The 1,153,433-nt window shown below is 42.8% G+C and overlaps 1 protein-coding gene and 2 non-coding genes across 7 annotated transcripts; 1 reads left to right on the top strand and 2 right to left on the bottom strand.

Moving 5' to 3' along the window:
* The first annotated feature begins 484,023 nt into the window (after positions 1-484,023).
* On the top strand, positions 484,024-1,105,252 carry LOC126188873 (gamma-aminobutyric acid receptor subunit beta). Of its 5 annotated transcripts, none has more exons than XM_049930533.1 (9): positions 484,024-484,235; positions 791,226-791,323; positions 861,637-861,704; positions 890,312-890,538; positions 978,095-978,177; positions 980,493-980,630; positions 1,001,457-1,001,741; positions 1,087,295-1,087,455; positions 1,101,020-1,105,252. In XM_049930533.1, the coding sequence occupies exons 1-9, from the start codon at positions 484,165-484,167 to the stop codon at positions 1,101,308-1,101,310; spliced, it is 1,422 nt and encodes a 473-aa protein (XP_049786490.1). In that variant the 5' UTR covers positions 484,024-484,164; the 3' UTR covers positions 1,101,311-1,105,252. The 5 variants fall into 5 exon arrangements, with proteins under 5 accessions (XP_049786490.1, XP_049786492.1, XP_049786493.1 ...); XM_049930535.1 differs by lacking the exon at positions 980,493-980,630 and adding an exon at positions 979,881-980,018; XM_049930536.1 differs by lacking the exon at positions 861,637-861,704 and adding an exon at positions 860,343-860,410 and having other exon boundaries at positions 1,101,023-1,105,252.
* On the bottom strand, positions 1,091,692-1,091,766 carry Trnas-cga (transfer RNA serine (anticodon CGA)). Its single transcript has one exon. It is a non-coding gene; the product is annotated as a tRNA-Ser (tRNA).
* On the bottom strand, positions 1,091,993-1,092,067 carry Trnas-cga (transfer RNA serine (anticodon CGA)). Its single transcript has one exon. It is a non-coding gene; the product is annotated as a tRNA-Ser (tRNA).
* Positions 1,105,253-1,153,433: the final 48,181 nt, after the last annotated feature.

Below are 1,153,433 nucleotides of genomic sequence, written 5' to 3'. Positions count from 1 at the left end.
CTCCGGACGATGATTCGCAAGTAAAGCGATGTTCATCGGTATCCAAAAGTTGACAATCTGGGCAATAAGGGGAGTCTGCCAGTCCAATAGTGTGAAGTCGCTGGCGTGTGGCATATTTTTTGTTGGCGATCTGATACCACTTCGAACGCACCGTCGATGACAGAATGTGGTGGTGTATCGTTTTCCACACTCTTGGCCAGTGAACCGTAGGGTACTTGTTTTCCACCACGTTATGGTGAACAGCCCGCAGAAGGTTGGTATAAAAATCTTTCGCCTTTGGTGGACGTGTGGCGGAGAGGTTCGAGCTGACATAGCTGTAATCAAGAATGAAGGTCGACACATGGGAGAGCTGTGGTGCGACGTGCGCAACCGACACCGGCGGGACGTTAGAGGCTGGCATCAGAACCTGTAGTAAACGACCCGTGAGAGAGGTATATTGACTTTTCCATCGTTTCCTCATGTTGCTCATGTAAAGGGCAGCTGCTGTCGCCCTGACGTTGACCAATCCCAGCCCTCCTTTGTGCACTGGGAGGGTAAGAGTGTCGTATCGTACTTTAAAGATATGACCTGCGGAAACGTAGTAACTGAAGGCCGACTGAAGCCGGCGACCTATCTGCAGCGGTAGTGGGAGGACCTGTGCCACGTGGTTGAGTTTGGATGCTACGTAGAGGTTCAGGTATTCAACACGTTGTAGCTGATTCAAGCCCCGGAGCAGGTTCTGTCGCACCATTGCGCGTATGATCTGTAATAACCGTCGGTAGTTCGCTGCAGCTGTTTTACGTACATCTTTCTTGAACGTGATTCCCAAATATCGCAGATCAGAAACTGGTGGGAGGGGAGCGAGGGCTTCCGGTCCGAGACCACGCCCAATGTCCAACGCCGCCGACTTGTTGATGTTCAGAAGACTGTCTGCGGCCTGTCCGTATCGCTCAATCCAGGTTAGTACGCTTTGAACTTCGTCATTGGAACGAACCAGCAGTAGCAGGTCGTCAGCGTATGTCCTATAGCGAAAGGTGACGTCCCGCAGCGTGATGCCAGATAGGCGGTGGTTAAGGCCCCCTAGGAGTGGCTCGAGTGCGATTGCATAAAGGTAGGTAGAAAGGGGACAACCCTGTCGTAGAGACCTCTTAATGGGTACTGGTCCTACCGTCCGTCCATTGACCTGGACGTGTGAGCTGGCTGCGGTCCAAAGACGCCGTAGGGTGTCGATGAGGCCCGGGGGGAATCCCATACAGTCCATCACTCGTAGGAGGAAGTTGTGGTGCACTCTATCAAAGGCGCGGTTGAAATCGACGGAGACGATCGCCGCTCTCAGACGGCACGCAGAAGCGATCGCTATTAAGTCCCTGCAGTCACCGGTGGCCATATGTATGTTGGCTTCTCCCCCCTGAACCATCTGAGCTACCGAAGCACGACTCACGGCCGGTACTCACAGCTTTACTTCTGCCAGTATCTCGTCTCCTACCTTCCAAACTCCGCTGTAGAGTGAAAAATCTCATTCTGGAAACAATTTTTTTTTTTGTTACGAAATTGTCCATTATTATCGGATTGGAATCCGTTTGTGCCAGAAACTGTGGATAATAATAATTCTAGAATGGTGTGCAGCAGATATATCCTTCAGCCTTCCATATCTGCACTATGTGTGTGCCCTAGTGATCCAAGTGGATTGTCGGTTCTGGCCTCTGATTTAATTGTTGAAAAAAAGTGTTGTTCAAACAGTGTGACTGGGATAATTCCCCAGGCCTCCACTCAAGAACAGCTCCTGAGCTCGAGCTCAGGCTACACTGCTATCTTTGTTGTTGTGCTGAGGTTGGCGACTGAAGTAATCTGACGACGCCACAAGAGAGTTGAAATTCATGTCGTATCCCAAAGCATTACCGCTTGGAAATTCGGCTGACCACAACGTATTCAGCCTTCCGGCGACTGTCTCGCCACAATTCGACCACCAGTAATGAACACTAGATACTTCACATCCACTGTCGTTAAACATAATCACATTTACCAACAGATTCATGGCAAGCTCCACCCATTATAATGGCATCAGTATCACCCCAGATTGTGCTACAGTCATGGAACTGTCTTCCTACACTGGTCACGTGCAATCTGGAAACTGACCTTGTGTTCTTCTGCCGGGTGTGAGTGTAGCCTGCTGCTCGATGTCTAAGTGACACAGTTCACGCCCAGATCCTGCCGTGCTACCATCCTGGACATCGGCCATCCCGACGAGCAGCCAAGTAGTCGTCAGCGCCAACCACAGCCTCGAAGAACTCTGCCTGCATCACACTTCCGATTCCCCATACCGCCACCCTGTGTCGTCTTCGCCTGCTATCGATCACAGCCTTGTGGGTCCAGCTACGTACACTCAATAAGCCACTACACTGTTACTGTGCAGGTACCGCTTACCCGTCGACATCGACCTCCCCGTATGCCACCGTCTTACATACTTCGATCTGCTCAGCCGTTACTAGGTGCAGATATTGGCCACTAGTGACCACTGGCTCGTGGGCCTTGGCATTTACGGTCTCTGTGAGAAGGTTCCTTTTTCAGTGATCAAACATCGACCTCCCCGTATGCCACCGTCTTACATACTTCGATCTGCTCAGCCGTTACTAGGTGCAGATATTGGCCACTAGTGACCACTGGCTCGTGGGCCTTGGCATTTACGGTCTCTGTGAGAAGGTTCCTTTTTCAGTGATCAAACATACACTCTTGGAGAACTTGCTATTGATGGATGCAGAGCTAACCTTATTCCTCGTTGTTAAGTAGTAACTCTCATTTTCTTGTCATCAAGCTGCAATTCTTATTTTCTTGTTATTCATGCACCAAATTCAGTGATAAAGTACAGCATTGTTCATCACTACTGGTGATATATCATTGTATTCTACTACTTGTGGGCACTGACAGAAGGCTTGGGTTGTCGTGAAGTAAGTTTTATGAATAGTGGATCTAGAACTAAGCCTTAATTTGATGCTTGTGAAGGGAGGAAGAACAGCTCAAACCTTTATCTCAAGTTGCTTACAATATCTGAGTTGCCACTCGATCCAATCTGTGTTGAAAGTGAGAACGGGGATCAAACAATCTTATTCTTGGGTTACCAAAGAGATGCAAGAAATAAGGAACTCGGTTTTTGAGGAGTTAGCTAATGTGTTACAACGTCATTCACCACTGTATGAAGAACATCCAATTACTCATAAAGGTTTTTTCTTATCAGTTTAAAGTCAAGGAGCTTAGATTTAATGTGAGCTAGGTTGTTTTTATTAGTGGCTTTATCAGCATTTTGTCTGATGATCCAAATCAGGGAATAAGTTTGTTGACGCTGTCTTTATGGCAGACAATAGTTGTAAAAGTTATAACATGGAGCTTCATACGTTGTTGATTATATTTGAAGATTTAGGGGTGATTGTTAATGAAGAGAAATCAGTATTTGGGAGACAACAAGTTAATTTTTGGGGGGGGGGGCGTGCTGTGACTGTGTTAGGTACTCAGTCTGTTCCAGAAAATACTGAAGCTATTTGCGATTTTACTGTCCCTTCAACTAAAAAGCAACTTCGTCCATTTCTACGTCTTTGAAGCCTTTATAAACGTTTCATGAATCAGAACACGTTGGCCATATCACGTCTCTAGACGTATATGGGTAAAATTTTTCGACGGAATTGGGATACCCAAGCACAAAATGAACTGAAGCTGTGAAATAGCCTTCTCCTAATACTGCTATCCTTTTGCAATATGATATAAGTAAAGAGTTATGTATAGGTTTGGGCAGTTCTAAGAATATTCTTGGAGCAAAAGTCTTTCAAGAATTCGAAGAAGATGGTGTTCACTTTTAGAGCAGTATTACTTTACTGCTCTAGGTCGTCATGAAATTAAGCAACACTGTTCTGTCACTGAGTTGGAAGCTGAGGTGACTGAATGCGGATTTACCACATTTGGACAAGCGGCTGAGATCTACAGTGACCACAGACCGTTGTAATTTCTTATGAATGCTTAGCTAATTCATGGACGTTTACCCAGATGGACATACTATTCAAAAGAATTTAATTTCATTTTTCACATTCCTGCGAAGAACAACCTGTTTCTCACACTCTCTCGAGATCACCTTCCAGGATTGTGTAATGGGACCGAAGAAAACCTTAATGAGAATAATTTTAGAATTTTGTCCTTGGTTTAATTAAAACGTTTCAGCTGTGTTTAGTGCTTTACTTTTAGATCACTACACGTTTCATTGCACTAGAAGCCACATCCTCTGTTGAAGATATAACTACAACGTTAGATTTTAAAAGTTCCAATCTTGTTACAAAACATTCGTTGTCCATCAGCTGAAAACTGCTAAAAGGCGGTTTATAGTTGAATAAAAGAGCCGTATTGATGTGTTCTAGTCTATTAAGGTGGATGGGACCGCTTCTTTGGTCTATACGCAATCGCAGAACAGCTGTCTATTAGTGGATCAGTAGGAGACAGCACGCCGTCACGTCCCCTGTTCTGCAAGCGAGTATGAGTGAAGAAGCGACCCCATCCACCATATTGGATTGGAACCCATTTATTCGGCTGTTGTATTCTGTGACCTACCGCCTTCTAGTCTTGTTTTATTCTGACGGACAACGAAAGTGGCGCACCAGGTTCTAAGCTTTTGAACTGCGAAGTTTCAGTTATATGTTCCTTTATTTCTTTTCAGTCATCATACTTGTGACTGGTTTGATGCTGCCCTCCAAGAATTACTCTCCTTTTCCGGCATTTTCATCTCAGAATAACACTTGCAACCTATGTCGTCAATTATTTGCTGGATGTATTCCAATCTCTGTCTTCCTCTACAATTTTTACCCTGTACAGTTTCCTCTAGAACTATATAAGTCATTCCCTGATGTCTTAACAGACGTCTTATCATCATGTCGCTTTTCCTTGTCAGTGTTTCCACGTATTTCTCTCCTCTCCGATTCTGCACTGAAAATCTCCTCATTACTTACCTCATTTGTCCAACTAATTTTCAACATTCGTCCATAGCACCACATCTTAAACCTTCGATTCTCTTCTGTTCCGGTTTCAACCGTGTCCATGTTTCAATACCATACAATGCTGTACTCCAAACGTACATTCTCAGACATCTGTTCCTCAAATGAAGGCCTACGTTTATACTAGTAGACTTCTCGTGGCCGGGAATGCCCTTTTTACCTGTGGTAGTCTGCTCTTGATGTCGTTGCTCCGTCCGTCATTGGTTATTATGCTGCCTATATAGCAGAATTCCTTAACTTCATCTACTTCGTGACCATCAAACCTAATGTTCAGATTCTCACTGTTCTCATTTCTGCTAGTTCTCGTTACCTCCGTCTTTCTTCGATTTACTCTAAACCCATATTCTGTACTCATTAGACTGTCCATTCCATTTAGCAAATATATAATTCTTCTTCACTTTCACTCAGGATGGCAATGCCATCAGTGAATCGTATCATTGATATTCTTTCGCCCTGAATTTTAATTCCACCCCTGAACCTCTCCTTTATTTCCATCATTGCTTCTTCCACGTGCAGACTGAATAGAATGGAGAGAGACTACATCCCTATCTTACACCCTTTCTAATCCGAGCACTTCGTTCTTGCTCATCCACTCTTACCAACTGGTCGTCATCTAACACACACTAAATTTCGTGTTTCTGGAAATATCCCCCAGGCTGTGGCTAAGCCATGTCTCCGCAATATCCTTTCTTTCAAGAGTGCTAGTTCTGCATGGTTCGCAGTAGAGCTTCTGTAAAATCTGGAAGGCAGGAGACGAGATACTGGGAGAAGTAAAGCTGTGAGGACGAGGCGTGAGTCGTGCTTGGGTAGCTCAGATGTTAGAGCATATGCCCGCGAAAGGCATAGCTCCCGAGTTGGAGTCCCGGTCCGGCACACAGTTATAATCTGCCAGGAAGTTTCAAGCCACAATATTATTAAAACGCTAACTGTATAGTGCATATCGTGTAAAAATAGCACACAAACATTGAACTGTTACTGGACTGTGTGTCGTGAACTACTATGCATTATATTATAGCATTTGTACTTCTTACGTTAGTGATGCTCTTTATGTGCTTCCTCGTTTTTGGGAAATACTTTGTATCCTTTTAGTTTGTGTGATGATGTTTTTACCTGTGTTAGCGTGGTATTGAAGATATACTGCAGACCATAACGATGATGTTATGAAATCTGGATCAGTTTGGCTATCTCCAGTATTTCTTTGCTAATTGCGGTGTCTTTTATTGCCAGGTGATGTGAAGGTGTTGTTCTTGAAGAACACTTGGAAAATGGTGATTCTATTTGTGTAAAATGAGATGATGTTCTTCTCATAAGATTAATGAATTATTTGTGTCTTCCAGCCACTATCAGGTGACTCAGGCTTATTAATTAGGTCAAAGGTATGGTCAACAGGAGGTGGTTAGCGTAATGAGTGGTACTTGAGGCGTTCAGGCCGTAACAGTGATCGTGACAGATTGCAGGATCGTGTACTGCAGTCAGTTTTGTGTAATTAGAGAATCTGTGAGTAGATTACCTAACTAGGCTGTTGTTTGGTGTTGCATACGTCTTACCAAGACAATGTTGTAGATGTGTCACATGTATGGTGTGGCCACGAAAGTAAAGCAAAAACAGGCAACCCCTTAGGAGCCCAAGCTATTATTATTATGGTAACATGTCGACTGTTTTGAGAACTCAGGTATTTTCTAAGGATGTTTACATCCAAATGTAATGTTACACTATTTACATAGTATTATTGTCTTATATAATGATTATCACTTGTGTTATCTTCTATAACAATAGTCATGTCCATATATTATACGATTTGCATTGTATGTTCAAATTGTTATATAATGCATACTAGGAAACTAATTTTCTATTCCTTATTTGTTCAAAATCTTTTGTTACTCTTATTGCTGTGAATATGTACTGCACTTGTGCTGTGTTGATGTTTATTCTCATGTATTGAATTTATTGATACTGGAATTACTGGATTTCTTCAACTCTGTATTACTTGCCTCTTTATGTATCTCATGTAACGTAGCTGAGAAAAATACGCTTGTAGATAAAGATTTGAGGATGCACACATGAAAAAGAGCCAAATGATTGAATAAAACCACCAGTCTCCAGTGGATAACAGATGGGCACTATTGGAAGCAGTTCTACCTGGCCTGATGGAGATGTCAAGGATATCAACAGCTTAAGACCTTTTGGAAGATATGGAAGACACCATGGAGGACCAGTACTACATGAAAGTAGTCATGAGAAAAGGTACTTATCCAGGGCTGGCACTGGAACCACGTTTTCACACAGGATGAGGTATTAGCTATTGAAGAGGTGCACCAACACCAGTTACACATGATTATAATGGGTAATGACACTGTATAAGAACAGAAACCATGTACTGTGCCATTAGTCTTCGTCATCCTCATTAAGCTTGACTCTGCTCCACCAAAAGTCATTTATAAGTCTGAAATTAGAGTTGAAGTCATCTCTCGCTACAAGTACACGGTTAAGTCCCATTCCTGTGTGTGTCACTGCCTGTGTTCTTATTAAAACCGTCTGTCATGTGATGAACAGGGCAGTTTCTGCTCTGCAATTACATCTCTTGTAAATTAATTGTAAAAATTATGAATGTGTTGGCCCAATGATACACCGGGCTGCTTCTCAGATACGATTCAATTCTAAAATTCTGAAATTCCTTTGTCAGAAGTGTCAGAGCGCTGATGTACCCTGTATCTAGGAACTTATTTCGTTCATGACACCATTAACTGCAGTTTTTGTTTGTCTTCATGGATGTGCCACATCTATTGGAAGGCATGTGATCAATTTTTGCCTAGTGAGCTTATTTTTCTTGTGAAGAGAGAGAGTCTGAGCCACCAACAAATTATGTTAAGACAGCAGCAAATAGAATGGACACTTGATATTGTTCATAGTACAAAAATACAGCAAGTACCATTGCTGTATGTAATCTGGTGGTGTAGTTTTGTGATATGGGAATCCATGAGCGAGTCCAATTACTCATTTCTTCTAGCTGACGATAATAGTTTTAAAGATTGTTTGGATAATATGTTCAAAGCTGTATACAGCTTTTGTTCCTTTTCAATTATGAGACGCTTCAACAGGTAGTGGGATAAAGATTGCGTTCTGGGACTCTTTTGATGCTAAATTGATATGCAAATTAACTAAATTGCTCAATTAAACCACCCTTTCCCCTCTCCTCACCTTAACCTATTGTTATGCTAACTGATATATTATCCATGATGGTTGATTTATGACCCCTTTGGGATAATCTGCCCTTCTGAGGAACCCCCATCCATCCTCCTCCCACTACTCCTTCTCCACCCTTCCAGGAAAAGGGATTGCTTTTTGTCAGCCCCCCCCCCTCACTTCTGAGCCTCTTTTACTCCTCCTCCCAGGAAATACTCCCGTCCTCCCCTCCCTTGCCTTCCCCCACTTCCCCTCCCCACCACCATCTTGAAATTGATGGGAAAAAGAGTCAGCCTGTGTTAGTGTGGAAGTATATCATGACATGGAATTCAAATCAGTGTCAATAATGTATTGTTCCATTCAATTTGCTTATTCTTTATTTAATCAGTTTGTGGGAAACAGGGCTCCACCACATGAGTAGAGCTCATATCTGCATCTCCTGCCTCAATAACATAATAACTGTAAGCGCTAAAAAACAGAACAAAGTGCAGTATATTAGCCAATGTTTTGGATCATCAGCACTTGGGTATGTTGGCTGGGCACCATCAGGCACTGGACAGAGCACTAAGCGTGTACATCTCCAAGCTGTGAAGATCACACTGTGTCTGCTGGGCAGGCGCCACTGGACACCAGGTGGAATGCCAAGTGCTGACATCTCCATTCGCTGGAAGCCTGCGGGCCAATGGCATATCGTGCTAGCATGTGCATTGCAGCATGTGCATGGCAGCCTGCAGCACTACCACCAAGCTGTACAGGTGAGAGGCATCCCTCCTCCACACGGTATGGAGAAACCCTTATCGCCGGCCGTTGTGGCCGAGCGGTTCTAGGCGCGTCAGTCCAGAACCGCGCTGCTGCTGCTACAGACGCAGGTTCGAATCCCGCCTCAGGCTTGGATGTGTGTGATGTCCTTAGGTTTAAGTAGTTCTAAGTTGACCTCAGATGTTAAGTCCCATAGTGCTCAGAGCCATTTGAACCATTTTTGAAACCCTTATCGGGGGCTTCAGAGAAACTGTTGTTGGAGGCCACACAGCCAGCCGAGGCATGTGCCGATACAGGTCCAAGCAGACACACATACTCACTGACGTGAGGGACCTCCCAATGTTATCACACCCTTAACAAAGCATAAATTTTATTTTTATTTATTTACAAGTCAAGTTCCGTAGGACCAACCTGAGGAGCAAATCTCCAAATTTGTGGAACGTATCAGTACATGAAAGTACAACATAAAAGTAGTAACAGACAAAAATAAATGTTTATGAACCCGAAAAAGTAAGTGCATAAGTTTAAGTACACGCAATCAACAATACAACAAGAATGAGCTTAATCTTTCAAGGAACTCCTCGACAGAATAGAAGGAGTGACCCATGAGGAAACTCTTCAGTTTCGATTTCAAAGCGCGTGGATTACTCCTAAGATTTTTGAATTCGAGAGGTAGATTCTTGAAAATGGATGCAGCAGTATACTGCTCTCCTTTCTGCACAAGTCTGGGAGTCCGATCCAGATGCCGAGTATTAACCAAGTGAAAGTTGCTTTTTTCTGGGAACAAGCTATTATTGTTAACAATAAATGACAGTTATTCTGCACAAGTCTGGGAGTCCAATCCAGATGCCGAGTATTAACCAAGTGAAAGTTGCTTTTTTCTGGGAATAAGCTATTATTGTTAACAATAAATTACAGTTTTATATATATATATATATATATATATATATATATATATATATATATATATATATTGAGAGACCAATGTCAAAATACCCAGACTCGTTAACAGGGGTAGAAGACAAGAGGTTCGTGAACTTACACCACTTATTGTCCGAACCGCCCGTTTCTGAGCCAAATACATCCTTTTAGAATGGGAAGAGTTACCCCAAAATGTAATACCATGTGACATAAGCGAATGAAAATAAGCAAAGTAGACTAAGTTTCGTGTCTAACGATCACTCACTTCAGATACCGTTCGAATAGTAAAAATGGCAGTATTAAGTCTTTGAACAAGACCCTGAACGTAGGCTTTCCCCGACAGCTTACTATCTGTCTAAACACCTAGAAATTTGGACTGTTGAGTTTCACTAATCATATGCCCATTCTGTGAAATTAAAACTTCAGGTTTTGTTGAATTGTGTGTTAGAAACTGTAAAAACTGAGTTTTACTGTGATTTAGCGTTGGTTTATTTTCTACAAACCGTGAACTTAAGTCACGAACTGCACTATTTGAAAGAGAGCCAATGTTGCACACAACATTCCTTACTACCAAGCTAATGTCATCAGCAAAGAGAAATATTTTAGAGTTACCTGTAATACTAGAGGTCATATCATTTATATAAATAAGGAACAGGAATGGCCCCAACACTGATCACTGGAGACCCCTCAAAGTGATGGCATTTCATTGACTGGAAAACTCCAGACTCACTTCCTGCCTCTCTCATTTCCAAATGGTTACTTCCAGTTTGCGTGCTGTTAGCTCCTGGTGAATCAACGAAGATATATAAAGCCTACAGCCAGACCCAGTCGTCCTCATTTTGCTCTAGTCCCTACGTTCGTTGCCGTTATTAGTGTGTCGACTTTTCTGTAGCGCATCTTCCATGAAGTGGTTAGCTGCAGCAAACAGCAGCAGTGCCAGTGGCAAACGTCCTAGTCAAGGAAAATTACTTGGTAAGTACATATTCAAATCGATAACTGTAACTTTTTCTTTTTCTACCATTCATTGACGAAGAATTTTGTAGTTTAAATACATGTCGCCATGTTATTGTTTCAGCATATACCCACTAAATACACTCCTGGAAATTGAAATAAGAACACCGTGAATTCATTGTACCAGGAAGGGGAAACTTTATTGACACATTCCTGGGGTCAGATACATCACATGATAACACTGACAGAACCACAGGCACATAGACACAGGCAACAGAGCATGCACAATGTCGGCACTAGTACAGTGTATATCCACCTTTCGCAGCAATGCAGGCTGCTATTCTCCCATGGAGACGACCGTAGAGACGCTGGATGTAGTCCTGTGGAACGGCTTGCCATGCCATTTCCACCTGGCGCCTCAGTTTGACCAGCGTTCGTGCTGGACGTGCAGACCGCGTGAGACGACGCTTCATCCAGTCCCAAACATGCTCAATGGGGGACAGATCCGGAGATCTTGCTGGCCAGGGTAGTTGACTTACACCTTCTAGAGCACGTTGGGTGGCACGGGATACATGCGGACGTGCATTGTCCTGTTGGAACAGCAAGTTCCCTTGCCGGTCTAGGAATGGTAGAACGATGGGTTCGATGACGGTTTGGATGTACCGTGCACTATTCAGTGTCCCCTCGACGATCACCAGTGGTGTACGGCCAGTGTAGGAGATCGCTCCCCACACCATGATGCCGGGTGTTGGCCCTGTGTGCCTCGGTCGTATGCAGTCCTGATTGTGGCGCTCACCTGCACGGCGCCAAACACGCATACGACCATCATTGGCACCAAGGCAGAAGCGACTCTCATCGCTGAAGACGACACGTCTCCATTCGTCCCTCCATTCACGCCTGTCGCGACACCACTGGAGGCGGGCTGCACGATGTTGGGGCGTGAGCGGAAGACGGCCTAACGGTGTGCGGGACCGTAGCCCAGCTTCATGGAGACGGTTGCGAATGGTCCTCGCCGATACCCCAGGAGCAACAGTGTCCCTAATTTGCTGGGAAGTGGCGGTGCGGTCCCCTACGGCACTGCGTAGGATCCTACGGTCTTGGCGTGCATCCGTGCGTCGCTGCGGTCCGGTCCCAGGTCGACGGGCACGTGCACCTTCCGCCGACCACTGGCGACAACATCGATGTACTGTGGAGACCTCACGTCCCACATGTTGAGCAATTCGGCGGTACGTCCACCCGGCCTCCCGCATGCCCACTATACGCCCTCGCTCAAAGTCCGTCAACTGCACATACGGTTCACGTCCACGCTGTCGCGGCATGCTACCAGTGTTAAAGACTGCGATGGAGCTCCGTATGCCACGGCAAACTGGCTGACACTGACGGCGGCGGTGCACAAATGCTGCGCAGCTAGCGCCATTCGACGGCCAACACCGCGGTTCCTGGTGTGTCCGCTGTGCCGTGCGTGTGATCATTGCTTGTACAGCCCTCTCGCAGTGTCCGGAGCAAGTATGGTGGGTCTGACACACCGGTGTCAATGTGTTCTTTTTTCCATTTCCAGGAGTGTAGTTGATCATCTGGAAGATGAGAGGCAGTAATGGCTATATCAGCAGCAGAATCATAAGTACATATATATTTCTCCTTCATAGTATTGGATATGCGTAATATGTTGATGTTATTTCATGGTTAACGAGTTTGAGACATATTCTTTTCGTCAAAAAATTTCCCACTACATTTCTTTATAGTGTTATGTATATGTAATATGATGCTGTTACTTTGCAGCCAATGAGTTTGCGGCATTTCTCTGTAGTAGATGGTTTCGAGGATTAAGAGCAGGGAGGACACACTCATAGCTTGTGATGCCATTCACATCGCAGCTCTCATGTGGATGAATATTCTAGGCGAGATTAGGGCGAGAATGATGACGTGCTGGAATAGTTGGAGAAGATAGAAAGGGAGCTGTGTCGCCATAAGGAGATCCCATGACTCCCAATGACCTGAGGGATACGTCATGGATGCACGGCAATACAGGTAATTAATATGTGTACTCAGCCTGTTTGCATATAATCAGTATTTATAATTACTTGCAGCAGCAGCAAGCAATGCCTAGAACATTGTAATTAATTTTTTTTCGTTATTCTTCTTCTTTCAGTTACTTTATTCCTCTTTTTCCAGAAGGTGTGTCACCTCAGCACACTGTGGTGTGGGTACAGAGGGTGGCAGAGAAACAACCATCTAGATGAGGTCCTGAGTAGCATGTAGATCCGTGTTGATGCCACTAATCGCTGCATTGGGAAGCCGCAGCCACCCCCATCACTACCAACCACACACAAGCTACGCTCTGGTGGTAATGAGCCAGCCTTCCTTGGGCAACTGGCTCATGGTTGTGGCAACGCTCATCTTCGTAGCAGGCAGGCTACTCACACTGGGGTAATACACCATATTCTCCTCTCCTACCTTCTCACTTGAACCACAAGGTAAGTGCACCTCCCTCTCCTTGTCGCACCCAGCATCATCATCGTCATCAGCTAATTGTAGTTAAAGTAATAGTAGTAATGTTGTGGCTAACAGCATCCTCCCCCCCCCCCCCCCCCCTGTTGAGTTCTTTTAGTGAAGGATATTAGATTAGTAAACCCGTACCGCAATTACAATACTTGGTGATTCTGGATGCCCTTGAGGAGCGAACCTCGTTGACAAGGATCGAGAACCCAGCGGGAGGGTACCATGACCCTTTAGGGTGTCGGAAAGTGTGCCTTCCTGTTCTGGAAATGGAGCACCTCAGGTTTGTTAAATCAAACACAGCACTGTGCTACGCATCGAACTATCACAGCCCCCAAACATGGCGATGATGTTATCGGCGAGATAGATACGCCATCACTATCTTTGAGGGGGGGGGGGGGGGGGATGGCGGGATATCGCGGAGCACATCAGTCACTGTGTGGGTTTGTGTGTCCACTTTAGTGCTATGCTGGATCTGTTTTCCGAGATAGAAGTAAGAGGGACAGCTAAACCACTCAGCCAGATACTAAACCTTGACATCTATTCGTGTGTCTATGATTCAGTAAATGGAGGCTCCAGATGCGTGAAGCTTCCTAAGGTTATAGTTGGTAAGAAGGCATGTATTAACGTCAAAAGTAAAATCGACCAGGCTTGTTTTGCATGGCTAATCCTGACCCATGAGAGAAATATTAAACATAGTCCAGAGCGTCTAGGTAGGTAGATACCTCATGCATAAAGACATCATTCCTGATTCATGAGGGGTGTAACTTAGATGGGATCATGGTCCCTGTCAAGATCCATGTCACTCCTAAATTTGAGGCACAGAATACCGGAACATCAGTTCATATTTATGGCCTGGACAAAAGCAAGTCAGAAGAGCAGAACAAGCAGAATAAACTTGCCAATGAATGGAGCATGCATGTGGATGCGCTGCTATTCTCTAATGAGGAAAATAGGAAGAAAGACAATTATCATTCCTGCTGGATCAGGGAGATGTCCCGACACATTTCCTCAAAAATTAGTAAAGGTAGATGTAAAAACCATATTTGCTTAAAATGTCTTAATGCCATTTACTCAGACAAGTTACTAGCAAAGCATCCAGTCGACTACGCTTCCAAGGAACCGTACATGTTACCACGCCAACTGAAGAAAACAAATTCACGAAGCTTAAGAATGCTCAGCATCAGGAGCGACGCTCACTTGTGGTGTATGCCGACTTTGAATGCCTCCTCGCTCCTGTGTCCCAGTGTGAAGGTGACTCTACTGCCCCACATGCTACCAATACAGAGAAACACATACCATGATCCATACCAAGTAGCATCATCGTATGATTCGAGTCTTAACTGATAGAAATCTTTTGTCTGGGGTGACCCATGCGGTTTGGTTTCTCATTGACCTTGAAAAACTTTCATGGGAGGTTGATAGTCATTACAGTGACAACATTCCCATCACCAGATCGAAGGAGAATGAAGATTTGTACATGAAGGCGGTTGAATGCCATATTTGTAGGCTGCTGTTAGAAAATTCTTCTTAGGGGGAAGCTGTGACGCGCCACCCTCTTTCGTCATAATTTAAACAGGTATGATGCTCTCATTCCTATTGACCACTAGGCTAATCTCCATAGGGAGAAGGATCAGGTCAGTATGCTGCCTGAGGGTGTTGACAAATATATTTGATTCTCCTAACGAAAAAGGCAGAAAATTACGCTCCGCTTCCTTGACTCGCTACGATTAATGCAGGCCGGCCGCGGTGGTCTAGCGGTTCTGGCGCTGCAGTCCGGAACCGCGGGACTGCTACGGTCGCAGGTTCGAATCCTGCCTCGGGCATGGGTGTGTGTGATGTCCTTAGGTTAGTTAGGTTTAAGTAGTTCTAAGTTCTAGGGGACTTATGACCTAAGATGTTGAGTCCCATAGTGCTCAGAGCCATTGGATTAATGCAGGCGTCATTCCAGAAATATTGGGATTTCTGCCTCAGAAAGGATATGCACATCACCCGAGATGCATTCCTTGACAAGGAAAGTTTCAGCTTGTGACTAGGAAACGGGTTTAGTATGGCAAAACTCAACGAAATCAGGCTACTCGACATAAGTGCATTTTCCAGCAGCCTTACAGGTGATGCCGCATCAGGTGCAAAGTACGTGAACGCTGTGAATGTCTGGTGAGAATTCAACATCTCCACTTTAGGAGAGTGGGCACAGCGTTACATTGACACATACGTGCACCTGCTTCAGCATGTATTCGAGAAATTCCAAAGTCTATGTATGAAAACGTATCCTCTGGATACCATCCTTTATTACACAGCACGTGAATTTTCTTGGGACGCTGTGCTCAAGAAAATAAAGTACAGCATCAAACCACTGACCGATGCTGACATGCTTCTTTTCTTTGAGCGAGGGATCCGTCCGAGACTTTGTCAACGTGTCCATAGGCACGTCAAGCCAAATAACACACGTATGTGTGGGAGGTCCTACACATTCCCTGATTCGAGTTACATCATGTACTTGCGTGTCAATAACCTACACGGACACGTCATGCAACAATCACTGAAATTTTGATGAGTGCGTGAAGAAGAATGAAAGGGATTATGTGGAAAAATCGAGGATGTGGTGGCTGAGTCCGATGTGGAGTATATGGTGGAGGCAGGATTTACAAACCCTGTTAGTTTACATGATACGCACGCCGATTTGCTGCTATGTCTGAAGCAACTAGTTCTGCAAGGAGGATTCATCCCCAAGTTGATGACAACGCTAATGAATAAGTGGAGACACATTATTCACTATCGTAACCTCCAGCAGTGTCTCAGCTTGGGAATGAGGCTAGTCACCATTACCCAGGCTATCTTTTTCAAGCAGTTCCCCGGGCTGAAGGAGTCTATTGATTTGAATACGATATTGGGACCTACCATGATGTGCGACTTTAAGATTTTTTAAATTAATGAATAATTCAATTTTCGGCAAAAAATGGAAACTCTGAGGGAACATTGTGGGCGTTGGGGCATAAGAAAATGTATCGCCAGACCAAATTTTAAACGGGTTACAATATTCAGTGAGAAAGTGGAGATGGCGAAAGTTGCAGTACAATTTATGAAACCTATCTGCGTACGGATGTGCATATTAGACCTGTCCAAATTACAGCCGTACCACTTTCATTATGAGCTTGCAAAACCTCATTTCGCTGGTCCTGATTTACGTTATATAGATCAGAAAATTCCACGTGTTGGGTGAGAACTGCGATCCATATGAAGTAATGAGGTGTCAAAGTAGGTGTCAGGCCATGAATTCGACACGTCTTCATATACGGCAGATTATCCTTACGGGGCTCTTCAATAGAACAAGAAGGTTATCGGCCTAATGAAAGGCGAGGTGAATGCGTCACCAATTATGGAATTTGTAGGTCTGCAAACAAAAATGTATGTTTATCGCACATTGAAAGGTGTAACCCAGAATTGAGTTAAGGGTATGCATCATGCAGAAACGAGAGCCCTCTCTATCGAGGCCCATTTGGAGTTACTATACAGCGATGTTCACGGTACTCCATGACAGACACAGCATATAGTGCAGCAAACTGGTATTCCACCGAGAGGAGACAAGGTGTACACTATGCTGCATTCTAAAGCCAATTTGTCGCTTCATGACGATGAAAGGGTCATTTGTGATGATGGGATTGTAACTCCCCCATACACACACCTTGTTCACTTGTTGTGATAGAGAGAGGGTGGGGCGACTCTGAGTGGGAGGGGGAGAATGAGACTGGGTATAAGTTTTGCAAAATAGTATGACTCTTTTATCATAATGTAAGTAAATGTGTGTGTGTGTTGTGTGAATATTTATTTATCTGTGCACACCCTGCATCTAAGGATGTGTACTATGTACACTTACACCTTGTAAAAAAAAGTACCTGCACTCTATGTCTGCACATTATGTGCATAGAAAAAAATTGTACATCAGAAATATTGTACATATAGTACTCACCTTGCACCTCATCTAAATAGAATAGTTTTTAAGTTTCATCTGGACCAACTGTCCAAGTAGATGTTTATACATATGTAGTTCACAGTCCATCAAAACTGTTGTTGTACAACAACCATGTAACTCCTACTATTGGGATGGTGTAATTTAGTCGTAGAGTAAAAATAAAAATATCTCCCCATTAGTTTTTAGAGTGGATTTATGTAAAAAAAATGTAAATATTTCAATCAGTGATTTTTTTGTTAGTGTGTAAAAATAATTACCTCTACATTGAAGGTTACAACCAAATTGTACCTAAAAAGAAACCTCAAGGCTCAAACTGTATCTGTGGGAACTGAATAAACCAAAAAAATCGTTACCATACAGCTTTGTTGTTATTTACAAAAACCTATCCCAACTGTGCAATATAAAATATGTGGAAGATACAACTGAGATTACTTTCTAATATGAAAGTGAAGTTTAATTTGGAAGATAACAAATTATATAGAATGGTCGCATGGGATTACGCCTACTGCGCACCTGGAATTGGCTTATTGGAGCAGGAGGCATGTGACTATATCCACTTCCAAGGAAATATACCAAAAATGTCCAAGATTATATCAGCAGTGCTTCAAGAAAACCACTGATGTAGTATCTGGGCAAAGCTGTGTACTATCAATGTAGGAGCAGGGATGAAGAGAAATGATACACAGATTGTGAGCTAAAAATTCGTTTATTTTTCATCCAAATTAAGTAATTTTACATTTTTATAAGCAGACACAGCACTATTTTCACAAATCTTATTCTTATTGAGTCGATGTAGAGAAGGAGACCCATAGCACTCCAGGTGTCAAATAGCAGAAAACTTGAAGATTCGATGCATCCGCGTATTCTTCTCCTCACCTTTGATATAGATGACGGCATACGTTTGGTCGAGTAATCGAAGGGAAGTCACCATATCTTTATAGAGTACACAAGGATCGTCCAGTGAATACCTTGGTAGAAACATGTTAACCACCTCGCACACCTCCATGTTTGAGTACACGTCACATCCTTGAAAGACTTCAGCGGTACGCTGTTTGCTGAGTAAGTCTCTGTTACACCAGCATCTATGCTATGAATGCAATATGCATGAACTGTCGATGTTCATTATCATATACTGATGTCCAAAATTAAAGCAACAAACGGAAATTTTGCTAGGTTGCGTTTATTTTGCCTCTAAACAACGTAAACAGGCGATAGTGTAGTAGAAACGATATAGATAATGTAGAATGTAGACAACTGCAACACGCATAACGGTAGACAAAAATGTTCTTCGTTTTTTTTCAGCTTATCTTTTCCGGCCATACCGATGTCGGAGATTCGTTGTTTTACCTGATTCGTGATATTCACGGTACACTCGTGAAATGGTCGTACAGGAAAATCCCCACTTCATCGTTACCTCGGAAATGCTGTGTCCCATCGCTAGTGCACCGACTGTAACACCACGTTAAAACTCAATTAATTTTTGATAAGCTGACATTGTAGCAGCAATAACCGATCTAACAACAACAGGGCCAGACACTTGTTGTCTTATAGGTGGGGGGGGGGGGTGGCGTTAGGGAGGGCATCCTGTCATCTATTGTCAGTAACATTGTTTCAGCCCATATAACAATGCTGATCCCGTTCGCCAGGAATGAAGAAGCTTTACATGATCTTAATATAACACGTTTATAAGAAAAAAAATATTGATGTGTGGTCCCACGAAATTTTGTGGCATTCCGTTGTTATTTAAACTGACATTGAATTAATGTGTATTGTACAGTTTGTTGCAGGTACAACATGATCAACTTCACGAGATCTTGACGAGGAAGCAGCCCCACATTTCTGTTATTACCGTCATGCTGTCGCCAATCAGTTGCCATGATCAACTGGTTTTTGTTTCCACCCTGCTGCTGTTGTCAGTCTGATGCGGTTATAAAGATGTCCATCATATACAAGATGTAAATCGAGAGGCACACGTCGGCCTTTCGTCGGTTCTACTAGAGGACATTCTACTTCCCATAATTCCAGGACAAATGCGAGGGGAAATAAATATACAAGTTCGTCCCATTACCACCAAGTAAAAGACACATTAATTGACAAGCAGATTCTGGAAATACATGTATCCCTATTAACAGTAAAAAGAAATATGTCTTTATCAGTGCCTTTAAATAAGTAACAGAAGCAAAAAGAAACTTCTCCAATGCTGTTGTTCAATATTTTCCATGTCATTCTGTGTTGTATGTTTGTGTTATTCCAGTATGTACAAATGATTAATAAATATTTCATATGATTTACCGAACATACGTCGAAAGAAATTCTGTCAGATATTGTGTTTTTAACGTAATCTTACTTGGTGCACCGGACTGTGATATTTTACCTAATTGACTAGCTTCACTTATTTCAAAGTCTGTGTAACAAATATTTTAGAGAAAACATTTAGCACTGACGGAAGATCAATTTGTTGTATACAATGTACTTGTAGTTTGTAGGTATTTACGACCTTTCCCCACTTTGTTTTCCTTTCGCTACTCATATTTCACAGCGTTTTTGTTTTGTTTATTTTTGTCAAAGTGTCTGCTGACTTATGCTATTCCTTGAGGAAAAGAATTTTGTACTGACCGAAGAAAAAATACTCAAAATGAAAAGAATTTATTAAAGGAATTAATTAATCTATGAGTATTAATGTGAACAGTTAAACATTTTGAAAAGCTATTTAAAGGCAGAGATTTTAGTTAACATCTAGCTAGCCTTATGATTTTAAATATTTCTACAGACAACAATTTCGATTTTAGCATACAGCTTATATCATTTCAATTTTCTTTGCCGAGATAGTAAAATATTATTTACTCAGAACACGAAAATAAAGATTAGGCAACAATGACTGAAGCTCGAATAATTCCCCCCAACGTTCGAGGCGATGTACATCTCGCATGCGTTCGATCTTCTGTCGTGAGTAGGAACTGCGTCATAAATTGTTTAGTAAAACATAAAATAGTAATTCAATGAGTAACGTCGTCATGAGATGAAGTAAAGTCACAATAAAAACTGTCTACCTTCTTATGTCTTTTATCCTACTGCAGAGGAAATCGCTGTATACTCATTTTTGGGAAGTTAGTTGATTCCTCCATTAGAGAGAAACGCTGACAGATTGTCTGTATTCGCCATTGTATTGAATATAGAAACAAGTTCACATAATGTGTACAAAATAAGACTGATTAACTTCTGAATTATTGAAATGTGACAGTCAAATTTTTTTGTAAAATATACCCCACATTTAATTGCTTTTCCTGTGGCACTCGGATTGCAAATTCTGCTTAACAGAAAACAGAGGTGGATCATACAGTGTGTGTACATTTGGTGGGATTCCATGAGGAATTTTTCCGTGCTAACGAACGAAAGTACATATAGAGTAATACATACTATAATTATACACAGAAGCCCCAAAGAAACTGGTATAGGTGTGCGTACCCAAATACAGAGATATGTAAATGGGCAGAAAACGGCGCCGCGGTCGGCAACGCCTATATAAAACAGTAAGTGTCTGGCACAGTTGTTTGATCGGTTACTGCTGCTAAAATGGCAGGTTATCAGGATTTAAATGAGTTTGAACGTAGTGTTATAATCTGAGCACGAGCGATGGAGCACAGCATCTCCGAGGTAACGATGAAGTGGGGATCTTCCCGTACGACCACTTCACGAGTATATCGTGAATATCAGGAATCCGGGAAAAAATCAAATCTCCGACATCGCTACGGCCGGTAAAAGGTCCTACAAGAACGGGACCAACGCCGAGTGAAGAGAATCGTTCAACATGACAGAAGTGGATCCCTTCCTCAAATTGCTGCAAATTTCAACGCTAGGCCATCAAAAAGTGTCAGTGTGCGAAGCATTCAACGAAATATGATTAATATGCGCTCTCGGACCCGAAGACCCACACGTGTACCCTTGATGACTGCCCGATACAAAGTTTTACGCCCCGCCTGTGCTCGTCGACACCGAAAATGGTTCAAATGGCTCTGAGCACTATGGGACTTAACATCTATGGTCATGAGTCCCCTAGAACTTAGAACTACTTAAACCTAACTAACCTAAGGACAGCACACAACACCCAGTCATCACGAGGCAGAGAAAATCCCTGACCGCGCCGGGAATCGAACGCGGGAACCCGGGCGTGGGAAGCGAGAACGCTACCGCACAACCACGAGCTGCGTGCGGACTCGTCGACACCGACATTGGACTGTTGATGACTGGAAAAATGTTGCCTGGTCGGACGAGTCTCGTTTCTAATTGCACCGCGCGAATGGACGTGTATGGGTATGGACACAACTTCATGAATCCATAGACGCTAGATGTCAGCAGGGGACTGTTAAAGCCGCTGGAGACACTGTAATGGTGTGCGGTGTGTCCAGTTCGAGTGATACGGTACCCCTGATACGTCTAGATACTACTCTGAGAGATGACACGTACTCAAGCATCCTGTCTGGTCACCTGCATCCATTCATATCCATTGTGCATTCCGACGAACTTGGGAAATCCCAGAAGGACAATGCGACACCCCACATGTCCATAATTGCTACAGAGTGGTTTCAGGAAGACTCTTCTGAGTTTAACACTTCCGCTGGCCACCAGACTCCCCCAGATACGAACGTTATTGAGCATGTCACGGATGCCTTGCAAAGTGCTGTTCAGAAGAGATCTCCATCACTTCTTACTCTTTGGGATGTATGGACAGCCCTGCAGGAATCATGATGTCAGTTTCCGTCGCACTACTTCAGACATTAGTCGAGTCCATGCGACGTCGTGTTGCGGCACTTCTGCATGTGTGCGGGGGCCGTACGTGATATTAAGCAGGTGTACCAGTTTCTTCGGCTCTGCAGTGCGTGTGGGGATGAGTAGACTGAATTTTTGTCGAGCTTTTTGGACTAGAGTGATGCTAGGGCTAATGTGAGTTGCTGAAAGCAGCTGTTAGTTGTTTGTGTCAGTCATGTGTTTTCTCCGTCTTGGTGGTGCTGAGTATCCCTCTGTCCTTCGCAAACAGTCTAATAGCGAGAAAAGAGATCTGCTAAAGCGTGAACTATTGGAGCCAATGAGAAATTAAAGAACGGTAGATGTGAATACAATTTTAGAATTCTTTTAACGCTAAGATACTAGTCTCAACTGTGCTAGTTTACATGTTATTTGTGATAGAAGTAAGCCAACGGATATTTTTAAGCTCCATTCTATGGCATGGACACACAAGTTTGGGGCATGCTGGTTCTGCCACTCGGCCCTTGTGTCTGGAGTGGAAAAGCGTCGCCGGCCGGAGTGGCCGTGCGGTTCTAGGCGCTACAGTCTGGAGCCGAGCGACCGCTTCGGTCGCAGGTTCGAATCCTGCCTCGGGCATGGGTGTGTATGATGTCCTTAGGTTACTCAGGTTTAATTAGTTCTAAGTTCTAGCCTCTGACCTCAGAAGTTAATTCGCATAGTGCTCAGAGCCATTTTTTTTTTTTTTTTGAAAAAGCGTCAGTATTCGTAGTGTACATTGCGCCACAAAATTAAAGAACCAGTCTTTTGAAACACGTCGTTTTCCGACACTGTGACACGTATGTTTAAAATTTAGCTCGACCATGCCTACAGTCTTCCTCCATTATGCTGCAAAAGTAAGGCGCCCTGCAACGGTATTCTCATGCTGGGCAACGCTTCAAATACGAAGATAATTTAATGTAGTGTATAAATTAACTTAATGATATTACATTGGCACGAAATTGAACTACACATTTGCTAAATGTCACCATGGACGTGTTATAACATGGAATTTTGTCGCACTCCATTGACACACGTATCACTCCTCCTCTTGGGGCCTCTGCGAGAAGGGTCAGAACCACAACGCCCAACACTGTAATCACGCGTTTTTCTTACGGGTGGCCAAGACAAACATTTTGCACCAGCCGCTGCTCAGAATCGACTCGGAGAGGCCTTCTTGACAACCCTTGACGCTGCTGAAAGGCACCGGACGATTCAACCACTTTCCAAGGTTAGTATTGGATTGTACCAGACTGAACGCGATATCACTTCTTTGTCTCCTTTGGAATGGATCATGACCTCCAATTTTTGTTTGGCGTACAGTGTGAAACCATTAGAGACCGTTCAAAACCACTGGACGAAATTTGAAAGTGACCTCAAGTAGAAAAGAGTTTTTATGCTTGTTCGCCCTCCTTTTTTCGTGCCCTCCAACAGCAGACGGACGCGGGCGCCGCGTTAGCGACATTGCTACACATGTGAATAAAACGACAAATGTTCCCTGTAAGATCCACCAGTTTCTCAGCCCACTTCATGCATCTGCACACTTTCGTTGCGCACTTTGATTTTTTATTTATTTATTTTTTTTTTAATTTTTTTTTTTTTTTTTTTTTTTTTTTTTTTTTACAGAGATACCCACCTCCAAGTGTGTCAGGCAGCGCTCCCGACACTAGTGTCTGCTAGCCACATGAGAACTCCGTGGCGTGTCGAAAAGGTTCCTTTCCTCCTGGTGGTAGTGACCTTGAAAGGGAGTGTCTGTACAGTATCCTTATGAAAGGCCCAACCAAGGTGCGCATTTGGCACCGAGAGAACTACCTAACTTACGAATTTTAGAGGGACCCTTTGACGTTTTAATTACGTGCGAGTCAATGTCGCATCTCCCTGTGCGCCCTCCACAGGATGGTGTGAAGAAAGAGGGGTGAAAAAAGTGTAAACACGCTTCGCTGCTTCCGATCACATTCAGATTTCGTCGAACGGTCTCTAGTGGTTCCACAATGTATACCAGAAAAACAAAATTACGGTCGTGGTACACTGCAAAAGAGCGAGACACATGCATTTGGTTTGGAGCCCATGATATCCTTAGAGAAGGATTAAACCGTTCCGTGGTGGTCAGCAGTGTCAATGGTTGTCAAAAACATAGCCCTGTTCGCCATCACGTTGCGAACTGTGGTTTTAGACCATGAAATGTGTACAAATGATTGCCCCAACGTAAGGGCTAGTTTCGTTCACGCTTTTTCTGACACCCCATGACGCTTTTCCAAGTCGGTTGTAGTTAGTGGTTTCTTCTAAATGTTTTCGTCGGCCACCCACAAGAACACTGAGTGGTTTCCATGCTGAGCGTCGCGGCTGAGCCCTACCGCAGAGGCGCCAAAGGAAGGGGAGAAGTTTCAGTACGAGCTCCCCATGGTGGGCACGTCTGCGTTGGCAATGAGCAGAATTGTGGTGAAGTGTGGTGTCAACATGACTTCAGCACCCACGCCCAAGGGTGGCGTTACATGGCGGCTCGTGTTTGCACGATTAGAGAGGTAAGTTGTAGGCAAGTTGTAGTGTAACGACGTAAGTTTTGTATAAATAATTTTCTTTTGACAAATGACCATGTGCAGACTTCGTCACCAACGTCAGTTACAAAACACTTCAAAATTATTTAAATCCTTTTTAAAGTTGTCTCTGAATGGTTCTTGAATGAAACTGTAATTAAAACATCATCATTTGAGTCGTATGCGCAGAATTACGTCACTCAGTCCAATTGGTTTACGCAAACTTTTTTTCAATTTAGATGTCGTTTGTTTCTTCTCAGAAATTATATTAATGCAAGTTATCTGCTTTAATAAATATTAAAACCACATTGAATAAACTTTTAAGACTCAAACTAGCGATGAACGTTGTCAAAAATTAAAAATCTTGTCAAATAAAGCAGTACTACTTCTTCCTTAATATAATTCTTCATAAATAAATTCTCGGAACACGTATTTAAACTGTTGTAGTATACACTAGTTTATTATCTTCATATATACTACATATAGACGTGAACATGAGCCTTGACAACATAGGACTGAACATTTACAACATGATTAAACTTTCTATGACGTCATAGTTGTAGATACATTACAAATTCTTATTTTTTCAGTTTTTAGAAGCACGACGCAACAACTCGGTTCCAGGATCTTCTGTTGCTCTTTGGCTGTCGACCCGCGACGTATAGTGGCCAGCAATTTTCTCTCTGGTCCCGGCAGTGAAGATGCTGTCTCCCTTCGTTGCGCCGCCCTCTCAGTGCATGAAACATAAAAATAATACAAAACTTTAGATAATTCACAAACATTATAAATATTACAAAATATATAAACAAATCACTAAATTAAACTTATATTCACCTGCAAACTGGGCTGACACTGGTGGATGGGTGACACTTCAATTTCGCGTCCCAGTACAAAGTCAAACCCGAATTTCGAATTTCTGTGGCGCAATGCGAGGAAATGATGGAGTTTCGAAAGAGAGAGCCCTTCCATTTTGTTGCGCATTTCAGAACTGTGCTGCTAATGCTTTTGATTGCATAGTGATTTTAGGAATACTATGACGACTCAAACTCTTGCAATTTTCCTAATTTTGTGTTTCTCTTACAAATGTAGTTGTGTTAGTGAAATTTAGATAAACTTTCTTTATTTGCTTAATACATCTGTATGTTCTTGTATTGAGGTATATTCCGATACTGACCGATAATTACAATGTTAAGAGCTAGACTGCATCTCAGCGATTTGTTTATCGTCAGCACTAGGCATTGTGACAGGAATGACAACCGTGCCCCTTCCCCCCCCCCCCCCCCCCACACACACACCAAGTGAGCATCATTTTTTACTTTTGCATAAACTGGTACATTTTGAGTGGGAGGAAAAGTTCATGAATGGATGTTTTGTGGTCGATAAATAGAATAAAGGATGTTCTCTGCTATCGACAAATGGAACAAATTTTGTTTGGTGTGAAGTGACGTAGAGCGGATCAGGGTGGGAAGACGAATGGCAGAAGAGCAACTGTTTTCCTCGTACATGACTGCAAAACAATAGATATAGTCAAGTTCGATTCACTCAAATGGGGGTAGCACACAAAATAATAAGGAACGTCAATAAAAAGCAGAAAATGGCCAGACCTGAAAGGGAAAGGAGGAGATGGACAGAGAACATGAAAGGAAATGGATATGAACAAGGAGAAAGAGGATACGGACAGAGAGATGAGGGAGGAGGAGGTATATAGAGAGAGGATACGGACAGAGAGATGCGGGAGGAGGAGGTATATAGAGAGAGGATACGGACAGAGAGATGCGGGAGGAGGAGGTATATAGAGAGAGTGTAGGATAAGAGATGGGGAAGGTGATGGACAGATGTAGAGGGAAAGCAGGAGGAAACAAAGGGAGGGGAAGGAGGAGAGAGATAGAGGCAGGGAGGAGGCGGAGATTAGGACATATATACAGTTCCCATACACTTTTAGCAATTATGAAGTACTGCCGGTTTCGATAGTTTGATTTTCAAAAATTTAATCTCTCTGCAGTCATATATTATTCTGGTAGTTGAACGGCTTTAGAAAGCATCGCTCCTGCCAAACGCATTTTCCCCTTTTTTCACATGATATCTTGCGAGCCATGGATGAAGGGTATCAGACGGATGCCATATTCCTTGACTTCCGGAAAGCGTTTGACTCGGTGTCCCACTGCGGACTTCTAACTAAAGTACGAGCATATGGGATTGGTTCCCAAGTATGTGAGTGGCTCCAAGACTTCCTAAGTAATAGAACCCAGTACGTTGTCCTCGATGGTGAGTGTTCATCGGAGGTGAGGGTATCATCTGGATTGCCCCAGCGAAGTGTGGTAGGTCCGCTGTTGTTTTCTATCTTCATAAATGATCTTTTGGATACGGTGGGATAGCAATGTGCGGCTGTTTGCTGATGATGCTGTGGTGTACGGGAAGGTGTCGTCGTTGAGTGACTGTAGGAATATAGAAGATGACTTGGACAGGATTTGTGATTGGTGTTAAGAATGGCAGCTAACTCTAAATATAGATAAATGTAAATTAATTCAGATGAATAGGAAAAAGAATCCTCTAATGTTTGAATACTCCACTAGTAGTGTAGCGCTTGACACAGTCGCGTCGATTAAATATTCGGGTCTAACATTGCAGAGCGATATGAAGTGGGACAAGCATGTAATGGCAGTTAGGGGAACGCGGATAGTCGTCTTCGGTTCATTGGTAGAATTTTGGGAAGATGTGGTTCATCTGTAAAGGAGACCGCTTATAAAACACCAATACGACCTATTCTTGAGTACTGCTCGAGCGTTTGGGATCCCTATCAGGTCGGATTGAGGGAGGATATAGAAGAAATTCAGAGGCGGGCTGCTAGTTACTGGTAGGTTTGATCATCACGCGAGTGTTACGGAAATGCTTGAGGAACTCGGGTGGAAGTCTCTAGAGGAAAGGAGGCGTTCTTTTCGTGAATCGCTACTGAGGAAATTTAGAGAACCAGCATTTGAGGCTGACTGCAGTACAATTTTACTGCCGCCAACTTACATTTCGCGGAAAGACCGCAAAGATAAGATAAGAGAGATTAGGGCTCGTACAGAGGCATATAGGCAGTCATTTTTCCCTCGTTCTATTTGGGAGTGGAACATGGAGGGAAGATGCTAGTTGTGGTACTCCGCCACGCACCGTATTGTGGATTGCGGAGTATGTGTGTAGATGTAGATGCAGGAATACTTCCAACAGTGATCAAACACTGTACGTAATAAAAAACTTTTACTGACTCTTTCAGTCAACATTATCATCTATTTTGAAAAGGAACTTTTTTTCATTAACTTCAACCACGGAGGAGAGAAGGTAAGTTCATTAAAATGTCACAGAGCAGCGTTTTATTGATGTTCGTAAGGTGTGGAACTTTCGGCGCCACAACGAGGTAATGAAGGTATAATTGTGCTCGTTAAGCTGCTGTAGAACGGAACTCCGACTCGTCAGTGCTGTTCCATTGTACAGCTTCTCGTTTGCCTTTGCTACTTCGCCAACGCCTTGCAAGTCAGGGCGTAGTGTGTGTCGTAGAGCGTCTGCATTTGGAAGAACGACGAGATGTCGGCTATTCTTCTTGCTACTTGCTCTTCCACTCTTCACATTCTGTGTGCCGACAAGCGCTGGTTAATTATTCTTGCTATGAAAGGGGCCGAGCGGCGTCTCTTTTGCGGTGGTGTGCCGGCTTCGCAAGCGGGGCCCGCTTTGGCGCCGCGGCCCCCAGTGAACGAACCGCGTGCGGCCCGCGGTAAACACGGCGGATTGCGAACGCCGGAGCAGCCACCTCAGCCATTAAATTTTCGCACATCGCTGGTTGGCCACGTCACCGCTGACGTCACAGCCACTGTGCAATCAATGCCGCGCGGCGGCCCACGTGACCTTGCCTGGCCGGAAGCGGACCCGCCACACCCCCTACCCCATACCCCCTACCCCACACCTTTCCTCATACCCCTTACATAACCGTGATTAAACGATGTCCAGCGACCTGGTTTTCGAAATTAATCCTACATTCCTAGCAAAGAGAAAACCTACTTCGTTGCTCGGGGCTGACGTACATCAAAGGGACATATTACTGTTCATCATCGTCGAAAATGGACTGCACATAGTTTTTTCTTGCTGTACTTTTATCTGTTACTCACTGGCGGCTGTAATGACATACCACTACAGCGAAAAATCAACAGGGAAATTGTTTCTTTTTGCCTTACACCTTACAGAACGCAGGTGAACTCTTCTGTGGTTTGCTATAACACTCTTCGTTTATGGTCAGGTCTGACATGAAACTGTTTTCAGTGTTACAGAAAGCAGTGTTCACAGTTTTTGAGAAAATATCCGGTTATTACCTCATTATTAACTGAAGCTACAACAATCAGAAAACAGTTATTTTCAAGTAAAAAAATGCACCGATAAACAGAATCTCAATGCTGTGTAATGGAAAATATTTGTTTTGATAAAGTACTAAAATTTTTAGCCTGCCGGGGTGGCCGAGCGGCTCTACGCGCCTCAGTCCCGAACCGCACACTGCTACGGTCGCAGGTTCGAATCCTGCCTCGGGCATGGATGTGTGTGATGTCCTTAGGTTAGTTAGGTTTAAGTAGTTCTAAGTTCTACGGGACTGATGACCTCAGCTGTTAAGTCCCATAGTGCTCAGAGCCATTTGAACCATTTGAACTAAAGTTTTTAGGATGATAATGAACCTATTGTTCGTTTTCAGCTGTAGCGGTAGCATAAAGTAAACAAAATACTGAATATCAAAATTTACTTTGTTGTTCATCTCATTCAGGCTATAATAAAATTGTATGGAACGATGTTTTTGAGGTTAAGTGCACAGAAAAGGAGCAAAACGACCTATTGCCGTGCTGCATTTTTAAACGGTGACTGGAGCGAACTTTGTAGTTCGTAGAAATCTATTAAAGCGAGATGAAATCGTCATGCCATTCATAATACTTATACAGTCAAAAGATTACTTCTGCGTTGTAATACATTTTACAGCAAACAACTTACATACATGATAATGGTTTGAGCTAACACATATTACACAGGTATGTATCGTACATCGTAAGGCATGGGGATCAAACAATGGCAAAACTCTTTCGGTTTTTGGGTCATTAGTACTCTCACTAGTTTTATGCTGCCCGCCACGAATCCCTGTCCTGTGCCATTTTATTCATCTAAAATGAGCATCTATACTCCGCTTCATCTATTATTTGTTGGATTCCTATCTCTGCCCTCCCCTAGAGATTTTGTCCCCTACAGCTCCCACTAGGACCGTGAAATTTATTCCCTGACATCTTAAGACAGTCCTATGATCCTGCTCCTTCTGCTTCACAGTGTTTTCTACATACTCTATGTGATCAAAAAGTATCCGGACACCTGGCTGAAAGTGACTTACAAGTTCATGGCGCCCTCCATTGGTAATGCTGGAACTGAGTATGGTGTTGGCCCAACCTTAGCCCTGATGGCAGCTTCCACTCTCGCAGCTATACGTTCTGTCAGATGTTGGAAGGTTTCTTGGGGAATGGCACCCTATTCTTCACGGAGTGCTGCACTGAGGAGAGGCATCGATGTCTGCCCGTGAGGCCTGGCACGAAGTCGGCGTTCCAAAACATCCCAAAGGTATTCTATAGGATTCACGTCAGGATTCTGTGCAGTCCTGTCCAGTACAGGGATGTTATTGTCGTGTAACCACTCCGCCACAAGCCATGCATTATGAACAGGTGCTCGATCGTGTTGAAAGATGCAATCGCCAACACCGAATTGCTCTTCAACAGTGGAAAGCAACAAGGTGCTTAAAACATCAATGTAGGTCTGTGCTGTTATAGTGCCATGCAAAACAACAAGGGGTGCAAGCCTCCTCCATGAAAAACACGACCACATCATAACATCACCGCCTCCGAATTTTACTGTTGGCAATACACACGCTGGCAGATGACGTTCACCTGGCATTCACCGAACCCATACCCTGACATCGGATGGCCACATTCTGTACCGTGATTCGCCACTCCACAAACATTTTTCCACTGTTAAGTCGTCCAATGCCTACGCTCCTTACACCAAGCGAGGCCTCGTTTGGCATTTACCGGCGTGATGTGTGGCTTATGAGCAGCCATTCTACCATGAAATCCAAGTTTTCTCATCTCCCGCCTAACTGTCATAGTACTTGCAGTGGATCCTGATGCAGTTTGGAATTCCTGTGTGATGGTCTGGATAGATGTCTGCCTATTACACATTACGACCCTCTTAACTGTCGGCGGTCTCTGTCAGTCAACAGACGAGGTCGGCCTGTACGCTTTCGTAATTTACGTGTCCCTTGACGATTCCACTGTATTATCACATCGGTAACAGTGGACATAGGGATGTTTAGGAGTGTGGAAATCTCGCGTATAGGCGTATGACACAAGTAACGCCCAATCACCTGACTACGTTCGAAGTCCGCGAGTTCCGCGGAGCGCCCCATTCTGCTCTCTCACGATGTCTAATGATTACTTAGGTTGCTAATATTGAGTACCTGGCAGTAGGTGGCAGCACAATGCACGTAATATGTAAAACGTATATTTTTGCGGGGGCCCGGATACCTTTGATCACATAACGTACACTCCTGGAAATTGAAATAAGAACACCGTGAATTCATAGTCGCAGGAAGGGGAAACTTTATTGACACATTCCTGGGGTCAGATACATCACATGATCACACTGACAGAACCACAGGCACATAGACACAGGCAACAGAGCATGCACAATGTCGGCACTAGTACAGTGTATATCCACCTTTCGCAGCAATGCAGGCTGCTATTCTCCCATGGAGACGATCGTAGAGATGCTGGATGTAGTCCTGTGGAACGGCTTGCCATGCCATTTCCACCTGGCGCCTCAGTTGGACCAGCGTTCGTGCTGGACGTGCAGACCGCGTGAGACGACGCTTCATCCAGTCCCAAACATGCTCAATGGGGGACACATCCGGAGATCTTGCTGGCCAGGGTAGTTGACTTACACCTTCTAGAGCACGTTGGGTGGCACGGGATACATGCGGACGTGCATTGTCCTGTTGGAACAGCAAGTTCCCTTGCCGGTCTAGGAATGGTAGAACGATGGGTTCGATGACGGTTTGGATGTACCGTGCACTATTCAGTGTCCCTTCGACGATCACCAGTGGTGTACGGCCAGTGTAGGAGATCGCTCCCCACACCATGATGCCGGGTGTTGGCCCTGTGTGCCTCGGTCGTATGCAGTCCTGATTGTGGCGCTCACCTGCACGGCGCCAAACACGCATACGACCATCATTGGCACCAAGGCAGAAGCGACTCTCATCGCTGAAGACGACACGTCTCCATTCGTCCCTCCATTCACGCCTGTCGCGACACCACTGGAGGCGGGCTGCACGATGTTGGGGCGTGAGCGGAAGACGGCCTAACGGTGTGCGGGACCGTAGCCCAGCTTCATGGAGACGGTTGCGAATGGTCCTCGCCGATACCCCAGGAGTAACAGTGTCCCTAATTTGCTGGGAAGTGGCGGTGCGGTCCCCTACGGCACTGCGTAGGATCCTACGGTCTTGGCGTGCATCCGTGCGTCGCTGCGGTCCGGTCCCAGGTCGACGGGCACGTGCACCTTCCGCCGACCACTGGCGACAACATCGATGTACTGTGGAGACCTCACACCCCACGTGTTGAGCAATTCGGCGGTACGTCCACCCGGCCTCCCGCATGCCCACTATACGCCCTCGCTCAAAGTCCGTCAACTGCACATACGGTTCACGTCCACGCTGTCGCGCCATGCTACCAGTGTTAAAGACTGCGATGGAGCTCCGTATGCCACGGCAAACTGGCTGACACTGACGGCGGCGGTGCACAAATGCTGCGCAGCTAGCGCCATTCGACGGCCAACACCGCGGTTCCTGGTGTGTCCGCTGTGCCGTGCGTGTGATCATTGCTTGTACAGCCCTCTCGCAGTGTCCGGAGCAAGTATGGTGGGTCTGACACACCGGTGTCAATGTGTTCTTTTTTCCATTTCCAGGAGTGTATTTCTATCCTCGCCGGTTCTGAGGATAACCTTCTTATTTCTTACCTTGAGTGTCCACTTAATTTTCGACATCCTTATGTAACACCACGTTTCCGACGCTTCAGTTCTCTTTATTTAAGTGTTCTCCACCGTCGGTAAGCACAGCGAAACAATGCTGTGCTTTAGATATACTATCATGCTCAATGTATCCGAACGTTAAGAATTGCGTTCGGTTTGAGTTCCATGCAGCCCACGTGAAGTAAGTTCTTGCAGGCCCTCTAAATGCCTTTTGGTTCAGTAGTTTGACTGTAGTACAAACTGTGTACCGCAAGTGACAACTAAAGGACCCTGCTCTGTATGGCAAAAAGTCCAGATATAGAAATGTACCACGATTATAAAAGCATCAGGAAACACCTCATTACACATCGGATAAGCCTGAACGTCTGTAAACTCAAATTTATTACTATGAGTGAAATTTCTATGATGTTACCTCTTCCTGTAATTCCAGCACATAAATTATTCGGTATTTGTTTCCTGAAACTAAATTATTATGGAATGAGAGAGTTTCCAACAATATTTGGAGTCCAAAAGTTCAATGACAATTGAAGGTATTCTTGCTCTCTAGAAGGTTTCCCAGACACCTATTATCCATTGTTTGCATAGTCTGGTTAATGAACTAACCAGTTAGAAAATCACGATTATCAGCATCTAGTGCGACATGTAAACCTCACCATCAACAACTTATCACTAATAATTTCATTGTATTCATGATGGCAAGTAGCTGCGCGTGCAGTTCGAATGTTACTTTTTGCCGTCGTTATGTAACACAAATTTACATTAATCCTTTCAAGTACCATTTTTATCTTGCATTATAAAACATTAAAACACCATTTTTACACTAAATAATTATAATGAAACTGTAAATATAGTTGATAAATGACACAACCAGCCACAAATACATTTTAAATGTCTTATTTTAGAACCATAACCGGTTTCGTGGTCCCAGCATGAGTCGCTAAATATCTCAGAGCTCTCCACTTCGAGTTTTAGCTAGCTTTCGGTCCCAAGAATAATGGACTTTCCTGGAAGGTAGTAAATTCGGAAACTTTATTACGAATACTTCGACAGTTTACTGATGAAATTATGATGGTCGAAGTGTCTTTATTCTGAAAGCCGTTTGACTTCCCTTGCTGCTTATCGACTGGTGATTGTTCATGAGAGCACCTCAAACTGCTGCCCAGCCTAAAAGACCCTGACATGCACTCAACAAGTAGTCTACTACCTGAGTAACCTCTCTCTTTGCGTAGTGCACCCCTAAACTATCAAGGCGGGTCCTACAAATCCCCAAACGATAACGCATGTCTAGAAATCTGCAGTCAAGACCGTCACAGAGTCGACGAAGCCGTTGCTTGAGACCCTCCAATGGGTTCCAAACCACGGGACCCTGATCAACTCTGGGAACGATGCTGCAAGTTGTGAACTCTGCTTGCACTCCGCGTGCGAGGCGAGCGGTTTCCATGACCCCCGCCAGCCGCCTGTACGAACTGAGGATGGCCTCAGAAACCATGCGACAGGCGTTGTTGGTGCCGGCGTGAGCCACAAGCTGCAGACAACTGCAGCCTGCACGTTCGATAGCCACCGGCAAGGCCGTCTCCACATCTCGGATGAGGCCTCCCGACAGACAAACCGAAAGCACGATGGTTTCACTTCTAGCCCTGAACGCTATCTGCCTAAGGGGCTCCATAATGGGCCTAAAGTTGGAGCTCCCAATAGCTTGTGGACCCTTCCCCCTCTTGTGCCTGCTCGGACCCTGCTGGAGGAGCGGCCACCTGACCACTCACAGGTTTAATGGGCGAGGCCAGGCGATCAGTCTCCACATTGGCCATCCGCTTCGAGCGAAGCGAACGCGTTACCACCCGTCACTCACTCTGCTGTGAGGGCAGATGCACAGCGTCGGTGGCACTAGGCTGTGCCTCGGTAGCAGAGCCAATGGGCAAAACAAGCGACACCTGAGATTATAATGTTACTTAAAATCCGTCTTGATTGCAATTTTTTTTTTATTATTCATATGACCGGTTTCGGTTCATTCAGAACCATCTTCAGATCTGATATGTCACATGTGACGTAGCATGTGAAAGTTGCTGGATTTGGACGGGTTACTCCTGTAACTGAAATATCAGATCTGAAGATGGTTCTGAATGAACCGAAACCGGCCATATGAATAATAAAAAAAAAAAAATTTGCAATCAAGACGGATATTAAGTAACATTATAAAATCAGTGATTGCTGTTATCCCATCAGACATTATGTCTGTTTTTGCAAAGACACCTGAGATGTTGCATGGGACATATCAGTGAAATTAATGTTTCGAAAACTATTCTCATAATTTTATTTATTTACTTATGTCATAATTCATGTAACACTGATGTATATGTTTATTTATATTCTTATGTAAAGCCCATATTACTACAAATGTTATCTGTATTGGTACGTTCTTTAATGATGTATTTTGTACCTTGTAATTGAATTCTCATGTCGTAAGTTTGTAATTGTATAGACACCAGTTCTTCAAATTAAGTTTCATTTCACTACACACGTTTTTGTTGGTCATATTATATGCACAATATGTGAGAAACAAAGGACTGTTAGTGCTTGCACGTGTGTTAATAATTCAGCAAGGGACTTGTTAACGGCATTGCTGGTTCTAAGGACATTTCGAAAAAAAATTTTGTGAGTGCACAATTGGTGGTTCATGAACTTGCTATATTATCCACAAGACACTTCGATGGTGATTGTGCAGCTGCACAGTCGTAACAGATGGCCGCTGGCCATCTCTACAAGGACTACCGTGGGTCTGCACCTCTGGTGGCCCACCAATACCAAAATCTCTACCACGACTACAGTGGGTCTACTCTGTGATGACCTACCTACCAATATTCTCCAAAACGTCAACTGACTCTCCTGTGGGTTTGCTCTGTCGTGGACCATTACCTGTCTACAAGTCAAGAGTCAGCACTGTCTTTCCTTTGGAAGGACAACACTACTTCTTCAACATTGCATGGAAATCCACTACTTCCATGTGCATTTTCTTTTACTGCTCAGACTTTGAGAGAAAAAAACTGCAATTACTACTGTGACGAATAAATCATCAGGACAGTCTTTATGGACTGTGAGAAAATCTTTCCTTTTGACCAACACTATATCAATAAGTGTGTGCATTTGATATCTTTGTTATTGTAATTATGAAAAAAATTTTCAAATCTCTATTGGCCACTGCCCAAAACAATTTGTAAAATTTTTGTGGGGAGCATGGGGGCTATGTAAGTAGGCTGTTTAGGACAAGGAAGCTCTTCAGCTATGTATGAAAATCACTGACTGTGCTGTGTGCAGTCTGTGGCTGGTTGGCATTGTTGCAATATTCGCTATTGTAGTGTTGGGCAGTTGGATGTGAACAGCGCGTAACGGTGCGCAGTTGGAGATGAGCCGCCAGCAGTGGTGGATGTGGGAAGAGAGATGGCAGAGTTTTGAGAGCGGACGATCTGGACGTGTGTCCGTCAGAAAAACGAAATTTGTGAGACTGGATGTCATGAACTGATATGTAAATGACTTTTGAACAGTATTAAGGTAAATACATTGTTTGTTCTCTATCAAAATCTTTCATTTGCTAACTATGCCTATCAGAAATTAGTGCCTTCAGTAGTTAGAATACTTTATTTAGCTGGCAGTATTGGCGCTCGGTGTATTGCAGTAGTTCGAGTAACTAAGATTTTTGAGGTAAGGGATTCATGAAAGGTATAGGTTATTGTTAGTCAGGGCCATTTTTTCTAGGGATTATTGAAAGTCAGATTGCGTTGCGCTAAAAATATTGTGTGTCAGTTTAGTGTTGATCAGAATAAGTAAAGAGAGAAATTATGAGCCGTCACAAGAACATTTAGTTCTTCGAAAACAGACTCTATAATTCTCGGTCGAAACTCTCCATTAGTTTCTTTTACAACTACGAAAAATTAGGAGGGGTGGTCAGTGTGAAAAAATCGTTTTGGGCTTCAGACGTGAGGACAAGGAAGCTCTTCAGCTGGTGATCTACAATGGCTCAACGGACCAGGTACAGCCGTCGGTCACATGGCGTTATCGATGTTGGAAGAACTTTGTGAGTTATCTTATGAAGCACCATATAATGCACTGCATTCATTAGCACATTAGCACATCATCAGTTGTCCTCGCCAAAAGTAGTAAAACATGCCTGGTACTAATCAACCTATTTAGCGGGTTGCCAACCACAATTTGAAATCCTACTGAATTTTGTTTTATATTTTGTTGTTTTAAATTTTACGCGAGTAAATTTAGTTCCTTTTACGCGCTTGGTGTAAGGAGAACGCCATTTTAAAGCAGTTCTTTACAAGTAATTTGTATTGTAATTATTTTGTATGGCAATAATGAGTAAATTTCGCAGCACCAAGAAGGAGTTGTGCGACGTGAACGAAAGTTGGTAGATTTGTTTCTACATGTGAAAGATTATGTCTATTCAGATTTCGCGTCAGTCGCCTAGGGAAGGCACTAGAAGCGCCAATACGAGGGTGCAAATCAGGTTTGATTTCAGTACACACTGCAACGGTCGTGTGCGTTAGTTACCTTTAAGATTAGACGAAGTCAGTTGATGTCAATCAAGAATGCCATTAAGGCGATAAAGGCACCATTGTCAACATCTCACTGAGCTTGAACGAGGTCGTGTAACAGGGCTACGAGAAGCTGCGATACTGCAGAAAATCTTAACACAAATGTACCCACTGTATATGATCGCTGGCAGCGGTGGTCACGGGGAGATACAGTCGTACCAAGACCCGTCTCCGGATGGGCATGTGGTACTGCCGAGGGGAAGTACCACCATGTTCGGCATACGGCTGCATCTGCAGCAGCAATTTGAGCAACAGTTGACACCACATTGACACAACGGACTGTTTCAAGTCGGTTACTTGAAGAACAGCTCCGAGGAAGACGTCCTGTCCAAACCACCGCCATTTGCGACTTCGGTGGTGTCAAGCGAAAGCTCATTGGAGATGGGGTGGAGGTCTGTAGCATTTTATGATAAAATCTGATTCTGCCTCGGTGCCAGTGATGGCCTCGTGTTAACTACACTCCTGGAAATGGAAAAAAGAACACATTGACACCGGTGTGTCAGACCCACCATACTTGTTCCGGACACTGCAAGAGGGCTGTACAAGCAATGATCACACGCACGGCACAGCGGACACACCAGGAACCGCGGTGTTGGCCGTCGAATGGCGCTAGCTGCGCAGCATTTGTGCACCGCCGCCGTCAGTGTCAGCCAGTTTGCCGTGGCATACGGAGCTCCATCGCAGTCTTTAACACTGGTAGTATGCCGCGACAGCGTGGACGTGAACCGTATGTGCAGTTGACGGACTTTCAGCGAGGGCGTATAGTGGGCATGCGGGAGGCCGGGTGGACGTACCGCCGAATTGCTCAACACGTGGGGCGTGAGGTCTCCACAGTACATCGATGTTGTCGCCAGTGGTCGGCAGAAGGTGCACGTGCCCGTCGACCTGGGACCGGACCGCAGCGACGCACGGATGCACGCCAAGACCGTAGGATCCTACGCAGTGCCGTAGGGGACCGCACCGCCACTTCCCAGCAAATTAGGGACACTGTTACTCCTGGGGTATCGGCGAGGACCATTCGCAACCGTCTCCATGAAGCTGGGCTACGGTCCCACACACCGTTAGGCCGTCTTCCGCTCACGCCCCAACATCGTGCAGCCCGCCTCCAGTGGTGTCGCGACAGGCGTGAATGGAGGGACGAATGGAGACGTGTCGTCTTCAGCGATGAGAGTCGCTTCTGCCTTGGTGCCAATGATGGTCGTATGCGTGTTTGGCGCCGTGCAGGTGAGCGCCACAATCAGGACTGCATACGACCGAGGCACACAGGGCCAACACCCGGCATCATGGTGTGGGGAGCGATCTCCTACACTGGCCGTACACCACTGGTAATCGTCGAGGGGACACTGAATAGTGCACGGTACATCCAAACCGTCATCGAACCCATCGTTCTACCATTCCTAGACCGGCAAGGGAACTTGCTGTTCCAACAGGACAATGCACGTCTGCATGTATCCCGTGCCACCCAACGTGCTCTAGAAGGTGTAAGTCAACTATCCTGGCCAGCAAGATCTCCGGATCTGTCCCCCATTGAGCATGTTTGGGACTGGATGAAGCGTCGTCTCACGCGGTCTGCACGTCCAGCACGAACGCTGGTCCAACTGAGGCGCCAGGTGGAAATGGCATGGCAAGCCGTTCCACAGGACTACATCCAGCATCTCTACGATCGTCTCCATGGGAGAATAGCAGCCTGCATTGCTGCGAAAGGTGGATAGACACTGTACTAGTGCCGACATTGTGCATGCTCTGTTGCCTGTGTCTATGTGCCTGTGGTTCTGTCAGTGTGATCATGTGATGTATCTGACCCCAGGAATGTGTCAATAAAGTTTCCCCTTCCTGGGACAATGAATTCACGGTGTTCTTATTTCAATTTCCAGGAGTGTAGAAGGAGTTCAGTTGACGGCCTGTAACTAAGGTGTCTGCATGAAAGACACACTGGACCTACACCTGGAGGTATGGTCTGAGGTGCGATTTCGAATGACAGCAGGAGCAGTCTCGTCGTTTTCCCACGCACCCTGACTACGAATTTGTACGTCAGTATGGATATTTGATCTGTTGTGCTGCCATTGATGAACAGCATCCTAGGGGGCATTTCCCCACAGTATAACGCTCGCCTATATACCGCTGTTGTAATCCAACATTCTCTACAGAGTGTCAACAGGATGCCTCGGCCCGTTCGATAACCAGATCCGTCTCCAATCGAGCAAATATGGGACATCATAGGACGACGACTCCAGCGTCATCCACAACGAGCATCAATCGTTCCTGTACTGACCGACCAAGTGCAACAGGCATGCCGGCCGCTGTGGCCGAGCGGTTCTAAGCGCTACAGTTCGGAACCGCGCTGCTGCTACGGTCGCAGGTTTGAATCCTGCCTCGGGCATGGGTGTGTGTGATGTCCTTAGGTTAGTTAGGTTTAAGTAGTTCTAAGTCTAGGGGACTGATGACCTCAGATGTTAAGTCTCATAGTGCTCAGAGCCATCTGAACCGTTTTTTGCAACAGGCATGGAACTCCATCCCACCAACTGACAACTGACAACTGTGTAACGCAATGCTTCATAGTTTACATGATTGCATTCAAAGCTCTGGTTGTTACACCGGTTATTCAAATGTTCAAATGTGTGTGAAATCTTATGGGACTTAACTGCTAAGGTCATCAGTCCCTAAGCTTACACACTACTTAACCTAAGTTATCCTAAGGACAAACACGCACCAATGCCCGAGGGAGGACTCGAACCTCCGCCGGGACCAGCCGCACAGTCCATGACTGCAGCGCCTTAGACCGCTCGGACACCGATTATTAATGTAGGAGAATTTAACGCCGGCCGGGGTAGCCGAGCGGTTCTAGGCGCTACAGTCTGGAACCTCGCGACCGCTACGGTCGCAAGTTCGACTCCTGCCTCGGGCATGGATGTGTGTGATGTCCTTAGGTTAGTTAGGTTTAAGTAGTTCTAAGTTCTAGGGGACTGATGACCTCCAAAGTTAAGTCCCATAGTGCTCAGAGCCATTTGAGAATTTCACATTTGCAATGGCTGATCCCGCGCTTACGTTAATCTGCGATCTTACAATTTTTATCGCTTAAATATGTTATCTATGCAAATGTATTCCAGAAATGTCATTACTCTGAATTAATTACTTTTTTAATTGAGATTTTTTTCCAGTCAGTATACCATCATTAACAAAATACATGTACCGGTATGTGAAAGGGTAAACTAAAAAACAAAAAACGAAACATACTCTTAAAATGTATAACAACAATTTAAAATAAAAACAGAAATTAGTAAAACAAATAGAATAATAATGACTGTTTAGATTTTTTAAGTAGGCATGTTGCAAATACTCTGACAGCACATTGTGTACAGCTTATTTTCCAGAAATTCGATACCAGAAGTCAGCTTTATTACATATGGATGGAGGTGGTCTGAAACCTCCTTCAATTTAAGTTGTAGCAATAGTCCTCATTTTTCAAAATTAATTAGTGGTGGTGAGGTACTTTGCAACATTTCAGATCATTACAGAATGTGATTATACACTTTTCAGGGTAGTTAATTACATTTAAACGTTTATATGAAACACATTTTTTATATTTCACGGTTTCAAAGATATTCCCTCTAAACCCAATAAGACAAAGTAGTTTTCGGTGTGTGTTTTATTCCTCAAAAGTGAAACTGAGCAAAAACTAAAAAATGCTTATTGCATTATTTTGATCCCTCTACATACGCGCCAAGTTTCATCGCTATAGTTCTTTTACACCTGGTAAGGTTTCCTTGTCGGATGTCCGAACTTGATTCCTCGCAGTCGAGGGACAATGGTTTGTTCTTTTTTTCTGCAGCTGCCACACTCTGACCTTTGACAACGCTCGGCCGGCGGTTTTACTAGATCTTTGCTGCATCTCGTTAAGACCCGACCATCTGATTCAGATGCTAACTTCACAATGAAGTTCTGCATAAAGGAGAAATTCTTAAATCGTGTCTATGACAAGCCTCACAACAGGGAATCTAGCGTCGTCATTCAGAAGACAGAAGTCATTGGATAGCGGTATACACTGACACATGGCAGTAGTATCGCGTACACAAAGTGTAAAAGTGCAGTTTATTGATGGATCTGTCATTTGACTCAGGTGTTTGATATGACTATAGCCGCATGACGGGAATTAACAGACTTAGAACGCGGAGTGATAGTTGGAACTGGACGCATGGGAAATTCAGTTTCGGAAATGGATATGGATTTGAATATTCCGAGATGCGCAGTGTGAAGAGATTACCAAGAACATCAAATTTCCGACGGCCTCCAGTTAACAACCGAGGCAGAGGTGTTTGCGTAGGTTTGTCAGTGTCAACAGACGAGCAACGAAGCGTGGAATAACCACAGAAATCAATGTGGGACATACGATGGACATATCTGTTAATACAGTGCGGCAAACTTTGGCGTTAACGGACTATGGCAGCAGACGACTGACGCGAGTGCCTTTGCTAACAGCCCGACATCGCCTGCATCACATCCCCTGGGCTCGTGACCACATACAGTAGTTGGAGCCTAGACGCCTGGAAAACCGTGCCTGGTCAGATGAGTCCCTTTTTCAGTTGGTAAAAGCTGGTGGCAGGGTTCGAGTGTAGCGCAGACCCTACGGAGACATGGGCCCAGGTTGTCAACAAGGCTCTATGAAAGCTGTTAGTGGCCCCTTAATGATGTGGACTGTGCTTACGAGAGGGGGACCGGGTCCTATCGTTGTTCTGGCGCTGAATGACTTCGCACGTTTTGGTTATGTAAAACTTTTAGGGTTCGTTTCACTATATTGAAACAGTACGGGAAAAATGAAATATGGGAAAAGAACTGTGCAAAAGTTTGTAACATTTTCTATTTAATGTACGTCTTGTGTATTTGTGCAGATAATCGAGTACCTTGAACAGCATGTTCGGGAAGTAGAAGTAAAGATCATCCGTCAGCCCTGATACAACCGCAGAACGCTAGAGCCAGAGACCATCGTGGTCCAGTTGGCTGCTAGAAGAGCGACCGACTGCTATATATTGCCCATCGATAATTGTTGAAGAATAAACAATTGTCAACGATATGGTTCAGCTGTCGTTTTATACCAGAGAAAAGGCAGTTATTATCGAGGAGCAGAGAGGGAGACATAAGCGCGACCAAGTTTGTGTGTAGAGGGTCGGAAGCACTGGATATGTACTTGCTGTTTGTTCACTAACTTGAGCTGATGCGGTTAGCTATCGATATTAATTAATCGGACGGTTGTATCGATTTACGGTCCAGGTTGGGACTTCCCGCAGTTTTAGACGTATGACTGAAAGCGTGAAAGAATGCAGCAATGGATATAGGGATGGATATTAAAGATTGGACATAATTTAATTTTGTTGCGCCCTTGAATTAAATTGAAAAATTTTCGCAATGACGCACTCCTCAGTTAGCTGAGTGGGGGTTTAAGTTTGTACTTGTGACGTGGTTACGAGTTTTCTGAGGATGGTGAATCGTGAATCAAGGAAGTATTGTTTGATTTCAGCGATCGGACTGCAGCTATTTGAGTCGGGGTTCTGGTTGTCTGGTATTCGTAGAACGTCTGTAAAGTGGGTGCTGCGGTTAGTTGTAAAAGTTGTCAAAGGCGGTCTCTGAGGCGTAGACTAACGGCCCAAAATGTATGGACTTGGTATTTGAGGTGATATGTGAGTAGGATTTTGTGGATGCTGAATTATTTTAATGTCGAGAGGAATTCTAAATTTTTGAAGAGATTTAAAGATTGTTACTGTTTTTTTACTTTTTTATTTTTTTTATAAAGCTTACCTCTCTCAGAGTTGCGATAGTAACGTTTCGTGTTGATCCAGACCCTTGATGAACCATATAAAGTGGAACTGCACTGCAGCCATTATTCCTGTAGTTAACAGTGACGATCTCGAACACCTAAAAGGCTGAGAATTTTGCAGTTTGTGTTTTGAACTGAGATGACAAGGGGTGTTAACACCTAGGATTTTTGTTTTTTTTTGTTTTTTTAAATTGATTCACTTCGATTAGATTGGGGATTTAGTTTGTTTGCCACTAGATCACACGTTAACGTTTGTCATTGTACGTATTTAGTAAAGAGAAAGGAACATACTTTTATTTTGTTTAAAACTCAAAACCTAGTCCCCGCGTCCGCATTTAGCTCGAAATTAGTAGACAATAGCTAGTTGAGAGAAATCATTCCTTAACGGCATAAACATACGAGATCTTAAACTGTGGAATATTAGTGAAGTGAAGTGAAGAGCTGTCAAAGTTAGAGATTCTAGAGTGACAAATGAATGCAAGATGGGTAATCCAAAGTATTTACGACTTAAAGAATTTTATTGGAAGCTCAATAGGGAAGTGACTGCATTTAAGGCCTGTGACTTATGTTAACGAGCTGTCTGACGTGTTTACTGCTACTGGTAATTCTTGGCTACTCTTGAAGGTGACAAGTAAGAAATTTAAAGTATTTCTGTTATAGGAACAGTTGTGGAGGCTCCCCCTTACTTATGTGTTTGAGACAAAACAATTTCAGATTGAGTTTGATCAATTTATGGTATTTAATATGTGATATCACTCGAGAGTGTACGATACGCAGTTGCGTTTTTTCGTTAGTGTGTTGACGTCAATATAGATGGAAATACTGTTAAAAGTCATTGCTGTTGACCTTAAAATAATAATAGCACATAATGGAAACGTACTTAAAAATTGTATCGATAAAAATCTATGCAAATCGCTGCCGTTTGTTGGCTCTATTGCAGTTCCCCAGAACCTGGACTTCTGTGTAGCAAGAGTGTTACCGCCGGCCGAAGTGGCCGAGCGGTTCTAGGCGATACAGTCAGGAGCTGCGCGACCACTACGGTCGCAGATTCGAATCCTGCCTCGGGCATGGATGTGTGTGATGTCCTTAGGTTAGTTAGGTTTAAGTAGTTCTAAGTTCTAGGCGATTTATGACCTCAGGAGTTGAGTCCCATAGTGTTCAGAGCCATTTGAACCAGGAGTGTTACCACCGCGTTCCTTCACCTTACAAAACATTATTCTTAAGACTAAAAAAAACTTTTTTCTCAATTTCTCTTCTTATTGGGGCCGGGCTGTGTATTTGTTCGCAGTTGGTCTAAAGAACATCCTGGACACTGAAGTGAATGATTTGGCTACCCAGATTGCCTGACATGAATCCCATCGAACAGCTATGGGACCTAATCGAGAGGTCACTTAGTGCACAAAATCCTGCACCAGCAATACTTTCGCAACTACAGAGTATTTAAAAAATGACCGGTATATTTGAAACGGTAATAAAAACTAAACGAGCAGCGATAGAAATACACCGTTTGTTGCATATGCTTGGGACAACAGTACATTTTCAGGCAGACAAACTTTCGAAATTACAGTAGTTACAATTTTCAACAACAGATGGCGCTGCGGTCTGGGAAACTCTATAGCACGATATTTTCCACATATCCACCATGCGTAGCAATAATATGGCGTAGTCTCTGAATGAAATTACCCGAAACCTTTGACAACGTGTCTGGCGGAATGGCTTCACATGCAGATGATATGTACTGCTTCAGCTGTTCAATTGTTTCTGGATTCTGGCGGTACACCTGGTCTTTCAAGTGTCCCCACAGAAAGAAGTCACAGGGGTTCATGTCTGGCGAATAGGGAGGCCAATCCACGCCGCCTCCTGTATGTTTCGGATAGCCCAAAGCAATCACACGATCATCGAAATATTCATTCAGGAAATTAAAGACGTCGGCCGTGCGATGTGGCCGGGCACCATCTTGCATAAACCACGAGGTGTTCGCAGTGTCGTCTAAGGCAGTTTGTACCGCCACAAATTCACGAAGAATGTCCAGATAGCGTGATGCAGTAATCGTTTCGGATCTGAAAAATGGGCCAATGATTCCTTTGGAAGAAATGGCGGCCCAGACCAGTACTTTTTGAGGATGCAGGGACGATGGGACTGCAACATGGGGCTTTTCGGTTCCCCATATGCGCCAGTTCTGTTTATTGACGAAGCCGTCCAGGTAAAAATAAGCTTCGTCAGTAAACCAAATGCTGCCCACATGCATATCGCCGTCATCAATCCTGTGCACTATATCGTTAGCGAATGTCTCTCGTGCAGCAATGGTAGCGGCGCAGAGGGGTTGCCGCGTTTGAATTTTGTATGGATAGAGGTGTAAACTCTGGCGCACGAGACGATACGTGGACGTTGGCGTCATTTGGACCGCAGCTGCAACACGGCGAACGGAAACCCGAGGCCGCTGTTGGATCACCTGCTGCACTAGCTGCGCGTTGCCCTCTGTGGTTGCCGTACGCGGTCGCCCTACCTTTCCAGCACGTTCATCCGTCACGTCCCCAGTCCGTTGAAATTTTTCAAACAGATCCTTTATTGTATCGCTTTTCGGTCCTTTGGTTACATTAAACCTCCGTTGAAAACTTCGTCTTGTTGCAACAACACTGTGTTCTAGGCGGTGGAATTCCAACACCAGAAAAATCCTCTGTTCTAAGGAATAAACCATGTTGTCCACAGCACACTTGCACGTTGTGAACAGCACATGCTTACAGCAGAAAGACGACGTACAGAATGGCGCACCCACAGACTGCGTTGTCTTCTATATCTTTCACATCACTTGCAGCGCCATCTGTTGTTGAAAATTGTAACTACTGTAATTTCGAAAGTTTGTCCGCCTGAAAATGTACTGTTGTCCCAAGCATATTGCAACAAACGGTGTATTTCTATAGCTGCTCGTTTAGTTTTTATTGCCGTTTCAAATATACCGGTCATTTTTGAGACACCCTGTATGTACGGCTATGGAGGCAGCATGGCTCAGTAGTTCTGCAGGGGACTTCCAACTTGTTAAGTCCGTGACAGATCGAGTTGCTGCAGTACATCGGGTAAAAAGAGGTCCGACACTATATTAGGAGACGTCCCATGACTTTCGTCATCTCAGTGTGTGTCAATCGAAGATAAAGTAGCACATACCGAGTGAAGGAGGACCAGCTTCGTTTACTTTATTACTATGGTGTCATCATATTTTTTTTCGTATTTCAGAAACGCTACTTGCCCCTGAGCAGCCTTTGCTGGTGGCTGACGTTAGGGCGCATGGGGCACCAGAGCATCTGTCACGAAACGCGGTCCCTGCCCAAGAGTTCTCCTCCTGCCGCTAGCACTGCATCCGTTGCCGATCATAGAGACGTCAGTCACGGACATCGAGCCAGCATCAGCCTCGTATTCTTCGGTGACATCAGCAGCATGTATGCTATAGCCATCCCTGTGCCGCTGGATGGTTGTCCTATCTTCGGACATTTGAAAATTTTCACTGTGTTTCGCAGGGTGAGTCTCAGAATGTGCTTTGGTTTTTGCCATCTGCCATCGTGCTGCATGGGGTATCTCCAAATACACTGTCGAGCCTCTTTTTGCCCAGCGTACTGCAACAATTCGACCTGGCATGGACTTACATGTAGTTGGAAGCCTCTGCAGACATAATGAGCCATGCTGTCTCTGTAGCCGTCCATAATTGCGAAAGTGTTGCATGATTCTGTGCACAAACTGATCTCTCGATTATGTCCCATAAATTTTCGGTCGAATTCATATCGGGCAATCTGGGTGGCCAAATCATTCGCTCCTATTGTCTAGGATGTTCTTCAAACCAGTCACGAAGGACTGTCGCCGGTGACATGGCGCAAAGTCATCCAGAAAAATTCCAGCGTTGTTTGGCAACACGAAATCCGTGAATGACTTGAAATAATATGAAAGTGCCGAACGTAACCATTGTCAATGATCGACTAAGTTGGACCAGAGGATCCAGTCCATTCCATGTAAATATAGCCAATGTGGTCATGGAGCCACCACCAACTTGCACAATCCTCGTTGACAAGCTGGGTCCAGGGCTTCGCGGGGTCTGCGACACATTCGAACCCTCCCGTCAGCTCTTACCAAATGAAAAAGAGACTCATCTCCCCAGTTCAAGGTTTTACAGTCATCTAGAGTACTGTACAATCGATATGGTCACGAGCCAAGGAGAGGGGCTGCAGGCGATGTCAAGCTGTTAGCAAAGGCACTGTCGTCGATTGTCTGCTGCCATAGCCCATTAACGGCACATTTCGCCGCACTGTCCTAAATTACAGGTTGTCGTACGTTGCACGTTGATTTCTGCGGTTATTCCATGCAGTGTTGCTTGTCTGTTAGCACTGACAACTCTACGCAAACGCCTCTGCTCTTGGTCGTTGAACGAAGGCCGTCGATCACTGCGTTGCCCTTCGTGCGAGGAATGCCTGAAATGTATTTTCAGCACACTCCTTACAATGCGGATGTCGGAATATTGAATTCCCTAACGATTTCCCAAACAGATTCTGACATACGCTAGCTTCAGCAACCATTCTGCGTTTTAAGTCTGTTAAATCTCGTCGTGCGGTCATAGTCTCCTGCGTACAAACGGCAATTCCATCAACGCACTGCTCTCTTATCCTTTGTGTACACGATACTATCACCATCTGTACGAGAGGCAACCAAAAAGAAACTGGAAATTCGTCAGAACGTCTTCATTTCTTAATATTTTTACACCAAATTTTGATCACTTTCAAAGTATTCTCCACTGATCACAATGCACTTCTTCAAATCACCCTTACAGTGTTCAAAATAGTTTTTAAATTCACTTATCGGGATGTTCTTTATGGCTTCCAGCGATTTTTGTTTTACCTCCTCAACAGTGGCAAAGAGTCTTCAAAATGAAATCACAGGGGGCTAGATGGCTCAAATGGTTCAAATGGCTCTGAGCGCTATGGGACTTAGCTTCTGAAGTCATCAGTCCCCTAGAACGTAGAACTACTTAAACCTAACTAACCTAAGGACATCACACACATCCATGCCAGAGACAGGATTCGGCCCTGCGACCGTTGCGGTCGCGCGGTTCCAGACTGTAGCGCCTAGAACCGCCCGGCCACCCCGGCCGTCCAGGGGGCTAGATTCGGTGAGGAGGTGGGGGGGGGGGGGGTGATGGGTGGACAATCGGTATCATGCCGTTTTTAGTCAAAAACTGGTTTACGGAGAGAGCGATGCAGGCTGGCGCGTTGTCATGATCGAACAACCAGTCGCTTGTGCGCCAAAATCTACCCTTTTCTTCCGGATACTCTTCCTCCCTCTTTCCAAAACCGCCAAGTAGAACTCTTGGTTGACAGTTTGACCCGGGGTAATGAACTCCGCATTCACAACACCTCTGCAATGGAAGAAACAAATGAGCATTGTCTTGATGTTTGACTTCACTTGGAAACCTTTTTTTAGGACGACAAGAGCCACTTCTCTTCCACTGGCTTGATTTCTGTTTCGTTTGGGGGTCGTATCCATAGCACCATGATTCATCACCAGTAATCTTATTGGAAAAAATTCAGGGTCCTCTTTGTGGTGATTTTGAAGCTCAAAACATGCCTGAAATCGACGCTCTCTTTGCTCGTCTGTGAGAAGGCGAGGGACAAATTTGGCTGCAAGCCTTCTCATGTGCAAATTTTCGTATAAAATCCTCTGAAGTGAACTCCATGATATTCCAGACATCTCACAAAGTTGATAAACTGTTCGGCGACGGTCTTCAAGAACGATGGCACTGATTTTGTCGACGTTTTCGTCTCTTCTTGACATCGAGGGGCATCCTGAACGGGGTTGTTCTTCAGTTGACATATCTCCGTTTTTAAAACATGAAAGCCACTCATAGACTCTGGTTTTACTGATAGCAGCATTCCCATAAGTCACATTAAGCATTACAATAGTTAACGCGGTCGATTTCCTCAACAGGACGCGGCTGATCCCGGCGGAGGTTCGAGTCCTCCCTCGGGCATGGGTGTGTGTGTTTGTCCTCAGGATAATTTAGATTACGTAGTGTGTAAGCTTAGGGACTGATGACCTAATCAGTTAAGTCCCATACGATCTCACACACATTTCAACATTTTTTCCTCAACAGGAAAGAAAATTTCACAGCCGCAAGTTGCTGTCGACAATCTGCCATCGCGTTTCGCCGAAATGGAAAAAGTTGTTTTACTAAAACGATTCTCATCGGCGAATCGACGCACTTACAGCGAGACAACTTCGGGGCGTAACCGACACCTGGCCGAACAATGGATTCCCCCACTCTCCCTCCCCACCGCAGCTCAATTCCCATTATTTCTGGGTATCCCCTCGTAAATGTGCATATTGCATCCGTGACTTTTATCACCTCAGTGTATAGCGGAAATAAATACGTTCGTGTTTATCGATATATTGAATGTCTGTAGTATCCACGACACCTCTAACAGCTACAGAGACAACAGGAACTGTACTGCAGGAACAAGTTATCCAGTATTCCGGACACCAGTAATTTCTAGTATTTCTATATTTTTGTAAAACACCAGTTATTCCATCAGTTATTTCCATGGGAGCTCGAATATGTTAAATTCACTGTCATTTATCCATGGTCAGATAGAGCGAGACTTAATTAGAGGTATATTTATCGATAAAGAGATTGGCAGCTACTGCTAGCAACTATTCGTCAGCTATTTGCATGGCAGTACGAACATGAGATGGTAAAGGTATTTTTTATTCGTGGGAAGGCAGATCGAGACCAAATTAGAAGTAGTACACACACTGACAAACAGATGGCCGGCTGCTCTGGCCGAGAGGTTCTAGGTGCTTCAGTCCGGAACCGCGCTGCTGCTATGGTCGCAGGTTAGAATTCTGCCTCGGGCATGGATGTGTGTGATGTCCTTAGGTTAGTCACGTTTAAGTCGTTCTAAGACTGATGACCTTAGATGTTAAGTTCCATAGTGCCTGAACCATTCTGAACAAACAGATGACGTCAACCGGCTACTTCGCTAACTGGGCATACTTAATAATCTGTTTTTCATTCCAGTTAAAATATTTTTTACCACCTGTAGAATACGGGATAGTTAGAAATCAATATCCACAAACATAAGTAATCAGAAGAGCTCCCTATAAACTTTACATGTTAAGAAGGACATTAAGAGAGGTACTCTCCGAGAAATAACTAGCCATAATTTACTAAAAACATAATAATCCTTAGGTGCAACACTGGACTCGCATTCGGGAGGACGACGGTTCAATCCCACGTCCGGCCATCCTGATTTAGATTTTCCGTGATTTCCCTAAATCGCTCAAGGCAAATGCTGGGATGGTTCCTTTGAAAGGGCACGACCGACTTCCTTCCCCGTCCTTCCCTAACCCGATGAGACCGATGACCTCGCTTTTTGGTCTCTTCCCCCAAACAAGCCAACCCCTTAGGTTCAGTAGAATCCAGTAAGAGTGCAGACGGCTAGAGACGCTTTACTCAGCCGCGGGTCGTCGGCCTCTGCCGAGCTGCGAGGCGGCGGCGGCGCCAGTGGGCCGCAACATCTCGCACCAACTTTAATTACTCGACGCAACTTTGATACCGGCTACCTGGCGGCTACGGCGGCGCCTCCCGGCGTTCCTGCTGCTCCTACGTCCGGAAGCCTTTAAAGAGCTGCACAAGTCTCCCCGGTAGAGTGACGAGCTGCTCCGCTGCCACCCGTACTGGCGCCTGTAGCGAAGGTCTTATCCTCATCGACTTCGCGACTTTAGGTAAACTTTTACACTTCCGCATTTGAAAATACACGAAGTTATTCGGCTACGTCCGCCCCTAGTAGCTGAATGGTCAGCGCGACGCAACGGCCTGGGTTCGATTCCCGGCTGGGTCGGAGATTTTCTCCGCTCAGAGACTGGGTGTTGTGTTGTCCTTATATCATCATTTCATCCCCATCGACACTCAAGTCGCTGAAGTGGCGCCAACTCGAAAGACTTGCACCAGGCGAACGGTCGACCCGACGGGAGGCCCTATCAACACGGAATTTCCATTTCCATTCGGCTACGAGCGGCTACGTTGAATGTAGTAAATTTGCAACCCCCAAACAATTTGTAGGTAATTTTATTCAGCAGTTGGTAGGCGCGATTATTATAACAGTTTTGTTCCAACTTTCAAACAGAACCAAAGTGATGTTGGTCAACATTAATCCTATACGATCGGTTTGTCACGTTCTGTAGAAACAGGAACACGATTTAACTTCGTAGGCTTCCACGACGAGAATTATTTCGGATAAAACAGTTTTTGATACTGGACCACGTCACTGAAAACTACACTACTGGCCATTAAAATTGCTATTCCAAGAAGAAATGCAGATGATAAACGGATATTCATTGGACAAATATATTACACTAGAACTGACATGTGATTACATTTTCACGCAATATGGGTGCTTAGATCCTGAGAAATCAGTACCCAGAACAACCATCTCTGGCCATAATAACGGCCTTGATACGCCTGGGCATTGAGTCAAACAACGCTTGGATGGCGTGTACAGGTACAGCTGCCCATACAGCTTCAACACGATACCACAGTTCACCAGGAGTAGTGACTGGCGTATTGTGACAAGCCAGTTGCTCGGCCACCATTGACCAGACGTTTTCAGTTGGTGAGAGGTCTGGAGAATGTGCTGGCCAGGGCAGCAGTCGAATATTTTCTGTATCCAGATAGGCCCGTACAGCACCTGCACATGCGGTCGCGCATTATCCTTCTGAAATGTAGGGTTCCGCAGGGATTGAATTAAGGGTAGAGCCACAGGTCATAACACATTTTAAATGTAACGTCTATTGTTCAAAGCGCCCTCAATGCGAACAAGAGGTGACCGAGACGTGTAACCAATGGCACCCCATACCAACACGCCGGGTGATACGCCAGTATGGCGATGACGAATACACCCTTTCAATGTGTGTTCACCGCGATGTCGCCAAACACGGATGCGACCATCGTGATGCTGTAAACAGAACCAGGATTCATCCGAAAAAATAACGTTTTGCCATTCGTGCAACCAGGTTCGTCGTTGAGTACACCATCACAGGCCCTCCTGTCTGTGATGCAGCGTCAAGGGTAACCGCAGCCATGATCTCCGAGCTGGTAGTCCATGCTGCTGCAAACGTCGTCGAACTGTTCGTGCAGATGGTTGTTGTCTTGCAAACGTCCCCATCTGTTGATTTACGGATCGAGACGTGACTGCACGATCCTTTACAGCCATGCGGATAAGATGCCTGTCATCTCGACTGCTAGTGATACGAGGCCGTTGGGATCCAGCACGGTATTCCGTATTACCCTCCCGAACGCACCGATTCCATATTCTGCTAACAGTCATTGGATATTGACCAACGCGAGCAGCAATGTAGCGATACGATAAATCGCAATCGCGATAGGCTACAACCCGACCTGTATCAAAGTCGGAAACGTGATGGTACGCATTTCTCCTCCTTACACGAGGCATCACAACAACGTTTAACATGGCAACGCCGGTCAACTGCTGTTTGTGTATGAGAAATCGGTTGGAGACTTCCCTCATGTCAGCACGTTGTAGGTGTCGCCACCGGCGCCATACTTGTGTGAATGCTCTGAAAAGATAATCCCTTGCATATCACAGCATCTTCTTCCTGTCGGTTAAATTTCGCGTCTCTAGCACGTCATCTTCGTGGTGTAGCAATTTTAATGGCCAGTAGTGTATTAAAACAGCTTAACTGCCGACACTTCAATTGCCGAGTCATTTGTAATATACTAAAACAGCTAAATATCCAACGCTTCGAATCGCTGCGGTTGTCTTCAGGAAACCGCGCTGAAGAGGATCGCAGCTAATCGGTCGAAACGTCCGTAATTTAGCTGATGCAATAGCTCCATACTTAACGATCATATACAACCGTTCCCTCGACTAAAGATCCGTACCCAAAGACTGGAAAGATGCACAGGTCACACCAATATTCGAGAAAGGTAGTAGGAATAATCCACTAAATTACAGGCCCGCATCATTAACGCCGATATGCAGCAGGATTTTGGAACATATATCGTGTTCGAACATGATGAGTTACCTCGAAGAAAACGGTCTATTGACACACAGTCAACACAGATTTAGAAAACGTCGTTCTTGTGGAACACAGCTAGCTCTTTACTCGCAGAAAGTGATGAATGCTATCGACAAAGGATTTCAAATTAATTCCGTATGTCTGGAATTCCGGAAGGCTTTTGACACTGTAACACACAAGCGGTTTGTAGTGAAATTGCATGCCTATGGAATATCGTCTCAGTTATGTCACTGGATTCGTGTTTCCTGTCAGAGAGGTCACAGTTCGTAGTAACTGACGAAAGTCATCGAGTAAAACAGAAGTGATTTCTGACGTTCCCCAAGATAGTGTTGTAGGCCCTTTGCTGTTCCTTATCTATATAAACGATATGGTAGACTAACTGAGCAGCTGTCAGGTTGTTTGCAGTTGACGCTGTTTATCGACTAGAAAATTCATCAAAAAATCAAAACAAATTTGCAAAACGATTTAGAAAGGATTTGCGTATCGTGCGAAAATTGGCAATTGACCCTAAATAAGGAAAAGTGTAAAGTCATTCACATGAGTGTTAAAAGGAATCCGTTAAACTTCGATTACACGATAAATCAGTCAAATCTATAGGCAGTAAATTCAACTTGCCGTACCGTAGGTGCAATCACAACGGACGGGTATCTGTTGAGAGGCCAGACAAACGTGTGGTTCCTGAAGAGGGGCAGCAGCCTTTTCAGTAGTTGCACGGGCAACAGTCTGGATGATTGACTGACCTGGCCTTGCAACATTAACCAAAACGGCCTTGCTGTGCTGGTACTGCGAACGGCTGAAAGCAAGGGGAAACTATGGCCGTAATTTTTCCCGAGGGCTTGCAGCTTCACTGTATGGCATGGAGAGCTGCATCAAACCAGTCTCAGGACTGAAGACCACAACAACAACAACCAAGGAATACAATTATGAACAACTTAAATTTGAAGGAACACATAGAAAATGTTGTGTGGAAGGGTAATCAAAGACTGCGTTTTATTGGCAGGACACTTAGGTAATGTAACAGGTATGCTAAGGAGACCGCCTACAGTATGCTTGTCCGTCCTCTTTATAATATTGCTGCACGGTGCGGGATCCTTACCAGATAGGATTGACGGAGTAGATCGAAAAAGTTCAATGAAGGGCAGCACGTTTTGTATTATCGAAATAGGGGAGACAGTGTCACTGAAATGATACAGGATTTGGGATGGACATCATTAAAACAAAGGCGTTTTTCATTGTGGAGGAATCTTCTCACGAAATTACAATCACCAACTTTCTCCTCCCAATGTGAAAATATTTTGTTCACACAAACCTACATTGGGAGGAAAGATCACCAGGATAAAATAAGGGAAATCAGAGTGCGTACGGTAAGATATAGGCGTTCTTTCTTTCCGCGCTGTACGAATTGGAATAATAGAGAATTGTGAAGGACCCTCTACCAGGCACTTAAATGGGATTTCCCGAGTATCCATGTAGATGTAGATGTTTTAGTAGTTTACAGTGACGTGGTCCAATATCCAAAATTATTTTATCTGGAAAGAAATACGATTATCATGCACTGATGAAATGTATGTATTTAAGAATGTCGGCTGTCCCAATATTAAACACAGCTGAGAGTTGGTTATGGAAGCTCTCCACTTCCACTCTCGTTTCATCGTGATAATCAAGTCATCATCATTCAAATGTTCAAATGTGTGTGAAATCTTCTGCTAAGGTCATCAGTCCCTAAGCTTGCCCACTACATAACCTAAATTATCCTAAGGACGAAGACACACACTCATGCCCGAGGGAGGACTCGAACCTCCGCCGGGACCAGCCGCACAGCCTATGACTGCAGCGCCTTAGACCACCATCATCACTGTTATCATCCTTAACATCATTTTCATCCCATGTACATTGACTGATAAAGGAATCCTATAACGTTCCGCGTGTATTACTATTTCCGACCACAGACATCCATAATTGGCTCTGAGCACTATGGGACTTAACATCTATGGTCATCAGTCCCCTAGAACTTAGAACTACTTAAACCTAACTAACCTAAGGACATCACACAACACCCAGCCATCACGAGGCAGAGAAAATCCCTGACCCCGCCGGGAATCGAACCCGGGAACCCGACATCCATAATTGGCTGGCATGTTTTCAAATGTCATCTTCCTGTAGGCTATCTTTTCGGTTACTTCGTATACTTTGGAAAATGAAGTTTGTTGGTTAATGTGGAAAGGAAATATGGTAGGACCACTTTTACTATCTGTATGCATAAACGATCTGACACACAGGATGAGCAGCAATTTACGGGTGACTCTGTGGTGTACGTGGAAGTTGTCCTCATTGAGTGACTGTAGGAATATACAAGATGACGTAGACAAACTTTCTAGTTGGTGTGATGAATGGCAGCTTGCTCTAAATGTAAGAAAATGTGAGTTGATGTGGTCGAGAAACAGTCCTATAACGCTCAAATACAGCATTATTAGGGTGTTGCTTGAAGCAGTAACATCGATTAAATATCTAGGCCTAACGGTCCAAAGCGATATGAGATGGAATGAGCACATCATGGTGGTAGTAGGGAAGGCGAATGCTCGACCTCGTTGGACTGCTAGAATTTTGGGCAAGTGTATCTCATCCATCTAGGATACGGCGTGTAGATAGATAGTGCGACCTATTTTTGAGTACTGTTCGAGTATTTGGGGCCCCCACCAGGTTACATACAAAGCAAGTCAGAGGCGCACTGCTAGATTTGTTACAGGTAGGCCCTGTCAGCAGCCAAGTATGCCAGAGAAGCTTCGTAAACTCAAACAGAAACCCCTGTAGGGAAGACGACATTCTTTTCACAAGGCAGAACCAGAATCTGTGACCAAGTAAGGAAAGTTTCTACTACCGCCAAAATGTATTTCGTGTAAGGAGAACGAAGATAAGATGCGAGAAATTTGGGCTCCTATGGTTGTTCACCTCATGTGAGTGTACAATGAAGTACGATGGAAATCTCCTTGAGGTGACGCATTTCCAAATTATCTTTCTAATAGCTAAACCAGAGGACTGAGGACTTATAGCATCATTACATGACCGTAGAATAAAACTATAGTGATGATGATGTTTGTTTTTTCACAGTCCATTCTAGCGACTATCAAGAATGATGAGGATGTTGATGAAACGATGAGGGCAACACAACCATCTAGTCCCCGGAAAGAGAGAAAAATGTCAGCAGCTCGTGGTCGTATGGTAGCGTTCTCGCTTCCCGCGCCCGGGTTCCCGGGTTCGATTCCCGGCGGGGTCAGGGATTTTCTCTGCCTCGTGATGACTGGGTGTTGTGTGATGTCCTTAGGTTAGTTAGGTTTAAGTAGTTCTAAGTTCTAGGGGACTGATGACCATAGATGTTAAGTTCCATAGTGCTCAGAGCCAAAGAGAAAAATCCCGAACCTGGCCGTGAGTCGAACCCGGGACCCCGTGATCCAGAGGCAGCAACCACGAGCTGTGGACGAAAAACTACAGTGAAACGAGTGGGTCGGCAAAGGTAAGGACAATAATCCATTAAATTCCGGGTACGTAACAGTGCAAATCCCAGCTCTTACACATATTTCTGTCGTGTACCAACTGACCGTCTTCAGATTAAGCCCAGAGACTAGTCTCTCCGAGGGTGTAAGATACGTCGCCGAAATCTTTACAACTGCACTTACAAGATACTAATCATTTCCTCACGCGATGAATGGCTGGGAGATACGTCCCCGAAATATCGGCGGACGAGATGGATAATGATTTAAGGAGGGTCCGCTTTTTTGCAAATACACAATTTACTGTTTTTCTTTAACATCCAACCAAGTTTTACCAGAGTTGTGATATCCTCAGTGGGTTTTTTATTTTATTTTCCTGAAACACATACATACAGATTATGTTTAGCTTAGGTCCTCTTAGGAAATATGTTACAGCGGATTCTGTTGTTATTTAAATTTTATATTCGTTTTATCTTGTATTTGGCATTGTGTGTTCTGTTGCTGCCAACCGAAATTACCCATACGTATAGATTATTATACAATGCCATCTTCAATCATGCAAGATTTTAGGATATCATCTGTATTGAATTTTTGTTTACAATCCAAACTTTAAAATATAAGTTCCGGCAAAGACCACACCATTGCAGTATTTGAGTAGCCCTGAGCTGTGGCTAGTTTTTATTTGAGTGCCTAACGTGTTATTGCAGTTTTTGGAAGAGGTGGACTTTGCTTCACAACATGAGAGAAAATCTTGGATTATTTATTACGCTAAAGCGCGTTGGTGGTGTAACTGATCGCCACTGATAAGTGGTCTTGGTGTGTGTCAGGATGGGCTCGTCTCCCACCTAAGGCGTCCTGGACTCATTTTATCGCTTGAAAGATGGGTGTGACATTGTGGAAAGCTGCAGAAAAACAACTGATGAACATAAACCGTTCTTTATTCAACATGGCACTGTTTGGCATAGGCTCGTAATATTTGCATTCGGCGTGGAGGACGATGAAAGCGAAGCAATGAGCTTGTGGTTAGCGTGGAAAAACCGACTGGTTTTAACATCCGACTGGTCAGTCGATAGTTTTTTCCTCAAGCTGATTTTATCAGTAGAACAAAACAACCTAATTAAGTTGATATTGTGACGCATCATCTTGGTTTGAGTGGTTTAACTTGATGTGCGACAAATGACTGACACAAGCCACTGTCAATTACGGCAACTTTGACCATTTGACCGCTGTACATCATAAGCAAGATTTACAGTGGAGGTGGAGGTGAAGGAGGTCGGGAAGCTAGCTTTCCTAGATGTACTGATCGAACGAAAATCAGGTGGACGACGCAGCCATTCTGTGTACGGAAAACCGACGCATGCAGACCTGTATCGCATCGACCGTAGCTTTCATCAGCCAGCTGGGAAGAGAGCTCTGCTGAACAACTTAGTGCACGGAGCCCGCACTATTTTGGACAAGGAGCACGTCGGCTCGAAAATTAGAAATCTGACGGAGGTATTCAGAAGGAACAGGTGTTCTATCCGAGATATTAGATCAAAGCTTTCGAGGAAATCGAGAAACGACGCCAGTCATACAAGCTAGGAAGAACAACACCTAGAGCGGCTACCATTCCGTGCTGCAACTAGTAACATACTCGTAGATAGAGTCCTAAACAGGCAAGAAATCAGACCAGCCTTCCGTCCTCCCAGGAAAGTTGATGAAATTTTGCGACCCGAGAAAGACAGCCATGACCTGCGACTGCCGGGAATGTATAATATTCCTTGCAAATGTGCCAAACGTTATGTGGGCCAGTCTATACGGACTGTGACAGATCGCTGCGCCTAGGATCAGCGTCACCTTAAACACCTGTGTTTGGGAAAATCAGCGGTGACCGAGCCCAGCTTATTAAATAAACGCAATATTTTGTTTGAACAAACGAGAATTCTTGCTTACGCTTCGAGCTATTAGGGCTCTGCATTTAGGGAAGCAGCTGGAATTGGATTATGTGTAAACAGTTTCATCAAAGGCACTGGCTATGCACTTAGCATTGCAGAGAGCGTGCACTTGATAAAGAAAGAGGACAGAGGGAACAATTCGGAGTTTAGCGCCTGATGCGTGGAAATGCGTTGCAAGTAATGCTGGACAGAGAAAGCAAACAAAATCTATAGGTGTACAGTGCGCCGCCTCAGTAGGTGCCATTTCCGTTTTGTTATCAACAGGCAGTCTAGCCAACCAGTTGTCATCCTCTGGGTGCATCCTCACCAGTTTCACGACAGTAAAACGTAACCTCGCACGACGACGATATAGGCAATCACGGAAGTCCTAGAACTACACACATCAAAAAAAGCTTTGCATCACCCCGGTTCCCAGAACTCCTGAAGATAAACGTTGGCTGTGGATATTGTATCACAGACGTAGTCCCTTTGACCGTTCAGAGATGTCACTAAACCAGCCTAAAGATGTAAACAACCATGCATGAGCAGCGCCTATTAGACAGACGGGGTCCGACAGCCGAACAGTTCCAGTCATTCCACCAGGAAGGAGGTACACGGATCGTGTTATCTGTAGTTCAACCATGCCTAGAAGGTCAATATCGCGGTTCGATCGCGTCCGCATTGTTACTTTGTACCAGGAAGGGATCTGAGCAAGGGAAGAGTCCAGCCGTCTCGGAGTGAACCAAAGCGATGTTGTTCGGACATGGAGGAGATACAGAGAGAGAGAGGCTGTCGATGACATGCCTCGCTCAGGCCCCCCAAGGGCTACTACTGCAGTGGATGACCGCTACCTACGGAATATGGCTCGGCGGAATCCTGACAGCAACGCCACCATGTTAAATAATGCTTTTCCTGCAGCTACAGGACATCGTGTTACGACTCAGACTGTGCGCAATAGGCTGCATGATTCGCAACTTCACTCCCGACGTTCATGGCGAAGTCCATCTTTGCAACCAGGAAACCATGCAGCGCGGTACAGATGGACCCAACAACATGCGGAATGGACCGCTCAGGACTGGCATCACGTTCTGTTCACCCATGGTCGCATATGCCTTTAACCAGATAATCGTTGAGTAGTGTGACCATCTAGATCAACAGCGCCTTGATGAACCTGTGGATACTACGCCACGGCTAATATAGGCATGAACCAATGCAAAAGGACGTGATATCAGTGTGTACAGCGATCTGGACGACCTCCTCTGAAGGCCTCGCTGTGTGGTGGTACAACATGCAATGTGTGGTTTTAATGAGAAATAAAAAGGGAGGAAATGATTTTTATGTTGATCTATACTCGAATTTTCTGTACACGATCCGAACTCTCGGAACGAGATGATGGAAAACTTTTTTATGTGTGTATATACGAATTTGACGGGGCAAGTAAATCAAGAACTTTTTATGCCGCGTCAACCATGAACAGGGTTCCCATTTTTCTTAGAGAAAACTAACGAACGTATTTCAAGGAGACGTCACATAAAGTTTATTTTCAAAATTGAAGTATTTTGGAAATCTATGTATCTATTTACTTCAATGCTAATTTTTCGTTTAAATATGGATTTTCCGTTGGTTTTAAAAGGTTAATGACTGGTGCTACATTACGTAATTATGTTTCAATAAACCAACAATTAATTTTTATTAAGATTTATTGGATTTCTGTCATTCTCTTCTCTCTGGATTGTACTCATCATCGATATCTCTGTTTTTATAAATGCTGAAATGAATAGAAAGCGTACGATATCTTTGTGACTTAATCACTTGCATTTTAAGGGTGTACAGTGGCGGATTTACAAACAGATCCGCTAGACACGGGCCTACGGGCGGCACCTTAAGGTTAGCGGCATTTTTTGCTCTGTACTAATTTTAACATTTTGCGTTTTAAAACAACTGCACCTACAAACGACAAAAAATTTTACTATTGTTAAAACAACTTGCTAGTTTAAATAAGCGTTAAGAACGAAATTCGACAATACAAGCTTCGAAATATACGTAGTTTACTTGGTGACTGAATGGAAATTTAACATTGGGTTTCTGTCTGGTATCATCTTCATGATTGTTCAAAATATTTTGAAGTAAGCTGTCAGGAGGGCAATCTACAATACAATGTTTGAAACGTTATTATTCCAAGAATATTGTCGGCTTCTACTTAACTCTACCATATTTTCCCCCGTGAAAATACCGGGACCCCTGAAAGCTGTGATAAACTAATCAGCAGTTCCTTAAATACTGTAACGTGTGTGAGCCTCAGTATGTAAAACCCAACTCTACTTAAATTTCTTGTAGAAATTACGGATAAGTGTCAAGTCAACCCTACATTACTGTGATTAATGTGAAAGATCTGTGGTCTTCAATATATGAGCTTTGATTTAATGACACCCGTTGAACAAAACATGTTGGTACTGGGAATGTTTTACATTTTTAAACACATGTTTATACGAAAAGAACATAAGCAGAATATCCAATAATGTCTGAAATACACTTCACAACAGTTTAAAAATTTTATTTATTTAGTTTATTTTTTGGCGAAAAAAGAAGTAGAAACCAACTTTCGTTTGTCTCATTTATCGTGCTGCAGCCTGCACGATATCAAAGTTCCCACTCTGTGCACTCGAATTCTACGCGGCATTGCTAATTTTATACTGAATTTTTTAACTAAGGCCGGCCAGTGTGGCCGAGCGGTTCTAGGCGCTTCAGTCTGGAACCGTGCGACCGCTACGGTCGCAGGTTCGAATCCTGCCTCGGGCATGGGTGTGTGTGATGTCCTTGACTTCAGGTGTTAAGTCCCATAATGCTCAGAGCCATTTGAACCGTTTTTTCTTAACTAAGCTTTATTTCATCGAGGAAAGATTATTTTTAATTTATGTTGGAACAAAAGGTGCATTTGCGTGTAGACGTAACAGCAGTGTTCACACAAATGACAACACACCACAACAACTACCAACAAGACTACTTAAACTCTGTAGTCTGTCTTCTCTGACAACAGGAAGAGCTAAAATGTTATAAGAATAAGTGGAATAAGAGGTGATGCAGCACACCTCACTGCAAGAAACTACAAAAATTGTTTTCTTTTTAAATTAGAAAGAGAGTGTCAAGAATATTCAAGAACATATTTGCGTCACAGCTAAAATTCCGACGACGCGGGAGACAGAAGCCAAAAAAGGGACTGTCCTGTTTTCTTTACGAGACGAATTTCAGCCAGCAGGTGTGCTTCTACTGTTCACTGACAACATATAAACTGACGACAACGAAATTAAATTATTCTGCATTGTTGTTCTTTCATCGCAGAGTTATGTCGAGTAATCCGAGTTGGTCAGTTCATCGCTCCGTGATTAAAGGAAAAATCTTTGTGCTCGTATGCCGTGTTTAAAGTAAAAAGCTTTGTGCTCGTGTGCGCTGTAGTAGGATTGAAACTCGATACAATCTTACTTTCTTTCCTTTTACAATTTTATTTCTTTTGTTTTGACTGATGGTTGACAATTTTGTAAGTGCCTTAACATGAACAACGGTGAAAAAATCAAACGTGCAAAATTTAGTGGGGCAACATTTCAGAAATTATCGAAATATTGGCGAGAATGAGAAGCCAATGTTCTAAAAACTCTTGCAGAGTAGATAAATTTTTCGCAAAAAATGTTGCTGGTTCGACTTCGAGTTCAAATATTACGGATGATATTTCTGGCACTGCAGCTGTTGTAAAGGAAGTAAACACAGACGAAACAAAAGTTAAAAATGAAGAAAAGCAAACTGTTCCTAATTTAGAGTTTCACAAAAAAACTAAATGTCGAGTCAGACATTACAAAAAGAAATAACCTCGTTAGTGATGATCCTGCAGAAAGGTGTGTCAGTGAATCAACAATCGACATTCTCTTACAACGTGGCATTAATCAAAATTGTAACAGTGATTTTTCTAATTCAAGAAGATCAATAGGCGATAAAACCAGATATTTGAACGAAAATGTATTTTACCGTATACTTTTAAATGGTGAATCAACTCTGCGTGATTTACTAGTATACTCCTGTAGCACCGGTGCTGTTTTTTGTGCACCATGTAAATTGTTCGGAGATATGGACGCGATTGCTACTAATAGTATTGCAGATTGGAAAAGTATTTCTAATATTTTATCTCATCATGAGAAATCACTTGAACACAAAAATTCTGGCCGGCGGATGTGGCCGAGCGGTTCTAGGCCCTTCAGTCTGGAACCACGCGACCGCTACGGTTGCAGGTTCTATTCCTGCCTCGGGCATTGATGTGTGTGCTATCCTTAGGTTAGTTAGGTTTCAGTAGTTCTAAGTTCTAGGGGACTGATGACTTCAGATGTTAAGTCCCATAGTGCTCAGAGCCATTGTTCGAACCATTTGAACAAAACTTCTGAGTTATCACTCTTAATAAGAAAAAAGTCACTTGGAACAATAAATGGCTCTCAGCACTATGGGACTTCACATCGGTGGTCATCAGTCCCCTAGAACGTAGAACTACTTAAACCTAACTAACCTAAGGACATCACACACATCCATGCCCGAGGCAGGATTCGAACCTGCGACCGTAGCGGTCGCGCGATTCCAGACTGTAGCGCCTAGAACCGCTCGGCCACTCCGGCCGGCACGTGGAACAATAGATAACCATTTCGAATCATATGTTGAGACAGAAAAAAATGTACTGGCGTAGTGTGTTGAATAGGGTGTTTGCAGTAGTGAAGAAGTTAACAAGTCGTGAACGTTGAAAGATTCCATTTATTCCATTTATTACATAATGGTCAGTTTATGATGTCTCTTGAACTTATAGCTGAGTTAGATCCTTTTCTCGCAGAACCTATGAACGATATGGAAATCCAAAGCTGGGACATACAAGTTATCTTTCTTCAATAATCTGTGCTGAAATAATAGAGCTTCTTTCTGAACGAATAAAAAGAATTATCATAAGTAAAAAATAAAACAGGCTAAATATTTCTCTATAATGGTAGATTCTACTGCGGACATTTCACGTATTGATCATTTATCTTTCATATTAAGAAATGTGAACGAGAATGGTGAACCTGTTGAACGTTCCTTCTGTTTTACCAGACCCAGGACACAAGTCCGCAAACTTAGCTGAGGCCGTACTAAAAGTACTATCTACAAATCCTTTGGTATTACTGACTCTAGAGGCCAGTCATATGACAACGCAAGCAATATGTCAGGAACCTACACTGTTGTGCAGGCAGGCATTAAAGAACGAAATCCAAAAGCGCATTATGTGCCTTGTGCGGCACAATCTTTGAATTTAGTCGGCACTAGTGCTGCAAGCAGTTGTCGGGAAGCATGTTCATTTTTCAATGTAGTGCAAAACCTGTATAATTTGTTCTCTGCTTGTACACAGCGCTTTCATGAAACCAGGAAGCAAAACGGCAAAAACTTTATCAAAAACACTTTGGTCAGTAAGAGAGGAAGCGTGTGTAAGTCTATATGAAAACTGGCCGGGCGTTACCAATGCCCTGACACATATTGCCGATAATACGTTTGAAAAACCACCTGTGCGAAACGATGCGTCAGCTTTTTTTAATCAACTCAGCAGACTAGAAACAGTATTCATAATGGCAGTTTGAAAGGACATACACCAGAGATTTAATAGTGTAAATCTGAAATTTCAAAGTGTAAATACAGATACTAAAATAGAGCATGAATTATATGAATCACTTGTAGGATTTATTGCATCTATTCGTGGCATATTCGACTATTATGAAAATAAATCCATGGAGATTGTGGCTGATATAGACTATGAATGCACCTATAAAAGATCACGAAAACTCAAACTTCATGATGATGAAGAAGCGGACTCTGAAGAATTTTCTTTTTAACTGGAAGGGAAAAATTTAGAGTCGAAACATTTCTCCCAGTACTCGACAACTTGTAGGCCGATTTAGTGAGGAGGAAAGAAAGTTGTAAAACACTGTTGGACTCCTTCACAGTTTTCAGTAATCTTAAGAACAGTTCACCTAACGATACTGTTGAATGTGCAGCAAAACTCCTAGCGTAATCAGACACAGATTTAGAGCCTTCCTTCGCTGATAAATGTGTACATTTCGCGGAAAATTTGAAGTCTTCTGAGATTAATGTTATACCATTCGAAATGAGTAGATTTTTACGAAAAGAGAGGTTACAGCCTGTGTTTCCGAATGTTGACACTGCTCTTAGAATATTTCTATGTATGGCACCTACAAATTGTTCATCATAACGCTCGTTTTCGGCTCTTAAAGGACTGAAATCGTACCTACGTTCTACTTTGTCTGAGGAGAGACTGAACGCCTTGTCCATTCTTCACAACGAAGCCGACCTCCTAACTGATAATCGTCTAAACTACGAAGATAAAATCAACGAGTTTTCTGCCGTCAAAGCCAGACGCAAACTTTGCTGACTGGTGGGTTTGTTTATTTATTCATATTAGTTTTAAAAATTTGAGATTATAATGTAATTTTTATTGTAACTTAGAGCACATTCATTGTATTTACAAATTACATATTCCCTGTTTATTTTAAAATCGCCGACGGCAGAACGCGGAACTAATCCCCGTTTACGTGCAGACGTGATCGAAGGCGCCCGACAGTACTAAACAATACCCGAATGACCAGGCCGCTCGGCGCTGTACAGTCAAGTCATACGGATACTTTAGTATGTTACAACCGATGCGTTTTCTTGGAGTCTGCTGAAATGTATAGTTATCGCGGAGATATACGTTATCGGAGAGTACGCTCAGATGAAAAAGTGTTAATAAATAACGTAGTTCAGTTCTGTCGATAAATACGTAAAAGCTTTGCTAATACCGTTAGAAAGAGGTACTGTGAGAGCAGTAGCTGCAGTACAAAACTGTTCAGCCCTTACATGGATTAAAGGTATTGTGTACACTTATTATGCAGCATCTAGCTACACAGACCTTGATTCTTTACACTTTAACTCTTAGATTATAAAACAAATTAGATTTTTCCACACTAGTCTGTAAAATTATGTAATAGGAAATCCAGTTCTGTGTTTGTTCGTCTATATTTAGTCATACGTTTGTACAACGAAATCTCTATTTCATTTTCATTCCTTACGATCTCCTATAGATACACGTATTAATACCGAACGTATTTTTTTTATCTGCTACACATTCAAGTTATTGGATCGTAAAACGACACTTTAATGTTGAACGCATCTCTGTAAAAGTACGTACTAGTTCCTAATGTACGACACGTTCGCTTCAGTTTCTAGACCGTAACACTATTTTTTTAATTTCATTTTCGACGGTTTCGTGTATTAGAACATATTAAAACAGAATTTATAACAAAAATCCGTTGCCTCCTACACGCTCTGCTGAATCTTTAGGCCAAAAAATAAAAGTTATTTTCCTTGTGATCGTCTGAGTTGTCTTTCGACAGAAGACTGTGTTAACACAATGCAGTTTTTAGTTTGTCTTATTCGCTGCCGTACACCAGGTATATTTCAGGAACTGTGGTATATTTTCATTCAGCGCGACTAAACCGCTGACGCGTCTTTCAGAACATCGAATAGGAGAGTACGGAAACAGCTCGCAGCGTTCCCACCCAAATGGCAATTGTGAAGTACTTAGGTAATAGTTATTATTTAACACATTTTTTTTGGGTGGGGGAGGGGTTCGCATATAATATGGTGTGCCTATGGGCGCAAAATTTTTAATTCCACCGTTGAGCGTGTGTTGTATTGTAAAGTATTTTTTCTGAGAAATATTTCTCATCTTTAAGTCATATAGTTTCATAATATCATTCATCCTTGCAGATACTCTACATCAGATTGAATTTCTCTTGAAGATCACTTTTTATCCAGTCATACGATTTCTTCCGTTTTCACGCCACTGATCACTTCGGCATTCTGATGCAGACACAAAGTTCACTATTAAAACATGCCTATTCATAAACGTGGATGAAAAACTGAACTGATAGCTGCAGTAATTGGAGAGGCAATAACGGTAACGAAAGGTGATGACAGATTGCAGTCAACAACAATGGTTTAACAATGGTAAAACGATCTAATGCTCTCCCTGAGATCGGAATGTGCTAAACTGCTCCCATTCCGGTTTCACTCAATTAAATGAACGAATGAAGAACTTCAACTGATATGCAGAACTTCAACCGAATGAGTCGATTGTGTTCTATCAACCGACTGAATCGACAGTTTTCCTTAGGTTGTTCCCATCACTATTTGCAGTATACACTAAGGCGACGGCCGGCCGGGGTGGCCGAGCGGTTCTAGGCGCTTCAGTCTGGAACAGCGCGACCGCTACGGTCGCAGGTTCGTATCCTGCCTCGGGCATGGATGTGTGTGATGTCCTAAGGTTAGTTAGGTTTAAGTAGCTCTAAGTTCTAGGGGACTGATGACCTCAGCAGTTGAGTCCCATAGTGCTCAGAGCCATTTGAACTAAGGCGACGAAAGCCATGGAACACCTCCTACTATCGTGCGGGACCTCCTTCTGCCCAATGTGGTGCAGCAACTCGACATCGTATGAACAAGTCATTAGAAGTCCCTTGCAGAAATATTGAGCCACGCTGTTTCTATGGTCCTCCATAATGGGGACAGTCTTGCTGGCGCAGTATTTGGTGCCCAAACTGACCTCTCGATTCTGTCCCACAAAATTTTCGATGGTACTCATGTCGTGCGATCTGGGTGGCCAAATCATTCGCTCCAATTGTCCAGAATTTTCTTTAATAGTGAACAATTGTGGCCCCATGACATGGCGCATTGTCACCGATAAAAATTCCATCGTTGTTTTGGAGAAAGTGGTCTCCAAGTAGTCGAACATAACCGTTGTCAGTCAATGATCAGTTCAATTGGGTCACAGTATCCAGTCCATTCCATGTTAATACAGCCCACACCACTCAGGAGCCACCACAAGCATTCGCGGTGCCTTGAGGACAACTTCGTCGAGTCTGGGCCACACTCGATCCTACCATCAGCTTTCAACATGTAAAATCAGAACACGTCTGATCAGGCCACAGTTTTCCAGTCATCTAGAGTATCAATCGGTGTAGTCAGGAGAGGCGCTGCAGACGATGTCGTTGTGTTAGCAAAGGCACTGGTGCCATTTGTCTGCTGCCATAACCCATCATCGCCAAATTTCACCGCACTGTCCTAACGAATCCGTTCGTCTTACGTCCCATATTGACTTCTGTGGTTACTTCACGCAGTGTTACTTGTCTGTTAGCACAGAAACCTCTACGCCAGGGGCGGGCAAACGTTGCACGCGGCTCATGAGCACACAGCGCTGCACGTGTGCTGCTCGCGTGCAATCGTCGAACGGGACAGTGCTGACAGCCTGCAGGTTGCGGCAGTGTAGTACCAGGCTAAGCTGCGGACGTTGAAGCGAAGCGACCACTACGCAGTGAACGTTGTATTTCAATAACCGGAAAATGCAGAGTGAATCAAGGAAACGGAGAATTGGAGATTTGCTATCTTTTAAAAAGGAATGGGAGAATAATTTGTTCTCTGTGGAAAAACTTGAAAATCGGAAATGTATAATATGTGACAGTATTGTCGCTGGTGAGCGGAAGTTTAATATTGAACGCCATTATAATAAATTTCAGTATGTTGCCGTTCTTAGTACAATAAAAGAGGAATTTCTCAAGCGATTTGGGGATATATCTTACTTATCCCAAGGTTTTGAATAGTTCTCGAGAGAATCTGGTTTCTGTAGATGATATTCATCTCAGTTTGCAAATGGAATTAATAGATCTACAGTGTAATTCACGTCTGAGAGACAAGTGCCTTTTGGCAAGACGTGTAATAGATTTTTATCACGACTTTCCACAGCAAGAGTTTCCTCTCCATCGTGAAGCCATGAAGATAGTCAATGTTGGGCTTGACATACTTTTGTGAGAGATTTTTTTCTGTTATGAAAATTAATAAGTCTCGGTTAAGAGCAAACATCAGTAATGAAAATTTACATAACTGTTTGCGTTTGTCTGTATGTAGAAATTTTGTTCCAGACATTAAACGTATTGTGAACTCCACCTGTGATAATTAAATAAAACGTATCGTAGGTAATAGGTACTCTTTCAAACCATGATTTCTATCAAGCACTCCTACTAACCTTATTCCTTCATTTAATAAAGCAGACCAGGAAACAAAACGCATTACAGGGGAAGAAGCGGAGAGACGGTATGGTGGGGAGTGGAGAGAAGCGGGTGGCCAGCTTGCCCCTGTGTGCACGCAGAACACCTGTTAACTGCACACGTGCATGTGCACCGCACACGTGCAGAATTCCTGCCCGCCCCTGCTCTACGCAAACGCCGCTGCTCCTGGTCGTTATGCGAATGGCGTCGGTCACAGCTCTGTTCGTGATGAGGTGCAATGCCTGAATTTTTGTGTTCTCGGCCACTCTTGACACTGTAGATCTGGGAATACTGAATTCGCTAACGATTTCCGAAATGGAATGTCCCATGTGTCTAGCACGAGCTACCATTCCGCGTTCAAACTCTGTTAATACGCGTCGTGCGGCGATATTGAAACACCCGAGTACAAATGACAGCTCTGCCAATTCACTGCTCGTTTATACCTTGTTAACGCGATACTACCGCCATCTGTATGCGTGAATATCGCTATCCAATGACTTTTGTCACCCTAGTGATAGCGCACTGATCAGGAGGCTGCGCGCTGCCGTGGCAACGCAGACACGCTGGTGGTGAAGAGGAGAACGCGGCAAGTGCCACAACCAGGTTTCAGAGAAGCTCCGCTCTGTGGAAGACGAGTCAAAATACGCGAATACTTATCTCGGCTTATCCGTAGACACTCGACCCTTTCTTTTTTTATTGTTATTTTAATACCTTTACAATAATGGTAGGCCGGCAGCGGCAACCCTTTCTGACAAAACGACAGTCAATGTTTTCGATGAAATTTAGGTGCCTTTTAATTAGTAAACAATCCAACCGAGGTGGTGGTACAGTTGCTACCGTCACAGTTTAACACTTTTGCGCCCTGTATTCGAAACCCGATCATTATTTTTATTTTTGCTTTTCATTTACCTCCATGAATGTCTTCAAATACTTACTGAAATAGCGTTGTCCTCGTTACTCGTGAACTAATTGCATGTCTGGTTAATTAATTTAAAAAAAAGAAAAAATAGGGAAAACATTAAATGAATGGAAAAATTGTTGGAAATTGTTTTCGGTGAAATTGCTGTAGTGTACAGGATGACAATTATTAAACTATATGAAAAAGATGTAAATTAGTTACAAATTACTTGGTGCACACACTTTATTCAACATGTAAACGTCACTAAAGATATTCGGATTTAGGTTAAGACATGTTCGATATGCCGATCGATGTGGCGCAGACGAATAGAGAAATTCTGCATGGCCCGCTGAAGTGTCGGAACGTCGATGCTGTCGATGGCCTCCTGTATTGCTGTTTTCAGCTCAGCAATGGTTTTGGGGTCATTGGTGTACACCTTGTCTTTAATATAGCTCCTCAAAAATGAGTCGCATCTGTTCAGATCCGGAGAATATGGCAACCAATGGAGGCCCATGCCAGTGGCCTCTGGGTACCCCAGAACCAGAGTGCAGCCCCCCAATGTACTCCTCAAACATTCTTCTTCTTCGATGGGGTCGAGCTCCGTCTTCCAAGAACCACATGTTGTTGAAATCACGGTCATCGGCAGTCAGCGTGCCATTGAGTAATATGGCACCGATTGTTCCGTGACTGGACGCTGCACACCACACAGTCACTATTAAGGGTGAACAGACTTCTCGACCGCTAAATGCGGATCTCAGTCCCCCATGCGCGCCAATTCTACTTATAGAAGAAGCCGTCAAATAAAAGTGGGCTTCGTCGCTAAATCAAACCATGCATGTGCGTACTAATACCTTTCATGCCCCACGGCCTACCGTGCAGTTTAAACGTCCTAACACAAACGGTTCAGGAGTTATGACGATTTTATTTCATATAGTTCAATAATTGTCACCCTGATTGCTGATCAGCTGCCACCGCAAGGTTTTGGAAAAGTTATTCTTTGTGGCTGGTTCGTTGCGAAATTATTGCCAATGCGTGAAAACTTTAGCAATGTTAACGACGTTTCTTTACCGAGTGATATTCATACGAACAAATGTTGCTATGGCAAACTTGTCTTCGCACGGTGCTCGTGGTCTTCGGAATTTCTGTGTTTCGAATGTTTCTGTAATTGGCACCATCCAAGGGAAAGCACCTAATCTACCTGAAGAATAAATGTAAGAATAAAATATAAGAATGAAGCGCTGATGCAAGAATAAAATACAAGAATATGAGAATTTAAAAAGATTGTAAACCCTGAAAACTCCATGCACATATATATAATAAACGTCTGACACTTATTGTGAAAGACATTTGTAATTCAGAGTTATTCTAAGTGATGGATCCCTTTCCAAAACTTCGAATTTATTCAAGTACAAATTCAAAATGAACAACTTTATACCAATGAAAAGTGGAAGTTTCAAATGTTTGATATCAATTTAATAAGTTTTTATTAATTAGTTTTTAATAATTATTTAATAATTAGAAATGTGATAAATGTTCAATGTGGCCACCGTTGGCTGCACGGAAAACTTCGACGTGGTAGCCAAACTCGTCCCACACGCGCGAAAGCGTATCAGCTGTTACTGAGTGCACGGGACAAGTGATCCGGTTCCACAGATCGTTCAGAGTGGTTGGTAGAGGCGGGACGTAAATAGCTTCCTTCAAAAAAAACCATAAGGAATAGTCGCAGGGTATGAGATCAGGAGATCTCGTTGGTCAGAAGTGCAGAGCCATGTCCTCAAGTGCCCTGTGACTATTCCAGCGGTGAGGAAGGGAGTCATTGAAAAAGCCTCGTACATCACGGTGCCAATGGGGCGGAACTCCATCCTGTTATAAAATGAAGTCCTGGGAATCTTCCATAACTTGAGAGAACGGCCAGTGCTCCAACATGTCCAGGTACATGATTCCCGTTACGGTTCTTTCCGCAAAGAAAGGTGGTCCATAAACCTTAATACGGGACACGGTGCAGAACACGTTGATCTTCGGTGAGTCTCTTACGTGTTACAATGGTGAATGTGGATTTTCCCATCACCTCCCGCCTGCTGCCACCCGCCAAAAACTTTCAAACTTCCTCTTTTAATTGGTATAAAGCTTCTTCATTTTGGATTTGTACTTGAATACATACGAATTTTGGAAAATGGGTCCATCATTTAAAATAACCCTGTATTACAGTTAACATAACGTCCTTGTATCCCCCAACGTGAGGAACCATTCGAGCAGTAACCGTCTACTGACATGGGTTGACAAATGAATAAAATAAAAAAAAAACAATAACAGCATTTAGAACATGGATGCAAAAGTAAGAGATCGCGACGCTGGTCGCTTTGCCACCAGTTGGGACAAGCTCAGCGGGCGCTAAAAGGCATCTAAACTATGTCGAGAACTTTGTCAGTCGTCTTCTGAGAAACGGTCGAATATCTACGGATAAGCTAAGACAGTTCCGGCTCGTCCTACACTGAGCGGAGTTTCTGGGAAACTAATTTATAGGACTTGGCCTGTTCTCCTCGTGATTCGGCGGCGGTGGCCATTGCACTGGACGCGGCTCTTCTACGGATATGGGGCAGCGGGCGGCGTCTTCACTGTGGAGGCACGTAAGGGCGTCGTCCACACTCCATTTCTGTACCGATGGCTGGGGAGCAACGGAGGGCAGGTGGCGAATTCCAGAAGCACTGAGCTATGTGATAACCCATCGTTCACCGGCCGTGATACGGCATCTGAAGTCCAGTGGCGAAATCTAAAAGGGCAGCAGAGTGCAGAACTGACACGTGCCGGGACAGCCAAGCAGACATCGTACATGTAGAGCCTGGCGGTGTCAGTGGCTGCGACATAATTACGAAGTGAGCAAGGCTGCGTCAGTAGAACTCGTAGCGATTACTGACACACGGCACGCATCGTGCATATCCCTGCTGTGCCGCTGATCCAGTCGGCAGCGCCAGGGGTTTGAATGCAACTGTCCAGGGCTGATTTTGTGGAAGGGACTGCGTTTTTGTGTCATGAGGAAATGTCTGGAACAAAGTCGGTAACATAGGTTTGCTGTTGTCACGCGGTAGTCTGTCAAATCACAGAAGCTTCCCGAGGGTTGTTCCACTCCCATCTCGTTGATATGCGGAAGTAGTGGGTGGATGTAGCTCACTGTTATTGAGTTGTTGAAGTGGCAGGGCATCATCCAGTGACAGTAAGTGGCCAGATACCAGTAACTTTGTTTGCAGCTATGGCTGTGTCTATTCCCACAACACCATGAAAAATAGGAAGAGCACATAGCAGTGCACTAAAAGAGCGAAAAACGTTTTACATTGGGAAAAATAAGCGCTGTTATAGATCCTCACAGAATTTTGTAACGGCTACATACCTTCACAAGCCGAGAAGACAGAGAAATCCCTATTTTACAACACAATAGAGACAAAATGTTTCATTAGCCCTCAAAGTGATTGAGAGAGAAGACTGGACATTTGTTGGAACAGGCGATAGTGTCGCAGCCGAACTGGCCACCACAATAGCGACATTGAGCTATAAATGCTATTATCCTTTCCTCTTCAGAAAACTGTGTGTGTGAAAGCATATTGATGAAGCGTGCTGTCGTAGAACATGACATTTGGGGGGCTGTTGATGACCAAGTGTGGAGCGAGAGGTGAAGCTTGCTAGTGACTAGAAAGCCGCTTCTCACGAAACTGTGGACGCAAGTTAGCTTATTAAATATAACATACACACTGTGTGAGTTATGCGAGAGGTACAAAATAAGAAATATATTTTTGATATATTCTTCTAGAAAGAGTGCAGTTGACATTGGGATTAGGATGAGAACTTTCTGGATTAGATTTGACCTTTGATCATCAGCTTGCCTACACGGTGGGGAAGAGGGAAAAAACATAATGTCATCACACCTGTCCCCTCTCATAAGCCACACCCTAAGCCGCACATCTTGTCAGTAGTAGGCAAAAGACAGCATGGCCGCACTCTGCATTGTTGCCAAATTCATTGAAAATGAAGGATCCAATGTGGCAGCCACAGACATGGCAGCATCACAGTGATGTCATGGCAGGGAGTTCAAATTTTGGCGAGAAAATAGTTAACACCTAAGACCCGTGTCCTCCATCCTCCCTTCCTCCTTCACCTCCCCCTCCCCTCGCCACCCTGTCCCATTTGGAAATTGGCAGGAAAAGGACTCAGTCTGTACTGAGCTGCCAGAGAGGATGGACATAAGTCTATATTCTGTTTGCATCGTTGATTTAAACAGTTTGAGTTGTCATAGACAGTAGTGTTCAGCATGAGGTCCGGAGTTCAGCTGACCTAGTTCACAACACCATCGCCAGAGGACGCTGTTGGCCCTTCCTTCTCTCTTCCCGTGACATAATCCAATATAGCGGTCTAGGGAAAAAAAAGGTGGGAAAAGGACTGAGTATGTGTCTGGCTGCTGGACTGGAAGGACACACTTAATAGTTTACTCTCTTCAATGGATGAGATGTCTCTGCTGGAGAAGGAGTAATGTATTTGCTGTAACCATGCATGTGATGACTGTGTCGATAGCAACAATATTTGGTGAAGATGAGTACGCTTCATGAAATAACGAAGATGCAGCAGGATGGGGCTAAGTTATGCTTTGCAACTCATAATGATAAATGTGTGTGCTGTAACTGTAGATCATTCGATAAAAGTCCAGTCAGTCAGTCTTCCAAAGTGCAAGAGGCAAGATGTCCACCCAATCTAGTGCATGGCCTCTTCCGAGGAGCGTGGAGACTGAGCCAGGTAGCGTGCCAGCTCACAGCATGGCCATGTGGTAGCTGCGGAGCTGCGCTAAGGACTTCCTGCCATGTTGAAAATACTCACCATCTTCCTCCATGTTTCCACCCGTGAGGCACAGATACCCTTTGTCATTGAACACGAACTGCTTCAGGAGTTATTCCATCTGGTGTTGTGGAATATTGTCACATACATAACTTGGTGGCGTCACAGGAACTACGAGGGCAGTTCAATAAGTAATGCAACACATTTTTTTCTGAAACAGGGGTTGTTTTATTCAGCATTGAAATACACCAGGTTATTCCCCAATCTTTTAGCTACACAACACTATTTTTCAACGTAATCTCCATTCAATGCTACGGCCTTACGCCACCTTGAAATGAGGGCCTGCATGCCTGCACGGTACCATTCCACTGGTCGATGTCGGAGCCAACGTCGTACTGCATCAATAACTTCTTCATCATCCGCGTAGTGCCTCCCACGGATTACGTCCTTCATTGGGCCAAACATATGGAAATCCGACGGTGCGAGATCGGGGCTGTAGGGTGCATGAGGAAGAACAGTCCACTGAAGTTTTGTGAGCTCCTCTCGGGTGCGAAGACTTGTGTGAAGTCTTGCGTTGTCATGAAGAAGGAGAAGTTCGTTCAGATTTTTGTGCCTACGAACACGCTGAAGCCGTTTCTTCAATTTCTGAAGAGTAGCACAATACACTTCAAAGTTGATCGTTTGACCATGAGGAAGGACATCGAACAGAAGACTATAACCATGACTTTACCGGCTGAGGGTATGGCTTTAAACTTTTTCTTGGTAGGGGAGTGGGTGTGGCGCCACTCCATTAATTGCCGTTTTGTTTCAGGTTCGAAGTGATGAACCCATGTTTCATCGCCTGTAACAATCTTTGACAAGAAATTGTCACCCTCAGCCACATGACGAGCAAGCAATTCCGCACAGATGGTTCTCCTTTGCTCTTTATGGTGTTCGGTTAGACAACGAGGGACCCAGCGGGAACAAACCTTTGAATATCCCAACTGGTGAACAATTGTGACAGCACTACCAACAGAGATGTCAAGTTGAGCACTGAGTTGTTTGATGGTGATCCGTCGATCATCTCGAACGAGTGTGTTCGCACGCTCCGCCATTGCAGGAGTCACAGCTGTGCACGGCCGGCCCGCACGCGGGAGATCAGACAGTCTTGCTTGACCTTGCGGCGATGATGACACACGCTTTGCCCAACGACTCACCGTGCATTTGTCCACTGCCAGATCACCGTAGACATTCTGCAAGCGCCTATGAATATCTGAGATGCCCTGGTTTTCCGCCAAAAGAAACTCGATCACTGCCCGTTGTTTGCAACGCACATCCGTTACAGACGCCATTTTAACAGCTCCGTACAGCGCTGCCACCTGTCGGAAGTCAATGAAACTATACGAGACGACGCGGGAATGTTTGAAAATATTCCACAAGAAATTTCCGGTTTTTTCAACCAAAATTGGCCGAGAAAAAAAAATGTGTTGCATTACTTATTGAACTGCCCTCGTAAATGTACCACTGCGCAAATAGAGAGAGAGAGACAGCTTGGCAGATGATGCGGGAATATTTAAACAATTAGACGTTTTTTCTGAGGAATACCACCACTGCTACACTTGAACACGGACTCTAAAAAGATCGCAACGCACTTCTGAAACCATCCCAGAGACACTTCGCGCGCTTTATTGGGAAATACCATTGTTCTTGAGCATGAGCTGCTTCAGCAGTTACTAAATCTAACTGAATATGTGTCTGAATACACTTTCAAAAAAGATCACTGCACAGTAGTTTGCTTCAATTTTGCGATGTATACCACTACAAACGAACACTGACTCTAAAAACAGATCGCTGCACGCTTGTGAAACTTCCCTGAGACGCTTCACACGCATATCCCGAAACCGATATCAACTGCAATATCTGATCTTACACGCCAAAATGATGATATTTGGAAGTCGAAAGACGTATCTCTGTAGCTGTAAACAGGACGCTCAACGCTTTTCGAGTTTTAGCTGCTTGTGTGAAGACACTGCCAGTGAGAGAGAAAAATTTTTGAGTCCTACAGTTGCTGTGGTGTTCGTCACTTTTCTGAAACGTTTGTAAGTAGGCTGTTTATGTTTTCTTATTGGCAACGTTACGTAGCGCTCTGTGTGCTAGTTTGCATTGTTGTCTGCCATTGTAGTGTTGGGCAGCGGCAGCTGGATGTTAACAGCGCATAGCGTTGCGCAGTTGGAGGTGAGCCGCCAGCAGTGGTGGATGTGAGGAGAGAGATGGCGGAGTTTTGTAATTTGTCATGAACTGCTATATATATATTATGACTGTTAAGGTAAATACATTGTTTGTTCTCTATTAACATCTTTCAATTGCTAACTATCCCTATCAGTAGTTAGTGCCTTCCGTAGTTTGAATCTGTTATTTAGCTGGCAGTAGTGGCGCTCGCTATATTGTAGTAGTTCGAGTAACGGAGATTTTTGGTGAGGTAAGTGATTTGTGAAAAGTATAAATTAATGTTAGTCAGGGCCATTCTTTTGCAGGGATTTTTGAAAGTCAGATTGCGTTGCGCTAAAAATATTGTGTGTCAGTTTAAGCACAGTCGTATATAATTGTTCTAAGGGGACGTTTCACGTTGAGTGGGTTGGTTTTATATCTGCTGCTGCTGGAGTCAGGCACGTTATTTTCCTCATTCCTCGAAGCACACACTGGTGTTGAAGCACCAGACAAAGACGGGAAAATCAGAAAAATTACACAAACAGAATTCGAAGCACTTTCCTACAGAGAGAAAAATGGCTAGAATTTTCGGTGAATTTTCAGTGTCTGGAGATGCTCTAAAGCCACAATGGCAGGTGAGGAACGGCATCCCGCCAGAGATTGATGGTCTGGTTGGACGAGTCTCTGAACACTCAACCAAGAAAGACATCTTGTGACTCTCAGAACGTTCTGTGTATATCTTTTCCCCATCTCGTTGGAACCAGTCTGTAGAGGCTTCTATGCCCCACACAATGGATGTCTTGAGAATGGAGCACTCTGATTGGCTTTTACTGAATTTATCCGCCAAACTGCTTATACTGCCAGTGTGAGTGCACTGTCCGCCATTTTCTGCAAAGTGACAAATTACACGACTTTCAGCAACAAAGCTGTTTTGTACAAATCGAAAAAAAACACGCATTCATATTGCTTTGTCAGTTAAATCCTGCCGAATTGGTCTCAGATCATGAAATACGGAAACTATCGCCAAAGACACTTCCTCAATTACAATGCTCTGCTACTGACGAGATAAGACTGAATTTTTTAGAGTGAAACTTATCTTCAACCGGACAATATCACCTCATGCCATATCGATGTGGTAAACACAATTCGTATCGTGCACCATACAAAATCATCACTTCTGCATACTGCAGACCACCAGCAGTTGTACATGTACCAGGAAGACAGATACATCGCAAAAAAACATAAATACATACACTGTACATATAGTCACAGCAATATACAACTATAGAATGCATCGCTGTTTCACCCTGTGCAGGACAGATTAGGTGTTTTAAACCTTGACGAACAGTATTTACAACGTGCTTCTCTGTACTCTCCGCCAATCACAACCCTGCAGTGTCAACTAGCAGAAAGTTGCTGTACGGCAACATTCTACTGTATGTCTATTGAGATAACTGTTAGACATGCGAGTTGGTTGCTGATATTGATGCTTTCCTGGAAAAAAGAGAACCATCTGGTTCTAAATTGAATTGTGTCTGCGTTAAAGGATGACAGAAGGTGGATGGATTGATCGGTTGAGATGGGCTTGTAATGAGGTATGATTTAATGGTAGACTGATGATGCATTCTAGAGAGAGTTAGATGTTGCTGCAAGTCATTTACCCACTTTTTCCCGTTGTTCTGTAGGGGTGAATCAGTTGTGTGGCGTAGCCTGCGTTCGACGTGTATACAACCGTGTGTTCTGTGTGTGGCTTATAGTACTATCGACCTGCGACCGTTAACAGCAACATCTGCCATGAGAGGACTTCCAACTTTTGTGTTATATAACGAAAATGTCCATCATGTTTCAACACCCTCCTGTAGATGAACGAAGATTTATGTGACGTACTCCATTCCCTAGTTGCATCCTGGGCATAAAATCGATTCTTCAGTTTTATTACGGTGATTCTAAGTTTGCATTAGGTATTTGTGAGTACTGCAATCCCCATGTATACATCTGCTTGACAAATGTACTGTTTATGGAGTTAGTGGAAGCATGACTCTTGCTATGCATTTGTCTGTTTCCTTCTCAGAGGCATTCTCTGTTACTAATGATTATTTTTTATAGGACTGATGGGAGCATAGAATAATTTCTGAATCGTGATCGGATGTGAACAGTTGGCGCTGTACACCTCTGGAAAGCTACATTGCGTGTGTATCACAAAGAATCGATGTTTTCTTTGGTTTGCAAAGTTTTGCATTTTATAGCTTGTCACCATAGTTTATCGTAGAGAAAACTGCAAGGAGAAATTATGTCATGAGCTGGAAATATGTTTCTTACACTGGAACATTAACAGCACTGCATTCCACATGACCACACTGCTCTAAAGTTATACCAGTTTTAAGTGCAGAACCGTGTAGCCTTAGGAATGCATGTGCTATTTTCTGTCTTACTAATACCTTCTTGGTACTGACTGCAGACACTAGAACGACACTTTAGAATTGATAGGGCAATGGATTTACGTTAATTGCTTGAAACTCCATCCATCTGGTGCTCCATCATGCTTCAAAACGGCAGGTTTCTTCTTCCTAACCGTCTGTTATATCATGACAACACTCATATCTACTATACTCCGATAACCTCTTTGACATGCACGCGTCTGGAGAAATCTTCTGCACTTGCATGGGTGCTATGAGTAAGATTGGCGCTGCACTGCAGTTACAGACTCAGCTCGCTCTGCTCCTTCACATGACGTAGACAGTAGCAGTCTACGTCTGCTCAGCAAATTTAATCAGCGACAATTCTGCAGGGAGAGATGGTCATAGACAATGCGAGGAGGTCTTTCAATCTCTAACTTTATCCTAAGAATGCAAGGATGATCTGTGACTCCCAATTGTATAGGGAAAGACGGGCAATTGTAATCGTAAATTATGCACCTTGACCAAAGTGCTACAAATATGTAGACTGCTGACTGGTATACTTCGGTATGTATATATTCGTGGGTTAACAATGAGTGGATGTACTGCACTGTCATCTATCAACATTCACAATGGTATTCAGAAAGTAGAGGAGGGTTGGTTTTATTGATGGTACAGAAATTGGGAAGCATGCTGCTGTGTCACTGGTAGGCATTGAAAAACTGGTAAAATTGCTAAAATTGATCGCATTGTCACTGTGATGCTTATTATTATAGTACATTGACGGTGTTTTTCCATCCCTTCCAACCACTGGTATGCTGTTGATTACCACATAATGTTTGACCGACATCACCTGTTTGAGATAGAGGAAGAGTCTTGGTGTAGGGGCAACACGTTCCAGGGATGGCTAACACCAAAAAAGTGATTGCATGTATGACTGCAATATGACGAATCAGTTGAAATGGAACACAGAGCTATGTGCTAGCCTGTCACTGTGAAAGATCAGCTTAAACGTAGAGGTCACCAGTCACCGTCAGGCAACTGTTTGGAAATGTTCCACAACTCCACAAAACTCATCCAGTTTCCATATGTTGAGACTGTGTTTTACTTAAAATCATCCTTTATTTGTGTGTGTGTGTGTGTGTGTGTGTGTGTGTGTGTGTGTTTTGTGGGAGCAGCAGTATAATTTACAATGTCTGATGTCTTGCTTTCAGTCAGAGCCAGTGGATCGAAACATTTTAATGTCAGTTTAGAACCTGACACAGACCTCAAAGTTGTGGTGGAAAAAACAAAATGTATTGCAGTCTACAAAACTGTGTATACACTGCTTGGATGTGTTAGAGCAATAAAAAGCGAAGTATCAAAGAACAACAGAGTGAACCTCCGTTGAGGCTGATAGTGTGTGGGATATGGTCCTCCCATAGTGCAAGTGAAGGCGCTTCTCACTGGCCTGTGCAGGCGAGTTCGATCACTCAGTGGTTCAATATTTGTATATTTAATGGGGGTCTGAACATATGCTCGATGCCAGCATGCAGATTGTATTTGAAATATGCTATCTATTTTTATTTACTTAAATTTGGCATATTTCGTGACAGTACCTTTTCCGTGAAATGTTTACAAGATGATATTTGTCTTGGCTTCAGGAATGCTATAAAAACCTTCTCAAGTTTTCTACTAGATAAGAGTAATGGAGTTTTTATAGTTTGTAGTTTTTTATTCGCTGTTGGATGGTACATGACAGAGAGAATATTTGGGTGACAGATGTGAATCCATCCTGATGGACGCAGATCTCCTTCGGACTGCAGTACATGTATGTAGTTTGGAAACGCACTGCACTCCACTGCAGCAGCAAAATCTTCATCCTTCTCCCTGTTCCCATTCTGCCTCTTTCTACTATTACCTCGTGTTACAGGAGAAAGCTTCGTTTGGTGCTGACCTTGTACATCTTACACAGTTGGCAGAGCTACGACAATATGTTCCCATTTCCACCGAGTGGTCAAAAAAAAAAAAAGACTGTCCTGTCGCATTAACTCAGCTTATTCTGTTTCTACACGGGTTGTGGAAGGTAGTAGATATAGCACTCTCCGACTACGCCTCAGTCGCGAATTAAATTACAACGATCACATGCACAAAACTACAGGGATGGCGGGGCAAAGTCTGAGGAACAGTTGCTAGACGCATAGGAACTGTCTAAAACCACTTTGGAGTTTTACTGTAGCAGATAGGTTCGGAAAAGGTTACTAGTTTCGAGATATGTGAGCGCCACAAATATGATTCACTAGTGGCTTTAATCATTAAAAGCCATATCCATGGGTTCCAACAGAGGTATGTGGTTGAACGGAAAGACTTGATTCCAAATTGCAGACGTCACTTCTACCACAAAGCGTAACACTATAGATCTGAAAAGCTCGTATACATTTCTTACAATCTCAATCTTTTAAGTGATGCTGTACATGACCATTCTCAATCAACCATCACCTATAACCCAATGTATAATTCGCAGAACTTCTGACATGGCACTGGGATAGAATGCTTCACAAATACTGGAGAAAAATCTAGTGGTGGCATGAGAGAAGTGCAAATACCGGCTTCATACCACATTCCTTAGGAGAATGACTTCCTAAATTTGGTGATTTTATTATGAACTTATGTCACCAGCGACATTCGATCTGTTGATATACATCCTGCGAACACCGTCTGTATTTAATGTCGCGGTATTCGTGTGGAAAACCATTCGGAAGCAGTACCATAAGTCGATTTATAAAGCTTGTATAGTTTTTAACATGAACATCATTAGCGATACTTGTCTGCACCGGTAGAACCAAGACCGCTTGTGGCAGTAACAAAGCTGTTATGGTCGGTTTTCTGAATAGCTGGTCGCTTATAAGACGATTACGTCTCTGTTCCCAAGACATCTTGGTACCATTTGCAAGACAAACAAATGAGTCATATCCATCCATTGCAGATTTTCACTCAGTATTGTTTGGCACTACAAGTATTCAGTCATTGGCGAAGTATTATACTTAGTAGGGGATGTGTGATAGATTCACTGTGATCAAAAGGCTTATAATGTGTGTGTGTATTCCGACATGTGCAAAGTAAATGACAATGTCCTCTCTTAAGGAACGTATGGATTTGATGTGGAAAACTGCAGTATCTATTAGAGCAAAGATAGATTTTCTTTATGTGAAAAATTATGTCCAGTCATAACAATGAGAGAAGTGATCGAAGCAGACGAAATGAAGTAAACTTTGTGCTGCGACCGGGACTCGAACCCGGGTCTTCTTGCTCGGATTAAAAAGGGTGTAGACAGGAATACAGTCCCTCAGCCCCACTGTTCAATCTATACATCGAAGAAACAATGAAGGAAATAAATGAAAGATTAAGGAGTGGAATTAAATTCAGAATGAAAAGGTGTCAATGATAAGATTCACTGGTATTAGAAAATGAAGAGGAGATATCGGAGGCGTTGAATGAATTGTACGGTCTAATGAGTACAAAACACGGTTTTATAGTAAATCGAAGAAAGACGAAAGTAAAGAGAAGTAGCAGAAATGAGATTAGTGATAACGTAACATCAAAATTGTGGAGCACGAAGAAGTATGTGAAGTGAAGGAATCCTGCTACTTTGGAAGGAAACTAACACACGGCGGATGAAGCAAGGAGGACATAAAAATGAGGTTAGCAGTGGGAACAGGGCATTTCCTGCCAAGACAATTCCGCTGGTATAAAACATTGGCCTCAGTCTCAGGCGGATGCATCTGAGACTATACGTTTGGAGGACAGCATTGTGTGGTTGTGGATTATGGACCGTGGGACAACTAGAAAGGGAGAAAAGTGAAACGTTTCAAAAGGGGTGCTACAGAAGGGTGTCGAAAATTATGTGGACTGATTAGATGCGGAATGAGGAGCTTCTCGACAGAATAAGCAAAGAAAATAACAAATGGAAAACAGTGCAAAGGAGAAGGAATAGGTTGACAGGACATGTATTACAGCAAATAAATAAATTTCACGCTATTCTATTCAGCTATAGGGCGTAATAACTTTAGGGGAAGACAGAGATTGTAGTACTTCCAAGAAATAATTTAATACATATGGTTCCAGTGTTATCCTTATACGAGGTGCATTCAAGTTCTAAGGCCTCCGATTTTTTTTCTAATTAACTACTCACCCGAAATCGATGAAACTGGCGTTGCTTCTCAACCTAATCGCCCTGCAGACGTACACATTTTTCACAACGCTGACGCCATGATTCCATGGCAACGGCGAAGGCTTCTTTAGGAGTCTGTTTTGACCACTGGAAAAACGCTGAGGCAATAGCAGCACGGCTGGTGAATGTGCGGCCACGGAGAGTGTCTTTCATTGTTGGAAAAAGCCACAAGTGACTAGGAGCCAGGTCAGGTGTATAGGGAGCATGAGGAATCACTTCAAAGCTGTTATCACGAAGAAACTGTTGCGTAACGTTAGCTCGATGTGCGGGTGCGTTGTCTTGGTGAAACAGCACACGCACAGCCCTTCCCGGACGTTTTTGTTGCAGTGCAGGAAGGAATTTGTTCTTCAAAACATTTTCGTAGGATGCACCTGTTACCGTAGTGCCCTTTGGAACGCAATGGGTAAGGATTACGCCCTCGCTGTCCCAGAATATGGACACCATCTTTTTTTCAGCACTGGCGGTTACCCGAAATTTTTTTGGTGGCGGTGAATCTGTGTGCTTCCATTGAGCTGACTGGCGCTTTGTTTCTGGATTGAAAAATGGCATCCACGTCTCATCCATTGTCACAACCGACGAAAAGAAAGTCCCATTCATGCTGTCTTTGCGCGTCAACATTGCTTGGCAACATGCCACACAGGCAGCCATGTGGTCGTCCGTCAGCATTCGTGGCACCCACCTGGATGACACTTTTCGCATTTTCAGGTCGTCATGCAGGATTGTGTGCACAGAACCCGCAGAAATGCCAACTCTGGAGGCGATCTGTTCAACAGCCATTCGGCGATCCCCCAAAACAATTCTCTCCACTTTCTCGATCATGTCGTCAGACCGGCTTGTGCGAGCCCGAGGTTGTTTCAGTTTGTTGTCACACGATGTTCTGCCTTCATTAAACTGCGCACCCACGAACGCACTTTCGAGACATCCATAACTCCATCACCACATGTCTCCTTCAACTGTCGATGAATTTCAATTGCTTTCACACCACGCAAATTCAGAAAACGAATGATTGCACGCTGTTCAAGTAAGGAAAACGTCGCCATTTTAAGTATTTAAAACAGTTCTCATTCTCGCCGTGGGCGGTAAAATTCCATCTGCCGTACGGTGCTGCCATCTCTGGGACGTATTAACAATGAACACGGCCTCATTTTAAAACAATGCGCATGATTCTATCTCTTTCCAGTCCGGAGAAAAAATTCGGAGGCCTTAGAACTTGAATGCACCTTGTATGAAGAGGTTGGCACAAGACAGGAGTTCGTGGAGGGTCTCATGAAACCAGTCAGAAAATTAGAAAACTGATGACACCTCCCCCTCCCACAACAAGGATATATTGTCATGTAACTCTCAGACTGTTAACACGGCGGCGGGTTGGGTATCGAATTTACTGCTTATGACTATCTGATCTCTTAGACGACCTGCCGGCCGGAGTAGCCGAGCGGTTCTAGGCGCTTCAGTCTGGAACCGCGCATCCGCTACGGTCGCAGGTTCGAATCCTGCCTCGGGCATGGATGTGTGTGACGTCCTTAGGATAGTTAGGTATTAGTAGTTCTAAGTTCTAGGGGACTGATGCCCTCAGCTGTTAAGTCCCATGGTGCTCAGAGCCATTTGAACCATTTTTTTCTTAGACGACCGTGACTATCGTTTACGTCTTAGTGGGACGCATAAAGAGACATTATGGTACGCCGTTTGAATTTGTAATAATTTTTCCATCGCCAAATATTTTCCAGAAGTTGGCCAAACCACGACGGCTTGAAAATCCAAATACGCAGAACTTACACACTTACTTATGGGTTTCATTGGACAAGAACGGGACAGGTAGTCGGCCGTGACCTTATAGTAAGAACTGTCCCTGCATTAGTCTGGAGTAAGTTGAGAAAATCACAGAAAATCTAAACCAGAATGGCCGGATGTAGATTGCCCCATCCTGTACCAGAAATACAAGGGCAGTTTGTTTAAAATAGTGCTACCTCATTCGGTTTATCCCTAGGGTACTATGCTGGTTTAAAGAGAAGTTGCTCGTCAGTCCTCCTTTGTGGGGCTCGACAGCGTCCCCCCCCCCCCCCCCCCCCCAAGTGCTATTCCATACGAGAAGGCTTCATGCGCTACCATTTTCTGTCTCTCCTCTTCGTCTTCTTCAAAAAAATGGTTCAAATGGCTCTGAGCAGTATGGGACTCAACATCTTAGGTCATAAGTCCCCTAGAACTTAGAACTACTTAAACCTAACTAACCTAAGGACATCACACACACCCATGCCCGAGGCAGGATTCGAACCTGCGACCGTAGCAGCCTCGCGGTTCCGGACTGCAGCGCCAGAACCGCACGGCCTCTTCGTCTTCTTGAACAACACTTGCGTTACCCTGACAAATATTTGCGTTCATCAGTCTCAAATACGTTCACTATGACTTGTACCTTCTCTGATTTTCTGAGTATGCATCCCTGCTTTTCTTATTAAATACGATATGTCCCTTCCCAGTTACTAAACAAGAACTCAGAAACATACAGCCTATGTATCTACATCTACATCCATACTCCGCAAGCCACCTGACACTGTGTGGCGGAGGGTACCTTGAGTACCTCTATCGGTTCTCGCTTTTATTCCAGTCTCGTATTGTTCGTGGAAAGAAAGATTGTCGGTATGCCTCTGTGTGGGCTCTAATCTCTCTGATTTTATCCTCATGGTCTCTTCGCGAGGTATACGCAGGAGGGAGCAATATAATGCTTGACTTCTCGGTGAAGGTATGTTCTCGAAACTTCAACAAAAGCCCGTACCGAGCTACTGAGCGTCTCTCTTGCAATCTTCCACTGGAGTTTATCTATCATCTCCGTAACGCTTTCGCGATTACTAAATGATCCTATAACGAAGCGCGCTGCTCTCCGTTGGATCTTCTCTGTCTCTTCTATCAACTCTATCTGGTACGGATTCCACACCGGTGAGCAGTATTCAAGCAGTGGGCGGACAGGTGTACTGTAACCTGCTCCCTTTGTTTTCGGACTGCATTACCTTAGGATTCTTCCAATGAATCTCAGTCTGGCATCTGCTTTACCGACGATTAATTTTATTTGATCATTCCATTTTAAATCACTCCTAATGCCTATTCCCAGACAATTTATGGAATTAACTGCTTCCAGTTGCTGACCTGCTATATTGTAGCTAAAAGATAAGAGATCTTTCTTTCTATGTATTCGCAGCACATTACACTTGTCTACACTGAGATTCAATTGCCATTCCCTGCACTACGCGTCAATTCGTTGCACATCCTCCTGGATTTCAGTATAATTTTCCATTGTTACAATTCTCGATATACTACGGCATCACCCGCAAAAGCCTCAATGAACTTCCGATGTTATCCCAAAGGTCATTTATATATATTGTGAATAGCAACGGTCCCACGACACTCCCCTGTGGCACACGAAATCACTCTTACTTCGGATGACTTCACTCCATTGATAATTACATGCTGCATTCTGTTATCTACGAACTCTTCAATCCAATCACACAATTGGTCTGGTAGTCCATATGCTCTTACTTTGTTCATTAAACGACTGTATCAAACGCCTTGCGGAAGTCAAGAAACACGGCATCTACCTGGGAACCCGTGTCTATGGCCCTCTAAATCTCGTGGACGAATAGCGCGAGCTGGGTTTCACACGATCGTATTTTTCTAAACCCATGCTGATTCCTATAGAGTAGATTTCTAGTCTCCAGAAAAGTCATTATACTCGAACATAATACGTGTTCCAAAATTCTACAAGTGATCGACGTTAGAGATATAGGTCTATAGTTCTGCACATCTGTTCGACGTCCCTTCTTGAAAACGGGGATGACCTGGGCCCTATTCCAATCTTTTGGAACGCTACGCTCTTCTAGAGACCTGCGGCACATGTGTTGTTTAAAAAATGAAGCCGGCCGAAGTGGCCGTGCGGTTAAAGGCGCTGCAGTCTGGAACCGCAAGACCGCTACGGTCGCAGGTTCGAATCCTGCCTCGGGCATGGATGTTTGTGATGTCCTTAGGTTAGTTAGGTTTAACTAGTTCTCAGTTCTAGGGGACTAATGACCTCAGAAGTTGAGTTCCATAGTGCTCAGAACCCATTAAAAATGAAAGTTATACTAGTAGGAGGAACATAGAAAAGAACAACAGCTTATAACTATGGTAATACGAAGATGAATGAAATTATATTCCTTTAAGTTATAATAAATTCACAATAGCCTCAGATAAATTTATTGCAAAGTGAATTTAGACTGAGCAGCAGACATCTAGCAAATAATACAGACATATTAATAAGTGAAACTATAATATTCTCGCGTGGTTTAAGGTTTTCGGTTGCTGGGACACCTACTGTGATGGTTTGCTTTCGCCTTTGTCTGTCGGTGTCAGCTCCCGTTCTCTGTCGGACGTGGCCTTGCCATCGCTCTGCTTCGTATCCTCTTCCTTGGAGGGCGCCTCTGCCCGCGGCTTAGCCCTGGTCTCTGCTGCGACCTCTCGAGGGGTTTCTGGCGGCAGACGTCCCTCCCGGCAGAGGTAAAGCCGCTTCCTGAACTCGTTCTTGGACATCGTGTTTGGCATGCCGCCCCAGACGCTGTGTTTGCCTTTCTGTAGCTCTGCTGCCTTCAGGAGGTGAGCCACACGCCGACTGAACTCTTCCTTGCTCATGGACTTGGGCTTCTCGCCCCACACAGAGCTCCCGCGGCCAGGGTCTCCCTCTCGCGCTTGCTGAGGCTCCTGTTTCCCTTCTCCACTTTCTGCAGACTCTCCGGAGCTCCTGCAAATGAGTCCCGTGTGGTAGCAACCCGCAGGGTACTGCCACGTGCCCGCTGGTGTCGGCATTCGCCAGACGATGTCACCACAAGCGCTGGCTTTCCGTCCACGCAAGGCTCTCGCAAGGGCCATGGTTGTCTTATCACCACTAAGAAGTCTGCTTGTTGCCAGGATACGAACTATCTCCTGTTTAACGCTTCTGTTTTGTCACTTAAGCTCTTGCTGCTCCACCAACGCATGGTGTATGTGAAGCACGCTCTGTGGTACTTCCGTGTGGCTGATGTCATCAGTTACTCGCGATTTGCAGCAGACCGACATCTGGAGGATTGGAAACCATTCGTAGTTGACATAAAAGTTTTTATAGCTATGGTGCCACGTCATACGATAAGGCAAATGCCACTGAATTAAAGGGTCTAGTGAAGCAGGGGATACAACCCGTCGGCTTTGACCAGTGACGTCATACATTAGTCACAGATAGTAATGTCTTCAATTCCAGGCATAGATAATAAAACTGTTCTGTGTTCCGGATAAGCGCTGTCATTGTACATTAAAATAATTATTCGTAATGATATTGAAGTAATTTGGAGTATTAGTTTGTTATTGTAGAACAATTCTTAGTGTCTTATTTTCGTTTACAGGAATGGATTTGTCTGTTTATGGGTACGTAATTTTTGTTACTGTCTGTATAGATAAGCTTCGGCTATTCCTCGATAATTCCGTGTGGTAAGTTCACTTTTCCATTTGCTTCTTTCACGGTATTTCATTATTTTGTTATTTCACTGTTTTATTCCAATAATATGTGTATTTTCGTGTTGTGAAGTACGTAATAGAAATTTCTCAGCTGTCGATCTTCTTTCGTTTCCCAGGACTAATATCAGGACGACATTTTCAAATGTGTACTTGCTATATAACAGGCAAAACCCCCGATACAACTACAATTTAATCCCGTCCTTCACTTCGCCTTTACACTGACGACACAACTAAAATTTGTATCCCGTCCTTCACTTCTCCTTTACACTGACACTATATATGTCAATTGGCGAGCAAGATACAAATGTTGCGTACAGCTATATAGCTCAAGTAACGAATGGGATACTATTAGCGTCCAAGGCAACAAGAAAACTGTACCCCATAGTGAAGCACGGGATACAAATTGTACATGTGTCGTCTTCTTGTCTCCGTGTAGTTCAACTGAGGTACAAGTTGCAAATGTAACGTACGTCTATTTCCACCTTTTCGTTACCAGTGTACATATATAGAGGTCAACGGAAGTCTGGTATACGTATATTACATACGGAGGTCCTTCTGTCATCAGTATTACTGATATGTACGTAAGAAAAGACTGTTACTAATAGCGGAGATGAAATAAACAACACATCTACAATTTGTATCACGTGCTCCATTTAGGGTTTACTGAAGCGGAGGATACATCGTTCAAGTGAAGAACAGGACAGTGATGCTAGAGAAAACGAAGAAATCGACTTACGACAAACTCGTATTCCGTACTGTAACTAAGCAACATACTTCGAATGGGCTTTTAATTTGTATCCGGTGTTTCATTTACGGTTTAGTGAAGCAGGGAACATATAGTTCTAGTGAACAACAGGACAGCAATGGTAGTTGAAACTAAGAAATCGATGTACGCTGAGCTTGTATCCCGTACTGCACTTGAGCAATACAGTTCGAAAGAGTTTCGAGATACAACTGACATACATGTAACATGATGTATTCTTTGTTAGTAATATATTTCATTAATTTCTTTCCATTGTATTTTGAGGTGAAATACTAAGATACAAACATGCGATATCGTTAACGTGTAAATACTACTGGCCCTCATATATGTGAAGTACAGTTTTTCACTCTTGCATTCCTTTGTTTCTGAACCTTCTTGTCAGCTCTTTCATCTTTGTAGTACATGCCCTCTGACCAATACTGACGTCATTGGTCAAAGCCGACGGGTTGTATCCCCCTGCTAAACTAGACCCGAATTAAACGAAGTTTGTCCGCCGCTCGTGGTCTCGCTGTAGCGTTCTCGCTTCCCGAGCACGGGGTCCCGGGTTCGATTCCCGGCGGGGTCAGGGATTTTCACCTGCCTCGAGATGACTGGGTGTTTGTGTTGTCCTCATCATTTCATCATCATCCAGGAAAGTGGCGAAATTGGACTGAGCAAAGGTTGGGAAATTGTACGGGCGCTGATAACCACGCAGTTGAGCGCCCCACAAACCAAACATCATCATCATAAACGAAGTTTCGGGTTAGGGTTGGAGTGGCCTCCCTCCACGTCTACCACTGACACGGCCTGTGTAATTACATAATCGTTCCTATTGGCGATTCTTGACAAAAAATCATGGAACAGCGATACGCACATATACAGATGACGGTACTATCACGTACATACGGTATAAAGGGGCAGTGCATTGGCGGATATGTCATTTGTACTCAGGTGACTCACGTGAAAATGTTTCCGACGTGATTATGGCCGCACGCCGCCGGGAATTAACACATTTTGAACACTGAGTTGTAGTTGGAGCTAGATGTATTGGACATTCCGTTTGGGAAATCGTTAGGGAATTCAATATTCCGAGATCCACAGGCACAAGAGTGTGCCGGGAATACTAAATTTCAGGCGTTACCCTCACCACGAACAGCGCAGTAGCCCACGGCCTTCACTTAACGACCGAGAGTAGCGGTTTTTGCCACTGTGTGAAATAACAGCAGAAATCAATGTGGTACACACGTTGAGCGTATCCGACGGGACAGTGTGGCGTAATATGTCCTCAATGGGATATGGCAGCAGACAACCGACGCGAGTGCCTTTGCTGACAGCATGACTTCGCTTGGAGCGCCTCTCTTGGGTCTTGACCTACATGTGTCCGCCCCCGGTAGCAGAGTGGTCAGCGTGACAGAATGTCAATCCTAAGGGCCCGCGTTCGATTCCCGGCTGGGTCGACGATTTTCTCCGCTCAGCGACTGGGTGTCGTGTTGTCCTAATATTCATCATTTCATCCCCTTCGACGCGCAAGTCGCCGAAGTGGCGTCATAGCACCCATCGAACTGTCTACCCGGCGGGAGGCCCTAGTCACACGACATTTATTTACTGTATAGGTTGGAACGTAGAGGACTGGTTATATGAGTCTAGATATCAGATGGTAACAGCTGCTGATACGGTTAGAGTATGGCATAGACCACACGAAGCCATGACCCGAGTTGTCCACAAAGCACTGTGCAAGTTGGTGGTGGCCTTTTAATAGTGTGGGCTGTGTTTACATGGAATACACTGTGTCCTCTGGTCCAACTGAACCGATCATTGACTGGAAGCGGTTATGTTCGGCTACCTCGAGACCATTTGCAGCATTTGGGCTTCGTGTTCCCAAGCAACGACAGAAATTTCACGGATGACAGTGCGCCATGTCACCGGTCACAGCTGTTCGAGATTGGTTCAAATGGCTCTAAGCACTGTGGGGCTTAACATCTGAGGTCATCAGTCGCCTAGACTTAGAACTACTTAAACCCAACCAACCTAAGGACATCACACACACATCCATCCCGAGGCAGGATTCGAGCCTGCGACCGTAGCAGCAGCACGGTTCCGGACTGAAGCACCTAGAACCGCTCGACCACAGCAGCCGGCTTGTTCGAGATTGGCTTGAAGAACATTCTGGACAGTTCGAGCGAGTGATTTGCCCACCCAGAATGCTGGAGGTGAAGCCCACCAAACATTTATGTGACATAATCGAGAGGTCAGTTCGTGCACGAAATCCTGCACCGGCTGTAGAGGCAGCGTGGCTCGGCAGTTCTGCAGGGGAATTCCGACGAGTTGCTGAATCCATGCCACGTCGAGTTGCTGCACTACGTCGGGCAAAAAAAGGTCAGACACAATATTAGGAGATATCCCATGACTTTTGTGTACGATGTCGTCGCAGTTGGAACGTCGAGTACTATGTAAGCCATCTCCTCCATTTGTTCTCTTCACTTCATAGGTTTACGCATTGTTACTCCGTAAGTTCCGCCCCTAGTAGCTGAGTGGTCAGCGCGACGGAACGTTATACCTAACGGCCCAAGTTCGATTCCCGGCTGGGTCGAAGATTTTCTCCGCACAGGGACGGGGTCTTGTGATGTCCTTTCTATCATCAGTTCATTCACATCGACACGCAAGTCTCCGAAGTGGCGTCAACTCGAAAGACTCGCACCAGGCGAGCGTTCTACCCTACGGGAGGTCCTAGCCACACGGCATTCCTTAACACTAATTTTAACTAATTGCACAGTCAAAGACCGTTTGTTTTTGTGCTACATAGAGTGGATAACTTTACACTTACCAGGTACATGACAGATTTTCCACAGACATATCTATAGCGTAGTATTACTACAGTGTTCGTGGAATAAAACTTCGTCATTGATCACCGCAACACCTGTGAAAATGTTCCGAATAAAATTAAAATCAACCGCTATGTCAGTACTATACATCAAAATCATTGGATTATGGTTGTCTATAGGTCAGACCAGGGAATGAAGTTAGGGGCTATAGATGTGACGAAGGTAGTGAAATTTCAAACCAGATTCATGAGTAAACTAGGTGATATACTAAGTATAATGATGCAAGCTGACGATATGTACGCTAACCTTCGTTCTCACCAACTAAGTCTTCGAAAACGTGTATTAACCCGAAAACAGTCACCTACTGAATAAACATCTATTTGATTTGCAACCCTGGCTGTCTTTTTGCATACAAATCCAATAAGAGCTGCTGTCCCACTAACATCAAGCACGCTGAAACTATAAGAATTCTAAGGGTAGAAGAAAGTGCAGAATATCGAATGTATAAGTACTCGAAGAAGTTTAATTCTGACAGAGTGCGTCACAATGAATGCATGTGGTGCACAAGCTAATCACTATGTAAGATAACAGTTGGTGTCCCAATATAACAGTGCTTATAATAATTCATAATACAAAATGAATAACACAAAGGATAACACAAAACATATCCCCCATTTCAATAAATCATTTGCCTAAAAACTTACCTCTAGAATCCACCAACGTAATCGAGCGCAGCACCACGACTCCTCAAGGTAACAAAGAAAAGATTAATTTTTTTTATGAGGCCAAGACTGTTCTGCGGACAAACATTAAAATTTTGACTCAGATAACGGCAATAAACAGTAATAATATTATCTTGTCGATTTGTGTTATTGTAACATAATACGTATTTATACTTAACTTACCATCCTAAAATGAACAGAGTTACACTCCTGGAAATGGAAAAAAGAACACATTGACATCGGTGTGTCAGACCCACCATACTTGCTCCGGACACTGCGAGAGGGCTGTACAAGCAATGATCACACGCACGGCACAGCGGACACACCAGGAACCGCGGTGTTGGCCGTCGAATGGCGCTGGCTGCGCAGCACATGTGCACCGCCGCCGTCAGTGTCAGCCAGTTGCCGTGGCATACGGAGCTCCATCGCAGTCTTTAACACTGGTAGCATGCCGCGACAGCGTGGACGTGAACCGTATGTGCAGTTGACGGACTTTGAGCGAGGGCGTATAGTGGGCATGCGGGAGGCCGGGCGGACATACCGCCGAATTGCTCAACACGTGGGGCGTGAGGTCTCCACAGTACATCGATGTTGTCGCCAGTGGTCGGCGGAAGGTGCACGTGCCCGTCGGCCTGGGACCGGACCGCAGCGACGCACGGATGCACGCCAAGACCGTAGGATCCTACGCAGTGCCGTAGGGGACCGCACCGCCACTTCCCAGCAAATTAGGGACACTGTTGCTCCTGGGGTATCGGCGAGGACCATTCGCAACCGTCTCCATGAAGCTGGGCTACGGTCCCGCACACCGTTAGGCCGTCTTCCGCTCACGCCCCAACATCGTGCAGCCCGCCTCCAGTGGTGTCGCGACAGGCGTGAATGGAGGGACGAATGGAGACGTGTCGTCTTCAGCGATGAGAGTCGCTTCTGCCTTTGTGCCAATGATGGTCGTATGCGTGTTTGGCGCCGTGCAGGCGAGCGCCACAATCAGGACTGCATACGACCGAGGCACACAGGGCCAACACCCGGCATCATGGTGTGGAGAGCGATCTCCTACACTGGCCGTACACCACTGGTGATCGTCGAGGGGACACTGAATAGTGCACGGTACATCCAAACCGTCATCGAACCCATCGTTCTACCATTCCTAGACCGGCAAGGGAACTTGCTGTTCCAACAGGACAATGCACGTCCGCATGTATCCCGTGCCACCCAACGTGCTCTAGAAGGTGTAAGTCAACTACCCTGGCCAGCAAGATCTCCGGATCTGTCCCCCATTGAGCATGTTTGGGACTGGATGAAGCGTCGTCTCACGCGGTCTGCACGTCCAGCACGAACGCTGGTCCAACTGAGGCGCCAGGTGGAAATGGCATGGCAAGCCGTTCCACAGGACTACATCCAGCATCTCTACGATCGTCTCCATGGGAGAATAGCAGCCTGCATTGCTGCGAAAGGTGGATATACACTGTACTAGTGCCGACATTGTGCATGCTCTGTTGCCTGTGTCTATGTGCCTGTGGTTCTGTCAGTGTGATCATGTGATGTATCTGACCCCAGGAATGTGTCAATAAAGTTTCCCCTTCCTGGGACAATGAATTCGCGGTGTTCTTATTTCAATTTCCAGGAGTGTATAACGAAAAACCGAAATACATGACTTTCCACAGTGATGGGAGGCTGATTAAGTCAACGTTGGCATGGGACGCTGAAATCTGTCTTGCTGGAAGAGTGACTCTGTCCGTTCTTTCCATTGGCAAGTGCGCGGAAGAATCTCGCAGTCGATAAGCGCTAATATGATTCTGATGGCGGCGCATTAGCCCAGCGGGACCTACAATTAAATACAAGCAATCGCCCAAATTTCTAAGACTCATTCCCCTCTCCCATGGTTTGGTGCGACCAAAAACACTGAAAAGATTCATTAGGGGCAAAGAGATGCTTGTGGCGCATGGGAGGCGCCGTGCGCCGCGGTGGGTGCAGCAACTGGAGCAGCTGTGCAATCGCGCCGACCATGTAGAAGCTCCCCGGCGATGGACCGTCGCAAGGCTGGGAGCGGTACGTTGCAAGGAAGAGCAGCAGCATCTACATCTACATCTACATCCATACTCCACAAGCCACCTGACGGTGTGTGGCGGAGGGTACCTTCAGTACCTCTATCGGTTCTCCCTTCTATTCCAGTCTCGTATTGTTCGTGGAAAGAAGGATTGTCGGTATGCCTCTGTGTGGGCTCTAATCTCTCTGATTTTATCCTCATGGTCTCTTCGCGAGATATACGTAGGAGGGAGCAATATACTGCTTGACTCTTCGGTGAAGGTATGTTCTCGAAACTTTGACAAAAGCCCGTACCGAGCTACTGAGCGTCTCTCCAGCAGAGTCTTCCACTGGAGTTTATCTATCATCTCCGTAACGCTTTCGCGATTACTAAATGATCCTGTAACGAAGCGCGCTGCTCTCCGTTGGATCTTTTCTATGTCTTGTATCAACCCTATCTGGTACGGATCCCACACTGGTGAGCAGTATTAAAGCAGTGGGCGAACAAGCGTACTGTACCCTACTTCCTTTGTTTTCGGATTGCATTTCCTTAGGATTCTTCCAATGAATCTCAGTCTGGCATCTGCTTTACCGACGATCAACATTATATGATCATTCAATTTTAAATCACTCCTAATGCGTACTCCCAGATAATTTATGGTATTAACTGCTTCCAGTTGCTGACCTGCTATTTTGTAGCTACATGATAAAGGATCTATCTTTCTGTGTATTCGCAGCACATTACACTTGTCTACATTGAAATTCAGTTGCCATTCCCTGCACCATGCGTCAATTCGCTGCAGATCCTCCTGCATTTCAGTACAATTTTCCATTGTTACAACCTCTCGATACACCACAGCATCATCTGCAAAAAGCCTCAGTGAACTTCCGATGTCATCCACCAGGTCATTTATGTGTATTGTGAATAGCAACGGTCCTATGACACTCCCCTGCGGCACACCTGAAATCACTCTTACTTCGGAAGACTTCTCTCCATTGCTCTCGTGCGTTGCAGGCACGTAATTTGCTCATCTGTTTCTTGAACGTACTCACATATCGTTCAGCCTCCCCGTGACTGAGGATGAAACGGAGCACTGGTAAGGCGAGTGAATTATTGGCTGTACAAAACTGTTCAATGTCGTGAGCCGTAAACTGTGGTCCGTTGCCTGTAACCAACATTTGCCTGAATGGTACTACGCTACGTAGTCGAGTTCATGGGTACTGCAAACGGATGTTTTCTAAAAGAGTCTACAAAAATAATGTTGCAAAAGGGATTAGCAAGGTCAATACGCACTCGTTGCCACGGCGATTGAGACTTTGGCCAAGCTGAAGACGTTTGCGGCGGGGACGATTTTCAGCATAAGCGTGACACTGTGACGTGATCTCTTCAATGCGGGCAACCATGCCCGGCCAAGTACAGTGCCGACGTGATTACTGCTTTTGTCCGTACTATTTCCCAATTCCTTCCTGGAGTAATCGCAATACATCTTTTTGCAACACTTTAGGAACAAGCACACGCGATTGTCCAGAGTCATTTTGCAATAAAATCACACCGTACTGTACGGAGAGGCTATGATGACGAGCAAAATATCGGCACACAAAGGAATTCTGAATGTTTTTCACTGAACGAGGCCAGGCAGTACGGATGTAATGCAACAAAAGGTTCAAGTCGGGGTCCGCTTCCGTGGCCTGTGCAGTTTTACTACAGCGTAGAGGAAAAGTCTGTAGAAGTTCAGCGTTCTGCGCATCGATCAGAGAACAAGATGCAGCAGAATGAGGACCAACAGGAAGACGAGAAAGGGCGTCAGCATTTTCATGATTCATCGAGCCCCGGTATAATATTTCGTGCTGGTACTGTGACAGTAATTAAGCCCAACGTTGCAGCTTCTGAGCCGTGCTGGCGGAACAGGTTTGGACGGATGTAATAAAGACTGAACTGTCTTATGGTCTATCACTAGGTAAAACCTCGAACCAAACAGAATGCGCTGAAACTTTGTAACGCCATAGATAAAGCGAGCGCTTCCTTCTTGATTTGGGAATAGATACATTGAATCTTGGTCCTGAGAAAGAAAGGCACTGTCGACAGGTAATGTGATTTACCCATATCTCTTTTGTAGACCTCTGCGATGTGTAATGTCCTATAAGTGATGACGTCCCGACTGTTAAAACTTTCAAGCCCTGGCACTTTATCGAATTTAGGTCCACCGACGAGGACTACGGTTAACCATCCGTTACCATGCTGCAGGGTATCACTGTTGCTAATAGTAAAGTTCAAAAGTCCACCACAGAACACTGATGGACCATGCGGGACGACTTGTGCACCTACATAGTTCTCGGTAATAATAGAAATATTTTCTATTGCTTTATAAACTGTAAGGCCGATACACGTTCTTCACCTATAATATCGTGACATCTTCTGTCTGAGCGGTCCAATGCTGTTGCTCGAACGGCTGCACGAAGACTGATAGATAAAGCGAGCGCTTCCTTCTCGATTTGGGAATAGATACATTGGACCTTGGTCAATAACTTGCAAACGAAGCAATCTGCCTATCCTGTGAACGAAATCTTTGTGAGAGAACAACTCTGATCCCGCACAAAGAAGCGTCCACTGCTAAAACCACAGGCTTACGGGGATCGAAATGAAGAAGGCATTTGTCACTGAACAAAACATTTTTAAGTTTCTAGAAGGTATCCTGACACTCTTTGGCAAAAAAGGTACATTCTTCTGGCGCAAATAATGCAATGGAGCAGCGATCTCGGCTGCGCTGGCTATGAACCGGATATAATATGTCATGAAACTTCCTGGCAGATTAAAACTGTGTGCCCGACCGAGACTCGAACTCGGGACCTTTGCCTTTCGCGGGCAAGTGCTCTACCATCTGAGCTACCGAAGCACGACTCACACGCGGTACTCACAGCTTTACTTCTGCCAGTATCTCGTCTCCTACCTTCCAAACTTTACAGAAGCTCTCCTGCGAACCTTGCAGAACTAGCACTCCTGAAAGAAAGGATATTGCGGAGACATGGCTCAGCCACAGCCTGGGGAATGTTTCCAGAATGAGATTTTCACTCTGCAGCGGAGTGTGCGCTGATATGAAACTTCCTGGCAGATTAAAACTGTGTGCCCGACCAAGACTCGAACTCGGGACCTATGCCTTTCGCGGGCAAGTGCTTTACCATCTCAGCTACCGAAGCACGACTCACGCCCGGTACTCACAAGTTTGGAAGGTAGGAGACGAGATACTGGCAGAAGTAAAGCTGTGAGTACCGAGCGTGAGCCGTGCTTCGGTAGCTCAGATGGTAGTGCACTTGCCCGCGAAAGGCATAGGTCCCGAGTTCGAGTCTCGGTCGGTCACACAGTTTTAATCTGCCAGGAAGTTTCATACCAGCGCACACTCCACTGCAGAGTGAAAATCTCATTCTGGAACCATCCCCCAGGCTGTGGCTAAGCCATGTCTCCGCAATATCCTTTCTTTCAGGAGTGCTAGTTCTGCAAGGTTCGCAGGAGAGCTTCTGTAAAGTTTGGAAGGTAGGAGACGAGATACTGGCAGAAGTGAAGCTGTGAGTACCTGGCGTGTGTCGTGCTTCGGTAGCTCAGATGGTAGAGCACTTGCCCGCGAAAGGCAAGGGTCCCGAGTTCGAGTCTCGGTCGGGCACACAGTTTTAATCTGCCAGGAAGTTTCACATCAGCGCACACTCCGCTGCAGAGTGAAAATCTCATTCTCATAATATGTCATCTTCGCGAGAACTGCCCGCAATTCCGTCACTTTCCGCGGAGCTGGTAGGTCCCGGATGGTTAAAAGATGTGATTGAAGGGGATAAATACATTCGCTATTAATAACATGGCCTAAGTACTGAATTTTAGTCTGAAAAAAGGTGCATTTATCCAAGCGTCACTTCAAAACTGCAGCTGAAAGCGAAGATGACAGTGGAGCTTACCGCCTCGCCGTCTAGTAGACCAGTGTTGCTAGATTTTGGAGATTAAGTTTCTACCCTCACTAAGTATTACGAGGGTCAGGTACAGGTTGCTTCAGTTCGTTACAAGTTCCTTCGATTGCGGAAAAAGCCAGAACGGACATAATGTTAATGGATCACTGAACTACAGGGTTGGACACGACAGTGTCGTTTTACACGTGGCGGTGAACAGTACTACAGTGGTGCAATTATGTACAATGTGCCAGACAGTAGGATTCATGAACTAATTCTCAAACATTCTGATCCTACTTTGGAATAGGTGTTACAAATCACTGAACATCAGGAGTTGTGTGACATTCCCGTGGAAACATTGAGGTAGCTCCTTTGCAGTGTACTGTAAAGTGATATAAGATATGGCCTTGCGACCGACTACGCAGGCAAACAGACCACCATACTGTGGACAGAGTGAACAAGTGTCAACGCATATATCTGCTGTGAAATCATCTCCAACCTGCTTTTCCACGTACTGAAGACAAAATTGCCCTTCACAGAACGCCACTTGCTTCCCTTGTGGAAAGCCGGCTGATGTGCAGGCTGTGTGCTTCCAAAAGAAAAGCACTCTACCGAAGTTCGCTCTCATAAGTGCGAAGCTCTTTCTCACTCTGTGAATGTAGATTTTTTCTAAACCAGCTACCAACATTAGTAATGAAAAAATTCAAGATGTGCCTAGACCCCGTCCAAGTGCTGTGCAATGACAGTGAAACTGAAACGTCCCCTTAGAACAATTATAGATGACTGTGCTTAAACTGACACACAATATTTTTTAGCGCAACGCAATCTGACTTTCAGAAATCCCTACAAAGGAATGGCCCTGACTAACATTAACCTGTACCTTTCACAAATCACTTACCTCACAAAATTCTTCGTTACTCAAGCTACAGCAATACAGCGAGCGCCGCTACTGCCAGCTAAATAAAAGTTTCAAACTACGGAAGGCACTAACTACTGATAGGCATAGTTAGCAATTGAAAGATGATAATAGAGAACAAACAATGTATTTACCTTAACAGTCATAACATATATAGTAGTTCATAATATCCAGTATTACAAATTTCAAAATTCCGCCATTTCTCCCCCCACATCCACCACTGCTGGCGGCTCACCTCCAACTGCGCAACGCTACGCGCTGTTCATATCCAGCTGTCCAACACTACAGTGGCAGACAACAATGCAAATTAGCCACAGACTGCACACAGCACAGCCAGTGATTTTCATACAGAGCGCTACGTAACGTTGCCAATAAGAAAACATAAACAGCCTACTTACAAAACAAACTGTTTGTGAACTTAATCACTGGCAGACACGGTGTGCGACTTCAGTTACTTACGGGTGCTTGCGTTACATTGGTTAATCGTGACACTTATGAACTGGACTAGCCACAGTTGACGAAATCTTGCACAAAACTTAGTGTGCATAAGAGTCAGGACATTTCAGTGATTTGTACATGTAGTTTGACTGCCACAGTCAAGTCTTACACCAGAACAGTAACATTTACAATGTTGTGTTCGCGAGACTACGAAAATATTTTTGGGTCAGATTGATTTGATTTGTTTGGTCTTCGTATTCAGGATAATGAACTTTCTGTTCCTGCTTTCAGTACAAAAGAGAATGTTTCTCAATTGATTGAGACGTTTTCTGGTTTATTTCCTGACGAATTTGGGAGAGCAAATAATTTTGTGGTGGACTTTACAATGAAGGACAATGCGCAACCTAAGTAATCTTAAAGAATGACAAGACAATGATGTTATCCTTTCCACGCTAGTCAATGGACTTCTCCCCTAGCAATCTTACCAAAGCTTCTGGAAGACTACGTCTTCGTATTGACATTAAATCCACTGTGAATCCACAAACAAAAGTTGATACTTAGCCGTTGCCTCGCCCCGTGTAATTAATGGGCAGTATCGGTGCAGGCCGCTATTTTTAAAAACTGACTTACGCGGTGCAATTCCGCTAGATGAGGAGTCTCAGAAAGTGTATGTGGTCAACATCCATTTAGGAGTGTTCAAATTTTTGCGCCCACCCGAATGTTGGAGGAAGGATTTTCTCCAAAGGCGTCTAGCGTATCCTCGTCAAGACGGGATATGCCCGGATAAACTCATGAGCCAAACCTGTTGATCACTCCGGCAGTGGAAGTATATAAGCAGAGCGGAGATAAATGGGGAATCATCCTAGCGACGGTGCAGGCCGCGAATGGAAAAATTTACTGACATAGGCGTTATGGACAAACTATCGTATTGGCCTGGTGGCTGAGAACGAATATCTCGGAGAAGGCGAAGCTGGTCAGTTTTCGCGTGATATTGTCGGTCAGCAGCTGTGGAAAGCGGGTGGTGGACTGTGAAACCACGAGCAGGTGATAAAGCGTTGCACGTCCCCGCCTCTTCTCAGAACGTGGGGGCAGGTACAGGTAGCTCTGTACAGCAGGACAGGAAGCGAATCACCATCAATTCTGAAAAGACGCAGGCGATGCTGATTACCCGTAGGCTCGGAAGGCGCGAACCTCCTCAACGCCCCCCCCCCCCTTCACCTTCACCTAAACGGAACCCAACTCCCCTGGCGCAGAACCGCCAAGTATCTTGGCGTAACCTTGGACTCTCGTCTTACGTGGAAACCCCACATAGACGAAGTCCATAGGAAGATCTGTGCCAGAATGTCCATCCTGTACCCAATCCTCAACTCAACCAGCTCCCTTTCCTTCTCAGTAGGAGTGAACGTATACCAGGCCCTGATCCGGCCAGTCATGGAATACGCGTGTCCTGTCTGGGGATACGCGGCGAAGCAGCACCTGGACACTCTCCAGAGGCTGCAGAACCGCGCCCTCAGGAGGGCACTGCGTTTACCCCTTGGATTCCCTATTGACGATTTACATGCCGCTGCGGAAATCCCACTCCTGAGAGAGCGTTTCCAAGACCTGGCAAGGGCCTTCTATGAAGGTACCTCCAGGTCGCGAAACGCCCTCATCCACTCCCTAGGTCGGTATGACATGTCCCGCGATAAACACAATCGCCCCATGACGATCTTCGACGACTAAGTCGAAGAGAAAAATCCCAATACGCATCCCCAAATCCTACTCCTACCCAAAATACTACAATTATCTCGCCAAACCTCAGGCAAGTACCAGACACACACAGAACAAACATCACATCTCACAGACATCAAAAAAGTACAGAAATAATCACACACACAAGTACACAGGGGAGTAAAAGCCGACAGGCTACAAACTCCCCCTCACACTTCCCCAAAGAGGGGAAATATTAGATGTAAGCAGCAGCAGGACAGGAAGCGATCTGTAGCGGATCTGATGACAGAGTACAGTGGTCGTGCACTCACAAGTGTTTTAGGACACACCTTACATTCTTGAAAATGGGGCTCTGCAGAAGACCATGTTGACCCAACGACACCGTCATTTACCATTGCAATAAGCACTGAATCATCGAGACGGAATTATGGATCAATGGAAATGTGACGCCTGATCGGATGAATCGCGTTTGTTGTTTTACCAGGTCGATGGCCATTTCCGTCATAGAGACAAACTGATGCATGACATCGCCCCCGATAGCGATGGAGCTTCCAGCAGTAGCTCTTTGCCTCGAAAGGCCAAATTCGTGGTGCTGCGATTCGAGAAACATAATACTGATCTCAGGCTTATGTCTTGGTCACCAGGCTCGCCTGACTTGAACCCACGTCAGATCCGCTCCCACAAGCCACCGTCCCATAATTTATAGAAAGTGAGTGATCCGTGAGTAGCCAAGCACACAGCACTGGAAACCTACCAACGGTTTGTTGAATCTCTCCCATGTAGAATCGCCACTATTATATTCCAAAGGTGGACCAACACGTAGTAAGACAGCTGTCATCAGTATCCTGAAACCTATACGGAAGATATCAGGTTAATAACAATTTGTCCATTATATTTGGACTGTTGAGCTCCGTGGCTGTGGATAATGATATTTTATTGTAAAAATACAGCAACCAGCCACTTTTTAATGCGTTTTATTTATTTGTATGTAAACAAAAACTGTCAGTCGACAACATGGCGGATAACGCAGTGCGCCTGTGTAAAATACGTGATAAAAAGTGTTTGTGTTGTTGCAAGAAAGAAGAAAAGCCAAGAAAAAACAAGGAGAGGAGAATGTAAGTAAAGTGAACAACTGATAGTGCATAACTTTAAACTCGCGAAATTGAAGTAAATGATTGCAATCGTTGCTTTTGCACAGGCCTGCTGCAGCATCCAAACTGCTGTCGAGATTGTACTACTGTAGTTACTGAAGATCCATGTAATTTGCCAGCTGAAGATGGGTGCAAACCCGAAATGCATATTGGCATAAATAAAACGCATTAAAAAGTGGCTGGTTGCTGTATTTTTACAATAAAATATCAGATATCAGGTTACCGTAGGTAACTGTACAGGTACCTAAAAATATAGTGATGAGGTTTCTTGATGCAGGAACCACTGTTTCTATCGTCGTAAGCGTTCTGCCATTGCATCACACTGCGCCACACGGAAGTACAATCCTAGTCAAGACGGAAGAGCACGTAGTTTACGTCCAGAGCGAAGCGGCAAGAATTCAAATTACTGTGTGGTCCGCAGCACGAACTTTGAGCAACCGGAAACGTTTTGTTTCCATAGAAGAATTATTTCGCGTTATCTGCTTGAACAGGGGCAAGGAAGTATTAAAAAAAAATGGCTCTGAGCACTATGGGACTCAACTGCTGAGGTCATTAGTCCCCTAGAACTTAGAACTAGTTAACCTAACTAACCTACGGACGTCACAAACATCCATGCCCGAGGCAGGATTCGAACCTGCGACCGTAGCGGTCTTGCGGTTCCAGACTGCAGCGCCTTTAACCGCACGGCCACTTCGGCCGGCCAGGAAGTATTCCTTTTACAACAAAATCGCAAAGGTTTCTGCGAACAAATCACTCTGTAACAAGTTAGTGCCGATCATTGAGTCCCTCAATAACAGTATTCAGCGACCATAACAGCACAAAATTGTGAAGGTCTGGCGGTGGAGTCGAAAAGAATACTGTAGAGAGAATTCAGGGCTGAGAACAGCAGCCTTACGGAATTGTAGAAGAGTAAAATGAGGCTGGAATTTAATAGCCTGTTCAAAAATATTCAAGATTTGACAGAAGCTTTTGAATGTGAGAACTATATATAATATATCCGAACTCTCTCATATTGAATCGAATGATATGGAATACATTAGACAGAGAAGTTGAATGAGTTTTAATTTTCTGAAAAGTGTATAGGACACTAATAAGGACGATCACCAAAGAATCGTTACCTCTAGCATGTTGTTGTTACGGTTTTCAGTCAAAAAAATGTTCAAATGTGTGTGAAATCTTACGGGACTTAACTGCTAAGGTCATCAGTCCCTAAGCTTACACACTACTTAACCTAAATTATCCTAAGGACAAACACACACAACCATGCCCGAGGGAGGACTCGAACCTCCGCTTAGGTTTTCAGTCACAAGACACGTTAGATGCAGCTCTTCACGAAAGTCTGTGAGGCTGTTCATCTTCGCATATCTACTCCAACCTACATCCATTTGAACGTGGCCAGATAAGGTCAAGTCTTGGAGTCTAGTTCTAACGGATTTTGTTTATATTAAAACGGACGAGGAAATACACTAAGATTTTTGTCACTCCAGCCATTGAAAGGCCATAGGAGAAGCTCTCTGCAAGTATAAATTGCTGGTATCGAATCAGGAGAGAAGTATTGTGTGGAAGAGAATGTTGTGTCTCGCGAAATACCTATAACGATACGTTCGCTGCATGAAGTGTTACACAAGGATGTCAAAAATTACTTAGGCAAAAAATATGCTTAATGAATGTGAGATCAGCATTAGATGCGAAAGAGATGCAGCAGCAACAAAACATTGAAATTATATAATACTTATTATCCAGTTACTGTGGTGAGCGAGGCTTAAAAATGAGATGAAGCGAGAGATGTAAAAATATCGTATTATATGGTTTAATTACAGTAGGCATGGTCTGAACAGTTCGTAAAAGGGTTATTTCGTTGCATGAATTACTACAGCCTGGAAGAACGTCGTGTTGCTGTTTAGCGAAACATGGATAGACAGGGAAACCGTCGTTATTGAGGCAGAACATTCGATCCAACGACAGGCCTTTTTTCCATTGAGCAGATATGTAAATCTTCGGATGTGACTATGCCCATCTTAAGTAGCAAGCCTTCTGCAGAAATGGGACCTCAAGGCAGTGTATGAAACCGGTATGAAACATTCTGGAAGAACAGAAAACAAATTTAAATACAGCTCTGAACTCTTTCATATTATGTAACGGTATCATGTCTGCGTCAGCATCTTAAGACTATCAGGTACGTCCGCAGTCTATTAAACACATGGTTCTCCCACAACCTACGACAAAAAACAGACAGTCGCAAATAAGTTCAGAAGTGTGTTGCTGAGGCTGTGTCTTGTAAAGCAGCAAGTACGGCACGGTCTGCAGAGGCATCGAGGCGGACTGATTTACCGTTGCCCACACCGTCGTCTGCCATTCCATCTATAACGGCTGTAAGTGGGCTGCATCTGTGTTGGCAGTGCTGTGTAGCGCTTTGCATTGGATCTCTGACTGCGCTTTCTTTGTAAGAGACTCTGTGGCTGGTCGGACTCGTTGTTGGAAGTTAATCGCCACTACTACCGGGCATTTGGAAGTTAGTCGCCAGCAGTGATGGAAGTACTGTTGGGCAGTTGGAGGTGAACAGCCAGCAGTGATGGATGTTATATGTGAGAAGTTAGCATTGATGGAGTGCAGAGGTCTGAAGTGTTAGCGTGGGCTAACGATCTGTACATGTTCGACTTCAAGATTGAGTATTATTCGTGATTATATACCTTTGTACTAGATGTCAATGATGATTTATTTTTTGTGTTTGAACTGGATGTTACATTATTAAGTTAAAAAATACATTTGGTTTGCAACAAAATATTTCCTTTGCTAACCACATGCCTATCAGTAGTTAGTGGCTTTAGTAGTTAGAATCTTTTATTTAGCTGGCAGTACTGACGCTAGCTGTATTGCAGTAGTTCGCGTAATGAAGATTTTTGTAAGGTATGTGGTGTCACCGCCAGACACCACACTTGCTAGGTGGTAGCCTTTAAATCGGCCGCGGTCCGTTAGTATACGTCGGACCCGCGTGTCGCCGCTATCAGTGATTGCAGACCGAGCGCCGCCACACGGCAGGTCTAGAGAGACTTCCTAGCACTCGCCCAGTTGTACAGCCGATTTTGCTAGCGATGGTTCACTGACAAATTACGCTCTCATTTGCCGAGACGATAGTTAGCATAGCCTTCAGCTACGTCATTTGCTACGACCTAGCAAGGCGCCATTACCAGTTACTATTGATGCTGTAAAACATGTACCGTCAAGAGCGATGTTCACCTATTATGGATTAAAGTTAAGTATTCTACCAGTTACCTCCTTTTTTCTGAAGTCTAAAATCCGTGTCCTGTTCCAGACCTCACGCCAGCCTGCGTGAGCTTAAACGCGTGCCTTTCGGCTTCCTCCTAGTGGATTGGCTGTCTTGCCAGTCCACAACAAGGCAAGTGCTTATTGAAATGTATAGGTTATTGTTGAGATTTCTTTTTAGTCAGGGCCATTCTATTGAATTAATTATTTTAAGTCAGGTTATAATTTTTTTGAGCAGTCAGATTGCGTTGCACTAGAATGCTGTGAGTCAGTGTTGACATGATAAGAAAAAGTAAAGAGAAACTTGGCTCAGTGCGTTCAGTTTTACTCAGCTGTTTCAGAATCAAATAACGTAGAAGTTTCATCTTCTCAGTCATTCAGCAATTTAAGTACAGGCACACACATTTACATAAAGAAGTTTCACAGTCACATCCGAAAAAGTTGGCGAAAGTATTACTTAAGTACCATATGAACAGGTGTAACATTTTCACTGTCAGAACTCAGCAAGATGCAACCTAATTAAGAGCCATCTACAAGTTCAGTTCAGTATTTTACAAGAGAATTTCATCTGGAGGGCACATGGAGGAGGAGGAGATTAGTGTTTAACCTCCCATCGACAACGAGGTCACTAGAAGTGGAGCACATGCTCTGACTAGGGTAGGATGGAGAAGGAAATCGGCCATGCAATTTCGAAGGAACCATCCCGCCATTTGCGTTAAGTGATTTACGGAAACCGTGGAAAATCTAAATCAGGATGGTCGGACGAGGTGGTTTGGACCGTCGTCCTCCAGAATGCGAGTCCAGTGTATTAACCAATTCGCTAACCTGCTCGGTCTGGACAGCACAAGAAGGATACCCAATATTGTGTGGATACTGTCTTTGGTGTGAAACGTTCGTAAAATGTTGCTTCCGGCCAGCATATTTCGAGAATTTTAATAACAGAGAATTCTCGAAATATGCTGGCTGGAGGCAACACTTTACAGTTAACGATACCCTTTTATATAGTCCAATATAGGCTGCGCAACACACGGCAACAAACTGCTAATTACAGATGTTAACGCTCTAGAAGTACTTCATGCATTTAACCATGTAGGTTGAAAGGTAATTAACTCTGTGAAATACAGCCATGTTCCCTTTACATGATAAGAGGAAGGAGAAATATGGTACAGCATCTGTCAAAGTCAAACACGACAGAAACTGGAAGAGACTTTGCGGTTACTAAAACCTATGCAGTTCTCTGTAAAACTACCAGAAGAGTACAACACCTTTTCTTTTTTACGTACTATCATGCTGAAAAGTACCCGAACGACCGCAACTGGGTTCTCCCAGATTTGTATGCATCCCAGATAACTAACTGTTTGCAAGTCCTCTGTTCTCTTTTCGGTACAGATTTTTGACTATATAAAATTATTACTACAGATCGCCAGAACACTCTCTATAGCTATCAATCTAAATGTAAATTAATAGCGCGATAATGCAAATACCAAAAAACACGTTATAGACATGACACAGTTTTTAACGCTTGTAAACCTGTATAAAGACATTTCAAAAAGGAAGTTTTAACTTGAAATAACGTCACGAAAGTTTTTGTACTGAACAGGGATCCATGTCTCCGATCCATCACATTCTTTTCCTGTTAACTACCCAGGAAAGATCTTAAATATGGTGTCGGTCGTAAATAACAAAGTGTCCACATGTTTAAACTTGATATGACGTGACATAAAGCTTTGTGTTGGACGGGGACTCGAAACCAACACCAAATCGGATTATCAACTAAGAACAATCAAAAATACACTCCTGGAAATTGAAATAAGAACACCGTGAATTCATTGTCCCAGGAAGGGGAAACTTTATTGACACATTCCTGGGGTCAGATACATCACATGATCACACTGACAGAACCACAGGCACATAGACACAGGCAACAGAGCATGCACAATGTCGGCACTAGTACAGTGTATATCCACCTTTCGCAGCAATGCAGGCTGCTATTCTCCCATGGAGACGATCGTAGAGATGCTGTATGTAGTCCTGTGGAACGGCTTGCCACGCCATTTCCACCTGGCGCCTCAGTTGGACCAGCGTTCGTGCTGGACGTGCAGACCGCGTGAGACGACGCTTCATCCAGTCCCAAACATGCTCAATGGGGGACAGATCCGGAGATCTTGCTGGCCAGGGTAGTTGACTTACACCTTCTAGAGCACGTTGGGTGGCACGGGATACATGCGGACGTGCATTGTCCTGTTGGAACAGCAAGTTCCCTTTCCGGTCTAGGAATGGTAGAACGATGGGTTCGATGACGGTTTGGATGTACCGTTCACTATTCAGTGTCCCCTCGACGATCACCAGTGATGTACGGCCAGTGTAGGAGATCGCTCCCCACACCATGATGCCGGGTGTTGGCCCTGTGTGCCTCGGTCGTATGCAGTCCTGATTGTGGCGCTCACCTGCACGGCGCCAAACACGCATACGACCATCATTGGCACCAAGGCAGAAGCGACTCTCATCGCTGAAGACGACACGTCTCCAATCGTCCCTCCATTCACTCCTGTCGCGACACCACTGGAGGCGGGCTGCACGATGTTGGGGCGTGAGCGGAAGACGGCCTAACGGTGTGCGGGACCGTAGCCCAGCTTCATGGAGACGGTTGCGAATGGTCCTCGCCGATACCCCAGGAGCAACAGTGTCCGTAATTTGCTGGAAAGTGGCGGTGCGGTCCCCTACGGCACTGCGTAGGATCCTACGGTCTTGGCGTGCTGTGGAGACCTCACGCCCCACGTGTTGAGCAATTCGGCGGTACGTCCACCCGGCCTCCCGCATGCCCACTATACGCCCTCGCTCAAAGTCCGTCAACTGCACATACGGTTCACGTCCACGCTGTCGCGGCATGCTACCAGTGTTAAAGACTGCGATGGAGTTCCGTATGCCACGGCAAACTGGCTGACACTGACGGCGGCGGTGCACAAATGCTGCGCAGCTAGCGCCATTCGACGGGGCCAACACCGCGGTTCCTGGTGTGTCCGCTGTGCCGTGCGTGTGATCATTGCTTGTACAGCCCTCTCGCAGTGTCCGGAGCAAGTATGGTGGGTCTGACACACCGGTGTCAATGTGTTCTTTTTTCCATTTCCAGGAGTGTATTTTCCTTGCCGGAGTGATCAACAGGTTTGGCTCATGAGTTTATGCGGGCGTATCCTGTCTTGACGAGAATATGCTATACGCGTTTGATGAAAATCCTTCCTCCAACATTCGGCACTTTGCTGTACGTAATTCCGACTGGACTTTTCAGAAACTACACCAGTACACCAGTATCGTAAACAGAAGTTGCAAGCATTGTACCCAGTGCGCACTTAATGAGTAATCGATTTTTATGTCGTTCCTACAACAGTGTATGTTGTTCTGTTTAGCTGGCTTACAAATAAGTGACGACATATTCAACAGCAGGAATAACAAACATGCACTGGCGTATCAAAAGAAACTGACATTGAATTTGTGGGCTAGTATTTTCAAAGGCCTTCCCCACTTTACGACAGACTGAACAGAGTTGACTGCATAACACTTCTAGAACATTTGTTCCATCATTAGCTAGAAAATATGCCCCCGAGTATTCTAAAGCTTACGTGATTTAAATTCCACAGGGCGCCGACTAACTTGGCTCGATGTGAGCAACTACAGGGTGATTATAATTGAAGTCGAACTTTGAAATCGCCGCAGAAACAACACCACTGGTCAGAATAACGTCAAACTACAGTGGAATACTATCGGAGAAAGGGGAAAACGTTTGTCAGAAGAAAAATAAATAGTTACAAATTGTAGCAATAGATGGCGCTGTAGGTATCATAATTTAATAGTGGTCGATTACAAATGACAAATGAACCATGCAACAATGCCTAAGGTGTACGTTTGACATTAAACACACTGCAAACTGTGCATGGGTGTACAGGTGTGATTCTGTTAGTTACGCAAGCCATTCCATCGCGGGAACGTCATATCACATCGGATGGGAAAAATCGGTTTTTAATTGTCCTGAGGCCAAAAACCGCATAACATGCATCAATCAAAAGCACACCAGTTTATTAATTTTCGTGTGACTCGTGCTAAACATGTTCAATATACTGTCTACCGTTTCTGCAACAAGTTTAAATGGAGAAACAACATGTTCCACAACTGATCGAAGTGTTTCCGGGATCACGTTCAGAATGTGTTGCGCAATGCGTGCCTTCACTGCAGCTAAATTTGCAATCGGAACACTGAACACAACATCTTTCAGATGGCTCCACAGCCAGAAGTCACACGGATTAAGATCAGGTGATCGGGACGGCCAGGCTGTAGGGAAATGGCGGCTGTTAATTCTAGCATTTCCGAAACGGCACATCAGCAGCTGCCTAACTGAATTTGCAATGTGCGGAGGTGCGCCATCTTGCATAAAAATAGTCCCATCCACAAATCCACTCTGTCGGAGAGCTGGAATGACGTGGTTGCGCAAAACACACTCATAGCGCTTAAGTGACGGTGCAGGTAACATGACCGGAAGCACCTGTCTCTTAGAAAAAATAAGGCCCTATGATAAATGATGCCGTAAACACGCACCCCACAGTGACCTTTTCAGGATGATGTGGTACTGATTGATTTGAGTGTGGATTATTTGGAAATTTGTGGTAAGGACTATGGGACCAAACTGCTGAGGTTATCGGTCCCTGGGCTTACACACTACCTAAACTAACTTCAGTTAACTTATGTTAAGGAAAACACAAACACACCCATGCCCGAGGGAGGACTCGAACCTCCGACGGGTGTGTGTCGATTTTCCGTTGCCCATATTCGACAATTCTGTGTATTGACATATCAAGTCAGCTGAAAGTGGGGTTCGTCTGTCCACAATATCTTCCATGCGCGCAAGAAATTCTAAAGGAAAGGTCTCTCTTACTGGCAGGTCAATAGGAAGCAACTCGCGCACCTGGGCAATTTTGAATAGATAGCGATGAAGGCTGATTCATAGGATTTTACGCACTATGCTCATGGGAATGCCCAATGTTCGGGAAATTCTCGGTGCATTGCACGTTTGCACCACTCGTCTCCTCCTGCATTGCTGTAGTTACTGCTTCCACTGACTTCGAATCAATTCGTTTCCTCCCTCTACCAGGTTGCACACCAAAAGAACCCGTCTTTTCGAAATTCCGAATCATTTTCTCCAGACCCACGGCAGTCATCGGACCAACGTCTTTTTTCAAACCCTTCAGTGTTCGGAAGTTCTACAGACCGACATGTGCACAGTCATTATTCTTGTCACGCAGTTTTACAAGCAGAGCGCGATGTTGCATTGAGAAAGTCATGGGGTACGTCGCAGACGCGAAACGAGGAAAAGCCGTGTACCCGGCGTGTTTCTACCAAGGGCCGGCCGGAGTGGCCAAGCGGTTAAAGGCGCTACAGTCTGGAACCGCGAGACCGCTACGGTCGCAAGTTCGAATCCTGCTTCGGCCATGGATGGGTGTGATGTCCTTAGGTTAGTTAGGTTTAAGTAGGTCTACGTTCTAGGGGACCGATGACCTTAGAAGTTAAGTCTCATAGTGCTCAGAGCCATTTGAACCATTTTTCTACCAAGGGTCGTGCGCATACAGGTGTTTTCATTTTCGTATTCTGACACATGCAGTGCCATCTATTGATCAATTTTCACACTTTTTTTTCCTTCTGCCATACGTTTTCCCTCTTCTCCGATAATATTCCGTTGCAATTTGACATCATTATGACCAGTGGTGTTATTTCTATAGCGTTTTGAAAGTTTAACTTTGATTATACTGACCCTGTACATTGACAAACCGTTTGACCAACAGTGAGCTGCTTTCAAATCCGCGGAGAAGGAAATGGAGGATTATTGGCACAAATTCAGTCGCAAAGAAGGAGTGCAGCACGTCTGAAGTTGTACCAGAAACGTTAATGCCATGGAAGATACTGGAGTAAGCGAAGGACATACGACAGTTCAGGAAATATATGACGCTGTTACTACCAAAGCACAGAGAGCTGCACGTGAGACTCAGCCGAAGCTGAACGCTTCTAATAGTTAAAAGCTAAAACGAGTCAAAACAAGACTAAGAACATCGTAAGAGAACCTACGTTTTATTGTGTTCTGGTTGCGTAATCTTTGATGCTTACGTGCTCTTCATCTGCGTTTGTTTTCTAGCTCTAAGGTTTCTAAAATTTTCTGTTGTTTGGTAACCTTGACGTTTATCTGCACTGCTTAATATTTTTTAGTGCCATTTATCATTAAATAGGTCCATGTCTGTGTAAAATTTAAACAGTGGAAAACGCAGATAAGAAAGTAAATAAAACTATTAAAGGGACAGACCACTACTCACTGTAAGGATGACACATTAATTTGCAGACATCCATGCAGAAAAGACTTTTACACATTAGTGCTTTAGGCCGAAAACTTATTCAGAAAGAAAAACTTAATCAGTATCAAATGTACGCTAAGTAGTGACATAACGATTATTAAAACTCTCAAGGCCGCTGATACTTTCAATACCTCCACTGTGAACCATAGTCACTATAAGCGATCCATAACTTTGACATCGAAAAAGATATGATTGTCGGAAGGACAGACTCAGCATATAGGAAAGTCAAAACAACCTTTGGTGACATTAAAAGCAACGGTGGTAACATTAAGAGTGCAACGGGAATTCCACTGTTAAATGCAGAGGAGAGAGCAGATAGGTGGAAAGAATACATTGAAAGCCTCTATGAGGGTGAAGATTTGTCTGATGTGATAGAAGAAGAAACAGGAGTCGATTTAGAAGAGATGGGGGATCCAGTATTGGAATCGGAATTTAAAAGAGGTTTCGAGGACTTACGGTCAAATAAGGCAGAAGGGATAGATAACATTCCATCAGAATTTCTAAAATCATTGGGGGAAGTCGCAACAAAACGACTATTCACGTTGGTTGTGTAGAATATATGAGTCTGGCGATATACCATCTGACTTTCGGAAAAGCATCATCCACACAATTCCGAAGACGGCAAGAGCTGACAAGTATGAGAATTATCGCACAATCAGCTTAACAGCTCATGCATCGAAGCTGCTTACAAGAATAATATACAGAAGAATGGAAAAGAAAATTGAGAATGCGCTAGGTGACGATCAGTTTGGCTTTAGGAAAAGTAAAGGGACGAGAGAGGCAGTTCTGACGTTACGGCTAATAATGGAAGCAAGGCTAAGAAAAATCAAGACACTTTCATAGGATTTGTCGACCTGGAAAAAGCGTTCGACAATATAAAATGGTGCAAGCTGTTCGAGATTCTGAAAAAGGAAGGGGTAAGCTATAGGGAGAGACGGGTCATATACAATATGTACAACAACCAAGAGGGAATAATAAGAGTGGACGATCAAGAACGAAGTGCTCGTATTAAGAAGGGTGTAAGACAAGGCTGTAGCCTTTCGCCCCTACTCTTCAATCTGTACATCGAGGAAGCAATGATGGAAATAAAAGAAAGGTTCAGGAGTGGAATTAAAATACAAGGTGAAGAGATATCAATGATACGATTCGCTGATGACATTGCTACCTGAGTGAAAGTGAAGAAGAATTAAATGATCTGCTGAACGGAATGAACAGTCTAATGAGTACACAGTATGGTTTGAGAGTAAATCGGAGAAAGACGAAGGTAATGAGAAGTAGTAGAAATGAGAGCAGCGAGAAACCTAACATCAGGATTGATGGTCACGAAGTCAATGACGGACGGAGCAAGGAGGACATCAAAAGCAGACTCTCTATGGCAAAAAAGGCATTTCTGGCCAAGAGAAGTCTACTAATATCAAATACCGGCCTTAATTTGAGGAAGAAATTTCTGAGGATGTACGTGTGGAGTACAGCATTGTATGGTAGTGAAACATGGACTGTGGGAAAACCGGAACAGAAAAGAATCGAAGCATTTGAGATGTGGTGCTATAGACGAATGTTGAAAATTAGGTGGACTGATAAGGTAAGGAATGAGGAGGTTCTACGCAGAATCGGAGAGGAAAGGAATATGTGGAAAACACTGATAAGGAGAAGGGACAGGATGATAGGACATCTGCTAAGACATGAGGGAATGACTTCCATGGTACTAGAGGGAGCTGTAGAGGGCAAAAACTGTAGAGGAAGACAGAGATTGGAATACGTCAAGCAAATAATTGAGGAAGTAGGTTGCAAGTGCTACTCTGAGATGAAGAGGTTAGCACAGGAAAGGAATTCGTGGCGGGCCGCATCAAACCAGTCAGTAGACTGATGACAAAAAAAAAAAAAATACTATTTGACTAACTCCAGCCACTATGCCTAGAATACAACTGTGTGACATTGAATGGAAGCAGCAATTGGGAGTGGGGTGGAAAGGGCGAGGGAAGGAGGGTACAGGTGTGGACAGAGAAGTCAGCACAGCCTCGCGAAGCATGCACAGACTAGATTATGGCAGTACAAGGCTGCCTGGTACAGTATCAGGCCGCTTTGGGCGATGGTGGGAGAGGAAAGGCGGAATGGGAAGCACCAAATAGACGGAGTAGAGAAGGGGACTGGTCTGTGCATTGGCAATGTATTGTAATTTATGACATTAAGGTATTTCTCCTCTGTTAACCACAAGTAGTTGTGGGTCAAATGCACTCGGGGGAACCTCTCTTCTTATGTCATATTTGGGGGCCTAAGCTATTTGCCACGTATGTAATGTAAACTGAATTAATATTTCTGTGTGTATGTTTAAGAATCTGTACTGAATCGAGCAACCGTCTGGGGCATCGGCTGAAATAGAGCTGGTTACTGTGTCTCGGCTAAATCACATAGTTCAATCTCAAACTTTGTTTCTTTCAGTCTTAATTACAGCAGTCAACTTCAAGACAGAACCCATAAGAGAAACATCCGTTGTTGATATGTACCATATTGCATGGCTAAAAGGGTGCAAAGCTGTTATCATCCCGGAGGACGTGGGGCATTTGTCAACATCGAGGTTTCAGTTTTCAGTTTTTCAGTTTCAATGTATTGCTACAAATTTTTTACCTGTTATCTGGAAACTTTAAACAGGTTGTATGTATTCAATAATCATGATTTGTGTTTTATATATTACAGTAAATTACGTTAACAGCAACCATTGGTAACATTAATATAGAAATAAAACAGACAATTGAGAATAAGGATCAGTTAAAATAAAAAAAAGAATTTACTCAAGTTACAGGTGAATAACTTTCAGCTTCTATTATTAGATATATTACTGGCAGCCTCGGTATAACTCGATGTTTCCCAACTAACTACAACTGTATCTCCTTCTAAATCTATTTTCGCTTCACTATTCTACATCGCCCACACTGATATACGTGTGGCTCGGCATTCTGCGAGTGTCTGGATGTGTGAGTGGCTGCAGCATTGCTCCTTTCTTTTTTTTTTCTTTTTTTAAATTTTTTGAAAGTGTGCCTTTAGTTTTTCTCAACTACGTTTATATGAACCTATCATTGACTACAGTGGAGGAAATAGTCTTGTGATCTGTTGACGTTTTTTTGATGTGCAGAGAGCTCGTTTGATCTTTTATACTAGAAGTTAAGAAGTAGTAGTTAGAAGTTAAGAAGTTGCCTTTTAGATATTTACGTGCAATCATATATAACTGTAGTCCACAGGTTTTGGTCACTTACAATTGTTTGCAGAGAGCTACTGCATTGTCTGCAGTCTCTGTCTACCCGAAGAAGGGGGACTCTCAAAACGACGTGATCAGTGGAATTTTCCTCTCCACATTCACAAATTTGTCTGTTACCATATCCCACTCGATGCAAATCTTTCGGATATGAAAAGTGCCTTGTTAATCGGTGGACCGTAATTCGAACAGGGGCAATTTCGCGCAGTTGTAGCCTCTTGCTGATGCTTGAGAACATATTGTAAACCCCCCTTGCAGTGTGTCTAATGTCCTAGTCGGACAGCCATTCATCTAATTTCCAGGGTCGAAAATGTCGTTTATCATTAGTATGAGTTCCTGTGAACTCTTACACACAATCATATTGTCCACGCTCCAGCCAGTACAGTGTTACTCTGTAAGTACCTCAATATCCATCGGTAATATCCCGAGAACCACCACTAATCCCTCGACAGGTTGGTTTGAAAGGCACCGGTGAGCGTCAGAAGAGCGCTCCGCTGAAAACTCGCAGTATTGTTCTGTAGCTGCCTAGCTGAAGGCGATGCGCCTAGAAGCTGGTAGCTCCGAGGTATGATGTGGTTTTATGAACAGCTACAGTAAGTCTGTTGCCCTTCCACCCCGTCTAACAGATATAATAGAAGTTCAATACCAAGATCCCAGAACGAGGAACCACTTATGGAGTCTTGAGGACAGCCCTTGACAACAATTTTGATTACCTTGCTCTGTCCCGCAAGTCAATGAAAGCTACGTCCACTACAATAATCTATAAAGCTCTTGATGACACCGAGATCTCGGAGGCGTGCAAACATCGCAAGCCACCAAAGATTATCGAATGCGCCTGTGGTGTCAATCATGAGCGCAGTTGCATACTTCGCTGTCGAATTTTCTACAGTATGACCTGTTCCTGCATCATCTATACACCTTCCTTTTCTGAATTCCATATTGACATTGGTTTAGACCCAAGAGCTTCATGTGCTCCTGCAACCGGTCACAGAGCAGACGCTCCAAAACTTTTTCGAAGGCGTTTAATAAGCAGATGGGTCTATAGCTCTACGGTGGAGACTTTATCTTTTGCCTCTTCAATCACTACTGCTCTAGTTGTTTCCATATCACCGGGATCCTCTCTGTTCGCCACGCCTCGTTTAGTAATTCTATCAAATACGGCACTATCAGTGGACCTACCATGCGCGCGGCCTCAGAGCGAACGCCATCCGTATCAGGTGCTTTCCCAGTTTTGAGTTTGGAAATTTCTGCAGCAACGTCTTCTTGAGTGAAAGGTATCACCAACATCTGATTGTCGTATTCTTTATCTAGTTCACTTCTAAATCGTGCGTGTATTTCAGCATCTACGTTAGAGTTATCATCAGAAAGTAAGACAGTTAGCAGATGTTCTGCTGACTATCCCCATCCAGCCGTCTCTGAGACATCCTATTTACGAATTTTGGACATGACAATAGGTTGAAGCAAAAATATTCTGGGTTATTAGGCCGCGACATATTTCTTCAATTGACGTTTTGACCGCTCTGCTGCGAACTTCAGGATCTTGTGTTGTCCATTGTAGACTGAACACTCATATCTACAGTTGACACCACAAGATCCTGAAGAAGATCCCAGCAAAAGGGTCGTAGAGTCAATATAGCCTCGCGTATTCCTACATTTCCCCAGAACCCAAACTGATATTCCTCGAGATCGGTTTATACCAGTTTTTCCATTCTTTTGTAAGGAATTCGTGGTATTATTTTGCAAACATGAGTTATTAATCTGATAGTTCGGTAACATTTACACCTGTCAGCATCTGATTTCTTTGGAATCGGCATTATTACATTCTTCTTGAAATCTGAGAGTATATCACCTGTCTCATACAAATCACACACCAAATGAAAGAGTTTTGTCGTGGCTGTCTCTCCCAAGACTATCAGTCGTTCTGTTGGAATGTCGTCTACTCCCGAGGCCTTGTTTCGACTTAAGTCTTTCATTGCTCTGTCAAATCCTTCTCGCAGTATCATATCTCCCATTTCATCTTCATCTACGTCCTCTCCAATTTCTGTAACATTTCCTTCAAGTACTCACCCTTGTAGAGAACCATTATATACTCCTTCCACGTTTCAGCTTTCCCTTCTTTTCGTAGGACTGCTTTTCCATCAGAACTCTTGATATTCATACAGTTACGTCTCTTGTCTCCAAAGACCTGTTTAACTTTCCTGTATCCGGAGTACATCTTCCCCCTAGTGATATATGCTTATAGAAGCATATATGTCTTACATATAAAATCTGGTTCCAAAATCCCTGTCTTGTCACTATATAATCAATCTGAAATCTTCCGGTATCTCCAGGTCTCTTTCACGTGTACAGCCCTCTTTCATAATTCTTAAAAAACGTGTTCGCGATGATTAAATTACTCTCTGATCTGAATTCTACCAGTCGGCTTCCTACTTCACTATTTTCCCCCACTCCATACTGACCTACTAGTTTTCCTTCTCTTCCTTTTTCTACTATCGAATTCCAGTCCCCCATCTCTGCTAAATTTTCATATTCTTAACTATCTAAATAATTTCTTTTATCTCACCATACACTTCTTCAATCTCTTCATTATCTGTGGAGCTAGTTAGCATGTAAACTCGTATGACTGTGCTCGGTGTGGACTTAGTGTCTATCTTGGCTACGATAATGCGTTCACTATTCTGTTCATAGTACGTTACCTACTTTCCTGTTTTCTTATTCATTATTAAACGTATTGCTGCATTACCCGTATTTGTTTCCGTATTTATACCCTGTATTCCCCTCACAAGGAGTCCTGTTCCTCCTGCCACATAACTTCACTAATTCCCATTTCTAACTTCAATGTATCCTTTTCCCTTTCTTTTAAATTTTCTATTCTACCTGCCTGACTAAGGGATCTAACATTCTAAGCTCCGATCCGTAGAACGCCAGTTTTTGTTTCTTCTGATGACGGCGTCTTTCTGAGTAGTTCCCGTCCGGGAATCCGGAAAGGGGACTACTTTACTTCTGAAATATTTTACTCAAGCGAAAACCATCATCACTTAACCATGCAGTAGAGCTGCATTACGGCTGTTGTTTCCCCTTGCCTTCAGCCGTTCACAGTACCAGCACAACACGGTCGTTGTAGTTGGTGTTACAAGGGGAGATCAATCAGCCAGACGGTCATACCTGCAACTACTGAAAAGGCTTCTAGCCCTCTTCAGGAACCTCATGCTCGTCTGGGTTCTCAATAGATACTCCTCCTTTGTTGTTGCATCTGCGGTACGGCTATCTGTGTGGCTGAGGCACGCAAGACTCCCCACCAACGGCGAGGTCCGTGTTATTTATCTATTCCGAGATGACTGGAAGCTGTTTTAACTGCCAACAGGTTTTTTGTACCGGATTAGGCACGGTAATAGGTTGTGTCTTTCGCATTTCCATATTTTTGCCCACCCCCTACATCAGTCAGTGATAAGATTTCCTTTTTTAAACAATTTACAAATACTGTAGCACTCCGGGAATTGCAGTGCAATACAGTCCAAGAGGTAAGTGACGTAACTAATCGTACAATTCCTTACGTAACGAAGTGGTCGAATCTGAGGCCTTCTGTTATCAAAACACTCAGCAAATATTCGTTAACAGAAATTCTCTGAGATTGTTGGCAGCACTTGGGCTGACGCTGTACCTACTCATTCTCATGAGTATAACAGCAACGTTTCATTTTAGCTCAGATATATTGTTTGTCTAAAATCAGCTTCAGTTTTCTTGTAAACAACATCACTGTTTCCATTGATCTTGTGTGTTTCAGTGTCCTTAAAAAAATATTATTCCCGTCTACTAAAGTAACTTGAGTTACTTCACTCCGCCTAGAAGTCACTGCCCCTCAGAATTCTGCTAAATCTCCATTTGTCCCCATTTCACTTATGCTCGCTTTTTCTGTTTATCTTTTTGAATACCAATCTGTTATAAATTTGAAGCTAACAGCGTTGTTCTAACGGGTAAATATCAATGTGACGGTTGGTACTTTCGTAGATGGCTTCCTACCATTTTTGTAAAGATATTATTTAACACTAGAAACATATTACAAAACTTCAGACACGTTCTACATTTCACTTCCCTAGATAAATCTCGTTTTAGCTCATTTGAATGTCAACACTTGACATACTTTATCAGGGGGGCCAAATACGTGCAGAGTATGTTCCCAGTAAGGAGCAGACTTGAGCAGTTGCCTCCACAGTGTGTGTGTGTTTTGCCGGCAGTGAGCATGGACGTGGCAGCGGCGGGACGAATCAGCGGCGCAGGGTGCGCCGGGACGGGACGCGCGATGTTTCTGTCTTGATTCGGTGCTGAATTATGCAGGGAGCGCGCCTGGCAGCGACATCAGAGTTTCATTATGGCGCGCCTAGGGACACGGGCGGGCGACGACAGCGCCGCGCTGCGGTGGGGCGCTCAGGTAACAGGTAGCAGGCGGCGAGCGGCTACCAGCTGGCGCCACGGACACATCGTGGCGCTGCACCCGGCCACAGCCGATGTGCAAGCGTCAGTAGGCACAGCAAAACCGAGATCAGCTAAACTTTCCGCCCTACATCTGCAACTACGTAATAATAAGTAACGCAAAGAAATTATAGGTAGAAATTACAGGCGATCCGAGGCATGGAGTCCCTCATCGGATAACATTTGCGTGGGTTGCAGTTTGGGTTATTGTGTGCTGTCGTCTGTATCATTGTCTTCGCACGTCCTGTTTTTAGCTTCTGATCCTACGTCGTTGTTTGCATCGTTTGGCTCACAGTTTCGTCGCCCCCACTCCTCACTGTCAGCTGTACCGACAATTAACGATAGATGAGTCCACCATCAAATCAGAATCCACGCATCTGCTCTTCTACTCCACCACTCCTTCTTTACCTTTGCTACATATTCCCTACCTCTCCTTATCATTCCTACCTCTCTCGCTTCTATGGTGTCTCCTCTTGACGTCGTTCTTCATTTTCACAACTACCCGCATTCAGAGTCTTCTCCTACGTAGTGACTGTAACTCCACTGCACTGTTCACTGTAGCTTCACAAAGAGCACTGACACCAATACGATTACAAATAACTACAACGATAAGTCCGTCCCCTTCATCTACCATATCTTCAAATGTTCAAATGTATATGAATCCCTAAGGGACCAAACTGTTGAGGTCATCGGTCCCTAGACTTACACACTATTTATACTAACTTATGGTAAGAACAACACCCACACCCGAGGGAGGACTCGAACCTCCGGCGGGAGGGGCGGAGGAAACCGTGACATGGCGCCTCAAACCACGTGGTAACTCAACGCGGCACCATATCTTGACCAACGGCGTCTGTAGGGGCATCACTCCCCCCAGGCACATCCTCATCACTAGCAATGTCCTGAATACCAGCCAACAATCAAACAACTGAACAACCTGTGGGGGAGATATCCTACTACCAGTACTATAGTACTGAACCGCACCAGTGGTCTAGAGGTGCAGGCACGGTAGCTCAACATGTTCGGCCTGAGGGCTGGATACCCTCCGTTAAACAATAATAAAAAAATCAAAATATCCACCGGTGTGCTGCCGGTCTATAGTGTCCAACGGGCACAATATTTCGGCGATCATACATGTCGCCATCATCAGGTGAACTGACGGACTGAGCTCCTGTGAACGTGCCGGCACGGAGATCCGTACGCTATGGCTGCTCAGAGGGAACTGGGTTCAGTCGCGGCGGCGGCCGATTTAAATACCCTCCGCCCGCGGCGCGCTCCCTCCGCCGTCCGCGCCCCGCGCCCCGCGCCACGGTCGCGCGGTGGAACAGATTGCGACGGCGTCTGAGATGACGTCGGTGTGATGGCTCTGTCCGCCATGGTCGTCACAACTATACGTCACGCCATGGAGTATGACCGCACGAGGATTCTGGTACAGACGTCTAGATACTGGGACAGCGTTGTTAGAGAGGCCATCGAAATTCGCACCAATGACGACCTCATAAACCGTGACTGTGGCTATAATCTTAGCAAGGCTTGGGAACCAGCGATTGGGTTAATCAAGAGTAAATCGAGCAAACGTATAGTTGTGACGACCACGGCGGACAGAGCCATCACACCGACGTCATCTCAGACGCCGTCGCAATCTGTTCCACCGCGCGACCGTGGCGCGAGGCGCGGACGGCGGAGGGAGTGCGCCGCGGGCGGAGGGTATTTAAATCGGCCGCCGCCGCGACCGAACCCAGTTCCCTCTGAGCAGCCATAGCGTACGGATCTCCGTGCCGGCACGTTCACAGGAGCTCAGTCCGTCAGTTCACCTGATGATGGCGACATGTATGAACGCCGAAATATTGCGACCGTTGGACACTACAGACCGGCAGCACACCCGTGGATATTTTGATCATCAAATACGCCGGGAGAAACTCAAGAATCACAATAATAAAAAAAGACCCTGTGTGAAATAATCAACGACCAGCTTGAAAACCAGACGACCAACGATTAAAAAAAAAAGTACCTTCTGATTACTCATCGAAACGTTCTCCGTCAAGCTTAAGTTTTCAATAAAAATCTTCAGTAGTGGCGGCTGAAGACTTCCTGCATACGAAGACATTCTCATTCTGCCAACAGCCTTATTAGAGAGGGCAGATGAGAGGACAGAGGTTCAGGGCATACGTTTGCCTATGCGGAGGGAAACTACCCCTAAAGGCGGAAGAACGAGCAGTGATCAATGGCATGGGGATGCAGAAGGCTATGGAATCCATTGCGTTAAAGTCACATAATGTGTATCGACAGGACGTGAGGTCTGTAATTGAAAAAATGGTCATGATGATCTATCGAGTGGCAAAACATTCCGGAATAGAACCCTATTCGGATCTCCGGGAGGGTACTGCCAAGGCGGGAGGTGACCATGAGAAAAAGATTGAACAGCCAACGAAAGGATAAAGTCTACGTCTCGGTGCATGGAATGTCAGAAGATTGAACGTGGTAGGGAAGCTAAAAAATTTGAAAATGGAAATGCAGAGATTCAATATGGATATAGTAGGCGTCAGTGAAGTGAAAAAAAGACAATGTTTCTCGGTCAGATGACTATAGGGTAATATCAACAGCAGCAGAAAATTGTGTAATGGGACTAGGATTCGTTATGAATAGCAAAGTAGGGCAAAGAGTGTGTTCCTACGAACAGTTCAACACTATCTCAGTATTGTTCTTATCGGAATCGACAGAAAACGATATTCCGATTATACATACCGACGTTGCAAGCCGGAGTTGAGGAGTTACGGAGAATATACGAGGATATTGAATGGGTAATTCGGTAAATAAAGGAAGATGAAAATCTGTCATGAGTGATTGGAATGCATTATAGGAGAAGGAGCAGAAGAAAGTATTACGGGAAATATGGGCTTGGTACTTGAATGAGAGAGGAGAAAAACTAATTGTGTTCCGCAGTAAATTTCAGCTAGTAATAGCGAATACTCTGTTCGAGAATCACAAGAGGGAGTGATATAATTGGGAAAGGCCAAGAGATACTGAAAGATTTCAATTAGATTTCATCATGGTCAGGCAGAGATTCCGAAATCAGATACTGGATTTTAAGCCGTACCCAGGAGCAGATATAGACCCAGATCACAATTTGGTAGTGATGAAGCGTACACTGAGACCGGTCAGGAAGAATCAATATGCGAAGAAGTGGGATACGAAAGTACTAAAGAATTAAGAGATACGCTTGAAGTTCTCTAAGGATATAGATATTGCGATAAGGAATAGATCAATAGTCAGTTCAGTTGAAGAGGAAAAGAAATTTCTAAAAAGGGCAGTCACTGAAGCTGAAAAGAAAACAACTGTTGCAAAGAAGGTAACTGCGAAGAAATGAAGAGTAACAGAAGAAATACTTCAGTTGATCGCTGAAAGAAGGGAATACAAAAATGTCCAGGGAAATTAAGGAATACTGAAATACAAGTCGCTGAGGAATGAAATAAGTAAGAACTGCAGGGAAGCTAAGACGAAGAAGACTTATGTGATGAGATAGAAGAAGAAACAGGAGTCTGTATAGAGGAGACAGAAAATTCAGTATTAGAATTAATCTTTGGAATACTTAAGATCAAATAAGGCAGAAAGAATACATTGCATTCCATCAGAATTTCTAAAATCATTGTGTGAAGTGGCAACGAAACAACTGTACACGTTGGTGTGTAGAATGTATTAGACTGCTGACGTACCATCTGACTTTAGGTAAATACCACCCACACAATTCCGAAGGCTTCAACTGTGAGAATTATCGCACCATCAAGGTAACAGCTCATCCATCCAACTTGCTGCCAAGTTTAATACACAGAAGAACGGAAAAGTAAACTTTGACCTTAGGAAAGGCAGTTCTGACATTTTAGTTGATAATGGACCGACGAAAACGCCACGTTCATAAGATTTGTGGACCTGGAAAAAGCGTTCGATAATGTGAAATAGTGCAAGATGTTCGAAATTGTGAGGAAAATAGGGTAAGGCACAGGGAGAGCTGTGGAATATGTACGATAGACAAGAGCGAATAATAAGAGTGGAAGATCAAGAACTAAATGCTTGTCCCTACTGTTCAATCTATACATCGAAGAAGCGTTGATGAAACTAAAGAAAGGTTCAAGAGTGGAATAAAGATTCAAGATGAAAGGATATGAATGATAAGATTCGCCGATGCCACTTCTATTCTCAATGAAAATGGAGAAGAATTACAAGATCTTTTGAATGGAATAATCGCTGTAATGAGGACAGTATATGGACTGAGAGTAAATCGAGGAAAGACGAAAGTAATGAAAAATAGCAGAAATGAGAACAGCGAGAAACTTAACATCAGAAATGATCATCAGGAAGTAAACGAAGCTAAGGAAATCAGCTACCTAATCTGTAAAATAACCCATGATGTACGGTGAAACGTCCCCTTAGAACAATTTATACAAGACTGTGCTTAAACTGACACACAATGTTTTTAGCGCAACGCAATCTGACTTTCAATAATCCCTACAAAACAATGGCCCTGACTAACTTTAACCTATACCTTTCAGAAATCACTTACCTCACAAAAATCTTCGTTACTGGAACTACTGCAATACAGCGAGCGCCACTACTGCCAGCTAAATAAAAGATTCAAACTACTGAAGGCACTAACTACTGATAGGAATAGTTAGCAAATGAAAGATATTAATAGAGAACAAACACTGTATTTACCTCAATATTCATAATATATACAGCAGTTCATGACATTTTTCAAAACTAGGTCATCTCTCTCCCCACATCCACCACTGCTGGCGGCTCACCTCCAACTGCGCAACGCTACGCGCTTCTACCAGGACTACAGTAGGTCTACTCTGTGATGACCTATCTACCAATCTTCTTCAAAACGTCGATTGACTCTGCTGTGGGTTTGCTCTGTTGTGGCCCATTACCTGTCTGCATGTCAAGAGTCAGCACTGTCTTTCCGTTGGAAGGACCACACTACTTCTTCAAGACTGCATGGAAATCCACTACTTCTGTGTGCAATTTTTTTACTAATGAGACAATGTGAAAAAAAAACTGTAATTACTATTGTGATGAACGATCAGGACTGTCTTTATGGACTGTGAGAAAATTTTAGCTTTTGCCCAACATTGTTTCAATAAGTGTGTGCATTGGATATCTTTGTTAGTGTAATTATAAAAAATTTTCTCAAATCATTATTGGCCAGTGCCCAACACCATTTGAAAATTTTTTTGTGGGGAGCATGGGGGCTATGTAAGTAGGCTGTTTATATTTTCTTATTGGCAAAGTTACGTAGCGCTCTATATGAAAATCACTGGCTGTGCTGTGTGCAGTCTGTGGCTAGTTTGCATTGTTGCCTGCCATTGATGTCATGAACTGCTATAGCTGGATGTGAACAGCGCGTAGCGTTGCGCAGTTGGAGGTGAGCCGCCAGCAGTGGTGGATGTGGGGAGAGAGATGGCCTAGTTTTGAAAAATGTCATGAACTGCTGTATATATTATGAATATTGAGGTAAATACAGTGTTTGTTCTCTATTAATATCTTTCATTTGCTAACTATCCCTATCAGTAGTTAGTGCCTTCAGTAGTTTGAATCTTTTATTTAGCTGGCAGTAGTGGCGCTCGCTGTATTGCAGTAGTTCCAGTAACGAAGATTTTTGTGAGGTAAGTGATTTCTGAAAGGTATAGGTTAAAGTTAGTCAGGGCCATTGTTTTGTAGGGATTATTGAAAGTCAGATTGCGTTGCGCTAAAAACATTGTGTGTCAGTTTAAGCACAGTCTTGTATAAATTGTTCTAAGGGGACGTTTCAACGGAACAAAGAGGACATCAAAAGCAGACATTTTTTTAAGTTATCAGTCTTCTGACTGGTTTGATGCGGCCCGCCACGAGTTCGTCTCCTGTGCCTACCTCTTCATCACATAGTAGCACTTGCAACCTACGTCATCAATTATTTGTTGGACATATTCCAATCTCTGTCTTCCCCTACAGTTTTTGGACTCTACAGCTCCCTCTATTACTATGGAAGTTATTCGTTGATGTCTTAACAGATGTCCTGTCATCCTGCCCCTTCCCCTTGCCAGTGTTTCAAACGTTTTCCTCTCCTCTCCGATTCTGCGCAGAACCTTCTCATTCCTTACCTTATCAATCCACCTAATATTCAACATTCGTCTGTAGCAACATATCTCAAATGTTTCGATTCTATTCTGTTCTGGTTTTCCAGCAGTCCATGTTTCACATCCATACAATACTGTGCTCCAAATGTACATTCTTAGAAATTTCTTCTTCAAATTAAAGCTTATGTGTGATACTAGTAGACTTCTCTTGACCAGGAATGCTCTTTTTGACAGTGCTAGTCTGCGTTTGATGTCCTCCTTGCTGCGTCCGCCATTGGTTATTTTGCTGCCTAGGCAGCAGAATTCCTTAACTTCATCCGCTTCGTGACCATCAATCCTGTTGTTAAGTTTCTCGCTGTTCTCATTTGTGCTACTTCACGTACTTTCGCCTTTCTTCGATTTACTCTCAATCCATATTCTGTACTCATTAGACTATTCATTCCATACAGTACATCCTGCAGTTCTTCTTCAGTTTCACTCAGGACAGCAAGGTCATCAGCGAATCGTATCACTGCTATCCTCTCACCTTGCACTCTGCTTCCACTCCTGAACCATTCTCTTATTTCCATCATTGCTTCTTCGATGTAAAGGTTGAACAATAGGGGCGAGAGACTACATCCCTGTCTTACACTCTTTTCAATCCGTTCTTGGTCGTCCACTCTTTTTATTCCGTCTTAGTTCCTTTACAAATTGAATATTATCTGTCTTTCCCTATAGTTTACCTCTTTATTTCTCAGAATTCCGAACATCTTGCACCATTTTATATTGCCGAACGCTTTTTCCAGGTCTACAAATCCTAAGAACGTCTGTCGATTATTGTTTAGTCTTGCTTCCATTATCAGCAGCAACGCCAGAATTGACTCCCTCGTGCCTTTGCCTTTCCTAAAATCAAACTAATCGCCATCCAACACAGTCTCAGTTTTCTTTTCCGTTCTTCTGTAAGCCTATATTACTTCTATAAGCAACTTGGATGCATGAGTTGTTACGTTGATTGTGCGATAATTCTCGCACTTGTCTGCTGTTGCAGTTTTCGGAGTTATCTGGATGATATTTTTCCGAAAGGCAGATTGTATGTCGCCAGGCTCATACATTCTAAACAACAACGTGAATAGTTGTTCTGTCTCAGTTTTCTTTTCCGTTCTTCTGTAAGCCTATATTACTTCTATAAGCAACTTGGATGCATGAGTTGTTACGTTGATTGTGCGATAATTCTCGCACTTGTCTGCTGTTGCAGTTTTCGGAGTTATCTGGATGATATTTTTCCGAAAGGCAGATTGTATGTCGCCAGGCTCATACATTCTAAACAACAACGCGAATAGTTGTTCTGTTGCCACTTCCCCCAAAGATTTTAGGAATTCTGTTGGAATGTTTATGTATCCCTTCTGCCTCATTTGATCTTAAGTCCTCCAAAGGTCTCTTAAATTCTGATTCTAATACTGTATCCCCTACAACTTTTAAATCGACTCTTGTTACTTCTTCTATCACAATACACAAATGTACCTCCTAATAGAGGTCTTCTGTATACTCTTTCCACCTATCCGTTCTCACCTGTGGATTTAACAGTGGAATTGCCATTGTACTCTTAACGTTAGTACCCTTGCTTTTAATTTCACCCAAGTTTGTTTTTACTTTCCTGTATGCTGAGTGAGTTCTTCCGACAATTATTCCTGTTTCGTTTTCTTCACATTTTTCATGCAGCCATTCCGTCTTAGCTTCCCTGCACTTCCCATTTATTTCATTCCTCGTTGACTTGTATTTCTGTATTCCTGAATTTCCCTGAACATTTTTCTTCTTCCTTCTTTCATGGATCAACTGAAGTATTTCTTGTGTTACCCATACATAGTGAAACAATTCCCTGACAATTACAAAAGAAATCAATGACAAAAATCAATACTTGATCTATTCGCCTAACAATGGTTTCCCAAGAATTCAGCTCCTATCATTATCAAAATTACCGTCTGCTGCTACGCACATACGCAAACGCTTTTCTTTAAATTAATAAGCGCGCTGCAAATTATAAAAAATATCAACTCAGTACCAAATCCTGTGTCGCTGCTGGCGGACACAGCAGTACGGCAGCTCGGCGACGACCCCTCGCCCAACACACGTGCGCACCACGGCAGGCGGGCTCCTACACTGGCTTCACAACTGCCACTAGTTACTCCTTGCGCTGTGAAGTGCGACAACAATATCTTAGATTCTAGAGCTTGTGTATGCACGCTGTAGCCAACCTTTAAATCCTAAGAGAGTATTGCCAACTCTCATAACCCCCAACTTCATTTTTGAAAATTTTGTCGGGTGATTCATGCCTAACATATTGGCAAGAAACAAACAGCAAAATTTTTTACAAAACGATTAAAAAATTAGGCAAAGAGAAAAAATGTTACAATTTATATCCAATGACTAGAAGCATTTCTTGCTTAGCATCTAAGTAAATTTTTTTTTTTAATAAAACGATGAAAATTTTCTTGCATGGCATATAGGCAAGAGAAAAATGTTAAAATTTTATTCAAAATGGTAGAAATGTTGCTTGCCTAATTGATTGGAAAGGAGAAAACATGACTCCTTTTACAAAAATAGTACGAAAATGTTGCTAGCTTAGTATGTATGTAATAAGAAAACATCAAAGGAAGTATAAGAAGTTTCTTATATAAGTAAATAAAAAAGATCATATAAGTTTTACCAGATGTGTAACAGTAACTACTTAAGCATTGAGTAGTCTTCAATAAGCTAACATAACCTAATAACCAGTAAAAAAGTATATTTTATTTCCTGCATTTGGGCACTTACGTTTCCATGGCAATAATCAGTAGTGATCTGACTCTTCAGGCTTTCCCGGCGATCTAATGACATCTTGGGTTGTCTGGTGTTCTGCCGGATATCGTGCAAGTACGACGCTGATATCCGGCAGAACGCCCGACAACCCAAGATGTCAGTAGTGGTCTGACTACATGATATTTTATGTTTTTATGCTCGCAGTTCCCTCTGGTCAAAAGAAACCAGGTCTACATGTTTTAAGTGCAGCAACTCAGGAACTTCATATCCACTGACAATCACACTAATATTCCAACATCAGTTAATTTACGGTGTAGGCAGACTCAGGGACTCCATATTCACTGACAACCACACCTGAAGTCAAAGTTTCCTCTGGTGAGACAGTTTGACAACGTAGGCAGACTCAGGAACCTTGTGTCCACTGACCGCCATACGTAACGTCCATTCTCCCAGGATGACACAGTCTGACAGTGTTGGCAGACTCAGGGACCTCGTGTCCACTTACAACCACATGTCACTGCGTTATTGCATAAGTACCTCCTCAAACGTATGTAGTACAAGTCTCGGTCGAGTATTTCTGTACACTGGCAATGTCATATTTTATAGAAAATAGATTCTCCCTTTAAAATACGATATCTCTAACCTAATTACAGAAATTAAGCAAGGAATAATATTATATCATATAAACAGGCGTGTGAGCTCTGAGCTCATTTAAATGTTTTCTTTAACTCTATTGCCACAGCAATTACAGATTTGTGGCACATATCTCAAGTCGTGAATAATGTGAGGCTCACCACATGGTGGCAAAGTCAATTTTCTTTAAATTTCTCGCCACAGCAATCACAGATTTGTGGCACGTATTTTTCAATTCAGTCATAATATGAGGCTCGCCACACGTTCGCAAGTTAATTTTCTTACGATTAGTTTGGCCAATAACAGTGGCAAAGTTTTGATTGTGACCACGAATCATTACAAATGTGGCACCACACAAAAAAATATCATTTTAATTTCAAGGCATAAATCCTGTGCTGTCGAACTTTAATTACCTACTATTTTTACATTGCTAGTGATGCTGAAAAGGAATGTTACAATATTTGTTACAATAATTGTTATGTACATTTTGGTTATAAAGTACTTCTATTTTCACATTCATAAAATATGGTAGATACTCTCGCCTCTTGGCGTAAGTCATTTCACTCTGGAAAGAGAAAAGAAATCGTTTAATACACTACATAATTATCTAGGTCATAGCTCAGTGTTTTTTTTTCTAACCATTCCCCAATTTCACAGAGCAAAAAATAATCTTGGCACTCATTCATCATATAATTCAACACTTTTCTGTGTATTTGTATCAGAACTCCTTCTGTGACTCATAGCTATGTCTTAACATTACTGTGACTTAGTTTTTAAGTAAGTGCGTACTCTACCTTAACGTTACTGTGACTTAAATTTTATGCAAATGTGTATAAGCTATAGCTTCCTTCATAGAATACCGTTGTGGGTTTCTTCGTTTAGAAGTTTATCTTTCTTATCTTCACTTGTTCTAAAAATGTGTGCAAAGTGCTTCCCCATTGTGTCACACTATTCATGAGTGGTCCATAAATCCTAATACGCCTTACCTGGCAAACTAATAAACACGAAAAATCCACATAAATCATCACTCTTCAAACTAGCTCATAAATCATAACAAGTTTCAGTTCGAAGGTTTCCTAATTATACTATTGCTCATCAAATACACCTTCTCAATTCAGAGCCACTTATACACTATATTTTAACTAAAGATAATGTCAACAGTTTCTGTTATTTCATATTATTTATTGACACGTAGTTGTAGCAGTCTGAAGAATAAAGGCTATGTGCTGAATGACTAGATGGTGGTCCCTGGTGGGAATAGGCTAGAGACACATTGAACCGATCTGAGTCTCTCCATGAGCGTCTTGAATCTCATGTCATCTGTCACACAACGAAAGTGAAATTCACCCAGACTACTATGGAGTGCTATCTATCGTTGGCTCGTACAGGCAATTTTCCGAATGTGACAAACTAAGAGAAACCTCGAATAGGTGATTCATTGTGTGTGTCGTCATGCACAGAAGTTTGTATCTGGATACACTTGAACATATATATTATTTTCTTTGTGATTGTAATACATGGTTCAACTGGCAGTCTGGCGACATCTCTGCCAACACTGTCAGTGGAGTGATCCTACAGTTATTATTTTATCCTTGTGTAAGTCATTTAATAATTGTAAAGTGTGTATTTTGGTTGCACACTGATGAAATGTTGAGTCTTTCTGCGCAGAGTACAGAATTTATGTTTCGTAACTTTAAAATGTCTTGGGTTAATACTTACTTCTTTTGTTCGCCATTTGTAGTTTGACTGTTTCCGTGCACATCAAACACGTAACTACCTTTACTTCAGGAATATTGTTTGGCAGTCCTTTAAGATTTCTTAATTTCTGGTGATTTTCTATTATAGTTGGTGATGTATTTTATGATTTAATATTTTGTACTTGTCACCTGTTTTAAGGAGCAAATGCAGCTCGAAAAGTATTTCTATGATTCTGAAACTAAATTGTGCAACGATTATTCTTGGTTTCAATTGAATTTGAGCTTTGTGTTTAAATGAAAGTATATGTCCTTAGTATTGCTATGTGCAGCAGGAATGTGTGTGAATGCCGGTAAAGAGAGTAATATTCTTTAATTAAGAGGTGGGTTTGATTTGTTAATAACTTTTTAAGAGAGAATGAATGTGGATAGCGAAGTAAGGCATCATTAGGGTGAGAGTGGCAATGAGTTAGTCAAGATATGTAAATTTGTAAGATTATCTAGGTCCGAACGCGGAAAATCTCGAAAGAATAACGATTGTAAAGTTTTATAAAGAGAATGAATAAGATTTGTAAACTCGTGCATCCCATACTATGCTGTATTATCGAATAAAATTTTCAAACCGTTTATGTTCGCTTTTGAACGAGCGGAAGTGTCGGTTTTCACGATATATCAATGGCGTATTAAGATGTTTCCGCAGCAAAGAACCTTATTACACAATCACAAGTCTCAGTGCAACTAATTGCGCATAACATTTTCCCCAGAGATAGAAGCCTACTGCTGGAGTGGCATGTATCATGTTGTTGTTGTTGTTGTGGTCTTCAGTACAGAGACTGGTCTGATGCCACTCTCCATGCTACTCTATCCTTCGCAAGCCTCTCCAACTCCGAATAACTACTGCAACCTATATCCTTCTGAATCTGCTTATTGTATTCATCTCTTTCGTCTCCCTCTACAGGTTTTTACCCTCCACGCTTCCTTCCAATACTAAATTGGTGATCCCTTGATGCCTCAGAATGTGTACTACCAACCGATCCCTTCTTCTAGTCAAGTTGTGGTACAAATTCCTCTTATACCCAATTCTATTCGCTACCTCCTCATTAGTTACGTGATCTACCCATCTAATCTTCAGCATTCTTCTGTAGCACTACATTTCGAAAACTTCAATTCTCTTCTTGTCTAAGCCATTTATCGTCCATGTTTCACTTCCACATATGACTGCACCCCATACGCATGCTTTCAGAAAAGACTTCCTGACATTTAAATATATTCTTGATGTTAACAAATTTCTCTTCATCAGAAACGCTTTCCTTGCCATTGCCACTCAACATTTTGTATACTCTCTACTTCGACCATCATCAGTTTTTTGCTCCCCAAATAGCAAAACTAATCTAGTACTTCATTTCCTAATCTAATCCCCTCAGCTTCACCTGGTTGAATTCGAATACATACCACTATAGTCGTTTTGCTTTCGTTGATGTTCATATTATATCCTCCTTTCAAGACACTATCCATTCCGTTCAACTGCTCTTTCATCTCTGACAGAATTAAAATGTCATCGGGAAACAACAAAGTTTTTATTTTTTCTCCATGGATTTTAATCCCTGCTCCTAATTTTTCTTTTGTTTCCTTTACTGCTTGTTCAATATACAGATTGAATAACGTCGGGGACGGGCTACAACCCTGTCTCACTCACTTCCCAACCACTGCTTCCCTTTCATGCCCGTCAATGCTTATAACTGCTATATGGTTTCTGTATAAATTGTAAATAGCCTTCCGCTCCCTCTATTTGTCCCCTGCCACCTTCAGAATTTGAAAGAGAGTATTTCAGTTAACATTGTCAACAGCTTTCTCTAGGTCTACAAACTCTAGATATATACGTTTCCCTTTCCTTAATCTATCTTCTAAGATAAGTCGTGGGGTGACCTTCACCGAGGTCACCTTCCACCAGTTTTTCCATTCGGGTTAGTATCTTGCAACCCTGATTTATTAAACTGATAGTTCAGTAATTTTCACATCTGTCATCACCTGCTTTCCTTGGGAGTGGAATTATCATGTGAAAAAAGGCAGCAATGGGATACGCAGCCATGCCTCTAATAAAAATATGGAATGGAAATTGCTTCAATTGTGATGAACAGCCGGCCGCTGTGACCGAGCTGTTCTAGGCGCTTCAGTCCGGAACCACGCTGCTGCTACGGTTGCCGGTTAGAATCCTGCCTCGGGCATGGATGTATGTGATGTCCTTAGGTTAGTTGGGTTTAAGTAATTCTAAGTCTAGGGGACTGATGACCTCAGATGTTAAGTCCCACAGTGCTTAGAGCCATTTGAACCATTTGAATTATATTCTTTTTGAAGTCTGAGTGTATTTCGCCTATCTCATACACTTTGCTCACCAGATGGAAGAGTTTTGTCATGGCTGGCTCTCCCAAGGGTATCAGTAATGGAATGTTGTCTACTCCCGTAGCCGTTTCTTGACATAGGTCTTTCAGTGTTCTGTCAAATTCTTCACGCAGTATAGTATCTCCAATTTCATTTGCATCTACGTCCTCTTCTATTTCCATAATATTGCCCTCAAGTACTTCGTCCTTATATAGACCATCTATATACGCCTTCCACCTTTCTGCTTTCACTTCTTTCCTTAGAACTGGTTTTCCATCGGAGCTCTTGATATTCAAACAGCTGTTCCTCTTTTCTCCAAAGGTCTCTTTAATTTTCCTGTAGGCAGCATTTATCTTACTCCTAATGATACGTGCCTCTACATCCTTAAATTTGTCCCCTAGACATCCATGCGTAGATATTTTGCACTTCCTGTCGATCTAATTTTTGAGACGTTTGTGTTCCTTTTCACCTGCTTCTTTTACTGCATTTTTATATTTTCTCTTTCCATCACATAAATTCAGTATCTCTTCTGCTACCCAAGGATTTCCACTAGCCCTCATCTTTTTACCTACTTGATCCTCTGCTGCCTTCACTATTTCATCTCTCACAGCTACCAATTCTTCTTCTACTGTATTTCTTTCCCCGTTCTTGTCAATCGTTCTTAATGCTCCCTCCGAAACTCTTTACAATCTATGGTTCTTTCAGTTTATCCAGATCCCATCGCCTTAAATTCCCACCTTTTTGCAGTTTATTCAATTTTAATCTACAGTTCATAACCAATATATTGTGGTTAGAGCCCATATCTGCCCCTGGAAATGTCTTACAATTTATAACCTGGTTCCTAAATCTCTGTCTTACAATTATACGAGGGTAAACCCAAAAGTAAAGTCTCAAATTTTTTATATGTACATAGACCTGTTTATTTCTAAAATGGTTTACATCAGTTTACATCTTGAACATTTAGCTATTTTCCGACATAACCACCATTACTGTCGATGCATTTTTGTAGACGCTTTGGCGGTTTTTGTATGCCCATGTCATACCAGCTCGCCGCCGTGCTGTTCAGAAAATTATGAACCTCTTCTTTCACCTCGTCGTCTGAGCTGAATCGCTTTCCGGCCAAATGTTCTTTTAACATAGGGCGCCAAGTCAGAACTATAGGGTGGGTGGGTGATTATGTTGCACTGAAACTGTTGCAGGAGAGCAACGGTTTGTCGAGCGATGTGTGGGCGAGCGTTGTCATGGAGAATGTGTACGCTATTGCTCGACATTCCTCTTCTCCGGTTCTGAATCGCCCGTTTGAGTTTTTTCATAGTCTCACAGTACTTGTCAGCGTTAATTGTGGTTCTAGTGGGCATAAAGTTGACCAACAATACCCATTTCCGATCCCAAAAAAAGGTTGTCATGACTTTACCGGCAGACTGTGTTTGTTTGAATTTCCGCGGCTTTGGCGGAGAAGGATTTCTGACATCTATGCCCGACTCACCGTACACTTCCGTCAATTGGCGATGGATTTCAATCGGCGCAGTGCCCTTTGCGTTCAAAAACCGAATAACTGCGCGCAATTCGCACTTGGCGGCAACATCCAACGGAAGCTCCGTTCTCAACGGCTGCCAAGCCAACACTGAGCGCCTCAGTGCGGCGTGTGCATGTTTACGCACAGCGTGTGAAGCACTCTTCATAACAGTGTGACCAACTGCCACACGAACAGACTTCTGTACTTATAAGAAAATAGGAGACCTTACTTTTGGGATTACCCTAGTATAATCTACCATATAGGTCATTTTAACATTCCCATTGGACACTCAAAGGAACAGCCATAAGTTCACTTGAAGAATTATCGACTCTTGGCCACTCTTGAATTATGTTAAGTTTTGAGATGAGTTTAGACATTTTCTGGCATGGCCTTACCATTGTACATTATTGATGGATATAAACCATTTCCATGTACTGAATGAAGAGTAACTAATATTCTTTGAAAGATAATAACTACATCAAGATTGTTCAAATTGTGGCTTTTCGGCTATTATAGAATTTTAATTATTTGATTAGACGTATCTGATATTTCATTTTTAGAAGTTTTGAAAGCCAGATAAGAAGTAGTCAAATTACCTGTGAAATAATCCTGTGGTATACTACAGATGAAAATTATTACTTCGAAGTGCTCTGAGCATTTAAATTTATATGTCCATTTAATATTATGATACATCGTAGTGTTTGGAAGCAAATACATTATTAATGGGCGTAGTCTATTCATAAATAACTCAATTCCACCAGGTTGTATTACTGTGAACTTCAAATGAATACTTTCTATTTCTATAGTGACAATCACCGCAAAAAGTAATTGCGTCAGTCCTTCATATGAGATACTTGTAATACTTCCCAATACAAATGTGCAAGTCGGGCGTCGGCTTCACTCCTCTGAGTAGTTTGTACTCCCTTAATAACTATACATTCTACCTTAAGGGGCTCCGGAACGCCCTATACTTGCAATGTTAAAATAACGCTTATAAATTACATCTTTCCTCACAAAGTATTTGAGGTAGGAAGTTGAACTTTTTACAGATTATTTATTGGAATATGGGCTACAACTTAACACCGGGATTTTACAAAATTTTAGTTCAGTTATTAAAGATGATTTTTTTTCAATTGTAATGAAAATTCATAACATTTTTTTGCAATTTTTTATTTATATATTCAAAAATATACAGTTTTTTGGAAAAAGGCTGTGTTAAATTATGCAGAAGGTACTGTGTAACATTTACTGAAAGTTTGAGACAAATATGTTTGGAAGATCCTTAGAAAACATGTAATTAGTATGAGAAAATAAAAGTTTTGGGAATCGAGCGACAAAGATTGGATTAACTTTTTAGTGCATTCCAGGTCCATAGGATGGATTATCTTCATCCTCTGCAAACTCCTCGTCCAGCTTCCTCTTGTTCCTCCTCCTGTTTACTCTTGCTTGTATTTCTAGACTCTTTACAGCCCTGTCTGCAGCCCGAAGGCGTTCCTTGTCTAAAGCAAGCATCGCTCGTACCATGTTAGAACCTATCTTCATTCCCATGTTTCTAAATACCTTGCACCTTACAATGTTGCCATCATTGAAAGTCGCAACAGCATCATACACACCAAAGTGAAGTGTTTCTATTCCAACAAATACAGTCTTGGGGATTCTCGACCATATAACACTATTTACACTTTGATTGGGGTTTTGAGTTTTTCCGTGAATACACTTTTTCAACAGTTCAGGTGCTGCTAAGTCTCTGAAAATAGGTTAGCCACAACACATACTTTATCTCACATCACTAAAATGTACCTGATGAACACGGACGTTAATAATAACACCATTTGACAGCAGTTTAACAGCGCCACAGTGGGTCACGCCCATGTAGAACACATTTCAAAAAAAAATTTAAAAATAGTTGTAGTCTTCGGAATTGAATAAATTATATATCTATTAAAAGGTAATAGTCTGCAGATTCAGAAAACGCAAAAAAGTAAAAATTGAACTTTTCATGATTTTGAGCCTTTCCGGAGCCCCTTAAGAACTACAAATTCTAACGTAAGGTAGGTAAAGCGAAGCGAGTCAAAACAACACAACTGCGCCTGAATGCTAGACAAACGTGTCACAGGTAAGCGCCCCCCCCCCCCCCCCCATTAGATCGCATGTGATTCGTCAGCTTGCTTGAGCATCCCGAAAGATCAGTGATTTATCGCTGCGATCTACAACTTGCCCACACTCGTGCAGTATACGGGCAGATTGGACAAGCTGCGACCGCCACTTACAGCCGGTGCCGGTGAGGCGGTCAGCGGGCGCCGTCCGGCCAGGCCGACCGGCAAGTGCTGGAGCCCCACCCTCCGGCGTACAGAGTCCACAGTCAAGCGGCGAGGCGGCCTCCTTTGCCGCAGGAGCGGCAGCCCGCTATTTGCGATATCGATTGGCCGCGAGCCGCGGCGCCGGCCACGCACTCCCAGTGGCTCTGCCCTGTCCTCCGCCACCACCCTCTCTCTCTCTCTCTCTCTCCAACGCTCTCAGCAACACTTTCGCGCCGGCCGTGATTGATGAAGGCGCAGCCAGCCACGGCAGCACACCCCCCCCTCCACCCCCTCCCCTCCTCCGGCATTCTTTTTTCCACCTGCTGCTTCTGCGGATTTCCGGAAGCATTGCCCGCCTGTTATTAACCAAGATCCTACTGCTCCAGCATCCTGATTTACCAGTTGCTTTCCCAATTCGCCTCCGTTTCCCTGCACAACAAAGGGAATTGTCATCAGTACCGCCTGATGTTTTTTCTACGAGCTGAAGTCTAAAACAAGTGGCTCAACATTTTTTTTTTCATTTTGTCTGTTTTCAACATAATCACCCTGCTTTCTAACGCAATTAGACAATTCCTCCAATACTCCCAGAAAAAGTTTTCCGGTTCTGCAGCAAACAACGTAAACACTGAAACTTTCTGGCAGATTAAAACTGTGTGCCCGACCGAGACTCGAACTCGGGACCTTTGCCTTTCGCGGGCAAGTGCTCTACCAACTGAGCTACCGAATCACGACTCACTCCCGAGTTCGAGTCTCGGTCGGGCACACAGTTTTAATCTGCCAGGAAGTTTCATATCAGCGCACACTCCGCTGCAGAGTGAAAATCTCATTCTGGGAACGTAAACACTACTTCCTTTGTCTCTTCTTCGGAAGCGAATCGGCTGCCTGATAAACGTTCATTATGGGAACCATGAAATTGGATATCCGACGGGGTTAGGTTTGGACAGTACGCAGGATGCATCAGTATCCCAAAATGCATGTTTAGAAGCCTACTCTTGTCATCCATAGAGCATACACAAACTCCTTCTGTTGATGCTGTCCTCAAAATGTATCTCTAGAACCTTACCTCTGTCTATCCGTACATAAAACAAAAACGTTCCCGAACTCGTTCTCTGTAGGTGCTGTCTGCCTCTTTTAGGGTTAGTAAAAGGTGATCTTGGTTTTGAGAATGCCTGGTGCCTATAACATTCCCCGTAGCTGCAAGACGTCATGCATTGGACAAATTTGTCATATCGTGGAGCACAGATACGTGGAACATCGGCGACACACAAATGTTCGCAGCTCGACTAATCTGCTAAACATTGACACAGCATGTAAGTTAGCGAAGCATGTGATACAGTACTCACCATGTTCAAATAACAGACCCAAAACACGAACTGTTGGTCGTGCAAGGGATGACCGTGCGGTGGACGCACAAATATTCGGATGACAGCGATGACGACGGGCACACGCCAGAGCTGACACGTATACCTCCAGGCGGCTCACGATAGAGGGCATTGGGGCGGCCGACAGCAACGTAGAGTACGTTTGACAACCTTCGCGCGAGCGTCAAAGCTAGGTTCGTCGTCCGATAGGTGGCTTAGCTGCCTCTCTCGCTACCGATCAGGATATCTACGCTGTAGATCCCTGTATTTGGCGCTTTCCCGCCAGCCCGGTTCCTTATTAGACCGGCGTAAATCGGAGGCTACAGTCACAGCCTCAGTGGTGCGTTCCCCACACCTGAAGATGTTGGTCAGATGCGCCGACGAAATATTGTGAAAATTTGACAACAAAATCCGACGTGTCGCCCGAGAACACATCCACAACTTATGTGGTTGGGCTGATCTGTCAAATTACAATCGCGACCTTGCTACCAGCGAGCGAGGAACGAAATTGACGAACTGTGAAGTTTCTTGGACAGTGTTGACGCGCGGCTTGAGTAGTAGCGTGTATGTAGAGCTGCCGACCGCGGCTGGACAGGCAAAACGCACGCATGCCATAGCCCCGCCCCCGTTTTCAGACCGAGCGAGGTGGCGCAGTGGTTAGCACACTGGACTCGCATTCGGGAGGACGACGGTTCAATCCCGTCTCCGGCAATCCTGATTTAGGTTTTCCGTGATTTCCCTGAATCGCTTCAGGCAAATGCCGGGATGGTTCCTTTGAAAGGGCACGGCCGATTTCCTTCCCCATCCTTCCCTCCCCCCGAGCTTGCGCTCCGTCTCTAATGACCTCGTTGTCGACGGGACGTTAAACACCAATCTCCTCCTCCCCCACCCCCCGTTTTCAGGCAGCCGCTGCAGTCACCGCTGCACTGGCCGCCGATAGTCGCGATGTGTCGTGTTTCCAGGCGGGGCGCCCTTCGTGCTTTCCTCACATTTGCGCGCGTACCTGTTACCTACAGTGTTCTAGCAGGCCCTAGTGAGCAGCAAAATAAACCATACACAAATGAGCTGGTGTGAGACGTAATGATGTTCTACATTAGTGTGCAGAACATAACGACGAAAGTAACTTTCGCATGACGTGTCACTTCCAGGAGAAACATTATAGTAGAGAAGGTAACTGAAAAAGAGTACGCACTGTGTCGAACAGAGACGTCATGTTTATTCAGCTATACCGCGATTCATGATGGTCCCCTGGACAAATAGGTGTGTTTGCGCGGCTCCTCCCGTCGGAGGTTCGAATCCTCCCTCCGGCATGGGTGTATGTGTTCTCCTTAGCGTAAGTTAGTTTAAGTTCGATTAAGTAGTGTGTAAGCCGAGGGACCGATGACATCAGCAAGTTAGTCCCATAGTCCTTGCCACAAGGTTCCAAATGGATGTCATGTTATTAATACTGTGTGTGACCACTACGGATGTAAATACGTACTCTGTAACGTGCTCTCTGCCATGGGTGCGTGGGCGTATCGATCTCCAAATCTTTGAACACAGAACACTCACCAGTCATTGTCATTGTTAGACGGTACTCCTTCCACGAGTGCGTCTTATCAAGGGGTGTGTTCTGTTCACACTCCAGTTTCACGAATGACAATCGCACCGAAAAGCCGCAGGTGGAGGAGCTCCCGGAACGAGAGGATATTCGGTGAATGGACTAGCCTGCCTATTCCCATGACTTAAATCCCACAGAGCATGTGTGGAAAGCGTTTGGAAGACGTAATGCAGCACTTCTCCATGCAACAACGACCATCTAAAGACTGTCTGTCAAGAGCGCTGGGGAAGGGACTAAACGCCCTGCCACAAGAAATGGCTGGTTCAAATGGCTCTGAGCACTATGCGACTTAACTTCTGAGGTAATCAGTCGCGTAGAACTTAGAACTAATTAAACCTAACTAACCTAAGGACATCACACACATCCATGCCCGCGGCAGGATTCGAACCTGCGACCGTAGCGGTCGCTCGGCTCCAGACTGTAGTGCTTAGAACCGCACGGCCACTCCGGCCGGCCTGCCACAGGAACTCCTACCAAACTTGTAACCAGCATGAGAGCACGTTGTAAAGTGTGCACTGCCGTTCGTTGTGACTATACACCATATTAAGAACCATGTTCCGCCTATTGTAATGTCCTGGAAACCATCCTAAATCGCGGTGGCTTCAATGCAATTATTCTGTTTGAGTAATAGATTTCACTTCTCTGTTCGTCTCATTGCGTATTTCTTTCACTTGTCTTCTGTGCTATACTTTAGCGCTTATTTCTATGAATGGTCGAAATTTTAAGCTGTCTTACTTGTCAATGATACATCATGTCCAAATTACTTTCGTCTTAAGTTTTGCACGTCAGTGTCTATACGGGACTCGTATGTTTCGATGGGATTGTCATCTATCTATTTGTCACATGTCCTCCTCGGTGCTGTAATATTTGTTCCATCATTGTAAATTATTTACCTAAGATTACCTTTACGCAGTTTCGTCAAACTGTATCATGTGGTCATGATAATGGAAGTAAATCTTAAGAAAACCCAAGACAGTTCCATAAGATTCGCCTACCTGTAATGAGCTTTTGACAGTATAAAATGCTGCACGATGTTTGTAATCCTCTAAACAAAACAGTATAAACTGTAGGGAAACCATGAAATATACCTTATGTACAGGAACCACGAGTGAACAATAAGGATAGAAGACCAAGAGAGGAGGCCTCGGACTGAAATTGCCATAAATCAGAACAGCAATTTTCACTGTACGACGATATTTGGTTCTGACATCCTTGTCCTTGAATGGATAAACAGCCTACTAAACACAGAACCAAGGAAAGACGAAAGCATTAATCTTCGTGAGAAAGGAAATTTGCCGCAAATTTTTCCAAATTGGGGACCACGTAGTAGACGAAATAGATAAATTCTGCTACCTTGTAAGAAAATAACGCCTGACTGACGGAGAAATGAGAATATAAGAAGCAGGGAAACAGGCAGTACCTCGCCAAATCGAATCTAATAACGCCAAACACAGCCTTGAATATTTAAAATATTTCTGAGAATGTGCACCTGGAGTACAGCAGTGGGCAGTATCGCCAATGAAAGGCATTTTTAGAAAACGCTAAAAAAAAGAAGCTATAAGATGAAGGGGCATGTGTTCAGACACCAGAGAATAAGTTATACGGTCTTAGAAGATAGAATTTTGTGGTGCAGGCAGATCTCGTAACGCAAACGACGTACATTTGTGTTTGTAGCAGACGAACAGTATACCTGGCTAAAGACAGGTATTAACATATATACAAAATACATCCAAATGTTTTTAGCATAATCCTACTTTATCTTAAAGATCATCACTTATGTTTACCCTTAATGACCGTTGTGACCCAAATATGTCGGACACTCCTCCCCACTCATTCCTTTTGGTCCCTCACCACCTGACCCCCCCCCCTTCCCATTCTCCATCATCATCAGATGAGACACGGCATTTGTGCTCTATAATTGGGTCGATTACCAGTGGCACCACTACTGGGGTAAGAATAGCAGAGCTATTAATTTTATTTAAACACAAGCAACGAATAGCTTTAGTACTCCACACAGCGTACTCCTACCACACCGAAGATCGTAATGTTTACTGTGTCACGTCTGTCTTCGCTACACCGACCATTCAGGTGACAGAATCGCCTAAAATAACATGAGCAAAGCTCCCCCACCTCGCTGCACGCGCCAGTGGACGTACAGCTAGAGGCTCCTTGTGTGACTTGCTGAGATGTCGCCGTCAGTGACATGCCAGATGCTGTAGTGATGAATGGCGTTAAAAACGGAGGGCATACATAATAGAAATTATTCGAGAATATTCTCCCATTTTAGCGATGTGCAGTCTGATCAAAATTATCCAGCGGTCTGTTAGCGTACATTAATATGAGATCTGTCTACCGGGTGAAGCAAATGCTGTATTTATAAAGAAATATCGTGACTGACGGGTTTAAAGACATGAATGTGGGATCTGCGATGCGCAGTATTTTTTTTTCGGAGATATTGTTGCGTAATACCCTCAGGAACCAACAGTAACATTTCAGTATTAGTTAACATGGTTCATCTTCTACATACAAGGAAATAGAGGTGAAATACTGTGATTACAGCAGTATTTGCACCATGTGGAAGGGTGAGGCGAAGACTGTGTTTTACCCCCACAACATTTTGAAGGTACAGCAAAACTGTACAAAAAAAAGAAAAGATAAAGATTGCCATATACCACACTTGTGAATGCTTCCTCTCGACTATTGCTGTACGGTACAGGATCACAACCAGGTAGCACTGATGGATGACATTGACAAAAAAATAGTTCAAAGAAGGGTTACTGATTTTTGCATTACTGCGAAATGGATAAGAGAGTGCCAGGGGTGAAGCATCCTAAGAATTTTTATGTAACTTATAGACTAATCGTTGAAGATATTTCAAAAAATATGACATTATTAATATTCTATCACCATGACACATGTGCTCCATAGCAAGACGTGTATGGTAACCTTTTTTTCATCTGTACTTTATTTATACACATAATACTGACTCTGCAGTAGTGCACTGCACACAGCCAGGGATATGTGACTGTGACAGATTATCTGGACATATCTGGGCACTTGGACGTCACAGCATGTACACAGAAGACAGGCCAATATTGCTACTTTCCAAGCATTCATCAACAGCTATAGCAGGTTGTGGGGGCCTGTATGATACGTCAGAAAACCAAAGCTATACATAGTAGCTGTCATACTGAATCACATTCCATACTACCCACAAAACTCCTCCAAACGATGTCTATTGATGTTACAGGCTCGCTACGTCTACCTAGAGATGGAGTGAGATATTTACTTGCATTACTTGATTCTTTTTTAAAATATATCAGGTTCTCTGCAACCAAAACATTTACTTCTACACGTATCATAAAGAGAACAGCCAGTAATTGTATATACCTCATATGGGGAAATCTAATGATGTCCTTTCAGGTAACGCTTCCAACTTTACCTGCACTAAGTGCAAATCGTTCCTTAAAGAACAACGGATCAAACACCATTTTAACATCATGCTTTCACTTGGAATCGAACCCAGTTGAAAGAATACTCACGTAATTTCATAGGTTTGTTTGTATACATGCCGTGAATCATCAGACTAAGTGATTCGGAACATGCTGGACCATTTGAACAAATAATAAAGAACCTTAACACTCTTCTAATGCATACACTCATGGTAAACGGCTGCTTAAAGCTGAAGAGCCTAGTGAACGCATAAATCCACTTCCTAGTATTCTAGGAACCTGGGACTCTTGACAAGAAAAATATGAGGCAAAAGACAGTACCACTGACAAAAAGTGTTCATCTGAGGGAAATCCATTATGAAAAAATCTAGCAAAACCACAAGAATTTCAGGTAGGTGAAAAGATTTTCTCAAGGACGCATCCAAAGTCATCTCTGTTGAAAAGAAGAAAACTGTAAAGGGCAATGGCTGTGCCGTTGACATAGTTAAGACACCACCCCCAGAAGTTATCTTCTAGCTTATCTAGCACCGAATAAAGTCAAAGGGCTTCATGCACAGAGAGGTTTGAAAAAAAATGTGTACATTGAGAATGATAGTTTTTTCATACATTTGCTCAGCTACCATTTAGATATGTAAGTTTTTATCTTGTACTAGATTTATTTGTGTTTAAAATACTTAGACGAAATTTCTACTGCACAAGTTCCAGAAAGGTATGCCACTATGTAAACAATGTAAAATAATAAGTTAGTGTTAGTATATATTATATAAATTGTCAATTTTTATAATCACAGTTGAGATTCTAGCATGATGAGGAAATCACGCTAAATGTTTCTCTTACCAGCTATGGAGTGTAAGTTGTAGCGATAATATAATAAAGAAATGATAAATAAAATTAATTAATGTGTTTGGTGTGCACATAAAAGTGCAATTAATAGCTCTGAATTCTAGTCTAAAATGATGTCCTTGGGTATTACTAGGCGATGGTTCTGTACCACATAATAGTAAGCCCAGAGATCTGAATCATCCACTATGCTATTGCCGTTCGCATATATGACAAAGGTTTAGTTAGATCAAGCATCTTCTATATCTCTGGATGTCCGCTTTTTGACATTTATTTTCCTTATTGTTTCAGTAGAATAATATACGCAAGGATTCGTTGTTTCGAGGCAGGAACAACGATTTCCTTACTCTTCAATTTATATGTAAATGATATGGGAAATTGTGTGCATAGTTGTACAGTACAAGCCGAAGACTCACTCAAACGATCACATATATCACTAGACGGGAAATCGTTTCTTCATTATGTAATGTGACGATACTGTAAACAATGAAGTTGTTATCAATACAATATCTGTGGTACAAGTGGGGCCAAATTGAACAGTGCTTGTATTCAAACCCGAGGTAAACGCAAGACAAATACTATCATAGACGCCACGCAGAGCTGACAGTGCTTGTGTTTACTAAGGTGAACGGTCAAAACATTACTGAAATCCATGGTAGCAAACCAATACGGAGGGCGAAACTTGTATTCAGTCATTGATCTGTAATTTTCCAATTAATTCATCTAGACCTGTTGTACGATATATCTGTGTAAAGACGCCAGTGAAAGGCTCAAAACTGAGAAGAACTGGAAGAACTGCTAACACAAATATGCACACGCTAGTTTTCTGTAGAGTGCAGAAACGACTCCAGCCACTATGATTGACACACACATAGCGCTGGCGGTTCTGCGCGTAATTTTAGAGATGGTACGCTACGCGTGAACACCAGTTGTGCCCTACAAGAATACTAATGCATTGCTTGCAGTGGACGCACGCCAATACTCATCTGTGATACATATTACTGAGTATAAACAGTGCAATTAGTTCAGACTGACAAACGAAATAAGTAGGTCAATGAAATGTAAACAGGCCTACCAAAGAACAAAGTTAAAATACAGCCCCATGGTGAAAACGAATCTGTCTGTGCAGATACAACGTATATACGTTAACGAATTTATTTGTAATTTATATTATATAGTTATCTATGTATTAACGAAATTCTATTCAAGGAACAGGTAAAGTGAGCTCTGTATCATACACCACTAATAGAACTGTGCAGCTGTTTTATGTACCCTTATCTGATGAACTGCACGGCATCTTCTTGGAAGATCTGTACTAACACTTCAGACTGTCTACCAAACCATCAGTCTACTCATCCGAGCTCTTCCTTGCCTTCAAAGAGTCCAGGCATCCATCACATCTACATCTACATCCATACTCCGCAAGCGGAGGGTACTTTGAGTACCTCTATCGGTCCTCCCTTCTATTCCAGTCTCGTATTGTTCGTGGAAAGAAGGATTGTCGGCATGCCTCTGTGTGGGCTCCATTCTCTCTGATTTTATCCTCATGGTCTCTTCGCGAGATATACGTAGGAGGGAGCAATATACTGCTTGACTCCTCGATGAAGGTATGTTCTCCAAACTTCAACAAAAGCCCGTAACGAGCTACTAAGCGTCTCTCCTGCAGAGTCTTCCACTGGAGTTTATCTATCATCTCCGTAACGCTTTTGCGTTAACTAAATGATCCTGTAACGAAGCGCGCTGCTCTCCGTTGGATCTTCTCTATCTCTTCTATCAACCCTATCTGGTACGGGTCCCACACTGCTGAGCAGTATTCAAGCAGTGGGCGAACAAGTGTACTGTAACCTACTTCCTTTGTTTTCGGATTGCATTTCCTTAGGATTCTTCCAATGAATCTCAGTCTGGCATCTGCTTTACCGACGATCAACTTTATATGATCATTCCATTTTAAATCACTCCTAATGCGTACTCCTAGATAATTTATGGAATTAACTGCTTCCAGTTGCTGACCTGCTATATTGTAGCTAAATGATAAGGGATCTTTCTTTCTATGTATTCGCAGCACATTACACTTGTCTACATTAAGATTCAATTGCCATTCCCTGCACCATGAGTCTATTCGCTGCAGATCCTCCTGCATTTCAGTACAATTTTCCATTGTCACAACCTCTCGATATATCACAGCATCATCCGCAAAAAGCCTCAGTGAACTTCCGATGCATCCACAAGGTCATTTATGTATATTGTCCTTCGGAAGACTTCTCTCGATTGAGAATGAGATGCTGCGTTCTGTTATCTAGGAACTCTTCAATCCAATCACACAATTGGTCTGATAGTCCATATGCTCTTACTTTGTTCATTAAACGACTGTGGGGAACTGTATCGAACGCCTTGCGGCGAGCTGGGTTTCACACGATCTTCTTTTTCGAAACGCATGCTGATTCCTACAGAGTAGATTCCTAGTCTCCAGAAAAGTCATTATACTCGAACATAATACGTGTTCCAAAATTCTACAATATTATCTTCCCGACGGGTTCCAGAGCACTTCGACAAACTAACAAAACCACGTCTGTAGCCATCAAACACCATATCTTGATAATCCACCTAATTTATCATCACCAGTAACCAACAAGACTCGTATTATACAACAAATATTAACAATTTTCAATACATGTGTAACAACATCTTCTCTATTCAGGTGTAAAGACGACATCAGAACAAAAGAAAAAAATTGGTATTCTATTCAAAACAACAATTGTTCTCTTACGAAGGTTTTTAAATTCTGTTAAATATATAATCATGAACAGTGTTATGAAATTATAGTCATGTGGTGATACTAAAGCAAAAACAAAGAGAATCCGTAATCACAGTGAAATTTGTACCTTGGTAATTAACTACAAGTTAAGGACTGTGTAAAACATGAAAAGAACTCTACCACAATAATAATTAAATAACTGGCATATATCAACAAATCTCAGATTTCACGTGAATTGTATTAAAGGTATGATCTTATACACACTGACAACATTGGACAAAACATGAAGTCTGAGGGATATGTCCAGGTTATGAGCTCAGGTTTCCCTTGAACTGTGCATAAATTGGAAGGAAAATGTTAAATTCATTCCTGAACGTTGCAATAAGTATCCAGATTTACTCAAGGTGTACAAGCGTTAGTTGTCTTATGTAGAAAATGACCAAGTTTATCATAAGATTTTAAAGTAAAAATGTGCAGTCAAGCTTATATAATGCTAAAGTACCTCGATGAAACTATGTTTAAGTAACATTCAATGAATAACAGCAATGCATTTAAATCCTTACTAGCATTCATGTCAAGCTAAATGTTTATGATATACTGTTTATCCCAACAACTGCCGACAAAAAATTATATGTGAAAGTAAATACAACGTTGTAAGCGAGATAACTGTGTATACAACACCAAAGAAGGCACGTTGACGTTATTTTATGTGTAATCCCACTTAGGGAGAACAAAAGTTTAAATATATCAACAGTGTTGGTACATACTAGTATTGCTCTGTTTTATGAAAACCGACGTTACCTGTACAAGCAGTTCTACTGAACACGCCAGGTGCCGCGAGTAAACCGCGTGGCTATGTAGAGGTACGATGTTTACATTTCTGTTCACTTGTAGTTCCGTTTGCATAAAGGTATAACACGCTGCGAAAGTAATTGAAAATGGCCCCAAAGTGCCAGATTCCTTATGAATCACGTGTAATGATAATCACTTTGCACCAAGAAGGCATCAGTGTCTGACAAATAGAAAAAAAACTAATTATTTCCATCAGCGGAGTTGTCAAAACCATACACTGGCATCGAGAAACAGGCTCCTATGGATCGTCCTCGTTCAGTAGCACCCAGGAAAATATCAGAACTCCAGTAAAAGTATTTGGTACCGACCAGTAAACGTAACAGATTAAAAACTGTCCGTGAATTGACTGCTGAACTAAACGCAACGACGGATACACCGGTGAGTCAACAGTGAGACGACGCCTGGCAGAAAACAACTTCGGAGGTTACGTAGCAACAAAGAAACCACTGTTGCGCCCTGTTAACAAGAAGAAAAAGGCTTCAGTGGGCTAAAACACACCAACAATGGACAGCGGGGGATTGGGAAAGAGTCTTATTGAATGATGAACCAAAGTTCGAAATATTTGGAAGTAAACGACGTCAATTTGTATGCTGTTTACTTCATGAACGCTTGAATCCTCAGTGCGTAATTCCAACTGTAAAGCATGGAAGGAGGTCTGTGAAGCTATGGGGATCCTTTCGTGGGAATAAAGTCGGATATTTGGTGAAAATAGACGGGAAAATGAACCAAAAGGATTATCATGCCATTCTCCAGCGACATGCTAAGACATCTGGTTTGCGTCCGATTGGAAAAGGGTTTGTCTTACAGGAAGAAACGACCCGAAACATACGTCTCGCTTGTGTCGGAACTATGTGAAGTCTCTAGAGGTTCGTAAAATATTGAAAAACATGGAATGGCCGCCCCAGTCCCCCGATTGTAACCCAATCGAGCTGCTATGGGTTGAAATGGACAGGAGAATCCGAAAAAGGGACATCGTGAGAGGGTCACAATTGTGGGAGGTCCTGCAGCAAGAATGGAGATTAGTTCCTACTGAAACCTTGGCAAAACTGACGCGGCGCATGCCGAGAGTGTGCAAGGAAGTGATGAAAGCAAAGGGTGACTATTTTGAGGAATCGAACATTTAATTGTTGCATTTTCCTGTGTATTATTTGAGCTTAATAAACATTTGGAAACAACATAATGCATTTTTATACTGTATTTCCTTTCCATTGTCTATGATTACTAGGTGTTTCCAAACTTATGGAGGGTAGTATATAGGGCGTGTGTGTGTATGTGTGTGTGCGCGCGTGCGTTACTAAGTGTTTCCAAATTTGTGGAGGGATGTGTGTGTGTGTGTGTGTGTGTGTGTGTGTGTGTGTGTGTGTGTGTTTGTGTGTGTGTGTGTGTGTGTTTGTGTGTGTGTGTGTGTGTGTTTGTGTGTGTGAGCGACTACAAATTCAGTGCTCTGGTTTAGTCTCAACAATATTGCCACATGGGTACAGGGTTTGATGTGGAAAGAAGAAGCGTGACAATGTTTTAAAGTGTAAAATGTAAACTTTTATAGCCGGAAATGTCACAATTAATAATCAACAAGGTTAATAATTAACAGCATCACCAAAATCGGCGAAGGATGCTCACCGACCCCTCGAAAAGGCAGGCATTTGTAGGATTCCTAGTAGTTATGTGGAGGTGTATGTGAGTACTGTAAAGAGAACGATCAAAAAACGACTGAAAGAGTACAAGGGCAATTGCAGAAGAGAGGAGAGTGACAAATAAGCTGTAGCGGAACATGCTTTGCAGCCAGGAAACCACCACATTTATTTTGATAGAACTGAAGTGTATCCACAAGCGGATACCATGAAAGGCTACATAGATAGGCCACACCGCTCATAAAATACCCCAGGAATTTCATAGGAAGGAGGAAGGCGTAAGACTGAATGATGTCTGGAATCCGGCGCTGAAGACGATACCTATCAGTCTTCCACCATGAGGTGATAGCATCAGCGGATGACGGCAGTAGACAACGGTCATTTGTGTTCGCCTATTCAAAACATGTGACATCACGCCACTGCACGTAAGCACGCGGAAGCAGAAATTTGCTACAGTTAGTAGCAAGCAAGGTTGTGAATCCTACATTCAAAGAAGATACGATCCCCCTTGAAAATGTCCTCCGAAGATAGGGACGAATCGTTGGGTTTTAAGGTGAAATCCATTCGACCACAGCATAACAGACAGGAACATTTTATTAGCTGAGAATGTTTAAAGGTTTCAATATGTCGATAATGGTGCCATTATATATATATATTTTTTATTCATAACTACTGGCGTATTTATGCTATGTTCTATTGAATGACCCATAGGTGCACTTATACAGTTGTCTCACTCGACGTAGCCACCACGTCTTTATGTCCCAACATACATTTTAGTATATCGTCAGAAAGCATTTTAAAATGGACTCGCTACTCATTTAGTCTGTCCAATGCAATACAGACTGTATCCTGGAAACCACACATGCTCACAACACTTTGACATGTTAGAAATACGCTCTGCAATGAGTCTTGAACTGTTAATTTTACTGTGGGAGTACCAAACTCATTCACTATTCATAACTATTACCACTGCTGCTGCTGCTGCCAGAGACATGGATGTTGAGACAATTCTGAACTGAACCTCGATATACGTTTCAGTGCTGCACAGTTGCTCCCTCTCCCTTTGAATGAGCATCACTTTCGTATCTTGCTGCAGAATTTCTACTTCAGCTACAGCACTTCGAACTCAATGTCGCATGCTATTTGACATTAACACCTTAGACTCATTGGTGGTCAAATGATATGTATTGGAGAACCACAACATCTATTCGACAGCTAGAAACGTGGATGGAACGGTTGGTTTATGTATCAGTCCACCAGTTGCTGCCTACCAATCGTGAGATTTCATTGAAGGGTCTCTGCATGAGCCTCTTCATGATTTATCCATAGCATACAGCTTCATTTGTTTGCCTCTGACACCTCAGTTGTTGGTGCAAACGGTCTATTACCCTAGATGTAAAGAAGATAAGCGAAAAGACTGGGGAGCTGACTGTGTTTGTGGTGGCCACAGTATATTATCCATATTTCGTTTTAACATTTAATTAGGTTATTGGTACTTGTCGGAGCTCCTCACGCATGTTTAATACATTTAAGTGACATATTTCAATGTATCTATTCTTTCCTCTTCTTGTCTAATCATTTGAATGTATGTGTGAGAGTGTACAAGGGTTTCAGTGTGTAGATCGGTGGGAGTGTAGTAGTCTGCCACTGTGTCAGAACAACCAACTGTAGGAAACACGTACCAGGTAGCGAAGAGGTTTCTGTATGTCTTGGACGAACTTTTTGTATAGGTTGGCACCACAATAAGGGTTCAACTGTCCAGTTCCGTAGGACTAGAGGGGGTTGGGATGGAGAGGGAATGCTCGCGAAGTGTTCCATGGGACGGGAGACGGGTGAGGCCTACTGGCGATGGGTATGACTTTTCGAAGAGAAGTTAATGTTGTGTTCCATGTAAGTTTTTCAAAGCTAGTCAAAGTTCATAGTTTATTATCGTGCGTGACAAACTTTACTTGCTAATTCGCGAGTTTTAAATGCGTTAAGGTTTAATCAAACACGTGGAGCCGTGTTGAGTTTATTGTGATTCAGTTCATTTTGTTTAGTATCCCTTTCGCCGGAGCATATACATTGCGTATGGTTTCCGTGATTTTATGACTGACTTTTGTGCAGTTCGTCTCACTTGATAAGTTCTTTGCGAACACTTTTGTTTGTGAAGACCACGTGGTCGTGATCTAATGAGAAAGTTTTCGGTGGCAAGGCCATAGTGATCTTCCGCTGTAGAATCTCTGAATTAATTATGATTCTTAATTAGGTTTCATTTTTAAACTAATTCACTTCAAATAGAAATTTTATTCATTTATCCCGCATGTTGAAATCAAGGGAACAGCCCCTCTTGCTACCCACATGAGCTGTAGTGAAGGTTTACAGTTCTTTTCCTTCCTGTTAGTCTTTCAAGTGTGTGTGAATGTAAGTGTTCGTAATTAAACCATCCTTTGAACATTCCTGTTCCACAGATCATAGACCCTGCAGGGGACTTCGAAGTAAAGTTCTAGGGTAAATTAACATGCGACGTAACAGATTTCAGGGAACAGCAATCATTATATTACTCACTATACTCATTCATGTGTGCAATTTGCCAATCTAATAAATGTTCTTTTGCAGAATTTTTGTTTACGCTTTCACTGCTGAAATTCCATACCATGCTTCATCCAGGTCTGATGTACGGCACATCCTACTCCATCCCGTTTGCGCGACAGTTGTGCTGAGGACACACTTTACCCCCCCCCCATATTCAGATTAATTGTAAAGATACCCCATTATTGTAAATACGCTTTTCACCATGTCTGTTTGGGGTGCTTGGAGGACGGCTAAAAATTGGGAAATTGAATGTAGTGGTGGGGAGGGGTACTATTCTGAATTTCCTGGCTGTAGATAATGTCGTCGGAAAAAAGCACATCGTAGGGTAGGTACATTGGAGCAGAAGCGGATGCTGAACAGAGCTGCAATTCAACCACACAACACAAAACACTAGTGCTAATAAAATCATAATTATTATTCGATTGGGTGTGGGTGATCTACTCAGTAATAGGATCGTGTAGATCGGTATAGTCCATTCGCACAGGTAACAAAAAGAAAGCTGAGGGAAGAGACGACGTATTTCTTCCGAAACATTAGACAGTTAAGGCATGTACAGAGGTATATAGATAATCATTTTTTATTGAATTAGTGTCAGAGGAATCGAAGGGAAACCGATATTATTGGTATGATGTACCCTTCACCATGCACTGTACAGCGGATTGTGGAGATGTTGTTTATATCTTCTGTGATGAAGTTGTCGATAAAAAAGTACTAGCAAATTGCAGGAAGACCTGTGGGTAATCGATGATGGATTATGCTTGTACTGGTAGTTAATCTGAAAGTAAATAAATCTAGCTATTGCACGTAAATAGGATTATAAATCCTCTACACTATCGTTGGAAACGTTAACTGCCGTAAAATATCCAGGAATAAGTATCTGTAGGAGCTAAATTACGATGCATACGTCAGACTCAGATTCATCTGCAGGAATTTTATAGGAATTTAATCTACTCACATAAGAAGTGGTTTACAGAACACTACTACTGAAGAACAGTGTTACATGATTATCGAACTTTTTTTTCAGGCAACTTTTAACATCAATAAACTAGGACACTCTTCATAGTGCCGTATATAGGAAAGAAACAAAAAGGAAGTCTTCAACATGAAAATAAATACAATTCACAAGCGAGAATATCTATCGAAAACTCAGATACTCATGAAAATTTTTACAGTGGCAGCATCATATGACGCTAAACCCTTCAGATAAGAATGAACAACATTATCGATTCAGAAACGTAATAAAGAGTAAACAAGGCTATTCACTATTATGGCATGGCTCCACTGAAAACAAGATACGGCAGTCGACCACACAACTGCGGTCCAAGATGTCACAAGGCAAAGCGAAAGATTGTAGAGCCAAAGAAAATACAAGTACAAAGTAAGCTACAAATTATCATAACTTCAAAAGTATGACACAGTGAAAACTAAGCTGTGATGAACACAAGGATAAATATATACAATTCTTAGTTTTTAGTGGACAGAACCAAACTTCCATATCGAACCCTAAAATAATTACATATAGACACCTGCATTGGAGAAAGACGCATAAGTTTTTTATACATTCTGAATAGTGAATTACAAGTCGAAAGCAAGTCTGTATGTAAGGCCTCATTGGTGACTGTATGACGTACACTATGTCTATGTCAAGTGTAATACACAAAAATATACACGAGATCTAATCAGTTACCAGATAACAGAATCCACAGAACAGGAAACAAATCTCAATGTATCTAGTCCACATACAGAATTAAAGCTATAGATAAAATCTGCCAAAAGAATCAGGATTCATATGACATCACACTGTGATTGTCTAAACCTCTAAACAATCTAAAAAAATATTAAGTGCCTTCACGTAAAATATTCCAAAATAGTCTTACAGTCTTCTGTACTGCAATGTGAGATGACAATCCATCAGAGTCAACGTTGGAGTACATTTCAATAGTACGTACCACGCAAGTGTCATACGATACATTGTGGCTGAATGAACAAATATCTTATTAAAGTGAAAATAATATACAACGATACAGGGTACAAAGTTTGAGGGATGGAGGGTCTGCTATAATTCATTTCTGTATCTCCAGCAAAAGATACTGACTACCCAACAATGAACTGTTGTCTTGATTATGACTTCATGAACTGAATGTCCAATAAGTAAAATATATAAGGTTTCACCAGCTACTTGTGTCTATCTAAATTCATTCACCAAAAATATAATGGATCCAGCCATAACTATATTTATTCAATAGATTGTAGACGTTATGAGGTAAAAATAAGATTCAAGTACAAAGGTCTCAAAGTTAGGGGGCTTGACTTACCATAACAGTGCAGTAATAAATATTAACCATGGCTATACCATAGCAGGTATCACTTATATCTTTCAGACCATCTATGCAAACAGTTACACTACACACATCTACATTAACATTTACAACAGACATATGTCAACATACAACTGCTACAACTTACAAGACTGGGAAAAATCGGATATTAAGTGCCTTCACATAAAATACAAAAAAATGCCAAAATAGTTGAATAGGCTTCTGTACATAAATGTGAGAAAAAGTCCATCAGTACCATTGTAGGACAAATCATTAGTATGTGCCACCTGAATGTCAAACCATACATAGTGCAGGTACAAGAAATGTCTTATTACAATGAGAATAGCGTGTAACTATAAAGGTTACAACAATGGAATGGGTCAAAGGGAGCAGGGTTGGGGGAGGGGGAGGAGGATATGACATAACTGTGAAAAATAAAATTTACAACGTAACACATCGCAAAAAGCTGCACCACATGTAACAACATTTCAAGAAATAAGAAAAATAGCAAGACATATACAGTAAAATAATTCACTTCTGTATTTTCAATAAAATACGCTTACTGTCTAATAATAAACTATAGCCTTCATTATGACTTGGTCAAATGAATGTCTACTAAGTACCAGTACACAAGGTTTCATCAGTTGTTTGTGTCTATAAGGAATCTAGCCAAGTTGCTGTGATGTATTTAAATAGAAATAGCAATAATTCCTCAACGTGGTGCATGTTTTGATCATGGTTAGAACAGAGTTCTGTATAGTTTGTGCATTATGTCAAGGCCAAGTGAATTCCAAGATGGGCAGATTGTTGGAGCTCGTATGGTTGGTGCTTTAGTAATCAATATAACCGATGTGTTTTTGTCTTTCAAGAGGCAGGGTATCAAATATTTATACAGCAAACTATGATAGCGGTCAAACATGATCCGCTAAGACACAGTGCGAAGGAAGAGTATTTTGAGTGAATATGGCGGACGGTATTTGAAGATGATTGCGACGAAAAGTAAGCGGACGGCAGTTGCAGATGTTACCGCAGAACTTCATGTCGCACTTGCGAACCCCGTCAGCATCAAAAAGGAATGAAGGGAGCTCCTCAAGCAGAGAATTGCACTGGGAGCTGGAATTCCAAAACTATTCCTCAATGACGCAAATGCTATCAAACTTGTGCTATGGAGCAGTGGAAGACCGTATTTGGTCGGATGAGTCTTGTTTCATACTGTTCTTCAAGTTCTAACTGAGTTTACTTTCCGAGAATGAAAAGTTGTGGGGTAGTACAGACGTGATATAGGAGATAGTATAGGAGATCTCTTTACCGACTGTTCTAAGTTTTGTGAGCAATATATTACCTCCTTCCACATAATACGTTTACCAAAATGACGAGAGCAAGAAATTGCATAGATCTACCGCAAGACATTCTTTTCATGTGGCATTCGCAATTGGAGCAGGGACCACTGGTAGTAGGAGAATTTCCGTCACTTGGTGGTGGTGGTGGTGGTGGGGGGGGGGGGTTAAAAATATTCTTTATCAGCCATGGAACATCCAGCCAATCCGTCTATCTGAGTCATATAACCGTAGATGTGTGAATTGCTGTACCGTGGTGACATTCGATAGCTACCATTACAAAAGACGTCCAATAGTCAGAAGTGCAGCGGCAGCTGTAATGATGTCAAGACAAGCACACCTGAGTGAGCGGTGCGGCGAAGACAAACACGAATCCCGGTAAAACAGATTATTGTGCAGTATAATAGGAATAAAATGTGTAGAGTATGGAAACTATTTGTTGTTTGTTTCTAATGGCTTTCCTGTTCTTACCCCAGTAGTAGCGGCGCAAGTATGGAAAAGTGGTGTATTAACTTTCTGTAGAAACATCCCTGTAGTCACTTAGAAGTTCAGAGTATTGCCGTGGTGTTCATCTTAGGCAACCAGTTAGTGATATCATCGTTTTATAACACTAATTTAACGTGGATAATTTCCTTTTAGTGAAACGTAATCTGGCCACATAGGAAGGACGTATTTATTTTTATTTAATGCATTGTGGATATTGTTTAATGCAGGATATCCATGTAATTTATTATATTAACTCATTGTGGTAGTGGTTTGATAATTACAGCCACAGATTTACGTGTTTCATCCTAAAGGAAGTGGGCATTTGTAGATTACTGGAGAAAAATCGGCAAAATTGTAACAAAATGCGTCAAAAGTCTAAGTAGCAACAGCGTTTCATTTGCACTGTACTAATTGTTAAGTATTAATCTATTTGGACATCAGTCAGCTTCTTTAAATAATTCGTGGTAGTGGCAGTTCTTTAAGTTCCATATTTACATTTTTACTCTCGTAAATTGGTAGAAAATCCTCAAAATTGTAAGCAACAGCCCCAAAACTGTGAGTTGCATCATAAAGTGCAGAAAATACTATTTGGTGCGACGCTGTGCTACCAATTATATAATACTAAGCTGTGAGTATCAACAGAATTTGCTACTACTGGTAGCGTTCATCTACCGAGGTACAAAGCACAAATGCTAGCCCTCTCTAATGATCCTGGATGACAGAAGAGTGGTGGTCACATGGTACATGGTTGTTGGGTACAGTAGGAGTGCACTATCCGAGTGGAGGGAGAGAAGCTGATAATTTTGGGTCATAAATTATGCTTATTAAGATTAGACATGAATTATTATAATTAAATAACAGCTATCAGTTTAAGAAAATTGTTTAGTCACGTTTGTTAACATGAGCACAACTGCACTACTCGGAGTCGATGTTGGGTGATAAATTACAGTAGTTAAAATGACAGTGATGGGCCATTAAATTCTAACTAAACGAAACCAAATGCCCAAGTGAGCAGTTGGCTTGCATAAGGATCATTAAATTAACTAGGCTAGAGCAAATGGCCGGTTTGTTTACTAAAGAGAACGATTGGCCCTTCGTCCTGATACCTGTACAGCCCCCCTTCTTATGTTCATAGTGTTCCGAGCTCTGCTCTTCATGCTGTTGAATCCACACTTTTGAGTGTACATTCTAGTTCTCTACTGAAAAGAGATCAGTACAAGAGAAGAAATCGCGGCTGATCAAATCAAAATAGTCAACAGTCAGGGAATTGTTCTACACTTTGGTTAAGTCTTATCACATTCAATGCATAATTGTATTAGCACTACTATAATGAAATCGGTGAGACATGTACTGTGAATTAGCTATAATTTATTTTTCTTATACAATCAGTACTTCACGTTCAGTTACGATATGTTTGCCTTTCCTACCGCAGGTGTAAATTCCTTGTAACCTGCCATTATTAACTAATGAGTGATTCGGTAATTTTTCGACGTATCTGCCGTTAATGTACACATGCTAATTTAATAGTACCATTATAAAAGATGGCGTGATAAAGACTCACAGTAAATTCTCGCTTCACCTGAAAGATGTCTAGAGCAATGAGGAAATCTTTGACGAACTTTTCTCTTTGAGCCAGTACGAAGGGCTTCGTTGAGGGATCGATGGGCATCGATGTATTAAGGAATTCGTTTGTCTTTTTCTGCAACAAAAATATTTTTACTTGACGATTGAAGAACTTAGCTACTTATCGGAGGCTATGTTGAAACGGAATGCTTGCGAATTCTTTATGTGGAAACTCTTAAAGCTTTTCAATGAAAGCAAACGTTATTAAAATTTTACATTCTTCATGCCGCTAGAGGGGTCCGAATTGTAGCGTGTAATAGGGTGGTGAGTAAAGTAGCTATGTCGGTGCGTGAGAAATAGAGAGCTGTAATCGAGTTTCGATTTAGATGACTTCGTCCACACATGGAGCACCCTCTCCTTCAGTACGGTAAAGCCAGACCACACACACGTGCTGCGACATGTGCAAAATCCGACACCTTGGGTTCACTGTCATCAGTCATCCTCCACACAAAGCTTTGGAAATTTGTGGTAAAGTCTTATGGGACCAAACTGCTGAGGTCATCGGTCCCTAAGCTTATGCACTACTTAATCTAACTTTAACTTACGCTAAGGACAACACACACACCCGTGCCCGAGGGAGGACTCGAACCTCCGACGGGGGCAGGGGGGCAGCCGCCCACACCCTCCACAAAGTCTCGACTTGGCGCCATACGGTTTTCATGTGTTTCTACAACTTAAAGAGCACCTTCGAAGGGTTTACATTGATAGTGGTGACGCGGTGCAGGCAGAGGTGGGGATGTGGATCCGTCAACAAAGTCTATATTGACGGTACCAGCAAATTGGTCCGTCGTTGGGAGAAATGTGTTCGTTGGCAGGGCAATATGATGAGAAAGCGGCCCCTGCCGCCGGAGGTTCGAGTCCTCCCTCGGGTATAGGTGTGTGTGTGCGTTGTTCTTAGCATAAGTTAGTTTACGTAGTGTGTAGGTCTAGGGACAGATGACATCAGCAGTTTCGTCCCTTTGAATTTCATGATGAGAAATAAATATGTAGACATGAAGAATTAAGATGTAGAATGTGAATAACGTTTGTTTTATTTTTTTAAAAAAGTCTTAAGAGCTTTAGCATAAAAAAATTCGGAGACATTACTTTTCAGCACTCCGTCGTCAAATGAGCGGCAATAGTGACAAGCCGGCCGGAGTGGCCGAACGGTTCTAGGCGCTACAGTCTGGAACCGCGCGACTGCTACGGTCGCAGATTCGAATCCTGCCTCGGGCATGGATGTGTGTGATGTTCTTAGGTTAGTTAGCTTTAAGTAGTTCTAAGTTCTAGGGGACTGATGACCTCAGCAGTTAAGTCCCATAGTGCTCAGAGCCAATAGTGACAAAATTATATGGAAGCGGATTATATGAAAAGTATCGATGTGCTCACGGATTTAATAAGGTGATGTTGGTTGGTCGGACCCTGAACTGCGCGGTCATCAGCGCCCGCACAGAGTCCCAATTTTTACACAGCCCAATTTTTACACAGTCGAATCTAGCCACTGTCACGAATGATGATGAAATGACGAGGACAACACAAACACCCATTCCCCAACCCGGACGGTAATGGAAGCCTGGACACGATGATCTAGAGGCAGCAATGCTAACTACTAGACCACAAGCTGTAGAAATTTAATAAGGTTCAAAAAGGTTCAAAAGGCTCTGAGCACTATGGGACTTAACGTCTGAGGCCATCAGTCCCCTAGAACTTAGAACTACTTAAACCTAACTGACCTAAGAACATCACACACATCCATGCCCGAGGCAGGATTCGAACCTGCGACCGTAGCGGTCGCGCGGTTCCAGACTGAAGCGCCAGAACCGCTCGGCCAAAATTTAATAAGGTGCAGACTCAAGTTGTTCTCCAGTGAAGCACTGTAAGAATGGTGTTAATAACAAAGTGGACCTTACTTAGATTCTACTATCGTCAATTCCAAGCAAAGTCTGAGGCCATCAGTCCCCTAGAACTTAGAACTACTTAAACCTAACTGACCTAAGAACATCACACACATCCATGCCCGAGGCAGGATTCGAACCTGCGACCGTAGCGGTCGCGCGGTTCAAAAGGCTCTGAGCACTATGGGACTTAACGTCTGAGGCCATCAGTCCCCTAGAACTTAGAACTACTTAAACCTAACTGACCTAAGAACATCACACACATCCATGCCCGAGGCAGGATTCGAACCTGCGACCGTAGCGGTCGCGCGGTTCCAGACTGAAGCGCCAGAACCGCTCGGCCAAAATTTAATAAGGTGCAGACTCAAGTTGTTCTCCAGTGAAGCACTGTAAGAATGGTGTTAATAACAAAGTGGACCTTACTTAGATTCTACTATCGTCAATTCCAAGCAAAGTCATGGTAAAGGGACGTGATGGTTTGGTATGTGCTCCTGGAAGACTTAGCAGTGATTCCCATAGATATCTGTAAGAAACTTAGTTATTATACATTAAGATATGCATTCCCGTCCCTTCCGACATAGATGAGACCAGATAGCAGCTGTCCAGTGACATACAGAGCTACTGCTATTCAGTTGCGGTGATTATAAACATCAGAACTGATTATGGACGGTTGGTTGACACCAAATCGCTTGTCTGAGCTCAGTTTGAAATATCGACACCGTTTCTGAAATTTAAAATGAAGATGGAAGATTCGCTTCAAAGTGATGTCTTAAAGGACGCCGTCCTGGATGAATTTCGACAGTTTATCTACTCCGAATCTCTTTACATTTCAGTCAAAAACTATGCTCCACAAAGGATATACAGGGGTCCATAAATTATTTTCGCAGCTACAGATTTTAATACCTTTAAAACAGTACTAAATGTTAAGAAATGATTTTAAACATATAATAAGAGAACTCAAAAAGTTTTGTTTCCTAATTATTACACATAAACGCGTGCATACTTAATGACACGGATAATATCTAGTCACAGTTCCACTTCTCTCCATATACGATTCAAGATATCAACGGTGACATGTTCAAATTTATTACGCATTTGTGCCTTCAAGTCGCTAACCTAGATTTGGTGCATGAGATCCTTTACAAAACCTCACAGGAGGAATTCTAGTGGTGTGAGGTCGGGACCAACGAATTGGACCATCTCGTCCACCCACCTATCTGGAAACTATTCATCTGGAAACTGACGGACATCTATGGATCACTGGGTGGAATGTGACATCAGGTTGCACGTGTTGCAATTGTGGCACAGAAAACTCTTGTGTTATGGTCTGGTAAACACCACTGTTGACGGGAGACTCGGTGAAAAAGAATGGACCAGTGACGAAGTTCTGCATCACTCCGCACCAAACACTGACCTTCGGGCTGTCTCTTTCCTTTTCACGTGTAATATGAGGCTACTGTGAACGCCATATACGAACGTCAATCTGTTTCCTCATCGTAGAAACAAATATTTTCCAAAAAACCATTGTTTGAGTCAGTCTTGTGTAGAATACCAACTGCAAGTTCTTCCCTCTGAGGTTTATTCGTAAGATTTACTGCCTGAAGCAGCTACATTGTTGTAGGAATACAGACGTAACCTCCTATGCAATAAATTCATCGCCTCAGTTCCAACAATCTCGCTGCCGTACACCGAATTTGTCGGGATACTTGGAAACGCCTGACGTACCTTGTCCAAGTTGGCGTCTGAAGCAGATGGGCGACCCGCCCCCTTTTTATAAGGAACACCACTTGTTTCCATAAATGACGTATGCCGAACCTGAGTAGATGGTCGGGACGTTGGTCGCCATCCAAACCGTGTTCGACAGTTTCGTTGCACTTGCGTATCGAAGTCGTCTGTATGAATCGGCTGACTGCTGTGGCGTCCAATTTTTATCAGACATTCATGTTCAATTTTGCATCAAAACTGTCCCTCCTGGTAGGTTAAAAAATAGAAAAGAACTGTATGAGATGTTTTATCACTCGTTGAAAACCTTTTGTTGATACCTAGTATATTTTTAGAGTTACTGAATCCTTTAAGTTATAAAGATAATTTACGGACATGCTGTAGGAACAAGAGAATCGTTCTGCTCCATTGTATTGTAGCGAATAGCGGGCTCAGAGCAGCCGCCCTGCCGGCGAGTTCAATCATATTCCGGCGGCGGCAGCGGAGTGAGCCAAGCGGCGATTTAAATATGGCAGAAATGTAGCGGCCGCCGGCTGCCGGACAATGCTGGGCTCGATTCGACGCGGCTTTTGTGGCGGCGGGGGCGGCGGCGGCGGCGGAGGCGGCGGCTATCGACGCGGTATCGACTGGCGGCGCCTCTGCCGCAGCTTCAGCTCTGAGCACGCCGCCTCATTTGGCAGTGGCCGGCCGGCTCCGGGCTCGCTGCTGCCTGCGCTAAATTGGCCACGCCAGATGGTCGGATTCGCCGCGCCTCAGCACGGGGCCATAGCACCAAGCGGTACCGCGTTACCACTTGCGACGCCAAGTCTACTTCCCCTTTGATCACTGAGGCTGAATCACACGGGGCAAACAATGTCTGAACACATACATTACCGGGTACAGGAAAGTCGTATAATATGTAAGTAGGCTGTTTATATTTTCTTATTGGCAACGTTACGTAGCTCTCTGTATGAAAATCACTGGCTGTGCTGTGTGCAGTCTGTGGCTAGTTTGCATTGTTGTCTGCCATTGTAGTGTTGGGCAGCTGCAGCTGGATGTGAACAGCGCTTAGCGTTGCGCAGTTAGAGGTGAGCCGCCAGCAGTGGTGGATGTGTGGAAGGAAATGGCGGAGTTTTGAGGTGGTGGTGGTGGTGGTTAGTGTTTAACGTCCCGTCGACAACGAGGTCATTAGAGACGGAGCGCGAGCTCGGGTGAGGGAAGGATTGGGAAGGAAATCGGCCGTGCCCTTTCAAAGGAACCATCCCGGCATTTGCCTGAAACGATTTAGGGAAATCACGGAAAACCTAAATCAGGATGGCCGGAGACGGGATTGAACCGTCGTCCTCCCGAATGCGAGTCCAGTGTGCTAACCACTGCGCCACCTCGCTCGGTGCGGAGTTTTGAAATTACATATATTATGACTTTTGATGATATTAAGGTAAATACAGTGTTTGTTCTCTATTAAAATCTTTCATTTGCTAACTATCCCTATCAGTAGTTAGTGCCTTCAGTAGTCTGAATCTTTTATTTAGCTGGCAGTAGTGGCGCTCGCTGTATTGCAGTAGTTCCAGTAACGAAGATTTTTGTGAGGTAAGTGATTTGTGAAAGGTATAAGGTTAATGTTAGTCAGGGCCATTCTTTTGTAGGGATTTTTGAAAGTCAGATTGCGTTGCGCTAAAAAATATTGTGTGTCACTTTAGTGAATGTTTGAGTACGTTCAGTTTTGCTTAGCTGTTTGAAAAGCAAATAATGTAAGAGGTTTAAGCACAGTCTTGTATAATTGTTCTAAGGGGCGTTTCAAATATTAAAATTTAAATTTATGGACAATGTATGTACGAATCTTATGCATTATGTCCTAAGGAAGCAGGGAAAGTACTTCAAAATGAATACTTTTTCAGATTAAATTCTGCTTGAGTTTTATTCGAAATGGAAATAAATTGAGTATTACATACACGATTTCATTTAGTTTATTTTTCAAACATTACAAATACATTTAAGAAGGGAAACAGAAAACTATGAGAAGCAGGAAAGTAGTTAAAAAGTCAGAATCTATAATTAAATATAATGTTAAGAGCATAAAGGATCCAAATACACCACTGGAAAAAATTAGTACACAATTTTAGAGATCTCCAATTCATTCAAGTTTTATTGTTTCAACAGTGCACATGGGCTACATGAAATGATCATATTTACAGATCAGCAAGACAAGCGGTTCTGAGGTATAAGGTATGGATCCATGCTGAAACACCCTTATTAGTACGCGGTGTATCCTCCACAGCTGGCAGTGCAGGCGCTCACTATGGCATCGAGTCGATCGTAGAAATGGCGAATACTGTCCTGGGATACGATAGGCCACGCCTGCTCGACCTCTTCACGTAGTTCTATTAAGAGTTGTCGGTTCACGAGTCGCAAGAGTCACTTCTCTCCCCATCACACCCCACACGTGTTCAATTGGAGACAAGTCAAAAAATGGTTCAAATGGCTCTAAGCACTATGGGACTTAACATCTGAGGTCATCAGTCCCCTAGACTTAGAGCTACTTAAACCTAACTAACCTAAGGACATCACACACATCCATGCCCGAGGAAGGATTCGAACCTCCGACCGTAGCAGCAGCGCGCCTCCGGACGGACGCGCCTAGAACCGCTCGGCCACAGCGGCCGGCAGAGACAAGCCCGAAGATCGTGCTGGCCAGGGAATTTGCTGCACGTCTCGCAGAGCACGTTCAGTTTCACGTGCAGTGTGTGGACGAGCGTTATCTTGTCGGAGCAACACATCACCTTCCTGTTGCAAGAATGGCAAAAGTACGGGTCTAACAACATTCTGAACGTAGGCTACCGAGCGCTGGTTAGCTTCGCCTCCAGGACACCAATGGTGAACAAGAACTGTAAGGTCTGGGGTGTGCCCATTGTGTCTTGGAATAATGCTTTCTAAGAGACAGAGCTCACCAGTTGTACGTCATCCCCGCAAACGACTATAATTTACCTGCAGGAAAAATCTACTTTCATCGCTGAAGATCACGGCGCGGCAGTCCATCTTCCAAGTGACCCTCTGACGACACCAGTCGCGCCGTGGACGTTGATGCTGTGGCGCGGGTCGAAAACGTGTTAGAGGTGTGCGCGCCATAAATCCCTCTGCCAATAACCCGTCCGCTACAGTTCGTGTTGACACGTTTTGGCTCATAAGCCGTCTTATCTGTGCTGTGGTAGCTGTACGTTTCTCCTTTTTTTTTCTTTCTCAAAAGTGGGTGTAAATATTCTAGCAAAATTTCGTAAGGTATTTGATTCAACAGCAACATGTGCACGCTGCAAACTATTACGTAGTTGAGCATCTGCTGTGTAACTGTCGAATGCAAGTAGTTCTTCAGTCGTCACAGAGCGGTAAAATAAAGTACTTTTTCACAGCTATCAAAGCTTCAGCATTAGCAAATAACTATCGAACTTAGTGTCTTGCAGGCATTTTACGCTGAATGGTAAATGAAAGAGTTCAAGTTCTGTATTCAAAGATCAAACATCGATTTCCGGATATGGCACTACTATATCATTTTTTTCTCCAATGACATTTTTTAGAAGGAAAGCTGTTTCTTCATTCCAGCTTGGTCAAGTATTCGATATCCAAGCCTTTGGACAGCCATATCAATGATTCCAAAATGTTCCTGCCTCTAAAGTTCTTCAAGCAATAGAATGTGGATCTGTTCCCCCAGACAACTGCTTAGGAAATCCATTTTTCCTTTGGAAGATATCGCGTGCCGTTCGATTGTTGGCCCTCTGCCTCCTGGCAACCCCTCGTACAAAGGTAACAGCTAAACCAAGCAGACTGGAGCTTATGCAGCCTGCTCCTTCCTCACTTGCAGTCGTACCAACACAGTACATTAAAACTTCGAATACTGCCTTTTTAGTGAATAATATAACTGGATTTGATTTTCTGGCGCATTCGTAAATCCTGCAAATCATTAATTCTTAGTGCCCAAGAGCTTTTAGTACATGTAATTAATTAAGCTTGGGTATATTAACTCAGTTATGCCATTTTTTGTCAACCAATCATTAAAAAATTGAAACTGGTTTTCAAAAAGTCACCCATTAGGCGTGACGTTCATGCATAGGAGGCAACAGTACATTTGTTGACCTAGGAAAATACGCCCAGAGTAAAGCGCTGTATGATGCACAACGTCTCTCTTGTAACGCTGGCGTTTGCGTAACCACAAGAAGACGTTCCCCGCGTCTGATTCCAAAATTCCTATGATACCAGCAAACAGAAGGCAGCTATTCTGGATCACGCGGGGCCTACGAGTTCATAAAGAAACAACTATGTGATATCTTACGATAGTGTCCGCTGTCGTTGCTGGAGTTGTGACGAGCCAGCAGTTCACTAATCTCTTTAGTCAGAGCATCGACCTTATCTGCGAGGCAATCGTAATCTGTACAAATCACAGCTTATTACAAAGCACAGTTGCATCGTGCTGCCACTGCCTTTACCGACGTCAGCATTATTGCATCTTGAATCCTATCAGCCACATGCGCTTTGGCGTCTAAATTTATTTCCATCTGAGAAGCTATTGCAGCTTTCACCTGAGCTGGAAGACTGCTACATAGCAAGGTATAAGGTATAGTGGTTGCGTTGACTTTACTGGGTAAGTTCCTGCCATATTGTGATGCTTTTCGGTGATCTGTATCTTCTTGCATTACAACTTATCACACAAGCTCTTCTTGCGAGGTGAAAAACCCTGGGAATTAATTCGGGCTTGTGTTTGTCGTTAGAATCTCTCAGGAGGTGCAGTTACTACATCATCGGCTTCAGCTGCGTAGTAACGACCAAGATGGCTGGCAACTAAGGCAAATTTAATTGAATCCCTAGTTATTCAGGCACAATAAAAGCTTGCTTCTACCTGCGTGTACCTTAACGCAGGATTGTGAAGCCAGGAAGGAGGCAGTCTCAAGCGAATCGCGATTCTTAGGGTACTTCAACAGGCAGTGTGTCTTGCATTTCGTGAAAATGATTTATCCACTCTTGAAAGGTAGTTCTGATTCTTCTGGTTACGTAATCTGACTATGCAGACTGAGATCATGTCTGTGTCAGCAATACTGACGCAACTAGGTTTTAGCCATCCGAATAATTATAATCTCCCGTTCGAGATACTCAACCAGTTGTATCAAATACGAACCCTAGTGTGTCACTAACGAACAATATTTTTCATCAATAGACACAGAAGAAGGTACTTGATAACATAGAGAGAACGTCGCATTGCACACACAGAACAAATCAAAAGCCAGCATCTCTGACGGATGGAGCGTGAACACTGTGACAGTTCAACTAGTCACACCAGCCAACTATAACTGCCATTCTGGTTCGACAAAGACACGTTAGTTATCCAATCTATACCTCACGGTCATATCTCCATTGTCGGTCCTCTTCCAGAGAAACGAATCGAGGACTAATCTGGAATCTTTTGCCAATTAAGACATCGATACTTCGTCTATTACTGGACACATTGTCATCAACGGAATGGTTTCCACTCCTTTCCGCGTTCTCGTGTTGTTGACCTCTGGTGGCAATTTCTGACGCCAAGGGAAAGGGAGTGCACCAAAATTCAAAAACAAAATGGCTCTGAGCACTATGGGACTTAACATCTATGGTCATCAGTCCCCTAGAACTTAGAACTACTTAAACCTAACTAACCTAAGGACAGTACACAACACCCAGCCATCACGAGGCAGAGAAAATCCCAGACCCCGCCGGGAATCGAACCCGGGAACCCGGGCGTGGGAAGCGAGAACGCTACCGCACGACCACGAGATGCGGGCGCACCAAAACTCAGTCCGCTCCTCTGATTTGTTGACAGAACGAGAGTGATTCCTCTTACTGAAAGTATTCGGCCCCCCATTGCTGATAACAGGGGTAGCAGACATTAACCTCATAAAGTAACGCAATCGCGCTTTTGCTCTATAATTTGGAAAGTAAAGCAAGTTTTCCCTGAAAACAAAATGTGACCTTCATCTGTCTTTGGAGGGAACTATTTCCAAAATGAAGAATGTTCAGTCCTATAGGATTCAAGACAGTTATAGACTGCTACAAGCTCTGATTCATTCGCTGTTCACAAATAACGTACTGCCGATGGCCTATGTTGGAGAAAGTCACATGGGAAGGACGTCGACAAAGACACTTCAACCGTAGATTAAGTTTGCTAGCGCCTACTCATTGTGTTTAGTGTTCCACGATACTGTGTTGAATTACCGTTGAGGGATCATCAAATAACGAAAGAGATCGGCAGTAATCATTCAGTACTGGATTTAAGAACTTACAGTTCCGATAACGTGTAGTTTCGAAAAGTTTGGAATTCTAAGACATAAGAGTATGAAGTGTAGACAAACAAGCCGTTATCCACGACAACCAAAGGAACTTTGGTGAAGTATTTACAATACTTTAGACGCCACTAGTAGTACATATAGGGAGGTCAATGTGGGTCACTATTCGCTAGTCTGTTCCTGCTGATTTAGGTGCCACGTGTTACTGTTTCATAGCATTCCACAGAATACTGAAGGATTTGCAGCGCTAGAGAAGTTATACTGTGACGAAACCACTCATCAGCTCTTACTCCTTGAGGGGTGGTCACTGTTGTCAGAACGTGAACATAATAGCGTGTAAACTACGAAGCGAAAAATATTCTCGATTCTACACACACACCTAAATCCAGCCAAATGAACTAACACATCCATCAATTTTGGAGCAAGCTAAGGAAAACACGAGACCCCTTCCTCTTCTCTCATCTCAGTGAGTAATGCTGTATTGACTGCCTGTAGGACGATACGTGACGTGAGTTGCGTAGTGACTTCCTAGGTTGAAGAATCCGTTCGTGGCGTGTCTGCTCCCAGCGACACAGAGGATATTTATCTGTTACATGCCTGCACAGCACGGACTGTATCAAGTAGTTGTTTTCGGTGTGTGTGTGAATGGGGAGGGGGGGGGGGGGGAGGAGATGTGCAGTTATTGTAGGGGAGGATATGCAGATACAGAAACAAATGCTGTGTACTCACAGGTTTGGAGGAAACGACGAGTATCTAGAGCGTATAGGTGTAGGAGAGGATCCACTGGATCGCGGCTTTGTAGATCTGGAGGATGGTAATAGATCTCCGTGTTCTGGTGGTAGTAGTGCTAGTACTGAATATACTGAAAACTCTACAGTTAATGGATGGGGCTTGTATGTCAGTTGATAATCGAGGGTTAGTTAGGTAGAAAGGAGTATTGTAAATGGCTAGAGATAAATGGCGACTGCGCAGTCCGAGTAACCTACTACTTTTTAATTTATCTTAAGGAGCCATTGATTACATCACGAAGGAAACCTGGTAAAATGAAAGTCGATTGATAGTTGGGATTTGTCTGAGACAAGTGTAGCCACGCTTTGACGGCCTTAAGCATTAATTTTGTTAAAAAGATAAACAGTAATTAGTTTAACTGTAATATTTAAGTGTTAGTTATAAGAAAGGGGATACAATATAATCCTACGAGAGCCAACGATTAAGGGTACTCTAGAATTAGTTTGTATTAACCTGTAAGCAATACACTATGTTCAGAACTGTTCTGTAAGAACCTTGTTCGTCAGCTCTAATCGCTTTGATGTGATGTGTAATTGAGAACTGGGAGTTGAAACAATATGTCAGTATTACTGAAATTGTGTTTTACCCGATTTATTCCAAAATATGAATTTGCGTATGGTCATCATTGGTTTACAAAATCACGAGTTTTTCCCATGTTGATAAACACTGAAAGAAACGGAAAGCTTTATTTTCGGAGATAGTTAAAGAGACTGAAATTATTAACAGATAGAGAATATGGACAGCGAATAGCATTGAAGTGATAAATCTTGATATTCGTTTTCTGAATTTTTAACGTAGCGAACATTATGCTAAGTGACAGTCTATTGCTCAGTAATCGGCCAATATTAACTATCGGCCTAGCATCTTTGTTCGCTGAAGAATGCGAGAACTGAAATTATTTTCCTTGGAGAAAGTATTTTTAAAATATAACCAAAGTAGTTTGCAAACCAGTTTGCTAGACGCAAGACTATAAAACCAGAAAATGAAAGACTGTTTTATCTGTGATTAATATCTATCAGAGAAGTAAATTGCCGGCCGCTGTGGGCGAGCGGTTCTAGGCGATTCAGTCCGAAACCGCGCGGCTGCTACGCTCGCAGGTTCGAATCCTATCTCCGGCATGGATTTGTTTGATGTCCTTAGGTTAGTTAGGTTTAAGTAGGTCTAAGCTTAGGGGACTGATGACCTCAGATGTTAAGTCCCATAGTGCTTGGAGCCATCTGAACCATTTTTTAGAAGTAAATGAACGGAATTTAATTGACGATAAAAATAAACTGTATTTAAACTGGATCCTGGATAGTTTTGCCTTCTTCCACATTCCTGAGATACATCGATGTGTGCTTCATAATAAAATCTACTACTCGAACTTAACAAGAAAGAAGCACATCGAACTTTTAGTACTATGTGGCGAAATAAATAAAAAAATTAAATTTACTGATATTTTTAAATGAGAAAAAATTATGGATATGGAACTGTAGAACTTTTGAAAGGCTTTTTTACGGACTGTATTGACCGGCTTGAATGCGGACAAATTCAGTGCCGCGTGAAATTTGCCTGTTATATAAATTACAATTCCGATTAATTACATTTTTGAATTCTACGTCATTGTTGATTTAATCAGAGTTCTCACCTTAGACGTAGAATTAGTCCTTCTGCCACAATATTAATTCGTTAGTCGCCATCGATGCTCTTCTCTCTGTTGACCGTGTGTATCTTCCTAAGTCGGCATCGGTTTACTTCACGAAGACGGTGGAAACCAAGGAATACAATGCTACGTCGCTTTATATAGTTCTCCTAAAACTTAGATACTTCTCACATTTTTATTCACAAGACAATAAGACTTGCTCTGCTCGTCGCACAAACCGTAAATACTAACAAGATGGCTGACTTTCCGCACACATAAAAAATTACGTCCGTCCCCTACAAGGTAACAATCGAAAGTGTATCTGAACTCCTTCTTGGAGTATGAAACAAAATAGAATCCAAAATGAACATTACAGAGATTATATTCAACATCCCTCTCAATTTAATCTTTGGCGCAGCCTTTAAGATATTGTATGTCTCTGCGTCGGAATGTGTTATTACAACTACCATCAATAAAAAATAGCCAGGAGAACATTAGATTAAATACACAGGATAGAAAGATGGGAAGGCTTTGTGTCTTGTACAATATGAGGTGGCGCGACATATAATACGCTAAAGTAACTATACGAGTGGGTGGAGAGGTGTCAGCATCAACAGCAACGCTACTTCATCATCACAATTTTTTAAAACTACTTCAATATTTATATTAAGAGACGTCAAAACGAGAAATTAAAACATATAAAATGCATTTCTGTTGAGGTTGTTTACAATGAGATGCTGCAATAATAACGAATGACCAATTGCTTCTGATAAAAGTAGATGGATATATGGATGGTTGCACTGAAACGTACGTTATGCGTATAATAGGACCCTGATGCAGTCGTGTATGAGGACTCACTGAGAGTTGTGGTGTGGGCATTGTGGGAGGGTGGATATCTCAAAGTATGATTTTGATAAAGGATAACCAGTCCTAAATTAATAAATGCGACAGTTAAGGGAGGATGGTATATATTTCTCAAGAATTTCTGGATCAAGAAATGTTAGTCGATAAAAGCCTCATTAGAATTGCATGCGAAATTTATGTAGGTGAAGAGGCGCAGGAGTGGTTAAGTGAGAAGTTATAATCTGGTGACATTTTGATGCTCAAATTCGGTTGGCGTAAATAATTTGTTGAGGTTCTACACGAGTATGAGGAGGAGTGAAGTGTCATGTAATTGGTATCAGATGAGAGTGAGAAAGAATAGGCCGCAGCAGAAAGTGATGGAGACAGCATGAACCATTGGTCCCACATCAGGCGGGAAGCATTTTGCAGATCTAGGTTTCTGTCTGCTTTCATAGTTTACTCCCTCAATCTTTCTGGGATGAGTAGGTTGTGTGCATGCTTTGTGCGGATGCAGGAGCTGTCCGCAGTTCGCGAGCAGTCGAATGCGCCTTTGGCTGTGGTCAGCTTCCTTCAGCCTGTTACCTCGGGGTGCAGCGGTGGTGGAGAATTTAGTGTGTTGCATGGGACACTTCAGGTGTCGCCTATTTCGCCCATGGGCTCTGCTGCCGAGGCACATTATAGTGTACCCGACATGATGGTTCTGCCATCACTGGCAAGTGGTTACGCTTTTACGTCGCTCGAAGCGGATAGTCAGAGTGGAGACTGGCCGTCTAGCCTCGCCTATTCGCCCTATGACTGAACAGGTGTTCGTTCCTGCAGCAAGTTCCGAGTATGGACACGTGGGCGGTGGTTTGTTAGTGATCTGCAGCTCCAATATTAGGCGTGTTATGGAGCCCTTAGGAAGGCAGTGTTCAAGGCTGGAAGGAAATTTAATGAGCACTCGGTATGTCTGTCTGGAGCCTCATACAAGATGATTGGACAGCCTCACCTGTGGCTACCGAGAATTCAGGATGCAGTCGTCTGCAAGTTGTGCTCTAGTCGGCACCAATGAGGCCTGTCACATGGGTTCTGGGGCCACCCTCAGTTCACACTGGCGGGTGGCCGAGGTAGTGACAGCCCGTGGCAAGCAGATCTCGCAACATTCAGCGTTCTTACGACTAACTGGTGTCCTGTGGTTGGAAGCCGAGTGGGGGGAAGAGGGGGCGGGGTGAGAAAGCAGAGGCTGTTGCACTCTCAGTTCAAAAGAAAACTTGCAAATGTCGACAAGCAAACGTAAGTAGAGAATCGTTCGTCTGTGAAAAGGTCTATGCTTCTACAACAATCACCACTGTCATACCTTAGCAAATACTCTGCCTGAGAATTTGATAAATTTCTGGTTCAAAATGGTTCAAATGGCTCTAAGCACTATGAGGCTTAACATCTGAGGTCATCAGTCTCCTAGGCTTAGAACTATGTAAACCTAACTAACCCAAGGACATCGTACACATCCATGCCCGAGGCAGGATTCTAACCTGCGACCGTAGCAGCAGCGCGGTTCTGGACTGAAGAGCCCAGAATCGCTCGTCCACAGCGGCCGGCTAAATTTCTGGTCGTATGTAAAATAGTTCAGTGGGTCAAAGGCTTCCATCCAGTCACTTGTTGACGAGTCTGTTGCGGCAGTAGACTATAACAAGCCGAAGTTCTAGATTTGGCGTTTAAGAAATTGTTCACTCAGGAGAGTCGTACAAACACAGCGTTCCATATGGATGACATAGTAATAAGGATCCCTGGATTAGAGTAAGAGTTGAAAGGATTGGAAACAAATAAGCCAGATGGAATCCCAATTTGGTTTTACGAAGAATGCGCTAAGGCATTGCCTTCCTACTTAGCTAGCGTTTAACACGAATCTCTCGCTCAGTGCAAAGTTCCAAGAGAATGGAAAAAGGACAGATGACTCTTATGTATAAGAAGGGTAAAAGAAGGAACCCGCAAAACTACAGACCAGCATTCTTAACATCGGTTTGCAGCAGAATTCCTGAACATAGTTTGAGTTCGAATATCATTAATCTCCTTGAGGCAGAAAATCTTATGTCCACAAATCAGCACGGTTTTGAAACAGTCACTCCTGCGATACTCAGCTTGTCCTTTTTTCACATGATATACTGCGAATTATGGATGGAGGGCAACAGTTAGATTCTATATTTCCAGATTTCGGAAAAGCATGTGACACAGTTCCCTACAGCGGATTGTTAACGAAGATACGAGCCATACAGAATAGGTCCCCAGATTTGTGAACGACTCGATGGCTTCTGAAGTAACAAAACCTTGGTTGTTGCCCTCGTTGGCGAGGGTTCGTTAGAGACAAGGCTATCGTCAGGAATGCCCGAGGCAAGTGTGACAGGAACACTCTTTTTCTCTTTATACATAACGGATCGGACTGGTAGGGCGAAAAGTAACTCGAGTGTTTTCTGATGACGCTGTCGTTTACGGGAAGGCATCGTCTTAGAGTGCCTCCGGAGGATACAGAAGGACTGGGACAGAATTTCTGTTTGCTGTGATGAATGGCAGCTTGCTCTGAATGTGGAAATCTGTAAGTTAGTACGGATGAGCAGGAGAAACAATCCTGTGATTTTCGAATACGGTGTTAGCGGTGTGCTGCCTGACGTTGTCACGTCACGCTTTGCAGTATAGGAACCTTACCAAATGGGACTGACGGAGGACATTGAAAAAGTCCAAAGAAGGGTAGTTCGACGCCAACCTACATAGGAAGAGAAGATCGGCATAAGGAAATAACAGAAACTATAGCTTGTACGTAACGTAGCACCAGGTATCCACCGGCCATTGACCGTACGGTGGCATCCAGAGTGAGTGTCTTGATGCAGATGTAATGAGAGAGGACATCGCTAGGTTTCTGCACGAAATTAAAAATTTTAGCATAGTATATCCTATACAGGACTAAGTGGTTTAAGTGAGATTATACAAGTACAGTCAGGGAGAAAAGGAAGAAAGAACATTAGAGTGATTTTGCGAATTTGGTGGCGGCATTAAGATGGAGTATGGAAGTAGTGGAAACTTCAGTTTGGTGGAGGACTTTAAGGTGCCCAAATGGGTGAAATATTGACGGTTAATGTTGAAGATGCACATAATATCTTCAGCAGTAGCAGGGGAACGTGGAAAGTTCTTTTGTTTGGTAGAATGACGCATCGATGGCGTTTACTAGATTACTAGGAGAGAGTTTTGCATAAAAAGACGAATATGTTGCGTGGGATAGGTACTAAGACCAGGGTCGGAATATGTTCGCTTCTATTGAAAGAAGTTGCAGCTGTAGTATCACCAATCTTGTATTATAATCCACAGCATGTTATAAAAATGGATGTCCGTATATATGTATGTACGCTGCAAATCTCCTCCTAAACCATCGGACAGATTCCAGCCAATCTTGGTGCACGTGTCACTTACTGTCTGGAAGGAATCGCCGTGGAGGGAAGAACCACTTACTTATCAACAGGGTGCATTTGAGTCTGAAAAAGAACTGTAGTCCATGTCACACTTATTACCAGATCTCATTTGTCCATTATTTGAGAATGAGAGCACTTAGTGACTTGCAGCCAACGTAATTTTAACCTTTAAGAAAGTTTTTCTCGCTGACAATCTCCACAAAATGATAAAGGGAAAAAAGTTTATCGATATCTACATTTTCGCTATCCCAGCAATAAAATTGTCGCATCAGGCATAACGTTTTATTTTCTTACTTCTTGACTACTGACTGTATTCGCAATATATTTTGCAGACATTGTTCACATATACCACTGAATTAACCTTTATTGTACGACAGATAGTTCACGACATACGATGACGTAAACTCTGAGATGCGTAGAAAACTGGCGCATTACGAATGACGTTTAAATTCGTTACCTATAGGCTACTCACGCCATCCGCAACAAATTTCACAGCGCGAATCCAAATATCCTGCTGAACGCACCCCACAATCGTATACCACTGTACAACGCATATTTCAGGAGATATGAGGTCAAAAACATTGAGGTACATGAAAACGAAACTGCTGGCAGAAATTCGCTAGAGGCACAGGTGAACTATGTGTACAAATATGTGTGAAATACGTTAAATACGTATGACGCGTTAAGGGTAAAAAGCTCCTCCTAAACCACTGGATCGATTTCAACCAAATTTGGTACGCATATTATTTACTACCCGGAGAAAATACCGGCAACACACTATTTGGAGTACAGGTGATAAATTGGAGAGCGAAGGGGAGGGAGAAGATGGACACAGATAGAGGCGAGGAGACTTGTACAGAGAGGAGGAAGAAGATGGACAGAGGACGGGGAGAAGGTGCAGATGGACACAAAGAGGGGGAGGAGGAAACGGACAGAGAAAAGGAAGAGGAGGAGATGGACAGACAGAGTGAAGAAGAGGAAGTAAATAGAGAAAGGAAACAGGAGGAAACAGAAGGACAAAGGAGGACATGGACAGAGAGATGGTGGTACAGGATATGAATAGACAGAGAAGAGGAAAGAGAAGATGGACTTAGAGGGAGTTAGAAGGAGATAGACATGGCGGAAGGAGATGAGGCGGGGTGGGGGAGGGATGAGGAGGGCGTTGGTGTAAGGAGCAGATCTACAAAGTGGGGTTGGAGCAGATGGACCGAGAGAGGGAAGAGGAGAGAAAGAGTTAACAGAAGATTGGAATAAATACATACTCAGGCAACGCCGGCTACCTTCCTAGTTTTAAGCACAGCATCTCTTAGGCAAAACATTAACTGCCTTTCCGTCTCGAAGACAACACAAAAACTGACCATGAAAACAAGTGGATTTTTTTTTAATAAAATAATCTCCATCGATATTGCAACTGGCTGAAGTTTATGGACTCACATGTTGTGTTCGTATAATAACCAACACTGCGAACTGTCTGTGAGTTACACCGGGCAGACTTCGTTCGCTCGCAATCTCGTTCGACGAAACAATAAATGTAAATAAATAAAGCGAGAAATCCATTCTTACACTTTAATTGGATTAATAAAAGTAAAAAATACACATTCTTCGCTCTCATTACCACGCTACAGAAACGGTAGGAATACGAGTGCTATAGTTCGCTTTTGTGACACTTCAGTTTTTTCGCCAACGGATTACGACGATCCAGAGAAAATAAGTAGAATGATTTGGATGTGTTCCTGTACTTAGAACAGGTGTAACTCTACCTTCTCTTTTGCGTTGCGGTATTTAGGTGTTTAGTGTCAGGACAGTTTCAAATAATGAATGAACTTGAGCAGATTTCAGTGATAGTGTCAGAGGCCATCGGATCAGTTGTGCGATGTTTTTAATGGTGTTTCAAAATAGATGGGGTGTCTGCACTGAGTTCTAGAATTTTGTAAGGATGATGAAGAAATTATTCTCTTGTGAAAACCACTTCATCTCACAGTAGAACTTGTTGCAACTAACGTAGTCAATTATTTGCAGGATGTTTTCATATCTCTGTCTTCCTCCACAGTTTTTACCTTCTACAGCACCCTCTAGTACCATGGAAGTTTTTCCTGATGTCTTAACATATATCCTATCATCCCGTCCATTCTTCTTTCTTCTTGTCAGTGTTTTCCATATATTGCTTTCCTCTGCAGTACAGCACAATGCTTCGATTCTCTTACGTTCCGTTTTCTCACAGTCCATGTTTCACTGCCATGCAACTAAGGACCTAGTTTGAGACTAGGAGACTTCTCTTGGTCAGGGATGCTCTTTTTCCCCTTGCTAGACTGTGGTCTACTACTAGCGTCTTTGAGCAGAAATCGAAATGTCCTCGGTTCCGGGTTCTAAACCCGCTACCGTTTAAATTTCCGTGAATAATCAGCATTGGCGGCCGAAGACTTGCGACGTAAGAAGTCATTCTTGTTCTGCCAACGGCCTTGTCAAAGAGATAGGAAGAGCCCACAGATGTTAAGGGTACTCTCTTGTCTTTTGGGTAGGAAACTGTCCTTAAAGGCGGAAAAACCAGCAATGACCAACTCATGGGGATGCAGAAGGCAATGGAAACTACTGCATTTTCTACTGAAAATCTCGTGTTTGTACTCTTGTTAACTTTACTATGACAGAGATCGCCTAAATTTTACTTTATTTTTTTATGGGTCCTGTGCGCAACAGATAACTTACTTGGTCTTTCTGCTGCCACTGCTTGATCTGCTGCATTCCATCATTTAACAAAAACATAAAAAAACCTATTATTCATGCTGAGTGCACTGCATGTTCTGTATGGCGGCTCCTGCTGTTGCTGCCGCTGCTGCTGCTTACTACAATTACATATAATTCAAGAGAAAGAGTTTGGTCAACTCTAAACTCGATAAATGATAACCCAAACAATTAATTCCTTTCTGTTTCAAAAACAATATTCTGAAAGGGTTTCTTTCTCATTCAATTAATAAAACGCTAGAACCTCTTTTAATAATCGCTTCGTATGTAAATCTGCCTCCAGTGGCATTAAAGCAATATTACAAATTAATCAAACTCTTGAGACGGACAGAAATACTTCTCAATTAAATACATAGTGAAACAATTCCCTGACAATTACAAAAGAAATCAACGACAAAAATCAATACTTGATCTATTCGCCTAACAATGATTTCCCTTAAGAATTCAACTCCTATCATTATCAAAATTACCGTCTGCTGCTACGCACATACACAAACCCTTTTCTTTAAATTAATAAGCGCGCTGCAAATTATAAAAAATATCAATCCAATACCAAATCCTGTGTCGCTGCTGGCGGACACAGCAGTACGGCAGCTCGGCGACGACCCCTCGCCCAACACACGTGCGCACCATAGCAGGAGCAGGCGGTCTCCTACACTGGCTTCAGAACTGCCACTAGTTAATCCGTGCGCTGCGAAGCGCGACAACAATATCTTAGATTCCAGAGCTTGTGTATGCGCGCTGTAGCTAACCTTTAAATCCTAAGAGAGTATTGCCAACTCTCAAAGTCACGAGCAGTGACGTCCCTGTATGACAGCTTTAACTTGCGTCTCGCATCCCTGTGCAGTCCTGTGGTACCTCGTACTTAGAGGTACACAGATGAGCCAAAACATTGGTGCTGCAGGCACGTGGCGCAGTAAAGAGAGAATGTAAGCGGAAGAGAGACAAATGGACAGCCATTATAGTGAAGACACGATCCGAAAATGTGGAAATCAACTGGCATGAACGATTTTGACAAAGGGCACATTGTTGTGTCGCTGCAGCTTCTAATGGTCGCCTGGTCGTAGATATTGCTAATTGCTATAATCACACTATTTCACTCCCATTTACGGAGCTTGTTAGCACTTGATGTTAGGTTGGCGCCATTAAAGTGCATTGTGTTGTGGTAATCGCTGCTACTTGCTGGATCACTGCTGTCTCTCGATGCTGATGCTGGCTCTACATCTGGTTGTCTAGGGTTAAAAACATGAGGTCCCGTGTTTTTTATGTGCTTTTGATGATAAAGAACGAACGAAACCAACAAATATGTAAACTTCAAATTTTTATTACTCTGGTGGCCATCTTAATTCCACTGTCCACCAAAGACCATGACTCAACACAAAGTAGAACTTCTGTTACATGTTCTTTGCATTGTTTATCCACCTCAAACAATAACACACAAACACACTTTACCAAAGTGACATTCCGACTGCCTCTCGACCGTTCTTGCTGCTTGTATTTATAACATTGTCAAAGAACTACTAAAAAGAGATATAGTTTACAAGACACATGTACATCAGTTATCATAATTTGTGCAGAAAAGTTATTAATTTGAATCGAGTGACATAATTTAACATGTTATTAAAATGACAGACAGATTTGTTGACTTGACAGAATAATTCTTTGTTACAAAAAGGCCGTTTCTTAGAAGTTTGTCAATTGACTTCTCTAATTTGCATAAATAAGTAAATAACATGAATTATTAAGAATTACATTGGTTTTCGTCTAAAATAGGATTGCTTACGTGAATACTGAGTGAAAACGCTCCTAGTGAACAAATAGGTTTCACTGGGTGATTTTTATTTAAGGAGATCCAAAATACCTAAGTTGTCCACTATTTTTCGTACTTCATATTAATTATTTAAAATGAACTCAGTGTTTTTACATGATGACATTTGCTGTATCAGTGATCAAGCGATATTAACTTTTGTGTGGGTCAGTTATTCAGTATAATTTAATGGGTTGACTGTTTATGGAGACATGTTATGCAATCATTGTTAACATACACAATAACTTTTCTATAATCATAAATACTCGTTAAACTGGTTGAATTTGGAGGGTATCGCATACTTCGGTACAGTAAAGCCTTTAATATGTTCCGTTACAAGCTGGAAACGGGAATCTCTGAAACGTTGAGGCTTATTACCTGTAGGAGCACTACTGTAGTGAATACTTATGAAAAGGCGTTGAAGGAAGGTAAAATAACGAGTAGTGCGTATGGTATTCAGTGACCATTCTCATCACAAAGCGTAGAGGTCGGAGGATCACGCACTGGGTAATCAAGGATAGGCAGCGATCTGTGGCAGATCTGACGAGAGGGTATAATGCTGGTGCAGGCCCAAGTGTTTCAGAGCACACCGTTCAAAGGCCGTTGTTGAACTTGGAGTTCCACATCACACGATCCCCACGTATTCCTGTGTTGACGTCAGATACGTGCGATACGACTGCAGGGGTACAGCATCACAGAGGTTCCTCCACCGTGTAGCGATAGAAACCACTCTCCAGTCGAATGAATCGCATTCCTTGTTACACCAGGTCGGTGACTGGATCCCTACACGTCGTCACCAAGGCGAATAACCGCAAGAAACATGCACTTCACCACAGATGCAGGCCGGTGAGGGCAGAATTATGTTATGCGATAAACTGAATTGGGCTTCGGTGGGATGTGTGTTGGTAATCGAAGGCATCATGAAGACAGTGAACTAGGTGAACCTTATTGCCGGCTATATGCATCGCTACATTCTTGAAGTCTCCTCCTATGGTGATGACATCTTCCAACAGGATAACTGTCCATGTTGCAAGGTCAGAATCGTGCTACAGTGGTTTGAGGGGCGTTATAGCGAACTCCCATTGATGTCTAGGCCAGCAAAGGTGCCTAATCTCTACCCAGTGGAACGCATCGGGCGCCATCTGCGTGCACGTAACCACCATCCCGTAATTTGCGGCAAGTCCTTGACCTGTGCATAAACATGAAGTGTCGCATACTTCTGGAATTCTATCAACGCTTGTAGAGTCCACGCCAAGCAGAATCCCTGTTGTAGTGTGTTTGAAAAGTGGAACAACACGCTATTAAACAGGTGGTCATAATGTTTTAGCTTATCGGTGTAAAACACTAACATACTACTACAATTACATTTACATCAATTGAAAAACAATTAGGTTTCAATGCAAGATTATTTATCTGAGTTAAAGCATAGCTCAGCCACCAGAAAGTTAGTAATTACATTTGCAAACGGATGACTGCTTTATTGACATTTTAATGACAATTTCTACTTGATCAATGGTTCATTTTAGCAGCAAAACCACATTATCATATATTACAACACATCACGAACAGTGTGGTACTATTTCTTTACTCATTAGACACTCTAGCTGACATATTAACAATTTTATCATCACCTAGATGTCAAGTACGCTTGTCAGAAGGTAAGGGTTGCAACTTATACTCTTGGATTCTCCCAAAATTTTATTAGCTATGACATGCACTACCTAGGATTTGCTGAGATATATGTTGATAAATAGTGACACCACACTATTACTAATCGTGACTCAAGTGGTGCATGTCAAACCATCTCACCACTAAATACGGCATCAGCGGAAACTAATATAGATCCCACAATAAGACGGTACCATCTTCCTGTATTCCATTTTACGCCCAATTCAACTCAGCATCGAGATCCTGGACACTGTTTCAGATCATTGTTTTTGTGTCAGTGTCCCTCTCTCATTATTTCTTCGGTCAATTACTCGTTGGTTATGGCACATTCGCTACTCAGCAACTTACGAGAAAATACACAAAAAATATTGACAACACTCAACACCGCATTACTGTGCAAAAACTTTTTCATAAGTTACACCATTTCTTGAATTCATTCTTACCGCCTTCTTACCATTGGTTGAACTCTTGCCTCACACTCAAGTCTTGCGTGTTTCTTTATTCGTCCGTGTGCTTTTCGCATTGGCATACATTACGATCATGGTTCTCCCTTGTCATACCTAAAATCTCTGGATTTCACACATCATTTTCCTTTCTTTTTGTGGTAGAGGATAAGGGACAGAATGATAGGACATGTACAAAGACATCAGGAAATAACTTCTGTGATACTAGAGGGAGCTGGAGAGGCTACCATCTGCAGAAGAAGACAGAGATTGGAATACGTCAAGCAAATAATTGAGGACATAGGTTACACTTGCTGCTCTGAGATGAAAAGGTTGGCACAGGAGAGAAATTCCTGGCGGTCCGCATCAAACCAGTCAGAAGACTGATGGCCATAAAAAAGTGCTAAATGTGGTTCCTCCATTAAGCGGATATTCTTTCTGTCAACAGCATGATTATATACACATCCAAATACACCTTATTTAGCCATTGGGATCATTGACCTCTTACCCTGTCGTCTTAAAACCATCATTACACCTTTGCATCAGTGCATTTCGCGCGTTTTCCTTTCTTTAACTATTCAATTCATGTGACTTCAAATCATTATCAATTACGTAAAAAAGTCAGTTTCACACGCACAAGTCATCATCACTTTGGGTGCTCTCTACCAGTAGCTAATCCGCTTACTTTTCCAATGTTGACACCACATTAGCCACAAATTAATATAACTATGATCGAAGTTATTGCCCGTACAAAAATCCTTATTCAAGTAAGCTCACGACTGCTATTAAAAGGACAGCATTACTCATTTTATATAGATACATTAATTCACCATTATGTACTGCGAGACAGGCTGATGTGTCTCTGAACTTCGATACTGCTTTTATTCCTCGGACTTCTTAATGTTCGTGATATGTTGCTTCCGTTTTGACGTAGGGCTTCGTTGTGTCTCAAGTTCGACAACTTTATTGTGTACTACTATTGTTAACCGGTAAGAACCACCACGGATATAAAAAATATTTCACATATATCTGCATTTCTTCGAGCGTCTCCTCGATCTCAAAAGTAAATTGTCCCAAACAGCAAATTTAACTAAGGGAATCCATTTTCGCAATCAGAATCTGTTCCAGCGTCTAATCATCTGACATCCCTTATACTCATTTGAGCTGTTGAGCCAGTAGCCACACTCGGTTCCTCTGCACATAATAGTAATGCTTGCGCATCTCACAGAAGCATCCTAACATCAAGAGGATATCTAGATTCAACAACAACACTATTCTCTATCATATAATAAATTCCAATTCATAACAGTTCACAACGGGGGGCGTTCTCTGGTTTCAGTTTGTGAGTCTCCTGTGACACCTGCATAATTACTTTGACTCTGATCTCGGCGTCTTTGAACGATATGTTACTAACTATAGCAGACTCCTTCCTTTAGCAAGACGGGATAGTTCTTATTTGTAGGTAGGTGTCCTCCACCACAATGTAAATAATGGAAATTAGCAGCTGTGCAGTTAGTTGGCGGGTGTCCTCCCCATGTTTACTTCAGCGCTCGAGGTTACGCCACTGGCTGCTGATGCTCCCTAACCTGAGGCGTTTGTAACGTTGACGGACAGGGGGAAAATATGGATGCAGTTAAACGTGCCTGAGAGGCATCTGTGAATCAAAAGCTGGACAATATGTTTTGTGTTTTCCGATAGTTGGTTTCCTTCCACTAATGATATTATTGGAGAATCCCTTCTCGTCAATCAGTTTAACAGCTGATTCGATTTCGGAAAGTAGACACAGTAAAAAAAAAAGTTTTGCTTCACCCCGATACCCAGAACTCCTGAAGACAGACGTCGACTGTGGATTTTCTATCACAGACGCAGTCCCTCTGACTGTTCAGAGATGTCACTAAACCCGCTCAAAGATGTAAACAACCACGCATGAGCAGCTCCTATTAAACGGATGGGGTCCGACAGTCGATCAGTTCCACTCATTCCTCCAGGAAGGAGGTACACGGCTCGCGTTGTCTGTAGTTCAACCATGCCTAGAAGGTCAATACCGTGGTTCAATCGCGTTCGGATTGTTACTTTGTGCCAGGAAGGGCTCTCAACAAGAGAAGTGTTCAGGCGTCTCGGAGTGAACCAAAGCGATGTTGTTCGGACATGGAGGAGATAGAGAAAGACGGGAACTGTACATGACACTCCTCGCTCAGGCCGCCCAAGGCCTACTACTGCAGCAACGCCATCATGTTGAATAATGCTTTACGTGCAGCCACAGGATGTTGTGTTACGACTCAAACTGTGCGCAATAAGCGACATGATGCGCCACTTCACTCCCGACGTCAATGGCGAGGTCCATGTTTGCAACCACGACACCATGAAGTGCAGTAAAGATGGGCACAACAACATGCCGAATGGACCGCTGAGGATTGGCATCACGTTCTCTTCGCCGATGAGTGTCGCATATGCCTTCAACCAGACAATCGTCGGAGACGTGTTTGGAGGCAGCGCGGTCAGGCTGAACGCCTTGGACACACTGTCCAGCGAGTGCAGCAAGGTGGAGGTTCCCTGCTGTTTTGGGGTGATGCAGAACTTTTTTTGGTGTGTGTATTTCCTGTTCACTAAACTTCAAAGCTACTCCTCGAATAGCACCTTGTTGTGCAGCATGTAGGCAGATATTGTGCTATGCAGATATAACTGATTGTATTAAAATCCTGAATATGGCTGTAAATAGCTTCGGTAAAGCGATAATTTCGGAAAGATTGAAAAATCAGCGAGCCAACTTTATGAGCCAGTGGGGTAAAGGGCTCTGCTGGAATTACGTTGTCTGAGTAAATCGGTTTACTATAAATGTCGAGGATATTATATTATCCTGTATAGATAAATTCAAATAGTAGGTTTCTTCACCTCAGCAATAAATCGCGCTTTGCTTAGGAGAAGTGATACAGAGCATAGTGATTATTAGAGGATTCAGTGCTAAACACATACAGAGCTCAGAAATCATCCTGCCGTAAAATAATGCAAGTACTGTAGAAGAGGGTTTGTGTGGCACTCCGCCCACAATGTAGAGCTTGAACGCAGAGAATGCGGATATGTTCCTGTTTATTTAAAAGACTGAACTTTGGGGTACCAGCTGCCTCATTCTACCCTCTCTCTACCCTTAAAATTTTCCGAAAAACTTCGGCATATGAACATATTCGTGCTTTTTTTAACGTGCAGCTCACCTCAAACTCCCACAATCTCCCCTAACTTTAGCTCACACTCACTAGTCCATCGCTGTAAGTCGCTCCTGCCCATTCCTCCCAGTTGTCCTATCTCACTCACTCATTCAGCCCAACTCATTGTCATTATCTTTTTGTGTCTCGTATGTCACAGCTACAATCCCCTTCGTTCTGTCCTACTACTGCAGTCTCCACTCACTGTTTTGTTTCCCTCCTGCTCTCCCTTACTGCTGCTACCTGTTCTCTTTGTTACTATCTGTCTCCTCATGGTTTACATCGTCATGTAGTCTGTCTGTCATTATCACTGGTTCTCAGCCACTTTCATTCTCTCTTTCTCTTTGTTCTTCCTCTCCTAGTGTTGCCTACTTCGTTAACTAGTGTGTTCCGACACTGTCAGCTATGTTCCACTGCCAGTGTTTCCTCTCTTTCTCTCACTGTGCTGTAGTCTCCTTCTCTCTTTATATAACACAGTCACTATCTACTTTTTTTCAATATTAATTACTTTTGCATCTGTTTGCCGTGTCACTATATTCTTATATGTCGCCGGCCGCGGTGGTCTAGCGGTTATGGCACTGCAGTCCGGAACCGCGGGACTGCTACGGTCGCAGGTTCGAATCCTGCCTTGGGCATGGATGTGTGTGATGTCCTTAGGTTAGTAAGGTTTAAGTAGTTCTAAGTTCTAGGGGACTTATGACCTCAAATGTTGAGTTCCATAGTGCTCAGAGCCATTTGATCCATTTTTTTCTTATATGTCAGCATAAAAAAGCGCGAATATGTTCGTAGGCCAAAACTTTTGGGTAAATTTTTAAAGGTGCTGAGGAAGGTAGAATCACTCAGTTGATACCTAATTTTCAGTGAACGTCTTTTATATAAGCAGGTACATATTTAAATTTTTGGCCTCAGATAGGAGTACTTTCCGGTGGTTCCCTTCTTTTCCGCGCTGCAGCGGGGCAATGTATCTCATATGAAAAGAAATGTGTTCGTCACTTGTGTGAAATAAAACTAATTTTACACCTGAGACCGGATTTCATGTGCAAACAAATTTTGTATGTGCTTCAGTACTACAACTTGGTTTACCCAGATAATCGAGACACTTCGCAGTATATTTCTCCGTGCTAAATCACTTTACAAAACTACATTTTGGCCTCACAACGGATTTTACGTGTGCATTTTACGTGTACAAATAGGTAATTTTGAACATCTGTGACTCTGAAATGGATAAAGATATGAAGAATGTTTTCAAGGTTGTTCTAGATCAGTATCTTAGAAATAAATCGTAAAAATTACAGGCATTTTCTGTTTTCGTTGCACGTATTTCTTGGTTGCTTGCGCACTATAGGGATTTTGTCAGATTTGTGTATGGACGTACTCAGAGTAATATCGATATCTTTGTTATGGCCAGAAACGTGTTTCTTGAGTATAAAAATTGTCTAATAATTAAAAGCATGTGTAAAGTTCGTCAGCATCTAAATTATAAATTTTTTAAATATAGGAAATTATAAGTTTCTTTTGGTTTCAGCTAGATGGACGATATTTTTGATGTAAGAGATTACTGCTCATTCCCTCCTCTTCCTCAATCTGTTCGTCAGTAAGGAGGTTGCTCCTTTCCCCAGATACACGTATAGAAAAAAAAGAAAAAAATCAAACAATTAATCCATCTTAAACAAACCATCTCAAGAATTCAATCTTTTGAATAAAATCCAGCTAAAAAAAAGACACAAACTAGAAACATTAAAAAACAGAAGTTAAAGCATAAAACTGACAATAGAAGTGTCAGGTGACTCATCTCCCGCATATGACTAACATGAAAGATACCATATGGACTCCAGCCTACAGAGACAACAATTTCCAATATTCTGTTCGGAGACCATTAAATCGACAGTTCAATAAACGAAGTGAATTTCAGTCTCAGGAAGTTCGAGCTCTGTTCTTCGACCCGAGAGAATGTGTCGGAAGTACTATGAAGATTAAACGCTATCACTCTTCTAGCCGACTCTTAGACACTGAGAGACATGGAGGCCTCACTCAGCTCGTGAATATCTGCAATCTGATACTAATAATTGTGGGACTGTTCTCTACCAGAGTAGAGTGAGATATCATAGATCTAATGAACAGAATCGTAAGCATTAATTTCGGATCATTATTTTAAAATACCGCAGTCGAACCCTTGATTAGCCACAGCCAGTAGGAAGAGTCTACCAAAACGACGTCGCACACAAAATATATCGGCGGCCTGTATATCCGAAACGTGGTTTAATTCTAACAGACTTATCAATTTCAGATAATTATCTGCTATTAGGGCAGATAGACCAGACGTAAGAAGACGTGTCATTATCGTACGTATTATGGAAGACAATTACGTTTTAGAAAGTTCAGGTCCATTCCTTCACCGTCAGTCTACAGATAGCGTAAATGCGATTTAAATTACACCCCGTTCTAAGCAAAGAAGGGAAAGCAGAAAGGTGGAAGGAGTACATAGAGGGTCTATACAAGGGCGATGTACTTGAGGACAATATTTTGGAAATGGAGGAGAATGTAGATGAAGACGAAATGGGAGATACAATTCTGTGTGAAGAGTTTGACAGAGCACTGAAAGACCTGAGTCGAAACAAGGCCCCGGGAGTAGACAACATTCCATTAGAACTACTGACGGCCTTGGGAGAGCCAGTCCTGGCAAAACTCTACCATCTGGTGAGCAAGATGTATGAGACAGGCGAAATACCCTCAGACTTCAAGAAGAATATAACAATTGCAATCCAAAAGTAAGCAGGTGTTGACAGATGTGAAAATTACCGAACAATCAGTTTAATAAGCCACAGCTGCAAAATACTAATGCGAATTCTTTACAGACGAATGGAAAAACTAGTAGAAGCCAACCTTGGGGAGATCAGTTTGGATTCCGTAGAAATGTTGGAATACGTGAGGCAATACTGACCTACGACTAATCTTAGAACATAGAGTACGGAAAGGCAAACCTACGTTTTTAGCATTTGTTGACTTAGTGAAAGCATTTGACAATGTTGACTGGAATACTCTATTTCAAATTCTGAAGGTGGCAGGGGTAAAATACAGGGAGTGAAAGGCTATTTACAATTTGTACAGAAACCAAATGGCAGTTATAAGAGTCGAGGGACATGAAAGGGAAGCAGTGATTGGGAAGGGAGTGAGACAGGGTTATAGCCTCTCCCAGAAGTTATTCAATCTGTATATTGAGCAAGCAGTAAAGCAAACAAAAGAAAAATTCGGAGAAGGTATTAAAATCCACGGAGAAGAAATAAAAACTCTGAGGTTCGCCGATGACATTGTAATTCTGTCAGAAATACCAAAGGACCTGGAAGAGCAGCTGATCGGAATGGACAGTGTCTTGAAAGGAGGATATAAGATGAACATCAACAAAAGCAAAACAAGGATAATGGAATGTAGTCGAATTAATTCGGGTGATGCTGCGGGAATTAGATTAGGGAATGAGACGCTTAAAGTAGTAAACGAGTTCTGCTATTTGGGGAGCAAAATAACTGATGATGGTCGAAGTAGAGAAGATATAAAAGGTAGACTGGCAATGGCAAGAAAAGCGTTTCTGAAGACGAGATATTTGTTAACATCGAGTGTAGATTTAAGTGTCAGGAAGTCGTTTCTGAAAGTATTTGTATGGAGTGTAGCCATGTATGGAAGTGAAACATGGACGATAAATAGTTTAGACAAGAAGAGAATAGAAGCTTTCGAAATGTGGTGCTACAGAAGAATGCTGAAGATTAGATGGGTAGATCACATAACTAATGAGGAGGTATTGAATAGAATTGGGGAGAAGAGGAGTTTGTGGACCGGTTGGTAGGACATGTTCTGAGGCATCAAGGGATCACAAATTTAGCATTGGAGGGCAGTGTGGAGGGTAAAAATCATAGAGGGCGACCAAGAGATGAATACACTAAGCAAATTCAGAAGGACGTAGGTTGCTGCAAGTACTGGGACATGAAGAAGCATGCACAGGATAGAGTAGCATGGAGAGCTGCATCAAACCAATCTCAGGACTGAAGACCACAACAACAACTGTATCATTCCCCCTCTTACCGGGATTTTGCTTCCTAATAAAAAATTGAAGTGAACCAGACATGTACTGGAACCATCCTGGTCTCTGTAGGGGTTCCAACGCCCAAAGCAACACTCGCGGAAATTCGTGGTGGCACAGGACACAACTAACGTAACAGAAGATAATCACCTTTTAATCCTCAACTGTGACTCTCCTACCCCTGTGTCCCTGCCCCACAATAGCTGTTTCATTTTTGATCTCATGTTATACTTTCCAACAGACTCCAACGTTTCTGCTTGGGCGATACTGCTTGAGGCCTGTTAGGATAAGATTATTTCCCATTTATTCTCCCGACACAAGCGGCGGCAGGGTAAGTGACGTTCTTTCCTAAGAGCCCTAGGAACATCAAGAAAGCAAAGTGGCACAATATCAGAAAAGCAATAGAAAATACAGTTTCCAAAGTATCTGAAACGGTCTAGCGAACTTAACGTACTACGCATTTCTCGAAGTGTTATAGAAATCAGCAGTCTTCTCTATCCAAAAAGGACGAGTTACATTCTCCGATATGTGGTGGAATGCGGAATGTTCACGAGCGGTTGTCTGAAGTCGTCTGGCACGTAAGGGGTGCTACACACCTTGGGGAAATTATCTGCAGTACAGGTGGATAGATGCTCAAACTAGGAGGTTTCCAAGCAAGAAAAAAAGTCTTAACTTCATAAACTACTGTAAAAAATGAATGGAGATACGAAGATGTCTCATGCGTGAAGTACGGGAAGGAAATTCATAAATCGTAACTGGAACCCGGGCCAGGCCGAAAAGGATGACAACTGGTTGTAAGAAATGCTTGACAACTTGGCTCTTCCTTACGTCTGCCGTCCCGCTGTTCCACCAATATTCCTGTGCTCATCGTTTCATTTGAAATAGCTGAAGAATATGGCTGAAGTCGTCAATGGTAGAATATGTTCAATATAAAATGATTTATAATCTACCAGATCGTGCGTTGACGACATTTTTACGAACATTTAACGACATAAAGATGAAAGAGATTATTCTTTCTAAACTTAAAATTCAAAACAGTCTTGTTCGCAATCTTGTTAAAATATTTTTTATTTATTTATTTTTTTAAATATGTTATATTACTAACTCACTCCAATAAAATTTTTTTAACAAGATTGCCATCAAGACTTTTAAATTTTAATTTTAACAAATTTTAAGATGGTTGACTATGTTTTCAAATAATTCAAAAATTATTCTTTCTGACTGGAGTACTTAAATAATTGTTCCTGTTCCCAATTCTAACGCAACATCTGGAAGTCCGGCGTCATTCTGGCCCATGACGTTGTCCTTGTGGGTCTGAAAAACGCTTGAAAGTCTGTTAAGGCCACTTTAGAATGGTGGATGGAAACCGAGAATTTATTTTCAGAAAACCAGTTTGGATTTCAAAAGGGTAAAAGAACCCTAGACAGTGTCTCCTCCCTCCACTCTGAATTTTTTCACGTTCAAATGGTTCAAATGGGTCTGAGCACTAAGGGACTTAATATCTGAGGTCATCAGTTCCCTAGAACGTAGAGATACTTAAACCTAAGTCATCTAAGAACATCACACACATCCACGCCCAGACAGGCAGGATTCGAACCTGCGACTGTAGCGGTCGCGCATTTCCAGACTGAAGCGCCTAGAGCCGCTCAGCCACACCGGCCGGCAATTTTTTCAGGCATTCAACAATAGGCAACATCTTACAGCAACATTCATTGATATTAAGAGTGCATGTAATAACGTTCAAATTCCAATTCCCGTTCAAAATATTAAGCGCTATAGGCATTCCAAGAGATTTTGTGTTGGCATTCATTCCTTATTAGAACGCAGAAATAATACAGGCTGATTCAGCTACCCCTACCTATGGGTTTTATGCAACCCGCAACACCCTCAAAAACCATATGCGAGACTTGCACTTTGTCTCATTCGCTGTGGGCAAACTATTAGTCCTCGAGAAAAAATGAACAGGACGTTTTTGTAGGAAACGTAATGTAGTTAAATTCTGTACAGGGTTATGTTTTGGCTGGAGGCCATAGTTTTCGTGTTAATCAAGAAAAACGCGTTTGGCGGCCTGCTTTGAACATCTTTCTTGAATAATTCGAAGACTACGCCCTGTAGCGAAACGTATTCCAACACAAAGTTTAACTACACTGACTTTCCTACAAAAACATCCTGTTCATTTTTTTCTTTAAATCTAGTAGTTTGCACGTAGCAAGCAATAGAATATGAAAATGTTTCCTGTGGCATTTGAAGTTTCTGCGAGATGCATAGGAAGGGGCAGCTGAATCAGTCTGTATGTAAGGTTCCAGAACAAATTACAGGGTCCTAGTACAACGACAAGCCTCAATTCATTGAAGTTCAATGCCACGCTACGATACCGTTGGTTAGAAGCATCTGGATTCGAAAATTTCAGGCGAGCAGGGAACTGACAACTATCTTGGTCCTAATTCTACTAATACAGCTCAGCTCACTCCAACTTACAATGCATAGGCTTCAAGAATCAGCCTTTCTGAGACTGTCAGAAGAAAGATGTCAACCATTTGCTGTTGCCCTGAAATTTATTCTAAGCACAGCAAAACAGCTTACTGCAGACCCTCATGGAATTGAAAGTGCCCTTTCCGACATATGCTCCTATTTTATTAGGCCATGACAGATCTCACATATAAAGAGCACTTTTTGTTTTGTACGAAACGGTAACGAGTATGTACGAAATGTTTTTTCTACGTGTGGGTGCGTAAACACTTTAATCTCTAGATGTAAGCTTCCCAACCTCTGTGTAGTTCATCTTAAATTTTATTTCTGATTAATAACTATTTCTCTTAAGGTATATGTATAACGTTAAATCATTGTTCCAACTTTTCATATTGTGATTTTTCTATTTCTGTGTGTTACAGGCCGGCCGGTGTGGCCGTGCGGTTCTAGGCGCTCTGGTCTGGAGCCGAGTGACCGCTCCGGTCGCAGGTTCGAATCCTGCCTCGGGCATGGATGTGTGTGATGTTCTTAGGTTAGTTAGGTTTAATCAGTTCTAAGTTCTAGGCGACTGATGACCTCAGAAGTTAAGTCGCGTAGTACTCAGAGCAATTTTTTGTGTGTTACAATTGTACCAAGCTGTTGACAATATGCTTCAATAAATCGAAGCCAAAAAAAGTGGTATAGCTTCTGGCCACTTCTGGCAGATGGATGGTCGTCTACCAGCTGGGAACTTTACCAAACGACGTGACAAACGATAAACTCGTGCAGGGACAAGCAGAGCAGTCAGCGACCGCCAGATCACCACGACATTACTGTGACAAGTGGCAACGAACAAAATGTAATTACAAACTCATCAGATTAACTATAAACATTACCATACATCCGGAAAGTGCTCTATGATACTGCGCAACCCCATGCACCACTACATTTTGCAGACTAATAACTGCAGGTTGAGTAGTCAAATACCAAGGACGTGAAGGTTTTAACTGTCTGCCCTGAAACCCCGCAAAGTAGCATTCTTTTCCTAAGTGCAACCGGCGAGTATTGATATTTTTACGAAACTGTATTTATTGCTTGACTTAGTAACAATAGACAATTACCATGGGCGAAAGACGCTCTTAAAACCTATTTGTGGCGGAAAAGGTGATATATGCTGACATGAAAACATAATGCTAGTCCACCTGGAACAATTACAACCAAACTTCGTACGTCGACAATAAACAACAGACAAAAAGAGAACAGAAGCTTTGAAAAGTGGTGCCGCAGAAGAATGCTGAACGCTAAATACTTGACTGGTACACATGATAACTAATAAGGAGGAATTGAATCTAATACGGCAGAAAAATCTGTTGCACCACTAAAAGGTTTGATAAGACGCATTCTGAGGCATCATGCAACAGTTACTTTGATAGTTGAAATAAGTGTGAGGAGTAAAATTTGTAGTAGACCACGGCACTACTATAGCGATCTGGTTCAAATAGACGTAGAGCGAAGTGGCTATGTATAGATGAAAAGGCTTGCACAAGACAGATTTTGGTGGAAACGTTTATCCAAGAATTCTTCGAATTGAAGATCATAACAATAACAACACGATCTCCGTACTGCTGCATTCTTACAGCATCGATAACAGCAGACATCTGACGTTTACAAGGTGTGCGTTTTCTGGACGTGTAAATGAAAGCCAATAAATTCCTATAGGACAACTTTGTACGTAACCTATTGAAGAGGCTTATGATAATGATTCCTTCTCCACTTACATAATACTGAAGTTAGCTCCGTGTAATTTCATATTAAATGAAGTATTTGCACTCAAGTCCTTGAATTTTGCCTCGGGCATGGGTGTGTGTGATGTCCTTAGGTTAGTTAGGTTTAAGAAGTTCTAAGTTCTAGGGAACTGATGACCTCAGATGTTAAGTCCCATAGTGCTCAGAGCCATTTGAACCTTGAATTTTATGAACTTTAATAATCCCTTGACCATCAAAATAATTTCTGATTGCTCTAGCAGTAACGCTTGTGTGTTGTGAAAGTATAAAAGGATGTCAATGTAGATTGTACACATAGGAACACTCAGTGGAATCACCTTCAATAACCACATATATGATTTTATGCCTTTGAGTATGCCAGTCATGAAGTTGGTGTTGCACCATAATCACAGGGACATACAACTCACTTGTGTTAAACAAAGAATAATTGCAACTTACTAGCACATCCTATCGTATCTTGAACCTTATTATTGGGTAACTAAGACTAGAAGCATTTATTGTCATGAATGAATAGAATCGCTGGTTTGTTTGACCCCTGGCTGAGTGTCACGGAGAGGCTGGAAAAAACTGAACAGGCAGGCGCCTGACTATAGCCGCCGTTTATCTCGCGAATACCTACTAACAGACTTTCAAGAACTATCTTTAAGTGATGATCTCTCCCACGCATCGCTGCCGTAAGGATCACGAAGACAAGATTTGAATAATTACAGCACGCACAGAGGCGTTTAACCAACGATTTTTCACTTTCTTCATACGTAAAAGTAAGGGAAAGAAGTCTAATAAATGATACAATGGGAATTACTCTTTTCAATGCATTACCCAGCAGCTTGCAGAGTATTGATGGTGTAGTTTCAATTACAACCGACTTATCTTACTGGTTGCCAAAGCGATTGATGGTCTTAATAAGCTTGTAAGCAGTGAAAGAGGTTCACTGTTTTTGCTGTTTTCTCTTCTTTCATAATACAGCAAAAATTTGTAAACCGCGTCAACTGTAATACTCAGTAATAATTTTTTTATCATATTTCAAATATATGTAAACCAATCACAAGTTATATTCAGTGATTATGATAAATCGTATAACTAGTAAACAAGTCAACTTCACAAATGATTATTTTTATCAACCACGCATTCTGTTAATTGACTGCGAGAACTGGCACAATATCAGGTTACCACGGAACACATTGTGAAATTTTCGATTGGATGCCATATAACTAAACCTGGAAGTTAGGATAAAAGAAAAAAGGTGCCAAATAAATTTTATATCCTATTAGAATTTAAATGTAGTCCAGTATCCCGCAAACAGTTACCACTTGGTCTTGTCGGGACACCAAAAAGTAAATAAATAAATAAATAAACAGTTAGGGATCTTATTGTAACTTTTGATAAACACCTCTACTGGACGTAAGTCACTGTTACCACGCGCCTGACTATGAACACCAGGAATACTTGCACAGAATGTTAAATTTGTGCCCACACTCATGCGGCCGAACCTCCACCACTGCGATATAGTCAAAGGGAGAACTGAAGAAGGTGAGAGCAAACGATGATTGCTAGTGGCTCTACTTCTGACACGTACGCGCCTCGCGTTTTTTTTATTTTGTCAATGCCTCAGACTCTCAGATAGCAAGGCTACGGGCAGTCAAGTCGGTGGCTACCGTACGTTGTCGCAGTTTCGTGCGCTTCTCATTGCGCAGCCTCCTCAGTGACAGACATTACAGGCCCTATCATCACATAGCAATCCTAACTCAAGGGCTCGCTTACCTGGACCGCTATCGTTATACAGGGTGGTCCAAAAGTCCGGAAACACCCTCATAAAATTCAAATGGAGTAGCAAACAAAGAAACAGACTCCCTACACACGAGGAACGGGAAGGGGGAAACTTTATAGGCTATGCCACCAACATGGCGGCCATCTTGAAAGCCGCCATCTTGGATTCAACTCCAGAATCTGAAATGGGAATATGGTCATGTGACATATCAAACAGATAGAGAATTTCACCAGAAAAACAATGCCGTTGTTATTTTAGACGTAGCGTTATTCATTCTCCGGTTATAGCCAGTTACATGTGGCAGCGGTGGGACGCTCGGCAGCATGTGTTTTATGTGCCGAAGAGAGATTACGCCGATGTTGCACACTCCCGAGAGATCACCAACAGTCATAGGAATGGCTCGATATGTTGTCCATTATGCTGGATTGTTACTTCTATCCTCCGAACCCAGTCCTGATGAACTTTGACCAACACATCTGGCTGAATTTGACCACATGCATCAACAATGCGCTGCTTTAGATGATGCAAATCCCGTATTTTCGCAGGATAAACCATTGCTTTGACATGACCCCAAAGATAAAAATCCAAAGGAGTCAAATCTGGTGAACGAGGAGGCCACTCCCTACGACCAATCCACTTTTGAGGGAACAGCACATCCAGGTATGCTCGCACATTGTGCCCATAATGTAGTGGGGCTCCATCATGACGGAAGAATTCCGGAAATGTCCCATCCTCCCTTAACAACGAGGGAAACACTTCTTCATCCAACAACCTCAGATAACCATTGATTAAAACGTTAGCATGAGTAAATAATACCTAACATTTAAACACATGTAACATATCAGGCATGGGATAGTCTCATTTCACCGGTTCAGACTCCATTTTATTTCTCAGTAAGTAATACTCACGCTGCCGAGCGTCCCACTGCTGCCGCAAGTAATTGGCTATAACCCGAGAATGAATAAAGCTATGTTTAAAATAACAACGGCATTGTTTTTCTGGTGAAATTCTCTATCTGTTTGATATGTCACATGAGCACACTCCCATTTTAAATTTTGGAGTTGAATCCAAGATGGCGGCTTTCAAGATGGCCACCATGTTGTTGACATAGCCTATAAAGTTTCCCCCTTCCCGTTCCTCGTGTGTAAGGACTCTGTTTCCTTGTTTGCTACTCCATTTGGATTTTATCAGGGTGTTTCCGGACTTTAGGACCACCCTGTACATATATAAGACAGTTATAAACTCGAACTTCTTTTCAAGTAGTACTGCCCGGCTCTTGAACAAGATAACCTGCACTCTACAGACAATTCAGTATTCCATTTCTTTTAAGAAAGGTAAAGCACTACCTTTTGCCGTCCTCTGGACCAGTTTAAGGTCCAAGCTACACAATCCGCGGCTTAGGGCGCCTAGCTGTGAGGGTCCCCGGAGGCGTCACGAATGTTAAGGGTCGCTTCACACGTGGACACCGAGAAGCGCTTCTCTGCAGGGCAACGAGCCTGCCCAAGGGCAGCTCTTTGTCGCCAAGCTGCGCCCCTTTGATCTACCGCTGCTCCCGCATCATCTTATTTCGGTTCCGTCATGGGGAGTCCGATGACCAGAACTGCTCTCTTTTGCTTCTCTTAGTAAATAACAAAATCAAAAAGAAGTAACTTAAAAGTAAATTCTGAGTGCCAACGTTTGCCCAAGGAACGATAATGAAATGTGTGCTAAAAAGGCAGCCAATTTACCCAACTGTTTGGCGGCTACAGGTGGTGAACATACGAGGATATGGGAAAGTAAGATCCGAGAGGTCACGAAGTGGAAGCAACGGTGAAAATCAGATCAAACTTTGCCCACGTGTGTTGGGCAGTGTCTCTAGTACGCCAGTCGATCGCGTCACATATGTCATTTCAGTTCTGGGTACACGTAAAGATTTCTAGAAAATAGTGTCTCAGGCGAAGTATGGGTGCCCACTGCAAAGGTTCGTCTGATTTCATGCAACCACACGTAATGTACATGCCATGCATTCTTCTTCATGGAAATTCTGGGCAGCGGCAACGAGGATGGTCCTGCTGCGTTTTAAGTGGGAAGTGTTTCATCACCCGGCATAGAGATTGGATTTGCCTCATTCTGATGTTCATTTCTGCCCACATGAACCGCTGGCTATAACGACAACGTTTCCGGTACAGAAAACGAACTGTAGACCAGCGTAGAGAAGTGGCGGAAAGTACGGGTGGCTGCCTCCTATGACGAAGGTATTGGCACTACGTTACGACGAAGCGGCGACTATCTAGAGAAATAGCTGAAGATAATAGCAAAATGCTGCAAATAAAACATTGACCGATCGGACCTTACGTGCTTTCCAAATAGACCTCATATACGTGTCATCAGGCCGGGTGACAATGGGTCGCTGCTTTATTACAACAACCAAAGAATTTTCCCCTGATTGTTGCTGGTCTAGTGATTCCTAAGGCGCGATTCATACGGTGGGTAACGTCACGTCAACCTCAACGCGGGTCACGTGACTTCAAAATATTCGTCCAATGCTTTCAAATGGCGAGGTTCACACGGCGGGCAACGTCACGCCAACGTCAGTTTGCCTGCCGGCCGGTATACTTCGAAAGAATTGTTTGACGTTGATGGTGGGGGTCACGTGGTTGGCGAACTGTTTACGATTGGCTGTTACTTTTCTGTCTGTTATGCGACTGCTCGCATGGCACGAGTTTGATTCTGCTAGCAGTGTTCTCCACATCGAAAATATCTACTGCGTCTTTAGCTATAAAATATTTTTATATAAACATGAACGACGAGAAGTTAATCGAAATTGTTCACCAAAATGTGGATTTGTATGACATGAGCTGCAAAAAATACAGCGACACTTTGTTTAAAGAAGAAAGAAGAAATATGGAAGAAAAATTGATTGGTTATCGGTCGCCCGATGAATATTGTAGGCCTACTGCAGATTATATTTAATTTGTATGTAACGTATTTAGATGTATAACATCGCACCTGCATCTATTTATGTATGTATGTACTCACCATTAGGAAGTGAGGTTTGAGCCTTCCTGCTTTCCAATTTCACAATTATTCGCGAGTCGTGAAAGTTTATTTCGGCCATGTTTATATGTAATACTTATCATTCAGAAGCAAATATGAGTATTCTACGCCACACAGTCATTTTGGCTAGTAGTTTACTTATGTATAGTATTTATTTACATGCGTTCTGGTACTGAGTCTCACTCAACATTTCGTATGGATACAGCTTATTTAAGTACAACTGCAGTAAAAAGTTCGATGTTCCACATTCATATACAGTGTGCAGTTGGTTCTCTGCAGTGCCAAAGTTTATGCAGGACAAACTGTAGCAGATTTAGATCTACATAACAAGGGGACATAAATTGTGAATGTTTAGCCTATAGATCAATTTGTTGATAGCGTTCAGTATTACAATAAATATTCTGTTCTATAAAATACGTAAAGGTACAGAACAGGAACCCTCAAAGGAATTGGTAAAGCTGAAGGATCAGACTCACCTCAAACAAACCATTAGCTTTTCTCGTAGAGAAATTGCACGGCGCATGTTTGTGTCTGCTTTCTTGATGCTGCAGCTTTTCAAAGACAGCAAATTAAAAAAATGCTGTCTCGACGTTCGTAAATATTTATAAAATGACGTCTCCTCTTCTTCCAGCTCTCTATACAATCTTCAAAATAATTTTCTTCACCCACGTTCGTTTTGATTGCTTTGCCAATTTCCGCTCTCTTTCATCATCTAAAGCAACTGCAACCGTAGCAAATTCATCAAGACTAAATATAATGGCCGGCCGGTGTGGCCGTGCGGTTCTAAGCGCTTCAGTTTGGAACCGCGTGACCGCTATGGTCGCAGGTTCGAATCCTGCCTCGGGCATGGATGTGTGTGTGATGTCCTTAGGTTAGTTAGGTTTAAGTAGTTCTAAGTTCTAGGGGACTGATAACCTTAGTAGTTAAGTCCCATAGTGCTCAGAGCCATTTGAACCATTTGAACTAAATATAATGTCCGCCATCCACACAGATTCATGTTCACAGACGTTGGAGTCAATAGAAGATCGCCAGACTGATCCGTTTCCAAGAATTCATTGCTTCTCAAGAATTTAATTGACAATGAAATTTTATTTCTTCAGAGTAGGCAATTGTATGAAGGCTCTGCCAATTTCCCTGTTGTAATCATCGGTGGTTCAGTATGTATCTTTCTTTCTGCACTAATACCTTGAGAGATTTTTTCCAAAGAACTGTAAGACTAGAAGAAAAATTGAATGTAATTACGGCATTCCTGTAGATAATGCAGAATTTTTGGTTGGCCCTAGAATGCATCTCCAGAATTTTCTGTGTTTTGTACAATTTAGTTCTTGATTGAGACAGCTAGAGAACTGAAGACTGAGTACTTGCGAGTTACATCACATGCCAACACACCCAACACAAGCGAGAAGAACACACAATAGTTGTCTTCTTCTCTGAGTAAGATTTTCTCCAATTTATCTGAATATTCCTCACACCCTATTCCTCACACTCCAAGCTGTATATCGATGGATGTTTTTCAGCTTCACAGTTGAAATCTTGTGTACTGACTTCCATTTTTAGTGAACAGCATGACTTACACAACCGTACTACCAAACAAGTCAGCAACAGTCCCAGTAAAGCTACACAGACATCTAAATCGGTACAGATATTTCGCAAGCCACCGTACTGGTCATGGCGGAGAGAACCCTATACCACCATTAGTCATTTCTCTCCTGTTCCGCTCGCAAACAGCGCGAGGAGAAAACGATTATCTACACACATGCTCATAAATTAAGGATAGTTGCAGAATGTGGTGCCACACAACGTTGCACTACACAAAACTGGCACTAATAGCATAGGCATATACGGAACTCACACAACACAGATCTGTAAGTCCACGGTGTTGGTGATAAGTTGAGAAAATCGTCCCGAAACACAGGTGCTACAAAACGCCACTTTCTTCTGCGCATGTATCCCGACATTAATATGGGATATGATCACCATGCACACGTACACAGGCCGTACAACGGGTTGGCATACTCTGGATCAGATGGTCGAGCAGCTGCTGGGGTAAAGCCTCCCATTCTTGTACCGGTGCCTGTCGGAGCTCCTGAAGTGTCGTAGTGGTTTGACGACGTACAGCGATACGTCGATCGAGAGTACCACAGACATGCTCGATGGGGTTTAGGTCTGGAGAGCAGGCAGGCCACTCCATTCGCCTGATATCTTCTGTTTCAAGGTACTCCTCCACGATGCCAGCTCGGTGGGGCTGTGCATTATCATCCATCAGGAGGAAGGTGGGACGCACTGCACCCCTGAAAAGGCAGACATACTGGTGCAAAATGATGTCCCGATACACCTGACCTGTTACAGTTCATCTGTAAAAGACCTGCACGGGTGTACTATGTGCACCAATCATAATCCCACCCCACACCACCAAACCACGACCTCCATACGAGTCCCTTTCAAGGACATTAAGGGGTTGGTATCTGGTTCCTCGCTCACGCCAGATGAAAACCCGGCGAGAGTCACTGTTCAGACTATACCTGAACTCGTCCGTGAACATAACCTTGGACCACTGTTCCAATGACCATGTACTGTGTTCTTAACACCAGGCTTTACGGGCTCTCCTGTGACGAGGGCTGAGTGGAATGCACCTTGCAAGTCTCCGGGCGAGTGAACCATGTCTGTTCAGTAGTCTGTAGACTGTATGTCTGCAGGCAACTGTTCCCGTGGCTGCAGTAAGGTCCGAAGCAAGGCTACCTGCAGTACTCCGTAGCCGTCTGCGGGCACTGACGGTGATAGATAGGTCTTCTTGTGGTGTTGTACATTGTGGACGTCCCGTAATGTAGGCCTGGACACGTTTCCTGTCTGCTGGAATCGTTGCCATAATCGTGAGATCACACTTTGTGGCACACGGAGGGCCCATGCTACGACCTCCTGTGTTTGACCAGCCTCCAGTCGCCTAGTATTCTACCCCCCCCCCCCCCCCAACATCAGCAATATGTGTTCTTTGAGCTCTTTTCAGCACACACTCACCATGAGCACGTCTGAAAACTTCTGCACACTTACTCGCTGCACCGTACTCTGACATGCACCAACACACTTCTGCGTATGTGGACTGCTGCCAGCGCCACCGTGGGACGACCGAAAGTCAAATGCACCACATGGTCATGCCCCAAGGTGATTTCAACCCGCAAACCGCCCACCAGAGCGTTGTTTCACCGTGTATCAGCATTATCCTTGATTTGTCAGCTTGAGTGCTTATGCCTCTGTATGAGCCATAATTTCTCTTTATGGTCCTTATGCACAACGTATGTTGGCGGCAATAGTATCGTTCTGCAGTGAGCCTCAAATGCAGGTTCTTTAAATTTTCTCAATACTGTTTCTCAAAAAACACCGTCACTTTCCCTCCGGGGATTCCCATTCGAGCTCCAGGAGCATGTCCGTAACTCGTGTGTGTTGTTCAGATCTACGAATAAAAAATGTAGTACCCCACATCTGCATTACTTCGATGTCTTCCATTAGTCCGACCTGGTACGGATCCCAAACACTCGAGCAGTACTCAAGAACAGGTTGCACAAGCGTCCTATATGCAGTCTCCTTCCCAGATGGTCCAGACTTTCCTAAAATTACCCCAATAAATCGAAGTCAACAGCCTTCCCTACCACGCTCCTCGCATGCTCGTTCCGTTTCATATCGCTTTCCGAAGTTACGCCCAGATATTTAAACGACGTCGCTGTGTGAAGCAGGACATTACTAATACTGTATCCGGACATTATAGGTTTGTTTCTTCTACTCACCCGCATTAACTTACATTTTTCCACATTTAGATCTGGCTGCCATTCATCGAACCAATTAGAAATTTTGTCTAAGTCATTTTGTATCCTCCTACAGTCACTTAACTTAGCATCATCTGCAAACAATCGCAGACTGCGACCCACCCTGTCCGCCATATCAGTTATGCACATAGGGAACAACAGCGGTCCTATCACATTTCCCTCGGGCACTCCTGACGATGACCCTGTTTCTGATCAAATCTCACAGTCGAGGACAACATACTTGGTTCTATGACTTAACAGTCTGCAGTGGGGCACTGTATCAATTACTTTCCGGAAATCTAGAAATATGGAATCTTCCTGTTGCCCTTCGTCCATAGTTATCAGTATATCATGTGAGAAAAGGAAAAACTGGGTTTAGCACGAGCGATGCTTTCTGAAAGCATGCTGATTCGTGAATATAACCTTCTCGGTCTCAAGAAAATTTATTATATTCTGTAAGTAGACTGTGAAACGTCCCCTTAGAACAATTTTTACATGTGAAACGTCCACTTAGAACAATTATACAAGCCTGTGCTTAACCTGACACACAATATTATTTTAGCGCAACGCAATCTGACTATCAAAAATCCCTGCAAAAGAATGGCCCTGACTAACTTTAACCTATACCTTTTACAAATCACTTACCTCACAAAAATCTTCGCTACTCAAGCTACTGCAAAACAGCGAGCGCCACTACTGCCAGCTAAATAAAAGATTCAAACCACTGAAGGTACTAACTACTGATAGGGATAGTTAGCAAATGAAAGATATTAATAGAGAACAAACAATGTATTTACCTTAATATTCATAATTGACATTCAGTCTTACAGATTATCAAAACTCCGCCATCTCTCTCCCCACGTCCACCACTGCTGGCGGCTCACCTCCAACTGCCCAACGCTATCTGCTGTTCACATCCAGCTATAGCAGTTCATGACAACAATGGCAGGCAACAATGCAAACTAGCCACATACTGCACACAGCACAGCCAGTGATTTTCATACAGAGAGCGCTACGTAACGTTGCCAATAAGAAAACATAAACAGCAAACTTACATAGCCCCCATGCTCCCCACAAAAAATTTTACAAATTTTTTTTTTTTCCAATGAATACCCGTTTATTATCTGCATTTTTTCTTGGTGTCGCATTTTTAATGTCCAGTAGCGCTAAATGTGCGTCTTGCTCTAAGATAATCTCTGGGAAGTGTCGTAGTTATTGTCCTCTGAAAGCTAAGTTCTGCAGAAGTCAATGTACTTACCTCATGATACACAAAAGTGAAATGCTTTGCGTATAGATATCATACTTATTACGCTTATTGCCGTGATGAGGAAAGTACTGTGCTGTAAAGTATTGTTGTGCTACGGAAAAGGCTGTCTCATTGTAGCTATACCACAAAAGTTACTACTAAAACATGTCTCACTTTATAGAAGAATTCAGAAAAAACTGTGCAGATATAAAACAGATACACCGCAAAAGCAACATTGTAAATTGTCACGCATTAGCAGCGTCGTGATAAAATCGTGTAGCTGTCACATAAACTAACCACTATGTCATCTGGCATTTCACAGAAAGCACCTCAAATCCAGAATCCACTCGTAAGCAAACCAAAATGTTGCATGTTAACAGTTTCTTAAGTCTGACAAATTGTACAAGTAGCGTGAAGTGAAAATTGCAAAGACTAAGTTAAAAAGCAAATTATCTGTCAATAAATGGTTTGACATGAGAAATGTGGTGTAAATCTTTACTCTTCCTAGTACGCAGAGTTTCAACTTTAACGCAATTAACATGTGGTATACGTCGGTAAAGAATACTGGAATTTTGCTCAAGGTTAGCGTCAATGTTATTTTTCTCGGAGCCAGCCGGCGCACGCAGCTGCCTGCGGTGCGAGTCATTGTCTGTTTCTTTGTTGGCGCGCGCCGTTATTGGGATTAGGAGGCCTAACTTCCACAAATTCGCCTTGCCCAGAGGGCCCAGCTCTGTTTAAAACTCGCCAGTTCTGATGCAATTCAGGTCTGTCGTTACGATCATATCGTCTGTCGTCATGTCGGTAGGTTCGATAGTTTCTTTCTTGTCGGTCATGTGGTGGAGAATTTCTGCCTGAGTCGTCACTGCGTGCTGGACCGTTGCGTCTAAAGTTATTCTGTCTCCCTTGATAATAGTTATATTGGTTCCCATATTGTCTGTTTCTCTGATTGTCTCTGTGATAGTCATTACTGCGGAAAGGTGATCTTTCCCTGTAACTATTACTCTGCTAGTGGTTGTCATATGGGTGGTGTCTGTTTTGGTCACGATTTACGTTGTAAGAATAGGTTTGTCGTGGCCATTTATTGTTTCTGTCGTCACGGAATTGAGACGGATGTGACCTGTAGTGATTGTTTTCCTGTTTTCGCATCCCGCGACTGTCTGTGTCAATTTCCAGTTCTTGTAACAATCCCTGAAAAGCTTCAATGTCGTCTTTGCAACGTCCTGCCAAAATAATATGTCTCAAATGTTCGGGCAGTTTGATTAAGCAAATGCGGATGAGTTCTGAGGGGCTGTATGGGTTTGATAGGTACTGATTCTTGTGCAACATGTCTTCAAAATATTTGACAAGACTGGAAAATTCAGATTGTTCAAAGTGTTTCATCATCATGATGCTATGTTTTACGCGGTCTTGTGTGGCTTGAGACCAATATGCTGAGAGGAAGGCATGGTAAAATTCTCCTTCACTGTGGCAATCGTGAATGACCGATCGCATTCTTACAGCTGGTTCATTCTCTAAGTAGCCACACATAAATTCTAATCTGTGTTCTAATGAACAGTTGGGAGGAAAACAATGAGAGAATTGATGGAGCCACGCTTGTGGATGAATGTCGTTGGCAGAATTCTTGAATATTTTGAATTTACGTGTAGTAATGAACAGCTTATAGTCAAAGTCATCATGTCGGCGAGTCACATATCGCTCATTGTTACGTCGTGTCGGCGGTTCCATCTCAAAATTCGGTGCACCTTGCCAATTCCTTTCATAATTACCGAAATGCCCTGTGTTATTATTTTGTGGCTGTTCCGTATTTCTATGTCCCTCTTCCAGTTGGAGCGCGAGTATCCTCTGAAATATGTAATTCTTGTATTACCTGTGTCAACTGATCTTGTACTTCCCGGATTTCTCTTTTGTACTGTGTATTGATTTGATTTTGATTTTGTTTGAATTTTCTAATTTGTTCATACTCTTCTGTGTCAGTGAAGGCTATGGGTCTTGTGTCATTCAGATCAATATCTACCTTTGTAGATAAGTTAGTGACCTGATCCGAAAGTTCAGCTACTTTCTCTGATAGTGAACACATTTCCTCAGTGTGTTTTTCTGAACCAAGTTTCAGAGTGTCCATTTGTGTTGAAATCGAATCTACTGTGTTCTTTAAGTTTTCCTGAGTTTTTGCCAGTTGCGTAACCGAATCGGTAGATGCAACTGAGTCAATTTTAGCTTGCAAGGTGTCGTGATTTTCATGAACAATAGTTTGCAGCTCTTTTATGGCTGCTTCGTGATTCTGTAATGCATTTTCATGCCGCGAAAAAATAGGCTGAAAATGCTCACAAATTTGTGTTTTTACGTCATTACAGACTTTTTGACATTTCGATTCTATTTTATGTAACTCAGTAGTTAAATCTTCACGTGTTTGTTCAAGCATATGTTCCACTGAGTCTAACTTTTGAAGCTTTTGTTCCATTGTGTCTAACTTTTGAAGCTTTTGCTGTGTTTGTCTCTGATTTTGTTCCATTGTGTCTAACTTTAGAAGATTTTGTTCCATTGTGTCTAACTTTTGAAGATTTTGTCCCATCTGTCTCTGATTTTGTTCCATTTGTTGCATTAATTGCAATAATAATGTATTAGTGTCTGGAATCTGTTTCTCTATGCTTTTTGGCAGTGCGTTTTCACCGGCAGCATTCACATTTTGACAAGCAGAAAATGTGTCTTGACTCATTTGAGAAAACGGTGAGGACGCAAAACCTGAATCTACAGTATTTGCAAAATTGTGTCCTGTCATTTCGGATTCCTGAGGCGAGCTGTTGCCGACCGATCGATCGATAATGCTTCCCTGTTCACTACCTGTTTCACTGCCTACGCCATTGTCTGACGCCCGCTCCATTTCCCTATGCACAGTTACCAAATTACTACTTTGAATATTAGTTAACTCATTACATGGTGGGGCCAACACACTGCTTTCGTCTTCACTGTCATTTCTCAGTTTACTTTGGAGTCGAGTGTTACGTTTTTCACACGCCATTATTTTCACAATATTTCACACGATAACACAGAAAAGCACAATTTGAATAGCAAAAATAAGAGAACACATTAACATAGCACTGAAAATAATATCTAGTTAATTGCAGCTGCGAAATACTTGGTGCAAATCTACATGCATGCCACAACTGTTTTACAGTACAACAATGAAAGACTGCAACTACCAAGGAGATTCTCTCTACAATTACGCACTAGCAATAAACAAAATCTACACTAATTACACAAACTACAAGAAAAAAATCAGAAGATTCCAGGTTCGAATCCTGGCAGGGTCGCCATATGAAACGTCCCCTTAGAACAATTTTTACATGTGAAACGTCCACTTAGAACAATTATACAAGCCTGTGCTTAACCTGACACACAATATTATTTTAGCGCAACGCAATCTGACTATCAAAAATCCCTGCAAAAGAATGGCCCTGACTAACTTTAACCTATACCTTTTACAAATCACTTACCTCACAAAAATCTTCGCTACTCAAGCTACTGCAAAACAGCGAGCGCCACTACTGCCAGCTAAATAAAAGATTCAAACCACTGAAGGTACTAACTACTGATAGGGATAGTTAGCAAATGAAAGATATTAATAGAGAACAAACAATGTATTTACCTTAATATTCATAATTGACATTCAGTCTTACAGATTATCAAAACTCCGCCATCTCTCTCCCCACGTCCACCACTGCTGGCGGCTCACCTCCAACTGCCCAACGCTATCTGCTGTTCACATCCAGCTATAGCAGTTCATGACAACAATGGCAGGCAACAATGCAAACTAGCCACATACTGCACACAGCACAGCCAGTGATTTTCATACAGAGAGCGCTACGTAACGTTGCCAATAAGAAAACATAAACAGCAAACTTACAACTGTATAGGTTTTTTTTATTGGTAACGCCACATAGCGCTCTGTATGAAAATCACTGTCTGTGCTGTGTGCAGTCTGTGGCTGGTTTGCATTGCTGTTGGCTATTGTAGTGTTGGGCAGCTGGATGTTAACAGCGCTTAGCGTTGCGCAGTTGGAGGTGAGCCGCCAGCAGTGGTGGATGTGGGGAGAGAGATGGCGGAGTTTTGAAATTTGTAAGACTGGATGTCATGAGCTGCTATATATATTATGACTATTAAGGTAAATACATTGTTTGTTCTCTATTAAAATCTTTCATTTGCTAACTATGCCTATCAGTAGTTAGTGCCTTCCGTAGTTTGAATCTTTTATTTAGCTGGCAGTAGTGACGCTCGCTGTATTGCAGTAGTTCGAGTAACGAAGATTTTTGTGAGGTAACTGATTTTTGAAAGGTATAGGTTAATGTTAGTCAGGGCCATTCTTTTGTAGGAATTATTGAAAGTCAGATTGCGTTGCGCTAAAAAAATATTGTGTGTCAGTTTAAACACAAAAAAATGGCTCTGAGCACTATGGGACTCAACATCTTAGGTCATAAGTCCCCTAGAACTTAGAACTACTTAAACCTAACTAACCTAAGGACATCACACACACCCATGCCCGAGGCAGCATTCGAACCTGCGACCGTAGCAGTCCCGCGGTTCCGGACTGCAGCGCCAGAACCGCTAGACCACCGCGGCCGGCTAGTTTAAACACAGTCATGTATAATTTTCCGAAGGGGACGTTTCATAATTCGAACTGAGATTATGTTCAAGGATTCTCCAGCAAACCGTTATTGGGACTATAGGGATACTGGTCTGTAATTTTACGCTTCTTATACAAATGACTCACCTGCGCTTTTTTTCCAGTAGCGTGGGACTTTGCTGTGCGCGAGAGATTCACGATAAATGCAAACTAATTAGGGGCTAATGCCGTAAAGTACTCTTCCCAAGACCGAATTGGGATTCCATATGGACCCGGCGACTCACCTGTTTTCAATTCTTTCGGTTGTTACTCTACTTCACGGATGTTTATTGCTATGTCATGCACACGGGAGTTAGTTCGTTAGTCAAATGACGAAATGTTTGTACGATTCTCCTGTGTGAATGATTTCTTAAACGCGAAATTTAAAACTTCGGCTTTCGGTCTGCCATCTTCAACTGCAGGTGACTTGATGGAAGTTTTAGACCCGCTCAGCGATTTTACACAGGACCAGAACTGTCCCGGGTTCTCTGCCAGGTCTTTTGCCAAGGTGTGACGGTGCTACTTGAATGCTTCGCGCAGGCCGTTTGACAAACGCACGAATCCTTCTAACCTTCGCTTATCTTCATTTGTGACTTGTCTTTGAACATAGAGTGTAACAGGCTCTGTTTCCTCAGTATTTTTCGAATTTCGTCATTAAACCCTGGTTGGTATTTTCCATCCTTAATCCACTTAGTGGGCACATAACTCTCCAGATCACGATTTACGGTCTGCTTAAGCTTTGCCCATAATACCTCTACGTCCGTCTCACGGGAACAACTAGGTGATGTCATTTGGCTGTCTAAGTGTGTAAGTAGGCTGTTTATGTTTTCTTATTGGCAACGTTACGTAGCGCTCTGTACAAAAATCACTGGCTGTGCTGTGTGCAGTCTGTGGCTAATTTGCATTGTTGTCTGCCATTGTAGTGTTTGCCAGCGGCAGCTGGATGTGAACAGCGCGTAGCGTTGCGCAGTAGGAGGTGAGCCGCCAGCAGTGGTGGATGTGGGGAGAGAGATGGCGGAGTTTAGAAATTTCCAATACTGGATGTCATGAACTGCTATGTATATTATGCTTTTTCAACACTATTAAGGTAAATACATTGTTTGTTCTCTATTAAAATCTTTCATTTGCTAACTATGTATATCAGTAGTTAGTGCCTTCCGTAGTTTGAATCTTTTATTTAGCTGGCAGTAGTGGCGCTCGCTGTATTGCAGTAGTTCGAGTAATGAAGATTTTTGTGAGGTAAGTGATTTGTGAAAGGTATAGGTTAATGTTAGTCAGGGCCATTCCTTTGTAGGGATTTTTGAAAGTCAGATTGCGTTGCGCTAAAAAATATTGTGTGTCAGTTTAAGCACAGTCATGTATAAATTTTTCAAAGGGGACGTTTCATATAAGAGAATGAGTTGCGATGAATTTGAAGAAATGCACTGAGAGGTTATACGAGAAAAATACAGAAAGCATGCTTGGATAGGATTTTTTTTGGCTGGAGCAAATATCGAAATAAGACGAAAGATCTATGGAATGAAGTTTTGGGTTGGACTGCAGTACCAAATGTTACACTGAAAACGAACCCTGTCCTTTCCTTTTGTGTTATCCCACTATGTGTTTGTGTACCCTTGTGTATTTATGTTCTTCCTGTATTTATATGTTTACCTGATAAGACTTATGTTGTAGAATTTTTCTAATACTCAGCTACATGAACTATGATGAGGAATACTGTTATCCTCAAATATAATTGGCATTAATAATATGTTATTTACTTTGTAAAGATGATTAGACATTATTTATTCTGTTTTGTTTTAATGCTCATGTGTGAAGTTGATGTTTCGAAAGTTATTCTGATCTTTTATGTATTTACTTATGTCATAATTCCTGTAACACTGATGTATATGTTATTTCTATTCTGTTGTAAAGCCTGTACTACAATGTTATCTGTATTGTTATGTTCTTTAATGATGTATTTTGTACCTTTGTAATTGTACTCTCTTGTTATAATATTGTAATTGACACCAGTTCATCATATTATTAACTTGTTAGTTACATTTCACTGCACACTTTTCTGTTGGTCATAGTATATGGACAATATGTGAGAAGTAGGGACTGTTAGTGTTTGCACGTGTGTTGATAATTCAGCAAGGGACTGGATAACAGCATTGCTGGTTCTGAGGACAATTCCAAAAACTTTGTGAGTGCACAAGTGGTGGTTTATGGACTTGCTATATTCTCCGCAAGACTCATCGATGGTGATTGTGCACCTGCACAGTCACAACAGATGGCTGCTGGCCATCTCTACAAGGACTACAGTGGGTCTGCATCTTTGATGACCGACCAATACCATTATTTCTACAAGGACTACAGTGGGTCTACACCTTTTCTGACTCACCAATAACATTATTTCTACAAGGACTACAGTGGGTCTGCACCTCTGGTGGCCCACCAATACCACAATCTCTACCAGGGCTACAGTGGGCCTGTCCACAATTTCTACAAGGACTGCAGTGGGTCTGCACCTCTGGTGGCCCACCAATACCATACTCTCTACCAGGACTACAGTGGGTCTGCTCTGTGATGACCTACCTACCAATCTTCTTCAAAACGTCGAATGACTCTTTTGTGGGTTTGCTCTGTTGTGGCCCATTACCTGTCAGCATGTCAAGAGTCAGCACTGTCTTTCTGTTAGAAGGACAACACTACTTCTGCAAGACTGCATGAAAATCCACTACTTCCGTGTGCATTGTCTTTTACTGCTCAGACTTTGAGAAAAGAAACGGCAGTTTCACTGTGATGAATGATCAGGACTGTCTTTATGGACTGTGAGAAAATTTTAGCTTTTGACCAACATTGTATCAATAAGTGTGTGCATTTTATATCTTTGTTATTGTAATTATCAAAATTTTTATCAAATCATTATTGGCCACTGCCCAAAACAATTTGTAAAATTTTTTGTGGGGAGCATGGGGGCTATGTATGTAGGCTGTTTATGTTTTCTTATTGGCAACGTTACGTAGCGCTCTGTACAAAAATCACTGGCTGTGCTGTGTGCAGTCTGTGGCTAATTTGCATTGTTGTCTGCCATTGTAGTGTTTGCCAGCGGCAGCTGGATGTGAACAGCGCGTAGCGTTGCGCAGTAGGAGGTGAGCCGCCAGCAGTGGTGGATGTGGGGAGAGAGATGGCGGAGTTTAGAAATTTCCAATACTGGATGTCATGAACTGCTATGTATATTATGCTTTTTCAACACTATTAAGGTAAATACATTGTTTGTTCTCTATTAAAATCTTTCATTTGCTAACTATGTATATCAGTAGTTAGTGCCTTCCGTAGTTTGAATCTTTTATTTAGCTGGCAGTAGTGGCGCTCGCTGTATTGCAGTAGTTCGAGTAACGAAGATTTTTGTGAGGTAAGTGATTTGTGAAAGGTATAGGTTAATGTTAGTCAGGGCCATTCCTTTGTAGGGATTTTTGAAAGTCAGATTGCGTTGCGCTAAAAAATATTGTGTGTCAGTTTAAGCACAGTCATGTATAAATTTTTCAAAGGGGACGTTTCATATAAGAGAATGAGTTGCGATGAATTTGAAGAAATGCACTGAGAGGTTATACGAGAAAAATACAGAAAGCATGCTTGGATAGGATTTTTTTTGGCTGGAGCAAATATCGAAATAAGACGAAAGATCTATGGAATGAAGTTTTGGGTTGGACTGCAGTACCAAATGTTACACTGAAAACGAACCCTGTCCTTTCCTTTTGTGTTATCCCACTATGTGTTTGTGTACCCTTGTGTATTTATGTTCTTCCTGTATTTATATGTTTACCTGATAAGACTTATGTTGTAGAATTTTTCTAATACTCAGCTACATGAACTATGATGAGGAATACTGTTATCCTCAAATATAATTGGCATTAATAATATGTTATTTACTTTGTAAAGATGATTAGACATTATTTATTCTGTTTTGTTTTAATGCTCATGTGTGAAGTTGATGTTTCGAAAGTTATTCTGATCTTTTATGTATTTACTTATGTCATAATTCCTGTAACACTGATGTATATGTTATTTCTATTCTGTTGTAAAGCCTGTACTACAATGTTATCTGTATTGTTATGTTCTTTAATGATGTATTTTGTACCTTTGTAATTGTACTCTCTTGTTATAATATTGTAATTGACACCAGTTCATCATATTATTAACTTGTTAGTTACATTTCACTGCACACTTTTCTGTTGGTCATAGTATATGGACAATATGTGAGAAGTAGGGACTGTTAGTGTTTGCACGTGTGTTGATAATTCAGCAAGGGACTGGATAACAGCATTGCTGGTTCTGAGGACAATTCCAAAAACTTTGTGAGTGCACAAGTGGTGGTTTATGGACTTGCTATATTCTCCGCAAGACTCATCGATGGTGATTGTGCACCTGCACAGTCACAACAGATGGCTGCTGGCCATCTCTACAAGGACTACAGTGGGTCTGCATCTTTGATGACCGACCAATACCATTATTTCTACAAGGACTACAGTGGGTCTACACCTTTTCTGACTCACCAATAACATTATTTCTACAAGGACTACAGTGGGTCTGCACCTCTGGTGGCCCACCAATACCACAATCTCTACCAGGGCTACAGTGGGCCTGTCCACAATTTCTACAAGGACTGCAGTGGGTCTGCACCTCTGGTGGCCCACCAATACCATACTCTCTACCAGGACTACAGTGGGTCTGCTCTGTGATGACCTACCTACCAATCTTCTTCAAAACGTCGAATGACTCTTTTGTGGGTTTGCTCTGTTGTGGCCCATTACCTGTCAGCATGTCAAGAGTCAGCACTGTCTTTCTGTTAGAAGGACAACACTACTTCTGCAAGACTGCATGAAAATCCACTACTTCCGTGTGCATTGTCTTTTACTGCTCAGACTTTGAGAAAAGAAACGGCAGTTTCACTGTGATGAATGATCAGGACTGTCTTTATGGACTGTGAGAAAATTTTAGCTTTTGACCAACATTGTATCAATAAGTGTGTGCATTTTATATCTTTGTTATTGTAATTATCAAAATTTTTATCAAATCATTATTGGCCACTGCCCAAAACAATTTGTAAAATTTTTTGTGGGGAGCATGGGGGCTATGTATGTGGGCTGTTTATGTTTTCTTATTGGCAACGTTACGTAGCGCTCTGTACGAAAATCACTGGCTGTGCTGTGTGCAGTCTGTGGCTAGTTTGCATTGTTGTCTGCCATTGTAGTGTTTGCCAGCGGCAGCTGGATGTGAACAGCGCGTAGCGTTGCGCAGTAGGAGGTGAGCCGCCAGCAGTGGTGGATGTGGGGAGAGAGATGGCGGAGTTTAGAAATTTCCAATACTGGATGTCATGAACTGCTATGTATATTATGCTTTTTCAACACTATTAAGGTAAATACATTGTTTGTTCTCTATTAAAATCTTTCATTTGCTAACTATGCCTATCAGTAGTTAGTGCCTTCCGTAGTTTGAATCTTTTATTTAGCTGGCAGTAGTGGCGCTCGCTGTATTGCAGTAGTTCGAGTAACGAAGATTTTTGTGAGGTAAGTGATTTGTGAAAGGTACAGGTTAATGTTAGTCAGGGCCATTCTTTTGCAGGGATTTTTGAAAGTCAGATTGCGCTGCGCTAAAAATATTGTGTGTCAGTTTAAGCACAGTCTTGTATAATTTGTTCTAAGGGGACGTTTCAAGTGAGATATTAACAGCTGGTTGTCTGCGCTTTCTAGCAGAAACCCTCTCCTAGCCTTCTTAACTGGTTTAGTGACTTTCGTAACATAGTTGCTGTAATGACATCATGATGGCTAATTTCCGTTTCTGTACTGACGCTGTTGATAAGGTCCTGCCTATATGTAGCAACAAGGTGTAATATATTTCCGTTGCGTGTGGCGTCGCGAATTAGATGCTCGAGAGTCTTCAAAAATCGTGTTTAGAATTACTTCGCACGACTGTCTGTCTGTACTCCTCGCAATGAATCTCAAGCGAACTGTAAACATGCGGCGTTATCAGTGGCTCCCTTGAAGCTGCACTTAACCACTGCTTGGCCGCTTAGCAGCGGCAGTGAAAAGCGTCGTTTGAAGGCCCTTATATCTTGTTGCTCCTTCAGTGCCTTATGAACTACATTTAGCTGTGAAAACCACACGGATGAAAGTATACGAGGAAAAAGGAGGGATGCTGCGAGTGCCAAATGATAAAGTTTCTGAAAAGTATTAACGTGTTCTTTTGTTTCCTCCGTGCACTCTAGCAGGCTGACAATTTACAAATTATTCGCGTTGATCAAGAAGAGTCACATGCAGCAAGTTCTGATCAATCTGGTTAGTACGGAAAAGACAATGCACGAATAATAAAAAAACTGATAATCTAGAGACTTCCGTTTTTACAGGAAACTACTGTGCACTGTATTTTCAAAGCATGTTACGTGCCACTTGTGAAAGCACACAGCATCTCTTACGCGTTATTTGCCACAAACTGCAAACTTATTTACAGAGGTGCACTTACAACACCTAATATATCGTATTACTTTCTCTTAGTTCACGTCTTGGAAGTAGTCGTTCAATATATTAATCCATTCCCGCAGGTTTTCGTCATCTACTGCTTCGCAAGTTTGCATTGTAATCAAGAATTAGCGAAGCCTGACATGGGCAGGGGAGAAGAGAGACTGCCGTCTTAGTGCGGTTTATAAACAAAAAATGTACAAAAATTCATGCACCATGAATTTACAATAGTATTAACGTGAATGAAGAATACTCTAAAACTGGCCACCAGTAAAAGCCACGAAATCATACATGCCCTAAAAATAACTTACAAAGAATAAAAAAATTCAAATTATGTTGGAACACATTTGAGAATAGCATAACACGCAGCACACGAAAAACATACTTCGTTATTGATGATCTCTTCAAGTCTGTAAGCAAGAAAAAACATAGAAAAATTATAATTTTACTATTTTTTAAGTAACTCATTGTTCACTTTCGCAAGCACCTCCTCTTACATCACATATCTGTGAAGAAGTCCAAGTTGCTGTCCCATGTCTTATCACATATATCAACGTTGTTAGATCTGGTCACCCTCTTTCATTGAGCATGAAAAAGAACGAAAACGTCCTACTTTAGCATGCTAGTAATTATCACAGATAAACCTACAAGAAACAGTTCATATGGCCTAATAACCATTATACATATTATAGATGTACGTACGAGGATTGAAACTTAAATAGTGGCAACTATTTATTCATAACCGATACAAAAGTATTACATGTTTGCGCCTGTTAATATCCTTCAAAGTAGTCACGAGCGTTGTGTAGAACCTGTTGCCAGCGATGTGGGAGGCTTAGTATACCGTTAGCAGAGCCTCTTCTGTTGATGGTGCGAATGGAGCGGTCTACAGCTTGTCGAATCTCTGGAACAGTTCTGAAGCGAATGCCACGAAGTGGTTCCTTCATCTTCGGAATCAAATCAAAGTCACAAGGACTTATGTCCGGGGAGTATGGTGGATGGTACAGTATTGTTACTGCCCGCCATCCATGTGCAACACGTATTGGTCTCACCGCGGATTTCTAGTACTCAGCCGCACACAATTGATATCATCAAAGTGTACGCGCCTGAAGATGGCGTTGACGCAACGTCAAAACTAGTAGCCAAGTAAATATGAAATCTTAACTACAGCTGGAGGAGTTTCATTTTTAATAAAAATTATACCAGCTGATGTCCCACCATCATCCAATATAAATATGGATCTACGAAGAACAAGTTCTGATAGTTGTGTTTTCATTTGCAACTGTTTGCATTGAGCAAAGACAGACGATTGAGGAACTGCAGTAGTTTTGATAGAATGAGCACATATGTCATACTCACGTCTGGTTGTAAGTTTTCTTGCCTAAGGTGCCACATTAAATTCAATTAAACGTTTCATTGTAAATCATTTTGACATACTGTTTTAAATCAATTATTCCGCGTTCTTAAAAGTTTGGATTTAAAAAGAAAATTATGCTTAATACTGTTGTATTACGTATACCGCCTCAACCCCAGCCGTTCCACTGAATGCCCTGTTACATATCTGCTGTATATATTCCAATCGCTGTCTTCCTCTACAATTACAGCCTCTACAGCTCCCTATAGTATCATGGAAATTATTCCCTGATGTCTCAAGACATGTCTTATCATCCTGACCCTTCTGTCAGTGCGTCCCACATTATACTCCTTTCCTCACCGAGTCTGCCGATTCCTTACCTTACCAGTCCAGCTAATTTCCAATGTTCTTCTGTAGCATATGTCAGACACTTAGAGTCACCTCTTCCCCAAATTTCCCAGAGTCCACGTTTCACTCCCATCCAATGCTATGCTCAAATTAAGATCTATGTATGAGTCTAGTAGACTTCTCTTGGCCAGGAATTCGCTTTCTGCCAGTGCTAGTCTGTTTTTTATGACCTCCTTGCTCCGTCCGCCACGAATAAGTTTGCTGCCTAGGTAGTACAATTCATTAACTTCTACTTCATAACGCCAGTCCTGATGTTTAGTTTCTCACTGTTCTCATGTATGCTATATCTCATTTGTTTCGTCTTTCTTCGATTTACTCTCAATCCATTATTCATTAGACCGTTCATCACATCAGCACATCACGTAGTTCTTCTTCACTTTCACTAAGGATAGCAACGTCATTAACGAGTCTTATAATTGCTATCCTTTCACCTTGAATTTTAATCCCACTCTTGAAACTTTCTTTCATTTCCGTCATTGCTTCTTCTTCCTAGCATTTCGTACTTGGTCTTTCATTCCTATTCTTCTCTCTTGGCTCTCGTACATATTATATATTACCCGCAGATCCTTATAGCTCACCCTTATTTTTCTCAGAATTTTGAACATCTTGCACCATTTGGCACTGTGGAATGTTTTTTCCAGGTCAACAAATGCTGTGAATGTGTCTTGATTTTTCTTCAGTCTTTCTTCCATTATCAACTGAAACGTCAGAACTACCTCTATGGTCTACCTTTCCTAAAGCCAAACTGGCCTTCATCTAAGACATCCTCAATTTTATTTTCTATTCTTCTGTATATTATTCTCGTCAGCAACTTGGATGCGTGAACTGGTAAGCTGATTCTGCGATAATTCTCTTACTTATAGGCTCTTGCTATCTTCGAAACTGTGTGAATGATGTTTTTCCGAATGTCAGTTGGTATATCGCCAGACTGGTATATTCTACCCACAAACTTGAATAGTCCTTTTATTGCCACTTCCCCATTGGTTTTAGGAATTCTGTTGGAATATTATCTATTCTTATCTAAATGTTATGTATCCTTATTTGATTTTAAGCGGTCCAAAGCTCTTTCGAATTTTGACTCTAATACTGGACCTTCTATCTTGTCACTATCGACTTCTGTTTCCTCTTCTATCACCTCAGACAAGTTCCCCCAATCATAGAGGTCTTCGATGTATTGTTTCCAGCTATCTGCTCTCTCCGGCATTTAACAGCGGAATTCGCACTGTGTGGTGTTCTTTTTCTTTCCTAAAAATTTGGTTATTATTATTAATATTGTTGTTACTGTGTAAGAGAAGGAAATTATAATTTTCTCTCACGCATTATATTTAATGAAACCTTGTAATTTTTACTTCATTTCAATAATAACAACAACAATAATAAATGTTTCTTAGGGATTGCTGCCTGCAGTCATTTGCGGGTTGAAATGGAATGAGGAATTCCTTTCATACAGTTGAAGAACCGGTGTATCGAATTCAATAATCCTATTAATGTTTACGAGACTGAAAGGTGCTGGTTGTTTTTCTTAGCCCCTGGTTGGTGATGAGACAGAGGATTATGATGGGCGAAATTAAAACTGACATCGAATTAGTGTTTCGTACTGGTTCCTTCCCTGCAACAACAAATCAAAAATTCTTCTCATCAAACACTCTCTCTGTATGTATAGTTAGTTGGAGGTTCACCATAAGTGCCATGAACAAGCCGAATTCTAAAGAATTAATGAATATTTTAAGCCATAACACTAAAGGATTTAATTCAAGTTTAACCCTGATCAAGGGAAAACGGTAGCGTCGGTGCAGCCTTATGGAGCGACAAGCTTGTTTTCAAAAACGTTTTCCAATCTCGCGTTATTTATTTCCCAATGCTAAGAGGAGAACAATATGGGGCACAAGGTGAGGTAACTTTGTACTGAACAAAGTGGATCCCGAACTAACAATTTATTGACATTAACTAAATATGGAACATTAAATCAATGAATAAGATCATTATGTTTGGTGAAATGCTACTGTCCCATAAGCATTTGTTGTCAGAAATTAATATAGCTTGCAATGTGATAAGCGTGGTAACACCTCTAGGGACTATTGTTGTTGTTGTGGTCTTCAGTCCTGACACTGGTTTGATGCAGCTCTCCATGCTACTCTATCCTGTGCAAGCTTCTTCATCTCCCAGTACCTACTGCAGCCTACATCCTTCTGAATCTGCTTAGTGTATTCATCTCTTGGTCTCCCTCTACGATTTTTACCCTCCACGCTGCCCTCCAATTCTAAATTGGTGATCCCTCGATGTCTCAGAACATGTCCTACCAACCGATCCCTTCTTCTAGTCAAGTTGTGCCACAAGCTCCTCTTCTCCCCAATTCTATTCAATACCTCCTCATTAGTTACGTGATCTACCCATCTAATCTTCAGCATTCTTCTGTAGCACCACATTTAGAAAGCTTCTATTCTCTTCTTGTCTAAACTATTGATCGTCCATGTTTCACTTCCATACATGGCTACACTCCATACAAATACTTTCAGAAATGACTTCCTGACACTTAAATCTATACTCGATGTTAACAAATTTCTCTTCTTCAGAAACGCTCTCCTTGCCATTGCCAGTCTACATTTTATATCCTCTCTACTTCGACCATCATCAGTTATTTTACTCCCCAAATAGCAAAACTCCTTTACTACTTTAAGTGTCTCATTTCCTAATCTAATACCCTCAGCATCACCCGACTTGATTCGACTACATTCCATTATCCTCGTTTTGGTTTTGTTGATGTTCATCTTATATCCTCCCTTCAAGACACCATCCATTCCGTTCAACTGCTCTTCCAAGTCCTTTGCTGTCTCTGACAGAATTACAATGTCATCGGCGAACCTCAAAGTTTTTATTTCTTCTCCATGGATTTTAATTCCTACTCCGCACTTTTCTTTTGTTTTCTTTATTGCTTGCTCAATATACAGATTGAATAACGTCGGGGATAGGCAACAACCCTGTCTCACTCACTTCCCAACCACTGCATCCCTTTCATATCCCTCAACTCTTATAAGTGCCATCTGCTTTCTGTACATAGCCTTTCGCTCCCCTGCCACCTTCAGAATTTGAAAGAGAGTATTCCAATCAACATTTTAAAACCTTTCTCTAAGTCTACAAATGCTATCTTCTAAGATAAGTCGTAGGGTCAGTATTGCCTCACGTGTTCCAACATTTCTACGGAATCGAAACTGATCTTCCCCAAGGTCGGCTTCTATCAGTTTTTCCATTCGTCTGTAAAGAATTCGCGTTAGTATTTTGCAGCTGTGACTTATTAAACTGATAGTTCGGTAATTTTCACATCTGTCAACACCTGCTTTCTTTGGGATTGAAATAGTTATATTCTTCTTGAAGTCTGAGGGTATTTCGCGTGTCTCATACATCTTGCTCACCAGATGGAGTTTTGTCAGGACTGACTCTCCCAAGGCTGTCAGTAGTTCTAATGGAATGTTGTCTACTCCGGAGGCCTTGTTTCGACTCAGGTCTTTCAGTGCTCTGTCAAACTCTTCATGCAGTATCATATCTCCCATTTCATCTTCATCTACATCCTCTTCCATTTCCATAATATTTTCGTCAAGTACATTGCCCTTGTATAGACCCTCTATGTACTCCTTCCACCTTTCTGCTTTCCCTTCTTTGCTTAGAACTGGGTTTCTATCAAAGCTCTTGATATTCATGAAAGTGGTTCTGCTTTCTTCAAAAGCCTCTTTAATTTTCCTATACGCAGTATCTGCCTTACCCCTAGTGAGATAAGCCTCTACATTTGTCCTCTAGCCATCCGTGCTAAGCCATTTTGCACTTCCTGTCGATCTCATTTTTGAGACGTTTGTATTCCTTTTTCCCTGCTTGCCTGCTTCATTTACTCTAGGGACTGTAATCTAAAATTTCATGGATTAGCCTCGCAGGTACAAAGCATGAGCTGTTCCGGTATGGAAGCAGACGTGATTGTAGATGTGGATGCATTAACGAAAAGTCTTACCAGTCGAGCACAGGTTTTAACCGCAAGATCAAGGTTGTAGTTCTGTTAAATGAAGCGTTGATACATGGTACCAGGATGCGTTACTGTAGGCCCGTACCTTTCCACGTGTTTGTCAAGACTATGTTTGGAGACTCATGGCACTACACTGATTCGCTGCGACTACTTCTCGTCACGAAAACTATTTTGGATGATTATGAGCCGGCCGAAGTGGCCGAGCGGTTCTAGGTGCTACAGTCTGGAACCGAGCGACCGCTACGGTCCCATAGGGCTCAGAGCCATTTTTTGATGATTATGAACATCTCTACTCCTGAAAGTGCTGATGCTATCAGGTTACTCCAAGTCTTAACTTCCTACCAAAATCACCTTGCAAATATTACATTTCGACTTACACACTCAGCTTAGAGATACAGCACCTCGCACGTACGCTTCGTCCGACATCTTCTTTTCCTCTCTGCTGCCTGTTTACTGTCCGTCTGTCTGCCGACTACACACTCTCCATTGACCTATTGCAAACTACCCCGTCTGACTTCTCTCCAAAGCACAATTCTGCGTCTGCGTTTTTTTTGGAGGGTTCTTCTGACCAATCCACTACCATGCTCTAAGGTACGAACACTAAGACAATAAGAGCTTGCGAGAAAACGAGGGAGGAAGACGCCTTGGGCTCCTTCAAGAACCGGAAAACGATCCCGAACGTATTAGTAGTTCCCACTGCGAATCTAGAACAGCCAATGAAACTTCTCAAATGGTTCAAATAGCTCTAAGCACTATGGGACTTAACTTCTGAGGTCACCAGTCCCCTAGAACTTAGAACTACTTAAACCTAACTAACCTAAGGACATCACACACATCCATGCCCGAGGCAGGATTCGAACCTGCGACCATAGCGGTCGCGCGCCTCCGGACGGTAGCGCCTAGAACCGCTCGGCCACTCCGGCCGGCAATGAAACTTCTCGCCCGCAAAAACTTCTCGTCTGCAAAATCAACGGTAAATCACACTTCTCAAGTCTCGTACCCCCTCCGGGTCATGTAGGCAACTCAGGAATCTGTAGGTGCACTTGCTGACCATCTTTTGGCAAGGCCAGCCTGGCATTATCACGCGAAGCCTAACGGAAAGTCCCCCAAGACTCTTCCAGCAAAACCTGGAAAGAAGCGTGTCCCAGCACCCTGCCCAGCTTCCAACATGCGTTTCATACAAGCTACTTAACGTGCGTGTAGTAGAGGCTGCCGATCATAAAGGAGAGTTAAAATTAAGTAAAACACATGTTCCGCAGTCCAGTTACTCTAGACAGTGGTGTGAAACAGTTGAAAAGAATTGTATGGATGACCGATGTGATACACAGACAAGTTTACGATGTACAGATTATGAAAGAGGTACCAAAATCAATGTACTTCTTTCAAGATGATCCTTAAGTACCTGAAATAATTTGTGATTCGCTGCAGTATTGTATCCTAATGCGAGGACACATGGAGCACCTTCGTTGACTATTACTGTACAGTAAACTGTAAAATATAGTGTGCTGAAGCAGTGTTGTATTTCTCGTTCTGGCAGGTCATATGTGGAATTTGGGCAGGATTACATGGAGACTTAGCCGAATATTTACGTTTCAGATACATTTGTATCACGGAGGACAATGTTTCCCGCTGAAGTCGTTACGTCTCGTAACTATGAGTTTGCACTTTCCTCTTAAATCTCGTTTTACATCGCCTCTTAGTGTTGGTAGAACGTGTTTGTTTCTGTCATTACACATTTACACCCTCGTCACCTCCAGCTATTAATTATGATACACGCTATATACACCTATAAGCCATTGTATAGCGCATGGCATAGGGTACTTTGTACCAATGTTAGCGATGTCCTATTTCATTCTGTGCGAGTGCTGAGCGAGAGCAAAATTACTGTCGGTATTCCACTATATGCACCCCATCTCTCTTTATCCTGTTTTCACAATTTCTACGCTAGATATACGATGGTACCAGCAGAATGTTCATACACACCTCCTCGTATACAGTTGTAGAAATCTACACCAGCAGCCATTATTTCTGAAAACTTTATTTAAGCCACTAGTTTCAATAACACAGTAGCGTCTTCTTCAGGCTCCAATACATTGAACGTCCGCTGTATTCCAGTAGTATGTCTACATCATACAGTAACCACTGTACTAACTGGATTCTGTATAAGTCTTTCGATCAGTGTGTGCTCTGTACGAAATCTACGTCGTCTTGCTTCCAAGGTTTCCCACTGAAGTTCGCCGAACTTTACTGTTACAGTTTCACATAGGCTGCAACATCTAGTTGATGCTCCTATGAGGGTGGTTCGAAAAGTTCTCGGAACGGAAAAGAAAAAAAAAGTACTTACATCACTGAAACTTTATTTTTCAATGTAGTTTCCTTGTAGACTAATGCACTTGGTCCAGCGATGTTCCAGTGCCCTGATCCAATCTCGAGAATGAGTTTCCTCCAGGCCTGCAAAATAGTTGGCAACTCCGTCTATCAGTTCTTCGTTTGAAGTGAAGCTTCGTCTACCAAGAAAAATTTTCAGTTTTGGGAAGACATGGAAGGCTAACAGAGCCATATCAGGTGAATAAGGTGGGTGTGGCAACAATTCATTCCTTAGTTCGTGTAATTTTTCAATGACGACGGCACATGTGTGCGGGCGTGCGTCAAGAGTCGTGGCACCCATCTTGCAGATAGTTTTTTCATTCCTAATTCTTCAGTTAAAATGTTATATACCCTTTCAGATGACATCTGGCATGCATGAGCAATTTCTTGCACTTTCAGTCCGCGATCATCCATGACCATTCTATGCACTTTTGCAATGATTTCTGGAGTAGTGACACATCGTGTCCGACCACTGCGCAGAAATTCATCTAAGCTCTCCCGATGAAATTTTAATTCATTTGTCTATTTGGCGACAGCTGAATGTGAAGGAACAGAGTCCCCCGTGTATTCTGGAAATCGTCGTGAATGTCCTTTGCTTTCATACCTTTCTTTACGAAGTACTTAATCACTGCTCGAATCTCGATGATTTTTTTCCAGCTTCGCAAATCACTACGCGGGAACAACAACAGAGCCACGTCACCGCCACAGCTCTCTTCCAAGAGCACTGACGTGGCACGTGTTTACAGGCAACAGTGCAATGAATGTCACGTGAACAACTCGTTGCCCTAGCGCTGACCTCTGGTGGTGGTTCCGAGATGTATACTAAGAGCATTTTTTTTCCCTTTATGAAAACAAACATAAATGTACAGAAGCACAAAAACAAAATAATGAAGTGCTGGAACTGTTTCAACACGAACTGTATCCTACAATAGACTGAAGAACACATTTCAATATAGTGCCATTTGTAAGCTTACAAAATAGAACAAAAATAGTAAACTGACAATAACCTCTTCATTCCAGACAGAGAAATAGAACCAAAACGCAAACATATATAATTGACTGGCGTAACTAGAATGGCAGTTCTGTCAATTGATTCATAACCGTCCAATTTCAAAGTCATTTGGAGCATACAAACGGATAACAAGAGATGCACAGGAACACAAATTAATGACTACGTCATACTGAAGTTAATAACACCATTGAGAAGTTGAGAGTAGTCCTAGGAACAGGTGTAACCCCTTATTCGTTGTGTATTTTGTTCGCTACATATTCTTGCTTGTGATTTGTGTCCTTACCGGCATCGAGAATTACCCTACGCCTTGTTTTTCAAAAATTATGTCAAACATGCTAGCAAACATCTTCCTGAAATTTGGGTAACGTTTCATCTTCCAGCGTGCCGTTCTCATGTAAGCCTCGAAACTAATGAGATTATCTTCACTATTGTGGATGATGATATATGTCACAAACTGTCCTAACATCCACATCACGGTGTTGTTCTTGGTAGCGGGAAAATGTTTCGTGTCCGGCCAGAGCAGGATGTCGGTGCAGTGGCTGGCTGGGCTGCTGCGGGTAATCAGACCCAGCCTCTGCTGCACCCATTTCCAGTTAATGAGATGGCCGCTACAAGTGAAGCGATGGCGTAAGATGTCGACCAGACCACAACGGACGCATTTATCACTGTCACTTAAACCGATTCTATGCAACCTTTCATTAGTGAGTATAACATCGTTTACCACTTTATATCATGTAGACGCCACTTCAGCAGTGTGGACAGTTAAACTTATGTTGTCCCAAACTGCCTTCCAATGAACACTCGGGTATTTAAGTTCAATGGGATTCCGGACTATTGGAGATGTCCATCTTTTTAATAACAGGTGCGTCGTTGGTAAATCCTACGTGAAATAATGTCCATCAATATAGCTTACTTCAAGAAAAAACTGCTTGACATGTCGTAGTTTGTAATGTATTTTACCTACATCAATGGGTGGGTGCATATCGGTGGGTTGTAAGGTTCGGAAGAGCCAACTGGTTACGCTGAGAGGTTCCTTGTCCAACAAATGGGTGATTCGTTTAATATATAACGCAGCACACTTTCGGTTAGTGTCAGGCATGTTGAGTCCGCCGGCCTGTCTGGAAGACGTCAGCGTGGTGTATTTCACTTTGAACAGATGCCCTTGCCAGATAAATCTATTAGAGAGTTTCATCACGTGTTTGGCCTGCATCTTGGGGACTGGAAATAGTTGGGTCATTTAGTACGCTTTACTGAATATATAACTGCTGAGGAGTCGTATGCGTTGGAGAATGTTAACGGACCGCCAATTGTTTTCATAGATGGCACCTTGCATTTTATTCGTGACGTGCTTCCAATTTTTTGCATTCATTTTTAGCGGGCATTTGTCGATAATCTTCCCCAGAGTGGTGTGGGCTTCGACACGCTTCGCCCAAGGTATAATAACTTCGTCGAACCCTTGAAAAAGGGTCGAACCTTGACAAAGGTGCATTTACCCGCGTTGATTTTAGCACCGGAAGCACGACAGTACTCGTCTACCGCGGACTTGAGGGTTGATACGTCTCCGTCGTTGCGCAGTAACACTCCGACGTTGTCGGCTTAAGCACGAACCACGAAGGACGTCCCGGCGATCGAAAGGCCTTCAAGTTTTTCATGGATAGAGCGTAAGAGCGGCTAGAGCGATAAAATAAATAACATCATGGAGAGAGGGCTCCCCTGCGGCACTCCTCTTTGGACCTCGATGGGTTGAGTAAGCTGTCCATTTACGCTGATTCTGGTTGTAATGCCCGTGACGAAATGTTGCACGACATTAATAACCCGTTGATCAAAACCACACCGCTGCAGTAGCTGTAGGAGGTACTCGTGGCGGACGCGATCAAAAGTCGATAAACAGCAATGCGAGATTCACGTTAGTGACTGACGCTATGGCTATTACATCTCTATATTCCGAAAGGGGCGTCATAATAGTGCGACCAGGGATGCATGATTGATGGTTGTGAATCACTTGCTTCATTAACGGAGACAATCTGCTGTTGAGTGATCTGGCGAAGGTTTTGTAATCAAAATTGAGTAAAGTAATGGGTCGGAAGTTATCTAAGGTTTTTCGGTGTTTGCTTTTTGGTATCAATACAATCCGGCCTTCCTTCATTTCGTCCGCCACGTCACTCCCTCGCATCACTTCATTGAGAACATCTGTAAATGCGTGTCAGATTATGGGCCAGAAACGCACATAAAATTCCCGTGGCAAACCATCAGGGCCAGGGGATTTATTCGATGGCGAGCCAGAAATCAGTTCAAGGACTTCGTCTGGAGCAAAATCGTGTACGACCGCCGAGTTGTCCGCAGGCATGACTACGGTGGGCAGAGCACGCACGATATCGCCGCCGTCATCACCACATGATTCGCATTGCGAGTACAGATCCGTGAAGTACCGGTAAACTGCAGTAAGAATATCACTCTGTCGGGTCAAACGGAGTCCTTCATCTGTGTCCAGCTCGCCGATAAAAGCTCGCTTGCGATGGGCACGATGTTTTATGAGGTGATACAGCGATGCAAGTTCGTCCTCTTGAAGCGATTTTGCTTTAGATCTGATCTTCAGTCCTTCAAGCTGCGTTCGCTTTATGCCTATAAGCTTCTCCTTTATTTGTTTGATGGTCGTCAGCTGTGTGTTGGTTGGTGTCGTAGTCGCATACAACTCTCGCAGAACTGTCTGGTAAAAATCAATCGTGCGTTTGACATCTTGCGCCCGTTGCCAACTGTAGTTTCTTAAGGATGATCGCATTTTCCGTTTGACCACAGCATTCCACCAGGCTATCTTGCTCGGATATCTGCAGCATTGCTTGAGACAATCTGCCCATGTCGTGGAGATGACATCTTTTAGCAAGGCATCGGCAAGAATAGAAACATTTAGGCTCCACGGAATCCTATGCCATTTAGTGTGCTGTTAGGCCCGATTTATCGTGACACAGAGGGCGCAGTGGTCGGAAAAACTAGCCGGAATGACATCGGCGTCCAGAATATGTTGGCAAATGTTCTCAGAGATGTACAAACGGTCTAGACGGCTACATGCGGTGGTGGTCAGGTACGTGTACTTTACCAGGGTAGGAAATTTCAGTTCCCACGCATCCTTTAGCTGCAGGTGACGCACCAGATCATATTGTTCCCTACAGTAATTAAAGTTTAGCGATTGGTCTTTCCTGTGGATCACACAGTTGAAATCACCACTAATTATCAACTGGGTTGGGTTGCGGCGTAACAAGTATATGATGTCTTGTTTAAAGAAGTTAGCTCTTTCTGATTTTAAAGTCGTTCCAGATAGAGCATAGATATTGACGAGGGCGACGTCAAAAATTTGGCAAGCTATGCCTCTACCGGAGTCCAACATTTCGATATTGCTCACTGGGATTCCGTCTCGTGATAGAATGGCCGTACCTGTACCCCCGTCCGCCACGGTGATTACGAGTGTTGCAAATCCTGATACATGAAAACTTAAGATAGACACTTCCTGTAACAGAACTACACTCCTGGAAATTGAAATAAGAACACCGTGAATTCATTGTCCCAGGAAGGGGAAACTTTATTGACACATTCCTGGGGTCAGATACATCACATGATCACACTGACAGAACCACAGGCACATAGACACAGGCAACAGAGCATGCAGAATGTCGGCACTAGTACAGTGTATATCCACCTTTCGCAGCAATGCAGGCTGCTATTCTCCCATGGAGACGATCGTAGAGATGCTGGATGTAGTCCTGTGGAACGGCTTGCCATGCCATTTCCACCTGGCGCCTCAGTTGGACCAGCGTTCGTGCTGGACGTGCAGACCGCGTGAGACGACGCTTCATCCAGTCCCAAACATGCTCAATGGGGGACAGATCCGGAGATCTTGCTGGCCAGGGTAGTTGACTTACACCTTCTAGAGCACGTTGGGTGGCACGGATGCATGCGGACGTGCATTGTCCTGTTGGAACAGCAAGTTCCCTTGCCGGTCTAGGAATGGTAGAACGATGGGTTCGATGACGGTTTGGATGTACCGTGCACTATTCAGTGTCCCCTCGACGATCACCAGTGGTGTACGGCCAGTGTAGGAGATCGCTCCCCACACCATGATGCCGGGTGTTGGCCCTGTGTGCCTCGGTCGTATGCAGTCCTGATTGTGGCGCTCACCTGCACGGCGCCAAACACGCATACGACCATCATTGGCACCAAGGCAGAAGCGACTCTCATCGCTGAAGACGACACGTCTCCATTCGTCCCTCCATTCACGCCTGTCGCGACACCACTGGAGGCGGGCTGCACGATGTCGGGGCGTGAGCGGAAGACGGCCTAACGGTGTGCGGGACCGTAGCCCAGCTTCATGGAGACGGTTGCGAATGGTCCTCGCCGATACCCCAGGAGCAACAGTGTCCCTAATTTGCTGGGAAGTGGCGGTGCGGTCCCCTACGGCACTGCGTAGGATCCTACGGTCTTGGCGTGCATCCGTGCGTCGCTGCGGTCCGGTCCCAGGTCGACGGGCACGTGCACCTTCCGCCGACCACTGGCGACAACATCGATGTACTGTGGAGACCTCACGCCCCACGTGTTGAGCAATTCGGCGGTACGTCCACCCGGCCTCCCGCATGCCCACTATACGCCCTCGCTCAAAGTCCGTCAACTGCACATACGGTTCACGTCCACGCTGTCGCGGCATGCTACCAGTGTTAAAGACTGCGATGGAGCTCCGTATGCCACGGCAAACTGGCTGACACTGACGGCGGCGGTGCACAAATGCTGCGCAGCTAGCGCCATTCGACGGCCAACACCGCGGTTCCTGGTGTGTCCGCTGTGCCGTGCGTGTGATCATTGCTTGTACAGCCCTCTCGCAGTGTCCGGAGCAAGTATGGTGGGTCTGACACACCAGTGTCAATGTGTTCTTTTTTCCATTTCCAGGAGTGTATATCAGCTTCGGACTCATAGATAAACTGCCGTAGCATTGCTAATTTTAAATCTGTCCTACCTCTATTAATGTTCAGGGACAAAAACTTATAAGCTTGACTCATGATCGTCCTAGACTTGTGGGTGATGGGAAGCGTAGGAAGCCCAGTCCATCTCACCGTCCGACTTCGAACCTACATCCGCAGGTTTTGTACCAGTTTTTGCGCTGACTTTACATTTTGAGTTACTTCCAGCCACGGAGTCCTTTGGTTTAACTTTATTTTGCCGTCGCACAGCCGACCGAAGTGTCATAGAAGACGGCGGAGTCGGCGAGTCATGGCTGTAAGCAGTATGTGAAAGTCCTTGCTTCGGAACGGGTGACGGCAAGTCCGAAGACGCGGCTTCAGTAGGCCCACTGTGTTCGTTTGGAGCCGCACTGGCTGTTTGTATACAGCTGTCCGGGTCCTCGTGTTGTTTGGAAGCAGCTTCGAGACGGCGGCTGTTTATGTTAAGCTCTACGCTGCGTGCTTCATCCGCTGTGTTTACGAGTTGCATTTGACAGACTGCCGCCTCTTGTGTGTTGGCCACCTGTGGCGAGTCGACAAGCGGCATCGGGGCGGACTGCTGTAAACACTCGACTGCCCTCGTATTGTCAGTTCCTGCGTCGGGCGGTTGAATGGGAATTTGGCGGGTCGTAACTGAGCCATCCGACACATGCGTGTCCTGTGTGGAGGCCCGTGGCTCCACGTCATCAGTTTGATTTTTTACCACCTGGTCGCCGGAACCACTACCGTCACTAGTACGGCGTCGTTTGTTACCGACAGGTAATGCAACACCGGTGGCTAAGGGGTGACTGGCCACGGGGTTTTGTGGCAAGGGTGGGAAGGTGCCGTTACCGAGATCGTTTTCCTCTGACACAGATGCACTCGGTTGGGAGTCAGTCACAGGAGGCGTCTGATTTTGAGTTAGTACATCAGCCAATGTTAATCTCTGTCGTTGTTGCAGATTGATTCGAAGTACGACAACGCGCCGTGGGCAATCCTCTCGTAAATGGCCACTCGTGTTACAGATAAAACAAGTGCCTACTTGTACCTCGTAAATGACATGAGCCTTATAACCACAAACCATTATATAGGATGGGATGTTGACTTTAACGGCCATGTCAACTGAGCGAACCCCACTATAACATTGGAGTTTGTGACGGCTCGCGTGCGGTAGCGTTATCGCTTCCCACGCCCGGGTTCCCGGGTTCGATTCCCGGCGGGGTCAGGGATTTTCTCTGCCTCGTGATGGCTGGGCGTTGTGTGCTGTCCTTAGGTTAGTTAGGTTTAAGTAGTTCTAAGTTCTAGGGGACTGATGACCATAGATGTTAAGTCCCATAGTGCTCAGAGCCATTTGAACCATTTTTTTGTGACGGCTCGACCATTTTTCGTTTCTAATCTGTCGGATGTCACCGTATTTGGCGAGGACATCTCTAAGAAAACAATTCTCAACCTCGGGTGGCAAATTGAACACTCGCACTTGTATATACTCAATGTCAGCGTTAGTTATTGAAACTGTACTCACTGACTGATCTCGATGTCGGAACTCTGCTTTCCCACCAGTATTCAGCAAAATTTTCTCCAGTTGCATCTGGTCTAAAAACTTCACAAAGAAACAGTATTCCGCCATGTCATAATACGCTGTGTGGACCTGATCGGATGTGATGCCAATAATATCTACTATCCAGTAATGGATTTCTAGAGAACTCGGTTGCAAATTCCTGGAAGATTTCTCAAATGCAAAACACAGGGTATTCTTACGAGGTACACTGGGAGCCATAACTGCACTATATGAGCGGTCGGGACCGCTGTGAGTGAATTAAGAAGCTTGTGTAGGACGGTAGTGAAGAAGCACTGAGAATATCACAGGTCACAATCCAAGAATTCCTATAAACACGGCTTGCGGCGCTACGACTACGCGGAAGTACCGGCACGTCCGATCGCTGTCGCGTCCCAAGAGGAACTGCGCATTAGAGGTCATATTGCGATTCATCTCTGTTGAACATTCACCGCCCAATGACACTTCCATGGTACCGCTGTAACCTACGATAACAAGATAACACTTTTAAAGTTGCAATATTTACTGCTTATAAACATTAATACAACTTAAATCGCCGAATCTTTGTATCCGGAAAAAAATTCAACGAAACACGTTCCAGAAAATCAGCGCCAATCATAGGATATAATCTATTGCACCGGAGAAAGATATCATGGGCAAAGGCAAAACTTTCTCCAGTCAGCTTCAAGCCAAATTAAACCAGGCCAGCGTGCCGTGTAGCAATCAGAATGACAAGCAGGCGGAGCGCCAATGCTGCAAATAATAAGGCGCACTCCGGAAGGCACTGTCTCATCTCACTCTAGCGAGAAGTCTAAATCGTTAATTCAGCAACATGTCATCAATGAGGAGGGATTCATTTATATATGTATTTATTTATTTATTTACACGTCTAGTTCCGTAGGACCAAATTGAGCAGCAAATCTTCAAGGTCATGGAACGTGTCAGTACATGAAATTACAACTTTAAAGTAGTAACAGATAAAATAAAATGTTTACAAACCCAAAATAAGTCAAGTCATAAATTTAAGTAAACGCAATCAACCATATAACATAAGAATCAGTCTAATTTTTCAGCACTGCTCAACAGAATTGAAAGAGCGACCAACATAAGAATCAGTCTAATTTTTCAAAGCACTGCTCAACAGAATTGAAAGAGCGACCAATGAAGAAACGCCGGCCGCGGTGGTCTTAGCGGTTCTGGCGCTGCAGTCCGGAACCGCGGGACTGCTACGGTCGCAGGTTCGAATCCTGCCTCGGGCATGGGTGTGTGTGATGTCCTTAGGTTAGTTAGGTTTAAGTAGTTCTAAGTTCTAGGGGACTTATGACCTAAGATGTTGAGTCCCATAGTGCTCAGAGCCATTTGAACCAATGAAGAAACTCTTCATTTTCGATTTGAAAGCGCGTGGGTTACTACTAAGATTTTTGAATTCTTGTGGTAGCTTACTGAAAATAGATGCAGCAGTATAAGGCACACCTTTTTGCACAAGAGTCAAGGAAGTGCGATTCAAATTTAGATTAGATTTCTGCTAGTATTAACTGAGTGAGAGCTGCTAATTCTTGGAAATAAATTGATACTGTTAACAAGAAACGACATTAAAGAATGTATATACTGAGATGACAATGTCAGAATACCTAGACTAGCGAACAGGAATCGACAAGATGTACACCAATTTACTACACTTATATCCTGAATGGCCGTTTCTGAGCAAAACGTATCCTGTGAGAATGGGAAGCACTCCGTCTTCAGGCCACAGTTGGCCCATCGGGACCATCCGACCGCCGTATCATCCTCAGCTGAGGATGCGGATAGGAGGGGCGTGTGGTCGGCACACCGCTCGCCCGGTCGTTATGATGGTTTTCTGTGACCGGAGCCGCTACTATTCGGTCGAGTAGCTCCTCAACTGGCATCACGAGGTTGAGTGCACCCCGAGAAATGGTAACAGCGCATAGCGGCTGGATGGTCACCCATCCAAGTGTCGGCCACGCCCGACAGCGCTTAACTTCGGTGATCTCACGTGAATCGGTTTATCCATGGCGGCAAGGCCGTTGCCACGAGAATGGGACGAGTAACCCGAAAATATAATACCATGCGGAGTAAGCGAATTAAAATAAGCAGAGTAGATTACTTTTCGTGTCGAATTATCACTTACTTCAGACTCCGTTAGAATAATAAAAATGGCAACATTAAGCCTTTGAACAAGAACCTGTACGTGGGCTTTCCACGACAGTTTACTATCTACATCTACATCTAGGTGATTACTCTGCTATTCACAATAAAGTGCCTGGCAGAGGGTTCAATGAACCAACTTCATGCTGTCTCTCTACCGTTCCACTCTCGAACGGCACGCTGGAAAAACGAGCACTTAAATTTTTCCGTGCGAGCCCTGACTTCTCTTATTTTATCGTGATGATCATTTCTCCCTGTGTAGGTGGGTGCCAACAGAATGTTTTTGCAATCGGAGGAGAAAACTGGTGATAGAAATTTCATGAGAAGATACCGTCGCAGCGAAAAACGCCTTTGTTTTAATGATTGCCACTCCAATTCACGTATCATGTCCGTGACACTGTCTCCCCTATTTCGTGATAATACAAAACTAGTTGCCCTTCTTAGTACTTTTTCGATATCATCCGTCAGTCCCACCTGATGCGGATCCCACACCGCACAGCATTACTCTAGAATAGGGCGGACAAGTGTAGTGTAAGCAGTCTCTTTGGGTGCACCTTCTAAGGGTTCTGCCAATGAATCAAAGTCTTTGGTTTGCTCTAACCACAATATTATCTATGTGGTAGTTCCAATTTAGGTTATTTTAATTCTAATTTCTAAGCATTTAGTTGAATTTACAGCCCTGAGATTTGTGTGACTTAACGCGTAATCGAAATTTAGCTGATTTCTTTTAGTACTCATGTGAATAACTTCGCACTTTTCTTTATTCAGGGTCAATTGCCACTTTTCGCACCATGCAGATATCTTACCTAAATCATTTTGCAAGTCGTTTTGATCATCTGATGACTTTACAAGACGGTAAATGACAGCATCATCTGGAAACAATCCAAGACGGCTACTCAGATTGTCTCCTATGTCGTTAATATACACTCCTGGAAATTGAAATAAGAACACCGTGAATTCATTGTCCCAGGAAGGGGAAACTTTATTGACACATTCCTGGGGTCAGATACATCACATGATCACACTGACAGAACCACAGGCACATAGACACAGGCAACAGGGCATGCACAATGTCGGCACTAGTACAGTGTATATCCACCTTTCGCAGCAATGCAGGCTGCTATTCTCCCATGGAGACGATCGTAGAGATGTTGGACGTAGTCCTGTGGAACGGCTTGCCATGCCATTTCCACCTGGCGCCTCAGTTGGACCAGCGTTCGTGCTGGACGTGCAGACCGCGTGAGACGACGCTTCATCCAGTCCCAAACATGCTCAATGAGGGACAGATCCGGAGATCTTGCTGGCCAGGGTAGTTGACTTACACCTTCTAGAGCACGTTGGGTGGCACGGGATACATGCGGACGTGCATTGTCCTGTTGGAATAGCAAGTTCCCTTGCCGGTCTAGGAATGGTAGAACGATGGGTTCGATGACGGTTTGGATGTACCGTGCAATATTCAGTGTCCCCTCGACGATCACCAGTGGTGTGCGGCCAGTGTAGGAGATCGCTCCCCACACCATGATGCCGGGTGTTGGCCCTGTGTGCCTCGGTCGTATGCAGTCCTGATTGTGGCGCTCACCTGCACGGCGCCAAACACGCATAAGACCATCATTGGCACCAAGGCAGAAGCGACTCTCATCGCTGAAGACGACACGTCTCCATTCGTCCCTCCATTCACGCCTGTCGCGACACCACTGGCGGCGGGCTGCACGATGTTGGGGCGTGAGCGGAAGACGGCCTAACGGTGTGCGGGACCGTAGCCCAGCTTCATGGAGACGGTTGCTAATGGTCCTCGCCGATACCCCAGGAGCAACAGTGTCCCTAATTTGCTGGTAAGTGGCGGTCCGTTCCCCTACGGCACTGCCTAGGATCCTACGGTCTTGGCGTGCATCCGTGCGTCGCTGCGGTCCGGTCCCAGGTCGACGGGCACGTGCACCTTCCGCCGACCACTGGCGACAACATCGATGTACTGTGGAGACCTCACGCCCCACGTGTTGAGCAATTCGGCGGTACGTCCACCCGGCCTCCCGCATGCCCACTATACGCCCTCGCTCAAAGTCCGTCAACTGCACATACGGTTCACGTCCACGCTGTCGCGGCATGCTACCAGTGTTAAAGACTGCGATGGAGCTCCGTATGCCACGGCAAACTGGCTGACACTGACGGCGGCGGTGCACAAATGCTGCGCAGCTAGCACCATTCGACGGCCAACACCGCGGTTCCTGGTGTGTCCGCTGTGCCGTGCGTGTGATCATTGCTTGTACTGCCCTCTCGCAGTGTCCAGAGCAAGTATGGTGGGTCTGAGACACCGGTGTCAATGTGTTCTTTTTTCCATTTCCAGGAGTGTATATCAGGAACAATAGAGGGCCTGTAACACTTCCTTGGGGAACGCCGGATATTACTTCTGTTTTACTCGATAACTTTCCATCTATTACTACGAACTGTGACCTTTCTGACAGGAAATCACCTATCCAGTCGCACAACTGAGGCGATACTCCGTAGGCACGCAGTTTGATTAGAAGATTATTGTGAGGAACGGTGTCAAAAGCCTTCTGGAAATCTAAAAATATGGAATCAATTTGACATCCTCTATCTATAGCACTTATTACTTCAGGAGTGTAAAGAGCTAGTTGTGTTTCACGAGAACGATATTTTCTGTATCCGTGCTGACTGTTTGTCAATAAATCGTTTTCTTCGAGGTAATTCATAATGTTCGAATACAGTATATGTTCTAAAATTCTACTGCAAATCGACGTTAGTGATATAGACCTGTAATTCAGTGGATTACTCCTACTTACCTTTTTGGATATTGGTCAGTTTTCCAGTCTTCAGGTATGTATCTTTCTGTGAGCGAGTGGTTGTATGTAATTGCCAAATATGGAGCTATTTTATCAGCATACTCTGAGAGGACCGGAGGCCTTGATTATATTAAGTGATTTAAGCTGCTTTGTTACACCGGGGATATCTACTTCTATGTTTCTCATCTTGGCAGTTGTTCTTGATTGGAATTCAGGAATATTTACTTCGACTTCTTTGGTGAAGGAGTTTCGGAAAACCGTGTTTAATAACTCTGCTTTAGTGGTACTGTCATCAGTGACTTCACAGTTGTTATCACCTAGTGAAAGTATTGATTGTGTCTTGAGACTGGTGTGCTTTATGTATGACCAGAATCTCTTTGGATTTTCTGGCTGATTTCGAGACAGAATTTCGTTGTGGAAATTATTAAAAGCATCTCGCATTCAAGTACGCGCCATATTTCGAACTTCTGTAAAACTTTGCCAATCTTTGGAATTTTGCGTTCTTTTAAATTTGGCATGCTTTTTTCTTTCCTTCTGCAACAACGATCTGACCGTTTTGTGTACCATGGGGGATCAGTGCCATCACTTATTAGTTTATGTGGTATATATCTCTCAATCGCTGTTGATACTATCTCTTTGAAAACATTCCACAACTTTTCTACACTTACATGATCAGATCGGAAGGAGTGAAGACTGTCTCTTAAAAAGGTGTTAAGAGCATTTTTATCAGCTTTTTTAAATAGGTATACTTTGCGTTTCTTTTTATGGTTGTAGGTGTTACGGTATTCAGCCTAGCAGCAACTGCCTTTTGGTTGCTAATCCCTGTATTCGTCACAACAATCACTATTTGTCCAGGATTATTTGTTGCTAAAAGGTCAAGTATGCTTTCGCAACCATTTACGCTTCAAGTGGGCTCATGAACTAATTGTTCAAAATAATTTTCTAGAAAACATTCAGTACAACTTCGGATGATGTTTCATGCCTGCCGCCGGCTTTAAACGTATAATTTTTCCAGCATATCGAGGTAGATTGAAGTCAGCTCGGACTATAATTGTATGAGCGGGGTCCTTATTTGAAATGAGACTCAAGTTTTCTTTGAACTGTTCAGCAACTATGTCTTCTGAGTCGGTGGGTCGGTAAAACGATCCAATTAATACACTCCTGGAAATGGAAAAAAGAACACATTGACACCGGTGTCTCAGACCCACCATACTTGCTCCGGACACTGCGAGAGGGCTGTACAAGCAATGATCACACGCACGGCACAGCGGACACACCAGGAACCGCGGTGTTGGCCGTCGAATGGCGCTAGCTGCGCAGCATTTGTGCACCGCCGCCGTCAGTGTCAGCCAGTTTGCCGTGGCATACGGAGCTCCATCGCAGTCTTTAACACTGGTAGCATGCCGCGACAGCGTGGACGTGAACCGTATGTGCAGTTGACGGACTTTGAGCGAGGGCGTATAGTGGGCATGCGGGAGGCCGGGTGGACGTACCGCCGAATTGCTCAACACGTGGGGCGTGAGGTCTCCACAGTACATCGATGTTGTCGCCAGTGGTCGGCGGAAGGTGCACGTGCCCGTCGACCTGGGACCGGACCGCAGCGACGCACGGATGCACGCCAAGACCGTAGGATCCTACGCAGTGCCGTAGGGGACCGCACCGCCACTTCCCAGCAAATTAGGGACACTGTTGCTCCTGGGGTATCGGCGAGGACCATTCGCAACCGTCTCCATGAAGCTGGGCTACGGTCCCGCACACCGTTAGGCCGTCTTCCGCTCACGCCCCAACATCGTGCAGCCCGCCTCCAGTGGTGTCGCGACAGGCGTGAATGGAGGGACGAATGGAGACGTGTCGTCTTCAGCGATGAGAGTCGCTTCTGCCTTGGTGCCAATGATGGTCGTATGCGTGTTTGGCGCTGTGCAGGTGAGCGCCACAATCAGGACTGCATACGACCGAGGCACACAGGGCCAACACCCGGCATCATGGTGTGGGGAGCGATCTCCTACACTGGCCGTACACCACTGGTGTCCAAACCGTCATCGAACCCATCGTTCTACCATTCCTAGACCGGCAAGGGAACTTGCTGTTCCAACAGGACAATGCACGTCCGCATGTATCCCGTGCCACCCAACGTGCTCTAGAAGGTGTAAGTCAACTACCCTGGCCAGCAAGATCTCCGGGTCTGTCCCCCATTGAGCATGTTTGGAACTGGATGAAGCGTCGTCTCACGCGGTCTGCACGTCCAGCACGAACGCTGGTCCAACTGAGGCGCCAGGTGGAAATGGCATGGCAAGCCGTTCCACAGGACTACATCCAGCATCTCTACGATCGTCTCCATGGGAGAATAGCAGCCTGCATTGCTACGAAAGGTGGATATACACTGTACTAGTGCCGACATTGTGCATGCTCTGTTGCCTGTATCTATGTGCCTGTGGTTCTGTCAGTGTGATCATGTGATGTATCTGACCCCAGGAATGTGTCAATAAAGTTTCCCCTTCCTGGGACAATGAATTCACGGTGTTCTTATTTCAATTTCCAGGAGTGTAGTTTAGTCCGATTTTCAGGTATAATCTCTACCAATATTATTTCACATGAACTATCTCTAGTACCTCCACTGCGGAAGTCGAACACGCGGCAGAACAAATGGACGTGGTCAGTCCATAGAAGGCTCCGCCTCCGCGGCGGCTATTCCGTGCAGCGGCTCTCGCGCAGCGATGGCGCCACCGCTAAGCCACGTGCAGACAGCGGCCAATAGCCGCTTCCTCCGGTTTCGTATATAGGGACCCGCTCTGCCCTAGTCCAGGAGGCTCATGTCCCTACAAAACTCATCAACCTTCACCGCCCTACGTTTCCTCCACAGGCCGTCCTTCTTCTGCGTGAATCCTGCAGGCTCTACCGCTCCTTCCTCCGCACTCGTGACCGGGATACTCTCACCCGCCACAGGCAATTACAGCGACATATCCGGAACCTCCTTACAGCAAAGAAACGCCGGGACTGGCGTCAGGCATGCACACGCCTCAACTCCACCCTCCCTGTCAACTCCTCCAAGTACTGGTTAGCCTTCCACCGCCTTACTGGTAGCCATCCCACTCCGCATTACCCCTTCCTCCATGACGATCGACCCTTTCCTGACAACCTCAGTAAGGCTAACCATTTTGCTTCCCACCTCTCCGAGGTCTTCTCTATTCCTGACGATCCCCATTTTGATTACTCCCTCTTCCCCACCGTCCTTGACCGCACTGACACCTCTGTCCCCCCGCTCGCCCCTAGCTTCCAGTACTTGGATCGGTTATCCCCCCTCAGACATTAACACTCCCATCACCACGCAAGACATCACACTCGTCCTCCGCTCCAAACGCAACACCGCCCCTGGTCATGATGGCGTCACCTACCGTCACCTCAAGGAATCCCCTCCATCCTTCCTGTCTGTCCTTGCTACCCTGTACAATGTCTTACCCTGACCTGTGGAAGACTTCCCGTGTCCTGCTGTTCCCTAAGCCTATCAAACCCCCCTCTGCTACCTCTTCCTATCGTCCCATCTGCCTCACCTCCATGTTCAGTAAGGTCTTTGAGGCCATCCTCTCTCGCCGTATTCACCGCCACCTTAACGAGCACCGCCTCCTTCCTCTTACTCAATGTGGCTTCCGGCCTTCCTTCTCTGCCAACGACCAGCTCCTTAACCTTACCAATCTTCTTTCCCTCCAACTTAACTCCCGTCGCTCTGCTATCTTTGTTTCCCTTGATCTCCAGAATGCCTATCACCGTGTCTGGCATCCCGGGCTCCTCTTCAAACTCCAGACCTATGCTCTCCCCATCAACTTCGTCCGTCTCGTTGCTTCTTTCCTCTCCCATCGTCCCTCCTGTGTGACTATCCACAATTCCAACTCCCGTACTTTCTACCCCTCTGCCAGCGTGCCCCAAGGTTCTGTCCTTTCCCCTCTCCTCTATCTCCTGTACACTGCTGATATACCCAAACCTCCCCCACCTGTTCATCTTCTCCAGTTCGCTGATGACACCGCCTTCCTAGCCCTTTATCCTACCCTTCAATGGTCCCAACGTACCCTCCAAACCCACCTTGACCAATTCACCGCTTGGTGCAACCAGTGGTTCCTCCGTGTTAATCCCTCCAAGACCCAGGCGATCATCATAGGCCGCACCACCCGCTCCTTCCACCTCCATCATTTCTACCTCACCATTCATGGCCGTCCTATCAGCCTCACTCCTACCCTCAAATACCTTGGCCTCACACTCGACCGCCACCTCACCTGGACTCCCCATCTCCTTACCATCCAAAAGAAAGCTCACAACCGCCTCCGCCTCCTGAAACTCCTGTCCGGCCGTACGTGGGGTCTGCATCCTTCCACCATCCTTCACACCTACAAATCCATGATCCGCCCCATCCTATGTTATGCTAGCATCGCTTGGATTTCCGCCCCTCTCCAGTTCTATAAAGCCCTCCAAATCCTCGAACGCCATGCACTCCACCTCGCCTTCCGCATCCACCTTCCGTCCCCCACACGCATCCTCTACGACCTCATCCCCTTCCCCCACCTTCTCCTTTTCCTTGAACACATCCGCACACTATATATTGTCCGCCGCCTTGATCCCCCTCACCCCCTGGTGTCTCCCTTCCTCTCCACTCCCAACCAGTTGCCGCGCCTTTACCGTTGTGTCCCTCCCTCTCTCCATCTCCACACCCTCCATCTCCTTTCCCAACACAACTTCCACCATCTATCCCTCCCGGATGATGAGCTTGACCCTGATATCTACCCTTCCTACCAACTCTAACCCCCTCTTCCTGCCTCCTCCTCAGGGCTCCCTCTCCTCCCCCTCCCTCCTTCTGAGTGGCTTTCCCCTCCTACTACCCCTCCATGTCTTGTGCCTCCTTCCAGTGTCTCTGCACTCCCTCCTGCCCTGTCTTCCCTTTTCCTCTCCCGCCCCATGTGTCTCCTGCCTCTTCGTGAACCCACGGTTGCCCCTCCTCTCTTCATCCCGCCGCTTCCTCAGCTGCCCCATGCTCTCCCCTCCTTTTCCATCCTCTCTGACCTTTCCCTCGGCAGGTCCCACCTGGTAGTTTTACTCTTCGTCGTGTGTGCTCCAAGTGGGTTTTAAGTGTGTTGTTACAGAGTGTTTTTAATACTGTGGCCAGCTTTTAACCTGTGCATGCGTATTCAGTGTCTTCTCTGTGTTTCAAGAATCGCCAACTGTGTTTTTTAACTTTCTGGTGACTTTTTTAACTGTCCCCCATGAATGTCTACATGTCCATGTCTTTTTACCTCCATTTTCTCCCCTTTCTCTGTTTTATGTTCCCCTTTTTTATCTCCTTATGTATGTATCATTTTATTCTTGTTTTAGTTGTCGTGTCTCTCGGCTGAAGAGCGGCGGATTGTGCCGCTGACAGCCCTCCCCTGCCCATATGGGGCAGGGGAATGAAATCACAATAAAGAAAAAAAAACCTAGTCCAGCCAGTCTGGTTCTCGCTCTGGATTTCGTTTCTATCTCGGCGATACTGCGTTCTGGTCGTTAGTCGTTGTTGACACTTGCCTGGCTCTGGTTCCGAGTGGATTTACGTTTGGTGTTTGGTGTTGTAGTTTCGACAAGCCTCCATTGTTTATCTGTTCCTTGTTGTATCGCACATAGTCGGTCATGGTCGGTTGTTGTCAGTTGTCGTTGTTCGGTCGTCCGACTCGTCCTGTGTTTACCCGGTGGTGCGTGGTCCTCCGCCGGCGGCTTCCCCGCCTGGCTGCTCTGATCCGCAGCCCAAGGCGTTCCTGCTGTTGGTTCACTATCTACTTCAATTTCGCTTCAAGGTGAACTACCTCTGACGGCAATAAATACTCCACCACCAACTGTATTTAATCTATCCCTTCTGAACGCTGTTAGTTTGTTTAAAGAAAATTTCGGCTATACTTATTTCTGGCTTTAGCCAGCTCTCTGTCCCTACAACTATTTGATCCTCAGTACTTTCTCTTAGGGATTGGAGCTCTGGCTCTTTCCCAACACAGCTATGACAATTTGCAACCACAATACCAATCGTTCCTACAACTACCTTACTGTGTTTTACCTGCCCACTTTCTGACAGACGTACCTTCTGTGGTTTTCTAAGACTCTTTAAAATAAAAAACCGCCCAGTCCCTTCCACACAGCCCCTGCTGCCCGTGTAGCCGCCTCCTGTGTGTAGTGGACTCTTCACCTATTAAGGGGAACTCGAAAACCCACCACCTGATGGCGCAAGTCAAGGAATCTGCAGCCTACACGGTCACAGAACCGCCTGAGCCTCTGATTCAGACTCTCCACTCGGCTCTGCACCAAAGGACGACAGTCGGTTCTATCGACGACGCTGCAGATGGTGAGCTCCGCCTTATCTCGGAAGTAAGGCTGGCAGTCTTTACCATTTCCGCTAGCCACACGAAACCAGATAGAATCTGCTCCGATCCAAAAGCGACACACGTCATTGGTACCGACATGAGCCACCATCTGCATTTGGCTGCATCCTGTACTCTTCATGGCATCCGGAATTACTCCCACTGGAATGCACACAGAGTGCACAATGGCTTCCTTCCCCTCCTTGGCAGACCCAATAAGCGCCTAACGTTGGAGCTCCCAACTACCAGCAAACCCACCCTCTGTGAATGCCCAGACCTTGCGGGCCGAGAAGCTTCCTCTGGAACGGGTGGACGACTGAATCCGACTCGGAGACATCATCAGCCACAGATAACACTTGAAACCTGTTCTTCAAACGGACCGGGGAGGCCCTACGATCGGCCCAACGGAAAGCTTTTCTCTGCCTGCCAGACTTTGGAATGATGTCCCTCCTGACAGGCAGTACCCGGGGAGGTCACAGGAGTGGACCGATCGGAGGACACGTGGGACGTGCTCGACGTCCCTCTCATTCCCGCGTCCGATCCCCCACAGTGATGGCCCTTGGCAGCAGCCTCAAGCTGTGTGACAGAAGCCAACGCAGCCTGAAGCTGAGCTCGAAGGGTCGCCAGCTCAGCTCGCATCTGTACACAACAATTACAGTTCCTATCTATTACTGCACTCCTCCTGTTTGAAGCTCGTAAAAATATGTAAAAAGCGAAGGGTGTACTCGCCTTAGTAGTAGCAGGAACTAGCGTTGCGCTCTCTCTGACGGTCTAATTGACACTCTACCTGAACACCTAGAAATTTGAGCTGTTCAGTTTCACTAATCATATGCCCATTCTGTGAAATTAAAACGTCTGGTTGTATTGAATTATGTGTTAGGAACTGTAAAAACGTGAGTCCTACTATGATATGGTTTTTGTTTATTTTCTACAAGCACTGAACTTATAGCATGAACTGCACTATTTGAAACAGAGCCAGTGTTTCACACACATCTTTTACTACCAAGTTAGTGTCATCAGAAAACAGAAATATTTTAGAATTACCACTAACAATAGAGGGCATATCACGTATATAAATAAGGATCAGGAGTGTCCCCAACACTGATTCCTGGGACAGCCTCCCATTTGATCATACCCCACTCGGAGCCCACATCACAGCCATTCTCATCACTTTGAATAATGATCTTTTGCTGTCTGTTGTTAAAGTAAGAGCTGAACCAATTGTGAGCTGCTCCCCGTATTCTTTAATGATTCAATTTCTGGAGCAATATTTTGTGATCAACACAATCAAACGCCTTAGATAAATCAAAAATATACTTTGTGTTCGAAACCTTTTGTTTAATCCATCCTTTACCTCACAGAGAAAAGAGAATATAGCATATTCAATTGTTGAACGACTTCTAAAGCCGAACTGTATATTTGATAGTAAATTATGTGATATAAAATAATCAATTATCCTTACATACACAATCACTTTAGGAAACACTGATGGCATAGAAATAGACCTAAAATTGTCTACATTATCCCTTCCTCCTTTTTTATAAAACGGCTTTACTACTGAGTACTTTAATTGTTCAGGGAACTGACCATTCTTTAAGGAAAAATTACAAATATGGCTAAGCACAGGGCTAACATGAGCAGCACAGTACTTTAACATTCTGCTAGGGGCACCATAATATCCACAAGAGCCCTTAGTCATCAGTGATTTAATTATTGACTCAGATTCCTTCTTGTCAGTGTCACAGTGGAGTATTTTAGACATCAGTCTCGGAAAGGCATTTTCTAAGAGAGTTACATGATTCCCTGTAGAAACTAAGTTTTTATTTAAATCACCACCAATGGTCAGAAAATTATTGTTAAACACTGTGCATATATCTCACTTAACTGTAACAGATTTATATTTACTAAGAATTGACTTTACATCATGCTGCTGAGCAGACACTTTCTTCACAACTGACCATATGGTTTTAATTTTTGCCTGCGAATTAGGTATTCTATTTGCGTACCACATAGCCTTCCTAATAACATTTTAAGCACCTTAGAATACTGTTTGTAATGGGCTACTGTAGCTTGATTGTGACTGCTTCTAATGTTTTGATATAATTCCCGCTTTGTTCTACATGATACCCTTATCCCATTAGTAAGCCACCCAGGCTGCCTTTTACTGCTAATACCCCGTTTAGAACGTTCGAATGGAAAGCAACTCTCAAAGAACATGAAAAATGTGTTACGGAAAGCATTATATTTATCATCTATGTTATCGGCACTATAAACATCCTGCCACTCTTGTTCCTTAACGAGGTTTAAAAAACTCTCTATTGCCGTTGGATTAACTTTCCTACATTAATTAATCATATGTGACGTTTGTTTGAGCACAAAAGCCTTTTAGTGTTAAAATGTGTGCATCATGGTCTGAAAGGCCATTCACCCTTTTACTAACGCAATGCCCATCTAGTAATGGAGAATGAATAAAAATATTGTCTGTGGCTGTGCTACCGTTCCCCTGAACCCTAGTTGGAAAAAACACAGTCTGCATCGGATAATATGAGTTTAGGAGATCTTCCAACATCCTTTTTCTTGCATAACTACATACTAAATTAATATTAAAGTCACAATATATAATTAATTTCTGGTAATTCCTATAAAGTGAACCAAGAACCTCTCTAGTTTTCTCTGAAGTCAGAGTTAGGAGACCTATAAACAACAACAATTACAAGGTTAGTTTCACTAAATTCAACGCCCCCTGCACAACATACAAATATTTATTCAGTGCAGTGCCGTGATACACCTACAGACTCAAACGGAATACTGTTTTTTACGTACATGGCCACTACCTCACTCCTCAAGGAACTCCTTGATAAACGGCCAGCTAATCTGTATCCTGGTAAAGGAAACCTCTGAATTGTCAAATTATTTAAGTGGCGCTCCGATGTACCAATAATGTCAGTCAACATCTGCAAGCAGTTCACTAACTTTATCTCTAATACCTCTTATATTTGGATGAAATATGCTAATTCCTTCTCTACTTGGATACTTGACCTTCTCTGAAGGTGATGCCTTAGTTAGAGGGACTTCCTTTAAGCAGGTATACCTATCAGCTGACTTCAGTCTAAGAAAGGTGTAGCTCTAACCCTGCTCCACCCACAATAACTACCCTATGCTTTCAGTCATCTAAGCCCACCCTGCACTAGGCTTCACAATGCTGGTGACCTGGTGCTCCCTTCCCAAAACTTACTGCAACTGCTGGCCCACACCTCTACTGTGCAAACTACCTAGCAGCAGAACCTTTTTCTTTCTGTTAGACTTTGCAACAAACTTAAGCCTCCTAATTGCTGAGGACTGCTGCATGTTTCCTACACCTACAGCTACAAGGGGCTCCTCTCCATTCAGCTGTGACAGTTGGTCAAATATATTGCATTAACGCAAAGTAAAACTGAATACCTCCTCTTCCTAGTTGCCTCCTTCCCAACTGCCAGTTCCCATTCCCTAGCACCCTTCACTCTCCTCAACCTATCAAAGTCCTCCTTTGTGTATTGTAACTGCACCTGAAGGGCACAGATCTTACGCTCCTGCTCCTCTGTCAACTTATTTATACTAAGATTCTGCATTACCAGGAGAGGATCTCGCTAGGACGCCCACTGAATGCCCGACTACATTCCCCCCCAATGAAAATACTTTGAACAGATCCCACTACTCACAAACCTACGACGAAGCCCGAACTTCTCACTCATGGTAAAATTTTACAGTTACTAAGAGAAAAGTAAACGTCTACGTTACTTAAGTTCAGTTATACCAGTAGAACGGTTTATAGAACTAACAACACTGGCCTCTAAATTCTCTCTCTAGTAAAACAGCAACAACTTTTATTAGTACTACTAAAACACAAATAATGTCAATACCAACAAAACTTCACACAATTTACTAGCTAAGACCGAAACTTCAAGCAGCCACTGCAACACTCAATGAAGTTAAAACAGTGCATGAAACTTTTACTGAAATATTTCACTAGAGACAACAAGTCACGTCAGCTGAAAACCACCGCACAAAATTTACTAAACGACTTCAACGCACAGAAAACTCTAAAAAACACAGTTAACGAACATCTCCAAAAGTTTATTAAACCGTTATTTCGCCACAAACAGCACGAGACACCGTTGAAACTGTTGTGGCGTAGCAAAACAGCCACGCCACTTTGAGGTAGCCGAAAGGCACGCGTACACACACGCCGGCGGGCGTGAGTTCTGGAACAGGATACCTAATTAATGCTATAAGAAAAGTACGTAATGTCGGTTTACTTAACTTTATTATCCTTGTGGTATACTTCATTTATGATGAATACAAGTAAGACTCTCTCCAGATATGATTAACTGCGCCTTGCTAGGTCGTAGCTATGGACTTAGCTGAAGGCTATTCTAACTGTCTCTCGGCAAATGAGAGGAAGGCTTCGTACGTCTAGTCGCTAGCAATGTCGTCCGTACAACTGGGGCGAGTGCTAGTCCGTCTTTCTAGACCTGCCATGTGGTGGCGCTAGGTCTGCAAGTACTGAGTGGCGACACGCGGGTCCGACACGTACTAATGGACCGCGGCCGATTTAAGCTACCACCTAGCAAGTGTGGTGTCTGGCGGTGACACCACAGAAACTGCATAACAGCGCACAAACAATTTTGCCAGCACTTAACATACGAACGGATACAGCTGCAACTGCAAGAACCGCTATAGCTGCAATTTCATTCTGACAGGACAGTACGATGCCTCAAGAGCGAGTTGATGTTCCATCAGAATGCCCATCACCCCAACCACATAGTGGAATAACATCAACCTGAAGCCCTAAAAGCCACTGTTGTGCCTGTTTTTTGGAGATACGTCGATGGTACTTTCATAGTGTAGCCCCACGGAGAAGAAAAGTTAATGGGGTTTTTTCATCATGTTAAAACTCCATCCATGAGAATATTCTATTTACTATGGAATTAGAAAAACATGGTTGCCTTCCATTCCTGGATGTTTTGGTTACACGGAAGTCGACGGCTCGGTGAGACATTATGTTTATCGTAAGCCCACTCACACTGATTTGTACTTGCATTCTTCAAGTTGCCATCACCCATCCCAAACCATGAGTGTGCTTAAAGCCCTTGTGCACATGCCACATACGGTGCGGGATGCAGAGAATTTGCCAAAGGAACTTACACATTTAAGGATGGTGTTCAGAGACAATGGATACTCGACCCGGCAAGTTAACAGGGCCTTCTCAGCTAAAGCCAGGAACCGGGTAGTGGATAAAGAGGAGAACGCGCTAACCAAGTCCCTAGTTTTTCTTCCCTTCGTTCGAAACATCACCTTCAAAATAGCGAGGATTCTTAATAATTTTAATGTGAAAGTGATTTTTTGTCCGCCTTCTAAGATTTCGGATCTGCTGGGATCGGTGAAGGATAATTTGTTACTGCGAAAGGCGGGAATTTATAAAATACCGTGTCAATGTGGTATGGCCCATATAGGACAGACACCGCGTACAATGGAAGAGCGTTGTACGGAACATCAACGTTGCACTCGCCTACTTCAACCCAGTAAGTCTGCAGTTGCGGAACATTGTATTTCCAACGTGGAGTATGACAAAACTTCGATTTTGGCCACGTCAACAACCTTTTGCGACTCCATTACCAAAGGATCCGTTGAAATACGCATTTCGGAAAATCTAATGAATCGCGACAGTGGTTACCAACTGAATAACGCGTGGAATCCCGTCATCTCCGAAATCTGCTCGAGACGAAGACGCCAGGAGACTTCGATAGCTGTGGCCAGCGACAATACCGACGGCATCTGAGTCTTGCAGTTCTACCATTTAGGGCGCTGCCGCTGGGCGGTGTGGTCCTTCTGTCTCCGCGACTTCAACGCAAGCGCGGCAGTACCATCAGCGCACTATATAAGACGGAGCGGAGAACGTCAGTCTTCGTTCGGCTCACCTGAAGATGGCTGGCAGTTGTCCAGCCGAAATATCGTGTAATGAAGTTTATTATGACCGCCTGCAATCCCGAAATCTCTTTGAACAGTTGATTCACCTGGAAAAAATTTTAAATTGTACGTGGGATGAATATATGTTTCCCTAGTGCTATACGACATGAAAGGATAATACCAAGGGAGACTTGCAGATACTGGGTCTGGGAGATGAAGATGCAGCTGACAGAGGAGTGTGGAAGGCTGCACTGAGTGAGTCCAAGGACCGGCCCCGGTTTGTGTGGCCAGTATAATTAAGTAAGTAAGCAATGCTATTTCATCAGTGCACAGAATGCCTACCGGCCTTCACCACTTTGTCATCCTACAACCGTTGATGTCTGAGCCCCCACCCCTTACCAGTCAGTGAAATTTGATAATAACGTGAGAAAGCTTGATTTTTGTCTCACACGATCTTGACCACAGTAGCACAGACATCCGAAAGTACTGTTTCCCTGTCAGTCACTTGCAGTTCGGTCCTGCTAATGAAGTCCGGCAACACTATGTAAGGCGAGACGATGACAGCGTAGTCAAACGGAGTCGACAGATGCCGTTACCAGAATCCTGCTTGAAGGAGCTGCCAGGGGAGAAATGACTTCCACCAACTCTTCGGCCGGGTGTGTCGTCACCTTCTCAGTTCCCTGTAACATCCACGTGATAAATTTTTGGCTACAGTGCGACGAGAGGAAATTACGCCTGTAACAGTTATAAACATTTTCTATTCGACATATGAAAAAATGTAATTGGACATATCGATGTGTATCATACAAAGACAATGATAATTGTAAATTCCTTTTATGATCTGCGTTTGTCTTCCTTTGTTTTTTTTTTTCCTTTTGTTGGTTCAGCACGCAAGACGCATACCAAACTGAGGTCTGTTAAGAAATTGTAATTATTTCTTAATTATTACTTGAAAATAGAGTTCATTATTATTATATATATGAGTGAATAATTATTTGTAACCTTAATTCCTCTCGCAGTAAGTATTATCTGTGTTAATTATTTCTTTCCGCTGCAAGGAGCGCAGCCATTGATGATAGCGATTTGTATCGCGTTTTTGTCTGTGTTTTCCTTAGAAACAAATCAAATGTTTGCTTGATGGGATCTAAATACTGCACAATATGAAAGTATAGTTTATAGCGTTTAATAAACATTTTAAATATTTACTTATTTGCTCTAACAGTAGAAAGTTTCTATCAATTGTCTGCCGCCATCTTAACAATTATCTCAGCGGCAAATTCAAATTACGAAACTCTGCAGATATAAATGCCGAAGGTAGTACAAATGTGTAAAAATAAATGTGCACCCGTGGTTCCAAACTCATTTTAATGAAAATAATTGGAATCAGATTGGTTCTTTAAAAGCAGTGCTCATAGCACGATCGTTATAACAAACTTTTCTAGCTGATGTATGGAGCCGAAATTAGTTACGCACGAGTTGCGAAGAATATTGTTTCAGGTAACATACGTCAGTGTTGTCGCGCGGCTAATAAAATAAGATTATCATTTCCATTTACAAATTAGTTAAATACAAACCACTGAATAACCCAGCGAACGCCACATCCCCATGCAGCCCACGCTGATGGCCGGCGATCTTTGATAGAACTGATAATCTTACGACATCCGTAGTCTTCGTCAGCAATGCGTCAGTCAGTCGAGGATAAATATATAAGAACTTTTATCACTCAAATGTACATGGAATCATTCACATATCCGTAAACATATTTCGCAACTACTTTGTTAGTAGTCGACGATCTAGTACAGCGTCAAACGTCCGTTGGTACAATTTTCACATTTCTCGCGCTGCTAATTCCTCTCCCAGATGTTCATTAGCCAGGCTTTGTAACAGGGTCCAGGACAAACTCTTCATCTCAGAGTAGAATATACACACCCATGTTCTCAGCTATTTATTTGATACATTCGAATCTCTGTCTTTCACTACAGCGTTTACTTTCTACACCTCCCTATAGTATGATGGAAGTCACTCCTTGATGCTTTGACACATATCTTATCATTCAGTTTCCTCCTCTTGTCAACACTTTTCATATGTTCCTCTCCTAGCCGATTATCCGGAGAACCACCTCATTTTTATATAATCAGTCCACTTACTTTACAACATCTTTCTTTAGCACCACATCTCTAACGACTCGATTCTCTTCTTTCTCTGTTTTCCCGTAAACTATGACTCATTTCCAAACACTTTTGTGCTATAACGAATATTCTCGGAAATTTCTTCCTCAAATTGAGGCCAATATTACTAAGCTACTACCCATTTTGCCTGTGTTACTCTACTTTTTATTATCGCCTAACCAAAATTCCCTTGTGTTTCGTACTTCTTAATCTTCAATTCGATGGTACGTTTCTCACTAATATTATTTCTCCTATACTTCATTTTTCTTCGACTTGCTCTCAATCCAAGAATACACTCTTTAGACTACTCATGACATTCAACAGTTCCTTAGTTCTTCCTCATTTTCACCAATGATAGCAATGTGTCATCAGCAAAATTGATCGTTGGTATTCTATCAGCCTGACTTTAAATCCCACTGCTAAACTTTCTTTGCAATTCCATTGCTTCTTCGATATGTAGATCGAGCAAGAACAGCGTTAGACTACATCCCTGCCTTCTTTTCGTCTAAGCATTTCGTTCCCGGAATTCCATTCTTATTTTTACCTCTTGATTCTTGTACATATTGTATATTTTATTTTACGCATCTTTCCACGTACATTACTCTTACTTTTCTCATAATTTCAAACATTTTGCATCATTTTAGACTGTAGGACGCTTTTCCTATATCTCGCTTCCGCTTTCAGTCGCAGCGGTAGAACTTCACCTTTCCTAAAGCTCATCTGTTTGTCAACTGGTAGATCCTCAATTTTCTTTTCCATTCTTCTCAATATTTTTCCTTCTAGTCAGCACGTAGAGTACATGAGCTGTGAAGGTTATTATGCGATAGTTTTCGCACCTACCTACCCTCTCCACCTTTTTGGTTGTGCTCATCATATTTTCCCGGAAGTGAGATGATATCTCTCACCCTCAACACTTTCCACAAACAAACTTATCATTTGGTTACCACTTCCACCAATAATTTAGAAATTAACTGTGCCTTCCGATTTATTTGATCACAAGTCTTCCAGAGGTCTGTTACGCTTGTTCAAAGAGCTCTACCTATCTACCCGTCTCCTGCTAGGTTTCTTTTACATTCTTAATTTGTAATTTCGCCGAAAGTGGCTTCGATTTTTATATATGCTGACTCAAGTCTTCCGAGAACCGTTTCTGTTTTTGATTTCTACTCAACTGTCATGACATTTTGCCTTGTCTTCTCTGTAATTCCTATTTACTACAATCCTTAATGACATTTTGCTATATTTTTATCTTTTACTCAACGTTTTTGCTTTTCATTCTCACTAGTCGGTCAGTTGTCACCGCAAGCCACGATATCGTGAGTGACGGAGGGTGTCTTTTACCGCCGCTGCTCATGCCCTTTTCTGTTCCACGAGCAAATGCAGCGATGAAAAGTCAACAACCTACATGCATTAGTAAGAGCACAGATTTTCTTGTCTTCACGATTCTGAAACGTCCCCTTTGAACAATTATACATGACTGTGCTTAAACTGACACACAATATCTTTTAGCGCAACGCAATCTGACTTTCAATAATCCCTACAAAAGAATGGCCCTGACTAACATTAACCTATACCTTTCACAAATCACTTACCTCAAAATCTTCGTTACTCGAACTACTGCAATACGGCGAGCGCCACTACTGCCAGCTAAATAAAAGATTCAAACTACTGAAGGCACTAACTACTGATAGGCATAGTTAGCAAATGAAAGATTTTAATAGAGAACAAACAATGTATTTACCTTAATAGTCATAATATATATAGCAGTTCATGACATCCATTCTGTACTCAAAAATCCGCCATCTCATTTCCCACATCCACCACTGCTGGCGGCTCACCTCCAACTGCGCAACGCTATGCACTGTTCACATCCAGCTGCCCAACACTACAATGGCATACAACAATGCTAACTAACCACAGACTGCACACAGCACAGCCAGTGATTTTCATACAGAGCGCTACGTAACGTTGCCAATAAGAAAACATAAACAGCCTACTTACATAGACCCCATGCTCCCCACAAAAAATTTTACTAATTGTTTTGGGCAGTGGACAATAATGATTTGATAAAATTTTTCATAATTACAATGACAAAGATATCCAATGCACACACTTATTAATACAATGTTGGTCAAAAGCTAAAATTTTCTCACAGTCCATAAAGACAGTCCCGATCATTCATCACAGTAAAACTGCCGTTTCTTTTATCAAAGTCTGAGCAGTAAAAGACAATGCACAAGGAAGTAGTGGATGTCCATGCAGTCTTGAAGAAGTAGTGTTGTCCTTCCAACGGAAAGACAGTGCTGACTCTTGACATGCTGACAGGTAATGGGCCACAACAGAGCAAACCCACAGCAGAGTCATTCGACGTTTTGAAGAATATTGGTAGGTAGGTCATCACAGAGCAGACCCACTGTAGTCCTGGTAGAGAATATGGTATTGGTGGACCACCAGAGGCGCAGACCCACTGCAGTCCTTGTAGAAATAATGGTATTGGTGGGCCATCAAAGATGCAGACCCACAGTAGTCCATGTAGAAATAATGGTATTGGTGGGCATCAAAGATGCAGACCCACTGTAGTCCTTGTAGAGATGGCCAGCAGCCATCTGCTGCGACTGTGCAGGTGCACAATCACCATTGAAGAGTCTTGCAGACAATATAGCAAGTCCATAACCACCACTTGTGCACTCACAAAGTTTTTGGAATTGTCCTTAGAACCAGCAATGCTGTTATCCAGTCCCTTGCTGAATTATTAACACACTTGTAAACACTAACAGTCCCTACTTCTCACATATTGCCCATATACTATGACCAACAGAAACGCGTGCAGTGAAATGGAATAATATGATGAACTGGTGTCAATTACAATTTTATGACATAAGAATACAATTACAAAGGTACAAAATTTATCATTAAAGAACATAACAATACAGAGAACATTTGTGGTAATATGGGCTTTACAAAAGAAACGAACTAACATATACATCAGTGTTACAGAAAATATGACATAAGTAAATACATAAAACATCGGAATAACCTTTGAAACATCAACTTTACACATGAGCATTAAAACAAAACAGAATAAATAATGTCTAAGCATATTTACAAGGTAAATAACATATTATCAGAAATATTCTACAATGTAACTCTCATCAGATAAACACATAAAGACAGGAAGAACACAAATACCCAAGGGTACACAAACACATAGTGGGATAACACAAGGGAAAGGATAGGGTTCGTTTTCAGTGTAACATTTGGTACTGCAGTCCAACCCAAAACTTCATTCCATATATCGTCCCTCTTATTTCAACATTTACTCCAGCCAAAAAAAAATCCTATACAAGCATGCTTTCTGTATTCTGTTCACATCCACTTTCAAAAATAGTTTTTCTCCACTGTGCACTACTTTTTTGGCCAAACTATTTTCTTATAGCTTCTTAATGCATTTCTTCCAATTCATCATAGTTTCTTATATAGTCTACCCCCTCTTAAGCTAACTTAAATCTACTGAGCTCAGATGCTAAACTAAGTGATGAGGCAATGCAGCAGTACAAAACAATTAACACAAACAGCAATGACAAAAAAATGGAAAATTGCAAAGCAAGCTACAGTAAATCTAAATTACCAAGCAATGCAACATTGCAACTAATACAGGGTGTTTCAAAAATGACCGGTATATTTGGAATGGCAATAAAAACTAAACGAGCAGCGATAGAAATACACCGTTTGTTGCAATATGCTTGGGACAACAGTACATTTTCAGGCAGACAAACTTTCGAAATTATAGTAGTTACAATTTTCAACAACAGATGGCGCTGCGGTCTGGGAAACTCTATAGTACGATATTTTCCACATATTCACCATGCGTAGCAATAATATGGCGTAGTCTCTGAATGAAATTACCCGAAACCTTTGACAACGTGTCTGGCGGAATGGCTTCACATGCAGATGAGATGTACTGCTTCAGCTGTTCAATTGTTTCTGGATTCTGGCGGTACACCTGGTCTTTCAAGTGTCCCCACAGAAAGAAGTCACAGGGGTTCATGTCTGGCGAATAGGGAGGCCAATCCACGCCGCCTCCTGTCTGTTTCGGATAGCCCAAAGCAATCACACGATCATCGAAATATTCATTCAGGAAATTAAAGACGTCGGCCGTGCGACGTGGCTGGGCACCATCTTGCATAAACCACGAGGTGTTCGCAGTGTCGTCTAAGGCAGTTTGTACTGCCACAAATTCACAAAGAATGTCCAGATAGCGTGATGCAGTAATCGTTTCGGATCTGAAAAATGGGCCAATGATTCCTTTGGAAGAAATGGCGGCCCAGACCAGTACTTTTTGAGGATGCAGGGACGATGGGACTGCAACATGGGGCTTTTCGGTTCCCCATATGCGCCAGTTCTGTTTATTTACGAAGCCGTCCAGGTAAAAATAAGCTTCGTCAGTAAACCAAATGCTGCCCACATGCATATCGCCGTCATCAATCCTGTGCACTATATTGTTAGCGAATGTCTCTCGTGCAGCAATGGTAGCGGCACTGAGGGGTTGCCGCATTTGAATTTTGTATGGATAGAGGTGTAAACTCTGGCGCATGAGACGATACGTGGACGTTGGCGTCATTTGGACCACAGCTGCAACACGGCGAACGAAAACCCGAGGCCGCTGTTGGATCACCTGCTGCACTAGCTGCGCGTCGCCCTCTGTGGTTGCCGTACGCGGTCGCCCTACCGTTCCAGCACGTTCATCCGTCACGTTCCCAGTCCATTGAAATTTTTCAAACAGATCCTTTATTGTATCGCTTTTCGGTCCTTTGGTTACATTAAACCTCCGTTGAAAACTTCGTCTCGTTGCAACAACACTGTGTTCTAGGCGGTGGAATTCCAACACCAGAAAAATCCTCTGTTCTAAGGAATAAACCATGTTGTCTACAGCACACTTGCATGTTGTGAACAGCACACGCTTACAGCAGAAAGACGACGTACAGAATGGCGCACCCACAGACTGCGTTGTCTTCTATATCTTTCACATCACTTGCAGCGCCATCTGTTGTTGAAAATTGTAACTACTGTAATTTCGAAAGTTTGTCCACCTGAAAATGTACTGTTGTCCCAAGCATATTGCAACAAACAGTGTATTTCTATCGCTGCTCGTTTAGTTTTTATTGCCATTTCAAATAAACCGGTCATTTTTGAAACACCCTGTATGAGCCAATGTGCAGCAACAAGAAAAATAAATCAGTAGTAAAACTAGCTTAACAGAGTAATACAAAGTGAAATTTAGTAGCACTATGCCTGGCAAACGGCAGCAGCAAATGTAATAACTTATATCTAAACTTGACAAAGCTCAAGCAAAAAAAAATATTACAGTAAAAAATGGCCATGTTTAATACCTATGTCACATCTTAACACTAGAGTGATGCATCACAAAAACTTACTCTACCAAAAAAAATTACCAAGTAGTTGAAAAGAAAATTCCGTATGCAATTCCTGTGAAGGGAAATGTCTTTTTATGCTCCTTCGTTTTTTTGACTAGATCATAAATTTATAATTGACTGGATCTGTAGGCATAAAATAACTATATTTGTACATCTATTAATTTTATTTTAACCAATGCTGCTGTGCAGCTAGGAACTAGATATTAAAGAAAATGAGCAAATATGTACAAAGGAAGGCATGAAACATCATTCATTAGCCATATGACATTTCATAAGGTAGTAAAAAAATCTCTCAACTCTCGTAGAAAGATACATGTCATAATCAGGTGTGCAGATGTAAGAATGTTTCCAAGTAATGAGCGTGTCGTATTTGCGGTGCTTTCTATAAAGGAATGTCAATAGCGAGGATTATGGCCCTCCATTTTTTTTCACTTGTGCCTCTGCAAGGCACACACTAATGGCTTTTTATTACCGGGCATCTGTCGCACAGCTGGGTGCCCACGACGCATTACGTGCAGGTGGTCATTTAACTTTCTTACGGAAATACTTACGACAGCAGTTTCCGCTACAGTGACAGTCGCATATACAAAATTTCACGGGTCGAGAATTTGCGTTGCAAATGTGTAGAAACAAAATCTTATGAATACAACAGTGTCCAAAAATTTCCGCCGGCATTGTGATACATTCACGCATTTACACACATTTCATAACTCTTAAAGTACGATTCTTGGTTTCCAACATCCTTTTTCACAAGTCAGAGTCCCTAACCAGTATTCATTACTCCTTACATTATTACACATATACATATTCGTCGACACGTCAATCTTGCGACGACACTTCAATATTTCATCGTAATAAATACGTAGCATAATCAAATTCCTCATATAGCATCAGCTTATTGATCATAAACATACCTCAACAGCATAATACACATTGTCGTCATAATAATATCATAACAGATCAATCACATCTCAAAATCGTCGTAGCTTTCTGAATATTTTAAAACCTACAAAAAATTCTCTGCTCGTTTCAAAAGTGTCATCTACCTCAAACGTACTTTAAAAATCATGATCCCATACCAAATACATCATTCAAAGCTCTCATAGTACCACAATGGTTCCAAAAAAATATGAACAGTTCACAAAGTACAGACAAAATACAATTTCGTAAGTGTGAAGTTATCCAACTGTGTAATTGTGTAAACATGTGTCACTGATTTAGTAAAATAAGTTTATCTCTCAGTTAAATGATCAGATAGCTGTGTAATTTATGTGGTAGAGGAATATGGTCTGATGTGTAAAGTTGTATAAGCAAATACCATATTAGTTAGGGCTCCTTGTGCTTGCCAAACACATGGTACACAAAGTAGGCGTGTACCACCCTGAGGATGAATGTAATTATACCCTCAGGTGTTACAGATTACAACAATGGAATGAAATGTATCACGGAATACCTTTGTATCATTGTACTGCAAATATCTTTAAAAATAAATGTTTTAAGTACAAAATATATCACTCAAATACATGTACTGTAGCGCTAAACAGCGCGTCTTGTTGTAAGATAATCGCTGTGGAAGTGTCGTATTTATCGTCCTCCGAAACCTAAGTTCTGCAAAAGTCATTGTACTTACCTCATGATAAACAAAAGTGAAATGCTTTGCGTATGGATATCTTAGTTATTACGCTTATTGCCGTGGTGATGAAAGTACTGTGCTGTAACGTATTGTTGTGCTACGGAAAAGGCAGTCTCATTGTAGCTATACCACAAAAGTTACTACTAAAACATGTTTTACTTTACAGAAGAATTCAGAAAAACTGTGCAGATATAAAACAGATACACCGCAAAAGCAACATTGTATATTGTCACTCATTAGTAGCGTTGTGATAAAATCGTGTAGCTGTCACATAAACTAACCACTGTGTCATCTGGTATCTCACTGAAAGTACTTTAAATCCAGAATGTATTTTCAAGTAAACCAAAATGTTGCATTAAAATCTCATTAGCAGTACTGGCAAATGTTTTAAGTATGTGAGCCTTATAATCGTTACGTAATCGTGCAACTAACAACCAAGAATGTACACACACAAGAACACTGTGACGTCTGTTCACTATAACAATGCATTCGTAATTTCTGTTTAAATAAGTTCTCTTGGTTATTGATTGGATATTTAACTTCAAACATTGTTGCATGGTAACAGTTTCTAAGTCTGACAATGCATAGTAGAAATGTGAAGTGAAGACTTTTATGGCAAAGACAAAGTTAAAAAGCAGATTATCTTTCAATAAACGGTTTTACATGTGCAATGTGGTGTAAACCTTTACTCTTGCTAGTATTCAGAGTTTCAACTTCAACGCAATTATCATGTGGTATACGTCGGTAAAGAATACTGGAATTTTTCTCAAGGTTAGCGTCTATGTTATTTTTCCCTGAGCCTGCCTGCGGTGCGAGTCACTGTCTGTTTCTTTGTTGGCGCACGTCGTTACTGGGATTAGGAGACCTAACTTCTACAAATTCGCCTTGCCGACAAGGCCCTGCCCTGGTTGAAGCTCGCCAGTTCTGATGGAATTCAGGTTTGTCGTTTTGTCGGTAGTTCCTGTAGATTCTTTCTTGTCGGTTAAGTGGTGGAGAATTTCTCCCTGAATTATCACTGCACGGTGGACCGTTGCGTCTGAAGTTATTCTGTCTCCCGTGATAATAATTGTTTTTGTTCCCATATTGTCTCTTTCTATGGTAATCTCTGTCATATTCATTACTACGGAAATGCGATCTTTCTCTGTAACTAGTATTACTCTGCCAGTGGTTGTCACATGGGTGGTGTCTGTTTTCGTCACGATTTGCGCTGTAAGAATAGACTTGTCACGTCCAGTTACTATTTCTGTCATCGTGGAATTGTGACGGATGTGACCTGTAATTGTTGTGCTCCTGTTTTCGCGTTCCGCGATTGTCAGTGTCAATTTCCAGTTCTTGTAAGAGCCCCTGAAAAGCTTCAATGTTGTCTTTGCAACGTCCTGCCAAAATAATATGTCGTAAATGTTCAGGCAATTTGATTAAGCAAATGCGGATGATTTCTGAAGGGCTGTATGGGTTTGAAAGACATTGATTCTTATGCAACATGTCTTCAAAATATGTGACAAGACTGGAAAATTCAGATTGTTCGAAAAGTTTCATCATTATGATGCTATGTTTTACTCGGTCTTGTGTAGCTTGAGACCAATACGCTGAGAGGAAGGCATGATAAAATTCTCCTTCACTGTGACAATCGTGAATGACCGATCGCATTCTTACAGCTGGTTCATTCTCCAAGTAGCCACACATAAATTCTAACCTGTGCTCCAATGACCAGTTGGGAGGAAAACAATGAGAAAATTGATGAAGCCATGCTTGTCAATCAATGTCGTTGTCAGAATTCTTAAATGTTTTGAATTTACATGTAGTAATGAACAGCTTATAGTCGAAATCATCGTGTCGGCGAGTTGCACATCGCTCACTGTTACTTCGTTTCGGCGGTTCCATCTCAAAATCCAATGCGCCTTGCCAATTTATTTCATAATTTCCGAAGTGTCCTGTGTTATTATTTTGTGGTTGTTCTGTATCTCTATGTCCCTCTTCCCGTACTGGAGCGCGAGTGTCCTCTGAAATATGTAATTCTTGTATTACCTGCGTCAACTGATCTTGTACTTCCCGGATTTCTCTTTTGTACTGTGTATTGATTTGATTTTGATTTTGTTTGAATTTTCGAATTTGTTCATACTCTTCTGTGTCAGTGAAGGCTATGGGTCTTGTGTCATTCAGATCATCATCTACCTTTGTAGATAAGTTAGTGACCTGATCCGAAAGTTCGGCTACTTTCTCCGATAGTGAACACATTTCCTCAGTGTGTTTTTCTGAACCAAGTTTCAGAGTGTCCATTTGTGTTGAAATCGAATCTACTGTGTCCTTTAAGTTTTCCTGAGTTTTTGCAAGTTGCGTAACCGAATCGGTAGATGCAACTGAGTCCATTTTAGCCCACAAGGTCTCATGATTTTCATGAACAATGGTTTGCAGTTCTTTTATGGCTGCTTCGTGATTCTGTAATGCATTTTCATGACGCGAAAAAATAGGTTGAAATTTGCTCACAAATTTGTGTTTTTACGTCATTACAGACTTTTTGACATTTCGATTCAATGTTATGTAACTCAGTAGTTAAATCTTCACGTGTTTGTTCAAGTGTGGTGTCTAATTTCCGAAGATTTTGTTCCATTGTGTCTAACTTTTGAAGCTTTTGCTGTGTTTGTCTCTGATTTTGTTCCATTGTGTCTAACTTTTGAAGATTTTGTTCCATTGTGTCTAACTGTTGCTGTGTTTGTCTCTGGTGTTATTCCATTGTGTCTAACTTTTGAAGCTTTTGTCCCATTTGTTGCATTAATTGTAATAACAATGCACTGGTGTCTGAAACATGTTCTTCAGTGCTTTTCGGCAGTGAATTTGCACCGGCAACATTCACATTTTGACAAGCGGAAAATGTGTCTTGACTCATTTGAGAAAACGGTGAGAACCCAAAACCTGAATCTACAGTATTTGAAATATTGTGTTCTGTCATTCCCGATTCCTGAGGCGAGCTGTTGCCGACCGATCGATCGATAATGCTTCCCTGTTCACTACCTGTTTCACTGTCTACTCCAGTATTTGACGCCCGCTCCATTTCCCTATGCACAGTTACCAAATTACTACTTTGAATATTAGTTAATTCATTACATGGTGGCGCTAACACTACTTTCGTCTTCACTGTCATTTCTCAGTTTACTTTGGAGCCTAGTATTACGTTTTTCACACGCCATTATTGTCACAGTATTTCACACAACAACACAGAAAAGCACAATTTGAAGAGCAAAAATAAGAGAACACATTAACATAGCACTGAAAGTAATATCTAGCTAATTGCAGCTGCGAAATACTTGGTGCAAATCTGCATGCGTGCCACACCTGTTTTACTGTACAACAATGAAAGACTGCAACTACAAAGGAAATTCTCTCTATAATTACGCACTAGCAATAAACAATAGCTACACTAATTACACAAACTACAAGGAAAAAATCAGAAGATTCCAGTGAGGTATCCTGGCAGGGTCGCCATATGAAACGTCCCCTTTCAACAATTATACATGACTGTGCTTAAACTGACACACAATATTTTTTAGCGCAACACAATCTGACTTTCAATAATCCCTACAAAAGAATGGCCCTGACTAACATTAACCTATACCTTTCACAAATCACTTACCTCAAAATCTTCATTACTCGAACTACTGCAATACGGCGAGCGCCACTACTGCCAGCTAAATAAAAGATTCAAACTACTGAAGGCACTAACTACTGATAGGCATAGTTAGCAAATGAAAGATTTTAATAGAGAACAAACAATGTATTTACCTTAATAGTCATAATATATATAGCAGTTCATGACATCCATTCTGTACTCAAAAATCCGCCATCTCATTTCCCACATCCACCACTGCTGGCGGCTCACCTCCAACTGCGCAACGCTACGCACTGTTCACATCCAGCTGTCCAACACTACAATGGCAGACAACAATGCTAACTAGCCACAGACTGCACACAGCACAGCCAGTGATTTTCATACAGAGCGCTATGTAACGTTGCCAATAAGAAAACATAAACAGCCTACTTACAATTCTTAAAAAAGATCCATGTTGTTGGCAATCACACTTCCGTGCTGTCTATCGCAAATGCCTGATCTTTCTTCTTTTTCAATAAAAGAACGACGTCCTCCCTCTACAGATTCCCATTTGAGTTTGTACAACCATTGCATAACTCTCAGTGTTGATCGAACCTACAGGTAACAAATCTAAGTTCCCTATGTGGTTTTTGTTATGAATGACCTACACGTTCCTATAATTTTCCCAGTAAATCGAAGTCAACCACCCACACTCCCTACAACCGATCTTACGTGCTCCTTCCATTATCTGTTGCTTTTCGACGTTAGGCATAGAAATCAATCAACCTGACTGCATCAATACTTATAATACAGTATTCGAGCATACGGGATATATTTTCCCACACTGCAAGCAAGCTCGCATTCATCAGATGAAATAAAAATTGTATCCAAGTCATACTTTATCCTCGTACAGGGAACGACACTTTCCCGTACACTACACCATCACCAAACAGACGCAGATTGTTGCTATTCCTATCCGCCAGATCGTTAATCTATATACAGAAAAAGAGCGATCCTGTATTATTCCTAGGGCCACAATTGACGATGCCTTTGTTTTCGATGCATACTCTTTCCAGGCCAACATAGTAAGGGTCTTCAACCGAGTCGCTTATATGAGAACTTGTTTCATATGGTGGGACCTCCGTTAATAGTCCGCAGTGCGGCACTGTGTCAACACTATGTGGCGCCGGAAGCCTGCAAACATTATGTGAACACTGGAGATTCTTTGTTTCTCCACCTCTTTAATTAGTATCCATTAACAACAGTTCTGTTTTGGTTGAAAATTTTTATTTATTCATATGTTTCGAGATAGACAGTCATCATAACATCATATAGAAGTAATTACTCCCTAGTATTCTGTCAGACGAATTTATTCCTAGCACTGCTGATCAGTTGAGGTTCGTAGAAGAGACGATTTCTAAGCCCGTTCTGAATTGTGGATAGAAGGTTTTCTGTCTGAAGAAAATTTGTAATATTCGAATAGAGAATATGCTGAAACATTCTGTGACAAAACAGACGGTAATGATATTGGTCTGTAATTTTGTGGGTGCGTTTTTATTCTTCTTATAGATAGGATTCACCTGTGCTATCCAGCAGTTTTGGACTTTCCACTGGGCGAGAGATTCACAGTACAGTATCAAATTTTTAAATGTGCTAATTAAAACTTCAGTTTTCCTTTTGCTGTCTTTTATTGCCACACAAGACTGGTCTACAAATGACTGAACAGAGATGAGCTTAGCGACATTGCGTTCGATCAGAATTTTCTAGGAGTCTCGATAAGGTCTATTGCTAACTATGTTTCGGGTATTTTTTAATAGACCCTCGAATTACTACTAACTTTTGCCTGTCGACACTTCTGAGTTCGTTTTTGAAACGAGATTGCAACTCTATCTCTGTTTCGTTAGCATTTCCCTAACACCATGGGGCGCTTTATGGAGGGGGTGCGGGGCAACAGTGCCATCACCCACGGCGGGAGGTATTTGAAGACGACAAAATCTTAAATTTTTAAACGGTTCCAAATGGGTGAGTCACATAGGACAATGTGTAAGTGAAGTAGTGTCAGAATAAGTTTGAAATACAAATCATACATAAAATATAGTATCTTGCTGGAAATTATCTACGGTATTGTGATGACAAATGAAGCCCTGTAGTAGCGTCTGCGTCTTTCAGAATAGCAAAGCTTGCTAGTAGCAATGTTGCCAACTCAGTTTCTACCATGCGCCTACACAATACTTGAAATGTACCTTCGTCAGCTTCAAAGTCCCTACGGAAGCGAAAAGCTTTACAATAAACAAATAAAGGTAAATGTCGGCTTATGATGGCCTAACAGTTCCAGTACAGGAACGTCAAACACTTATCGAACCAATGCGAAGAGAAACCCTTTGTACTAAATAATTAGGGAATAAGTAAAATATGCACTGCTCGTCACATGACAGTCTTTAGTGATTAAGCGCTGTTTACACGTGTAACATTTTGTTGTTCCCTGAGATCCAAAGTTCTGCTCCAAACTCGTTGAAATAATTCGGAAAGTTTCGTGTCTTTTGCAGGTTCTGCCACCGTATGCGATCTATTACTGTTCACCTGCACTGAAGCGTCCTTCAGTGTTCAGTGAAAAGATGTGGATATGTTTCTTTGTCTTTGGTGTGCGCTACGAATGTGTGCCGCAAGTGAGGCAAACGTCTGAGTAAACAGGCGCCTACACGCACCCAGTCACTGCCGCACCTCATTTAAACCGCAGCAGGGAAACGGTACGAAGCGCGAGGGGTGCGAAAGTTGTGCTCGCCTCTGCTCCCCGCTTTTTATTCTCCCCGCGGCAGTCCGGTGTTCCTCCTTGCGCAACGGACGGTCCCGTCTGATACGAGAAAAACTTGACAGATTTTAGTTACGTTACCTGCGAGTAATATAACTCAATTGTTGTTGACATAATTAATTTTGGAGTTATAGCTGAAAATGTGTTACAACGTTAACGTTTCACTTCTGTATCACTGCGTGGTGCCCCTTATCTGGCTCTGGTCCTGTATTCACGTCAAAAAGAAGTGTGAGTGAATGTAATATATGAAATAAAACGTCATGGATGAAAGAGACAGTTGGAAAGGTCGACTATTTCTGGATACACAAGGGGAGGTAGGGCTTGGCGTTGGAAATTTTCACACGGGTCGGCAAAATCCTTATAGCCGACCGTGCGTAACATTGTTATTAAACCACAGTAGGCTGTAAAATACCGGGTGATCAAAAAGTTAGTATAAATTTGAAAACTGAATAAATCACGGAATAATGTAGATACAGAGGTACAAATTGACACACATGCTTGGAATGACATGGGGTTTTATTAGAACAAAAAAAAATACACTCCTGGAAATGGAAAAAAGAACACATTGACACCGGTGTGTCAGACCCACCATACTTGCTCCGGACACTGCGAGAGGGCTGTACAGGCAATGATCACACGCACGGCACAGCGGACACACCAGGAACCGTGGTGTTGGCCGTCGAATGGCGCTAGCTGCGCAGCATTTGTCCACCGCCGCCGTCAGTGTCAGCCAGTTTGCCGTGGCATACGGAGCTCCATCGCAGTCTTTAACACTGGTAGCATGCCGCGACAGCGTGGACGTGAACCGTATGTGCAGTTGACGGACTTTGAGCGAGGGCGTATAGTGGGCATGCGGGAGGCCGGGTGGACGTACCGCCGAATTCCTCAACACGTGGGGCGTGAGGTCTCCACAGTACATCGATGTTGTCGCCAGTGGTCGGCGGAAGGTGCACGTGCCCGTCGACCTGGGACCGGACCGCAGCGACGCACGGATGCACGCCAAAACCGTAGGATCCTACGCAGTGCCGTAGGGGACCGCACCGCCACTTCCCAGCAAATTAGGGACACTGTTGCTCCTGGGGTATCGGCGAGGACCATTCGCAACCGTCTCCATGAAGCTGGGCTACGGTGCCGCACACCGTTAGGCCGTCTTCCGCTCACGCCCCAACATCGTGCAGCCCGCCTCCAGTGGTGTCGCGACAGGCGTGAATGGAGGGACGAATGGAGACGTGTCGTCTTCAGCGATGAGAGTCGCTTCTGCCTCGGTGCCAATGATGGTCGTATGCGTGTTTGGCGCCGTGCAGGTGAGCGCCACAATCAGGACTGCATACGACCGAGGCACACAGGGCCAACACCCGGCATCATGGTGTGGGGAGCGATCTCCTACACTGGCCGTACACCACTGGTGATCGTCGAGGGGACACTGAATAGTGCATGGTACATCCAAACCGTCATCGAACCCATCGTTCTACCATTCCTAGACCGGCAAGGGAACTTGCTGTTCCAACAGGACAATGCACGTCCGCATGTATCCCGTGCCACCCAACGTGCTCTAGAAGGTGTAAGTCAACTACCCTGGCCAGCAAGATCTCCGGATCTGTCCCCCATTGAGCATGTTTGGGACTGGATGAAGCGTCGTCTCACGCGGTCTGCACGTCCAGCACGAACGCTGGTCCAACTGAGGCGCCAGGTGGAAATGGCATGGCAAGCCGTTCCACAGGACTACATCCAGCATCTCTACGATCGTCTCCATGGGAGAATAGCAGCCTGCATTGCTGCGAAAGGTGGATATACACTGTACTAGTGCCGACATTGTGCATGCTCTGTTGCCTGTGTCTATGTGCCTGTGGTTCTGTCAGTGTGATCATGTGATGTATCTGACCCCAGGAATGTGTCAATAAAGTTTCCCCTTCCTGGGACAATGAATTCACGGTGTTCTTATTTCAATTTCCAGGAGTGTACAAACGTTCAAAAAATGTCCGACAGATAACGCTTCATCCGATCAGAATAGCAATAATTAGCATAACAAAGTAAGACAAAGCAAAGATGATGTTCTTTACAGGAAATGGTCAATATGTCCACCATCATTCCTCAACAATAGCTGTAGTCGAGGAATAATGTTGTGAACAGCACTGTAAAGCATGTCCGGAGTTATGGCGAGGCATTGGCGCCGGATGTTGTCTTTCAGCATCCCTAGAGATGTCGGTCGATCACGATACACTTGCGATTTCAGGTAACCCCAAAGCCAATAATCGCACGGACTGAGTTCTGGGGACCTGGGAGGCCAAGCACGACGAAAGTGGCGGCTGAGCACATGATCATCATAAAACGACGCGCGCAAGAGATCTTTCACTCGTCTAGCAATACTTTTTTTTTTGGTTCTAATAAAATCTCATGTCATTCCAAGCATGTGTGTCGATTTTTACCTATCTACATTATTCCGTGCTTTATTAAGTTTTCAAATTTATACTTTTTGATCACCCGGTATAATGACTGTGACGTCAGTGGTCTGGTGACACCGCCAGGGATGCGATATATTGGTGCACCTACACCCGAGCTGACCAGTCCTTGCCCTAGGAAGGCAGTTGCACCTGGGGCGATGCGTCAGTACATTCCAGAATTGTAAGTACATGGTAAGAAGAATCGGCAATGAAGCCAGAACATACTATCATCACGAAATAAATCTCGGGTGAACAGCCTGGTGTGAGTGTACAAAGGACACAATATTTCGGCAATCGACCTTGTTACCGTCATCAGGTGCCCTGATATACTGCCAAAGGACGGCAGGCGTGAGGTATATGTCAGATTCCTCCTCCCCCTGCCTCGGGCGCTCCCTCCGCCCTCCGCGGCCGCGGGCGCGCTCTCGGCCGTCCGCGCCGGGGTTCGACGCCGGGCTTGTGGCCCAGCCTCTGGTTGCTCCCTCGTAGGTCCGCGCCCAGGGAGGTTTGCCGGCGGCGTTCCGGAAGTTCCTCCCCCCTACCATCGAAGTAGGTACATTCTGGAATATTTCTATCTTCTCCTTAACCCGGGTAATGGCTGGTTCCCAAGCTTGGTTAAAGGAATAGCCGCTGTCACGATTCAGTTCAGGTTTTCTTACTCTGGTCTCTATAGCTTCTTTGATGATACTCCCAATATTTCGAAGTCTGTGTTAGGAGATTGGTCTTGTCATAATCCTTGTTCTGACAGGCAATTCTCGGTGATTGCAGATTTATTTGGCTGTTGCAATCTCGTGTACCGTTGGTTTTCACACCATCGGTCTTCAGTTGTGCGAATTGTCTGATCTATGTATTCGTTACCGCATTTCCACGGTCTTTCGTAAACCCCTGATTTACGTAAACCTAGATCGTCCTTAACACTGCGAAGAATTGCTTTGGTTTTAGTTGGAGGACAGAAGACGGTTTTTACTTGATATTTGAGTAAATTGCGTCCAACTTTTCCCGATAAGGCCCCACAAAACGGAATGAATGCCATGGCCGTGCTCTCCTCAGGGTCTTCATTAGTTTCCACCGGTTGTCTTGCGAGTGTCGAACGTAGAGCATCCCGGATTTGCCCTTCCTTATAACCGTTCCTCAGAAAGACGGACTTCAGCCGCGCCAATTCTTCCTGGAGACTGTCCTCGTCAGAGAGGACGCGAGCTCTGTGTGCAAGAGTTTTTAGCACGCCGTTCTTCTGAGCAGGGTGGTGGCAGCTATCCGCGTATAGGTATAAGGTAAGGTATTCTTTCTATACACGCTGTGCCCCTTTTTACCGTCATCCCTTTTTTGACACAGAACATCCAAGAAGGGGAGCATCCCATCCGGTTCTCCCTCCATGAAGAATCACATAATGTAATCACTTTGCCAAAGGTTTCTTCGAATTTATCTTCCTTGTACCTCTGTTTGTCTGTCCAGCTTGAGCGATCGCGCTTTTTAAAGATTTCCATTCCTCTTCAACTCAACTGCCAATAGAAATTCTTCCACTTCATATGTAGTATACAGCAAACCAGTGCTTAACAGTATTGGTTAAAACAGTCTTGGTTGCAATTTTAGTTTTCTATTTTTCAACGACGCGTTTCGCCTTATTTAGGCATCTTCAGGTTATCTTTTCTAGATGGACGCGAGAGGGTCCAATATCTGCATAACGCGTTCTCGTTAACAGGACCGAGTAACAGAGTTAGATGGGGGTTCAGGTAGTTCTAGAAGGACGCGAGAGGCACCAAGAACTGCATAACGCGTTCCCGTTCACAGGACAGAGTAACTCTGCGTCTCGCGTCCATCTAGAAAGGATAACCTGAAGATGCCTAAATAAGGCGAAACGCGTCGTTTAAAAATAAAAAGCTGAAATTGCAACCAAGACTGTTTTTAAACAATACTGAACTGTCAATTGTGGTATTCATTACCCGTTACCCCTACCCCCCCCCCCCCTTCCCCATGTAAGTACTGTTCGCGTCCAAACGACATGTGACTTAGTTTACATTACGCGCGAAGTCCCTCGTCCAACTGTGATATCAGGTCCTAGTAAGGTGATACATGATACACTGTGGCTATGATCGTATGCAACGTGCTGACTCCGTAATACTGGAGATCACTTGATTAATGGGCGAATATTGCTGGAGTGTGTGGCGCACTTCAGTTTTGGTGACAACCGTCGAGCAGCAGGGACGAGGCAGAAGCGAGGCACAGTGAACCGAGCGGCGGGGGCGGCACGCGCGATGGAGCGATGCCGCAGTGGGGCGCGAAGGCCGCCGCGGCGTTAATACCGCAGAAAGGTGTGCAATTACTTAGCGGCCGCCACAATGGTGCCCCGCCTCAAAGTCACCAACAATGACACGCCGGGCCGCGCCAAAGTGGGTATTGCTTTCATCTCTGCTGCGGGCCGCCTTGCTCCCTGCTGGCTCGCCGTCACACAACACCCCCGCCCGCCCAGCTGCTTGCCAAACAGAAACCCACGCGACCCAGCAACATCTCACACCCACCGAAGCACCCACTCACCCACCTAGAACCCCCACACACATACAGATCACATGATGGACGGATTTCTCTTTGACCACTGTCATAAGAGAAACGCACATTATTTTTATATGGATACAAAATGTTTCATCCACTTTGATTAAATCTTTACGCATCCCCACTAGCAGGCCTAAGACAGTCTCTCTCCTTTCTACTTCCTGCGCTAGAGGACTTCAACGTTTCATTGAATACTAATGGTGCATGTACACAAATTAGATACTAAATTAGAGTTTAATTTTTTCTAAATATTTATGTTTATTTATGGTCCGTTACCTAGCTACACAAATTGACTCTTTCTTCGATTAAGTTTTTCAAAAACGTTATACATAAATATTAATTTTCATTATTTCTTAAAATACCTAATATATATTGATAACGTCGCTCGCACCATGCACTCGCTCGTTCCCACGTAACGTATATGTTTCTTCTAAGAAGTAGATATAAACTATTACTAAATTGGCCACGGAAACTTCCCTACACCAAATATTACAAAATAAACAAGAAAAATAAGAAGAAGAAGAAGAAGAAGAAGAAAATGGTTCAAATGGCGCTGAGCAGTATGGGACTTAACTTCTAAGGTCATCAGTCCCCTAGAACTTAGAACTACTTAAACCTAACTAACGTAAGGAGATCACACACATCCATGCCCGAGACAGGATTCGAACCTGGGACCGCAGTGGTCGCGCGGTTCCAGACTGCAGCGCTTAGAATCGCTCGGCCACCCCGGCCGGCAAGAAGAAGGAGAGAAAACTAATTATAGTATCGTCCAGAGATCGCGGTACCACAGCAACAAAAATCGATACTGCAACTTGCTTGCTGCAGTCCGCAACGACATATGGGTGGGAGGCACTCCAAAAGGCCACGCTTCCCCCTCACCAATACGCAGCACTCTTGCATTGCGGTCAGTAGTATCGAGTGTGCAAGAGCTCAGCCCCCGCTCGAGACCTCAGATACAGTAGTCAACACAGTCGTCTAGGACCAACGAGTAGTTAGTGCCTGATGAAACTGTGACGTTGTTAAGATCGAACATTGTTTCTAAAGAAAACACATCGTTACTTTGTGCATCAAGAAATGCTTTGCTAGTCAGTGACAGTTGTAACTTATACAGTACTCCTGTGTTAAAAAAGTGTCTCAAAGTTAAGTAAATCTTTTATTCATTTATGTAATCAAATGAAAGAGCCTTCTACCAGAGCAATCAAAGAAACCACAGTCATGGCTGAACTAAAGTATTTTCGCCTAGGCACAACACTAAAATATCAATCAAAAGAGAGAGAGATACTCGTAGTTCAAATCGATCCAAGAAATATGGGACTTAACATCTGAGGTCAACAGTCCCCTAGACTTAGAACTACTTAAACCTAAATAACCTAAGGCCAACACACATCCATACCCGAGGCAGGATTCTAACCTGCGACCGTACCAGCAGCGCGGTTCTGGACTGAAGCGCCTAGAACCGCTGGGCCACAGTGGTCGGCAGAGAGAGAGAGAGAGAGAGAGAGAGAGAGAGAGAGAGAGAGAGAGAGAGAGAGAAGGAAAGAGAGACAGGGAGAGAGATAGTGGGCAGAAGAATGTAAAGGGAGACAAATATAAGGAAGAAATTTGCCGTTATTAAAATGACATGTCGAAGTGGCAAGTGCTGAGACAAGTGTCAGTGCTCTAATGTGATTCAGTGGCTATATATTCTATGTACAATTTATTTTTCGCACTAACTTGAGAAACTCCTTTTATCCGGAAATGGAGATAAAGTTTCTCACTTAATTTCATATCCGGAGACAAATTACGGAAAGCTGACGGTTAGTGGACCTGCTTGTATTCATTTCTATCTCAGTACCTAGCTCCTCCATTATCTAACGTCAGGTCACATCCTTCCGTCCTGGGCACGCATCAGCTGTTCAGCAGTCTCCCTTTTAGCAGTCTGTGAGAGCTAATCCAATCATATCCTGTCAGACACTGCACAAGACTAGCTGTTATTTCAGTGTGAAGAAATATTCCATTTTACAGTGGCAGAGGTGTCCTATCTCTCTTGCCACAAAACAATAATATTCCCAGCGATGATCAGGCGTTATTCTTCTCTTTTACACAAGTCCCAAGCTATTCACGTAGTTTAAGTGCCCTACTTTCCTTCATCCAATAGATGGCCCTTCCTCTGACACGCAGATGTAGAGGCACATTCTCACACACTATTTGCATTGTGCCAGTTAATGTGACAAATGGATCGTAGCAGTGCAACCGAACCACCTAAATAACCTAAGGCCAACACACATCCATACCCGAGGCAGGATTCTAACCTGCGACCGTACCAGCAGCGCGGTACTTATCTCCGGCACGCTTCCCGTGAGACCTACACTTTCGAACACTACATTTGTAGTGCCCCTGTCCACTATATTCATTACTCGCGGCAATCAATCTACCGATTTCCATAAGAGTTTGAGCAATATGAGTACATCATCCACACACGATCGTTGGCTGGTAAGCCTTATCTATATGGAAATCTGGCAGCTCTCGAAGAATGAAATTACGAGAAAATCGAGACCATTAGCTGTTTACAGGGATTGATAAGTATTAACGGGGACAGCTGAAAATTTGTGTCTCAACCGGGACACCAGCCCGGTATCTCTTGCTTACATGGCAGACACTCCATCCGACTGAGCCATCGAGGACACAGAGAATAGCGCGACTGCAGGGACTTATCTTTGCTACGCTTCCCGTGATACCGACATTTGCAACTTGCTGTTCACACTTTGTAGTGTCCCTGCCCACTATACTCATTTGTTCGGGCCGGAATTCAGATGCAGGTTCTTCGTTGATCCATTCACCCAGAACGTAGAACTAATTAAACCTAACTAACCTAAGGACATCGCACACATCCATGCCCGAGGCAGGATTCTAACCTGCGACCGAAGCGGTCGCTCGGTTCCAGACTGTAGCGCCTAGAACCGCACGGCCACTCCGGCCGACGTAAGGTATTGGTGTGCCGGTGTGTTTTTCGGCGATTAGCATATCCCCCTATGTGAATACCGGGATAGTATCCACGTCCCGCTTCAATTACACGTTTCGCAAGCAATTCAAAACTTTCGCTCATTTTGACGTGAATAAAACCATACGCAGACGGTTGGGATACACATATTGCCTCCCGGGGGGTAACGGCGGGGCTACAGGGGGAGCTTCTGACCACCACTTCAAATTAACCGTACCACATGCGTTTATAGCCGCACTGATCGTGCGCCTGTGCGGTATAAAGGCACAAGAAAAATAAAAAGGGCACTTCATATAAGTGTTAATAAAATTTTAAAATTTAAATTATAGTCATAAGTTAATCATTGGATGGTATAATCTTATGTTAAAGGTTTAACACAGCAAGAGAAGCACTGCTGTTAGAAAATGCATCGTAACTTATGGGACGCAAATTGTCGGAACTATGTTCATCCAGTAATTGAGAAAGAGAGGAATTAGCGACTTCCGACAACCTGTGCACATAATTTCAAACGCTTACGAAATTTTTTTCTCGCTGACACCCCACCCCTCACGCACACACACAAAATGATCAGAGGAAAAATTTTATCGCTTACTACATTTTTATGGAGTAAAACTTCAGCATCCGGCATGTGTTGCAATTTATTACTTATTTACTGCTAACTCTGTTCGCAACATATTTTGCAGACGGTATCCACATATACCACTGAATGTACCTGCGAACACGTAGTTGAGGAGATATGACGTCATGAACATTGAGATGCGGGAAAAGCTAGTGTTTGCTTAAAACGAAGTGTAAATTACTACCCTGTATTTGATAATGCGAGCTCTTAGTGACTTACAACAAATTTTAAACATACTTCCAAAGTTTCTCTAGATTTTTCTTCGTTTACATGTTTAACGTCAAATCTGTAACACCAAATTTATAATGAGACACTGTGAAAGGTGGCTACACTGAGCCACAGCGCCAAAAATCGCGCCAGAGAGAGTATTGTTCCGCCGCCTCCACTGGCGGTGCTCATTGAGAGGTAGCGGCAGGCAGTTCTTGCCGGGAAGTTGTGGTGGACACTGCTTGTAGCTGAAGTTAGAGTGAGATGCGGTAGTGGAGAGTGTTGTTCCATGTTTTATGCAGTGGTTTGATGGGAGAGATAGCAGATGTTGTTCTAATGGAGATATTGTAATGGTCAGAGTGCATTTCGTCAATATATATGGAGGTATTTTCTTTTATTCTTTTATTATTTGTGTGTCCTGAATAATGTGCCATTACAGGTTCAGTCAACAAAGCATCTGGCTTGTGTTCTTGTATTAGAGTGTAATTCTGATTTTCTTGCTCAATTATAGTATTTCTGATTTTCTTTTATCACGTCAGTATAAATGATATTTAAAATTTCTTGTCTTGTTGAAGAAGAACCGTGCCAGATGTGCGTTGAGTCACACTACCACACACAGAACAGCGACACTTGTGCTTTGTTGGTTTCGTAGGTTTTATAGTTGCTGGGGACTTAATTAATTAATTGTATTAACTGAAATTTTCATTTCATTCCTTGTTGTTGTTCTATGCAGTCAGATAGCGTAATAATACTAGTCAGGGCCATCCGTTTACGAGACTTGCGTAATCGGACAGACAGAAAATTAAAAAGTATTTGCATTTCATTTTATTAAGCCCCCATGCACGTGGCGACCGCTGCTTCGGATCGTCCCTTGGAATCTTCTGATTGCAAAAATAGTAGACAGTAGTATTGTTGTAGTAATTTGTAGTTTAGTAATTGTAGTCTAGATTGCATGTGTAGATTTGGTAATTGTCATTCTTCCAATGGTATTTCATAATTTAATTTTGTTGTCTTGTATACGCGTTTGACAATCTAGTGCAATTATTTCAATTGTTCGTTAATCGTGTTTGAGGGAAACATTTCATGTAAATGGTATTGTTGGAGATAAAGAGTAATTGTGTGTAATTTTCATATAGTGACGAGTTTTGTATATTTTGTAAATGATTACGCGATCAATGAAAAAGGCAAAAATGATGAATAGTGAGAATAACGAAATTGTTGACATGGCGAACTCGCCAACACAGGACAACAGTATGATGGATAATGAAGTGGAAAACAATGTAATAAGTCGGGAAAATAGTCCGGAACCAGTTCAAGGTTTTTCTCAATCAGAAAATTCACAGAATACGAGATTAACGACAGAAGATTCTGGAATAGTATCGAACACAGATAGTCTTACAGCTATGACAAAGGAAGCTGGTTTTGCGGGAAACGTTATGGGCGAAAAGAATTTCGAACCAGTTACTATGGAGCGGTTGATGAGTGCTATATTAAATATGGGATCACAGTTACGATCTGAAATTAAAACTGATATGGCAACACGGTTAGACTCACAAAGGGAAACAATGGAAACACGGTTAGACTCACTGGGATCACAGATGGGAACTTTGGCAACACGACTAGAAGCTGATATGGAAACAATGGAAACCCGGTTAGACTCACGAATAGGGACATGTTTCAAAAATATGAAAGATGAATTAAAGAAAGAAATCAGAGAAGAAGTACAACCGATTTTGAATTCTCACAATAATAGATTAATTGCAGTAGAGATTAGACAAAGGGAACAGGATAGAGAACAGGAGGAAAAAGATCGCGTGATAGTACAGAAATTTTCAGAATTAAATTTACAACGTGCACACGATAAGAAAGAAATATTTGAGAGAATCGAGGAATCCGTACCAATTGACAGAATAAATAACTTAACGCAACAGTGTGAACAGTTAACTATTAAAGGTGACAATACCGAAACGCGAGTCGCGACACTTACGGAAGACGTAAATAAACAGAAAGAACAAATAGGTGATTTATCGGAAAGAGTTGAAGAGATTTCAGATAAACTGACAAGTCTTAGTTTAAATGGGGACAAAGATTCAGATGACACAGCACCATTGCCATTTGCAGAAACCGAAGAGTATCAGAACATAAATAAACATGTTGAAAATCAGGGAAAATTTAATGAACGCGTTAAAAAGGAAGTTGAGGCATTACGAAAGCAAGTGAAACAAATTGAAGGCGAAATTGTAGGTAAAGACAGTAGAAGAAATTTAGAATCACAGATAGCAGAGGGGTTTGAAGAAAATAATTTGTTTCATTTACGGGATGCAACAAGAGATCGCCAGGCGCGCGAACTTGACAATAATCGACCTTGGGACTGGGACAAACGCGGTAGGTCTTTGTCGCCACGAGGCGAAAACTTTGACTATAAACACTTTTTGACTGTTGGGGAATTTAAGATCTTCCGCAATTCTAAGAATGACATACATCCATGTTCATGGTTAGATCAATTTATGTACGCACTTCCACCAAATTGGCCACTAAGTCACAAACTGGAATTTATGTGTGGGTATTTAGAAAACGAACCGGCGACGCGGATGCGCGCAATCATTAGAGATTGTAATAGCCTAAATGATTTTTATCATGCATTTCTATCGGCATATTGGTCCGAAAACACGCAAGACAGAGTCAAACACAGTCTTATCATGCAGCGTAATTTCAAACAGTCTGAATTCCGCACGCCAGCGGAATATTTTGAAGACATGATTCGAAAGAATCAGTTCCTTTCCAACACTTATAGCCCGACCGAATTAATTCGCATTTGTTTAACCAAGCTGCCACAATCCATAAGACAAATTGCTTTAGCCGGAAGATGTAAAGACGACATTGAGACCTTTAAGACTTTGTTGCAAGAACTTGAGTATGACAACGATGACGGCACTTCTTGTAACTTTTTCAGTAACAGTAATTACAATAGATTTTCAGAGAAAAGGGATAATGATCGGAACGGGCGTTATATGGGGAACTTTGAGAATGACAGACGTAACAGACAGGACAATAGATACCAGCCCTATGACAATAACAGACGTTCTAACAGAAATTACACAGACAATTATAATAACGGTAATTCGTACCGGAATGATCAATCATACGGAAACAGTAATCGGCATTATCAAGACAGAAATTATTCAAATAGTAATAGAAATTCTTACTACAGAAATAATCAGGGTAGTAGATACAACAATAATTTCAGAAGTGACAGTCGAAACTACACAAGAAGTAGCTATGCAGACAGACAGGAAAACAGAAATTTTAATAACAGACACAACCAAGAATTTGTATCTAACAGACAGGAGGGACCTAATTGGCATCCTCCACGTGACAGAACTTCAGAGAGACAAGTGCAAATCATAGAAATGGATCCGCGAAGTGACGCGAATAATCAAAGACGTGACGCAAACAATCGACAATGACTTGTAGCTTCGGCTTCTGGCAGCAGTATAGACGGTTCAGAAAGTAAAGACACTACGACTTTACACTACGTACGCCTGGAAGACATGAGAGACATTTTGTTATTGAAGTATGTGTGGGTAAGAATAAGTTCACTGCAGTTTTAGATTCTGGGAGCCCATTGAACGTCATTAGTGAATCAGTTTTTCGTATATGTGAAAGGACTATTGCCTGTCCTGTGTTACCTATTTCTAAAACTACAATTCGAGGAGCGATTTCTGGAAAAGGTGTAGAAGTTAAACAACAGACCAACCTAAATTTCAATTGTCAAGGATACGAATTTTCTGCTAATTTTATTATTGTTCCATTACTCAGTACACAAATTATATTAGGTATGGAGTTTCTTAACGCACATAAGGCAATTTTGAACTTTAAAGAAGGAAGTGTGAATTTGAATGTTGCCGGAATGCCGAAATGTTTGAAATTTTTCGAGTGTTTAACAAGATCTGAGTCAGATACAAAATGTTTAAGGTTTCTTACTTCTGATGTTTTCGTTGAGCATTATGACGACAATGTGTTTATTCATGACAATGATAATAGATACAGAGACGCGATGGATGATATAGTTAATAGCGAAGAACTGATTAATGAAAAGGTTAAGAAAGCTGAAGTGCCAGATGACGTTGCAAGAGAAGAGCTGCACCACATTTTGACTTCACATGCTACAGTATTTAGTCATCACACAGGAACTATACAAGGCTTACAATATTTATTTAAAGGAAAGGAACACACACCATTTCGCGGGAAAACGTACGCTATTCCTTTGGCTTACAGAGACAAGGTTAAGAATGAACTTCAGTACATGTTAGATCAGGGCATTATTGAGCCTGCAGTCAGTCCTTATACCAGCCCATTACACGTTGTTCTTAAAAAAGATGGGTCGATTCGTTTGGTTCTAGATTCCAGACAGATAAATAATATCATCATTCCTGAAACTGACCGTCCACAAAATTTAGATGAACTTCTTCAACATTTTCATGGAATTAAAGTTTTATCCACGATTGATATGCGCGCAAGTTTTTGGCAAATAGAACTCCACCCTGATTGTAGAAAATATACTGCCTTTTTAACCTTTGGTAACTGTTACCAGTTTCGGAAATTACCGTTTGGACTTACTGTATCTTCTGCAGCATTCATTCGTAGCTTAAATGAAATTTTACCTGTTTATCTTCGTGACAACATTACTTCATATGTTGACGACATTCTTATTGCTAAAAATTCTTGGAGTGAGCACAACAAAATTTTGGATTCATTATTACGTATTTTTGCAAGAGTTGGCATTACGGTGAACTTAGAAAAATCTGAATTTGGTCGTTCTCAGGTGAAATTTCTCGGTCACATTATTTCTACAGAAGGTATTCTTCCTGATCCAGAAAAACTTGACGCTATTCGTAATTATGCTGTTCCTACAACAAAACGTGATGTTCGTAGTTTCCTTGGCGTCTGTAATTTTCTTAGACGTTTTGTTAGATTGGACAATTTGGCCACACCTCGTTTATGTGAACTATCCGGAAAGAAATCTAATTGGTGTTGGGATGAAGAAGCTCAGTCAGAATTTGAACAACTTCGTGATGCCTTAGTTGCTGCTCCACTTCTTTCACACCCGGATTTATCTAAAGATTTTTGTTTGGCGACGGACTCATCATACAAAGGGCTAGGTGCACATTTATTTCAAGAGATAGAAGAAAACGGCGTTGTAGTACAAAAGACTATTGCATTTGGAAGTCGTGTTCTCTCGAAATCAGAAAAGAATTATTCGATTACGGAACTTGAAGCTTTGGCTGTTGTTTGGGCTTTTACAAAATTTCGCACATTTTTGTTTGGCAGACATACTAAGGTTTACACCGATCATCGAGCTCTGGAATTTCTTATGTCAACAAAATTAACTCACGGCAGATTGTCACGATGGGCGTTGTACCTACAGGAATTTGATTTTAGTATTGTTTACATACAGGGTTCTTCAAATATTGTTGCCGATGCTTTATCACGTGCACCTATGGGTTTGAAACAAAGTGCTGAAGAGGACTGCAAGGAAAACAATTATTGTTTGATGTATATTCAAGGTGTTGCGTTTGAGAACTTTATTTCATCTTCACTCCAGGACATTGCTAAGGAGCAAAATAAGGATCCAATCTGGAAGGACATTAAGGAGAAGTGGAGGAGAAAGGAAAGCGTAGCGATTAGACAGCATTATTTAGTTCGCAATGACATTCTTTTCAAACGAAAATCGGTCGACAACTCTGTTTGGTTAGTTTGTATTCCTGATGAGTGGGTTAATAAGCTGATTTGGTATACGCATTTCAGTTATGCGCACTTTGGTCCCAGAAAATGCTTTCATAAATTACGAGAAAATTGCTACTTCAATAATATGGAAAAACGTATTCGATTTGTTCTTGCCAAATGCAAATTATGTCAAAAGGCTAAACCGCCGACAGTTTCTCACAGAGCACCGTTGTTTCCTATCATTCCAGCAAAATTAAAGGACATGGCTGCAGTTGATTTGTTCGGTCCAGTGGTTCGATCTACTAATGGTTTTGCGTACATTTTCGTAGCAGTGGAGTTGACATCAAAATATGTGTGTTTTACACCGTTACGCAAAGCAACAGCTCGTTCAGTATCTAACGCTTTCATCAAACATTTTCTTAAAGAAGTGGGTCATGTTGATAAGGTTATATCAGATAATGGATCACAGTTTCGTTCTAAAATTTGGCTTCGTACTCTACGGCGTCGTAAAATTAAACCAATTTTCATTTCACTTTTTCACCCTCAATCTAACGCTTCAGAGAGATGGATGAAGGAAATCAATAAATTGTGTCGTCTTTATTGTCATCAGAATCACAGAACGTGGGATCAGTATCTTCATACTTTTCAAAACATTCTGAATGAACTTCCTAACGACTCAACTTCTTTACCACCTATACTGATATTAAAAAACAAAGCACCGACAAATCGCATTTCTGAAATCGTTCCTTTTCCGCCTTCACGGAAACTGCGGCAGTCTGAAGTTGTCAATCTGGCTCTACAAAATATTGCATCTGCGGCTGCTAGAAGAGTGAAATCAGCAAAGCGTCCTGGTCGTTTAAAAATCTTGTCAGTTGGTCAGAAGGTGTTAATTAAGACTCATCGATTGTCTCACAAAGGAAAAGGCTTGTGTCGCAAATTTTTTCTGCTTTATAACGGTCCATACAGAGTTCGCAAAATTATACATGATAACACTGTTGAAGTAGAAACTCTTAAATCACGACGCTCTAAGGGAATACATCATATATCTAACGTTAAAATTTTTGTGGAATGATATACTTTTGAAAAATTTTTGTAGAATGACATACTTTTGAGGAACTAACAGCTACATGTAAACATGCGGAGAGTACAAGGACACCGCGCTGTGTTTTGGCGGCGGCACATACTCAAAGCAACAGTCAAGTCTGCGCGCCGCTAAAGGCAGTCGTTGACCGCAAACAATCACTTCCTACGTCACGCGCCTACAGCTGATCGAGCGCTCAGTGCGAATGCACTGACAGCCGTAAATAAATACAGTCTAATTCTCCGACTAAAATCAGTATAAAGCTATAGTGACTTGATAAATTCTGTTATTAACATTCAGTATTTTTCAGGATACGGTTCTATAAAATATTTAAGAACTTCAGGTAAATTTTGTGCGTGTCCGACGTTAAGACGACTTGCTATCGAGAAAATTTCAGGAAAAATGTCATTTCGAAGAAGAAAGTAATAAACAAAAAAGGTAATTATTAATTGAGTTTATTTTTCAGGTAACATATTTCCACTTAGGTACGTACTTTAGACGTAATTTACTGCTCGCGATTACTTGATTCATACTTTGTGCTAAATTTCATGTTCTATGAATTTACTTGTGAAGCGACGTGCTTGCGTACGTTAACTGATTTTGACAATAATGATTAATGAACTGAGTTGTAACTTGTGTATATTACGCATCGCTTGGCTGCACTGCTTTTTCACTGATGTCATATTTTTAATTATGTGCCTGCTGTGCCTATTTATTTAAATTATAATTGTTACCTGATTAATTGTGCTGATGTGGTTAGGTATGTAAGTTATACTTTGTGATTTATCTGCTTGCGCCTTCATGTTTACTTATTTGCTTGCGCCTTCATGTTTATTTATTAGATTACATATGAACATTTATTTGCTTACGGTTATACGATGCTGCTGATCTGTTTATTACGTAAGATATGTTTGCTGCTATGCGTATGGATTGCATATTTATACATTTCTGTTTGTTGTCACAACTACTCTTTAATTTTGTATATAGAAATGCTATTATACTGTGTATGAACATAGAGTTTAGGTTACACTATGGTACTAGTTACAGATTGTTCGCTTGGCAGAGCCTCGTTGTAAGAATTGTGCTGCATCCACTTGTTGACATTCTGTTCACTACTGGTATATTTAATCGCTATTGCTTGTTTTGCTTACGCTCAGTGCTTTATATTTTAACATAAGAAAATGAACTGCAGTAATTCGACGAGCGACTTTAGTACAAGAAACGTCATAGAAGTCACATGAGCTGGAGGTTTTATGAAAGCTGTATAAATGTATGCCAATAGGAAGGAAGCTAACGACATGACATACCAACACAGTTATTACACTGCATTTTTCGTGAGAAATTGAAATAGGAAGTGACACTTGACACAAGAAATACTCCACACGTTTGCTTCTGTTTGCCATAATTCTTGAAGTGGTGTACACACTGTGAAATATTAGGATCATTCACACTCCGTAATCGTACTTACTTACTGAGAGTTATTCGAACTAAGTCTGTTAGAGGTCATGTATGCATTCTTTGTTTATAATTCATAATGAGTAGAAGATTTTGGTCAGATGGATTACACAAAGGTTGTGTGTTGACAGTGTGTCTTCGGATTGTATGGGATGAGGAGGTTTGCATTAGGATTTTATCTGTACTTATTCGAGGAGACTGACTTGAGGAAAGAGTTGTTATGGAAGTGAAATGATATTGGTGCTAAGGTTTATATGTATCGACGTATTGAAGAGGTATTATTGAGGTATTATTGAGATTATATGAAGTTGATTGGAGTTTTTGTGGATAAGAGGTAAAGTAAGTGAGGTGCATTTTTTTTTTGTTGTTGGTCTATATGGAACAAGGAGGATGAAGATAGCAGACTAGAACACTAAAATGGAAGGAAGATGGTCTACACACAATTTGTTAAATCACTAAGCAGTATGTATTTTTTTTGGAGAGAGGAAGTTGCATATCTTGGCACACTGACAGTTGTTCAGCAACCGTACATTTTGATCTGGCTTGGCAAACATTGGTCTTGACATGATGACTATGACGTTGACTTAACTATTATTGACTGTTATACATTGCTGCCACTACTACTTGATACACATGATGAACATGAAATTTGACAGAAGTGGATACAGACAGTTAACACTATACAATTACACAGTAGTACTTAATGTGGATGAAAGATGAGTGAGTGTGTTTTGTGTGTTTTCCTTTCCTAATCCTACCCACCTATCTCCTAAATATTATTTTATTTGTTTGTAGTGGCTTGCACTGACACCCATAAATATTATAGGTTTACTGATGTTTGTGTATTTGTAATAGTAATATGACAATTATCTGATATCATTTGTGTGTTTGTTATGATTTGTATGTTTAGTGTAAGAACATTGTAAAAGCATTTGTATGTGCATTCAAACTATTGTTCATGCTTGAACTGTCTAATTAGTGATGATGAAATTATGGACTGTTACTTGTACTTTTTCTACATGATTGGTGCCACTAGGACATGTTTAATTTGTGCTGAGGAACAGTGTGATCAGTGATAGTTGTTTAATGTCATTTGTCGGTGTCTGCACCTACTCAACATTGCTGGGTGCCACTGATGGACTGCTTCTACTGAAATGAAGTCACTTCTTGGTGTCTGCACCTACTCAACATTGCTGGGTGCCACTGATGAACTGCTTCTACTGAAATGATGTCACCTGTTGGAGTCTGAACCTACTCCACAATGCTGGGTGCCACTGATGAACTGCTTCTACTGACATAATGTCACTTGATGGTGTCTGCACCTACTCAACATTGCTGGGTGCCATTGATGGACTGCTTCTACTGAAATGATGTTACTTCTTGCTGTCTGCACCTACTCAACATTGCTGGGTGCCACTGATGGACTGCTTCTACTGAAATGATGTCACCTGTTGGAGTCTGCACCTGTTCCACAATGCTGGGTGCCACTGATGGACTGCTTCTACTGAAATGGTGTCACTTGCTGCTGTAGCACCTGTTCAACATTGCTGGATGCCACTGATGGACTACTTCTACTGAAATGATGTCACCCGTTGGAGTCTGCACCTGTTCCACAATGCTGGGTGCCACTGATGGACTGATTCTACTGAGATGATGTCACCTGTTGCTGTTTGCACCTGTTCCACAATGCTGGGTGCCACTGATGGTCTGCTTCTACTGAGATGATGTCACTTGTTGCTGTCAGCACCTATTCAACAGTGCTGGGTGCTACTGCTGGAACTGTGAACTACTTGTTGTGAATATTTGTATTAACTGATTTTTTGTGTATTACTGTTTGTGAAAAGTTATAAGACTCTTACCTGCTCATATTCGTCATTGCTGACGTTATCGATTGAATTGTTTAACCACATGATATTTCTGTAAACTATTATGTAAAGTCACATGTATGAAAGAATTTGTATTGCTTAGTGTATTTTATATATTAGGCTATTGAAAGGTCAGTGCAAAGCCAAAATTTTATCTAGTTATATGATATTTACGTATTAATATTATCTTTTATTTTTGTCTGTATTTTTTTTTGACGAATTTGGTGGTATTTTCACCACCAATGCTGGCAAAAATACCATCAAATTCTAGCCCGTGGAGGAAGGGCATATGAAAGGTGGCTACACTGAGCCACAGCGCCAAAAATCGCGCCAGAGAGAGTATTGTTCCGCCGCCTCCACTGGCGGTGCTCATTGAGAGGTAGCGGCAGGCAGTTCTTGCCGGGAAGTTGTGGTGGACACTGCTTGTAGCTGAAGTTAGAGTGAGATGCGGTAGTGGAGAGTGTTGTTCCATGTTTTATGCAGTGGTTTGATGGGAGAGATAGCAGATGTTGTTCTAATGGAGATATTGTAATGGTCAGAGTGCATTTCGTCAATATATATGGAGGTATTTTCTTTTATTCTTTTATTATTTGTGTGTCCTGAATAATGTGCCATTACAGGTTCAGTCAACAAAGCATCTGGCTTGTGTTCTTGTATTAGAGTGTAATTCTGATTTTCTTGCTCAATTATAGTATTTCTGATTTTCTTTTATCACGTCAGTATAAATGATATTTAAAATTTCTTGTCTTGTTGAAGAAGAACCGTGCCAGATGTGCGTTGAGTCACACTACCACACACAGAACAGCGACACTTGTGCTTTGTTGGTTTCGTAGGTTTTATAGTTGCTGGGGACTTAATTAATTAATTGTATTAACTGAAATTTTCATTTCATTCCTTGTTGTTGTTCTATGCAGTCAGATAGCGTAATAATACTAGTCAGGGCCATCCGTTTACGAGACTTGCGTAATCGGACAGACAGAAAATTAAAAAGTATTTGCATTTCATTTTATTAAGCCCCCATGCAACTGATGCTGTTTATACATATAGGAGTTCAATTATTTATCGTAGGTTTACTGGTAGACTCTACGGCGCTGCGATGGAGACTTCTCTCTTACGCTCTGCGAGAACTGAGAAAACTTCAGCTCAGTAGAGGGAACTCACTGCTCCAGGAAACAGGAACCACTTACTGGAGGCGTGACCTCCTGCCGCAAGGAACTGCTTCAGTTACACTCTCTGTGATCTCTACAGTCTTCTCCTCGACATTTTCCCCAGATTTTAATACGTATCGAATGATCTGCACTTTACTTAGTAGTTCCCACCCTGCAGTTTTAGAACTTAAAGCAATTTTTAATCATTCTTCTTTTATAGCTGCATTTCAGCTGCTCCTTGTTTAGGACGAAATGAATTAAGTAGAGGTCACGTCTGGCTGGATGTTGCCTCACTCGCCAGTTTTGTCCTGGTCTACAGGCTTGACTATTTATCGCGGTAATATCAATATTTGATGTTGTTCAAATGTGTGTGAAATCTTATGGAACTTAACTGCTAAGGTCATCAGTCCCTAAGCTCACACACCTCTTAACCTAAATTATCCTAAGGACAAACACACACACCCATGCCCGAGGGAGGACTCTAACCTCTGCCGGGATCAGCCGCACAGTCCACGACTGCAGCGCCTTAGATGTCCTCAGTAAATCGGTATCAAATTTTGTTCGCGAATTTGTAGCACTTGTTACTGAAGGCTGCGGAATCTGTCACTCTTACGCTTCAAAAAGGTGATTTGGCACTGAAATCCATCGTTATGAAGACAAGTTCAAAGTGCAGGACTACACGGGTGAGTCATAATTTACCCATTTCAATATTAACCTCAACAGTCTACTGAAAGTACGTATTTACGAGTTGGCATGTCGCCAAAGGGGGACTAATTCCACTTCAAGGGCATGCTCATCATGTATCTGTGGAACTCGCACGGTCCTTAGTACTTTGTTAAGGGTAATTAACGTTGTCCTCGGATGGTTTCCTGATGATGACTTGCACCGTTTCTGACGTCGTATTCTTTCCCGGCGTGCGGCTCTTCATTTAGCACACCGATTTCGTTCGTAACCACAACGCTGCCCATGACAATGAGGTGCGCTACCAAAACCCTACTATGACAATGCTGGTTGTCAAAATTACACCACCAGGAAGTACAGTGTGTAACCAATTTTTACCACCAGGTCGCCTGACCATAGTCGTATTGAGCCTTCTGATCTAACCTGAATCGCCATCGGTGAGATTTGCTCTTCTTACAACCAGCTTAGAACAATCGGCAATGACATGTCACCGACACCAAGGCGGATTCAGCAACGGCATGGTGAAGTCAAAGGCTGTACCTCTGTCCGTACGCTCTATTAAAAACGTATTTTAGGTTTCCGTACTTCAGTCAGTAAAGCGAAATCCTTATAGGATCACTTCGTTGTCCATGTGTCTGTTGGTCTTTCTGCCAGACATTAAGACCCCTTTTTCTCAAGAACATAATTCAAATTAATGTCAGGTACAAAAGTTTACGGTGCCTTGGCAGCGTAAGAAATTTAAGTTTCTAGGTCAGTGCTATCGAAACATAAGGGCATTTACGCCACGTCTTTTGATACTCGCAAACTCACTCATCAAAACCTATAGGGTACTTCCCGTTGACCTACACTCATGCTCATAAATTAAGGATAATGCTGATACATGGTGAAACAACGCTCTGGTGGGCGGTTTGCGGGATTAAATTGAAACGTCCCCCTAGAAAAATTTATGAATGATTGTGCTGGTAAACCCCTTACGTTATTCGATTTTCAAACAGCTGAGCAGAACTGAACGTACTCAGACATTTCTCTCTTTACCTATTCTGACATCACTAAACTGACACACAATATTTTTAGCGCAACGCAATCTGACTTTTAATAATCCCTACAAAGGAATGGACCTGACTAACGATAACCTATACCTTTCATGAATCACTTACCTGACAAAAATCTTCATTACTCGAACTACTGCAATACAGCGAGCGCCAATACTGTCAGCTAAATAAAAGATTCTGACTACTGAAGTCACTAACTACTGATAGGCATAGTTAGCAAATGAAAGATTTTGATAGAGAACAAACAATGTATTTACCTTACTAGTGTTCAAAAGTCATAATATATATATATCAGTTCATGACATCCAGTCTTACAAATTTACTGTATCTGACGGACACACGTCCATATCACCCGCTCTCAAAATTCCGCCATCTCTCTCCCCACATCTACCACTGCTGCCGGCTCACCTACAACTGCCCAAAACTACAATAGCGACTATCCCAACAATGCTAACCAGCCAAAGACTTCACACAGCACTGTCAGTGATTTGTAAATAGAGCGCTACTGGCGCTACCAACATAACCTAAACAGTCTACATACAAAATCAACTCGGGTTATGACCATGCGGTGCATTTAACCTGCGGTCGTCGCACGGTGACATACACAGAGGTGTGTTGTTGCATGTCAGAGTACGGTGCAGCGAGTAAGTGTGCAGACGTTTTCAGACTTGCTAATGGTGACTGTGTGTTGAAAATGGCTCAAGGAGCACATATTGGTGACGTTATGAGAATACTAGGGCGACTGGAGGCTGGTGAAACAGAGCACGTCGTAGCACGGGCCCTCCGTGTGCCACAAAGTATGATCTCAAGATTATGGCAACGATTCCAGCAGACAGGAAACGTGTCCAGGCGTTACAGTACGGCACGTCCACAGTGTATAAAACCACAAGAAGACAGATATCTCACCATCAGTGTCCACATACGGCCATGGAGTACTGCAGGTAGTCTTGCTTGAGACTTTACCGCAGGCACTGGAACAGTTGTCTCCAGACACACAGTCTACAGACGACTGAACAAACGTGGCTATTCGCCCGGAGACCTCCAAGGTGTATTCCACTGACCCCTGGTCACAGGAGAGCCCATAAATCCTTGTGTTAGGAACACAGTACATGGTCATTGGAACAATGATCCCACATTATGTTCACGGACGAGTCCAGGTATATTCTGAAAAGTGATTCTCGCCGGGTTTTCATCTGGCGTGAACCAGGAACCAGATACCAACCCCTTAACGTCCTTGAAAGGGACCTGTATGCAGGTCGTAGTTTGATGGTGTGGGGCGACATTATGATTGGCGCACGTACGCACCTGCATGTCTTTGACAGAGGAACTGTAACAGGTCAGGTGTATCGGGACGTCATTTTGCACTAGTATGTCTGCCTTTTCAGGGGTGCAGTGGGTCCCACCTTCCTCCTAATGGATTATAACGCACGGCCCCACCGAGCTGCCATTGTGGAGTATTACCTTGAAACAGAAGATACGAGGTGAATGGAGTGACCTGCCTGTTCTCCAGACCTAAACCCCATCGAGCACTTCTGGGATGCTCTCAGTCGACGTATCGTTGCACGTCTTCAACCCACTACGACATTTCCGAAGTTCCGACAGGCACTGGTGCAAGAATGGGAGGCAATACCCCAGGAGCTGCTCGACCACCTGATCCAGAGTATACGGACCAGTTGTGCGGCCTGTGTACGTTTGCATGGTGATCATATCCCATATTGATATCGGGGTTCATACGAAGGAAACAATGGCGTTTTGTAGCGCATGTGTTTCGGGACGATTTTCTCAACTTATCACCAATACCGTGGACTTGCAGATCTGTGTCGTTTGTGTTCCCTATGTGCCTATGCTATTAGCATCAGTTTTGTGTAGTGCCACGTTGTGTGGCACCACATTCTGCTTTATGAGCATGAGTGTAGATTCATAAAATTTGAAAATAAGCAGATTTTCACAGTATTTGATATTCTGAAAATTTGCAGATCAGTCGGTGAGTGGGGTAGTCATCATTTTGATTTTTTTTGCGACAGTGTTAGCTGACTTCGATTTTAAAGATCTCTAGAACAAAATTGTAGTTAATACGAAATAAAATGTGGAAACGTGGCCAGTGTGGCTGACTGCCATGGAGTAAAAAAAGAAAAAAACGCTGTAAATCGTATGTCGTCTTTCTGGATATCTAGAGGTCACGGGATCGAACCTCGGTCGAACTACAGATTTTTTTTTCAGTTTTCGTTTTATGCTAGCCCTCACCTCTCGACGACCTGATGAGTCGCCAGAAGCTTCAGCATAGAATCTTATCACTGCTGTATTCCATCGCCAAAGATGCATTAGGACTCAAATGCCTCAAAAATGCGAAAAGCGTAAATAAAGCTTCTGCTGTCATTTTAAACCTAGATCGTTTTTCTTACTAAATATGCAATAACACGGTTCCTGCACCATAGCCGTGGAGTGGTAGGATTTATATAACAGTACACGATGGTTCCCTATGCAGTTCTTCTCCCAGCTATGATTTATGTGAAACAAAGCACAGAAAAGCAATCTACTAGCTGAATGTGTATTAACTATGCCAGATAAGAATTATGTGGAAGGGGTTGAGACAGATCCGTTTCATTACACCAGTGCTGAGGAGAAATATTACAGTGCACCTGATTTTGAGATATGACATTAGGGATGAATAATTTTTTTTTTGACATTCATCATACTAGAGGGTTATTCTAAATGATGGACCCATTTTCAAAACTTCGTATTTATTCAAGTACAAATCCAAAATGAACAAACTTTATACCAATGAAAAGAGGAAGTTTCAAAGTTTTTTTATAATGTTCGATATCAATTTAACAAAATTAATAATTTGTAATTAATTAGTTTTTAGTAATTATTGAATAATTGTAAATGTGATAAATGTTATAAATGTTCTATGTGGCCACCGTTGACAGCATGGCCATCATTGACGCATGTAGCAAAACTGGGTCATGTACCCAGAAGAATTTTATTGAGTGAGAACTTAGCGTCTTGTTCTGGTCTTTCTAAGGGTTTTCTGCTCTTACTACGTCATCAGAATATAATGTGATCTTCTACCATAGTTCTTCTGGAATTACCAAGTATAAACCCCTAGTAAATGAGGCTGCAATGCACGTAGCCAGAATGATAACTACTTCAATGAATAAGAGCACCCATAACAGAGGAAAGCAGTATATTGACGGCCATTTGCGATGGTTCAAAATGGCTCTGAGCAGTATGGGACTTAACAGCTGAGGTCATCAGTTCCCTAGACTAAGAACTACTTAAACCTAACTAATCTAAAGACATCACACACATCCATGCCCAAAGCAGGATTCGAACCTGTGACCGTAGCAGCAGCGCGGTTCCGGGCTGAAGCGCCTAGAACCGCTCGGCCAAATCGGCCGGCCATTCGTGATGTATCAGTAACTCAGGTGGCCAAGAAAAGCAATCAGACATCAACAAAAAGATAATCTGTTAACGAATTTGACTACAATATGTACACAGCTAATTTTATTCTTACAGAAGGTGAAGAAAAAGTCCCCGCAGTTGCACTTTAAATATAAACTTAAAATTAATTCCGGTGAAAAGTCTAACCATAGTTACAAAAAGAAGCAAAGGATTTTATGATTGTGAATTCTGAAAGTTATTACATATACACTGAGGAGACGAAAGTCATGGGACAGCGATATGAACGTATACAGATGGAGGTAGTATCGTGTGCATAAGATATAAAGGGGTAGTGCACTGTCGGAGCCGTCTTTGTACTCAGGTGATGTGGCCGCAAGAACGGGAATTAACAGACTCTGAAAGTGGAATTGTAGTTGGAGCTTGACGCATGGGACACTCCATTTCGGAAATCGTTAGGGAATTCAGTATTCTGAGATTCACTGTTTCAACAGTGTGCAAATTTCATGAAATACCTCCAACCACGGACAACACAGTGACTGGCGACCTTCACTTAACGACTGAGAACAGTAGCGTTCGTGTAAAGTTGTCAGTGCTAACATACAAGCAACACTGCTTGAAAGAACCGCACAAATCAATTTGGGATCTTTGACTAAGGTACCGGTTAGGAGACTGCGGAGAAATTTGACGTTAATGGACTATAGCAGTAGACTACTGATTTATGTCCCTTCACTGAAAGCATGACTTTGCCTGTTGCGCCTCTTCTGGACTTGCGATCATATCGGTTGGACCATAGACAACCTGAAAAACAGTGGCCTGGTCATATGAATCGCGACCTGTTGGTAGGGTTCGAGTTTGGCGCAGATCCTACGAAGCCATCGACTCAAATTGTCAGCAAGGCTCTGTGTAGGCTGGTGGTGGCTCCGTAGTGCTATGGGCTGTGGAATGGACGGGTCCAGCTGAATCGACCATTGGCTGGAAATGTTTATTTTCTGCTACTTGGAGACCATCTGCATCGACTCTTGGACTTCGTGTTCCCAAACAACGATGGAATTTTCATGTATGACAATGCGCCATGTCAGCAGGTATAATTGTTTGCCATTGGTTTGAAGAACATTCTGGACAACTCGAGCGAATAATTTGGCCAACAAGATGGACCGACGTGAATCACATTTATTGGATGTAATCGACAGGTCAGTTCGTGCACAAAATCATGCACTGGCAACACGTCCCCAGTTAAGGACAGCTATAGAGGCAGCATGGCTCAATATTACTGCAGAGAACTTCCAACGACTTTTGAAGTCCATACTATGTCGAGTTGCTGCAGTATTCAAGGCAAAAAGGTGTTCGACCCAATACTGGGAGGTTCCCATGACTTTTGTCATTTCAGTGTATATATTTTTTGCCCATTTGAGAAGATCACCATGGAGGTACAAAAAGAGCCGGCCGCTGTGGCCGAGCGTTTCTAGGCGCTTCAGTCCGGAACTGCGCTGCTACTACGGTTGCAGGTTGGAAGCCTACCTCGGGCATGGATGTATATGATGTCCTTAGGTTAGTTAGGTTTAAGTAGTTCGAAGTCTAGGGGACTGATGACCTCAGATGTTAAGTCCCATAGTGCTTAGAGCCATCAGGTACAAAAAGACAGTGAATGGCCGTTCCTGACGTTCTCATCCACAGCAAACGAAATGGTTGTCCTGTCCACAGCGTTTATAGAAAACCCACCCACACCGATCGGTACTTGCACGACATCAAATATCACACGCGGGGCAGAAGCGCACTATTTTAGAAACATTGGTGCGTCGTGCAAGACGCCGATAACCGGTCCCATGAGCCCAGCCATTTATGCAAAGTCTTCAGGAAAGATGAATAAAGTGTTCATCAAATAAATGAAGTTATGTCAAGCAAGAATCACAGTAAGAAATTTGAGCGACTAACAACTACGCAAATACCACAGTCATCTCGTGGAACGGCACACGCTATCATCAACCTGTCGGACAGTAACCTGGACCTAGGAGCCATCTCGGGCCTTAATAAAGGATTCAATTTCGCTCCCACTCCATTCGCTGTACCTATCGTGTAGCTCATAAGTGGAGTGAGACAGGTGGCGCAACATCTCTCATTAGACGACGCCGACGACGTAAGACTTACAACCAGTCGCACTTTCGCCTCAACCGAGCCACCGAAATGTAACACCAGCGTAGCACAGAGAGAGAGCGGCTTCGTACGTTGCGGAAAGATGAAGATCTTGACTTCCAGCTGCTAAGGGAAATGCTACGATTGTTGCTAATGTCATTGAATATCACAGCAGAGTGTCATTGTTATTGGAAGATAACACGTATAAATGTCTAGAACGGGACCCAACTCTGTTAAACAGCAGAAAAACGGTGCAACTCGTGAAGAACTATACCAGAGTATGTCATCAAAAGCACGAGCTCCTAGACCTCCACGGCTGCACGGATTATCTAAAATCCACAACGAAAGTGTTACATTGAGATCAATTCTTAGCGCTGTTGTTTCTCCTATTTAACGAAGTTCGTGACTCTGATAGTTGGCCGCATTGAACATGTCATCAAAATCTCACAGATGTTCACTGAGAAAAGTGCACAGATTAGTGTTGGCCAAATGACATTTTAGTCAACCTGAATGTCATCTCACTGTTTACAAAAGTTGTTGTGGTGGACACAGTGGAACTGTTCGCAGGGTATTTTCCTCCGAAATGGTAAAGTTGTTCCGACATGTTATAATGACCACGTATTTCTTGTACCGCGGTAAATTTTATGAAATGACGGGCGGAACGGCTATGGGTTCTCTGTTGTCTCCAGCAATGGCCAAAATTTTTAGGGTACATTTTGAGGAACGTGCATTAAATTTGGCTCACCTTTGTCCATCTTCACATTATCGTCATGTTGATAACACGTTTATGGTCTGACCATACGACGAAGAAGCTCTTGAGGACTTCCACGAACAGTATGCATCCAAACATCGAGTTCACCGTCGAGAGAGAGAAAGAGGGAAGACTGTCATTGTTAGATGTTTTGATACAACGAAAGCCGGATGGACGTCTCGGCCACTCAGTGTCACACACCGATTTACATCTTAAGCCCAGAGTTTTCATCATCCAGTCCAGAAGAGAGAAGCTTTAAATACACTGGTACACAGAGCAAAAACTATTTCTGACGAGAACCACATGCATTCCGAAACTAATCATCTGAAGTATGTGTTCCGAAAGAATGGCTACGGGTCACACGATATGAAGTCAGCGTTCTCCAAGAAAAGGAAACTTGAAAATGTTGATCATTCACGTGATGAGCCACAAATTCCATTCCTTCCCTACTGTAGCACTACATCCAGGACAATAGGCAGAATCCTGGGAAGACGAGTAATCAGATTTTCCGACCTCCTAAGAAGATAAGGGAGATGCTACGAGAAGGGCAGTCTTAGCCTCAGGATCCATGGAATTTACAATATCCCCTGTCAGTGCGGTAACAGTTAGATCAATCAATCCATCCGAAAGGTTTCCGCCTACTGTGCAGAATATCAAACGACATATCAAAAATGGTGAACTGGAGAAATTTGTAGTTGCTGAGCACACCCTCACAAAATAACATAAAATGCTGTTGGACAAAACAAAAGTCTTGTCCCACGCTTCTACATACTGGGTCCTGCAGTTAAAGAGGCTGTAGAATTAAGATTCAAATGGCTCTGAGCACTATGGGACTTAACTTCTGAGGTCATTAGTCCCCTAGAACTTAGAACTAATTAAACCTAACTAACCGAAGGACATCACACACATCCATGCCCGAGGCAGGATTCGAACCTGCGACCGTAGCGGTCTCGTGGTTCCAGACTGCAGCGCCTAGAACCGCACGGCCACTTCGGCCGGCTGTAGAATTAAGAACATGTGAGGAATGTTCAATCGTGACAGCGGATATAATCTTATCGAGGCATGGAAGCGAGCTCTCGATGCAGAGAAGAGTCAGAGATATTCGTCGCAATGTTTACTCCACAGCGGAATCTGTAGCGCCACCAGCGCACATGTTCACAACATCTGCGACCGCCGCCAACGAGCTGTGACGTCACACTAGTAGGCTTGTCCGCCACACTTCGGGAATTCTCGGCTCCATGCAGGACCCATGGAATATTAATATTTAAGTGAAAAGATACCGACTAAAGGTCTTAATTTTATCCTGTGATATCAAGAACTTGCATGCATTTAAATGCGCAGTCAAAAATTAATAAACGCTTCTGAAATAGTTACTCGCTCAGCGCCAGAGACGGCTGCTGGCACGCGTAAGACCTGCAGTGACACGTGCTGTGACGCACATGCCACAGCCTGTCTTTCTCCTGGGCATCGATCTACGATAGAATGACATAATTAGCGATCAGTAAGAAGCAGGATTTCAGCTATATGAAGCCACAACAGCAGCATTTTTGACAGTCAGTTGTTCCTGATAAAGATTAAGGAGGTTATCATCGAAAGCTCAAGGTTTTAACCTGAAATGACTCGGCAAAAGTCCGAGAAGGTATTATACAACAGTGTCGTCGCAAAATACTTCTTTCTTACCCTAAGGAGACGAGTAACAGCACGATGGGTACATCGAACAAAGAGTTAACTTATGTCCATATGTGGCGATGCCACGAGCACCAGTGACGTCACAGCCGGCATCTAGTGTACATAAGGGGCGAACTAGCAGCACACTGGCAGTCCTACTACTTGAGAGTAGCCAGGGAGAGCTTAGCTGAGAACTCCTGTAATTTTAATCATTTGACGCGGCTGGAAATCCGAGAACTTTTTATTCAGTGTTATCGCTGCGAGACTGCATTCTTACTAAAAGTTTGTATTCCTTCTCCATGATCTTAAATTCACTTTCCAAATTTCTCCTAGACTTCCTTCACAGCTCTAAATCTATAATTGCTATAAACATCAGTTTACCTTTCTTTAAAATATCTTTGAAGATAAGTCGTAGGGTCAATATTCCCTGCCGTGTTCTTACTTTTCTCTGGAACCCAGAGTCCCGTAGGACTCCTTCCAGTTTTTCCATTCTTCTACAAATAATTAGTCTCATTATTTTGGATCCATTACTTATTAAACTGATAATTCGACAGTATACTCTCCTGTGAGTAGCTACCCTCACTGAAATTGGAATTATTAAATCTTTCTCTGAGCTTGAGGGTATTTTGCCTGTCCCATACATTTTGCAGAACAGGTGGAATAGTTTTGACATAGCTGGATCGCCCAAAAATCTCAGTAAATCTGAGGGAATACAGTGTAGTCCAGCAGTCTTGTTTCAGTAATCTGTGACATTCTCCTCGTGGTATCATACCTAACTTCACAAGTTCATTGACTTCCTCTCCCGATTCTGTAATATTGTGTCGAAGTACATTTCCGCTGTGTAGCTATTCTACACAGCGTGTTCCAGTTCCGTTACGACTGCTTGTGTGAAACTCAAGACTGCAATGCCATCTTGTAATGAGCTTTGGCGTTACCATACTGGAAGTTTCAAAAACAGCTGGGCAACAGACGTCATGCTTTCAGTGTGACAGCAAACGTCTGACACTTGTCGGAAAATGGCAATGGAGCAGTGAGGCAACATCCCATTTTTTGAGTCATCCAGCGTTTGTGAGCGAGAATTTGTCGATTTCGACCCGAATACCGAGAGGCAGGTTCATGTCTGCTCCTCCATGATGACATCCCAGCCCACAAAGTAAAGAGTGTGCACGAGTGTTTGGCCAGCAAACGTATCTCAGTCCTGGATCACGCACCGTATTCGGCTAATTTGGCTCCAGCCGACTTATGGTTGTTCCCCGAATTGAAGACGACAGTGAAAGGACATCGTAATGACGCAGTTAAGGACAACCAAGAAAACTGCACTGCAGTACTAAATGCAACTCCAAAAAAGCTATGCTTTGATTCAAGGGAAGGCTACTTTGCATAAATACAGTTATACAGGGTGTTACAAAAAGGTAAGGCCAAACTTTCAGGAACCATTCCTCACACACAAATAAAGAAAAGATGTTATGTGGACATCTGTCCGGAAACGCTAACTTTCCATGTTAGAGCTCATTTTATTACTTTTCTTCAAATCACATTAATCATGGAATGGAAACACACAGCAACAGAACGTACCAGCGTGACTTCAAACACTTTGTTACAGGTAATGTTCAAAATGTCCTCCGTTAGCGAGGATACATGCATCGACCCTCCGTCGCATGGAATCCCTGATGCGCTGATGCAGCCCTGGAGAATGGCGTATTGTATCACAGCCGTCCACAATACGAGCACGAAGAGTCTCTACATTTGGTACCGGGGTTGCGTAGACAAGAGGTTTCAGATGCCCCCATAAATGAAAGTCAAGAGGGTTGAGGTCAGGAGAGCGTGGAGGCCATGGAATTGGTCCGCCTCTACCAATCCATCGGTCACCGAATCTGTTGTTGAGAAGCGTACGAACTCTTCGACTGAAATGTGCAGGAGCTCCATCGTGCATGAACCACATGTTGTCTCGTACTTGTAAAGGCACATGTTCTAGCAGCACAAATAGAGTATCTCGTATGAAATGACGATAACGTGCTCCATTGAGCTTAGGTGGAAGAACATGGGGCCCAATCAAGACATCACCAACAATGGCTGCCCAAACGTTCACAGAAAATCTGTGTTGATGACGTGATCGCACAATTGCGTGAGGATTCTCGTCAGCCCACACATGTTGATTGTGAAAATTTACATTTTTTTCACGTTGGAATGAAGCCTCATCCGTAAAGAGAACATTTGCACTGGATTGAGGATTGACACATTGTTGGATGAACCATTCGCAGAAGTGTACCCGTGGAGACCAATCAGCTGCTGATAGTGCCTGCACACGCTGTACATGGTACGGAAACAACTGGTTCTCCCGTAGCACTCTCCATACAGTGACGTGGTCAACGTTACCTTGTACAGCAGCAACTCCTCTGACGCTGACATTAGGGTTATCGTCAACTGCACGAAGTATTGCCTCGTCCATTGCAGGTGTCCTCGTCGTTCTAGGTCTCCCCAGTCGCGAGTCATAGGCTGGAATGTTCCGTGCTCCCTAAGACGCCGATCAATTGCTTCGAACGTCTTCCTCTCGGGACACCTTCGTTCTGGAAATCTGTCTCGATACAAACGTACCGCGCCACGGCTATTGCCCCGTGCTAATCCATACATCAAATGGGCATCTGCCAACTCCGCATTTGTAAACATTGCACTGACTGCAAAACCACGTTCGTGATGAACACTAACCTGTTGATGCTACGTACTGATGTGCTTGATGCTAGTACTGTAGAGCAATGAGTCGCATGTCAACACAAGCACCGAAATCAACATTACCTTCCTTCAATTGGGCCAACTGGCGGTGAATAGAGGAAGTACAGTACATACTGACGGAACTGAAATGATCTCTAACATGGAAACTAAGCGTTTCCGGACAGATGTCCAAATAACATCTTTTCTTTATTTGCGTGTGAGGAATGTTCCCTGAAAGTTTGGCGGTACCTTTTTGTAGCACCCTGTATTGTGAATCCATAACTTCTGTTTCTCACAGCCCCAGTGGTAACGGCACTGGGACACACTGGTTATTCATTCCTTCTAGTGTTACACAAATCCTTGTCTCCCTTTCTGAAAAGCGATATTTCTCCTGCCTGTCGCCACTCTCCAGATTTCGGCTCGGTGGAGTTCCGCTCCAAGTGTGGAGTCCGGCGCGGGTGTCGGCGAGCAGCGCAGGACGAGCCGGACGGGGCGGCGCCCGCGTGCGTCGCAGGGCGTCGTGAATGATTAAGGCGGGCGGCGGCGCCGCGGGCCGCGCGTCGAGGGCCGGCCACAAGCACCGTCGAGCGCGCTCGCTAATTAGTCCGGCGCCCAGGGCCGCGCGCCCACGTCACAGCCGCCGCCCGCTCTCCTCTGCCCGGCGCCGCCCGCTGGCGGACATCACCCAGCGGCGGGGCACACCCCACCGCCGTCGATTCTCGGAACTGCTGGCTGCGCCCCGTCTCGCATAGCCCGCATCGGAGGGCTACGTGAAGGAGAAACAACAATTACGGTACGGGAATGTGTGGGCAAGCCGGCTTAAGGCCCGACGGTGCGGTGAACTGACCTCGAATTGCTCATGACCGACGTCCGTTATTACCGGCACGGATTCCGAAAATACACTACTGGCCATCAAAATTGCTACACCAAGAAGAAATGCAGGTGATAAACTGGTATTCATTGGACAAATATATTATACAAGAACTGACACGCGATTACATTTTCAGGCAATTTGGGTGCATAGATCCTGAGAAATCAGTACCCAGAACAACCACCTCTGGGCGTAATAACGGCCTTGATAGGCCGTGTACAGGTACAGCTGCCCATGTAGCTTCAACACGATAACACAGTTCATCAAGAGAAGTGACTGGCGTATTGTGACGGGCCAGTTGCTCGGCCACCATTGACCAGACGTTTTCGATTGGTGAGAGATCTGGAGAATGTGCTGGCCAGGCCAGCATTCGAACATTTTCTGTATCCAGAAAGGCCCGTACAGGTCCTGCAACATGCGGTGGTGCGTTATCCTGCTGAAATGTAGGGTTTCGCAGGGATCGAATCAAGTGTAGAGACACGGGTCGTAACACCTCTGAAATGTAACGTTCACTGTTCAAAGTGCTGTCAGTGCGAACAAGAGGTAACCGAGACATGTAACCATACCATCACGCCGGGAGATACGCCAGTATGGCGATGACGAATACATGCTTTCAATGTGCGTTCACCGCGATGTCGCCAAACACGGATGCGATCATCATGATGCTATAAAAAGAACCTGGATTCATCCGAAAAAAATGATGTTTTGCCATTTGTGCACTCAGGTTCGTCGTTGAGTACACCATCGCAGGCCGTCCTGCCTGTGATGCAGCGTCAAGGGTAACCGCAGCCATGGTCTCCGAGCTGATAGTCCATGCTGCTGCAAAAGTCGTCGAACTGTTCGTGCACACGGTTGTTGTCTTGCAAACGTCCCCATCTGTTGACTCAGGTCTCGAGACGTGGCTGCACAATCCGTTACAGCCATGCGGATAAGATGCCTGTCATCTCGACTACTAGTGATACGAAGCCGTTGGGATCCAGCGCGGCGTTCAGTATGACTCTCCTGAACCCACCGATTCCATATTCTGCTAACAGTCATTCGATATCGACCAACGCGAGTAGCAATGTCGCGATACGACCAACCGCAATCGGGCGATAGGCTGCAATCCGTCTTTTATCAAAGTCGGAAACGTGTTGGTACGCATTTCTCCTCCTTACACGAGGCATCACAACAACGTTTCACCAGGCAACGCCTGTCAACTGCTGTTTGTGCATGAGAAATCGGTTGGAAACTTTCCTCATGTTCGCACGTTGTAGGAGTCGCCACCGGCGCCAACCTTGTGTGAATGCACTGAAAAGCTGATCATTTGCATATCGCAGCATCTTCAGTTAAATTTCGAATCTGTAGCACGGCATCTTCGTGGTGTAGCAATTTTAATGGGCAGTAGTGTATCAGTTATGCTAAGCACATACCGCTCTTTCTACATTCTTAAATTCTCGAATCGGGGTAGTTAGATGGATGTAGTACGTCGTGACTTGTGTAAAGCGTTAGATGCCATCGAAAGTACTATCATATAGAAGTGATAGCGAAATCTGTGACTGCATTGAAAATACAGAGAATGCAGCATGTCATCTTGGATATTAGTTCGCCAGCAAATATACATGTAATATCAGGTGTATGAAGGAAACAGTGTCGAGACCTTTGCTCTTCATTTTGTACATTAATCACTGGCTGACAACACTAATAGCAATGTCAGGCGTTTTGCACACGACGCGGTTATCTGCAAGGAAGTAGTCTGGAAAAAGTGCACAAACATTCAGTTAGGTCTCCATAAGATTTCAAAGTAGTACATACATCGGATACATCGACATTTTGCTTTAAATGTGCCCTATTGCAAATTGTCCGCAGCTTGTAGTCTCGCGGTAGCGTTCTCGTTTCCCGAACACCGGGTCCCGGCTTCGATTCCCGGCGGGGTCAGGGATTTTCACCTGCCTCGAGATGACTGGGTATTTTAGTGTCGTCTTCATCATCATCATTCATCCCCCATTAGGTAGGAGGAAGGCAATGGGAAATCACCACCGCTAGGACCGTGCCTAGTACGGTTCCCCTATGCTCTGTGAAGGAGTATGGGACTTTATCATCATCATTGTAAAATTGTGACTTATAAAGCGAAATAACGTTTTATCTTGCAACTGCAATATCGGTGAGTCGCGTATGAAATCAATCATACAAATACCAGTAGTGGTACAGGGCACGTTCAGGCAAAGATAACGATCGTATCTCAAAGTCGCGGTGTGATCTGACACCCCGCACGCAAATCTGACGCCACTGTCTGCAGTACATTCGCCAGTATGTAACGTCATACGCCACCCATGCGCTGAGGCTACTGAGAGTGGTACATTCGTCAGGATGTAGCCAGGTACCTGTCTTATGTTCACGCCTTACGCCACTAATGCCTGTAGGGAAATTGTGCATGGTACATTCAAGACCATGATGTAGCCGGACACCCTGTCCACGCATCTGAGGCAATTGTGTGACATAATAATGAAGGTCACCGCTGCTCTGTGCGGGTTCTGGCTCAGGTAATGACCTAAGACTATGTCACCCTCTCCCCACTGGGCTAGGCCATCGGGATGGCTTATAAATGATGGAAAACCCCTCCACCTGTGCAGATAAGCGACCATCTCCCGCCATATTAAAAAGAATAAAGAGTCTGTCACATTTTAAGTAAGTATTATTATTAACCAGGTGCCTATGATTATTAATTGTGTGTATTTCCTCGAATAGTTCCTGATTTATCGGATCTACCGTTCGAATATGCTGCACCACCACTACTGCAGCAGCAACAGCAGCTATTGAAGCTTTCTCAATGTATACTATTCTTTGCCAATAAGTATAACATGATTGCAAGTGTATTTAAGTGCTTGAATGTAGGCCTAGTACCAGATTCAGACTTTGATGTAGTAACTGAAACTGAGTAAATGTGTTGGTGTTAGAATGTAGTATAGATGGAATGAGTGGTACTGTGTGTGTGTAGCATGATTGAGTACATTGAGAGGAAGGTCACTATCGAATATGGCCCATCTCATACCCCAAAAGACATACATATATGAGAAGGAAAGGTGTCCATCGCCAATATGTATGGAGAAGTGATGCTGGAATTAAATTCTGGAGACATTTGCTTTTACATTATATATTAAAGTGTTGTGAATTTGCTTGCCTTATACAGTGTGTTAGCGATTGCAACCAACAGATTAAGTTACTGGCGGCCAAAGGTCACTCTATGGCTTCGTAAGCTATCTGTGCAAGCATAATGTAAATCTGAGTCAGTTAGAACACTGTATAAATTCCTGTGTTCATACAGTGCCAGGGTATGGTACCGTTGACTGTGTAAGATCAAAATCTAAAGAAGTGGAATTTACAGACGAAATACGTATTTTGTTGCTTCTCTAGTGCTGAAAGTGATACAAGATCAATTTATGTCATACAGAACATAATTTTTAGCAAAATATTCCAAAATAGAATGACTGTAAATTTGTGATGATTAAAAATGATTACAGAAGTATATATAACAAAAGTAATATTTCCTACAAAGTTTTTTTTTTATACTTCTCCATCCCCACACTGGCATTCAAATGTGTTACAAACACGTGTAGCCACAGTTCGCTGGAAAGATATGGCTGCCCAAACATCAGAAAGAACAGTGTTTTCTGTAAGCATCTCTTATTTCTATCTACAGTTAGTTGCAATATCAATGGTTTTTCAAGAGGATGCGTGTAAATACAAGACTGTACAAATGTCACACTGCAATACCGAAAACATATTGTGTCTACAAGGAATTAAGGGCTACATGTACTGGCCCAGAGTCTACCGCCACCGATCCTGTATCACATATATGTCATACAGCACACAGCCATAGAGAGCTGTAGCAATCCCATCTACGCTGAGAGCTCCAGTCCCAATAAACCAGCAGGTATCACAACCTGCTGCCACCTGCATATAAGCTTCTGAACTGTAAGAAACATCTGAGTCATGCAGAATCTCCACTTTGAGTAGCTCCTGTTAACAGTCAAGGAATTGTCATCCTTCTGGCAGCTAAATATGCGAGAGGAATGCTGGCTGATTTCAGCATTCAGTCTTCACAAACACACACATATACTTGTTAGACAACTTTGTTGGATATGGCCTTGGCTGCTGTCTGCAACACGTGTTACATAGAATCAGATAGTGATCATGAAGTCCCTACTCTTCCCAGAGGCTACACAAACACATAATAGAGATGGATATTAATTTCAATACCTCCTTTAGAAATAGCAGCAGCCAGAATACATATATCAGTTAAAAGTTAATAAAGACCTGTACTCATCCTGGTTCAGCGAGTATGATGGTAGTTTTTTAAACAGAAATGATTCATCACTGTAATCCAACCTGTGATGAATACACGTATTATTGTCATTATTATTATTAAGTAAAAATTATACATTCAGAAATATTTTTTTCTCTTCACTTTTACAACCCTCACAGCGTAGTTTAGTAGCAGGATGTCCATCAGTTTCACATCATTCATTCAGATCATAATGCTTGTAGCAAGATTCATACCAGCAAATAAGAACATAACTCTTAACATTTGAGGTATCCAATGAAATCGGTGTGAAATTTCACGTAACAGTCGTGTAAGTTGTTTAGGAAACAAATAATAATAATCAGTTTCATTGAAACTACGACGCCTTTCTTTAAGTTTCTTATAAAAGTCGAAAGGAAGTTTATAGACATTTATAAATTTGAGCCTCTAGAACAAGTAACAAATATTAAACATTACTTTTTCTTCTCATTGAATCTGTATTTCTCTCCCTAGGAATTCAGGAATAATTATTTCAGAATATTTAGGATCTCTAAGCTAAGCAGATTTCTAGCGTACAACAATGTCATGCAGTTATCATTCACCTTTAAAGGTGACCTAATGGATGTGTTCAAAGTACAGGTAAAACTTTCACCATGCATTCACTATCCTCACACATATTAACATTAACTGTCGAGCCGCATCTCTCAGGTTTAGTGTCAAGAATGAAAGCCATATTCGTTTTCACAATTGATAGCGATGAATTGAGTTATAGCACAGAGTAATATTTCTTTCATACCTAAAAAACAGCAAGTATGATACAAATTACTTTTTTAAATTTGCATACACTGCTCCTCATTCTGTACATATATATTTACAGCAATTAACAAATCGGTCATCCATTTGTTTAATAAATCTCAAAGGCTAGACATGTTGAAATGCGTAACAACTCCCCCAACAGTAATTCAGAAATCCTGTAAGTATTAGTGGTGTTGTTGAATAAGAATGTAGTTGTAAAAAAGTTAAAGTTTTTTGTAGGTCATAATTTCTTCTCTGTCCTTGCAGGTGTGGTAAAGTCATTTCAGCAGCTGTCTGACTTGAAAATAAGGCCGTTAATGTTATTTACAGTTAGAAGAGCAGGGGCCATAAGAAAGTCACTTACTGGGCTACACTCAGTGGTGGATTTCGAAAACACAATGCTAACCCACATAAAATGGCTGTGACTGGTCAACAGAAGAATGTACTCGTCAATGGGGCATGGTTGTAAGCCACAATGTTATATTGCTATCGCTGTTGAACTTTAAACTAAGCACAATTCCCGCCTGCAGAGAAGACCAATGGGTACACAGAAAAACCTCCTCAGTACCACCTGATCGCCCAATGACTGTGACAAATGACTGGAACCCCTCAGTACTCACATCCTGCCCTGGTGCCACTGAACACAGTCCCTGAGGGTGTCGCATTTTTTTCCAGCAGTGTATCATCCCTGGGCGAGTTGATTTGCTGAAGCAATACATCAATGCTGATTATCTCCATATTCAAAGGGGAATATACACTTTCCTTCAGTGATACTGAGTGTTCAGATGATCACTGCTGGGGACTTCTCACAATCAGGTTAAATGGTTTTACGAGAGAGAGTGCACTCATCTACAAGAGCATACATTTAAAACCTAATGTTTGGTCAGTTACGTGAACTACACATTCGGATAAGGTGACAACCATGTGTGTACTGATTCTACGAGAGAATTTGGAGCAATCTGTTGGAGTTTGTGTGTCAAACTCTTCATCCATTGGAAGAAAGTGTTACTCAAGTTCTGCATCAAAACATGTAAATATGTACTCCAACACATGTAGGCACAGAACTATGTTCTTATTTAAGTATGCTAATATTTCCTGGTATATGTAACTACATGTAAATAAAAACAAAAAGTGTAGCAACTAATTTATGTGTGTTTTTACTTCTTTATAAAACCGCCTGAATGTTAATATAAACACAAAGCTATTCCCATGAAAGAGTGGACGAAATACCCCCACGGCAAGGGCCTTGTGCTGACTGGTCCTGCAGTGATACTGGAAATTTGTATAAGAAGGAGAAGAATAGAGCACTCTTTCTTAGTGATACAAAAGTTTTAATTTTTGATCCATCTGACTACAGTAAGTGTGATGTTGTTATGTCATTGCTAACACACTCTCAATGGATTGGCTGTGAGCATATACATACTTTCAAAACCATTATTTCAACCGAAATAGTAGCAATTACAGGAGATTCTGCACTCGATGGATAGTGTAACCTTCCAGACACTCAGTGAAAGCAGTGTTGTACCGTTGTTGTTGTTGTGGTCTTCAGTCCTGAGACTGGTTTGATGCAGCTCTCCATGCTACTCTATCCTGTGCAAGCTTCTTCATCTCCCAGTACCTACTGCAACCTACATCCTTCTGAATCTGCTTAGTGTATTCATCTCTTGGTCTCCCCCTACGATTTTTACCCTTCACGCTGCCCTCCAATACTAAATTGGTGACCCCTTGATGCCTCAGAACATGTCCTACCAACCGATCCCTTCTTCTGGTCAAGTTGTGCCACAAACTTCTCTTCTCCCCAATCCTATTCAATACCTCCTCATTAGTTACGTGATCTACCCATCTAATCTTCAACATTCTTCTGTAGCACCACATTTCAAAAGATTCTATTCTCTTCTTGTCCAAACTATTTACCGTCCATGTTTCACTTCCATACATGGCTACACTCCATACAAATACTTTCAGAAATGACTTCCTGACACTTAAATCTATACTCGATGTTAACAAATTTCTCTTCCTCAGAAACGCTTTCCTTGCCATTGCCAGTCTACATTTTATATCCTCTCTACTTCGACCATCATCAGTTATTTTGCTCCCCAAATAGCAAAACTCCTTTACTACTTTAAGTGTCTCATTTCCTAATCTAATACCCTCAACATCACCCGACTTAATTCGACTACATTCCATTATCCTCGTTTTGCTTTTGTTGATGTTCATCTTATATGCTCCCTTCAAGACACCATCCATTCCGTTCAACTGCTCTTCCAAGTCCTTTGCTGTCTCTGACAGAATTACAATGTCATAGGCGAACCTCAAAGTTTTTATTTCTTCTCCATGGATTTTAATTCCAACTCCAAATTTTTCTTTTGTTTTCTTCACTGCTTGCTCAATATACAGATTGAATAACATCGGGGATAGGCTACAACCCTGTCTCACTCCCTTCCCAACCACTGCTTCCTTTTCATGCCCCTCAACTCTTATAAATGCCATCTGGTTTCTGTACAAATTGTAAATAGCCTTTCGCTCCCTGTATTTTACCCCTGCCACCTTTAGAATTTGAAAGAGAGTATTCCAGTCAACATTGTCAAAAGCTTTCTCTAAGTCTACAAATGCTAGAAACGTAGGTTTGCCTTTTCTTAATCTTTCTTCTAAGATAAGTCGTAAGGTCAGTATTGCCTCACGTGTTCCAGTATTTCTACGGAATCCAAACTGATCTTCCCCGAGGTCGGCTTCTACTAGTTTTTCCATACGTCTGTAAAGAATTCGTGTCAGTACTTTGCAGCTGTGGCTTATTAAACTGATAGTTCGGTAATTTTCACATCTGTCAACACCTGCTTTCTTTGGGATTGGAATTATTATATTCTTCTTGAAGTCTGAGGGTATTTCGCCTGTTTCATACATCTTGCTCACCAGATGGTAGAGTTTTGTCAGGACTGGCTCTCCCAAGGCCGTCAGTAGTTCCAATGGAATGTTGTCTACTCCGGGGGCCTTGTTTCGACTCAGGTCTTTCAGTGCCCTGTCAAACTCTTCACGCAGTATCGTATCTCCCATTTCATCTTCATCTACATCCTCTTCCATTTCCATAATATTGTCCTCAAGTACATCGCCCTTGTATAGACCCTCTATATACTCCTTCCACCTTTCTGCTTTCCCTTCTTTGCTTAGAACTGGGTTTCCATCTGAGCTCTTGATGTTCATACAAGTCATTCTCTTGTCTCCAAAGGTCTCTTTAATTTTCCTGTAGGCAGTATCTATCTTACCCCTAGTGAGATAAGCCTCTACATCTTTACATTTGTCCTCTAGCCATCCCTGCTTAGCCATTTTGCACTTCCTGTCGATCTCATTTTTGAGACGTTTGTATTCCTTTTTGCCTGCTTCATTTACTGCATTTTTATATTTTCTCGTTTCATCAATTAAATTCAATATTTCTTCTGTTACCCAAGGATTTCTACTAGCCCTCGTCTTTTTACCTACTTGATCCTCTGCTGCCTTCACTACTTCATCCCTCAAAGCTACCCATTCTTCTTCTACTGTATTTCTTTCCCCCATTCCTGTCAATTGTTCCCTTATGCACTCCCTGAAACTCTGTACAACCTCTGGTTCTTTCAGTTTATCCAGGTCCCATCTCCTTAAATTCCCACCTTTTTGCAGTTTCTTCAGTTTTAATCTACAGGTCATAACCAATAGATTGTGGTCAGAGTCCATATCTGCCCCTGGAAATGTCTTACAATTTAAAACCTGGTTCCTAAATCTCTGTCTTACCATTATATAATCTATCTGATACCTTTTAGTATCTCCAGGGTTCTTCCATGTATACAACCTTCTATCATGTTGTACCATCACCTGAAAAAGTGAAGTCTAATGGTTGTTTTGGTCGCCATATGGAAATTGATCTCTTTTATTTGATCGAAACACATTCCTGGACACCAAAGCAGTTTATAATGGATAATGCAAACCCTTTGAAGTGGGACAATATTAATTTAAAATACATATATAAAGTCAGTATATTGTAGACTATGGACAAATTCACGTGCATATTGTGCACTCATACCGAGGGTATCATGCACAGGCCAAACACCAATTTATGTATTGATAGAAGAATCGATGTGATAAACATAATTCTTAAAACTATGTATAAACAAAAGTCTTAAACTTCATACTACACACATGCAAAAGTTGGGAGATGCTATGGAAACAGTTGTTGTAAAGGTCCAGGAAATTGAAAAGAAATTATAAGAAATAGAAAAACCTTCTTCTGTAAATATTAAGCAAATAAATACTCAAGAGGAAAGCACTAAATCTCATCTGAGGGTAATCAATGTAGTTAATGCAAAGGTTAATGAGACTGGAAGAGTTTTAGACATACAAAGAGAAAAATCTGTGTATGTTCGTGAGAGTATGTAAGATACATACTATCTCAAAGTCAGTTTACTATACAGCAGCATGTCAGCAAAACATAAAGTCATTGAGGTTTGGCAGCCAATTGATATGAAATTTATACCGCTAAAATTAGAGCAGTGGGAGCAATGTAATTCTTTCTTTGAAAGCTCTAAACAAGTAAGTGAAAGTGCTAAACAGTTCTCACATATGATGAGTAGAAGAGCGGAACAGAAGAGAAAGAATTAGAAGATAAAAAAATCACAGTTTTAGGGAAATAGATTTAACGTACAGGATCATCATATACATTCTGGCAAAGCATTCAATACATTTAATTAGGCATGCAGTACAGCCTGGGGTAAGGAATTTGAAGGAACATCTAGTTTAGTAGAACTTATATGCTTAAAAACATTTAACACTGGCGGGTATCTGCAAAAAAGAGATACAAAAGTATGCTTAAGTATTACATATTATTAATGCACATAGGCAAAACAACACTCCAAATGGATAAATAAAAAGCCCAAACACTAGGAAATTCTGGGATATTGTTCGACCTGGAGCACGTAAGCCAGGGGAACACACTGACATTCAGCATAAAAGAGTAAATACGTTGTGATGACTCCAACGAAATATTAGAAAGGCTATGACTATTAATGGCATCAGCTGCCACAGGGAATACAGCTCACACGAACAAAATCTTTTCAGTAATTTTGGAGATTTGAGAAAGATGCGTTACGAAATAATATTTATGGAAGTGGTGGTCCAAGAACTAAACATATCAGTGTGCAAAACGTTCCTGCATAGACCTGTCATAATACAAGGTGTGGATGATTTATGGCTGGTAGGTCACATAGATGTGAGACATTATTCACAAGTGAATAAGGCAATAAGGTTTTCAAATATATTTTAATGGCTATAAACGTGTATTCCCAGTTTGTCTGGGACTTACCTGTGATAGCAAACACTAGGAAAGAAGTTGCACAGGTGTCTAAAGAGTTTCTGTAGACAGGGCAAAATGTTGCCCAGACAACCAGAACACCGACCATAGGTATGAAGTATACAATAGATATTTTCAAGACACTAATAGATCAATACATAATACAGCACTATCCAACAATCTCCCACATGAAAGCTAGTACGGTGGTATGTTTGAACAGATCTATTTAAAAACCTATATGGTAGCTACGCAGGTGTTGACAGATGTGAAAATTACCAAACTATCAGTTCAATAAGTCACGGCTGCAAAATACTAACGCGAATTCTTTACAGACGAATGGAAAACTGGTAGAAGCCGACCTCGGTGAAGATCAGTTTGGATTCCGGAGAAATATTGGAACACGTGAGGCAATACTGACCCTACGACTTATCTTAGAAGCTAGATTAAGATAAGGCAAACATACGTTTCTAGCATTTGTAGACTTAGAGAAAGTTTCTGATTATGTTGACTGGAATACTCTCTTTTAAATTCTGAAGGTGGCAGGGCTAAAATACAGGGAGCGAAACGCTATTTACAATTTGTACAGAAACCAGATGGCAGTTATAAGAGTCGAGGGACATGAAAGGGAAGCAGTGGTTGGGAAGGGAGTGAGACAGGGTTGTAGCCTCTCCCGGACCTTATTCAATCTGTATATTGAGCAAGCAGTAAAGGAAACAAAAGAAAAATTCCGAGTAGGTATTAAAATCCATGGGGAAGAAATAAAATCTTTAAGCTTCGCCGACATTGTAATTTTGTCAGAGGCAGCAAAGGACTTGGAAGAGCTGTTGAACGGAATCGACAGTGTCACGAAAGGAGGATATAAGATGAACATCAACAAAAGCAAAGCGATGATAATGGAATGTAGTCGAATTAAGTCGGGTGATGCTAACGGAATTAGATTAGGATATGAGACACTTAAAGTAGTAAAGGAGTTTTGTTATTTGGGGAGCAAAAATCTGATGATGGTCGAAGTAGAGAGGATATAAAATGTAGACTGGCAATGGCAAGGAAATCGTTTCTGAAGAAGAGAAAATTGTTAACATCGAGTATAGATTTTAGTGTCAGGAAGTCGTTTCTGAAAGTATTTGAATGGAGTGTTGCCATGTATGGAAGTGAAACATGGACGATAAACAGTTTGGACAAGAAGAGAACAGAAGCTTTCGAAATGTGGTGCTACAGAAGAATGCTGAAGATTAGATGGGTAGATCACACAACTAATGTGGAGATACTGAATAGAATTGGGGAGAAGAGGAGTTTGTGGCACAACTTGACTAGAAGAAGGGATCGGTTGGTAGGACATGTTCTGAGGCATCAAGGGATTACCAGTTTAGTATTGGAGGGCAGCGTGGAGGGTAAAAATCGTAGAGGGAGACCAAGAGATCAATACACTAAGCAGATTCAGAAGGATGTAGGCTGCGGTAGGTATTGGGAGATGAAGAAGCTTGCACAGTACAGAGTAGCATGAAAAGCTGCATCAAACCAGTCTCAGGACTGAAGACCACAACAACAACAACAACAACAACAACATGGTTGCTATTTGAACTGGCTACAAATTAGTAGGTATTCTCACAAAAATAACCAAAAAATAAACTGTATCATAATAACAAGATTAACTGATCTTTATAATAACGAGCTGCTAAATACAAGTGTATTACAATCGTGGGTCCACACAGATCAATATTCCAGTTAAGTATTTGGTGCGTACTTCTCAATGCAAGACTGCATATAAGAAATATTGCCTGTCAAGCTGGTCAGTGTAGGTATTTACAGCTTTCAAAGAGCAATGAAAAAACCCTAAACTTACATCTTAAAGGACACTGAAGGTAAAGATATTCCAGAGCTGTTTTTACATGGAAGAACTGCAGGGAAGCTCTGAACTACATGTGTTTCTCATTGAGAGTTTGATCATATGTCGAGGGAACGATGGCTTTGCATTCCACCATCACACAACAATTGGGTGGATGCTTATGTTTGGTACACAGCAGTGTATGTAAACATGAAACAGTGCAGTAGCATAACATGAGGGCTGAGATGTACATCGGAAGCGGTTGCAGTATTAGTAGTTGCATTGCACATACCTAAATGTAACTATTGTTGACGTGGAACTAAGCAGCAAAAGAATCTGTCTCGTGGTGATAAGGGAATGAATCTACGAGACCTCCAAGGAACATGATTTAGCGTGCACTGCAAATAAAGGATTGTAGGAACATCATGCTTCAGATCGAATTTTAGCCGATAAAACCAAGAAAATAAGGAAAAGAAGAGACATAGGGATGGGTCGGTATTGCAGTATTTGCAGTAGACAAAGCAAACGTGTGCCTAATTTAAATTAGATGCTGATATAATTTATTAAATATGAACACATTTCATAATACACTAAACAAGCAGAATAAAACACCTATGAAATGCTTAAAAAATTGTGTTTAATCAGCAGTGTCTGTAACTAAAAGTGCCAAGAAGTTGAAGGGAAAAAGAAGAAGACTGGTCAAATTGCTAGGATTCTACCAATAGCTAAGAAATCTGGTGGAATTATCCCATTCATAATTTCAGCACCAGTGGGACTATCTTCTACTAGTTCTCTAGCTGGAGCCATATTGTGAACGATGAAGAATGAACAAAGCACAGAAGATCAACTACAGGAGCCAAAAAGGCATAGTAGGGTACACCAGTAGTCTAGGGGCAGTCGGCCTTTGGCTGTGGCGAGGGGCGCACGTCTTGTTTGCGTCTCGCCTGTTGTGCTGCTTACGAGCCAGCGCGCGTTTGTTTACTTCCGCGTAGCGGCTTGTCTCAAAGTCCGACTTCATCGACAATCTCGGCGCATTCTTATTGCCAAGCCACAATTAAATTAAATTTTCCATTAGATCACGAAAGACCGAAGGCGTTTGAAGCTGAACGTTTTATATGGAATGAAACGCATCTCCTGCCACAAGATGTTCTAGGAATGCATTTTTCAGTCCTCAGTGCTACTGTGTACATAAAGCTGGCGAATGAGGAGCTGTGAGCCGACGCTGCGCTAATGATCTCAAGTTTCGATACTCTGACGGATATGTAGGGACTGTAGTGTTTGATTACGCCGTTTTTGGCCTCCCAACGTTTCCGGTTTTCGAACTCCCGTTTGAAAAGTACCGTCGCTTTTAAACATTATGGCAAAGTCGTCACTCACATGGTTGAAACGAGGAAGACGTTAGAAACGTACCGTGTCCTAAGTGGTGTCTGTCAGATAAAAATTTAACTACGGAAACACGTGCCTTCCTTCATGGTTAGTGCCGGCTGCAGGGCTGTCGCCATGTAGGACGGCCCACTGCGCACCTGTTCAGGTTCCGGCCAGGAAGGCCATGTCTGTTCTTAACGTCTCCGACGTAGACTGGTTCAGACGCCGACCGGAGACATCTCTTCTCCTGCGGCGTCCACTGTACTCTCTCTGTCTTACACGTCTGCGGCGGTGCTGCCCTGCTACGCCCCCTCTGAATCAGTCGGTAATCGTGTCGACTCCTCTATACGATGCGATGGACGTTTCGCCTGTCTCTCCGACACCGCTTCCAGAGACAATACAAACGAACGGCGACCGTTAGCAGGCGCAACCTGTCTGTCCCGACCTCATGGTTGTTGATATGGAGCTGTGCCTACTGCTGTCTTTCTGCCGTTTGGCCACATGTCAGACGGTAACCACTCGCCATCCGACACGGAACAGCATGTTAGGAAGCAACGGCCACGAGGAAACGGAAGAGACAACGCCGTACCCCTTCTGATGACTGCGTCCATCGGAAGTGAGCACAGGATGAAGACCCTACTACTGACGCCCTGACACCTGACGACGTAACGTCCTTCCCTGTCTCCAGTCAGCGTCGACCTCCGGACATACCGATCTTCCTCCGCCTGCGTCTGACGCAGTTGCCTCCCTTTCTGTGTCTGACGCTACGAGGTGCATTCAAGTTCTAAGGCCTCCGATTTTTTTTCTCCGGACTGGAAAGAGAGAGAAACATGCGCATTGTTTTAAAATGAGGCCATGTTCATTGTCAATACGTCCCAGAGATGGCAGCACCGTACGGTAGATGGAATTTTACCGCCAGTGGCGAGAATGAGAACTGTTTTAAATACTTAAAATGGCGACGTTTTCCTTACTTGAACAGCGTGCAATCATTCGTTTTCTGAATTTGCGTGGTGTGAAACCAATTGAAATTCATCGACAGTTGAAGGAGACATGTGGTGATGGAGTTACGGATGTGTCGAAAGTGCGTTCATTGATGCGACAGTTTAATGAAGGCAGAACATCGTGTGGCAACAAACCGAAAAACCTCGGGCTCACACAAGACGGTTGGACGACATGATCGAGAAAGTGGAGAGAATTGTTTTGGGGGAGAGCCGAATGACTGTTGAACAGATTGCCTCCAGAGTTGGCATTTCTGTGGGTTCTGTGCACACAATCCTGCATGACAACCTGAAAATGCGAAAAGTGTCATCCAGGTGGGTGCCACGAATGCTGACGGACGACCACATGGCTGCCCGTGTGGCATGTTGCCAAGCAATGTTGACGCGCAACGACAGCATGAATGGGACTTTCTTTTCGTCGGTTGTGACAATGGATGAGACGTGGATGCCATTTTTCAATCCAGAAACAAAGCGCCAATCAGCTCAATGGAAGTACACAGATTCACCGCCACCAAAAAAATTTCGGGTAACCGCCAGTGCTGAAAAAATGATGGTGTCCATGTTCTGGGACAGCGAGGGCGTAATCCTTACCCATTGCGTTCCAAAGGGCACTACGGTAACAGGTCCATCCTACGAAAATGTTTTGAAGAACAAATTCCTTCCTGCACTGCAACAAAAACGTCCGGGAAGGGCTGCGCGTGTGCTGTTTCACCAAGACAACGCACCTGCACATCGAGCTAACGTTACGCAACAGTTTCTTCGTGATAACAACTTTGAAGTGATTCCTCATGCTCCCTACTCACCTGACCTGGCTCCTAGTGACTTTTGGCTTTTTCCAACAATGAAAGACACTCTCCGTGGCCGCACATTCACCAGCCGTGCTGCTGTTGTCTCAGCGATTTTCCAGTGGTCAAAACAGACTCCTAAAGAAGCCTTCGCCGCTACCATGGAATCATGGCGTCAGCGTTGTGAAAAATGTGTACGTCTGCAGGGCGATTACGTCGAGAAGTAACGCCAGTTTCATTGATTTCGGGTGAGTAGTTAATTAGAAAAATAATCGGAGGCCTTAGAACGTGAATGCACCTCGTACCTCTGGGCGCACCTTTGATAATGTTCCACTGAACCGGCCCGGTGACACTTTGTCTCCTGGGCGGACGACGGCGATGCTGAGGATGGACATTCTGGAAGTGTATTGAACCATGGACCCCCTTGATGGAGTCGGCTCGCCTACCGTGAGGGCCTAACAGGGAGTTCCCTCTGCTTCCCCGGTGTTTGAGTTGCCTGTCCTCCTGTCGATGGCAGCTTTCCAGGCTTATCACATAGTCACGGCCAATGCCAACACTATTCACGTACGCCACAAACTGGCTTTACTCTATGACATGCTGTAGGCCGCGGACGTTGATATAGTTTTTCAGGTGGTGTACGATGCAGATTTTTGTGCCCCCCCCCCCCCCCCCATGGTTTTACAGCACATGTCTCTCATACCTCCCACTACTGGTAGTGGGGTGGCGATCGTCTTACGTGACGTCATCCTCGCTTATGCAGTTGCCTACCTCCTTGCTACCACAGGTATGGCTCTCACGTTTAGTGGCTTCAGGATCGTCAGAGTCTATGCGCCATCTGGTTCGGGTCGCCGCCGTGAACGTTCCACCTTCTTCTCAGAGACAATTGCGCCTCTCTTCCTGGGTCGGCAGGATGCATTGATCATGAGATTTCAACTTCACCCAGGCACTGAAAGGCCAACTCCCACGTTACTCCCCGTGCGCGGCGCTAGCGACAATTCTCCGGCACCTCAGCATAGTGGATTCTTAGGAGCATGTTCATGGCTATCGTCCGGGGTTTATACGTTTCACTAGCCATTCTTTCAGCCGACTCGATCGTGTTTACATCTCCCGCGATATTGTCAGTGAGGTGCAGGCTGCTGAAGTCTGCCCCACTGGGTTCTATGAGTATGTCGCATACATCTGCGCCATCAGTCTCTGCCGCCAAAGGGTGTGGCGCGGCCCTGGACTATGGAAACTGAACACAATCCATCTTACTTCACCCGACTGCCGGCAGCTCATCGAGGCCACGTCGGTAGCTTGTCGTCTACGCCTCGTCGTGGTGGGTGCTCTGTGCAAGGAAGAGAGGTTGCGGTGTGGTGGCGACGGACTCAGTAATTCTACACTCCTGGAAATGGAAAAAAGAACATATTGACACCGGTGTGTCAGACCCACCATACTTTCTCCGGACACTGCGAGAGGGCTGTACAAGCAATGATCACACGCACGGCACAGCGGACACACCAGGAACCGCGGTGTTGGCCGTCGAATGGCGCTAGCTGCGCAGCATTTGTGCACCGCCGCCGTCAGTGTCAGCCAGTTTGCCGTGGCATACGGAGCTCCATCGCAGTCTTTAACACTGGTAGCATGCCGCGACAGCGTGGACGTGAACCGTATGTGCAGTTGACGGACTTTGAGCGAGGGCGTATAGTGTGCATGCGGGAGGCCGGGTGGACGTACCGCCGAATTGCTCAACACGTGGGGCGTGAGGTCTCCACAGTACATCGATGTTGTCGCCAGTGGTCGGCGGAAGGTGCACGTGCCCGTCGACCTGGGACCGGACCGCACGGATGCACGCCAAGACCATAGGATCCTACGCAGTGCCGTAGGGGACCGCACCGCCACTTCCCAGCAAATTAGGGACACTGTTGCTCCTGGGGTATCGGCGAGGACCATTCGCAACCGTCTCCATGAAGCTGGGAAACGGTCCCGCACACCGTTAGGCCGTCTTCCGCTCACGCCCCAACATCGTGCAGCCCGCCTCCAGTGGTGTCGCGACAGGCGTGAATGGAGGGACGAATGGAGACGTGTCGTCTTCAGCGATGAGAGTCGCTTCTGCCTTGGTGCCAATGATGGTCGTATGCGTGTTTGGCGCCGTGCAGGTGAGCGCCACAATCAGGACTGCATACGACCGAGGCACACAGGGCCAACACCCGGCATCATGGTGTGGGGAGCGATCTCCTACACTGGCCGTACACCACTGGTGATCGTCGAGGGGACACTGAATAGTGCACGGTACATCCAAACCGTCATCGAACCCATCGTTCTACCATTCCTAGACCGGCAAGGGAACTTGCTGTTCCAACAGGACAATGCACGTCCGCATGTATCCCGTGCCACCCAACGTGCTCTAGAAGTTGTAAGGCAACTACCCTGGCCAGCAAGATCTCCGGATCTGTCCCCCATTGAGCATGTTTGGGACTGGATGAAGCGTCGTCTCACGCGGTCTGCACGTCCAGCACGAACGCTGGTCCAACTGAGGCGCCAGGTGGAAATGGCATGGCAAGCCGTTCCACAGGACTACATCCAGCATCTCTACGATCGTCTCCATGGGAGAATAGCAGCCTGCATTGCTGCGAAAGGTGGATATACACTGTACTAGTGCCGACATTGTGCATGCTATGTTGCCTGTGTCTATGTGCCTGTGGTTCTGTCAGTGTGATCATGTGATGTATCTGACCCCAGGAATGTGTCAATAAAGTTTCCCCTTCCTGGGACAATGAATTCACGGTGTTCTTATTTCAATTTCCAGGAGTGTATATTGCCATTTCCGGGAATGCACTATGATGCCGTATTCGCCAGAGCACCAGGCGATGGCGAATCGTGCCAAGGCACAGCTCACGTTCCTTCCTCGCCCCCATCTTGAAGGAGCTATGATCAGGGTGCGCACACACGATAGGTTAGTGCAAGAGCGTCCATCTATGTATCACGTCATAGCGGAAAGACATCACCGTCGAAGGGATTTGATTAATGTTCTTACGACTGATGACGCGTAGCGTTTTGATACCCAATGGGATATCGGGCCTGCCTTCCATGCACATTATGTGACGCTGTACTCTGAACAACGTCACCGCCCTGCTAACATACGACAGTCTTCATACTATTCTTTGGCTCGGTCGGTCGGTCGGTCGGTGCGACGGTGGATCTGATAGCCAACGTCACGGAGGACGAAGTTCATGACGCTATCCAGGCGGACTCTACGAAAAGGTCGCCTGGTCGTGACGGCCTCCCACTGAAGTTTTATCGGACACTTCGTCCCCTTCTAGCGCCAATGTGAACGGAAATTTGTCAGGACCTTATGTCACCTTTCGTGCCGATTCCAGACGGTTTCCTCAATGGTTTCCTCATTCTCATCAACAAACCTCGGGGTACGTCACGGATATGCGATTACCGCCCATTTACGTAACTCAGTAGCGATACAATAGCAGGAGAGCTTCTGTAAAGTTTGGAAGGTAGGACACGAGGTACTGGCAGAAGTAAAGCTATGAGGACGGGGCGTGAGTTGTGCTTGGGTAGCTCACATGGTAGAGCACTGCCCACGAAAGGCCACGGTCCCGAGTTCGAGTCTCGGTCCGGCACACAGTTTTAATCCGCCAGGAAGTTTCATAATCGCTCTTGCTCACGCTCGTCGTACGCCTGAACTTTTCGCAGCTCTTGACTTCAGCCAAGCGTTCGATCGCGTCGATCATGATTTACTGAAAGGGGTTCTGCGCAATATGGGCTAACCTGATACTACCGTCGACGTCGTAATGCGTCTCCTTCGTGGAGCTACGTCTCCCGTACTCTACTTACTCCTCCCATCTCGATCCGTCGGCGTGCGGTTCTAAGTGCTTCATTTTGGAACCGCGTGACCGCTACGGTCGCAGATTCGAATCCTGCCTCGGGCATGGATGTGTGTGATGTCCTTAGGTTAGTTAGGTTTAAGTAGTTCTAAGTTCTAGGGGACTGATGACCTCAGAAGTTAAGTCCCATAGTGCTCAGAGGCATTTTTTTTTATACGTCAGTCAGTGCGTCAAGGCTGCCCACTCTCTGCACTATTGTATGCATTCGCCGTGGAACCGTTGATATGCGGCCTCCGTCAACGCCTCACTGGGACTTAGCTGCACTACGTATGCAGACGATCTCGTCATCGTTCTTCGTAGCGGTGCTGAGGTCAGGGAGGCACTGGTCTGGGTTACCACCTACGGCCAAGCTCCTGGTAGCTGCCTTAACGTCCGCAAATCGAGCACCATGGCTATACGTGCGGGACTTCCTACGGACAGTGCTCCTCCTTTCCGATGCTTAGGACTCCATTTTGCAAGTGATCTGCGGCGGACAATTGCTCTCAACTGCCGACGTCTACTTTCCTAACTCTTAGATCACCGTTTACGAGCACTCGATCTTCTGCAACGCACACGATACGTAAATGTATATTCGGCGTCACGTATCCCCAACGTGGCACAGACACTTCCTATTACGCCATTCATGGCCCGCCACATGGTAGCGGCACTCGATTCGTTTTTTTGCCACAGCTTGCTATTCAAGATAAGGTACGAAATCCTCGCCCTCCCGCCGTGCAGAGTCGGTTTACAGGGTGTTTCAAAAATGACCGGTATATTTGAAACGGTAATAAAAACTAAACGAGCAGCGATAGAAATACACCGTTTGTTGCAATATGCTTGGGACAACAGTACATTTTCAGGCGGACAAACTTTCGAAATTACAGTAGTTACAATTTTCAACAACAGATGGCGCTGCAAGTGATGTGAAAGATATAGAAGACAACCCAGTCTGTGGGTGCGCCATTCTGTACGTCGTCTTTCTGCTGTAAGCGTGTGCTGTTCACAACGTGCAAGTGTGCTGTAGACAACATGGTTTAATCCTTAGAACAGAGGATTTTTCTGGTGTTGGAATTCCACCGCCTAGAACACAGTGTTGTTGCAACAAGACGAAGTTTTCAACGGAGGTTTAATGTAACCAAAGGACCGAAAAACGATACAATAAAGGATCTGTTCGAAAAATTTCAACGGACTGGGAACGTGACGGATGAACATGCTGAGAGACAGAGGGCAACGCGCAGCTAGTGCAGCAGGTGATCCAACAGCGGCCTCGGGTTTCCGTTCGCCGTGTTGCAGCTGCGGTACAAATGACGCCAACGTCCACGTATCGTCTCATGCGCCGGAGTTTACACCTCTATCCATACAAAATTCAAACGCGGCAACCCCTCAGCGCCGCTACCATTGCTGCACGAGAGACATTCGCTAACGATATAGTGCACAGGATTGATGACGGCGATATGCATGTGGGCAGCATTTGGTTTACTGACGAAGCTTATTTTTACCTGGACGGCTTCGTCAATAAACAGAACTGGCGCATATGGGGAACCGAAAAGCCCCATGTTGCAGTCCCATCGTCCCTGCATCCTCAAAAAGTACTGGTCTGGGCCGCCATTTCTTCCAAACGAATCATTGGCCCATTTTTCAGATCCGAAACGATTACTGCATCACGCTATCTGGACATTCTTCGTGAATTTGTGGCGGTACAAACTGCCTTAGACGACACTGCGAACACCTCGTGGTTTATGCAAGATGGTGCCCGGCCACATCGCACGGCCGACGTCTTTAATTTCCTGAATGAATATTTCGATGATCGTGTGATTGCTTCGGGCTATCCGAAACATACAGGAGGCAGCGTGGATTGGCCTCCCTATTCGCCAGACATGAACCCCTGTGACTTCTTTCTGTGGGGACACTTGAAAGACCAGGTGTACCGCCAGAATCCAGAAACAATTGAACAGCTGACGCAGTACATCTAATCTGCATGTGAAGCCATTCCGCCAGACACGTTGTCAAAGGTTTCGGGTAATTTCATTCAGAGACTACGCCATATTATTGCTACGCATGGTGGATATGTGGAAAATATCGTACTATAGAGTTTCCCAGACCGCAGCGCCATCTGTTGTTGACAATTGTAACTACTGTAATTTCGAAAGTTTGTCTGCCTGAAAATGTACTGTTGTCCCAAGCATATTGCAACAAACGGTGTATTTCTATCGCTGCTCGTTTAGTTTTTATTGCCGTTTCAAATATACCGGTCATTTTTGAAACACCCTGTAGGTCTGTATCAGAGCGGTAGCCCTTTTCATTGGCTCTCACATGACGTTGTGGCGCCGTACTCTTCTCTTTCAGTACCTTTTCCATATTCGAAAGTCCCGCTGCCCTTCTCTTACTTCCGCCACGTTTTCTTTGAACTGAGCTACGTCCGTACTGCGATACTGCAGGCGCAATTGACATCCACGAAGGCGATCTATAGTTTCCTTCAGCAACACAGGTCGCCGAATGTGGTTGAGGGGAAGCTCCGCCACGTCGACTGACGTGCCGTTCGGTGATTGGTGTGCTCTCCTTACCTCGACCCTGACGTCCAGACTGCGTGGTGCCTTACTGTCAAGCATGCCGGACACGCCTTCACAGGATTCACCTCGCAGACACCGCACTGTGTGTCGACTCTGATGTTACGAACAGAGACGAGCATTGCCTGGTGTGCGGACCGGCGAGAGGTGTCTAGTTCTTGGTGCGACAGGTGTTGCTCCTAATTACCCGTACGACTCCTCATCAGATACCTATTCAACTGCGCATCTTTTCGGACGCAGGATACTTCCCGAAAGCAAAGAGGAACTCTGTGAAGTGAATTTGTGGACATGCAGCACATTACTTGTTTCCTGATGGTGAGAATAGTATCCTTGACTTTTGGCAGTACCTTAATGAAAGCCATTGTGCAGTTGTCAGCAATCCAAAATACAGACAATTTTTCTACAATTTCCTCTAGAGTGTCTTCCTTAATCCACCCCAGAATTGGGGTGTTCATGTTATTAAGAGTTGTTCCTCACCTCTTCCACACTTACAGGGGGGAAGGCCACAGACACGGCCAACCGATTCGGCTCAGATTTGGCAGGTCGCTTGTGTACAACCTAAAACGAAGGACTCTAACGTATTTTGGGTCAACACCCCCGCGTTTTTGAGAAAATCACCCGTAAATGTTATGACGAATAATCGACTCAAAATTGGCGGGATCGATAGTTAATTGTACATAGAGCACGTTTTATCATCAGGTATGGGGTCAGAAAACGCATACTTTTCCAGAAATCGAGGTAAGAAACTTTTACAATTGCCGCTTCTGTACTCACATGGTGAACGCTTTTCGGCGACAGCTCCGATAGCGCAACGGCTGGGAATTGGAGAACCCGGGTTCGAATCTCGAAGAAACCTAGCTGATGTTCTTTTCGTTTGTATTTTTCCGTATCTCAACTGATAGGCATAGGAGGGTTAATAAGGGAAGTAAATCAATAAGGAATGACAATAATAAGGTAGGCAAAAAAATTTCTCAAACGTCTTGGGATAGTAAACAACTAAAATGCTACTCCAGGTCACTTTACAATGGCGCTTCCAGTCACAGTTACGTGTCCTCACTTTTCTTCGAACAACTAGATGGATGATGCTTGTCATATAAACATTCGAAACAAATATACTCAGGGTACCAAGCACATCTAATGAATGCAGTGTTTCGACAGCTACACTGTTCCTTCCGAAGAGTCGGCGGAAAACACACTTGGTTTACATTTAAAAATATGTCTTTTTCGGGAATTAATTTTGATGCGTACCACGCATACGACACAATTGCCTGAAAAATCGGTGCTGAAAGTTGGTTATGAATTATGCTGTGAATAGTTATTGCATCCGTGTAGTAGTGCAATTCCCGCTGGGTTTCCAGAAGCACACTGCAATTCTTAAGCCTGTAAATAAAGTTTTTAACCTGGCGATAGAAATAAACATCACACGGGTGGCACACAGGTGTGCAGTTTGGCGGTATTATTTTACTGTGCACGTGAGCTAACTCCCGCCATCTATAAACATTGTGTCATATATTATATTATTAATTTGTCCACTCCAGGAATCCAATATTAGACGTCATCAGAAAATCAAAATATCCACGGGTTTACTGCCGGTCTACAGTGTCCAACGGGCACAATATTTCGGCGATCATACATGTCGCCATCATCAGGTGAACTGACGGACTGAGCTCCAGTGAACGTGCCAGTACGGAGATCCGTACGCTATGGGTCCTCAGGGGGAACTGGGTCCGGTCGCGGCAGCGGCCGATTTAAATACCCTCGGCCCACGGCGCACTCCCTCCGCCGTCCGCGCCCCGCGCCACGGTCGCGCGGTGGAACAGGTTGCGACGGCGTATGACCTGTATTTGCACGCAGACAGCTGCCACCACCCTTCACAGAGCAATGGGATACTTAAAACTCTAGTACATAGGGCGCGCACTATCTCTGACGCAGAGAGTCTACCCCAGGAATTGGAACGTCTGAGAACTGTATTTCGGAAAAAATTGGTACTCAGAGTGGCAGATTCAACGTGCTCTCCGCCCAACCACTACAGCGCAACTTGTGGAGATGGATGAAATCACGAGGGAGGAGGTAGGCACTGCGTTTATTTCATATACATGCGCACTCTCGGGGAAAATCGCCCGCATTTTGAAGAAACACCGGGTCGGTACTGTGTTTTGTCCTCCGAATAAAACTCGTGCACTGGTGGGGAGCGCCAAAGATGACCTCGGTTTGAGGAAGGCCGGCGTGTACCAGATTCCTTATCAATGTGGCAAGTCGTATATTGGTCAGACGATGCGTACCGTCGAGGATCGATGCCGTGAACACCAGAGGCACACTCGACTGATGTATCCGAGCAAGTCGGCGGTCGCTGTACATTATTTGTCGGAAAATCATGCTATGGAGTATGAACGCACGAGGATTCTGGTACAGACGTCGAGATACTGGGACAGCGTTGTTAGAGAGGCCATCGAAATTCGCACCAATGACTGTGGCTATAATCTTAGCAAGGCTCGGGAACCAGCGATACGGTTAATCAAGAGTAAATCGAGCAAACGTATAGTTGTGACGACCACGGCGGACAGAGCCATCACACCGACGTCATCTCAGACGCCGTCGCTATCTGTTCCACCGCGCGACCGTGGCGCGGGGCGCGGACGGCGGAGGGAGTGCGCCGCGAGCCGAGGGTATTTAAATCGGCTGCTGCCGCGACCGAATCCAGCATTCGCGCTTGAGATGTCGAAGCGAACGGAGCTACGTACTGCGAAGGGTGTGGCAGATCGCCGACCGGCCGCGCTTGCGCCGCCGGCGGCCCCATCTGGCCCCCCACTTATGACGACCAGTGCTATGGCTATGGCTATGGATTTGACGGACACGACTCCGGAAACGTTGAAGACTGCGCTGTCTACTCCGCTGCCAGATTCAGAAGATGAGAGCTCTACCGCGCCCCAGCCACGCGGACGCAGCGGGAAACAGAAGAGGAGGGCAACTGTCGCGACGTCCGTTGCTCGCAGCCCGCCGTTCGAGAAGCGATCCAAGCAGGATTACGCCCCTGACGCCGACGGTTTCGTTCCGGCCAGGCGCACTGCAAGACGCATGCTGTCATCGACGGCGCCTCCAACTGCCGTCGCCAACTCATTCGACGCGCTTGAAGACGCGCCGGACCCGCCGCCGCGCGCTCCTGCGCCGAAGAGAGATTCCCATCTCCCGCCGGTGGTCCTCCAATTTCGGCCGCCGTATGGGGAACTGCAGAAGCTGTTGCGCAGCTGGACAACGGCAGTGTACACCGTGAAGCCTGCGGGGCGCGACCTGTACAGGGTCACACTGCGCTCTACTGAAGATTATCGACGGGTCACTCAGGAGGCGTCTGATCGTGGTATACCATTCTATACCCACGCTTCAGCGCCTGACAAGGTCTTGAAGATTGTCTTCCGCGACCTCCCGTTCAACATGGAAGCCGATCACCTGCATCGGGAACTCGCTGACCTGGGCTTCTATATCAGAGCGGTCGTGAAGATGAAGTCGCCGAAGTCACGCGAAGATATGCCGCTCTTCCTGGTCGTCTGCTCTGACACCGTGGAGAACCGCAAACTCTATCAATTGACGCGGGTCGCCGACGTTCCGGTTCAGACCGAAGATCTTCGCTCCCGGAGAGGCCCTGTGCAGTGTTTTCGCTGCCAGGGGATCAATCACGTCGCGCGCCACTGCTCCATGCCGGACAGATGTGTTAAATGCGCCGGCGCTCATGCAGGGCGTGCGTGCCCCCGTCCGCCCACCGAGAAGCCCACATGTGCACTCTGTGGCGGTGCTCACGTGGCCAGTTATCGTGGGTGTGAGGTGTGGAAGCGTGCCATCGCTCGACAACGTGGCCCAACACCGGCGCCACGTCAGAAGAGGCCAGCAACGCGACGGCCAGGCGTCTCTTTCGCGGCGGCAACGTCAGGGGCGCCCTCCGCCGCTCCAACTGCGCCGGCTGCTCCTGCTCCTGCCGCATCCGAGGCCGTCCTGCCACCTGATGCTCCTGCGCCTCCAGCACAGCTGCTAGTGGCGGAACCGGCTGCTGCCTCTCCCGGGACGTCGGCCAGGCCACGCCCCGCTAACCGCCGGCGCGGGAGTCGCCGCCCTGAGGGTACCCAGCCCTTGGCATCATCCGTCGAGCAGCCCCAGACGGACTCTCACAGCGAAGCAGCCACGCCTCCCCCTTCCAGCGCCGGGGCCGCGCCGGCTGCCTCCCCCGCTGACCTGGCCAACCTCGTCGCGCAGCTCACCGCTCTGGTGACCAGTGCAACGAAGTTGATTGACGTCCTGTCGCAGCAACTCACCGCTGCAGTGCCGATGGCCTCTACGGCCCCGACCGCTGTCCACACTCCCCAGCCGCACCATGGGCAGCGTTAGAGGGCTCACAGTCGTCGCGTGGAATGCCAACGGCGTCCGCACTCAAGCTGGCGAACTTCGCCAATTTCTCCGTGACGAAGCCGTCGACGTCTGCCTTATCAATGAAACACACCTCAAGCCTGGGGTCGACGTCAGGGCGGCTAACTATTCCAGCTATCGCACCGACCGACCGACGGCGGGTGGCGGAACAGCCGTCTACGTCCGCAACGGCATTCGTCATCATGTGATACAACTTCCCCCGCTGGCAACGCTGGAGGCCACTGGTGTCGTTGTTCACACCTCGGCGGGCGCCATCACGTTCGTCGCGGCCTACCGGCCGCCGTCTCGTCCCCTGGACCCTGCTGACATCGATGCTCTGCTCTCCCTGAGGGGGCAGGTGTTCGTCGCCGGGGACTTCAATAGCAAACACGTCTCCTGGAACTCCAGGATCACCAATGCCGCTGGCCGCTGCCTGCTCCGGGTAGTGGAACGTCACAATGCGCTGGTGGTGGGGCCGTACGACCCGACAATCTTCCCTGCCCGTGGGCTCCCAGATATAATTGACATCGCGGTCGTCAAGGGCGTCCCTCATCAGATCACCGCCACGACGAGGACGGCGCTGTCTTCGGATCATGTCCCTGTAGTTTTTGATATCGACCTAGACGCCCTCCAACAGCCCACATCTCACTTGCTGGCATCGACTGGGACAGGTTCCAAGCAGCCGTGACGCATTCACTCGCCGTCGCGCCGCCCCCTGCGGAAGTTGGAGCGGACGAAGCACTTCTGCACTTCGCGGCCACCACGATCGACGCTGCCACCATGGCGACGCCGCCCCGACCTCGCCCTCCGCCAGACTACTCCCGACAGCTGCCGCCGGACATCCTTGCCGCCATCACCGAGAAGAACAGGGTCTACCGGGAGTGGCAGAGGACGCGAAATGCCAACACCAAGCGCCTCCTCAACAGGATGCGTCGGGACATCCGGGCCGCCATTGACAACCATCGCAACCGCGACTGGACTAACAAGGTCGCCACCCTTTGTCTTGAAGACGGCACAGCCTGGCAGACGACGAAGCGCCTTCTACGACGCACACAACGTATCCCTCCGCTGCTGGTACATGGTCAGGCTGTCTGCGAACCGGCTGCGAAGGCTGATGCCCTCGCGGACGTCTTCGAGGCTGCGTTTACGCCTATCGCAGACCCGATCGACGCTGTCCACGACGACCTGGTTGCTGACCGGCTCCCTCGCTACCTGGAGGCACGCGACGACGACGACGTCATTGAAGAGACGACGGCGGAGGAGGTGTCGTCCATCCTGCGTGTCCTAAACCCCAGGAAAGCTGCGGGCCCAGACGAAGTTTCCAACGCCCTACTGCAGAAGTTGCCACCCGTGGCCGTCACTCATCTTACCGACGTTTTTAATGTCATCCTCCGGTCCTGCAGTTTTCCTCAGTCCTGGAAGCATGCGGAAATCGTGGCGATTCCGAAGATGGGGAAGGATCTGCGGCAGCCAGTGAACTACAGACCTATTAGTTTACTGCCGGCCGTCTCCAAGGTCTTTGAAAGGGTGTACATCAGGCGGCTGCAGCGCCACGTCGACGAGGAAGGCCTCCTGCCCGAAGAGCAGTTCGGATTCCGCAGGGGCCACTCGGCAGTTCACCAACTCCTTCGGCTAGTGGAAGATGCGTTCGTCGCCCTCGAGCAGCGCGAGTTCTTCGGCGCGGTGTTCCTGGACGTGTCGCGTGCCTTCGACAGTGTGTGGCACCGCGGCCTCTTGTTCAAACTTTTTGAACTTGGGGTCCCGACGTCGCACGTCCGTCTCATCGCTTCCTATCTTGCCGATAGGACCTTCCATGTGCGGGCCGCGCAGGGCTTGTCCTCCGTCCGCCGCATCAACGCCGGCGTGCCGCAGGGCTCGGTCTTGGGGCCTCTCCTGTACTCGCTGTACACGTCTGATGCACCGCAGATCGACCGTGTGCGGCTCGCCCTGTACGCGGATGACACGGCTCTCTATACCAGGAGCCTCAATGCCGCCGTCATGCGCCGCCGTTTGCAGCTCGCTGTTGACACCCTGGCAGCCTGGGCAGTCAAGTGGCGTCTCCAATTCAACGGTGCCAAGACCCAGTTCCTGATCGTCACCAGGCGACTCGTACCTGCGGGTCTGCAACCGCTCACCGTCGGTGGCAGCCCTGTCCTGTGGCGCCCAACGGCGCATTACCTCGGCGTCACCATCGACCGCCGCCTCACGTGGGTTCCGCACATCCGCGAAGTCAAGGCCAAAGTGCGGAACAGGCTCCGCACCCTGTACCCGGTGCTGAATCCCGACTCCCAACTACCACCGCGGCTGGGCATCACCCTGTACAAGGCGCTGCTCCGCCCTGTACTCCAATATGCCGCTGTCGTCTGGGGGAACGCCGCCGACACGAACCTGAAGAAGCTGGAGACATTGCAGAACCGCATCCTTCGGCTGGCCTTACACCTGCCTTACGATTTTCCCACCGCTCATCTACATGACGTCGCGGAAGTACCTCTGCTCCGTGACCTTTTCCAGACGACCGCCCGCACCTTTTACGAACGTGCTGGCCGGTCGCACAATGCCCAAATCCGGACGCTGGGCCGCCAACTGCAGCGCAACGTCACCACCCGCTGGCCACACCTGCTCGCTGCATAGCTAGCTCTGCAGACCTGTGCTGAGGAGGCACCCCAGAAGACAATCCACATATGAAGACGCAACACCAACATGCATGGGAGGCAAAGCACTAACTGCTGTGAACTCCATCACACATCGGAGGATCAGTCATCTCCGTGAAGATCCACGCGACGCGACCGAATCCAGTTCCCCCTGAGTAGCCATAGCGTACGGATCTCCGTACCGGCACGTTCACAGGAGCTCAGTCCGTCAGTTCACCTGATGATGGCGACATGTATGATCGCCGAAATATTGTGCCCCTTGGACGCTAGACCGGCAGTACACCCGCGGATATTTTGATTATCAAATACGCCGGGAGAAACTCAAGAATCACTTGTTATCAGAAACGTATAGTTTTAAAACATTCTCAAAAAATGTTCTGTAAATCGCATTCGTCAATTTCCCGGATTTTTAGCAGGTAATGTAAACATTTTTCAACGATTCGGTTATACAATTGACTTCTTCTATAACCCGAGGACCGAATGTAACATTCGTTTCTTGTAAACACAGGAAAACCTTAGGCAACACTTTTCCAGAGGCTGTGATGGCATATTGCACCGTGTACGGATGTATTAGTTTGTTTTTACTACCAACTGCGACAAGGATTCGTTTTTCTCCCTTATGCGATAACGTGCGTCGAATGTTCACCCGATACTCGCATCCTGTTTGATCGGTGTTGATCATGTAATCACGATTAAAACCGATCATAAGTGATGCCGTTTGCGTGCTGAAAGGAGCCGCCACTTTTTGTATATATTTTATATTTTGTACTTCCTTATGAGAGACGTTGACGAATTTTATACTCCGATTTGAAATTTCTTGCCCAAGATAAGGATGCAGCAAAGTTAAAATCCTTGTTGGCCGTATATTAAAGCGCTGCACCTGCAGCCCACTCCTGATGTGTTCTCGTTGTTACATTCTCGTTACGACAACGAGATTCGACAAATCGGTCGTATGTCCACTTATTTATCGCCTGGTATTTGTTGTATCTTGTCCCTCCTTTAACGATATCACTTTCCCACAATTTCAAGTCCTTCTTCCTTTTCAGGGCTGTTGTTGCTACATTACTTTGCATTGTTTGTAAGTTCCAATTTGGATGATTCCTGGCTAGCGCTACCGCCTTTACTTTTACTTCAAGGGGTATAGCGCCGTAGTTCAATCGTTTAGTAACGGGTTCGTAATACTCATCGGGAACAGATGAAGCAAATGGCTCTGAGCACTATAGGAATTAACATCTTAGGTCATCAGTCCCCTAGAACTTAGAACTAATTAAACCTAAGGACATCACACACATCCATGCCCGAGGCAGGATTCGAACCTGCGACCGTAGCAGTCACGCGGTTCCGGACTGCAGCGCCTAGAACCGCAAGACCACCGCGGCCGGCGAACAGATGAAGCACACGTTCCCAGTGACGTGGATATTTCCAAAGTGTTATGACCATTTTGCGATTCAATATTCGGGATATCTTCCACTGAATCACCTTCTGCTTCGTCTTCACGGTACAGTACTTCAGTATCAATAAAAGTAATTTCGTTCGTCAGCTCCATCTCGACGATAGCCGCTCCTATCAATGTGGAATGCCGAGAAACAGAATTGCATGCTTCTGGTAGTCCATTGATAATGTATCTGTCTTGCAACACTTTTACAAACCAAAACACAGCGTCGGTAACTTTCCGCTTGCCATTGTCTGTGACAGGCTCCCAACTATATATTACAGCGCTAGTCGAAGGGTGTACATCCTCCATTATTCAGATTATCCACCTGAAAGATATGACACAACAAACAATAACTAGTTACTACGGCATAAACAGGCGAGCAAATTACTACAAACTACATACAGTACTCGTCATATATTACTTACGGAAGAACAAATGGTTGAAATGGCTCTGAGCACTATGGGATTTAACTTCTGAGGTCACCAGTCCCCTATAACTTAGAACTACTTAAACCTCACTAACCTAAGGACATCACACACATCCATGCCCGAGGCAGGATTCGATCCTGCGACCGTGGCGGTCGCGCGGTTCCCGACTGTAGCGCCTAGAACCGCTCGGCCACCGCGGCCAGCACGGAAAAACACTGCAGTCATTCACAGAACGTATTTCATTCGGCGCATTAACAATGGAAAAATCACTACATGTATCTGCGTGGTTCGCGGCAGCCTAATGACGGAAAACAACTCTTTCCGACTGACTTCTATGAGGCTCGTGATGGACACCTTCACTCTTCCAGGGTCACAACTACGATATGACGAAGAGGCAACCGGGACAACATAACTCTCCCCGAGTGCATTGTGTCCCGTGCCTCTCTGTAAACAAGCGTCGCGCGGTTGGCTATCTGTGATCCCTCGTGAGGAATTCGCAGCACTCTTACTCGGAGTTGTTTTCATGTGACAAGGCTTAATACTTTACTAACTCACGGTGTTTGGGAAATTAGTTTGCCTACCTTATTATTATCATTCCTTATTGATTTACTTACCTTATTAACCCACCTATCCCTATCAATTGAGATATGGAAAAATACAAACAGAGAGAATAACATCCGCTACGTTTCTTCAAGATTCGAACACGGGTTTTCCGATTCCCAGCTAGTCACCTTTTCTTTCATTTTGTTCGGTATTGCTCGTTGCGTTTGGTCTGGGCGGACGTCACAAGACATCCGTCCAAGTTGATGTTGATTCCTTTACTCAGTTTTTTTTTTTATTACAGAGGGCGAACATCCCTCTGACCGAGCACGATGAGCTACCGTGCCGTCAAACCTTGGCCGCTGTCGGCGCTGTCGACGAAAAGCGGTTACCATGATGTGAGTACAGAAGCGACAGTTATAAAGGTTTCTTTCCTAGATTTTGTGGAAAATTTTGCGTTTTCGGACCCCATACCTGATGATGAAAAATGCTCTATTTATAATTATCTATCGATCCCTCCAATTTTGAGACGATTGCTCGTCATAACCTTTAGGGGTGATTTTCTCAAATTTGCGGGGGAGTTGATCCAAAATATCTTAGAGTCCTTCGTTTTAGGTTGTACACAAACGACCTGCCAAATACAAGCCGAATCGGTTGGCCGTGTCTGAGGCCTTCCCCTTGTTAGAACCGATATGTTCTCTGGTAATTGGAACGTTCTTCTTAGTCTTACGTTTTGCTGCGCCCTCCTCCTCGCGTGACGCTGGTTTCCTGATAATCTCAGTGACATTAATGACAAAAATTAATTAGTACATAATTAAATTAAAAAAGAAGGAAAATAAAAATAAATAAATAAAAGATGCTCATTGTACCTCTACTCCACATAGCGTCTTTGATTCATAAACAAAACGTCCTTGGGGTCCGCGATTCGAACCCCGCCACCGCTTAAATTTTGATTAATAATGAGCATTAGCAGCCGAAGACTTACGGCATAAGAGGATGCAGAAGTAATTGGAGACCACTGCATTAAAAGACAAATAATAAATATTCCAAGCCTATGTGACCTGTAATTGAAGATGTGTCATGGTGATCTCTCCACTGGCAGAAAATTCCTGACTAGTTCCCCATTTGGATTTCCGAGGGGGGATTGTCAAGGGGGAAGTGACGACCAGAAAAAGGTTGAGTAACCAACGAAAGAATAACGTTCTACATGTCGTGGCGTGGACCGTCAGAAGTTTGAATTTGTTGGGCAACCTACAAAATCTGAAAAGTGAAATGCTAACGCTCAATCTAGATATAGATGGGGTCAGTGCAGTGACAGGGATAGAAGACACAGATTTCTGGTCAGATGAGTGTAGGATAATATCAACAGCAGCAGAAAATGGTATAACGGGAGTAGGATTCGTTATGAATAGGAAGGTAGTGCAGAGAGTGCGTTACTGTGAACCGTTCAGTGACTGGGTTATTCTAATCAGAATCGACAGCAAACCAACACCGGCAACGATAGTTCAGGTATACATGTCGACGTAGCAAGCTGAAGATCAATGGACAGAGAAAGAATATGAGGATGTTGAAAGGATAATACAATACGCAAAAGGAGATGAAAATCTAATAGTCATGGGGGACTGGAATGCAGCTGTAGGGGAAGTAGTAGAAGAAAAGGTTACAGGAGAATATGGGACTGGAACAAGGTATGAGAGAGAAGAAAGACTAATTGAGTTCTGTAATAAATTTCAGCTAGTAACAGTGAATGCTCTGTTCTAGAATCGCAAGAGGAGGAGGTGTACTTGGAAAAGACCGAGTGATTCGTGAAGATTACGTCGTGAACAGACAGAGATTCAGGATTATAAGGCGTACCCAGGAGCAGATAAAGACTCAGATCACAATGTAGTAGTGATGAATAGTAGGCTGAAGTTTAGGAGATCACTCAGGAAGAATAAATACGCAAAGAAATGGGACACTGAAGTACTAAGGAATGACGAGATACGCTTGAAGTTCTCTAAGGCTGTAGATACAGCAGTAAAGAATAGTCCAGTAGGCAGTACAGTTGAAGAGTGAAGGACATCTATAGAAAGGGCAGTCATAGAAGCTGGAAAGAGAAACATAGGTGCAAAGAAGGTAGCTGCAAAGAAACCATGGGTAACAGAAGGAATACTTCAACTGATCGATTAAAGAAGGAAGTGCAAAAATGTTCAGGGAAATTTAGGAATACAGAAACACAAGGGCTGAGGAATGAAATAAATTGGAAGTGCAGGGAAGCTAAGATGAAAAGGCTGCATGAAAAATGTGAAGTAATCGAAAAAGAATTGACTGTGGGAAGGACTCACTGAACGTATAGGAAATTCAAAACAACCTCCGGTGAAATTAAAGGCAACGGTGGGAACATTAAGAGTGCAACAGGAATTTCATGGTCAAATGCAGAGGAAACAGCGGATAGGTGGAACGACGACATTGAAGGTCTCTATGAGGGGGAAGATTTGTCTGATATGATAGAAGAAGAAACAGGAGTCGATTTAGAATAGATAGGGGATCCAGGATTAGAATCAGAATTTAAAAGAGCTCTGGAGGACTTACGATCAAATAAAGTAAAAGGGATCGTTAACATTCCATCAGAATCATTAGGGGAAGTGGCAACAAAACGACTATTCACGTTGGTGGGAAGAATGAATGAGTTTGGCAATATACTGTCTGACTTTCGGAAACATATCATCCACACATTTCCGAGGACTGCAAGTGCTGACAAGTGCGAGAATTATCGCACAATCAGCTTAACAGCTCATGCATCAAAGTTGCTGACAAGAATAATATACAGAAGAATGGAAAAGGAAATTGACAATGTGTTACTTGGCGATCAGTTTGGCTTTGGGAAAGGTAAAGGCACGAGAGAGGCAATTGTGACGGTGAGGTTGGTAATAGTAAAGAAAAATCAAGGCATTTTCATAGGATTTATCGACATAGAAAAAGCATTTGACGATGAAAAATGGTGCGAGGTGTTCGAAATTCTGAGAAAAATGGGGGTAAGCTATAGGGTAAGATACAATATGTACAAGAAACAAGAGGGAACAATGTGAGCGGACGAACAAGAACGAAATGCTCGGATTAGTAAGGGTATAAGACAGGAATGTAGCCTTTCGCAAAGGGCCAAGACAAATCTACTAGTATCAAACATAGGCCTTAATTTGAAGAAGAAATTTCCGCGAATGTACATTTGGAGCAGAGCATTGTATAGTAGTGAAACATGGACTGTGGGAAAACGGGAACAGAAGAGAATCGAAGCATTTGAGAAGTTGCGCTAGAGACGAATGTTGAAAATTAGGTGGACTGATAGTGTAAGGAATGTGGAGGTTCTGCGCAGAACCGGAGGGGAAAGGAATATGTGGAGGACTCTGACAAGGAGAAGAGGCAGGATGATATGACATCTATTAAGACATCAGGGACTGACTTCCACGGTACTAAAGGGAGCTGTAGAGGAAAAAAACAAAATAAAATATGCTCCTGTACCACGTGACTGACAACTTACAAAAAAAAGGTATGTTTACATTTGCCAAAAATTCAAATTTCCAAGATTTGAAATTGTGTGCTGAAATCTAAAGAATAAATATAAAGTTACATGTTGCAGGGCGATCTGGACCCACTGGACTGCACATTTGAGAACGGAATAACATACTACTTTGTCTCTTATGGCAATTTACACTCATCTAAGCATTGCACCTAAGACATTGCGCGAATCAACAGGTCACTCCATGCTCCACATAATCTTTTTTTTGGATCGTGAGCTGCACGGATTGGCAAGCCGTGAGACAGAGACTTGGTATCGGATGACGTACGTGAGCAGTGGCGAGGAGTGGGCGCTGTGAAGCGTGTGCAAGCATCAGTCTTGAATTCAGCTGATGTGCTGGATGTGGGCCGTTTTGTTTGGAATTCTTTGGTTCTTTGCTGATTTCTCTCCTCTGCTCCCGAGGTGCAGGTGGGAAAGGCCACCCAGTGGATCGACGAAAGCACACCCTATGGCGAGCAAGTGGGAGGAATCCGTTTGCTGTACCACCGAACTTCAGACAACACTGGGTGTTATTTGTCACCTAACAACTCACAGACCTTCCCAATGAACACGTTTGGGAACTATCACATTTTTCAGTGCTAAATCAGCCGAAAAAGAGTCATTTCTGAGCATTAACCAAGTCTCAGTGTTTGATGTTCCTAGTATCACTCCTGTTGCAATAGGAGCCTTCGTTCTAGTCGTCACTCTGTGATTTAAATGAATGAAGTGCGGTGTATCTCGGATATTGCTTCAGCGCAGCCACCTGATGAGGATGATGATGTTTGGTTTGTGGGGCGCTCAACTGCGTGGTTATCAGCGCCCGTACAATTTCCCAATCTTTGCTCAGTCCAATTTCGCCACTTTCCTGGATGAGACACCTGATGAGATGTTGTGGTTTCTGCACATGTACTGTCTCCAAATTTGAATGTAAAGGCCTGTGTTACCACACATGCCGTTTCCCTGTCGGTCACACCGCCGTCGCATTTGCCTTTACTGTGGCAAAGCGTGTCCAATTTTATTCCTTTTCTGTTCACTTAAGTTTCATGCATTACTTTTGAAGTGTCGTTGTGACCCCAGCCAGTACTAACATGTGCCTAGAATCTTAAGTTTTGTGGCATTCGATACTAAGTTTTGGTGAACTATTAATTACTACCACCTGCCAATAAAAGATTTCTGGAACAGCCTGGAGAACGCTCTCTAGCCAACTGCTCAGTAGTATTTACACAACAACGGCGTGATGTTTGAATTTGATCAACAGTTGGTAGTTAAACTTATTCCAGTCTACAGGGACCAAGTGGACAAGGCCATTCCAACTTGATATATTAGTTACCTCGGTTTGAGAGATTTTCTTATTAGAAATTAATCTGAGCGGATTGATGTCAATTTGTTTACTGTTTTGCAATGGTTCTATAATTTACACACAAATTTCGCAGTTCTCATGTCAATTCCCCAACACAAATGCCTTGGGCATCTTGGTGCTGGCTGATGCAGCGTCCTCAATCTGTGCCCCTCGCCCCCCCCCCCCCCCCTCCAAAATTACAACTTGTCTGTTAATTCTGTTGTATATCTGTATAGTTCCATATCTCCCACGCGTATCCTAGAAAGCGAGAGCCAAATTTCTGAGCCATACGGTTTCACAGCCCTGGTTCAGGTCAGTAGCCGTGGGCCCTGTGGATCAGTTGTCTTTATAATGCATTTTCGACAGGTTCAAATGGTTCAAATGGCTCTGAGCATTATGGGACTTAACTTCTGAGGTCATCAGTCCCCTAGAACTTAGAACTACTTAAACCTAACTAACCTAAGGACATCACACACATCCATGCCCGTGGCAGGATTCTAGCCTGCGACCGTAGCGATAGCGCGGTCCCAGACTGTAGCGCCTAGAACCGCGCGGCCACTCCGGCCGGCTTTTCGACAGGTCTTCCTGACATTCGATTGGGCAGAGCTTAGCTAAGGTGTGCTCTAAAGACTTTTGGTATTCTGATCTAGGACTTTAGCACACACATCAAAAAAAGTTTTGCACCACCACGGATCAGAGAGTTCCGGAACCTGGACACAAAATTGGAATAGAGATCAACATAAATATCATTTCCGCCATTTTTGTTGCTCATGAAAACCACACATTTCATGTTGTACCACCATACAGTGAGACCTTCAGAGGTGGTAGTCCAGATTGCTTCACACACCGGTACCTCTAATACCCAGTAGCACGTCTTCTTGCATTGATGCCTGCCTTATTCGTCGTGGCATACTATCCACAAGTTCATCAAGGCACTATTGGTCCAGATTCTCCCTCTCCTCAACGGCGATTCGGCGTAGATCGCTCAGAGTGATTGATGGGTCACGTCTCCATAAACAGCCCTTTTCAATCTATCCCAGGCATGTTCAATAGGGTTCATGTCTGGAGAACATGCTGGCCACTCTAGTCGAGCGATGTCGTTATCCCGAAGGAAGTCATTCACAAGATGTGCACGATGGGAGTGCGAATTGTCGTCCATGAAGACGAATGCTGCCAATATGGGCGATGCAAAACATTTTTGTAGTGTGTGTAACTTTATTTATTATTCATTCCCAAGTCTTAATCTTAGTAAGTGACTTTTTGGACTCCCTAGTGAATTTATTAAATCGTGGGTCTCAATATTTTTAATGCTGCTTATTTTGGCAATCCAGCTTCATCTCTTCATAAGTTGTTGTTGTTGTGGTCTTCAGTCCTGAGACTGGTTTGATGCAGCTCTCCATGCTTTGTAGTCAAATCTTTTTCTGAATGAACTGACTTGAACAGTATAGATTAATTACTTTCACGTTTCAGTGCCGGTAAATCCACATTTCAGTACTGGCAAACCATTAAATATTGTTGATGTTGGCAAACCAGTTTCGTGTTTTAATAAGTGATGAGATGTTTCTTTTAAATAAACTGGCTTAAAGAGTTTAGTTAAATTACTTTCACATTTCAATAGTGGAACATTTTTAACTAATATGTTCAACTCCATGCCTTGGTTTATGTATCATCAAATGTTCCTGCATGTGAATAAATGGCGTTCTGAAACTTGTCAATTTTTTGAGTGATGCTCAATCCCAGCGTTTCCCATTATTTCCACTTGCAAGCAACGGATGTGGAATCTAGCGTCAAAGTGCCGTTTCTTCACCAACAACTGTGTGTTATACAATTTTCGACACTACCAGAACATCGATTCATATCTCTGTACACATCTCAACCTCACCTTCCTCATGGCACATGCATAAAAACAAGCATAATACAAAGTTCCTCACCACTTAGGGTTTGAATGTGATGGTGTACACCTTAACTTTGAAAGAACGATCGTCAATATTACGCACGTATTACTTTTGCACCAATAGATCCAAGCAAGGCGGGACGGATTATTGCACTGATTGGTCTGCATATATGACGGTAAAATTGTAGAAGTACCTCTGGCTCATACGATAGGGCCGATTTAAATGAATTTATAAAATGAGCTGCAAAAGGATTTGAGTTACGTGCAAACATTAATACATTTAAAATAGAAATAAAAATGCCAAAACAGACTACAAACTTTAGACTGGAAGGTTCAGTAGGACTTCCAAAGCGTTTGTCAGGGAATCAAGTTTTTCAGAACAATCCTGACGAAATTTATGAGTCAAGACGACCAATGGATATACTACCAGTTAGCACAAATTGTCTCCCATTACTCTATCGCAATGAGTTTGGGAGTGTAATATCGCAATTAATTTGTACCTCACAGATTATTTAGAACATACATTCTTCCCTCTAATGTATGTGAGTGGCTTGAACACTTCTTAAGTAATAGAACCCAGTACGTTGTCCTCGATGGTGAGTGTTCATCGGAGGTGAGGGTATCATCTGGAGTAACCCAGGGAAGTGTGGTAGATCCGCTGTTGTTTTCTATCTACATAAATGATCTTTTGGATAGGGTGGATAGCAATGTGTGGCTGTTTGCTGATGATGCTGTGGTGTATGGGAAGGTGTCGTCGTTGAGTGACTGTAGAAGGATACAAAATGACTTGGACAGGATTTGTGATTGGTGTAAAGAATGGCAGCTAACTCTAAATATAGATAAATGTAAATTAATGCAGATGAATAGGAAAAAGAATCCTGTAACGTTTGAATACTCCATTAGTAGTGTAGCGCTTGACACAGTCATGTAGATTAAATATTTGGGCGTAACATTGCACAGCGATATGAAGTGGGACAAGCATGTAATGGCAGTTGTGGGGAAGGCGGATAGTCGTCTTCGGTTCGTTGGTAGAATTTTGGGAAGATGAGGTTCATCTGTGAAGGAGACCGCTTATAAAACACTAATACGACCTATTCTTGAGTACTGCTCGAGCGTTTGGGATCCCTATCAGGTCGGATTGAGGGAGGACATAGAAGAAATTCAGAGGCGGGCTGCTAGGTTTGTTACTGGTAGGTTTGATCATCACGCGAGTGTTACGGAAATGCTTCAGGAACTCGGGTGGGAGTCTCTAGAGGAAAGGAGGCGTTCTTTTCGTGAATCGCTACTGAGGAAATTTAGAGAACCAGCATTTGAGGCTGACTGCAGTACAATTTTACTGCCGCCAACTTACATTTCGCGGAAAGACCACAAAGATAAGATAAGAGAGATTAGGGCTCATACAGAGGCGTATAGGAAGTCGTTTTTTCCTCATTCTGTTTGGGAGTGGAACAGAGAGAGACAAGATGCTAGTTGTGGTACGAGGTACCCTTCACCACGCACCGTATGGTGGATTGCGGAGTATGTATGTAGATGTAGATGTAGATGTAGCAAGATATAAACTCTCTGAGATGCCTATCAACATTATGTATCTCCCAGTGACTGTTCTGACATTAGACGATCTTGAATTGAATATCTACACCAGGATGAGAATTTATTCGATTTTCAATACGAGGATATTATGAACATCTTCACTTGTAGCAGCTTGGATATAAGGTAAGATCCATGAAACAGCCATCAACATATCTCTTTGCAGCAGCACAGCTTAATAACATGGGAGAATTACAATAATTACATAACAGCTCGAGTTCAGTATGACGAAAAAAATCTTTCTCCAGCAATATTTCTCCTATAAATGTTTTGCTTAAGGAAAATTTAATTATAATGAAGAGATAAGGATTCTCATTCAACACCAAAAACGATCTAACGATCACGAGCAACAGTTTTCAATAGTTGAAAGAGAAATATGGGAAGAAACATGGAGACCCTACATCAACAGCTCTTTTGCATCCCTGTTTCAAGAAATAAGATACGAACTGAACTATTTCTAGATCGATCGTAAAGGAAATTTTGGAATCAGGTCGACCCTTCAATCATACACTTGCGAATCATCTTTGGACTTGAATGGTGTACAAAATGCAGGGTTATTCATAGACATTTTTATAAGTGATCATTTTAGTATAACTATTTTTACTTGTATCGAATACAGCTATTTCACTGTCACTAAGTTTCGGTTCATGGGAAATGTTTATCCTACTCTACTGATCACTTCAAGGCAGACGTGGGTCATCAAACTACTGTACATGTAGAAACACCTCGATTCTGTTTTCTGGCACTGCAAACAAACAGAAGGGAAAATATGGAATATTGTAAACTGACGAGAGCCAAAGTTTAGTTGAATTTTGAGTTCTGCCCATAAAACAATTTACTGCCTAATTAGGTGATAACAATATCAGCCTACTGTATGAAATGTATGCAAGGTTTCGCTCTTCTTATTACGAAAATGATGAATGCTGAGCTATGTTCAACTCACGGCAATTTAAGGAGATGGTGCTTACTATCATGATACATAGTTCAAGGCAAAATAAATTCGTGAAACCTGGATCAATAGATGTCTGTATTCAGTTTGAACCATCAAGTAAATTCCTCCAAAGCACTGAAGCATAAACATTATTACTATATGACTACGTCATCAATTATTCCCCAGAAACTGGAACTGTGCAGTAAACTGTATACATTAACAAGTGTCATGTCACACCCAATGCATTCCACTATGACATTTAGAAATGTGAATATCATATTGGACTCACAGACTTTGAATAACGAGCGTAAACAATTTGTATTTGTGGATATGGCCTTCGTCACATTCACAAATATTGAATGTCTAATAAGGAAATATTTCACAGTCCTCATTTCATCGAAACCATTCAGAACAGTAAAGTGTGCCAAGACACGAAGAACTTCGGCATAGTTAGCGCGTTTTTACCGCAGAAAACGTTGGTATGATTCTGGAAGGAAGATACGGTGACATCGCTCCGAATCTTTGACCACACAAACGGTATAGTTTACTCCAAAAGCCATGAGACTGGGCCGTGGTAGTGAGAAATTTACAACAATTTATCAATTTGCGAATTTGAACCGCACAACTGTCCATCTGTTCAACACCTTAAGCAGGTATATGGTGAAGAAAAAAGTGGTTTTACTTGTGTTTCAGTTCATGTACAAATACTGTTAAGCTGGGCTCCAACAGACAAATACCTTTTAAAACTTTATGTCCAACAGACAAATACCTTTTAAAACTTTATGTTTACTCGACTCTTCGTACTCTTACTCTGATAGGTTTCAACATGGATGCTGGTAAGAGTTTTTTTTCTCTTTTTCTGTTCACATGTGAAACTGCCTTTTTTCTCATCTGTCTTCTGACAGGTCTGATGCAGACAGTAATGAATTCCTCTTCTATGCCAACCTCTTCATCGCACACTAGCAATTAAAGCCTACGTCTTCAATTATTTGCTGGACGTATTCTAAACTCTTTCTCCATGTCTTTAACTTCTGCAGTTTCGTCTAATATAATAGAAGTTATTCAGTCAAGTCTTAGCATATGTCCTATCATCCTGTCCCTTCTTCTTGACCATGTTTCCCACATATTCCTTTCCTCGCCGATTCTGCGGAGAAACTCCTCAGTCCTTACGTTATCAGTCCACCTAATTTTCAACATTCGTCTGCAACACCACGTCTCAGATGCTTTGGCCGGCCGGGGTGGCCGAGTGGTTCTAGGCGCTTCAGTCTGGAACCGCGGGACTGCTACGATCGCAGGTTCGAATCCTGCCTCGGGCATGGATGTGTGTGATGTCCTTAGGTTAGTTAGGTTTAAGTAGTTCTAAGTTCTAGGGAACTGATGACCTTAGAAGTTAAGTCCCATAGTGCTCAGAGCCATTTGAACCAATCTGATGCTTTCCGTTTTCACACACTCCACGTTTCACTACCATACGATGCTATGTCCCAAAAGTACATTCTCAGAACTTTCATCCACAAATTAAGGCCTATGTTTGATACCAGTGGACTTCTCTTGGCCAGGTATGGCCCTTTTGCTGGTGCTAGTCTGCTTTTTACGTCCTCCTTGCTCCATCCATCATGGGTTACTGTGCTGCCTAGGTAACAGAATTCCTTAACTTCCTCTTATAATGTCAAGTTTCACACTGTTCTCATTTCTGCTACTTCTTTGGGGCCATATAAGGTAATCGAATGGTTTGTTTGTTGGTAGCCTCAAAGGTAACCGTGTACTTGCTTTATGTGTTTTGGAGATTGGTTTGGGGATCGAGGTACTGGTTCATTTCCAGTTTATTTTGTTTAACAGGCACTAGAGATTTCAAAACGAAAGCTCTCCCTGTCCATGCAAGTCAGCTTTGTACAGAATTATGATTACTTGCACAACTGTTGTGGCGAGTAATCATTCATTTAAGAAAAGATAGTGAGACGCGTTTTCCAACTCCTAAAGAGACAGAATTTTCCTTTAATTGTGGAACTTCTGAGACTAAATTGGTGGTGGCACAATGGTGGTTTGTTTGTATTTTTCCTAATTTACTACAGTTTTTGGTTTGATTATTTGTTTTGCTAGTACTCGTCCACATCCAACGACAACCTGCTGTATATAATTAGAGGTCAAATAATCTTTGATTAATGAACAATTTAAAACTAATATCCCGACTTTCTATTTGAAGCAAACAGTCTTTCGGCAGTAATTAATCATGAGCCCCAAAGAAAGAAGGAATAACAGAAAAAAAGAAAAACTATACAGAAATAAGTTAAAATGAGCTCTGTGAAAGGCTGTGAATTCAATAGGAATGGAGTTAATGTTCTCATGCTGCCAGAGAACGTGTAAGAAGTTAAGTGATAGATAATGAAGTTCGGAAACACCACAATGACCGTAACGTAGTAGGTGCATAAAACTGAATTTTTCCAAATGAATTTCTCCAGCGGATTTATTGCTCTGATAATTTTCTGCGACGCTACGCATTGAGGAATTTTTTGGCAATTTCAATTTCACAGACAGATGGACTTCGACGCGGCCGATAATTTATCAAAATGTGTTCAGGCACTAGAACGAGTTCTGACAGAAAACAGAGGGATGCATGACAGCAATTTAGACCTCTGAATAAGTCTGGAAGCGTTGTCACACCCTTCTCTACCGATATGCTGCTCTCATTTGGAGAAAACTCAAGTGGGCTTTGAAGCGTTTACCATATTCTGTCCTTTGCCTTTGTGAGTAATACACTCACGTGCCTAAGTTAAGGGAACGTCTAGATCCATGACATAATATAAGGAACACTAAAGAGTGCCCTGTGATACAACCTCTCCAGTGGTAGCAAATACGACATGTGAAGTCCTTGAATGGCAATCTAGCACGAAAACTGGGTCTCCATAATGCTTATCCAGCACGGCTTGCGGGAGCGTCTCCCCTTGGGAACACCTCTCTTCCCTGGGCAAGCGATTTCTGGTAGTCACCCACACATGGTGTCACTGTTAACGTCTTCCGTGTATAAGGCCTCGGTGTGGCTGTTTGCGGTCGATGCTGTCGGCCATGCCAGAAGCCTGTAGCACAATGCAGGAGAACCAGCTGTACCCGTCGGCACACTGACCGTGCTTTCGAAAGCCAACGTTGAGCGTGCCGAGTTCAACGTGCTGGTGAACGCACAGAAACAATGCGACTTACGCATACGGTAAGTGTGCCTCGGTGTGGTATCGTAGACTGTGGTTCACGCCATCGCAGCGCGCTCCTGCGTAAAATTCCTACGATAGGTCTTGTGAAATGCAAATTTCCTCCATTGCCCATGTGCTGGTCATGTTCTTCTGTATGTGGTATAGGTAAATAAAAACTTCAATATCTATGGACATGTCATACGTTAAAAAGGAAAATGCTATGTCCAGTCAATAAGAAAATCGGCTTGTAAAAATTCCATTACAAATAGTGACACTTACGTGACACTTCGGCGACTCTATTCGTTACGCTGTGCCGACTATGAATAATTTTCGACCGTACTTTGTATCGTGCCGTTTCCTGAACGCTTTAATCGTGCCTACGTTATTAACTGGCATTTCATTATAGCAAATTGTTTCAACAAAAAATGAGTTTTTGATCGACCCTCAATGAGGCGTGGCCTTGCAACGACATAGTTTCATAACACGCAGATTACAATAAGTCTCCAACCAACAATTGACATTTCCTTTGATATTCTTATAATATATTATACAATGTACTGAAGAGCGATAGCCCGCATCTCGTGGTCGTGCGGTAGCGTTCTCGCTTCCCACGCCCGCGTTCCCGGGTTCGATTCCCGGTGGGGTCAGGGATTTTCTCTGCCTCGTGATGGCTGAGTGTTGTGTGCTGTCCTTAGGTTAGTTAGGTTTAAGTAGTTCTAAGTTCTAGGGGACTGATGACCGTAGCAGTTAAGTCCCATAGTGCTCAGAGCCATTTGAATTTTTGAAGAGCGATAGCCTGCATGTGGCGTATGTGGCGCACTTCCATCTCACTAGGTCTACGTTCGAATGCACGGTCCCTGTGCCCACGGCTTAAGGATCGATGACGTGATGCATGGGCTGGCAGTTGACCCTGAACGTAAATACGAGTAACGCAGTGCACAGACAAGGGCGACGTGATCCATCATTCATACAGTTATATACGTTCCCACGGCCAGTATTTACTTGTTAAAACATCCGACCTGAGAGCCGTCATCGAAATATAAAACTGTTTCGTGAAGTTGTTTCGTCTCCGACCGCGTGAGTCAACTTCGCAGTAACTTGCATGTGGTCCATTACTATTCTACGAGGGTGAGTCGAATTAAAACTTTAAATTTGTAATAACAAATCGAAATTTCGCACCGTTATGCTGTAAGTTGATAAGCGTGCTACAAACAGCGTGCAGAATAGCCTGTAGGTGGCAGCATAGTGCAGACGCACACTTACCGTCGCAGTATCAGTATAAAGATGGCCGCCCCACTTGCGACTTGTACCAGGGAAGAACAGCGTTCTGTTATTCGGTTTTTGCGTAGTGAAGGTGTGAAACCCATTGAAATTCATCGACGAATGAAGGTTCAGTACGGTGATGCATGTTTGTCACTGCAGTAAGTCTACGAATGGAGTAGGAAGTTCGCAAATGGTGTGACTTCAGTGGAAGATGCTCCTCGTCCAGGTCACGCACAACGAGTTGTGACTCCACAGAACATTGCAGCAGTTGAAGTCATTGTGAAGGAAAACCGCTGAGTGACAGTGAATGACACTGCAGCGTGTTTACAGTTTAGTCATAGGTCAGCACACCAAAAAAATGGTTCAAATGGCTCTGAGCACTATGGGACTTAACATCTATGGTCAGCAGTCCCCTAGAACTTAGAACTACCTAAACCTAACTAACCTAAGGACAGCACACAACACCCAGTCATCACGAGGCAGAGAAAATCCCTGACCCCGGGTCAGCACACCACATTGTGCATGATGTGCTCCAGTTTCACGAAGTGTGTGAAAGATTGGTGCTACGGCAGCTGTCTCCTGAAATGAGAGAATGACGTGTTGCTGCTTGTGAAGAATTTCTTCGGCGCTTTGAACGAAAAGGTGGTGGCTTCCTTGCAAGAATAGTTACTGGGGACGAAACCTGGGTTCGCTTCCACCAACCGGAAAGGAAGAGAGCGAGCAAGGAATGGCGCCATTCCTCATCACCAAAACCAAAGAAGTTTCGAACAGAACCATCAGCAGGGAAGGTTATGCTGACTCTCTTGTGAGACGAAAAAGGCGTCATTTTGGAGCATTACATGCCTAGAGGGACCACTGTCACCAGTGCATCATACAAAGATCTCCTAAAAAATCATCTGCGGTCTGCAATCAAATCAAAGCGACGTGGATTGCTGTCGGCAGGTATCCTTTTGCAACATGACAATGCAAGGCCGCATACTGCCCGTACAACAGTTGCAACAATTACAGACCTGAATTTTGAGTGCCTTCCTCATCCACTATACTCACCAGACCTTGCCCCAAGTGATTTCCATATGTCTGGACCACTCAAAGACGCAATGGGAGGAAAGAAGTTCCGTTCTGATGAAGAGGTACGCCATGCGTTGCATGAGTGGTTGCGCGGACTACTAAAACCTCTTAAAATTATAATTCCATAATTCCAGTCAGAAAGTGAGTCTACGTGTGCCGCTGATTCATTCATATCATCATTGCCTGCTTTAAAACTACGTAGAATAGTACACTTCTTATAACTGATCACAAAGGAAGCAATCATTTTCTACCTACGATGCTTCGCTATTGTGAGGGGCATGATTAAATTACTTAAGATACAGGTTTATAAAAGAAAACTAAATATCCATATATTATATCTGCTGGGAATTAGATCTGGATATGCATCTGGTTGCTCAGTCCGCGATATAATAGTCTCTCACTACAAACAAGGGGGTAAAAGGAGAATGGAGACGCCACTACAGATTTACACTATACGTTGTTTTGAAACCAGAGTGTGCAGGACCTACCGTCATCCTAAATAGCCCAAAAAATTAGCAAATCACTGTTTACGATTGCTTCTTGTTCATTATTTCTGTAGTGTGCATGCACAATTTTTTTAAACACTAAAATTAAAATGCTTATATGAATAACGTAGTGTCGGAGGGCAATTTGGAAAGTTTTTCTGATCTTAAATGCGTGTTTGATCCAGTAATACGGCACACTCGGCCTCGTTAATGTAACTTACATTTTGCTGATACATTTGGACTAATCAAGAAAAGAAGGAAGTGATGTGCAAAGCATGCTTTCTTAATCCATGTAATTCCCCTTTTACTGTGTGTCTATCGTTTGCAAACAAGGGGACTCCGAAACCAATGCTTCTTTTGTTACTGGTACTTGCTTCTTGTTCGTAACATTTTCAGCTTTCGGCTCGTATGCACAACATTTTTTAAAGTTCACTTTTGCAAAAGAACTTACATACGTGTTCTTTGATAACCCATAAACGTATGCAATGAAGAAGACGCAAGGCATGTAATCGTATCTTGTAATGTCAACGAAGAGATGATAGTTGTAATGTCAATGAAACAGACAGCACAGAGGTGTACCTTCATGCAGAATAAGAAGTCATACCTATGAACCATGGACCTTGCCGCTGGTGGGGAGGCTTGCTTACCTCGGCAATACAGATAGCCGTACCGTAGGTGCAACCACAACAGAGGGGTATCTGTTGAGAGGTCAGACAAACGTGTGGTTCCTGAAGAGGGGCAGCAGCCTTTTTCAGTAGTTGCAGGGGCAACAGTCTGGATGATTGACTGATCTGGCCTCGTAACACTAATCAAAACGGCCTTGCTGTGCTGGTATTGTGAACGGCTGAAAGCAAGGGGAAACTACAGTCGTAATTTTTTCCCGAGGGTATGCAGCTTTACTGTATGGTTAAATGATTATGGCGTCCTCTTCGGTAAAATATTCCGGAGGTAAAATAGTCCCCCATTCGGATCTCCGGGCGGGGACTACTCAAGAGGACGTCGTTATCAGGAGAAAGAAAACTGGCGTTCTACAGATCGGAGCGTGGAATGTCAGATCCCTTAATCGGGCAGGTAGGTTAGAAAATTTAAAAAGGGAAATGGATAGGTTAAAGTTTGATATAATGGGATTTAGTGAAGTTCGGTGGCAGAAGGAACAAGACTTCTGGTCAGGTGAATACAGGCTTATAAATACAAAATCAAATAGGGGTAATGCAGCAGTAGGTATAATAATGAATAGGAAAATAGGAATGTGGGTAAGCTACTACAAACAACATAGTGAAAGAATTATTGTGGCCAAGATAGATACGAAACCCACACCTACCACAGCAGTACAAGTTTATATGCCAACTATCTCCGCAGATGACGAAGGGATTGATGAAATTTATGACGAGATAAAAGAAATTATTCTGATACTGAAGGGAGACGAAAATTTAATAGTCATGGGTGACTGGAATTCGTTAGTAGGAAAAGGGAGAGAAGTAAACGTAGTAGGTGAATATGGATTGGGGGGAAGACATGAAAGAGGAAGCCGACTGGCAGAATTTTGCACAGAGCATAACTTAATCATAGCTAACACTTGGTTCAAGAATCATAAAAGAAGGTTGTATACATGGAAGAAGCCTGGAGATACTAACAGGTTTCAGATAGATTATATAATGGTAAGACAGAGATTTAGGAACCAGGTTTTGAATTGTATTACTCTGGACTCTGACCACAATCTATTGCTTATGCACTGTAGATTAAAGCTGAAGAAACTGCAAAAAGGTGGGAATTTGAGGACATGGGACCTGGATAAACTGAAAGAACCAGAGGATGTAAAGAGCTTCAGGCAGAGCATTAGCAATCGATTGACAATAATCTGGTATAGAAATACAGTAGAAGAAGAATGGGTAGCTTTGAGAGACGAAGTAGTGAAGGTAGCAGAGGATCAAGTAGCTAAAAGGACGAGGGCTAATAGAAATCCTTGGGTAACAGAACATATATTGAATTTAATTGATGAAAGGAGAAAATATAAAAATGCCGTAAATGAAGCAGCCAAAAAGGAATACAAACGTCTCAAAAATGAGATCGACAGTAAGTGCAAAATGGCTAAGCAGGGATGGCTAGAGGACAAATGTAACGATGTAAAGGCTTATCTCACGAGGGGTAAGATAGATGCTGCCTACAAGAAAATTAAAGAGACCTTTGGAAAAAAGAGAACCACTTGCATGAATATCAAGAGCTCTGATGGAAACCCAGTTCTAAGCAAAGAAGGGAAAGCAGAAAAGTGGAAAGAGTATATAGAAGGTCTATACAATGGCGATGTTCTTGAGGACAATATTATAGAAATGAAAGAGAATATAGATGAAGATGAAATGGGAGATAGGATATTGCGTGAAGAGTTTGACAGAGCACTGAAAGATCTAAGTCGAATCAAGGCCCCGGGAGTAGACAACATTCCATTAGAACTACTGACAGTCTGGGGAGAGCCAGTCCTGACAAAACTCTACCACCTGGTGAGCAAGATGTATGAGACAGGCGAAATACCCTCAGACTTCAAGAAGAATATAATAATTCCAATCCCAAAGAAAGCAGGTGTTGACAGATGTGAAAATTACCGAACTATTAGTTTAGTAAGCCACTGATGCAATATACTAACGCGAGTTCTTTGCAGACGAATTGAAAAACTGGTAGAAGCCGACCTCGGGGAAGATCAGTTTGGATCCCGTAGAAATGTGGGAACACTTGAGGCAATACTGACCCTACGACTTATCTTAGAAGCTAGATTAAGGAAACGCAAACCTACGTTTCTAGTATTTGTAGACTTAGAGAAAGCTTTTGACAATGTTAACTGGAATACTCTCTTTTAAATTCTGAAGGTGGCAGGGGTAAAACATAGGGAACGAAAGGCTATTTACAATTTGTACAGAAACCAGATGTCAGTTATAAGAGTCGAAGGACATGAAAGAAAGCAGTGATTGGGAAGGGTGTGAGACAGGGTTGTAGCCTCTCCCCGATGTTATTCAATCTGTATATTAAGCAAGCAGTAAAGGAAACAAAAGAAAAATTCGGAGTAAGTATTAAAGTCCATGGAGAAGAAATAAAAACTTTGAGGTTCGCTGATGATATTGTAATTCTGTCAGAGACAGAAACGGACATGGAGGAGCAGTTGAACGGAATGGACAGTGTCTTGAAAGGAGGATATAAGATGAACATCAACAAAAGCAAAACGAATATAATGGAATGTAGTCGAATTAAGTCGGGTGATGCTGAGGGAATTAGATTAGGAAATGAGACACTTAAAGTAGTAAAGGAGTTTTGCTATTTGGGGAGCAAAATAACTGATGATGGTCGAAGTAGAGAGGATATAAAATGTAGACTGCCAATGGCAAGGAGAGCATTTCTGAAGAAGAGGAATTTGTTAACATCAAGTATAGATTTAAGAGTCAGGAAGTCGTTTCTGAAAGTATTTGTATGGAGTGTAGCCATGTGTGGAAGTGAAACATGGACGATAAATAATTTGGACAAGAAGAGAATAGAAGCTTTCGAAATGTGGTGCTACAGAAGAATGCTAAAAATTACATGGGTAGATCACATAACTAATGAGGAGGTATTGAATAGCATTGGAGAGAAAAAAATTGGGGCACAACTTGACTAGGAGAAGGTATCGGTTGGTGGGACATATTCTGAGGCATCAAGGGATCACCAATTTCGTATTGGAGGGCAGTGTGGAGGGTAAAAATCGCAGAGGGAGACCAAGAGATGAATACACGAAACAGATTCAGAAGGATATAGGTTGCAGTAGATACTGGTAGATGAAAAACCTTGCACAGCATAGAGTAGCATGGAGAGCTGCATCAAACCAGTCTCTGGACTGAAGACCACAACAACAACGTATGATGTGTCATTCTGTGTGTGACCAATAATAACAATTTACAAGTTAAGAAAAACACGATATAATTTTAAGCATATTCCAGCATTGTGCAATACTGTAAATGTAACTAAGAGAATGATCTCAAACGCTTAGACACCGCAAAATTGATATTTTGCTGTAACATATATGTAAGTATTCTTTTAACTAAAGATAGCCTACGCTGTGTAACATATAGGCTTACTTTCCCAATTTGCTTATTTTCCCGGAATACTTCTAACCAGTAACTCTGCCTGTTTTTCTAGAATAACCAAATATCTCATGACTTGAATGTACGTCTATTTTGATCATGTGCTTCAGTTTACTTTTGAATCTCATTATGAGGATTTCAGAGTATACATGGTGTATATTTTTTTAAGTTGACAAACCCGATAACTCGAGAAAGAAGCTGCTTCACACGAAAAAATGTGTAGAATCCAAAGTTGATTATTTTCAAGGGGGACATCTGCTAGTGCTCAAATTAGGCCGCCGCGCCAGCCCCCGGGTAGCGGGAGGGGGTGTGGGGGGGGGGGAGAGGCACCTTTAAAATTTCAAATGTGAACCCCCATTTTTATTGCAGTATCAGATTCTACATAAAAAGCTACGTACAGTTTGTCTTAAACATTTGTTTTGGTTCCTGGTAGTTAGCGCTGTAATTCAATAAAATCCATGTTCTTATTTTTGCGTGGAAAATAATTACGGGTAAATAAAAAATACTTATTTACTCCATAAATTTTGATTCACTAAAACTAAAACTCTAACTTTTTTTCCCAAAGGGTAGGGTTTGAGGTAGAGGAATCATAGTTTTACAAGTCCGTAAACCAAATGTTTAAGACAAAATGTACGCAGTATTTCTTATGTAGAATCTGATTCTGCAATAAAAATGGCGGTTCCCATTTGACATGTTAAAGCTGCCTCCCACCCCAACCCCAGTGGGGTTAGTTTGCTGTTGCATATATCATTTGCATGATGAATCATAATTATGTGGAACGAGTCAATTTATATTCAAATAATTTTTTAATTGTGCTGATCGTTTATTAAATTTTTGTTCTTAATTACAGACAGAAAGATGTTAGTAGTTCCTTCCCATCACCCTTTGCATATTACAATAATAGACAGTCTTCTGCGGTGTAAGTGGAGTTGTCAAAGAAATTTTTTCAGTTCAGTATAAAATTTTACTTTTCTCTCTGTCAGATATTTTATATCACTGAGTAAGTGATCAAAACTTTTGGTAGGATAGATGATAAAAACATTTGATTCCAGCATTGTGACCGAGCGGGGTGGCGCAGTGGTTAGACACTGGACTCGCATTCGGGAGGACGACGGTTCAATCCCGCGTCCGGCCATCCTGATTTAGGTTTTCCGTGATTTCCCTAAATCACTCCAGGCAAATACCGGGATGGTTCCTCTCAAATGGCACGGCCGACTTCCTTCCCAATCCTTCCCTAATCCGATGAGACCGATGACCACGCTGTCTGGTCTCCTTCCCCAAACCAACCAACCAACCAGCATTGTGAACCCCTGTTTGTAAGTAATGTATTTTTTTCTTCTGTTATCGTAATAATGTACAAGATTGTTCCTGTTGAAGTGCAGTGGATTATTTACAAGAAACTTCTTGAGGGAATAACTATATTGTGAAGCAGATTGATTGCTACTCACACGCCGAGCAGCAGGCAAGTACAATGAAAATACTGTTGACATGAGTTTTCATCCAAAGCCTTCTTCAGAAAGGAAGCAAAGCACACACACACACAAACACACATTCATTGAATCATACATACAAACCTCACGCACACAGAACCTTTTATAAGAGGAAGGGAATCTGAATAATGAATAATTATCGAGGAGAGGAATTTAGGGCTTGACTCCAGCTTTTCTATTCAGAACTTTTTTAGAGAGGAATGAAATGTGAATAATTAATAATTATCGACGACAGGAATTTAGGGCATGAGATGCTGCACCAACAGTAAACACGGTCTCATCGGCGTGTTTTATGTGTGCGTGTAGAGGGGGGGTGGGGTGGGGGGACCGTTGATACAGTGTGGCTAGGATGTCGTAGCGTTTGAGGTTTTGGAAGGCAATGAAAAACACAGGAATGAATGAAAATAAAGCGCGCAACCATAATTCATATAAGCAAAAGAAAACATCGCTACAACGGCTCCACTTAGGAAGGAAATGTGATTCCTTCAAACTTTAGATTACGATCCGATCGATTAGTACACGCGTATACGACGCAAGCTGGCATTTTTAAATGAAACATCTACGTCTACATACAATCAAAGTACTAGACGCTATTTCGCATACGACCGCAAAAGGCGACAGATATCACTTATGGTCGAAACTTGGCATGGGCGCGTCAGAGTGACATCACAGGGAATTACCACCGCGGTGAACCATAGAGGTATAAATGTGGTGAAACTAATGTTTTGGGCTACATAAGATGGCTGACGTCGGCTTCAAGTTTGTGACGTAATTTCAATTCCTTTCTTTTGTTGCGTTGTCTACTGTGGGAGTAAGGGCCGAGACAAGCAAGGAAGGAGAGAAATTGCGACGGTCGGTGGCAGGAATCCAAAATGATATATAGATAACACTTCCTGATTAACACAACACTTCATTTTTAAAAATGAAAGAAATATAACTTCTCGTTATAACGTGGCTTGTTCTTCCTGTGCCTCCTACAAGCAATTACTTTTGCGCACTACTGTTACCCGTGGAACGCAGCCTAAGCATCGTCTTCCTATTGCTCAACACTGATAATCTCGAAGTCTGCGACCGAACTGGACCCGACCAGCGATGGATGGCTGATTACGTCAGAGTGGACAGGGGGCGCTGAACTCTGGTGTTCCTGGAAATGTGGCGCCGTCCGCTCTTTCCATTGGCGCATGGGTCAGCGGCGTCTTGCCGTTTCGCAGCTCTGCGCTGTTCGGTGTGTAGCCGGTACTATAGGACTGCACAGTTTTTTTTTTACCTCCAGGGCTACAAATTGTTTCTGTTTTGTTCACGAAATAAAATTAAGATCTTTGCTATATGTCTATTTATTTACAGTTAAAAAAGTTCAAATGGCTCTGAGCACTATGGAACTTAACATCTTGAGTTCATCAGTCCCCTAGAACTTAGAACTACTTAAACCTAACTAACCTAAGGACATCACACACATCCACGCCCGAGGCAGGATTCGAACCTTCGACCGTAACAGTCACGCGGTTCCGGACTGAAGCGCCTAGAACCGCTCGGCCACAGTGGCCGGCTCTAATTTGCAGTTCAGGATTATTCACTTCGTAACTCTTGTCATTACGTTAAACAAACTACTTAGAATATTTCGTGGTTTCAGGTAGAAATTATTTTCTGATTATATTATTTTAGATGTGATGTTAAACTACAAAATATTTGAATTCTTGTTACTTTATACAATTAAATATTATCACCAAAGAACATTTCTGTCTGATAACATTCACTGGAATTTCGTTTAATTTATTGTATTATTTCAAATAGCTGACAAATTCGGCATTACCCAGGTATTCATTTTTCCCAATTTTCTATTAGTAACGAAAACAAGAAAAGAAGTGTGTTTGTAGTGAAATCCTGAAAGAAATTCATTTCTATATGTTCATGGAAACTCCTATCAAATTATGAAACAATCGTACAAAAATATACATAATGTACAAATGTCTATGTACACTTGACAGCAAAAAAAGTGGGTCACTGTCGAATACAACCAACATAACGTAGCTGTGCTGCAGGTCCCCTAAACACCAAAATCCCGTGGGGTACAGTCGTTTGACTACACACAATGGGTACCGCAAGAGACTGCTGAGAGACCAAAGGTCTTTATGGCAGTCAGTCTAAGTGTCAACTAATATCGTCATACAAAACATATTAGAAAACACGTACTTAGCAATGAGACACCCCATAACACTCATAAACTAACCTTAATTAGAACAAGTGACATTCCTAAAGTTCTGAGAAAACGGATTATTTTACATATATCGAACAGTAATCCTTAGTCAAAATTAAATACTTGAGAGAATATATGGAGTCACAAAGCTGTACGGCAATTTGAAAAAAGTTTTTCGCTCTCTAAAATGTTTTCCATCCACGTGCTGAAGGTCGCTCAACGGCGAGTGGCTCTGGAAACTGGATATTGGATGAACCAGTAGAGAAACGCGATTAACGGCAACAAGCACTCTAAGGAAACCTCAACATTAACAGCGAATCACCAGTAATATCATTGTTCGCGTAACACATCAACAGCCACGTGTACACAAATTTGAACCTTAAATGACATGACCAACGTCGTCGTTCTGGACCTGGATTCAAACCCAGCACGTAAGCTAACTAGGCTAAGCTTTGTTTGTGCCTTATTGAGACCGGATCACTAGGCATCAAGAGACGTGAAGTATAGACGTTTGCACCAGTATCAGTAATCAATTCATATCCTGAAAATAAATGACAAAAATGTTTGTACTGAACTGGGAATCCTGTCATAACAGTTACCTTCCTGGGAACTACCCCCAACGACGTTTAATATGGTGTCATTTACAAGGAACAAGGTATGCTCATGTTTAAAATTGAAATGCCATCATATAAAGCTTGTGACAGGGATGCAAACCCAGCACCTAATCGGATTGTTAACGAAGTACAGTCATGCTCAAAAGTATCCGAACGACCTGGATTGCATTTCACCTAATTCCCATGCAACCCACATAACGCAGCTGTCTAGCAGGTCCTCTAATCGCTCCTTGATACAATCGTTTGACTATTGAAAATGGTTCCAACAAGTCACCACTAGAAAACACTGCTCTGTATCGCAATAACTCAGGATGTAAAGTAATACGACGATACTAAAAATATCAGGGAGCATCTCATCACAGGTAAGACTGTCCTTAAGGCTTGTAAGCTCGCATTTATTGCAATAACTGACATACCTGAAGTGTTAGCACTCTCATTATTACGTTAGGTAAGTAATGCACGTAGTACGTTCGTCGTATTCATGATTTCGTCTTCAAAGTAACATACCATACTTGTTATTTAACACAAAATGTCATTAAAAATTTACGTTATTCACAAGCAGCTGGTTGAGAATATGTATGAACTTCAGATGACACGACGAACCGACTCGTTCATGCAAACTAAGTTTTCGTGAGCGACGGAAATTAAAAGTCATTCCTGACTAGGCATAAAGTGAGTGATATACCTCGATTTTAGACAGTATCAGTTAACAAAAATCAACTTTAAATTACATAACGTAAACATTTTTAACGGTAGCAAATTCCTACCCAGCATCTATTGTCCCTATTAACGAACTACGAGAGATGTTAAATACTGCTTCTTCACAAGTAACTTACTTGAAATGCAGTGAGGTAAAGCTCTGTGTTGGACAGGGATTCGAACCCAGAACCTAATCGGATTGTTATCGAAGCACAATCAACTTTGACATATCGGATTTTCTCGGCAGTAGCTAGATGTATTAACTGAAATGACGAGACGAAACATTAATTTTTTCCTTCCCAGGACTCCAACCCTGCACATATCGCTGTTATATTCTAGAGAAAAGGAACGTTAAGTATGGGTTTGTTACACCAGCAGCGACATGTGAGCATGTTTGAACAGGAAATAATATGACAAAGAGTTCAGTGCTGACTAGGAATCGAACCCCACACATGTCGTTGTTGACTACACACAAAGAGACGTCAGCGACCCAATTTCTCTCCACCAGCAGCTCGGAATAACATCCTTGAACTTACAGTGATCTCGCAAATAGTTCTGTGTCTCACTGGGAGTCAAAAACGTCAGATATCGTTAGTGTTGACAAAGAATAAAAATGTATTAAAAATAAAAATTATTATCCACCAGCAAATAGGTGTTCTCGTGCTAGAGCTTGGTAATACATAGTGAAAAGTTTAGTGCTGGGCCAGGATTCCAACCCATTCATGCGCAATATTTGGAGATGTTGAGGAATCTGCAGTTTTGAACAAACAACAAGTTGTAGTCGAGCTGTATTGTCACGAAGGGATCAAATTCCGCGTTAAGGGTGGTCTGAGTTGCATTCCCAGTTCAGAACCAATTTTATCGACATACAGAAGCTCAAATAAAAGACGGAATAAGTGTCCTGTGACCGTACACAGGGTTGTTTCGCCACTAGAAATAAATGACTAGTATAAGGAAGGTTACCGTGATAGAGTTTCTACATGTCGCCACTCCTTACTTTATTGTTGTTCCACCTAACGTCTACTTGGTAGAGAAGGAATATCATGTTGAATGTGATTTTCAGACCACAATGCCATTATACCTTCTTCACTTGGCGTAGCCAGAAGAGAATAGAATCTGCCTCTCCCTATCAAGAAACATCGGCAGAAGTTCGAATCGAACCGAGACCATCATCATATGAAACCATCATCAGTTCAACAGACCACCAAACCCTCTACTCTACGACTCATTTCTCTATCATAACACCGTTGAGGCACACAAGGTGAGAATTCTGACACACATGCTCCCTGTAGTGGTTTGCAGGATGTTCAGTACATTCATTTGCTTAGTTGACCGAATCGCCATGAACTAGCTGCCTTGGCTACCCAGTGCATACATTCGACTCTATTTTGTAATCACCGAAATAAAATAACGTAACTGCCACCTACACAGAACTGCTGACAGTGTAGGATGCAGAAATTTAAATAGGAAGTGTACCTTTCCATTTGAGCTACTCTATTGCGCTATCTGTTTGTTGAAACCATCGTGCAGTGCAAAAGAAATGCCGTAACTGTCTGTCTCTCAGAAGTCTATATCCGGCCATATGCATTATCTCACAGCACTGTGGAATGCCGAATTTCTGGAGGAACTGTTGTTCTCTTCCAGAGGTGCTGTAGCTACGTCACAGCTAGTAGCGTAACGGTAAGCGTCGCGCACTGTTGATAAGACGTCGCTTGTTCTATTACATGCGCTACTACATTTTTTTAAAACGCAATTCTGCTGTCTGCTAAAGTTAACAATTTAATGGAACTTTGAACATAATTCTCTTCATTTCTCAACCCAAAATAGTCGCATGTGCAAAAAAGGCTAAGTTCTGCGTCATTTTGTTCTTTTCAGGTGTAATGGACGGCCAGGCAGCAGATGCGCTCGAAGCTTTTGTATTATGTATGGGGAGAGCACATCGTGCCAAAATAGTCAGAAAAGTATTTTCTACATTATCTGTCATCTGGTAGTGGCATTTTATTCTTCTTCAAACCTTGTTTGACAGCTTTAACTCAGAACAAGTTTTCTACATGCATGTAATCAATAAACTGCATGTACATTGTCAGACTGTTATAGATAACATCAGAGATTTCGCATATATCGTTGATGATTAATTTCTCTTCGTGTTTACTATTGTTTTAACAACACTAAAAGAAACCTTACGAAAACTGTGCACTGTATTGTAAGAAATGAAATAAAACTACCCACGATAACCTTACGATGAAAGTAAGTCTGTTTTAACAAAACTGAGTATCTGTACACAAGCGTGCCTCTGTCTGCACTTAGATTTCGATTGGGTCTGTGTTTAAATGGTATGCTGTGTCATACTCAACAGGTATGCAATCGTGGCATTTCATAAATAAAGTCACGTATTCCTTAAACCCAAAATTTGCTTGTCAGCAACGGAAAGAGGCGTTACCTGTTGGGCAGCATTGTAAGTTTTTCATCATTGTACAATGAGCTGAAAGTATTTTCTTACGATTTGCTTATCGATTTTTGATCTGACTGCTTGCAGATCTTACACAGAAGGCATTAAAACTTTACATTCAGCGAGGCTGGAACAGCGAACCGTAACAGTCGCGTTTCCACAGGTCAGCACGTCAACACAGAGCTAGCGGATACATATGGTTTACGCCTTCCTCTTACGAGGCCAATAGTGGTTAGAACTCGTAAAACCGCTATTTACAGGACGAGATTAGTTGTGATTGCCACTTTCAATGACTTTGCTGGGCTGAAAACCGTAAATTTACAATCTTCTGTTATACCTCTAGCGATAACAACTCAGGTTATTCAATGGAAATGACACGAGAAATCAAGTGAACTTTGAGGCTTAATTCCGTGCACACCAGGAAGTAACTCGTCGATCACAGAGTTGCCAAACATACCTTGCGTTGTTGCCAAATCTCAGTTACATTACCAGCAGGAAGAAGACGAACCGATGTGATCCTACAGCGGGCTGGGAAGTGACAATAGCTGGCGCCTAAGAGACGCGGCTGCTACGGCCTGGAATACGTAATGCGTCTGATTCGCATTTCTGTAACAAGGTTTAGGGACTGGAGCTTAGTTACTAATAATACTCAGAACTGACTGCTACTAAGCATCATAAATCAGTAACTCTCATAGTTGTTTTTATACTTCTTTCGTAGCTGCACTCAAAACTAAGAAACTCATTCACGGACGTTTTCGTGCTTCGCCGATAGTCGAGCACAACAAACAAATGAAAATAAAAAGAGAATGTGTGTGTGTGTGTGTGTGAGAGAGAGAGAGAGAGAGAGAGAGTGAGAGAGAGAGAGAGAGAGAGGGTAAAAAATTGTTGTAAAGAAATACTGGTATGTAAAGAAATCTTTCATTAAAATGACTCGTTCCACATCATTACGAAATGTCATACTCATGATTAATGGAACAAGTATTAATCTAATCCATGGGTTCCCAAACTGGGGGCACGCCCCCCTGAGGGGGCGCGATGATGTCGCAAGGGGGGCGCGGGTGGAGTTAGCGGTATAAACCTAATATTTCTTTTTAATATCGATATTTTAATAAAAATGAATGTGCAGGTATTAATGATAGATTATGGTGCTAAATGCAATCGTTTGGCGTCCCACTTCCCGCAATCCTATCTCAATAACCTGTGATAGAACATACAGCTTTTGAAGATCATGTTTAGAATGTCACACACAGAAACTCTCAAAATTACGAAGGCGATATGCGTTAATTCTAATATATCAGATTTGTAAACAACTTACTTCTGACTATTGGTAAACAGGAAAGTCAGGTATTAACTATTCCGTGCATTTGTACACATGAACTGAACGTAATCATGTTGTAACTTTTAGCCGTAGTAGGCTATGTTCATCAGAGTAATAATCACTTATACTGCGTAACTGCAAAAATGCCGTTTTATTACCCTGTCAACCCGCGGATCCCCATGTGATGCGATTACAGTGACTTTAATAGACTTTATACGCTTCAAATGAACTGGCGGGTTCGTAATTTGGACGCCAGGGTTATGCCCTTTGTCACCAGAAAAATGGCACGACGTGAATGCAAAACTAGTACAAGTGTTCGTTCTGAACAGAGTACTTCACGCCGTTCTGGAAACATTGTCGTGACTGCTAACAATGAAACATAACCCAGCTAGGTAGACAATGAATTCCATTAGTGAGGCTTTTTTTTCGAACGGTCAATACTACAGCTCTTTCATTCGGATTACTTATCTGACAAAACAGTTATTTTTCTTCTGCCTTTTTGAAATACGGCATAATTTTGTTTGATATTAGTGTACGTTCTTTGCTGCGACAGTGGCTTCTTTTGGTACAAGTACAGAGATAACTGCTTGGCATTGTGCACAGTTTCCAGCGATGTATGAGGTGTATCCATGACCTTACTTAATTACTGTGAAATTTGACAACCAATTCATTGATATTAATCTCAAAACTTATAACGTTTCGTTTATAAGTAACGACAGATGGCACGAAAACGATTTTCGCATAAAATCCCAGGCTACGCTGCTCAGAACAGCACCGCAGAACAGGTAGCAAATTCTTAGGGTGCCTGTGGGCTGTTTCCGCCCTAAACCGGGAAAAGCCCATTTCTCCCAGCAAGAGCCCTGCTCGGCCACCAGGTCGCAGACAGACAGTGCACTGACTACCTGCGCTGCGGCTGGGCTTCCCCGTTCTTCGCCCCACTCCTCACAGGCAGTCATCCGAGGTGCTGACTGACGACAGTAGCTTTCCTTTATTTCAGTTGGTTGCTTGCAGTTGTTGACACATCTGATGTATTGGATTTTGCTGAAATCGCGTTGAATCTTTCACAGTTGTACCTCAGTAAAATCAGTGGTAGTGAGAAATTATACTGTCAACTTCTCGTTTTTTTTTTTTTTTTTTACTTCACCATGAGTGTCGTGAAAAAACGTAAATACAATGATGATTATATCGAATACGGTTCTGCTTCTATACAAAAAAATGGTGTTGACCAGCCGCAATGTGTTATTTGCTATCAGGTATTGAGCAATGATTCCATGAGATCACGTCGTCTGGATCGCCGTTTGTGGGCAAAGCATGGTGCATTGAAAGAGAAGCCGAAGGAATTTTTTGCTGCAAAATGTGATAATTTGAAACGAATGAAGTTGGACACTGCTGGATCCTTCGCTCAGACATCATAAAAGGTACTGGAAGCCTCGTATGAGTTATCGCTACTTATTTCAAGGACCAAGTCATATTATCCGAGAGACAGTAGTCAAACACTGTTTGTTGAAAGCTGCTGATATTGTTCTTGGGTCAGAAAGTAAACAAAAACTTTCACAAATACCGCTTTCTGACAATACTGGGAAACGTCGGACTGATGATATGGTCGAAGACATACAAAATCAATTAGTTATGGCCGTCAAACAATCGCAGTTTTTCGCAATACAGTTAGACGAGAGTACTGATGTTGCGAATTGTTGCCAACTGCTAGCTTTCGTCCGCCATATAGGAAATGAAGCAATCAAAGAAGAGTTGCTGTTTTCTACAGAGTTAAAGCAATTCATATAATGGCAGCCGTCTCTGAATTCTTTTGTAAAAATGAGTTATCATGGCAGAAACTGATAGGCGTATGCACAGACGGCGCCCCATCAATGCTTGGATGTCGCTCAGGATTCGTGCAGATGGTCAGAGAAAAAAACCCTTATGTTACTGCTATCCACTGTGTAATATACCGTCAAGCATTGGCAGCTAAGACACTTCCAAAGGAACTCAAGGATGTCTTGAAATTGTGCATCAGAATCGTGAATCATATTAAAAAGAGTGCGTTAAATTCCAGGTTATTTACGGCTCTTTGTGAAGACTTGGGAGCAGAGTATAAAACACTTTTATTTCATACAGAAGTACGCTAGCTCTCAAAAGGAAATATGCTAGGAAGATTATTTGAACTTCGAGACGAAGTGTGCAGTTTTGGGAAAATAACAAGCAAACTGAATTGTATGTGGAATTTAGAAAGCCCAGCGTTCATGTTGCATTGGCTTATCTGTCAGATATTTTCGAATCTTTAAACACATTGAATTTGAAATTACAAGGTGGAGAGTCAAACATAATGTTTCATCGGGATGCCATCAAAGCATTTACTGAAAAGTTGCAACTATGGAAACGTAAAATTTTAGCCTGCAATTATTCCTGCTTTCCCAGATTGTTTGTAATCCTGGAAGAAGCCCGCTTTAAAAACGATTTTAAGGATACTGATACTAAGAGTAAAATATCGAACCATTTGCAGCACCTCATTGATGAATTCGAACGATACTTCCCTAACAGTTGTGATGATAAAATTTATTCTAGGTTAGCGACGGACCCATTTCACGTTGACGTGGATGTATTGCCAGACAGACTACAAGAGGAAGTCTTAGAAATTAAAAATGATTCTGCAGCGAAGTATGACTTTGAGAAGAAGGATAAGCCTTTATTTTGTGTGAAATACCTCACGGTGTATCCCAGCACGGCAGAACAAGCACTGAAACTGTATTTACCATTTTCAAGCACTTATTTGTGCGAAAGAGCACTTTCAGCGGTAATGGCGATAAAAAATAGGCTTAGAAGCAAACTCAGTATTGCCAATGATTTACGTTGCGCAGTTTCTACTATTCAGCCAAGAATTCAAAATCTTGTAAAAAATATGCAAGCTCATCCTTTACATTGATTTATTTGTTTGTTTCTTGCCATATGTGTGTGTAAATAATATTTATATAATAAATACGTCACATTACAGGAGAACTTGTTATTTTCCTCCTAACTATCCTTACATGTAGGTAATACTGTAAAATTACAAAAAACTATTTCGAAGAAACAATATAAAATAAACATAGTGAATTTGAATTAAATATAAATACTGCGTGTGATCCTTATGGATTCTGATGTTACGTGTGGTATGTTATTTCGACTAATAATAGTATTTCTTCTGGATGAAGACACAGCGAAAGTTTATCCTAGATATAGCAAGCGAAGAGTAGTCCTAAAATCGTATACTGCTTAAGAAATGGTGTGCAGCAAGGGAATGTAATCAAGGTAAGGAAGTTGTTTTATTCATATTTTTTAAAGTTCTGTGTAGTCTGTAAAATTATTTCGTAAAACTTATTTTTTATTTTTTGTCTGGTTCTGGGAACTGGGCCTTTGTCGCCGTTCGGTAACTATCGTCGTTGATATAAATGCCAACCTATGCGCAATGACAATGGGGAGCACTATATGTGTACACATTAGTGATGTTCGTTACAACCGTGACCGAGTGACTATTTTTGATAATGAGTGAAAGTAATAAGCTACAGTCAACTTACAATAATGGCCCGCGTCCACAAATCTGCAAAGGTCGCAACTACTTTTCCTTATTTACCAAGGACTTTTTTTACTTTAGGAGTGGCTTATAATCACTAGACTAGACTGATGACGTAATAACTGCGACTCGATATATTAACAGCCCACCATGTTACATGACGTCACCATCACAAATTTTTCAATAGTTTCTTGATAATTAATAAAAATCTCTATAATTTTTTTTTTGGGGGGGGGGGGGGGCACGGAAGTTTTCTTTTCGGCAGACGGGGGCCTGACAAACAAAAGTTTGGGAACCTCTGATCTAATCTAATCTAATCATATCATATTGCTGACTATCCATGAAGAGTCATGAAGTACCGAAATTTTCGCCTATATCAGTAACCAAATCTAAACTTGAAAATAAAAGACGACAGTTTTTGTAATAAACCGGGAGTCCTATCAAGACCCTTTCATCCCTGTTAACTAACCATGAAAGATGTCTGATATTCCTCAATTCAGAAGTAACGAAGTGTGTATGAATTTAAAGATGAAGCGCATGATGTGAAGTTCTGCGACGGAGATACGAACCCAAGACGTAATCGGATTGTTAACTAAGTAGAATTAAATGTTACGTATCGGTTTTTCTTGCCAGTTGGTAGGTGTTTAACCTAAAATAAGGAAACAAATTTTTGTGCCTGAGCGACAATCGAACCGCACTCCTATCGAATATTGCTTAAGTATCAACTGCTTACTCACCAAAGGTAAGATGTGTGCGTGTTTGTCCAGAAATTGTTGGCAACAGGAACAAACATTAAAAATGCACGTTAATTTTCAATAACAGGCCGGTGTTCACGTGATAGGGCTTGAAATGAAATTATGAATGTTTTTGTACTGGATCAGGATTCGGACCCACATATTTACCTTTGGAGGAGACCTAGAGAAGGTTGCAGTCTTGGGAAAAGGAATCAAATTATTGAACTATACTTTACTGAGAGATTCAGATCCTCGAAAGAGGAGATACGAATTCGAATCACAGTCCAGCACCGAATTTTTCAACGTCTCTAGTTCAATCAAGTACAAGTAAAATAAGAGCCTTGTTCCTTTAAATGGCTATCGGTTCATCAAATAAAATAAAATTTTCTAATGTAAGTAAGTTTACTGGCGACAGTATTTCTGTTTACCATGACCTCCACCTATGTCATTTCCCATCGTAAAGCGGCTCTGCCCAGTTGGGAATGAAGGAACGTGATGTTTAATGCGGATTCTGTATTATAACATCTTTCTCTTGATGTTACTAGAGGTAAAGTAAATCTGTTTGTGCCTCTTAAAAGTAAATGCCTGAACCCACGCATTGCACTTGTGATAGTTAGTTCCACCAGACCATTGTGGCCACATTTCCCAGCCCCAGGAGTGTGCTGTAATGGATGATACTTAGCTTACTAAACTAGTCACGGTGAAAAAAAAAACGCGAGTCAATTAAATGGTTAAGTAGAAGCAAGCTTCTGACGTGGAGATTATGCTATTCTCATGTCAGAAGGATGTAGAGACTCTTCTAGGCGTCATAGCCTCGATTTGAAGCCATTTTGAAATTTTCACTAATTCAGAAAATTTCTTAGTTCGAGAAAATCCACTGTGAAGTGTGAAGTTACCGGATAATTACTATCATTTTCTTCATACCGCTGCTGGAACACATGTGCTTGAAGATCATTTAAGTCCTTTTGATCATTATGGAAGTAGTTGCCCAAGAACAAGTTCTTTCCCTGTCTACGGAATCCTTTTCACGTTAATATCAAAAACATGACCTTCGAGTGGGAGACATTTCGTCCCCCTTTTCCTTCTGTCAAAATTTGTCAGTAAGCTTTTTGCCTTCGAACCAGCGAAATGCGGCAGAGTACGGCTGCTAAACGATTTACAAACCACGATTTAGTGCCGCTAACACGATTTCTTTAAACATTGGCGTAGCTGACGGAATTAAGTTTCTTCTTAAATCGTCTTATGCAGCAACGTTCACAGATATCTCAAACAGGAAAAGCTCTTTATCTAGGTACGAAGGTTGTAAAACAAACTTCCCACAGTTTGTGTCAGGTTGATCTTTTCGTCTGATAGCACTGCGTAAGTATTTTGTGTAAGAGGTATGAAGGTACTGTTACTGTAGCTGTGGGAATCATTGGTAGAAAACGAGTTTCACACCAATGGGTACAGTACTGATAAATATTCAAAATGATAATCAACCTAAGTCTGCGTTCATCCACAAACAGAGGCGTATTTGTAATATTGAAGCTAGACGTGTATCCTTGTCTTCCTTGAGGGGGCATTGGAAGGCGTTTACACACACGTATACGAGGGTAATCCCAAAGGTAAGGTCTCCTAAGGGACACGCAAGTGCCAACGCAGGCACAAACGAGAGATCCTTCATTTTAATGCCAACCAGAATGCACAGTGTTGGCTGCATGGTGGGAAGGTGATAAAGAGCAAGAGTATGGATACGAAAGTCTCAGGTTCGATCCCTTACCAGTCCCACGATTTTTATGTGCCGTTTTACACATATTTCCCCTGGGGCAGTGTTTGTTGATGTGAAAAATGCCGAATTGCACTGTGGTCCGAAAGCCACGTAAAACTGTAGGTTCCCCTATTAACTGGCTAGGTAAGTCAACTCAAAGGTCGAAGGAAAGCAGCGGCATACCACCTCCAACAAGACCGTGCCTATTAAAGTACTGTGGTGTTCAAACATCTCTTCCGACTGATGACTGCTTTACTTTCTATGGGTTCCAAAATTAATGATCTTCGGGTTATTAATATTTTTGTGTTTTCATGCTGTAGGTTTGACACCAGTAAACGTAAGTAACCGGCCGAGCACTGTCACTGTTCGAGTTGTCAAGTGGTAGACGACGATGCTGTCGACCCCAGTTACAATCTTGGTCATGGCTATGATTCAGTCAAATACCTCCATGTGCCTTTCTGCGTATTTCAAGATATACTTTTATACACTTGGTACGCATCCAAAATGATATCTGATAGAGCTGTATTTAGCAGCGTGAATCAGATATGTTTTCCGTGCAATATATCGAACAACACGTCAGTGCAGCGAGATTTCGTTTGTGTGTTGCATGGTGCAAGAAATATTTGTGTTTTGCTTGCTTCTGTGACAGGTTTCACCCCACTGAATGCGGGCATGTTCACGAATAGACTGTCAATAACTGGGATTACGCAATCATACACTTAAAAGTTGTATTTTTGTATTATGTATCCTGATGAAAATAACTGTGCCGTCCGGCGTGGCCGACCGGTTCTAGGTACTTCAGTCTGGAACCGCTCGACCGCAACGGTCGCAGGTTCGAATCCTGCCTCGGGCATGGATGTGTGTGATATCCTTAGGTTAGTTAGGTTTAAGTAGTTCTTAGGGGACTGATGATCTCAGCAGTTAAGTCCCATAGTGCTCAGAGCTATTTTGGAAAATAACTGTAAGCAGGTTGTATGTCTAATTGCTTATTATTCGCGCTTCTCGATGCTTTCCTCAAAAAATAAAAAGAAAAAGAAAGAGAGGGACAGAGAGAGAAAACAGAAATGTATTTCAAATATCAGCTCAGTGACGCCATGTTCGTCTCGTGATGTAAAGCAAGGATAGTTGATAGGTAATATCTCGTTGTACTAGCGATATCTATGGCTGCAGGGTTCCTTCTGCTCTCTCTGCAAACAACCAGAACAGAATTCAGTAACACAGTGGTAAGAATCCCTCGCAATGCGCCAATTAAACACTCAGCCTTTCTTGGTTATTTTGTTAATCGTCTGTAATGCAGTAAACATCCTTGATTGTTGATTTGTTATTACTACCACTGTTATATTTATTAGGAATCTCACAACAGCTTTCCTATCACTCATTACTGCCGATACACGTAACGAATGGATCAGGATGAATGGAATGTGGGATGTTTCGTCACGGAGAATATACACATTTATCTCGGCGTCTTGTGTTCAGGGTAATATGAAAATCTCAATAAGAGAAGACGACAACGGGATACCGGTGATGCAGGCAATGACACCCAACTATTTCTGTCTACTTAACATCATGACGACAGACAAACTGGCGTCTCACTTTATTTTGATCATAATTCGTTAGCCTTCTTGAGACCTCGTTTTAATACATCGTGGGAGCAGGTATAATATTTTGCTTTTTGAACACCGAACAATAACACACAAAGATAGTAGATGGAAGCATACAAAGAAACAATCAGACTCATGAGTGTGGATCCAATTCATCATTAGAAGACTAAACAAGAGGGAAACATTACGAAAGCAATGAATACGCTGGTTAGTATACATTATTTGTATAGATCTGAAGATGAAAAAGCGCAGATCTGCACAGTGCCCGCATCTGCACTTTAGTTTCTGTCTTAATGGGCATAATTTTTAGTTTCTTCTTTTCTGAATTATCAAATGAATTGATTATTACGTGGTACAGAATAATTAGGTAACTGTGTTTCTTACAGCTTCCATTCGCACCAACATTTTTCTACACTCTCGTGCAATTTATGAAATTCTACTTGTATGATCATACGACTGCACATAGATGCATCCATTTCGAGGTGCAAAGTGTTCGTTATCTTACTTTTCGTGACAGGTTGGGAAAGTTGATTTCCAAAGACGTTTTATTGTATTGAAATAATCTTTTGTAACAAGGTAAGTGTTTATTCGTATATATTTTGTGGGAAACTGTAATCGTGATGGAAGATTACACACCTGAATGTTTGACACAGCTGGTAGGAGAAAACGCTGCATGTTAACCAAACCCCGCGCCTCCTCTCCGTATCCTCCTATGACACGAGCACAGGATTCTCCTCCTACAACGCTACAGAGCTGTTCCTAGGACAGCTGAGAATTGGCAACATCGTCACAAACATTTGGCAACACTGTGACAGTGCAGTCACTTCCGCGTATAGTACTGAATTGACTGGCTAAATTCACTTGATATTCCCTTTCCATTTGAATGACTCATGGTATATAATCCTCACGTATACTAAGACACTGAGACAGATAATTCAATTTCTTGGCTAAAGAAACGCTATTCTTCACATAAGTGAAAACGTTTAATATCTTTCACGATGCGTTATGTGGCTGAGCGACCAATACCATGACGAGAGTGGCGTGAGGGCAGCAGTGTGTCCGTAGCTCCGTGGTGCCGCCCGTGTCTCGTTTTCCAACGGTTAAGAAAATCGTCAGTTCTAACCGTGGTAGGGGCAGCGCGTGCGAGCTTTTTTTGTGTATTATTTCATGGAGCTGCGAATTGCCAGAAAAAATTCTGTAACAAAATCAGAAGAAAACCTTTACACATCAAATCCTCTTAACAGCTCGACTCAGTAAGTTGTGTTAATGGTCGTAGATCTCGGCTTTCTGACTGCCAAGCTGCTATACAATACAAGCGTCACTGAAGAAATTCGAATCGACCGTCATCGATACGAAATTCAATTATGTTCTTCACTTAAGACTCCCATGCCAGGGTGATAAGTATGAATGAAATAAATTGATTATCAAATCGCAAGAAAAAACTTTCAGCTAAAAATGCAATGGTGAAAAACTTACAACGCTGCCCAACGGGTACGCCTCTTTCCGCTGCTGACAAGCAAATTTTGGGTTTCTAGGATTACGTAACTTTATTTATGAAATGCCACGTTTGCATACCTGATGAGTGTGACACAGCATACCATTTAAACACAGACCCAATCGAAATCTAAGTGAGTAGTGTTTTACTAATTCGTGCAGATAGAGGCACGCTTGTGTACAGATACTTAGTTTTGTTAAAACAGACTTACTTTCGTCGTAAGGTTATCGTGGGTAGTTTTATTTCATTTCTTACAATACAGTGCACAGCTTTCGTAAGGTTTCTTATAGTGTCGTTAAAACAATACTAAACATGAGAGAGAAATTAATCATCAACGAAATATGCGAATTCTCTAATGTTATCTATAACAGTCTGACAATGCACATGCAGTTTATTGATTACATGCATGTAGAAAACTTGTTCTGAGTTAAAGCTGTCAAACAAGGTTTGAAGAAGAATAAAATGCCACTACCAGACGACAGATAATGTAGAAAATACTTTTCTGACTATTTTGGCACGATGTGCTCTCCCCATACATAATACAAAAGCTTCGAGCGCATCTGCTGCCTGGCCGTCTATTACACCTGAAAAGAACAAAATGACGCAGAAGTTAGCCTTTTTTGCACATGCGACTATTTTGGGTTGAGAAATGAAGAGAATTGTGTTCAAAGTTCCGTTAAATTGTTAACTTCAGCAGACAGCAGAATTGCGTTTTAAAAAAATGTAGTAGCGCATGTATAGAACACGCGACGTCTTATCAACAGTGCGCGACGCTTACCGTTACGCTACTAGCTGTGACGTAGCTACAGCACCTCTGGAAGAGAACAACAGTTCCTCCAGAAATTCGGCATTCCACAGTGCTGTGAGACAATGCATATGGCCGGACATAGACTTCTGAGAGACAGACAGTTACGGCATTTCTTTTGCACTGCACGATGGTTTCAACAAACAGATAGCGCAATAGAGTAGCTCAAATGGAAAGTAACACTTCCTATTTAAATTTCTGCATCCTACACTGTTAGCAGTTCTGTGTAGGTGACAGTTACGTTATTTTATTTCGGTGATTACAAAATACAGTCGAATGTATGCACTGGGTAGCCAAGGCAGCTAGTTCATGGCGATTCGGTCAACCAAGTAAATGAATGTACTGAACATCCTGCAAACCACTACAGGGAGCATGTGTGTCAGAATTCTCATCTTGTGTGCCTCAACGGTGTTATGATAGAGAAATGAGTCGTAGAGTAGAGGGTTTGGTAGTCTGTTGGACTGATGATGGTTTCATATGATGATGGTCTCGGTTCGATTCGAACTTCTGCCCATGTTTCTTGATATGGAGAGGCAGATTCTATTCTCTTCTGGCTACGCCAAGTGAAGAAGGTATAATGGCATTGTGGTCTGAAAATCACATTCAACATGATATTCCTTCTCTACCAAGTAGACGTTAGGTTGAACCACAATAAAGTAAGGAGTGGCGACATGTAGAAACTCTATCACCAGTTACCTTCCTTATACTAGTCATTTATTTCTAGTGCGAAACAAACCCTGTGTATGGTCACAGGACACTTATTCCGTCTTTTATTTGAGCTTCTGTATGTCGATAAAATTGGTTCTGAACTGGGAATGCAACTCAGACCGCCCTTAAAACGCGGAATTTGATCCCTTCGTGACAATACAGCTCGACTACAACTTGTTGTTTGTTCAAAATTGCAGATTCCTCAACATCTCCACATATTGCGCATGAATGGGTTGGAATCCTGGCCCAGCACTAAACTTTTCACTATGTATTGTCAAGCCCTAGCACGAGAACACCTATTTGCTGGTGGATAATAATTTTTATTTTTAATGCATTTTCATTCTTTGTCAACACTAACGATCTCTGACGTTTTTGACTCCCAGTGAGACACAGAACTATTTGCGAGATCACTGTAAGTTCAAGGATGTTATTCCGAGCTGCTGGTGGAGAGAAATTCGGTAATTGACGTCTCTTAGTGTGTAGTCGACAACGACACGTGTGGGGTTCGATTCCAAGTCAGCACTGAACTCTTTGTCATATTATTTCTAGTTCAAACATGCTCACATGTCGCTGCTGGTGTAACAGACCCATACTTAACGTTCCTTTTCTCTAGAATATAACAGCGATACGTGCCGGGTTGGAGTCGTGGGAAGGAAAAATTAATGTTTCGTCTCGTCATTTCATTTAATACATCTAGCTACTGCCGAGAAAATCCGATATGTCAAAGTTGACTGTGATTCGATAACAATCCGATTAGGTTCTGGGTTCGAATCCCTGTCCAACACACAGCTTTACCTCACTGCATTTCAAGTAAGTAACTTGTGAAGAAGCAGTATTTAACATCTCTCGTAGTTCGTTAATAGGGACAATAGATGCTGGCTAGGAATTCGCATCCGTTAAAAATGTTACGTTATGTAATTTAAAGTTGATATTTGCTAACTGATACTGTCCTAAAATGTGGTATATCCATCTCTTTATGCCTAGTCAGGAATGACTGTTAATTTCCGTCAGCCACGAAATCTTAGCCTGCATGTTTGGTTCAAATGGCTCTAAGCACTATGGGACTCAACATATGAGGTCATCAGTCCCCTAGAACCTAGAACTACTTAAACCTAACTAACCTAAGGACATCACACACATCCATGCCCGAGGCAGGATTCGAACTTGCGACCGTTGCAGTCACGGGGTTACGGACTGAAGTGCCTAGAACCGCACGGCCACCGCGACCTAGCCTGCATGACCTGGGTTTGAATCCATATGCAGAACGAGGCGGTTCGTAGTGTCATTTGAAGTTCATACATATTCTCAACTAGCTGCTCGTGAATAACGTAAAATTTTAATGACATTTTGTGTTAAATAACAAGTATGGTATGTTACTTTGAAGAGAAAATCATGAATACGACGAACTTACTTTAGTGCTAACATTTCAGGTATGTCATTTATTGCAATAAATGTGAGCTTACAAGCCTTAAGGACAGTCTTATCTGTGATGAGGTGTTCCCTGATATTTTTAGTATCGTCGTATTACTTTACATCTTGAATTATTGCGATACAGAGCAGTGTTTTCTAGTGGTGATTTGTTGGAACCATTTCCAATAGTCAAACGACTGTACCAAGGAACGATTAGAGGACCTGCTAGACAGCTGCGTTATGTTGGTCGCATGGGAATCAGGTGAAATGCAATTCAGGTCGTTCGGATACTTTTGAGCACGACTGTACATAAAATCAGAAGTTATATATCAAATGTTTTCACCAATAGCGAAATGCTGGAACCTTAATTGACGATAGAATTGTTTTTGCCTGACTCGGATTCGAACCCAGCATCTAGCACTGTCGTTTTCTAGCCAGGAACAGACGATAAATAGCTATTGTTGGTTCACCAGTAGTGAGATGGGCGCATGTTTAGCCAGACATCAGGCGACGAAAAGTTCTGTGCTGAATGGAATTCAAACCCCGCACACGTGGTCATGAAGAAACTTTAACTATCAAATTCTTTTCCAATAATAGCTGGAAATGGCATGTTTGTACTTTCAATGATGTGATGGAAAATACTCTGCTGGCTAGAAGTTGAATCCCCAACATGTCGTCGTTGGTGATCACAACGAACAGAACGTCAAACCCAAATCCATTTTCACCAGTAGGATGGAGAGGAATGTTTGAAAATGGTTGGTGCCGGCCGCGGTGGTCTCGCGGTTCTAGGCGCGCAGTCCGGAACCGTGCGACTGCTACGGTCGCAGGTTCGAATCCTGCCTCGGGCATGGATGTGTGTGATGTCCTTAGGTTAATTAGGTTTAAGTAGTTCTAAGTTCTAGGGGACTGATGACCACGGCTGTTAAGTCCCTTAGTGCTCAGAGCCATTTGAATTTTTTGAAAATGGTTGGTTCAAATGGCTCTGAGCACTATGAGACTTAACTTCTAAGGTCATCAGAACTACTTAAACCTAACTAACCTAAGGACATCACACACATCCATGCCAGAGGCAGGATTCGAACCTGTGACCGTAGCGGCCGCGCGGTTCCAGACTGTAGCGCCTTTAAACGGCTTGGCCACTACGACCGGCAGGAATGTTTGAACTTGAAAAGATGTAAGGAAACGTTTGATCTTGTAATGTTGTGATAAAAAGCTCATCATGTGGTTGTGAGTTGAAACGAAAACGTTACAGCTGACAACGCACGAAGAGATGTTGATAATGCAACTATATTTCACCAGTAGTTCGGAGTTCACATGCTAGGGCTTGAAATAAAATAATGAATATTTTGTGCTGATCAGGATTCGAAACCAGATAGGTGCCTTTCGAGGACGCCTAGAAGAGTTTGCAATATTCGAGAACACAGTGAAATCGAATTCTAATCCAAGTCCAGCACCACAATTTTCAACGTCTCAGTTTCAAATAAAGTAAGAGCCTTGTGAACTTACATGGCCATTGGTTCATTAAATGAAATACGTTTTCTAGTTTACGACGGCTTGCTGGTGACAGAGTCTCTGCCTTACGGGGTGTCTTCATCTGTCACAGCTCAAACGAATGCCCAGTCGGCAGCGAATGGATGTTATCTTTACTGCGGATATTGTACTACGGAGCTTACTGGCGTTCTGCACTTGGCGTTACTAGGGGTGAAGGAGAGCTTCTTGTGTGTGTTAAAATCTACGCCTGACGTGAGATGTGAACCTACACGTTTTACGCATCAATACAAGATTAATCCACCAGACCACAGAATCCCCTGCCAAGCACGTAATTATGAATTGCAGAGTATTCATTTAGATGTAGGTACAGATGTCAAGGGACGCGTAACATGAAGGAAGGCGGGATCTGGGAATGGATAGAAGTGCAGAAGTGCAAAATATAAGCGTGAAATGCTTGCAAAGTATTGCTTACTTAGATGTGTGCCACAGTTCGTTTTATCTTAGGACCGAGAGATAAGGAAGGACTGTTCTCAAATGGTTCAAATGGCTCTGAGCACTATGGGACTCAACTGCTGAGGTCATTAGTCCCCTAGAACTTAGAACTAGTTAAACCTAACTAACCTAAGGACATCACAAACATCCATGCCCGAGGCAGGATTCGAACCTGCGACCGAAGCGGCCTTGCGGCTCCAGACTGCAGCGCCTTTAACGACTGTCCTCAGAACGAAGAATGGGTTATAGGGAAGGGGAGATCAAAGAATACGGTTTCGTAGGTGGTGAGAGGAATGATAAGAGTAAAGACAGCAGCAATTAAAAGATAAAATGTAGCGTCATTGGAAAACGCTAGATTTGTTTACAAAGTTTTGGGGGAGTGTAATAGAAGGGCACTTGCAGCGATAGTGTCAGAGAGAGAGTGTGTGAGAGAGAATAGAAGAGATATTAACAACGAGTAAACATAAATGTTCAAATGTGTGTGAAATCTTATGGGACTTAACTGCTGAGGTCATCAGTCCCTAATCTTACACACTACTTAACCTAAATTATCCTGAGGACAAACATACACACCCATGCCCGAGGGAGGTCTCGAACTTCCGCCGGGACCAGCCTCACAGTCCATGACTGCAGCGCCCAGACCGCTCGGCTAATCCCGCGCGGCGAGTAAACATAATATGAAATCTTTGGCGTATTGTGTGGAGGACGGAGGGTGTATTCATGGATGGAGGGGAAGAGAGAGACGTATTTGAAATAACAAAAACTACTGTGACAGAGTACATCTACGCTGATTAGTTTGTAAGTATGTAGACAGGGTACAAATGAAATCAAAATAGAATACTTAACAAACTGTATATTCAAAAGAAATCCACTTGAATTAAAAGGAAAGCTAACCCATATTGTATCTTTTCTGTTGCCACGCGATCTTCCACTAGCTCCCAGTGAGGAAAAATGACATAACAAAACATTTTAAGAACTCTAATATTTTATCCAGAAACCTTCATTATTTTGTACTTCTATCACGCGTCTTGGCATAGAATGTATAAGCCGTCGGACGTAACAGCCTGAAGAAGCAAACTCCTCCCAGGCTTCCAGGACGCAGTCCCAAAGAGCGTCCGCAGTAGTTGGTTGGTTTCGTGGCCAGTTCTCTGTTAATGTTCTGGCGACCTCAGCCCACATGTTTTCCATGGAATTCATATCAGCCGCCCGTGGTGGCCAGTCCATGACGTTGACGCCAATCGTGGAGAGCCGTTGCTGAACAAATGCAAACTTGTGAATGGGAGAATGGTCCTCTTCCAATGTGACGTCCCCTTCTGCGTACAGCATTCGCACTGACGGAAGCATCACATTTTCCAATATGTGGGCATACTGCGCGCTGTCCAGAGTTCCTTTTATCCTGTGAAGAATTCCCGCTCCTCTCGCAGAATTCCAACCCCAGCAGGTAACAGATAGCGGGCCACTTCTTCTCGTCGTGGTCACATATTCGCGTCGATGGAGAGTCCCTTGCGGCTTGTAAACGATTCGTGGACGGTCGTTATTGGTGGAAAACACATTCTCATCCTGAAAATGACGTTGTCCCACGACGCCCTTAGATGAAGCTGCGCAAATGCTAGCCGGTATAAAACGTTGTCTTCGCTGAGCTCTTGTTTCACAGCGGATCGTCGTGCATGCAGTCCAGCGTCCCTCAGCCTTCGGCGAATCGTGTCACTGGAGCTGGGGAAGTTGGTCTCCCTCCGCAACTGCTTCGCGTTCAGAAAGGGATTTTCTCTGCTCCTAGACACTAGGTCCCTGTCTTCCTGCTGTGAGATCACTATCTTCCTGCCTGAGCCAGAAGCCCTGCTGGTGGTGCCCATTTCAAGGCAGACCCTCCACCATCTCGTTGCAGTGGTATGTTGTATGCCATACCGTCTGCCAGCTTCTCTGATGGAACATCCTCCTTCCTCAATGAGAGCGACGACTCTACCTCGGCCGGCCGGAGTGGCCGTGCGGTTCTAGGTGCTTCAGTCTGGAACCGCGCGACCGCTACGGTCGCAGGTTCGAATCCGGCCTCGAGCTCGGATGTGTGTGATGTCCTTAGGTTAGCTAGGTTTAAGTAGTTCTAAGTTCTAGGTGACTGATGACCTTAGATGTTAAGTCCCATAGTGCTCAGAGCCATTTGAACCATTTTTTGACTCAACCTCGAATAGACCTTTTCCAGTGAGCCATTACGGCAGACAGCCTGACGTGTATTTCTGCTTGCCGCTCTTATACTGATTCCAGGAGAGGAGGTAAACATATTTACGTCAAACAGAGCGGCAGAGGCAGAGGCATGCGGCGCAGCCGTGCTGGCTCGTCCCGGGCTGTTGGCCCACCAACGCCACCGCCAGCTCGCTCACTTGCGTCTCGCCTCGGCCAGCCTGGCTATCCCGCAGCTCGCGAGCCGCGGCTAATACAGACTCGGGCCGCATGGCCACGATCACCCCTTGAAGGAGGAAAAGTTACACCTAACCTACCCAAGTCTGTAGTACAAACTAACGCAGCTACAGCTATTATGCTATAACATGTGCAGGCACACCTACAGTTGACGATTTATTCAAATATTTGACGAACAATACTTTCAAAAATACATTCATTTTAAACATAGCTACCACAAAATATTTCGCCTAGCTAGCAATAGCATGACGCAGGAAACTATACTTTCTTGTAAGCGCTGTGCATTAGATGTAGCCTTAAGAAAACCTGTATACAACCACGACAACTAAGCGGAATGTAAAAGTAAACAGGTTTGGAGGCAGCTTCTCCAAATAATAGTATATACTTAGTATATAATACACGTTTTGTGCACTTATAACATGTACTCAGTGTCTCTGAAACAATACGTGCTGCACGACGGAAATTACTTTCTGCTGAGGCACTTCATTTACATCTCAATGATACACGACTACTAGAGAACATTGCTCTTTAAGGCAGTCAATCCACTTGTAAATTAACATCATGACATCGCAAATATTAGGCAACACGTTACTAGGGATGAGTAAGGCCTTAAGGTTTGCAACTAAACATGTTACTCCTAGCTACTACTGAATATGAAGGTGATTATTAACGTGTCTTCATAACCATGTCTGCGGCATTCAACTCTCAGTCAGCATAGACGTTTTCGTCATCTTATTTCTAGTTAAACGTGTGCACATCTCGCTGATGGTGGACCAACATTGGACATTTCTCGTCTGTTCCTGGTTAGACAACGACGGCGGTAGGCGCTGGGTTCGAATCCCGATTAGGCAATACAACTTCAGTCGTCATTTAAGGTTCCAGCCCCACTACTGGTGACAAACTGTGATATCTACATTCGGATTTTACGTACTTATTCAACAATCCGATTAGGTGCTGGGTTCGCATCCTTGTCCTCAGCATTACCTGATGGCATTTCAATTTTAAACATATGCATCCTTTATTCCTTGACAATGCAACACTATACAACGTCTTTCGAGGTAAATTACCAAGAAGGTAATTGTCATGTTAGGGTTCCTGCTTTCTTACAAATGTTATCGTCATTTACGTTCAAGTTGAGAATTGATAACTGATACTGCTGCAAACGTCAATATTTGACGTCTCTTTCTGCCTAGTGATCGAGTCTCGATAAGGCACAAAGCTTTGCTTGGTTAACAATGGCTTTACGTTCTGGGTTTGCATCCGGATCCAGAACAAAGACGTTGGTCATGTCATTTAAAGTACAACTTCGTGTGCAAGTAACTGTTGATGAGTAATGTGAACAATGATATTACCTGTGATTCGCTGTTAATGTTGAGATTTCTGTAAAGTGGTTGCCACCGTTAATCACGTTTTCTTTTAACTGCTTAGTATTACATAAAGTTGATGCGAAACCACTCCCCGTTGAACGTTGAACGACGTTCAGCATGTGTTGGGTAAACCTTTTAGACAGCAAAGAACTTGTTTCCAATTGCCATACAACTTTATAAATCCATATACTGTCTCAAATATTTAATTGTGCCTAAGGATTACTGAACGATATATGTGACAAAACTAGTTGGCCCATAACATTTGAAACGTCACTTATTGTAATTAAGTTTAGTTTACAAACGTTAAGGACTGTCTGATCTCTTCTGTACTATTGTGGTGTTACTTTACATCTGGACAGACTGTCATAAAGACCAGTGTTCTCTAGTAGCCTCTTGTGGTACCCATTGTGTATCTTACAATGACTGTACTGTGGAGGGTTGCGACTATGTGCTACACAGATATGCTATGTTGGTTGCGTACATTCAGGTGCAGCCTACACGTTGGAATTCAGGAGTGACCCACTTTTTTTGCTGTCAAGTGTACAGTAGGTAAATTAGGAAACATGATCCCAGACAGTTTCTGTATGCTGGGTGCAGCTGCTTCGCGTGTCTTCAACACGATTTTGTAAACGTCTCTATGGTAACGCCTCTTCATAGCTCTGTGGACAGCTGTCGTTTTCGCCTACAGCTGCTTGCGCTTCACAGTTGAAAGCTTTCAGAAGCGCTGCGCGATGTCAGAGATTTCCTCAAGCTGACTCAACTTCAGGACAGTCTTAGGCTAAAAGAATAAAAATACTCGAACTTAGTGCATTTTGGGACATTTTTGACGTATCTCAGTATTTATGGCGTCATATCTTTTGATCTATGTGCGACACGATGATGTAATTTTGTGGGTACATTCAGCGGCTTATACGCAGATAGGTTTGGGAAATGTGTTACGAACAGAGATAGCAGAAAGAAGTAATACATTTAAGCGTCACGCATGTTGCGGCAGTTTTTCACTCTTCTCAGTTTTATGACATAATATGTCCTGATCTATGTGACATGCAATGACATAACTTTGTAGGTACATTCAGCGGCATATGTGGATACCATATGAAAAATCTGTTGCGAATAGTTAGTAAAAAGCAGTAACACGTTTAAACGTCATACGTCGTGCATGATGCGGTAGTTTCTTACGCATGATAGGTAACTGGTTCTTATCCCCCACTGCATTGTTGCTTAACAGTAAGGGATATGTTTACCAAGCTTTTCTGAAATCGATTCTGTGATTCAGGAGGAGATGTGGAACGGAACACACACACTCATACACACACACACACACACACACACACACACACACACACACACACACACACACACACATACAGAAACACATCCATTTCGATAATATGTTTTTTATGGTGACATTGTGTTTAATATTTCTTTCTGTTATGGGGGTAATTTCAATTCATTCTTGAAATTAAAAATGGGATCTTCTTTATTTCAATTTGACGCACCTTTGCTTTATTAGACTTTCGTATACAGAAGAAGTCGATAATAGTGAACGAGTGACAGCAAGTTATAACTCACAATAAAGCGATTCGACATTCAAAAAATATAAATAAAAAGCCTACATTCCACCATCACTTTATGCCATACCATTTAAACAACTGGGACAAAATGAAGTATCTTCTGGTGTTGGCTAATAGTGATTCTCTATCTTCTCCTACATTAAAAGGTCGCTCGTCAAACAAAAAAATGTAATTAATGGTAAATCCTTGACGAGCATAAGTAAATGGTCTAACTACTTATTAATCAACTTTTGAGGAAAGATCTTGGCAATGAATGGGCGATAGTAACACTGTACGATCAGTCAGTTATTACGTCCCGAATTCCTTAGAATCAGAGAAATATCAGTCGTCGTCAATAGAGTTCATGTAACTCAAGTGAAAATGAACTCTTACAACAATAATGGACCGCACTATTCTCTCAGTGAGAGCATAATTCTGTAGCTCTCTACGTCTAACGCTCGATTCTTTCACACTGGACCAAATTCCTACACCAAACAGTTATCGCAGCACTCAACCATACGTGAGTTTGCGGAAACTGTAACACTAATACGAATTTAGAGAACCATTCAGATCAGCATGTATTCCCTATTTACAATCACGATTCATTAACAAGAATCTCGTCGGCGTACAGTCTGCACCATAACTCTTGCTTCCAAGGCAATATTTCATCCACTCCTCAACATCAAATAGCCAGACCTCCCTCCTTATTTAACTATTCACCTCGTTAACAATTTACTAAGAATTCACATGTGGAAACATGCAGTATCTGTCCTTCGACTGTTACGAATCAGTCAAGACTGGTATCAAAAAAACCTAATTCACTTCACACTACAAGTGTTATTATTCAGCTGCGGTTAGCACCACTATAGTTAGCGATGAATATTCACATGTTACCTCTACTAAGAATACCCAGTTCAGCCAGACTCTTCTGCCTTGACTCTCACCCAGGCACAGTACAGCCACGTGAAAATCATTTAGGAACCACTTACCAAACAGATGTAGAGCGATACTATTACTTCTCACAATTAATGCAATTTTTAGATGCCCTTCGACTGTTCTTCTCGTGGCAAGCTGCTATCAGAGTAGTCTTGCCGTTCGAACCACTCACATTATCCGCACATGGTAAATGGCATCATTGCCGCTCGAATCTCGAACTCAGACACGCATCAGCATTGGTATACTATTACATATGGTTCGAAAGGACAGACGTAAACAACATATAATAATAATATAAAAACACATTTCATACACATTATTTACGAATCAGAAACTGCTCTAATATTTTAGGACGAAAGAGACTACCGTGACGACACTGCAGAGTAACGATTTTAGGAGCTTTTGCTATACTTATACCGTGAATCATTGATTCTTATTAAATTTTATGACTGTAGGACAACGGGAAGTATCCAATACCTTCTTATGACTGAGTTTGCGAGTACCGGAATATGTGACATAAATGGGTGTATCTTTTGATTGCACAGACTTAGGAGCTCTAATTTTCCACAAATCGACGGGACAGTACGCCTCAGAATGTGACACGAATTTTTACCCGCTCCAGAGAAAAAGGGGTCTTAACAGTCAGGCAGACAGACAGACATACGGAGAACACAGTGATCCTAAAAGGGTTGCGTTTTTGCCGACTGAGGTGCGGAACCGTCAAACCGTTACTCTGTTAAGCATTAAAATATCTCCCTCTTATTTAGTGAGAAGTTATGGTTTAAACAATGATTTTGATTCCGCATATACTTTCTACTTAGTATCATTTTTTTCGTGTTTTATGTGTTTCGTTAATTATAAAAGTACTACAGTCTCGCTTTTAATACACTTAATGTTCTTTTTCTCTAGTTTTTCCATTATCAGCGACTAAGTGTCACACAATACTCTGTTCCACTTTCAACAACATCATCAGTATCATGTTAACATTTGATGGGTCTTTTTTGGAACAAAGCTTTCTATGTCAACTGACGTTTACTAGTGTATCACTTGCGCTTTGCCTGTTCCATGTGATCTTCCTTTCATTTTTTTTTACTACTATTCATTTACATATTTTAAAGATCTGTTATCCTCTATTCGCTACTCTGATGCTTCTTATCTTTTTCCTCTTATCATTGTTTATCCTCCAGGCAATGGCCTTGCCGCAGTGGATACACCGTTTCCCGTGAGATCACCGAAGTTACGCGCTGTCGGGCGTGGTCGGCACTTGGCTGGGTGACCATCCAGGCCTCCATCCGCTGTTGCCATTTTTTCGGGGTGCACTCAGCCTCGTGATGCCAATTGAGGAGCTACTCGACCGAATAGTAACGTCTCCGGTCAAAGAAAACCATCATAACAACTGGGAGAACGGTGTGCTGACCACACGCCCCTGCTATCCACATCCTGAACTGAGGATGACATAGCGGTTGGATGGTCCCGATGGGCCACTTCTGGCCTGAGGACGGATTGCTTTTTTATTGTTTATCCTCCAATGAAATTCTGTGTTATGCTTGCTGTCTATTCCACTCAGCATGTATAACTCATCCTTACTTTCAACTGGTACACCTACATTGAATGTGGACTTTAGAATTATTAATTCTCTTGTCCTTTTTCCACTCTTCTCACTCTCCCACTTCCTCACTCTTCCAGTTGGCGTCTTTCAATAAACTCGCAGAGCATGCCACAGGCTACGACAGTACATACCAACCAGATTAGTGACAACAGCGGGACTAACAATGAGAATAAAGTGTCTAATAGCAAGAGTACCAATATTGTCTGCAAGAGGACTGTTACAGATGAGCTTGTACCACAATACATGCACTCTATTCAGGCTAAGTAAATATTCAAGTAAATCAGGAACCACGTTAATCCACGTGTGCGTTTGTGTTGCAGAAAGAGGATACTGGCCACTCACAACATCTTCTCCCTTGCTTCCTTGCAGTACAAGACTCTACCGGATGAACCTGTGTTACCTTCACTCCCCCTACCCCCCCCCCCCAACCTCCCATAACCGCTCCTATTCGATTCGATGAAAATTTCCTGTCGTTACATCAATCTTAACTTTTTGACCATTACGCGACATATACACTATGTGCTCTGAAGTATCCGGACACCTAGCTGAAAAGACTTACAAGTTCATGGCGTCCTCCATCGGTAATGCTGGAATTCAATATGATATTGACCCGCCCTTAGCCTTGATGGCAGCTTCCACTGTCGCAGCATACATTCAGTCAGGTGCTGGAAGGTTTCTTGGGGAGATGGCAGCCCGTTCTTCACGGAGTGTCGCACTGAGAAGAGGTATAGATAGCGGTCGGTGAGGCCTAGCACAAAGTCGGCGTTCCAAAACACCGCAAAGGTGTTCTATAGGATTTAGGTCAGGACTCTGAGCAGGCCAGTCCATTACATGTGTCGTGTCGCGTAACCACTCCACCACAGGCCGTGGATTATGAACGGGTGTTCGATCATGTTGAAAGATGCAATCGCCATCCTCAAATTGCTCTTCAACAGTGGGAAGCAAGAAGGTGCTTAAAACATCAATGTAGGCCTGTGCTGTGATTGTCCCACGCCAAACAACAAAAGGAGCAAGCCCCCTCCATGAAAAACACGACACACCACAACACCACCCCCTCCGAATTTTGCTGTTGGCACTGCACATGCTGGCAAATGAGATTCACCGGGCATTCGCCATACCCACAACCTACCATCGCATCGCCACATTGTATCACGCGATTCGTTACTTCACACAACGTTTTTTCCACTATTCAATCGTCCAATGTTTACGCTCGATACACCAAGCGAGGCGTCATTTGGCATTTACCGGCGTAATGTGTGGCTTATGAGCAGCAGCTCTACCATGAAATTCAAGTTTTCTCACCTCGTATCTGTCATAGTAGTTGCAGTGCAACTACTGTGTGATTTTCTGTATAGATGTCTGCCTATTACACATTACAACCCTCTTCAACTGTCGGCGGTCTCTGTCAGTCAACAGACGAGGTCAGTGTGTACGCTTTTGTGTTGTACGGGTCCGTTCACGTTCCCACTTCACTATCACATCGGAAACAGTGGACCTAGGGACGTTTAGGAGTGTGGAAATCTCGCGAACAGACATATACACAAGTAACACCCAATCACCTGACCACGTTCGAAGTCCGTGAGTTCCGCGGAGCGTCCCATTCTGCTCTCTCAAGATGTCTAATGACTACTGAGGTCGCTGATATGGAGTACCTGGCAGTAGGTGGAAGCACAACGCAGCTAATATGAGAAACGTATGTTTTTGGGGATGTTCGGATACTTTTGATCACACAGTGGAGGACATGGTGAGATCACTTTCTTAAGATTTCTGTTCAGAAAGCGATTAAGTTGCTTCCAGAATTATTTACGTACCAGTATATTATCTAACCCACAAACATTACAGTTTCCAGAGGAATTACTTACAAATATTATAAAATGCAAGAAACGACAGTTCGGTCATTAAAAATGTTTTTAGAAAAAGATCTTGTGCTGTGGTTTTACTTACATATAAACGTATTTTAGTATTCCACCTGATAGCCGTTCTCTTATAAACAAATTTCGTAACGTTGCAGTGACACAACGCCCTGCGTAGACATTCTCTCCCTGGCGACTGAACTATTTGACAACGGCGGTATTGAGTCGCCCATCTTCAAACCGCTCTCTGTCGAACCATTTCTTCAAATTTCACTCCTCAGTCGTTGATCAGATCTCAAGACTTACCGCTTCGCTTGTAATTGGAGAATGTGGTATCTTTCATTTGCTAACTGACTTTTCTAATTCCCTGTAGAATTAACAGATCTATTTTAGGGTTGCTGTAAACATTATTTATTATTGTTAATATGGTGCTCACTTTTATTTTTCGACTATAGCGTTTAGTGAAATTTTGTTGAACTTACTATAAAATGTTTCCATCAAATTTTTATGTGAGCCGCAATATGGAGTAAGTTCTATGACTCTGTCTATGTTCTCACAGCACCAACAATTTAGTGAGATTGTTATATTTCTAACGAGGAATTGACAACAGCATGTCCGTATCTAGAAAAGGCATTTGAATCAAGACTGCTACAGATCGCTAGAGACAGAAAATAAATTCAAAAATAAAACAGTGCTTTAAGAGAAAGACAAATAGGCCTATATTAAATGTGAAGGGAAAAGGGGAAATTATTAATAATACATTTTTTTGACAATGACTGCACATTTTCTCATGATGTTTCTGACGTAAATAGATTGACTTACATCAGTGGGTAACGAACCCACAATGTTCAGATCAAACGCAAATTTACTTTCGATCTGAAGGGCAATCTAAAACTAGCGAGTATGGAGGACATGGATGGGGAATGTGGACAGGTGGCGCTAGAAGGGAGCGTGAGTCGGCAGGAGAGCATAACGAGGTAATGCGCCCATTTGCGACCAGGTAAACACCGTGTCTGGGTGGCGCAGTGGTTAACGCAAGCGCCTAATAAGCAGAAGATCCTGGGTTCGAGTGTCACTTCGGTATATAATTTCACTCGGCGTCGCTGATTCTGCACTTAGTCTCTATAGAACTAAATGACTGGTTACTTCGTTTTCCTTTCCTTTATCCCTCCCTTCCCCTTCAGTGAACAAAATATGAGCAGACCAGTCACACAGTAAAGGAAGTACCGTTAAAGGAGCGGATGGAATCAGCAAGTACAACATATGATATAATTTCAAATAATATTCTTGAAATGAATCTTCAAGGCAAAATATGAAGAGGGGGACCGAGGGACTGTTAGCTGAAAGGAGCGGAGGAGAGTATTCGAAGAAAATCAGAGGACTGGAACATGTGGTGGGGGTATTTAGGAGACTGGAGTGGTTTATCTGTGAAACAGATCCGGCGAGTAGATGGAAACTGTTCTTAATGATAATGCCCTAGCATTTTGTTTTCTGAAATATCAGCATTCAAAAAAGAGTGTAAACAGGATTTTATTAAGATTCTGTTGTCTAAAAGACGATAGCTGAGTTAAATATTCTTGCTTATTGCGTTCGTTTAAAAATTAGAGAAGTATTTGTTTACAAGTAGGCTATATCTCCATTTAGACAAATACTGTCAAACCGTTAAACACCTAACTGCCTTCATGGTATTATTTGGCTATTCAGAGAGACAACTGTTACTGTAATAAAGAAGCGTAGTGACTCAAACTAAAGCTCCATTAACCTTGATAATATATGTTTCCAGTTCCGTCTTCTCTTGTATTATTGTACATTCTGCCGTTCAGCATATGGGACACTGTTTGCACCGTGACTTGCCTGTACACTTTTTCCCTTTTTATTTCTTATTTATTGTCTCTGATCTTTCCTCTATAGCTACAAAATAAGAAATTGTCGTCGCTATTAAAGCTTTCGACGGGATTTAATTCCGCGTTGCTGCTCTATGAATCGCACAGGAATACTTTACATTACAAGAAGAAAGAGGTGACACTTGAAGAGGGTGACGTAGTGTCCACAAGGGCAAGCTAATCCATTACTGAGTTCATGAACGTTCTCGTGGGAGAACATACGAGCGGCCACGGGTTTGAGTCAACTGACATTAGCCGCAACCCGCTCCAGCTGCGCCCATCGATCATTTGGAGTGAAAGGTTCACACTTCATCGATTGTCGACAAAGAAAACAGCTGACAGCCCCTGAGACCGCTCTTAGAGGAGTGGAGTTATTGAGTTGAGGATAACTGTCCCGCCCCGGCGGCAGTGTGTCCGCAATACGCCCGCCTCTAACCTCCTCGGCGGCCTGCTTCGCCGCGTGCTTGCACAGCGGTCCGCGGGACGAGCACCAATATCGTGCCCTACCCACTACGTCATGCATTTCTGGTGATACGACGTATGGCGTGTCCTCTTCCACACACTTGACTACTGGACTGCTCTTACCGTCTGCCGTTCCTTCTTTCGGGTCAGTGGGACAGACAGTTACGACTCGTATAGAAACGGAGAATGCTGAAGAAGCTATATATATACAGGGGGAGTCACCTAACGTTACCGCTGGATATATTTCGTAAACCACATCAAATACTGACGAACCGATTCCACAGACCGAACGTGAGGAGAGGGGCTAGTGTAATTGTTTAATACAAACCATACAAAAATGCACGGAAGTATGATTTTTAACTCAAACCTACGTTTTTTTAAATGGAACCACGTTAGTTTTGTTAACACATCTGAACATATAATCAAATACGTAATCAGTGCCGTTTGTTGCATTGTAAAATGTTAATTACATCCGGAGATATTGTAACCTAACGTTGACGCTTGAAACCTCCGATGTTCAGTTGCGTGTTGTAACAAACACGGGCCACGGTAGGCGAGCAGCATCTGCAGGGACATGTTTACGATGACGACCGTGTTTACGAGTGTTGCTGTAGTGCACTGTTGTGGTTTGGTCTAGCTGTCGCAGTGTCCGCATGCAGCGCTTGCTACTATTGTTATTCTGCATTCGTCTCCGCACGCAGACCAACTGTAGTACACCGTGTTACCAGACGTCTGTGATAGTGTAGTGTTGTAGGAACTGTGACCATGGTGTGTTCGAACTCTGAAAAGGCGGAGATGATACTCATCTATGGCGAGTGTCGACGAAATGCAGCTGAAGCCTGCAGGGTGTAGCAGAACGGTACCCGGACAGAGAGCATCCAACGTGCCGCACATTGCAAAACATCTACCGCCAACTGTATGCAACAGGTATGGTCGTAGCACGCAAACGGGTCCGTAACAGGCCCGTCAAAGGAGAAGCGGGTGCAGTTGGTGTGTTAGCTTTTGTTGCCATGAACCCACACATGAGTACACGGGACATTGCGAGAGCCGGTGGACTGGGTCAAAGTAGTGTCATGCGCATACTGCATCGTCACCGTTTTCACCCGTTTCATGTGTCGCTACATCAGAAATTACATGGTGATGACTTTAATCATCGAGTGCAATTCTGTCAATGGGCATTAACAGAGAATGCGCTGCAGTTCTACCTGTTTACCGATGAACCGGGTTTCACAAACCACGGGGCAGTGAAACTACGGAACATGCATTACTGGTCCGTGGACAATCCTCGCTGGCTCAGACAAGTAGAGCGGCAGCGACCGTGGACTGTAAATTTATGGTGCGGAATCATTGGCGACCACCTCATTGGTCCTCACTTCATTGCAGGGGCCCAAACAGCTGCAACATACATCACGTTTCTACAGAATGATCTGCCAACGTTGCTCGAAAACGTCCCACTGGAAAAGCGTCGACGTATGTGGTATCAGCATGATGGTGCACCTGCACATTCCGCAATTAACACTAGGCTGACCCTTGAATGGACGTTCGACGGGCGTTTCATAAGACGTGAAGGACGCAAAAATTGGCCAGCCCGTTCTCCTGATCTTACACCTCTGGATGTCTTTCTGTGGGGTACGTTAAAGGAGAATGTGTACCGTGATGTGCCTATAACCCCAGAGGATATGAAACAACGTATTGTGGCAGCCTGCGGCGACATTACACCAGATGTACTGCGACGTGTACGACTTTCATTACGCCAGAGATTGGAATTGTGTGCAGCAGCAAATGATGGCCACCACATTGGACATCTATTGGCCTGACGTGTCGGGACACACTCTATTCCACTCCGTAATTGAAAACGGAAACCACGTGTGTACGTGTACCTCACCCCTCATGGTAATGTACATGTGCGTTACTGAAAAAGACAAATAAAAAGGTGGTAACATGTGGACGCAATGTGCTGTTCCAGTCTCTTCTGTACCTACGGTCCATCACCGTTCCCTTTGGATCCCTACTTAATTCGGTGCACTCCGATACACACGATCGAACAGCGGAGGAGTGGTACTAAAGCGTGAAATTTTGGTTACAATATCTCCGGATATAATTAACATTTTACAATGCAACAAACGGCACTGATTACGTATTTGTTTGTATGTTCAGATGTGCTAACAAAACTAACGGGGTTCCATTTAAAAAAAACGTAGGTTTGTGTTATAAAACATACTTCCGTGCATTTTTTATGGTTTGTATTAACCAATTACACTAGCCCCTCTCCTCACGTTCGCTCTGTGGAATCGATTCTTCAGTATTTGACGTGGTTTACGAAATATATCCAGCGGTAATGTTAGGTGACTCACCCTGTATATTCAGAATTATGACCACGTGATTACTCTTTACAGCAAAAGCTGCAATATTTGCAGAAAACTTTAAAGTACATAATTCAAAAGACAGTACTCGCTTAATAATGACAAGATAACGTTTGTTCCGTTGAAAGCCGTTGTGAAAAGGGGAGAAAAGCAATTGTCGATGTCTGTTAGAAAGGGCCACATTGTAGACTGACGTCTTCAACACAAGCCACCCTTACAAAAATCTAACAATCATCAGTACGGAATGAACGATAATACTCGAAATATTTAACAAAGTTACACTCCAAGACATAACTTAAACGAGCCACCACGACGGAATTATTCAAAAGAGACGGAAATCGGTAGATGTGATGTACTTCTACAGACTAACAAATGCTTACAATTTCAGAAATATTAGATGATTTATTCAAGAGAAAGAGCTTCAGAAATTGAGCAAGTCAAATGGCTCTGAGTACTATGGGACTTAACATCTGAGGTCATCAGTATCCTAGAACTTAGAACTACTTAAACCTAACTAACCTAAGGACATCACACACATCCATGCCCGAGGCAGGATTCGAACCTGCAATCGTAGCGGCCGCGAGACTCCAGACTGAAGCGCCTAGAACCGCTCGGCCACTCCGGCCGGCCTGAGCAAGTCAGAAACGTGTAGTTTCACTTCTAACCCGTATGCAAGTACATTACTGGCCATTAATGCTACACCAAGAAGAAATGCAGATGATAAACGGGTATTCATTGGACAAATGCTAGACTGGCATGTCATTACATTTTCACACAGCTTGGGTGCATAGATCATGAGAAATCAGTACCCATAACAACCAACTCTGGCCGTATTAACAGCCTTGATACGCCTGGGCATTGAGCTTGGATGGCTTGTACAGGTACAGCTGCCCATGCAGCTTCAACACGATATCACAGTTCATCAAGAGTAGTGACTGGCGTATTGACACGAGCCAGTTTCTCGACCACCATTGACCAGACGTTTTCAGTTGGTGGGAGATATGGAGAAACTGCTGCCCAGGGCAGCAGTCGAAAATTTTCTGTATCCAGAAAGGCCCGTACAGGACCTGCAACATGCGGTCGTGCATTATCCTGCTGAAATGTAGGGTTTCGCAGGGATCGAATGAAGGGTAGAGCCACGGGTCGTAACACATCATAAATGTAACGTCCACTGTTCAAAGTGCCATCAATGCGAACAAGAGGTGACCGAGACGTGTAACCAATGGCACCCCATACCATCACGCCGGGTAATACGCCAGTGTGGGGATGACGAATACACGCTTCCTATGTGCGTTCACCACGATGTCGCCAAAGACGGTTGCGACCATCATGATGCTGTAAACAGCACCTGGATTCATCCGAAAAACTGACGTTTGCCACCCGTGCACCGAGGTTTGTCGTTGAGTACACCATCGCAAGCGCTCCTGTCTGTGATGCAGCGTCAAGGGTAACCGCAGCCACGGTCTCCGAGCTGATAGTCTATGCTGCTGCAAACGTCGTCGAACTGTTCGTGCAGATCGTTGTTGTCTTGCAAACGTCCCCATATGTTGACTCAGGGATCGACATGTGGCTGGACAATCCGTTACAGCCATGTGGATAAGATGCCTGTCACCTCGACTGCTAGTGATACGAGGCTGTTGGGATCCAGCATGGCGTTCCGTATTACCCTCCTGAACCCACCGATTCCATATTCTGCTAACAGTCATTGGATCTCGACCAACGCTAGCAGAAATGTCGCCATATGACCAACGGCAATCGGGCGATAGGCTACAATCCGACTTTTATCAAAGTCGGAAACGTGATGGTACGCATTTCTCCTCCTTCCACGAGGCATCACAACAACGTTTCACCAGGCAACGACGGTCAACTGCTGTTTGTGTATGAGAAATCGGCTGGAAACCTTCCTCGTGTCAGCACGTTGTAGGTGTCGCCACCGGCGTCAACCTTGTCTGAGTGCTCTGAAAAGCTAATCATTTGCATATCACAGCATCTTCTTCCTGTCGGTTAAATTTCGCGTCTGTAGCACGTCATCTTCGTGGTGTATCAATTTTAATGGCCAGTAGTGTAGTTATTCAGCTAGAGACTGGTAGAGTTGGATGGCCTTTGCAGCATATCGTGCCAAATTCTGTCCAAATGGCGAGTTAGATCGCCAAAATCCCGAGATGGTTGGAGGGCCCAGCCCATAATGCCCCAAACGTTCCTACCTCGAGGGAGATCCGGCGGCCTCGCTGGCCAAGGCACGGTTTGACAAGCACGAAGACAAGGAATAAAAACTATTGCCGTGTGCGAGCGGGAGTTACTTCACTGAAATGTAAGCCCAGCACGGCTTGCCATGAAGGGTAACAAAATGAGGCGTAAAGTATCGCTGACATACCTCTGTGCTGTAAGACCGTCGCGGACGTCAACCAAAGGGGTCCTGCTGTAAAATGAAATGGCACTGCCGACCATCACTGTTGGCTGTTGTGTCGTGTCGCGGGCGACAGTCAGGTTGGCATCCCACACTGTCGGGTACGTCTCCAGACTCATCCTCGCCGGTCATCGGCGCTCAGTCCGAAGCGGGACTCAACACTGAAGACAAATCTAGTCCAGTCGCAGAGACTCCAGGCCGAAGACGTGTCTGTCAACCGAATGACTGATGCCCGCCATTCGGCCCGACAACCGGTATTGAAGGTCCGGTGTGTCATTTTGGGGTCCACGGCACCTTTCACAGCAAGCCATCCTGGGCTTGCATTTCAGCAAGATAACGCTCGTCCTCATACGGCGAGAGTTTGTAATGCTTATTTTCGTGCTTACCATACCATGCCTTGGCTAGCAAGTTCGCCGAATCTCTCCCCAAATGAGAATGTTTGGAGCATTACCGCATGGCTCTCCAAAATTTTGACGATCTAACGCGCTAGTTCGATAGAATTTGGCACGATATCCCGCAGGACATCCATGAACTATGTCAGTCACTATTGACCCGACTAACTGTTTGCGTAACGGCTAGAGGTGACCCAATGCGTTAGTGACTCGCTCAATTTCTGAAGTACATTCTCTTCAACAAATCATTTTTTCTGCAATTGTAATCATTTCTTTGCTTGAAAATGTACATCTACGGATTTCCATCCCATGCGGATAATTCCATTGTAGTGCGCCGTCTTTTTATGTCTTAGGGTGTATGTGTAATTATGAAACTAATTCTCACAGAAAGTTTTAGCATGTGTGATGTCACGGGATGAAATTTTTTAAAAAATATTCTCATATTTATTTAATTGTGTGTAGTACCTGTGGTACTGATATTTCGGTTTCTTTCGTAGTCTACATATACAAGGTGATTACATTCAAAGTTAAACTCAAACAGCTGTAGAAATAACACCAATGTTGAGAATGACGTCAAATTGCAACGGAATATTATCGGAGAATGGAGAAAATGTATGGCAGAAGAAAAATAAATAGTTACAACATGTAGCAATAGACAGCGCTGTAAGTGGTGGTCGACTACAAACGACAAACGAGTCATACAACAATGCCTCAAGTGTACGTTTGACGTTAAACAAACTGTACTACTCGGTGTGCATAGGTGTACAGGCATGATACCGTTAGTTACGTAAGCCCACCAGCCACAGCAAGGTCATATCACATGCGATAGGGAAAACATCGGTTTTTAATTGTCCTTAGGCCAAAAACCGCATGAAAATCTTCAGTCACATCGGTTTTTAATTGTCCTGAGGCCGAAAGCTGAATAAAAAGCTTCAGTCAAAATCAAATCGGATTATTAATTTCCGTGTGACTGGCGCAAAACATGTTCAATATGCTGCCAACCGTTTTCTGCAACAAGTTGAAATCGAGAAACAGCGTGTTCCATAACTGATCGAAGTGTTTCCGGGGTCACGTTAAGAGTGTGTTGCGCAATGCGTGCCTTCAATGCAGCTAAGTTTGGAATCGGAACACGGAGCACATCATCTTTCAGATAGCGCCACTGTCAGAAGTCAAACGGATTAAGGTCATGTGATCGGGACGGCAAGGCTATAGGGAAATGGCGGCTGATAATTCTAGCATTTCCGAAAAGGCGCTTCAGCAACTGCTTAACTGGATTTACAATGTGCAGAGGTGCGCCATCTTGCATACAAATGATCCCATCCACACATCCACGCCGTTGGAGAGTTAGAATGACTTGGTTGCGCAAAAGACACTCATAGCGCTTACCAGCGACGGTACAGGTAACAGGAACAGAAGCACCTGTCTCTTCGAAAAAATATGGCTCTATGATAAATGATGCTGTAAAACCGCATCACAGAGTGACCTTTCTGGGGCGTGGCCACTCCCGGCAGAGGTTCGAGTCCGCCCTCGGTCATGGGTGTGTGTTCTTCTTAGCATAAGTTAATGTAACTTAGTTTAAGTAGATTGTAAGTCTAGGGACCGATTACCTATGCAGTTTGCTTCCTTAGGAATTCACACACATTTGAATTTTTTTGAAGTTTTTCAGCTACTGATTTCTCTGACATCGAATCAATTCGTTTCCTCCCTCTACCAGGTTGCACACCAAAAGCACCCCTCTTTTCGAATTTCCGAATCATTTTGTTCAGACCCACGGCAGTCATCGGACCATCGTTTCAAACCCTTCAGTGTCCGGAACCTCTGCAGAGCGACGTGTGCACAGTCTTTATACTTGTAGTACAGCTTTACAAGCAAAGCGCGATCCTGCATTGAGGCCCTCGTGGTGAACGTCGCAGACGCGAAAGGAGGAAAAGGTATGTACCCGGCTTGTTTATACCAACTTCAGTGGGTCTTGCGCATGACAGGTATTTTCATTTACGTATTCTGACACATATACAGCGCCATCTATTGATCAATTTCCACACTATTTTTTTCTTCCTCCATAAGTTTTCTCTCCTTCTCCGATAATAATCCGTTGCAACTTACGTCATTCTGACCAGTGGTGTTATTCTACAGCGTTTTGGAAGTTTAATTATAATCACGCTGTATATTTTAGATCTTTTTCATTTATTTTTTATGTTTTTGCTCTCAAATACCACAAATCAGATTGATTCTACTTTGCCAATTCTTGGACGAATGAGATGCTTTAATGCCGTTGAAGAACTGTTGTAGGGTACACATCCCGCCACACGTGCTGCTCGACGTCCGTCATAGGCAAAAGAAGGTTCCTGTGTACTGGAATGAATGTAAATTTTGTGGTATTCCGGACTCTACTTTGATAAATGCCTTTATTCTGCAAGCTGAGTCGAAAGTGCTTTTAATATGCTATTTTATGACTTAAAATAGCGCCAGGCTGAGAATACTGAAGGCGAAACACGTAATCAGAATACAGAGAGTGAATGACTACATGGGCAGATGCCAGCTGCCACTGCACATAGCTTAGTAGCAAGCTCTCCAATGCCGTCAGATCCTAGAAAACTCTCCTCCTACAAATGCACACTGCAACTTCAGCTGCTCTGGTCTGATGAGGCCCGCCACGAATTCCTCTCTTGTAGCTACATCTTCTTCATCTCAAAGTAGTACTTGCACTTCATACCAAGTCCTATTTACTGGTACTGCCCCAGGGCGAAATATCCACTCTAATGCAACGTATGACTAAAAACCGTTCGTCAGGGCAGTAGTCATCCGACAGCATACGAGGGTTGTCCAGAAAGTAAGTTCCGATCGGTTGCAAAATGGACACCACAGTGAAAACCCGATGAAGCTCTGCACATATGTGTTGGGTAGTGTCTCTAGTATGACCGTAGATCGCATCAAGACGCTCTTTTCAGTTGTGAGCGCACTGTGAGCGAGTAAAGTTGCCTAGAAAGATGTTGTCTCCCACCAAGCAGGAGGGCCCGCTGGGAGGCTTCGCCTTACTGAATGCAGCCCACCTAACACAACTGCCACGCACTTCCTTCTTCACGACAATTCTCAGCCACACACTGCAGGGGCAATGAAGACTCTCCTGCAGCCTTTTTTATGGGAAGTGTTCGATCACCTACAAGACAGCCCTAATTGGCTCGTTCTGAGTATCATCTCTGTTCACATGAAACACTAGATACGAAGACAACACTTGGGCGAAGGCTACGCGCTATAGACCAGCGTAGAGTATTTTTGGAAAGCACAAACGGGTGTCTTCTATCACGATGGTGTTGGAAATTTGGTATAACGCTCTGACAAATGTATAAGTCGGAGAGGCGACTGTGTAGAGAAGTATCTGGAAAGTGTAGCTAACTCTTGCAAATAAAATGTTTCTGATTTTCTCTGCGGTTTCCATTTAGCGGCCGATAGGAACTTACTTTCTGGACAACCCTCGCAGATTATGTCCGCATCTTGTGACAAACACAGATTGGTTGCGAAGATATAATTACGCACCAACGGTTTTGAAATCGGTAGCTGACATTTAAATACCTGTTTCATTAGGGTGTCTTTAAACAGAGAGCTGAGGGAAACGATTTATTACTGATATAGTCTTATCGTTCTCGGAAGATAATCCTTTTTACGTTGATCTAATGGACATATAGGTCAGGGTTCTACGTTGGTCTCCATAAATCACTTCAGATTAGTATCGGAATGGTTGCTTCACCCTTGCCATGACAGATTTCCTCTCTAACGGTGCGGTATAATCGATCGGTAATAAACGTGTTCATTATATTGACACATTTCGCCTCCTGCAGCCGCGTTGTTACAGCATTATGGGTGCATAGAACCAGCGTACAGAAAACGGCCCTATACAGCGATCAGTGGGCACAGGACCGCACCAAGCGACTGCAGGATGGGTTGACTCCTATCTCATTCGCATGGTCGTCACAGACGGTGCAGAATAAATCACACAGTTATATCGTTAGAGCACTGCAACGAATGTGGATGTGTACCAAACGGTGGATGAGCGAATTCTCTGGGGTAGAGGTTACACATAAGGCACTGCGAAAGATGCAGAGCCAGGAAATATACACCATGTGATCAAAAGAATCCGGAGACCCCCAAAAACATACGTTTTTCATATTAAGTGTATTGTACTGGCACCTACTGCCAGGTACGACACATCAGTGGTTATTGAGAAAGCAGAATGGGGCTCTCCGTGGAACTCACGGGCTTTGAACGTAATGAGATGATTGGGTGTCACTTGTGTCATACGTCCGTACGCGAGATTTCCACACTCCTAAATATCCCTAGGTCCACTGTTTCCGATGTGATTGTGAAGTGGAAACGTGAAGAGACACATACAGCACAAAAGCGTACAGGCCGACCTCGTCTGTTGACTGACGAAGACCGCCGACAGTTGAAGAGGGTTATAATGTGTAATAGGGAGACAGCTACCCAGATCATCACACAGGAATTCCAAACTGCACCAGAATCTACTGCAAGTACTGTAAAAGTTAGGCGGGAGGTGAGAAAACGTGGATTTCATGGTCGAGCGGCTGCTCATAAGCCACTCATCACGACGGTAAATGCGAAACGACGCATTATCACAGCACAGGCCTAAACTGATGTTCTAAGCATCTTTTTGCCTCCCGCTATTGAAAACCAATTCGGGGACGGCGATTGCATCTTTCAACACACTTGAGCACGGCCTGTGACGGAGTGGTTACACGACAATAACATCCCTGTAATGGAATGACCTGCACAGAGTCCTGACCTGAATCCTGTAGCACACCTTTGGGATGTTTTGGAACGCCGACTTCATGCCTGGCCTCACCGACCGACATCGATACCTCTCCTCAGAGCAGCACTCCGTGAAGAACGGGCTGCCATCCCCCAAGAAACCTTCCAGCATCTCATTGGAGCGGAAGCTGTCATCACGGTTAGGGGTGAGCCAACACCATCTTGATTTACAGCATTAGGATAGAGGGTGCCACGAACTTCTAAGTCATTTTCAGATAGGTTACCTGATCGTTTTGATCACATAGTGTATGAAAGGTGTGTGTGTGTGTGTGTGTGTGTGTGTGTGTGTGTTTTGCGGTAAAATATATAACTCCTTGCAGAGGCACCTGCGATATGATTGTGGGTGTACAGCGCACAGAATTCTCACTGTTCGTTCTCGTAAAAAATTTAAAAAATCCTTCTGAGTTTGCCGGTTACTGCAGTGAAGACTGGGGTGAAATGCGATAAGCAACCATCTCTACGAATGATTCCCTCTGGCAGCACCGGTGGTCCGTACAAATATCTACGCAATTACATTTCATTCTCGTATGGAACTGGATATTCTAATAACTGTTGCTGTAGGTTATGAGAAGCAACAAGCATTGACGCTGTCCCGAGAGCATTTATTTATGGAGTTTTGCAAATACAAATGGTGATCATTGACATGTTCAACATAAAAATGAAGAGTATTTTGACTGCTACGCGTTATTCGGTTTCCTGGCGTCATTTGTTGGCGGAGCAAAATGTTTCAGTGATCAGCAGTGTGCACACCTGTGCAGGTGGCCAAATTCCGTGCAGTCCTCCTGATCTAGGTTTCCCGTGATTTCCGTAAATCTACGTACAAGAGTACCGGGATGATTCCTGTAGTCATATGGAGAGGTGGAACTGAAATTCAAATTCCGTACACCCCTCCTGATTTAGTTTTTTTGTTCAAATGGTTCAAATGGCTCTGAGCACTATGGGACTTAACTTCTGAGGTCATCAGTCCCCTAGAACTTAGAACTACTTAAACCTAACTGACCTAAGGACATCACACACATCCATGCCCGAGGCAGGATTCGAAACTGCGCGTAGTGGTGGCGCGGTTCCAGACTGTAGCGCCTAGAACCGCTCGGCCACTTCGGCCGGCAGTTTTTCTGTAATTTCCCTAAATTTATGATGGCGAATACCGGTATGATCCCTATTAAAAGATCGGCTGACTTCATTTCCCGTCATTGATGAGGGCTTTTGGGGTTCCGTACTTCAGTCGGTAATAGCCGAACACTCATAGGATCACTCTTATGTCTGTCTGTCTGTGTGTCGGTCTTTCCGAGCGTTAAGATCACTTTTGGTCGGTAATGGGTAAAGGTATCAAGCGGAAATTCATGTCGCATGTTGAGGTCTACGGTCCCTTAGCGATGTGGAAACTTTAACAAGACAATGCAGTCACAAGGTAGGGCAGTTTATGTCGCATTTTTCGATCCTTGTAAACTCAGTCATCAAAACCCATGGCGTACTTCCCGTTGACCTAAAATCACGAAATATGTCAAAAAGGAAGGTTTTACAGTACAAATACAGAAAAATATACCAAAATCGTTAATTTGTAATTATATCACATAAGAGCATTTTTTGCGATTTGTTGTCTGTCTGCTGTCTGTCTGCCTGTTGAGATTCCCACTCTCAGGAACTAGCAGAGATATCAAGTTGCCATTTGTCAGATATGGCCCACGTTCTCTTGGCGGTATAAGTAATTTAAGCTGCTAACTCAATGTAGTCAAGAGAAACAGCCAGATACGTCACACATTTTGATACTGGCAAACTCGCTCGTGCCCACGGATCTTTCAGCCTTCGATTCAACCCACTCTTCACCTCTCAACAATGTTAGAATTCGCCGGAAGCAACACGTGTTTCGAATTCGACTTTAAACCTTAGTTCCCCTTTCCCCGGGTGGATAACTGAGACAGATTAGGGACATGCAAGCCGCCGAAATAACGTCCAATAAAAAGATTGAGGCAGACTATTCAGCCACACGAAATTATTGTTGTTAATTTTATACATAAGTAAGTTAGTACAGAACTATCAGAGCGCAAGTTGTACTCGCACAGTGTGGGTCCTGCTCCCACTTGTCCGTTTTTTTATTCAAACTTTGAATAGTGCCTGGGCACGAAACTGGTACCCAAGAAGATTCCATTGCTTCAAAGAAGCTATCCGCTCTTTTCCATTTTACTGCCCGGTCTGGTTTAATTGCCATTTTCTAACGCAAATAACCTGTAACGGGACATCATTCTCTACCATTACTTTTCTTCAACAGTAGTTGTCGATACCAGTATTATTTTTTTGAATTTTGGACAGGTCAATATTATCTCAGCTGCTTTTCTGAGATCTTTAATGTAATTTTATACACAGTATATTTCAAGCTAAAACTTATGAAAGGGAATTACTTTGTTTTGGATGTTATAATAGATAAATACTACTTCTGAATGTACGGCTAAAATTACTTTTTTAGTAACATTTAAAATTACGAATTATTTGGTACACTTAAAATTTCTATTATTAATTAGGCAATCTAGCAATGTTTACTATGTTTATTTCTGGATTTATTTATGAAATAATAGCCGAAACTAATAGAAATTCATTTCTCAACAAAAATTCTAAACCCTTTGGAATATTGTTATTTCCGCTGAGTGAGACAGTATGCCACTGATATGATCGGAAGTATTTTTGTGTTTTGTGCGAGCAATGTAATTTCGGCTTTGTTAATGCGAAAAATCAAAAGAGTGTCTGATATTCTAAAATGTGGCAACATATATTGACGTAAAAACAAAAATTCTGCAACAACAATTTCCATATTTATTTAGATCAATTCAGCCAATAAGACTTAAAAATGTGTGAATTTCAGCTCCAAAATTCAGACCCCTAGAAAAGAAGAACTGGAGCCAACTCTACGTGCAAAGATAAGTAAACTAGAAAATTTATTGTAACCTTCGCTCCTCTCAAATCGTCGTGAAAGACTAAGGTGGATAACAGCTTCAGGTAGGAAGGCGGAAGTAGATTACAAACCGAAGTAAATCCTTTCTCATTTTATACTGGAACTAAACAAATCTACTTTTCAAAAAAGTTATTTTTCTTCTTTGAGGCATTTCGAAGATGACATAGAAAAAAATAAAATAAAAAGGGTAAGTGGGAGAAGGACTCACGATCTGAGGGTTCCTTACAGCTTAATATATACAGATAATAAGTTCGTGTGGCTCAGTGGCTTTCTATTGGACGCCACTTCAGTGATCTGCGTGTCCCTGCCCTTCCTCAAATATCCGCAAATATCCAACCGCGTGTTGTTTCTGACGACTCTTCATATCGTTGAGATGAGAAAGGAAATAAAAGTAATCAGGTGAATTACAGACCGAGGTCAGTAACGTCGATTTGCAATAGGATTTTGCAACATATACTGTGTTCGAACCTTATGCATAATCTCGAACAAACCGTTTTATTCAAAAAAACAGCCCACGCGGATTAAGAAAATATCATTCTTGTAAAATAGAACTAGCTCTTTGTTCTCACGAGGTGATGAGGGATGTCAAATTGATTCCGTATTTTTAGATTTCCAGAAGGTTTCTGACACCTTCCTCACAAGTGACTTCTAATCAAACTACGCGGTATGTAGTATCGTCTCTGTTGTGCGACTGGATTCGTGATTTCCTGTCAGGAAGGTCACACTTCTTAGTAACTGACCGAAAGTCATCGAGTCAAACAGGAGTAATATCTGGCGTTTCCAAAGGAAGTGTTACAGGCCCTTTGCTGTTCCTGATCCACATGAAAGATTTAGGAAACAATCTGAGCAGCTCTTTTTGTTTGCAGATAATGCTGTCATTTACCGTCATATAAAGTCTTCAGATGATCAAAACCAACTGCAAAATGATTTAGACAAGATATCTGTATGGTGCGAAATGTAGCAATTGACCCCAAATAACGAAAAGTGTGAAGTGGTCCACATGAGTACTAAAAGAAATTCGCTATATTTCTGTTACACGATAAAGCACACAAATCTAGAGCTTTTAAATTCACCTGATTTAGAGATAACGGTTATGAATAACGTAAAGTGGAACGATCACGTACATAACATCGTGGGTAAAGCGGACCAAAGACTGCGCTGTATTTTCAGAGTAAACAAAGGTGCAACAAGTCTATCAAAGAGACTGTCTACACTATGCTTGTCCGTCCTCTTCTGGAGTATTGCATAGCGGTGGGGGGTCAGCATCCGAGAGCATCGGCGGAAGACTACGAAAAAGTTGACAGAAGGGCCACTCGTTTTGTGTTATAGCGCGATAGAGGAGAGAGTGCCACAGATACGATACGCCGATTTTGGTGGCAATCATTAAAACAAAGGCTTATTTCATTGCAGCAGAACAATATCATGTGATTTCTCCTCCGAGGGGAAAAATATTTTTTGGCGTCCACATAGGAAGAAATGATCGTAATAGCAAAATAAGAGAAATCATAGTTAGCGCAGAAAAGATGTAAGCATTCGTTTTTCCCACGCGCTGTTCAAGAGTGGAACGGTAGAGACATAGCCAGAAGGTGGTTCGATGAACATCCTCTGCCACGAGCTCAATTTTGAATAGCAGAGTAACCATGTAGATGTAGAGATGAAGGTTAGGTTCAAATGAAAACCGAGAAATTCGTGGTCCGACTGAAATTCGATGCCACAACCTGTCCTCACGTGCACGCACTTTACTGCTTGACCACCAGGCACTACATATATTTAAGTACTCCACTACAGGTTTTCGTTAGTGAGTTTGCAAGTATCAAAATATGTACCATTTCCAGCAGTACCTTTAGATTATATTGACTTAAAAGCTTCAGTTATTTACACTGCCAAGGGACCGTGGACCTTAGCATCGTACATTGAAAGGAGTCGGACATCAAATGAGAAAAAGAATCTTTTTGCGCTATATAATTACAGATTAACGATTTTCGGACCATTTCCTTTATACTGTAAAACGTCGCTGCATCCAAATTTTATGATTCCAGGTCAATTGGAGACATCCTATGGGTTTTTTTGCTAATCGAGTTTGCGAATAGAAAAATGTGTTACATAAATAGTCGTATCTTTTGATGGTATTGACTTATAGGCTTACATTTTTCACGTCGCCAAGGGAACAAATGCCTTAGTATCTGACATAAATCTCGGCTGGATGCTTCCGTCCATTCCTGACAAAAAGTAGTCTTAACTTTAGGCCAGACAGACACACAGAAAAACAACATAGTCATCCTACATGTGTTCCGTTGCTAGCGACCGAGGTCCCATACCATAAAAATGGTGAATTTAAAAAGTTTCACCATTTCCTTCTATTTGATTGTACTTGAAAACATGCAGGAAAGTTAAAATGTAATAAACTCCAGAACTCCTATTTTAAGGAGCCACAGTGTAAATGTCGCTTTAAATAATATTGAGATGATTCCTTTTTTTGTCTTCTGCCTTTTCATTAGAATTACCAGGAAACCATTACACTTTCGGTATGTATAACACAGTACGTAAATAGTTAGGTGTCTTGACACTAGTAGTGGAGTCAATTTATGATTTTCCATTGTTATGCTGGGAGATGCATCAATTAACACTGGATGTGTGGATTGGCAGTGTTAAGCGAAAAACATACTAAATGAGTGGCCAACCAGACGCAGATATTACGCTTAGCCTTCGGGAAATGTATCCAACTCGGCTTAATACGTGTGTTTTTTTAGTAATATGTGATTCCGAGCGGTCAATGAGTGCCTGTTCGTTGCTCGTCCAGGTTCATATGATGATATTCCAGTTTTAGATAAACCGCTACGCAGATGACTCAATAACTGGAAGTGGTCTCAAAGTGGACTGGGCGTAGGACAAATCCTATGTCTTTCCTCCTGTGTGGAGATATTTTTCGTAACTGCATTATACCACGTCGGTCGTACAAAATTTGGAAGCGTCTCGAAACATACGTGGTCCTAAATCATTGAACAGTCGTGGGACGGAAACGTGCAGACTACCGTATGTTGTGAATTGTGTAGCAGCCCGTTGTAGACGAGTGTCTTCGAGTTTTTATTACTTCGTAGCCAATTTAACTCTTTACTAGGTAATACAAGTCATATAACTAGGATGAAGAGAATTACTGCCATGATTAACTGGAGGTTCCATATTCTGCTGTTTAAAAAGATGGAAGAGAAGCGTCGAGTTATAATGTCGTTGTCAGCGGTCAGAATCTTACATGCCCCACTGAACCCTTAATGAAAGGTTCTATGAGGTTTTAGATGTAGCACGACACAGCCACCAAAACTTGATGGGCGACTGCCGGTGTCATAGAGAAGAGAGAAGATAGACACGATCTGCGTATTTCCTTGAGTATGTACTTATTCACGAAGAACACTTTTTGTTTCCGGCCCTAATTTCTCAGCTTTAGTTCTTGAAGAACGTTATCTAGTTTGTGTACTTTGTTGCGGCAGACGATTGTAAACGAATCCTCGGATGGCCAGTAATGTGCCATACAAGGTATTTTCTTGCGCTGAGGTATCCAAAGCTGAATGACAAAAAACATCTGTACGGACTTATGTATTGTATAATGAGATATGCCTTCATACAGGTTTTTCGAAATTCCTTGGTTATTTGTGCATCTTGGTCATCATTGATTAAAATTATATCGTGAGCATTAGCATAAAAGGAAAGATCGAAAGAATATGATGCAGTACTCGTAAAAATGGCTAAGTACCCAATTGGTGAGAGTTTTGTTGTTTTTGAAACTGGTTGTGGTTCCGTGAATGTATCGTTTAGTGATCATGGTCAAATCGGTGGTAAAACATGAGGCTGAAAAAGGATGTGGACAGTTTCTACGCATGTGCGGAAAGCAGGCGCAGACGTTGCGCTGAACTGACAGAACGCAACGTCAGCCAAACTCCTGTCGCTTATGCACAAAAAAGAAAAGACCGTCCGAACAGGCCTTGAACGCACAACAGTACCGAACGGCCGCCTCAGCTTTTAGGCGTCACCGGATGAAGATACGGAGGGGCATGTGGTTGTATTGTACAGTTGTATAGAACCGGGGACCTATAAACGACGGAGAGGCTTCGTCCACAAAGTAGCTCTCAGTGGTTCACAACCCCACAACAGCCTACAGCGGTCCTCCACTCACCCCACCGCCGCCCACACCGAACCCACGGTTATTGTGCTGTTCGGCCCCCAGTGGACCCCCCCCCCCCCCCCCCGTAAAAAGACGAGGGCTAGTAGAAATCCTTGGCTAACAGAAGAAATATTGAATTTAATTGACGAAAGGAGAAAATAAAAAAATGCAGTAAATGAAGCAGGCAAGAAGCAATACAAATGTCTCAAAAATGAGATCGACAGGAAGTGCAAAATGGCTAAGCAGGGATGGCTAGAGGGTAAATGTAAGGATGTAGAGGCTTATCTCGCTAGCGGTAAGATAGATATTGCCTACAGGAAAATTAAAGAGACCTTTGGGGAAAAGAGAACCACTTGTATGAATATTAAGAGCTCAGATGGAAACCCAGTTCTAAGCAAAGAAGGAAAAGCAGAAAGGTGGAAGAAGTGTATAGAGGGTCTATACAAGAGCGATGTACTTGAGGACAATATTATGGAAATGGAAGAGGATGTAGATGAATATGAAATGGGAGACATGATACTGCGTGAAGAGTTTGACAGAGCACTGAAAGACCTGAGTCGAAACAAGGCCCCGGGAGTAGACAACATTCCATTAGAACTACTGACGCCCTTGGGAAACCAGTCCTGACAAAACTCTACCATCTGGTGAGCAAGATGTATGAGACAGGCGAAATACCCTCAGACTTCAAGAAGAATATAATAATTCCAATGCCAAAGAAAGGAGGTGTTGACAGATGTGAAAATTACCGAACAATCAGTTTAATAAGTCACGGCTGCAAAATACTAACGCGAATTCTTTACAGACGAATGGAAAAACTAGTAGAAGCCGACCTAGGGGAAGATCAGTTTGGATTCCGTAGAAATATTGGAACACGTGAGGCAATACTGACCCTACGACTTATCTTAGAAGCTAGATTAAGGATAGGCAAACCTACGTTTCTATCATTTGTAGACTTAGAGAAAGCTTTTGACAATGTTGACTGGAATACTCTCTTTCAAATTCTAAAGGTGGCAGGGGTAAAATACAGGGAGCGAAAGGCTGTTTACAATTTGTATAGAAACCAAATGGCAGTTTTAGGAGTTGAGGGGCATGAAAGGGAAGCATTGATTGGGAAGGGGGTGAGACAGGGTTTTAGCCTCTCCCCGATGTTATTCAATGTGTATATTGAGCAAGCAGTGAAGGAAACAAAAGAAAAATGCGAGGTAGGTATTAAAATCCACGGAGAAGAAATATAAACTTTGAGGTTCGCCGATGACATTGTAATTCTGTCAGAGACAGCAAAGGACTTGGAAGAGCAGTTGAATGGAATGTTTAGTGTCTTGAAAGGAGGATGTAAGATGAACATCAACAAAAGCAAAACTAGGATAATGGAATGTAGTCGAATTAAGTCGGGTGATGCTGAGGGAATTAGATTAGGAAATGAGACACTTAAAGTAGTAAAGGAGTTTTGCTATTTGGGTAGCAAAATAACTAATGATGGTCGAAGTAGAGAGGATATAAAAAGTAGACTGGCAATGGCAAGGAAAGCGTTTCTGAAGAATAAAAATTTGTTAACATCGAGTGTAGATTTAAGTGTCACGAAGTCGTTTCTGAAAGTATTTGTATGGAGTGTAGCCACGTATGGAAGTGAAACATGGACGATAAATAGTTTAGACAAGAAGAGAATAGAAGCTTTCGAAATGTGGTGCTACAGAAGAATGCTGAAGATAAGGTGGGTAGATCACATAACTAATGAGGAGGTATTGAATAGAATTGGGGAGAAGAGGAGCTTGTGGCACAACTTGACTAGAAGAAGGGATCGGTTGGTAAGACATGTTCTGAGACATCGAGGGATCACCAATTTAGTATTGGAGGGCAGCGTGGAGGGTAAAACTCGTAGAGGGAGACCAAGAGATGAATACACTAAGCAGATTCAGAAGGATGTAGGCTGCAGTAGGTAGTGGGAAATGAAGAAGCTTGCACAGGATAGAGTAGCATCAAACCATTCTCAGGACTGAGGACCACAAAAACAACAACAACATCTTGACACAATGGACGTACCGTTAGTATTGTATCTTACAAAATGTGCTGAAACTGACGGCTATCAACCTCAATGCAAGCATGACATCGTCGAACAAGATTCTCACCAATACTGACAAATGCCCCAGTGTGTTTTGAATCACATCATAGGCATCTACAATTCTGCCAACTAATTCCATCTCCATATCTCATACGCACGTGACTTAATTGGCTACCCCTACCCCAGGTTCCCTACCTTAAATTGCCGGCCGGAGTGGCCGAGCGGTTCTAGGCGCTACAGTCTGGAATCGCGCGACCGCTACGGTCGCAGGTACGAATCCTGCCTCGGGCATGGACGTGTGTGATGTCCTTAGGTTAGTTAGGTTTAAGTAGTTCTAAGTTCTAGGGGACTAATGACCTCAGAAGTTAAGTCCCATAGTGCTCAGAGCCGTTTGAACCATTTGAACCTATCTTAAATTGTTCAATGGAGCATCCTATAATTCCTGTTATTTTTGTTGCACGCTCTTACAGAAACACTCTGTGTACATCTTCTGTACAGTAAAACATATAAATAAACCACTTTAACATAAGAAAATTTAAATGTCACTTTCTTTGTACAAATGGGTTAAACCAAATAGTCATGTTTACAGTGTAATAAAAAAATACCATCCTTACAATAAAAATCCAAAATAATCACGCTCACAGCATGTAATTAACAGAGTCAAAATGCCTCTCCCCTTCAGAGAACTAATTCACAGCCCAACCATAACACACCACACTATAACAACGGACTTTTCATGGGTAATATTACTTGTTAACCAATACACTCAATGCGCTCAGCACTGTACACTATATTGGATCACTTATCCACCGAGATGCTAAAGCTCCTAGGTAGTACTGCAGAAGCTTCTTTCTGCACCTTCACTGATACCCCCATCGTTTGGCTTGCGAAAGGGCACCAATCACTCCAACCATTAGTTAGTGTCCACGCAACGGCCACGCTCCACGCTGACCGTAGCAAGGTCCCGTAGTCAGCTCCTTGGCATCCCAGCTAGGAGAAGTCTTCCCATTGTAGGCTCTGCCCCATCACTGTTCCACCTCGGCACAAGCAGTGCTCGCGTCCAACCCACACTATCGTGGCGTCAGGGCGACCCGCTGTCAGGCATCACTCTCTGACAGCGGGCAGAACATCTGTACCGCTTGACTTGGCACAACTCTGAATGCATACAACTAAAGCATACTGATAGGTCGTCAGAAACTACCCGAAAAAGCTAGTGAAGCAAGATAACAATTACAATTTTCACCGTCGAGACAACATACACTCCTGGAAATTGAAATAAGAACACAGTGAATTCATTGTCCCAGGAAGGGGAAACTTTATTGACACATTCCTGGGGTCAGATACATCACATGATCACACTGACAGAACCACAGGCACATAGACACAGGCAACAGAGCATGCACAATGTCGGCACTAGTACAGTGTATATCCACCTTTCGCAGCAATGCAGGCTGCTATTCTCCCATGGAGACGATCGTAGAGATGCTGGATGTAGTCCTGTGGAACGGCTTGCCATGCCATTTCCACCTGGCGCCTCAGTTGGACCAGCGTTCGTGCTGGACGTGCAGACCGCGTGAGACGACGCTTCATCCAGTCCCAAACATGCTCAAGGGGGGACAGATCCGGAGATCTTGCTGGCCAGGGTAGTTGACATACACCTTCTAGAGCACGTTGGATGGCACGGGATGCATGCGGACGTGCATTGTCCTGTTGGAACAGCAAGTTCCCTTGCCGGTCTAGGAATGGTAGAACGATGGGTTCGATGACGGTTTGGATGTACCGTGCACTATTCAGTGTCCCCTCGACGATCACCAGTGGTGTACGGCCAGTGTAGGAGATCGCTCCCCACACCATGATGCCGGGTGTTGGCCCTGTGAGCCTCGGTCGTATGCAGTCCTGATTGTGGCGCTCACCTGCACGGCGCCAAACACGCATACGACCATCATTGGCACCAGGGCAGAAGCGACTCTCATCGCTGAAGACGACACGTATCCATTCGTCCCTCCATTCACACCTGTCGCGACACCACTGGAGGCGGGCTGCACGATGTTGGGGCGTGAGCGGAAGACGGCCTAACGGTGTGCGGGACCGTAGCCCAGCTTCATGGAGACGGTTGCGAATGGTCCTCGCCGATACCCCAGGAGCAACAGTGTCCCTAATTTGCTGGGAAGTGGCGGTACGGTCCCCTACGGCACTGCGTAGGATCCTACGGTCTTGGCGTGCATCCGTGCGTCGCTGCGGTCCGGTCCCAGGTCGACGGGCACGTGCACCTTCCGCCGACCACTGGCGACAACATCGATGTACTGTGGAGACTCACGCCCCACGTGTTGAGCAATTCGGCGGTACGTCCACCCGGCCTCCCGCATGCCCACTATACGCCCTCGCTCAAAGTCCGTCAACTGCACATACGGTTCACGTCCACGCTGTCGCGGCATGCTACCAGTGTTAAAGACTGCGATGGAGCTCCGTATGCCACGGCAAACTGGCTGACACTGACGGCGGCGGTGCACAAATGCTGTGCAGCTAGCGCCATTCGACGGCCAACACCGCAGTTCCTGGTGTGTCCGCTGTGCCGTGCGTGTGATCATTGCTTGTACAGCCCTCTCGCAATGTCCGGAGCAAGTATGGTGGGTCTGACACACCGGTGTCAATGTGTTCTTTTTTCCATTTCCAGGAGTGTATTTATTTCAGTGAAAGACAAACAAGGCATGAGCAACATACATGAAATATGAGGATTCATTTCTGACTCTTTAAATTATATTGAATATAACTCAGCACTTTGCAATATACGGTTATACCCTATACGTTGGGGAAAAAGCAGGTACTCTGCGCGGCACAAACTGGCAGCATTAGTTGTTTTGTCTCAGGCATGTGACAGGCCTGTACTCATGCAAGTCGTCTTCAGTCCACCTGGTGCAATCCTCATGGGCCCAGATTAACCAGTCACCTGATTTTCTTGTTGATGGGTAAATCTGCAAAGGGAAGAAGGCATTTCATTCTAATCTTCAGAAGAGCAGTTTGCCTCAGATGTCTTCAGACACATCTTTACACTTTTGTATGGTCTAGAGACAGAGTACTGCAACATTTTTTTTAACTTTCCTGTAAGCTTCTCTGTTGCATTCAGTTAATTTTTGCACGGAGACCCCGGGATCATGGCGCATTTTCCTCTTCATGCAGGTGATGTTGGTCTGTCCTAATGGTGGACTGGCTTCACACTCTCCTACGATGCTGTGAATGAAAACTGTGTTTGCACATCAGTCGACGTACGAGGTTATGGAAAAGCAGTAACTGACTCTGTTGCGATCTGGGAAACTGACATTATTGTTTCTGTTGTACTTGACGATGCAAATTCCCATTCACCAAAAGCTTTGGTATAAATTGAGAAAACAGGTGTCTTTTTAAGACAAGATAGGTTAATTTACATTGTTACAATTGTAGTATATCCATTTAGAACAACTGAAGTACTTGCTACTGTTTCAATTTCCTAGCTGTATAAAGCGGTTAATGGTCCCATCTCAAATATGGGAATAATTAATCAGATTATTAGTGACAAAATTAAACTATAACTTGGCGCAAAAAATTGTAAATTCTTTATGTAATTATGAAATTGTATTATTGAAACATGTACAGACAAGTAGCCTGCCGTTAAAAGCATATTCTTGTAACGGGACACATATAAGTTATATGTAACAAAGTCGTGGGGTAATATCAGGTAGCTCCAGCTTTAATCTACTGCTTGAACCTGGGTTTACCCCAACTGTACCTTATCAGTAAAATTCCTTCTGCATATAAAGGAAGGTGAAGAAACATTTGACATGGCATACGTTTATAAGGCCTGTTTAATGTATTATTCCTTATATTACTAGTTTCAACTTATAACATGACAGTATAAGTTCTTTATTGAACACAACATGTTACAAAGTAAGATACACAACCACCAGAATCCAAGAAATTATTTTGCTCAACACACTTGGCACTATCAAGGCACATGGCAACACTGAAGTTGCTGGCTGTCTTCAAGGTCTAACGACCCAACAACAGTGTGTAAGACATCGGGATTTTGTCACCAGTTTTACATGTCGTTTATAGTGTTGCAAGACACATGTTTTTCAGCATGGGACGGTTTTTTGTGTGTATATTTCACTTTTTTGAGATTTAATACGTGTGGCATCGAGAGTGACGAGAATAATTCCCTTAGGTAAATTTGCATGTTTAAGTTAGATAGAAGCGTCTCTGGAAGGGAAACCAGTATCGGTTAGCCACGCTGTGACACAATGCCTCTCAGAACTGCAGCCTAGTCAAGGTCAGGCGCAGGTTACGGGCACGGCAGAGAACTGGGGGAAGAACAGTATATCACGTGAGCGGCGCGTGATGACATAACTTACCACTCTTATGGATGATGGAGTGTTAATAAAGGGGGTAACAGACCAGGCGAGCCAATTATACGGCACTATACTTATTAACCCATTTGTTGATTGGGCAGCCATGGCTACTAGAAATGAAAGAGCGACTGCCATTGGCTGTTCCATCCAGTGGCCAATCCCACAGTATGGGGAAGAGAAGTTAGGCTGAGGAGACGCCCAACTGCGCAGCGCGACAGGCACTTTCCCTTGAGACATCAAGTGGGTCAGAGGGCATCCCTCTCTGACGTGACGACATGGAAAGGAGATATATTGGTATAAACACTTTGTTCACCCAGCTCAAAAATTCAGTCAAGAGCTGGCTGAATTCTTTTGGTAAATCTCCAGAGCGAAGAACGAGAGCCAATATAGTTAAATTCTTGCGAGAACAGCGAAGGCAGAGTAACACATAGCACGCCAGCCGTGTGTGTGTGCTTAGCCATTAAAAGCAAAGTAGGGTGAAGTTAACGTTTTCCGCTTCACGAAAACGTAGGGCAAGTTCGCTGATGTAGAATCAGCCAGGCTCAGTATAGGATTTTGATAAATTTACAGGTCCGACGACACGCGGGAGAAGCCAAGCTGACGACGCTGTGCAACACAAGGTAAAGAACGCAGCACGCCATTTACTGTAAATGTCGTGTCACAAGCCAGTTTTTTCTCCAGTGATACGAATCCCAAAGTAGGAAGACCTGTCCTCCTTGTAGTATTTCCCAAAATTAATGTATTTCCTTTGTGCACTCGATGGCCACGTTTGTTAGCATTTATGGGGAAAGAATAAAATTTACTAGTGCCAGTAACATTGTTCAAGGTCTTTCTCTCAGTTAAAATAATTAACCATCCAAATTTTTTTGTTATTACTGATATTTTATACAGGGTGGTCCCGAATTCATGGTACAAACTTTAATGGTAGGTACAGGACATTGTAACAAGGATTTATTGTATAGGAATGTATAGCCGCAGGTGACGCGGTGAGGCGTAAACAGGGGAAAGAGAAATGGAGTGATCGGTTGGTGTCACTGCCGGTAGAGGGCAGTAGATGAACATGATGTATCGCAGTAGGGACAAGCGCCATTCACAATTGTGCTGCCGTAGACGATGGGTGACTTTACGTATGCAGAAAAAGCAGACATGCATTACATGTACGGCCGTGCAAATGGTAACGCCAGAGCTGCGTTACGAATGTATCGCGCGGAGTATCCTAATCGACGAATGCCGGATCATAGAATTTTTCAACGGTTACATCGTCAACTTTGTGAAACAGGTACGTTCGACGTCAACAGACATGACGCTGGTCGATTAAGAGCTGTACGCACTCCAAGACTGGAAGAACGCATCTTGAACATAGTGGCTGATAGACCCGAGTCAAGCACAAGAACTGTTGCGCGTGACGTACATGTGAGTCATCAGACTGTATGCAGAGTGTTAAATGAAAATCGCTTACACCCCTTCCATTTTCAAAAAGTACAAGCATTGAATCCGGCAGATTATCCTCTTCGCGTGAACTTCTGCCAGTGGTTGTTGCAGCAATGTGCGTTGCAGCCGGATTTCGTAGGTCATGTGCTATTTACAGATGAAGCGACATTTTCACGCGAGGGTGTCTTTAATGCGCACAATTCCCATGTGTGGGCAACAGATAATCCACATGCAACGCGTCCACATGCGTATCAACAACGTTTCGGTATTAATGTGTGGGCTGGTATTGTGAACGACTTTTTGATTGGGCCATACTTACTACCCACGCGACTCTGTGGCGAAAGCTATCTTATTTTTCTGCAAGAAGTGTTACCAGAACTGCTGCAAGATGTTCCGCTCGCCATTCGTAACCGCATGTGGTTTCAGCACGATGGAGCGCCAGCACACTTCAGCACTGCTGTACGGAATTACCTGAATGCCACGTTTGGTGCTAGATGGATTGGGCGTGGTGGACCAGTCCCTTGGCCACCCCGATCTCCTGATTTCTCTTGCCTCGATTACTTTTTATGGGGACATCTTAAGAGTCTTGTTTATGAGACTCCAGTTGACTCAGATGAGGATCTCGTTGCTCGCATAGCTGTAGCTGCTGCAGGTGTGCGTGAAATACCAGGCATCTTTGAACGTGTACGCCAATCGCTGCACCGACGCTGTCAAGCATGTATCGCTCATGGTGGACGCAATTTTGAACACTTACTGTAAACATGACACTTGTCAACAACGATTTCAATAAAATCTTTCGTTTTCCTTTCGGCCGTTATTTCCCCTGTTTACGCCTCACCGCGTCACCTGGGACTATACATTCCTATACAATATATCCTTGTTACAATGTCCTGCACCTACCATTAAAGTTTGTACCATGAATTCGGGACCACCCTGTATTTTATGTTATTTGAGAAATTTAATACCAGGATGCCCTTGTCTAAACAGGCGATACCTGAGATTGCCCTTGTGCAATGTAATGGCCCAACATGTGCTAAAGTAAAAGAGAAATGTAAATGTCGTGTGACTAGGACCTGGCGTCGGGTAGACCATTCGCTGGGTGCAAGTCTTTCGATTTGATGCCACTTCGGCGACTTGCGTGTCGATGGGGATGAAATGATGATGATAAGGACAACACAACACCCAGTCCCTGAGAGGATAAAATCTCCGACCCAGCCCGGAATCGAGCCTGGGCCCTTAGAATTGACATTCTTGTGCGCTGACCACTTTTTTTTTTCATTTTATTCGTTGTTGATCGTTGTGTTTGGTCGTTGCGAACGTCACATGACATCAGTTAAAGTTCGTTTGTCGATCCTTCTACTCAGTTTTTTTGTCACAGAGGCCAACCAGCTCTCCGACCGAACACACTGAGCTACCGTGCCGGCGACGACTCAGCTACCGGGGCGGACTGCCAAAGTGATTCCAATAAATACAGCTACAGGGAATATTTGTTGTCTATTCTAAGATAGAGGTCCCCCTTCCTACCTCACTGGAATATGTTAGGAACACTGATGGCAGCCATTCTCCTGAAATCTAAACCCTTGGTGAGCAATAGCACGTTTTCTTACAGGTCGGGTTCAAACTGCGTTATGCGAGCTAAGTGGAATCTTGCACACAATGCAACCATAGAATTCACTTATTACCAACCAGAGGCATGTTTAGAAGTGTTACCAACTCGTAAAGAACAATATGTGAGTTCCTGGTTTCACTCCCTTGCCCGATTATACTGCAACTGCCGCCACATGCAATTAAATTTGCAGAAACGTCTAGTCAATGACGTTTGGCACCAACCTACATAGGGATAAATGATCATCACGATAAAATGAGAGAAATCAGGGCTCGCACCGAAATATTTAAGTTCTCGCTTTTCCCTCGTGCCGTTCGAGAGTGGAACAGTAGAGAGACAGCTTGAGTGTGGTTCACTGAACCCTCTGTCAGGCACTTTATTGTGAATAGCAGAGTAATCACGTAGATGTAGATGTTTGTTGATCCTCTAGTGTAAAACAATGTTTGTCACAGTACGGAATTAGATGGTTACTGCCCCGTGTTTAGACGTACCTATTCCGAGAGTGGCCTCGCTGAAGAAGGGGACGCACAGCAGCGACGCAGCGGCCACAGGTAGCGTCAGCCGCCGCAGCAGCATTCCGCCCGCAGCCACCACTCGAGGGCATCATTATTCCGGCCGCTTGTCGGCTATCCCGTTACACGAGCCTCTCGTTCGCAGAGCGCTGGTTATTCAGGGAGCAGTCGCAATTTATATGAATTACGCGGCTCCGCGGGAGGGCCCACTTTTATGTGTACGGCCACTTCCTCTCAGAAACCTAATTACGTTTAACATCAATCGGCCACAAAAGACTCCTCCTCAGAATCATTCAGATTTTTTTATTCAGGCTGCGTCTTTGTTGGAAACAAGCGGAGTGGAAAGAGGCGCTGATGAGGCAACGAGTCTTATCTTTGCTACCAACTGGCAACGTCGTCATCCACCAATAGTGAGTGGTACCTCTTTCGGATCGCCACAGTATATGGGACTCCTTTCTGACGCCGAAATATTTGAAGCGTCAAATAGTGTCCCTTCCCCTGCCCACCCTCCTTCCCCCCACCCAGCAAAAAAAAAAAGAAAGAAAGAAAACAATAGGTATTTGGAGATACTTAACTTACACTTCGAGTAAAATATTCCTCAAAATATGGCAATCGTTGCGACTGAGGAATTATGGGTATCAGTAACTAATGTGGCGCCGGCCGGAGTGGCCGAGCGGTTCTAGGCGCTACAGTCTGGAACCGCGCGATCGCTACGGTCGCAGGTACGAATCCTGCCTCGGGCATGGATGTGTGTGATGTCCTTGGGTTAGTTAGGTTTAACTAGTTCTAAGTTCTAGGGGACTGATGACCTCAGATGTTAAGTCCCATAGTGCTCAGAGCCATTTGAACTGATGTGGCGGCCTCATAGTGCCAAAACAGACAGCTGCGCTACGTAACTTGAATAGCGCCATGACTGTTTTGGTGGAACAGTGTTTTCAGGAAAGTCTTTATTAAGTCAATTTTTCGAAAATCACAGACTGCTAAAAGTTGTCACTGAGAAAAAAACTGATGTAGGAATGGCGGTGACATATGGACTGTTGGGAAATTGGAACAGAAGAGAACTCTAGCATTTGGGATGTGGCACTACAGAAGAATTTTGAAAATTAGTTGGAGTGATGAAGTAAACAATGAATAGGCTCTCCGCAGAATTGGCGAGCAAAGGAGTATATGGAAATAACTGACAATACGGAGAGTCAGGACGGTAGGACATCTGTTTAGACTTCAGAGAACATCTTCCATGGTAATACAGGGAGCTGTACTGGATAAAAAGTGTAAAGGCAGACAAAGATTCGAATACAACTAGCAAACAATTGAGGACGTAGGTTGCGAGTGCTACTCGAAGATGAAAAGGTTGGCGCAGAGGAGGAAAATCGTGACGGGCAGTATCAAACCAGTCAGAATATTGATGTCTGACAAAAGAAGTTACTGGTGTCGGCTGTTGCTTGCTCAGGCCTCGTCGTGGAGCAGTGAAGCAGTTACGGTGTGGGGAGCAGCCACACAGGCATGAGGCAGCAGCGCCGGGGGAATCGCCACGGCGCGGGGGCGAGTTAATAATAACAACTGGTCACGGATAACAAGTAAATGGGCGTAATGGTGTTGTTGTTGTTGCGGTCTTCAGTCCTGAGACTGGTTTGATGCAGCTCTCCATGCTGCTCTATCCTGTGCAAGCTTCTTCATCTCACAGTACCTACTGCAACCTACATCCTTCTGAATCTGCTTAGTGTATTGATCTCTTGGTCTCCCTCCACGATTTTTACCCTCCACGCTGCCCTCCAATACTAAACTGGTGATCCCTTGATGCCTCAGAACGTATCCTACCAAGCGATCCCTTCTTCTAGTCAAGTTGTGCCACAAACTCCTCTGCCCCCCCCCCCCACCCAATTCTGTTCAATACCTCCTCATTAGTTACGTGATCTACCCATCTAATCTTCAGCATTCTTCTGTAGCACCATATTTCGAAAGCTTCAATTCTTTTCTTTTCCAAACTATATATCGTCCATGTCTCACTTCCATACATGGCTACACTCCATACAAATACTTTCAGAAACGACTTCCTGACACTTAAATCTATACTTGATGTTAACAAATTTCTCTTCTTCAGAAACGCTTTTCTTGCCATTGCCAGTCTACATTTTATATCCTCTCTACTTCGACCATCATCAGTTATTTTGCTCCCTAAATAGCAAAACTCCCTTACTACTTTACGTGTCTCATTTACAAATCTAATTCCCTCAGCATCAGGTGTTGATATCGTTGACAAAATCAACAAATTTATCATTGAAATAAATTATCAAAATAATGTATATACTGAAACAATTTTGTAAATATTCGAAATTTGGACCAGCCCGACTTTATGTGAATGATTACGCAGACGTTATTGTGTTGCGACAGAAAGGACGAGCACCTTAGGAGCCAAAGGATTTTGAAATATTAAAAAAAATAATAGGGAAATATGATGTAACAGCGCAGTTAAGATCCCAGTAGGGTTGCAGTTCTTTCTCGTTTTTTAAATTTTCTAATTCTATCAAAACCAGATACTCTTAAGAAAACGTTTACGTTGGGGAATAAGAGGCGTTTATGCCACATCTCTGGCTACGTTTGTTACATTTTGTTGCTATGTTTTAATGCACGGTATAGGAAGATTTTGTTACAGGAGGCTAGAGAGTGGGAGTGATTACAAAGCAAACTCGTCGAATGACGCACCAGATGGCCACATAGCTTGAGCACGGCCGGGAGAGAGACAGTCGGGATTCACCTACTACGCTGGGCGCCATGCAGCGAATCTTTTATGACTTATACACTGTTTAAAAATTAGTATACAATTCCAACCGTTCAACCGTACCTGCGATGAGAACTTGTAATAATAATTTCAATGTCACTCACTTCATCAGGAAAAATAATTAAAAGTTTTAGTTACTATAGCTGGAATGGATGGTCCAAGCACAAGTCACAATAAAAATAAAATGGCAGGCGCCAGGCTGCTAAGATACACTACTGCCCATTAAAATTGCTACACCACGAACATGTGTTACAGACACGAAATTTAACCGACAGGAAGAAGATGCTGTGATATGCAAATGATTAGCTTCTCAGAGCATTCACACAAGCTTGGCGTCGGTGGCGATACCTACAACGTGCTGACATGAGGAAAGTTTCCAACCGATTTCTCATACACAAACAGCAGTCGACCGGCGTTGCCTGGTGATACGTTGTTGTGATTCCTCGTGTAAGGAGGAAAAATGCGTACCATCACGTTTACGACTTTGATAAAGGTCGGATTGTAGCCTATCGCGATTGCGGTTTATCGTATCGCTACATTGCCGCTCGCGTTGGTCGAGATCCAATGACTGTTAGCAGAATATGGAATCGGTGGGTTCAGGAAGGTAATACGGAACGCCGTGCTGGATCCCTACGGCCTCGTATCACTAGCAGTCGAGACGACAGGCATCTTATCCGCATGTCTGTAACGGATCATGCAGCCACGTCTCGATCCCTGAGTCAACAGATGGGGATGTTTTTCAAGACAACAATCATGTGCATGAACAGTTCGACGACGTTTGCAGCAGCATGGACTATCAGCTCGGAGACCATGGCTGCGGTTACCCTTGACGTTGCATCACAGACAGGAGCGCCTGCGATGGTGTACTCAACGTCGAACCTGGGAACACGAGTGGCAAAACGTAATTTTTTCGGATGAGTCCAGGTTTCGTTTACAGCATCATGGTGGACGCATCCGTGTTTGGCGACATCGCGGTGAACGCACATTGGAAACGTGTATTCGTCATCACCATGCTGGCGAATCACCCACCGTGATGGTATGGGGTGCCATTGGTTACACGTCACGGTCACCTCTTGTTCGCATTGACGACACTTTGAGCAGTGGACGTTACATTTCAGATGTGTTACGACCCCTGGCTCTACCCTTCATTCGATCCCTGCGAAACCCTACATTTCAGCAGGATAACGCACGACCGCATATTGCAGGTCCTGTTTGGGCCTTTCTGGATACAGAAAATATTCGACTGCTGCCGTGGCCAGCACATTCCCCAGAACTCTCACCAATTGAAAACGTCTGGTTAATGGTGGCCGAGCAAATGGCTCGTCACAATACGCCAGTCACTACTCTTGATGACCTATGGTATCGTGTTGAAGCTGCATGGGCAGCTGTACCTGCACACGCCATCCAAGCTCTGTTTGACTCAATGCCCAGGCGTATCAAGGCCGTTATTACGGCCAGAGGTGATTGTTCTGGGTACTGATTTCTCAGGATCTATGCACCCACATTGCGTGAAAATGTAATCACATGTCAGTTCTAGTATAATATATTTGTCCAATGAATAACCGTTCATCATCTGCACTTCCTCTTGGTGTAGCAATTTTAATGGCCAGTAGTGTCCCTCACAGCTAGTCTACGATCTGTTTCGCAGGGGTAATAGCCGAATCCGTAAAGGAAGAAACGAAAGCGTTTCTTGAGAAATTGCGTAGGGATGACATCCGATGTTCTGTCAGTTCACGGCAGTTTTCGATCGGTTTTCGGAGTGGGAAACACACGAAGTGGTGCGCGAAGTGCAACTCCACATAAAGATGGAAGTAAGTGTCAATACTGCCACGACAACATACTCGTATTTGTGTGGTCTCATATTGATTCTAAGATTGACTGAGGCATTTTTGTATATTTTGTGATGCTCCGGGACTAATGATTAATGACCAGGAATCTTGTTATGAATATTAACGATCTACTGGCTCTAGAAATCATGTCAATAGTTTTGCGATTAATGAAATAAAACAAAATTAGTTGGCATCCTAACATTTCACGGTTCTTATTATGCTTACTAGGGAACCATACGTACTTGCCCTCACCGATTTCATTCATGCTGACAGATGGTGTATAGTATGGCTAGCACTTCAACTTTTATCAACAGGAAGGAGTTACTATCAACCGTTTTCGAGAAAATTGAGTTTTAGTCATGCGTGTATATCTTGCTTTGCGGAAGCTGGCAAGTAAGAGTCGTAGGGAAGTGATTAAGTACTTAGTTTCAGAAGCGCAAGGTTTCTGGATAGAATATCGGTGCCGGTGCCTTTTTTTTATTCCCACATAACTCTAAATACACATTTATTATGATTGTCCAAATTATCAGTATTTAATTATTCATATATTATTTGCTTAATATTTATCATGAAATGAAGCAAAATATTTTTGTAAGGTCATTAGAAACAATTGAAAAAAACATTGAATCAAATCAATATAGTCTTTTTATTGACGTTATTGTACCTGCGTTTGTGAAACGTATGGAGCACTGGATGAATCAGGATGCTATTGATCGTAGTATCATGTCAGTTATACAGCACAAATAATGAACGTAGAGTTCTTGCAAGAGCATGATTTTTTTTCAATGTTTCTGCTGCAAAAGAGAAGCTTGGTTTACGTTCATAGATGGTTCTCGGTCATCACGCAGTTTCGCAGCATACCACGCATATCTTATCATATCACCGATTACTGATGCAGGCAACTGATTATGTACGATTGTTTGAATTTTTATGTAGTCTTCTCCTGAAGCTATTTCTCTGTCGTGTTCCGAGCAATTTTGTAAACGCTTTATAAGGTTTCTCACCGCCCTGTAAAAATAAACGTCGCAGAGCTGCACCAACTTTGTAAGTAGGCTGTTTAGGTTTTTATGTTGGTAATGTCACGTAGCGCTCTGTTTGAAAATCACTGGCTGTGCTGTGTGTAGTCTGTGGCTGGTTGACATTGTTGGAATATTCGCTATTGTAGTGTTGGGCAGTTGAATGTTAACTGCGCAACGCTACGCGCTGTTCACATCCAACTGCCTATGTAACATCGCCTTAGAAAAATTAAGAATGACTGCTGGAAAACCTCTCGTTATTTGATTTTCAAACAGCTGATCGAAACTGAACGTATTCAGACATTTCTCTATACTTATTCTGATCATCACTAAACTGACACACAATATTTTTAGCGCAGCGCAGTCTCACTTTCAACAATCTCTACAAAAGAGCACTGGCTAACAATAACCTAAACCTTACATGAATCACTTACCTTACAACAATCTTCGTTACTCAATCTACTGCAACACAGCGAGCGCCAATACTGCCAGCTAAATGAAAGATTCTAACTACTGAAGGCGCTAACTACTGATAGGCATAGTTAGCAAATGAAAGATTTTGATGGAGAACAAACAATGTATTTACCTTCATAGTGTTCATAAGTCATTATATATATATATATATATATATATATATATATATATATATATATATGTATGTATGTATCAGTTCATGACATCCAGTCTTACAAATTTCCTATTTCTGACGGACACACGTCCAGATCGTCCGCTCTCAAAACTCTTCCATCTCTCTCCCCACATCCACCACTCCTGGAGGCTCACCTCCAACTGCGCAACGCTACGCGTTGTTCACATCCAACTGCCTAACACTACCATAGCGAATATTCCAACAATGCAAACCAGCCACAGACTGCATACAGCACAGTCAGTTATTTTCATACAGAGCGCTACGTGGCGTTACCAACATAAAAACCTAAACAGCCTACTTGCAACTTTAATACTGTACACTGGCAGACTCTTGTATCTTGATAAATTTCGTCACACAAAACCAGGTTTGTTTACCGTCCCCATGACCCGAGAAGCAAAAGAACTTGCTCTTATCTGGCGCGCGGCTTCAAGACATCTATTGGAAATTTCCTGTGTAGTATTGTTGTGAGTTTGCCGGATGTGGAAGTTATCATAACGATTTTGTATTTGTGTGCGTACTCACCAGGTTCTTTTTACACCCTTGGTCCAAACGACCAGTGGTCTCTTGTAAGTAAACGAATACCATACGTAGTAATTTCTTCACATAAAGTGACAGCATATAGTGCACCGCATAAATCTGTCACCATTCGCTGCACAAGAACCTTTGTTCCGCTTTCATTAATATTGGCAGCCTAGAACAAAAACTCACAAATTAGTGTCGTACAGTCCATAAAAATTGTACTGTAGTTGATGTAAATGAATGACGTACTTTTTATGTCTGATTCCTGTTTCATCAGTGCTAATAACAAAATCCTTGTCGTATTTTGGTATGAGGGCTCGAGTCTGCAGATAACATTCTCGAACTTCTACGAAACGATCTCAGGTCCTCGGGGCAATTGTTTTAAGTTGTTTATGCCCTGTTCCATCTTGTTTTATACGTTCTTCCCATCTTTTCAAACCTTATGTTTTTGAAGCAAGAAGTTACCCTTTTACGGAGAGAGGCCAAACGTCATGATTTGTCACTAGATTGAGGACTCTAATATTGTAATACTGCGGAACGTAATCTCTGCCCATTTTCAATGGCTTCTCTTAGGCCTTGTAATCATCTGATGAGGACAAAGCGACTTCTTCATTGTCTTCATACACATCATCTTCATCGATGTTTTGGTGGGCAGTTAGTTCTTCTTGTACCACGGATTTTTTCTCTGCTAGGATTTCAAAAATTCTGTGAAAAATTTCTTCTCCAGTTTCCAAGTGTTCTTGTGTGGATTACAGGATTACCATGAAAATTTGTTCATACGGTGAGTCATACCGTACCTATAACGGAAAAAGTCTCATGGTGGTTTGAAGCTCACCTTCAGGAATACGGTTATAATCGTTAACTAACCGGCGATTGACAGAGGTCTGATCGGGTTGGCAGGTTTTGTGGCAATGTGGAGACAGTGCCTGACTTCGACGCAAAATTATTGAAGAAGAGAATTTTTGTTGTAATTCCTGGCGATTTCATCTCGCAATTTCAGAATTTATGAATTTTGTGAATTATTGATGATGCAGAATTGATCCTAGTAATGAAAATATGGGCTATGAGATCACAACTTAAACAGATGTAGGTAGCGATGAGGACAATACTAATCAGTTATGAAATAATAGCATACGTAATTACATAAGATGAGCTTTGCCGGATAAAGTACGGGTTATTAGTGGAGAATTATTTCATTGGGCTGATATGAGAATGTAGACTGTGACAACAATGTGTTGGCCCGCCGGAGTGGCCGAGCGGTTCTAGGCACTGCAGTCTGGAACCGCGCGACCGCTCCGGTCGCAGGTTAGAATCCTGCCTCGGGCATGGATGGGTGTGATGTCCCTAGGTTAGTTAGGTTTAAGTAGTTCTACGTTCTAGGGGACTGATGACCACAGAAGTTAAGTCCGATAGTGCTCAGAGCCATTTGAACCATTTGATTTGAACAATGGTTCAAATGGTTCAAATGGCTCTGAGCACTATGGGACTCAACTGCTGAGGTCATTAGTCCCCTAGAACTTAGAACTAGTTAAACCTAACTAACCTAAGGACATTACAAACATCCATGCCCGAGGCAGGATTCGAACCTGCGACCGTAGCGGCCTTGCGGTTCCAGACTGCAGCGCCTTTAACCGCACGGCCACTTCGGCCGGCTTTGAACAATGTGATGACAAATAAGTGGTATTTGGTTGACGATAAGGACTTTTCACAAAAATCTGGAATAATATATTGTACCATTAATAGGTCTTATGATTTATGAATGATCATGATGATGATGTTTGGTTCTTGGGGCGCTCAACTGTGCAGTTATCAGCACCCGTACAAAATCCCAACATTTGCTCCTTCCAATCTCGACACTTTCATGAATGAAGATGAAATGATGAGGAGAACACAAACACCCAGTCATCTCGAGGCAGGTGAAAATCCCTGACCCCGCCGGGAATCGAACCCGGGACCCCGTACTCGGGAAGCGATAACGCGACCGCGAGCTGCGAACATGAGTGATGGACTGTTGCTATAGAGTAACTTAGGAAAAATGAGTAATGTTAACAAAAATAGGGGTAATGAGACGCCCATGAAGGAAAATATTGGTAATGCGGGTAGTAATGTTAATATGTCAGTTAATAATGTGTTACAATGGTGGAGTTGGTAAATCTCAGAAAGAGATGGACGGTGTTGAAGTTAAGATCAATGGCAAACAAAATGTAATCAATGGGTTTAATAAAATAGTGATAATAAGCAATAAAAAAATTTCGATTAACACAAGCTGTATGTAGATTAATGTTACGTGAAGTCAGATAGATGTCAACGAAATTTCATGAGTTAAAAAATGATTTGTCAAAAGGATTTCGTAGGTATCTGAAACTAACCAGTAAACAAACCAATGATGAGTTAAAACAAACTATGGAATATCTGCCAAATGAAATTAACGTGCGAATTGATCAGCTGATCAATCTTGTGACCAATTAAGAAAGGAAATTAAAAATAAAATGGCCAAAATATGTTAATTTCTAGGAACTTGGATACTGAAACTGACGAATTAAATATTGAGCAAGAAACGTTAGGAGACGTTATTTGTGATTAAAATAAAGTACAAGAATATGAAGATGAAACGGGAGCCAGGATAAGGGTTATGGACGTCAGACAAAGGTATCGTAAATGAAAATATGAGAACAGAGTTGTTTAAAGGAGAAGCAGAGGTTAAACATGTGGAAAAATGAGTTGAAAAAGATAAACTCAGTAATATTAATAGGTAAGTAATCGAAAATGAATTTATTATTGTGCAAAGGGAAGCAGTAATGGAACAACTGCAAATGCAGGTAATACGGATGAGGAGTACGAGAGGAAAGTAATACTGTTTGTGACATCGTAAACCAGAACAATGACTGTAAAATCTGCAATATAAAGTGTAACTTAATGTGCTCGAAGATTCGTATTAGTGACGTAGTGTATACTCATATAGGTCATGCGTCAGGTTGTGATGAAAATAAAGCATTACTAAAACTATTTAGAAAGTATCAGAAAACATTTTCTGAAAATTGGGTTATTTGGAAAGAATCCGCTCACTGGTTTTAAGTGCAAGAGCATAGCCCTTTCAAACTATGGCTTCTGGTCATGTCATAGTAGCGCGAGAAGCTGTAGATGATAACAACATACAGCTGTTTAAATTGTTAGAAGTGTGCCTATTAACTAAGCGTTTATGGTGCAGTAATTTTAATGTTTTGATAATATGGTGTGGCGTTGACCACGGATAGTGCTTGTATAACACGTATAAAGTAAGTAGCGTGAGTGCACAGAGCATGAACTGTTAAAATCAGATGGATGCATAATACCTGTTTGAAGACGTGGCTAACGGTGTGCGGGGTGACGACTGCCAGCCACCAGCTGTGGCAGTAATGTGATTGCCGCAGCACTTGACAGAGCGGCTGGTGAACGACGTTTTGCTATCGTGTACGCAGCGGGTCGTAAAACATCACTTAATGACTACAAAGTTACTTGGTACTTACTTCCATGTAAACACAGCCGACATTATTATGGATCCATCACCAGCACAGTGCCTTGTTGACAATTTGCATCGATGGCTTCGAATGATCTGCGTCACCCTCGGACCCTGTCAGCTGTTACTTACTGAAATCGGAAATCATCGAACAAAGCTATGGTTTTCCAGTCGTCCAGTGTCCAACCCACTGGTCACGAGCCCGCTTCAGGTGATCTCATACTGTTAGCAAGGGCACTCAAGTCGACTGATTTCTGCCCTAGCCCATTAAACATCACATTTCACCACATCGTCCTATACGTCCGTTATACGTTCCTCATTGATTTCTGCGGTTATTTCACCCAGTGTTGCTTGTCTGTTAGAACTGACAACTCTACGCAAACGCCGTTGCTCTCGGTCATTAAGTGAAGGCCTTAGGCCAGTGCGTTCTCCGTGGTGAGAAGTAATGCTTATTTGGTATTCTCGGCACTCTCTTGCAACTGTGGGTGTCGGAATATTGAATTCCCTACCGATTTCCTAAACTGAACGTCCCATGCTTCTGACTCCAACCACCACTGCGCATTCAAAGTCTGTTAATCCACGTTGTGTTGCTATTAACACGCCAGAAACATTTGAGATGAGTCACCTGAGTACAAGTGACAGCTCTGTCACTGCACTGTCCTTCTGCATCGTTGTTGAGGAACATGAAGTCCATGATCTCCAAATAGCCGAGTATAACCATTTCCAGTAAGTGATAGATTCATTTGAACCAGAGGGCCTAATCCATTCCATGTAAACACAGCCCACGTCATTAAATAGCCATCACCAGCACAGTGCCTTGTTGACAATTTGCATCGATAGCTTCGAATGATATGTGTCACCCTCGAACCCTACCATCAGCTGTTACCAACTGAAATCGGAAATCATCAAACAAAGCTATGGTTTTCCAGTCGTCCAGTGTCCAACCCATTGGTCAGGAGCCCGCTGCAGGTAATGTCATGCTGTTAGCAAGGTCACTCACGTCGACTGTAAGTGTGTAAGTATTACTACAGCGATCTATATATGTGCAAATCGCTATCCAGTGATTTTCGTCACCTCAGTGTATAATACCTAGGAGTAACCAGCCATTATGATCGAAACTGGAATGACTATGTAGAGTGAAAGCATGTTCCAGGATGGCTTGAGAATCATATGGAGGAATGTTGAGGAAACTACGTGCAATGCAGAGCGATCGTTTAGTTGGTGCTAATGCTGTCGTTGATGCGACAAGAACGATGGTTTATTTTTTCCCATTGTGATATTGGTGCATACAGGCTGGCGGTCAAGAAAGCTTTCTAATTAATGTAACGGTCTTGCTGCAAGAATCATCAAGAATATGCTACAAAAAGCACTTAAAATACAAAGAATACAATCTATAATGCATAGATGGTAAATCAGCCCAGGGATTAATGCTGCGGATGTTCGAACAATTCTCAGATCGAATTGTCTGTACCAAACAAACACCCACAAAGTCAGTCTGCATGTCACCTGAGAGTTTTCAGATAACAATTTGGGAGGCATTACTTTTCAGAATGCCGTCGTTTTTGAGGGGAGACGAATTTGCTCTTTCTGGATCGCACAGCAAAATTTGTGTTTAAGGGGAAGTGATTTGCTAACTCATCGACATGTCCCACTTGTGTATTTTACAATTTTTGCTTCCGTCATACATAGCCACGTAATGATAAGTAAGATGAAATGTTACTAAACGCTAGGATTTATGAAAGAAATACTTTTAGGGAGTGGGAGGGCTGTTAGTGCCTATTTGTAGTAGACAATATGGGGAAATGCTGCACCACACAACAGTACTCCGATGGGGGACTCGCAGGTGTAGTGTAGGTCACCTCCTTTACATGCAGTTGTCACTTAGAAGCTAAAACGTACAATTCCGTTCCGTCTTTGGAACGAGATGTAAGTAATGAGCTTGTTTATAAAATATCTGTTTTCTGTTAATACGTCAGTGTCGGCCTCATTCTTTACACAGGAATCAGTGGGGAAATAATATTTTTTCTACTGTCAGTCATGATTTTATTTTCTAAATATGGACTACTTAGTGATAGTATATGTGTTATATACATACTGTGTGAATCAAACTAAATAGTGCATGGATCGAGTAAATTTATGTCAAATAAAATTATAATACAGTATAAAAGTGATATGGAATGTTAATAATGACATCTCATTCCTGGAAGTATTACAGTTATAAGATTATTACAATGTGTTTAAGGCCAATGTCTGGCTGATACAAAGTAAGGCTTACCTGTTGCTGCTGTTGATCGGTGGGATGTCAGTTTTGTTTATATTGTTATGGGTGTTGCTGGCAGGCATGATAGGGACCGGTAGATGACATATGTCAGCTACGTGTGACCTATATATACAAGCAGCCACTTTATGACTGTGAGTCACAAGTTATAAAAATTAAGGTAAATGTGGATCATAGATTATAGCCATTAAGAAATTTATCTGTGCCAGTCAGTAGCATAACATCCCCTTGCATTTCTAACTGCCCAGGTATATTAGATGGAAGGGAGGGGTGACCATGAAAGTGAGTTAATGATGGGGACAGGTTGGCCATACTGGGTCATAAATTATAGTAGTTAAGATTAAGGCGAGACAGCCATGTTATGAATGTGGATTAAGTCATAGCCATTAAGATAATAAAACTGACTGGATTAAAAGTTAGGAGCATACATGGCCCTTTGTTTATTTAAGGTTCAAAAAATAGGCCAAGCCAAGGAGAACGATGGGTACACTGTTCCAGAACGTAATTTGCTCCACAATTCACATTTATAGTATTTGTCAACCTAGAAAAAGTGTATGATAACTTAATATGGTACCGTATGTTCGAAATTCTGAGCAAAATTTGTGAAGGTGTAGGGTGAGATAGGTAAAATACAGTGAGTATAAGAAGTGGTAACAATAAGATGGGAAGACTAAGAACAATATGTTCAGATTAAAAATATTGTAAGGCAGGCATCCAGTCTTTAGCCCCTTGTGTTCGATGTATGTATGCATTGAAAAGCAGTGACAGGAATAAAAGAAGGGTTCAGGAGACGAATTAAAATTTCAGGTCATTGGATATCGATGATAAGATATGCTAACATTGCTATCCTCAGTGTAAGTAACAAAGAATTACAGGTACAAAATATGGACTGAAAGTAAAGTGAAGCAAAACTAAGGTAATGAGGAGTACTAGAAATGATATTAACGATGAACTTAACATCAATATTGTTTATCAGAAAATAAATTAAGTTAAGGAATTCTGACAAATTGGAAGCAAAGCACTTGTAACACATAATGGATAAAACAGAGAGAGCCTAAAAAGCATATAGGTTCTAAAACTTCCTGGTAGATTAAAACTGTGTGCCGGACCGAGACTCAAACTCGGCACCTTTGCCTTTCGCGGGCAAGTGCTCTACCAACTGAGCTACCCAAGCACGTCTGCCAGGAGTCGTGCTTGGGTAGTTCAGTTGGTAGAGCACTTGCCAGCGAAAGGCAAAGGTCGCGAGTTCGAGTCTCGGTCCGGCACACAGTTTTAATCTGCCAGGAAGTTTCATATCACCGCACACTCCGCTGCAGAGTGAAAATCTCATTCTGGGCATATAGGTTTTACTTTTTTGCCATGTGGTATACACACTCCCACTCACTCACTCACAAACACTCACTCCACATACACACACACACACACACACACACACACACACACACACACACACACACACACACACACACGCACACACACTCAAGCATGTATGCGTGTGTGTGTGTGTGTGTGTGTGTGTGATTTAAAAGTGGCGTAACGATTAGCAATGAGTCAGCAGTGGAATCAGTCAACTGATTCTGATAAAGTGATATATCAGTTTTTGAGCATACAATGTGATCACATAGTTGCACAGGTGAATGAAGCAAGTGATAAGCTTCGTTTGATTTACAGGATAATGGGAAAATTTAGTTTCTCTGAAGAGGAGATTTCTTAAAAATTTCTTGTCTGATGCATCACACAATGTTGCTGTGGTGCACTGAAACATTTGTCTTTAATTTTCCTCCTTGTACGAATATTTTATTAGAAATAACGTTGACAAGAAAATAAATTGTTTTATATTGGCTTAAAGTGTAGTAACAATTAACATAAGACAAGAATTTACAAGCATCATAAAAGTTAGAATTTTGGAGAATATACTACGATCAGACTGTCTCATTAAGATAGAGAATCATCTTTGTGTAGTGAATTTCTTACAGTAAAAATAAAATATTATTTATAAAGTATTTCATATATATTTCATATACAGGGCGAGCATTAGTAACACCGACAAATTGCAGGGACGAATTCCTGGCTGGAAACGAAGGAAAACAGGGTCTTATGTACATGTGTATGGAAACGCATCGATGTTACAGTAAATGACACTGCCGAATGACAGTTCCTCTTACCAAGTGCTGTGTGTTTACTGTATGTAGGAAGCAGTATCATTGACGCAGCATACTGTAAGCAGCAGAATGATTCGCTACTCATATCGGGGACAAGCCGAGGTGATGTTCGTGTACTGCCAAGCTGATGGGAATAGTCGAAGGGCAGCAGGCCTATACTAAATCAAGTACCCTCGCAGGCACCAACCCACTACACAACATTTCAAGCCCCTCTTTGGCGTTTGTGTGATAATAGTTCCTTTCAAATGGACGAACGTGCAAGGAGGCAGTTGGCTGTGCATAAGCACCTGATTTGGGGGACCGGCTTCTACAGGATATTGAGGCAAACAAGTACAAGCTTCAGGAAAGTGGCCCACCAACTTGGTGTAAGCCAGAGTACGCCTGTGTGTATCCTGTATGACGACTGCTATTATCTCTATCACCTGCAACCCAGTGGAGACTTCTCTGGACATTATAACTAAGATGTCTCAAGAAGATAAAACTTGCTTGCTCTATATAGAAATGGATTTAGATTTTGTAATTCAGTTGTAAATATCAGATTTCTGGGTGAAAATTACCAGTTGATTTTTTGATAAGGTTGAATTTTGAAGTAACTTTTTGTCAGCTGAGGACACTACAGCAACGTTATTGTAATGAAACAGGTCAGCTACTTTGTAAGATATTTTCATTAAAAGGGAAGTGTTTGGGACATTTGGTTGTTGTGACTTTGAACATGTGGCTCCGACAGGGGAGATATTTGATTGAAATTGGTTATTGGTTTTGCTGACTTCATTTTTAATTTGTTAGTGTTCGCAAGTGCCAATTTATGACCATTATTATAATCATTCGTTTTAATGATGTGGATTTTATGAACCAAACGATTGGCTCCTTAAGGAACATTATGTGCACTGTGCATTGAATATTTATAAGAGATTATTTTACGCTGCGTGTAGTGGCAGAAATTGTTTTTAGCCAATGAAATTTACGGAGATTGTTTGATTTCAACAATACATATTATCCTGTAGGCATTTTACTGATAATGATAGCTGCGTTGTGTTACTAGTATATCTTTCATAATATCTGTTCTTTTGGATTATGTTGTTACAACCTGCAAGGAATATGTGTAAATGCGTTTGTTTAAAATATTAGAGAGCAGACCTGTTACATTGTTACCCATTGCTAAGCTATTGCTTTTCATATACATTTAGTTATTAAATGCAAGTTACTTATAAGAGTGCGCTGATATCAAGCACTCTATAGGTATATAAATTTTAGGTAAACCTACGATACCATAATTATTCTTGTCTACTAGCTGCTTCGCTGTGTCTTCATTGCGATCGTGCCACAGTTCACTGATATTTATTTAACATCATTCCTTGTACTTTGGAATTTGAGTGGTGTAATCGAAAGGGGAATACTGGCAAAGGGTAATGGCTTAAACAAATAAATTCATCATAAAGAATGTGACTGGTTGTTGGCTTTTCAGTACAACCTATACTTCAGATGAGCTGCAGGTTTCTGTCTATACGCCATGGATAAATTATTGAATTTAAAAAGAACGCTAGGATTACGAGATAATAGTATTCATAAATTATCTTAGAGATTACCTTAAAAACTAGTTTCGATTCTCGTTCGGTTAGCGGTCTGCATATATTGTCCTAACGTCACAGTTTCCAACTTTTTTTCTCGTTTAAAAATGTGTGATTATTATGTATACATCCTGTCCTGTGTAGGAAGTGGGCAAATACATCTCCAAGATGAGGAAATGTAACGTAATAAAAAGAGAATGATTTGGAAAATTATTCCTGCTGCCACATGAGCAGCTCTGGTGTGAATTGTTGTCCTCCTAAATGAGAAGCTTACAGTGGTTACTCGCTGGTGTCACACGTGAGAAGACTGCCGACAAGACTTAGCAGGTCGCTCAATATTGCAGCTTCATCCGGGGAATAGGCTATTAGCAAGTAATAACCTCGCGGAAACTTTGACGCAACGTGTTACGAGGAGCTCGTTGCTCGCTAGTTCCCCACACCGCCGCCACAGCGCATGCATCGCTTGTTGCGCCGCAAGATGCTTGTGGCCCGGCTGTACGGACTCTATTTAACGGCGACACTATTTTTCAGGGTACTATAAAATAGCGTAGGAGTGAAACGGTGATGGAAACAAATTTCTAATAATTAACTTGAAACGTCTTGTAGTTATTAGCAGTTATTAGACTTTATAGTTATTCTCAAGCTCAAGTTGAAATGTTTTAAAATGCCCGACGTGCTTAAATGACATGTAATTGTCAAAATAAAATATATCTGATTTTGTAAATCAATCGTTGTATTACAGCGATAACATATCAGAGATACATAAGGCTGACACTGTACACACCGAATAAACCTTAACAAACTGCAATGCGTATTCGACAGCCAATAAATTGCTGTGTAACTACCTTTGCATTTGTTCTGACAAATGGTAATGTCAGGTAATATGAGCACACACTCCGCTGTACAGTGAAAATCTCATTCTGGAAACATCCCCCAGGCTGCGGCTGAGCCATGTCTCCGCTATATCCTTTCTTCCAGGAGTGCTTGTTCTCCAAGGTTTGCAGAAGAGCTTCTGTGAAGTTTGGAAGGTAGCAGACGATGTTCTGGCGGAATTAAAACTGTGAGAACGGGTCGCTAGTCGTGCTTGGGTAGCTCAGATGGTAGAGCACTTGCTCGTGAAAGGCAAAGGTCCCGAGTTCGAGTCTCGGTAGTTAGATAGTTTGGTAGTTTTCACACTTGTGTGGTTTTTGGAATTGGAATTTTTGTCTTGGAGTCTGAGGGTATTTCGCCTGTGTCGTACATCTTGCTCACCAGATGGAAGACTTTTGTCATGGTTGACTCTCGCAGGGGTATCGTCATCTCCAACGTTATGTCGTCTACTCGTAGAGCGTTGTTGCGACTTAAATCTTTCAGGGCTTTGTCAAATTCTTCAAGCAGTATCTTATCTCCTTTCTCATCTACATCTACGTGCTCTTCCATTTCCATACTACTGCTCTCAACTACATCTCCCTCCATATACTCATTCCACCCTTCTGCTTTCATTTCTTTGCTTAGGAGAGAAAATAAAAATGAATGAAAATTATAGAAGAGAGGGATGAGTATTGTCAATATGTATGATGCAGTCGCATATGCGACGAGTACAGTAAATCTGCTATGAAATGACATCACAGTACCATGGAGAAAGAATTTAATGATTTAGTTGAAATGAAAGAGCATAAAATTACAACGATCGACAGATGAGATCCATTGTTCTGTACGTCAATAAGCAGTTTGTGCTAAATTTGCAGATATGAAGCAGGAGAAGATATTGGTGGTACAAATAGTAAGATTCCTGAACTTGCATGCATTATTCCTCTGTCAGATGTAACTGTTTCCGCTGGAACTGAACCAGAAGTATGGAAACTATGTTTATCAAATAAACAATTTTTTCAGCCTTCAGTTGCAAGGTAATTTTACTCGTTTACCTAGGTTTCGATTCCAGTAATGGAATATTCTTCAGAACAAAAAATGAAATTATTTTGTGAGCCAAACACTGGCCATGTCACAGATTAAAAATTAAAACATTAAAGACGCATAATCTTATGATTAGACGCATAATATTATGATTATGCGTCTTTAATGTTTTAATTTTTAATCTGTGACATGGCCAGTGTTTGGCTCACAAAATAATTTCATTTTTTGTTCTGAAGAAGATTCCATTACTGGAATCGAAACCTAGGTAAACGAGTAAATTTACCTTGCAACTGAAGGCTGAAAAAATTGTTTATTTGCTGTACATTTCACAGTTGCTGACACGCTGTAATATGTTAAAGATTTGTAAACTATGTTTATATATGCCTGAAAAGTACGTTGGGTAAGTAAAGGGGCATGCCTGGAACGATTTTTGGAATTAAAACTCCCCGCTGTTGAATATACGAAGAACAAAGGAGTGCAGTAACAAAAATTAGAAGATCCAGAATTGGCTGCACAACTCGTATTTTAAGTGGACTTCATTTCACGTTGTCGACACTGAGACACTGTAAAGTCAGCAACAAGTTCTTTATGATTTGATGGGAATACATATAAAAGAAAATCGTGTCGTAGAAGGGTCACACTCTGGCTAACGCAGTCCAGCTACCTAAGCTTACTGGCTTTAAAGAAAAAGCAGGGTTTGAAGAATTCCTTGTGAACTTGAGTGAATTACTAGGATAGTTTCGTTAACGTTTTGAAGGCACTTCCAATCTTAGATAGTACTAGATAAAAATTGTTATATCTTCACAGTGCCAAAAATAATTAAATAATATCGAAAATATTGTTTGTTTTTTATATATGTTGGTAGGAAACTGAAACATAAAACAAAGTCGTATGCAGTGCACTAGCACTGCCACTTAAGTGTGGCGTGTTCGCAGTTTTCCCTCCTCCCCTCCCCCTTGCTCTGAGACAGTGTGGTGTGGTGGGGGAGGAAATGTGCAACCTAAGCTGAGCGCTATGGCACTCGTGCAAAGACACAGTTCGTGAATCGAGCTCTTGGACACCCCTGGTCTACAATCTCTTGGGGTGTAAGTAATCAAACCTTCTAGGTTAATGCCCTCAAGAAATACTGTAACAAATATTAGGGTCAGTTGTAAAACGTAGTTTCACAGAAAACGCGGATTTGACCCCAATAATCTACACCATATGTTAAAGTAAATGAAACTTCCCAACTTAAAGATATGCTGAGGTTAATAAACACGGTAGATTTTAGCAAGAAATGTCTGTGTTCACTTTTCCTAGCACAACTGTAGGCAACGTGCTTACCTTACGTCTTCTAAAGATGTCCTATAGTCGTTGTACCAGTAGGTTTCTTCTCTGTCGGGCGCGAGCTCTGACGCTTGTGCCAAAATAGTGCGTAATAATGTCACAAGTGGGTCACATTATGTTAGGATGCCAACAAATTTTCTTTTATTTCATTAACTGCAGAATGAGTAAAACGATTTCTAGAGCCGGTCTATTGTTAATACTCACAACAAGATTCCCAGTCGTTAATCATTAATTCTCAAGTTTAAATATATACATTATTTTAACAATATGTTTCAGTGATAAATTTAATGATTTTGTCAACACTTACACCATTATGCCGATTTACATGTGTTCTTTGACCAGTTTCAGAATGATATGCTGATCCTCCAGTTATTGTTGTCGTTCTGGTGTTGTTGGCACCCTCTCTCTATTCCTCTCGTACCATAATAAAAATATTGGACACATTCAAACTAATAATGTTCCTGAAAAACCAAAATTACAAAATCATAAATTGTATGAATGGGTAATAGATTAAACGCTATAGCTGAAGTAATAATTATAAAATAATTATTACTCCAATGTACCAAATGAATCTATCATTGACTGGAAATGGTTATATGCAGCTATTTGGAGAAAATGGACTTTATGTTCCTCAACAACGATGCAATTTTTATGAGTGGCAATGCGCCATGTCAGCGTGCCACAATCATTTTCTATTGGTTTGAAGAACATTCTGGGCCGTTAGAGCGAATGATTTGGGTACTCAGATCGCCCGACATGACTCCCATACACGATTTAAGGGACATAATCGAGAGGTCAGTTTCGCAATTATGGACGGCTATGGAGGCAGTATGTCTCAGTATTTCTGCAGGGGACTTGTTGAGTCCATTGCACGTCGAGCTGCTGCACTTCGCTGGGAAAAACGAGATCCGACACGATATGAGGAGATACCCAGTGACTTACGTCACATCAGTGTGTAGCTGTTACTGCTTCCACCAGCAGTGCAATCGTACTGCACACGATTTCTTCTCCTGTGTATGTGCAATACATTACATTCTTTTATATTCATTCTCTATACCAGTCGTTGACTCTCTGCAATTACCTACTGTCTTCTGGCGCTGTTATCTTCTTATACACGATGGCATCATCTACGAACAAACCACACCTGCTTCTAACACATACTCCACAAGCTCCTGTACATTGCATGGTTGAGGGTACATCACAACGATATAATCGATTTATCACTCCAATTCCCCCCTCATATACTGATAGAGGAAAAAATGATTATCTGTATGCCTCTATACATGCCCTAATCACATCTTATTCTTATGGATCATCATGTGCGTTATTCGATGGTTTCACAAACTTCTTTGAATACAGTTTCCTTAATTTTACCCAAGAGCATTTCGCGAGAAATAAGGAGGAGGAGGACGAGGAGGAGGAAGAGGAACCGGAGGAGATTAGCGTTTGACGTCGACAACGATGTCATCAGAGACGGAGCATGATCTCGGCTTAGGGATGGATGGGAAAGGAAATCGGACGTGCCCCTTCAAAGCTTGAAGTGATTTAGGGAAATCATGGGAAACCTAAATAAGGATGGCTGGGCGCTGGTTTCAGCCGTCCCTCCTGAATGCGTCTCCAGTGCGCGCCACCTCGCTCGGTGCGAGAAATAAACCATCTTTCTCCCAAGGATCCTTCGAGCTTTTTTGTTACATTTTTAGAAACGGCGTACCAACCGGTTACGATCCTAGCAGCCTCATGGGGTGGAGCCTCGGATACTATCGACTGCATTACAGGGTTATTACAAATGATCGAAGCGATTTCACAGCTCTACAATAACTTTATTATTTGAGATATTTTCACAATGCTTTGCACACACATACAAAAACTCAAAAAGTTTTTTTAGGCATTCACAAATGTTCGATATGTGCCCCTTTAGTGATTCGGCAGACATCAAGCCGATAATCAAGTTCCTCCCACACTCGGCGCAGCATGTCCCCATCAATGAGTTCGAAAGCATCGTTGATGCGAGCTCGCAGTTCTGGCACATTTCTTGGTAGAGTAGGTTTAAACACTGAATCTTTCACATAACTCCACAGAAAGAAATTGCATGGGGTTAAGTCGGGAGAGCGTGGAGACCATGACATGAATTGCTGGTCATGATCTCCACCACGACCGATCCATCGGTTTTCCAATCTCCTGTTTAAGAAATGCCGGACATCATGATGGAAATGCGGTGGAGCACCATCCTGTTGAAAGATGAAGTCGGCGCTGTCGGTCTCCAGTTGTGTCTTGAGCCAATTTTCCAGCATGTCCAGATACACGTGTCCTGTAACGTTTTTTTTTTTTGCAGAAGAAAAATTTTCCGCGGGCTACGCGTGAAACTTGCCCGCATGCGTTCAACTGTTTCTTCGCTCACTGCAGGCCGACCCGTTGATTTCCCCTTACAGAGGCACCCAGAAGCTTTAAACTGCGCATACTATCGCCGAATGGAGTTAGCAGTTGGTGGATCTTTGTTGAACTTCGTCCTGAAGTGTCGTTGCACTGTTATGACTGACTGATGTGAGTGCATTTCAAGCACGACATACGCTTTCTCGGCTGCTGTCGCCATTTTGTCTCACTGCGCTCTCGAGCGCTCTGACGGCAGAAACCTGAAGTGCGGTTTCAGCCGAACAAAACTTTATGAGTTTTTCTACGTATCTGTAGTGTGTCGTGACCATATGCCAATGAATGGAGCTACAGTGAATTTATGAAATCGCTTCAATCATTTGTAATAGCTCTGTATATGTTGATGCCACTGCTTTAGAAGTCAGCCACAAGCAATCACATAACGCGATTTCATCAGTAATAGGGTTATGTAAATCAAATATTTTGTGGGCGAATGACATTTTTTTGGGATTTCTCCAATGTATCTGAGCCAGGGGTGTGCCTTTTCCCTACGTTTTGTTTTATGTAGTCATTCCACTGTAAGTCTCTATGGATGCTTACTCCTAGTTTTTTTTTTTTTACGGTAGTTGCTGTTTCCTTCAGCAATGTAACGGAATGGTATTGGGTTTCTTCTCCATGCACAACATTTTGTATGTATTTCCATCCAATGTCGACTCTTAGACTCTGTTACTATCTTCGATCCTCTATAAGTCGCTACATTCTACTGGCACTCGTATCTTTTTCTTATAGACATCCGAATCATCTTCATTCAACTTTTGCATATTATTAGAAGTAGCCTGCATGTGTTGTTTACACTAACCAGTAGTCTCCACTTCAAAACACCTACTTGTGCAATAAAAACTTTGAGGTATGTATGTATTAAAGTGACTTTTATATTCTAGCTTTCCAGCTATATTGCATCATTCTGGAGTAAAGTGACACATACTGCAAAGGCCGCATGTATTTGCAACATTTTTTGTGGTTGTGGTCCCGCATAGGAATCACTGACAAACTGGTGATTTGTTCTGATGGCTCCTTGGAGATACACACACCTATCTAATCCATGGTTGCATTGCATGTATGCTCCATAAAGCTTTTCCCAGACTATGTCAACGTTAAAATCAGATTTGACCATATGATACGCGCTGGATAGCACTTTCTTCATTTAACCACCGTCATACTTGTGTACTACGATAAGCAACTTATGTCTGCTTCCCTCATGCCAGGATGAATGTTTTCTCAAAGTTTCGCACCATATTCGCATTAAATTATCGTCACTGCTTTTTCGTAAAACCTACAGGGCATGTCTATATTAGTTCTGGGGTACTGGGATACACATTGCACTTAGCTATTAATAGCTCCCAGCCACAGTAGGGCAGTCAACTGTGCTACAAAGTGCTGGACTGGTTCAGAAGGCCCCAGTTTATGGTCCCAAATCAGTCAGTCACAGGATTTGCATGTGTCAATTCTTTCAGCTCTATTAATGTTTCTTTGTGTAGGGACAGATACTGCAATTATAAATCATAGAAGTCTTCTTTAGTCCACAGGTTTTAGAGACTAGGCAAACTGATTTCCAGCTTGTGCTTGCATACTATGTTATTCTTATAATGCCAGTGGACACACTGAAAAACATTTCACAAGATGCTGCTTACTTTTATGAAAAATGCCTAGCACCACCGCAGAATTATAAATTACAGCTTAATACCATGATCTTGATTCAGGAAGACATGTATCAGGACGCTTATTTTATTAAGCTTTGAAGCTCCTCTCGATGTTCTTCCGTGTTTACAATTTAAAAATAGCATTGTTTTGAAAGTAAGCCTTATGCAAACACAATTAGTTTACTTTTATATCTACCCAGACGTGTTTCGACAGCTGTGTGTCATCTTCTGTGGGTCAAATTTTTATTTCTTAAAATTGCATCCCTAACTGAACTGCACTATTATACACCGTTTTTTATTTCTTATTTTATAGCATTAAAACCAGTGTATAATAATGCAGTTCAGTTAGCTATGTAATTTTAAGAAATAAAAATTTGAAGCGCAGAAGATGACAAATAGGTGTGTTTGCATAAGGCTGATTTTCAAAACAACGCAATTTATCAGGATATTTTTATATGATGGATCGTAAATCTCTATAAATGTCCAAAGTATCATGAAAACTAATGATTATCACTATTTGCCGAGTAGTACCACCTTTTATTACCAGAAAAATCAGAAGATGCACCAAATGTTATTAAAGAGTCATTACATGTACTACACTTGCAATTGTATACTGACGCCCATTACCCCACTAGTGTAATATGTGATCAACGTTTATTGTTCAACTGCTGTAGAACAGTTAGGCTACAACTGTAATGCTGCATACGTGTTTCATACCCAAAATCATTGACAGGGAATGGTATAAATCTGTTCAATAAACGCAGTTTCTTCCTCTCAGAGTCAGCAGGAACCAATAATAATTTTGTAACATTCATATTTGATAGTAATGTAGGTGACAGACTCCTGAAGAGAGGAAAAATATGTTTAATTTGACAGTACTGTAGGCAACAATTTCCTTGAGTGAGAAAAATATGTTTATCCAACGGTAATAAGACTTCTGTATAATACAGAATTAAAACTATGGAAAGAGGGAACATAGATTACAATATTTTCTCATTCTTGATTGACTGGAATGTTTGCTTGTACAGCAGTCACCTTTTATTTTTTCTTATCGCCCTGCTCAGCAAATTTAAAAACGCAATTAAATACAATACACCAGCTGTTCTTTAAGCTATCCACTAATTTACACCACATGCATGTGGGTGTCACATACTTCACCATAGCCGACGGTAAACACTATTTGTTGGCATTCAAAACAATAAACAGTTTTGCAAAGGATGAAACATACACAAACCTTTCCATAGCTAAAATTCATAGCCTGCAGTCTTATAATACCTCTTTTGCCAAGGAAGATGTAAGAATTTCCAGTAGACACATATCAGGGCACTTTATTATCATTGATAAAATGGATACTGATAACTTTGTTGACGCCTGTGTTTGCTATTTGACGAATAATTTTTCTCTATATATCTTCTCTACTTTTCAAGATCGTCCACATTAAACAGTTTTATCGTTGCTTACAATAACATTACACTTTTCCTGGCAGAATAAGTGATTTGAAGTTATGTGTTCATACGCCTCCATTCCACTACAAATCAGAGTCGAATCTTGTGTTATATCCACATGCATAAGTTAATAATCATCTACATGTAGCTGTTGCAACAGTCCAGGTACTTGGTCCAGAAAAAAATTCACTTTGTGTCATCAGTTCTACGTCATATGCCATAGCCACAGGACCTTTTATATTTCCTTAAAACGGGTTCCTTGCCACTTTTTTCCAATATACCTCTTGCTGCGGCAGCGCTGCTCCCTGTAGTAGGAATGGTAATTTTGACTTGACGCTCAGTCTTTAGAATGATCCGTATTTCCTCCATTAAAATACAGATACATGATGTCATCCCTTATGTCAAAGCCCCGTAGTTTCTAACATAAGATCCGATTACCCCTACCTCTCTTTCTATATTTATCTATAAAGTCGGTGTGATATTACTAATATGGTGACTGTAAAGAATTCCAAAATATGAGTGTGGGCAACGAACTATAGTAGTTATTTAACCGAGTCAGATATTCTCCATGCAATCCATGTTGATACGGCGTTGGGTCAGTCCGGTCCTAGCTTAGCAGAGTAAACAAACTGCCTCTGATGTGCAATTTCCACCCCGCAAAGCAGTTGTTAACAGATGATAGAGAACTGCTTAGTGCAGACCGAATAGTTTTAAATAGCTCCCTAAGATGAATAAAATGGTGTCTTTTTATCACGTGGAAGCTTATCTGCAGTTTCACTTCTTTAATGCTGACCAGTTTTTTTCGAGGGATCACAATGTAATCATATTAAGAACCTACCTATCAAGGTACAGTTCTATCTTGATATAGACTGTTATGATATACGAGTATATCACTTTAGCAAAACCATACATTTCCTTCAGGCATATAAATTTTTTCAGTATTTTTTGCAAACTCTAGTATGATTTATGATCTTGTACCTCTAATGCAGTGTAAACGATGCAGGATATCCAGAACATCTATTTATCTTCTACGGCTCTCACATCCAGAGTAACATTTATATTAATATTCTTACAGTAAACACCCTCATATCCATCGTTTAATGCGTGTATTTACAATTAATGCTTTGTGAAATACTGAGACCAGACACTTTTGGCAGTGGTTGATTACGGAAAAGTAGACACAGAACCAAGGTCCCCACAATTTATTACAACAATCAGCAATATTTTCATTTACTGTTTGAAATACAATAATGCTGTAGGATAAAAAGACATTATTTTTAATTTATTTGAACAAATTTTAAAATATACAAGATATTCTGCTGAAATTCAGCAAATGAGATCTTTATAATCATGTGTACGCCCATATAGTGCCATCGATACTTAACGTACTTAATGTGACAGAAATTAGCACATATGGCACTCCCCTTTTCAGGATCTCTGACCGGCCCTATAAATATCTCCCAACCTTAAACCGTTCGCTGATCTGGATGCCTGAAAATTTGCAACAAAAATCTAAGGACCTATATGGTATGGGTTTAGCCTCTCTCTGTTATTACTGTGCTGGGTCTGAAGTTGAGGTGCTCTCAAAATATTTCTCTTTGCCCTTTGCCACTGAAAAACTGCGTCTCACGTTGATGAGCTCTCAAAATATTCCTCTTTGCCCTTTTCCGCTGAACCGTCACTTGCTGGGGATTGATTTTTTAGATAATAGGTCACTAATAGACAAGAGGTTGCTCAATGAGGTGGCAGTACTAAAGTTCAGAAATAACCCTGCCGCAGCAGACTTGTGACTCTCATATTTTGCCGTGTTAAATGCAGTCACCAACCATGGGAGTATATTATCCCAGTTTTCCACACTCAAAGTCAGAACCACCCTTTCCACATACGAAAAATTAGCATACTAAGACGTTGCGGTTCCAAGTCTGACGCCGAGCCTATGCAGAAAGTTTTAAATCCATCTGATGTAAAACATAAAAGGTGCCTGTTGATTCATCCACCCTTCTTTTTGATTACGTATTTTTGCATATCAACTATGCGAGTGTTCATTGGTACATTTTACGACTGCTCACTGGTCAATATCGATATCCTTTTGCTACAAGGTTAGTATTTAGGTTCCACCGGTAATGTTTGGAGTGAGTATCTCAACCAATCAATGCCGAGGGCATAGTGCTGTTTCGTGAGCGTATTGTATTTGAAGGAAGGAAAAGAGGCAGTTGTATGGAAGCACTTATTCTGAGGCAGTCAGCCTGTCGTTGTCACATGGGCACAGTCGTCAAGAGGGCTTGACATGTAGTGCAGTGATTCAGTCGGCACTGAGAAGTTTTGCACGGGAACTGTGTGTTGTGAGTTTGTGCAAGCAGGCTGTGTTGAGCCAGATGAAGCTGGTTCGCAATTGTTTCCATCAGGTAGACTGTGTTCTGATAATTCTGTTGCCATCCCATTGAAGAGAAAGACTGCATGTGATTGTTATTGGTGTTGAGAGGGGCTGCAGTATCAGTTTTGAGAGGGGAAGCTATATTTTTTAATTGATTTTGATAAGCACCTGTTGCATCTCTCTGTGCAATCTGCTAAAGGATCCTAGGTAATGTGTTGCTGCTTTCCTCTTCTTACGGCTTGGTATTGTTTTCATTCGTCAAACACATGGGAAATATTTCTGTATTTTTCTTAATACCGCCTATTCAGTAATCAAGCCAAATGTAATTGTGTGACATGTAAGAAATTCTACATGTTGTATTAGCACTTGTGAGGATTTATTGGTCAGGCTAATGCTTCCATCTCATGTTTTTTTTTTTTTAAACTCATAATCAAAAAACATTTGCAGTTAATGATATTATGGATTTTTAACTTTTGAAATTAAACTAGAAGAGAAAATGGAGTCGATATAGAAGAGATACGGCGTAGAATGAGAATTTAAAAGAGTATGGAAGACTTTAAGATGGAATAAGGCAGAAGGGACAGATAATATTCCAACAGAATTTCTAAAATCATTGGATGAAAGGCCAACAAAACGATTATTCACTTGGTGTGTAGAATGTATGAGTCTGACTTCTGGAAAGCATCATCCAGACAATTCCGAAGATTGCAAGAGCCAACAAGTGAGCACAATCAGCACAACAGCTCACGCATCCCAGTATCTGACAAGAATAATACACAGGACAATGTAAAAATTAAAACTAAGGATGTGTTATATGACGGTAAGTTTGGGTGTAGGAAAGGTAAGACACCAGAGAGGCAATTCTGGTGTTGCGGCTAATAATTGAAGCAAGTTTTTTTCAAAAAAAACAATACATGTTCATAGGATTCGTCGGCTCAGAAAAAGCTTTCGATAATATCAGGTATGTACAAGTGCCAAGAGGGAACAATTAGAATTGCAGACCAAGAACGAAGTGCTCTGATTAAAAAGGGTGTAAGACAGGGATATAGACTTTTTCCCATACTATTCAAACTATACTTCGAAGTAGCAATGACGGAAATAAAAGAAAGGTTCAAGAGTGGACCTAAAATTCAAGGTGAAAGGATTTTAATAATAAGATTTGCTGAGGACATTGCTATTCTCAGTTAAAGTGAAGAAGAATTGCAAGATATGCTGAATGGAACGAATAGTCTAATGAGTACAGAATATGGACTGAGAATAAATCGAAGAAAGACGAAAGTAACGAGAAGTAGCAGAAACTAAAACAACCAGAAACTTAACATCAGGACTGGTAATCATGGATTAGTTGATGTTAAGGAATTCTGCTACCTAGGCAGCAAAATAACTCTTGACGGGAGGAGCCAGCAGGACATAAAAGGCAGATTAGCACTGGCAAAAAGGACATTCCTGCCCAGAGAAGCCTGCTAGTATCAAACATAAACCTCAATCTCAGGAATAAGTTTCTGATAATGTACGTTTTGAGCACTGTATTGTATGGTAGTGAGACATGGACTGTGCGAAAACCATAACAAAAAAAATCGAAGCATTTGAGTTGTTGTGCTACAGAAGACTGTTGAAAATTTGTAGACTGATAAGATAAGGAATGAGGAGGTTCTCCGCAGAATCGGTGAGGATAGGAATATATAGAACACACTGACAAGAAGAAGAGACAGGATGTTGGGACAATTGTTAAGGCATCAGCACTCCTCAGTACTTGAGTATACCATTTCTTTCTACATTGATTCTCTGGACGATTCGTCTTTTAGAAAGAAAGTCTTCATTGGTCCAAAACGTTCTGTAGGAATAATATGTGGTGCTCACCCACGTTCATCTTGTGGATGTCAGACATGAGCATCTTGCGGACATTTTGTTAAGGATTTGAGCAGTTTGACTACTGTTTCGCAGCATATTTACTCCCTCGTGAAGTCTCTTAAACTGTGATAATAGGTGAAAGAGTCAGAGTTAGATCAAAGATTTCTAAAGACAGTTATGAAAGTGTATGAAACTAATAAAGGATTTGGACTAGCTAGACAGAATAATTTGAAGTGTATGAGGGTCTGTGGCAGGCTTGCGGGCTATTCCCGATCACCTTTAAGCAGCATCTAGCAGCAGTTCCGCAGATTTGGCATAGAAATGCGAGGTTGTGGGAGTGACAGTACAGGACAGCACGATATTTAGTCGGTATTTTGCAGATGATCAGATGGTACTAGCAGAAGATGAACAAGATCTGAGTTACATGATAAGAAAGCTTAAAGAAGATTATAATAACACTGGTCCGTAGATAAACATGAAGAAGTGTGAGTACTTGAATGCTGGAATGGAAAAAGTAAATAATTTGGAGGTAGATGGAGAACTAATTGTAGGTTTGTAAAAGGCAAAATATCATTGGATATTATTTAATAAACAGCGTAATGATGAACTGACTAGTTGGATTAATAAAGGGAGAGGTGGAACAAGGGCAATGAACTCTATTCTGTGGAAGAAAAAAATAAGAGAGACTGTGTAAGACTACAATCCAGAGTGTAGTTTTTTATGGAGCAAAAGCCTGGAGCGTTAGGGAGAAAAGAAAAGAGAGAGAGAGAGAGAGAGAGAGAGAGATAAACAACATTGCTTTCCACTGAGATGGATTACATAAGACGAAGCTTAAGCTGTACTAGGATGGATAGGATAAGAAATGACGTAATCCGACAAAGGATGAAAATGAATAGGGATATCAGTGCAGTGACGGCACCCAAAAAGAAATAAAAAAAACAGCTAATGTGGTCTGGCTATGTGAACAGAATGAATGATGACAGGACATGAAGTAGGATGATATAACGGATACCACCCCAGAGGAAGAAAAGAAGCGGCCACGACGCAACTAGCAAAGTGATGTGGAGGAGGCAACGAAAGCAAGGAACATGAATGTCGAGGAAAGTCAAGGCAGGAAAAGATGGCGACTGGGGGCGGAGAAGTGGCGGCAGCCGAAAACAATACCAAGAAGAAGAAGGAGAAGGAGAAGTGAAGTCTGTTATAAATAATCCACTGCAGTTCAAAAGGAAAAATGATGTACATAATTCCAATAGCAGAAGAAAAAATTACGTTCATTACTCCATATTAAGGTCCTCTTTAGCACAATGCTGTAACCAAACTTAATTTGTCACTTATCCACAGACATAAAATGTCTGAAAGACAGCAAAGTAAAATTTGAAAACAAACTGAAAAAGTTTCACCTTGATAACTCGTCCTATTCCGCATAAGTTGTTCTATTATTGTGCTGTGTAAAGGTGATGGACAGGAATTATTAACTCACATCAGTAGATTAAAAGAATAAAACTGAGCATGTAGCCATATTTACAGATTAATTCATTTGAATGAGAAATGAGTCGTTCCTCACGATCACTTTTTATCATGTAAATGATACGTGGAGCATGAAACCAACTTAAACGTCAGTTTTCACCGTTATTAAATTGTGATATCTGTTTTTTTCTGCTCCAGGGTACCCCTTAAAGTCGACCATCGGTTTTAAGACTGTCCGTCCGACCATTAGACTATCTAAACTGAACTACCCATATAACCATCGTCATGTCGAATAGTCCACTAGAGGACCTGCCAGTATAAATAGAGAAGCGATCATGATAGCTCAGTGACTTTGAATGTGTAATACTTCCTTGATGTCATCTGAGGAATAAATACATCAGCGACATTTGAACGCGTCTAAAGCTACTCAAGTCGACAGTTGGTGATGTGTCTGTGAAGTGTGAATGCGAAGGAACAACCATAGCTAAGCAAAGACAAGGTAGGCTTCATGTGTTGACAGACGGGAGACGGGGACGATAGAGCATTGCAAATGGTTCAAATGGCTCTGAGAGCTATGGGACTTAACATCTGTGGTTATCAGTCCCCTAGAACTTAGAACTACTGAAACCTAACTAACCTAAGGACATCACATACATCCATGCCCGAGGCGACCGTAGCGTTAGCACGGTTCCAGACTGAAGCGCCTAGAACCGCTCGGCCACAACGATCGGCTCGAGCATTGCATAAAACGATTGTGAAAATCCCGTCAAATGAGCGGAAAGAATTACTCGTGAGATCCAAAGGGCTACCAACAGTTCATTTGATACAATGATTGTGCATAGGGAGCTAATGGTCGAACAGCTCCTCATAAATCAAACATTTATGTAGTCAGCGGTAAGCGAAGACGTAGGGTGAAGTAAGGTAGAAGGGCTAGACAACATTCCTTCCGAATTTATAAACTCATCAGAGGAAACGCCAAGAAAACGACTGTTAACGGTGGTGTGTAGAATGGATGAGACTTTCGGAAGAAAATTATCGACACAATTCCAAGATAACAAGAGCCGACAAGGCAAGGAATGAGGAGGTTCTCCGCAGAATTGGCAAGGAAAGGAATACACGGGAAACACTGTCAAGAATAACGGGCAGGTGGTAGAATATCTATTAAAATATCACGGAATAACATCCATGGTGCTAGAGGGAGGCCGCGCGGGATTAGCCGTGCGGTCTGAGGCGCTGCAGTCATGGACTGTGCGGCTGGTCCCGGCGGAGGTTCGAGCCCTCCCTCGGGCATGGGTGTGTGTGTTTGTCCTTAGGATAATTTAGGTTAAGTGGTGTGTAAGCTTAGGGACTGATGACCTTAGCAGTTAAGTCCCATAAGATTTCACACACATTTGAACATTTTTGAGCTAGAGGGAGCTGCAGAGAGATGACGTGGAGGAAGACAGAGACTGGGATACATCCAGCAAATAACTGCTGACGTAGGTTGCAAGGGCTACTCTGAGATGGAGGAGTTGGCCCAGAGAGGAGATCGTGTCGGGCTGCATCAAACCAGTCAGAAGACTGATGACTCTAAAAACTAGTTTCTGGGGTCGGCTGTTGGTTGGCGAGGTCTCCTCAAGTAGCAGTGCAGCAGCCACAGTGCGGGGAGGAGTCGCAGGGGCAGACGGCGGCAGCGCCGTGCGAGGCGCCGCAGGGCGTGGCTGCCGCCGGGGCGCTGACCAGCGCGCGCCGTCGCCGTCAGGGTCGTCAGGGCCCGCCCCGCTCCAGCTCCCGCTCCTCTAGTGGCGGGGCCATACCAGTACAAGCATACTTCGATACCGGTATACATCACGTTGCGGCGTAAAAGGGCACGGAAAACTTTCGACCACTCAGTTCAATTTCCTTACGTGCTGAGGAAGCCGAGCAATTTCGTGAACGAGCGGCTGACTCTACGCAAAATAAGGGAATGGAAACTGAACAGCCTTATGTGAACTACTCCTACTCCTCTCTTCCCCATACTCCTTCGCATCCCATTCCCTATCCCCCGCCCTGTCGCCCTCCGTGTCCACCACCGCTTCCACCTCCGCCCACAGTTCCGCCTCTCCTCTCATGTCCTCTCCTTCACCCCTCCCTCATCTCTCCCTCTCCGCTCCTCAGTGAAGAACAATGTCCTTTATCAGAACTTGTTGTTGTTCTGGTCTTCAGTCCTGAGATTGGTTTGATGCAGCTCTCCATGCTACTCTATCCTGTGCAAGCTTCTTCATCTCCCAGTACCTACTGCAACCTACATCCTTCTGAATCTGCTTAGTGTATTCATCTCTTGGTCTCCCTCTACAATTTTTACCCTCCACGCTGCCCTCCAATACTAAATTGGTGATCCCTTGATGCCTCAGAACATGTCCTACCAACCCATCCCTTCTTCTAGTCAAGTTGTGCCACAAACTCCTCTTATCCCCAACCCTGTTCAATGCCTCCTCATTAGTTATGTGATCTACCCATCTAATCTTCAGCATTCTTCTGTAGCACCACATTCTGAAAGCTTCTATTCTCTTCTTGTCTAAACTATTTCTCGTCCACGTTTCACTTCCATACATGGCTACAATCCACACAAATACTTTCAGAAACGACTTCCTGCACTTAAATCTATACTCGATGTTAACAAATCAGAACTTAACGTCTCTTAATTTGAGGAAGAAATTTGTGAGAATATACGTTTGGAGCACAGCACTGTGCGGGAGGGAATCAAATATTGTGACAAAACCGGAAAAGGACAACTGGCGTTTTAAAGTATGGTTCTGTACAAGGGCGCTGAGAATTAGGTTGATAAGAGACGATCTGAGATTATCCGCAGAATCGCCCAGGAGATAATCATGATGAAAACTTTGGCAAGAAGAAGGGATAGGATGATACGACTTATTTTAAGAGGTTGAAGAATGTGTATGCCTAGATCTGTAGTCGAGATCGTTAAGTCACAAAAATGACACACAGCAGGTGAAATATAACTTCATTAATCACAAAGTGCGGACGAAACGTCTCGTAATTATTTTCACCTTCAGAAAACCAAGTGCAAAAGGTAGCACAAAGAAGGAGCGTTACCAGCTGTGTACTTAACATAGACTACTCAGAGTTATCTGTCATCTCAACGGACACAACTGGCAACGCTCTTTACCCTACGTATTACTCAGAGTAGTCTGCTGATGCAATAGCTCCATACTTAACAATCATATACAACCGTTCGCTCGACGAAAGATACGTACCCAAAGACTGGAAAGCTGCACAGGTCACACCAATATTCAAGAAAGATAGTAAGAGTAATCCACTAAATTACAGGCCCATATCGTTAACGTCGATATGCAGCAGGATTTTAGAACATATATTGTGTTCGAATATCATGAATTACCTCGAAGAAAACGGTCTATTGACACACAGTCAACACGGGTTTAGAAAACATCATTCCTGTGAAACACAACTAGCTCTTTATTCACATGATGAATAATGTGAATGAGTGCTATTGACGAGGCATTTCAGATTGATTCCGTATTCCTGGATTTCCGGAAGGCTTTTGACACTGTACGACACAAGCGGCTCGTAGTGAAATTGCGTGATTATGGAATATCGTCTCAGTTATGTGACTAGATTTGCGATTTCCTGTCAGAGAGGTCACAGTTCGTAGTAATTGACGGAAAGTCATCGAGTAAAACAGAAGTGATTTCAGGCGTTCCCCAAGGTGGTGTTATAGGCCCTTTTCTGTTCCTTAACTATGTAAACGATTTGAGAGACAATCTGAGCAGCCGTCTTCGGTTGTTTGCAGATGACACTGTCGTTTATCGACTAATAAAGTCATCAGAAGGTCAAAACAAACTGCAAAACGATTTAGAAAAGATATCCGAATGGTGCGAAAGTTGGCAACTGACACTAAATAACGAAAAGTGGGAGATCATCCACATGAGTGCTAAAAGGAACTCGTTAAACTTCGGTTACACGATAAAGCAGTCTAATCTAAAAGCCGCAAATTCAACTAAATACCTAGGTATTATAATAACGAACAACCTAAATTGGAAAGAACACATAGAAAATGTTGTGGGGAAGGCTAACCAAAGACTGCGTTTTATTGGCAGGACCCTTAGAAAATGTGACAGATCTACTAAGGAGAACGCATACACTACGCTTGTCCGTCATCTTTTAGAATACTGCTGCGCGGTGTGGGATCCTTACCAGATAGGACTGACGGAGTACATCGAAAAAGTTCAGAGAAAGGCAGCATGTTTTCTATTATCGCGAAATATGGGAGAGAGTGCCACATAAATGATACAAGATTTGGCTGGACATCATTAAAAGAAAGGCGTTTTTCGTCGGACGGAATCTTCTCACGAAATTCCAATCACCAACTTTCTCCTTCGAATGCGAAAATATTTTATTGACACCGACCTACATAGGGAGAAACGATCACCATGATAAAATAAGGGAAATCAGAGCTCGTACGGAAAGATATAGGTGTTCATTCTTTCCACGTGCTATACGAGATTGAATAATAGAAAACTGTGAAGGTGGTTGGATGAAGCCTCTGCCAGGCACTTAAATGTGATTTGCAGAGTATCCATGTAGATGTAGATGTAGATGTAGATGTAGATGTCATCTCTTGTTACATAAGCGAATGATAACGCTCTTGTCCTTGTGCGACTTTTACACTTGGATTTCGTAACATGAAAATAATTCCCAAACGCTTCATGCACGCTTGGCGATCAATAAAGTCATTCTCCAGCAACTGTATCACTTTTTCAGCGACATAGCCAACTTAACTACAGATAAGGCATATTTACTAGAATGGTCGATAGCCTCCTATGTAATAGTCAACGGAACAGAAATTGAAAATATTAAAAAAAGGAACAAATAAAAAATAAAAGACATTCGGTACACCTAAAACTCTGAATTTTCGGGAGTATTGTCGCTTCTTACTTTGTTAGTGGCTTCGTAATCGCATTCGTAAGGCTGAGTGCACTCAGTTCGATGCCCGCCATGAGAAAAATAAATAAATAACATAAAATAGAAAAAGAAAATCACAAGCACCCGTGATCTACGGGTAGCGTCTTTGATTAGGAATCAAAATGTTCTCGGTCCCAGGTTCAAAACCTGCGACCGCTTATACAGGGTGCGGCAGAACCGAATAAGCAGTTTTAAGGGGCAGTAAAAAGTAAACATGGGTGTATAGAGAAAATGTATCTATTTTCTAAATTAGTGTAATATACTATTTTACAATCATTTAGTTTAGAAAATAATGTCCTCAAGAGGGCGGCCGTTAGCATTAATACATTGTTGAAGACGATCCCTGGAGTTTCCAGCAGGTCTTGCACACATATCACATGGTATGGCACTCACTTCATCAATAATGCGTTCTTTTAACTCTGGTAGGGTGTGAGGGCGGCTTTTGAAAAGCTTTTCTGTAGATATCCCCAAAGAATCACAAATGCTCAAATCTGGTGACCGCGCAGATCACCCGACATCACCCCTGAAAGAGACGAGGCGTCCCGGAAACATTTCTCTCAAAGCAGCGTGTGAAATTCGAGATATATGAGCAGTAGATCCATCCTCTTGGATCCACACGTCTCCAGTCCACGTTCTTCAACAATCGCGTCCATTCTGGGTTGCAGAAAGTTTTGCTCCATTGAAACATGATGTCTGAAATTCACTGTCACGGTCACTCCTTCCTCCTCAAAAAAGTAAGGGCCTACCACGCCAAATTGTGATATGGGACACTACACTGTCACTTCAGGAGAATGTTGCGGCCTTTCATGAATAATTCGGGAACTATTTTCAGCCCAGTAGTGGATGTTTTGCTTATTCACGCACCCACTAAGATGAAAATGTGCCTCGTCACTACTGAAGAAAGCTACATTCGAAGGGGTCTGAGTGAGCATTTGCTCACACGGGTTTTGACGGTTGGCGTAGTCTGCTGGGCGTAATTCTTGAGCAATCATTAATTTGAAAGGATGGAACTTCAAATCGCATGGCAGAATCCTTCTCAAACTTCAGTCTGAAACACCCAATGCAACATCATGTCGTCGAGCAGAACGTTGCGGCGATTGTTGACCTGCTGTTCTCATCCGCTGCACATTTTCTGGCGTTCTGATGGATCTGCGTCGGCCATGTGTGTCTATTCTTAGTGTGCTACCAGTTTCCTCCAACTGCCGGACCCAGGACAGAATTGTGTTTGCATTAGGATCGGCATTGTTGCGTGGAAGATTGAACTGTCGCCGAAAAGCTCGCTGTGTAGCGTTCACAGATCTGCTGTTTTCATAGCAAGCGCGAACGGCAAAACCACGATGTGCACCGGTCCAGACCATGGGTGGCTACTGAAATGGGGTCAATGACTGAACAAAGGCAGGCCACGTGCAACTGCCTACCCCCACCACAGCCCCAGCGGTAATCGACAGAAACTGCTTAGTCGGTTCTGCCGTACCTTGTACTTTGATTAATAATCAATATTGGAGGCCGAAGCCTTCCAGCATAAGAAGCCACCCTCATTCTCCCAATGGCCTTGTCAAAGAGGGCGGAGGAGCGGGCAGAGGTTGAGGGCACTCTCTTAACCTTAGTGGGGGAAACGCCCCTAAAGACCGAAGAATCAGCAATGATCAACGGCATGAGGATGCAGAAGGCAACGGAAACCACTGCATTAAAGACACATAACGTGTATCCACGGGATATGCGGCCTGTAATTGAAAGAGTGTCATGATGGTCTCTCCATTGGCAAAAGATTCCGGAATAGTCCCTCATTCGAATCTCCGGAAGGGGACTGCCAAAGGGGTGGTGACCATGAGGAATAGCATACATAACTGACGAAAGGATAACGTTCTACGAGTCGGGACGTGAAAAGTCGGAAGCTAGAAAATATAAAAAGGAAAATACAAACGCTCAATCTAGATAGAGATGGGGGTCAGTTAAGTGAAAAGGAAGGGAGGCAAGGATTTCTGGTCAGATTAGAATAGGGTAATATTAACAGCAGCAGGAAGCGGTATATCTAACGAGAGTAGGATTTGTTATGAATAGAAACGTAAGTCAGAGAGTGTGTCTTACTGTGAACAGTTCAGTGACAGGGTTGTTCTTACCAGAATCGACTGCGAACCAACAGAGACAACGATAGTTCAGGTATACAAATCGAAGTCGCAAGCTGAAGATGGAGAGATAGAGAAGTATATGAGGATACTGAAAAGGTAGTACAGTATGTAAAGGGAGATGAAAATCTAATAGTCATGGGGGTTGGAGCGCAATTGTAGGGGAAGGAGTAGAAGAAAAGGTTCCACGTGAATATGGGCTTGGGACAAAGAGTGAGACAGGAGAAAGACTAATTGAGTTCTGCAATAAATTTCAGATAGTAATAGCGAATACTCTATTCAAGGTATACAAGTGGAAAGATATAGTTGCAGAAGGTCGGGTCACAAGGGAAGATATCAGATAGATTACACATGGTCAGATGGAGATTACGAAATCAGGTACTGGATTGCAAGGTGTAGCCATGCGCAGATATACTGTATACTCAGATCACAAATTAGTAGTGATGAAAAGCAGACTAGTCAGCAAGAATCAATATGAAAAAAAGTAGGATAGGGAAGTACTAAGGACTGACGAGATACGATTGAAGTTCTCTAAGGCTATAGATACAGCAATAAGGAATAGCTCAGTAGGCAGTATAGTTGAAGAGGAATGGAGATCTCTAAAATGGGCAATCGCAGAAGTTGGAAATAAAAACATAGGTACTAACAAGGTAACCGCGAAGAAACCATGGGTAACAAAAGAAATGCTTCAGTTTATCGAGGGAAGAAGGAAGCACAAAAATGTTCACGGACACTCAGTAACACAGAAACACAAGTCGCTGAGGAATGAAATAACTAGGAAATTCAGGGAAACTAAGAAGAAATGGCTGCGAGAAAAATGTGAAGAAATCGAAAAAGAAATGTTTGTCGGAAAGACTGACTGAGCATATAGCAGAGTCAAAACAACCTTCGGTGAAATTAAAAGCGAGGGTGGTACCACTAAGACTGTAATGGGAATTCCACAGTTAAATGCATAGGAGACAGCGGTTAGGTTTAAGGAGTACATTGAAGGCCTCTTTGAGGGGGAAGATTTCTCTGAAGTGATACGAGAAGAAACAGAATCGAGTATTAGAATCAGAATTTAAGAGAGCTTTGGAGGACTTAAGAATAAATAAGGCAGAAGGGTAAATAATACTCTATCAGAACGTCTAAAACCATTGGGGGAAGTGGCAACAAAACGACTATACACGTTGATGTGTAAAATGTGTGAGTCTGTCGACATACCATTTCACTTTCGGAAAAATATCATCCAGACACTTCCAAAGACAGGAAGACCTAACAAGTGCAAGAATTATCGCAAAATCAGCTTAACAGCTCATACGTCCAAGTTGATGATAAGAATAATATGTAGAAAAATAGAAAACAAAATTGAGAATGTGTTAGATGACGATCAATTTCGTTTTAGGAAAGGTAAAGGCACGAGAGAGGTAATTCTGACGTTGTGGTTGATAATCGAAGCAAGACTTAAGAGAAGTCAAGATACATTTATAGGATTTGTCGACCTGGAAAAAGCTTTCGACATTGTAAAATGGTTCAAAATATTCGAAATTCTGAGAAAAATTTGGGGTAAGCTGTAAGGAGAGACGGGTAATATACAATATGCACAAGAGCCAAGAGGGAATAATAGGAGTGGACGACCAAGAACAAAGTTCTCAGATTAGGAAGGGTGTAAGACAGGGATGTAGACTTTCAGCCCGACTGTTCAATCTGTGGATCGAAGAAGCGATGACGGAAATAAAAGAAAGATTCAGGAGTGGAATTAAAATTCAAGGTCAAACGATATCAATAATATGCTTCGCTGATGACATTGCTACCCTGAGTGAAAGTAAAGAAGAATTACATGATCTGCTGAATGGAATGAACAGTCTAATGACTGCAGATTACGAACCCAGAGTGAATTTGACGAAAGTAATGAGAAGTATCAGAAATGAGAACAGCGAGAAACTTTATGTCAGCATTGACTGTCACGTTGTAGATGAACTTAAGACATTATCCTACCCAGGCAGCAAGGAGGACATCAAAAGCAGACTATCACTGGCAAGAAGTGCATTCCTGGCCAAGGGAACTACTAGTACCAAACATAAGCCTTAATTTGAGGCAGAAATATCTGAGAATGTGCGTTTAGAGCATCGCACTGTATGGTAGTGAAACATGGACTGTTGGAAAACGGAAGAGAAGAGAATCGATGCGTCTGAGAAGTGATGCTATAGATGAATGTTGAAAATGAAGTGGACTGATAAGGTAAGGAATAAGGAGGTTCTGCCCAGAATCAGAGAGGAAAGGAATATATTAAAAACTCTGACAAGAAGAAGGGCAAGGATGATAGGACATCTGTTAAAACAACAGAATAATTTTCATGACACTAGAGGCAAAAATGTGTAGAGAAATACGGATTGGAATACGTTCAGCAAATAATTGAGGATGTAGGATGCAAGTGCTACTTTCTTAGATGAATAGGTTGGAACAGAAGAGGAATTCGTGGCGGGTCGCATCAAACCAGACTGGGACTCAAAAAGATCACTCCTTGGAATCGAACCTATTTCGACCGCGGGGAACAAAAGAAGATTAGCGTTTCACTCCCCGTTGATGGTTAGGTGGTTATTTACGAAGAATTTTTCTTTCTTCTATTAATCGTCGTACAAAAAATAAAATGACAAATATCGATATAACTGACTGCAGGCTAGAAAATCATCTACATTCACTCAACGAAAGAAACCGACTGGATTTGTTGGGATACAATTCTACATAGACAACTTGTTCCTCTTACAGCAGCAGTATTCCGTAGTTCGCTTGAGGAAGGTAACGTTCCAGGAGATTGGAAAAACTTGCAAGCAATTCATGATTTCAAGAAAAATCATCAAACAGACGCTTACAACTACAGGTCTAAATACATCAAAAAAAGTTTTGCATCACCTCGGTTCCGAGAGTTCCGTAACCTGTACAGAAAACTGGAATAGAGATCAACATAAGCATCATTTCCTCCCTTTTTATTGCTCATGAAAACCACACATTGCATATTGTACCACCATACAACGAGACCTTCAGAGGTGGTGGTCCAGATTGCTGTACACACCGGTAACTAACACCCAGTAGCACGTCCTCTTCCATTGATGCATGCCTGAATTCGTCGTGGCATACTATCCACAAGTTCATCAAGGCACTGTTCGTCCAGATTGTACCACTCCTCAACGGGGACTCGGGGGTTAGTGGGTAACGTCGTTCATAAAAAGCCCTTTCCAACCTATCCCAGGCAGGGTCGACAGGGTTCATGTCTGGAGAACATGCTGGCCACTCTAGTCGTTGTCCTGAAGAAAGTCAGTCACAAGTTGTGCACGATGGGGACGCGAATTGTTGTCCGTGAAGACGAATGCGTCGCCAATATGCACCCGATATGGTTGCACTATCGGTCGGAGAATGGAATTCCCGTGTCGTACTGCCGTTACGGCGAATTCCATGACCACCAGCGTCGTACGTCGGACCCACATAATGCCACCGCAAAACAGCAGGGGACTCCACCTTGCTGAACTCGCTGGACAGTGTGTCTAAGGCATTCAGTCTGACCGGGTTGCCTCCAAAGAAGTCTCCGACGAATGTCTGGTTGAAGGCATATGTGAAACTCATCGGTGAAGAGAACGTGATGCCAATCATGAGCGGTCCATTCGACATGTTGTTGGGCCCATCTGTACGGCGCTGCATGGTGTCGTGGTAGCAAATATGGATCTTGCCATGGACGTCGGGCGTGAATTTGCGCATCGTGCAACCTATGCGCACAGTTTGAGTCGCAAGCAAGTGGCTGCACGAAAAGCATTATTCAACAAGGTGGCGTTGCTGTCAGGATACCTCCGAGCCAAAATCCGTAGGTAGCGGTCATCCACTGCAGTAGCAGCCCTTGGGTGACCTGAGCGAGGCATGTCGTTGACAGTTCCTGTCGCACTCTACCTTCACTATCTCCAAACAACGTCGGTTTGGTTCACTCCGAGACGCCTGGACACTTCCCTTGTGGAGAGCCCTTCCTGGCACGAAGTATCAACGCGGACGGGTTCGAACCGCAGTATTGAGCGTCTAAACATGGTTTAACTACAGACAACAAGAGCTGTGTACCTCCTTCCTTGTGGAATGACTGGAACTGATCGGCTGTCGGGCCCCCTCCATCTAATAGGCGCTGCTCATGCATGGTTGTTTACATGTTTGGGCGGGTTTAATGACGTCTCTGAATAGTCAAAGGGACTGTGTCTGTGATACAATATCCAAAGTCAATGACTCTCTTCAGGAGTTCTAGCAACCGGGATGATGCAAAACTTTTTTTGATGCGTATATATCGATAAATTCGGTATATTGTTCAATTTCGGAACTCTTTGAGGACTGCGTATTAAGACTTCGCTGGAGGCTTAAAATCTGGTCTGTACAAATCAACATCGTTTCCGCAAACAGTGATCGTGTGGAATCCATGTCGTTCCCTCAGTCGACGAGATCCAGAAGCGAGCAGATACCGGCGGCCAAGTCACTGCATTGTTCTTTACTCCCGGAAGGAGTAATGTATAGAATGCAAGCGGTCAGAATATCAGACCAGCTGTGTGTTTAGATTTAGGAGTTTCCCGCAAATACAAACAGTATGCCGTTCAGAATGGATATAAATCTTCAGACGAACAGTAAGTTTGTGCCTCCCATAAGGGAGTGTTGTAGGGTCATTACTTTTTCAATACACATCAATAACCTAGTGAATAACGTAGGAAATTCCAACAAACTTTTCGGGATGCTGCTCCTGTATACAGAGAACTCGGAACACTAGGACATCATGCAGAGGATCGACACCCGATGGGGAGATCAGCTGTTGACCTTCAACATAAAGAAATGTGACGTACTTCGCATAAATTGGACGCATTATTGTACGAGCCGTCGAACAAAGAGGGAAAGCAATTATATGCGTAAAATACCTGGAAATAAGGGTATTTAAAGTGGAACGACAACATAAAATCGCCGGTAAGGCAGATAACAGACAGATTCATTGCAAGAATTTTCAGGAAATATAATCTATCAACATGGGAGGTACCTTTCACAACCCTCGCTTGACCAACATGTCAATATTGCTCGTCAGTCCGGGATCGACACCAGAAAGGACTCATGGAAAAAAAAAAGAGAAGATCAGAGAAATATTTCTAGTTGTCCCTCTTGATTGCTTTAATTTTTTTAAAACAACTGTATCATTTACAAGATTAACCCATCCAACTTATCAACAAAATTTCCATGCTACTTCATAGATCTGAGGATAGTTTATAGCGAAACGAGAACTGTCATTTTTAAAAAGTTAACGCAGTCAAGATGGGTAATAGAAAAACTGTTTTACTAACAGTGATTGCGAATTTTCTCCAAGGAATTATGTCGGTTTTCGCGTTACATCTAAAAAAAATGGCAGCTCGTTTTGTGACTGCTTCATTTAAACGAGCAAAAGCATCTAGGAAATGCTCTCCCAACTCCAATGACAGATACAGTTAACGCAGGGGGATGACGAGGCGGAGGAGGAGAAAGTAGTACTTAACGTCCCGTCGACAGCGAGGTCATTATAACACAGAGCACAGGCTCGGATTAGGGAAGAATGGAGAAGGAAAGCGGCGTTGCTCTATCGAAGGAACCATCCTGGTGTTTAGGGAAACCACAGAAAATGTAAATCAGGATGGTCGGAGGCCGGTTTGAATCGTCGTCCTCCCGAATGCGAGTCGGCGTGCCAACCACTGCGTTATCTTGCTTGGTGAGTTAGTGCAGTGCCTGTATTTGACAGTGTCCGAATAGTTCGGTGGAAATGTCCTTCAGACATGCATGCATCGGAATTAAATTACGAATTGCATACGCAAATTGCGACATCAGCTGTATGTTTTACTGTAAACAGATGAAAATTTGTGCCAGTCTGGGAATCGAACCCGGATTTCCCGGTTATCGCGAGTAGTCACCTTAACCACTTTGGCTAAGGCTGCTCGGACCGATCCAAACTTCCATGTGTCATTGTGTGTATGTCGTATAGTGCTCGCACAATGTTGGTGTGATTACCATATACGGAGAGATAGTGGTTTTGTCGTCAAATTGTCTTACGTTGGCATGAACTGCAGTTAGTGATCGAATACATTCGATAATTCCAATAGCAGACTCTACAGCTCTGCATCGCGGTGTGGTGTTAGAATTCTCTGAGCGTATAGCTCTAAAACGGTTAACGACTCTAACACTTCGTCCTAAGTATATCTCGCGAGAAGACCATGAACATAAAGCTAAAGGGTCTCGAGCTTACTCGGTCTGCCAACAATATTTCTTCGTATACACCAATCCCGAGTGGAACAGCAAATGGGATTTGCGGAGCGTAAATGTAGATGTAGATAGCAGCAGAGGCATAGCACATTAAATGTACAGTGATGAAACAAACTCATCGTATCCTTCTTAAAGGAACTATTCCTAAATTTGCGTTAATAGGGTTATGGAAAGTATGGGAAACCTAATTTGTATAGCTGGACATAGTTTTGGACATTGCTCACCGGATCGCATATGACATCTCTCTGCGTCTACGTAGCGTTCAGAGTAACTTTCCTCTTCAGCATCTGAGGCAGACCAAGCTAATACATACCTCTGCTGTATTCCTTTTAGAATTATTAATATATATACACTAGTGGAACTAACTACCGCTAGTGAACAAAAATGGTCAAATGGCTCTGAGCACTATGGGACTTAACATCTGAGGTCATCAGTCCCATAGAACTTAGAACTACGTAAACCTAACTAACCTAAGGACATCACACACATCCATGCCCGAAGCAGGATTCGAACCTGCGACCGTAGCGGTCGCGCGGTTCCAGACTGAAGCGCCTAGAACCGCTCTGCTACACTGGCCGGCACTAGTGAACAGGCACTGGACCGTTTGTGATGGAACATCACTGCACTCATTGTTTCTTAACCTTTTGTTCGTAAAAGATAACTTATTAATGATTATTTTCAAGTGTTTGATTTTGTATACATATTTTGTAACTAGTAGTTGATGACTTTATTACATTATTATGCACAAATATATTTGTTTCATAGTTTTTCACGCCTATTCTCTTCCTGAGGAAGGAATAATTAGAAGATAAGAAATTGGTGATATTCAATTACTGAAATACAGAGATTATTAGGCCTTTTAACTGTCAAGCTTTTTCCATTGCCGTTTCCGTTTCTAGAACCCTTTTTCTTTGGGATAAACGCGCTTTAGGCTGCGCCACTGGACAGCAGGTGGCTTTGTCTTTTTCGTTTTTTGGTATGTCTCCTCATTGGAAAAAGTGTGCGGTAGACTGCTGTGGAGAGACAAGCCAGCGAGCTGTGAATCAGTTACACTATGCTCTACATTTTGATACTTTGTGTTAAGTATGGCGCAGTTTATGAAACAAAGCGATAACTGTCACTTTCGTAGTAGTAAGTCGTCTCATGTAAATTACAACGATGGATGCAAGACATGTACAGGCAAAATATGGTGCTGCAACGCTTGCATCATCACTACGTCAAGATTCGTTCCAAAACGTAGATAATAGGACGCGTTTCGTCTATCTAAATGATGACTTGAAGGTACCGCGAAAAAACATTTGCACCATACACTCAAATGAACTGTATCTTCAAAGGCAAACTGCTGATGCTTTATATCGTAGCACTATGACAGGAGAGATATTTTCTTGAAAGAAAGGGTGGTGATTATTTTTTGGGAACATCACAGTAATAAGTTGTTGTGAAATGTGTTACGTTCTTTTTTCAACTATGTTATATTTATTTCAGCTTAAATTCTATCAACAAATATGAGTGGTTACCTGAATAAATGGCGGCAGCTAATGTAAAATTTATATGATTAATTTACACAAGGAATTTTGTTAATCGCATTGTAATAGTAGACCTACTTGATAAGTTAATTTTCTTACTTTCTCAAACTAATACTGAACTCCGTCCGATAATTAGTAACTGCACTTTTATGAAAAAGTTTCGTGAAGTTGGTTCTTAAAAGATAAATGTTAAATATCTTGTCAGTTTCATTCCATTAATAAAACTAAAGTTACATATATTCAAAGATATAATCATTAAATATTTAAGTTGAATGAACAGAACTGTTTTCAAAATTTATCACTTCAGGACTTGCGACTGAACTTAGAAGACAGAATTGTTTATTTTCAGAAGGAAAATACTCAAAGTGAGTTCGTGTTGGTTCCTGGTTCCGCTGAAAACATGGAGACTGAATTTCAGTGGGAAAATCTGATTATCAAAACAATAATTAAGGTGAAGTGTTAAATGTTGTTTCTAGAGCGAGGCACACACTTACTTAAATTTACACTCTGGAATAATAAGGAACAGGTTTACACGAGCTGTGATTGCCAGTATGTTATTTAAGATAAGATGCTTATAAAGCCGATTGAACATTAATTTACTAAAATTTTTGAGAATGCTGGCAAAAGTGAAATTTGACGGAAATTTGATGCTATTTCTTTATCTCCCTTCTTAAACAGTGGCTTAACTTCAGCATATTTCAACCATTGAAGAAATATTCCGCTGATAAATGACTGGTTACACAGATAGTTTAATATGTTATTTAACTCAGAATCACATTCTTTAATTAACTTTGTTGATATTTCATCATACCAACTAGATGTTTTTGATTTTAAAGATTTTGGTTCAAATGGTTCAAATGGCTCTGAGCATATGGGACTTAACAGCTATGGTCATCAGTCCCCTAGAACTTAGAACTACTTAAACCTAACTAACCTAAGGACAGCACACAACACCCAGCCATCACGAGACAGAGAAAATCCCTGACCCCGCTTTTAAAGATTTTATGATGGATATTATTTCTGCTGGGGTAGTGAGGTTCACATTCATGTTATGGAAGATACTTGAAATGTCTGGTCTGAGGTATTCCATAGCAGCATCTACAGAACCTGACAACCCCATCTTGTCAGTAACAGTTATAAAATGTATGTTAAATAGTTCTGCAACACTATACACGTCTGTCACTAATGTATCATTTTGTCTTAATGCTATTTGTCCCTCTTCATGTCTGGTTCTACCTGTCTCCTCCTTCACTATATCCCATGTAGTCTTTATTTTATTATCTGATATGACTATTTTTTCCTTGTAATATATTTGCTTTGATGTCCGTATTACAGTCTAATATTTTGCAGTATTTCTTGTAATGTGCTATAGCAGCCATAAAAAGCTTAACAACCAATGAAATTCAGTTTAAGAGAAGCCTAAAGGATTTATTGGTGGCCAACTCCTTCTACTCCATTGATGAATTTCTCAGTAGAACCAACTGATTTGTGTATAATGTAACTTCTCCACAATTCCAGTGCAGTAATGTGTTCATTGTAAACAAGTGTGTGTTTGTGTGCGCGCGCGCGCGCGCGCGCGTGTGTGTGTGTGTGTGTGTGTGTGTGTGTGTGTGTGTGTATGTGTGTGTGCGTGTGTGTGTGTGTGTGTGTGTGTGTGTGTGTGTGTGTGTGTGTGTAACATCTGCACCAGTTCAGTGCAGTAATGTGTTCATTGTAAATAAGTATTTAGTAGTCGTATTACACGTTTATTACCTTATAAATAAATAAAAGCATTTCTTTTAAATTCAGTGCATCACTATTTGTAAAATGATTCTTTCATATAGCGTTGATTAAAAATGACGACCATGCCACTTGGGACATTTGGAATGGTACATTAGATTATTTGTTTGAGTTGTAAATGTTTGTCATGTATTGTTTTTCTGACATGTTCTACATCCTGGAGGACCTCCTCACTACAGATCAGTTGGAATGAAAGTAAATCTAATGTAATCTAATCTAATCTAATCTATATATATATATATATATATATATATATATATATATATATATAAATAAGAGTTTAATGTACGTAAAAAGAGTTTTCAATGTGAAGATTTTATTAATCTTTACGATTTTGTCGTTAGACGCGACGCCAGCGACTCAAGAGTGTAGCAAGTCACACAGAGTAGCAGGTGTAGCTAGCTAATCGTAACAGGAGAAAATAAAAGTGCATGCTATTTAAGAACAGACTTGTAGATCCGTTACAGGTAGAGAGGGAACGGCACAGGAGTGACCATATGTATGAGCTAAGGGTGCAGCTAAAAGCAAAAACCTTCGCGGGCAAGGAGGCCCCTACTGTGAATAGCTAGTATGAAAGAACGTGCAGTGAACTGTACAACCGCATTGAACAAGGCGGAATGGCTGCCGGAAAAATGTGAGAAAAATGAAATAATCGTCGGAAAAACGTATTCAGTATATAGAAAAATCAAAGCAGCCACCTGTGAAATTAAAAGCAAGGACATCATCATTAAGAGTGCAATGGGAATTCTACAGTTAGACGCAAAGAAGAAAGCCGGTGGTTGGAAAGAGTACATTTGAGGCATTTACAAGGGGAAGGACTCGTCTCATTACATAAATGAGGAATATATGGGAGTTTCGTTTCAGTGTACTGTGAATATAAATCTTGTTTATGTCTGATTCTGTCTTTTGTTAAGCCTATATAGCTTTATAGGAGGATAATACTTAAGCTAATGTATACACTGAACTGTCAAAAAAAATTGTCGAGACATTTCCAGTGTTGAGATGATCGTATGGGCACGGTCTGAAAACCAATATATTGAGAAAAGTGCGACAGTTTACATCGAGAAATCTGGGGATCCAGCATTAGAGTCAAACAAAGCTTTGGAAGAATTCCTAGCTATCAAGAGACATTGGATAATTAACATTCCTTCGGAATTTCTGAAATCTTAAGCGAAAGTGGCAACCAAACTTTGTAGGATCTATGAGTCTTGAGGCGGATCGTAAGACACTCGGAAAATACCATCCATGTATACAGAGAAAGCGAAAAGAAATTTAAGGACCCGTTAGTTTGGCTTTCGGGAAAGTAAAGGCACTGGAGAGTCAGCACAGACGTCTCGACTGATGGTGGAAGATAGATTTACGAAAAATCAGGACGCGTTCATATGAGCTTATAACATTAAACTGCTTACGTAGCATTTGGTATCGGTTACCAAATTTGGTTTACTACGCACTACGTTGCAATAGAACTAATAATCCTGTCACGGCATAAGCCAAGTTTAACACTTCCACTGCTACTGTTATACCATAACTTCAAAGACTGGAGGCAATACGTATTACCAAATGTGGTATTATTAACTTTTACGTTTACTGCTCTTTGCAACACAACTTACATGCAGTACTGTTCCAGAAAGCAAAACTACGTATGTCACCCGTGCTGCCTCTTATTTACGTAATTAAATTATTTTGTTAACCAAATATAGTATAAAAAAGCAGTGCAATGCTACCCTCTGAAAGGAATTTTGTTGTTTCGACCGTGATGTGCCTAAAGGAGGTTGCTTATGACGTGAATGTCAGGATTACGTAATTGTTCAACAAGTAGCAGATAATGTTTTACTTATTTAAACTCTTGAAATAATAAAAAAAAGCTGTCGCCAGCCTAAGTAGGCATAGAAATATTTAACATTTCTGTTCAAGAAATAGGTATAAATACCTTCGGTGGAAAGGTGGAGTCTATACATTCTCGTTTGAGAGTGCAATGAACCCAGTCACAAGCATATGACAACGTTAAAGAAAGTACTGACGGTCATTGCAGAACAAACCTATCTGCAAGGACACAACAGATACTGACACACTTTAAGATTCAAGGCTTAGTCAAACTAAATAGCTTTAATAACATTACTGTTGGCATTCATTGCTGAACTGTAAATTTTGGCATAGGTTTGGTCTTACTTTAACAGGTGCTTACTTGACATGAAAATTAAATAGAGTTTACTAGTAAACACATTCTCACCGTCCTTTAAAGACAAGGAGTTACTGTTTTTATAGGTAATGGTCTTTCTGTTAATAGATTTTAATCAGTGAGCACAAAAGGCGAAATATGGATCCCCTTAAGCTGGCATTATATTCTTTAACACAGATAAGAAAAATAAATTTAGCAAGTCTGAGTAGTTAACTCTCAACAGTGAAAGTCTTTGGGTTTTACTGCTGTAAGACACAAACTGACATAAAATTAAAAAAAAAAGAACACTGACTCACCTTCTTGTGCTTTTCATCGGGCTGTATAATAATTGTTAACTATGAAAAACACTTGAAACCATAGTTTTGAAAGTAATTATTTTTGAAACTAACAGCAAATTGATTTAATGCCTGTTTTTGCTACTTCAGTCTTTTACTTTAGAATCAATGATTAAATTTATACTTTTGGAAGTCCATGTAAACTTTAAAATAAGCAGATTCAGTTACTGAGATACTCACACAAGACTGCATTTACTATCTAACACAACTCTGCCACAATTATTTTGAATTTAAGTCCTTTCTTTTTAAGAAATCTAAGTGGCATTATTCAATTAAGAGTTGGGCTTTAATAACTTCACTTCCACAACAAGGACACACGAAAGTTATAGGTGACAAGGATAGGACCCGGAGTGGTTATGTGATTAGGAGTAAATGAAGGTAAGATTTCAAAGTATTGTTTTTGATTTACCTTATTATTGGAACCAAACAAAACATCCAAATAAGTCCTACAATTCCATCGTTCCGTTGCAGTGATTGCGCAATGTGGAGGAGAGTACATCTTGGCAGGTGGATTTGCAATTGGTAATGTTGAGCTTCGTCATTTCTCGGTGGCGATGATCCCCAAATTATTAAATATCATTTCCAAAATACAGGGCTATTACAAATGATTGAAGCGATTTCATAAATTCACTGTAGCTCCATTCATTGACATATGGTCACGACACACTACAGATACGTAGAAAAACTCATAAAGTTTTGTTCGGCTGAAGCCGCACTTCAGGTTTCTGCCGCCAGAGCTCTCGAGAGCGCAGTGAGACAAAATGGCGACAGGAGCCGAGAAAGCGTATGTCATGCTTGAAATGCACTCACATCAGTCAGTCATAACAGTGCAACGACACTTCAGGACGAAGTCAAACAAAGATCCACCAACTGCTAACTCCATTCGGCGATGGTATGCGCAGTTTAAAGCTTCTGGATGCCTCTGTAAGGGGAAATCAACGGGTCGGCCTGCAGTGAGCGAAGAAACGGTTGAACGCGCGCGGGCAAGTTTCACGCGTAGCCCGCGGAAGTCGACAAATAAAGCAAGCAGGGAGCTAAACGTACCACAGCCGACGGTTTGGAAAATCTTACGGAAAAGGCTAAAGCAGAAGCCTTACCGTTTACAATTGCTACAAGCCCTGACACCCGATGACAAAGTCAAACGCTTTGAATTTTCGGCGCGGTTGCAACAACTCATGGAAGAGGATGTGTTCAGTGCGAAATTTGTTTTCAGTGATGAAGCAACATTTTTTCTTAATGGTGAAGTGAACAGACACAATGTGCGAATCTGGGCGGTAGAGAATCCTCACGCATTCGTGCAGCAAATTCGCAATTCACCAAAAGTTAACGTGTTTTGTGCAATCTCACGGTTTAAAGATTACGGCCCCTTTTTCTTCTGCGAAAGAAACGTTACAGGACACGTGTATCTGGACATGCTGGAAAATTGGCTCATGACACAACTGGAGACCGACAGCGCCGACTTCATCTTTCAACAGGATGGTGCTCCACCGCACTTCCATCATGATGTTCGGCATTTCTTAAACAGGAGATTGGAAAACCGATGGATCGGTCGTGGTGGAGATCATGATCTGCAATTCATGTCATGGCCTCTACGCTCTCCCGACTTAACCCCATACGATTTCTTTCTGTGGGGTTATGTGAAAGATTCAGTGTTTAAACCTCCTCTACCAAGAAACGTGCCAGAACTGCGAGCTCGCATCAACGATGCTTTCAAACTGCGCCGAGTGTGGGAGGAACTTCATTATCGGCTTGATGTCTGCCGAATCACTAAAGGGGCACATATCGAACATTTGTGAATGCCTAAAAAAACTTTTTGAGTTTTTGTATGTGTGTGCAAAGCTTTGTGAAAATATCTCAAATAATAAAGTTATTGTAGAGCTGTGAAATCGCTTCAGTCATTTGTAATAACCCTGTAGAGCTGGTTACTTAATCCATCCATCCATCTGAGTCTTTGGCACAGTGGAAACCAGCACAAAAGGCCTCTGTCGGCACCAGCACCACTCACTGTTAGGACATAAGCTGTTGGCAGTTCGGTAGCTCGTCTCCGACTAACTCGTTGTCCCACCTCTTCCTTCATGCCAACCACTTTTTGCGCTCGCTGCAAGATTCCGTTCCCGAGGGGAACCAAAACACCTTTTATACATATAAAGAACTAAGAACCCTAAGTGAGGATCAGTATATACAAAGTAGCGACAAGACATTTTGAAAAAAACATACCGTTTGCGCATATTAGTAAGTTATCAAAATGTTGTTTAACAAATTTCCATTTATATATAATAATTTTTGTTTCCCTCCAAGTGAGGCAAAGTATTTGACCAATGAAGATAAAACATTTCATTCAATCTAAAAGATATCAAAGTTTTTAACAAAGAAAAGAGTATGCACTTTTATACAGTATTGCAGTAATAATACAATAATTACCGAAACTCAACAATGGAATGTTGAACAAAACAGAATGCAAAATTAATCGGCAGAGCATTTGAGTTGTGATGTTACAAGCTGTCGACCTGAAAAAGCGTTCGACGATTGAGAAGGTGCAAGACGTTCAAAATTCTAAGAAAAAGTAATATAAATCTGTATAGAAAGATAGGCAATATTAAATAAGAGAGAAACCACAGTGAAAACCCGACGAAGCTTTACACAGATATGTTGGACTGTGTCCCCAGCATGCCCGTCGATCTCGTCATGTCGCTCTTACCAATTCTCAGCGCACAGTCCGAGTAAAGATGCCTAGAAAACATTTTCTTCCTCGAACTATGAGTGCCTATGAGAGAATTCACATGATATCAAGCAGCCCATACAACGTAACTGTCATGCATTTCCTTCTTTACGATGATTCAACGAGGACGCTCCTGCAGCGTTTTCGATGACAAGTGTTCGATCGCCCACATACAGCACGGACTTGACTCCCTCTTACTGTTTTCTCTGCTCACATGAGCTGCTGGATACGAAGACTGCATTGTGGCAAAGAGAACAGGCTGCAGATCAGCGTGGAGAACTGGCAGAAAACACAAGCCTCCCTCTTCGATGACGAGGGTATTGGAGAGTTGGTACAACGCTACGACAAATGTCTCAGTCGGAGTGGCGACTACGTAGAGAAGTAGCTAGAAGGTGTAGCTAACTGTCGCAAATAAAATATTTTTGGTTTTTAAAGGTGGTTTCCATTGCGCGACAGCTTTGACGTAACTTTCCGAATAGCCCTCGTACTTACAAGAACCAAGATGGAACAATAATACTGTTGAAACTTAATTGGACTGAGAAGAAGTGAGGAGCTTCTCCGCGGAATCGGCGAAGAAAGGAGCATATGAACAACACAGGCAAGAAGAAAGGGGGTAGATGATAGGTCATGTGTTACGACATCAGGATATAAATTCCATAGTGCTGCAGAGATGTCGAGGGCAAAGGCTGTAGGGGAAGACTGAGACGGGAATACTTCCAACGAATAACTGAGGACGTAGGTTGCACGTTCGCTCTGAGATGAAGTAGTCGGCACAGGAGAGGAGTTCGTGGCAAACAGCATCCGATTGATGACGAAAACCTTCTGTCAATCGACATTTGCTCAAACGTTTTCTGGAAAGAGCGTCTACAAAAGAAACAACGGTCACTGCATGTATAAACTCAAGTTCCCTCTCCTGGACGTATGTAGAAAAGTATGTGATTTGCGTCATAGATTTTCAGCTACGTTCATTGGATGGACGTATGTATATCAGCTATGGACAAAAAAAATGGTTCAAATGGCTCTGAGCACTGTGGGACTTGACATCTGAGGTCATCAGTCCCCTAGAACTTAGAACTACTTAAACCTAAGTAACCTAAGGACGTCACACACATCCATGCCCGAGGCAGTAGCAGTCGCGCGGTTTCAGACTGAGGCACCTAGAACCGCTCGGCCACACCGGCCGGCTGCTATAGATCAGCTGTAATCATTGACCATTAGTTAGTGTATGCCATGTCATGCTTTCAGACCGTCTTCATGGCGTTCTTTGAGAGAGCACAGCCAGGTATAACGTAATATTGACCAATGAGTCTATTCTTATGAATCACGTGTATTGCTCCCGAGGTCATCCGAGGTAATGTATGTAGACGTGGCAGTATGTAAATATCTGCACATTATACAGCGCTACTTCGTTTACCTCCTTGTTTATGATTTGTTAAATAATACGCCACAACTGGAGATTAGTTTCTTCTGAACTAGAAAAATATACCACTCTAACATTAATACAGTTCAAAATATTTTCTTATACTTGTACTATGAGATGACAAAGAAAAACGAATGCGACAGCGCTATGCACATAAACTATGCACATAAACAGATGGCGGTAGTATGGCGTACACAGGCTATAAAAGGGCAGTGCGTTGGTGGGTCTATCATTTGTACCCGGGTGATTAATGCAGAAAGATTTCTGGCACGATTATGGACACACGATGGGAATTAATAGACTCTGGACGCGGACTGGTAGAGACATGGGGCAGTCTGCTTCGGAAATGGTTAGGAAATTTAGTATTCTGAGATCTACAGTATCAAGAGTGTGCTGAGAATAGCAAATTTTAGCATTATCTCTCCCCACTGCAACGCAATGGCCTAAGGCTTTCACTTAACGACCGAGAGTAGCGGCGTTTGTGTAGAGCTGTCAGTGCCGACAAACAAGCAACATTGCTCGAAATAACCCCAAAAATGGATGTTGGACGTGAGACGAACGTATCCGATAGGACAGAGTGGTGATATTTGGCGTTAAGGGGTTAAGGCAGCAGACACCTGATGGTAGTGACTTTTCGAACTGCACGGTGTCGCCCGCAACACCTCTCGTAGCGTCGCGACTATATTGTTTACACCTGGACGACTGTGGCTTTATCAGATAAGTACTGACTTCAGTTGGTAAGAGATGAGGGTAGGATTCGATTGTGGCGCATTCCCTATGTGGCACAGACCCTACGAAGCCACGAACCCAAATCGTCAACAAGCCACTGTGCAAGCTGGTTGTGGATTCATAATGGCATGGGTTGTGTTTACAGGGAATGGACTGAGTCCTCTGGTCTAACTAAATCGACCACTGAAGAGAAGTGTTTATTTTTGACTACTTGGAGACGATTTGTAGCCATACAGCAATGTGGAATTTTTATAGATGAAAATTCACCATGTCACTACAATTGTTCGCGATTGGTTCGAGCGATTGATTTGGTCACGTAGATCGCCCGAATTGAATCCCATCGAACACTTATGGAACATGATAGAGAGGTACGTTTATGCACAAAATCCTGCACCAGCAGTAGTTTCGGAATTATGGACGGCTAGAGAGATAGCGTGGCTCAATATTTCTGCAAGGAATTTGCGAATTGTTGAGTCCATGCCACGTCGATCTTCTGCACTACGCCAAGCATGAGGAGGTCCGACACGATTTTAGGAGGTATCCCGTGACGTATCACCTCAGTGTAATACTGTATGATCACCATGTTGTGTCTTTACACTCATTACACAAACCAATTACATTTGATAGGGTGTGGAATGCACTACTGTCGTAAGGTTGTCTGGGAGTGGAAAGTCCGGGAAAAATAAGGACTGAACATCATTCTGATCAAGACTTTAATGAACACACCTCAGTCAATATAATTTTACAAATTAGGTCAACATGAGCTTGACATGCTAAGACAAAACTATGTAACTGGACAAAACCATTTAAGAACTGTTACTGAGCCGGTCGGGGTGTCCGAGCGGTTCTAGACTCTAAACTCTGGAACCGCACGACCGCTACGGTTGCAAGTTCGAATCCTCCCTTGGTCATGGATGTGTGTGATGTCCTAAGGTTAGTTAGGTTTAAGTAGTTCTAAGTTCTAGGGGACTGATGACCTCAGAAGTTAAGTCCCATAGTGCTCAGAGCCATTTTTGAACAGTTACTGACAAACGATCAACAATGCTATCAAATATTTCAGTGAGATCAAATGACAAAAGGTTACAGTGTTAATTAAAGTACTTGCTCTCAACTCCCCAAAAAATCATTCAAGGGAATATTAAGTATAAAAATTTAAAGTTGTTCTCTTTTCCAAATATACTATTTTTGTGTACCACTGGTTGTTATTGCCCCAATATTTACAGCCAGTTTCAATTAGAGAAGCAAGATACTATTTTACCAATTGAAGCTACATAGCAATCTCTTCAAAGGTTCTATGGAAACAGTCTTTAAAACAAGCGGGTCGCAAATATCTATACAATACGTTTCACTAAATACAACAAACAAATCAGGTTTACCGAAAATGGAGTTTAATAAAAGGGAAGATAAAACCATTAAAGCTCCTTGATTTGAAACACCACACCTCAGGCAATGCGGTCCAGATGAACGGACCCCAAAGTATTTAGGGCAGGTCCGATATGTTGCTCACCATACTCCTTTTTTAAGCAGCCAGTGGGAACACGCGCAAGGCAAAAACACACACTCATAGACTAATGAACAGAGAAGTAATTTTTAAGCAAAAGGAATAACAACTTGCGTCATCAGATTACACGCTGGCAATGTAGACGAAATGTTTGCGAATGGTTGCTAAAAGATAACTGGCCAAGGGAATAAGCCCCACTTACACCTTCAACGGCCAACCATAATTCAGCTTCAAAGCACGCCCCGGAGCGGAAATGGTAAATACTTAACCGTAGCGCGGGACGAAAAACACAGGTGGGAAGAAACAGTTGACTGACGAACCTCAGCTACGAAACACAACCATGACTTGGATGTATAAACCACCAAAATATATGCAACAATTGTTACAATTGTCTATGATCCCATATGTGGTATGGCGTCCATCGCCTAATCAAATTACTGCAAAAGATAGGTTTCCTGAGCACACAACATTCAGGATGATTAAAAGTCACATTCACGAAAACGGTATGAGCTCAAGTACGCAACTAACAATCACATTCTAATCATTTCTCCACGTGATCACATACATTTCAGGTGACAATGATCCCCTAAATGAAGCAAAATATTGTTTCTAATCCCCAGATGAGGTTTATTTCAGCACAGTCTCATAAATTTACCTCCAGAGATAGAAAACAGAAAGAAATCGATAGCTTAGAAATCAACCAATGCAATTAGATCTTCCCTAGGAGGCAAGTTTGTAACAGTTCATCAGTTCCGCTTCTTAAAGGTGAACGATGTACAAATATACATTAACGTGAACTTCGTTAAAATAGACAACTTTAGCAGTGCAGAAGTTCGAGTAGGATTAGATGTTTATCAAGACAGTACCTCTAGTAATTGTCTACTCGAAAGTCACTGCTGATGGACTGGCCTGTTTAGCTAAATGTCACCACATAACATCGGCTCCAACGTGCCATGACCTTCAGATACACGGCCAAACCACAGTAAAATACTTGAGTTGAAACAGACTAAAATTCAGCACGTTATGGGGAGCCCAATGCATCAGCTTTGCTAGAGTTCGACACTTCCGGAAACACAGCTTTGCAACACGTCAGAGGACGATCTTCACATAAGCTTCTACTTAAAGCTTATTCCACAAGGTATAAAATACACTCCTGGAAATGGAAAAAAGAACACATTGACACCGGTGTGTCAGACCCACCATACTTGCTCCGGACACTGCGAGAGGGCTGTACAAGCAACGATCACACGCACGGCACAGCGGACACACCAGGAACCGCGGTGTTGGCCGTCGAATGGCGCTAGCTGCGCAGCATTTGTGCACCGCCGCCGTCAGTGTCAGCCAGTTTGCCGTGGCATACGGAGCTCCATCGCAATCTTTAACACTGGTAGCATGCCGCGACAGCGTGGACGTGAACCGTATGTGCAGTTGACGGACTTTGAGCGAGGGCGTATAGTGGGCATGCGGGAGGCCGGGTGGACGTCCCGCCGAATTGCTCAACACGTGGGGCGTGAGGTCTCCACAGTACATCGATGTTGTCGCCAGTGGTCGGCGGAAGGTGCACGTGCCCGTCGACCTGGGACCGGACCGCAGCGACGCACGGATGCACGCCAAGACCGTACGATCCTACGCAGTGCCGTAGGGGACCGCACCGCCACTTCCCAGCAAATTAGGAACACTGTTGCTCCTGGGGTATCGGCGAGGACCATTCGCAACCGTCTCCATGAAGCTGGGCTACGGTCCCGCACACCGTTAGGCCGTCTTCCGCTCACGCCCCAACATCGTGCAGCCCGCCTCCAGTGGTGTCGCGACAGGCGTGAATGGAGGGACGAATGGAGACGTGTCGTCTTCAGCGATGAGAGTCGCTTCTGCCTTGGTGCCAATGATGGTCGTATGCGTGTTTGGCGCCGTGCAGGTGAGCGCCACAATCAGGACTGCATACGACCGAGGCACACAGGGCCAACACCCGGCATCATGGTGTGGGGAGCGATCTCCTACACTGGCCGTACACCACTGGTGATCGTCGAGGGGACACTGAATAGTGCACGGTACATCCAAACCGTCATCGAACCCATCGTTCTACCATTCCTAGACCGGCAAGGGAACTTTCTGTTCCAACAGGACAATGCACGTCCGCATGTATCCCGTGCCACCCAACGTGCTCTAGAAGGTGTAAGTCAACTACCCTGGCCAGCAAGATCTCCGGATCTGTCCCCCATTGAGCATGTTTGGGACTGGATGAAGCGTCGTCTCACGCGGTCTGCACGTCCAGCACGAACGCTGGTCCAACTGAGGCGCGAGGTGGAAATGGCATGGCAAGCCGTTCCACAGGACTACATCCAGCATCTCTACGATCGTCTCTATGGGAGAATAGCAGCCTGCATTGCTGCGAAAGGTGGATATACACTGTACTAGTGCCGACATTGTGCATGCTCTGTTGCCTGTGTCTATGTGCCTGTGGTTCTGTAAGTGTGATCATGTGATGTATCTGACCCCAGGAATGTGTCAATAAAGTTTCCCCTTCCTGGGACACGGTGTTCTTATTTCAATTTCCAGGAGTGTAGTATTGCCACAGACCACCACTGGAGTACAGTCACTTCCACAATATAGCCATAGAACCACCTTCCTCCAGGAAACCTGTTGACATCGTTGTCGCCTTAGTATGCAACAAGCCAGGCAGGGCTCCAAAGCTACGGGTCCGATCAGCCGCGTATCACACATGACGCGATAGCCACAACATGCCCGCCGACTGCGGTCCGTTAACTGTCACTTCTCTTCCTGCTTCACACTCGCTAGGTAAACACCTCGCTTGTCAGCGATGTAACGTGACTCGCAGGAGGAATTAGTGCCAACCTAGAGAGGCATGCCAACCACGGCGCAGTAGAACAGACAGCCGGCCTGTTGCCCCACAGTTCTGCGCTGTCTGTGCTGCTTCACACACTGCCTTCACCCATAAACGGCCTCAACGGCACTCGCAGCAAACGTGTCACGTCCCCTTCACGTCACAGATCGTGTTCCAGGAGACTTGGTGCGAGGTATCGATAGTACAATGGTTGTCATCGCTGAAGCCCAATCAAACACTTCGCTGGATAATTGGACGTCACTTTTGTTAGTGCTGACACCTCCTCCAACAGTTAGGGTACTCAAATGTGTGTGATCGCTAGTTACCTTGCCACGTAACAGAACACCGTAAAGAGTAACGAAGGACTATCTGTGCGGAATTTCCTGCGCCTTAAGGGCTAATCGCTCAATTTTTTGTCGAACATCGTCACAGGCAATGAAACATGGGTTCATTACTTCGAACTGGAAACAAACAGCTATCAGTGGAATGGCGTCACATCACCTCTAATCAGGAGAAAGTCTTCAAAGCCGCACCCTGAGCCGGTAAAATTCATGACTGCGGTCTTTTGGGACTCTGAAGCGGTTATTCTGTTTGATTTCCTCCCTTATGGTGCAACGATCAACTCGGATGTGTATTGTGCTACCCCGAGGAAACTGAAGAAACGACTTCAGCGTTTTCCGTCACCACAGAAATGGAAACAAACCTCTCTTTCTCCATCACAACGTAAGATCTCACACAAGTGTGCGCACCCGAGAGTAGCTTACAGAATTTCATTACACTGTTATTCCTCATCCACTCTATAGCCCGTATCATGCACCTTCCGACTTTTATCTGCTTGGCACAATGAAGGAAGCACTCGCAAGAAGCAGTAGGTGGTTGAAGCGAGGTTACTGATAAAGCAAGACGTTGGCTCCGACGTCGACTCGTAGAGTGGTACCATTCAGGCATACAGACCCTCCAAGTAAGGGGGCGTAAGGCCGTCGCACTGAATGGAGGTTATATTGAAAAATACAGTTTTGTAGCCAAGAAAGTGGCGAATACAGGGTGGTTCAAAAGTCCGGAAACACCCTCATAAAATCCAAATGGAGTAGCAAACAAGGAAACAGAGTCCCTACACATGAGGAACGGAAAGGGGGAAACTTTATAGGCTATGCGACCAACATGGCGGCCATCTTGAAAGCCGCCATCTTGGATACAACTCCAAAATTTCAGATGTGAATGTGGTCATGTGACATATCAAACAGATAGAGAATTTCACCAGAAAAACAATGCCGTTGTTATTTTAAACTTAGCTTTATTCATTCTCGGGTTATAGCCAATTACTTGCGGCAACAGTGGGACGCTCGGCAGTGTGAGTATTACGTACTGAGAAGTCAGAAAATGGAGTCTGAAACGGTGCGAAGTGACTATCCCATGCCTAATATGTTACATGTGTTTAACTGTTAGGTATCATTTACTCATGCTAACATTTTAATCATTGTTTCCTAATTTACAGGTTACAAAATGTCCATAACAAATGAAGAACGCATTGGAATCATCTTGATATCAGGAGAAAGAAGCACACGGGTCGTTGCTGAGGATTTCAACAGTCGTCACCCAACCAGACAGCCCATCACTCACAGCGCAGTTGCCGAGCTTTTGGCCAAATTCCGAGCAACAGGTTCTGTCGCAGATAAACCTAAGGCTGGAAGACCAAAATCCGAGACCGATGAAGCAACAACATGAGTGTGTTGGCAACATTTAGCAAGAGTCCGCAACGGAGTACTCGTCACCTGTCACAAGAATGTGGGGTTAGCCGTACCTCCATACTGCGAATTTTATCGCAGTACAAATGGCACCCGTACAAAATTCAGCTGCTCCAACACCTGAACGAGGATGACCCAGCCCGTCGGGTACAGTTCGCAGAATGGGTGACACAGCAGTTGCAGATAAACCCACGTTTCCCCTATCAGGTGCTGTTCAGTGATGAAGCCAATTTCTTTATCAATGGTGAAGTGAACAAGCAGAATCACAGATACTGGTCCGACACTAATCCGCTCTGGACTGATGCTTCCAAAACGGTCGTCTCACAAAAAGTGATGGTCTGGTGTGGTTTGCGGGGTACCAAAGTCGTTGGACCATTTTTTATTGATGGTGCGTTAACAGTCAACGGTTATCTGAGGTTAACGGAGGAAGGGACATTTCCGGAATGCTTCGAGCATGATGGAGCCCCACCACATTATGGGCACAATGTGCGAGCATACCTGGATGTGCAGTTCCCCCAAAAGTGTACTGGTCGTAGGGGTGCTGTGGAGTGGCCACCACGTTCACCAGATTTGACTCCTTTGGATTTTTATCTTTGGGGTCATGTCGAAGCACTGGTTTATCCTGTGAAAATACGGGATTTGCATCATCTAATGGAGCTCACTGTTGATGCGTGTGGTCAAATTCAGCCAGATGTGTTGGTCAAAGTTCATCAGGCCTGGGTTCGGAGGATGGCATTAACAATTCAACATAATGGACAACATATCGAGTCATTCCTATGACTGTTGGTGGTCTCACGGGATTGTGTAACATCGGTGTAATGTCTCTTCGGCACATAACACACATGCTGCCGAGCGTCCCACCGCTGCCACGTATTAACTGGCTATAACCCGAGAATGAATAAAGCTATGTTTAAAATAACAACGGCATTGTTTTTCTGGCGAAATTCTCTATCTGTTTGATATGTCACATGACCACATTCACATTTGAAATTTTGGAGTTGAATCCAAGATGGCTGCTTTCAAGATGGCCGCCATGTTGGTGGCATAGCCTATAAAGTTTCCCCCTTCCCGTTCCTCGCGTGTAGGGACTGTGTTTCCTTGATTGCTACTCCATTTGAATTTTATGAGGGTCTTTCCGGACTTTTGGACCACCCTGTAGAATGATGTATGGGAACTTGAATAAAAAAAACTTGCTTTCAGAAAAAATTGTTGCACTGCATATAGATCGAACCCTCATATACAACTGGGCAGCAAAATGGCATAGTCTACATAGAGTGGCTGAAAAGCTCCACTGGCAGTGATTTTCGTTTCTGAATAGGGCCTGGAAGATCCCATGGTTGCAGCTCCAGTTCATCTCCACAACGTAACCCAGATATGCTCTACGAAACATAGATTCTGGATCCTCAATTTCCAGACCTAAAAGGAATTCAACCACCAAAATATTGGTAGAGGGAAATAATATTCGCACACTAGGTTATGTTGCGCCATGTGTGTGTTTCTGTGCGTTGACAACCACAAAAAATTTCAGGCTCAGGAGTGCCATTAGGCTTGATGTTTAAAGTGGTTCTTTGAGGAATATACAATGGCGCTGTACGTACGGTGCTTGTCCAACATGTTTCAGGTCTCCGGTCATTGTACCTGAAACATAAGACCAAGCTCAGTCTCAGTGACAATACGTTACCAGCATGTCTACGAGGCTACACTTCGGTTGCAGCAAACGCACCAACACATAATGTAAGACGTTCTCTTCCAAGCAGAAATCACAGTTCCGTATCATATCTAAAGGATTATTAAGAACAATTACAAACTTTTGGGTTTTCTTCTTTTGTCTGTTCCCAGTAACGTTAGCTTCATTCTGACTTAAGCCACCATATTTGTCAGTAGTAAGACGGTAATGTAGATGTAAGATATAATTAATTTTGGGACATGATTCCCTACATGATATTGCATTTTATAAGAAGATATTACTGTCATTGAAAATGACAACGACGTAAATGAATTACATTATTCACTATCATTCTCTCCACCTCGATAGTCGAAGTCTCTAGCACATTATCTAGGTTCCGAGAGCTCCGAAACCTGCACAGAAAATTGGAATAGAGATCAATATAAACATCATTTCCGCCCTTTTTATTGCTCATGGAAACCACACTTTGCATGAAGTATCACCATACAGCCATACCTTCAGAGGTGGTGGTTCAGATTGCTGTACACACCGGTACCCCTAATACCCAGTAGCACGTCCTCTTCCACTGATGCATGCCTGTGTTCTTTGTGGCATACTATCCACAAGTTCAGATTGTCCCACTGCTCCTTGGTGATTCGACGCAGATCTCTCAGAGCGGTTGTTAGGTCACGTCGTCCATAAACAATCCTTTTCAATCTATTCCAGGTATGTTCGATAGGGTTTATGTCTGTAGAACATGCTGGCCACTCTAGTCGAGCGATGTCGTTATCCTGAATAAAGTCTTTCACAAGATGTGTACGATGGGGGCGCGAATTGTCGTCCATGAAGACGAATTCCTCGCAAATATGCTGCGATATGGTTGCACTATCGGTCGGAGAAAGGCATTCCCGTATCGTACAGCCGTTGCGTCGCCTTCCCTGACTTCCAGTGGCGTACGTCGGATCCACATAATGCCACCCCAAAACATCAGGGAACCTTCACCGTGCTGCACTCGCTGATAGTGTACCTAAGGTGTTCCGGCTGACCGGGTTGCCTCCAAACACGTCTCTATCGGTTTTCTGATTGAAGGCATATGCGACACTCATCGATGAAGAAAACGTGATGCCAATCCTGAGCGGTCCATTCGGCATAATGTTGGGCCCATCTGTACCCCGCTGCATGGTGTCGTGGTTGCAAAGATGGACCTCGCCATGGACGTCGGGAGTGAAGTTGTGCCTCATGCAGCCTGATGCGCGCAGTTTGAGTCGTAACACGACGTCATGTGGCTGCACGAAAAGCATTATTCAACTTGGTGGCGTTGCTGTCAGGGTTCCTTCAAGCCAATCCGTAGGTAGTGGTCATCCACTGCAGTGGTAGCCCTTGGGCGGCCTGAGCGAGACGTCATCGATAGTTCTTGTCTCTCTGTATCTCCACCATGTCCAAACAAAATCGCTTTGGTTCACTCCGAGACGCCTGGACACACTTCCCTTGTTAAGAGCTCTTCCTGGCACAAAGTAATAATGCGGACACGATCGAACAGCGGTATTGACCGTCTAGATATGGTTGAACTACAGACAACACGAGACGTGTACCTCCTTCCTGGTGGACTGACTGGAACTGGAATTGATCGGCTGTCGTGCCCCATCAGTCTAGTAGGCGCTGCTCATGCATGGTTGTTTACATCTTTGGGCGAGTTTAGTGATATCTCTGAAACACTCAAAAGGACTGTATCTATGATACAATATCCACAGTCAGCGTCTGTCTTCAGGAGTTCTGGGAACTGGGGTGATGGAAAACGTTTTTTGATGTGTGTATCTGGCGATAAAGAAACTTTCGTTTAAAGTGGTTCCGTCGATTTACCCAGAGTCAGACTTTGCGACACTATCGAGGATAAAATTACAATTTTTCCACTGGGGTTCAAAGACTGAGGTCATGTGAAACTGCTGATGATGAGCCATACATCTGTTGCGAATGTATATAAACCGTATATTAATTGCAGATACCCAAAGTAGTGACGATGCAAAATGCATATTGGCAATAGCAAAAAAGTAACGTCTGAAAATTAGAATTTTTTTCAGTATAGAATTTAAATTTGCTAGGAAATCAGTTTAGGAGGTAGTTGCGTATGGACATGAAGCGTGGGGGATCAATGTAGTTTTTGAAATGTGGCGTTACAGGAGAATGCTGATGGTTACAGTAGAATGAATGACCAATGATGAGGCATTAAGTCGAATAGGGAAGGAAAGAAATTTGTGGTTCAGTTTGACTAAAAGGAGGGATCGATTAACACGACACATCCTTAGGTATCAAGAAATCTACAATTTGGTAGCAGAAAGAAGTGTATGTGTGTGTGCGTGTGTGGGGGGTGGGGGGAGGGGCGAGGGAGGAGGATTTATACAGGATGACTACCTCTCTGCTACAGTAAGAGGGTTGCAATGAATGCATTTTTCTGTAATTATACAGAGATGAAGAGCAGTGCACAGAATTTCCGTGAAGAGGTACATAAAACCAGTTTTCGGACTGAAGACCACAACAACAACAACAACAACAGCATTAAAGACTTTCAGCCATTTCAGAACAGACTAGAAGAGAAAAGATCAGAGGTGGCGGGAAGAAAGTAGATGGAAAAGCAGGTAGATGGAGGACTCCTAGAATCCCGATTTTCTAAGAGTAAATAGTCAGTTGCACCATACGTACGTCATATTGCTAAAGATAAAATATACCTTAACGCGACAGTAACGGTCCAGAATAAATCTGTGCAGAGGCATAAGGAAGTTCTGTCTCTCTGAAGCGCACTGGAACTAGGACTTTACGGGTCTGCAAGATCATTGAAAGCTCTTAATAAACTTGTCGGCGGAGATTTCGTTTGATTCCAAATCTAACTAAATTATTTAATAATAGAGTACTAAGGACCACCAGTGGCCTACTGGCTCAAAGTGTGGGTGCACAAATTTATGGTTATGTCGTCCATGGTCGTAAGGATTGTTGACAGGATTTAGTCCTGCGCTCCACTGGGACACACAGAAGCTTGCCAAATGAATCGTTATTTACAGTAATGGGATTATGTTTTCTAGACTTGAAAATTAGAGAAAAAATAGGAAACTGTTATCTACGGAGAGGCAATTTATAAAAAAAAGAAATTCACGCTTATAGATACTGGAAGGATCTGCTTATGTCATCTACATCTACGTGACTACCCTGCAGTTCACTCTCTAATGCATAGCAGAGGTTTATAGAAGCACTTCCAGATTATTTCTTTACCGCTAGCACTTGGGAAAAACGAACGATTCAGTCTTTCTTTGCGAACTTCGATTTCTCGTATTTTATTGCAATCATTTTGCGCTATGTAGGTGTAAAACAATAAAATATTTTTGATTCGGAGAAGAATGTTGGCGACTGAAATTTTTTGAAAGATCTCGCGACAACAAGAAACGCCTTTGTTTTAATGATCTCCACCCCAACGCGTGTATCATTTCTACATTTCTACATTTATACTCCGCAAGCCACCCAACGGTGTGTGGCGGAGGGCACTTTACGTGCCACTGTCATTATCTCCCTTTCCTGTTCCAGTCGCGTATGGTTCGCGGGAAGAACGACTGTCTGAAAGCCTCTGTGCGCGCTCTAATCTCTCTAATTTTACATTCGTGATCTCCTCGGGAGGTATAAGTAGGGGGAAGCAATATATTCGATACCTCATCCAGAAACGCACCCTCTCGAAACCTGGCGAGCAAGCTACACCGCGATGCAGAGCGCCTCTCTTGCAAAGTCTGCCACTTGAGTTTGTTAAACATCTCCGTAACGCTATCACGGTTACCAAAGAACCCTGTGGCGAAACGCGCCGCTCTTATTTGGATCTTCTCTATCTCCTCCGTCAACCCGATCTGGTACGGATCCCACACTGATGAGCAATACTCAAGTATAGGTCGAACGAGTGTTTTGTAAGCCACCTCCTTTGTTGATGGACTACATTTTCTAAGGACTCTCCCAATGAATCTCAACCTGGTACCCGCCTTACCAACAATTAATTTTATATGATCATTCCACTTCAAATCGTTCCGCACGCATACCCCCAGATATTTTACAGAAGTAACTGCTACCAGTGTTTGTTCCGCTATCATATAATCATACAATAAAGGATCCTTCTTTCTATGTATTCGCAATACATTACATTTGTCTATATTAAGGGTCAGTTGCCACTCCCTGCACCAAGTGCCTATCCGCTGCAGATCTTCCTGCATTTCGCTACAATTTTGTAATGCTGCAACTTCTCTGTATAGTACAGCATCATCCGCGAAAAGCCGCATGGAACTTCCGACACTATCTACTAGGTCATTTATATATATTGTGAAAAGCAATGGTCCCATAACACTCCCCTGTGGCACGCCAGAGGTTACTTTAACGTCTGTAGACGTCTCTCCGTTGATAACAACATGCTGTGTTCTGTTTGCTAAAAACTCTTCAATCCAGCCACACAGCTGGTCTGATATTCCGTAGGCTCTTACTTTGTTTATCAGGCGACAGTGCGGAACTGTATCGAACGCCTTCCGGAAGTCAAGAAAAATAGCATCTACCTGGGAGCCCGTATCTAATATTTTCTGGGTCTCATGAACAAATAAAGCGAGTTGGGTTTCACACGATCGCTGTTTACGGAATCCATGTTGATTCCTACATAGTAGATTCTGAGTTTCCAAAAACGACATGATACTCGAGCAAAAGACATGTTCTAAAATTCTACAACAGATCGGCGTCAGAGATATAGGTCTATAGTTTTGCGCATCTGCTCGACGACCCTTCTTGAAGACTGGGACTACCTGTGCTCTTTTCCAATCATTTGGAACCTTCTGTTCCTCTAGAGACTTGCGGTACACGGCTGTTAGAAGGGGGGCAAGTTCTTTCGCGTACTCTGTGTAGAATCGAATTGGTATCCCGTCAGGTCCAGTGGACTTTCCTCTGTTGTCATATTCATGACACGCTCTCTCCGTTTTGGACATTATACGAAACGAACTTTTTCGATGTCCTTCTTCAGCCTGATAAGCACTCCACATCACGCAGAAATAGTCAAGAAGAAGAGGATAAATGTAATGTAGACACTCTACTTAGTAGCTTTGTTGCATCTTCGAAGTGCTCTGCCGATAAAACGTGTACTTGGTTCGCCAACATTTCCTATTCCAATTTAGGTTGGTCATATTTGTAGTTCCTCTGCATTTAGCTGAATTGACAGGCTTTACGTTTGTGTCACTTATCGTGCAATCGTAATTCAATACATAACTTTTAGTATTTTTACTGCTTGTCACTTTTCACAGCTTAGAGATATCTTGTCTAAATTGTTTTGCAATTCTTTTTATCTTCTGATTACTTTAGTAAGAGGTAAACGACAGCATCGGTTGTTCAGATTGTCTCCTAAATTGTTCATATAGGTTACGAACAGCAGAGTGTGTGCAGCACTTAAGGAACGCCAAATATGACTTCTGTTTCACTCGACGAGTTTCTGTGACCTTTCTTCTTTCTTACAGGAAATCACACACCCATTCGCACAACTGCGACGATACTCCATACGCAAACAATTTCATTAGAAGGCGTTTGTGGAGGACGGTGTCAGAAGCTTTCTTGAAATCAAGAAACATGGAATCATTTTGAGGCGCCCTGTCGGTAGCTCTCATTATTTCGTATGAATAAATAGAAACTTGGGTTTCACTCAGACAATGTTTTCTGAATCCCTGATCTGTGTCAATAGATCGTTCCCTTCGAGGTATTACAAATTCTTCGAATAAACCGTTAGCAGGTTGTTCCTATTTCCATTCTTGCGTATTCGTGCCATCGGTGCAACTTACCAGTCCTTTGGTACGGATCTTTCGTCGAGCGATGGGTTGTATATGATTCTTTGAATTAATTCGATGTCTGTCAAAGACATAACCAGAGCACTGCGGGAGAGATCGAGCATTGGTGTGCAAACATACAGTACATGGCGAATTGCCCGAACATTGGACTTGCCTGCGAGTACGATGCATAATATCCTACGAAATATCCTGAATTGCTATCGACACAAAATAAAAGTGATCAGGAGTTCTGGAATTCGTTGCTCGATAAATGGGCATTCAATGGTCATGGAACATTCTGTGGACATACCAAGCCCATTTCCATCTCTAAGGACATGTCAGTACCCGGAATTGCAGAATATGGGCTACGGAAATTCCACCGGTATCAGTTCATTCTGTAAAGGTAACTGTGTAATACGGGTTGACGGCATCGCTTATCACAGGGCAGCATTTTTTACCTTCACCGTCACTAGTAAACACTATGAGAGTCTTTTAATCACCAACGTAATTCCACCCCTCTAATAGGGCGGATGTGTAGGTAGAATCGTTTTTACGCAAGATGCCATTCCTCTGCACTTTGAACAGACAGTGAAGTGGCTGCTGCAGAGGCATTTTCGAAATGCTACAATTATCAGTCGTCATTTCCCTACAGCCTGGCCGACCAGATCATCTGATCTTAATCCGTGTGACTTATGGTTGTGGAGTTATCGGAAATATCTTGTGTTCAGTGCTCCAATACGCACGTAGGTGAATTGAAGGCACCCATTGCGCCACGCATTCTGAATGTAACCACAAAGACACTCTGTGTGGAAAAAGCTGCTTCTTGATTTCAACTTGTGGCAGAAAACGGTGGACAGCATATATAATATGTCGTGCACCAGTATCAAGACAGACAGAAACGCCGGCCGGTGTGGCCGAGCCGTTCTAGACGCTTCAGTCTGGAACCGCGCGACCGCTACGGTCGCAGGTTCGAATCCTGCCTCGGGCATGGATGTGTGTGCTGTCCTTAGGTTAGTTAGGTTTAAGTAGTTCTAAGTTCTAGGGGACTGATGACCTCAGATGTTAAGTCCCATAGTGCTCAGATCCATTTGAACCATTTGATCGTCATTGCCATTACCGATAACTAAATTTGTCTTTATCGTCTATACTTCTGTATCCACACTCGTAACTATTTCCTATTTTATTCATTCACTTGTTTCAGATTCCCTGTTTACAAGTGTCTTCGCTATCAGGGATGTTGACATATTTTCTGCCTTATAGGCCCGAAAGAAAATTTTCTACGGCCCAGTGCCCACCTATTGTAAGAACGTTCTAGATGTAATATCTGGTTTTAGAAACTTCTCCCAATTTATTACAACTGTATGTGTGTCCTGTGTTCCTGCAATTTTTTTTTATATTTCTCAGCAATTTCAACCTTAAAAGTTTGGAGACTGAGTCAACAGGCTTAGAATGAATCTGTAACTGAATAATGTAACACACTCTTCTGGGAATAATATACATAAAGATAATGTTAGAATTGTAGGGAACGCAGCTAAGGAAGCTTTAGGAACACTATAAGGCAATTCGTAAACTCAAAAAAGAAATTAATGGTGGAATGAGAACACTGAGGATTTGGTACAGGAACAGATAGTATTCAATACATGCTTAATTTCGGAGAACAAAGAAAATAGGAACTGTGTAAAATATAGAACAGAGGTGAGGAAACGAGCCACGGGAAGTGTGGTTTAATGTATGTATACACACTGATATTTCAGTTAGGCGAAGAGTGAAGCATGGAGAACTCTGAAATCTCTATGCTCCTACAAGACAATAAGGATTACAATTACCTTAATTCCATTGGAGGTTGTATTGTGAAAATCTGTTTAGTGAAAACCCTCCAGAATCTTCCTAAAAAAGACGATGAATTGTTTACCTCAGATGCAACTTTAGAGGAGGACGAAATAATTGTACCTCAATAAGTCGAAAACTTGCTAATGGCTTTGAAGAATGGTCGAGCTTCACGTCCAAATGGATTGCGCATAGAATTGTTCACAAGCAGACCACATAAATATCTGGAATTAGTTGTCTACTTTTTCAATTGCTTCCTAAGCGGGAAACAATTACGAAAAGAATGGAAAACACCATACATATGAAACCTACGTAAACAGGATGAAGGAAAAATGCTCAAACTATACAGGTGTGATAAATTCAGTCTCTAGATCATATGGGAACATTACAAAGGTGGTGGAAGAATAAGATCAAAATTGTTTCCTTGCCGGAAGATCATGCACAGGCAATATGTTTTGCCTACGACTGCTCGTGGAAAAAAGACTGGGAAGAAATTTTGAGACGTCTATTGATATCACTGATCTTAAGAAATCCTGTGATAGCCAGTGTAAACTACGAACTGCAATGTCGCAGAAGGGATCAGCGATTTATGTAAAAGGTATCCATAATTAATGTGCAAGTTTCAAAAAGCCATAGAAAGAGTACGGCTGCTCAGAATGATTTCAAATTTAAACTGAATACGAACCTCATGAAACAAAAAAAAACAAATTTAACGGAAGTTTTATCAATAGATGGTGCTGTCAGCGTCGGGTACAAATGACAGATGAATCGTAATACGGCGGGTATGGCGTGAGTTGCACATTACACCACACACTGTTCAATCTTCATGGCAGCACAAAATCGGCAGTCGGTAGTTGTGGCACTGTTACTTAGGTATGTCCATCCAGCACGGGAAGTTCGTACCACATCGGATGGGAAAAAATCAATTTTTAACTCTCCAGAGGCCAAAAATTGCATAAAAAGAAAAATGAGGTCGGATTTTTAAGTCCTGTGGTCGAAAACCGCATAAAAAGCAAATTCACAGAGGTTTCTGTTGAAATGGCTCTGAGCACCATGGGACTTAACATCTGAGGTCATCAGTCACCTAGAACTTAGAACTACTTAAACCTAACTAACCTAAGGACAGCACACACATCCATGCCCGAGGCAGGATTCGAACCTGCGACCGTAGCGGTCACGTGGTTCCACACTGAAGTGCCTAGAACCGCTCGGCCACACCGGCCGGCGCAAAGACGATCACTGTGAGCTTATATCAAGAGCTTATATCAACATACCCTTGGTGTACTTCACCTGCTCATCTCAGTGCATACTGGAAGAAATATGTTGTAGAGGGTGAACCTAAGTAACTACATAGATGGAGAGACCGAATGTGACCAGTCTCGAGGTGGATATCCTGCAGTGCTTTGAAGGACCCAGACGCTCTCGATCTCGAGCAAAAGTGTAAATTTAAAATGGCGGCAGATACGGTGACAATGACTAACGCGCGACTAAGTCGAAGAAAAAACAAAAACATTTAGATAGATTTGCATTAACAACGCACGTTCCACTCATATTTTGTTGTAACGATCTCTTTCGAGCGCGTTCGTCCATATTCACGCCTAAAATATGAAGGAGACGGTAGCTATCAGGGTATCAGCTGCTGTGCACCAGCTGCCATCTTTTCCATATATTGTATTTGAGATTGCCTACTCTGAAGGAAATTGGTCACTACAGTACGAAATTCGTGATCTATATTGCACGTCGTTCACAAAAAAAATCTAGATTTGTAATCAGAGTTGTATAACTCTTCGGCATGGCGAATTTTGGATACTAGGCAATGGGCCTTACACTGAGGTGACAGAAGTCATGGCATAGCGATGCACACATATACAGATATACATCGCATAGATAGCGTATAAAAAGGCAGTGCATTACCACAGCTGTCATTTGTACTCAGGTGATATGTGTGAGAAGGATTCTGATGTGTTTATGGCCGCGCGACGGGACTTATCAGACTCTGAACGCGGAATGGCAGTCACAGGCATCGCATTGGTCATGACCTTCACTTAACGACCGAGAGCAACGGCGTTTGCGTAGAGTTGTCAGTGCCAACAGACAAGCAACACTGCGTGAAGTAATCACAGAAATCAATGCGAGACGTACGACGAACGTATCCTTTAGGGCAGTGCCATTAAATATGGCATTAGAGGGTAATGGCAGCAGACTATTGGCGCGAGTGCTTTACTAACAACATGAAATCTTACGCAGCGCCTCTCCTGTTGTCGTGACTGTATCGGTTGGACTGAAGACGAATGAAAAACTGTAGTCTGGTCGGATGAGCCCCGATTTCAATAGATATGAGCCGATGGTAGGGTTCGAGTGTGGCACAGAGCCCATGAAGCTATGGACCCAAGTTGTCAACAAGGCATTGTGCAAACTGGTGGTGTCCCCATAATGGTGTGAGCCGTTATTATGTGGAAAGGACTGGGTCTTCTGACCCAACTGAACCAACCATTGACTGCAAATGACTATGATAGTCTGCTTGGAGACCATAGACATTCATGGACTTCATGCCCCCCTCCCCCCTTGAATTTTTGTGGATGACAATGCACCATGTCACCGGCCCACAACTGCACGTGACTGGTCGAGCGATGGATTTGGCCACAGAGATCGCTCGAAATAAATCCCATCAAAAGTTTATGGAACACAATCGAGAGGTCAGATCGTGCTCAAAATCTTGCAATTCTGGTCGGCTGTAGAGGCTGCATGGGTAAAACTTTTTGCAAGGACTTCCGACTTTTTGAGTCCATGCCACGTCGAATTGCTGTACTATGCCGGGAAGAAAGAGAAACGGCACGATATTAGGAGGTATCCCATCAATTTCGATACCTCAGTGTACAGTAATCAATAAATAAATTACAATTTACTACACCCGTATATATATACACCAATGGCCATTAAAATTGCTACAGACCCGAAATTTAACCGACAGGAAGAAGATGGTGTGTTATACAAATGATTAGCTTTTCAGAGCATTCAGACAAGGTTAGCGCCGGTGGCGACACCTACAACGTGCTGACACGAGGAAAGTTTCCAACCGAATTCTCATACAGAAACAGCAGTTTACCGGCGTTAGCTGCTGAAACGTTGTTGTGATGCCTCCTGTAAGGAGGAGAAATGCGTACCTTCACCTTTCCGGCTTTGATAAATGTCGGATTGTAGCCTATCGCGATTGCGGTTATCGTATCGCGACATTGCTGCTCACGTTGGTCGAGAACCAATGACTGTTAGCAGAATATGGAATCGGTGGGTTCAGGAGGGTAATACGGAACGCCGTTCTGGATCCCAACGGCCTCGTATTACTAGCAGTCGAGATAACAGATATCTCATTCGCATGGCTGTACCGAATCGTGCAGCCACCTCTCGATCCCTGAGTCAACAGATGGGGACGTCTGCAAGATAACAACCATCTGCACCAACAGTTCGACGACGTTTGCAGCAGCATAGACTATCAGCTAGGAGACCGTTTGCAGCAGCATAGACTATCAGCTAGGAGACCATGGCTGCGGTTACCCATGACGCAGCATCACAGACAGGAGCGCCTGCGATGGTGAACTCGACGCCGAACCTTGGGTGCACGAATGGCAAAACGTCATTTTTTCGAATAAATCCAGGTTCTGTTTACAGCATCATGATGGTCGCATCCGTGTTTGGCGACATCGCGGTGAACGCACATTGCAATTGTGTATTCGTCATCGCCATACTGGCGTATCACCGGGCGTGATGGTATGGGGTGCCGTTAGTTACACTTCTCGGTCACCTCTTGTTCGCATTGATGGCACTTTGAACAGTGGATGTTACGTTTCAGACGTGTTACGACCCGTGGCTCTACCCTTCATTCGATCCCCGCGAAACCCTACATTTCAGCAGGATAATGCACGACCGCATGTTGCAGGTCCTGTACGGGCCTTTCTGGATACAGAAAATGTTCGACTGCTGCCCTGGCCAGCACATTCTTCAGATCTCTCACCAATTTAAAACGTCTGGTCAATGGAAGTCGAGCAGCTGGCTCGTCACAATACGTCAGTCTCTACTCTTGATGAACTGTGGTATCGTGTTGAAGCTACATGGGCAGCTGTACCTGTACACGCCATCCAAACTCTGACTCAATACCCAGGGGTATCTAAGCCGTTATTACGGCCAGAGGTGGTTGTTCTGGGTAATTTCTCAGGATTTATGCACCCAAATTGCGTGAAAAAGTAATCACATGTCAGTTCCAGTATAATATATTTGTCCTATGAATACCCGTCTATCATCTGCATTTCTTCTTGGTATAGTAATTTAATGTCCAGTCGTGTATTAGCAATTTTAATGGCACAGGGAATATATATATATTCGCTGTAGAGTGACAAGCGTTTCGTAAGTCCTCTTAAGACAGATGATCATACCAAACTTGTTCTGTATGACATGATTTACGATTGATGCGAATGGAAGGAGCTATTGTTTGGAACAAATCAAAGATTTAACGCACATTGTAAAAAAAGCGGTTCGTTAAAGTCTCCAAGACCGAGCCAGGGATGATAACGATTGCAGACTGCAGCATAAGTAGAACATTGGGGTCATTACACTGTTCGGCGAGCGTATTGCGTAGTTTGGAGTGTAGTGTGCTGCGTGCAGGTAAGACGAGAAGCGGCAGCGGCGGGCCAGCTGTTGTGCAGTGGCCCCGCCTCGGGGGCAGGGTGCCGGGACACGCCCCGGGCGATGGGGGCGGGCGGGGGTGGCCGAGACGGAGGCGGCGCCGGCGCCCCAGCGGCCCGGCGTGCGCGCGCCGGGATCAATACGCGAGGGCAGGCGGGGGCCCGCCGTGCCGCCACTAGCGGGACAGGGGCAGCGACGGCCGGAGCTGGCGGTGCTCTGCTGCGGTGGCTGCTGCTGCTGGCTGCTGGCTGCGGGCTGCGGCTGCTGGGCGGCGGCGCGCCACGGCGGACGACGGGCGGCTCTCGCGATGGCCCGCACCCTGCGCAGCCTCTCCCTGCGCTCGGGCTGACACCATGGCGCGGCTGCTGCTGCCGCTGCTGCTGCTGCAGCTCGCCTGCCTCCTGCTCCCCGGCTCCAGAGCCGCGTGAGTACCGCCCGCTCCGGCTCTCTCGCTGCTTCTGGCGCTCTGTTTTTCAGAACTCCGACCCCGTCCGGGATTATTTACTGGTGCGACGAGAAACGACATCTGTCGCTTACGCCGTCCTCGGTCCCTTCGCCGTGATCGTGATCCAGTGCGTTTCCTTATGCTAAAGGACTGTTTGCGGTTGGGGAAGTGTGATAGAGCGCTGTCGGTCTCCTGGCAGGGTCGCCAGTTTGGTGCGCTACTCTCGGCGTCCCAGCAGAGAGCCGCGCCTAGAGCTCGCACCGCAGAGCCCAGAACACACTACTGCAGCCCCTCCCACCAGCCACACCCAGCGCCCCCTGCTGTGCTCTTCCCCCCTTCTTCCCAAATTATCTTTCTAGCGTGTGTTATATCTGTAACCACTCGCTACCCAACTATTTAAATTTGCTTTCGTTCCTCACAAATGTGACCCAGTTACAGTCACTAGAGCACCAATAAATTTCTGTGGTTAGCCCTCTCATTGGATGGATCTATTTTCATACTGAACTGTTTATAACGTATTATTGATTTGTAATGACAGTCATTACAGTAGATGTTGAATTTACTTCTGTAACAAAATACTGTCTTATCTTTGTAGTGGACTGTAAAACACCTTTGGAGTGCGTCCAGACCGCTAAGTATATTTCTCCAAAATCTTTTCACTGAACAAGGAATATACAGTTATTTTCAATAAAATAATAGTTAACAAGCGTCAATACTGTATACGCAAGACACAAAATTCAGACAGAAACAAATGTCAAGATGACACATAATTTCAAAATCCTCATTGTAGTTAAACGAGATGTACACATCGATTAACGAACGAAATCCATAAACAATGAACTTTTTATGAAATAAGCTATTTGATACTTGCAAAATTTGATATTACCACCTTGAGCTGCTCGTGAAATATTTTATTTACACAACCAGTTTCAGTCACCTGTTCATAACCAGGTACATAAAACTATTCATTTTTACAGACTGACGACGTAATTTATTTATTATATGATAATAGCATATATTATATGATAATAGCATATAATACATGTTTTATCACATAACGTTAACGATTTTATATTTTGCCTAACATTTTGCAGTGAATACTTTTATAAACGTGATGATGGTCAGTGACTGAAGGTGATTGTTTAAATAAAGCATTTTACAAACAGCTCAAGGTGGTAATCTGTCATTTTTCAAATACATAGGCCAATCAGAAGTGTTAAGTATGCTAGCAAAATTACATCAGGTATGAGAATAATTCAAAGAGTTCAAGAAATGATGACCAGACAACTAACGGATCTTTATTTACAAGGTTAAAGTACAATCCTATTGTTTTGCCCTGCAGACATCAGAACCAAAATCACATGTATTATTATTGCAGGTCAGGGCATAGTCGCAGAGGTCCAATAGCTTACCTCTGTTGAGATAGCATATGGGTGGAGACTGTACCCTGCTACTAGTGAAAGACTTTCAGTACCAGCAACCACTTTCTACGTATGACGTAGTTGTTACAAGTTAGCGTCAGAAAAAAAGAGACGGAGAAGGTATTATAGAATCTGTGCAGTGCTCATATACATTAAACGTACAGCGGCAAGTTGCACTGGATCCTCATTTCGCTTTATGTTTAAACCATGTTTACAGGGATCCGAAGTATCTTACTAAAATTAAATTGGTCATTTTATATATCACACAAGTACCCACATACCGCTTGTAAACAACGCCAAACCAGTTCGAATATATTACGAACAAGACTTCAACAACTGTCATGTCTCAATACAACTGGTTTAAAAATGTGTTCTTTCAATTTGTACAGTGGTGGTGTGTTGACACCACGTTGCAAGTAAAACGCCGCTAATGCCTCAACACGAAGCAATTAAAGCTTGAATGTAAATCCGAAAAAGTGTGCTCCCTTCGTTGAATCTATGTCCGAAGACTGCTGATTCAACGATTTTTTTAGTGGCGCATCTTATTTACAACAATGAATATTATAGATTCAATCTGCAGGTTTTTGATGTATGCTCGAATTAGTAGGCATTGAGAGTCCAGAAACACATACCCAGACACCAAACAAATCGTTGTATAGGATGTCTTCCTCCACATCACCTCACATTCTCAGTTCTCCCTCCTCCCCTCCCCCTCCCACCCTACCTCCGCTAGTCACCTCTTTCCCTTGTGCCCCCGCAAGATTATGCTGAGAACAGGTGCAGAAAAATATCTCTTTCTGTGAAAATTAAATTAAATTAATTCTTAAAGCACTTATTCACAGGAGAATGCATTTGAAAGCATGAACGAAACATAAAATAAATAATTAAGGGTATTTACTGAGCTGAGTAATTATGTCAGGCTAACTTTATTCAAGACTCAGTCTCAGAGCATCTCAAGACTTTGTTCCTAAGTGTAAGCACAGCATTAAACACGGTCTTAACCTGAATTGCAGCTCGGGCCTCAGCATCAGGCACACGACTCTGACTTGGCGCGGCGCCGAAACTGGAGCAAATGCGCCAACAGACACTGCTGTGATGGGGCAGATAGTGGTGTGAGGTTGCTGCACCACGTTTCTATTATTGTCTTACCTATTTCAGCCACCTGCCTGTATCAGTTGTTCTCTTGATAATGATTCACTTCGCAGCGTTCAGTTTCCGACAGGGCACGACGTCAGGCTAAACAGTTTCCAGCATATCATATTTTGATAAGACGACCCTACTAGGTGTCCTATAACTTTGGTAACGGAAACAAAATTTCTTAAAGTCAGAAACTAAAGCTCCACGACAATATTTTGTTAATAATATGTGGCTCTTGGTATTGCTGTGCCATATCTTTATTTCACTTACAGATTATTCTATAGAAATTTATGTATTGTTTTGGAACCATTATTTTTGTGTCACTGCCGGTAAGGGATCCTCGGAACGCAATACAGGCAGTAGCATGATGTTATTATGACCCAGTTTTTCACCAACGTTAAGTACTTTATTTGCCAGCGTACTGTAATATGTACGGCTTGGCAAGAGTCTTCAATATCACTTTCTTTATTCCATTCAGATTGTTATGTTTTCAACTTTGTTTCTATGCTATTAACGTGACCAACAAAATTCGGGCGTTCTGAATGATTTGTTTCTTCCTTAATTTCAGTGTAAATACTACGTTTTTTTAAAATGTTTTAACGGTAGCACATGTCAATATGAATGCGAAATAATCGTTGTAGAAGCATTTCTTGTTGCATTGGCAAATATATACTAACAGTCTGAAGGTATCCCAAAATTTTTAAAGATATTAACAGCGCAAACATTTAAAAAATTTCATTTTTATAGCGACGTTCAGCATTTGCAACAAATTGACAGTCACTCCACTGTATATACAAAACGGTATAACGTTCGGGCAGTTCTGAAGAACAAAGCAAAGGTGCAATCTATTTCAAACACTAGTAATGTCAGTCTCACATTTTTATGTTACAGCACCGAGGTATTCCTAATTTTATAATCACTTTAAAATATTGCTGCCACATTGGAACCCACTTATTATCTTCTGCAAACAACGCACGCTGCTTGGGAGCGTTCCCCTCAATATTGATGTTTTCCATTTAGCGTCCAGTTCATAGTCTCTGTGTATCTGAAGCTTTGTTAGTGAAGGAAAAACGACACGGCTCTCTAACTTCAGCAACGTGTAGTTACTGTCCACATGATGGGATCCCAGGTTAGCTCTTTGCAACTGGAGCATGAAAAAATTTCAGCACAAGTTACCGGAATAACATCCACGTCAGCATTTGCATACGTATTGAATGTTCAACATGATAATGAACAAAGCCACATACACGTTGTTAGAATAACAAACACATTTGCTGAAGATATACATCGTGTGTTTGTTCATCGTGTGTTGTTTGGCAAAATTCATTCACTTGAATGCATGATGACTTTATCGAAGACTGATGTCGTATTGGACATTGAAGTAAACATTTTTGTTCAAATGTTACAAACGTAAATCAGTACCTTTGTATTCCATGTTTCTGTTCGAAAAACACATTACTGCATATCCTGAACACTCACACTAAATGATCGTAGAGTTTTGGGCAATCTAATAATGATACAAAGATCCCATTTCCATCTGACGCAACGAGTCACCCACTATTTCGTTCCGTCCAGTGCCTAACGGTTTTCCATTTGAAAGTATCGATAAACCCGATTGATGGTCCTGGTCAATCCACAATATTTGAACAGTTTGAATCACAAAGCTCCCAGATTGAGCCACTATCAAACCTTCGATGAGCAAGTCATCAGCCTTCATAGATCGTAAACGTGCTACATTTTTCACTCATTTACCAGCACAACAAAACTCTTTGATGTCAACATACCAGTGCACAAGCATTTTTATGCTTGAACATTTCTATCGACGGTACTGGATGTTTTGATAGACTATGTCAACAAATGATTTCACTTCTCATGCAAACAGTTTCACATATGGTACGAAAGGCTGTAATTGCGGAAATGGAACACAACACTCATTTTCCATTGTTTTCTTTCGGTTTGAGTCCCACCTAAATTATAACACTTTCGCTTTTTACCTTTTTTTTACTTTAGGGCTTTATAGTGTCCACAAGGAAATTAAAGAACAGTCAATTGGCGAAAGTTTTGTCGTTTAGAGATATGACTTTCAGTTATCATTTTTAAAAGATTTTTAAAATAAAGGCAAATTCGAATCTTTTTATTTTTCGAAAGGAACACCATGTAGAATTTTTTCTCTCCCACTCATGTGTTATATATAGGTTAACAGACTGTGGTTCATTACGTGTAGATGTACACTCAACATCAGCACACCCTATAGCAATACACAGACGGAAGCAGAGATTGACGTATCTTTCTGCATTTTTGTTTTGTTATTCAAAAGGAAAACCATGTTGACATTTTTTTACCTCCCGTCCACGTGTTATACATAATTTCACGGACTGTTTTTTTAATTATGTCTAGCTGTACAGTCAGTATTACTATATTGTATAGCAACACACAGTCGGAAGCAGGAGTTGATATATTTTGCCACATTTTTGTTTTTACTGTTCAAATGGTTCAAATGGCTCTGAGCACAATGGGACTTAACATCTTTGGTCATCAGTCCCCTATAACTTAGAACTACTTAAACCTAACTGACCTAAGGACATCACACACATCCATGCCCGAGGCAGGATTCGAACCTGCGACAGTAGCAGTCGCGCGGTTCTGGACTGAGCGCCTAGAACCGCGAGACCACCGCGGCCGGCTTTTACTGTTCATCATTTCTCAGTGAATATTTTCTCTACATTATGCTATAGTTTTGACATTTTCTAACCAATCTGTCCTCTCACGATTACCTTGAAACTTATTGCTTATAAATGTTTGGAATGTCACCAAATAACATTGTCATATTTGCTTTCATGCGTTCCACATGGAGTATAATGAGATATCGAGTAACGGTATATACGACATCTACAGTTTCCCTTTCAAACTTGAGGATGAGTCCTTCAAAAAAACTAATGCAGAACGGTCCGAAAGGTACTCCAGTGTAGTCAATACGTTCATCCCTTAATATCACCAAGGACAATATGATCATAGTGACTTGCAGAATATTCCATATTCGAGACATTTCAAAACCATACGTTATGGCAATAACAATACTCTGTGGTATTACGTCAGTAATGTACCTTCGGATGGTACCGATTTTGAAGCTTATTCTTCATTATTATGTCCAGTTATACTTCATCTGGTAAAACTTCAAAACTATTTATGGCAAACTGAAATCATGTTGAACAATAAAGTGAATTGGTAGTACAACACGTTCAATAATGGGAGAAACCGATGGAGTGAAATATCTTTCCCAGGTACAGAAAAAGATAGCCGAGGCAACGTAGAATAACCCACGCTGAATCGGCCCCTTCGTTTGTCGCTCAGTAAGCGTTGTGTTCAGCTACGATTTTGCGATGGCCTCTTCCCTATTCACTATGTGACATCGGTGAGCGAGAGCCGTCATGTTACTGCTGTTCTTTCTCACACGATTTCAAGATCTGCTTCCATCTCATCCGCTGGCTAAATATCAGAAAAGACTACAAATTCGTCCTTCATTGACACGGGATGCAAAGTACCGATGATTTCTCCACAGGCTCAGCACAAGAAGTATTAGCAACGAAGATAAAAGAAAATAATTTATTTTGTACATCTCGGAACAAACGGCGCAAATACTGATCGCAGACAGTATTACTCGTACGTTGAGAATATTCATTTTAGATTATATTTTAAGTAACAAAAGTTGTATAATGTGGGTAAATAATTATTTAGAAGTCCATTGGCAGCGTCGATCGTCTCATCCAGCTATTCCATAATAAATCAAAGGCAACATGACATGCTGAGACGCTACTGGAGATCTAATTCAGCACCTTAGAAACTCTTTATTGCATTCACATATTAAATGACCTTTAAAATTATAGTATATTTCCCAAACCACTGAATTACAAGGTATTTCCACAGATTTGTTGTAATTAATATCGGCCGTATCTGTCGTGTTTCAGGCCACGGTATAGTAATTACTGCACTAGATGTGCATCGCGACATATAACAAAGAAAGACCAAGTGAGCACAGAGGTATATGGCTTCCGCAGTTTACCATAGACACCGACCCAAAAAGTATTTGGTGTCCCTACAACTTGAAAGCCTCCTACTTATGTTGAGATTTGAATAAGTAGCTGGCATAACTTCAGTGTTAATGACCTGAAAATACTACCCTTCTTATACAAAAGTTTGACCCATGATTTTCACTGGGAAGTGATAAAGGGAAACCTGAAAATATGTTTCAGTAGTCAAAAATTACGACCAATATGCCAAAACATGTTAACCCAACCTGAAAGTGTACTGCATCCTCTCTTATAGAAAAAATTCGTGCAGCGGAGGTGTAGACTTCATGCTGCATACTCTGACACTCTCAGTATATTCAGAATCAGCAGGTATCTTCAGGTTCGCAGTAGCTCAGACCTACATTACTCTTGCTGTAGCAAGCATCCAAAGAAATGAATATATCATATGCCGATGGCAGATTGTCTGAATAAAGATTCCACTGAAAGTAGAACGTATTCAGTAAAGTGTGTGTTCGTCAACTATGAATTTAGACAAAGAATAAGTAACTACAAAACACGATACTGTAGGTGGTTGCGGGATAAAAAAATGTATGTGAATTTGAAGTAGCCTTTGGTTATTATTCATAAAACAAGCACTAGACTTTTGTTACATGGTTACATATGTCCTCCAAAGGACCAAGTGAAGTACAATACCACAAATAATCAAAAACAAAAGAAAAAGAACCCCATATAATCTCATATCCCTGTAGCAACTCTAAAAAAATGAGAGAGTAACATAAGGCACGACCTATATTCGCTGATGAGTTAATAAAAGACGCTACTGGATCCTTGAACATGGAAAAATATCTCTCTATCTGAATAGCAAATGTAACGTTGTTCACAAAGAAAGTGCATCTCATCTGTAGAGCTAATATAAACTAAACGTAATATTACGCGAATGCAGACAACTGGTTCACGATAAAGTCAAGTACTTTATAGCTTAGAAATGGCCACTACTGTAAAACACAAGGCAAAGGCGTCCGATCTTAGCATGAAAGTTGCGAGCAGGGTCCACACGACTAGCTCCAGCTGTCAGCGGAAGAAGAACGGAGAATGCTTTGTCTCTCTGTTCACATGAGCAAGCTAACTCAAATCTGAACCGACCAGTTACCTGGCTGGTCAGGCTAACTCCACCTTAAAGTGTATTATTCAGATGTGTTCTCACTATGCACTCAAAGTTGTGTGACTTCCCTAGCAGACGATAACAGTGCAAAGGTAGTCTTTCCACCTAGCCAGTGACATAGTGATAAATGACATGACAGGCGTTCTCTAACATAAGGCTTTCAAACTTCGTCGTTTTACACGTTACTTCTCTGCGAAGTCCAGTCACGCCCCAGCAGAGTGAGGTTGAGGAAGGCTATCAAGTTTTCAGATAGACTGAACGAAACCTCTGACTTTCACACTGTGATCATCCTGTTTCTTGACTTCAGATAACCACAAAATGCAGTAAGCAACCATCACGTGATGTGACAGCTAGCGGACTCGTGAGCTTTGAACATATCTAAGCTCCTGACATGACAGTAAGCTCTCAGAAATTTGGCTTATATTCGAAAACAGGGGCAGATGTGAATAGTTTCATGTGGACCTCTCCCATTGTCTTTTCCAGACGTGCTGCTGTTCACTTTTCAACAACTTGCAAGTAATTGAGCATTGTATGTATATCCGCTCCTCCTAAGCAAAAACGAACTTCACTGGAATCTTCACATGCTGGTTTCATTCTAACTGTGTTTCACTTTGTAATCTGATCTATTGCCATTAATTTTGTTTGTATCTCCCTGATTGATAACCATATACCTATGTTCAAATACTTCAAGAAGTCTTGAGCATATATGTAACAGCAAATATGCCCTAAAAAGCTGGGAAGCTCTGATTCAGACTTTGTCTCTTCCTTTTGTGAATCCTATTTATTAAGGATTCCAGACAGTGTAGTCGTAATACTTAGTCGGGAAGAAGCATTGCAAGTGGCCTCAGTGATAGTTAGTTAGTTAGTTACATGTTCCATAGATCGTTTGAACGATTCTTCTACCGAAATGATGTGAAACGAGTCATTTCACAGGATATGCATATATGATTAGTATTAAAATCAATGGACTTCTTAGTATTTTAGTCCTACTCATGTAACTACACTTAACAAAAAGGTGATTTTTTTTTTTTTACTGGCTGCTAGTTTTTATGTACAAATCTGTCAGGGAAATAGAAGAAGGAGTCGTTCAGGAAAAATGATTTTAAGTTAGATTTTCAACTTGCTTTGCTGCCTGTCAGATATCGTATGCTATTAGCCAAATGATCAAAGATATTTGTTGCTGCATACTGCGCTCCTTTCTGAACCGCCGACAGCTTTGATGATGCGTAATAAAGATAATATTTCCATCTAGTGTTGTGTGTATGGACAGCATTGTTCTTTCGAAATTTTGATGGATTATTTATGATTAACACTGATGAGTAGCATTTTCAGTAACCAGTCGTCTGCGTTTCTAGCGGTTAGTTACATCGCCCCTCTAACTTACGTCGCCACAGACGATGCTTGTAGATATTTAATTATTATACTTAAGTACAATAGTTAATTGCAGTTCATGAAATTAAGCAGACTACGATTTCTCCAGTTGTGTGTGTGTGTGTGTGTGTGTGTGTGAGAGAGAGAGAGAGAGAGAGAGAGTGTGTGTGTGTGTGTGTGTGTGTTTGGTGCAAAGCGTATGTCCTGTAGTCTTGTTTAATGTCATAACAAGTAAATACATCCTAACACAGCGGCCAATGTAAGATAAGACAACAGAGGCATATGTAGACGCATTCACCTGCCCGCTAACATTGCTTAATGCCTGAGCCCTCATCCAGTCACACGACACGTTTCCGTACGCCTATAATCAAGAATAAATTACTGTTTGCTTGCTATTCGCTACACTTTCAAATAGGGTACAATGGCCATCTCGTTATTCAAGACTTTAACACCTTTCTGAAACTATAGTCACTAATCTCTATAAGTACCATTTTTGCAGAGATATGAGGGAAACAAGCACTGTGTTGAAAAGATTTATTGTGAAATATTTTTCTACGAAGGTATCCATACTTTAATATTTACTTTTCCATTTTACTGTGGGCAGCCTTATAGTCAACCAGTACAAAGATGCTGATCTCAACCCTCTAATGAGTTGAAATTGAGCCAGTACTTACTATTTTTTCACTTTTTTGTCTATAGTACTTTGCTGTAGACTAAACGAACATTTCTCGTTTTGCTGTTAATCGTTTAGGACTTATTCACATTCTCTTTCTTGAATGACCATCCCACACATGTTCATTTATATGTTATCCGAAATTTCACTATGAATCCATCACGCTTCTAAAAGAAATTTTCAAATCAATTTCTTGTAAATTTTGTGACTAGAGGTTTTCTTTGCTTTCTTCCAACCAGAGCAGACAGAGATGCTCCAAAAACTCTCCATCATCTTACGAGACACATTAAAACTGTGTGCGTCGTTGTGGCTCGAACCTAAAACCTCGCTTTCGCGGGCTGTGCGCTACTAATCTCCCCTTCCGACTACAGCTATTGAAAGAGTCAATCTGGCACGAACTCCTAACATTTTCTTGTTCGGTTTTGTTGAACTGATGAGCTCGGAAGTTAGGTGCTACCACCCTTGTTACAATTGTCAGAGTCGAACTGGATGAGAATATATATTTTTAAATGCTTAAACTATAAACTCAATTAAGATCCCACTTACTCTCCGACTGCACTCCGACACAATGAAGACGACTGCGTACTGTTACCTACAGGTAGGTCAAAACGCAAACATCTCAGCACTGACAGCTAATATAATGAGGTCACATCTCTGAACAATTTCATCATACAGTATCTGTAAGGCACTGGATCATCCGGTCACTCTGATAGCTGAGGCATATGACGAATACAGCAAGTTATAATACGTGAACCACGTCACTGCTTACAGCGCCACGTTGTACGTTGCCTCGCGTGTGCGTATTTATCTTCCTAGAGCAGGGATTGGAAGCGTTTCCTCTGATGGAACACTTTCAGTGCTCTGGTACTTTGATGGAACACCTTGTTTATTTTGAAGGTTAGTAATAATTTTATAAAATGAGACAAACTTGTTTTATGCAGTGGTTACTTCACATTCAAATCATAACTAATGAAGCAGAAATCATAATATAGTTAAATAAAAAAATAATTAGTGTCGTAAAAATGTCGAGAGAAAAAACCGCCGTATTATTAACAGTTTTCGTGGTGCACTTACTCACTTCCCGCGGAACACCAGTGTTCCAAGGAACACTGTGTGGAAAGCCTGCTCTGGAGTCTGCACTGATTTCTAGTTTTTAAAAATCAATGCATGTGCTGCGTTTATTGCCATTTGACCTACATTTCCGACGTCTTTGTACTCCAGATTCTATACTTGTTGCTACTGTTTATGACACCCCGTAGTTTACCTAATTTGACCTATGGCATTTTTCTGTTCGTTTCGTACGCTAAAGCAAGAGAGAAACGTGTTACACAGTGGTTCATCCTGTGCTATTATTGTTACCTAAGAGCATACACGCACTCCATACGTCTTCTTCTACACGCATAATTCAAGCGTCGTCTAATCATACCAATTTGACAGCTCAATAAATACACTACTGGCCATTAAAATTACTACGCCACGAAAATGACGTGCTACAGACGGGAAATTTAACCGACAGGAAGAAGATGCTGTGATATGCAAATGATTAGCTTTTCAGAGCATTCGGACAAGGTTGACGCCGGTGGCGACACTTACAACGTGCTGACATGAGCAAAGTTTCCAACCGATTTCTCATACACAAACAGCAGTTGACAGGAGGAGAATTGCAGCAGTTGTAAGGAGGAGAATTGCGTACCATCACGTTTCCGACTTTGGTAAAGGTCGGATTGTAGCCTATCGCGATTGCGGTTCATCGTATCGCGACATTGCTGCTCGCTGCTCGCGTTGGTCGAGATCCAATGACTATTAGCAGAATATGGAATCGGTGGGTTCAGGAGGGTAATACGGAACACCGTACTGGGTCCCAACGGCCTCGTATCACTGGCAGTGGAGATAACAGGCATCTTATCCGCATGGCTGTAACGGATGGTGCAGCCACGTCTCGATCCCTGAGTCAACAGATGGGGACGTTTGCAAGACAACAACCGTGTGCACGAACAGTCCGACGTCGTTTGCAGCAGCATGGACTATCTGCTCGGAGACTAGGGCTGCGGTTACCCTTGACGCTGCATCACAGACAGAAGGGCCTGCGACGGTGTACTCAACGATGAACCTGGATGCACGAATGGCAAAACGTGTTTTTTCGGATGAATCCAGGTTCTGTTTACAGCATCATGATGGTCGCATCCGTGGAGACATCGTGGTAAACGCACATTGGAAGCGTGTATTCGTCATCGCCATACTGGCGTGTCACCCGGCGTGATGTTATGGGGTGCCATTGGTTACACGTCTCGGTCACCTCTTGTTCGCATTGACGGCACTTTGAACAGTGGACGTTACATTTCAGATGTGTTACGACCCGTGACTCTACCCTTCATTCGATCCCTGCAAAACCCTACATTTCATCAGGATAATGCACGACCGCATGTTGCAGGTCCTGTACGGGCCTTTCTGGATACAGAAAATGTTCGACTTTTGCCCTGGCCAGCACATTCTCCAGATCTCTCATGAATTGAAATCGTCTTGTCAATGGTGGCCGAGCAACTGGCTCGTCACAATATGCCAGTCACTACTCTTGATGAACTGTGGTATCGCGTTGAAGCTGCATGGGCAGCTGTACCTGTACACGCCATCCAAGCTGTGTTTGGCCCAATGCCCAGGCGTATCACGGCTGTTATTATCTATGCGCCCAAATTGCGTGAAAATATAATCACATGTCAGTTTTAGTATAATATATTTGTCCAATGAATGCCCGTTTATCATCTGCATTTCTTCTTGGTGTAGCAATTTTAATGGTCACTAGTGTGTATGCTGTCATAGCTTCTTAGTTCTATGGAAGTTCTTCAGGCAGGAGCTCAGTCAGTTACGCTATCGATAACGGTATGTGCTTTAAAGGTTTTCGTTCTCCTCGCTACCGCCAAACTCAGAAAGGAGGAAATAGTATTCACCTGACGAAGTCGATGGTGCAGACATGAGCAATACGCTGCAATAACTATCGGTAGGGCGTCCTACAGACGTCAGCTCTTCGGAGCGCCTATCATGATTGCACTTTGAATTTAGTTTCCAACTATATTGCATTTCTTCTGGAGTCGCTATATCTAGTAACCCTATATCCGACTTTGTTCGTTCAGTCATTGTATTTCAGGAAGATCTGGATCGAACAAGAGGGTACTCCTTCCTCTGGCAAAGTTCTATCATGTAGTACCTCGTACTGCACAGCTAAAATACCTACCAACCATTAATACACTACTTCAAAGTACTGTGACAATCTGCAGAGATTCATTGTATCTTGTTAGAGGCATCTTATTTCAGTTTTAGAGTTATAGTGTAAACGGCTTACGGCATGAAAGAAAGCCTCCAATCAAATAACAGTTTCTCACCGTCAAGTTGTAAGTGGTGGACAAGAAACAGGAAAGAAAGAAACTGATTGCAAGACTTACTTAGTAAGTGTTCACAAGACATTCAGTGTCACACTGTAAAATTTCCGTTGAATAGAATGATAAAACAAAGAAGACTGAAGAAAGCAAGAAAACACTTTTGTAACGTCTGCTGGTTGCTAAACAGTTTTTGACGCGTTAGAAATGATGTGTATAGAAAACTATCTGCGAAGGCTGGTCTTGGAATCGATGGAAAAATTAATAATAATTCTTTGCACGAGTACTCCATTATTATGTGCACAGTTTTACTCCGCGACCGTAATGCATCTACACAAAGAGTTATGTCACATCACATTTACTATTATTTTTTTGTTTACAAAGCAGCGTGACTGTTTGTTACCAGTCTCAAAGAATTCTTCAGCCCTTCCGATTTGTTATTCGTTCCGCTCTTCAGTAATTTAGTGAGCTGTAAATCAGAAACAAGTCTTAAGTTTGTGCAAATAGCTGAGAATGGTGACACTGACTCTATCCTTTCTGATTCGCAGTTCTTCTTTTATGCAACTCAAGGTCACTGATCTTGTGCCAGGATGTATGGCAGTTTCTCAAGCTGTTGGAGACTACGGCCTTGGTGACCGAAACGACCGCGGAACATCACCAAAAGTTTCCAATCTACTTTCTGTCACGAAAGCATTGGATCCAGTCATACACACGTTTTGTGTTCGCAGCGTTTGGTGAAAATGTACTTTCATCAGTGTGTCCGTTCCACGAAATTTATAACAAAACTTGGTTTTTATGCCTTCGTCCATTGCTCTACTGCATTGTTATATGCTTACATTCGAGTGAGCTTCCTGTAAACGACACAACAAGCGTACCTCGGCATGACTCTCCATACCCATAGGCTTCCATGAATTTTTAACACAACCCACCATGTTTTTGATACTGATTCCTTGACAAATTTTGTACACGTACAAGAGGACCAGGAATGAACAGGTAAGGTTGGAGTGAAACAGGACCTTTGACCCAGCGTCCAGTATGTGGAACTGTAAATAGCCGCTGGATAGTAAAGAACTGTAACACAATAAAAATTGTACACTGAAAAAAAAATTTGGAGCTGCTTCAGAAAAAGTTTTCAAATGTTTTCCGATAATTCTGTAAAAATGTAGTCTCAGTTCATTCCAGATACCAAATAAATTAATGTTGGCATTTGTATAAATTTATTTATATTTAGTAAGTATCCCTTTTAATAAATGTATCCAATACTGACATATCCATGACTCCTTTATAATAAATATGTGAATATTTGACATATCCATGTGCTCCTTAAATATTCTGCAATGTGCGACGATGGTACGCAAAGCGAGCTACGCATTTGTAATGTAGCTCATCGTATAAGTTTATTTGTTTTTTATAGTATTCATACAGGTGCTGGCTTTCCTTCACTGGACAACACCGACCAAAGACAAAGGGTTTTTAATTACTTTTTATTAGACGGAGGGTTAGGATGATCGCTTTTTCAATATATCCAAATCGAGCAGTTGTCTTCTATTATGTATAGTTTTGTCAAAAGGCAAGTTCGTTAGAAACCAGACAATTATCAAACATATGTACTGGATTGAAAAGAAATTGATAATTCAATAAAATCTTTTATCAGATTGAAGAGATAAACATCCTTTTATAACACAGAAATTTTCGTGGAGTTGTAGATAACCTTAATGTAGAAGTTCATGAAACAGTCTATGTAACTGAACATTTCCTGCATGTTCAATACAACAGAAATAGCGTGTACGTCCTTGAATCATTCCAAAGCTACACTCTCGCACACTGTCATTTTTTATTCAAACTTTGAATACAACGTCGTTTTTCAGGACCAACAAACAACTCCTTTAAGTTTCTAGTAGTTAAGAAAACACCTCTCAGAGATGTTCTCTACATCAATGTAACAGAAAATATAAAGTCTTGAGCAATTGCTTCACGATGCTCTTGGCGCATTAGATTTGTTTTCAATCTTGATCTTTCGACCACTTCATCCGCCTTCGAAATATTGAGGCTGGATACAAATCTAAACCAAAAAGACCATCTATTCACGAAAGTCGCCGCGGAAAAGTACGTTATCAAAATATAAATTCTTGTTTTTGTTTTCTGAGATCTCTTATACATAACAGACATATGTGGTGGTCACGATTTATCCTAATCATGAAGTTTATTTTCAAAATATGACAGGTATACTTTGTTTCCGCGTAGCTCACTTAAGGGTTTCAACGCAAATATCTCTGGAACAAGAATACATATTGAAAAACGACTTTCACTGGTACGAGTGTAAGGCAAGAGCTCATAAAAGTAAACACTACGAGAAATTATAAAATGTAAACAAATGTAAGTTTCAACACAAACTTAGGTTTTTTTTTTAAATGTACACCCCGTAGTATATCTTACGCAACAGATATCAATATTTGTGACAGGAAACCTTATTGTTACTTTCTGTCTTTGGAAGTAAGACTACGTATGTGAGTCACATAGCGATAATGAGCAACGTCGGGTCACGCTTGCATGTCGACAGATGCGAGCGTCTGCTTAGATAAAATGATGTATTAGGTATAAGTGCAGATATTTTGTAGCTAGTACCTTAATATTTACACACATCAGTGTGTTTATTGTTTTTTCTCTGCATAGAACAACATTCTTGTAAAACGTCACAAACTTACAAATCACGACTTGCTGTTTTCTGAATGGCCCGGTGCACCACTAAGTGGACGACGCCTGTCAATAGAAACTAACCGTTTTGTGTCCTTGTGTCCATACTTCAACACCTGTGTCTTCTGCCCAGGAGAAAATAAGCACTAACAGCTTCCTCTTGCGACTGGGATTTGGAGGTATTAGCTAAAATAAAAACATACTACTCATAATAATTATAATTATTAGTCTGCATATGAAGTAAATACTGAGTCACCAATTAAAATATCTGCACTTTACACAGGGTACTTATACGCTAAACAATAACTGAAATGTGCACTTTTTATATGTATATTGCATGCTGATGTGTGTGTCTTTGGTTATCACATTAGGATCCGTGACAATAACCACCACGAGACTAAGCCACTTCCGTCAAAATGTTAGATCGTTGTTGGTGTGTGTAACCGATAAAGTAAAGAATATTTGCACGTCAGGCTCCTCCAACAACGTTTTGTATGCTCGTCTGGTAGGGGATACGTCAAACACTTAGCGAAGCTCTCTCTGAGTCCATGCGATGATGTTTATAGCCGCTGATCCATCACAAGGATACCTCACACAACAATGATGTCTCAAATGAGAGACACAGCATTCTGTAGTCCTCACCGACTGTATACCGTCGTGCCCTTCACCTGTGCAATAAAGGTCAGTCAGCAGGTGTTACAGTTTCCGCGATCCTTTTTGTAAAGTGGCGGCCGCAGTGGTCGAGCTGCGCAACCCTGCGATGTAGGCAACCGCGTGGCACAAGCGGCGAGCAGAACGCGGCGTCGCAAGGGCCAGCCAGCTAGCCGAGCCGTAATGAGGGCAGCCGTGGCGAGGCGGCGGCAGCGGCATACCGGCGCCTCATTAGCCAGCGGATAATGAAGGCGGGCCCCGCGCCCCGCGATACGCTAATGGCCGCCACCTCTCCAGCCGGCCGCATCACTCTGCCGCTCCCGGCGATAGCTGATCTGAATTTCAATGTGATACCACTTCCTATCAGAGAAATCGCGCCCGCTCCAACTTGGTTATTCCACTTCAACTCGCACCTTCTACCCGCCGCCTTATCGACTCCTTCGGAGATAATTCGTGATCAGAAGGAAGGACTAACCCACCGCGCAGCTGGTATGCGTTTCGTGGAGGGAACTGTTTTGGCTGCCTTCCTTTACGAGACTGTTTCCATCGTCTGTAACAGCACATTAACGAAGTAACTTTTCGGTACCGGATATCGGCGGCAAAAACAAAACTCTCACAACTGAAACTACCAGTAAATTCTTATTCTTAAAACTGTCTGTAAAAGAGACAACATTTTTAAGTGTATCATATCGCGAATACAGCTTTCCTATTTACTCGAACTCCACAAAAGATACTGAGAAGGAGGATACATAAATGAGCGGTGAAAATATTTAGTGAGTCGCACTTAAATAATTCAGTCAATAGTTCGCTGAAATCTAAACTTCCGTCTTCGTGTTTGAGTCCAGCGTACGGTTTTACTGTCACACAAATGTTCTTAGTTGAGATAAAAATTTGTCTTGGTACATTCACTAGTGCTACCGATAAGGCATTGAAAACATTCCTGCAGCCAGTACTTTTTTCACAGTATAAGGAACTGGAAAATATGTTTTTCAGGAGCAAACGTTTTGCTATTATGTCCTATACTGAAACCGACACTAGTAATTGACGCAGCTTTCATCTGACGTAATCATTTGTTATTCTAGGTAACATTCTACAAATGCTCATTGACGACAAACAAAGACAGCATTTTCATTCATTTCTCTGTTACTGACAAACGTGCTAGCTTCTAGCTTCTGTTGCAAGTAGAAGAAGAAATAATAAAGTAACGGAAATGAAAGTAAAGGTAAAAAAAACAATTGAATATTTATAATAAAATTTTTCCTAAAAGTATTCTCACTTGTAAAGTATTATGTCAGGGACACAAAAGTTTATTGCTGTCACTAAGAAGTGACCAATATAGAGAGCCGAAGTAAATCGGGAAGAAAGTAAATGTAAAATGACAGTTGAATATTTACAATAAAATTTTTTCTGAAACTGGATATGATAGGGTTTTAAATTAATTCTTTTTTTCAAATGTTCAAATGTGTGTGAAATCGTATGAGACTTAACTGCTAAGGTCACCAGTCCCTAAGCTTACACACTAATTATCCTAAGGAGAAACACACACACCCATGCCCGAGGGAGGACTCGAACCTCCGCCTGGACCAGCCGCACAGTCCATGACTGCAGGGCCTAGACCACTCGGCTAATCCCGCGCGGCAATTCTTTTTTTATTTATAACCACCCGTAAATGTTTAAAATGCACATCCTCCTTCATTTTGAACAGTGTTTTACTTAATTAACTGGAGCTGATGCATTTCAGTTTTTTTCCAGTATAAAGCCATACCATACGCAGTTAATATATTCTTAATTTAAGAAATAAATTTAGTACATAAGCGACTGACCAGATTCATCGATTTCGATTCAAAGAATTTTTAACTAATTTCTGATTACCCGTTTCAACTATGCCATCTTCAGAATATTAGTCTCGGGTATTCTTGTTTTGGTAAAGACCTCTGTTAGCTTTCTTTTCTATTTCCAACGAATTAGGCTAGTCTGCTTTTAGTTCTCAGTAACCTAAATGTCACGTTAAAGTGTTGTATAATATTAAAAGACTCATTTTGTTTTCTTTTGCAATGAAGTAAACACTAAAGCGAGCTAAAGAAAAAAATGAAGAACAAAAGTGAATGTAGTAAACTCCGATCAGGCAAACAAAACGCTGCTTAACGAGAGAGATAGTAAAACAAATCAGAACATTGCTGACTGGGCACGTGCGCCCAACAGCTGTGAGGTATGGCGTAGGCTGGCGGCTGGATTGGCGGCTTAAGCTCAGTCCCGATCCTGGAGGGGCCGCTGGCTGCTGGGGGCAGCTTATTACGACGAGCGGGCCGCTTTATTTTGCGTGCTGGGTGTTTGAACCTTTTGCCCTATTGTCCGGCGAATGATGCAGTCGTCAATGACCGCCGGTAGTAGCTAGCAACCGTCCTTACCGCTCTCTTTCGTAAGACTTTTTCTCTGTTTTTTCTGATACAAATAAGCTCCTCTATCATTATAAAGGGGGTTGTTTGGGGGAGGAGACCAGACAGCGAGGTCATCGGTCTCATCGGATTAGGGAAGGACGGGGAAGGAACTCGGCCGTGCCCTTCAAAGGAACCATCCCGGCATTTGCCTGGAGCGATTTAGGGAAATCGCGGGAAACCTAAATCAGGATGGTCGGACGCGGCATTGAACCGTCGTCCTCCCGAATGCGAGTCCAGTGTGCTAGCCACTGCGCCACCTCGCTCGGTTATCATTAAAGGCATCAAGCATACCGTTCTTTAGCAATAAACAGGAAAACTTGAAACATTCCCGAATTTAACAAGCGTGAGGCATTTCTTTAATTGAAAGCAGAAGTAGCAAACTTCAAACAGCCGCGATCGCTTTTGAAGAACATTTATTTACGTAACAGGTTTCGCAAACTACTTTGCCATCTTCATATCTTATGCACTGTACTTCAAAGAATCTCGTCCTTGTACGCAGTAAACCGTGTCCATTGTGCACATGGATGAGATTCGCTTAAATGTACTGCGTAATATCCGATGATGGCAACATAATTTGCCGAAACCGGTAATCTAAATAAATGCTCTACAAGAGCGATCGTGGCTGTTTCGGGTTTTTTACTCCTCTTTTCACGTTAATTCATATCCCCACCAAATTCGAATAATGTCTGCTATATTTATTTCGCTGTTTATCTCATTCGTTACCTAGTTCTTATGTCCTTCTACTGTTTTCTTCCTCCTAAACTCACCCTTCTCCTTTCGTCTTCTCTCCTTGCCATTCTTCTCGGTCCTTGAGAGAAAATTTTCTATCTACAAATAATCACGAATTTAGAAAGCATCGCTTGTGCGAAATTAAGCCTGCCCTTCTCTCCCACGATAACCTGCGAACGTTCGATAGAAGACTGCAGGCAGATTACACATTCCTAGATTTGCGTTTGACAATGTGTCAGACCGCGGACTGTTAACAATGGTCGGAGCATACGGAGCAGGTTCTCAGATATGTGAGTGGCACAAAGACTTATTGAGTAATAGCACCCAGTCCGTTGTCCTCGAAGGCGAGTGTTCATCGGCGACGAAGTTGTCTGTTGTGCTCCAGGGAAAATTTATATGTCCGCTGTTGCTCTGTATCTACAAAAATGATTTAACGGTTAGGGCGAGCAGCAATCTACAACTGTTTACCGATGACGCTGAACTACACGTGAAATTTTTTGTTATATGACTATCGGCAGGATACGGGATGACTTGAATAGAATCTCCATTTTGTGTCGTGAACGGCAGTGATTTCTAGAGGGGAAGAATGTAAATGAGGAAGATTTTAAGTTAATGGAAACGAGTTACGAAACGTTCCTGCAAATTTTGATTACCGTACTAATGGTGTGTGGCTTAACACAGCAACCTCGATTAGAGGACCGCAATACGCTACAGATTACATATCAATCCTAGTCGCACCAACATACATCTCGCGTAAGGATCGCGACGGCTGGATTTAGAAAAATCAGAGCTAGTATGGAAATGTATTCACTGCCGATCGGTTCTAGGCCCTTCAGTCCGGAACCGCGCGACTACTACGGTCGCAAGTTCGAATCCTGCCTCGGGCATGGATGTGTGTGATGTCCTTAGGTTAGTTAGGTTTAAGTAGTTCTAAGTTCTAGGGCACTGATGACCTCAGATGTTAAGTCCCATAGTGCTCAGAGCCATTTGAACCATTTTTATTCATTGCCAGTAAAAACACGAAGTAGTCACGTGTGGAGGGGTAAACGAAATGAAAGTTTATGGGTTGAGAGCTACGTGATATTATTTGAGTGATTACATAATCCTGTCAAATTTACATGAGCCCGCTTGTCATAATGAAGCTGCATCCCTTTTAGCGATGATGGATGCACTTACTAGGTTGGGAAGGGTGCCACAAATCAGTTTATCCTCTCCTGGGACAATCTCTCCCATAACTATTGTAAATGGTACTTGACATCCTAGAAATTAGCACTGGGACAGAGTTGACGTACGAGCTAGTCCCGTCCATATTCTATTGGGAACAGAATTGGGGTACTGCTGGCTATGGGAGCTATGAAACCGCGCTATGAACAAATGACCTTAGCAATGGGTTGAATATGGCTTTGTTTTGAAGAAAATAATGCCCTAATTGTAACCTTCTGAAGAAGTACACAAGCTGCCTGAAACTGACACCGTGTCAAACGCAAATCTGGAAATGTGTAATCTACGTGTTGTCTCTAGTCGACCGTTCGCAGAGTGTCGCGCAAGAAAAGGGTAAACGTAATTTCGAACAAGCAATGCTTTCTAAATCCGTGATTTTTTGTAAAGGAATAAAATTTTTTGTGTAGCTGGTTGCTGATTATTTCAACAAACATTTCACCATCTACATCAAGAGAACACTGAAATAGCTTGTAAAAGTACTCCTTTTGTTAACAATCAAGTCCGAAGCGTCACGTTTCGGGGCTATAAAGTTGTAGTCGTACGTCCCCTTGCAGGAATGGTAAGGTTCTTTGGGGAAGGAGACCAGACTGAGAGGTTGTTGTTGTTGTTTTTTGGGGGGTGGAGACCAGACAGCGAGGTCATCGGTCTCATCGGATTAGGAAAGGAAGTCGGCCGTGCCATTTCGAAGGAACCATCCCGGTATTTGCCTGGAGCGATTTAGGGAAATCACGGATCATCTAAATCAGGATGGCCGGACGTGGGATTGCAGGTATGATTTCAATATATCTCTTGTGGTAATCCTCTATTTCTATAAGCGGGCACAGGTCAGTGGTTTCCTCAAAATTAGTTGACAGCTGTTCATGGCGTGAGACTGCAATAGAATTGCACTACAATATGGGGTTCAGTGCACCAGGGGAGGCCTGTGGGGGCAGTAGGTCTTCCTGGGTGAATTGCTCGTCCTCAAACAAACACGTTCCATACTGAACGCAAAATTAACCCGGCCGGAGTGTGTTCGCTTAACGGGTCCCCGACCACACAGGCGATTACCGGCGTGATATATTACGCAGTCGCCGTACGCCCGTGTAAACTGTCCCGCGCCCCTTTTAGATGCGGACAGCCATAAAATCAAACGCGATTAACGAAAAACTCGCTTCATTAGGAGGTGGACCGCGACCATCCTATTTTTCGATAACGCGCCGCCTGCCAACAGATTAATCCGCGTTCTGTCCGTACATTCGGACGCAGACGGCGGAGCGCACCGGCCAAACCTCGTGACGTCACGCGGTTCGATCCCTGGACGCAGTGCGCATGCGCGGCAGAGCGGGCGGGGCAGCCCACGGGCCACGCAAACCAGGTCCGGGTGCAGAAGTTGTCAGCACTGCCTGTACCGCGCGTCTCGTCGAGACCAGAGCTCTCCTCTAGTCTGCCGTCTGTAAACCACTTCATGAGTTACACACAACAGTAAGTTACTCGCGGTAAGCGCTTGAGGCAAGGAAACCGGCAGTGCCACCTAAAACGCTTAGAACCGAAGAAGAAACGTTCGTAATTTATGAAGCATTCATTAAAAATTGTCCTAAATACATGAAATTACAATAAAATGAATACCCCTAGCTGCATACAGGCGTTGGTGTAAGTCAACGTGGACAGTTAAAAATGTGTGCCCCGACTGGGACTCGAACCCGGGACCTCCTGCTTACATGGCGGACGCTCTATCCATCTTTTTTTTTATTTTGTTCGGTATTGTTCGGTGCGTTTGGTCTGGGCGGTCGTCACAAGACATCCGTTCAGATTGGTCGTTGATTCCTTTACTCAGTTTTTTAGTACAGAGGGCGAGCAGCCCTCTAACCGAACACGCTGAGCTACCGTGCTGGCTGTCCATCTGAGCCATCGAGGACACAGAGGATGGTGCGACTGCAGGGATTTATCTCTGGCACGCCTTCCGTGAGACTCACATTCCCAACTTATTATCCCGTACTATATTCATAGTGCCCCTGCCCATTATACTCATTACTCGCGGTTTTTTGCCGATTCCCATAAGAGTTCAGGTACTGTTTGTGCATCAGCACGGAAGAAGATGGTCAAATGGCCGGAGAGCCTTAACTATATACAGGATGGTCAGAAAATGTGTGAAATGCTTGTAGGGATGTTACAGGGCAGGTTGTACTGAGGCATAAATGTTAAGAAAAAATTTCGATACGTTTCGCCGTTTCCGAGTTAGCCAATCAGATCGTCGCGCGCGTAAATTCAAGTTTCAGCTAAAGAGACAAAGCACTCGTTGGGCAACACCGCCCCTGGCAGGCCGCTTGAATGCGAGCGCGCGACGCCCCGATTGGCTAAATTCTATGCTAAATAACTCGGAAACGGAGCAACGTATCGAATTTCTTTCTTAACATTTATGTCTCAGTACAACCTGCCCTGTAACATCAAGTATTTCACACATTTTCTGACCACCCTGCATATATGAAGATAGTATCTGTTCATTCAGAGACAGCCGGCCGCGGTGGTCTCGCGGTTCTAGGCGCGCAGTCCGGAACCGTGCGACTGCTACGGTCGCAGGTTCGAATCCTGCCTCGGGCATGGATGTGTGTGATGTCCTTAGGTTAGTTAGGTTTAAGTAGTTCTGAGTTCTAGGGGACTGATGACCACAGCTGCTAAGTCCCATAGTGCTCAGAGCCATTTGTTCATTCAGAGCCGGCCGAAGTGGCCGTGCGGTTAAAGGCGCTGCAGTCTGGAACCGCAAGACCGCTACGGTCGCAGGTTCGAATCCTGCCTCGGGCATGGATGTTTGTGATGTCCTTAGGTTAGTTAGGTTTAACTAGTTCTAAGTTCTAGGGGACTAATGACCTCAGCAGTTGAGTCCCATAGTGCTCAGAGCCATTCAGACATGTCCTAAAGAACAGATACCATCTTCATATATATCTAAATATATCAGACAGTTCATTGGTACTATATTACTGAAAGTACTATACTACAGAAGTACTATATTACTGAAAGAACGTTTAGCTATTGTCTATAGATTTCGTGATAGTGATTGGGTTATTGACAGCAATATTTATCCAAATTCGACTCTAACAACTCAGTTCGTTTCCGTTCTATTTTGGAATAGTTTCGAATCTGATACGCTGCCTCACCTTTACCCACACCCACACACTTTACATGTCTTCTCCCTAGACCATTCTTAATGGACCTTTTCCTAGACAATGAAACCCTCCCAGATCTAACGCACTCCTTACCGTTCGTCAGTCCTCTCTCTTCCTTTCCCGCTCTCTCCCCCTCCTTCCTTTTTCAAAATCATGACCTGGTTCCATTGTCCCGAATCCCGTGTGTCCTCACCAACCACTGCTCCTCATTACATCCATTCACAAATACTATTCCTCCTTCAGTACTGATACCCCGCACCTACCACTACCAGAAACCCTTAACCTTTTCGTATTCTAAGTTACCTGTTCCCAGTGCACCACCTTTCCTATCTTTAATATAGTCCATGTTTACACACCATACTATTTTATAAACGATGAAGATATTTCATTTTTATATTTTAAAACACTACGTATAAATACACTGCTTGTGATTGAAAAGCGGTTATTGCATCTTACCTAATTATCCTCACACGTGGGGGAGCGGATGAAAAAAAATGTTGAGATTTTAAAAATTCTGTTATAGTGCTGATTTGGGTAAATTAATCTTCCCTTTCCTTATATTTTTTATATATGGGAGGTGTTACGGGAATTTCTGCGGCGTGTTATTATGGGCGACGCTGGTGATATGCATCAGGCACATACGAGCCATCCATCCGGGCTTAGCGTCCTTACAAACTGAGCGTGACGCACCAATAGAGTCACTACCTCAAACATCGCAATTGAACTCAAGCCACTCACAAAATGCGCCTTTGTCGGCCATAAACTGGTAATGAGAATATCATCTACGATTAAAATTCGAACTGCGTGCCTGCCACTCATTCTCGGCTAGGAAGACTGGTCGAGATGGAGCACTCTGTGGAGAATACTAGGCGCATGTTCTGAAAGCGCAGGATTCATATCGTGACCACACCAATCTTATTCTTTCAAATCATTTTGCAGCACTGCATATCGTATTGTTGCCTGTAAGAATCAATGAAGCACTCGATAAAATTCTCAATACCATTCTAGAATACTAGTGTAATGTATTAAAGAACAGGTATATCTCTGCCTACGGCCTTGCCGCAGTGGATACACCGGTTCCCGTAGATCACCGAAGTGAAGCACTGTCGGGTGTGGCCGGCATTTGGATGGGTGACCATTCGGGCCGCCATTCGCTGTTGCCGTTATTCGGAGTGCACTCAGCCTGGTGAAGCCAATTAAGGAGCTACTCGACCGAATAGTAGCGGCTCCGGTCACAGAAAACCATCGTAACGACCGGTATGCTGACCACACGCCCCTCCTATCTGCATCCCTAACTGAGGATGACACGGCGGTCGGATGGTCCCGATGGGTCACTTGTGGCCTGAAGACGGAGTGCTATATCTCTGCCTATCTGTGTGTCACTTACACATCGGTAGCAAGAAAAATGAAACACGAAGACTACAGAGGGGCGAACGGACAGCACCTGATTTCTAGAATCAACGTTGAGGTTCAAAATGGTTCAAATGGCTCTGAGCACTATGGGGCTTAACATCTGAGGTCATCAGTCCCCTAGAACTTAGAACTACTTAAACCTAACTAACCTAAGGACATCACACACATCCATGCCCGAGGCAGGATTCGAACCTGCGACCGTAGCAGTCGCGCGGTTCCGAATCTGAAGCGCCTAGAACCGCTCGGCCACCAACGTTCAGGCTTAGAAAAATATATTACCAGTGACCTGTCGCAATGCAAAGTGGAAATCGATAGTAAAAGAAAGCAGAAAAAAATGAAGGCAAGAGAAGAGATTTTATTTTTCCTTAGTCTGAAACGCTACTACTCAAAATACACAGTACATTTTGCACACAAGATTCCCAAAAGCGTCAAAACATACAAGGTGTTCAACAATCCCGTTACAACCTTCTGGTACTTCTAGAGGGGAGTGAGTATATGATATTTTGAGTAGAAGCCCATATCCGGATACATACCGTTTCCGCTCTACGACAGTTTCAGTTCAGATAGGTAACGCGTCCACGTCTGCTGAGGGAAAGAGAAAAGTCTGAGAGTTACTTTTCCTGGTATGCAATAGGGTGGACAGGATCACGTGTACTACGTCAAACTACTTCTTGTGGGGTCGTGTGCAAAGTTTAATTTACGAGATTCCTGTAGAGACAGAGGAAGACCTAATGGCACGAGTTTTGGCGGTTTGCACTAGAAATTGAGGAGGTACCATGCGAGATAAGACTGTGTACCAGAACATGATTCGTAGGCACAATGTCTGTAATAACGTTGGTGGTCGCAACATCGAGCCGCTGTTGTAATGCATCAGTGCTGTTCTGTACATACAATATGCTCGATTCTTTTTTGTTTTGGAATAATGTAAACAAGTAATGTTTATGTGTTAATACAAACAACTGTGCTTAAGTTATAAATGGATGTTTCGTTCCGTTTCTTTTCGAATTGTTACCTAATAATTGAGCAGCTTCATGCCCAATTCAATTCTCAAGCAGAAGTGAATGAGTGAAACATCTGAATTAAAACCATCGTAGAACGGAAACGGTGCATTTCCGGATATGGGTTCCTATTCTCAATATTGTGTACGCAGTCCCCTCTACAAGTCCTAGAAATTTTTAACGGCAATCACCGAACGCCCAGTATATCAGAATGAAAACTATGTTGTTGCCAGACACTGAAACAGCATCAAACATAATATGTGATTATATTACTGCCATTTAATACCATAGCGGTATTGAGTCCCAATCATGTTTAGACTTTTCCTGCAACTGCGTATGTGGTAATGCGTAAATTAGATTGTGTTACCTGTTGCAATGAAGAAAAAGAAGTCTTGTTTCACAGACACACAGTATGTACAAAAGGTAATATAATGCAGTGATGCAGTGAGGGTTTACACAGGTTTGCAACAGTAATAATCTGCGACATAGTACTGTTGCATTACAAGCTAACTACAAACACAGTTCATCATCAGTTTACAGATGCTCACTATTTTTAGGCCGAGGACCTGAGCTCCGTGTACAAACAAAAATTTTTATATCGTATAACGCCACCCTTAGTTTTGGACTTCTAACTTTAGGCTATCATGGCCCTAAAACCTCACTTTTGCGTCTAGAACTGTATTTTGCATTACGTATTGCTTTTCAGTTCTATACGTGTATTAAAACTGTTGTCGTTTATTCCTATTTCAATAGTAGTTGCCATAAAACGTGGAAACTGGTACATAGATTAATGTCATTTATGTCACTGCAAACAGTTTCATGTAGTCCTTTATCCTTTTCGTAGACACTTACAGAAGGAAGTACATAAAAATTTGATATATTTGAATATCGAACTTTCAGAAACTCACGATGTTCCACATTATCAAAGGACTCCATCGCGCTACTAAATGGCCAGAAAATGCTAAAACTACGCACTGAAATTTAGATCTTCTGCAGATCACCAGATACCTATTCTCTTAATTTTTCTGTATTAAGTTGTCTTTGTTTCGTATTTTTTCGCGTTTTGCGTACAGTATTAGTATGAAATATATAATATAAATTGTAACACTCCAATGCTCCTACCATCCAAATTGAAAGAGTTAATGTACGACCTGATGTAGGCAACAAGTAAGCAGGTTATATGTCACAACTTCAATAAACATTTGCCAAAATCTTCGTGAGGCGTGTGAAATTTGTCGCTACTTCGCTGCTCGAAGAACATTATTCTTTAATACACAGTGATGCATAACACAGTAAACTAAATGAGTGTGGATCAGGGTATTACAAGTGAAGTCTTTAGGATATAGAAAAGTCTAAATAACTTTCAGATAATTCAGAAGCAAGAACAAGGGTGCGAAAGTATTTCCACAGCTAAACACAGAGCAGAGCTCGTATAATTGGAAAGTGTATATGATACTTTGCACAGGGGGAAGGAACTATCCAATAACGTGATGGACGATTTTGATAAAACAGATTGAGAGAGTTATGGAAGTCTTGCGATTAAGCAAAGCATAAGGAGAGCAAACAATTCTACCAAGCTCTTAAATCAAATAGGGTAAGTGGTACTCAAATGACTATTCTAGTTAGTGTGCAGAATACACGAGAAATTCAATCGGACTTTCAGATCATCCATAGAGTCACCAGCAAGAGTAGGTAAACGTGAAAACTGTCGTACGGTCATCTTGACAGCTTATCCTTTAGATTTGCATAACACAATAATAAAGAGAAGAATGGAAAAAATTGGGGTCCTGTTAGGTAGCAATCACATTGTATTTAGAAAAGGTAAAGTTAAAATAGAGGCAGTTGTGTTAAACGTCAGGATTAAAGCATGTCAAGTCCATACCTGCCATCCCTCAAATCAGAAAATGAGCGTTGCGATACATCTCGAACTGACGTTTTCGACAAGGTCCTGGTCCTCTGGTGTGTTACGGTGTGTCAAGTGCGTATCTATGTCTAGTGGATGACTGCTGTGAGTGTCTGTATTACTCGACAGACCCGGCCGCTGCAGGACTGCGTTACAGTTACTGACCAGTTCATATTAGCGGACGTTGTTACGTCACAGAAATCGGGAAAATTGTCTGTGTGGGGACCTGCGATGTCTTTCTCTTAATGTCAGTAAGTTTATCAACGATGAAAAAGAGAAAATATTAAAGTGTCGATGGAGAAGGCGAGGGAATGTCAGGCAAGTAGGTGAAGCTGTGTAAGTCGGTGTGGGGAAACGCAATGCCGAGCGGAATAGGATTCATGTACCTGCCTCAAAGAAAAAGAAGCAAGGCGCGGATAATAAACGTCCCGTTGACGATGTCGGTAAATGTTACTAGGCGTCAGGCTCTGTGATGGTGTGTATAATACACACAAGTCTCAACTTTGCGGAAACTAGACAGTTTTTGTCATACTGAAACGGGCATCAAAAAATTTGAATATGAGGTTTTAAAAAGTGCCAGAACTAAAATGTCGTCACGTGTGAAGGACACAATTTTATATGACATAAGATTTTTACGAAAAAAATGCAGATCATAATCAAAGCGGCCAGTGGTTTAGTCCGACGAAACGTGGTTTCATACACATTACACTGTTAATAAATATTTCCACAGCTGATTTCGTGCGAGAAGTATTCTCCAACAGAAGTGACGGTCGAATATAAATACAAATATCGGTCAGGTGCGAGTAGGACAAACGTAATTCTGTCTATTGACAGTTTATCAGCAGGCAATCAAGACTCTCGACGAGTTTGGTCTGTTATCGACATTGATACTGGAAAGATATCTGTCCCGGAAATTCCGCGACTTTTGAGATGTTTTAATTTTGTAAGTGGCAATCAAACTATTTCCATTGGAGGGCGTTGCTGCAAAGTACATGCAACACAGTGTGACTCCGTAGCCGTCATGTAAGCACCAACAAGTAGGTAAGAGTTAGTGTGGAATTCGTGTCTTTCCGACAGGCGTGCGATCAATGCGGACGTTATTACCGAATACGTCCAAACAGGATCAACGTGCTGTTGTTCTTTTCATGGCTACCGAAGGACAAACACCGGCAGTTATCAATCGGGGAATGATGGATGAGCAGTTAACGCGAATCGCCAGGGAGCACCGCGACAAGGGGTGCTGCTGCTTCATGACAACGCACGTCCCCTTCTGGAAAATGCCGTAAGGCAAACGTTACGCTAACGCAAGTGGGAGAGATTCGAGCACCCTCCCTATGGTCCTCGTCTCTCCCCAAGCGATTATCACTTTTTTGGTCCCTTAAAAAAGACCTTGAAGGGTCGAAGATTCCGTCGGACGAAGATGTAGAGCAGGCAGTGACAGACGTCTTCACTCTGTTTTACCAAACGGGTATCTTCAGTATGGTGCGTCAGTGGGATGACTGCCTCAGTGCTCATGACGATTTTTCCTCATTGCCATACTGGCTCAAATGGCTCTAAGCACAATGGGACTTAACATCTGAGGTCATCAGTCAGCTAGACTTAGAACTAAGTAAACCTAACTAACCTAAGGACATCACACACATCCATGCCCGAGGCAGGATTCGAATCTGCGACTTTAGCAGCAGCGTGGTTCCGGACTTAAGTGCCTAGAAACGCTCGGCGATCGCCGTACTGACTATGGACTGTACGGCCTTCGCACGGAAACTTTTTAATCTCCCTTTATAAGTTTTTGTGTGATGTAATAACAAATCAACAATTTTCTGCCGCGCGGGGTTAGCCGAGCCGTCTAGGGCCCTGCAGTCTTGGACTATGAGGCTGGTCCCAGCGGAGGTTCGAGTCCTCCCTCGGGCATTGGTGTTTGTATTTGTACTTAGGATAATTTAGGTTAAGTAGTGTGTAAGCTTAGGGACTGATGACCTTGGCAGTTAAGACCCATAAGATTTCACACACATTTGAACATTGTTTTTGAACAATTTTCTGATTTTTTTCTCTTCAGTTGTACCGTGAAAGCTCGCTCCTTGCCACATTTCAAGATTCTAAGTGAATGTAATCTATTGGTTTTAATGAGTGTGTTTGCGAGTACTCAAATATATGACATAAATCGCCGAATCTGTTGGTTGCATTGATTTAGAAGTTTACATTTATTACACCGCCAAGGAGCCTTAGACCTTAGCTATATATTATCCCGTCCTTTCTGTGGTTATTAATTATTATTATTATTAAGTGAAACACAAGAAAGGGATAGTATAAGAAAATATATATATATATATATATATATATATATATATATATATATATATATATATATATATATATATATGTTGATTTGTAGATGCCAAAGATAAATATTAAATTATGTTTCAAATGCTTTCGGTGAAATGTAATGCTGTCTAAGTTCACTGACCTAGAATAAATCGTATCTTTGAAAGTATGCATTTTTTGACGAAATAAAATTAGTGAAGCTTTGCACTTTAGTTAATTGAATAACTTTAAATGATTCTCTCTGCTCCGGCTGTGGTGATATGTTACACAAAAAGATAAATTTAAATACGTCGCGTAATGGCGGCCAACTGTTGCCAGTCAAAGATCACCGCTGCTCGCTTCGCAGAGACAGAAAAAGTGCTAAATAACTTCTTGCAATTATTAATTCAGGAAGAACTGTTTGCATGGGCTCTTTGCGTAAGACAATGCACTCACTCTTTGTAAATACATTTCCACTAAGCACAGAATACACATTTGAATTATTCGCTACGTACGAGAACAAACAGAAAAAAAGCTACCGCTTTACAAAAGCAAGCGTACCTTATATACAGCAGAAGAAATTATCTGACTGGAAGTGATTTTAAACATCTTTTTTCTCTTATATATAATGACAAAGATAATAATGTTAGTTTCGAGAACGTTATGCACTACGATCTCATCTAATATAGATAATGTCTTTTTATTACATTGCAATCGATGTAGTTTTTCTTTGAAGCTATTTTAATACATTTTCATCATTAATTTGTCGTTTATGTCCATATAATATTATTCAGAGTCCTTTCTATTATTTACTTCAAATATATCAGCTTGAATATTTCAAAAGCGACACTGTAGCTTGTGACATAAACTTCAAGTTGTACGTCTACACGTTCCTGCAAAAAGGGGTCTTGACATCTTGACAGACGGTCGCATTGACTGACAGTCGGATAACAAATGAAAAAAAAAGTCTGGAGATATAATTACAAATTTACAATTTTAGGATTTTTTTTCCATTACTTATACTGCGCAACTTTGCATCCCGCCAATTTCCATGATTCTAGGGTAAAGGGCAATACCCAAAAGGATTTGATGAATGAGTTTGCGAGAATCAGAATATGTTACATAAATGTATCTTTTGACTGCATTGACTCACAAGCATAAATTTTTTACACCCCCAAGGGACTATAGATCTTACTATGCGGCATAAATTTCACCTTGATACGTCTGTCAGTGCCTGAGAAAAGGGGTTTTGGCAGTCGGAGAGCAGACAGGCATACAGACAGACGGACAACAAACTGATCCTAGAAAGGTTCCTTTTCTACGGACTGAGGTATGGAACCCTAAAAGCTCTTTTTGGAAAGAACTAAAAATATTTTTGGAAAAACTAAAGTTTTCCTTTGGTAAATGACCACTCTAGAGTCGCACGAACAAATTTTTGAAAGTGCCCATAATAATTGACATATTTACACTATTAGCTATTAAAATTGCTACACCACGAAGATGACGTGCTACAGACACGAAATTTAACCGACAGCTAGACGATGCTGTGATATGCAAATGATTAACTTTTCAGAGCATTCACACAAGGTTGGCGCCGGTGGCGACACATACAACGTGCTGACATGAGAAAAGTTTCAAACCGATTTCTCATACACAAACAGCAGTTGACCGGCGTTGCCTGGTGAAACGTTGTTGTGATGCCTCGTGTAAGGAGGAGAAATGCGTACCATCACGTTTCCGATTTTGATAAACGTCGGATTGTAGCCTATTGCGATTGCGGTTTATCGTATCGTGACATTGCTGCTCGCGTTGGTCGAGATCCAGTGACTGTTAGCAGAATATGGAATCGGTGGGTTCAGGAGGGTAATAAGGAACGCCATGTTGGATCCCAACGGCCTCGTATCACTAGCATTCGAGATGACAGGCATCTTATTCGCATGGCTGTAACGGATCGTGCAACCACGTCTCGATCCCTCAGTCAACAGATGGGGACGTTAACAACCATCTGCACGAACAGTTCGACGACGTTTGCAGCAGTATGGACTAAGAGCTCGGAGACCATGGCGGTTACCCTAGACGCTGCATCTCAGACAGGAGCGCCTGCGATGTTGTACTCAACGACGAACCTGGGTGGACGAATGGCAAAACGTCATTTTTTCGGATGATTCCAGGTTCTGTTTACAGTATCATGATGGTCGCATCCGTGTTTGGCAACATCGCGGTGAACACACATTGGAAGCGCGTATTCGTCATCGCCATACTGGCGTATCACCCGGCGTGATGGTACGGTCACCTCTTCTTCGCATTGACGGCACTTTGAACAGTGGACGCTACATTTCAGGTGTGCTACGAGCCGTGGCTCTACCCTTCATTCGATCCCTGCGAAACCCTACATTTCAGCAGGATAATGCACGATCGCTTGTTGGAGGTCCTGTACGGGCCTTTCTGGATACAGAAAATGTCCGACTACTGCCCTGGCCAGCACATTCTCCAGATCTCTCGCCAATTGAAAACGTCTGGTCAATGGTGGCCGAGCAACTGGCTCGTCACAATACGCCAGTCACTACTCTTGATGAACTGTGGTATCGTGTTGAAGCTGCATGGGCAGCTGTACCTGTACACGCCATCCAAGCTCTGTTTGACTCAAAGCCCAGGCGTATCAAGGCCGCTATTACGGCCAGAGGTGGGTGTTCTAAGAACTGATTTCTCACTATCTATGCTCCCAAATTGCGTGAAAATGTAATCACATGTCAGTTCTAGTATAATACACTCCTGGAAATTGAAATAAGAACACCGTGAATTCATTGTCCCAGGAAGGGGAAACTTTATTGACACATTCCTGGGGTCAGATACATCACATGATCACACTGACAGAACCACAGGCACATAGACACAGGCAACAGAGCATGCACAATGTCGGCACTAGTACAGTGTATATCCACCTTTCGCAGCACTGCAGGCTGCTATTCTCCCATGGAGACGATCGTAGAGATGCTGGATGTAGTCCTGTGGAACGGCTTGCCATGCCATTTCCACCTGGCGCCTCAGTTGGACCAGCGTTCGTGCTGGACGTGCAGACCGCGTGAGACGACGCTTCATCCAGTCCCAAACATGCTCAATGGGGGACAGATCCGGAGATCTTGCTGGCCAGGGTAGTTGACTTACACCTTCTAGAGCACGTTGGGTGGCACGGGATACATGCGGACGTGCATTGTCCTGTTGGAACAGCAAGTTCCCTTGCCGGTCTAGGAATGGTAGAACGATGGGTTCGATGACGGTTTGGATGTACCGTGCACTATTCAGTGTCCCCTCGACGATCACCAGTGGTGTACGGCCAGTGTAGGAGATCGCTCCCCACACCATGATGCCGGGTGTTGGCCCTGTGAGCCTCGGTCATATGCAGTCCTGATTGTGGCGCTCACCTGCACGGCGCCAAACACGCATACGACCAACATTGGCACTAAGGCAGAAGCGACTCTCATCGCTGAAGACGACACGTCTCCATTCGTCCCTCCATTCACGCCTGTCGCGACACCACTGGAGGCGGGCTGCACGATGTTGGGGCGTGAGCGGAAGACGGCCTAACGGTGTGCGGGACCGTAGCCCAGCTTCATGGAGACGGTTGCGAATGGTCCTCGCCGATACCCCAGGAGCAACAGTGTCCCTAATTTGCTGGGAAGTGGCGGTGCGGTGCCCTACGGCACTGCGTAGGATCCTACGGTCTTGGCGTGCATCCGTGCGTCGCTGCGGTCCGGTCCCAGGTCGACGGGCACGTGCACCTTCCGCCGACCACTGGCGACAACATCGATGTACTGTGGAGACCTCACGCCCCACGTGTTGAGCAATTCGGCGGTACGTCCACCCGGCCTCCCGCATGCCCACTATACGCCCTCGCTCAAAGTCCGTCAACTGCACATACGGTTCACGTCCACGCTGTCGCGGCATGCTACCAGTGTTAAAGACTGCGATGGAGCTCCGTATGCCACGGCAAACTGGCTGACACTGACGGCGGCGGTGCACAAATGCTGCGCAGCTAGCGCCATTCGACGGCCAACACCGCGGTTCCTGGTGCGTCCGCTGTGCCGTGCGTGTGATCATTGCTTGTACAGCCCTCTCGCAGTGTCCGGAGCAAGTATGGTGGGTCTGACACACCGGTGTCAATGTGTTCTTTTTTCCATTTCCAGGAGTGTATATTCGTGCAATGAATACCCGATTATCATTTGCATTCCATCTTGGTTTAGCAGTTTTAATGGCCAGCAGTGTACTATTATGCACCATCCCGTGTTGGTAAGTAAGGTACTTATACTCCACGTGTAGCGGCTGTGCGGATGGATAATGGAACCGAGATTTAGGAGAAATGTAGATTTGCGCACAGAGCGTTTGATATCGTAAAGCAAAGTAAAATGGAAGTTCAGTAGAAGATTAGTAGAAGTTGGCAGTTTTCAGAGTGTTTGTCGGCGAACAGGAAGTAGGCAGGCGTGTTTCCAGGCCGGGAGCGCGTGGGCCCGCCCTCGGCCTGCAGGCTGCGGCCTACTGACTGCTGGTCGCCGCCCTGCTGCCGCCCTGCGGCCGCCACCGCATGAGCCGCTCGGCGGCGCGGAAGAGCGTGTGCGGCGCGGCTGGCGCCCTTTGTGGCCGGCGCCGCCCAGCCGGAAAAAACGGCGCCTCCGCTGCCAGGCCGGGGCTCGGCCGGCCGGCGAGCGTCTGCGCGTCGCGCGCCGCACGGGGCAAAAAATGACCCCAAACTCTCTCGTCTCGCGATCCCTGCAACAGAAAACGCAGTGCAAAGGAGCGTGGGAGGTTGGGCTGGGTTGTTTGGGGGAAGAGACCAAACAGCGAGGTCATCGATCTCGTCGGATTAGGGAAGGACGGGGAAGGAAGTCGGCCGTGCCCTTTCAAAGGAACCATCCCAGCATTTGCCTGGAGCGATATAGGGAAATCACGGAAAACCTAAATCAGGATGGCTGGACGTGGGATTGAACCGTCGTTCTCCAGAACGCGAGTCCAGTGCGCTACCACTGCGCCACCTCGCTCGGTAGCGAGGGAGGAAGACAACGGTTTAACGACGGAGCACAGGTTCGAACTGGGAAATCGTGTGAGAAGGAAGCCGCCTGCTCTCTTTCAAAAGGACCGTTCTCGCATTCACCCTAAGCGATTTAGATAAATCACAAAAACCTTTATCTGAATGGCGGGACTGTGATCTGAAACAACACCTTCTCGAATACGGTCCAGTGTAACCGTTCGACGGCTGGTCCCGGCAGAGGTTCGAGTCCTCCAACGGGCATGGGTGTGTGTGTTTGTCCTTAGCATAAATTAAGTTAAGTAGTGTGTAAGCTTATGGACTGGTGACCTTAGCAGTTAAGTCTCATAAGATTTCACACACATTTCAACATTTTTTAAGCGTTCGAGGAAACGCAGTTCAGGCAGTGAAACCTTCCTCGCTTCTTTGAACCATCCATGTTACACTTTCATAGGTACTGGGACCTGAGCCGTTCAGTGAACTTATGTCTTCCAGGAGCCATTCAGAATCATCATTTTTTAAACAACATGCTTCCACAAACGAATGAATTTGGAATCTTTATTGGCGTTCATGAATTTTCAAATGTCTGAAATTACAACTGTATCTAACGACGATATTACTACAAAGACTTACTTGAGCTGAACCAAGTTCCATCAACATACGGGTTCCTGCAAACTACACACCATCAAAATTAAAATAAATCTAAAACAGAGAAAAAGTCAATAGGAATTATGCTTATGTGCATTTTCAACACATGCTTATCGTAAATAATAATTTTGAGAATCCATGACTACTAGGAGGTATAATAAACTAACCAAAAAGTTTTTAGTATGTATAAGAAACTATCAGCCTCGATTGCGGTAATGAAACCAACCTTTACCTAGGTTTCAGCCCAAATAATTGACCCTTCTTCAGAGGATATACGTGAACCTGTAATTTGTCTAAGAGGGCATGGTCTAGAAATAAAACTAAAACGCCTATCCAGGCTGTTATTTCTAAGCCATGCCCTCTTAGACAAATTATAGATTCATATATGTCTCCTGAAGAAGGCTCACTTATTTGAGCTGAAACCTAGGTAAAGGTTGGTTTCGTTACCACAATCGAGGTTGATAGTTTCTTATATATTAGATTATCACGATTGCTGACTGGGCTGCAGTGTTTAAAGTGCAAAAAAGTTATGAAACTTCCTGGCAGATTAAAACTGTGTGCCCGACCGAGACTCGAACTCGGGACCTTTGCCTTTCGCGGGCAAGTGCTCTACCATATGAGCTACCGAAGTACGACTCACGGCCGGTACTCACAGCTATACTTCTGCCAGTATCTCGTCTCCTACCTTCCAAACCTTACAGAAGCTCTCCTGCGAACCTTGCAGAACTAGCACTCCTGAAAGAAAGGATATTGTGGAGACATGGCTTAGCCACAGCCTGGGGGATGTTTCCAGAATGAGTCTCGGTCGGGCACACAATTTTAATCTGCCAGGAAGTTTCATATCAGCGCACACTCCGCTGCAGAGTGAAAATCTCATTCTGGAAACATCCCCCAGGCTGTGGCTAAGCCATGTCTCCGCTATATCCTTTCTTTCAGGAGTGCTAGTTCTGCAAGGTTCGCAGAAGAGCTTCTGTAAAGTTTGGAAGCTAGGAGACGAGATACTGGCAGAAGTAAAGCTGTAAGTACCGGCCGTGAGTTGTGCTTCGGTAGCTCAGATGGTGGAGCACTTGCCCGCGAAAGGCAAAGGTCCAGAGTTCGAGTCTCGGTCGGGCACACAGTTTTGATCTGCCAGGAAGTTTCATATCAGCGCACACTCCGCTGCAGAGTGAAAATCTCATTCTGGATACAAAAAAGTTTTTCAACAGAAAGTTGGCTTGCCATATGCCAGTCAAAGAGCGAACTTATCAGGGCGCCATATAGTGGTCACCATTTCTATTCTTTCAGTAATTGTATAGCGGTAAGGTAACATCTTTGGAAAGGTACACATGGGTAAAGCGACCTATGAAATTCTGTCATAAAACAGGTTACAAATTTGCATATAAGAATAATTAATTCGGAAATAAACAGCGCGCGCTACTGTAAACGTAAATTACTAATCATAGAACCAGACGGGAAAATGAGACAAGCATTAATAATAAATTCTTGCAATACATACAAAGCAGATCACGTCATAGTATCGTTGCCGTATATCTAAGAATATATTAAAGGAAAAATAACGTAATAAAAATACATGCATCTGTAACAATACCTGGGTTATCATAAACAACACCTTTTACACTGAAGAAAATAACCCAACACCCTCAAGTACTGTGTTCTGCGGCACTTCGCCAAATTAGGGATTGTAGTGTTAGTGATTCGTTTGTCACACATATCAGCGATCAGAAGGCTTGTCTGTCCGCCTTCTGTTTTTTCTCTGCAGACAGTAACGGTGCTGGGCTTAGACGTCAACAGTCAACATTTATTCTAGAATACAACCATGCCCCACCAACGCATCTAGCCGTTTGACTCGTATTGCACTGTGGGCCTGTGGGCGCTACATGGACGCATCGATGCATTGTTGCACATGCTGTGTAGTTGTTTTCAGCAGTGCTCTGAGGAATATTCCGACATCTGCTGATCACCGGGAACAGTCTGCTTGCACCACGATTAATATCAAGTGTGCCTCTGGAAAGGCAGCCACCGACGCAACGACATCACCAACCACCACTGTTCTGGCGTCGTGAAAGAGTTGACTTGAGAGCAGAATGACACTCTGTTGTCTTCGGTAAGAATGACGATGGAATGACTTCCGACGTATTTTGCGATCAGAGTAAGTTCTGTCTGAATGCGAGTAAAGGACTTGAATCTGGTAAGCGGTCTTAGATGGAGTGTATGCGCCCACAACACACGGGTCTCGCTACAGGCCTCATGGTGTGGGGACCCACCATACAATTCCCGGTCACATTTGGTGTTCCTGCAGGATAAACATTGCCCCCACTGTTCCAGGCGCGTACAGTGCGCGGAAGAAACTACTCTCCAGTCAGCTTCAAATGCTGTTTCTTAAATTTTTTCAGTAGTTCTCCTCGAAAAGAACGTCGTCTCCCTGACATATCTTCGTAATACTGCATGCCAGTCCAACCTCCCGGTAACGGATCTATTAGCCCCCCTCTGATTTGCTTCGGTGTGTTCCTTTAATCCAACCTAACGAGGTTCCCAAACACACGAGTAGTACTCAGGAAGTGGTCTTCATCACAAATGAAACAAACTTCCCTAAAATTCTGCCAATAAATCGACATCGAACATTCGACTTCTCTACTACCTTCCCTTCGTGTTCGTCCCATCTGATATCGTTTTGCAATTTAACTCCCAAATATTTAATCGACACGACTGTGTCACGTAGCAGACTACTAATGGTGTATTTGAAAATGACGGCATTTCTCTTTTCTACTCATCCGCATTAACTTACTTTTTTTTTTCGTTTAGGGCAAGCTACCGTTCATCATTCCACCTAGAAATTCAGTCTATGTCATACTACATTTTCCTTCACACTCTCAACGACGATATCTTCCCGTACACAACAGTATCATCAGCAAACAGCCGTAAATTGTTGCCCTCACTGCCCGGTCACGTCATTTATGCACAGAGAAAATAAAAGCGATCCGTTCACACTTCTCTTGGGCACTCCTGACGATACCCATTTCTCTTACGAACATTCGCTGTCGCGGAAAACGTACTGGGTCCTACTGGGTCCTACTGGGTCCTACTACTTAAGAAGTCTTCGAGTCAGTAATACATCTTGGGACCTATCCTGTACGCTCGTACCTTCATTAACAGTCTACAGTGTGTGCACCGTGTCAGACGCTTTTCGGAAATCTACAGATATGGAATCTGTCTGTTGCCCTTCACCCATGGTTCTCAGGATATCATGAGCGAAAAGGGAAACAGAGTTTAGAAAGAGCGATGCTTTTAAAATCGTGCTGATTTGTAGACAGAAGCTTTGCCGTCCCAGGGAAATTTATTATATTCAAACTGAGAATATGTTCAAGATTCTGCAGCAAATCTTTTTACTGTATACTGGTAATTTTGCGGGTCTGTTCTATTACCCTTCTTTAATACAGAAGTCATCTGTGATATTTTTCCCAATGACCTGGGAGTTTGTGCTATGCGAACGATTCGCGATAAATGCAAGCGAGGTAAGAGGTCGATTTGGTAGAGCGCTCTCTGTAAAACCGATCTGGAATTGCATCCATATTTGGCAACTTACTTGTTTTCATTTATTTCAGTTATTTCTCTGCGTTGGGGATACCTGTTAATATGTCCTCCGTATGAGAGTCTGTGCGATGATCAAACGACACTATATTTGTACGATCCTCCTACATGAACAATTTCTTAAGCGCGAAATTTAAAACTTCAGATTTCCTTCTCTATCTTCTATTGCCACTCCAGGCAGGTCAAAGATCGACTGGATAGAAACTTTCGACCGGTTTTGTTATTTTACGTAATACCAGCATCTTTTCGGGTTCTCGGCATAATCATTTGCCAACGTATGACGGTGGTAATTGCATGCTTCTCTCATTGCACCTTTTACCGACGCACAACTCTCTGCTAACTTTTGCCTGTCGTCATTTGCGCGTCCACACTTGAACACAGAGGGCATCAGTCTTTGCTTCTTCAGCACTTTCGGAATTCTAAGCTACGATGGGCCTTCCCCATCCTTAAACCACTAACTCGGCACATATTCCTCCAGGGTGCAATTTACAATCGGTTTAAACTTCGTCCATAATTCCTCCGCGTCCCTCATGCTGGAACTAAATGATGTCCAGTCGTTGTCTAAGTTACTAGCTAAAAACTCTTTGCCCGCTCTCTCTAGCAAAAGTACTGCCCTAACCTTCTTGATTGATTTATTAACTTCCGTAATGATTGTCGCTAAGATGACATCGTTATCACCAACACTTGTGTATACTGACACCGTCAACAAGGTCAGGTCTCTTTGTGGCTATGAGGGCTGATATATTTCCATTACGTGTGGGCTCTCAAACTAGCTGCGCAAGACAGATTTCGGAAAACGTGTTCATAATAACTTCACAAGACTGCCTGGCCGTACCCCCTGCAATGAATCTAGATGTCCCAGTCTATATACCGTACGTTAAAGTCACCTCCAACTAATATCGCATGATCTGCGTATTTTCACGCTACTGAACATATACTTTCTTTGTACGACTTTAAAACTCTAACGAAGGGTTCGGATGGCCGGTAAGAACATTCAGCTTTTATTTCACCTAGACCCGTCATACTCCTCTAGATACTTCACAGTCACACTCAAATCTGACCCCAACAGAGACAATATTTTTGTCGACTGCAATGGTCACTTTCCTTCACGTCGCGTTTAGTCCGTCTTTCCGATGTACTTCCATGACTCAAAAAATAATTCAGAACTTTCTACTTCGTATTTCAGTAGGCTCTCGGTCCCTAGAATAATACGGGTGAGACAAATTTCCTGGAGGGCAAAAAATTCGGAAACCTTGTTACACATGCTTCGGCAGCTTAGTGACGAAAATTTGGCAGTCGAATTTTCTTTACTCTGAACGCGGTTTGATTTAACTGTCTGTGTGTCGACTGGTGAATGTTCATCAAAGTATCTAAAACTATTGCCTAGGCTAGAAAACCACATGTGCACTCCGCAAGCTGCTTCGATTGTGTAGTGTACCCCTGACCTGTCAAGGAAGTCGTACAGTTCAACACCCGATTACTCAGGTCCAGAAATCTGCAGCCAACGCTATCACAGAGTCGACGAAGCCCTTGGTTGAGACCCTCCTGTCTGCACAAAATCAAAGAACCTCGATCATCTCTGGGAACAATGCCTAAAATTGCGAGCTCTGCTTGTGCCCAGCGTGTGAGGCCAGCTGTCTTCACCACTTCCGCCAACCGCCCTTCTGAACTGAGGATGGCTTCAAAACCGCACGACTGGCGTCACTGGTGCCCGTGTGAGTCACAACTTGTATACGTCTGCACACTGTACGATTGACGGCCACAAGCAAGGCCTCCTCCACGTCTCCGATGAGATTCCCCGGCAGAGAAACTGGACGCACGTTGGGTTTCCGTCTGGACCTGAACGCTGGTCCCCTAAGGAGCTCCATGATGCGCTTAACATTGGAGCTGCTGATAGCTAGCAAACCCCTCCCCACTTGTGTCTGTCTGCTCACAGGGGAAACAAGCGAGACCAGACTGCCGACCTTTATATTGTTCCTCCGCCTCGAGCGAAACGAATTTGTTAGCACCTGCCGCTCACCACCTTGTGGCAGTAGCCTGACGACGGTTGACAGTAGCCAAAAGCACCTTCAGCTGTTCTCAACCTCTGCGCAGCTGCTCCTGCGTCCACACATAGCACGTACACGTCCTGTCCATGCCAGCATTCGTCGCACGAGAGTTTCTTACCAATGAACTGAACTCTGCCACCATACTTACATACAACTGAGCCTATGTGATCATTTTATTTCATATCCACGCTAGTCTTATAATTTTTTATGTGTATGTATTGAATGATTACAATTGTGGCTCATCACAAGATACCACATTTCGGCGCTTTGTGAAATAAATAATTGCACATTTCGGAAAATGTTTTCTAGTATTTACGCAATTTTGAAATCTTATCAAGATATGACTGGATGTTCGTGCAGATTTTTTCATATAGTATTTCATTACTGACAATTTCATCACCTGCAAAAAGTTTGAAGTCACTATTAATATTTCTGCCTGACTTTCCATACAAGACAACATCTGTGTCATCCTATCAAGTAATCCTCGGCTGAGTTAGAAATTTTGTTTGATACTTTTGTTAATAAGCGTCACTGTAGTCAAATTCTTTTAAGAGGTCAAGAAACACTATATCTCCTTGGCCTTCTTGATCCATAGTTTTCACGATGTCGTATGAGAAACTCACAGTTATTGTCAAAGAGCAGAAAACCCTTATAAAGCAGTATGAAACATGTGTTTGCGGTTTTCAGAAAAAATCCGTCCTACTGGCACAGTAGAGAGCAGACAAAACATCAGGCGCTTCGGTGTCAAGTGTATTAGGTGCGCTGAAAGACAAGCAGAATAGTGCTAAAGTGTCTTCTTGCGGGAATACGAGAAGATAGCGTTTTGGTATTGTGAGTATTTGGTGAAAAGCAGTCTGCGGTCGACGGCGCATGCGCTTTTATTGCGAAGTTAATCACCTGTGACACTGCAGGTACTTCAAGTGATTAATGACAATGATGACTTGCATACTTATAAAAGAAATGCTTCCTGCAAGTTAGTGGAAGATAAGGGTTTCCAGTTCTACAAAAGTAAAGGAAACTGTTTAATAACAAATAGCGACGGCTCTGTCTTGAACAAGTGATGCTCTGCAGCTTACTAATACTGGAAATATGTCATTTACGTACACATATAGATTAATTTTATTTATTTATTGATTTCTGGACTAGTATCGGATGCACGCTCATTATCAGCAGCATCCGCATTACAGAAGACAAAATTTTTTTCCAAAATACATTTATCTCTAGTGTATAGTGTTCCATATTATTCATATCATTGCTGATTTCTCATATAAATCAACTTGCCTTGTATACAAGTTTGATTGTACATGAGAAGCACGATTGCAAAATGGTTCAAATGGCCCTAAGCACTATGGGACTTAAAATCTGAGGCCATCAGTCCCCTAGACTTAGAACTACTTAAACCTAACCAACCTAAGGACATCACACACATCCATGCCCCAGGCAGGATTCGAACCTGCGACAGTAGCAACAGCGTGGTTCCGGACTGAAGCGCCTAGAGCCGCTCAACCACAGCGGCCGGCGAAGCACGTTTGCCATTATTATCTAATTGTATGACGGTTTTAACCATAATAGGCGTATTAATTTTGGATGTTATGTGTTTGTTAATGGCGGTGTTTAACATACAAAGATACTGATTTAGTTAATCAAAATATCCACGGGTATGCTGCCGGTCTATAGTGTCCAACGGGCACAATATTTCGGCGATCAAACATGTCGCCATCATCAGGTGAACTGACGGACTGAGCTCCTGTGAACGTGCCGGCACGGAGATCCGTACGCTATGGCTGCTCAGAGGGAACTGGGTTCGGTCGCGGCGGCGGCCGATTTAAATACCCTCCGCCCGCGGCGCGCTCCCTCCGCCGTCCGCGCCCAGCGCCACGGTCGCGCGGTGGAACAGATTGCGAAGGCTACGCACACTGATCTGTATTTGCATGCAGACAGCTGCCACCACCCTTCACAGAGGAATGGGGTACTTAAAACTCTAGTACATAGGGCGCGCACTATCTCTGACGCAGAGAGTCTACCCCAGGAATTGGAACATCTGAGAACTGTATTTCGAAAAAATGGGTACTCAGAGTGGCAGATTCAACGTGCTCTCCGCCCAACCACTGCAGCACAACCTGTTGAGATGGATGAAGTCACGAGGGAGGAGGTAGGCACTGCATTTATTCCATACACAGGCGCACTCTCGGGGAAAATCGCCCGCATTCTGAAGAAACACCGGGTCGGAACTGTGTTTTGTCCTCCAAATAAAACTCGTGCACTAGTGGGGAGCGCCAAAGATGACCTCGGTTTGAGGAAGGCCGGCGTGTACCAGATTCCGTGTCAATGTGGCAAGTCGTATATTGGTCAGACGATGCGTACCGTCGAGGATCGATGCCGTGAACACCAGAGGCACACTCGACTGATGTATCCGAGCAAGTCGGCGGTCGCTGAACATTGTTTGTCGGAAAATCACGCCATGGAGTATGACCGCACGAGGATTCTGGTACAGACGTCGAGATACTGGGACAGCGTTGTTAGAGAGGCCATCGAAATTCGCACCAATGACGACCTCATAAACCGGGACTGTGGCTATAATCTTAGCAAGGCTTGGGAACCAGCGATCGGGTTAATCAAGAGTAAATCGAGCAGACGTATAGTTGTGACGACCACGGCGGACAGAGCCATCACACCGACGTCATCTCAGACGCCGTCGCAATCTGTTCCACCGCGCGACCGTGGCGCTGGGCGCGGACGGCGGAGGGAGCGAGCCGCGGGCGGAGGGTATTTAAATCGGCCGCCGCCGCGACCGAACCCAGTTCCCTCTGAGCAGCCATAGCGTACGGATCTCCGTGCCGGCACGTTCACAGGAGCTCAGTCCGTCAGTTCACCTGATGATGGCGACATGTTTGATCGCCGAAATATTGTGCCCGTTGGACACTATAGACCGGCAGCATACCCGTGGATATTTTGATTATCAAATACGCCGGGAGAAACTCAAGAATCACACTGATTTAGTTGTTTATCTTATAGATTGTATACTTTCATTTCTAAACTGTGTTATCAGTTTCAATAGAAATGGATGTACTTTAACACTAAAGATTCGTAAGAATGTTGATGAAAATTTCGACGATTTTTTTTTCTTTTAGAGATCGGTCGTTTCAAAATAATCTTAGGATATTTCGTTGAATAATTGAACATTTCTGTTACGTGCAAAGCATTTAGCAGGCTTCGTTTCCAGCGATGTGTAGGAATACAGGTAGCTTGCTAAATATTTTGAAAGAAATGGAAATTTTTAACACACCGTACTGACATTCCTTTAGTAATGATGACGTCAGTAAAAACGTTGTGTTCAAATGTGAAGTACATTAACATTGTGAGAAATTCGATGACATTTTGTCATCTTCCTGCCTGATTTTCGAACGCCTAATTGTAACTGTTTCGCTTTCAGATACCACATACCCGGTTATGCATATTTCTTACAGTGGGATATTTTGATAGATAATGGTGTCACATCCAATACGTGATGGCCAAAGTCTTTCTGAAATTACGTTTACAGCGAAAGATCAGTCAACTTCGATAACATGACACTGTAATAACCTCGCATCATCTATTTGTAAGCATACAATGTAGAATTTGTTCCCGTTTAGGAAGTAGTGCCTTTTTGGTAACCACACATTCATTCACATTGTTGGGTTACATTAGTTCTCAGGTTCAGTATGTTCTTATAACTGAAAACACACTTTGATCATGAACCACATGAATTATATACATTATCGGCACTCCTGGTTCCTAAAGTAATTTTGAATGTCCTATATGTATGTCCAATGAAGCTTCCAATCTTTGCGTGTGTTTCCGCAAAGGCCTACATACTTCCAGTGAATGTTTCCTTCGGGGAGAAAGTGTTATGACTAAGTTTACCAAGAAATACAAACAATATCTATCTGCGTGACTAAAATCGTGTTCTACACTACTGGCCATTAAAACTGCTACACCAAGCAGAAATGCAGATGATAAACGGGTATTCATTGGACAAATATATTATACTAAACTGACATGTGATTACATTTTCACGCAATTTGGGTGCATAGATCCTGAGAAATCTGTACCCAGGACAACCACCTCTGGCCGTAATAACGGCCTTGATACGCCTGGGTATTGAGTCATACAGAGCTTGGATGGCGTGTACAGGTACAGCTGCCCATGCAGTTTCAACACGATACCATAGTTCATCAAGAGTAGTGACTGGCGTATTGTGATGAACCAGTTGTTCGGTCACCATTGACCAGACGTTTTCAATTGGTGAGAGATCTGGAGAAGGCGCTGGCCAGGGCAGCAGTCGAACATTTTCTGTATCCAGGAAGGCCCATACAGGACCTGCAACATGCGGTCGTGCATTATCCTGCTGAAATGTAGAGTTCACAGGAATCGAATGAAGGGTAGAGCCACGGGTCGTAATACATCTAAAATGTAACGTCCACTGTTCAAAGTGCCGTCAGTGCGAACAAGAGGTGACCGTGACGTGTAACCAATCGCACCCCATACCATCACGCCAGGTGATACGCCAGTATGGCGATGACGAATACACGCTTCCAATGTGCGTTCACCGCGATGTCGCCAAACACGGATGCGACCATCATGATGCTGTAAACAGAACCTGGATTCATCCGAAAAAATGACGTTTTGCCATTCGTGCACCCAGGTTCGTCGTTGAGTACACCAACGCAGGCGCTCCTGTCTGCGATGCAGAGTCAAGGGTAACCGCAGCCATGGTCTCCTAGCTGATACTCCATGCTGCTGCAAACATCGTCGAACTGTTCGTGCAGATGGTTGTTGTCTTGCAAACGTCCCCCTCTGTTGACTTAGGGATCGAGACGTGACTGCACGATCCGCTACAGCCATGCGGATAAGATGCCTGTCATCTCGACTGCTAGTGATACGAGGCCGTTGGGATCCAGCACGGCGTTCCGTATTACCCTCCTGAACCCACCGATTCCATATGCTGGTAACAGTCATTGGATCTCGACCAACGCGAGCAGCAATGTCACGATACGATAAACCGCAATCGCTATAGGCTGCAATCCGATTTCATCAAAGTCGGAAACGTGAAGGTACTCATTTTTCCTCCTTAGGCATCACAACAACGTTTCACCAGGCAACGTCGGTCAACTGCTGTTTGTGTATGAGAAATCAATTGGCAACTTTCCTCGTGTCGGCACATTGTAGGTGTCGCCGCCGGCGCCAACCTTGTGTGAATGCTCTGAAAAGTTAATCATTTGCATATCACAGCATCGTATTCCTGTCTGTTAAATTTCGCGTCTGTAGCACGTCATCTTCGTGGTGTAGCAATTTTAATGGCCAGTAGTGTAGTAACAGAAACCAATTGAGATCAATACACGTTTGTCAATTAGAACAGGAGGAGGATGGTTGTGGAAAGGTTGGATACCCACTATCAACTTTTCTCAGAACTTCTGCGCAATTGTGAAAACGGATCTTAGAATTAATCACTCAGTGGGGAAAAACTGAGCAGGAAGAGCGAAACAGCTGAATTAAAATTTATACTTTTTGACATTTGTCAAATTATTGGAAGCCAAAACTTAAACATAAGACGCCGAAAGTGAACGGCTTTTTTTTCAGGAACAATGTCTCAGCAAGAACATTAAGGCTTCGAGCAATGGTAGTACATATGTCTTGAAGTAGCTTCTGGCTTTTAATTTATCTCCACAGAAATTATTAATACATGGGACGGTCAAAAAGTTTCCGTTCGAAGATCGTACAGTTTAGAATCAGTATGTCAATCATGGAAAACCGCCGTGAGTGTTGAGGCAATTGTTCGACCGACGCACTGGGTTGAAGATACCCGTTTGGTAAAGCACCATGTTCTGCTGCTTGAAGAAATCCGTAACTGCCTGCTGGACATCCTAGCCCCCGACAGCAATCGTCGATTCTTCAACTATCTACATCTACATGATTACTCTGCAATTCACATTTAAGTGAAGTGCCTGGCAGAGGGTCCATCGAACCATTTTCATACTACTTCCCCATGTACTATTCCACTCTCGAATGGCGTGTGGCAAAAAGGAGCACCTAAATCTTTCCGTTCGAGCTCTGATATCGCTTATTTTATTATGATGATCATTTCATCCTACTTAGGTGGGTGTCAACAAAATATTTTCGCATTCCAAAGAGGAAGTTGGTGATTGAAATTTCGTGCCGGCCGGGGTGGCCGAGCGGTTCTAGGCGCCATAGTCTGGAACCGCGCAACCGCTACGGTTGCAGGTTCCAATCCTGCCTCGGGCATGGATGTGTGTGATGTCCTTAGGTTAGTTAGTTTTAAGTAGTTCTAAGTTCTAGGGGACTGATGACCTTAGAAGTTAAGTCCCATAGTGCTCAGAGCCATTTGAACCATTTTTTTTAAATTTCGTAAATAGATCTTGCCGCAAAGAAAAACGTCTTTGTTTCAATGACTGCCACCTCAACTCGCGTCTCATATCAGTGATACTCTCACCCCTATTGCGCGATAACACGTAAAGAGCTGCCCTTCTTTGCACTTTTTCGATGTTGTCCGTCAATACTACCTGGTATGGATCCCATACCGCGCAGCAATATTCCAGCAGAGGACGGAAAAGTGTAATGTAGGCTGTCTCTTTAGTGGGTTTGTCGCATCTTCTAAGTGTTTTGCCAACAAAGCACAGTCTTTGTTTCGCCTTCCCTACAATATTATCTATGTGGTCTTTCCAATTTACATTGCTCGTAATTGTAATTCCTAGGTATTTAGTCGAATTGACAGCCCTTAGATTTGTGCGATTCGTCGTATACCCAAAATGTATCGGATTTCTTTTAGTACCAGTGTGGATGACCTCACACTTTTTTTTTTGTTTAGTGCTGATTGTCACTTTTCGGACCATACAGAAATTCTCTCTAGATCATTTTGTAATTGGGCCTGATCGTCTGATGATTTTACTAGACGGTAAATTACAGCGTCATCTGCAAACAATCTACGGGGGCTGCTCAGATTATCACCTAGATCATTTATATAAATCAGGAACTTTGCGGAACGCCAGATATCACTTCTGTTCTACTCGATGATTTACCGTCTATCACTACGAACTGTGTGACCTCTCTGAGAGGAAATCACGAATCCAGTCGCACAACTGAACGATACTCCATATGCACGAAATTTGATTTATAGTCGCTTGTGAGGAACGGTATCAAAAGCCATCTGGAAATGTAGGAATATGGAATCGATCTGAGATCCCTCGTCGACAGCGCTACTAGAGGACGGGTGCTGGAATGTCTCCCACATGAGTTGCCGTGACTTCTGCTTTACGACATTTGCGATATGGGGACGTGGCGTTATAATGGAGCAGCAGCACCCCTTGCCGCAATATTCCCAGACATTTCGCGTTAGTTGCACTTTCTTCATTTTCCAAGGGATGCATACCAGTGTATGTCCTCTGGCAGTCAAGAAACGAACAGCGGCTGGTTGGTCCTGATTGGATGCATTTGGTAATAACGGCACTACAGTTCACGTTTCCGCATTTATCGCACTCACGTCAAAAAACACGAATGCCACACGAACCTGTTGCCTACATTTGGTGCTTTTGTATCGGCATCGGAGTCGCGCTACGTTACACGTACGCTGCAGCAACGACCTAAAACGGAAACTTTCTGATCGCTCTTTATAATAACAACAATGAAAAACTACATACTGAGTTAAAGTTTTATGAGGCATGGTGGAGACGTTCTACAGCTGCAATGAAAATCTTGCCTTGACAACAAAAAATATTTATTTTATTTCTTCCTTACACTTTTCGGCACATCGCCATAGTGAAAGAAACTGAATGTAAAAGGAGAAGCACACAATGAGATACACATCTACATCAAAAACTGAATTCAATAATAAAAAATGTTGAAATGTGTCTGAGTTCCTAAGGGACCAAACAGCTAAGGTCATCGGTCCCTAGACTTAACACACTAATTAAACTAACTTATGCTAAGAACAACACACACACACACTCATCCTCCGGCGGGTGACGCCGTGCAGTCCGTAACATGACGCCTTAAACCGCGCGGCCACACCGCGCGGCGAATTCAATAACACAGACTGAATAACTTGCACTTATCTTCTTTTTATCAACAGTGTTCTAGCTGATGCTAGAACTGCAAACTGTGCCGTCATATTCACTTTGTGATACAGATGTGTTTCTCATTCTGTGCTTCTCCTTTAAAAGAAAATGGCTCTAAGCACTATGGGACTTAACATCTGAGGTCATCAGTCCCCTAGACTTACAACTACGTAAACCTAACTATCCTAACGACATCACACACATCCAACCCTGAGGCGGGATTCGAACCTGCGAACGTAGCAGCCGCGTGGTTCCCGACTGAAGCGCCTAGAATCGCTCGGCCACAGCGTCCGGCGCTTCTCCTTTTACATTCAGTTCCTTTCACAATGACGAAATGCCGAAACGCGTAAGGAAGAAATATTTTGTGATCAAAGTCTCATTATAAATAATAAAATATTTTTAAAAAATATTTGTACAGAAAGATGACGGTTTGAATTTCCTTTCAGGTGCGTGGTCCAGAACCCTTCTTACTGATTGTGACGTGGCAATGTTAAGACACTAGCGTCCTACTTGGGAGAGAAGAGGTTAATAAATCATATTTGTGGTTCTGATTTGTTTGTTGTGGTGTTTCTAATCCCCCTCCAGGCAACCGTTGGACGCTGGAGCTGTTTCTCCAGTACATCCCATACTTCCCACTGCCAGTGCTCCATCTCTGCTTCTACATGGACCAAACATTTAGCTCTATACATACTAATCTCAAAGACAGTATTGAGCAGTCCCTGTGTCTACCTCCTCCCAATGAATAATTGGCATTTTTGATGAATCAACGGTTCTACATATCTTGCAGTATATAATTTTATTTTATGACTGCTTCCATAGGAACACAGTTTCCAAATGATTCGTAAAGCATTAGAAAGACCGATGCATGGGACGCTGCAGATTCATGAAACACACATCTCCAGTGTGGATATAATACTAACAGGAGTATCATACTACTCAAAAACTTGTAAGAGAACTAAACTACTGCGGTATGACGCCATGCAAACCATGAACAGAATGTAGTCGAAAACAGAATTCGCTGTATAAAATAATTTTGAAATACACTCCTGGAAACTGAAATAAGAACACCGTGAATTCATTGTCCCAGGAAGGGGAAACTTTATTGACACATTCCTGGAGTCAGATACATCACATGATCACACTGACAGAACCACAGGCACATAGACACAGGCAACAGAGCATGCACAATGTCGGCACTAGTACAGTGTATATCCACCTTTCGCAGCAATGCAGGCTGCTATTCTCCCATGGAGACGATCGTAGAGATGCTGGATGTAGTCCTGTGGAACGGCTTGCCATGCCATTTCCACCTGACGCCTCAGTTGGACCAGCGTTCGTGCTGGACGTGCAGACCGCGTGAGACGACGCTTCATCCAGTCCCAAACATGCTCAATGGGGGACAGATCCGGAGATCTTGCTGGCCAGGGTAGTTGACTTACACCTTCTAGAGCACGTTGGGTGGCACGGGATACATGCGGACGTGCATTGTCCTGTTGGAACAGCAAGTTCCCTTGCCGGTCTAGGAATGGTAGAACGATGGGTTCGATGACGGTTTGGATGTACCGTGCACTATTCAGTGTCCCCTCGACGATCACCAGTGGTGTACGCCCAGTGTAGGAGATCGCTCCCCACACCATGATGCCGGGTGTTGGCCCTGTGTGCCTCGGTCGTATGCAGTCCTGATTGTGGCGCTCACCTGCACGGCGCCAAACACGCATACGACCATCATTGGCACCAAGGCAGAAGCGACTCTCATCGCTGAAGACGACACGTCTCCATTCGTCCCTCCATTCACGCCTGTCGCGACACCACTGGAGGCGGGCTGCACGATGTTGGGGCGAGAGCGGAAGACGGCCTAACGGTGTGCGGGACCGTAGCCCAGCTTCATGGAGACGGTTGCGAATGGTCCTCGCCGATACCCCAGGAGCAACAGTGTCCCTAATTTGCTGGGAAGTGGCTGTGCGGTCCCCTACGGCACTGTGTAGGATCCTACGGTCTTGGCGTGCATCCGTGCGTCGCTGCGGTCCGGTCCCAGGTCGACGGGCACGTGCACCTTCCGCCGACCACTGGCGACAACATCGATGTACTGTGGAGACCTCACGCCCCACGTGTTGAGCAATTCGGCGGTACGTCCACCCGGCCTCCCGCATGCCCACTATACGCCCTCGCTCAAAGTCTGTCAACTGCACATACGGTTCACGTCCACGCTGTCGCGGCATGCTACCAGTGTTAAAGACTGCGATGGAGCTCCGTATGCCACGGCAAACTGGCTGACACTGACGGCGGCGGTGCACAAATGCTGCGCAGCTAGCGCCATTCGACGGCCAACACCGCGGTTCCTGGTGTGTCCGCTGTGCCGTGCGTATGATCATTGCTTGTACAGCCCTCTCGCAGTGTCCGGAGCAAGTATGGTGGGTCTGACACACCGGTGTCAATGTGTTCTTTTTTCCATTTCCAGGAGTGTATATCACCTGTTCCTAAGTCGACACTTAAATGTAGCTCGCGTTTCGCATATTTCTTCCGGTTGTCCCTAGCCCCATCTCAGTGGGTGCAGTTAGTCTGGCACCAGCGCACTGGGTAGCTCCGTGTACAGGTAGCAAACGAGCTCGAAAGGGTGGTGGCGGCTGGAAAGGGCCTGCGGTAGTGGTTCAGGGCAGGGGCAGGGATCCTCCGCCAACTTGGAGTCGTTAATTTCGCGCCGTGGAACAGAGCGCGCCAGATTAGAGTGGCGTCGTAGTTAAAGCCTTCGGAAAATGATATCGCGCGAGCGGCGGCAGTAAATTTGTAATTTAGAGGCTGGCAGCGCGGCAGAAGCAATTACAGGGATCAGTAATTATCGCTCAGGGTGGGTGGGGGCTGGTTTGGATAGGTGGGGGTAGGCGCTGGCGGAGGGATGGATGGAGTTGGGTGGGGAGCGGGGGGGGGGGGGAAACCCCACCTGGCGCCTGGCGGCCGGATGGCCCGCGTAATCAAACGACTCCCTCTCCCAGGCCTGCGCGTGTCACTCGCGGCGCCTGCCACTACACTCACACACACACACACACACAGTAATGGCAGTGCGGTGAAGGACACTTCGCACCAGGTCTAGGCCGGTAATCGTTGTCCCAGATGTCTCAGCGTGAGCTTAGGACGCCAATTAATATATAACTCGGTCACCTGGTCATCGAGCTGAACTCGCGTGACAGACAGCGTCACTGACAGCGATTACCGGAAGCAGATAAAACTTACCGCATATCTACGATCCTTTTGAGGAGACTCCTGTCGAGAATAAATACTTCCTGATTTTAAATGACCATTTCTTGCGACAAATGCGAACGTTTGTTTCAATAGAACTTTAATGTCTAGATGTGCACGAGTTCTATTCCAGAGCACCTGAATGTTTCCACAGTAGTTATTAGTTTTAAATAGTATCAAAACTTAATAGATAATGAAATGTTCATATTCACAAACTTTAGTGATTCTAAAAAAATGTATGTCTCCAATGATTGTGTGATCATTCTAGATCTAATGTTTCTAATAAATGGATAACAATGCTGGACCTGCTGGTGAGACAGTAGTAATTAACACAAATAGAACATTATCACATAAACATGATAATTTAGATGTGAACACAAGGTAATATTTGGAAACCGTTAAGGAAAATTCGTTTTAAAACTGCTGTATAACGTAATTATTAATCATATTATTCGATTTAAACTACCAAATCAATTCAAATTACTACTGATGCATGAAAGTACGGGTGTAACTGAAACGAATACCAGCGTTCCCGAATCTAATTAGCACTTCTGCATTTCATTTTTCTATGGTGAAGAATAGACGCTACGTGTAATTTGATTTTTAATTGGACCAACTCAGTCTAAGTACAGATGTTCATTAGTTTCCGTTGCGAAAATTTGTCTAAATGTTCCATACGATCTTGTGCGGAGCAGTCTGTTTACAATATATAGGTCACTGAGTTCGGATCTTGTTAGTATGATAGGGATGTGCCAAATGGTCACCCAGAGTCTACGAGATTCTAATCATACGTCTGTTTGCAAATTACTGTAGGACTATTGGACTCATACTTGACATTAAATATCCTTAACGTAATGTCACATGTAGCTCAGATTGTGTTACGTAGGGTGCAAAAACTACAGGTTTATCTTCAGTTTTGAGTCTGTGGATATTTCCACGAGGTAACCATGAAAAGTGCCAAACGTTCTGCCGCTGCGGTGACACCCATTCCCGTAAGGGAATCGAAGTTAAGCACTGTCGGTCTTGGCTACCACTTGAAAGGGTGACCGTCTGCGTCTGCCGAACGATGTTCGCAAGTGGGTTGGACTCGGCCCTTTTGAGGCCAATTGAGGAGCAACTTGACTGAAGACTAAAAGCCCCGGCCAAGAAAACTGCCAACGGCCAGGAGGGCGGTGTGCTGACCACACACCCCTTCGAATTTGCATCCAGCGACGCCTACTGCCTGACGATGACACGGCAAGCGGTCGGTATCGTTCGACCTGCTGAAATTATGTAACTATAAAAAATACAACGGTGTTAACTGACTCCATGTTTTATCTACACTCCTGGAAATTGAAATAAGAACACCGTGAATTCATTGTCCCAGGAAGGGGAAACTTTATTGACACATTCCTGGGGTCAGATACATCACATGATCACACTGACAGAACCACAGGCACATAGACACAGGCAACAGAGCATGCACAATGTCGGCACTAGTACAGTGTATATCCACCTTTCGCAGCAATGCAGGCTGCTATTCTCCCATGGAGACGATCGTAGAGATGCTGGATGTAGTCCTGTGGAACGGCTTGCCATGCCATTTACACCTGGCGCCTCAGTTGGACCAGCGTTCGTGCTGGACGTGCAGACCGCGTGAGACGACGCTTCATCCAGTCCCAAACATGCTCAATGGGGGACAGATCCGGAGATCTTGCTGGCCAGGGTAGTTGACTTACACCTTCTAGAGCACGTTGGGTGGCACGGGATACATGCGGACGTGCATTGTCCTGTTGGAACAGCAAGTTCCCTTGCCGGTCTAGGAATGGTAGAACGATGGGTTCGATGACGGTTTGGATGTACCGTGCACTATTCAGTGTCCCCTCGACGATCACCAGTGGTGTACGGCCAGTGTAGAAGATCGCTCCCCACATCATGATGCCGGGTGTTGGCCCTGTGTGCCTCGGTCGTATGCAGTCCTGATTGCGGCGCTCACCTGCACGGCGCCAAACACGCATACGACCATCATTGGCACCAAGGCAGAAGCGACTCTCATCGCTGAAGACGACACGTCTCCATTCGTCCCTCCATTCACGCCTGTCGCGACACCACTGGAGGCGGGCTGCACGATGTTGGGGCGTGAGCGGAAGACGGCCTAACGGTGTGCGGGACCGTAGCCCAGCTTCATGGAGACGGTTGCGAATGGTCCTCGCCGATACCCCAGGAGCAACAGTGTCCCTAATTTGCTGGGAAGTGGCGGTGCGGTCCCCTACGGCACTGCGTAGGATCCTACGGTCTTGGCGTGCATCCGTGCGTCGCTGCGGTCCGGTCCCAGGTCGACGGGCACGTGCACCTTCCGCCGACCACTGGCGACAACATCGGTGTACTGTGGAGACCTCACGCCCCACGTGTTGAGCAATTCGGCGGTACGTCCACCCGGCCTCCCGCATGCCCACTATACGCCCTCGCTCAAAGTCCGTCAACTGCACATACGGTTCACGTCCACGCTGTCGCGGCATGCTACCAGTGTTAAAGACTGCGATGGAGCTCCGTATGCCACGGCAAACTGGCTGACACTGACGGCGGCGGTGCACAAATGCTGCGCATCTAGCGACATTCGACGGCCAACACCGCGGTTCCTGGTGTGTCCGCTGTGCCGTGCGTGTGATCATTGCTTGTACAGCCCTCTCGCAGTGTCCGGAGCAAGTATGGTGGGTCTGACACACCGGTGTCAATGTGTTCTTTTTTCCATTTCCAGGAGTGTATATTCACCGTACAGTTGTATTCAAATAGGTAATTTTACATTATGCAGTTGCTAAATAAGTCTTCAAGAACTTACCAGGAAACAGTCACAGTGTTTTTCGGAGACTTCTGCAGCAGCTGCGTGGTGTAAAATTACGTATTCGAAATACAACAGAATCTGCAGAACCAGAGTTCATACACTTTTCTTCAACACATATCAATGACATCATCGACGGAAGTTCACCTATCGCTATGAGGAACTGAGAGAGACATCGAAGTAGTTTCAGTCGATAAAATGTTCGTGGGAACTTAATTAAATAAGCTGTGACGTCAATTATTCAAGAACAAAAATCAAAATTTTTTATGTGTTTGCTCGGTAAATCTTAGTTTTCATTGAAGGCAGAATATATTAACACAAACATGAGTGATATGAAACAAAACATTACCATCCATTTGCCTTCAGAAATCCTACTTATAGACAGGCTCTTACGGCGTGGCTCGTGTGTTCTACGCAGCTGCTTATTTTTGAATGACGGTATGTTTTTACGCATTTAACCTTATAGCAGGACTACAGATTATGAATACTTCTATTTCAGTAAACTGTAACATACAATTCTTGGAATTTGTGAATAAAATGTTAGTCAGCTGAGAAGCGGTTTTTTTCTCAAAGATAACCCAGCTACTCTCACTCACAGGCTTTCGTTATGATGCAAATATTGTTTAATCATTTGAACTACTTGCGTACGCAAAAACGGAAAGAAGTAAAATATAAATGTGTTCTAACATTTTTGTTGCCCTTAAAAAATCCCCATAACTCTCCACGTAGACTCGAAAGACTACAGCGTTTGAGACTTTGCTGGGAATATGGCGTAATTATTGTCTCCGAAATACCAACATTTTATATAAACTTACGCTGACATCATGTCACAGCCTTCTCAGTTCTGGACGGTGGTAGAATTCTGACGAGAAAGTCTGGTGTCGGTTTCCTTTTCCATTTCCTTTGCGTTCTTACTAACCACCTACTGAACATGAATTCCAGTAATACAATTTTTGCTCTTTGCTCTTCTCTGTCGCAAAAGATGGGACATTTTTTTTTAGATCATCAGGTGAAAATCGTGTCTCACAAATTATATGTCACTTATTCCTGTAATTTACAAAAAATGGTTCAAATGGCTCTGAGCACTATGGGACTTAACTTATAAGGTCATCAGTCCCCTAGAACTTAGAACTTCTTCAACCTAACTAACCTAAGGACATCGCACACATCCATGTCCGAGGCAGCATTCGAACCTGCGACCGTAGTAGTCTCGCGGTTCCAGACTGTAGCGCCTAGAACCGCTCGGCCACCCCGGCCGGCTGTAATTTACAACCATCAAACCAATGCAAGACCCGAAAGATAGATTCAGAAAAAAATACGTGCTCCCGAGAATTATCTGCACTTCTGATATAACAATGTTTGATGTTATTAATTTTTCGACGATCATTCTTATCGCTCGCTTAATTTACAGTCCTGGTTATAAGAACTGAGGGTGAGACGATCTTGCAGGCTATTTAGTTACCACAACACCACGAATTTCCAACGTGGCAGTCTTAACAAAACAAGACTAGCATTATGCCTATTGTCTGATTTATACGAGTATTACTTTTTCCAGCTGAGATGTTAAAAAATGGGAACTTTGAACTTAAAGAATGAAAGAAAGTCAGATGGCTGCGCAAAAAAAATCAAAATCATCTGGCACTTGACAGACATTCGTTTGTTTTATCAACATGCTAATAATGTAGTGTTTTACTGATGATCAGTGTTGTTATTAGGAACAGCTGCAGTACTGCAATGCCCAGTGCGATAAGGAGCACCCTAGTTAGCGCTGAACTTCCTAAGGTTGTCCAACAATTTCGAGCTGACATTCTATGTCTACAAAAGCACTAAGTGACACCTGGAAAATTAAATCTCACGCTGTTTAACAATCACCTAGTTACAGTAGAAGTATCACTTGGCACAGTGATCGCCTCGATGTATGCGTAGTGCAATCACAGGGTCGAGACTTATTTCAGTATAAAAAGAATTTAGCAGAACACTCATCAAATAAGGTTCAAATGGTTCAAATGGCTCTGAGCACTATGGGACTCAACTGCTGAGGTCATTAGTCCCCTAGAACTTAGAACTAGTTAAACCTTACTAACCTAAGGACAACACACACATTCCATGCCCAAGGCAGGATTCGAACCTGCCACCGTAGCGGTCTCGCGGTTCCAGACTGCAGCGCCAGAACCGCGCGGCTACTTCGGCCGAGCCGGCCGCGGTGGTCTAGCGGTTCTGGCGCTGCAGTCCGGAACCGCGGGACTGCTACGGTCGCAGGTTCGAATCCTGCCTCGGGCTAGGATGTGTGTGATGTCCTTAGGTTAGTTAGGTTTAAGTAGTTCTAAGTTCTAGGGGAGTTATGACCTAAGATGTTGAGTCCCATAGTGCTCAGAGCCATTTGAACCATACTTCGGCCGGCTCAAATAAGGAAGAACATATATGTGGAGAGATACGAGCATAAACATATTCGAGAAGAGTCGGAACCCAAGGCAACACTGACATTACCCTGGCAAATAACAAATCGCTTATAGGTGGCTTCATTTGGATAGTACAAAACAACATAACAACAAGTCATCCCAGCATAATAACCAGCACGCTGGCACTAGGCATCGTCACGGTACACGAAACAACATGAAAACACTACCTTTTTCATAAATAAGACAGGATTCCGTGTTGGCTATATGTCAATAAATTGTTATGTTCGAGGTCATTCATAATGTTGCAGCACTGTATACGTTCCAACAAACTCCTCCTGCAAATCGACGTTAGTGATATGGGTCTGTAATTCAGCAAATTACTACCATTTCCTGTCTTTGATATTCGTGTCACCTGTGCAGCTTTCCAGTCTTCGGGTACGAATCTTTCGACGAGTGACCGATTGTATATGATTGCTCAGTATGGGGCTACTATATCAGCATACTCTGAAAGGAGCCTGTCTGGTACACAATCCGGACAAGAGGCCTTGTCTTCATTGTTTTAAGCTACTTCACTACTACGAGGATAACTACTTCCAGGTTATATTGGCAGTTATTGCTGATTCGAATTCTAGAATACTTGCTTCGTCTACTTTTGTGAAGAATTTCGAAAAGCCGTGCTTCGTAACACTGCTTCGGTGCCACTATCATCAATAATATCGCCATTATTATGGGATACTGGTGCTGATTGCGTCTTGTCGATTGTGTATACATACGACCAGAATCTCTTAGATTACATTACCGGTAGATTAGAACTTGTTCCATAGATCATGAATACGACACTTCGTAATGATATGGAACGTGTCAGGTTAATGAAAGATACAAGATATTACATTACACAAAATACACTACTGTCCATTAAAATTGTTTCACCAAGAAGAGATGCAGATGATAAACGGATATTCATTGGACAAATATATTATACTAGAACTGACATGTGATTACATTTTCACGCAATTTGGGTGCATACATCCTGAGAAATCAGTACCCAGAACATAACGGCGTTGATACGTCTGGGCATTGAGTCAAACAGAGCTTGGATGGCGTTTACAGGTACAGCTGACTATGCAGCTTCAATACGATACCACAGTTCATCAAGAGCAGTGACAGGCGTACTGTGACGAGCCAGTTGCTCGGCCACCATTGACCAGACGTTTTTAGTTAGATCTGGAAAATGTGCTGGCCAGGACAGCAGTCGAACAAATATCTGTATCCAGAAAGGCCCGCACAGTGATACGCCAGTACGGCGATGACGAATACACGCTTCTAATGTGCGTTCACCGCGATGTCGCCAAACACGCATGCGACCATCGTGATGCTGTAACCAGAACCTAGATTCATCGAAAAAATGACGATTTGCCATTAATCGCAGGCGCTCCTGTCTGTGATGCAGCGTCCGCAGCTCTTGGTCGTGCGGTAGCGTTCTCCCTTCCCGCGCCCGGGTTCGATTCCCGACGGGGTCAGGGATTTTGTCTGCCTCGTGATGACTGTGTGTTGTGTGATGTTCTTAGGTTAGTTAGGTTTAAGTAGTTTTAAGTTCTAGGGGACTGATGACCGCAGCTGTTAAGCCCCATAGTGCTCAGAGCCATTTGAACCTTTTTTTTTTTTTTTTTTTTTTTTTTTTTTTTGCACAATCCGTTACAGCCATGCGGATAAGATGCCTGTCATCTCGACTGCTAGTGATACGAGGCCGTTGGGATCCAGCACGGCGTTCCTTATTTCCCTCCTGAACCCACCGATTACGTATTGTGCTAACAGTCATTGGATCTCGACCAACGCGAGCAGCAATGTCGTGATACGATAAACCGCAATCGTGATAGGCTACAATCCGACCTTTATCAAAGTCGGAAACGAGATGGTACGCATTTCTCCTCCTTACACGAGGCATCACAACAACGTTTCACCAGGAGACGCCGGTCAACTGCTGTTTGTGTATGAGAAATCGGTCGGAAACCTTCCTCATGACAGCACGTTGTAGGTGCCACCACCGGCGCCAACCTTGTGTGAATGCTCTGAAAAGCTTACCATTTGCATATCACAGCATCTTCTTCCTGTCGGTTAATTTTCGCGTCTGTAGCACGTTATCTTCGTGGTGCAGCAACTTTTTTTTGTGGGTGTTGGGGAAATTGCCCACTTACTATATCCAAAAATGCATCTAATAAGTAGAAGGAGTTCTTTCAGCACATTCCCATCGCGACGTAGTAGAGCAGTAAGCAGAAAGCTGGTCTTTAAATGGCTCGCAGAAAGCAGCGGGCAGCGAGAGGTGGCGAGAAAGCATTACCGTCCCAGCAGGTGTGGAATGCGAGCTATTCATCAGGCGACTGCCGCGGCCGGCGCACCGCCGGACAGCTGCTAAGTCGCCGCGTGCGAGATATCGATTGCGGAGTCGACTGGGCTGCGGGTGGCGCTCGGCAGCGGGCGCCCGCGGTGGCCCGCCCGGGCGCGCCTCCGCGCCCCTTCACCCCTGCCGTCGCTCTCGCTTTCCCTGGGCTTTTTGAAGCGGCGGGCTGCGGCCTGTCAGCTGGCGGATTCCCGGATCGACGGCGCGCCTTTCAGGAGCCACTCCCGGGCCCCGTCCTCGCACCCGTGCCTCGTTGTCCCTTTGTAATGCTGCGAGCCCCGGCGCGTGCATATCGCCCCGGCCCGTAATTAAAAGCCACGCAGGCAGCGGCGCCGGCGTCCGCCTCGCCTGCCGAAATGGAAACGCGGCTACCGGCGTCGCATTGACGACAGCAGATATGTGCTGTCTGGTTAATCCAGTCGTACCATTACCTACTGGCATGGACGTCGTACCACCCTTATATACCACATCGAGAACAGCGCGTTTTGCAGTATTAGCGTTCTCCACAAATGTGCTTACCTACACAAACAGATGCGAACAATTGTGCCACGTGATGAATATTTACGTCTGTAAGGAACAAACTTCAAACCGATATCTCAATATACACTACATTGCTCTTTTACCTCACTTCATGTGGCAACGTATCACATACAGGGTGAAAAGTATTTAAACCGACAAACTCTGGGAGGTTGTAAGGGACATCAAAACAAATATTTTTCCCTAATGTCATGTTTTCCTATGAGGAGTATTTAAACTCGTAGAGGAAGATTTCTCTGGCGCCAAATTAATTAAACCAACAACACTTTTCCATTTTTTTATGACCAAGAGACAACACATTAACACAACCCAATATTTCAACTACAGTAGATTTTTCAAAAATGCCTCCATTGACACGTAAACAAAGGTTACGCCGTCGGATCATGTTCTGTCTGACACGGGCAAAAACCCCAGGAGTATCCTGAATTGTTCCTGCTGCTGCTACTATCCGGGCAACCAGATCCTCTTCTGATGCAACAGGAGTTGCGTAAACAAGGTTGCGCATCTCTCCCCACACAAAAAGTCCAGAGGGGACATATTTTGGGATCGAGCAGGCCATGGTACACGACCACCTCTGCCAATCCATGTTTCTGGGAAACGTCGGTCCAGGAATCGTCACACACGACGACTGAAATGTGCCGGCGCCCCGTCATGTTGGAACCACATACGTTGTCTTGTAGGGAGCGGGACGTCTTCCAGCAATTCTGGCAATGCTCTGGCGAGAAATTTGTAATAGTGCCTGCCATTTAATGGCCTAGGTATCAGATACAGCCCAATTAAACAACACCGACCAACACATTAGCGAAGAGCCGCACTTGATGAGCGCTATTAACTGTGGCATATGAGTTATCCTCACTCCAAACATGCGAATTGTGCATGTTGAAGACTCCACCGCGCCCGAACGTTGCTTCATCGGTAAACAACACAGAGGCTGGAAATGTAGGATGCATTTCAAACTGTTCCAGGTACCACTGCAAAAACTGTGCTCTGGGTGGATAATCAACTGGTTCCAGGTTGTGGACACGCTCTAAGTGAAATGGACGTAACAGTTGCTCTCGAAGGACTGTTCTTACATTCGTCTGATTCGTCTCCATGTTATGTGCAATTGAACGAGTGCTGATTGAAGGATCCCGCTCCACATGGAGCAAGAGAGCTTCCTCTAAATGCAGCGTTCTTACCGTGCGACGGCGTCCCTGTCCAGATAATCTGCTAAATGACCAGGTCTCACGCAGACGTTGGTTCACAGCAGCAAAGGTCGTATGATGCGGGATACGGCGATTAGGATATTGTTGTCGATAAACCCGCTGTGCAGCTCGTCCGTTGTGGTGCGCTACGTAGTATGCACCAACCATACCAGTGAACTCACTCCAGATATATCGCTCCATTAGTAAACAGAGACAAAGCACTACTACACTGGTGGACATCAGTTGCCTACAACTGAAGAGTGTAATACGCCCTCTAACAACTGAAGATCGTAATGTGGCCTCTAACGACTGAAGATAGTAGTATGGCCTACGCTGGTTTAAATAATCCTCATAGGAAAAAATGACATTACGGAAAAATATTTGTTTTGATGTCCCCTACAACCTCCCAGAGTTTGTCGGTTTAAATACTTTTCACCCTGTATAGCGCACACAGCCACGCTGACGCTCGTTGTGCGCTAGTTTTGAAGACCTTTATTAATTGCGATGAGCACCTGATTTTGACAACAGCAATTGAGTGCAAAAACACGTTAACATGCACGAATTGTTAGTAACATAAATACAAACACAGATTGTAACAAAACATCTATGTCGTTATGGTGCTTATCTTGGGGAACAAATTAAGGATAAGAATCAACGTCCAATGCTGCCGATTGTGACTTTCAAAATTTTACGGATAAACCCCTGCTGCCTGGCCGCCCCTTCGGCAGCACGTCTGCAGTTGTACACAAACGGTGATGATGTGGTAGGCATGACGCCCTCTAATGTCGTGAACTCTGCCTGGCCAAGTTCCACTTCCGTATGTCAGCGTACTCACTCTGCTTTACTGCCGAACGTGTGAAGTAGCGACAGGCATGGGTGGCTGGTACAGTGTCGCTGGAGCCGTAGCGCCTGCGAGGCATACTGCCGTACAAATGTTCCTATCCTCAATTTGGTTCTTCAAGGCATCATAACACTGCTATAAGCTGAATATCCACTTCAGTTTTATTGTCATATCGGTAATGTCTATATGGACCGGCATTGGTTCAATGATATATATTAACCTAGCCACCACACTTATATGGAAAACAGTGCGTCAATGAATTCTCCAGTGTCAAAAGCCTTCCGGAAATCCAGAAATACGGAATCGATCTCAAATCCCTTGTCAACAGCACTCATGCGAATAACGAACTAGTTGTGTTTCACTAGAACGATGTTTTCTAAACCTATGTTGACAGTGTGTCAATAGACCGTTTTCTTCGAGGTAATTCATAATGTTCGAACACAATATATGTTCCAGAATCCTGCTGCATATCGACGTTAACGATATGGGCCTGTAATTAATTGGATTACTCCTACTACCTCTCTTGAATATTGGTGTGACCTGTGCAACTTTCCCGTCTGTAGGTACGGATCTTTCGTCGAGCGAACGGTTGTATATGATTGTTAAGTATGGAGCTAAAGCATCAGCATACTGTGAAAGGAAACTAATTGCTATACAGTCTGAACCAGAAGACTTGCTTTTATTAAGTGATTCAAGTTGTTTCACTACTTCGGGGATATTTACCTCTACGTTACTAGTGTTGGCAACTGTTCTTGATACGAATTCTGGAATATTTACTTCTTCTTTTGTGAATGCATTTCGGAAGGCTGTGTTTAGTAACTCTGCTTTGGCAGCATTGTCTTCGAGAGTATCTCCACTGCTATAGCACAGAGAATGCATTGATTGTTTCTTGCCCCTAACATACTTCAGACCAGAATCTCTTTGCATTTTCTGCCAGGTTTCGAGAGAAAGTTTCGTGGTAGAAACTGTATAAGCATCTCGCACTGTAGTCCACGCTAAATTTCGAGCTTCTGTAAAAGATCGCCAATCTTGGGTATTTAGCATCTGTTTAAATTTGACATGCTTGTTTTGTTGTTTCTACAACATTATTATGACCCGTTTTGTGTACCAAGAAGGATCAGCTCCGTCGTTTATTAATTTATTTGGTATAAATCTCTCAATTGCTGCCGATATTATTTCTTTGAATTCAAGTCACTTCTGGTCTACATTTATATTATTATTTTGGAAGGAGTAGAGATTGAATCTCGGGAAGGTGTCAAGTGAATTTTTATCTGCTTCTTTGAATAGGTATATTTTTCGTTTATTTTTTGATGATTTGTCTCGCTACAACAACCCTATATTCACTAATCCCTGTATCCCTTTTGATGCTCGTTATTAACTCAGGATTATTTGTTGCTAAAAGGTCAAGTGTGTTTTCACAACCGTTTACTGTTCGCATGGGCTCATGAACTAACTGCTCGAAATAATTTTCAGCGAATGCGTATAGTACAATTTCGGATGATGTTTTATGCGTACCTCCGGAATTAAACATGATCTTACAAAACGATAGGCAACGGACTTGCGGCAGTGGATAGACCGGTTCCCATCAGAGTACCCAAGTTAAGCGCTGTCGGGCGTGGCCAGCAGTTGGATGGTTGACCAGCCGGGCCGCCATGCGCTGTTGCCATTTTTGTGGGTGCACTCAGCCTCGTGATGCCAACTGAGGAGCTACTCGACCGAATAGTAGCGGCTCTAGTCAAAGAAAACCATCATAACGACCGGGAGTGCGGTGTGCTGACCACACGCCCCTCCTATCCGAATCCTCAGCTGAGGATGACACGGCGGTCGGATGGTACCGATGGGCCACTTGTGACCTGAAGACGGAGTACTTTACAAAACTATACCGACAAACTTCGAAGAGTTGTGAAATGAAACAGGAACCCATTTCCATGAACATCATCCAACAATGTTACAGAGCGTCGAAGTTACAGGCGCCGGCGCCTGCTGCTAGGGCACCCCAAACGTCATTCTCTGCGCTGACGAACCATAGGCAGAGCGTCTCTCAATGTTGTTTGTTGTTCAGTGATTGCGACTGACTGCCACGGTCGACAGTGTGGAAGATGGAGCTAGGTGCTGCGTAGACACCCTTACGTCCTACTAATGCACTGCACTGTTGCCTCGGTTTTGGGCACAATTTTCCATCCAGTTTATTTTCCTCCTGGAATCCTCTAAAATCACCACTGTTTAAGGTACACGTGAGAAAAATAAACCATGAATGGAAACCCGTGTCCGAAACCGTCATCAATCGAGGCAACAGAGCAACTCATACATAGGAGACAAGGCCTGTCTACGTAACAGCTAGTTTCACATTCTCCACTGCCGATCGTACCAATCAGTCGCAATCACTGAACAACAAACGACATTGCGGAACGTTCTGCCTCTGTTCCGCCAGCGTACAAAGTCATGTTTGACGCCGCAGGGGTAGCCAAGCAGCAGACGCCGGCGCCTGTAACTTGCTTTGTAATGTCGTTGGATGACACTGGTTCCTATCCTTAAATTGTTCCTCATAACATCCTCTATAACCCCTTGAGCTCTGTCGCTGTTGTTTTGTAACACCCTGTACATCATATGGTGACTCAGTAGGCATGTAAAAATATGCATGTGTTCGACTACTACAATGTTGCGACAAAATTTAAAAGCAATTGACGAAAAACTTTCGGCGAGTTATGATTTTGTGCAAACCAACATTTACATCTATATAAATAAAGATGTAAGAATTCGTGTGTTCAAAACCTTATATCTCCAAAAGTTCTCACCATTTGCTTTGAAATTTTGACTCAATGTTGTCATCGAATGTATGCTTGTTTTTGTATACCTACTAGAGCGCCAGGTGTAATATATGAATATTTATATATTTATGCAATAATTGTAGACATATCTACGTAAATGTACGTTTCTTCAGAATCTTAAATCTCTTATAGTTCTTCACGGATTGCTCCGAAAATTTGACATCGTTGCAATCGAATACGCGCATGCCTTTGTACGTCTTTTCTAACATACATTGTATGTAAATAAAAATGTAATGTATATAGAGGAAACTTTATTAACAAATATCTCGAAAATTTCTTGATTGGTTTACTTTAAATTTTTACACAATATTCTAATGAACATTCGGGTGGACATAGGTCACATATTTTTAATACATATAAATATTAACATATAAAAGCGAAACGTTGTTAGCAAACAGGAAAGCTGTATTTATGGTTTATCGTCTTATAATTAGAATTCTAGTACAGAAGCTGAATATGCAATAACAAAGAAAAGGGTTCAAGGTAAGACAGAGGGGTGAAGGGCCGATGGACAGACGGGCATGAGGAAATAGAGAGAGGAGGGAAAAAGAAGATGACATAGAAAGAGGGAGCAGGTGACGAACAGAGAGATGGTACAGAGAGGGGGCAGGAAGAGACAGAGAAAGAGGAAGGGGGAGAAGATGGACAGAGAAAGGGTCAAGGTGATGATGACAGAAAGAGAGTGAAGGAGGGGGAGATGGAGAGTGACAGGGGGAGAAGGAGATCATGACGTATCTCCCATTCCCACGCACTTTAGGAAGGTGTGCTTCCTATTTTCTTTCTTCTCCATTTACCCATACCACGCCACAGCAACGCATGCGTGGGAACAGCTTGATCATCATTTTACTCGACTACCAATTCTGTTCTATATCCATCTCCGTCGGCCCCCACTTCCCTTACCAGACATCGACACTCTCCAGAATCAAATTATTTTTCTCTTTTTAACGCAGATTAGTGCAGTAAGATCGGCTGTTTTTCTTTCGGTGTGGTCTCCCTAAATACTGACCAATTACATAAATATTAAATCCATAGTAGATACCAAGTTAACCATATAGCGTTTACAACTGTTACACATCCCGTTGTAGAATAATATTGCTAAGACTGTTTCTAGGCGTATCTGCAGCAGATACCTGTCTATATTGTCTTTGAATTTCAAAGAATTGTGTTTCGCGTTACTCACTAGGCACCTCAAGATTAGCTTGCAAAAGTTATGCTAGTTGTGGAGGCTATATGCTAAATATTACTTCTCTGATAGCCAAGTAACTAACAGTAAATAATGAATGAGAGCTTCACTGTGTGCAAAGTATTCTTCGATACTTTCAGTTCCTTCCTGCAGTGAAGGGGTACTTATTAAGTTGGGAACTTGTTTTATTGTGTGGAATTTGTCGTTCACTATCGCTAGTTTTGACGAAACTGACGGATTTGAAATCAGATGAATATTGTTCGTATACTGTCAAAGGGCAATACAATTAAAGCCTGGATATTCATCCGCCTGGTTATTACATTACACCCTCTTAGGTATAAGTTACAGAAACTCTCTTCCGAGTAAATTCTCAAGTAAGTATACAGTGTGATCAAAATGTATCCAGGCTTCTGTTACTGAACATTAATATATGGGGCCACTTTCAATGTCTGTTTGTCTGTGGATTCTTCTTCAAATCCGCAACCAGAGGAGGTAGTTACGTTGGACGTGGAAGTCTGGAGCGATGTCTACTGTATGCAATACACTATGTTGTAAAAACGTGTCCATATCCTACCACACTTAGATTCTCATGAAGTGCAATAATATAAACACAACCTAACCATGGAAAGCACCCCGATACCGTAGCACCACCTCCTCTGTACTTCGCGGTTGGCACTGCAGTGGATGGCAGGTAACACTCGAGGCGTCCGTAAAACACATGTACTTCCATCCGATTGCCAAAAAGTATAGCGTGTTTTAGCAATACAGATTACTTGCTTTCAGTCATCCACTGTTCAATGGCGTCGCTCTGCATGACTACAGAAATGTGTGGTTTATGGAGAGCCGATCGCCCATCGTACCTCAGTTTTCTTTATTACTTACGCACAGTCATTGTTCTAGCTGAACTGCTGGTAACACTTTGGAACTCACTAGTGATTTTTTCCATTGATTTCTTGTGACCACGGTCCAGAATGCTCGAGGGTTCCTGACTGTCAGTACGTCAGGTCTACATGGTCATGGTTTAGCTGCGGTTGTTCCATAGCGTTTCCACCTCATAATACAATACCAACACTAGACTTCACAGCTTTAGAAAGGTTGAAATGTTCCTCTTATATCTGTTACTTGGATCATAGCCAATGATTAGTTCCATTCGAAGTTACTGACCCATTCTACTGCTACTGCTTCTCTAATGACAATACTCTGTTCCTCTTTTTAAACTGGTGGATCAACGTCTCGTGGCGTCTAGTAGGTCATTGTGAATTACATATGAGTGTCTGGGTACATTTATCAAGTAGTATACATACATTACTCACCTTACGACTTATCTTACAAGAAAGATTAAGGAAAGGCAAACCTACGTTTCTAACATTTATAGACTTAGAGAAAGCTTTTGACAATGTTGACTGGAATACTCTCTTTCAAATTATGAAGGTTGCAGGGGTAAAATACAAGGAGCGAAAGGCTATTTACAATTTGTACAGAAACCAGATGGCAGTTATAAGAGTCGAGGGGCATGAAAGGGAAGCAGTGGTTGGGAGGGAGTGAGACAGGGTTGTAGCCTATCCCCTATGTTCTTCAGCCTGTATATTGAGCAAGCAGTAAAGGAAACAAAAGAAAAGATCGGAGTAGGTATTAAAATCCATGGAGAAGAAATAAAAACGTTGAGGTTCGCCGATGACATTGTAATTCTGTCAGACAGAGCAAAGGCCTTGGAAGAGCAGTTGAACGGAATGGACAGTGTCTTAAAAGGAGGGTATAAGATGAAAATCAACAAAAGCAAAACGAGGATAATGGAATGTAGTAGAATTAAGTCGGGTGATGCTGAGGGAATTAGATTAGGAAATGAGACACTTAAAATAGTAGAGGAGTTTTGCTATTTGGGGAGCAAAATATCTGATGATGATCGAAGTAGAGAGGATATAAAATGTAGACTGGCAATGGCAAGGAAAGCGTTTCTGAAGAAGAGAAATTTGTTAACATCGAGTATAGATTTAAGTGTCAGGAAGTCGGTTCTGAAAGTATTTGTATGGAGTGTAGCCATGTATGGAAGTGAAACGTGGACGATAAATAGACAAGAAGAGAATAGAAGCTTTCGAAATGTGGCGCTACAGAAGAATGCTGAAGATTAGATGGGTAGATCACATAACTAATGAGGAGGTATTGAATAGAATTGGGGAGAAGAGGAGTTTGTGGCACAACTTGACTAGAAGAAGGGACCAGTTGGTAGGACATGTTCTGAGGCATCAAGGGATCACAAATTTTGCATTGGAGGGCAGCGTGGAGGGTAAAAATCGTAGAGGGAGAACAAGAGATGAATACACTAAGCAGATTCAGAAGGATGTAGGTTGCAGTAAGTACTGTGAGATGAAGTAGCTTGCACAGGATAGAGTAGCATGGAGAGCTGCATCAAACCAATCTCAGGACTGAAGACCACAACAACAACAACATAGATACAGAAAGAGGTTAGATTTCCGTGACTATAATGCAGGTTTAAAATTAAGTTGCAAATATCTACAGAGGCAGCACAGAATACTATGACACCCATCTAATATTATACCATGAGTCGCATCTGACATTTTAATTTTCTTTGGAATCAATGCATATAAAGTCTATCAATGCGCAGCTGTAACATTCCTCGAAAAGGAATTGTCTTAATTGTTCAATAGGAGCTTGAGTGGAGTAACAGCACTTTGTTTTTCGAATACAGATCACAGGCACTAAATTAGAAATGCCTGATGAATTTCGAGGGTCTTCACAAGTTTCGTGGGCATTTATCGTCGTGTCAGTGGTGGCTCTACCGTGTTCGAAACGTAATCCACTCTATGAGATATACTGGAGTTATGGAATATGATCATCTAAGTTGCTTTTTTGACACGTACCTTGTCGTTTAGTATTACAGTTTGCGGCAAAACTCACGAAATGATCAACTTTGTTTTATCGAGAAAATAGTCTGAGACATATTTCCTCACAATAGTATCACTACTCAGTTCCGCTCTTTGAACCATATATTATTCAAGAAATAGTACGACCAGCGATAGCTTTCGTAGTAATGGTTGCCTTCCTAGCCTAAAGATTACTATTAATGTTCTCCTATTTCTAAGTAAATTTAATTTTTCTCCATTATTTTGTTTAGCAGACAAGTTTCATGTTATCAGAATGCTTGATACATTAATTCTAGGTACCGTTCTTATATTTCAGACTGCTGATGGAGTTACACTAACTCGGGTCGAAACGACTGTTTGTCGTCGTTAAGTTTGTTAAGTCAGGAACGGTGATAGATCAACACCACGTCTCAAACAGCACACACATAATGATTACCTTTCCGTGGGTGGGGTTCGCAATCATATAGAACTTTAAGACATAATTGTCGCCCCTGAATGTTAAAATTATTTATTTACAAATCCCCCGATTCTTATTTCAGCCTCTCTTCATTCTGAAGTGGAATCCTGTTTGTAATGCTCTAGCCTACTTAGGAAACAGTCAAAGACTGAAACAGCAGTTGTGAATTTTATAATTATTAATATCATCAGTCGCAGATGTTAACGATGTGTTTCAGATATATACATACCGGTGGCATTTTCGCAAATATTACAGACCGAGTAAAGAATACCTCAGTTCATAGGAGATACGTCAGAAGAAAGCTACGGAAAGAAGCCTTTATACCCTTGTATTCATACAATATATCAATTGCAGGGAATACTGATATTGTTGTTCTGGTCTCCAGTCTGAAGACTGGTTTGATGCAGCTGTCCATGCTACTCTATCCTATGCAAGTCTCTTCATCTCCGAATAACTGCTGCAACCTACATCCTCCTGAATCCGCTTACTGTATTAATCTCTTGATCTCCCCTATGATTTTTACTTGTCACACTTCCTTGAAATACAAAATTGATGAAGCGCTGGTATCTCAGAATGTGTCCTACCAATCAGTCTCTTCGTCTAGTCAGGCTGTGCCAAAATTTCTTTTCTCCCCAGTTCTGTTCAGTATCTCCTCATTACGTAAATGATCTCATTTAATCATCAGCATTCTTCTTTAACACATTTCAAAAGCGCGTATTCCCTTCATTTCTAAGCGGTATGTCATTTATGTTTCACTTGTGTACAGGGCTACATTTCCATAAAAGGCATTGTAGCACACAAATCTATATTCGATGTTAACAAATTTCTCTTCTTCAGAAACTCTTTTTTTCCCCCTTATCAGTCTACATTTATATCTTTATATCCTCTCTACTTCAACCGTCGTCAGTTACTTAATAACAAAACTCATCTACTAGTTTTAAGTGTCTCGTTTCCTAATCTAATTCCCTCAGCGTCACCTGATTTGTTTCAACTACAATTCTTTATCCTCGTTTTTCATTTGTTGACGTTCATCTTACATCCTCCTTGCAAGAACTGTCCATTCCTTTCAGCCATTCTTCCAAGACCTTTGCTGTCTCTCACAGAATTATTATGTCATCAGTAAAACTTAAAACTTTTATTTCTTCTCCCTTGACTTTAATTCCTACTCCAAATGTTTCTTTGGTTTCCTTTACTGCTTGTTCAGTGTACAGATTGAATAACGTCAAGGATAGGCTACAACACTGTCTCACTCCCTCCTCAACCATTGCATCCCTTTCATGCCCTTCGACTCTGTAACTGCCATCTGGTTTCTGTGCAAGTTGTAAACAGCCTTTCGCTCCCTGTATTTTATCTCTGCTACCTTCAGAATTTCAAAGAGAGCGTTCCAGGCAACATTGTCAAAAGCTTTCTCTAAGTCTAAAAACGATATAAACGCAGGTTTGTTTTTCCCTGGCCTAAGATACGTCGTAGGGTCAGTATCGCCTCAAGTGCACTTACATTTCTCCAGAATCCAAACTGATCTTCCCCGAGGTCGGCTTCTACCAGTTTTTCCATTCTTCCGTAAGGAATTTGTGTCAATATTTTGCAACCAAGACTTATTAAACTGACAGTTCGGTAATACACGTGTCAGCACATGTTTCTTTGGTATTGAAATTATTGTATTCCTCTTGTAGTCTGTGGGATTTCCCCTGTTTCATACATCTTGCACACCAGATGGAAGAGTTTTGTCATCGCTGGTTCTCCTAAGGCTACCAGTAGTTGGAACGGAATGTTGTCTACTCCTGGGGCTTTGGTTCGACTTAGGTCTTTCCGTGTTTCGTCGAATTCTTGACGCAGCATCTTCATCTACATCCTCTTCTGTCTCTATAAAGCCGGCCGGTGTGGCCGAGCGGTTCTAGGCGGTTCAGTCTGGAACCGCGCGACCGCTACGGTCACAGGTTCGAATCCTGCCTGGGCATAGATGTGTGTGATGCCCTTAGGTTAGTTAGGTTTAAGTAGTTCTAAGTTCTAGGGGACTGATGACCTCAGATGTTAAGTTCCATAACGCTCAGAGCCATTTGAACCATTTTGTCTCTATAAAATTGCCTGCGAGCTCATCTCGCTTGTATAGACCTTCTGTACTCCTTCCACCTTTTAGCTTTACCTTCTTTGCGCAGTACGGTTTTCCATCTGAGTTACTGATGTTCATACTGCTGCACCTCTTTTTCCAAGGTCCTCTTCAATTTTCCTGTAGGTGGTATCTATCTTTCCGCTAGTGATATATGCTTCTATATCCCTACATCTGCCCTCTAGCCATTTCTGCAGAGCCATTGTGCACTTACTGTCAATCAGATTGTTTTAGACATTTGTATTTCCTTTTACTTACTGCATTTTTATATTTTCTCCTTTCATCAGTTATATTCAGTATCTGCCGAGTTAGCCAAGTATTTATACCTGGCCTTATCTTTTTACCTATTTGATCCTCTGCTGCCCTTACTATTTCCTCTCTCAAACCTATATATTCGTCTTCTGCTGTATTCATTTCCCCTGCTCTTGTCAATTGTTGCCTAAATCTCCCTCTGAAACTCTCACACAACCTCCCGTTCTCTCTACTTATCCAAGTCCCATCTCCATTGTTTCCTGCCTCTTTGCGATTTTTTTCATTTTTAACCTACAGTTCATAATCAATAAATTATGGTCAGAGTGGTCGGGCCATGGAAACGTTTTAAAATTTAAAATCTGGTTCCTCAATCTCGGTTTTATCATTATACGATCCGTTTGAAACCTTCAGTTGTCTCCAGCCGTATACCAGTTGTACACACTTTTTTCATGATTCCTAAACCAGGTGCTAGCCGTAGTTCTCTTGTGCTCTGTGCATAATTCTACCAGGTGGCTTCCTCTTTCATTCCTTTACCCTCCGTTCATATTCACCTACTGTTTTTCCTTCTTTTCCTTTTTTCCTGTTTTCGAATTCCAGTCAACCATCACTACTAAATTTTCGCCTCCTTTGAATGTCTGAATAATTTCTTTTATTTCATTATACATTCCTTCAATACCTACATTATCTGCGGAGCTACTTGGCATATAAACTCCTACTGCTTTGGTGGGTGTGGGCTTTGTGTGTATCTTGGCTACAATAATGCGTTCACTGTGCTGTTCATAGTCGCTTACCTGTATCCCCTTTTTTATTATTAAACTACTACTTCTTTATTCCGATTTGCCCTGTGTTCTAATGAGCAGGAGTCCTTTTCCATCTACCATCGAACCTCACAAATACTCACAATATCTTATTTTAACTTATCCATTTCCCTTTTTAAATGTTCTAACCTAGCTGTCCGATTAAGGGATCTAACATTCCACATTCAGATGCATGGAACGCCAGTTTTGTTTCTGCTGATGATATCCCCCTGAGTTGCCCCCGCCTTGAGACATGAATTGGGAACATTTACATTTAATAACAGATGTCATGCCTGAAGAGCATTTGGGTATTTCAATGAAAAGTGCTCATCATTTCTACATCTTAAAAAGAATATGAGATAACTGACTGCTGTGGTCATATACTTTACTATAGAAGTTCATATCAAAGGACATTACTTATTAGTAGAAGAAATCGAGGTGTTAGAGCGTTAGGGGGAGTGTTTTACCTTGTCAACTGTGTACCAAGGAACGTGTGATGTTTCCTCATATGTGTTTTAATCTAATGACCGCTTTTAGAATAATATGAGGCTGCCATAAGAAATTGCTACCATTTTCTGATTTTATGTGCGCACGTCGGATGGGTGTCTTAAAGTTTGACCTGTGATGAACCAGTCTTTTGCAGTACACCGCTTGACATTGACCTTAAGGACACAGGGTACTTTTCTGGCTCAATATTTTGTAAAAATCAACACCTATTTCTTTCAGGCACTGTTTATAATGTATATATTTTAAAGTTTTTTTTTTTAAATCAGGGAATTCAGCACACTTTCTAAACAAATCAGAAGCATTTTGAATATTTTTGAACCTACTTAATAAAAACTTACAAAGAAATTGATGCAATTTTTGTTCTAATATGCTTCCTCAAATTGAGATACCATTTAATCCAATGTCATACATTTCAAGGAGACCAAATTTTTACCAGTTATGCTTGACATTATGGCTGAAGTAATAGACCTATTTAATTCCTCCTATTATGTATATATTAGGGATAAGAAAATGTCACATTTTTAATTTTTATATTTTTCTAATAAAAAGGTTATTTTTTCTATAATTTAGTTGATTCTACACTAAATCTTGGGTCTACTACATAAGTACGGACAATTGAAAATTACAAGAAAAATTAGAGCAGTGCTTTATAAACTTTAGAAAATATTTGTACCTTAATTCTGAAAAATACAACACACAGGAAATTGTGAATGAAGATATTAAACTGCACCTCAGAGCATTCCTGAAGTATAGTCTTCATCCTGCAGCATTTCTTCATCCTCAAGCTTCCTCTTGGCATTCCTTTTAGCACTTCTTGCATCTTTGGTAATTTTAAGAGCGAATCTTCCAGCTTCAGGCACCCATTGTCTGTCACACGCAAGCAATGGATCTTCCATATTAGAGCCACAATTTATGCCTAAATTTCTCAGGGCCTCTAACCTTCCTATAACTCCATCACTGTAACATATCACTGCATCTAGTACACCAACTTTCAATCTGTTTAGTCCTACAAAAGCATTCTTGGGTAATCTTTCCCAACAGCAATGGCTGAAACTTTCCTTTGTGTTCTGAGTGCCCCCATGAAGACATTTACTAAGCAAAACAGCGTCACTCAGGTCTCTAAAAATTGGTTTTATTTCATTCATAACAGGCTCAGGAAGAGAATGCTTATGATGGTATATTTGACCACTTTCTTTTGTTTTTTGGTAACCACACCAAGAATTTGCTCCTTTAGGGTAAAGGCCGTGAACAGGGTAGTCATCTGCGGACAAATTATGAAAGTAGGTGGCCCATACACCTTTTCTCATTACTGTGACATCGTTCAGAGGTGCAGTTCGTTTATAGGTCACTCCATAATAACTCTGAAGAAGGTCTATATCAGTTTCTGTCAATCTGCCTCTGCCAGACAGAGATTTTCCATCAGACAGCAAGTTTACTTTCGTTTCTCTTCGCAGCTTCCTCAGTCTAGCCTGATCCTTTTTGCATATGCCTACAGCACTCCATTTTCGTTAGCAAGGTATCACCATAAACATTGAACTCGGTAATTTTATTGAAAGCTTTAGTGTGCCCATCGCCTAAGTACTTTCATATATCTAACTTTATAAACGGGCACCGACCTCTGAAATATTTTTAAAGCTCCATCATACTCCACAACTCCATTGTAACCGTAATAATTCTTAGAACACTGATGTCCTTCAGTGTTACCATGGCAGGTGTGGCAGTACTTAGATAAGCTCTCAACATCAACAACTTTTCCATTCCAAAGAGAAGTAGCACTTACAACACCATTCAAGGAACGATGTCCTGAACGTTGCCATGCCCCATCAAGTGCAACAGCAATGTCCCTGGTTCCACTAATATTTACAGCTTCTTCTACTGCCTGTTTCATAGATGCTTTAGACACAACCGTCAAGGCACCTAAAAGTATTTTTATGTACTTGCTGAACCTATTGGGAGGAGGAGAAACAGCCTTTTGTCCTTTTCCTGTTGCACACATTGCATACACTAACTTCAAATTCACATCATTTGAATTGTGCACAAGCTTCGAAGTGATTTTTGAGGTGGATTTATTGAAGGATCTACATAGAACAACTAATTTTGACGCTAAACCCTTCCTACTACTTTGTTGTTCAGTTATTTCCAGACAGCCTACACCATCACATTCGCCACTTCCTTTATCAAAGAAGATAAGATGACCACATCAACAACAACAAATCCACTACAAACAGCGTCATTGGTAAGAGAAAAATTTGAATCACTGGGAGGCGTGCCATGTTGGACTTTCTTCCAAGAAGAACTGATACTACGGCTTCTTTCAACAGTGTGACTCGCTTTGTTTGTGAACTGGTTACCACGGAATTTCTTGATCCGTGGCATAGTTCGTATTTATTGCATTCTAAAGCATATGTACTTCCACAAATATATGTATCACTTGGGCAATAAACATTCAGTAACACATGAACAAACTGCTTCAGCGAAACAAATGTAAGTACTACCAAAGATAAATATTTACAAACAATAGAAACCTGCACTGTTACCAACATATACAACATAACATACATATAATCGCTGTTCTTTTCGAAATAATACTGGTTTCTGTAACAGAATTAAAGGGGACGTGGTGGCAACCATGATCATAACTTTAAAATTTGTTGTAAATAAGGTCATTTTTCATTTGCAACCCTATAATGTATATATCAATGTAATCAGGAAAGACTATAGAATTTAATAAAGGCATAAAAATTTCAATTTTTCCACCTTTTATAAGTACCCTATCTACTTAAGGCCGAAACTACAATAGTAAGAATTAATTTCTGCTGTCAGTGGCTAATATAACGTCTTTTAATAAATTTTTGTTGATGTGAGCGATGAGGTTGGGTTTTGAGCAGCATTTGTAAAAACAATTAGCTCTACAGTTTTAAGTGCAGTGTAACGTACTAAAGCTATATGTATATATTCTCAATTTTTCCGTTACAGAATGTTATGTTGAGTAGACATTTATGTATGTTTGAAACTAGTTACACAATCTGTGGACGGTTAAGCCATACTTTAGCAGTTATGCACAATCTTGTATCTCGAAACAGAAGAAGGTTTTCTACAATGAAACATGTGATATTTACAAATGAAATGATTTTTTAAAACATATTTTTATGATTTTACCTGTCTTGAAAATGGAAATATGTGTTAGTTCCCAGAAGCTTCTATTTCAAAGTATATTTAATTTCTAAATGGTTCTTGATGGGCTAGTATTAAACTAAATTTGATTTTACTTACTGATTACAGTATGCAGTAGAATAATAATGCAGCAGACAGACTATAAAACACGGTATAAACAAGATTTTCTCTGCTGCAGCACTTTAAATTTCAGTAGGGCTTTTTTCCTAGGTATATGAATATGTCGTATATAAAAGCATTATTTTTACATTTGGAAAATTTTTCCTTTTCTGGGGCAATTTCTGTAATGTCACAAAAAGACTACAGCTGAATGACAGCATTTAAAAATGGAGCAAGAAAACGTATTAAACTTTTATTACAGGGCTGGCTAGAGCCAAAAGTCTGAAAAGTGTACCTAATTTATGCTTTGTTTCTATCTTGAATCTGATGATGACTGATTGTGAATCATGCATCTGGAATAAAGTTAAGAGTCATCTTCCTAAAGAAGATTGTCATTCACCCCTGAAACAGATTGTTTACAAAACATCTTTTCGATCAATTCTCGACTATCGTTAGTCAGTTCAGGACATGTATCAAGTTACATGAACGGAAGAGAAGAAAAGATTACGTAATGTAAGGCGGTCTGCAGGAGGATCATTTAAGACTGAACGAACCGGTAGGTCATGGGTGTAGTCGAGGTGATGCACCTTCCTCCATTCTCCATTAGTTGCTTCTTCGCATCGCAATTCGAATGGTGAAGTGTTACGGATGGTGTTCAGCCAAGGGATCTATGTAAGTTTTAGTGTGTCCTTAATAATGTTTAGCCAACGTGACAGTCTCATATAAATCCTCTATAAACTGTAGTGGGACACTTCACTAGAAGATTTGTCCAGAAACATACTAATTCCTCCAATATATATCTCGCATAAAGACCGTCACAATATAATTAGGGGATGCCGGGCTCAGACGCAAGAGTACCGACAGCTTTTATTTCCGTGTATCATCTGAAAATGGAAGAGGAAATGGAGGCGATGACGCTGTTGCACTGTGTGCCACCCCCACACAGCAAAGAGAGGGGTGGGTGGGGCTTACGATTGACAGATGTATTGTAAAATCGTGGAATATAAGTGGAGATTTTGGGAAAGCTTGCCGCACAGTGTGCATACTGAGCAGATCTATTACAGTCATAGTGAAAGTTTCGAAAACAGTTCGTCAAATGAATCGAAGCTGATAATAATAATTTCGACGGATACCATATAGTCTCCTGAAACTAGTAATGACCCAGAAGTTCTACAAGGCATAAAATACAGTGAAATTCGGTGTTGGTCTTTCGACAGTCTGGGGTTGTTTCTCTTGATTTCTACTATTATTTCTGATACATGACAAAATGAACACAGATGTTCCTGAAAATATTTTAGGAATGGCAACAGTTTCTTTACCTGTGTGTTCATGATAACCCAATGTAAACAAATCATATAAAACGAGTAAGTACTTCTGTGGAAGAGCCTCAGCAGAATCTGTAATGAATGGAAAAAACAGCAACAAATTCAGCCCAGCAGTCTTTGAGGCATTATCAGGTGACGCAATTCATGGCACTCAGCCCGTAAAAGCAGAGATCCGGATTCTAATTTTTACCTAGTACATTGAAGAATCTTATTATACACAGGATGAAAGGCAATTGTACTGACAATCTCAGTGCGGCTGTAGAAGGAATTTCGAGGAAAAATTGATTATAGAAATATAAGCCCAGAAATATCACTTAAAGGCGCTACAGCGAGTCAAAGTTATAGGAACTAGCAATTGTTCAGAAAAACGTGAGTTTTTGCGCTGACGCCATTGCAATTAGCTCTCTATACTGTAATGTTGTGAGCGCCGTGGATGCGTTGCATTCGACGACACCTAAGGCCATGTCAGATGCATTGCAAGAGGTTCAATTTACCATATGTTGTATAAATTCATGCTTACTGCCAAAAGTGTGACTATAGTCGTTGGTCGTCTCCAACGTCTACACTCATAGATTTTGTCGGTGGTGTTTACAGATATGTGTCCGTATTCACAATTTGTTTCTCAAGACACTCTCTATAAGCCTTTAAAGTTTGTCGACATCATTTGGTTGCTGTACACTCTGCACGGGGTGGATAATTCATTATCAGAAACAAGGGATAATGCTCGGTATGTGAAACGCGGTATTCTCAGTTTGTTGCGGTGCTCAGAGTTCTGAAGTGGTATCCTCAAATGTCTTTGAAACGAGCATCTGTTGCGTGCAAGATGAGTACGGACTGAAATCCGGCAGCTCTTATTATATATGGAAGCATAGGAATAAATCTCGCCTATAGTGTTGGGGAAGTTGGAGGGGAGACGTATTAAAAATTGTGAAACTTGCAGCTGCATTCCTTAGATGCAATAAATTGCACGATGGGAAGTAACGGAAATGTACACTGACGCAAAAAATCGCAACGCCAATAAGGAGTTAGGCGACATAAACGACCATTGGTAGACGCGTTTCTACAAGTGGAAAATGACGTCTATTAACTTTTTGCTCAAGCCGCATAAGAGTAGCCCTAGGAGCGCCTCAGTGAGGATGCAAATCAAGTTGGCTTTGAATACACGTTGTAACGGTCGTTAGCATTATTTACCTTCGTGGTGAGTTGATGTTAGTCAAGAATACCTTTACGGCAATAAAGACGCCACTATCAACACATCACTATTGTAATAGAGCAACGGAAAGCTGGAACTTCTTTCTTCGACACTGCATGAAGAGTTGGCAGGAATGTAGTCACTGTACATGGTTTCTGACAGTGATTCTCATTAGAATTTACGGTCGCAAGAAGACTGAGCCCCGGATAGCCACGTGGCACAAATGAGAGGGAAGAGCATCGTGTTCGGCGTTTGGCTCTGGAGGATATTACTGCATACCCAGCAATAATTTCAGCAGCAGGTGGCATCACAGAGACACAATGAACCGTTACAAATCGTATACTTCAAGGACAGTTCCGGGTTAGACACCGCCATTTGTGACTTCAGTGGAGTTAAACGAGAGTTGACTGGAAGGCAGGGTGGAGGTCTGTTGTGTTTTCTGGTGAAAGGTGGTTGTGTCTCGGTGTCAGTGACGGCCGTGTGTTGGTTACAAGGACTCCTGTTGAGGGCCTACAACAAACCTGTATGCGTGCTGGACACACTGGACCTACACCTGGAGTTATGGTCTAGGGTGCGATTTCGTATGACAGAAGGAGCAACCAAAAAACTTCTTCTATGTCATGGAGGCGACAACAGGCATAGCAGCGCAAAACAGGACCTCGCACACAAACTGTAAACACAGACACATCACAACAATGGCCGCAGAGGCACATCTGTATTCACATAGTACATACACTCCTGGAAATGGAAAAAAGAACACATTGACACCGGTGTGTCAGACCCACTATACTTGCTCCGGACACTGCGAGAGGGCTGTACAAGCAATGATCACACGCACGGCACAGCGGACACACCAGGAACCGCGGTGTTGGCCGTCGAATGGCGCTAGCTGCGCAGCATTTGTGCACCGCCGCCGTCTGTGTCAGCCAGTTTGCCGTGGCATACGGAGCTCCATCGCAGTCTTTAACACTGGTAGCATGCCACGACAGCGTGGACGTGAACCGTATGTGCAGTTGACGGACTTCGAGCGAGGGCGTATAGTGGGCATGCGGGAGGCCGGGTGGACGTACCGCCGAATTGCTCAACACGTGGGGCGTGAGGTCTACACAGTACATCGATGTTGTCGCCAGTGGTCGGCGGAAGGTGCACGTGCCCGTCGACCTGGGACCGGACCGCAGCGACGCACGGATGCACGCCAAGACCGTAGGATCCTACGCAGTGCCGTAGGGGACTGCACCGCCACTTCCCAGCAAATTAGGGACACTGTTGCTCCTGGGGTATCGGCGAGGACCATTCGCAACCGTCTCCATGAAGCTGGGCTACGGTCCCGCACACCGTTAGGCCGTCTTCCGCTCACGCCCCAACATCGTGCAGCCCGCCTCCAGTGGTGTCGCGACAGGCGTGAATGGAGGGACGAATGGAGACGTGTCGTCTTCAGCGATGAGAGTCGCTTCTGCCTTGGTGCCAATGATGGTCGTATGCGTGTTTGGCGCCGTGCAGGTGAGCGCCACAATCAGGACTGCATACGACCGAGGCACACAGGGCCAACACCCGGCATCATGGTGTGGGGAGCGATCTCCTACACTGGCCGTACACCACTGGTGATCGTCGAGGGGACACTGAATAGTGCACGGTACATCCAAACCGTCATCGAACCCGTCGTTCTACCATTCCTAGACCGGTAAGGGAACTTGCTGTTCCAATAGGACAATGCACGTCCGCATGTATCCCGTGCCACCCAACGTGCTCTAGAAGGTGTAAGTCAACTACCCTGGCCAGCGAGATCTCCGGATCTGTCCCCCATTGAGCATGTTTGGGACTGGATGAAGAGTCGTCTCACGCGGTCTGCACGTCCAGCACGAACGCTGGTCCAACTGAGGCGCCAGGTGGAAATGGCATGGCAAGCCGTTCCACAGGACTACATCCAGCATCTCTACGATCGTCTCCATGGGAGAATAGCAGCCTGCATTGCTGCGAAAGGTGGATATACACTGTACTAGTGCCGACATTGTGCATCCTCTGTTGCCTGTGTCTATGTGCCTGTAGTTCTGTCAGTGTGATCATGTGATGTATCTGACCCCAGGAATGTGTCAACAAAGTTTCCCCTTCCTGGGACAATGAATTCACGGTGTTCTTATTTCAATTTCCAGGAGTGTATATATGAATGATAGGAGCTCATGAAAAATATTGGGCTAGTAGTAATGACAGTGGCCATGCGGTGCTGCCATCAGGCGTAGAGTATCATAGCGGTGGGAATAAAATTCAAATAGTAATGGATAAATTAAGAAATAAATATAAATGCAATAGAGGATACAGGTATATACACAACTCAGGACATGCCAGATCGAAAGCTATGTACAGAGGCATAGAATACCCTTATGCTCAAAGGCAGTGTAAAATAATAACGAAGTAAAATATGTAGAGCAATAAACTAAAAATCAGACTACAAATATATGGCTAAAAGGTAACAAAACTAAAAAGATAAAATACAACTGCCTACACGTGACAGGTGACCAATGCCATGGTAATAAGAATCTAAAAGCTAATATACTGTTTAAAAATGGGCAACATGCACTCACGAAAAACCTGATTTATGCTTGATAACTGATAGCTGAGTAACATATCTTTCTTAGTAAGTGAATGTTCAATAAATTTGATTTTTTCAAGCAGGTTGAGCCTCTTTCCTTTGGGAGAGTGCAGCGAAGCCCTTAAGACGCCGAGTGTAGGCGGCTAGTATTTAAGGTGCTCGGCAATGGCAGAATTATGCTTAATCTGCGACTTCATAGTACATAAATGCTCCTGACACCTAATTTTAAAAGCCCTACCCATCTGGCCAACAAAATCCGCTTGACATTCACAGCACTCGGGCATATATACACCAGAGCCAGCATATTTATCTTTCTGAGGACGCTCATTGTGATCACACTGATACTGGATTTTATGATTGCATGTTGTCCATTTTTAAACAGTGTATTAACTTTTAGTATCTTCTTACCAGAGCCTCAGTCGCCTGTCATTTGTATCCAATTGTGTTTTATCTTCTTAGCTTTGTTACCTTCTAGCCACATATTTGTCGTCTGATCTTCATTTTATTGCTCTACATATTTTACTTCATTATTCTTTTACACTGCTTTTGAGCATAAGGGTTTTCTACGCCTCTGCGATCTGTCGTGTCCTGTACTCTGTATATTTCTGTATGCTCTATTATGTTTTTATCTATTTCTTAATTTGTCCGTTACCATTTGAATTTTCCGACCACCATTATAACATGGCAACGCCACATGGCGACTGTCATTACTACTAGTCCAATATTTTGCATGAGCTCCCCTATCATTCATATGTATGCACTACGTGAATACGGATTGGTCTCTGGAACCATTGTGGTGTGTGGCTGTGTTTACAGTTTGTACGCGAGGTTCTGTTCTGCGCTGCTATGCCTGTCGTCGCCTCCATGAGGTAATACGCATTCTTCGGTTTTTCATTCGTTCTCTACTCATTCCTGATAGCGGTAATTTTATTTCATTAATTTCTGATATTGTTTCCTTGCAGGTTGCCTTATAGCGCGTTTTATTTTGGGGTCTTGCGTTCTTGATGGATACTTTTTGCCAAAAAAAAAAAAAAATCCGACTTTTTGACGTGAGGTACATTACTCTTCTCTATACGATTTTATTCGGTCAGTTTTGAAGATTATTTTGACTTTTAGTAGTCCAGGATAGGACCCCAGTGGATCTATTGTAAAGTCGTTATCCTCTTGATGATGATGCTTGATTTGTGGGGCACTCAACTACGCGGTTATCAGCGCCTGTACAAATTCCCAACCTTTCCTTAGTCCAGTCTCGCCACTTTCATGAATGACGATGAAATGATGAGAACGGCACAAACACCCAGCCAACTCGAGGCAGATGAAAATCCCTGACCCCTCCGGGATTCGAACCCGGGACCCCGTGCTCAGGAAGCGAGAACGCGACCGCGAGACCACGAGCTGCGGAGAAGTTATCCTCTTACATTTTCAGATAACCTGATGATGGCCTATCCGGGCGAGCCACCTACAACTATTTTTTAAACAGCAGCAATAGAAGGTTGCCGTACCATCACCCTAAGGTGGAATGGGATAATTTGTACGATCATTTTACATTTGCAATGACTTCTCTCGCCCTACATTAACCTGTGATCCTCCAATGGTTAAGCACTCAAATACGTTACCAAGACAAATGTATTCCAGAAATTTTGAAAATGCACTTTAATTATTTTTTAGTGTTGCGATTTTTTTCTATTAGTGGACGTCTAGAGTGTTTTGGTCGCCTAGTGGTGACAGTTCGACATCTCGATGAACTGAAAGCTTTGGTCACCTAGCGTTGAGAGCCCGATATCTAGGAGGACTGAAACCACTTCGGAATGCCTGCAACGGCAGCGGTGCGAAATGAGGGAGTGATGCCGTCAGTAGTGTGGCATTAGCACGAGGTGGGTGAAGGCCGCGGGTGGCGGCGCTCGTTAGGCAGCGGGCGGGCGCAGCTGCGGCGCTGCCCGGCTGGGTGGCGGCTGGCGGCCAATCAATAGCGCCGAGGCTGGCAGCGCGGGCGCCGCTCCGGCCCGGGACGCCGCTGCACAGTGCCGGCTGCCGCTGCCGCTGCCGCCTGGGTGGAGCCGCGCCAGCGTGTGTCGCGGGGCAGCCTACCCAGCCAGCGGCAGGGGACGTCTCTGAGCATGTCCTTTGCCACCAGTTGGACAAGAGACAGTGTGCTAATTTATGGCCGAAGGGCAGCACTGGACAGATGTCGCCGAGGCTCAACAACTAACTCTTTCTCCACAGCATGCATGGGAGCGATATAACCCACACGTAGTTAAGTAGAAGAACCTGATTCATGTAAGGCAAGGAAAGCACTTTGTAAAATATTGCTCCCAACCTGGACATTATTAGCCTGTGGCTCCAAAATAAAATTTTATGAGGATTAAAAACGTATCTTCACACACAATCTGTTAAGTAACAAAGTACTTGGCACTACACACAGATAGATCTGTACCTACAGACTGGAAAATTGCGCAGGTCGCACCAGTGTTTAAGAAGGGTAGTAGGAGTAATCCATCGAACTACAGACCTATATCATTGACGTCGGTTAGCAGTAGGGTTTTGGAGCATATACTGTATTCAAACATTATGAATCACCTCGAAGGGAACGAACTATTGATACGTAATCAGCATTGTTTCAGAAAACATCGTTCTTGTGTAACGCAGCTAGCTCTTTATTCGCACGAAGTAATGGCCGCTATCGACAGGGGATCTCAAGTTGATTCCGTATTTCTAGATTTCCGGAAAGCTTTTGACACCGTTCCTCACAAGCGACTTCTAATCAAGCTGTGGGCCTATGGGGTATCGTCTCAGTTGTGCGACTGGATTCGTGATTTCCTGTCAGGAAGGTCGCAGTTCGTAGTAATAGACGGCAAATCATCGACTAAAACTGAAGTGATATCAGGTGCTCCCCAGGGAAGCGTCCTGGGACCTCTGCTGTTCCTGATCTATATAAATGACCTGGGTGACAATCTGAGCAGTTCTCTTAGGTTGTTCGGAGATGATGCTGTAATTTACCGTCTAGTAAGGTCATCCGGAGACCAGTATCAGTTGCAAAGCGATTTAGAAAAGATTGATATATGGTGTGGCAGGTGGCAGTTGACGCTAAATAACGAAAAGTGTGAGGTGATCCACATGAGTTCCAAAAGAAATCCGTTGGAATTCGATTACTCAATAAATAGTACAATTCTCAAGGCTGTCAATTCAACTAAGTATCTGGGTTTTAAAATCACGAACAACTTCAGTTGGAAAGACCACATAGATAATATTGTGGGGAAGGCGAGCCAAAGGTTGCGTTTCATTGGCAGGACACTTAGAAGATGCAACAAGTCTACTAAAGAGACAGCTTACGCTACACTCGTTCGTCCTCTGTTAGGATATTGCTGTGTGGTGTGGGATCCTTACTAGGTGGGATTGACAGAGGACATCGAAGGGGTGCAAAAAAGGGCAGCTCGTTTTGTATTATCAAGTAATAGGGGAGAGAGTGTGGCAGATATGATACGCGGTTTGGGATGGAAGTCATTAAAGCAAAGACGTTTTTCGTCGCGGCGAGATCTATTTACGAAATTTCAGTCACCAACTTTCTCTTCCGAATGCGAAAATATTTTGTTGAGCCCAACCTACATAGGTAGGAATGATCATCAAAATAAAATAAGAGAAATCAGAGCTCTAACAGAAAGGTTTAGGTGTTCGTTTTCCCGCGCGCTGTTCGGGAATGGAATGGTAGAGAGATAGTATGATTGTGGTTCGATGAACCATCTGCCAAGCACTTAAATGTGAATTGCACAGTAATCATGTAGATGTATGTAGATGGTAAAGATATCGCCTTCACAACCAAAAGGAGGGAACGCGAGTCCTTCGTGCAATGTTCATAAAGCATTAGTTACTTTGAATTCGAAATTGAGATACCAAGAAGAGACATGAGTGGCGTTTATCACGATGATGATGGTCAAATGTTTGTTCATTGACAAAAATGGAGATTGGATACTGCAGGAGCACAATGATCTGAAGCCCCACAGCAGGCTTTGCAGCCACTGGATGAAAAAGAGAAAGGCGTGCAGGTACTGGATAGGCCCTCACAGTCGCCTGATGCTACACCTACTGAAATGTATGGTCTTACATAAAAAAGCAGTTGCAAGGAGAAAAGATTTTCCCTTTGAAACACCTGTCAACGCAGTTCGACGCATTTGGAGGTCTCTTCCACGTGAATATGCGTAAAACTTGCTTTCAAATATGCATCGGAGATGCCAATTTTCGACACTGCGATAGACTGGATGTGTTATTAATTCTTTTGTTCGTGTATTATCTACGTGTATGTTTTAGTTTGTTGTCAAATACATTTCTCTATTGATTAAATCGATTACGATATTACTTAACAGATAGTGAATTTGAATGGCTCGATGAATATCGGACTAATGGAACCCGGTACATTATACCGCAAGGGCAATCTTCCTCGAAACTGTAAATCATACTAGATGCATCACAAGGAGCCATACTGGGATATCTTAAGTTCCAAACATACATAAACGATTTATGAAATAAAATGAAGTCCATACAAGTTTGTTCTGTGAATATGCTGTTAGCTAGAGAAAAATATCGCGTTGCGTTGTTGTGAGGAAATATGGATTGATCGGGACAAAATTTCCGCTTTGTGTAACGAATGGTACTTCTTTCTGAAAGTTGATAAATGCACGTAATACCAATAACAAACAGAAAGATTCCAACACTGGCAGAATCCAGTATTCATGTTGAATATCTTGAGTTCATGACATCATACTATATGTATTCAGGGGTAATACTAACAAGTGACATGAATTAGGGTTATCACAATGAGTACAGGGGAAAACATAAATGTTTGAGGTGGTAGTGCAAAAGTGCAATGCTTTTGTAAATTAAATCACGTACAAAAGCTGAAATAATGAAACTGTCATCTGCATGAAGATATCTTTGAACACCACACTGCTTTACTAGACATGAACCTATTAGAGGTAGCAAAAACCTGAATTTCTCAGACCTCTTTACTGATTTAAGCAGTCAGTTACAAGAGGACTTACAGTTTAACGTGGACCCTCAACCATAGTTCGCAATGTAGTAGTAGGATCGCTAATTGGGTTCACCACACCGTGCTCTAGGTAATTAAATGGGAGTCCTCGGAAGAAAGATGACATAATCCCAATTAAATCCTGTTGGGTGCATTTAGAGAACCTGTGCTCGTAGAAGATTGCGCAACGGTTCTGCTAACTCAATCAAATCTTATTGATTGGCGACTTCATAGAATGCTGTGTGCAAACGGTCATATGATAAATAAAATTAGTATGAAGGCCAGCGGTAGCCGTAATTTTGATGATTTATTAACAGCAAAATCGATTTTCGATCACATAATGATCTTAGTGCTTTAGAGTACAAATTAAAGCTCGTAGGCACTGGTGTCTAGTTATTAGTAGTAACATAAGCTGTGAAACGATCACAATAATGTATACTGTGATCGTTTCATAGCTTCTGATACTTCTAATAACTAGACACCCGTCCCTACGAACTTTAATTTGTACGCTAAAGCACTGAAGATAATCATTATGTGATCGAAAATCGCTTCTGCTGTTCATAAATCATCAAAATTACGGCCAACGCTGACCTTCCTTCTAATGTTACAATCAAATCTTCTGCCATGCACTGTACAGTGCTTTCACGCTTTATGTATAAACATGGATTACTTCATTTTATTTTGCTTTCTTTTAAATTATCTCTATTTCATTAAACTTGGATTTCTTCTGTCATCATCATCAGCATAGTTATCAGTCACTTTACATCCATCGTGAGGTCATGTCCTCTTCTTCATCCTTCTACAAATTATGGTCTTCATCTTGCAAGTAACAGGCTAACTAATAAGTGCTCAGTTAGTGATCCAAGGAAAATTTTTTGTTCAGATCTACATATCCAAACGAAGAGCGGGTAATTTACAAGTGCGCCAACATATATGTCAGCTTGAGGCCTTGTTTACAAAAAAGAAAATAAAGTAATTCAGATAAAATTAATGATTTGAGAGATCATTGCACAAAAGATTTTGATAGGTTTTTAATAGTCCAACGAAGATCTCTTAGCAACGATTTCCAAATCTCGACATCTAATTGTGGTCGTTCTCAGATCAGGAAATTTGAGCCAAAATACCACATCATTAATTCTGAGAAGACAGCACATTAGCAGGTAATTTTCTTTCTTTTCGAATGAACGATGACAAGTATACATTACTATCAGAAATAGCCTTAGTAACACAGATTTCATTTCTTAAAACTTGCTACTGTGAAAGTATACTTTCTACTACAGTAGCAAAGTATGCAAAACATAAGAAGTAAATGAACGTCGAGCATGTTTTATACCGTGCGTTGGCCTACTCAAACTGGTTATTCAAAATTTAATCATATACAAGCGGCACTGATCGATCCATTTACTCATTATTTCGTGGTCTAGTAAAAAGAAAAAAAAAGAAAATTCCATAACCGAGTGAATTTTAATTGCTTGCTTATAAATTAAAATGTTGTTTTCCTTTCGTCACTTTTAAAGTATAAGATATAATACTCTTGCTTCTAAAGTTGAGTTCGATGCTAACTTTTGTCGTAAATATAATTTCATACTAATCGCATTCAGTAGTAATGGTAACAAAAATGTTTAACACTCATTGACATAAAGAATAATGTGATTACAGTTCATTTGTAAACATACAAAAACCACTGTTGTCATTGGAAGAACATTAGGTTCGGTGTTGAATCTCCAGTGTTGTCACTTTTTGGTCCAGTTGTTCACGTTGTCCTGCACATCCTTGGCGAACACGATGCGCTGACCTTTCAGTAATTGCATTAAACAACGGAAATAATTGGAGTGACGTTGGGGATATCACTGCTCTAAGAGGATTATTGACGTCCTCCATCTATTTTTTTCACTTGGTCATTAAGTTTATTTTGGTTACATGTAGATTAGCGTCCTCTTAATGGAAAAGTATCCCTTCGAGAGCTTCCATCTTTTATTTTTAACTGCCCATTTAAGCGTAGTTTTGTTCAACGTTCTGTTCTACGTAGTTGCAGCCAGAGGATGAGTGAATATCCTATGTTCAAAAAGAAGCTAAGCAACATTCTTCTGGGGAAAATGATCGTTAACACAATAAAATGCGTCACGAAAGGCTGTGGTACAGCATAACTCAAATGTAATAATATCTCCTAAATTTTTTAGTTCACTATCCACCTTCCTGTTAGCATATGGACATATGGTTCAGCAAATATCCATTCTCCTAGCTTCTGATTCCTTGGGAATTGCTTGCACAGTTATTGTATGTAGACTATGCCAGAATATGGTAATTGCCCAAAACTAGCTATTTTGGAAGGTTATGCGATATTAGTGTGAGTAATTAACGTGGTACAATGGGGAAATTGTTACTTATTGTCAAAGTTTTCTCAAATTTTTCCTAATAACGATCATTATACTAACTTCTTTACCTTCTAAAACAATGTACGGATTTTTTCAATGTAGTACTGTACTGATGAAGGTCAATTTTTGAATTTCTTTGAAAAACTAGTTCAACAAGCACCCTCATGTAACAGCCACTGTGTGACATCCCCAGTCGGGCAGGTGGGAGCTGAGGTATACATATTTGTCAGAACACCAACGGAGTAGCGCTGTTTCAGGCCACAGGAAGGCAGTTGGCAAACATACTGTATGTGACAGACTTTTCAGAAGTAGGTCACGTTGGCTGATGCAGATGTACGACTCAGTGCAGAAAACACTCGAGTATCCATTTTTGAAGCAAGGTCCACAGGCCAGGATGTGGCGACAGTGATGTTCACGGACAAGCCTGCAGTAACAGTGTCCTCAACAGGGCAGGTGGCGGCTCAGCAGCTGCTCAGGCCCAAAATTCAAATGGCTCTAAGCACTATGGGACTTAACATCTGAGGTCATCAGTCCCCTAGATTTAGAACTACTTAAACCAAAGGACATCACACACATCCATGTCCGAGGCAGGATTCTAGCCTGCGACTGTAGCAGCAGCTCGGTTCCGGACTGAAGCGTCTAGAAGCGCTCGCCACAGCAGCCGGGCTCGGGTCCAGATGTGGACTGTGGAAACTGAGGTAGTTAGGCATGCTGAAGCAAGCAGATGGTCCAACAGTTTCAAGGCGACTGTTCAACTCCCAGTGGCGTGAAGCCCAGACACTGCTAGTAGTTCTGCATTAGCTGTCAGTAGCTATATGATCCATGCCTCTCGTGAGTGCCAGCAGACAATGACAGACAATGCATAGCTGAACAGGCAGCATTTATGGTGGTTCGCCTCACCACTGCTTTGCCAAACCATCGATCCTCGTTAATTAGAACAAGGTAGTAGCTCAGTGTCTTGGTGCCAGACCTGGGCTTGTGATAATCCATGTTGCTATTGCTGCAACCTGCTTATGCATTTTCGTGGTTCAGTGCCTCCCCTCTTTGGAAGATATGATGCACTGGATAGTAGACTGGTAACATCTCAGAAAATAACTTATTAACACATATTACATCTTCACATTTCTGTACATTTCTTTCATGTTTTCCTTATACTAATTTAGCCTGAACCACAATCATGTACTTCTTTTGGGGTACCACAGCCGTATCTCTGTTAAAGTATATTTTGAAGTTTTCCTCAAAGGTGTTATTTGCAAGTATTCAATTTATGTGTTGCATGATTGGTGAATTTAGGCCTTACATGACATTTTCAAGGGCAGTAAGTGTCGATGTATAATTAAGCAACACATTGACACCCACTGTACTTGAAAATGGCCTCAAAGGCCGAAATTGGCTAGCTGTGCAAGATATAATAAATTGAATACTTCTGAGATGAGAAACTTCAAAATGTCCTTGCACTGCAATGTTCACTGGATGGTAAGCCCATGAGTCGGTATTTGGTGTACCAGGAGACCATACGTATGGGCAGTACCCCAAGGGCAGTACTCCACCTTAAATAGACATCGGTTGCACAGACAAGATTCAAAGTAAACATTTTTCCTGACCTTTAAACAGTTATTGCCATGACTCTGTTCCATGTGCTGAAGCTTTGGCTCCTTGCGAATATATCTATTCTGTGTTGCTATTAACTTGTCCAAATCAGGATCTAAGGTACCATTGAAGTAGGTTACGATTTGGATTGGAAGCACGTATAGATGTTTGTACAGCCATTGCAACAAATAATATATTATGGTCATAATTGTAGCTTCTGTTATGGCAGCTGGAAGATGGAAATTTGATCCCAAGATCTCTCAAGTCGTGTCATTTAGTATTATTCCGCTGCCATGCATTTCTGACTGTTTCATATCTGCTCACAATAGCTCGTGATAATCACTTGTGATTGGTGCGTGGAATATATACAGTGCATCTAAGCTCTCTGAAAATATGGTTGTGATGCCAAGATGTTTCTTGGGTATCCTTCCACTTTTGTGTGTCCTAAGAATAACTGTACCTCGCAAGCTCCTGGCACAGTCTGTACTCTACAGGTTGGGCATTGCACAAGACATTTGCTTCCATTTTCTCCATAATGCGACTCTGGTTGTAGTATGACCATCCTGAACAATTATCTACAACAGAACTCACATCTTAATATACCATTCCTACTTTTGCAGTCTCAACATACACATAACCATGTGTGGAGCTTGCACAAGTGTGTCTGGGTTCCAATTTTCTTCATCCTCCCTTCTTCCTTCTGGAAGAGTGCTGCTGGACAGGTGGCAACGAATCTGGTCCACCTATTAAGGAATGAATACGCCCAGCTTGTACGACGGCCATATGAATTTGCAATTTCAGCTTAACATTCACTGGTGAAGTCACCTCAGTAAGCTGATATGGGCCTTGGTATTAAGTGACACAATTCTTCTTTGGTATATACGGGCTTAACAGCATCACTCACTGAACTACATGATATTCTGGTAATTTAGCGCTGTGTTGAACTAATTTTTCTTGATGTTGTGATACCTTGGTATTAATTTTTTGTACCCATTTCCACACTTTCTTCAACCTTCTTACGAAATTCCATAAGGATTCACAATTCTTTCCTGCCCTTGCTGACTACCTCAAATATGAAAGGCATTTTTCAACCATACGCTACTTCGTACAGTGATAGACCTATGCTCACGTGGGTTATCACGTTATAAGCAGCCACCATATATTGCAATAAAGTATCCCATTCGTTATGATAGCTATGCACGTAGTAGTTAAGCATTTTACCTATTATCCAATGTACTTGTTCCACCCTTCCATTAATGTGTGAATGTAACAGACTTGTTCTTAGCATTCCAGCATATACCAAGCGACATAACTGTTTCATTAATTCAAAATAATGTTGGTGGCGAGATCCATAATTATTGTCTTTGAAAGACAGAAATTTAACGATAGATTATCATCTTCAGTTTCATTATAGTGTCAGCTTGTTGATTTGGGATAGCGATCAGTCCAACACTGAGAGAGAAATGGTTAGTGTTGGCTAAAAAGTCCCAAAATATCCATTACAGTCTCAACAAGATTATTAGCTTCCAGTAATCTCTGTAGCAGCACACACTGATGACTGAATTCTGTACATTGTGCATATGGTAATAGTTTTTAAGTACTGCTCCACATCTTGTTTGTTTCTCCACCAGTAGTAAAATGGTATGGTAAGAATGGCTGAGAGACCCTAAAGGGCAGGTTCAGCTACCTATCTGGAAAAGTTATGCCAATTCTCCACACCCCCAAGCACCTTTCCATAGTGAAGAATGAGGGCTGTATGTGTAAGTGTATCTGCTGAGTGTAGATAACTCTAATGATGTGTGTGTATGTAGTGTAGTGTAAGTGACAACCATCTCTCCTCCCCATGCTGGTCAAATATTGGTAGTCAAAATATCATACACCACCAGGATTCGAACCAAGCGCCACTGCACAGGTAACCTTGGCTACAGAGACAGGTTTCCCCACCAATAACTATCAGTTACTCTTTGGTCTGTTGTTCTATGTCCCTGATGACTGGATAAATGTGACTATTTGCTTCCTTTAATATTTCTTCCTATAGCCTATCAGAGACTACTGCATGAGGACCAAGTCTCGTTGTTCTAATAACATCCTGGTGTCAATGGCAAAACGGTGCTGCATTGTGAATAGCTTGAAATCTCTGTGAGCAGCTTGCACTCTCTTTCATTCTGCTAGGCTATGATCTATCGTCATTATTACACCATTTTCCCTACTAATCCCATTCCCATTATTTGTTTCTTGCTGGGTTTGTGAATTATTTCAAACTCAGAGTCACTCACATCTGAGGTCCAACATGTAAAGCTATTTGATGGATCCTTCAATCCCAGCAACCATATCAGTGATGTGTGATCTGTTTGTAGCTTAAATTTTTTCCTGCATTAATAGCAGTGGAAGTACATAATGCTGTACATAAAATTTTTTCAGTGGTAAAATAATATCATTTTTGGCTTTGTTCAACTGCCATGATGCGTAACTGAATGTTCCATAACGAGTACTTCCTGACTTAAGACACAACCCACACCGTGTTTTCTAGCACCACATCACAAATTGAATTCCTTTTCAAACTCTGTAAAGAACAACACAAGACTGGTTGTTAATTCTGTTGTTTTTGCAAACATTATTTCACACTCAGGCATTCACTGGAACTTCACGACCGTTTTTAACAAGTGTGTTAGTTGTTGCACTATATCTGCAAATGCCATTTCCAATTTCCTATAGCAATTCGCCAGTCTCAAAAACAACTGTAATCCCTTACCCATTTGAGGAGATTGTAAGCATTGTACAGCATTCACTAAAATCTTGACATGTTCTTAATCCATCTTGGGTAATTATTTGTCGCAATTAATTTACTTCCTTCAGTGTAAAATGGCCCTTTTCTATACTAAGAGTCAGGTGCACTGAATATAATCTTTTAAATACTTCTCTCAACTAGTGTACATGTTCCTTCATCTTCTTTGCAAAAACAATAATATCATCAAGATACACCATTCACAATTTGGGATTTAACTCTCTCAAAACTCGATCCAACAATTCTTAAAATGCGGCTGGTGTATTTTTCAAACCAAACGCCATTCCCTGATACTGGTGATGACCTGAGGAACTGTAAATGCAGTTTCTGGTCGGTCCCCTGGTACTACTTCCAACTGATGACATCCACATTTAAGATCTAGAATGTCTCGTGTCGTCCTGGGTTTCTGTCATATTCAGTATTGGAATATACCTGTAATCAAACATATCTTTGAGATTACCTGTAATTACAGCAGAAACGATATTTCTTGGTCCCTTATGAGGATTTCCTTGGCACAGTGATGACAGTTGCACCCCCCTGGCTACTCCTTTCCTCAGTGATGCATTGCTCAATTGCTAGTTAATGAAGTCTTCCACTGCCAAGTGTAGGTGATGGAGTACACTATACAGCGTATGGTACATTCGTGACCCAATTGAAATATTGTGCTGCATCACCAGTTTTACTGGCAACAAGTCATGAGCATTAAATAGGTCCTCAAACTCAAACAGTAATTCCTCCATTGCGAATTTTTTGTATCATTTGAATGTTCCATTTTTGCACGTATTGCAGTTACTCTGGAGACTTTCTAATGGCTAGTTTCCAAACCTGTTCTCTCAAGATCATCCTTCTCTGTAACATCTATATTGGCCTTTGACAAGCTTACATAATCGATACAAACATTATCCACACTGACAGACATTGCTCCTTTATCATCTATTTCTTGTATGTACACAACTGCCCTGTGCACAAAATATTGTGCTTTACCTAATTCATCGTTCTGTTTCAGTGGTTCTACATTTATTGGTAGTTCATTTCCTATGTTCATACAAAGTAGCTTCCCTGTACCTTGCAGAACTTTATTATGTGGACTGAACCCTCATGACTTTACACAGAGTTGAATGGATTTGACTTTCATGATAGACAAACCTTGCAGTGGTAAGTTAGTGACAACACTCTGCCCCAGTTAGAACAACGTTTCCCTAAGTATTACCATGTATTCTTAAGGTCAGATTTAGCATGATGCCTATGCAGGAATCATGAAGTACTTTGTACCTACATGAGGCAAAGTTTCCATACCTTCCTGGAACTGTTATCCTCCATCCCAAAAATTTAACATCTCCAACCATAGTAAATACGCATCATTACTCCTCATGTCACATAACCTATCATGTGGAAGTTTCTTTTTCCCCAGACGTCCGGACTCACCATAGACATGTGAACATCCATGTCCAATAAAAATCTTCACTACCATCTGTTACGGCAATCAAGCAACATTATGCCTCCGAGTACTTTCCTGTAGCATTAAAACTTATTGGAACTGTTGATTGGGTGACCTGAGGCCCCCATTGTTGTTTAACGGTGGATTACTTTTATTTTTCCCTGTTCCATTATATACCTTACTTTTGCAATCGCACTCTTGATGCACCGCTATCCCGCATTTCTTACACTATTACTGGAAACACACTTTATCCCATATGACGTGGAGGTCCACAACAAGAAGATGTTTCTTCCATCACAGACTTTTGTCGCCGCATCTATTTTCTCCATTGTCACGGGTTTGGAAATTCGTCAGCCAGATCGTTTCGAAATTCTGCACACACCATTCTTGGCATATCAGTAACAGTCCCCTTAATAGTGTGTAATGCCTTATGTTCCGCTTCATGCAAAATGATTCTATTCCTTTTATCATTATCTGTCAACTGATAGGTACTCACATTGATCCACTGTATCCTATGAACCATGGACCTTGCCGTTGGTGGGGAGGCTTGTGTGCATCAGCGATACAGATAGCCGTACCGTAGGTACAACCACAACGGAGGGGTATCTGTTGAGAGGCCAGACAAACGTGTGCTTCCTGAAGAGGGGCAGCAGCCTTTTCAGTAGTTGCAAGGGCAACAGTCTGGATGATTGACTGATCTGGCCTTGTAACAATAACCAAAACGGCCTTGCTGTGCTGGTACTGCGAACGGCTGAAAGCAAGGGGAAACTACGGCCGTAATTTTTCCCGAGGGGATGCAGCTTTACTGTATGATTAAATGATGATGGCGTCCTCTTGGGTAAAATATTCCGGAGGTAAAATAGTCCCCCATTCGGATCTCCGGGCGGGGACTACTCAAGAGGATGTCGTTATCAGGAGAAAGAAAACTGGCGTTCTACGGATCGGAGCGTGGAATGTCAGATCCCTTAATCTGGCAGGTAGGTCAGAAAATTTAAAAAGGGAAATGGATAGGTTAAAGTGAGATATAGTGGGAATTAGTGAAGTTCGGTGGCAGGAGGAACAAGACTTCTGGTCAGGTGACTACAGGCTTATAAACACAAAGTCAAATAGGGGTAATGCAGGAGTAGGTTTAATAATGAATAGGAAAATAGGAATGCGGGTAAGCTACTACAAACAGCATAGTGAACGCATTATTGTGGCCAAGATAGATACGAAGCCCACACCTACTACAGTAGTACAAGTTTATACGCCAACTAGCTCTGCAGATGACGAAGAAATTGAAGAAATGTATGATGAAATAAAAGAAATTATTCAGACAGTGAAGGGAGACGAAAATTTAATAGTCATGGGTGACTGGAATTCGAGTGTAGGAAAAGGGAGAGAAGGAAACGTAGTAGGTGAATATGGATTGGGGCTAAGAAATGAAAGAGAAAGCCGCCTGGTAGAATTTCGCACAGAGCACAACTTAATCATAGCTAACACTTGGTTTAAGAAACATGATAGAAGGTTGTATACATGGAAGAACCCTGGAGATACTAAAAGGTATCAGATAGATTATATAATGGTAAGACACAGATTTAGGAACCAGGTTTTAAATTGTAAGACATTTCCAGGGGCAGATGTGGACTCTGACCACAATCTATTGGTTATGACCTGTAGATTAAAACTGAAGAAACTGCAAAAAGGTGGGAATTTAAGGAGATGGGACCTGGATAAACTGAAAGAACCAGAGGTTGTAGAGAGTTTCAGGGAGAGCATAAGGGGACAATTGACAGAAATGGGGGAAAGAAATACAGTAGAAGAAGAATGGGTAGCTTTGAGGGATGAAGTAGTGAAGGCAGCAGAGGATCAAGTAGGTAAAAAGAAGAGGGCTAGTAGAAATCCTTGGGTAACAGAAGAAATATTGAATTTAATTGATGAAAGGAGAAAATATAAAAATGCAGTAAGTGAAGCAAGCAAAAAGGAATACAAACGTCTCAAAAATGAGATCGACAGGAAGTGCAAAATGGCTAAGCAGGCATGGCTAGAGGACAAATGTAAGGATGTGGAGGCTTATCTCACTAGGGGTAAGATAGATACTGCCTACAGGAAAATTATAGGGACCTTTGGAGATAAGAGAACCACTTGCATGAACATCAAGAGCTCAGATGGAAACGCAGTTCTAAGCAAAGAAGGGAAACCAGAAAGATGGAAGGAGTATATAGAGGGGCTATACAAGGGCGATGCACTTGAGGACAGTATTATGGAAATGGAAGAGGATGTAGATGAAGATGAAATGGGAGATACGATACTGCGTGAAGAGTTTGACAGAGCACTGAAAGATCTGAGTCGAAACAAGGCCCCCGGAGTAGACAACATTCCATTGGAACTACTGACGGCCTTGGCAGAGCCAGTCCTGACAAAACTCTACCATCTGGTGAGCAAGATGTATGAAACAGGCGAAATACCCTCAGACTTCATGAAGAATATAATAATTCCAATCCCAAAGAAAGCAGGTGTGGACAGATGTGAAAATTACCGAACAATCAGTTTAATAAGCCACAGCTGCAAAATACTAACACGAATTCTTTACAGACGAATGGAAAAACTAGTAGAAGCCGACCTCGGGGAAGATCAGTTTGGATTCCGTAGAAATACTGGAACACGTGAGGCAATACTGACCTTACGACTTATCTTAGAATAAAGATTAAGGAAAGGCAAACCTACGTTCCTAGCATTTGTAGACTTAGAGGAAGCTTTTGACAATGTTAACTGGAATACTCTCTTTCAAATTCTAAAGATGGCAGGGGTAAAATACAGGGAGCGAAAGGCTATTTACAATTTCTATGGAAACCAGATGGCAGTTATAAGAGTCGAGGGGCATGAAAGAGAAGCAGTGGTTGGGAAGGGAGTAAGACAGGGTTGTAGCCTCTCCCCGATGCTATTCAATCTGTATATTGAGCAAGCAGTAAAGGAAACAAAAGAAAAATTCGGAGTAGGTATTAAAATCCATGGACAAGAAATAAAAACCTTGAGGTTCGCCGATGACATTGTAATTCTGTCAGAGACAGCAAAGGACTTGGAAGAGCAGTTGAACGGAATGGATAGTGTCTTGAAGGGAGGATATAAGATGAACATCAACAAAAACAAAACGAGGATAATGGAATGTAGTCGAATTAAGTCTGGTGATGTTGAGGGTATTAGACTAGGAAATGAGACACTTAAAGTAGTAAAGGAGTTTTGCTATTTGCGGAGAAAAATAACTGATGATGGTCGAAGTAGAGACGATATAAAATGTAGACTGGCAATGGCAAGGAAAGCGTTTCTGAAGAAGAGAAATTTGTTAACATCGAGTATAGATTTAAGTGTCAGGAAGTCATTTCTGAAAGTATTTGTATGGAGTGTAGCCATGTATGGAAGTGAAACATGGACGGTAAATAGTTTGGACAAGAAGAGAATAGAAGCTTTCGAAATGTGGTGCTACAGAAGAATGCTTAAGATTAGATGGGTAGATCACATAACTAATGAGGAAGTATTGAATAGGATTGGGGAGAAGAGAAGTTTGTTGCACAACTTGACCAGAAGAAGGGATCGGTTGGTAGGACATGTTCTGAGGCATCAAGGGATCACCAATTTAGTATTGGAGGGCAGCGTGGAGGGTAAAAATCGTAGGGGGAGACCAAGAGATGAATACACTAAGCAGATTCAGAAAGATGTGGGTTGCAGTAGGTACTGGGAGATGAAGAAGCTTGCACAGGATAGAGTAGCATGGAGAGCTGCATCAAACCAGTCTCAGGACTGAAGACCACAACAACAACATCCTAACTACAATACTGTCAACAGATCTGCTTTGCTTTTGCAACACCCGATTTACTTGTTCACAATAGAATCTGCAGCTATTCTACCTCATATAACATTCTACCAAGCTTTTCATAAGTTTGTCGAATGTCTGAGAAGTACTCATGATACATAACACACATTTCCACTTCTCCTGTTGAGCTCAACTTGCTCTTCTGTAATAACTGTTCATGCCCGAAATTCACGATTTACAGTTGTCAACAGGTTATTTATAATCTTCCCAGTACAGTTGAATCTAAAGTGGAAACAGTGGAATTGATCTGTGTCCTCTCTTACTGCTTATACCGTTCAGCATTTTCTGCTCTCAGCTGAGCTACCTGCTCCCATAAGTACTGTGCGGCTTCCTGCATGGTAATCCCCAGCACTTCTGATGCTGTCAGTGTGAAGCCTGTCATAGGCAAAATAACAGAAGAAACAACAAACAAAACGTAAACCATGAAAGTATAGCTAACCATATCACAAACTATTACTCCCAAGTCTCGCACCTAATCATCAACCATCTGGATTCAGGACACTGGCTAGCATAATTCCCATGTCGAAAGCACTGGGACTCATTCTATACAGGGCACACCATGACTTAACAGATTATATCGCACACCTCACAGGATCGATAACTGTAATTCCTCTCTGGTGTTTCCCTTCTACTGACCGAATTCTATATCCTCATCCAGCTTAACTAACTGAATGAGCCATAAAATTTGCAATGAAAACAAACACAAAGGTAACAAAACAGTGAGTCACTGCACTCACACCACTGTGTCCTTGATGCTATGTTACAGCTGCTGACATCGTCTCAGATCCACTTTGCTAGTCAATTCTACATCTAGTCGTCAGCAGTCAGCCACTTCTGACGCCTGTTACAGCGGGTTCACTGCCCACTTTTGGTACCAGTTGTTGTGGGGCGTCAGGATGGCGGGTGAGATCTGGTACCCCGCAACATCTTGTGATAACGTTGAGTGCCCGTTATCAGTCGCCGCGTTCATGGAGTCAGGTGAACCTCCAACTTCGAGTCATAGGAACAGTAGTAGCAAAGATTCGTTTTTTCTGCACAAAAAGTAAATCAGTCGCACCATGTTACCAAATGATGGACAGGCCCCTTTAGACACAGGCTGCCCCAGTTATGGAAGTGTGCTTAGCTCAACAAGTGGCATGTAACAGCTAACGCCTACATTGTCAACACACAGGTGGATCAGCACTGTGTCATGCCCCAGGCAGGAAGTCAACATGTCACTATGGCAGACTCTGCAGAAGTCGGGCTCATTGCTGGTGCAGATGCACGACTCACTGTGAAAACCAACTAGAGCATGTAAAGTTGAAGATAGGTCCCAGCACAGGGTGTGTCAACAGTGATAGACAGGGACACATTTTTGGTAACAGAGGGTACCTATACACAGAAATCGATGGCTCGGCAGCCACTCAGTTCTAAATGTGGACCATGGGTCCCCAGTTAGGTACCTTGAAGTCGGGGGAAGTCGGTCAGCAGATGGTCCATCAGCTGGAAGGGACCAGTTTGACTTCCAGCGCCATCAGATCTAGGTGCTGCCAGTAGTTGAGCAGATAGCAAAGGCAGCATCTAGTAGCAGCAGCTAGATGATATATCTCAGGTCGATGACTGGCGTTGAGTACCTGTCGTAGTTGTCAGCAGATGATGACAGAAACTGCATAGCTGAAACGAGCAATATTTATGGTTGTTCGACTTCCTACGAAGTACGAAGGCTATCCAGACAGTAACAGACGTTTGGTCTATCGTGGTGGCGACCTCGCCTACAGCCGCCATCTGGTGCCATAGCGTTCCTACACTCAGTATGCATCCAGTGGCGGTAGCGTCTGGTCTGTGTCTCTTCTACTTTGCTTTCTGTGACGTATTAAAATGTGCACTGCAGTAGTAAATCCCGCCATTTGTGAGGTGCATTCCGTGATAAGGATTTTTTGGTGGCAAAAATCTGTAAACGAATTGAAATTTATCGCGATCTTGTGATGTGCCCGTATCAGAGTTCATGATGACAACTGCTTGCCTTATGACTGACGAACCGTTGATGAAAATTAACGACAAAATTCGTGTAAATAATAGTTTCACGATTACAGCACTGATAAATTTAAGGCGCGAGATACAAAATAAGTGTCTGGGAAGAGTTTTGTTTTTTCACAACAACGCACGTCCACACACGGCCAATCGTAGTAGAGAGCTCATAGGAGCTTTTGGATGGGAGGTGTTTGATAATCCACCATACAGCCCGGGTTTGGCGCCGAGTGACTAACGCCTCTCCTCAGCAATGAAGACATGGCTCGCTACACAGTGCTCCGATATTGACACCAAACTGCATGCCGATAAACCAATGGTTGCAATCGCAGGCGGCAGATTTCTACAGAAACGGTGTTGAAAAACCTGTGCCACGGTATGATAAGTGCCTCAGTCTGAATGGCAGTTATGTAGATAAATAGCTTAACAGAGTAACTTTAAAATGTATATAATAACATTTCGATTTTCCATATTGCTAATTTTTTATTTCAAAACGTCCGTTACTTTCTGAACAGCGCTCGTAGATCAAGGAAGTGTCGCGGTGCCGGGCCTGGACATGTGGTAATCCAGGTCGCCGTTGCTACCGTCTCCTTTCATACTTCCGCAGCGTCAGCGGTGTTACAGAACTGGCAGCAGTCGTCGAAGTTGGATACGGAGTAACGAGTCCACTACGAGATCCAGGAAGAGGTTCTCGCTGAGTTAGCAGAGTCCGCTTGTAACTTCTTGCGAAAGGGTGTCTTACTGGCTTCCTTTTGCTCCATGCCTCTGGGACTTATTGCGTCAGACTGTGGCGAAATTTTCTGCTAAACTGGGAACGGAGTTCCTACTGCCAAGTAAAAGAAACGGTGGAGAAGCATAAACAAGAATAGAATAATAATCACATAAATTACGTTACAATACTTTACTATTCTTTCTTGTAACATTTGTCATGTGTATCAAATAAATTCTCCCGAATTGTGTTTGTTTTTCTTAGCCGCAAGGACGTTTCACTATCAATTATCTTTCACAAACACCTTCAACCCTCGTAAATAGCGAAAATATGAAATATCTCAATTTTCAAGTTATACTCTTGATAATCAGAAAACTGGACGCTATACAAATGTGGCGTATTGATAAGAATGAGACAGAAATTTGGTCTTCATTGCAGTCTTAAGGACAGAATACAGATCAAATTATTGAGATTATATAGTCACATGAAAAAGTTATGAAACCGAATATACGCGCTTTTTATAACTGGTGAATGGATGAAGCGTTTCACTTCGTAGTCTAAACAGGTGATCTTTGAGAGTAGTAACTATCTTAGTCCATCTTTCAATTGTGAAGTCTTTCACAGGTCGCAAAGGTTGGCTTCCAGTAATAACTGGAGTAGGAGCTGGTCATTCTGAAACATTTCCATTCCAGGATGAATTGTGTGCTGATTTTAAACTTCCTGGCACATTAAAACTATGAGCCAGATTGTAATTTGAAAGCGGACCTTTTCTTTCACGGGTACACAGTTTTTATCTGTCGGATTTTCATTGTTTTGAGAGAAATATTGTAACTTTGAATAAGCTGAGCTATATTTCAAGTAGCATCTGAATTTTACCAAACAATCTGTTTTTTAAAGGCTACTGTGGCGAAATTTACGGGTAGATCAGCTGGATGCTACAATTCGTTAGCGTTAGTGCTAGATTCTTGACATAAAACAATACAGGTTTAAGTCAGCGGGCAGGCTTTCTTCAGGTTAGTCGATGGGAATTAATTATCTTTCCTGTCTATCACGCTCCCCAAAATCGCCAAAAAGACACGGCACATTGCTTCCAAAACCGTAGGGAACGATTACAGTAGAATTTCTATACCAGTTTAAGGTTAGGTTAGGTTAGGTTAGGTTAGGATAGGTTAGGGTAGGTTAGGTTAGGTTAGGTTAGCTTAGCTTATATTAGCTTAGCTTTTATTTTTGACATGAGCAGGTCGACCTCCGAGGCCGTTATCAAGTATGGCGCTCTCAAATGTCATGAAACTTTCAGGTCATTATCAAGTGTAGCTGTCTCAAGCGTCGTGAATCTCTTCTGGTGCAAGGCCCGCTTACGTAGCGACAGCAACACTTGACAGTGGTCTTGGGAGCCACAACGGTCGTGTGTAAAAAAGTTGATTTGGTGCTGAAATTCAGTTCGGTTGAATGAAGTATATTGTTTGCGTCAAAAGTGACAGGTTTTTGACAAAGTAAGAGATATTCACTGTTGCGCACGAGAGCGATGCCCGAATCATTGAAAAGTTTCTTTTTTTCAGTCAAAATCCCAAAGATAATCAAAAATAATTAAACTTTAAATCCAAATAAAAGATAACCTTTTGTCACACGGAAAATACTATAACCACCTAACTTTAATAAAAACACGTGCAAAAATCGTTCTGTCAGAAATAAATAGTCAGTCCTGTAGGATGACAACTACACTGAAAAGCCAAAAAAACTGATACACCTGCCTAACATCGTGTAGGATCCCCGCGAGCAAGCAGAAGTTCTGCAACTAGACGTGGCATGGACTCGACTAATGTCTGAAGTAGTGCTGGAGGGCTTTACCACAAATCCGTAAGAATAGAAGGGGGTGGCACGTTGCAAGGCATCCTAGATACGCTCAATAATGTTCATGTCTGGGGAGTCTAGTGGCCAGCGAAAGTGTTTAAACTCAGACGAATGTTCCTGGAGCCATTCTGTAGCAGTCCTGGGCGTGTGGGGTGTCGCAATGTCCTGCTACAATTGCCCGCTTCCGTCGGGCTGCACAATGGTCATGAATGGATGCAAGTTATCAGACAGGATGCTTACTAAGGTGCCGTATGTCAGAGTCGTATCTAGACGTATCAGGTGTCACATATTGCACCAAGTGCACACGCCCCACAGCATTACAGAGCCTCCACCAGCTTGAACAGTCCTCTGCTGAGATGCAGGGTCCATAGATTCATGAGGTTGTCTCCATACCCGGATATGTCCATCCGCTCGATGCAATTTGAAACGAGACTCCTCCGACCAGGCACATGCTTCCAGTCATCGATACTCCAATGTCGGTGTTGGCGGGCCCAGGCGAGGCTAAAGCTACGTGGCGTGCAGCCATCAAGGGTACATTGAATGGTCCGCACGCCGACACTTCTTGATGGTCCAGCACTGAAATCTGTAGCAATTTGCAGAACGATTGCACTTCTGTTGCGTTGAATGATTCTCATCTTTCGTCGCTGGTACTGTTCTTGCAGAATCTTTTTCCAGCCGCAGCGATATCGGAGATCTGATGTTGTACAGGATTCCTGATATACACGGTACACTCGTGAAATTGTCGTAAGGGAAAATGCCCACTTCATCGCTACATCGGAGGTGCTGTGTCCCATCGCTCGTGCGCTGACTATAACACCACGTTCAAACTCGCTGAAGTCTTGATAATCTGCTACTGCAGAAGCAGTAACCGATCTAACAACTGCGCCAGACATTTGTTGTCTTTTATAGGCGTTGCCGATCGCAGTGCCGTATTCTGCCTGTTCACATAAACATCAGTATTCAAATACGCATGCCTATACCAGTTTATTTGGCGGTTTGGAGTACCTTCAGATCTCCGAGCCCTTAAACGTTTGTGAAAATTCTAGTGAAACGAAGTTGTCAGTCGGTACACCACTACAGCGGTCAGCAAATTTGTATAGGGTAGCACGTATTTCCTTTGTAGGACGGCTGCTACCATACAGACGAATATGTTTGACTTGCCCTTCGAGTTACATGCGACTTAGATCTGAAGTGATCATCGTGGAATGAGTGTGATCACCATTACTACGTTCTGTGTTAGGGCAGATAACTTTCTGAAATGAGTTTTGAAAAGCTTGTGAGAATGTTCCAATGAATTAATAACGATGCAAACTGGAGAGAGGTGACGAAATATTGTTTACGGTCTATTCGTCGTATCATGTGTTTATCTGAATGCAATCAAATCACATGTGATCAGATTATGATCTTGTGTCACTGATAGGAACTGCGCTGTCGATCCTAATGTAAGCAATTCATATAGAAGCGTTGGCTGTAGATCAGCAATTTTTTTTTCTTTGACTTATAACGTAATTTAATAGTATAGCGAAATCGCTTGCGTTGCTCCTGGCTTGAGTAACTTGGAAGGCGCCAGCAGACGTTTGTGCGGCTCCCAAGAATAAAAGATGTAGAGATGGAATGTCACGGTGACCTACGAGAGCAGTTAACAGATTCTTATTTTTTTCCTTTTACTTAGAAGAATTTGAATAAACTGAAGGCGTTTCATACACAGCCCCATGACGCTTGATGGACGACAAACAGATTTTCATGTCGAGATGACCTTCAGAAGAGGGGTCCGATGCAGTTCTCCATACTAGAGAACCCTATTCAAGTCTCATCTACGTATAATTGCTCCAACCTACATCCACCTTAACTAACTAACTGTAGTCAATCGCCGCGCGGAGTGGCCGCGCGGTTTAGGTCGCCATGTCACGGATTGCGCGGTCCCTCCCGCCGGAGGTTCGAGTCCTGCCTCGGGCATGGGTGTGGGTGTTGTTCTTAGCGTAAGTTAGTTTAATTGGTGTGTAAGTTTAGGGACAGATGACCTCAGCAGTTTGGTCCCTTAGGAATTCTCACATATTTCAATATTTTTTGTAGTGAATCCTTGGCGTCCCTCTACAATTTTTACGCTCGCACTTCATTCCAATACCAAATTAACTATTCCGTGTTGCTTAAGTATTGCGATATCAACCATTTTGAGCACTTTTTTCAGTAAAATTCTTTATCATCAATTCGACTCAGTGCGTATTCACTAGTAGCTCGATCTGCCCAACTCATCTTCAGAATTTTCTGGTACACAAAATTTTAAACGCTTCTATTCACCTATTAACTGACCTGTTCATAGAACACGGTTTACTTCCATGTAAGACTACTGCAGATAAATACCTTCAAGAAAGACTTTTAACACTTAAATTCACATGCAATGTGAATAATTTGAAACACTTTTGTTCTACTGACTGCATTTTATATCCTCTTTACTTCAGTTAGGCCTATCGACAGTTATTTCGCTTCCGAACTGATAATTATAAAGTCTTTTAAAAACACTATCCATTCAGTTCAACAATTCTTCCAAGTCCTTTTCGTCTCTAACAGAATCATAGTGTCTTCGGTCTCTCTATAAACTTTCGTTCCTTATTTAAATTTCTCTTAGGTATCCTTTACTTATATTTGAAACCTTCCTGCGTCTCCAAGCCTCTTCCGTGAACTACCTTCTGTCATGATTCGTAAACTAAAGTGGTAGCAATGATTAAATTGTGCTCTGTACAAAATTATGTAGGGCAATTTCCATTTTATCATTTCCCCCAGGGCATGTTCTCATTCTATTTTTCATTCTCTTTCTTTTGCTACTGTCGAATTCCATTCCGCATCATGTTTCCGTCACCCTTAAAGTACTCTCGACATACATTTGTCGCACCTATTCACAACATAGCTACTATGGGTCGTGGTTTTGTGTCTTTCTTGACTAAATCATATGTTCCTTAGGCTGCACACAGTAGTTTTAGTAGTTTACCCGCATTCATATTTTCTTGTTCGTTAATAAACGTAGTCCTGCATTACCTTACTTGATTTTGTACTGATTGTACTTATCGCACCAGAAATCGTATTCTTCCTTTCACCATACTACAATAATTCCCATTTATGTAACGTCATCCTATCTATTTCCGTTTTAAAGTTTTCTAGCCTACGTTTCAGATTAAAGGATCTGAAAATCCACATTCTAACCTGCAGAATGCCAGGATGTTGCCATTAAGAGTATGGATCGTAATGGAGGCTAAAATTTTTCCATTCCTTTAATCTTCATTTCATAAATAATAAATAATGGTCGCAGTCCGAATCTCCTATTTAAGTTATTTACAGAATGAAATCTAGTTTATAAATCTCTGGTTTGCTATCATATAATCTACAAGAGACAGTCAAATGAAAACGATAGATATGAAAACACTAAGTAAAGTAATTGCGGTAACCGTTTATGTATTTATCGTTTCATAGAAATATATCTGCGGTTGCCAACGGAACTATGATTGTACCAAGGAGCGCACTTTTTCAAAAGTAGTTGCCGTAACTTTGTATCGTCTGATTCGCAAGTTTACTTTGGATTCATGATGCAATTATTGGTTCGATTCTACAGCTGATGAATGACAGATTTCTGGTGAGAATAAGCTGTTGTGAAGAAACTAGACGGCAGTTCATATGTCTACTTCTCGTTTCGTGCACAACACCACTAATAATAAATCGAGCCTTCATATCAGTAAAAAGCTTAAATCTATTAATGACGTGTAAACGAAGTAATTCTTAGGGACACCGCAGTGGTACGGCGGCCTTGTACGCTGTTGAGAGCCTGTAGAGAGAGAGTGTGTGGCCGACGCCACTACGGTGACCATGGATCAGCCAACTGCGGGCGGAACCTTCGAAGGGGTGACAGTGTAGTGCAAAGTCGAAGGATATCCCTCTGTCACCGAAACAAAAAGACGAGATGAAGTTGCCAGAAATACTCAAGTAAACGATTTGATTCTTACTGGATCACTAACACACACCCATAGTGGTACAATTTCATACAGTAAATGTGAAAACTATTCGGAACCTAGATATTTCTGTTTTGAAGTTCGTTCGGAAGACAAATCATCGCAATAACGAGAACGTAAACAACAGATATAGGCCCTGTGGGATTTGTTTTCCATCTCCAGTGCAAAACGCTAAAACTTAAACGCGCTGTACGTCTGATAAAATAAAATTGTAAGCAGTTTTCCATTTGTGACGCGCAAAAATGTTTGAGAAGACATGACAAAAAATTTTTATAAGACGTACTCACAGACGGAATGCTTTTCAAGGGTACCTTCACCATTAAGAAACATTACTCGTATCAGGCAATGTTAAATGCTCTGCAGTAACTAACAAATAGAACAAGAACATTAATTATAACCCACAACAAATATTACTGTCTCAGTTCAGATAATAAATCTGCAGACATGGTACGCCATATAACGGAAAAGTTTTCAAAGACGATTTGTTCAGGAAAAAAATTTCAAGTGAGTAGCGCTGACGCATCCAACTACAATTGCGTAAAACATATGTTAATAATTTATCCGTATGAAACTCAGGCGATAATAACACTGAAACACGAAAAAGCCTTGTGTTCTGGTTGCAAATACACCTGAAATTTACGTCACAAATTCACACGACCACTGCAATGCATTTGATGAAAATATCTGTTACCCGTGAGGGCTGGTGCATACAGGCTTCATAAAATCTGGTGGGGAGAGACACGAAAATTTAAAGAAATACAGTACATAAAAACTCAGTATATTGTAATACTTGTTGGAGTGATGGTTTTACAAGGAAACAAGAACAGGGGCCTGAAAAAGGTGAGTTACTTCAGTGAAGTAAACAAGCAAACAATTTGGTTACAGGAGTGACCTAAAAAAATCTATGAACATCCGCTATTAAGGAATTAGTAGCTGCCCTGCAGTATGAAAGTCTGCTAGAGATAAAATGTTAACAACATAATTGTGTGATAAATTAATGTTCCTTTCCTATTACAACTGATTTGGATTGCCAATTTTTATCGTTTGGTCATAATTCCTTAGCCTATTTCTAAGTTGGATGATGCAGAATATATTTCCAGCGATCACAAGATGACTGTAGTAAAGCATGAGCATTGCTCAAGTGTATAGCATCTTAAAGTGCTTCTCAGACTTTTCAGGTATCTTTAAACTTTCAGACTACAAACCCACAGTATACAATGTATTTATATCTGCCCAGATTTACCTCAGATCGGCTGTGTCCCGCATTTAATTACATGAAGTTTCAGGTCACTTCCCCTTGACCGGACATTACAGAATGCAGCAAGGAGGTACAAATTTGAGCCAAGAGTTCCATATAGACAAATTTCTATTGAATCTTGTACAAATCATGGACATACAGTCTCTTTGCCACAAAATATGAATATTCAGGTTGCAGCCATCAATGAAGAATTGTATCTCCAAACTGACCTATGCAGTGCATAGTTTTGAGGTCACCTGGAAGTTTGGTAAGCTGGTCTCATTACCATCCTATGTAGCTTCCTATCCATATGGCCATCATCAACGGTACTGAATTACATGCATTGGTCCATAGACCCCCACAATGAGGAAAAAATGCACATGGAGACAGGTCGGTGTTCACCAATCAGAAAAAGCACTGAGAGTAGACTGGCACACAGAAAGAACTGTGTGCGCGCGCGCGTGCGCGCGCGCGTGTGTGTGTGTGTCTGTGTGTGTGTGTGTGTGTGTGTGTGTGTGTGTGTGTGTGTGAGCTGCTCAGTGCATCTTTCTGTAGATACAAAAATTGTAGAAACATTTAGATCGACCCTTATTGTTAAAAACAAGTCATAACCCAATGAGACATAATTATGAGATGTTTTCAGCTTAGAAGAAACGTCGACATCTGCTACATAACTAAATTTTAATTCCATGCTTATAAGAATAAGAGGTGCTATAAAAATTGCACGGTCAATGCACATGCCAAATGTCACATATCACAATAACATCTATCTTAAAATTCATGTTGTATGCAGTTGGAAAGCCAAAATCACTTATTCCGCACAGATGAGAGTAGTTCGTCGGTTTCCACAAGGCTTCTGTGTGATTTACATCACCACTGTTAACTGCAATAGCCCACTGCTTTCTTCTTCGTCATTCCGCGGAAATACTAGCATACAAAATCCACCTTCGCCTCTGTTTTTACATCCGAAAGCAGCACGATCTGGCATCATTTCTGAATGTCTGTAGAATGAATTAAAGATGATCAACTACATATGGTACCACTGCTATCTTGCATACTTCAAAACAGTCCTGTTTAATAACAAAATACTTTCTTATTTGAACTCTTATTCAAGCTAACACGTTAAATTTTGTGCAAAAAGCAGTCCACGAAAAAAAAAAAATGGCTCTGAGCCCTATGGGACTCAATTGCTGTGGTCATAAGTCCCCTAGAACTTAGAACTACTTAAACCTAACTAACCTAAGGACAGCACACAACACCCAGCCATCACGAGGCAGAGAAAATCCCTGACCCCGCCGGGAATCGAACCCGGGAACCCGAGCGTGGGAAGCGAGAACGCTACCGCACGACCACGAGATGCGGGCAGTCCACGAAAAGTGTAAACACATACAGAACGCATAACAAATCTGTAAATAATTCCAATTACCTTCTGATTGTTTCCAAAAGTCTTCAAAACAGTAACATAACTCCGGAAAGCACTGCGAACGTAGTAATCCATGGATACCTGTGGGATAAACAAGGTGTCGCATTGGGCCAGCCAATCACATGCGATTTCACCTATGGCCACCTTCTCCCTGTATATCTCACGAAATAAGCGCCAAACGAAAATACTACAAAAAACGAAACTCGTCTAGCTTGAAGGGGGAAACCAGATGGCGCTATGGTTGGCCCGCTAGATGGCGCTGCCATAGGTCAAACGGATATCAACTGAGTTTTTTAAATAGGAACCCCCATTTTTATTACATATTCGTGTAGTAGGCATATGAATTGGACCACTTTTTTCGCTTTGTGATAGATGACGCTGTAATAGTCACAAAAAAAGGCTCACAAATTTAGAGGAACAGTTGGTAACAGGTAAGTATTTTAAATTAACGTAGGTACGTTTGAATATTTTATTTCGGTTGGTACAATGTGATACATGTTCCTTTGGAACTTCTCATTTCTGAGAACGCATGCTGTTACAGCGTGATTACCTGTAAATACCACATTAGTGCAATAAATGCTCAAAACGATGTCCGTCAACCTCATTGCATTTGGCAATACGTGTAACGACATTCCTCTCAACAGCGTGTAGTTCGCCTTCCGTAATGTCCGCACGTGCATTGACAATGCGCTGACGCATGTTATCAGGCGTTGTCGGTGGATGACGATAGCAAATATCCTTCAACTTTCCCCACAGAAAGAAATCCGGGGACGTCAGCAGACCCGGTGAACGAGCGGGCCATGGTATGGTGCTTCGACGACCAATCCACCTGTCATGAAATGTGCTATTCAGTACCGCTTCAACCGCACGCGAGCTATGTGCCGGACATCCATCATGTTGGAAGTACATCGCTATTCTGTCATGTTGTGAAACATCTTGTAGTAACGTCGGTAGAACATTGCGTAGGAAATCAGATTTAGATTGCCATCGATAAAATGGGGGCGAATTATTCTTCATGCCATAATGGTGCATCATAGATTAAACCGCCATGGTCGCTGATGTTCCACTTGTCGCGGCCATCGTGGCTTTTCCGTTGCCAAATAGTGCATATTATGCCGGTTTACGTTACCGCTGTTGGTGAATGACGCTTCGTCGCTAAATAGAACGCGTGAAAAAAATCTGTCATCGTCCCGAAATTTCTCTTGTGCCCAGTGGCAGAACTGCACACGAAGTTCAAAGCCGTCGCCATGCAATTCCTGGTGCATAGAAATATGGTATTGGTGCAATCAATGTTGATGTAGCATTCTCAACACCGACGTTTTTGAGATTCCCGATTCTCGCGCAATTTGTCTGCTACTGATGTTGGGATTAGCCGCGACTGCAGCTAAAACACTTACTTCGGCATCATCATTTGTTGCAGGTCGTGGTTGACGTTTCACATGTGGTTGAACACTTCCTGTTTCCTTAAATAACGCAACTATCCGGCGAACGGTCCAGACACTTGGATGATGTCGTCCAGGATACCGAGCAGCATACATAGCACACACCCGTTTGGTATTTTGATCACAATAGCCAAACACCAACACGATATCGACCTTTTCCGCAATTGGTAAACGGTCCACTTTAACACGGGTAATGTATCACGAAGCAAATACCATCAGCACTGGCGGAATGTTACGTGATACCACGTACTTATACGTTTGTGACTATTACAGAGCAATCTATCAAAAAGCTAAAACAGTGGTCCAACTAAAACATTCACATTTCTTTACGTAATACACAAATATGTAATTAAAAATGGGTGTTCCTATTTTTTAAAAAACTAGTTGATATCCGTTTGACCTATGGCAGCGCCATCTAGCCGGTCAGCCATAGCGCCGTCTGGTTTCCCCCTTCAAGCTAGACGAGTTTCGTTCTTTGTAGTTTTTTCGTTTGATGCTTATTCCGTGAGGTATTTGGCCCGGTCACTATCAATGGACCACCCTGTATAGGCTCTCTAACACGCTGCGCTCACGACGCTGCCCGCCGCCGGGGCTGTTGTCTGGCGGCCGGCGCCCGGCGGTCGCTCCAACGGCCCCTGATGCGTCGTTAATACATAATCCGCGCCGCTGCTTAATTTCCGGGGGAGTAGTTCCATTCAGCAAGTTTGTCTCAGCTCTCTGCCATCTCATAAAACATGGAAGTCGAATCTCGGCGCTGTTACAGCGAGGCACGTCAACAGCGGCGGGCTGCACCTCCATTAGACGTGGAGGCACCGGCCCTGCAGGCGAACTCTCCACCACATTTCTGCAGCTCCTCAAAGGCCAAAGAAACTTTTCGTCATCTGATTCGCGAGTTTACTGTGCGATTCGTGATACAACTATTGGTTCGATCTGCCACATCTGATGTACAACAGACTTCTGGTGAGAATAAACGGTTGTCAAAAAACGAAACGGCAGTTCATTTTCCACTTCTCGTTTCGTCCTCTCCACTCGTAATAACAATTGAGCGTTCGTATTAGTACAAAACTGAGAAAAAAATTCGGTGATAATGTATCGATATGAAAAAGCATGCATCTCAAGGAATGTTGTTGACCGTTCTCTCCCCAGCGTATGAAGTCATTTGGGACTGCTCACATCATCTCCCCATCTTCACATCCAATGAGCTGCAAACAAACAAAACAGCTAGGTCCATATTTTGGATATCACATCATTTACACTAACAAGGAGACCGTCCTTACTTATTATCAACTATTTCGTCCAAATTTAGGGTGTATGCGGGGCTTAGCCAGAAGTGAAAGTGACAGAGGGAGCTCCAGCTGGTAAATTTGGTAAAAAATGTATTTTTGCCACTGTTCCGTCGAGGCATTAGTATTATTTTGTTAGAGTAGTTAGTAAGCAGCGTCTCGCGCAGTGCAAAGCGGTTACAGTGGTAATCTGAGGGTTGTGGGGTCGAGTGTATACACGGAATCCTTTTCTTTCTTTTTCTATTTTTAATTTTAACGTTATTGACACTGCAAATAAAACGAAATAATGTTCAGTATATTTTATTTATCAATATTTTCATAAAAGGTATGAAAAAGAAATGACAGCGAAACTTCGGGACAGCAAACAAATTTTCAAACAGGGATTTATGGCGTACCCGACAACTTCGTTTAAAAAAGTAGATTCTATTATTACTTTGCAGTTGTTGATTTACACTTGCTGGGTGCAATATTTATCGTAGAAACAGGGGAACCATTAACTTCTTGGCATCTTCCCACGTTATAAACTCCACATTTTTACATGCGTCGTGTTTTTATAGCTTCTATAGAAGAAGAGACTTGCTTAAATTCATAAAATCACTCGTTGCGCTCTGCCAACCGCCACCTGGAAACGACGGTGTCACAAGTGGCTCAGCTCACAGTGCGGCATCAAGCCAAGCGTAATGCATCATTTCACCAAATATTGGCGGTGGAATGTATTCTGAAGCAGTCTTCGCGCGACATGATTCCTCTCTTGATGAGATAAGAGCAGTTTTGCAGTTGTTTGATGAAATTCTTTACCTTCGATAAAAATAGACATTGCGGGGTTGCACTAGCGAGTGCATCTGTGGGGAGGGGGGGTACCACTTTAATACTACATGATGGCACCCCTTACTGCATCTTGAAAAATCTCGTTATAATTGTGGATTTGCGTGTTCTCCCCACGAGTCAGTTAACAGAAGAAATTTGTTTTCCTGCATGTACGACGTTATCACATCCGTCAAAAAAATATTCGTGTAAGTTTGTCGTAAAATTCCCAGATTTTGATGAAATAACGACATTCCTATATTTTCCCACGTATTCATTCGTCAAATTTTCTTTTGCCTTTCCTTTTCATGCCTTTTATGAAAATATTTATAAATTCATTATATTGAGCTTTTTTGGTCTACTTGCAGTGCAGGTAACGTAAAAGTTGAAAATAAAAATGTCCCCGCATAGTGACCCGACACCACGGCCCTTAGATTATCATTCTGCGCTCTTTCCGCTGCGCTAACCGCCACCCGGAAACTGCGCAGACACAAATGGCTCGTGCCAAAAATGTTATTTTTTATAAACTCTTGGTAGTCTGGAGCTCCCACTTACATTGTAAAGCTTAATCACATGATGTCTCATGTTTTGTTTTTGCAACACTATTGATGCAGGACACACACTTTTTTGTACAAAAATTGTAAATAAAGTAACATTTCTTCTAGATTTAAGAACCCGTGACTATATTTCATCCATTATGCCTCAGGTAAACTTCAATAATATTTGTTTTGTTATTAGAGTCACCAAAACTATTGTTTTCCGACTGAACTTTTATTGTTGTTTTGAATCAAACTTGTACCACCGAATTATATTTGGCATTTTCGGTGGTCTACAATGAAATAAAAGACATTTTTCACTTGACTACAAATATTTTGATTTGTGATACGTGTTGATCATGGCACTCCCTTTTCAATCTACTGCCTGTTACAACGTTGCTTGTTTAAGTGTAGTGGACAGCAAGGTTGTGAAAAGCAGTTGATTGAAAACTTATCAGAGAAATTTTGGTCCAGAAGTATTTACTTAGCCGGCCGCGGTGGTCTAGCGGTTCTGGCGCTGCAGTCCGGAACCGCAGGACTGCTACGGTCGCAGGTTCGAATCCTGCCTCGGGCATGGGTGTGTGTGATGTCCTTAGGTTAGTTAGGTTTAAGTGGTTCTAAGTTCTAGGGGACTTATGACCTAAGATGTTGAGTCCCATAGTGCTCAGAGCCATCAGTATTTACTTAACATCCAACAGAAACACAAAAAATATTGGACACATCAAAGTAATTGCTCCATCTACAATCTGCAGTTCTAAATAACGTAAATATTAGGGTGACCTATCACTTAAAAGTGATAGGACATTGCGCTCTGTCTGTTCGCCCCCCGCCCCCCCTCCCTCCGTCCCTCTCTCTCTCTCTCTCTCTCTCTCTCTCTCTCTCTCTCTCTCTCTCTCTATCTGTCTTACACGTACAAAACATGTGTGTGCGATGTATGAAATGTGCATTTCCATTTGTATTATTGGAGGAGGGCATACTCTTCATGTATGAACACTTAAACTGTATTTATAATTATTGTAGTAGCTGTGACACACTGGAAAAAGTAGAAAAACAGGAAAATACTACTGATGATTTGCTTTTTGCTGTGCTCTACAGTAACTCTGCTTACAAAAATTACAATAGTAATGAAACCTGCTTGTTTCCGAGAAATACACTTTTTGTATGCACACATACAGCAATGTGATTTATTTCCGTCCTTAATTTTCAATGTGATTATCATTATTTTTCTTTTTAGTTTACCTTCTAAGTCTCTGTCTTTTCGTACGATTCAGTATCACCAAGGAGATTGAAATCGCTTACTTCTGAGTGCATTTCAACAGAGAAATTATTTACCACCCCTTGGACTTTCAAATGGTATTACTTCTTCTCGTATTGCTTAACCTCTGCATTATATAGACTCCATCGTATCAACAGAAGATTACGTAACAAAATAAATTTAAAATAAATGTGCGTATTTTTAATATTTCTTTACTTTTTTCCCTCATCAAGCTTTTATAATCGTCATTACCTATGTATAAAGGTGCTGACTGGGCGAGATGTACATCAAAACTCAGTAACATAAATAAATTAATTCGTTATTAGCAATAATTGTAGGGTATAACGGCACAGATTAAGATGCAATTTGATGTACCAAAGAAAATTTGCTGGAAAGTAGTGAAGTCACTTTCGCTGGCAGAGGGTACATATAGTAACTAGGAGGCGTGCGACCATTACATACCCTATCACAGCTATCGATCGCTAAAGTAAGAGTCCCCTGATGTTAGAACTTTTTTACTGGCGAGTTTCTGGCTTGACCTATAACTAGAGTGTCAGAGAAAAATTTACTACGGCGTTTTGTGTCACGTGGTTTCTGTCCTAAGATTGGTGCCTAAACTGTTACCACAGATATGACACGATATTTCGCATTAAATTATTCTCTGATATTCTGATGATGGGTCAAGTCCAAAACGCATTAGTAAAAATATTTCAACAACAACTTGACTCGTGTTATCAGCAACCTTTCTCTTTTTTTTTATTTTTTGAGCCATCATTCTTCTGACTGGTTTGATGCAGCCCACCACGAACTTCTCTCATGTACCAGCCGACCTCTACATCTCAGAGTAGGACCTGCAACCTACGTCCTCAATTTTTTGCTGGATTTTTTCAAATCTCAGTTCTTACCCTCTATACCTTTGGCGCAGAGTTTACCATTCTGGACTCGCATTCAGGAGGACGACGGCTCAATCAAGCGTCATCCTGATTGAGGATTTCCGTGATTTTCTTGAATCGCTTTAGACAAACGCCGGGGTGGCTCCTTTAACAGGGCATGGCCAGCTTCCTTGTCCATCCTCCCCTAATCCGATGGGACTGATGACCTAGTTGTTTGAGTCCCTCCCCCAAATCAACCAAGCAACCTTTACAGCTTCCTATAATAACATGGAAGTTATTCTCTGATGTCTTAAAAGGTGTCCTATCATCATGTCCCTTCTCTTTGTCAGTGTCTCCACATATTCCCTTCCTCTCCGATTCTGCGCAGAACCTCCTCATTCCTTACCTTATCAGTCCACCCAATTTTCAAAATTCATCTGTAGCGCCACATCTCAAATGCCTCGATTCTCTTCTGTTCCGGTTTTCACACAGTCCATGTTTCGCTACCATACAATGCTGTGCTCCAAAGGTACATTCTCAGGATTTTCTTCCTCAAGTCAAGGCCTATGTTTGATACGAGTAGACTTCTCTTGGCCAGGAATGCGCCGTTTACCAGTGCTAGGCCACTTCTTATGTCCTTCTTGATCAGTCCGTCCTTGGTTATTTTGTTACCTAGGTAGCAGAATTCCTTAACTTCACCTACTTTGTGACTATCAATCCTGATGTTAAGTTTCTCGCTGTTCTCATTTCTGCAGCTTCTCACTATTTTCGTCTTTCTTCGATTTACTCTCAACCCATATTTTGTATTCATAAGACTGTTCATTCCATTCAGCAGATCATGTAATTCATCATCACTTTCACTCAGGATAGCAATATCATCAGCGAATCGTATCACTGACATAGTTTCACTTTGAATTTTAATTCCACTCCTTAACATCTCATTGTCCGCCCGCCGTAGCTGAGTGGTCAGCGAGACTGAATGTCAATCCTAAGTGCCCGGGTTCGATTCCCGGCTGGGCGGGAGACTTTCGCCGCTCAGGGTTCAAATGGTTCAAATGGCTCTGAGCACTATGGGACTTAACATCTATGGTCATCAGTCCCCTAGAACTTAGAACTACTTAAACCTAACTAACCTAAGGACATCACACAACACCCAGTCATCACGAGGCAGAGAAAATCCCTGACCCCGCCGGGAATCGAACCCGGGAACCCGGGCGCGGGAAGCGAGAACGCTACCGCACGACCACGAGCTGCGGACGCCGCTCAGGGACTGGGTGTTGTGTTGTCCTAATCATCATCATTTCATCCCCATTGACGCGCAAGTCATCGAAGTGGCGTCAAATCAAAAGAATTGCACCCGGCGAACGGTCTACCAGACTGGAGGCCCAGGTCACACGACATTACCATTAACCTCTCATTTATTTCCGTCACTGCTTCTTCGATGTGCAGATTGAACAGTAGGGGCAAAAGCTTACATCCTTGTCTTACACCCTATGTAAACTCAGCACTTCGTTCTTGGTCGTCCACTCTTATTATTCGCTGTTGCCTCTTGTACATATTGTATATTACCCGTCTATGTCTATAGCTTAGGCCTATTTTTCTCAGTATTTCGAACATCTTGTACCATTTTACATTGTCGAACGATTTTTCCTGGCCTTATAAGTTAGTCTTCATTTTCTTTAGTCTTGAAATCATTATCGACCGCAACGCCAGAACTACTTCTCTAGTGTCTTTACGTTTCCTAAAGCCAAACTGATCGTCATCTAACACAGTCTCAATTTTCTTTTCCATTCGTCTCTATATTATTCTTGTAAGTAACTTAGATGCATGAACTGTTAATCTGATTTTGCGATAGCTGTCGCACTTTTCAGCTCTTGTAGTCTTCGCTATTGTAAGGATGATATTTTTCCGAAAGTCATATGGCACGCCACCAGACTCATACATTCTACACACTAAATTGGATAGTCGTTTTGTTGCCATTTCCCCAATGATTTTAGAAATTCTGACAGAATGTGAACTATCCCTTCTGCCTTATTTGATCTTATGTCGTCCAAAGCTCACTTAAATCTTAATACAGGCTCCTGTATCTCTTCTAAATCGACTCCTGTTTCTTCGTCTATCACATTAGACAAACTTCCCCTCGTAGAGGCCTTCAGTGTATTCTTTCCACCTATCCGCCCTCTCCTCTGCATTTATCAGTGGAATCCCCATTGCACTCTTAATGTTACCACCCTTGTTTTTAATGCGATCAGACGCTGTTTTGACTTCCCTATACGCTGAGTCAGTCCTTCCGACAATCATTTCTTTTTCGATTTCTTCAAATTTTTCATGCAGCCATCTCGTCTTAGTTTCCCTGCACTTTCTATTTATTTCATTCCTCAGCGACTTGTAGTTCTGTATTCCTGAATTTCCCCGAATATTTTTGTTCTTCCTTTTTTCCTCGATCAAATGAAGTATTTCTTCTGTCACCCATGGCTTCTTAGTAGTTACCTTCTTTGTACCTGTGTGTTCCTTTCCAACTTCTGCGATTGCCCTTTTTGGAGATGTCCATTCCTCTTCAACTGTATTGCGTACTGAGCTATTCCTCACTGCCGTGACTGTAGAGAACTTCAAGCGTATCTCGTCATTCTTTAATACTTCCGTAACCCCATCCTTACGTATTGATTCTTTCTGACTAATCTTTTAAGCTTCAGCCCACTCTTTATCACTACTACATTGTGATCTGAGTCCATATCTGCTCCATGGTCCGCCTTGCAGTCCAATATCTGATTTCGGAACCTCTGCCTGATCATGATGTGACCTAACTGAAACCTTCGCGTATCACGCGGCCTTTTCCAATTATACATCCTCCTTTTGTGATTCTTGAACAGAGTATTCGCTATTACTAGCTGAAATTTATCACAGAACTCAGTTAGCCTTCTCTTATTCCCTATCCCAAGCCCATCTGCTCCTGTAACCTTTTCTTCTAATCCTTCCCACTACAATTGCATTCCATCCCCCATGACTATCAGATTTTCATCCCCGTTTACGTGCTGTATTCCCCTTTCAATATCCTCATATACTTCCTCTATCTCTTCATCTTCAGTTCGCGACGTCGGCATGTATACCCGAACTATCGTTGGCGGAGTTGATTTGCTGTCCATTCTGATAAGAACAGCCCTATCACTGAACTGTTCAGATAACACACTCTCTGCCCTGCCTTTTCATTCATAACGGATCCTACTCCTATTATACCAGTTTCTGCTGCTGTTAATATTACCCTACCGTCATCTGACCAGAAGTCCTTATCTCCTTTCCATTTCACTTCACTGAGCCGTACTATCAGTAGACTAAGCCTTTGCATTTCCATTTTCAGATTTCCTAGCTTCCCTAACAAGTTCAAACTTCTGACATTCCATGCACCGAATCGTAGACGTTACTACTTCGTTGGTTATTCACTCTTTTTCTCATGACACTTTTTTTGCGGATACAAGTTACGTGTCTTTGATGTGATGGTTTCCATTGCCTTCTAAATCCTCATGCCGTTGGTCATTGCTGATTCTTCCGCCTTTAGGGGTAGTTTCCTACCCCAAGGACAAGAGAGTGCCCCGAACCTCTGTCCGCTCTTCCGCCCTCTTTGACAAGGCCGTTGGAGAGAGAGGGTGACTTCTTATGCCAGACGTCTTCGGCCACCATTGGTGATTATTAACCAAATTTAAGCGGTGGCGGGTTTCAAACCCGGGACCGAGGACGTTTTGATTACTGATCAAAGATGCTATCCCTAGATCACGGATACAGATTTACAGGGATGATTTGGACGTGCTGAGTTATGTAGAGATTCTCTATGCTACCTGGATGGAGAATTATGGCCTTGCAGCAAGGAAGTTACTCGTGCCTCCAGACTTTTGTGTTCTGCATCGTCTACGATGTCGTAGTGAGACAGAATGTTTCGATAGTTTTGTATTTCCAGGATGAGATTTTCACTCTGCAGCGGAGTGTGCGCTGATATGAAACTTCCTGGCAGATTAAAACTGTGTGCCCGACCGAGACTCGAACTCGGGACCTTTGCCTTTCGCGGGCAAGTGCTCTACCATCTGAGCTACCGAAGCACGACTCACGCCCGGTTCTCACAGCTTCACTTCTGCCAGTATCTCGTCTCCTACCTTCCAAACTTTACAGAAGCTCGCAGGTCTAATGTAATTGCAGCTTTTCTTTCTTCATATTCCTGTACTTACCTTGTCTTTACGAGGTCAGCGTGTTAATCGGTATTTTTCAGTGTTAGTGGTGGGAGATGGCCTGATGTCCTTCCTGCCGCCACCTCCTCCCTCCCAGGACGGAATTTGTGTACCCCATATGCCCGCACGCTAGTATTATCCTAGTGGAAAGAGTGTGAACGTTTTCTAAATGTTGGCGAATCGTGAAACTGCGCGGAATTTGAGTATCAGCACAGTATTCATTTAGTTGGATGTGGAAAATCATACTGGCCGGCCCAGGGGCCTTTCTCGTCAATCCGCAGGGCGGATTAGATCCGAGACCCGCACCCCTTCCCAAGTGCCATAAGCAACGTTCTAAAGCGTCCCTTATGGATCTGTTCTTACAAATGAAAACGTAATGTTTACTACCCCAGATAAAAGTCTTGTGGTTTGTAGCTCTACTAAGTGTATTGCTGGATACTGAGAAGCATTTGCAACATTCATCCCGATATCCATTAGCTGTCATTTCGTTCATGTTCCTCCGCTATAGGAGCAAACCACATATAACACTCAGAAGTAGTGATAACCTTCATAGATCCCTGGTACTCATTATACCCAGCTGAGAGAAACTGAATGTCGCATATGCCATTTGTATGTCAACGACACTGAGTGGCAAAGTAAATGCTGATAAGTAGTTCATCATTCGGACACTAGGAAGTTAAAAATATTTCCACCTTAGATTTAAAATTTTATGACCTTGCAAATTGTAATATCTGTTTATGCTTAATAAGTGTTTGCTTAGTTCATCCGTCATTTTTAACATCAATAGTGACATGTCTGATTAAAATGTGTTGAGTTCGTTGAAGAGCGTCTGTCTTACTTACGACAGACGATTTTACCAATTAAATTCACTTAAGCGTGTGGCTAACAAACTTCGTTACTCATCGATATCTACTGCACCTCATGGTGGTTTTCTGGCACTTAGCGAAATATAAGAGTAAACCGTAAGTGTAAACAGCAGAATCAATGTTTCTATCAGCCTGCCAATTCCCGCATAATTCTACAATTTTGGGATGATAAAGTAGAATTATCGCCATTTGTAAAACTACCTTTGAAACAATTTTCTTCTTCTCATGAAGTTTGGAACATCTTATATAGTATGTAGGTGTACTCCGAGGTGGCAAAAATAATGGGATAGCAATATACACATATAGAGATGATGGTAGTATCGCGTACACAAGGTATAAAAGAACAGTGTGTTTGCGTAGTTGACACTTTTCTCAGATGATTCATGTGAAAAGGTTTCCGACGTGATTACGGCCGCATTATGGGAATTAACAGACTCTGGACTCGGAATAGTAATTGTAGCTAGACGCATGGGATATTCCATTTCGGAAATCGATGGCGTATTCAGTATTCTGAGAGACAGAATGTCAAAAGTGCTCCGATAATACCAAATTTCGGATTTTACCCTCCCCCCCCCCCCCCCCCCACACACACACACACATTCTACGCACAACGCAGCGGCCGGCGGCCTTCATTTAATGCCGGAGAACAACGGCGTCTGCGTAGAGTTGTCAGTGCTAACAGATAACCAACACTGCGTAAAATCAATGTGGGACGCACGACAAACGTATTAGGTCGTAGTGTGGCGAACTTTGGCATTAATGGGTTATGGCAAACGACTCACGCGAGCGTGTCTCCTAAAAGCACTACATCGATTCCAGCACCTCTCCAGAAAAACCGTGGCCTGGTCAGAAGAGTCCCGATTTCAGTAGGTACGAGATGACGGTCGGGTTCGAGGGTGTCGAAGACCTTACGAAACCATGGTTCCACCTTGATAATATGGAGCTGCGGAAGCTGATGGTGACTCCATAGTGGTCTGATCTGGAAATGGACTGGGTCCTGTGGTTCAGCTGAACTAATCATTGTCTGGAAATGGTCATGTTCTGCTACTTGGAGAGCAGTTGCAGCCATTCATGGACTTCATGTTCCTAAACATGTCACTGCGCCTGATTAGTTTGAAGAACATTCTGGGCAATTCGAGCGGATGATTTGACCACCCAGATCGCCCGACATTAAATCCATCGAACATTTAGGGGACGTATCTGAAAGGTCATTTCGTCACAAAATCCTGCAGGGGCCATACTTTTGCAGTTATGGGCGCTATAGTCAGCATGGCTTAGTTTCTCTGCAGGGGCTTCCAACGACTTTTAGAGCCCATGCCACGTTGCCACGTATAGTTGCTGCACTACACCGGGCAACAGGAGGTCCGACACGATATAAGGAGGTATCCTATGACTTTTTTTGCCTCATGCAACGTATTTTATTTTGATTTCTTGTGACGCATTTCAAATGCCTGGTTAAATCCGCAAGACAGAAAAGGTAGTTAGAATTGTAGGAAGGGGCCAAAAATGAGCGGCTGTTCGTTACACTCGAACACATATAACTTTATTTAGTTGCCCAAACATTACAGCGCAAATTTCCGAGGTTAACTAACGACTGAATATGTCACACAATCTTGTGGCTTAAGGGCACAACCTCTTTAATTTTTAAAACGGCTGAAGGCCCATGATTTAAAACACAACTACAAAAATTTTCAAAAGGCAGAAGGCCCAAAGCTTTATCAAAAAAAAAAAAAATTTAATGAGGTTGAAGGCCCAAACTTAGCAAGTACGGAATTTCAATTTCAAGACGGCTGAAGGCCCATGATTGAAAAACACACTTCAATAAGTTTTCAAAAAGCAGAAGGCCCTAGGCTTTATCCAAAAAATATTTTAAATGAGGCTGAAGGCCCAAACAATGCAAGACTTAACAAGTAACGAATTTTAATTTTAAGACGGCTGATGGCCCATTATTTAAAACCCAACTAAAAGCATACAAATTGAAACCATCGGCTATGAGCCATTAAAATACGCAATCAAACACCAACAAGAAAAGGCAGTACAGCCAGCGGCGCTCAGAAGTTATCGGGGGTCGGTCTGCACCTGAAATATTAGCGTTCACTTAGGGAAGACAGGTAGTCGACCCAACTATATCCGATCCGCCGGCAGAGACAGTCAACGAAAAATAGTTAAAATGGCTCTGAGCACTATGGGACTTTACATCTGAGGTCATCAGTCCCCTAGAACTTAGAACTACTTAAACCTAACTAACCTAAGGACATCACACACATCCATGCCCGAGGCAGGATTCGAACCTGCAACCGTAGTGGTCATGCGGTTCCAGACTGAAGCGTCTAGTACCGCTCGGCCACAACGGCTGGCAGACAGTCAGCGGACCCACCGACAAGACGATCTGCTTTCCACCCGACCAGTAAACAAGGATCTCCAAAGCCAAAACGTAAAAGGCGTAGCCACCCACAACCAAGTATGCATAAGCTGTCGAAACTACACACAAAAGTTGGACAGCGACAACACGGTGAGAGAAGGACACTGCCAGAATCTTGCGTCAGCGGCCAAGGCAGGTAACCGGAACGCTAACGGCCACAAGGCAGAAAATTCCACTGGTGCACTTTCTAACAACCCTACCACAACAAAGGTCAAAATTTAATGATTGTAGTGTTGCTCACGCTGCTAAATACTGCATTTTCGGGCAACAACAAAGTTATTATGTGGTAGGTGTCATTAGAGCACAGTTAATAAAGTCACTTCATTTAATAATGAATAAACTAGGCACTCATCTTTTCGTGTTTCCCACGCTCGTCTCGTTGTAAAATCATGGCTCAATCGTCGAAAATCTAGGTGGTAATGATTCCAAGCTCGGATGCAAAAAGGCCTAGGTTTTATTCTGCTATATTCAAAAGTTGCTACAGAAGAATGCTGAAGATAAGGTGGGTAGATCACGTAACTAATGAGGAGGTATTGAATAGGATTGGGGAGAAGAGAAGTTTGTGGCACAACTTGACTAGAAGAAGGGATCGGTTGGTAGGACATGTTTTGAGGCATCAAGGGATCACAAATTTAGCATTGGAGGGCAGTGTGGAGGGTAAAAATCGTAGAGGGAGACCAAGAGATGAATACACTAAGCAGATTCAGAAGGATGTAGGTTGCAGTAAGTACTGGGAGATGAAGAAGCTTGCACAGGATAGAGTAGCATGGAGAGCTGCATCAAACCAGTCTCAGGACTGAAGACCACAACAACAACAACATATTCAAAAGTTTTGTAGATGCACTTCACAATCCATTCTTGAAGATTAAACCTTTCAAAGTTAGCACATGTAACAAAAAAAAAAATCAGCACTCCGAATTTAAGTTACACTTCCTTTTAGTTGCTTTTATTGCAATATCACGTAACACACAAAACATCACTTCACAATACAAAACATACTAGAAAACATCTTCCTCACTGTTAAAGTTCACATTTTATAAGCTATGTTATGCGTCTTTCCAACATGACGTCCAAGACTTGACTTTTTCAAGGTCCGACTCTCTAACAACTAACTAATAATCGCTTTCGCACCCAAAAATCAGAGTTACAAGTACGTCAAAGATCATAGTGACAAAAGAAAGAATACACATAAGAATAATATCATTGCAATATAAACATATCGATGTATCACAAATGAAATCAACTCTGAATGTTGTCTCAGAAATATGATAACTACTTTACAGAAACACAGTAGAATATTGCTGGTATCGAGAGGTTGAGTTGAGGTGCCGTCATGGTTGCGTAATTCAAGTACCATTACAACTTGGACTTCAAATAACTAAAATACAATTAAACTCCACCGGACGGTGGCCAATCTTTTGCCAACTCTAACACTCGCTGTTGCTCACCGGAATACCCCCGACAGCCAACCGTGAAAACCAAGGGCACAATATAAACGGACTGGCTTCGGTAATTAAATCACCACTCAACTTTGATGTCCTGGGTCGGTGAGCCACGAACCTCGTAGCAATCGGAACAGCTCCCGCATACTCCGACACTGCGTAGAGACCGCCAGCGGGCCCGGCCCACTGCACCGCGCGGAGATATCCCGGCTGATCCACAACAACCGACCGACTGCCGCACACCGGCTAGCTGGAAACTATCAGCACCAGACCAAAGACAATACAAGGTGCGAATATCGATATACACCGCTGCTGCCACACGCAGAAAGAGGAAGAACCACGGCATAACCGCAATAACCGCTGGAAACCAAACGCAGAGTAACAGTCAAGGTTTAAACCAACGCATAAGCCGGGGCCAGCACGGCTCAGCATCGTGGTTATATCGACAAACTTTGACTGACACGTTCTGACAGCCGCAGTTCAACATGCAGTGTAGACAGAGAGCAGGGGTGCTGTGAATCCACAGCGGGAGGCAGCGGGTGGGCGGGGCGTCGCAGCCAGACTCCCTCGCGACACCGGCCGCTGCGTGGCCCGCTGCACCGTGTGGGGCTGTGTTAAAGCTGAAGTCCCTGCCGGTCGCGCACTGATTGCGGACATCAATTACTGTGTCAGGCCGGGCCGCGGCGCAATATAGCGCGCCCAGCCAGCGACCACCAATAAAGGCTGCGGCCCAGGGGTCGCACAAAGCCACGCCTCATCTGCCTCTGCGCTGCACACATCCACCCCCTACACCACGAATCTCTGAGTGTCCGGATTCCATAGGCGAACGGCGCATGTTGTTAGCACTAGGTCCAGTCTGCGCCGATCGCACTTTTACCTCTCTCTTCAGTTTTCAAAACTGTCTATGGAGTTTTCATTTGCTATCAATGTGGAGGTCAGAGACGACCACCTATCGCATGATAATGGCGATCTGTTTTAGGGTAATATAAAAGTTGCTCACAAGTGCTCAATCAAAACAAGGAAAAGACTTCTGGTTCAAATGGCTCTAAGCACTATAGGACTTAACATCTGAGGTCATCATTCCTCTAGACATGTTGTTGTTGTGGTCTTCAGTCCTGAGACTGGTTTGATGCAGCTCTCCATGCTACTCTATACTGTGCAAGCCTCTTCATCTCCCAGTACCTACTGCTGCCTACATCCTTCTTAATCTGCTTAGTGTATTCATCTCTTGGTTTCCCTCTACGATTTTTACCCTCCACGCTGCCCTACAGTACTAAATTGGTGATCCCTTGATGCCTCAGAACATGTCCTACGAACCGGTCCCTTCTTCTAGTCAAGTTGTGCCCCAAGCTCCTCATCTCCCCAATTCTACTCAATACTTCCTCATTAGTTGTGTGATCTATCCATTTAATCTTCAGCGTTCTTCTGTAGCACCACATTTCGAAAGCTTCTATTCTCTTCTTGTCTAAACTATTTATCGTCCATGTTTCACTTCCATACTTGGCTACACTCCATGCAAATACTTTCAGGATCGACTTCCTGACACTTTAATCTATTCTCGATGTTAACAAATTTCTCTTCTTCAGAAACGCTTTCCTTGCCATTGCCAGTCTACATTTTATATCCTCTCTACTTCGACCATCATCAGTTATTTTGCTCCCAAATAGCAACTCTCCTTTACTACTTTAAGTGTTTCATTTCCTAATCTAATTCCCTCAGCATCACCCGACTTAATTCGACTACATTCCATTATCCTCGTTTTGCTTTTGTTGATGTTCATCTTATATCCTCCCTTCAAGACACCATCCATTCCGTTCAACTGCTCTTCCAAGTTCTTTGGTGTCTCTGACAGAATTACACTGTCTTCGGCGAACCTCAAAGTTTTCATTCTTCTCCATCGATTTTAATACCTACTCCGAAATTTTCTTTTGTTTCCTTTACTGCTTGCTCAATATATAGATTGAATAGCATCGGGGAGAGGCTACAACCCTGTCTCACTCCCTTCCCAACCACTCCTTCCCTTCCATGTCCCTCGACCAAGTGTTAGCTATGATTACGTTATGCTCTGTGCAAAATTCTACCAGGCGGCTCCCTCTTTCATTTCTTAGCCCCAATCCATATTCACCTTCTCTTCCTTTTCCTACTGTCGAATTTCACTCACCCATGAGTATTAAATTTTCGTCTTCCTTCACTACCTGAATAATTTCTTTTATCTCATCATATATTTCATCAATTTATTCATCATCTGCAGAGCTAGTTGGCATATAAACCTGTACTACTGTAGTAGGCGTGGGCTTCGTGTCTATCTTGGCCACAATAATGCGTTCACTATGCTGTTTGTAGTAGCTTACCCGCACTCCTACTTTTTTATTCACTATTAAACCTACTCCTGCATTACCCCTGTTTGATTTTGTATTTATAACCCTGTATTCACCTGACCAAAAGTCTTCTTCCTCCAGCCACCGAACTTAACTAATTCCCACTATATCTAACTTTAACCTATCCATTTCCCTTTTTAAATTTTCTAACCTACCGGCCGATTAAGGGATCTGACATTCCACGCTCCGATCCGTAGACGCCAGTTTTCTTTCTCCTGATAACGACGTACTCTTGAGTAGTCCCCGCCCGGATATCCGAATGGGGGACTATTTTACCTCCGGAATATTTTACCCAAGAGGACGCCGTCATCATTTAATCATACAGAAAAGCTGCATGCCCTCAGGAAAAATTACGGCCGTTGTTTCCCCTTGCTTTCAGCCGTTCGCAGTACCAAAACAGTAAGGCCGTTTTGGTTAGTGTTACAGGGCCAGATCAGTCAATCATCCAGACTGTTGCCCCTGCAACTACTGAAAAGGCTGCCGCCCCTCTTCAGGAACCACACGTTTGTCTGGCCTCTCAACAGATACCCCTCCGTTGTGGTTGCACCTACGATACGGCTATCTGTATCGTTGAGGCACGCAAGCCTCCCCACCAACGGCAAGGTCCATGGTTCATGGGGAGGGGGGGCAACTAGACATACAACTACTTAAACCTAACTAACCTAAGAACATCACACACATACATGTCCGTGACAGGATTCGAAGCTGCGACCGACCATTGTACTCATAAATGGTTAGCCTTCCATTAGAAAAAGTGGGACGTTTCGAATAGTGTTGGGTTGTTTGGGGGAAGAGACCAAACTGTGAGGTCATCGGTCTCATCGGATTAGGTAAGGACGGGGAAGGAAGCCAGCCGTGTCCTTTCAAAGGAACCATCCCGGCATTTGCCTGGAGCGATTTAGGGAAATCACGGAAAACTTAAATCAGGATGGCCGGACGCGGGATTGAACCGTCGTCCTCCCGAATGCGTGTCCAGTGTGCTAACCACTGCGCCACCTCGCTCGGTCTACGTTTCGAATAAAACATTCATAAAGCACAAGTTGCAATTCTTCGAAACAGCTAGGCAGGGTGCTGCTGAGCAGATTTTGTCATTACTGAATCTGGTTACGCTAGTGTTATTAGAATACACTTTGGCAGTAGCTTTATTGTTAGTTATAAACTCATCCAATTTCAAAATACACTCTGAGACAAAAAAAACAGACGCACCACGAAGGAATTAAACAAATGGAAATCTATATATGTGGTGTACACGTGCAGAAACACAAATGATAACAATTTTAGAAAACTTGGATGATTTATTCAAGAGAAAGAGTTTCACAGATTAAGAAAGTACACCTCCGATCCTCACATAAGCAATTATTCAGCTTGGCATTGACTGACAGTTGTCCGATGTCCGCATGAGGGATATCGTGCCAAACTCTGTCCTACTGGTACGTTACGTCGCCAGAATCCCGAGCAAGTTGGAAGATCATGCCAGTATTGCTCCAGGTGTTGTTAGTTGTGGAGAGATCCGGTGACTTTTCTCGCCAAGATAGGTTTTGACAAGTACGAACTCTCGCCGTCTGCGGGTGGGCATTATCTTGCTGAAATGTAAGCCCAGATACGTCTTCGGCATCAAATCTTATTGACTGGAGTAGAATTGCCTCCAGAAATGATTTGCGCTTCGAAATGAGCCAGCGACGACGTTGACATAGCAACACGAGTGCCATATGGCCGGTTTGGGGTGCAAAGCAGGGTATTCTTTGGTTGTGCAAACGGCCTTCCCGCAGTGGTAACACTGGTTCCCGTCGGATCACTAAAGTTAGGCGCTGTCGGGCTGGGCTAGCACTTGGATGGGTGACCATCCGGTCTGCGGAGCGCTGTTGGCAAGTGGGGTGAACTCAGCTCTTGTGAGGCAAACTACTTCATTGAGAAGCATCGGTTCCGGTCTCGTAAACTTACGGCCGGTAGAGCGGTATGCTGACTACATGACCCTCCATATCCATATCCAGTGACGCCTGTGGACTGCGGATGACACGTCTGCCGGTCGGTATGATTTGGTTCTTGATGGCCTGTTCGGACGGAGTTTAGTTTAGTTTTAGCTTTTCGTTGTCATCCGCGGCACCCTTACAGCACAACTGTACGTCGACGATGTTCTACACCCCGTATTGTTACCCTTCATGGCAAGCCAAACTCGACTTACCTTTCAGCAAGATAATGCATAGGGCGAGAGTTTCTACTGCATCTCTTCGTGCTTGCCAAATTCTAGCTTGGCCAGCAATGTCGCCGAATCTCTCCCCCGTTGAGAGCATCTGAACCATTAAGGACACGATCTTCCAACCAATTCGGGACTCTGACTACCTAACGCGCCAACTAAATAAAATGTGTCACGATATCCTTTAGTAGGTAAACCAACAGCCCTGTCAATCAATGCCTAGCCGAATCACTGGTTGCATCAGGACCATAGGTGGACCGACACGTCAGTCGGTTGCTCGATTTGTGAAACTCTTCCTCTCGACTAAATCATACAACTTTTCTCAAATTGTAATCACTTGTTTTCTATACGAATATATTTATAGATTTCCATTTGGACAATTTCTTCATGGTGCGTAATTTCTTATTTTTGTCTTCATGCTTATGTTGTACTTGCGAAGAATAATTCCCTGAGAAACAAACTCTGCAGATTTGTTAACGAAATTAGGGCACAATTTCGTTTTTACAACAACAAAAATCACAAATATTACATTCTTAGCACATTATTGTCTCTACTTCCAAAAAAATGCTCAAATAAATAAAAAATGAGATTCTGCGTGACGACAAACAGAATAAAATAATAGATTTCAAAAGCAAGACATCGTTTAAATCAGATCTAGTAGACTCCGAAAACGGCGTATTATCATTTCTCTATGTTTGGAAATACAGATAATATAAATACCGATAATACCAATATACAGAAGTACAGTATGATATGAAAAAGAAAGACAAAAGAGAATCCATTTTTTTATTTCATTAAAAATCATTTTTAAACCTGTAATTATTCCTCAGTGTTTGTAAGGGGAAGCGGGTGTCCTAGAATTTATATGCCATTTGTAACAGCGCTGCTATTGTTTCTTAAATTCAAAAATCCCAAGTTACACCGTCGCTTTGAACTGACATTAAACTATAGGTCACCTTATAAATGGGTGGGTGAGTCACTTCAGAAGTTACAGGATGGCGAGCACATATCACATCCAGTAGGTCATTACCGCATAGAGCTCTGTGACGTTCATACCAACATTCTGGTTGATAAAAGGAGACAGAGGTCATCATGTGATGATGTTTACTCCCAGTCAGTCAAATATTTGTAAAATTGTTTTGCCAATATGTAAGACCAAGTTCTGCGAACAAATTAAAACTACATGACTTTTTATTTGATCAAACCAATTATCTCGATGCTGCAGAAGTGTACGTCAAGTACTTACGCAATTTACGCATGCAATGTAACTGATAAAGTAACAAGGCAAGGCAGCTACCGGTAGGAGCAAAAATACGCGCTGCTTCTTCAGATACCCTCAAAAAGGCCAACCTCAGGGAGTGACTAAAAAAAACACAGGAAAGTGTTAAATGAAAGTGTTAAATGGAGACAACCAGAGTGGGAATTGAAACTATTTATGACTACTACTACAGTGTTTTGAAAACCCTATCGCTTCATTTGACCCCAACATACGTAAAGGTTAATACCATACATCCATCCACGGGTAACAATGATTTCAACCATTTAGCTGCAAAAAGTAGCGCACGTTAGAAGTGCTGTGTTACATTGCTATAGAGCAGGAAATCGGAGTGTGCGTAATTTGACAGTGATATTTAGTCGATTTATCGGAAGGAAATATATTTCACCCACCAAAGAATAGGCTACATGTGACAAAACCTCGTTATTGAGTAGTTCTTGTCAGACACTGACACGAGGGTGGTTTAAAAGATACACTACTGGCCATTAAAATTGCTACACCACGAAGATGACGTGCTACAGACACGAAATTTAACCGACAGGAAGAATATGTTGTGATATGCAAATGATTAGCTCTTCAGAGCATTCACACAAGGTTGGCGCCGGTGGCGACACCTACAACGTGCTGACATGAGGAAAGTTTCCAACCGATTTATCATACACAAACAGCAGTTGACCGGCGTTGCCTGGTGGAACGTTGTTGTGATGCCTCGTGTAAGGAGGAGAAATGCGTACCATCACGTTTCCGACTTTGATAAAGGTCGGATTGTAGCCTATCGCGATTGCGGTTTATCGTATCGCGACATCGCTGCTCGCGTTGGTCGAGATCTAATGACTGTTAGCAGCATATGGAATCGGTGGGTTCAGGAGGGTAATACGGAACGCCGTGCTGGATCCCAATGGCTTCGTATCACTAGCAGTCGAGATGACAGGCAACTCATCCGCATGGCTGTAACGGATCTTGCAGCCAAGTCTCGATCCCTGAGTCAACAGATGGGGACGTTTGCAAGACAACAACCGTGTGCACGAACAGTTCGACGACTTTTGCAGCAGCATGGACTATCAGCTCGGAGACCATGGCTGCGGTTACCCTTGACGCTGCCTCACAGACAGGAGGGCCTGCGATGGTGTACTCAACGACGAACCTGGGTGCACGAATGGCAAAACGTCATCTTTTCGGATGAATCCAGGTTCTGTTTACAGCATCATGATGGTCGCATCCGTGTTTGGCGACATCGCGGTGAACGCACATTGGAAGCGTGTATTCGTCATCGCCATACTGGCATATCACCTGGCGTGATGGTATGGGGTGCCAGTGGTTACAAGTCTCGGTCACCTCTTGTTCACACTGAGGGTACTTTGATCAGTGGACGTTACATTTCAGATGTGTTGCGGCCCGTGGCTCTACCCTTCATTCGATCCCTGCGAAACCTTACATTTCAGTAGGATAATGCACGACCGCATGTTGCAGGTCATATAGGGGCCTTTCTGGATACAGAAAATGTTCGATTGCTGCCCTGGCCAGCACATTCTCCAGATCTCTCACCAAATGTAATCACATGTCAGTTCTAGTATACGATATTTGTCCAAAGAATACGCGTATATCATCTGCATTTCTTCTTGGTGTAGAAATTTTAATGGACAGTAGTGTAATTTGTAGAAAATCGAAAGAGGAGAGGCCCGATCCGTCATGGATTCGTTTAGCAAGCACAGTAGCCTTACAGAGATGTCTATCGAACACTACTGGCAGCAGGGCTGTACGTCACAGAGAGGTTAGTTGTAAAATTCAAAGAGCGTATCTTTCAAGAACAGTGGACCAACTAATTACGTCCTCTCACAAAATCCCTCAATATAACCACTGCGAGAAAACCACCGAAATTAGTGCTAAAATGGAGTGTTATCGGCAATCGTTCTTCACGCTCACCATTTGCGATACCGGAAGAACCTTCTGCTACCAGAACAACCCACCACCATACCCTGTAAGGTGACTTGGTTACTATACATGTACACGTACATGAACACACGTATTGGACACTGCCTATTCTTCATAACGGTTATTAAATTTTGGTGTAATGTCTTTTGCCTTTTAAGTGTTTCCTTTTACTAGCGATCTACTCCGACTTCAGCAAGTATCTATGACTTAGCCGGTGTAGCAGTAATACTTTGGATATCCAAACTTTTCTCGTGAGTCATTCGATCTATTAGTGAAAATAGTAGTGAAATCGCTACAGTAGCTCCTGAGATTAGCCTTCACATACAGAGGGAGAAATGCGAAGGGGGACTTGGTAATATTTTTTTAGTGTAATATTTGATGCTTTCAAAGACATTTCGTGTCTAATACATCAAGTTATAATAACTCAGGAATAAATCATTGTGGATTATGGTACTCTAGAATAAAGTACTCTGTCAGTATCGAATTATTTGTTGGTGAATATGAAATCCAGCGCGCAAGCACGTCTTACATGTGGTAGCGGAGCTCAGTTGCTTGTGAAAATCAAGCGAGAGGTCATAGCTTCATAATCTTGATTCGAGGATTTGGTCAGTGGTCACCACAAGTTCCGAAGGATATGAAAGAAACCTAGTCGCGTGGCACTCGCCAACTCTCTGCAAGAAAAGGTCACCTCGTCCTAATTAGGAGTAAAATTTGGCTCGCCAAATGCCAGACTTAATTTTCTGCTTAACGGGGCTTATCCGTACTACAGCACCTTTCCTGGCTTCCAGGAAAGAGACAAGTGCAAAGCAAGCCCATAAATGGATGATCAGCAGTAAATTCACTGAGTTTAAATCTGTCTGGAATGATATCGGAGCCGCATATTCAGCTCCCTCCTATTCCAAATTCGATTTATAACGCTTGTAACATTCAGTTCTGCTTACTTCAAGGCACGCACTGACGTGCCACAGTCCCGTTTCTAAATAACAATCAGAAACATCAAAACGAGATCATGTTTAGAAAGTAATTCACACAAAATTTCAAGCATTCGACACAGGTTTGACGTAATAACGTAGCCGCAGCCACCAGGAGGCTTCAGATACCCCGTTAGAGGTCACGACGTACACAGACTTCTTTACGCATAGAATAGTGACTGAAATTAGCATTCGGGAAACATATTTAAAGACGAGCACATACCACACAAGGCAGTCGTCACCAAGTAAGCCGCTGGGACATGCGCCGGGGGCAACAGCTTTTCCACCATCAGGGACTTACCACGGTGCATCCAGGAAAACGTACCGCAATCCGCGCTAGCTACGCCACCGTGTCGTTCTCCTGAGGGAAGCACAAGGCTCCAGACACCGTGTCAACAGTTTGGACTTGTAATGATTACTGTTTGTTAAGTGTGGCTACACCGAACTCTAATACTTCTCACCCATTGTCGACCTTGACTATCATTAATTGTTGTTCAACTCGAGAAACAGTACCTGACCTACTTGTCACTATCCGGAACTGCGTTGACACCCATCATCCTAATTTCAGTTAGATAAGTAGTTTTTAATACCGACATTCTGCCAAAAGTAATTAGTTGCTGCCAAAACTAATTTGTTGATGTATTAACTGTCGTTATTATTACAGCTGACCTTCTGTCGAGAGTTATTCTATTGTCTGCCCATTTAGCCAGAACTTACTTGTTCTTCTTGTAACTCTGTGGTCAGCCCAATTATTGTTTCTTACACTACTGGAAATTAAAATTGCTACATCACGAATATGACGTGCTACAGACGCGAAATTTAACCGACAGGAAGAAGATGCTGTGATAAGCAAATGATTAATTTTTCAGAGCATTCACACAAGGTTGGCGCCGGTGGAGACACCTACAACGTGCTGACATGAGGAAAGTTTCCCATACACAAACAGCAGTTGACCGGCGTTGCCTGGTGAAACGTTGTGATGCCTCGTGTAAGGAAGAGAAATGCGTACCATCACGTTTCCGACTTTGATAAAAGTCGAATTGTAGCCTACCGAGATTGTGGTTTATCGTATCGCGACATTGCTGCTCGCGATGGTCGTGATCCAATGACTGTTAGCAGAATGTGGAATCGGTGGCTTCAGGAGGGTAATACGGAACGCCGTGCTGGATCCCAATGGCCTCGTATCACTAGCACTCGAGATGACAGGCATCTTATCCGCATGGCTGTAACGGATCCCTGAGTCAACAGATGGGGACGTTTGCAAGACAACAACCATCTGCACGAACAGTTCGACGACGTTTGCAGCGGCATGGATTATCAGCTCGGAGACCATGGCTGCGGTTACCCGTGACGCTGCATCACAGACAGGAGCGCCTGCGATGGTGTACTCAACGACGAACCTGAGTGCAGGAATGGCAAAACGTCATTTTTTCGAATGAATCCAGGTTCTGTTTACAGCATCATGATGGTCGCATCCGTGTTTGGTGTCATCGCGGTGAACGCACATTGGAACCGTGTATTCGTCATCGCCATACTGGCGTATCACCCGCGTGATGGCATGGGGTGCCATTGGTTACACGTCTCGGTCACCTCTTGTTCGCATTGACGGCACTTTGAACAGTGGACGTTACATTTCAGATGTGTTACGACCCGTGGCTCTACCCTTTATTCGATCCCTGCGAAACCCTACATTTCAGCAGGATAATGCACGACCGCATGTTGCAGGTCCTGTAGGAGCGTTTCTGGATACAGAAAATGTTCGATTGCTGCCCTGGCCAGCACATTCTCCAGATCTCTCACCAATTGAAAACGTCTGATCAATGGTGGCCGAGCAACTGGCTCGTCACAATACGTCAGTCACTACTCTTGATGAACTGTAGTATCGTGTCGAAGCTGCATGGGCTGCTGTACCTATACACGCCATCCAAACTCTGTTTGACTCAATGTCCAGGCGTATCAAGGCCGTTATTACGGCCAGAGCTGGTTGTTCTGGGTACTGATTTCTCAGGATCTATGCACCCACACTGCATGAAAATGTAATCACATGTCAGTTCTAGTATAATATATTTGTCCAATGAATACTCGTTTATCATCTGCATTTCTTCTTGGTGTAGCAATTTTAATGGCCGGTAGTGTAATTAGGCCTTCAGCCACTGGAAAGGGACTTGTGTTTACTTGCTGGTGATAAAATTTGTTTCCTTTACATTTTGAGAATAGTTCTTGTCCGTTAACCGCAGGTATAGCACTTTCCTTCCCGCATCACTTACTCACAACGACCACATGTGGCATCCAATCTCGTGGTAGTAATGATATTTTGGCTTATCAGTGAATGTGTTTGTAGGCACGTTCGCGAGACTTTATCGTACCTGAGAATCCTATACATTTTATGAACAGACATATTTACTTATGGACATGTCGCAATGCTGTCAACATCGTTACCGCATTGGTACACAACACAATTATCCACTTATGGCCGGAACAAACTACTCTGGAAGACAGTTATGCTTGCATAGTAAAGCTGTCAGACATAGTCCATGAATCCTCATTACACTGTCGGCTACTAGGTATCATTAGGAATTAGACAATTATACAATCAGAAACTAATTTAAAGGTAAACTACGCCACCTTTCCCAGACTTAGACGCTCCACGGCACCTAAAACGAGCATTTCCACACAAGAATTCCGTCTTGAATGGTCGTTTACGAGCCTCACAATGTAGGGATTTTCGTTATTGTTTTTCTGATACACTTTTTCATTGTGTATAATCTGTTTATTATGGGAATAAATCTCAAACGCGTGACACTATTGATTTAGAATTTTAATTCTTCCCTATCCGCTAGCGTGTAATACAAGTAGCGTATATTTCTGTTTTAAGCCCTTTGAAAAGAGGATGTGCAGACGCTTTTGGGAAGGAATCCTTTGGAGAACCCTCCTTCAATGAAACAAATTATTGAGGAGGGATGTTGATATAGCCATAACATTGGTTTTATTTTCTTATGTATTCAAGTGATAGATTTTGCCTATTAAGTGAAAGCGGTTTAGAGTAAATTGTAAATCATCCTCCGCCTTTTGTAAAATTATTTGGTTGTCAGTAAAAAGTGCAGTACTGAAATGTGTGTTTCTTACAAACTGATTTTATTCCTGCGTTAACTTTTTATTTCCGTTGCTAAACAATGTCGTCTATATAATTATATATTCAATATAATGGATGAGGGACTGTACCCTTATACTCCTCTGATAACTGCTATTGATCCTGTTCTCTCTTACCTGTATTAACCAAAATTTCGTTATTTAAATAAAAACTTTTTATCAATTGTATTAAATGTTTACGGTAACATCGTTTTTCCATTATACTACACAGCATATACCTCTTCACGCTATCGAAGGCATTTTCATACTAGTCTTCAGATTATGTTCTCGTCTCTTTTCAATTATCTGCCACACTATTGTGATATTGTCAATGCGTGATAGTCCCTTTCTGAAACTATTTTGTTCCTCCAGTAAGAGGACGTCAACTATTCTTTTCGGTCTTTTATTAATTATTCTTGCATACAATTTACTGTCAGGATCCAAAAGACTTACTTCTCTGTAATTTTCGCAAGCATTGCTAGTCCCTTTTTATAGAGTGATTTTGTTTCCGCTCCTCTCGAGGTGCCGAGTATCCTCTTCCATTTCAAACACTGATTTAAGACATACAAAATCCTCAGATTTAACAGTAATACTCCACATTTCCTAAGTTATACATTACCTTTATCGGGTTCCACTGCTTTTCTGTTCTTCATCTCTCTTAATATTTTCTTAATCTCCTTCAATGTAATATTGTCTCCTAGGTATAATTCAGCTTCCTCTTCCTCGTCGGTGGTCTGTTTTCGTTGGTTCAGTCCTAGTTGCTTTGTCTATTACGTGTAGAGACTTTTTTCTGTTTGTTGTTTCCGGAATTTACATCTATTATCTACTATGCAGATCATTTTGAATGTCTGATACTATTCTATCCCAATAAATAAATAAATAAGGCAAGCATTACAAATCTACAATACAGAAGAAACAAAAGAGTAGCGTAACGAAAACGTAAGTATACTAAGTAAATAGTGGATGAAGCTCTAAGATACATTCACCAAAAATTAATTTTTTGTATCAAGTTTTACGTATTCATCTGCAAAGGGATATGTAGTTGATATTTTGATTGAGGACCGAAAAGTCCATGTGCCAATATTTATACTATCTGTGGAAAGAAACGAGAGCACGGCCATCAGTTTTTTCCAGAGCAGCTAGGAGACGCTTGGCTGTTCGCTTTTGTCCATTACCATCCTGTTCCTGTTACGTAAGCATCGTTCCCTGTAGCTCTGAATAATTTACAATATAGTGAACTTCACTACAATACCAGGCCACATATTTATGTTCATAATAATTGCACTACTAGTTCCATTTTTTCAGTTTTTTGTGGGTGAGACACAACATTTCGACGTAGCACCGATTCGCCATCGGCGTGACTTTGTTACTAATTCTCAGTATCTTTTTTCTCTTGTCGTGAAACCTGGACCGGCGGTAATTCGAAGAAGAGGTCCAAGAATTTCAACTAATAACAGTGCGTAGAGAGGTTGTTAGATCGTAATATGCAATTTAGATTTTCAATAATTCCATCGGTCCACATATTTACTTACGCGGCTCCCGACACCAATCTGATGTAATTACAACATCAATTACCTCACTGCTTCGGTACTTATTCAGTGAGTGGAGGTGGAAACGAATGCACAAAGGTCATCAAAAATCGTGTGATAGAATGTGAGAGGTTTTACAGTATTACCCAACATTTGCCAGAGGAAATGGTATAGGAGTCCCATACAAGGGTTCGATATTGTTTAAAGCTTCAAAAAGGCATAATGTCTGGAAATTAAGAACTCGTTTAATGTAATGAGAGAGGTGAAGCATAATTTGGTTGTGTTTTCATTTGTGATAGAAAGCAAACAGGATTTGACAATGATGATTAATCGGCACAATGACCTTTCTTTCGATCCATATACTAACCCATCATCATGTACATACTGCTTATAAAATGATCTTGAGTTTAAATGATGATTTTCGTATTTATTTGTAGTATATCGATATAATGTTGAGCAGCGTAGAATATTTACACCTAGGCTCCCAACACGTATGATAACGATTTAATTCTAAAACTGTATCATATCTCTTATTAGCCTATCACAGGAGATAAAATCCAGATAACACAAAAATCTCCCTCGGATCAATGATTACATGCAGAGACAGTCGAAACCTATTAATGGGACAGCTTTCCCGTGTTTTAAAAAAGTCTCACCCTAGTTTTAGAGAAGATTCTTTAGTGATGAGTTTTTTTTATGGAAGGAATCCTAATTGCTGCTATTCTGCATAAAACTGAAATATAAGAATTTCGTAGAGTTCCGTAGTTCACTTGTAAGAGTACATCCCGTAAAGATGGCCCACAGTCCTATTTAGGCACGCCTAGCGCCCCAACGGCGCCGGCCACTTCTCACATGACGATATCGGCGTGCAGTAAACGAATGACGATCGCTGCTGGTGGCGTCCGCAACAGCACGACTCCGCTTATTCGGGTCGAGAACCGATCTCCGTGTTGCGGCGGAGGTGGAGTGGGGGCGGAGCGGGGGCGGCCCGGTGTTTGTGCGGCGGCTATTTTCGTCCCCCCGCGCTCCAGATTCGCCCGAGCGCTGACACAGGCCACAGGCGCACGCACGCCAGATAAGCGCCAGTTGTCTCCAGTACAAGCAAATGCAGCTTCAGTTGCTCTTATCCAACATGTTTCACTTAGTACTGTCGATCACTCTTTTCCTCTCAAGTGGTGAAATTCACCAGATGAGACCCAAGAAAACCTTGTCAAGTTGAGCTACTTGATCTGTCGCTTCTGCGTTCAGGATCTGAGTTGTGACATTGCACAAACCAGCGTTGTAGCTGTGTTGGAAAAGAACCAGAGCTCCAAGCCTCAATTGAAAGCACTGAGTCTCAAACCGTTTTAGGTACGGAAAGCTGACTAAAGCTGGAAATAAGTTCAGCCGAAATTTTTGCAAAGGACCTAACCGCGTTCAGAAATGGTAGCTTAAATGCAGTTGGCGGTGGGTGATTGCTGTCAGAGGCAGCCTACGTTGTAGTGAAACTGAAATAAACATAAGTGAAATGCTCACAACACTTGTTCAAAAATGGTTCAAATGGCTCTGAGCACTATGGGACTTAACTTCTGAGGTCATCAGTCCACTAGAACTTAGAACTACTTAAACCTAACTAACCTAAGGACATCACACACATCCATGCCCGAGGCAGGATTCGAACCTGCGACCGTAGCGGTCGCGCGATTCCAGACTATAGCGCCTAGAAACGCTTGGCCACAACACTTGTGTAATGTTCTACATTATTTATTGTTTTTTTACACGAACCGTTTTTCCGATGTTACGTCATCATCAAGTACAAAGATAAGTGTATGGTGCAGTGAAATTTTGTTGCATCAAAGATTTTAAACTAGCACATCTAAAAGTACCTCCATTTCCAGAGATGAAAAATGTTAGTGTCAGAATTAGTAAACAGTTCATATGTGTTAGTGTGGATAGAAGCTAGACTTGACAACCAGTAGCCGGCCGGTGTGGCCGTGCGGTTCTAGGCGCTTCAGTCTGGAACCACGTGACCGCTACGGTCGCAGGTTCGAATCCTGCCTTGGGCATTGATGTGTGTGATGTCCTAAGGTTGGTTAGGTTTAAGTAGTTCTACGTTCTAGGTGACTGATGACCACAGATCTTAAGTCCCATAGTGCTCAGAGCCATTTGACAACCAGAATAAATTACTAACTTCATCTACTTCCCGGCACAGATGATGCCGTTTCTCAGCAGTTCAAGAAAACTCGAGTGCCTCAGTTACACGACTCGCAGACATTTGAAACACATTCACACTATTTCATGATTTACGCTGGATGCTGACAGCTGGGGTACACTGACTCCGTCCCGGGAGGTACGGGGTGCGGGTTGGTGGCTGGGAGGGTATCTGGCCGTCCTTTCAAATTAACCTTGCCAAATCCGGTTGTAACCAAGCCGACCCTGTGAAAACTGCGGGACAAAGCGTCAGGTAAAGAAGAAAAAGAAGAAGTTTTAGCATGAAGCCAATAAAACAATAGAAAGAGGCAATAATTCTAATATACGTGGCAGTGCATAACACTCGCACACTACTAAATACGATTGATAAGTATTATAAAGCAGCACACGGTCTTCAGCTATATCCTCTTCCCTATCTACTTTTCCTTTGTTCAGTCCTTCTATAAAGGCCTTCGACATTTCAGCATTCCCTTCTTTGCTTCGCACTTGTTTTCCACCTTATCTCTTGATATTCACAGAATTGCCTGTTTTTCTCCAAAGGTCTCTTTAATTTTACGACAGGATTTATCTACAATGAGGTGACAAAAGTCATGGGATACCTCTTAATATCGTGTCGGACTTCCTTTTTCTCGGCGTAGTGCAGAAACTCGACGAGGCATGGACTCAAGAAGTCATTGGAAGCTCCTGCAGAAATATTGAGCCATGATGCCACTGTATCTGACCGTAATTGCGTTAGTGTTGCCGGTGGAGGATTCTGTGCACGAATTGACCTCTAGATTATGTCCCATAAATCGTGCATGGGAATTATATCGGGCCATCTGAGTGGTCAAATCATTTGCTCGAATTTTCCAAAGTGTTCTTCAAACCAATAGAAAGAATTGTGGCCCGGTGACATGGTGTTTCAGGGAAAGTCTTGAGTACTTAGGAAGTAAATATCCAGATTACCCTTTAGTTACAGGTGGAGACTTTAATCTAGCATCCATTGACTGGGAAAATTACACGTTTATCACAGGGGGCAGAAGCAAAGATTCGTGTGAAGTGATTCTAGGAGCGCTCTCAACATACAACCTTGAGCAATTGGTTAGAAAAGCAACTCGAGATGGGAACATATTAGATATCTTGGCGACAAACAGACCTGATGTTTTTGAGGAAGTTAATGTAGAAGAAGGTATTAGTGACCATAATGTCGTTGTGGCTTCTATGTCAGTGGAAGTTGCGAAAAGAAAACACCAAAGAAACAGCGTAGAGTTCTCTTGTTTGGCAAAGCAAATAAAAGTGTCATTAATGAATATCTTCATAGTCAGCTCCTAGCATTCACCGCGGGACACGAAGATATTGAGCATCTTTGGTCGGAATTTAAAGGCATTGTCCGCCATGTGCTTGAGAAGTATGTGCCTAGCAAAAGTATAGGGGAGGGAAAGGATCCACCTTGGTACAACAAACATATTAGGAAGTTGCTGAGAAAGCAGAGAATTTTGCACAGTCGTTTTAAAAGTAGTCACTGCCCCGCTGACAAACAGAAATTATGCGAAATGAAAGTAGCTGTCAGAAGTCAATGAGAGATTCTTTTAACGAATTTGGAAGCAATATTTTATCTGCAGATTCTAAAAATAACGCCAAAAAATTTTGGTCGTACGTAAAATCTATGAACGCTACAAATAATTCAATACTTTCTCTTGCTGGCAGTACGGGTAATGTAACTGATAATGATAAACAAAAGGCCGAAATTCTAAACCTAGCCTTCAAAAACTCGTTTACGGTAAAGGACTGCAGCACCATTCCCCCTTACAATTATCGAACAAACGAAAGGATGGCTGACATTGTTTAGTGTATCTGGGACTGGCCCAGACGGTATCCCCGAAAGATGTTATGTTGACTATGCTACAAATATAGCGCCATTCTTATCCATCATCTATCAGAGATTACTGGAACAGCGGGAAGTTCCACGGGACTGGAAGAAGGCCCAGGTAATAGCAATCTATAAAAAGGGTAGAAAATGCACATAATTACCGGCCAATTTCACTGACATCGATTTGTTGTAGAATCATGGAACATATTTTGTGTTCAGACATAATGACCTTTCTAGACTCTGAGAAGCTCATTTTCAGAAACCAGCACGGTTTTAGGAAACAGCGGTCTTGCGAGACACAGCTGACCCTCTTTGTGCATGATGTACAACAGGCTCTAGATACCGGCTCCCAGGATGATGCCATATTTCTCGACTTTAGAAAGTCGTTCGACTCAGTTCCACACTGTCGCTTGCTAGAAAAAGTGCGCGCTTAGTCTATCCGATGACATATGCAGTTGGATAGATAGTTTTCTAACAGACAGGAAGCAGTATGTCGTCTTGAACGAGGTGACTTCAACAGAAACAAGGGTAACTTCAGGTGTGCCCCTGGGCAGCGTAATAAGTCCTCTGCTTTTTATGATTTACATAAACGATCAGGTTCATGGTATTGAGAGCGGCCTTAAACTGTTTGCCGATGATGCTGTAGTCTACAAGAAAGTAGTATCACACGAAAGTTGTGAACAAATCAATGAGGATTTGCAGAAAATAAATGCGTGGTGTAATAACTGGCAGTTATCTCTCAATATTAGTAAATGTAACCTCCTGCGTACAACAAGGCGAAAATCCCCATTAATTCACTAGTACAAAATAAATGCCTAGTCTTTGGAAGCGGTAACGTTCGTCAAGTATCTGGGTGTGAGTATTCGAAATGATCTCAAATGGAATGATCAGATTACACAAGCAACGGGCAAGGCGAAGTCTAGATTGCGGTTTATTGGTAGAATCCTGAAGTGATGCAGTCCTTCAACAAAGAAAATAGCTTACAATACGTTAGTTCGTCCAGTCTTGGAGTATTGTTCGTCTGTGTGGGACCCTTATCAGTTGGGTCTGATTCAAGAGATTGAGAAGGTCCAAAGAAGAGCGGCAAAATTCGTGAATGGTACATTTAGCCAACGCGAGAGCGTTACAAATCTCATAGAATGAAGTGGGACACTCTTGCAGGTAGACGGCGCGCTAAACAGAAGGGGCTGTTCACTAAATTCCGATCTTCACCAAGGATGTAGACCATATATTATTACCACCAACTTTCATATCGCGCAAGGATCACCATTCAAAGATAATGGAAATAAGAGCTCGTACTGAGGCGTTAAGACAGTCATTTTTCCCCTCGCACGAGTGGAACAGAGGGGGGGGAGGGGGGGGGAATATGACTTTGGCGCAAATTGTGCCCTCCGCCACACACCGCTTGGTGGCTACCGGAGTATATATCTAGATGTAGATGTATTGTCATTTATAAAATATCCATCGTTGTTTGGGTACATGAAGTCCATGAGTGGCTGAAAATGATCTCCAAACAGTCGAACATAACGATTTGCAGTCAATAATCGGTTCAGTTGGAACAGAGACCCCAGTACTTCCATGCACACACAGCCCACACTATTATGCACCCACCACCAGCTTGCAGAATGTGCTCCCATTGTGCTCAGAGTCATTTGAACCATTTTTTTCTTAGCAAAGACACACGGTGTCAGGCGTCTGTTGCCATATCCCATTAACGCCAAATTTCGCCCCTCTCACCTGATGGATACGTTCCTCGTACGTCCCACATTGATTTCTGCGATTATTTCTCGCAATGTTGCATGTTTGTTAGCACTGAGAACTCTACGCAAACGCCGCTGCTCTCTGTCATTAAGTGAGGGACTTCGGCCACTGGGTTGTCCGTGGTGAGAGGTAACGGCCTGAAATTTGGTATTCTCGGTATACTCTTGACACTGTGGAACTCAGAATATTGAGTTCCCTAACGATTTCTGAAATTAAATGTCCCTTGCGTCTAGCTGCAAGTGCCATTGCGTATTCGAAGTTTGTTAATTCCGGTCGTGCGGCCATAATTACGTCGGAAACCTTTTCATATGAACAACCTGGGTACAAATGACAGCTCCGCCAATGCACCGCCCTTTTGTACCTTGTGTACGCTATACTGTCGTTATCAGTATATGCGCATATCGTTATCCCTTACCTATCTTTCCTTTAGTTATGTATGCTTCTATATCGTTATGTTTGTCCATTCCTGCCTAGACTAATTTCCGTTTCCTGTGAATCTCATATTTTAGTCGCTTGTGTTCTCTTTTGCCTGCTTCATTTACTGAGTTTTTGTACTCGTATTTTCTCCTTTTGTTAGTTAAACGCAATGAACCACGTGATATCAAAGGATATCTAATACGCCTCGTCTTTTTACATATTTGATCATCTGCTGCCTTCACTATTCAATTCTGAAAGCTACCCATTCGTCTTCTACTGTATTCCTTTGCCTTGTTTCAGTCAATCGTCGCCTAATACTCCCTCTGAAACTCTAAACAACATCTGGTTCTTTCGACTTATCCACGTCCCGTCTCCTTAATTCCTAACTTTTTGCAATTTCTTCAGTTTTAGTCTCCAGTAATCAATAAATTGTTGTCAGGGTATACATCTGCCACTGGAAAAGTCTCATAACTTGCAAAATACTTGAATTTACGAAATTCTAGAATTTTTATAACTTGCGTTAATCATTGACAAGACTTAACCCCAAGCACGTGATGTAGAATTCATGATAACAATAACATGGCTTTCTCTACGTAAGTGTTTCCGGAAGGCTAAATCAACTATTGTGGAATCCATGCTTCCATACTGACACTCACAGTGGTTACAGTTACTACAAGCCACACCACTAGTTGGGGCCGAATTTCTAGTAGTTTACTGTCGAATTGAGATTTTCACAAATGTTTTATTCGTATCTTACATAAACTAGCAGTACGGCAATAAACAACCTTTTAAAACAAGCCGCTAACGGCAATCTTAGTAATTTATAGCAATACAACAATTTTGGAAAAATTAAAGAACATTAGTAAACAGGCTACCAAAGTAAATACAGAACTTTGTTAATAAAGTACGGTGAGGTAGTGAAGCTACCAACACCGCCATTAAAAAAAATTAAACAGGTCTCAGCAAACACACGATTAATGGTAATAAAAGGAATTTACAAACTTGGAGGAATTTTAAAAAATTTTAAACAAAAGTGCCCTGGAATATCGTTAGAACATAACAGATATGACGGACCCGTGTAAGGCGGCCACAAATCACCCACTCAGGGATGCTCAAGCTAGACAGAATACTGATCAATTGAAATACTCCCGTAAACACAATTGCCACTCTCAGGCTGGTCACTGAAACGACTTTTAGCCAGCGAAAACTTGTTATAAGATGGCTTAACTTGCTGACAGAATTAGAGCTAACCTCGTGCAAGGAAACGTTACACCACGCCGTCCTGAATGAGCGACCACATGATCAACCAACAAGAAGCATGAATTTACTCATAACCCACGACAGAATAGCGAAACAAACTGCCAAAACTACACCTCTCATCGGACAGTAACGAGAGGAAGAGGAAATATCTTCAATTACACCGGTGCCAGGGACAGGAAACCCGGTCGCCGGAGGCCACAAGGCAGAAGAGACGCTGGTTACACAACTTATTACTTAATGATTAAACCTTCCACGAACTTAACTTGCAGTTATGCTCGAACAGGCAGTACACGGCCTCCGATGGCAAGGATCCACACATCCGACCGCGCACGCGTCGCCAGCGAACCCAACACGCCACGGTCACGCGACAACACGCTCTGTCACCGGAGTTCACGTCTTCTCTGCAACGTTGACGGGTAGTGACCGCTCCTTCGTGTTAGGTGTCTCCTTTTAAACTTCAGTGTTGAAACGGAGGATTTAAAGACGCTTGTTAACGTCCCACCAAGGTGAAATGAACAGCAACTACTCGTGGGGCGATTCTGTATACAACTAACACGCGGGGAGCTCTTCCGTCAACTCGACCCTCTCGTTACACACAACCGACATACATCACGTGGCGACTCCGTACAGCCGACCACGCCTACTTCGCGCTGGAGAGCCACACTGCCCTCCCGTGTCCACCATTCTCTCGCTACGCCCCTCCTTCTGCGCCACCACACAAGGTTACAACCGGTCAAAGATCTCACTTCCTCCATAGCAGTTTCCCGGAAGAAAAAACGCAGATATCGATAACAGAGGGAAAAGACAACCAAGCAGCCACTTAATGACAGACAACATATCGAACAAACATGTCAGGGGAAGAAAAGGAAAACCAACGCAATCTAACACAAGGTGTAGCACGAGTCGATACACGGCTCACATACAATGTATGTGGTTCCTGCCCCGTCTAAAACTTCCATGAACTTCAAATTCATTTATGATGCAAAACATGGATACAAGATATGATACTGTCCCTGTATTAGTTTCCGGCTATTACATACAGGGTGTTTCAAAAATGACCGGTATACTTGAAACGGCAATACAAACTAAACGAGCAGCGATAGAAATACACCGTTTGTTGCAATATGCTTGGGACAACAGTACATTTTCAGGTAGACAAACTTTCGAAATTACAGTAGTTACAATTGTCAACAACAGATGGCGCTGCGGTCTGGGAAACTCTGTAGTACAATATTTTCCACATATCCACCATGCGTAGCAATAATATGGCGTAGTATCTGAATGAAATTACCCGAAACCTTTGACAACGTGTCTGGCGGAATGGCTTCACATGCAGATGAGATGTACTGCTTCAGCTGTTCAATTGTTTCTGGATTCTGGCGGTACACCTGGTCTTTCAAGTGTCCCCACAGAAAGAAGTCACAGGGGTTCATGTCTGGCGAATAGGGAGGCCAATCCACGCCGCCTCCTGTATGTTTCGGATAGCCCAAAGCAATCACACGATCATCGAAATATTCATTCAGGAAATTAAAGACGTCGGCCGTGCGATGTGGCCGGGCACCATCTTGCATAAACCACGAGGTGTACGCAGTGTCGTCTAAGGCAGTTTATACCGCCACAAATTCACGAAGAATGTCCAGATAGCGTGATGCAGTAATCGTTTCGGATCTGAAAAATGGGCCAATGATTCGTTTGGAAGAAATGGCGGCCCAGACCAGTACTTTTTGAGGATGCAGGGACGATGGGACTGCAACATGGCGCTTTTCGGTTTCCCATATGCGCCAGTTCTGTTTATTGACGAAGCCGTCCAGGTAAAAATAAGCTTCGTCAGTAAACCAAATGCTGCCCACATGCATATCGCCGTCATCAATCCTGTGCACTATATCGTTAGCGAATGTCTCTCAGTCAGCAATGGTAGCGGCGCTGAGGGGTTGCCGCGTTTGAATTTTGTACGGATAGAGGTGTAAACTCTGGCGCATGAGACGATACGTGGACGTTGGCGTCATTTGGACCGCAGCTGCAACACGGCGAACGGAAACCCGAGGCCGCTGTCGGATCACCTGCTGCACTAGCTGCGCGTTGCACTCTGCGGTTGCCGTACGCGGTCGCCCTACCTTTCCAGCACGTTCATCCGTCACGTTCCCAATCCGTTGAAATTTTTCAAACAGATCCTTTATTGTATCGCTTTTCGGTCCTTTGGTTACATTAAACCTCCGTTGAAAACTTCGTCTTGTTGCAACAACACTGTGTTCTAGACGGTGGAATTCCAACACCAGAAAAATCCTCTGTTCTAAGGAATAAACCATGTTGTCCACAGCACACTTGCACGTTGTGAACAGCGCACGCTTACAGCAGAAAGACGACGTACAGAATGGCGCACCCACAGACTGCGTTGTCTTCTATATCTTTCACATCACTTGCAGCGCCATCTGTTGTAGAAAATTGTAACTACTGTAATTTCGAAAGTTTGTCCGCCTGAAAATGTACTGTTGTCCCAAGCATATTGCAACAAACGGTGTATTTCTATCGCTGCTCGTTTAGTTTTTATTGCCGTTTCAAATATACCGGTCATTTTTGAAACACCCTGTAAAATGGTGCACACAGTGAGGCGCGTCACCACTAATGTAGGTGTAGCCGAAGTACCGCTGCAACAGTGCTGTTGAGACGTGTAGCTCTGATTGATGATGGAAAGAGGAGCAGGAGTGATGCGCCCGGCGAGGTGTCGCGTATGATGCACAGGCGAGGGCGAGGAGAGAAATGAGGAGGGGGGGAGGGGTAGGTCCCCCGCGGAGATCCCATCGCGCGCACAACAGCTTCCCGCCGGCGCATAATGGCGCTTTCATTCCGCCAGGCGCGGCACCGCGCGATGCAGATAGCGGGGGCGGCGGGGGTGGTGGTGGCGGCGGGCGCGTTGGGAGCGGCGTTATCGCTGATTGCTGGGAGCGGCTCGGCTCGCAGCGCCACCTGGCGACCAGCGCCACGCGACCTTGGGCAGGCGCTCCTCCCTGCACCACAGCTCACCGCCTGAACATCGGACATTCGCTCCCTTAACGACACAACAAGTGTCTGTAGCTTACGTCGTAACCAAATACCTCGCCACGCACATCAGGTCCCACTACTCTGTTATCAGGATGCCACTTGGGTATTTTTTTCATTATGCTTTTCACAGCTGTTGTCATCTTCAATGAAACTTTTCCGGATGTCTGGTCACACCGCCATGTTGTTACGTACTACCTTGTGCCTGTTGCTTCAAGTATACAGGGTGGTCCATTGATAGTGACCGGGCCAAATATCTCACGAAAAAAGCATCAAACGAAGAAACTACAAAGAACGAAAACTCGTCTAACTTGAAGGGGGAAACCAGATGGCGCTATGGTTAGCCCGCTAGATGGCCCTGCCATAGGTCAAACGGATATCAACTGAGTTTTTTTAAAATAGGAACCCCCATTTTTATTACATATTCGTGTAGTACGTAAAGAAATATAAATGTTTTAGTTGGACCACTTTTTACGCTTTGTGATAGATGGCGCTGTAATAGTCACAAACACATGGCTCACAATTTTAGACGAACAGTTGGTAACAGGTAGGTTTTTTAAATTAAAATACAGAACGTAGGTACGTTTGAACATTTTATTTCGGTTGTTCCTATGTGATACATGTACCTTTGTCAACTCATCATTTCTGAGAATGCATGCTGTTTCATCGTGATTACCTGTAAATACCACATTAATGCAATAAATGCTCAAAATGATGTCCGTCAACCTCAATGCATTTGTCAATACGTGTAACGACATTCCTCTCAACAGCGAGTAGTTCGCCTTCCGTAATGTTCGCACATGCATTGAGAATACGCTGACGCTAGCGATGCGTTTTTTTTCTGTTTTTTTTTTTTCAGTTAGCGTCTACAACGCCAACGTAACCGTCCCGAGAAACTGCTCGTAGTAAAGTAGAGTGTCCGCAAAAACGGGTGCTCGACGTCGTGTGGGGTGGGGCAGACAACACTGAAATCTGGAACCGCGCGGCCGCTACGGTTGCAGGTTCGAATCCTACCTCGCGCATGGATGTGTCTGATGTCCTTATGTTAGTTACGTTTAAGAAGTTTTAAGTTCTAGGCGACTGATGACCTCAGAAGTTAAGTCCCATAGTGCTCAGCTCCATTTGAACCATTTTTTCTGCCTTCACTAGGCAGGGGATCTATTCTTTCCCGCCCTAGACCGCTCCGCAAATCATCTTCCCCGTCTATACGACAATAATATTTCAGTGTTGTCTGCCCCACCCTACACGACGTCGAGCACCGGTTTTTGCGGACACTAAACTTTACTACGAGCAGTTTCTCGGGACGGTTACGTTGGCGTTGATTACACTAACTGAAAAAAACCATCGCTACAAAATGTTTCATTTTCTCTCATAACTGTTATTATGGTTGCTAACTGTCGTAAAACCTAACCTCAAAGACGGATGCCGTAGTTCGCAGTACTAAATGCGCCAAGCGTGACGCTTTTCGACTACTTTTGATCCCAAGACTACGACTGCCATTTCTGTGCCTATGGTAAGAGCTAAAATATTGTTTTGTATCTGTATCTTCATTGGAAACCATGTTCTAGAAGATAAAATGCGGGAGACTATCTGATTAGCGACTGATTTCGATGTAAGTCTCGGTTCTCGAAAATTTTTCACCTAGAATGTCATGAAGGTGGTTTAACATTGTGGGATAATAGAAGGTGACTGTCAGGTGAAGTATTATGAAAGTGCCGTTGCAGACATAAAGTAGGAGACAAAATTATGGTTCTGACATGTAACTGACATTGACGATTGAACGACGATAAAATACGTACTTTTCCGTTGCGTATAAGGGACGATAGACACAGATGGAATCGAAATCGAGATCACATTCTGGTAATATTGAACATCACACACAGAAATCTCCCCAGAATTTCATCCACCTCAGAAAAACCTTTATCCTGTAATGCTAGAATGTCACAACGTAATCACACAACGAGACTTAAAACCAAGAACAAATTATACGTATCTTCAATAAAGAAAATAACCGGAAGAACTATTGAAAGCTATAGAACTTGCTATATTTTTTGAAAAAATTGTCTCTCTTTTCCAAGTTTTCGATTGCACATGTGCTTGTCAAATCCAGGTATTCCCCAGTGTGTAAACATTCCGTTTTTCATCATTGTTTCGAACATACAGCGCACAACACACGTACATATCAACATACATTCACACATACATACACGCACACTCACATACCTACACAAACTTTTAGTTTTTGACTATGAGGACGGACAACATTTTTGCAGAAACAGATTATAATATGGCCCATCTCTCCTAGTTCTCATAATGGTATCCGAAAGGTTTCACTTTGTCGTTAGGCGACTGTCTTAAGTGATGATCCTCTCCCATTTATTCCCTTCTGTGAAGTCCACTAACGGCTCTCCTGGTAACTGTCTGAAAAGAACCGCTACAACGCAATTGACCAGCAAAGCTTACAAACAATTTTTAATAAGTTTCGTTTGAGACTGTAGTAAGGATCTTTCGTAAACTGTCAACTGATAGGTCATTTTCATCTTCTTATCTGACCCTACCTATTAAGTCATTTATTGTATGTTATTTAATCAAGGTACATAATGTAACTGAGTTTCTTAGTTTTTTTTTTCTTAACGACTTCCATGCAAATGATATCTGCTTCTACATCTACATCTTCATGGATACTCTGCAAATGAAATTTAACTGCCATCGAACCACCTTCACAATTCTCTATTATTCCAATCTCGTGTAGCGCTCGGAAGGACCGAACGCCTATATCTTTCCGTAAGAGCTCTGATTTGCCTTATTTTATAGTGGTGATCGTTTCTCCCTACGTAGATCGGTGTCAAAAAAATATTTTCGCGTTCGGAGGAGAAAATTGGTGATTGGAATTTCGTGAGAAGATTCCGCCGCAACGGAAAACGCCTTTCTTTTAATGATGTCCAGCCCGAATCCTGTGTCATTTCAGTGACACTCTCTCCCATATTTCGCGATAATACAAAACGTGCTGCCATTCTTTGAACGTTTTCGATGTACTCCGTCAGTCCTATCTGGTAAGGATCCCCCATCGTGCAGGAGAATTCTAAAAGAGGACGGACAAGCGTAGTGTAGGCAGTCTCCTCAGTAGATGTGTTACATTTTCTAAGTGTCCTGCCGATACAACGCAGTCTTTGGTTAGCCTTCCCCACAACATTTTCTATGTGTTACCTCCAATTTAAGTTGTTCGTAATTGTAATACGTAGGTATTTAGTTGAATTTACGGCCTTTAGATTTCACTTACTTATCGTGTAAGCGAAGTTTAACGAACTCCTTTTAGCACTTATGTAGATGAGCTCACACTTTTCGTTATTTCGGGTCAACTGCCAATTTCCTCACCTTTCAGATATCTTTTCTAAATCGTTCTGCAATTTGTTTTGATCTTCTGATGTGTTTATTAGTCGACAAACGACAGCGTCATCTTCAAACAATCTAAGACGGCTGCTCAGATGACTTTCCGTCAGTTGCTACGAACTGTCAACTCTCTGACAGGAAATCACAATCCCAGTCACATACCTGAGACGATATTCCATCAGCACACAATTTCACTACAAGCCGCTTGAGTTCCTTATAAACAGCTGTCTGACGAAATAATTAGGTAATGGGCAAATGCCAGTCTCTTTACCCCATTAGTCCTGCTGCTATCCTCCTGTCCCATCTCTTACTCCTTTGATTGTCTACTATCAAACTTTGCATGTTTCAGTCTTTGCCGAAATCGAGAGGTCTAGAGCGGGACCGACGCAGAACAACCCTGTTCAAATTGCCCATAAGACGCAGAGACTTCACATTCCACAGAGCGACGATCGCCTCCGACGCACGCGCACAGTTCAAAAAGCCGGGGTCATGAATTTTTCCCAGTTGCTCACCGCGTCGCCTCTCCCTCAAGAGGTTCAGCCAGCCCCCAAAAACGGGCGCGGGCGTCATTGTAATTGCTAATTTCCATCCCCAATACTGTCGCGACCAGCCACGAGGGACGCGACGCCAGGAAAAAGCTCGCCTTATTAGGTCTGCGCGCAGGAAGGAAGGGCGGCGCCAGCGACAGGAAAGACATTGTTTCCCGGGACGAGACGGCCGCCCCCGCACCCACCCCAGAGACTGCCGCCTGGGGCGGATCGTTGTCCGCCCTCCACCGTGGCCTCACCGTCTCCAGACCGCCACCCCCCACCCCCACCACAACCGCTCTTCTGCCGCGGGGAAACAAAATTGGAGACAACATCTGAGAAGAGGAGGGAAGCAAAGGAAGCCGCAGCCACTTAAGAGGGCGCCTCTGCTTGCGGACCGCCGGCGCCAGCGGCTCACCTGCACTTGCTGGCTGCTGCCGAAGGACCGTTGCGAACCTTTCCGCAACTGCACGTCTTAGACATGTGTGCAGTTCTAATTCAGCGATCCTGTCAAGGGTTGTGTCATTTAGTGACACGAATGAGGCTTCCTAGGCGTGAAAATTCTATTTCTTCGAGGCACAATCAAAAAGCAACGCCCTTCACTCGTAATGTATGCAAACACGTTTAAGAAAGGTGGTTTCTCTGTAACTTACAAAACGGTAAGTGAAATGAATATATATTTAGATAGGTAAACGTGATAAACGTTAAACCGTCGGCACACGAACCGTGCTTTGCACATCAACGCTGAGCGTGCCGAGTGCAATGTGCTGCTGAACGCTCAGAAACGATGTGACATTTGCATATGATACGTGTGCTTCAACCTGGTAAATGCGATCGCAGAGCGCTCCAGATGCAGTTGTCGGCTGTATCTGTCTCGCAAATCACACTATTTACGAAATGGACGGGCATAAAATTCCTATGTTGTTTCCATTAAAACGCAAATTGCCTCCCTTGTCCATATGTTAGTCATATTGTTTTTTTCTGTAGTACACATAAATAAAAACTTCAATATCCGTGAACATGTCACAAGGCGGGAAGGAAAGCACAATACCATGTCCAGTCAATAGGGACATTGGCTTATAACATTTCTAATACAAATAGTGCGACGCAAATCTGCAAAAGTTCTCCATATAAGATCAAAATTATTTCATCGTTCTCACTTTATAGTAGAATCCTAAGCTCGTTCGTACTTGATCATTGTTCCTCTTCAGTAGCAGAATCTTTACAACCTGTGAAATACAAAACTTAAAACAAGAATGTGCAATATATCTTACTACAAGTAGTACAAGCTGGCTTAACGGTTAAATCAATCGAACAAACCCAGTCATCGAAACAGTTCACTTACATTTTTACATAACATCCAATATTATAGAATATACTACTATTAAATTAATAACAAGTATCAGAACCTATTAGAAAACGCGAAGGTTAGTGAAAAGCTTTAATCGCAGGCACGTTACTAACTCACATTTAATTCAAAAATTTATATCAAAAATAATGCGTGTTTCATAGATCCTCAATGTGCCATTGCCTTGAAACGGCAATAATGCTTTAACCTCGAATATGCCGATTCTCGTCATTTTTTACAGCCAGTCACAGCATTAACGACGGGTTTTCGAGAGAGCCTCAATTTGATTGTGCTCAGAAACGGCATATTTACATACGGGTTTTAACTGAAAGCCAGTATGGTCTCTATGCACTGAAGAGAGACGGCGTGCAAGTGACGTAGATGGCGTTCTTCCATCTCACTGGTCTACGTCGAAACTCATGTTCAGAATATCTGACATACTACACTCCTGGAAATTGAAATAAGAACACCGTGAATTCATTGTCCCAGGAAGGGGAAACTTCATTGACACATTCCTGGGGTCAGATACATCACATGATCACACTGACAGAACCACAGGCACATAGACACAGGCAACAGAGCATGCACAATGTCGGCACTAGTACAGTGTATATCCACCTTTCGCAGCAATGCAGGCTGCTATTCTCCCATGGAGACGATCGTAGAGATGCTGGATGTAGTCCTGTGGAACGGCTTGCCATGCCATTTCCACCTGGCGCCTCAGTTGGACCAGCGTTCGTGCTGGACGTGCAGACCGCGTGAGACGACGCTTCATCCAGTCCCAAACATGCTCAATGGGGGACAGATCCGGAGATATTGCTGGCCAGAGTAGTTGACTTACACCTTCTAGAGCACGTTGGGTGGCACGGGATACATGCGGACGTGCATTGTCCTGTTGGAACAGCAAGTTCCCTTGCCGGTCTAGGAATGGTAGAACGATGGGTTCGATGACGGTTTGGATGTACCGTGCACTATTCAGTGTCCCCTCGACGATCACCAGTGGTGTACGGCCAGTGTAGGAGATCGCTCCCCACACCATGATGCCGGGTGTTGGCCCTGTGTGCCTCGGTCGTATGCAGTCCTGATTGTGGCGCTCACCTGCACGGCGCCAAACACGCATACGACCATCATTGGCACCAAGGCAGAAGCGACTCTCATCGCTGAAGACGACACGTCTCCATTCGTCCCTCCATTCACGCCTGTCGCGACACCACTGGAGGCGGGCTGCACGATGTTGGGGCGTGAGCGGAAGACGGCCTAACGGTGTGCGGGACCGTAGCCCAGCTTCATGGAGACGGTTGCGAATGGTCCTCGCCGATACCCCAGGAGCAACAGTGTCCCTAATTTGCTGGGAAGTGGCGGTGCGGTCCCCTACGGCACTGCGTAGGATCCTACGGTCTTGGCGTGCATCCGTGCGTCGCTGCGGTCCGGTCCCAGGTCGACGGGCACGTGCACCTTCCGCCGACCACTGGCGACAACATCGATGTACTGTGGAGACCTCACGCCCCACGTGTTGAGCAATTCGGCGGTACGTCCACCCGGCCTCCCGCATGCCCACTATACGCCCTCACTCAAAGTCCGTCAACTGCACATACGGTTCACGTCCACGCTATCGCGGCATGCTACCAGTGTTAAAGACTGCGATGGAGCTCCGTATGCCACGGCAAACTGGCTGAAACTGACGGCGGCGGTGCACAAATGCTGCGCAGCTAGCGCCATTCGACGGCCAACACCGCGGTTCCTGGTGTGTCCGCTGTGCCGTGCGTGTGATCATTGCTTGTACAGCCCTCTCGCAGTGTCCGGAGCAAGTATGGTGGGTCTGACACACCGGTGTCAATGTTTTCTTTTTTCCATTTCCAGGAGTGTAGATATTGGTCTGGAGGTTCGGAAAGACTCCCCAGCGTGCTATCCCAAGCTGTGACGTCAGAAACTGAGCAAGACGAACGCTTAATGTTCGAATCCACGAACCTTGTGCCGACGACTTTACTCTTTCTGTGGAGCAAGCAAAATAGTTTATTTAATTATTTTACAGAGCTACAACAAAAAGCTATAGTTTATTGTAGTAGAACATTTTATACCACATAGCATATGTATTTAAACCAACTGTGTATAAATAATTTTAAATCAAATTTCTGTCAATTGGAGTTGGGCCGCATGAAACATTCGGAGTTATAAGAGTGGATGCAACACGCAGAACATAATTCAGTGTGTTCAGTTGGAATTTTCGTTTGAGTGATACGTTCGAACAAGTGTCGATTTTCCTGAATACACAGCTCAATACACCTTCTAAACGACATGTGCACGAAATGTGAAGTTGCTGGTGCCACGGAACGACAAGCTACCTCAATGCGCTTTCCAAAGTCATCTACGGTTGTGAATTCGGTGATAGCCACGGTCGTTTGCATATCTTTACAGAAAGAAATCAACTGGTGCTAAACAGTGCGATTGTGGGAGCAATTCCAAAGCATCGCGGTGTTCAGTTCTTGCAAAACGTCATGCACAGAATGGGATGGCTCTGCACCGTCCTTCAACCATACACGACTTCTAATGTCTAGACTGACATTTTCTAGGAGAGAACTTAAATTGTCGGCGATATAAGATGGACACATCTCCCCTGTCGTAGTACACGCAAAGTTTTGCGGGCCAATGATTTCATCGGTAAGGATTTCGCACAGTACGTTATTGGATCGTTTCCTTTGACGATCGATATGATGTACCCACCTAGGATTTTCTGTGGCCAGTAATACGTATTACAGCGGTTAACAGTACCATAATTTGTGAACGTGGGTTCATCAGAGGATATAACGTTTTCCAAGGCATGCAGAGAGAAACAGTTCATGGCCCATTGGCAGAAAGCAGCTCTCACTTTGAAATCATTTGTTTTAGCTCGTGGTCGTGTACTATTCGCCACACAGATGTAAGCGACTGTAGTAGCTTTCCGTGAGCTGGTATTAGGATCGTGGGGCTTTGCAGCTATAATAAACATTTCCATATGCTCACTTCTTGCTAATATTCGTCTGTTACTGCTGCACCTTCTCAAACAACTTTTTCCTCGAAGTACTTGTTCAGCACGCAAGAACATAACGGCTGACGGCATTCTTCAACCAGGATATGTCACGGCATTTGCTATGGATGCTTCACTGGCTTCGTGTCGGCGTTCGTCAAGCTTGAGGAACATGACAACATACTTGGTATGTGTGTGTGTGTGTGTGTCATATTTATTGCACAGTATCCATGGACGACCGAACCTTGTTTGTCTGTGCATTCTGACCTTCTTGTGGACGGCAGTGCAAAGATACATTCTGCAATCTATCGCAGGATTCGTGACGGTGTACCAAACCGCAGGTGAGCCAGCTATGTGGGCCGCATGCGGCCGAGACTTGTCCTGTCCCGACTTTGCTCTTTCCTTCTCGGAAGTAGCAGGTAAAGTGTAGCATTTCATTTAGGACCACGGTGCCTCATTTTTCGATCGACACAACTTTCTCCAGTTCGACAGAATCATGGTGTTACCTCAGTTGACCCTGCTCTATTTGTTCGTGATACGCAGGACGTTCGACAATGTAAAACGGTGCAAGATGTTCGAAATTCTGAGAAAAAGAGGAGTAAGCTATAGGGACAGACGGGTAATATACAATATGTACAAGAGCCGAGAGAGAATGATAAGAGGCACCCTCCATCGGTAATGCTGAAATGCGATATGGTGTTGGCCCACCCATAGCCTTGATTACAGCTTCCAATCTCGCAAGCATGTGGTGCTGGAAGGTTTCTTGGGGAATGGCAGCCCATTCTTCACGGAGTGCTGCACTGAGAAGAGGTATCGATGTCGGTCGGTGAGGCCTGGCACAAAGTCGGCGTTGCTTAGGTGTTCTATAGGATTCAGGTCAGGGCTCTGTGCAATCATTCCGCCACAGGCCGTGCTTTATGAACAGATGGTCGATCGTGTTCAAAGATGCAATCGCCATCCCTGAATTGCTCTTCATCAGTGGGAAGCTAGAAAGTGCTTAAAACATCAATGTAGGTCTGTACTGTGATAATGCCACGCAAAACAACAAGAGGTGCAAGCCCCTCCAAGAAAATCATGACCACACCATAACACCACCGCCTCCGAATTTTACTGTTGGCACTACACACACTGGCGGATGACGTTCACCAGGCATTCGCCATACCCACACCCTGACATCGCATCGCCACATTGTGTACCGTGATTGTCACTCTACACAACGTTTTTCCACTGTTGAATCGTCCAATGTTTACGCTCCTTACACCAAGCGAGAAGTCGTTTGGCGTTTACCGGCGTGATGTGTGGCTTTTGAGCAGCCGCTCGACCATGAAATTCAAGTTTTCTCAACTCCCGCCTAACTGTCATAGTATTTGTAGTGGATCCTGATGCAGTTTGGAATTCCTGTGTTATGGTCTGGGCAGATTATTACACATTACATATTACACACATTACGCATTATTACCTCTTCAACTGTCGACGAACTCTGTCAGTCAACAGACGAGGTCGGCCTGTACGTTTCACGTTCCGCTTCACTATCACATCTAAAACAGTGGACCTAGGGATGTTTAGAAGTGTGGAAATCTCGCGTACAGACGTATGACGCAAGTGACACCCAATCACCGAATCACGTTCGAAGCCCGTGAGTTCCGCGGAGCGCCCCATTCTGCTCTCTCACGATGTCTAATGACTACTGAGGTCGCTGATATGGAGTACCTGGCAGTAGATGGCAGCACAATGCACCTAATATGAAATCGTATGTTTTCGGGGATGTTCGGATACTTTTGGTGACATAGTGCATGATTCGCTAATAACATTGCTATTCTGAGTGAAAGTCAAGAAGAATTACATAATCTGCTGAACGCAATGAACAATCTAATGAGTGCAGAAAATGGTCTAAGACTAAATCGAAGGGAGACGGAAGTATGACAAGTAGCAGAAATGAGAACAGTGAGAAACTTGACATCAGGACTGATGGTCACGAAGAGATGAAGTTAAGGAATTCTGCTACCTAGGCAGGAAAGTAACCAATGACTGACGGAGCAATGAGGACATCAAAAGCAGACTAGCACTGGAAAAAAAGGCCATTCCTGGCCAAGAGGAGCCTACTAGAATCAAACACAGGCAATATTTTAGGAAGAAATTTCTAAGAATGTGCTTTTGGAGCACACGGACTGTGTGGAAACTGGAACAGAAGAGAATCGAAGCATTTGAGATGTGGTGCTACAGACGAATTTTCAAACTTGGTTAGACTGATAAGATAAGGAATGAGGAGGTTCTGCGCAGAATCGGATAGGAAAGGAATATGTGGAAAACACTGACAAGGAGCTGATAAACTAAAAAAATAAATAAATTGATTTAAATTCATTTTTACACAGTTGTCTTCGATGCACCACCTATATGACAACAATGACGTTATATTTTTTTAAAAGTTATAACTCTTTGATGTAATTCTCTGGAAAATAATTAAATAAGCTAATTTCACAACTCCACAGGAAGAGCAACGCTACTTTCGTTTACCTGTCTAAATATACATTCCTTTTACTCATTACTTTATAAGTTACAGACAAAAATACATGCTGCTGACGACAGTAATAGTTACTTTATGCTATGCGCTACGGCTCGGTTCTTCGTCAAGTTTGTTTTTTCCTGCAGTGTTATTGTACGTTAACGCTGATAAATAGCAGTATTAGTATGTTTACTGATTACAAGCTGGCCGATATGCATTTCGTGTATGGGTTCACTGAACGCATCTAAAGAGAGAGACAACCACACTACACCAAAGTGATACCGCAGCAGCGAGGCCAAATCACAATACAATTTTTCGTTTGAAGATTATGTACTACTTTTTGTTTCATGTTCTACGTCTTGAGTATGGCATATTACATGCTTTGTCTCTGTTGTCAAGGTATACTTACAGAAATAAAGGTGAGAGAGTGTAAAAATGTAAATATGTTATAACTACATTTTTACTCTCCAACGAGCCATCGGAATCCATGAGCTATGCCAAAATACTCAGAAAACATCCCCAAACAACGCACACAATTTTGTCAGTAGCGTTCTGATACTAGCGGTTGTAGTTTTCTACATTCGTACATCGCTTTTATATGTTGTCTCCGATAATTTCTAAGGACTTTATGTAACATTGCACAGGCTTCATCAACTTCACTGCATAGTTCGACATAATACAGTATGACAATTTCGTCTTGCGATTTTCATCATATTCAATCCCTTGTCTACAAAACAATTGTTTCATGTACAAGAAGTGGTAATAGCCACTGCATGAGTCATCGGGACTGTGGGTTGGTTGCTCGGTAAGCCTCCTACGGAAACGCGGAATCTTACCCTCAATACGGACGACTGTGTGTGGACATGAGTTGCTGTGGCATCTAACCCAGATGACTGTCCTGCAGAATGGAAGGTATCTCTTTACCGCAGCACATATCAGCTGTTATTGTTGATAATCTTTCTACGAAACCTACAAAAAGAATGCTCTTTTTAACTCACACAACGGTATCCATCATTTTTTGACAGTGGCTAGGAAATTCCTTGAAGTCCGTTTTTTTTTTTTTTTTTTTTTTTTTTTTTTTTTTTTTTTTTTTTTTTGCGCCAATGCAATGACCGTTGTTCTGGTTCTGCGTAGGTAGGATACGTACCCCCGTCTCTTGTAACAGTGTCTATAAAGAAAACATCTCCATATTGTCTCTGGCGGTTCTCAAACTCTCATCCACCGGACATCACTTCCTCTTTCTGTTGTTTAGTAAGCGTTTCCGGTAGCCGACTTCCACGAAGTTTGTTATATTCGAGCTTTCCGTGACAGTCGTGGAAATAATGGAGCGTCTAATATGTGGAAACTCATCAGCCACTGCAACTGCCACCAATCTTCGATCACGACTCAATCTTTGATCCACTTACATGTTTTCATACATCTGGGTAGTAGATGCTGGGCCGGCCACCGATTCACTTTTCACTATGCGCATGTAGTTTTGATTCACAATATATTTTCTTAAAATTTTGTTCACACATTACTGAGAGCGCTCAAACTATAAACAACTCCTTACGGATTTGAGCAGCTTAATATCTTTTTGCCATCTCCGAAAACAATTACTACACGAATGTTTTGCTGTGCATACTGGAATAACGTTGTCCTTATTTGTCTACCAATTGTATGTATCGTAAGTAAATTCAAAAAAATCAATGAGAAAATCATTTGAAATTGTTTTCAGGGAAATTCCTGTAGTGTATCTTCATTCACAGTCAACTGCAAGCGCTATTTTTCGCTAGTAATCCGTTGTGCGTGGACTGTCGCGAAATTATTGCCAATGCCTGAAAACTTCAGCAGTATTTACGTATGACGTTCCACTCCCGTGTGAGATACATACGAAGAAATGACATTGTGGTAGACCTGCCTTCCCGTAATGTTCCTGGAGTTTGGAATTCCTATGTTTCGAATATTCCTACCCTCGATATCATCCAATAGAATACCCAAATCTTCCTGAAGAATAAACATAAAAATGATATATTAATTGATACAGCAATTGATATGACAATGAAATACCAGAATATGAAAAATTATAAAATTTGTAACGCCTGAAAGCGCCATACACACACACACACACACACACACACACATATATATATATATATATATATATATATATATATATATATATCATAATAAATAGATGACAGTTGTGAAATCCACTTGTAATTTTACAATTAATATCACTTACGAAACATTCGCGTAGTTACCTTCTACGGATATGGGAAAATAAATGTAAATGAAAATAAAATAAAAGAAATAAAAGTAGTAATCGGATTTCAACATGGGGCGCAAACGTGAAAGGCCACGACACTAGCCATTTTGCCACCATTTATGATGAGACAATTCCACGCCACAGGCATCTAAATTACACCGAAAACCTATACCGTTGTTTTCTCAGATACCGTCAAGTATCTACAGATAAGCCGGGACATGTGTCACTTGTTTTGATTCTTGCTGAGTGAAGTTTCTGTGAAATTGGGCCATGGCTCTTGCTGTGTTCTTCTCGTTAGTAAAGGGTTCCTGTCTGTCCGTTTTATGTTCAGCTACGTCTCTTCAGTCTAATAGTTTATATAATTTTCCTATAAGCAGTACCCATCTTTTCTACAGTAAAGTGTGCTTAAACAGGCTTGCAGTTCTTTTCTTACCACTCGTGCTTGGTCTCTTTTCAATTGTTCCCAATTTCATATTTTAATCTGTATTCACCACATTTTTAAATTTTCTCCTTTTCCCAGTTAAATAAATATTCGGGTGAGGTCGAATATAATAAATTTTCTGGATACTGGAAAGGTTCTGTCCACGAATCAGCTCTTGTGAAACTCAGCTTGCCTTTTTCTCATAGTGCAAACTATGGATGAAGCGCAGCAGGCAGATTGTTTATTCCTAGATTTCCGAAAAACATTTGACACATTACCCCACTGCAGACTGTTAACGCAGACGGGAGTATATGGAATAGGTTCCCTGATACGCGAGTGGCTCGACGACTTTTTAAGTAGTCCTCAACGGCGAGTGTTCATCACAGACAAGAGTATTGTCAGGAGTGACCCAGGGAAATGCAATAGGAGGAAATGCGACAGACCTGATTTCCTATAACATAAATGATGTGTCAGGCAGGGTCGGCAGCAATCTGCAATTGCTTGCTGATGATGCAGTGTTATACAGTAAGATGTAGAAGATGAGTGACTGTAGGAGAAGACAAGATGCCTCAAGCAAAATTTCTAGTTTCTGTTTTGAATGGTGGCTGGGTCTAAATGTAGAAAAAAATAAGTTAATGCGAATGAGTAGGAAAAACAAACCCATAATGTTTGGTGACAGAATTAGTAGTGCCCTGCTTGTCACAGTCAGATCGCTTGAATATGTGGACGTAACGTTGCAAGCGGTATAAAATGGAAGGAGGATGTGAGGATTGTGTTAGGGAAGACGAATGGTCGACTTCAGTTTATTGGGAAAATTTTAGGAAAGCGTCATTAATCTGGAAAGATGACCGCATATAGGAAGTTAGTACGACCAGTTCTTGTGTACTACTCGATTATTTGAGATTCAGATCAGGTCGGATTAAAGGAAGACAATGAAGCAGCTCATGGCGGTCTGCTATATGTGTTATCAGAAGGCTCAGACAAGATGCTTCTGGGACTCAAATGGGAATCCCTGGAGAGAAAGCGAAGTTCTTTTCGAGGAATACTATTGAGAAAATTTAGAGAATTGGCACCTGAAGCTGACTGCAGAACGGTACTACTGCCACCAACATACATTTCGTGTAAGGACCGTGAAGATAATATACGAGGAATTAGCTCTCGTGCGGAGGCATATAAATAGCCGTTTTTCCCTCGCTCTATCTGTTAGTGGAACAAGAAAGGAAATGACCAGAAGTGGTACAGGGCACTCTCCACCACACAGCGTATTATTTTATTTATTTATTTGCTTATTTAGCCTGACCAGCCTAGGGCCTTAAGGCCATCTCTTACATGTGACCAGGAACAACATACACAGATATATTACCAAAACATTCATGAAAATGATGACAATCTTAGAGATGATAATAAGTTAATAATAGTAGTAATAATAATAATAATACTTGTTCAATTACCCAAAAGTTCCTAGATGCAATGTAACATATACCGTACAGTTAAAAGGAAGTCACGCTTGATCAAGGTCCGCGTCACTTTCCATTTTTAACCAGAAATAACGTCTCAGAAAGGAAAGAAATAATAATAATAGTTCACAGTAATTAAAGTAAGGATAAATGGCAATAATAACAGTAATAATAAAACAAAGTGCATTAAAAATAATATAGACTAGTTTAGAACAACTTAAATCATGTTTAGTACTGTAATAAAAAGAAAGAATGAAGAACAAGAAAATTGGAATGACAGTATTAGTGGCAATTAGGAGAGGACTTCATTTAAGTAAATAACTCTGTAAGCGAGGAGAAGGGAAAAGTTGTAGGGGGAGGGGGGATAGAAGAGTGTGGTCTGCAGACCAGTATGTGGGAGAGAGAGCTATTGCGAGAGAAGGTGAGCCATTAGCTGCTTTTTGAAGCCTGGAAGTGATTTAATTTCTCTGATATTTTGAGGAAGATTGTCCCAAAGTCGGGTTCCCAATGCAGAAAATGAATTAAAAAACATGACAGTGTTGTGTGGTGGTACTAAGAGGATCTTACTTTGTTGAGATCGAGTATTTCTGCTGTGCTGTTCAGATAGTAATGTAATGGCTGAGGATAAGTAAGAGGGAGTCTGATGATTGAGAAGACGATAGAGTAAACATAAAGTGTGGTAATTCAAATGTTCAAATGTGTGTGAAATATTATGGGACTTGACTGCTAAGGTCATCAGTCCCTAAGCTTACACACCACTTAACCTAAATTATCCTAAGGACAAACACGCACACCCATGCCCGAGGGAGGACTCGAACCTCCACCGGGATTAGCCGCACAGTAAAGTGTGGTAGTCCCTACGTTTAACAGCACGTAGCTACGATAATTGTTCATAGGCTGGAGTGATATGGTGGTAACAACGAACGTCACAAATATATCGGACGCAAGCATTCATCGCCAGTTCAAGCCTGCGAGAGTTTTCGTATTATAGCTCGCATGTGTATGTAGATGTAGAGGTGGAACCCAAATATATCTGCTGGGCACTGTTGTTTTCTCCTGTTTCTCACAGGGCACCTTCACTACTTCATCACTCACAAAATTCGAATAATTTCCTGAATTTAAGCAAAAATACAAAACATTGTCGTGCCCTTAATAGGATTAAACTATGATAAAAACAAAAATTAAACACCTGTAAAATTACACGACATCATAAATTCAGTAAAATGTCGTTGGTGAAAGAGCAGAATTGTTTCTCCAGATCGTACCACCAGTTACGAATTTCTTAAAAAGCTTCTATTTCCAGAGCCGACATTGAGAAGATGCGTGCATTTAAGGAGCAGAAAGGGTGGCGTCTAGAAATGAGCCGTGGCTGTGACTGCAGGCGGCCTCATTTAGCCGGCTGTTGCAGTCGAAATAAAGCGGCGCGCCTTTCAATGGCAGGCACAGCAGGCCGCGGTGTGGGCGCGCTATGGTGTGTGGCGGGGTGGGCCGCTGAAAGGCGGTGCGCGGCGGGTGGCCTGGCTCGGCACTCGTTAGGCGCTGAATGCGCGCGCGCGTTGCAAACCGATCTCGGCACGGCGGCTAGAGCGGCGCCGGCGTCGTTAGCGGAGGACTCTGAAAGCGGCGGGCGCGCGCGGCGCGGGCCGGCGGCGAAACGCGACACCTACTCCGCGCTCCCCTGCTGCGCCCGCCGATCGCTATAACGAGATATCCGATCCCACCTTTTAACCTTGTGTTACTGCAGATGGAGAAGGACTCGGGAGCATAACTCCAGGGATAAAGAGTTGTGGTAACCGAGTCCAGACGGTGCTAACGATGAAAGGACTCGTGTACTCCGAAGTCGAAATAAAAACAAGACACAATAGATGTACGTGGTGTTTAAAATAAAACGATTTTGACAGCTGATATTCGTCTTATCCCGGAAAATGTTGTACTTTTACTGAACACGAAGAAAGTTTCTACATCTCCATCTACACAAGTACTCCGCAAGCCACTGTACGGTGCGTTGCGAAGGATACGTTGTAACGTTAGTAGCCATTTCCTTTCCCATTCCACTCGCAAATAATGCGAAGGAAAAACATGTCTCCGTATGAGCCATAATTTCAGGTATCTTATCTTCGTGGTCCCCACACGAAATGTACACTACTGGCCATTAAAATTTCTACACCAAGAAGAAATGCAGATGATAAACGGGTATTCATTGGACAAATATATTATACTAGAACTGACATGTGATTACATTTCACGCAATTTGGATGCATAGATCCTGAGAAATCAGTACCCAGAACAACCACCTCTGGGCGTAATAACGGCCTTGATACGCCTGGGCATTGAGTCAGAGCTTGTATGGCGTGTAAAGGTACAGCTACCCACGCAGCTTCAACACGATACCACAGTTCATCAAGAGTAGTGACTGGCGTACTGTGACGAGCCAGTTGCTCGGCCACCATTGACCAGACGATTTCAATTGGTGAAAGGTCTGGAGAATGTGCTAGCCAGGGCAGCAGTCGAACATTTTCTGTGTCCAGAAAGGCCCGTAAAGGACATGCAACATGCGGTCGTGCATTATCCTGCTGAAATGTAGGGTTTCGTAGGAATCGAATAAAGGGTAGAGCCACGAGTCGTAACACATCAGAAATGTAATGTCCATTGTTCACAGCGCCGTCAATGCAAACAAGAGGTGGCCGAGACGTGTAACCAGTGGCACCCCATACCATCACGCCGGGTAATACGCCGCAATCGCGATAGGCTACAATCCGAGCTTCACCAAAGTCGGAAACGTGATGGTACGCATTTCTCCTCCTTACACGAGGCATCAAAACAACGTTTCACCAGGTTTGTGTATGAGAAATGGGCTGGAAACTTTCGTCGTGTCAGCACGTTGTAGGTGTCTCCACCGGCACCAACCTTGTGTGAATGCTCTGAAAAGCTAGTCATTTGCATATTACGACACCTTCTTCCTGTCGGTTAAATTTCGCGTCTGTAGCACGTCATCTTCGTGGTGTAGCAGTTTTAAAGGCCAGTAGTGTATGTTGGCGGCAGCAGAATAGTTCTGCAGTCATCTTCAAATTGCGATTCCCTAAACTTTCTCAATAGTGACCATAGAAAAAAGATCGTTGCCTTCCCCCCAGATATTCCCATTTGAGTTCCCAAACCGTCTCCATAACACTTGCGTGTCAAAATTGTCACCAACAAATCTTGTAGCCCGCCTCAGAATAGCTTCGATGTGTTTCTCCTTTAATGCGATCTGGAACGGATCCCATACACTCGAGCAGTACTGAACTATAGATCGCACTAGCGTTCTTTACAGATGAACCACACTTTCCCAACATCCTCCAAATGGACCGAAATCTACCTTTTGCCTTCCCTACCATCCGCCTTTGAAAAGTTACTCCCATATACACTCCTGGAAATGGAAAAAAGAACACATTGACACCGGTGTGTCAGACCCACCATACTTGCTCCGGACGCTGCGAGAGGGCTGTACAAGCAATGATCACACGCACGGCACAGCGGACACACCAGGAACTGCGGTGTTGGCCGTCGAATGGCGCTAGCTGCGCAGCATTTGTGCACCGCCGCCGTCAGTGTCAGCCAGTTTGCCGTGGCATACGGAGCTCCATCGCAGTCTTTAACACTGGTAGCATGCCGCGACAGCGTGGACGTGAACCGTATGTGCAGTTGACGGACTTTGAGCGAGGGCGTATAGTGGGCATGCGGGAGGCCGGGTGGACGTACCGCCGAATTGCTCAACACGTGGGGCGTGAGGTCTCCACAGTACATCGATGTTGTCGCCAGTGGTCGGCGAAAGGTGCACGTGCCCGTCGACCTGGGACCGGACCGCAGCGACGCACGGATGCACGCAAAGACCGTAGGATCTTACGCAGTGCCGTAGGGGACCGCACCGCCACTTCCCAGCAAATTAGGGACACTGTTGCTCCTGGGGCATCGGCAAGGACCATTCGCAACCGTCTCCATGAAGCTGGGCTACGGTCCCGCACACCGTTAGGCCGTCTTCCGCTCACGCCCCAATATCGTGCAGCCCGCCTCCAGTGGTGTCGCGACAGGCGTGAATGGAGGGACGAATGGAGACGTGTCGTCTTCAGCGATGAGAGTCGCTTCTGCCTTGGTGCCAATGATGGTCGTATGCGTGTTTGGCGCCGTGCAGGTGAGCGCCACAATTAGGACTGCATACGACCGAGGCACACAGGGCCAACACCCGGCATCATGGTGTGGGGAGCGATCTCCTACACTGGCCGTACACCACTGGTGATCGTCGAGGGGACACTGAATAGTGCACGGTACATCCAAACCGTCATCGAACCCATCGTTCTACCATTCCTAGACCGGCAAGGGAACTTGCTGTTCCAACAGGACAATGCACGTCCGCATGTATCCCGTGCCACCCAACGTGCTCGAGAAGGTGTAAGTCAACTACCCTGGCCAGCAAGATCTCCGGATCTGTCCCCCATTGAGCATGTTTGGGACTGGATGAAGCGTCGTCTCACGCGGTCTGCACGTCCAGCACGAACGCTGGTCCAACTGAGGCGCCAGGTGGAAATGGCATGGCAAGCCGTTCCACAGGACTACATCCAGCATCTCTACGATCGTCTCCATGGGAGAATAGCAGCCTGCATTGCTGCATTGTGCATGCTCTGTTGCCTGTGTCTATGTGCCTGTGGTTCTGTCAGTGTGATCATGTGATGTATCTGACCCCAGGAATGTGTCAATAAAGTTTCCCCTTCCTGGGACAATGAATTCACAGTGTTCATATTTCAATTTCCAGGAGTGTATTTAAACGACTTGACTATGTCAACCAAGTCACTGCTAATGACGCAACTGACATTAAGGTCTCGTTTATCCTACAGGTCTGCAATAATTTACCTTTTTCTATATTTAGAGCTAGCTCCATTCTTCACTCCAACTAGTGTAAGTCATCTTGTATCTTCTTAAAGTCACCCAACTTCAATACCTTACTGTAGACCACAGCATCATCATCAAAAAAACCACTGTCTTTAGTCCACTATACCCGCAAGATCATTTATCTCTATCGAGAATGATAGCGGTCCCATCACACTTCCCTGGGGCACTCCGGACGATACCCTTGTCTCTGATCAACACTATCTGTCCGGAGCAATATACTGAGTTCTATTACTTAAGAAATCTACGGGCCACTTGCATATTGCGAATCTATTCTACATGCTCGTTTACTAGTTAACAGCCTGCTATAGGATACTGTGTCAAATGCTTTTCGGAAATCTACAAATGTGGACTCCACTTATTGTCCTTAATCCATGGTTCCCAATACATCATGTGAGAAAAGGGCAAGCTCTCTAAAGCCATGCTGATGTCTGGAAATAAGGTTTTCCGTCTCAAGAAATATTAGTCTATTTGAACTGACAATATGGTCAAGGATTCTGTAGAAAACCGATGTTAAGGACATTAGTCTGTAATTTTTTGGGGTCGTTCTTTTACCCTTCTTATGGCTAGGAGTCACCAGGGCCTTCTGTCAGTCGCTTGGGGTTTTGTGCTAAGCGATAAATGCAAGCCAAGTGAGGTTCAGTTCCTTAGAGTACACTTTATGAAACTGAATTTGGATTTCATCCCGATCTGACTACTTATTTGTTTTTAAATCTTTCAGCTATTTCTTTGCACCAGGGATGCTTATTACTATGTCGTCCACACGAGAGTCTGTTCGACTACGGTATGTTTGTGCGATTGTTTTGCGTGAAAGTTTTCTTAAACGCGAAATCGGTTTTCGTTTTTCTACCTTCAATTGCCACACCATATTGATCAACGATCTCTACCAACCTTCGTGTGCCTTAGCCTTCCGTCTTCTGTCTCGTATACGAACCTTGTAATCACCACTACTATCATCAGGTTCTTGGAAGGCATGGGGTTCGTACGCATGGGGTTCGTACCCTGCAGACGGACAGACGAAGGTGGGGAGGAGTGATATATTCTGATCTCGACAGCAGTATTAGTATAAAGATTGAAAGTAGAAGGAAGATCGCCTGCTCGCATTTCTGAACTCGTTTTGGCGAGAATTTATTATGTACGATGATCGTTCAATAAATAGTGCCCCAATTTTCTTACAGTCTTTAATAATAATAAGAAGACATCCTTTTAGGGGCTTCAAATTTGATATTTCTTCTTCACGTCTACAAAGTTTCGAACAACTCTAGCTGATGGCAGAGCTGTAATGAACCATAACAATGGCATTTACGAATGACACTCATTAGAAGTAACAGACTATAACTGAATTCTTAGTTGCGAAAAAATCAACGTTGGTTAGCATTCAGAAACGTATGTGTGCAGGGTTGTTCAAGATGTGTTGAACGAAAGTTCACAGCAGATCACAAGATTCAAAGAAAACTCATCGCTTATGAATCGGAGCGACTTCAGGCCAATGAAGAAGCCTTTCTGTCACGGATCACTACAGGTGAAGAAATCTGGGTGCATCAGTTTTAGCCGGAAGTAAGAAGGCAGTGACTGGTGTGGCGCCATCTTCAATCACCAAAGAAGGAAGAAATTTAAAGCAGCTCCCTCTGCTGACAAAATCATGATTATAGTCTTTTGATACAGTGACAGTGCCATTCTCGTTGATGTATTGCCTAATTCAGAAGCACGTGTAACCGTTCTCACGTGTTCAGGCTGACAAGAACCCTAAGTAAAGCTTGCTCCAACAAACAGTGCATCGCAACATACAAGAACTCATCGTGAAATCGATGTGGACATCAGTGCCTAATTGTCGTGTAGCCCAGGACCGACAAGCCCGGACGTCAGTCTGTTTAGGCCGCTTAAGGAATCTGTACCTCGTACACTCTCTGAAGATGATGAGAAAGTAATTCATACTCTGTAAACATTGCTACGAGTACAGGACAAGATATTTTACCAACAAAGAATATTTCCTCTTAAGGCCGTAGAACGTAAAGGAAACTATGGACAAAAATGTACACGTAAAAGAAATGTTGATTGATGTTATCATCAAATTCTAATTTTAAATATAAATATGCTCTAACAAAAAAAAAACTGAACCACGACCTCCTTATGTATGTACACAGATAACATATACTGAATACAAAACACACAGAGCTGAGGAGGTACCCAGCTTTTACCACATCCTCGAATCATTGGAGACACGTCGAGTTTATTCTGGACACCGTACAAAATTGTGAAATAACATAGGATTCACTAGTTACAACATAAAACGTTAAAGCACATAGCCCACAAACTCAGGAAGTACCTAGTCAGCATATCTCAACGTCTAGGCAACTATTGGTGCCCATCGGTGGACAATATTGTCCCGTAACTCTCATAGTTGGGTCCAAAATGGACTGATTTTTGTACATGTTCCATATTTTACAGAGGTCCATACGCAATAATCTTCTAACAACTGTAACTTAGTTCAGCTGTTACAGGCCATATTACAGATGTTTAATAATCTCAGCGACAATAAATCAGTTCCGAAACCGTTGTCGCTTTTGTAATCGGGGTTAACCGCTTTGTATGTCTCGCATGATATGAGATCTACGACTATGATTCTAATGTGAACATCCTAATGACTTGAAAGGACTGGGAAATTCCTTTCCCGTCCGCGTTGTAAGCAGTTCTCTACGACCTGCGACTAGTGGCTATGTGACTATACACGTTGTCTGTAAAATGCTAGTACTTGTTAGCTCTGATTTAGCAATCCTCTCTTCTTTTCTGCCATGAGTGAACGCTACAGCTAACCACCTGAAGTCGGACAAGCTGTCAACCGAAGAAAATTTATATGTGATAATATTCTACATGACGCAAATTATATATATATAATATTTCACAGCTCTACAATAACTTCATTATTTGAGATATTTTCACAAGGCTTTGCACACACACATACAAAAACTCAAAAAGTTTTTTTAGGCATTCACAACTGTTCGATATGTGCCCCTTTAGTGATTCGGCAGACATCAAGCCGATAATCAAGTTCCTCCCACACTCGGCGCAGCACGTCCACATCAATGAGTTCGAAAGCATCGTTGATGCGAGCTCGCAGTTCTGGCACGTTTCTTGGTAGAGGAGGTTTAAACACTGAATCTTTCACATAACCCCACAGAAAGAAATCGTATGGGGTTAAGTCGGGAGAGCGTGGAGGCCATGACATGAATTGCTGATCATGATCTCCACCACGACCGATCCATCGGTTTTCCAATCTCCTGTTTAAGAAATGCCGAAATCATGATGGAAGTGCGGTGGAGCACCATCCTGTTGAAAGATGAAGTCGGCGCTGTCGGTCTCCAGTTGTCGCATGAGCCAATTTTTCAGCATGTCCACATACACGTGTCCTGTAACGTTTTTTCGCAGAAGAAAAAGGGGCCGTAAACTTTAAACCGTGAGATTGCACAAAACACGTTAACTTTTGGTGAATTGCGAATTTGCTGCACGAATGCGTGAGGATTCTCTACCGCCCAGATTCGCACATTGTGTCTGTTCACTTCACCATTAAGAAAGAACAAGTTTCGCACTGAACACATCCTCTTCCATCAGCTGTTGCAACCGCGCCGAAAATTCAAAGCGTTCGACTTAGTCATCGGGTGTCAGGGCTTGTAGCAAATTGTAAACGGTAAGGCTTCTGCTTTAGCCTCTTCCGTAAGATTTTCCAAACCGTCGGCTATGGTACGTTTAGCTCCCTGCTTCCTTTATTCGTCGACTTCCGCGGGCTATGCGTGAAACTTGCCCGCACGCGTTCAACAGTTTCTTCGCTCACTGCAGGCCGACCCGTTGATTTCCCCTTACAGAGGCATCCAGAAGCTTTAAACTGCGCATACCATCGCCGAATGGAGTTAGCAGTTGGTGGATCTTTGTTGAACTTCGTCCTGAAGTGTCGTTGCACTGTTATGACTGACTGATGTGAGTGCATTTCAAGCACGACATACGCTTTCTCGGCTCCTGTCGCCATTTTGTCTCACTGCGCTCTCGAGCGCTCTGGTGGCAGAAACCTGACGTGCGGCTTCAGCCGAACAAAACTTTATGAATTTTTCTACGTATCTGTAGTGTGTCGTGACCATATGTCAATGAATGGAGCTACAGTGAATTTATGAAATCGCTTCAGTCATTTGTAATAGCCTCAGCGACAATATATGCCACAATGCTACTGAAGGACACGTGCTACAAAACAGGGACAAATTACAAAATACAAAACAGTAAAGTTTTTTTGCTGTATTTTAATGTGTCGGCAAAATTCCTGTATGAACCGATTATAATAAGTTCTAAATTAAGACACAACGAGAACTTCAGGAGAAAAATGATAGAACGGAAGCGGGCAAGAATTTCGAGAAACACCGTTAGACGCTAGCCCATGCATTGCTCGTGTTTATAATCTCAGACGGAAGCTCAGTAGCGCCACTTAGAAGTTTGCGTATTGCCCTGGAATTACTGCGTGTCTACGTCACACCAAACTCTAGCAAAGATTCATTCAGGGAACATTCCTACCCCTGTTGCTATGAAGTTTATGCGCAATATCTTTTCTTCCAGCGTGTTAATTCTAAGGAAATGTCGTCTACTCCATATGATTTGTATTGGCTTAAATTTTTCTATGGTCTGTCAAATTATTGTTATAGACCCACACCTCCCATCTCATTTTCATTTACTTCATCTTTCCTTCCCATAATATTGTCTTCAAGATTCCTCCATTTATAAAGTTCACGTATTGCCTCCAATATTCAGCTTTCCCTTCTTCGCTTAGTAATATGAGCTCTTGATATTCATACAGCTGTTTCATTAATTTTCCTATACTCTACATATATCTTTTCTCATAGTTACGCATTTTCCCACAGCTTCATATTTCTGCTCTTTTAGTACATGCTTATTTCTTTCCTGTGTACCATCGCAGACAACTTTTATTAATACAGTTAAAAGATCACAGAGCGAGATGGTCGGCGCGAGTGATCGAGGCTGATGATAGTGATACCAGAAAGTCCGCAGGTCCTCTCAAAACCATTATCTGCATAGTAATAAATAAATGAGTACAGCAATCTGTAGTCCAGTCGAGTAGCAGGCAGCCGGGCTCCACAAGCGTGTCGTGAGAACGATGTGTGTAGTCTTCTCTCGGCGAACAGTATGACTGTGGAGCTCCGACTCACTGCGTACAAAGGCCTTCTGGCCTCCAGTTGGTCAGACCGCACGATTTGCTGGGAGAGCGGCCTGTCCAGAGTCATAACACCTCTGTCCATTCTTGCTTTGTCATTTAGCACACTCTGCTCCAGTTGCTGAATTTGTGCATTTTCTCTTGTTCTTAAGTAAATTAAAAATTTTGTATGTTAACCAAGTTCTATCGCGCCTTGCCTTTTGACCAAGAAGTTTCTCTGCGGCATTTACGATTTCTTATCTCAAAGCTCCCCGTGACGTACGATATACTCAGTAGCATTGTCACTAATTGTATTAAAAGATTATTAGATTTAAACCAGATAAAGGAACAAGCCCGATATAGAAATGTTTATTAGCACAATAGGCCATTTGCATAGTATGAACTAAATTTTAATGCAGAGCAATGAGTCTGGGACTAAAAGATTTTGAGAAATATTTCAACTCAGTTTCAACTAAATCTAAACTAAAAACCCTTGAAAAGAGAGGCTTTGATTCAATCTATGTTAGTATGGTGAAGATCATACGGGTCAGTGTTGCGATTTCCTTAATACTTTGTCCGCATAATGAGAAATGAAGAATTGAAACAGGAATGAGACAAGTAAATTCCATATTACCTAAGCTAGTATCATCAGTACTAGACGAAGATTTCTGAAGAAAAGAAGAAGAAATACATGTCAATTAAACATATCTGATCAGCATTTCTTTGGCTGATAGCAGAGTACCATTTGCTACTAATGCAGATAGACTACAGTAATGAAACAACACAACAAATTAGAAAGTATGACTCAAATTATTATACTAAGAAAATGTGAGTGTAATCAATAGATAAAAAAGGAAACAGATCACGTTAACAAGGAAGCCATAGAATCATTTGACTATTTTTTTTATTAAGGACAGCTGATGGCAATGATCGAACAGCAGAAAGGTAAAACATTGCTTGCGTTGGTTTTGATCAACTAATAAGGTTAGATGGCAGTGATACGTGTACTCTGAATTCGAAAACCACCCATAAACTGGGGTTTGCTCTGCGAGAAGTGAAGAGACCTATGTCGGTGATTACTGGGTGAGACAAGAAAACAAGGAAATGGGTCAGGGAACAGACCATAAAGAACGTTTACAGACGAATAACATAATTGATGGGGAAATCTGCAGGAGGCCTTTACCCAGCGATGGACGCCAAATGGCTGATGATGGTTATGATATTAATGGCAACATAGAGTCTTCAACAGGCTGCAAATATTTCTTCAGATTGCATTAAACGACTGTTTCTCCTAGAGGACGTAAATTATCCGTCTGCATGAACTATGACACATGTGTGGTCCAGAAATTATTGAAATTAACATAAGAATTAAGAAAACTGTTTTATTCGCAACGTGCTGTCTCCAGAAACAGTAACCAACAGAACCAGGAAAAAATTTTCTTTAGCCTATAGTCGTGCTTCTTTTTTCTCAAGATCTCCGGTTTAGACACCAGGTACTACCAAAATGCGATCAAAAGTTCACTGTGTATAGTTGAAAACTCCTTCAAGAAACACTTACAAAATATTTTTCTCTGCGATAGCTAACGTATGATACAAAGGGCAACTTAAAATGTAGGCAGACCCTTAGCCTTGATGTGTAGACGTCAAGTTCACTTACCCAAGTCGGTATGTCATATACTAAAACTATATTTCAATGTCATATACTAAAACTATAGTTCAATGCTATGCTTTGAGTAAATGTAAATTGCGATCAGAAGTGACAAGAGCGCCGCTATATAGGTAGCTTGTTTCACGTCTTGGAACAATGAAAAATATATCTAAAAATAAAAATTGCAAAAATATAGAATGAGAAAAGATAAATAATAAAAGATCAGGAATGAAACGCTCTTCACATTAATAAAACCTAAAAAACACGTCTAAGATACTGTGTGCCCATCCGCAGATTTTATGCGGTTTGGACCACCATAAAGCGTCGATCTGACCACGAATTTTCTAATCAAGTATGTGTTGTTCATATTAATAGAATTATTTGTTGAAACCCGAAACCATTTGCATTTGCAATGATATCCAGCATACAGAGAGAATAGTAGCGCAATGTGGCCACGTATTAGTTGGCAATTGTCAGCTGGCGACCTTGGGCCGCATTTCCATTTCGCTGGTTATCCCGGCGGTGTCCATGTGTAGGACGCAGCTATAAGGCGGCGCCAGCCGCGCCTCCTCCGCCCCACGTCGCAGTTCTCAGACCCTCCAAGGCAGTCATAATCACTCATAGTGTGCAACGTACAGTCGTGAGAGGCTGCGTCGATGGTCCTTAGTATTAGCAGAAAAACCCAAAGGACCACAACAGAAATCCATACTAAGGTCTACAACTTCGCTTCTGCCATTTTTTCTCGAAATTCGAGACTTTATTGTCGGAAACTTACAAAACATTACGATTCAAAGTATTGACCATCGCTGGCCACAACTTTGTCCCACCTTTCTGACTGCAACTAGGTGTCTTGTCAGAAGATTCGTGAATCGATACAATTTTGCACTTGTTCATATGACCGCAAGTGTTGGGCACCCAGGCAGCGTGTCATTGATCGAAAACGGTGGCAGTCAGAGGGAGCACTGTTTGCAGAATACGGCGAATGGGGTAGGACTTTCCAATTCAAAATTTCCAGGTATGTTTTGATGGGTTTTGCTCCATGTCTTGCTGCAATATCACCTTTCCATGTTTATCGCCGTATTGTGGTCCTTTGTCTTTCCGTCGTCGTCTCAGATGCATCAATTGCATTCGATCATGATCTCCTATGACTGTATCCGTCAGTTTCAGTTACTTCGAAAACCACCTTCCTTCTATCACCATGCGTGTCTTCGAAGTCGAATCACCGTTCTCGAAAAGTTGAAACCATTCGCTGCACATTCTTTCACTAATAGGTCTCACACAGGATTCTACGAACCTCAGCCTTAGAGTTCTTCATCTTAAAACATCTAATTAAAACTTCCCGCAAGTAACGAAAACTGGGCTCGTAAGTTGACATATTCAGTCGAGAACAACTTTACGATACAATCACAAATCGATTAATATTTTGATGGCATTATGTTTGTAAATGCCTAAGCTTATTGTATGACACTTACGACCTAGCACCTGCAACAGTACTTGCCGCTACCGCCATCTATTGCAAAACGCCAGAAGCAAAGCTGTAGACCTAATATATTTTGCAAATGTTTCTTAAAGATACTTCAGATATGTACATACTGTAACGTTTTGAAAGTAGGATGGCCTGATGATGGTACTCCGTACTGAAACCGGTAGCTATTACACAAAATAAAAGTGCGACAGCATACTAAAGCAAATAATTTTTTAAAGAAAGGCTCCTAGTCAATCTTCAGTTCGAAATTACAATAGTGATGCAGAAGAAAGCTGTTTAAAAATAGTATGAAGTGGAATAGTTTTGATTTTGTTAATTTTTTTTATTTATTACAAACTTCCATGTTAATAAAATGTGGTGCCAATATCTTTCAGCGGTAGCTAAAAAGATAATAAACGCAAAATTCGGGAGAGCTGTCTTAATTGCCTCAGACTATTGTTGTGGTGCTGCGTTCTCAGGACTAACGCGGAACAGGAGCTGACCGCGTGAGGCTGATTCTTGTTTAGCATACGGAGAACTTTAAAAGTAGTGTGCCTAACAACACTCGAAAGGCGCCGGCACAGCACACTGATTTTCCGGTCACTGATCTTGCCTTTTCAGAACGGATCAGCTATTCCTGCAACCAGAACTCTGTGACGTAAAAATGAAGCACACGCGTCGTTATTGTGCGTAAATGCGCCTTTGGCCACTGGCAATCGAATACAGATCCACTATGTGACTTTCAGTGACGACGAGAATTCAAGCACGGAAGGTGAAAGAGTTTCGTATCTGAAAAACTTTTCACGTAACAAAGTGAACTGTATCATTCAGCTTAACAAGTCAGAAAAAAAAAATACCGCGTCATTATTACTATAATTTGTATAAAATAACAAAATATTTACTTTTGAGTATGAGTACTTTTTTTTAAAATACACTTGTGCTCTTAGGTGATCAGCAGTGGTAATAACCCGTAACATCACAAAAAGAATAAGAACTCTTCTACGATACGTTTTCTAAACTGTTGGTAACATTAGCATAAGGTGTCATTTTCATAACCACTCATTTTCACAATTACACAAACACTTGCATTGGCTTATGGGAATTTAATGTATACCGGTCGTCTGGGTAGGATGGCTCATACACGTCGTATTAAGCCGAGGTGTTCCGAGGTGTAAAAAGGAACTGTGACAGTGCAAACAAATTAGTGACATACAATCATACACTTTATTGCGCTGCAATATTTAACTTAAGCTGTACAGCAGCTCTTTGGATGTGTTTGCGGACAGTTGTAACTAAGTAGTCGTCTTTCAAGCCATGCTTTACTAAATACGATGTCGCCGGCCGATGTGGCCGTGCGGTTAAAGGCGCTTCAGTCTGGAAACGCGTGACCGCTACGGTCGCAGGTTCGAATCCTGCCTCGGGCATGGATGTGTGTGATGGCCTTATTTTAGGTAGGTTTAGGTAGTTCTAAGTTCTAGGGGACTGATGACCACAGATGTTAAGTCCCATAGTGCTCATAGCCATTTGAACCATTTGAACCTAAACTAAGTCTCGCAGGCTGATCTCCACTATGAACAGCAATCGTGGAACTCTGTACTACACTCATGCTCATAAATTAAGGATAATGCTGATACATCGTGAAACAACGCTCTGGTGGGCGGTTTTCGGCTTCAAATCACCTCGGGGTATGACCATGTGGTGCATTTACCTGCGGTCGTCGCACAGCGGCGCTGGAGCAGTCAAATGGTTCTTATGGCTCTGAACACTATGGGATTTAATATCTGAGGTCATCAGTCCCCTAGAACTTAGAACTACTTAAACCTAGCTAACTTGAGGACATCACACACATCCATGCCCGAGGCAGGATTCGAACCTGCGACAGTAGCGTTCGCGCAGTTCCAGACTGAAGCGCCTAGAATCGCTCGACCACAAAGGCCGGCGGCAGCAGTCCAAAGACGCAGATGTGTGTTGGTGCATGTCAGAGTACGGTGCAGCGAGTAAGTGTGCAGACGTTCTCAGACGTGCTAATGGTGGCTGTGTGTACAAAATGACTCAAAGAACAAATATTGATGACGTTATGAGGGGTAGAATACTAGGGCGACTGGAGGCTGGTCAAACACAGCAGGTCGTAGCACGGGCCCTCTGTGTGCCACAAAGTGTGATCTCAAAATTATGGCAACTAATCCAGGAGACAGGAAATGTGTCCAGGCGCTACAGTACGTGACGTCCACAGTGTACAACACCACAAGAAGACCGATATCTCACAATCAGTGCCCGTAGACGGCCACGGAGAACTGCAGGTTGCCCTGCTCGGGACCTTACCTAAGCCACGGTAACAGTTGTCTCCAGATACGCAGTCTACAGATGGCCGAAGAGACATGGTTTATTCGCCCGGAGACCTGCAAGGTGCATTCCACTGATCCCTGGTGACAAGAGAGCCTGTAAAGACTTGTGTCAAGAAGAAAGTACATGGTCATTGGAACAGTGGTCCCAGGTTATTTTCACGGTATAGTCTGAACAGTGATTCTCGCCGGGTTTTCATCTGGCGTGAACCAGGAACCAGATAAAAACCCCTTAATGTCTCCATCTACATCTACATTCATACTCCGCAAGCTACACAACGGTGTGTGGCGGAGGGCACTTTACGTGCCACTGTCATTACCTCCCTTTCCTGTTCCAGTCGCGTATGATTCGCGGGAAGAACGACTGCCGGAAAGCCTTCGTGCGCACTCGAATCTCTCTAATTTTACATTCGTGATCTCCTCGGGAGGTATAAGTAGGGGGAAGCAATATATTCGATACCTCATCCAGAAACGCACCCTCTCGAAATCTGGACAGCAAGCTACACCGCGATGCGGAGCGCCTCTCTTGCAGAGTCTGCCACTTGAGTTTGCTAAACATCTCCGTAACGCTATCACGCTTACCAAATATCCCTGTGACGAAACGCGCCTCTCTACTTTGGATCTTCTCTATCTCCTCCGTCAACCCGATCTCGTACGGATCCCACACTGATGTATAGGTCGAACGCGTGCTTTGTAAGCCACCTCCTTTGTTGATGGACTACATTTTCTAAGGACTCTCCCAATGAATCTCAACCTGGTACCCGCCTTACCAACAATTAATTATATATGATCATTCCACTTCAAATCGTTCCGCACGCATACTCCCAGATATTTTACAGAAGTGTGTGCTGCCAATGTTTGTTCCTCTATCATATAATCATACAATGAAGGATCCTTCTTTCTATGTATTCGCAATACATTACATTTGTCTATGTTAGGGGTCAGTTGCCATTCCCTGCACCAAGTGCCTATCCGCTGCAGATCTTCCTGCATTTCGCTACAATTTTCTAATGCCGCAACTTCTCTGTATACTACAGCGTCATCCGCAAAAGGCCGCATGGACTTCCGACACTATCTACTAGGTCATTTATATATATTGTGAAAAGCAATGGTCCCATAACACTCCCCTGTGGCACGCCAGAGGTTACTTTAACGTCTGTAGACGTCTCTCCATTGAGAACAACATGCTGTGTTCTGTTTGCTAAAAACTCTTCTATCCAGCCACATAGCTGGTCTGATATTCCGTAGGCTCTTTCTTTGTTTATCAGGTGACAGTGCGGAAGAGTATCGAACGCCTTCCGGAGGTCAAGGAAAATGGCATCTACCTGGGAGCCTAATATTTTCTGGATCTCATGAACAAATAAAGCGAGTTGGGTCTCACACGATCGCTGGGCCGGAATCCACGTTGATTCTTACAGAGTAGATTCTCGGTTTCCAGAAACGACATGATACGCGAGCAAAAAACATGTTCTAACATTCTACAACAGATCGACGTCAGAGATATAGATCTATAGTTTTGCGCATCTGCTCGACGACCCTTCTTGAAGACTGGGACTACCTGTGCTCTTTTCCAATCATTTGGAACCTTCCGTTCCTCTAGAGACTTGCGGTACAAGGCTGTTAGAAGGAGGGCAAGTTCTTTCGCTTACTCTGTGTAGAATCGAACTGGTATCCCGTCAGGTCCAGTGGACTTTCCTCTGTTGAGTGATTCCAGTTGCTTTCTATTCCTTGGACACTTATTTCGATGTCAGCCATTTTTTCGTTTGTGCGAGGATTTAGAGAAGGAACTGCAGAGCGGTCGTCCTCTGTGAAACAGCTTTGGAAAAAGGTGTTTAGTTTTGACCTCAGAGTTAACGGAAGGTTAAACTCTAATCTTCCTTCATTGTTTTAGAAATGCTTTGTATTCATATGTACAAGGGGCGGTCTATAAGTAGTGCAACACATTTTTTTCTGAAAGCAGGTTGATTTTCTTCATGATTCCAATACGCCATGTTATTCCCTACTTCTATGTCAACAAAATCTTATTTTTGAACATAATCTCCGTTCAATTCAATGATCTTATGTCCCCTTAGTGTGAGGGCCTGTATGTCCGCATGGTACTACTCTACTGGTCGACGTCGAAGCCAACGTCCTGCTGAATCATTCCCGCAGACCATTGGACCAAACGGATGGAACACAGTGGGTAGACGCTTCTGAATACCTGAACTGATGGACGAGTGTTTCAGCAGTACCAACAGAGACGTCCAGTTGAGCAGCGAGGAGTTTGATTGTGTTTGTTGATCACCATAAACGAGAGTGTCCGCACGTTCCAACATTGCGGGAGTTACAACTATGTGCGTCGGCCAGCACGCTGGAGATCGAACAGGTTTGCGTGACCTTGTTGCGATGATGTCAGACGCCTCACCGAACCGTGCTTTTGTTCTCTGCCAAACGTTCGTTGACATTCTGCAAGCGCCTACCAATATCTGCGATGCTCTGGTTTTTCGTCAAAAGAATCTCAATGACAGCTTTCTGCTTCGAATGTACCTCCGACGCCGTTTCGAAGGCTACATTTAGTGTTGTCACCTATGAGAACTTCATTAAATTAAAGGGGCTGAAGTGGAATGTTTCACGATGTTCCACATCAAACTCAGTGTTTTTTAAACTGATATGTGTTGCATTACTTATGTAACAACTCTGTTATGTCCTCGTCAATGGAAACAATGTGACTGCCACCACGGGCGGCGCATTGAAGTCTGCTGCCGACCACAAGCTCGGGCCAGTCAGTAAACTTCACGTCGCCATCAATGGGATGAACTTCCGCGTTGTGACAAGCGGCGGACACAGGCAGCAACGGAGTTGGGCATTGGTAATCGACAGTTCTATACTCATGCTCATAAATTAAGTATAATTGCAGAATGTGATGCCACACAATGTGGCACTACACAAAACTGACGCTAATAGCATAGGCACATAGGGTACACACACGACACAAATCTGTAAGTCCACGGTATTGGTGATAATTTGAGAAAACCGTCCCGAAACACATGTGCTACAAAACGCCACTCTTTCCTGCGCTTGTACCCCGACATCAATATGAGATATGATCACCATGCATACGTACACAGGCCGCACAACGGGTTGGCATACTCTGGATCAGGTGGTCGAGCAGCTGCTGGAGTACAGCCTCCCATTCTTCCACCAGTGCCTGTCGGAGCTCCTGAAGTGTGCTAGGGGTTTGAAGTCGTGCGGCGATACGTCGACCGAGAGCATCCCAGACGTGTTCGATGGGGTTTAGGTCTGGAGAACATACAGGACACTCCATTCGCCTGATATCTTCTGTTTCAAGGTACTCCTCTACGATGGCAGCTCGGCGGGGCTGTGCGTTATCATCCATCAGGAGGAAGATGGGACCCACGGCACCAATAAAAGGCGGACATACTGGTGCAAAATGACGTACCGATACACCTGACCTGTTAAAGTTCCTCTATCAAAGACATGCAGGGGCGTACGTGCACCAATAATAATCCCACCCCACACCATCAAACCACGATCTCCATACAGGTCCCTTCCGAAGCTGAAATCGTTATAGGTACGGAAAGCTGGCTGAAGGCAGAGATAAATTCTGCCGAATTTTTTACAAAGGCACAGACGGTGTTTAGAAAGGATAGATTGCATGCAACCGGTGGTGGCTTGTTTGTCGCTGTTAGTAGTAGTTTATCCTGTAGTGAAGTAGAAGTGGATAGTTCTTGTGAATTATTATGGGTGGAGGTTACACTCAACAATCGAGCTAGGTAAATAATTGGCTCCTTTAACCGACCTCCCGACTCAGCAGCATTTGTGGCAGAACAACTGAGACAAAATCTGGAATACATTTCACATAAATTTTCTCAGCATGTTACAGTCTTAGGTGGAGATTTCAATTTACCAGATATAGACTGGGACACTCAGATGTTTAGGATGGGTGGTAGGGACAGAGTATCGAGTGAGATTATACTGAGTGCACTATCCGAAAATTACCTCGAACAATTAAACAGAGAACCGACTCGTGGAGATAACATCTTGGACCTACTGATAACAAACAGACCCGAACTTTTCGACTCTGAAAGCGCAGAACAGGGAATCAGTGATCATAAGGTCGTTGCAGCATCCCTGAATATGGAAGTAAATAGGAATATAAAAAAAGGAGGCAGGTTTATGTGTTTAGCAAGAGTAATAGAAGGCAGATTATAGACTACCTAACAGATCAAAACGAAAATTTCTGTTCCGACACTGACAATGTTTAGTGTTTACGGAAAAAGTTCAGGGCAATCGTAAAATGCGTTTTAGACAGGTACGTGCCGAGTAAAACTGTGAGGGACGGGAAAAACCCACCATGGTTCAACAACAAAGTTAGGAAACTACTGCGAAAACGAGAGCTTCACTGCAAGTTTAAACGCAGCCAAAACCTCTCAGACGAACAGAAGCTAAACGATGTCAAAGTTAGCGTAAGGAGGGCTATGCGTGAAGCGTTCAGTGAATTCGAAAGTAAAATTCTATGTACCGACTTGACAGGAAATCCTAGGAAGTTCTGGTCTGACGTTAAGTCAGTAAGTGGCTCGAAACAGCATATCCAGACACTCCGGGATGATGATGGCACTGAAACAGAGGATGACGCGCGTAAAGCTGAAATAACAGACGGAGCATATCCCCGGAATGCTTCAAGAATGAATAAGAAAATCGACTGCGTCCTTCCAAAGGTACCATCACGGCGAAATTAATGAAATCAATGAAACCTTAATCTGGATGGCGGGACGCGGATTTTAACTGTCGTCCTCCCAAATGCGGGTCCGCTGTGCTAATCACTGCTCCACCTTACTTGGGAAAAGCATTTTGTAAGAATATCAATTGACCAATCGGTGGATCGGTACAAAAGTTGTATTACGTAACTGAAATAAAAAACGGGTGCCTCGTCATAGCTACAAGATTGCTACAAATACTAGTTTTTGTAGCGATAAGTTCTCTCCGTGACAGTAACTTCTACATTGCTATACGAAAAAGGTTTTGGTAGGTGTGTTGGAATCCTTTAAGATGTCCTTTTTTTAATTTTAAGAAATCTATATCTAATCATTTTCTCCTTTTCTTATATTGTCAAATAAAACAATTTGCGCTGTATTTTTGTGACCCGTATGCGAGACAACATAAATTACTAAGTAGATTCCGCATTTACTTAGGAGCAATCAGCGCATTGTTGAAGGAGTATCCAGTTGCGACGTTCACGGTTATTAATACGGTGGAAAACACGCTTGTTTCCCTTTTAAAAGGATCTTCTGTGCGATTCACATCTCAGAATGAAACCCGCAATCCCCGCCAAAGTTTCCACGAGAAGCGATCCCTCCGGAGGGCCGGAGGGACGCGTTCTCCGCTCTGTCCCCTCAGATGCCGTTCATTCGCTGCGGCCGACGTGAATTATGATTGGCACGGCCATAAGGTGAACCCGGCTCTCCTTCTCCCGAGCGTCCTTGAGCCAAGACTATTTTTCACCGGGAATGCGCTATAAAATCCTCCACAGGCTTGTGCAGAATCGATGAAGCGATCGTATAACTTTAGTGTCACGTGGAATTACCATATTCGAGGCACAAATCTGCTCACTCTATGAAGACGTGGTAACTTGGGACCTATTTTCATCGAAAGTTTGGCGAAACGAGTTCTTCGAGCAGTTTACGAGATTTAAAAAACATGAAGAAATATTTGCAAGAGCGGTCGGATTCTAGCGGTGGCAAGGCTTCCCAGTTATTTGCTCAGTCTTTGCGAATGCACGCACCAATGGCCAAACGCATCCTCTCCTGTTTGTGGTTCTTCACGGAGTCAGGGCCGCAACCGTAATGCGTTCCGCAACTACCAGTTATTATTACTCGTCTGGTGTTCCTCCAATATGTATTTACTCATCACATCATCGCCCGAGTTTATCACAATGATTTTTCTCTAAAGAAGAGGAAGACAATCTTTAGGTAGAACGTAGCACCTTATTCCCAAATTAGACATCATTTAACTCAGTGCAATAATATTTTTAGTAGCGTCAAAGAAGTATGCAATACGACTTAAGGATACTCCAGCATTGAAATGACGTAGTAATGCTGCTAAAAGATGAAACAACGTTTTTGACGCTATCGCTACCCTAACCAGGAGAGTATCCTGTGATTGCAGTTCTTGCTCTCATTTTCAGTACTGTTTTATTTGACAACTGATCGTATATACTTAAAGCTCTCTATCACCTTGTAATTACTCCCAGTGTGAAACCCTATCGACAGCAATGCCATTACAGATGAATTTAATGAATTCAAAGTCAACATTTACCAGGCTATTCAGCTGAATAAAGTACTTTGTGCATGTTATTATTGACAGGATTAACAATTTCTTTTAATGAGTCACGACTTTATTTTTAATTAAACTGCACTTAAAATTTCATGAAGTGCTGAAGTGTTTAATTTATGAATGAAACAAAAAGTTATACACAAGTAGAAAATGTAATATGAAGTAGTACATTGAGTCCCGTAGTATGAATGCTGCAGCCTATTATTATAAGATGTTGTTGTTGTTGTGGTCTTCAGTCCTGAGACTGGTTTGATGCAGCTCTCAATGCTACTCTATCCTGTGCAAGCTTCTTCATCTCCCAGTACCTACTGCAACTTACATCCTTCTGAATCTGCTTAGTGTATTCATCTCTTGGTCTCCCTCTACGATCTTTACCCTCCACGCTGCCCTCCAATACTAAATTGGTGATCCCTCGATGTCGCAGAACATGTCCTACCAACCGATCCCTTCTTCTAGTCAAGTTGTGCCACAAACTCCTCTTCTCCACAATTCCATTCAATACCTCCTCATTAGTTATGTGATCTACCCATCTAATCTTCAGCATTCTTCTGTAGCACCACATTTCGAAAGCTTCTATTCTCTTCTTGTCTATTTATCGTCCACGTTTCACTTCCATACATGGCTACACTCCATACAAATACTTTCAGAAACGACTTCCTGACATTTAAATCTATACTCGATGTTAACAAATTTCTCTTCTTCAGAAACGCTTTCCTTGCCATTGACAGTCTACATTTTATATCCTCTCTACTTCGACCATCATCAGATATTTTGCTCCCCAAATAGCAAAACTCCTTTACTACTTCAAGAGTCTCATTTCCTAATCTAATTCCCTCAGCATCACCCGGCTTAATTCTACTACATTCCATTATCCTCGTTTTGCTTTTGTTGATGTTCATCTTATACCCTCCTTTCAAGACACTGTCCATTCCGTTCAACTGCTCTTCCAAGTCCTTTGTTGTCTCTGACAGAATTACAATGTCATCGGCGAACCTCAAAGTTTTTATTTCTTCTCCATGGATTTTAATACCTACTCCGAACTTTTCTTTTGTTTCCTTTACTGCTTGCTCAATATACAGATTGAATATCATCGGGGACAGGCTACAACCCTGTCTCACTCCCTTCCCAACCACTGCTTCTTTTTCATACCCCTCGACTTTTATAACTGCCAACTGCTTTCTGTACATTTCACCCCTGCCACCTTCAGAATTGGAAAGAGAGTATTTCAATCAACATTGTCAAAAGCTTTCTCTAAGTATACAAATAAGATAGGCTGCAATAATGAAAACTGTTATTTGCACTAAAGTGGGTACTTCTGATCGTCCAAAAGAAACAGAATAATTAGAAATAAGCAACAGTCAACTTAGCTCGTTGCTGTTCAGAGAAAAACACAGTTTTCAGTATATAAACTATTTACACCGAATAACAAAGACGACATGATAAGACACTGGAGGAGAAAGGTCATTACTCCATTCCAGTCACATAGATTTAGCTTCTCCGTGATTTCTGTAAACTGCTTAATACAATTTCTGGGGTGATTCATTTGAAAAGAACGTGGGCGATTTTCTTCCACATCCTTTCCCAATCGGAGTTTGTGCCCCTTCAGTAATTACCTCGCTATTGACGGTACGTTAAGCGTCTAATATTCTTCTTCCGTTCCTTAAATAATTTTTTGCGCGAATAGTTATGTTTTGACTGGCAGATAAAACAAGTGCTACATAGATGGAGGTTTTACAGTACACAACGACTATAACTGCTGGATGTTACAGAGACCGTTACTGGCAAATGACGATCGCAACAACTGCTGAAAAGGAAGTGTAATTTTCAAAGCCGCTCCACCTAGTATGAATTTTACCCTTCAGAACATTTGTGTCTCTTTCAGAACGGAAATTACACTGCATAGGGCCCTTCTGTGACCGAAACGGTTTGGAATATTCATCCGTCGACTCCATCAACGAAAATGCAGTTGCCTGTATTATACTACCACAACTGACGGATGTAAAACGTGTACATACTTGCACTCTCATTACGTGACAACGTCGGCCCATCTGTCTAGAAAACGCTTAATAACAAAACCGAGTCAGTCCTCACTTGGTCAAAAACGTTAATTGCAGATTCCTGACGCCTCGTGAAATTTATTGGTCTCTCACGATGTAAGTGTTGAGTTTTGAATTGTTTAAGAGTCGGCAGTGGCTGCCATTTAATCTAGTAAGGAATGCCAGTTGCTCTGGAAGTTTCATGTGGACTGGTTCGCTCTTCCTCGTGTTCACATGGATTCACTTATGACTTGGCATCAAGTTTTATTTTCGGCATAGCTTCAGAAATGTTGTGAGACTCCTGCTTCTTGTACACGCTACAGACTTTTGACACGTCAAACGTTTTCATTAACATTTTTAGTAAGTAGCAACAAATGAACCTCAATGAAAAATAAGTAATCCGCGTTAAGCAATAGGAGCTCCAAGCATCCAGAGTTTTTTTCGGCGGTATAGTTTTGTTAGAAGCCAATGTGCATCATATTCAAAGAATACTTCAGTTCACTTGAAAAAATATGTAACTGTGTAAGTACGGTATTGATTATTTCACTACTCTCAGCCTGCTCTCCCGTTCGAGAAAATTGTAGTCATCCTAACAAATTGTTTTAACAGTAGATTAAGCTAAACTCGTGTCTTTCTGTGTATTTTTGTGAAACCGTAACACATTTACAAGAATTTATTTTCCATTCAGTCACCAAGGTAGGCTAAGCACATCAAAAAAATTTTGTTGCGAACATTATGCTACAGATCCTCGATTATTTCTGCTAAGGACCGGGAATTGCAAGAGAAGCGGAGGATCTAGTGTTCAAAGACAGGAGTGTCGCATCCAAAGCAACAATGAAAAACGTGAAAGTCAGTCTTCGATCAGATTTCATCTTGCATGACATTTTCAACATGACAAAGGTTATCACTACAGACTGTAGTATCGCTACAGACTGTCTAATTCAATTCAACTCATTGAAAGTAATATTGATGCCCAAATCTGCTACTTCGAATATCTTACTTTTTTTTAAGTGTAAAATCGATGTAGAACTACGTACAAAATATGAACTAATTTCAGTGAAACTAAATTGTTGGAATCGTTGGGAGGGGAAGTGAAATGACTTACAGAAAAAGACCTGAAATGATGACAGTAAATTCCGTTAAAATAACGCATAACTTGCGATGTGACTAGTATGTCCCAACATGTGAAAATTTATGGCACACGCATTCGGACGTGGCGCTGTAATTTGATGCGGTGTATAATCTTCGTTAAATGAGAATCTCTTACGTTGTATGTATGGCCGCTCGTAAGAGGACACAAATTTTATGGCTGCGAACTGACACAAGGGCACGTGATCCGTCTTTTAATGAACACCTTACGAAATTTCGATATTGTATAGTTTTTATTTTTTTTAATATATAATCTGTCGACTACAAAATATATAAAAAGTATTGTTTTATCAATTATGCAAAACAAACATCTATTTCGGCAAAGAAAATGCAACGTCATCTGCGAAGCAGCAGAACTTAACATCTTGAGAATAGTCATTTCCTTGGATCAGGTATTTTTTTTATGGATCATGAACTGTTGTAAGTATTTAACATAATTTTTGTGTGATGTCGTTTGACAATGCTCAAAGAAGCCAAAATTTGACGTCGAATGGAAATAAACAAAGAGTTTAATTCAAACGAAAGACAACCAAGAACAATGGTTTTACAAGAAATGTGAAGTACCTTTCGATCCAGACACTCTAAAGGCTGTAGGAAGTTCGTTGCTAATTCAATAAGAATGTTAAGCAGGCTGTGTACGGAGTAAAGATGTAGATATAACTATGAATGACACGAAGAAACAGCGTATCGACAAAGTAAAGCTATTGAAAATGCCAAATGCCATGCGAAACATTCAGAAAGAACCGAAACCGCCTGCACGAAAATCAGTAACATGACATGGTTAGACACGTAGGTTTGCGTCGCCTGCCGCCACTATTAAGGATTCACTTGATCTCTCATAGTGTCTCTACATCACTCCACAGCGGCTCATCACGAGACTTTGTGTAAGGGAGTTACCTTATATCAGACCAGATTCTGAGATCCCCCATTTCAGTAAGAGCCGAGACATATATACTTCCCCAACCAAAAAGCTAGTTGTAGAGAGAAAGGGATTCCTTAGACCCGTCTGTTCAAAAATTCCCCGTTTACGTAAAATACGTTAAGGAAAGGCATGCAGGAATAAGAGTACTTAGTAAACCATACATATTATCAACATAAAGGCTACGAAATAACAAAACTGTTGCATTGCCTTTGTCAGTCTTAAGCATCATTACGCCTGGATCTTCTATATTGCTTCATAATGAAGGAGCTTTCATAGATGCACGACAAGTCTCCTTTCTGACTCTTCTGTTTCCATTTCCTGGTAATGTCTTTGGCAATCCAAAGATGGTGCGCCTCACACAGGGGCGCCGCTTTGTAACGATCTCTGTCATTTGTTTACGAATATTAACATCAGTTGAATTATGGACGTGATGAATGCAGGTCACAGCAAAATATTATCTGTTAAACAGTTTGCTAATACTTATTCGCTGTGCAAAATGTTAGCTTTATTATGCAGCTTCGATCTGTGTTGATGTCCTGGAAAACGACAACTCGTTCATAAAACAAGATATGTGAGTTACACGTCATTTGAATGATGACATGTCATTTAGGCGTGTTGGACATTTTGTGACGTTTAAGTTATGTTCTCAAATTATGTAATAACTTCTTGTTTTTCATATGAAGAAATCCCTCACGGAAGATTTTATATCACAATTTCATAACATTTCAAGAAGTAAAAATAATTGTTGTTTTCCTTTGTTACTATTTATTTATACTTTTTATTACACATGATCATGTGATACAGTGTTGTTGTTTTCCTTTGGTATTATTTGTCTACGTTCTGCATTACATATAATCAAGTGATACATTACGTATTATACAGGTAGAAAAACATCATGTATTTAGCATTAACAATATTCACGAAGTTGTCTTAATTTTTACGTAGTATTTCATGGAACAAGATTGCATATCATGTAAAAGTGCGAGTATGTTATAAAATGACGTTGTATATAAAAAAAATATTAATTTTCTGATACAGTGTCAAAAAGAATGGAAAGTATAAACAGAATATACTATCTGCCCTACTGAAACAATACAATGCATTTATTTAACTAACCTCCAAACTCAAAAGAACTAGTTCTATATAGGACAAGAAACAATAACAAAGAAAAAATTAAATAGGAGAAAAATAAATTGAGCTGTTCAGTCAGAAGGTAAGTTCACATAAAATTCTCTGCATTGTAAATGCCTGACAAGACTCTCATTATCCCCCCCCCCCTATAGAGAAAGAAGATCTTTATGCAACAAAGGATGCATCTATCACACAAGTACCAACAATTTTCCCACGATAGAATTCACATAGCTCTGACATAATTTACTCACAGCCACACATAAAACTGTTCTGATCACGACTAATACATGCAACATGTTGAGGAGACTTCACGGGCAAGGCACAGGTATATAAATGTTAACTTGAGGTTGGTTTTCTCTTTTGTTTTCAGCTGAGATTGACATACGCAAGGTTGAATGACATTTTGACTAAGACGCAGATACACTGCATTTATTCCTAGTTATAGCAATTGTATTTGTAGGATACGTTTTACCTTGAGCTCAAATGTCATTCTGTGGTGCAATAGTAAATACTAATATATTATCAACAATTCCATATTTAGGAACAGATTTAGTTATGCTTTGATACTGAACATTGTAACTAGTAATTTCCAAGTTTGAGTCACAATTCATAATTACTTCAAGAACATTGAGAGCAACAGAATCATTCTGGCTCATTTCCTTAGTAAAGAAAGGTGTACTTAAACAAGCTTCAGATATTACATATTTCCATTCATGGGTAATTATTACATCCATTACTCTTCTTCTTTTCTCGTTTAACGGAAAAGTACAGTATTCCAAGGCAGAAAGCTGTCCACTAAAATAATGAACTTACCCTCTACTGTTCTAAACGTTTCTGTCAAAACAATTAAGTTGTACAAAAGTATAATTGTTCAGTTGTTTCTGTGCCCAAATCAACGGCGAGACCAAATAAATTATTCTAGTGTACAATTCTTACATTGTAGTGATACACAACGTTCTTATACGTACCAATTTTGATGTTTTTTTCAGGCACGTCTTACCAGCCGTAGAAAAAGCAGATTTTTCACTGTTGCTCCTATCTTTGTTGAAACTCTGCTTCCAATCTAATGGATCTACTTTTGTTTCTACGCATTCTCGTAACGATACAATACCATCGCTTCGTAGTGAAACTTACATCAGCCACGGCCTCCGAGGACAGTCAACTGTTGTTTTTGTTGTTGCTGTTGTACAACAACAACAGTTGACTATCCAATTACAAATAGCTCAACATGCAAACAGAAAAAATATATCTGTTACTATGGTAGCATGCCTCATGTTACGTATCACTTTATTCCACTGAAAACTCAGCTTTGCCAGAAATCGGATACCTAACGATCATATTATGCTCTATACTGTATAATCTTTATGTTTTGTTATATAGGATTTTTGTTGTATAGGATTTATTTCATCGAAATCGGACAATGGGGAAAAAAGATATTTGATTTGAAAGTTTTATCCATACTATTATTATAAGTGGGACAGTATCTCTGTCTGTTACATTTTCACAACTAAACCACTGAATCGATTTCGATCAAATTTGGCGTGCAGATAGCCTGAATAATGAAAATTATGAGGTTATCCACATTAGTGCTAAAAGGAATCTGTTTAACTTCGGTTACATGACAAATCAGTCAAACCTAAAGGCCGTAAATTCAACTAAATACCTAGGAATCACTATTTCAAACAACTTAAATTGGAAAGAACACAAGAAAATGTTGTGGGGAAGGCTAACCAAAGGCTGCGTTTTATTGGCAGAACGCTTACAAAATGTAACAGATCTACCAGACTGCCTACACTACGGTTTTTAGTCGTCTTTTGGAGTACTGCTGCGCAGTCTGGAATCCTTCCCAGATAGGATTAATGGAGTATATCGAGAAAGTTCAAGAAACAGCAGGGGAGAGAGTTTCATAGACATGGTACAGGATCTGAGATGGATATCATTAAAACAAAGACGTTTTTCGTTGCGGTGGAATCTTCTCAAGAAATTTCAATCACCAACTGTCTCGTCCGAACGCGAAAATATTTTGCTGACGCCGATCTACCCAGGGAGAAACGATCATCATAATAAAATAAAGGAAAGCAAATCTCGCACGGAAATATACAGGTGTTCGTTTTTTCCTCGCGGTGTTCGAGATTATAATAATAGAGGACTATTGTGAAGGTGGTTCGATGAACCCTTTGCCAGGCATTTAACTGTGATTTGCAGAGTGTCCGTGGAGATGTACGAGGGTTGCCGGGAGAGCAATGCACCCGATTTTATTTTTCTCAGCCAAAAACAATGCTAGGAATACGAAACGTTACGTAAGTATTATTTGAAGTAAGCGCGCCAAGTTTCCGTCACTTCCGACAAATAGCGTAGCTGCAGGAGAGTTTCAAAATGGCGTCTGTAAGTGATGTACGGTACAAGCAACGTGCTGTCATTGAATTTTTCACGGCAGAGAAAGAAACTCTGGGGAATATTCACAAACTCTTGTGCAAAGTCTATGAGAATCTGCTGTCGACACTAGTACAGTTAGTCGCTGAGCACGGAGGGTGAGGTCATCAGAAGGCGGTTCGGCGGAGCACCACGATTTGCAGAAGTCGGGGAAACCATCCACGGCTGTCACGCCTGACATGTTGCAGAGAACTGATGTCATTCGCGAAGACAGACGCATTACGCACTCGTGGATAATTAAAACTGTGTGCGAGATGGGTCCCGCAGTGTCTAATTGTGGATCTTAAATCACACAGGAAAAACCTTTGTCTTGATTTGTTGCAACGTTTTGAAGCTGAAAAGGAGGCCTTCTTCTTCCAGTTTGTAACAGGTGATGAAACCAGGGTTCACCATGTTGAGTCCGAAACAAAACGACAGCCGACGGAATGGCGCCATTCCCACTCCACAGATAAGAAAAAATTCAAAGTAACAGCTTCCGCCTGTAAAGTCATGATCACCGTCTTCTGGGACTGTGAAGATGTGATTCTCATTGACGTGATGCCAAGAGGCGGTACCATTAATTCAGAAGCATACGTCAATAGATTAGCGACTTCGGTGCCACAGCAACCCAAGAGATGTTTTGCTGCAATATGATGACGCTCAGTCCCACACAAGTGTGAGGACTGCTGAACACATCATAAAATAGGATTCGACAGTGTTAACCCTTCCACCCTACCTCCTTGGCCTAGCACCTTCGGACTTCCACTTGTTTGGGCTATTAAAGGATGCTGTTCGTGGAAGACATTTTCTGGGGGACGAGGAGATGATTCCCACAGTGAAGCACTGGCTCCACCACCAGGGCAAGGACGGATACGGACAGCACGCCCTTGTTTCACACTGGAGAAAGGCCATAGAGCGCGGTGGAGACTAGGTGGAAAAATAGGATGTGTAGATAAAGCACCAATCTTCCGTCTGTGTAATTCTCATTATGTTCACTAAAGAATTTTTTGAGAAAAAAATGCGGTGCATTACTTTCTGGGCAACCCTCATAATGTAGATGTATTTCGTGATCAAAGAACCTGATGTTAAGTTTCTTTCTGTTTTCATTTCTGCTATTTCTCATTACTTTCGTCTTTCTCAGATTTACTCTCAATCCATACTGTGTACCCATTAGACTCTTCATTCTATTCATTATATCCTGTCATTCTTCTTCACTTTCACTAAGGAATCAATGTCATCAGCCAAATATATCATTGATACCCTTTCACCTTGAATTTTAATTCCACTGTTGTGGACCGTTCTTTTATTTCCATCATTGCTTCTTCATTGTATAAATTGCACTTGAGTGGCGAAAGACTACATCCCTATCTTACACCTTCTTTAATCCGAGCTCTTTGTTCTTGGTCTTCCACACCCTTTGTCCTCTCTTAGCTCTTGCACGTATTGTATATTACCAGTCTTCCCTATAACTTACTCCTGTTTTTCTCTAAATGTCAAACATCTTATGCCATTTGACATTACTGAACACTTTTTCCAGGTCGACAAATCCTATGAATGTGTCTTGATTTTTCTTTAGTCTTGCTTCCATTACCAACCGTAATGTCTGAGCTGCCTCTCTAGTGCGGTTACTTTTCCTAAACTGATTGTCATCTTGGATACCCTCAGTTTTCTTTTCCATACTTCTGTATATTATTGTTGTCAGCAACTTTGAATCATGAACTGTTAAGCTAATTGTGCTATAATTCTCGGACTTGTCAACTCTTGCTATCTACAGAATTGAGTGGATGACTTTTTTCCCAAGGTCTGATGGTATATCGCCAGTCTCATACATTCTACACAGCAACATGAATAGTCGTTTTGTTGACACGTCCTCCAATGATTCTGGAAATTCCGATAAAATGTTTCTATTCCGTCTGCTTTATTTGATCTTAAGTCTTCCAAAGATATTCTGAATTCTGATTCTAATACCGGATCGCCTGTCTCTTTTGTGTCGACTCCTGTTCCTTCTTCTGTCATAACATCAGCCAAGTCCTCTCCCTCATAGCGGTCTTCAGTGTTCTCTTTCCACCGTCCGCCCTCTCCTCTGCATTTAATATCGGAATTCCCACTTCACTCTTGATGTTATCGCCCTTGCTTTTAAACATCACCGAAGGTTGTTTTGACTTTTCTATATGGTGAGACAGTCCTTCCGACAATAATTTCTTTTTAGCTTTCTTCACATTTTTATGCAGTTATTTCATCTTTGCTTTCCTGCATCTTAATTCATTAATAAGTGACCTGTATTTCTGTACCCTGAATTTCCCTGAGCTTTTTGTACTTTCTTCTCTCGTCGATAAACTGACGTATTTCTTCCGTTACCCATAGTTTCTACACATTTACATTCCTTGTACCTATGTCCTTCTTTCCGACTTCTTTCTTTGCCCTATATGGAGATGTCCTCTCTTCTTCATCTGAACTGCCTACTTAACTCTTCATTAAGGCAGAATCTATAGCCACAGAGAACAAGTGATAGAATTACGTTTTCCTGGAGGCATATGAGTCTCAACATTGTCTTTAATAAAGAGAGAATCAGAAGTAATGGACTAAAATTTGTGCCAAAGTCAGGACTTCAACCGAGGTCTCCCGCTTACCAAAGCAAATGTGCAAACCAATATAACACCGAGGCACTGTGACTTTCACAGGTGCATGGACTACCCTACTCCAGTGCCCTGCCGAACACAAACTTGAGTTCATACCTCTAGCCTTTTTTCCCATACTTAAATTGTCAGTACTGCCGACGCTCTCTGGCAGTGTGTTAGGGAGGACATTGCGCTATTGTAGTCCGTGAAGGGGTGGTAGCGACACAGCCACGGTGGTCTAGTGGAAGGCTAAGTAACGCCACGGTGTGGGTTAAGGGTATGGCATTGTCGTACTTTTTTAATGAGAGCGATGCAGGGTTGTTAGATTTCTGGCATTATTAACGAGTGACTACACGATTTTACGGCGCAATGCGTCGTATGGTACGCTCTTTGCGAATTACTTGCGGTCGTTGTTTACGCGCCCTTCAGACCATTGGGGTGTGCCAGGTGTGAGAAGAGACTGAGAGATTGCACATGATGGACTGACGAGAGTCATAAATGGTAATTATAGGGTGTTTCACCCTCGCTGACCGAGAAGACGACCAGAACATCCCGAAGTCTGGCTGCTGTGGACAACCCCCGAAAAAAAAAACGAATTCCAAATAAATACATAAGAACAACATGAGCAACCAATGAAATACAATAAAGTATGTATTGTACCCTTTCCTTTCTCCTTTTCTTTTTATAATAAAATGTTCAGAGGCATATTTAATTTTTGTTCGAGGGCGGAACCTGAAGTGGTGGCGAACGCCCGTCCTAATTAGCTTTAGGATGAAAGTGGTGGTGGCACTAGCTTTGTTTTTGTTTTTAGGCTAGATAGGTTTTTGGGGTAGTATGGCTGATAGGGGCCAACGCCTGAAGTGGAAGAGGTAATTTTCTTTCTTTATTTATATATAAAGAAAAAAATTTAAAAAAATAAAATAAAAATAAATAAAAAAAGTTGTTAGCATGCATGCCCAGTAAGCAGTAGACGCAGGTTCAAGTCCCGGCCGTGGCACAAATTTTGATTGATTCCTTCAGCTTCCATCCTTATCCAAATTACAAGTTATCAGAAATTTAAAGATAACGTTGTAAGTAGGCTGTTTATGTTTTCTTATTGGCAACGTTACGTAGCGCTCTGTGTGAAAATCACTGGCTGTGCTGTGTGCAGTCTGTGGCTAGTTTGCATTGTTGTCTGCCATGGTAGTGTTGGGCAGCGGCAGCTGGATGTGAACAGCGCGTAGCGTTGCGCAGTGACTGCATGGAAATCCACTACTTCTGTGTGCAATTTCTCTTACTAATGAGACTTTGTGAAAAAAAACTGTAATTACTATTATGATGAACGATCAGGACTATCTTTATGGACTGTGAGAAAATTTTAGCTTTTGACCAACATTGTATCAATAAGTGTGTGCATTTGATTTCTTTGTTATTGTAATTACGATTATGAAAAATTTTAACAAATATGTATTGCCCAGTGCCCAAAACAATTTGTAAAATTTTTTGTGGGGAGCATGGGGCTATGTAAGTAGGCTGTTTATGTTTTCTTATTGGCAACGTTACGTAGCGCTCTGTATGAAAATCACTGGCTGCGCTGTGTGCAGTCTGTGGCTAGTTTGCATTGTTGTCTGCCATTGTAGTGTTGGGCAGCGGCAGCTGGATGTGAACAGCGCGTAGCGTTGCGCAGTAGGAGGTGAGCCGCCAGCAGTGGTGGATGTGGGGAGAGAGATGGCGGAGTTTTGAAATTTGCTAGACTGGATGTTATGAACTGCTATATATATTATGACTATTAAGGTAAATACATTGTTTGTTCTCTATTAAAATCTTTCATTTGCTAACTATGCCTACTAGTAGTTAGTGCCTTCCGTAGTTTGAATCTTTTATTTAGCTGGCAGTAGTGGCGCTCGCTGTATTGCAGTAGTTCGAGTAACGAAGATTTTTGGTGAGGTAAGTGATTTGTGAAAGGTACAGGTTAATGTTAGTCAGGGCCATTCCTTTGTAGGGATTTCTGAAGGTCAGATTGCGTTGCGCTAAAAAATATTGTGTGTCAGTTTAAGCACAGTCATGTATAATTTTTCTAAGGAGACGTTTCAACGTGACCGACAACTTCACTACTGAGACGAATCGACGTATGGATCTCCTATATAAAATGATATAAGGTAGGCCTACCGAAAATCCATCCCTTAGCTTCGCTACTGATTTCGACAGTCCATTCTAATGTTGGTTTTGCTATGAAAATGACTGACAAGGGGAAAAGAATATCGGATCTGCGTGGCCTACATAGATACGAGTAGAAACAAGGAAAGGGATAGAATGTGCAGTTACTTTATTGCCAATTTGTTCTCGTGATAGTGCGAATCGCTCGCCGCTTTTTAAATGAATACGCTGTTTTGCTAACGCAGTTTGCTTGCTGTACACGGACGATAATAAAGGCGACACGACACGCAGCCGGCCGAGGTGCGTGCGACACGGAAGGCTCGCAGCTGGCAGCGCTGCGGACAGGTCGATATGTGAGGCGCGTTTACTCACGGCAGGCGCCGGCGGCCGGGCGAGCCGCTCGCTGCTATCGGCTCGCGATCGATACTCGTGCCGCATAAGGCGGCCGGCTCCACCGGCTAATTGTTGCACCGTTCGAATAGCCGCCGCTGCCGCCTGGCCGACGACGGCCGGGTCCGCTGTCCGGGGCATCGCCGCTCGCTTCTGGCCCGGCGTGCTGCAGAAACTTGACACGGCATCGACCTAACTATTTGCCCTCAGCACGTTTCGTAAAAATTTATTCACTTGGCGCCGGCAGCTCTAATTCGGATTAATTGGCTTGTCGCCGGCCGCTTGTCACCTTTCCGTTGATGACAAGCTTCAAACATAATTGACTTTTGCTCGCTTTAATTTCTCCGGAAATCCTCTATATTGCCGTATTGTTCCACAAACTCGAATTTTCTTTCCAAGTAACTTCTCTCCAATTTTTACACTGTTATAGTAATTATCGACGTAGAGGTGATGCCACTTTCCATAAGAAGGTGTCAATGGTTCCATCATTGTTTTCGCTAAAGGTTGTCCAGCGCCGCAATATACACTACTGGCCATTAAAATTGCTACACCACAAACATGACTTGCTACAGACGCGAAATTGAACCGACAGGAAGAAGTTGCTGTGTTATGAAAAAACATTAGCATTTCAGAGCATTCACACAAGGTTAGCGCCGGTGGCGACACCTACAACGTGCGGACATGAGGAAAGTTTCCAACCGATTACTCATACACAAATAGCAGTTGACCGGCGTTGCCTGGTGAAACGTTGTTGTGATTCCTCGTGTAAGGAGGAGAAATGCGTACCATCACGTTTCCGACTTTGATAAAGGTCGGATTGTAGACTATCGCGATAGCGGTTTATCCTATTGTCACATTACTGCTCGCGTTGGTCGAGATCCAATGACTGTTAGCAGAATATGGAATCGGTGGGTTCAGGAGGGTAATAAGGAACGCCGTGCTGGATCCCAACGTCCTCGTATCACTAGCAGTCGAGATGACAGGCATCTTATCTGCATGGCTGTAACGGATCGTGCAGCCACGTCTCGATCCCTGGGGACGTTTTCAAGACAACAACCATCTGCACGAACAGTTCGACGACGTTTGCAGCAGCATGGACTATCAGCTCGGAGACCATAGCTGCGGTCACCCTTGACGCTGCATCACAGACAGGGCCGCCTGTGATGGTGTACTCAACGACGAAGCTGGGTGCACGAATGGCAAAACGTCATTTTTTCGGATGAATCCAGGTTCTGTTCACAGCATCATGATGGTCGCATCCGTGTTTGGCGACATCGAGGTGAACTCACATTGGAAGCGTGTATTCGTCATCACCATACTGGCGTATCACCCCGCGTAATGGTACGGGATGCCATTGGTTACTCGTCTCGGTCACCTCTTGTTCGCATTGGCGGCACTTTGAACAGTGGGCGTTACATTTCAGATGTGTTACGACCCGTGGCTCTACCCTTCATTCGATCCCTGCGATACCCTACATTTCAGCAGGATAATGCACGACCGCATGTTGCAGCTCCAGTACGGGCCTTTCTGGATACAGAAAATGTTCGACTGCTGCCCTGGCCAGCACATTGTCCAGATCTCTCACCAACTGAAAATATCTGGTCAATGGTGGACGAGCAACTGCCTCGTCACAATACGCCAGTCACTACTCTTGATGAACTGTGGTAAAGTGTTGAAGCTGCATGGGCAGCTGTACCTGTACACGCCATCCAACCTCTGTTTGACTCAATGCCCAGGCGTATCAAGGCCGTTATTACGGCCAGAGGTGGTTGTTCTGGGTACTGATCTCTCAGGATCTAAGCACCCAAATTGCGTGAAAATGTAGTCGCATGTCAGTTCTAGTATAATATATTTGCCCAATGAATACCCGTTTATCATCTGCATTTCTTCTTGGTGTAGCAATTTTAATGGCCAGTAGTGTATCTCGAATGAGGAACTGTATCCCGTACTAGAATCACACAGCATCCGAAAGAGTATGCCATATTTAGTAATTTTCGACGGATTGTATACTTTAAAATTTAACTGTCCATGCCACGGTATCATTCCTTCATCAATTCAGATGTTTTGACTTACATTAAACGTTTCTTTAAACTTGTTGGAAAAATAATTAATTACGAACTGCACTTTGAAAAGCCGGTCAGCGTTATGCGGTTTACTGTTGTTGTCGGAAAAATGTAAAAATGAAAATATTTGTCTGAATCGGTAGCGGGACATCGTTTTGCGAAATATCAGTGTGCCTGTCAACGGATTCGTTGACCAGTAATCATCAATCCTTGCTTTTTGTACATTTCCCGTAAGCATAGTAAGCCCAAACGATTTTCTAAGTTCGGGTCCTGTAACGCCGACAAATTTGGCATTTTTTTTATCTAGTTTCCTTCTATTTCAATTTTGACTGTAACACTTGTTGGTATCGTTGCTATTATATTTAATTAGATCGTTCCCAATATATAATCCTACGAAATCCACAACACTGTGTATCTTTGGGAAATATGTGGGGATCCGGAGATCCTTCAAATTTGTTATTGGTCCTCAGTAAATCGTAAATAATCGTATCGTCTCTTTCGTTGCCATGATGAAAGTGCACAGGTACGTATAATAACAAAAAAGTTTTAGACATGTGTAACTTATTGTTATCCAAACAAAACACCAACAGCTGACCGGTGTGGCCGAGTGGTTCTAGGCGCTTCACTCCGGAACCGCGCTACCGCTACGGTCGCAGGTTCGAATCCTGCCTTGGGGATGGATGTGTGTGATGTCCTTAGGTCAGTTAAGTTGAAGTAGTTCTAAGTTCTAGGGGACTGATGATCTCAGATGTTAAGTTCCATGGTGCTCACAAGGGAACCTCCCCGTCGCACCCCCCTCAGATTTAGTTATAAGTTGGCACAGTGGATAGGCCTTGAAAAACTGAACACAGATCAATCGAGAAAACAGGAAGAAATTGTGTGGAACTATGAAAAAAATAAGCAAAATATACCGAGTGAGTAGTCCATTTCCAAGATAAGCAACATCAATTAGTGTATAAGGTAAGCAGCGCAGTGGTCCCGTGGTTAGCGTGAACAACTGCAGAACTGGAGGTCCTTGGTTGAAGTCTTCCCTTTGACGAAAAGTTTTATTTTTTTTATTTTCGCAAAGTTATGATCTATCTGTTCGTTCATTGACGTCTCTGTTCAGTATAATAAGTTTAGTGTTTGTGTTTTGCTATCGCACCGCAAAACCGTGCGATTAGTAGACGAAAGGACGTGCCTCTCCAATGGGAAGCGAAAACATTTGATCACAAGGTCATAGGTCAACCGATTCCTCCACAGGAAAATACATCTGATATATCCAATACGACACTGGTGACGCCATGTGCGTCACATGACAGGAATATGTTGTCGACCCACCTAACTTATACACTTGGCGAATGGGTAAAAAGATTCTTATAACTTGCCCGATTTAGGTTTTCTTGTGAATGTGATTATCACTTCCAAAAAAGTGGTGAAAACATAAGAGTTTGTCATATAAACTGAAAATAAAAAATTAAACTTTTCACTCGAGGGAACATTTGAACCAAGGACCCCTCGCTGCGCAACTGCTCACGCTAACCACGGGACCACAGCACTCCTTAGCTTATACACTACTTGATGTTGCATATCTTGGACATTGACGACTCAGTTTGTATATTTTGCTTATTTTTTTTCATAGTTCCACACAACTTCTTCCTGTTTTATCGATTGACCTGTGTTCAGTTTTTCAAGGCCTATCCACTGTGCCAACTTATAACTAAATCTGAGGGCGGTGCGATGGGGAGGTTCCCTTTGTCAGAGCCATTTGAACCAAAACACCAACAGAATGAAAAAGATACTAAAGAGCTGTCACCGGCCACAGCGGGATACTATGCTCACGACACCACTGTGGTGTCGCCAGCCGCTGAGCGGTACTATTCACACGACACCACTGTGGTGTCGGCGGCAGAAATATTGAGCCATGGTGGCCATATCACTCGCTCGAATTGTCCAGAATGTTCTTCAAACCAATCGCGAATGATTGTGGCCTGGCGACGTAGCGCATCGTCATCCATACAATTTCCATAGTTGTTTGGGAACACGAGGTCCATGAATGACTGTAAATGGTCTCCAAGTAGTCAAACATAACAATTTCCAGTCAATTATCGGTGCAGTTGGACCAAACGACCCAGTCCATTCCATGTAAACACAGATCACACCAATAGAGCCGCCACCAGATTGCACAGTGCCTTGATGACAACATGGGCCCATTAGCCCTTAGTAACTGAAATCTAGACTCATCCATCCAGGCCGCGGTTTTACACTTGTCCAGGCTCTAACCGACACGGTCACGATCCCAGGAGAGACGCTACAGGCTATGTCGTGCACTCGCGCCGGTCGTCTCCTGCCATAGCCCATTAACACCACATTTCGCAGCACTGATACTTTCGTCTAACGTCCCACATTGATTTCGGGGGTCATGTCACGCAGTGTTCCTTGTCTGTTAGCACTGACAACTCTCGTAAACGCCGCTGTCTTGGTCATTAAGTGAAGTACGTCGGCCGCAGCATTGCCCGTGGCGAGAGATAATGTCCGAAACTTGGTACTTCAAATGGCTCTGAGCACTATGGGACTTAACTACTGAGGTCATCAGTCCCCTAGAACTTAGAACTACTTAAACCTAACCAACCTAAGGACATCACACACATCCATGCCCGAGGCAGGATTCGAACCTGCGACCGCAGCGATCACGCGGTTCCAAACTTTGTACTCTCGGCACAATCTTGACACGGTGGATCTTGGAATATTGAATTCCCTAACGATTTTTGAAATGAAACGTCCCACAAATCTAGCTCTAACTACCATTCCGTGTTAAAAGTATGTTAATTCCAGCCGTGCGGCCATAATCACGTCAGAAACATTTTCACATGTATCACCTGAATACAAATAATAGTTCCGCCAATACACTGCTCTTTTATACCTTGTGTACGAGATACTGCCACCATCTGTAACTGCACATATAGCTCTCCCATGATTTTCGTCACCTCTTTGTATTCTGCACTGGCTGTTGTTACCTGCACCTCCGCTCACACATCCGCGGTTTTCTTATGACGCATGATAGTAATATATTATATGTGCGATAACGTATGCTGCTTTCGTGATGTGTGCCCTCTACCACCCCACCCTCTCCCTCAAACTATCACAACACAAGACACGGCCTCACGTCGCGCGTCAGTGCTGAGCGTGGAGGGGCGTGGGAAGGGCGCAGCATGTATGCATAGGGCTATTGAAATTCGAGGGATGTTCAATAAGTAATACAACAATTTTTTTCTCGGCCATTTTCGGTTGAAAAAACGCGAAATTTGTTGGGAAGCATCTTGGAAAATACCCGCTACACCTCCTATAGTTTCGTGAAGTTCCGATAAATGTCGTCGCTACAAGTACCCTTCAAAGTGGCGCATGTAGCCAAGGTGCATTCCGAGCAGAGCTTGCGGAATGTCTACCGAGACTTGGCAGGGAACAAAAGCGCAGTGAATCGTTGGGCGAGATGTCTGTCATTATCGCAACCCTGTCCGATCGCCCATGAGCTGGCCGGTCGCACACGGCTATGACTCCTGCAAAGCTGGAGCGTGCGGACAACCTGATTCGAGGTGATCAACGGATCGCAACCTGACAGGTACCTGCTCAACTGCAGGTCTCTGTTTTTTTCTTTTTTTTTTCCTTTTTTTGTTTTGGGTTTAAGGGCGCTCAACTACTGAGGTCATTAGCGCCCAGTCACAATTGTTAGAGCACATAGAATCTATTAAAACTCAAGGGGGGGGGGGGGGGGGGAGGACACCAGAATGTTCTTACAAAGATGCAGATAAAATAAGTGAAAGAGTTAGATGTCGTTGGACAAGCCAGTCAAAGTAATGAAACGAAGAACACGAGCAGCTGCTCGAGCGTCATCAGCTAAAATATCCTGTAAAGTAGATGGCAGAGACAGGACAACACGAGATTGACTAAAACGGGGACACGACAATAAAACATGGCGCACTGTTAATGCTTGACCACAAGGGCACTGCGGGGCTGGGTCACCGGAGAGCAGGTAGCGGTGGCCAAACCGGCAATGCCCAATCCGCAACCTGGTCAGAAGGACCTCGTCTCGCCTAGTTGGTCGGGAGGAGGTCGTCCTAGCAGTTGGGAACGTTTTTACTGCCCGGAGCTTGTTTCCTTGAAGTGATGTGGAGGTCTCTGTTGGTAGAGCTGACAGACTCATCCACCAGGCGGGATACCGAAAGGTGTGTGCCCGCTAGATTCCCCGCTGCCTAATAGAAGACCATAAAGAGCAATGAACGACCATCCGTTTGGCCCAATGAAGAATACACTCTGCAGGGAGCAGTACGTGGGTGACAGGCGGGGTACTCACGCAGCAAGACTTCGGCTCCGATGTCGACCAGTAGAGTGGCTGGCATACAGCCTTGCCACTATAGTAACATAAGGCCATTGCACTGAACAGAGATCACGTTGAAAATAGCATTTTGTAGCCAAAAGAGTGCGGAATAATACGGTATTTTGGAAACCTGAGTAAAACCAAATTGCCTGCACAAAAAGAAAGTGTTGCATTACTTATTGAACACCGCTCATGCCTGTAGATTACACAACACGAACAACTTTTTTTGACGTAGCTTGTGTTTACATGTGCAACAAAATTTTCCATTCTTTGTATCAACCTTCCTGGGCGTCTTTATTGTTTTACCTTTTAAAATAGCCTTTATTCCTCCTCGAGGTTCAAGCAACCTACATACCATACTTCATCCAAACCGGCTTAATTTTGAAAACGTTACAGAATTCCTTTTGAGCTTAAACACATCAGTTTACAATTCATTTCTCATCTTAAAGGGTTTTCGATTATGCGATCACAACTTCGCTACTGCGAAACTTATACACTAAGTTTTACAAAATGCATTACACTGTGCTGTCTGTGATAATGATATTTATTCTGCTACCGGTTTCGGTCTTTAACCATTTTCAACGGCAAAAAATTTATTGCAGATTTAACACGTGTCATATATGCTTAGACATATGTTACTTCTGAAAACCGTAATTGCCAGTATAAAAGGAAAATCGTAGCAAGATTACAATACAATGGCTCATTGTATCATAGAGACAAGCAAACTGTAATGAATTTAGTAAAACTCGTACAGACCAATGACCAGCGCCTAAACAGGATGTTCAGTATCCACTAAAGTGACAAAAGTCACTGGATAGCGATATATTCATATACAGACGACTGTAATAATGCTTACACAAGGTATAAAAGAGCAGCGCATTGACGGAGCTGTCGTCTACTATATACTCTGGTGATTCATATGAAAAGTTTTCCAACGTGGTTAGGGCCACACGAAGGGAATTATCAGACTTTGAACGCGGAGTGGTAGTTAGAGCTAAACACGTGGGCCACCTCATTTCGGAAAGCATTAGGGAATTCAGCATTACGAGAAGCACAGTGTCAAGAGTGTGAGTAGTATACCAAATTTCCGGCATTACCTCTCACCACGGACAATTCAGTGGCCGACGGACTTCGCTTCATGACCAAAAGTGCGGCGTTTGCGAAAGTTGCCAGTACTAACACACAAGCAACAATGCGTGAAATAATAACAGAAAGTAATGTGGGACGTATGACCAAGGTACCCGTTAGAAAAGTGCTGCAAAATAAGGCGTTAATGGGCTATGGCAGCAAACGACGGACGTGAGTGGCTTTGCTAACAGCACGACATTGCCTGGAGCGCCCGTCTTGGGCTCGTGACCATAGACAACTGCAAAACCGTAGTCTAGTCAGATGAGTCCTGATTTCATTTGGTAAGAGCTAATAGTAGGGTACAAGTATGGTGCAGACCCAACGAAGCTTGGACCTAAGTTGTCAACAAGACACTTTGGAAGCTGGTGGTGGCTGTGTAATCGTATGGCTGTGTTCACATGGAATGGAATGGGTCCTCTGGTCCAACTGAACCTATCACTGACTGGAAATGGTGATGTTCAGCTACTTGGAGACCTTTTACTGCCATTCGTGGACTTCATGTAGCCAAACAATGATGTCACCAGGCCACCGTTGTTCTTGACTGGTTTGAAGAAAATTCTGGACAGTTCGGGCTAATGATTTTCCCACCCAGATAGCCAAACATAAATCCCATCGAACGTTTGCGGGACGTAATCAACAGGTCAGTTCGCGCACAAGATCCATCCCCTGCATCAATTCCGCAGCTATGGACAGCTATCGAGGCAGAAAGGCTCAGTATTTCTGCAGTGGAATTCCAAACGACTTTTTGAGTCGATGCCACGTCGAGTTGCTGCACTACGTCGAGTAAAAGGAGGTCCAACACGATATTAGGGGGTTTTTCATGACTTTTGTTAGCTCAGTGTATGTTACATTGCACTGAGATTTAATTATTAAATGTTGACATTAATGGGAAATGGAAGATTACTTTAATTACTTATTCCTATTCGTTTTGTACAAAATATGGAAGTAATAGCACTAGAAATAGCAGGTTGTCATTTTATGTCACTTCTTTACTTTTGTTACTGCACGCTAACCACTTGCAGCGGTAGCATCTCTTCAACTGTCAAAAGGTTGCATCGTTTTGCCGTGTAGAGTTCCGCGATTGTTTGCCATTGACTGACTGTATAAGCATTGTATTCATGTCCTTCAATCTAATTAAGTCGAATAAATGAACCAATAATATTTTCACAAACATGAAAAAGTTCAAACGTAAAAGAGTAAATAGCTTCTTTAAAGAGTACCTATTTTCCGCAATTCTTATTAAATTCTTCAGATAAATAAATATCTTTTACTACTCACTTTGTAAAGAAGCCCTTTTCTTCCTTAGGTTTCAAGCTTTCCACGTCAAATTTGCTCGAAATCAGTTCAACTGTTTGGTCGTGAAAATGTAACGGAGTTACTGTCGCATTTACGATGTTATTATGAAGGAGATAAAACTTTCAATCACGAATCATTTTCTCGTGATCCAATTGTGATGAAATAAGACCTACATGTTGTCCCAGGCGACGCTCAAGTTACCTGTGGAAACCCCGTGCAAATTCGCCTGGTAGTTTTGGAGATTAGCATGTTCAAACAGACAAACTGACAGTATTAACTAGACTATAAAAAAGCAAAGTTTATGTTAATTCACGGAAAGCAGAGCAACAAAGACATTTTGTAATCAGACAGATTTAAGCTGCGAGAACTGGTAGCAATTAGCGCGAGAAAAAGGGCAGGGAAGGGCGAGGAAGATAAAAGTGGCAGAGACGAAGCTAGTGAAGAGCGGAGGAAATAAGTGACGTTGCTGACTGATAAATGAAAAAACAAAGAAGTATAGCTGGGAGAAGATGGGGAAAAATTGTTTATTATTTGATAGAGGGAATTGCTCAAGTGTGTTAACACCTAGGAAAAAGTTGAGACTTTAACAAAGAGATGTGCTTCAGATTTATCATAAATGCAACAAGCCGCTGTATTATGCGCAGAGTGTAGGATAACTTGTTCTAGAGACGGATGGCAGCAACAGAGGAGAAATTCGCGAGTTCCTCGCGAGCGTTTCTGTTTTGTGAACGGGGACAAGTAGTATACTACAGACAGTGTGACCTTGTTTCCGTTTATGAGGAGATGTCGTCTACTTGACCTCTGATATGAGGTATTGGGGAGAACGCACTGCAAGCAGCCTATGAAGTAGACGTGGCAAATGACAGACACTTAACTTGTCTGACCATATTCATCACGACAGGATGTACAAGGCACTGACATGTTCCAATAGATGTATGCTGCAGACGTAAAAACAAACACAAACAAGCATAGCAGTTCTAACCGTCTAGGGCTTTCACTACGCGTGTTGTGTTTTAATATATAGCAGTAATGGAGGCAGAACTATTGACTGCACAAGTGTGTGCTTAACACCCTGTTGAAACCCAATCCAAAATTTATGGAGGGCATCAACACAAGCGGAAGTTTACCCGCGCTTCGCGACAGCACTTTCTGTCCAGCTGCACTTATCCAAAGCTACACCGAAGTTCCCCACAGTTTCTTGATATAGTGCTGGGATACCGTCGAGAAGGACAGGAGGCGATTTTTCACGCAATACTGGACTATTTGATTTTGATGGGATCCTGAAAATACTTATGACTTTCGACATTTAGTTTAAATGATAAGTTTTGTGCCTATTTGACCAATGACAACAGATCGTTATTCATCTGGACGATGGCAGTATTAATATTTTCACGTCTGGCACTTATCTGCAGGTAGACGGGATGGAAATTATGTTTACAGAATGACTGAATAGACGAGCTGTCTTGGACATACAAGGAGGACAGCAATGGGACAATTACTCTGTTACTCCGAAGAGAACATGTCTGATTTTTTTTTATTTCTCCTGTAGCATTAAAACCACTTTAACGCAGTATGTGAAAAGTATAACTGTCACATTTTTGAAAGCAGTACGTCAAAGCTGACCTTATCAGATACTTTGCTGAAATCTAGTAGCGTCAAAATTGTGGCCTCATGATTATCTGTGTGATATTTGAGATTATCAGTTACCCTGTTACCCTGTTTGGTGCTATGCTACGGTGGTTACGAAAACTGAGGAGACATTTGCCATAAATTGAATTTTCAGTAATTCAGTAATAAACAGTACAGGCCTTCCAATACAATGGATAAGACTCTAATTGGCTGATAGCATAAGATTGTTATGTGTTTTCCTTCTTAATAATAAGTCGGACAGTGCAACTTTTCTAATAAGTCGGATAAATCCTATTGATGAAAGAAATACGTAGTATTCGTGGAATAACTTATTGTGTCGCGTTCTCTTAAATACGAGGGTAATCCCAAAAGTAAGGTCTCCTATTTTTTTATAAGTACAGAACTCTGTTTGTATGGCAGTTGGTCACACTGTTATGAAGAGTGCTTCACTCGCTGCGTGTAAACATGCGCACGCTGCGCTGAGGCGCTCAGTCTTGGCTTGGCAGCCGTTGAGAATGGAGCTCCCATTGGATGTTACCGCCAAGTGCGAATTGCGCGCAGTTATTCGGTTTTTGAACGCAAAGGGCACTGCGCTGACTGATCCCATCGCCTATTGACGGAAGTGTATGGTGAGTCGTGCATGGATGTCAAAAATGTTCGTAAGTGGTGTAGGGAGTCGCAGCTAGTCTGACCGAAATTCGCGACGAACAAAGGAGCGTGAGACCGTCAATTTCTGAGTTGACGGCGTTGAAGGTTCAGCAAAGCATGCGTGAAGATCGGCGGATCACCCTGGATGATGTCTGACAGGTACTGTGAGACTCTGAAAACACTCAAACGGCCAATTCATAACCGGAGAAGAGGAATGTTGAACAAGGGCGTACACATTCTCCATGACAACGCTCGCCCACACATCGCTCGGCAAACCGTTACTCTCCTGCAGCAGTTTCAGTGGAACATAATCACCCACCCACCCTATAGTCCTGACTTAGTGCCCAGTGACTATCACCTGTTCCCTAAGTTAAAAGAACATTTGGCCGGAAAGCGATTCACCTCCGACGACGACGTGAAAGAAGAGGTTCATAACTTTCTGAACAGCATGGCGGCGAGCTGGTATGACAAGGGCCTACAAAAACTGCCACAGCGTCTACAAAAATGCATCGGCAGAAATGGTGATTATGTTGAAAAATCGTTAATTGTTCAAGCTGTAAACTGATGTAAACGATTGTAGAAATAAACAGGTCTATGTACTTATAAGAAAATAGGAGACCTTACTTTTGGGATTACCCTCGTATATATATTCACGTTACCAGTTTAGGAAAGTAGTTGCCATTTTAAAATATGTTTAATCCACTGGAAAGCTATGCACAGATATATAACACACACTGTTAGACACTTTGAACATAACGAAGTAGTCTAAAAGGTTTCAATGGATGTGCATCATGCCGGACATGGTAAAAAAGACTGAAATTAAAATATCGCCCTGTACTATTATAATAGGAATTATTGGAGATAGGGATAAGGGAAGTGGGGAAGGGAGTAAGAAAGTGAGAGGGCAAAACGCAGAGGAAGCAGGGCGGATAACAGTGTACTCTGAATCCACTTATGTTTGCTGTAGGCAGTTATTTAAAACTGGTACCGTACTTTTAAAGCTTAGGAAAGAGAACAAACAAATAAAGTTATAAGGCTTTAAACACGTTTTAAAAAGTTTTTAAATAACCTTGAAAAGTGGCTTGAAAAACTAAAAGCTTTTGCACATGTCTTCTACGGTGACACCTTAAAATCATGATAACTATATACAGTTTTTAGTACCTATTGTAACATTAAAAGCAAATTACATGAAAATGCGTTTTACTAAAATAGAAGTGCTTCAATCGAAACATATGTCTATAAATAATAAACAGTTAACGAAACAACAATGAATTACATTTTTTAACCAGAGCTATTAATGACAAAAGAGAGCTGGAAATATTCATAACTAAAAAACTATTGTAAACGTTATCTCAATGGTAAATTAAGTGCAGTCGAGTGTTAAAACTGTTAAAATGAAATGGCAATAAAATAGATTCACATTAGGATAGCAATGCCATCTATCGGGCAGTTCGATGACATTTTGTTGCTGGCACTGGCGCCGTTGCTGTGTTTACTTCCGTGTTGTCAGTGGCGTGCGGTAGGTTTGGCGTGGCCGTTTCGTTCCGTATAGTATCATGTAGTACATTTCCTAAGCTTACACGCTTCCAATTGCCAATATGTCTTTTTTTAATGTAATGTGTTTGTGGAGAGTGCACGGTAATGTTGAAATGTCGCTGCCTGTAGCTTCAGAAAAGATTCTGGTCATTGCTTTTCTCGTTGTGATTATTGTAACCTAATTTTCTCGATTACTTCCGAACCGAGTTCCATAACTCTTTCCAACTTCCAGTTATACATATCCACGCTAGCTGAGTTGACGGACCTTCTGCAGTCTTCTATGACACTGTCTACACCGCTCGCTGGACGTGACGGTATTCCTTTTTCCTATTTCGCAGCTTTCTGTATTCTTCGTACTTTCTGTGTTCTGTTTCGCAGCTTTCTCTATTCTTCGTTGCATTCAGGCTTCGGATTTGATTTGGAAGCCTTCGTAGGTAGCACACTGTTGTTCATCATATGACTTAATTCAGTTGTCAGACAATGAGCAGGGAGTTTTCTGATTGGAACTGAATGCGTTATAGCATATTTGTCGTCGAGAGTCGTGCGCCTATCGGCAAATCTGACGTGTCTGCAGAGTACCAGCAGTGCTATGCACTTTCACTCATGAATAAATCTGCCGCGAGGACTGATACAGTGCTATCATCGCGCCGTTAGCAGCCTGTCTAAACGATTCATTATAAAATAAAACAACTAAGACGAGGTTCTGTGGCCCCCGAGCGCCGCGGTGGACGTGTACGAGGAGCGCCTAGTACAAGTCCACCGCGGATCTCGGGGACCACAGCAACAAGTTACGACACCTGAAGATGGGCTTATAAGAGCCCGAAACTGATTGTGTGATAATAAAAGCACTACAACTGAAGTAGTATTTTCACCTCTTGGGTTTTTAGGGTAGATATACTAGGTTATTACAAATGATTGAAGCGATTTCACAGCTCTACAATAACTTTATTATTTGAGATATTTTCAAAACGCTTTGCACACACATACAAAAACTCAAAAAGTTTTTTTAGGCATTCACAAATGTTCGATATGTGCCCCTTTAGTGATTCGGCAGACATCAAGCCGATAATCAAGTTCCTCCCACACTCGGCGCAGCATGTCCCCATCAATGAGTTCGAAAGCATCGTTGATGCGAGCTCGCAGTTCTGGCACGTTTCTTGGTAGAGGAGTTTTAAACACTGAATCTTTCACATAACCCCACAGAAAGAAATCGCATGGGGTTAAGTCGGGAGAGCGTGGAGGCCATGACATGAATTGCAGATCGTGATCTCCACCACGACCGATCCATCGGTTTTCCAATCTCCTGTTTAAGAAATGCCGAACATCATGATGGAAGTGCGGAGGAGCACCATCCTGTTGAAAGATGAAGTCGGCGCTGTCGGTCTCCAGTTGTGGCATGAGCCAATTTTCCGCGGGCTACGCGTGAAACTTGCTCGCACGCGTTCAACCGTTTCTTCGCTCACTGCAGGCCGACCCGTTGATTTCCCCTTACAGAGGCATCCAGAAGCTTTAAACTGCGCATACCATCGCCGAATGGAGTTAGCAGTTGGTGGATCTTTGTTGAACTTCGTCCTGAAGTGTCGTTGCACTGTTATGACTGACTGATGTGAGTGCATTTCAAGCACGACATGCGCTTTCTCGGCTCCTGTCGCCATTTTGTCTCACTGCGATCTCGAGCGCTCTGACGGCAGAAACCTGAAGTGCGGCTTCAGCCGAACAAAACTGTATGAGTTTTTCTACGTATCTGTAGTGTGTCGTGACCATATGTCAATGAATGGAGCTACAGTGAATTTATGAAATCGCTTCAATCATTTGTAATAGCCCTGTAGATATATATCAAAAGAATAGGCTATTGCGAAATGGAGATGGTGTATTTGACACAACCGACAAAAAATTCAAATCTATAAAGACAGATACTGAAACTGTTGTCTACGACGTAGTACACAACGGTATGGAGACGTGGGTGACAGAGCAGTGCAGCTACTGACGTAGGAAAGCTGGACAGGAGCAGAAATTATTAGCAAACAACACAGTAAATGGAAGAGTATCTAACTTGCCTTTCTCCGGACGTATGAAGTCTCATCACAAGTAGTGTAGCAAGAAGTAGCGTATATCTCATACAACAGCAATAACAATAGTGTGTAGCTGCCACTGGCCAATCTATGTTGTAGCCCAGAGAGCGATCATGGTATGGAGCTGTTGGACGCATGATGCAGCAGGCATGTTACCTTGGGTCCGCCGGATTCCACACGACCTCTGTCGGCATCTTACGAACACTTGCAATTCCGTTGCCTACTTTGTCGCTCGTGGGGCGGTATCGATGTATGATACCACAGAAGCTGCTTGCGAAATTGTTCGGTCAAGACTCAGTATCGATGGCGGACACAAACTTATAATTTAGATCTCCTACTGAACACCAAACTCACCGAAAGGTGACTGAAAACCTTACTGAGTCCTCAATTCCTAAATCGATACGTTCTTGAGTCCTAATGTTTCATTGGATGAAACTTAAATCATACAAAAATCTAATGGGATGATTACACGTTTGTAAGTGGTGCACGTGACAAGACATCCTCCGAAATGTCTCTAAATCCTTTCCTTGAAATATAATGGGAAAGAATATTTAGAAAGTGCCCTCCAGATGTAAATAATTTGTATCTAATTGCAACATGCAGACCAGACGCCTTCGAGAACGTCCACGCGAAAATAGTACCAGTGACCATGAGCAGTTGTAGCAAAAATTATTACTGAAGTTCTAAGCCTAAAAAAAATTAGAAAGGTTTACAGGTTCAATAAACTACACTCATGCTCATTGTGGTGTCACCGCCAGACACCACACTTGCTAGGTGGTAGCTTTAAATCGGCCGCGGTCCATTAGTACATGTCGGATCCGCGTGTCACCACTGTCAGTAATTGCAGACCGAGCGCCACCACACGGCAGGTCTAGAGAGACGTACTAGGACTCGCCCCAGTTGTACGACGACTTTGCTAGCGACTACACTGACGAAGCCTTTCTCTCATTTGCCGAGAGATAGTTAGAATAGCCTTCAGCTAAGTCCATGGCTACGACCTAGCAAGGCGCCATTAACCATTTCTAGAGAGAGTCTCACTTGTATCATCAAGAATGCTGTATACAAATGATGGATTAAAGTTAAGTATTCCAGCAGCTACGTACTTTTCTTTATAGCATTCATTACGTATCCTGTTTCAGACCTAACGCCAGCCGGCGTGTGTAAACGCGTGCCTTTCGGTTACCCGTCACTGTGGACTGGCTGTCTTGTCAGTCCACTACACTCATAAATTAAGGATAACTGCAGATTGTAGTGTCACACAACGTGGCACTACACAAAACTGGCGCTAATAGCATATGCACATAGGGAACACACACGACACAGACCTATAAGTGGCGGACATACTGGTGCAAAATGACGTCCCGATACACCTGACCTGTTACAGTTCCTCTGTCAAAGACATGAAGGGGTGTACGTGCACCAATCATAATCCTTCCCCACACCATCAAACCACGACCTCCATATTGGTCACTTTCAAGAACGTTACGGGGTTGGTATCTGGTTCCTGGTTCACGCCAGATGAAAACCTGGCGAGAATCACTGTTCAGACTATACCTAGACTCGTCCGTGAACATAAACTGGGACCACTGTTCCAATGACCACGTACTGTGTTCTTGACACCAGACTTTACTGGCATTCTTGTGACCAGGGTCAGTGGAATTTGCCTTGCAGGTCTCTGGGCGAATAAACCATGTCTGTTCAGTCGTCTGTAGACTGTGTGTCTGGAGACAACTGTTCCAGTGGCTGCGGTAAGGTCCCTAGCAAGGCTACCTGCAGTACTCCGTGGCCATCTGCGGGCACTGATGGTGAGATATCGGTCTTCTTGTGGTGTTGTACACTGTGGACGTCCCGTACTGTAGCGCCTGGGCACGTTTCCTGTCTGCTGGAATCGTTGCCATAATCTTGAGATCACACTTTGTGGCACACGGAAGGCCCGTGCTACCACCTGCTGTGTTTGGCCAGCCTCCAGTCGCCCTAGTATTCTACCCCTCATAACGTCATCAATACGTTTCCTTTGAGCCATTTTCAACACACAGTAAGCATTAACACGTCTGAAAACGTCTGCACACCTACTCGCTGCACCGAGTATAATGACTTTTCTGGAGACTAGAAATCTACTCTGTAGGAATCAGCATGGGTTTCGAAAAAGACGGTCATGTGAAACCCAGCTCGCGCTATTCGTCCACGAGACTCAGAGGGCCATACACACGGGTTCACAGGTAGATGCCGTGTTTCTTGACTTCCGCAAGGCGTTCGATAGAGTTCCCCACAGTCGTTTATTGAACAAAGTAAGAGCATATGGACTATCAGCCCAATTGTGTGATTGGATTGAGGAGTTCCTAGATAACAGGACGCAGCATGTTATTCTCAATGGAGAGAAGTCTTCCGAAGTAAGAGTAATTTCAGGTGTGCCGCAGGGGAGTGTCATAGGACCGTTGCTATTCACAATATACATAAATGACCTGGTGGATGACATCGGAAGTTCACTGAGGCTTTTTGCAGATGATGCTGTGGTGTATCGAGAGGTTGTAACAATGGAAAATTGTACTGAAATGCAGGAGGATCTGCAGCGAATTGACGCATGGTGCAGGGAATGGCAACTGAATCTCAATGTAGACAAGTGTAATGTGCTGCGAATACACAGAAAGATAGATCCTTTATCATTTAGCTACAAAATAGCAGGTCAGCAACTGGAAGCAGTTAATACCATAAATTATCTGGGAGTACGCATTAGGAGTGATTTAAAATGGAATGATCATATAATGTTGATTGTCGGTAAAGCAGATGCCAGACTGAGATTCATTGGAAGAATCCTAAGGAAATGCAATCCGAAAACAAAGGAAGTAGGTTACAGTACGCTTGTTCGCCCACTGCTTGAATACTGCTCAGCAGTGTGGGATCCGTAGCAGATACGGTTGATACAAGACATAGAGAAGATCCAACGGAGAGCAGCGCGCTTCGTTACAGGATCATTTAGTAATCGCGAAAGCGTTACGGAGATGATAGATAAACTCCAGTGGAAGACTCTGCAGGAGAGACGCTCAGTAGCTCGGTACGGGCTTTTGTCAAAGTTTCGAGAACATACCTTCACCGAAGAGTCAAGCAGTATATTGCTCCCTCCTACGTATATCTCGCGAAGAGACCATGAGGATAAAATCAGAGAGATTAGAGCCCACACAGAGGCATACCGACAATCCTTCTTTCCACGAACAATACGAGACTGGAATAGAAGGGAGAACCGATAGAGGTACTGAAGGTACCCTCCGCCACACACCGTCAGGTGGCTTGTGGAGTATGGATGTAGATGTAGATGTAGATGTATTCTGACATACACCAACACACCTCTGCGTAGGTGGACTGCTGCCAGCGCCACCGTGCGACGACCGCAGGTCAAATGCATCGCAAGGTTATACCCCGAGGTGATTTAAAACCTGAAACTGCCCACCAGGGCGTTTTTTCACCATTTATCAGCATTATCCTTAATTTATGAGCATGAGTGTAGGAAAGAGTCATATCATATCTCAAAAAGGAAAACAAAACATTTACCTCTTGGGAGAAACATGTAAAGGGACTGTGGATCAAGTACGCAGAAATAGTGGACCAGTTATTGGATAGATAGGTAGCTAGTAAAACAGTTCACAAAGGGAGGAACCCACCCTGTTACACAGTCACTGTGAAGAAACTTGTAAAAGAACAGAAAATTCTGTATAATAGATATAAAACACAGCATTGTGGTATACATACAGAAACGCTGAATAAAATGCATTTGGCTGTCAAAAGGGCTACCCTTTGAGCCTTCAGTGATTACAATAGCAAAATCTTATTGAAGAAACTCTTACAGAGCCCTAAGAAATTCCGGTCGTATGAAATACTGTCATTGGCATCAAAGTTAGTGTCCAAATATTCGTCGACGACAAATGAACCAAATCTCAGGAAAGGAAAGCAAAGGCAGGTATGCTGGACTCCTTTTTGAAATGTTCACTTTAAAGATGGGTGATACAGCTATTAGCTGAAATCAATGGAACTGAGTGAGGCTATCGGGCCTGATCGAACCCCTTACTGACCCTATACTGGTGTGTGTCCTATTTTAATCATAATTTGCCACAGAACGCTCAAACAAGTAGCTGGGAGCAAACACAGGTCACAGTTATCTACAAGAAGGATAGCAGAATTGATTCACAAAACCACCGTCCAGTATCTGTGATGTGGTTGTGTTAGAATACAGTATTATGCCATGGTCAGAGCTGAAACGTAATGAGGTATCTCGAACAGAATGACCCAGCATGTTTTCCGGGAACACTGGCTATGAGAAAGCCAACCCGCGCTTTTTCTTGCACGGGACATCCTGTGATTAATAGATCAAGACAGTCAGGTAGATACAATATTTCTTGACTTCGGAAAAGCATTTGACTTGAAAAGCTTGTTGACAAAAGTGCTATCGTATGGAGTATCAGACAAAAACTGTGAGTGGATTGAGAAGGTTCGCCCCACCACCCCCCGTTACCCCGGATCACATCATGTTACCCGCTCTGTCTTTCTTGTCTATTGACCGTCTAATGCGCCACTCCACTGCTACAACAGCGATTATAGTTGACCATTGCCAATGCATTGGACACATAGCTACAAAATTAATAATTAACGCAATCAAACATCAGATTCGAACCAATAAGTGGATCTGAAAACTGTATTACCGAGGAAGATTCTAAACTACTGTACGGAAAGTCCCATTGAATGAAAATAATTTAGCGTAATTATTAGATCAGTGGACACCGTCTAATGGAGCAATGTGAGCAAGGAAATGATAACTGACTGTCAAAAATTTCTATATTCTGAGAATGGCATTTCTAACATTTCCATTTTTTTCACAGTTTGTGTAGTACTCTTTATCAAGCTTTCTTAATTAACTTCTCAGCAACTGTTACGTCGCTATACTCTTATTAGAATAAGTTTTATCAATTTGCAGTTCTGTAAAACATATCATGACTCATTATCCCTGGGAAAATTTTCTGTTTTCTTGCGTATTTCAAATCAGCTGACTATATTTACATTTGTGGAGAAAGTCATATTATGTACTACACGTATTGCTGAATTTCAAGTCGTTTAGGACTCAGCTTTATTGTACATACAAATTTGTTTTTTCTTCCTTCTGACAGACGTTTTCGTTGTAGAACAGAGCAACAGAACTTCTAACCTAATTTTTTGCTTAAATACTGTAGGATCACATGTTCCCTTAGACTAACAAGACAGCACCAGAGGGAGATGCCAAGCATGGGGCGCAGCGGTCAGACAATGGACTCGCATTACGGAGGAAGGTGGTTCACTACCCCGTCTGACTGTCTGGGTTTAGGTTTCATGTGGTTTTCCTAACTTCCTTACGGCATGTGCCGAGGCGGATTCTTTGGAAAGGGCACCGCCGGTTTCTTTCCCCATCGTTATCCAATCAGAGCTTGTCTCCGTCTATAATGACGTAATCGTCGCGGGGGCGGTTGTTCAAGGTGAACTGAGCGATAGACATCTTAAAAGAACGCTTGTGAAGAGTGGGATGGAGAGCAGGACGACAATCCCTGCCCTCACTTCCTGCCACCCTGCATCTGCCCATGATCTGCTCCGTCGTTCGCCTCCAATTTTCTTTTATTGTTACGAACAACATCAGTGTGAAAGAGGAAAATCCTGGTGAAATGTGCAAGCAGGTGCCACATCTTTAATGTAAGGAAGAAACTCATCTCAAGTCAGTGACAGTTACAATGCTGACGTAATTACGATCACGAAAATGTGTTGTACCGGGTGATCAAAAAGTCGGTATAAATTTGAAAACTGAATAAATCACGGAATAATGTAGATAGAGAGGTACAAATTGACACACATGCTTGGAATGACATGGGGTTTTATTAGAACCAAAAAAATACAAAAGTTCAAAAAATGTCCGACAGATGGCGCTTCATATGATCAGAATAGTAATAATTAGCATAACAAAGTAAGCAAAGATGATGTTCTTTACAGGAAATGCCCAATATGTCCACCATCATTCCTCAACGATAGCTGTAGTCGAGGAATAATGTTGTGAACAGCACTGTAAATCATGTCCGGAGTTATGGTGAGGCATTGGCGTCGGATGTTGTCTTTCAGCATCCCTAGAGATGTCGGTCGATCACGATTCTCTGGCGACTTCAGGTAACCCCAAAACCAATAATCACACGGACTGAGGTCTGGGGACCTGGGAGGCCAAGTATGACGAAAGTGGCGGCTGAGCACACGATCATCACCAAACGACGCGCGCAAGAGATCTTTCACGCGTCTAGCAATATGGGGTGGAGCACCATCCTGTATAAACGTCGTACGTTCCAGCAGGTGTTTATCAGCCAGGCTGGGGATGATGCGATTCTGTAACATATCGGCGTACCTCGCACCCCTCACGGTAGCAGTTACATAACCAGAATCACGCATTTCCTCAAAGTAAAACGGCCCGATAACGGTAGATGTGGTATATCCAACCCATACCGTGACTTTCTCGTCGTGCAATGGGGTTTCCACGACAGTTCTAGGATTCTCGGTATCCCAAGTTCTGCAGTTGTGGGCGTTGACAGACCTTCGGAGCGTGAAATGAGCTTCGTCGGACCACAACACGTTACTTAACCAATCGTCATCTTCCGCCATCTTTTGAAACACCCACACCGCAAATGCCCTCCGCTTCACTAAATCGCCAGGTAACAGTTCATGATGCCGATGGATTTTGTACGGATAGCATCGGAGGGTACGCCTCAGTGCTAACCAAACAGTAGTGTATGGAATTCCGGTGCGACGTGCGACTGCACGATCGCTGACTTCCCCGTGCATAGACGAACCCGCTACAGTCTCCATTTCTTCCTGAACTGTCTCAGCAGCATTACGCCTTGTGCTCGGTCGGCCACTACGGGATCTATCGTCTAAACAACCCGTGGCTTCGAACTTCGAAATCATTCTCGCCACAGCTGCATTTGTCAACGGACTTTTACCCGTTCGAATCCCATTCCTATGGCAATAGGATCGTAACGCTGAACTAGCACATTCCCCATTCTGATAATACAGCTTCACTACAAGCTGGCGCATCTGGTTGTCTCTCTCATTACAGCTCCTTTTATACACGATTGTCATGCGCAGTCACTGACGTTTTGCTGTCCAGCGCCATCTGTCGGACATTTTATGAACTTTGTTTTTTTTTTTTTTTGTTCTAGTAATACCCCATGTCATTCCAAGTGTGTCAATTTTTACCTCTGTATCTACATTATTCCGTGGTTTATTAAGTTTTCAAATTTATACTGACGTTTTGATCACCCGGTAGAACGGCACATACAATTCTGGTCCATCTATCCATCTACATCTACATCCATACTCCGCAAGCCACCTGACGGTGTGTGGCGCAGGGTACCTTGAGTACCTCTATCGGTTCTCCCTTCTATTCCAGTCTCGTATTGTTCGTGGAAAGGATTGTCGGTATGCTTCTGTGTGGGCTCCAATCTCTCTGATTTTATCCTCATGGTGTCTTCGCGAGATATACTCGTACGTAGGAGGGAGCAATATACTACTTGACTCTTCGGTGAAGAAACTTCAACAGAAGCCCGTACCGAGCTACTGAGCCTTTCTCCTGCAGAGTCTTCCACTGGAGTTTATCTATCATCTCCGTAACGCTTTCGCGATTACTAAATCATCGTGTAACGAAGGAAGCTGCTCTCTGTTGGATCTTCTCTATCTCATCTATCAACCCTATCTGGTACGGATCCCACACTGCTGAGCAGTATTCAAGCAGTGGGTGAACAAGCGTACGGTAACCTACTTCCTTTGTTTTCGGATTGCATTTCCTTAGGATTCTTCCAGTGCCTCGTGTAAGGAGGAGAAATGCGTAGCATCACGTTTCAGACTTTGATAAAGGTCGGATTGTAGCCTATCACGATTGCGGTTTATCGTATCGCGACACTGCAGCTCGCTCCAAGTCCTACGACACTCCCCTGCGGCACACCTGAAATCACTCTTACTTCGGAAGATCACGTGGCAACAAACATGCGATTCGCTGCCGCATTCCTGTCGCGCACATTATTTTTAGCAGAGGACGATATACTGCTGCCTAAAGGCGAGCTTTTTCAGGTGCGTTTACGAGGCTTCCTCGTCGAGTGACGTCCGCAGACGTTTGTGACTTTCATAGACAGAAACTGTGCCTGTCGCCTGAGGCCAGGTAGGGCCGGGTAGGGCTGGCTAGGGCCCAGGTGGGGTCCGTCCGGTGGCAGGGCGCGGTCGGGTTGACATTTGCGCGAAACAATCGCCGCATCGACCGGCGAGGTGGCCGCTGCCGGGTGCCGGGTGCCGGCTGGCAGTGCGCATGCGCACGTCCGCTGGCCGCGCCCCGGGCCGGCGATAGCGCAGGCGGCCGCTTCCGCCGCCGCCCAAACTCGCCGGCAATTTCTGCTGCCAGACAGAGGGCGACCCTCCCGCCTTCTGCCCTCTACGTCGCTGTCACCCCAGCTGCCGACGCTCCCGCGATAGCGCGCTTCATTCCGCCCACCATCCAACTCCTGCAGCTCACTAACTTTTCCCATAAACCTTTCGTATTTAGTACCTTCCGTGACAAAACCAGAATTTCGTATTTAATTTTTTCTTCTCTGATGTTACTTCACCCCCCCCCCCCCCCAAGACGGACGTCAGAATACAAAACCAAAGAGAGGAGGGGGATTGGGGATGAGGAAAAACTTAGATACAAACCCGTCTCGAAAGTTAAATGTACAATATTTATCATAATTATTACAGAAAACTGACTCAGCTTATATTAATGTATGACGGAAGCAAAATCATTGGTCCGCAACTAGCCATTTGAGAGGTACACTACTGGCCATTAAAATTGCTACACCAACAAGAAATGCAGATGATAAACGGGTATTTCCTAGACAAATATATTATACTAGAACTGACATGTCATTACATTTTCACGCCATTTAGGTGCATAGATCCTGAAAAACCAGCACCCAGAACAACCACCTCTGGCCGCAATAACGGCCTTGGTAAGCCTGGGCATTGAGTCAGAGCTCGGCTGGTATGTACAGGTACAGCTGCCCATGCAGCTTCAACACAATACCACAGTTCATCAAGAGTAGTGACTGGCGTATTGTGACGAGCCAGTTGATCGGCCACCATTGACGAGACGTTTTCAGTTGGTGAGAAATGTGGAGAATGTGCTGGCTAGGGCAGCAGTCGACCATTTTCTGCATCCAGAAAGGCCCGTACAGGACCTGCAACATGCGGTCGTGCATTATCCTGCTGAAATGTAGGGTTTCGCATTGATCGAATGAAGCGTAGAGCCACGGGTCGTAACACATCTGAAATGTAGCATCCACTGTTCAAAGTGCCATCAATGCGAACAAGAGGTGACCGAGACGTGTAACCAATGGCACCCCATACCATCACGCCGGGTGATATGCCAGTATGGCGATGACGAATACACGTTTCCAATGTGCGTTCAGCGTGATGCGACCATCATGATGCTGTAAACAGAGCCTGGATTCATCCGAAAAAAAAAAAGTTTTGCCATTCGTGCACCCAGATTAGTCGTTGAGTACACCTTCGCAGGCGCTCCTGTCTGTGATGCCCCCGTATAAAATCTCCTGTCTTATCCTCGTGGTCCCGACGCGAAATGTGTGTTGGCGGCAGTAAGATCGTTCTGCTGTCAGATTCAAATGCCGATTCTGTATACTTTCTCAGTCGAGTTCTTCGAAATGAATGTCTTGCACCCTTTAGAGTTTCCCACTCGAGCTCTCGAAGCTTATCTGTAACACTGATCGTACCTACTGATAACAGATCTAGCAGCTCGCCTCTGAATTGCCTTGATTTCTTTCAATACGACTTGGTGCGGCTCCCAAACACTTGAGCAGTACTCAAGAATAGGTCGCAGTACCGTGCTACATGCGGTCTCCTTTACAGATGAATCACAGTTTCGCCGGTCGCTGTGGCCCAGCGGTTCTGGGCGCTTCGGTCCGGAACCGCGCTGCTGTTACGGTCGCAGGAACCTCGGACATGGATGTGTGTGATGTCCTTAGGTTAGTTAGGTTTAAGTATTTCTAAGTCTAGGGGACAAAGATGACTTCAGAAGTTGAGTCCCATAGTGCTCAGAGCCATTTGAACCATTCGCCTTCCCTACCACAGCCCACACTTGCTCGTTCCATTTCATATCGCCTCGCAGAGCTACGACTGTGTGAAGCAGGAACACTACTAATGCTGTATCCGAATATGACGGATTTGTTTTTTTCTACTCATCCGCATTAACTTACTTTTTTCTTCATTAAGAACCAGCTGCCATTCATCACACCAACTACAAATTTTATATAGGTCACCGTGTATCAACCTACAGTCACTTATCTTCGACACCACATTATCATCAGCGAACAACCTCAGATTGTTGCCCACCCTGTCTGCCAGATCATTTATATGTATAGATGTTACCCTCGTCTCCAATGAACACTGTCCGTCGAGAATAACATACTGGTTTATACTATTTAAGATGTCTTCGAGCCAGTCACATATCTGGGAGTCTATTTCGCATGCACTCACCTTTGTTAACATACTGCAGTGGGGTACCGTGTCAAATGCTTTTCGGAAATCTAGAAATATCGAATCAGCCTGTTGCCCTTCATCCATAGTTCGCAGTATATCATGTGACAAAAGAACAATCTGTATTTCGCACGAGTGATGCTTTCTAAATGCATGCTGATTCGTGGACATGAGCTTTTCCGCCTCTAGAAAATTATTATATTCGAACTCAGAATATGTTCTAGAATTCTACAGCAAACTTTTCTTGTGGATATTGGTCCGTAATTTTGCGGGTCGGTCCTTCTACCCTTCTTATATACAGGAGTCACCTGCGCTTTTATGCAGTCGCTTGCCACTTTGCGCTGGTCGGGAGATTCGTGATTAATGCAAACTAAGTAAGGGGCCAATGACGTAGAGTACTCTTTGTGAAACCGAATTGGGATTACATTCGGACCTGGCGACTTACTCGTTTCCAACTCTTTCACTTATTTCTTAACATCAGTGATGCGTTTACTATGTCATCGATGCGGGACACTTTGCGATGGTCAAACGACGGTACGTTTGTACGATCCTCCTGCGTGAACGATTTCTTAAACGTGGAATTTTAAACTTCGACCTCCCTTCTGCTATCTTGTACTGCCAAACCAGACTGGTCAACGAGTGACTGAATGGAAGCCTTAGACCCTATTAGCTTACATAGGACCAGTATGCAGGAGGTTATTGTGTGTGACTGAGAATAAAACATGTTAAATGTTTTCCATTCCTTTATTGTTCTAATAAATATTGCATTACAATAAATGCTCAAAATCAGCAAGACTAACCGCAGCTCAGAACCGGTATCTACGTAGTAGAGAGCCACGTTTTCACTGAAAAATGCAAGGTGTGTTCTGCATTTGTGTGGCTGCATTTGTGTAGAATACACCTTGCTTTCATGAAGCCACGGAGAAGTCTAATGGGATGAGATCCGGAGATCTTGGAAGACAATGGACAGGTCTTTGTCAGCCGATCCACCGATTACCAAAGGCACTGGTTATTATTTCCCGGTCTGTTTGTGTAGAGTGCGCTGGGACCCCATTATGCTGATATCACGTTCTCCGTCCGATATCTAGAGGTATCTCCTCCAGTAACGTCAGAGGTGTGCTTCCAGGAACGGTCTCTACATTGGCCTCGTGACTCGAGCAGACAACATGTAAGGACAAAGTAAGTAGTAGCCGTCCCACTTATTTACTGCAAAACGTCTCTAATGTCTTCGCACAACTGTAGTACATGGGTTTTCGTTCGATGATACATGCGAATTTTGACCATCGTATATGCCTTCCCGAGTAAACAGAGCCTCATCTGTAAACATACAACCTCAGGAACATGAGGGTATTCATTAGCTGTTGCAGCAACCGGCGTACGTACTAAAGACGAGGTGGATGTCTCATCATATGGCCCGTCTTCTCACAGAACGATAAGGATGAAGCAACTCTTCACGCAAGCCATCCTATACTAAATTATGCTGAATACCGAGCATAGTTGCAGTTGCTCGTGATCTGCTTACATGAGTCCTCCACACCATCAATGTGCCGCTATTTCCCAGTCGGGCATGGACTGCAGTAAATGAGCGATAATGTGGACATCCACTTGCAGGGACATGTTCACGATACATTCACCGGGCTCTTCGACTATTGCCTTTAGACGCACCGTAAACAAAGTGCATTTCTCCCCACGTGTAGCGCTCCATGTCGACACTGCAACTATCGTGCAGGCAATAGTGCTACCCGCTGTTTACTGATTCAGTGTCTAAGGGCATGAATTCACGACGTACTACGTATCTCAAACTAACATTTGGTGTAACAACGTTAGATACAACAACTTTTATCTGCGCCACTAGAGTATTATAGACGCACACTCAGTGCTCATACAATGCGGCTTTCCGACACATGGATGCTTTAAGAAATGTATTTGTTTTAGCTCCTGTATCATCCCAGTTAGTTTGGGAACTAAATTTTTGAACACCTTGCATAATATGTGGCTTGTGAAAATGGGCTACCCCCTAAGCTACATACGGTTTACTTAAACCGGTGTTTTCCATTCGTGCTAGGTAGCGCTGTAATCGATAGATATACAGGGTGTTACAAAAAGGTACGGCCAAACTTTCAGGAAACATTCCTCACACACAAATAAAGAAAAGATATTATGTGGACATGTGTCCGGAAACGCTTAATTTCCATGTTAGAGCTCTTTTTAGTTTCGTCGTCCACTTACCCTCAATGGAGCACGTTATCATGATTTCATACGGGATACTCTATCTGTGCTGCTAGAACATGTGCCTTTACAAGTACGACACAACATGTGGTTCATGCACGATGGAGCTCCTGCACATTTCAGTCGAAGTGTTCGTACGCCTCTCAACAACAGATTCGGTGACCGATGGATTGGCAGAGGCGGACCAATTCCATGGCCTCCACGCTCTCCTGACCTCAACCCTCTTGACTTTCATTTATAGGGGCATTTGAAAGCTCTTGTCTACGCAACCCCGGTACCAAATGTAGAGACTCGTCGTGCTCGTATTGTGGACAGCTGTGATACAATACGCCATTCTCCAGGGCTGCATCAGCGCATCAGGAATTCCATGCGACGGAGGGTGGATGCATGTATCCTCGCTAACGGAGGACATTTTGAACATTTCCTGTAACAAAGTGTTTGAAGTCACGCTGATACGTTCTGTTGCTGTGTGTTTCCATTCCATGACTAATGTGATTTGAAGAGAAGTAATAAAATGAGCTCTAACATGGAAAGTAAGCGTTTCCGGACACATGTCCACATAACATATTTTCTTTCTTTGTGTGTGAGGAATGTTTCCTGAAACTTTGGCCGTACCTTTTTTGTAACACCCTGTATAGTGTGCCTGTTATTGCAATTAAGAGCCGAAGCATTTGATTCTAATCTCATTTACGATACACATGTAAACCTTTGTGTTCTAACGGTTGATATTTATGTTCAGAATTTACTTTAGTGTTTGAAATTTGATTGTCCAGTACAGCCAGTACAGCCATTTCAACAACAACGTCGATGTAATAGCTGGTTGTCATCGCGATGGTTGATATCAGAGAGTACCATTGCCTCTCACCACTGACAATTCTTATGGCTTGTACTCCACTGGTAGCCACGTAATGGCCTCAGCAAACGTTACGGCGGTTCGTATGGCAAGACACACCGAAATTAGTCACCTTGCTAATGGGGTTCGAGGGCAGTCACAGAAATCAAGTATTCTGATGGTTTGAGGAGTCATCAGAGCAGCCGTTCATGGAACAGAAAACTACGTTACCATACAAGTAGATTATCTGCCAGAAATTTCAGTGTCTAGCCATATTATTTATACTTTACAATCACTTTGGGAACACTCAAGTAACGTTTGAACATCAGTATCAACAGTTAGAATATAAAGGTTTACATTTACATCGTAGAATCAAGTTCAAAAAATGGCTCTGAACACAATGGGACTTAACTGCTGAGGTCATTAGTCCCCTAGAAGTTAGAACTACTTAAACCTAACTAACCTAAGGACAACACACACATCCATGCCCGAGGCAGGATTCGAACCTGCGACGGTAGCGGTCGCGCGGTTCCAGACTGTAGCGCCTCGTCTTTGTCTCGAGTCAAAACGAGCACTTTGTAAACACCAACTTCATAGCATCAACTGAACTCAATAAGCAGAATTCATTAAAACAGAAGAAATATGTCAGATATAAGTAACTATGATAACAGAATAAAAACGGAACATGTTTACAGGCTTCTAGTTATGAAATAATGCAGATATTTAGGAGAGATTCTAGGCGCTTCAGTCTGCCTTAAAATCAGGCTTATTTAGTGTAACGAAAATGAATTAAATGTGTATGATAAATGTTGATACAAATATTAGAAAATTCAGTCTGCTAAAAAGAAGTAACAAAATATACAAAATGATGTTGTCCATTTTATCAGCACATTTTTAGACTGAGAATCTACAACGCACAGGGAGCCAGCACTATATCCAAGCGGCCCGCACACACGACATTACACAACCACTCAGCTGTGCTGACAGCTCGACCGCTTCGCCTTTGTTATGGTACTGCACTGCGTTACATAACGACTGAGTGGCCGCCGGTGTGCGGTTAAACTCTTTTCGTGGCCATCCTCCTTTTATTAGACGTGCGTTTGGACCAGTACTAGATCCCCTACCTTGTTGATGTAAAAGTTTGCCAAATTATCTTTTGTGGGCTTCTGCTCCCTTAACAAGTATTTGATCTTCTTTCACTATCTTTCATCTTTTCATCCGGATTGTTTTCCTATGTATCCCTGGTTATGTTAGCCGGCCTTTGTGGCCGAGCGGTTCTAGGCGCTTCAGTCTGGAGCCGCAGCACCGCTACGGTCGCAGGTTCGAATCCTGCCTCGGGCATGGTTGCGTGTGATGTCCTCAGGTTAGTTAGGTTTAAGTAGTTCTAAGTTCTAGGGGACTGATGACCTCAGCTGTTAAGTCCCATAGTGCTCAGAGCCATTTGAACCATTTTAATTGATGACTTTAGGTACATCAGCATTCCACATTACGCAATTCCGTATGGCGGATTCAGGCATTTCTGCGTAACTTCAGTAACACAGAGGAGTGTTCCACGTAGGGACTGTGTACAGGGCACACAGTGCGAGGCACAGGCACCTCCCGTGCACAGGAGCAGAAAGACTAGACAGGCACCGGGCACCAAACTGAGCTGGCACTGCCCTGTGTAGTCGGCGCTCCCAGCTGTTCAGTTGCCGCGCTGCCCCTTGCTCGCTCATCGTCCCGCCAAGCTGCTAGGCGCAGCTGCGGAAGAGACTGCTTAGGCCCCTCCAGTCGCTACCTGTACGCCCGCCTTTATCTTTTCAGCGCCCTCTCACCCGTAGCGAAAATACAGCTGAAGATTTGGCGACCCTGCTGAATAAGGCGGGAGTTAACTGTGCCTCTATATCACGGCACAGTGCAGAATGCCTTCTACTATATCTGGTGTACTTCCGGTCCAGTACAAGAATGTTAATAATATATGGGAGATGAAGGCTCAAAACAGGCTTTCAGGCAAATCATTTTTCCTCGCATTTATAAGTGGAAGTGGAAAGAGAATCTGACAGTATTCTCTACCAGGTACTGTACAGCGGCTTGCAATTTATGTAGCTGTAAGAACATACCGTGACTGCTACGCTGATCTGGCATGCACAGTGTTAAAAAGTGTTCCACAATCTTATAGGATACATTAATGGCCGGAAATAGAAACTATCCTGATGAAGTTGTCCGGAAACACTTGGTATTGTTTTGCTGTTAATATTTATTGCTCATTCCTTAATGGTTGTGTTTGTTGAATACTTACTCTTCTGACTATGGTGCTGCTTTCGACAGCAAGCATTACTTACATACAGTACTTTATATAATCGTATGGCTAGGGGCCCCCCGTCAGGCAGACCGTTCGCCGGGTGCCGGTCTTTCAATTTGACGCCACTTCGGCGACCTGAATTCGATGAGCATGAAAGGATGATGATGAGGACAGCACAACACCCAGTCCCTGGACGGAGAAAATTCCCCTGCCCAGCTAGGAATCGAACCGGGGCCTAGAGAATTGACAATCCGTCACACTGACCATTCAGCTACCGGGGGCGGACACATGCAGTACTGAGCGCTATAGATGCGCTTACACTGCCTATATTTTATTAATGGATGAGGCAACACTCTCAAAGACTGGGATAATAAATTAACGCTATAATCACCTGTGGGCAGATGCAAATTCTCGAGCGATCATGGATGCTAGACGTAAGGTTCGCTTTAGCATCGATTTGCCGGGTTAATTAACAGGGGCCATTTGTCGTCAATTTGTGTGTTCTTGCTACTGTAGAACGTTCCCTAGCAGAAATACGACGTATGTGGTTTACGGGCTGCGGGCCACAGTTCATGGTCTACGCCTCGTGCGTTTAGAAACCTTGGTTGGTCGAGGAAGGCTATAGCATAGTATTACCGTTTTTCTATCCATCATGCCTTAGATTTCTGGCTATTATGACATCCAAAGGTATCAGATACGTGAACACGTTACAGGAGTCTGTGGACTGCCTTCATAATCAAATCCGAGGCGGCCAGGTATGTTCTCAGGAGTACATGATTCTTCAACAGGGCAGAAGGTTGTTTAAAAGTGACTGCAACCCGAAGTTGGCGTCTCCTGTATTGACAATAGCGGATGATTATAATGGGACAAAATGGCCCACATTTCAACAAGAATTTCTGAGTCTGAACAGCACGAGCACTTACAATAAGAATACAGGACACTTTTTCAAACGTCCTGTACTTTGTTGACTTTCTCCAAATTTTGAACTATGTGTCCAGTAGCGGGAGATATATGCGGGACGTTCCATTCGTCCGTCCTCGTAGTTAACGTGATGTAAAGCAAAATCTCGCTCACAGCATCGACCAGAACAGACAGACTGCGTGGAGACAAATTACACGACTTGTTTGTAGAGTAGATATTTTTCTATGGCCTAACACAAGGTGTGCACTGGACTACCACTTTGTACATCCTTCCTGACAAATATACAGTATCCCAATGAAATATAATTTGAACATCCGATAGTACATTCAGTTTGTATGTAAATTTACGAATCGTTTGATATATGTCTTGGGTCGCTCCGAATAATAGTGAGGTCGGACGAAGTTTCCTAGCCTTCGTTTAATTATTCATAATAATTCGTAAGATGGCGATTAGCCAAAACGGCTGGTCGAGCCGTTACTTTGTATTCCTTGCCACGGCTTCCTCGCGGCCAGCCGTTGTGGCCGAGCGGTTCTAGGCGCTTCAGTCCGGAACCGCGCGACTACTACGGTCGCAGGTTCTAATCCTGCCTTGCGCATGGATGTGCGTGATGTCCTTATGTTAATTAGGTTTAATTAGTTCTAAGTCTAAGGGACTGATGACCTCAGACGTTAAGTCCCAAGTGATCAGAGCCATTTGAACCATTTGAGCTTCCTCACTGCAGTGGGGCACTACTCCGTCTCGCTCTTTCGCAAAACTGCCACCACTGCAGAAACTCAAACATCAGAACCGTGAGACCAGGACCTACTTGCTGAAACAAATTCTAGCTTTTAGCCTGTTCCGCTTGGATATGGCTACCTCTTTCCGCCGGCGGATGCATTCTGATTTCCAGTGCCCTCGGTAACAAAACTGTTGAGAGAGGACTTCTCGTCCTAAGTCGTTTGCAGTTCTTGATTGAAGTCTGTTAGTGATGTTCCAAAGCTCACGTATTACCGCCCTTTATTAGTCCTTGTGCATGGTTACTGTTGTCAGTAGCAGCCATGGTCTTCACATCTCTGATTACTACTGCTTCGGATTTATTGTAATGCAACCGTGATTATTTTGGTCGTGAATTCGTAGAGATTTAACGGTTGGCACCTCAGTCGGCGGACGCGATCTACATCTACATATACATCCATACTCCGCAAGCCACCTGACGGTGTGTGGCGGAGGGTACTTTGTGTACCTCTATCGGTTCTCCCTTCTATTCCAGTCTCGTGTTGTTCGTGGAAAGAAAGATTGTCGGTATGCCTCCGAGTGGGCTCTAATCTATCTGATTTTATCCTCATGGTCTCTTCGCGAGATATACGTAGGAGAGAGCAATATACTGCTTGACTCCTCAGTGAATGTATGTTCTCGAAACTTCAAAAGCCCGTACCGAGCTACTGAGCCTCTCTCCTGCAGAGTCTTCCACTGGAGTTTATCTATCATCTCCGTAACGCTTTCGCGATTACTAAATGATCCTGTAACGAAGCGCGCTGCTCTCCGTTGGATCTTATCTATCTCTTCTATCAACCCTATCTGGTACGGATCCCACACTGGTGAGCAGTATTAAAGCAGTGGGCGAACAAGTGAACTGTAACCTACTTCCGTTGTTTTCGGATTGCATTTCCTTAGGACTCTTCCAATAAATCTCAGTCTGGCATCTGCTTTACCGACGATTAATTTTATGTGGTCATTCCATTTTAAATCACTCCTAAAGCCTACTCCCAGATAATTAATGGAATTAACTGCTTCCAGTTGCTGACCTGATATAGTAGAGCTAAATGATAAAGGATCTTTCTTTCTTTGTATTCGCAGTACATTACACTTGTCTACATTGAGATTCAATTGTCATTCCCTGCACCATGCGTCAATTCGTTGCAGATCCTCCTGCATTTCAGCACAATTTTCCATTGTTACAACCTCTCGATATACCACAGCATCATCCGCAAAAATCCTCAGAGAACTTCCGATGTTATCCACAAGGTCATTTATGTATATTGTGAATAGCAACGGTCCTTCGACACTCCCCCTGCGGTACACCTGAAATCACTCTTACTTCGGAAGACTTCTCTCCATTGATAATGACATGCTGCGTTCTGTTATCTAGGAAGTCTTCAATCCAGTCACACAATTGGTCTGATAGTCGATATGCTGCTGGCCGGGGTGGCCGAGCGGTTCTAGGCGCTACAAAAAAATGGTTCAAATGGCTCTGAGCACTATGGGATTTAACATCTGAGGTCATCAGTCCCATAGAACTTAGAACTACTTAAACCTAACTATCCTAAGGACGTCACACACATCCGGGCCCGAGGTAGGATTCGAACCTGTGACCGTAGCGGTTACGCGGTTCCAGACTGAAGCGCCTAGAACCGCACGGCCACACCGGCCGGCTTAGGCGCTACAGTCTGGAACTGCGAGACTGCTAGGGTCGAAGGTTTGAATCCTGTCTCGGGCATGGATTTGTATGACGTCCTTAGGTTAGTTAGGTTTAAGTAGTTCTAAGTTCTAAGGGACTGATGACCTCAGCAGTTAAGTCCCGTAGTGCTCAGAGCCATCCATAGGCTCTTACTTTGTTCATTAAACGACTGTGGGGAACTGTATCGAACGCCTTGCGATGGAGCTAGCCATGGTTTCATGATAGCACTTAATATTGCTCCTGCCTGAGCTGCAATCTGTTCAATTCTCGTGGCTATTAATCAATTTGACGAAACACTCTCTCTCTCTCTTTCTCTCTCTCTGATCAGGGGCTGGAAGAGTTATCAAAACTCTCGTTTGGGTTGCAATTATTTGCCTTTTTCTGGAGCAAGACTGTTCAGCTGGGCTGATCAATTGTGAGTGGGAAACTAGTAATTAACTTGCAATGGCTACCTTGCATTTCCATTTCTTTATATATATATATTACATTATGTGCTAGTTTTTATCAGATCTGTCAGACTACTGGACCACTGTCGCCTCCTGAAACTCTTTCATTTAGCTAGGCGAAATGTGGTGCCTGGCCGTCTAACATAACCTAAGTAAAAATCAGCTCGCTTATGTTAGCGGATTTTCCTGTTTGCGGTCCTTATCGTCGCTAGAACGATACTGATTCGTCTCATCTCCGCTTATACACTTTCCTTACCGCGTCACCAGGCGGCATTTAGTCTTGCGGTGGGCAGTGATCGTACTGTTTTGACTCACAAGGGTACGTCGTAACTATGACGTAGGAAACAGCTCGCGCTAGACTTGACGCGAGGCACTTGCACAGAGAGAGAGAGAGCGCCAGCAGATCGGCCCCCTGGACTGGCAGCCCTGAGAGGCGGCAGGTGCGTGGTGCGCCCGCCCCCGCCCCTCCCCCGCCCCCGCCAGCACATTTGCCGCTCATAATGGCGGCGCTGCGCCGCGCGGGCCGGCCCATTTATATTAAAGGGGGCGGGTGGCGGTAGTGGCGGCGGCGGCCTCAAAAGGCGCGGCGCACGCGAGCCGCAGAAAGCCCGCAATCTCGCCTCTAGTATCGCCATTCAGACGGCAATCTCGCCCACCCGCCCGCCTTCCCTTGACCTCATATCGGCGTACGAACCGAACTGCGGCGGCAGAGCGAGCGCTGAGATGCGGAGCGCGAAATTTCCTGTCGACGTCACTCAGGCGGTAACAGTTTACTGTTAGACGCGCACAGACGACTAACAGCCAGAGAACAGCCTTTTTCGCAGCGCCATAGCACCGCTTTATTTCTTTTTTACGAAGTCATTCTTTATACTGCGTTTCCAGGACGAAAGCCAGAACGTGTTAAGCACTTATTCACTTTCGAGATTAAGCCCGTTACTATCCCCTCCCCATTTCCGTATAAACTACCGATTGATCAAGTACAAGGGCGACTCAGAAACTTCTCGCGGCTATTTAGATTAAATTACATCGTGGTTCGCAATCCACTTTGAACTACCACCTGAAAGTCATAGGATACATCTTAATATCGTGTCGGACCTCCGTTTTCCCCGCGCAATACAGGTACTCGAGCCGCGCGGGATTAGCCGAGAGGTCTCAGGCGCTGCAGTCATGGACTATGCGGCTGGTCCCGGCGGAGTCCTCCCTTGGGCATGGGTGTGTGTGTTTGTCCTTAGGACAGTTTAGGCTAAGTAGTGTGTAAGCTTAGGGACTGATGACGTTATCAGTTAAGTCCCATAACATTTCACACACATTTGAACATTTTTGAACAGGTACTCGATGTGGCATCGACTCAACAAGTCGTTGGAAACCCCCTGCGCCATGTTGCCTCTATAACCGTCCATAATTGCGAAAGTGTGACCGGTGCAGGATTTTGTGCACGATATGACCTCTCGATTATGACCCATAAATATTCGATGGGATTCTAGTCGGACGATCTGGGTGGTCAAGTCATTCACTCGAATTCTCCGGAATGTTCTTCAAATAGCGAACAACTGTGGCCCCTGACATGGTGCATTGTCATCTGAAAAATTCCATCGTTTTTTGGGAACATGAAGTCCATGAATGGCTAAAACAGTCTCCAAATAGCCTAACATAAATATTTAAAGTCAATGATCGGTTCAGTTGGACCAGAGGACCCAACCCAGTCAATTCCGTATCAATACAGCTCACACCGTTATGGAGCTGTTACCAGCTTGGTACAGTGCCTTGTTGAAAATAAGGGCCCAAGGTTTCGAGGGCATTGCGCCACACTCGAACCCTACCATCAGCTCTTACTAGCTCAAATCACGACCATGCCACCGTTTTCCAGTTGTCTAGTGTCCAACTGATATGGTCTCAAGCCCAGCAGAGTTGCTGCAGGTCATGTCGCGCCTTTAGCAAAGGCACTCGCTTGAGTGGACTGCTGCCACAGCCCATTAATGTCAAATTTCGCCGCACTGTTCAACCGGATACGTTCGTCGAACGTCCCTCATTGATTTCCGCAGTGCGTTGCTTGTCTGCTAGCACTGACAACGCCATTGCTATCAGTCGTTAAGTTAAGACCGTCGGTCACTGCGTTGTCCATCGTGAGAGGTAATGTCTAAAATTTGGTATTCTCGGCGCAATCTTGGATCTCGGAATCCCCTAATGATTTCTGAAATTGATTGTCCCATGCTTCTAGTTCCAACTACAATTCTGCGTTGAAAGTCCGTTAATGCCCGTCGTGCGCCGATAACCACGTCGGCAACCGTTTCACATAAATCACTTGAGTACAAATTACAGTTCCGCCAATGCACTGCCCCTAAAACCTTGAATAGGCGATACTACCGTCATTTGTGTACGTACATCCCGCTATCCAATGACTTCTATCGCATCAGCGTAGAATCACCCTTGTGATCCATAGAGGAAGTCCTTTACCATTAAGAGTAAAGACGTTTCAGTTTCCCTTCTTCTTCACTTACGCATTCGACTTTAACACAACGAAAGAAACGAATCGAGTCGTTTTTATTTGTGTATATAGGGACCATTATGTCCAGCTGGGTTTCAAAGACTTCTAAAAGCTCATCGGTCGCCATGGTCCCTTCACGCCTCTACATTAGAGGTGTGGAGGACCCACGCCGATCGAAAAATTTTTAGAAGTCTACGCAAACCGATTGAAGATAGTGATCCCTATAATACACAAACAACAAGGGGAATTAGTTTCGTGTGCAGGGGCCTGAAGAGGGTGCCAACGAGGCAGCTAAATAAAATTACCGATGGTGGTATCTGTTTTCTTATTCGTCAAATAATCAATGATTTTTGTTGTTACATACAGAACCACTTGAAGCTTTTTAATTACTTCAGAAAATTACGACTGCCGGCCGCGGTGGTCGTGCGGTTCTAGGCGCTCCAGTCCGGAGCCGCGCTGCTGCTACGGTCGCAGGTTCGAATCCTGCCTCGGGCATGGGTGTGTGTGACGTCCTTAGGTTAGTTAGGTTTAAGTAGTTCTAAGTTCTAGGGGACTGATGACCACAGCAGTTGAGTCCCATAGTGCTCAGAGCCATTTGAACCAAAATTACGACTTAACGCATTAATCACTGTAAATATGGAAAATATCTTACTTTCTCGTTGTAATCTCACCTCGTTGCCAACTGCTGTAGCTCCAGTTTCCGTACGTTAACAACGACCTTCGGGTCGCCCTGATATGTCAGTGAGAACAGGGGTGCTACCCCCAACAATCGGTATCAGGCAACCATACACATAAACATTACAAACTCTGAAATAACTCCAAGTGTCAGTAACAATAGTACTCAGCTCTCATGTGACAGTTGTTGAAACAGTCCTAGCCTGTGAAAGTATCCCGTCTGTGACTAATTCGTGATCGGCGAATATGACTATCTCCTTCCCTGGACAGACATTTCTCCGTGGCGATATATAGCACTGTCGGATGGGGGTGCTGATTTCACGTCGGACCCATCGTCGGGGTGTGTGGCGATTGTTTCGGCGAACAGGTCGGTGCTCCTCAGCAAGTGATCTGATATGGAACTGTAACTGCAGCTGCCTGTTAAGCAACGGAGGCGACTTGTATCCTTGTTTGCGCAGAGATATGAAACTGCGCAGTACTTGTGACTGCTGTTTGCGCCATAGTTCCTGTACACTGGCGACCTCTGCTGCAGGCCGCTCGAACTGCTAGCAGTCTCACTTCACCTGGCGAGTAGGATGCCCCGGGCAACCTGCGTCGCTGGAGGGAAGGCTAGCTTGCACTGGACAGTTCTATTTGGTTATTTCCAAAACTTACAAAAAAACAGACGTACGTAGATTCAAGACCATACTTAAATTTTCTGAAGGTATGACATTAACTAAATGTTTTAGACAGCTGTTGATATTCTGTTATATAAAGCGAGTAAATGCAAAAATTGCATTCTCAGTTGCGCAATAGTTCTGCAACCAAAATTCTGGCACTAAGTGAGTTTTTCAACACAAATGTGACGCTTCTCTTGAGCGCACATTTTTTGCAATATTTCAGAGAAGGATGTCATTGAGACAGTTCGCGAATAATAATCTACTTTTCCCTGTCACCATTTTCTTATAAAGACATTTGACAGCAGCATATTTTAATCTCTCTGGACAAAATTTCCTGAGCTGGTGCTGAGATAAATAGAATCCTAAGTATATCGTATTAAAGTAGAAGAGTTCTTGAGAAATGTGGTCGAGACTGCATCAGCACCATGTAAGGATTCTAAGAACTTTTATAATTCTGTTAACTTTGGTGTAGGGTGCTGACGCTACCTCAAGTTGCAAAGTCTGTAGGCCATCACATTTTCGATGTATCCCCTCCTTCCTTCGTGTAACTTCTTGACCTTCCTTTTACTGATATATTTAGGGAGCGATTACAAACAGCGACTTGCCACTTGTGGACTTCCTGTCATTGTTCAGTTACTCAGTTCATGGTTATCTTGTGTGCTGGTTGGTGTCTCCGTTTCTCACTATATTCCATTTGATTAATTATTAATTTTTGTGATGACAAGCACGCTTGTGGACGTATTAATAACTTTTCTTTGTATGTCGCAGTGCCTAGGATACAAGAAGTACTGCTTCCTTTCTTATTCTAGAACATATGTGCATTTCCCCTACCTCTTACGAGATATTTCAGTCCTTTTACTTGTCCATAGTGCACTTGTTTTCAATCAAATTCGTCGCAAACAACGAATTTCATCATTAAATTCGATGAATTTTCAGTTTATAGCTCAACCCGCCACAACTCATTTATAACACATCGTATCTTGGTACTACCAATAAATGTCCTGTAACTATGTATTAGTGCAGTGTTCAGTTTCATTAGATCCCTTCGTAGTCAATTTGTGCACTAATAATAAAGTGAATACTTTCTATTAAAATTTAATCAGCCTGTGTTCGGCTATCTGCGTACAGAAGTACTTATTTTACGTTGTAATAACTAAATAAAATTTCTAGCTCATTTTTTTCTGCCAGAATCCTTTAAGAGATCTAATTTCAAATTTCCCCAACTATTAACTGATTCTTCTTGTGTAGATTAGTCACCAGCAGCTTATAGGTCCCCATGGTGAGCTGTAGACAAAATCACAAGTGACATATTCTGAAATAACAACTTATAAGCACAATTATCTAGCCTCCGATCAATAAATTCATCGTTGGACTAACAGTCTCTGTAAAGATACTGTTGAAGTAGTGACTACTGGTATTATGGGTGTAAACTGAAGAGCTATAGACAGAGAAAGCCGAAAGCAACGCAACTGGCTGTCATAAGGGTAGCGCCTGAATCCTTCAATTTCTACCGTAACAGAATATTAATGAAAGGCCGCTCATAAAACCTGTATAAATTCGGGTCATATCAACAGACTGCCACTGGTATTACAGCTAATGTCCAGACACTCATGGATGCCATATGAACAAAACTGAGGTTCGCAAAGGAAAATCAGTAATATTGACAATGATTTCATACGTTCTTTTACAAGATAAAATCCAGAAGTACTGCCCCACATTAATTCTCTCACCACCAGAAAGAAGAATGGTAAAGATTTAGTGTCAATGGCGTTGAAAAAAAACTGCAGCCTCTAAAATTGAAATCAGTCCCAGAACCGATAAAGACCACCATCAGATTCTGTATAGACTATTCGGCTGCTTTACCGCTCTTTCAACCAGAATACACCGTTGATCCTCAAAAAATAAAAATAAAGAGGGAGAGAGAGAGAGAACTTCCTAACATATAGAAGAAGTCACTGGTTACGCCCAAGCAGAAGCGCAGAGGTGAATCCAAAAACAACCGTCCGTCCAATATCACTGACAGCTATCTGCAGCAAAACCATAGTATACAGTCTGAAATAAAACAGAAATCAAATAGAATGACCCCTCCACGCCAACCAGCAATGACTCTGTAAACATCGGTCATACGAAATTGAAATCGCGCTATTGTCACATGGCATTCCTAAACACACGAATCAAAACACTCAGGTGGATGGAGTATTTCCTGCTTTCCAAAAAAGGCTTTTGACTCAGTATAACTCCACCAGTTATTAAGTAGAGTACAATCATATGACGAATTAAAAACTGACTGCATTAAGTATTTACTGATAAGGAAAATGTTGCATGTTATGTAAGACGGAGGGCCATAAGAAGATGTAGAAGCAATTTCATGTTTGTCTCGTGTTCTGCCCCTTGCTGCTCATGCCTTACGTTAATCACTTGGTATAAAATGTTCATCGTAACCTTCGAATTTTTGTAGATGTTGCAGCTGTCTATGATGAAGTACTACCTGAAAAAATCGCAATAATATCGACGTAGGTCTGGGTAAGATTTCATACGGCCGGAAACTTTGGGAACTACCGTTAATTATTCAGAAGTATCCAATGATAATATTAATGCGTCAAACTGGAATTAGCCTAACTGATGCAAAAACTCGGTGTAGCAATTTGTGAAGATATGAAACTGAATTAACACATTGGCTCAGTAATAGATAAAGGAGTTGGTATACTTCGGTTCAGAGGTGGGAAATTGGAAAAATGCGGTCAGTCTACAAACGAGATCGCTTATAAAACTCTCCTAGAATATTGCTCAAGTGTGTGGGATCCATACCAAATGAGAGCAATAAGGGACACTTAGGGTATACAGAGAAGAGTGGTACGAATTTATCCATGTCTGATTTAAGGGGCTCCGGAAAGGCTCAAAATCATGAAAAGTTCAATTTTTACTTTTTTGCGTTTTCTGAATCTGCAGACTATTACCTTTTAATAGATATATAATTTATTCAATTCCGAAGACTACAACTATTTTTAAATTTTTTTTGAAATGTGTTCTACATGGGCGTGACCCACTGTGGAGCTGTTAAACTGCTGTCAAATCGTGTTATTATTAACGTCCGTGTTCATCAGGTACATTTTAGTGATGTGAGATAAAGTATGTGTTGTGGCTAAACTATTTTCAGAGACTTAGCAGCACCTGAACTGTTGAAAAAGTGTATTCACGGAAAAACTCAAAACCCCAATGAAAGTGTAAATAGTGTTATATGGTCGAGAATCCCCAAGACTGTATTTGTTGGAATAGAAACACTTCACTTTGTTGTGTATGATGCTGTTGCGACTTTCAATGATGGCAACATTGTAAGGTGCAAGGTATTTAGAAATATGGGAATGAAGATAGGTTCTAACATGGTACGAGCGATGCTTGCTTTAGACAAGGAACGCCTTCGGGCTGCAGACAGGGCTGTAAAGAGTCTAGAAATACCAGCAAGAGTAAACAGGAGGAGGAACAGGAGGAAGCTGGAGGAGGAGTTAGCAGAGGATGAAGACAATCCATCCTATGGACCTGGAATGTACTAAAAAGTTAATCCAATCTTTGTCGCTCGATTCCCAAAACTTATTTTCTCATACTAATTTCATGTTTTCTAAGGATCTTCCAAACATATTTGTTTCAAACTTTCAGTAAATGTTACACAGTACCTTCTGCATAATTTAACACAGCCTTTTCCCAAAAAACTGTATATTTTTGAATATATAAATAAAAAATTGCAAAAAAATGTTGTGAATTTTCATTATAATTGAAAAAAATCATCTTTAATAACTGAACTAAAATTTTGTAAAATCCCTGTGTTAAGTTGTAGCCCATATTCCAATAAATAATCTGCAAAAAGTTCAACTTTCTACCTCAAATACTTTGTGAGGAAAGATGTAATTTATAAGCGTTATTTTAACATTGCAAGTATTGGGCGTTCCGGAGCCCCTTAAGGGAGAGCATCACGGAAATTATGATAAACCTAAGTTGGCACTCCACTATTCCGTGAGGGCCGGCTTACAAGGAACCTGTGTTAAATACTGTACTACAATACCGTACAAATCGTTCCCGTAGGCACCGCCAATGACGGAGTAACCGCAGCGCGCACTGACGCATTTACGCAGTCGTTTCTCCCACGATCCGTTCGCGATTGGAACATGAAGAAACCCTATTACGTGGTACAAGGTGAAGCACCTTCCACTGTGAAGTCTACCGTGGTTTATAGAGTATGCATATAAACATAGATGTTGACACACGAGCTGCTTTGTTTCAACAGCTGTCTTAACCTTGGGATGCTTATGGCGGTACAAAAGTACTCATCCCACTCTAGCGTTGACACTGATCCGTCAGTCTGAGAATTCTGAATAAAGGTTTCGTGGGAGTGTCGCCGCGATTCTGCCGGTACTGGCGGTAAGACACGTGGGAGTCCCAAACACTAAGAAAGTTCGTGGGCTGTATGATTTGAATGTGGTGTAGCTGCTTTCGTCCACACACGTGCTATGAAAATATCTAAATCGACTAGTACGCAGTCAAGCTTTCCCCAAAATGTGGTATGGATCCCACATTTTAACTGTTCATATTTTATGTTTTGGAAACATAGCAACTGAAGAGTTGTCGGACGATCTGCCTTCAATTTTATCTTCCGATACGGAAAATGTGGTATACGTATCCAAGTGGAAAGATATATGTTGTCAGAGTAACTCGCTGGTCCGTTTCTTTCTGCAATATTTCTTGACTCACTGGTTGCGTTTTATTCCTTTTGTGTATTCATATTTTAATAGCACGTGCTACGGCAGTGACTATTTGATGCTACGTCAGTGACTATTTGTGGAACTCAACGCTTTCTGTTCATGAAAGCATGTGTTGGACACAGAATGTCGAAGTGTTCATTTAAAATAATAACACCCGTATTAATTCGTGCTTCTTAACTATGTTAAACGCATATAGACTAGGCGTGCTGGTTGTTAGAGGCAAAATACGGAGACCTTCATGTAAACAAACTTCTTTAAATGTATTTATCCATCGACAGGCCAAACAAATAAACTACGAGTTCCATACTGTTAAGCAGTTAACTGTAGCCTTCCTTTCCACGACTCATAGAGAAGATTCGTTTACACTGTGACCTTGTCACCTGATGTGCTAGGTTGTACTTCTGCATATTACTACTTCATGGACGCTAGTTCAAATTCAAATGGCTCTAAGCACTATGGGACTTAACATCGGAGGTCTCCTAGACTTAGAACTACGTAAACCTATCTAACCTAAAGGCATCACACACACATCCATGCCCGAGGCAGGATTCGAACCTGCAACCGTAGCAGCCGCGTGGTTTCGGACTGAAGCGCCTAGAAACGCTCGGACACTGCTGCCGGCAATGGACGCTAGTGCTTGTAGCTATACACTGACGTGACAAAAGTCATACTTTACTATAGCGCATTGTCGTCCATAAATATTCCATCATTGTTTGTGAACATGAAGTCCGCGAATGGCTGCATATGATGTCCAAGTAGCCCAACATAAGCATTTCCAGTCAATTGCCGGTTCAGTTTGACCAGCGAACTCAGTCCAGCCCACGTAAACACAGCCCACACCACTATGGAGCCATCACCAACTTGCACAGTGTCTTGCTGATAACATGGGTCTTGGGCTTCGTGGGGACTGCGCCACACTTGAACCCTACCATCAGCTCTTACCAACTGAAATCTGGGCTAATCTGACCGGGTCATGGTTTTTCATTCGTCTAGGATCCAACCGACATGGTCACAAGGCCAGGAGAAGCGCTGCAGGCTATATGGTACTGTTAACAAAGGCACTCGCGTCAGTCGCCTCCTGCCATAGCCCATTAACGCCAAATTTCGCCGCACTGTCCCTTAAGGATACATTCGCCGTACTTTCCACATTGACTTACGCGGCTATTTCACGCAGTGTCCCTTGTCTGTTAGCACCGACAGCTCTACGCAGACGCCGCTGCTCTCGGTAATTAGACGAAAGCCGTCGGCCATCGCGTTGTTCGTGGTGAGAGGTAACACCTGAAATTTGATATTCCCGGCACACTCTTAATACTATGGTTCTCGGTATACTGAAATCCATATCGATTTCCGAAATGGAACGTTCCAGGTGGCTAGCTCCAACTACCATTCCGCGTTAAAAATCTGTTAATTCCCGCCGTGCGGCCATAACCACGTCGGAAATCTTTTCACATGAATCACCTGAGTACAAAAGACGGCTCCGCGAATGCACTGCCCTTTTATATCTTGTTACGCGAGACTACCGCCACCTGTATATACGCATATCTGCATCCCATGACTTTCATTTTCTCAGTGTGTATATGAGAGTGAAACTGTAATTTTTTTTAGTATTTTGGTATCCTCTTTTCTTCTCAGTTTTTCCAATAGATCATCTGACGACGACTTTATATGAAGTCTAAACTATCTATGACACAATTTGTGTGAACTGAGACAAGAAAAATGTAAAAGAAAAATATTATTTTAAACGTATTAGTCATAATATGTTTCGTGAATAAGTTAATACAACGTGTTTTAGGAAAAAAATAAAATACAACCAGATAGCTAATGCCGATGGACTCCGTTAGTATATAAATGTATACTAGCCAGGAATTGTCAGGGTTAACTGTTGCAAGTAATTCATCCTGTTCAAGCAATTTGCCCAGGTAGGATGGATAAGCAACATTTTACTCTTCGTGGAAAGTCAATTTTACAGTGTGTGAGCCCACATGAAAACCGTGTCACGGATGAATTAGAGGCCGTACTCAGGAAACTGTTTTTCCGCACCGACAACTGAGACTGCTATGTGCCATTTTCACCCCTCATGTTCCGCTACAGTGGTGAGTGATTGTAGTGGCATCATTCAGCATCTGTTAGTGAAACCATTGCGGGATCCAAGTCGTTCATCAAGAAACATGTTGCAGCTAAAACTCTTTTGTGCTGTACGGCAGCTGGGGAGAGACAATTTTCCAAGTGCTCTTGTATAATAAAAACAGCAAGTTATTCTTCTTTTTTCCTGGGCGTTCTTCTCGGTGGATTCTATTCTGCTGGCAGGATACTTCACTCTACTTTTGTGCACACTGTTAGACACCAAAAAAAATCTCGCTGTAAACCTTTCTCATTAATATTATTAAACCCGATATGCTTGACTCTGCACGTGTAAGATACTGTAGGGCATTTTTTTACCAGAACAATACTTCCATCTTAAAATCCGTATATCTATCAAGGGTTTTTTTAACTCCTCAGTCTTCTAATTGGTTTGAAGCGGCCAGTCACGAATTTCTCTCTTGCGCCAACCTTCTTTTCATTTCAGGGCAGCATTTATTGTTGAATGTATTCCAGTTTCTGTCTTTTTTTCTCCCTACAGCTCCCTCTAGTAATATGCAGGTTACTCCTTGCTGTGCCACATGTCCCATCATCCTGTCCCTTCTTCTTGTCAGTATTTTCCATACATTCCTTTCTTCGCTCATTCTGTGGAAAACCTTCTCATTCCTCCTCTTGTCAGACAGCCTTTGTACCTTTAAACAGTTCTCTATGGCTCCACATATCAAGCGCTTCGATGCTCTTTTGTTCCTGTTTCCCCACCGGCCATGGTTCACTTCCACACAGTACTGTGCACCATACCCACATTTTCAGAAACTTCTTATTGTAATTAAAGCGAGTTTTTTGTACCAGTAGACTTCCTATTGTCTAAGAAATGCCTCTTTGCCTATTCCAGACTGCTTCTTATCTCCTATTTGCTAGTCCATCATGGGTGATTTTGCTTCCAAGATGGCAGAAATCCTTCACTTCGTCTACTTTATGACCACAGATTTTGATGTTAACTTTCTCGCTATTCTCGTTGCTGCTACTTCTCATTACTTGTGCCTTTTTTTGCGATTTACTCTCCGTATTCTGTACTCATTAGACAGTTCATTCCATTCATCAGATCCTGAAATTCTTCTTCTCTTTCACTGAGGATAGCAACGTCATCAGCGAATCTCATTGATATCCTTCCACATAGAATTTTAATCCCACTCTTGAACCCTTCTTTTATTTCCGTCATCGCTTCTTCGATGTATAAATTGAACAGTAGGGATGAAATCTACCATCCCTGTCTTACGACATTTATATCCGAGTAGTTTCTTCTTGGTCTTCGAATCTTATTGCTCCCTCATGGTTCTTGTTCATACTGTATATTAGGCGATTTTTCCCTATAACTTAGCCCTATTTCTCTCAGAATTTCGAGCTTGCACCATTTCAATTCGTCGAACGCTATTTCTAGATCGACGAATCCTGTCTTGATTTTTTTCAGAATCGCTTCTATTACCAGTGCATGATATGTTAAGCTGATTGTGCGATGGGTTTTCGCATCTATTTGCCCTTGATATCTTCGGATTTGTATGGATGATATTTTCTCAAAAGTTTGGTGGTAAGTCTCATAGATTCTATACATCAACTTCAGTAGTAGTCGTTTGGGTGTCATTTCCCCAAATCATTTTACAGATCCCAATGGAATGTTATCTACCCCTTCTGCTTTATTTGATCTCAAGTCTTCCACAGTTCTTCTAAATTCTAACTCTAATATCGGATCCATCACACCCTTGTCTTCCTTATCAACTCCAGTTCCTTCTTCTATTAAGACTCAGACAAGATCTCCCCCTCACAGAGGCCTCAATGTACTCTTTCCACCTATCCACTCTTTCTTCTGAGTTTAACAGTGGAATTACCATTGCACTCTTAATGTTAATTCACTTGCTTTTAATTTCACCGAAGGTTATTTTGACATTTCAGTACACTGAGTCAGTCCTTCAGAACATAATTTTTCTTCAATTTTTCCACGATTTCCCTGCCGTGTACTTCCTATTTACTTCATTCGCAAAGTGATTTACATTCCTGTATTCTGGTCTTTCCCTGAACTTTTTTTTTTTTACTTCCTTCTTTCGTCGATCAGTTAGAGCATTTTCTCTGCTACTAAAGGTCTCTTCTTGTTACCTTCCTTGTTCTTATGTCTGGCTACCTAAAGGCTGTGTTTTCCCTTTTCAGAGATCTCCACTCCTCTTCAACTGAAGTATCTGCAGTGACATTCTGTATCGCAGTAATCACATCCTTGGTGAACTTCAAACGCGCCTCAGCACTTGACTATCCCACTTTTTTTCACACGGCTTCCTCCGTACGATTCTATTAAATTTCAGTGTAATCTTCATCATTGTATCGTACCGTAATGTATTTTATGGAACTGGGGACCTAGAAACGAGGCAGACGCTTCGTCCCCGTCGTAGTCCTCAGTGGGTCACAACCCCACAACAGGCTACAGCAACCCACTTATCCCACCGCCGTCTCACACCGAACCCAGGATTATCGTGCGGTTCGGCCCCCAGTGGACCCCCCCCCCCCCCCCCGGGAACGTCTCACACCAGACGAGCGTAACCCCAATGTTTGACTGGTAGAGTAATTATGGTGTACGCGTACAATCGCCGACATAGTGTAACTGAGGCGGAGTAAGGAGAACCAGCCCGCATTCGCCGAGGCAGATGAAAAACCGCCTTAAAAACCATCCACAGACTGTACGGTACACCGGACCTTGGCACTAATTCGCCGGGTGGATTCGTGCCAGGGACCGGCACGCCTTCCCGCCCGTAAAGCAGTGCATTCGACCGCACGGATAACCACGCGGGCACTCTTCATTGTTACTAAATTGTGATCTGAGTCTATACCTGCTCCTGGGACGCCTTACAATCCAGTATCTGATTTCGAAGTGTGGGTGACCATGATGTACTCCAGCTGGAATCTTCCCATGTCGCCAGGTCGTTTCCAGTATACCTCATCCTTTTACGATTCTTGAACAGAGTATTCATTACTACCATCTGAAATTGGTTGGTAACAAAAAAAATTTTCCGGTTCTTAAGGAATTACATGCATACATATGAGATATAACCGCACTACTGAAAAGATTTAGTACTTCGGAACCATGATTTCGACGGAGCTGTGAGCTTCTTTCAAAAATTTAAATCAGGTTCCTGATCACCATTGCCCAATTCTCACACTGTTAAGTGACACCAGGCAGTAGCCAAATACACTCCTGGAAATTGAAATAAGAACACCGTGAATTCATTGTCCCAGGAAGGGGAAACTTTATTGACACATTCCTGGGGTCAGATACATCACATGATCACACTGACAGAACCACAGGCACATAGACACAGGCAACAGAGCATGCACAATGTCGGCACTAGTACAGTGTATATCCACCTTTCGCAGCAATGCAGGCTGATATTCTCCCATGGAGACGATCGTAGAGATGCTGGATGTAGTCCTGTGGAACGGCTTGCCATGCCATTTCCACCTGGCGCCTCAGTTGGACCAGCGTTCGTGCTGGACGTGCAGACCGCGTGAGACGACGCTTCATCCAGTCCCAAACATGCTCAATGGGGGACAGATCCGGTGATCTTGCTGGCCAGGGTAGTTGACTTACACCTTCTAGAGCACGTTGGGTGGCACGGGATACATGCGGACGTGCATTGTCCTGTTGGAACAGCAAGTTCCCTTGCCGGTCTAGGAATGGTAGAACGATGGGTTCGATGACGGTTTGGATGTACCGTGCACTATTCAGTGTCCCCTCGACGATCACCAGTGGTGTACGGCCAGTGTAGGAGCTCGCTCCCCACACCATGATGCCGGGTGTTGGCCCTGTGTGCCTCGGTCGTATGCAGTCCTGATTGTGGCGCTCACCTGCACGGCGCCAAACACGCATACGACCATCATTGGCACCAAGGCAGAAGCGACTCTCATCGCTGAAGACAACACGTCTCCATTCGTCCCTCCATTCACGCCTGTCGCGACACCACTGGAGGCGGGCTGCACGATGTTGGGGCGTGAGCGGAAGACGGCCTAACGGTGTGCGCGACCGTAGCCCAGCTTCATGGAGACGGTTGCGAATGGTCCTCGCCGATACCCCAGGAGCAACAGTGTCCCTAATTTGCTGGGAAGTGGCGGTGCGGTCCCCTACGGCACTGCGTAGGATCCTACGGTCTTGGCGTGCATCCGTGCGTGGCTGCGGTCCGGTCCCAGATCGACGGGCACGTGCACCTTCCGCCGACCACTGGCGACAACATCGATGTACTGTGGAGACCTCACGCCCCACGTGTTGAGCAATTCGGCGGTACGTCCACCCGGCCTCCCGCATGCCCACTATACGCCCTCGCTCAAAGTCCGTCAACTGCATATACGGTTCACGTCCACGCTGTCGCGGCATGCTACCAGTGTTAAAGACTGCGATGGAGCTCCGTATGCCACGGCAAACTGGCTGACACTGACGGCGGCGGTGCACAAATGCTGCGCAGCTAGCGCCATTCGACGGCCAACACCGCGGTTCCTGGTGTGTCCGCTGTGCCGTGCGTGTGATCATTGCTTGTACAGCCCTCTCGCAGTGTCCGGAGCAAGTATGGTGGGTCTGACACACCGGTGTCAATGTGTTCTTTTTTCCATTTCCAGGAGTGTACATCATCTGTGACAATCCTACGAAATAGTAAGAAACGGATTCGCATTTTGTAAATGTGAATTAAATTTAGCTGTTTGCGACACACGAAAATTTATTCCGGACTGAGAGCTGAAACCTGATTTCTCGCTTATCGCGAGCGATTGCCTTAAGCACTTGGGCTTTTCAATGCTATTAACCGACCTCAGTTAAATTTTTGTAGGAAGTAATCCTGAGGTATTTGCATACCTCTAGGCATTAATAAAATTAATGTTTTAATTTGTAAACATATTGAAAGTAAATTAATAATATTTCTCTCAAATTCAACGCGGAGAACTGTTGAAATATATCTTCTGAATGCACCTAAAAATTTAGGAATGTTAGAATTGAGGTCTGAGTACCAAAAATTGGTTTCAAAGAATACCATTGAAGTCATATTAAAAATTTATAAATCAAAACCAATGAAGTCCTGCACTTGTAATCTTGGGTATTGCTACATCTTTGCATACTATGCATGATTTTAAAATTTGGCTGAAATCGGTGAAGAAAAAGTTAAAGTCTTGGGTGGAGTCTTCCCTAAGCAAGTTCATAGCGGCTTTGGAATCGAAAACTAAATTGTTATAAATGAAGCATTCAATGAACTTGGATGAAGCCCGAACAACAGGCACAACATGCATTGATTAAAAGAAAAATTTAAAAAATGATAGTGCATTGAGAATGGCTAGTTTCTAGCTGAAAACTAGATCTGCCAATAAAATTTAAAAAGGACGACTGACCCTGAAATCTATTATTAGCGAGTCAATATAGCAGTTTCTGAGTGCAACAGCCTTCTGAATGGGAGGTAACCTAATGAAGTATATGCTTAAAATACTGTTACACGTGAACCAACAATGTCATTCTCTTTCGGTCCCCCTCGCAAGCGAAATAATTTCCATCAGGTCTCTAATGTATTTCATTGTCTTCAGAGTAAAACAGTTTTGTTCATGCACTGACCCTAAGTACAGAAGTAAAATGTGGCAACTTATTCGTCCGTCCCTCATGGTGCAACGATGAAGTATGAAGTGTGTTGTGCTACCCTCACGAAACTGATGAAACGACTTCAGCTTGTTCGTCGCCACAAAAATGCAAACGAACGTCTCCTTTACAACGCAAGCCGTCTCACAACACTGCACAACCGAGAGGAGCACACAAACAACTTCAATGGACTATTCTTCCTCATCCACCGCACAGCCCGCAGTTCGCACATTCCGACTTTCATCTACACTACTGGCCATTAAAATTGCTACACCACGAAGATGACGTGTTACAGACGTGAAATTTAACCAACAGGATGACGATGCTGTGATATGCAAATGATTAGCTTTTCAGAGCATTCACACAAGGTTGGCGCCGGTAGCGACACCTACAACGTGCTGACATGAGGAAAGTTACCCAACCGATCTGTCATACACCGGCAGATGACCGGCGTGGCCTGGTGAAACGTTGCTATGATGCCTCGTGTAAGGAGGAAAAATGCGTACCATCACGTTTCCGACTTTGATAAAGGTCGGACTGTAGCCTATCGCGATTGCGGTTTATCGTATCGCGACATTGCTGCTCGCGCGGGTCGAGATCCAATGACTGTTAGCAGAATATAGAATCGGTGGGTTCAGGAGGGTAATACGGAACGCCGTGCTGGATCCCACGGCCTCGTATCACTAGCAGTCGAGATGACGGGCATCTTATAAGCATGGCTGTAACGAATCGTGCAGACACGTCTCGATCCCTGAGTCAACAGATGGGGTCGTTTGCAAGACAACAACCATCTGCACAAACAGTTCGACTACGTTTGCAGTAATATGGACTATCAGCTCGGAGACCATGGCTGTGGCGACCCTTGACGCCGCATCACAGACAGGAGCGCTTGCGATGGTGTACTCAACGACGAACCTGGGTGCACGAATGGCAAAACGTTTTATTTCAGATGAATCCAGATTCTGTTTACAGCATCATGATGATCGCATCCGTGTTTGGCGACATCGCGGTGAACGCACATTGGAAGCGTGTATTCGTCATCGCCATACTGACGTATCACGCGGCGTGATGGTATGGGGTGCCATTGGTTACACGTCTCGGTCACCTCTTGTTCGCATTGACGGCACTTTGAATAGTGGACGGTACTTTTCAGATGTGTTACAACACGTGGCTCTACCCTTCATTCGATCCCTGCGAAACCCTACATTTCAGCAGGTTGCAGGTCCTGTACGGGCCTTTCTGGATACAGAAAATGTTCGACTGCTGCCCTAGCCAGCACATTCTCCAGATCTCTGACAAATTGAAAACGTCTGGTCAATGGTTGTCCGAGCAACTGGCTCGTCACAATACGCCAGTCACTACTCTTGATGAACTGTGGTAAAGTGTTGAAGCTGCATGGACAGCTGTACATGTACATGCCATCCAACCTCTGTTTGGCTCAATGCCCAGGCGTATCAAGGCCGTTATTACGGCCAGAGGTGGTTGTTCTGGGTACTGATTTCTCAGGATCTAAGCACCCAAATTGTGTGAAAAATGTAGTCCCGTGTCAGTTCTAGTATAATATATTTGCCCAATGAATACCCGTTTATCATCTGCATTTCTTGTTGGTGTAGCAATTTTAATGGCCTGTAGTGTATTTGGCGCAGAGTAGGATGTACTCCGTGGATGATGGGTACGTTAGTGATGCAGCAAGACGTTGGCTCTGATGCCGACCAGTAGAGTGGGACTATGGGAGCATACAGGTCCTCCAAGTAAGGTGGCGTACCGGTTAGCCGTGCGGTCTAAAGCACTGCTTTCAGGGTGGCAAGGCATGCCAGTCCCTGGCACGAATCGTACCGGCGGATTTTTGTCGGGTGTGTCGGTGTGCCGGCCGGTCTGTGGATGATTTTTAAGGCGGTTTTCCATCTGCCTCGGCGAATGTGGGCTGGTTCCCCCTATTCCGCCTCAGTTACACAATATCAGTGATTGCTGCGCTAACACTTTCTCTACGTACACGTACACTATAATACTCTACCACGCAAACATTCGGGTTACACTCCTCTGGTGTGAGACGTTTCCGGGAGGGGTCCACTGGGAGCCGAACCGCACAGTAACCCTGGGTTCGGTGTGGGGCGGCAGTGGGGTGAGTGGACTGCTATAGCCTGTTGCGGGGTTGTGAATCACGGAGGGCTACGGCGGGGACGAAGCCTCTCCGTTGTTTCTAGGTCCCCAGTTTCATACAGTACAACACAGTACAGCCTGATAACAATTCTCTTGGTTAGTACGTTTTTACGGATGCCTCCCCATGCTTCGTAACAACCTTTAATGTAGCCAGATAATTCAGGTGCTGCACTTCCACAAAAGGAAGAGGAAGTTTTGGGGGCGTAAGAATCGACGTAGCGCCCCCGCTGATCAGTAGGGCACGGCCGTACACGTGCAGCGGCAGGTGGCACCCCTGGGAGGACATAAAGTGTCGGCGATAAGATGTGGCCACCAGGCGCCGGGCGGCAGCGGCGATAAGCCCGTCTGCCCCCCCCCCCCCCCCCCTGGCCTAATAAGGACGTTCCTACTCATCCTGCTTCTAACCAGCTGCGGACTTGGCCAAGCATTGCTCCCAGTTGTTCTTCCAAACGGTGCTCCACGAGGCTGTAACAGCCAAGGCGGGCCAACACAAAAACACAGACGGAGAAAAAAATCACACGCCAAGGAGTTGTGCGACATGGACGAAAGTTGGTAGACGTATTTCTACATCTGAAAGATGATGTCTATTCAAATTTTGCACGAGTCGCAAAATAATGGCGGTAGTGCTCTTATTAAGGACGCAGCAGAAATTTCAGCAACAGTAGACTGCGTATTGACAAAGAACTGGTTACTTCAAGGACAGCTGCGAGACAGACGCCACGTAGCATTCCACCGACCCCAAACCACAACCATTTGGTACTTCAGTGGTGACAAGCGACAGTTCAACCGAGGGCAGAGTGGAGGCCAGTTTCCTTTCCTGATTAAAGCCGGTTCTGCCCCGAGACCATCTGCAACAATGATGGCCGTGTGTTGGTTAAAAGGAGGTAAGTTGGGGGTGTGCAACCAACCTGTCTACATGCTACGCACACTGGACCTGCACCTGGTCTAGGGTGCCATTTTGTATGATAACAGAAGCACTCTCGTGCTCATCCCACGCACACTGGCTGCAAAATTGTACGTCCATCTCGTCATTCGAACTGTCGTACTGTCATTCATGAACAGCATTACAGGATGCATTTTCCAACAGGACAACGCACGCCCACATACCACTATTGTAACCCAGCATGCTCTAAGAGTGTCGACATTATGCTTGACCTGCTCGATCATGAGATCTGTCTCCAATCGAGCACATATGGAACATCATCGGACGACGTCTCCAGCGACATATCAGCGTTAACCGTCCCTGTATAGACCAACCAAGTGCAAAAGGCATGGAGATCCGTCCCAGAAAATGACATTAGCACCTGTACGACACAATATATACACGTTTGCATGCTTGCATTCAGCATTCTGGCGGTTACACTGCCTGTTAATGTACCAGGATATCACATTTGCAATGGTTTATTTCGGCCTTACATTAACTTAAGATGTTGCAAACTTAATCACTTAAATATTTTACCTAGACAAATGTGTTCGCAATATTTCATTGCTCTACATTGGTTACTTTTTGATGCTGCAATTTTTTTCTTTACTCTATATCCAAAGCACTAAGTATTTCCAAGCTTTGTTTTCGCCAAGTTATGGCAGAAAATTTTGCGAATTTTCTGAAGTATGCAAATAATGTTCAACGTTTATAGCCCCCGAATGAACTCGTCGATATTTTTTAAGAAAGCTGAAGTCGGTTAAGTCTATCTCTGGATGCTCCTAAGCGCTACATCTGCAACGTCCTCCTACTTGACTATCTATGTGCTTCGTACCCCCAACTGTTGCGGCCACATAGCTACATGACTACCACGCGTTACGTTATATCAACGGCTCCTTGGTACACATGTATCCCAATACCCAGCAACAGAGCCTGAGTACCTCTTGTCTCATTACAAATTAAACATAACGTCTCACTTATCTAGTCTCCCAGCTGTTCCCAACCAAAAACGAAAGCATTCGCAAACTGATTCCCCATTTATACACTCTGGGCAAAATTAAATGCCGTGTTACTTTTACTAAGAAGCTGAAGTACTTCCTTCTGTCACCCTCAGAACTTTTCCCCAGAAGTTAACATAAATGACCAGCTTTCCCTCTGGGAAACAGTACGAGAGTTGTTTGATAAGTCTGGTAAATTTCCACGAAAGAAAGGAACATTTTTGTTGTGCATTCATCGCTGGTAAGCTTGATTATGCCAAGGATCTTATAAATAATAACAACAATCTATAGCGTACAGTTCATTTTTGCCAGCCGTCTGCATTGGTCAGTGTGGCGACTGTGACTGAAAATGGAGAATGCTGAGTTTCGTGCTGTAATTAAACATTTTCATCTGAATGTTTAGACCGCCGCACAGATCGAAACAGAACGGGATGAAGTTGACGTAGACTCTGCACCGTTATTGAATATGATTTACTTTTGGATTAATGAATTTAAACGTGGTCGTACAAGCACTGAAGACGAAGCATGCTCCAGCTATCCAACTGATGTCACAACAAAAGAAACCACTCTGACATGGTAATGCAAGACCACCGAATACAATTTTGTGGAATTATTGACACTTCAGTCATGTAAACCGCATGAGTTAATAATATCCTGCATGGAGACTTGGCTATGAAGAACCTATGTACGAGGTATGTGCCGCGAACAAAAGCACATCCTGCACTACATTCCAACACAATACCCGACGATGTTTAAACGCAATCCACAATGCTTTTTGCGCCAATTTGTGAGAGTTGATGAAACCTGAATCCATCGTTACACACCAGAGTTAAAACGGCAGTAAAAATAATGGACAAAGGCTGGTGAAAGTGCACCGAAGAAGGCGAAGGCCGTTTTGTCAGCTGTTACAATGATGGCAACTTTTTTGGGGGTTCCCAACTCATAATCCTCATAGGTTACTTGAAAAAAAGCAGAACCGTAACTGGACTCTAATGCTTCACTGTTGGTTCGTTTGAAACTTCGTTGGCTGAAAAAAGACCAAGGTTTGAACGCAAAAAAGTGGTGTTTCATCAGGATAAAGCACCATCCCACAGTACAGTGACGACAGTGGCGTAAGTGCACGAGCTGGGCTTTGCATTGGTTCCTCATCCATACTAAGCAACAGACTTAGCCCAAATTGAACCCTAACTTGAAACTTTGGCTTGCTGGGAAGAAATTTTTATCAAATGAGGAAGTGAGAGTCGCAATCAACGAGTATTTTGCGGAGTCTGACAGAAGCTACTTTTACGATGGTATGAAAAAGCTGGAGGATTGCTGGACGAAGTTTATAACACTCAAAGGAGACTATGTCGAGAAGTGAGTTGTTTACGAAACAGATTTTTCTTGCTTTTTTGCAGACTTTTCTAACCACCCCTTTAAAGCAAATGCTCCCTTCTCTCATTTACTCTTCTTTTACTTTTTTTATCTCAAGTAGTCAATCATTTTCTTTTACCATATCTTCATTGCATTTTATCACTTCCCACGTTTTCTCTCTCTTCCACTCCCCCCGTCATGTCTATTGTCTACTTTGCCCAACATACCTTATTGTAAGTTGTCTTTACTGATGTATTTCCCATGAACTAATGTTTCATAATATCGTGTATTACATACAAACTATAACTTGCTTATAGCAGTCAGTGTAATGAAAATATGTATAATGTCTGCTTATAAGTATAGAAGAGCATATCTGACAGTCATAATCCCGCAGGGTTAAATAAAACAATAAGTAAATAAATATGATTTTTTTCTGTGTTATTTGAGAAGGACATTCCAGGAGAAATTTACGCACAAAAAATGCATTAAACTTGATTAAATAGTAACAAGACAACAGCATCGTAAACCACGTACTCGCCCTCAAGAGACGAGGTCCCACACGCTTCTGCTCCGTTGTACCAAACTGAAGCAACCAGACAACACAGGTACGAGTAGTCTGTCCACCTGGTCGTTTCATCATCAGTCTGTGCATTTCTGTTTTAGAAATGAGGCAAATTGTTCGTGAAGTATTCCGACTACCGCAGTATATATCACATTTCAAAAATTGGATACGTTTCTCGTTCACAGCGAATGTCGCCTAAAAGTCAGAACAGCTATGCGATTGTATGCTGAAAGCTATCGTAACCTTTCCAAGTACTTACAGTCTGTTTTTGCAAAACATATAAAAAAATTTTGAGAACCTGGAAACGCGAAAAATAAAATACACCAATGAAAAAGGACGGCAATTGATAGACAAATGCAAGCAACATTTCAGCAGCAGTAACACAAAATCAAAGTAGTTTTCTGCCTACACTACATCTGAACACATTTCAACCATCCCACATTCGCTCCATCGCTAGCTTCATATCAATTACTTTCAAAACTACGTCCAGTTTTCCAAATTATGTCTACGAAAACAGCAAACTGATACAGTATTTCAGAGTACAATTTTGTTTACAGATGAAGCGTTGTTTACAACAACGGTCAAATCAATATTCACAATACACACTATCGGTCAGTTGGAAAACCCCACTTGCTGAGAGAAGTAGATAAACAACGATGTAAGTGTGTAAACGTGTGGTACGGGCGATTCAGGAATCCCATCACTGGTTGCTGTTTTGACGTTTTCCATGTCTGTGTGCGATGGGACGTGAAATGTGCGTAGTTTATAGAACTGACGTGTTCCTTGCTAACGAGGCTGTATTTCCAATTTTATGACAATAACGCCTGCACTCATAGGTACAATAACTTTGGATCTTTTAAAATATAGACAGGAGCAGACTTGTATGGCATAATGCGCCATGAATGAATTGTCTGTAAAATACTTGATAATGATCCAAGAGCGAAATTGTGCAATCTTAAAAGCAATAAAGGTAAAAATGACAGCTGCAGTTGCCACTTAAGCATTTAAACAGCAGCTGTTTTGTTGACGGGATGCTGACTAGCCAGAAGTACATACGTTGCCGCATTCGAATGAGCATAAGACAGCCCACGATGGATGTTTCATCCACTCCGCATAGTTAACTACAGATACTCTGAAAAAAATATTGATACGAGAGATCTATAAGGAAACAACGACGACTTACTAACAAATGCCCTAAAACGTGGGCCTGTGCTACAGTAAGTCTAGATGAAGCTCAGCATCTAGGAATGTGTGTATGAAATCGCTTCATAACATATCTCATTCCTCCAATTCAACATTTTGAGCTCTTGGTGATAGTAAACAGCCGAACCGTACGAGAGCTGTTTGCCTAGATTCGGTACAACAGGACACATGTTTATAGGGCGTCCTCTGCTAACGGCAGCAGTGGTTCGTGTCAACATTATCTTGTTGCTATTTGATCACGTTCCAGACGTTGGGGTACTGTTGGTGACGTCCTCTTCGAAAGTTTCTTCCAAGGCCAGAGAAAGAGTATAAACAGTAGAATCTGGATTATCCGACCTAAAACGGCCGCGGCAAGGCCGGATAAGAGGGGAGAACGGATAACACGGAAAATAATACAAAAAGACACAAAAATTAAACTACGAGGTGCATTCAAGTTCTAAGGCCTCCGATTTTTTTTTCTAATTAACTACTCACCCGAAATCGATGCAACTGGCGTTATTTCTCGACGTAATCGCCCTGCAGACGTACACATTTTTCACAACGCTGACGCCATGATTCCATGGCAGCGGCGAAGGCTTCTTTAGGAGTCTGTTTTGACCACTGGAAAATCGCTGAGGCTATAGCAGCACGGCTGGTGAATGTGCGGCCACGGAGAGTGTCTTTCATTGTTGCAACAAGCCAAAAGTCACTAGGAGCCAGGTCAGGTGAGTAGGGAGCATGAGGAATCACTTCAAAGTTGTTATCACGAAGAAACTGTTGCGTAACGTTAGCTCGATGTGCGGGTGCGTTGTCTTGGTGAAACAGCACACACGCAGCCCTTACCGGACGTTTTTGTTGCAGTGCAGGAAGGAATTTGTTCTTCAAAACATTTTCGTAGGATACACCTGTTACCGTAGTGCCATTTGAAACGCAATGGGTAAGGATTAAGCCCTCGCTGTCCCAGAACATGGACACCATCATTTTTTCAGCACTGGCGGTTACCCGAAATTTGTTTGGTGGCGGTGAATCTGTGTGCTTTCATTGAATTGACTGGCGCTTTGTTTCTGGATTGAAAGATGGCATCCACGTCTCATCCATTGTCACAACCGACGAAAAGAAAGTCCCATTCGTGCTGTCGTTGCGCGTCAACATTGCTTGGCAACATGCCACACGGGCAGCCATGTGGTCGTCCGTCAGCATTCGTGGCACCCACCTGGATGACACCTTTCGCATTTTCAGGTCGTCATGCAGGATTGTGTGCACAGAACCCACAGAAATGCCAACTCTGGAGGCGATCTGTTCAACAGTCATTCGGCGATCCCCCAAAACAATTCTCTCCACTTTCTCGATCATGTCGTCAGACCGGCTTGTGCGAGCCCGAGGTTGTTTCGGTTTGTTGTCACACGATGTTCTGCCTTCATTAAACTGTCGCACCCACGAACGCACTTTCGACACATCCATAACTCCATCACCACATGTCTCCATCAACTGTCGATGAATTTCAATTGGTTTCACACCACGCAAATTCAGAAAACGAATGATCGCACGCTGTTCAAGTAAGGAAAACGTCGCCATTTTAAGTATTTGAAACAGTTCTCATTCTCGCCGCTGGCGGTAAAATTCCATCTGCCATACGGTGCTGCCATCTCTGGGACGTATTGACAATGAACGCGGCCTCATTTTAAAACAATGCGCATGTTTCTATCTCTTTCCAGTCCGGAGAAAAAAATCGGAGGCCTTAGAACTAGAATGCACCTCGTAAAGTAGGCCAAATGAGTTAAACATTTAATACAATATAAATCAAATTACACTGAATAGATATTTACTATGTGAAGAAGTTAGTAATTGACTTTGGTTTGCCTGCTGTTGCCGTTTTTTGCCGCTAAATCACGTTGTCTCTTAAGAAGTAAAACCTAGGTAGACGATGTCTCCTCCAGTTCCTTTTCCAGTCTCCAACTGTTGTTTTCCCGACGTTATAATCTTGCGCCACTTTTAATAAAGTTTCACCATTGCCTATTCTTTTTAAAGCTTTACGTTTTTCTTCCATTGAAACGACCACCTTTTCCCGTTTTGAGGCCATCACCACAAATTTTTACAATAAACAAAGTGCAACACGCCCACTCCTCTACAGATCTAAGTTAGCACTGAGGAGTGAGGAGCAGCAGACGGCGACAATGAACTGAGTTATCAACAAACAACACGTTAGTCACTGACCTGTCGTCGGATGGCGTACGGCCGACGCGGTGAAAGGGTCGGATAACACAAAGGTCGGATAACCGAAGCTCGGATAATCGAGACTCTACTGTAGTTCCATTAAATATAAACCTTATCGCTATCATTATTCGACAACAATAAACGTTATAAATTACTCACAAGTCAGAAAATTTGTCACCATGTCCGCTATAATTTGCCAGAGATTGGACCTGCTTACATTCGCTAGTTCTTTATTATAATTTGCCAGAGATTGGACCTGCTTACATTCGCTAGTTCTTTATATACTCTGGGGTGGTCTGTCTTAGCAGCCTCAGCTTGTATACCGATGGAAGAAAGTGTTTAAAACCTCGTCGACACTGAGACCATTAGAGACGGAGTACACGCTCGGGCGCTATATTTGTCTCTATTGGTGAAAAACACTGCCCTGCGCCCTTACTCTGTGAAGATCGTCAGCTGTGCGGCTGAGCAGACAGTGTGCCTCACACATGTTCCCTCGTTTTGCTGTTCTCGCATTTACAGATAATATGACACATTTGACCCTGACACTGCTCAAAACATTTCGGTATGTCGTCTGCACGATGCTGCACGGAAAGAAGCGCCAACATTTCATTGTTATGTCATTGACAGAGTGGTGTACCAAGATGGTGATTGATGTGCACACATTGGAATAACAAGTGGTTATTAACCACGAACTCAACTCAGTACAGCTTCTGTCCACCAACGTCATAGTGTCAATGAGCAGAGAGGTGCTGTGGAAGAGTAGCGACACTGTTCCACAAGTCTATAAGGCTGTGAGCAGTTCACTGATGAGCAGACAGGTGGTGCAGGGACACGGTCCCACGACGTGGGCAAAGCAGGACTCTCGGGAGCTGCTCACTGGCACTGCCCGACAAGTCGAAAGCTGAGGCAGGCGCTGGATCGGCAATAGAGAGTCGAGGCAGCTGACAGTCCGTCTGATGCAAGGGGCGTAATTGGCTGTCGAGGGGCTGAACAGTGCCATAAGTACACGTCCGCGAAAGATAACAGGCGCGGCATGACGGGGACATGTGACTGCACGGACGCGAATAGATGCCAGTGACTGCAGCACCGATTATCGCGACGTGCAAGCCACGTATCGGCACGTCTTGCGCCCCCAGACGCTGTTGTGGCTACAGGAGGCTTGACGGTAAATGTTTCAGAGGTTTTTCTCTTGATAAACACTTTCAGGGGTCATGTCTGGCCTTCGAAGCATATCTGACGTGCGTGGTGGCCGAAAATTCAGGGGCTCAGTACTGCCTATACTACGAAGGCTACTCGGAAAGTAAGGTCCGGTCATTCGTTAAATGGAAACCACAGTGAAAATCCTAAGAAACTTCGCATCGATATTGTTGTAACTGACAATTCAAACGTTTTTACGACACAACTTTTATTTACGTGAATCTACGTGGAAATGACTGAATAACAACGAAAAGTCACAATCACAAAGCCAGTAAGCATTTCCTACTAGAGGCAACAAAAGATATCTTCTAAGTTTCCCACAAGAGACCGTTGTAACACACATATACTTAATTCCAAGTCCTATTCCGATGGCGAAAACGTAGTCTTCTGTGGAGACGTCATTGAGGTCGGTATTCGGCGTGAACTGACGTCCGGTGCTGGTTCTAGCCTTTAAACAGTATTGGCCAGCCAATCAGATGTTGGTGTAGTAATACTTCCGGCAAGCCATCTCGAACTCCCTCTGCAGGAAGTACCACGCGGAATGTCTGTTTCCAAAACAGCCGATGTTTACCATTGCTTACGCCTTTGGGCATAGGCAACCTTGCTCCTGTGTCGTGTTAGATGTGTTGCCGGCCTGCAGGGGCTACCTTGGCGACGGCGTAACAGATGTATTGGACAGTATCTCTAGTGCGCCCGTCGCTCGCGTCACGTCGCTCGATCTAGATACGAGGCCACAGTGACCACATAGTGTCTCCCAGAAAGTACGAATGCCTATGCAAGATGTAGACTCATTTCACATAGTCGTCATAACCTTACCGCCATGCATTTCGTTCTTCATGAGAATTCTCGGCCGTATATTACAGAGGAAATGAGGACGCTCCAGCAGCACTTTCGATAAGAAGTGTTCGATCACTCACCATACAGCCCGAACTAGGCTCTGTCTGAGTTTCATCCCTCCACGTATGAGCAGCTGGTTATGGAGACAGCATTTTGGCCCAGACAACAAGCTACAGATCAGCGTAGAGAATTGGCAGAAAGTACTGACGCCTATCTTCAGTGACAAGAGTGTTGCAGCGTTGGTTCAATGCGTAGAGAATTGGCAGAAAGTACTGACGCCTATCTTCAGTGACAAGAGTGTTGCAGCGTTGGTTCAATGCTGCTACAAATGTCTCAGTCGGAGCGGCGACTATGTAGAGAAGTAGCTGCAGGTGCAGCTAACAGTTGCAAATAAAACTTTTTGATTTTCAATGTGATTTCCATTTCGCGATGGATCGGACATTACCTTCCGAACAACCCTTACGTTTACTGCAGAGTGCAAGAACACGTCTGCAGTGAACTGCTCGTCCACTGCTTCCGCGTTAATTCAGGTGGATCCAACAACACAGCATAAGTACGCAGTCCAAAATCGCGATACAGATACGCAGTAAGACACTAAGAGAAATAATTCTATAGTAATGTGACCAGTCTTCTTTTTTACACGCCAATACTTATATCAGAGTCAGGTCAATTTATGCTTGAGGAACGACTTCTACGTGTGCGTAGCGGTCCAGTGTCAGCTCCTGAAGTGTAGCCAGTGGTTGGCTCACTCCAGACATCATTGTACCCTACTGTCGCCCCTTCTGCGATTTTTGTAGCTACTACCAGGGCCGCATCCTATAGAACCACAACACAAAAACTTAAAATGAAAAAGTGTTTGTTGTAAAACTGTGGTGCAGACAAGACGTGAACGTAATCATTTTTAACAAAATTTTATAGTAACAGTTATACTATAACACATTGTAGTATAAATATCAAGATAAAAAATTATAAAAATAGCTGTGTATTTTTTATTAGAAATGCTCTTGTTTAAATTTTTCGATTTTGTCTCTAAAATATTCACAGAATTCAGACCTTGCTATGACGTCACGAGCCAGTATGCTATCCTGTCAGACAATATGGATTTTAAGACATCTTGTACGTTTCATGCAGTATCTCATTAACGGATAAAGTTCCTGAAAGTGGTTTGCCGTAGCTTATAAATACCAAGAATTCACGACAACCGACAGAGTCAAGTACAAAACTTTGCCAGAATCTGTATTACAACATTACGATGGCTGTACCCAGTGCCAGAAATGAAACTGGAGTGGCAGCTGCATCTGTTATTGTAGGCGAATAACAACAACTTAACAGGATATTTTTCTATTTTCCGCAATAATCTATTATTAATAAATGCCATATAACACAAAATAATGATGGAAGAAAGTAAATTTTACGGTAACAATGTGAAACGAAAATTCGTTTCATATTTTTAATCTCATAGCTTTATTAGATCGTAAATTGAATATTAAGATTCTATCTAGTTAAATGATAAATATTAACCGCTGCGTTATAGGATTTTAATTCGAAAATTGCTATCTTTGCAGATTATCAATAAGAAAAGTATTCGCTGGTAGACCACAGGCTCGGCTTAAGGGCCTACTGATCCTAGATACGGCTCTGGGCAGAGCGTCTGAAATGTGGCTCTGCAGTTGGGAAGTGGCTGATATCTGGTTATCAATTGCATACATATGCTTGATATCGTTAAAAGGCAATCATACCAAAACTACATGGTTCGCACATTCAGCTGAGGCTGCATAGTAAATGACTCAACTCGTCCGGCGACATGGATGCCTAACACTCATCAGCAATTGGCAAAATGCTGAATATTTCCAGCCGATAAGCTAATTGATAAGTCATATGAACACGAACAGCAAGTTCTAACAAATCTCACAAATCCTGGTGACCACTATTCGCTGGTCTCCAATACAGCACAGGGTCGCAACTTCTGCATTACGGGAAAAATTCAAACCTCTCCTTTTTCGATCATGCTGTACACACCACTGACCAACCACTGTTCTGAAACCTCTCAAAAAGACTGTGAGTATGTATTTTTTCTGGTTATACGCAGAGACATAAGAATTTGTTGTGCAATGAATGCCACAAATGACAAAACAACATACTGTTGTGGTCTTCAGTCCGAAGAATGATGCAACTCTCCACGCTACTCTATCCTGTACGAGCCTCTTCACCTCCGAATAACTACTGCAACCTACATCTTTCTGAATCTGCTTACTGTATTCACCTCTTGGTCTCCCTCTATGTTTTTACTCCCCACCCTTCCCTCAAATAGTCAATTTGTGATCTCCTGATTTCTCAGAATGTGTCCCATCACAGGATCATTTCTTTCTGTCAAGCTGTGCCACAAATTCCTTGTCTTCTCAATACTATTCAGTACTTCATTATTTACGTAATCGACCCATCTAATCTTCAGAATTCTTCTGCAACACAACATTTAGAAAACTTCTATTTTTATCTAAACTGTTTATCGCGCACATTTCACTTCCATATATCGCTACCTTTCGAAAAGACCTTCTCTAAGTTTACAAATGCTGTAAATGTAGATTTGCCATTTCTTAAACTCTCTTCTAAGATACGTTGCAGGATCAGTATGGCCTCGCGTGTTCCGAAATTTGTTCAGAATCCAAATTGACGTTCCCCGAGGTCTGCGTCTACCACTTTTTCCATTCTTCTCTAAAGATTTTGTGTTAATATCTTGCACCAACGATATATTAAACTGCCAGTTCGGTAATTTTCACACCTGTTAGCAACTGCTTTCTTTGGAATTGAATTACCACATTCTTCTTGAAGTCTGAGGGTAGTCTCATACATCTTGGATGCCAGATGGAAGAGTTTTCTCATGGGTGGCTCTCCCAATGCTATCTGTAGTTCTCACAATGGCAGCTACTCCGAAGGCCTTGTTTCGACTTAGATCTTTCAGATCTCTGTTAAATTCTTATGGTAATATCATATTTCCCACTTCACCTTCATCTACATCCACTTCCTTTTCTATAATATTCCTTTCAAGTTCATCTTCCATATATAGACCTCCAACTTTCAGCCTTCCCTCCTTGCTTACGATTGGTTTACCATCTGAACTCTTAAAATTCATACATTTGATTCTCTTTTCCCCAAAGGCCTGTTTAATTCTCCTGTACGCGGTATCTACCTCTCCCCTGGTGAAATATGCTTCTAAATCCTTCCATTTGTCTTCTAGCTATTCCTGCTCAGCAGTTTTGCACTTCCTGTCACTCTCATTTTTTACACGTTTGTATTCCTTTTCTCATCCTTCATTTGCTACAGTTTTAAATTTTCTCTTTTCTTCAGTTAAATTCAATATATTTTGTGTTATCCCAGGATTCTTACTAAGCCTTGTCTTTTTGCCTATTTGATCCTCTGCTGCCTACACTATTTCATCTCTTAAGGCTGACCATTTGTCTTCTACTGTATTCCTTTCCCCTGTTCTAGTCAACCGTTGCCTGATGCTTCTTCTGAAGCTCTCAACACTCTCTAATTTTTTTCAGTTTATCCAGGTCCTATCCCCTTAACTTCCTACCTTTTTCCAACTTCTCCAGATTTAATCTCCAGTTCATAACCAATAAATTGTGGTCAGAGCCCATATTTGCCCCTGGAAATATCTTACAAATTAAAATCTGGTTCCTGTATCTCCGTATAACCATTATATAATCAATATGAAACCTTCTGGTGTCTCCAGATCTATTCCACGTACACAACATTCTTTTATGATTTTTAAACGAAATGTTAGTTCAAAAATGGTTCAAATGGCTCTGAGCACTATGGGACTTAATATCTGTGGTCATCAGTCCCCTAGAACCTAGAACTACTTAAACCTAACTAACCTAAGGACATCACACACATCCATGCCCGAGGCAGGATTCGAATCTGTGACCGTAGCAGTCGCGCGGTTCCGGACTGAGCGCCTAGAACTGCTAGACCACCGTTGCCGGCAAAATGTTAGTGATGATTAAATTATGCTCTGTTCAAAAACCTACTAGACGGCTCCATCATTCGTTCCTTTACTCCGTTCCATGTCCACCTACTATTTGTCCTTCTCTTCCTTTTCCTAATATCGAATTCCAGTCCCCCATCACAATTACGTTTTCGTCTCGTTTAATTGCCAACATAATTTCTTTTACCTCATCATACATTTCTTCACCCTCTTCATTATCTGCGAAGCTACTTGGCATGTAAACTTGCACTACGTGACAGGCTTGGGCTTCGTGGCTACGATATTGCGTTCAATATGCTGTTCATAGTAGCTTACCTGCATTCCTATTTTCTTATTGATGATCAAACCCAATCCTGCATTACCCCTAATGACTTTGTATCTATAATCGTGTATTCACCTGACCAGAAGTCCTTTTCTTCCTGCTCCGAACTTCACTACTTTCCAGTAAATCTAAATTCTATCTATCCATTTCCCTTTTTAAGTTTTCTAACCTACCTGCTGGATTAAGGGATCTAACATTCCACGCTCCGATCCGTAGAATGATAGTTCTGTTTTTCATGATAACGACATCCTCCCCGACCGGACATCCAAATGCGGGACTATTTTACCTCCATAATATTTTACCCAAAAGGACTCCATTATCATTTAACCATACAATAGAGTTGCATGTCCTCGGGAAAAATTACGGCTTTAGTTTCCCCTTGCTTTCAGCCATTCGCAGTACCAGCAAGCAAGGCCGTTTTGGTTAGTGTTACAAGGCCAAATCAGTCAATCATTCAGACTGTTGCCGCTGCAACTACTGAAAAGTCTGCTGCCCCTCTTCAGCAACCAAATGTTTGTCTGGCCTCTCTCAGTTGTGGTTGCACCTACGGTATGGCTATCTGTGTCGCTAAGGCATCCAAGCCACCCCACCGACGGCAAGGTCCACGGTTTATGAGGGGAGGGGCGTCATTCCACATGGTACTTATAAAATAATCGCAAATCTAAGTATCAAGTTCTCCATGATACGCAAATGATAATTCTGCTGAACCAAATAACGACAGACGATACAGCCGTTCATGTTGCCTCAAAAGTCATTTATGCAAGTGAAGAATCGGAGGATACCTGGGAATGAACGTCAGATTATATACTTTATAGTGCCGCATCATGAAGTTTCGAAAGTAGCAGACGAGGTACTGGCGGAAATAAAGCTGTGTCGCGAGTCGTGCTTAGATAGCTTAGTCGGTTGAGCACTTGCCTGTAAAAGACAAAGGTCCCGAATTTGAGTCTCGGTTGGGTACACACTTTTAACCCGCCAGGAAGTTTCATATCAACGCACACTCCGCACCAGAGTGAAAATTTCATTCTCAGAGCAAAGATATCGTAACATGTAGTCTAATTACTGATCTGCTTTACCTACTAGTTTTCAGCGACCTTGCATTTGTCTAAGCTTCTGAGGGGCTATACCTTTCTTTAAATAACGCCCATCGCTAGTGTGTACAGTAGCCGCTTAACTAACTATAATTTATCTGTATTTGATTGTTTACCATGTTTAAGTGTGAATAAGTATTACTCTGTGATCTATAATTTTAATGTCTTTATTTTCGACAAAGACATTTTCTGATAACTGATACCATGCACCACACTTATTTTATTCCCTTAGTCCTTAATAACGCCGTAAATTGTTTTTACTTTTTATTTCTAATGTTTAAATTTTGTGCGTAAAATATGTGTTCATTTGTTTTATGAATATATACATAGATGAAGAGAAGGACTTTACAGTACCGATGATTACAATTTTCAACTTTCGCGTATGACTGGTCGTCTGAATTGCATGGGCTTATTCCTGCTAAAAGTAATCTGATCTATTATTCCTTCGCTGCCTCTGCTTGCCCTTGTAGTGGTCTACAGGATTCAAAGTACTGAAATAATACGTTTATGAATTATTTTAATTTGTTCGTATGTATCTATTTTATAATCCATTTCCGTTTATTTCCTTCGTTAAGTTCCCCCTAAAAATTGTAAGTTATGATTGTGTTATTCCGTATTTTTTCTTCTTTAATCTGCACTTAGTTGATGAGCAGGTAAACAATTTACTATTGCTAAATAACTACAAGTAATTAGGTGTAAAAACAAGTTCTCATATGCCGTTTCACTGTGACCAGTAATCGCCTTGATCTCTTTAACGTGATGAATAATCCAAAGTTCTCTTTTGTTGTTTTTTTTTAATTTAATAGTGGATGTTGTACATCACAAAACAAAGTTGACGACTTTCCTAGAAAAAATACCACGAGACCGAAAATAATGATACATAACCAACTAACTCAACAAGTCTGACCTCAGCTATCTTGGATACAATGTATATTTTGACGACAATACAGACATAAAGATTAAATTAAATCAGTTCCAAATGATGTACGACACTCACGCAGAAAGGCACCCGGATCAAATTCTGTAATTAAATGGCTGTCCGAAGGCTGCTATATGGAAGTGAGTACGGATAACGAGAGAGATAAAATCCGCATGCAAGCTGTGGAAATGAAATTTCTAAGGTCTGTAAAACGATGTTCTAAGCGAGATCGATTTAGAAATGAAGAGACCTGTGCTGCAAACATATATCTTACGTGATAAAATACAGCTACTTAAAAAATCATCTAGAAAATCATCTAGAACGTATGTGTGAAACAATACTATCACAAGCAGCAAGTAGATGCAAGCCAGTCAGAAGAAGAAGTATGGAAAGACCGAAGAAAAGATGGAAATAAAACCTATGATGGCGGAAGAGGACAAGAAGGCCTAATCCTTGTTGGTAAGAAGAAGAAGAAGAAGACGTTATCCCTACAGCCAGCCTCAGAATGATATTTTTAGCATTTCAATGTGAACAACCTGAAACCGTTAAAACGACACATGGAGCTCTTATCTTTTACATTAATTTTACTTGAAATTAAGTCCGTAATCTAAGAAAATTAAAATAAATTCATTAATGTAGGAGGGCTAATAACACAAACCAAACTTACACATTTACTATATTACAATGCAAAAAATCTCTTTTTCTATCTCTAGTTTGACTGTCTGCAATGACGTAGAATATGACTTTGTATACTGTTAGGTCTTCTGTTGCTAAACGAGTTTGAATGTTCGCTAGTAGTGCATCCCCAGAGTACATCACACACTACGATAGAATCTTCTGCATAAGCCGAAGAAAATGTTAACATCTTCCTCTCATTGCCGCACTCACACGAGGAAGACGTAATCATGTGGCGGTAGACGCGCTGCCGGAAACTCTCGTGCTTAATTCGAAAACCTTCCACTGTCGCTATAAAGTTTCTACTGTATTTGCAGTTTTAGTACCACGGACGTGATGGAAGACCAGGTACTACTGCTGCATACTGTCTTACTTTACGTTCGTAAGACCGGTGCAGGTTGTCGTTCCCTCGATTTCTGTTTCTAATCCTTATGATGTACAGGAGATACTCAGGTAGCAGCTCACCGTATTTCACTAAACCAATGTACACAGCTTCCTTGGTCATGATACCTACTTCTTAATTTCCCTTTATAACACTGCGCGCGTTCACCCAGATAATAATGATTTATTTAGGCGGGAAAGCTCCTGAAGTGCTTCTATGATACACACGTCATAATTTTTGGTGTTGTTGACATCGTACCATTTTAACAGCATCAATGCTGAGTGTGAATCCGATAAAACAATGATTGTTTCTTTTTGAACTTCTATGGTGTTTTAAGTCCCTCTAAAATCGGTATAAGTTGGGCAGTGAGTAGGGACTGTACTTTAGGGACTTTAATTGGCCCATCGATTAATCTCGTCATCTACGAATTCACTTACTGCTCCGCCTTCTTTTTTTAGACCATTTTGTGTAAATATAACCTGAGGATACATTGCTATCTAAAATTTTCTCGTTTAGTGTACCTTGGATGTATGGCAGACAGGCCTACGTCTTAATCCTCAGCATACCAAACTGTTAGCTTAGGGCGTGCTGACGCAGCTCAAATTTCGGGGAAGCGGTGACCTATTTACGACAATGTAAAGCATCGTAGCAGAAGTCTGCTAAGGACGGTAGCTTCTTGTTAAACCAACATCTATCTGCATAGCATTTAGTGAGTTCTCTAATCACTCCTAATAATCTGTCACGTAAGAAGTGGAAACGATGCTACAGATATTTGGCGATTATGTATTTCCTGTGTAGTTCTAACAGAATTCCATCTGCTTTTACCACTAAAGCGTCAGTTTGAGCCGATTTGATTACTCCGATACAGGTATGGTTTTATGCTGACACTTGCATAGTTTCTGCAGGCTATTTTTGTGTACTTGAACCGTAGCGGATGCGTCAACAGCAGTACCATCCCTGAACAACACTATCAGAGAGACGATTAACATTACTGTTTTCTCTGTATGTACAGGGTGACAAGTATTGTACTGTATGAAAGAAATGTAACTTCAAATGGCTCTGAGCACTATGGGACTTAACATCTATGGTCATCAGTCCCCTAGAACTTAGAACTACTTAAACCTAACTAATCTAAGGACATCACACAACACCCAGTCATCACGAGGCAGAGAAAATCCCTGACCCCGCCGGGAATCGAACCCGGGAACCCGGGCGTGGAAGCGAGAACGCTACCGCACGACCAAGAGCTGCGGACTACTTAGTTACAAACTACGATGTGCACACACTTTCTTCAAAATGTGAACGTCACTACAGATATTATGATTCACGTTATGACATGTTCTATATGCCTGCAATCATTGGCGACGATGTGGCGCATACGAATAGGAAAATTTTGCATGACCCGCTGTTTTCAGCTCAGCAATAGTTTCGGGGTTACTGTATACACCTTGTCTTTAATATAGCCTCACATGTGTTCAGATCTGGAGAATATGGTGGCCAATCGAGGCCCATGCCAGGGAATCTGGGTATCCCAGAGCCAGAATGCGATCCCAAAGTGCTCCTCCAGGACATAAAACACTTTCCTGCTTCGATGGCGCCAGGCTCCGTATTGCATGAACCATGTCTTGTCGAAATCAGGGTGACTTTGGATAATGGGGATGAAATAATTTTCCGAAAGTTCACGTACCGTTCGGTAGTCACCGTGCCATCAATGAATATCGCACCTGCAGGACATAAAACACTCTCCTGCTTCGATGGCGCCAGGCTCCGTATTGCATGAACCATGTCTTGTCGAAATCAGGGTGACTTTGGATAATGGGGATGAAATAATCTTCCGAAAGTTCACGTACCGTTCGGTAGTCACCGTGCCATCAAGGAATATCGCACCGACTCTTCCCTGACTGGACATTGCACACCATATGGTCACATGGTCACTTCTCGATCGCGAAATGCGATTCTCAGTCCCCCAAATACTCGAATTTTGCTTATTGACGACCCATCCAAACGAAAGCGGGTTTCGTCGCTAAACCAAGCCATAAATATCATACTAATTCCTATCATGCCCTGCGGTCAACCGTACAGTTTGAACGTCGTAAGTCAAATCGTTCAGAAGTTGTGATTTTATTTCGCGTAGTTCAATAATTGTCACCCTTTAATTCTCCTGTTCAGCAAAGTCTTACTTGACACTTTAACTGATGGGCACTACTAAAAAGTCCTGCTGTTGCTCTGTATAATGATGTAATATTAATCTATACCGTTACACTGGAGCGCCTTCTTCAATGAGTTGTTCACAGGTTCTTGTTGTTGTTGTGGTCTTCAGTCCTGAGACTGGTTTGATGCAGCTCTCCATGCTACTCTATCCTGTGCAAGCTTCTTCATCTCCCAGTACCTACTGCAACCTACATCCTTCTGAATCTGCTTAGTGTATTGATCTCTTGGTCTCCCTCTACGATTTTTACCCTCCACGCTGCCCTCCAATGCTAAATTTGTGATCCCTCGATGCCTCAGAACATGTCCTACCAACCGATCCCTTCTTCTAGTCAAGTTGTGCCACAAACTTCTCTTCTCCCCAATCCTATTCAATACCTCCTCATTAGTTACGTGATCTACCCACCTTATCTTCAGCATTCTTCTGTAGCACCACATTTCGAAAGCTTCTATTCTCTTCTTGTCCAGACTAGTTATCGTCCATGTCTCACTTCCATACATGGCTACACTCCATACAAATACTTTCAGAAACGACTTCCTGACATCTAAATCTATATTCGATGTTAACAAATTTCTCTTCTTGAGAAACGCTTTCCTTGCCATTGCCAGTCTACATTTTATATCCTCTCTACTTCGACCATCATCGGTTATTTTACTCCCCAAATAGCAAAACTCCTTTACTACTTTAAGTGTCTCATTTCCTAATCTAATTCCCTCAGCATCACCCGACTTAATTTGACTACATTCCATTATCCTCGTTTTGCTTTTGTTGGTGTTCATCTTATATCCTCCTTTCAAGACACTGTCCATTCCGTTCAACTGCTCTTCCAAGTCCTTTGCTGTCTCTGACAGAATTACAATGTCATCGGCGAACCTCAAAGTTTTTACTTCTTCTCCATGAATTTTAATACCTACTCCGAATTTTTCTTTTGTTTCCTTTACTGCTTGCTCAATATACAGATTGAATAACATCGGGGAGAGGCTACAACCCTGTCTCACTCCCTTCCCAACCACTGCTTCCCTTTCATGCCCCTCGACTCTTATAACTGCCATCTGGTTTCTGTACAAATTGTAAATAGCCTTTCGCTCCCTGTATTTTACCCCTGCCACCTTCAGAATTTGAAAGAGAGTATTCCAGTCAACATTGTCAAAAGCTTTCTCTAAGTCTACAAACGCTAGAAACGTAGGTTTGCCTTTTCTTAATCTTTCTTCTAAGATAAGTCGTAAGGTCAGTATTGCCTCACGTGTTCCAACATTTCTACGGAATCCAAAAATGATCTTCCCCGAGGTCGGCTTCTACCAGTTTTTCCATTCGTCTGTAAAGAATTCGCGTTAGTATTTTGCAGCTGTGACTTATTAAACTGATAGTTCGGTAACTTTCACATCTGTCAACACCTGCTTTCTTTGGGATTGGAATTATTATATTCTTCTTAAAGTCTGAGGGTATTTCACCTGTCTCATACATTGTGCTCACCAGATGGTAGAGTTTTGTCATGACTGGCTCTCCTGAGGCCATCAGTAGTTCTAATGGAATGTTATCTACTCCCGGGGCCTTGTTTTGACTCAGGTCTTTCAGTGCTCTGTCAAACTCTTCACGCAGTATCTTATCTCCCATTTCATCTTCATCTACGTCTTCTTCCACTTCCATACTATTGTCCTCAAGTACATCGCCCTTGTATAGACGCTCTGTATACTCATCCCACCTTTCTGCTTTCCCTTCTTTGCTTAAAACTGGTTTTCCCTCTGAGTTCTTGATATTCATACAAGTGGTTCTCTTCTCTCCAAAGGTCTCTTTAATTTTCCTGTAGGCAGTATCTATCTTACCCCTGGTGAGACAAGCCTCTACATCCTTACATTTGTCCTCTAGCCATCCCTGCTTAGCCATTTTGCACTTCCAGTCGATTTCATTTTTGAGACGTTTGTATTCCTTTTTGCCTGCTTCATTTACTGCATTTTTATATTTTCTCCTTTCATCAATTAAATTCAATATTTCTTCTGTTACCCAAGGACTTCTATTAGCCCGCGTCTTTTTACCTACTTGATCGTCTGCTGCCTTCACCACTTCATCCCTCAGAGCTACCCATTCTTCTTCTACTGTATTTCTTTCCCCCATTCCTGTCAATTGTTCCCTAATGCTCTCCCTGAAACTCTCTACAACATCTGGTTCTTTCAGTTTATCCAGGTCCCATCTCCTTAAATTCCCACCTTTTTGCAGTTTCTTCAGTTTCAATCTGCAGTTCATAACCAATAGATTGTGGTCAGAATCTACATCTGCCCCTGGAAATGTCTTACAATTTAAAACCTGGTTCCTAAATCTCTGTCTTACCATTATATAATCTATCTGAAACCTGTCAGTATCTCCAGGCTTCTTCCATGTATACAGCCTCCTTTCATGATTCTTGAACCAAGTGTTAGCTATGATTAAGTTATGCTCTGTGCAAAATTCTACAAGGCGGCTTCCTCTTTCATTCTTTCCCCCCAATCCATATTCACCTACTATGTTTCCTTCTCTCCCTTTTCCTACTGACGAATTCCAGTCACCCATCACTACTAAATTTTCGTCTCCCTTCACTACCTGAATAATTTCTTTTATCTCGTCATACATTTCATCTATTTCTTCATCATCTGCAGAGCTAGTTGGCATATAAACTTGTACTACTGTAGTAGGCATGGGCTTTGTGTCTATCTTGGCCACAATAATGCGTTCACTATGCTGTTTGTAGTAGCTAACCCGCACTCCTATTTTTTTATTCATTATTAAACCTACTCCTGCATTACCCCTATTTGATTTTGTATTTATAACCCTGTAATCACCTGACCAAAAGTCTTGTTCCTCCTGCCACCGAACTTCACTAATTCCCACTATATCTAACTTTAACCTATCCATCTCCCTTTTTACATTTTCTAACCTACCTGCCCGATTAAGTGATCTGACATTCCACGCTCCGATCCGTAGAACGCCAGTTTTCTTTCTCTTTCAGGTATGTGCATGATTAAATAGCAAAGCATTACACAGAGTGACAGAATGGTCTATGTACGTAAATACTCTGGAGGTGACAATTTAACTTGTCGAAATCAGTTCAAATGGTTCAAATGGCTCTGAGCACTACGGGACTTAACTGCTGAGGTCATCAGTCCCATAGAACTTAGAACTACTTAAACCTAACCAACCTAAGGACATCACACACATCCATGCCCGAGGCAGGATTCGAACCTGCAACCGTAGCGGTCGTGCGGTTCCAGACTGTAGGGACTAGAACCGCTCGACCACTCCGGCAGGCCTCCGAAACTAGTAGTCTGTTTATTGCGATCTGGGCAAAGGAAGATAGATAATTCAGATTCAGAGTACGGTTTCCTGCTGAAAGTAGTCCGATTCTGGCGTACATTGTCACTGTCCCTTCTCTTATAAGGGTTCTACAGTTATAACATTTAGGTTGGTTCCATATTAAGTGCGTCATTCTCATTTCTGCTAACGTGCCTTCCATTAACACTTTTTATGGAGATTTTCACCAGGTAAATTCCGAAACTTGTCCTTGTTCTACATCTACATGGATACTCTGCAAATCACATTTAAGTGCCTGGCAGTGGTTTCGTCGAACCACCTTCACAATTCTCTATTATTCCAATCTCGTATAGCGCACGGAAAGAACGAACACCTATATCTTACCGTACGAGCCCTGATTTGCCTTATTTTATCGTGGTGATCATTTCTCCCTATGTAGGTCGGTGTCCAAAAATATTTTCGCATTCGGAGGAGAAAGTTGGTGATTGGAATTTCGTGATTCCGTCGCAACGAAAAACACCTTTCTTTTAATGATGTCCAGTCCAAATCCTGTATCATTTCTGTGACACTCTCTCCCATATTTCGCGATAATACAAAACGTGCTGTCCTTCTTTGAACTTTTTCGATGTACTCTGTCAGCCCTATCTGGTAAGAATCCCACACCGCGCAGCAGTATTCTAAAAGAGGATGGACAAGCGTAGTCTCCTTAGTAGCTCTGTTACATTTTCTAAGTGTCCTGCCAATACAACGCAGTCTTTGGTTAGCCTTCACCACAACATTTTCTGTGTTCATTCCAATTTAAGTTGTTCGTAATTGTAATACCTACGTATTTAGTTGAATTTACAGCTTTTAGATTAGACTGATTTATCGTGTAACCGAAGTTTAACGAATTGCTTTTAGCAGTCATGTGAATAACCTCACACTTTTGGTTATTTAGGGTCAACTGCCAGTTTTCGCTCCATTCAGATATCTTTTCTAAATCGTTTTGCAATTTGTTTTGATCTTCTGATAATTTTATTAGTCGATAAACGAAAGCGTCATCTGCAAACACCCCAAGACGGTTGTTTAGAGGAAAGAATGATAGTTGCACACAGTTTTAGCAGTAAGGCTAAATTGAATTGCTGGTGGGTACGGATATCATCTAATTCTCCCCAGACCCTTAACATCTGACATTACATACCACCCAAAACTACGCACTGCAAACGTGAATCCTGTTAAGTAATTATACCGGGATTTTATTTCACTTTGCTTGTAATAAGTGGGCAGCGTTAAATATTTGTCTAGTTGATTTCAAGTGTATTACAGGCTCACTTGTTCGTATTTTAGCTGCAGAATAAACATAAATAATAATATACAATAAAGAGGAACTCACTGGTTCTCAATTTCAAAGAGACAGCAAGAAAATTTTTTAAACATTTCTGTGCGTGTGAAATCGCATTGAAGTAGACAAGGCCCGAGGATGACACAAGGGGCAAATCCGTGAGCGGAGTTCTCGGCTTTAGAGCTGCTAGCAGGACACGTAGTGCTGGTCGCGTGGCCAGACGCCATCAGCAGTTGGCAGGGCGAGGCGAGTGCCCCCGCGAGGCTGTTGGCTGATGACAGCTCTGGGCTGCCGTCCTCTCGCTAATTGGCTGGCCACAGCACGCGACGCCCGGGCCACCAGCCGCCGACCTCACCAACTCCCAAACACTGCAGCCGAGATAGCGACAGGCGCTCTTCTGGCAAGCTCTAGGGAAGGAAGGCCAGTGAAGAAGTCTCACACAGCTTCAGCACAGACAGATCAACTCGTGACTGATACGTGCTCTCACAGTGCAGCAGCTTTTGGAGTAATTCCTAAAGGGTCTCTGCATTAGCCTCTTCAAGATTTTGCCATACCACACAGCTTCATTTATTTGCCTCTGGCACCTCAATTGTTGGTGCAAACGGTCTGTTACCCAAAATGTAAAGACGAAAAGGGAAAGACTGAGCAACTGAGTGTGTCTGTTGTGGCCACAGTATACTTATATACACTACTGGCCATTAAAATTGCTACACCACGAAGATTGCGCGCTACAGACGCGAAATTTAACCGAAAGGAAGAATATGCTGTGATATGTAAATGATTAGATTTTCAGAGCATTCACACAAGGTTCGCGCCGGTGGCGACACCTAAAACGTGCTGACATCAGGAAAGTTTCCAACTGATTTCTCATACACAAACAGCACTTGACCGGCGTTTCCTAGTGAAACGTTGTTGTGATGCCTTGTGTAAGGAGGAGAAATGCGTACCATCACGTTTCCGACTTCGATAAAGGTCGGATTGTAGCCTATCGCGATTGCGGTTTATCGCATCGCGACATTGCTGCTCGCGTTGGTCGAGATCCAATGACTGTTAGGAGTATATGGAATCGGTGGGTTCAAGAGGGTAATACGGAACGCCGTGCTGGATCCCAACGGCCTCGTATCACTAGCACTCGAGAACTAGCACTGCCAGAACACGTAAATTTTTGACAGCTGACTACAGATAAATATCTGATATGGCTAACACTATACGCATACTTTTCAGAGCTGTTTACCTTAAAAAACGAGATCATTGCTCGAATCTAAAAAATTGAAACAAAGTCACCATTATTTTTTGAACACTCCATATACGAGGGTCACTGCAGAGGAAATGCACACTGTTTTTTTATCCATCTTTTATTCTACATGATTGAAAGTTTTGCTGTGTGTAGATACGTCCTTTAGGAACAATATTTTCATTTCTCCACATAATTTCCATCCCTCTCAACTGCCTTACGCCATCTTGGAACCAGCGCCGGTATACCCGCATGGTAAAATTCTGCAACAACCTGTTGGAGCCATTGTTTGGCAGCGTGCACAAGGGATTCATCATCTTCAAACCTTGGTCCACGAAGAGAGTCTTTTAGTTTCCCAATGAGATGATAGTCACATGGAGCCAGGTCAGGACTGTAAGGCGGGTGTTTCAGTGTTGTCCATCCGAGTTTTGTGATCGCTTCTATGGTTTTTTGACTGACATGTGGCCTTGCATTGTCGTGCAACAGCAAAACATCCTGCTTTTGCCGATGTGGTCGAACACGACTCAGTCGAGCTCGAAGTGTCTTCAGTGTAGTCACATATGCATCAGAATTTATGGTGGTTCCACTTGGCATGATGTCCACAAGCAAGTCCTTCGGAATCGAAAAACATCTTAGCCATAACTTTTCCAGCAGAAGGTGTGGTTTTGAATTTCTTTTCCTGGGTGAATTTGCAAGATGCCACTCAATTGATTGCCTCTTCGTCTCTGGTGAAAAATGATGGAGCCATGTTTCATCATCTGTCACAATTCTTCGAAGAAATTCGTCTCCACCAATCTCGTACTGTTCCAGAAGTTCGCTACACACCGTTTTTCTTGTTTCTTTGTGAGCCACTGTCAACATCCTGGGAACCCCCCTGGCACAAACCTTTTCTAACGTCAATACTTTCAGTATTCTGCAAATACTTCCTTCCCCTATTCCAACGTAGCGTGACAATTCTTTCACTGTAATGCGTTTGTCAGCAGTTAATTCGTTAACTCTCTGCACATTGGAGTGTATGCAGTACGAGGCCTGCCGCTGCGAGGACAATCCTCAATATTGCCGTACCCGCTTTCATCAAGTAACCTGCTTGCCCACCGACTAAATGTACTGCGATCGACAGCAGTATCTCTATACACCTTTTTCAACCTCTTGTGGATGTTTCTCGTTTTCAAAGCTCAGGAATTCTATGACAGCACGTTGCTTCTGACGAACGTCAAGGGTAGCAGCCATCTTGAAGACATGCTGTGACGGTGTCATTCACGGGAACAGGTTAACTAAAAAACTTCCTGGCAGATTACAACTGTGTGCCGAACCGAGACTCGAACTCGGGACCTTTGCCTTTCGCGGGCAAGTACTCTACGACCTGAGCTACCCAAGCACGACTCACGCCCCGTCCTCACAGTTTTACTTCTGCCAGTACCTCGTCTACTACTTTCCAAACTTTACAGAAGCTCTCCCACGAACCTTTCATATCAGCGCACACTCCGCTGCAGAGTGAAAATCACATTCCAGAAACATCCTCGAGGCTGTGGCTAAGCCATGTCTCCGCAATATCCTTTCTTTCAGGAGTGCTAGTTCTGCAAGATTCGCAGGAGAGCTTCTGTAAAGTTTGGAAGGTAGGAGACGAGGTATTGGCAGAAGTAAAGCTGTGAGGACGCGGCGTGAGTCGTGCTTGGGTAGACCTGCCCACGAAAGACAAAGTCCCAAGTTCGAGTCTCGATCCGGCACACAGTTTTAATCTGCCAGGTAGTTTCATATCAGCGCACACTCCGCTGCAGAGTGAAAATCACATTCCAGGCTGAACTAAGTTTGAAAACAAACGAGAAGGATGTAACTACACACTGTAAAACTTTCATACATGCAGAATGAAAACTGTATTTTTACAAAAATAGTGTGCATTTCTTTTGGAGTGACCCTCGTACATGGCGATATATACCAGGAAGTGACATTTCCTATCTCGGTGTCCCTGACGAAGACTGGAGCGCGAATCTTTGCCCTTCGCAAACAAGTGTCTGTTTTAATAACCAAGCGAGGGAAATAATGCCCTTGCCATAAAACCGGGGACGGCGCCGCGTGTCGCCGGTGAGATAACAGTAGTGCCGTCAAGCGGCGGGCTCCGCTATTAGCCACCGGCGGCCGGTCCAGAGCAGAGATGCGAGGCGGGGCGACCCCTGACCTTTCCGGAGTAAACAGCGGTCCGCCGGCTCTCGGCCCAGATCGGCGGCCCTCGCACCCGCGGCCGCCAGCTTGTTAGCGCCTGACGTCACGACACGTAGGCCGCGCCGCGCAGCGCCGGTCGATGTGTGGCGGGGCTGCTGCCTCGCGGCGCGCCCGGCGCTCGCTGCGTCTCTCCCGGAATAGGTCGCAGATCGTTACCTCCAAAGTCGCCGTCATCTACATCTACATCTACATTTATACTCCGCAAGCCACCCAACGGTGTGTGGCGGAGGGCACTTTACGTGCCACTGTCATTACCTCCCTTTCCTGTTCCAGTCGCGTATGGTTCGCGGGAAGAACGACTGTCTGAAAGCCTCCGTGCGCGCTCTAATCTCTCTAATTTTACATTCGTGATCTCCTCGGGAGGTATAAGTAGGGGGGAAGCAATGTATTCGATACCTCATCCAGAAACGCACCCTCTCGAAACCTGGCGAGCAAGCTACACCGAGATGCAGAGCGCCTCTCTTGCAGAGTCTGCCACTTGAGTTTGTTAAACATCTCCGTAACGCTATCACGGTTACCAAATAACCCTGTGACGAAACGCGCCGCTCTTCTTTGGATCTTCTCTATCTCCTCCGTCAACCCGATCTGGTACGGATCCCACACTGATGAGCAATACTCAAGAATAGGTCGAACGAGTGTTTTGTAAGCGACCTCCTTTGTTGATGGACTACATTTTCTAAGGACTCTCCCAATGAATCTCAACCTGGTACCCGCCTTACCAACAATTAATTTTATATGATCATTCCACTTCAAATCGTTCCGCACGCATAGTCCCAGATATTTTACAGAAGTAACTGCTACCAGTGTTTGTTCTGCTATCATATAATCATACAATAAAGGATCTTTCTTTCTATGTATTCGCAATACATTACATTTGTCTATCTTAAGGGTCAGTTGCCATTCCCTGCACCAAGTGCCTATTCGCTGCAGATCTTCCTGCATTTCGCTACAATTTTCTAATGCTGCAACTTCTCTGTATACTACAGCATCATCCGCGAAAAGCCGCATGGAACTTCCGACACTATCTACTAGGTCATTTATATATATTGTGAAAAGCAATGGTCCCATAACACTCCCCTGTGGCACGCCAGAGGTTACTTTAACGTCTGTAGACGTCTCTCCGTTGATAACAACATGCTGTGTTCTGTTTGCTAAAAACTCTTCAATCCAGCCACACAGCTGGTCTGATATTCCGTAGTTTCTTACTTTGTTTATCAGGCGACAGTGCGAAACTGTATCGAACGCCTTCCGGAAGTCAAGAAAAATAGCATCTACCTGGGAGCCTGTATCTAATATTTTCTGGTTCTCATGAACAAATAAAGCGAGTTGGGTCTCACACGATCGCTGTTTCCGGAATCCATGTTGATTCCTACATAGTAGATTCTGAGTTTCCAAAAACGACATGATACTCGAGCAAAAAACATGTTCTAAAATTCTACAACAGATCGACGTCAGAGATATAGGTCTATAGTTTTGCGCATCTGCTCGACGACCCTTCTTGAAGACTGGGACTACCTGTGCTCTTTTCCAATCATTTGGAACCTTCCGTTCCTCTACAGGCTTGCGGTACACGGCTGTTAGAAGGGGGGCAAGTTCTTTCGCGTACTCTGTGTAGAATCGAATTGGTATCCCGTCAGGTCCAGTGGACTTTCCTCTGTTGAGTGATTCCAGTTCACAATCCTCAGGAACTCTCCCACAACGAAATACTTTAAGCCCACATTAAAGACCTCTCTTCAGCGCACGGAGGTCAGCCTACAGCTTCGTCAACCTACCGCAGTCACTTGGTAAGCTACACAGTTTCGATATGCGAAATCCATCTCAGATTATAAGTACATCGGGGTTATAAAAACTAGTACAGGGCGAACAGTCGCAGGTTTACTTGCTTGACACAAATGGAATGTACATGCTTACAAACCTCAGATGACACTCGCTCGGAGAATGACGAGTATTATCCCACGGAAATCCTCTTAGCAAATTGCAAGAACCGGTTGTCAGATCGGAAGCTAAGAATGTTCCCCAGCCCGCTACGCAACCTTCCCACAGAGACAATGGGCAATAAATACAGACCAATAGCAAAAACCAGAAAACAAGACAGTCGAAGAGTTTGTGATGAGGTGTTACACAAAAATGTTGAAAATTTAAGTGGACTCATAAGTAAGTAATGATAGGCTTGTCTGCAGAATCATCGACAAGTGAAATTTGGGAAAACACTGAGAGTACATGTTGATAATAAGAATGTGGTGAGACATCTTGGAATAACTTCCACGATACTACTGCAAAACGTAGAGGGCAAGAACGGTAGGGGAAGACAGAGATTGTAAATATCCAACATAAAATTGGGGACATTGGGTCTACGTGTTGCTCTCAGACGAAGAGGTCAGTACACAAGAAAAAATCATTCAGGGCCACACCATATCAGTCAGAAGATTGGTTCAAATGGCTCTGAGCACTATGAGACTTAACATCTGAGGTCATCAGTCCCCTAGAACTTAGAGCTACTTAAACATAACTAACCTAAAGACATCACACACATCCATGCTCGAGGCAGGATTCGAACCTGCGACCGTAGCGGTCGCGCGGTTCCAGAGTGAATCGCCTACAATTGCTCGGCCACCTCGGCCGTCTCAGTCAGAAGACTAACAACAGAAAGTGTTTAAATTTATATGAAAATAGCGATCATTCTTCCCACACTCAACCAATAAATTAATTGGAATGAAATTATAAATTCTGCACAACAAGAATTACACTTTCATATGCACTCTTGCTAATTAGCAGAGTATACTTGTAGACGAACTGTAAGGTTTATATTAGGTACGAAGAAAAATTATAGTGCGCAGTCAGTACCGCTACTCAGTACAAATATAGGTGAAATGACAGATTGGCAGTAAGAGGCAAGGAAATGCTATCAGTCTTGCACATGATGAAAGAAATTCTTTGAAGACCTGAAGTTGGTCGACGTGTATACTAAATGAAAGAAATAGGTGGCTCCTTCCACTTTCGAACGTTGGGTTAACACTTCACTGTAGTTGTTCATAACATGATTTACTATATTTGTGCTTAAAATGCATGAAATAAACATTTTTCATAACTGAGAGGTAGGCCAATAGTTTGAAGATAGCTTCTGTTGCTGCCATTTACTTTTAGGTTAATATTTATATTGCTTCCTTCGAGGATTTTTAGAATAGAAGTCCACGTTCTGGCGGTCAGATTTCATTTTATACAAAAGTATACAAATACAGTACGGGAAGGGATGTGTGAGCGAAATGCTACAAGTAAAGCTAGGTATACAATATAATTTCACAAGCATCGTTAAACCTACTGGAAAGGCTAGCCAGGTGACAGGAAAAGGAGGAGAAGGAGATTAGTGTTTAACGGTCCGTCGACAAGGAGGTCATTAGAGACGGAGCACAAGCTCGGATTAGGGAAGGACTGGGAAGGAAATCGGCAGTGCCCTTTCAAAGGAACCATCCCGGAATTTGCCTGAAACGATTGAGGGCAATCACGGAAAAACCTAAATCGTGATGGCTGGAGACGGGTTTGGACTGTCGTCCTTCCGAATGTGAGTCCAGTGTGCTAACCATTGCGCCATCCCGCTTGGTGCCAGGTGACAGCGAACAATGGTGCGTTGCTTGGAGATTTTGATGTAACAGATCAGGTTATTATAGGAGGAGGAGGTGGAAACAGCTGGTTTGGGAGAAACAGTAGTTGGAGCAGCACACATTCGTGTGGGGTTTCTGAAGGTTTTGCAGCTCCATGACCAACCATGGGTTGCCACAACTGTGAACCTTGTAAACAAAGAGGTGAGTTGACTGAAAGGAAGTCTCATATGTGTGGTGTACCTGTTGCTACAGTTGGGAGATCGGAATACAAAAATCATGGCCTGCAACTGAATAGGATTGGGAAGGATAGATCAGCTGAACATTTGCAGAAACTGTAACGGGGTCACAAGCACACTGGACCGAAATTTGTGTGATTACTGGAGTAGGGTCATGTAGGTTATATTCCGTCTTTTGAGACTGTAATGGTCTAAAGACGATTTTTATTACAGTCGCAAAACACGAAATATAACCAGTACTATTAGTAATGTGCTTAGTGATACATATCATGCATCACTGCACAGCGATTTTTCCGGAGAGATTAAAATATGTCGTTGTTGAAGCGCTTTTTGAGAAAGGTGACAAGAAATAATTAAATAATTGTCGTCCAGTTTTTTTCACTGACGTCTTTTTCCAGTAAATTCGAAAATGTAATGTACTCAAGAAGTAGATTACTACATTTAAATAGAAAAAATTTACTTAGCACAAAAAAAGATTCCAGAAGGGTTGCTCGACTGAGAATTCTATTTATACATCCAATAAGTCAGTGAATTGCTTTTGACTGAAATGAAGTCTCGCGTATGTGATGTACCTGTTGCTACAGTTGGTAGATGGGAACAAACAAATAATGGCCTGCAACTGAATAGGAGTGGGAAGATTAGATAATAAAATATTATCAGTTGGCGTTTTTGTGGTCTGTCATCGTGTAGATCATGTTACTTTCTTAGAAAAAACTTAAGTTTTAAGGATTTAATGGCTTTACAGCTAAGTGGTTTGAACCATACTTAACAAACAGAATGCTAAAGGAAGACTGTACTGAACAATTCCATGTTGGGAGGTAAGAAAATGGTAGCGACTGGGGAGAAATCACGAAGGGAAAACAACAGTGTTAAAATATTGTACCACTCTTACTCCTTCTTTGCAGACTAGTGTTATAATAAATCCTATTAGAGAGAATGCAGCACAAGAAATCGTTAAGTATGCTTTTCAAATAGAGTCATACCAATAGTTGATATAACATGCGATCAGCGATCAGTAAAGAAGATAGAAAGTTCTATATTTTTGGGGGTACATATTGATGAAAATTTTTACTGGAAGAAATATGTTGTTGAACTACATAAACAAATAAATTTGCCCTTCATCTAATGACTGCTCTTGGCAATAAATGAATCAACCTCTGAACATATTTCGATTCAATAACACCTTATGGAATAATTTTCTAAGGTACATCATCTCTTAGAAATAAACTACTGATGGCATAAAAGCGAGCATTAAGAATACTATATGGTGTTTACCTGCAGTCATCTTCTAGCTTCCTGTGCACTGCACAGCATATATAAACGCTAGCGAAATTCGTCATAAATAATCCACGACAGTTTCACAAGAATAGCGTTGTCCATACCTGGAACATTAGAAAGAAGATTTGATTTTCGTCGCTCATTATTAAAGTTGTCTGAGGCTCGAGTTAAATATTCATCAACAATAATTTTTGATCATTTGCCTGACGACATAACGTGTTTGGTAGATAGAAAAGCAAATTTTAAATCTAGCCTTAAATCATTTCTTCTGGACAACTCCTCCTATTTCACAGACGATATTTTATTTAAAAACTGGTAGCCTGTGACAGGCAGAAGCCTTACGTTTCTCTGGGGCGTAAATATGACTTAAAATAAAATATTCATTAACTTTACTCTTGGTCATGTGCCAAGAGTACCAGTAGCAGAAAAATTATTATAAGGCACCCAAGGGCGGGTCATGGACCGTAGTAGCAAGGTAAATTGTTGCATTCTGTCTTCAAATGCCCCTCTGAAAAGGAAAATCAAAGAATGTCACCATAGATTTGCCGCACGTCTTCTTTAATTAATACTAACTAACACCAGTATCAACAGACAGAAAAACTGCTCAAAACCCGCTAGGTTCCACACGCAGTTAGTAAATGGGTTACCTCGGTTTGTTTGACTGCACTTTGCCAGATGATATGTGTAGGGAAAAAGACAGTAGGACTGATCCACAGAAGTATCGCTCTCTATAATTCACCACTATTTTCACTAAAATCCTGTAACATACACTCTGTTCGTTCATTACGATCATTAATCATAATGACGTTCCACATGAAGACTGGTATGGATTGCGAAAATTTTGATAGTCGAAACAGAGTTCACCCCTTCACGTTAGACATCCTACATCTTATGCTCAGAGGTAATTTCACGGATATGGTGTTTGTAGATGTTGTAAAAGCTTTTGATTGAGAGCCATACCAACGCGTGCTAAATGAACTACTTTCTTACATGATGTCTAGCTGGACGTGCAAGTGCACTGTAAACGACGTGACGGTCATAATGCAGTACGTTTTCCTGGTGTGCTCCAGGAACTGCATCCTTGACTTGGTGCGTAGTAGCCTTTGCAGTCGCAGACTGTTCACAGATGGTGCGCTTATCGCACAGTATTATCTGATAAAAATTGTAATGATATGAAGTTACATCTTGACAAAATACGAGCCAGATTGTAAGGTGCCCCCCCCCCTCCCGTTTGGTTAAAGAAAGGTTTAAGTTACATAACTCCTTGAGCAGGACAGACTTATGTCCATGGCACATTACTTCATATTAAAATAATAAAATGTGATGAATAGGTCAGAATGATGTTAAACCAGTTTATATGAGCACTCGATTTAATGTTCTTTAAGCACGAGTGATATGCCCCTAGATGGACTAATCACCCCTGCACTAATGTCAAAATCACTTATTTAACATTGTTCTTTTGAGTTTGCCATTTCTGTTCTAAACTTTACGGCCATCTTTGAATTAAATACGCTTTCGTCAGTTACGAAATTAAATCGGTGCTTCAAATTATTCACTTACATGCTCGAACTCGTACACCATTCGCGCTTACAACCCGCTCGATATACTTACGTCCAGCTGCCTAATATCCACGCCGGAGACAGTAGGCACCTGTAGTATGGGGCATCCTCGTCATCTAGTAAGGGCAGATTTGATCTGTTATATCCAGGACCGATACCTGCACCCATACGTCCCGTTACTAAATGTTTCCAAAATCCACGAGAAACAAGGATTTTTGGAAATACAAAAAGTATCCCAAAAATTAATGAAACATCCCCAAAATTATCCAAAAATCTAATGTAAATGCTCCAGAAATAAAACGACAGTTCAGAATTGCTACTTCACTTTAATATTCTGAGGATCAGCATTTAAAGTATACAAGTAGATTCATCTCTCTCGTCCATCCCTACTAATAGAAATACTACAAAGGATAATTTTTACGCGACAAAAATTGTTTTAAAAATGATGAAATCTCAGAAATTTTACAGTAGTATTTCCTTTTAGTCCATCTTAACACTTCTTGAAATTTTCAATCCAAAACTGATATAAAATTGCAAAGATTTACCAAATACTATGGAAACTGACAACCATGAAATCAGCAAACTTTACAGAATCTTCACATCACATCATAGTAAAAGTAAAGCATTTTCGCACATAGGATAAGGAATTATTCTACTGCCTTAAAATCAGGCTTATTTAGTGTAACGAAAATGGATTAAAAGTGTATGATAAATGTTGTTGATACAAATATTAGAAAATTTAGTCTGCTAAAAAGAGGTAGCAAAATATACAAAATGACCTTGCCCATTTTATGAGCACATCTTTAGACTGAGCATCCTCACCGCACAGGGAGCCAGCAATGTATTTCAAAGCGGGCCGCGCACACGCCATTACTCAAACACTGAGGTATGCTGACAACTCGACCGCTTCGCTCTTTGTTATGGTATTGCAATGCGCTACATAACGAATAAGCGGCCGCCGGCGTGCGGTTGAACTCTTTTCGTGGTCTCCTTTCTTGATTAGACGTGCGTTTGGACCAGTACTAGCTCCCCTACCTTGTTGATATAAAAATTTGCCAAATTATCTTTTGTGGGCTTCTGTTCTCTTAACAAGCATTTGTTCTTCTTTCTCCATCTTTTCATCCGGTATGTTTTTCAATGTATCCCTGATTGTTAACTGAGAACCATTTGTCAGAACTGCCTCCACTTCTTCGTCTGTGCATACCACTGCTCCCTATATACGAGAAAATCATTATGCTCTATCTGTTCTTGACTTCTCATAAAACTTAAAATTTTTCTCTTCCTTCTTTATAAAATTACAATTCACGACTTCCATAATCTATTTCTGAAAGCTACATCAAACAAGCAGACCCTACAAATGATCTCTTCTTGTAAATTCGGCACAATTACAGCGTCTATGCAGCATACTTCTCCTTCCATTTCTGTAGCCAATAGTACGTGACATTTATCCAGTTTCCCCTTTTCTTCCACAGCGCCATTAATTTGCAAATCACTTACTGGTAAACTCGATATTTCAGCTACTGACTTCACCAATTCACTATATTACTTGCGATCACACATAGCTGCTTAAGCAGCGCGGGATTAGCCGAGCGGTCTAAGGCGCTGCAGTCATGGACTGTGCGGCTGGTCCCGGCGGAGGTTCGAGTCCTCCCTCGGGCATGGGTGTGTGTGTTTGTCTTTAGGATAATTTAGGTTAAGTAGTGTGTAAGCTTAGGGACTGATGATCTTATCAGTTCAGTCCCATAAGATTCCACACACATAGCTGCTTAAGAAATCAGTTAATGAGTTTGTCTTTCGTCCACATATTTTAATAATAGGAGTTATGAGTGTCTTATCACCCACCAAAATTTCCTGCTCTATTAAATCGTCTTGCTCGTCAGACTTTCCGATTTGATGACGCCGGTAGTTTTCGCTCCTTTCATTACATGTAGTCCAACGACTTTCGTTCCAAGGTGGGCCACTTCTGAAACTACAGCACGTCTCCCGCGCTGTCATTGGCTGTCTACTCTGGGCCATTTTTTTGCGGCATGTTTTGTATTTATTCTCGCGCGGGCTACGCCCCACTGCTCTCCCGCCAGCTCAGCGCCTTGATCTAAGTGATACCGGAAGAAATAAACTCGCGCCCTCGGTCTCTAATTCTCCATTGTTCGTTACTTCGCACTTGTTCGTGGCGCATTCCTTGCTGCTTGTACCAAGCCGCCCAACTCTCCTCTCTGCATGAACGGCTACCTCTCTTCGTGTTCTACCTGTGTGAATATTATATGTTCCTACCAAGAGGCTTCGTATTTCGTGCGGTTTTCTTTGTACAATCCAGCGTACTACATTCCTTTCCTCGTATGGAGCACCAGGGTACTGAATTCTTTCCAGCTATTTTTCTAAAAACTCCCTATACATTCCATCCAGCCTTCTCTTCTGTGGGCGGTTACATACTGAAATTAAAATAATGTCCTGCTTGCTTTGGGACCAATATTTATTTAAAAATACGTTTTAAAACTCCGCGTAGATTATACATGCTTTTTCCACACTTGAGCTGCAGTTTTATGCCTCTTCGTCCATACGGTTAACGACGTAAAAAAATTTAGTTTTGTCGTAACGTACTTCCCGCATTAAATAGTGGAAGTTCCAGAGGAATGCAACGATATGTAATTTGCCTTTGGGGTGAAAGTTATTAAATTTACCGCTGTGTATTAGTTGTACCAGTGGTCACTTTTAGCTAATAGTGCAGTTTTACCGTTTACAGCCTCCGCTTCGTGGTTAGTTTGCTAATTACTCCTGCTCCACCGGTTTTTCGATCGTTTGCCGAGCTTTGTATACTTCTTGTACTACATGATGCCAGTCTATTTTGTGTTCAACCTGATTCACCCTAAGGCAACTTCAACTTGATTCCCGTAGTCGCTTGCATCTGTGGTCCCAAGGCCGCTACTCTTTGCAATACTGTTTCTCGGATTTTCTGAATCTCCACTTTTTTTTCTCCCGATCAGTTAAGTTCTCTTATTTCTTCATTTATTTTCTTTTATTCTTGCTGTACTAATTTTAATTCCTCTTCTACTTCCCTGTTCACTGTTTTAAACCATTCCTCAAAACGCAGCGCTTGTTTTTCCTGATTATACGCCTGAATCTCGAATTCCACTTCATTAATGAGATCCTCAATATTCTTCATCGAATATGCCTTACATCGGCCAAGCTCCTTTCCTGCCTTACTTTCATCAACTGATAATTTAAACTGTTTGTTATCCTTTGCTAGCTTATCTAATTTTTCTTCTGCTTTATTTGAATTACTGTCTTTTCTCTGAAAAAATTTCTTGCCTACCTAATTTTTCCTCCATTTTCGTTTCTAATGATAATGTAAGCTCATCGTTATCATTTTTGTTTAATAATTTTATTTCTCCCGTTATTTTTCTTCCCATCTTTCCCATTTCTAGTGGAAATATTTTTCTAACCCGGTCTATGGCGTTTATACATACGTAACATGGCCACTATCTGTACTTGCCGCTACGATTTCCCCCCGTAACTTTTGGAGTGGGATCGAGTTCCCCCCGCTTTCTTCCATAGTAACATCACCTAAGTGAAATTCTGTCGAATTACCTGTCTGATACTTTCCCTCATCTGACCTTTATTCCGTTATTAATTTCAACTATCGTATATAGTGACTCCATTTTCACTCTTTTAGGCTCACTGATACTTTTCCTCGGTGTTACCCCAACGCCTAGCAATACTTAATGTTCGACTATACCATGTTTCTCCACACGCAGTTTTGGACAAACTTCACAGTGTATTGCAGCAACTACGAATATTCGCCTACAGTGTCACTTCTAACTACTTGCATACAACAGTGGTGTTAACTTCTCGCCTACTGCTTCCTGTGACGTATTTGGCCGTTTTTTGCTAGTGCCCACTGCTAAGTGCTGTGACGTGACATCTGCTTGATCCATTGTGTAGTCTGACAGTCCGAATTGTTCGGCCATAGGACTAAAGGTTACCGATAACATAGCAGGGCAGAGTTACACCCGAGGTACACGTGCCACTTTACCCAAGTTCCTAAGTTGACAATTGTCCTGTCGCCACTTCCACTATTTCTGTTCACTCGCTCATGATAAAACAGGTTGTACTGATGTTAAAACGGCTCCAATTAACACTAAGTTTATTGTTCTTTAAGAAGCAGTATGTTCCTCGTTGGCCTAATGACACTCACACCACAATAACAATCACTCGTTTAACGTAGTTCTTTCGAGAGTGCCATTGCTGTTCTGTCATCTTTCGAATTACAAGCAGCTTTTAATGCGTAATTCAACATATTTTTACTCGGCCAGTTTCGGTTGAGAAAAACGGAATTTGTTGTGAGACATCGTGGAATATTGCCGCTTCAGCCCCTATAGTTTAATGATATTCAGATAGGTTGCAGCTCTATACGTAGCCTTCAAAATAGCATCTGTCACTGAGGTGCGTTCCAAGCAGAGAGATATCATTAAATTTCCTTTGGCAGATAACCAGAGCATCGTAGATATTGATAGGCGCTTGCAGTATGTCTACGGAGATCTGGCAGAACAAAAGCACGGTGAGTCGTTGGACGAAGCGTCTGTCTTCATCGCAGCCTGTCCGATCTCCAGTGTGCCGGCCCGCCGCATACAGCTGTGACTCCTGCGATGTTTTTGCCACGATAAAAATTCAAAGGAACTTCTCCTTCTCCATGACAATGCAAGGTGTCACGCAAGTCCGAGCACTCGAGAGGAGCTCACAAACGTCTTTCCTTGCCCATTCTGTAGCCCGGATGTCGCACCTTCCGACTCCCATCTGTTTGGCCCACTCCATGGGAAGCAGTACGTGGATGAGGGGAAGATTATTGATGCAGTAATATGATGGTTCCGACGTCGACCAGTAGATTGGTGCCATGTTGGAATAAAGGCCCCCTTACTAAGGTGACAAACAAAAACTTTGAGTGACGTTTGTTTATCAATGTTCAGTACAAAAATAAACACATGTTGCACTTAGTTTAGTCATTGTCGCCAAAATACTATTTAATAAAATGAAAAAATCTTGATCACAGGCCTGTCCAATTCAACTCTCGAAAACTGTCCACACAACCGCCCTACTTCATAAGAGTCTGTTCTTCGTCTTGTGATGGTTTCTGATGTCACCCACATGGTGGCAAAGAAGATCTACATCACAATTATTATTAGTTTCACATACATTTCAGTTATCGCTATACATCAAATTTGTCGCGAGAGGACAGTAATTGTATTAGTAATTGAAACAATTGTAACACACTGTTTATTTCTCAGTCCCAGCTGCACGTTCAATACACTATAGACACTCTTTACATGCGAACAGAACCAGCAATTTGTGGCCAACTCGAGCTGTAATTTCGAGACTATGAAATGTTCACATAATTGGTCATTGTCATAACTTAAAAGCTTGAATCAAGACACAGTATCAATTTTTTCTATTACGATATGACTAGTTTCAGTCTCCTTGGATCATCTTCAGATTGATGAAGTTGCGTCAGTAACCCGTCGTGTCTGTACGGACCACACATCAGACTAACGTCACGGTACTGCGTTGTGTAGTTTTGATACAGAGACTGTGGGTTGCTAACACAACTACATAAACCTGAAGATGCTCCACGGAGATCGAAGCTAGTTATATCGTAAAAAATGAAAAAAGAAACGCACCACTGTGGATTGATTCAAATTCTTATGTTATGCTGATGGTCAATTGTGTGGACAATCAGTAGCATCCAAATTACATTCTGAGTTCTTCACGCAGTGCTAGTTCTGTACGCATTCGAACAGTGTTTATGATGTACTGGTTGAACAGGACTGAAAGGAGGTTTGGAAGAGCTAAAAACAAAAAGCAATAGAAAAATGGCAAAATAAAATAAGTATTACTGCAATCAGACGATTCCGTTTAGTCAGATGATTACGAAATAAATTTCATTTAGACAACGTATTACGAGAGTTATCCATATGCCTCTATCGAAGTTTTAATTAATTATCAATAATTATCAGTCATCTTTTAAGTAAAATAAGTTATTAGAATAGAGGTATATTGAAATATTTCAGTTGTTTGAAAAGGCTGTTCTAAAAAGAAAAAGTCGAAATTAACATGAGCAGTATCAAGCTCTGCAGGCTTAGTTCATGGACGCTATCTCCCACAAAACCTATGACTTCACTGGAAATAAGAGGTAATTCTGACTCCCACTACATGTTACTAAACCCGAGGATAATTTCTGACACAGAAGCCAACTACGAACACCTAAACCATACCAAGAAAGCTGATAACATAAACAGATGTAAAAATATCGATATGGAAAGGGCCAAAAGTTTGTTACGCTATAGCGGGATCAACTTTTACTATGCGGTTATGGCGAACGAAGGACCTTCTATCTGAAGCAATACATCAAGTAGTCGAAATCAATCTCTAATTTAGGAAAACAAAAGAGATTTCAGTAGAATTGTACAACAAGACTATGAAAAAATCAGGAGTTTATTCCCCTCACCAGAAAGAACAGCAATACATATTTAGCTAGGTTTAAAACAGAACATGAGCACCAAGTTTTCAGTGTGTACATTGTTAAAAACGCCACAACCTGGAGTTGGAGACAAAGTACAATGGACAAGTAGAGCCTTTCACCCCTTAATAAGAAGACTATAAAATGAAAACCGTACTAGTTTCATTAAAGTTCCAAATAAAATACATTAGTACAAAAATTGACTACGATGAAAAGTTTTAGGTGTCGATGTTGTGTTCATGGATAAGCAGACCTAGCTAATCTCGATCATTATGGGGAAACAAATCATTTAAGGCGCTGTTAAAGTAAGCATTGCATTTTTAGACTCAAATGTGTTTCTGAAACCCCATAGCATCCTGCTTTCCCCCAATGCAGCAGTCTTTTAAGCTGTTCAGTTAGGCGCGATTATGCGTGCAGCTGTCGGCTGCTCGTCACGTTTAGGAGAGTGGACGAGTACAAATAGAGAGGCATCTGCAGAGGCTGCATTTTGGGCGTGGCACGGCACGGCCAGCGCATCAGGGTGGCGCCGACGCTGGCGCCGGCGGGGGCGCAGCGGCGATAATGGCAACTAGCGGCGCTGGCGCCAGGCCTGGACACGGCAGCGCTCTCTGCAGGACGACGCCGCCCACCTGCGGTGCTCTCTCAAGCGCTTTATTTCCAGGAAATTCTTCTGACATGCACTGCACTAATCGTCTGTGGTATCGGGTAGTGTTGTTGCCTCGTAAAATGGTCGCCGAGAATCAGAATTTCACTTTGAGGCGAGTGTGCCTTTTAACACCTTACCACTTAGAAGAGTATTGGGCGTAGAGAACAGGCTATGTATACAGTTTCTTAAACCACTACTAACACGTACCTTATTTATGTATCTCTAAGATTAACACATACTAAATAGGGACCAAGTATCGAGATCTTTGATAGACTACAAATTTTAAAATACTGATGACAGAAGTATAATTATCTTCCCAAGAAAAAAGGGCGAAATGAGTTGTTGAGCAATTTCTTCCCATCGAGCTTCCAAAATTTCTTGCTCACTCAACAAACGTGACGTGTTTGTAGCAGAATTACAACTAACTGCGAAACGTAACGGGTACATGTTCGAAATCACGTCAGTGTGATGATATTGGCTCAGCCATTCACGGCAGCAGCTGTTACATTCGTGAATATTTCTTTCGAAACTAATCTAGAAATTGACAACAGAAGGCAGCACCAGTCAGCGGCAGGTCGCGAGACAACTGTACGTTGTTCTCATACGAAATGAGTCCAGTTATCCAGCGATTGGCAGCTCGTGCGTTGAGAAAATCGCGGCCAGACCTATACTCGGGCGCCGTCTTTTTAATTGTGCGGAAGCGTCGTTTGAGGGAAGTACAAGCAATTTGCAATAGAAAATTATTGCGTAAGGCCAACGGTTTACTTATTAACTAAGGTAAAAAATTTTGCTTATGGGAAGAATAATGGATTGTTTACATAAGAAATGTGGAGGTTCTCCGCAAAATCGGCGAGGAAAGCAGTACGTGGAAAAGACGAACAGAAAGACATCAACTCGACCTCGTATTTTAAGGATAACGAAGTACACTTGGAAGTTATCAGCCTCAGCAAATGATCCAGTGCGGAAATTTGGCCCCTAATTCAGACAGTACGCAGTTTACCTTCAGACTGTACAGCTTTTAAACTTTGCGCTCGTCGTTTGTTTGTGACTCGTTCCGTACCACTGCAGCCGCGAATTACTGCACAGAGTAGTGACAACCATAGCTCTGCTATTCGCGGTCACATGGCTCAAATGGCTCTGAGCACTATGGGACTTAACATCTGAAGTCATCAGTCCCCTAGATCTTAGAACTACTTAAACCTAACTAACCTAAGGACATCACACACATCCATGCCCGAGGCAGAGTTCGAACCTGCGACCGTAGCAGTCTCGCGGTTCCGGACCGAGGCGCCTAGAACCGCTCTGCCACAACGGCCGGCTTGCTGTTGGCGGTATCTTGAAGGCAAAAGAAGAGGGAGGATGTGGACACATCTGACCAACGTGTTTTGAAATCTTGTTCGATAAGACGTTATTCGACGCGAAAAGTAGCTATGTAATATGAGTACGCAATATCTCAATCTGACGCACTTATAAGTTCAATATTATTTTAACAATATCCTCGTACTGATATTCTGTAATGATATATACGTCTCAAAATCGAAATGAATAAACCTGGGCTACAGAATAGTTATCAAAAGAAGTCAATGATTTGCGATTTGTAATTTAATCATGTCAATCACGTTGAAGGACATCGCATCTGCCGCAAATGTACTTCACTTTATAGTGTCAGTTTTAAAATCCAAGGAAAATAATGCACAAAAGCTATGTCAATAATTCAACAGCGCTCAGCTACTTCTTTGATACTCATTCAATTTGTTCATTTACACTGCGTCTGTGAATCGCAACATAAAAATTATCAAAGCAAAGAGATCCCTGGTACCAGCTACAGGTTAGAATCTGTGCGCTTTGACATAATAAACAAACCAATTACAACTTTAAAATACTATTTGACAATCTCTTACTCCACCCGCTCTCGGGTATTAAGCAGCTGCAGTGGGCAGGAAAGAGTGACAATCCGTGCCCCAGATTTTTAACAGCTGAACGTTCATAAGATCAAAACTGCGTATCGTCATAATTACGGTCCAAATTTTTACGCGGGTTTGATTACTGGAGTTGATGTCTTGCAAGTATGCTTTTTCTCCCAAAAATATGGGATCAAGGTGATGGTGTTTCCTTCTGAGTAGACGGAGGGACAAGATGATAAAACATGTGTACTAGAGGGAATCATAGAGGGGAAGACAGATCGAAGTACATAGGACAAATAATCGAGGATGATAGCTGTGAGCGTGGTTCTGGAATGAAGAGGTTGCCAATATCCTTAACAAAGATTTTCTGCAGAATTCTGGAACACATTCTCAGTTCGAATAAATTTCCTGGAGGCCTGAGAGCTCATGTACATAAATCAGCACGGTTTTAGAAAGCATCCCTCGTGGGAAACTCTGTTGGCCCTTTCCGCACATGATATCCTGTGAACTAGGGATGAAGGACAACAGGCGGATCCCATATTCTTAGATTTCCGTGAATCATTTGTCAAGGTGCCACACTGCGACTGTTAACAAAGATACGGAATACGTTCCCAGATATGTGAGTGGCTCGAAGACTTCTTAAATAGTGTTCAGAGGCAAGAGCATCGTCAAGAGTGCCCTAGTGACAGGAAATGCGTATATTTTCTATATACGTAGATAAATGACCTGGCGGACAGAGTGAACAGGAGTCTGGGGTTGCTGTGGTGAACGCCCCCGAAAGTGTCGTCCTTGAGTGACTGCAGGAGGATACAAGATGACTTAAACAAAGTTCTATTGCCGGCCGGAGTGGCCGAGCGGTTAAAGGCGCTACAGTCTGGAACCGCACGACCGCTACGGTCGCAGGTTCGAATCCTGCCTCGGGCATGGATGTGTGTGATGTCCTTAGGTTAGTTAGGTTTAAGTGGTTCTAAGTTCTAGGGGACTTATGACCACAGCAGTTGAGTCCCATAGTGCTCAGAGCCATTTGAACCATTTTTTGAAAGTTCTATTTGGTGTGATGAATGGCAGCAGGCTCTAAATGTAGAAAATTTAAGTTAATGTGGATGGATAGAGAAAACAAACGCTTAATGTTTGAACGCAGCATTAATAGTGTGCTGCCTGACACAGTCCAATGGCTCCAATGGCTCTCAGCACTATGGGCCTTAACATCTGTGGTCATCAGTCCCCTAGAAATTAAAACTACTTAAACCTAAACAACCTAAGGACATCACACACATCCGTGCCCGAGGTAGGATTCGAACCTGCGACAGCAGCAGCAGCGCGGTTCCGGACTGAAGCGCCTAGAATCACTCGGCCACAACCGGCCGGCCATCTTTACGTGCTCGCTTTGATCTCAGAACTGAAAAGAGCGACATGACGCGATCGAAGGGCATGCTCAAAACACTACGCAAAGCTTCATTGGATTTTCACTGTGGTTTCGATTTCGCGATCGATAGGGCCTTACTTTTTGAATAGTCCTCGAACCTGCATTCCTTTTCTCCCATTGTCGGATGTTCAGGCCAACGCGTTATGGATGGCTTGCATCATTATTCATTGATACTTTCATCGTTAAATTTCGTTACAATTACCGCATCGCGATAGTATAGGAAAATAAAGAAAATTAAATCATTGGACTTAGTCTCTACACGAAGAAAGTTTATTTCTTTGATGCAAAATGTTCAGCGTAAGTGCCAACATGAAGCTCAAATCGTTTCATTATTGAACAAAGGCGATTGCAAGTCTTTTTAAATCGCCCTCCTGTGAAATGATATTTTACAGTATTGATTACTTGCGGAGGTATAAAAATATGTGTTTTGAATATGTCTACTACAATAAACCCCTCTACACAATTATCCAGACAATTCTTTTACATGAATGACACGGTATATTACCAACGAATAAGGACACTAACAATCAAGTGATACTAATCTTGCCGTGACAAACGTATAGCAGTCATACGTTGTATTTTCAAAGGTAAATGATAAAGATATGCGAACAGCATCTTAAAATTCGGAAACTGGTCTGAATTGCAGTTTCAAAGAACTGTGAGTGACGCGCTAACAACAGGGAACTAACATGCATCGAGACTAGAAAATAGTGCATTGATAATGACTACGCACTAGCCGAAATCTGGATTTTCCAAATGAAAGCCGCAAAAAAAAAGGACTGATTGCTGCGCTCTATAATTTATAAATCATATCACAGTCGCTGAGTGCACCCACGCTCCTAATGGAAGGTAACCTGAATTTCTCTACATATTTTAATGTATCTTTAAATTAAAAAAAGGTTTCATAAACTGCATGTCATCGGACACCAGCACTGAGTGACAATAATCTAACACACAATGCATATAGCTTGTTCGCGTCCATCGAATGACATGCATTATTTCTTCGTCTACTACCTCATTACTCGAATCATACCACCAACATGCGGTATCAGATTACAAACAGATGCTACAAGGCTCTCAAAAAATATCAGCTAATACAGGACACCAGACAGAAAAACTATAAGCCATGAATCTTTCACGTAGTTGGACTACCAAAGCACACACGACACATGTGTGCCTAATCACCGATCACACGTCGCAGTGGAACTACTCACAATTGAGCTATAACCGATTCCCAACGGAACCATTCGCAATGGAGCTACAATAACTCCCGAACACGTGATACACGATACACCAGGAACACACATACTAATCAAACTCACTGCAAACCTACTCCGACAGCTTGTCGGTACCCGCCGCAGGATACAAAGTCTAACCTGATGCTGACGGGACATGATCGAGGCCAGCTAGCAGTTTCACATTTCAAAATAAGACGCCAACAAGTGTGAGAGCGGAGAAAAACAACTCAAAAACACTTCAGCTTCCATGCGCATACTGCATAGGATCTAACACTGTTCCCATTTAATTGCACATGACCGAACTCACAACGCGAACTCTGCAACCACAATGACGGAAATCGTCTATAGGATTTCATTGTTGTGGCTTATACACAATGAATTAGATAACAATTTTTATTGATCGTAAGATGGCTCGTCAATGTACTGAAACTAGTAATTAATAAAGGACTCTTAGCGATCTGGACCAAGGACTGCTGTCCACACATTTTAACAGTTATAATTCTGTGTAGTGCAGCAGCAACTTCCGATGTACATTCAGATATTAAAAGTTGTCTGTTTCGAACGAAAAATAAGCGAATACAGAAGTAAAAAAAGGAGCGAGAGAGGTAATACAAAAATCTTTCAATTCATCAGTGACTGTGGAGATCCGCATAGTACTCCCTTCTGCTATACTTTTATTACACTTATGTTTGTTTTATTTCCTTGCCGCCATGTTGTTCAGAATGGTAGTGATCACTTTCTACAGATAGTTTATTTTTGTGTCGTTAAACATGTTATCGTCAGAGAGGGGTAAGCCTCGGCTATGAGGTGTACACGGCACATGCCAGAAAAATTGCTGCAAAAACTCTCCCACTTTCTCAGCAACACGAAGAGGAGCGCAATACTTCAAAACTAAAGACCCCACCGCTGATTCCTAATATTTCGCTGTCAATTCTACATAGTGGTTCAGTATATGTCACCAACTCTTGGAATAATTTTTGTCTATAATATTATATAAAGAAAATGTCGAGAAGTTTTTGACCAATTTACTTCAAATTTTTACATTATACTTTAATCTTGACTGATTTACCTAAGACTTTTACATGATACTCTAATAACAATTGGGCAGACGTTGCTAATATATTTTTAAATAGATGTAACATATAGATATATACAGGGTGAGCCACCTAACATTACCGCTGGATATATTTCGTAAACCAAATCAAATACTGGCGAATCGATTCCACAGACCGAACGTGAGGAGAGGGGCTAGTGTAATTGGTTAATACAAACCATAAAAAAATGCACGGAAGTATGTTTTTTAACACAAACCTACGTTTTTTTTAAATGGAACCCCGTTAGTTTTGTTAGCACATCTGGACATATAAACAAATACGTAATCAGTGCGGTTTGCTGCATTGCAAAATGTTAATTATATCCGGAGATATTGTAACCTAAAGTTGACGCTTGAATACCACTCCTCCGCTGTTCGATCGTGTGTATCGGAGAGCACCGAATTACTTAGGGATCGAAAGGGAACGGTGATGGACCTTAGGTACATAAGAGAATGGAACAGCACATTACGTCCACATGGTAACACCTTTTTATTGGTCTTTTTCACTGACGCACATGTACATTACCATGAGGCGTGAGGTACACGTACACACGTGGTTTCCGTTTTCAATTACGGAGTGGAATAGACTGTGTCCCGACATATCAGGCCAATAGATGTTCAATGTGGTGGCCATCATTTGCTGCACACAATTGCAATCTCTGGCGTAATGAATGTCGTACACGCCTCAGTACATCTGGTGTAATGTCGCCGCAGGCTGCCACAATACGTTGTTTCATATCCTCTGGGGTTGTAGGTACATCACGGTACACGTTCTCCTTTAACGTACCCCGCAGAAAGAAGTCCAGAGGTGTAAGATCAGGAGAATGGGCTGGCCAATTTATGCGTCCTCCACGTCCTGTGGTAATGTACATGTGCGTCAGTGAAAAAGACCAATAAAAAGGTGTTAGCATGTGGACGTAATGTGCTGTTCCAGTCTCTTCTGTACCTAAGGTCCATCACCGTTCCCTTTCGATCCCTACGTAATTCGGTGCTCTCCGATACACACGATCAAACAGCGGAGGAGTGGTACTCAATCGTCAACTTTAGGTTACAATATCTCCGGATGTAATTAACATTTTACAATGCAACAAACGGCACTGATTACGTATTTGTTTATATGTTCAGATGTGCTAACAAAACTAACGTGGTTCCATTTAAAAAAACGTAGGTTTGTGTTAAAAAACATACTTCCGGGCATTTTTGTATGGTTTGTATTAAACAATTACACTAGCCCCTCTCCTCACGTTCGGTCTGTGGAATCGGTTCGTCAGTATTTGATGTGGTTTACGAAATATATCCAGCGGTAACGTTAGGCGACTCACCCTGTATACTTCATACAACAGAGTTATATTGTAATCAAAAATTATGAACCGATTTACTTCAAATGCTTACACGATACTCTAATAAGTGCTCGGATGGACAAAGGTTACATGTTTTTTAATATATTTGGCGTATAAATATAGGTTGTTTCAGAAGTGTTGATCAGTATTCAGGGATGTGACAAGAATGATCATTCCAAACAAAAAAGTCAAGTAAACATGGGTGTAAAACGCAGCCCTTAAGAGCTACGAGCAAGTCTTGATCTATGGTACTGTGGAACAAATCTCTTCTACTGTAAGCTCTTTGCTTTCCATATTTTGAGAAGTGGAAGGTAAAATGGACCAAAAAAAATCCCAGTAAACATGTGCTCTAAAACGCATATCTCAAAAGCTATGAGCCCTTGTTCATCTTCGCTACTTTGAAACACAACACTCCTAATGAACAAGTGCTCATAACTTTTAAGGTATGCATTGCAGAACTAATGTTCACTAGGTATTATTTTCTTGTTTTGGTCCATACTACCATTTCCCAAAACATGGAAAACAAAGAGCTTGCACTAGAAGAGATCTCTTTCACAGAATCGAAGATCAATAATTGCTGGTAGCTCTTAAGGTATGCATTTTAGACACCATGTTTACTTCACTTTTTTTGTTTCGAATGGTCATTTCTGTCATATCCCTGAATATTGACGATCCGTTCTGAAACACCCTGTATGTATATACTCGTATAATGTACAAAGAGGAAAGGTTGTTAGCAAAAATCTCGAAACGCTCTTGACTGATTTAATTCAAAATTTTAGACTATTTTCTAATAAACATTCTGACAGACATAGGTTATTTATTTTTTAATATGTAAGGCATATACAGATACATGTATAATATATAGGGAAGAAACGTTGTTAACAATTATCTAGAAACGTTCAAATTTTTACGCTATAATCCAATAAACATTTTGAGGGATATAGATTATAAATTTTTAATATACGTGACACATAAACACACATACATCATGTAACAGGGTGACATTATTAGCAACAATCTCGAAAAGTTCTTCACCTATTTATTTCAGATATTTCGTTGATACTCTAATAAATGATCAGACGGACATAAGACATATATTTTTAACATTTGTGGCATATCAATAAATATATATTGTTTAAAGGTAAAACTTTAGCAGAGAATATCTCAATAAGTTTTAGAGCTGTTTACTTGAAATTTTCTAAACGCTATGTTCACAAATATTCAGTCGGACATAAGCGAAATATTTCTTGAAACGATAATACATAGGTTTTCTGTTGTAACAGACTGCAATAAAACGCTGTGCTGTGGAAATGTACGGTTTAGTTTTCTTTCTAGTAGTCATTTTCAGAGACAACAGAGTAGTAATCACGTTTGCCAAAGTTGAACTACATGTCGAGATATTAAAATAGGGAAAAATGGAAGCGCCATGTCTGGATTGAATAAACGCAAGTGTAATACAAGCGCTGAGCAACCGTATTGTTTCACATCTTACGGCAGTGGACACAGCTATGTGCTATTTTATTTTCTTCCTCGTCGTCTGTTTTCACAGGAAACAGGAATGTTGTATTTAAGGCTTATCGGCTGAAGATTAGAATTCTTCTATGGAATCAGAATCGTCTGAATCTTTGTAATCCTATTCCGCTTGCAGATTAAAATTAAATACTGTCCATGATGAAACTATACTCAGAGATCCAGCAGCAGGAGAGGGGTCTCTCATACCCGGTATGCTAATGACCCCAAGCAATTTACCCACTCATTTTAATAGACTGCTGTTCCCAATCTAGGATTCGTTGGCAATCACAGTGCACAATGCTCATAATCGGAGAGAGGGGTAAGAGAACATGGACAGAAAGAAGTGAGGAAATGGATGTAAAGAGAGCGGAGGAGGAGATAGACAGGAACAGGCGGGAGAAGGAGGTGGAGGGAGATATGGAGGGAGAAGGAGATGGACAGAGGAGGAGGAAGAAGAGATGGACAGAGAGAGGCGGGAGGAGGAGTTGGAGAGAGGCAGTGCACGAGGAGGAGACAGAAGTGAGAGGAGGAGACTGACAGAGAGAGGGGAAGAAGAGAAGATGGACAAAGAGAAGGCGAAAGAGGAGATGGACAGAGAGAGGCAATAGGAGGAGGTGGAGAGAGATAGGGGGCACGAGCAAATGGACAGAGGGAACAATAGGTGATGAACAGAAAGAGGGGAAAGAAGAGGAGAGGGGCAGAGAGAGGAGGGAGAAGGAGATGAAGACGTATATCCAATTTCCGTACATACTTATGAATTGCGAAGCGTTGCCGGGTTCGCTAGTAATTTTAATAAACGAAAGACCAATGGACGTCTCCAAGGGCCTCTTCAGTATTAACACTTTCTGGCTGAGTTGCTGAAAGTACGCGATGGCAGCCATCGACTGAGCATGGTATCAACGCCTAAATACAGTGTATCTCCGTAAATTATCCGAAGCCTCACACAACAGCTTCTGCTTGTGGCTGTCGATGAGTACGAAACTAACGACCCTGCATCACATCTCAGATGAAGCCTACCCAGTGAGGTGGCGGCAATCCTCGCCCTGTGAACCAGATTTATGACTTCGGGATTTCTCTAAATCACATTTAACGAATTTCGTGTTGATTCCTTTCAAAGAAAGCATGTACTGCGTTTCTAATGGCTTCGTCGTCAAGGGGGATATCAAATGATGCCACCAGTTTCATACTTATGTTTGCTACTGAAGGTCTTTTTCTAAATTAGGTAAGAATCACTGGTTAATAACTGCACATCCTTCGGTAATGACAATTTTCGTTCATCTTCATAAAGCTTTTGGTGCTAAAATTGGAGTTTTCAATCCACCGCCGAAAAGATAACACATTAACTGTTTCTATGAACCTTTTTGATCTGACAGTTTTTGCGCATTACTTACGGCTATTAATAACATCATACATACCATCAAGCGAAGGTTTAATTTTTTTTTATCTAAAGGTTGCGGACACAGCTTAACCAAGCATCCATAGAGCTGAGTAATCCCTGAGTCAAGTAGGCGCTGAGTAATGACTTTTACGTAGGTCGTTCTGCGCTAGGAACGAGCATTTGCAACATTCCGGTCAATCTAAAAGTAACTGCTGTCCTAGGAGAGCTGATAGACTGCGGAAAGGTTTGCAATAGGCAAACAGTGTTACCAGCAGTTCTTAATTGAAAGAAAACTCTGGTCTCCGTCTTTACTTCTTGATACATATATCTAATAAGCCAACGAGATCAGTGGCTTATAGGGTCTCGTATGAATATCAGTTGCTTCCTTCCATTCCACTCACAGATTGCATGCAAAACGTTCGAGATCGTCAACGCATTCGTAGAAGCCCTAATATCTCTCATTTTATCTGTACTGACCCTCTACGACTTGTTCTATACTGACAGAGATTTCCAACTTAAAGATATACGTACAGAAGCATATGAGCTACATTTACACAGACGCACGTGTTAAATTTGGGAAAAGTCAGAGATTGGTTCAAATGGCTCTGAGCACTATCGGACTTAACATCTATGGTCATCAGTCCCCTAGAACTTAGAACTACTTAAACCTAACTAACCTAAGGACAGCACACAACACCCAGTCATCACGAGGCAGAGAAAATCCCTGACGCCGCCGGGAATCGAACCCCGGAACCCGGGCGCGGGAATCGAGAACGCTACCGCACGACCACGAGCTGCGGACAAAGTCAGAGATTCTCTCAATATTTTCATACATTATTTCAGGTTATATAAACCCATAATTGATTTATTTCAATAGGTCTAATAAGGAGGTATAATCAAATCACTCGTTACACAAGTGTCTACCAAATTGTGAGGGACCACGAGCCTTTAGTTCCGTTGTTGAACGGCATACGCTACATCATTGCACAGTCTACTTCTCTGTAACCCGCTTACAGTTAACTTCGAAACACAGCTCATATCTCGTCTACTTAAAATGTACATGATGACTCTACAGTTCACAAGTAAGTGCTTGGCAGAGGTTTAATCAAACCACCTTCAAACTACACTCCTAGAAATTGAAATAAGAACACCGTGAATTCATTGTCCCAGGAAGGGGAAACTTTATTGACACATTCCTGGGGTCAGATACATCACATGATCACACTGACAGAACCACAGGCACATAGACACAGGCAACAGAGCATGCACAATGTCGGCACTAGTACAGTGTATATCCACCTTTCGCAGCAATGCAGGCTGCTATTCTCCCATGGAGACGATCGTAGAGATGCTGGATGTAGTCCTGTGGAACGGCTTGCCATGCCATTTCCACCTGGCGCCTCAGTTGGACCAGCGTTCGTGCTGGACGTGCGAACCGCGTGAGACGACGCTTCATCCAGTCCCAAACATGCTCAATGGGGGACAGATCCGGAGATCTTGCTGGTCAGGGTAGTTGACTTACACCTTCTAGAGCACGTTGGGTGGCACGGGATACATGCGGACGTGCATTGTCCTGTTGGAACAGCAAGTTCCCTTGCCGGTCTAGGAATGGTAGAACGATGGGTTCGATGACGGTTTGGATGTACCGTGCACTATTCAGTGTGCCCTCGACGATCACCAGTGGTGTACGGCCAGTGTACGAGATCGCTCCCCACACCATGATGCCGGGTGTTGGCCCTGTGTGCCTCGTTCGTATGCAGTCCTGATTGTGGCGCTCACCTGCACGGCGCCAAACACGCATACGACCATCATTGGCACCAAGGCAGAAGCGACTCTCATCGCTGAAGACGACACGTCTCCATTCGTCCCTCCATTCACGCCTGTCGCGACACCACTGGAGGCGGGCTGCACGATGTTGGGGCGTGAGCGGAAGACGGCCTAACGGTGTGCGGGACCGTAGCCCAGCTTCATGGAGACGGTTGCGAATGGTCCTCGCCGATACCCCAGGAGCAACAGTGTCCCTAATTTGCTGGGAAGTGGCGGTGCGGTCCCCTACGGCACTGCGTAGGATTCTACGGTCTTGGCGTGCATCCGTGCGTCGCTGCGGTCCGGTCCCAGGTCGACGGGCACGTGCACCTTCCGCCGACCACTGGCGACAACATCGATGTACTGTGGAGACCTCACGCCCCACGTGTTGAGCAATTCGGCGGTACGTCCACCCAGCCTCCCGCATGCCCACTATACGCCCTCGCTCAAAGACCGTCAACTGCACATACGGTTCACGTCCACGCTGTCGCGGCATGCTACCAGTGTTAAAGACTGCGATGGAGCTCCGTATGCCACGGCAAACTGGCTGACACTGACGGCGGCGGTGCACAAATGCTGCGCAGCTAGCGCCATTCGACGGCCAACACCGCGGTTCCTGGTGTGTCCGGTGTGCCGTGCGTGTGATCATTGCTTGTACAGCCCTCTCGCAGTGTCCGGAGCAAGTATGGTGGGTCTGACACACCGGTGTCAATGTGTTCTTTTTTCCATTTCCAGGAGTGTATTTCTCTTCCGTTCCACTCTCGAACAGCGCGCCGGAAAACGAACACTTAAGTCTTTCCATGAGAGCTCTCATTGCTGTTATTTTATTATGATGATTATTTTCACACTCTGAGGACAACGATGACGACTGAAATTTCATGAGAAGACGCTGCTGCAGCGAAAATCGCCTTTGCTTTGATGATTGCCGTCCCAATTCGCGTATCATATCCATGGCATTCTCTCTCCTATTTCGCAACAAAACAAGTTCTCAAAACTCTGATGCGGGTACCCCTCCGCAGAGTAGTATTGCAGAAGAGGGAAGACAAGTGTATTGTAAGCAGTCTGTTTAGTAGACCTGCTGCATTTTCTAAGTATTCCTCCAATAAATCACAGTCTAGGGTTTGCTTTCCCCACAGCATTAGCTATACGATCGTTCCAATTTCAGTTATTCATGACTGTAATCCCTAAGTATTTAGCTGAATGTACATCCTTTAGATCTGTCTGCTTTATCCTGCTACCGAAATTCACACGCCGGCCGGCGTGGCCGAACGGTTCTAGATGCTACAGTCTGGAACCGCGAGGCCGCTAAGATCGCAGGTTCGAATCCTGCCTCGGGCATGGATGTTTATGATGTCCTTAAGTTAGTCAGGTTTAAGTAGTTCTAAGTTCTAGGGGACTGATGACCTCAGAAGTTAAGTTCCATAGTGCTCAGAGCCATTTGAACCATTTGAAATTCACACTTTTCATTATTCTGGCTCTGCAGTTTATTTTGATCATCTGATGACTGCGATCACAACAAACGCTGATCCTAAGCAGGGCTCTATTATTATTATTACTGCTACGGCAGATAAAAGTCCTATACCGCAATCTTGTCTGGAAAACGGATGTGTGAATGACATGTGGGTGTATGACCGCAGTGGTAGTCAACCTGGCTTTTAACACCATTGTTTGGTTCGTTTCTAATTTGTGTGTTGTGCATTACATACATATTTTTTGGTTGTTTTTACCGTATCAAGTGTTATTTTTGAAGACGCATGTCAAACAATACGACAGTCGGTGTTGCACCTATCTGTGTATCTTCTGTGTGTTTACTTGTCTGATGAGAATGCCTCGTCTGTTGTGTTACAGAACCCCGGGCGGGAGCATGCTGGGAGATGTGAACATCTCGGCAATCCTCGACTCCTTTAGCGTCAGTTACGACAAAAGAGTAAGACCGAATTATGGAGGTAAGTTTCCGTAAAATAAAAATATGATTTCGTGCAGGAAAGTTACAATTAACACGAGTGTGTGGGCGCCTCCACCAGTGCCAATGGCTTCACTTTGCATTATTACCGCAGTTTCACTGTCGCTTCGAGTAGCTCGTCGAGCTGCAATCCCGCCGCGAGTGTAGTGACCTGTGAAGCGCGGTCTGTACTGGTGGAGACGCCCGCGCATGCGCAGAGCGCTGTTGGCGCTGCGCTGACAGCGGCCCGCGCCGACCCCGTCTAGCGAGGTAGCGTCACAACGCGGCGCCGCGACCTTCCACGCTTCGGATGAGCAAATGATTGCTCACGCTGTAGCCCTTCACTGAAAAAAACTTCGATAATCGTCTAATGATACAATAATTTGACGATGTTCTCTGCGCGTCTATGTGCACAGGTATACACTCACTAGTTTACGACACGCCCAGTAATACCGAAGGAGTGGGTACATGGGTTCAGAAAAAGGGAAAATATTTGTTATTACCTTACAACGGGTTCAGTTATACGGGAGAAGAGGTAGGGGCAATTCAAGATTCCTCAAAAAATCGACCGTAGTGCAGCCCATGAACAAAGCAAACTAAACTCAAATAACAGTATCCTGGTAGTTGAAGATTACGCTAGGCAGATAATTTTTTGTATGAGAGCCATTGCACGGATATTTCCTGTTACGGTGCAATGAGAAAAATATATGCCACAATATATTCCACTCCCCTGCTCTTGCAGAGTGCACTATCAACAGTAATCTCATGTAGCCCTGATTATTATTACATGAAAGTCAATTTCCTTGCAGCTGTATTTTTTATTTTAATTTGTTCATCTCGTATTTGGGCGATCTATTTCAAGACAATATTGTCTCATCTACAGGTACCTGTTAGGCGTGCCCCATGAGCCGAATGCCGTAAGCACTGTACCTCTCTTTCCATCAAGAGAGGCGCCTATGACACGTCCTGCACACAGTTCAATATTTCGTTTCGAATACTCTCTGCTCTCTGCCTTGTGTTTTACACTATCACTCTGTGTGACACACGCGTCACAGCCGCCTCTATTGATGGTTACAGTTCTTACGGCATTACATTCATGGAGCATGTCTATCAGCTACCCGAAAATCAGGCAGTACAATCAGTATCAAAAAGGACTTAACAATTTTGAACATTCGTACAAACTTACGCATACGCCTTACAGACTTAGTCTTGGTATCATCTGTAAGTAAAATAGATCACGTTTTGACTTACAAGGTACGCTAGTACACCATTGCACCGTCGCAAGCGCTTGCGGCAATTGAAGCAAAGATGGCTGACATTGTTGGTCCCGAGCGTGCACACTATTTTGGTTTGAATAGTCAAAGTCTGCGACAACTGTGCAACGTAATTTTCGTACAGAGTATGAAAATGATTGCCCCAGTAGTCCGACTATTTACGAGCGGCATAAGTGTTTTACTGAAACTGGATGTTCGGTAAGACATAGGAAATCTTCAGGCCGTGCCCGTGCGCTTGGCGACGTGGTAGAGCAAGTGAAACAAAGATTTGAAAGCAATCCTACAAAATCTACCCGGGTCCTTCTCGAGAGCTAGGCATCCCACCTTGTGCGTTTCACCCTTACTGCCTTCTCTACCAGAGCTCATAGCTGGACTCTTCCTGACAGCTGAACAAGTCACACCTGACATGCTGCAGGCAGTATGGCAAGAAATCTATTTCAGATGGGATGTGTGCTGCATGTCCAATCGATGTCTCATTGAACCTTTCCAGTTAAGTTTATGTCTATTGCTACAAGTTGATATATTTTGCTATAAAATCGCACCACAACAGTGTCTGCAAATAAAATGAATTTTCGAAGTTATATAGTCCTTTTTAATATATCCAATATTGTGTCGAAATCGACTGTACATACGTGAGATAAACATTAAAATAAAATAAAAAATACAGCTGTGAGGAAATTGACTTTAATTAGAATAAATAAAATACAGTTGAATATTATATGGATAATCAGTACACAGCCGACACCACGAAAATTGTTACGTTTGGAGGTAGCCAAACTCGCTAATGCACCAGGTTTATCTTGAATCTCAGGAAGTCGGTTCGGAATCTGGAGGTGGGATGAGTATTCAGCACCAGTATTTGGCAGGGAAGGGGAGAAGAGGTGATGACATAAAGTATCCGATCGCGAAAAAGGGGCCTTTGTGCAAGGAGGAAGTAAACCCTTTACGATTACTCGGCCGAAGAAAACAATATGCTAAAAAACTATGCCTTAAGAGACAATAAAGTCCCAACGGTACCGACCGGTCGCCGTGTCATCCTCATGACGCGGTCGTCACTGGGTGCGGATATGGAGGGGAATATGGTCAGCATACCGCCCTCCTGGCCGTATGTCAGTGTACGAACTACTTCTCAATCAAGTAGCTCCTCAGTTTGCCTCACAAGAGCTGAGTGCACCACACCTCTCGGCAGACCGGATGGTCACCCATCCAATTGTTAACCCAGCCCGGCAGCGCTTAACTTCGATGATTCGACAGGAACCGATCTTACCACAGCGGCAAGGTGGTTGGCCCCAACAATACCACATAACAATCTTTTGAGTGCTGCGCTTGCCAGCGTCACGGTACTGTACATCATACTCTCTCTCTTTCACCCAACGGACGCGGGAAAGCAGGAGACCTTATTTTACATGTGGTTCATGCAACAGTTTGTACTTGGCGTCCTCTACTCTTTCTAGGAGCTTGAAACGGTAATTTACAAAGACAGTGTACACAGTATCTCATGGTTTCACGTACATCACATATCTACATATAATAAGCTAGAAAGATGTATAGAAATGAGGTTTCCGGTTAGTGACAGAAAGCTGAGACGCCAAAATTTGCTATATAATGAACACACATTTACTAACCAAAACATAGATGTGTTCACGGCTTTAATTGAAAAATGAATTAGCCGGCCGAAGTGGCCGTGCGGTTAAAGGCGCTGCAGTCTGGAACCGCAAGGCCGCTACGGTCGCAGGTTCGAATCCTGCCTCTGGCATGGATGTTTGTGATGTCCTTAGGTTAGTTAGGTTTAACTATTTCTAAGTTCTAGGGGACTAATGACCTCAGCAGTTGAGTCCCATAGTACTCAGAGCCATTAGAACCATTAGAAAAATGAATTAGAAACTCCAGAAATGAGTACAGTTACGTAACACTTGCTAGTCTGTGTACTCACAGCTTTCGCAAGTATTGTGTCAAAAATGATGTTCCGATATCTTGAGCGGTATATGAAATAATAGTGATATTTTACATTATTAAACATTATCAAGTGTAACTTTCTTCATTTTATTAAAATAAAACCAAACAACAAAATCAAATCCAAATTCACGTATAATGTAAATTCAGCGTAGCATTTTCCGACAGTTGACTTACAACAGTGAATACGTTTCATGATCACACATAGGTCTTTCCCAACTAACAATGAGGGGGCTTTGAATCTTTGACTTTCTCGCTGCGTGCAGATATGGCCAGCTCTTTAGAGATCTCGATTTTTCATTTTCTGGATAGCATAAAAGCTGATACTTAGGTCGAATTGCTGCTCTGTTGAAATGCTGTGTCAGTTTTATGTGATCTCCTGTAGGGTTATGGTGGAACTGCACATATGCGACGGCCAGAAAAGTGTTCATCGTTTGCTCCTGTCTGATTTGCCAGCGTTCGCTCTGGAGACAGGTTTTCTCCTGTTAGGGCGACACACTTTTGGCCACGTACAGGACCGGCGCCTCGGCAGGACGGAGCCCTTCCTCCCTCCCTCTTCGCCCTCCCTGCTCCCCACCCCCTGGAGACCCCCCACCATTCTCCACCTCCCCCCACACAACTGCCAAACTACTCCCACATCACAGCACCCCACGAGCTCCATCACTGGAATAGCGTTGCCCCTTCCCCGCAGACGAAACTTTTGAAGTAATATGGAGTAAAGTTACCGTTCTCAAGAAAAAACAAAGGCGGAACAAAAAACTTGTTACAGCATCTTCGCTCCGTCACACGTGTACGCAACTTTTCACGCCTCTGTTGTCCATTCTTTTTCATTTATTATGTCACTTTACCAACAACAGTATCTCATCTCCCTGAGGGAAGCAATAAAGGAAATGATCCTTCCAACTTTACTCACTTTCCCCTCATAAATTTATTCTTACAAATTCAGAAAGTGCGTCAACAGTATATCTGTTTCTTTACTTTGGAATACCACCTTAATAAAAATAAATGACCTCAAAGTCACTACTATATTATGGCGTGACGCACAGTGCTAATCGGAATAAACATAAAAGAGAGACAGACAGACAGACAGAAGTTTTGAGGCATATACAAATTGTGTGACACGTTCTATGACAAAGATGAGAAAACAGCTGAGGTGTAGTTAACTTCTGCTGTTGTAGACAGACCTCACTTTTGCCTTTATAGGCCCAGAGTTCTATACACAGAAGTGGCTTAGTAAGTCTCTTGACCCGTCGCAGTTCCTTCCATTTCTTGCGAGGAAGAGAATCGTTACCATGTGAACTATTATGTTGGTGCATAAGTTCGTAGCGTTTTTGTTTTGCATGTGGATATTCCAGATGGTATGGGTTTATTTATCGATGGCCATTTTTTATTTATAGTTCACTGTTGCCATTTGAGTTTACATAATATCATTTTGTCATTTGGAGATGGAGAGAGGAGCTGTGGACTCTAGAAAATGGAGCGTCAAGTGAAGAAATCGGAACATTTCCGACATATTCCTCCGTTTGAGTTGAATAGGGAGGTGACAGCTGTGGAGGAAGCCAGAAACATTTGCGCCGTGTATGGGGATCATGTCAGTGATAGAGCACGAGAAAAAAATTGTTTTCTCATATTAAGGAGGATCTTTTTGACATTAGTGACTCTCCATATTCAGGAAGACCTTCGGGGTTTGGTGAAGATCGGTTAAACGCATTAATCCACAGTTATCCATGTCAGAGTACTCGAGGACTGGCATATGTGATGAATTGTGATCACTCCACCATCGTGCAATATTTGCGTGTAATGGGGAAAGTTCAGAAATCGGGTGAATGGGTACCGCATGCTCGAAGCCAAAATCACAAAATTCAGCGGTTGGTCACATGTGCATCTCTGCTTGCTAGTCTAGATGAAACTCATGAACAACGACGACTATTCCTACCCTATATAGTTAATGGCGACGAGAAATGGTGTCTTTATGCTAACGTAAGGAAAAGAAAGGCGTGACTGAGCCCAAACAAAGCAGCAACTACCCGTACAAAGATCTGCGCACTTTCACAAAATACAGGGTGATTCAAAAAGAATACCACAACTTTAGGAATTTAAAACTCTGCAACGACAAAAGGCAGAGCTAAGGACTATCTGTCGGCGAATTAAGGGAGCTATAAAGTTTCATTTAGTTGTACATTTGTTCGCTTGAGGCGCTGTTGACTAGGCGTCAGCGTCAGTTGATGCTAAGATGGCGACCGCTCAACAGAAAGCTTTTTGTGTTATTGAGTATGGCAGAAGTGAATCGACGACAGTTCTTCAGCGTGCATTTCGAACGAAGTATGGTGTTAAACCTCCTGATAGGTGGTGTATTAAACGTTGGTATAAACAGTTTACAGAGAATGGGTGTTTGTGCAAAGGGAAAAGTTCTGGACGGCCGAGAACGAGTGATGAAAATGTAGCACGCATCCAGCAAGCATTTGTTCGCAGCCCAGGAAAATCGACTCGCAGAGCTAGCAGAGAGCTGCAAATTCCACAATCAACTGTATGGAGAGTCCTACGAAAAAGGTTAGTTATGAAACCTGAACGTCAACTACCCGAGGCGATGGATCGGCCGACAGGCAGCCCGTGACAGAGCACTTCATCACTGGCCTCCAAGAAGCCCTGATCTTACCCCCTGCGATTTTTTCTTATGGGGATATGTTAAGGATATGGTGTTTCGGCCACCTCTCCCAGCCACCATTGATGATTTGAAACGAGAAATAACAGCAGCTATCCAAACTGTTACGCCTGATATGCTACAGAGAGTGTGGAACGAGTTGGAGTATCGGGTTGATATTGCTCGAGTGTCTGGAGGGGTCCATATTGAACATCTCTGAACTTGTTTTTGAGTGAAAAAAACCTTTTTAAATACTCTTTGTAATGATGTATAACAGAAGGTTATATTATGTTTCTTTCATTAAATACACATGTTTAAAGTTGTGGTATTTTTTTTGAATCACCCTGTATAATGATATGCATCTGGTGGAACAGCGACGGTGTGGCGTACTACGAATTGCTTTTCCGAGGTGTAATCATCACTGCTGACCTTTATTATCAGCAACTGAGACGTCTTGTGGACGCAGTCCAAGATCAACGACCAGAAACGCTTCGTGAAGCGATGCTGCTTCACGATAATGCCCGCCTGCATTCTGCTAGACTCACAGAAAACAGTATACAGGAGCTGGATTGGGAAGTCATTTCACACCCACCCTATTCACCCGATCCTACACCCTTAGTTTCCGCTCTCTAACGAACAAGCTTCTAGGAACTTCCTTTCCGAATGAAAATGAACTCCGAAGATGGTACGACGAGTTGTTCGTATCAGACTCAAGTGATTTCTACAGCCGCCGAATCGAAAATCACCCAAGCGTTAGCAGACTGTCGTAAACAGTGAAGGCGAATATACATTACTAGCTGTTAAAATTGCTACACCAACAAGAAATGCAGATGATAAACGGGTATTCATTGGACAAATATATTATACTAGAACTGACATGTGATTACATTTTCACGCAATTTGGGTGCATAGAACCTGATAAATCAGTAACCAAAACAACCACCTCTGGCCGTAATAACGGCCTTGATACGCCTGGGCATTGAATCAAACAGAGCTTGGATGGCGTGTACAGGTACAGCTGCTCATGCAGCTTCAAAACGATACCACAGTTCATCAAGAGTAGCGACTGGCGTATTGTGACGAGCCAGTTGCTCGACCACCATTGACCACTCGTTTTCAGTTGGTGAGAGATCTGGAGAATGTGCTGGCCAGGGCAGCAGTCGAACATTTTCTGTATCCAGAAAGGCCCGTACAGGACTTGAAACATGCGGTCGTGCATTATCCTGCTGAAATGTAGGATTTCGCAGGGATAGAATGAAGGGTAGGGCCACGGGTCGTAGCACATCTGAAATTTAACGTCCACTGTTCAAAGTGCCGTCAATGCGAACAAGAGGTGACGGAGACGTGTAACCAATGGCACCCCATATCATCAGGCCGGGTGATACGCCAGTATGGCGATGACGAATACACGTTTCCAACGTGCGTTCACCGCGATGTCGCCAAACACGGATGCGACCATCATGATGCTGTAAACAGAACCTGGATTCATTCAAACACGGATGCGACCATCATGATGCTGTAAACAGAACCTGGATTCATCCGAAAAAATGACGTTTTGCCATTCGTGCACTCAGGTTCGCCGTTGAGTACACCATCGGAGGCGCTCCTGTGTGTGATGCAGCGTCAAGGGTAGCCGCATGCCATAGTCTCCGAGCTGATAATCCGTGCTGCTGCAAACGTTGAATTGTTCGTGCAGATGGTTCTTGTCTTGCAAACGTCCCCGTCTGTTGACTCAGGGATCGAGACGTGGCTGCACGATCCGTTACAGCCATGCGGATAAGATGCCTGTCATCTCGACTGCCCCTCCTGAACCCACCGATTCCATATTCTGCTAACAGTCATTGGATCTCGACCCGCGCGAGCAGCAATGTCGCGATACGATAAACCGCAATCGCGATAGGTTACAATTCGACCTTTATCAAAGTCGGAAACGTGATGGTAAGCATTTCTCCTCCTTACACGAGGCATCACAACAACGTTTCACCAGGCAACGCCGGTCAACTGCTGTTTGTGTATGAGAAATCGGTTGGAAACTGTCGTCATGTCAGCACATTGTAGGTGTCGCCGCCGCCGGCCAACCTTATGTGATTGCTCTGAAAAGCTAATCATTTGCATATTACAGTATCTTTTTCCTGTTGGTTAAATTTCGCGTCTGTAGCTTGTCATCTTCGTGCTGTAGCAAATTTAAAGGACAGTAGTGTATTATTGACGACTAATGCTCTGTTATGTGTATATATTGTCTTTATTAAATTTATGAAACTACGCTACAAAATTATGCACCAGCCACCTTAAATAACGAGAAGTAATAGTCGATGGATGATTAGTGACGTGGTTGCCAACGGTAATAATATCCTCAAATTACTGAAGGCAGATTTCCTAGTAGAGACCAATTACATTCCGATAATTTTGAGACCATACGTACAAGAAATTCTGGGATCACTGCGTACCGTCTCCGGAACATTACGAGTTTCTCTGTCGTCCTCTCAGATAAATTCCCTATAAAAATTGTATTTCGAGACTGGTAGAATTCCCAGTGTCATCCTAACGCGACACCACCACTATCGAATTTCCTATGGCGGAATTGGTGACAAAGTTTATTCTCTTTATCGGTGAATGCCACGCGAACCATTCTGGAAGACGTTATACATATCTTCAGAGCAAATGTCATTCCTCATGTCTCTCCAAAAAATTATAATTTGAAAAGTTATAATTTTAATGTGATGACTCGCGTACAGCATTCATAACATGAAAAGAAAAACTCATGATGAACACGGTAACATTGCTCTAGATGAAACGATCGCCCGATTTGGCGTAGCGAGTAACTAGAGCAGCAGTACAGCACACATAGCTATTTATGACGTTGTGGATAACTGTGGCCGACCACTGGATTTTTAGGGTTTCTTCCAGCGTGCAGAATCCCGAAGGAGATGACTACAAAGAAACCCACGGCTCCCGAGCGCATCCCAAATCAGGGTCGCCCTGCGCTTTACTGTTTGCTGGTGAACTTGTCCACGAGACGAACTTTGAGCCATAGAGCTCTGTCGTCTTCACACAATAAGTCATGACCCGTTGTTACAAAATTCAGGTGAGTTTTCTTAAACTCTTAACCACTACAGATCAATCCGAGCTAATAATTCGACAGAGCACTAAATTCTATCCTTCCTCCCAAGAACGGTATAATGAGCATAGTAATAAATATTAATGTCACCATTCGGTGCAAAAAAGATAAATCCTTCCTCTTGCCACGGCATTCCTTTCAGTGATGGCTTTTGATGCTAATATGTCAAAGTTTCTTGATATAAGAGTAACACAATAGCTATCATTTGCAAGCCAAACTAGCTCTAGCGGAACAGTCCTCCAAGGATCTACAACCGACCTTCGTACAGGTTAGCGTGCTCACTGTAAACACTACCTCCTGTGAACAGCGTGGATTCCCTCTGATTCACTGAACCAAGGTCTGTCTCTATTTGGGAGGCGACGTAGAACGTATTCCTTTGAGTGAAGAGTAGCAAATACCGGTCATCGGCGAGCGCCATGACCTAACCGCTCTCAGCTGCAGATTCGATACGGTCAAATACGGTCAACATGTCGTTAGAATCTATGGAATGTATGAAAAATGATAGGACCATTTGGTGGTTGTCCGTCTCTCTGGCTGTCTCGCAATCTGACACGAACACCTCCAGCCCCGCTCTCGAACTTGTTTCAGTCAACTATTTACACATGATTCAAACGGCCGGCAGTGGTGCTTTACGGTTTAAGCAGTGAAACGTGTGTACATAGCATAGAGGAATTCCAAATCTGGCTGATGGACAGTTCGCGAGTTCCAACAAGAATGCTAACGACACCTGAAACATTCCGCATTTGCTTGTAATTTCTTTTTACGTCCAGTTAGTTTCCTGTGTGGCTATTGAGACTTTTCAAGAAGCCATTACTCGATTATTCTGGATTCATTACGGGAAATAGGGAAGTATTTTAGTCTTTAAGGCTGCAATGGATGTGAATCCTGTTCTTCAAGGAACGAGCACACTGATTAACAACTCCGGTACTTCCCTAACTGGAACGACTGTGAAAGGTTATATCGTTTGCGTGTGGGCTCTGAGCGCTATGGGACTTAACATCTGAGGTGATCAGTCCCCTAGAACTTAGAACTACTTAAATCTAACTGACCTAAGGACATCACACACATCCATGCCCGAGGCAGGATTCAAACCTGCGACCCTAGCGGTCGCGCGGTTCGAGACTGAAGCGCCTAGAACGGCTCGGCCACACCGGCCGGCGTTTGCGTGTGGATTTATAGTGAATACAGACAGTAGGCTGAAATCAACACCGAAATGTGGATTTTATTTCAGACTGGAAAGGGCAGTACTAAAATCATCTAGAATAAACAACTGTAGCATATTTTCCCTAAGGAAAGAAATTGCAGAATATACGAAAAAATGAAACGAAGGAGAATAAGAGATACCGTACCTCACGTGAGTACCGTAGCACATTTTTATTCCGCCATTTTAAACTCTTCCACCAGTTCTGTAATCGCTTTTCACGGAAGCATGCACTACTCGTGATGATTAGCTTTTGTTATCTGAACTGAGAGTTAGCACCGTTTTTCCACCAACTGTACACTTACTCAGTCCCATTGATTTAAGAATTTCGGGTGCTAAAAACTGAACCACGTGCCGTATCCTACGTGAGTAGCCGTTATCAATGTGTTCATCTTCATAAACACTACTCTCACGCCTCGTTGTTTAGAAGGAAATGTAAGTGGGTTGTATTCCTTGGTAAGATACTAACGTTTTCTTGGCGCATACGTCAAATATCTAAGAAAGAAAGAAAACTAGTAAACTGCATAGAGAAATGATCAGTGGTAGCAGCAGTCGTCAGTAGTGGCTCTAAGAGGTGGCACATAACTGTACAGATTATCCAGGGACGCGACCTCCACCATGTTGCATGCCTGCAAACGGCCACAGCAAATCTGGAGTCCCTGGAAGCGCGCCTGTGCCCTGGGCCAACTGACACCTCTGACCTTTCCTGCCGTCTGGAGCCAACGGCCCACGCCAAAGGTCACGCAGGCCCGCGCATGTTTCCACGTGTATATCCCATTGAGACTCTCCGTTGCACACTTAGGACCAAAGTAACTGCCGCCCTTCAAAATTGACAGACGCGCTTTATTAAATCGTTCTCATAACGCTCCTACTTTAGCCAGGTGGTCGAAAGTAATCACCATAAAAGATGCTATTGATGGGACATACCTTCTCTAGGGATACACAGGAGTGGGAATCGGGTGGATGTTAAGCATGGGTAAAAGGCGATTGATAAGCCTCACAAACACCAAGGTGGTGCAAGTCAACATGGGCTCACCTAGTGGAGCACAGGTATGAGGCGTAATGCGTTTGTTATAATTTTCAGCCATGGTATGTTGGCGAGAAGATATCCATAATAAAACTGGAAATTACTTAAAAATAGTAACATTCATTATTCATGTCGTGCTCTGTAGGTAGAATTCTAATAACAGTTTGCATCACAAAGATTGTATTGAGGTCCCTGGTGTGTACTGATTTGTGGCAAGGTTCATTTCTTTCTTTCGAAAGATACTTGGCGGTGCACTGAAGAGTGGCTCCAGCAGCAGTTTGCTCTGGTTTGTCCAGTTCGGTCATACAACGTCAAATCCCCCTCGGTTCCTACCTCTCGTCTCAATTGCTGCACGGAGCACGCAGTACCTTCTCAGCATTACGTTTTCTATCTGTCGAAAGGCCTGTTGCTCAGTGTTAGCACGCCAGTCCTCTCAGGTAACGTACACTATTGGCCATTAAAATTGCTACAACGCGAAGATGACGTGCCAGAGACGCGAAATTTAACCGACAGGAAGATGCTGTGATATGCAAATGATTAGCTTTTCAGAGCATTCACATAAGTTTCCAACCGATTTCTCATACACAAAAAGCAGTTGACCAGCGTTGCCTGGTGAAACGTTGCTGTGATGCCTCGTGTAAGAAGGAGAAATGCGTACCATCACGGAACGCCGTGCTGGATCCCAACGGCCTCGTATCACTAGCAGTCGAGATAACAGGCATCTTATACGCATGGCTGTAATGGATCGTGCAGCCACCTCTCGATCCCTGAGTCAACAGATGGGGACGTTTGGAAGACAACAACCATCTGTACGAACAGTTCGACAACGTTTGCAGCAGCATGGACTATCAGCTCGGAGTCCATGGCTGCGGTTACCCTTGACGCTGTATCACAGACAGGAGAGCCTGCGATGGTCTACTCAACGACGAACCAGGGTGCACGAATAGCAAAACCTCATTTTTCGGATGAATCCAGGTTCTGCTTGCAGCATCATGATGGTCGCATCCGTGTTTGGTGACATCGCGGTGAACGCACATTGGAAGCGTAGATTCGTCATCGCCATACTGGCGTATCACCCGGCGTGATGGTATAGGGTACCATTAGTTACACGTCCCGGTCACCTCTTGTTCGCATTGACGGCACTTTGAACAGTGGACGTTACATTTCAGGTGTGCTACGACCCGTGGCTCTATCCTTCATTCGATCCCTGCGAAACTGTACATTTCAGCAGGATAATGCACGACCACATGTTGCAAGTCCTGTAGGGGCCTTTCTGGATACAGAAAGTGTTCGACTGCTGCCCTGGCCAGCACATTCTCCAGATCTCTCACAAACTGAAAACGTCTGGTCAATGGTGACTGAGTGAACGGCTCGTCACAGTAGACCAGTCACTACTCTTGATGAACTGTGGTATCGTGTTGAAGCTACATGGGCAGCTGTACCTGTACACGCCATCCTAGCTCTGTTTGACTCAATGCCCAGGCGCATCAAGGCCGTTATTACGGCCAGAGGTGGTTGTTCTGGGTAGTGATTTCTCAGGATCTATGCACCCAAATTGCGTGAAAATGTAATCACATGTCAGTTCTAGTATAATATATTTGTCCAATGAATACCCGTTTATCATCTGCATTTCTTGTTGGTGTAGTAATTTTAATGGCCAGTAGTGTAGTTAAAAGGAATTTAATCATTCAATAATAACATTAGCACTTTCAAAATCTCCGTAACAGATTATAAATTTTCTCTGAACTACACTTCGAATCCAGATTTCGAAAAGTGTCCACCAGTGCATTGCGACTGTCAGCTAAAGTTTACCTTCAGAATTTCACAACCTTACGAAGTCTCCAGTCAGACACATGCCATTTCTCACGGGAAAGGGCTTTTGAGATTCTCAATTCATCCACGAACATTTTTTGTATGATCCTACTGGCTAGCAGCTAACATGTATCCATCAACAGAGCTCATTCACCACTCACTCAACTTTTTCTTATGCAGAATTCAGTTGTGAATATTATGTACCTACTAACGTGACCAAATCAGCAATCTCAAAAATCATAATACGCCCACAGTAACGAAAATTATTTCACCGAAATACTTCAGGAAAAATACCTAAAGTAGGCATCCGATAAGCGCTAAACCTTCTATGCGACCATGATTAAATTCCTTTATCAGATAATAAATACTCTTGAGTGCTGTAGCAGAGTTTCCATGAAATATCCACACCTCATGTAATATCCACGCAGCAGCCCCTTATTTTAGAGATTTCCATGTTATACTCGAGCTCTTCCACTTCTACCACACGCGTGACACTTGTCACTTACGATACCTTCTATCAAACAAGTACGTTTCCCATCTGTTTGAAAGACTAAACAAAGCTACTACAAGTATCACATTTACAAAAATTATTTACATTTATTTCGATGTAATTTACTAGGCGTATCATTGCAGCCACATATAGCAAGAGAACAACCTGCTAGTCTGTAAGGAAAGCGTTTCTGGACACAGTTAATCACAACGAGATATATGTTTAAAATCGACTGCGAAAAAGGTGCGGCTTGATAAGTAACGTCGGAACCTCTGTCTTTTCTTATAACCGTGAAGAAATGTCATATCTACGAGAACGGAAAATATGTATTTATTTTTCTACTCATGAGGAATGGGCTGAATGAAAAATACTGCAAATGTACCAAATTTTACGTTCTAAAGTGGAACTACTTTATTTCACGCACTACTAGTGAAGAAATTTTTATTGGTCTCGACACTTCTTATGAATCGTATTTAACTGCTCTCTCCACATAGGAGGAATGTGAAGGGGCAACGACAACTTCAAAACACTCATGTGGAATAAGCTACAGTTAAATTTGATTTCACACAAAATTAAAATGATTCGCACAGAAAAGTGATGGAACGCTGCTGCACTTGGAATCGCTTTGGGAAACGCAGTAGTAGATTCGCTGTGTACGCCGGACACAGTTTCCTGTCTCCCAGTCCCAACACATTTCCTCCCTCTGACGATGGGCCTAGACACCGATACCAGACCGTCTAAACGTATGGTACATCGTGCTTAGGTATTTCACACGCTGGTGGACTTACCAGTTTCACATGCGGCGGCATTTTCATGAATTCCTGCGTACACAACACAATGACACCTCGTTCCGTTACCTATAAAGGTCGGGAAAAATTCTGGGTAGTGTGGATAATCCACAAACTGAATTCACATAAAACTTACTAACAAACAAACAGCAAAATTGAATTTTGTCACCAAAAAGACATTACTGTTAAGATAATTTGCAGAAATCTCTTATTCCTTCCTTACAATTTACGTGACTGGCATGTAATTGTAAATGTCCACGTCACACATTTACCCCCGAAGAAAGACTAGCCGTGAGCTGCGTGCGCCAAATCACAAATTAATCGCTTACGATGTGACGCAATCTCGAATTATTAATCTTCTAGAAATAGTATGCATTTAATAGTATTGTATATCTATTAAGAGAATGTAATACCATGCAATTATACGCTGTTTTCTTTTTAATAGATGGAAGTGTTACTCGAGATATACTCATCTAAAATATTGGACTTCACGTACTTACTGCCATCAGTTGTTAAGTCGTATTTTAATATGTTTCGTCCCTATTTGCTGCAAACGGACCAGTGTAGTAACAATGTACACCTTTGATGACGAATATATTTGAGCTGTTACGAAAACCATGCTATGAGACTAAAATTTGGTTTCCAATTAAACTTGAAAGTATGGTTTCCTCTGCGGCTGCCAGCAATAGGACATGTTCTTGTAAGATGGTATGTCTCGAAGAACGCTTTCACTTATAGTAAGACTTGTACTCTGTAGTGATATTGCCACGAAGTGCTGATGGAGCTCCATAGAGCTGCAGGTAGCGGGTAGTGTAAGAGACACGTCGCGGTTGTTGTAAACACGCCGGTACGCAACGCGGCTGCCGAGTGGCCGCTTGTGCGCGACGGAGGCGCCAATGAAGAGCTTCATTATCAGGGCCCAGGCGCGCCGCAAATAAGGCGTCAATCAGCGCGGTCCGAGGGCCCTCCCACGCGGAGTGGAGAGCAGGGGAGAGCCTCCTCACAGCGGCCCAGCGCGAGTGCCTTGAGCTCCGAAGACACTGCACCGCAACAGATCCGCTCTCCACACCCACGCACCCTCTCATAATCTCCTTCAGCGCCCTTGCTCATCCATTCAAAGTCTACCGCGGATGATTTTCGTAAAATTATTATCATAAGCGACACAAACACCGAGCAAACGTACTAGTACAGGGTTACTCATAAGTACCTGCAGCGTTTCAGAAGACGACTGAGTGAAAGCTATAAGATAAGATAGTGAAAGGGGACGAAATTTTAATAGTCATGGGTGACTGGAATTCGGCAGTAGGAAAAGGGAGAGAAGCAAAAGTAGTAGGTGAATACGGACTGGGGGTAAGAAATGAAAGAGGAGGCCGCCTGATAGAATTTTGCACAGAGCATAACTTAATTGTAGCTAACACTTTGTTCATGAATCATAAAAGACGGTTGTATGCATGGAAGAAGCCTGGAGATACTGACAGGTTTCAGATAGATTATATAATGGTAAGACAGAGATTTAGGAACCAGGTTTTAAATTGTAAGACATTTCCAGGGGCAGATGTGAACTCTGACCACAATCTATTGGTTATGAACTGTAGATTAAAACTGAAGAAACAGCAAAAAGGTGGGAATTTAAGGAGGTGGGACCTGGATAAACTGACTAAACCAGAGGTTTCACAGAGTTTCAGGGAGAGCATAACGGAACAATTGATAGGAATGGGGGAAAGAAATACAGTACAAGAAGAGTGGTTAGCTTTGAGGGATGAAGTACTGAAGGCAGCAGAGGATGAAGTAGGTAACAAGACGAGGGCTAGTAGAAATCCTTGGGTAACAGAAGAAATATTGGATTTAATTGATGAAAGGAGAAAATATTAAAATGCAGTAAATGAAGCAGGCAAAACGGAATACAAACGTCTCAAAAATGAGATCGAGATCGACAGGAAGTGAAAAAGGGCTAAGCCGGGATGGCTAGAGGACAAATGTAAGGATGTAGAGGCTTATCGCACTAGGGTTACGACAGATACTGCCTACAGGAAAATTAAAGAGACCTTTGGAGAAAAGAAAACCACTTGTATGAATATCAAGAGCTCAGATGGAAACCCAATTCTAAGCAAAGAAGGAATAGCAGAAAGGTGGAAGGAGTATACAGACGGTCTCTACTGGGTGAAGAGTTTGACAGAGCACTGAAAGATCTAAGTCGAAACAAGGCCCCAGAAGTCGACAACATTCCATTAGAACTACTGACAGCCTTGGGAGAGCCAGTTCTGACAAAACTCTACCATCTGGTGAGCAAGATGTATGAGACAGGCGAAATATCCTCAGACTTCAAGAAGAATATAATAATTCCAATCCCAAAGAAAGCAGGTGTTGACAGAGGTGAAAATTACCGAACCATCAGTTTAATAAGTCACGGCTGCAAAATGCTAACGCGAATTCTTTACAGACGAATGGAAAAACTAGTAGAAGCCGACCTCGGGGAAGATCAGTTTGGATTCCGTAGAAATACTGGAACACGTGAGACAATACTGACTCCACTACCTATCTTAGAAGCTAGATTAAGGAAAGGCAAACCTACGTTTCTAGCATTTGTAGACTTAGAGAAGGCTTTTGACAATGTTGACTGGAACACTCTCTTTCAAATTCTAAAGGTGGCAGGGGTAAAATACAGGGAAGGAAAGGCTATTTACAATTTGTACAGAAACCAGATGGCGTTTATAAGAGTCGAGGGACATGAAAGGGAAGCAGTGGTTGGGAAGGGAGTGAGACGGGGTTGTAGCCTCTCCCCGATGTTATTCAATCTTTGTATTGAGCAAGCAGTGAAGAAAACAAAAGAAAAATTCGGAGTAGGTATTAAAATCCATGGAGAATAAATAAAAACTTTGAGGTTCGCCGATGATATTGTAATTCTGTCAGAGACAGCAAAGGACTTGGAAGAGCAGTTGAACGGAATGCACAGTGTCATGAAAGGAAGGTATAAGATGAACATCAACAAAAGCAAAACGAAGATAATGGAATGTAGTCGAATTAAGTCGGGTGATGCTGAGGGAATTAGATTAGGAAATGAGACACTTAAAGTAGTAAAGGAGTTTTCCTATTTGGGGAGCAAAATAATTGATGATGGTCGAAGTAGAGAGGATATCAAATGTAGACTGGCAATCGCAAGGAAAGTGTTTCTAAAGAAGAGAAATTTGTTAACATCGAGTATAGATTTAAGTGTCAGGAAGTCGTTTCTGAAAGTATTTGTATGGAGTGTAGTCATGTATGGAAGTGAAACGTGGACGATAAATAGACAAGAAGAGACTAGAAGCTTTCGAAATATGGTACTAAAGAAGAATGCTGAAGCTTAGATGGGTAGATCACATAACTAATGAGGAGGTATTGAATGGAATTGTGGAAAAGAGGAGCTTGTGGTACAACTTGACTGAAAGAATGGATCGGTTGGTAGGACTTCTTCTGAGGCATCAAGGGATCACCAATTTAGTATTGGAGGACAGCGTGGAAGGCAAAAATGTAGAGGGAGACCGAGAGATGAATACACTAAGCAGATTCAGAGGGATGTAGGTTGCAGTAGGCACTGGGAGATGAAGAAGCTTGTGCAGGATAGAGAAGCATGGAGAGCTGCATCAAACCAGTCTCGGAACTGAAGACCACAAAAACAACAATGTAAAAATAGATACGCATCAGTTGACAGCGTAAGTTTTTGATTACTTTTTTTTTTAGTCACCAGGCTCCTGGATAGTTTGATGCTGCCCACCACGAATTCCGCTCTTGTTCCTAGCCCTCATCTTCGAGTAGCACTTGTACCCTGCGCCTTCGATTATCTGCTGGGTGCCTTTCAACCTCTGTCTCCCCTGCCCTCTACAGTGCTCTCTAGCACCATGGAAGCTACTAACATCAGTCTTCACGTAAGTCCTGTTATCTGGTTCTTTGGTCTTGTCAGATTTTCCACACATTCCCTCCTGTGTCGATTCAGAGTAGAACCTACTCATTCTTTATCATTATCCTAATTTTCAATATCCTTCTACAGCAGCCCGTCTACTCTTTTCTTCTCCGGTGATCCCACATTCCATCATTCACAACCACTCAATGCTGTTCTCCAACCGTACAGTCTCAGAAATTTCTAACTTAAATTAAGGTCTATTGTTGACAATATCAGACTTCTCTTGGCCAAGAATACCCACTTTACCTGTGCTAGTCTGATTTTCATGTCCTCTTAGTTCGTCCGTCATACGTTATTTCACTTCCAAGTTAGCAAGATTACCTAACTTGGTCTACTTGGTAGCCGCCAATTTTAATATTAAGTTTACCGATGTTTTACTTTCGGGTACTCCTCATTATTACCTTCTCCGATTTCCTCTCAGTCCATATTCTGTACTTATTGGACTGTTCATTCCTCAATTCATCTTCATATTCACTGAGGACAGCAATGTCTCCTGTGCCTAGCCCTTCGAGTAGTACTTGTACCCTGCACCTTCAATTATCTGCTGGATGCCTTCCAACCTCTGTCTCCCCTGCTCTCTGCAGTACTCTCTAGCACCATGGAAGTTATTAACATAAGACTTCACATAAGTCCTGTTATCCGGTTCTGCGGTCTTGTCAGTTTTTCCACACATTCCCTCCTGCGTCGATTCAGAGTAGATCCTTCTCATTCTTTATCATCATCCTAATTTTCAATATTCATTTACAGTAGCCGGTCTACTCTTTTCTTTTCCTGTGATCCCACACTCCTTTATTCACAACCACACAGTGCTGTTCTCCAACGGTACAGTCTCAGAAATTTCTACCTCAAATCAGGGCCTATGTTTGACAATACCAGACTTCTCTTGGCCAAGAATACCCTCTTTACCTGTGCTATTCTGATTTTTATGTCGTCTTTGTTCGTCCGTTATACGTTATTTTACTTCCAAGTTAGCACGATTACCTACCTCGGTCTACTTGGTAGTCACCAATTTTAATATTAAATTTATCGCTGATTTACTTTCGGGTACTCCTCATTACTACCTTCTACGATTTCCTCTCGGTCATTCCTCAATTCATCTTCATATTCACTGAGGACAGCAGTGTCATCAGTGACTCTAATCATTGATATCCTTTCACCCAAAATTTTGATCCCATTCTCGAATCTGTTTTTTGTTTTCCTCGTTGTTTCTTCGATGTACAGATTGAGCAGTAGGAACAAAAGATTCTATCACTGTCTCACACCCATTTTAATCCTACACTTCGTTCTTGGTTTTTCCCTCTATTGTTCCCTCTTGGTTTACGTACGTCTTTGCCTGCAGCTTACTTCTATTTTTCTCTAAATTTCAAACGTATTTCATCACGTTACACTATCGAACGCTTTTTCTAAGTCGACAAATCCAATGATCGGGTCTTGATTTTTCTTAAGTCTTGCTTCAGGTATCAATCACAAACATCGGAACTGCCTCTCTGGTACCTTTACCTTTCTGAAAACCAAATTGATCGTCCTCTAAAATCGATTTTAGATTTTTCTGCACATTATTCGTATTAGCAGCTTGAATGCCTGAGATGTTATACTGATTGTGTGATAATTCTTGCACTTGTGTACCCTTTCTATCTTCGGAATTGTGTAGATGATATTTTTTCGAAAGTCAAAAAATGGTTCAAATGGCTCTGAGCACTATGGGACTTAACATCTATGGTCATCAGTCCCCTATAACTTAGAACTACTTAAACCTAACTAACCTAAGGACATCACACAACACCCAGTCATCACGAGGCAGAGAAAATCCCTGACCCCGCCGGGAATCGAACCCGGGAACCCGGGCGCGGGAAGCGAGAACGCTACCGCACGACCACGAGCTGCGGACTTTTCGAAAGTCTCACGGAACGTCTCCAAGTCTGATTCATACTACACAACACACCCAGCCTGAATAGCCATTTGGTTGCCACTTTCCCCAATGATTTTAGAGATTCCAAAGTGGTATTATTTACCTCTTCTGCCTTATCTGATTGCAAGTCTTCTCTAGTCTTGTCCATTTCTAATCCTGGATTCCCCAGTCTCCCGTATCAACTCCCACTTCTTCGTCTATCACATCATAATACAGTAGAGCCCGCTCGTACAGACCTTCAATGTACTCTTTCCTTCTACCCGTCCTGTCCTCTGCGTTTAAAAGTGGAATTACCGTTGCCTTTTTGATATTGACACCCTTACTTTCAATTCCACCGAAGAAAGCCGGCCGAAGTGGCCGTGCGGTTCTAGGCGCTGCAGTCTGGGTCCGCGCGACTGCTACGGTCGCAGGTTCGAATCCTGCCTCGGGTATGGATGTGTGTGATGTCCATAGGTTAGTTAGGTTTAACTAGTTTTAAGTTCTAGGGGACTAATGACCTCAGACGTTGAGTCCCATAGTGCTCAGAGCCATTTGAAATTAATTCCACCGAAGATTGTGTTTACTTTTCTGTATGCCGAATCCGTTCTTCCTTTTCGATTTCTTCTAATTTTTCTGCAGCCTTTTCGCCTTAAATTCCATGCACTTCCTATTTATTTCATTCATAAATTACTTATGTCACTCTATTCCTGTCTTTTTTGTCCTCCTCCTTCATTGATAAGGTGAAGCATTTCTCTCCTGTTACCAGTTACCTTCCTTATATCTACGTTTGTCTCCCTAACTTCTGTGCTTGAACTTTTTATTGATGTCCAGACCTCTTCAACTCTCTGCAGCGATATTCATTATCACTGTATCGATAGCCACAGAGAACTTCAAACGTGCTTCATCACTCATTAGTAATTCAGTAACCCACTTAGTTACAAATTGATTCTTCCTGATGATGCTTTTAAACTTCAGTCTGCTCTTTATCAGTACTAAATAGTAATCCGAGTCTATACCTGCTTCTGACTTCTGAGTACACTTTACTATCCAATATCTCGTTTAGAAATCTCTTCCCGTGAATCCAGGCCGCTTTCAATCATGTCTCTTCTTGCGACTTCTGAACAGTGTATTCGTTATCACTTACATTACAGGAGCTCAATATGGTCACCGTTTGTGATGCAGCAAACGTTAATACGGCCTTGAAGTAGCTGACAAGAATTCCCTGTGAATGTGCGGTAGCAATCCGCTTTGTAGGTCCCTTATTGCGTTGCCTACACGCAAACGGGAACTAATTCAATGCCGCAGTGTGGAGTGGACGATTTATCCACGTGTTCTGACTTTACTGCCTCCTAATACAATTACACCGCGGTACACAAAATGAATCGAAACTTGGAGAAATGCTGCATCCACGAATATTTATCATTTTTCTCTAAGTCTTAGTTTTCACTCAGTCATCTAATGAAACTCTGGAGCTGCTACCGAATAACTTTCTATTTAAACTATAAATTAGGCTTCTATAACAAGATGACTAATGCAACGGGAAAAGTAAAAAATCAAAACTTTACGAAATAAAAACAGAAACACTTCTCCCAAAATAGCAGAATAAAAAGATGGACACTAGAGTGCGAATAGACGGCATCATGAACGTCGACTTAGGTGGCGGGTTTCTTAACCGAAAACAAGGAACAAAAAAAGAATAACACATAACCACAAATGTTTCCCTTCAGTTATTATTGGCAGTACGTGTGCAGCTATATAAGGCCAAAATTCGATCTCCTCGTGAATTCCTCTTGATTTCTACATAATATTCTCCAAGCATTGTGCATTAGGCTGATATTTTACTGAAATTCTTCGAGATATATAGGGTGAATGTTAATATAGCCGATAAACTGCAAGGACGGGTTCGTGACTGGAAACGGAGGAAAGAGTTCCTGTGAACCAGAATAAGATTTTCACTCTGCAGCGGAGTGTGCGCTGATATGAAACTTCCTGGCAGATTAAAACTGTGTGCCGGACCGAGACTCGAACTCGGGACCTTTGTCTTTTGCGGGCAAGTGCTCTACCATCTGAGCTACCCAAGCACGACTCACGCCGCGTCCTCACAGCTGTACTTCTGCCAGGAGAGCTTCTGTAAAGTTTGGAAGGTAGGAGACGAGGTACTGGCAGAAGTAAAGCTGTGAGGACGCGGCGTGAGTCGTGCTTGGGTAGCTCAGATGGTAGAGCACTTGCCCGCAAAAGGCAAAGGTCCCGAGTTCGAGTCTCGGTCCGGCACACAGTTTTAATCTGCCAGGAAGTTTCAGTTCCAGTGAACATGTGTCCGGAAATGCGTGATTTGCTAGATGGCGCTGACGAACGACAGTTCCTGTGAAAAAGTGCAGTGCGTTCCCTGTGCGTTGCAAGCAGTGTGATTGACACAGCGTACTGTAAGCAGAATGGTTCGTTATTCATATAGTCGAGATGCTGTTTGCGTACGGCCAAGCAGACGCAAACGGTCGAGAGGCAGCACGCCTATACCATAACAAGTACTTTCACAGACACCAACTACATTACAGCACATTTCAACCCTTTCTGACGTCTGTGTGATCATGGGTCCTTCAGACAGACGAATATGCAAGGAGGCGGCGGACTCTGCTTACAGGACAGGTTCAACAGAATACTGAGACGAATCCTAGTACAAGCTCCAGGCAGGTGGCCCGCCAGCATGTTGTAAGCCAAAGTACGATTATGTGTGTCCTGCACGACCACCGCTACCATCCCCATCACGTGGAATCCCATGGAGGCCACCTTTGAATATCTGTTGTGACGTGGATGCTATTCGGCTCTGCAGTTTGTCGGTTTTACACTCCTGGAAATTGAAATAAGAACACCGTGAATTCATTGTCCCAGGTAGGGGAAACTTTATTGACACATTCCTGGGGTCAGATACATCACATGATCACACTGACAGAACCACAGGCACATAGACACAGGCAACAAAGCATGCACAATGTCGGCACTAGTACAGTGTATATCCACCTTTCGCAGGAATGCAGGCTGCTATTCTCCCATGGAGACGATCGTAGAGATGCTGGATGTAGTCCTGTGGAACGGTTTGCCATGCCATTTCCACCTGGCGCCTCAGTTGGACCAGCGTTCGTGCTGGACGTGCAGACCGCGTGAGACGACGCTTCATCCAGTCCCAAACATGCTCAATGGGGGACAGATCCGGAGATCTTGCTGGCCAGGGTAGTTGACTTACACCTTCTAGAGCACGTTGGGTGGCACGGGATACATGCGGACGTGCATTGTCCTGTTGGAACAGCAAGTTCCCTTGCCGGTCTAGGAATGGTAGAACGATGGGTTCGATGACGGTTTGGATGTACCGTGCACTATTCAGTGTCCCCTCGACGATCACCAGTGGTGTACGGCCAGTGTAGGAGATCGCTCCCCACACCATGATGCCGGGTGTTGGCCCTGTGTGCCTCGGTCGTATGCAGTCCTGATTGTGGCACTCACCTGCACGGCGCCAAACACGCATACGACCATCATTGGCACCAAGGCAGAAGCGACTCTCATCGCTGAAGACGACACGTCTCCATTCGTCCCTCCATTCACGCCTGTCGCGACACCACTGGAGGCGGGCTGCACGATGTTGGGGCGTGAGCGGAAGACGGCCTAACGGTGTGCGGGACCGTAGCCTAGCTTCATGGAGACGGTTGCGAATGGTCCTCGCCGATACCCCAGGAGCAACAGTGTCCCTAATTTGCTGGGAAGTGGCGGTGCGTAGGATCCTACGGTCTTGGCGTGCATCCGTGCGTCACTGCGGTCCGGTCCCAGGTCGACGGGCACGTGCACCTTCCGCCGACCAATGGCGACAACATCGATGTACTGTGGATACCTCACGCCCCACGTGTTGAGCAATTCGGCGGTACGTCCACCCGGCCTCCCGCATGCCCACTATACGCCCTCGCTCAAAGTCCGTCAACTGCACATACGGTTCACGTCCACGCTGTCGCGGCATGCTACCAGTGTTAAAGACTGCGATGGAGCTCCGTATGCCACGGCAAACTGGCTGACACTGACGGCGGCGGTGCACAAATGCTGCGCAGCTAGCGCCATTCGACGGCCAACACCGCGGTTCCTGGTGTGTCCGGTGTGCCGTGCGTGTGATCATTGCTTGTACAGCCCTCTCGCAGTGTCCGGAGCAAGTACGGTGGGTCTGACACACCGGTGTCAATGTGTTCTTTTTTCCATTTCCAGGAGTGTATTAACGTTCACCCTGTTTGTCTAAATAGTTGTCACGACAGATGGATATGTAGAGAAGGTGTAGACCCATTGCCTGCACGATTAGCTGTTCTCATTAATTTGGTTCTAATCTGTACAGACACCTGAAATAATTCATGTTGAGACTCTCCAACTACTCACGGAATCCTGCGAAAGCTTTCGACACCATATGCACGCCTTTGAATAATTCTGGTTAAAAAGGAAATTTCGCACATTTTTGTAAATTTCTGTAAGCTACATTGTGAAAACTTAGAGACGGTGACAGCAGATAATGTGCTGTCGCACTCTGTGCCATCAGTATGCATTAAGAAAATCGTTACAAAATAAATGTTTATATAGTAATATTTTTCGTATTTCGCTAAGGTAAATGCCTTGACAGAGAGCATGAAGCATCAGTATGCCTCGAGGAGTCAAAAGGTGAGTAGTGAAGCGTTACTTGAAGTTGATCCATGTTCTAAATTAAGCGCAAGGTAGGGATAATGGCATATTCTTGTTCCATTGAAGCGAATCACGAGTTTCATGACAGTGTTCCCGCCACTTACTTGCACATTTTTTTTAAATTTCTACGTATTATAACCTGAGCACTATATAGAAATATATGGTCCCTTTTACTGCCCCCCCCCCCTCCCCATTCAGATGTTACAGTCGCTTAACAGTTCAAAGAAGCTTTGAGTCTCATTTCAAATAGGCACCCTACTCATATAATTATACTTGATGGAGACTTCAACCTCCCTCGATACGTTGACGAATATACATGTTTAAAGGTGGTAGTAGGCATAGAACATCGTCCGAAATGACATTAATGGTCTCTGCAAAGCTTGTTTTGAGCAGTTAGTTGAGGAGCCCACTCGAATTGCAAACTGTTGTGCAAACATGACTGACGTCTTAGTAACAAATAATCCTGATCAAACAGGGAACATTACGACGGATACAGGCATTAGTGACCAAAAGGTCGTTGTAGCTAGTCTGAATACCTTAATGTTCCGGCGTAACGACAAGCGGCGGCACGACGATCAAGAACGGAAGAGCAGAGAGGACTGTGAGACGACGTCAGCCAATAGTGCACTGACGGAGCCCTCTCTAGGACGACACCAAGACAGGAGCGGCCTCTACAGGAAGAGAATATAAGCATCGCGCGCCTAGCCGCGGCGGATAGGAAGACGAGCCGTCATAGAAACGCTACAACGGGGGCTTATGAACTATATTATTTGCTTGCATTGAAATTGTATATACCGAAGGACATTGATTATTTACATGTCACTATTTGCTTGCGACACACCTTTGTAAATACGCAAAGTTAAGTATTCTCAATTTAACTTACTGTAAAAATCTCCATTAGTTGTCCACCACCAGTAGCTGAGTGGTCAGCGCAACAGAATGTCACTCCTAAGGGCCCGGGTTCGACCCCGGCTGGGTCGGAGATTTTCTTCGCTCAGGGACTGCCCTAATCATCATCATTTGATCCCCATCGAGGGGCAAGTCGCTGAAGTGGCGTCAAATCGAAAGACTTGCACCCGGCCAACGGTCTACCCGACGGGAGGCCCTGGTCACACGACATTTACATAGACAGCTTCCTAGGCACCCTATATTAGACGAGTGGGCAGACACAATACTTAACATCCAAACCCACCAAAAAATAAAAGCAGAATACATCTATTTAATAAAGCAGATAAAATTTCGCTTCACGCCTTTCTAAGAGACAGTCTCCATTCTTTCACAACTAAACATGTAAACGTGGTCCGTATGTGCTTTCGATTTAAAAAGGTATCGACAGCAATGGAGAGATATGTGCCAAATAAATTGATAACAGTACTAATCGTCATATGGTACATCAAAAAAGATCAGAACACTGTTGCAGAAGCAACCAAAAAAAGCATGCCAAATTTAAAAGAAGGCAAAATCCCCAATATTGATGAAGTTTCACAGATACTCGAAATTTAGCGCAGACTTCAGTGTGAGATGCTTTTAATAGCTTTAATAGCTTCCACTCTATCTCGAAAACTATCAGAAAATCAGAAGACATGCTGGTCGTATGTGAAATACACCTATGGCAAGAGACAATCGACACCTTCACTGCGTGACAGCGATGATAATGTTACCAACGACAGCGCCACAAAATATGAGCTTCTATCCGTAGTATTCCGAAAGTCCTACACCAAAGAAGACAAAGTAAATATTCCACAATTCGAATCAAGAACTGCTTGAACAAAGTAAGAGCATATGGACTATCAGACCAATTGTGTGATTGGATTGAGGAGTTCCTAGATAACAGGACGCAGCAAGTTATTCTCAATGGAGAGAAGTCTTCCGAAGTAAGAGTAATTTCAGGTGTGCCGCAGGGGAGTGTCATAGGACCGTTGCTATTCACAATATACATAAATGACCTGGTGGATGACATCGGAGGTTCACTGAGGCTTTTTGCAGATGATGCTGTGGTGTATCGAGAGGTTGTAACAATGGAAAATTGTACTGAAATGCAGGAGGATCTGCAGCGAATTGACGCATGGTGCAGGGAATGGCAACTGAATCTCAATGTAGACAAGTGTAATGAGCTACGAATACACAGAAAGATAGATCCTTTATCATTTAGCTACAAAATAGCAGGTCAGCAACTGGAAGCAGTTAATACCATAAATTATCTGGGAGTACGCATTAGGAGTGATTTAAAATGGAATGATCATATAATATTGATTGTCGGTAAATCAGATGCCAGACTGAGATTCATTGGAAGAATCCTAAGGAAATGCAATCCGAAAACAAAGGAAGTAGGTTACAGTACGCTTGTTCGCCCACTGCTTGAATACTGCTCAGCAGTGTGGGATCCGTACCAGATAGGGTTGATACAAGACATAGAGAAGATCCAACGGAGAGCAGCGCGCTTCGTTACAGGATCATTTAGTAATCGCGAAAGCGTTACGGAGATGATACATAAACTCCAGTGGAAGACTCTGCAGGAGAGACGCTCAGTAGATCGGTACGGGCTTTTGTCAAAGTTTCGAGAACATACCTTCACCGAAGAGTCAAGCAGTATATTGCTCCCTCCTACGTATATCTCGCGAAGAGACCATGAGGATAAAATCAGAGAGATTAGAGCCCACACAGAGGCATACCGACAATCCTTCTTTCCACGAACAATACGAGACTGGAATAGAAGGGAGAACCGATAGAGGTACTGAAGGTACCCTCCGCCACACACCGTCAGGTGGCTTGCGGAGTATGGATGTAGATGTAGATGTAGATGTAGAATATGAATAACTATGAGGTAGATATCCGCGTTGTAAATCACTTAATAAAGCCAAGTCCTCCGATCCAGACTGTATACCAGTTAGATTCCTTTCAGAATATGCTGATGTACCACATCTCTACTTAACAACCATATAAAACCACTTGCTCGACGAAGGACCCGTACCTAAAGACTGGTAAGTTGTACAAGTCGCACCAGTATTCAAGAAAAGAACGTAGGAGTCATCCGATTAATTACAGACCCCTATCACTGGCGTCGATTTTCATTGGATTTTTGAACATATACAGAGTTTGAACATTATGAATTTCATCGAGGAAAACGATCTGTTGACACACAGTCAGCAAGGATTCAGAAAAGTCGTTCCTATGAAACACACCCAGCTCTTTTACTATCACGAAGTAATGAGCGCTACCGACAGGCGAGCTCAAATTGATTCCATATTTCTAGATTTCCAAAAGGCTATCGATACCGTTTCACAAAAGTGGTGTCTAATCAAACTGCGTGCATGTGGAGTATCGCCTCGGTTGTGCGACTTTCCTGTCAGAAAGGTCTCAGTTCGTAGAAAGTGCCGTGAACTCATTTAGTAAAACGAAAGTGATATCTGGCATTCCCCACTGAAGTGTTACAGGCCGTTTGATGTTTCTCATCTATATAAATGGTTTAGAAGACTAGCACGCAAATCTAAAGGCTGTAAATTCAACAGAATACATAGAAATTAGAATTACGAACAACTTAAATTGGAACAAACACAGATATGACGTTGTGCAGAAGGTAAACCAAATACTACGTCTTGTTAGCAGAGCACTTAAGCGGTCTCCTAGACAGTCAGTAATACGGTATAACAAGATCGTGCAATATTATTGACGCTCTTCCTGTACTTCTCAATAATATTGTCAGTTATATTGTACAATGCCAATGTGGTTCGTAATGATGGACGACAAAGACGCTACTACTGTGATAGTTTCTCCACTTTGTTGCAACAGAAGAAAAAAGTGGATAAAAATGGTTCAAGGAGCGTCAAAAATCAGTCTCGAAAATGTGTTGAGAGAATTAAGACTGAACGAAAAAAAAAGAGGCTGTTCAGGAAATAAAATTCAGTGAGACGAGCGTCATATCGAAACGCATGTATAGAGAGTCTACTGAGATTTATAAACACCGTAATAATTTTAACAGGAAAGAGGAAGATGATAAATCCGAAAAAATTTTGATGTCAACGTTGCACCGTAAGAATGACTATCGATTGCTTCCAATCGAGAATGTTGGGATTACCCGAGATAATCTCGGTTTTTTTTTTTTGGGGGGGGGGGGGGGTATCATCTGTCTTCTGACCGGTTTGATGTGGCCCGCCACGAATTGCTCTCCTGTGATCTCAGAGTAGCACTTGCAACCTACGTCCTCAATTATTTGCTTTACATATTCCAATTTTTGTCTTCCTCTTCATTTTTTGCCCTCTACAACTCCCTTTAGTACCATGGAAGTCATTCCCTCATGTCTTTACAGATGTCCTCCCATCCTGTCCCTTCTCCCGATCAGTGTTTTCCTCTCCGATTCTGCGCAGAACCTCCTCATTCCTTACCTTATCAGTCCACGCAATTTTCAACATTCGTCTGTAGCACCTCATCTCAAATGCTACGATTCTCTTCTGCTCCGGTTTTCCCACAGTCCATGTTTCACTACCATACAATGCAATTCTCAGAAATACCTTCCTCAAATTAAGGTCTATGAATGATACTAGTAGACTTCTCTCGGCCAGGAATGCCGTTTATCCCATTGCTAGCCTATTTTTGATGTCCTCCCTGCTCCGTCCGTCATTGATTGTTTTATTGCCTAGGTAGCAGAATTCCTTAAGTTCATCTACTTCGCGACCATCAGTCTTGATGTTAAGTTTCTCGCTGTTCTCATTTCTGCTTCTTCTCATTAATTTCGTTTTTCTTCGATTTACTCTCAATCCATGTTCTGTACTCATTAAAGTGTTCATTTCTTTCAGCATATCATGTAATTCTTCGTCACTTTCACTCAGGATAGCAATGTCATCAGCGAATCGTTCGTTGATATCCTTTCACCTTGAATTTTAATTCCACTTCTGAACATTTCTTTTATTTTCATCATTGCTTCTTCGATGAACAGATTGAACAGTAGGGGCGAAAGACTACATCCTTTCTGTTCAAAAATGGCTCTGAGCACTATGGGACTTAACATCTTAGGTCATCAGTCCCCTAGAACTTAGAACTACTTAAACCTAACTAACCTAAGGACATCACACAACACTCAGCCATCACGAGGCAGAGAAAATCCCTGACCCCGCCGGGAATCGAACCCGGGAACCCGGGCGTGGGAAGCGAGAACGCTACCGCACGACCACGAGATGCGGGCCATCCTTTCTGTCTTACACCCTTTTTAATCCGAGCACTTCCTTCTTGGTCTTACACTATTATTATTCCCTCTCGGCTCTTTCAGATGTTGTGTCTTACCCGTCTCTCCCTATAGCTTACCCCTATTATTTTTCTCAGAATTTCGTACATCTTGCTCCATTTTACATTGTCGAAAGTTTTTTCCATGTCAACAAATTCTATGAACGTGTTTTTATTTTCCTTTAGTGTTGCTTCCACTATGAATCGCAAAGTCAGAAATGCCTCTCTCACGCCTTTACCTTTTCTGTAGCCCAACCGATCGTCATCTAGCACATCCTCAATTTTCTTTTCCATTCTTCTGTATATTATTCTTGTCAGAAACTTGGATGCATGAGCTGTTAAGCTAATTGGCAATAATTCTCGCACTTGTTAGCTTTTGCAGTCTTCGGAATTGTGTGGATGATATTTTTCCGAAAGGCAGATGGTATGTCGCCAGACTTGTACATTCTTCACACAAACGCATACATTCTACACGCCGACGTGAATAGCCGTTTTGTTGCCACTTCCCCTATGGATTTAAGAAATTCTGACAGAATGCTATCTATTCCTTTCGCCTTATTTGACCTTAAGTCCTCCAAACCTCTTAAAAATTCTGATTCTAATGATGGACCCCATTTCTACTAAATCAATTCCTGTTTCTTCATCTGTCACATCAAACAAATCTTCCCCTCATAGAGGCTTTCAGAGTATTCTTTCCACCTTTCTCTTCTCTGCATTTAGCAGTGAAATTCCCGTTGCACTATTAATGTTACCATCCTTGCTTCTAATGTCGCCGAAGGTTGTTTTGATCTTCCCGTATGCTCAGTCTGTCCTTCCGACAATTATTTCTTTTTCAATTTCTTCATATTTTCCATGAAGCCTCTTCGTCTTAGCTTCCCTGCACTTTCTATTTATTTCATTCATTCCTGCTTATTTTATACTAAGGTTTAATCAATCCAATGAGCTCGGCGTCAGGACGATTACCGTAAGTAAACTAGATGGGATACCTGGCTTCGCTTAGAGTGTTGATGGGAGATTGTGTGGTAGTTCGAATAAAAGGATTTTAAAGTATAAGAGGGAAAAAAATGTTATTGGAAACATATTCTTACTATTTACAATACTTTGTAAAGTATAAGAGATAAAAATATTTATTGAAAACATATTCTAACTATTTACAATACTTGTTTATAAACAACATTTTTCATTTTGTTACCTCGGGTATATACCTATAATTTTTTTCGAATTTCTAACTAGAGACCAAACTATGTATAGTTGACCGTGAGAAAAGCAGGAGTCTTTGAGGTTGATGCTGAAATATTTTAAAGTTTAGCCTTGCGCTTTGTTAATTGTAAAACTTTCTTCAACGTTCACCATCGTGTCTATCGATTTGTGTATTCTCTCTTCACCGGGATTTTCGTTTGAATATTAAAGTTGATACTGTCGTCAATACTATTTTTAGTTGCCAAAATTGCCCTCTCATACAGTATAACCAGTCTGGATTGGTATAGTTGTCAACAATATTTGGATAAATTTGGTCGATGAGTTTGTTTTCAGCAGTGGCTATGTTGCAGAAATCACTGTTGAGTTTAATGAAGACGGTCGTATGTTAAGTAGGATATGTGCCTTCGCCTATATGTAAAAGTTGTTGAGCAAAATATGTTGGTATGTTATCTTTCGATAGTTCAACTCTCATATTTTTTTCTTAGTCGTAGTATTTGCACGTGTCGCCAGAAATGTGATTTTTAAAGCATGCGTTAATCTCGTCCGCTGGTGTTGACTTGGGGGATAACTTGAAGTGTTTGTCGGACATCTCCTGTGAGTATGAGTATGGTTTTGAGTGCCATTGTGGATTCGTCCCAGAAGATAATTTTAGTTTGCTTTATAAGTTTGCCCCGTCCAGATACTCTTGAGCTTTTACATACCGGGAATTGTTCTCTGGCCATAGTCAACGGCAATTGTAGAGCGAAATGGGCAGTTCATCGTCCTTCCATAAGTATGGCTGCAATGCCGCATGACGTCAGTGCAAGTGCGGTTTGTTGTTTAGCACGTATTTCCGCCAGTAATACTTTTATTAGAAACGTTTTCCCTGTGGCGCCTGCTGCGTCCAAGTAAATAATTCCATGTTTGTCGATGCCGTCCATGATGACGTTGTAAATTTCCTTTCGATTGTCACTGAGGAGTCGTTTGTTGTGAGCAAAGTATTGAAGTAGTTTGTTGATGTAGCTTTCTTCTTTTGTAATTTCGAAGTTTAGCACACTGATAGTATCTTTCCGTAGTGCTAGCATCCAACGTTGTACTAAGGTCTGGTTGTTTATTGCTTAACATTTACGAATATCTTCTAGGCGAATGAATGTTTCATTGCACATGCCGTCGTTGAAATCGGTGATCAGTTCAGGACGAGGTTGTCATATTTGGTACCATATGTCATCAATCATTCTCTCCTTGAAGGCGTCCCAAAGCTGTTTGGGTTTCGATGGATTACGTGTTGCTAGATTTTTGGCGAGTGAGTAATTTGTTCAGCAGAGGCTGTGATTGAGGGTTATTGTAGTGTTAATTCCCAGTGGTTGTCGTTTTCCAGTAATCCTAAGCGCTGGCAGGTTCCTCTGTAGGTCTAGCATAGGTAACCGTCAATAGTATTGAAATCAGTGAAACTTGGGGTCTCCGTATTCCGTGATGCTACATCCAGAGATAGAAACAATCGGCGTTGTTCAGATTTACGGCGTATACTCGACCTAATGCGCCAGTTTTATGATTCCTGGTTGATCGTCTACTAGAATTCCTTGTTTCTTCCGTTGAAAGATTTTTCTTGCTGTGTTCGACGTATAATAGGTAGGGACGTCAACATATAGTAATGTTTTTGCGAATGGAACCGCTTTGCACAGTTGGGAAAAGGCTGTTGTGTTCTGAGGTGGATCACTTGCAGTTTTTATGGCAGTGTCTTTTGTGAAGTAAACTCTTTCCCCAGTTCCCAAATGTACTGATAGATGTTGAACAGTTGGTTCACGTTCGTATGTGGGAAAACCGAAAATCCGCAACGCTGCTTCGTTAGTGTTGTTGTATCTTCCCATTTGGTATATGAGAATCTCATCGCTTCTATTTTGCTGTTCACAGTCTTTGGCCATTTGAAATACTGCCATGTCACTGCCTTGGATTTACATACTTACAGACATATTTGATGGATTATACTGAATTGCAGTATTCTACATTTATTTGTGCATAGTACATTTTGAAAAGTAGTGTGTTATGCGGTACTACCCGTTCGTCGCTGCCTCGTATGCGTATTTTTGCTGTGAAGCCACAGTTTTTGGATGATCATCTTCTGTATTTGGGTTATCCATCAACTTCGGTTTGTGTATCGTCCAAGTATAGTTTTGGGTAATTTTTTGTACATTTTCCATCACGCATACACCGCGAGTTGGGGTTTAATGATCCGCATGGCCCATGAATCATCTTTTTCACTATCATATCATATAATTCCGGAACTTCCTGTTGATTGGGAAATTCGGCCTGGATAATATTGTAGATATCTGTGGGATGAATTCTGTCTTTTAGTCAAATGCGATTGTGTAGTCAGGCAGTCCTCAGTTTAGCCATTCCATTGTGTACATACAGCTTCTAACGGTTCCAAAGATGTGATATTTTGTGATTACTTCCATAAATACCATTTGTTTTGTGGGGAAATTCGGGCTGTTATGTCGTGTCGAAGCATGGTGGCTTGTCCGTATCTTAGTTGTTCTTTGATTTTTGGCCACGATGAGCTGCATGTTAATGTTTTGAAGAGGTCAGGTCGTCCATGTATTCTTGTGTAGGTAAGGGCATCTTGAGTGTACTTGTGCATGTATCTCGGACTTCCTATCTATCGTTAGAGTAATATTATCATTGTTCCAATGTCGAGAATGTTTCCGCCATTTACGATTGCATACTGAAGGTGGGTGTATTCTTCCGTACGTAGTTTCTTCTGATTCAGTCTTACATAAAGCATCTGTTCGACTTTTATTTTTGCATAAATATCTAACGGAATTGTAGGAATAAACGGCGAATGTTGAGAATATGATTGTGTTTCATTGTCACTGATCATTAAGCTGTAACCATAGAACTCGTTGGAAGTTACTTTTTTGTTTGTTTCTAGGCCTGTTTCAGTTTGGATATCTTTCATATTAAAATGATGCCCATTCTCATAGTGCAGAAATATTAATGGATATTGGAGGGCACCGTATGAACGGCGTGTCTTTGCTATGCTCTTCTCTTCTTTGTTGTACAATTATGTCACGGCTTGTGTTTTCATTGCCCACAATTACGAAGGCGACTTCGTCTACCTGAGGTGCATTAAATCGAGGTTCGTGTTCTCCAGGTGGTCTTTTGTCGGCTCGAATTATAACTTTACAGTCTCAGAAATCATTCGGTGTAGTGCTGTTTTGCATATGTGAATCATCTGGCTGCGTTTGTGTAAAATCCTCTGTACATCTGAAGAAACAGAAATTGACCAATTATGCACAAATATCAGTGGATTGAAACGAGAAGTAATCCTTCATTTCTGATAAAGTATGCTTGCAGAAATTTGCAGTCTTCGTTGTGTAGTAGCAGTAGTAACGATCCCATGTTATGACGGATTTGTCCTTGGAATGAAAAAAATCGATTTCGTCTGTGCTAGTGTTGATCGAAGTGCACCGAAAGAAGTCACTTGGAGGCAGGCGTTGTACGCTTTTGTATTTCGACGAAGTGTTTTGATTCTGGAGTTTAGCCGGTCATGTAATACAAAAATTCATGCGGATGTGCTTCCAGTGGTGATAATCAAAATTTTCTTTTCGTGCAACATAATTCTGCTGTTTCTCTATTGGCAGATTTTATCATTTTTTTTTCTATAATGACGTGTAGTGTCGTCGGGTAGTAGTGGAATACTTCATTTATTAGGTAGTACTATAGGGTGGTATTTTCACGGCTGGCTTGAGTTCGCAGTCTTTTATTATAACAGTGTAGCAATTGTTGATTTTTCAATGCTTCCATGTCGTTGTTGTTCAGTTTTTCTGCTTCTCACGGTGTCACTGTCGTTCGTTGAGAATTTAAACGTGCTTCACGCTCTTCATCTGTTTCGTCTCTTTGTTGTTCTTTTTGTTTTCGCCGTTTTGCTTCAGAACTGGCAAGATCTCCTCCTCTTTTACGTTTGGACATTGTCTAAAATATAAATGAAAGCAGTTTTTTATTAACAAATACATTAAGTACACCACACACTTTTCACTCTTTATTTTCGATATATATTCAGTGACTGTATCGGGTTGACAACTCATACTTCACAGTTTGCTTTTATTCACTCACTGAACTGCTTTTTCCGTTCCTCTCTCCGTGCCTGATAAGAAACTGACGTTCGAACCCACGACGGGTCTCGCTTTATACACCTCTACCAACGGGTAGCCCCGCCAGTGGCGAATTGCAGAACATACCAAAAAGGCTTCGAATGGTCCACAATGTTCCAGAACATTCCACATATCCGCGATCCACAGTGTCAAGAGTGTGCCGAGAATTCCAAATTTCAGACTTTACCCCTCACCACCGACAATGCAGTGGCCGACGACCTTCACTTACTAACCGAGAGGTACTGGTTGGGTCAAATGGCTCCGAGCAGTATGCGACTTAACTTCTGAGGTCATCAGTCGCCTAGAACTTAGAACTAATTAAATCTAACTAACCTAAGGACATCACACACATCCATGCCCGAGGCAGGATTCGAACCTGCGACCTTAGCGGTCGTTCGGCTCCAGACTGTAGCGCCTAGAACCGCACGGCCACTCCGGCCGGCGCGGAGGTACTAACTTAGAGTTATCAGTGCTAACAGACAAGCAACATTGTGTGAAATAACCGCAAAACTCAATGCGAAACGTACGACGAAAGTATACGATAGGACGGTACGGCGAAATATGGTGTTAATGGGCTATGCACCAGACGACAGGCGCGAGTGACTTTGCTAACAGCACGACATCACATCCAGCGCCTCTCCTGGGTTCGTGACCACTTTGGGAAATCTTAGCGTGGTCAGATAAGTCCAGATTTTAGTTGGTAAGAACTTATCATAGGGTTTGACTGTGGCGCAGATCCCTCCAAGCCATGGGCACAAGCAGTCAACAATGTGCACTGTGCAAGCTCGTGGTGGCTCCATAATGGTGTGGGCTGTGTTTACATGGAATGGATTGGGTCCTTTGCATGTCTACTTGAAGACAATTCGTGAACGTCATGCGCCCAGTAAACAATGGAATTCGTATGGATGACAATAAACCATGTCACCGGCACACAATTGATCACGGTTTATTAGAAAAATATTCTGGACAATTCGAGCGAATGGTTTGGTCACCCAGACGGCCAGACAGTAATTCCATCGAACATTTATAGGACATAATCGAGAAGTCAGTCGAAACTTACTGGCAGATTAAAACTCTGTGCCGGACCGAGACTCGAACTCGGGACCTTTGCCTTTCGCGGGCAAGTGCTCTACCGACTGAGCTACCCAAGCACGACTCACGCCCCCTCCTCACAGCTTTACTTCCGCCAGTACCTCGCCTCCTATCTTCCAAACTTCACAGAAGCTCTCCTGCGAACCTTGCAGAACTAGCACTCCTGGAAGAAAGGATATTGCGGAGACATGGCTTAGCTACAGCCTGGGAGATGTTTCTAGAATGAAATTTTCACTCTACAGCGGAGTGTGCGCTGATATGAAACTTCCTGGCAGATTAAAACTGTATGCCGGACCTAGACTCGAGCTCGGGACCTTTGCCTTTCGCGGGAAAGTGCTCTACCGACTGAGCTACCCAAGCACGACTCCCGCCCCGTACTCACAGCTTTAATTCCGCCAGTACCTCGCCTCCTACCTTCCCAACTTCACAGAAGCTCTTCTGCGAACCTCTCGGTCCGGCACACAGTTTTAATCTGCCAGAAATTTTCATATCAGCGCACACTCCGCTGTAGAGTTAAAATTTCATTCTAGAGAGGTCAGTTCGTGGACAAAATGGTGTACCAGAAACACTTTCGTAGTTATGGATAGCTCACTATTTCTGCAGGGGACTTCCAACGATTCAATGAGTCCACGCCACGTCGAGTTGCTGCGCTACGCCGGGCAAAAGGGGTTGTTGTTGTTGTTGTCTTCAGTCCCGAGACTGGTTTGATGCAGCTCTCCATGCTACTCTATCCTGTGCCAGCTTCTTCATCTCCCAGTACCTACTGCAACCTACATCCTTCTGAATCTGTTTAGTGTATTCATCTCTTGGCCTCCCTCTACGATTTTTACCCTCCACGCTGCCCTCCAGTACTATATTGGTGATCCCTTGACGCCTCAGAACATGTCCTACCAACCGATCCCTTCTTCTAGTCAAGTTGTGCCACAAACTTCTGTTCTCCCCAATCCTATTCAATACCTCCTCATTAGTTATATGATCTACCCATCTAGGATCCGACAAAATATTAGGAGGTATCCCATGACTTTTGTCACCACAGTATACCCCGTTCTGGAGCACGTGCAATGGTTGAGAAACCATATTACAACCTTTGTAACGGATCTAGTCTTGTTACACCGAGATACGGGTAGCGCGTACGATTCAGTGCGGTGCTGAAGCGTTCCCGCTGAGAGAACGACTCTGGGTTAATTTTTAGCCCGTAATGAAGTGTGCGCGGGCTGTTCCCTTCCGCGGCGCGCGCAGGGCCGGAAGAGCGTCCCGCCCGCAGGCCGTTAATTCGACTCAGGAGGCCGGCGGGAGATTGCCGGCCGAATGCCCCTCCAGCGCGCCGCCGGCCTCTTCAGGCAGAATTACGCTCCGGCGCCGGAGCCATCAGCACGGCTCACATTGTCCGGAACTGCACGTGGGGGACCCGCTGCAGCCTCCTGCTGCGCCAGGCTGCAAACCGCCGCTTAGCAGTGAGCGCTTCTGTGGGAACGGCCGACGTAACCACCAAATGGTCTTGCTTTTAGCCAGACTGATGTATCAGCTCGGAATTCCAAATAAGTAACCAAAGAACTACAATACTGGCCATTAAAATTCCTACACCAAGAAGAAGTATAGATGATAAACGGGCATTCATGGGACAAAGATATCATATTAGAACTGACATGTGATTACATTTTCACGCAATTTGGGTGCATAGATCCTGAGAAATCAGTACCCAGAACAACCGTAATAACGTCTTTGATACGCCTGGGCATTGAGTCAAACAGAGCTTGGATGGCGTGAACAGGTACAGCTGCCCATGCAGCTTCAACACGATACCACAGTTCATCGAGAGTAGTGACTGGCGTATTGTGATGAGCCAGTTGCTCGGCCACCACTGACCAGACGTCTTCAGTTTTTGAGAGATCCGGAGAATGTGCTGGCCAGGGCAGCAGTCGAACATTTTCTGTATCCAGGAAGGCCCGGACAGGACCTGCAACATGCGGTCGTGCATTATCCTGCTGAAATGTAGGGTTTGGCATTGATCGAATGGAGGGTAGAGCCACGGGTCGTAACACGTCTGAAATGTAACGTCCACTGTTCAAAGTACCGTCAATGCGAACAAGAGGTGACCGTGACGTGTAACCAATCGCACCCCATACCATCGCGCCGGGTGATACGCCAGTATGGAGATGACGAATACACGCTTCCAATGTGCGTTTACCACGATGTCGCAAAACACGGATGCGACCATCATGCTGCTGTAAACAGAACCTGGATTCATCCGAAAAAATGAGGTTTTGCCATATGTACACAAAGGGTCGTCGTTGAGTACACCATCGCAGGCGCTCCTGTCTGTGATGCAGCGTCAAGGGTAAACGCAGCCATGGTCTCCGAGCTGATAGTCCAATCTGCTCCAATCGTCGTCGAACTGTTCGTGCAGATGGTTGTTGTCTTCCAAATGTCCCCATCTGTTGACTCAGGGATCGAGACGTGGCTGCACGATCCGTTACAGCCATGCGGATAAGATGCCTGTCATCTCGACTGCTAGAGATACGAGGCCGTTGGCATCCAGCACGGCGTTCCGTATTACCCTCCTTAACCCACCGATTCCATATTCTGCTATCAGTCATTGGATCTCGACCAACGCGAGCAGCAATGTCGCGATACGATAAACCGCCATCGCGATAGGCTACAATCCGACCTTATCAAAGTCGGAAACGTGATGGTACGCATTTCTCCTCCTTACACGAGGCATCACAACAACGTTTCACCAGGCAACGCCGGTCAACTTCTGTTTGTGTATGAGAAATCGGTTGGAAACTTTCCTCATGTCAGCACGTTGTAGGTATCGCCACCGGCACCAACCTTGTGTGAATGCTCTGAAAAGCTAATCATTTGCATATCACAGCATCTTCTTCCTGTCGGTTAAATTTCGCGTCTGTAGCACGTCATTTTCGTGGTGTAGCAAGTTTAGTGGCCAGTAGTGTATAAACAAATTTCCCCATTTTTTGTAGAATCTTTAAACTACTTCAGCATTGACCAGGGAAATAATATGAGATTCCCCACCTGGAATCATTAAATCAATTTATGAGATATTTTTGTTTCGAAAAGTGACAAGGCTTCAGCTTATGATGCAAAATCTGTAATATTGTAATGTGATCAAATGAGAAAATAAACTTGAAGAGTCACTGCATAGTCCTCGTTTGACTGCCACTGGGTATTAGAGAGAAGATAATCTTAGGGCACTTAATCGCGACCGTGCTACTGGAACATCATGCGTGAAACATTCCATCTCCGAAGTGCCGGCCGCGGTGGTCGTGCGGTTCTAGGCGCTCCAGTCCGGAGCCGCGCTGCTACTACGGTCGCAGGTTTCGAATCCTGCCTCAGGCATAGGTGTGTGAGATGTCCTAAGGTTAGTTAGGTTTAAGTAGTTCTAAGTTCTAGGGGACTGATGACCACAGCAGTTGAGTCCCATAGTGCTCAGAGCCATTTGAACCATAGTGCTCAGAGCCATCTCCGAAGTCGACCCTGCTGCTCAATGTCCGATGAGACTGGCAAGCGTAGCTGATCCGCATAAAAGCACCACTGCCAGGCTAGATGTGTGTGATCTAAAATGTGGGTATGACAAGGGACAGCGCCATACAGCTCGGACTGCAACAACGAATACTGTACGGGAGAGCAATCGTCAAACGATAACGCAAGGCTAAAACGAGCACAGTACAAGGTTTATTGATCATGTGTAGTAAACCAAAACTGTATGGCATACTGGGGTTTAAATTCAAGTAGATGCTTTTCACAGGCCACTGCAATACACCCGAACGCTATGTCTAGCTACTGAGTCCTCCTTCTGGTTCAAAAATGGTTCAAATGGCTCGGAGCACTATGGGACTTAACTTCTGAGGTCATCAGTCCCCTAGAGCTTCGAACTACTTAAACCTAAATAACCTAAGGACATCACACACATCCATGCCCGAGACACGATCCGAACCTGCGACCGTAGCGGTCGCGCGGTTCCAGACTGTAGCGCCTAGAACCACTCGGCCACTTCGGCCGGCCCGCCTTGTGGTTTAACACGCCCAAGACAAGGCACAACTAGTCATTGGCTTCTCCTTTTAGCTGCCCATCCCCAACACGCCTCAACGCTATGCCTACAACTGGTTCCTTCTAGCTAAGTCATTGCAACACACTTCAAGGTTACTATGTGACTGAGCGAGTCCATCACGCACCAATGCTACGGTTAGCCACTGCTTCTCCTTTTGGTTGAGCCCGCCCTACCTGCCTAGGTTGCCTCCTCCTGCCAGCCGGAGTGGCCGAGCGGTTCTAGGCGCTACAGTCTGGAGCCGCGCGTCGCTGCGGTCACAGGTTCGAATCCTGCCCCGGGCATGGATGTGTGTGATGTCCTTAGGTCAGTTAGATTTAAGTAGTTCTAGGGGACTGATGACCTCGGCAGTTAAGTCCCATAGTGCTCAGAGCCATTTGAACCATTTGCCACCCCCTATTTCAGCTAGCCCGACGTGCCTCAAGGCTACGATAAGTCATTATAAGTCATTCGCTCTTCCTTCAGGTTGATGCGGCACAACACCCATAAACGCTACGACTAGTCACTGTTTCCTACTACCAAACTCCTCAGACGGTTACATTCTGGTTGTGGGAATACGCTGTGGAACGGGGTGAAAGGCAAACTCCACTAAAGCGAATTAGTGACTTGCGTGATACTTAAATCAGAAAGGTGGGACAAAGATTCGAACCCTGCTCCACCCAAATGCGAGTGCAGTGTCCGAACCACTAGCTCTTGGTTGACATCAGGATGCTATGCAGCCCTCTGGTGGTATGGTGGTATCCTCATGAGGAGAGTAAATGGAGACATTGTCCGCTGCTCCTCAAAGGTGAACTACATACAGAAAATATGTGCTCTTATTTACTTCGTCTGTAGCATGGAGCAGGCATGGTGAACAATTAACTTATCATATCGCCCCTAATCAAGGCGAAAGGTCCAATTAACACTCGTTATTACCTTGTGCACGAGACTGTTAAACAGAGAGGGTGAACAATGAGATTTTCACTCTGTAGCGGAATGTGCGCGGATATGAAACTTCCTTGCTGAACTGTGTGCCGGACCGAGACTCGAACTCGGGACCTTTGCCTTTCGCGGCCAAGTGCTCTACCAATTGCGCTACCCAAGCACGATTCACGCCCCTTACTCACAGTTTTACTTCCGCCAGTACCTCGTTTCCTACTTTCCAAACTTCACAGAAGCTCTCCTGCGAACCTTGCCCGCGAAAGGCAAAGTTCCCGAGTTCGAGTCTCGGTCCGGCACACAGTTTCAATCTGCCAGGAAGTTTCATATCAGCGCACACTCCACTGCAGAGTGAAAATATCATTCTGGAAACATCCCCCAGGCTGTGGCTAAGCCATGTCTCCGCAATATCCTTTCTTCCAGGAGGGCTAGTTGTGCAAGGTTCGCAGGAGAGCTTCTATGAAGTTTGGAAATTAGGAGACGAGGTACTGGCGGAAGTAAAGCTGTGAGGACGGGGCGTGAGTCGTGCTTCGGTAGCTCAGTTGATAAGGCACTTGCCCGCGAAAGGCAAAGGTCCTGAGTTCGAGTCTCGGTCCGGCACACAGTTTTAATCTGCTAGGAAGTTTCCGAGAGGGTGAAGATTGATCTGAGCTGGCCTTAGAAGTTGAGCGAACCTAGTATGTCCTTGACATCGATAAGCACTGCTCGGACAGGTGTGGAACCATTTTCAGCGATTAATAGGCAACTGCCATCTGGGCACGGATCAGAACGGTTCGTGGAATCTGGTTTTGCCCACGACAGGACAAGTGGCCGCTGCCTTCACAGTGCTCACATCTGAGATCCACGTCAGTGTAGAGGGCGGCTGTGCACTCGACGCTGACTGCCCGCCTTAGAGGGAGGCGTCCTGTGGTCAGGGCCGCCGCTGCCACCAGGGCGGGGCTGGCGCGCTATCGATCTCGCCAGCAGCAGCGGCAGAGGGTTCTGTGGCGGTGGCCGCCAGCATGACCCCCGTGGACAGTCCACGGCCCACGGCTCGTCATTGCGTAGACACACAATGGGTAACTTGTAGCCAGACTACGTTCATATTGTCTCAATCGTTCGACTAGACACGTGGTTTCCTGTCATAAAGGCTACAGTAATTGATGGGAAGTCACCTAATCAAGCCGAACTTACACTGTTGAGTCACATGAATGTAACCGTCTGTCGAAAGCCTGAATAACCACCTTTTGCAGCGCAGACCGTTGTGAGACATCCAGAAAGAGAGTCATTGAGGTTTTTGAACTTACGGAGAGGGCTGTGGAGCCATGCCGACTCCAGTGCCGCAGACAGCTGTTCTAGGTTTCCCGGTTGAGGAAAAAATGGAAATGAGGTTTGGCGTCAGTGGCCGGGAGGCCTCTTGCGGGGCAGGTCTGGCCGGTTGGGTCGGGGATTTTCTTCGCCCAAGGACTGGGTGTTGTGCCTTCTTCATCATGATTTCATCCCCATCCGGCGCGCAGGTCGCCCAAATTGGAGTCGAATGTAATGAGACCTTCATCAAGCAGGTCTTATTACATTCGACTCCACATTGGGCGACCTCCGCGCCGGATGGGGATGAAATGATGATGAAGAAAGCACAACGCTCAGTACCTGGGCGGAGAAAATCCCCGACCCAACCGGGAATTGAACCCGGGCCCATAGGACGGCAATCCGTAAAGCTGACCACTTTTTTTTTTTTTTACTTGATCGCTTCCTTTATAACGAACCATGTCACAGCTTGTAAATAAAATAAGCAGGTTCAAGCGGAAACAGGGAGCAGCAATTGTGGAGAGGCTTCTGCAGTATAGACTAGGAAGGGGGATACATCGAATCATACAACAACAACACCACCACCACCACCAACAACAACAACAACATGGTAGTCATTTCACAGAATGCTGTGACCACTGTAACTGTTCTTTCTTTTCTTTTGTTTACAAAGACTATGACAGTTTACACTCGTACAGCGGCTTCACAGCACGTAGAGCTTTGTAACGAATAAAGCAAGCACGCAGTCACAACTTAAATCTAAAAGTGACGCATTTCCTAATGGTACAGAAAAGACAGACTTCTGCAATGGTCCAATACTGCACGTTCTCTGCAACCAAATGAAGTAAGACTTACACACATACGAAAAGCTTCACTAATTCGTTATTTTCGACATATAAACACGTAGATAAACCACTCAGCTATCGGTGCGTACCTCGGTTGAGGATACAATGCGCGATCAGCCCGATGGTGGTGGTAACACAGATTTCCGGTTGGGTTTCAATCCGAGGAGTCTGGTGGCCAAAGTTTTGCGGTAAACGCATCCTCGTGCTCTTCGAACCAAGCCCGAACGCTGTTTAATACGTTGCATTGTAATGCTGGTAGATGCTGTTGTGCAAAGGGAAAACGAGGATAGACGCATACTGGCTTTGATCTATTGTACCTTTCAGAATGACGAGATCACCCAGAGAACGCCAAGAAAAAATTCCCGACACCATAAAGCATGTAGGATGCTCGCTTGCAGACGTTTCAAGCTATACACGCCAATTGGCGTCTGTCCGATGGAGCAAAAAACCGTGACTCAGATGAAAAGACAACCTGTCAGCGGACGTCTGGTTGTGGTACTGTCGTGGGAATTCCAGCCTTCGTCACCGATGAAGAGCAGTCAGCGTGGGTGCATAAATTAGGCGCCTGCTGCGGAGGGCCATTCACTGAACGGCCGTTGAGCAGAACCTTATGGTAGATCCTTGGTTAAGTTGGAAGGTCTGTGCCTCAACAGCTGCACATCTCCGCACCCATCGCCCACCCCTGTCATTTAGGGACCGTGGTGCACCACGATTGCCTCGACACCGGTTTTGGACAGCGCAGTTTTGCCTTGCACGATATAGGCCTACCTTAACCATGGCGGTATGCGAACAGTTTTCGAAACCTAGCCGTTTCAGAAATGTCTCCACCCTTGGCCCGAAAGCCAATGACCAAGTCTGTCAGTGGTTATTACACATTGACGTCGAACGTAGACGGTGGTCACTTTATTGTGACTGGACCGCGTATGTCTGGGGTTGCGCTAGGAAGTGTACGGTAATCTGCTGTTCTGAATCTATATGAAACATTTAGGAGAAATCATGAGCAGCCTTCATACATCGTTTGCAGATGCTGCTGTCATTTAGTGTCTAATTAAGTCATCAAAAAACCAAAAAGTTCCATGTCAGCCATTATCAGAGAGATTTTCGTTATTTTGTATCTCATGATAGTGTCTGAATATCCGAATCGCGTCACAGAGATGTACACCAGTCTGGTGCGTAACGTCCCTTCCTGCCGTAAAGAGACAAGGTTACGATCTAAACTTGAAATGATCATTCGAGGGATATTCAACGAATTACAGACAAGTCGCTTTGTCCCGTTCGCAATATGACTCACAGCCGGCTCTACTGAACTGCACTGAGTTTACCTGCAGAGATTAGCCGTGGTCAAAAGAGTACTGAGAAACAGGTTTCCAATGAAGAAACACAAATTATACAGTCATGATCATTGGCATCAACATTTCCATCACGCTGCAATTCAATTACTTATGAGTATAGTGCTAGTCGCTGCCAGACGGACATATCTTCGATGTTCCCTACACATGCTCGGAACAAGAAAGCATGCCTCATGCAAGCGCTATGAGTCAGTGAGTTCATGTTCAGTGCGCGTGGCCTCCCCCCCCCCCCCCCCACTCCCCCCTACAGTAGTAGCCTACACAGTCACCGCCCTATCCGCAACATACGTGAATATGTTGCTCCAATCACCCGTCTTTCGACTTTCAGTTTTCAAATACTCTTTTTTTCTAAATAATCTACTTGCGTAATAGCTATTTACTATTCTAAGTATTGTATCACGGTTACGTATTGTCTTAAATTTTGCTGAACTGAGCCACAGGCAACCTCCACACCTCTACTTACATATCTGCCATTTAGTATGACCAATATGATGCTTTTGATTCAGCATATGTTTTATTTCAGTCACCATAAAAAGTTATGCACGTGACTTGCTTCCCGATTCGACCTAATCACTGAATTAAAAACACAATTCTTTCGACTGACTAAACACTAAACCCATATCTGTTCCTCATAAGTAGTACCACGTTATCCATCATTTTCGGCAGCAGATTCTACCAGCTGCTCCCACTTTCCTTTGACGTGATATGAACTTCTCCCTTCTGCTGCATAAACCTGAAACACCAAAATCTTTTTTTTCTTTTGCTTCTGCCGTTGTCCTGCAATGACGCAGGGCCAGCATGGATAATCGGATTTGGCAAGGTTAATTTAAGGGGTGGCTGGATGCCCTTCCTGCCGCCACCCCATACCCCCCCCCCCCCAGGACGGAATTAGTGTACCCCAATTGTCTGTGTCTGGTGTAATCCACCTAGTGGGATGTGGAAAACCGCCTAAAAAGCACATCCAGGCTGGCCGGCACACCAGCCTCCGTCGTTAAGCCGCCGCGCGGATTCGATCCGGGGACGGCGCGCCTACCCGAATCCAGGAAGCAGCGCATTACTCTCGGCTAACCCGGCGGGTCTGAAACACCAAAATATGTTATTATAACTTCTGCCATAGCCTGTGAAACTAAATACGTCGTGATAAAACCACGTCTCACACATTGTTGTGGACATCCCCCACCATTTCACCCATTTAATGGTGCGAAAGAGCATCATCTCAAACGCTTTGATTCTCTTCTGTTCGGGTTTTACCACAGTCCGAGATTCATTACCAGACAATGCTGTGCTCCAGACGTACATTCTCAGAAATCTCTTCCTCAAATTAAGATCTGTGTTTGAGATTGGTGGACTTATTCATGCCAGAAATGTGCTCTTTCCCTGAGCTGCTTTGTTCCTTAGGTCCTTGCTCCGTCCGTCATCGTTATTTTGCTTCCAAGACCACAGAATTCGTTAATTTCTCCTATTTCGTGATCACCAGTTTTGACGTTAAGTTTCTTATTTCTGCTATGTCTCACTACTTTTGTCTTTTTCCAACGTTCTCTCAGTCCATATTCTGTACTCATTAGACTGTTCATTCCATTCAACAGATTCTGCAACTCTTGCGCATCTTCACTGAGTACAGCAGTATAATCAGAAAATCGTCACTGATATCCTTCCACTCTGAATTTTAATCCCACCATTGAACCTGTCTTTTATTTCCGTCATCGTTTCTTCAATGTAAAGACTGAAAAGTATGGGCGAGGACTGCATCCCTATCTTACCAACATTTTTCATCATAAAACTTCGTGCTTTATCTTCCAACGTTATTATTCCCTATTGTTCCTTGCACACATTGTATATTACCCGTCTTGCCCTATATCTTAAGCCTATTTTTCTCAAAATTTCAAAAATTTTGCACAATTTTACATTGTCGAACGTTTTTTCCAGGTCGGGATTCTAAAAACAAGGCTTGATTTTTCTTCACTGTTGCTCCGTTATCGAGCGCAACGACAGTACTGCCTCTCTGGTGCCTTTACCTGACCGGCATATAACAGACCTTACATTTTCTTTTCAATTCTTCCGTATATTATTATTACAGCAACTTGATTGCACGAGTTGACTGTGCGAAGTTTTCGCAATTACATGCTTTTGCTATCTTCGTAAATGTGTCGACGATGCTTTTTCTGAAAGTCTCATATGTTCTACACACCAACTTGAATAGTAGTTTGGTTGCCACTTCCCCCAACGATTTTAGAAATTCCGATACAATGCTCTCACAGAGTTCTTTTAAATTATGACTGTAATATTTGGTCCCCTACGTGTTCGATATCGACTACAATTTCTTCCTGTATCACGTTATTAAAAAATTTCTCCCCCTCATGGAGGATTTCATTGTACTCTTTCCACCTGTCTGCTCTTTCATCTACGTTTAATAATGGAATGTCCATTGCAATCTTTTTTGCCGCCTTTGCCATTTATTTCACCGAAAGTTGTTACGTCTTTCCTAAATGCTGATTTAGTCTTTCTTACGACCATTTTTCTTCAGTTTCTTCACTTTTTCCAGCAGCCATTTCGCCTTGGCTTTCGTGCACTTCCTCTTCATTTCATTCGTAAGTGATTTATATTGCAGTATTCCTATTTTTCCCTGAACATTTTTGTATGTCCTTCTTTCGTCGATCCATTGCAATATTTCTTGTCACCCAAGATTTCTCCCCAGTTATTTTTGTAGCACCTATCTTTTTCTTTCCAGCGTCTGTGATTGCTCTGTTTAGTGACGTACATTCCTCTTCAACTGAACTCTCTGCTGTGGCGTTTCTTTTCGAGGTATCTATATTTCTAACGAATTTCAAATGCGTCCCATCATTGCCAAGTACTTCCATACCCTACTTCCTTCCACACTGATTCTTCCATACGGTTCTCTTAAACTACAGTGTATTCTTAGTCATTACTAAATTGTAATCTGAGTCTATTCGTGGGTACGTGTTACAATCCAGTATCTGCCTGACACTCCTCCCAGTTTGTGATTCTTGAATAGAGTATTCGCTATTATGGATTGAAATTTATTGTAGAAATCAATTATTCTTTTCCCCTCTCATTTCTATTACCAAGCCTATATTCTCTCACAACCCTTTCTAGTACTCCTTCCCACACAACCTCCTTACCATTACTCGAATTAAATGCCATGTGTGCAACAGTTTCGAACAGTGCGTATCGGATTTAATAACTAGAACTAAAGGCAAACAGCCAGGAACATAAACAGCGCTCCCATTTTGTCCCAGAGCTGAGAAGATTTTAGACTGTAACAGTTCCTCGTGTACAATGGCCAAGCAGGTGAAAGAGAACACAGAAGTGCACAAAAAGGCCGAAAGCACTGCTACAGCGAAGCGAGTATTCCCTCCCCTGCCAGACCTGTTCTTCACGTCATCTCCGCTGCCGACAGCCACAATTTCCTGCATATCTGCGCTCTCAGGTCCCGCTCCATCCTACCTTCAGCTGAGTTCCATTTCCTTCACTTCCCATAACTACCTTACAGACCCTTGTCCGTAGTGCTTTAAATGTGTTGTAACTGCTCCATAGTATCTTACATGTGCTGTAACGTACATCCTACATTAAATGACAACTGTTGAAGGAATCTCTCAGTTTTCGAGCGCTCACAGAGTTTTTTTTTCCTTTATTGATTAGAAAGAAGAAGAGTGACAAGTAACGCGGCGTAACTAGCTATTTAGGTAGCTGTGTGTCCCCCGTCCTCATCCCTCCCTCATGCTGTTTCTCAAGTAAAATGTGTGACTAAGACAAACACTTTGAGAAAGGTGTAGGTCGTAACACTTTGCTGTCACGTTTTCCGTAAATTTGTGTCAATTCTTGCATGGCATTAGCTCTCCCCTAAGATACCATTGTTTTTGAATGTAGCTTGATTATTAAATACATTAGGACAATAAGAAATTATCAGTTCCGCTTCTGGCGAATGGGTGTATTTATCGCGAAGCAAAATAGAACGTTTTAGATTGAAGCAATGGGGGAATGTCGTTCCCCGTTCGTAAAACAAAGGAATATTGTGATTTATCCCATCGACAACAAGATCGTTAGTGCAGTAGTGCAAGCTGAGATTGCGGAAAGAAATAGGGTTGCCCTCTCCAACGAACCACTCCCCCATTTGCTATAAAAGAGTTAGGGAAATTACGGAATACCTAAATTTGGATGGCAGGAAGGTGTTGTGAACCGCCCTCCTCTGCAAGAAAAGCCCTGTGCATTACATCTAAGCCACCTTCCTCAGTTGTTCCGTTCGTATCTGTGACTTGGCGAGGGACTACTCTGGACACAAAACTCTTGTTTTGATTTTATGAGGTCTTCAACATTTGTTCGTTGTTGGTGACAGATGTTTACTAGTCATATTTGGAAAGAGTTCAAATGGTTCAAATGGCTCTGAGCATATGGGACTTAACATCTGAGGTCATCGGTCCCCTAGAACTTAGAACTAATTAAACCGAACTAACCTAAGGACATCACACACATCCATGCTCGAGGCAGGATTCGAACCTGCGACCGTAGCGGTGGCGCGGTTCCAGACTGAAGCGCCTAGAACCGCTCGGCCACACCGGCCGGCTGGAAAGAGTTCAAGAGCCGATTAAGATATGCTACAAAACAATTTAGCTTTACATAAGCTGTACTCTAAATTATGGTTGTTTCACACAGACAACATATTCGCTCCCCTTCTTTTAGAGAAAACGAAATAACAATAGATTTCACAGCAAAACTAATTTTATTAAATAATGATTATTCATTATCATTCATCTGTCCTGTAGCTACAACTCAATGAGAGTAATTATGAGAATGTCAGTGTAGCACACATACAGCTAAATAGAAGTGACATCAAATAACCTAGGTAGCAGAAAAACTACAATCTTAACTTGGAGTATTTGCTGCAATGCTATGATACAATACAAGAGCCAAAACATGGGCAGTGTGCTGCCTCCCTCAAAGATCACCAGTGGGGTGCCAACGAGTTGTAACTTTCTCCAACTATCGCTCATCTGTAAGGGACGTTATCACACATATCATGAACCTTCCATGGAAACATTCTGCTGTATCGTGGACCTGCTCAGCCAGCAACACACATTACAGTAAAGCTACCTTTGTAGTTGTCTTCCTTGCAGGTGACACACGACATCGGCCAAATTTCACACGGCCAGCAGACGGCAACCCCAGCGTCACCAGATGTCGCTGACCCCATACACTTTTTTCTTATGTGGGCCATGTGACAACATATAGGACTAGCTACATCCTGGCGATTGTGGGTATTTAGACCTGCGTATGGGTCCTCATGGGCCAGTTCACTCCGAATGGGCTTCCTGGGCCAGGTGCCGAATGCAATCGCTTTTCATCAGTCAGAAGCTTACTCCAGGGACATTGTTACGTCCATTTCAGTCCATTAACGTCTTCTGTCCCAGATCTTCCGACGTGGTTGTACCTTGAAGAAGATGTGACCCTGATTTCATTTCGTTTCGTTAACTGCTTCGCCGAACTCAGATTCTGGAGCAAGACTTTGATGAGTCCCTTCAGGACACCGATTCTGGCACACTGAATGCCAAAACTCTTAGTAGTGAACTCTTTGCGTGCATGGTGACTTTTTTGTTATCTGCTGCTATGACTCTTCAGTGTTCATTCTCAAGAAGGTTTGTTTGGATTAATACCTACTTGCAAAACAACCACTGTCAGAGAACGTTGTGTTAATTGTGAATCCTGGCCACGTCATCCATGTGTTCTACGTTTAGTTAGGTATATACTAACATGCACCACATTTCATCAATCCAGAGGACTTTTCTATATGCTTAGAATGTGTAATTATGACATTCATTCCTCAAACTTTGAGTTAGCATAAGCAACTGTGCTGAATACATAAACTGGAGTTGGAGCTGCACTGTTTTTCATAAGCTTTTCTTCAGTAATGAACTGTTCTCGGCCCAACTTTTCTGCTGTTCGAAACTGGTCTTGTCGAAAACAACAGTCATCATTCACACTAACTTTGCCAGTCCGTGGCGGCTGACAGGAATCGACGAACTCACAGAGGACCTTTTGCGCTGGGGCCACACAAACCCACAACGTCTATGCGACTTCGGCGACACAGAGTGCTGTTCCTGATCAAATGTCCTTGCATATTGCCTAGACTTGGCCCAACACTCGCTTACAGGATCAGTATAGTGTCTGTTGACTCGACACTCGGCTGTTGCTAATGACTGAAGAATCGAAATCAGCGTAGCGAATAAATAAAAACTGTGTTATCACTGACTCACAAAAGCTTCAGAGCTGCATTCAGTTTTTTATATATGTTCATACCTATGTATGAATTGTACGTAACAACTTATATCGTTTCTCTCAACTCGGGTCAATGAAAGAGGCAAAGCATCAGCTTCTCCCTGTGTACATGTTGCATGATCTTGTCGTATTCAGATCGGAGTACTGTTTAGCTAATTCTGTAGATGGAATAAGTAGGAAAGGACAAATTCAGTCCTTAAAATATTCCGTCGTCAACACCAATGCGTTTTCTGCCTGTTTTTATTTTCAACAGCCTTACACATCCTAAAAATAAATTAGGAAGCTCCGTGATTTATGTCAAGGAAGCATTATAACGTGAACGCTCTAGCCTGTTAGGAGAGTGCTACCAAAGTAAGTTTCTTCCATATACAGAAAAGTCCTTCTATGGATCATAATTCTCCACTGTCATTCAAGTTCTCAAGTCCTTCACTTCACACGTCTGTTGAATTGATCGACAGGAGTTTCAAATTTTACTATCTCATAGCATTCCATTCCACTTGGCACATTCTCCTGCATTCACCAGCAATTACGCCGTAGCACCTCGCATCTCTGAGAATCTCGAAAAATCACGCTGATAAAAACAAGAATGTAACCCACCGTCTAACTTACTCGCCGTTCTATTACAAGTTAAACAGTCAATGTTCCCGCCATATCATAGTCCCTGTCAGTTTATAGTAATCAGTTTTCAGTCCACTGTTGCTCACGTGAACCTCTGCGAAGAACTCCCTGCTTGTAATTCTTCGATTTCCGTAGGTTATTTTTGTCCACTCTCCGTATTTATAAGGTGAAGACATGGTGATCGACCGCATTACCGATAGTGACAGAGTCATCCAACATGGAATTTACAGTTTCGTTAGACTATAATTCCTAATTTCTGCATGCCTGCGAACAGAATCAGTTTGATATAACTGGGAAACTGGTACTGTATTTGCTTAGAGAAGTGAAGACAGCTTTCGCTGTTTTATAATCGCCTTCTCTAACAGAGATGAATGGGTCATATCTTCATAGTGCAAATCTATGTGAATTAGCGCTTTCTGTTAAAAAAAAAATAGCTACATTGTGTCGAGGACAACAGGCAACGCGAGACCGCTCTTTTCCTTGAAGACATTCAAATACAACTCGATCTGCAAAGCATGTCACGTATATTCTTTTCCCTGAAACTTCCTGACAACCAGAAGATATGTACTGCGTCAGGACTCGAACCTGCTTTCGACGTGCCCTGTCCTTCAGAACTGTCTCAGTGTACGGCCCGTCTCTCATCTTCTCGCACATCTCTAAAGAACGTTGAAGACGAAGCTTTAAAACTTTTCGCAATGTTTTAGAAAATTTGGAAATACGTAGTTTGATGAACTCCAGGCGTCGACTTTCGTGTAGGTAAACTTCTTTAACTGTCTTAAAAAAGTGCATATTTCTAGGTTTCCACTTCAGAATAATCCACAATATTAAGGCTTAATGTGTCTCCATTTCTTGCTGCAACTTCGCATGTGTGGTTCAAATGGCTCTGTGCACTATGGGACTTAACATCGGAGGTCCCTTAGAACTTAGAAAGAATTAAACCTAGCTAACCTAAGGACATCACACACATCCATGCACGAAGCAGGATGCGAACCTACGACCGTAGCAGTCACGTGGTTCCGGACTGAAGCGCCTAGAACCGCTCGGCCACCGCGGCCGGCACTTCGCATATAGACTGGGAGCAAGAGTTCGCGTTTGAAAAACATATTCTGATTACGAATCTTCCTGGCAGATTAAAACTGTGTGCCCGACCGAGACTCGAACTCGGGACATTTGCCTTTCGCGGGCAAGTGCTCTACCAACTGAGCTACCGAAGCACGACTCACGCCCCGTACTCACAGCTTTACTTCTGCCAGTACCTCGTCTCCTACCTTCCAAACCTTACAGAAGCTCTCCTGGCTTACATTTATCTATATTTAGAGTTAGCTGCCATTCTTTACACCAATCACAAATCCTGTCCAAGTCATCTTGTATCCTCCTACAGTCTCTCAACGACGACACCTCCCCGTACACCACAGCATCATCAACAAACAGCCGCACATTTCTATCTACCCTATCCAAAAGATCATTTATGTAGATAGAAAACAACAGCGGACCTACCACACTTCCCTGGGGCACTCCAGATGATACCCTCACCCCCGATGAACACCAACCACCAGGTTGACTGTATATTCTCACTATCGTCCAATGAATCGAACTCTGCCGTCTACATTATCTCCCACCGAGCCTTTGTGAACATTCACAAACTGTTATACTCGAATATTTATATGAGTGATTCAAATGATGACACAGTGACATTGTAATCATAGTTTTCTATCCTACCTGTGTAGGTAGAACACGGTTTATGAACGCTTCGACTAGCTTTGACACGGAGAGCGATGGAACAAATAGGCAGTTCCTTTGTCGATGATGGCGTTGTTCATGAAGTGAACGGTGAGCCAAAAGAAAGACAGTCGAGGGAACAATCCGAATCTAAAATCGTCAACACAGCCTACAAGACCCTTCCGCCTCTAGGTACGTACCTTCCAGTCGTATTTGTGACCCACACCGGCTGGACCTACTGAGTCACGCGTCGCTCACCATAAAACCAGTTCAATATCAGAAACTGTCGTGCAACAGAACACATGCGAAGGAAAATATGGCCCAATAATTAATTGAGTTACATAAATCAATAATAGTTCAACATGAGGGAAGGTAGTCTAAGTATCGATTAACTCCAGTTTTATTACTTCTTTTCCGCAAACACGATTTCGACAATCGTCAATGCGAACAATTTAAAAACATGTTAGATGCAAGAAATTAGCTGGACAAGCCGGTACGAAGCGCTAAGGCTTTCCGACTTGTCTCTAAATCTCCGAATCAATGGGAAGGCTCGCTTAAAGATCGCCCAGTCAATTTTTCACAAGCGGGGCTCCAACCTCCCACCTAGTAGCTATTTTTCAAAAATTTCCAATGAAGTACCTTCCCGCAGACTGTAGTTTGCGTATTTGTCTTCATTGCTCAAATGAAACGCTGTAACTTCTGTTTTCAGTGGGTTTGGTTTTAGCTTCAGTCTACTGAAATACACGAGGGCTCTGTCATCTGTACGCATGCGACAGCGTGCCTACCTAATATGTTACAAAATCCCACGCACAAAAACGGGCTTTGACGGTGCTCATACCTCGGGTTCCATTGGTGATAAAAAGGTAGGGTCATGCGTTTTGGGTAGCTCATGGGCTAGTGAGCATTTGTATACCCGGCGGAAGGATCTTCTTAGTGTTACTATTCTACGCACAGACTCAAAGTATGAATATTACACATTTCCTGCTACTTAAACAAATGGAGCAAACCGTTTAGTTCTTTTTGTATTTGAGGAGGTCTACAGGGGACTTGACGGGCCTTATGGAGGCACCATTAGTTCGTACTGATTCCACGGAAAATCCCACAAAAATGGGATTTTTTACTATATTTTCGCCGTTACCAGCAGAGCAAAAGAGAGCCGTGTATTCCAAAACGGCTACGTTATAGCAATCTTGAACATTTTCCTTATGTCTTTATCCGCTTCCAAGATACAGATGTTCAAAGTTACTCTATTTGCACTCGGAAAACCCGGTGTGGGGCGAAAACGTAGTTTATAAAGTGACGTAACAAAAATGTTCAAATGTGTGTGTAATCTTATGGGACTTAACTGCTAAGGTCATCAGTCCCTAAGCTGACACACTATTTAACCTATATTATCCTATGAACAAACACACACACACACACACACACACACACACACATGCCCGAGGGAGGACTCGAACTTCCACCGGGACCAGTGACGTAACGCGGAGAAATACGCTGTAAAATGTCTCCGTTATCATGTGGAAACATCATGTTATAGTAATGAAGCACATGCAAAATTTTTTGTACACAATAATGTAGTATTGAAGCAAATGCAAAACTGTTTTGCACATAAAATCTGGTCTGAGGTGTAAAATTAGTTTTGTCTTACTTCAAATTCACATAAGTAAATTAGTTAAATTTTACAGACCAACACATTTCTTTTCACACGACCCCTGCTGCAGGAGAGAAAAAAGGGAAAAATGCGAATATGTTCCTGTTTATTTAAAAGACTCTCTTGAAAAGTGGGGTACCAGCTGCCTCATTCTACCTTCCTCAGCATCTTTAAAAATTTTCCTCAAAAATTTTCGCAGGCAAACATATTCGCGATTTTTATGCTGAGAGAAAAGAAGATGGTGGCAGTGGCAAAGAGACGGAAAAGTAATAAATATTGAAAGATAGCAGACAGTGATTGTGTTGTAGAAAGAAAGAAGGGGACAATGGCAGTGTGAGAAAAAGAGGGGAACGCAGTTACAGTGGAACACAGTTGACAATGAGAGAAAAATGCTCGGAAAAAAGTTCAGGAGAGAGTGCCAAGGGGAGGAATAAAGAGAAAGTGGAAGTGCGTGAGAGCCAGTGGCAATGATAGAGAGAGGGTTTGACATGAGAGAGAGGATGACAGTGGGAAGGAATGAATGAGATAGTAGCAGTAAGAGAGAACAAGAGAGAGAGAGTGACACTGAGAGGAGACAGTATTAGCGGGACAGGACAAAGCAGACTGTGGGTGTGAAACAGGGAACAGTAACAGTTACAGAATCACAAAGAGATAATGAAAATGAGTTGGGATGAATGAGTGAGTGAGAACGGGCAACTGGGAGTGGATGGGAATGAGTGACTTACAGCGATGAGTTACAGTTAGTGGAGTTTGTGGGAGTAAGAGGTGAAAAGCATGTTAAAAAGAGCGCAAATCCGTTCGCATTGCAAAATATTTGGAAAAATTTTTAAAGGTTCTGAGGAAGATACAATGCGGCAGCTGGTACCCCACCAGTCAGAGACTTTTAAATGAACAGCGACATTCTGTATTCGCATTTTTTTGGGTTCCGATAGAAGACTTTTTCCGGTGGTTATTTCTTATTCATAAATATCTTCTACTTATTAGATAATATGCTGAATAACTGCCGGCTTCAAGGTTACTTTGAAAATGTGCGGTGTAAATTCGGAAAACTGAAAATGGCCTGCCTCAAGGTTCAGTTGTCTCTCCTACACTGTTCATACCCTCTAACGACGTCCTGTCAGAAATCGTCTCTCGAAAATTTTTGCACGCCGATAATATCTGTAGTAGCCGAACGTAGTATGTCAGAGGCGAAGCAGTAACCAGTTGCGGGCGTTTATTAGCCGACGTTCAACAGGGGCGCTGCCGCCACGGAGCGCGGGCGGCCGGCCGCCGACGCCGAGAGCCCTCGCTACAAGTGTTTGTTGCTCGCGGCGCGGTCCCACTCGGATAAGATCTGCCGCATTGTTCACAGACGGCTGAAAAAGCCACTCGGGCGCGTCACTCCGCCGGCTTTCGACCTTTCAGCGATGGCTGGCTGCGCGCCAGCTATTCAGCCGTTCCGCCCTCCGGGGAAATCTGTGTTTCTCTCGCAAACTGCGCGACGCGATGCTTTCTAATGACGCAGCCGCTTTGTTCGTTTACACCAATCATTCTCTCGCTTCCGAAAGAACAGCCTCGTCAGTCTTATCACCCGAATGGGTAGATGCTTCCAAAATACCTGCATTGTTCCAAATGCCAAGATATCTTAAAAAAATTAAACTTAGAAAATGTCTTCGTTGTGCCAGGGCGTCTAAAAATAAAAAAAAAAATGAAAACCGACTCCTGTCTTCCTATCGCAACTTGATAATATCGAAACAATGTTTGAGGTTTAAAAACAAACATACTGCGTTTCGTTACATTCGTTGTTTCCTGGTGGTTACCTAATAATCCAAAATTGGTTCATAATAAACAAACTTAGTGTAACGAAATGCTTTCTGTTTGTTATTCACCTTCGAATTTGAACTTTTTCTTCTAAGCAGTTAAGTGGAGGTTTACTGTCTTTGCCCCGAAAAAAGCATGTCCTGTGAGAATTTTTTTCTCGGGGTGTGTTACAGATATCAATGTCAAATGTGGTCAAAATGCTTATTGATATTTCCTCTACAAACTGGAATTTTTTCAACCGGAAATGTCGAAGAGCAAAGGCGGAAGTGCCGTCGGAATGAAACAAAATTTCGATGTAGACCTCCACACGCGGTATGTAACACGTGAGCTGGCTCGTCTGAAATCAAAATGAGTTGACGTTAGCGAAGTATTTAAGATTCTTTAAGAGTTATACCTCGCTTAAGTTATTTGATCCATAGGAAACAAAATGGCGGCCATTTGAAAAAAATAGGGTTTTTTTCATCGATTTTTCGACTTCGTCGGCCAAGTAAAAACGTTTATAGTTGATGGATCGGAATAAAAGTGGTACAACTCCTAGACAATTAATTAGCTTCGTCGGAAACACAGAATCATGCCAATCGGTTCAGTTGATTTGAAGTTACGATACCGCACGATAAAAAAAGTCATTTAGAAAAACGCGTTTGAAGCTTTGACGACGTATAAATGCAACATTATGCAACTTACGTTCAATCTGCTATTCCGGGTCCATAAACTAGTCCTTCCTCTTCCTCATAGAGGGCGTTCTGCTCGATGTCGGCAATCCAGCGCTGATCCAGAGCCGCTCGTGCGGCCTGTGACAAACGGTTTTCGGCCGCTTGAATTAGGTGGTCGTCCGATTGCTTGGCGAACTGCGTCGAATAGAGTCCCAGGGTGACGTTCATCGTTGTCATGGTCTTCAGAATTGCTGAATACCACTGGTTGAAGCTGCTCACTGCCAGGAAAGTCGCTATGTGCACAGTCTTCGCATCAGAATGCAAATGCTTGAGGCTTGACTTCCAAACACACGCGTTCAAACTTTCATTTGAATTTTGTGCGTATCCTCCCAAGCACCGGTACAATAACTCGTCCTCCGAAAGAAAAAACTGGCGCGTGAAAAAGGCCGATTTCAGGCAGGTACATTTTTTTGTTCAACCGCGAATAACAAACATTTCCTTTCCGTCTTCGGAAAAACCGTTTCAGGGGTGTATTCCAAACACTTTTATGATCCAAAAATACAATTTTTTAAAAATCGATTTTTTGAACCAAAAGTTAGTAAACCTTCCCTTAAGGAGGAATCCATTAATATTATCAAAATAATGTTAACATACCGTGAGCTAATTAATTCAAAAACTATCGCAAAAGTCATAGTTTATTTTCCTCGACATGTCGAATAACATTATGAAAAATATTTAAACAGCAGCCTGCGAAAAAATGCTAAATTTAAACACTAAGTAGGAAACAATCTAGCGAATACTGCAGGATAGAGAGACGTGACCTGAGAAAAACTTCATTGCCTTAGGGTACTAAAATGTCTACTGGTACTGAAGACTGTTCATATATTATTTCATTCCATATGAAGACGCGCTGAAAACTGATGTCGATAAAAGTCTTTAAACTCTCACCTACACAAGTAATGGAACCGGGCCAGTACGTTGTCCTAGGCGGCGAGTGTGACAAGGTTATAGTCAGGAGTGCCCCAGGAACGTATGATAGGACCGCTGATATCCTCTATATATATATATATATACGATCTGACAGACGGGGTGAGCAGCAATTTAACGCTGTTTCCTGATGACTTGTGGTGTACGGGAAGGTATCGTCGTTGAGTGATTGTAGGAGGATACAAGGTAATTTAGACAGAATTTATAGTTGATGTAATGAGTGCCAGCTTGCTCTAAATACAGAAAAATGTTAGTTCATGTGGAAGATAGAAAAAGAAATCCTGTATACAACATTGGTAGCGTCCTGCTTGACACAGCACGTCGATTAAATATCAAGGAGTAACACTGCAAAGTGGTATGAAATGGAACGAGCGCGTGAGGTTTGTAGTAGTCTATGCAAATGTGCGATTTCGTTTTATTGAGGGAATTCTGAGACAGTGTGGCTCGTCTATGAAGAAGACAGCGTGTAGAACGCTAGTGCGACCCATTCTTGAGAATAATCCTCGAGTGTTTGAGATCCCCGCTAGGCTGAATTAAAGGAGGACAATGAAGCAATTCAGAGGCTACTACACTCCTGGAAATTGAAATAAGAACACCGTGAATTCATTGTCCCAGAAAGGGGAAACTTTATTGACACATTCCTGGGGTCAGATACATCACATGATCACACTGACAGAACCACAGGCACATAGACACAGGCAACAGAGCATGCATAATGTCGGCACTAGTACAGTGTATATCCACCTTTCGCAGCAATGCAGGCTGCTATTCTCCCATGGAGACGATCGTAGAGATGCTGGATGTAGTCCTGTGGAACGGCTTGCCATGCCATTTCCACCTGGCGCCTCAGTTGGACCAGCGTTCGTGCTGGACGTGCAGACCGCGTGAGACGACGCTTCATCCAGTCCCAAACATGCTCAATGGGGGACAGATCCGGAGATCTTGCTGGCCAGGGTAGTTGACTTACACCTTCTAGAGCACGTTGGGTGGCACGGGATACATGCGGACGTGCATTGTCCTGTTGGAACAGCAAGTTCCCTTGCCGGTCTAGGAATGGTAGAACGATGGGTTCGATGACGGTTTGGATGTACCGTGCACTATTCAGTGTCCCCTAGACGATCACCAGTGGTGTACGGCCAGTGTAGGAGATCGCTCCCCACACCATGATGCCGGGTGTTGGCCCTGTGTGCCTCGGTCGTATGCAGTCCTGATTGTGGCGCTTACCTGCACGGCGCCAAACACGCATACGACCATCATTGGCACCAAGGCAGAAGCGACTCTCATCGCTGAAGACGACACGTCTCCATTCGTCCCTCCATTCACGCCTGTCGCGACACCACTGGAGGCGGGCTGCACGATGTTGGGGCGTGAGCGGAAGACGGCCTAACGGTGTGCGGGACCGTAGCCCAGCTTCATGGAGACGGTTGCGAATGGTCCTCGCCGATACCCCAGGAGCAACAGTGTCCCTAATTTGCTGGGAAGCGGCGGTGCGGTCCCCTACGGCACTGCGTAGGATCCTACGGTCTTGGCGTGCACCCGTGCGTCGCTGCGGTCCGGTCCCAGGTCGATGGGCACGTGCACCTTCCGCCGACCACTGGCGACAACATCGATGTACTGTGGAGACCTCACGCCCCACGTGTTTATTCATCATTTCAATAAACCGAATCTGTTGGTACTTTAACAATTATTCATTCACAAAATTCACGTCCTCTAGCACTATCTTTTTCCGAAGGTGCTGCACACCGTGTTGGCTATACTAACTGTCCATCATGTACTGCACTTTTGTGGATGTTGAGAGCAAAACCAAGCTGTGAAGGAACTGCTATTCGTTATACTGTGTTAAATCGATCTAAGAATATGCTGTATCCATTTATATGTTATTGGCATTTCGACCTGAAGCAGCACGTACATTGAAAAGAAAACATTCTGCACCAGGGTCGGCCACAGCACCCCAAATTTCATACGAGCCCAAAGGCGACGCTCGGCACATCTCGACTTCACTCGGTACTTCTCGGAAGTGCCTGCTTTTTATTTTTTCAGTATTCTGAATGGTCTGATGCGGCCCGCCATGAATTCCACTGCTGCGCCTAATCTTCAACATTCGTCTGTAGTACCACATCACAAATACTCCGATTGTCCTCTCTTGCTATTTCCCCACAGTCCATGTTTCACTACCTTACAATGCTGTGCTCCAGGCGTACATTCTCAGAAATTTATTCCTCAAATTAAGGCCTATGTTTGAGAATAGTAGACTTCTCTTAGCCAGGAATGCCCTTTTTGTCAGTGCTTGTCTGCTTTTGATGTCCTCCCTGATCCGTAAGTCAATGGTTATTTTACTTAACTTACTTAATCTGATGAGACCGATGACCTCGCAGTTTGGTCTCTTCCCCCGAAATCAACCCAACCCAACTTAACTTACTTTACATAATTTCATCTACTTCTTGGCCAGCAGTCCTGGTGTTAAGTTTCTCGCTGTTCTCATTTCTGATACATTTCATTACTTTCGTCTTTCTTCGATTTACTTTCAATCCATATTCTACACTCATTAGACTGTTCATTCCATTCAGGAGGTCGTGTAATTCTTCTTCACTTTCACAGAGGATAGCAAAGTCATCAGCGAACCGTGTCATTGGTATCCTTTCACCTTGAATTTTAATTCCACTCCTGAAACTTTCCTTTATTTCCATCATTGGTTCTTCGATGTACAGACTGAACAGTTGGGGCGAAAGACTACATCCCTGTCTTACACCCTTTTTACTCTGAGTACTTCGTTCTTGGCCTTCCACTCTTATTATTCCCTCTTGGCTGTTACACATGTTGTATATTGCCCATTTCTCCCTATAGCTTACCCCTATTTTTCTCAGAATTTCGAACATGTTGCACCATTTTATATTGTCGAATGCTTTTTCTAGCTCGTTAAATCCTATGACAGTGTCTTGATTTTTCTTTAGTCTTGCTTCCACAGTCAATGGCAACGTCAGAATTGCCTCTCTCATGCCCTTACCTTTCCTAAAGCCGAACTGGTCGTCATCTAATGTCACCTCAAGTTGTTTTCCATTCTTCTGAATATTATTCTTGCAAGTAACTTTGATGTATGAGCTATTAAGCTGACTGTGCAATAATTCTCGCGATTGTTAGCTCTTGCAGTCTTCAGAATTGCGTGAATGATATTTTTCCGAAAGACAGATGGTATGTCCCCAGACTCATGCATTCTGCACACCAACGTGAATAGTTATTTTGTTGATACTTCCCCCAATGATTTTAGAAATTCTGGTGGAATGTTATCCATCGCTTCTGTCTTCTTTGATCTTAAGTCCTCCAAAGCTCTCTTAAATTCTTATTCTAATACTGGATCCCGTATCTCTTCTAAATCGAGTCCCGTTTCTTCTTCTACCACTTCAGACTAATCGTCCCCCTCATAGAGATATTCAATGCATTCTACCCACCAATCCACTCTCTCCTCAACACTTAACAGTGGACTTTCCGTTGCACTCTTAATGTTAACCACCCTTGCTTTAATTTTACCGAAGGTTGTTTTCACTTTCCTATATGCTGAGTCAGTCCTTCCGACAACTATTTCTTTCTCAATTTATTCACAATTTTCATGCAGCCGTTTCGTCTTAGCTTCCCTGCTCTTCCTATTTATTTCATTCCTCAGCTACTTGTATTTCTATATTCCTGAATTGCCCTGAACGTTTTTCTACTTTCTTCATTCATCGATCAGCTGAAGTATTTCTTCTATTACCTGTGATTTCTGTACTTGGTACAAAGCGACATTTCTTTTAGCATTGCGTTGCGGCATCTTTCGGTCGGCATGACATTCTTCAATTCTGTACTACGTGCCTCCAAATGAGATCCGTAGAAGAATGAAAGCTGTGTATGGTGATGATTGTTTCGACAACAGTAACATACGACGTTGGGTTTTTCGTGCTCGTAATGAAAAAATCAGTGGTGCTAGTCTCATCGTCTATGACAGAGCTCGGCGTGGACAACCGTGTATGACAACGTAGACAACACCTTCTATGACTTCACTTTGGGAGTGGCGAAGCGGTGCGACCACAGGTGGTGCTGTGGCTCCGTCAACAAAGTCAAACATTCCACAGTGACGATGTCAATAAACTAGTTGGGGGATATGTGTTCGTCGCCAGGGTGAATATGTTGAGAAATAACTACACTGACTAAAACAAAATGGGAACACCAAAAAGTAATGAAATATGGGGAATACATTTGTCTAAGTAATACATTGAAGTGTTTATCACTGCAAGATCACAGCTTAATGTAAGCACGAGATTAGCCATTCCAAACCTGAAGTGCTGGTACATTAATAACCTATGCCACCATCAGTGTGTTGAATACAAGAACTCAAACGTGCACGCATTATCTTGTACAGGTGCGGAATGTCAGTTGCATGCTTGTTGAAATTGTACGGTCAATACACGGACGCTTAATGTCATTTGTGGATGATGCTGGAGTTGTCGTCCGACGATGTGCCATATGTAATCGACTGGGGACAGGTGTGGGGATAAAAGGCAACGTGTCGACGCTCTGTAGAGGTGTTGGGTTACAACAGTGGTAGGTGAGCGAGCGTTATCGTGCTGGACGACACTCCCTGGAATACTGTTCACGAATGGAAGCACAACAGGTCGAATCACCAGACTGACGTACAAGTTTGCAGTCAGGATGCGCGGGATAACCACAAGAGCGCTCCTGCTGTTGTACGAAATAGCAACCCCTACAATAACTCCATATGTACGTCCAGTGTGTCTTGCACGCAGACGAGTTGGTTGCAGGCCCTCACCTGGCCTCCTCCTAACCAACACGCGGCATCATTGGCACCGACGCAGAACCAGTTTTCACCAGAAAACACAAGATACCTCCACCCTGCCCTCCAATGAACTCTCGCTTGGCACCACTAAAGTCGCAGATGGTGGTTGTTCCGGGCCAGTGGAATGCAAGCTACAGGGCGTTTGGTTACGAGATGGCCTTGAAGTAACCGCTTTATATCAGTTCGTTGTGTCACTGTGGTGCCAACTACTGTTCAAATTACTGCTACAGATGCAGTACGATGGGCCAGAGCCACGTGGCGAATGCAGTATTTTCCCTCTCGGTAGTGCCAAATGGCCGTCTGGAGCCCGGTCTCATGACCGCCACGGCCAGCAATCATGTATAGTGACTACAAGTCCGCCAAGTCTGTCTGCAGTATCACATGTTGTACATCTTGCTTTCCGTAGTCCTATTACGCGACCTCGTAGGAACTCAGTGAGCCGTTTGATAATGGCGTCTTTGTTGCCTTAAAACCGTTGTTGAATGGCATCAACTCACCAAGTCCAAACTCAAAAGTAACTAACACTCACGACCGTTACAGCGTGTATTTAAAGTAAACTTGATTTGCATCCTCGTAGTGGCGCTACTAGCTCCCCTCTTACGCGACTGTTGCAAATTCGAACTGACGTCGCGTTTCAGATGTAGAAACATGCCGACCAACTTTCGTTTATGCCGCACAACTCTTCTTGGTGTAAAGGTTTTTTTCCTTCGTGGTATGTAGACATGAAGAAAAAAGATGTAGACTATTAATAGAGATTGTTTAACTTACACTACTGGCCATTAAAACTGCTACACCAAGAAGAAATGCAGATGATAAACGGGTATTCATTGGACAAATATATTATACTGGAACTGACATGTGATTACATTTTCACGCAATTTGGGTGCATAGATCCTGAGAAATCAGTACCCAGAACAACCACCTCTGGCCATAATAACGGCCTTGATACGCATGGGCATTGAGTCAAACAGAGCTTGGATGGCGTGTACAGGTACAGCTGCTCATGCAGCTTCAACACGATACCACAGTTCATCAAGAGTAGTGACTGGCGTATTGTGACAAGCCAGTTGCTCGGCCACCATTGACCAGACGTTTTCAATTGGTGAGAGATCTGGAGAATGTGCTGGCCAGGGCAGCAGTCGAACATTTTATGTATCCAGAAAGTTCCGTACAGGACCTGCAACATGCGGTCGTGCATTATCCTGATAAAATGTAGGGTTTCGCAGGGTAGAGCCACAGGTCATAACAGATCTGAAATGTAACGTCCACTGTTCAAAGTGCCGTCAATACGAACAAGAGGTGACCGAGACGTGTAACCAATAGCACCCCATCCCATCGCGCCAGTATGGCGATGCCGAATACACGCTTCCAATGCGCGCTCATCGAGATGTCGCCAAACACAGATGCGACCATCATGATGCTGTAAACAGAACCTGGATTCATTCGAAAAAATGACGTTTTGCCATTCGTACACTCAGGTTCGTCGCTGAGTACACCATCACAGGCGCTCCTGTGTGTAATGCATCGTCAAGGGTAACCGCAACCACGGTCTCCGAGCTGATAGTCCATGCTGCTGCAAACGTCGTCGACCTGTTCGTGCAGATGGTTGTTGTCTTGCAAACGTCCCCATCTGTTCAATCAGGGATCGAGACGTGACTGCACGATCCGTTACAGCCATGCGGATAAGATGCCTGTCATCTCGACTGCTAGAGATACGAGGCCGTTGGGATCCAGCACGGCGTTCCGTATTACTCTCCTGAACCCACCGATTCCATATTCTGCTAACAGTCATTGGATCTCGACCAACACGAGCAGCAATGTCCCGATACGATAAACCGCTATCGCGATAGGCTACACTCCGACCTTTATCAAAGTCGGAAACGTGATGGTACGCATTTCTCCTCCTTACACGAGGCATCACAACAAAGTTTCACCAGGCAACGCCGGTCAACTGCTGTTTGTGTATAAGAAATCGGTTGGAAACTTTCCTCATGTCAGCACTTTGTAGGTGTCGCCACAGGCGCCAACCTTGTGTGAATGCTCTGAAAATCTAATCATTTGCATATCACAGAATCTTCTTCCTGTCGGATAAATTTCGCGTCTGTAGCACGTCATTTTCGTGGTGCAGCAATTTTAATGGCCAGTAGAGTAAAATGCTTTAAGAGTTTTTTTCAGTTTTGGAGGCATTACTTTTCAGCACACCCTCGTACATGAATGGCATCGAGCGACGGAGCACTCTCTGGTTGGTTCAGGGGAACGTATTCTCGTACAACATTGCCTGCGACTTCACAAAGCAGCAACGGGTCGACTTCTTGGCGAATAAATTAGTGCAGATTAGTCTTTAGTGTCATTGTTAATTTTATAGTTCCTTTCGAGGAAAATCGCTACGTAATGCGTTCCTGGTCTTCTAAGTCCAAGTCCCTTTAAATTTTTAGGTGTGGCGGTAATTTTAATAGGTAATTTGAACATTTAGTATTGTCAGAGACACGGAGACGTTGGGGCCTTGAGTTGCCGTGCTGGTTATGTGTGGGTGTTGGGTATGTGCAGCTGTATGCTGCAGCCGTAATTGACAAGCAAAAATTTTCGAAGCGATAACTCAGAACCACCTCTCTCTATATGGCAAATGTAAGCCAAATATTGGTACCCATAATGTAACTACGTTGTTGGGTAGGTTTGTGGGGAAAATTTACGGATTCGCTGCTCACTATCCACTGTTCACAGAGTCATGAGTCAGTGAACTCTTTCGATTGGGATTGTTTATACGTCACATAAATATTGTCTGACACCTAAATGACAATGCTGAGACACCAGAGTTCTTCTAAGGCGTAATCAGAATGCCACTGGCCCTGTTAAACAAGGCTTTGTGATTTAAAAGCACACTGGTCTGTACTGGTGCTTATGTGAGATTTAGCATTGTTCAAGAGTCTCGTCAAACTCCTAAGGCTCTGAGAGGCTACTGTATCATGGGTAGAATTGGTGGAGGCCCAACGGTAATGTGCGAGTTCGTATGATATCGGTGTTACAGCCCGCATATTGCCAAGGTTGTTTCGACCACGCTGCAGAAGTTTCGTAGGAAAGCCCTTAAACGTCCTCCATACAGATCCGATCTTTCCCCATTTGATTTCCATATTTTCGGAGCCCCGAAGGAAGACATTTCGTGGTCATTGCTTTGCTTCGGACGAAGAGGTGCACGCCTTGTACAAGTATGTTTCCGTAGGTAACCGCAAAAATTTTTCCATAAAGGCAAAAACCTTGTTGTGTCACAGTGAGACAAATGTATTACCAGTCATGGCAATTAACGGGACTTTTGAAGTAATAAACAGTTTATTTGTTTTTCGCCTGTCTTGTTTTCATTTCACTGCCTCTTATAAATGGAGTTCTTACGCTCTGCCTGGAATGGCGTTCATTGTGTAACATTAGTGCCGCCTCGTGTTGTGTGATCAAGTCCGACATGTGGTATAGTTACAGAAGGAAGACTGAGAATGCACGTAAACAACGTCACCAGCACTAGACATTAAGGGCTGCAGTTGTTTGAGGTTGGATGGTCTTAACATGCATTTCATGTCAAGGGTATCCACAGGAATTGTAATGAGAGAAAACTGATCAAGTCTGGGTTCATCAAAGGGGACTGTCATTTCGTGCGGTATGCACTACACATCATCATAATTTGTGTAACGGTCATCCGAACATATGTAACTGAAGAAAAAAATGAGTTTAAATGTGTGTGAAATCTTATGGGACTTAACTGCTGCCGGCCGCGGTGGTCTAGCGGTTCTGGCGCTGCAGTCCGGAACCGCGGGACTGCTACGGTCGCAGGTTCGAATCCTGCCTCGGGCATGGGTGTGTGTGATGTCCTTAGGTTAGTTAGGTTTAAGTAGTTCTAAGTTCTAGGGGACTTATGACCTAAGATGTTGAGTCCCATAGTGCTCAGAGCCATTTGAACCATTTTCAACTTAACTGCTAAGGTCATCAGTCCCTAAGCTTACACCCTACTTAACCTAAATTATCCTAAGGACAAACACACACACCCATGCCCGAGGGAGGACTCGAACCTCCTCCGGGACCAGCCGCACAGTCCATGACTGCAGCGCCTTTGGCCGCTCGGCTAATCCCGCGTGGCTTGTAACTGAAGACTCATGTATCATTTCAATATATTCTTCGTCTGTATAAGGAGTCGGACAACTGGGTGAGAACATGTAAAATGTTGATATCAACAACGCATAACCGACTGTTCTTCGAATAGCGGTGGATGTCAGTCTAGTTTAACCATTAATGACAACAGTTTGCTAGCACAGTGTTAGTGTGTCCATCATCCACAGGGAATTCATAATATAATCACTGGTGGACACAGCTGTACGTCATTGCTACCATGATTTATGTTTACAAAAGCAGTATTGTCGTTAACAGTTTAAAAGAGGATGACGTTTTTAGAAGCTAACGTATCCTACATCACCTTCATTACCATCCCTCCCAACGTTTCGGCGTCATTCAATGAGCCTTCCTTTGGTAGTCTTCAATTAAGTATACTTAGTACAGCTTAGTGAACTGAGTAACAGTCAAAAAGGTTCCTGCAATGGTGCCGAAAGTTTAGGAAGAAAGTGAGGTGATGTTGGTGAAATTCTACGCAGATTTAAAACAAACTGCTGCACACGTATTTAGCTGTATAGTGACGAAAGGATAACAGAGTACCAAGACGGATTCCTGGTGTTTCACCTATGCAACACGCGTAGGGCCATCTTAGGCAACAGCTGAGAACAAACGAGCTCTTGCACTCTTAGTCTATTAAACGAACAACTTTTTTCGCTGTAAATAATATTATAATGCACAATTGCTTCTCTCTGCCTTGAACATTATAAGAACACAGCGTACATTGTCTTCAGTAGAGTAAAAAATTACGTTATTTTGTAAAACGAATATTTACTACTAATTGATCAACAAATATTTGCAGGATATAGGCACACTACTTTAAATATTTCGCCTATGATGGTAGGTGAGTTTCTTGTGATTGTTACTGTGCAGTGAAGCAGAATGGAGAATTTTTAATGTTATTTGAACGGACTTTATTGATTTTATTACTGAAATTTGAGCTCCATCAGCATCTGTAGCTTAAGTAAGATAATGTTAATATGTTTTGTTACAGGAGAGGTAAGTATTAGAGCTTAGTCTTTAACATTGTGTTTATGTGTTAGTGCTGCTTTCCAGAACAGCAACGCTTCATACCTATTCACTGTGAAAGTAAAATGGCGTGTGGTAAGGAAAACGCTTTCACTCTGAAGGTAGTATCATTTTCTGACTCAAATACAAAAAGTAAGATTTGGCAATACTAACGTGCCGGTGGTTCAGTGAGACCCTGGGCGTGTAGTGGCGAGCTAGTAGCGTGTAGTGACTGAAGGCCTGTTTTCCCGCAGAGACGCCCACAAAACGTCTTAACCGGTCATCGTCCGCGGACGCAGACGGTGGCCCGTTGAAACCTTTTGTGAGGTCCGCACGAGGGCGGTGATGAGTCGACGGCGGCTGCATAGCGCATCTCTTGTGTCTTTTCCAGGTCCTCCGGTTGAGGTCGGGGTCACCATGTACGTGCTGAGTATCAGCTCGCTCTCTGAAGTAAAAATGGTACTAGACGCCTTTACTGTTCGGCATTCAACAGACTTCTCGTTAACCGCTAGAAGAATATAAACGTTACTTTTAATTTCGTTTCTTAACGAATTTTTCTTTAGAAATTAGTTTTTTTGCGTTTTTTGTCATTCCTTTACAATACGTAATTTTCGTTCCCGTTCACCTCGCATTCCCCTCTCAACCCTGAAACCTACTCTCAACCCCTCACGACTCCCCCCCCCCCCCCCCACAACGTTGATTTTTCTAAAAACATTTTGCATGACATTCCTGGGCGCCGACGCGCCCAGCTATTTTGCAGGGATACACTCTTGGCACTGACTTTGTACCGAACTAGCTATCTCGACAACAACTGCAACGATTTTTTTCTTGCGAATGACACAAGCCATTGACAAGATGACATCCCTGTACATTTCCTGTTCATTTCCTTTTATTTCGAGCTCATTTTTGTACCACGTTTGTTTTTTATTTTAATTGGGACTAGCCATATTTTTGATTGAGGTAAAGAGACTCTTAGAAGCTGCTGCCGCATGCTGTTGGGAAGCGCGATGCCTGAGCAGAAGTAACAAACAGCGAAGTGAGAAATGAGTGCAACTGTGGTGGGCGTACCTGTGCTTCATCAGTGTGTGTGTTTGTGTGTGTGTGTGTTTGTGTTCGTGACTGAAGCGAGTGAGAGCGTACACAGGCTGAGACGACCGTTTCCTTTGACCCTGGGGCGTGTGGTGTATGTGGATTTGCAGCCGAGTGGAGACAGCTGTCGCCGCCGCCGGCTACGGCTGCCAGTGGCATGTCCCCCGTCCTTTCTCGCAGCAGATTGGCTGGACGCTGATATCGCCGCTTCGCCAAGCCTTTCACCCTCACGTGGTCGACGGCGCTTCCTGGCCCGCGCCCATCCACCGCCTGTCGATACATCTGATACCAGAAGCAGGGTCGGCCCTAGCCCGCTCCCTTGCTTATTCAGCCACTTACTGCTCGTCTTCCGCGCACTACACAGCCGCCACTGACGAAAAATCGTGTCTGCCAGAAAAGATAGTCCTTTTTCGTCAACGTAGCCACCAATACAAATTTGTCCTTATTTGTTACGCTCGCAGGCAGGGGATGTCGCCGGCTTACAGGAAGCGCCGTTGTCCACTTCTTGAAAATCTAACTTCTTTATTAAACAAAGGTGTGTGTTGAACGAGAATGCTGTATTCCCGTAGTGTTACCTGTGATTATGCTACTTGCAGGTCCGCCCGTGGAAGTTGGAGTCACAATGTACGTCCTCAGTATCAGCTCCGTGTCTGAAGTATTGATGGTACTTGGAAGTTATTTATACAGACAAGCCTTGCTGGTGTTTATGGAAGAGTTGGATGTCGAAATATTCATATATATTTTTTTATTTACTAAGAGCTGAGACTCGTTTCCTTTTCTTCCTACTCCTTTACTCCCGGCGATGTCAGTGGTACCGCAGAAAGATGCTACTACTAGTAGAGAAGGTGGGCACAATTCTGTCGGCAGACGCCTCAGCGACGAGGTCGATTGATGGAGCTGAGGGGAGGGAGCTATTAAAGTCGATTTCCGAGCGATTTCGAAATCGTCTTGTCTTCTCTCTTCTGTTCTTTTTCTTCTTACGCAGACTCGCGGTGCCACTGAATATCTCCGACTCCACCCTGATGGGAATCCTCAGACACTAATCGAAAGCGTAGAAAGGGAAAAAAGAGTAACGAGCAGAAAACTGTTCGGAGAACTCTTCAAAGTGATTGAGCTGAGACGGCGCCACCCTACCCGGGATGCGTGGTAAACCGCAACCGCCGGACTTGGCGCTCGGCTCCACGCCTGAGCGCGAATTCCGACACGGAAGCGACAGCTTATCGATTAATCTAAAGGCTATTTTTCCCTAGCAGCTGTCTGTGTCCTCCCAAGGGAACCCTACAGCGTTCCTCATCACTTCTCTATAAACAGATAGACCAAAACAAAACAAAAAGTCGACTGAAAACCGATCAAATGCATGTCACTGCAAGCATTATAAGACTGCTCGCGGACAGCTAACGCCATCTCGGCATTTAAATCTGTGTACATTAATGATAGCGTATTACACTCAGAATTGTAACTAATTTTCGATACGCTGCCGACAGGACGGTACTGTAACACTGTTGCGATACACCGGTCGGAAGGGAAATTGAAAAAAAATTAATGAAGAAAAAAGAAAAACATTTTCCCTCCCCGTATCTCAGACTCGCAATGGAGACCGGTAGATTTGCAGATTGCTTTAGATGTTCCGCCCAGCAGCAAATACATATTTGTATAATTATTGTAATAGTAGTTGTTTGTTATGTTTTTTTGTGTACATTCAGTTCCACATTGGAGCCCTCATCGACCTTCCTGGTTTACACACGTCCGCACTGTGCATTTCAGAAACACACTGTGCTTTTTTGGAACAAATAAAAGGGGACGCGGAAGTGCTGCCGTCGTCACCGGGCGGATAAAACCGGTCCAGAAAAGAAGGGAGACGCCCTACTGTTCGGCGCGCGTTGTCGCTCGCGGCCGGAACTGAGTGTACACGCGTGTACAACCAGGTGAAGGGCCCTGAGTGCATCCAAGGTCCACCGTCACTTAGGACGTGACCGGCGACCGACTGCGGCGACGAATGTCCACCGTCTTCTTTCGCATTCATGTTGTCGCAGTCACTGTTTACCGTCGTCTGGCGTGGCTGCTGCCCGCGGCCCGCGGCGCGGGGGCGGCGTGGCGCACCCCGGCCCGCCGCGCCGCAGCTCGCGGTCCCCGCCGGCAGCAGCCACCACTGTCTAACCATTGTTATATATACATATATATATACATACATATTTGTGTTCTTTTTTTGGTTTGGAGACTCTCTTGGTGAACGAGGAGGAGGTTTTCTCTGTGTCAGTGGCGCCCTCGTGCATGCGTAGCGCCGCTTGGCTGTCGCGCCTGCCGCCTGCCGCCTGCCGTGCCTGCTGCCCGCGCCTCGCATCGCCTTGCTCGGCTGCCTTGCCTTGCCTTGCCTTGCCTTGCATTGCCCGCACCGTGCAGTAGACCCCGATCCCCGCCGAGTGCATCGACTGCATGCCTTCAGACCTGACTCGGCCGCAGAGCCCTCACTTCTCCTACTGTCTCCACCGTCACACCGACCACTCCCCTCTCCAGCGTACGCCTCCGTGTTGCTTTTCGAATGTCACACACACAACGCTATGTAAGTGTATGCCCGATAGCCTACCCTGTCGGGAACCTGTGACGAGCGCCTCTTGCCGAGTTCCGGAAGAAACCACACTCTGTGTGCACTCCACGTGAGTCTTGCGACTTCATTTGGCTACTGTAACAGCTATAGTTAGTGGACGTTTGCCTTCGTTGCTCAAGTGTCCATCTGGTAACACAAAACGTCACGGTTCAAGTTCAAACTAGTCCTATATCCTATACTTACGTCGTGATATGGAACCTGTCCAGTCATGAAAAGATCTTGAAACGTATGTGAATTAGTCTTTGGACGGGAGACAATTATAGGTATATCATCTGTTGTGCATGACTTCGTACACATGATCCAGACTGTATACCGATTAGGTTCCTTTCAGATTACGCTGATACAATAGCTCCCTACTTAGCAACCATATACAACCGCTCGCTCACCGATAGATCTGTACCTACATATTGGAAAATTGCGCAGGTCGCACCAGTGTTTAAGAAGGGTAGTAGGACTAACCCATCGAACTACAGACCTATATCATTGACGTCGGTTTGCAGTAGGGTTTTGGAGCATATACTGTATTCAAACATTATGAATCACCTCGAAGAGAACGATCTATTGATACGTAATCAGCATGGTTTCAGAAAACATCGTTCTTGTGCTACGCAGCTAGCTCTTTATTCGCACGAAGTAATAGCCGTTATCGACAGGGGATCTCAAGTTGATTCCGTATTTCTAGATTTCCGGAAAGCTTTTGACACCGTTCCTCACAAGCGACTTCTAATCAAGCTGCGGGCCTATGGGGTATCGTCTCAGTTGTGCGACTGGATTCGTGATTTCCTGTCAGGAAGGTCGCAGTTCGTAGTAATAGACGGCAAATCGTCGAGTAAAACTGAAGTGATATCGGGTGTTCCCCAGGGAAGCGACCTGGGACCTCTGCTGTTCCTGATCTATATAAATGACCTGGGTGACAATCTGAGCAGTTCTCTTAGGTTGTTCGCAGATGATGCTGCAATTTACCGTCTAGTAAGGTCATCCGAAGACCAGTATCAGTTGCAAAGCGATTTAGAAAAGATTGGTGTGTGGTGTGGCAGGTGGCAGTTGACGCTAAGTAACGAAAAGTGTGAGGTGACCCACATGAGTTCCAAAAGAAATCCGTTGGAATTCGATTACTCGATAAGCAGTACAATTCTCAAGGCTGTCAATTCAACTATGTACCTGGGTGTTAAAATTACGAATTACTTCAGTTGGAAAGACCACATAGATAATATTGTGGGGAAGGCGAGCCAAAGGTTGCGTTTCATTGGCAGGACACTTAGAAGATGCAACAAGTCTACTAAAGAGACAGCTTACACTACACTCGTTCGTCCTCTGTTAGGATATTGCTGCGCGGTGTGGGATCCTTACCAGGTGGGATTGACAGAGGACATCGAAGGGGTGGAAGGCTCGTTTTGTATTATCAAGTAATAGTGGAGAGAGTGTGGCAGATATGATACGCAGTTTGGGATGGAAGTCATTAAAGCAAAGACGTTTTTCGTCGCGGCGAGATCTATTTACGAAATTTCAGTCACCAACTTTCTCTTCCGAATGCGAAAATATTTTGTTGAGCCCAACCTACATAGGTAGGAATGATCATCAAAATAAAATAAGAGAAATCAGAGCTCGAACAGAAAGGTTTAGGTGTTCGTTTTTCCCGCGCGCTGTTCGGGAGTGGAATGGCAGAGAGATAGTATGATTGTGGTTCTATGAACCCTCTGCCAAGCACTTAAATGTGAATTGCAGATTAATCACGTAGATGTAGATGTTGTTGTAGATGATAAGGAAAGGTGGACTACAGGGTCGTGCAGAAACCGTCGTCGTAGGAAAGCTGGACAGTAGCAGAAATGATCAGTGAACAGATTAACACAATAAACAGAAGATTTACTTAACTTACATTTCTCCAAGCGAACGAAGACTCAATACAAATCATGCGGCAAGAAACATGGAGTCCAGCTATCTCGACGTCGACAAGGATTAACCTTGAACTAAGGTATCGTAACGTAGTGGCTCTAGGCGCAAGTGGAGAACGGCTGCACTGGCCGTGCTGTACTGCGGCGTCAGAGGGCGTTTGTAGTACGGAGCTGCCGGAGATGTGGCTCAGCGGACGCACACCATTGGGTCCGCTAGACCCCACGCGACCCCTATAGGCGTCAGACGGAAACTTACCATTCTGTCACCAACCTTGACACACCGTGGGGTAGTATCGATACGTGATACCACATCATCTTCAATGTACATTCCTCAAACGAATAGCAGCATTGTCTGCAAAGTGCTCCATTTAGGAATTTTATTGCAGTAAACTGAAAAACCGGTTACGGACAAAGGGAATGTGTGCTTCTGAAATGGTACTTACGTTATCTTAGGCGAAATATGTTGTTCAGTGTATTCCACACTGCCCTTCCCACTAGGAGGGTATGGAAAGTAACTACACTCCTGGAAATGGAAAAAAGAACACATTGACACCGGTGTGTCAGACCCACCATACTTGCTCCGGACACTGCGAGAGGGCTGTACAAGCAATGATCACACGCACGGCACAGCGGACACACCAGGAACCGCTGTGTTGGCCGTCGAATGGCGCTAGCTGCGCAGCATTTGTGCACCGCCGCCGTCAGTGTCAGCCAGTTTGCCGTGGCATACGGAGCTCCATCGCAGTCTTTAACACTGGTAGCATGCCGCGACAGCGTGGACGTGAACCGTATGTGCAGTTGACGGACTTTGAGCGAGGGCGTATAGTGGGCATGCGGGAGGCCGGGTGGACGTACCGCCGAATTGCTCAACACGTGGGGCGTGAGGTCTCCACAGTACATCGATGTTGTCGCCAGTGGTCGGCGGAAGGTGCACGTGCCCGTCGACCTGGGACCGGACCGCAGCGACGCACGGATGCACGCCAAGACCGTAGGATCCTACGCAGTGCCGTAGGGGACCGCACCGCCACTTCCCAGCAAATTAGGGACACTGTTGCTCCTGGGGTATCGGCGAGGACCATTCGCAACCGTCTCCATGAAGCTGGGCTACGGTCCCGCACACCGTTAGGCCGTCTTCCGCTCACGCCCCAACATCGTGCAGCCCGCCTCCAGTGGTGTCGCGACAGGCGTGATTGGAGGGACGAATGGAGACGTGTCGTCTTCAGCGATGAGAGTCGCTTCTGCCTTGGTGCCAATGATGGTCGTATGCGTGTTTGGCGCCGTGCAGGTGAGCGCCACAATCAGGACTGCATACGACCGAGGCACACAGGGCCAACACCCGGCATCATGGTGTGGGGAGCGATCTCCTACACTGGCCGTACACCACTGGTGATCGTCGAGGGGACACTGAATAGTGCACGGTACATCCAAACCGTCATCGAACCCATCGTTCTACCATTCCTAGACCGGCAAGGGAACTTGCTGTTCCAACAGGACAATGCACGTCCGCATATATCCCGTGCCACCCAACGTGCTCTAGAAGGTGTAAGTCAACTACCCTGGCCAGCAAGATCTCCGGATCTGTCCCCCATTGAGCATGTTTGGGACTGGATGAAGCGTCGTCTCACGCGGTCTGCACGTCCAGCACGAACGCTGGTCCAACTGAGGCGCCAGGTGGAAATGGCATGGCAAGCCGTTCCACAGGACTACATCCAGCATCTCTACGATCGTCTCCATGGGAGAATAGCAGCCTGCATTGCTGCGAAAGGTGGATATACACTGTACTAGTGCCGACATTGTGCATGCTCTGTTGCCTGTGTCTATGTGCCTGTGGTTCTGTCAGTGTGATCATGTGATGTATCTGACCCCAGGAATGTGTCAATAAAGTTTCCTCTTCCTGGGACAATGAATTCACGGTGTTCTTATTTCAATTTCCAGGAGTGTATGGTGTCATGTGATTACAGATGAGTGACTGGCACGTTACGGACCCACTTCATTTCTTCTCTGTCCTGTGATACAACTAACGACGTTGTTCTCACTCTTGAATTATCTGGTTTATCATCACATTTGTTGCATTAGGGTAAGGCTATAATTATTCAAAATTTTAGATAACTGTCGATGCAGGCAGTAGCAAGAGTCTTGTTATTGAGGGTGCAGTAGAGTATGTAATGCATGTTGTGGTTATTTCCGTCCCTCTGTTCATGTGATCCTGGATGATAGAAGAGTTCGAAGATGAACACACCACTGTGTTCCTGAGGTTCTCAATAGGCTCCCTCACGCAGTTCCCTAAAACCGAAAGTGAGAGCTGATAAATACATGAACGACCTACTGGTATTGACATTAATCGAAAAAAAAAGATGTCCTAATATCCTTCCTAGTAGAACTGGAATCACTTTTCCAGTGACTGGAAGATTTATGATCTTTTTCTGACATCTACGTAGGATATATACTCGTCTAGCAGTAACAGTTTATTATTTATTGTCTGATATGGCTGCAACTCCTGATCATACAGCGTTTTGGCTAGAAGTGAAATCAGTCAGGCATAACAGTCTCAACAACCGCAGACATTAATCAGCGGCTCAGTACGCCTGCCAATCAGACTGGTTTAACAGCTGTCTCTGTATCTTTTGGTTGTTTACTTCTCACTTGTAAATATTCTATGACTGAAATCTACAGAGAAGTTGAAATCAAATAACGCAATTAAAATCGGTAAGTCACCTTCAGTTATAACAAAATAAAATTACTTATCTGTAGAGTTTGCGTTTCCTGATGCCAACGAACAACTACAAATCTGGAACAGATTTAGTCCCCATATCACACAATTTGTACAGCGCGTTCACAGTTCCTCTTCGTGAATAATAAATAAAAATCATCTTGCATACCCATGTCATTATAAAAAACTGGTCCTGGGAAAACGACAGCAAAAAACGATAAAAAATGATACCAGAGGAACTCTGTTACTTTTAACTATGTTGATTTTAACTTTTGGGTGAGTCACTGTTGTCGGGATAAAATATGCTACCACTACACATTAATGTAAATGTTGCTGCACTTAATGTACAGGTTCCTGTTCATACTCATAAATACTCCAGACCGATTCTTTACCTCTGCCACGTAGATATTTTGTGTGCGTTTGCCAGTTACGGGTGTCTACAGTAACGACAGAGAGAGAGAGAGAGAAAGAACGTCTCAAGCGATGTGCTTAGGAATGAAGTGGTATATTTTGCTGAACAACAAACGCTCCACTTTTTTTCCGATATTCTGGACACAGACTTATCGGCGCAGGCCGGATCGGCTATATCAGCATCGTAACCGAACCTGGATTAGCACAGCTCTCCTGTCGCGTCATTAATGTGCAAATTGAGCAATCAAAATGGAAATAAGAGGCGCTAGCAGTTATTAATTATTATTAATTACTATTCATACGTTGGACTGCGATGGCAGTGAAGACATTTTCTACCGTTGTGGATCTGGGAAAGTCTACTACCATTTCAATCAACCCGCCTTTCCATGCCACTCGTGGAACATGTCACCTGATTACTGTACAAATCTGCCGTTGAAAGACGGTATCCAGTTTGCATCACCCATTCTTCTGATTACTGTGTAAATCTGTTGCTGAATGACGGTATCCAGTTTGCACCACACATAGAAGTTTATGTACAGAAAATGTGTCAGAATATATCATACATTACCTCTTATTTCTTATCTATGTGTCGCTTTCCCTTCGGTGAAGCTACCACATTCCGCTTTGTTCTGTTTCAAATTACACATGTCTTTTTACTTCATTACACTGTTTTGCATCTACACTCCTGGAAATGGAAAAAAGAACACATTGACACCGGTGTGTCAGACCCACCATACTTGCTCCGGACACTGCGAGAGGGCTGTACAAGCAATGATCACACGCACGGCACAGCGGACACACCAGGAACCGCGGTGTTGGCCGTCGAATGGCGCTAGCTGCGCAGCATTTGTGCACCGCCGCCGTCAGTGTCAGCCAGTTTGCCGTGGCATACGGAGCTCCATCGCAGTCTTTAACACTGGTAGCATGCCGCGACAGCGTGGACGTGAACCGTATGTGCAGTTGACGGACTTTGAGCGAGGGCGTATAGTGGGCATGCGGGAGGCCGGGTGGACGTACCGCCGAATTGCTCAACACGTGGGGCGTGAGGTCTCCACAGTATATCGATGTTGTCACCAGTGGTCGGGGGAAGGTGCACGTGCCCGTCGACCTGGGACCGGACCGCAGCGACGCACGGATGCACGCCAAGACCGTAGGATCCTACGCAGTGCCGTAGGGGACCGCACCGCCACTTCCCAGCAAATTAGGGACACTGTTGCTCCTGGGGTATCGGCGAGGACCATTCGCAACCGTCTCCATGAAGCTGGGCTACGGTCCCGCACACCGTTAGGCCGTCTTCCGCTCACGCCCCAACATCGTGCAGCCCGCCTCCAGTGGTGTCGCGACAGGCGTGATTGGAGGGACGAATGGAGACGTGTCGTCTTCCGCGATGAGAGTCGCTTCTGCCTTGGTGCCAATGATGGTCGTATGCGTGTTTGGCGCCGTGCAGGTGAGCGCCACAATCAGGACTTCATACGGCCGAGGCACACAGGGCCAACACCCGGCATCATGGTGTGGGGAGCGATCTCCTACACTGGCCGTACACCACTGGTGATCGTCGAGGGGACACTGAATAGTGCACGGTACATCCAAACCGTCATCGAACCCATCGTTCTACCATTCCTAGACCGGCAAGGGAACTTGCTGTTCCAACAGGACAATGCACGTCCGCATATATCCCGTGCCACCCAACGTGCTCTAGAAGGTGTAAGTCAACTACCCTGGCCAGCAAGATCTCCGGATCTGTCCCCCATTGAGCATGTTTGGGACTGGATGAAGCGTCGTCTCACGCGGTCTGCACGTCCAGCACGAACGCTGGTCCAACTGAGGCGCCAGGTGGAAATGGCATGGCAAGCCGTTCCACAGGACTACATCCAGCATCTCTACGATCGTCTCCATGGGAGAATAGCAGCCTGCATTGCTGCGAGAGGTGGATATACACTGTACTAGTGCCGACATTGTGCATGCTCTGTTGCCTGTGTCTATTTGCCTGTGGTTCTGTCAGCGTGATCATGTGATGTATCTGACCCCAGGAATGTGTCAATAAAGTTTCCCCTTCCTGGGACAATGAATTCACGGTGTTCTTATTTCAATTTCCAGGAGTGTATATCACGCTGACGCTTCATATGAGACTGTTCTTGTTCACACTATCCACAGAGGCGTTGTTTAGTAAGCACGACAATTTGTGAGCTGCAACAGTTTCGAATCACTCTTCGTTACTGCAACATTCATGAGGATTTTGCGTTCGTAAGTGTTAATAGTACAATGGGACAGTAAAAATATCAGTTTAACACATGAATAAAGCACAAGGTTTACTGCGTTTTTAGAAAGTCACAGAACGTAACATAAATTACGGAAATTACGGATCGGAGAAAAGCTGAAGTTTTCAAACGTTTCATAGTGAGTGAAAATGGAACAGGTCAACAACATAGCAGTACTGACATCATTTAACACAGCAAATGTCAAAAATTCTGTAGCATACTCAAAGCAGGTAGGTTCTGCGTAAGTGCCACATTTGATCAGCATTCCTTGAATTTGCCAAGAGAGATGAATCCTTCCTCATGACCACATTGTATTCGTCGTGAAACCAGGAGAAGAGCTAATAAATGACTCATCTAGCTGCAGGAATCTCGGATGACGTAGTTTGTACCACTGACACTGTCATCGTTTAAATAAGCAACAGCTGTCCTCCGAAAGAAACAACTATTCTCATACAAACCTACAATTAGTGGATAATTCCGTATCAGTGACATTAAACAGATATTGCTGCACTAGGAGATTTCGGGCAGTAAATAACGATTAGGATTCTTTTTTTTTTAATATCTCGACCTTTATGATATCCATTTATAATTTACAATCATATTAACCAGGTGAATAGTAACTGTTTGGCCACACTTTACACCCAGGTTCTCGGCACTGAAGTGAGCTGCAGTATTCTCTACAAAAGTACTTCGTATTTGACGCATCTGACAATCTCGTCAGTGTAGAGTGGGGCAAATAAAAGTGGCTCGGAGAAGAGAATCCAAGATACAAATGGCCGGTCTCTTGTGACAGGAGTCGTGTTGATTTGCTAGGACTGAGGCATTTTCTGGTGAACTGCAGTCACCACGTTTCGGAATGGTGTTTGTCTTGTTCGAAACAGAATCTGTCTGACGCCATTTTCGGACTAAGCGTTGCATGGCACGGCACTCTTTACTGGCACTACGACACCATTAAACTTCTCTGCAAACAACTGACCACACCATTTCCACGATCTGTTATCACGCAACTTTCCACAACGAAAATCCGTTGCTCCATCGTCCCCTTTGCACTGCTCCACTCACACTGGCACACACCGCACTACGCTCTGAACGTGTGTGGTTAACGTGTCGGGCGTTCATGCGATGTGCGCGTTACGGGGTTTGGTTATATGCATACATTCACGTTCAATCGTATCCTCTCATCCGAGCCACTTTTATTTGCTCTACCCTGTGGTTCTCTGAGACACTGGCAATCTTACCATCATCTGACACGTAATAACTGTTGTCACATTCTTTCCCCAATACACTTCCTGTGTTCCCATACGAACCTCATCCTATTGTGTTTCGGAACGAGAACACTGAAGAGTCTTCCGTCAGTCAGATGGTCCCTCGGTCCTACCGATACCGGATGTCGGCTTCGTCCTGCAACGTGATCGTGACGTGGCGTGTGGCGTCATACGAACGCAAACCAAAAGGAAACAGAACACTGACAAAATTTCTTTTGCGTCTGTATTAGTTTTTGGAATGTAGGCCATGGTGACGGACTGATTTTAGGTCTAGGTTAAGTTCGGAGGCTACAGCTTGAGTGTGAACTGGTGAAGCCAACGAATGTGAATAAGAATTCTCAGATGTGGGGACATAATGATCTGTAGGGGTAGCTCCAAGTCTAGTTTAGCTTAAAAGGTGCAGTTTGATAACAAGTTGGCGTATCGGGTGTTTCAGCTAATCCCTGACATGTAATCAGGCTTATATCAGACAGTGGGGCTGTACAACTTCAATTAATTAGTCTGGCCCATTGCTTCTTGTCTGGTCCTGCGAGTCAGCAGTCTTCCATCAGTGATATCGATGGACTAGATTTGACTAGACTTCGCGTCTGTACGATAAATCCGATATTATCACAATCGAGACAACTCCCCCGTCTTCCCCTCGCCCCTCCCACCGGCATTAATGCCAGTACTCTAGTAGCAATACTTTCCCTATTGTTACGTATATGAAGGAAGATAGCACCCGAAGCCAATGCAAAAGTCACTCATTGTTGTAGACAACGAGCTCTGAGTTTACGGTGGATGAAATCCAAGATGGGACCGATGAGATTAATATTCGGCGAATTTGTGAAACAGCATATCGATGGGCATTCATTTCATGTCTATAAAATCTTTTGCTACGATTTTGGATGTCTAACACGAACAACAGTGACTGTTGATTGATAGAGAAAATATTTTCCGTCTTGGGGTGTGTACGGATTTTCTAGTGCCACCTGTAAGCAAACAGATTTTTGAGAAGTACCCAGGTGAGAAATCCCACAGCTTAACGCTATTCGCAACTGGAAGCCTCATCAGACAACAGGTACAGGTCTGCCCAAGTCCCTGTGGGGCACTTACATTTCACTATTCTTCTGTTGACAACATTCCACGGTGTCCATGTAAACAGTCTATGCTTCCATCGGCAATAAAAGAAATGCTTTCCTTAAATTTTCAGATCTTTATTATCACTCCCCTGACTCCTACTTGCCCATAATCTCGGTCGAACGCCGAAAGAGCGCGCCGTTTCATTAAATAAATCTGGTAACAATGCAATAACAGTTAAGCCAACACTTGCTGCTGTTTACTTGGAAACCAATACGTTGAAAGCTCATTTCCTTGGGCGATAGTTTCAGAATAAGACTCTCACCTGTCTCGGCAACGCAGAAAGACTTCCCTGTACTCATGTGACTTGCTATCTTAATTACTGTTGCTCTTATTTCTATCTAAAATATCGAACCAATCGCATTATGGAACAAACAAATGAGCAGTAGAAACCTATCGTGAAGAGACAGAAACTGGCAGATCAGACTGTCAGAAAATACGTGAAAAGCCTTCGGACACATTCATTGAGTAGGCTCGGAGCGTGCTATCGAAGGCGCCAGCAAGTGCATAAATTTCATGAGGCATATTTTCAGGATTTAACCATTTCTGTGCAACCTGCAAGAAATCAGCTGGTAAGAACATTCTACCTCTAAATTGAACTTAGGCATCCTTTACTTTTGTTGCTGACCAATTACACTCCAAATACTTAAAATTACATGGGGATAATGTGAAGACAGAGGTTGCTTTCCGTGTTTCAGACCCAGATCATTATTGTTGGCTGATATAATAACGAAAACATTTTGGATGGGATCTCCTTTGTAACAGTGTGACAATGTTTGTGTCCATAAAGAAAGAGCACTGCAGGAGGGTTCACAGGAAAACGGTTTTGACTCTCTGCACTGGTTTACTCAAAATCTTCAACTCTGTCGAAAAATTTTTTTGTAAGAAAGAATATTGTGGTATAGTAGAGCTCCGACTGCATACTGGATGATTTTCCCAAGAACCCACCAATAACTGTTTACCATTCATCTGGAAAAATGGTCAAATGGCACCTTCGATGTTTGAGATCTTAGCGGAAAGTTTTCCCCCCATGGTTGTATGCCAGAACTGTGGAGAAAGAGCTCCTAACCACTATTTATCACTTGTTGGCGTGTTTTAAATGAACGAAAATAGGTTTATGACTTTCCAACATAATGTAGACGCGAGGACCGGCAACCCAGATTAGTAAATTTTATTTTTTCCAGTCACAGTTACATTCAAAAATTTGCATTTGAGCTGACTAGTTTCGGAGTACATTATCAGTTCTCAAACAGTAGCCTTCGTCGTAAACGTTAATACACATTTCCACCAGTGCACACATATGCAATAGCCGTAACTGTTATTCTTATATACTTATGGAATAGTAAACTTATACAACATGTAATAACTTCACAAAGACCAGAAATGAACGCTCCCTCCAATCTTCCGTAGTATAGTGCGACCAGAAATTAATACTCCCTCCGACCTCCATAGGAAACTACCGATGGTTGGAGGAAGCATGCACTTCTGGTCTTCATGAAGTTATTAGATGTTGTATAAACATTACTATTTCATATATAAATACACTGAGGTGACAAAAGTCATGGGATACCTCCTAATATGGTGCCTGGGCTCCTTTTGCCGAACATAGCAGCTCGACGTAGCATGGACTCAGCAAGTTGTTGGAAATCCCCTCCAGAAATACTGAGCCATGCTGAGCTACAGCCGTCCATAACTGCTAAAGTGTTGCTGGTCCAGGATTTAGTGCACGAACTGGCCTTTCGATTATGTCCCATAACCGTTCGATGGATTTCATGTCGAGCGATATGGGTGGCCAAATCATTCGCTCGAACTGTCCAGAATCTTCTACAAACCAATCACCAACAATTGTGGCCCGGTGACATGGCGCACTGTCATCCATGCCATCGTTTTCTGGGAACATGGCCGGCCGGTGTGGCCAAGCGGTTCTCGGCGCTACAGCCTGGAACCGCGCGACCGCTACGCTCGCAGGTTCGAATCCTGTCTCGGGCATGGATGTGTGTGATGTCCTTAGGTTAGTTAGGTTTAAGTAGTTCTAAGTTCTAAGGGACTGATGACCTCAGATGTTAAGTCCCATAGTGCTCAGAGCCATTTGAACCATTTTTGGGAACATGAAGTACATGAAAGGGTACAGATGGTCTCCAAGTAGCCAAACATAATCATTTCCAGTCAATGATCGGTTCAGTTAGACTACAGGGCCCAGTCCATTCCATACAAACACATCCCACACCGTTATGGAGTCACCAACAGCTTGCACCATGCCTCCTTGACAACTTGGCTCCAAGGCTTCGTAGGATCTGGGCCACACTCGAATTCTAGTTTCAGCTCACACCAACTAAAATAGGAACTCATCCGACCAGGTCACTGTTTTCCAGTCGTCTAGGGTCCAAATGGTTGAAATGGCTCTGAGCACTATGGGACCTAAATTCTTAGGTCATCAGTCCCCTATAACTTAGAACTACTTAAACCTAACTAACCTAAGGACATCACACACATCCTTGCCCGAGGCAGGATTCGAACCTGCGACCATTGCGGTCGCGTGGTTCCAGACTGTAGCGCCTAGAACCGCTCGGCCACTCCGGCCGGCTTTAGGGTTGGTTGGTTGGTTTTGGGGAAGGAGACCAGACAGCGTGGTCATCGGTCTCATCGGATTAGGGAAGGACGGAGAAGGAAGTCGGCCGTGCCCTTTCAGAGGAACCATCCCGGCATGTGCCTGGAGTGATTTAGGGAAATCACGGAAAACCTAAATCAGGATGGCCGGACGCGGGATTGAACCGTCGTCCTCCTTCCGGCTCTAGGGTCCAACTTATATGTTCACGAGCCCACGAGAGATGCTGAAGACGATGTCGTGCTGTTAGCAAAGGCATTCTGTCTACTGCCATAGCCTATTAACGCCAAATTTCACTGTACGTTCATCGTACGTCCCACAATGATTTCTCCGGTTAGTTCACGCAGTTTTGCTTATCTGTTACCACTGACAACTCTCCATAAACGTCGCTGTTCTCGGTCGTCAAGTGAAGACCGTCGCCACTGTGTTGTCTGTGGTAAGAGGTAATGCCTCAAATTTGGTATTCTAGGCACACTCTTGACACTGTGGATCTCGTAATATTGAATTCCCTAACGATTTCCGAAATGAAGTGTACCATGATTCTAACACCGACTACAATTCCGCGTTCAAAGTCTGTTAATTACCGTGGAGCGGCCGTAATCACGTCTGGAACCCTTTCACATGAATCACCTGAGTACATATCGTTATCGCATGACTTTTGTCATGTAAAAGTTTGCAATGAAGGCTATGGCTTGAGAATGGGCAGTGTAGTCCGAAATTAGTCACCAGAAATAAAAATTTTTGAATGCAGCTATGATAAAAATCAGAAAAAAATTTATAAATGGGTTTCCAAATCACGTAGTGCATACATCCAACTGGAACAATAATCAAAGATTCTTCCGGGATATATAGCCGTGGTCCATGGAATACTTCTATTCCTAATGTTTCGTCCAATACTACGATGGACATCCTCAGAGGTATGGCTGGTCCTGTTGAGTCCTGCCGGCTGGCAGGACCACGGCCATATAACCCAGAAGAATTATCAACAACAGTACCATCCGGTCGTGAAAGCCTTCATCGTATAATGATCGAAGAGACTGGAGGAAGTCCCGTTCTGTGGTGAGCGTGCCGATATGCTCGTCTCAAAGAGCGCGGAGGGAAGCTAGTCTCCGGCGCTGAGACAGCAGCGGCTGGACAGCCGTCCCCGTGTCCGGGCGCAGCCGCAGGGCGTAGGCCGGGACCGGGCTCGCTGGGCTGGGCTGCGCCGTGCGAGCAGTGGTCGCGCCGCCGCCGCCGCTGCCGCTGCCGCTGCCGCCTGCAGCCGCAGTGCGTCGCTGGCCCGCTGCCAGTCGTGTGTATCGACCTCCAGCAGTCACTGTTTGTCCGCGGGTACGCACGTCGGCAGCCCCATTACCTGACCACCCCCCACGCGTGACCGCTGGTACCAACAAAAAAAAAGGCCTCCTCCCTGATTCATCAGCTTCTGCTACTGGATTTCGCTGCCCAACAGGTTGCATCCTGTCAGTAGGACGGGTACCGACAAGAAGCGACCTCTATCTCGAATTGCCTGGACATGAATAAATGATCGTTCTACTTCCAAACCCTGCAAAATCAGCTACACAGTTCGAAGATAATCTTCTACGCAGTGTGAGTTTATGTGCAAACTCCAGATACTACCTCCAGCCGGGAGGTAAAACATACCCAGATGCAGCAATGCAGCACTGTCTCCATTTGTGACAAATAACTGGGCCAAAACTCATGTCTCGAATCAGTCTATGGGCACTTAATCAGATGAATCTAGTGTAGAGATTGCTATCAAACAATGCTAGTGGATTTCGCTGCCCAACAGGTTGCACCCTGTCAGTAGGACGGGTACCGACAAGAAGCGACTTCTATCTCGGATAACCTGGACGATCTGCTCTTCTCTTCATTTCGAACGTGAAGAAATGATCGATCTACTTCCAAACTCTGCAAAATCAGCTACACAGCTCGAAGGTAATCTTCTGTGCTGTGTGAGTTTATGTGCTCTGTGCTCCAGACACTACCTCCAGCCGGAAAGGTAAAACATACCCAGATATAGCAATGCAGCACTGTCTCCACTTTTGACAAGTAACTGGGTCAAAACTCATGTCTCCAATCAGTCTATGAGCACTTAATCAGATGAATCTACAGTAGAGATTGTTATCGAACAGGACAATACCAGTATTTTTCGGTTTTTATGTGTCAATGTGAGCTACACAGTTCGTAATCCAGAATCAGCACTCAACTGACCTGTCGATGTCAACTCTGGAAATAACTACCGCAAGCTCTAGAAACCGCCTCGGAAACTAGAACAAAACCTTTACCCTTTTAGAGGACATGCGCCTTTGGCGAACTGCCCACCAGTGACAAAACTTCCAGCCGATGCTCACGCAGTACCACTCAAATCCGTACAGTGAACCTAGGGTCTGACCAAACATAGCCATCGTCGAGCCCAAATTACTCCCAGGTTTTTTCCTCGGTTCCATGTAACCTATGGGACTTGCGCTAAGGTGTCACATTGCAGAACTAACGTTGACAAGATTTCTCTCACCATGGATGAGGCTCGCGCCTTGTGTTTACCGCTCTTCTCTGCCGCTCTAAACGTTTATCCCAGAGTTTACACAACCCCCAGCTAGTCGTATCGACGCATCGCCCATACTAAGGTTGTATAGATCATAGTTTATGACCATATTCAGACAAGGGAAACCGTGAGGATCGCAGACATAGCTTTGTCTCTGTGCACTCACAAAATCAGCAGATTTTACACTAAATGTTCCTTTCCTTCGCTGCCAACGCCGAGGGAATAAAATGTGTTGATGTTCGACCCAGCGGGATTAGATGGTGATGAAACACATTTTAATCATTGAAGGAAGTGAAGAAGGATGATTGGGTTTAACGTCCCGTCGACATCGACGTCATTTGAGACGGAGGACAAGGTCGGGTGGCGTCAGGGATGAGAAAGGAAATCGGCAGTGACCTTTCAAAGGAACCACCCCAGCATTTGCCTGAAGCGATTTAGGGAAATCACGGAAAACCTATGTCCGCCGCTCGTGGTCTCGCGGTAGCGTTCTCGCTTCCCGAGCACGGGGTCCCGGGTTTAATTCCCGGCGGGGTCATGGATTTTCACCTGCCTCGAGATGACTGGGTGTTTGTGTTGTCCTCATCATTTCATCATCATTCAGGAAAGTGGCGAAATTGGACTGAGCAAAGATTGGGTAATTGTACGGGCGCTGATAACCACGCAGTTCAGCGCCCCACAAACCAAACATCATCATCATCATCACGGAAAACCTAAATATGGATGGCAGGTTTGGAACGTCGTCCTCCCAAATGCGAGTCTGTTTTATCACTGAGATTCGGCCTATGAATTACAGTCCGTCATCGCCATGTGTGTTACAGTTTTGTAAGGCAAATCCCGAACCTCCGCGGTATGTTAGCGTGTAATGACCAAAATATAGTTGATAAGTATCAAAGCGTTATATGGGAACGTTTACCGCTAAGCTACCCTTTTTCGCTTTTCCCTTTCTCTCCCCTTCGCTACTGATCCTCAGTGTACTCTAATCTCACTTCACTCACGTACGCCAGACAGTTACACTTCAAGCACAAAAATCACCTCGGAGTAACAATGCCATTCGACTTTAGTCGGTTAAGGTGTTCCAATTACACCTCACTATTCCTAAGGAAGAATATCGTAACACAAAATGTCTCAGTCTTTTAACGTCCATAAACATTCGCATTTTCACTCTGCCAGGATAACGAGAATTATAGCTGAAACAGATGCAGTCTTCAAACGACTAAAGATTAATCTGTTGTATCTAACACATGAACTTCCAGTTTCTGATTAGGCAATTGGAAAGAAGTCAAAAGAGAATCACAAGCAAGTTTCTCTGCGAGGACGTCCGCTGTTTATATTTTAGATACTGTAAACCTCCGGGCCAGGAACTGGTCCTCGCCCTTTGGAGGACAAGTAACGCGAATCGCAACCTTACTCTGTATACTATATACTAGCAACCTATACTAATATACGTCTGGGATTCAATGTGCTGCACACCCCTGTCACACGAACTGTACAGTTGATGCTTGAGTCACATGCTACAGAATCAAACATCACTTCACGACAACACTTTTACTACTGTGCTAACAGTCACTGCGATTGTCTTGTAAGTAAAAACACATGATTCCGGGAAAGCAGTAGGCCTACACCAGCTCTGCAGTCTTTCACCTTATCCAAGTGCAGTCACTACCAGCATGGTACCACTTATCTGTCTGTCGCTGTACATAAAACCATCTACAGGTTATTCTGTAGCTGTCTTCTATGTTCGTGCACAGGACTTGTAAGACAGAGGAAACCTAGTTTTATTTAACTTCCATCCAGAACTAAGTTGAACCAGCCAAATAAGGATAAAGTGACCATATGACTTAAGCTCTTACCAGCTTTGATTCTGTAAATATTGTCAAAGGAACCGAACGCTACTTTGGGCCGATTATCTGTTTATTGTACATATCACCGGCTGCGCACCTGTAATTGTCAAACACCAGACGAGTTCCGTCCTACACACAGGTTCACACACTCGTGTGCTTACCCGTAGCACGAATTTCCATACACGCCTTGTTCACATGGTCGATGTATTTTTGCTCCTCCGTAGTTCACGTCTAAGATAGCAGCTAATGACTTTCTATTCTATTCTGTTTAGATTAAGTACTATGAGGCAACAAGGACAAATCAACGTGGACGCCTTCATGTGCTACGTCGTACTGTGTCTAATGAATCTCGTCCATTTCTTTTCTCTATTTTTTTTATTGTTCCTTCACAGCATGCGACGAAGCAAAGAAATCGTATTCTGGAAGGACTGGCGGCGTTCTCTTCAAGCATACATCAACTTTCAGCGTGTTGTGTCTCCGTCCCGTCCTGTCCCTAGAGCCCACCTCTCAGTACACACACACACACACACACACACACACACACACACACACATAAGCACACACATACAGACGCTCTGTTCTACAAGCTACAAGCCAGAGCGTTGCCGGCTACGGCCCCATTCGACGAGTCACGTCTGAACAAGCCTTCGCCCCCTTATTCGTCCTTTCCCCATTGAACCTCCAGCATGCCGCAGCACGTAAGTGTTTTGCTTCCGACGTCCCGCCTGACTGCCCGACACTGTGTCGTAGCGTGCATGTGTTCGTGCATGTGTGTGTTCTATGTGTGTGCTCGTTGTGTATTGTCTATTTATCGACTCTGTGTTACGCGGCAGCCCTCTGCCAAACCTTAGAATTCCGCCGCATTTTGCAGTTCTCGGAAGGCGAAAAATTTTCATTAATGGTAGCTGCGAACTCCCTTTCGTAATTAACGGACTGCAGACTGCGACGCAATGCCTGAGGTTTGTCGACGATGGCGCAATGGCGGTTTTTCAAAGTGGGCGCAATATAACGAAACACTTGTTATGGAGTTTCAAATATTCTATGTGTGTGTAAACAGTATTTTTAATTAAGCAATGAATAACATTTTTTGTGTAATAAAATAACAGAATCTGCTCTCTGACGTAAACTGGTGGTATCTATCAGAGTGTAATTTGAGTTAAGTAGGCAAAATAAAGACAGGATGAACAGATTGTTTTTGGGATGAACAACATCTCGGTCGTACTGGAGTCTCTGTCACACAAGTATTCAAAAACAAATAAAAAATTTAATTATGATTGGATGAGTAATATCTACTGCCCTTCATAATTGTGTCACAGAAATTAAATAAATCCTTTGCCTAAAAGAAATTTCATTGGTTATTTTCTGACTACATTTTCAACTAGTAAACGTGCAAGCATAGAATCATAACTTTTAAATTGTTTTCAGTAAGATACAATCAGATCTGGATGAGCTGCAGTTCTCTATAACGGTTTCGAAATTACCTAAGGGTGAAGGGTGTTTTGCTGCTCTAAATATTTCCTTATTTACCTTTTCCCTAATGTAGTCGTCAGCTGCGTCTCTGTAAGCGTCGCGTATGTAATTTACCTTCAACATAGTAGTATACTAACTTCAAAAATAATGGTTATGGAGATTTCCCCATATTTGCATCTCGTCATTCTTCAAATGAGGATTGTCGCATTCAGTAAGATATCTATGTGTGACGTATTCATGCTTTCGATACATCATGAAAAACAACCCCCACGCTTTTGAAACGTAGAACTCTCCTTTTGGAACGGAAAATTTCGGAAAGGTAGACGTATGACTTGTCAGTAATGTTAGGTATGCATGGTTGTTCGTTGTTTTAAGCAACAGCAACCACATGATAAGTTTTAATTCAGATTTTATATGTTATGTCTTGATGACAGGGGTAAAAATGAAGAAATAGATATCGCTTTGACTTAGGAGTCATCAAGAAGGCGGTCCTTATGTGACACATTACTACCATGCTGCCGAAGAATGAACGGCGCGAAGCAGAGGTTTTCTGGAAGTTAAACCAATGCAACTGTATTTAGAAATCCCATATCGGTCAAATAAAATAAAACAAAAATACAAGAGTACAGCCCACGTGCGGTTCTTCTATACAACTATCAACAGAACAAAAATAGAAATTAAGCAGAAGTTCAATTTTCGACTGATACATCCCTAAAACAATGATTAGAAAATTATGCGAAATAAAGAATGGTAAGCTTAAATTGAACTCACCAGAATGCCCACAAGCAGAAACTCAATATACTGTATGATAAAGATTGAAAGATTCGAATCGGACTTAACTAATCAGCATACTAAAACAAACACTAATCTCAATTAAACAAACATCAGAAGCCATGTTATTACTAAAACAAACACTAATCTCAATTAAACAAACATCAGAAGCCATGTTATTACTAACGTCACGAAACAAAACCGTGTACATCTGACAAATTATCGGGGCAGTAATCTAGCGCCCAAGAATAACCTAACACACAGTCTGCAACATGTTACTTCCAAAAGACATTCATAAAGGGATGTATGGACAGGATTCTCCCTTTAGTTTTACCATCATCACTCCACAACTATTCTCAGGAAAATTCCAACACTCTCACAAACTAATGCAATAGTTCTGAAGTGTATTTCATCAAAGAACATCATTTAAGTGCCAAGTGTCGGAACAGAGCTTAAACCAAAATAAAATATATCACTTCACAATCAAAAAGAGACAACGTGGCAGTGCTGCCCTCCTGATGAGAGAAAATTATCACATGAGAATTGCTTAAAACTGATTTCTGGGTGTTTTAGAAAAACAAATCCAAAAGTCTGAAGAACATTTTTCGATATTTTCATCTCCTGGCAGTTTTAGACGTTTTATAACAACGGGCTCAAAAATCTGAAGAACATTTTTCGACATTTTCATCTCTTAGGTGTAACCATAAGTCTTTTCACCGTTTGGAAAAAAAATGTTTTTCTCTTAGCATAATCCAGAGGTCAATTAGTCTGGCGGACTACAACAAGCGGGAAGGTGATGTTTCACATCATTTTTGCCCAGTATTTTGACGAACAGCAAAAATTAAGAAAATTAGTAATGTACAAATTGTCTAGTTGCATTTATGATTTGAAAAGCACCGTCTCGAAATACCATGTAGGTTAATGGGCCTCCAGAGCTATACTGAGAACAGCATGGTGTTATCACGACGCAATATCCTGAGGAGAAATCAATGTAGAGAAATCAATAGACAAAGGGGAAGGCCGCTATGGTATTGCCATGCAACGGAGCAACAACAACACTCAGTACCTGTCAGCGTGTTCAGTCCGTTTGATCCTATGCTCCCGCCAACACGAACTCACACCAAATTCATCGTTACCATGCTAGTGTTTCATTTTTAGACGGTATAACAAGCTTTGTTTCTGTTTAAATTGCTTCCGAATTTCTACAGTATTCCAGAAACAACAAGACGTTCTGACTGGACTGTTACTGAATTTCTTTATTTATAATAGTCAATTGCCTAGGCACTGACTCGATTATTTTTTGTTTACTTGTATCTTCATTCGTACAGTATTTCAGAAACATGATTCACCCGTAATGTTATTAAATTTGTTTAGTTATCTATATTTCAAAAATCAACAACAGTAACGGTGGGCACGTGTTCTCGTTTCTAAGAGACTTAAAAAGCGACTGTGTTCAATTCAGAACGCTTAATAACTCAATCACCTGCTAGACATATTACTTTTCTTTCTAAGAAAACAACGTTTAATAAGTTTTCTAAATAGAAACAAAATATTATACATTTCCACTAAGCACGAACTGTTTCACAGTTCAGGTTCGTTTAATAGTCCAATAAGCACTCGTCAGTTTGCCCAGGCAATACTGGTGGAACAGAAATTATATTGTTATAATAAAGAACGTCTGCAGGCAATAGACCCAAACGCTTTTGACCCCTGATTTCAGATCTGTCAGTGGATTATGGTGTAATGCATAAAACTGGGGCTGGCGTTTGCCACTTGCAACAGTTCATATGAATTTAAGATGTAAATATAAAGTGTAATTTGTTTGTATCATATCATTTCAGACCATTAATTTTAAATTTCACTTAGGTTAGGACCTTCCAGCATCTGTGTAACTAGACGCTAAAGGTTTGGGATACATAGTGAACTAGTATGATCAGTTTCGTGACTGAAGACTAGTCGTACTCCACGGCGCCAGACGTGAAGATGATCTGCAGCGCAGATTGAAACCGATCGTCGGTAATAAAAGAAGTACTCATCCAGACGGTATTTATTTACGAGTAGTATGGTCAGGCTAGATTTTATAAACATTTCTCTTGAAAGGAATCAGTCCCCACAATAAATATACACTTACTATTCCTCTTTACTTTCTCTTTATATTTAAGTATGACAGCAAATTGAAATACGCTGAATTCATACAATTGTGTAAGTACCGTCCCACAGCTTCTAAATATTTAAAGATCGTCGTGATCACCAAGATAAATTGGAGGAGGAGGAGATTAGTGTTTAACGTCCCGTCGACAACGACGTCATTAGAGACGGAGCACAAGCTCTGGTGGGGGAAGGATGAGGAAGGAAATCGGCCGTGCCCTTTCAAAGGAACCATCCCGGCATTTGCCTGAAGAGATTTAGGGAAAGCACGGAAAACCTAAATCAGGATGGCCGGAGACGGGATTGAACCGTCGTCCTCCCGAATGCGAGTCCAGTACCAAGGTAAATTGACGTTTGAATAAATTTAAGTGACTACCAGTTTCGATTTCAAAGATCAACACCAGGGCCATATAAAATCAAGGCAATGTACCTAACAAATGTAACATTATGATGTCGATAATTAATGTGATATGAGTGATTCTTTCATAGCCATATTCACTGATATGACAAGATGCCATATTGTATTCTATCAATGGATATCTACCCATCAGTCCTAAAAGTTTCGAGTCTGAATTAATAAAAAATAGAGAAAAGTTAATATGGTGGTGTTAACGCTTCAGTGTTCTACATAGTCTAACACCCCCCCCCTTTCCTCCCGCCCCCCTCCCCTCCCCGCACCCACCCCAGGTGAGAACAGAAAGTTCATACAACCATGTGAAATTCTCAGAAAAGCATTTCATTGGAATGCTGTTCAACTTACGCGTCGCTCTGGCTTGAATCTCGGTTGCGTCATCGAAGCGTTGCCCATTCGAGGGATTCTAAAACCACTGATCAATGACGCAAATTACCGCAACAGGAAAACGTGGCACCAAACTCATATAACCCGGACTACAGATCAACAAAAGAAAGTCGTGTTTTGGAGTGAGTTTTGTTTCACACTGTTCCTAAATTCTAGCCGAGTTTAGGTACCAAGAGTGAAAGACGGCAGGGACTCGGTGATGATTTGACCAGCCATATCGAGGTACTGCATGGGCCCAATGACTACTATGCGAGGATTATGTGGCCATTTTGGCTGAGCTGGTCCTTCCCATGGTACAATGCGCATTCCTAAAGGTGATTCCGTGTTCCAAGAAGACAAGGCCTGTGTTCACAAAGCTCGCGTCGCTCAGGACTGGTTTTGTGTGCACGAGAATGAATTGTCGCGTTCTCCATGGCCACCACAGTCATCAGATCTCTATATTATTGAGCCTTTGTGGTCTACTTAGGAGAAAAGTGTGCGTTATCGCTGTTCACCTTCATCCGTCGTTGAATGAATCTGGTACTATTTTGCAGGAAGACAGGTATCAGATTCCCTTGAAAATTGTACAGAAGCTGTATTGCCGTTCCGAGTAACTGGAAACTGTTTTGAATATAAACAGTTTTCCTATGCCGAGTTAGGCACGGTAATGTGCTTTTAGTGTTTCCAAATTTTTGTCCACCCATGTACGCTACTAAACTGTTAAAGTGGTGTATGATCTCGGTTACTGGTTGCCTATGTAATGACTTCCAGGCGCAACAAGAAATTGATTTTCAGAATATCACGTAATTATTGACTAACTTTATAAAGTGCTGTCATAATCTATTAGTTAAGAGGCATAGTCCTATGTTAAAGGTTTAACACAATAAACCAGTGTTCAACTTGGTATATATCTTGGGGCAGTGTAGCTCACGGGATACAAACTAACCAAACTATATTCACCCAGTATTTGAGACTGATAGAACTTAATGCCTTCCAACAAACTTTACACATAATTTCAAGTATTTTCAAAAACCTTTCTCGCTGACATTCCTAAAAAAGTAGTGAAAAGAAAAAAATTGTCGCTTGCTAAACTTTTACTGTTAATACAGTAAAAACTCAGCAGTCATGACGTTTTAATTTGTTACTCGCCATACGTTTCTGCAGACAGTATCCAAAATCGTATCACTGTGCGTCACATACTTCAGGAGACGTGACATAATAAACATTGAAGTGGTGAGAAGCTTTTTTCTTTTTAAACGGAGGGCAAATTATTCAAAATATAGTTATCCAGTGGTTCATAATGAGGCCACTTAGCGACATCCAACGAAAAAAACATGGTTTTCTGAGCTTTTTCTCGCTGTTTTATATACGGAAGAAATATTCTTTAAAGTATCTGTGGCGGGAGGGTTACTGGTCATCTGCTAAAGAGACTTCCTACACTACGCTAGTCCCTCTTCTGCCACGCTTCTGGTCTAGTGGCTGGCGGTGCTGCCTCTGGATCACGGGGTCCCGGGTTCGAATGCTGGCCAGGTTGGGGATTTTCTCTGCCCAGGGACTAGGTGTCTGTGTTGTACTCCTCCTCATCATCATTCGTGACAGTAGTTAGACTGGACTGTGTACAAAAATTGGGCTGTGTAAAAATTGGGACTTTGTACGGGCGCTGATGACCCAGCAGTTGAGCGCCACACAAACCAAACATCATCATCATCCTCTGCTAAAGTATTGCTGCGCTGTGTGGCATCTTTATCAGATAGAAATGACTGAGGCCATCGAAAAAGTTCAAAGAAGGGCAGCTCGTTTTGAATTATGGCGAAATAGGGGAGACAGTATCACAATATGATAAACTAGCTGGGGTGGCAATCATGAAAGCAAAGACGTTTTTTTGTTGCAGCAAGAACTTTTCATGAAATTACTATCATCCACTTTACCCTCCGAAAACCAAAACATTTTGTTGAATGTAGGTGTAGATCTACACAAAAGAACCCCGCAGGCTACATTTTACTATTGACATCACGATATTACGTATGTTGAGTACAAGGGCTTAATTTTTTTATGAACGTAATGATGGTCTATATGATGGAAACTGGTAATAAATAAAGAGCTTTTACTCGAGCAGCAGCTTATTCTGGAGATCTGGAAGTTTTTTAAACGTGTATTCAACATGAAAGCACACATAAAAGAGATCTTTCGTATGTGAGGAACACCGAGGAGCTAAACAAATCACCAACTTCAGTCATTCTGTTTCGATATATCTGTACAAATAAAAATCAATTGCTGCATGTATGAAAAACCATCACTCGAGAACGGCTCGACCGACTTGGCTGCTTTTGTTGTGGTTGTTGTTGTTGTTGTTGTTGTGATCGTAATTGTCAGAACAAGGTTAGTATAAAAGAAAATTTTTGGAAAGTCCACCAAAAAAGACAGAAATGTGGATTGCATTTTGGTACGAAAATCACAATGAAGGAAATGTGATCGTCGGTTTGAATTTTTGCTGTCATATTTTTGTAACAAAAAAAAGTGACCTTCAGTTTGAGGGCTCTACTGTCGTATGTTTTCATAACAACAACAAATCCCGCTTTTAACACCGATATTTCGCAGAAAAGAATACAACTGACAGCGATATCTCAGTATGTTATAGTAGTGTTCATATCTTCGGTGAGTTGCGATAATTGCATCCCGATTTATTTCATGCCAGTATATTCACGATCTTAGTGAACGTGTTTTGTTCCAATTCACACAAATTCAAGGAAAGATTAGGTTCGATCTATCCATCCTCAACCAACTGATTGAATGACTGACATCATTAACAGACTATGCACAGCCTAAACCACTGGAGATACAGATGTTTTAAGCAATAAACTCTGTTAAACTGGTTGCGAGAAAAGACATGCTAAGCTGAGCCGTGAAAATGTGTGGTTTTGTTGTCTTTTTCACAGTAATTTTTTACAGAAAACAGGAAAGTTATGTTTATGGCTAACATTATAATCCTACCTGTTCGTAGATTAAAACAACGGGAATACTGTCATTAAAGCTACTATCATCACGTACGGAGTAGCTGGAAAGATCTCTCTCATACTCTGTGTACTAATGGTTCCAACAGATTTACCCATTCATTTTGACATCCATTCCCAATCAAGGTTCCGTTTGTAATAACAATAAGTAAGGTGAGAGAGAGGAGGGAGTAGGAGTTGGACAGAGAGTGTTGCAAGAAATGAAGAAGGGGAAGGAGGATATGGAGACAGAAATGAGGGAGGAGAAGATGAGCAGAGTGTGGGATAAGATTGTAGAGGGAGCGGGGAGGAAGGTGATGGACAGAGAGAGGAGGAGGAGATGATGGACAAAGGGAGGAGGGATGAGGAGAGGGGTAGAGAGAGGGGGAGAAGGAGATTAGAACGTATACCGACAAACATCGAAGCGAAATGACTAAAGTTGGTAATGCGCTTAACTCCACCGTGTTTTTCACATACGAAAGATCTCTTTCATGTGAACTTGCATACTGAAAAGATGTTTTGAAAAAAAAAATGTTCAAATGTGTGTGAAATCTTATGGGACTTAAGTGCTACGGTCATCAGTCCGGAAGCTTACACACTACTTAACCTAATTTCACGAAATTACTGTCATCCACTTTACCCTCCGAAAACCAAAACATTTTGTTGAATGTCGGTGTAGATCATTACAAAAGAACCCCGCAGGCTACATTTTACTACTGACATCTGTCTGACATCACACACACCCATTCCCGAGGGAGGACTCCGCCGGGACCAGCCGCACAGTCCATGATTGCAGCGCCTGACCGCTCGGCTAATCCCGCGCGTTTTGAGAACGCGCTACAAAGCTCACTGAGTTTCTACATTACTTACTTTTTTTATTTTCGTAAGAACGCATTACCGAGCTGTGTATATAGTGTCACTAGGTTTCTACATCTTTCTTTTATTTTTTTTATTTTCGTTCCCCATCTTCTCCGTCCTTGTAAGTGTACCTGCGACCCGCGTGCCACATCACATTTGCCCAACAAGCGGGAGGGGGTGAAGGGTCGGCAAAAGCATCAACCCATAAATAACTGATGGAAATCAATGTAAAATAATTGCTCGAGGAGAAGCTGTTTCCTCCAGTAATATTAAATATAAATTCTTTCTTTCGCCGGCCGCACCACAGTGCTATTGAAAAGCTTCTCGCTTAAGCTTCTGAAGCGGAGGCCCAGTATTCAGCTACGTAACTGAGGGACATTTCCTCTTTGACCTTCTACAACATTTAATTGCCCAGAAATCCAATTTGCAAGCTATAATAATGGATAGTAATTAGCTTTAAGCTATCCTACTTTCGAATGACGAACTATTCGTACATACAACTGCCCACTTAGCTCCGCCAGCAAATAAGTGGCCAGTTTTTGTGGAAGTGGACCTCTACTACCTAGCACAGCCACTTACCATATTATTAAATTCACGTAAAAAGTCGCCAATAAGGAACGAATTACACTACAAACTACACTGATACAGTGTAATCTTACAACAATGTGTTACAGACATGGGACGTGTGTGCTGTTTATATTCTCTCGAGTCAGTTAAGTGTTACACAATCGCAGCAGACACCCCTTCACTCACTGAGGTACCGATAAGCTAGAGAATCTTTCCACTCTCCTTCCTGCTACCGTCACCGTCCGATATTCATTAATTAGTCGGTCGCACTGACGCGTCACGTCATATTCGAGTACGACGGCTCGGCAGCGGGAGCCAGAGAACTGCAGCACAGGCCAGCACCGCCCACCACAGAGACCGCCCGCTCGCGCCGCGCCGACAGGGGAGAAGGGGGCCCGCGCGCGCCACCTGTGCTCACGCGCCCTCTGCTCACTCCTACAGGACTTCACTCTCGACTTCTACTTCCGGCAATTCTGGACGGACCCGCGCCTCGCCTTCCGCAAGCGGCCGGGGGTCGAGACGCTGTCCGTCGGCTCGGAGTTCATCAAGAACATCTGGGTGCCCGACACCTTCTTCGTCAACGAGAAGCAGTCCTACTTCCACGTCGCCACCACCAGCAACGAGTTCATCCGCATCCACTACTCCGGCAGCATCACGCGCAGCATACGGTACGTCCCACCAGCCACACTATTATATTCTGAATGCAGTCCAGTAGGGGGACTCCCCCTACTCAGTCCTTCTTTCACCAATTGCGTGGCGAGAAAGTATCTAAATTACGAGGGGAAAAGAGCACGTCCTCTAAATTCTCTCTCTCTCTCTCTCTCTCTCTCTCTCTAAATTGGTAAGAAGTTGTACAGGATGTTTATAAATGAATATCGGCGTTTTAACGCTTTATAATCTTTCGTTTTCTTTTGCTTGTGCCTTTTTCCCGCAGGTACGCAGGGTCGGCATGGTTAATCGGATTTGGCAATGTTAGATTAAGGGGTGGCCGGATGCCCTTCCTGCCGCCACCCCGTACCCCCCGGGACGGAATTAGTGTACCCCAAATGTCTGCGAATAGTATAATCCGTGGAATAATGCGAAAGTGCTCAGATGTCTGCATGCCATGTAACTGAGACGAGACGTGGGGACCAGTCCGGTATTCACCTAGGGGGATGTGGAAAACCGACTAAAAACCACATCCAGGCTGGCTGGCACACCGAACGCCGTCGTTAAGCCGCCGGGCGGATTCAATCCGGTGCCGGCGCGCCTACCCCAGTCCACGAAGCAGCGCATCAGCGCTCTCGGCTAACGTGGCGGGTTTTAACGCTTTGTAATATTTATTACATTAATCTTTGAGTTATAAATAATATATCAAATGAAAGAGCAACTCAGTTTTACCAAGAACCTTATAACTATTCACTGGTATACCAAAGTATGCGATTAGTTGAACTTCACTGTACTCAAGCGCTGGATAGGCCGCAAAGGGGCCCAATGACAGGGCTTGCTTTGCATGGCCTCCACGTTCACCCGACCTAACGCCATGCGATTTCTTTTTTCTTTGGGGCTTCGTCAAGGATCCGGTGTACGTGCCTCCGCTACCAGCAGACGTCCCTGAATTAAGAAACCAGATTGAAGCAACTGTTGCTACAATCAATACACACTTATCGACGTTTGGGAAGAGCTCGGCTATAGACTTGATGTGTGCCGTGTGACAAATGGTGCTCACATTGAACATTGACAAGGTTCTTGGTAAAACTGAGTTGCTCTTTCATTTGACATAACATTTATAACTGTAAGTTTAATATAATAAATATTATAAAGCGTTAAAACCCCGATATTCATTTATAAACACCCTGTATTTTACCATGCGATATCAATCGATCTAGTCTTGATTCTACAATAAATGATAAAACAAACTCAGGAATATAACCTAGAAACACAAATAATTCCCATAAACTATACCGAGGGTTCTGGTAGGATAATCGATTCCATGGAGCAACACGAATATTTTAACACAGGGTGTTCGGCAATACCCGTTAAAAACTCCTAGGACTTGTCGAGGGGAGTGAGTACATAATATTTTGAATAGGAACCCATGTCCGGAAACATACCGTTTCCGTTTTACGAAGGTTTCGATTCTGATGTGTAACGCTTCTATGTCTGCTGATAGAAAGAGAAAAGTTTCACAGACGCTTGTGCAGGTATGCAACAGATTAGACAGGATGACGTGTACTACGTCAGACGGTCACCTAATGTCACTTAACGTCTCATAAATTTAGAGAACACTGTCTACGGAGAGCAGCGATCTGGTGCAATATTTAGGTTACAAGCCGGCCGGAGTGTCCGAGCGGTTCTAGGCGCTTCAGTCTGGAACTGCGCGACCGCTACGGTCGCAGGTTCGAATCCTGCCTCGGGCATGGATGTGTGTGATGTCCTTAGGTTAGTTAGGTTTAAGTAGTTCTAAGTTCTGGGGGACTGATGACCTCAGCAGTTAAGTCCCATAGTGCAAAATAAATGGTTCAAATGGCTCTGAGCACTATGCGACTTAACTTCTGAGGTCATCAGTCGCCTAGAATTTAGAACTAATTAAACCTAACTAACCTAAGGACATCACACACATCCATGCCCGAGGCAGGATTCGAACCTGCGACCGCAGCGGTCGCTCGGTTCCAGACTGGAGCGCCCAGAACCGCACGGCCACTCCGGCCGATCCCATAGTGCACAGAGCCATTTGAACCATTTTTTTGGTTACAATCAACAGTCGAGATCACAATAATATTTGTTTTTTTGCCGGTTTCTGCTTATGTTAAAGCCATCTTCAGAACTTTTGGCTCCACATGGCTGGCGGCTCGTCGATTTTCTCAAAAATGTTCAAATGTGCGTGAATTCCCCAGGGACCAAACTGCTGACGTCATCGGTCCCTACACTTACACACTACTTAAACTAACGTTAACTAACTTATGGTAAGAACAACACATACACCCATGCCCGAGGGAGGACTCGAACCTCTGGCGGGAGGGGCCGCGAAATCCCTGACATGGCGCCTCTAACGACACGGCCACTTCGGGCCGGCTGTGTTCTCGTGATACCACGATTGTACAATACACGATTGTTTATTTAGCGGTTTCAGTTTATGTTAAATCCATTTTTGGCCCCACATAGCTGACGTAGGCGGCTCGTCGGTTTTCTCGTGATACCATGTACGTACATTGCCTTTTAAGGGGAATCATGTCGTTTTCCTTAAGTGATATAAGGGATGGTGAGACGGGAATGAACTGCCGTCCTGTACAATACGAGTCTAATGTGTGACCATGTGCTACCCCGCCCAGCAGTACACTGATAAACCAAACATCATGACCATTGCCCACTGCAAGACTGACTGCCGTGTGAAGACGTAGTGGGCTCGTGACGCGGTAAGTAAAATGTACTGTGGAAACAGAGCAGAGATGAATGCAGAATATATCTAGTGACGAAGTTCTAGCCACAAATGGGAAATCCCCTGGAATGAGCGTATTTGACAAAGAGCAGATTGTTGTGGCCACGCACCTGGGACGTTGAGGCTGGTCGGCTGTTCGCGTACAATACCGTGAGCAAAGTGATTGTAGGACAGTGAACCCACGAACAGAGGGCAGGAGCCTGCCCTCTCTGTAAAGGAGGATAAGCAGCGGTCTGTACCGTATTTGACGTATTTGCAGGTACAAGTGTTCCGGAACACACCATTCAGCGCACATTACGGAACACGGGCTGCGCGGCAAACTATCCCTTTGTTTTCCCTCGTCGACACAATGGTGTCGTAAATTACGGTTGCAGTGGGCACGGAATCATCCAGACTGGACCTTGTATCAGTGGAAGCGTGTCACCTGGTCGGATCAGCTACGTTTTTTTATTACACCAGGTCGATGATCGTGTCTGGCTAAATCGTCATCTAGGCGATTACAGGCGCGGTCCAGGGTCAGTTCTGGCAGGGTCACAGTTTGTTATTGTCGTCCACCTAACCACCAATTATAACTTGCTGTCGACCTTATTTTCTTCGTGCCCCAGACACCTGGAAATCATATATCCATTGATCTTGACCGGGCCAAATATCTCACGAAATAAGCATCAAATGAAAAAAACACAAAGAACGAAACTTGTCTAGCTTGGAGGGAAAAACCAGATAGCGCTATGGTTGACCCGCTAGATGACGCTGCCATAGGTCAAACGGATATCAATTGCGTTTTTTTTAAATAGGAACCCCCATTTTATTACATATTCGTGTAGTACGTAAAGAAATATTAATGTTTTAGTTGGACCACTTTTTTCGCTTTGTGATAGATGGCGCTGTAATAGTCACAAACATATGGCTCACAATTTTAGACGAACAGTTGGTAACAGATAGATTTTATAATTAAAATACAGAACGTAGGTACGTTTGAACATTTTATTTCGGTTGTTCCAATGTGATACATGTACCTTTGTGAACTTATCATTTCTGAGAACGCATGCTGTTACGTCGTGGTTACCTGTAAATGCCACATCAATACGATAAACGCTCAAAATGATGTCCGTCAACCTCAATGAATTTGGCAATACGTGTAACGACATTCCTCTCAACAGCGATTAGTTCGCCTTCCGTAATGTTCGCACATGCATTGACAATGCGCTGACGCATGTTGTCAGGCGTTGTCGGTGGATCACGCTGACAAATATCCTTCAACTTTCCCCACAGAAAGAAATCCGGGGACGTCAGGTCCGGTGAACGTGCGGGCCACGGTATGGTGCTTCGACGACCAATCCATCTGTCATGAAATATGCTATTCAACACCGCTTCAACAGCACGCGAGCTATGTGCCGGACATCCATCATGTTGAAAGTACATCGCCATTCTGTCATGCAGTGAAACATCTTGCAGTAACATTGGTAGAACATTACGTAGGAAATCAGCATACATTGCACGATTTAGATTGTCATCGATAAAATGGGGGCCAATTATCCTTCCTCCCATAATGCCGCACCATACATTAACCCGCCAAGGTCGTTGATGTTCCACTTGTCGCAGCCATCGTGGATTTTCCGTTGCTCAATAGTGCGTATTATGCTGGTTTACGTTACCGCTGTTGGTGAATGACGCTTCGTCGCCAAATAGAACGCGTGCAAACAATCTGTCATCGTCCCGTAATTTCTCTTGTGCCCAGTGGCAGAACTATACACGACGTTCAAAGTCGTCGCCATGCAATTCCTGGTGCACAGAAATATGGTACGGGTGCAATCGATGTTGATGTAGCATTCACAACACCGACGTTTTTGAGATTCCCGATTCTCGCGCAGTTTGTCTGCTGCTGATGTGCGGATTAGCCACGACAGCAGCTAAAACACCTACTTGGGCATCATCATTTGTTGTAGGTCGTTGTTGACGTTTCACATGTGGCTGAACACTTCCTGTTACCTTAGATAACGTAACTATCCGGCGAACGGTCCGGACACTTGGATGATGTCGTTCAGGATACCGAGCAGCATACATAGCGCACGCCCGTTGGGCATTTTGATCACAATAGCCAAACATTAACACGTTATCGACCTTTTCCGCAATTGGTAAACGGTCCATTTTATCACGGCTAGTGTATCACGAAGCAAATACCATCTACACTGGCGGGATGTTACGTGATACCACGTACTTATACGTTTGTGACTATTACAGCGCCATCTATCACAAAGCGAAAAAAGTTTCTTTACATACTACACGAACATGTAATAAAAAATGGGGGTTCCTATTTAAAAACGCAGTTGATATCCGTTTGACCTATGGCAGCGCCATCTAGCGGGCGAACCATAGCGTCATCTGGTTTCCCCCTTCAAGCTAGACGGGTTTTGTTCTTTGTAGGTTTTCCGTTTGATGCTGATTTCGTGAGATATTTGGCCCGGTCACTATCAATGGACCACCCTACAATTATAATAATTTGTTTACAACAGTGCTTAGTACATCGCCTCAGCATTTTCTCTAAGAAACGTCATTTCAAACAAATACTGTACATAATACAAAAAACATTTTTGATACTCTTAGTTTTCAGGCAACTTTATTCTAGTTACTTGGAAAATTGGGAAACTGGTATACAAAAAAATGGGAACAGAGTAAACGTTTTCTGGGCTACCGGCTGCTCGAATGATGCACCCCGCCACGGATGCAGGCCGGTGGGGGTAGTATGATACTGTGGAGGACAGTCAGCTGGGCTTTCATGCGACCCACCGTTATGGGTGAAGCTACCATGACAGTTGTGACCTACGTGAACATTACTGCGGACCACATGCATCCCTTCATGCCTGACGTCTTTTCTAACGGAGATAGCAAATTCCAGTACAATAACAGTTCGTATCAGAAGGACAGAATAGTGGTACAACTCACGTTCATGTCTTGGCCACCAAGATCGCTGGAAGTGAACCCGATGGCACAGACCTCGGACGCTGTCGAGCGCCGGCTCTGAGGCACACAAACCACTGGTTTACGGAAACAGCATAATCTGTGCAGACATCTGGTACCTCATACCTTCGCAAACTTAGTAAGGACTTGTTGAATCCATGCAACGCAGAACCGATGCTCTCTTAAGTTCCAAAAGTGGACCTGTCCACTATTACGCTAGTAGTCCTAAGGTTTCGGCTAGCCAGTGTGCCCTGTGCCTGTGTGTGTGTGTGTGTGTGTGTGTGTGTGTGTGTGTGGAAGGCCTGCCACTCACTTGCTATATGAGCTTTCACTTCACATTCATACCCTGCCAACTGACTTCCCTCTCGCCGTATTCGAAAATTCCATCCAACCTCTGGCTCCTTTACGTTATCCGCTCAATCTTTCTCAAGATTCTGTGACAGAAATGTTGTGATACTTCACAAAAATAGTTGTGAACAACCCACGAAAATAATTTTGCTTCTGTGTGAATTTGCTCTCAGTATCAAACGATGTGGCTTCGATGGATACGACCAACTTGCTTGACCAGTCTGTCGATTAGAACGCATTATTTACTCGCTGCTGACGTCAGAGTGCCAAGCGGCCCTGCATTTGCTCAGGCCACACGCAACACGCTGCGCTGCTCGTCCACACGCAACAAGAGCTAGGGAAGCTCGAACTGCCTAACGCCACCACAAACTAGAAATCCATTATTTTCGAGGATCGGTTCAGAACTGCTTACTCACTGGAATAAACTAGCTCTTTCTCATAACTCACCTTTCACTTACTGCAAGAAATGCAAGGAAGGCATCTTCCCTTTTTAATTCAAGGTCATTGTACTACTTTTACCTTATTCTAACCTAATCTGAAAGAACGTAGAGAATTAATTATTTTTCACTATGACCGTTGTACTTCTAAGTTTCGCGAAAAGTACCACATTTCGTCTTCGGTAAAAATTAAAAATATCACAACCAAATGTTGAAAATTTTCAAAAAGCTTAGAAATTATAATAATAAAACTCATTCTTGTTAAATTTCATAATTTTATTGAAAAAACATGAAAGCAACAATATAGTTTAAATTAACTTCCTACTTTCTGAAATTATGTACAGCTGTCGTTTGCAATCAACGTCAGAATATAAACAAACCAAAAAGTTTTGCATCACCTAGGTTCGAGGGTTCCGGAACCTGTACACAAAATTGGAATAGAGATCAACATAAACATCATTTCCGCCCTTTTTATTGTTCATGAAAACCATACATTGCATGTTGTCCCACCATACAGCGAGACCTTCAGAGGTGGTGGTCCAGATTGCTGTACACACCGGTACCTCTAATACCCAGTAGCACGTCCTCTTGCACTGATGGATACATGTATTCTTCGTGGCATACTATCCACAAGTTCATCAAGGCACTGTTCATCCAGATTGTCCCATCCCTCGACGGCGATTCGGCGTAGATCCCTCAGAGTGGTTGATGGGTCACGTCGTCCATAAACAGCCCTTTTCACTCTATCCCAGTCTGGAGAACATGCTGGCCACTCTAGTCGAGCGATGTCGTTATTCTGAAGGAAGTCATTCACAAAATGTGCATGATGGGGGCGCGAATTGTCGTCCATGAAGACGAATGTGTCGCCAATATACTGCTGCCGATATGGCTGCACTATCGGTCGGAAGATAGCATTCCCGTATCGTACAGCAATTACGGCGCCTTCCATGACCACCAGCGCCGAACGTTGGCCCCACATAATGCCACCCCAAAACATCAGGTAACCTCCACCTTGCTGCACTCACCGGACAGTGTATTTAAGGCGTTCAGCCTGAGCCGGTTGCCCCCAAACACGTCACCAACGATTGTCTGATTGAAGGCGTATGCGACATTCATCGACGAAGAGAACGTGTGCGGTCCATTCGGCATGTTGTTGGGCCCATCAGTACCGCACTGCGTGGTGTCGTGGTTGCAAAGATGGACCTCGCCATGAACGTCGGGAGCGAAGATGCGCATCATGCAGCCCAATGCGCATAGTTTGTGTCGTAACACAACGTCCTGTGGATGAGCTAAAAGCATTATTCAGCATGGTGGTGTTGCTGTCAGGGTTCCTCCGAGCCATAATCCGTAAGTAGAGGTCATCCACTGTGCGAGGCATGCCATCGTCAGTTCCTGCCTCCCTGTGTCTCCTCCATGGACTAACAACATCGCTCTGGTTGACTCCGAGACGCCTGGAAACTTCCCTTGTTGAGATCCCTTCCTGGCACAAAGTAACAATGCGGACGCGATCGAACCGCGGTATTGACCGTCTAGGCGTGGATGAACTACAGACAACACGAGCCGTGTATCTCCTTCCTGGTTGAATGACTGGAGCTGATCGGCTGTCGGACCCCCTGCGTCCAATAGGCGCTGCTCATGCATGGTTGTTTACATCTTGGGGCGGGTTCAGTGCCATCACTGAACAGTCAAAGGGACTGTGTCTGTGATACAATATCCACAGTCAACGTCTATCTTCATAAGTTCTGGGAACAGGGGTGATGCAAAACCTTTTTTGATGTGTGAATGACTGTGCGGCTGGTCCCGGTGGAGGTTCGAGTCCTCCCTCGGGCATGGGTGTGTTTGTTTGTCCATAGGATAATTTAGGTTAAGTAGTGTGTAAGCTTAGGGACTGATGACCTTAGCAGTTAAGTCCCATAAGTTTCCCACACATTTGAATTTTTATGTGTGAATGAGTGGCGGACAAAAATACGGAAACAGCAAAATCACAGTATTTACATTGCCTAATACGTTGCAGAAAAACCGTTGTCTTCAAAACAGCTTTAAGTTGTCTCGGAATGGATAAATACAGGTGTTGTTCGGTTTTCAAGGGAATTTTATATCATTCTTCCTGCAAAATATTGACAATTTCAGGTAATGATGGATGGAGGTGGATAGCTACCAAGCACCATTCTCTCCAAAGCAGACGACAAAGGATCAATAACGTATTGAGATATGGTGACCGTGGTGGCCAGAGGAGATGCGACAATTCATTCTAGTGGTCTCAAAACAAGTCCTCGACGATGTGAACTGTGTGAATGGGAGTTCTGTTGTCCTAGAACACAGCGTCACCACTGGAGAACAAACAATATACCATGAGGTGGACCTGATCAGACAAAATGTTCACATAATCTTTTTCATGGGTCCCATGGAATACCATGATAGGACTGCCCAGATCATCAGTGAACCCACGCCATGTTTCACTCCTGGGACGTTAAATCGGGTAGAAGTTGGAAACAAGACTCATCCGACCAAATGACTTTCTTCCACTGCTCCATAGTCCAGGTTTTATGGCTTCGACGCCTTGTTTTCCTGTTATGGGCGTATTTGCATCACTGGTAAGTAGTTTTAGAATTCCCTGCTCATAGGATTTTCGTTCGTATTGTTTTGATGCTGAGAGGGTTCGCGAGTGGGGCATTCAGTTCCGCAGTGCCTTTTGCAGCTGTCGTCCTCTTATATTTCGCCACAGTCACTTCTGTGACTGTTCTGATTTCCTCAACGTTGTGAGTTAGCGAATTATGTTTTTCTGCTTTCCTTGTATGTGGTATAAATCTTCGACACGGTGCCTCTTCAAACAAAACACTTTGCCTCCCTTGGTTACTGAAGTACACACAATAAGAGTACCAACAATTTTCTCACGTTCAAATTCACTGAGGTCAGACATAATGCACTCACAACTATCAGGAACACTATTCTGACCATTAATGCTATTTTTGAAGTATTGAGAACATTGCGCAGAGGCCATTCGTGGTCAAATACAGCAGCGCAGTCTGTAGGACTGGCTAGCATTTGTATTTATGCTCAGGCATGTATTTCGCGCGGTGTTTCCAAATTTTTGTCCAACCCCAATACGTCCAGTTCGACAAAAGCTGCAGGTCCTGCATCGTGCCTTACTTAGTGCTGACTGCAATCTCCTCCCGAATTTGTGAATTCCCACCCCTTATCGCAGTAACTGATTGTTGATTGCTATATAGTTGTGTTTCAGGGAAATCGACCCTTTTTCGAAATAATAACTGCGCTGTTGACATCTTGAACAGTTTTCTACATTGACCTTTGCATAACCTATTGCACATGTGATTTAAAGAATGTGCGAAGCGTGGATCGTTTGGAAGGTTCAAGGCATGGCAACTGGTTTCATGTTTGAGCATTGTCCACTATTATAGCAATGATTTTAAACTTTTGTGATAACAGCTTTTACCCAGTTTTAAACATTGTCTTCCTTCATACTGGGAACACTCTAGAAGGTGCAACTTTAATTGAGTCTTCTCGTCTATAAAATCTTCCTTGAGTGCATAGAAACTAATGTTATTTATAGTTGTCCAACCGTCGTCGCCTTTGCATTGGTCAAGTCATGCTTAATTTTATCAAATAACTGGGCGTTAGAGTGATCGATAACATTTTATAATTTGAAATCATAACTTGGGAAAATCATATTTATGATTTTTCAGTGTTCTGTATGTAATGCCATAATTTTATTTAATGTCACCGCCTTTGTATGATTGACAGATTGGCTTACAGTTGGTCGCAAATGTAAATTGAGTGGGTGGTGGTGGGTGAGGGTGACACAAAAGAAAATCAGGGTCTGGTCGGTTACCACTGATATTGGGGGCTGGATATATATTGAGACTCACTCGAATTTCCGGAAATAGAACTCCATTAGAAGTAGGAGCAGGCATCGGTGAGAACGATTCGTAAGGAACGATTACACAAATTAATTTCTAGGGAAGATTCCTTATGGGATTGAGACCTTCATCGGCTTCCTGACCCATACTGTTCCAGAAGTACTTGTTGGATTTTTTTTACTTGAAATGTCTCTTCAGGTCTGACGAGTATCCAAAAGAACATGTAGCTATCTGCTGGCAGTAACGGCATTTTCCTTGTTTAGTCCAGTTTGGTTAGATGTTGCCCTTGAAGTTCTTCTATGCCTGAGCTTTCCAAACCAAGTGACTCGTGACCCCGGGGTGTTGAGTAGTAGCATAAAGGGTGTCGGCTGATTAGTAAATTCAGAATTTAAAACAATTTAAAAACTTGTGACAATAATACGATGGTTGCCCAGAAAGTAATGCACTGCATTTTTTTTTTCTCAGCCGAAAACAATGCCACGAATGCGAAACGTTAACGTAAGTTCTATCTGAAGTCTCTTGAGTGAGCTCGCCAAGTTTCCGTCACCTCCGACAGATAGCGTAGCTGCAGGACAGTTTCAAAATGGCGTCTGTAGGTGATGAATGTTACAACCAACGTGCCCTCATTGAATTTCTCACAGCAGAGAACGAAACTGAGGGGAATATTCAAAAAACGCTTCTTCAAAGTCTATGGAGAATCTATTATCGACCGAAGTACAGTTAGTCGCTTGGCACGGAGGGTGAGGTCTACATCTACATTTATACTCCGCAAGCCACCCAAGGGTGTGTGGCGGAGGGCACTTTACGTGCCACTGTCATTACCTCCCTTTCCTGTTCCAGTCGCGTATGGTTCGCGGGAAGAACGACTGTCTGAAAGCCTCTGTGCGCGCTCTAATCTCTCTAATTTTACATTCGTGATCTCCTCGGGAGGTATAAGTAGGGGGAAGCAATATATTCGATACCTCATCCAGAAACGCACCCTCTCGAAACCTGGCGAGCAAGCTACACCGCGATGCAGAGCGCCTCTCTTACAGAGTCTGCCACTGGAGTTTGTTAAACATCTCCGTAAAGCTATCACGGTTACCAAATAACCCTGTGACGAAACGCGCCGCTCTTCTTTGGATCTTCTCTATCTCTTCCGTCAACCCGATCTGGTACGGATCCCACACTGATGAGCAATACTCAAGTATAGGTCGAACGAGTGTTTTGTAAGCCACCTCCTTTGTTGATGGACTACATTTTCTAAGGACTCTCCCAATGAATCTCAACCTGGTACCCGCCTTACCAACAATTAATTTTATATGATCATTCCACTTCAAATCGTTCCGCACGCATACTCCCAGATATTTTACAGAAGTAACTGCTACCAGTGTTTGTTCCGCTATCATATAATCATACAATAAAGGATCCTTCTTTCTATGTATTCTCAATACATTACATTTGTCTATGTTAAGGGTCAGTTGCCACTCCCTGCACCAAGTGCCTATCCGCTGCAGATCTTCCTGCATTTCGCTACAATTTTCTAATACTGCAACTTCTCTGTATACTACAGCATCATCCGCGAAAAGCCGCATGGAACTTCCGACACTATCTACTAGGTCATTTATATATATTGTGAAAAGCAATGGTCCCATAACACTCCCCTGTGGCACGCCAGAGGTTACTTTAACGTCTGTAGACGTCTCTCCATTGATAACAACATGCTGTGTTCTGTTTGCTAAAAACTCTTCAATCCAGCCACACAGCTGGTCTGATATTCCGTAGGCTCTTACTTTGTTTATCAGGCGACAGTGCGGAACTGTATCGAACGCCTTCCGGAAGTCAAGAAAAATAGCATCTACCTGGGAGCCTGTATCTAATATTTTCTGGGTCTCATGAACAAATAGAGCGAGTTGGGTCTCACACGATCGCTGTTTCCGGAATCCATGTTGATTCCTACATAGTAGATTCTGAGTTTCGAAAAACGACATGATACTCGAGCAAAAAACATGTTCTAAAATTCTACAACAGATCGACGTCAGAGATATAGGTCTATAGTTTTGCGCATCTGCTCCACGACCCTTCTTGAAGACTGGGACTACCTGTGCTCTTTTCCAATCATTTGGAACCTTCCGTTCCTCTAGAGACTTGCGGTACACGGCTGTTAGAAGGGGGGCAAGTTCTTTCGCGTACTCTGTGTAGAATCGAATTGGTATCCCGTCAGGTCCAGTGGACTTTCCTCTGTTGAGTGATTTCAGTTGCTTTTCTATTCCTTGGACACTTATTTCGATGTCAGCCATTTTTTCGATTGTGCGAGGATTTAGAGAAGGAACTGCAGTGCGGTCTTCCTCTGTGAAACAGCTTTGGAAAAAGGTGTTTAGTATTTCAGCTTTACGCTTGTCATCCTCTGTTTCAATGCCATCATCATCCCGGAGTGTCTGGACATGCTGTTTCGAGCCACTTACTGATTTAACGTAAGACCAGAACTTCCTAGGATTTTCTGTCAAGTCGGTACCTAGTATTTTACTTTCGAATTCACTAAACGCTTCACGCATAGCCCTCCTTACGCTAACTTTGACATCGTTTAGCTTCTGTTTGTCTGAGAGGTTTTGGCTGCGTTTAAATTTGGAGTGAAGCTCTCTTTGCTTTCGCAGTAATTTCCTAACTTTGTTGTTGTACCACGGTGGGTTTTTCCCGTCCCTCACAATTTTACTCGGCACGTACCTGTCTAAAACGCATTTTACGATTGCCTTGAACTTTTTCCATAAACACTCAACATTGTCAGTGTCGGAACAGAAATTTTCGTTTTGATCTGTTAGGTAGCCTGAAATCTGCCTTCTATTACTCTTGCTAAACAGATAAACCTTCCTCCCTTTTTTTATAGTCCTATTAACTTCCATATTCAGGGATGCTGCAACGGCCTTATGATCACTGATTCCCTGTTCTGTGCTTACAGAGTCGAAAAGTTCGGGTCTGTTTGTTATCAGTAGGTCCAAGATGTTATCTCCACGAGTCGGTTCTCTGTTTAATTGCTCGAGGTAATTTTCGGATAGTGCACTCAGTATACTGTCACTCGATGCACTGTCCCTACCACCCGTCCTAAACATCTGAGTGTCCCAGTCTATATCTGGTAAATTGAAATCTCCACCTAAGACTATAACATGCTGAGAAAATTTATGTGAAATGTATTCCAAATTTTCTCTCAGCTGTTCTGCCACTAATGCTGCTGAGTCGGGGGGTCGGTAAAAGGAGCCAATTATTAACCTAGCTCGGTTGTTGAGTGTAACCTCCACCCATAATAATTCACAGGAACTATCCACTTCTACTTCACTACAGGATAAACTACTACTAACAGCAACGAACACTCCACCACCGGTTGCATGCAATCTATCCTTTCTGAACACCGTCTGTACGTTTGTAAAAATTTCGGCAGAATTTATCTCTGGCTTCAGCCAGCTTTCTGTACCTATAACGATTTCAGCTTCGGTGCTTTCTATCAGCGCTTGAAGTTCCGGTACTTTACCAACGCAGCTTCGACAGTTTACAATTACAATACCGATTGCTGCTTGGTCCCCGCATGTCCTGACTTTGCCCCGCACCCGTTGAGGCTGTTGCCCTTTCTGTACTTGCCCGAGGCCATCTAACCTAAAAAACCGCCCAGCCCACGCCACACAACCCCTGCTACCCGTGTAGCCGCTTGTTGCGTGTAGTGGACTCCTGACCTATCCAGCGGAACCCGAAACCCCACCACCCTATGGCGCAAGTCGAGGAATCTGCAGCCCACACGGTCGCAGAACTGTCTCAGCCTCTGATTCAGACCCTCCACTCGGCTCTGTACCAAAGGTCCGCAGTCAGTCCTGTCGACGATGCTGCAGATGGTGAGCTCTGCTTTCATCCCGCTAGCGAGACTGGCAGTCTTCACCAAATCAGATAGCCGCTGGAAGCCAGAGAGGATTTCCTCCGATCCCTAGCGACACACATCATTGGTGCCGACATGAGCGACCACCTGCAGATGGGTGCACCCTGTACCCTTCATGGCATCCGGAAGGACCCTTTCCACATCTGGAATGACTCCCCCCGGTATGCACACGGAGTGCACTTTGGTTTTCTTCCCCTCCCTTGCTGCCATATCCCTAAGGGGCCCCATTACGCGCCTGACGTTGGAGCTCCCAACTACCAGTAAGCCCACCCTCTGCGACCGCCCGGATCTTGCAGACTGAGGGGCAACCTCTGGAACAGGACAAGCAGCCATGTCAGGCCGAAGATCAGTATCAGCCTGAGACAGAGCCTGAAACCGGTTCGGCAGACAAACTGGAGAGGCCTTCCGCTCAGCCCTCCGGAATGTCTTTCGCCCCCTGCCACACCTTGAGACGACCTCCCACTCTACCACAGGTGAGGGATCAGCCTCAGTGCGGGCAGTATCCCGGGCAACCACAGTCGTAGTCCGATCGGGGGATGCGTGGGACGAGCTGGCTGTCCCCGACAAACCCCCATCCGGACCCCCACAGTGATGACCATTGGCAACAGCCTCAAGCTGTGTGACCGAAGCCAACACTGCCTGAAGCTGGGAGCGAAGGGATGCCAACTCAGCCTGCATCCGAACACAGCAGTTGCAGTCCCTATCCATGCTAAAAACTGTTGTGCAAAGAACGTCTGAACTAATCTACAGAGAGCGCAAACAAATCGACACAAAATTTAAATGGTTATTAAAACGCGAGATTGCCTAGTAAATGCAGTAATGCTGCCACTTGAGCACTGCTGACACACTGCTCGGCGGCGGAAGGAGACTACGCGATTTTACACTATTCAGGTATTAAAACGCGATGCTGCAACTCTCAAATACTATAATACGCCCGAAATTTATGATTTAAATAATGCGAGTACCAAAAACACGCAAAGAAATTAAGAATTAAACTATGTAACAAATGAATGAGCTAGGAGTATACGACTTGCTGCTGCAGCTGCTTATCCAACGGCGGCAGGGAGCACACTGACTGTGACCAACCGACACTGGCCGTTCAAAACAAAAACAGAAGACAGACGACTACGCGAATTTACACTATTCAGGTACTAAAACGCGATGCTACAACTCTCAAATACTATAATACGCCCGAAATTTATGATTTAAATAATGCGAGTACCAAAAACACGCAAAGAAATTAAGAATTAAACTATGTAACAAATGAATGAGCTAGGAGTATACGACTTGCTGCTGCAGCTGCTTATCCAACGGCGGCATGTTGAAAGGTCATCAGAAGGCGGTTCGGCGGAGCTCCACGATTTACAGCGGTCGGGGAGACCATCCACGACTGTCACACCTGACATGTTGCAGAGAGCTGACGATGCCATTCACGAGGACAGACGCTTTATGACTCGGCAGTTGGTGCTATATCTATCATGCTCCATCTGTCAGGCAGCAAAGTAAGCATGGATGCAATTATCTGCACTCTTGGATATTTAAAAGTGCGTGCAAAATGGATTCTGCAGTGTCTAACGGTGGATCACAAATCGCACAGAAATAATATTTGTCTTGATTTGTTGCAACTTTTTTGAAGCTGTGGGGGAGGCCTTCTGTCCCAAATTGTGACAGGTGATGAAACGTGAGTTCACCATTTTGAGCCCGAAATAAAACGTCAGTCGATGGCATGGCGCCATTCCTACTCCCCACAGAAGGAAATATTCAAAGCAACTGCTTCTGTCGGTAAGCTCATGATCACCGTGTTTTGGGACTGTGAAGGTGTGCTTCTCATTGATTTGTTGCCAAGAGCCGGTACCATTGATTCGGAAGCATATGTCAACACATTAACAAAACTCAAGACGCGCTTCCGGCGACTTTGGCGCCACAGCAACCCGGGAGATGTTTTGCTGCAACACGATAAAGCTCGGCTCCACATAAGTCGGAGGACTGCTGAATGCATCGCTAAACAGAGTTGGACAGTGTTACCCCATCCACCCTACAGCCTTGACCAAGCCCCTTGGACTTCCACTTGTTTGGGCCATTCGTGGAAGACATTTTGAGGACGATGAGGAGGTGATTCACACAGTGAAGCACTGGCTCCACCACCTGGACAAGGATTGGTACCGTCAGGACATACACGCCCTTATTTTGCGCTGGAGGAAGGCCATAGAACAGGATGGAGATTACGTGGGAAAAAAACAGGGTGTGTAGATAAAACACCATTCTTTCGTGCGTAAAATTCTCATTATGTTCAATAAAGAACTGCTGAAGAAAAAATGCGGTGAATTACTTTCTGGGAAAGCCTCGCAGTAAAGATCCCTCTGTTCGTCCAGTGTAACCATAGATCACGTATTAAATGAGTGATCGGCATGTTGAATTCCATTATTTTGCGTATAACTTCCAATCATGGCACTGTATGTTTCTCTTCGCTGCTTTATATTGGCGCTCTTTATTGGCCCATATCTTAACAAGCTCTTTGAATTGCAAATACGCATTTTCTTCAGCCTGTTTCTTTGTTTCGTTCCTGAAATTTTTCATTATTTTACTGCTTTCAAAGTGACATAGTTTGCAGCAGTCGTAATAAAGGGATAAATTTATCGTCAAAAAGAGAACTTTGTCAGTTTATGAAACATCAGATGCAAAGCAATAGTTAATCAATGTGTGTGAAACTTCAATAGATACAGAACAACAGTCAAATAGTTGTTTGTTCCGCGCCCTCATACAGTAGCGAAAACTCAAAACTGAGGTTGTGTAACGAAGAATAAAAAAAGGGCTTTACGTGGTGTGGAGATGAAGGATGCCCTACGCTGGTGTGTGATATTTGGAGAAAAACTTTCCATTTCAAGCATGATACCGAATAAATTTCTGCGCCATGTTTCCACAATACACATAGATTTACAAGGTAAAAGTTTTGAGTATTTCAAAGAAATTCCATGACAGAAGAATCAGTAGAGTTCATTGTTTATCAAGAAATTTAAGACCTATGATAAAACTGAAGAGCTATTTATCTTTTACCTCAGATTATTGCAAAATATACGTTACCTCATGTATTTGCAGAGAAAGACATCATTCCATCTTACTGTACTATAGTCGAAATAAATTCTGACCTTGAGTATGAACGTGATGTGAAAAAAATTACCTTTGATAATACCACAGCTGAAAGACGTATACAGCATATGTCTGAAAACGCTGAACGTTCTGTTGAAGTCGAGTTGGCGAAACAAATTTAATGTTTACAATTCAGCAGAATGAATCTACCTATGTAGTGGGGTAGCAAGACTCGTTTCTTTCATTCTTTTCACTGATGAAGCAAACATTGTTGAGCAGTATCTGTGCTGCAAGGAAATTACCAAAGGAAAAGACATTTTTAAATAATAAATGGAGGCAATAAATTTGTTCTGGAAGAACTGTACTGGCACGTTCACAGATTGAACCCCTTCAGCGATTGGTTCCATTGACGTTTTCATCACACGGGCGAAACAACGAACACTACGTCTCAATATGGCCTATTTTCCAATGAATGTTACAAATTTCTGACAAGCAAGGAAAGCTGGGAAGCTTGCAGCCATAAAAATAACCTTCCTTATTAGGTTTCAATGGCCATTAAACCAACTTTTCAAACACCGGTTTCATCAAACTCCTAGAAAAAATTGAAAAATATGTAAAATCTGCCAACCGGTTACATAGGTTTTCTATATACCTTGACCAGGTTTCGTCACCTCTAAGGGTGACTTTATCAGAAGGTAAGGTAATTACCTAAATGAATATGTCAGATTAAATATCTTATCTAATAAAAGTTTACATTAATGTAAACGAGTGTAAAACAAACAGTACTTTCATGAAGAACATATCGTGAAAGATGTACAGTGATTTAAGAGCTGAATTGCTCAAGTCATACATTAAAATATAAGACATAATGTTCTTCAAAAAGTCAAACATTAGAACATAAGAAACACCGGTGTGGTGTGAGGACACTGACTGTGTGGCAACTAGTCACGCTGCCAAGTAAACGTAATGTAGGGCGCGCCACAAGTGGGCCACTAGTAACGTGAGCAAAACAATTTTGTATATTACACATTTTCTGAAGTAAATCATATGTATAGCCAATATGGCTTTTAACGAAAATTAATTTTACAAATTTGTGTATACAGTTGCTGCAAAAGTCAGCTATGTACAAAGTTGTCCTAGAAAAATGTCTGCGTGGCAAAACGCAGAACCCAAATGACAGTTTCAATGCTTTATTTGGAAGAGGTGTCCAAACACTGTGTTCGTAGCCAATTTGATGGTGAAGATTTCCACTTTGGTAGATGCAGCAGTGTTTAATGATGAGAATGTTGCAAGACTTCACGTCCTCAGCACGTTGGGCTTTGCATCTGAAGTTTTTGACTGGGTAGATATTGCAGATCATCGATGAGCAACAAATCGCAAAGGTGGAGATTTCACTACGGAATACAGAAAAAATTACTAGGCAAAGGAGCAAAGCAGCTAAAACAGCTGCAGAGAATGATGAGGAATGGTATATGGATATGGCCAGTTTTAGCTAAGGTATGATTAAAGAATTTTTAAACATTTCCTCCAAATTTTAAAATGATTTTTCTACAACTTAAGGTTCTCTCCTTTTTAGAAACAAATGGAAGGATACTATGAAATTTGGCACACCTATTCTTTTACATGGGAGCAATATTTAAGTGGAACAAAATTTTAATCTAGTCACTATAAGCAGTTTTATGGTTGATAATATATGAAAAATTTGTCCATAAAATTTTTCAAATCCAAAATATCACAGAAAATAATAGAAATAATTTACCAAGAAGTTACTGCACTTAATTGTACATTTATCAGTGTAGATTACTTTACTATAAAAATATTTACCACATTTGCTTGGAAATAATGAAAAAGTCTACCTTAAAATAATAATGTAACAAAAATTCCAAATTCTCTCACAACATTAAAATTTTATTAAAAATTCTGTAAAAATTATTTGAAGCTTATTGAATTCCTATACATAAGTGTGCAAATTTCAGTGAGATTGAACAAAAAATGACAGAGATATACGTAGATTTACAAAGATATCAGTGCAAGAATGTCACCATCACCCCTTAACACTTGTTCTGTGTAGTTCTCTGTAACAGGTGGCTTGTGATAAATAAATAACAATTTTGGTGTGCAAATTATTTGAAATGTATTTTCTTCGGTATTTGAAAGCTTCAAGATGCAATGTACTGAAACCTTAATAATAATTAATATTTCTTTGAAATATCATTTGTTCAAATAGAATCTCTATTATTAATATTAGTGAATGGGTGTCTAGTGAAATTGTATGTATTAAAAGGGTATCGCGATGAGGAAAAGTTTTGAAAACCATGTTCTAGGCAATAGTGAGGTGGTTGATATATGCTCTGCAGCACTGGGAAATATGTTGCATAGAAAAACTAAAATACTTATGATCAGGATCCACTACCTAAATATTAAAAACATAAAATGAGAATCAATGTACTCCATCGTCTGTAAATGAGCTAATAACTTAAATAGGTAAAATTTAATTATATATATATATTACACACACACTGTTATTATTATAATGAACAGTATCCACAGTGAGGTGGATTTGAACAGAGAGGCGTGAATCAAGAAAAATCCAGCTGAATTGCGAACTGAATCGGTAAACCAGCCAAGAGCACCATGAGCTGAATCAGTGAGTGAGCCAAGAACCCAAAGGACCAAATGACGCATGAGGCACATTGCAATCCACTCCTTTGGAGTGGTAGTGGAGTGGTGAGAGGATTCCCAGAACTGATTCAGTTGTGAACCGAAAGTGTGAAGATTGGCATGACACCTGAATGACATGCGATCCACTCCCAGCTGAGTCAGGGGCAGTGAGCTTTCGTAATCCAGTCCCCTGTAGCTCACTGAGCACTTTCCTTCTTGTGATCTAGCGACACAAAATCCACAGTAAGAACAGCTTGCTAAATGTGACATGAGCGTATGTGGGCAAATCCACAGGTAAAGAACTCCTCCTAAACTCCTGGATCGATTTCAACCAAACTTGATACACATATTACTTACTATCTGGGAAGATATACTGTGGGGTAAGAATCAGCAGCATCCTATTGGGGTGGAGCTGATAACATGGAGAGAGAGGGGGAGAGGACTTGGACAGAGAGAGGGAAGGAGGACATGGACACAGATATGGGGAGAAGGAGGTGGTCAGAGAGAGTGAGAGGGGGGAATTGGATGGAGAAAGGGAAGAAGAGGAGAAGGACAGAGAGAAGAAGGAAGATGAGATGGAGAGAGGGAGGTGGAGAAGGAGAGGGGCAGATAGGGGGAAGAGACAGAGGGGGTGAGGAGGAGAAATATGGGGCAGGAGGAAATGGACTCAGAGGGGGGAGGGGGTGAGCAGATGGACAGAGAGGGAAGGAGCAGATGATGGACAGAGGAGGGAGGAGCAATAAGCACAGAGATTGTTTTGAAGCGGATGGAAAGAGTAGTAGGTGGACATTGAGAGAGGTGGAAGTAGATGGACAAAAGAGTCTCAGTTGGAGGAGATAGACAGAGAGACAGGGGAGAAGGAGATGGACAGAAAGGAGGGTAGAGGACAGGAGCAGTGAGAGTGAACAATGCCAGATTCTTAGCTAGCTAATTATAAAAGAAAGCTTTGCGTAGGTTCTTGCAGTATTTTCTTGAATGCAAATGAAAAATAAATGAGAAACCTAGTTTAGACAGTTTCAAAAAACGTCCACGCAACTTTTTTGTTGTTTCTTAGTTTCACTGAGCATTGAGTCCACCATTTCAGGACAGGACCGAAGCTGCAATGATCGCGGTAGTCGGTGCTGTTGTTAAGGACCTGTCTTCCTGCGAAGTGAAAGGCAATTCCTTACTGAGGGACAAAATTATAACATCTGGATATTACGCAAGTCTCATGGTCCGAAAAGTTGAAATAAGAAAAGACACATAAGCCATCACAGCTCTTAAGGTCAGTGCTCTGATAGTGGGAATGCTGAGTCGTTCTGTATGTAAATTAATGGATCAGCCCGCCCACTCACCTACTTCAGCACTCTGACTTGCAGCTGTCCCACATTTACATTAGTTTATGGCAAACCCTTCATGTCCAATCAAGAGGCCATGGCATTTGTAGTTTGGTATGTGGCGGACCTCTCAGTTAGAACCCACTTACTATACAAGCATTGGACATAATGTACTGACTTAAACAGGCAAATGGCCTTGAACTTTGGCATAGAAAATGCAGTCATTCACTGGAAGAATGTGTTTATTTTAGCCTCATAGATGCTGGCCTGTTATAGTGTTTCACTGTCTTGTAATTACGCTGCATTATTTAAAATATTTCGCGTAGAACGTAATTCACATAAATTGCAAGAATCAACACTATAAAAAGATAGTCCCCAACAGTAAAATATTTGATAATGCCCAAGACAGCCAAATAATTGATGAAGCCAAATTATACGCACAGTCTAAAATGTAAATTTTAGACTTAAAGCTAAATATGAATTGTGAAAGTTCACAACAGACAGAAATGGAAGGCGTTTGATGTAAAAATTACAGTTGTTAATTTGTTGTGAGTAAGACTGAAAATAAAATTTTGCTAGCAGGAAAAAATCGACAGTTGGCACACAGAATATACAGCAAAGTTAAGCATTCCAGTTGACCCAAATGTGGTTTTATGCACATCACGACACTGGGTGGACACGTATAAACAAACATATAGTGCACTGTTGAGACAATGACTGAAGCACCGCAGTTATGGCAGTATACATTTAGATCTCAAGCCACATGTAGTAAGCAGTGATAGGCCGAGTAGCGATAAACATGTCCAGAATGTACGGAAATGTTGTCAGTTTCTGTAAAATCTGCTGATTACGTGCCCAGTTCTGCTGAAATGTGTTCCCACCTTTTTGAACACAAATGTCGGAAATGTGTGCAGTAAATTTACCGTGAAGAATGCCCGAAATCTTGGTCCATCTTACAACATGAAACGCTCTGATTCAGAGAAGGGTTTTACTTAAGCTAACAACAGTCGTCAGAGCTTACACACAGTAATGAAGCTAACAAAGGTTGTTGGAACTTACATATATTAGAGAAGCCAACAATGATTGAAGAATCTACAGCCGACTGTGAAGCAAATAATGTTTGTGGGAACTTAAAAGTACTAGTGAAGGTAACAACGATCGTGGGGGCTTACACATATTGTCGCTGAGAAAGTAGATGAGAAAGCTTAAGCAGATCCCTGACAGCTAGGGGCGCTGTTGCCAGCTTTCAGTTTCGAAGTTCAGACGGTCGTAGGTGAGACAATAGCTTTCTATAGAGCTGCGACAACACTGTGGCATTACCATAGAGACATTTATGAATCGGGTTACTTGATTGGCTGAGGTTGTCACGCGAAGTTGCCACACACAGCCAACTGCAACTGCAGGGACCGTCCATGTTACATTGCCTCGACTATAGTCAAGCTAACAATGGTCATGAGAGCTTATTCATCTTAGTGAATCTAACAACCGTTGTGTGAGCTTGCACATACTACTGAATCTAAGAACATTCATTGGGGCTTACACATATTAGCGAAGCCAGCCGGGTCGCCGGAGTTTACAAATACGTGTTCACCAGGGCTTACACATACTACTGAAGCTAACAATAGTCGTGGGAACATAAATATAAAAGTGCAGCAAACAACAGTTTTGGGAGCTTACACATATTAAACACAAATTATAGTGTGGTCATGAAAAAGTCCTACAATGCACATCTCAAATATATAGGGTATCATATGAAATGTATATCAATCTTGATGTATTTTGTGGCTCTCCCATACTCCCTCGTTTTGTTAAACACCATACTTATTCAGTGCACCTATTACCATAAAACAATGTAGATGCAACGTCAGTGTGAACAAAGCCTGCTGTACTGTGTAGAAATGTCACATACTGCTACTGCTCATTGTATGTTATATTGTAACTTATTGTTGATCGACCAACGCTTGATACGAAAGCTTACAGCTGATACTGAGCACATTCAGATGTAGTGTAAGATAAGCGTTAATATCCAAGAACCCCCAATATTGATAAAAGGTATACCTTTTCTTATATATCTGACGGCCACTTACGACTGAAGGACGTCATATGTCTGTTGTTGTTGTTTTTGGCCTCTTCATTATGCTGACGTTTGTCTATGTTGTGCAAGCCTCTTCATCTCTGCATAACTACTTCAGCCTACATTCATTTGAACCTCATAATGAGAATGGAATGAAAAGTCTAAGGAGAACAGAAAACGGATGCACAGTAAACCGAAGAAAAACGAAGTAGGCGAAGTTCGGGAAGTCTGCTACTTTAGTCTCTTAATAGCACGTAATGTACGAGGCAAAGACGACATAAAAATAAAAGTGGCAAAAAGAGGTCGTTCCCGGCCAAACTACGTCTACTGCTATCAAACATAAGTTTTAATCCTATGGAGAAATTTTTGAGAATGTACTCCTGTATGATAATAAATCTTGAGCTGTGGAACACTAGTGAAGTGTCTGCTTTTCATGACGGTATCTCGTACGGAAAGAAAGAGCAAATGAATTTCCTTGAGATCTTACTTGTGATGGCATTCAAGCAGTCAGTGGTGTTGTCTATTGTTGTAAACGAATGCGAAGATAGGAACATACGGAAAACATTGACAAGAGAAAGCAACAAGATGATAGGATATGTGTTAAGCCATCAGGGAATAGCCTCCTTGGTACTAAAGGGAGCTGGAGAGGGTAAAAACTGTATGGAAAGGCAGAGACTGGAGTACATCCGACAAATAACTGAAGACGTACGGTGCAAGTGCTACTCTGAGATGAAGAGATTGGCATAACAGAAGAATTCGCGGCAGGCCGTCAAAAGAATAAAAATAAGTGCATTCGAGCCTTTCTCTCCCTCAACAATTTCACACCCTCCTCTCCCCACCCCTATACCGACACACATACTCTCCTGCATTACCAAACAGAGCATTCCTTGATGCCATCGAATCTGTTCTATCACCCGATCCCTTTTCTTTGGAAATAAATTTCTTTTCTCCCCAGGTCTGTTCAGGACTTCTCATTAGTTATTCAATCAATCACCTTCTTCTTCATTATTCTTCTATAGCACTCTGTGTCAAAAGCTTCCATTCTCTTCTCATCCAAACTGTTAATCGTCCACGTTTCATTTCTATACAACACTACACCTTCAGAAAAACTTCCTAACACTCAAATTTATATTGGACGGTAACAAATTTCTGTTTTACGGAATCGTTTTTCTTGTCTCTGTTCATCGGCATTTTATATCCTGTCTACCTCGATCAGTGTCAGTTATTTTGCTGCGCACATAGCAAAACGCATTTCCTATTTTTAGGGTCTCATTTTCTGATGTTTTTTCCCTCAGCAACGCCTGATTCAATTAGGCTACTTCTATTATTTTTATTTTTATTTCGTTGGTATTTATCTTATTACTTGTTTACAAGATACTGTCCATTTCGTTCAGCTCCTTTTCCAAGTTATTTTCCATTCCCGTCATACGTCGAGTCCTGCGGAAGAGGAATCCCAAAAAGATACTGCGGAAATACAATTCATCGAAGAACGTGCATGCTTATTAGATGTGATTAACGAAAGAGACAGAATATTCAGGAGCAGAACTACATGACTCGTTAAAGACTTAAAGGATTTATTTCCTTAGTCTTAGAGAATAAAGAAAGTGCTGACTTTAATCTAGTGATGATGAGAATCATGATTTCAGGTACGGGTATTCAGTGTCGAGACTACTCGCGCACTTGAATAAGAAGAAGCGACAAATATAAATGAGATATCTGATCTTCATACATTTACAAGGAAAGACGTAGATGCTGATCAGTCATACTGAAGATTTCCTTTGGTTTGTGTGATTTGCGAGTACGCGTGACCTTTCACTATTAAAAATTAAGCTCGTGCGCCAACAACAGTTGTGACCTGTTTACGGGACCCGCTCAAGGCCCTGTAAGGGTTTTGATTACACTGTTCTTAGGTTACAGTCATAACTCTCACAACTACCCGTGCAGAACGGTCAGAACACGCGGAGTTGGTTGGTTGGTTTGGGGAAGGAGACCAGACAGCGTGGTCATCGGTCTCATCGGATTAGGGAAGGATTGGGAAGGAAGTCGGCCGTGCCCTTTCAGAGGAACCATCCCGGCATTTGCCTGGAGTGATTTAGGGAAATCACGGAAAACCTAAATCAGGATGGCCGGACGCGGGATTGAACCGTCGTCCTCCCGAATGCGAGTCCAGTGTCTAACCACTGCGCCACCCCGCTCGGTAGGACACGCGGATGCTGTCCTGAATGTATAGTTGCCCTTCCAGTGATTCCTTCTTTAACATCCCCAATGATCTGCAGTCATCATTGTAGCCCGATGTACGGGAATACTGCCATCTTGAAAGACATGGCTAAATAAGCAGCTGGTTGTCCTGCATCTCGAAGTAGCCGAGCTGATTCAATATACTTGTCACCTCAAACAAACATGCGGTTGCATGCACTCCTAAATATGTTCGAAAACGCCGCGCATAAAAACAGGTACTTCCACGGCCTCATACCTCGGGTTCTATTGGTGACAGAAAGGTATGGTTGAGTATTTTGGGTAGCCTTTGGGCAAGGGACCATTTGAATACCCAAGAGACTGATCGTCTTGCTGTAGCTGTCCTACAATACAGGGTCAAAGTTGGTATATTACACACTTCCTCCAGCTTAGGCAAATGAAGCAAATCGGTAGTTTCGTTTTGAATTATAAGTGGTCTACGATGAGCCTTAAGGATCTTATAAAAATGTTCAAATGTGTGCGAAATCTTATGGGACTTAACTGCTAAGGTCATCAGTCCCTAAGCTTACACACTACTTAACCTAAATTATCCTAAGGACAAACACACACACCCATGCCCGAGGGAGGACTCGAACCTCCGCCGGTACCAGCCGCACACTCCATGACTGTAGCGCCTTAGACCGCTCGGCTAATCCCGCGCGGCAAGGGTCTTATAAAGGCACCATTTAGTCAATGGGCGGTTCCTGAGAAAACTCGAAAAACATCATTTTTAGGAATCAACACTAAGCTGCGGATTCCAGACGGTTGTACACAGTAAATAAGTTTTACGACATATTGTTAAGATTCCAATCTCGAACAACCGCCGCGGTGAGGTGAAAACAAAGTTTATTAGGAGACATAGCACGGGGATGCTTTAAAACGTCTCCATTATCATCAGACGGATTCTGGGTATCGCATGTTGTAGTACGAAGCATACGCGAAAGTTTTGCGCACGTAAAATCTAGTCTGAGGTGTAAAATTAGTTTTGCGTTACTTCAATTTCACTTAAGTAAGCTATCAAAATTTTACTGACCCACAAAGTTCTTTTCATATGAATGACATGCCGTGCTGTAGCAGGTAAAAGAAGGGAACCAGTGGGAAAATGCTCCTGTAGAAGCACAAAGAGAGCAAATGTGCATTTCTTTATTACGTGAGTCTGACTGAAAAATGGGGTACTAGCTGCTTCATTCTGCCTTCCTTAGCACCTTTAAAAATCTTCCATAATGTTTGGTATGCGAACATGTTGGCACCTTTTTGTGTTAAGAGAGAAGGAGAGAGTAGCAGTGGGGAAGAGGCGGAAAAGTAATACATACTGGAAGGAAGGAGCGAGTGGTAGTGGTATAGAAAGAGCGGAAGATATAATGGCAGAGTGAGAGAAAGAGAGGTACACAATGGCAGTGGAACATAGTTGACAATGACAGAACAGTCTAGGAGAAGGGTGAAGGGGACAGTGCCAGTGCGAGAGGAATAAAGAGAAAGAGAAAGAGGAAGTGGGTGAGAGACAGTGTTAATAAGAGACAGAGTCTATGAAAATGAGAGAGAGGAAGAGAGAGTCAATGACAGCGAGAAGAGACATCAGCAGTGGGAAGGAATGAATGAGATAGTAGCAGTAAGAGAGAACAAAAGGAAGACGGTGACAGTGAGAGAAAGCAGTATTAGTCGGTCAGAACGAAGTAGACTGGCTGGGAGACGGGGTATAGTAACAGTTAGAGACACAGAAATAGATAATGACAATGAGTTGAGCGGAATAAGTGAATGAGAATGGTCAAGTGGGAGTGGATGGGTATCAGCGACTTACGGCCATGGACTAGTGGGTGTGAGTGAGTTAGTTATCGGAGTTGTGTACGAGGTGAGCTGCATATTAAAAAGAGAGAATCTTCGCACGTCAAATTCATAGGGAAAATTTCTTAGGGTGCTACAGGAGGTAGACTTAGGCTGCTGGTACCCCACTTTCCAATCAGTCTTTCTTTAGTCAAGAGCATATTCGCCTTTTTGTGTTCCTATAGAAGTACACTCCTGGAAATTGAAATAAGAACACCGTGAATTCATTGTCCCAGGAAGGGGAAACTTTCCTGGGGTCAGATACATCACATGATCACACTGACAGAACCACAGGCACATAGACACAGGCAACAGAGCATGCACAATGTCGGCACTAGTACAGTGTATATCCACCTTTCGCAGCAATGCAGGCTGCTATTCTCCCATGGAGACGATCGTAGAGATGCTGGATGTAGTCCTTTGGAACGGCTTGCCATGCCATTTCCACCTGGCGTTCGTGCTGGACGTGCAGACCGCATGAGACGACGCTTCATCCAGTCCCAAACATGCTCAATGGGGGACAGATCCGGAGATCTTGCTGGCCAGGGTAGTTGACTTACACCTTCTAGAGCACGTTGGATGGCACGGGATACATGCGGACGTGCATTGTCCTGTTGGAACAGCAAGTTCCCTTGCCGGTCTAGGAATGGTAGAACGATGGGTTCGATGACGGTTTGGATGTACCGTGCACTATTCAGTGTCCCCTCGACGATCACCAGTGGTGTACGGCCAATGTAGGAGACCGCTCCCCACACCATGATGCCGGGTGTTGGCCCTGTGTGCCTCGGTCGTATGCAGTCCTGATTGTGGCGCTCACCTGCACGGCGCCAAACACGCATACGACCATCATTGGCACCAAGGCAGAAGCGACTCTCATCGCTGAAGACGACACGTCTCCATTCGTCCCTCCATTCACGCCTGTCGCGACATCACTGGAGGCGGGCTGCACGATGTTGGGGCGTGAGCGGAAGACGGCCTAACGGTGTGCGGGACCGTAGCCCAGCTTCATGGAGACGGTTGCGAATGGTCCTCGCCGATACCCCAGGAGCAACAGTGTCCCTAATTTGCTGGGAAGTGGCGGTGCGGTACCCTACGGCACTGCGTAGGATCCTACGGTCTTGGCGTGCATCCGTGCGTCGCTGCGGTCCGGTCCCAGGTCGACGGGCACGTGCACCTTCCACCGACCACTGGCGACAACATCGATGTACTGTGGAGACCTCACGCCACACGTGTTGAGCAATTCGGCGGTACGTCCACCCGGCCTCCCGCATGCTCACTATACGCCCTCGCTCAAAGTCCGTAAACTGCACATACGGTTCACGTCCACGCTGTCGCGGCATGCTACCAGTGTTAAAGACTGCGATGGAGCTCCGTATGCCACGGCAAACTGGCTGACACTGACGGCGGCGGTGCACAAATGCTGCGCAGCTAGCGCCATTCGACGGCCAACAGCGCGGTTCCTGGTGTGTCCGCTGTGCCGTGCGTGTGATCATTGCTTGTACAGCCCTCTCGCAGTGTCCGGAGCAAGTATGGTGGGTCTGACACACCGGTGTCAATGTGTTCTTTTTTCCATTTCCAGGAGTGTATTTTCCCGCCGGTTTCTGTATGACTGAAAAATCCAATAAACGTAATGCGGCGCATCAGTCACGTAATAGAAGAACACATATCCAGACATGCACAGCTCACTGTTGGTGTCTATCCACGCGTATCGGGCGACTTTTGTGAGCAGAAGTGAAGAACGGACTTCCGTAATTCCGTTGTAAATTTCCGTGTAATGTGATTCACTCTAGTATATACATTTGCCAACGGAATGAGTCGGGGCATTTCCGTGTGATACAATTTTCTCCAATATAATCATTCGTCAATGAACTGAGACAGAGCAGCGTTGATGTACTACGGTAATTCCAGTACAATAAATAGAAAAATATTGTGTAATTTGCCGCACCAGGCGACTCCGCATCTACTGCATCGTGATGTTTTTTGACTGCTGCTCGAAATGTGGTTTTCTGTAGAGGAATATGTTTCTACTGCCTTTAAGTCGGAGCGGCGATACAGCTGCTAAGTCGGGTTACGTTCCGTCCCCGCATATCGGAGTCGCTGCTCTTGTCACACATAACGATAAGGCAGACGCAGTGCTCCACTGCCTCTGAGGATCTTGTGCGTCGTTTCCTACCCAACTGCCACCCACCCAGCCCCGTTCCACACCGAACACAGGCTCTTATTAAGGTCACCTCTTCTCGCCAGCTGACTGCTGTGTTGTCCCGTGAACTCGACTGCCCCGTAAATGAGGACACGAATCTGCGTCTGTACAGGCGACCTAACGCTCTCCTGGTGAGTATATTATAGAGACCCGTATAGAGCGCGCTGGCTATCTCTCGCCTCACGGATGACTGCCGTCGGGGTTATCGAGTGCCCTCACCGCGCTTTTGACACGCCGCTGCCTCCCTACAGAGCCCACTGCATATCAATTAGAGCCCACCAGTTACAGTTTAGACGTAATTATTTCCACTTTTACATAACACAGAATAAGAAAAGATACCAAGCTTAGATTCTTTAATTTAAGTCCACAAGGACTCACTGAAAAATAATGCCTTCAAATTTTTATATGAAAACTGAAAGCTTTTCAAATAAAATAAACGTTATTAACATTCTAAATATTTATTCTTCATGTCTAATGCTGTGACTGTCAATTCTCAATTTTTCACAAACACAACTTTTATTGAGGTAAGTTCACAAGTTTGATGTCTGGACAACAACAACAACAACAACGAAAACAACACACACACACACACACACACACACACACACACACACATTAGTAAGAGTCCAAGTCAGAGACGAAGACGTAACCTTCAGCAGATGAAATACACTAGGTCGGCATCCGGAGTGAACTGGTTCTAGCCCCTAAATAGCTGTCTCCAGCCAGTCAGGTTTTGGCGTAGTGATACTTCCTGCAGGCCGTGCCGCGAGCTCCCTCTGCAGGAAGTAGTGCTCGGAATGTCTGTTTCCATCATCTTGTATGTAAATAGCCGGTGTTTACCATGGTGCTTTTGGTACGCCTTGTACATAGACATCCTCGTCCTCTGTAGTGTAATATGGGTTGCTGGCCTTCAAGGGCTACCTTGGCTCTGGCATAACATCTACATATTCATTTCTCAGCATCGTCGTCCTAACGACAAACACATTTCTCTCAACGAGAGACGAGTTTGCCGATACCGTCACGGTAGAATGTTTGACTCTGTTGACGGAGTCACAACCTCACCTTTGTTTGCACCGCTTCATCACCAACAAAGTAAAATCCTCAAAAGTGTTCTATAAGTTTTGGAAACAGATGAAAATCAGATAGAGCCAGGTCGGGACTGTATGGATGAGATCGTGACAGTGTCAAGGCGTCTGATTGTTGCAAAGGTCGAAGCACTTGTGCGTGGTCTGGCATTGTCATAGTAAGGGAGAGGGCGCTCCATGTATGGACGAACTCTTCAAATTGTAAACTCGTTACAAGCAAGCTGTTTCTCACACGCCGACGTACGTATGTTACACGCTACAATTCGCAATGAAGATGTAGAATGCGAATGACGTTTGTTTTATTTAAAAATCTTTAAAAGAAGCATACAAACACCAAATATGAATTGTGTGATTTATACAGTCAGTTCCACAAGAAAGTGTACACCATAATTTTAAATGTAACGTCCGCAGCGACATCTCTGATAGTGGTCTCGAATCTGTACTCAATGCGCTTTTGCGCATTGTATAGATAAACAGTGTGAGAGCTAAATGTTTTGTTTTGTCGGTTGCAGCTTATAATGGATGCAAAATATCTGAAGAATGACGAGGCAGTGCAAAAATGTGCAATATTTATCAAAAATGCCTCTCGAGGTCCGTTAAGAAGCTTTCTGGTTCGAACGAGACAAACTGGCTGCTTCAAGAGGATAATGATCCTAAACATCGCAGCCATCTCTGTACAGCGTGGAAACCAGACAGTGCGGAGTTCATGAGGGATTGGCCTACAATGTCTCCGGATGCAAATCCGATCGGCACGTTTGGTCGTATATTAAGATGAAGCTTAAAGGAAAGACAGTATATAATTTTAAACAGCTGTCATATAAAATCAGGGCGATATGGAGATCGTTACCGAGAATATGCAGAAAATCTCATGAAAACATGCCAAAAAGGTGCCAAGCTACAATCTATAATGGCGGTGATTGGATTACCTATTAGGTAATTGTGCAATTAGTAATAATGTGTATTTTCATCTAAACATATGTTTAAAATAGTGTCTTTTATTTCATACAGACACCGGCGTAGACATTCTTGGGGAACTGGCTGTACATCAGCTACACATAATGCGTATGTACCGGAGCGTGCTTCGCTGAACTAAAAAAGAGAACCACACTAACTGATTACGGTTTCTTCTTCTCGTTCATTATCATTGGACATGGATATTTTCAGTGTTTTGGTTCGTATGTAAATTACATACTTGCGATTGTTTCCTTATACTCCAATCATTGCTGATCAGTTTCAGTATGTTGATCCAAGGCGGGCAGGCGGAAACTAGGCACTTGGCCTGACACTACGACGATTCAGAGCATCATCTGCTGCGAAGTCGACACTTATGCTCGTAGTTGGCTGCGTACACTCCTGCATCTTTTAAGAAACACTGGAATAGCGTCTCTTTGTAACTATTTGTGGTTGAACCATAACAAACCATTGCAAAATTTGCTAAAACTATGTTCACTAAATTAAGCGCCTGCCGGATTGTGTCACTCTCACTCCATAAGTCACTGTGGAGAAGAGTGTTCCTGAGCCCAAGGCATTGGCACACGATCTCGTTACCACGAGAATTGGATAGGGCGACCTCCGTCTCGAGCACCAATGCACTAGTATACTTACGTAAGCTATTTTTCACAATTATTACGTTCACACCTCTCCACAGTGACTCTTGGAGTAAGGCTATGCGACACTATTGGCAGCGATCAGCTCGCCGAATGGAAACACTTAGCTCGGCAGCCTCTTTAGTGCTATCTGAGAGAAGGCGGCAATGTGTCTGTATCTGATTCCGTTCTCCCCCATGCTTTCATTCAGACTCGTCCATAACATCAAACCCTCACCACACAAATACACACGACACAGACACACTCTTTAATTTGTGTTTACATCTACCAACATGCTGTGCAAACCACTGTCTAGTGCGTGGCAGAAAGAACTTAGCTTATACCACATCCTCTCGTTCCAATTGCATATGGTACACAGAGTAATAAATACTAAAATGCCTTTGTGAGAGCTCTAATTTGTCCAGTCACGTCTTCGTGGTCCCTACAGAAGCGATAGGTAGATGGCCGAGGTATATTTATAGATTTGTAACTTAATATTGCTTCTTGAAACTTTATAATTAGGTCAGTCCCCATCTGGCCTGCTTCCATGGCGCTTCTTACGTTAAACTGTGGATGACATCTTTAACTTAGCGCTGCCAAGTGAAGTAGCTGCGGCGCAACACGCCTACCCCCGTTGGAAGGTCCGATCCATAGGGTCGCAGACTGTCAACAGCTCTGAAAAGGACAACGTATCTTGGAGATGACGTTGACATCAACATATATGTACATTACGTTCAGTTTTTCCTTCTACTCGTTCAGTTTAAATTACAATCTTCTTCGACTTAGTACTTAGCTAGTTCCTACTTCCTATGGTTGACCCAGTCGACTAGTAACTGTTGTAAACGGAGCTCAGGTGATTGGGTGGTTTTTCGCGTCAAATCGATACAGGCTGCACAAAGAAGAGTCAGAAACCACAATGGTACCAGAAACTGACACACTCATTCCCACGATTCTGTGGTATTGACTACTACACATTACTACATTACTGCGGAGCAGATGCTCCAATACATGCGTCCTTCCTAAGTTGCTATTAGCTCACTGAACTTCCCCGGTATTTCACGCGTAGACACTACTGCAATTAGTCATCTTGTAACAAATGTAGTGAACAACCTAACAAAGTAAAACTGAAAAACGTTTTCTTCTTAACATATTCCCTTGTCAATTAATCTTCTAACAGTAAATCATCCTACTCAGTTGATCTCTCACGCTTAACATTCCTTGTCTATCCGGTGGTTTCTTCACTCGCTGCTTGCATCCCTCAGTACCTTGTCTTTGTAACAAAATTTTATCTTAGTTTTCCCAAGAAAACCATCCTTGAAACAGTACTGACACATAACCCACTTATAGTGTTACGAGTACCCACTACGCTAATCTCACTTATTCGCTATACTTCAGTGGTAATTACAGGTTGAATCCTTTCTGATTTGCTACGTTTCCTTGGGCCTGGCGGCTCTATATCACGCGAACTGTACCTCACGACTTTGTATGCAGTTTAACTGGGTAAAGCCCTCGGCCAAGAAAGCGAATCTTTTTCTTTCTTTTAGTAAGAGTTCTCCATGACCTCATCCTTCACCAATTTTTAAAATTACTTTTTGATTTCGTATTCTATCCGTCCACTTCACGTTTAACATTTTTTTCTAACACCACCTTTGAAATACTCTCTAATATTCACGTATAACATGCGGGAAATGCTGCGCTCAGATGTGCATTTTCAAGAACTTCTTCCTCAGTTCCATATCACAGAGTCCTTTTACTGCCGATAGCTTTCTTCGCCAGTGTCAATTTACTTCTGATATATTCCTTGTTTAGGCCACCCTATGTAATCTCTCCGCCAGGACAGAATAAAACTGTCTTTTTCTACTGCGTTTTACTACTGATTTTTTTTTTTACAAATAAACTTTGTATACAGGATGGTCCATTGATCGTGAAATATCTCACGAAATAAGCGTTAAACGAAAAAACTAGCGTGAAGGGGGAAACCAGATGGCACTATGATTGGCCCGCTAGATGGCGCTGCCATAGGTCAAACGGATATCAATTGCGTTTTTTTTAAAGTAGGAACCCACATTTTTATTACATATTCGTATAGTACGTAAAGAAATATTAGTGTTTTAGTTGGACCACTTTTTTCGCTTTGTGATAGATGGCGCTGTAATAGTCACAAACATATGGCTCACAATTTTAGACGAACAGTTGGTAACAAGAAGGTTTTTTAAATTAAAATACAGAACATAGTTACGTTTGAACATTTTATTTCGAGAACGCATGCTGTTACAGCGTGATTACCTGTAAATACCACATTAATGCAATAAAGGCTCAAAACGATGTCCGTCAACCTCAATGCATTTGGCAATACGTGTAACGACATTCCTCTCAACAGCGAGTAGTTCACCTTCCGTATGTTTGCACATGCATTGACAATGCGTTGACGCACGTTGTCAGGCGTTGTCGGTGGATCACGATAGCAAATATCCTTCAACTTTCCCCACAGAAAGAAATCCGGGGACGTCAGATCCGGTGAACGTGCGGGCCACGGTATGGTGCTTCGACGACCAATCCATCTGTCATGAAATATGATATTCAACACCGCTTCAACAGCACGCGAGCTATGTGCCGGACATCCATCATGTTGAAAGTATATCGCCATTCTGTCATGCAGTGAAACATCTTGTAGTAACATCGGTAGAACATTACGTAGGAAATCAGCATACATTGCAATATTTAGACTGCCATCGATGATCCTCCCATAATGCCGCACCATACATTAACCCGCCAAGGTCGCTGATGTTCCGCTTGTCGCAGCCGTCGTGGATTTTCCGTTGCCCAATAGTGCATATTATGCCGATTTACGTTACCGCTGTTGGTGAATGACGCTTCGTCGCTAAATAGAACGAGTGCAAAAAATCTGTCATCGTCCTGTAATTTCTCTTGTGCCCAGTGGCAGAACAGTACACGACGTTCAAAGTCGTCGCCATGCAATTCCTGGTGCATAGAAATATGGTACGGGTGCAATTGATGTTGATTGTAGCATTCTCAACACCTACGTTTTTGAGATTCCCGATTCTCGCGCAATTTGTCTGTTACTGAAGTGTGGATTAGCCGCGACAGCAGCTAAAACACCTACCTGGGTATCACCATTTGTTGCAGGTCGTGGTTGACGTTTCACATGTGGCTGAACACTTCCTGTTTTCTTAAATAACGTAACTATCAAAAATGGTTCAAATGGCTCTGAGCACTATGGGACTTAACATCTGTCGTCATCAGTCCCCTAGAACGTAGGACATCACACACATCCATGCCCGAGTCAGGATTCGAACCTGCGACCGTAGCAGTCGCGCGGTTCCGGACTGAGCGCCTAGAACCGCTAGACCACCGCGGCCGGCACGTAATTATCCGGCGAACGGTGAGGACACTTGGATAATGTCGTTCAGGATACCGAGCAGCACACATAGCACACGCCCGTTGGGCATTTTGATCACAATAGCCAAACATCAACACGATATCGACCTTTTCCGCAATTGGTAAACGGTCCATTTTAACACGGCTAGTGTATCACGAAGCAAATACCGTCTACACTGGCGGGATGTTACATGATACCACGTACTTATACGTTTGTGACTATTACAGCGCCATCTATCACAAAGCGAAAAAAGTTTCTTTGCGTACTACACGAACATGTAATAAAAAATGGGGTTTCCTATTTAAAAACGCAGTTGATATCCGTTTGACATATGGCAGCGCCATCTAGCGGGCGAACAATAGCGTCATCTGCTTTCCCCCTTCAAGCTAGACGAGTTTCATTCTTTGTAGTTTTTTTTCATTTGATGCTTATTTCGTGAGATATTTGGCCCGGTCACTATCAATGGACCACCCTGTATATAAACTAACAAGTAAATTAACCCTGAACTCAATCCCCAGAGTATGTAACAGAAAACGACATTATTGAAACAGTATTAGATTCATCGTTAAATCATGATAAGACATATGTTGTAAGACGTGAACATCATCACAAATGACATAGGGATGCTACCCCAGGGCGACAGCGGAGATGATGTACCCCTAAAACGACGCCCAATTGAGAGCTTTTTATGATAAGAGGAAGTTGGAACTGGACTTCATGGGTGAACAGTAGTTAGTCATGTCGAATTATGCGAAGGAATAAGGAGGTAATTACCAGTTTTGAGACACACAACTGAGGGCGAAAAACAGTGTTGTATAGTTAATATATAGTAACCTTACAAGTTCGTATTTAACAATGTGCAACATAGCGAAAACTTGTGGTGCAATAGGTAATAACAGTGTATGCTAATATTAAGTGTCGTAATATAACAGTGTGAAATGTAGGTAATAATGCAAAAGAAACGAGAGTAGGTCTCTCTTATTTCAATTGCCTACAAATTTACCTCAAGAAAGGATCAACAAACTCCACCGAAGCTCAACTAATCTTAAGCTAACAAAGAGATGAATTTTATTTCGTGAGTTACAGCGTAGTTGTCCAGCCGAAGAAGACCCCTACATGAGAATGACTTGGTTATTACAGCAGATATATTGTACTTAGCTTATCATACTAAAATAGACCATGCTGTATGTTAACCGGGTACCTAGAAACGACGGAGAGGCTCCGTCCCCGCCGCAGCCGCAGCCGCAGTGGTCCACAACCCCACGACGACTACCGCAGTCCACTTCACCCCTCCGCCGCCCCACACGGAACCCAGGGTTATTGTGCGGTTCGACCTCCGGTGGACACTCCTCCCCCAAGGAACGTCTCACACCAGACGAGTGTAGCCCCTATGTTTGCTTGGTAGAGTACTTGTTTGCGCAGCAATCGCCGACACAGTGTAGCTGCGGCGGAATAAGGGGAACCAGCCCGACATTCGCCGAGGCAGATGGAAAACCCCCTAAGAAACCATCCACAGACTGGCCGGCTCACCGGACCTCAACACAAGTCCGCCGGGCGGATTCGTGCCGGGAAACAGGCGCTCCTTCCTGTTCCAGAAAGCCGTGCGATAGACCGCTCGGATAACCGGGCGGGCTAAAGTAGACCAAGACATAAGGAGAGCCCACTTCATACTTGTCGAGCTGTGCCGCACTCACATTATAATTCCATCAAATCTGTCTAAGGTGTTTTCATTCTTACTGAAAAGTCTGTAAACCTTTTCTATAGGTTTTCTAAATCCTGCTTACCATAACCCATAAAGACAAAGTTGTCTTTGTCTTTTTCTGGCTTTCAGGTCTATTCATGTTTTGAAACTTGCTTTCCGCTCAATACTCTCTATATGCTCTCCGAAAATGAACTTTTCCCTTTCAATCTTCCATTACTACATACTACTTGTTTCATTACATACCAAGAAGACTATGCTAATTATTTGTGAAAAGGTCTTGTTATGCCTCGTGTAAGAAGCAGAAACATCTACCGCCAGTTGCCGAATTCTGACATTAGCAGCATCAGGGCCTATTGAAACTGACGTTTATCACTCCATATTATAAATGATGAGACGCCCTCTATACTCAGACTATACACAGTCAGACAATATTAAAGTCTTGCAAGCGACGATATCTTGAGGAGGGAAGTTTTCCAAAGCTGTAGTCCTCTGCCTATTATTCTTGTTCACACGAACAACTGCCAAAGTAACTCAATTTTATCCACGATAAACATCAATAGAGGTTCAATGAAAGTCAAACTTTTACCATATACTAAACTAATACTATTGTGTACGACTTTGTACACAACGGTAAGAAAAGGTGGGCAACAAGTGGATTCAGTATTTCCTCATACAGCAAAGCTCTCACACATTGATGTGTGGAATTAAAGGGACCAGTTTGCTACGGTCATCAGTCTCTCACACACTGATCTCACAAATAAATTGTACTCTGTCTGTGCAAGCATTTTTATAGTGTTTTTCCAAGCTAAAATATGGTTTCTGTCTGATCCTGTAAGAAGCCGATTATCTGAGTATTACTTACTTTCTATAGAGTTTATCCTTTTCAAAATTTAAAACACATTTCAGTTTTTATTATTTTTCTGTTGTTTGTCGATTTTATTTACTGTCTGCAAGTGTAATCTTTTGTCTAATCTGCTTCCAAATGTTTTATTTCAATACTTTTGATGTGATTAAGTACAATGTTCCAGCATTTTCAAATACGTATCTCAGAGACGCGTTAAAACAAAGCAGCTGGAAACAGATTAAACCAGTCATTATTAACATTCAATTTTGGAACGTCGAACACATACAAATAAGCTTCCACACGATTACCTACAGATGTTCCCATCACAGCGAGTTTGATGGACCGACTTCCCTATTTGATTGCACTGGTAAACCTTTATGCGTTGGGTTATCTTCATTGCACAGTGCGGGCGAGCTACGCGGCCTCATAAAACATAGGATTATTATTGTACCAGACTATGCAGAACTGAAGTGCTGTAGGAAATAAAATCCAATGGTGTGGTAACGAACAAGGAGGAATATGCAGCGTAATGTTTACATCAGGATTGTTCTTATGATGAACAGACTATAGGCTTCTATTAGGGCGTCCGGAATAAGCATGTGGGATATCTGCTCTTGTGTCTAAGTCTGTAAGCTTGAATTATGTCGAATTTTCGGGTGGCCATTAAGCGACCACATAGTCGAGCATGAGTCAGTCGCTGAGATGCTCGCCGTCCTATTCATCACGTATATGGCTGGAGTTCCTCCATTTACAAATAGTTACATGATGTGGAGATTAATTATAATATTACAATATGGGATTGTGGGCCTGCCTTGATGCAAAACGCAGAAAAGTATAATAGTGTTCCATCTACCGCTACGGATCAGTCCATCAGTTCTGCGTGTTATCAGTTTTGTATGTGGTAAACCTCTGTTGATGTTCATCGTGGGCAAAACTGTGTTACTTCGGCTGACATTCGTGTGGACAAGAATAATAACAGGGGACTACAGCTTTGGAAAACATACCCCCTCGTGATATCGTCATTTACAACACTTTAATGTTGTCTGAGACTGTTTGGTCATATTCTGCCTCCCCTAGTCCATATTGCTGTTGATAAACCACTGAGTATTCACGTTTGTAGAGATCCCACGAGTTTCATGCAAATATGGAATCAATGGGTTAAGAAGGGCCATACTCGCGGAAGATATCAGCCACCCAGCCAGCCAGACTGTAGCGCCTAGAGCCGGCCGTGGTGGACGAGCGGTTGTAGGTGCTTCAGTCTGGAACCGCGCGACCGCTACGGTCGCAGGTTCGAATCCTGCCTCGGGCATGGATGTGTGTGATGTCCTTAGGTTAGTTAGGTTTAAGTAGTTCTAAGTTCTAGGGGACCTCAGAAGTTAAGTCCCATAGTGCTCAGAGCCATTTGAACCATTTTTTTGTAGCTCCTAGAATCGCTCGGCCACCCCGGTCGGCAGGTCATAAAAGGCAATGTACAACCTCAGATTACAGAACGACGAAGAAGGAAATCACGCGTGTTCTCTCAAAAATGCCATCTCAGCATTCGCTTTGAATGATTTAGGAAAATGACGGAAAACGTAAATTGAGAATGCCAGTCGGAGATTTCAACAGCCGTTCTCCCGAATATTAGTTCTGTGTCTAACCACTGAGACACCTCACTCGGTCTATGACTGTTATGGATCGTTAGAAGCAAGACAGCCTCTCAGAAAATATAGGGATGTCAGACGAAGTTTTTGTTTTGTGAAGGAGGTCCAGAGTTTATTTTCCCGTAGACGTATACGTCGTCATGACCGCACGTGTAACTGAGTTAGTTCAAGGTGGAAGATGCAATCACCACCTCATTCGAGAAAGAACCAGAGCTTATTCCAGTTTCCAGAAGTCCAGCTCAAGGATTACACACTATGCTACCGTTTCTCGAGGGGTATAGGGGGAAGTTGCTATTGATGGGCCGGCTTGATTTATCTGTCGTTAATGACAAAAGGTGCATTCTAGCAGTCACAGTGCACCCCGTGTTATCAAAGATTCGCAGTCTTAGTGGTGAGTTGTTCCACGAAGACACAAAGCAACAGTGAAAAAAGGTAAGATTTGGGCTATGATCCTGTGATTGTCTACTAATGATTGAAAAGTTGTAGTGAAACGGTAATACTTATTAAATTTCTCCAACCATCATTTTGTCATATTCACAACATACAGCTATGACAAAGACTAGGTGTTTTTATCGAGTGAAGTGCGAGTTGCCTTGAACGAACAACCTCTAATTTAATTTAATCTTGTGCCTAAGTAGGCCACTATGAACAAAATTTAAGTAATGGTCTTTATTATATGTTTCTGATAGGATTTAAGGGTTTTGACAGTCATATGTGTTTTGTTTTACCTTCGAATGCAACATTTCTACTTTTAGCATCCTTTGTTTCGAATGCATGATACTCAGTTTCAGATTCCAACAAAATGTCTTAAAAATGTTGAACTTATTTATATGTGTGTAGTATTTAACAGCTATTACACTGTAGCCCATTCACAGAAACGGCCTCGCCCAATGAACAAACCACTCTCCTTGATTTGGCCGATGACACATGTCTTTAATATTCAATTATTTCATTAACAGAGAATATTTATGACTTATGTGTCTACTACGGTGAAATACAAGAGATTATGTTCAAGTTACACTGAAAATAATGTTTGTTAAAATATCCGAAGACTATATTACACATTTTCTTTATGTAATTCATCAATAGGAACTATTCCTTATAGATAATTATCACATTAAAAGTTGCTGACTATTTCTTATGCTGATCTCCAGCATTTCTATTCTGCGTTGAAAACACGACCACCGAGACCTACTTTCAGTAGCGTGTCAGGTTTTCTCAAAATGTAAAGCTTAGGAACAAGGCAAGTAGTTCCCTAGGAGTCTGCGACGATACCTAAAGGCTGCTAGTGTAGTTGCTATTCCTAAACAGCATTCCATACGAGCAAACCTGTGGCTTCTTTACTTGTGCTTACTCGTACTTTAGGTACTGGGGCTATGCACGGCTCTGTTTAAGAACAACAGATCGATGTAGCCATAGGGACGAGCCGCGCACATCTGCTTTCATGCCCTGCAATTTCTACGTGCGCTTTCTGCCATTGGCTCCTCAGTGTTGGACACGCTGGTGGGATGTTAAACTTTATCGTTAAGTATTTCGATCGGGAGCTGGGGCTTGTGTCTACCACGTGACTGGCTGGGGCGAACCTGGTTTCATTGCTCTAAGGCTAGGAGAGTCTCAGTCTTGAAGTAGCATCTGCTCTCTGTTGGGATTTGAGAAAGGAAAGGCTCAGTGTGTGTGTGAAATCTTATGGGGCTTAACTGCTAAGGTCATCAATCCCTAAGCTTACACACTACTTAACCTAAATTATCCTAAGGACAAACACACACATCCATGCCAGAGGGAGGACTCGAACCTCCGCTGGGACCACTAAAATTGCTACACCACGAAGATGACGTGCTACAGACGCGAAAATTAACCGACAGGAAGAAGATGCTGTGATACGCAAATGATTAGCTTTCCAGAGCATTCACACAAGGTTGGCGCCGGTGGCGACACGTACAACGTGCTTACATGAGGAAAGTTTCCAACCAATTACTCATACACAAAGAGCAGTTGACCAGCGTTGCCTGGTGAAACGTTGTTGTGATGCCTCGTGTAAGGAGGAGAAATGCGTACCATCACGTTTCCGACTTTGATAAAGGTCGGATTGTAGCCTATCGCGATTGCAGTTTATCGTATCGTGACATTGCTGCTCGCGTTGGTCGAGATCCAATGACTGTTAGCAGAATACGGAATCGGTGGGTTCAGGAGCGTAATATGGAACGCCGTGCTGGATCCCAACGGCCTCATATCACTAGCAGTCGAGTTGACAGGCATCTTATCCGCATGGCTGTAACGGATCGTGCAGCCACGTCTCGATCCCTGAGTCAACAGATGGGGACGTTTGCAAGACAACAACCGTCTTCACGAACAGTTCGACGACGTTTGCAGCAACATGGACTATCAGCTCGGAGACCATGGCTGCGGTTACCCTTGACGCTGCATCACAGACAGGAGCGCCTGCGATGGTGTACTCAACGACGAACCTGGGTGCACGAATGGCCAAACGTCATTTTTTCTGATGAATCCAGATTCTGTTTACATCATCATTATGGTCGCATCCGTGTTTGGCGACATCGCGGAGAACGCACATTGGAAGCGTGTATTCGTCATCGCCATAATGGCGTATCATCCGGCGTGATTGTATGGGGTGCCATTGGTTACACGTCTCGGTCACCTCTTGTTCGCACTGACGGCACTTTGAACAGTGGACGTTACATTTCAGATGTGTTACGACTCGTGGCTCTATCCTTCATTCGATCCCTGCGAAACCCTACATTTCAGCAGGATAATACACGACCGCATGTTGCAGGTCCTGTACGGGCCTTTCTGGCTACAGAAAATGTTCGACTGCTGCCTTGGCCAGCATATTCTCCAGATCTCTCACCAGTTGAAAACGTCTGGTCAATGGTTGCCGAGCAACTGGCTCGTCACAATACGCCAGTCACTACTCTTGATGAAATGTGGTATCGTGTTGAAGCTGCATGGGCAGCTGTACCTGTGCACGCCTTGTAAGCTCTGTTTGACTCAACGCCCAGGCTATCAAGGCCGTTATTAGGGCCAGAGGTGGTTGTTCTGGGTACTGATGTCTCAGGATCTATGCACCCAAATTGCGTGAAAATGTAATCAGATGTCAGTTCTAGTATAATATATTTGTCCAATGAATACCCGTTTATCATCTGCATTTCTTCTTGGCGTAGAAATTTTAATGGCCCGTAGTGTAATTCTAGGCGGCCGACTAGCTCGGCTGTATAAGCGTTGCAGTAACCTCCACTAGGCTGAGATAATCATAAAGTTAAGTCAGGAATCTGCCAAGACGTCTCCATTAACAAAAACATTGGCCCAAAAATTTTGCGCAGCTGGCCGTTAACCTCCGGAGGCATGCGTTGGGCGCTAATGGCGGGATCAATGACGGCGGCAGAGCGCGTGCAGCGAGTCCCGCCGGCCTGTCCTCGTATGCTGTGCGCTCGCTCCCTCTTTTTATTTTTGGGGCGAGCGGAGAGAGACGAGAGAGAGGCGAGGAACAGAGAGGAGCCGGAGTGTCGCAGGACCGCTGGCCCTGGGCGCTGCCGCCACACAATCCCGCTGCGCGTCGTCCTGAATAAGTGATGGCTCTGCAGCTTGCATGGCGTCAACCCAAAAATGCACACCCTCCGCTGCGTCGCTTGCCCAGCGTCAAGTGCAACCAGCTCCACCGCCTCCGTGACCGACATGTCTCTCTAGACGACAACCGACTAGATTCGCTTTGTAAATGGTGCGGGAAATCTGTTATGTTTGGTCACACTTACTGGATATGGTTATACATTTCTTACTGAATGTATTTCGTCACAATGATAGAAATTTCCTGACAAAGTGGAAACGTCGCACTGTTTTAGACTCTGGCGTGGTAATACACAACCCGTAGGTGCCGCTTAAGACACTATATAATATGTGCTATGCTTTCGACTGTATACACACGAGACCCGTTCTCATACACAATCTTTCTAAAACTGTTTAGGGCATCCAAACAGAACTTTCTCCAAGATTTAATACGTACACACTTCAGTATTTTTCTGTTTATTTAATACTAACATTTTTTCCTGCCGAAATTTTGAAGTAAATATACTTTTTGAGATGAACAATTCAATATTTTTAAGGTCATTCAACAGGTCGTATAAATAACAGCACATTTAATATTCCTAGTGAATTTTCTAAAGAAGAAAAAAAACACGAAATGCGCTAAATATCACACACAAATTTGTCGCTCTCCCCGTTTTACTAGGCGTCACCTGCCCTCCGGCTCTCGACGTAACAAGTGCTAATCCCCGCCACTCTGGATCCCTCATCAACTTAGCGGTCACTTAACAGCTACGCCTAAGGAAACGCTATCAAGTTGGTGAGATTCAAATAAATTGTCAATTCATAATGACAGCAACAAATGGGTTATCGTGGATTTTAACGCAGCTGCAATAATGTATGTCATATCAAGACTATTACATGAAAAAAGTGATCAAGACAATTTGTTCAGGTGTGGCTAAGCGGTTCTAGGCGCTTCAGTCTGGGACCGCGCGACCGCTACGGTCGCAGGTTCGAATCCTGCCTCGGGCATGGATGTCTGTGATGTCCTTACGTTAGTTAGGATTAAGTAGTTCTAAGTTCTAGGGGACTGATGACCACAGATGTTAAGTCCCATAGTGCTCAGAGCCAATTTGTTCATTTATCAAATGATACAATACGTAACTCACGACAAGTATGATATTGGCCTCAAAGAAAATCTGTCTCAAATACCTGAGTACAAGAAAACATACAAACTTAACAATCAAGGGAAGCAAACACATATTGACTTTGACTCATAAATAGTAGAGGAAAGACCGGAGTTGGATAATGGAAGTGAACCAGTGCAGTTTCATGTCTCCCAACACCACTGTACATGTTGTCGCAAGTCTCATTCACCAGATGAGCGACCAAATAGCTCTAATAAAATGGAGAACTTGTCGCGGCGGAGGTTCGAGTCCTCCCTCGGGCATGGATATGTGTATTTGTCCTTAGGATAATTTAGGTTAAGTAGTCTGTAAACTTAGGGACTGATGACCTTAGCAGTTAAGTCCCATAAGATTTCACACACATTTGAACATTTTTCAACAAAATTGAGAAGAAAGGTAGAAGAACAGCACAATTTGCCTACGTTTTGTTACCCACTTTACCCATACTACCGTTAATTTAGCCCCACAATATCTAACTTTAATCCCATCTCTGTTCCTTCTGATGTGAACTGAATGTTTCATACTGCATGTTTCTCACCGTGACTGAGTCATTGGTCACGGCAGCAAACGGCGCGGTGCGGCTGTTAAGCCTCACCCTCACCTCGCATGCCATCAGCAGATGCAGATGTTACGCAACTGCAGTCTGTCTCCATCGTCCATCAACGTCCTGTGTGATGTGTGCGACATCACTCAACGGAAATTATAAATATTTGGCTCAAATCGTGGCAAGCTACAGCTACCGAAACCTTTCTAAGTTCCACGAAATGAGCATATGCTGTTTAGGAGCCACTTTGGGCAGCAGCTCGGTCCTCTCCTAACAGTAAACTGCAAAGACATTAGGAATTCCGAACACTGAGCCTATCGTTTCTCAAGTCCTAACACAGAGCAGATGCTACTTCAAGACTGAGACTCTCCTAGCCTTGGAGCAGTGCGTCCACGTCTCGCCCCAACCAATCACGTGGCAGACACAAGCCCCAGCTCCCGCTCAAAGTACTCTACGATAAAGACACCAGCGTGTCCAACACAGAGGAGCCAATGACAGAAAGTGCACGCAGAAATCACCCTCCTATCTCGACTCGCTGGCGCTGTGTTTCTTTCACACAGGAATGTACCCAATTGCCAAAAATGTAATTCTGAGTCCTTATCTGATCTGAAGCATCCGAAAAAGATGCCATTAGGCCTGGAAGCTTTGTCGCGTGCATTTCTCCGTCTCGGGCTTGACTAACAAAAGCATCATCTAACGCCTACTCGTCCGACTTCCGTAACAGAAAGCTAAGGTTAACGTCCTAGCGCCACTCCTCTGCACTGTTCATGCGTTGTGTCTACGAGGAAGGTGGCACTGCCGCTCTGGCAGGGCACTGATCAGGTGACACTACCGCGATGTAAAAAACAAAACAGTAGACTATCGTGTATAACATTTTTGTTTAAAATTATAAATAAGGAGAAAGATTATATATGGAAGAAAGAATTTGTCTAATGGTTTTAATGTCCTGATACCAAGGTAAAAACTTACTGTGAGAAAGAAAATAAAACCGCACATTTTCATTGTACAGTTTTCAATGACAATCTGTACATTGTTGTTCAAAAATATATATCCTATGTCATGTTGAATGTTAGTAAAGTATCGTGTAACAATTTGAAGTAAAATGGTCGAGAATTGTTTGAGATTTTTGCTAACGACTCTTCCCTTTACGTATTACACATATTAATTTGCAGTACATATTAAAAAATGCAGCCTACGTCAGCCCAGAAGTTTATTAAAGTGTTGTATAAAAATAGGGATAAGCAGGTCAATAAATGTTCGAGATTTTTCCTAACAGCATTTCTTCTTTACGTAATACATACATGTTTATATTCCATATATATTTAAAAAATGTAGCCCATGCCTGTCCGAATGTTTATTAGAGTATCCTATAAAAACTAGATGTAATTTCGTCAAGGACTTTTTCACACCATTATCAACAACGTTTGCCATTTATATAGTGTGTATATACTTTCATACCACACATATTCAAAATGTGTAGCCTATGTTCTTCCAAACGTTTATTAGAATATCGTGTAAAAATTTGAAGTGAATCAGTCACGAACTTTTCATGATTTCTTTTTGACAGCGTTAAACTACGACTTGTACTCATATAGAAGTGAAGATTATATATTGTTAAACCGGTCAAGAACGGTTGGTGATTTTTGGCAATGTAGTATAGATGTGGTATAGGTGTGGTATAGATCAGTCCGGCATAAAAATAGAATGGGGAGGTGACTGCAGAATCACAGACAGAAGTTTGCATTTATTTCAACGGCGGATGTCACTACCCAATTTGACAGTTTAAGATATCACAGTTTTGAAAAGCTTTTAATGCTCCTACTCGCCTACTTCAATTTTTTGTGTGACGGAAACTGTGGCTAGCTTCACTGTAATTGTAGAATTTTTTTATCTTTATGAGTAATATTAAGTTTAAAGACCTGAATGGTGGTTATTAAATATTATTACTTGAACTGAACACCTGTATATCTTAGTTGTGTCGAATTAATAGACGCTGAACTTCAATAAAAATCATTTTTTAACAAGACATAAAGGAAAATACTGTGTCGCATGGGTAATGTCCCCTCCCAGACTAATCCTGTAGGAACTTTAATCGGCTTAATATAAATCTTCCTCTCATAAGTGCGAGGCAAGCTGAGCAACACGCAATCCCGATTGGCACTAGCGCCCAGCCTGTGCAGCAAGCATTGTTATATTAAAGACAGACGCATAGTTACTAGGGATTACTGATTTCTCTTGCGTACAATTGTAAAGAAGAAAATAAAACAATCAATAAATACTATAGCGAGCGTAGTATAAGCTATCCACGGAGAAACTGCTACACTGTGAAGTAATTTACATTACGCTGCAACCACGGTGTACATCATGCGGGAATAATGAAGCACATTATCAAAGTGGGTGTCCTGAGCGGACAGAGACTGCACTCACAGCTGCATTTCTGAAGGAGACAGATTGACAGTCTGAATGTACAATTCTTTTTGTTATTCCGTAAGAACATTGAACGATTTTCCGTGCCGCTCGGACCACTGATACAGCACTAAATCACCTGTTTAGCAGTTAGCGACTGGCATAAGAAAATCTTATCACGTGTGGGTTCGAGTCCCAGTCCGGCATAAATTTTCACATGTTACCAGCAGGTAGAACATTTGACCCTAATACAGATGGCGCCAAGTTGTTCGCATTCAGCGAATTTATTTCGATCGAATTTCGAACGGCTGTTAGTCATCATGAATGTAAATAAATAAATAAATAAAAATGGCACAAAAATGTCTTATCGTCAAAACAAGAAATTGGAGGCTCGCTCTAAATAATTATTCTCGTTACTTAGACTGATAGCCCTCCAACTTGCCTCCAAAGTTGTTGTTGTTGTTGTTGTGGTCTTCAATCCTGAGACTGGTTTGATACAGCTCTCCATGTTACTCTATACTGTGCAAGCTTCTTCATCTCCCAGTACCTACAGCAACCTACATCCTTCTGAATCTGAATCTGCTTAGAGTATTTATCTCTTGGTCTCCCTCTACGATTTCTCCCCTCCACGCTGCCCTCCAATACTAAATTGGTGATCCCTTGATGACTCAGAACATGTCCTACCAACCGATCCCGTCTTCTAGTCAAGTTGTGCCACAAATTTCTCTTCTCCCCAATTCTATTCAATACCTCCTCATTGGTTATGTGATCTACCCATCTAATCTTCAGCATTCTTCTGTAGCACCACATTTCGAAGGCTTCCATTCTCTTCTTGTCTAAACTGTTTATCGTCCACCTTTCACTTCCATACATGGCTACACTCCATACAAATACTTTCAGAAAAGACTTCCTGACACTTAAATCTATACTCGATGTTAACAAATTTCTCTTCTTCAGGAACGCTTTCCTTGCCATTGCCAGTCTACGTTTTATATCCTCCCTACTTCGACCATCATCAGTTATTTTGCTCCCCAAATAGCAAAACTTCTTTACTACTTGAAGTGTCTCATTTCCTGATCTAATTCCCTCGGCATCACACGACTTAATTCGATTACATTCCATTATCCTCGTTTTGCTTTTGTTGATGTTCATCTTATATCCTCCTTTCAAGACACTGTCCATTTCGTTCAACTGCTCTACACTCCATACAAATACTTTCAGAAAAGACTTCCTGACACTTAAATCTATACTCGATGTTAACAAATTTCTCTTCTTCAGAAACGCTTTCCTTGCCATTGCCAGTCTACGTTTTATATCCTCCCTACTTCGACCATCATCAGTTATTTTGCTCCCCAAATAGCAAAAGTTCTTTACTACTTTAAGTGTCTCATTTCCTGATCTAATTCCCTCAGCATCACACGACTTAATTCGATTGCATTCCATTATCCTCGTTTTGCTTTTGTTGATGTTCATCTTATATCCTCCTTTCAAGACACTGTCCATTTCGTTCAACTGCTCTTCCAAGTCCTTTGCTGCCTCTGACAGAATTACAATGTCATCGGCAAGCTTCAAAGTTTTTTTTTCTTCTCCATTGACTTTAATACCTACTCCGAATTTTTCTTTTGTTTCCTTTACTGCTTGCTCAATATACAGATTGAATAACATCGGGGAGAGGCTACAATCCTGTCTCACTCCCTTCGCAACCACTGCTTCCCTTTCATGCCCCTCATCTCTTATAACTGCCATCTGGTTTCTGTACAAATTGTAAATAGCCTTTCGCTCCCTGTATTTTACCCCTGCCACCTTCAGAATTTGAAAGAGAGTATTCCAATCAACATTGTCAAAAGCCTTCTCTAAGTCTACAAATGCTATAAACGTAGGTTTGCCTTTCCTTATTCTTTCTTCTAAGATAAGTCGTAGGGTCAGTAGCAGCCTCCAAAGTAGCGGCGCACAATTCTTTTCCATTCTTCTCGGGGTAGCTACGAATCATAATTTATAGTTTCATCAGCTGGTAGTGTTAACCGCTGGTGACCACTACTACTTGTTCACTTTCTAAATAGCTACGATGCGGTGTCTGGTAGGAGTCTCTGATCCGATAAAAATCGAAACACTGTATATGACTTCAGAACGATATTCACCGTTTCCGGTCGCTACCAACATTAACATCCAAGGATGTGCGCTAGTATGCTGATATTGTTGTAGAGACATTGTTTTCGGGTTAACTTCGCAGTGCCAAGTTTTGACTCGTGAAGCGATTTGCAATTTCTCTTTACTTTGAGGAGGAGGAGGAAATTAGTGTTTAACGTCCCGTCGACAACGAGGTCATTACAGATGGAGCACAAGCTCGGATTAGGGGAGGACAGAGAAGAAAACCGGCCGCACCCTTGCAGGGGAACGATTTCGGCATTTGCCTTAAGCGGTTTAGGTAACCCACGGAAAACCCAAATCTGTATGGCCAGATGTGGGTTTGAACCGTCGTCCTGCCGAATGAGAGTCAGTGTGCTAACCACTGCGCTACATCGCTCAATCTTTATTCTGAAAATGAGTAATGTATTTAATGCTGTTTCATTCAGAGGGAAATCTTCAAGTCCTTACACTACATGGAAAGACTGCTTAGGGTGGGAGTGAAGCTCGCAAAATGATGCTAAATGTAAAAATGTGCGACACTGAAAAACAGCGGAACAAACTGCTAAACCCGCTTGCAGAACTGAGAAAGCCAGCTGCTGCCTACACAGATAAAAGCGTGGTCAGCGTAAAGAGCCTCCTGAAGTTGAGTGATATTCATCGCCTGGATCTCCAGGAAAGAGGGCTAGTTTCAGTAATTCTTCTATTCGAAAGTCTTCGATAAGCCCACCTAGTCCATGGGATTTATTTAAATATGTGCGCCCGATTACTGCCAAATCACTTTACACAGAAGTACAAGTACATATTGCATCGTTTATGTGATATACAGGGCTATTACAAATGATTGAAGCGATTTCATAAATTCACTGTAGCTCCATTCATTGACATATGGTCACGACACACTACAGATACGTAGAAAAACTCATAAAGTTTTCTTCGGGTGAAGCCGCACTTCAGGTTTCTGCCGCCAGAGCGCTCGAGAGCGCAGTGAGACAAAATGGCGACAGGAGCCGAGAAAGCGTATGTCGTGCTTGAAATGCACTCACATCAGTCAGTCATAACAGTGCAACGACACTTCAGGACGAAGTTCAACAAAGATCCACCAACTGCTAACTCCATTCGGCGATGGTATGCGCAGTTTAAAGCTTCTGGATGCCTCTGTAAGGGAAATCAACGGGTCAGCCTGCAGTGAGCGAAGAAACGGTTGAACGCGTGCGGGCAAGTTTCACGCATAGTGATGTGAAAGATTCAGTGTTTAAACCTCCTCTACAAAGAAACGTGCCAGAACTGCGAGCTCGCGTCAACAATGCTTTCGAACTCATTGATGGGGACATGCTGCACCGAGTGTGGGAGGAATTTGATTATCGGCTTGATGTCTGCCGAATCACTAAAGGGGTACATATCGAACATTTGTGAATGCCTAAAAAAACTTTTTGAGTTTTTGTATGTGTGTGCAAAGCATTGTGAAAATATCTCAAATAACAAAGTTGTTGTAGAGCTGTGAAATCGCTTCAATCATTTGTAATAACCCCGTACATTTGCCTCACTACAGTGCTGTCGAAGTTCCAACAGTATATCTTTCGTTTCTCTAGCAGAGTTGTTAGTAAAATGCAGTACGAGATAGATTAAGTTAACAAGCGTGTCATGCGAGATCCCATGCTGACTTCGACGCTGTACATTAAGTTGTGTCAGAAAACTGTTGCGTGTCTTACAAGAAAATACTGAATGCAGATAGGGTACCAGCTGTCTTTAGAAATTATGGAAATCAATACGTTTCATGAGGAGAAGGTTGAAAACAAATGAACTGTGTTAATAAAACGTGAAGACATCGTAGATTGGCATTCTTAGGCTGCTAGTGGAAATGAAAAGGGGTTCGCGAGACAGTGAAGGGAAGTTTTAAACGTAAAGAGTCGTGGTCGGATTAGCAACGTGACGTGTGTAAAATGCAGGCAACATAAATAAATAGCTGGTGTTACAGCTTGAGGAAGTGCTTCAAAAAGATTTGTGCTTGCAAGTGTGAGTTTCAAAAATGGGTTTCTGAGAATTGCTCAGTTACAATTCAGTGATAAATCAACACAAGGCGACTACCATGAACAATGAATTGCATGAAGTTTGAAAAATTGTTTCAGGAATTGGTTTTGCGGAATCTTTCTCCGCAGTCCGTCATTGTTGTGGACAATGCGCTATATCATAAGACAGCTCGACAAAACAGTAGTAACAAGTGACAAGAAAAAGTGCCAATGATGGAATGGCTGCAGAAGAGGCAAAGCATCTGCGACGACATCACGAGAAGAGAAATTCTCTTCTTCCTTATTCAGAAACAGCAGAGAAAACGATGCCATAGATGAAATTGCTTTAAGTGAAACTCGTCAAGTCGTCGGCGTACCTCTGTACAATTGCGATCGCAACACAATAGAACTCGCTTGGGCGGAAATTAAGAGATGTTTCAGAGTAAATAACGCAAATGGGGACTTGTCCGGCGGAATTCTACTAATGCTTAGAGACGCTTTCCTTTAATCTGTCGCATCAGAGGACTGGACAGGGTTTTGTAATCAAAGATGGTACGCATAGAAACTTAATATTGAACGAACAAAAGGAAAATGGCAGTTTCCAAAGAAGATGTAATTATTAATGGGGGGTATAGCTCACAAGAATGGTGATGAATCGGAACAATATAGGATGGTTGAACGTGTTGATGGCAGTCGAAGTGAAACTGAAAGCCTGGGACGAATCTGTCCCGGTACCGGTGCGTAATATTTCGGTGTGTTCCGATTTTAAGATTGCGTATAGTGAGATGTTGGCAGCAAAACCAAAGATAAAAAATAAGTCATTGCTAATCTGTTCAATATTGTGTAAATCTGATCTCCATCTGTCTCAACTAGATTTCATTTAAATTCTTCAAATGTGTGGCCACAGCGTTCGTAGCTGCTTTACAGTTATAGAAGGCATTTGAAATCCGTATTTGCATTTATTAAAAGGTGTGCAAGCACACGACATTTCCAGATGCAAGCGGAAATCAAACAACGCTGCTGCCACCTAGAATGTTTAAACGTATAAAATAAAAGCGTTATATCAGAATATATACATTTATAGTAGTAGCAAAGTGGAATTCGTGTACCTTTTTAAAAAATATTTTATTTATGCAGTAACTACATCGTATTTTGTAGCAGAGGGTAGCTTCATTGGGCATAATTATCAACAGATTTAAGTCACATCAAATTCAAATACATATAACAGTTTTGTGATGAACTCCTTGTTACGTCTGTTATTTTTTGCGAATACGAAGACACGCTGAATACTCTGTCGTCTGCTATATGAAGAGTATATACGTTAAGTGCTACAACTTTCATTACGCGGCATGATGACAGAAATAAAGACAAGACAGAAGTCAGACAAGAAGTTTCGTATCAACAAAACTATTGTTGGCAGCCCTAGGGCGAAGTTTCGCATTCTTAAATTGGCAGAAGAAAAGGAATAACTGTTAATGGAACACTTCTGAACCGCAACCGTCATTAGGATAAACTTCAGCTTTTAAAAAAAGGACTGAGAACCACTTGCAGTAAGATTAATACAGTGCTTAATCAAAACATTGAATAAAAAATTTTGCAAGTGAACAATGAAGTCATAGAAACAATTGAGAGTTCTATTCGCAAAAAGTTTCAACTTATTCAACATTTCAGCAAACTGATCTATGGGCTCATCACTGCTACTGAAATTATGACTAAAGGAAACTTGTATAAAGTGTCATCCAGTAAATTTAAGCACACAAGTAATTATTAAAATGGAATCCAAACACAGAAAATTTTCGAGAGCAACGTTCACTAACATCAGCGCCAAACAGTCCACCAGAATTACTACAACAATGTGTGCACTGAAGACAACTTTTCGCCATTACGTAAAAATTGCAACTCTAGCATTTAATCTGCGCAACATGTCGCCAAAATTAAGAAAATTTTGCTTACATTAAATTTTATTGCGAAACTCGGGCACAAGGCTTGGTGCTAATTTTGTATATGGAAATGGAAATTGTCGACTTACGTGAATCCAGCGTCGGTTGCGATATTGGCTTCTGCACTCGTCTTTGTCTGGCATATTTATCTCCTGTACAATAGTTTTTTTTTTCTCGTGCGTTCGACGTCAGTCTCCACAGTTTTATTGTGTGTGTGTCTTCCATGAAACACAAGAATTCATGTACATTACTAAAAGAACATAAAATTAAATAACCAAAATACAACTTATGTAATACGTTTTCTAACATGTAACAATCTGCAGACTCTACGTCATTATCCTGTTCTGATTCTGTAACTTGATTAAATCTTCTTGAAAGTAGCTTCTTGGATAAGAAACAGACTACTGCGACATATAGATACAGAATTTAGTAATTGAAATACCTCATAACACGCAATTATATGAATTGAATTATCTTACCTTTCTTATTTTCATTTATTCTCTACCATAAGATGTACAATAAGGTGTATCATCGTTTCGTTACAACAGTTTGCTGCTGTTACTTTCAACTTTCATCTCGAAGGTGGCAAATGAAAAGAACATCTTTGACCGGAAGAGAGATCCCAGTATCACGATATAATTAATAACGAATCTAAAAGGCAAAATTACTCTGACGTCGGGCACGGAGCACATTACATTAGACAATGTGGGGAAATTCCCATATCACTTTTACCTGTATAACCTAAAACCCACAAAAAAGTAGTTCAAAATAAGGAGAAGTATTTTTTTTACCACCCGTCAAGGTCATTTACCTGTAAATCACTACAGTAATGTACAATCGATGTTAAGGGTTTATATATCTGTAGATCACGTATGCACGAAGGAACATAAAAGACGATTGTCACCAAAATATTCTTAAGGGTCGAAAGTGAAATGTTATTTAGCAAAAATGATAAAAATTTGAAAGAAATTAAAGATGTTAACACATGCGGTGCTCACGATCATATTTCCCGAAATAGAAACTGCTATGTTGTCGCACGTTATTCCCTTATCTGTCGTCGAAGTGCAAATGCGGAGTTTCAACGAAACGAAATGCAACGGTATATGCACTCGACACCCGAAGAATCTGCCTCATTTTCGGTGTGCAACAGTTCAGTATCAGAAGTGACCGTGATCACATTGTCAAATGATGCAGTAGGAATATCAATGGCGCAGCCAAATCTCTCTGACTCATACATTAACTTTGCGCTGTGTTTATTGCATAAAGTTACAGAGAATAGAGCAAGTCGGTGCAAATGGTTCAAATGGCTCTGAGCACTATGGGACTTAACAGCTGTGGTCATCAGTCCCCTAGAACTTAGAACTACTTAAACCTAACTAACCTAAGGACATCACACACATCCATGCCCGAGGCAGGATTCGAACCTGCGACCGTATCAGTCGCGCGGTTCCAGACTGCGCGCCTAGAACCGCGAGACCACCGCGGCCCGCAAGTCGGTTTAATGCCAAGTGACACAAGTGCCAAGCTGAGAGGGGCGCCAGGAGCTGCTTTCATTATCAAAATTTAAGTGCAGGGTATTTTATAATAAGTAGCGAAAACTGACACGGGTGAAAGTATACAACAATGGAAGCAAAAACGTCCCAGAAAACATGGGTCCGTAAACAAGCAGTTTGCGAGATACTTGCAAATGTATGGTTACAAGCTGCAACTGACTTCTGTATCAAATATTGACCCAGTCAAGAAAATGAATAACAAAAGTGAAATTATTTATTAAATAGTCCATCTGCTTAGCTGGGTGGTAACTATGCTCGCCTCCCATGCAAGCGGGCCCGGGTTCGATTCCCGGCCGAGTTTGAGATTTTCTCCGCTCGGGGACTGGGTGTTGTGTTGTACTCATCATCGTTCCACCCCCCTCACCGGCGCACAAGTCGTCCAGTTTGGTGTCGAATGAAATAAGACTTGCACTTGGCGGTCGAACTTCCCCGACTAGCCGTCTCCCGGCCAACGATGCCATACGCTCATTTCATTTTTCATTTATTAATTCCGCTTGCAATGGGTTCCAAATTTCACCTAATGCCTATCTCAACAGGAAATGCAATACTATTTCAGGACGTTACATGTTACAATTTACTAATGAATTTTCTTCATTTTTAATGTACAATTTACTCAATTAAACGCTGTCTTCCGTTTAACGCGTCAGTATGAAATAATGTGAATGTTTTCGTTTCTCCGTTCCACTTTTGTCGCTCGACAGCTAAATACATTGTAAATTATGAATTAAGAAATTCCGACGTTAACCTAAAAATGACAAAAATTACATATTTCCTTTCCTTACGCTTCGTTTAATACACTACTGGCCATGAAAATTGCTACACCAAGAAGAAATGCAGATGATAAGCGGTTATTCATTGGACAAATATATTACACTAGAACTGACATCTGATTACATTTTCATGCAATTTGGGTGCATAGATACTGAGAAATCAGTACCCAGAACATCCACCTCTGGCCCTAATAACGGCCTTGATACGCCTGGACATTGAGATAAACATAGCTTGGATGGCATGTACAGGTACAGCTGCCCATGCAACTTCAACACGATACCACAGTTCATCAAGAGTAGTGACTGGCGTATTGTGACGAGCCAATTGCTCGGCAACCATTGACCAGACGTTTCCAATTGGTGGGAGATCTGGAGAATGTGATGGCCAGGGCAGCAGTCGAACATTTTCTGTATCCAGAAAGGCCCGTACTGCCCGCCTGCAACATGCGATCGTGCGTTATCCTGCTGAAATGTAGGGTTTTGCAGGGATCGAATGAAGGGTAGAGCCACGAGTCGTAATACATCTGAAATGTAACGTCCACTGTTCAAAGTGCCGTCAATGCGAACAAGAGGTGACCGAGACGTGTAGCCAATGACACCCCATACCATCACGCCAGTATGGCGATGACGAATACACGCTTCCAATGTGCGTTCACTGCGATGTCACCGATAACGGACGCGACCATCATGATGCTGTAAACAGAACCTGGATTCATACGAAAAAGTGACGTTTTGCCATTCGTGCAACCAGGTTCTTCGTTGAGTACACTATCGCAGGCGCTCCTGTCTGTGATGCAGCGTCAAGGGTAACCGCAGCCATGGTCTCCGAGCTGATAGTCCATGCTGCTGCAAACGTCGTCGAACTGTTCGTGCAGATGGTTGTTGTCTTGCAAACTTCCCAATCTGTTGACTCAGGGATCGAGACGTGGCTGCACGGTCCGTTACAGCTATGCGGATAAGATGCCTGTCATTTCGACTGCTAGTGATACAAGGCCGTTGGGATCCAGCACGGCGTTCCGTATTACCCTCCTGAACCCACCGATTCCATATTCTGCTAACAATCATTGGATCTCGACCAACGCGAGCAGCAATGTCACGATACGATAAACCGCAATCGCGATAGACTACAATCCGACCTTTATCAAAGTCGGAAACGTGATGGTACGCATTTCTCCTCCTTACACGAGGCATCACAACAACATTTCACCAGGCAACGCCGGTCAATTTCTGTTTGTGTATGAGAAATCGGTTGGAAACTTTCCTCATCTCAGCACGTTGTAGGTGTCGCCAACGGCGCCAACCTTGTGTGAATGCTATGAAAAGCTAATCATTTGCATTTCATAGCATCTTCTTCCTGTCGGTTAAATTTCGCGTCTGTAGCACGGCAACTTCATGGTGTAGCAATTTTATTGGCCAGTGGTGTAGATATAGAGCCTCTTAAAACACCAAACTGTTCGGCTAGCTTGGTTACGGAAGCAGCCGCAATACGAGAACCAACAATTTGTCCACATTCAGATTCGCTTAGTTCCGACATAATGCACTCACAACAACACAGAACAGTGTCATGACCACAGCCGACACTTCCAACGTATTGAGGGCATGACACAGCTGCCGTTCGTGGCCAATTACAACAGTATCTAGATCTGTGTCCAAGCAAGCTTTCTTGCGGTGTTTCCGTACTTTTATTCAACCCTTGCATATTTTAAAAAAATTTAAAGGTCTTACCAAACCAGCGCTCTATCAAAGTGATATCGATTGATGACATATCGATCACTCAACGTAACGCGCAGTTTATTAGTTTCTAAGCGCACAAAATCAATACGGCATGACATAGAGTATGTTCTGCCAAAGTAGTACTTATCTGTATGTTTCACGGTACTGTTTCAGCAGCTAGTTTCTCGTCTATAGTCTATCGACTTGTTATCCTTCAAAAATCGATTTACGCAAATGCAGTGTTTTACAAGTAAACGAACTTGATGGATAGTAGAACAGATACATTTCAGTATTTTAAAATAATTTATATTCTGTTTTGGAAGTCCGAGAGGGGATACTGACCTTGTAAGAGGATCTTAGCGATCAGAGGTGATGTCTTTTCTGTGTAATACCATTCAGACGCGAAGTACCTTCTGACTGGATCCTATATTTCGGCACAGAAGTGTCTTACAATCAGTGTCATGAAGTTTGTGCATGGCGAGAATGCAATAAGAACAGAAGCATGTCGCCTTCTGAGAAAAACAAATAAAAACTAGGGCTTCGGTGTTACACAGAATTAAAAAGAAAGAGGTAGGATGGAAGAGAATCCATAATAACATTACAAATGCAAGTGGATTTTTGTTTCTCGCTTTTTACGACTGAAATGCTGAACCGATTTTTATGAAATTTGTTATAGAAATTGCTTGAATGCTGAGGAAGAACATACCCCCCAGTGGATTTGTATAGCACAAGATATTTATTAATTTGAAGGATACAATGCGAATCAGAGGAAAATATTATCTCTTTGAAAATGCTACTTACCCTTTGACTTTTGAACTTCATCATTTTTGTGGAAATGCTTTAATCAAAAATGGTTCAAATGGCTCTGAGCACTATGGGACTTAACATCTGTGGTCATCAGTCCCCTAGAACTTAGAACTACTTAAACCTAACTAACCTAAGGACAGCACACACAACCATGCCCGAAGCAGGATTCGAACCTGCGACCGTAGCAGTCGCGCGGTTCCGGACTGCGCGCCTAGGACCGCTAGACCACCGCGGCCGGCGAAATGCTTTAATCGATTGATATGTTCTTCATAACACGATTGAACATAATAAACAGTGCTTATGCAGTTGTCAGTTTTTTTAGTCCACACTTCCACACAAACGCGAAAATAACTCTGCCTGTTATATTTTCACGACTATATGACTAACGCTCTCAACCGACTTCTGCAAAATCTGGTAGGGAGATAGCTTGAATGCTGAGAAAGAAAAATGAATTACATTAGAAAGTAAAACCAAGAAATTGACCGCTAACGAGGAGTAGTTGGGACTGGAACATCTTCTGTTACATCAATAAACATAAACAATGTTAAAAATTATTGCATAATTTTTTGAATATGTACATGTTGCACAATGTATAGCTGTTACGGTAGCACTATGCACATATGTTTGCTACTGCCTATGCCCCTCTGCCCTCTGCACTCCATGTTGTCGTGCGTTAGTGCAGGTGGCAGTGGGCAAGTGCTGGGTGGGGGGGTTCACATCACAAGCTTAGCTTACCCGCACAGACAGACATGTGAGGGTAGCTGAAGCTATTGCACGCACAGTAGCTTACTTGCTCATCATAAGAGAACTACTGATACATGATCACAGCCTGTTGGCAGTGGAGAATAAAAAAAAAATGTGGTAAACCAATATTTGGTGGAATATTGCACAAGCAAAAGTCCAAACGAGCGACTTCCACATTCTTGCAGGTTTCACTACCCACACAGTAAGTTGAGTCGATCAGATAATTATTTGAACTGACAGCAGATGATTTCGAACACTGCTGGGACTAGAGGGTTGATATCCCTCTGACGACGCGGACTGGCGCAGGCGAGAGAAAGCAGTGTTTGTCTCCAGAGGCAAGCGTTTCCCTGCGGGACACACAAAGAAACTGTGTGACGTCATCTGGCGGACGTCCGCGGCCTTGGCCCGGCACGGAGCTGCGCCTAGCGCGGGTCGATAGCTGCAATCGATCACGCCCGCCGCGGCCCGGCGCGGCGCGTCCCGCCCTCACGCTATTTCCTATATTGCGTCTCTTGCACAGCTACAGCGCCCCTTTCACCGAAAACGGAACAAAAGAGGTGTCTCGCTCAAAAGAACTTGTCATGTTAATAACCAGTGCTGGGCGCCAATTAAATTCGTTCGAGCGTCAACGCAGGCAAAAAGCGTCCACACTCGTGATGCATTCCTTCTGAAACTAATCCGGGACTCCTTTCCTTCTTTCACGTTTCAATCAGTAGTACACTGGGCACTGACACATAAATAACTGTCAAGGCAAAATAAGACAGCTATGCCAATACCCCTCCTCATGGGCTTTGAGGTATGTCTCACATACTGCTAAATGTGTGACACTTTGAATACTAATATTTTCAAATGTATTTAAGCTACTACAACAGTAATGTCATGTTTAGGAAGAGCTAAGAAACAATTACAACAATTATTTTCAGTTGTTAAAATTCCATTGATCTAGAAGGAAATAAAATTCTTTCAGTTTGTCATTTTCCAACATGCTTATAAGCAAATTACGTTGAACCAAAAAAATATCTGATTCCAAATTAGAACTAATGCGTGTTTAGGTCAACTTGTTCGTAAAAAAAAAAAAAAAAAAGTGACAAAGCGTTGGAAACACACAAGGCAATAGGGTGATCCGAAATGTTATAATACTTTAGAGAATATACAGAAAAATATGGTTGTGAGACATCAACTTTCTTTGTGAAAGCTCTTCAAAATTGAGGGCTGTTCAGCGAGCGAGGGAGAGAGGCAAGCCGGCCGGAGTGGCCGAGCGGTTCTAGGCGCTTCCGTCTGGAACCGCGCGACCGCTACGGTCGCAGGTTCGAATCCTGCCTCGGGCATGGATGTGTGTGATGTCCTTAGGTTAGTTAGGTTTAAATAGCTCTAAGTTCTAGGGGACTGATGACCTCAGATGTTAAGTCCCATAGTGCTGAGAGCCATTTGAACCATTTTTTTGAGAGAGGCAAGGTTGGAATTACTCGCAGAGTCATGAAAGATATGGTAAATTGATGAAGACACGCCCGCATCTCGTGGTCGTGCGGTAGCGTTCTCGCTTCCCACGCCCGGGTTCCCGGGTTCGATTCCCGGCGGGGTCAGGGATTTTCTCTGCCTCGTGATGGCTGGGTGTTGTGTGCTGTCCTTAGGTTAGTTAGGTTTAAGTAGTTCTAAGTTCTAGGGGACTGATGACCATATCTGTTAAGTCCCATAGTGCTCAGAGCCATTTGAACCATTTGATGAAGACACAAACTGGTATAGAAGGCCAGGACAGTGGCCTCTAGAGTCGTTGGGAGGGACCAAAGTCTTCCCATCAGCGAAGCGAGGGTGTGGCGGCAGCAGCTCTCGGCAGCATCATCCGTCAGATCTAATTGACAATGGCATCATTGATCATGGTCATCTCGGCAAAACGCAGTTGGAAAGGCACTGGTTCGGAGGCGGAACTGATAAGCTGCAACACTGAGAATCTAGCAGTACAAGTCGCGGTATTTGTAATTGTTAGGCTACACCAATGACGTTATCCTTCAGTGCGGATGACTGAATGTGCCTTTGTTTTCTGAGCTCGTCGGCGCTCTCCACCACACCGCCGTGTCAAAACTCTTACTTTCAGGTTTCAGCCTGTTTATCTCTGCAGCATCAGCATGTTGTGAAGTCGTTATTCCGTTCGGCTTAGGTGGTGTTCCACCATTGTTTGTTGTCACCAGAATGACGTTATGCTCTCTTCTCAGTTAGATTGTTCAGTTACCTTAGCATCTTGGTCATCCAGCTCAGGTGGTGTGTGCCTAATCACTTGGTGGTGTATTCATACTAAACGTAATACCGGCTGTTCTTCTGGGTTAGCATTCGGATGTAGGTATTGTGCACCCACATACCTTCACTTGATCATGCTCTGGTTCTGTCCAGGGAGAACTTCAAAAATTTTAACATCCACCAAGAATAGGAGTAGGGGAGGAGCTTAGTGTCTAACTTCCCGTCCACAACGAGGTCATTAGAGACAGAACGAAAGCTCGGATTGGGGAAGGATGAGGAAGGAAATCGGCCGTGCCATTGCAAAGGAACCGTCCCGGCATTAACCTGCAAAGAAAATCACGCAAAACCTAAATCAGGATGGCCGGACGCGGGTTTGAACCGTCGTCCTCTCGAATTCGAGTCCAGTGTACCTACCACTGCGCCAGCTCGCTCGGTCTACTCAGAAAATTATTTTGGGCATTCAGGTAACGTTTCTGTTAGTTTAGGGTGTGCACCGTCATCATTCCTCTTGAGCCTGGCTAATTATTGTTCTGGCGTACAAAATCATGCATTAAAAACTTGCTGCCCATAGAGACAGCACGTCGGAAATGAAGGCACAGCGCTTTCTGAAAACCACTAAAGCTATAAAACTGAATGCATATTACAAATATGTGTGGTGGAGTAAATTACACAGACAGGTAAGTTGCCTTGTGCACCATCAAATTGTGAGCACCTCTTATCAGTTCCAAAGAAACATAAAATCTAGGACAGTCATAAAACTTACGGTACCTCACTAGCCCCAGATAACAACTTCATCTCACAACCTTCAAGCGAAAGGGTGTGCTGTTTCATTTTTCCTGACAGAATACCAGTCTAACATGACTTCAGAATCAGATCTAGTTCCGTATTCAACATTATAATTCCCCTGCTGATAAAAAAACCGAAAGAGACAGTAAGAGCATTCCGGTGCTTAGTTCAATTTGCGTGAACAATTCTATGTTACAACATATCAAAATAGTGATTTAAAAAGATATCCTCATATGAACGCTCAACTGTGTTAAGTTGTATCCGTGATTAACCTTCACACAAGTTGAGAATCTTCACTTACAACTTCAGTTTTCGATTAATTTGTGAAACGAACTACAGCAAGGTTCGCCGCGAATCTTTCGCAGTTGAGCCATCTCCCGCTCCTAAATTCCGAACGGCAGCTTTCGCTGTATCGTCTAATGTGGCCTCATTACCACGGAATGAATGCTTCAAGATGCAATAAATGCTGATGATGTGATACACAGCATTCTGATCGCAGAGTGGATTTTACGTTATTTTCGCACCATTTCAGTAGCCATCTGCGACTTTCAGTTGGACGGGAAGGAAGTAATTCAGTGTCTTCCTGTTTCCATCAGAAGTTTTTGATACATCTGGATATAATAATCTATAAAAATTATTGTGTTTGCTTATGTCTCAGAGCGATTAGAAATGCACAGAAGAAGAAAACTACTTAATATCTACTTCTCCTTTCGAATGCGTGGGAACTAAAAGCCCAAATTCAATATATATACAAACGTGGTTAGTATTTAGTAACATACATAATGGCTTTGTGTTCTAAGAGCATGAAACTGTTCGAATAGTATGGGTTGGTTTAAGCTTGCGACACAATTTAAAGTAACAGGAATATTGTTAGTTTTGAAGGAGAAAGCAGAAAAAATAAATTAAGAGCAATGAAATGCTTGTATTCCATGTAACAAGATTCTGGCTCTGACCGGTTAAAAAGGAATTACTGCCTTTACGCTTGCCGTGAATCGTAAATAATCGTCATTCCCGCACAGAAAAAACACATATTTCTTACACAGCTGAACTTCATTTTGACATAAAACGATAAAGCCGTCTTCACCCGGAAATCATTTGCCATAAGTGAAAGAATCCGTAAGTAACAGAATAAAGTCTAGCATCGACTGGGCATCGAATGCTAGACATTTGTATTTGTCGTCCAGCACTCATTCAATGTGCCACTTATATATTTCTTAGTAAGGGACTCATTCCTGCCCTTAATCCCTTATTTCCACACACCATATTTTTCTTTCTTGGGCTGGAATCCTCCGCCATTTAATATCCTTAATATAAATTCATTGTTCCTCAGATGCTATAGTTTCTTAACTTAATATCTTGTTTCTTTCTAATCGTCTAAATTGTCTTCTAACCTAGAGTATCACTTAATAATAATAAAAATGTTGCATGTTTACAAAAATAAATTCTCGCTTGCTTAGGATTTGCCTTGCTTGTACGTGAAAGGAATCTCTTTGCCGTGACGCACCGAATAATAAATGTTTCCTGGTTATAAATTCAACAGTATTCCCAGAGAAAAGCTTCTTTATATGGCACGTCAAGTACTCCAAAACACACAGTCTGAAAGTCCAGGGCTGTTTTTCGTCAGCTGAGCGTCGCCGTCGTTTTTCCACAGCGTCCCAAGACAGAACCGGAATGGCTGGCTATATTCATGTCAAATTATTGCCTCTTCGGTTTCCCCAGACCAACCTCTGTCTCGCTCGTCGGATTGCCTGTATCCGCTGACCATGTCCATCTCGATACTGTCCAAGCGACCTGCGTTGGAGAGAGCCCGCCGGCTTCAGATGTTTAACCCGGCTGAGAGACTGTTGTGTCGACATAATGCCTTGTCGGCAGATCCAAAACGTGGACTGCTCTCTCAAGTGTACACATTCCCCAATCTTGCACCAACGGCGAATGATGTAATGGGTGTATAGCAGGAATGTAGGCAGATGGACAACTTCAAGCAAAACAGAGACCGATTCATTCAATCATTCATTCACTGCGACGAAAATTTTATATCTTAAGTAGCTGGAACGCCATAGTAAGGGAGAGAATGGTAGGTACAGTTACTGGAGAACATCGACTGGGCGTAAGATGTGAGAGAGGTAAACAGGTTTCTAGAATTGAGCGAACGCGTTAGTTAGGTTGTAGAGAAAACTCTCATCCCAAACCAAAGGATAGATAACAACACAGTAAATTTAAAGGATCTCAAGCCGTGAAAACAAAGCACGTGGGCTGTGTCATGCCCAGACAAAGGTTTGGGAATCAAATTATGGAGTAAAAATTATATCTTCATGTAGGCATATATACAAACCACAGCTTAGAAGTTATGAACGGTGGGTTGGAATTCAAGACGATCAAAATAAGGGAGAAAGTGATAAAAAGAGTTCCGAAAATTTAGGAAAGACTAACATGATGTGGGAGTTTTCCAATGCAGTGACCAGTGGCCAATGTACGATGCGTCGATAATTCTTCAGCAGAAGACATCACTTGTTGTCTGAAAGTTTCCTGAACACTCGGTCTTGCTATGCCCTCCACTCGTCACCATATGAGTGTATCATTCGTATGCGCGTATCCGAGCACAAGAGACTGTTGTTTCGGAATGGGGAGGGGGGAGGGGGGGGAGGGCAGCTTTAGCAGTTCTGTCTCGGTCAGTTCTCCTTACAATAAACGAGGTATGTTACATGATTTTTTTGTATGACAATTCTTCACATTTTGCGCAAAGATATGACTGTACTCATACCATTAATCTCATTTATACAAGGGGCTACAACAAATAATTCATTCGCTTCCAAAGTTCTATATTTTCCAAAGTTTTACATTTACAAATATCACTGATGCGGAATAGAACCAAAAACTCACCAAGTTTGTATTGCGGCCATCAGTTGACTTTTCAAGCGCAGTGTCTTGCCAAAATGGCGACAAAGCAAGAAAAGAATGTTTGCGTGTTGGAATATGTGAGGTGTTTATCTATTACTCATTGCAGCATGCATTCTGAAGGAATTATGGAAAAGAACCGCCATGAAACAGAGCATGTTTGTGAACACAAAAGTACCGACTGACCAAGTGCGCCAAAAGCAATCGTGGAGAGAAAGTTCGTATGCACTCCAAAAGAATCAAAGTTCGCGCAAGCCACGAACTTCGAATACCGCAGCAAACTGTGTGGAACATTTAGCAACTGTGGTTACTTTTCAAACCGTACTGTCTGCAGCTGGCGCAACAATTAAAACCGGAAGATTATGTCCGGCGCCTTCTGTTACGCATTACAATGCAGGAAGCAGTCGAGGATGAACATTTCACCTCCAAGCTGATATTCGGTGACAAAGCAGCGTTGTATTTATCTGGAAAGGTTGATCACCATAATGTGAGAATGTAGGGCACTGAAAATCTTTATGAAATTGTGTCGCATGAATGAGATTCGCCCAAGTTTAAGGTTTTATGTGCAGTGTTATAGATGAAGCGGCATGTGAAGTTTTCCTTCCGTGAGAAGACAGTGAAGAGTGCCACTACCTTTAATATTTTGCAGTTGTGGCTGTTTACACAGCTCACTGCTGATTCTGAGAATTTCATCTTCCAACATCTTCAGTGGAGCTTAGATGTTTGTCGCTGCCTAAATGAGGAACGGCCGCGTCATTGGATGTGGCGTAGTGATGAAGATTTTTTCTTTTTTTCTTTTTCTTCGCCCCTTGTGCTAATATTTACACAACCAATATCCCCTATAAACTTTATAACCTTTCTCTTTCCCCACAATGTTACCTTCTTCTGCTCATTCCAGAGCCAACTTGGCTGTCATAACAGACGATTCACTGGACTATTTCTTCTGATAAGGGTTTAATGTACGCTTCTCTCTTCTCATTTTCATTTTAGTAGTTCTTCGTACCACACCTTACCCGCCTAGCTAAATCGGCCCCATCTGATACTACTGCATTTTCAATTCTTCCAGTTTCTCTTTCAACAGTATGGCTAAAATATTTAAGTGGATGTTAGACAGAAGCAGTGTAAACAGTACGTCAGAGAAGAACCGGCTATTGGGATTACGGAGAAGCTGAAGATGGAACCATTTGAAATGTGATCTTGTCAAAGAATTTAAAAATTACGTGCGCAGATAAGAGCCTGACAGACAAGAACTTAACGGACAAGAGGAGAAGAAGAAGACAGATAAGACTCTCTACACAACGAGTAGCAGTCCATTTCGTGCGATACAGAAGAAAACGACCAGCTTATTACACAGACAAATTTAGAATTCTCGTGGCTTTTATGGTCCACCATTTTCATAGCTGCTCCTTCGTAGCTAAACCCCCAGGAAGTGGCGACAGTTTGCAGTAAAGTAGAGGTGGGAGTAGGTGGAATCGATTTCCTTGGTGGTAGTAACTGATGATTAAGGTGTAAAAGTTAAATTAATTCACGCGGAACTAATATAATCAAATAATGTATCCATCGCACAAGCAATACGGATTTATTTTCCTAATAGCAGCAGAGGTTCGTTTACTGTAATTATTTTGATATCTACCGTATCTTACAAGGAATAAGGTAACTCCTCCCTACCCCCGTTGTCGAACACGTTATGAAACACACACACACACACACACACACACACACACACACACGCTGTGTGACACCTAGTTAAGTAGTACAGTTACGCCAGTTCTGCGTCACTTTGTTTACATTTCTGAGCTAGGTCAATAATGTGGACCTAGATTCTGGACCACTTTGTTTAAATGTGTAATGTGACACGACCTGGGTCATTGACCTTGAGGTGAGGTCATAAACCTTCTGAAGACATCACAAGTCAGGACCCTTTTTTGATGAAAAAACAAGCCACGCCCCTTATTTCGACTACCTCATCAAGAGATGAAAGTGGGGAATTTCAAAATTGATGAGAAGTTTAGAAGTTGAAGATGGCGATGTAAATTTTAAAGCACACACACATACATGCAGGCAGCCTGTCGCAATATGCAAGTACAATTACAAATCTCTTCACGTAGCTTGTGAAAATTATACAGGCATCACCTTATTGAATACAGCCTTCAAGATATTTTATGGGGGTGCTTAATGAAAGGATATAGAAGTGCACTGAAATTATTATCGGAGAATGTCAATGTAGTTTCCGTACAAATAGAGATCCTTTTGACGAGTTGTTTGTTATTAGACAAGTAATGGGGAAACTTCATCAATATAATATATATATCTCCACTTCCTGTTTGTTGATTTCAAACAAACTTTTGATAGTGTTAACAGGCAAGCAGTGGGTAAAGCATTAAAAGAATTGGGCATTTGTGACAAGCAAACAAGGTCAGCTGAATTAACACTAAAGGCCGTAAAGGGGCGAAAGTAAATTTGAACAACAAAATGACCAAGAGTTTTAACTTTATAGACGGAGTGAAACAGCATGATAGTCTCTCTGCAGTCATGTTCAACTAGCACTGCCTAGTCGGACACAAGAAATAGGCAAGAGAAGAACAATTACAAAAAAATCCAGTCTGACTGTGCATGTGCAGGTGATATTGCAGTTGTGCAAGAGATGTGAACACTCTTAAAGAAATGTAGGATATAACGGAAGCAGAAGAAGCAAAAATTGGACTTATGTTAAATGAAAACAAGCCCAAATACATGGTAATCTCTAATTCTAAGGCAAGAAGAACACCACATTATCTGAAGGGCTATAATAAATGTTTTAAAACCGTCACCTGGTTCCATTAGTTAGACGTTCTCTTAGCCAGCGATAATAATATGAGGCAGTGTGTTAGAGAAAGGATTCGAGCAGGAAAGACAGCCTATTACGCATACTTAGAGTTATACAAGAAATCTCTGATTACATGAACAATCAAGTTAAATGTGTACTATTCCTTTGTGCGAACTAGTTGTGATATATGGGTCAGAAATGTGGATGATGACAGACAGAGGGTTGGTACAACCATGAAATACAAGAGCTTATACAGGAGAAAGATGTAGTGAAATTTATTAAATTTCGAAGGATACTTTGTTAGGCCAAAGAGAGAGGACGACAGATGACACGATGGCCAAGAGTGTAATGAAATGTAGACTGTTTTCCACCAGAAGAAAGCCGGCCGCTGTGACCGAGCGGTTCTAGGCGCTTCAGTCCAGAATCGTGCTGCTGCTACGGTCGCAGGTTCGAATCCTGCCTCGGGCATGGATGTGTGTGATGTTCTTAGGTTGGTTAGGTTTAAGTAGTTATAAGTCTAGGGGACTGATGACCTCAGATGTTAAGTCCCTTAGTACTTGGAGCCATTTGAACCAACAAGAAGGAAGGGCCAACCTAGAGCTAGATTATTGGACAATGTGTTGGCTGACCTCAGCAAGACGGAGATCCGAAGATGGAAGGGAAATCAGAGAACAGAGCTGTATGGAGGAAGATTGTTAAGCAGGCCAGGGCCCAGTAAGGGCTGTTGTCCCAAAGAGGAAGACGAAGTATGGTATCAAAAAAAAAAATGGCTCTGAGCACTATGGGACTTAACATCTATGGTCATCAGCCCCCTAGAACTTAGAACTACTTAAACCTAACTAACCTAAGGACATCACACAACACCCAGTCATCACGAGGCAGAGAAAATCCCTGACCCCGCCGGGAATCGAACCCGGGCGCGGGAAGCGAGAACGCTACCGCACGACCACGAGCTGCGGACGAAGTATGGTATCCATACCATACAGGACTGATAGAGGAAATAGGGAGGATCCAAAAATAATTTCATATTTCGATCACAGGTTCATCTAGTAAGCACAGAAGTGTCACTGAGATGACCAGCCAACTCCAGCGGCAGACACTGCAAGAGAGGTACTCTGCATCAAGGCATGGTTTATTGTTAAAGTTCCGAGGGTGTACTGTTCTACAAGGGACAACAAATGTATTGCTTACTCCTATGTATATCTCGCAAAAAGACCATAAAAATAGGTGGACTCAAGCCCGAATGGAGGCTTACGAGCGATCGTTCTTTCCACGAACTATTCGTGCCTATAACAGTACACATCGCAAGTTGGCTTGCGGAGCATAGATTTGTATGCAGATGTAGATGAAAATTCGAACGGAATAAAATTTGTTGTTTCTGAAACTGTGTAATATTTTGCGCACTTTGCAAGCAGAAAAAATCTTCAAATTAAATACATTGTCAGTATTAGTTACTAAAATGCATGGTGCCTGCATATTGACACTATTGACAAAAACTTTTCGGTTAAGCAGCACTTGCTAATGATGATAGTTCGATAGTTGTACTACACTTTTCAAGCTCCATGGAGTTTCAAATTAAATATATCACTGTCAAAATTGTATGAAAAACTTGCTAAAATACACGCATCTCACTTATTGGCACAACTTAAACGAATTCGATCTTTGTATCATGCATTAGCCCCCATGAACCGTGGACCTTGCTGTTGGTGGGGAGGCTTGCGTGCCCACAGCGGAGGGGTGTCTGTTGAGAGGCCAGACGAACCTGTGGTTCCTGGAGAGGGGCAGCATCCTTTTCATTGGTTGCAAGGGCAACAGTCTAGCCTTGTAATATCAACCGAAACGGCCTTTCTGTGCTGGTACTGCGAACGGCTGAAAGCAAAGGTAAACGGAAGCCGTAATTTTTCTCGATAGCATGAAGCTTTATTGTATGATTAAATGATGATGGCGTCCTCTTGGGTAAAATATTCCGGAGGTAAAATGGTCCCCCCATGCGGATCTCCGGGCGGGGACTACTCAGGAGGAACAAAACGTGTTCTACGGATCGGAGCGTGGAATGTCAGATCCCTTAATCAGGCAGGTAGGTTAGAAAATCTAGAAAGGGAAATGGATAGGTTAAAGTTAGATATAACGGGAATTAGTGAAGTTCGGTGGCAGGAGGAACAAGACTTCTGGTCAGGTGATTACAGGGCTATAAATACGAAATCACATATGGGCAAGGCAGGAGTAGGTTTAATATGAATAAAAAAATTGGAACGCGGATAAGCTACTACTAACAGCATAGTGAACGTATTATTGTAGCCAAGAAACCACAGTAGTACAAGTTTATATGCCAACTAGTTCCGCAGGTAATGAAGAAATTGAAGAAATGTATGATGCGATAAAATAAATTATTCAGATAGTGAAGGGAGACGAAAATTTAATAGTCATAGGGCACTGGAATTCACTAGTAGGAAAAGGAAAAGAAGGAAAAGTAGCAGGTGAATATGGGCGGGGGGTAACGACTTAAACAGAAAGCCGCCTAACAGAATTTAGCACAGAGCACAACTTAATCATAGTTAAGACTTTGTTGAAGAATCATGAAAGGAGGCTGCATACGAGGAAGAGGCCAGGAGAGACTGGAATGTTTCAGATAGATTATATAAGACAGAGATTTATGAACCAGGTTTTAAATTGTAAGACATTTCCAGGGGCAGATGTGAACTCTGCCCACAATTTATTGGTTATGAACTGTAGATTAAAACTGAAGAAACTAAAAAAAGATAGAAATTTAAGAAGATGAGAGCTGGATAAACTGAAAGAACCCGATGTTGTAGAGAATTTCAGAGAGAGCGTAAGGGAACGATTGACAAGAAGAGGGGAAAGAAATACAATAGAAGAAGAATGGGTAGCTTTGAGAGGTGAAATAGTGAAGGCAGCAGAGGATTAAGTAGGTAAAAAGACGAGGGCTAGTAGAAATTCTTGGATAACAAAAGAGATACTGAATTTAATTGATGAAAGAAGAAAATATAAAAATGCAGTAAATGAAGCAGACAAAAAGGAATACAAACGTCTCAAAAACGGGGTCCACTGGAAGTGCAAAAAGGCTAAGCGGGACGGCTAGAGGACAAATATAAGGATGTAGAAGCGTATATCGCTAGAGGTAAGATAGGTACTGCCTACAGGAAAATTAAAGAGACCTTTGGAGGAAAGAGAACCATCTGTATGAATATCAAGAACTCAGATGGAAAACCAGTTTTAAGCAAAGAAGGGAAAGCAGAAAGGTGGGATGAGTATACAGAGCGTCTATACAAGGGCGATGTACTTGAGGACAATAGTATGGAAGTGGAAGAAGACGTAGATGAAGATGAAATGGGAGATATGATACTGCGTGAAGAATCTGACAGAGCACTGAAAGACCTAAGTCGAAAGAAGGCTCCGCGAGTAGACAACATTCCGTTAGAACTACTTATAGCCTTGGTGAGTCAGCCGTGACTAAACTCTTCCAATTGGTGAGCAAAATGTACGAGACAGATGAAATACCCCCAGACTTCAAGAATCATGTAACAATCCCAGTTGCCGGCCGCGGTGTCCTTGCGGTTCTAGGCGCTTCAGTCCGGAACGGCGTGACTGCTACGGTCGCAGGTTCGAATCCTGCATCGGGTATGGATGTGTATGATGTGCTTAGGTTAGTTAGGTTTAGGTAGTTCTAAGTTCTAGGGGACTGATGACCTAAGATGTTAAGTCCCATAGTGCTCAGAGCCATTAAAATAATCCCAGTTCCAAAGAAGCAGGTGCTGACAGGTGTGAAAATTACAGAACTAATAGCTTAATAAGTCACGGTATCAAAATACTAACACGAATTCTTTACAGACTAATGGAAAAACTGACGGAAGCCGACCTCGGGGAAGATCGTTTGAAGTCCGTGGAAATTTTTGAACACGCGAAACAACACTGAGCATACGACTTTTCTTACAAGGGAACCTCCCCATCGCACCCCTCTCAGATTTAGTTATAAGATGGCACAGTGGATAGGCCTTGAAAAACTGAACACAGATCAATCGAGAAAACAGGAAGAAGTTGTGAGGAACTATGAAAAAAAATAAGCAAAATATACAAACTGAGTAGTCCATGTGCAAGATAGGTAACATCAAGGATATTACAAGTTCAGGAGCGCCGTGGTCCCGTGGTTAGCGTGAACAGCTGCGGAACAAGACGTCCCATGTTCAAGTCTCCCCTCGAGCGAAAATTTTATTTTCGCAAAGTTATGATTTGTCCGTTCGTTCATTGACGTCTCTGTCCACTGTAACAAGTGTCTGTGTTTTGCAACCGCACCGCAAAACCGTGCGATTAGTAGACCAAAGGACGTGCCTCTCCAATGCGAACCGAAAACATTTGATCGCAAGGTCATAGGTCAACCGATTCCTCCACAGGAAAACACCTCTGATATATTCTATAAGACACTGGTGACGGCATGTGCGTCACATGACAGGAATATGTTGTCGACCCGCCTAACTTGTACACTTGGCGAATGGGTAAAAAGATTCTTCTACCTTGCCCGATTTAGGTTTTCTTGTTAATGTGATAATCACTCCCAAAAACGTGATGAAAACATAAGAGTTTATCACATAAACTGCAACAAATGAATGCAACAGTTTCACAGTCGCACAGTTTTCCCTGTCCTCTGTCAAAACATATGTTTTTAACGTTTTCATACAACGTCCCCATACTACGGCGCAGTTACCTCGCATCGGACGGACGGACGGACAAATAATAATTGTCTGAAAATAAAAAATTAAACTTTTCACACGAGGGAAGGCTTGTACCGAGGGCCTCTCGTTGGGCAGGTGCTCACGCTAACCACGAGACCACGGCACTCATAAGCTCACATCGTCCTTGATGTTGCCTATCTTGCACAGGGACTACTCAGTTTGTATATTTTGATTATATTTTTCATAGTTCCACACAACTTCTTCCTGTTTTCTCGATTGATCTGTGTTCAGTTTTTCAAGGCCTATCCATTGTGCCAAATTATAACTAAATCTGAGGGGGGGGGGGGTGATGGGAAGGTTCCCTTGTTAGAAGATGTATTAAGGAAAGGCAAACCCACGTTCCTAACATTTGTAGACTCAGAGAAAGCTTTTGACAATACTGACTGGAATACCCTCTTTCAAATTCTGAAGATGGCAGGAGTCAAATACAGAGTGTGAAAGGCCTTTTACAATTTGTACAGAAATCAAATGGCAGCTTTAAGAGTCGAGGGGCACGAAAGGCAAGCAGTGATTGAAAGGGAAGTGAGATAGGATTGTAGCCTATCTCCGATGTTATTCAGTCTGTATATTGAGCAAGCAGTAAAAGAAACAAAAGAAAAATTTGGAGTACGAATTAAAATCCAAGAAGAAGAAATAAAACCTTTTAGGTTTGCCAACGACACAGCAAAGGACCTGGAAGAGCATTTGAACGGACTGGACAGTCTTGAAAGGAGGATATAAGATGAACATCAACAAAAGCAAAACGAATATAATGGAATGTAGTCGAATTAAACAGGTGATGCTGAGGGAATTAGATTAGGAAATAAGACACTTAAAGTAGTAAATGAGGTTTGCTATCTGGGAAGCAAAGTAACTGATCATGGCCTAAGTAGAGAGGATGTAAAAAAGACACTGTCTATGGCAAGGAAAGCATTTCTGAAGAAGAGAAATTTGTTAACATCGAGTATAGATTTAACTGTGAGGAAGTCTTTTTCTGAAAGTATTTGTATGGAGAGTAGCCATGTATGGAAGCGAAACATGGACGATAAATATACACAACAGAATAGAAGTTTTCGAAACGTGGTGCTACAGAAGAATGCTGAAGATTAGATGGTTAGATCACGTCACTAATGAGGAGGTACTGAATGGAACTGGGAAGAAGAGGAATTTGCGGCACAGCTTGACTATAAGAAGGGATCAGCTGGCAGGACTTGATGTGAAGCATCAAGGGATCACCAATTTAGTATTGGAGGGCAGCGTGGAGGGTAAAAATCGTAGAGGGAGACCAAGAGATGAATACACTAAGCAGATTCAGAAGGATGTAGGTTGCAATTATGTTACTCGGGGGTGAAGACGCTTCCACAGGATAGAGTAACTTGGAGGGCTGCATCAAACAGTCTCTGGACTGAAGAACACAACAACAACAACACCATGCATTAAATTCATCTCGGGCACTGCTGCAATTCTGCCTTACAGCCCCAAGTACATAGAAAATTAGCAAAATAAACAAAGACAATATTCCAAAAAGTGGTTCACCATACGCCTTGTAATGCATTTAGCACAGCAATGTGATCAGAATGTCTATCCCTGTCACACTACAAAATGTTGTCATCTTTCGCTGTCATTAGTGGAAAACTGTATCCCCTCTCTGATATATATGGTGAGTCACCTAACATTACCGCTGGATATATTTCGTAAACCACATCAAATACTGACGAATCGATTTCACAGACCGAACGTGAGGAGAGGAGCTAGTGTAATTGGTTAACACAAACCATAAAAAAATGGACAGAAGTATGTTTTTTAACACAAACCTACGTTTTTTAAATGGAACCACGTTAGGTTTGCTAGCACATCCGAACATATAAACAAATACGTAATCAGTGCCGTTTGTTGCATTGTAAAATGTTAATTACATCCGGAGATATTGTAACCTAAAGTTGACGCTTGAGTACCACTCCTCCGCTGTTCGATCGTGTGTATCGGAGAGCACCGAATTACGTAGGGATCCAAAGGGAACGGTGATGGGCCTTAGGTACAGAAGAGACTGGAACAGCACATTACGTCCACATGCTAACACCTTTTTATTGGTCTTTTTCACTGACGCACATGTACATTACCATGAGGCGTGAGGTACACGTACACACGTGGTTTCCGTTTTCAATTACGGAGTGGAATAGAGTGTGTCCCGACATGTCACGCCAATAGATGTTCTATGTGGTGGGCATCATTTGCTGTACACAATTGCAATCTCTGGCGTAATGAATGTCGTACACGCCGCAGTACATCTGGTGTAATGTCGCCGCAGGCTGCCACAATACGTTGTTTCATATCCTCTGGGGTTGTAGGCACATCACGGTACACATTATCCTTTAACGTACCCCACAGAAAGAAGTCCAGAGGTGTAAGATCAGGAGAACGGGCTGGCCTATTTATGCGTCCTCCACGTCCTATGAAACGCCCGTCGAACATCCTGTCAAGGGTCAGCCTAGTGTTAATTGCGGAATGTGCAGGTGCACCATCATGCTGATGCCACATACGTCGACGCGTTTCCAGTAGGACATTTTCGAGCAACGTTGGCAGATCATTCTGTAGAAACGCGATGTATGTTGCAGTTGTTTGGGCCCCTGCAATGAAGTGAGGACCAATGAGGTGGTCGCCAAAGATTCCGCACCATACATTTACAGTCCTCGGTCGCTGTCGCTGTACCTGTCTGAGCCAGCGAGGATTGTCCACGGACCAGTAATGCATGTTCCGTAGATTCACTGCCCCGTGGTTTGTGAAACCCGCTTCATCGGTAAACAGGTAGAACTGCAACGCATTCTCTGTTAATGCCCATTGACAGAATTGCACTCGATGATTAAAGTCATCACCATGTAATTGCTGATGTAGCGACGCATGAAACGGGTGAAAGCGGTGACGATGCATTATGCGCATGACACTACTTTGACTCAGTCCACCGGCTCTCGCAATGTCCCGTGTACTCATGCGTGGGTTCATGGCAACAGCAGCTAACACACCAACTGCACCCGCTTCTCCTGTGACGGGCCTGTTACGGACCCGTTTGCGTGCTACGACCCTACCTGTTGCATACAGTTGGCGGTAGATGTTTTGCAATGTGCGGCACGTTGGATGCTCTCTGTCCGGGTACCGTTCTGCATACACCCTGCAGGCTTCAGCTGCAGATGAGTATCATCTCCGCCTTTTCAGAGTTCGAATACAACATCGTCACAGTTCCTACAACACTACACTATCACAGACGTCTGGTAACACGGTGTACTACAGTTGGTCTGCGTGCGGAGACGAATGCAGAATAACAATAGCAGCAAGCGCTACATGCGGACACTGCGACAGCTAGACCAAACCACAACAGTGCACTACAGCCACACTCGTAAACACGGTCGTCATCGTAAACATGTCCCTGCAGTTGCTGCTCGCCGACCGTGGCCCGTGATTGTTACAACACACAACTGAACATCGGAGGTTTCAAGCGTCAACTTTAGGTTACAATATCTCCGGATGTAATTAACATTTTACAATGCAACAAACGGCACTGATTACGTATTTGTTTATATGTTCAGATGTGCTAACAAAACTAACGTGGTCCCATTTAAAAAACGTAGGTTTGTGTTAAAAAACATACTTCCGTGCATTTTTGTATGGTTTGTATTAAACAATTACACTACTCCTCACGTTCGGTCTGTGGAATCGGTTCGTGAGTATTTGATGTGGTTTACGAAATATATCCAGCGGTACCGTTAGGTGACTCACGCTGTATAATAGGGAAATATTGAACTTAGCTTATAGATGCAGCCGGCCTGTGTGGCCGTGCGGTTCTAGGCGCTTCAGTCTGGAACCGCGTGACCGCTACGGTCGCAGGTTCGAATCCTGCCTCGGGCATGAATGTGTGTGATGTCCTTAGGTTAGTTAGGTTTAAGTAGTTCTAAGTTCTAGGGGACTGATGACCTTAGATGTTAAGTCCCATAGTGCTCAGAGCCATTAGCTTATAGATGCTGTGTGCACACATGTGTGATTGAAATTAATGATGAGTCGGTACAGTAGATGAAACAAATATGGAAATATCTGTCCATGATTACCATACATGTTATTAGGCTTAGAGAATGGTGGTCAGTGCTCAGTGGTGGTCAGTCGTCAATGATGATCACTGAATAATGATGATGATAAGTGATCAGTTATGGTCTGTGGTCAATGATAGTGATATCTGGTCAGTAATGATGATCATTGGTCAATTATGTTCAGTGATCAATATTGCCAGTGGTCAATGATGATGAGTGGTCAGGGATGATGATGGTTGGTCAGTGATGATCAGTGGTCAATGACAATCAGAGAATGTTGTACCAGACGTATCTACTATTCGTTCAATATGTTCTCAGTGAGGGCTAGAACAGTTGAAGTTGGAGGAAGAAAAGAAGGAACATTAGCGCTCACTGTCCCATCCACAACAAAGTCATTAGACACGGAGCACAATCTCGGACTGTGTCATCAGTTGTGCCCTTTCAGAGCAACCATCCCGGAATTTTCCTGGAGCGATTTAGGGAAATCGCAGTAAGCCTAAATTTGGATGACCACGTATAATTGAATCGTCACCCTCCAAAATACCGAGTGAGATGGTGCAGTGGTTAGCAAACTGGACTCGCAATCTTGAGGATGACAGGTCAAGTCTGCATCCAGCCATCCAAATTAAGGATTTCAAGATTTCGCTAAGTAGCTTCAGGTAAGTGCTGCAATGGTCCCTTTATATAAGGGCATGGCCGATTTCCTTCCCCATCTTTGAGCTTGTGCTCCATCTCTCATTACCTTGATGCCAATGAGACGTTAAACCCTAATCTTCCTTCCTTCCTTCCTCCCAAATACGAGTCTAGTGTGATAACCCCTGCGCCACATCGCTCAGTAGGTTGAAGTCGACTCAGAAGCAGTCTTATATATTTAAGACTCATAGTGTGAGCGATCTTGCCTGTTTTTGCGAGTAATCGAGTAAACCTGTTTGAAGCCATACTACAGATCACAATTAATTGCTCGTTGTATTGCTTCTACCTACATGCTATTGATTACACAACATCAAGCTAAATGCTACATTACATTACATAGTTGTTGAATGAAACCGTATGTTCAGGGTAATGGTACTCACCCCATCATTGCCCTAATAGTACCCATTTGCTTTGTGTTTCAGTTGGTTAGAAAGTAGATAAGATCTATGAAGCTACTTAAATGGAATTCGAAAGTCAATGATGACTGACAATCATTGACCACTGACTGTCATTCTCCATTGACCAACCCAGTGATGATAACTGACCACTGATAATCATCACTGACCCCTGCTAATTACTGATCACTGACCATAACTGACCAATGATCATCACCACTGACCATAGATTTTTATCATTGATCACTGATCTTCATTGTCCACTGTCTGTCATTGGCCATTGACCTTTATCATTGTCCACTGATCTTGATTAACCACTGATATGTCATTGACCACTGATTGTCATTGACCACTGGCCATCATTCTCCACTCACCATCATTCTCTCCACCTAATAATATGTAGGATAAAGATGGTAACACATTTCCATATCTGCTTCATCTACTGCACTGTCCCATCATTAATTTTCATGACATATAAGCCACAACATCAAATAATTAGGTTCAATATTTCAATATCTGCCACATCAACGTCTGTCTGATTTATACACCACAATAAATTTTCTATCTCTGTAATGCTTCGTTTGATGAGAAAAAAACGTTGAGATATGTACAGAGATATTACAGAGAAAATATAGTTTTACACTGAGTAACAGTTGACGATAACAACATTTTGTAGCGTGCTAGTGGTAGGCATTCTGATCATATGTGACATGACTGCCACATGTAACTAAGTGATATTGTTTCATTCTTGCCACTATTTCATAGTTATTATTTTGCGAGTTCAGGACCTGTGTGCGGGATGTGCACTACTGGCTTGGCCTAGGGTCCTGCTGTCGGCAGAAGGCAGTCAGTGAGTCTTATTAGGAGAGGCATGTCTCCCCAGGCAGATAGGCAGTTTTTGTGGAAGTGAGGCTGCTGTCTGCTTCGTGCTATTGTAGACAAAGCCGACACTTTGACCTAGCTGTGGGCAGAGGGTGCAGTGCTGAGACAGCCATTCCTAGATAATAATTGAATTTGATATTTTTTTCCTTTCTGCATGGACATTAAGGTCCAAGACACTGTGGCACCACCCGGCCAGCATCCAAAATTTTAGTTAGCCAGTGTAATTGAGTCTCTTCATCACCTTTCTTGGGGCGAAGGTCCTGACCAGTCTAGGAAACATTACTCCAGGCTGGTACCAACCTCGTGTTCATTAAAGAACATTTTTTATGTCAAAGTTGGAAGTTTCTGCCGCGTTCCCCTGTCTTTGGTGAAGTAATCGATATTCCCATCCATCACATTGGTAACAGCATCTAGTCATCCCTTCCTTGTAGAGTTTTTTGAAAGCAGAGAGTGAGGGGCTATGAACTTGGGCGTTCGTCTCCAGACCGTCGTTGATTGCGTGTTATCTCCATCCACTGTCTGGCGTTGATTATCACACGTTAGTTGTATTGGAGACCTGTAAGCATGGCAAATTGTGATAGCATCATCTACATTCCTGGGAGCTCGTTACTTACTGTCTGTGCTACACAAATTGTGTTGTTTCATTTGGTTATCGTTTGTGGGATCTTGTTGTATCGTTAACTTTGATTTCAAGAGCTGCCAGGATTAGCAGATCTTGGGCTTGCTCCATACTATCTTCCACACTTACGGTATCTCCCCACAGTAAAATCTGTAAATTGATCTGAGTTTTAGAGAACTTTGGTCTCTGTTAATTTTACTGTGATTTATGTCAATCATTAGAGCAAATAAATAACTGTTAATCTCATTCTCGACGTCTTCACTGACCTACTACTTTTTCATGGTTAGGTGTGAACGGAGGAAAACTCAACGATAAGTTATCTTAAAAATCAAAGGGAAGGAAAGAGCATTGCGCTCACTCTTTTGTGTGTGTGTGTGTGTGTGTGTGTGTGTGTGTGTGTGTGCGTGTGTGTGTGTGTGTGTGTGTGTGTGTATGCGTGTGAATTTCTAAGGGACCAAACTGCTGAGGTCATCGGTCCATACTCTTAAACACTACTGAAACTACCTTAAACTAACTTATGCTAAGAACAACACACACACACCGAAGCCCGAGGGAGGACTGGAGCCTCCAGTGGGAGGGGCCCCGCAATCCGTGACATGGGGCCTCTAACCGCGCGGCCACTCCACGAAGCGCATTCACTCGTCCTTTGTTTTGTACTGAGCATTGCACTTACGCTCCTTGAGTTAGATCTGCGACCCACTAGAAGCAGCTTTAACAGATTGCTATGCCAAATGGTTTACAAGAAGTACGGTGAACTGCTTTTTGCGATGGTATCATTGTTTACTTTGCTAATTATTAGTATCAGTTAGGCTGTAAGTTTTATCTGCAGTAGTGCTCTAGATGAACGTAATGCTGTCAGTAAGAGATCCATATGTCTTTTAGACAATTTATCTGCAGAAACATTTCATCCGAATGTACACTGTGCAGTGCATGGAAAGTGTGGTAGCAAGATCTAACTTTCAGTTTTAGAAGAAGTGTTAGACGTGAGAGTAACATTGATAATTAGCGATATACTTTACGCTGTAAGATCTGCAGAAGGCATGGATATAGTGTTGAGGCACGCCGGCCGCGGTGGCCGTGCGGTTCTGGCGCTGCAGTCCGGAACCGCGGGACTGCTACGGTCGCAGGTTCGAATCCTGCCTCGGGCATGAGTGTGTGTGATGTCCTTAGGTTAGTTAGGTTTAAGTAGTTCTAAGTTCTAGGGGACTTATGACCTAAGATGTTGAGTCCCATAGTGCTCAGAGCCATTTGAACCATTTTTGTTGAGCCACTTAATTTGATAGGACACGGAGAAGTGTCTCTGAAGCCAAACTTCAGATATCATCTCGTTATTATTTGTGACTGTAGAAATGGCATTGAAGGTGGCACGGGAGACGGTAAATCCTCTACCCTGCAGCTTCGTTAAATGTGGTATGGAGGGACATGTGGTCAGCATATTGCTCTCTCGGCCGTTTTTCGGACTTTTCAGACCGCGGAGCCGCTACTACTCCGTCAAGTAACTCCTCAATTGGCATCATGAGGCTCTGTGCACCCTGTACTCCTCCCACCAAAGAAAATACATCGGGATTACCGGAAATCGAAGCCGAGTCCTCTGCATGGCAACCATCTACACTGGCCACTAGCTATGGGGGCAAATGTTACAAGTTCACAATCATGTTTGAGGCAGTAATTTGACGGATATGAATGTATGTGGGAAATGACGTTGTGACATTTGCTGTGAGCAGTGTTCTTCTTGCATTGATTATGCATTTTTGCAGATATTTTAGATTTGAAAAGAATATTGTGACATTTGACAAGCATCATAGATATGAAAAGTAATTAATTTGAGGCTCCGTTCTGTTTTAAACCAATCCTGGTACGCAGACTGAACTCTGAATGTTTTACCAGTACAGTCATCTCTTGGAAACCACAAGCAACAGGAGCATAAAAGCAGCAGTTCATTTTATTTTGCGTTTTCAGGTTTCCCAGATTATTATATAAAGTATACCTTGTCTTCAGCAACTATGTGTTACTAATTAGTTAATTTAATTGGAAAAGCAAATTTTGGTTTTTAACTGTTTGTAGAGAATATGTTACACACTCATTCCAATAGCCCATACAAATAATACATGGTTCCCAATGAAATATATGGAAGTGACCTCAATCAGTTTACCTCCTGGTGCAACCAATAGCTCCTTAAGATCAACCCTTCCAAAACCCAGGCATTACCATTTACGACCATCCTGTCCAGTTAACTAACACACTAAAATGTCTTGGACTAACGCTCGACCAGCAACAAACGTGGAAACCTCATCTTATAACCATCCTACAGAAAGCCCACAATAGAATAAAACTACTAACAGGCCGAACTTGGCGATTACACTCCTACAGTATTCTCCACATCTACAAAATCCCGCTCTGGCCCATCCTCTGCTACGAAAATATTGCATGGCTCTCCGCCCCACCGAACTTCTATAAGGCCCTCAAAATTCTCAGTGCTGTGTACTCTACTCTGTTTACTTTCCCCTTCCTGGATGCTCCACCATCTCATCAAATTCTCATCCATCCTCACCCTAGCCGAACACCTCTGCATCTCCTACACTGTCCACAAAATAGATTTCAATTATCATATTGTATCCCGTCTCATCACCAACTCTGGTATGCTGCCACACCTTCATAAACGCATCACTCTGTCCCTACATGTGTACACACAATCCGTATCCCATCCCAACCTCAACCAACTTCCTCTCCCAAACAATGAGATCTGCCCTGATATTTATCCCTCCTACCAATTTTATCTCTTCCTCACATATACCATTCCACATCAAGGCTCCACCTCCCTTCCCTCTCCATCCACACCCATTCCTGTCCTACTGCAACCACTGTCCTACCCACACGACACACTTCTCCCCAACCTCTGTCTTCCCCACCGACTGTATTTCCCACTATCCACCTAAGCTCCTATCTCTCATCTCCATAGTTTTCCTACCTAACAGACACCTATCTTTGTATCCATATCCCTCAACCCTATGGAACATACTCTACCCTCCGGCAATACTTCTAAACCTAGTGCATGTCCCTCAGATTTTCAGTGAATGTGCAGTGCTTCAGTGTTTCTATCAGATAAATTTCACCCTACTGCGAAGTGTTTTTAAAATATTTATATTTTCGTTTTTTAACTTCTGTCTTTGAGTTTTGCTTTAAAATAGAAAACAGCCCAGATATTGTTTGTATATTCTCACTATAAATTTTTTAATTCACTTGGCTGAAGAACAGAGAGCTATACCGCTGACAGCCCACTTCCCAACCAAACGTGACGAGGGGGATGAAATAACAACAACAAAAATTTATGGAGGTGACTGGAGAGCCAACGAATAAACGATTTTTTGAAGCCAGTAAAGAAAACTTAGTTGACAACATTTTCGTTATTTTGTGCAATTCATTTTAATGGTGGCTAAAACACTATCTTCTGATTTGAGGAGAGGGGAGAAAGGTGGTACGCAACGCAGTGTGTGTGTGTGTGTGTGTGTGTGTGTGTGTGTGTGTGTGTGTGTGTGTGTGTGTCTGTGTGTGTCTGTGTGTGTGTGTGTGGATGAGTGGGTGTAAATTTACCACCCACTACTGTCTTTAATTTTAAATTTCACACTAATTGTTGAATTTCCCACATTACTCTCTTGATGACATAATCAAAATGAGGTGTTTGGGCATCAGGAAAGGGGTGTGACTTATGACGTCATTGAAGGGTCGATAACCTATCCTCAGGAGCAACGACATAGGTCAGGTGATGTCACAAATGTATATAAAATGGGGGCCAGAACTAGGTCAAGGTCATTGACCTACGTCCAAAATATAGCAAAGTGACCTGTAACTGATGCACCTGTACTACATAGTAGCAAATTGCTACTGCAGCAAGTCACCCGAAATCACTGTAAAAAATGTAAGCTGATACGGTGTCGTACGTCGGAAGGGGGAGTAATGGTAGGATTCCTTGACTTGTGCCATAGGGTGGTGGGGTTTCGGGTTCCGCTGAATAGGTCAGGAGTTCACTACACTCAACTGGCGGCTACACGGGTAGCGGGGGCTGTGTGGCGTGGACTGGGCGGTTTTTTAGGTTAGAAGGCCTCGGGAAAGTACGGGGTGGGCTGCAATCTCAAAGGGTGCATGGCAAATACAGGACGTGCTTGGATCAAGGAACAGTCGGAATTGTAGTTATAAATTGTTGTAGTCGTGCTGGGAAAGTCCCTGAGTTACAAGCGCTAATAGAAAGCACAGAAGCTGAAATCGTTATTGGTACAGAAAGCTGGCTAAAGCCTGAAATAAGTTCTGCAGAAATTTTTACGAAGTCTCAGACGGTGTTCAGGAAAGATAGATTAGGCAGAATTGGTGGTGGAGTGTTTGTGTCTGTCAGTAGTAGTTTATCTTGTAGTGAAGTCGAAGTAGATACTCAGTGCGAATTGGTATGGGTGGAGTTTACACTTAACAGCCGAACTAAGTTAATAATTGGCTCCTTCTACCGACCCCCAGACTCCGATGACATAGTTACTGAACAGTTCAGAGAAAATTTGATTCTCGTAACAAATAAGTACCCCACTCATACGGTTATAGGTGGTGGGGACTTCAACCTTCCCTCAATATGTTGGCAAAAATACTTGTTCAAAACCGGTGGTAGGCAGAAAACATCTTCCGAGATTGTCCTAAATGCTTCCTCCGAAAATTATTTCGAGCAGTTAGTCCACGAACCCACGCGAATTGTAAATGGATGCGAAAACACACTTGACCTCTTAGCCACAAACAATCCAGAGCTAATAGAGAGCGTCATGACTGATACAGGGATTAGTGATCACAAGGTCGTTGTAGCTAGGCTCAATACCGTTTCTTCCAAATCCACCAGAAACAAACGCAAAATAATTTTATTTAAAAAAGCCGATAAAGTGTCACTAGAAGCCTTGCTAAGAGACAATCTCCATTCCTTCCGAACTAACTATGCAAATGTAGACGAGATGTGGCTCAAATTCAAAGATATAGTAGCAACAGCAATTGAGAGATTCATACCTCATAAATTGGTAAGAGATGGAACTGATCCCCCATGGTACACAAAACAGGTCCGAACGCTGTTGCAGAGGCAACGGAAAAAGCATGCGAAGTTCAGAAGAACGCGAAATCCCGAAGATTGGCTAAACTTTTTTAAGACGCGCGAAATTTGGCACGGACTTCAATGCGAGATGCCTTTAATAGGTTCCACAACGAAACATTGTCTCGAAATTTGGTAGAAAATCCGAAGAAATTCTGGTCGTATGTAAAGTACACAAGCGGCAAGACGCAGTCAATACCTTCGCTGCGCAGTTCCGATGGTACTGTTACCGACGACTGTGCCGCTAAAGCAGAGTTATTGAACGCTGTTTTCCGAAATTCCTTCACCAGGAAAGACGAATGGAATATTCCAGAATTTGAAACACGAACAGCTGCTAGCATGAGTTTCTTAGAAGTAGATACCTTAGGGGTTGCGAAGCAACTCAAATCGCTTGATACGGGCAAGTCTTCAGGTCCAGATTGTATACTGATTAGGTTCCTTTCAGATTACGCTGATACAGTAGCTCCCTACTTAGCAATCATATACAACCGCTCGCTCACCGATAGATCTGTACCTACAGATTGGAAAATTGCGCAGGTCACACCAGTGTTTAAGAAGGGTAGTAGGAGTAATCCATCGAACTACAGACCTATATCACTGACGTCGGTTTACAGTAGGGTTTTGGAGCATATACTGTATTCAAACATTATGAATCACCTCGAAGGGAACGATCTATTGATACGTAATCAGCATGGTTTCAGAAAACATCGTTCTTGTGCAACGCAGCTAGCTCTTTATTCGCACGAAGTAATGGCCGCTGTCGACAGGGGATCTCAGGTTGATTCCGTTTTTCTGGATTTCCGGAAAGCTTTTGACACCGTTCCTCACAAGCGACTTCTAATCAAGCTGCGGGCCTATGGGGTATCGTCTCAGTTGTGCGACTGGATTCGTGATTTCCTGTCAGGAAGGTCGCAGTTCGTAGTAATAGACGGCAAATCATCGAGTAAAACTGAAGTGATATCAGGTGTTCCCCAGGGAAGCGTCCTGGGACCTCTGCTGTTCCTGATCTATATAAATGACCTGGGTGACAATCTGAGCAGTTCTCTTAGGTTGTTCGCAGATGATGCTGTAATTTACCGTCTAGTAAGGTCATCCGAAGACCAGTATCAGTTGCAAAGCGATTTAGAAAAGATTGCTATATGGTGTGGCAGGTGGCAGTTGACGCTAAATAATGAAAAGTGTGAGGTGATCCACATGAGTTCCAAAAGAAATCCGTTGGAATTCGATTACTCAATAAATAGTACAATTCTCAAGGCTGTCAATTCAACTAAGTATCTGGGTGTTAAAATCACGAACAACTTCAGTTGGAAAGACCACATAGATAATATTGTGGGGAAGGCGAGCCAAAGGTTGCGTTTAATTGGCAGGACACTTAGAAGATGCAACAAGTCCACTAAAGAGACAGCTTACACTACACTCGTTCGTCTTCCGTTAGAATATTGCTGCGCGGTGTGGGATCCTTAGCAGGTGGGATTGACGGAGGACATCGAAAGGGTGCAAAAAAGGGCAGCTCGTTTTGTATTATCACGAAATAGGGGAGAGAGTGTGGAAATATGATACGCGAGTTGGGATGGAAGTCATTAAAGCAAAGACGTTTTTCGTCGCGGCGAGATCTATTTACGAAATTTCAGTCACCAACCTTCTCTTCCGAATGCGAAAATATTTTGTTGAGCCCAACCTACATAGGTAGGAATGATCATCAAAACAAAATAAGAGAAATCAGAGCTCGAACAGAAAGGTTTAGGTGTTCGTTTTTCCCGCGCGCTGTTCGGGAGTGGAATGGTAGAGAGATAGTATGATTTTGGTTCGATGAACCCTCTCCCAAGCACTTAAATGTGAATTGCAGAGTCGTCATGTAGATGTAGATGTACCTCAAGGAAACTGCTCACAGGTCAACTCGCCGGCGGAGGTAGTGATGGCCACGTACCTCGACTGTGACCGCAAATAACTGAGACAACAAAGAGACATAACACGGGATTTCGGTGGTTTTACAGACTCACCGTTTCAATGTTTCCGTTGGGCTAGTGCACCAATCTGGCTTCAGTACCAACACAAGTGCCGCCCGCTATGGAGAGCGGTTCTGGGCGCTTCAGTCCGGAACCGCACTACTGCTACGGTCGCAGGTTCGAATCCTGCCTCGGGCATGGATGTGTGTGATGTCCTTAGGTTAGTTAGGTTTAAGTAGTTCTAAGTCTAGGGGACTGATGACCTCAGATGTTAAGTCCCATAGTGCCTAGAACCATTTCGAACGAACACAACTGGTGGAGGGGGGGGGGGGGGGCGGTGACCTGAAAGAACCACCTCCAACTCTTCCCTTGTCTAAACCAATGCCGAGGAGCCCTTACAGTTAGCAAGATGTGGCCAAGTTATGCCGAAGTCAGTTTAGGTATATTGCGTTCAGGTGTCTAGGCACCAGGCAGTAGAGTGTCCCTCCTTCCAACGACCAAAATTTTCGCCCTGTTTACCGATCTGAGTCTTATGAGGCAGCTTCCCCTCCCTTATTTGCACCATTACCGTTTGCTCAAATAAACACCCTAATATTGTCACACTACATCCAACCATAGTAGTAATTGGGACGATCCTAGTTGCGTAACTAGCTGCTCTGGCAATTTACAACTAACAAATTTATTTAGCCGATTAATTTCAATATTTAAGCAATAACTTTTCAGAGAGAGGACAGCAGCTGCTCTTTCGCACCAAATCAGAAACGAAGTGCTACAAGTTGGGCCGAACAAGTCCGTCGGCGTATTTCTGTCCTCGCACTCGTCGCCACGAAGGATCTCAAACAGAACAAGCACAAGCACAAGCAATTCATAAACATGGACAGAAATAAAGTCTGGAACATTTCACTATTTTTCGAACGTAGATTCCATATTTCTGCTTTTATGGTAGGAATTTAATTTTAACTGTTACATATAAAAGCAATTTATGTATCACTATTAATGCTACTGTAAGTTCTAAGTAGTGAAGTAAATGTATGGGCATTGAATGCAATGGCTTCCATTCATGACACTCACAGATTCTGGCATACTGTAGAAAATAACTACCTTATCTGACTGTTTTCTCTTTTCTTTTCTACAGCTTGACCATTACTGCGTCGTGTCCCATGAACCTGCAGTATTTTCCCATGGACAGGCAACTGTGTCATATTGAAATCGAGAGTTGTAAGTACCACATAAGTTCATTTACTGTAATAACTAACACTTATTGCAAACTACATTCTTAAAATAGACTCTTTTAACTTGGAAATTAGCATTTCTATAACAAAACACTGTGTGCTTAATCAGTCACTTCATAGTCTTTATTTAATATGTCCAAGTTCTTATTTTCCAGAACATAGCCTATTAAAAGTATATTAACTCGTGCCTTTTGATTAATGTAACAGTAGTTCTTTGCAGTTAAGGTTGCTGTTACGAGATGGCTGTATATTTAAAGTGTATTTGTAAATACTTGTAGTGTAATATCTTCCCTGTTGTGTATACTGTACATTTTGTGTTTCATTTTTTTTAATTAATTTCGGTCTCCTTCTCAAAAACAGCACTAAACGTCGTGCCCGGGGAAGGGAGACATTGTTCTGTATAACAATACAAAACAAAACAACAAATAGAGTCTCTTTGCAAAAAAAAGTTATACATACTGCTGCACAGTTGTTTGTGGCGCACTACGCACAGCAAGACTCTGTCAGACAAGTACTAGAGAAACAAAAGCAGTTAACTGTATGTATATCCGGGAAAACAAGCCGAAACTTGCCAAGGATGAGCAGTCAAAACAGAGCAACAGGCAGTACTGACTGAACCTGCATTGTGCATCTAATGACCAAGTGGCACCGCTGCTGACCGGTGTGTAGGCGAGGCCGCCACCCGCACAGCTGCCGCAGCACCACGCCACCACCGCACCACGCACCAAGCACCAAGCCACGCCCCCGCCACACCCACACGTGCTCCGCCCCGCCCCGCATGTCCGCCTACGCCGCTTCTCAGCTTCTAGGCCCTCGGAAACGCTCGCTTCCGTTTCCAGCTGTTTGTCTTCTTTTTTTTCTCCCTTACTTTCTAAGCCTGTTTATTTACTAATAAAACGACGCGGTAAAAAGAGATCGCTTCTTCTGTGTCTTTGACCATCCACAATTCAAATCTCAGCCCCCTCCCCTTTCCTCAACAAATAAATAAAATGCCGCTCCCTTATAAACGCCATCCTAGTTTTATTCACTCCAGCATGAGCGAGGGAAGGGTAAACACTAGTGGCGACCCTGGGTGAAGAGCTTCTGCCAATCGGCTAGTCGCGTGCCATACTGCGCTTCTCGTTTTTCGTAGTTGCCAACCCACTTGCATGCGTCACAGTTGTTCACTGATTCGAGACTCGTACACAGGTATGCTCAGACAGTTTCTGATAAAGAAACGTAACGTAGAAGAATACAAATAAATGATCTCGTCAGATCTTTCCGTAGCGACGAGGCCTAGGTCGACGACAGGTAATAATTGACGCGGTATCGAAATGAGCACTGCCTGCCTGAAAATATCTGTGTACGACTTTCCAGAATTTTTCTTCCCACGCTTTCGCCATACCAGAGTTATAAACGCCTTAGCTGAGCTGTGCCTTGACTTCTGTTTTCTTCTTTCTTTACTTTCCTCTTTTAGTTTTCTTCCCATTTCTTTGTAGCAAGTACGGTAGCGATCACAACTTTTTATTTCAAAATAATGGTTAAACATAATGTTTTTTAATCGTAACATTATTTTAATTCATTTAGCGAAACTTATTTTTTTTTCATCATCAGGAATGTTATCCCTTTTTTTTAATATATTATTGAAAATGAAAGCTACTATATAAAACTGTTTATAGTTCCCCGTCTCTTTTTTCTTTTTACTCACAGTTGGATACACAATGCGTGATATTCGATACAAATGGAAGGACGGGAATAGATCAGTAGGTATCTCCACGGAGGTGCAACTGCCTCAGTTCCGCGTCCTCGGGCATATACAGAGGGAGACCGAAGTTAACCTGACCACAGGTAGAGTTCGCTAGTTCTGCTGCGCTGTCGGTGCGGGAATTGACGCCTGCCTCTCCGCCGCAGCTTCGCCCTTCCTAAACGATCAAATCTCACGGGCGGAAGTCGTCTGCGGCGCTCAACACGGAATAAAAAGAAAAAGCAAAAAATAAATAAAAACTTGCGTCCCTTCCCGCACCCGACAGCACTCATCTCAATACGTGTTGCGCACGTCCTCGCCCTTGTACAGCTGAGGACACTGCCAAATGTTTGTGTGTAAGATTTGTGTGTGCGCGCTTGTGTGCATGTGTAACGTACACGTACTGGAGTGGTGGCGCGTGCGGGGTCTGAACAGCCGCCTCGGAGGCTGGAGGTCCGGTTCTGCTCCTCCGGGGCGCGAGCCTTCGGTCCCCGCACGCGCGCGTGAAAGAGAGCGCATAACGTGTTACGTGCTTTGTGTCAAGAGGGTTGCACCACACTCTCCCTGTTTCTTCCCAGTTGGGTATACAATGAGGGACATCCGCTATAAATGGAACGAGGGGCCAAACTCTGTGGGCGTCTCGAATGAGGTGTCCTTGCCGCAATTCAAAGTATTGGGACATCGCCAGAGGGCTATGGAAATTAGTCTCACCACAGGTATTGTCTCGAGTCGCTAGCCAGTTGCTCGTAGCCGGGCCTGCCGCGCTGCCACGGACCGCAGGTACAGTGCGAGCCGCTGCCGCCGTTGCCCCATTCGCCACCCGCCGACCGCTTCGCCCCTAGCCATGCCCCCCCACCCGTGCCTGATCCCCTCACTCACCCTCTGCTCCGCCTAGTAGCTGCAGCCTAACCTCTGGAAACTGATTTCAGGAGCCAGTAAGCAAAGCGACTCGTCCCATTCGTCTGCGTTGATCACTACTTTTTGAGAAGTCAAGCCACGTTCACTAACATCGTTCTACAACACTGTGGATCAGACATCTTACCACATGACAAGTATAAAAGAAGGACTCGAAAATAAAAATCGTTGCAAGAGCGTGCTTACAAACGCCATAAAAAAGATAGTTACCTTCTGACTTACATTGTTGCCCACAGTTCGCCAGCATAATACATGGTTCTTCTCTATACGTGAACACGTTCTCTAATTCGCGAGTCACACAGTTCGGTTTTCAACTTAAGCACTTATTCAGTAGCGACATCGAAAACTCTTCTGAGAAACGAGAGTGTCAGGTTTTACCGCATATCAAGCAGTTGATACTGAAACTAGACGTTGCCGCCATTTACCGTGGTTGGGACTCTCCGAGCCATCTAGGATGTGAGATTCCGTCCAGGTCAAGATACAAAATTAAACAGTAACTTCGTTCCCGGGTGTACAAGATTATTTCTTCGCCTTCGTTAAGGGGGTAGGACGTCAAACGGGCCTACTTGGAGCAGGAGAGGCACCACAGGACATTTCTGTGGTGTGCATACTGTAACACCTTCAGTACACATACCATCAGATTATTTGACTTGTCGCTCTAACGAAGTAGAGCAAGTGTCAGCAATATGTCTCGTGGTCTTATCGTGGCGTGTTTATCTTCTGCCGTTTGGTCAGACGATAGAAATGCCACTTGCACGCTTAGAGTAGCAGATTGACGGTGACCAACTTTAAACAGAACTAGATTAATTTTCACACACATTTATTAAAATAATAACAAGCATAAAAATTACTTAACTTGGTTCTGGATGCTATTTACAGTTGACAATCTGAAGTTCCTTTGGTATTGGTACGTTAATCTTATTCTCACATATATCTCTGATACTTGACAAAAGTGTCTATACATTTATCTTCATGGCTATGTACAGGAATATGGTAATCTTACTAGGCGCAGACTGAAACTTGACTATAGACTGATACAGACAAATGTAGAACTCGTACAGACTGGTACAGACTAATGCAGAGTCACTAATCGGAGGTCTGTACACTCGTTATAATACCTCGCGCGTTGATGTATCACTGCACGAGTGTGATCCGCGAGGAGAAAAGGTTCTACGTTAGCAGCAATCTCATTGGCTGCGTTACATATTAATACGCGGATCGGCGGAAGCAGGATTTGGTCCATCTCTTATGGCAGCGCCATCTCGTAGTGCGCTGTTGTGCTTAGTGGGGCGCGCTCTAGTGGGAAAGTTGTGTACGCGCTGACTACGCGAAACTATGTACACAACAATTTCAATTTCCAGTGTCTATACTTTTACAAATAAATTCATAAAACTTTGTCAGCATGACCAGGAAGGATTCAGAATTCACACTCATAGCAGTGGAAGTTCTAAAACATAACGAAGTAATTTTTTTTTTTACGTGCGAAATTTCATCATTTTTTTCACTTACTAATGGCAGCATTTGTTGCTATAGGTACACTTTTCTTCATAAGTAAGAGAGATTCTTCGATGAATTTTGCACAGCATACAAACCATACTTAAAGGTGTATGAAACTCTAGAATTTTCCAAATGTATTAAAAACTGTGGTAAAAATTGAGGTAATTAACTATAAAATTTGTGTTTTTTCTAAACATGAAGTTTAAAATATAACAGTTCATTCGTTTTTTCATAAATTAAATAAATTCTAGAGTTTCATACACCTGTGATTATGGTATGTATGATGTGCAAAATTCATCCAAGAATCTCTCTAGCATATGAAGAAAAGTGTACCTGTAGCAACAAATGCAGCCATTAGTAAGTGAAAAAAATGATGAAATTTCACACGTAAAAAAAATTTATTTTGTTATGTTTTCGAACTTCCACTGCAATGAATGTGAATTCCGAATCCTTTCTGGTGATGCTGACAAAGTTTTATGAATTCATTTGTAAAAGTATAGACACTGGAAATTAAAATATCCTGTGGTGCCTCTCCTGCTCCAACTCGGTCCGTTTGACGTCCTACCCGCTTTAAGTGATTGTGTACCACTGTAAGTGACTTAAATACAAAATATGTAACGTGTCAGCACGAACTGCATATTCCCCAATCAAACTAGCGACACAGTAACTACTGAGAAAGAATTTGCAGCAACCAGTCACTATATTTTAATATTTACCCTATATCCGTCTATTGCGTTCGATTAACTCTCTTCTAAGGAGGGTGAAAATTATAAAATAAATGGGAGCCCAAATATTTCCTCTCAACACTCGCTTCTTTGTTCTTCTTTGGAGTGTGGCGTCGGCATCCGTTAAATCCTAACCTTCCTTCCTTTTGAGTATGGCTGCAGAAGTCTTAGCAGAACACACTATAAACACATCTTTTTCCTCTTATGGGCATTAAGTTGTAGCATAACAACATGTACAAAATTTGTTTATTGTATAGTCTGCTAAGATTGCCGTAGTTATAGCCATAAGAAGGCATTAGATATCATGGCCAGATTGATGCCGTGTTGACTCACTTCCAGAAGATATTCGATGTACGTAGTTGCATATTGTCGCCTAGTGATTAAAATACGAGTCTAACGAATGTCATACCACTTTTGTGACTGGACTGAAGATTAAGGATATATGTTGATAATCCTGAGACGTACTGTGTCTCACCTTTATCTTCGATAATGGTGTAGGCCACAACAACGAATTAAAATTTGTATCAGGACCAGGATTCGAACACATGTCCCCTGCTTATTAGGCAGATGCGCTATTCATTACACAACACTGGCACTGAAGTACTACAACCACAGGGACTTCCGTAGTATGGTTCCATCATCGACCCAAATTCCAGCTTGTGCCTCAGCCCATCACTATTCCCGTTCTACACTCGAATCAGTATAGCCAAGACTCTCCGACACTGAAATAGCACCTTAGCAATACTATCAATTTATGATTAATATATCACCTATGCCCGAGATACAGGCAAGATTAACCCCATTTCGCTCACGGATAAGCTGCTAATCCAGTAACAGAGAGCCTTGGCACTACTGATCCAACATTTGAAGGAGAATAGTAATGGGCTGGAGCGTGAGATGCAATTTGTGTCGGTGAGGGAAACATACTATAGTCTGTTCAGATGTGACATCTCTAGCGCCATTGTGGTGTAGATGTAACGAATATCGGGTTTGTCTACTATGCAGTAGACCAGGATTCGAATAGTGGCACTATTATAAATCTTAATTAATTGCTTTGGCCTATATTTTTATAATGGATTGAATATTTCTTAGCAAACACTACACGCTATGTTTTCCTTAAAGGAGAGAATCTTCGAGTATAAAAGTAACTTCAGGCGTACATCAAAATCTACGAGATTACTCTGCAGTTCATAATTAAATGCCTGGCAGGATTAATCTAACCATCTTCAAGCTATTTCTCTACTGTTCCACTTTCGAACGCAAATGAATGTTATAGGACTATCACATTTCTCAGTATATATAAATATAATTGACCTACTGCATAACATGGGAATCCCCGTGAGATTTTTCTCGGATGACATTGTTCTATACAGAGAAGTCGAAATACTAGAAAATTGAAGCGAAATACAGGAGGATCGAACCCTGCTGCAAATGATTGGTAATTCACCCTCACCATAAACAAATGTATCTTATTGCACATAAATGGGTAGAAATACCTGTTACTGTAAAATTACATGATTGAAGAACAATTACTGGAAACAGTCGCATTCATTAAATGTCTGGAAATATACGTAAGGAGCGATTTAAAGTGGAACGACCACATAAATATCATTCCAGGTAAGACAGCAGCAGAACTGAGATTCATTATAAGAATCCATCCACGGATGAGGTACCTTGCAAAACTCTCGTACAGCCAATACTTGAATCTTGTTTGTCAGTCTGGGATCTGTTCCAGATAGAAAATACCGAGGTTCCAAATAAAAGTAGCGCGTTTTGTCAAAGGTTCACTTAGCAAGTGTGGAAGCGCCACGGAGATGCTCATGCAAATGCAGTGGCAGACGCTACGAGAGAGGCGTTGTGAATCATACCTCTTACGCATATCTTGCGTAAAGACTGTCCATGTAAAATCAGAGATCCGAGCTGACACGGTGACATACTAACAACCGTACTTTCTGCGGCCTGGAACAGGAAAGAAAAGAAGTGATAGTAGCACACAAATGTACTCTCCGCCGCACACGAAAATGTGTTTTGCGGAGTTAAGGTGTAGACCTAGATGAAGAAGCAGCGAGCATTGAGAACAAACCTCTGTGGCAAACTTAAATATGCCCTTTCCGCAGATGAGTGTGAAAACTCCCCAGAAAATTATTTTGGAGAACTAAATGACTGATTGTTGCAAATCCTCTGCCACTACCACACGGTAGGGTCACGGTGATCCGTACTCCATTATGGAGCAAATCAAATTCTGTAACATTTTGTAGGCATCCGCGTATTTACGTAATCGTCAAGGTGACATGGAATTGCGCGTAACCCATGCTGTCTGCAGCAAACCGAAGTGTTGTCTTTGGCTACAAACGTATCTGTGATTGAAAGCAGCTAAATTCGCTCCCTGTCAGTAGGCACATACAAATTGAGGCCTGTCTGCGTTTCAAAATTGATGTCATCGCTTATTAATAAGCCTCAAAGCATGTGTACAGATTTTTTCCGAAATCCAATTTCTCGACAGGAATGACAGAAACGAAACACATTTTGACCCCAGTCTAGAAAACTGCTGATGTAAACTTCATTCCGTGTAGCAAAGAAAATTGCAACAAGGAAACTGGTGTATTTAAAACGCTGTGATGGATGTTTTATGATGATGGTGCTAGTTAATATAGTCTTATCAGTAAATTTAACAAGTAATCCTACCCAAGAGATACTTTCGATTTTGATCAGCTTACAATATGTTGCAGTCTAGAGCGAAATAAGAAACACCCCCTTGAAATATCAATGAGCATTCTGCATTTTTTGACCAGAGCAATTGCGTGCTGCCTCATTATTGTACAGGTCTACAACAATGTTACAGCAATAACGTAGAAACCATTTCAGGTATATCATAGTTAAATCTGAAAAGATTACAACTGGAAAAAAATTGCATCAAATGTAAAAAGAAAACACAAATACAGTACAAGATATAAAGTGTTTCATAAAATTAAAAGAAAGTGTATATAGAACAATGACGAAGAGTATACACTTGGAATATATTTATCTGGGAAGGACTTAAAAATTCCAACATGACAACTGGCATTGAACTTGACACACATCGGGCGCGTGTAGAGTGAAACAGATATTTCTAGCTTATTTCTGACAAATGCGGCATTGGAATACCACTTCTTCATATATGATAGAATTTGGTATTAACCAAGCTGTGCTTTTGCTCTTACTCAAAAGTCGAAAAGAAAAAACTAATAGTGGGGAAAGAGGATTTCTGAACATTACTTTTTCGGTAGATCTGGGTGTATCGTTGTAACGTACATTAAAAACCATAGAACTTTTATTTGAAATTTTTTATATCTGTTACCGTTACCGTGAACAAAATGTATGAGACAGGCGAAATATGTTCAGACTTCGAGAAGAATATAATAATTCCAATCCCAAAGAAAGCAGGTGTTGACAGATGTGAAAATTACCGAACTATCAGTTTAATAAGCCACGGCTGCAAAATACTAACACAAACTCTTTACAGACGAATGTAAAAACTGGTAGAAGTCGACCTCTTGGAAGATCAGTTTGGATTCCGTAGAAATGTTGGAACACGTGAGGCAATACTGACCCTACGACTTATCTTAGAAAATATATTAAGGTAAGGCGCACCTACATTTCTAGCATTTGTAGATTTAGAGAAAGCTTTTGACAATGTTGACTGGAACACTCTCTTTCAAATTCTGAAGGTGACAGGGCTAAAATACAGGGAGCAAAAGGCTTTTTACAATTTGTACAGAAACCAGATGGCAGTTACAAGAGTCGAGGGGCATGAAAGGGAAGCAGTGGTTGGGAATGGAGTGAGACAGGGTTGTAGCCTATCCCCGATCTTATTCAATCAGTATATTGAACAAGCAGTAAAGGAAACGAACGAAAAAATTCGGAGTATGTATTTAAATCCATGGAGAAGAAATAAAAACTTTGAGGTTCGCCGATGACATTTTAATTCTGTCAGAGACAGCAAAGGACCTTGAAGAGGAGCTGAATGGAATGGACAGTGTCTTGAAAGGCGGATATAAGATGGACGTCAACAAAAGCAAAACGAGGTTAATGGAATGTAGTCGAATTAAGACGAGTGATGCTGAGGGACTGAGACAATTAAAGTAGTAGATGAGTTTTGCTATTTGGGAAGCGAAAAACTGATGATGGTCGAAGTAGAGAGGATATAAAATGTAGACTGGCAATGGCAAGGAAAGCGTTTCTGAAGAAGAGAAATTTGTTAACATCGAGTATAGATTTACGTGTCAGGAAGTCGTTTCTGAAAGTATTTGTATGGAGTGTAGTCACGTATGGAACTGAAACGTGGACGATAAACAGTTTGGACAAGAAGAGAATAGAAGCTTTCGAAATGTGGCGCTACAGAAGAACGCTGAGGATTAGATGGGTAGATCACATAACTAATGAGGAGGTATTGAATAGAATTGGGGAGAAGAGAAATTTGTGGCACAACTTGACTAGAAGAAGGGATTGCTTGGTAGGACATATTCTGAGGCATCAAGGGATCACCACTTTAGCATTGGAGGGCAGCGTAGAGGGTAAAAATGGTAGAGGGAGACCAAGAGATGAATACACTAAACGGATTCAGAACGATGTAGGTTGCAGTAGGTACTGGGAAATGAAGAAGGTTGCACAGGATAGAGTAGCATGGAGAGGTGCATCAAACCAGTCTCTGGACTGAAGACCGCAACAACAACAACAACAACAACAATCGTTTCAAAGGTATTCATTCAGAAATATTAAACTCAGTTTCTTTCAAGGGGGAGGGGATGGTTGTTCTAGCCCTCTAACGGGTGTAGGGGCCCGTATAAAAAAATATGGTCTCTTATTTTGCTTTATACTGCAATATATTCAAAGCCGATCAAAATCGAAATTTATCCCTTGGGTACGTTTTCTTGCAAGTTACACACGTGTTTTCGTCTGCGGTAAGCTTTCTCTCTCTTCTTCTCTTTGTCAACGTATTCGCGCCACTTTAAAGCCCCGTTCATCTCAGTCAAGGTAAATACATTAACAGCACGAATAAGGAAGAAGTGTTCCGGTGGCGAGAACAGACTTACTCGCGGACGGAAGGAGGCGGTCCCGGCCAGAAGCTGCCCGCTGTCTGGGAAGCAATAATCGCTCGGCCGGGGACGGGCTTATGGGCTGTTAAAAGCCCCCGTTGATTACTCGCTCCATTTCAGACAAAGCCCCAAACTTATGAAACAGTCAAGTCTGCTGGTTCTGAATTGATTCCGCTGTTCTCGAAATAGCTTCGCATTCAACGATTAAAATGCAAATGCCCATTGCTGCTGATGTAGCTCAGTTTTCGCTAAGCTTTCTGGTAATCGCATGCCTTAGATCTCAATTAACGGAATGTCATGATAGTCATTGGTTTCCTTGTCCTTTACCACGTTTAATTGCATGAGTAGGCGTGAGTCATGCATACCATTTTACTACTTCATCTGTAGTATTATGCAGTTCAAACTTTCAATCTGTCGATCGTTAATTAATATTAAGAAGCAGTGAACTACACTATGTTATTTATGGAGACATATATTTTATTCTGCCTCCACTACTCAACCTTGCCCTTAACATTGCAAAGCATATGCAGCATGCTCATTAGCTCCGTAGTAAATGAATATACATCATTCTATAGACAGCACAGCTGATCAAGGTAATGTAGACAGCATGAAAGAACAAACTGTACAAGGAACTAATGTGACGGTATATTTTCTTAGCTAACACACTGATCTATCTCATCTGGCCCCAGCTCTCCCGTATTTCATTCCGAGCACTAAAAAATGAAAGCATATGATATTCTGTCGGCGTGGTTCAGTAGAAAACACAACATTTAACGTTCATGATCAGAAATAAAGGAATTGCACGAACCCCCCAAAATTTAACTCCAATCTTTAATTTAAGGGGATTTTACTTCGTATGTCTCACGTCGTACCTCATTTTTGTCAAATTACACGAACCAGCTCTTTATTTATGGTATGCACCATTAACAAACATTTCTTGCTTCACACTTCACAGTAACTTGCAGATGTAAACTTAGTATCATCCATATATTCACCTGGATTGTATTTTGGATCATTTAGAATAACATAAATAAAATCATAATCAGTTGTATATTACCGGAGCAAGTATTAATGCTAACTCTTCTGCGTAGGCATATGAGCATCAAGCGTTGTAGTTTTTGTAGGTTAGTCTGTCTTGTTTGCACAACGTATTGTGTCTTCTCTTAATATTTACTTTTCACTTAATTACAGCGGTTTTAAAAGCTTACGAGTACAAGCACAGAAATACAAACACTTGGTGGTATATGCAGTGATGGTAACAGTTCACATGAAACGGTCGTGCAGCTCCATCAAAGTGAAACGTGATAAAATATGCATAATTGATTCACATACTTTTTAACAATAGAATATTCTCTTCTTACCTTACTAAAAAACGTGTTCCTTCAGAAATTACACCTGAAAATATACAAGGAAAAGCATCGGAAAAGCCAAAAGTGTAGTAATAACTGGCCACGCCATAGTTCTAGAACACCGTACATAATTCGAAAACACTTAACAGGTACACTTTACATAGAAACAAGAAGTTTTCTGGCAGGCAGACCAGAAAAACCTAAATAGTAAAAATGTAGATTCAGCTTACTCCGGCGGGCACTGGCTCCGGCCCTAGATTCTTCTTCTTTTACTCGTGCTCGCTCTGTACAGTGGATGGTTTCTCACTTCCGGTGTGAGGTTCTGCACACTCGCATTCACTGCTTTTGTTAATGTACTGCGTTGCCCTGGAGTCTAATGGGAGCTACAACCTGCTCAAAGCGACAAGGACAACACTATTTAAAAAATACTGGAACTGTTGCCAAGATCAATCATGTCAAGTCAAGTCTCAGAATAAAACAGAAAGCTAGAAACAGACAATGTATAACCAGCTTAAGCAAAGCGAGCAGGAACCACAAGGTCAGTGGTATCGTGAAGTGACAGTTCCCTGTTTATAAATTGGCCCCAGATGGGTGTGGCGGACTCCTGTCAGACGGTGTCTACGCGCGAAGTGCTGGAGGAGGCTGTGTCCGCCAAATTGGCCAGACACCTTGTTTGACAGTAAAATGAATTTAATAGTTCACGGAAACACCTCCACCACTGAAGTGAGATCTTTGCATCAGACGTGCTTGACTGATTTACGTATGTCCAGCCCTCAAATTCATCAAACTTGTCCACGGTCAACTGGAGCCTGAATCGCGTCGTCAATTAAATCCCTCAAAACCCCGTAACGCATGATCACCACACTTCTGTAAGACCAAAAATGATTCCCATCTCAGAATTCATCACAATTTCCCAAAGAACTGAAGACTGTTCAGCTGAAAATGGAAGTACGACGCGATATTTGTAACAGGTCTGATGCCTCGGGAACCAACGTCAGGAGGTGTCTGCGGACTTTTAGTCTACTTTGACGAACCAAAACGGCTGCCTTTGATAAGATGGAACGATCTCCATTACTGTCCTACACCGGAGAAATCAGTTTTTGGCTGAAATAACGACAATGGCTTTTCCTCTCACTTTATTCATTGCATTTTGCCATCTGAAATTTACTTCTATTTCCAGTAAATGAAAATTAGGCAGTAATAGATGTTTCACTAGACAGATGTTGAAACGTGCCCTTTGGAAAATTATGAATTACTGTGCTGGTATACTTCTACGTTATTTTATTACGAAACAGCTGAGTAAAACTGAACGTACTCGGTACAGTGGGTGGTTTCTCACTTCCGGCGTGAGGATCTGCACACACACATTCACTTCTTTTGTTAATGTACTGCATTGCCCTCTTTACTTATTCTGGTCATTACTAAACTGACATACAATATTTTAGCGCAACGCAATCTGACTTTTAATAATCTCCACAAAAGAATAGCCCTGACTAACAATAACCTATACCTTTCATGAATCACTTACCTCACAAAAATCTTCGTTACTCGAACTACTGCAATACAGCGAGCGCTAATACTGCCAGCTAAATGAAGGCATTAACTACTGATAGGCATAGTTAGCAAATGAAAAATTTTGATACAGAACAAACAATGTATTTACCTTAATAATGTTCAAAAGTCATCATATATATCAATTCATGACATCCATCTTTACAAATTTCCTTTTTCTGGCAGACATACGTCCAGATCGTCCGCTTATAGTAACCTCTCAAAACTCTGGCATCTCTCTCTCCACATCGACCACTGCTGGCGGCTCACCTCCAACTGCCCAACGCTACGTGCTGTTCACATCCAACTGCCCAACACTACACAAGCGAATATTCCAACAATGAGTCCAACCAGCCACAGACTGCACACAGCACAGTCAGTGAATTTCATACAGAGCGCTACGTGGCGTTACCAACATAAAAACCTGAACAGCCCACTTACAATGTGATCGACGACCTAAGAACAAGACTGAAATTCGTGATTGCTGGCTGGTGGCTCTCCATTAATGAACTGTCCACGGGAGACTACAATTTTGAGTCCACGTCTTGGTGTCGCTACGATCCAGTAGCAAGAGCTTGTATCTATTCTTTCTACTAACTAGCGCATTCTACGTTTTTCTAATTTTTCTCTGAACTTATAGATCTCCCTTAGGTCTTGATGTAGAGTGACACGATCTCCAGCCTCATTTGTCTGCAGTATATTCGATCCACCTCAGTGTGTTGGGACCACGAAAGTCATTGCTTCACCAGAGAAGAAGGGACGAAAGTCACATGGGTGGCGTCATACTGGAAAGACGTCCAACAAGCCAACAGGCACATCATGTTGTAGAGGAAGTTGACACCATGCCATACTGCGATTCCTTGGGCCCGCTGCACTGTTAGAACACAGCTCAAATGGCTCGAGCAAGAATCATCGACACTAGATGCAAGACGTTACCCGCCCCTCATTATCTCATTTTCGAGACATCGAAACATATTTGCTACGAATGTCCTTGGAACAATGTGCACGTGACACCGTAAGTAATTCTTTGCGTCTAGCCTGCATGCTATGTCCCCTCTTCCCAGTCTTCGTGTATGCACGCCACGTCTTTTTGTACTGATTCCGCCTAGAAGTTCACAAGAGCTAAGCGTGTAGTTTGTTAGATGTAGTATAGTTATTAATGTTTTGGCGGCGCTGCAAACTCGTTTTGAATAGTAGTTGAACAAAGAACTGGAACTACATTTTATCACGCGCAGGCACCATGTTCCGAGAAACTTTCAGGCAGATTATAACTGTGTGCAGAAAATCAGCTTTAAAATGTAGTTAAATCACAGTATAGAGTACACTCGACATCAGCGTGAAAGATTCATCCTGTAAGTAAATTCATTCTTCATCTGAAGAATGCTTTGTTCTTGTAAAAATATTCCACCTCTACTGGAGGTGAGTTAACGATACTATTCTTTTGTGTTCACTAACACGACTATTACATCAGATGCTTCAATTATATAATAGCTAAATACGGTGGAATACATGCAAGTCTTTGTATATTCACGTGCACTAAGTGGGAAAACACAAGTACACATAGTTACAAAGGAAATAAACTTCATACGCTCTCACTTTGTATTGGAGTCAATTTTCAGATAACTGGGAAATGTGCTGCAATAATCATCAGAATTTTTTTCATACTGGATACGTGTTGCAACATAAAAACACTTCCGCAATGAAAGAGTAACGAAGTTCATTCTTTTAATGTGATTTTTACCCATATTACTCTTACCATCACCAGAAACAATATTTTATACGGATTGTTAGGCGCTGGAGAAAAATGGAGCATTTTAATCTTGATAATAGGTCGAAAGTCCTAGGATGCTAAGATATAGTAGGCGCACGAAGAAATTCGAACACACTTGCTGGAAAATACTTTTAAACATAATTAACATGAAATATGTCTATTCAAAACGCAGTTTGCTCATTTAAATGTGTATGTAGTCTTACTGATAACTGAAATTTATCGCTTGTTGGTACCTGCCACTTCCCTCTGCAGTGAGCTACAACTCATATGTAGAGGTCTCCTGACAAGTGCCATAGCCTTGAGAATATGCTAATTCATCCGGCTTCATATTTCTTTTTTAAGAAGAGCAATTTGTGAAGAACAATGGGTGCTGCGCTGCCAGAACGTTGGAAACCTCGAGGGAGTCGACGAAAACAGAAAAATCGCTGCAACACGCATCGTTCTTTATCAAGAGTACTTTAATCTTCGTATTTAAAAGAGGAAAGAGCCTTTACGGCATAGTAGTGTATTTCTTTGTTATTTTACTTCTCACACAAACTTAGTATACATGCTACACGGTAGTCCAAATGATTCCCCAAAGCAGATAAAATAACAGTGAGATAGCGCAAGTATTGTGTTTTTGACAAATCCACATGTCTGTGACTCCTAGTGAATAATCGGAAGTTTCGGTGGGTGTTCAGAGATATTTTCCGAGTATTTTGATATAAATAATCTAGCCTCTTGTAGTCTGGTACAGAGTAATAATATAATTATTCTGTTTGTTATCCAGTTACCTTAGTTCCTGTAAAAATACTTTCATTACAGTGAAAAAGTCAGTAACATGTCCATCACCAAAACGTAGAACACAAAACAGAGACACGCAAAAGTACTGCAAGGCGGTTTCTGTCGCTACGGAAATAGCTCAGAAGAGCGTTGCTCTTCCCTGGCACTCAGTAAATCCACACATGAGGAGAATTTCGGTCAACTCTTTATCAGTAATCCTGTCCATACTGCAGTGTATCACTGCTGCCACACAATTAATACTGTTGGAAAAAAGAAGGAGGCAGAACGGAGCAGTACAGAATGCAACATTAAGTACCGTGAGTGGCTGAAATAAGCTTGTTTACAAGCCAGACACATAGTACATATCGTCGATATTTGCAGATATTTACAGGATAATACAGGTACAAAGATAAATAGTGGGTAAGAAAATGAAAGAAATCCGATGACTGTAACTAGCTACCGGAGACCATGGGTGCCTTCTACCAAAATCCTGAAAAATGTCAGTGGAGTTCGTGCTGATCCTGTGACTGCGAGACGATAGCTAAACAATAACTTTGTTAGAGAAATTTTGTTACGGAATTCACCTTCATCACTCAATCTCAGGGAGCACAGAGCCCCTAAACGCAGAGTCTCTACTTTACGACTGGCCTAGAGGTATTCAGATGAGCATTAGCGCCTCTATGCAGCGTCAGGCTGCACAGGTCCGTGTCATGTTCCACATGTTTGTCCCCACTGCTTATATGTACTATCTTGTTCATGATCTAGATGAACTTCAGAAAGCAAGCCTAGTACATCTAACATGCAATGTTCAAGATCAGTGGCGGAGTAGCTGGTTTACCCCTTGTGTGATGGTCACTCGAAGAATCCGGTCTACCCCCACTTGTTCTCCCTTTCATGACTTTTGTGCTTTGTATCAAAGTGGAAGTTGTTAATGTAGAAACATTTTTAAAAGGTGTCATTCGATTACAGGAGCTATTACACATAAGTCAGCCTAGTAACGAGCCTATACGTTTGCGAAATATCTCGTTCTGTATTAAACCAGTATTAATAGCGTCCTTGATTCGTGGTCCTAACGACTATGTGATATTACTGGATGATGGGACTGCCGCGGCTCTGATGACACAAAGACAATTAACCCGTGTAATATGTGAGGATAATGAACTTTTATACGAAATTGTCTTCGAAGTTTTAACTCCTGTATTTGTTGTCGTAGAACCCTAGAAACAATGGTAAGTCGTTTCTTACACATCCTGCCTTATTTAAGGGTTGCAACAAAAGTCAAGCCTTGTGATAAATAAAAAGTGACTTTTCCGTGGCTTACCTAGATTAGGAAGATGGTGTCCTCAGTTATAAATAATGAAATGTAAGAAACTTGTGCAGATAAACTAATCATTTTCTAAAATAAATAATTCCTTTTAATGTCTGCGTACGTAATACAGTAGACTCCAATAAATTGTGCCATACAAAGGATGTTTAAGAATTAGTTATTCAAAACTAACCTTTAACTGTGGAAAGGGTAAATAACTTACAGAAAGGTTTGATACAGCATTGAATTCAGTATGTCTTCAAGTTTTATTCCCGCCTAACACGGTTAGTTGCTGACTTTCCCGCTAGGTGGCACGCGCGAATGCGTTATTTCAACAGTTATCACTGAGTTGTATGATGGAGCTGAGTGTGCGTAAGTGTCGTTTATGGTTTCATGAGTCTAAATCCGCTTCTACAGTTCAGAAACAATTCAGGACCAAATATCGCAAGCCACCATGTCGATTGATACCATCGTCTCAACGAAATTGGGTGCGTATCACAAAGGACGCCAGGTCAACTGTTACAAGCTTTAAGGTCCCTTCTTTTATGCCGAGTGAACTGTAACTCATACCATGAAGGCTTTCACGATCGGCTGTTTCAGCTGCCGAGAATTCTTCCGGGTTGTAAGGCCTTGGTCCATAGAACTCTTCTATCACTGACGTTTCGTCCAAAGCTACGTTGGACATCTACGGAGGTGCTCCTGGTTGTATATGGACAGTGGCACTAGAGAATCGATGAGAAATTTTTATCTTTGACTTACTATGATCGATAGTTACATTTTATCCTTGAGAAGGTTTATCTCTGCTATCACGTGAAATCCAGACCACGCCCACTTTCTACGGTATTTAGGCCGTTTCTTCGACGTTCGACTCGTCAGTCAGCTAGACTCAGCACAGCCAGGAGCACCTCCGAAGATGTCCAACGTAGCTTTGGACGAAACGTCAGGGATAGAATAGTTCCATGGACCACGGCCATACAACCCGGAGGAATTCTCGGCAGCTGTCAACAGTAACTGCCTTATCGTTCCTGGACGTGCCTGAATGTTATATAAGGCCTCAAAAATATTATTTTTCAGCAACATGTCGCGCCACCACGTCATCACCGTGAGATTGTCGTGTATCTCTGTAGGAGTGAGCTTGGATTAAACGTGGTGGAACAATATCCTGGCCATCACCTAATTTAAACCTAATGGACGTCTGTGTCTGGTGTTACATTAAAGACAGAGCGTTTATTTCTCCGCTTCCGGAAAACGTCGTGGAGCTGTGACAATAGATAATACAAGCAGTTGCCACCATATATCACGACCTGCATCATATGATTTGCCAGGAAACTAATTACGGATGGGACTTCTGTCGCGTTGCAAAAGGTAGCCACATTGAACGTTTGTAAATAAAACATGAAGATATACTGCATTCAGTGTTGTATCAAAATTTCAGTAGGTTATTTACCTTCTTCATAATTGAAGATTATTTTTGTAAAAGTTATTTATATTTTTTCTTGAATTCCAGGGTAATTTGGACATGGAAGGACAAACTGCGGACGGGAATACTCGAAATGCTAAGGAACACATTATCTAATCAAAAGTATTCGGACACCCCTGTATAATGCGAAATTGATCACTAGATGTCACGACAGGCGGACCCGCCAGTATAAAAGAAGACGGAGAGTACAGTGCTGTCAGCAGAGAAGCAGTAATAGCAGAATGGTCCGTCAGGAGCGCTCTGTGACATAGAACGTGGACTAGTCAGTGGACGTCACATGAGTGACAAATCCAGCAGGGACATTTCATCCCTCCCAAAGCTGCCCCAGTCGGCTCTTGGTCATGTGATTTTGAAGTGGAAACTCGAAGGAACAACCACACCTAAACCAAGACCAGCAAAAGCTCATATTGTGAGGGACAGGGTTCGTCAACATTGTGGAGGGTGGTTGTGAAAAATCGCATGAAATCAGCGGAAGGGAACATCTGTGCGTTCCCAAAGTGCCAGGAACAGTCCAACCAGCACAATGACGACGCGTAGTGAGTTGAAAAGAACGGGGAACGTGGGCAGGAGGGGTCAAGTCACGTCTCATTAGCCACACATTTCTGCAGTCAATGATAAGCGACACTTGAGGTGCGTAAAACGCTACGCGAGTGGATAGTGGATGACTGGAAACGAGTGATTTGATGTGATGAATCACGCTATACCGTGCGGCAGGCAGTTGGAAGGGTTAAGGGTTTGGCGAATGCCTGCACAGGACGTTAACTGCCATCATGTCAATGAAGAGGAGGTAGTGTTACGACATGAGGGTATTTTTCGTGGTTAGAATCTTCTCCCCTTATTGCGCTTAAGAATACGCTAAATGCAAAAGGACTGAACACATTTTATTGCACTGAGTAGTGCCTACAGCAGAGGAACGTTTCGGAGATGGTGGTCGTTTTGTATCAACACAACAGTATGTGATAAAGCAGCATCTCTGAGGCCACGGTTTGTGGAGAATAATATTCCTGAAATGGATTTGGCTGCCGGAAGTCCCGACCTGAGCCCAATGGAAGATCTTTGGGACATGAGGAGCAGACCCCAGCACCCGACGTCACTACCTTCTCTGGCTCCGGCTCTTGGGCAAGAATGGGCTGCCATTCCTCCACAGACATTCAGACACCTCACTGAGAGTGTTCTGACCAGAGTTCAAGCTGACCTAAAAACGAAAGGTGAACACACCCTTTATTAATGTCCACTAGTTGTTGTCTGGATACTTTTGATCAAAAACTTATATCTGACAAGAGGAGTAAAGGTGAAGACCCCCAGTTCCAGACTGACAGACCTTGAGCCAGCTACTCGGTATTATTCGAACGGAACAGACGACAAGCCGTAACTAGATCAAAGTCTCTCTTTTAATTTCATTCCAAACCGTACAATAATCTGAACGCTTATCACCATCACAGACAGGACACGTTCTCGAGAGTTCATAAAATGTCGGAGGAAAGCAATTGGCAAACCAGCACCATTAGGCAGTAGTGACAGAGTCGCGCATCGTTCCAACGCTCTGTCAGGGTGTAGAACTGAGTCTGAGTTAACCCGAATTCAGAACTTAATTGGTTGTATATCATATTAAAATGACTACCCAGGTAGAAACTTTTAGCCTTGATGCCTGTTAACTTTGTAGTCGCACGTTTTCATCAAACTACTGTAGACACATAAACAACTTTAAATTACAGTATTTAACCCTCTCCCAATTGGGACCCCTCTAGCCTATTCCCATTCCCGGTTCCGTGGGATGAAAAGAACTGGGGTCTTCGACAGGCCTGTTCTCAAATTACGGTCCCATCCTCCAGGCTTCTTTTTTACCCCTATTTGGTTGTTATAAATATTCTAACATTAAGTTTTGTCTTCTGGATATACTGAACAAGCATGAATTTCTACTATTCACACATAAATTGTAAAACTGTTCTTGACGCGAAAGCTGATTGGAACACTGCAGTGCTTTACCAGGTGAAGCCTTATCGGAGGGGGTATTCCTTTGCCTTCATGTGACTTTCGGTCTGACATACCCAGCCATTTACATTGTACCTATATTTTGTTGAGTGACTGAAAGGCCATGCTAGCTAATTTGTTATGCAGAATAAAAACTTTTTATCTTACTGTTTTCATCCTTTTTTTTTTTTTTTTTTTTTTTTTTTTTTTTTTTTTTTTTTGTCCACTGGTATAATTCTACGGTTTCATCTTCTGGCATTTAGCCAAGTAATCGGTGTCACATAGCACCGCAAGTATATCCGGTTAATGTAATTCAGCAGTCCCTTTGATATGGTTAAGACACGGCTGCTCCAGTCGTAGAGTGGCATATTAACCATTCCCAGAGGACACCGCATTACATTAATCGGATATACTTGGTGTAGTATATTACATCGACTACTTGGCAAAGTGCCCGAAGATGAAGCCATCTACCCTCGAAATCGATGGCAGACAAAAACAATAAACACAGCCGAGAAGAGCGATAATAGTAATAAAATATTTGACACCTGGCGTTCTTAATGCCCAGACTGCGACTTGGCGTATTTTACAGTACCAAACTATTCCCAGAGGTGACTAATAGATAAGTGACAGAAACAATTATAGGACCGAAGTAGAACTGATTCATAGAGATCTGAACTCACAATCTGACAATCACTTAACCACCGAGTCGCATTGTTGATTCGCATGATGTCATAAAAACACCCAATTGTCACACAGTTTTATGGTGAGACAAACGTTCATCGAAGCTTATACTCGGAAAAAGAATAAAAACATATCATTTCAGAAATGATGGATGTGTCATAATTAATAGAGACATCTGAACGGGTGAAAGTATTCGATAACAGGAGCAAAAACGTTCTAGTAAACATGGACGCCAGACGAGCCGTTTGCGATATAACCGCGAATGTGTGTTTATGAGCCGAAACTGACTGCAGCATGGAATTCTATCCTAATGAGTAAGAATGTGTTTTAGGAGTGAGCTTTTACGTTATGTACATGCCTAATTACACTCAAATTTGAGATAAAGCAACATGCCGTTCATGTCATTATATCAGCAATCGTTTTCAGTGAATGAGTTGTGTGTAGGTGATCATCTCATTGCGCCACACATTCATGCAAGAATACTTAATGGACGAAGGTACCTTCGGTTTCTGCAGCAGGATCTTCGCCTGATGGAGTCCCAGTACTTTTTACTGTTAATGTACGACTCCTAACGAGCCAATACGGTCCAGAATGGATAAGCCGATCGGGTCCTGTAAGATCACTTGATCTCAGGCTTCTGCAGGTTTCCTTCTGCAATAATCTCCCGAGGAGAGCACGGCAAGTGCCATGCGCCAATTTCCCAGGAACTTCGCTCAATGGAAGAAGGGTCAAAATAAACGAACAACGTCTCGTCTTATCCGTAGATACTCGATCGCTTCTGAAAAAACCACGGTCAAAGTTTTCGAAGTATTTTTGAGGTACTTTATGTATCTTGCGCTGCATGATAGCCTCAAGTGAAATCGTATTACAGCGGTCAGAGTCGAGGCCTTTTTTATTTAGCGCCCCGTGTTCGAAACCCGATTAGTACTTTTGTTTTTCATTTATATACTCATATATGTAGAAGATTACTACACGAATGTTATCCAGTGTATATTGATATAACGTTGTCATTCTTCTACTTATTGTGTGTCAGATGAATTAATTGAAAAGCAAAGAGAGAAAATTATTTGAAATTGTTTTCGGTGAAGTTCGTGTAATGTGTCTTGATTCAAAATCAATTGTGAGCGTCAGTTTTCGGAAAATTAGTCCGTTATGCATGATTAGCCACGAAATTATTGCCACCGTGCGGGATCTTCAGTAATGTTAACGAAGTTTCTTTCCTGATTGAGGTTCATACGGAGAAACGTGACTGTGGCAAATGTCCCTTCGCGCGATGCTCGTGGGGTGTTCGCATTATACATGTATCGAATGTTTGTGCGGTCGGTATCATCCAAGGGAATGCACACAAATCTTCCTTAAGAATGAACATATGAATAAATATAATAATTAATATATGAAGTGAAATAAGAATGATATGACAGAATATGAAAATTTAACGATCGTAACCCCTCCACATACCACACTCACATATATTAAAAATAAATGTATGACACTGTGAAATCCAGCTGTAATTTTGTAATTAATATAACGCCCTCGTACTCCTTAATTTGACAAGAAATGTCCTTGTAGGAAGCTTCTATGGACACGGATAGATAAATGAAAATTATACAAATAAAATAAAATAAATAAAAAACATTAACCGCGTTTCGAACACGTGGCGCAAAATTAAAAAAACCGCGACGCTAACCACTAATCCACCAGTACATCTGAGGCTACTGCTCGTTAAAAGGCACATACGGTACCTCGAAAATATCTCGAAAACTGACCGTCGTTTTTACAGAAACAGTCGAGTAATTACGTACAAGCCGAAACATGTGTTCGCTATTTTGACTCCTCTTCTACTGAGTGAAGTTCCTGGGAGATAGGGTGAAGTATAAGTTTGAAGAGCTGCAGCAACAAACTGCACAGTCTTGTCAATGTTTACGAGACCATCTGAGAGTGTGTAACAGTAGAGATGAGTGCAGTATTGTGTCCAAATTCCATGACATGTGGAACACCTTCTTTAACAGGTACAGACTGTAACTTTAATTTGCCTAAGTATTTCGTTCTGAGCTAGCCTATGGTTGATTCTGAGCTCAATTAGATGAGGAATAAAGTGCCAAAGTTAATATTTCAGACAAATTCGTAATAACGAGCACAGACCTTCATACTGAAGATCAGTGGTGGCTCGTACTCATAAGTTTTGCCGTTTTCTCGCAAATCGCACGTCTTAGAGCCTTGTTTCATGGAACGTCTTTGCTGTTATAAACTTGTTATCGTGTACTTTTAGCCGTGTCGGTTTTCGCTGTCTCTTGCGAGACGCCGTCAACATCTGTTTGTGACGAGAGTGGGAGGTTTAAGACAGGAGCTGGCCAGAGTAGGGAAGTAGCGGCGACTCCCTCGAGGTGGCCGCCGGCGCCGCCCTCGCCGCCCCCGCCGCCACAACCGGCGCCCGCCTGTACGCGCCGGACTGCCCGCAGGAAACTACTCGCGGCTGGCGTGCGAGATCCAGTTCGTGCGCTCCATGGGCTACTACCTCATCCAGATCTACATCCCGTCGGGGCTGATCGTCATCATCTCGTGGGTGAGCTTCTGGCTCAACCGCAACGCGACGCCGGCGCGCGTGGCGCTGGGCGTCACCACCGTGCTCACCATGACGACGCTCATGTCGTCCACCAACGCGGCGCTGCCCAAGATCTCCTACGTCAAGTCCATCGACGTCTACCTGGGCACCTGCTTCGTCATGGTCTTCGCGTCGCTTCTCGGCAAGTTAGCACGCGCGCTGCTCTAGGCTAGAGTGCTGCATTTGCTCTAAACATCCTCTGAAAGGTTGCCTTGTCACGCGGCAAGTGGATGAGCGCACGAACATGGTCCTAGTTGAACTACCGCACAAGTTGTTGGTTACACAGTTTGGTATAAACCTTCGTCACGCTGAAACATTTTAATGTACGACACTTGCGGTGAAACACAAGATTATGGTTAAAGTGTTTGAGGCCACCATTGCTACTATACTGCCGTACTACTTTATGTGGAACATTTAAATAAATAATGAATTAAAAGTGGCTCCTGCGAGAGGCGTTCAACAAGTAATGCAGCACATTTTTTTCCTCGATCCATTTCGGCTGAAAAAAATGCGAAATTTGTTGTGGGACATCATGGAATATTCCCCCTTCAGCCCCTTTAGTTTCATTAAGTTCCGATAGGTGGCGGCGCTTCAAAATGGCATCTGTAACGGAGCATCGCAGATATTCATAGGCGCTTGCAGAACGTCTACAGGGGCCTGGCAGTGAACAAAAGCACGGTAAGTCGTTGGGCAAGGAGTCTATCCCGTAACAAGGTCAACCCTAAAGTACGCATCTCGCACCTCTCGGCTTCCATCTGTACGGCCCAATGAAGCATGCTCTCTTGGAGCAGTGCGTGGATAATAGGGAGGTTATTTATGCAGCAATGCAGCAAGACGTTGGATCCTACGTCGACGAGTATAGTGATACTATGCAGATGTACGGCCCGCCCGGTTGGCCGTGCGGTCTAACGCACGGCTTTCCGGGCGGGAAGGAGCGCCTGGTCCCCGACACGAATCCGCCCTGCGGAACAATGTGCTTTGAAAAAAATTTTGCATTTCTTACTAAACACCCTCGTACTTTAAAAGATGCGGCAGTCTGCGATGTCTCTTAAGACAGGTCAGCCTTAGATTTTGTACACAAGCCGACGTTTTGATACGTTCGGAAAACTCCACCTGCAGCAAGCACAGAATTTATACAAGAAAGTTTTCTTCAATTTTTGTTTAGTTAAAGACTGTATTATATGAATTCATTGTGTCTATTCTTTCGGACCACGCATTCGTATAATTGATTCACATAGATGGGCAATGAATCCACTTTCTTCAGTGCGGATGCAACAACTACGTCTTATCTTCCTGCAGAAATCTCAAGAGTAGCGGCCATGGAGGTAACGGACAAGGACTGCGGATATATGGTGCTCTGTGGAAATGTGCGTCGGTAGTGAGGGGTGTCGAGATAGTCCGCGTAGGTGCGCTAATACTGTGGCGCAGTGGCTAGCGGTCTTGCCTAGTGAATGGGAGATTCTGGGTTCGAATCCCGGTCCGGTACACATTTTCACTCGTCGCCGCTGATTCCGCGTAATGTCGCTATGCAGCTGACGTCGTCTATTCACTTCCTTTTCTTTGTCACCCCTACACCCTCAATTTACTAATTAATAATTATGAGTGTCAGTCAAATGAAAACCAGAGGGATGGATAAAAGTAAGTAAACTGTTTATTATTTCAAAAGTAATCGCCATAACTGTTAATACATTTATCCCGCTGTGAGATAAGACGATCAATGCCTTCGTGGAAAAATGTTTGCGGTTGCCTGGGTTGTATCCAGGAGCGCACCTCTTCGTCCACCCACACGTTGACGAGACTCTTTGGACTGCACTGCTGACGTTTCGCTGGGAATCACTTACATATCCTCCATACTGTCCCGATCTCTCACAATGCGATGTTCATATTTTTGCATCCCTGAAGAAACACATTCGTGGCCATTAATTTGCTTCAGACGAAGAGGTACAAGTCTCAGTACATTTTCCGTAGGCAACCGCATATATTTTTTGCACGAAGAAAATGGCCATCTTGTCTCACAGTGGGATAAATGTGTAAACAGTTATGACGATTACTTTCGAAACAATAAATAGTTTACTTACTTTTTTTCCATCTCTCGTATTCGTTTGACTGCCTCTTATAAATTAATGGTCTAGTTATTTGTGGGATTGACCTCTAGAAACCGCCTGTGGCTGGAACAGCCGCGCCTAGATGTCGAAGAGGTACACCAAATCTCACGTACATTGAAAATTATATCACATGAAGTGGACTTCATTGGTCAGTTAGCGCTTCCTGGAGGAAATACGGGGTTTCCAGTGTCACTACCCCCTTCTGCATGGTTCGCGACTGGAATTTTTCATTCATTTTGCGACCAACGTGCTACGTTTAGACGGAACAGCTCCATGAAATCTTTATAAAGGGATCATTTTACATACAAATTATGTTGTTCTACGTTCCTCGGACGTGTTGCTTCTGAGCTACAGAAAAGTAGCGTTAGCTCCGTAAATGTGCATGATACATACTATTCTATCACTATATTATTCTGAAATATCAGGTGCACCAAGATCGATTGCAAATCTTTTTATTGATTAGCGGTTTCAACAGATCTGTGCTGTCATCATCGAATCTTGTAACACATTAACAAAAGATTATAAGATCCGATGATGACAGCACAGATCTCTCGAAACTGGCAATCAATAAAAAGATTTACAAGCGATCTTGGCATACCTGATATTTCAGAATAATATAACAGTTCAGATCGCCACCAGTTGTTGACAGAATGTCAAACATATATAATATTCCATTATATACCATTTTACGATCTTCTTCTGAGCAGATGCACAAATAGTGCCCGAACTCTTACGGGAATCGGCAGTAAAGCCGCAAGTAATGAGTATGATGGGCAGGCACACTACGAATATAGTGCGGGACAATAAGTTGGGAATGTGAGTTTCACAGCCGGCACAGTAGCTCAGCGTGTTCGGTCAGAGGGTTAGCTGCCCTCTGTAATAAAAAAAACTGAGTTAATCGATCAACAACGAACTTGAACGGATGTCTTACGACGTCCGCCCTGAGCAGATGCAACGAACAAAAGCGAACAAAATGAGAATTTAAAAAAATGGATAGAGAGTCTGCCATGTAAGCAGGAGATCCCGGGTTCGAGTCCTGGTCGGGGCACACATTTTCCACTGTCCCCGTTGACGTATATCGACGCCTGTATGCAGCTAAGGGTATTCATTTCATTGTAATATTCCATTACTTTCAGTATGTTTTGTACGTCGTTTGATTTTCGAAACGCATCGAAAAATCTAGTTTTTCTTCGCTTTTCTATTTTCACTGCCTCCTGCATTCCTTAATACATACATCTTCTTCCTCATAATATCAACAAGAGACGCTTACCATTAAAAAAACCTCACTAGTGTTATCATGACAGAACGCTATCTTCGTCAATAATAAGGTGCGGCTTTATGTTCCAAAGACATACAGGCACTAACGTATGTAAAGATATTACACGACTTTTTTTTCAAAATTCAATCGTGCAGTTGTTTCGGTTCACAGGCAGTGAGTAAACGTATGTTCACGAGCTCTAAACTTGACCAAGTGATAGGCTAATGGGCTGTAGGTGGTAAGACAGACCTGTCCAGTGTTGGCGCCCAGCCGCGGGCTGAAATCCGGCAGAAATGTATGCCGTTCCTCAGTTCGCTGTAAGCACCACGTGCCGTGACAAATTCTGCCAGCAGCCAAGCCCACTGTTAAGGTACGTTCACAACTGCGCAACATTACTAGTGCTTTAGTTGCATGCGCCCGTTGCACAAAGAGGCAAGGCGGTGTGTGCAACAGTGCAGGAGGCACGCATGCCTCTCAATTGCGCGCACGACCACAGTCCGCAGGTAGCGGGCTCTTCCCATCCCACTCGGGGATTCTGTTCGTTTGGTACTCTGTTTTACTACGTCTCACTATCAAAAGATTCACTTCCTCGCACGCCTTCAAATTTTCCTTTACTGAAGCGTTTTGGTCGAAAGTTGTAACGAGAAACACATGAATTTGAAGGGCCTAAACGTGCACTTCCTTGTTTGTGGTGGGTTACTTCGACAGATTATAAAAACAAAGTAAAACGAAATGACCGTCAACAGTTTATCTCATAAATACCTGCAATGGTAAGATCTAACAAAATAAGAAACCTTTCTTTCTACCGACGAATAGTTGCTGAAGAAGGGTACTGATACTGGGACCCTTTATGTGCAAAAGCCGTCCCGGGTCCATTACGAATCGCTGTGATCCACAAATATTTTGTGTCGATGAGAGCAAATAATAGAACACAGAAAACATGACTATAATTGAAATAGTAGCTTTTCTGCTGGAAAATTTGGAAATTTATGGTAAGATCTTATGGGACCAAACTGCTGAGGTCATCGGTCCCTAAGCTTACACATTACTTAATCTAACTTAAACTAACTTCCGCTAAGGAGAACACACATACCCATGCCCGAGGGAGGACTCGAACCTCCGACGTGGGAAGCCTCGAGAACCGTCACCGGACGCCCCGGACTGCGCGGTTACCCAGCGTGGCTTTTTTTTTTTTTTTTTTTTTTTTTTTTTTTTTTTTTTTTTTTTTTTGACAGGTACTTTAGAATCATATATTTGCCGTCTAAATCCCTCAAACAGTGTGGGAAATTCTGCCTCAGTTCAAGATATCGCGCTACATCCAAATACTCTTCTCCAGAATTTTGAAGGTGAAGGTAAACGAAAACAAAAAACTCAAACTCCAACTGAACACCTCTGACAAAATAAAACCCACTCCTCAGTCTCCATCCACCCCATCCATCCACCCACCCACACACACACACGCATACACACTCCACACGCATAAACACTGACTGCATCTGACTGACGTATATGTGAAGGGAAATGTATTATCCCTGCAATGCTTCCATTTCCTATAGCTCTACAGTTTTGCATATTCATAAATAAACACTTACATATTCATGAACTACTGAAAGTAAACTTTAAGCATTTTCCAGAGAAATAAGAGCGAAATCGCCGTCAAGCTAGCTTAGTGTTGTTTTCCAGGGATTCCACCAGAGCCTGGAAAACTTCTGGGATTATGTTAAATTTCTGTGTGTAGATACCTTGACCTGCAACTTCAAATGGGTAATTGTCTCCGGTAGCAAGACTTCGAAGTGTCAAAGCTAACTTTGTTGCCAGTCTTACAGAGTCTGTATTTTGGGGTTTCCTTCGCTATCAGTGGCCTAGCAGGATGAGGCATTACTTAGAAATCGTGAGTGCAATTATTAAATAGAATACTCCTTGCGATCTTTGTCTGTTCGTCCACGCTCACATATGCAGTACGCAAAATTTTATTAACTGCACTTCTTTCTATGATTTAGTCGATTTCGTCTTTGGCTCAAAATATTCCGGTTGCAGCAAAAGTTACTGATCGCAAAGCAGATATCTTGATCACGGAGCAATGTGCGAAGTTCTGTCTAGGTGTGAAAGGAATGAGTCTCGCGCACATTTCGACCAAGAGGAGTGCAGTGACACTTGCCACCTTGGTAAACACAGGTGCGCAGCTACTTGGCGCAGGGCCACAGATGTAAAACCCATTATTAGTGAGAGTTTACGAAAATTTTTGTTTTGGTTGTGCCGTTGTCTTTGCATCCAGGATAAAGAGGGACGATCCTGAATTCAAAATTTATTTCGCCGGTCTTGTAGAAAAACATCCTTGTATTTATGATCACAGCAATGTTGAACACAGAGACAGAAATGCCAAGTATAATAAGTGTGAAATTATTGGAAGTGAAATATTTGACACAGGTACAGTAAATAACCGCTGCAGAATTAAAAAAAATACGTAATTCGGTTTTCTAAAAACAAGTTTGCGAATGTTTTTACTGATTTGCTGGATGTAATGTAACGGTACGTAGCTACACACGTATTTTGTTCTACCAAAACATTGCTCAACTTGACCTAAGAGGGAAAGTACAGAACCGATTTCCCAGCTCCATAGCATTGTATGTAGGTCTCTGCAACTTTCTTGCCTTTTAATGTGAAATCTCTAAGTGGTTTAGAGTACACAACATTACGTAAGACATCCATTTTATTCATGTCAGAATTTATTGATGTGACCTCTCGGAACTTCACACTAACATATTAAACGGCACTAACATATTAAAGGCCTTTCCTCACAACTTCCTATCCTACATAATCTGTAATTAAATGTGTTCCTTTCGTTAGTTGATGTCTACTAGGATATGGTCTCCTTACATGTGAAACGAACAGCCTTATCTTTATCAAAATAATAAGGAAATGAGCAGTCCGGCAAAGGTGTAGGATTCGATGTGGCACTTGCCTACAAACAATGCTTTACCTAATGAACTTTCTTTTAATATTCTACATACCTGACGGCTCACCACACGATGACGCAAGAAGTAACACCATTAAGCCCCCTCCAAAAAATGGGATCTCTCCCCATGTCGCCACCAACGATGGTCGTCCAGGATAATGCTGCGATTCACCGCTCAGCTCAATGTTAGGCCATTCCACGCTTCCTGATCACGGCAGCACCCCAGTTGCAGCAGTATGTGTAGCGGTGTTAAGCGTGGCCTCCGCATGGGACTGTAATTCCTTAGTCGGGCTGCTGATACGCTCTTACCAATGGTGCGGTGTGACACATAACTTTGCAGGGGACCCCTTACTTGTTCCTGGACGGCAAACGCAGTCCTGATGCAAAGTGTCTGGTGCACAATGCGGCGATTCTCGCTTGTTGTGGTTCGGACGTCGACCGGAACATTGGCGACGAGTCCGCCTGCCGTCACGTTCCCGTGTTGTCCAGCATCAGCCACTGTCGCGTCCGAATGCTCCACAAATCTGGACACTGAACTATTCGTCCAGTCGACCAAATGCAGACCCACAATGAAGTCCCTTTCAAATTATGTCAAGCGTCGATGACACTGTCTCACACATGTTCGCAGCACCCCCCCTGTCCTTCAGAAATCACTCAGCATCTGATGCTGTTCACGTCGGGTCTGTGTCCTACCAAGCATGGAAACAACAATGAACACGAGCAACACTAATGCACTCTGGTGGCCATTCTATCTGTCACAGAGTACTGCAACAGTAAATATTTATTCGCCCGTCGTTGGAGTGCACGCGCGCAAAGTTACATTGACTTTGACCACGTCCTCTTTTTTTGTCAGGTACTGTATAAAGCGAGCGCACTAAAAATAAAACTAAAGATTTATTCTTTTTACCATCAGTCTTTCGAGCGGTTTTAAGCAGCCCGCCACAAATGCCTTTCCTGTGCATACCTCTTCATTTCAGTGTAGCACTTGCACCCTACGTCCACCATTATTTCCTGGATATATTCCAGTCTAAGTCTTCGCCAGCCGTTTTAACCCTCTGCAGCTTCTTCTAGTAGCATGGAAGTTATTCCTTAATGTCTTAACACATGACGTATCATCCCATCTTATCATTGTTTCCAAATGCGTCTCTCCTAGCCGATTTCTTGAAGGGACTCTTCATTTCTTACTTTATCAATCTGCCTAATATACAACATCCTTCTGCAGCACCTCATCTCAGTAGCTTCGATTCTCTACTTTTCCGGTGTTCCCATGGCCAGTGATTCCCTCCCGCACAATGTTGTGCTTCAGACGTACTTCCTCGGAAATTTCTTCCTCAAATGAAGGCCGATGTTTGATAGTAGTAGACTTATTTTGGCCATAAATGCCCTTTTTGCCTGTTCTTTTCTGCTTTTTAAGTGATTTCTTCGTCCGTCTTGTGTTATTTCGCCTTCCCTTCGTCTACTTTGTGGTCCTCAGATTTAATGCTGTTCGTCGCTGATCTAATTTCTATTACTTCTAATTACTTTCGTCTTTCATATGCTTTCTCTCAATCCATAATGTATGCATATTAGACTTCATTCCACTCAAGAGGTCCTGCAGTTCTTCCTCATTCTCAGTGTGGTTATCAATGTCATCCGCTAAACTTACCATGGACAACGAAAGATATACTCTATGAAAATCTATTTCGGAAATATTGCTGCGGCTATGGGTAACTCGAACTCTTTGCTATATCCTTTCTCCGTGTTAGTGCTGCTGCATCGCGGGAGAGCCTCTATCAGTTTGGAAGGCATGAAGAGACACAAAAGAAAACGATCAAGAAACAAAGAAAATTTCATTCAAAGAGAGGGACGCTGTATTTCTGAAGCTTGCTCACATAGCGCACGGCCCCCAAAAAGCAGAGATCTTAGTAGATATAACTGTATTCTTTATTTAATAGAGAAGTAGTTAATGACAATGCAATGTGTTAACATTTGGTTCTGTAATTGTTGGAGCCCGCATCTCGCGGTCGTGCGGTAGCGTTCTCGCTTCCCACGCCCGGGTTCCCGGGTTCGATTCCCGGCGGGGTCAGGGATTTTCTCTGCCTAGTGATGGCTGGGTGTTGTGTGCTGTCCTTCGGTTAGTTAAGTTTAAGTAGTTCTAAGTTCTAGGGGACTGATGACCATAGTGCTCAGAGCCATTTGAACCATTTTGTAATTGTTGGAGTGCCTGGGGATAAAATTTAATGAGTGGCATTATTAAAACAATGAATTGTAATACTACTAAAGTATAAAAACTATTTAGGTAATGCTTCTTATTCAGTATTCCGTTAACTGCCAGTAAAGATTTCATCCATAATATTTCTTCGAATCTTTGTGAGAAAGCAAACCCTTGGGTTGCCCACATTATCTTCATTAGCTAACAAATAGCTCTCCTCATGCGGAATACGAATGATCCGCTAAGGTCCGGCGTAAACTTGTTGCCATTTCTTTTTTACCATTTTAATTGTCGATGACTTAATAAGACCTCATCGCCTATGTTACATGTCACAGTTCTACGCAATTCACGACCGAATTTGGCCTTCCTCAGTCGCGCAGCATGCTTTAGTGATTCACTCACGTCGTCCAACAACGACTTCCTATCTTTGTTTGGCTTAGCCAAGATCGGTGAAGGTTTAATCCACTCATTAGATTCGGGCTTGTTGTATATTATCTGCGTTGGAGTATGCCTGGTGGATGAGTGCGCCACGTTGTGAATCTCTTCAAAGACCGACACGTACTCTACCCACTTATATTTTTGCGTTGCAGCATAAGTGCGAATAAATCTGTTAAAGTCTCTAAATATACATTCAACTGGCGACACTTCTGCATGATATTGTCATACCAAGATATGCTTTATGTCTCATTTTAACATACAGTCCGCCGCGCGGGATTAGCTGAGCGGCCTTGGGCGCTGCAGTCATGGACTGTGCGGCTGGTCCGGCGGAGGTTCGAGTCCTCCCTCGGGCATGGGTGTGTGTGTTCGTCCTTAGGATAATTTATGTTAAGTAGTATCTAAGCTTAGGGACTGATGACCTTAGCAGTTAAGTCCCATAAGATTTCACACACATTTGAACATTTTGAACATACACTCCTTCCAAGCCTTGCTGTGATGCGTTATCTGATAGAATAGCACTCGGCTAACCAACATTAGTTACGTAGTTTTCAATTAGGTGACTCAACATAGGCTTAACATTAGTAGACCTTATTGGGTACATTTTAACGTATTTCGAAAGACATAAAGACAATTACATATTTAGATATACATCATGTAGTCGGAAGCGAGTTGGCCTAAGGAATGGAGTAAGAGGCTTTATAACAAGGTTGATGTGGCTAGATATCAATCCAAACATAAGCCTTGGTCACACCAGGTTCCTGATCGAAGACTTCCAGATTTTTCTTTAACAAGCTGGCTAATTCAGTTGAGTATTCAGATTCGACTACTTTATTCTGGATAACGTTTCCCACGTCCGACAAGGTGTCTGTTGGTAAACTACTTAGTTCACAACTGTCAATAAAATACAATATATTAGTACCTAAACAATTAATCTTTATTCTCTTGCAGAATCTGCCGTGCAATTCCAATTTTCTCACCAGGTTCAAAACAATAATTCGCTCGTCATTGGCTAGGGTGCAGATCCCTTTTAAGAGGTCAATTACCGCATTTTTGGCTCTCATAAAATTCCAGCCCTAGAAGCGCGTATAAGATAGTGTAGAAGATAACAAGAAGGTGCTTAATTGACTTTCCCCTTGTGCGACCACTTCTACTGTCCCCGAGACTTCACAGGAACGGAATGAGCACTCAGCGCACCTGACAACGTGCAGTTTGAAACTGGCAACACAGGCAATCTTTGCTTACTATTCAATTGTTTAAACAGGCAAACGCTCATCACACTAAAAGTCGCTCCAGTATCGAGCAGAATACTTACAGATTCGTTATTTATTGAAACTTGGGCATCCTGTACGATTTCAGCTGGTTTCATTCTACGTCCACTTGGATTTTGCTAGGAATTCTTCTCGAATGTCCATCCCTTCGTTGTATGTTACTTCTAATGATCTTTCACCTTCCTCTTTAGGGTGACAGCCACTTCCGGTAGGCGTAAGGAGGCTGGCTCTAGCTTTTGATTCAGCTGTCCTGTCATTATTTACTTTCTCTACAACTACCACTCGTACTTCATGGTTCTGAGCTGCCCACTCACGATTTTGATTACACGGCCTAATTTCAATTTTATTTATAATTTGAGGTGGCATGTACTGCCCTGACGTCTCTATTACGTTTGCAGACTCTGCCCATGCAATGGCTGATTGGTTACCCCATTGGACGTGTCTCCTGTTATTATTCCCGGTGGCATATTATGACGACTATATTTTTGCTTCCGTGTGTAGATGAATGAACCATTATTACTGTTGTTCGGTCTCTGTCCATAATGCATATTATTATTATTGTGCTGATGATCATGTGAATTGGACCTTCTGTTTCCCAAATGATCGCCGTTATACTGATCACTATTATAATTTCGATTATTTGTATTACCATTATTATATTGCGATTTTCCGTTGCGGTGGTTTTCGTTGCAACAGTTACCGTGGTATACATTGTACTGATTCGCACTATATATCTGATTTCCGCCTAGCGTCCTCTTGTGTTACATCTAACAAGTCTGTTACTGACAGGAATTGAACTAAGTCATCATCGGGTACATTAATTCGTTTCTCTCGCAAGTCAATTGGCAATTTCCCTTTCAGAACTCTTAAAACCGGTCTATGGTTGATGGGTTCATCCCAATATCGGGTCTTATTTATGTACCTTTCTAAATACTTTCGAAGTGTGCCCTTTTTTGTGTTGTAAAATTCTGGACTGTAAATGCCGTTTCTAAGTTTATTTTACTAACTCTGCGACCAGCATTTCGCAATAAATAGTTTTTCGAACTCACAGCATGACGTACAAGTCTTAGGTACCTCAGATGCCCATAGAGAGACTTCACCACTGGTTTTCGACACTATAAACTGAATTTTGTCGTTCTCATTCCAGGATTTAGCAAACACATTTAGAAAACTTTTTGTGAGCACTATAGGGTGAACAGAATTTTTCTCTGTTGAAAACGTATGGAATTGCCTTGTTTTAAATGTACTATTTTCGACCTGTGCCCACGAAGTTGCACTTCGACGGTCGAAATGTCGATTCCCGTAATCTGAACCTTCGCTACTGCCAACAGAATTGTCTCGGTAGACGTTCCCCCTCCTTTTATGTACCTCTAGGTTGATCGGTGAACGTTGATTGAACAATCTGTCCAGCGATTTTAGCTCGGTTGACTCGCCTACCATACGCGATAACTGATTGCTGACTTGACTCTGCCAAAGATTACCTTTTCTTTAATATTATGAAACTCAGTTTTAAATTGTTCTGTGATGTCGGTGATACCGGGTATCGATGTTTCCTGCTTGAGCGATTTACTAACTGACTCTACAGCGCTCTGAACTTGAGATCGTACCTCCTCTGATTTTTCCTCTATCCACTCGGATATTTTTCTCTCAATCATTTTCGTCTGACCCATTAAATAATCGTCAATATACTCTCGAGCTATTGACTGTAATTTACTTTGATCAATAGATCATCTGTTCCACGTTTCTCTTTCACATCCTTCTCTAGCGTATTTACCGATTCCTGTAAGGTATCATGCTTACAAGCTGACTTTAAGTCCAGTCGCAGTTTCTCGAGTTCGTTAGCCAACCTATAATGTCTTTCCTTATTTTGAGCTTCCAACGATCTAATCGAGCCTATTTGATTTCCTCTTTAAATTCTCGATCCTTTCGATCCCGTTCTTACTTAGCCTGTAATATTCCCCCTTTAAAGTCTCAATCTTTCTGATCCCGTTCTTCCCTGTGTTTTCATTCTTGTGCCTCCCGTTGCCGATTAGCTTTTAATATCTCCTCCTTAAATTCTCGACCCTTCTCCTTGAATTTAATTAAAAAGTCAGAGAAACCATCCACCCTAACTTCATTTGTAGATTTACCCATTCTGCTAGGTCGTACAGTGGAATCACTATCGGGTATCTACTTTCCAACTCTACTTTCAATCGTTTCAGTCGCAAAGAACGTGTTTATTCCCGTCGCATTCGATGATTCTAATTCTCCTGCCCTATTCATCTGTTCAGGGAATACGTTTTCCATCCTATTATCATCCATCTCTGTTCTCTCCTACTTAGCCGTATCTTCGTTAACATCCCCTGCTTCAGATCTCAACCCATTGGACTTCTTTGACGTGGTCAGATACTACAGATTACTACCAATCAACAGTAACACAGCTACAGATACACAACACACACTTACTGTGTGGGCTACAATATCAATTTGACAATGCGATAAACTTCCCTTAGTCATCCGCCAGCTGTCCCATTACAATTAATTGAAGCACAATGAGCTATGACTCAAACATTAAATATCCATTACTTCGGCAAGCACCCCGTGTCAATTATTTCAATACGTACTTGGGTTTTTTATCTTATAACACCAGTATGTATGTCTCCCTCAGGCACGACGTCTATCGCTTTCAGTTCGTTGTAGTACCTCCTTCCTGTCACTCCGGGCGTAGTTTCTCGAAGACAGCGTACATGTAACAGGAGCTAGTTTACATGAATTGTTATTTCGTGCCCGCATCTCGTGGTCGTGCGGTTGCGTTCTCACTTCCCACGCCCGGGTTCCCGGGTTCGATTCCCGGCGGGGTCAGGGATTTTCTCTGCCTCGTGATGGCTGGGTGTTGTGTGCTGTCCTTAGGTTAGTTAGGTTTAAGTAGGTCTAAGTTCTAGGGGCCTTATGACCACAGCAGTTGAGTCCCATAGTGCTCAGAGCCATTTGAACCATTTTGTTATTTCGTTCGTATACAGTCACTAAATAGTTCACAAAATCCCTTGTATAAACTGTATATTGTTGATTTGTTACCTTCGAGCCCCACGTCGGGCGCTATTTGTGACGCCTCCTATTGTTGCCTACTGGCGCTTCCACGATCAGCGAAGGTGTAATATTCTTTTTCTATGCCCAGCTGGTATTCTTCACCTCATCGAGATACGTGAAAGCGAGGCGACACAACACTATCTGTCATTGCAGTCAACATTTGTTGATCAACAAGTTTAAATTCAAATTATTACCATCAGCTAGAGGCGTTGTTTAGCGGTTACCGCCAAATATGCGCATTAACTGTTAGTAGGCGACCGCTTCGCGTTTCAGAATGGACTGATATTTTTGATTCTGCGTAGCACATGTACACCGAATTATTTCCTTCATAAGTCACAGGTTCATTTAACACAGTTTATTTGATATGATTTGCTAGGAGGGATATTCATACTTGAACTCGATAATAAATGTCTATAATCGAAAGTCAAAGAAATTTACTTTTAATTAGCCCGACTTCCAGTGAGGTGTTAGCTATTTCACGCAGTGGCGCGTGAACTTAAGAGTCACGAATATTCAGAACTACGACGCTAAAATCTCGGGCACTAAAATCTCGAACGCAAAGCCTCCCAGACGCTCAAGACTCACAGATGCTAGAGACTAACAGACGCGAAAGACGTTAACGATACGTGCTTTAAAACGAGAAATAGTGGTTTTAGATGAAATATGGGAATTGTTTACGGCCAGTTCGGATAAATTTTAGTTTAAAAAAAAAAAGGCCAGATATGTAACGAGGGGCTACAATACACAGCGCACGTCACGCAGGTTTGTAGGTAGTGGGCAAAGCTAAGAGCGTTTCCACTGAAAGGCAGGGATGGCTGCCGCCCCCACCCTCAGAAACATGTTCGCAAACCGAACTCGCACCTTGCCAGACCAAATAGACAGACGTGTCAGTTCAGTACGAGTTTGAAGAAAGGACATATAACACATACTGACCAGGAGCAAGTGTGCTCAGAACCATTCGCCGTGATTCTCTAAGACTATTTCGTCCTTCACAGCGAAAGTAACATAAGTTGCCCCATAAGTTCGTCCACCGATAGGTGTCAAGCACGCCTCACACCCTGTAGCCAGCCGATCCAGAATTACGTCTTCGAAATTCCACTGGCAGGGCCACAATACTTTCTCATTTTATTTCACATGTCTAGTTCCCTAAGACCAAATTGTGGAGCAAATCTCCATGGTCATGGAACGTGTTAGTACGTGAAAGTACAACAGAAGAGTAATAACAGATAAAACAAAATGTTTGTGAATCATAAAAAGACGACAGGCTATAAGTTTTATTTAAAAACAATCAACAATATAACGAAGGAATCAACTAAATTTTTCAAGGAACGAGAAGGAATAGAAGGAGTGTCTTCAGTTTTTATTTGAAAGCGCTTGGATCACTGCTAAGTTTTTTTAATTCTGTAGCTTACTGAAAATGCATGTAACAGAATATTGCACGCCTTTCTGCGCAAGACTCAAGGAAGTGCGATCCATATGCACATTGGATTTCTGCCTAGTATTGACTGAGTGAAAGCTGCTAATTTTTGGGAATAAGGGGATATTTTTAACAAGAAAGACATTAAAGAATATGTATATTGAGAGGCCAACGTTTGAATACCCAGAGTAATGAACAGGGGTCGACAAGAGGTTCGCGAACTTACACCACTTATTGCCCGAATCGCGGGTTTCTGAGCCAAAAATACTCTTTGAGAACAGGAAGAGTTACTCCAAAATATAATACTATACGTCGTAAGGGAATGAAAATAAGCAAAGTAGACTATTTTTCGTGTCGAACTATCACTTACTCTTCTAGCAGTAAAAAGGCAGAATTAAATCTTTGAACAAAATTATGAACATGAGCTTTCCATGACAGTTTACTTTCTCTCTGAACACCTAGAAATTTGATCTGTTCAGTCTCACCTAGAAATCTGAACTGTTCAGTCTCACAAATAATATGCCCATTCTGTGTAATTAAAACGTCAGCTTTTGTTGAACTGTGTGTTAAAAACAGTAAAAACTAAGTCTTACTGTGATTTAGCGTTAGTTTATTTTCTACAAGTCATGAACTTATGTCTTGAACTGCACTATCTGAAACAGTGCCAAGGTTGCACACAATATCCTTTACCACCAAACTAGTGTCAACAGCAAAAATAAATATTTTAGAATCTCTTGTAATACTAGTAGGCATATCATTTATTTAAGTAAGGATCAGGAGTAACGCCATCACTAATCTCTGGGGCACTCCCCCCCCCCCCCCCCCCCCCACACTCCTCCATTTAACCGTGCCCCACTCGGACCCTTCATCACAGCAATTCTCTATAGAATGACCTTTTGCTGTCGCCTTAAAGTAAGAGGAGAACCAATTATGAGCTGCTCCCCGTATTCCATAATGGTCCAACTTCTGGAGCAATATTTTGTGATAAACACAAGCAAATGCCTTAGGTAAATCAAAAAAGACACCTAGCATTCGATACCTTTTGTTTCATCCGTCCAGTACCTCACAGAGAAAAGAGAAAATAGCGTTTTTAGTTGTTAAACCACTTCTAAAACCAAACTGTACATTTGATAGAAAATTATGTGAAATAAAATGATGAATTATCCTTACATATAAAGCCTTTTCAATAATTTTAGCAAACAGTGATGATAAATAGGTCTAAAATTGTCTACATCATTCCTTTCTCCCTTTTTATGAAGCAGCTTTACTACTGAGTTCTTTAATCGTTCAGGAAACTGATAATTCCTGAAGGAAAAATTACAAATATGGCTAAGCATAGGGTTAACATGAGCAGCACAGTACTTAAGTATTCTGCCAGATACTCCATCGAATCCCTGAGAGTCCTTAATCTTCAGTGCGTTAATTATTGACTCAGTGACTTCCTTGCAGTATCACAGAGGAGAATTTTAAGTATCAGTCTCCGAAAGGCATTTTCCAAGATAGTTACATGATTCCCTGAAGAAACTCAGTTTTTATTTAATTCAGCAGCTATATTTAGAAAGTGATTGTTAGATACTGTCCATGTATCTGACTTATGAGTTGCAGAAATATTTTTAATATGCACTGACTTTATATCCTCGAGCTTGTGCTGCTGACCAGACATTTCCTTCACGAATTACCATATGGTTTTAATTTTACCCTGTGAATTAGCTATTCTGTTTGCGTACCATATATTCTTTGCCTTCCTAATAACATTTTTAAGCACCTTACAATACTGTTTGTAATGGGATACTGTACCTTGATAGTGACTACTTCTGACGTTTTGATATAATTCCTGCTTTATTCTACATGATATCATTATCCCACTAGTGAGCCACTCAGGCTGCCTTTTACTGCTAGTATTCTGTTTAGAACATTCTAATAGAAAGGAACTCTCAAAGAGCATGAGAAATGTGTTAAGGAAAGCATTGCATTTGTCATCTGTGTTATCAGTACTATAAACATCCTGCCACTCTTGTTACCTAATGAGGATTCGAAAACTGTCTATTGGCCTTGGATTAGCTTTTCTACATGGTTTGTAATTATATATAACATTTATTTGAGTAAAAAATCTTTTAGTGTTAAAATTTGTGCATCATGGTCTGAAAGGCCATTCACTATTTTACTAACAGAATGCCCATGTTTGAAGAATGGATAAAATTATTTTCTATGGTTGTGTTGTTGTTCTCCTGCACTCTAGTTGGAAAAAAATACAGTCTGCATCGGATCATATGAATTTATGAGATCTTCCAACATCCTTTTTCTTGCACGGTCACGTACAAAATTAATACTGAAATCACCACATATAAATAATTTTTGGTACTTTCAATAAAGTGAACCAAAAACCCTCTCTATCTTGCACAGAAATGCTTTGAAGTCGGAGTTAGGGGACCTATAAATATCAACAGCCATGTAATTGTAGAAATGCAGCGTTTATAACGTGCGCAAGGTGCCGATGGCATTACTGTTACCTCTGTTTCATGATGAGTATAACCCCAGAACGAGTGAATCATTAATTATAAAATAATAAAAGGATTTAATTTTATATACGATCTTGTCGTGTACGCCTTCCAATCTTGTCCTGGGAATTTATTTGAAGAGTCCCGGTGGAAGCTGTAACTACAATCCTTTCTTGGAAATTTGTTTGATATCCCAAATTTAGTTTGCATTTCATGTTTTTTTACGCAAATATTAATAAATACAATATATTGAGCATTAACTCGGTTTACTTGCAGTGTGAGTAAAGTAAAAATTGAAAATAAAATGTTGGAGGCTTAAGACTTGATTCCAAGCCCCTTCGATAACCGTCCGATACTCTTCCCATTGCGCCAAATGCTGCCTGGAAACCACGCTGACGTAAATAGCTCATGCCTCGCCAGACCCACGACAAAAATGTAATTTTTTTTTCTAAATGCTTGGCTATCTTCTGCCATTTTCATTTCTGTTCAAGCCCTAAACAACACATAAATCTGGACAAAATCAATATGATGAGTAGGTGCTGTCTCCTTGTCAGTAGAGTTGGCTGTGCGGGGAAGAGCCGGTTCCTCAGTTACCGCGGATCCGTATGTGCAGTGGATCAAAACCCATTTTACTGAGCAGCACTCATACAGCGGCTCATGAACGGCATCGTGGCGTCATCAGTGACACAGGGCGGCTGAGCCCATTCCAATACCACGAGGTGACAAAAGTAATGGGATATCGTATCGGACCTCCTTGCCCGGTGCACTGTAGCAACTCAACGCGGCATGGACTCAACAAGTCGTTAGAAGTCGCCTGCAGGATTTTGTGCACGAACTGAGCACCCATTATGGCCCATAGATGTCTGGCAGGATTCATGTGAGAAGATTTTACGCCGTGATTATGACCGCACAATGGAAATTAATAGACTTCTAAATCAGAATGGTAGTTGGAGCTAGGCGCATGGGACCTTTCATAGCAGAAATCGTTAGGGAATTCAGTATTCCAAGATCAACAGTGTCAAGGGTGTGCCGATAATACCAAATAACAGGCATTATCTCTCACCCCGAACAACGCAACGGCTGACGGCCTTCACTAAAAGACCGAGAACCGCGGCTGTTCTTAAGGCTGCCAGTGCTAACAAACTAGCAGTATTGGTGAGATAAACATCTGGGTGGCTGAATCATTTGGGCGAGTTGTCCAGAATGTTCTTCAAACCAATCGCGAACGATTGTTGTCCTGTGACATGACGCATTGTCATCCATAAAAATTTCATCGTTGTTTGGGAGCGTGAAGTCTAGGAATGACTGCAAACTGCTTGCAAGTAGCCAAACATAACCACTTCCAGTCAATGAACGGTTCAGCTGCTCCATTCCATGCAAACACAACCCACGCCATTATGGTGCCACTACCATCCTGCGTAGTGCCTTGTTGATAGCTTGGGTTCGTGGCTTCGTGAAATCTTCACCACACTCGAACTTTATCATCAGCTCCTGCCAACTGAAATCGGGACTGATCTGACCAGGGCACAATTTTATAGTCGTGTAGGATCCAACCGATATTGTCTCCAGCTCAGGAAAGACGCTGCAGGCAACTCGCGTCGGTCGTCTCTTGCCATACCCCATTAACTCCAAATTTCGTCGCATTGTCCTCACGGTTAGTTTCGTGTTTCGCCCCACAATGATATCTGCGATTATCTCACGCAATGCTGCTTGTCTGTTAGCACTGGCAGCCTTGGCAGCCGCGATTCTCGGCCGTTTAGTGAAGGCCGTCGGCCATTACGTTGTCCGGGGTGAGAGATAATGCCTGTAATTTGGTATTATCGGCACACCCTTGACACACAGTTGATCTCGGAATACTGAATTCCTTAACGATTTCAGAAATGATATGTCCCATGCGTCTAGCTCCAACTACCATTCTGCTTTCGAAGTCTATTAATTCCCGTTGTGCGGTCACAATCACGGCGAAAACCTTCTCACGTGAATCACCTGAGTGCAAATGACAGATCTGTTTTTTTTCCCTTTATTGTAATTTTAATCACCTGATACAGGCGGGCTGGCAGCAGCATGGTACGCTGCTCTTCAGCCTTAAGTGGAACAATAACATGACATATAGGTGATACAGACAAGACAGTAAAAACGGCGGGCAAAAAAAAGGAGATACAAAAAACAAGTAACAAGAAGCCGTTCACGCTGGACGCGAAAAAACAGTAACACTTGGGGACACGGCGCACAGAACACGGATGACGGCGACGGCACACGTGAACAGTTGAGGCGTGACGGTGACAGGACACGAAACACAAATCGAGGCACACACATAACACACAGATGGCGATGATCTCCGGCGCTCGAAAGTCCACTGTGCGTGTACGAGTCCGGGAACCTGCCAAGAGTGGAGGAGGAGGAGGAGGAGGAGGGGAATGGGAGAGGGGAGAGAAGAGAGAAGAGATGCCATGGGCAGAGGAGAGAGGGGAAGGGAGGAAGGGGGAGGGGAAGCCCGGGGGAAGGGGAGGAGGAAAACAGATCTGCCAATGCACTGCCCTTTTATACCTTGTTTACGCGATACTAACGCCACCTGTACGTGTGCCTATCGCTGTCCCATGACTTTTGCCACCTCAGTCTAAAGCACGTGCCAGCAGAGCACAGTGGCGTTGTAGCGTTGTGCCGTAACCCTGTGCCAGTGCAACAGCGACTCAAAGGAAGTCCTCGGCGCTTGTTGGTGACGTCAAGTCAGCTAGGCACGGCGAACGCCAGGTCTGTTGCAGGCAGAAACGCCTGGGCGTGCTTATCACTATAAATCTCTTATTTTTGGACAAAATGTTTGATATTGTTTTGAATTCTGCAGTTTTATTTAGATGAAAGATTTTCTTACTATCGTAAAGCTACAAATGAAGATCATAGTTCTGTATTACTGAATCCTGTCGAAACAAACGTAGATCAATATGAGAAGATGCTTTGCCCCATTGCAGGCTTCGGAAATTTTACATTCAAGTAATTATATTTACTCGATCCATTTTGTTATCGAAACTTACCCCAACCCCCCTACAATGAACTCGTTTTTATTTATTTATTTATTTATTTTCGTTTGACATCGTCACTGGAAATGTGAACTAATTTACATGTGTAAATGTCCAACTGTTGCCAGTCATTAGATTACAGTCCTTTTCAACGAAAGGAATTCTAAACAGGAAAGAAAATAGCTGCGTACATCTAAAATACTGCTGAGCTTAAACTTCTTTAAACATGCACATTAGAAAAGATAAATACAGGGCTATTACAAATGATTGAAGCGATTTCATAAATTCACTGTAGCTCCATTCATTGACATATGGTCACGACACACTACAGATATGTAGAAAAACTCATAAAGTTTTGTTCGGCTGAAGCCGCACTTCAGGTTTCTGCCGCCAGAGCGCTCGAGAGCGCAGTGAGACAAAATGGCGAGAGGAGCCGAGAAAGCGTATGTCGTGCTTGAAATGCACTCACATCAGTCAGTCATAACAGTGCAACGACACTTCAGGACAAAGTTCAACAAAGATCCACCAACTGCTAACTCCATTCGGCGATGGTATGCGCAGTTTAAAGCTTCTGGATGCCTCTGTAAGGGGAAATCAACGGGTCGGCCTGCAGTGAGCGCCGAGTGTGGGAGGAACTTGATTATCGGCTTGATGTCTGCCGAATCACTAAAGGGGCACATATCGAACATTTGTGAATGCCTAAAAAAACTTTTTGAGTTTTTGTATGTGTGTGCAAAGCATTGTGAAAATATCTCAAATAATAAAGTTATTGTAGAGCTGTGAAATCGCTTCAATCACTTGTAATAACCCTCTTGCAACTAAAAGGAGAAACTTTATAAGATAAAAAAATTTTATTTGATAAAACAAGTATCTCTCTTTTGCCTCTTCTTCTGTCTCCCACCCCCTCCCCCAATGTGTACAATCGCAAGATATTTCATTAACATTCAGTGCTCCTCACCCCATAGTCAACCAAGATACCTAAAGAAGAGCACCAATATGTTCACAGTTTCTTGTAAAAGCAACCCAGTACAAATGTAACTTCCTCAGATTTCCAAATAAGGTAAAGAAGCACGAATTCTGTTGCTGCTGGACCGTGAAGTTGTTTTTGTATGTTAATCCTTAAAATAGGTCGAAATTTAAATTCAGGAGTACACTATTTGTTAAGAAGTGTAATGAATTGCACAATTAATTGATTGCAGAAATCTCTCAGAACAATGTGTGTTGGTCAACTACCGCCAATAGTTTCACATTTTCCTGTGTCAGAGAGGGAGACACCACCATTATGAGTATGCCTGCAACAGACTGGCGTTCGCCGTGCCTAGCTGACGTGACGTCAGGAACAAGTGCCGAGGCCTTCCTTTGAGTCGGTGTTGGCCAGTGGCGCTGCGTCAGCTGCTGGGGTACGAGAGACTCACGAGAAAGACAGGTCGTGGCCCGTAGATCATACCGCGTGATACTACAAGTCTTACGTGTGCTGGTAATCGTCTCTGGCGAGGAGCGAATAACTGTTTCAGACGAATTTAATAATTCTTGACTGAGTGTTTAAATGCTTGGAAGTTCTCGATAGCACACAATAAAAGTTAAGACCTTTGTTTGGCAACTTTTCCATTACATATTGACATCCCGTGGGCCCTCCACCGAGCAAGCGTTCACGAAGTGTGACTGTCAAACCGACTGGTGTGACGTCACAAGTTCGTTTCAGGGCTCGCATATCTTGTTGGCCCCACTGATGCAGCACGGCTAGCCCAAAACTGGAAGCGCTTGCTGGCACCAGCAGGTGCTGGCGAGCTTGACCCGTAGAGCTAGGCGACAGCTGGAGGCGAGGCACGCGGTGACCCGATCGAACCTGGGATGTCACGTCGGCGAAGATTGCAGCGTCAGCGGACAACGGGCGTGATTCTGCAGCAACAGGGCACGTGTTCGCAGGCGGGCGGCGGCTCGGCAGTGGGTATGGAGCGGGACTTGCAGACGAAGGGCCCCTCGGGAACATCCAGGAGTCGGCACATGTTATATTAAGGCCCTAGCCGGATGGCACCGTTCCACACCCCGACAGCATACGTTCCAGGCGTGGCCCACAGACCAGAGGCTAGAAGAGACGGCGACCAGCTATAGGCGAGACTGGATGACCAACATGTGGCGTTAGCAGTTCCAGTTGTACGTAGCAGTCGATGAAAGATACTGTTAGGCCCGGGCGGCAAGTATTTAGACTTGCTCGGTTTGCTTTTTTTTTTATGAAAAGACGCTACTTCTGGTACCGTGGAGAGGCCCAGGCAGCATGTCATGCTGTTTGCTGCCCGGCTGGTGGCTGACATCGTATCACCCGACAGTGTGTAGTGTAACGACGTATAGGTTTGTTTATAAATGACTTTCGTTTATCATATGACCATGTGCAGACTTCGTCACCTACGTCAGTTACAACCCACTTCAAAAATGATTTATATTCTTTTTTAAATTGTCACAGAATGGTTCTTGAACGAAACTGTAAAACATCAGTTGAGTCGTAAGCAAAGAATTTCGTCACTTGGGCCAATTGGTTTTCGTAAACTTTTCGATTTAAACTTCGTTTGTTTTCTCCTCAGAACTTATATTGATATACGTTATCTTGATTGAATTGAAATTAGAACCACACATTAAATAAACTTTTTAGATTCGAAGTTGCGATGACCACAATAATCTTGTCCAATATACTATTAATCAATTCACATACTTCTTCATAAATAATTCCTCAGAACACGTGTTTCAACTTTAGTAGTATACACCGTTTTATTAACTTTCTATATACAGACGTTCTGAACCTCAGGCTTAACAGATTCGGACTAACTTTTCAATAAGATTAAGATCTCTATGACGTCATTGTTATACAAAAAAGAGTATAAAACATTCTTTTTAATTTTTAGAAGCACGACGCAACAACTCGGTTCCAGGATCTTCTGTTGCTCCTCGGCTGTCGACCCGCGACGTATAGCGGCCAGCAATTTCCTCTCTGGTCGCGGCAACGAAGATGCTGTCTCCGTTCGTTGCGCCGCCCTCTCCGTACATGAAACACATAAAAAATACAAAACTTTTAGATAATTCACATCTATTACAAATAATAAGAAAAATATATAAACAAACTAAATTAAACTTATAGTCACCTGCAAACTGGGCTGACTTTGGTGGATGGGTGACGCTTAATTTCGTCCCACTACATACCCCACCCACAAGCTCAGTTTGTCAGGTTTTAACCGAAAATAAAACTTTTCAATATACAATATTTAACTTTTAATACATTTTCCTCACATTTTACTTAACCTAGAGTCCTTGCTCTTAGATAGATTTAATCTTTTTAATACGATATTGTTGCGACTATTTGTCATTTACTCTTAATTGTGCCATTGTGGTAATTCATAACCGAATATATGGAGATTACTCCTCTTCATTTAATAGTTGCTAGTAAATACTAATTTAGTACGTTCTTTAACGTTGTTACATTAGGACAGAGCGTTCAAATTGTGGTAAATTAGTCTCAGTTTTATTCATTTACTAGAGTTACTCTTTCCTAAACTGTACATTACTAATTAGTTTCTCACAATAACTAATAGTACTACTTACTTTACTTCATTCTTTTCCCTAATACCTTATTTACGCCTGAGGTCAAGAAGAAATCAAGCAAAACTTTGTTTAGCATCTCGGCACGGCTTTCTTTGCCTTCGGACACCTTGTTGGGTAATGGCAATTTATTTAGGAGAAACATGCGAGAGAGCCCCGTTTGGTGTGTTCTATATTAACACTATTACAAACCTCTATTAAAGGCACTCTGCTATGTTCTCGTGAGCCCTATAGCTCTGGACGCCCATGGTCCCTATAATTATTGACCATCCCCTTTGGTTCCTCTATCCGAGTAAACATAAAATATACAAAATTACTCTTGACCTAATAACAAAATTTCTTCCATATAAATCCCCCTTTTGGTTATCTTCCTCTTTTTGAAGTACCAGTAGATTACTGTAGAACACTTGTTTAAGCTTTCTGTTATTTCTTTAAAATAACACGTAACTATCACGAAAACTTCACATGAATAAACTATGAACGCTCTTCCGTGTGTAACACATGCTAAATATTAACTTATTTAGGAATGAAGGGTTTCATTTGATCAACACTATATAATCCTTTAATTACACCTGATGAAGCTTCCATAAGAAGTAACGCTTTGGGATGTACAATCTTGTGTACAACATATGGCCCTTCAAAGATAAAGAAGAATTTTCTACATTCCTTACTGATCTTCGAACTTTTAGGATGCGATCGTACTAGCACAAGATCTCCTACCTGAAATGAGGGTTCTATAGCATGTTGATTATAACTTTTAATTCTCCGTTTGGCATTTTTAATAATCTGTTCGTAAACTTTTTCGTCTGGGATGCATTGTTGGATCTCATTTACTGGTAGCCAAGGTAGAGCAGCTAGTAAAGGCTCACCTATAATTCGTAGAGTAACATTTTTCTTTCCTTTACATAATACGGTAACCCACTAATTAGGACTCGTATTAGATGACTTTCAATCATTGGGTCTCCAATTAATTTAGCACGGTTTAAATGCCATTCAAAATAATTCCTATAACCTCCCCACCGCTTAGAATATGGAGGAGGGTCTAACAACTCTAAAGTTAAGTGTTGTTGTTTTCCTCTTGACCAATAATGTTGTTTAAACTGCTTAACAAAATCATCCCAGTCCCTAAATTCAGTTCTATGCAGTACTGCCCACTCCGCAGCTTCTGCTTCTAAATGTCCTATTACAAATTGAATCCGTTTTTCGTTACTCCATTTAGGAGATAATGCAGTTTCAAAAGCTTTTATAAAGATTATAGGGTGAAGTTCGCCTCCTGGTTTGAATACAGGAAATCGACTTGCTACATTTGAATTTGTCGTTATATCATCCAGACATTCTGCGAGAGAAATAGTCGGATTTTGTTTAGATTGCGGAGACGGAGTTGCATCGGATTGGCTTGCCGTGATTTCTTTATTCATATTGTTGTCGTCCGAGCTAGCCAATTCGATGCGACTGTTGTCTCTGATTATGTTATTACCTCTGCTATTTGAAATGTTTTCGTGATTATCTAATTCCGATAACCGTTTAGTAATTTCCTGTATTCGCATTTCTGTATTGGAAACGCGATTAGCTAATATCGATTCTTCACTGTGTTCACGATGTGAACGCTCTGTACCTTCGTCAATGTTATTATCTTTGGCAGTCTCAAGGTTACTGCATATTTCAGTAATCAAAAATTTCATGTTTTCGATTTCGGTATGGTCCTTTTCTACTTGATGAGTTAATGTCTCTAATTCTACATTATCTATTGAAGAAATCTCTACAGGTTTGGTAGAGACCTCTTTAATAGATTCTAATAATTCTCTACGAACAGTTTCTGTTTGCATAGAAAATTCATCTCGTAACATATCGTTATTTTTCTGTATTTCATTTACAACTAAGATATTGACATTATCTAGTCTCTCGGTTAAGTCAGTAATATCATTTCGCATACGAGCTTTTTCCTCTCGTGATTCCTGGATATGTTCTTCTAACCTTTTACAATTATCAGCAATCTTACTACTAAGTCCTACTAGTTTTTCCTGCATTTCAACTTTAGAAGCCTCTATTTTATCACTTAATCTAGCAGTAGATTCTTCGTTAGACTGTTTTAATTCCTGTTTTAGTTCCTCTTTTAATCTAGCAATAGATTCTTCGTTAGACTGTCTTAATCTAGCAGTAGATTCTTCGTTAGACTGTTTTAATTCCTCTTTTAATCTAGCAGTAGATTCTTCGTTAGACTGTTTTAATTCCTCTTTTAATCTAGCAGTACATTCTTCGTTAGACTGTTTTAATTTAGCAATCGCCCTAAAAAGGGATCTCATGCTCCTATCGGACATAGACTGCTCTTCGTCTGACATTTCACTTCCCGACATTATTGTAAGATCTTAACTAGTTACACACGCAGACTTGTAATCAACAGTCCTGTAAAAGCACACTCCCTATGTACAACACTGCACTTCCAACTTGAAACAAACTCACCGGACACTAATATTGTAGTTTGTAGTTCTCGGTGATCAGTGTGCTGCTATGGGCTGCAGATGTAACAGCCGTCGATGCAGCCGCTGAGATGCTGCGACCCCGCTTCCGCAACCGGCAGGACGCTGAGTCGAACACCGGAGACGTCACTGGCTGCAACCACGCCCGGCACCGCCGTAGACAGGCGAAGCCCTCAGCAACACCTCTAATACCAGCCGGAGGAACGCCCTCCAGCTGACGTACTGGGCCTGTTAGTTTAGGGAGAAAAAAGGTTGTCGGGGTTTGCAGCGTTCAGCTGCTGCCCAACAGATGCGTTTTCTCTTGGAATAACTGCGTGACCGTACTGCTTGGCTGCGCTCCGTCAGATGCCCACACCCGCGAAATCGCCGCTGGCTGGTGAAGGCTCCACGAGAACTCGCGTTGACTTCCGAAGGACTCTTGATGTTTTGTTTCGTACCTGTGTGCCTTAGTTGCACACAAGTCCTGTCACGGTCGCCACGGTGTAGTGTAACGACGTATAGGTTTGTTTATAAATGACTTTCGTTTATCATATGACCATGTGCAGACTTCGTCACCTACGTCAGTTACAACCCACTTCAAAAATGATTTATATTCTTTTTTAAATTGTCACAGAATGGTTCTTGAACGAAACTGTAAAACATCAGTTGAGTCGTAAGCAAAGAATTTCGTCACTTGGGCCAATTGGTTTTCGTAAACTTTTCGATTTAAACTTCGTTTGTTTTCTCCTCAGAACTTATATTGATATACGTTATCTTGATTGAATTGAAATTAGAACCACACATTAAATAAACTTTTTAGATTCGAAGTTGCGATGACCACAATAATCTTGTCCAATATACTATTAATCAATTCACATACTTCTTCATAAATAATTCCTCAGAACACGTGTTTCAACTTTAGTAGTATACACCGTTTTATTAACTTTCTATATACAGACGTTCTGAACCTCAGGCTTAACAGATTCGGACTAACTTTTCAATAAGATTAAGATCTCTATGACGTCATTGTTATACAAAAAAGAGTATAAAACATTCTTTTTAATTTTTAGAAGCACGACGCAACAACTCGGTTCCAGGATCTTCTGTTGCTCCTCGGCTGTCGACCCGCGACGTATAGCGGCCAGCAATTTCCTCTCTGGTCGCGGCAACGAAGATGCTGTCTCCGTTCGTTGCGCCGCCCTCTCCGTACATGAAACACATAAAAAATACAAAACTTTTAGATAATTCACATCTATTACAAATAATAAGAAAAATATATAAACAAACTAAATTAAACTTATAGTCACCTGCAAACTGGGCTGACTTTGGTGGATGGGTGACGCTTAATTTCGTCCCACTACAAGTGGCTCACAGATGTTGACCTTGACATTATTGGAAAATCAGAGCACCACTTGGGTGAATTCAGAGACTTCTTTACCAGGATAGAGATTAGCTGGCTGTTTTTCAGGAGTTCTTTGCGGAGCTGGGGAAATGCTACGCACATAGAGAGCAGTAGTCCAGTTGAGTCCATAGATGTATCAAAGCACTGCAGTGAACAGGTATTTGACTGTTCTGCAGTGGCAGTTGAAATTAGTGAAATTAAACTTCTAATTGTTGTTATTTATGGGTCTCCTAACTCTGACTTCAGAGCATTTCTGAGAAAGCTAGAGAGGGTTCTTTGTACACTTTATAGGAAGTACCAAAAATTATTTGTATATGGTGATTTCAATATTAATTTTGTATGTGACTGTACAAGAAAATGGATGTTGGAAGATCTCCTAGATTCATATGATTCGATGCTGACTGTATTTTTACCTACCAGGGTGCAGCGGAACACCAGCACAACCATAGGTAATATTTTTGTTCATTCTTCGTTACTAAATGGGCATTCTGGTGGATGGCCTTTCAGACTACGATGCACAAATTTTAGCACTAAAATGTTTTTGTACTCAAACAATTGTTTTTAATGTAATTAAAAGCTTTATAGAAAAGCTAATCGAACGTCAATAGAGAGTTTTTCAAATCTCGTTAAGGAACAAGAGTGCCAGTTTGTTTCTGTAGAAAAACAAACTTTGTTCACATTCATAAAAAGGTTCTCTATCAGCGTCCGGTTTGCAGCAAAGCACACGTAACGCCCCTGAAATGGTATACAAAGTGCTATGTGCTTTAATTACAGTCCGTGCGTGGACGCTTTTTCCTTTGCAAACATTTTATGAAAATATCAAGAAAGACAGTTTAATGAGCATCTCGGTTTATTTCTATTGTAAGTAACTTTAAAATTGGAAGTAACGAAGCCGTCCGATTAGGGATTCGACCCCAAGACTGACCGATTACCGTTCTCTACTATTTCCGCTGCGCCAACCTCCGCCTCCATAAATGGTTCATACCTCGCCCGACCCGCACCAGAAATGCTATTTTTTTTAAACATTTGACCATCTGAAACTCACAGTTTCGTCCCTTTCATTTCTGGCCAAGCTCTGCATATACTATTAACGTGAAGGCGAGGTCCCTTTGTGAGAGGAATTCCTGACATTTGATAGTGTCATTAACGCTCGGACCATCCTTGCATCATATTGTAACATACTGGGAAAATGCTGTCATTCTACAAACGAGACTACTCACAAAACACTCTCGCTTTCTATCTTATAAAATTGGCTGAGTGTGTGTGGCCCAGACGTATTTGAAATGGGCAGCACAAACAGTCACAGGACTGAAAGTTCCTGGCAGATTAAAACTGTGTACCGGACCGAGACTCGAACTCTGGACCTTTGCCTTTCGCGGGCAAGTGCTCTACCATCTGGGCTACCCAAGCACGACTCACGCCCCGTCCTCACAGCTTCACTTCTGTCAGTACCTCGTCTCCTACCTACCTAACTTGACAGCTCTCCTGCGAACCTTGCAGAACTAGTACTCCTGAAAAAAAGGATATTGCGGAGACATGGCTTAGCCATAGCCTGGGGGATGTTTCCAGAATGAGATTTTCTCATTCCAGTCACAGGTATGACTGTGGAGAGAGCACGGCGGGTGATAAATCTTAATTGGCAGGCGCCTGAAGATATACGCCAGTTACCCCCTGAAAGACTGTTCACAGAGTTTCAAGAGTTAAGTGAGGAATCTAAGAATATACTAGAGCTCCCCACGAACCACTACCGTAAGGGGAATGAAGGCAAAATCAGGCTAATTACAGCACGCACAGATGCACTTCAGCAGTTTTTCTCCCTGCTTTCATACGTGATTGGAACGGGAAAAAACGCTAATACGTGATGAGATGGGAAGTACTCGCTGCCATGCACTTCACAGTGGTTCGCCGGGTATGTATATATATGGAGATGCAGATTTTCGTTTACCACCGTTATATAGGTGCCGTATGTAGCAAGTTTTTGCGGTCAAAAGATTATTGAGAAAGAAGTTTACGATTTAAAAAACGCTATGTAAATCAAGAATGTGATGCAAAACATATTGGATGATCACTTCCCAATTTGTTCCTTTTCTTTGTTGTCTCTGGTTAATTCCATTATTCCCTCATTTGCGCATTTTTTCTTTCTTCATTCTGCTTATGTTTACTTTGTTTCCTTGCAGTCCCTATAAGTTCAATACACGTTTTTTCTACAAAAATTTCTCTGTGATTCTTCTTTCTTGAATTATACGTACACACTAGGTCTTTCTCGATTCGTATTATTGCTAAATTTCTGAACAGCGCTCGACAGCTTCTTGATGTATGGAAAACGACAGCATGACCACATTTTAGCAGTAACGTTATCTTATTTATATTCTCGATGTTTGAAAAAGTTCATCATGATCACTACAAGTACTATTTTAATAATAATATTATTGGTACTCAACAGTTCTTCTGAAGGAGCAGCCACTCACGTCAGTCGAAACAGAAATGCTCTGGATCAAATGGAATCGGTTCGATCCTACTTGCAGGGCTGGACAGCATTATGGTGACCGCAGATGGATTCCAGAATTGGAGGATGGATGAGAATAGCAACACAAATCTCTTGTTCTGGCTGCTCAGGCAAATGAATTTTTGAACACCTAACTACCGTGTACATTATTCATAGTATTCACTGCGAGGGTTCTGGTGAGAAGAACATGCAGAAGTCCGTTGCGCTTGTGAGAAAATCAGTGAAAGAATTACGCGAGGTTTTTTGTTAGGCATGGAGAGTATACCCACGTACAGCAAGATGCGCTGCACGGACATCAGTGTCGCACATGCAAGGCGTCCGAAGCAAGGGGCCGTCCTTCACAGGCACCTACCCTCTCTGACGCTGTCCGTCTAGTTATGGCCTCTTGTTCCACTACGAAAACCATTGGCTTTTCTTATGCAGTCGACTTTGAAAATATCCTGCACTGGCTCCTAATACACTACTGGCCATTAAAATTGTTACACCACGAAGATGGCGTGCTACAGACGCGAAACTTAACCGACAGCAAGAAGGTGCTGTGATATGCAAATGATTAGCTTTTCAGAGCATTCACACCAGGTTGGCGCCGGTGGCGACACCAACAACGTGCTGACATGAGGAAAGATTCCAACCAATTTCTCTTACACAAACAGCAGTTGACCGGAGTTGTCTGTTGAAACGTTGTTGTGATGCCTCGTGTAAGGAGGAGAAAAGCGTACCATCACGTTTCCGACTTTGATAAAAGTCGGATTGTAGCCTATCGCGATTGTGGTTCATCGTATCGCGACATTGTTGCTCGTGTTGGTCGAGATCCAGTGACTGTTAGCGGAATATGGAATCGCTGGGTTCAGGAGGGTAATACGGAATGCCGTGCTGGATCACCTCGTGTCACTAGCAGTCGAGATGACAGGCATCTTATCCGCGTGGCTGTAACGGATCGTGCAGCCACGTCTCGATCCCTGAGTCAACAGATGGGGAAGTTTGCAAGACAACAACCATCTGCACGAACAGTTCGACGACGTTTGCAGCAGCATGGACTATCAGCTCGGAGACCATGGCTACGGCTACCCTTGACGCTGCATCACAGACAGGAGCTCCTGCGACGGTGTACTCAACGACGAACCTGGTGCACGAATGGCAAAACGTCATTTTTTCAGATGAATCCAGGTTCTGTTTACAGCATCATGATGGTCGCATCCGTGTTTGGCGACATCGCAGTGAACGCACATTGAAAGCGTGTATTCGTCATCGCCATACTGGCGTATCACCAGGCGTGATGGTATGGGGTGCCATTGGTTACACGTCTCGGTCACCTCTTGTTCGCATTGACGGCACTTTGAACAGTGGACGTTACATTTCAGATGTGTTACGACCGGTGGCTCTACCCTTTATTCGATCCCTGCGAAACCCTTCATTTCAGCAGGCTAATGCACGACCGCATGTTGCAGGTCCTGTACGGGCCTTTGTGGATACAGAAAATGTTCGACTTCTGCCCTGGCCAGTACATTCTCCAGATCTCTCACCAACTGAAAACGTCTGGTCAATGGTGGCCGAGCAACTGGCTCGTCACAATACGCCAGTCACTACTCTTGCTGAACTGTGGTATCGTGTTGAAGCTGCATGGGCAGCTGTACCTGTACACGCCATCCAAGCTCTGTTTGACTCAATGCCCAGGCATATCAAGGCTGTTGTTACGGCCAGAGGTGGATGTCCTGGGTACTGATTTCTCACCCCAATTGCGTGAAAATGTTATCACACGTCAGTTCTAGTATAATATATTTGTCCAATGAATACCCGTTTAGCATCTGCATTTCTTCTTAGTGTAGCAATTTTAATGGCCAGGAGTGTATGTTGCCAGTCCAATTGGTCTTCTTCTGGAGTTTGGAAAGGGGGGATGAAGAGAGGTTACAGAAGCTTACTCTATCTAAATCTGCTCTATACAGTACTGGTAGCACTTCAGAGTTAAGGAATAGAATCTACGTGCATGGATAAGTTTACTGAAAAATATACACAACAAGGCTACATTTTCCGTTCGATTATATCACGAAAGTGAAAAGTTCACATCTTGATAAGTTGCTAGGTGACGTGACTCCATTTCATCAAAACTATTTTGAACCGTCTTGGAAGAAGCGTCAAACTACGATGGAGAATGAATACGCATTATTGGGTCTTACCTGAACCACTTTCGATTTGGAGATGACATTGTTTTGTTTGCTTTGGATCCAGAAGTTCAGCAAAGGATTGAGGAACTGAACAGAATAAGTATGACAGTAGACATTACGAATAATTACGGCATTATCAAAATAATTTGCAACCAGTATGCCGCTAGGAACAAAGTGAAGATCAAAGATAAAAATATAGACACAATTGTGCGACCGTTCAGTTTGTATGGGAATGTGCGTGTAGTTTGGATGACGAAATAATATGCAATCTCTCTCATCAACTCGCCGAAAATCAAAGTTCTAAACTGTTCGCAAGTTCTGTATCAGCTTTGAGCCCCCAAGTGCTACTGCACAAAAAGATTTACCCACACATTATACAGCATGAGCACTTCAGTGGGCCCCTGTAAACGTGGATGGCATTGCAAGTTTGCCTACGATTCTTCTACGCGGCGCCAACTCACTTTTGTCGCCCTGTACCCAATGTTCCACAAAAGTATTTGATATAAATGCAGGTAGGATTTGCTATGCAAAAATGACGTTCACACTCACGTATTTTTTGAAGTTTCACGAATTCGAGTTTATTTCCAATAAGATATAGAAAAATTGAAAGTTACAGTTCACAATAACTTAATTTCAGAGCCTGACTGAATTTCTTAATAATTTGGAGGTGGATGAGTAAACCACGATATCTTTAGAAAACCGTTAAAGTTCCACAGTACCTCAAACTAATAAATTCCACAGTGGCTACACACTGAAACCTTCTCAGTGCGGCTCGTATCACACGCAAACCGAAAAATAACAAGTCCATCAGATGCTGAAAAATTTCAATGTCAGAAGGTAGGAACTCTGAATAATTCATACACGCGAACTGCGGCTATTTCACCGTTCATCAGATAAAACTTTGTCCAAACACAGACTAACACAGCCTGACCGCCTTTAACGGCGTCCGAACATAGACTCTTCACCAAAATGCCGTTGTGCACCCGGGAAACCTCAGTCAAGTACCACAGAACTCAATTAAATACTGAATGTGAAAATTTCTGAAATTATTATTTTTAACCTCTTATACATATATAAACCATCAGATTATACGGAAATTTTCCGAGGCGTACTAAGCCGTTATCAGTTTTCTTTTATGTATCATAGTTTATTTATTTGTTCACTGTAAGTCAGCCGTCATACACTCGCTTTCTTTCCGAAACCTTGGTTGCAGCCACATGAAATCAGTAGTGAGATCTTGTCAGGAACTGGTGGTCGTTCATGTGAATAGGGCAGAGGGATGAGTTTCAGTCCCTCCCCCTCCCAGCCCTAATTTCTGTGGTCCAAGCTGTCCAAATGGCTCTGAGCGCTATGGGACTTAACATCTGAGGTCATCAGTCCCCTAGAACTTAGAACTACTTAAACCTAACTAACCTAAGGACATCACACACATCCATGCCCGAGGCAGGATTCGAACCTGCGACCGGAGCAGTCGCGTGGTTCCGGACTGAAGCTCCTAGAACCGCTCGGTTACAGCGGCCGGCGGTCCAGGCTGTTCCCCAATCTTAGCTGGACTCGTCTACATACAAGCCTACATACTCGATAATAATGGAGCCATAGTATGTCGGTAGTGGGTGGCGAACGTGAGAGTAGGGCAGCATTATTTGCCTGACCCACAAGTACATTGAAATATTCAAATCAAGGTGTCATCACCAAGACTCCACACCGTAGTGTTTAGTCAATTTGATTTTTAGAGTTTAGTGGTGACTGTATATCATTCTGGAAGACATTAATAGACTTTCTGCAGTAAATCGGGTAGTGAAAATTGAAATTCCTAGGAAGAATCTACAAAATTAGGTAGTTCTTGGAAAATAGCATCTTTTTCACTAATATAGCAAACAGTCTTGATATCAGGCTTCTAGAGCTACTAAACACAAAACACTATTGAGGTGTTCGGCAACCTTTCTACCGAAGTCATCACCGCGTTTCTCTGCTTGTTCAAGCTGTGTTTCAGAGTTAAAGAACGGTCGTCAAACATTCGACGAGTTTTTGGGGATTTTTTTTTCGGCTTCTAAGTCACATTTTCGGCACATACGAAACTGTATGGAAGAAATGCAGCTTTCTGTTTACATCTGCATTTATATCAATGCTCTGCAAGCCACTTGACGGTGTGTTATGAAGTGTATTGTATTGTATGTTAACCGGGTACCTAGAAACGACGGAGAGGCTCCGTCCCCGCCGCAGCTGCAGTGGTCCACAACCCACGACGACTACCGCAGTCCACCTCACTCCTCCGCCGCCCCACACCGAACTCAGGGTTATTGTGCGGTTCGGCCCCCGGTGGGCCCCCCAGGGAACGTCTCACACCAGACGAGTTTAACCCCTATGTTTGCGTGGTAGAGTAATGGTGGTGTACGTGTACGCGGAGAAAGTGTTTGCGCAGCAATCGCCGACATAGTGTAACTGAGGCGGGATAAGGGGAACCAACCCGCATTCGTCGAAGCAGATGGAAACCCGCCTAAGAACCATCCTCAGACTGGCCGGTTCACCGGACGTCGACACAAATCCGCCGGGCGGATTCGTGCCGGGGACCAGGGGTTCCTTCCCGTCCGGAAAGCCGTGCGTTAGACCGCACAGCCAACCGGGCGGGCTGTGATGAAGGATACTTCCTGTACCACTAACTGATCAGCCGCTTCCCTGTTCCATCCGCGAATGGAAGCCACTGAATTCGGTAAGCCCCTATAGTAGCTCCAATTCCTCGAATTTTCTCTATGTGGACATTTCGTGATGCGTGTATGGAAGGAAGTAATATGTTGTCCGACTCTTCTCAGGAAAAACTCTCTCGGAATCTCAACAGCAGCCCTCTCCGTGGCGCACACCACTCTCTTGTAGCACCTGTCACTGGAGTGAGCAACTCTGTGACTTTCCAGCGCCAACTAAACGATCCCGTGACGAAATGTGCAGCACTTCGTTCGATCTCCTCTATCAGTCCTACTCGGTTATGATCTCGTACTGATGAACACTACTCAAGAATCCGTCGAATGATCGCCTTGCAAGCCACTTCTTTAGCGGACGAGTTAAATTTCCTTAAGATGCTTCCTATGAATCTTAGTCTCACATTTGTTTTTCCTACTACTTCTTTTATGTGATCATTCCATTTAAGCTCGCTCCTAACAGATATTTAACGGCGATTACTGTGTCCTACAATCTGTCATTAACAGTGTAGTTTTACACTAGTGTATTTACATTTACTGACATTCAGGGTCAACTGCCAGTCCCTGCACCACCAGACAATCCTCCCTAGCCCCTTCCGCAAATTATTACTGTCTACTGGTATGGCTGCCTTCTTATACACAACCACACTATCTGCGAACAGCCTTAAAAAGCTTACGACGTTTATTACTGTTGTTGTTGTTGTGGTCTTCAGTCCTGAGACTGGTTTGATGCAGCTCTCCATGCTACTCTATCCTGTGCAAGCTTCTTCATCTCCCAGTACCTACTGCAACCTACATCCTTCTGAATCTGCTTAGTGTATTCATCTCTTGGTCTCCCCCTACGATTTTTACCCTCCACGCTGCCCTCCAATACTAAATTGGTGATCCCTTGATGCCTCAGAACATGTCCTACCAACCGATCCCTTCTTCTGGTCAAGTTGTGCCACAAACTTCTCTTCTCCCCAATCCCATTCAATACTTCCTCATTAGTTATGTGATCTACCCATCTAATCTTCAGCATTCTTCTGTAGCACCACATTTCGAAAGCTTCTATTCTCTTCTTGTCCAAACTGTTTACCGTCCATGTTTCACTTCCATACAAATACTTTCAGAAATGACTTCCTGACACTTAAATCTATACTCGACGTTGACAAATTTCTCTTCTTCAGAAACGCTTTCCTTGCCATTGCCAGTCTACATTTTATATCCTCTCTACTTCGACCATCATCAGTTATTTTGCTCCCCAAATAGCAAAACTCCTTTACTACTTTAAGTGTCTCATTTCCTAATCTAATTCCCTCAGCATCACCCGACTTAAATCGACTACATTCCATTATCCTCGTTTTGCTTTTGTTGATGTTCATCTAATATCCTCCTTTCAAGACACTATCCATTCCATTCAACTGCTCTTCCAAGTCCTTTGCTGTCTCTGACAGAATTACAATGTCATCGGCGAATCTCAAAGTTTTTATTACTTCTCCATGGATTTTAATTCCTACTCCGAATTTTTCTTTTGTTTCCTTTACTGCATGCTCAATATACAGATTGAATAACATTGGGGAGAGGCTACAACCCTGTCTTACTCCCTTCCCAACAACTGCTTCCCTTTCATGTCCCTCGACTCTTATAACTCCCATCTGGTTTCTGTACAAATTGTAAATAGCCTTTCGCTACCTGTATTTTACCCCTGCCACCTTTAGAATTTGAAAGAGAGTATTTATTACTATAGGGTGATTATAATTACTATAGGGTGATTATAATTAAAGTTAAGCTTTCAAACGACTGTAGAAATAACACCACTGGTCAGAATGACATCAAATTGCAACAGAATATTATCGGAGAATGGGGGGAAACGTTTGGCAGAAGAAAAATAAATAGTTACAAAATGTAGCAATCGATGCCGCTGTAATCATCATAATTTAATAGTGGCCGACTACAAATGAGAAATTAATAATACAACAATGCCTAAGGTGTACGTTTGACGTTAAACAAACTGTACTACTCAGTGTGCATGGGTGCACAGGTGTGATACTTTAGTTACGTAAGTCATTTCACAACGGATGGGAAAAATTCGTTTTTAATTGTCCTGAGGCCAAAAACCGCATAAAAAGCATCAATCAAAATCAAATCAGATTATTAATTTCCGTGTGACTGGAACAAAACATGTTCAATATGCTGTCCACCGTTTTCTGCAACAAGTTGAAATTGAGAAACAGAATGTTCCGCAACTGATCGAGGTATTTCAGGGGTCATGTTCAGAATGTGCTGCGCTATGCGTGCCTTCAATGCAGCTAAGTTTGCACTGAACACAACATCTTTCAGACGGCCCCACAGCCAGAAGTCACACGGATTAAGATCAGGTGATCGGCACGGCCAGGCTGTAGGGAAATGATGGCTGATCATCGAAATGGCGCTTCAGCAGCTGCTTAACTGGATTTGCAATGTACGGAGGTGCGCCGTCTTGCATAAAAATGATCCCAGCTACACATCCACGCTGTTGGAGAGCTGGAATGACGTGGTTGCGCAAAAGACACTCATTGCACTTACCAGTGACGGTAAAGGTAACAGGGCCGAAAGCACCTGTCTCTTCGAAAAAATGTAGTCCTATGATAAATGATGAAGTAAACCCGCACCACACAGTGACCTTTTCCCTTTTCAGGATGAAGTGGTACTGGTTGATTTGAGCGTGGATTTTCCGTTGCCCATATTCGACAATTCTGTGTACTGATATATCCTGTCAGATGGAAGTGGGCTTCATCTATCCACAAAATCTTCCACGACAAATCATTGTCCACTTCCATGCGAGCAAGAAATTCTAAAGCAAAGCTCTCTCTTGCTGGCAGGTCAACAGGAAGCAACTCGTGCACGTGGGTAATTTTGAATGGATAGCAATGAAGAGTGTTTCGTAGGATTTTAAGCACCGTGCTCACGGGTATGTCCAATGTTCGGGCAATGCTCCGTGCACTACACGTTTGCACACCACCACTCGTCTCCTCCTGCATTGCTGCGGCCACTGCTTCCACTGACGTAGAATCAATTCGTTTCCTCCCTCAACCAGGTTGCACACCAAAAGAACGCGTCTTTGAAAGAACTGCCGACTCATTTTCTCCAGACCCACGGAGTCATCGGACCAACGCCTTATTTCAAAGCCTTCATTGTCCGGAACTTCTGCAGAGCGATGTGTGCACATTCATCATTCTTGTAATACTGCTTTACAAGCAGAGCGCGATCCTGCGTTGAGACAGTCATGCCGAACGTCGCAGATGCGAAAGGAGGAAAAGCCGTGTACCCGGCGTGCTAATACCAACTCCATTGGGTCGTGCGCATGACAGGTGTTTTCATTTACGTATTCTGACACATACAGCCCCATCTATTGATTAATTTTCACACTATTTTTTTTTCTTCTGCCATACGATTCAAATGGTTCAAATGGCTCTGAGCACTATGGGACTTAACATCTATGGTCGTCAGTCCCCTAGAACTTAGAACTACTTAAACCTAACTAACCTAAGGACATCACACAACACCCAGCCATCACGAGGCAGAGAAAATCCCTGACCCCGCCGGGAATCGAACCCGGGAACCCGGGCGTGGGAAGCGAGAACGCTACCGCACGACCACGAGATGCGGGCTCTGCCATACGTTTTCCCCTTTCTCCGACAATATTCCGTTGCAATTTGCCGTCATTTTGACCAGTGGCTACAGAGTTTTGAAAGTTTAATTACAATCACCCCATACATTGTAAACAATAACGTTGCCATCACACTTCCTTGGGGTACGCCCGAATTTACCTGTACTTCTGTCGATTTTGTTGCGTTAAGAGCGACTTGTTGAGTTCTATCGCAAGGAAGTCTTGAATCCAGTCGTAAATCTGGTCCGACAGGTGGTAAGCTCTTTCAGCAAACGGCAGTGCGGGACGGTGTCAAAGTTCTTCCTAAAGTCGAGAAACACGGCATCAACCTGAACGCCGATGTCTAGAGCGCTGTGGATCGCATGGAGGAACACAGCGAGCTGAGTTTCGGAAGATCTCTGTTGGCGGAACCCATATTGATTTTTATAGAAGAAATTTCGTCTCCAAAAACGACATAATATATATGCATAAAGTATGTTTCATAATATTACAACAGACTGACATCAACGATATAGGCCTATAATTATGTACATCTATCCTTCAATCCTTCTTGAAAACAGGAATGACGTGCGCTTTTCCCAGTGGCTAGTTTCTCTACATTATGTTGCTTGATTATATATTCACGTCGATACCTTATGCCCCTCAATGATTCCAACGTTTTGTAGAAGAATGTGAGCCTCATCCTTTTATTCCCTGTTGACACGTATCAAAGTGTCCTATCTATTCGTCACCTGTGATGCCTCTCCTTCCGAAATATTTACCGAAGATCAAACAGGTGGTAGGGTCCAGCATTATTATTCTCTCAGTCCGCAGAAAAGAAAAGAGAGTAAGAATAAACACTACATAACACGACAAACTGAACTTTCCAGTACGGCTTTAAAAGGTCCAATGACATAAACGCAACTAAATTGGACACGTGTAGGGAATGACGGCAGCGTTAGTGGTAGGGGAACGGTGACTGATGGGAAGGGGAACTTGCCGTTTTTGTTCTTGGGCATTGCATTCTGATTTCAACAATACTGAACACACAAGAAATCTTATGACGCTGAAAATATACATAATATTTCCATTTACGTAATTACTCTTACATCACTACGCAACAATAGCTGCAAAAATCATGCATTAACAGAATCATATTCTTATTTCTCTAAACGTATTCGTCTGACTTAGAACGTGCAAAAGACCTTTTCATGTGGGTTTTTATAAGGATATTTTCTGTAATTACATTTCTCTTCTAAAAATGTACCATTTTGTACAGAAATTTTTAAAAATGGAAGAAATTGACATTTGATGGGGAGAGGGAAAAGGGGGCAGGCGCACGCCCTATTGGAGGTGGGGGGGGGGGGGGGGGGAGGACTTCTGTGTTTCTTACTACTACACTCCATATGAGCATTTCCCGAAGTTTCAAAACTTAATAAATTATTTCTTCCATTTGCTATTTTTGACTAATTTGTCTGGGGCAAATGGAGAATGTTGGACGCAACAATACAGACTGTTACGAAACTAAAAACGAGATGGACTGCGTTTTGTACCCTCGTCGCCAACTTTGTAAAGACCTCGTCGCTACTGATGTGGAGGCCGAGTTACCACTGTTGTTACGGTAAGCCGAGTTTGTGAGTTCGTTAAACGGCTTCTGGTGCAGTACACCGCTAAGACAATTTCTCCTTGCCACTATTACACAGCTATGCCCCATGGTCAGATAACAGGATAGGAGAACGAAGGTTCGACAACGCTCCAACAAACTAGTAACAAAGTCACACAAATGAGTTAAAAAGGTTTACTTATCTTTGTCACTTGTTGAATGATGAACCTCTAACACTGCATATACTATAGCACAAAAAAGGCCTCAAAGGCCAAGTGAAAATAATCGTAGGTAAATTTCACGGTAGATAGCAGATGCAATTTACAACTGTGTGTTCACTTCTAAGCGTTCACTAAATCACGTTCCCTGTCTAGGTCATCCCTGGACGATATCTGTGACCAAGTGGGCGAGAGTTGCTCTTCTATCTTCCGAGTAGGCTTTTGTCCGTTGTCGTCCGGTCATTGGCGAATTGTACTCGGCCGGCAATTGGCCGAGGCGAAGTCGATGTCTTCATCGTCAGCACCACCCGTGGCGCTGGTGGAACTCGCGCAAGTGGCGAGTCTCTGTGACACTGGTAACAGCTCACTCTTTGCACTGCCTCTGTCTTCTTCGACACAGCACTGGCCATATCGCATGACGACATGGTGGGAGATGGACGAAGGAGGTTGTGTGTTGCGTTTCTCGTGATAAGAAAGTACCCAGACGAAGTCATAGTGAAAGATGCGTAAAGTTCAAGATTGAAGTACATGGAGAAATCTGGAACAGTGCATGATAAATGGCTGATGATAATGATGGTGATGATGGTTCTGCAACTTGTCCCTCAACAGCATCCGCTAATTTTTTTACTGTCAGTATTTGAAGATTCCCATGTTTTTTCAGTATCCCTTTGTATATTCATTGACTTCAAATTTTCCAGTCATTCCACATGGGCTTCTGTGCTCAAATATATCCTTTCATCCCTCTTTTCGTTTGTATATGCCATGAAACCTTCATATTTTGAAACCTACTTAGTTCTTCTTTTGCCATCCATTTCATATTTTCATTTTGTTTTGCTGCTTTGATATTACTGTTTTCCCTCCACAATACCCCTTTTGACATTCGCATCTCCTCCACTTAGATGTTCCTTTCCTATATTTTTCATTACTACAAACATTTTTCTGGCATTAGAAGTCTTCCCCTTGCGTAGATGAAATCGTTTCTTAAGAACAGAAAACAGAGTATCTCATTAACAAATGATGTAACAGGAACAAAATGAAATTCAAATTTAGGAGAACGAGGAAAAATTAAATATGGTGTACCAGAAGGTTTGGTACTTGCCCCTCTCTTGTTCTTACTCTACATAAATGATTTACCTGTGGCACTAGAAGACTATTCAAAAACTATAACATATGCTGATGACACAAGCATATCGATAGGGGGCCCAAACTTATCCAAACTCAGACACAGCCAGGCGAACAATGGTAGAGGCCTACATCTGGTTTACAGTTAATAATTTAATGCTTAATCTCGCAAAAACGATGCAAACTAATAATTATGACTTACAGGTATCAAAAGTAGAGACCAATGGGCATAAATTAGTTGAGACTCCATGTGTTAAGTTCCTCAGCATCCACATGGATAATACACTTTGATACTAGCATGTGACTAAATAAACCAAAAATCTCAGTTCTGCCTGCTTCGCTGTCTAAAACTGTGTTTAAAACTTTGTTGAGCTACAGACTGGATTGTTAGAACTCTTTGCACGCTACTAAATTCAATCTAGTGGCATAATCTTATGGGGTACTGCAGCTAAGGTGAAAAAGGCGTTTAGAGGTATTCTACAGAAGGGTGGAATATGAATACTGTGTACTGTTGACAATGATACGTCTTGTAGAAGTCTGTCCATCCGCCTAGAGCTTCTTACACATACATGGTGATACATGTACTCCCTAATGGTATTTATGGTTAATAACAACAGCGCATTTAGGAAGCATTCAGTAGTTCACAACCACAATACTTCAAGTAGATACAATATCCATTTACACTGTACATCCCTACCAAAGGTTCTAAATGGGGATTTATATTCTGGTGTAAAAATCTGCAACACATTGTCAGTGGACAAAGGACAGGAAATTGAACATCCGCAGCTACATAAAAACAAAGTAAAAAATAACCCATTAGCCACGCCTACAATTTATCAGAATACTTGGACTTGAGAGTGTAAATTCCATGTAGCTCTAATATTTGTACGAGATGGATCCGATGTAAGCCAGTACATATGAAAGCTGATAGTAATAGTGTACATCTAAGCATTGTTTGAAGTATTGGATAAAAACAGCAGCTGAATGGTACAGGAGAAGCAGCAATGGCTTTTGCTCAGAGCAACTGTTTTTCTCTTAATGTGCGTATATAAAGTAACTTATACCACAATTATCAATCTGAACACATTGGTGCTAGTCACAATTTGTTATCAGCATACTTGACTGAGGTAGCGACCAATGGTGCTTTTGCCTGTTAATGCATAACTTGACTTGAAATCTTCTGGCAGATTGTCAGCAGATGAGGATTCCAACCTGGGACCTTTGCCTTTCGCGGGAGAGTGCTCTGCCGAATAAGCTATCCAAGCACGACTCTCGACCCATCTCAGAAATATCCTTTCTTCCAGGAGCGCTAGCCCCTCAAGATTGCAGGAGATGAGGTACTTCCAGAAGTAAACGTAGTAGGGCGGGTAGTTGGTTAGTTCAGTCGGTAGGCCACTTGCCCGCGAAAGGCAAAGGTTCAATTTCGAGTCCTGGTCCGGCACACAGATTTAACCTGCCAGGAAGTTTCAAATCAACGCACAGGCGGCTGCAGAGTGAAAAATTCATTCTGTGAAAAATTCATTCTTTAGCTTGACTTGTTCACATCTCTGAAGGCTTTCCTTCATGATGGTGGCACAGTGGGAATTTTAAGCAGCAACATAGGCTGAAACTAAATCACGCCTCAAAGATGTATTACAGAATCTCAAAATCAACAGTTGAGTTCTGCCTCTATATTCTACAAATCCTCACCTGCAAAATAAATCGACATGTGTACACTAGAATCCTGACCTAAGATACAAAGATATCATCACAGCTAAAATGCATATATCCAAAATTTTGTTATGGAAGGGCTAGCAACTTACATTTGATAATTTTCAATTTAAATTAACCCGCAGGTCACAACTGCATGTAATTTATACTGGTGACCAGTTTAGAACACAACCTTTCATTTCCAAAGCTGATCTGCACTCAGAGTGCTTATCAAAGCAAAATTCTACTGGCATTATTGGGTAAAGTCCACAAAATAAACAGTGATACAACAGATACGGAGTAATCTTATTACATGCGTGATACATGAAACTGCAGTTTCTTTCGTTGAATGTATGAGGCGTATAATAAGATTACTCCATATTTTTTGTATCGTTTGTGTAGTGTGGGCATTACCGAGGTATGTCAGCGGAATTTTGCTTTGATAAGCACTTTTTGTACAGGTTTGGTCTGAAAATGAACGGCTACATTCGGAATCAGTCATCAGTGTAAATTACATTCAACTGTAACAGAAATTTAAATAAAGAATTAACAATAAAAGCATAAATCACATGGAATAAATGTATCGTGGACGAACACAACGAAGAACACACACATGCGCACACACACACACATACGCGCACACACACACACACACACACACACACACACACACACATACTGACACACAACCCTGGCTTGAGACAGTATTCTTACAAGGACTGAAAACCTGCTTCTTTGGTCATTCATGTATCGTCTGACTTAATAGAATAATAACAGGCAATAAGCTTACTAAGAAAGCAACATAACTAAACACTAATCAGAAAAGTTAGTGCGGCACTGTATCCAAAACTTGTCAATTTATGAATCAATGCTATAGCAGTATCAATATTAATCTACTACAAAGCCTTCCCAGCACATGACTTGGAGTGACACTGATCAATGTAAGCGGTGTCACTTTGCGTTAACGATAATGTCTGTGCAACAATCTTTGAAAAGGTGGTCTGCCATTAGCCACACGGTCTCAAGAATGTAACTCGCACTAAGCGAAGTCACGGTGATAAGCTAAAGGAATGCATAACTGGCATCAAGGAACTATTAATTTCACACTGCGAAGTCTAAGACTATTCTTGAGCAGTCTTGTATACGCGGCACGCAATGTCACTTACGTGTACTTCAGACGGTCTTCACGGGTGCCACACCAGCCGGCCGGTTCTCCAAACGCTCGAAGCCCTTCTCTCTCTCTCTCTCTCTCTCTCTCTCTCTCTCTCTCTCTCTCTGTCTCTCTCTCTTTCTCTCTCTCTGTCTCTCTCTCTTTCTCTCTCTTGCGCCATCAGCCGCCAATAGCGACTCGGCTCCGATCCGAGTCCGGGCTGTTCCACTGCTCCCTGTAATAGGAGTACATTCTCGAAACCAACACAACATCGGCTGCCTCATCCCTCATGCACTCGGTGTCGCTGTCTGCATGTTGGCAGTCAGCAGCCATCCATGGCCCCAGCTCCAAGCTCCTGCTATTCTACTGCTCAGTGAGGCTCCAGGAACAGGCCACGTGGGAACCGAACCAACGACGGACAGGGCACCGCCTCAGGAATCAACCACTCGAGAACAAAGATGACACCGGATTCCCCCCCACGCATTTGATGCTGCTCGTCGTCTTTCCCAGAACCAGACTGCTCTCAAGGAGTTCCGTCTGCTCCGCTGCTGCATTCGACACCCTTGGCCGCAGTGAGCACACACGTCCAGGCCTGACGTCACCTGCCGGCGAAATCAAGCAGAATGTGATTCACAGTAGAAGAAGTGTGAATGACTGAATGAATAGTAAGCATAGGCCTCTACGCACATCCCGCCAACAACGAAGAGATTCACAAGGAAACCCATGACTGCAATCTTTACTAAGTGTCATTTGGAAGTATTACGTTAACAATTATGATCATCATCATCATCATCATCATTTAAGACTGATTATGCCTCTCAGCGTTCAGTCTGGAGCATAGCCCCCCTTATACAGTTCCTCCATGATCCCCTATTCAGTGCTAACATTGGTGCCTCTTCTGATGTTAAACCTATTACTTCAAAATCATTCTTAACCGAATCCAGGTACCTTCTCCTCGGTCTGCCCCGACTCCTCCTACCCTCTACTGCTGAATCCATGAGTCTCTTGGGTAACCTTGCTTCTCCCATGCGTGTAACATGACCCCACCATCTAAGCCTGTTCGCCCTGACATCTATAGAGTTCATTCCCAGTTTTTCTTTGATTTCCTCATTGTGGATACCCTCCTGCCATTGTTCCCATCTGCTAGTACCTGCAATCATCCTAGCTACTTTCATATCCGTAACCTCAACCTTGTTGATAAGGTAACCTGAATCCACCCAGCTTTCGCTCCCATACAACAAAGTTGGTCGAAAGATTGAACGGTGCACAGATAACTTAGTCTTGGTACTGACTTCCTTCTTGCAGAAGAGAGTAGATCGTAGCTGAGCGCTCACTGCATTAGCTTTGCTACACCTCGCTTCCAGTTCTTTCACTATGTTGCCATCCTGTGAGAATATGCATCCTAAGTACTTGAAACAGTCCACCTGTTCTAACTTTGTTCCTCCTATTTGGCACTCAATCCGTTTATATTTCTTTCCCACTGACATTACTTTCGTTTTGGAGATGCTAATCTTCATACCATAGTCCTTACATTTCTGATCTAGCTCTGAAATATTACTTTGCAAACTTTCAATCGAATCTGCCATCACAACTAAGTCATCCGCATATGCAAGACTGCTTATTTTGTGTTCACATATCTTAATCTCACCCAGCCAGTCTATTGTTTTCAACATATGATCCATAAATAATATGAACAACAGTGGAGACAGGTTGCAGCCTTGTCTTACCCCTGAAACTACTCTGAACCATGAACTCAATTTACCGTCAACTCTAACTGCTACCTGAGTATCCATGTAAAGACCTTTAATTGCTTGCAAAAGTTTGCCTCTTATTCCATAATCTTGTAGAACAGACAATAACTTCCTCCTAGGAACCCGGTCATATGCCTTTTCTAGATCTATAAAGCATAGATACAATTCCCTGTTCCACTCATAACACTTCTCCATTATTTGCCGTAAGCTAAAGATCTGGTCCTGACAACCTCTAAGAGGCCTAAACCCACAATGATTTTCATCCAATTGGTCCTCAACTAATACTCGCACTTTCCTTTCAACAATACCTGAGAAGATTTTACCCACAACGCTGATTAAAGAGATACCTCTGTAGTTGTTACAATCTTTTCTGTTTCCATGTTTAAAGATTGGTGTGATTACTGCTTTTGTCCAGTCTGATGGAACCTGTCCCGACTCCCAGGCCATTTCAATTATCCTGTGTAGCCATTTAAGACCTGACATTCCACTGTATTTGATGAGTTCCGACTTAATTTCATCCACCCCAGCCGCTTTATTGCACTGCAATCTATTGACCATTTTTTCCACTTCCTCAAATGTGATCCTATTTCCATCATCATTCCTATCCCATTCTACCTCGAAATCTGAAACATTTCTGATCGCATTTTCACCTACGTTGAGCAACTCTTCAAAATATTCCCTCCATCTGCCCAAGGCATCCACAGGGTTCACCAGCAGTTTTCCTGACCTGTCCAAAATACTTGTCATTTCCTTCTTACCTCCCTTTCGAAGACTGCTAATTACACTCCAGAATGGTTTTCCAGCAGCTTGACCCATAGTCTCCAACCTGTTTCCAAAGTCTTCCCACGATTTCTTCTTGGATGCTGCAATTATCTGTTTGGCTTTGTTTCTTTCTTCAACATAACTTTCTCTGTCTGGTATGCAGCCATTTTTGATACGCCTTCTTTTTCCTTTTACAGGCTGCCTTGACTGTATCATTCCACCAAGCTGTTTTCTTCATCCTACTTTTACACACTACTGTTCCAAGACATTCTTTAGCCACTTCTAGTACTGTGTCCCTGTACCTTGTCCATTCCTTTTCCAATGACTGTAATTGACTACATTTAACTAACTGGTACCTTTCTGAGATCGCTGTTATGTACTTGTGCCTGATTTCCTTATCCTGGAGTTTCTCCACTCTTATCCTCCTACATATGGACCTGACCTCTTGCACTTTCGGCCTCACAATCCCAATTTCACTGCAGATTAAATAATGATCAGTGTCATCAAAGAATCCCCTGAATACACGTGTGTCCCTCACAGCCTTCCTGAATTCCTGATCTGTTATTATATAGTCAATGACAGATCTGGTTCCCCTGCCTTCCCAAGTATACCGGTGAATGTTCTTATGTTTAAAAAAGGAGTTTGTGATTACTAAGCCCATACTGGCACAGAAATCCAAGAGTTGTTTCCCGTTCCTGTTGGCCTCCATATCCTCTCCTACTTTACCCATAACCTTTTCATACCCTTCTGTTCGATTTCCAATCCTGGCGTTAAAATCACCCATGAGCAGCACACTGTCCTTGTCCTTTACTCTAACAACTACATCACTGAGTGCCTCATAAAAACTATCCGTCTTATCTTGATCTGTCCCTTCACAATGCGAATATACTGACACAATCCTAATTTTCTTGCTAGACACTGTCACAATTATGAGAGGAAAAATATTAGCTGCCAGTGACTCATCACGTGCATCAGGAGGGCGAAAGAAAATGAGTGTCCGGGAGGTGCAGAAATCAACCTTCTATGGGATTATGTGTTACACTTCACAAAACAGACATCGTAGACATTCAAGAAATGTTCAGAACAAACCATTAGCTTGCACCACGAACACTGAATGAAAAATGGCGCACCACAGTTATCACAACGGTTCACATCATCAACATCGAAGGCTAACTCCTTGGGAGTTACAAACTGTGCAGCACATTCAGCTAGGTGTCCACTCTTAAAGAATGCATGTAGAATCATACTGGTGTAACGCGGTGATGAGAACTAACGAAATGTGATGGCAAGCAGCCTAATGCGAAACAGCCTCGCTTATTGTGGAACTGTCCATTCTTTAGCTGCAGATAGTGCGATAATATGTTTTATAGGCAAGGTAGAAACAAAGATCCAGAGACTGAATTTGTTTAGTGTTTCCAGGTGGTATGAACTGCAATGTCACACACTTTTCAGGATGAATAGTTTGCTCTAAAAGATTATGATTTTTATACGCAGACTAGGAATAGAGCAAAAACAAGTTGTTCTCTACATCTACATCTAAATCTATATGGATTCTCAGCAAATCACATGTAAGTGCCTGGCAGAGGGCTCATCAGACCACCTTCACAATAATTCTCTATTATTCCAATCTTGAACAGCGCGCGGAAAAAACGAGCACCTGTAACTTTCGTTGCGAGCACTGATTTTTCTTATTTTATCATGATGATCATTGCTCTCTAAGTAGGTCGGTGTCAACAAAATATTTTTGCATTCACAGAAGAAAGTTGATGATTGAAATTTCGTGAGAAGATTGCGCCGAACGAAAAACGCCCTTGTTTTAATGGTGTCCGCACCAAATCCTGTATCATGTCAGTAAAACTCGCTCCCCTTTTTCGCGATAATACAAAACGTGCTGCTGTTCTTTGAACTTTCTCGATGTATTCCGTTAATCCTATCTGGTAAGGACTCCACACCGCTCAGCAATACACCAGAAGAGGACGGATAAGCGTAATGTAGGCCGTCTCTTTAGTAGCTCTGTTGCATCTTCTAAATGTTCGCACAACGAAACGCAGTCTTTGGTTCTCATTCTCCACAACATTTTCTATACGTTCTTTCCAATTCACGTTATTCGTAGTTTTAATTCCTAGGAATTTAGTTGAATTTACGACCTTCAGATTTGATTGATTCGTCGTGTAACTGAAGCTTAACGGATTCCTTTTAACACTCGTTTGGATGACCTCACACTTATCATTATTTATGCTCAATTGCTAATTTTCGCACCATACAGATATCTTTTCTAAATCGTTTTGCAATTTATTTTGATCTTCTGATGACAACCTAAGACGGCTGCTCAGATTTTCTCCTGACCCATTTATATAGATAAGGAACAGCACAGGGCCTATAAAACTAGCTTGAGAAACGCCAGAAATCACTTCTGTTTTACTCGATAACTTACCGTCAGTTACTACGAATTCTGACCTCTCTCACGGGAAATCACGAATCCAGTCACATAACTGAGACGATATTCCATAAGCTCGCAATTTCACTACAAGCGGCTTGTGAGGTGCATTGTCAAAAGCCTTCTGGAAATCTAGAAATACGAAATCAATTTGAAATCCCTGTCGATAGCACTTAACACTTCCTGTGAGTAAAGAGCTATTTGTGTTTCACAAGAACGATGTTTTCTAAATGCGTGTTGACTGTGTGTAAATAGACCGTTCTCTTCGAGGTAATTCATAATGTTCGAACACCATATGATCCATTTCGACATTAATGATATATGCCTGTAATTTAGTGGATTACTCCTAATGCCTTTCTTGAATATTGGTGTGACCTGTGCAACTTTCCAGTCTTTGGGTACGGATCTTTCGTCGAGTGAGCGGTTGTATATGACTGTTAAGTATGGAGGTATTGCATCAGCATAACCTGAAAGAAACCTAATTGGTATACAGTGTGGACCAGATGACTTGCTTTTATTAAGTGATATAGGTTACTTCTCTACTTCTACGATATCTACTTCTAAGTTACTCACGTTGGCAGCTATTCTTAATTTGAATTCTGTAATATTTACTTCGTCTTCTTTGTTGAAGGAATCTCGGAAGGCTGTGTTTAGTAAAGCTGCTTTAGCAGCACTGTCATCGATAGTATTTCCATTGTTATAGCGCAGGCATTGATTGTGTCTTGCTGCTAACGTATTTTACGTACGACCAGAATCCCTTTGGATTTTCTGACAGGTTTCGAGAAAAAGTGTCGTTGTGGAAACCGTTATAAGCATCTCGCACTGAAGTCCGCGCTAAATTTCGAGTTTCTGTAAAAAATCGCCAATCTTGGAGATTTTGCGTTCGTTTAAATTTTGCAGATTTTTTCGTTGTTTCTGCAACAGTGTTCTGACTCGTTTTGTGTATCAAGGGGACCAGCTCCCTCGTTTGTTAATGTATTCGATACAAATCTCTAAATTTCTTTCGATACTATTTCTTTGAATTCAAGCCGCATCTGGTCTGTACTTACCGGCACGTTGTTAATTTTGAATGAGTGGAGATAGTCTCCCAGAAAGGCGTCAAGTGAGTTTTAATCTGCTTTTTTGAATAGGTATATTTTTCTTTTGTTTTTGCAGGATGTGAGGGTTACAATATTCAGTCTCACGACGACAGCCGGGTGTTGACAAATTCCTGTATCCGGCTTGATGCTCGTTGTTAGGATTATTTGCGGCTAAGAGGTCAAGTGTGTTTTCACAACCGTTTACTATTCGAGTGGTCTCATGAACTATTTGGTCGAAATAATTTTCAGAGAATGCGTTTAGCACAATTTGGGACGATGTTTCATGCATACCTATGCGATTTAAACATGTATTTTGGCCAACATATCGAGATAAATTAAAGTTACCAACAATTATAAATGTAAATTAAAACTGTGTGCCCGACCGAGACTCGAACTCGGGACCTTTGCCTTTCGCGGGCAAGTGCTCTACCAACTGAGCTACCGAAGCACGACTCACGCCCGGTACTCACAGCTTTACTTCTGCCAGTACCTCGTCTCCTACCTTCCAAACTTTACAGAAGCTCTCCTGCGAACCTTGCAGAACTAGCACTCCTGAAAGAAAGGATATTGCGGAGACATGGCTTAGCCACAGCCTGGGGGTAGAGCACTTGCCCGCGAAAGGCAAAGGTCCCGAGTTCGAGTCTCGGTCGGGCACACAGTTTTAATCTGCCAGGAAGTTTCATATCAGCGCACACTCCGCTGCAGAGTGAAAATCTCATTCTGGAATTATAAATGTATTAGTCGGGTAAGCGTTTGAAATTAGACACAAATTTCCTTAGAACCTTTCAACAACTGTATCATCTGAGTTGAGAGGCCGGTAAAAGAATCCAATTATTATTTTATTCCGGTTACCAAAAGTGACCTCTACCCATACTAACTCAGAGTATCTATCTACTTCAAGCCGCGTAGAGTAGCCGCGCCGTCTGAGGTGCCTTGCTAAAGCTAGTTTAAGTTAGATTAAGTAGTGTGTAAGCCTAGGAACCGATGACATCAGCAGTTTGGTCCCATAGGAACTTAACAAAAATTTCCAAATCTTCTTCAATTTCACTATAAAACAAACTACATCTAACAGCAACAAACAGGCCACCGCCAACTGTGTTTAGCCTATCCGTTCTGAAAACCGTTAGGTCCTTCATAAAAATTTCGTCTGAACTTATCTTCGGCTTTAGCCAACTTTCAGTGCTTATAACGATTTGAGCATCAATGCTTTCTATTAGCACTTGGAGCTCTGGTACTTTCACAAAATTGCTACGACAATTTGCAAGTGTTATACTGATGGTTCCTGTATCTACGTTCTTCCTGTGTTCAGCCTGCACCCTTTGAGACGGAAGCCCTTTCTGTGTTTCCATGAGACCCCGTAACCTAAAAAAAACCGCCTAGTCCACACCGCACAGCCCCCGCTACCCATGTAGTCGCCTGCTGCGTGTAGTGGACTGTTGACATATTTAGCGAAACCCGAAAACCAATCGCCCTATGGCGCAAGTCGAGGAATCTACAGCGTACACGGTCGCAGAATCGTCTGAGTCTCTGATTCAGACCCTGCGCTCGGCTCTGTAGCAGAGGTCCGCAACCGGTCCTGTCGACTATGCTGCAAATGGTGAGCTTTGTTTTCAACAATATAAGCAAGACCAGACATTGGCCAAAAGCAGTGCTCATACCGTAGTTGTAGTTCTTTTATACCCATTTTCCCACTCTTGCTTAGTACGACATAAATATTATCTACCGCCCTTGCAAGACCACGCAACAAGAAAGAATCGTACGGGCAGAGCACATCGAACTTCTCAAGGCACAATAAATAACGTTCCAGCCAGTTACCATCCAGATTAATAGGCATAATTGTATACAAATGTTAGATGATTTTTATATAACTCTCTTGGTACCTCTGTTTTCCAGGGTTTCTTTCATATGCATTTCTTCAAATTCCGATTGGTCAGAATTGAAAACAAATTCCTTACTGAACTACGGGACAAAATTTTTTATCTCCATCTACAAATTTCCGGGCCGATACCGCAGTTTGCTGTGCAGCATCACGTTGGCGCTTTGTTTGAAATTTCATCACCTTACGCCTTCCAATTTTGTAGCACTGTTTGAAGTTATGCAACCATCCACTGCTTCGTTTGAAATCATTGTAATCTATGTTGCACACAATTTGATGTCCATAACGTACAGGTCACTATCATGCACATTCTGTAAATAGTGTCGAGCATCGTTGAAATGCGCAAACACCAGTTTTTGTAGCAAGGGGGCCTTGTCCTTCCTTGAATGTTCGTAGTTCTTTTTATGCACGCCACGATCATGTTCTTCGGACTTACTTGAGATATGTTCCTAATTGTTTTTTTACTCTGGATGATCTTCCATGTACGCAATTATGTTCAGTACCCGCTCCTTGGACAACGTTTTTCCTTCACTGCGTTTCTCTTTAGACAGGATTTGTGGCTCCCTGTCCGACAAGGTTGATGTACTACATGGCTCGACACGTGTTTCAGTACCACTTTCACTTGTTAAGCACGTATCGCCATCATTTTACTCCTCATGTACATTGACGGCACAGTCGAGCGTATACGTCACCGTAAATTCCACTGAGTAGTCCTGCAGAAACGCTGATATTTCATCTGCCACTTCTTGCTCACTCTGTGAAATTACTTGGATTTCTTTTTGTCGAAATATCAGTTGGTTGTAGATATAGTGCAATGTTAGCTTTGTTTATCATTGGCATTGCTCTGTTTTAAATCAAAGCCGCTAGCACTGTAGCACTATCGTGAGTCACTCGTCGCCCAAGCAGCTTATCAACGCTCCGTAGCCTCATGGTGTGCTCACCATTGGATACTTCTAGTCCCGTCCCCTGTTTCCATTACAGCCAATATTTTGGTTGCATGGTGGAAAACATGTGGAACATTGAATGTCATAAACGTCATTGGCCTTTTGCGACCGCGCATTCAAGGGATTCCTTATCAGTGTCCCGTTCACACGACTGAGTCCTGGTTACCTTCATTATATCCATCTCAAACTAAAGTTTCTTTTATTACTTCGTTGTAGTGTTTCATGCTAGCTGCTACGCGCGACCGCTACAGTCGCAAGTTCGAATCCTGCCTCGAGTATGGATGTGTGTAATGTTCTTAGGTTAGTTCGGTTTAAGTAGTTCTAAGTTCTAGGGGACTGATGACCTCAGAAGTTAAGTCCCATAGTGCTCAGAGCCATTTGAATCATATTAGCTGCTAGCGTTCCATATTCTTTAAAGGGCATAGCATTTCATGGCAGTCCTCTGTCTCTTTGGAATCCGTCTTCTTCTTTTCTGTAACAGCTGTCATTGATTGTAACGTTCACTATATTCCTCAATGTGCAATAGCTCACAGAAACGGAACATGCTGCTACGCCGCGCTGAGTAGCCGGTTGGTCGTGGGCGTCTTGCCATGGTTCGCGCGGCTCCCACCGTCGGAGGTTCGAGTCATCACTCGGGAGTGTGTGTGTGTGTGTGTGTGTGTGTGTGTGTGTGTGTGTGTGTGTGTTGTCCTTAGCGTAAGCTAGTTTAAGGTAGAGTGAGTATTGCGTCAGCCTAGGGACCGATGACAGTAGCTTGGTCCCATAGGAACTAAACCACAAATTTCATATGAGCTACTACCTCATCTGCCTTTGCAGCAATAGACTGGTACAAACTATACTTCTAACACACCAGCGGTCTACCTGCCGTGACTCAACCGTGTAGCGTCTCCTATCCCCTCATGCGCCTCCTGATTACTATGTAAAGTTTTTCATTTATCACCTTCATAAAAAAGAATTTTTTGAGCCGATTAATGGCTCCTACGACGAACAATGTTCACTGACAAGGTCCCGATAACTGGTATTAATTTATTGTTGGACTGACGATGTTGCAATCTGGAAGATTTTGTCGGAACGAAGTTGCTTTATATGGAACTTACTATTCAGATCGCACTTCGCCTGGAAGTGCTTTCACTGGGCTTTCTTCCATATCCTCAACGCCTGTCACCAATAGCGAGGGACACAATATTCAGTCAAATGTTTAAATCAAATAGTTTATATCATTAAACATCGAAAACATACTGAAGTCCAAAAAATTTAATATTAGTACTGAGAGGGCTTTACTTATTACATATTACAAAGAAACCTCAAATGCGTTACAGGTACGTGAAAGAATAAGTTTCAGTTTATTGTGAAAAAGTATGTAGTATTTTGTCTGACCCCGTAATGGCAACCAGAGATGTCAGCATGTTCCGGAATCGAATTGTGCCATATTACTGAGGGAAACGTAGTATCTACAGCAAAAAGAATGTACACATGACAGCACGAAAAGCGACAGTTTTTCCTGCAGTGTTACTCAGAAGCCAATAACATTATAGAGTGTACAGCAGAGCTCATAAGAGTAAAGGACATTTGTAATTGTGAGCGTATTGCGCCAGTTACACCTTACTAACATTTACCACAAAGCACACCCCATCTAAAAACCGCAAAAGATAACCTGTTTCAGGCCCATTCCTGGGATTTCAGGCGTAGAGAAGGTACATGGAGTCGTAAGGTGGAGCTACAAACGGAATACCTGTAAGAAATACTTGAATATCGCAGCACGTAGCCCAGTAACTTCACAGTTTGGTGGCATAGTCGAAAGATTGATACATGACTGCGATTTTACATTTAGTAATTTTTTCTTTTACTGTGTTAATTTCTTTAATCTATAGAAAACACGAAATTATGAACGAATTAGTCACGGTTATGGTCTTACGTGAGTACTATCTTTCCGGCCCACAAACCGCCCAACATGTGGTTTCTTTACCACTTAATGTCTCGTCCGAAGACTTCTACTTCTGCGTCTACATCCTCCGAAAAAGCGCATAAATGAGATATGTAATAAATGTCTCATTTTCTGCCACCTCCTCCCACGTAGCCAGGAAATTTTTAAAAGTTTTCATGGATTATTAGTGCTGGGTGCGACGTTACTGCTTCGCCGCATTGATTTCATGGGTTCCTAATTAGGAATGAACATTAATTGACTGTGAAGCATCGAACTGAAACGATACCATCCGCATGTAGTAGATGCTCGGAAACCAATTCTGTAATCCGTACTTAACTGCCAGTCAATGCACTTAAGCTGCTACACCTGAAATTTTACATTGAAAAACCAAAAATGAATTGGAAGGAATGAACTAATAGCTTCCTGTACTAAAACCTATACCCTAATAGTGAGACATGAGAGGGGATGGGAAGTTAGATATGGATACCATAAATAGCACACATTTAGTTTGAATAGCGCGGTTTATCAGCATACGTACTCCCACTCAATGTCAACATGCACAACACACAATAAAAAAGAATAGCTATCTAAAAGGTACACTGTAATTAATTGTATGAATGACCTGCAGCGATCTGAATATACATTGGACTGTGAGCACTGAACAGTTTAACTTCGTCACATGTAATAAAAGAAAGTGTTTTCAATGGCATTAATTTCCCAACAGAGCTTCCTCTGAATGAGAATTAGTTTGACTTTTTACTTGTGGAAGTTAACATCGTTGCATCATTCACTGTACGTAATATAATCCATATAGAAATTTGATTTGATAATAATTTAAGCAAATGCATGTGGTGGATACCGAATGCGTTGCCTCTCCTTTTACCAGCTTTATAATGTAAGACTGTGAAATATGAAACAGCTTCATAACATTGAACATAGGACTTGAATTCCCTCACTGCTTCTATGTGAGTCATTCATTTTGGTAACCTCAACAAAGCGTCTGATAGGACATTTTTTCACCTTTGATACAATTCTTTCAAAATCAAATTGTTGTAGGTATGATATCCACTTGTTAAGTCCATTGTCCATAAGCTTAAAATTTTGTAAGGAAGATTAAAACTTTATGGCCTACATAAATTAACACTTTGTATCCTCTCAGAAAATTGTAGAACTTTTCGAGTGTCCAAAGAGTGGCCAAAGCTTCCCTTTCTGATAAGGTGTAATTTCATTTTCATTTACTCAAGGCCCTACTAGCAAAATTAATGGTTTGTCTTTCCAGTTGTTCATCCTTTTTAATAATTGGGAGCAGATGTATTCCTAAGCCATATGCATTGCTGCCCATTTTAAGAGAAAAGGTTTTTAAGTCTGGGTGATTTAAATCAATCTCTTCACTAAGTGCTGATTTTAGCTGTTCAAAGACTTACTGACACCCTTGGGTCCAAACTTGTACTTTTGTCCTTCTTTACTAATTCATTAAGAGATGGATTTAAAAGACCAATTAGATACAAATTTGGAGTAAAATCCTAATCCCTTAAGGTGCTTTCTACACTTTGGGACTGTAAATTCTCTGATTGCTTTGCTTTCTCGGAATTTTTCTTTATTCCCTTTTTCGTGATTAAATATCCCCAGAACATGATATCACTTCTTACAAATTCAGATTTCTTCAAAAATGATTTCTTCCCTCCTCTGCAGGAATCTTGGAGAACTTCCCTCAATAAACTGTAGCGATCCCCCCAGTTTCTGATAGCTATTAGGATATCATCAGCATACACTATGAGTTTGCTACACAGATCATTTTAATGGAAAGATAAATATAGGCACTGATATGTTCAAACCAAAGGGAGCTATGTAACGTTGATAACATTTGTCACCAAAAAAGGGTGGCATGCTTTTGAGATTCACTAGCTAACTGCATCCACCAGTATCCTGTCATTATATCATTGCTATTCATGTATTTAACACCATCGAAATTTTGTATTATTCCCTCTGAGCTATCTGGTTTATCACATTCCCTTTCAGTGATGGTATTCAGTTTCTTTTCATCAGTTATCACTCTGATTCTCCCATATTTCTTCGCAACGTGCAGTACAGGATTATTATTGTTGTTTTCATTTCTCTCTATTACTCTGTTACAACCATTCTTTTTGGCTATCAGTATGGAGAACGGCTTCACATAAAATGGATCATGCAGTATGGTGTTTAATTTGGACTCGAAATCTTTTATTCTTCCCTTTTCTTCAGGATATGTCTGTTCATTTTCCACTAAAAACTGGTACAGTTCAGACTTCTGCCCCTCGGTGATTTCTGCTACTTTTTGTCAAAAAGAGTCTTTCTTATCTGGCCAGACATATACACCCTCTACAAACCTTTCCTTTTCCACAACTTTACACTAATCATCAAAGACTACTTCTATTGTTTTAACAACAAATGATTCACCCTCATTTACAACATGTTCAGCAAAATTCACACTCTTTTCAACACTCAAGTGTTTAAATGTCATGACTCTCTTATCGTAGTTCATTATTACAAGGTTCTCATTCATCCTGTCAGATACAAAAAGAACATTGATACTCAACTTTGGTATGACCAGAAATACTTCCAAAATTACATCTATTAATATTAAAAAACAAAAACATTTGCTTCCTAATAGGTTGGCTCAGTTTAACAATGGCACTTATGATCTTTACTACTGATACAAACATTTCTGCAGTATCATTCTTTCTTATTGACTGCTTACAAAAGGCTTCTGTATTATGTGTCACTTCACTTCCAGTATCTCATAGTGTACATTCTTTTCGACCATATAATTCAGTGTTGGTCGATGGTTGTCCTATCTTAATCAATGAATCATAGTCCTCTTACCATAATACATGCATTTCTCTAGCTTCAGTAGTACAATCAGTTAGCGTCCCTTGGACTTGTTTTATTGTCTTTTTACTTGTTCTTCTTGAGATATATCCTTGTTTCCATGTCCTACTTCAAATTTATCTAAATCAGGCTTTGCATCCTCATATTTGCTCTGTTTGTCCCCACTGCTGTTATCATTATGTACATCCTTAGGTATCAAAAATATCTGTACTTTTCCCTCAACAGCTACATCTTCCATTTCTTCTATAGGATCTAAAGTTTAACAATGTGGGTTCTCATCAGTGTTTCATTTTCCCTTTCCTGTTGACTTTCCCTTAGCACTTTATAGCTCACTTTATGCATTTCTTATGTCTCCATTGGCACTTTGAATTTTTGACTAACAAGGGAACTCTTCATTCACTTATGTCGAAACCTACCCTGAATTTTTTATACTGGAAGAAGACACCAGGAGAAGCACAATGTCAAAATTTTAGCTGCTAAGGCAAACTGCAAGTAGTTTTTCAAAAAATGTTGAAATTTGACAAATACATACTTCATCAGGTTGCTGGAGAAATGTACACCCCTGCCCTAGCTGCAGCAGATAGCACAAGCACAACATGGCAGGCACACTTCCTTGGTTGATGGCACATCAGTAAAGATATAACACGGCAAAACATGATCGTAATTTGTAAAGAGAATTTCAATTTTTGTTGATAGTTTTTCTGACACAATTGTTCACACTTAATATTCGTTCAGATTTGCAATTCATTTAGTATCCATAATAATTAGCAGTTGCCTTCATGGTACTGCTAAGTTTTAACAATGAAGATAAAACTGAATTAATTTTCTTTGAATTTCTTTTGGTACATGTTTGCTAATAGCATCTGTCTTTGTGTATATTCCAGAGTTTCGCAGTAATGTAAATTCAGCTAATGGTTTCACAGTTGTAAAGATGAAACATGGAGAACGTGATAAGCCATTGAACTCACCGACTTCTCCTGAAGACCAACATATGTCTTATTCATAAGTTAATTTCTTGGATATTTGTTCCAGTGTTGTCGATATTTCGTTAGAAATTGTGGAAATATTAGAATTACAGGAAACAATTCCTACAATTCCGTGAAGTGCGGTTTGAATGACGATTGCTGTGCCAATTAAAGCCCAGAACAAAAGCAGAGTACTTTCCAGGACCAAATGAAATATGTACAGTAATGCATTCACTGAGAAAGAAAAGGCTTCTTAGTTAAGCAGGGGGGGGGGGGGGGAGACAGAGAGAAAATGCCTAAACTTAAGTAGTGTGCAAAGCCAGTTTCGTTTCGTGAAATTTGAACATGAGCTATGTAAGTGGAAGAAAGATTTACATGAAGTACAAAATATGCACCAAAATGAAACTCGCAAAAGGGTGAAAGAAAAATTATTGAAAAGATTCAAAGTGCCCATGAGAGTCAATGCCCCATTATGGAGGAAGATCCATGAGTCTGGGCGCTGTAAATCGCAAATGAGATTAACATTACTGATTTACAAGATTCTTCTACTTTATTAAATAAATCAGGAAATTACATGGAAAAGGGAGTCGAAAAGCTACGAAGTTTGCTTCAAATAAACTTGTAGAGGAAACAACATTAATAGATAATATTGCAGAGATATTCGTAGCAGACATGAAGACCAACCTCCTTGTTATCCCATAAAAGGTGTGTACAAAGCCTATGAGTCAGGTTCTGTGCAAACTACACTTGATCATTTAGAGAGGAAAAAGACAGCTGTGCAGTTGATGAGTGCCATCTCATATTCGTATACACCACAGCTTGTGAATAATATCAGTGAATTAATGTTTCCGTGGGTTTATCTCTGTCTTCAGGAGCGTCAAAGCAAATTAGGATCAAAAAATTTTTAAAAAAATGAGTTTACTTGGAAAAGTCTTGTAATTGACGTAGCAAAATCTGGAAAAATGGGAGAGAATTATTTACATTGTTACATCAAAAATGTCTTCTTACCATTTGCAGAAAATAATCCATTCCTTTTGTTGGACTCTTGGCCTGATCACAATGTCACCTCCGTCTTTAGGAAGAGAATGAAATGATTGTTCATATAATTTGGAGTCCACCCAGAACTAATAGCGTGATTCAGGTTCTCGCTAAAAAAATTTTCAACGGTGTAAACCATTTTTCAGAAAATTGTCGAAGAATATAATTTCTGATAACTCTCTGTAATTTCAGATGTGCCGATGGAACAGTATGATTAAACTTTAGTCAGTTCTGCACCGTCAGTTTCCATCACCACATTTTACGTATTTGTTGCAACACAATATGCAGGACATGGGCCATGAACATTTCTTACTCTATTCCAGTTTTGTCTAAATAAAACAAGTAATTGCTGTTTTAAGTGCCTGAGTGCATTAATTTTTGTTTTAACAGGCGTGCCTGGTGTAAAGAAAATGTTTGTTTCCATTATCCAACAGACACTTTTCTATTTTGTTACAAACACAGGGTATAAAGAAGGAACGGTTCCATTGTTAGCAAAATATACATTATCCAAAACTTATCGTAACACCTGCCTACATGAATTGTTATAAAATATCTAAAGTCAACAAATTAAAGCCTGATTTATGGAAGTCGTCTGTAGTGTACAGGGTGACAAATATTGAACTGTTTGAAATAAAATCGTCATAACTTCTGAACGGTCTGCGTCAGGGCGTTCAAACTGCACGGTTGGCCGCAGGGCGCTGTATGGTTTGGTTTAGCGATAAAGTCCACTTTCATTTGGATGGGTACGTCAGTAAGCAAAATTGGCGTATTTGGGGGACTGAGAATCGGCATTTCGCGATCGAGAAGTCTCTTCGTCCACAACGGGTGACTGTGTGGTGCGCAGTGACCAGTCACGGAATAATCGGTGCGATATTCCTTGACTGCACGGTGATTACCGGCCATTACGCGAAGGTTTTGGAAGATGACTTTTCCCATTATCCAAAGTGACACTGATTTCGACAAGATGTGGTTCATGCGAGACGGAGCTCGACACCATCGAAGCAGGAGAGTGTTTGATTCCCTGGCGGAGCACTTTGGATACCGCTTTCTGGCTCTGGGGTTCCCAGAAGCCACTGGCATGGCCCTTGATTGGCCGCCGTATTCTCCGGATCTGAACACACGTGACTCCTTTTTGGGACTAAATTAAAGACATTGTGTACAGCAATAACCGCAAAGCCATTGCTGAGCTGAAAACAGACATTCAGGGACTCATCGACAGCATCGCTGTTGCGACACTTCAGCGGGTCATGCAGAATTTCGCTATTCGTCTGCGCCACATCATCGCCAATGATGGCAGGCATTTTAAACACATCATAACCTAAATCCGAGTATCTGTAGTGACGTATACATGTTGAATAAAGTAAGTGCGCACCGTAGTTTGTAACTAATTCTCGTTGTTTTCATATAGTTTAATAATTGTCACCCTGTAATTTCATACACTGGCTTGATTCTCTTTCTCTGCTAGTCACTTGTATAACAATTATATCTGCAACTGATTAGCTATCGATTTGAACTGCAAGTTATTCAAAAAATTAATGATTTTAGACATTTTGGGATGGTTTAAGTACTTAGAATTCAAGTGTGTACAATTTGAAATTCGCGCAATGCGGCATTACGTCCTCTAGCCACAGCTGCGGCTGCTTATTCGATATTTCGCGGGCTGGGCAGGAAGGGCTATACAAATCGCTGTTATAAGCAGCTTTTCATTTGGCGAAAATGAGTAGCTTTAACATTTTATTAAATATACTTGCCGTGTGCCACATTTTATTAAATATACTTGCATTGCTCCACGTCACTTCAAGAACTTCACTGACTCTCTTCTTGCACGTTTCCAGCTCCACATGCATGTCAGTACCTTTCAGAATCTCATTGATTCTCTTCTTTCACGTCTCGCAGCGATCCACACTGCAAAAGTTGGTTCTTCAGGGTTCAAATGGTTCAAATGGCTCTGAGCACTATGGGACTTAACATCTTAGGTCATCAGTCCCCTAGAACTTAGAACTACTTAAACCTAACTAACCTAAGGACATCACACACATCCATGCCCGAGGCAGGATTCGAGCTTGCGACCGTAGCAGTCGCGCGGTTCCGGACTGAGCGCCTAGAACCGCGAGACCACCGCGGCCGGCGTTCTTCAGGGTTTTGACTGTTGGTCACATTAATGTTGCTAGACAGTGTAGGTACAAACGAAAGAGGCAAACTGAAGACCAGGAAACGATCAAATAATCCTAATAAACAGAGTTCTGAAAAGACACAATACGACAGAGCGCACGAAATCCTTATAACAGAGTCCCCAAGGATCCCAAATATACACTTGATATACACCAGATATACACTTGCACGCATTTCAACAAGTGTTCCTCACAGCAACTGTTCATATGGAAACAGGCTTCAGCACATCTCCTCATCGACGAATATACATATTCAAAAATCCTATGCGTGTTCTGAATGCATTAACAACCATCGACATTACATCCACAGAGGGCTGGAAAACACTAAAGCTTTTAAGTAATCCCAGACAAAAATTCAGTGGGTTCAAGTCGGGGGACCTGGGACACCACGATGTGGACGAGCCACGACTGATGCACTTGCCGTTGAACATTCGTGCTACGAATTACCGAACGACTACATGTGTGCCAGTGCACCATCCAGCATTTACGTGTCCTCTCACCATTAGGAACATCATCGAAGTAGTCGGTTACCTTATCTGAAAGTAAGGCTGCAAGGTAGATATCGGGGAAACCGATGGCTTCCAGACCCATATTTCTTAGTATTCCTGCCTTTTTTTCATTGTCCTCTACTCGCCGCTTTCGTTTGTATCTGTAACAGTGAAACACCCTGTATAACTGGAGCAGAGACGAACGCGGAATCATTCCAGCAAAGATCGGACCTCAAATGCAGATATCCTCTGACATAAGCGGCATTGACAAGGAGATTTTTTGGCCCGGAGTCCGAGAACGAGCACTACTGCCTTCAGCGCCTATGGACAGCAGCTGAAGGATGGTGAAACTTTGAACAGGCGACAGGGAAAAGGTTTTCCACGCCTTGTCACAAAACATAGGGGTCGGAGGTTTGCCCGCTCTCTGTAGCAAGACAGGTTGGCTATCTGTGGAAGATCTGACGACTAAAATGCTGGTGTAGGCACAAGTGTTCCATGACACATCGTTCAGTGCACATTGTTGAATTTGGGGCTCCGCAGCAGACGACCCCTATGTGTTCTTTTGCTGAACCATAGATATCAATAATTACAATTGCAATGGACACCGGATCATCGAGATTAGACGGCCGATCGATGGAAACGTGTTTCCTTGTCCGATGAATCACGTATCTTATTACGCCAGACCAGTAGTCGTGTCTGCATACGTCATCATGCAGACGAATAGTTGCACAAAACTTGAACTGCACAATAGTCGTAAGTTGATGAGGGCATTGTTACACTGAGGTGACAAAAGGCATGAGATATCTCCTAATATCTTGTCGGAGCTCCTTTAGCCCTCTGTACTTAGCAGCTCGACATGGGATGCACTCAACAAGTCGTTCGAAATCCCCAGAAGAAAAACTGAGTCGTACTGCCTCTGTAGCCGACTATAATTGCGAGTGTTGTCAGTGTAGGAATTTGTGTACGATCTGGTCTCTCGGTTATGTCTCATAATTGTTAGGTGGGATAAATGTCGGGCGATTTGGGTGGCCAAATCATTCGTTCGAATGATCAAGAGTGTTCTTCAAACCAGCTGTAAGCAGGTGTGGTCCGTGGCATGACATCTCTATTTGGGAAAATGAAGTCAATAAAGGGCTGCAAATGGTCTCCAGGTAGCCGAACAATATCATTTCGAGTCAATGATCTGTTCAGCTGGCCCATGTAAGCACATCCGACACTCATTTCATTAGACCAAGGTTTTCCAGTCGTCAAGGGTCCAATCGTTATGGTCACGATGCCAAGAGGGGCACTGCAGCCGATGTCGTGCTGTTAGCGAAAGCTCTCGCTGCCACAGCCCATTAACGCCAAATTTTTCCGCACTGTCCTAATGGATACATTCGCCGTGCGTCCTGCATTGATTTCTGCTGTTGTTTCACGCAGTGGTGCATGTCTGTTAGCACTGACAACTCTACGCAAACGTCGCAGCTCTCTCTCGTGAAGTAAAACCGTCGGTAAGTGCATTGTCCGCCGTAAGACATTATATATATGCATATTATAAAAGTACGTGTACAATGTGCGAGCCGTTAAAACTCAGAAACGAGTCCCGGTACGATCAAGGGGATTGTATGGTGTGGTAGCCCACTATCTCCCGTCCATAAAGAAGGTTCCCGTTTTTACCTGAAGGGGTTGCCTTTGAAGACATAAGGGCTGGGAGGTTTTGCTTTCTAGAAATTTCTAGAACATTCCAGAACATTCGAGAATATTCGAGTACATTTTAGAACATTCGAGACTATTAGTGAGCATTTCACAACTTTCCAAAATGTTCCGAAATGTTCCAGAATTATCTGGAATCTTCTGCAACAATCGTGAAGATTCTAGAATGTTTGGAACCTCCCTGAAAATTCCACATCAGTGTGGAACACTCTAGAACACTCTCTAATGTAGTGGAATGTTCTGGAACTTTGCGGTCCATTCGAAGCCTTGTTTAGAGGTGTATAAAGCAAGACCCGTCGTGGGTTCGAATGTTAGTTTCGTATCAGTGACGAAGGGAGGAAGCGAAAAAGTAGTGCAGTGCCTTAGTGCAACTAGGGATGTAAGCACCACGAAAGGGTGCTATCATTGCGCTAAACTCCGAAATTACAAAGGAAAAAAGTTACGACATCAACGAACTACTTCAATACATCGCTCACAACAAACCACTCCTCAGTGACACTCAAAAGGAAATTCATAACGTTATCAACGACCTGATCGGCAACAGCACGGACGGAATTATTTAGTTGGAAGCACCAGGCGGCACCGGGAAAATGTTTCTAATAAATCTATTGCTGGCGGAAATACGTGCTAAACAACACATCGCACTTGCACTGGCATCATTCAGCTTTGCAGCCACACTTATCGAAGGAGGTCGAACCACCCATTCCACCCTACAAGTACCGTTGAATATAGCCGAAGAACAGTTCCCCCTGTGTGTGTTGTGTGATGTCCTTAGGTTAGTTATGTTTAAGTAGTTCTAAGTTCTAGGGGACTGATGACCATAGACGTTGAGTCCCATAGTGCTCAGAGCCATTTGAACCAGTTCCCCGTGCGTAAAATGTCAAGAGTATCTGGACGGGGTGAACTTCTAAAGCAAGCTAAAATTATCTTCTGAGAAGAATGCTATCTCACTCGAAGCCATGGACAAAACATTACAAGACTTGTGAGGAAACTCTGAAGAGATGGGTGTAGCTCTACTCATACTTCGAGGAGATTTTCGACAAACACTTCCAGTTGTCCTCAAGTCAACACCAGCAGACGAGATCAAAAAAATAGTTCAAATGGCTCTGAGCACTATGGGACTCAACATCTTAGGTCATAAGTCCCCTAGAACGTAGAACTACTTAAACCTAACTAACCTAAGGACATCACACACACCCATGCCCGAGGCAGGATTCGAACCTGCGACCGTAGCAGTCCCGCGGTTCCGGACTGCAGCGCCAGAACCGCTAGACCACCGCGGCCGGCAGCAGACGAGATCAATGCATGCTTTATAAAATCAGATCTCTGGCCACGCATACAAATACTGCGACTAACAAAAAATATGAAAGTTGAGCTATCGAAAGACGAAACAACAGCACATTTCTGCAACATAGACAATGCTGAAAACGAACTCACTGACCGTATTTATTTAAACATTGTTCCCAACTATACCATTTCAGACCGGATATTTAAAAGGCAACTAAAAATAATATTGTCAACGATATCAACTTCAATATTCAAAAGAAAATTCCCGGTGAAGAGAGAATATACAAATCGGTGGACACGATGGTGAACATTGAAGAAAGTGTGAACTTCCCTACACAATTTCTAAACTCTTTGCAAGTACCAGGAATGTATTAAACTGCCTTCGACTTAAAATTGGACCTCCGATCACACTTCTCAGAAATCTCAACCCACTAAAACTATGTAATCGAAGAGAGATGACCGTCAGCTATCGAATAACATCATCGAAGCCGAACTTATGACTGGAGAGAACAAAGGACACACATTGTTTATTACCAGAATACCACTCATCTCTTCTGAACTGCCATTCCAATTTAATAGCAATTTCCAATCAAATTAGCCTGCAGTTTTACAATTATCAAAGCGCTGGGACAATCCTTAAAGTAGCGTGGCATCAACCTTTTAAAGATTCCTGCTTCTTACACGTACCTTGCTCTCGAGTAGGAAATTCGAAAAAATTGCACAATCCACAACATTCGAGAGTGTCCTGGAATGTACCACAATGATTTGGGATATTCCGGGATGTTCTCGAACATTTTGGAATCTTCCTGAATGTTCGAGATTGTTCCCGAACATTCCAGAACATCCCGGATCATTATAGAACATTCTGGAACTTTCTGGAGTGTTGTGGAATGCTCTCTAATAGTCTCTAATGTTCTAGAATGCTTTCAAATACTCTCGAACGTTCTGGAATAATCTAGAAATTTCTAGAGAGCGAAACCTCCCAGCAAAAGCACGCCCTTCAGGTAAAACCGGGATCCTTCTTCTTGGATGAGGGATAAAGGGCTACCACAAGTATAACTCCCATTATCGTACCAGGACTCATTTCTGAGTTTTAGCGGCACGTACTCTGTACACTTACTTTTATAATGTATGTTGACTGTTGCAGACCACCTATATCCGTTCACACCGGATGTCTTCCCCGACGATGATCGCATCGTCTAGCACGATTACGTCGGTGTCACAATATTAAAATGGTGTTGCAGTAGCTTGAGGGGCGTGTAGCGAACTCAGGTTGATATCTTGGCCACCAAATTGGTCTGATCTGAATCTGGCGGAACATATCTGGAACGTTAGCAGCTGCCAACTCCTCGCTCACAAACAGGTCGCCCGTATTTTACAGGAATTGCATGACCTTCCCAGAGACATTTGGTGCTATACACCTCCTAAAACCTAGTAAGCAACTGTCGTACAGATGCTACACAAAATCGTTGCTTTATTGTGTTCCAGAGATGTAGCAACTCATATATTCAACAGATGATCTCAATATTTTCACTCATCAGTATATTTCAAATTATTTGCTGCATTTAGGTAATCATCAGTTCGATGACAGAATTAATATGCGTATAGGTATAGTTGGAGACCACGTGGGTCTCACACTCTCACCATGCATCATGGGCATTACTGTTGTGGGTTGGCAGGAGAGCCAACACCGGTATGAGAGGAAGCCGAAAGGCACGCGTTTTAGCTCACGCAGGCTGGCGTGAGGTCTGGAACAGGTCAAGGGAATTAGACTTTAGCAAAAAACGTACGTAGCTGCTGGAATACTTAACTTTAATCCATAAATGGTGAACATCGCTCTTGACGGTACATTATTCATAATCTCAATAGTAACTGGTAATGGCACCTTGCTAGGTCGTAGCAAATGACCTAGCTGAAGGCTATGCTAACTATCGGCTCGGCAAATGAGAGCGTATTTTGTCAGTGAACCATCGCTAGCAAAGACGGTTGTACAACTGGGGCGAGTGCTAGGAAGTCTCTCTAGACCTGCCGTGTGGCGGCGCTCCGTCTGCAATCACTGATAGTGGCGACACGCGGGTCCGACGTATACTAACGGACCGCGGCCGATTTAACACTTGCTACCACCTAGCAAGTGTGGTGTCTGGCGGTGACACCACAACTACCGATACAGAGACGAACGGGTAGCATTTGAATGTGCCTCACTGACAGGAAGACCTAATATAACAGTTGCATAGTCTGCTTCATCAGTAGCCCGCATCTCGTGGTCGTGCGGTAGCGTTCTCGCTTCCCACGCGCGGGTTCCCGGGTTCGATTCTCGGCGGGGTCAGGGATTTTCTCTGCCTCGTGATGGCTGGGTGTTGTGTGTTGTGTGCTGTCCTTAGGTTAGTTAGGTTTAAGTAGTTATAAGTTCTAGGGGACTTATGACCACAGCAGTTGAGTCCCATAGTGCTCAGAGCCATTTGAATTTTGCTTCATCAGCCGACACTTGTCATCTTTCAATTACAACCCTTCATCTGCCCAATGGCAGGTGAATGAGTACTTTAACAGCACTATGTCTGCATGTGGAGATGTTTGTTTTGAATGAAGGCAGACATCCTCCGCCATTCTTCTTACAGTCTTATGCGTAAGCTGCGTCCACGCCAGGCGAGACGCACCGCGCACAAACGCGCGGCGCAGAGCAGCGCAGAACGGCGCAAACCCGGGCATAACTGCGCAGAATGGAGTACAGTGTGCCCAGCAAAGTTCCATCGTGCGCGTGCGAGGTTTAATAAAAATGGAAGGCGGGAAACACTGTCCAGATTGAGCGCTGAGCGCGCACGTACGAACCGTTTCCTTTGATGCACCGGCATGTGCGTAACTTGTTCGTTGTTGCGCAGAGCGACACCGAGCGGCACAGTTTGACGTCCACACCGACAACGCTTTCCTGCGCCGAACTTCTTTCCTTCGTGGCCACATGCGGCGTGGCGAGGCCGCTGTGGGTGCGGCTTTAGATTGTCGATTGTGTGACGCAGTGGCTAATAAGGGATCAGACGTTCCAAATTCCCCCCGCGTTATCAAACATCCATTGATGTTTCCGAGTCTAGCCACGAGTGTGTAGGAAGTGGTACGGGCGACGTGCAAGTGGTCGTTCCTTCCCAACCAAGACTGCAATCGACTATCAGATCTCCCTACCAGTTCTGTGTCTTGCTCTTGCTGATATAGTCCTTTGAAACAGTTCTTGTTGTAGCGTATTGGATTCGTTGAGAGATACAGGCAATCTGTGTACTAGTATGTGGCTGTGAATAGATGCCAAGATGATACAACGATGCATTTATTAATAAACACCATAAAATAAGTCTCAATGATACAGTTTGAAACATGCATGTAACTGCAACAAATATGGAAGATCTAGAGTATATCTTTAGCACAGTTTTGTAAAACTTTAGAAATATTCCTACATTGTTGGCATAACAATAATTATCATTTGCTTCCTGATAAAAATAATTTACTGGATAGTGGCACTGTATCAGCAAATTTTTTATGACACTTGGCTCTGCTTAGCATTTAATATGTCATAAGTGGACAAATTCACTGATGTGCAAAATAACGTTTATTTTGCTTATGTTTATCAATGTACAAGAGACTGGCAGTAATGAATGGAAAGTTCGTGTAGGATGAATGAAGCCGAGTGAGGACAAGCGTAACATTTAAAGGGCGACGGACAGAGGTATGGCTTGCTGCTAATGACCCTGTGGAATGCGACAACCAGCTGCAAAATTGGAGCAAGTAATGAGATAACAGAAACGTAATCAATGGAGCGAGTTTGAGGTGGTTGTAAACACATAATGTAAATATTGACTTTATCGTGGGATGGGTTCATATCCTTGCAAGACAACTAGAGAATATTAGTTTATTTATAAAAAACAGTAAAATATTCTTTCCCGATAAATTAGGGAGTTAAATAATAATTACCTGATACTTCGCTAGAAAAGTTAATAATTTGCAATCATTATGAAAAAATAATGGCTATTTTGTATGCTTTGTCTAAAATACGTACCTTTGGTGCAGGAAAACATAATATAACGAATGATGCCTGGAGTTATAGAAAAATTTGAAGCTATGATGACTAGATGTTCGTGGCTCAAGCCAAAAATCAGAGACCCTGTCAGTAAAGAAATAGATGCAAGTTGCGACTGTGTCATGTTGACGACCAACACTGCATCATGACGGCACTACAGACAACAGTACCAAGAATCACCACAGTCAATGGAAGATTGAAATGTGGTTAAAAAATCTCAGTGGCATGTCTAATGAATATATATATATATATATATATATATATATATATATATATATATATATATATATATATATTCAGATGGTAACTAGGACTCAGATAAACGTGAGTGTAATGTTTATTTATGAATATTGTCATAATTTAATTTGGTGATAAGAACTGCAATTTTTGGTAAGGTACAATTATAAAGACAAAATATTTGGTTTTGTTTAGCTTCGAAAAGCAGCTCATTTTAGTAAGGGTTTTATTGTCTTCTAAGATTGCTTTGAAATAGTGCATATGGTATATTAACCTTATTGTATTTGTTGTTTACTATCTCAGAATGGTAATGAAAGTACGGTAAGGGCAGCCAAATAGGATTTGAGTATTCAGTACCATATCACATAACCAGTTTCACCGCCTGTGGTTTGAATATGGGAACCATTTGCTACTCATTACTAATAAATTATACATTGCTGTTCAATAAAGCGACTTATTCCTGTTAACTGCAGCTTCCCGACACAATGATAACGCTAGGAAATAAAATTTTGTCCAAAATAGGAGTAATGTCACATACTCCTATGGTTTTTCTTTTCCAAATTGCGGCTTTTTGGAAACAAAATTTCAGTTTCGAAATCGTGTAGGGTCATGGTATTAAAATATCTAGGACTAGCCTTTACTTTTTGAAATTTTTCTCTATACCCTACACTTATGCATTCCATAAGTATCAAAAACATAATTTTAAATGAAGCCTGTTGACTGATTACTTAAATTTAGTAACTAAGAAAGTGATTTTCATTATGAACTACGAGTAAACACAAATTCTTCATTAACCGATTTCTTGCAACTCTTACTACAAAATAAACAATTTTTAAAAATTACAGAAATACATCAGATGTGCATTCTTTTCCTCCAGATTACGACATATTCAAATCCTATTTTTCATGCTCTCACAATAATAATTCTCATTACCAGTCTTAGTTTAGTTAAACACAAATGCAGTGAAGTTAACATACAATATATACTACTTCAAGTTAATAATTTAAGGCAATAAAACCCTTACAAAAGTGAGTTGCGTTTTCGATGTTGGAAAAGAAACAGGTAGTCATTGTCAGTATTTTTTTTTTCTTTTCAACTTGTACAACAACAAAAATTTCAGTTTTTATTGCTAAACGAAGTTTTGCAAATAATTATTATTTAAATCTGATATTTACAGTACCTGTACAAACAAAGACAAACATTACACATGTTTTTCTGCACTCTGGTTGCAATCTGATAGAAATCCATGTGAATACTGTTTAGCTACCTACTGTTCTTACATATCTGCACTATACACGGGATATTAACCTTTCTTTCCAATTTACTACTGCTCATTGTCATTAATCGCAACAACTTACGATTATGAGGCCTTTATTCGAAGAACACACGCCACTGATATTTTTTAAACAACTTGACACTCTTCCATTGAATGTGTTGATTATTGGTACTGTGGTTTGTGGTGCCATCATGACACAGCGTTGACAGTCAACATCACGCAGTCTCCCACTACATCTTTTTCGTTGCTAATTGGGGCTCCAATTTTTGGCTTCAGCGTCAGTCATCTGGTCCTCATGTGTTCAACTGTTCCCAAGATTCCAGGCATCGCTGCTTATATTAAGCTTAAATGTAATAAAAGAAACATTTTGGACAAAGCATACAAAATATTTTTTACGTATTCATAATGCTTGTGAATTATTAACTTTTCTTACCGAAGTGTCAGATAATTATTATTAAATTGCCAAAATCTATTGAAAAGTATTATTTTGCTATTTTTATATATAAAATAATATTCTTTAGTTACCTTACAAGGGTATAAACTCATCCGACGATAATGTCAATATTTACAAACTGTGTTTACAAACACCTGTTACAATGACACGTCCATGCTTACGTTACTTTGACTTCACTGCTCGCTCCAACACTGACAGCTTGCTCTTGCATTCTGCAGGGTCGCTAGCAGCAAGACACCTCTGTCCGCCGCCCTTTAAATGTTACACTATCCTGCACTCGGCTGCATTCATCCTTAACAAGCTTTTCATTGACTCGTGGCAGCCCCTTCTACATTCATAAACATTTAACAAAACAAACATTAATTATAATAAGTATCTTGGTACCATCTTACGTTACATTTGTTGTCTTAGTTTCAATTACTTAACAGTACACACTCAGTATTCTGTCTTTTAACTATTCTATATTTGTCCACAATGGAGGTGCTTTTTGCAGTACATGACATTTGTATCATTACAGCCAAGCGGCTTTCTACTAATTACCGCGCTATTTTTTGGTATCTACTAAGATATACGCCCCTTTCACTGACTGGGTCTTAGTATGTCACACTTCTAATGCGTCTGGGTGAGACATGCTGCTCACGACATACAATCTTTCAAAACTCTCATAGAAATCGTGTCTCGTCATTAGTATTGAATAATTTTCCGTCATCTTTCATTAAACTCGCCTTCTTTGAAAAAACATTTTGGTATTTCAAAAACAAATTCATTAACTCTTCCTTTACAACTCTGTTAATTGCTCTAATTTCCTTTACTTCAGTTCTTATTTCATTGTTTGATTCTCTACTTTCAATATTCATTTGACTGTTTTCAATATTGCTCTGAGCGCTCTTTCATTTCTGTGAGTTAATTTCATTTTTATTGCATTCCCATTAAATACATTCACTCATCCCCTTCAGCCAACATAATTTCTCTGCACTTTTTTGCAAGGACTAATAATGTTTGCACATCTTATCTCATTCTTTGTACAACTTGCCTTCACAGTCGTATTTGCTTTCTCAGAACCTATAACGTAAGTATGGTCTACCAACAGATCCTTTCCTATAGTAAAACTGATACACAGATTAGATATCATGTGCCAGTAACTCTCAACACTGTTCCTTGATTCTTCATTTCTATTAACATTTATTTCTTTTAATGTTTCGCTGTTACCTCAAATGGCATCTATCACCTCAAACGTTGGTACTTGAAATTGTGATGCTCTCTGTTTATTATTTGCCTCTAATGTCCTTCCCCAATGGTGCATAAACTACTCCCACATCCGATGATCGTAACTGTTTCAGTTCCACCAACTTTTAACACTCACAGTTATCTGATAGTTTCCTCAACTCTTGTTCGTTTCTTGTTTTCTCCTATCCACATTTCCTTTGTTATGATTATCATATTCGCTATTATCAACAAATTTTGAACTCCTGACAAGTTCTCACTATCACAATCATTATATTGTATCTTGCTATGAAAACGTGAACACCTTTAATAATTGTTTCATATCACAATCACAGTTTTGTCTAGTGTCACGAAAATGTGAACCATTTTGTTTCTCACATTCGGGGTTTCCTTTCCTGGAAAAACTGTTGCTAAGTCTCTCATTCTTCTTGGTGAGAATGTTCCCTTCCCATTATCGCTTGATTACTAACTCACACTCTTGCAACCAATACCGCTTATTGCTTTTTTCTGACGAAATAACCACTTGATACAGGATCTTCAAAATATCCCCAATTTATTTCTACGATTCCCAATGTGGCATACTTCTCTTTTAGTAACAAATTTGTGGAAATTACCGGCTTTCAAATAGTGGTCTTTATTGGTAATCTTTCCATTATCGTTATTCACTGTAACCCTCCTTTTCAATTTCGAATTTTACATTTTATTTACATTTTCAGCAGATAGTTCAATGCGTACATTACTAAAATCACTGACCTCACGCCAAATACCAGTACTTCTAGATATTACTGCAATTAAATTTCTTAACAGAGTCAGTTTTAGAAAGATAGTTTGGACCAAACCTGCTCGTCTGGAATTAGCTTATTATTTATATCAAAAAATATCCTTTTACATTCCTCAGTCTTTTCACTAAGAGTAGTCTGCAAAGTACTAATGATATTCTCAGTTTCATTGCCATCTTGATTTATGTATTTACGTTCTTTGTTAATATTGTCCATTATACTGCGTATCTCTTTATCACATTCCTCTATTCTTTTATTTATGAGCACTCTGATTTGTTATTATTCTTAAAGAGTTTTTCTGTATTTTCCTCCAAAGCTTCCAATTGTGTATCCGTAAAATCCCACAGCTTCGATATTTTCATCGATGAGATTCCACACTTTTGGCAATACTCCTAAAGCATTCTTCTACTTTTCCATTGTTAACCTCCTTGATATATTTCTTCATTTTACTTCTGCTTTGTCAATTTTGCTCGTAGTAGTATGTACTACATGCATCATTACTAAAGTCATTCGCTGCTCTTCAGTATTGACCAATTCACTCGTTTTACAGTTCGTATCCTCGATATCTTTACTTTGTTCAACATCAAGGTCCTCATTTACTTTTACTCTGTTGGATAAAACATCTATTATTGATTTGATTTGTTCTCTGAAATCGAAAAAATGTCCTTGAAGTCTTTTGTTTCTTTATTAGCATCCATGATATAGTGATATTAGTTATTATTTTGTCAATTTTACATTTAGTATTCGTAACAGATACTTCTATGGTTTCACTTACATTCTCAAATTCTTTACCAGTTTTGTTGTTAGCATCCTTAGCAGGTGAGGTGATTCTCTAGCAGATACCTCTAATTTTTCAGTAATATTGGCTTCTTTATTACTAATTTTATTTTTTTTATTTTTAGTAAAAATATTAGTTATTATCCCTAACAGCTGTATCTAGTTTTTTAGCAATATTTGTTGCTAGTCTTTCAGAGATATGCTCCATCATTTAATTCACACTATCAAATTTGGTCTCTTGCAGTTTTTTCCAAAGCTTGAAATTAATTTTTACATTCCCTTTACTTTCATTCCAATTACTCACAATGTGGGTATCACTGTCAGCACTATTTTTTGTTAACTCTACAGTCCCTTCAATTCTTTTTTGGTTCCTCACATGTTCCTAAAATGCTCATTTTGCTTTCCACCATTTTAGTTGTCCCCAATGGGATCATGCATCACGTTATTTAATTACTAATATTTCACTATTGTGAACCTATACAGGGCTATTACAAATGATTGAAGCGATTTCATAAATTCACTGTAGCTCCATTCATTGACATATGGTCACGACACACTGCAGATACGTAGAAAAACTCATAAAGTTTTGTTCGGCTGAAGCCGCACTTCAGGTTTCTGCCGCCAGAGCGCTCGAGAGCGCAGTGAGACAAAATGGCGACAGGAGCCGAGAAAGCGTATGTCGTGCTAGAAATGCACTCACATCAGTCAGTCATAACAGTGCAACGACACTTCAGGACGAAGTTCAACAAAGATCCACCAACTGCTAACTCCATTCGGCGATGGTATGCGCAGTTTAAAGCTTCTGCATGCCTCTGTAAGGGGAAATCAACGGGTCGGCCTGCAATGAGCGAAGAAACGATTGAACGCGTGCGGGCAAGTTTCACGCGTAGCCCGCGGAAGTCGACGAATAAAGCAAGCATGGAGCTAAACGTACCACAGCCGACGGTTTGGAAAATCTTACGGAAAAGGCTAAAGCAGAAGCCTTACCGTTTACAATTGCTACAAGCCCTGACACCCGATGACAAAGTCAAACGCTATGAATTTTCGACGCGGTTGCAACAGCTCATGGAAGAGAATGCGTTCAGTGCGAAACTTGTTTTTAGTGATGAAGCAACATTTTTTCTTAATGGTGAAGTGAACAGACACAATGTGCAAATCTGGGCGGTAGAGAATCCTCACGCATTCTTGTAGCAAATTCGCAATTCACCAAAAGTTAACGTCTTTTGTGCAATCTCACGGTTTAAAGTTTATGGCCCCTTTTTCATCTGCGAAAAAAACGTTACAGGACACGTGTATCTGGACATGCTGGAAAATTGGCTCATGCCACAACTGGAGACTGGAGACCGACAGCGCCGACTTCATCTTTCAACAGGATGGTGCTCCACCGCACTTCCATCATGATGTTCGGCATTTCTTAAGCAGGAGATTGGAAAACCGATGGATCGATCGTGGTGGAGATCATGATCAGCAATTCATGTCATGGCCTCCACGCTCTCCTGATTTAACCCCATGCGATTTCTTTCTGTGGGGTTATGTGAAAGATTCAGTGTTTAAACCTCCTCTACCAAGAAACGTGCCAGAACTGCGAGCTCGCATCAACGATGCTTTCGAACTCATTGATGGGGACATGCTGCGTCGAGTGTGGGAGGAACTTGATTACTAAAAAATGGCTCTGAGCACTATGGGACTCAACTGCTGTGGTCATAAGTCCCCTAGAACTTAGAACTACTTAAACCTAACTAACCTAAGGACAGCGCACAACACCCAGCCATCACGAGGCAGAGAAAATCCCTGACCCCGCCTGGAATCGAACCCGGGAACCCGGGCGTGGGAAGCGAGAACGCTACCGCACGACCACGAGATGCGGGCACTTGATTACCGGCTTGATGTCTGCCGAATCACTAAAGGGGCACATATCGAACATTTGTGAATGCCTAAAAAAACTTTTTGAGTTTTTGTATGTGTGTGCAAAGCATTGTGAAAATATCTCAAATAATAAAGTTATTGTAGAGCTGTGAAATCGCTTCAATCATTTGTAATAACCCTGTACTTACTTTCTGTACGTTCTCGTGCTCACCAGATGATGTAACTGATCGTAGAATATGCCGGCGTTGTGACGGCGCCCACGATCTCCAGAACTCTGCTTGTGCACCCCCAAGGACACCTCTATCTTAGGTCATGCTCTGACTCGGACTGCTCCCTGCGTGCAGCAATTTTTCCTCTGGATACGTGACTGGCTTCGTCACATCTGTTGCTGCTGTCTTTCGTCTACTTCCTCGTGATAGCTGTTCACTCGCAATACTTTCGTAATTCTTGGATACGTTCTTAATTTTTTTCTTGACATGAACTTACTGCTTTCTGTTATGCACACTTTTCACGTTCCGTCATGTGTGCATTTATGACTCTGTGTTGCTCCCCATAAGCCACATGTTACAGTCACTTCCTGCACTATTTTAAATCTCCAAAAACTTGGGCCGCTGTTCATATTCCTTATTTTCAGCAAAGGAACTCCAAAAATGCATCTGTACCCTCAATACAGTTTTTTCAACAAATTATCCGTTCTGATGCAGGCGACGCAAATTCCATCTTCTATCCTCAATACAGGTTTTTCAAAAAATTATCCCCACAAGGAAGGCCATATTGCAAGATCCTCCTATGTTCCTAAACCTCGACAGATATTTCTCAGTCCGTAAAAAGTGGTACAGATGACATACAATATAACTGATCATTACTTCCACAAGCGACTCCAAACGTTAAGTTAATCCTTTCTTGGATCAAGTTAGTGAATTGAATGATTCAAACTCCTCCCTACCTATTCTCTACGGAGTAGTTCTCCCAGCATACTGAATTCGTTCGGAGATGCAGACAGAATATCTTTATGGCTATAAATGGACATGTGGGTAGCTAAAATACTTTTAATAAACTCCAGGGTGCTATTAAGTTGCATTTATTAACAAACACCATAAAATAATTCACAATGACGCAGTTTGTAACACATAACTTCAAAAATTGTAACCAATCGAGCACATTGCCAACACAGAGAACAGATCTGGATTGCATCCTAGTGCCAGCTGAAGAGATTGGCACGCAACAGATATCTTTAGTACACTTTGTATAACATCATAATTGGTTCAAATGGCTCTGAGCACTATGGGACTTAACATCTGAGGTCATCAGTCCCCTAGAACTTAGAACTACTTAAACCTAACTAACCTAAGGACATCAAACACATCCATGCCCGAGGCAGGATTCGAACCTGCGACCGTATCGGTCGCGCGCTTCTAGACTGTAGCGCCTAGAACCGCTCGGCCACTCCGGCCGACAACATCATAATTATTTGTAAAATACTGGCAGAATAATGTTATTTGTTTCGTGATACAAAATACGTTACTGCATAGTTACACTGTACTAGCAAAACTTTAATAATGCTTAGGATCCCTCTAGCATATGATATGCCAAAAGCGGACTGTCACAGTTAATATTTGATATTTCACTTACTTAATTTACTTTCACGCCTAAATGTCGATGGATGCTTGTTATCCAGAAACGTCGAGGAGGTTCCACTCTTACATCTTACTCGTAGTTTCTCACTCCACCGGTGTACATCCCCACCATTTGATACGGCCAGGGTCGCTGCCTGGATTCCAGGATTTGGAACTGCTTTTCGCTCACTGTAGCATTCTACATTGCTGTTCCATGAAGGGAGTTATTCCTATTAATTTCAGGGTCTCAAAACAACGTTAGGGTTACCAAATAAAATGTTGTCCACAATAGGAGGGACGTCACAACGTCATCCTAGTTTATTCCAAATATGTTTAGTTAGTGATAAGTTTTGGGATCCTCTTGGATAAGGTACGACGACTGCTCTCCCTGGATTCCCCTGGATGTGAGGAACTGCACACTGCACAGGTGTGTTCACTGCCGTGTTGTTTAGTACTGTCTGAAGCAGATCTGCAGAGCTTACTCGATATGGCACTGTACGGTCCAAAGTCGTGCAAGAAACAGTAGAGATGACCTGCGTCCCTTTACAGGAGGCTGCCCCTAATGCACCCCACCAGCTTCGCTGTCCACCACTGAGCACTCAACCATTGTGAGACGCATTATAATTGCTCCAAGAAATGTAGCTGGAGGCAGGAGTGGCGACGCATCACGTATGCTGCATTCTGAAATTTGTCGCTTCACCCTTCGTGCTGGTAATGAACGCTTCAGGATTTGCCACCACGAAGTATGCCGTACATTGAGGACAACGGTCTTACGGTTTGGGAAGACTGACGGTTAATGTTCCCAAATCCCTCTCGTATTCTTTGCAAGCATGGAGATGGCGCAGGGGTATGTAAAGCTTTGTGTGTATCCCTACTTCCAGCGATTTCTTCATGGCTTTTTACGAAACATTATTATGTCATACAATGAGCTTCTATAATTCACCACAGTCTGGAGTTACTTAGAGACTACCTTTACACAACATTTCTTCGTCTATGAGCCTTAGGAACTTGTCGACGCTGGAATACGTACTAGGAAGTTTTCTGGTCTATTATTAGCCAGCAGACTCGACACTGTTTACTTGTATGGTGACACAAACAAAATGTATTACACCTCTGGACACCGTTTGGAGGTACTTGAATGATGGCTACGCACATAGTTATACAAACAGAGACTCGAGACATTATCTGGTGGTACTTGAAAGATGAGGCGCCTCTACGATCACGAAACGGGTCCTGACGCAGACAAATTTCATCTTTTGCGTCCACTGTATCTAGCATTTTGTAGAGATCTACAAAATAACTTACATTTTGTTGTTAGCGTGACACAGAAATTGTTCATCACAACTGAAGTAATTTTCAATCCACATTTTTATTACAGGCATGGCTGCATATGCCATTGCTGCATTTTTTTTTTTCACATGCTCTGGCATTTTGTAGAGATCTACTAAATAATTTACATTTTGTTGCTAGCGTGACACATAAATTGTTCATCACAATTGAAGTAAATTTTCAATCCACATTTTTATTACAGGCATGGCTGTATATGCCATTGCTGCATTTCTTTTTCACATGCTCTTGACTGAACAGTTGCTTTTAAAGGGTTTTATGTGGCCAGAAAATTGCTTCGTTGATAAGTAAGTATTAAGAACTGCAATAGCAGAACGATGGGTAAAGACTGGTGAAATTGCGATGCTGGATAAGCCCGAATCCTGCCGAAACGCTTCTGCAGATTTGTCAGAACTGTTTGTCGAGTGTTTTCCAATGAACCTATGCACAGAATTTCGTTTGGTTTATTACACCGGTTGTCACGGTGAATCTCTTTTACTCATAATATCTGCGTACAGTTTCACATAAAGGTAATATGGGGATGAGTGCCGTATTTCGTTCGTCTTCAGGTTTGGACGTTGACAAGACGAGAATTCTATCGTATGTAACAGAATGCAACCATAATGTTACTGTGTAGTACAGCACATACTATGATATAATACTGAATGCTGTATTACAGGAGATCTTAAAATGTGTCAATAGGAAGCACTATGCGCCAAAGAGGGGAAACTTTCCCTTTTAAGCTAACGCATATTCGGTTTATACTGGAGTCTAGGTAGAAGAATTTGTTGAGCCTACTAATCGCAAAGGATTTTCTTGTTACGAGCACAATGCCCGTTTCCAAGCGGTGTATGAAATTTGTGTGTTAACTGTACCTGTTGAGTGCAGGTGACTGTAATGAGCGTGTGTACACTGGGATGTCACGTTTGTGTAGTAAAACGATGAGAAAAGGGAGAGAGTGAGAAACCTGGTGCCGGAACATATATCCTACTCCTCACAATACATGAAATGTATTCGCAGTTGCGAATATAAACAACCATCAGCTGTATAAGGGAATGACGACAGTGAAAACTTGTCACGAACGAGGATTCGAACCTGGATTTCCCGCTTTACGCGAGCAGTCGCCTTAATCAATTTGGTTATCGTGCACGACTCACGGCCAGACAAAAGCTTCCATAATTATATAGTCGCTCCTGCGTCACTTCCTGAACTTGTGTACACGTTATATAAATCCCATAACATTTGGGGTTACATTCGTCTGGTATGAGACATGGTGGTGGGGGGAGGGGGGGGGGGGGTCCACTGGGGTCCGAACCGCACAGTAACCCTGGATTCGGCTCCAATGGCTCTGGGCACTATGGGACTTAACATCTGAGGTCATCAGTCCCCTAGAATTTAGAATGACTTAAACCTAACTAACCTAAGGACATCACACACATCCATGCCCGAGGCAGGATTCGTAGCGGTCGCGCGGTTCCAAACAGAAGCGCCTAGAACCGCTCGGCCCTGGATTCGGTGTGGGGCAGCGGTGGAGTGGGTGGACTGCTGTGGCCTGTTGTGGGATTGTGAACTACTGAGTGCTACGGCGGGACGAAGCCTCTCCGTCGTTTCTAGGTCCCCGGTTCAATACACAATACAATATAATTCCCATACAGCGGTGGATATTTTAACTGAAAGTCGCTGCCTGGTATCGGCGAATAAATACAATACTGTAGTGCCTGTATTATTAAAAAGAACGATGCAGTATTCCTTCGGACTTTAATTAAAATGTCCTCCTGTATATAGGAATTACGTAAGGAGTGTACGAGTACAGGTTATGACGTTGGAATGGCCATGTATGGAAATTTGCGTCTGGTATTGAGCTTAAGGCGACCGATCGCGTAAGGTGGGAAATCCGGGTTCGAGTCCCGGTTCGGCAGAAATTTTCGAAGCAACTGCGGATACTTCTCATGTATTTCATAACCATTGTAGTGACTGCAGTGTGAGTTCCTTCAGACATGCGTACATGTCCGAAGGAACATTGCTAGTTCTTCTTAACAACGTGGACATTGCAATATCGTATGCCTCATAAGTAGTACACTGGGACCGCCATCAACAGTCATATGCCTCACTTTATGAGACACTGCGTTTGGAATTTAATCCAGGACCTTGGCGCAAAGTCTGACAATAAATAATTTTACGCCACAGTCTCTCCTGCCTTGCCGGCCAAATGCTAGACTTCCAATCCGCTATTTCCGAGCCGCGAGCACAAGCATGGGTTAGCGAGCTCAGCTGCGGAGGCAAGTTTATTTCAGATATTTTTAGTGGAATGCAGCCTATCACGGTATAGAGTGTATATTTTTACTTTTATAATTATATATTTTATGATTTTGGTTGGGGTGGCCTTAAAAATTGTGGGCTAGCATGAGGCTTTTAATTAACTTATACCGCGATAACACCCGTACGGACATCGGCTGCCCCGAAGTACGTACGATATAATATTTTTTAAACAGAGCGCGCGAGTCACCGCCTTCTAATAAATAGTTTGCGTGAGCGCTGCTATTTAGAAAAGAAAAGATACGTATTCTTACGCAAACTGTAATTATTAATATGGGTCTCAGGGGCTACTGGTTATTTATGTACCAAATTACATAAAGATTAACTGAGATATTACGGAATGTAATGATTTTCAATATTAAATATTCATTATTTGCAAGGCAAAACTAGAGAGTATTTCGTCTGCCGTTAGGCGGCCAAAATGAAGCATACTGAACTCTCTCAGTATTCTAAATATTAATAAACGAAATCTATTTTGACTCTTTTTAACTTTGAAATTAATGAAAGATCAAAATTGAGAAGTCTCTCGCATTTACATTTAATATTATGATATGAAATTTTAATTAAATAATACAGTCAGCGTAATGGCTGACTAAATCCTTCTAGGGGAGATGAGCTCCCTGCACTACGAAGTCCTGTAAAAACTTTGTTAATTATAATTAACGGTTGCAATCATGAGAGGTGACAACTAAGTCAATAATACACACTTTCTAATAACAATTTCTATTATATTTTTCAAAATACAGAAAAAACTTACGTTAATTATCAGACAGCACTGCAATGGCGGCCTACCGCTAGACGAAACAAAAACAGGAGAGATCGTTCAGTCAAAGCATTGTCTCTGATCTTCATGGCCTATGTTACACAGAGATTATACCAAAAAAACTGTGCTTTGTTAATTACATGAATATTTGTGTTCTGATAATAATAACTTACGTTCTTTACTATTTGTTATACATCGCGCACACGTACATAGTCTTGAAATAATGTATAATTCACACGGCATAACAAAAACTTCCTTTCCCTTTCTCCAAATGTCCATTTATGACGTAACGTTAGCTACAGCCCCGGACGGTGCACAAGTCCCGCCCAATCACCCCCCTCCACACCAATCCATATCCGAAGCTCCTCCCATGGTCTGCCGCATGTTCCAACATCAAAGTTGTTCGTATCACAGATATGCTAGTCATAACAAGGGAGAAAATCAGTAGTTAGTACGAAATACAGTTTTTCTGGTACCATTGTGAAAAGAATTAGAACTATGTTCATTGAATATGCGAGTTGAAAAATCATCAATAAGAAAGAAAAATAAAAATGGTATCCACACTGTCTTTTTTATTTCATGAGCTTTCATCTGCGCTATATCAAAAAATCTGATATTTGTTAACTACAGTGAGCGCAAATTTCCGTCACCTCGCGTAGTGTAAGAAATTCTGTTGGGAAATAGTAATTGGTAGTATCGCCAAAGATGCTGTCCATTATCTCGATTGTCTAAAGTCAATGTTGTGGAAAAACATGGCAAAGTCGATGTCTTGGTTTGTTTCTGATTACCTCATTAAGACTAAAGAATATAAGAGTGGGATAATGTAGAAATGCGTAATGCAAGCAGTCAGATATTTATACAGTGACATTCTTCATTAATATTTGCCTGTGTAATGGGTGAATTTTTACTTGTGAACTCTGACTGCTTGCTTATAGCAGACACGAGATTACTTTGAGTTCTTCTTCAGTGTTGGAGAGCTTTAGAGCTGCCTAATGTTAAACAATTGTACATAATTTCGTCAGTGTCATTGCAACACATCTTATCGTACTTTAATGTCTGTTAGATAACAGTTTTGACAGCAGTGGGCCACAACAGTCAAGATTAGGTACCTTGTGTATGATAACTTTATTGAGAGTGCATATCTATGTTTCATTTTGACAGTATTACACAAACTGCTAAGAAGTACTAACAGCACAACACTGCTAGTATGAACAACCGCGGTGAAACAAAAAACGAGGAACAAAAGCACGACTGCGACGAGAACTACCAAAGATCATATTGATGCGCTCTTGGTTGGTGTGGTGGTGGGGGGCGGGGGGGGGGGGGCAAATGGGCGGTGCTTGTGCAAATGTCCGGGGCTGTCGCTAACGTTTCCTCATTTATGTGACGTACCGTCACAAGCCATAAAGATAACCAGGGTAACAAACCGAACGAACTATTCTATGAAGAGAAACTGGGCCTACACATGCCAATAACCTCGATAAACTTGTGGAAACGTGTTGGCAGGGTATAGAATGTTGTTGTTGTTGTTGTTGTGGTCTTCAGCCCTGAGACTGGTTTGATGCAGCTCTCCATGCTACTCTATCCCGTGCAAGCTTCTTCATCTCCCAGTACTTACTGCAGCCTACATCCTTCTGAACCTGCTTAGTGTATTCATCTCTTGGTCTCCCCCTACGATTTTTACCCTTCACGCTGCCCTTCAATACTAATTTGGTGATCCCTTGATGCCTCAGAACATGTCCTACCAACCGATCCCTTCTTCTGGTCAAGTTGTGCCACAAACTTCTCTTCTCCCCAATCCTATTCAATACTTCCTCATTAGTTATGTGATCTACCCATCTAATCTTCAGCATTCTTCTGTAGCACCACATTTCGAAAGCTTCTATTCTCTTCTTGTCCAAACTATTTACCGTCCATGTTTCACTTCCATACATGGCTACACTCCATACAAATACTTTCAGAAATGACTTCCTGACACTTAAATCTATACTCGATGTTAACAAATTTCTCTTCTTCAGAAACGCTTTCCTTGCCATTGCCAGTCTACATTTTATATCCTCTCTACTTCGACCATCATCAGTTATTTTGCTCCCCAAATAGCAAAACTCCTTTACTACTTTAAGTGTCTCATTTCCTAATCTAATTCCTTCAACATCACCCGACTTAATTCGAGTACATTCCATTATCCTCGTTTTGCTTTTGTTGATGTTCATCTTATATCCTCCCTTCAAGACACCATCCATTCCGTTCAACTGCTCTTCCAAGTCCTTTGCTGTCTCTGACAGAATTACAATGTCATCGGCGAACCTCAAAGTTTTTATTTCTTCTCCATGGATTTTAATACCTACTCCGAATTTTTCTTTTGTTTCCTTTACTGCTTGCTCAATATACAGATTGAATAGCATCGGGGAGAGGCTACAACCCTGTCTTACTCTCTTCCCAACCACTGCTTCCCTTTCATGTCCCTCGACTCTTATAACTGCCATCTGGTTTCTGTACAAATTGAAAATAACCTTTCGCTCCCTGTATTTTACCCCTGCCACCTTTAGAATTTGAAAGAGAGTATTCCAGTCAACATTGTCAAAAGCTTTCTCTAAGTCTACAAATGCTAGAAACGTAGGTTTGCCTTTCCTTAATCTTTCTTCTAAGATAAGTCGTAAGGTCAGTATTGCCTCACGTGTTCCAGTATTTCTACGGAATCCAAACTGATCTTCCCCGAGGTCGGGTTCTACTAGTTTTTCCATTCGTCTGTAAAGAATTCGTGTTAGTATTTTGCAGCTGTGGCTTATTAAACTGATTGTTCGGTAATTTTCACATCTGTCAACACCTGCTTTCTTTGGGATTGGAATTATTATATTCTTCTTGAAGTCTGAGGGTATTTCGCCTGTTTCATACATCTTGCTCACCAGATGGTAGAGTTTTGTCAGGACTGGCTCTCCCAAGGCCGTCAGTAGTTCCAATGGAATGTTGTCTACTGCGGGGGCCATGTTTCGACTCAGGTCTTTCAGTGCTCTGTCAAACTCTTCACACAGTATCGTATCTCCCATTTCATCTTCATCTACATCCTCTTCCATTTGCATAATATTGTCCTCAAGTGCATCGCCCTTGTATAGACCCTCTATATACTCCTTCCACCTTTCTGCTTTCCCTTCTTTGCTTAGGACTGGGTTTCCATCTGAGCTCTTGATGTTCACACAAGTGGTATAGAATGATCCTGCATAATTCCTTAGTTTAGTGGTCACCGGCGCTGCTGCGATTTATTCTGTCCGATTGGTAGCGCAGGTTATGTGACAGAAGCGCCTGTGCCCGCAGAGTACGCGACGGTGGGCTACATGGCGAAGCGCATCCAGATGCGCAAGAACCGCTTCCTGGCCATCCAGAAGATGGCCGAGCAGAAGAAGGCCGGCCTCGAGGCTCCGCACGCGCCGCCGCCCGGCCCGCCCCCGGAGGGCGACCACGCGCCCAAGCAAACAGTGAGTGTCGCGCGCCACAACGCCGCAGCCGCAGCCGCAGCCGAAGCACCGCTCCTGCCCTGCCTTCTTCTCTAGCGACAGCCACGGGGCAGCAATTTCTCTCGAGCGGATCTCATAAGGGAACCTCCCCATCGCACCCCCCTCATATTTAGTTATAAGTTGGCACAGTAGATAGGCCTCGAAAAACTGAACACAGATCAATCGAGAAAACAGGAAGAAGTTGTGTGGAACTACGAAAAAAAAATAAGCAAAATATACCGACTGAGTAGTCTATGTGAAAGATAGGCAACATCAAGGGTAATGTGTGCTCAGAAGTGCAGTGGTCCCATGGTTAGTGTGAGCAGCTGCGGAATGAGAGGTCCTTGGTTCAAGTCTCCCCTCGAGTGAAAAGTTTAATTTCTTTATTTTCGCAAAGTTATGATCTGTCTGTTCGTTCATTGACGTCTCTGTTCACTGTAATAAGTTTAGTGTCTGTGTTTTGCGACCGCACCGCAAAACCGTGCGATTAGTAGACGAAAGGACGTGCCTCTCCACTGGGAATCGAAAACATTTGATCGCAAGGTCATAGGTCAACCGATTCCTCCACAGGAAAACACGTCTGATATATTCTATACGACACTGGTGACGGCATGTGCGTCACATGACAGGAATATGTTGTCGACCCACCGAACTTGTACACTTGGCGGATGGGTAAAAAGATTCTTCTACCTTGCCCGATTTAGGTTTTCTTGTGGATGTGATAATCAATCCCAAAAAAGACAGAAAATAATTGTCTGAAAGTAAAAGATTAAACTTTTTACTCGAGGGAAGAGTTGAACCAAGGACCTCTTTTTTTTTAGTTCATTTTGTTCGGTTGGTTGCAATTGTTCGTGGCGGACGTCCCCTGACATCCGTTGAAGTTCGTTATTGATCCATTCACTCAGTTTTTTTTATTACAGACGGCAGCTAACCCTCTGAGCTACCGTGCCGGCGCTTTTCGCAGCTGCTCACGCTAACCACGGGACCACGGCATTCCTGAGCTCACATTACCCTTGATGTTACATATGTTGGATATAGACTACTCAGTTTGTATATTTTGCTTATTTTTTTCATAGTTCCACATAACTTCTTCCTGTCTTCTTAATTTATCTGTGTTCAGTTTTTTAAGGCCTATCCACTGTGCCAACTTATAACTAAATCTGACGGGGGTGCGATGGGGAGGTTCCCTTGTCAGCAACATTAGCCCGAACATGTCACGTCACTTACGTATATCGCTGTTTGCATTTTACGCTAACAGGGGACCACACCAACTCGATCTCGTATTTGAAGGGGGGGGGGGGGGGGGGGAAGCCCTCTTGAAAGATATCAGCCTCATAACTCGATTCCGCTCGAGAATTTGGGCAATAAATCTGATAATACGCGCCTATAGCCTTCCGAAAGTACAGCTTTTAAATTTCGCGTGCAACGGTTGTTTGTCGCTCGCTCCGCCCCACTGCAACCTAGCTCAAGGAGTATTGTTTTTAATGATTTCTTATTTTAGATTCCGAACCTTTTTTTAAATATTTCAGTAAAACCGAAGTCAAAAATTTAAGTCTTACTAATGTATGTGACTTTTCGCAGCTAAAGTTGTATTTGTATTTATAGTTTCAGTGCGCTTGTTGCATATCTGCATAACATTAAAAAATATGTTCTGAATGAAGATCAATGACAATTGAAATTTGTATTTTTTAAGTTATTTATAATCTTCATACTCTTGCACTGGATGTCAACGTTAGGAAAACGCGTTGCTATTGTTAACCCTCTAACGGTAAGGTGAAGTTTCCTGACATAAACGGTAAAGTGGGTGTAAAATAAAAAGTGAATAATGGGAAAAAGTTTTATTATCAATACCGGAGGTCCACAGGTTGCTGAGAACATCTCATCTACACTGAGTATAGAATTTTTTAGGACACCACTCATGAAGAGAAGGCCCATCAACCCTTTTATTTCAACGCTCTCTGTTGGTGAATGAAACCACTGGACAGTATCGTACTTTTGACTAGATTTCTCGATTTCAAGATTTGTGTACAAAACAATTTTTTCTATAATTTTTGAATCTATAAATAATAAAAATATTTCTAATTCACTAGTGACGCCCCTTGCTTCCCCACGTGGACCAGGGAGATGAGTAATAATATTTGTCGCTGGTGTCGTAGAAAATTTTGAATGGATGGGTTTGTTGGTCCACATTGTCTCTATGTCTTTACCTAGCTCAAAATTTCTCTCATCATCTACATCTGACTGAGAATTATCAAACTCGACTGCTCCTGCCGCGCCGGCCGGAGTGGCCGTGCGGTTCTAAGCGCTACAGTCTGGAACCGAGCGGCCGCTACGGTCGCAGGTTCGAATCCTGCCTCGGGCATGGATGTATGTGATGTCCTTAGGTTAGTTAGGTTTAATTAGTTCTAAGTTCTAGGCGACTGATGACCTCAGAAGTTAAGTCGCATAGTGCTCAGAGCCATTTTGAGCTCCTGCCGCACAATGAAATACATCATCCTCGTCATCAGTATTAGATAATACATCATCCTCGGTTTCTGAACAATTTTCTGCATCGATATTGTCGCCATCATCTGACTCAGCCTCCTGTCGGAGAAACTCGATGTATATCTCCTCAGGAGTTCTAAGGTGTTGATGCGCCATTTTAGTAAGATACTAGAAGAGAAAACAAAACTTAGATGTAATATAAACATCAATATGGGGTTGAATCCTCCCCACAAAAGAAACTAATAAGTGTGACGTAAACAGTAAGGTGGGGTCGGATCCAACCCGAGCGCGGGTAATGCAGGTTTCGGATAGAGAGGGTAGCTGCAGGTCACTCACCGGACTGACGTGGCCTCCACGGCGTTCTCGGGACGACTGGCTGGTAGGGTAGCTGGAACCACAGCGCTCTCAGAAAAGGGAGTGGGGAGTTATAAACAAAACAGACTCGCTGGAGTCGGATCCAACCCCAACCATACCGTTAGAGGGTTAAGATAGTGCTAAAAGATATTTTCACTTGCTGTACCCTACTTATATGTCATTACCTTTCTAAAAAGTTTGTTGTTAGTAGACGATAAACACGTTTAACGAAACTTTTTTTTCTTCTTTTTTTGTGGTGGGCACGAAATACACCCCCCCCCCCCCCCCCTTGGTATTACGAGTTGTTGATATAGCTAGAGTTAACGTTCGAGGGCTAAGTAAAGCGGCGTGAGTAAGAGGCTTGTCAAATACTGCTGCGACATTGATAACACGCTTTGTTCATCACGTCAAAGTGAACGATTTCTAACCTGTAGCTCATGCGAGAGATATCTTTGCTTTGAACAGTTTGTTGCGTTTCACAAATGCAGTGTAATGAGTTTTATGATTAAAATAGAGAACATTCTCCGGAGAAGATTCTCAGAGCAACAGAACATTCGCTCCGAAATATCTCAATTTCGTATGAATCACCGCATTCTCTGACGAAGGAGTTCTTTCTTACCATCTCCCCTGCCCCCCCCCCCCCCTTCTTGAGAAGTTTCTCGGTGTGTGTCGTCTACCGAGTCTGCCACAGAACACATTCGTAATCTCACATTTTTCATTCAACTCGCTCAAACAAGGAAGATATTCATTGTACAAATACGGAACTAGTGTCAATGTGTTCTGGAAGAGCTGGGCTACTTTTCGAATTTAGTTTTATGTGCAAATGCACTTTCTGACAGAGCTACCGAATTTTTGACAAGTGGCCAACTCTTTTGTTACTTAAGTTAGGTGAACACAATATGCGAACGAAATCTTAAGAATGCGTCACATTCGCATCTACTCCAAACCGGAACTCTGACCAGAGTTTTCTGACACGAGATAATTTTGGTTAAATGTGACATATAATGGGCCAATCGCGAATCAGTACTTAAGCGACCGCTCGTGCGGTTTCTTTGCGAGAAACAGAATGCTATGTTTGTGATAAACCAGTTATTATTTTTTCTAATCCCTCTACTTATTGCTAACATAAGAAAATTCAAAATTTATGCTGTGGGAAAGCTTGATGATGAACTTCTGAAAATGTCAGTGACACATTTGTCTGGTGTACACCTAAATCTTCTCGTACGCCTGTCTGATTACGTGGGTCTGCTATATGGGACAAAAATGTTCTCATTTTCACTTCGTTTGAAGGGTCGCCCCCTCTCCATTCATAATTTTCGGGAAGTAAATTCGCCAGCCAAATAATGATTTTATTGAAACTTCCGGGCAGATTAAAACTGTGTGCCCGACCGAGAATCGAACTCGGGACCTTTGCCTTTCGCGGGCAAGTGCTCTACCAACTGAGCTACCGAAGCACGACTCACGCCCGGTACTCACAGCTTTACTTCTGCCAGTACCTCGTCTCCTACCTTCCAAACTTTACAGAAGCTCTCCTGCGAACCTAGCAGAACTAGCACTCCTGAAAGAAAGGATACTGCGGAGACATGGCTTAGCCACAGCCTGGGGGATGTTCCCAGAATGAGATTTTCACTCTGCAGCGGAGTGTGCGCTGATATGAAACTTCCTGGCAGATTAAAACTGTGTGCCCGACCGAGAATCGAACTCGGGACCTTTGCCTTTCGCGGGCAAGTGCTCTACCAACTGAGCTACCGAAGCACGACTCACGCCCGGTACTCACAGCTTTACTTCTGCCAGTACCTCGTCTCCTACCTTCCAAACTTTACAGAAGCTCACCTGCGAACCTAGCAGAACTAGCACTCCTGAAAGAAAGGATATTGCGGAGACATGGCTTAGCCACAGCCTGGGGGATGTTTCCAGAATGAGATTTTCACTCTGCAGCGGAGTGTGCGCTGATATGAAACTTCCTGGCAGATTAAAACTGTGTGCCCGACCGAGACTCGAACTCGGGACCTAAGCCATGTCTCCGCAATATCCTTTCTTTCAGGAGTGCTAGTTCTGCTAGGTTCGCAGGAGAGCTTCTGTAAAGTTTGGAAGGTAGGAGACGAGGTACTGGCAGAAGTAAAGCTGTGAGTACCGGGCGTGAGTCGTGCTTCGGTAGCTCAGTTGGTAGAGCACTTGCCCGCGAAAGGCAAAGGTCCCGAGTTCGAGTCTCGGTCGGGCACACAGTTTTAATCTGCCAGGAAGTTTCATATCAGCGCACACTCCGCTGCAGAGTTAAAATCTCATTCTGGAATGATTTTATTGTTAAACCTGTATAAACTTCTACAACAGTTTCTCTCATCAGCATTTCTTCGGGATATGTACATCGTTTTTTTGCCTTCCGAGAAACGTAAATTCCGCCATTTTTATTAAAAAAACGTGGTAAAACTTAATCCCAACAGAACTTACTCAGCTCGAAGTATGCTACAGAGCTCACTTCAGAAAACTGAGAATATTGTCCGCTTGTGAGAAACATCTCTAGTTTTATTCACACGAAATCAGAGAATGTTCAGTTGCTTCAGTGTACTCATTTTGCTTTTGAGGTATATGTATAGCTACAGAATATGAATACTAGAACATTGGTAATAATACTGGACATATATGTTCGCGAGATTGACGTACTGTTTACTGTACTCTTATTACTTACCTATTTTCCGCGTAGATTAGCATGTGCTCTCGAACAAGATTTCAAGTCGTGAAGGCGTTTGACAGATGAGTCCGCCTGCCTCCTGCCCCCCCCCTCCTCCCCCCCCCCCCCCCCCCACCCGGCGTCATGCCTCGCCTTCAACATCCCGCGAGTCCTCTGGTCTTCTCTACGCGGAACAGTACTTCCATGTATTACGCGACGAATGTGGAATGTGGAACGAAGCGAGTGACAAACAATAAGGGCGCGCGAAATATAAAAGCTGTACGTTCAGAAGGTCATAACTGCGTACTATCAGAATTATGGCCCGAATTGTCACGCAGGATCTATTGCTGGGTTTGATATCTTGCCAGTGTACTTTTTTCTCCTTAAAATATGAGATGGAGTTGGAGATGTTCACTGTAACACTGGAACTTCAATGTTGTACTTATTTTTCCTGTCTTTATACAGTTATTAGTAACAGTAAGTTGAGTAATTGCAACTCCTACGGATGCAATTGAAAATCCACCAAAGAGATCCTACCCAGTCATCATAGCAGAACGAGCCGTCTTATGCGTTGCAGGTTTTGCGGCACAATATAGTATGTGATTGCAAGTGATAGATAGTGATAGACAGTGACTTCAAGTGTTAGATAAATTCGGTAGTGTGGACGTATCCTGACAGTCAATCCTTTGAATGTGTGCACACATTTCAAGCAATTTTCATCTGTAGACAAAATTTGTGTACGGTAGTCTGAGTCATCACCTCAGATTATACAAATATCCAAATAACTGTTCTTGTTTTTAAGTTTCCTCATTAGGGAACTGTAGCATTAGTAATTGTCATTGAGATCGAGTACGTACAGTTAGTAATTTAATTTCCGAGAAATGAATGGAAGTTTAATATGGGACACCAGAAGGGGAAAAGAGAAGAATTTCGTCCCCATAAATATTTCAGCCAGTGATAAATCGCTAATTTGCTGCGTGGCAAACCTTAAAATTCGACGTTTTTCGCGACACTTCCATTTTGGTATACTAGGAAGCCATTTCGCAGTGTCGGCGCGGCATAATTGATTAAAATACAGACTCGACTGTATGATCAAGTGCCGTATAAACGCTAAAAATTAGCGGTTGCTGTCGCTTGTCTTCCTACAACATAACAATTTGTGACATCTTCATGCTGGCTACACAGATACGCCTACTCTATAGTGGTAGCTACAGAGCCTCAAGCATGTGTGAGTCAAGAGGAATCTGCGGTATTAGCCGACGACTTTGACCAATGACATAATGGTTGCTGAACGTCACCGTTGTTGCATATATTGAATTATATTTCACCATAGCGCTATTTCTTTAGTATTGTCACCGGTTTCGAAATAAATCATTTTTAATTTATTCTGTGTACACAAAAATGCTGTTTTCATTGGTACGCTCGTTACAAGATTTCGTCGAGGTACCGTTGTTTTTTATTGTGAAATGGGGAAGCGGTCGTAGATCCGAATACTGCACCTGATTATTATAGATGTTTGGATCTATTTGTCACTTTCTCGGCACTGGTGCACGAGCGTTCCCTATTACATTCCTTGAGTTATTGTGGTTTTGTTTGATATACAGGGTGGTCCAAAACTCTGTTAACATTTGAAAATTCATACTTCACGGAATAATATAGGCAGAGAGCTAAAACTTGACGCACATGCTTTAAGTGACAGAAAATGAACAATCGACGACGCTTCAGATGATACAAAAGCAATAATTAGTACGATAATTGATTATTAGTAAAGACGTTATTGCTTATAACAAATGCTCAACATTTCGGCCGTCGTTCATCAACAAACAACTTGTAGTCGAGGGACCTTGTTATGAACAGCACTGTGCAGCATACCAGTAGCAAAGTCTGGTAAGAAATTATCGTCGGATGTTGCCTTTTAGCATCCCTAATGACATCGGACGATCGCGGTAGACTTCAGATTTCAGGTAACCTCACAACCAACGGTCACACGGACTGAGGTCTGGGGAAATGGGAAGCCAATAACAGTACGCGATCCGCACCCCACCATGTAAGGAAGATAACTTTGACAAGTGTAGCGCCATCCTGCTTAAAAGTCGTACCTTCCAGCAGGTGTTTACCAGTCGTGATGACTCTCTCTCTCTCTTACTACAACTCATTTTATACACGATTCTCATGCAGCGTCACTTACGTGTTAGTGTCCACCGCCATTTGTTGACCAGTTTTTGAACTCGTTTTTTGTTTCAATAAAATCCCATGTCATTTCAGGCGTCTGTGTTAATTTTTACTTCTCTGCATACATTATTACCTGAATTAATTGAATTTTCAAACGTTAATGAACTTTTGGATCACTCTGCTTATGAGAGATATGTAATCAGAACTGGAATAAAACTTAGGTACGCTCAGAGAGGCTAGAGTTTTAGAGTTTGAGCCAAATGAGTGAACAGCACTGTGGCACTCTTGTCGATCTACGGTTAGTACTTCATCTCCAGATCAGCTACGTTTGAGGGTTTCTGATCGGTTTGAGGTTGAGAGTGGCGGCGGCTCAGCTGGTACTTACCCCCACACCTCATGCCCTTTGCAGTCTTTGACAGCAGTCTGCTCTCCTGATAAACAGGTAATGGCTGTATTTTTCTTTTCTTATGTTTGGACAACTTTAGTGATTTGCATGCTCTTTTTCTTTCCACGTAGAGTTTCTTTTGGAATTTCTGCAAACATATCGACGATTTAGCAAAATACCTTTCTAGAAGATGAATTGTGACTTGTAAGGAGATAAAATGCAGTGCACTCTGCAAGAAGGGGATATTTTTCTCATAAGTCATGGGTAAGGCAAGTACGTATTGTCAGAAACTTTAATTCATGTTTCGAGAATTTGGTAGAGACTCAAAGAACCACAGTCAATCTGAGCTTCAAGTCGTAATATTCTTCATTTACTCTTTTTCTTTAAATGTTTGTTTATGTTTTTGAAGTAATGAAATTGAGTCATATTCAGACAGACTTCGTGGAGTGTAATATTACACTGCACAACTTCTGTGACGCTATAACATGTTAATAATTTTTCATCCCATTACGAGATATTAAAAACATTATTGTAAACACTAAACAAGAGTTTCTGCGCGAAACTGCATTCCTCTCGAACTAGTGATACCATCTGAGCCAACAAACTTCAGAAACTGCTACCACTACTATGCACCACAATATGGTTGCTCTGTCTGCTAGAAGTCGTACCGTACTAAATAGTACATAACCCTAAACGAAACATGTACATTAATTACTGATTGTCTTATGGGACATTGCTTTTTTTTTTTTTTTTAACTCGTGAGACTTCGTCCTTTTCAGCGAGATATTCCAACAGGCTGAGAATGGTGCAGAAGGAATCCCAATTTGGAATCTGTGAGATACTGTCTAGCAGTTATTGCACCTTCAATTATTAGATGAAATATAACATGTACCTCGAGGAAATTGATGCAGATAAGGTCGCTAGACAAAGTATTAGTTACTTCCTGAAAACAGCACACTGGTCGCTTTGAAGCACGGTACAGGGAGACAACTGGCACCAGGCTGTCTTGTGACCACCGCTGATATAAAACATGGCACTGGAGTGAAATCGGTGCACATGGAGACGTGGCAGCATGACAGAAAGGAGGTACTGTGTTTAGCCCCGCTGAAGACCACACGGTGAATGAAGTTATCCGGTTTGCTTCAACACGGGCAGTACCACGAGTCTGCAGGGAATGGTGTGCCTCTAGCAACCATGTAACGAGACGTAAAAACTATTGTCCTGAAAAGATGCAAACTGATAGAAACTGCAGACGAATGTCACGGCCTGTCAATGACAGTCTATTTCAAATCCAACACAAATTGTTGACGTCAGTAAGCGCAGGTCCATCTTGGCCAGTTTCCGAGCGAACATTGGGAAGAGAACTGCAAGAAACGGACATTTGGAATCGGACGCCTCATAAAAGGCCATTGCTCACAATGGTACACGAAACCTTCATTGGGCCAAACACCATAGGAACTGGACTGCACCTGGCTGGAGGCGAGTAGTTTTATTCGACGAGTCGCGATTTTGACTCTTGACGGTGGGCACCGAGTGCACAGATGCCTCAATAATGTTTTTAACCTGCAATGTGTGGAAGGTATAGTTCAGGCCAGACACAGTCTTGCTATGTTTTGACCGTGTTTTTCGTATCATGACGTTCAACATTCTCCGCGACCAACTGTTTCCCTGTTCAGTATCTTCTACACCTTCATGTTGAACGTGTGGTGGACACTTCCATCTTCCAATGTGACAACAACCTTACACGTTCTTGGTCTGGCGAACATTTAGGTACCAGATATCCATCGAATTCCTCTTAATGCACAGAAAATGTCTCTGACTATGTAGAAAAGTGGGTAAGCCATAGCAAACAGCAGCCGCCAGTTCATTGTTCTACGGAATTTTATCAACTGATTTCAGATTGTTATAGCACTCCTGAATAAACTTTCCGACTTTCTCCGTCGTCGAACTGAGTCAGTTATGAAGATTAAAAGCGATGAGACACGATATTAGCGTGATGTCTGCTGGGGGAAGGGTGGGGGGGAGGAGAAGGGGGTGACTACTTTTTTGGTTCAGCGTGCTTCTGCGCAGGTACACGCAATAACATGGGTACAAGCCTGGTCAGGCAAGACTGAAGTCCAGCGAAACTTCCTTACGAAAGATTGAAGGCCTACATGGTTTACAATGGACCAAAACATTTTCTTATCGAAAGATCAGACGTCGCAGCAGATTGTATGGATGGCCCAGTCTGAATACCTCCCACCAGATTGGCACATGGATGCTCGGGCAATATGGAAATCTGGTTTAGGTCTGGAACTAGGAAATTCATGCCACAGGTAGAGAAATGTTGTTGTTCTTGTCAGACGAGTCTTCGACAATGGGAAGGAACAAGCCATGGCTCTCTGCAGAGCACTGTAGAAGACTAAGCGAATAGAAAACGAGAGCACTGTAGAATACCAAGTAAAGAAAAACGAAATAATCGTAAAGAATCTTTCCTTCTTGGAGGACCACAGCCATGTAGAATTTTTTCAAAGAAATTTCCGCCATTTGACTGTTAATTGTCAACAAAATGCAGCCAATAATATTAATCATTTAATTAATTGTTCATACAAAAACAAATTTTGTAGAAGTAGTACCTCTTAAAGATCTACCGCATTTGGTTTAACTCGTCTTATGCCTAAAGAAAGAGTGAGAACTATATTTAAAAGAAAATCAGGTATTAACTGCCCCGCCTGTAACTTACCGACACTCCGCTTTATAGCCCTCGGGACACGTGAAATCAAAACCAAAGGAGGTATAAAGGAGCATCACTTGAACCATTTCTCCTAAGGCGATGCAGCCTTGTGGAAGTTAATTTTGTAAAGAATGTGAGCGACGAAGCGTATATTGGCACTGCTCATTGAATATTTTTTTGGCATGTATGCACACTTGCACTAACAGTCTGCAGTCAAACAGAATGTTAAATTTTAGTATGAAATGTATATTTCGTATACGATTAGTAATATTACACAGTTTTTAGGAGTAACAAATTGTGCCTTGTCTAGTGACTAAACAATGCAGAAAATACATCCAGGCTATTACAATAAAAGAGTATAAAAAGTCTTTTTTTTATTTCTGAAGAAAATAATTTTATTTATGTGTAATGTATCCACATATCCCTTTCCAATTCACAAAATGAAGATACATTTTTACTATGGAGTTTTAGCAGCTACATCGTCATAGGCCTATTATCGATTTCAAAGTATCACGACAACTGACAAGATAGGTAAGTGTAACTGTAGTAATAAAGTCAGTATAAAATAAAAACACAGGTGTCCAGGTTTTTTCTCTTTGAAATCCGGTTAGCCTGTTTCTCGACGATGACGTGTCAGAGACAGGTCAAATATATTTTAAATATAAGTATTGTTTCCAGTTATGTAATAACTTTTTGCTTATAAAAACACAGGTGTCCAGGTTTTTTCTCTTTGAAATCTGGTTAGCCTATTCCTCGACGATGACGTGTCACAGACAGGTCAAATATATTTTAAATATAAGCATTGTTTCCAGTTATATAATAACTTTTTGCTTCTATAGCCCGCACTGTATGATATTTACGCTTTCATGTACTTGAGAACTGCTATAAAGCCAAAATCATGGTTGTATGAAATAAATGAACAATTAACAGTCAAATGAGGGAAATTTCTTTTTTAAAAAAATGTTCGCAGCCTACTTAAATGCTGATCTGATTTACTTCAGTAAATTCCCCTCTCTCGTAGCTGTATATGCAAAGCAGATATTAGCACAGGAAATCTCCTATCAAATATTCCCAACTGAGACTCCATCTGCTTCACTACCAGCTCGCCTGTATTTGGCAGCAAAGAACAATATCTACACTACTGGCCATTAAAATTGCTACACCACGAAGATGACGTGCTACAGACGCGAAATTTAACCGAGAGGAAGAAGATGCTGTGATATGCAAATGATTAGCTTTTCAGAGCATTCACACAAGGTTGGCGCCGGTGGTGACACCTACAACGTGCTGACATGAGGAAAGTTTCCAACCGATTTCTCACGCACAAACAGCAGTTGACCGGTGTTTCCTGGTGAAACGTTGTTGTGATGCCTCGTGTAAGGAGGAGAAATGCGTACCATCACGTTTCCGACTTTGATAAAGGTCGGATTGTAGCCTATCGCGATTGCGGTTTATCGTGTCGCGACATTGCTGCTCGCGAAGGTCGAGATCCAATGACTGTTAGCAGAATATGGAATCGGTGGGTTCAGGGGGGTAATACGGAACGCCGTGCTGGATCCCAACGGCCTCGTATCACTAGCAGTCGAGATGACAGGCATCTTATCCGCGTGGCTGTAACGGATCGTGCAGCCACGTCTCGTTCCCTGGGGACGTTTGCAAGACAACAACCATCTGCACCAACAGTTCGACGACGTTTACAGCAGCATGTACTATCAGCTCGGAGACCATTGCTGCGGTTACCCTTGATGCTGCATCACAGACAGGAGCGCCTGCGATGGTGTACTCAGCGACGAACCTGGGTGCACGAATGGCGAAACGTCATTTTTTCAGATGAATCCAGGTTCTGTTTACAGCATCATGATGGTCGCATCCGTGTTTGGCGACATCGCGGTGAACGCACATTGGAAGCGTGTATTCGTCATCGCCATACTGGCGTATCACCCGGCGTGATAGTATGGGGTGCCATTGGTTACACATTTCGGTCACCTCTTGTTCGCATTGACGGCACTTTGAACAGTGGACGTTACATTGCAGATGTGTTACGACCCGTGGCTCTACCCTTCATTCTATCCCTGCGAAACCCCACATTTCGGCAGGATAATGCACGACCGCATGTTGCAGGTCCTGTACGGGCCTTTCTGGATACAGAAAATGTTCGACTGCTGCCTTGCCCAGCACATTCTCCAGATCTCTCACCAACTGAAAACGTCTGGTCAATGGTGACCGAGCAACTGGCTCGTCACAATACGCCAGTCACTACTCTTGATGAACTGTGGTATCGTGTTGAAGCTGCATGAGCAGCTGTACCTGTACACGCCATCCAAGCTCTGTTTGACTCAATGCCCAGGCGTATCAAGGCCGTTATTACGACCAGAGGTGGTTATTCTGGGTACTGATTCCTCAGGATCTATGCACCCAAATTGCGTGAAAATGTAATCACATGTCAGTTCTAGTATAATATATTTGTCCAATGAATACCCGTTTATCATCTGCATTTCTTCTTGGTGTAGCAATTTTAATGGGCAGTAGTGTACAATGGGTCAGAACTCGATCCGCCAGCTCTAAATTTGAATGACGGAGAATAAAATGTATATAGAAACAAAATAAAATAACAACAAACTTTACGGATGTTATGTTCTGCATGTTAACTATGCGATCTCTTGGTAACTTCTTTGGTTGCAAGCTAACGGAATGAGGTGAAGTGTAGCTGTGTGAAGAGAGCGCCTGTACGTGTCCCTTGTAAGTGGTCGGCGCCGTGCCTCTGTTCCAGGAGGTGCGTTTCAAGGTTCACGATCCGAAGGCCCACTCGAAGGGCGGCACTCTGGAGAACACGGTGAACGGGCGCGCCGACGAGGAAGCGGGCGGTCCGGCGCCGCAGCACCTCATCCACCCCACCAAGGATATCAACAAGCTGTACGGCATCACGCCCAGCGACATCGACAAGTACTCGCGCATCGTTTTTCCCGTCTGCTTCGTGTGCTTCAACCTCATGTACTGGATCATCTACCTGCACATCAGCGACGTCGTCGCGGACGACCTCGTGCTGCTCGAGGAGGACTGAGCGTCCACCATTTCTTTGCCTGTTTTCCCTCTCCTCATCATCACACCTTTCTGTTTCTATTTCTTTTTTTACATTCCTCACTGATTGTAAAGTTTCTACGAACTAGAGGGGCGTGTATTTCGCTCCGTCGAGCGTGCTGCGTACAATAGCGAGAAATGGCAAGTGGCGACTAAAAAAATTTTTTTTTTTGTTTACTCAGGAGTGGGATAAGGATCGAATTACGGACTCTTCAGTGCAGCCGTGTGTATGATTTCCGCCGTACACTACACGTACGCCAGCACTCCCACAGCCTATCAGTTCACGCACAGCCTGTTACATCTTCTCGACACTGTACTGTAGCCACATGTGCTGTTATTCTAAATAATAATAATATTATTATAATAATAATAATGATGATGATAAAGAAATGATATATTCACACGTACTGTAGGTATGTAACTGCGATAGCGGTGCTAAGAATGTGTGGACACGTCAGTATTCGTGGTTGTGAATGACAAAGTGTGGTGATAGGAATGTGGAAAGAACATTAGTACTTCTGTAATGTAGAGTGAATACAAATATTCTAACGAACTCTTTAAATCAGTAAAGAAATGTTGATGTATTCTTCTAGTTACTTACGGATGCCTGGAAGCGAGAAAGGGATGTAATGAGCAGCAGGAGATACTTTGTATTGAAAACTGAACCTCGTGTGTGAAGTTCGCCATTCTAAAATCTGATGTAGTAAAATGGTAGTTGTAATCCAGATGATAAACTGAACACAGGATTCATTAATTTTTTAAAATGAGTTAATACAAGTGTATCGTAAGAGAAGAGCTCCCGTAGCCTTCCCGACCCAACCTTCTCCTTTTTCTATGAGAATTGTTATCGTGTTCCACATCAGCCCTTCCACTCGCACGCGAGACGTCTGTGTTCGACTGCTTGACACTGTGCTTTCGAAATATTGTAAAGCGTTATCACTGAATGTTGTTTTCTCTGTGGCACACTAAAATAATCAGACTGGTTCTGATATATATTTCTGTTACTATGTAATGATAAATTAAGTATTCTAAACCTGTTGATATGTTACAATCAAATGTGTTAAATTTGTTGGTAAAAATTTTAAAGTGAGTGTTTTAATATGCATGACAGGCAGGAGGTGTCGAAGTTCAAAGCTGTAGTGGCATTGTTCCAAAGGCGTGAAGAAATGTTTACATCAGATAAGTGTAACATTCTTCTTCAATTAGTTGATTAAAGACCTGCAGACCACTTCTCTTAATTGTTGGGACATAATAACTGGTACTTGAGGATATTCATAGTATTTATTCTTGATATTTAGGCTTTTTAAAGAAATGTTTGTAAAATGGAGTAGGTCATTGCTGTCAGTCAGTGAAATTTTAGCAAGTGTTTAGTGCTAATGGTCCTACACTGTGGAAAGTCCGTACTTCCATACACATCGTACTGATTCATCACAATGAAAACAGAAAGCACACACCACCTGTAAATATACATATAAGCCAGTGCAAATACACATAAAGTAATGAAAGAGGAAGCTCTCTTTGCCAAATTACCATCACTGATTCGTCATTTAATCACTCTTGCCTGTCTATCATATTATTTTTATTGGTTAATATTTGTATGTAAATGTTGAAAATGAATTTATTTCATGTTAACTAATTGCAAACACAAACAGTTTAATTCCTGGGCCCACTAGACCTTGAGATAAGTAGCTTTTCCCTATTACCTGACCCAGATCACTGAGTAAAAATACTTTTATACAAAAAGGAGATTAAAAATAATCTGATCAGATGTAAAAAGTACACTAATATATATTTTAGTCTGTAAGGAATGCGAAAATTCATTAAATGATAGTTCTCAAGTCTCATTCAAAACTGAAGAAACTGGCACAGATATATATTTAAAACATGAACACATAGTTTGAGTGAGTGAATGGATTTTTCATAAAATTTTCATTCAATTATTGCAAATAATCTGAGAAGTTCGGACATACGTGGTGGTTTTAACATTGCTTTACTGAATGAAATGGTTATTAAAATTAAATTGCAATCTTTTTCATCAAACAGCATTTTCAATGCTACACTAATAACAGCCTTACTTAAACACAATCGTTAGCACTTATGTACAGTTCTGCAAATTAATTTCATTTTATGCATTCTACTGAAAGCACAAATATTTATTAATTGATGCCATGATGTAAAGTGAAAGGTTTGTGCACTTTAATCTTAGGATATAATATCCTCACAACACATAACTGCCATTTTATAACACACAAAATATAAATGAGAAACAAATACCAGTTTTAAATAATTCAGTTAATAAAATATTACAGTAATAATTTTAAAACATATATATGATTTGTCAATTTGATAAATGGGTGCAAAACTCCAAGTATAAAATGTGGCAATGGTCAAAATTGAAAAAAAACATGCACTTTTTGGCTTATTTCTTTCTCTTAATATTAACTCACATTGCCATTAGAAAAGGAAGTCTTAGACAATGAGTGACTGTTAATGGAAGAATGAAAAGCAATATTCATTGTTACACTCACAATGCCCTCATGAATATTTAGTTTACATAGACAATGAGTCAATGGACAGCAAACACTAAAATTTACAACAAAGTATGTGCTGACCAATTGCATAGTTTTAGTTTCAAATCAATTATATTTATAACATATATAAAAAGGATTAGCACCTGACATATTTTTGGAACTTCATCTCACTTATTACCAATAAAATATCTGGGTCAACATTTTTTAAATTAATTTTAACGTTTACACTTCTGTTTAACAGCAACACTTTTTAGTCATAAAACAAACATGTTTCACACTAATATATTGGAAAATGCACATAAAATATGTTTCATAACATTATTTTTTCAGTTTTATTTTGTTAAACAAATGCTCACCTCAAAGAAAAAAGTACAGAATAAGTACAGTTAGGACATAATGCTGTAGGATGTTCTGGGCAACAACAGGACAAAAAGTGAGGCTGGTCTGATCTTTGAAGATTTTCTACAAGTTGACATTTACTAATTTTACAGGTCTTCATCATTTATGATTTGTTATGTTAAAGTAAAGTTAAATTCAACATCAATTTGTGACACTCAGTAATTAATGAACTTTTTTTTCAAGAAAATTTCACTCGTGGCACCTGTAGCAAACCTTCTGTGATGCGTGCTAGTGACACAGACTGTACATAAGAAAAAGAGTATTCATTTTAAAATGTTTATGTGTGTATGAAGATTAATTCAATGGTCAAAGGCCACAGTTATATTGCTCAATCATTCCAAAAATAAAAATTAATTATTATAAACACTGTTCTCTCTTAACTGTAGACAAACATGAAAAGTGCTGCTATAAGCAATACACTGGCATCAAGGCCAATTATTTATAGCTTGTATGTGTATGGAGATACAAACACCTTTGGTTCAAAAAAGATCATTAAATCACCTAGCCACATACCAAAGATCTAGCACTCCTGCTTTTGGAGCACTTTATACTATTGTTCCTCATTAGAAAATTCTTATTGCAGTAAAGACCCATCAAAACATAAGAAGGTTCATGTCAATATCTGCAGCATATAGGCTACACGTTAATTCTAAAGGACTTACAAATGGAACCTCCTATGTTTACACAGGAGAGAATATTGTTATACACTGAGAAAGCTTTTAGAACTAATTTCCTGTAGATATCAGTGCTTGTATGTGGAGATTAATTAAGAAACAAGTGTTGTGTTTATAAAAAAGTGCAGAAAAATATGTAAAGTAAAACTGTTTTGAATAAGTGCAGTATATTTTGTGCGAATTCAATTTGAGCATGTAGATTGCTCACTAACTGAATATTCTAAAGAAACAAGAGGAGATGATCATGATGTGTAGAAAACTTCATATGAATATTTGTTCGTCATTTTTATTTCAATAAAAGCTAACAATGAGAACACAGTTTTTGCTGCTTACTTTCTTCACTTCCAGAATTCATATTTTCCCACTATTTTTTCACTAAAATGTGAAAACATGACCACTGCACAACTTTAACTGGTGGAAAGAGTATGTTAGACTAGCTGCGTCCCTGATGCAAATTAAACATGCACTATAATAAATAAGAACAGAAGTGTAGTAACTTTATGTTATGGATACAGTGCTTAATTATAATTTGTGCAAGAGTATTTTCCTCAGGTTCAGAAATAATAATGTGATACATCATCACTCCCAATGTAAAGGATTGCCAAAACTGGCTGTAACCAATAAAAAATTTCAGTCATGGTAGCAGAAGAAGAAATACATGACATGATGAAAACCATATCTCCTAGACTGTACACTATATTTCAGGTGATATTATATACCATTCTGCACTCTGTCTCTTAATTTTGTCGTATAGGATGCCTCAAAAGAAAGTTTATATATGATGTGTTAAAATAAAATAGCGACTGAAGTCTATCAACAAAATCTTTATTTATTATTGAATACATAGTTTAGGAATTTACTTCTTAAAAATAATGTCATTTAAATGCAATCCAGCACTCCTATACCTCTCATTTATCCGATGAACAGAATTTTGCATGGTGGCCGGCATCGAGACTCTGGAATGGCTGCCACACTGCTATGGATATTTTTTTTTAATTGCTCCAGAGAAGTCAGATTATTGACATCAACTTTATGTCACCCCTGCTGGAGACCAATCTGCCAGGGAAAATTTCTCAAACTCTCAGTGTAGATGCATTGGACATGTGTGCTTTGGCTTTGTCTTACTGAAACCATGTTCTTTTTATATAATAATGGAAGTTTCGCAATTCAAGAACCAAAAAGTCATTTAACATTGTCACATAATTTCCCAAATTCACTGTAATTGTATGACCACTCTTGTCCTCAAAAATTACAGGCCAATTATTCCTGCAGCTGACATCGCAGCCCACACAGTAACTTTTGATGAGTGAAGGGGTTTCTCAAGCTTCTGTTTAGGATTAGTTGCACTCCAGTAGCGGCAGTTTTGCTTATTGATGTGATTATTCAGGTGAAAATGAGCCTCATCAGAAAACAAGATGTTGTTAAATGAAGGGCACTCTGTCTCATCATTAACAAGGTGGAGAATACGTCTGGCATCCTAAGGCTTCTTGCACCAACTGGATTTTGTAGGGGCACAGTTTAATGCCTTTTTGCATGCCATGGTCACAAAATCACTGTTTTAGTAAAATTCTCACACACAATGCATGATTTGCTCCCAAGTAGCACTTCATATTCATTGCATTCCTAAGGCCAAGCAAGCAATGAATGTACACCCTCTCTACTCCGATCTTTTGTGCATGTGCAGAGAGCTCTTCAAATATAAACTTCCTTTTGAGACATCCTGTGTATTATGACACATTCTGTCTAGATTACTACACCTAAGGACATTTTGGTATTTTATCATTTGCTTAACATGAAGTCACAATAGGTCAATAAACCAGCATCTACACACAGAGATGAGATACTATTGTCAGGGTCGCAAACATGCAAGCAGACTGGTCCTGGTCAGTTCAGGCTAACTTACCTCTCTCTAAGCAATGTGCATATTTCTTTGAACCATAGGGACAGACCAGGTTTATCAAAAAAAGTAAACATAATCTTCACTGTGCTACAAGGACACAACTAGCAGGTAAAAAATAGAAATACTACATCATGAAAGTTTATCTCAATACCAAAGAGAAAAAATAGTCATATTTGCTAAAAAAGTTTGTACATGTGCATGATTACTGTGCCCCACTGTGTTAACTCATTGGTGTCTGACTTTTAATGTCTGATCCTGTTTATTGAAATATGTGCACAGTAACACATACTGAAGTGCAACATTGCTAATTATTTTCTAAATCAAAATAGGTTTAAAATATGTTCAGTTTGTTAAAAATTTCAAAAGAATCAAGTTAAGCTCACAGTGGAGCTAGTGGGGTGCCTTTAGTGTAGGATGGTAGGCAGTGGCAGGGCTGCAGGCTGTTGGTGGACCAGAGAAACATTGTTATCAAAATAAATACTTTATTTTACTCGAAATTTGCATTATGCTACTGTGGGGTAGCAACCAGGCCCTCTCAGTATGTGGTGGAAGCCTCTTGGCTGGTGAGCTAACAACTATTGCTCAGCCAGCTGACAGTGACACACCCATCCAGGATTGCTGATGCCACTGCCCAGAACATGGAAATCAAACCTGTTACATGAGTCACTCAACAAATACATGACATCAGCAGCACTTGGGGCAGTGGAATCAGTGCAGCGGTAACCAGCTCCACGGTGGATGGCTGCATCCCTGTAGGTGATGGCAGGAAGTGCAGTGGAGCCTGCTTTGGCAGTGGTGGAAGGCACCTGCTGTGCCTGTGACTCAACCTGCTGCCACCATTGTCAGGAGTCAAGCTCACTGACACAGTGGGCAAAGGACCACCTGTCGTATCATGGCAGCACCAAGTCTGGAGGGTGGGCTTAGTGCAGGAGGAATGTACGGTGTTGAAGATCCAATCTCCTAATTGCCACTGGCACCTCCATGTCATGACCTCACCCTGTGTAGCCTAGATGTCCTATTAGTACTGCTAGGCTATGAATGATCCTACAACAAAATGACAGCTATTTATGTAGGATAGTAGTGCACCTCTTATTCCAATGTGCCACTTTCAGTCATGTTCTTGATAACACCACTGAAGCCTGCTGGTGGAGAAATCCCCTTGCCTGTGCTGCAAGATCAGTATCTTACTACTGTGCTGGCAGGTTTTGCAGAGCCAGACCTGGCCCAGCTCGCAATGGATATATATGCCAGACTTTTCACCTTAGAGTAACACTTGCAGCCAATGTCTTCAATTATTTGCTGGATATATTCCAGTCTCTATCTCTAAAGATTTCACCCTCTACAGCTCCTTCAAGTACCGGAAGTTATTCCCTGATGACTTAACAGGTGTCCTCTCATCCTGTCCCTTCTTCTTGTCAGTGCTTATCATATATTCCTTTCATTGTCAATTCTGCAGAGAACCTCATCAATGTAGCTTATCAGTCCACCTAATTTTCATCATTCTTCTGTAGCAGCACTTCTTAAAAGCTTCAATTCTCTCCTGTTCCAGTTTTCCCATGGTCCATGTTTCACTACCATACAGTTCTCAGAAATTTCTTCTTCAAATTAATGCCTATGTTTCACACTACTCTTACAAACTAAAATGATGCTGGAGAGCTCATTCTCTCTTTATAAATCACACTTAAAATACCATCTTTAACAATATATGATCTGGCTCTATTAAATTCCTAGGCTTTTATCTCACGTATCTGCCCAATGATTTTTCGACCTGTTATTTTGGAACATCATTCGGACCTTTGTGCTTGCAACAACAGTTCCCTTTATACTTATCCTCACATAAAACCCACATTCAGCACTGCCAGTCACAATGCGCTGAAGTTAGATTCACTTACCTCTCTCACTGTAGTCTTCATCACAGACAATTCCCCCCAAAATGCTTGGCTTTCTGGTACTTGCTGCCTCAAAGCAACTTCCTGGTGCCTAGTGGCACTATATTATACAAATTAAGCCTTAGCATACCCAAGGCTGGTTCACGAAAATTTTTCCAATAACCTATTTTCACTTTCCCACCCATTTTTTCCAATACACTTTTACCCATGTTAGGTTTCACTAATAACTCTGATACACACTGTGTGCAAATCTTGCACTTGGAAGCCTCTCTCAGCTTGGCTACCGGTAATTATGATACATCCTGTATAGAAATCTAACATTTGTGACAACTCTGGTGCCCCTCTCAGCTTGGCGCCCTAAGTGGTGGCTTGTGCTTCTTGTGCCTTAAACTGGCTCTGTATGTACTTGTACATAGTTTAACCAATTTGTTCCATACAACAGACACACCTCGTGGCAGCCCTACACTGCTGACAGTATCCTATTGCAGATTGTCAATTTTGGTATGAAGTTCAGCCAGGAAGTTTAATCTCAGGTTTTCCTCATACCCTTCATCTACTTTACTCTCATCATTCTTCATTGCAAACAGCTCAAACTGCACACCAACAGCTTGATCTACAAGTCTGTGATGCAGTCCTTGTGCTCTTGTTACATTCCACACCCTGGGCATACATTCCTGAGCGGATGCTGCCTTGTTGCCCGATCATTAATTTTATGAACATGTCTCCTCTTCCTATTCCAATGCCCACCCTGCTGCTGGAGAGATATAAACATCTGTAACATTTCAGCCACATCACCTGCAACACAACAATCAACAACTTCTTATGCCTTCCCCATAGTTTCTAACATAACAACATTGTCTGCATTTTCTATCTATATGGCGCAAAAATCATTGCTGCATGCATTTCCTAGTGCATCTGTCCCGGGCTCCACAGCCTCTAAATAACTCCCATCATACTACTGCACTAGCATCACCCATGTTGCTATCCCCACACTTATTCATTGTGTTACAGCCCACACTCATTCCTGGTACCCCAAACTCAACAATTCCGTCTGACATCATATCAGAGCTGGTACCTCTACATTATTGTCCTCTATATTAACAACATTATTGTAACATGCAATGACTAAATTCCAATGTGTCACCACTCTCTCTACTAATTATTTTAATCTTTCCACTCAGCCTAGGGTGTCCATTCGCCCCGTTTTTCCCGTGACTGTCCCATTCTTTACCAAAATGTCCCACTGTCCTGAAAGTTTTTTTGGAAACGCTCAAATGTCCTGTTTTTTTTATGATTCCACTTGGCTAGAGTATTTTACGCAACTGGTTGTTTGACTTGCTATTAACTGCGCAATTATTTACGCTAGGAAGCGTGTGATGACTTTCAGCATACCCCAAACATGTACCGAACTGTCAAATATCGCAAGTAATTTTAAATGCACTATAGGTTATGAATAACAACAAAGATTCTTCTCTTCTAAATCAATCCACTGAATCCGTCCTTTTGGTCCAGAGGTACTTTACACCACTGATACTTGCTCTCTGGCTTTCGTCGCCACACTGTTAATGTTTTGCACTGCACAATCACTGTTTCATTACGCCAAAACAAAAGTGTAATTTTAACAGCAATATAAAAGCGAGTTTCCTTTTATCACTGGTAGTGGAGGAACCGTAGAATGTACGTTGTGCAGATCAAAATTTGCTATTGGTCATGGTGGAAGGTCTGACATTGTGAATCACATTAAGACGAAGAAACATTGCATGAGTGATCAAACAAAAAGAGCAAATAAAGGCGTGAGTGACTACTATGTAAACTTAAAATCAGTAACAGAAATGGATAGGTAGTTGGCAGCACAAGAAGCTATGTTTGCATAACACAGTGCAATGTATAACCATAGCTTTAAGTCAATGGACTGTACCACAGCAGTTGTTAAAAATCTTTTCAATCCTAAATTCACATGTGGACACACAAAATGTAATGCAATCATTTCAAATGTTGTTGAACCGTATGCAGCTCAGCAGGTTTTAAATGAACTGAAAAGTGCTCAATTCATTTCTGTAATGATTGATACATCGAATCATCTGGATTTGAAGTTGGTTCCTCTCCTTATCAGGTATTTTCACCCTGAAAATGGCAACACGGTGAAAGTGCTCAAATTGGTTAATTTAGCTGGAGAAACTTCAGATTTACTTCAGAATTATGTGCTGGAGGTTTTGAAGAAATATGATCTTGAGGGAAAGGTGATTGCAGTTTTTGTAGACAACACTAACACCAATTTTCGTGGTAAGCAGAGGAAAGGAAAAAACAATTTGTTCTATAAACTGCAACAGGACACAGTGAATAATATAGTAGGTGTTTTCTGTACAGCACATGTGGTGCACAATTCCTTACAAACTGGCTCAGATTGCCTACCCATCAACTATCAATTAATTGTAAACAAAATCTTCCAGCATTTTCACATATATACAGTAAGGGTTGAATCTCTTAAGTCATTCTGTAAGTTTACTGAAACTGAATACAAAACTGTACTTGGGCACAGCACGACAAGGTGGCTATCTCTGCTACCAGCATTGGAAAGAATTGTAGAGATAGTTCCTGCTTTGAAATCATATTTCATTTCCCTTGATAAGTGTCCTGTTATCCTTAAACAATTCTTTGATAACCCTGTGTCTATTGTTCTTCTACATTTTCTTGTTAGCCGGCTAAAACCTTTCTCCACAACAATTAAAAGTATTGAGAAACAAGAAATCACAATAGCGGAAGTTTATCAAGAAATAAACAAATTATTGGGCAAATTACAATGTATAAAATCTGAAAGATTTCTCACATCCTTTGTACATGAGACTCTAAGAAAGCTGGAAGAAGAGGGTGAAATTACTGTAGAACAATTTCATATTCACGCTGACTTCTTCTATGACTCTTGCATTGAGTATATTAAAGAATGGTGTTTACCATTTCTCACACCTTTTAAAACATTTGACTGGGTTAATACTGAAAAGGAGCAGCTACAGTGGAAGGATATTCAGGACTGTTGTGTTTTTGTTAAAAGTATTGTACCAAATTTTCCTGTTGATGAAGACGAACTGTGCGATGAATTTTCATGTTCACTGAACTTCATAAAAAGTGAATAAGGAGACAAAGAAAGTGTTAGTGCAAAAATATTTGCTTATTTCAAAAGTAAAAACATTAACATGAAAAACATGATTCATTTGGTGGAGTTTTGTCTGGGAATTCCTGGGTCAAATGCTGCTGTGAACGTGTGTTTTCGTTAGTGAACTCTTTGTGGTCGGATGAAAAAAACAGAATGAAAGTTTAAACAGTGAGGGCCTTGCTCATTGTCAAAACACACTTTAATGGTGTATTGTGTACTGACTTTTATGGTACAATTTCAAACAAAAATGCACTTCTTGATAAAGTACATAAAGTGAAAAGTATAGTGATAGTGTGGCAGAATAATTGTAAAAAGTGATTTGAGATCTTCTGAGTGCATGTTGTAAAGGTAAATTTGTATGTGTATTAAATTTGATCAATACAATATTTATGTCCCAGTTTTTTTCTTCATTGTCCCAGGTTTTTCTCTAATTTATTTTAGCTGTCCCATTTTTCAATGAAAATGAAACGGACACCCTAACTCAGCCACATGTCCCATCGGTCGTCAAATTCTGCCCAACCACTTACAAGACCGACACATTGAACTCCATTAATGGCAGCTGGATGTACTGCAGGAACAGGTAAATTATTCATAGGTATGTCTGTCTATCTTTCCATTTTCTCCTTCTCTCTTCTCCATACTTTCTCTGTTATCCTTCTTCCCTCCCTCTCCAGAATTTTCCTGTTCCTCAAATACCAAGGACTGTTTTTAACCCACCAGACATCAAACCATCTCTACCTCTCATTCACATACTCCAGAGTATTCCAAATGCTTTTTCCTCCTCCCTAATATAAAGTGCTCTCAGTTTCCTAGACAGCTTTTCAATGTCCCCTTGTAGCCTTTCTACCTAATCTGTTACAATTTTTTAATATCTCCTTTGTGGTAATCCCTCACTTTATTGAAAATTTTGCTCCCTGTATGATTACCTTTTGTCAATTGCAAATAGAAAAAACAAGAACATTTCCATGTACTATTGTCCAACACTTCTCACCAGTTTACACACTTAAATACTGAGCCATATTCCTTCCTCCATACTTTTGCCTGTTCCAAACAGCACAATCTACCATGCATTTCCTATGATTCTCAGATTCTAGCATCTTGAGAACTCCATTCAATTAGTACAACAAAACAGCAAATCTAAATCAAGTTATGGAGACAATTAACTGTAACACTATCATGTTACTTCCTACTGCAACTTAATTACTTTTGCCTGAGTGGCTGCTCATAATTATTATTTTCACATTGTAACAGTGACTAAACTTGGTTTCACCTTTTGAATCATTAATCATGGTTACTACCTTATATAATACTAGACAATGAACCATACCTCTTCCTCGTGATAACACTCTTTGCAAAGTCCAACATTCTTATTTCCACATCTTTGTTTACCTGCCCACATCCAACGAAGGGCCCACTGTCTTGTGTGATATTCACAGTCAAATAAAAACATTGTCTGCAGTTCCACTCTGTATGATGTAATAAATCATTGGTACATATACTTCCCTGTGCAGCTGACCCAGGCTCAATGGGCTCTGAACAACATCCATTATACCCCAATGGAGTCAATACTACTGCACTTACATCACACATGTTGCTACCCACACACTTATTCACATTGGTACCCTGGACTTGACTATACCAAGTCATATCACAGCTCATACTTCTACCTTACTCTGCTCAACTTTAAACAACATTATTATTCTGTAAATTGCGTAAATTCTCACCCCTCTGTATTTTGATGTGATTGCAATCCTGCTGTTGTCGAGTCAACTTCTTCATCCATGTATGGTGGTTGTAGGCATTGTTGCCCCATCTGCTGTCACCAAACAACATGGTGATAGGGTCAAAGATCCCACTTCTGACCCCAAGTGAAAGTGACCCTGGGAGTGGTGGGGCACGTTTGGTGCAGGATGGCAGGTGACAGAGTTGTGTTGGGTTTGTAGGTCAGTGGTGGGACAAACAAACAAAGATACCAAAAAAAGCACTTTATTTTACTTGGACATTTGCACTCTGTCAGTGCAGGGTAGCGGCCGAGCCCTTTTCAGCACATAGTGAGGTCGCATGGTCAGCGAGGCTGGCTGTGAGAAGTGCACTCAGGACTGTTGATGCCAGTGACCAGTATATGGTAAGCAACATGTTATGTGAGTCATGCTACAAGCACATGGCATCAGTTGCACTCGTGAGCAGCCAGAATTTTTGCAGCGGTAACCAGCTCCTCAGGGATGGCTATATTGTGATAGGTGATGATGAGAAGCACAACAGGTGGACTTAATGCAGGAGGCAGGTATGGTGACAGAGACCCAAACTCTTGACTGCTGCTGGCAGCTCAATTTCAACCCCTCATCAAGTGTAGCCTCCATGTCCTTATAGTGCTGATGGACTGCAAATGATTCTGTTACAAAATGACAGTTATCTGTACAGGATAGCAGGACAACTGCAATGCCAATGCTTCCAGCCATGTTCTTTACAATAATACTAAAGCATGTAAATGGAGAAATCTCCTCACCTGTACTGCAAGAACCATACCATATTTTACTGCTGTGCTGGCAGGTTTTGCAGAGCCAAGGCTGGTCCACCTCACACTGGATAAACAGCCCTTTTGCTGTAAATGGATGCCAACACCACATACTTGCCAACTGCCAGTAAGTGCTGCAACGTTTTACCATGATATTCCCATAGATTTCCACACAAAATAGCTGTGGTGCTACACAATATACTGATAAACTTTATGCATACCTTTTACCACAAAGTGTTCCTCATTGTGTGGCCTGAAAGTATTTGCACTAGCTTGTTTTGCTTATTTTTTCTCATTCTATCCTATGAAATTGCTTTCTTAGATAAGCAATAAACGCCAATAAAATAAATTTTGCAAAAGGGTGTCATAAAGATGGAGTATAAACTAAATTGCAGAACGTTTTGTAGAGGCCTGTCTAATGTGCTTGGGGTTCTTACACTTACTTACCACAACACTATATCTTTAATGGTATTTATTGCTGACATTAAAATCAACAATTATTTCCGTATAGACTTTTCGTTCTTGTCTAGATTTCAGAAAATAATTTACTGTTGCAGATTAAAACTGAGTAACAAGGTGCCTACAGTAAGACAACACTTTTGATTTTTCAGCAAACTTTAAAGTTGAATTTAACATTACAAGAACAAAGCTAATGTAATTTGGTGAAGTATTAGATATGAAACAGAAACTCTCTGCTCAGATCCTTAGGCACATCCTAGAACCTTTCCCCTCAGTCAGTCTCTTTCCTCACCCTTTCCATTCCCTGCACTCCTGCCTTCTACTTGCTTCCTAAAGTCCATAAACCCAGCTACCTACAACACCCCATTGTGGCTAATTATTGTGCCACCACTGAGAAAATCTGTACTCTCGTGGACCAACACCTTCAGCCTATTACCCATAACCTACCTTCCTATATAAAAGATACCAATCATTTCCTCCACGGACTCTCCACAGTTCGTGTTACTCCACCAAATGGTCCTGTTCGTTACTATTGATGCCACCTCCCTCTACACTAAGATGTACAATTCCCAAGGCCTTACTGCTATTGAATACTACTTTTCTCAAAGCCTAACTCCAAAGCTATAATCTCCTTCCTGGTCACCACAGCCAACTATATCCTCACCCATAATTACTTCACCTTTGAAGGCTTCGCCTACAAACAAATCCATGACAAATACACAGAATTAGGCACTCACACGGCACCATCCAATGCCAACCTATTTGTGGGCCATCTAGAGGAATCTTTCTAACTACCCAGTCCCAGACCCTCCACCTGATTCAGAGTCATTTATGACATCTTTGCAGTCTGGACTGAGGGTGAGGACACCATATCCATATTCCTCCAGAACCTCAACATCTTCTCCCTCATTCGCTTCCCCTGGTTGTCCTCAACTCAAAAAGCCACTCTTTTGGCTGTAGACCTCTACCTCAAAGATGTGTACATGAGTACCTCCGTCCACATGAAACCTACAACCCACCAGCAATACCTCCACTTCGACAGCTGCCACCCATTTCAATTCCAAGAAGTCCCCTCCATAAATACTAGCCACTTGTGGCTGTCATGTGGCTGTCACATCTTTAGTGACAAGAAGTCCCTCTCCAAATATACAAATGGCCTGACTGAGATCTGCACACACTGAAATTACCCTCCCAACCTTGTACAGAAGCAGATGTTCATGCCTTGCCGCTCCAGTCACATACTCCTCCAACATTCCCACCATCTGACCAAAAAATTAGCACTCCCATCATGACCCTGTACCACTCAGAACTAGAGCAACTGAATCATATTCTTCATGAAGGTTTTGACTACCTCTTGTTGTACTCCAAAATGAGAAATATCCTACTCACTATTCTTTCACCCCTCCTTCAGAGGTATTCCACTGTCCACTGAACCTATGAAATATCCTTGTCAATCCATACTCCAACACTGCTCCCATCTCCTTGCCTCATAGCTCATATTCTTGTAATAAACCTAGATGCAAGACCTATCCCATACAACCTCCCACCACCACATACTCCAGTCCTGTCATAGGCATCACCTATCCCATCAAAGGCAGGGCTACCTGTGAAAGCAGTCATGTAATCTACAAACAAAGCTGCAAACCCTGTGCTGCTTTCTACATATGCATGACAACCAACAAGCTTTCTGTCTGCACGAATGACCACTTTACTTTCCCATAGTCCCAGTCCTTTGCTAGTCCCAGTCCTTCACCCATCTTCCGTTTCCCTGCTCCAACTCCAATACTACACAGCCTATTCCACCACCTCACTCACTATCTTTTTCCCCTCCTCACCCTCTCTCCTTTTCTAAATCCATTCTCTCCCCTCCTTCCTCAAACCTCCTGATTGCACCTAGCGCCCTGCATTGCTTCCACCACAGCCCTGCTTGCTCCCACAAGCAGCTCTACCCCTGTCCCACCTCTGCCCTGCTATCATTCCCCCTTCCTGCCCCAGTCTCCTCCTTAGCGCCACCACTCATGGCTAGCTTCTGCCACCAGGCAAAGTTGCTCACAGTCCAGTCTCAGTGGCCAGAGACAGTGGTCATGTGTACACTGCTCAAGTTGGGCTTGAATCAATGTGTTTATGTGTGTGTCTTCTACTTTAAAAGAAGGCCTTTTGGCTGAAAGCTTAAATGTATAGCAGTCTACAACCCAGTGTCTCCTCTAGATAGTGAGTACCAATCTATCCTTTTCATAATACTGTCATTATTCCACACTGGATTTTGCACTGTTTGCTTCTGTAATGAATCCATGAGACAATGCATATTTCCTGAAATTCTCAAATTTGTAGTAATAATATACAGGTATAAATATAGAGATTAACAGAGTGAACTCTTGTTATAGACTCAACTCCCTCTTTCATGTGCTTTCGAAAATTTTTGAGCAGATAGTTTATAATAGAATATTGAACCACACTAATGACAATATCTCTCCAAAACTGCTCAGTTTGACTTCAATAAAGGGTTCTCTATAAAGAAATCAATACATGACATTATAAACACAATTCTGCTGTATAAATATGGTAAGGAAAGTTCTGGCAGGATGCAAATAATTTAGAGAGAACAAGGCAGTGCAGAAGGAAGAACTGAAGAGGTTGAAGTAGTAGCTTGGCAGGAGGTAGCTCATAAGTGGAACAAGAACACTGGAAGGAGAGGCAGCAGGAGCATGGGCAAAGGTGAGTTCACATGAGGCATGATGACAATGACTTGAATGTGTGAATTGGACTGGAGTGACAGGACAGAAGTAGGCAAAGCTGTAGGGTTGAGGAGGTAGGTGCAGTAGGTTATCTGGAATTGAACTCAGCAGGATTGAGGAGTAAAGGATGTATTGCACAGATAACTTTCATCTTCATAGTTTGGAAAAGCTGGTGCTGAGGAGAAGGATCCAGATGGCATAGATTATGAAGCAGCCACTGAACATGAACATTTTGCTCTCAGAAGTGCACTCCACAACTGGATGATAAACTCTCTTCTTGGCCACAGTTTTGTAGTGGCCATTTATGCTAGTGTACAGCTGGTTAGTGGTCATGCCCACATCAATTACTGTGCAGAAATTGCAGTCGAGCTGGTGTATGATATTGCTGTTTCCACAGGTGGCCCTCCCTCTGATGGGATAGTATAAGCCTGTGGAAGGATTAGAGTAGGATGTGGTTGATTAGTGACCAGGCAAGTCTTGCACCTGGTCTTCGGCTGGTGTATTACAACTGTGGCAAAGAGCTGGCAGAGGGAGTGGCATAGAAATGGATGAGGATGTTGTGTAGGTTTGGTAGTTAGTGGAATACCACCTTAGGAGGGGTGGGAAGGATCATGAACAGGAAATCGATCCATTTGAAAGACAGGCAGTTTTCTTATTTTTTGTGTGCCTGATGATAAATTTGCTACAGGTAAATAAGTAAATATGCCATCATGCATTTTCTGTAGTGTTGCCAAGGTGGAAATTGTGTAGATCATAAAATTTTACTACATAAATTCAGATATTATGGTGTTAAAAGCACCAAACCTTACATGTATGGTGTCATATCTTGACAACAGAAAACAGAGGGTCACATTAACAAATGATACCACAGAATAAAAACTAATTCAAAGTGGAGAAAATTAAATTCTAGGTATCATAGTGATTGGCGTATGCTCTTATCAGTTCTTGAGATATGCAAATTATGAGTAAAAATTTTTCTTTGGTCAGGGTCATTAATTGTTACAAAAATGATCACATAATCAGTTATGGTCAGTCATTGCAGTTGACAGATGTTATACGAATATTCTCATAAATATTTTGTTCAAAACTAAAGAAACCTTTTTTAAATAATAATCTCACCTCTATTGATAGCAGAAGTTTGCCAAAGCCAGTATTTGTCCTTTTTGTAACAATTAGCAATGCTGACTAAACAGAATTTTTTATTGAAGAGAAAGTAGTTCATATAGCTTTGAACTGACACTATGTCAAGCCTTACTAAACAAATAATTTACCAATGATTCTGGAGGACTTCTGTGATGTTTACTAACGTTTCTTGTTGACACAAGCATAATGATAAAAGATCCAATCATACCTATAGCAGACAATAGTGGACAGGCTTATAATAGTATGATTATAATTAGTTTAAAGTAAGCAGCATTAACTATTAATCTTACAAAGTCTCACATTATGGAAGTCCAAACAAATAAAAATTACTTAGAGGTACAAGAAGCAGAGAGCCAAAGGTACATTCTAAATGTGACTCTGAGTATGAAAGTCATAGACATCATTCAGACAGCACATTGATGTGGCACCAGCAAGTGGACACATTAAACCAAAAAGTTTCACATAGTGTGAAGGACAGCCAAACAGTTTCAAATTAGAGATGGTAAAATAGTCTATAGTAAAAAATATGGACTATGGTTGTCCTTCGCACTATGTGAAACTTTTTGGTTTAACGTGTCCACTTGCTGGTGCCACATCAATGTGCTGTCTGAATGATGTCTATGACTTTCATACTCAGAGCCACATTTAGAATGTACCTTTGGCTCTCTGCTTCTAGTACTGAATGTCCAAATCCACAATCGCTGTTTATTGTGTTTTCACTGAATGATGACTGGTTTCCTACCCTGGAGGTATCAGATCATATCTGCATATAGAATGAAACCACATAAGTAAAAGTGCTAATAGTCAACATAAACTATTGAACAAAGTATATTATAAGGTGATGCACTCACAAAACTAATGCCTCATGTGCCATGACTTCCAAGGTGCAAGTGTGCATAAAAACATATAAAACCTTGGATGAAACGGCAGATGGGCATCTGATTTGAACCACACCTGCTCAGTAATATGGCTCTGAAACACTGTCAAAGACGAGTCCAGACAGCACATGACAATTGATGTATGATGGGATAAAACCTATGAGCACAAACATTGCAGAATGGATGTAATGTAAATTAAAACACTGCTCACAGTGTCGGTAGAGCATAAAAGAGGAGAAACCTACCATCATCAAAATCCATGGGGAAAACAACGAATTAAAAGACACACAATCCTTGGGAGCCATCAAAATACTAAAACATATTGACAGGCATAAAATAGAACTACACGTTAAGCACTAGCCACACAGTGCATATTGTGAAACCAAGGATGCACCATGTCATCACAGGCTGAAGATCACAACATCTTTTTTGGTTCTCCATCACATTATGTACAAGTTTTTTAGCTGTGGTTGCTCGACTTATAAGGTTATTTGTAGTACAAAATCTTTCGTTTTGTCTGCTTTGCACTTAGTAATATATCTCATTGTAATGATGAGAAGACAAATTTGCCAACATATTTTCAATCAGTACCATCCTAATGGATAATTTTTCGGAACAATGCAGTTAGTGTCAAAGAAGTATTATGTGTACAGAAGTGTTCACCAAGAATATTATGTAATCCTGATAACTCAGTGTATTGGGAAAGCTTCTTCAAGGAACTTGAGGTCTTATGCTCACATGATAGACTGATGAACAGAACTATTATGACAACTTGCTTAATAGCAATTTGGTCCACCTTTGGAATGCAGTAAAGACACGATTCTTCATGGCATGGATTTGACAAATCTGTGGATTGTTTCTGGTGGTATGTGTCACCTAATGTCTATGCACAGGTCACAAAATTCCCATAAACTATGGGCCCATGGGTTGTGGGTGCATGAGTTGATGCCTGATAGCATGTCGGATGTGTGCCACTGGGTTCAGATCAGGCAAATCTTATGGTCAATACATCAATGTGAGTTCAATAGTATGCCCCTGAAACAATTGTAGCACAATTATGGCCTTGTGACGTCAACAGTTATTCTGCTGGAGGACGCAATCGTCACTGAGGACGACATGTTGATCTGTAACAAAGCTCACACAGCCCGACTACTGTAGGTCCCATAGTGTAGATCCAACATAGCATAATACTCACTCATAGATATGTGTCTGTGATGTGGTACATGTTTTGAGCAGCTGTTCACCTGGATATCCGGACACAACCATCAACCTTATATAACAAGAAGTGTGATTCATCTGACGAGGCAACACATTTCCACTGATCCATAGCCGAATTACAGTGACCCTGCACTTACTACAATCATAACTGATGATGTTCTGGGTCAATGTAGGATCACATAGTGGTTGTTTGCTGCAGAGCCCCACATTCAACAATGTGCACTGAACAGTGTGCTCTGAAACGCTTGTGCCTCAACCAGCATTTCACTCTGTCAACAGATCTGCCACAGATCTCTGCCTATCCTGCTTTACAGAGAGAGAAAATTTCTGACCTCTGTGTTCCGTGGTTAGGAATGAACATCTAAGACAATGTCACCTATTCAGTATTTCAGTGCCCTTTCCATACGTGCTCACTATAGTAGCATTCAAACTGCTAACCAGCTTCACTGTTTCTGAGACACTTATATCCAGGTGCCAGGTCATAATAATCTGCCCCTTGTTAAAATCGCTTGGGTCAGAGTATTTCCCCATTTGCTGCCTGTATTGTTATTAGAGTGATTCCCCATTCCTCTCTGCTCTTCATATATAGACTTCCCTTACTACATTATGTGCCAAAAACACCACCAGACAGCATTCATTCTTGCGATAGGCAGTGCCCATAACATTTTGGTTCATCCTCATATTTATGGTTTTAATAATAAGAGTGAATTTTTGGTGAATGTGAAATTCACAACAGCAATACTAGAATTAAAAATTATTTCCATATAAACTACTCATCCCTTTGAAATTTTATCTTCCAGTGAAAAAGCCTGTAACAGGTTGCTGGTATATATCAGGCATAAATTTGAAATGCCCAGATATTCAAAATGAAGGTAAAAGAAAATCTTATTAGCCACATCTTCTGGGATTTAACAGAAAATTTTAACTTTGGGATGTTAATTCCTATTCTTTTAATCAGTAATGTTCATGTAAAACAGATTTTCTCTCTTCCAGTAAACAGACAGTTGACAGTGTTCTGTGTAAAGTTTCATAAATGTTTAGGTAGAAGTATCAGATAAAAACAGCTGAACAATGTAAGAGGTAGAGATGTAGACATACATACAACAATGAGCACTGAACAGTGTCCTCTATCTGCAACTCAGCATCTCTGCTATATGGTGAGTAACAAATTTTATTTTCATAATATTGTTACATTTCATCCTGGATTTTCCATTGCTAGCTACAGTGCATGTAGGAGACAGGTACTGGTGGAAGTAGAGCTGTCAGGGCAGGTCATGAGTCATGACTGAATAGTTCAGTTGGTGACTATTTTCTTTTTAAAGGCAAAGCATTTGGGTTTGAGTTCTGGTCTGTTAGACAGTTTTAATCTGCCAGTAAGTTTCATATCAGCACACATTCTGCCATAGACCAAAAATTGGTTTTGGATGACAGCTTATTTTAAAATTCTCAAGCTTTCAAAAACTATCCCAATTTTCATCATGAACAGAGTAGTATAACTGTAAGAAAAAAAAAGAGGTGGCAGAGTTCTTCAGAGTTGTGGAATTTCTGGTAATTTATTTAAGACACACCTAGAGTAAAGAAAACAATCATTAATACAGTCTTCGGGGGTAGTTTATCCTTGCTACCTATCTCTGTTAACAAATATCAAAAATGGCTCTAAGCACTATGGGACTTAACATCTGAGGTCATCAGTCCCCTAGACTTAGAACTACTTAAACCTAACTAACCTAAGGACATCACACACATCCATGCCCGAGGCAGGATTTAAACCTGCGACCGTAGCAGCATAATGAATATCATTCCCCATTTCACATTCCTGAATGTTTCCCTATGTGATGATATTCACAGAATATGATGTAAGAGTGGATGAATGAATATGTATGGCAAGGTAGCAACCAGAAAGGTAGCAACCAGAAAGAAACATTAAAATGAATGATACACTGTAAACAGATTCAAAGGAGTTCACAACTAAATAGTACCTCATAGACACTTTTCTCTAGGAAATCTTACAGTCACATTACAGAGTCTTTACTATTTTAAAGGATTTGTGACCAATAATGCACGTCTATTTCAGAAAAAAATCTGTCAAGTTAGACTCTGTAATGATGCAAAAGTCTTTAGTACAGCTCCTGCAAAAAGATACACTAAATTATGATAATCTGATATTCAAAAAATGTGGCTTATCCTAAAACTAATCAGAATATATAAATTTTGGAAATGTTAGTTACCTGTACGAGATAATTTAAATACTGAAATATAGGCCTTCATTCCTATGTTACGTAGGAAACTGTTTCCCATCAATAAGTACAGATACGTGACTGCATATGAAGTGTTTCCTAGTGATCATCTTGGATTTCACAGAAAGGGAAAGGAAATAATATGGTCCACCACTTTTATGAGGCAAATTTGAAGACGCTAGAATAAAACATACTGTAAAAGTAAAAGATTTGTACTACACTGAAAGCCATGTGACAGACATTTATTTATACACTTATTTCTTTTTTAACATTATTTCAATGTAAATGTAAAGTATCAGCATCCAGTGGTGTACAAGAACAAGCTAAACAGTACAGATTAGAAAATAGCTGCTTTGCAAAATGGCATCTCCTTTGTTGATTGGAACACTTCTGTACAGCTATTTAAGAAGGGATATATATGACAATCTATATTAATGAGTCAGTTAGCATTAGTGAGATTTATTTGTTGTTTTAATGTAAGGGTTCAGTTTATAATAACCGCATGATAGTGTTCCTCTAGTTCTATACTGATTTCAGATCTCTGTAGGATCTTTCTTGTGATGAGAGACAAGGAAAATACTCTTAATGTACAACTGAAAATTGCAGATTTATAATTTGGTACTGTTCCTTTTATCACTAGAGTACGACATGTGCAGCTGGTCTTGAGAAGGAAGCACTAAATATGTGAGTTTTACACTGAGCACAGAAGAACATCTCATCTTTGTGTACATTTGTGAGTCAGTGTGTGTGTGAATGAAGGATATATTTAATTATATATATATGTACTCATGTATATTTACATTCCACTGACTCAGCTAGCAATTAAATTGCTAAAATACATACTGTGTCAAGTCTTCACAAAATAGAATATGAGATACATTGACTTGGCTGTATGAATTACATCTTATGAAGCACACTAAATAAGACATGTATTCCGACTGAACGTAGAAGTTTTTACTTATGTCACACAAGTTTTAAGAATAGAAGTAATCAGTTGTCATCTGCATAAATGTTTATTAAATTAACTTCTTAAGAAGTTCATTTAATAAAAAAATAACTTCTTAAGAAGTTAATTTAATAAACAAATCTATGCAGCTGACAGCTGATTATTTCTATTCTTAAAATGTGCTTCACAGCTGCTTATTGACAATAATGGATAAAATTTTATGTTGCACAAGATCATTCAGTGAGATTAATGGTACAATGTCTATTTATCTATTCATTCAGGGATCTTCCACACTGATATAAAATTTGTCATCATAATACAATGAAAGTAAATAGTATAAATATACATACACATGAAACATATAAGGATATTTATATGAGGACAGGACAGATGCTCACCCATGGCCTTGATGAAAGGATTATTCTGACATCTGGCTGAAATTATATGGGAAAACTATGGAAAACTTAAATCGGGATGGCCAGACTGGGCAAGCTACTTCCTCCCAAAAGTGCATTGCCTTATTTGGTAGTTCTGTATTAAACAATGTTCTTTTAATTATACACAAATTGCACAAGACAACTTGTAGTATATAAAATAGTTTTGCACTGTTTCTTAATATTATTGTTCATGTCATGTTCATAATCTCTGTTGTCATTATTGTGTATATTATTTGTCTTCTTGAGTGAAAAGTTCTTAGCAATGGATTACACAATGAGGTAGATTGTGATGTCAATGCATTTCTACTTTCCAGAAGAGGTTTGTACAATTTATCTAGTATGGATACCAATTATGATTTAGAATGCTCTCTTTTGAGTAATGTCTTTTCCTGTATCTGAAATTGTTTACAACAGATAGGACAACTCGAGGCAGAAATGAATGATAGTACCTTAAGCTATTATATGCAAGACAAAGGCTGCTCAACTGAGTATTTTGGAGAGATCATGAATATAACAGAACCAGATCACTCACACTCCCATCACTTACTATGAATACTTTTACTCTCACAACATATTCACAATGCATGTAGCATAGAGTGTGTATTACAGAGAACTGATCTGGCAAAGATACAGTTGTTCTTGATGTGGTAGGGTGGCAACATTATTGGGGGGGGGGGGGGGGGGCATGGGGGTAGAGTCAGTGGTTCTACGTCCCCACACAGTTATGCATCATGTTCTGCAGATCCATCAAGGAGAAGTGAACAAGTCAGGTTATACAGTAAAGCAAATTACTGTATTGGTGACACACTGCCGCTATGCTGCTCAACACTATTTGTTCTAACACTAGCCATATGCAACCAAGTAAATTAGAAGGAAAGTACTCCTCTGGAATAAGCTGCTGCAACCTCAGTTATAGAAAATAGTTGCTCTTATTCTCTACTGGTAGATTAATACTTGCTTCATTGCATTTCTATTCCTCAAAGAAAGCATGATTACAGTGAACTGCTGTGTGAGATTTAGCTTTGCAATCAACACTGCTATTTTCTATGTAACTACTATAGATTTTCAATCATTGAATCTAGATAATTAACAGAAGTGGCTAATTATGCGTGTTTTATTTTCTTTTCAACTGCTGTTGGGTCAAAATTGTTTTGCTTTATAATACACAGGAGCTTGTGTAATGTGTTTGTATCAGATTAATAACTCCACATTGAACTGTAGACAAGGAGGCAAAGTCAACACGGAAATTATTTTTGTTTCTTTTATTGCACAGGTCAAAATTCAGCCATAACTGAACTTTTTTATCAGCAACAAAAACCATTAAGATGGGATTAAACTGAGAAGTGTAAACATTTCAAGATCCTTAAGGAGACCTCTGCAAGATATTAAGTTATCTACTTTATACAATATTCTTACTGCTCACTTCAACCATGTATATACATTATTTACTTTAAATGCTGTAGACGCTCAACAGTATTTTTTATTTTTTGTTTAAGTGAAATTATTTTCTTTTATCTGTTAGAGCAGATATAATAGTCTGCCTATGAAATGTATTATTTGTAATGACAAGTAAGAAATACAGGACTTACAGACTATAACAGTACAGTCTCCCCCAAGAATCATATTAAATGTCTGGTACCACCTTTTTTTTATATGCATCCAGATAATTATCGGATCAGTCAGTGCTTCCTAGGGACTTGTATGTGTGTCTTTATATATATCATTCTGTCCAATTTGCTAAAACACTTGATATTCATTGTGAAAGCATATAGAATGTTCTGGAAGCACATATTTTATCATGATTGTCTGGGGATTGTTGTCATTAACAAAATTATGTACAGGTGCTGAGTTACATGTTTCATCAAGAAATTGAAGTGTTAAATATCTGGCAGCAAATATTAAGAGACTGTGGAAATGTTGGCATAAGTGATTGGTACCTCTAATTACCTTAATTGCAGCTGATTAGTGGGTTGATACAGAGAACATCATTATATTGAGAAACGGCTGAAAAGTTATTACCTAGCGATGTATTTTCATTTGTTGTCTATTGTTAAGTCCTCCTCTGTACTTAATATCCTTTGTAATTACATTTCTAATTAACTCTCCAATTTTTATACCACACAACTTTCTGATTTTCAGAATTTAAGGCCTTATTTGTAAATTTTATGGATAAAGCACGAGATTTGTACTGTCATGAATGTTAGTAACCAAATCCAAACTGTAATTAATTACATAACTAAAATAAAGCAATAGACATTATTGTAACTAAAGTTCTGATTAACTTTTTATATTTAAAACTACAGATAATACTAAAAAAATTTACATAATACGATATTGTATTTTATACCTTATTTGGCTGTAATAGGAGTTTCTTTACATTTTGTAAATTTTAATTGTAAAATCAAAATTGTACAAAATTAATAATGAATTATTTTGAAATTTATTTTTAAAATTCTATATAAAGCGATGCAGCGAGGCTGCAAGTTAGTTGTTGAGGTATTGTTTTGTCAGTCAGTCAAAGAGAGCTGTGAAGTATGTCAGTCAGTTTTTTGCTAACGTGACGAGGATGTAGTTCAGTTGCCAACAAATTTTGTGAAGATGGAAACTGATATATTCTTTCATCAGGCAACAGAGAGGTAAGTTAAATGTAACGATCCGAGAGGAACATTATATTTGGTGGCGTTGAGGAAGGATTTAATGACTGAAATTGGAACTGTGTTTAATGAGTGCTTGTTTCAGGCTACATAAAAAAAAACAACCAATGCAAGAGATAAACAACAACAACTTTTGCCCAGAGAATTATTTGTGGTGACAGTCTATGGTAAGAATGAAGGGGGAAAAAGTCATCACCTGCTGTGGGGAATCGCAAATCATCTGTTGAATATCATTACCTGATGATAATGGACCTAATTCTCGGACTATGCTGCTGGAATTCAGATGAGTAACTATACTTTTAATTTTCTAATTTTAAATAGTGTTGTGTGATTTATTTATTTATTTTTTGTATGATCAACAACAAGACTACAAAAATGAATGAAGAGAAGCATGTAGGCAGTGAATCTATAGAAAACCCCCATAAGCATTGGAATCAGACACTTCGCTTCACCTATATAGGTCAACAGCAACTCACTATACCAAAACACCGATATCACCAACTAAACAACACAGAAGTAGCACACCAACCATCATAACACATGAAAAATACACCAAAAAGAACAACTACTTACCACAAAAAAGTTCCAGCCACATACACACACCAACAAATAAAACACAACCAAAAGAAACTTCCAACCCATCCACAACCCCCCCCCCCCCCCCCAACCTTGATCTTCCCCCCAAACTCAAAGGCCCATCAACAAATAAAAACCAAAAAATAAACAAATCTCAGTCACACACTACAACTCAACAACAACTGCAACAAAATAGATCCTCCACAATCACTCCCTCCCCCCCCCCCATGCCCCCCTGAGCAACAGCCACCCACCCTGTCAACACCTCCTTAACCAACCACCTTCGGCCTATACATTTTACTAATTGCCCTTTAAAAAACCAGAAAAATGCAGTAGCCCTCAGGGACGCTCTTCCGCCAACAATACTCATCTAAATGAGACTGAAGATTAGAAGAGCACCTCTTCCCCCTCCCAATAACTGACTTAACTGCCCCCCAAAACCCCTCTATCATATCTGTACATGCCCCAGTCTCATAATTTTTTAATTCCGAACCATGGTTAACTACTAAATGATGATACCCCCTCACCCAACCCCCTGTAAGATGGAAAAGCATTGGAAACTATTGTGCTGCTGTCTCCAATAAACTCCTCAATTAATCCCACCAATTCCCTTTTCGTCTGCCTCTCCAAAATCCTAAAAACACACTCTGCAAAACCACCCCCAGATCCAACAGCCCCCCCACACCCATAAACCAACCAGAGACTTACCCATCCCATACTACTTCTTCCCAAACTGCGACTCGTCAACCTCCACCACCACCCCAGGCCCACCCAACTTACCCCTGTACTTAATATACTCATAACACACTTCCCTACAAAAAGAAAACCAGTCAAGAACCGTCCTTTCACTCACACCAGTCTCATGCACACAAAAACTGTGAGAGGATCTATGACAAAAATAATGAGTCATCAACACAATCTCTCGCATGTCCAACCTAGACCTCTCAAACCAAGTACCACACCTTATGGAGCGCCATAGGTTGTCCCTATGGCACTGCCACATGTAGCCGTGCCTGATCCGAGATTGCAGAACTTTTGCCAACCGCATTTCCTGCCGACACATGCCGCACCTAACCACTTCTGCCAGCAGCCCATACATTTGCAAAAATTTTATAGGAGACAACGCATTGTCCCCCATTTCCACATGCAAACGAGTGCTGTTAAATTTATCCATTATATCCATACCTAACAAAAGCAGCCACGAATTAAATGAAACAAATTAACACACGACGTACAGCAAACAGCACTACAATAACTTAGACACAACAAAAACTAAAGTGTTAACTCACTGAAACCAATTCCTATCACAGCACAGTCGAAACCAATACCTTGCAGAACAAGCAACAACACCACAATGAACCCAATACACCACATAACACACAAACCACAAACACACCATTAGAGGGCACCACCGACCTTAACAAAATGACATCTATAAACACAACACGCTCATAAACTAAACTTCGTGCCGTCATGACATCACACACCACAACACCCTTACGTTACGGGTCAAAGCCAACGGGTGGAATCGGACGCCTCTGTTGACTTGACTGTATATTCTACCATGTCATATGATGAATTTGAAAGAAAGTTCTTAAATAAGTCTTGGTCACAATCTGAGTAAGCTAGGATTAAAAGTGAGTCTTTGAATGGTCGAATGTATAGGGAAGGTGATGAGCTTGAAGTGTTTTTGTGAAAGCCAATTGAGGAAATTAGTACACTTACACAAATCTTTTGACAAACTAATACAAATAGATGCCTAATAAAGGAGATTACCAAAAAGAGTACAGTGGGAGTTGATTTATGGACCAAATGACTCTGTAGATCAGTTCTTGAGATATGTAGATAAGTTGGATAGAGCCTTTGAGAGAAATGAGAGGTTAAATAATGGCAGATTTAGCAATCAACCATCCGGGGGGTGGAATCAGAGCAGGAATCAATGCAGGAATGATAATGAAAATCAGAAAAGTTATTACCAAGTGATGTATTTTCATCTGTTATCTATTTTTAAGTCCTCCTCTGTACTTAATACCGTTTGTAATTACATTTCTAATTAACTCTCCAATTGTTCACACCACACAACTTTCCAATTTTCAGAATTTAAGGCCTTATTTGTAAATTTTACGGACAAAGCACAAGATTTGTACTGTCATTGAATGTTAGTAACCAAATCCAAACTGTAATTAATTATGTACCTAAAATAATACAAGAGACATTTTGTAATTAAAGTTCAGATTGATTTTTTATATTTAAAACTACAGATAATACTAAAAAATTTATGTAATACAATATTGTATTTTATACCTCATTTGTCTGTAACGTGAGTTTCTTTACATTTTGTAAATTTTAATTGTAACATCAAAATTGTACAAAATTAATAATAGGTTATTTTGAAATTTATTTTTAAAATTCTATATAAAATGATGCAGTGAGGTCAAGTTAGTTTTTGAGTTGTTGTTTTGTTAGTCAGTCAAAGAGATCTGTGAAGTATGTCAGTCAGTTTTTTGTTAACATGAAGAGTATGCAGTTCAGTTGTCAATAAATTTTGTGAAGTTGGAAACTGATATATTCTTTCATCAAATGAACTCCAGGCAATAGAAAGTTACGTTAAATGTAACAATCTGAGAGGAACATTATAAGATGTAAAACACAAAATCCTAGAACTGGAAAGTTATAGTTTTGGAGGAATGCGTGGAAAGACTGGACTGTCTCTGTAAATTAAAACTTGTCTTTTGTCTGATATTCTTCATATCTCACTTCTTTACCTTTCCTTCTCCTGGCTTTGTACTGTCAAGACATAAATGTTCATGTAAGTGAGTTTTAACAATAATAACAACAAAACTGATTTCACATCTTGTATAATACTAAAATTTCATACTGATACCTTCTGTATGTTATTAACAGGTATTTTAGTGAAAAGGCAGGTGAGTCTTATATTGGATGAATGGAAATAACCAGCTTGGTTAAAGTTTGCTTGGTTGTCATTCTTGCCATCTGATTGAGATAGCCACGGACTGTAGTACTTATTCAGAACCCACTTGTTATAGACTTTGCAAAGTCCAGTTTGCCCATGCAAACAATACTGATGCACATGAGATATTCAAAAGTTTCAATGGTCATGAAAATGTGAGACCAAGCCAGTTATTTCACTATTACTTGAAATTTTGTGCAAGCTCATAATTTCCAGTTACTCATCAATTTAATCTCAGGCTTTGGAGAGTTAAACTAATGACTACTTATAGTACCATTAAAACAGGTAATTAATATGCTGTATATGTAATTTACATGTGTTTCATGATTGCCTGTTCCTTTTTTCATGTATGCCAACAATATATACATGCAATGTTAATCTGATCTGTGATTTTTGTAATGGTGAAAGATCCCTGTAATTTCCCAGAATGTTTGCCTATCAAATGCACAGGCCCCTAATGATATATACTGAATGTGCAACTCTATTATTAATGAACACTGATCCATCTACCTTCTCTCATGATCTAATTAAAAAACATTGATCCACTTATTCAGTGTGACTGTGCAGACTGATTGTGTAGCAACAGAGAGCTGCGCACTGATCAATCTACATAACCACACTGACTAAGTGGATCAATGTTTTTCAGTTAAATCATGGGAGAAGATGGGTTGATCACTCTTTATTAACAATAGAGTCACACATCTCATGTACAACGTACAACTGGCAATAATTCTTGGAAATTACCAAAATCCATTTTTAAATAAGAACAAAATTTATTTAAAACCAATGATATCAAGGAAAAAAGGCATTAAATAAGGATAAATTACAAATGATTAATTTTTGTGAAAACATCACTTTTAGTGGCTGTAGCATGAGATAAGACAATACACCATTCATTCAACAGTACACACTAGTGATGGCTTTCATAGGAGTAAAATGTCTTGTTTAAGGCTTGCATATTGAAAGAATTAATTACTTGAAAATTTTGTAATTTTTATCTGATTATTCCACATATTGTAAAGAAGGCCAAAAGATGTCCATAATTAGGTGCATGCAGCTTACAGCAGTGATCTGCAATTGTCTTTCAAAGACATATTATGTAGTGTTGAGCTGCATACGAAGGCCTGCGTGTTATAGGCAGCTATTAATATCACCATCGTTTGCCTTATATTGTAACCTGTATGTGTCCTAAGATCCGATGATGGCAGCTTTAGTTTTGCCGAAACCGGTAATCATGGAATAAAAAGAACTCCTGCAATCTTGGCAACCAATTTATTGTTTATAAGCATACAAATACTATACCTCACATTAGTGATTAGCAAGGTCTTTAGCTCCACCCTCTCCCAACACATCCATCAATACCTGAACAAACACTACCTCCTTCCCATTAACCAGTGTGCCTTCCAGCCCCCCTCCTCTTCTGATGAGCAGCTCCTGCACTTCTCCCATCTCCTATTCCACCAGCTCAACACCTGTAAATCTGCTATTTTTGTCTCCCTCGACCTACAGAAAGTCTTCAGCCATGTATGGATTTCCAGTCTCCTTTTTAAACTGTAGACTTACACATTTCCAATTAATTATATCTGTCCTATTGCATCCTTCTTGTCTAACTGCTCTTCCGCTGTCACCCTCAACAACACCAATGTCCACACAACTTCCATCCCACTGCAGATGTGTGTCGCAAGGCTTTGTACTGTCTTCTCTCCTCTATCTCCTTTACGCAGCTGATATGCCCAAACCATCTCCACCAGTACATCTTTCAGTTTGTTGATGACATCATTTTCTTTGCTCTCTATCGTACACTCCAGAAATCCCAACGACCCCTCCAAATTCACATCAATCAGTTTACCTCCTGGTGTAAACAATGGGTCCTCCAGGCCAACCCTTCCAAAACCCATGCAATCATTACAAACACACCACCCACACCTTCCAGCTCCATGACTTCTACCTTATCATTTCTGACTGCCCTATCCAGCTAGCTAATACACTAAAATATCTTTGACTAACAATCAACCACCAACTAACGTGGAAACCTCACCTATTAACAATTCAACAGAAAGTCCACACCTACTAACTGGTTGAACTTGGGAATTGTACCCCTCCATGTCCTACAACCCTATAAAACCTTGATCCAACACATCTTTTGCTATGCAAATGTTTTGTGGATCTCCAACCCCCCCCCCCCCCCCAAAAAAAAAGTTTTGTAATTCTCTCCAGATCCTGGAACACCATGCAATCCACCTCACTTTCTGCATCTGTTTACTTTCACCCACAAGGATCCTTTATCATTAAATTCCCACCTCTCCTCGCTCACACTGAATACCTCTGAACAACTCACACCATCCACAAGCTTGACTCCAATAATTCTATAGCTTCCCAACTACTTTCCAATCCTTGTATGCTGCCTCACCTTTACTAACACATCTCACCAACCCTAAACCTACACATCCTCCACATACTCTCCCAAAGAGTCTTCAACCCCCCCCCCTCCCTTACAGATCATGAACTCCATCCCGACATTTACTCATGCAACCAGCTGTAAGTCCACCCCACCCATTCCACCTCATCAGGGCTACCTCTTCCTCCCCTCACCACCTTTCGATTACAGCCTCCTATTTCCCTATCTGCCTTTCTTTACCCACTCCCCTTTACCCAACAACTATTAGCCTCAACAATACTCTACTCTACTCTGCCTCCTCTTCTGTCCCAACAGCCACAACTACCCCATCAATACTATGCAGCAGTCCTCCATCCTTATACCACCACATTCCTACCCTCCTCATTGGCCAGTTTTTCCCCCTTTAACAACAGGCTCCCTATTCTAGAGCAGTTCCTTCCAGTATTAGCACCAGAAATGTGTTTCTTTTAAATATAAATTGTTATCACTATAATAGACTTATCATCAGCAAAAATTTCAGATTCACATGCTTCAAAATTAAAATCTTCACAATACATACATAATTTGAGTGATTTATGAGGTATGCCCTCTTTGATATAAATTACAGATCCACCTTTCTCTCTTTTTGATCCACAGTAACTATCAGCTAAAACATAACCTTCCAGATGGGGCATCAGCATGACAGACTTTACATGGTGTTCTGTAAAGCACAATATATGTGGTTGGCTTTCATTTAACATGAGACCCAAAAGTTCCAATCTTCCTCTAAGGCTCATGATATTTTGGTCATTGGTGGAATATACAGAATTTATCTTTCAATACAGATTTAAAGTTGCAGTTTATGGGTGTTAAATTAGAATCTCTTGAGAAGTTGTTTTCCTTAACACAGCTGGGCAAAGGAGAGAAATAGACTGACAGGTGAATGTCTAAAATTTAATATGTTTATTTTATTTGTTATTTTTTAAACAAGATTTAGTCCATGAAAAATACGCAAGGGATATGCACTCTACAGTAAATTTTTTACACGTGAAGTTTAGGCGATAACATTTTCATTTTGGTTGTTACAATTTCTAATACAGCCATATGATGTCATCATAAAACCATTTATGTGCTATATCCTAGTAAAAAGAGATCTACGGATGAATACAGTTACTACCACCACAGTCTAACATGTTAGACTACTACTACTACTACCACTACAATGTTCATTCGGCAGTCCTACAAGATTTATTCCGGATATCGATAGGAACATCGCAGGCACTGTTTAAGAAGCACTTTCTTATTTTGTACCGACTACCTGGGGTATGCTACAGATACGAGATATGGCAGGCATACTTCTTTCTCGAGAGCCAGGTTGGAAGCAAGGTGATCAATCCTATTGTGGGTATTCACACTCTGGGGCTTCTGAATATGGGAACCCTAAGAGTAGTACATGGAAATATTCAAGGGTTGCAGATATCGTGCCTCCAATGAGTGATGCACTACTGAACCGGGTAAATGTTAGCTGCTCATTTATTTGATTTAGACATTTCAACGATAACTTAATAATTACGCTTTCACTTATTTTCTCTTTGTGACTTTCTATTTTTTTTTTTTCATTCTTCTGCGTGCATCTTATTGTCATGGTTGTACTATGGTTGGAATTATGTTAAGTAATATATAGGTATTACTTACCTAAAAACCTGATAATCTCTAGCATTTTAACAATAACACACATTTCACAACCAATTGCAATTAACCAAGTATAAATCGGCGATTTTTTTATCGTTAGCTATTCAGAATAGTTATCAGACACACGCACAGGGCACAAATTGAGGGCACACTATATCTAAGGTCTTAATGACTTTCACAACACAAAATCAAACCACGCCTACATACAAAAAATATAAAATTTCATGGCGAATCTTGGTTTTGCAGGGGGCAGAGGGTGTAAATATTCATTTCGTATATTACTTCTGCACAGTGTTTACGCTACCACACACTTTATATTCACAGATTCGATGAATTCCGCATTACAGCTTTAACAAACACGAAATATTAAATGTGGAAGTAAACCATTTGCGAGGATAAAAAGAGGCAACATACAAATCTTACTAGTTTGCCAAACTGGAATGAGTTGTGGATTTTGCCATTATTGGCGAATATTTTTTTGTATCTGCACTCTTTTTTTATTTTATTTCATTAGCTTCTAACATATATACTTTATAGTCCTCACAATTTAAATGTATTGGAAGGCATACACAATTCCGTTATGTCTTCATTAGCTATAATCTGGATATGGCGTCACAGGTCCTCCTGGTTGTATGTCCGAGGATGCGGATATGCGAAGCGGCCGCCAGTGATCAAGTTTTAAGAGCTCTTTAAGAAGCCGACTCTATCTTTGTCACAGCGTCTACAGTGAAATAAGTAGTGGTTTACATTACCAATTGTTTCTTCTTCACACCGACAGTAGGTTGTCTCTGATACACAGATTCTATGTAAATGGACAGGGAAGGAACCATGATTGAGACGCATTCTCACAATGGATGTTATAATTTTCCTTGAATGTTTGGACCTTGCAAACTATGGCTGTCTTCATATGAATGTCTGTATAGCTTCTACCTCTTCTTTATTGACTTTCATGCCATTCTTTCTGACACAAGAGAAGCGCTTGTTCTTTTATTGTGATGAGGTATTCTATCGCTAGTTGATCGTCTTTGTCATTGTATAGAATGTGATTCGACCCACACAAATTCTACACACATCAAACAAAGGTTTGCATCACCCCAGTTCCCAGAACTCCTGAAGATATACGTTGACTGTGGATATTGTATCACAGACATAGTCCCTTTGTTCAGAAATGTCACTAAACCTTCCCGAAGATGTAAACAACCATGCATGAGCAGCGCCTATTAGATGGAGCCGATCAGTTCTAGTCATTCCACCAGGAAGGAGGTACATGGCTCGTGTTTTCTATAGTTCAACCATGCCTAGACGGGCAATACCGCAGTTCGATCGCATCCGCATTGTTACTTTATGCCAGGAAGAGCTGTCAACAAGGGAAGTGTCCAAGCATCTCGGAGTGAACCAAAGCAATGTTGTTTGGACATGGAGGAGATACAGACAGACAGGAACTGTCGATGACATGCTTCGCTCGGGCCGCCCACGGGCTACTACTGCAGTGGATGACTGCTACCTATGGATTATGGCTCGGAGGAACCCTGACAGCAACGCCACCATGTTGAATAATGCTTTTTGTGCAGCCGCACGACGTCGTGTTACGACTCAAACTGTGCAAAATAGGTTGTATGATGCGCAACTTCACTCTCGACGTCCATGGCGAGGTCCATCTTTGCAACCATGACACCATACAGCGGAGTATAGATGGGCCTAACAACACGCCGAATGGACCACTCATGATTGGGATGATGTTTTCTTCACCGATGAGTGTCGAATATGCCTTCAACCAGACAATCGTCGGAGACGTGTTTGGAGGCAACCTGGTCAGGCTGGAACGCCTTAGACACACTGTCCAGCGAGTGCATTAAGGTGGAGATTTCCTACTGTTTTTGGGTGGCTTTATGTGGGGCCAATGTACGCCACTGGTGGTCATGGAAGGCGCCGTAACGGCCGTACGATACTTGAATGCCATCCTCCGACCGATAGGGCAACCATATCGGCAGCACATTGGCGAAGCATTCGTTTTCATGGTCGACAATTCGCGGCCCCATCATACACATCTTGTGAATAACTTCCTTCAGGATAACGACATCGTTCGACTAGAGTGGCCACTATGTTTTCCAGATATTAACCCTATCGAACGTGCCTGGGATAGATTGAAAAGGCCTGTTTATGGACAACGTGACTCACCAACCACTGTGAGGGATCCTCGCCAAATCGCTGTTGAGCAGTGGGACAATCTGGACCAACAGTGTCTTGATGAACTTGTGGATAGTATGCCATGATGAACAGGTATGCATCAATGCAAGACGACGTGCTACTGGGTATTAGAGGTACCGGTGTGTACAATAATCTTGACCACCACCTCTGAAGGTCTCGCTGTATGGTGGTACAATATGCAATGTGTGGTTTTCATGAGTAATAAAAAGATCGGGAATGATGTTCATGTTGATCTCTGTTCCAATTTTCTGTACAGGTTGCGGAACTGAGGTGATACAAAACGTTTTTTGATGTGTGTATAATTTGATCAATCTCCTTAGCTTGGTGATAATGATCCATTATGTCGAGAGTGTATTTACTAGTTCTTTTGTCCCCATCCCTGTAACTAATTGCTTTCAGGACGATTTGAGAATCGGTTATTATTACTGCCTTGAGTATTTTGAGAGATACTGCATATTTTATTGCCTCTATAATAGAAAAGGTTCCAGCTAGAAATATGGAAGCATCGCCTGGTAGTTGAAACTTTCTTTCTTCTGTAGATTCTGTACAGTAGAAGCGCATCTGGCGTGAAATTCTGCCCCCATTTTTGAGCCTTCTGTTTAGAGTTAGAGATATCCTGCCATTTTTTCCGCCAGGTGTGATGGAGGTGAGAACTGCCCATATCCTTTGCCTTTTGAGGAACAGTCGGCGTATGTTACAGAGATATTGTGATAAATGCTATGGTAGTTATATAGAAACACTGGGAGAGCCTCACTTCGGTGTATTTTATTTTGCAGATGTTTCCAGTGTTTGTACTGACTGTAGACATAAAACTGCTGCTTTCTCACATTTCTGTTATTTCCAATTTGCGAGTGCACTCCACACTTCTTTATCAGTGAATGTTTAGTGTCTGCATTTAGCTGTAAGATATAACGATCAGACAGCATTGTTCTACGAATACATAAATGTATTACTGAAGCTTCCAGGAGAGAAGCATTAGTGGGAGAAAAACACATAGCTCCATGGCAGTTGCCAAAGCTTAACTGTTGAAACATCTTGGTATAATTTGATTTGTGAAAGGAACAAGTACCAATTTTTCTAGTGAAATCTGTAACCCACGCCTTTGATAGCTCACATGCAGCCTGATCCGTCCCACTGGTCAACACATACAAACAAATATCATCTGCCAGTCTGGAGAATTTTAACTTGAGAAGGGACAATTTTCTCTAGTTCGTTAGTATATAGCGCAAAGAGTATGGAGCTGAGGGTAGCTCCCTGTGGAAGAGCTGTTGTAAGATGACGTGATCCAGTTAATTCACTGCAGAATCAAGCCCATATGTGTCTTTTGGCAGGGAAGACGCTGATTCCATAAATCATTTGTGCTGGAATTCCAAAGGTTTCCAACTTCTGTAGCAACACGGCTATATGGACATTACCATACGCTCCAACTACACTGAAGAGCCAAAAAAACTGTTGCACCTGCCTAATATAATGTAGAACACCCACGAGCATACAGAAGTGCCGCAACACAGCATGGCATTGGCTTGACTAATGTTTGAAGTAGTGCTGGAGTGAATTGACACCATGAATCCTCCAGGACTGTCCATAAATCCGTAAGAGTATGACGGGGTGAAGTTCTCTTCTGAACAGTATGTTGCAAGGCATCCCATATATGCTCAGTAATGTTCATGTCTACAGAGTTTGGTGGGCAGTGCAAGTGTTTAAAATCAGAAGAGTATTCCTGGAGCCCCTCTGCAGCAGTTTTGGACGTATGGGGTGTCGAATTATCCTACTAGAATTGCCTGAGTCCGTCAGAATGCACAATGGATATGAATGTGTAAGGTTATCAGACAGGATGCTAACATACACGTCACCTGTCGGAGTCGTATCTAACTGTATCAGGGGTCCCATATCACCCCAACTGCACACGCCCCACACCATTACAAAGTCTCCATCAACTTGAGCAGTCCCCTGCTGATATGCAGGATCCATGGATTCATGAGGTTGTCTCCATACCCGTACACGTCAATCTGCCCCACACAATTTGAAACGGGACTCGTCCAACCAGGCAACATGTTTCCTGTCATCAACAGCCCAATGTCGGTGTTGACGGTCGCAGGCGAGGTATTAAACTTTGTGTCATGCAGTCATCAAGGACACATGAGTGAGCCTTCGGCTATGAACGCCCATATCGATGATGTTTCGTTGAATGGTTCACACACTGACACTTGTTGATGGCTGAGAATTGAAATATGCCGCAATTTCCACAAGGGTTGCACTTCTGTCGCATTGAAAGATTCTCTTCATTCATCATTGCTCCCATTCTTGCAAGATCTTTTTCCGGCTGCAATGATGTCGGAGATTTGATGTTTTACTGGATTCCCGATATTCATGGCACGTGGAATGGTCGTACAGGAAAATCCACACTTCATCGCTATCTCGGAAATGCTTTCTCTCATCACTCGTGCGCCGACTATAACACCATGTTCAAACTCACTAAAATCTTGATAACCTACCATTGTAGGAGCAGAATGGGTCTAACAACTGCACCATACGCTTGTTGTCTTATATAGGCGTTGCCAACCACATCGCCGTATTCTGCCTGTTTAAATATTTCTTATTTCGATAGGCATGCCTGCTGGTGGTGTCTAACACAGGTAAACACACACACAAATAAGAACTTAAAACTTGTTTATTATAACATTGTATAAGACGTGAATCGGCGTGTTGCTTAGACTATGATACATTTTATAACTCTCAAAAACAATATTATCTTCTTCTGTCTCTAGGGATATTACAGAACATATAGCTCTGAAGCCAACCTTATCGATGTCAAAACACTCACTAACACACCAAAACACTACATGGAAGAGCAGCCTGTTCCCACATCACCCCCTTCTCAGTAAGACGGTCACAATTCACTGTACAACGTCCTCTAGTCTTGCAGGAAATCGAATTACGCGACCCTACCTTGATTGTCGTGGTTTTTTATCTTCAGGTTTTTTGTCCTGGGGTGATGGTGAAACTGGAGTATCTTCCGGCAATCTAACGTCTTCATTAAGCAAATATGCAGGTTTCAATTGGTCTATGGAAAAGTTTTTTACTTGGTCTTTAATTTTGAGTCCAAAAAATTTTGGTGTTCTTTCCACGACTTCGTATTGGCCTTCATATGGAGGTTCTGACGACTTTTTAACTCTGTCAACCCTTACAAATACGTGTGTTGAAGTGCTGAGGTCCTTGTATACTTTGTGAGCTATTTACACATGTTTCAGCTGGTTCATATGTTGTTTTAATTGTAAAACAAATTGGGGTAAGTCTGAATCCCTTTTTGTTCCGACTTCTTGAAAAAAATCACCAGGTATCCTGATGAGTGAACCATAAACCATTTCTGCTATCGTAGCATTTGTGTTTTCTCTGATTGAGCAACGAAGACTAAGAATAATTACAGGTATTGTTTGAGTTCATTTTGTAGTTAAAAGTGAATGGATTGCTGCTTCAAGTGTGCGATGAAATCTTTCTATTTGTCCATTTGATTGTGGATGATATGCCATAGTTTGAGATTGATTACAACCACATATTTTTGATAGTGCTTGAAATAGCTCAGAATTAAATTGTCTTCCACTATCAGTTACTATTTGATAAGGTGTGCCAAATCTAGTAATCCAACAACTGAAAAAAGCTTGAGCTACAGCTTATGCTTGTTTATCCCTAATTGGTATTACCTCTTTCCAATTCGTAACTCTACCAATGCAATTCAATTCAATTCAGTTTATTAGTGTCCTTGTAGTACATCACCAGCATGACATAGGAGTTGTCAATAAACATTACAATTTAAAATACATGTACATAAAAATTTATAACTGAATTTACTTGTCACTTAGACATTACAATTTTAATAGAACTATAAGAACATCAACATAAAAATATACAAGTAGGATAACAACATACAAAAAAAAGCTATTGATTCTCACATCAAAGATTATTTCCATTCTTACATTAACATTGTTACACACTTTCTTAGAAACAGCAAGTTAAGCAATACGTATATTCATCTGAAGGAGGCACTGTCCCTATCAAATCCAGATGGATTACTTTAAAACGTTCATCAGTGTTGGGAAAGTGTCCTATTCGTGAATACACAGGTCGTGATACTTTTTTTTTTTTTTACAAGCATTACATGCTCGTGACCAATTTTCAATGTCCTTTTTAATATTCATCCAGACACATCTTGATGTAATCATTTTTACAGTTGTCTTGATACATGGATGAGACAAATTACGGTAATGTTGAAAAATAGCATGACAGAATTGTTCAGGATTATAAGGTCGAATACTTTGTGTTGAGACATCACATCACAATTGCTTTCCTATCTGAGTCAAATAGTATTTTAATTCAGGCGAAATATTATTGCCAGATTGCACTTGATGAAGCTGTTCATCCTTTTCTTGTGCTTGGGCTATCTCTTCATAGTTAATTGGAACCAATTCTTCAAGCCTTGAAAAGCTGTCAGCCACAACATTTGCTTTACCAGAAATATTTCGCAAATCTGTTGTAAATTGTGAAATATATTGGAGATAACGTAATTGGATTGACATTGCTTTCTCATTCTTCTGCTTGAATGCATATGTTAGAGGGGCATGATCAGTATACATAACAAACTCTCTATGTTCTAACAGATATTTGAAATACTTGACAGCCATTATATACGAAGTAGTTCTCTGTCATATGTGGAATACTTTTGCTGTGCATTCATGAACTTGTTTGAAAAGAATCCAGTAGGTTTCCATTGTTCATCTTGCCACTGTTGCAACGCAGCACCAGCTGCAAAATCGGATCCATCCACAAATAATGCGAGTTGGCTGTGCAAACCCAGAAATGTTACAAGTGCTGCATTTGCGAGCTCTTCTTTACATTTTTGGAACTGAGCAATTGCCTCTTCAGTCAATATGTGTTCGGTCATTTTTAGTAGTTCCTTTTAGGTAATCATTTAAGAAGGCGTGGTTTTCTGCAGCATGTTCTAAATATCTACGATAAAAATCGATTATTCCTAAAAAATTTCGAAGTTCGCGAACAGTTTCAGGTCGCTTGTAGTTCATTAGCACAGACACTTTTTCCAGATCCAGCTTAGTTCTTGGGGGTGTGATAAATTGTCCTAAGAATGTGAGTTCTTGCCCTCCAAATAAGGATTTTGCAATATTTATTACTAGATCATACTGATTGTTTAAAGAGTGAATTTAGATGCTCAGTATGTTGTTCGGGAGATTCTGATGTTATTACAATATCACCCAGATAGGGAAAGCAGAACTCCAACTTTCTCACAACTTCATGTATAAACCTCTGAAATGTGCTAGGTTTTATTTCGAAGTCCAAAGGGCATATTATTAAATTCATACAGACCAAAAGGAGTAATAACCGCTGACTTTGGTTTGTCTTCTTTGGCTAAACGAATTTGGTATTAAAGATGGTTTTGTTAGATAAGGAAATTTCTCTAACAGCTTTGAATACTGACATTTTGCATAGAGTGAGCTTACTTAATTGCTAGCATCTTCAGTGTTTACCTCTGCAGAAATTTTTATTTTCGTAATGTTGTCTATAAGCTTTTTATTTTTCGGATCTATGAGTAAACCAAAATGATGAAGAAAATGGGCTCCCAATATTCCTTTTGATACATCTGCTACTATAAATGGCCATTCAAACTTACGTTTAAGACCTACATCAGTGGTTAACAGCTTTGTACCTGTAAGTTTTTATTTTCGAACCATTTGCAGCATAGGGACTTAAGTCAGAGGGTTCCAGATTCTTAGTTTTTGCCACTGGTATAAAAGACAAATCTGCACCGCTATCTACCAGATAAGATCGTCCACAAGTTCTGTCTTTAACAAATAATCGATATTGGCGGGTTACTGTAGGAGCTAGGGTAGAACATTCAGCCGCTTTCGACTCTACCCTTCCTTGTTTTCGTTATTTTTCCATTTTCAAGGTTGTACACACTTTTCAGGCTTACACTGTGAGCCAAATTGGAAGTGATAATAACAATTTTTACCTTTTTTTAAACTGTATTCTGTTTCTACTTCTGCTGCGCGACCTGGATCTATTTGATTCTCGGAGCGTCTTAACATCATTATCTAAGTCTTTAATTTTTACAAGAAGATCTTGGACTGATAAGGATGTGGAAGGAAGTGACTGGGGTGAGGTAATTTGAAGCTCCTCAGCATATTGCATCTCCACTATACGATCGGCCATCTGCGCGATCTTGTCCATCACTTCTTCCAATATCACTAATATACTTCGACTATTACTAGGAAGATTATCGAGCCACAACGTTTTTAATGCTTTCTCCGACAATTTGGTACCAGCATAGTTTCTCATTTTTCGCAGTAACTGTCCAAGTTTCATATTACTAAGTTCCAAGTTTTTTGATTTTACACTCTTAACTTTCCTTGAAAATTGTTACGAGTCGTTCTTTTGCTAGTGAATATTTATTATTTTCATCACTAGTTGCCAGATCCCAGATATTTCAACATTTTTGGGCCAGCAGATAATTGAACTTAGTTGTTTCTGTTGGATTGTAAACTGAGTCTCGCCTTGGCAAAACCAAATATTGGGCTTTTCTACCCAAACGTGAGGAAGCTTTACGATTACCTTATTGATTTCCGGAGTACTCTCAGGATTTTCCCTGTCAAGTCTACTTCCTGATTGCATTTCGAGTATTTTATTGAACACTGTCAGCGCCAAATTCTAGCAGATTCCGTGTTGGACAATTTGCCGATAATTACGTTGCAGACTTTCTTTTGCTGTCTCGCCGATCACGTCAGGGTCACCAATTTGTCGGTGGTGTCTAACACAGGTAAACACACACACAAATAAGAACTTAAAACTTCTTTATTATAAAATTTTATAAGACATGAATCAGCGGTTTGCTTAGGCAACGATACGTTTTACAACTCTCAAACACAATACAATCTTCTTTTGTCTCTTGTGATATCACATGTAGCTGTGAAGCCAACCTTATCGATGTCAGAACACTCACTAACACGCCAAAACACTATATAGAAGAGCAACCTGCTCCCACATGCCTATACCAGTTTCTTTGGCGCTTCAGTATATATTCAGAAAGATAGCTGTTACATTCTCTTTTCTTGTTGTTGTGTCATAAATATTTGAAGTTAAGATATTTAAACTATGTATTGTCCCCTTGCCTTTTCTAAAACCATAATGATTCTATCACAGTATCTGATTTGATTCCAACCACCATTCCAAACGATCAGTGTCGTCGTAACTGCCGTCTGCTTCACGTCTGCTGTGCAGCGAGCTACCTTAATTTAAGTATTAACTGTATTTTTCTTACTTGTCACTTCTTCTTCCGTGTGTATTTGCTTTTAGGAAGCTTTAATTGTCGGGTGCTATTAATAGTGTTCCATAGATTTCGTGTTTGTTTTGAATACAGTCAGAGAGAGTCCCTTTAGTCAGCCATAGTGCCAGTAGAGTCAGTGTCGTCGTAACTGCCGTCTGCTTCACGTCTGCTGTGCAGCGAGCTACCTTAATTTAAGTATTAACTATATTTTTCTTACTTGTCACTTCTTCTTCCGTGTGTATTTGCTTTCAGGAAGCTTTAATTGTCGGGTGCTATTAATAGTGCTCCATAGATTTCGTGTTTGTTTTGATTACAGTCAGAGAGAGTCCCTTTAGTCAACCATAGTGCCAGTAGTGCTAGTGTTTGTTTTCAATACAGTCCAGAGACAGGTAGTGTTATTTTCATTGTTTTCTACAAGAAGTGGCTAGCAACCACAGTTTAGTGTATAAACAGCCGCCTTTAGTAAATTAGCAGTCTAGTTAAAGGTTGATTAACTCTCTTCAGTAAATTGATTCCTTAGGATGGATAGGATGTGTGACTGCTGCGTACGGACGCAGGAGGAGCTGGCAACTGTTCGCGAACAGCTGAGCGTGTTGATGGCCGCGGTCAGCCGTCTTCAGGCTGCTGCCTCGGAGTGTAGCAGCAGTGGGGAGTCTGGTACGTCGCAAGGTACACCCCAGGTGTTACATGCTTCACCCACTGTCCCTGCTGTCAAGACATCTTCGCGGGTACTGGGCGCGGTTGGGCCACCCTCTCCCCAAGGGCAGTGGCGGGTTCAGCGGCGTTCGCGGCGCACGAGGCGGAGGGTCAATGTGGAGGCTGGCCGTGTGGCATCACCCGCTCTGCCTGTGAGTGGACATGCGGCTGCTCCTTCAGCAAGGTCCGAGCAGGCACACGGGGGGAGGGGTTTATTAGTTATTGGGAGCTCCAACGTTAGGCGGGTGATGGAGCCCCTTAGGGAAATAGCGGGAAGGTCGGGGAAGAAGGCCAGTGTTCACTCTGTCTGCTTGCTGGGGGGTCTCATTCGAGATGTGGAGGAGGCCCTGCCGGCGGCGATAGAGAGCACTGGGTGCACCCGACTGCAAGGCACCAATGACTCCTGCCGTCTGGGTTCAGAGGTCATCCTCAGTTCGTACAGGCGGTAGGCGGAATTGGTGAAGGCGGAAAGCCTCGCTCGCAGGGTGAAATCAGAGCTAACTATTTGTAGTATCGTTCCCAGAACCGATCGCGGTCCTCTGGTTTGGAGCCGAGTGGAAGGCTTAAACCAGAGGCTCAGGCGATTCTGCGGAGATCTGGGGTGCAAATTTCTCGACCTCCGCTATCAGGTGGAGAAATGTAGGGTCCCCCTGAATAGGTCAGGCGTGCACTACACGCCGGAAGCGGCTACAAGGGTAGCGGAGTACGTGTGGAGTGCACATGGGGGTTTTTTAGGTTAGAGAATCCCCTCCCTAGGCCCGACAAGCCGCCTCCTGAGACGCGGCAAGATAGGAGTAGGCAAAATGCAACAGGGAATAACAATATTAATGTGCTAATAGTAAACTGCAGGAGCGTCTATAGAAAGGTCCCAGAACTGCTCTCATTAATAAACGGTCACAACGCCCATATAGTACTAGGGACAGAAAGTTGGCTGAAACCAGATGTAAACAGTAATGAAATCCTAAACTCAGATTGGAATGTATACCGCAGAGACAGGCTGGACAGTGAAGGGGGAGGCGTGTTTATAGCGATAAGAAGTGCAATAGTATCGAAGGAAATTGATGGAGATCTGAAATGTGAAATGATTTGGGTGAAGGTCACGGTTAAAGCAGGCTCAGACATGGTAATTGGATGTCTCTATAGGCCCCCTGGCTCAGCAGCTGTTGTGGCTGAGCACCTGAAGGAAAATTTGGAAAATATTTCGAGTAGATTTCCCCACCATGTTATAGTTCTGGGTGGAGATTTTAATTTGCCGGATATAGACTGGGAGACTCAGACGTTTATAACGGGTGGCAGGGACAAAGAATCCAGTGAATTTTTAAGTGCTTTATCTGAAAACTACCATGAGCAGTTAAACAGAGAACCGACTCGTGGCGATAACATATTAGACCTTCTGGTGACAAACAGACCCAAACTATTTGAAAAAGTTAACGCAGAACAGGGAATCAGCCATCATAAAGCGGTTACGGCATCGATGATTTCAGCTGTAAATAGGAATATTAAAAAGGGTAGGAAGATTTTTCTGTTTAGAAAAAGTGACAAAAAGCAGATTTCAGAGTACCTGTTGGTTCAACACAAAAGTTTTGTCTCAAGTACAGATAGCGTTGAGGATCAGTGGACAAAGTTCAAAACCGTCGTACATAATGCGTTAGATGAGTATGTGCCAAGCAAGATCGTAAGAGATGGAAAAGAGCCACCGTGGTTCAACAACCGAGTTGGAAAACTGCTGCGGAAGCAAAGGGAACTTCACAGCAAACATAAACATAGCCAAAACCTTGCAGACAAACAAAAATTACGCGAAGCGAAATGTAGTGTGAGGAGGGCTATGCGAGAGGCGTTCAATGAATTCGAAAGTAAAGTTCTATGTACTGACTTGGCAGAAAATCCTAAGAAATTTTGGTCTTATGTCAAAGCGGTAGGTGGATCAAAACAAAATGTCCAGACACTCTGTGACCAAAATGGTACTGAAACAGAGGATGACAGACTAAAGGCCGAAATACTAAATGTCTTTTTCCAAAGTTGTTTCACAGAGGAAGATTGCACTGTAGTTCCTTCTCTAGATTGTCACACAGATGACAAAATGGTAGATATCGAAATAGACGACAGAGGGATAGAGAAACAATTAAAATCACTCAAAAGAGGAAAGGCCTCTGGACCTGATGGGATACCAGTTCAACAGAGTACGCGAAGGAACTTCCCCCCTTCTTGCAGCGGTGTACCGTAGGTCTCTAGAAGAGCGAAGCGTTCCAAAGGATTGGAAAAGCGCACAGGTCATCCCCGTTTTTAAGAAGGGACGTCGAACAGATGTGCAGAACTATAGACCTATATCTCTAACGTCGATCAGTTGTAGAATTTTGGAACACGTATTGTGTTCGAGTATAATGACTTTTCTGGAGACTAGAAATCTACTCTGTAGGAATCAGCATGGGTTTCGAAAAAGACGGTCATGTGAAACCCAGCTCGCGCTATTCGTCCACGAGACTCAGAGGGCCATAGACACGGGTTCCCAGGTAGATGCCGTGTTTCTTGACTTCCGCAAGGCGTTCGATACAGTTCCCCACAGTCGTTTAATGAACAAAGTAAGAGCATATGGGCTATCAGACCAATTGTGTGATTGGATTGAGGAGTTCCTAGATAACAGGACGCAGCATGTCATTTTCAATGGAGAGAAGTCTTCCGAAGTAAGAGTGATTTCAGGTGTGCCGCAGGGGAGTGTCATAGGACCGTTGCTATTCACAATATACATAAATGACCTGGTGGATGACATCGGAAGTTCACTGAGGCTTTTTGCAGATGATGCTGTGGTGTATCGAGAGGTTGTAACAATGGAAAATTGTACTGAAATGCAGGAGGATCTGCAGCGAATTGACGCATGGTGCAGGGAATGGCAATTGAATCTCAATGTAGACAAGTGTAAAGTGCTGCGAATACACAGAAATATAGATCCTTTATCATTTAGCTACAAAATAGCAGGTCAGCAACTGGAAGCAGTTAATACCATAAATTATCTGGGGGTACGCATTAGGAGTGATTTAAAATGGAATGATCATATAATGTTGATCGTCGGTAAAGCAGATGCCAGACTGAGATTCATTGGAAGAATCCTAAGGAAAAGCAATCCGAAAACAAAGGAAGTAGGTTACAGTACGCTTGTTCGCCCACTGCTTGAATACTGCTCAGCAGTGTGGGATCCGTACCAGATAGGGTTGATAGAAGAGATAGAGAAGATCCAACGGAGAGCAGCGTGCTTCGTTACAGGATCATTTAGTAATCGCGAAAGCGTTACGGAGATGATAGATAAACTCCAGTGGAAGACTCTGCAAGAGAGACGCTCAGTAGCTCGGTACAGGCTTTTGTCAAAGTTTCGAGAACATACCTTCACCGAAGAGTCAAGCAGTATATTGCTCCCTCCTACGTATATCTCGCGAAGAGACCATGAGGATAAAATCAGAGAGATTAGAGCCCACACAGAGGCATACCGACAATCCTTCTTTCCACGAACAATACGAGACTGGAATAGAAGGGAGAACCGATAGAGGTACTCAAGGTACCCTCTGCCACACACCACCAGGTGGCTTGCGGAGTATGGATGTAGATGTAGATGTAGATGTAGATGTAGATGTAGATTTTTAAACAGGCTCTCTAAGGTTTCGCTGATACAGGAGGATAGAGAAATAGGTCTATATGAGTTGGACTCCTCTTAATCTTTATGTCGATCTGGTACAGATACCACTACTTGAGCTGTCCAATCTTCTATTACTTTTCTCGTTCATCCATATTTGGTTAAATATCTGTGACAGTTTCCTGAGCGCTACTTCCGGAAGATTTTCTATGATGTTATAGTATCTAGTACCCTTACCAGGTGTGGAAGTCAACTCTTTTTAATGTCGTTCATCAGTTCTTCATATGGAAATGGTTCGACAAATGGATGATGGTTATCTCATTCCCTGTCCGCCCCCGGTAGCTGAGTGGTCAGTGCGACAGACTGTCAATCCAAGTGGCCCAGGTTCGATTCCCGGTTGGGTTGGAGATTTTCTCCGCTCAGGAACTGGGTGTTGTGCTGTCCTAATCATTATCATTTCATCCCCATCGACGCGCAAGTCGCCGAAGTGGCGTCAAATCGAAAGACTTACACCAGGTGAACAGTCTACCCGATGGGAGGCCCTCGCCACACGACATTTTTTTTATCTCATTCCTTCAGGGGAGGTGGGGGGAGGTTCAAAATGACGGTTTGACTGCCAAAGCTGGTAAAATTAAATTTACAAAGTCTAAAAACCATGCGTCACTTAATGGCTGACACATAATGGAATTCTTGTTTTTAAAAAACCTTCATTTCCTCCATTCTTTTTACAGTCTTTTAACCACCTTAGAACTTTCGCTGTTATTTTCCGATATACAATGAAGTTTTCTACATTTTGTTATCTACAGAACTTACTGTACATAATTTTTCTCTGTGCTATGGCTCTAGAACACTCTGGTGTCCACAGAACAGGGGCTGTTAATTGAGAACGATGACTTCCTTTTGTCTTGGTGTTGAAGTTGTTGCAGCTTCTTCGAAAATTGAAGTTAACTGTTGGTAGGCAACTTTTGGAGCTAACAAATTACTGAAAGATTGAAACTTTGCCTGGACCGTAGCAATGTACTTTGGCCAGTCAGTGTCCTTGATTTTCCACTTACTGTTTATGTAGATATTTTATGCTGTATTTGTAGGTTTCCAGAGCGAGATGATCCAAGCCAAAAGGCTCTTGTTTGACTGTCCACTCCATTACACGGCTGGAATCAACAGAGCACAATGTCAAGCGATGGCCGACAGTCGTCTTTTTGGAGAGTCATCGTTTAGAAGGACTGAATTGAGATTTTCGAGAAGCGTGACAAGTTTTCTGCCATTGGTCTCTGTTCCACAACTCCATGGTGAGTAGTGGGTACTGAAGTCTGCACAACAGAGAAATGGTGATTGAAGCTGGGCAATAATTAACTCCAGTGAAAGATTTCATATTTTGGTTTGTAAATGGTGACAATGGTGAATGTACGATTAGCAGAATAAATTACAACAGCCACTGTCTGGATGTCTGTTGTCATAATATCAATTTTCATTTTTTAAAACTTAAGTGTGTCTCTAATTAAAATGGCCAATTCTCCTCCTTTTCCAATATCTCTTTCGTTTCTAAGCACTGTATATCTTATCAATTGCATTCATTGGGTTGCCTGAAACCAAGTTTTGCAAATACGGGCATCCAATATGTGGTTACTAGTAATCTACTGATAAAGACTTTCTCTGTTCAAGACTGGGGATCATGCATTCCATTGGAATTCTTTAAAACCCATTGTCACATTTTCTGAAGTTTTCAACAGCATTATGTATAAGAGCCTGCACCATTACCATGTATGTTTCATTTTTAATAAAGAGAATGATCTGCATTATTGAAGCTCAAAGGCTCTTAATAGCAGTTTCTCGATCTGTATGAGATGTTTCCAAATGAGGAGGAGGATACGAGTTTTTCTGTATTGAATTCCATGGACTCTAAAATTCGTATAACATTTCAGAATAACACTGCTTCTATAGACTGTGAGGAGATGATTTATTTTTGTTAGAATTAGGAGCTGTAACCAACATATGTTTAGGTCCCTGCTATAGCCTTTTGTCCATCATGTTCAGACTTGCTGGTTTCTCATTTAGTTTAGGTAAGTCACTAGGAGAGAGCGCTCGTGTTGTAGAAACAACAGAAGTACTCTAAGCATATAATGGTCGCAGTGATGAGACAGTGTTTGCATAAGAGGCACTATAGTCTTCGTTGCGCTTTGCTTCCATGTGCTTCTAAACATTTGGGATATGCAGGATGTGAGCACTGAAAGGCCGCATTTGTTACTACTATGACATTTCGAACTTAAATGGAAATATTTAAGACAACTGTGATAGTGTAAAACTGATTGGACATACAGTTCAACAGGGCATTGCATACTTCACAAATATGCATACTAGGGATGTTGCTAAGATGTAAATCTTACAACACATTTTGGTGTTAGGAGTACATTCATCTCTCCATTTTCTATTACTTTCTTTCTGAACTTTCATACGTTATGTTTCATTTTCATATCTGTTTATTCCAATAACTGAGATATTAACAATTTCATGTCTTAAAATGTTACTTTCTGTAAGAAATATCCTGCCAAGGGCCACTGGATGTAACTTTCACTCACTGTCATTTTCTACCTGCGCAAATACAATTTTGGCACCCGTGTCTGTTGGTTGGTATTTATTATCTTTACTAGAATATTTTCGGTTGCTAGTAAATATGTTACTTCCCGTAGGACAAACCACTACGGTCACTGAATTGTCCCAGTCTTTGCGACTAACAGAATTTTGGGTAGGCTGCCCATTACCATTCCTGTCTCCTACATTTACCCTCATGTTACTGTCTGCAACAGCTACATCCACAGCGTATGTGACATTATCAGTATCTATCATATCTACAACCCCTACAACATTACTGCTGTGCTTATCCCTTACCATCGCCTTCTTCGGTGGATTTGCATCTGGAGCTGTTTCCTCTTTGGATGATGGTCATAATTGTCTTGTCTTTTGTTGCTGAGTGTTGTTTGTCAGACACTGTGATGAGACATCTGAATATGATGAAGCTAATTCAGCTCTATCTGTCGTTCTGAGGACAGAAATCTTGAAAGCACATTTCAGTGGTACCCAGTTGATGCTGTTCTGGAATTATCACTGTTGAAGAAGGGCATATCAATACTGTTTCAATGTTGTGACACATATGCAACTCTATAAACGACCTTGACCGTTGTCAACTGGGATCTTGTCTTCATTTTCCAGTTTAAAAAATTGCTGCTGAGAGAAATCATCCAACGACGATGTTTTAATATTTGTTACTAAAGATTTGTCCGTAATATACCCAGCAGATTCACTGAGAACACTTGATAATAATTCCACATAACACCCAATGGAAATGGTGCCAGCAGCCGCATGACGTACAAGTGACTGCTCAGCACTGCTGCCTCAAAGGCAACTAATCTCGTATCGTTCCCTGCTTTGTTGAGAAGTTTTTTTCACTGCAGGCACACAGTTTAACTGTTAACAATTAATCAATCTTTCTCAATATTCTTGAGAACTATTTGAAAAACAGGGTTATTTCATTGCTAAGCAAAGGTTCTTTATGTTTCTGTAATGATTAACTGACACATGAACGTTTTATAAACGTCAGAATTAAGTTCTAGTCGATCCACGCCGAACTTTTTCACTTTTCATTGATTGATGGTAACTTATTTCTCATTGGTTGACAGCACTGTCAAGAATCATCTTTGGAACAGAATGTATTTTAGGCAGTGATCTCTATACTAACTGGATGGCGAACTCCGGGTGTCACAGCGTGCCTTCGTCTGTTAGCGCCGCCATATTGCAGTTAGGCAAGGAACTGTATGTGATATTTTAGTTACAAAGGTGGCACTCATTTTCCTTCGGAAGTGTCTACATTCTTGACGATAATAAAACTAACTAGATTAACATTAAAGCAACAAACTACCAATTTCGTTTTACGCTCATGAACAGAAAAGTCTACTGTAATATCGTAATATAAAGTACCTAAAAGCGAAACAATATTTTTCCCAGGCGTAAGGAACAGTTTTATTCATATATATAATGCACTTATCAGTGGCGACGTCATCTTTGGCGTCTGCAAAAAAACGTAATGGGGTTTATTTAAACGTGAGTTTGGATATCTACAACGATATGCTAATTATTGTGAGGCACCATATGAAACAACCAAAATTACATGTGACACTGACACGAAAATTATTCTCTTCTTTTACTGAACTAATTCGCATGTACCAACGAGGAAATTGCGATGAAATCAGTTAGTTTAAAGTGCATATTGAACTGAGAGCTAACGTATATAAACAGTTCAGTCAATCTGGGTAACTTTGCACCACTTTTTTCCGTCTTTTTTAAAGTACTGCACACACAATCTACATCACAACAGACACCAAAATTTCACCCGTATTGCTAAAGTGTGCTTGCCAATGAGGAAATATGCACTAGTGACGCTCTCTTGGAGTAAAATTTCAATTTTAATACTGGTACAAAATTACTCAGTCATTCTGGGTAACTTCAGTCTTAAAAAACATAGTATTTTCCCATATCTAATGTTCTGAATAAATTTACATCCCAACAAAAGGAATAAGAAGTAAAAACAGTGTTGATTCAGTTTCCAGATTTACAAACAACAACACATACAGAAAAAAATCAATTAGTCATCACAGTACTGAAAAGGTAAATCAAGAAGACTTTCTCATTATAGGTGACTCACTACTAAAAAATGTTGATGTGCCAAAATCGAGACTCGACGTTTGCCCTGGTATCAGGATCCAACAATTAAATAATCATTTAATCAATTCACATCCAAGACCTTCAGGTGAAACCACAAGAATCTACAAAGGTGTTTACATTCATGTTGGAACAAATTCACTATGCAGCAC

This window comes from Schistocerca cancellata, chromosome 5 (genome assembly GCF_023864275.1).
Source record: "Schistocerca cancellata isolate TAMUIC-IGC-003103 chromosome 5, iqSchCanc2.1, whole genome shotgun sequence".
In the NCBI taxonomy this organism is placed as follows: Eukaryota; Metazoa; Arthropoda; class Insecta; order Orthoptera; family Acrididae; genus Schistocerca; species Schistocerca cancellata.
The sequence above is the reverse complement of the archived record's forward strand: the minus strand, read 5'-3'. Positions and strand labels throughout refer to the sequence as shown.

Bases quoted from the DNA above. Each gene is read 5' to 3' on its own strand.
- LOC126188873 (XM_049930533.1), top strand. From the start codon at position 484,165: ATGGCGCGGCTGCTGCTGCCGCTGCTGCTGCTGCAGCTCGCCTGCCTC. The intron at 791,324-861,636 runs GTAAGTTTCCGT...TGCTACTTGCAG, and splicing joins AGTAAGACCGAATTATGGAG to GTCCGCCCGTGGAAGTTGGA. The intron at 890,539-978,094 runs GTACGTCCCACC...TCTTTTCTACAG, and splicing joins AGCATCACGCGCAGCATACG to CTTGACCATTACTGCGTCGT.